The following is a 1132419-nucleotide window of genomic DNA, read 5'->3' as shown; positions in this document are numbered from 1 at the left end:
GTAAAAAGCTCGTTGGGAACTTAAAAATTTTACTGAATTGGCCAATTAAGGACAATTACGTCGTAAGATTTCCATTCTAACAACTTCATTAATGAAATAAAATGCAAGTAAGACAGGCTGAGATCATTTATATCTGTCACTTAATCACTAGTTTATTTTCAAAAAGCTGCGATATTTCTTATATTAAGATCGGTTTGTAAAGCTCCATGTGTATAAAAATCAGCCGATGCAATTCTTAAAAAAATGCTTTTGAACAAAATACTCTTCTTGTTTATCGAGAAAAAAATTCATATCTCAACGAAATTACAATTACATTTCGTGAAATTATTATTTCAGTAAAAAGTAAAAAATAAATTACAACAATGTTGCAATAAAAGCTTGTCGTTTTATCTCAAATTCTTAACAATTTTGCTCAACATTCCAATATTATTTTTGTCGGTATTCTCAATTTACATTGCAAATGTTGCGCTTTATTATAAAACATTATTGATCATTTTTCATTAAAATAGCGTTAATGTGCCTTTAAGGTTAAGAGTTTTTATCTTACAGAGAGTTGCTTTATCTCATAAGAATCTCATCATTTATTAAAATCCCAACATTGCTCTAAGGATTCTATTTTATCAAAATGTGTATTAAAATTTTAAGAATGTTATGGCCTAACATAGCATTGATTGAGTACACAAAAAAAATTTTTTTAATGTTTCCAATAGGTTTACGAGTACATTTTACGTATTTTTTAACGTTTCTCTTTAGATTCTATTTCTTTCTCCATCTACCCCAAAATCTTTTTACTCGTACTTTTAATAGGTAGTTTATATTATTTATTCATTTTCCCTTTCATAATGCTCCTTGTTGATGTAATTTTTATTGTAATAGTGTAGATTTTTTTACAAATATAATAAAATTGATCTCGTGTTTCGTTTAAATAACGTTCTGAAAAATAAAAAAATGTACAAAGTTGTTAAAACTTGTAATTGTAAATGTAAAGGTAAATGTAAATGTAAAAAATTTTCAAATACTTAAAGAACAGTAAAATCTTACGTTTTTATCTATTTTTCTATTCAAAAATTTCTTCTTATTATTTTATTAGCAATTCTATTCTTTTCTATTCTATTCATTTAAATTTCTGTTTTCCACTGTAATTTTTTGGCTTTTGGCTTAATTTCCAGATTCAGATTTTTTTCAGATTCTATTTCTTCAATGTTATCTACAATGTGTTCAGAAATGGTTGTTTATCAAGTTACCTATAAAATTTGAGCATAATGTGTCCTTTAATTTAAATTGTGATTTTTAAACGAAAGAATTAGCAACAACAAAAAACATCGAAATATAAAACACAAAACAAGACACAACTTGAGAGAAATTCGCTGAGAAATGCAAAAGTATAGGTAAAACGCTAATTAAATTTAAAAATTTGACAGAAATAACACTAGTCAGAAACTACAGTAATCATTTAGAGGAAGCGGCACATTGAACTTGAATTCCATAGTCGACTTGATGAACAACTATTTTTGAACACATGGTATCTCTACATCTATCTCAAAATCTTTTAACTCTTACATTTAATCAATTATCTCATAATTATTTTTTTTATATTTTTCAAAATTTGAAATGAAAATTATGAATTCTTTAAATATCAAGTTTTAATAGATATGTTTGCATAGATTTAGGATTTAGGATATGACATTACCGACGTACGAATCACTTGCACTTTTAGTTTTTCTTTTTTCTTTTGTCTTTTTTCTTTTTATTTTTCTGTCTTAAAATTTTCAAATTTGTTATTAAAAATAAAAGTAAAATCGTACTTTTTAATTGAGATTTCTATTTAGAAACTTCTTATTCTTTTATTAGTAAGATACCTAAGCTGCCACACGTTTTTTTCATAGTCAAATAACTTGTTTGGACTGCATTATTTTATTCTATTCATTTTAATTTATGTTTTCCACTGTAGTTTTTGGCTTAATTTGTTATTGATAATTTTAAAAATATCTATCAAAACTGTCATAAAATCAATGAATGATTGAGGGTAACACAAAAATACTTAAAATTTAAAAGATGCTAATTTTTTCTTTTGTTTATTTCACGAAATTATTTTTTAAAACTGGTGGTCAAAATATCTCAAAAAATATACTTCAAAGAATGTGATAAAAATAAAATACCTAGGATGTACCACAGATTTTTTAAAATCTAATGCTGCGCGTTTGTTTTTTATTAAATTTGTATGTAAACCTAAATTCTTATTAATGTTTTTTACGTTTGTCTTCATAGTTTGTAGTTCATAGTTTGTTAAAATACGAATACATATTTGTAAAAAGTTAAGATTATTTTTAAGATTAATAGCCGCATTTGAGGCCGCATACAATTTTTGTTATTATACATATTTCTAATATTGTCAAATTGTAGATAGGTTAGGCTCTATAGGTGTTTTTTTTCAAATTGTAACATTTTTTGATATACTGATATTTGATATCTAAAAGATAGATCGTAATTATTTACTCATGACATCGTTTCTAGAATTAATTCAAAAGTGGATCTTCAAAAAAATTAAATAGCTAGCGTTAGTTTTGAAATGATGCATTATTTTAGAATAAGCCTTATCCCCAATAAAATATTTAAACTGCTCAAAATTTTTCTTCTTAACACCACCCAAAAATTGCGGCTAATGAAAATTTCATCACGCTTCCCACACTCCTCGCTAAACTTTTAATTGGTTTATTTGCAACTCCTTTATACCACGTCCACGGATATTTATTTAAAATCACCTCAATTTGCCTCAATAAAGCTCCATTCGAACCTTAAAAATTAAACCGAATGAAGCAGTTCCGTCGTAAGATTTCCATTTTGTGGCCTCATTAACAAAATAAAATGCAACCTCAACTGTCCCATAAACAAAAATAATCACTATTTAAGCTTTCGTTATTTTTCGGGATTCAAACGAAGCTCGCAAAGTGCCAAGGACGTACGTAAAGATTGATAATATCAATTAAAAACGCCATCCGGCCGAAAGTTATTGCCCATTTCAAGTGATAGAAGCAGGTGGAGTTTTTAAACAAACGCAATCATAATTTCGGTTTATTATAATTGTCTGAGGCTATTTTTGCAATTATTGCGAGCCTAAAACGAGCGAAATTAATCGATTTGTTAGAGTCATGTGTCTATATTTTCATGCTAAGGCAGCCATTAAAAAGTTAAAGCTCCGAGTTCCCACTCAACTTTACAGTCGTGTGGAGAAGCTATACTTCGAACACATCCTCTCAGCTAAGATTGTAATTGTAAATTATAAAAAAGCGCATTAGGAGGAGAGGAAGTCGGTTAATGTTGGCGTTTTAATCCATTCGGGGATTTACTATAATTTACAAGCTAGCTTAGATGTGTTATAGATTGTAGTAGTGGATATTCATAGTTAAAACCTGTAACAATGGCAGAATTTGCAGTTACATTATTTTTTTCATTTGACCTTTCGGAACGAGCTGTTTCTTCGCAGTCTATCTCCATTAAGTGCATTTTAGTGTGGATCGCAATAATGATACTTTCATTTAAAATTATGGCCGTAAATTATTGCAAAAAGGAACACAACAAGCACCGATAGAGCCTGAGAAAGTCGTTTGAAGTTATCAGTGACATTTTAATCGTCTTGCGAACATCTCTATATGAAAAATACCAACCGCGTCACTCCTTTTCATGTAAAATCATTGTTGCACTCCTCTTTAGGCAATAAATTCCACTTTCTGTGAAACGTCTCATTCAGAGAAAGAAAAATCGTCGTCGTATCGTCGAGAATGTGCCATTTCAAACATCTCGTCATTTCTCGCATGATTTACTCCCTTAATCATGTCAAAAACTTGCGGTTTATTTTCTCCATGTTTATAAAATTGCAAGTTACCGGATTTCAAATTACTCCCTGCCGCAATTCAAATTAACTCCAGCCCTAGCTCGAACATGGGGCGAAGGTCGCACCGACAACAGGTTGTTTTTCGACAGGAATGACTGAATTGACATTGGGAGAGTTTAACTACGAGAGGTAAATATAATAATTGGGGATGTTATGTTCATATCGTGCTGCGGTGGTTTTAGTGAATTTGGATAGCGCACGCGAATCTTATTAAAAAGTTCGGGTTTAAATGAGGTTTTTCCATTTTCGGTCGCTACAAGAATTACTTTTTGTGTAAATATGGGATTAGGGAAATGGCGTGGTTGTGGTTAATTGTTCGGATTTAGAGAAATTAAGGTCCTGACGTTGTGTACACATTATTATTGTGCTCTAATATTTAGCGAAATTAGTTTGCAATCTGAACGGGACATTAATCACGGGGTATTTACGGGCAAAATAAATATTTAAGTTGCTTTGTTTTTGGGCCGAACTTGAAATAAATGTGGCTTACTTTGTATTTATACTAATTTAAAAATTGTATGAAACTCTATATACATTATACTTGTAAACTCTTGCTTCGTGGTGTAAATAAATACTACGGAAAGCTTTGGTTTAACAAATAATCGTTGGATTTGTAATAAAATGTTAGGGACAAAGAAATTAATTAAGAAATAATGCCTAATCACGTGTTCTCGTGTTTTTTAAACTAAATTAATGCCTAATGGCATTCCAAGAATTCCGATAAATAAATGGGAAAACGTCATTCAAAAAGTCAGCATAGATAGAAATCGTAGGGCTTTCCTCCCCTTTGTATTAGGTGTGGAATTCCAACTTGTTTGGAATTCCAAATTTTAAATTAAAGATTCCCTTTGTAGACTGTGCTATTTTGACCAGTAACTAAGGTTTAAATTTAAAATTTCTAATTTAATTCCTAAATCGGAAGGTAAAAAATATGTCCGTTAAGTAGACATGTTTAAAGAAATAATTTCTGAATTATCTAACAATTAACAAAGTTGTTTCAAAATACAGAGTTGGGCAAAAGTATGGATCCAAGCGTTTTGTGTTTAAACAATGTACCTTAAGAAAAAACTATTTACTACATCATTAACTACTTTAAAAATGTAATAATTTTTCAAGAATTTTTTTTCCATTTTTTTTAGTTTTCGAGTAAATCTTTTTTTACAACTTTCTGAGTTTGGCCGAAGAGTACCTAATTTGAAATACATATCAGCATCCATGGATACAACCACTTCGGTCAAGTTCGAAAATTCTTCATAATGAGTTCGCACTGCAATTTTAATAATTAATTAAAAAAAATCACTGGAACAAAAACAAGATTATTCAGTTAGAAATCATATTTTGGCGTAGTAGGGTGCCATTTGAAAAAAAAAAATAATAACTCAAAAACTAAAAGGAATTTCTAACATTTTTTTCTTAAAAATGATTACATGTTTAAAAAAGTTTTTTCGTAAGTAGTTTAGAAACAAAATGCTTGGTTCTATACTTTTGCCTTACTGTGTTAAAATTAATAAGACAAGTCAAAATTTTGCTTTTTGAATGTTAGAATTCTGAACCCGCAATTTCTATACAAAGTATTAAACACAACATGCTGCGTATTTCTCTATATACGACCTTGAATCTTAGGATTGTAACTTTCAGTTTTTGGAATTTCTACTTTTTTAAATTTAATTCCGTTCCTACTGTTTGGAATTCGAAATTTCAGAATAAAATTTTATCTTTGTATTTCGGAACTTTTTCTCTGAATTAAAATTTCCTAAATTTATTATTAACATTGAAAGCATTGTTTATTAAAGAAGTTTTATTGACTAGTAGTACCTACTTGAGTTTAATGGTTACAATTCTTTTCTAAAGTTATGTAGGTACACAAAACATCATCCTTACAGATTCAAATTCTAAATTAAACTCAAAAATGTAACTTTGAGAATTTCGTCTACAATATTAAAAATTTCGGGACCAGAAATCCAAAATTAAAATAACATCTTCAACTTTCAGTACCTAAAGTTACTTTAACATGATTTTTTCATTCGTCTTTTACAATATGATTATTTTTTTATAACTACTCGTATCTAGGTATCTGCAGGTCACAAGACATTTGAATTCGTTTTTATAATTAACGTGTATTCTTTTAAAATAAACCCAAACCTATCTAGAATTTTTTTTTCAGTTTTAACAAATTTACCTACAATTTAATATATTATTAAAATCACAGCTAAAAACTAGAACCGTAACTGTCTCAGTTGGAATATACCAGGTGCTCAAAAGTCGGCGCACCAACTTAATAGTGTGTGGATACAATTGCTTACATATAAAGGTAAAGATAGTAAAAAAATTCTTTGTATAAAGTTAGGAAATAATACTCAGCTACAAATTGTGATTTTTTTTATCAATTTTAACTTTTTTAAGTTCAAAAAACTTCAAAAGTCTAATAGTAAACTTAAAAATAATTATTCATCGTTTTGTTAGGGAGCGATTACTTGTGTGAAACATAAAAACAATAAAACTGAAGAAGTTAACAAAATAAATTTGTAGCTTCAGATTTTTAAAATATGATCTTTTCATCATATTTTTCATGATTTTTCCCGTAATCGACTCATGTTTTTTTCTACAATAATTTTTGATTTCTAAATTCCGACTTAAGAGAAATCCGGGAATGTCAATACATAAATAGAAAAACTTCATTCAAAAATCCAAGTTTGTTTTAAATGATAATTGATACCAAATCGAGGCCTTAATAATTTTAGGTCTAATTTAGAAATTCTACAACTCTTGAATTACCACTTGAATTATCAACTCTTGCTCTGGAATTTAGATTGACAAATTTTTATTATCTTTGATAAATTATCGTTTTATTCTGTTATTTTTATATGTTATATTTATATATTTATATTTACATATTTTATATTTTTATATGTTATATTTTCTCCAACGCCAGTATTTTTGTATGTAGTAATCATAAGAAATCAACATTCGTCAAAATTTCACAGCAGGAGTTGATCTAAAGACTTTTTGAACGCACTGTATAAATACTTACAAAATTTATAAGTATCTATAAGAACCATGCAAGACGATAATTATCGCAGATTATAATCTGCGTATTTCTATAGTATGCGACTTAGAATTTTGGTATTGGTACATTTAAAAGCCTGAACTCTTGAGTCTAAGCATTTGAACAGAAAATATGAAAATGAATTTCTCTTTTTGTAAAAAATCGAAACTGATTTTTTTGAAATATACAATTTTCGAAATTTATTAACATAAAAAATAATAATTAATTTCAATTTACGAACTGAGGAAGACAAATTTACAAAACTTCACGTCTTACAGGTTCCAAACTGGAATGAAAAACTTAAAAAATATAAATATCAAATTTTAAAAATTTTAGTATACTCAAAAAGAACTCGAAAATCAAAATGAAATTATAAACCATTAAAAAAGTTACTTTAAATACGATTTTTTTATTAGCCTTTACCTTTAGAATGTTTTACCTCACAAGAAGTATATTTGAAATCAATTTTAGAATTAACAAGCTTTTTAAATTAGGAGAATATCTGCACTATACTTTTTTCAGTTTAAACCATTGATCTGATACTCAAATATTATATCAATGGTTTAAACCAAGTAAGAATTGAGAGTTAAAAAAAATAATCATTGACCTTGTACTAAATAACTTCTTTACTTATTCTAAAATTTGGTGTTAAAATTTTATATTTTGAACTATGTATAAGGTTTAATAAAAAAAATGTTAGTTTCTAATTTTTATTTAATCATTAAACGTAACAGTAGTTTTGTGAAAACCGTCGTTGTAATAATTTTAAAATTTTCGTCTCGTAGTTAGCACGAATTTGCTTTCCCCATTTTAGGATTTCTCTTATCCCTGTACCAATAAATAACCATACAATGGAAATGGTTGCACAACTGAGAAAATTCTCGTCTGCTCTCGTTTCCTGCATACTTCATATTGGATTTTTTTTCAGTAATTGTATAATTTTCTCCTTATTTGTTCTAACGAGCAAGTTGAAACAAATAAATAGCTTGCTCTCTCCAAAACGGGCCACTAACCATTTAAATTTGTTCTTTTAAAAACACTGCCGCTTGAATTATTCCATCCAATTCTTAACAAATATGTTCTTCAACATAAAAATCGGCAAAGCACCGACCATTATTACATCCTCCCTTTACTCCCTTTATTCCACATAATAAGCTCCTCGTGTAAGCTAGCGTGGGTTTCGTTTTGCATCCTTAATTCGCAGTAACAATCTTTTCAAATTCAAATTAGGCAAGATTATGAATTTTTCTCCTCGAACCCTTGCTCCAGCTGAAGCTCTGTTTGATATTCCGGAGATATTTATTAATAATGTTTGAGGTTTCGTCACAGATGTCCTCAAACGTGATTTGCTTCTTTTACGGATAATTCAATCTCGGACGCCCACTGTGCAATTATTCAAAGTTAATCGCGACAGCCCACAAATATTGCAAATTAAACAAACAATTTGAAGCTCGTCATTTTTTAGTTTCCCATGGCATTTGATCGAAGAAAAATAACAAACCCGTGTCGCACTACCATAATAGTCCTGCTTAAAGGTTTCTTTGTAGTGTAAAAATACACCCACATTTTGAAAAGCGCAAAATCAATAAGTGGTCACCTCGAGGTAATTTATGCACTACATCTGTCAAGTTTCCCGTATTTCGTTTATTTTAAATTTGAAAATGGGATGAAATATAGTGGCCTGCTACTAATAAATGTCGAGAAACTATAAAATACAAGCGTTAACACATTTTCTTGTATAACAAAATAGATACAAGGAGAGAGCATTTTTGCCGCATGTTTTAAATGTATGTGTGAAACCACCCATTTGATTAAATTATGAGCTCGAAATGTGAATCGTAAAAAAGTTATCGAGTCATAATTTAAGGAAGACTGCCCGCTGAGCAGTCCGAGGAGTCTTTAAAAGCTTGAAAGGAATACTAAAGTAGGAAATATTATTCTGCGATTTGACACTTTTAGCCCGCTTTAAGAACGACCGTATTTTATATACAAGGTGGAAGCGAAAATTGCTAAATATTTAAAAGATATTCACAATGTTCGGGTCGTTAACGTACCAAAAATTAAATGCATAACTCAAAAATAATTTTCATCGACAGTAGTACAAAGTAAAGAGTGGACTATTCAAAATCTTTGTGTAATAATTTGCAAATATGACTTCCAATTCTAGTTAATAATTAATAAAGAAAAAAAGTCCAAAGACCTAACATATTTTAGAACTTCGACTTGTAACTTTTGACTAACTTTAATTCTTTTTGTTTAATTTTTTTCTATTTTCAATATTTGTCTATAAACTACGAGTAGATGGGTTTCTGGGACACAAGTAAATTTTCGTCGATTTTTTTTCATTGAAAATTCTTTTGCTCGAATAAAACATGTTTTTTAATTTGTTAATCGACGACCTGAAGATGGAATAAAATAAATCCCAAAACGTTGTTTAATTGTAACTGGTCCAAAACTAACTAATAATCCCCAGTTTCAACTTTTAAAATTTTTATCACCAACGTTAAATTATTGGTAAAACTTCAAAATTTATAATTTCTAACTTTTAGCATTCTAAACTCAAAACATGAATTTTTACTGATTAAAATATAGGTACAGAGTGCATCGGATGATCTCTTGAGAAGCTGACTTAAAAGTTCCTATGACAAAAAATTGTTTGAGCTTTTTTTCAAGTTTAAAGTTAAATTTTTAAGTTACAAAACTTGTTTATTAAACGTAAGCCATTTTGTATATTTTTTAAGTTATTTAATTTTTTGTTGTGTTTTTCGCACTTTTTTATTTATTTACTTCTTGTTTCTATAAATTTTAAAATTTTTTGATAACGTTAGATTATTTGTTTGAAATTGCTGTGAACAAGAATGTGAATACTTAGAATATAAATTTCATTTATTAAACTTTTATTTTTTCAAAAGCTAATATAGTTGATTGATTTTAAAGAAAAGGTCCATTTTTAAAGAACAAATAAATAAATATGCGTATGGTGGTAATGCCATCACCCAAGTGCCACAGTTTTCAGGTCGCATCTACAGCCTCTGACCTGATCTAACGGCCACTAATAATGACTAAATAATAATAAATAAGGAATAAAAGAAGTCAAAGAGAAGACTTCGAGCTGACTTCATTTATTTTTTTTATTTTTTCTATTTTTTTGGTCCTACTTGATTAAGATAGTAGTAGTATAGATAGTGCGCTGACTCTTTTTTAGGTATCTTTAAATTCAAAGTTAAAATTATAGGTTAAATTTTTAGCACTTTCGGGTTTATAGAATCGTCATTAATTTAATCCGCAATTAAATGCGTGATTAACTGATCAATGAACACATGACCAAATTGAAGCAATTTGATTGGTCTATTGGCGTTGTTAACTTTTAACAGTGCAATTAACTTTAACTGAGCTTTCTATAAACCGGCCCTAAATCATGTTTTGAAGAATTTATTTAGCGGAAACGACATATCGTGCAACATTAAACAGATTCCTGTTGAAAAAAAAAAACAACTGATGTCTTTGGAACCAAAAAAAGCAACAATTAATACCGTTGCTAAGGAAAATAAATTTTAAAAATGATTAAAAATTAAATTGCTTGTAAAAAATTCGACTTAATTTTTATGCTGAACGTCTTTTATTCGAGAGTTTGTCCAACACTTTTGAATCACCTTGTGTATTTCCAATTAACAATTTGAAATTTTGAGTTGAAAAATAAACTGTACCCTTTAATGACACGATTTCGTAAAACTGTTGGTAGGTATTTTAATTTTTTACTATTAAAGTTTCAGGAATTTAACATAATCTTATAGTTTTTAGTTTTTAGTCAATATATTTATATTATAATATAGTATATTATAGTAATATAATATTATAGTATAGTTTTTAGTCAATTACTTTTACACTTGCACAGTTTTGCTTAAAAAATAAAACTTTTATTTTTTTACTCTTAAATTCCACAATTTTTACATTATTAAATCAGAACGTTGAATTCTGCCATTTTTTAAATTTATGCAGTTCTGACTAAAAGATAATGGGAATATTATTATAAAATTCATAAAAATGTAGAGATGTAATGTGCTCATTCTTCTAAATTAAAACAAAATTAATTATACAATTATCTCGGTACCAATGATATCATTTTTTCTTGTCTAAAACACTGTTGTTTTCATATGCAGATTTTTGCTAAACATTTTCTACTAAATAAGTGACTATTATATTCTCCAACCCACCATCTCACAAAGCCGTTCGACCTCTCCTTTGATTTTGATTAACCTCCAGCCTTGACCATTTTCTCTCTCCAAAATCGGAATTTTTATTAGAAAATTTTCACCACGCTGGCGAATTTTCAGGGTTAAAATAAAAATCAGGTTAATAGCAAGTGCTAATCCGCTCAGAACGAAAAAGGTTTCCACTAACACAGCATGTATTTGTACATAACAGGATTTGATCAGCAGGATAGAGTTCGAGCACTGCTGGATAAATTTCCTGCATTTCTTTACTTAACAACTGAACCAACAACAAGCTTATACTCTATTAATATTTATACTTAACAGTTTCTAAATAATGATTCTGCTCGGTTAAACTGCGACTCGTAGGTGGATACTAATGTATTCTGTTCGAATATTAAATTCGTAATAAAAATTTCTGACTCGCATATACAGAGTGTAAAAATTAAACTGGCCGAGCTTAATTAAATGGGAGCTGTTTGGGCTAAATGTATGTTAATGTTAATCTCCTTGTGTTTTAATGGTTGCAGCATTAGGGGAAAAAAGAAAAGTATTGTGTGCACAATTACGAATTCTTTAATAAAATTCCAGCTTGTTTTTTTAATTAAATTTTGCTAATTAATTTGTGCAACGCGTAAGTGCGGTAAGTTATGTATTGTCATGTACTTAATATACGCTTATTAATTAAGTCTTATTACCTTGCTATTAAAAATTGCAAAATTATTGTTGGGATACGCATCAGTAATGCAGAACCTTTCCCAAGAAAACTGACCTTTCACAGACATGCAAATTAAAACGTATTCACAGTTATTTCTATTTTCCAAGCTTTCAGCTTGCAATTAATTGACTCGAGAGAATTACATATTGTCATACATGGGCACCTCATTTGCATACAATTTCCCGTGATGTTAACTCATGTGTTCAGGTTTCAGCGAAACTGTCATTGCCAAATATTAGTTATTTATAACATAGTAAAGCGGAATATTGCGTGTCAGGGTTATAAATATTTGAATAAAGATTATATTAAAAGTTTTCTCCCTTGCTTATCGTCCTTTGTTTTGCTGTAACGTACACAAATAAAAAGAAAAGTGTTTGTTTGTTCTCTGTCGGGCCACCGTTTCAACATATTTCCAGTTGGTATTACCGAACGCAGATTTGGTACCACTTTACTAATTTTCACTTAACACACTTGATTAGGATGTGTCGGAAAAATTCTAAAATTTGTATGATAAAATGTGTTTTTGTATTCTCTCCGCTGTTTCATCGAATGGCTGCACTGGGTCTGGTGTTGTAAAATGGCTGTTTCTCCCGGTGAATCCCCAAACATTGTGCATGTTTAATTAACTAAGCCTATCGCTAATGCTGTTGCTAAGTTACGAATCGTTTCACGATTATTGTAATCCTTATAATCGTCCTCTATAGTGGTAATTAAATGAAAACGGCAAAAGAAGTGGAGAAAACTGTTGTTTTGTATGACGCAAGACACGGCGGAATTGCGAGGATAGTTTTACCTTAATTAGAATGAGACTCTCTACGACTACTATATAAATATACACCTTTACAAGATAACATTACAGCAGTTGTGCTAAAAACTTTAGGTTAAATAGAAACTTGCTAAAAGTAAAATAAGGATTATAAAGCGAGATATAAGTTGGCACAAACTGTATGTGCACTATCAAATGTTTGTATTGTAACTTGTAACAACATTAAACCATCCTGAAATCAAGGTTGATCTAATTTAATTATATTATTGAATACAATTTTTTCGGTGGGATTTTAACAAAATAATAATTATACTCGCACATTTTACAACACCACCACTCTGAGGGTCGGTTTACTGAACATTTAATTACAATTAAATTTCAACTCTCTATTAATTTGAGATTTGGCAATGTAAAATAGGTAGTAGTGCTTAGTTCGAATTATATAGTTTAATTCTGATTTCGATTTCTGATGGGCCCTAAACTTATTGAAGAAAGACAGTTTGCTAGTCTTAAAAATTCTTTTTGCTGTATATTATTTTTATAAATGTGTGTATCATCTTTTCAACAGATTTTTTTTCAGTTGTTGTCATAATTGTCTTTATCATCTATGTTTTTAATTACATATTAACACAAATGTGCCTACAACACAAACCTACAATTTTAGATTAAGGGTGTTTCACACTTTACGTCAACTATGTATAATAATAAATGAAGATTACAAGAATACAGGAAAAACAATAAATGTTGCGTGGACGTCTTATACATTCTGAGAAAAATAAGTTTTTCATTTCAGCATTTTTAGGAATTTAGTTTCTGTTTTAACGTAATATAGGGTGAATTTTCCGTTATACTTAAACTTAAAGAATAATAGCAATAATAGCATTTGCCAAATAATAACAAATGGTGAAAAAAATCAGTAAAAGTTTTTTAGATTCCGAGATAAATGCATAATTAAAACAGTAGGTTCTTTAAGCTTCTAAATTTCAAATATATCAAGATTATTTATCATTATTATGAGTACATGACCAAGCTCAGTATACTGGTATACATCTACCGATTTGAAAAAAATGAAGACATGTACTCGTAAGTACCTAACTATAATAGGGCATCTTAATGAGCACAAAAAATAATAGAATACCATTAAAAAGTGTTATGATGTCACACTTTCGGGACAATCTGTATAAGCAAAATATTTTCCTGAAACGCACCCTCGAGTGGAAGTAGCGTGACCAAATATCAAAACTCCAACTTTGGTAATAACTGAGCTAGGTACAGAAGGCGGGAACTAAAAAAACCCTGCGTATAAAATATACTATTTCTTATTAACCGCGAAATGTTTTACGAGTAGTATCCATTGTGGTGCAAATGGCGTGCTCTTGGCATTAACTGCTATGTATATGAGTGGTTTTTTATACAATGTGTCTTAGAATGATTTTCATCTAGCCGTCTGTGAATCTCTCATGTAAAATTAGAAATGCCGCTTTATAGAACTAATGACAGGCGTTTAGACACCGAATATTAGCATTCTCCACTTATTATTAAGTCTCCAATTCGGAAATAAGCCTCGATTAATAAGCGTAACATTTTAGATGTATTTTAACGAAAATTTTAAAATTAATTAATTGACTGTGAATTTTACAACTGACAGTTTTGACATTTACTGACAGAGAATTCAATTGATGAGTGCGTCACAAAATTTTTTACATGTAAACTAATAGATGAGAATCATTTAAAAACACATTATATTAAAGAACAACAGGTTCAATAAGTGTTGATAAATTTAATGGTTTAATTTGCATCATTTGCACCACAATGGTTTTTAATATTAAAGAAACAGGTATTAATAAATTTAAAAAAATTATACTTATTTTTAGACATAAAATGGGCAGGTCTACATTGTCATTCTATTTTTTAATTAAACATGAAGTGTCTGAAAAAGAAAAGACTTATTAAGTTCATGCTTGTTCGTCAATAAAATATTATTTAACAAAAAAAAAACGATACTAGTCTACTAAAAAACACTGGTTTTCTAATGGTGGTGATACTTGTTTTTCAATTTTCTAGACATCTTTTTAAATAATTTTGTTATGTTATGATCGCTTATTTGGTGTAAATTGAAAATAACTTAATAAAGTTATAATAACAGCTGACTTTTATAATTTTACATTTAATAATCATTCACAAATATTTCAGATTATTTACATCTTTTACGTATGCGAAATAGTTTTTTTATGTCCAACTACAAACATTCGTTACTAAAAGTAGATAAATCAAAATATTGAACGTATTTATATATTATTGAGAAAATTAAAAAAAATAAGCATTTCAAAAACGTCGTAATCAACTATAATTTTGTTGGTTAAAAATAAATCTATGTCATTTTCAATACACTTAAACAAATTAATAAAAAACGCATAGTAAGAAAAAAATTATAGATGGTATTGAACATGTTTTAAGAAAGTACAATATTTATACAAAAGTTCCGTAATCTTTTTTGTGATTTTTTGGATTTTGTTGTAATATTGTTTTTAAATGACGAATTTACTCATTTTTTAATTGTTTGTAACACATACACGGTGCTCAAAAACTAGCGCACCAACTCAATTACTGTGTTAGGAAACATTTGTAGTCATATTTAAAAAAATCTGATGCTTCAAATTAATTTTTTAACTTCTTTAGTTTTCATATTTTTCAAAGTTTTCATGTTTCACACTAAATAATCGTTCCATAGCACAATGATGAATAATTATTTTTAAATTTACTATCATACTTTATTGTTTTTTGAATTAAAAAAAAATTAAATTTATTAAAAAGTTACAATTTCTAGATGTGCCAATATTGGGTATGTTTCATAGGAAACCGTTTAAAAATAGTTCATTTCTATTGTTGATCAAATTCTGTTGCGATATTATTTCAAATTCGTTATTTATAAGTTTTATCTTTTTATCAATAACTTTACCACATAGATTTTATTAGTGTTTGTAGCATTTCTTCATCATATACCATTGATTGGTGCACCGGTTTTTGAGAACCCAATATTATTGTTTGGCGAAAAATGTTATACCTATTATTTTCCAACCAACCGCCTGTCGATAATACGTCATTAAGACAAATTACTGTCATAGTAAGCAAAGCTAACCGCCCTTGGACTATAAGACTTTCGTTTATAGATTTGTATGTTTTATTTTCGTTACAAATTTTACCGTCCCTTTGGTTATTCCAGTAGAAAAGGAGATGTACTGTGCGAGTCTTTACATTTTTTTGAGCCTTCAGAATTTTGTGATTCACTAAATTTTTTGTTGCACGTCAGTCCTGAAAACCTCAGTGTCACGATGTTCCATCCATATCCTCGATGACGAAAAATTGTGTTTAAGCTCTTTTTACTTATTACTTAATATATTATTTCGGTTATGAAATTGATCTTTTTAGAGTATATTAAAACAATACGTTAATTTTGATCATGTACAAAATACGACATCTTGTAAAGAGACTTTTATTTAAATAATAATAAGTAGGGATTTGAGAGTGCAGCTAGTCCATCTGCAAAGCTTTTTAGATGCGTTTCCGCCCACTCTAGTAATTTTCGTGCCTTTATGCAAGATTGCAATTAGCTTTTCAGCGAAACATTTGACTCTCTGAAATGAAAAAAGCCCGATTTCCATGCAATTTAGATGTAATCTGTAAATGGCACACTAAATTTAATGCCGCGCGAGTTTGAAGAACATTATGTCGTGTCTGTTGCCGTCCTAAAAACAGCGTAAACTTTATTCCATTTCAGCGAATGCAACTCAGCCAATTATTACAGTTTCTCGTCGCGATATTTTAAAAGTTGGAGCTTCAATCGAGCGAATAAGTTTCCCCATACGACATAAAACCAAATATTTTTCCATCGAAAGAGAAGATTGTTGTTTTACAGAGAATCGCCTAATTTCACGAGGGCCGCGAACACCTCGTCATCTTTACAATCAGAAGCAAACCGACTGGAAGTAAAGATTCGGGCAGGAATTGAGGGGTGAAAATTGGTAAAGTGCGTGCGGTCTTTCACCCCAAATACACATCAAGAGTGCAACGGACGGTTGTCTATTATACTTGTTGACCCACATATAAGATTGCATCGATGGAAAGACGGAAAAACAGACGCGGATTGGGCCGTTTCCAGCCCCAGACGGCCCTTTTGTCACAGCTTCAGACCCCGAAAAAGCCGTAGCTCTTGGACAATTTTGACAATTTCGCCCAGTTTGCCCAAATCTGCCGCTGTCCAAATAGGTTGATTTGCCTTTTTATTGCAAAAGTGGCGTAATACGGGCCTGTGCAGGTCCCTAATCTGTACTTAGATGCGAACAAATAACTGCGCTCTTTGATTACATCACGTACTTGTTGGCCATAAATAAGGAAAAACGGCACAAATGCAATGAACGATCATACAGAAATATCGCCCGAAATCGCCTTTTTGCACCATTTCACCGAAAAACAGCCGTTCGAGTGATATGGCAGTTTACATTTCTATATAAAGTTTCCCTCGGAAAAAACCCTTTAAGCTCCTGTTACACTCCTGGAAAACTTAGCGTAAGGCCAGATGTGCACGATCACACACTGTACCCGATTCAAGCAGGAAAACACAACAGATGTTTTATTGGTTGCATTACAACTGAATTTTTATACAACTAGTTACACAATTATTAATAAACTGCGCGATACTAAAAATGTAACTTTGACTTGTTGCGCTAATTTTCAATCAGCTTCGTTTAAGGAATACACATGCCCTAATTTATTACATAGCTACAACTTTTATATCAGTGTTTAATGCGTCTTGGCGGCTGTTTGGCCAGATGTAATAAGGACATCTCGAGCACAAACGGATGTATTTTAGTCTAATCAGCTTTGTTAAGAGATTATTTAAATTATTAAAGGGGACGTTGTGAGCATATTAGCAATTACTTATTCATTGCAATTTTCTTAAGTCGTGACGTTTATTTTGTGAATAATTGAAACATTTCTTCGGGCTTTTATCCATGCTGTAGTGGCTTATGAATAATTTATAAGCGTTTACAATAAAAAACATTACCCTTTATAGTTGTAAACGCCAATGCTGAGATATTTACGCTCGTGTATTAGGATTATAAAAAAGGTTGGGAAGCACTGGGCGAGCCAAAGTTGAATAAGACGATAATATCTAATGCACATATATTTTATTAGATTATTGCCAAGACATAAACACAAGTATTTTCACCGACGGTCTAGACATCATCGTCGTCGTTTGTCGATGTCGAAGCAATCAAGCAGAAAAATTGAAAAAAAATCATTAGTTTTGCTAAATTAAATTTTTCAGATTGATTGTAATGTACTCAATGAGTTGACGCTAATTAATTTTTTTCGCTGTTTTGTAGCCTTGGTGGAATTAATTGAAACTGGTAAAGATGAAGATGCGAATATTAAATTGTATACATTTTTTGCGTTACTCAACAAAGTTGCTAATAATAATTTAGAAATTAGGCGAATTTGCATTGTGATTTAGATCAGTATAAACAATGAAGTCAAGGCAAATTAAATTATGTAGTTAGTTTTTTAACAATGCCAGTTATGGTTACTATTTTTTTCATTATTTTTAATTCAGGTCAGAACAAATCTTGAGCTTTGTTTATCCAGCTACTGGAAGTAAATGGGACAATATTATAATATTTACAGAATGTCTTAAAAGTGGCGAATTTCGAGTTCAGAGCATTGTAGAAAATTGCTTTACTAATCGAAACATAGAAAAGAATAAAGATTAAAAGTAATGAAACTTTATATAAAATATTATTGGGCTATCTCTATTTGTTTCTGAATTATTCAAGTTTTTGTTATAAAAAAAATAATTTTTGAAAAATCACTGCGAAGTCGCCTATGAATATTTTCAAATAAATTTGCAACAGGAAATCTCAGAATATCTTGTAGTTTTAGCAAATAGTCGACTTTTACTTGAAACATACAGATAATGTACAGGGTGTGCCAAAACCCAAAAAATTACTTAACTCTTTTATTATTGGAACACCATGTATTTCTTTACACGTGTTGATAGAATTTTCATAAACTTTTTAATAATATGCGGTTTGTATAGCAAATTTGAAGTATTTCTTAAGGTGTTCAAATATATTTTTCTGTTTTTATTTATTTTATTATTAATTCTTGATGAGTGAAATTCATTTATGTATCAAGTAATAATTAGATTACTAAAATATAATTAGTAACATTAGCAGATATCAAAAAATAAATTACTATTTGATTTATTAGATTCTAGAATAACAAATTTTCTTGAAATAAAATAATCTTTTTGAAAAATTTTGAAAAATACATATTTTAAATTTACTATGCAAACCTCATATCGTTAGAAAGCTTATCAAAAATGCTATCCATAAATGAAAAAAAAAATACACGTTGTTCCATTTAAAAAATGAGTTATTCAACTTTTTGAGTATTTGCACACTCAGTATACCTATTATCTGCGTGCTTTAACTAAAAGTCGTCTATTTGCTAAAAATACAAGGTGAATTTTTCTATTAAAAATTTACTGGAAAATATTTATAGGCGACTTCGCAGTGATTTTTCAAAAATTGGACTTTTTTATAATTGAATAATTCCGAAAAGAACAAGGTAGACCCATAAAAGTTTATAAAAAGTTATATTATTTTTTGCGTAGAATCCAATATAAGAGTTTGAACTGCTTTTTCTTTAAATGCAGGTTGAAAGTTTCAGTGCTTATTCTTATTTATGGTAAAGATATTTGTGGAGAATAATAATGTAAAATAATTTCTCAAAAAATAGCTTTGTTTTGGAGTAAAAAATCTTAAATTTTTCTTAAAAGTGAAACAGCAAATTTCAAAAATTTAAGATTTTTTTTTACTCCAAAATAAAGCAAATTTTTTGAGAACTTGTTTTACATTATTAATTTCCACAGTCATCTACATCATAAATAACAATAACATTGAAATTTTGGTCTGCATTTGAAGAAAACATAATTCAATGTGCACTTAAATTACACCTTCAAACCAATGAATCTATCTGGACTACAGGAGTCATTCGTCTCTACGACGCTCTGAACTCGGAATTCGTCAATTTTGAGACACCTTTATATTGAATAGTTTCATATAGTTTTCAAATTCTCTCCAAATTTAATTTTAAATAATACAATTTTGTGACATTTTTCCAGCAATAAAATTTGTTGCTTTATTTGTTTCAATAAAAGAAAAACTGAAACTCAAAAATATGCATTATTTTGTACACAAATGGTTATTTCTTTTCTAAATTAACCATAAAAGAGTAATTGAAGTGACGAGTGTGAATGTTTAAAATAAATGTAGATTTTGTGGGTTTTGCCGGCGGTTTTTCCTTTCTCCCGCCTATTTAAAATTTCGATTAAATAAATAACTTTTCAGAAATAATCAATTTGGGTGAATTATGTTGACAGTTTCTTATCTCTTATCACAGTGCATACCTTCTGTTCCATTATAACTGCACCTGATTTTTATCTAAATGAGAAATAGAGGGTGAGCTTTTGTAAGCTCGATGCTGTAATAAATATCTAATGTAAAGGATAAATTCCTGTAGAGTCATAAAGAGGATAACAAAGCATTCTTTATTGATCATATCTATTATATTTTATAGAGTTAGAAAACGCATTTTAATAAAAAATTAAGTTTTGAAATACGCAATTAGTTTTGCGGAAACTGAGCCCGGAAACAAATTTGTTCTTATCAATGAATAATTAACAGAAATTAATAGTAATGGTTGAGAAACGGCAAGGCTACAAAACGCAAAACCAACAATAATTACACCACACAATGTCGTGAATGCTTTTATTCAAAAAATAACATTCAAATCTTTTTATGGTCACAATAAAATCAAATCAAATATGGCATAAAACCGGGAATTATTGGGTCATTTTCGCCGACTTTACATTTAGGAAAATCTACTTATTGGAGAATCTTGTTTCAACTAAGCCGAGCTCTCTCGAGAGGGCAAATTGGCGTTGACTGAAACGTTGTAATAGTAGTAGCTCATATTAAACGCAGTAGAATGTAAATTAAACGGGAGAAAAATATGAGCTACTGGAGTAGGAAATCCCGGAGTTGGTGGCACGCACCAAAGGTCACCGCAGATTATGTAAACAATCATTTCTTTGCATTTTTATCAATATGTTTCCCAGTCCCCTCGCCTAAAATAACACCACGTGTGCTGTTTCCAGGCCCGGAATTGTCCCAATTACCACTCCGATCTATTATATTTCGTTTTAATTTGTTTGCTTTTCCTTTCGTCAAGCCGATTGAATTTCATTGAAACTGAAATAATTACATTGATTTTCGTGGTTGTTTGTCCTTAAATGAGTTCATTGGCTCTTAATGCTCTTGTTTCAGGTGTGGATTAATAAGTCACCTTGTTGTACGCGCGTTTTAACGTGGCAATTATAAGCCGTCCCTCACATTTCTGGCTCAGCCTTGATGCAAACTACGAGCGAGTCAAATATTCTGAAATGAAGCAATTAACCAGGTCAAGATTTAGAAGTGCATCAGAGAGGGTCGACTGATTGGTCTATTATTTCGTTAATTAAATTAAAACAGGACGACATTAGCTAATTATTTGCAATTTTCCACTTCCTTATTTAACGAAATTTAAAGATAAGAGAGTAATTATAAATTCATGGCGAACGTTTGTGCGAATGGATTTCTCACAATTTACCTTGGATGGGAGACAATTGAGAAATCAGTCAATAATTGTGTAACGCGACCACTCGCTAATATTTATGTCGGAAAATGGAAGTTCTGGCATAAATAATTAAACATCAATTCTCGTCTCCTAAAAATTACAAGAAAATTAATACTATTTTAGCTCAACCGGAATTTCCTGTTTCTCCACCGGAATCTAATTTTCCAGACGAGTTTTGATCGCTAAATTAATGGATATTGTAAAATTTATACGTCGTACAGTTTAGACCAAAATTTGGTTTTGGTTTTAAAAATTTACAACTTCTGAAAAAATACATACTAAAATACATAAATGAATGAAAATTTTTGGATGCGATTTTCACCACATGATAAAGCATATCATTTTGTGGCAAAGTAGCATTGAAAAGAATTAGAATTTATACGCACTTGTAAATAATACCGATTATAAAAAATAGTTAACAAAACAGTTCAAAAGTTATGAATTAAAAAAAATCCAGTAATCCAGAAGAATTTTCGAAAAACTATTCAAACGTTCACAATATTGACATTTAATTAAAAACTCCTACAAGTTTAAAGCTCCAACAAAAATTTTAATTTTACTTGTTTTAAGAGCAAAATTAGATTTGTAATTAGTTTTGCATTCAAACGACTTCATTTCCAAAAATTATGAAAACAAAAATAAAGAAACTTTTTTAATTTTTTTTCGCGCCAATACAAATACAAATCAAAATTGCTAAGAATTTTGATCCCATGTTTCATGAACTGACCGCTCATTTTGAGTTTTTTTTTTGTAACACAAATAATAAGTTTTTAATTGTTTCAGCTTGTACTTTAATCGCGAGAGACTTTTACGAAACTTCAAAAATTTTTACATGTGCTTTAAGTAGCCAAAACTGGTATTAAATCATTCAGTGTCTTGTTATTTTTATATTCAGAATTTCGCATCTACAGAACTTCATTTCGAAAAATTATAAAAAAATCATAAAATTAATTTTTCATTAATGACAAAATTTTTCTTTTTTACAAAAACAGTAATAGTCGCCAAAAATTTTGATTTTTGATCTGCTCCTACGTTACTGATTTGCACGTAATATTTTCAAAATATTCCTTTGTAATAATGAGTTTTTTTTATTTTCAGTCTCAGCTAGAAGCTTTTTAAAAATTGAAACATACGTATTATGATTAAGTAGCTAATTATAAGGCCCAAAATCACTGTGTCTTATACTTATTCAGAATTTTGCATTTAGAAAACTATTTCAAGCTATTAATATCGTTTTTTTATAACATTATTCTTCTCATTCAAAAACATAACGTAAAAATTGCCGGGAATTATACTTTTTTCTATATTTTTTTTCTTTATATACGCATTAAATATCCTGATTGGCATCGAAAATCACAGTTTCTATTCTTCATATTATAAGAAACTCCATTTAAAAAATGTGAAATCCGTTTTTTAATAACTAATAATCAACGTTTCGTTTTTCTCAAAAAAAAAAAATAATAATAATAACGTAAAAATTGCCGCTAACTTTATTGGTTTTTGACCTAACTCTACGTTATCTGACCTGTCCCTATATTTCACTTTTTCGGAGTAAATTTTTTTTGTGATAATTTGTCTTTTTGATTGTTATTTTAACCTTTAATTTTTACTTGACCTGACCTGACTTGAACTAGCTCAATACTTCATCTTTTCGGAGTATTTTTTCTGTGATCATTGGTCTTTATGATTATTATTTAAATCTTTAATTTTTACATAGCCATTAAATATCCAAAAAGGGTTCTAAAGCACTCAGTGTCTTTATAATGTTTTAAAACTCAAGTTTGAAATAAATAAAAAAAATTAAAATGGAAGTCAAATGAATTAAAAAAAATATTATTCTGAAAATTTTTGCCGATGCCGTTTCGAACTTGTGTTTCTTAAACCTGCTGTAAAAGACGGCACCTACATTTTACTTCATTTTTTGCTTTGGTTCGTAAAATATTTTTGCAAAAATACAAAAAACACGTAGGTTAAGAAAAGTGCTTAATATACTATAACTAGGAAATACAAACTAAACTATAAATTGTAAAGCACAATATTCATATCTTTGTTAATAAAAAAAATCTCGAACAGGTAAATTTAATTTTTTAAATTCTACATTTTGACTTCACGGTGACACTTATGATGTCATTTGTTTTTGAACTGCGACGTCATTCTTAATTGTTATTAAATAACAACTGACATTTTTGTTCACTATTTTTGATAGTACACTTTATCTTTCTGGTAATACCTAAGCAAAAAAAGTGAAAAATAAAATAAAAAATAAAAAAAAATTATTTTAATAAAATAAAAAACATATTTTAATAAAACATAGGAAGTTTTATTTTTTTGTGCATGACTTATTTCACTCAAATAGGTGGCAGATGTTTTTTATATTTTTTTTTGAAGAAAAAAATTAAAAAGAAAACTATTATCCCTTAAAAATTGCAGAAAGAACGAGAAACTAAAGTTTTTTTAGTTTTGCTCTTAATAACTTTTATAACTTTTTTGTTTTATTTTCTTCTTTTTTTCCTTCATTTTTTTTTAAATATATGCGAGTTGCCAGAAAGATAAAAATGTATACTATCCAAAATTCTATGAAAAATGTCAGTTCACAAAATCGACCTGTTTTTTTTTTGAAAAAATTTCATAACAAAGATATGCATTTTTTGCATTACTTTTGGTTCAGCCTATATTTTGCACAAAGGATTTAAATTTCATCTAGAATTTGTATTTCAAGAATAATTTTATCAAAATTTTGAAAAGTGTGGCTTAATTGGTGTACTCCTATAACAAATTTGTAAAATTTTATTTATTCTACGAATTCCAAAATATACGTTCTAGATCTACAACTACTACTACAGATTGATATTTCGTCTTGTATTATAATAACAGTAAAAGTTTTAATGGGTAACACCAAAGATATCACATATTTTGAACATTTTATTTGCAAAAAATTTTTCATGACGAGTCGCCACTGTCTGAAAATGTTTCTCCCCTCGTCCAGTACTTGAATAGGCTGTTAATCAGGCGGTCAAGGAACCTTTTTGCAAATTTTGAACGCTCGGTAATCAGATGGAGCGAGGTTCGGCCTCGAAACTCGCATCGGAATTGAAAATCATTGTGATAAAGCGGCAATGTCTCGTCCATCCATCTTATCGACAATTTTGAAACAGCTCGAATAGTCAAATTATCGCGTCATCACTCACGAGGAAACATCCCTTCATAAATCCTTCTTCCCTTCAATTCGAATTTATCCTGGATCTAATTCCGATAAAGCGCAATGTTTCAATTATTGCTTCGTTGCAAAAAATGGATTTTCCTGGGTCAAAAACCGGAAGATTGTCCCGCGAATGCAACTTCCAGTAAGTGAATGAGTACAACAGAAGTCGTAATATCTCGGTGTGGGTTTTTACTCAAGAGGGGGACGACACGATTTATTCAAAATTAAAATTAGTCCCCACTCTAAGTCATTTAAACAATAACCATCTCTTTTTATCATGGGGACCTTTCAACTCGTGTTTATATATTTTGCACATGGCAAGCCGCGCTTTTAGTTACCTTTTAAACCACCGGTCATCTTGTTCTTGTGTTAAACCTGTCTTGGATACTACAACGTGACCAAAGAGGTATTTACTTACAAAATTATCCTCCAATTAAAAATAATTTCTACATCTAGGTAAAGGTCGTTGCATTTGCATTCCGTTTTATTACTCGTATTTTTAATTCAAAAACAAATATTTCTATTTATTAGTCGTTCAAGTCAAGGTAAACACCCCTAGGAAATGTTACACAATTAATAATTCCATTTCGTTTTTCAACAATTCCTTTAATCCAGCAATAAACTCTTTGTGTTTGTTCCATTTCACAAAATGGCAAAATGTCACTCCACTTTTATTTGCTATTAAATCGCAATCGATCCCGAAATGTGTTTTTTATTGCCGCTTCGTCGTGAAATGAATTATAATGTGTTTGATATCAAAATTTCGCCGCTTATTGATGGCTTAGATAAAGGTGGTGAAATTTAATTATTGCCCTTTTCGAACAAAGGACAGTGATTTGTAGACGTGTAATTAGTGAGGAATTTGACAAAAATTTAATTAGAGTGATAAGTTGTCCCTTCTGAATTTTTTCACTCATTTTCTGAGATAAGTTTAATTACAGAGAGGTATTTACGATTTACGACCCGACTTGACTATTTTTCTATGGAAATCAAGCTACTAGCAGTCGTAAATTAATTAGTAATTACGCCTAAGTGTAAATAATTACACTTAATCAATATTTATGAACTGAACGATTTTTCTCCGAGATCGCAGACCTTCGCAAATCTAAAATTAGCTAAAATCAAATATTTCGCAAATTGTGTCACAAAAATTTCATTCGAATCAAGTTCTGTTTATTCAAGATGTTGTATTTTTGACCTTGAGATGCCGGGTTTGTAGCTTCGTCTCGAAAAAAAAACATGAAAGAACTCAAAGACTTATTAATGAGGGGCCCAAAAGGTTGAAATTTTGAAAATCTAATTCAAGAGGTCAAACCCAACGTTACAAAATTGTAAAAAAATGTTTTCATGTAGTTTTTAAGTAACCAAAATTTAGCTCGGTTTCGAATTGTCTTAAATTAATTTATATTCAATTTGGTCAGTAAATGCTTGAAAAAAATCTGGACGTTAAGCATTAAACTGTTACTAAGTTGAGAAAATCCGACGTCTAAAAATTCCCGATTGACATGAGAACACAAGAATGAAAATGTAGAATTTTCGATCGCTCGCATATTTTTTACAACAGTCTATAAGACGGTTAAAGGTAGAAAAAAAATTAAACAAACAAATTGTAGACAATTAAATTTCTTACGAAATAGTCAGCGAGACTATGTCTCTATCTTTCATGGTCTAGGCTTCAAACATGTTCAAAGTTACTCAAGGGATGAATTTGTTTTATTTTTACTTAAACTGAATCAAATCTATATTTTTGAAAAAAAAATAAAATGTGTAGGTCCTGCAACCTCCTGACTTTTTTTCATATTCGCAGCGTTTTGGAAAATATAGAACAAATTGGTAAAAATATGATTTTTTTATTAAAATTCTCACTATTGAGAATTTAATACCCTTCCTGCTTGTAACTTTTTGTTTGTTTTAAGTTCAGTGTTGTTTAAATACAGCCCATTTTTATTTTATTATGTCTAGAACTATGAACTAGGACTAGGAACAACTGCGCTATCTGGCGACCATAAAAGAACTAAAAGAAGTATAAAGATGCTTTATTTGTACGTCGTGGCGAATCCTAGTATTTAGATGTCTGTAGTTCCTTCTTTGTTTATAAATGGTGGAAAATGACAAAATAGATTTAAACATTTTAGCTGAATCATTCTAAGGTTTTGTAGATTAAATAAACTATTAAATTTAACACATAAAGAAAAATAAATTAATAATATATTTATAGTATTTTAATAAATTAATTATATCAGACAATTTAAAAACAGAATTTGTTTCCCACAATTTATTTAAAATGTAGACAACACATAAATAAGAATAATGTAAACATAATAATAACAACTAAAACAGTTTATAGACCATTACGAAGACATAATTTTATGCTACTTTTTTTCAAATTATATGTTACGCAAATGTTTCGATTACCTACTGTTATTTTGTTAAAAGCACAAAACATCACATGGGGTTATGAAAATGATGTAAAAAGCATTTTACACAAAAGATAATAATTACAAAAACATTCCACGAAAAAAAACTAAAAATAACAAAATTAATAAATAATTTAATAACAATATTTTAACAAACGAGTTTCTTAATTAGAGCAAAATATAACATCCCGGATGTGCGCTAATTTACGAAATTTTCCCTTATTCACAGTTTTAATTTTTAACAAAAATATTTCATTTTTATGTTTTTTTTCTTTCTTTTTTCCCTCCTTAGAAATTCTCTTTGGCTTTGCAGGAAACAAAAGTTATAAAAATTGCCTTTGACTGTAACAAGATGATGAAACTAAGTACAATAGATAACTTCTTATAGAGATTTATAAACTTTTTTTTCAAAAACACTTTGACAAAACATTTTTTTTCAAGTGTTAATTTGTGAGTGTTTTTTTTAATTCTTGTAGAAAACAAAGCTTATGAAAAGAGCCTTTGACTATAAAAAAGGCTGAACCGGCAATCACGGAATAGGGCCTTAATGATTTTTAGTCATAGAATTTAGAGTTTATATTTTTTTCACCAAAACATTGAAACATGCAACCTTAAAAATAAGGCATAGTTTTGTTTTTCTTTGTTTTCATAATGTTCATATTTCACTTTACAAAAAAAAAATTGACATTTGTATATTAAACCATGTCACACTCATTTCCGGTGTAAGCGGAAGTGGTATTGACAATTTTTTTCAATATTTTGAATGTATAAATTGAAGGTTTTTTAATGTTTGAAAATATATCACAACTTAATGCATTTCGACTCATTTTAATACACGATAGCGTGGAAAGCATTCATTTTAATACTGGCTGCATATTACTGTAATTATGTTAAAAGCAGAAGATGCGGTTATGGAAATTAAGTAAAAATGATGTTACACAAGCGCTGACAAATAAAACATTCCAGGAGCAATTAAATTCTATTTAATATTTTTCTCAAAAAAATGAAGCGAATTTTTTACCGTCAGTCAAGGTCTGAGTAGTAACCTTCTACTTTTAAAAATATTGAAACTATGATTACTCTCGCCTTGATTAACTGCAATAATTTATTAAATTTTTCCGCATAATAAATTAATTACAGAAAAAAATGGGTTCCCTTCCCCAACTCTCAATTCTAAAGGGACCAACGCGGCCTTTGGTGGTCTCCCAACTGGGCCGAATTTTCGAAAAAGTTGCGGCCGGCCCTGCAGCCAGCAACATTGCCCTCATCTTCGAAGGTTGTACATCGCCTCAAAACCGTTCAAATTTAACGAAAAAATTGCAGAAAATGGCCAAAGCCGCCAATTATCCTACTCGCAAGTCGACCAAATCACGAATAAATTTGCCCGGGTTATAAGCGAGACGATCAAAACGAAAAATCTGAAACCGAATTCCGATGGCGATCACATAATTGCCGTCAATATGCACCCCTCTGATCACTTAATCCTGGTTTTGTTATCAATTTGGAAATCCGGCTGCGCCTATTTACCTCTGGACCATTCTTTCCCGGCCTCAAGGATTGACCACATAATCCAGGAATCCAAGCCTGTCATCGTTATTTATGACGAAGGTAAAGCCACCCCAAAGCCTGCATATTTTCCTGACTCAGTTATATCAGATAGCAAAAATTTCCCCGCCAAGTTGTCCTATGAGGAATTGTTAACTGCAAGTGACGGAAGGAGTGATAAGAGACTCGAGGATAAAGAGAGAGTTTATCAAAAAGACGACTTGGCTATAGTTTTGTACACGTCGGGAAGTACGGGGATTCCCAAAGGTGAGAGCAGGCTGGAAGTGATTAATATTCAAATTAAAATCGATTTCAGGAGTGAGAATCCCGCATAAAATTATCCTCAATCGGCTACAGTGGCAGTTCAAAACGTTCCCGTTTTCTGAAACCGAAAAAGTTTGCGTTTTCAAAACCGCCCTCACTTTTGTTGACAGTGTTTGCGAAATCTGGGGGCCGCTAATAAGCGGAATTTCGATTTTAATTGTCCCCAAAAGTGTGACTCTTGATCCTGAAAAACTTATCCAAAAGCTGGACGATTACAAAATTGAGAGACTAGTCCTTGTACCCTCACTTTTACGCTCAATTCTGATGTGTCTCGAGTTGAAGGTATAGGTACAGAAATTTTGGGCGGAATTGAGCTAAAAAGTGTTTTCACAGAAAAATCGGACCTTGCTGAAAAACCTGAAATTGTGGGTTTGTTCCGGTGAAACCCTCACCACGAGTTTAGCCGAGGAGTTTTTCCGCTATTTTCCCGAAAACGAATACAAGTTGTGCAATTTTTACGGAAGTACTGAAATTATGGGCGATGTGACATTTTACATAATTTCAGGGATGCAACAGCTGAAAAATTTGCTCACTGTTCCGATTGGTAAGTCCCAAACTATTAAAAAAATGTTTCGCCTTGCTTTATACAGCATGTTAGGGAATGGTTTAGCAAAAATTTAAAGGTAGATAGAGAATGACAAGACAAATCGATTGAGCAAAATTTATGTAAAACAAAAATGTATAGTTTTCCCAAAAAATTATTCTGAAATTAAAGTCCCACGTTTTGAGAACCGTCAAACTAGAATTATAACAATTATCATAAATTTTAATATTATTCACAAAACAGCAGAAGTAAATTAACTTCTTAGTCCACTACGTTATTCTTCTATTTTAATTTGTGTTTTGTTATTAAATTTTACGAAAAAAAAAACATTTTTTTTGCCAGGACCGGGTTTCGAACCTCCCATACAAATGATCTTGTTAGCTACAATTTTGAAAATTTCTCAAAACGCCCAAACGCCACCATCTTCATTTTGTTTAATGAAAAAATTAACTGCTAATAAACTACCATAAGCCACAAAGTGGCTCTCAATAGGTGGGTTAATAAAAATTCTTGAAGAAAGTACGCACTTTATGGAAAAATGACTTAAGAGTTACTTAAAAGTTTTTAATTCGTCTGATCATGACAAATTCACATACGAAATATTGTTAAGCCATTTCCTAATAATTAATAATAATAATAGATAATGATTAATGATATTGGGTTTCGTAATTTGAGGGTGCAAAGTATGTTTTTACCTCCCTCCCTAGGGATTTTTTGGCGATTTTACCTCCCGTGGAAGGAAAAGACATACCTACTTTGCACTTTCAAGATATCATTTTCTATAAAGCAAGGCGAAAAAATCACATATATGTCACGGTAGTAATGTAAATTTCCTTCCTTGTGCAAGTAGAGCCCTCTGCTTCACATTAGGATTACTGTTTCGGTTAGATCTTACATTAGAAGTTTTGAAATCCTGTTAATGATAGTTATCTGAAAACTGGTGCACAGCCATGAGTCACGTCCTGTTCAACGAACATATTTTTAACATGGCGGCACTTCCCGTTATACCGGAAGTCGGTACAAATTTTCTTTTTTAAATGCATTTTTTTCGAGTTTGGCTTTTAAACTTACGTTTATTCTTGTCAAAATAATCTATTAAAGCAGTTGTTTATCCGCAAATTGATTAATAATTATATAAGTATTATACGAGCGTATAAAGTTTATTGTGTTTCAAGTCGTTATCATATCAACTTTTTTATTTTAAATGGAAAGATATGTTTTTTACTGTGTTTTTGGATTACTCGAGCTTTTCATATATCTAAGTTTAGCCGTTTTCGAAATATTTATTTTTTTTTAATTTGTATTTACAGTTCTAACTTCAAACAACGATAATGTTGCCATTTTTAAAGTTTATGAATTTGTGTTTGGATAGTCACAAAAAAGCCTAAATAAAAAATTGGAAAAAAGTTTACAAACACCAAAATTTCACCGTTATTGTTGAACAACTTCTACAATCTGTAGGTCATTTTTTTTTAAAGAATACCCCAATTTTTATTTCTCCAGATGGAAGAGAATTTAATTTTGCAACAATCTATATATTAGCATTCCCTATACTATATGTCGTAATTTTCAAGCTTGTTTTTTTTTGACTAGCTACAGCTATTTTTGCAGAGTTTGACTAAGAAAAATTTTTAAAGTTCTGTTCCTTTCCGTTCAGTACTACAAGTTTTGAGTTACGAAAGTCCGAAGTAGGAATGTTGGAATGGCATGATTTTTAGGTAGACTAAAAGACAACGTAAACTATACAACATAGTTAGAAAATTGTAGTATTTTGTTTAATAAATAAATAAATACAAGTTAGTATAAAATGCGAATTGGAAGAATGCAGTTCCGAATTTATTTCTTTAATTTTGTTAAAACTAAGATGTAGACGTCATTTGTTTTAATTAATTTTTTTAATCTAATCGTTAAAGTTTTGTCCAACCAATGTTAATACTGCCTTTTTTCTCATTTTTTTTTTCTAAAACCTTACTTCTACATAACTTATAGTTATGTTAATTTAAGCTCTGAATTTGAAAATAGCACAGAAAATAGATTATTTTATTGTAAATAAGTATACCTACTTATTGAAGTCAGAGTTTTAGCAATCGGGACACTAGGGGTAGCAACCCTTAAAAGTTTTTAATTTTTTACACTTATACTTCCTCTATCAGAAAGATCAGTAAGGACTTTATGTCACTTCATCTAAGAGTGTTATAAACATTATTAATAGTGTTAGGCAAAAGTATGGAATCAAGCAAGCGATTAGTGCCTAAACTATGCTTTACAAAAAACTCATTAGTACATCATCAAGTATTTTAAAAATGTGATCTTGATCATTTTTGAAGAAAATATTTTTTTCGAAATCCTTTTTAGTTTTCCATTTATTTAAAAAAAAATTTTTAATGACATCCTACTCAGTGATTTTTTTGGTATAAGGTTATGCTTCAAAATAGACTTCTGTAAAGCAATAGTATTGTTTTTAAACCAGTGTTTTTTTTAATAAATTTTTTAATAAGTTTCATTACGAAGATTTTTCGAACTTGGCCCAAATGGTTGTATGCACGGATATTTTTATTTGAATAATTTGTCCACGAATACGACGACATCGGCCAAGTTTTGATGAGTTTATACCTCAATTTCAATAACTTGTTAAAAAAAACATTGGTTCAAAAACAATATTATTGAATTAAAAAACATTTTTAGAGCATTCTCTTTTAACAAAAAAGCGCCGTAGTAGGGTGTCATTTAAAAAAATATATTTCGAATTAAAATAACTCGAAAATATAAGAAATTTTGAAAAAACTTATACTTAAAAAATTATCACATTTTTAAAGTACTTGATGATGTACTAAAATAATTAGTTTTTTTGTGGAGTACATAGTTTAGGCACAAAACACTTGGTTCCATACTTTTGCCTAACACTGTATCATTTTTTTTATTGTTGCATTAAATAGAACCAGATAGAACCAGTATTTTAACAATTTGGTTTAATAAACACCACCTATTTTACGCACGTTTCCATAACAAGCTATGCTAAAAAAACTATAAATAAAACAAAGTTTAAAAAACCCGACACACCAAACCTTTATTAAATAAATATAAATATTTATTAAATATATTTTTTAATATATATTTAATATATATTTTAATATATATTTATTAAATTAAATATTTTCCACGCCAAGGAAATCCAACAAGAAGTACTAAAAAAGCTATGGCTAATAAAGTTATTAATTTCTCAATGTCAAAAAAAGTTCGTATAACTTGTAAACTGTTAAACATAAGTATAAGGAATGCTAATACAGACTGATGCAGAAACTGTAGCATTTCATTTAAACATTTTGAGTTATGGGTGTTCTGCAAACTTAAACTTAAAAATTTGGGATTTGATAATTTTTTTTAGAAATTTTAAAACACCAAACAAAAGATCTAAACTTTTTCTTTTAAATAAGCGAAAAACAAAAAATGGAGTTATATATAAATATATAAATTAAGAATAATTAAAACATAATAATAACATTTAAAACAGTTTATAGACCATTACGAAAACATAATTTATGCTACTTTTTTTCAAATTATAAGTTACGCAAATGGGCTTCGATTACCTACTGTTATTTTGTTAAAAGCACAAAATTTCACATGGCGTTATGAAAATTATATAAAAAGCATTTTACAATTAGAAGAGATAATAATAAACATAAACATTCCACGAAAAAAAACTAAAAACAACAAAATAATAAATAATTTAATAACATTATTTTAACAAACGAGTTTCTTAATTAGAGCAAAAGCAAAAATGGAGTTATAAATTTTTGAAGTGAAAAGTGCAAATTCAAAAATTTTCAAACAACCCTAGATATTTTAAAAGCGGCTAAATTTAAATATAGAAAAAGCTGATAAAAACTTCCTTAATATAATTCTAGTAGGATTACTATTTATGGATAAAAATACAATAAAAGCCATCTTTCCATTTAAAATACGAAAGTGAATAGCGACTTCTGGTATAACTGGAAGTGCCGCCACGTTGAAAATATTTTCATTGAGCAGGACCTAGCAGATTAGGGCTGAATACAAATTTTCAGATCACTATAATTACTATTAGACCTCGCAATGGAGTTCAGACGGAACAGCGTGTATAAGTAAATATTTTTTTAACTTTGTTAGGTGCTCCGGTTGATAACACAATTGTTTACTTGTTGGACCCGGAGCTGCGTCCGGTGAAAACCGGAGACATCGGCGAACTCTTCGTCAGCGGTCTAAACCTGGCGTCCGGTTACGTTAACAACCGCGATAAGGAAAAGTTCCTGGAGAACCAGCTCGCCATAGACCCGATTTTCTCCAAATTGTACCGCACTGGTGATTTCGCACGTTTACAAAACGACGTGTTGTTGTACGAAGGGAGGACCGACTCCCAGGTGAAAATCCGGGGTCACCGAGTTGACCTCTCCGAGGTCGAAAAGGCGGTTAGTGGGGTCGAAGGTGTGGAAAAAGCTGTTGTTCTGTGCTACCAACCCGGAGAGATGAATCAAGCGCTTTTAGCATTCGTCAAAAGCAGCGCTTTGATGAACGAAAATCAAATCGAGAATATTTTGAGGAGTAAGCTGACTTCGTACATGGTTCCGCAAGTTATATTAGTTGAAAGCATTCCTTTGTTGGTTAATGGCAAAATCGATAGACAGGCCCTGCTGAAGAGCTACGAAAATACTAACAATAACGGTGCGTACGACAAACGAATGACAAAAAATTAAATTATAAATAAAATTTTTAGACGATTCTTCTGTCGAAATCGAGATTGACTATTCTGGAGTGAAGCCGGCCCAAATGGCCGCGGCTAAAGTTCTCTTCGATACCGTGGCTTCCGTTTTAAACAGATCGGCTCGTTCGGCGATTTCCCTCGATTCAAACTTTTACGAAATTGGGGGTAACTCACTCAACTCCATTTACACCATCACCAGACTCAACGAAGAGGGATATCAAATAAGTAATCACAGATTGGATTAATCGAAATTTCGCTCATTACCACTTCTAGGTATCGGAGATTTCTTATCAGCGATTGATTTAGGAGAAGTTTTGGAGCGTATGACTTCGTCTAATGATATTCATTGTTCGCCGCCAACGTACACGTCTGAACTCCTCAAAAACGAGCACAAATCAGCGGTTCTTGAGTGAGGATTTGAGTGATTTTTTTAGAAGGGTGTTGGACACAATTGTTTTAGCATTATTACGACGAGTTTTTACCAGAAGGCCGACTTGGAGCAATGGCTAATGCCAGACATTTTCGAGTCGGACTATAAGGAGCTTATGGACGCTCTTTGGGAGCCGCTCGTTGAGAAAGCTTTAAGTTTCGTGGCGAAAGCAGAGTCGGGGAAAATAATCGGAGTGGGACTGAATTTCGATGCAAGGGATGAACCGGATGTACAAATTACTTCGAAATTGACTGTGATATTTGAGTTCCTTGAAACTGTTGAGGGTCCCGTGAGGTAAGTTTTTTTATACACTTAAACCAACCTAGTTCTATCTACCTCCTATTTTATGAGATAAAACTATTTGTTTGAAAGAATACAATATGATCGCCAGTGATTTGTTAATGTGGTTTTTAAAGTAATCTGGCAAATGCTTTACACATTTTCTGTTTTTTTGGACGTTTAATCGTTTAATAAATTGAGAACGATACAAATATTGGCGTTTCCCTGTAACTATTTACCTATAACTTGCAAACAACTAATTTTTTTTCGGTTCTATTGACACTAACCGACTTTTCGTAACATTTTTCATGAAAATAATCGAAATATTTCTATTATGACTGGTACACGTCAAAATGTCTTTTTTTAATTTTAAATTTTACTTCAAAATCTCTGAGTTTCTTTTACAAAATATATCCTTGGAATCTGCTTTCAGCTTGCTATCTAACTACGTAGCATTTTTAGATAGGAATAGTTATGCAAAGAGAAGCGCTCAAAAATTTTCCACTTGTACAATTGGTTTATTGATTACTAAGCATACATTCTTGCATGAAAAATAACAACGAATTCAGATTTCTCAGATAAGTTTTCATAAGAGATTCTCAATTCTTGAGAAGACACGACACGGCACCTATTTTGCTAGAAGACCATCTGAAAATTACCCGTTCTGGATTTCTTTCGGAATCGACCGAAGACAGTCGACAATTATTGTGTGATTTTACATGTAGTATCTAAATACATATAATTTTCTCGGAAAATTTACGAAATAGTTTTTCAAAAATAACCTCAACGATAAGTTTATCAACAGATTTCGCGAATTGATTGATTACTTACTTTAATTAACAAAATCCCATTTATCTTCTCATTTTACTTTTAGAAAACTTAGTTTGTCCGGAGATATTATAAAATCATTAGAAAAAAATATCAAAAGCGCTGGATTTGACTCGGAATTGATTGAAAATCGGCCAATATCTCTTGGATTCGAACTCATATATTTTAATTTAACAAATTGCAATTATCGTCTCACATCTAATACGTCGAGAAAACTTAATTTGTCCGGAAAATTCACGAAATCGTTTAAAAAAACTCAAATTGAAATAGTCGACTGAAAATTGACGAAATATTGGCCAATTACTCTTGGCATAGAATATTTAAATTTTAAACACAATTATCGATTGTCTTACTTTAATGTCTTGAAAACCTCATGTGTCTGGAATATTCACGATATTGTTTTTCATAAAAAAAAATCTGAAAATTTACTGAAAATCGATAAAACTAAGAATAATTAATAAAAAAGCTTTAGTATTCTCTCACTTTTCATCTAGTTTTATCGGTAAATTTACGAAATTTTTCTCACTAAAAATCTTTTGTTTAGATTATTTTAACTTATACAGGGTGTTTACTTAACTTGCTATGAAAATTCACAGAATCATCTTCTCACCCTCAATCTTACCCATGGATCTATTCCGGAGTTGATTGAAAATTGACAAACTATTAACCAGTTAGGATTAGATTTGAATCTAGACTATTTTAATTTAACAAAATTGCATTTATTGTCACACATAAGTACATCGAAAATATTTAATTAAATTATTTTTCTTTTTACATCTCAAGTTTAAATCGACTAAAAATCGACGAAATATCTAGGTATTGGCCAGTAACCTACAACTTTTTTATCTCCGAATCGACCGAAAATTGCTTTGATTTTGGTCAATAACTCTTTGCTGAACAGAATTTAATTATGTATTTTTTATCGTCTTAGTTTTTCTATAGAAAACTTTTTTGGAAGAATTTAACTAAAAATCGATCTATCTAAAACTAAATTTTACAATATGCGTCTTCAAAGTTTCAATTCGAAAAATTGCTTTAAATTTACAATTATCTTAGCTATGGTTTACTAAATTAGACCATGATTAATTAATTATTATATTTATTTAACAAGAAAATAGCAAGTTCCAGTTAGAATTAAGTTAAATTTGTAAATTGCACGTTTTTATCCATAAATTTTGAGCATGATACTTCGTAAAACAAAAAAAACATACAAAGAGTTAATTTATTTTTATACTATGTAGGTATGTATGTTCGTAAGTCAACTAATATGCATTCAATAGTACTTTTAAATAAGTTTTTATTATCATGTAATACCAATTTAATTGGACATATCGTCGTCAATAACAACAAAAAGTTATAATATCTTGTACTCCTTTAGCAACAACTAACTCGAAATTTTACAGAAAAAAAAACAAATGTGTTAACTATATTTTAATTTAACCTTATTAAAACAGTAAATTTTGTAAAACTCAGTTTTCAAAAAAATGTTACAGTGTCCTTCATTAACTTTCTGCTTAGATTATTTTAATTTAAAAAATCTCAATTATCATATCATCTTACGTTTTCAAGTTTGTCGCCGGATTTTTCCTGGAATTGACCGAAAATCGTCAAAATCGTCACAGTCTCAAAATATTCAAATTTCTAAATCCTCAATTATCGCATGATTCTACATTAAATAAATTTAATTTTCTCCAAAAATTTGCTTAAATGTTTTTCTCAAAACATATTCTTATTGCAGTTTATTGCAGATTTCACGCGGAATCGACTAAAAATCGATCAAGTCTCGCCCAATAATTTTTAGATAAAATACCTACTTTCATTTACAATATTTATTTTCTTACCTTAAGTTACGTTTAGAAGCGTTTTTCAAAAACTGATTGAGAATCGACGATGAAATATCGACGAATAACTCTTGTTTAGATTATTTTCAATTTCAAAAACTTAGTTATCGTCGGACCTTATGTCTAGAAAACTTTATTTGCCAAATAAAACAAAATCAATTTTGAAAAGTCTGCACTTTACCGCCAGATTTATAAAAATGACTTGTTCCTGAATCAATAGCTGAAAATCAATAAAATATTTGACATTCATTAGCTCTTGGCTTAGAATATTTTAATTAAAAAAATTGTATTTATTATTTACGTATAATTATTTTTAGAAAAATTAATTTGACGAAATGTTTTATTTTAATTTTGGATTTGCCTACTGCCGGATTTGTCCTGGAGTCGACTGAAAATTGGCAAAAAATCTCTTCGCTTAAAATAGTTGAATTTAAAAACTATTGTCGTACTTGACGTCTAAAAACTTGCCCAAAAAATCCATAAAACCGTTTAAAATAGATATTTTTTATGCGTTACAGAGACAAGTGTCTGCCGGGCGGCAAAGGCAAAATCTTGCACTCCTTTATGATGGGCACTCATTCAAGTTTATCGCCCAAAGAGAATGTAGCGGTTATGCAATTTATGGAAGACGAAGTGCTTAAGTTGGCGACAGAAAGACACTTCGAGGGAATATTTACGACGAATACGAGCCCTTTGACTCAGGTAAAAAATGATTTTAACTTATTTTTCGCTCTTTTCAACTCGCAATTTCAGCAATTGGGAACCGACGTTTATCATTACCAGACATTACTCGACTATCAAGTAAATCGATATGTTGCTTCAGATAATACAAGGCCGTTTGGAATGGCACCGGATTCACAAAGAGCAATCGTGCAGTGGAAGCCAATTAAAAGTGACATTGTAGTAGATGTTTAAGAGGATTTTATTTATTTTCAGTATTTTGTGTATCTCAGACCATTATTGTAAATAAAGGCAATTAGTGTAGACGAGTTGCTGATTTCATTCGAAAAACTTGTTCCCTGGAAAAGTGGTTTAACAAGTGAGCAAACCAACCGTTTTATTTCAAGGTTTTTAATAAGGAAAATAAATTTCTAATAAAAATACACAAAAAAGTTCATAAAACGAAAGACCTTGGCTGAATTAGAACATTTCGATGACACTAATTTATGCAAAGGCTAAGTAATTGCCAAATGGTGTTAATTCCGCTGTTTCAATGTCATGAGAAAACCCAAACAAAAAATCCTAATTAGTGCAAATACATAAAAAATTTCGTGATTGTGTAACTCAAGGAACCGAAGAATGTCGAACAACAAACGAAAAGTATCACTTTCAAATCTATTTAGTTATAAACACTCAATAAGCTTTTCAAATACAGTGTCTCTCGAGGTAGTGCAGATATTTTAACTGAACCATACTTTTTTAGAAACGTTTTTTTATAGAATTATTAGTTTCCAAAAATTACCCAAAATACAGATTAGTATACTTTTTATCTACTACGACTTATCCACCTTTTGTAAAGTTTGGTATACAGTCGTTGTTATACAGATGGAGCCAAAAGTAACCCACAAAATTCATATCTTTGTTATGAGTCATTTTCTAAAAAAAATCCTCGAACTGGTCGATTTAATTTATTTAAATGACAACTGACATTTTTCATTAGTGTTTTACATCGTACCCATTTTTATCTTTCTGGTTAGTATAAAAAACTTCAAGAAATAAAAGCAAAAAAAACAAAAAAGAATAAAATAAAAAACAACCTACCGTTATATCGCCAAAAAAAATGGGAAAAAAAGGTAAAACCCATCCGATTCTGACAGATTTTGATGTGCTCTTTACGATGGAATAATTGTCTTTTAGTAGTTTCGCTGTAAACTCCGTTTAAAAAATTGAAAAAAGTGAAAATTACGACGTTTTTTTTTCGTTTTTCTCGGAAAGTATAAACCAGAACAAAACTGTTTGTTCCATTGAATTCTACGGCTACGAATTATATCAGCATTTAACAAAATTTAAAACTTTGCAATTTTTTACCAAAAATTTTCACTGAGTAATATATTTACCTTCAAGAGAACAATTACTATTATTACTACTATTACAATAAAACATTTTAACTCGTTCTAGCAGTTCTATGGAATTTCTATGCCTTTACAACCCTTTCGACTTGTTAAAAGTGCAAAAAAGTTAATTGCTTCGATTTTTTTATGTTTGATTTTTCCACTTTTGGTCGAGATTTTTTAATTTTTTTAAATGACAACTGCCATTTTTCATTAGTGTTTTAGATAGTAAACATTTTTGTCCTTCTAATAAGTATAAAAAATTCAAGAAAATCAAGCAAAAGAAAACAAAAAATGAATAAAGTAAAATAAAATGAAGATATTTTAAAAGTTTTATTTTTCGTTCTTGCTTTATTTTATAAAGGGTGAGGTTTTTTTTATTTTTTTATGTTTAGCTGTTTACCAAAAAATTATCGAAAACAATTGCCGTTTGTAAAATAAGTTAATAACGAAAAGGTAAAGCCCATTATGTTTAACTGACATGTTTTTACGTTATTAGATTATTTCTTTAATTTTTTTTTCTTATTATCAGAAAGAAAAAAATGTGTACTATCTAAAACAGTGAACAAAAATGTCGGTTGACATAAAAAGAATTAAGAACGACGACGTTACAACCCAAAAACCAGTGACGTGAGAAATGTCACTATGATGTCAAACAGTAAAAATAAAATCGACCTGTATTAGCTGTTTCAAAACTATAAAAACGCCAACGTCGAATTTTACCAAATTATTATTTTAAAATGATTGATAAAATTGTAAAATCGTTATTAACGATTAGATCTCTCATTGAAAGTAGAAGTTACATTATTTTGATGAAGTGCATGAATGATTTATAAGAGCTAATTTTGAGAAAAAATGCAACGTTGGCGTTTTTATAGTTTTGAAACATCTAATACGAGGATTTTTTTTAATGACTAGTAAAAAAGATATGAATTTTGGCGTTACCTTTGGTTCAGTCTAAAAGTATAATCATTTGTCGGTGCAAATTGTAAGGTTGTGGAACATTGTTAAAGGGGGCTGCAAGGCCCCCCTTGACATAAAGTGTTTCATAACTTTGTAGCACAACGTAATTTGGCTTTGGTAGTACTAGAATTTGAAAACCCACTCAATTTTTAATTTTTTTGGTCTTTTATAATTTTTTTTTCTAAAATGTTCCGTTTTCCACTAGTACTTAAAACAGTAAAATGTGAAAAGATGCAGTCGATATCAACGAAACATAGCATTTTTAAACTAAACGGTTTTGATTACATACAAGTCAAAAACGCAAGTGTTATTGTATTCTGAATAGTATTCTTCCGTCAATAAAACCAGTACTTTTTTCAAAATGAAATAAAGCTTAGTTATGAAATGGTTATACTCGTTTATAAAGGGTGGGACAAACAGGGCCATCTTAAGCGGGGGTGCAAGGGATGCACAGCACCCGGGCGGCAATCTGAACTATTAAGTAATAATTTTTATTTTTATTTTGTTTTTTATTTAAAAAAAATATTGTGTTGCATTTTAAATTACACATTATAAAGCGCGGCAAACTCTTTTGAATAAGTTCGGCGAACTTCGCGCCGTAACTGTTCTTTCACTGGGTACAAGATAAATATTTATAGTACTTTATTAGTTTTTGCAATTTATTGTAAACAAAAGTCTTTATTTTAGTAACAGTCAATTCATTCTAATTGTGGTGGTGGTAATCCGAAAGTTATTAACTGATACAAGAATAAAAGGTAAGGTAAGATACAATTTTTGTGTTTACTATTTTTTTATATAGTTTATAAAAAAACTAAAAAAATGCCTTTTAAATATTACTTTAAAAAAAATACTAATAGTAGAAAATCAGCAGAACAAATTGTTCTGTTGCAGTGATTGTGATTTTAAATTTCAACTAATTATTTAATTGAGTTTATTTTTCTTAGCACGCTCAACCTAACGATGCCAAAAATTCTTTAAAGGTGGCCAATTTTTTTCTATTGTTTAGGAAAAATACGTATTTTTACTACAAACTTTAAAACCTCTTTCAAATAAACCATGGGTACGCAGAATTGTTGTTGCAAAAAATCTTTTATTCAATTTAGAAAAAATGTATAATGCCTGATGACTTATTTATTTTAATTTAGATTTGGATAAATGATACAAAAAGTTTAGCAAATACTTTTTTACTCTCTAAAATAATATGTTATAAATTAGGGGATACATTATTTTATTAATTTTTTTTTTAAATATACAAAAATCCTCTAGCTGAATCTCCAAGAAGTTAGTAGTAATATCTGTGCTAAAATGTCTTTTTTGAATGAATACAGTACTGATATAGAAAACTGAAAATAAGAAGCTGTAATTTTTGTAAAAAAAAATGACAGGGGCGGCACTCAGAACTTTGCAACCCGGCAGCTGTAAGGCTAGAGACGGCCCTGGAGATAAAAGTAATGTTACAATGTAAATTGACTGCCATTTTGTTAAAAATAAAAATAAATCGATTCTGTTTTACTTATTCTTAAGAGTTTTAGCCTAAATCGTCTTAATAAAATGTTTTTAATAACAGAGATAATTTTTAGGTTTTTTAAAATTTTGAGTCCGGTCCTGCCTAACTGCTGTTTCAAAATAATCGACTTCATTATTGTGGATACTAGATTTTTAATAATGTTACTTTTATTTTTTATTATTTTTTACTCTAAGTACTCTCTGAATTCCTCAGCTGCATTCTGATAGCATTGCCCATACAACGGCATTAAATCTGTAAGATTGTTATCATTGTAATAGTGAGCCTATTACAAACTAAAACTTTTAAGAACGCCTCAACTTCGCCAACACGCAGTATATCTGTGATGAAATCTGGTTTTCCAGCAAGCAGAAATATCAATTAGTTTAAAGTTGGTTTCATTTTCTTTTTCCGCTTAGACCCCGTTTATCTAATGCCCCAAATCTCGGAAAATTATCCACGTGTGCATCCTCCACAACCCTCGCATGGATTTTCCCCATTCCGAAGTGCACTTAAATAGAAATAGGGCAAATCCTAGTGCAACAATAGAACATAAAACGTTCTCGCTTCAACCCCATGCATTACGATTGTTATTTCCACACATACATATTTGCAGATGGAGGAGATGTTCGAGTTGAAATTTGAGACGAGCAAAGTGGTTACGTGACGTTGTTCGCCACTGGAGCATCAGTGTTTTTAAACGAAATAACGGGAGATTTAGCTTTTATTACAGGAACATCGACCAACAGTGTGGGCGAACACAAACACCATCCTTATTTTGAGCAATTGTGTATAAAATAAAAATAAACATAGCCACGGAATTGCGAATAAATAATTTCTGACGTGGGTGGATGCTGCTCCGATCGAACGGACTTTATGGCGGAGGTGCCGGAATACTATCAAACTTTCCCCTTCAAACTCCGAACGTTAGATTTACAAACTAATTTTTTACTCCGAAATTCCGGAATTTGTAGCGATATTTACGTCGAATAAGGGCGCAAAGCCAAACTTTATGAAAACACTTGGTGCGTCTAGACTACACCATATCTGGGATCTGTAAATTTCGCCAAGCCGCAGACCTGAGAAATCTGCAATATGTGACTTCTCAGCGGAAATGTACCCCTTATACACCTACAAAAATTCGCAATTAAGTCCTTGCGATTTATCACCGAAACACCCCCTGTAATAAATTACACGTGGCTTAATTGTAAACTTTAGAGGGTGTTATTGAGTTAATAGAATTGTGACGATCGATAAATTATTTCCGCTTGATTGAAGACGCCGTATTTTAAATCCAGAAGTTCAGATAAAAGGAAGAGATTGTAATGATGAGAAATCGACTCTAGTTTTGCGCTTATCACCAGACTGTGTGGGAGGATTAATTAAAAATCGTGTGGGAAGAGTCTGAGCTAGTTTGACCCCTTTGCACTTGTGGTTTGAGAATATACAGGTTGTTCCATCTAAACCTCACATTGAAAGTATTAAAGGTTCTAATCTGAAAGTTAGTACTCAGCCATAATCTGTCATAAGTTCTGTTCAATGAAAGTTCTCATTTTAAATGGAAAGCTTCGTTTTTCACTGCGTTTTTGGATTAGTTAAGTTATTTTAAGGGAGTTTAACCGTTTAACCGTTTTTGAGATATTTAGGATTTTTTGAAAAATTTTGAAAAAATCGGTAGCTCCTAGTTTTAAAGATTTCGAAATCATATTTAAAGAATTAAAAGAGAAAACTCATATCTGTTCTTTAGTGTGTTCAAAATTGGAAAAAAATACATCCAAAACTTTTAAAATTCAGTTTGGATAACTTCAAGTACTCATAACTTAATTTTTTCAAATGGGCCCAATTTTTATTTTATTAGTTGGAGGATTGTTTTCTGTATCTATCTGTATTAGCATTCCCTATTCCTGTCTGTTATAATTTTCATGTTATGTTGTTTTTTTTATTATGGTACAAGGTGTTTCAAGTAATTTTACAAGGCCTCGTACTCGATTAAAAATTTTAAAAAATTGGATAGTTTTTTCTAGTTTGTTCACCCCTTCAAAAAATTGCAACATTTTTAGTTAGTTTGTGTGTTTAGTTAGTGATTTTGATTAAGTTAGAACACATAAAAATTGTTTCTAAAAAACAGCAATTTATGACTATTACCAGTTAACTGTCATTAGTTTGTCAAGTCTGTCATGCATTTCTAAAAATTAAATCATTAAATGTGTATTTTTTTTGCATCTAATGTTTTGTAACTTTTGTATATTAGGGAGCGTGCCTTAAGCGCAGGACTCGTTAAGTTGTGTGAAACACCCTGTATAGGAAATTCCTTACTAACCACAGCTATTTTTGCATAGTTTGCCAAAAAAAAACATTTCTGATTAAATCAACGACAAACGACAAATTCTATTCAAAATTTAAAAAACAGGAAAAACAAAATGAATATTCATTGAATGTTGGCTTGAAAAACTTTGATTTCTCACATTTTTTCTGTCGTTTCCTTGTGGCATTTTATTTTAAAAAAATAATAACAAGTGTTCAATAATTGTTTTGGTCGTGGTTTGCTGTGGTTTTCTCTTTCTAGCATGAACGTAGGTTGCGCGATAAGTTCATATGGTTTGCTGTCAACTGTTTCAATGTTGTCTTATTTTTGCATTTAGAAGTTTTTGATAAAAATCACATTGCAAATCATGATGCAGACGTTCAAGAATTTACTCTGCAAGCTCAATTGAACGTGTGAATTTTTGGCCGCATCTTTGGTCTGACACTGACGGTACTGACAGCTGTCATCTGTCATTGTTTTGTAATGTTAACCAGACATACGTTTTTTGTGACAATTGCCACACATAGGCCACACTTGTTAGTTATGGGTGCTTAAAGTTCTACAAGCTTAACTCTAAAAATTTGGGGTTTGTTATCTTTTTTAGAAATTTGAAAGCACCAAGAGAAAGATCTAGACTTTCTCTTTCAAATGAGTTGAAAAATATTTTAAAACTTCAAAAAATGGCGGAGTTATCGATTTTTGAACTTAAAGGTGCAAATCCGAAAAAAAAATTGAAAACTCTAAATATTTCGTAAACGGCAAAATTATAGGAAATGCTTATGTAAACTATCTTAAAATAATTCTAGTAATCCAAAAACGCATTAAAAATATAGCTTTCCATTCAAAATAAGGAAGCTGAAAGCGACTTCCGGTATAACCGGAAATGTCGCCATGTTGTATTTACATTGAACAGAACCCAAAAGATTATGGTTGTATACAATACAAATTTTCAGATGACTGTCATTACTAGAACTCCAAATACTTCTAATGTGGGGTTGGGACGGAACACCCTGTACAATTTGTGCTTGCGATTGATGTTGAAAATTTCGTTTTTATTAAAGAAAAGTTAAGAAACAATTAAGGAACTTGTACCAAAGTAAAACTAATAAAACTATTATCATTTTTTCCGCTGAAACGAATATCACAATTTCAAACTTTGTCGCTAAAAACACTCCCAACTCCGAACAACCCGAATATTTTTTGCCATAACAGCCCGAAATATCATTTCGCTTTTAGCATCGGGATAATTTGTTACGTAAATATCAAAACGGGTCATCGAGCTGCTTTTTGTTCCCCATTTCACACTTTTTACTCTCGTTTCATTTATTTTTTAGTTTTCTCCGGGACGAGTGTGCTTTATCTGGGAATGCAGTTTGTTGCGTCTACACCAAACAATGCCGTCCCCAGAGACACATATTCCATTTATGTTTTGTTCCCGTGCACATTAAAGTCGACACTGTTTACATTTTTATCGCGTTAATAAATTACCGAAAAAATAAGTAAACGGCTTACGACAACCTTCAAATTTATTGGCGCTAAAATGGAAAATCCATCTTAATGGAAAATTTAGGTTTTACACGGAATGTAATTATGCTTGTGTGTCCCCATGGGAGACCAACCGACGGTTTGTGACGCAACTTCAAATGAGAAAATGGAGGTTTCTTGTGGTGTTGTGTGGATTTGAAGTGGAAGAATAGCTGTTATTAGTTTAAAAGTTGGATTTTTTTCAGGAATATGAAGTCTTTTTTCCTGGTTTTACCGAAAGCGATTTTTTTTAATGTTTTTAAAAATTTGAAACAACTGGACGAGCTACAAGTTTACAGGTGTATCAGAAATATGTGTGATAATTTTAACAGTTAACAGCTAGCAGAGCTCCATAATTAATTTTTATTTTTAATTTAATTGTGTACAAAAATAAAAGTACCGAGCTATTTTCGTTGTGATAGAAACGGACAATTTAAACAATTTTAAACAACAATAAAGATTGTTGCTATGAATACAAACTAATTATTAAACACTGACCGTCTCGTTTACACACGAGAAAGGAAAAAAATAGTGAAAATAACAAATAAGAATTTTACAAAATGTTATAAAGTTGTTGTAGGTACTTGATGAGTTTTATTACATCGTAAAATTAATTTTTTTCGTTACACACAAAATTTGTAACAATTATAATAATTATTAACTAATTTTCCAATTCTATACTCCTTCGCCGCTGACCAGAAAAAAGCCCACACGAAAAATGCGCACAAGAAAAAAGCTCCCAAAAAAGCCCACAAACATAAAAACCCGCAAAGAAAAAAATTCACACAGAAAAATGCCCACAAAGAAAAAAGTCCACGTCGAAAAAACCTCATATGGAAAAAAGCCCACACGAAAAAAGCTCATACAGAATAATTCCCACAAAGAAAAAACCCCACATGAAAGGAAACCTACACCAAAAAAAGCCCACACGGATAAAAACTCACGTTCTTTTGAAAGCCCACTAGTTCCTATTCGTAAATAAACTATTTGTTTGTCCTATTCCACTTCCATAACTGATTAAAAAAATCATTTTATGGCATCTTTTTGTGCACTTTTGATAATATAGGTTGCGGTTTTCAACACTCCAAGACCTGCAGAAATCGTAAAGAAGAGGGATAATTTTATCAGTTATTGTTATGAACATTTTTTTTTGTTTCCGCTTTCGTATAGAGATTGCATCAATTATCTAAATTCTGTTAAAATGATCATTGTTAGAAAAGTATTTGTGTTTGCTATAGCCGGGTATAGCAATTCGAATATCGCAGCAATTTTCTCGAAAACTTAGTTATTTTGAAAAAAAAAAAAACTAAACCGTTTCAAATGAGTCGATTGTAATATTTGCGGGGTGATGCAGTTGTAAACGTTTTATCATTTAACGCTCTCGAGGTACCTTTATCGAATTTTTTTTTAATTTAAGGCCTTTTTAGCGAAATAACAAGCTAATTTTTATCATTCTGGTTCAGCGGTTCTTAAAATTTAGGTCCAAAACAATTTTTTGAAAAAACTCTGATGTACTTTACTTTACGATGCGTTTTCCTATTTCCCATTCAACTTCAAATTTTTGCTAAATCATTCCCTAACTTACGGGATAATTTGTTGATAGGTATTTATAATTTGCGTGAATAAGATTTCAACAAATTATGGCAAAAAATGACAAATGCGGAGAGATCACTCAGTATAGGTTTAGGTACCGTTTAAGCTATACGCCGAAAAGCTGAAATCAATTTAAAAAAAAATTTAATTTATAAGTAAAACAAAAAAATTACAACATAAAATTAAGTTTCTTTGTCTAAAAAAAAATTGAATAGTTACACTTTTGAATATGTTAATTTACTTTTTCCTTGAATAGTAACAAAAACTGATTCTCAAATTATAAAATATTTTTATTGTTATCCGAATAATTATAAATTTATAAATCTATCCACGATTAGGTACAGAGATTTCTTTTCCAGTGAGTTAATTTTAGCGTGAGCTTTTTTCTTGTGAGTTTTTTTCTTTGTGGGTGTTATTCTGTGTGGACTGTTTTTCTGTCTGGAGTTGTTTCCATATGAGGTATCTTTTAAGTGCGATTATTTCTATGTGAGTTTTTTCCGTGAGCTTTTTTCTGTGTGAGCATTATCTTGTGCGCTTTTTTCTTTTGCGCAATTCTTGCACAAAACACTCAAGCGGATGTTTCAGAATGTCCAATTTTTTTTTAGCAACACAGTATTAATTAATTTTAATTGTAAGGAATTGTAGAAAAATTTTCAAAAAATCACATAAAGAGAAAAATAAAGTATTTAATAGCAAACGATGACTATGGTGTGATTACTAAAGAAAAAAATTAAACAAGTTTTTGTCATACGAACTTTGGATGCCGTTTATCCATGAGATGACTCGACACACTTGAATCACCCTGTAGTTTTTTTATGTTACAAAATTTTGGGATTTGGGTTGGTTTCATTGTATTTCGTTCGTTTTCCAAACGATTAAAAAAAAGTAAACATGCGCGTAGCTTTTTATTCAGTTATTTACAAATTAGAATATTTACAAAATATGTACAACAAACTTAACGTTCAGTTTATCAAACTGTTTACCTAACATAACGTTACATTCGATTTTTTTAAACTTTAAAAATCGTAAATAAATATTTCTTTCTTACGAAGCATAATAAAAAACAATTCCTATGTTAAATAAATAACAAAAAAATTTTCTTAATTCCCAATAACAGCAGGAGCTGGTGTATTTTGTGGCATCTGATTAACAACATTATCAATATGTTTGTACTTTTTGATTCTCTTCCACTCTCCATTATTATAATTCATCTGGAAATGAGTCTCTGCGACCATAGTCAGGTAAGTATCGTCAGGTTGCAACACATTTTCCTGATCCTCTGACAACTTAATAGTGACAATATTCCCCAAATGAGGACAGGGATTATCCCTTGACCCTGCCATAAAACCCAAAATCAACGCCTTCTCGGGCCTTGTCACTTTGTTCGCAGTTCGGAACATATCCTGAGCTTCCAACATTTGCTCCCTCTGGTGAAAAAAAAAAACAAAAAATAGAATTTTTTAACATATACTCGTAATCAAAAACCCACCGTTAATGCTAAGCCCCGCCTCTGCAAAGCATTCGACGTCGTCTGTGGCTGGATCCTGATATGCGTCACAGTGGGCGTGGCCTGAGTCGTCCTCTGCGCAATCGCAATATTTGACACTTGGCCGACAGCCTTCACCGATTGGTCGGTCAAAATCGTCCTCTGCCCACTTGGCGTTGTTGCCAATAGGGGTGGTACAGGCCGCATAGTTGGCAACTGTGTCGCCGCCACTGTTGCCAGTTTCACGGTCGGCGTTGCCACCTGCGCTGTCGTAACCGTAGTTACCGGTGCTGTTACCGCAGTTGTTAAAATGGAAGACGCTGCTGGAAAAAAATTAATAGGAACAACAAACTTCAAATTCGAATAATTACTGGTTGGTGCGAGGATGGGCTGTGGCGTGGGCGGCGCGTAGGCTGGGGTGGAGCTTAAACCGGCTGCATAATCGGGAGTGGTGGTCGTGCCTGAAACAGGTGGGGGGCTTTGCAAGGCAGCATTTTCGGTGTTTTTCTTCGCGTCTTCAATTTCTTGCATCTTCTTTCGTTTTTTAGCCGCAGCGTAGCCAAGTGGTTGATCGGCTATGTCCAAGAGTTTGACTCCGCCTTCTTTGCGTCCGGCTGGAGGGCGGGCCAATGGGGGCCGATTGTTTATATTGTTGTTTAATGCACCGGAGCGGAAGCCCGATGTCGGGACTCTACTCGGGATTCCTTTCAGGGGTGCTACAAGAAATAATGCTACCAACTGTCAAATAAACAACGATCATGCATACTTGTATCGGTCATTTTGCGCGGCATGCCTCTCGAGCGCACTGGAATGACCGGAGCTGATGATTTTTTGAGATTTGAGGCCGCATCTGAAGATTTTTGTAATAAATCTGCTCGTAAAATTGCCGATTTTTGTTTCTTTTTGATGGTGAAGTGTTTAGTAGGCTCTGGTTTATGGCCAACCTGACAAAAAAAAGTTGTGATTGTGACAAGTGACACATGTCAGAGACTTACGACAGAGACAAGGGCTGATTTGTTTAAATAGTGGCACTCCATGGGTAGCATAACATTCTCAGCTTGTTTGCGAACCAGTTTCCGAAGATCTGTAACTAAATCGGTGAAAATGGGTCTCACTTCGTCCAAGTCGGAAATTTCTGTGTTTAGGGACCCCGTTGAAGGGTACGTTTTTAAAGCCTCAGCTAACATCGCGACCCACAATTCCGAATCGGCGACGGCCACATCGAGGATTTGCTCCAGCTCTAACTTCCACTAAAAACAAAGTAGCAAGTGAGTACGCCATAACCTCAAACAACTTTATTAGACGACAAAGTTAAAAGGGGCGCAACCAAGGGGTTAATAACGACAAGTGGAAACCGTGGGGGCTTTTATTTGTAAACATACTTCTTCGAGGTTCCTGCGCGGGATGTGAAAAAAACTCAACAAAAGCTTTAATTTCACTTGGGTTTGAAGATCGGGAAAACAGTCTTTGATGTTGCGTAACACTTCGGCGTTCAATTGCGAGCATATTGAGCCCCCCGTCCAGGAATCGTTCGAAATTCCGAGTTTATTGTGTAACCATAAAGACGTATCGCTGTCACGCACATTCGCCATTTTGCGTTTGGAACGGTGCTGCCAACAACCAGCTGACTAGCACTCAAAGCACTACAACAATACAGCGGGAAATTTAAACACTCATTTAGTTTCATACTTTTATTAACAGTTTATAACACAGGAAAATTATAATTGCTGTTCATTTGTTTGGCTAGTGTTAGCAGGCAAACGAAATAATTCCGATTTTGCGGATTCACATAACAATTAATCTGTTCGTTGGTATCGTCCATGATTACGGAATGTTGATTAACTTCGGGTAGTTGTAACAAACTTGCCGTACTTCTTACATAATCGGCGACTCGAGCCCTCGACGCTGGGTCCATTTCGACCACACACTCCTCCTCACACTTTTGTTTCATAATCCTGAAGGATAGATAAGTCGGGTCGTTATCACTCGCAACGACTTGAATTTGCCCCAAACTAATTATCCGTTTCACATTATCATCATCAAGATTCACAATAATCAAAGCATCGGGTGCCAAAACCAACCCAATTCCTTTGAACTCAGAATCGTTAAACATCGTTGCTTCAGTCGCAAAAAGCACATTTTTATAAGTCAGCGAGCTTAGTAACTTCCATTCGTATTTTAACATTGAATTTGAATCTAACAGATTCAGGTTTTTGACCAGGTCACTCCTAGGTTGCGGTAGGGGATTCCACCCGGCCCCTTGCAATAATCCTACAATTTTAATTTTTTTAAGTCAGTTTTGTAAATTTACGATTATTATACCTTGACCAGTCAACGCCACCAGTTCGGCAGCTCCACTCAAAGGCTTAGTTAAGACTCCCACTAGCCCTAATCCGACACCCGCTGCGAGTGACCTGGGTGATGCCCCATCGGCCATTATGCTCTGAAGCGGGTGGTGGGCGATGCCTCCAACAGCCCCCAAAAGACTGATACCGAGTCCCGTCAAGCCCTAACAGAATTTTTTTGTAATAGGTTGTAACCAGCTCAGTAATCAGTTAGTCACATACATCAAATAAGAATTGATAACTTATTAAGTAATTACATAATTACTTATTTAAAACCTGTGCAAAATGGTAAAAAATATAAAATTTTGAAATGAAATTTAAAATTTCTAAAAAGCTTTCTGTAACAAGACATTCTTTGATCTATTTTAAACTGTATTCCATTAGTCTATTACAATGGAATGGTAATATCCACTATTTGTGCACCCAACAAGGTGAGAATAAATAAAACAACCTCTTCGGTAAAGACTGATGAATGAGTGATGTACTGATGATGAGCTCAGAACGCAACTTTAATAATTTATTAAAATAATAACTTGTTTAAACAATACTATTGAATTAGTAATCTTTAACCAAAAAATGGTCGCAGTAGACTTCCATTTAAAACAATTAAATTTTGCATAACTCATAAACGGTATCGGTAAAATTAAAAGGAATTTATAAAAAAAATATTCTTCACAAATGATCACATTTTTAACAGTCTTAATAATACAAATTATTTTTTGTATTCATGCAAAAACGCTTGTTTTATCCATACTTTTGCCCAGCACTGTATGTAGACTAGCACTGTTCAACTTTTCGTACTGGTATACCTACTATTATTTACGAATTAGTTAAAAGAACGTAATTTTTTGACCATTTCGAAAAAATTCTTGAAATAAATAGTTACAGGCTCACAATAAACAAATAAGAAAATAAAAAGTAAATATTACGAAAAAATCGAGAAAATTAAGCTTCTAGAAGACTGTAAATAATATTTATCTCAATACAGGTTCTTAACTTATACGCATAGATAACTTAGGGAATGATAGTGTACACATTTGTTCCACCACAGTTAAAGAAGTCTAATTATTTTAAAAACAAACAAATACTAAACAATACTTTTCGAGCATTGAAACCTAATAAAAAGAATGAAGATATAAAAAAGGCAGATGCATATTTACTGATGTGTGATTAGATTAGATATCCTTTACTTTTATAGAACAGTATATATAATAACGAATACTGAAAAAAAATTCTAATAAAAATTTTTATTACCAAGATATTGCGTAATTTTACACTGCTAAACATTTAAATTTGAAGTAGTACTAATACCAATTAATTATTTTGACTAAGTTCCTAATAGTCCTGGTACAATGGTACTTCCTTAAATTGACTTTCGACAGAGGTAAGGAAAAAAAGTTACGATCTCGGGTATGATAAAAAATCACTTAAATGCAAAATAAAAAATGGAAACAATTTTTCTTTACGGAGATAAACCCGTTAATTTGAAAGAAATTAAAACATTAAAAAATAGTGACAAAATCAAAACCTTGTAAAATTTCTGTTTTTTTTTAATATATTTTTTTTCAAATTATTAATTTATGTATCCTCGTAAAGAAAAAAATAGCTTCATTTTCACTTATTTTGCATTTAATTCATTATTGAACATAACAATTTTATTAATCACCTATGTCGAATGCTACATGAAGGCACTAGGAGGCAGTATGTTATACCGAACTTAATTATAATCTTGGTATTATTTCAAATTTAAATGTTTAGTAGTGTACAATAACATATATTTCGGTAATAAAATTTTTTCACCATTGTAACGCTTTTTGCATCAGGATTCCATACTCATTTATTTAATGCCAAAAATTTGGGCCTCCCCTGAAGACTAACTAAAGAAAATACCTGCATAAATCCTTGCGTCACCCCTTGTGGTTTCTGCCTCCTCTGTTCCTCCGTCCGTCTCAAATGCTCCTCATCCAGAGTCAATCTATCCAAATTCCTTGCAACACTCGACGCCAACTTCGTCACAGATTGCAGCGTCCCAGCTGTCACGTGTTTCATAAGAGAGGCCGAGCCATGAGTCACACCAGTTAGAAAAGCCCAAGGGCCCTGTATAAGCCCCCGATAAGGCAAATTGATAAAGTCGCGAAGCCCTATACCCATCGCTCGCGCAAGTCCACTGGGACTCCCAAGCAGTTCGAGCGAACTGACGACCCAACCAGCCCCAAAAATGGCCCCCGAGAGGTAGTGCATGGTCATTGCATGCCCCAATCGATAGGGGGTTGTCAACAGGCGGCGTCTTTCAAACCGGGCAAACTGGAGAGGGGACTGGTCCAGGGCTATGTACATTTTGAGGGAGCAATGGACGGATAAAAGCAGCGACAAGGGCTCCACTGTGATGGTTTTGAGACTCAACGGTTTGGCGATTACTAAAGAGTTCCAAAAAACCAACTCGGGGACTCTAACTGAGACGCTTTTGGACGTTGTGCGGGACTCTGGTTTTGCGCCCACGGCCAGTCGCATCGGAAACAATTGGGTGAAATATTCCATCAGTTTATTGATGTACAAATCCTCGACGTAGATCGAAAGCGAATTTAATTTCACCTTCACTTCTTTCACTCCAGTCACGTTTTTCTTGCGCAAATCATCAAACCAAGTCTCCACCACCATATCCAAAATCAACACACTGTCGGTGTTCCTGATCAGTTCTTTCGCATTTTTTTCCAAAACGTTGGCACCACTTTTCGGTTTTTGGTCCTGGCTTACTACGACCACAGGAAAATCGAACGATTCCTTCGAATATAACTCATTATCGAACTGGATGTCTAATACAGAAAGTGAAACTTTCAAATCGTCACTTTGACGAAGCTCAACGCCCACATCGTCAAAACTAAAACTCGCAACTCCTTCTTTTTCCGAATCATTGCCATGATCTGCGAGAAACACAAGACTGAAGGATTTAACGAATGCGAAAACTTCGATCGAATCCCAGTTATTCTGCAAGGTTGGTTTGAACAATGACTGGTAGAGCGATAATTTTGGGAGAATTTTTGCCGCATTTTGGAAATTATTATCAGCGACAATATCCTGGAAAATTGCTATTTATAAATGAAGCGATTCAAAAAGACCGTACTTTGTGCCGATTATCATATTTTCCGAGCACTGTCTCCATTTCATGCCGCGACAAGCGCCCCCTGATGTCAATCGCGTTGATTTCGACTCCACTTACCGACTCAATGGACAACAAGGTGGTGTAAGACGTGACTTTAACCACCAATTTGACGTCGCCAAAGTTCGGTATTTTGACGAATTGTTCCGAATCGTTGACTATGCTGACGGCACTTGACCACTCGAAATGATCGCTTTCGGCTTAAAAAATTTTTTTAGTTTCAATTTTCAATAAAAATGTGTCGTTACTTTTGGGTCCTATTGCGAATACTATTTTCTCGCTGAAGCAGGTCTGGGGTAATTCGGGGAATTTTTCCGAAACGAAAGGCATTGTGTAGTAGACGCTGGAGCCACACTCGAGTTTTGAGAACCATTTGAAATGTCTCGATTCTGGTATTGCGGCTCCGCCTTCGCCGATCGCTTGGCCGCAATACAAATTTACGGAACTTTTATTTTCGATGAGGGTCTGAGGGGAATCGTCGTGGAATAATGAAAGGTAAATCTGGCCTTTGCGTTCTTGAGAAGTCAACACGAGAGGGATCTGTGTCAAAAATTCATTATTTTAGGGATTATTTCGTTTCATAAATGTGATGGAATGATAAAAATAAAAATTGTATACAGATAATAATCTGCTTAACAAGAAAAGTGTGACAATTACGAAATATAATAAAGTAAATACAAGAAGCCCCAACACGACATTTAAAAATTATATTTTCTTCACCGACGGCGACGTGACATTTATGCATTTTTTTCGAGGTCCGTTAAGGGCCCAAAAAAACATCAGTTGGTCCAATTTTAAAATCTTTTATTAAAAAGCTTTTTTCATTTTCTATTGACATATTTCAAATATTAAAATATTGAGCAATTCGTTTCACCCAATCTTCATCTCTAACACTTGCAAATTCTTCTTCGGTTAAATAAACAAAGTTTAAAAAAAAAACAAATATAAAAAATATAAACTGAGTTTATATTCTCACCTGAGGATGACCACTTTGTGGTTTTGAAACGCGTAGTGTTTTTAAATAAAGGTTTGGTGTGTCGGGTTTTTTTTTAAACTTTGTTTATTTCATCATATATATATTAAATAAATAATTATTGATTAATTATTATTAATAATTAATATTAATATAGGAATTATTTATTAATAATTATTAAATATTAAATTTTTTGCCACACTACCTTTAATGGTTGCCTAAATCATTTTTCTTCTTATTGAATTTACTTGGCGTTTAATCTTTATTTTGCATTAATTTGTCCAGTTTAAAATCTTACGTTGTTTTATCAAATATGTAACTTTAATTACCAATAAAAAGCAACTGATCTATTGTTTATGTTTTAATGCCATGCGATCATTTAAATTTGAAATTAGAGTAGTCGGTTTTTCTTCTTTGTGATTGATAAACTAGAGAAAATTGTGGGAAATAATGTATTCTAATTGAATATTACCGTTCGAAACTTTATTATTTGACTCTTGAGCTTAATTAATTGTGATAATCAACGTTTCCATTAAAGTTAAAAAAAGTTACACCCTGCTTTAATTATTAAATATTATTATACAGCGTATTGAAGCTTTAATTCTAAATTAAAATTTTATTTTAGTTCAAAATTCTGTAAACCGTCTCTCAAAAAAAACTACTGATTATGTGTTACTATTGGAAAATATTGAAGTTTCCGCCTATAGAATACTTTACTGAAAAATACCCAAGATAATTCTGACCAAAAAGTTTTTATATAATTAGGTAGGCTGTTAAAAAAACTGAGATATGTTCGCAAAAAAAGCAATTTGCGTTTAAACAAAAGCTATTTTAACTGGAAAACAGCCCAGACGGCAGAAAATTTAGAGTGTTTATGCAAACAATGTCGTTTTAAAAGTTTTATAGTAACATGAAGAAGTCAAAAGAAGTCTAGTCCGAATGTTGTTAGTTTTTGAGACATAGACGTAGAGGAATAAATTCAAATTTCTTTGAACTCGACTTATTAAAGTTATAATAAACAAATATGATCTACGATAAAAACCAGATAAAATTTTTTACATTGGTTAATGAGAAAATTTGGGTTAAAATTTGCAAAAATAACCATAAATAAGTATCCCATCATTAAAAAGATTAATGAATAATAAAATAAGGTAAACATTTTGCATCACTTTGTCGAAGATACTACTGAATTCACTTGGCCCGAATCAAACTGGGTTTTAGTACCTAATGTTTACTTTGGAATTAAATGTATACGAATAGCTTTAATACATTTAGTTTTCTATAAATTCAACGAGCATTTAACTATAACTACTAACTTTAACTATCATTGTATTGTCTCACTTTCCTCTATATCTCTAAATTGCTTTTTTTAAGCCTATTATTATGTTTTACCAACAAAGAAAATATCCTTTTTGTAAGCAAAAATTAATGTTACAAGCTGATCCAAAAGTCGTGGACCATCTCTTGGCTACTAAATAGCAGACATTTACCTGAGTTAAAAATTTCTAAGACAAAAAATTGTTTTGAGCCTTTTTCCTTCGAAATTAACTTTTTAGTTAAGTTTTTATCTTACAGACAAAAGCAACAAACGAATACGGTTGGCAAATAATTTTTTCAAAAAATTAAAAAAAAAATACCAAAAATCTGATATCATTTTTATGCTTATCTGAACTTCATTTATCACCACGCTAAAGTTGGTTCGACACTTTTGAGACAGCCAGTAGATCCATACATTCTACGAAAGTCATGATCTTAGCTAATATACCGAGAGTTTCGCCGTTATAGTCGTAAAAAATCTTAGAATTAAAAAATATATTTCCAATTTTTTTTTACTTCAGAGGCAAATCACATCATTAACAGCAAAAACCCGGAGAGTTGATAACAGCTATAATTCTGTCTACAAGTGTTATACTTTAAAAATTAGTTAAAAATATTTCGGACATGATGTACTGTCAAAATTCACACATCAAATTCGTGCACGATCTTACGCCACGACACATTTTTCGAAAAAAATTTTGGAAAATTGAAAAATTCTTACCCACTTATTCCGTGAAGTCCTAACAGACAAACTCCTCCTCGAAACATTATCATCCACCCTCACCGGACACGACCAACCAAACTCATATTGCATAGAAAATGCAACATAAAAAGCATAATTCGTGCTCGCGTCGGAATTTTCCGCCTCCAAGGCATACCATCGGATAATCGAAATCCCGGAATTTGTCTTATCCAATTGTGGAGCGACCGAAAACGACAACTTTTCAACGTTTGCCGGTACGTTAAACATTCTATCACAGTCAGGAACAGCAAAACAAACAACCTGAATTTGGTTCAGCAAATAGTTACTAAAAACATGGGATGAGGAGATTTTCAAGAGACGAATCTGATCCGAGATGACGCTTGTCAGTGACACCATTGCAACCTTAAATCGCTTTTTGTTAATTTAATTACAAAAAAATGGCACAACGTATACATCAGATCCGCACTTGACCGAAGTCTTAATACTGCCCTCTGGCGGCAAAGTGCCCGAAATTTTCGGCATGTAAAACGTTTGACTCCAGTCTGAAGTGGATAACTGGAGGGGCGGCGAATAGGATAATCCACCCCCAGTGTCAACACCCAGATGAAAATTATCCTGAAAAAACTTAAGGCCGGGTTACCTCACCTTGTAGTTACTTACGTCAAGTTTAGGTGGAGCCACAATACCGTATTGTGGAATACGGCACAGTTCAGTCCCATTCATGAATAATGAAACCGGACACCCGAAAGTATTCACCATTAAACACCATGGTAACAATTCGACCGATAAAGCACTTGAATATTGACAAGCATTTTGGTATCGGACTTGAATAGTGGTTTGGGGCTGTTCTTCCACTACCCATTCAACATTTTCCAAGTCCTCGCCAAAGTAGGGCCACTGCGAAACATCAAAATTCCTCAAACTGTCTAAAATATCATCGATGTTTTCCTTATCGGCCTTTTTGAAAAATTTCTGTTGATCAACTAAACTATAATTTAGAGGGATGTAAGGGTCCGAAATAGACGTTCCATCACTGGAAAAAGATTCCAGTAAAATTGCCAACACCTCAAGGCTTGATTTACTGTAATTTGAAAGTCAACTGATGCGAATGATCGATGGTTCCAGGACAGTAGAGTTGCTGTAACTCGCCTTTGCCTCGGACACTCGAATCAAGATGTACATTAAGAGTTGGCGTTTCAATATGAATGTTGGATGTTATAGGGAGGTTGGATTTTACCATGAATAAGGGCCACAACATTGCCAAAATCCGCTTCCCTTTTTGGCAATCTTGGACCACAATGCGACACCAGATGCTCAAAAATTGACCACGTTCCTGCAATGGAACTAAAAATGCGTAGCTTCAGTATTAAACCGCTAGATAATTTTTATAAAAAAAAATAATCAGATATTGTTATTTAATCTTAAAAACAAGTTGAAAAAATTAGGAGGTTATAAATTGACTAATTTTATGCGTCCACTGAAATCCATTGGAGGTTTTCTAAAGATAACCGGAGTTGGAATAATATAATTGAAGCTCTAGTCTAGTAAAAGTCTCCTTAAATTTTTGTTCGAATCTGTTGAAATTTATCTCATCCAGAATTCCAAAAATAAAAATGGACATAGTTTTCCCAAGCTTATAACTTTGTTATTCATTTTATTACACTGGTGATTACAAAATCATTTTTCTGTGAAAACAAAATAACTATTCCCTACAGATTTGCAGAAGTTTGTATACACTTAGTCAATATGCAGCAAATTTGACCGTTTTTGCATACTATCTATATTCCAAGGGCTATAATAATTACAAAATTATGGCTTAATTAATTAATAATAGCCATTACAAGGTCACTATCTGCTCGAAACACTTCTTATTTCTTTTAACTTTATAGTATTTCAGATAACGTCAATTGAAATTCAGATTCGTAACATGTATTTTAGAAAAGGTCAACTGTTCATTTGATTTAAGAAAATATTACTTGTAATTAAGATTAGTTAAGAGTATTTCAGAAAATGTTAATAGAATTTCTAAGAAAACATTTTTTGTAATTCAGAAGTTGTGAATTGTATTTCAGAAAGAGTAAGTTGTAAATCACATTTGACTTTTATCAGCTTTTTAAGAAAAGATCAAATCTAATTCAGTGCATCAAATAAAACACAAAATGTAAGACATTGTTACATATTTTTCATTTAAAAAAAGCCCAGTAAAGAAACGCAGTGCTAATAATTAAGAAAATAGCTTTGATTTTCTGTGGTATTCTGTAATTTTAAACTCAAAATACTTCCAAAATTTTTATTTCTGAATTACAATTTACGAAGTCCGAGTTACAATTCACGATTTCTTACATACAATTCACTGATCTTACGAATCTGAATTACAACCAACATTTTCTGAAATAAACTTTACCGTTTCTGAAATACAGTTGAAAAAAGGGTAGTATCTTGCAAAGAATATTTTCATCAACTTTTAAACTTCAAAAATTGGGAAATTTAGGACAATTTAGGATTAATGCACAAACATTTGTTTTAAAAAGTGAGACGAAGTAAGAATTATAAATACCTATCTTAAACGGAGGAAACCCTAACTTGCATTTTATTGCAGAATTGTCATCCTCTAAGCTGTCCTAAGCCTAAAGATCTATAACTTTAGTCAATCTTCACTGTTTCGGTTAGGAAATTATACGTCCCACGTAATTCACATTTAATTTTTTAAATAACTCCGACGCATATCTAACACTACCTTTTTATTGTTTTGATCACGACACAAGTCACCTTTAATCAGCATTTTTATGAAATAATCCATAGATTCTTAAAAAAATCTTAATTTTTAAACAAGATTGAAAGATTTTGGCCATAAACTCTTTTCGTATAGTATATTAAAGTATAAGTAGATATTGAGGTCACGCGCGATTTTTCGAGCACGACGGCGTAGCCGGAGTGCTCAATATAGACCAAGTGTTTTAAAGATTTACTTATCCACGAATATTTTACGATATTTTTTACACTTTGAAATAACAAATATGATATTAATATTGAAAAAATAGGAAATAATGTAATGTGAGATCAGTACACCTTTCGTTGTGATGGAATTGATTGTCATTATAATAAAAAATCATTAAAAAGTTACCATTTATCTTCACGTTTCTTGGGTTATTGATGTTGCCATGGCACTTTAAAAAATGCGCGTTTTCGAAAGTTACATTTAAATACTCTGCTGCGTGCTTAATTTAAATAAGCAAAATAAATTACCAATTAAAAAATTATTTTTTGGACATGACAACTGTCATTTACATATGCGTAATGTATTGACAAATCGAAATTTTAATTAACCAAAGAACGGTCTTCGGTCAAAATATTATTTGTACGGTAGATATTTTACAGCATTCAGTTTTATTAAAGCTCTCAGCTTCGCTTTGAGCTTCAATATTAACACTACGCGCTGTAAAATTATACAGACTGATCCAGAAATACTGAGTCTGTTGACAACAATGGACTTAATTTTTTAAGGATACCAATGGAATACGCTTCCAGTTAACAACAATTTAATATTCTTGTGGGGTTATACGTCAAATAATTGTCAAGAAAAATCGAGTTCGATTGCAATGTTGCAAATTACGAGCACAAATACTTTCAAATGTGTTGCCAACAGACTCAGTATTTCTGGATCAGTCTGTACCTACCACACTTATAATATAAATAACTATTACCTTTGACCAGCCATGGTTGGGCTCCTTTTGTGTGCTCCTTCAGCGGAATATCCCCAGTCCACGCTGACTCCAAGCCGTAAAACCTCAACCGAAAGAAATAATTTAACCGACTATCGATAAACATAGATGGCGTTATAGTCTTGCCACCCAAGACATGAACCGGCGCTCTTTTCAACTCCTTATCATCCCTCGATTCGGGAATAATCTTAAACTCGAAATGCTCCAATAACATGTTAGCAATAACAAACTGTCCCCCGATCGTCACTTGCTTCTGACTCGTCGACAGCGCTTTGATCGTCACAATCACATTTAAATTATTCTCCAAACTCAGAGCGACAAAATGTGTACCTTCCTCATCTATTCGAAACGGCTTCGACCACAACCACCCCCTCTCTTCGAAAGCCACCTTCAACTTTCTTTTGTTTTTGGCCGATCGCCAACAATACAAGTGAAAAGACCGACTGGGCAACAGGATATCTTCATCGGTTCCGACTTGTCCAAACCTCAGATTCATATTTGTATCGTTACAAACGACATATCGAGTAAAAATCACCATATTGTGATCCGACTCGAGCGATTTCTGTGCCCACAATTGCGAATTCACCGTCAAAGTGTGCGCAATCGTTGGTCCGAAAATAACCCGTATCGGGTTCGAAACCAGCCCCAAAGTCAATTTCTTGGCCAAATTCAACTCAACTTTGAACGTAAACTGATCGATTAGCGTTTGTTCGGTGAGAAAAGTATAATCAATAGATGAGCACCTCAAATGTGAGGTCAGGTCGCAATAGAGCATGTCCGAGTCCCAGTGGGCCATGTGCAGCCTCAAATTGGTCGAAGTGACCTTCAGGAACGTATGGTTGGCTGGAATGGCTTGATCTGGGGTGAAATGCCGCAAAGTGATTGGCACCACTGATTTATCCTTGTCAAAGTGATTAACCAATGAGAGTTCTAGTTTAGAAACATACAACACTGTCGTGAAGTTAGGCACTATGGCTTTATTGAAGTAGGAGTCAATGCGCATGCAGGCCGCTAGGGCGCGTGGCGAGATCACACTTCGGTTGATTTTCGCCCCGTTTGAGTCCAAACTGGTCAAAACAACCCGCCAGATGTATGCTACCGCCCTCTGTGGCTCACTTTTGGGTAAATCAAGGTAGCAAACTTCACTTTCCGAGAGACTGAACTGGGCATAGGGGATGTAACTGCAGTGATAGTCGGACCAATACTGGAGACTACAAGTCACTTGGGTCGGTTCCGGATCGATGGAAATCTCAAGTGGGACCGGAAAAATCCGGACTTTGGTCAAAGCCCGGGGTTGGGGATACCTGAAATTAAAAAAGGAAAAGTGCTTTTCTGAATAACAATCAAATGTTGTGGAAAACATTAAAAAAATGATTTAAAATCTCGTGAAAACACCCATATTCCCTCGCATTTAAATGATATAAATAAAATCAATGAGGATTTTTTATTTGTTTTTAATTCTCCTCCTGAAACATTTAATTATTGTTTACAAAATATATACAATAAAGATTTTAAATTAATTTTCTTTTCAGCTGCCTACCATTGGAATTCACGATATAATCATTAAGCTTCAATCGAATTCGACAGGTTTTGATAGAATAAACGCCAAAGTGCTAAAGATCTGCAGTCCTGTTATTGATAAATACGTAACTCACATAATAAACTTTTGTTTAGAGTCTGGGTATTTTTCCAAATCCTTGGAAAACCACTCTAACGAAGCCGTTACCAAAAGTAAACCACAAAATTATAGTGACCTCAGGCCTATTAATATTATTTCAAGTCTTTCTAAAATATTAGAAAAAGGAATTTTCAAACAAATTTATCCTTTTATATAATTTCATAATATTCTTCCGTCTTTAAAACCGGGGTTTAGAAAAGGTTTCAGTACAAATACCATATTTTAGATAACAAAATCGTTATCATTAAACATTTTTATTCAACTTTTTGCATTTGGCACACCCTGTACATTATTTCCGTGTTTCAAGAAAAAGTCGACTATTTCCTAAAGCTGCAAGGTATTCTGAATTTTTCTGTTGCAAATTTGTCGGAAAATATTCATAGGTGACTTCGCAGCGATTTTTTAAAAATTGGTCTTTTTTATTAAAAAAAAGTTGAATAATACCGAAACGAAAAGAGATAGACCCATAATGGTTTACACACAGTACATTAATTTTTACATAGAATCTAATTAGTAATTATGCAAAATATATAGGCTGTTCCATTTAAAAAACACAACTTTGGTTTACCATCCTGTATTCAACATCCTGTGTATAATAAAAATATTTTTAGTTTGTGGATCAAACTTTAAGTCGATTTATCGGATAACGAAAACGACATGGCAATATTTCAAGTAACAAAAAAGTAAGACCGATTACGCATCCCTGGGTCACCCTGTATAATAATATGGAAAACCAGTTGAAGTCAAAGCCAGTCAACTTTTAAATACATCAGATAAGGTTAAATTGTTTATTACTTCAGTAATTATTCTTGTGCTGGTTTTGTTTTTCATGTTGTATTATTTTATTGTTATTATCTTTTTAATTTTTTCAATAATATTCATAACACATAGGTATCATCTACTTTTCTTTTAATATTATTTTAAATTATATTATTTTCTTATATTAACATTATATTACGTATTTTCTCTTCGCATTTATTTCTAGTTTTAGTTATTTTTAAGTTTGTATTTAAAAAAAATTGTTGTTTAGATGTGTTTTGAGAGAGGCTAAGTAGAAAAGCATTAGCTAGACTTCGCCTCCTCGCATTTTTTTTCTTTAATAAAAGCTTTTATTATTACTATTATTATTACCTCCAAGCCATGGCACTTGTCTCCTTAAAGTTCCAAAACATGACTTGATAAGGAAGTGGTAGTTCCTCGCTGTTGGCACTACTGGCTTCAATGAATTGGAATGCACCGGCCCTTAAATCATCTTTGTAGTGTTGGTCTTTTTCCGGGATTATTATTTTAGGTTCCGAGGGAACACTCGGTGTAACATTGAATTCGGACAGTTCTTTCATGATTTTTTCCATGCAAATAATCTGTTCAGGACTTATATCAACTAATAAACAATCGCTATCGATAGTGACGTGAATTTGGGGCTCACTATCATCGCGTTGCCATGACTCGACAAGAGCGCCAAACTCAAAACTAACAGTCCAAGGATTGAGGAGCAGTCTCTTCACATTGTTACTTGTCACAGTCAACGTCATACATTCCAAAGTCGTAAAACTTTGGATTTTTTCCGGTCTTTCACTCAAAAAGAGGCGATTTTTACTCTTATTTATCGTAAGAGTGGCGTCTAGATTATGTTCGGTTTCTACAACCACGACCAATTGATCGGTTTTAAACTGTACGGTGTCTATCCCTTTCAAGTTATCCCTGATGCGTCGAAACCAACCTACATCGGGTTCAACGTCCTGCACCTCACCCACCATTGGAAAATTTTCCATAATTTTGTGTTTTAGGGTAAGTAGCGAGGTAATTTTAGCCGGCGAGCACGCCAATTTGGTGGGCCTTGCAACGTCAATAACGAAATTTGCCATTTTTCCGTGCTCTTTCGTATATTTCATGGTAAAAAAAGCCGGGGGAATCCCCGTAGCGGGATCAGGGTGCCCCGACCGTGTCACTACCAAATCAACCGGGAAATCCTGCACTGTCGGTACGGACGAAATTGGGACGTTTTTAGAGTCGTTGAGTTTAATACCCACATCGAAGCACGATAAGTGAATGTTATTTGCAAATTGCTGCTTCGACGAGTAAATATTTGGTTGTGAAACGAAGAAGTAAAGTAAAGGGGTGTACTTTTTGTGGCTTCGGATCGCTTCATCGACGCTTTCTTCTTCGGAAGCTTCGTAATTGCGGTCCTCTTCCTAATATAGTTAAAACTGGAAATTTGGTTGGGTTTTACTTGCGAATACTTACGTCGGCGTATTTGGGTTTTTTGGTGCGGTGGCTGCCTTGATGGGATTGAGTAAAGCTGAATTGGTAGAGACAACAGGAGATTTTGCCGGCGGTGAAGAGGATTTCGGATGGTGTTTCGTCGAAGTTTTGAGATGGTACGGAAATTTTGTGTTTGTCTCTAGTAGGCTAAAACATTATGTATACCATTTGAAATAAATGAATTTGAAAAAATAAGTCAAAGAAACTATTTTTTCAGTTCTTCAGTTGTCCATTTTTAAATTTTATTTCTTTTAATGTAGCTCAATTCAAAATGATAACAGGTTTTACTGTAAGAAATTGTCCCGGCGCATCCACCATTTTTATAAACCACATATTCGCTTTGTTCGCGGTAGTAATCCTGAACTAGTTCATGCATCAATCGCATGCGCAGTTCATCCGAAAGCGTTCGCGGTGAAAAAATCTTTTAGTAAAATACTAAAAATAAAAATTTTTAGTAACAGTTTGCGTTAGAGAATCTAACCGTTCCGGATCGGTTTAGAATCAATCCAAACGATCCTCGGACTCGACGTAGGATTATTAGTTCTAGACTTGCGCAGTTGACGAAAGAGGTTTTGTCTCAGTTATTCTCGTGTCCTTGAAGTTTATTGAGGTTGGAAATGGTTTGAAATCAAAATCACAATAAAGAAGTTGTCTGTTTTGGTTATCGGGATTTATTTAATACCTTACTGAATCGAATTTTTTTATAAAATAACATTTGTAAATTTGAAAATAGGTTGTTTTCCACAATTTATACCTTTTCGTATCAAAGTTTGAGAATAACTTGTTTCTAACTTTGTGATAATTTTTAGTGGTTTGTCAGTTTTTAAACATTTACTGTGTACTTGATAAAGATAAATTATCGTTTGCGGTGGACGAAAAGTCGTAACTAATTCTGAACTGCACATGCGCTTTAAATAAATCCTGGACTAAAAATCCTGCGCGAATAAAGCTATTAGGTGATCCAAAACTAAGTAAACGCCAACGTCGCGTTTTCTCTTAAAATTAGTTCTTACAAATTATTTATGCACTTCAAAAAATTATTAGGCAATGTAATTTATAGTTTCAATGAGAGATCTAAACTTTATTAATTAATTTTACATTTTTATAAACCTTATATAAAAATATAATTTGGTAAAATGGTAAAATGCGACGTTGCCATTTACATAGTTTTGAAACAGCTAATAATATATATGGTTGGTACTAATTGGTATTTCTTATTGTTTAAATGTGTCAAAACTTAAGTCATATCTTTTTTGGAAAATAATAATAATTATTATTAACTACTCGTATGAATGTGATTGTTGATTTGAAGCAACATTTTGCAGTTTTAATTTTGAGGGCAAGCAGTTAAAAATTATTAATTTTTTATCGGGAGAGGAAGTAGTCAAATTCTACGCGAGGATTTATAAGATGGTATTATTAATGGTAAGATGGTAATAACATAACACCTTGTATAAATGAAAGGTAATAAAAGGTAAAATGAAATGGCTCTTGACAAATACAACATAAAATACGTCACGTATTTAACAAATTAAAACACAAAAGTACAAATTGTTGATGTTTTGGTTATGTTATGAATATAATATACCTTTCATCTGTCCGCAGAAGGCTTTGAAAAACTCTACAAAAATAGATCATTTCTTAATACAAGGTTTCTTGTTCTTTCTTTTTGTTTTTATTTGACATAATTTGTAATTGTTATTACTTATCGTCAGCTACTTTACTACTCACTGAAAATTATTTTCTACTAAAGTAACAATTTTCAAATAAGAAAAACAATCGTTACGTAAAATAATATATGGACTGTTTATAAAAAAGTGTATGATCTCAAGTGGTTCAGGAATTTGAATTTGTCGCATTTAATTATTTTATTTATATGAAATTTCTGAAAAGTAGGAATTTTATCCACTCAGGAAATCAGTAAAACCAAATTTTTTAGATATGTATGTACTAACTTTAAAGAAGCGGCAAACTTTTAATACCTACTACGATCTACATTCATTTATAGACAAATTGTACTATTAGTCAGTGTATTTATGATAAAGATAATGAGCCGAGAAAAGCTTGGCTGAAACAGATTGTATTTAATTTTGCCACTTGATTATATCAGTATTACTTAAAACTATGTTCTTAGGGAAACTTACGAACATCAGAATATCGACAAAAAAGAAATGTTACTTTCAAAATATATTTATTTATTTCTTATTTGTCTTATTAATCAACTTTTGTTTTCAATAAAAATATAGAATCATATAAAATGAAACAATAATTGCACTTACCTGCACAGGCGACTTCGACGACAAAACACTCCGAATTTCCGACGTATCAATCCCTGAATCCTTATAAAATTCCGTCAATTCCGTCTCTAGATCATCCTTAAAAATATCAAATCTGGTATACGGATACGTAATTTCCATCCGTTCCTTGACCAAACTGCCACTAACAGGAAACTTCAACTCATTAATTAACGCCGAAACCAACTTCAGGTGATCCAACGACACAAAAACCGCAATATCTGTCACAAAATTAATCTCAAACGAACTACTACACACAATAATTTCGTTTTTATAAACCATCGTCGGCGCCGCAACGACACTGATATCAAACCTAAACAAAAACACAAGAATCAATCAGAGAAACCCATGAAAAATCAAACATTACTTCTCAACAACTTGCTTCAAATTAAGTATGGGCACAATACTCAACTTCCCCTGCTTCAAATTATTCCACTCCAGGGCCGGATTTTCGTTAATCCCCCGGGAATTCCCCCGCATATTCAAAACCTGCTCCAAATCCTTCCAACTGGTAGAACTCACCGACATCCCTGTCACATCCAACTGGTACTGTCTATCCTCCAGTTCACTCCCTGGAATTGTCAGAACCCTGGCTTGGGCCGCTTGTCGGTAAATATCGGGTCTGATCGGCGTCCGACAAATCGGGTTCGGAACGGTCGGACTTAGACCGATTTTCTCGACTTGAACCACGAAAACATCATGGTTGCCACCGCCCGTCAGCTCACTCGATGGCACCAACAAGCGAATATCGTGACATTCGAGGTAGGCAAGTGGGAGCGCTTGATTCGTAAAAGTTGGCTTGTTTTTAGGCGGGACTTCGGTCACACTCGCTTCGTCAAAACCCTCCAAAAAGGGGGCTATAATCGAGTAAAACCCCATAAGTGTCTTGATCGAAACCACGACATCTATCGGTTGTACGCTAATCACAATTTCGGTGATGTAGCGCGACGTTGTCAGATTTGGTTTTTTTGTTTTTTGAACTGTTCCCCATAAATTATGGGTATGCTGACTGCTAGCCCGTGTGATTGTCATTCCAATAAAACCACTCTCTTCGGGCCTTTTCTCGAACACGTCCTCTCTCAATCGGACAACAACCCCCGAAAAGGGCCCCCGTTGCCACTTACTCCGCCCCTGGAATTTCCTGTAGTGTTGCACCGAAATCGACCCGATTTTACTCTTCATTTTCAAATAAACGTTCTGGTAGTCAAGACTACTAACAATATCTTCGACATCGATCACCAGTTTCAACTGGCAGTCACTTGTTTCATGCGCTAGTAACTCGATTGAAAATTTCGTTACGGTCCATTGTATCCACGCGGTGAGTTTAACATTTTCGTTCGTGTCACTCGAGTCCGGTCCTGGAATGGTCCCACTTGACTCTAACGTCTGATCTTTGACGGTTGGTGACAGGGACGGACTAGCCACCGTGATGATTGAAGGCAAGTCGGGTTGTTTTTGCACTTCAATTGTTTTTTTCGGTACTAGACTGTTGAAAAATTCGGTTAAACCGTAAATTAAGCTCGCCAGGAGGTACATCTGTGCTTCCGAAACCGAAATAATGATCGGCGTGACGTCAATGTGGACGTAAACACCGAGACTTCCAAGTGTTGTCTCGGCAGGGGTGTAGTCAGGGGTTTTACCGTCGGTTATAACCGGTTTGGTTGAAAGACCGACCGTTGCATTGATCCGTACTGTTTTTAAGAACGCGACTTCTTTGCCATTTTCCATCGAGTAACAGTTTAAATCCGAAATGGACATTGTCCAAGGGAAACTTGACCTGTCTGAAATTCGGTTAAACCCTTTCGGTTAAAAAAATCGGCACGTACCAGCATTCCAGACCGTTTCTGGCAATTTAACCGGTAATTTTTTCAAGTACTTGACGACATTTTGTTTTTGGGCGCTGTGTATGTTGGCATAAGGCAAAGTGATGACCATTACGTTTGGTACTAATTTTTTGTTCAAGGCCTCTCGGATTGCTTCCTCGACGCCTTGGGAACCGACAGCCGAGATCGAAGCCATTGGGAAATAAATAATACATTGCGAGATGTGACCACTCAAAAGCATGCTTTTCCAAACCGGATGCCAGGTTTTTAAAAATTCATAAATTTGTTCTTGCAACTGATGGGGAAAAATTTGAATAGTGTTACTTGTGTTTTGAATCGGAAAAAACTCACATCGACTTGTTCCTCTTCTTCAATCATTGGTAGTTTTTGTTGGGGTGTGTAAACAATGTCTCGGTCGGAACTACTGTGGATTGAACCGATTTGTGCACTTCGTCGAGGTGTTTCGGATGTACTTCCGTAAACTTCCGAGTAACTCAAGCTTTTATAATGGACACGTTCTGAAACGTTTTGCCAAATTAGATTACTTTTTTACAAATTTGAGAATTTTATTTTCAAATTCTAGGCATTTTTAATTTCCCAAATGTCCCCGGTTACAACCCCACTAGAGAGTGAATGAGAGTTTTTTTTCGAATTATCGTACTGAGAAAAAAACCAAAAACAAAGAAGGAAAAAATAACTTAAAAGGCAGAAAATTTAACCAAAGTATACAGCGTGTAACAGAAAGATGAGGATATAGAATAAAGTCAAACTTCTCAAGTCAAAATAAAGTGATTTCACCCAGTTACCATTAGTATTACAAGTTTCACCATTCAAAGCTAGTGGGCACGTGGTGGGCACCAAAGTTTGTATATTATTTTTTGTTTTTTCACTGCTACCCATTTTTATCAAACTCTGTTTCTTTCAAATAATTTTCGAATGTAATTTTTTGTAATTTTTGACAATGTTATATTTTTTTAATTATTTTATGATGGTGTCAGAATAAGAGCAATAATCCTATAGTCCAAAAGTGCCGGCCAATTGTTCAACCTTGTGACACAGAAAAAGTAAGTCTTAAGCAAGCGCTTGACATCATATCATTGCATTCACCTAGTGTAAGAAATAGTGAAAAATAACTGAAATTTTCAAAATACACCTTTCTTAAAAAACTAGTTTTTTTGTTGTACTGTTGTACTTGTTGTACTGTTTTAAAGTTAAAAAATATAGAGTGTGCCAAATTGCCAAACTCCGAGATCAGAGCATTCTAGAGAATCACTTTAATAGTCCAAATATAGAAAAATAATGAAGGTTCGAGACTTCATCATAGTTATAGATGATGTGGAAAATAATAATGTATAACAATTTTTCGAAAAATTAGTTTTATTTTAAAATTTTTAAAATTTGTCTTAAAATAAAACGAAAAGTTGCAAAAAATTAAGATTTTTTGTTTCTATATTTGAACTACTGAAGTGATTTTCTGTAATGCTATGAAATCGGAATTCGCCAATTATGAGACACCCTATATAACATAGAAAAATAGTAAAATAGTTTTAAAACAAAAATTCAATTGTGCCTCCAATATAGCCCACAGTTTTATATCAAATTTCAGGAAAATGGATTATTGGTTACAAAGTTATAAAAGTAAATAAAAAAATATTTACACTTAGATTTACTTATATTTACTTTATATAGAATAAGTTTAACCTGAAGAATCTTAAGTTATTTTCATTGGTTATTCCATGTATAATCTATGTATGACCTATGTATGTATAACATCAAGAAACAAAATATTAGATACAAAAATAAATTAAAAAGAGTAACAAAAACAATAAAAATATGTATTTTTAAATAATTTGAGCAAAAGTAACGGTTCTACATATACTTGTTATTTATTTGTAAGGCAAAGTTACATTATAAAAAGTCGCCAAAACAAATTGTAACCGCGTACCTGTTACAAACCAAGTGCGAAGTGAATGAGTGTTATAACATGCAAATTACTAGTATTACTTAGTTTTATTAGGTGATTTAGCTTTAAAAAAATAATGACATGGCAGAGTATCAATATTTTTCTGTAGAAAATAAAAACTCGGAGACATTTATTAGTTGCATGCCTGATTTCACCTTACCTTCAGACCGATGAGCACCGATTTTGATTGGATGGTACAACAGCCATTTACACACGAGAGGATCCACACACACATTAATTTCTTGCAAATTAAAAATAACCAGCGACGGATGCGTCTGCAATTCTGGTTTCAACGGATATTGAATAGTGGCCATAAACAGGGGCAAATCTTCTGAAATACTGACCTGGGTTGAAAAAAAAAACGTCAAAGGTAACACTCACCTTGTTTTTTTGGTAGACTTTGGTTCAGGTCCAGATAAAAATAAAACTTGTTGAATATCAGAAACCGAGTTGATTTTTTTACTGTCGTTTTCGTTCGATTCAAAAATAAATGCTTTTATTGATTCGAGAGCCAAGTCTATTGAGACTGTGCTATTCGTACAGACTTTTTTAAATCTGAGACCTTCAACGGATAATTCCAAGTACGGCATTGCTGCAATTAATTTTTGCGTAAAATTATTAAAAATTGAATTTTTTTTTACCGTAATCTTTGCTAGCATCGTAAAGCAACGACGTGTACCGTAAACTTTTAAGCCCTGTTGTATCTTTCTTAAAAATATTGTTAATCAAGTGAGACACCACAATCAATTTAGCTTTCGTGCAGTTAAAAGTCAGACTTTCTGAAACATAAATAATCGAGAAAATTCACAAAGTGATAACTTCTAACCTGATTGGAAATTAATTTCGCTGTGCATCACATCCGAATTGATCCAATACTGGGGACTCAAAATACTCCTACTCTGATATGATAAATTAAAAGGCACCACAAGAGTCGTATAATTATTTTGCTTGAGAACTAATCGACTGCACAACCCCACTATATTAACATCCAGTTTTGTAAAACACGCCTCAAACATTTTTTGTGGAGGTTCTGGGAGTTGACAAGTCGTGTGAACGAGTCGATTCACATACATCGGATTACTGAGGCATATTTCAATCAACTTGCACTCAATTGTGACTTTCGGTAGTTTATGGAGTTGGATCACAGGCAAAGCAGTTGAATGTTTTTTCATTTTTTTAAACAGCGTGCCTTTAGCCGGTTCAAAAAATGGATGATCCATAAATTGCAATTCAACAACCGGCTCAAACAACATTATTTTGACACTTCTGGTCGGTATAAATTCATTCAAAGCATCAAAATCTTCCTCCGATGGGGGTAACAACTCTGTTAACATCGGTTCCGGTTTGGGGACGTAATAAGGGGGATAATCGTACATAGATGCCGCCACTTGGAGCGAACTAGTCCGGTGGAAAAATCCGGAACACACCCGAAATTTCAACGGACCGATGAAGACTCTCACGCTTGCCTTTTCAGTCAAATTACTAGAAAAATATTTAGTTAATTGCATAAAATTTGTTAACACCAATATGGAGTTTACTATAATATTAGTCTCAATCTTTTAGTTAATTTAAAATTTTGAATTACCATGCAGACACTTTACGAGCTATTTTTACAACTTAACACGATTTCAGTAAACCTACAGAGAACTAAATACTAAGACGTGACACAAGACACAAAACAACTCTATTTTTTCAACCCACAAATTTAGTGCAACATAGGGAACGTTTCAGATTCAAATAATTTTAAATTCATGGAGGTGACTCATTACAGAGACTGAAAGCAGAAACAATAAACAACGAATTCTTCATAAGCTAAGAAAAACTGACGAAAAATATGAGAAAAAAAAATTCAAATTTGCGTTTTTTTCAAATAAATAAAGATACAATAAAAATGAAAGATTTCTTAAGAAAATGAATTTCCTTCAAATAAGCTTGACGGTTCAGGTCCCAAATATGTTCAATAAAGCGACAAAAAATTGGTTTCATTTTTATCGGTAGTTAAATATCGGAAGAGTAATTTAAAACAATTTAAAACTGTGAAAGCAGAGATATGGTCTCGCAAACTTTTTTGATAGAAATATTATTTGTACAATTTTATTCGTAACACTTTTTTGTATCCTCAATCATATTCACAATGTTTTGAAAAATATAGGGGAGGTGGGCAAATTGATAAAAGTTTCATTTTTAAAAAAAGTTTTCAAGTTTTCGATATTTTTTTTGAATTACCTTTATCTTTTGCCATTGACCATTTCAGTTCAAACAAACCAAAGTTTAATTTGCAAAAGCAGTGAGTTCTTGTTTAACAACAAACTTTTCAAAATAAATTAATGTATACACGAGCTATTCGCATTATTAGAAGGAAATTCCGCAAAATAAACAAATTTTCAACTTAAAATCATGAAAAGGTCAACTTGTTTAAAAAAATAACTCAAATGAATAACGAAAAACACCAACATGGCAACATTCTCGACCTACACTAATTTGTAATTTTTGGCCAATTCCAACAAAATTACTTAAAACAGGTTTATAGCTAAAACATATACTTAAAAGCTCGAAAAAAGGCACAAGTAACCTAATATTCGATTTATATTGATCACATTTTGATCTGTTTGAGCAAAAATACACGAAAAATCTAAGTTTTTATATGAAAAATGTCGTTAAGTACTTGACAAAGACGAACATAAAAATAATTTTGAATTTTGAACTAATGTAATATCGTTAGGGTATTTTCATTAAAATAGATAAAATTATAATCATTAAAATAATGACTTAAACTAATGATCAATGTGTTTTTTCATATTTTTTAAGAAAATTTGTCAAAAACACCCATAAAACGAGCTAAATCTAGCGAAACTTCCAAACAATTTGATTATTGATCTTCATTGAGATAAGTTTTCGCCTTATTATTAGAGAGAAATTCCGGAAAATAAGTGAGTTTTCAACTTAAAATAATGAAATTTCCTCGGAAATTTTCGACGAGTTTAAAAAAATAGTGTAGGTCCCATTTAGTTAACTGTTGACAAAACTTCGCAAAATAAGTCAATTTTTATCGCTAATATCAGTTCAAATAAATCTAATAAAAAACGCCATCAAAATGGCACCTTTTTCGACGTTCTTTGTGATTTTTGTCCTGTTTCAACGATTTTATACTAAATAAGAAAGTTTTTCGCTAAAAAACAAACGAAAACCTTTAAAAAAAGGCAAAAAGAACAGACTTTAGTACTAAAGTTCATAGACAATAATTATAATTAAAACTATGACCTTAAACTAATGACCAATGTGGTTGTTCTGAGTTTTCGCATTAAAAAAAATTGACAAAAAGACATTAGTTTTTCACACATAAAACCAGTTAAATGTAGCTAAATAGATCAAAATTGATATTAACTTTTGTCGTCTTACAAACAAATTTAGCAAAGTGAGTTTTTAACTCAAAATAAGCTAATTTTCAGCGTAATTGGAAAAACTTTCGCCCGATTTTAACAAAATAATGATGAAGGCGTCATACCTGCAAAAAAACTAGAACTAATTTACCTATACTCCAAATTGCTTCCGAGGTCGGACAAAATATCACTAGACGCATCATCCGGAATCTCCATTTGATACAAATAATCACAGGCAAAAGCAGGAGTGCGTTCCAAAAGCACCGCATCCGTATTTGTAAACATATGAAACTCCCAATTCGTGTCATAACTTCGATACTGGCCCTGATTTTCGACCGCTTGGGCGTCAAATAACGAGTTACTTTTATGGTTCGATGACTGGCTACCTAAATTTTTTGGTTTGACGGGTTTAGTAATTTTTGATTTTTACCTATGGCCAAATAGGGGAATAATCCTTCGGCTGACTCAGGATGGGCACAACTGCACGGCCCCACTGGCAACAACATAATTTCGCTGACCCCAAACATCACATTTGACCACTTCCTCCCAACCGAAACCAATTCTGAGTAAATCCCCTGAAGTTGGAAAGTCAGTAACGAGTAATAACGGATTTTTTTCTGGCTGTAATATCCTTTGTCATGACTGGTTTCGGAAACTTTAAACGTCAGTGAAGCGTTATCGACATAGAACCCGATTTGGATTATGTGCCCTGATTGGTTAAGAAACTGCTGATTTTCGAGATTTTCATCCCACTGGGTTGGTAGAACTGACGAGACGTACGACCACGCCCACCCCGTCCAAGTCTCAGTGTTGCCACCACTATCTAAACACTAATTTAGCAAAAATCCCCACACTTAAACCAATTAAAAACCTTTACTTTCTTGCGTTTGAGCTGAGTTCTCCTGTGCGTCACCATTCGACTTCAGTTGTTTTTGTTGCAAGGCTGAGAGCAAGACAAGTAGGCGCAGGAACATAGGGACTTGTTGTTCCGTCATGCTGAATTCCATGTTGTTGCAATAGACGTCTAAACGAGTCAGTGAGGTTTTGTTTGAGGTTGAGGAATGATAAGTTCTAAGTAAATGCATTGTCATTGAGCAACGGTAGAGCATCGGTTCTTGGTAGAAATCGATTTTTCCAGACGCGTTTCTTTTGTCTAAACACACGGTTAAGTCGTTTACACCGATCACTTTTCTCATTATGACCTGAGTTGGGGAAATGTCTGCAAATTTTATGTGAAATATTTTTTTTTTCGGAAAATTTTACCTGTGTACGCAGCTTCCCATTTTTCATTGCAGGACTCTACTTTCAAATGTTTTACATTCATAGACAACACTATGTCCTCTTCTACATATTTGAGAATTAAATTATTACAAAATATCCTAATATTGCTCACTATCTTATTTATTAATAATTGCACGTAGTTTGGGGGCGCCTCTACTTCTTGTCTAAAATAATAACACTTCTGTTATGTGTTGGAAGTTTCAATAGAAACGTCGCCAGAAATGTTGTGAACATTTTTTAAACATGTGTCTCAAATGATATTACTTATTAAAACATGCTATCAAGTAAATCTACTAACGGTGGTCTACTAAGTATTCATTTTCATGAGTGGTTTGTTTCTTCTGCCGATTATACAGAATGACTCACGAGGTAGTGCACATATTTTAACCATAGATTGGGCATTAAAAATGAAATTACATTTTTTTATTTTTTCTAAATTTTCTCACTTATTATGGAGTTATTATCCTCCAAATGTTACCCCAAAAATTATTTTTTACCGAATTGTGTTTTTTTTTTAATATTTTTATGTGGTGCCGACCATGGACCACTTTCTTGATACTGCAGGTTGAAAAAGCATTCAAAACTCTACAAAATATAGAAGTCTATAACTTATAAAAAAATCTAACCCTGAAATAGTACTGTGGATAGTATCGCAGAACTACGAATATACAGCGTGTTTCAAAAGTGTCGGACCAACCCTCGTGATTTTTTCCAAGCAACTAGATTATTTATTTTTAAGATATATTTTTTATTTGTTTTTCTTAGCAAAGGTTTTAATTGTTGCTGTTTAGTTTCCAGTGATGTCAAATTTAATATATTTTTTAACTTGGAAGTTTATAAAATATTTGTAACACCATAAAACACTAATTAGTGTTTTTTTAATAAATATTTGTTAAATCTTGTAAGATTTGTCGTTTCCCCCAAATAAATTTAAAAAAATTTGATCTGAAGTGTAAAAAAAAACTCATGAAAAAAGGCTCAAACAATTTTTTGTTATAGGAACTTTTCAGGTAGGTAGTTATTATTACTGCAGCAGGCTGAAAGAGCATTCTAAACCATACAATACTTAAATGTCTAAAAAAAATTTAATTATGAAATTTTGATTTTTTTATTTTATCATTTTACGTATTATCATCGACAATGTGTCACTTTCTTGTTACTGTAAATAACAAATACCAAAGTCTGAAAAAACTAGTGGGGTTGAAAAGTTTAAAAGCCACTTTATTTTTGTGGCAGGCTGAAAAAGCATTGAAAACATTACAAAATACCAAAGTCGAAAAAAACCTGAAGGGACTCGAAAGCGAATTTCGAAGCTTTTAAAAATTTTTGTATTATCGGCGATGTGCCACTGTCTTGTTAATGCAATTTGAAAAAGAATGAGAAAATAAATCTAGCCCAAGATACCTAAGAGCAGGGTTGGAAAGTTTGATTTATGACTTCCAAAGTTTTTATGTTTTATAGAAGAGGCGGAACTTCCTTGTTACGGCAGGTTAAAAGGACATTTCAAAACTCTACAATTTACAAAAAAATCTAGGTAGTTCTAAGGTAAAGTGGGAAAGTTAAATTAGTTATAAATTTCGAAAATTAAAAAAAAATATATGTATTATTGTCCATGATGCTCCACTTTCTGCAAATTAAACGGGGATTTAAAATTATACAAAATATAAAAATCAAAAATTAATTAGAATGGGATTTGAAAGCTCGATTTGTTTATTAATTTCGAAGATTTTTATAGCCCTAGGCCTGAAAGGCAGCTTTTTTAAATTTATTTAGTTAATTTATCTTACGTAATTAATAACAATAATATAATAATATAGTTTAGCATTGTGGCAAATACAAAAAGCTCACTAATTAAAATTTTGGAATTGTTCTAAGAGTACGTAATAAACTAGATAAAAAATAATTGAAAAAATATTGTTTCAATAAAAAGTTATAAACAAATTCCAGTTTATTACAGGTAGTATAAAAACAAACAACGGTAAATTTGCGCTCTTAAAATCGCTATACTTGAAAATAACTTGCAGGTGTTAAAGGTATTATTCAAGACATACGTTCATAAAATTTTCAGAACATTTAAAAACGTTTTCATTTAGATTCCTTTTAATTTCTGATACCAACCTGTGACCAGAGCTTTTCTTATGTGTGTCTCTCGTTGGCGACGCATCTGAAGCAACACTGCTGTTCGCATCTTTCAATTTTAAAACGCATTCTAAAATTTTAATTGTAAAAAACCTCAAGTTTATTTGGTTCAGTACCAATAGTATTAATGGTAATTGTGATGGGTTCTGAGGTCAGTTTCGTCCATGGTACATGAATCAAAAGCTCCCTTATATGCCCAGAAATGAAGCTAAAAGGCGACTGCAACTCTTGCTCAAGCACTTCTAATCTTAAATCTAAGTTATGAAAAGATGCATCACCGCCCCATAAAGAAACCTGTAACCAAAAATCATTGTGGGCCCCCTTTGGGGTTTTAACCCCAATTTTAATTGCCACACCTGAGAGTCCTCCAATCGGAAGTTTTTGATGTACTTATCAACATAACTAAGCAAAATTGGTGCAATGTACGACTCTAATTTGAACATGTTTTACCTAAAATACAACATTTTATTAATGAAGTGATAAGGACACAACCGTACAAAAAAGTGACGAATCACTTTACCACCCTCGTTTATTCCATCGTACGGAGAGTTGGCAAAAACTGATAATCAAATCGATAAAAAATTAAAATATTTACAAACACAAAAATATTTTTACGTCAGTCAGATTTTTTTGACAGTTGACGCATTCTGTAGTGGCAACCGTGCAAAAACAAACACGTGGACCAGTTGAAGGTTGTACAGTTGGGATGTTGTACCACGTTCAATAATTTTCTGTTTCATTGCAAAAACAGGTGAAAATTAAAGTGCGCATGTGTGCACATACCGGGCCAAGAAGTGAGGTTAGGCCTAACTGTTCATTCACGTGTCTTCAAAAATGAAAAAGCCACTCAAACGCCGTCGTAATGATACTGAAACAGAAAAAAAAGCTGAACCAGAGCCCTTACCAGCCGTGCGACACTCAGACGAGCCGCCACCGAAAAAGGTAATATTTTTTTGTCTAACTTAATTATTTTAAGTCGGGTTTTTAGATCAAATGGGTCAACAAACAACGAGTTCTTGTCTTCAGTTCGCGGGGAATCAGTCACAGGGACAGACACTTGATGGAAGATTTGAAAAAATTAATGCCACACCATAAACCCGAATCAAAAATGGAAAGAAGCAAAAACTTATCAGTAGTAAATGAAATGTGTGAAATGAAAAACTGTAACAAGGCCGTTATGTTTGAAGGGAGGAGGAAAATGGATTTGTACATGTGGTTGGCCAATGTTCCAAATGGACCTAGTGCAAAATTTCTGGTCGAAAATGGTAATATCACAATTTTAGAAAGTATCAATTTTAATAATTTACCGTAGTGTACACAATGAGTGAGATAAAATTAACTGGGAACTGCCTGCGGGGCTCTCGACCGCTACTCAGCTTCGACCCCACTTTCACAGAGAAGCCCCACTACACCCTCCTCAAGGAGCTCCTAACGCAGATATTTGGGGTCCCCAAACACCACCCAAAAAGCCAGCCCTTCTTCGACCACGTTTACACCTTCACGCTTTTGGATAACAGGATTTGGTTTAGGAATTTCCAGATTTTGTCAGAAGACGGCGCTTTGGCTGAAGTGGGGCCCAGATTTGTCCTAAATCCAGTAACAACATCCATGACTCAATTAAAAAGTGTACATTATTAAATTCTAGGTGAAAATATTTTCTGGAAGTTTTGGTGGTGCTGCACTTTGGGAAAACCCGTTCTATGTCAGTCCAGCAAAATACAGACAACAAATACGTCTCTCTGCCAAAAACAAATATCTCAATCGGGTTCAGCAGAAAGCACACGCGAGCACAGCAAATTCCGGCGATGGTTACAAAATGACGCCTTTGGATGATATTTTTGAAGGCGATCCGCTTGAAAAAGCCCAACAAATCGAAGAAGAGAAGACAGAAATAAAAGAAAAACCGAAAAAAGTTTTGAAGAAGAAGAGATTCGGGAAAAAGAAAAAACAGAAATGAGATGCTTGTAACAGGTTTATTTTCATTAAAATTTATAAAAACAGCGCGGTTTTTGTACAACATACATATAAAAATACTTCTTGTATCTAGGTGCGTAAGTGGGAATGATGCTAATAGATAATTAAACTCTTATAAAAATATTGCTATTAACAAATACTATTATCTAAATTAAGTCACAACCTGCTGGTCCAAGAAACAAATTTGATCATAAAAATCTCAAAATGTAAAAAATCTCTGTTTTAGTCTTTCGTGTGAATAATTATAATTATGGTGCGTTTATTAGAAAAATGTGATGGGTCCATTACAGCTGGCAGCATTGTATTTTTATATTTTTTTCGTCTACAAGTTGGAAGAAAAACATTTTAGCCCAATTATGCAATATTTCATAATTTATACACCAATTATAGTCAATATAAATATTTACCTATTCCTACCTCTATTAAAAAAAAATTAAAGCTGTCTTAGTACAGACTTGTAGCTTAAATCATAAAACAGTTCTTTACCTTCCCGGTAAAATTAGGCATTTTTGCCAACATTACTTGATCGGTTCCAGCTCATTTGGTTGCGCATTCAGATTGCCAACATTTCGAACCCCAAGATTCTCCATTTGAATCCCTTCCACACTTTCCCCGTTTTGGCAAATGCACAAGTAAACCGTATCCAGGACCATCTGAAACTCATCAAAGTTAGCCACAATTTTGGGGCAAAATGAGCAAACAATACCTCATACAAGGAAAGAATACAGTGAGCAACAAAAAATGCAAAAATGCACACAACCAAAGTAGGGGCGGCGTAAAATTCCAGATCCGGGTTTCGCCGAAATATGAACAGGCCCACACAACCGGTTAGGACCGTAACAAGACATTTACCCAAGAATAGGATGAAGTCGCCCAAACCGTTAATGGTGGCTACTTGCAGGGCATGTGAGGACAGGACTTGAAACGCCTTAAAAAAATATTAAAAACTTAAAAAATTGTTGTTTTCGTAATCCCGTTACCAAATGTCAGATTTTACGACTATTTTGACGTAATGTACAGTCAGTTAATACCTAGGGTTATTACGTTACTTATTACCGGACGATGCTAATTAATTTGTTTACTCTTCATAAAAAAATAAAACAGCAGGAATAAATTTTCAATTTACGACGGAATTATTAATAATATTGTAGGTAAAACGTTATCAAAAGCCTATAATTATAACAATCGTTTCTGTGGATTTAATCTACGAATAAATTTAACTAAATTGGATCTGACATTAAATAAAATAAATAAAAATTAAAAACAAATTGTATATTACAAATAAAAACTCACGGAAAACTCTCACCTACTTTAAAATAAGAAATTTTATCACAAAAATATTGAAATCAACCCATACCGAATTTAATATGGAATTTTCAGTGGAGTTTTAAATTATGTAGGCACCCAACTTTTAATTCAAAATTATGTTTTTAAGTATCAAGTTTAACCTCGGTTTGACTTATAGTTACAATTCTAAAATTAAATTTAAATTAACAAAAAACATCCATGTTCCAATTTACACAATTTTGGTTCTGGCTCAATGATTAGTTCATTTTTTTAATTCACAATTTCTACTTGGTTTAAAATCATAATTAAAGTAACTGTTCTAAAAATTTAAGATATTATTTGAATTCTTTGCTTCTCACCTCGGCATTTTAAGTATAACTTCTAAAATTTGTATTTTTGAGTTTAATTTTAGCTTGAAACTTGTGCTCGTAAGACTATGCTTTGTGAATTTATTTTTTTAAATTCATAAATTGAAATTCTTTAGTATTGTTTATGGTAATAACTAATACATGCAGAAAGGAAGTCATTTGGGATTTTTTACAAAGATAAAAATACATTTTGAAATTTTGAATTCAAAAGTTTAGGCTCAGAATTCTGATTTTTAAATCCAGGGTTTAAACAAATTGAAAAACTGAAAGTTTGATAATAATGATTGGATATTCTTTTTACTTTTTGCGTTTGTTTCCAACTTTCATGAAAACTATTAATCGGAGAACAATGATTTTTTTTAACAAAAATAGATTAATTGAAGAGTTTTAATCCAACGACAAGGAACCTAATAAAGTTACGTTTATTAGTTTCGGAGTTATTGCCCGATGAATGTCAAATATTTGAAAACTAAATGTAAAAGTGGAACTATTTTGATAAAAAGTTATATAAAATGATCTGAGAAGTTGATAGGCGCCGAGAAATCGCCAAACTCTCAATGGCTTTTAAATTATAATTTTTCTTTATTTTTGCATTTGTTTGCAATGTTCTCTAAAACTATTAATCGAAGAACAATGAAAAATAAATTTTCAACTTACGACGGAATTTAAAAAAAATACGTAATACGTTATTAGAAGCCTATTATTGTTTAACTCGCATAATTTGCAAAACTTGTTCGCTGTGCTTACTCGTTTTGGCAAACATTATGTTCGTTAAACAAAATCGGTCTTTTCATAACTGATTACGGAAATAACTTTCATGGACTATTTAAAAAAAATACATTTGAAACTTACCGTCCCAGCAGCTGAGCAGAAATTAACTCCATCGATGGCAATAACAGTGTAAGCGTTGTGGTTCAAATATCGGATGAATTTTTCCAGGCACCAGAAACAGCAAATGCAACATTTCAGCAGACAAGACGCGCATTCGCTGCCTTTATCCGAATTGTATTTCAATCTGAAATTTTTTATAAGTTCACGAAAATTCAAAAATTGCGCTTACTTTTCATGTAAAAACATTAAAATCAATCTCGGGACTTTGAAAATCGTAATCAAAAGTGACCCAATGGCGACCGACCCTAAATGGTATTTTATTAATTTACAAATGGCGTACGAAACGTGCGAGTTGTCTTTGTATTTGTGGCGGTAGAACCAATGGGCCACTGCCCCAGCGATTACCATCTGCTGGCAACCCATAATAAACTCACACGTCCATATGAGACCGATAAAATAGACCCACCACATGTATTTCACCCATGTTGGGTCGGTAAACTCGACCACTGTCATTTCTGAAAGTAATTAATAAAACAAAGAAAGTACAAAAGCGAAATGAATACTTTCAAGGAATTTTTCGGTTAAAGAAATGTTGCCCAACTTGGCCACCGGTTCCGTATGGCTCACAGGGGTGGTGAAGGACTCGTTAGAAAAGCGATTGATTCGGGAGGTTCCAGGGTAGTAAGCCGTAGCCAAGCATAACTGGAAGTTTTTTTATTAATTTAACTACGAAAACTGGTGAACGTGGGACGTACCACAACGAAAATCCAAAACATGAAGAATAAAACGAGGATTATAAATGTTAAAATCGGTTGCAAAAACAGAGCCGGGAGGTGGAGTAAACATTTGGACGTTTCTTTGAACAAGTCCGACAAAAAATTGACTTGTTTTCGCATCACAGCAACAATTAATAAAATTATGACCTAAAAACAGCTATTTTTCTGAAGTTGTCCGCAACGAGGACGAAATAACGAATGTTACGTAAGCTTTGGAAAAAGTTTTTCAATTCTTTAAAATAAGTACAAGGGTTTCTTAAAGATGTTGCCAAACTTTTTTGTATAACGACTTCTACCAGGGTTAAAGCAGTTAATACCGAGAGTTGTTATTGAAAGTCTCAATAACAAAAATTTTATGTGGGCTTTTGAACACAATATTATATGAATTATTATTATTATATATGAATGGGAAGCTTGAAAAGCAGCACAACTAAGACGCAGAATATATAACAAAAGATAAGAAAAGTTAACATAAACACCGTCCAAAAAACACAATACGTTACACAAAAACTGTACCATTATTTTAGATGTAGATTTAATTTGCATAAATGTACCTAAAGTAAAAAAATCCCAAAACTTACATAGCACACGTAACCCACAACAGTCCGTAAAATAGTATTTTTCGGCACTGAAATCCCCGTAGTTATAAATATGAGTAGTCAGTACAGACAAGACAAGATAGTCCATAAAGTGTATTATGTAGAGCAGCGTTATGTTATAAGTGTTAAAAAATATATTTCAGTGTCAAGATAATTCCTCAAATCATGTAAATTTTAAAACATTTTGCAAATGACATTATACACATTAGGAACAATCCTTGTTAACTTCACTTTCTATTACAAAAAACTTAATTCTATAGAATAAGCTCCCAATGGTATTACGTTCAAATTCACCTTGTATCGTAATCAATGAAAAAAATTAAGTGTTAGAAAATGAAAATAAAGAAGGTACATTTTAAACTATATGGGTCGGTTTGCAGGCTGATTCTCGATTTCGTTAGAAAAGTATGTATTCCACTACTTTACGGACTATTTTGAGTTATTTTACAGGCTATTTCGTTCACTATATGAACGACATCCCGATAAGTTTTAATTATTTCTCTTACTGTGATAACGGTGGCGATGATTGAGTACCACAAAAAGGCCGTTTCGTTGCGAATTGACTCCATCAAAAGCATGTGTTTGTTCGTCTTATCCAAATCATACTTAATATCAAAATAAGTGTACCACAAAAACGCTGTGCCCAAGATGCTCGCAATTGTGAACAAAATCATGATTATGTACGACACTAAATGGGCCAGTAGATGCAGTATTGAGATAGTTAACAGCGAAAAAACTGAAAATCAAACTGTACAAATTTTCCTGTGACTATCCAAAGGCTCACATAGTGATAAAAACGTTAAATAAAGGATTTCCTTCCAGGTGCTGTATATGTCGCCCAAAATTTGCTCAAGTGTGTCCCAACTGTTCAAAGCTTCGTAAAAATTGCTCAAAATTGCTTCGCCTGCATCTTGGAATGATTTAGGAACGCAACGGTTGAGAACTGGGGTGCTTTAGAAAACCAGTTTTATCTTTATAGAACACAAGTTTAGGGGAAATACCTTTCGTAAATAGGAAGTGCCGGACACGGCCCTAAATAGCTACTCAGAATCTCCTTATTCGCAATACTCTTGTTCTTAAAATCGTCATAATTAAAATCATATCTACACAAACTGACGCCAGTTTTTTGGTAATATTTCTGGATATCTTCAACTTTTTTTAACGTCTCCGTGGGACACTGTTTTACGCATATCTTCAGCGACTGTTTCAGCTCTTTAATATCGTAGAAGAGCAAAAATTGTTTGTCTGAAGTGTCCAGTCCTGATACTTCCAAATTGGACATTTTTCTGTTATTTTTTGTCCCGCAAATGTTCCCAAATGAGTCATAGCCGTTTATAATTCTGATGGGATTGCCGTAGACAAAGGAGAACGCCGCAATTAAAACCTAAAAATATTAATGAGGCAAATTACACACCAATCAAGGTTATTTACCATTAGTAACCAAAACGCAATGTACAAACACAACCAAAACACGTCGGTGCACCCTCTCTGAGCGGGTTCTTCCCGCTCGGGCTCCTTTTTCGACTCGCAACAACCCATTTTCGTTAACTCAAACCACTTTTTTCACAAAAGACGCATGTTTTCACTGAGAAAACCAGCAATGTTTTGGGGGCGGCGGCTTCGACGCGGTATCTTAGCAACAGTAACAATTGCACAATCTCGCCAACCAAACTAAACCTAAAGTTACCAAACTAGCAGGGTTCCAAACGCCAGACCGTGAAAATTACCAGGGTAACAATTGATTTGTTTGTTTGTTTGACGATTTTGTGTTGGTACGTGATGCTGAAGTGACATTTCCCATTTCCAGCTGCATCGTTGTTGCAAAACGATGAAGTTGTAAGATGATGGGCGATCAGTTTCGTAAAGTGGAACAATATTCGCCCAAATCTTCGCCTAGAGGGGCTCGTTCCCCTGTCGTTTCACGTCAGGATTCGTCAGGAACATTAAAAACGACAATTTTGTTAGGAAAGAACCCTTCAATTGTCCCTAGTGGACCTTTCTATTTGATGAAAGAGCCTCCAGGTAAGCAAGACAAGGCTTGAAGTCGTTTAAATCACGCGGACGGTGGTTGTAGGAGAGTCGGAACTAACAGGAGCGACGAATTTGATGGCCTATTATGGCCTTGAGCACTCTTACAGCAAATTCAGTGGGAAAAAACTCAAGGAACAGTTATCTTCGTTTTTGCCAACTTTGCCTGGCGTTATTGACTCTCCTGGACAGCATGATAACAGTTCGCTAAGATCAGTGATTGAGAAGCCTCCAATTGGGGGCAAGGAGTTGTTACCATTGACTAGCATCCAACTGGATGGGTTTAGACTACACCCTGGGGCGGTAAGCTTGATAATTTCCCTTTAATGTGTTTTGTTGAGTATTGGATTTTAGCTCCCTGAACAATACCGCTACGCAAATGCGGCGCCTATGAAAAAGCATAAAAATAAACACAAAAAACACAAACACAAAGATGGGGGGCTTCCAAGTCAGGAGACTACCATTACCGATGCTGGAAGTGATACACACGAGAAGAAGCATAAAAAACAGAAACGACACGACGAAGATAAAGAACGGAAGAAGAGGAAAAAGGAAAAGAAGAGAAAAAAGCAGAAACACAGTCCTGAACACAGTGGGGGCCTAACGCCCAGCCAACACTCAAATTCGTGAAGATCTTTGGATTGTGAATAATTCCAACTTACCCTAGGTTTAAGATCTATTATTATTTATTGTTTATTATTTTTGAAAATAAACAGACTGTTATTTTTATTAAGTTTTTACTGGTCGTTTTAGCAAAGCTAGCACCACTAGATTAATTAAATTCATGATTATCAAAAAATAATAAATTTGAGGGCCTACAAATGCCCTTAGGCCGACCCTGAACTCTGATAAGGTTTTCAGTGCTGCCACAACAAGTTCTCCAGCTGTGTTTCATACAAACTTATTATTACAATTTATATCCATCACAAATGTTGTTTTTAAGTACCTCGACGGTATTCAAGTGGAACTGAGAATATAAAACAAGGTTGTTTGTGGAAAATTTAATATTTTGGCGTGCTTTATTTAGTGTGTTTTTTTGGTGGGGTTGGCAGGGCTGTTAGCGCCGACCAATCACAAGCCCCCAATCCGTAGCGTCTTTTCCCTCGCATCCATTTTCCTCCTGTTTGTTCGATTATCCCAACGGTAGAAGATGGGCGATCGTAAGTATCCCGATTTTTAAAAAATCTCGCTCATCCCTGTACGAAATCACCTCGTGTATTCAAATTTCGACTACTTAACACATTACGAAGTTGTGGTAGTTCGCATTTTTCACGTCGGCTTGCTCTAATTTCATTATTATCGATTTTTCGTTATTTGGGTAATTTATGTACAAACCACTTTTGCAGGATCGTACGCCGACTATTCCCAACCGCCCCCCAGTACTGCGTATCCCAATACGTACGGGGCACCGCCGACCGGCGGTTTCAACCCCCCGGGCGGGGGAGGTGGAGGTGCCGGCGGCGGCGGCGGATCTTGGAATCAAGGACGCTCGTCTGGCGGCGGCTATGGCGGCGGTCAAGGTAAGAAACAGTGATGTGGGGCGACATAGGCATGGTTTGAGTTTGTTTAATAAACTTGAAACCTCCTACTATGTCGCAGAATAATTAGGGAATTGATAGTCCCTTCTTATCTTGATATGAGAAGGGGTAGACATTCGCCTATACATTACTTTTGAAAGAATTGTTTTGTTTTTTTGCTATACTACCGTCAATTGTTCCAGGTGGCGGCGGCGGTTATAACCAAGGAGGTGGTTACAACTCTGGCGGAGGCGGTGGCTACGGCAATAGTGGCGGTTATGGCGGCGGCGGTGGTGGCGGCTATGGAGGTACATTCATAGTTTTGTGTGTTGTTTGTAATTAATTATTTTTGGTTTAGGAGGCCGAGACCGTGGCGATTTTGACAAAAGGCCTCTAGATCGACGTGATTCTTATGGGTAAGTTATCGGTTTTTGTTCTTTTACTTTGTTGGTATTACACTTTGGATGGGAGGTAGTAAAATGATAAAAAATGAATGAATGGGTATTTATTGTCAAAGAATCGTTGAAACTGTATTAATATCAGTTTGCTTACAGAGTTTAAATAGTGTAAGTATTTTGTTGTAATACACACGTCTGTGTTTGTTGTTGGTGGCCGAAAATGGCCGTTAAAACTTGAGTTAAATTATAACAGGTGGTTTTTCCTGAGGTATTTATTTTTGGTACGGTCCTTAAAGGTTGAGTTGGTTGTTACTACAATTAAATGGTTGTTATGTTATTGAGGTGTATAATAAAATCTTTGAGAGTTTAAAAATAAGGTAAACATCGTACATAGACGTGACAACAACTAGAAATAGGTGATCTTCGTGGATGAAGACAATGTGTATGCCAACAAAATGGTTGGTGAAGTGTGTGTTTTTCACCCCCCTCCATTCTCTCGACAACTACTGATGTTTTACTTCTGTTTTAGAGGCGGCAACAGGGGTGGTTATAACAAAGGTAAAAGCACTGAGTCACTGTGACCAGTGCATTTTTGTACACTTTTTAATTGGTATTTTTATTGGTTTTTGGAAGAGCTGCATTATTTTTATTTACGTTTTATAATTTCCCACACATTTTGATTATTTGGTGTTCCATTATTGGACTTGTTTCAAAACTTAGACCCGCGATTATAATGTGAATACTAAATAATCATACGTAAACAGCTCTTCCACTATTCACCTGCGAATGTTAGGGTGCGTTGCTATAATTGACAAGTTGTTTATCTTCGAAAAGTGTTGCAACATTTCATTGTTTCCTCTTTGCTGATTAGGTAACTTCTTTCGTATTTGCAATTTTTTGTACATTTATACAAAAATATAAAGCATTGGAGTAACTTACAAAATCATTACAGAAAATGTTTATTAGAAAATCTTTGGGTTTCGATTGGTCAAGTTTTTATAAAGAATTTTAAACGTCAGTTGCGATTCTAATATTTCTTATTATTATTATTATTATTATTTTTTTATTAGATATGGTTGTTAACATTGATACTTTATTATTTTCTTTTTCGCAAATTTTAAAAATTTGAGTAATTAATGTTTTGTCAGTAACCTTTAGATGTTCTCAAAGAAAATCTTTGGTCCATTTGATTAAATCTAGTTTTTGGATTAGTTTTATAGGTGGTTTTAAGATTTATATTTAGTATCTCCTTCTATTTTCATTGGCGTTTGAAAAAGAAAGGTCTTATTGAGTACATTGTTTTTTATTGATAGAGTAAAGGTAAAAGAATACATAATAGTATTTTTCTCGTGTACAGGGTGATTCAAAAGTCTCCGACTATATATCGTTTAGATGGTGATGAATACATCCAACTAAGCTAAAAGTTCCTATGACAAAAAAAATTGTGATCCTTTTTTTCTTCACTAGATATAGCTTTTTACAAAGTTATATCTTTGGGTTAAGATGAAGTAATCTTAAATCTCTCGAGAGATTTTATAAAATTAGATAATTATTGAAAAAATTCTCTACCTATAATACGTATAAAACATTTATAATTTACCAAATTTAAGAATGAATTCAACAATATGGGAAAGAAATGCGCAAGAATTAATACGGTTGCTAAGGAAAAAGAAATACTAAGAATTAATACGGTTGCAAAAAAAATTGATTATTATGCTTAACTGAACGTCTTTTATCACCCTGTAAGAGTTAATCCTTCATTTTTTAATCACCCTGTTATACATCGGGATTTCAAAAAGTTACGAATGGTTTTATGAGGTACTATGATTTTAATATATATATATTAAAGGTAAAAGGATAATAAAGTTTTTCCTTTTATATTCATTGGTATTAAATAAAAAGGTTCTATTGGGTATATTGTGATACGTATTTGACAAATTTCGATTGAGGAGTACTTTTAATGCTGTCCGTTTGAGCGCTAAGTGCATACTTTATTTTTTGTAGAAGGTTTTTTTCTTCATTGCGTGGTAAAATGGCATCAAAAACGCAATGGTCTTAAATTAAAAAATTGGTATTTATTTCAAGGTGCGTTATGGTCAAGTTTAAGGTTTATTCAGAGTGAGAGAGTAAGAGAAAAGGTATATAGTATTGTTTTTACACACCATAAGATGTGAAACAGTTTTTGAGAACTGAGTTAGTTGGCGCAACAATTAATTTTAGTAAAATTATTATTTTTCACCCTTGACATCATTTTCGTATTAATTTCCAGATAATGGCGGCGGCAGTAACTTGGTGGTTCAAGTCGACACGATTTTTGTGTCTGGAATGAATCCAAATCTCACCGAAGACGAAATTGCTCAACATTTTGGTTCGATTGGCGTGATTAAAGTAAGTATTTGACTAAACTCAGCGACCTGCACTCTGTGCTTGGATTCACTTTCTTGACCAAGTTCAATTTTGATGTGTCGCAATATTATGACAGATGCTATTCCTTGATTGCAAGAAATATTTGCAAACAAGTGTATTCAATCTGCTACAAAGAATTCCATTTTTGACAAATTTGAAATGATTATTTCGTTCCGATTAGATGGACAAGAAAACCCAGAAACGGAAGATTTGGTTGTATAAAGATAAACAGACCGGACTTTCAAAGGGTGAAGCCACTGTTACGTATGACGATTCCAATGCAGCTCAATCAGCAATTTCTTGGTTCGACGGGAAAGAATTCGGTGGTACTCAAATAAGGGTACAGTTGGCCACGAAAAAGGATAATTGGAGTGGCGGTGGCGGCCGCGGAGGTGGAAGAGGTGGCGGCCGCGGGGGCGGTTTTGGAGGAGGCCCAAGAGGCCGAGATGGAGGTACGTGAGTTTGCAATTTTTTTAAAAGAAATTAATACCCCTTCCGACCCAGATTTGTCTAAAATAGGCCAAAATCTGTTTTTATTTTAAGGGGCAGATTAATTCCCCATTAAACACACAGTAGCAGTTTGGTTGCTTCTGATGTATCCTGTCTAGGGAAACATTTTTTTTATTTGATTGGCAAACAATAATTGTTTGGTATAGGTTTCGGCGGTGGTGGTGGAGGCGGTAGCGGCGGCGGCGGTGGTGGCGGTGGCCGAGACCGCGAAAGCCGCGAAGGAGACTGGAAATGTCCAAACCCAGACTGTGGCAACACAAATTTTGCTTGGAGGAATCAGTGCAATAGATGCAGTGAAGATAAGCCGGAAGGTGCCGGTTCCGGGGGTGAAGATCGCAGAGGAGGCGGCGGCGGAGGCGGTAGAGACCGTGACCGTGGAAGAGATAGAAGAGGTGGTGGCGGCGGTTTCCGCGGTGGTGATCGAGGAGGTCGCGGATTTGGCGGTGGAAGAGGAGGCCGAGGCGGTTTCGGCGGCGGTCGAGGAGGAGGCGGAAGGTATTTGTGACAAAATTTGGTGTAGGAAAGATTTTAATTTTGATGTTTAGGGATCGTGGCGGCGGTCGCGATGGAGGACGTTCCAGGCCGTATTAGAAGATTTTTTCCAAATAGATTCATGAGTGTTTTATTTCCATTACAGTATCATATTCATTTCAGTTTTTATAAGGTGATCTATAAGATTTAAAGCTTTGTGTTTTCTAGTAATTACACAACACGAGAAGTTGAGTGGTCACGAGTATGGCATGTTTAGTGAATAATTATTTTATGTATAATACATTTTTAAGTACAAATTACTTTTTGTTATAGTATGACCTTTCCTAATTCCATTTTCCTGCAAAGTCAAAAAATAACTCATAAACAACTTTTTTCTTCAAAACTTCACAATAACGAATTTTTAATAAATGGTATCTGGCGATTAACTGTTTCAAGATTATAAAAACGCCAACGTCGCATTTTACCGAATTATTTCTTTAAATAAGATTCACAACATTGTAAAATGGTTATTGGGGATTAGATCTCTCATTGAAGGTATAAATTAACATTAGCTATTATTTTTTTGAAATGCATGAATAATTTATAACAGCTAATTTTGAGAGAAAATACGACGTTGGCGTTTTTATAATTTTGAAACGGCCAATACGCTGTCTAACAGTCGTGATCGCAATAGATTTTGATCAACAATAAAATAAGTATTTTTGGAACGGTTTCCTAGGAAATAATTTCCAGTGTTGGCACATCAACAAATTGTGATTTTTTTGAGAAATTTTATATTCAAGAAACTTAGTCTGATAGTAAATTTAAAAGTAATCATTCATCGTATTGTTAGGGAGCGATTATTTAGTGTGAAAGATAAAACATTAAAAAATAATGAGAACTGAAAAAGCTAAGAAAATAAGTTGGTAGCTCGATTTTTTAAAATATGACTAGGAATTTTTTTAAGATTTTTCCTGTAATGTACACAAGCTTTTCGACAACGTACCACTGAGTTGGTGTGCCAATTTTTGAGCATCCTGTAGTTTATTCCAAAGTTCACATTTGGTCCATTTTCTGGAAACATATTTAACGAAGAAATAAATTTAAACCTCGGTTAAAACATAGCAACGCCAATCAGATATGCACTACCGTAGCAACTAACTGAGAGATAAAATTTATCTGAAGTTTAATCGGGCCTAGAAGTTCTTACGGGTTTACGTGTGGGGATGAGCTTCTTCGCTGTGTTATTATGCTATGATGATTAAAAATTCAGTCAGAACTGTAAACAAATAGTATTAGGGTCTCTAATAATATTATACGCCAAAAAACTACATAATAACATTTACCATAGTTTTGCAAAAATTGTTCAAAATACCGAGCCACACGCAAACCGCCGAGAAGTGACCCTTAGCATTCAAGTTTCAATTATTGAAATTTTGTCAAATTCTAGTAAATCGCATTGTATTAAAAGATTCTAAAAACAAATTACTTCCACGACATGAGTGTCTCCTACTGCGAAAACTATATAAACGCCAACGTCGCATTTAAGCAAAAAATATATCAACCTCATGTGGTATTTATTTAAATTTCGCGCTATAGCGCGATATATTGCAGAGGATATATTTCAAAATTTACCACCAGAGAACGCGCCAATAGACTTTTTATTATTAAAGTCACTGTCATAGATTATAGACATTTATAGTCACTATCTAGTGGTTTTAATTATTTTACTCACAGGTGTTAGGTGTAAGTACTATTTCATTAATAGTACAACCAGATAGATAAGATAAGAAACTTATAATTTGTGTGTTTTATTATTAAATACGTAACTTTAATTTAGACAAATTACTGCGACTATTGTAAACATGGTGAAAATAATATAACATCGAAACATTTCTGTGTCGCAACACCGTAATTTTGGGGTGAAGTAGATTCTAAACATTTCAATTTCTGTATAAAGAGGAATCTGAGTTAGAACTGAACCCTATACGAATAAAATTAAAGCTAAAAGGCTTCTTTATTTAATACAGAAAAAACCCGAAAATTGTCCCTTACTATTTTGTCTAAAAGCCGTGCTGTTTCTTAGTCACCATTGTGGTGCAAACAGCGTGCTCTTGGTATTAACTTTTATACGAGTTATAACGGTCACAGGTTAGTCAGTTACACCACAGTGGTTGTTAAGAAAGTGAAATTATGTGATAATTTAATTATTATGTGATAATTAAAGACCTGATTTTTTTTAAAATCCCGTGGGACCCAAATTTTTATTCGTTTCGAATGGGATTATAGTATTTTTCTTAGGCACTAATTTGAAATTATAATTTGTTATAAAACGACAAATGGTGTGATTGTCCTAAAACAATGATTATTCTTTTCAATTTTTTATACACAAAATTATTATTTTTTTAATTCTTTTTAGACACGTATGTTAGCTGTTTTAAAACTATCGAAATGCGAATACCGCATTTTACCAAATTATTATTTTAAATAAAGATGTTAAAAATGTAAAATAGTTAGTTAGATCTCTCTTTGAAATTATAAATTGCGTTATCTGCCTATTAATTTTTATTTTTATGCTGAAGACGCACCTAAACCGATTTCGGCCAAATTTGCACCACGACTTTCTCGACCTCTAAATAACTAATCCCTCATCAATATCTCAACTCCCTATCAAGTAGTTTATAGGGATGAGGAACATCAAAACCATTGATTTGCATGTTTTGAAATTATAAATATATATATATATATATATATATATATATATATATATATATATATATATATATATATATATATATATATATATCAATGATTGATACCTATTTAGCCTGGACACCCCCAACATCCTCAAGCGCAGCAGTATAGGGTCTGAGAGGGCTTTGATTTAAACATAGCCTCCCTACCGTCACTCGAAAGGGTTGTAAAAACAACGTATTTTTATTTATTTTGGATGCAGAAGCTTTAATAAATACACGTAGTACTTACCTAAATGCAAAAAAATATTTTTTTGTTTGTTTTTATGAAATATTTTCTGTAGAATTTTCTTATGATTGTTATTAACTTATTCTTATTTAATAAAAGGACACTTTCTTCTAACTTGTTTGATATTTTGAGCATAAATTTTATCAACTAACAACTCTGACTCTTACCTACTTGATTAAGACAAAATGAACCACAAAGAGGACACCAACCTTATTTTACAAAGTTCAATTTAAATTAAAAAACCTCCGCAGTTAATCTTCTACAATAAGTCCATAACTCACGTCTGTACTAATCCGATTGTAAAAATCAATTAAAAAGGAATTATCTTTGTGTTGTGACCTGTACATAGATTTATAGCCACTTGAGAGCACTTAAATTTATAATTTATAGGCCAAATTTCTACTTATGTCAATATTTAAAGTCCAGATTGTCTTAAGTTGTCCAGTCTTTGTTAAAATTTGTTACCATGAAATTTACCTTATTTTTCTATTTTTGTACAATTTTTTTCATTCACTTGAATATCACACCTACACCTGGTAAGCGAAAATAAATTAATTTCAAACACCTGAATACTTTTTTCCAGCCTCTCAAACCCAAGATGATATTTCTAAATTACCATTTCTCAAAAGAATAGAAAAATTCTTAGATTCGCTATTATCCCAATTTCCTTTGGAAAGCTCAAAGGCCAAGAGTAGCAATTTTTTTTCACAACCTTTGGCACTACTTTACAGCCAGAAAAAGGAACCTCCCCAAGGCTTATCATCTTATTTTTTTTCACAATCTGATCCATCTAAACAAATGCAAGGCCGCTCATTGGGAAGTACCGCTTTTACGTGGCTTGTTCCCGGGGGGCGCGGTACGTAAAATAATCAGTTTAAACATTCCCATTAATAAATTCCTGAATATCAACAGCAATTTACGATTGCTACACAAAAGCGATACAAATCAAGGACATGATAACAGGTAAATTCACTGAAATTTGGGATAACTTATCGCAGATTCCCGGTAAATTGTTAGGAGCTCACGAGAAAAGGTCATTAAGCAGTGATCTGATCAAGATCTTACCTCAAATTTTTTAATGAACTGGACAAAGTCAGGGATTGAAGGACTGGCTTATTAAGTCTTGAATGAAGTACTTAAATATTTATTGTTGATAAATAAATTTGTTGCATTATGTTCTATTGTTCCTTAACCAATTTGTTCCTCCGAATTTTTCATTTGAAATCTCAACTATAAGTGCCCCAATAATCGATAAATCAAACATTTGATAACATTGTTAAGCATTTTACGGCTCCCATTTTGACTTACCGTTACAAAATAGATAAATCCATCTAATCTCTATTTATGCACTGCTTCGTCAGGTCCCAAAAATTGTAATTCATTGTTTTCACACACGCAGTGCTTTTAGTCCAATAATAAAATATTTGACCGATAAATCAAGAACTTATCTTAAGGTGAGACATTTTCGATTCGTCAAAGGTCGATTAAAAAATATTAAACCGACCCAATCGAGGCTGGAGATAACACTTGAATCATTATCTAACAAAGTTAAAGCATTCAAAACAAATCTACGTCTTAGTTCATGAAGCTTTGCTGGAAGAAGTGCCAATAAGATGCCGACGTAAGTAAATATTTAACTCCGAAAAGTTGTTCTAATTCCATTCATTGAAGAAACAATCAAGTGCAAGATTGTGGTACGCTCATTGTGCAAGTAGCTCAAGTCACTGCAGACGTCCTGATATTACTGTTCCAAGTTTTGTACGCGTTTATTTTAAGTATAGTGACTTTAGTAGTGCGGAAGCAGCCAAAGTCGGTTCGGGGCGAAATCGTTTTGGTAAGTCCAGAATTTTGGAAAATTTCCTAAAGCGTGAATTGAAGATAACAGGTGCTGGGCATGGCATTGGCAAAGAATTGGCCTTTTTGTACGCCTCGCAAGGTGCCACTGTTGTCATTTGGGACATTAACGAGAAAAATGGTACCCAAACCGTCAAAGAAATCGAACAGCTTGGTCACCCCAAAGCTCATTTCTTCCTGTAAGTGTTACATATTTTCCAAAAAACATAAAATAAAATTAACGGGATCAGGTGTGACGTTTCCAACCGCGAAAACGTCCTAACTGTGGCCAAAGACGTCCAACAAAAGGTGGGCGATGTCACGATTCTCATCAACAATGCTGGGATCATGCCAACACACCCTTTGCTAGAGCATTCTAAAGACGAAATCCAGAGGATCATGGACATCAACGTCATGGCGCACTTTTGGGTAATGTGATAAGGCGGGTCAAAGGCCAAGTGACGTAATTGCTGTATCATCAAGACAAGAGATCTTGACTTGAGGCGCTATTTTTTTCTTGTCTTGGATCTTAATTCTTCTTGAACTGCCGATTTTTTTTAATGACAAGAATCTTAATATTTCTTGGTTTTGTTGAAATCGGAAAATTATTACAAATTTCTGGTACTTCCTTATCATGTCTGGTCTAGAATAGGAGCGGATCTAAAAATAATTTAGGGGGGGGGGTTTCAAAAATTTTTACATTATTTTAAGAGATTAAGCTATTGAGTGAAGCTTTTTTTAACTAAAAAATTCATGGTGCAATGCAAATTTCTATTTTTTTAAATAAAACACCAGCTTATATTTTCTGCATTTTTTGACATTCAGAATGAGTTTTAAGTAACGCATATCGGCATATAAAATTCAAATTATTATTAATATAATTAATATTTTTCAAAATAAACAAAACGACAATCGCCCTTTATAAAATATGGCAAAACTTCAAAGATATTTTTTTTTATTTTTTATTTTTATTTTATTTTTTATTTAACAAATTTGCTTCTATTACTTTATTTTCATTTTTACAATTTTTTTAAATTTATTATTTAATTTTTTTTGTATATATCAAGATACTATATCTACTATCAAAAACACTAAGCACAAATATCGGTTGCCATCACGGCAGTGTTGTTAAAAATACATTTTTAGAAGTATTGAAATACAAATACAAATATTTTTTTGGCAAAGTAATTAAATGTAATTCAAATACAATTTTTGAAAATGTATTTAATTCCAAATACAATTACATTAGTAATGTATTTAAGTATTTAAATACTTAGTGGGGATTATAAATTTAAGGATAGGAAAGAAAAAAAACTCTGATTAATTGCTTTGCAGATAAATTATGAATAAGTTTTTCATCACTGCGATTCTAAATTGAAATTTAACAAATATTGTTAGGTATGTTCATTTCTTATAAGAAAAAAATAAAAAATTAAATAAATAGGATAATTAAATACTTACTCTGGCGTAAGTCAGAAAGTTCGATGTGGCTTTCGGTGATCCACTATAAGTTTTATTAGCACCGACACATAATAAACATTTTGCTGTAATTTTATTTTCTGAAGAAGATATAACTTCGAAAATATCGTTTGTTAAAATGGCGGGCAGTTTAACACTTTCTATAATTCGCTTGTGTTCACAACTCGAGAGTTAAGACGAACTGAAATTTGTTTTTCATAGTTTGTATTACAAATATTTTTTCTCAGAAATAGATCTTTAGATAATGCAGTGAAAGTCCTCGGTCCCGACAATTCGGATCATCTGTCTACCTGCCTCGGCTTAGGATAAGTGGTATCGGTACTCACTCTATACCGCACTGCAAATTCTCCGTAACCCATAAAAGTATTTAAATTTAATTACAAATATTTAAAATTTCGGGGACAATTGTAATTAAATTACATTTGAATTACAAAAAAATAAATGTATTTAATTACGTATTTAAATACAGCCAGCTCATGTATTTCAAATACATTTGTAAATACATGTACTTAAATACTTAACAACACTGCATCTCGGTTGCCATTTAAAAAAATTGAAAATAGCGGCATTATTTAGAAACCATCAGAGACATTATAAATGAACCTAGCATTTACAAAAATAAAATCGACCTTAGATTTATTTTGAAAATGAGCCACAACAGAATTTATATTATTTATTAAAAAATTAAAATAGATGTTCAGGGGGTGACCCTGGCTCTCTGGATCCGCCCTTGGTTTGGAAGACAAAACAATTTTATTTCTGCATTCACTTTTCTACCAACTTATCTGCATTTAGTATTGTAGTATTAGGTAATTTTTTAGATAATATGTAAAAATTGACAGATTCGTTATCGCCAAAAAAAACGAGTTAATAATGTGGGTAAGATAATTTACAAAATCCAACTGTGTTGCATCAATTGTTGGCATAAATTGTATATCCGTATATGCTGAGTGTGGAAAAACTAAAAAACTGGAAAACAGTGGCAATTAGTGAATGTGTAAGAATTTATAAAAACGTCTTTTATAAACGAATAATGCAGTAATCGAGGTAGAAATAGAAGATCTATTTCGAGATTTGCAAAAACAATTATGACGACTAAGAGAATGAATATAATTTGAATCTAAAATGCTTTGTTTAAGAAAAATTGAACTGATGATAAAAATAGTATTTGGAGAAAACAAAATTAATGAGTAGATACTATGAGAGTAAATGTGCCGACGAAAATGAAGATAAACAGTTAATATCAGTTCAAATAATAAATTGCCAAAAATTAAATTTTATTCGCTAAATAAAAGTTAATTGCGATTAATTACCAAATTTAATTTTTAGCATTAAATGATATGATTAAAACCACAACCAGAAATTTTCAAAATGAACAGAATAGAACTTTATTCATAAAAAAAACAAATGGCATAGAAAATAGAAAATAAAATGGAACATAAAAACGTATTATACTTAAAAAACACAGTAACAATTACAAATATAAAAAGTAACTAAAATAAATTTAAACAATATATCACAACACATTAGTTAATTCTAGGTAAAACTCATTCAGGGTATAAAAGCATTTACTTAACAAATACAACTTTAAACTCTGTTTAATTTTTGTTCAAGCAGTACAAGTTACTAGACTTTGGAAGATGGTTAAAAATTTTAATAAATTCATTTTTTGTGCTAAATGATGTTTATTTCGGGGTTTATTCTTCTTACGTAGAAATGTATTTTCTAAAAAAAAACAGATTTTTTTAAATTATTATTGCACATTCGAGAATGTATAATGATGTCACCAGTTAAGATGTATTTTTTTAAATAATGGCCTACAAGATGTTTGCGAGTGTACTTCGAACATTGTTCTTAAACATCTCTTTTGTAACATCATAACCCTGCTATAACAGAATTTACGTAAGCATGATATGCATTTATAAGAGTTTGGATGTTAATATTGTTTCTTAAAACTCGTAATTGATAGCATAGAGAGCTTAATTTAGTCAAAAAAATTTCAATATATGCCAATATTGTGTCGCTAGCATTTTTGACATTATCATTTATTGTGTTTGTATAAAGTACCTATATTGTTTAGAGTGTGTGCATATGTCGAGATTTTTTGATAAGAAATCTTGATTCTTGATCATTGGCTTATATGCATAAAAAATGAGTTTTTACTTTGAGTAGAGGTATTGTTAGTATTTACATAATTTTGTATGCATAATATTTTACTTTTCAAGTAATCAAGTATATACTGAGTGATTTTTTAATAGAATACTGATTTTTTTAGTTATAATGTGGCCGTACAACAGGTTTCCTGATTTTAATTTGAGTACAATCGAGAGCACAGGGAAAATTGTATCATAATAGAGGTATTGCTTCCTTTACTTCTTCATATCTTGAAGGAAATTTAATTCACTGATTAGGTGTTTTCTCATAAATTTTCCTACTCACATAGTCAACTGTTCTGCAGACAGTACTTTGATGACCACCACTGTCTGTCTTCTCCTACTTCGATCTGGAAACCTTTATCGCCCATTCAGCGCAAATAAATTTCCATTCTCTGTTTGGAAAATGTGCTCCGTTTTTTTTCCTTAGTGTTACCCAAAAATGTTTCAGATAAATATTCATCATTAATTTTCCATTAATTGCGAGAATTGAAAAAGATAGATTTTTGAAGTGTTTACTAATATATTATAACATAATGTAACTGCTAATTTTTATGATACAATAATTATTGACAGTAAAGAAAAAAATTGAGTGTAAAAGCAGTTACTTATTATTTTTATGCATATGAGCTCTTGTTTTGATTCTCGACAAGAAGAGAACGTTTCTTGATTTTCGTGAAACACTAGACGTAATGCTTTCGTAGACGCTCGAGGCTTTCCTCCCTGTGATGAAAAAACACAATTACGGACACATTGTCTCCCTTTCGTCAACAGCAGGAATATTCGGGATACCGAACTTGGTGCCTTATTGTTGCTCGAAATACGCTGTTCGAGGCTTGATGGAAGCCCTCTACCAGGAGTGCAGAGCAGACAAAAAGAACGAAATCAAGTTCACTTCGATTTACCCCTACATGGTTGATACAGGGTTGTGCAAAAAACCCATCATCAAGTTCCAAAACTTGATGCCTTTGGTGAATCCCAAAGAAGCAGCGGCTGAAATTATGGACGCACAAAGGAGGGATTTGAACGAAATTACAATTCCGAGATACATTTTCTACGCCCATAACTTGTGCCGGTATTTGGACTTTGATTTCGAAATTTTCCGAAAATAATTTCGTTTTTTTAGGATGCTTCCCCTCAAGGCTCAGTTGTTCATTTTCGACTTTGTTGGAGTTGGATTGGAGTCAGACTTGTCGTAAACTTGTTATGTTTTTTTATTGTTTTGTTAGTATAGAAGTGTAGATAATGACCAGTGATAATAAAATTATTATTAATAGATAGTGCTTCTCATTGAAAAACATCGAAAATGTTGTCTCGGCAGTAATGCCGGTGTTTCTTCTAACGTTATTGTTATCACTTATCAGTCGTCTACTGGCCGCCACTAGTTTATGAATCTCAATAAAATCCGAGATAATTTTTTGTGATTAGTTCCGTGTGTTCACATGTGCCATGTCTTCGAGTTCGAATAACAACACGAAAATTAAGTATGTAGCTCCGGTAATCGTGATTGTGTCTCACTTATCTAGTTGTGATTTTGTAGAAGTAAACAGTTTGAAAAGGTCTTTAAAATACGCAATTCTCCATTGACGGACCGCTTTGAAAACAGTGAAGATATCAAAACAATTTATAATTTGTTCGCTATAATTCTTATCAGCTTGTTGACCAACACTGTAATACATGATTACTCTAAGACCGGCCAGTACGTCCTTCAGATAATTTCCTCAATTTGGTTTAATTTCCGGTTGTGTTCTAGGTTACATTTCGGGTTGAGGCTCATTGTGAGAGGATTTAATAAATTTGGCTGGGTTGTGGTCATTTGGGCTATTTTCAATATTTTGGCCTTCGTGCTATACAGCGTGTTCAAGTTCTGGGCCAAAATTTATCTACTTTTACAACCAAAAAGTACGTACCTACCTAATACAGGTGTCTCCAAACTGACGCCTGTGCTTTGGGAATTTGATTCAAGATGCTAATATAAATCGTAAGTTAAGAGTAAAAAATTTGTTATCGAGTTATTAATAAAAATGTAAATAATTATGCTGTCTTTTCAATTATTGGTGTAACATAATTCATTAGCTGATGTTAGTTGTAACATATTTTAATAAAATTCAATGTTTACATTTTAGGTTTTAGTTTCTTATCAATAACTTGATAACGAAGTCCATTCAGATAATTTTCTACTCTTAAATTTCGATTTGTTTTAGTCTCCTGAAACAAATCCTAAAAGCACGGGCGTCAATTTTGAGACAGCCTGTGTACCGAAACTACCGAAAGACATTACAAATCTGAAGCAAATTGTTTATTTTTCTAAACAGTTTGGTAAAACATTTTCAAAATTTAGCATTAAAGGTATTTAATATGTGTTTTAATTTTATTATTGCTACAATATACAATGTATTCCAGGACCAGGTAATATTTATCTGAATGTATTTTTTAAAGTGCGGGTTTTTCGAATATGAGTCGAATTGTATAAAAAAAACTAAAATTGTTACAATTTTCTAATAATTAAACAAATAGTACTTTATTTTTCTGTAAAAAATAAAGCAGGTAAAAAACTATTTTTTATGTATCTTAAAAACCAGTAATCCGTAATCCGTAAAAACTAATAATCAGTAATAAAATCAAACAGAAATCAGTGTTTATTTGGTATTAAATACTTATTTATATTTTTCTCCAGGCAAATTTGGCGCCAGTCTTCAAAATTAATTAAATATCAATTAAACATTGAAACAAAAGACACAACACATCGTTGTTTGTTTTAGAATGACATTTAAAACCATAAAATTTCGATTAATTAATATTTTTAATTAATTATAATTAATATAAAGAATTTTAGGAAAATACTGAAAAACTCCTCATACATATAGAAAAATATGAAGTAGTATTTAAAAGCAAAGGCTCATTTCTGTGTAACTGTTAATTTTTGAGTCATACTTGTAATTTTTTTTTATTTGATGGGTTGTCATGGTCTAATACCTGTAACCTGAACGTGGAATTATAATTTTAACTAACGCAGATTACACTAGTTTACAATGGTAGAATAATTAACCATATGTCTGATATTGAAGCCAAAATAGTTATTAATTTATTAATAATACGAGTGCGTAAACACAAATTTAAAGTCCTAGGACTGCCGTTACGCAACGAGCGTATGCGAGTTGCATACACCTAGACACCTGAGAACTTTAAGCGTTTTTGCATAAGTGCTATTCAAATTTTTTTTTATGGGAACATTTTAATTTAAAACACCTTGCTATGGAAAGCGTGTTTTAACAACGTGTGATAACACGGTGCTATCGGAAACGTGTTTTAAAATAGTGTTTGTAATCAAGAATTCAAATATTAAAAAGAAGGCTTAAAATTTACCAATAAAAAAAAATTAGGACATCAAACTTTTTAAATATGGTAATTTACATTCACCTGATGATATTTTAAAGCAAATAAAATATTTAACAATAAAAAGAATTAATTCAAAACTTTTGTAAAATTAAAAGTGATATAGATTGTTTCTTTTTTTGCCCTGATTTGTGTCAGTTTCTCTTATTGTAACCAGCTAACTATTTTTATCCCAAAAACTTATACCTCTTTTCATTAGACTAAAACGTTTACCATTTGTTCGAGGTTTTATAAGGATAATTTTTCCACAAACAAAACAAAAGTTGTTCGGGCTTAATCTACATTCACTTGACGATATTTTAAAAAGAAGAAAAGTAAAATAAAAACATAATTTGTTTTTAATAAATTCTCGGATTACTTTGATCTTTGATCACAAATTAAAATGATCAAAATTGATACTCAGATTTGCTACTCGTAATAAAAAGTTTCCATGATTAATTGTTATAGTCCTGTGTATACAAAGTTTAGAAATGTCACATCACACTACACTTTTAAAAATTATCCAATTCGTTTTAATTTTTTGGTATATCTCACTTATTTTAGCCCAAAAATTCTGGAACCGAATATGGATCACAATCCTGACTTTATACTACATCCTTTCGCTCTACTCCGTGCAAAAAGTGGTCAGTTTAATGGATTTTGCGCCCGGATCTGCTGCCGTTTTATTCCTCGAAGAAGTAAATAAATTCCGGTTGAAACAACACAAGTGAATTTTCTAATTCAAGGTCCGACTTTTAATGAAACAACATGCTTTCATCCGTACAAACGCCCCCAAAATCAGCGAATACAAGCCCCACAGCGACACTAAACTAACCCTCCCTACGTTCAAAAAATTCATTTACTTCCTTTTCGCCCCTACATTTGTCTACAGGGATGAATACCCCCGGACCCGCACAATACGTTGGCGTTTCGTTTTTTACAATTTAGGGGAAGTTTTGAGCATAATTTGGCTGTTAAGCCTCGTTGTAGAGCGATTCCTTGTACCCCCATTCGAGGACATTTGCATCAGGAAATACACTTTAAGCGAGATTCTAATTCCAGTGGTGGCAAACTCGTTCCCCGGAATTCTATTCATGTTGTGTGGCTTTTACTCGGTTTTGCACTCGTTTCAAAATGCTTTCGCTGAAATGCTCACATTCGGGGACCGATTATTTTACAAGGTATCAACATTTGAAAAAAAATATAGTGTGTCCAGCGACTTGGAAAAGTCCATTATGACCTTTCGATAATTGAAAAGTACTTTTGTATACAAGTCATATAGATACCAACTCCCTATATTACCTAAAATTATTTTCGAACATACTACAGAGTGTTTCAGAAATGAACTACAATAAAAGCTAATGTTTTTTAAATGGAACACCCTAAATTTTTAGTACATAATAATTCTAAAAAAATATTATTATTAAATTATTACAATAATTTAATAAAACGGTAGCTTTTAATATTGATGATTTTGATCTAAACTTGTATTCGTCGATTTGGCTTAAATTTTGAAATAATTTGATTGTTATGATGAAACCAAACTTTTTTAAAGTATGTCGAAACAACTCGTGTATGTTGAAAAAAAAACGTTCAGTAAAACTTTTAAACCTGCAGTGCACAGGTGAGGCCTGTCAGGCCTAGTCAGGCCCACACTATGCAATAATTAACATAACTTTTTTATTTATTTACACACCACCGAGTTAGTGCGTCGGTTTTTGATCACCCGGTATATTTATTTTTAGTTGTTTTAATTGCTTTTTAGTTTCCATTTATATAAAATTTATGTTATTAGTCGAATTTCCGAATTTATTAAATGATTAAATGATTAAATGACCACAAGTTACTAATTTGGTTACTAATTTGTTATTTTTTTTAACAGATATCTGTTTATGCTCCTAAGATTTGATGTTTCCGCCAACTAGATTTAAAAAAATTGGTCTGAAGTTCAAAAAACTTAAACTTTAAATTTAACATTGAAGAGCCATATCTCGTGAAAAAAGCTCAAACATTTTTTTCCAATAAAATTTTAGTTATTTCGTTGTGATAAATGACGAATAATGGTAAAATTAAAGTTATTATTAGCTGAAAATGATAGATATTGTACTGTTTGACTACTGAAAGTATAGTTATTTTGTTATTATTTTTTTATGTTTAAAGTTAAATATGTTTTAAGTATCAGAAGAGACAACATTTAAGTGTTAAGGTTTCTAGAGAGACAATTTAAATAGGGTGTCCATTTAAGATTTTTAAGTAGGTAATTTAACTTGCAACAAACTTCTTTAATTTTGTATCTTCTTGATTGCAGTGAGCAAAAACATACAAGTCCTAAAAGTTTGAACTTTCTTTTGTAGTGGTGAATATCCTACCTTTCTACGATTCTTAGTTTTTGTGTAATATTTTTTTAAAGCTAGATCGACCAAAAATATTTAAGCTTAAAAACATCAAAAATGCAAAAAATATAGGGTGTTCCATTTAAAAAAACACAAATTTGTATTGTATAGATAATTCCGGAAACAGCCCTGTATGCCTGAAAATAATTTTTGGTAAGTCAGTAGTAAAAAGATTAATTTTCTAATATTTAAAAATTAATAGTGGACTTTTTCAAATCGATGGGACACTCTTTATAAGTTCTATATAAAAATTTTAATGTTTTATGTTGCAGGAGTGGTGGACCTCACGTTCGCTTTCGGAATACTACCGGACATGGAACGTAGTAGTGCACGATTGGTTATTTATTTACATCTACAAAGACGTTTACGAAATGGTGATTCCCAAGAACAAAATGGCGGGAAAATTGGCCGTTTTCCTAATTTCAGCACTGATGCATGAATGGATTTTGACAAACGTTTTGAAATTATTCCTCCCAATCCAATTCATACAATTTTTCATCGCGGGGGCCGTCCTAGCCCTATTCAATATTCTAGACTTATCAGTCGGCAATTTATTAGTCTGGTATTTGATGGTTTTTGGGTCGGGAATGCAGGTTAATTTGTACACACTTGAATTTTTCGCACGCACAAACTGTCCTTTGGACACAAACGCGACGATTGATTTCTTCAAACCTAGATTTATCACGTGTGGTTGTGTGGAGTAGTTACAATAAACGCTTATTTTATTAAAACACCGTTTCATTATCTTGTATATAGGCAACCAACAATACTCGCGTTGCGCTTTTTCGCGGTGAAAATCCAAGCGTCACCGTTGCGCACCTCTGTCTCCTTCTGTAACCCTGATAGCGGAGAGCGTTTTGAAAGTCCGTTTGACGACGTTGTCGTGATATCGAGCGTGTATGATGGGGGGCCGAATTGTGACGATTCGATTTTTCCTCCTTTTTTAAATTTTCTCTTTCTAGAGTGACCGTTGGGGTCATTCAAATGGTCAATGTAAATAGAAACGGTGCTCTCACTCAAACACATACGATTTCAGGCGATAGCCTGTGTCCGGTCTCGATTAAATTCCCTCACAGCTATTTCAAATAAAACGTGTTTACGGCGAGAAACGAAGGGGGAAGGAAATTCGGGCTGCGCCACAAGGGTGAAAAAGACGTTAGTCAAACAGAAAGGGAATTAGATAAAACAAAAAAAAAGGTGTGACATACATTTTTTATTATAAATATAATAAATATTTAATAGTTGGACCCAAGTTAACTAAATAAGTCACAAATAATTTTATTTTGTGGACCTAAAGCACATTAGATATGTCAAAATCATCATATGACATATGCACCTAACAGTTTCGTAACGTCAAAAGTGACAACTATTATATTACCCTAGCAACCACTAAAATGGTCGGTGTATTGCCAAACCTACTAGATTTTTTGTAATTAAATAATTCAACTAATTGGGTGTCGTAATGACTTACTCAGCTATTACATTGTTGAAATATGATTAGATCATAAAGTTTTTGATTGAATTTGAAACGATTGTCTTGTCTATAGTTCAAATAAATCTGACTTGTAGTAAATAAACATTGCCAGGCTCTTGCTTGGTTAATATTTAAATACAAAAGAATTAATTATTTCGTTTTATTTACTAAGTACATCCTATCGCCTAATGGTTCATTTAGTTGTTTGACATAATGTAATTTTCCGCCTGTGTTAACGATTTAGTGTAGTAATCGACCAATCAGAGCTGCGAAAAATTATGAACATTAAAATATGTCTACACCTACCGTCTATATTCTGTCACTCTCCACACTTCTTCGCTTTTATGGTGCCTTGTGAGTTAAGCCCTCTTAGTTATGAATTATGAGAAATAGTAATAAATCCAATATGGCTGACATAATTTCATAGATAATCCCAAAATGGCTTACCACCCGTATTACTGATTAATGCGCCCCATTGCGAATTTATCGAATCCAAACTTGAACTCAACTAATTTCATTTGAAATTCTAAGGAAATAAATGCGTTTGGGAATGGAATAGAATTAGAAACAGTGTTATTATTATTTATTTCGAGTTATTAAGTTTTAAATTATTTATTTATTTCATTTGTTGTTTATTTCGTAACAGGGCGACAAATCCAAATTCGAAAAACACCAATTTGCGATCCTCGGTTGGCACAACTGCTTGTGTATCGACGATCATTTTTGAAAACGTAATTTACAAATGGGGCATAGCCACCCACCCACTTTTATGGCTCTTATTGCGTCAAGTTATCAAACGAGAGCTCCACGTATTAGGAGGCTATGAGTGCCGAGAGGTGACGACAACAACCGACGTACCGTAGCCGAAGTCTCACGAGCTTCACAACCTCCTGCGATCCTGTCAATAAGACCGCCAATTTTGCGCCTAAACAGTCAGAGAATGCCATGGAGCGACATGGAGGCCATGTTGTTGCGCGTCGAGAGGGCGCCACTGGCTTGACACGAAATTTGAATCAACAAAATTAAGGAGTGTGGGGAGTGTCTTGCGGGAAACACCGAATGTAACTTTTTCGCAAGATTAGGGACAAACATGAGGCACCAATCTGAAATTAAAATTGAATTTAAATCAATCAAGGGAAATTTATTACGTGAGGTAGAGAGAAAACGAGCGAAATGTAGGCGATTTCCTTGATGTGTTTTTCAATGTCTTTGGCGTATGTTACGACACAGCCGCTTTCGTGGTATCTTTTGCAGTTGTTTTCACAACAAGTTTTCGGGACTGTTGTGTTGTAGTCGGTGGATCCTTTAATGCCGCAGCATTTGAACTACAATCTGAAAATGAATATTATTGAACTGAAGTTTGACGTCGTTACGTTGCGTTCAACTTTGTTTAGAATTGTCCTAAATTCGGAATTGTTTCGCTTGAAGGGAACTTCGAATCGTTGTTGCACTCTTTGGGTGAAATTGTTTGCAGGATGGAGGGTAACGGCGGCGAAAAGGCCCAAAGATATTTGGGAAAGAAATACCACTATTAACAACATGGCATACTAGAAGTGGGTTTGTTTAATAAAAAAGTGGCCACAAAATTGTGGGTTTACCCGAAATAGGCAACACGTTTTTTTCTTAATCAATGCATTTATTCCAAAAGCCACAACTACCAATAGAAGGAATCCGATACAAAGCGACCAACTTCCTACTGATAAGAATATACTATCAAATATGTTAACGTATCTTGATTCCTTCAAGAGAAGAACAATTCCAAATATTAGTAAAGTCAGTCCGCAAACCTGAAATTTTTAACTCGAAGAAGAATTAAAATTCTAGCAATTGTTACCCCTAGAAGACAATTACAAGCGTAAAGGACGGTGGTTATAGCTTCGATGATGGAATTCATGTGGAAAACTGTTTTTAGACTAATTAGGTGTCATTTTGACAAAACATGTCAAAGAAAAATAAAAATTATCTCAAACTAAACTTTATTATAAATAATTCTTATCTACATGTTTTAAAAACAGTCTTTATTCTTTTTGGTAAGATTACGGATATCTAAATACTAGGATTCGACACGACTTAATAAAATGTTCACATTCTCGTAGGTTCCATTATAGTCACCAGATAGCACCCGACAAAGTAATGCCTAATAATGAACTAAAAAATGACTCTATTTAAATAACAATTTGCACAAGACAAACCTAAAACTACAAACAGATGGAGCATTTAATTCGCAGTAGTTGGAGATAAAAATATTACAATAAAATATCATATCTTCAACCGTTTAGGTTTAAATTGCTTTAAATCACTTTTGAGCGTCTTTGAACGTTAAACTACAGATATCTAAAGGTTAGGACATGAAACATTGTACATACAAATAATACGTTCCCGTCCTTGATAGATCCGCCAGACAGCGTAGTTGTTCCATTACCGTTTTTAGAGCAATGATTAAAAAAATGGTTGTATTTGTATAGCGGTTAACACATGGCAAACAAAAAAAAACATACTAAATAGTAAGGGAGTCATTCACGAAACTCATCTGCAAATCGTTACTATAACTGCAACTTGCAATTTTTACTAATTTGTACTCTGAGCCATATTTTTCAAAATGTTGCGAACGCGGTTACAGATGCATAAAAAATGGTACGAAGAAAGTTGTACTAAGAAGTCCAGAAGACCTTATTCCTTGTCTTCAACCATTTAGGCTCCAGAGTCATTCAAAGACGCTCAAGCGATGGATTTGCTTCATTTTGTGGTTGGTCAAGTATTGGAAAGTTAATTTATACCTAAATCGTTAAAGATAGAAATATGGTGTCGCAGACTTTTTTGTAGAAAATTTAATTCTCTACAACTTTGTTCCTTACACTTTTTTTGTATCTTCAATCGTACTCGCAGCGTTCGCAAAAATATAAGGTGGAACGCCAATTTATAATTCTAAGCTATAATTTTTTGCGCACCGTCACATATTTATCAAAACGCTGGGAATACGGTTAAATATACAAAAAAAGTGGAAAGAACAAAGTTGTAGAGAATTAAATTTTCTATAAAAAAAGTCCGCTACACCATATTTCTATTTTATACAGTTTAGGTATAAATTATCTTTCCGCTAAGTGATCACCGGTAAAATGTAATGAATCCGTAGCCTCAGCGTTTTTCAACGTCTTTAGGGCCTAAACCATTGACAGTAGAAACGTGGTCTTGAAGACATTTTTAAAAGAAATTTAATTCTATAGACATTTCTTCCTAACATTTTTCTTGTAGCTTTAACCGTATTTGCAGCGTCTTGAAAAGTACGGAACGGAGCGCAAATTTTAATTTTCAGTGTTTTTCTCATCTGTATCGTGAAAATGTCGGTCGTCAGTTTTTCCAACTTATTGAAAATTTGATGCTTAACTTTCCTGCCTTTTTTTCTAGCAATTAGAGAACCAAATGAATTTAAATTAATTTAAAACCGAGTTTAAAACAATTTGTCACCGGGAGGCTCATTTTTAGTGCTCTGATTTTTACTCCGCCAAACTAGTTGTGGGCGAGTTATTCGCCTCCTAGTACTTAGTTTTCCGTAGGTAAGATTCAGGCTAAAGGATCTTGTAATCCAAGACTTAATTTTAAATCGAAGTTTCTTCTACAGGGCGTCCCAAGAATTTCACTTTGTTTCGTATGTGGACGTGCCGGAGCTGAAATATTTTATTAAATTAAAAATGGAAACAATTATGTAAGTATGTATGATTAGGGCGATTCTAATCTTGTGTTTTTACAAAGTTTTGGAGATTTTTATGAAATTCCTTGTAAGCTGTTGAGATAACAGATAAGCCACTTTTACAAGATCGATAACTGAGATTTTAATAAATGTATTGTTACTCACCACGAAGGAGAAGGTCGCTCCTAGAAGCTGCAAAATTGCGAATTTAGCTCAATTTCTACAAAGAATAACCATTAATTAATTACCTCTGCAACTCCGAAAGCAATCGCAGCGTATCCAATGATTTGAATATACTGCAGCACAGTGTCGGTGTAAGCTTGCACACAACCGGTTTCAAAAGGATAAAAACAAGGATATTTCTCCTTTTCACAGCAACTTTTTGGAAAAGGACCTACTGTTGTGTTGTAATCTATGAAACTGTTGACTCCACAACACTCAAACTAGAAAACTGTTTAGCAAGTGACCGCAAATGGGAGTAAAAAGCGTACTTTTTTCTGAAGATCGTTGAAAGATTTTGTATCATTGGCGAACAACTCCTCAATTGTGCTTTTAACTTTACTTTTAAATTCCTGTTCGTCACTGATTTTCAAGGCAACGTATATTCCAAAAATACATTGCACTATGAAGAGGATTATCAAAATGAATCCATACTGGGGAAGATAAATGATTATTTTTTTGGTAGTTTTTTTAACTTACAGTAGTTAGGAGACAAGTGTTCTTGTGAAGGGCCCCACAGCACCCAAAACCTGCGACAAAAATGAGAAGCCCACCCATACATATTGAGATGATCCCAAGTGAATAGATTTCTTCAAAAATATTAACACCTGCCGTTTCTTTAAAAAAATAAATGATTCCAAAAATCACTAAAATTAGGGCACAACTCTGAAATGTTTTTTTGAGCGGAATTTCGCATAGTTGTTAAACTTACCGAAATGATAAGATTGAAGAAGAATATCACATATTTGGCAAATTGAGTAATGCAACTCATTTTGGCGGCTTTGATCGACGCTATGTTACAATGGACGTTTCTATTGATAAGAACAGGTAGCGTTTTGATAACTGATACGATAGTAGAGATAGTGAAGAAAGATTAAATAAAATTATTACACTTTAATCAGTTTTAAAATAAATTATAATAAATAAACAAATTATTCGTCAAAGACCCTCACTTGGAGTTCTTGCAATTTTCTCCTAGACACCAGAAATACGAAAACTGTCCCAACTCCCTAAAACAGTTATCATTGACGAAAATTAAGCCACTCCAGATTAATATGAGATGACGTCTTTACAAATTGGAATCTGGGTGATAAAATGCACTATATTTTATTCAATGATAAACTATACCCCGAAAATAGCAGCAATGACGCCAAAACTGGCCGAACACTTCAAGTCATATCTGAGCAAATGAGCGAGCTCTGTGGCACAGCCTTTCATGTACGGTTTTGAATTTTTGTCGTAACAGCTTTCTGGAATTTTTGCTATTTTATGAAGGGCATAATCGCTAGGTCCGTGAGCTCCGCAACATCTTACCTGTAAATTTTTGTATTAGGTTTTGATAAAAATGTTGTACAATAAATAATTGAAACTTTGCTTTGTAAATTATTTAAGCAGTTTGTCGCATCAGAGTCGTTCTTGTTGAACGCCAGATGGATGGTTTCATCAATTTTGGTCGCAAATTTCGGTACTTGTTCACCGAGTTTGCTCGTGTCTAGAAAATCGTAAATTGCAATGCTTAGTTCCAAAACTGTGAGTGACATTAGTACAGCTCCATACTAGAAGGAATTTTTATTTTTGTTGAAAGATGCAATCAGTACTCAACTAGTATCAATAGGGCTAGGTTTTTTCGTTTAATCGCAGTCCAGCCTGCATAAGAACTAACAATTATAATTGCGCCTGTAACTAGAGTCAATGAAGCGTTTTTGGTTATTGATTCGGCTAATATTCCACAATTTGCAATGCTGATCAGCCAGTTTAAGCCGACGGAAAACATGACAAGGCCAAGAACCTAAAAGTTTAATTTAGTGATTTTGGAGATTAGATAAGTTGATTCCTACCGCTAAAATCAAGGCAGAGCCACATATAACGTAATTTGAACGTTTGTTTCTTGAATCCCTTAAATCCATGCAAAAACTGTATTTTGATATATTTTGAAATTAAGAATTGTCAAAAATTTTAAAACTTTCTTACTTTAATGACAATTAATGACAACTGCCACATTTTCTATTTGTCATAACTTTCAAATAAAATACGGTCCAAACTATTTTAGTGTAAAAGCATTTTAGGCTCCGGCAATAATATTTAATAATAATTAAATTATCACTATATTATTACAATGGCGAGCAAAAAATTTCGGACACTTTTTTCATTTCATTATCAAAAAGGATAGGGAATTACACACGGTTATGTCAAAGAAATGTCAAAGGTGCCCGAAATTTTTGCTCGCCATTGTACATAAAATGGGTGACAACTTTCTGAAAATGTCTTCCCATGGCTTCATTAGAAAAGTCCGTCTTCATTGTATTCCTCAAAACATTTATTCATACACTCTTTCATGGGGATAGAAATTACTTTCGTCTTTTTAAATTAACAACAAGTAAAACTGACAACAATGCGAATTTTGAAAGAGAAAAATGTCACATAACTTATATATGAGAGGATCTGAAGCCAACTTGACAAAAAAATAATTAGGCTTGTTGCATGTTTAAAAAGGAAAAAGAAAGGAAGTTGGCAGTTCCGATTTTTTATATACCTACTATTAGCTGTTTCAAAACTATAATAAACGCCAACGTCTCAATTTCTTCCAAAATTAGATGTTATAAATTATTCATGCACTTTTTTCAGTTTTATTAAAAAAAAAATTTCGGTAAAATGCGACGTTGGCGTTTTTATAGTTTTGAAACAACTAATATCAGTATTTAAACAGGGACAAATTCCGCATTGTTAACAGTCTTTGTAAATGTGTAAACTATAAGTGTGAAAGCAAAAGTTTTAAAAAAATTATCAAGAAAATGACGAAAATGCAGAACAATCATGAATGAGATAAAAGGCAATTAAATGGTGGTGGTTGGTTGCAGCGCATTTTCCAATGGAATTAAATAAGTGCCAATTTTTAACATTAAAGCAGGTGACATTTTGCAGTTTTTACACCTCATTTGTTTCATTTACCTTATAAGCTCCAGCTACTCTCTTTAAAAACAGTGATATCGGTGGACTAATTTTTTTACCGTTTAAAAACACACATTAGCTTTCCGGTGATTAGCAGAGGGACAAAATTAAACAGAAATAGTGTGAGTGAAAAACTGATGGTTCGAAAACTGGAAGGAAAGACTTTTCTTTGAAAGTTGCACACTTCTGTTGTTAACTTTGAACGTGTTAACTATATAAAATCCGAATCTTTTTGGAAAAATCATGTTCTTTTTTTAAAGTGGGCCCCAAAAATTTTTACTGCTAAGGCCCCCTAATCCGTTTAATCTGCCTCTGCCTAAGGGTGATCGCTGGCATAACCGTTACATAAAACGGCACAATGTAACAAATTAAGAAGAATGCCAATAACTCAGTGTTATCATTGTTATCAATGTATTTTTTCACAAATAAACAGAGATATGCAACCCTCAGTACAAGCGTGTTTCCAGTGCGGACGCAGTAACATGTCTATATTTCAAATTTCTTCAAAGATAAAGCATCATTTCATTTGTAAATCATAACTCATAATTTCATAACGTTAAAAAACCAGTTTATCAAACTATCGTTTATCTGACTACATCTTATGTTTTATTAGGGTTACTCAGAATACAGAAAATCTATTATTATTTTAAATTTTCAGTTTCGAAAACTCTCATCAATTTTTAGCAAGATTATTGGGTCTCTGAACAAAAGCTAAAATCAGATTTAAAATGTTCTGACGATTTTACATTAATTTGAATTTATATATCTATTTGAACTTTATTCATGCTCTAATTTTTGCTATTTCTGATGAACACTCAATCAAGCATACCTATCTCTCCCCTGAGATACTTTGTACTTTGTAGAATTGTAATTTTCTAGACATTTTCGTTTCAAAATAATTACCTAAGATATTTAAAGTTTTACATAATTTTTACTTGCATTGTTCTACGTTCATAATTCATCGTCGTTCTGTTCTTCCGTGTTTAATTTTTTGGAAATTATCGGGGAAATTAGCAAAATATGTATATACCTATGTTTTCACGCTTTTACGTTATTGTACTTGTGTTTACGTTTACCCACTGATGTAAGCTATAACACGTTCTTACAATACAGTCATTATTAAAAGGAAGTAACTGTAAATTAATGTATTATTTTTATTTTTACGTTTACTTTATTACGTTTTCACTTATTTTCACTGTTACTTATATTACATCTACTTAATATAAGATTTATAAATATTATACACCGTGATTCTTAAATAGATCGACAAACTTCTACTCATGGTAATATCAGATGAGTACATGCTGGAAAAAATAGTAAAACAATTCTTAGAATTACCAATAAAATTATTTATTTTTATTATTTTAATTATTTATTTTTTATTTGATAAAATTATTTAAATTTATGTTGGAGTTCAAGCCACTGATATGCTCCTAAGTAGTATTTGCACAGTTAGTAGAAAGCATGATATTCATTTGATGACAATGTACTTGATCAGGGCAAAAATGATCACTGTGTATTACCGATATTCATGATGAAAATGAGCACATTTTGTCTTAATACAACTAATTTAAACTCATGAGCGCCGTAAGTGGCACGGATTAAGGGAATTTCTACCCCTATGAAATGAAAGCGTAAATGTACTGCAATCGTTTCTAGTTATCCTTGGAAAGCTGTGATGAAATTGTGTCGGTCTATTTAAGAATCACCCTGTATGTCTTTATGTGATACTTCAGTTTATTTTTTTTTTGTTAATAAAAACTTAGGAACAATAAATTAATTAGAAAACAGCTAGGTATTTACGTTAATAGTCCGAAAAATGACGTTTTAGTTAAACAGTCTCAAGTTGTAAATAGGTTTTTCCACATAAGAATCACTTATTCAGTTTCATTATTTCATTATTGGTTGAAGTTTAAAGTTCTTTTTCCGTTTCGTTTGAAGCGACCAATTTTGTAACATTTTAAAATAGTTAAATAGTCTCGAAATTCTAAGCACTTGTACCCAAAATTGAGATCTTCTAGAATCATAGAACTATAAGTGTAAAAAGATCTATTGGTAGATACTCTGGCGATTTCTTGTAATGCCAGTCCGCCCCTGCACAATGGCCGGCAACATGCCGTAATAATTCAATCAAGCGGCCGTTCAAGCCGTGACCTTTGCCCTAAACCTCCTGCACGCAGACTAATAAACTCCCATCCTTAGCTTCAGAGCTTCAGCGATTTCGTCTGAAGGACACTTTCGCAGCCGTAAAAAGTGTTACTTTTTCCTGGTGTAATTGGCGTAATTATGTCATTTTCACGGCGATTAGCAACTCACTATGAGTGTTATCAATATTAATCAGAGTTAATTGCGGCAAGAGCCAATGAGAAAAGTGAAACCGTTGCATAAAGTTGAAAAAACCTTGCTCCGATAGTTACCCGATCATCTCTTGGAGCGTCCGTAAGGATGACGTCAGGCAAAACTCGTCCTTGATGGACCTTGAAGAACACTGAACTCGACCAGTTCAAGAGAAAAGGAATACACATTTGTTGGTGGATGCTACACCCACTTGGTACCATCTTGGTATAATTATAATGGACGTGATGTTCTCGCTCGACGAGATTATTGTTTCATAATCGAAATGTGCGAAAAAATCCCTTAATGATGGATAATTTTGCGCTGGATTATCGCAAAGGAATGCCGAAAAAAATTTTCAATAGGCGAAATCGAGAAAATCGAGTTCAACGATTCCCAGAAGAAAAAATCGACCGCAATGACTCATCACCAACATCCACACACCAGCACTTTCCGAAAAATTCTCCAGTTCGCAAAAATCATTTCATGTAATAAAACGCGACTTCGAATAATAACAAGAAATGTAACTGCAAAACCATTGCTACATTCTTTCAAGTTATGATGACCTAAGTTATTGCATTCCTTCTTCGACAATTGTTAACATTTCTCTGTAGGTTGTTCTGGGTTTTTATGGCCAAATGACAAATAACGTATCTCGGAGAGACATAAATTCGATATTCCTTTTGCATGGAAAACAATAGTAATTTTAGAGCTGATGTTATTTCTGTGGCTACATTTTTTATTTTTAGGAGACAGTTAAAGCGACAAACCTGTAATCTAATTTGAATAAAAAATTACCACTCATATTTTAACACCAAATAATTTTAGATTTTATTAGTGGCCCATGAATCATAATGATTACGAAATTTAAATTCACGTTTTTTCTATATTTCACAATGAGGTAACTTGCAAGCCGTATTTCAATCCAAAGTAACCATTTAATCAACTAAGCATTAGGTCCAAATTTTTGACAGTATTCGACTATTAAAATAAACAAAAAGTATTTATATATTTTAGAAGGAATACTAATTTTTGGTAGGAGTTGGTGCCCACAATCATGCTGTTAAACATATTTTTTAAAATAGCAGAACTTGATATCTATTTATTAATATAATGTAATCATATGGACGATATGAATAAATAAAATACAGAGTGTTTTAAAATTGACGCTCGTGCTTTAGGAATTTTCTTCAGGGGGCTAATATAAATCGAAAGTTAAAAGTAAAAAAATTTCCATATGTCCTTCATTAGCTAGTTATTGGTAAAAATGTAAATAATAAGCTTTCCAATAATTATTTGTGAAACATAATTTACTAGTTAATGTGAGCGATGTTAAAATTCTTTGAATCGCTTTGTCTGGTGACAAGTATTATTAATTTTCTTCGGTTTTGAATGTTTAAAAATGATACAATACCACTGCATTTAGTGCATTCGAAAACCGATTAAAGTTAGATGTGTGTATGATGGAAATGTTACTGGTGAGGCTTGGGTATATGCGGAAAAGTTTCCAAATCGCATTGTAGCATATTTTAAGACTTCAAATGTAGTAAATTCGCCTTTAATAAAATTTAATGTTTAAATTTTAGGTTCTCATCAAAAATTCGATAGCGAAAGAAAACCTGATAATTTTCTATTCTTAGCATTCGAGTTGTTTTAGTTTTCTGAAACAAATCCTAAGAGCACGGGCGTCAATTTTGAGACATTCTGTATATGAGTACCAGCAAATTCCATAAAAGTTGAATACTACGGGGTTGTTATTATTATGAAATACATATTAGGTTAGATGGATATGAAAATCGTCACGTAAAGAAAACTTAAAAAATATTACTACAAAGTAAATAATCTTGGATTCATTGAAATAAAGAGATAAATTATTGTTGGCATCTAACATCCACTATTACTCAAAAATTCTTGTATACTAGCATTTGGTGTTATCTCCGTTATTATAGGTAAATCAAATCTGTAGCCAACACAGGGCCAGACAGGGCGAAGCCCTGCTTTCTAAGATTCTTGCCCTGTATTTAATTAAGAAAGAAATTAAGAAAAGGATGATTTTTTTTTAATTTAATCGTCTAAAATGTTTTTCTTCGACATTTTAACAATTACGACAACCAAGTTGACATCAAATTTAGATTTTTTAAGGATCTAAAAATCTGGTCATAATCTACAGGTTGTTTTGTCTCATTTGAAAGTAGGTACGTAACGTGAGTTCTAAGATTATATTCATTTCAAAATTTAATGAAAATATTTTTTAGGTGACAGCACTTATTTTAAATGGAAAGTTTAAAAATTATTTATGTTTAAAAATTGTTTATGTTCATGCGTCTTTAAATTACATACCTACTCAGTTTTTGCCAAAATTTTTTGCCAATTTCGCTCGTGTTTGCGAGTCATTTTTGCACTTTTTTTTAATTTTGGGTTTGTAACTTCTCTTGTGTTTGTAACATTATTATTATTTTTAAATACCTTAAAATCGCATTATTTGGGCAAAATAGAAGGCTTAACGATGGCCTTTGGTGTTTTCTCAATTTTTCAAAAATCCAATTTTACAAAAAAATTTAATAAAACCAAAATTTTTAAAGGTTTGAAGGTATCCAAGTACTTCTAAGTGAAATTCCCCTATTTTTATTTCACTAAGGCTGTATTAACATATTTCACATAGCTATGTTTAATAGATTTCAAGTTCTTTAAATGTTCTGTTGATATTAGGAAATTAATTAGCCATACCTTTTTTCGCCTAGCTTGTCATGGAAAAAAGAAATATTGAAATCAAATTTTTCCAATATCAAATTTCGAATTAAACTTGTCTTTTAGTCAGTGAGGAATATTTGTATGTGGAAAACAGCTATGGCTATTGTATGATAATGAATTTTTCAAAAAGATTCAAAATGAATAAACACTGGTATGGAGTATCTAGATATAGATAACGATGCAAAATTAAATTCTCTTTCACTTAATAACGAAAAAATGAGGCACTCCATTCAGAGAACTTGACCTAGGTATTCTTATAGTTCTCCAAACGTAACCTTTATAACCATTTTCCAAAACTTGAAAACGTCATAAAAAAGATGTAAAATTAAAATAAAAAACAATAGTATTCACATTGAAAAATGTTATCAATTTTTCGAGGAGACAAAACCCATTTTAAAAATTGTAAATACAGCGTGTTGGGGAATGGTTTAGCAAAAATTTAAAGGTAGATAGCTCGGTAGATAGAGGAATGTATGTAAATCAAAAACGCATAGTTTTTCCAAAAAATCTTTCTGAAATTAAGGTCACAAATTTTGAGAACCGTTGAACTAGATTATAAAAATTAGCGTAAATTTTAATATTATTGACAAAACAGCAGAGGTAACTTAACTTTTTGGTTCACTCCGTTATTTTTCTATTTCAATTTGTGTTTTGTTATTAAATATTATGAAAAAAACCTAACACTCTGTATTTTGAAAACGGCAAAACCTTGGTGATAAAAGCTCCCTTAAAATAATTCGGGTACCAGAAACAATAAATGCATTCCTTGCTATTTAAAATTGTAAGCTTAAAACCAACTTCCGGTATAATCGGAACTGCGGCCATCTTAAATTTTTGTTGAACAAGATCTATCTATTATACGAATTTTATTATTGGAACTCACAATATTTTAATCTAGGAATTAGTCAGAACAGCTTGATGTATAAGTAAACAACAGAAAAATAAGTTAATTTCACATTGCAATGGATGATTAAAAGCTCAATTCGTCATTAGCTACGTTTTATTTTATTACACGTTTTTAGTTATCATTACATTTTCATTAATCTTACGTAAAATGCAGTGGGTATTCAAATGAGTGGATTAATAGCTCTATTTGCATACTTATTGTTGGATTTGTTCATTTTTGTCATTTTCTTTTGGCCTTGTTACAACAGTATGCTTTAGTTTATTTACTTTTAATCCCAAAACAGCAAGTGTATTGTAAAAAATGCAGTTTTTGAAAACTTTTTTTTTCAAATTCAAATGGTTGTCGTTTTTTCTTGATTTTTTAGACTAATTACGCTGCAAGAACTTTTGAAGACCTTTATGAGCTAGGTACTATGTACTAGTATTTTTGTAGTTGTTTACCAAAAAACGAAAAAACGAAACTTAAAAAAAATGATTTTTACAAAAACTGTGGTTTGGTTTGCGTACCTACACAAGGCAAATTTTTGTGCGTGTGTACAAAATCTGAACCGACAAACAAGATCTAAAGTTATTTTTAATTGTCGCTTACTTCATGACTAAATACCACAACATTGTAATAAAGTTCAAGGCGGAACTACTCGTTTCTCTCAGCACGTACCAAATTAGTAGTCTCAAATGTGAGAAAATTCTAAAATAACTGATTTTTCTATGCACAAGTCCCAAAGAGTCCAAGGATAATGCAAAGCAACAATACCAAAATAATTTCCAACCTTGAGACGCCACCCATTTCACAATTACAATTTTGCAAAAACGCAATTTTTCGACAAAAATGCAGAGATACACATATCCCGGCCAAAATTCATATTATTAAATAAATTGCCGTTAATTGATGGTTTCGTTATTACCGCAATATCGCAAGGTGAAGCTTGCATAAGTGGGCAATATCGAGTGGGAACCTTCGTACAAACCAAGCAAATTCAACGTTTTCTATCATCGAAACGCTAATCCTGTGGGCGTCTGTCATCTCGCATAAAGCCCGGCCTTAATTAAGTCGAGTGTTTTGACGGCGCATTTTTCCACCGACAACAACAATAATTACGCTTATAGCTATAGCAAAATTGATGCTTTGTGGTCATTACATCGCTGCGAAAAAATTAAATCACTGCTATTCCCGAGGTATGTTTTGCATGCGTTTAATGGGATGAAAATTACGGAGATTCTGCACTTTGCACACAACTCGGGAGATAAGAGGACGAGATGTGTCATTAAACCGTTGCTGTTTAACGTTTAAAGACCTCACAGGATCACAATATCGGAAAAAATGACCTCTCGAGGGTCAAACGTGACACAAAAAATCAACTAATAACAGGCTCACATTTCCGAAAATTCGTCGGGGAAAACCTCGCAACCTGAGCCAAATTTTAATAAGTTTTCGCGGTTTTGGGCATGCTCGGAATTTTAAAATGCCTATAAATAGGCGTGATTTTGTATGCACTTTATTTTTATTCTTTTTACCACAATAAATTCTCATTGCCGATGGTTGACACAGCCTGACATCATTTAAACAAATAGCAATTATTGCAAACATAATTAACCACAAGTATGGTAATTGTTTTACGCATGTTGTGGTTTACGAGAAGATTCAAGAAAAATAATTTCAATTTATTAGTGATTCATTAAACAGAGGCTACCTTAGAAATGATGGTTTCACGTTAATTATGCCTAATTGTAACATTATGTTAACACAGAGTAATTTATGTCGTTGTAGAAAGTTACAGGATAAAGGTAAATGGTTTAACTATTTTTTAAATTGATGGTTACATGGCACTAATTTGGGAAATTAGGAGAGATATGCTGCCGGAATTACTCGAGCAATTTAGAACAGGGTTTGAATAGACAAGTAGAGTGATTATTAAAAAACAAGAGCCTTGAAATTCGAGGAAGAGAAAGAAATGCAGGCCGAAATAATGCATATTTACGATAACTGTTTTGTAAAAATATGCTGAATGGTTGATTTTATTTTTTTATATTTTCAACGATGTTTACTGTTTTAACATTAAAAAAATGCAAATACACGTACAGGTGTACCAGAAATATAATCAAAAAAATTATAAGAACTACTAAGGTACAAAGAGAAAGTCATTTTCTGAGTAAACAAAATACTCCAAATTTTGATTTTATTCAAAAATCCTTTTTCCTGTCCTACGTGAGTTAGTTAAAAATCAAATGACAGTGGTTTTCTATCTATAATTAAATTGGAACTAAGTATACAAAGCGATTCAGAACTGACTGACCAACTCTATGAATTCAGATGTTTTCCAAGGACTAAATATTTTTTTAATATTTTCTTACTTTTTATTTAGCAACCGTAATAACTATTTCTTTTTATTGTTTTGTACACCATAAGACACAAGTTGGAGATTTTTTAACAGATGAATATCTGCTTAACGTTGTAAGTTCTGCCGTTTCCGTTAACTAAATTAAAAAAAATATTTGAAGTGTCCAAAAACTAAAAAACTTAACGTAAATATCTAATCTTTGAAAAATTTACTATCTCGTGAAAAGGGATCACTAAAATTTTAATTTTATACTGTTTTTCCAGTGTTTTGTAAAGACTTATTGACCCATTTTCATCTTCGTGTTGGGTATATGAGACCACTCTGATTAAAAAATTTCAACACAAAGTAATTTAAATGAAAGGGTCACTTTTGGAAAGTTCTCAAGATTTTTCAAAAATAAAATTAAGTAGAACTAACTCTGTGTTATTTACAGTTTTTTGGAGAAAACATTATGTGTAGTTTTCATATACAAAGTGTTCAGAAATTGTTGTTCATCACGTCAACTATAACATTTGAATGTAATGAGCCGCTTAATGTAACTTTTGAATGCCGTCAAAATGACATATCCGTCAAAATAGTGAAAAAAAGGCGTCGACACAAAAATGAAAGAATATACAACAATAAAAATCACGGAAATATTACACACAAATCAAGACAAACCCTACAATGCAAACAACTTTACCCAAAAATATTAAAAAGGTGAGTGAACAGCTAATTCAAAGATTTGACAGAGAAACAACAATAGTCATTTGAACCAAGCGGCACATTGAATTTGAATTCCATAGTCGACTTGATAAATAAGCATTTCTGAACACATTGTAGTTGTAATTAAATGAAAAACCAAATGATAACATTTGATATTTTTTTCATTATTTTTGCAAACAATGTGGTCTTGTAGCGCTCCACAATGTATGACACAGTTCCTGGGTGTCCTGTTTGTTTTTAATATTTATAAGATGTTTTCTGGAGTTGTCTGACTTAGAGGTAAACATGTGGTTTGCGTTCACGGAGAAAATGTACCAAAATTTCTGAAAATTTGTGGACAAAATGTTATTATTGCAGGAAAACCTCAAGCAACTTTTGTAGAAAAAAGAATTCTTACACCTAACTCTAATTAAAGGCAGTTAAAGGCAGCTCGTCTCAACAATTAGTACATATTCAAAATCTTAATAGAACATTTTTGTTTTTTAGATATTTTTTGTGGGCAAGAATTGTGTTCAAAAAATTTTGCTAAACCAGTTACAAATGACTGAGATTAAATTTTTCGGGAATTTAGCTCTGCTGAAATAAAAGAAACGATGAGCCAGTATAATTTATCGAAAATTATTCTTAAAAAAGCAGTCTTTATAAACTAGGGGTTATTCATCAATTGAATTCTTAATTTGAAAGTGTTCCTTATGAGCAAAATTATGTGTAAACAGCTATGTTCAACAAAAGATCGTCCTTATATTAAACAGCACTTTCCCTTAAAACTAGACAAATGGCGTTTCATATTCTTTGTTTCAAGAGAAGTATCCAAACAACTTTGTCTATAAGCTCGAAATTTATGATGGTACTTATAAAAAATATGAACCGGCTACCCACAGGACCAAATATCGTGGTTACACTATTATAGAAATCTTGGTAGAAACGTTTCTACAAAAGGTTCTTTTGTAGAACAATAATAATTCATTTGGTAGTTATTTGGTCAATAAAGATTATTATATCCGCTCGATATAATACGAAGAAACCGAATTCCAAACTGTAAATTGTTACCTGAAACTCAAAGAGACAACAAAATTGTGAAGATACTTTTTAACTTCATTGGACATTAAAAAAAATAAAACCTAAATGTTGTCAAAAAGTGCAACAGTCGCATAGGCTGGGTGAACTTTTTGGATAACTTATCTAAAAAAATTAAATTAAACTATAAGAACAAAAAAGTGATATATTAAAATTTCAAGCTATCTAACTGATCAGACACTTGTCATGCAATAGCTGACTTTTAGCTAGAAAAAAAATGCATTAGTACTGTGGTTCAGCTGAATTAGTACACAAAGTCAAGGAAAAAAGCCTGTAAGACCGTCAGGTACTTCATCCTATGGAACACGAGCAACAAGCTAAAACGAAAAGAAAACTGTAACAATTTGGTGTATTTACGTATAGAATATTAAAAATGGGGTTTACTTCTTTGTTTAAACAATAATTCTTCTAGTTCCTATGAATTTCATCAACAACACAAATTCTTTTGTTACCTTTTATTATTGTTACATTACTAATTGTCTTATTCTAAAATGTATGATGTTCCAAATTAAAACATTATAAAAATTTTGGAAAAACACAACAATAGAATAAAGACCCTCGGAAAGACTCTTAATTTTTTATAATTTGTTAAATTGTTAAAATGCAAAATTGAGCATTGTAGGATTACCTAAAAATCAATAGAAAATTTGGTTCAGTTCTAAATCTTTAACGGCTAGAGAATATGAAAAATCGTCAAATCTTGGTCATACACCTGAAGAAGGAACTTAATTTTCGTTTCAAATGAATATCGAAAGTTATCGTTTTGACCTTAGTCCGCCTCTGTTCTAAACTTGGCGATTCCAAGTACCAAGGAACACCCAAATCGACTAAAACGTCTCTCTTTATTTATCTTCCCATGTCCGAAGTGTTAATTTTGCCATATTCGTCCGCGTCGAGGTCTGAAAGCGAAGTTGTTTGACCTGTCGAAAAACACCTACCGTGGATTTCCAAAAGGGTTAAGCGGCTTATAATGTGGGCTTCGAACCCACGAAAAGTGGGTGGTGAACTTTTACTTTCTGTTATAGAAAAGATGAAATACCGTTGCGTGTATTTCGTTGTTTATTACGCCAGCGAAATGATTCCCACGTTGTTTGCATGATGGAGAGACTGTTTGCGGATTAAAGGGGCATTAGTATTGCACGACTCCGATGCCAAGACAAAAAGCTCAAAAGCAATAAGCATAAACTCGGTGAATTATTCTATGCAAATTGTGCGATGTAAATCTTTACACGGCATTAATGTCAAGCTGGAAAATGATAAAAATTCGGAGCGGTTTGGGAAGTTTAACATGAAACGTTAAATTTAAACGATTATTGGATTTGATACGCCTCTCAGACGCCATATCGAGAATGAATAACAATCAGAAAAAGGTTTTGTTGGGTTGGAGGAAGATAAGCTTGCGACGCAGTGGGACGCTGGCTTTTATTACACTCAAAGCTATTTTTGCCAATAAATTATTTTAATTATAGAGCCAGTAATGAGAAATGTCAATACGTGTGATGACCAAATCTGATAAAAGATTGGAATTCTGGCGTCTACCAACTAACAAGTAGACTCAAAAACCAATCATTTATTTCAGATTTTGTAGGCGACAGAGAAAGTTGTTTTTTAGGTTTTGCTGCAAATTAGATTTGTGGCAATTTTTCAAAATTTAATCCAAGTTTCTTCTCATTAGCAGTAAATAAAGCTCTAATCTCTTAAGCAGCTTCTGTATTTCTAATCAGCGTTATCCCAGCGCCAATCTATTAAAAGATTCGAGAAAATTTATAACCCAATTTACCGGCCTTTAATTACAAAATTATTTGTCACTGTTCTAACCCACACTTCATACATAAATTAATAAAAGTAACAAAATAATTTATTTCGTGGGCGAATAGCATTGATGTGTAAATTGCGACAAATTTGGAGGACCCGACCCATAAATCATAATGACTAGTTTTTTTTTGTTGCAAAACATTGACCGTACACTTCCGACATCAGTTTCTCATTTGTCCATAGTGATTAATGATCGCAATGATTCGAACTCACCTTTATTTATTTTAGTCTTACAGTATGTTAACTAATTGTGGTTATTTCGAGGTATTACGAGCACAATAAAAAATCGCTCCTCCTCCTATCAATTAATTGCAACCAAAATCCAAGTCTATTTTTAAAACTCATTAGCGGAATGAATAGTGGATGATTGATGACTGGCTTTAAAACAAATCACAAAAAATGAGCAATGGCTATTTATATTAATTACACAAAGCGCCATCACCGCATCATTGTTTTAAATTACTTGGATGGTTAATTTCAATAAAAAAATGACGGAGGAATGATAATAACAGTTTAGAAAGGGACTGTTTCAAATATAGAAATTACAAAAGCATTGTCGGTGCTTTTGATGGGTCTCCATTGTCTCGGACAGAAAAAACAGACCCAACTACCATCAGGCCTGGGTTTATGGCGTCTTCCTGCCGCGTAAAGTCCTGATTACCATAAATCGACCATCGAATTTGAATTATCGCAATTGAGCTTCTGTTCTCTGCAATAGATCCGCTTTCGCAGTGATTTATTCCGAGTTTTAGACCAGTTCTCGTCGAAACAAGTCGTAGGCGACTGTTTTAGCCATCGATTATGGGCAAGTGACTTTTAAGAAAAATCCCAAGAAAATTAATACCGACGCAAAATTGTTAGCGAATATCTAATTATTATTATACGGACGTGCAATGTTCGGTTTAATGAGAAGGCTTTAGCAGTGGCAAGCGCAATTCGTCAAATCTGTCAACGGCTTTTGCAGTACCTTTCACGTAACGTGTATGAAATAAATAGTTGCATTATTCATAGTCGTGGGTTTTTTTAGGACCAAATGCGGCTAAACTGCTTGCCGGGTAACTACGTGAGGATAGAAGAGGTTAAAAGAGGCAGGTTTCATTCGGGTTAATCAGTTCTTGCCATTTGTGATGTTAGGGATTTTTATGCGGTAATTGCAAGGGAAATATTACACCTGCATCGTGTACCGACACTAATAGCCCGAGATGCAAACTTTTTTACACCACTCCTACCGATAAACAAACCAAAAAGTGCAAGCCGGTTTGGAAAACTGAGCGCAAAATTCTCTTTTAATGTGCTCTAAAAATGTAGAAGCTCTATTCCTATCTAAAAATTTGATAAAATTTAGAAACTTAAAATTCAAAATACAGGGTGTTTCAAGTTTTACTGCCGACGCAAAAATAAATATTTCTAGTCAAGTAAAAAAATAAATTAATAGTCGAAACGGTAGGAAATTAATTACTCTATCCTTTAATACAATGTGTTCAAAAATGGTTGTTCATCAAGTCGCCTATGGAATTCAAATTCAATGTGCCGCTTCGTTTAAATGACTATTGTCATCTCTGTCAAATCTTTGAATTAGCATTTTACTCACTTTTTTGAGTTTTTTGGCAAAGTTGCTTCAAGTGTTGAGTTTGTCTTCATTTGTGTGTTATATTTCCGTGATTTTTGATGTTGTGCAATCTTTCGTTTTTAGATTCGAAGCCCTTTTGCATTATCTTGAGGGATATGTCTCTTTGACGGCCTTCACAATTTAAATTAAACGGCACAATACGTTTAAATTTCATAGGTGACGTGATGAACAATCATTTTTGAACACATTGTATTTTGATATTGTTCACAATTTTTAGGATAGCTATTACTGTGAGGCATTAAAAAACTATTTTGGGATTTTTTAAATTGCGAACCGTAATTGCGAAAAGAGAATTATGCGAAAATTGATTGCTTTTGAATACTTAACATTCTATTATTGGAGGTCTAAAAGCTCGAATAATTTATGGCAGGCTTTGTGGTATTTGGTGATCTGGTTATAATTCTTTGACAATAGACCGCCTTAAGCCGGAAAGGTTGCAAAGATGATAGCGAAACTTTTTCTATTGTGAAAGAAATTCTGATCTGATCACCAATTACAATTACATACCACAATATTAAAATAATTAAACAATATTAAAACGTAAATTACTGAAAAACTATCAACTTTCGCTGGATTGTATTTTAGCAATTACGTCTTTAAAAATTAAAAAAGGAATTTTAAATACCATATAGAAAATACGCCAATAACTTAAAAAAAATTTCCACAAAATTAGTTTTTATGTTTTACAGCAATGCCCTAAACATTTTGAACAAAATCAATGTATCAAATGGTAGCGTAATTAATTCCCTATCGTTTAGACTATTAATTTGTTTTTACATAAAAGTTTATTTTCCCCATTGTATGAGTCAATTAATTACTTAATAAAATACCAAAGGTATTTTTCCAACCTAATACACAGGGTGTTTCACACAACGTTACGAGGCCTGCGTTTAATGTACGCACCCAAATATACAAACGTCACAAAATACATACTAGATACAAAAAAATCACATTATTTAATTTTTGGAAATTCATGACAGTAGTTGTCAAAATTATCACTGTTTCATTAATACTTAGAAATTGCTATTTTTCCGAAACAGTTACGTGTTTTAGTAAGAGAGGGAATGAATATTATTTTAATCTCCCTATGTTAATCACTAACTACCCAAAAACGTTGTGATTTTTTGAAATGATGATCAAACTAGAGAAAACTTTCTAATTTTTTAAAATTTGTAATCGAGTTCGTATAGGAATATGAATTCTTGGTGGCATTTGACGGCGCTGGCTTCGTAAAATTATGTGAAACACCCTCTATAGTTAATTCTAGTTGCAGACATTTTGTATAATAAATGTTAAAAGACATGAAAGCAATCTCACTACAAATCAAGGAACGCATTGCCTGATGTGGGAACTCAGAAATGCTAAAATTTTCTTCAGATAACCATGTTTCAGTTGAGAACAAGTTGTAAGATGCAATATTCTTTTAAAAGATGCAAGATACGTTTCATAACATTTTTGTTGATTAGCACCATGGGTGTGGCTGAAAACTTTGTTAATAATATCAATGACGATCTCTGATTTATCAACAAGAACAACATTCAAAATTTTTAATTAAGTATACATTGATAGTTGTACCTATCTCTTATCTACCACAAACACATGGACATGATTAATATAATTTAGTAGGATTATGGTTATTGGACTTAGGTTTGAAGCTTTATCAAAGTTAGCCACTGTTGCTTCATCCAAGAAGCCGCTCCTAATTCAGTAAACTTTCCTAAGACAAAACTGTGTTGTACTTATTCAACAGTGGTGAAGATAGTAGTCTTGAAAAATTGCAGAGGCTCATAAACTCTTCTTTAGTAAAGTGTTTGTTAAAACATTTTGCTTAGAGTAGAAAGAAGTAATATTTCTTTTTTTGTTTAATTTTTTCTAATGAGTCTACTGTTGACAAATTGAAATTTCAAAAGTGAGTGTGACTAAAAGAATAACGAATTAAAAAACTAACACTGAAGATAGAACAAATTATAGATTGACAAACTGACTTTATAAGTCGCTAAGATACTGAAAAACTGAAAACCTGAAAAGCTTAGGGGCTAAAAAGCCAAAACACTGATAAATAAAAAATTGAAAAATGGAAACTCCGAGACTGTAACAAACTGGAACACTGAAACAAATGCAAGACTAGGAAATGAAGTAACTAAATGACTGAAAAACTAAAAAAATTTGAACTGAAAAGTAAGAAAAAGTAACAAATTAAAAAAGTTAACAAATTGATATTCTAACAAGAAAGTAAAAAGCCGAGATTTTAAAAACTGGAAAGAATTTGACAAACTCGAAATATAAAATACCTACAGATACAAAAACCAAAGAAACGTATGCACTGTAAAACTGAAACTCTAAGAAACTAAGAAATTCACGTATTGAAAAAGTAGTTCGCCTACATTTTAAAAATTAGCACAATACTCGTTTTTGAAACGATTTAATATTAGATAAATTTTAATCTTTTGGTAGCTACTCAGGTTATGTTGACATGATTTAATTTTCCACTTTTCACATCAATAACATATGGACCGATTTTATTTAACGATAAAAAAATAGTTTCAGGAACCAACAATTAAATTCAGTTTATTTGTCACCTCTTTGTTTTTAACTGAAATGCCTAAAGTACAGTTTGTGACCTAAACTAAAATACAACTAAAGTTACATCAATGCTTGAAAATAAGAACTAAGTTTAGAGCGAAAATGTCCCTAAATGTAAAAACAGTAAGTGTCATTTTTACGTTTACAAGTTGTTACCAACCTGCTAGAATTGTAATAAGTACTCGAAATCAAAACACAACGAGTGTTCTAACATGGTTATTTCACCACTCAAAGTAATAAAACATTGAAATAAACTGTTGGTGCAGTAACAATAAGACGTTTACTGGTTATTGACCCTATTACCAACCTTTTAAAATTACTATACTGTTCAAATGGCACATTTCGGCATTCAAAAAAGTGAATGCAAAACTATGAAACACCGTGCAATTATGGATGGTAAACACAACTATAAAATTATTTTTTCAACAAATCACATAAAACTTAAAACATTTACTTAAGTAATTAGGAATAACTACTTAATAACAAATTTTATTTCTTTACGAGCTTATTGATTGTTTAGTTTTACGAAATAAAAGTAATAGTTTTGCTAGACTCGTAAAATATTTCATTGACTTAATTGTGGTGTAATAATAATTAGAATCCTGTTGAGGCCGCCTTTATATTTTATTCATTTTAAATAAAAACATTACATTCCAAGATTAAACCGCTAATTGAGTCATCTTTAGGCGACTATAAATCCTTGGTCTAGATAAGTAAACAATCCGAATTTGGTAATTCCGAGTATTTAATTTGTTCTAAGAATTATCGACGATAAAATTGTTGCAAAGTTTTAGTTGAAGAGAGTCAGATTGATAAATATTGAAATGATTGATAAATCGCAACTATCATTACTTTAGCGACTATTAATCAAGTTAATATCTATCAAAAATTATTTCACATAGCGTGTTTAACAATTTTAAACGTAACTTATGACTTATTAGGAATCAACACTTGGGTGAATTGATGTCTATAATAATTTATGGATGGTTTGATGTTTACGATGGGTCGTAAAACGTTTTTTTGGGCGTTATTATTTGTTGTAAGTCTTCTAAGTACAGTCTCTGCGTTAACTTAATAGTTTTTAATAAGTGCTCACGCTTCAACTTTCTGAACTTGACTAATAATTTTTCTTGAATTCCTCCCCAGAGTTAGTGTTTCCTCAATTCGATATTCCTCTCACGTATTAGAATAAGTTCTTTGTATCAAAAATAGTGCTTTGGATGTACGGGTCGTAAATGTGCCATGGGCAGGTGTATCCGCTGAAACCACATAAAACGAAGCCCGAGATTTACTCCGTTGCGAGTCCGGTATTCCGTTTTTTGAAAATGAAAAGTAGCAATCATTAGACATTTCCCTTTCATCGCTTAAAAAATTTAACGAGTGCGCGTACAAAAACCGTTAAATACACAATTAGAGTGTTTTTTCCCGACAATCAATTTATGAATTTTACAAAACATTAGCACTAATGATAATTACGCTGTCGCAAAAAGCCCGACTTCTTGGTAATCCGTGACCTTGTTTTTTTCATCGAATTCATTGTCCTTTGAGCTGTGGAGACACATAAGTGCATTTTCAATGGTGTCGTTGCGTGCAGTTGAAAATTTCAAGCCTTTTCATCGCCGATAAAAGAGCACAGTTAGCGTTTATTGTTTTTAAATGATTTTTATTACATTTTCTTATCCACAATAAAGCATCTCCGACTTCCCGTAACAGCTCTTACCCACACAAAGCAGAAAGCGATAATTAATTCCGTACGAGTGTACGATTGCTTTTACGACGATCGCTGGAATTTCAAAGACAAGACTCGAAATGCACCTAATTTATTTGATACCAAGACAGTTTCTATTATCGTGCTTAAATTACTTCATTACCTTGACATACAAAACGCGTATTATAATTTCAAATAATTTGAATGGTTTCATTGTTGTTGCGAGTGGAATCCTCCGTTAATTATTCTGAACTTGATGGGATGTTACAAATTTAATTATCCTCGAGAGTATGCGTCTATGCACTTGGAGGTGATGGTAAAAGGCGACGATTTTGTAGGACAGACATTGTATTTCGTTGTGGGACGTGTCAAATTGGAATTTCCGAGTTTTTGGAGCAAAGGTGTCAACGAGAAAGTTGCAGACAATATTTGAAATCAGTTAAGATAAATGTTTATATAATAAGTCGTCCAGTTTCTTTCAATTTACTTTCGCAAAAATAATTCGGTGCATTTACCCGATGTCCAAAGGTTGTAACTTGAACGCAAAATTCAAATGATATTCCAAAACTAGATGCAAAAATTCGTCTAAAAACTAGATTAAGTAATGAAGGAAGTAGGTTAGTTTGCTCATACAAATTGAGACTTTCTGACGAACGATAAAAATTCTTGTTTTCGTACGGAATGTAGACAGAAATTGCTTTAATTAAATTAATTGCCCACCTTGAAGCTAACTAGAGCAATTGATTTCAGCTTAATTTGCTTTGACAAACACACATAGAGGGTGACTCATTAAGAGTCGTTTCCCGTCTATTTCTTTCAGTTTAATTCTATTAATAAAATTTTAAGCATATTTTGTGGAGCATTCTTCTTTTTTTCTTTGCTAACTAATCGATCAAAAAGTTTCTAGTTATTAGGACTTAATTTATAATAAATTTAATTTATTGAAACAGGAAGTTACTCTCTTGAAATGATTATGATAAGGAATAAAATAAAACAAAAGTGCTTTAAGTTGAATAGTTTCGTTCACTATTGAACATCATCAGGACTGCAACATTATTAACTTAATTTTGGACTTTTAATGGTCGGTTTTGCTAAGTTCTTTAAACAATTTGATTTTTTGACAAAAACACGTTCTTTTTAAAAATTAATTACACAGAAAATAAGAATTCTAGAAAAGAAAGACTTTCATCACTTTAAAGAAGAAAATTCAAACTTAAATCTGTACTAATTGTCTTGAAGTTTTTTAAAAGTTGAATAACTTAAAAAGCTAAATGAATTACTCTTGTATTTGCTTCTTAAAGATTATAAAATTGTCTCTCTAAAAACATAAAAGTTCAAATATCTAAAGTGATCTACTAAATACCTAAAAAGATATTTGGTTTTAAAAGTTAATAATTTCAGCAACAATGTAGACTATTCAATGAACATTGATGTTACCATATTAAAACATACCATTATCAATATTATCATAGTAACTCCACCACAGACCAGAGAGAGTTTAAGATAACATTAAAGTTATTATTAGCTGAAAATTTCACTTATCCACTAGAAAAACAATAGTTGTGTGTTCTGAAAACTTGTAGTTACTTAACTTGCAACAAACTTCTTCATTTTTTTACTTTCTTGATTTTCGAGGGGTAAACCGTAACGCAATCCAAATTTTGTACACCAGATTTCCCTTTTTTGCTTTAATGTCTCTTGATTTTCTTATTATTTCACCTGTTTCCCTCTGATTTCCCCTGATTTCCCCTAATTTTTCAAAATTATTTCCAGTGAATTAAATACCTGTTACCTGTTTACTGCAGATTTTTCTTCATTCTTTCACAATTTAATTATCATAATATGATTTTTTTTTGAATTTGTAGCAAATATGAAATTATTTTAGATGTTCATCTTATCGAAATCAAAAAACAAGCCATATTCAGAAATTTTATTATGATTATTTGATTTAGTGATTTTTTATTCTACTGGTGAAAAATTAATTCTAAAATCTATAAGAGAAAACTATAAGAGCGATTTTTTAAAACGAACCACCCTGGATATTTCAGAAAATAAGCAACCCAAACATTTACCAAATTTTCTCAATTCATTGTAAATAAAAGTAAAGTAAAATTGCTAATTAGTCTAAAATTAATAATTTTCTGTCTCATTCCAGTTCTTAAAATATAGTGAAATAGAGCACAAATTGAGAGCTCCTGTGTAAGAAAAGAATGTGTTAAATTAAATCTCAATGACAAATTTAGAACCAATAAAACCCACTAATTTAAAGAAAAATTTTTTTGAAAATTGACAGTCGTTGCTAAAGGATGAGACAGATCATAAGCATTTTTAGATCAAAACATTATTTTTAAAATCCTTAATTCACAAAAGACGTCTTTCGTCATTTAGATTTTATTAATTAAAAAAATTAGTTTATTATGATACGAATTTTATAAGACGCATTTTGTCGCACGCACGGATTTAGGAGTGAGACAAAATGCCTTATAAACTATCATACAGAATTTTTTCTACTTCGCATTTTTTGAAGATTTTCTTCTGATTTCCCCTAATTTCCTTTGATTTTCCCTGATTTCCTCGGATTTTCCCTATTGCACCTATTTCAAAAACTAAGCAAAATCTACGAATAACAAATTAGCTTAAAAACACTAGTGTCAACAGCTACATCCAGAAATGCAATAAATGTAAGGTGTTCCATTAAAAAAATAAGTTAGTATTTAGCTCATTTTAGGAGCACTCTCTATACGTGAAAATAATTTAAGGTGAGAAAAGCGGTTAGTACCTACGGCTTTTGTAAAAAAATATTGTTTTTTAATTATTTAAAAGTCAATAAGAGACTTTTCCAACTCGTTGGAACACTGTAAAATACCTATTATAAAGCCCTCTAAAGAAGAAAGAAATTTTTTCTTGTGTATAGTATGTTTTTTCTTGAACGATTTACTGGAAGAAAAAATGAATAAACACTTACCTTATAAATTTCGATAAAAAGTGATCGTAAAATAATTAAAAAAAAATATGTCCTCTAGTTTTATTTTTTTTTCAAATGGCTACCTACAATGACTAAAAAGAACTTCAGACGCATAGAACTAATTTTTTTGAGGATACCTTCCGTAACAATAAACACTTTCAGTCACATAAAATGAGGGAGCCAAAGTTAACAATTTTCTGTTTTAGAGTATCTTGGACTCTAGAAAAAAATAACATCTCCTTTGTTACACAAACATATATACTTGCGTCTGGTTTTTTCTAAAACTTTCGACATATATTTCTACAAATATTTGTCCGAATATGTCGATGACCTTTTCTGGACGTAATAATTGTATAAGTGGTCATATTCGACTCAAATTTTCTCAGTAGGGGGCCTTTATTGTGCAATGACTTAACATTAGATTTGCAGTCTCATCCTTCTCAGCCGAATTCTCCCGAGTTCCTTAGATTTTTCTGAGAAATGTTATCCGCGTGTTGAACCTCACGACCCAGTCAAAAATAAATAAAACTCCTCATTTAATGCAACCAAATTGAAGCTGAAAATCCCAAGTGCCATCTTACTGCAAACTTGTCTCGACACTATCTCATCTTGTCTCATTAATTGCCTCTTGAGGTTTTTTCTCCTTTGGCACAACATGCAGCAGAATGTCTATTTTCTTATTTCAACATGATTTTGTGACTCTCGTCACTAATTACGATAATTAAAAGCGCTTTTTCTGACATAACTGAGCAAATATTTGCATTTTTCTATCCCAAACAATCGAATTAGTTATCTTGAAATCGCCAGAGTCACGATTTCATGGCCGTCATGCCATCACCGACGACAAAAATAAATCAGATTTGAATAAAAGGAAGTCTCCAAGGATTTTTCAAAACATCGAATTAAGCTCTCGGTTTGTTAGTGACAGTCTCCCGCAGTTTCGGCTTCATTGTACAATTTTATAGGGAAAAAATTAATCCATTGTTAAATTGTTACGTGGACCGTTATATTTAACGATTGATGGGCGCACAGTTGACCTTTATGGGTGGGTAAATGGGCAATATGTGAAGGTCTCCCCCAAGGTGTCAACCACCCACTTCCACCCATTTGCACAAAATCGGGTTTTGCAACCGTGAGTCACTCTGTGGGAGGATTTTCGAGACTTTTTGCGGAATTGAGAATCGGATTTGAATAGATTGGAATCTTCAATTTCAATTCCGCTTTGACCTGCGGCTTATTAAAGATTCCTGAGAGCGTATTACGATCTGTCGTAAATCGTAATTACTCTCTTTTCCTGAAGAGCGTAGCAAACTTTTCGCCTAAGGACTACGAAAACGCTCCAAAAATAGACAAGGTTTGACTTACTGTTACGAGTCTGTTATTATAGGCTAACATGAGATCCTTTGTGCAAAATAACGGCTATCACATCCAGTTAATTAAATAGACCTCACCTGAAATCACTTTTGCGTGTTTCACAGATGCTCCAAATTATACACTTCAGAATTCGGTGTAAATTTTAACCATTCATGTGAAAGTCTATTCATTAGGGGGTCGCCCGAAGGCATTTTGTTTTTCATGAATATTTAAATTTATTGTTCCAGTTCTTATTTATTGCTTTGGTATCTTTTATTATTTTTGTGCTTTTAATTAACGCCCACTTCCTCTCGACTACCTTGATTGAAAAAAGACAAAACAGACAGTTTTTAATTCGTGGGTGTTGTAAAATTATAAACATAATTTTGTGATGATCAAGGAAAGAGTAATAAAAGTGAAATAATTGATTGTGGTAAAAAAATTGTTTGTTTGATTTTTACATAAATTAGTTTTGATTATATCATTTATAACAAAAACTGTGTCATTGACGGTTTTAAAAATTGTTTTGTCAAGTGAAGAATAAACCACCTTAATCTCTCTTTAATGATGTTTGACGTAATTGCATAGCTGCAAATTTGGGATTACAAAAATTTGCACTTAGTACCTAGAAATAAATTATTCCGCTAATAAAACCTTGAAAAAGTGCGTAAACTATACTCAATAAACATTGTAACTCAAGGCTATTAACAAGATTCACTAATTTTAGGAAGAAAACGCATAATTATGTTGTCACGACTTTTGGAAATTTTACAAAACTGTAATTTTAGATGTCTGAATTTTTTGTATGTTTTCAGAGGCAACAGAAAATTACAAAAAAAAATTATATGAATTTTTTAAATAATTTAAGTACTATAATTATAATCCACCATTTCATACTTATAAATTAATACATTTTTAACAGGACTGGCAGCGTAACTAGCTGTTATTCTTAAAAATTAATAATAATTTAGCCGTTGAAAATGGAATTATTACCTACAGTTAAAGAATTAATGATTAAAATTGCGTATAGTGAAAATTAATTTTTTATAAAAATAATTATTAAAAGACTTGTATTCTTGCATTTTAAAGGATCATTAGTAGAATTTTGTACTAACTTGTAATCGTCAGTTTTTATTTTTTGTCAATAATTGATGAATTAAGGATACTGTTCTGTCATTTATATTTTGTCGATTATTACAATTTCGAGCCATATAATCCACATTTTTGTTGTAAAAACTCGTTAAGTTTTTTGTTCTACGAAAGATTTTATTATTAGTAATATACAAGTTTCCCAGCGAGTAAGTAAAGTCTATTATTTCCCTTGAAAGGTTAGAAAAGTAATATTTTTTTCCTAGGCCAATATACTAACTCAATGCTTCACCTAAAATTGCTTTCAAACTTGCAAAATTAGCTACAATACATTTTTTTTAATGGAACACTACATTTTTGCATTTTTGGATGTAGTTTTTAAAACTAATGATTTTGATCAAAATTTTTATTAGTTGAATTTCCTTAGTTTTTCAAATGTTTATTTTTTTTTAACAAAAACACGCCTTTTTTAAAATATGTACTACTTACCCAAAAACCAAATTTTTTAGAAAAATGGAACTTTTACCACTTTCATGAAAAATGTGATTTTTTGGATGAATTTTATTTTTTTTAATTAAGAAGATTGTTAAGTTTGTTATTAAATTTAAAATTAATTATTCATCATTTTATCAGGGAACGATTACTTAGTGTGAAACATAAAAAAAATAATGAAAACTGAAGACGTTAAGAAAATAAATGTGTAGCTCTAGATTTTTTTAAAATTTGATTTTAGGAATTTATTCAAATGCTTCTCAATAACGTACCACCGAGTTCGTGCGCCAGTTTTTGAGCACTCCGTATTAAAATTTTAATTATTTTACTGCAAAAATGACGAATAATGGTCAAGGGTAACATTAAAGGTATTATTAGCTGAAATTTTTACTTTTTGATTATTGAAACAATAGTTGATAATTTTTTTAATGTTAAATATCCTCTGAAACACTTAACTGTGATTGTTTTTAGATAGATAATTTAATGGTCCTTAAGATGCAAGAACTAAAAAAGTGGTGGTGATTGATTTAAAATTGTTAAGTTATTCGACTTTTAACAAACCTTCTAATTATTTTTTTATTTTCTTGACTACAGTGAGCTGAAAAAATATATCGTTAAAGTTTGAACATTCTTCTTTAAAGTGGTCCTACTTAAGTATTTCAAAAACTAAGCAAAATCGGCCAATAAATGTTTTGATCAAAATCATCAATTTTAAAAATTACATGCAAAAATCCAAAAAATAAAGGATGTTTCATTAAAAAAAGTTTAGAAAAAAAAAGTTTATAAGAATATTGCATACAAAAAATTGTTAGGTATGGGAATGAATAACTTAACTATTATAATCATAATCTCAATTACATCTTACGAATTAATAAATTTTTAACAGGACTAACAACGTAACTAATTGTTAATTAAAATTAATGAAAAGTTAAATTTATTGTCTTTCGATACCTAATAAATTAATTATTGAAGCTACGTATATTGAAAATAAATTTTTATAAAAATTATTAAAAAATAATTTTGTTGGCAAAATTAGAAACATTATTCTGACTAAAATTTCCGTAAGAAACAATTTACTCGTACTTTAAAGTATCAGAATTATCGAAATTTTGTGCTAGCCTGCAGTAGTTAATTTGAATTTTTTTATCATTAATTTTATTAATACTATACTGTCGTTTATATTTTGTTCTTCGTTAGAATTACTTGGCATGCCATCCACATTTTTGTCCTAAGAACTATTTTCTTGTCGTTAAATACACCTTTTTTTGTTTGAACCTTACAAGTTGACATTATTCAATGAAACAATACAGCTTTTGTGTTTAGAATATTATAAATATTTGGGGGTATTTCGTGTACTTTCGTGCTGACGGTTTTTGGGCATTATCATGTTACCAACAAAAAAAGTACTGTTACACTCCCAGTGAATAATGGAAGTAGAAGAACGTTAAATTAATTCAATTTTAAATTAATGTTGATTTAGATAACAGAAAGTGAGATTTTTGTCAGCAAATCTATAAAGATTAAAACAGGTTAAAACTGTTTAAAACAATTTCTATTATTTGTTTTTTATTTTTTTTAAACACCTTGTTTGGAAGATGCCACAGAAATATTTTGTCTTTATTATGTTGTTCTCAGCTTGAGTACTATTTTTTACCTCTAAATTAGGTAATAAAATCCATTAATTTATTTTGTTTTCAAATCTATCATCTCTAAATTGTGAACCACAAGGCCACCGACTATAATGGAATAATTATGGTAGAAAATCTTGAGAAATACGAAGAATACACTTGTATCTCCAACCAGATTGAATTTTATTTTTAGTTTGCACTAAATATGAGTAAGCTTGAGCCTCCATTATCCCCATTAGTGTTGTTTGCTTTGTATTTACGATGCAACCGATAAAAAGCCGCACAACCTTAAATGCATCTGACCGAATTAACGTTACCCAAGCGATAGAAACATAATAATTAGATGCAATTATAAAAATTCGTTAAAAACTCCTTAAGGCACTTAGTAGTTTATAATTATTTGAGATAGTGCCGGTCGTTGTTTATCTCCCTCTTAGAGTAAATTTTTCATCTCTGACTTTGGCCAGATAACCGAAAAAGACCACAATCTGAGTAATAGTGATCTTGCGGCGAGTAAAGAGATCAGCGAGTGCGATAACCGACGCAATTTCGTTGCAAGACGCGTCTATAAATCAATTATTTGTATTTCCAATCCCGATAATTCAGTGACTTAACACTTGGGAGGAAATTGCTTCGCACAAGAGCGAATTCCGGCGAATTGTGGCGGCCTTGGAGGGGCAAGGCCGCACTCAGGTGAATCTTTAATCACAATAACGGTCATGTTTTTAATCGATCATTATTTTTCGTGAGTCTCTTTTTTGAGCAACAATCATGGAAGGCCGTGTACGGACTAATGAAGCTAATAAAATCGATGGCCGATTGAATAATAAATGCAAGCAAAAATTAATTATTACGCTCTCATTTAATATTTAAATGAAGCTTTGCAACTCGGATGTCATTTAATTAAGATTCTTGAAAACCATTCTTCGAAATGCTTCGCGAGATATTTATAGGTTTGATCAAACCGTGCAGGAGTAAAAACCAAACCTGTTTTGCCAACCGAGAGGGACTAAAATAGAATTCGCTAAGAAAGCTCAGTGTTTGAGGAGCTTTCGATTAATCAGGAAACGTTTAATCCGCTGCGAAACTGTAGGAGTCGTTTAATTTCCATAAGAAGATGAAAACTTAAGATTCTGGAATTACTTAGGTTTTATGACACTTTTTATGACTGACATTAAACAGGTACAGTTGGAAGTAAAGCAGTAGAATTCTGTTGCAAATGACTGAAAATTTTTTGCTGATTTTATCGTTCATGACCTCTAGTGATTTATCTCCAGTCAAAAATCATACACTGTTGCGACTAATTAACTCTTATCTTTTATAAAAATGAATTTCGACTTAATTATTTTTTAATTAGTGAGGATGCTTGAGATTAGGAGTAATTGCAGGAATTTGATGAATGGCGCGAAATGAGATATAGCAGAGCTGCAAATTACGCAAGGAGTAATTTACAATCAATTTATCAAATTTTGTGCTTACAAATGCATAATTAGATTTTTACGGTGAAATAAATCCTCATTTCAGAAAACCGCGTTGTAAATTCTACAACGACTTTTATGGTTCATTGGCGGTGAGGGACTTGAGAATGTCTTGAACCGACTATTGTTTGCTCTACAAGCACTAATATTTGGCATTTTTAAAACTGTGAACACAACATTTATGAATAGATAAACATAAACATGACAGCTTGGCAAATTTATGGAAAATCTTTGTTTTACTGATATTTCCATCTCATTGAGGACAAGGAATGACAACAATCGAGTCTAACGCAGCATTGATGTCTCTGCCATCACTCCTGCTGTACAATTGGCACAAAATATTGTCTAGCTCACTCTAGACATTAGACACTCCAGCATTAAAGTCTCTTACAACAACTCGCCTTGTGACAAGTGCAAGCGTTTTTCAGCGAAAATTTCAGTCCCTATCTACATACTCCGAGTTTTTTGTGTGAATTATTTGAAAATTTTTCATCTGGCATCGGTGTCTCTTGCCGCTATGTTCCTGCTGCGCGTTGGGAAAACGTGTTTAGCCATTTTTTCAGAATTCCTGTTGTCGCGACAGTTTGAAATTCTACTTTTTTAAATGTCTTTGCTTTGATTAACATAGATATGTTATAAAAAATACGGCTGTTGACATAAAGAAATTAAATTTTGCATCGGCTTATTTCTCTTTGTTTAACAAAAATAGAAGACATCTGACATTTTGTTAACTTTTACGACATGCCTGCTGACAAACTGTTTCGATTTTTTGTCTTTATTTGTTTTATATTTAGCGAGTGAAAGACACCAAACACCTCTTCTTGTTTAACGCATCGTTGATGTCTCTCGACGTAATTTCTTCTGCAGCCACACTGTATTGGAATTTTCGAGACAATTATTCCCGCTGACAAGGTTCCAACTTGTTTTAAAATTGTTGCTTGCTTAACGCAATATCTCGTCACCACTCCTGCCAAACATTTCCTGCTGCCATCACAGCTTATTATTTTCTCGATTTTTGCCAAACGTGAAAAAAAGCCTATTGAGCAACTATCGACACTAAGTGCTAAGTAAAACTGCAATAAAGTTGACGATGCCATCATTATTTAAAGTTTATGACATGTGCAGTTTTTCGAAACCCACCTAGCGGAAGGCCTTTTCATCTTACTTCACCACTATTATCATGCAAAAACCTTGAATACTACTTTTTATCAGGAACAAGATGCAAAATCACGGAGGTCGTTAAAGACTTTTCCAAAAAAATCGCCAATCGACTCGTTAATCAAACAAAACATAAGAACAGATGACATTAACACACTTAACAGTAATTAATTCCGTTTTGTGATGTCATCTTGAAAGCTTTTAACCCTTTTGTTGCACTCCAGAAATGCAATAAAATCTAAAATTAGCACTTGCATCCATTAGAAGTTCAGTCGGGATAATTATTACTGTATTAACAACTTCGACAGGTGCGGATTGTCAGCTATGAAAGAAATTTTTCTTCGAGTCGACGCAACGTTAAAGTCTCCGGCCGAAATTCCTGTTGTGAGCTACAAACTGGAGTTACTATTTTATTGCTTTCGCAGGAAATGTAAGAATTTGTAAACAACTGTGTCCTATTTTACTAAAAATTTGGTAAAATTTACAACTATCGTTGTACCTAGATAGTCATGACTGTAAGTTATGTTTCAGAATAAAGGTTTTTTTGTAGTTTCGCTCCTTTTTTATTTATACAGTTTCTGCAAAAACAATTACAAAGTTTCTTGTTTAACACAGCATTGATATCTCCAGCTGCATTCCTAGCGTAAAGTGGAAAGAACGTGTTTAACAGATTTAATTAAGTAAAATGTTTGCTGTAAGGTTGTATTTTCAGAAAAACTATTATCCGTCTGTAGCAGGAATTGGCTGTATAAAACCCTGCTGCTGACTGTAATCAATTTTTCAATCGTTTTTTTTTTGTAAAAATAAGATGCTGTCGTTACTAGGTAATTCTTATTTTTTGATCCAAATACTTGCTCTTGTTTTCTCGAAAACAGAAGATGCTACAAGGTCCGGGTTTGTACTTCAGCAAAGTTTTTTGACTATAGGTAGTAAAAATTTGGAGTAAAAAAGTTTGTGTGCGATTCATTTTTTAGTTTATACTTAGTACTTCTGTAAAAATAAGATGCTGCTGTAATATTTTTTTAGGTTTTCCTTTTAAATTATTATTCAAGTAAATTGGCGTGTTTTATAATAATTGTTTCGCGTCTGATTCAGCGTTGAAGTTTCTGCCAAAATTTTGATGCTGCCTGTCGGGGTATTATTCTTCGCAGGAAATTTTTGTAAAAATAAATACATATGTAGGAAATTAGTACTGTTTTAACAAAAATTTGGTAATATCTTAGTTATAAATCAACATCCATACATTCATTTATAAAGCAACAGTAAACCAATTAAAAAGTTTCTTGTCTGATGTCTCTTGCTGTACTTCTGCTGTACAAAGTAATAACTGTGTTTAACAAATTTAAATATTATAATTGATCTAAAATAAAAAAATCACATTTAGGGCTTTGTATACGTCAAAGAAAATACTTTGTATGTATCTTCAGCCATGCTGTTATCAGACTATATCGTAGGAATTATCAACAGAAAATTATGTGTGAGATGAGTTTTGTTTGAAATCTAATTTTTTATCTGAATAGTATGTATTTGTAAAAATACGATACTGTTGTAACTTTGTAGATATAATTTAAAAATTTGAATTTTTGTTTATTATTCTTGTGAATAGCAATGTTTTACAATTCTTTTGCGTCCCATGCAGAGTCGAAGTCTCCGCCAAAATCTTACTGCGACTCATAATTTGTTTTCTGCAACGTGAGGTGAGGTTCCTGCTGCTTGGTCGTAAGTTCGGCAAAGTTATTATTTGGTTTGGATTCAATTGCAAAAATTATTGTTTTAAAAATTTTTGTTCATATATAAATTAAAAAAGCTGGTGCCGTTTTGCCAAAAATAAAAATTATAGTAATTATGTATAAAGTACCTAATTTAAAAATTTCGGAATCTGTTTTTTACTTTCCATTTTTTAAACTAAGCACGTAGTATTGAAATCCAATTTCGTTAATTTGTTTATAGATTTTTTATTTATTTATTATGTTTCTGGTATAAATCATTTAAAAAGTATCTCGCTTGAGACATCATTGATGTCATTTGCTACATTCCTGCTCTATAACGTAAAGAAGATGTTTAACAAATGTAAATTTCTACCTATTTGAAATTTCAGCAAACTCCACATTTACTGCTTTGTAAATTGGGGTAAAATCCTGCTATGAGATTGTACATCACACGATTGTAGCAGCAAATGAGAATAGAAAACTTTGTGTACGCTTCCTAAAATTCTGATGCAGGCCGGAATATCACCACAATTATAACTACATTTTGTTTTTGCAGAAATCTTTTTCCAAAAATAAAGTTTTTCGCACTTTTTGTGAGTACTTAGAAAAATGAACAAACCAAGTCCAGTTTTTTCAAAAAAATTAGTTGTAGATTAGCTAATCTTAAAGTTTCAGATTTTTTTTTCAATTTTCCAACTACTGTATCCGTATTACAACTCAGTTGTGTTTGTTTTTTGTATATAATTTTTTTGGTAATATCAATATTTCGTGCTACAAAAATGCTGCACATTGGCAAGAAGGCGTTTAAAAAATTTCATTTTGTTATCTGAAATATTATATGAATAATTAGTACAAAGCTATAATCCGGCTGCAGCACAAGTTAGCTATAATTTAGTTTTTGAATTGCAGAATCTGTCATGCTTTAGATGTAATGTCAAACGCATAAGAACAAAAGGTTGATTACATGTCAGAACGATATTAATGGAATATTTCAAAAATAAGTGTGTTGTATGCAGTATTACAAAGATTTTTGCCAGATTTAAAAAAAAGACTAAAATCAGTGCGTAATTGTTAAGCGATGCCTTTTTGGAGAATGCACCAGCTATGAAGCGATCTTCAGGTGACACGCTCTTTCAATGGTTTATTACTTTTTTATTTTTTGCTTTAATTCCTATCTCAAGTAGTGGGTATCCTTGTAACTCGTAACTTCTCATATATCAGCTATTTTTTAAATTTGAATTTTGTAAAATTATGACTTTATGTTATAATTATCCAAAATGTAGTCCAACTGTCGTCAGTTTACCCTATTCAGGTAAATGGAAGTGTTTCAAAACTTTTTTTCGCGTCTGCTGCATCATTGAAGTCTCCGCCAAAATCCCACTGCGGGCCATAATTTCCATCCTGCCCGCCGGGGTGCGATCCTGCTGCGCGGTCGTAATTTCGGCAAAGCCATTATCCTGCCGTAGCAGGAATCAACTGCAGAAAAATCCGTGGGCTCCGGTCTGTATCCGAAGTGAGTGACTTCGCTATTCTCACATACGCGTTCTAGCCAATGAAATCTCTTGTCTCACGGTCGAGTCGTTCGCCAAGACGCTCGAACTCTTGGAGCACTCAGTCTAGTAGAAGACTTTCGCGTGAGTAGCAGTGCCCCAAAATCTAAAGTGGAGTGATTAGGGGCCGAATAGCCCTGGCAACGTACAGCCATGGCGACTGGTAAGTACCCAAACCGCCCCATCGCCGGCCAACTTAAACCAAGTGCTAAGTGCAGTGGCTTGTGCAGTGCTGAGTGCAACCGAAGAAATCGAGAGAATGGCGCTGCAAATATGCGACCTAAATAAACTACCCAAGTGTTAATTAAAACGAGTCCCGCGTTGGCCGGCGATTTGCCCTTTAACACCTTGGAGGTGCACCGAAAGCTAACGGTGGCGTTGGAGGGAGCGTTTGACACAATTGCAGGAACGGTATTGCAGAACGAGGTCCACTCGAGATCGGCTAATCTCTGACGTAAACACTTTCTCTAGCGGGGGCGATTATACATATGGTCGAAATTTTGCACAAAAAGCAACCCCTTCTCGCGCCCTCACCGCTCAAAATTATTACACCTTAAACAAAATTTGAAAAAAATGCGGAAATTTGAGAGTTTTGCTAATTTCCTGCTGGGCTTCCTGTTCCAATCTGGCCGTGAAAGGCTCGGTAGAAAGCACAGTAAATATCAAAAACTAGTCTGTTTTCCAAATGGAAAAATCGGAACGTGGGCACTGTTCACGATTATTATTTTTACCTTTAACATTTTGAAGCAAGGACGTCTTAAATGTTATCGAGTTGATTTCCTTTGGTCAGTCTCCAAATAAAATTTGCGTGAGCGAGTTTTAAACTGCTCGTTAATTGATCCTTAAAAAGTCCTGTAGGACTTTGATTAACCAAAATTGGGCCATAAAAATTTAGTTTATCTAAAATCAGATAAATCACTAATAAATGAAAAACCTTGCAAAATATTGAAAAAGTAAATGTAAATTATAACAGAATGAAATAAGAAATGAAAATAATAAATAATTTACCAAAAATGATTTTGCATAAGATTCTGTTTTATATTATCTTCAAACACCATATTTTTTATTAGTTGTGATGCCTAAGTTAACTGACTGAATAAGTAATCCAACTATGTATTATTTTAAACAAAATATTGATAAATGCCCTTTTCTTTCAAAGTTTCAAATATTTTCTTAAATGTCATCTACAAAAAACTAAGATAAATAACTGCAGACAGAATATTGTTCCATTGTGAGAGCTGATTATGCAAAGGTGGATGAAAAATAACACAAACGTTTTGGCATATCATAAGTGGAAGAAACATGCAGCAAATAAATAATAAAGCTTGAAATAAATAAGATGAAAAATAAAAAATAAGATTGAAAGACAAATATATGAAAAAAAAACTTGCCAAAAAATTTAAAAAAATGAAGTTAATAAATTACGAGGGTTATTTGATAAAGATGGTAGAAACCTAGCTTATAGCTTAACGATTTTTTGGCAAAACATTTTAATTTTTTTAAACTTCGTTTTCATAATTTCAAGTTTTTACTTGATTCTAAAGATTTGCAATTTTTTATGGCATCAAAAAAAGGAGATTTTGCGAATTAATTTATAAAAATAATATTCACTATTTTATTGTGTACACTTCAATAATTAATAACTGAATATTTGATTTCTCTATGAAGACTAATTTTTCTAGTTTATTTTATTTTTTGAAATAATTAAGTATTATTTGATTGTTTTTTTGTTGGTAGAACGTATTTATAGTTTTCAACTTCGTTTTCATAGTTTCAAATTTTTATTTGATTCTAAAGCTTTCCAACTTTTTGGAAAAAATTGACTGTTCCGTATTAAAAAAAACATATTCAGTATTGTATTGTGTTCACTTCAAGAGTATTCAAGGTCCTTCTATTTATTAATAAGAATTATTACTTTTGGTTATTTTTTAACTTTTACTTTTCCAAATAATTGAAGTATTATTTGAATCATTTCTAGCATACAATTTTTTGAATGAATTTTGATCTCTGATACTAAATGATTTTTTGTTGTCAGGAAATTGTTTGGCATAATTTATTGTCCTATTATTATAAATCGATAATTGAATTCTCTACAGTTTTTACATACATTACATTATACATTCATATTTTAGTTTAAATTAACACCTGAGGGTAACCACTTTGTGGTCGAAACGCTTATTGGTTCAAAATAAACGTTTAGTATTTTCTGAGTAAAGCAATGGTGCCTGTTTCGAGTATTTTAGGAATACATGTTATTTATTTTGAAAAACTTACCTAGCATTTTCAGTATTTTAAACGACGAAACATATATGCTAATATCATTCTTATTGTTAAAAACTTAGGGTCTCCAATCTTAGAGGAACAATTAGTTTTAGGCAATAAACATTAAAATTAGCACAAATTTTGCATTAAAATTTTCAAACAATCAGATTATAAAATGCAAGTTTTTAAAAAACAAGATACTTATTTATTATACAAGACGACAAAATTTTATTTTTTCTTGGGGAGCGGTTTCTGTCAAATGGCTTTACTTCCATTGAATCACTGAGTTATTTTGATTGATAATTATAAATGTATAAACGTCAAAAACAGAAAAACAATGGTTGTGAAGCATTTTTCTCTAGACAAACAAATTTCATTTTACTACGAAAAAAAAAAACAGTTGGCAAAATACCATTTTATCGTTTACGATAGAATAAATAATATTTCATTGCGATAGCTTTGAGGAACTTAGCTTTTTAATCAATACAATGATTTTCTCAGTTTTGTAAAAAGGCATTCGGGAAAGATTAGCAAAAAAGAAAGTTTTTCAAACATTTGCAAATTTTAATTAATTCATTATTAATATTAAAAACTTTGTTTTAATTTAATATTCCAGTCAGTCGGTCGGTTTACTTTTACTCGTCGCTAAACTTTAGCATTCTAAAAGCTCATGATGGATATACAAGAGAGAAACTCCTCAATGGCCTCGCCGACATTTGAATACCCAACAATAAGTCATTTTTCAGACGACACCTATTGTCGATTGTCACGTGTCGACTCGTTACTTCCAGCCAAAAACACTTTCACTGGCTTTCATCAAGTTCAAAAATCAGGGAGAACCGAATAAATTCAACACATGTTTCGTGTATCTTTCGTGTTAACACAGCTTATCTGTGCATAGCAGGTAGATAGGCTGTTTTTTATGCTAGACAATAAAGGCAAGGCGAGAGGAATGCCTTACATGTTTAATTTTCTTGGATCATTAACCCCACACAGAGATGCATTATCCCTTCTCGTATCGGGCATTTATCCAATTAGAACTCTTCGTAATTCAATAAAACACTTTCCGATCATTTTTCGGCCGCTGAATTATTCCCGCCATAAAAATTTATTGCAAGATGGTCGTTAGTATCCTAGCGAGCCGTAGAATTTTTATTAGTTTTAGTTTACATGCATGGAATGCGCTCAAATAAAAGCAAACTCTGTTTTAATGGCGCATTGCATTCATTAAGTTTGTTTTAAATGCACTAAATTAGACCGAGATATAATTAGAATTAAAAATTTATCGGCACATATATCAATAATTCTAATTCGGTTTCTTGTTTGTTTTGCCTTCGATTCGAATTACTACCGCATTAATTGATGCAATTACTGATTTATGACTCGTTATTATGACTCGAGACTACTGAAAAAACGCAAAATTATATTAATTAATAGAATTAACAGCGTCTTCATCATTGTCTATTAAGTACGAGCTTTATTACGTCAGTTACCCGTAATTTTTTAAGCAAATTACTGCAAGGAACGTGGCGAGTAATTCCTATGCAAATAGAAAAAAATTAACAATAAATTACGTAATTGATGTAAAAAACACGTTAGATAACATCGATTTTTTTAGAAAAATTATGATAAATGCGAACAAGTTAAACGCTTGTGATGATACATATGAAAGCAGTGTTGCATGTAAATGCCCATTTATTACGGTAATAAGGTGGAACTACTCACACAAAACAAGTCGACACTTTTAAATGACATTTATTTGTTAGTTTTAAAGTCATTATCAATTTATAAATTAGTTTGCACTTGGCTGCCCATGGAAAACTAAGAAATTGCTTAAACGGGCCCAGAAAAGTGAAGAGGAACGTAACTAGTAAAATTCTGCCGTTTTTGCAAGGTTGGCACCTAAGTCAGTGACCAGCAAATGTCAAAAATCACTTAATTTGATTATTAAACTAGGAACTTTTATTACTTAATGTTTGCGTAACCAAGGTAACGATTGAATTACCATGTCCACATGACAATTAAATTATTTGTCGTTTGATTAAGTGTCACATTGGGGGAAATTTAACAACTACCAACCTAAAAAAATAAAGTCATGGCCAAGCGAGTTGTAAATGAAATCGAGGAAAATTATTATGACTTCTGTAGTCGTAGAAAAGTCACGGACAAAATACCTCGAACTGATTAATTGATTTTTTGAATAGGATCTACAGGGTGGTCCCGTTTTCTGTAGCTCAGTTATTATTATTAGGGCTTAACTAGGTCGCATTTCAAGAATTTTTTTAATTCCACAGAGTGCCCAAAATAAATATGACATATTAATAATATTTTTTTAATGGCATGCTGATTTTTGTGGTCATTAGGATACCCTTTTAGTTTCTTCTATATACCTATTTTTTTCAAATCAATTCCGGGTTTACTGTTAAAAAAATAAATTCTAAAAAAATCGTTCTACACCTTTAATTTTAAATTTTTTTATACAAAAATGTAACTAGTTTTTATATTATTCGATTCAGAATTAAAAAAGGAAAGTTTTTTATCATTATAACTTTGTTGCAAATCCTAACACTTTGGTAGTTATTTAACCGCATCGAATGATATAAAAATAAATAACTCCAAATCTAGTACGATTTATGTAAAGGTTGTATAAGAAAAAATTTTCGTATTCTAATTCTGCATCGAATAATAATAAACAGAGGTTTCTATTTAAAATAACCAAAAAAAAAGCTCAAAAGTTTAAAAAGTTTGAAAGTAAATTGTGAAGACCCTGTAGAAGTTCTGGTCAATTAAATTTATTAATGAGGGTGTTAGACCTTGTTTAACACGTACCTACTCATAATGTTATCAAATTGACCCTGTTTGTGTTTTTTATTAATTTTTAAAACTAAAGGTGTAGAACCGATTTCTTTTGATTTTTTTATTTTTTAACAGAACCAATTTTTGGGGGACCTTATATAATTAAAAAATATTTTCCTGAAATGCGTCCCACAAATATCAAAAATCCAAATTTAATCATAACTGAGATACAGAAGACGGACGCTGGGCTGGACCACCCTGTATAATTAAAAAAATTCAAAACATTCGTCTGATTTAATCTCTCATAAATCGTGGAAATAAAAAGATCAATCTTTTGTGGACATGGCACTAAACCCATTCATACCAGCCATAAATCATTCGAAATTTCTTAGTAGGTGGTTTAATTTTTTTAAGTTTGTTGAGGCGTTAACAATTACTCCCCAAGGTGGGGCTATAACTCATTTTCTATATATTTAGAAAATTTTATAATGAAGATTGAGCCGAGATAATGGTCCAGCAGCCGGTTTTGTGGCAACTTCCTCCGTTCATCCTTATTTGCTTACATTTAAGGTGAAAAATGTCAAAAGAAATGTCACTGGGTCTTCTAACCAGCTTTCGTTTGTCCAAATATGCTAATTTGTTGCAATTTTTCGCGGAGGTGTTTCTAATTAATTTTGAAAGTGATTTGGCCCCATATAAGGTTCGCAAATGAAAATTTCTCTTCTTTTCGCTCGCAATTTCTGTTCCAATTTCCCGCATCTTCTCTTACATCATTGTTATTGAATAACCTGGGAATCACAAAGTGGGCCATCGCGTTACCGCTTGTGCCACTTCACCCAAACCGATGCATTCTTCAGCGAAACAAAACACCAACGCCGCTTCTTATTTGTTTTACCACATGACAGGTAAAAAGGGCCCAGCAGGTGGCGTAATTATGTCCGAACCCCCATCGGCAAGTCATCTACAGGGTGTGAATAAAAAAATCGCACCTGGCTTTTGTTACATACCGTCGAATTCTCGAAAGTTGTTGCAGTTGACATTTAAAAGTCCGGTTTACAAGGCACAAGCACGGTCATGGCCGACTTTGGTGATTTTTCGGTGATTGCAACGAGAGGCTAGACTGAATCGTTTGTTTTGTAACGGTTGGGAGTATTGGTTTTGAGTGAAAGTCGACCATATGGTCAAGATTAGAAACGACTTAATAAAACGATTTTTATTCGCTCCTTTGAGACTGATATTTAAAAGGTCAAGTCATGACTCTTCTTTATTACATTCTTTCCTCTTGCAACATCTTCATTATCGCGCAATTAAATCAGATCCTGGATTAAAAACTCAAATGTCTCTCGAACCTCTGCTCCAATGGTAATGAGGCAATTGCGATTTTTATTTCATTTAGACCTGTTTCTGCCCGAGATAGCCGTCGATAATTGTTCAATTTCTACAAAAACTGATTTTATTTTGCTACTGTTGGGTCTTTTTAGTCCTTGTTACAGTTCCGGACAATTTCATTTAATTACGAACAAGCAAGGGTCATTTAACTTTTACGAAGCAAAGACCGCCAACAATCGTACATTCAGTTATAGTTTTAACAACAAGGTGATAATTAATTTAGTCGTTCGATCCAACCTATAATTTGCAATTTTTAAGTCAATCGCCCACGTGCCGTGAGCCAAAAATAGGTCTCCCAACTGATCAGAACCCGTTTAAACGTCACGCTGCATTGAGCCAATTTAACCAAAAACTTGCAACAATTACAATTAGGATTCAACAAGCGAAAAATGGCCAATGGACCACTGATCGTTTTTGGAACGGCAGGAAATTCAGCTTTCGCAAGTTGGACATTGAACTCTTTAATTGTTGCTTGGAGGCAGAGTGAAACCGTTTTGGTGTCAGTCTAAAATGGCACTTGACACTTTGATAGCGCGTTAAAAATATTGTTTTGTCGAAATTAATAACCAGTTTTGGATAAGTATCGAATTTAAATTTTAAATTTGTTTATTAATAAAATTGAAAGTGAAGCCCACACTAGCCCAAAACGGGCAATCGATAAATAAAATGTTAAAACCGATGTTTTATAAATTAATCTGACCACACAAGAATGCGACAATTATTTCAAGCTGTTGGGATAACTAAAATAGTGGCTACTTAATACCAGTGCTATAAATAGTATTTGTCATAAATGAAAGACCGATAAAATGCTGCTCCAAGTACTCGTTTATTAAGATTAGCATAAATTAGCGATCAATTAATTTTTATCTTAAAGTAAATAAACCTTGAATAGGTTTTTTGAGGAAAAGGGAGCAACTGTGTCTTATATAACACGGATTAAAGATTTGAAATAATTTTTTAATAGAGCCAGACCAAAAATGGACCATTATCATTTTCCCAGGTAAACATGCCGGTTTCAAACTAGCAATTTGGACGATTAGGGTCTGACTGACGTATTCTGAAAATACATCTCTATAATTTCACAACCAAAATGTTAAAACTATGGGTTTTGTTATTGTACCTTTTTTATTCTACTTTTCTTCCTTTTATATTGTGTAGACTAATTTTGCAAAAACCTCGTAATAAATATTACCAGGGAAATTGTTTAAGCAAAAGTTTTAAAATAGAAATACTTATTAGGTACAATTTTAATAATTTACACATTAATTTATAATACTCCCAGAAGATTGTTGACTGTGTTTATTTTTTGAATCCAGTTTGAAGTAGTACGTAAATGATTAAAAAAACAAGGTATCTCAGTAGGTATATGTAATGTAAAACAGTTCTGCTTATAAAGTCGTTAAGTAAATGTTATAAAAGATTAAAAAAAACAACAACAAAAAAAGAAATACAGATGAATTATTTAAATTCGCACGAATATGTAGGATTTATATCAGTTTATAAAACTAAGAATGAAATACTCTTTGAAATGCCCTTTCTTATAATAATTAAATACTTGTTAAATATTTATTAAGTAACAGTAATAAATTAATTTTTTTACAATTTGTACAAAAAAGACACAATATTTGATTTTTTTTAATTCTAACAAAAAAATTCAAAAATAGTATAATAATTTAAATCGTTTTATATGAACTAGACTACGATTTTTTATGTTTTTATATTTTACTCATTATTTTATTAGAAGATACATAATTTTTTTGCTACAGCAAACCTACTGAAAAATAATTCGTTCCTATTTCTATAATTTTGTACTGCCTATGTAAAGCCAAAGTGGAAATTGAGGTGCAAATTAAATAATTTTTATTTAAGAAGTACCAATTGTTTTGTTGCATTTTCCCTTATTGTATCTACAAATTTTGAATTACATAGTACAATAAAAAACTGTGTTAGAAATGTTACAAGTTGAAAAGTACAAACAGGATTTATCAGCAAATATACAGGGTGAGTCAGTTATGGATTATTTCGGATTTTTTTATGCACCCAATCATTCCAATTTTCATTCGATTAATTATTATTTAAAAATCAAGCGCAGTATTGAGTGTAAGTGCAGTTAATATTTTTGGTGGTATTTAAGAAAGTTTGAGAAGTAACTCACAAATAGCTCAGCCTGTATGCTGGCATGACAAAATATAGTACTTCTGTACGACAGGAAATCACATACATTTTTGAATAATAAATAACATGTTGTTGAAAAAATTATTGGCCACTTCAGGGGTAAAAAAAGCCTTTAAAATTTTCGATCAGAACGTGAAATATTAAAAAAAATAATATAATATAATAATTTTTGGCATTACTTTGATTTAGCCTAACAACGTTTGAGGTACAGTCACGATCAAAAAGAATGACACCCATACCAATCAGATCATTCTTTTTATCGTGACTATACCTAGTCCCAAATGTTTTTTCCAACCGTACGTATGACTATAACTAACAAGCTTCGAATAATTTGAACAAAATCCATTCAAATTTGCGTTAAGAATTCGCCGTATTTACTTTTATAGTTTAAATTTTGAATATAATATAAAAAAATCACTTAGTAGAAGTCATAAAAGAGAGCGCTTTGTCGACTTCGTAAATAATTTAAACTATTACCCCAGATTGGTTTTGGATTAAGTTTTAGTGTTTACTGGAGACTGGGAAAAACTTTCTGTTGATGCTGAAAAACTGCATAAATAGGTTTTTCACCTTAACATAAATTTACAACTCAACAAATACAGGGTGTCTCAAAATTGGCAAATTCTGAGTTCACATACACTGGTTAGAAGATAACACTTTGAATTGCGTTTTCTTCGAATGCAATGCATCTACACCATAAATAACAATGAACACTGAAATTTTTAGCCAACATTTGAAGAAAACGCATTTCAAAGTGCACCTTTAAACCAATGTATTTTTGCGGGGAAAACCCGAATCTTTAGTGTGTTTCTATATTTGGATAGTGAAGTGATTCTCTACAATTTTGAGACCTGCTGTATAAACGTATTGAATTTTGTTGTTGTTTAACGCGTTGAACAATTTCTCAACTTTAAGTAATTTATCTCGTGGTGCAAAACTGGTTTTAATGTACCCCCTGGAACCAAAGCACACTTTCCATCATAAATATTTCACCTCCACCTTATAATTTGTAGGGTCAGGGGCGTCCGAAGAAATTTGATGCGCCGATGGTGCAGATACCTGATGATTTATCTCTCGAAACGCCTCTCATCCCATTACCATTAATCCAGTCATACTTTCATCAAATCAGACGACGTCCTTGCCCATATTATGTATCGGATATGCACACGTGAAAGGATTTGGCGACCTCGGGGTCGCCTCCACAAAACTGTTTCAAAGCATCAAACCGTAACTGTAAACTTAATCCAAACGACAGTTTTATATTTATGTGTGATAAATTTTTCACGCAAGCAGAACTCATTTCTAATTACCATAACCCAGCACGTGGTCACTTACTCGATTAAAACTCACGCAAACTTTCATATTTTTTGCGTAATCATTTCTCCACTCCAGTTTTATGAGAAGAAGGCTCACGCGACCGCGGGAAGTTGACCCTCATACAAAACGTGCAATATTATGGACAAAAATCGCGGAATTTGTTCTTCGAGCGCCGGCAATTGCGATTCAATTAGATACTCGAAACGTTTCAAAATAGAAAGTAGCATTATGTAATTAGGTTTAGGAGCAATTGTCGACAATTAATACGAAAATGTGCTTCTGGCAAGACTACGACTTTGATGGCGCCTTATTATTACGAGGAAGAGAAGCTGACGTGAAATAGAGGGACGTTTTTTCGAGTAATTGGACAGGAAGCTGATTCGGGCTAAAAAATATCAAGCCGTGAGATTGTACGGTTTGAAAGATCTTCACAGATGATACTGATTGCTGCTCCACTTAGCACCACATTATTCGAACTAATTTCCTTCCATGTTATTCAGTTTTGTCGTCACTTTATTTGTTTTTTCACTGTTGTATAGAATAAGCTGTTTCGCGTCCTATTTGAACTCTATTTTCTCGATCTGAATCCAAAGAAAAAACATACACAACGATACATCCTATTTTCTTTACAAGAAGTATTGTTTGTGATAATTATAGACCAAATGAATATGTATGGAGCTTTGTTATTTTTTACCGTTGCCGTCATTGTATAAAAAAGACAAAACGCATTTTTATTGAAGAAGTTATAGAGTTTTGATGTCGATCGAGGGAAAAATATTGATCGCCGGTTAATAAACGAGTTGAAAATTTGATTTATGGATGTGACAAAAAATACCATGGCTTAGTAATACAACTTAATCAATACACTGAAAGTACAGTAATAACAACCTTAATTACGGCATTAATATTCAAATAAAGACACACTGATGAGATCCTCAGGACAAAATAAATGATTCCAATAGCCCTCGAGACAAGAAATTGTGTTAAGATTTTTATGCCCTGAATTGAATAGTTTCAGTTACTTTAAGCGGAAACTATAAATTTTCCATATCCTTTGACTTTTTGATTGAATCAACTTGATTTTTAAAAATTTCATATTGTTTCTGTAGAAATACAGAGTGGGTGTGCTAAATCACTTTATCTCAAAAACTAATAAGCACACAGAAGTCAGCGTTTGGTAATAAATACCTTATATTCTTCTCTATACATGTGATTTTTTTCCATTTTTTTTGTTCTGCACTCCCCTGTCTTCAAATTAATTAGATAATTAATTCACATAAAAAAATACAAATGAATGACATAAGTGATGTTTTCGAACAAACAATTCTTAACAGAATTTTTACTAGCACAAAATTTATAGTTTCTTTATTTGAACTTAATTTTTATTCAAAAAATTTTTTCTTAATTTTTTCTCATGCACACGTACGTGTGTAGTACGAGTATGTACGAGTATTTGAAAAAAATACCAACGAATTTTGTTTCAACTATTGTAGTTTAATTAAAAAGAGGTGTCTTTGGGCAGTGAATAATATTTGATGCACCTAACAGTTGTTTAAGTTATAGTAAACTTCTTTCTTCTGTACAAAACTAAAACTCGATTTTTCTTTTCAAAATTTTGAATTTTTCGAAGAAGGTATTAACAAGTTTCTTATTTATTTTTTTCTCATTACGGCAAAACTATTCAAAAAAGTATTTTGATTTTATCTCATGTAAAATTATCCGGAAAATCGATTAACGTCAAGCAAATCACCAAATTCCCAATAGTTTTTTAAATATAACTTATTTTTTACATTTATCTATTTTTGCATTTATAAACAATTTGCGAGAAAACTACTATTCGGAGAACAATAATCTTTTCTGAAAAAATAGATATTTAAAAGAGCTTTCCAAAGATGATAAGCTCCATGGCCTTATCTCTAATAGTTCGGAAGTTATTGCATGATAAATGCTCCGGGTACCGCAAATCGACAAAAATCTCGGCGAAAAATAGAACAATTATGGCGAAACTATAAGACTCAGGGCAAAACAGTTTGTTCCATCGTATGGAACAGATCAAAATCTATAAAACAAAATGAGTTTTAAAATTTTTTTCTCAAAATTTTGAATTTTGTGAAGAAAGTATTAACAATGTTTTTATTTTTTTGTTTTCCCAAGTACGGCAAATCTATTCAAAAAAGTGGAACTATTTTGATTTTGTCTTATGCAAGATAATCCGGATAATTCTCAATAGTTTTTTAATTTAATTTTTTTATATTTACCTATTTTTGGTTTTATAAGCAATTAATTCTAATCAAGTAAATGTTACTGTTGTTCATTGACAAAAATCATAATAATCACAAACTAAAATTTAAACACTAAGCGCCAATTTATAGGAATCTCCATTAAAATTTAACAGCGCAATTAATTTTAATTGAATTTTTTATAAACCGACCTTTATTGACGTCTGTTTAAGAAATACTTTTTTAATTGCGGTACTCAACGTACGCAATGTCGAAATTTTATTAGTTTTTTATTTATTAGTTGTATATTTAAGTGGTTAATATGGGCATAACTAATTGTGATTTAACACGAAGCCAAGAAAAATTTTTTGAAGAAGCCTCCACGTGGTAACGAAACGGAATTATATGCTCATAACTCGATAATTTGTTAAAAAATGTAATCAGACATAATTTTTGTATAATAAAAATTATACAAGTTGATTGAAGCTTTTCAACCACTGATTTTACATAACACGAAAGCTTAAACTGTTATTTTTTACCAAAAGGAAACAAAACAATATGCTCACAATTCGAAATTTGGGTGAAAAATGTGATTATAGAATTAAATTTTAAATAACGAAAATTGCACAAATTGTTTGAAGCTTGACAACCCGTAACTTTCTTCAAAAATTGTTTGAATATCTCCAATTTATCTACTTAATAGCAAATTCCTTCACCTGTTTGCAAATACTCCAAGAGAAACGAGGTTGTCATTTACTTGCAATTACAGGAAATTGAAGTAAGCCAAATATGTACAGTCGCGTAAAAATTTCTTTCCTTTTTGTTTACCATATGGAAGAAAGTCGACCCAAAAACCCTGTCGCATCCACGCTTCATTGCCATTCAGCCCTGGGCGAATAAAATGCAAAACGGAGAAAGACAATCCAATGCCACCAAAGTGATTAATTTTTTTGGTGCACCTCAAACCCACTTGTCCTTTATACTAAACGAATTGATTTTTCAGCAAAAATGAAGATAATACTTCCGCTAGTCGTTTGGATGTGGCTGCACACGACGGTGAGTACAATTTTTACGACGCTATAAACTCCCAGAATTATTAACGCAATTTTCGCGTTTATGCAAAAGAAATTCTTGGGATTTCACGGCAAAAAAGTCGGCTCATTACTTTGATTTAATTAAACCGACCCACGCTGAGGCATAATTCACGCGAATTTTTTCAGGTTTTTGTAGGCGTTAGCAACACCAAAACTGCTCAAACTAATGACTAAAGTATAGGTTTCACAAATTATTCTCCTAATGACTTAACGGTTGAACTGGGGCAAAGTCCCAAGGCGAGACATAATGTCACTTTCTTTGTATGTTAATCCAGCTAAAGTTGGCACGACTGAATCATGGGTGGAGACATTAATCGAAAGTCCGCTCTATATTTCAGAGAGTCACTTTTTCCCCAACACCTGTAATGCACCGGTGGCGGTATTTCCGTTTTTTCACTCATATCCGGTGTCTCCGGAGGAAGATCACGTACTTCCGCTCTTCGCTATTGTGTCTCAAAGTCATTGACGTTGGAGGAATCCTTAATAGAGAGATGAGTGATCACCAAATTCCTCGACTTGCAAATTGTTTAAACATTGAAAATAACCTTTCGTTTTTTAGGCAATTAATCACACTTGCTCACCCATTCGGAAACTGAATGCCGATTAATTCAACAATACGAAATCTGTTTGTTCAAATTTAAACACTTTTACTTCCTTTTTCGGTCACTCTTGATTTTTTGAGACAGTTATGTGCAGATCAAGGCTACACTCTGACCCAATATTTTCAGCAATGCAGTTCAGAGAACAATAACACCTACACAAGGTTGCAAAATAATCGCCGGAATTGGCAGCACTTTCTCTTCACTCAATCAAAAAGGCAATTTGAGATTATGACGACACGAAATTGCCATTTAAACGAAATTTACGACACTATCCTTCGCCAGGATAACGGAAAAATCATTTTAGTCAGCTTTTTTAACGTATTTGAATCATTTGAGTTGGAGACCGAACGATGGGTTAAGCGACGAACCCAAAATCAAATCAATTAAAATTGAATATTATCCTTCGTCGTGATAAGGAGAGAATCGGTCGAGCGAGTATTTAAATCGACTCCAGTGTCTTTTTAACGGTTATTTTCGTGTTTTATTTCTCCTCGATGATCGGTTAAGCGACGAACTCGCAGCAAGTTAGCTGGAAAAATCTTTATGACGTCTTGAATCAATGAACTTTGTTGCATTCTAATTTACATAAGTCGATAGAATAGCTTTCTGGTGTAGTTGATGCCTTATCAGCGCCATAAACGTTAATGCATTGATCAATCGGAACTGCAACGATTAACATAATACGTTGCGATTTAAGACTCAAGGCCGATCGAATGTTTCTCAAGTAAAGAAGCCACGAATCTGGCTTAGTCAGTTTCTATTCTTACCGCTTTACGCTACTTATGTAACTCGCTTTAGAAATTAACGAAACCGAATCACCGAAGCGAGGTGTTAACGTTTATTTTTAAAAGGAGATGAGTCTGATGTCACGACCGAATCCTGTTAGAAAAATTAATTGTCTATACGAAAACACGATGACTAATAGATGACCATTGTGTCGTCATTAATATTCCGACTTGTCCACTCGAAGAAAGTTACAAGTTACAAATCGTGGCGTTTCAACCACAGCAAGCGATAATTGCATCACTGCAGCTTGATTATTGGAAAAAAGAAACCATTCTTTGAACTTTCATGGGTCATTATTTCTATAATTGACCGTGATTATAACAGTCTGCAGCCTTGTAGATTAATAGATAAGTTAGAAGCATTGTATTTTGCTCTTTTGTTCGATTTTAAATTCAATCGTTCCATAAATGTTCCATTAATTCGAGAACAAGCTGCTTAAAAGTGAAAGAAATCGGTTAGTTGTTGCAAAATTCTGGACATGACTCATCGGTCGCTGCTTTGTTAAAATTGTGATCGGAATAACAATATGAAAATACTGCCTTCAGTATCATTGGTCATTTATTTAAAAAAACTGAAAGATCAGTTAAGTAAACTATTTCAGTTTTTCAGGAAAACAGCATATGAGATTTACATCTAAACATTCTAAACACGTTTAGTTATTTTAATCGATTTTATTTAAAACAAGAAATGTTCGCTTTGTAGACAATGTAGCTATGGTGGAAATTAGAAGCTAGTTCTAGTTTATTTTTATTAAATTCGATTCAAAAAAACCTAGATAACCCAAATTGTAAAAATTAATGAAGAATTCTTGAAAATTAATAGTTTTCTGAGATTTTTTCACGAAATAATTGAGTCGCTATTAATAAAATAGATTTTATAAAGCTTTTAGAAAACAATGTTCCTGAAAAAATAATCTAATTTAGAAAGAAATCCACATTAAAAAATAATAATAAGTCGGAATTATCAAATGTAAGCGAAACCTGAAAGCTCATTTAAGGAAGCTATGTTTCAGTTTTTTAGGAAAGCAGCAGACGATATTTGAATTTAAACACGTTATTTATGTTTTATTTATAACTTAAAAAAATTACATTTTGTAAATAATTATGACTTTTATTTTATATAAATTAAATATTTTACAAGTTTAAGAAGCGTTTGGACAACGATGTTGCTGAAAAAAATAATCGAAATTAGAACAAAATCCATTCTGAAAATTAATGTAAGCATAAAAATAAAATCTTGAATGTATTAAAAATAAAGCCGAGTTTCAAGAACCTGAAAGTTTATTTAAAGAAGCTATTTCAGTTTTTCAGAAAAAGCAGTAAACGACATTTACATCCATACACGTTTATTCATTTTATTCGATCTTATTTAGAACTTGTAAAAACTGACACTTGTTAAATAATTTAGACTTTAAAAAGCCATAGAGGAAAGTAGAAGTTGATTCCATTTTAATGTAATTATTTAGTCCGGATTTTCCTGGGTCTTATTTTTATGAAGTTCATTTAGTTCAATCAAATATCATTTCTTGCGAGTTGTTTATTTTTGAATTCAAATCTAATTTAGAACAAAACCCACATTGAAACGTAATAATAAGTCGGGATGAAAATAAAATCCTTATCGAATGTAATCGAAACCAGGAAGCTCATTTAAAGCTATGTTTCAGTTTTTCAGAAAAGCTGCAGACGACACGTTTATCTATTTTAGTCGATTCTACTTACAACTTTAAAAAATTGGTATTTTGTAAATAATTTGGACTTTTAATCTTTCAAAGCATATAGGAAATATCACAAGCTGACTCCAATTTATATTTTAATGTAAGGATTTGTCTGGCTCTTATTTTATATAAACTAAAATATTTTACAAGTTTGAGAAACGTTTGGACAAGGATGCTACTGAAAATATGATCAAATTTAGAACAAAGTCCATCTTACAAAGTAGTAAAATGAAAATAAAACCTTGATTGAATGTACTAAAATCAAGTTGAGTTAAAAAACCTGAAAGCTTATTTAACGCAGCCATTTTAGTTTTTCAAGAAAGCAGCAAAGGACATTTATGCTTATACACGTTTATTCATTTTATTCGATCTTATTTAGAAATTTAAAAAATTGTCACTGTTTAAATATGTAATTTGGACTTAAAAACCCATAGAGGAAAATAGATGCTGATCCCGTTTTAATTTATGTGGCTCTTATTTTTATGAAATTTTTGAGAATTGTAATTCAAATGATACCAAGTGTGAAAATTATTATTTTGTAAATTAAATACTTTACAACTTCGAGAAGCTTTTATAGAATGATGTCCCTAAAAAAATATTTAATTTAGGACAAATTTCACATTGCAAAATAAAAATCCTAATTGAATATAATAAAATGAAGTCGAGTTTGTGAAACCTGAAAGCTTATTTAAGGAGGCTATTTCAGTTTTTCAGGATTTGCATGTAAACGAGTTTATTTATTTTAATCAGTCTTATTTAAAACTCTACAAATTGACATTTTTATATCACATTGATAACTTTAGACTTTAAAGGCCATGTAGGAAATTAGAAGCTGATTCCTATTTATATTTTAATCAATATTTAATCCGGATTCGTCCGGTACTTATGTTATTACGTTTTTTATTCAGATTTTATTTCTTATAAGTTGTTTATTTTTGTGTTCAAATGTGCAAAGTATAAAAATAAATCATTATTATCTGTTAATTGGAAACACAAGTGTAATAAAATAGATACATATTCTATAAGTTCGAGGAAACAAATGTTTCTGAAAAAAAAATTCAATTTAGAACAAAGTCTACATTACACAGAAATGATAAGTAAGCATGAAAATAAAAAAGCATGAGTCGATTTTACTAAACCTTAAAGCTCATTTAAAGAAACGGTTTCAGTTTTTCAGGAAAGCATCAGGCGACGTTTACATATAAACACGTTTAGTTACGTTAATCGGTCTCATTTAGAACAAAAAATTGTTATTTGACATAGAAGCTGAGTCCAATTCGGTAACTGCGCTGTTTATTTCAGTGCTGAAATGACGCAACGCGTTAAAATCTCGGTAAAAATCAATGGTTTTCTGTTAGTTTCAACCATTCACAAATTTGTGTAATTTATGCGGAGTTTGGTTACAGCTAACGGTTCGTTTGAGAATTTTTTCCAATTCAGTGCCTCCTTCCACTCGAACTTTTTCCCGATTTCGCCTTGTGTGAAATAATAGCATTAAAACGCAAATAACAGCTCAGAATCCTTCGCGTCGAATCAATACATTTATAATTCATCTAACGGTCCGGCATAACCCGAAGTCAACGTTCTTCTCATTTGCTAAAAATCCAGCAACAAAGTGGCCACTTTTCCATTTTCCCAACACAATTTGTGATAACCACTTCCCGTTACGCTCTTCTTCATTTTGTGGCACTTTTGTTTTTCGAACCGTTAGTACCGTGAGAGCACATGTTTATTTATTCCGATTTTTAACGGTACTGAAATGTAAATAAAGCAGTTTTTGGCACAAGTGTTGGAATGCTGCTCTTTCAAGGTGGCAGCGATTAGCATGTAGATTTTTACGCTAGGAGATATATTGAGGATAATTGATGGAGTGCGAGATTTATTCGTCATAAGAAATGCGGCGTTCGCATTATGCGAGGCTGAAAGCTGCAATTACAAAGTCGAAATGTTATCGCGGCCGGAGCATAAATTTATCTATGAAAACATAATTGTTGGCTTGAGTTAAATGCATAAAATTCGAGTGACATTTCAATAGGACTAAACGGAATACATAATGGAGATTTTATCGACCAGCTACTGGAAGTATCTCTTTTGTTACTCCTCTAATTTATTACTTTTGCAAACTTTTCCAAGTTCAAGGATAACGCAGCTCGAAATCCTTTTTTCGTTGGTAACGATATTGAAGTGTATAGACGCGGAACATGGAAACACGTGTTACGAGACGGTTTTATCTGAAAGTGAGATCAAAACGTGATGGTTTCGTCAGAGGCAAAAAGGATGAGACATTTGTAACAGTAAAATATGAAGAATGTCACAGAGCAGAAAGTTTGTTGACCGATCGTAAGGTGGCAAAAAGCCGTTTGCATAAGTTTACGACTGAATAAATAGAAATTTTATACAAAGCACACATCCGCTCGGAGGGAAAATAATTCTTTTGAGAAAAAAAATTACCAAAGATGAAGCTAAACTGTGATTAGAATAAATATGCTCATATTTATTTAAAAAGCTTGTTGTTATTCACAAAACGTTCCTTTCAATTTTTGTTTATTCAATTGAGGTTTTAGTTAAATCTTAATTTATTTGGTTCTCCTTCAAGGTAATTTAATATTAAAGACTTATCTATTTCTTGTCTATAACTGACCCACATTCCTCTCTATTTTTACTATCTAAACACTCACGCTTGTCTTGTACTAAGACAAGTTCTACAAGTTGGATTAAGCCAACATCCAAATAAAATCCGGCCCCACAATAATGAAAATAAGAGCTTGTTATTTTGTGACGCTGACAAATCCGGATTAAAACTAGATTAAAACATAAATTATAAATTAAAACGATTAAAGTAAGTTGATATTTCTGTTACTTATTCAGGGATGTAAGTAAATGGGGTTTTGAAAAACGCTTAATCGACTTTTCAGCATTTTGCAATAAAGTAATAATTGCGAAACTAAACTACTTATTAAATCTAATTAATGAAAATAAAATCCAGGTTGATAAGATTGTACAAATCCGGCTTAAATCTCGATTAAAATATAAATTGGAAACAGCTTCCATTTCCTATATGGTTTTAAATCTCTTAAAATCCACACTATTAAATGCTTAAAATAAATAAAGCAACCGAGGTATTTTGATTACTTTCTTCAGACGTTTAAACACCGTTTTTAATAAAACTAAAATTGCACTTTTAATTGATTTTTCATGTTTTGGCAACGAGATAATTAAATTTGACATTAAAATAATTAAAATATTTTGCAAGCTTAAGCTTTTACAAAATGTTTTTATACTGAAAAAATGAGAATACAATAATGAAACGAACCACATTTTATACGTTAAGCTCCTTATTTCCTCCTTATTTTAAGTAATGAAAATGAAAATATGTATAACTTGGTGTGGGAAACCTCTACAAATCCGGACTAAATCTAGATTAAATGTAAATTGGAATTAGTTTCTAAGTTCCTATTACTTTTAAAATTGATAAAATTAAGTTGCTAGATGTATAAAAAAGAACTAATTTATTTTGATTAGATTTTTATTCAAGGCATATAAATATCGCTTTGGTGCATTCTTCATAAAGCTAAAATTGCTCTTTTAATTGACCTTTCAGTGCGTTGCGATGAGATAATCAAAGCCCTGACATTAAGGCAAACATTTAAGAGCCTCTTGGAGCTTTTCTAAAAGCAAAAATTAAAGAGAAAAATTTATATTTAACGTAAGAAAGTTAAAGTTAAAATTAAAGTTAATTACAAAAAGTTGCTAATTTTAGAGATCGTATAATTAATATCTTTTTTAATGAAACTAAATTTGCTCATTTAATTGTCTTTTCATGTTTTTGCAACGAGATAATCAAATCTCTGAAATAAAATAAACATTTCGTGAGCTTCTTTAAAACTTCTACAAAATATCCTCGCAATCCTTACTGAAAAAATGAAAACACAATTAAAAGAACCATATTTTATACATTAAGCTCCTCATTTTTGTGATTGTTTCCCATTTGCTAAGTAATAAAAATAAAAATGTATCTTACTAAGGGAAACCTCGACAAAACCGGAGAAAATCAAAATTAAATATCATGAGATCGAAAATGTTCTGAAATAGAGCAAGCCTTGAAAGTGAAGTGTAACTGTAGCCACATCATAAGACATGTAAAAGCAACATAAGACAACATAATTTCAAATGTGCGGCCGTAAATAAACTGCTAAAATTTGGCGAAAGTTCCGCAGTCACAGCTTGCTCTAATTCAGATCATTTTCGATCTCATGTTATAAGCTGGAATTGGCGTCTAATTTCCTATTAGTTTAAAAACTAAATCTCTTAAAAGTGATGAAATTAAGTTGCTGGAAGTATAAAAAGCAACTAAGTTATTTTGATTAGGTTTTTGTTCAGGGCATATAAATATCGCTTTGGTGCATTCTTAATAAAGTTAAAATTGTCCTTTTAATGGCCCTTTATTCAGTGCGTTGCGATGAGATAATCAAAGTCCTAACATTAAGACAAACATTTAACATCTTTTCTTAAGCCAACAATTAAGGATAATAAAAATTTATATCCATCGTAAAAAGTTGAATTTGCCTCAATTGCAAAATTTTAATTAGTTTTAGAGATCGTAATAAAATATTGTTTTTGAAAAAACTAAAATTGCTTCCTTGAATGTCTTTTCATGTTTTTGCAACAAGATAATAAAGTCCCTGAAATAAAATAGGTATTTCTTGAGCTTTTTGAAGCTTTTACAAAATATCCTTACGATCCTTTCTGAAAAAAAATATAGTTAAAAGAACCATATTTTATACATTAAGGACCAGTTTATAGAAACGTCATTAATTTAGTTTGTAACTAAATGCGTGATTAACTGATCACGTGACCAAATGGAATCAATTTGATTGGTCTATTCGCGTTGTTAACTTTTAACAACGAATTAAGTTTTAACAAAATATTAATTTAATTCGCCATTAAATGTGTGATTAACGGATCACGTGGCGAAATTGAGCCAATTTGATTGGTCTATTCGCGTTGTTAACTTTTAACAACGAATTAAAATTTGATGAAGCTAAAAGTATAAAAAGCAGTTAAGTTATTCTGATTAGGCTTTTATTCAAGGTATGTAAATATCGCTTTGGTGCATTCTTGATAAAGCTCAAATTGCTCTTTTAATTGACCTTTCAGTCCTTTGCGATGAGATAATCAGAACCCTGACATTAAGACAAACATTTAACGGCGTCTTGGAGCTTTTCTAAAAGCAAAAATTAAAGATAATTAAAATTTATATCCAACGTAAGGAAGTTAAATTTGTTTCCATTACAAAATGTTGCTAATTTTAGAGATCGTAATTACGAAAATGAATGAACGATCATGCTTGAAAGTTTCCTTTCAATTCACTCCACTTGCGGCGAGTGTTAGTAAAAGCAGTTGCCTTTTATTAAATCTCCACAACAATACTAATAATGGCTTACTTTCATGCGATCGGCCGATCTGAAAAAATCAAAAACAAGTACAGTTACGGCAAAGAAATTCAAATTCTATCTGCAATCTTTATAGCCTTGTCCCGTTATAATCCTTATTAATTGATTGGTCATAACCGCTCGTGCCGATTCATTCACTAATATGCAAACAGGTGGTCTTTTTGTTCAAACACCGATGAATGAAGTTTTCTCTTTGTGTTGGTCCAGAAAACGCTAGATTTTTCCTCGATTCGTAATAACGGCATTGCTAGTTTCGCACGTTTACTACAAATTGTGGTTGCTTGAACTACGCCATCGCAAGAGTCATCGACCATCCACACATGAAGGCAAAAAGAAGATCCATTTACAACATATTTGAACGCATTGTTATTGGTTCCGGTTTCGTGCTGTGCGCCTTCAACTGCTTCATTATTTTCATTTAACGTTTATTTTCGAAAAAATACGACTATTGTTCTTATTAAAAGCCTGGGAACATGCATATTTATCCAGTAGTTTATTAATAATATTTTATGTTGGCGTTTACGGGTCGTTACTCGAAGTGACTCCTTACCAGCCTAGGGCGAAAAGCATTGGTTTGTGACGACGCTGGAAACAGATCGACTTCTATTTACATACCGTGCAACTTCATTAACTTTGACTGATGCCAAAATAGTTACTTTCTCGATTGTTAGATTGAAAAAACCGCTTTTGCCAATCAGGAATTTTTATCTAATCTACATGCCCCCTAATTTCACACTGTTTGAGTTTCTGGTATGACGCGAGGCTCGGTTTAACACACGGTTTTATTATTTCGAAAAAATTTACATCTATTAAGCACATGATTTATTTGTTTTCCTAACGTTATTATAACGGAATTCGCTGGCTTTGTTGCTTTATGACGTGCAAAAACTCATAATTATTTTTATAATTTCAAATTTCAGATACAATGGCTCAAACTTAAAAAGCGAGGCAATTAGATGTGTAACTGTTAAGTCTGGCTCCGGGCTTTTCCGGAGTCATATGTGAATGGAATTTATGAGGCTATTCTCGGAAGTATTTCAAACACTCACAGACATTTCTCAGCGAGATTTGATAAATATTTCAGAAAAAATGTGTTTGAATTGAAGTTTATAATTTAATCAGCAGATGAAAGAAATACTATTTTTGTTGACTATTTGCTAATGACAATACTAATGAATGACTTGGTCAAAAAAGTATGAATTTATGGACGTCATATTTCACTCTTTTTCATGAACGTAAATATTTTCGCGATTTTGACGTTTAAAAAATTAATACATTTATTATGGAGCTTCTAATTCTTTTCAATTCATCACCTGCTTCTTTCAACAGTCAAATTAAATTTAAATATAAAAATTTAAATTAAAAAAATTACGTCTCACAAATTACACTTCATCACATTATTGCCTAATTTTCATTGTTTTTCTTGCATTACACTGTAAATTTTTTAATGACAGCAGAAAGTTAAAATTAAACTACTTATGGTGTGATAAAAAAGACGGAATTGGTTTTGATTTAGTAATAATTTTAAATTTTCAATAAAAGAGTTTACGGTTAACAAAAAAATGTTGTGATCCATTCGTTTATTACCTTATTTTTAAGAAGTTTACAAAAGGTTGTAAAAAGCAGGAATTAGGTATTAATAAAATTAATAATTTAAGCTATATTTTTTATTAATCCCTGCAATAGGAAAAATAAAAACATAATTTTTATCCCAATAAATTTCATTATAAAAAAAATTAAATACGTTTTGTAACAATCTTAAAATTCTGTACTGTACAAAAAAAAGATATGAAGAAGTTATTAACTAATTGTGGAACCTATAGACTGCTATAAATTAGTTTATTTTTCTGTAACCAAAGACCTAGAAAATATACTAACTGTATGGAAATACGTACTGAGTACTAAAATTAGGCAACTCTGCATTACCAGAATGTTCTCATTTGATTTTATTTTCTGTAAATTTTTGTATCCCAAATTTTTTTGTATAGTTTATCTTAGCTTGTCACTAACAAATTTTACCACAATACCTGTAGTTCTTTTTGCAAAAATTCACACTTTATTCACAAGTTCATAGGTTCAGTAAGTGACAGGCCTACTGTTTTCAGTTTTGTTATGTCATTTATTAAAACTTCAAAGTGAGAAAAGAAATAATAAAATAATGCTTTTAAAAGGGAGTGCAATCTTAAAAAATAATTAAATTAGAATAAAAACTGAGAATTGAGTTGAGAAAAACTAAAAAGCTGAAAATCAAAAAACTAAAAAATACTGAGATTGAAAATTTAAAGAACCAAGTGACTGAAAAACTGAGAAACTGAAAAAACTATAGAAACGGAAGAGCAAATCATACGTAAATTTGAAATATCATTACGCTTTATAATAAAAAAAACAATCTAAAAGACTTAAAACTAAAGAACTTAGAAACTAAAATACAAAAAAACTAAAAAACATTGAGATTGTAATTCTGAAGAATTTAGTGACTGAAAAAGTGAAAAATTAAAAACTTATAGAACTGCAAAGTAAGAACATTAATAATTCAAAAAATTGGAATTGTACGAAATTGAAACCACGAACAACTGAAACATTTAAGAATTGAATACGAAAAACATATAGAAAAACTAAGAAATTGAAAAGCTAAAGTACGTAGAAACTTAAATACTGTGTGACTAAAACACAAAGAAATTATAAGGTTAAGGAACTGCTGGAAGCTTAATAAGAAACAAAAAATTTCTTGATGTAAAATAAAAAAAGTATCAAATTGAAAAATCAAAAGTATTGTTTTTCGAACTAAATAATACTAATAAAAATATTGAAAAAATTACCTATTTTAAATTAGGAAAGTTACACAACTTTAGGATGATTAAAATACTTTTAGGGTTCAACAAATCAGTTTAATGGGAATTGTGACAAATATTTACATTTTTAACAAAACAGATTTATTTCGTGTCTAAAGAAAAGTCTCTATAAATGATGGGTTAAGGGCTTTATTTATTAATGAACAATTAATAATTTGAACTATTAAGGGCACTCATTCACTACTGTTCGTTCGAGCTTTAAAGAGTATCGATTTTTATTAAGAGCTTTCATTAAAAAATTAGTTTATTAAATATCTATTTTGTCGTTTCAAACTTGTAACACCCGATTTTTTCTAGCCTTACTCATCAATTTCCATAATCGCCTTACAACAGAGAAACTCAATTTGAGCGATATATTCATCATTGTTGTTCTCCTGGTATTGCTTCAATTTTTCACAGCCCACGTCTCGTGCCACATTTACAGAAGTTAATATTCCTATTCATAAACGAGAGATTACTCATTCTGAAGGCAAAAGAAAGTGAATTTTTTGAATTTAATAAGGTTAAATGCAAGATTACAAGAACCGAACAAAAAAAATCTTTATTATTTAACTCAAGAATAACAATTAATTTGCAACGTAACGAATATGAAAGCCGGTGAATTTCTCCTTGTAATTGAACCGAGAGTGTTTGGTCAAAAATACTTTCAATATTATCTGATTCGAGTTCTAGTTGACTAAGTTTAAAAACTGGTTAACTCGAGATCTGGACTTTTCAATCCGATTCCAAAAAACAGGAAAGAGGTAACTACAAATTAAAACCACTTGGAGTAATAACTGTTTGGACAGAAGTTGTAATTTCGTTGTAAACCAGCGATTGGCATGAGCATGATCTTAAACGATGCTCGCGATATTATCTCCTCGCAATCGCCTTTTTGTTCGCTTCAAGTTTCATTACTTGATTCTAATTTAATAGACTTGATAAGACATGTTGGGAGTTTTCGCTCGACTTATTGCACTTTAAGTGGTTGTAGATAAAGGTGAATTCAATTAGGTATGATTGTGGCACATTTTTGAGTCACGCATGCGCTTCAATTAAGTCAAGTTTTTTGAGCGCTGCTCCCATAATAATCAGCGAATCCGGGCTTTTTCTCGGCTTTAATCTCGGGTAAACATGTCTTCTTCTGCAGTTAAGTGAAGAGTGAGTTAATTGCATTGTGGCCAACCATGCGTTGCAAGAATTTGAGCGAATCTGTCTCTATTTTCACTTTCAGTGTTCCTAGAATCGATCGCCACCTACTTGCACCGTTTTGGGAGATGCACAGTTATGAAACAAAAACGAGAGTTGGTGACGAAAATTCGGCAATTAAAGCCCACAATCGGTGGCCTTTGGAGTCATACAGGGCGTTCACGGGCCCACCTACGACTACTGAAGATGCACGAGTGGGCTGCAAAAATTCCCCTGCAAATGCTGACCCGTAACGGGACCGTTTCGACTATTTTTTTGCCGCAAATGTCAGGGCCCGGACACCGTATGTTGCTAATGATGATGATAAAAATTGCACTGTCGTTAAGTTAATGTAGTGCAACTATCCCGTAATTGTTTTTGAAAATCGACTTCCTGGTATAATCTCTGCATTATGTAATGCCGGAGCAGCTTCTATTACCATTTAAAACAAGATGTTGCTTTTTCTGATGATAACTTGTATTAAAATTGAAACAGGAAAATTCTATCAGCATATGTCGATGATAGCAGGATTGCACGCTGTTACTTCCTGCTTACAATTGACATTGTCACAGAGGAAAAATTGATTTCTGGGAAGTGTTAATTTATTACTGACGTAACTGAGACCTTTAAGGAGTCGGATGGGCGTGGCGCGGCCTGACAGAGAGAAATTGGTGCTTAAATTGTAAAATAGAGGAGTTAAACAGTGGTTTGAAAGTTATTTATAAGCAGGTTTAGAAACTAAACTGAAATTAAATCAGTCCTAAAAATAATAAACGCAAAATCAAAAGTATGAATTCTCTCTTCTAGCAGCCATGGAAAATATTTTAAAAACTTAACTTTGATTCCAGACTTTCAATTTTTTACACTTCAGAAAAATTCCATTCATTCCTAAGATTTGTTTTTTAGTAAAGCATCTGATAACAAATGTTAGGTGTAATTTATCAGAAGACTACTAAACTTATCAGTTTCAAATTGAAAAGTCTTACTTTTTTCTTCTTTTTTTGAATCGGAATTCGTATTTTTACAGTTTTTGCTCATAGTTGGGATTTCAAAATTTAATTTTAGAAATCCAACTTCTGTATGTAAAAAATTAATTTTTAATTTCTAACTAGCAAGTAATTCTAATAAAATGATTTCCTTACGACTCCTCACTTAAAAAGGAATCAAGTGGCTGTAGAATGTCTGAAGTCGTCTTATCATAGTTGAAAACGATGATTTTCTGACTTGTTTAAAATAAGTTGATTATTAAAAACTCCTCGGTTATAAACGCAATTGGTCATTTTTTACATGATTCTTATTCGCATAGACCGCTTTATGTTATCAAAAAAACACACTTTTTAGACTGGTTCCGCTCCCTATTTTTTATTGAATAATTTTTGGCCTGGTTTTCTTCAAAACGTTGATTTTTAGTAATTTCTTGTTTAAACTAGCCTGTGAATAGCTAAAAAAAGCCAAATCGCTTTAGAATGACTTCATTCGTCTTGTTTTAGCTGAAACCGATCATCTTTTTGCTATGGTACTGTTGAAATAAGTTGATTTTCCATTTCCTTGCTTATAAAAAACTGTAAATGGCTTAGTCGCCTTGTTTTGGTTGAAAACGATGATTTTTCTAGTACCTCTAAAAAAACACCTAAATTTTTTATTAGGTATTTTTCGCTTATTATAAACGAGCCAAATTGCAGAGGTATGGTTCACGTCGCTTTATGAGTAATTTGGATTGGTTTTGTTAGAAGCGTGAACTTTTAATTATTATAACTAGCCTGTGAATAAGTCAGAATGGATAAAAAACTCAAGTCGCCTTTTTTGGCGGAAAATGACAATGTTTTTACCAAGTTTTGTGGAAATGATTGATTTATGATGAATCACTGTTTATTAACGAACCTGGAAATGGCTTAAGTCGCTTTATTTCTAAATATCTTGATTTTTTATGATTACTTGCTTGTGAAATTGCGTTTATACGTCTTAGAACGCTTCATTTTGGCTAAAAATCAGAATTTTTGAACTAATTCCGTTGTGATATCTATATTTTCAATGATGCGAGACTTTAGTCAACTATTCTTGGACTGGTTTTGTTAAAAACGTTGATTTTCAATGGTTCCTTGCTTATAATTAACCTGTGAATATCTAAAAAAAGAGTCAAATCCGTTATTGAAGTGTTATCACTTCCTCGAGTACCTAATTATGATGTAGATTAATCCAATTATAAGGACAGGATAAATAAAATAAAATATTTTAATCGACTAGTTTCGTTTCTCTATTGAATATCATCAAGATAGCTTTAAAAAAAATAAAAAAATGTTTTTTTAGAAAACTTTTTTTATTATTTTTTATCTTTTGGTTTTTGGTCTTTACTTATTCTAATCGTCATTTTCTTCGCTGCATTTTGTAAAACCATTATTTTCCTAATTTATGCAAACTTGTTTAGTGGTAGGTATGTGGTAGAAAACAGCATTTAACAGCACATTCTAACCTCTGTTCTGTGTCTATCGTCCAAGATAAATGAATTTAAAAAAATTAGCGACATTTGTTTGTGACGAACCGTAATGAAAATGATCAGATATTAATATATTCCCATAACTATAACTGAGTACACACATACCGTGACATCATAATGCTCAACATACCGTGTATGTTTATGTTGGTACAAATGTACAAATTGAAATTCCTTTATTAATCTAACCTTAAGCCTTAACACCCCATTTAGCCCCCTTAGGAGGTAATTAACTACATAGGGTTGCAGATTACGTAAGTATGTGAAATTTCAGTTCATTCGGGCAACAGGAACCCTTTCAAGTTTCGCTCGGAAAATATGAAACCGACAGACAACAAAGCACGTTAAAAGCTTTTAATAATAAAAACGATAAAATTTTATTGCTGATTTCGTTGAGATAAGTTGTTTTTCGATAATTCCTAATTTAGATATAAAAATGGAAAATGATGAGTTTTTAGTAGCTTTTAGAAAATACCTTAATTTTCAACGATTCGTCGTTTATAAATGAGCCAAATAGCCTCAGTATGATTCAAATTGCTTTATGAGTATTCTGGTTAAGATACGTCGATTTTTAATGATTCCGTGCTTTTTTGAACAATTATTAGACTGGTTTCGTTAAAATATGCAGTTTTGATGACTCCTTGCTTATAAATAGCTTGTGAGCGGTTCAAAAAAGGAGCCAAATCGCTTTTGAATGGCTCATTTTGCGCTGTTTTAGCCGAAAGCCATAATTTTTTTAGTAGTGTAATTGAAATAAGTTAATTTAAATACTAGTAACGGCTTGAAATACCTTGATTTTCCACAATTGCTCAATAAGGAACCAAACAGTGGAATATTTGGTCAGAAAAACGATTATTTTTGAAATTTTCTTTGCAATAGGTTCTAAATTTAATTAGTATCTAATTTACAATTTTTGTTTAGATACATTTAACTCTGATTTTTAAAATTACGGATTTGAACTTACGAACTTGCAGATTAAAAAGACTGTTGACTTCGGAGTTTAAAATTTTCTAGCGTGATACGAAATTCTAAATTTCACTTTTTTGTAATTTTTTTAAATTAGAATTACTATTTTCAATCTTCTAACTTATACAAGAGTGAAGCTTCATTTCCGACTTCATACTTTTAAATTTAATTATTCTTGTAGACATAAATATTGAAATTCTGCAGACTTGCAACGCAATTCGAAGTCAATTGCCCAGAAACGCAATTCTTAATATCTCTTGCATTTGAGTTCCCTGAAACCATTAATCCTCCTCTGATTAAGATAAATCCACAATAATTCAGCTTTATCTCAGGAAACGAGCATCTTCCTCCGATCATCATTCTAGGTAGCACTAATTCATTCCACGCTTAATGTCTACGAACTTACGCAATCAAGCCGTTCTCGTGAAAATTGAATTCATTTAATTTCAGCACAGGCGTAACGGTCACGTAAAAAACTCCTCCGCATCGTAATTAAAACGCCAAAGAATTCGAACGGTTCCTCACACACTTCCTGAATTTTTCCCGCTCCATATGTGCGCAAACTTCCCGATTTTTCCGCTTTAATTAACGCCATATGTGTCCCATGCCAAGTCGGGCCCATTGTGCGTCTCTCTGGGAGCTTGATAGGGTGATGGTTTGCCTTGTTCCTTGACAATTAGCGTTCCCGGAGTGATGTAGCTGTCTTTGATCCTCGCCAAAGGATTGTGAAAGGATCGTTACGTCACATGGGTTGCCGCCCAGGACGCGTAGGATGAGATGTCCTTCGTTTCTACCATGCCCATATTAGGGACCAGCGCCAGAACTGGTCGCATACGTCACATCGCATAATTACACTGGAAGCCACCCTCTCGTCGTAAATTCCTCCGTAACAAGCGTCGAGTTTGTAATTTTCTCGATTCATTTTACGCCCATCTAAGCCGTGTCTCGTTATTGCATGTATTTTGGGATTTTTTCGCCGCTTTAACGATGCGTTAACGATTTTTTTACAAGCACGTCAAACTCGGCTGATTCGAGCTATGTAGGTATCAGTGTGCTGATGGGACAAAGCACTGAAAATTATTAAGACATTTAAAATGCGTAACGAGCACCGACACAGAACTTGTTATTTCAAGCTTTGGATTATTAAAAACTCATTTGCGGCCGGGATCACTAGCGGGAAAATTAATAATCAAGCTGAAAATTGGAAATTGCGTTACGCTCCATTGAGTTGGTGAAGAGGCCGTTCACATTTTATAACTTTGTGCAAAAGCGTGAATCAGGTAAACAAGCCAGGTCTTAAACGCAACCTTTAACTGGAAATTACAACTTTTTAAATTTTGACTGTTGAAATTTGAAAGCTTGATCAAATTGTAATTGTACTTTTGCATTTTTAAGTATTTGTCTGGGCATGTGAGTCACAGAAATTAATAAATTAATTTTTAGATTTCAGAATAATTAAATAAATTTCCAACTAAGAAGCTATTTAAATTTTTGATTGAAATTCATTAGTATTCAATTACAAAAACTTCTTCAAAACTCGTCCATTTGTGACCTAAAGCAGAACTGTTTTACACTTCATTTTGTCCATTTTTTTTTGGTCTGGCTATGAAACAGCATAAAACAGTTTTTAAGTAAACATTCTTCAAGTTATTGGCATGTTTGCTTTATGATGAAATTCTTTTAATTTTTATAATAGTAATTGTTGCAAAAGTTGAGTAATGCAAAAGGTTTTATGTAATTAACATTTTAATACTGAAGATTTAAAAGTTCGAATAATCTATAGCTCCGTTTGTGGTAATTGGTAATAATTCTTCGACAGTAGAAAAAGGTTCACAATGGAGACATGAGTCGACAACTGCTTTATCTTGTAATTGATATAATATAATATAAAATAATACCGACATAATATATTTTTTCTATTAATTGATTATCAAGTACCACAAAGCCTATCAATATTTGTTTAAAATTTTCAATGTTAATTACTCAAAATCTATTTTATTATAAATTATTTTATTTTAACAACCGCTCTTATATAATAATTCAAAGAATTTAATAGAAAACATGCCAATAATTTAAATATTTTTTACTACCAAACAGCCATACCTTAAAATTTTTGAATAATATACAAGGTGTGTTAAAATGATTTTCATCTAGTAGGCTATGAAGTTCGTTCTCATCTAAAATAAGAAATTTTGCTTTATAGAATAATGTTAATGATAAGTATTCAGGCATCAAATATAGCCATTCTTCGTTTATGAAGTCTCTAATTTGGAAAAAAAGCTTTCATAATAAAAGTGTTTTTTTGCACAGGGTAATATTTTTGTTGCTTTTTAACGAAACCATTAAATGTAATAACTGACAATTTCCGAATTTCACAACTGACAGTTTTGACATCTATTGCGATGTCAGTAGAGCGACATAGTTTTTTTTACATATAAAGTTTCAAAGATAACTAGATGAGAATCATTTTAACACACCTTGTATAATTAAAAATATTAAAATAATGTTTCTTTTAGATTATTTAAGATCTCTAGTGTTATTCAAAAACATTGATGTTTAAATAAATCTCTAATAAAATTTTTGCTACCACCAAAATTTTGTTCATAGTGAAGTCTCTCTTAACGGACACCTCCTATAAGCGGACCCTTCTCAAAAACATACATTTTTGTTAGCCCTGTTTTGAGTTAACGTACTTTAAAAAGTATAGTTTCTCCTTTAAGCGGACTTTCCAATAAGTGGACGCGGATAATGCAATTAGGATCATTGAAAAGAAAATATCTCCTTTAAGCGGACAGTATGTCATATGCGCGTGTGTTATTATATTATTATGACAAACCGGCAGAAAATTCGGGGAATGAGTGGTTACATATTTTGTTTCTGTTGAAAAGGTTATAATGTGTTATTATTGCACTAGTTCTTATTTGCAGTAGGTCTTACGGTATTTATACCGATGCATTTAATAATACATCATTTTATTTTTTAAACTGTAGCGTTATCATGGTAAATAAAACTAAAAAAGCGTTTCATTTGTTAAAAGAAAAAAAAATTCTGCATCAAAAGAAACCAAGTGTACAAAATTTTCAAAGAAAAGAGTAATAGGAAGAACCAATAAGCAGAAAATATTGTTTAAAATAAAGGTACAATGGTAAAGAAATTGCATGGAAGTAGGAACGTTTGCAAAATACCAAGTTTTTTAAAAAAAAGCTAAGCAAGTTAATTTGAAAGGTAAGGAGTTTGCGGAGAAATTAAAAAATTAAATTTTTAAGGCACCCTTCAGGTGACTAGGAAATTTTAAATTCGGCACTATATAAATATTAAGTACATTTCTGGAGAATCTGCGAATATTGATGGAAAAAATGTAGCACATTTTGAAAAAAAGTAATATTTTTTTTCAAGAAATAATAATAATAAATTATTATTTTATTATTAAAAAATAATAAAATAATAAATATTGTTATTTTATCCAAAAATTATCTCTTAATGGGAATACCTTCCATTAACCGGACACAAAACGTATCACCGTTGCGTCGGAGTCCGCTTACTGGAGTTTTCACTGTATTTTAATTTTTAATTTTTACTTAATTACCAGAAAAATATAAAGTATTTGTTAAAAAAGGTTTTTGAGACGTTAATAAAAGACACAGATCGGCGAAAACTCTATGGCATGACAAAAAAGCTCCATTGAAAGAAATTATGAATGACACGCCAAAATCTTGTGTTTAACGCTAAAAAAGAGTTTTCACGACAAAATATTATGTTTATTGCACGACCAAAAGTGGAACTAACGACAAGATATAACTATAGTGGCGGAATAAAGTAACTACAGAAAAGTACAAATTTGCGACAACAGTAAAGCACAAATTAAGAACCGCAACGTATACAGTAACGGCAACAGAAAACAACAAATTAACAACAGTGGTGTCAACCTTAAGAAAAGTTAATGTTGTTAGTTCCGGTAAAAAAAAATTAAATAAAAACAGTATGTATACCAAAGCGAGTAGCAAAATAAAATCATCAATGTATAAATTTTCGCCTAAAAAATGCATTTATGAGTAAACCAATACTATTTGGGTCTGTAACTAGTAACAATTTTACTTTATATTGCTGTTGTAGCCCATAGTAACTGAAACCAAATATAGAATTAAATGAAACGTTGAAATTTTTTGCTCTCCAAAACCGCAAACTCTTCTCTCGCCTCCAAAAAATCACAAAAACAAGCCATAACCGAGTGCAACTTTAGCAGCTTTGACAGCTGTGCCTTCCAGACCAAAGATTACAACATAATACTTAGAACACGATATGACAAGCCATATGATTATATGATCATCTATCTGACACGACTCTGATATGGCCTACCGCAAGCTGCCAACTGCACATTTCAAAAATTCCAATTTTTAACGACTTATGCATACGAAACACAATCATTAACAATCTGAAAACTCCAGCTTATGGCCATATAAAGTGGCCATAAATTCGAGATAACGACGCCTTAATTAATTTACACGAAACGTGAGACCAAAGAATATGTAAATATGTTGCCTTTATCACCGAATTTCCCGACTTTTTAGTGTAACTGTATTTCCTCACAAGGTGATGTAATTCTAGTGTTTGAGTGACATATTAGCTCATTTAAACGCATGATTATTTGAATTTTAACCGGGAAGACAATAGTACAGGGACATAAAGTGTTTAATTGCTTCATGTGATGTAAAGGAGTAAAATAGAGATACTTGAGCCTTTCAAAAACAAGCAATTAATTGGAGGATTGATGGACCTTGAGTTTCGTATCAGCGCCAAAATTAATGAATGCGAAAGTAATTGAATGCAATTTGTTTTTGAATCAATCAAACTCCGGGAACTTAACGGTTTCGCTAGTAATGAGCCAACGAAACTGGACTCCAGTTGCAAAATGTTTGATCGAACTTTGTCAAAGCCGTGACCGGTTCGCCTTTTACCATGTGTTGAATTAATTCACGTTATCTGCTAGTTTCCTGGTTTTTTACCAGCTAGCATATGTTCAATTACTTGTACTTGTAGGTGCCAATGTGCACTATTTCACTTATGATTGCGATGCCCTGTGGTGCTAACGGTACCCTATTAGATCCTTATGGCCCGGATTAAAACCCAACATTTTACATTAAAACAGTGTAATCTAGAAATAACTGTACGCGTGGTTAGAGCTTTGAAAAGGGAGCTACTAAATCACATTTTGCATGCGATTAGATAACTGTTTGATCGAGTTTAGAGGCACGCGAGAGGCGATCCTGTTAGAAAATTCGCACAAATATCGTTTTTGCTAATTGTCTCTTTGTTTGCGAATGCGTAGCGGAACTGAGATTCGCAAATGTCACGAGCAATTTAAGACAGTGGGGTTAAAGCTCTGTCCACAGGAGGGCCAATTAGTTCAGAATTCCTCCGAATTTAACAAGATGATTGCAGACAAAGCCGTAATTTTGCAATTTTTCCAAGCGTTCGCTAATATCTGATCCATTATCCAGATACAACCGATAGTTTCGAATTCCACCACATAATAATAACAGAGCTCAAAGCATGATTTGTTGAGATAGATCGTAAAATCGTACTGATAACGGTTATGGGACATTTTAAACTTATTCGAACTGTTGTTAGAAATGACTCGCTCACGATCCGACTATTTATCCGAATAACTTTCATTCCAACAATACGATTTTGAAATAATTAGATGTTTCAGGTGAATTAGGCTCGTAAACATGGTCAATGATGAGGCGAGACCCTGACCGGTATAGACTTCGTCTCCAGTTGTGCAAATTTGAACTTTTAAATTGCACTTAATTTGACCGGATATAGAGTTATCGAGCGAAACCGTTTCCGCTCTTGAAGGTTTCTTCAAAACCGTTAACGCTAGAAGGTCGCGATTTATATAAATTCACTTTTATCAGATGATGAGACACTTGATCAGGGGCGGACTGGAAATTAACAGCAATTTTACGAGCTTGAAACACGATTTGACTGAGAAATATTACAGATTTCTCATTAGACAGTTCACCTGAAGAAGGAAGATAAATTGGCGCCCCTTGGACACAAATATATATTGTTTTTTGGTACTGTTGGAAAAATTAGATCTTCATCAGCTCAAAACTCCAAAAAATTACTAAATTGGGTGGAAAATGACCAAAGTTTTGCCTTTTTCGAGCGTTTTAACACTTTTTTTTTAGTTAAAAACACGATCACTTTGCGAAGTCTTACAAAGGCAAGTAAAAAAAAATCGCTGTTTTAGTCCGAATGTTATGTAATTTTTGTCTTTTCAAGAGTTTAGGCACGTTTTTTATTTTAAATTAGAAATTATGGCAGACAGCACTTTCAGTTGCCTTTTTCAAGTGTTTTACGCACATTTTCAGCTTAAGTTAATTGCAATCCTAGTTTCTTCTAAAACTCTAAAAAAATGAAAAATTGCCCTTTTTGGTTAAAAATTAACGTAAATTTTGCCTTTTTAGGGCAACAATACATTCGCAAAATTACCCAAAAAATCGTCGAATTTACTGTGTTTTTCTTTTCTTCTTTCAGTGACTAGTTTTTTTAAAGATTTCATTAAACTGGAACGAGGAATTTACAACTAATTAAAAATAACATTAACAAACTTCTTTTTTTCGAGCGTTTTGCTACTTTTTCAACCAGAAATGCAAATTAAATTATTTACGACCCCAATTTCCTCTACAGTAAACCGATAAGATGTATTTGTTAAAAATATTGTTAGATTTGCTTCTTCTGAGCTTTTAATCACGTTTTTTAGCCTGACACTTCTGAAATTTCCACACAAATTATCCGAAAATTGTCGAATTGCCTCGAAAATGGTTATTAAGTTTAAAATCCAGTTTTTTTGAAGTGAAACCGTGTTGAGAAGTTACTAATAAAAATATTATTTTTCTGCTCTTTTCAAGCTGTAAAGCAGTTTTACAGACACTTTCCAACTTACACAATGATCTCCGAACTTAAAAAAAAAATCTTGTTACACCTGAAATCTAAAATTACTAGTAATAAAATAGTAAATTGTATATAAAGGGTTTAAAGTGCAGCGTTTAATCCTGCGAGTGGAGGGATTTAGGGATTTAGGCAACTTTGGTCCCGAGGTATATTATGCTATTTTTGCACTTCAAATTTGATGTATTTTTTTTGCACTTCCGAGACTAAAATAGATACTTTAGTTTCTGTCTACAGGGACTAAAATAGGTCATTTATACCCTAGGAATTAAATTTGGACTGAACCCACTAGAAAGTTCATTTATTCCCTATGGAATAGGAATAGAAAAGAAATAAGTATCAACTTTAGTGCAAGTGCAAAAAAAAACATTATTCTTCCTTTTTTCGTGTGTTTTATTAGCACATTTTCACCCAGAAATAAATTGAGTTAATTGTAACCACTAAAAAATTTCCTCTAAAATAAACTGAAAAATTTCCATATCTGGGTAAAACTATTGTTAATTCGGATTTTTCGAGCTTCTTCTTTAAATCAGACATCGGTGAAACACTGGGAATAACCCAAAAAATTGACGAATTTGCTGAAAAGTGGTATTGCCTTCTTTTCTGATTTAAACACGTTTTTGAATGTGAAACTTAGTTTGTTCTGGAACAAGAGCTTACTAAATAAAAATAACATTATTCTTCTTTTTTTCGAGCGTTTTACTTCATTTTTCAATCAGAGGCACAAATTAAGTTAACTAGACCTCCTCTTCTAAAATCCCTAAACCAAAAATTTGCCATATCTGATTAAAAATATTGTTAATTTTGCCTTTTTCGAGATTTTAACTACGTTTTCCGTTAGATACCCACGAAAAAGTGAAGATTTTTGTTTTCATCTAGTGATTGAACATGTTTTTGAGTTTAAAACACAGTTTTTTCGACATATTTTATTAAACTGAAATGAGAAATTGCTATTAATAAAGAATAACATATTTTTTTTTCGAGGGTTTTTGTAATTTTTCAACTAGAAATGCAAATTAAGTTATTTATAACTCCAACTTCCTCTACACTAAACCGATAAGATGTATTCTTCAAGTGTTTTTGCTCATTGTTTAACCAGAGTCGCAAATTAAGTCAAACAATACCCCCAATTTTTTCTAAAACACCTAAAAATCGCCGTATTTATATAAAAATATTGTTAGTTTTGCCTTTTTGGAGCTCTTCAGCATGTTTTTCTAGATACCCATAGTTTTATAGACACCCAGAAAAATTTTATCAAAAATTACCCAAAAAAACGTCAAATTGGCTAGAAAGTAATTATTTTTTATTTTTTCGAGGGCCTAAACTTGTTTTTGAGTTTAAAATTCAGTTTTATTTATAGCACAATGAAGTTAGTTCTAACATTTTTTTATTTTCTGTTATATTATATTATTAATTTTATCTTCGATCCGCCTTTGGAAAAATACATAAATAAAAGAATACCAAGTAACACACTGTAATACACAAAATAAGCATCCAATTAATTTCTTCACTACTTTGAGTATAGTAGTTTTCTAGACAAAAAGTACATTTGAAAGTCAAAAGAATAAAAAAATGAGTACAAAGTTGACACCTTTGTACCCAAATTTTTTATTCAAGTGAGTTCTCGTTTTAGCAATAATTGTTTTGAGTCAGAGTCGAACTTTGTCCATTTTTGCCGCCGTCCAGTCCGCCCCTGACTCCTCGCTTTTCTGTGGTCATCCTCGATGATTACAATAATTATGTAAACAGTTTGACGTGGCAAGGACACTTGTAATAGAAACATAACTGTACTCCTTCTCGTTTTGTTTACATAAACTACATAACTCCAAACTTTATTAACGGATCTCTCTGATTAAATATTGACGCGGTATTTGGAGGCTTTTTAGCATAACCTTCACTTGGGGCCGTTCAAACAATTATATTTTTCGAACTTTGTATTCAAATCGAGCATTAATTAGATCCTTGATGGACTTCCGTGTAATCATGATAATGCGTTGGTTGCCGAAGAATAAGTGCATATTGATTGTAATTATGTAACATTGTCAATAGCTATGGGGGATTTAATGAACGCCTTATCGAGTCGATCAGCTGTAAAAAATGTGTTGTTTGTTGCAGACTGCCCAGTCCTTTAGCGGGATTGGATTTGGTATAAAGCAAGAAATCTTTTTTCTGAATCTAGAGGACGGATACTTTGGATGCCAAGTCAACGAATCGACGGACGTTTTACAACTATTCGAACTATCGAAATTATGCGACGGAGTTCCGAACTGTTTTTTAGGCTCGGACGAACTCAGCGACAAACTCAAGTGTACAAGTGAGTATTAAAAGTATATATTCCTCGAGTTTCAACAGCGCGTGACGTGCATTTATCCTTCTTATCGATCTTTAGCGTAATCCGAGATTTGTTTGGTGTAACGAAGCAAGAATTTGCCACTTTCTGAAATATTTCCCGGTGTCGAGTTACAAAATAGTCGCCGGTTTTCCCATTAGTTGTTAACGTTTTCTTATTTGTCAGATGGAAGCTTCTAGCGTGGCTAAACATGGACAAAACGGGTGTTATCTAGAGAATATCAATAAGAACACTTTAAGTACTACTGGATTTCCTAGTTCTCAATTACTCGACCACCGTAGTTGGATTGTATTTTATTCGAGAAACAGGAGACTGGTGCACGATTTTTTGCCACTTGCTAAAGCCGACGCGAACCCTTCGTAGCCTTGGAAGCGCTCGCAGAAGAGTGTGTTACAACTACGGCTGTTGTAGATCTTAAAACTATTCCAATCCCAGATTTGCATTGGAAGGTTGCTACACAGTCGACAGTTAATAAACAGATGACGAAACAGCAAATTGCAGCAATATGAGTTGCTATATTAGTAAATATAAACTAAACACTGAGTAATAAACAAAGCGTTTAAGAATAATGCTTTCCTTTACTGGCTTGGTCGTGGCTTTAAAATAATAGCAAAATGTTGGAATATTTCTACAGAAAAGACTGTTTCACAGATAATTTTAATTTTTTTAAATTGAAAAATTCGGAACTAGACCAAAAATTAAAAAAAAACAGGATAACATAGAACAAAGAAGGATAAACTGTCGTGGACCAAACAAATTAGCATTTAAATGGAACTCCATAAAAAATTAAATATGGTTTCTTCAAAGATTTTAAATTGTAAAAAAGAAATTTTTAGTACGTAAGTTAACAAAGCGTACAAAAAAATAAAATTAAATGGAAAAATAACAGAATACTGTAAAATCTACAGTCTGAATGAAAAATAACGCACAAAATGCATATATCCTTCACGTTTTCTTAAAAAATCTTTGAACAGGTCAATTTTATTTTTTAAATTCTACATTTTGACACCTTGGTGACATTTATGGCGTCCTTAATTTTTGAGTTGTGAGGTCATCTTTATCTTTCTGGTAAGTATAAAAAAATTCAAAAAATAAAACAAAAAGGATTCAAAAAAAGAAGAAAATAAAAAGTTATAAAGGTTATTGAGAGTATTACACAAAGAGCTTCATCTTTTCCTTCTTGCTTTATTTTATAAGAGATAATTGTTTTCTAATAATTTTTTTGTATAATTAGGATGAAAATACATACTTAAAATGAACCTAAATATAAAAAAAATAAACTAAAAACAATCAGCCCCTTATAAAATAAAGCAAGAACAAAAAGATAAAGCTCTTTGTATAATACTTTCAATAACTTTTACAACTTCTTTTATTTTGTTTTCTTCTTTTTTAATTTTTTCATACTTACCACAAAGATAAAAATGTATAAAACACTAATCCAAAATATCACAATGGTGTCCAAATGTAACTTTTAAAAAAATAAAATCATCTGCCTGAGGATATTTTCAAAAACGACACTTAACAAAAATATGAATTTTTTGCGTTATTTTTGGTTCAGTCTGTATATGTATGTTCTCTTTGAAAAATGTAGATGAGAAGAGAAATTGTTTCAGAAAACAAAACAATTAAAAAAAAATATTAAACTATTAACCCATTGAAACACATTAAAATAATAAATCGTTTGTTAATTAGATTTTCATACGCAGAAAAAACAGACTTGCGTGTTGATACTGTAGGTATTATAGAAGATCAACAAAAAATTGTCATCAAAATGTTAAGTAATCAAAAAAAAAATTTTCCATTTCACTTCATTAAAAATGTTTAATAGTAAGAAATGTTAGGAAAAGCGATACACATTCCTAAATTAAATTACAGCACAAAAAATCTTCTGATGTAAGGACACTCTAAATTTAAAAAACCGGAAAAATAAAAGACAACAAACCAAAAAATATCCTCTAATAAGTTAGAACATCAAATTTATATGATTAAATAGGCAAATCGTCGTTTTTTGGACGAGTTTGAAGTGTAAAAACGAATTATTTTAGAAAATACAGAGTCGAGAAAAGATTTTTTTAACTTTAACGTTTATTAATTGTAGTTTATTTTTTCAATGCTGTTACACAGTAAATTTTTATTTGTGATAATCATTTTTAAAACATTATAAAGAAATATTAAACAAAGAAAAAATCTTTTAAACAAGTAAGAAAATAAATAATATTAGTGGGTATATTTACACTAGTATGTATTAGCTGTTTCAAAACTATAAAAACGCCAACATCGCATTTTCTTTCAAAATTGCTATTATAAATTATTCATGGACTTCAAAAAGGTAATAGCTAATGTAATCTACACTTTCCATCAGAGATTTAATCATTAATAACTACATTGGTAAAATGTGATTGAGTAAATCATTTAGAAGTAAAAAGAGACACAAAAACCTTTGAAAATGAGAAGAACAAAACAAATTATAGTTAATATTTAAATAGAAAACCATACAAGAAGGGTGCAAAATATGTTGTCTTAAATATTTAGAATATGAAACGGAATTGTTTAAGAAAACAAAAAATTAAAAAAAGATCTCGAAACTACTAACCCATTTATTAAATTTGTCAGTTTATAATAATTAATAAAACAAAGGTTGTACCTAAGTCTTCTATTAATGACATCATTAAAGACAAAATCAAGAACCTTCTTTTTCAGTAAAAAATTCTTAAAAAATCTTCTTGAACGTTCGCATTAAAATAATAAATCGTTTGAGGATTAAATTTTCATACGCAGTTAAAAACCCGACTTGCGTGTACCGTAGAAAATTGTACAATTGGATTATGAAGAAAAAATTCTGTAAAGCAGCTTCCTTCAAGTGTGTTAATGTTGTACTTGTTAGTAGCAACTACAGGAACACTTTTCATTTCCTTATACTGATATATCCAGCTGTAACTTAATTTCATATATTATAATGTATAACAATTCAAGAGCTAGATCTTCACGGTGGTAGTTACATAATAATAATTATTCATTATGTTGTTATACGTGTGATATGTTATTAAGTTGTCACGTTACATCCTTAGATTCATAATTTTTCAAAGCCTTGTACCCACTAGTTAACTAATTTTTCCCAAGTTTACACGATTTGAAATTTGTTCAACGTGATTAATTATTAATTAAACGCATTAAATAAATAGAGTCGTTGGCTTGTCTTGCAATCAAGTTTCAACACTGTAACCAATTTGCATGAATTACAGCTTTTGCTGCAGCCAAAGTAAAGCATGGCGAATGTGTCTCGATGAAAAGTTTTCAAAGCGCAAAAGCTCGTCCATAAATCGCTCTCAAGGCCAATTGCATTTTTATTGGAACAAAAGCAATAAATCGCAGTAACAGAAAGCGAAAGCTCCGAACATCCAAGATATATTCCGTCTGCGAACAAAAGCTTTGCCATTTAAATGCCAATGAATGATTCATGTGCACGAAGACACTGCTATGTCCACTGCGAGATCGCAAACGCAGATTCTGCACAAAAACAAGATTGCGAGTGGGTACGTACTTTGTGGGCGCACCACCACCAAGGATAACGAGCGACTGATTAATTTCACGGGCGAAGAACCGTTGCTGCACCACGGGGCAACACGAATGCTCTTGAACTTGCCCATCTCGACGATAACAAAGACTCTTTTATTTGCCATAACGGAAATTAATTGGAGGAAAGCTCTGGTTGCGCGTGGCAAAAATTTCGGCACGTTTTGTGCATTAGCAAACATCGGCCATAAATCTGCACCTAAGCTCATTACTTATCTCATTAACCATCTCGTTTGTTTACATTACGGGGAATCCGAGCCAACAACACCAACCATATTCACGATTCGAGATCGTGAGCTATTCTGCTGATTTTTCTAATTTAATGGTTCGAGCCGACCTCTCAGGGTCCTTTTGTTTTACTATTTTTCAACCTCGTGTCTTTTAACCTGTTGCAGATGACTGTCACAAGGAAGATGGATCTTCCTGCCAAAACGGGGCTTGTCTCGACGGACAGTGCCACTGTAACGACGGATATGGGGGGTGCAACTGCGAGGTCCCAGGTGATTATTATTATTTTTTGATAAAATCTTATAAACAGGCACGACACGTAATTAAGTGTAATTTGCTCATACACAAGAAAATGACACTTTCAAGTGCTTTTTCACATTATTAGAGGTGCTTGAGCAAAGACAGTTAGAAGCGAGTGATCTAATCTCAATAAGAGTTTTATGACATTATGACGCTTCCGCAGTGGCGTAGGATGTTTTTGTTACTGTAATAAATTGAATACATTAACCTAGAGACTATTATTCTTAAATACGCAAGTAACAGACCCGGTTCCTTATAACTTTCAACCTCGTGAGTTACTTTTTAAGTTTCTTCTTTTCTTTTCCTCTCTTTTAAAACATTTTTTACATTTATTGGTTCGGTTCACAAAAGTGAGATGTTCTTTTCTTTCCTTATTCACTTCATAACTACCGTAAATCATTTGTGCATTTGTCCTAAAGGTGTATAAAATAAACAAGAATACATAGTGAATTACAAAACTATGGATCGGTTTACACAAGCGTCATTAACTTAATTCGCAATTAAATGCGTGATTAACTGATCACGTGACCAAATTGAACAAATATAATTGGTTCATTCGCGTTGTTAACTTATAACAACGAATTAAATTTTCACAAAACTTTCTATAGGTAAACCGGCCCTAAACGTTACAAGAAAAATTAATTTAGATATACACGGTGATTCAAAAGTCTTGCACCATCTTTTAGGTAGTGATAAAACTGAGTTAAAAGTTTTTGTAAAAAAAAAATATTTGAGCTATATAAATTAAATTTTAAGTTAGGTTTTTGTCACTTCAGATTCAATTTTTTTTTAAATTAAACATATTCTTACTGAAAAAAATACCAATTATTAGTGTTTTATGATGTATCACGTATTTATTAACTTGCAAATTTGACAATAAAATAAATTTGACAATACTGGAAACAAATGAACAATAATTAAAAATCAACTTGTTTGGAAATGAATCTGACTTCATTTTGATGCCTAACTGAACATCCCTTATCATATCACCATTCGAGAGTTGGTCCGACTTTTTTGAACCACATTGTATAAAAAAATCGAAAAAATGAAAGATTACAGGGTAAATTAATTGTGGTGTATTTTTGATATTTTGTTAGAAGTAAATAAAATACTAATTACACTTACCACTAATTTTTACATCATTAATTAAATCATAGATGGTTTTTTATCTTTTAAATAATAATAGTTCATAGTGAAATTTTAGCAAAACTGTCTGACAAACTTGACAATACACAAAATTACAAATCTGGATAACTGGAAGTAGTATTATTGGTTGCACATAAGAAAGTTTTAGAAATAACCAATAATTGACTCACCGCGTATGTGAAAAAAATAATGTCCGTATAAATTTGCCTTGCTTGACTTGAATTCGCTTTAGCAAAATTCAATAATTATTTTTAAGTGTAAAATTCCTTGTTGATAATCTTGATTTGACTTCTTTCATTGTACTTCTTGAATAATTTTTAACACATTTTATCAGTGAAAAAAATTTTCTAGCTAATGCATTTTACAACTTTTTATCCTGTTTAAAAAATAAATACTCCTTTTTATGGATCAGTTTATGAGCGTGTGGCTCGGTATTTTAAACAATTTTTGCAAAACTATGGTGAAGGTAATGTAGTTTTTCGGCATATAATCTTATTATAGATCCTAATACTATCTGTTTACACACTTCTAATTAAATTTTTAGTCATCATAGCATGAATATCATAGAAAAGAAGCTCATTCTCACACGCAAATTGTCGGAACTTGACCCATACGTGAGAACAAGTCCTAATAATACAAGTTTAACAAAAAATGTTTTTCAAATATTTTTCCATCATAAAATTCCTCCTGCTTTTAAGTTTCTAATTCTAAAATTAAAATAATAAACAACCATAGAAGGGTCTTGCGTATGCATTTAGCAGTCCTCAGAGTAATTGATGAATGCAAGTCAGCTTCTAATACATTCCACTTCGAAATTAGTACGTCTTTTAGTAGGTGCTTACTTAACAGAAAGGTTATAAAGAAACGAGTTTTGTACAAACTATATATTTGAAATTTGTAAAGATTTTTCCACAAATTTGTGATTTATGAGATTACATTTTGACCCTTTTTTGACCCTTTACATACTTAATATTAATGGTAATAATTATTTCTTTTTACTTTGGTTCTACAAACTGTTCATTGTATAACTGATGGTAGTTAAACTAAACAAAAACAAACAACAAAAATATAAAGTAGAAAAAATAGTATATTATACTCGTTTTATAAGACTCAGTTGTGGCACTCATTCCAAAACCATTCACAATATAACGTCTTATAAAACTCCTATAAAAATTAACTATTTGTTTCTTATGTGTTAGGGCTGGTTTTTACCAGGTGCTTCCAATAGTGTCACGAGTTCAAATAGAATACAATAATATTTTTCTTTCTTTAATGTAGGTCTTATTTAAGACTTGTTCACCATTAGTTAGTCTTAAATAGTTGTAATTGCACTTTAGAGAGAACAGTCCTTGCTGATATTGCAGATGAGGGCACGTTAGCTTTGCTCAGCAAATTTGCTCCAGTCTAACCAGCCTTTTTTCCAATTCTTCCATGTCTTCACACCGCAGAATGGCTGCAAGCGTAAATAAGGGAGCAATAAATCAAGACTTAACAAGCCCAACTTTGTTTTACTTTTCATATCGCCTTCCAAGGCTAAAGTTAATTTGCAGCGACAATAGCTCTTGCTTTTTTCCAGACGAAAACGAGTGCAAATACCGGCCTTGTGACGTCTTCGCCCACTGCACCAACACCTTGGGTAGTTTTTCGTGCACTTGCTACCCGGGCTACCAAGGCGATGGCTTCCACTGCGAGGGTAAGTATCCATTACGAGTGGTATAAATCATCAGTTCGCCTATCGGCGGTCCGTTTTACTGTTACATCGTGAAATGAAAACCAGCTAGAGTGAATTTTATGAAGGCACATAACATGCCATATAATCTTCAATATCGCAGTCACGACCTTCCTCACGGCCGCTCGCGTAGTTAGCGCCCAGGAATGCTTCGCTTTCCTTTCGGATTCTTACCCCGGGAATGGATATCTTGAATCTTGACGGTGGCATTCTTGACATTGGTCGGCCTTTTAGACTCGCCTCTTCGACGTATTCAAATGATCGGAGGATCGATTGGCGCGAGGAGCATCCGTTGGTCGTTGAACTTTGCCAAAACCCGCCATTTGGAGGCATAAATCATGGGAGTAACGGTTTCGCTATTTCGGCACTAGAGAAAATTCTTCTTCCAATGATGTAGATTCGAAACGATCGGCCTTGATCATGGGACGAGTAATGCGAGTTTAATTGCGAATAAGGCTAAAGTTATTATGGAAATTGTTTTATTGTAGTACTCGGATAATTTGCATCGATTAGTGACAGCATTGTTAAATAAGTGTTTAATGATTATGCATCGGAGGCGTTCCTCCAGTAGCTCGCATGTTCATCGTCAAAATCGCTTTAGACGAATTTAAGACGTGCGAAGTGGACTTAATGATCCGGTCAGACTCGGAATGCGGTAGTACTTTTTCCCCACAGTTTTGTTAGTACCTACGCATTCTCAGTAGGTTGTTATAGCATGCTCAGAAGCCACAAATTATAGCCCTGCTTGTGGTCCTTTTTTCCGCGGAAATTGTTTTATTCTAGCAGCGAGAACCGCCATCATAAACCATTTTATTGACTTTAACGGGAGTAAATAAATCGATTTTTGCAACATTATTAATGAGTAAAGGTACTTAATGAAAATAATGCAAGTTACGGTATTAACAGTTACGTCGTTTGATTGTATCATTAAAATAATGTGCGCATTGTACTAACTGTACTACGAATTTCTCGTATCGGAGAGTCATTTATCAAAATTTGGCCAAGGTTCACCATTAGCGGCGCTTAATTACACGTTAATTAAACTTTGCTCTTGCATAGCGAAACACTGTTATCATCTGGAACGAGTCTCGTTTTATGGTTTTCCTTTCAGGCGCCATCATCAGTGTTTTCTGCCTCTCTAATGAAAAATATCGCGTCAACTACTGCCGCAAAGTTAGTTCGTTGATCTCGAGCGGACATTGCTCTTGACGTGGAGCACTATGAGATGACCAATCGCGCCAACTCGATTCACTTTTAAACCACCAAAACCTATAATTGGGAGCCACCAACTCACAATTTAATAAAATCCAGCCGTTACATTTTTCGCAATAAGTTTTGTCAATCGAGGAATCGTTGTTGTGCTAATAGCTTTCCCGATGTCTATTCGTAATTCGAAACGGTTGCCAAAATCGGTCACAAATGATTGGCAGATCGTTTACAATTATCGCAAGTAATTGAAAGCTGCGAGCGATTGCGATCATGTGGATTTAAATTGCATTGTGTAACTGGTTCACCGTTAGCATCTCCATTAACGGCCAAGAATTTATTTTCATGCTTCACACACAAGCGTAATTATTGTCATTTCACAACCTGCCAGAGCATTAAAAGGGATGTAATAAACCCGCGTTTGCCTCCTTTTATCTCATCTCCGGTACAAAAATCTTGTATTTCAGACATTAACGAATGCGACGATCCCGCAATCGCCTCAAGGTGCGTGGAAAATGCCTGGTGCTGTAATCTCCCAGCCCATTTCCTCTGCAAATGTAACCCAGGTTTCGAAGGAGACGGCGAAGTTCAATGTCTCGGTAAGTCCAAAACGATGCAAACAAAGCTGGACTCCTCTACTAATAAAAAATAGATATCGACGAATGTTCTCATCCTGACGCCTGCGGTCAAAACGCGATCTGCCACAACACTCCCGGAAATTACACCTGCTCGTGCCCTGAGGGTTTCATCGGGAATCCCTTCGATGGGTGTGTCGATCAGAACGAATGCGAAAATCCTAATGCGTGTGGTCCTGGAGCCATCTGTACCAACGTGGAGGGTGGGAGACAATGCCACTGTCCGCCAGGGTTCGAGGGAGATCCATACACAACCGGATGCGGCGACATGGACGAGTGTTCAAGGTCGAATCCTTGCGGAAGAGACGCCATTTGCTCAAATTTGGAAGGGAGTTACCGATGCGCTTGTCCTCCAGGCTTCATCGGGGACCCTCTAACTGCCTGCACAGGTATTTGCCATAATCTGGTCACAGTTGTACATAGCTGTAAATACGGTGAAGAAACAAACACGTGAAGACTGATTTTCTTGTACAAAAATGTATTAACCAGGACTTTTACCCCAGTAGGGAAAATCAGTTGAAATAACCAAGTAAAACTAAAGTTACTAAGAAAATCGCTCTTCAATGCTAATGAGTTAACGTTCTAACGCTTTAACATCGCTAGATATTAACGAATGCAGTTCGAGCCCTTGCGCGCCGACTGCGCAATGCATCAACACTAACGGCAGTTACACCTGTTTGTGTCCTGAGGGATACACAGGTTCGGCCAAGGAAGATTGTGTGGATATCAATGAATGTGGAAGGTCTGGAGCTTGTGGGATAAACGCTAAATGCATTAACGTCCCGGGGTCATACAAGTGCATATGCCCTCAAGGGTTCACAGGGCAGGGACAGCTGTTTTGTGAAAGTTAGTCAAGTTTATAGCTTTTGCCTTCGCTACTCTCTAACCACTTCGAATGTCGTAGTTTTAAGTCGTATCTAGACCTCGTACTCGTATTTTAGTACTGATTTTTATTATTTATTATTTCCCGTAACACTAGCGTATTTTATTCTCGAAGCCTAACTGTACTGTATACAATGTTTTTGTACACTTTGTTGATTAATCCCAGTTTCAATTTCAGCTGATCTTTTGTATATTTGTGTTCGTCTTGTCTTTACCTGTCTGTTTCTTTCAGTCTATCTTCTATAGGTTTTCTTCTAAACTTGTAAAGAATATGTCGAAATGTTTTAAACTTATCCTCAGATATAAACGAGTGCGATACAAATCCGTGTGGAGAAAACGCAGTTTGTAAAGACACACTAGGGAGTTACACTTGCTCATGCAAGGAAGATTACACCGGCGATCCTTTCAAAGGATGCGTCGACATCGACGAATGTCAAGCACTTGAAAGACCATGTGGGGCACATGCGATATGCGAAAATGCCGTCCCGGGTTATAACTGCATTTGCCCCCAAGGCTACCAAGGAAAACCATCACCAAAAGTTGCCTGCGAACAAGTAACATCCCCAAAAAAATTTTCAAACCCCACCTTTAACCTCAAATTTTACAGATCGACGTTAATATTTTATGCAAATCAAACTTTGACTGCACGAATAACGCTGAATGTATCGAAAACCAGTGCTTTTGCCAGAAGGGGTTTGTCCCCAAAGGCTCGGTCTGTGTGGACATTGACGAGTGTCAAGCACAACCTTGCGGACAGTACTCGATTTGTACCAACACAATCGGAAGTTTCCACTGTGACTGCGAAAATGGGTTTGTTGGGGCCCCACCCATGGTACAATGCAAGGCCCCTTGCGAGGATGTCAAATGTGGCGACCACGCCTATTGTAAACCTGACGGCCAGGAAGCCTATTGCATATGCGAGGATGGGTGGACTTTCAATCCTCACGACATTGCAGCTGGCTGCATAGGTACGTAACTACGCCTAATCATTGTTTTCCATCATAATTTTCAATAATTATTATAGACATTAACGAGTGTGACGAAATCAATGGTCCCAGCGGCCGCTGCGGCAAAAACGCCCTTTGTACAAACTTACCTGGAACATTCGCCTGTCAGTGCCCTCAAGGCTTCACCGGTAACCCTTCCGTCCAATGTCAAGACTTTGACGAATGTTCCAAACCCAATTCTTGTGGAATTGGGGCCGTTTGTGAAAATACACCAGGGTCATATACCTGTAAATGCCCCGAAGGCACTGTTCCTAGTCCCGACCCTCGAACCAAATGTAATGAAATTGTAACTTGTAATGCGGACTCGGATTGTCCCGGAAATGCCATTTGCGACCACAAGAAACGTTGTTTGTGTCCTGAACCGAACATAGGCAACGAATGTAGACGTAAGTAGCGCGAATTCACCCATATTATATGATACACAATAACTGTGTTGCAGATCCTTGTGAAACCACAACTTGTGGCCCAAACGAGCAATGTATGCTTGTCAATCAAGAAGCCAAATGTATTTGTCGTGCCGGTTTCACCGGTACCAACCTAGGTTGTGTCGATATAGATGAGTGTGCCGGTAATCCATGTCAACTTGGCGCAATTTGTAAAAACGAACCGGGAACCTTCTCCTGCCAGTGCCCTGGGGGTACGACCGGAGACCCATATAGAACCGGATGTGCCAAAAACGAGGTTCCGTTCAGTTGTTCCGACTCCAAACCTTGTCCCCCGGGCGAACAATGCATCGCTGACGATTTCGTCGGCGGTAGTGTCTGTATTTGCGTCCAAGGTTATCTAAGAGATCACAACACCGGAAAATGTCGCGATGTTGATGAATGTACCGAATTCCGCGATAAACCAGCATGTGGCATTAACGCGATTTGCAAAAATCTTCCGGGGAGTTACGATTGTCAGTGCCCTCCTGGATTCAACGGAAACCCATTTTTGGAATGCCTGGAATGCAATAGTCCTGATTGTCGCTGCCAACCGCCCTACAAACTAACCGACGGTAACTGTGTCCTGGCCAGTTGTGAACCGGACGGTTCTTGTCCCAATGGAGCTGAATGCATCACAATAACCGGGGGTGTGAGCTACTGTGCCTGTCCCAAAGGGTTCAAAACGGCCCAAGATGGCTCTTGTATTGATATCAATGAGTGTGTCGAAGGCAAACAAGTGTGTGGGTACGGAGCCGAATGTATTAACTCTATTGGCTCATACGAATGCCATTGCCCGAGAGGCTACAGTGGAGAACCTTACAACGGCTTGTGTTCCCCCGCCCAGAAACGCTGCATCCACGATAACGAATGTTCAGCTAACGAAAAATGCGTCCAACCCGGTGAATGTGTATGCCCACCTCCATTTTTCACAGACCCGCAAGATAACAACAAGTGCAAGAGTCCATGTGAGCGATTTTTGTGTGGAATCAATGCTAAATGTACTCCAAGTGACCCTCCCAAATGTTTGTGCGAGTCAGGGTACAAGGGCGACCCTCTACAAGGATGTGTGGATTTAGACGAGTGCGCGGATGCTCCCTGTGCTTACGGAGCACAGTGTATCAACCAGAAAGGGAGCTATAAGTGTATATGTCCAAGAGGAATGACCGGTGACCCTTACAAAGGCGGATGTATCCTGGAAATTGGCACCGGGAAAGCTCAGTGCCAGACAAATGATCATTGTGCACATACTCTGGCTTGTGTTGAAGGAATTTGTGTAAGCCCATGTGGAGCCTTGACTTGTGGCGCCAATGCCTACTGCGAACCTGAAAATCACGCTGCTTGGTGTAGATGTCGGGTGGGGTACGCTGAGAATTCGCATGGGGAGTGTGTTTCAAGTAAGTTATTTATTAAATTTGAAGTATTCCAGTTTAATTTGTTTATTTAGTTTGCGAAGGTGTTATTTGTGCCTCCGGCGCCCAATGTATACCGACTAATTTAGGCCCGACGTGCAAATGTCTGGAAGGTTTCATGGGAAATCCATTCCCTGGAGGCAAGTGTAGTACTGATCTTTGCTCGGTTTCAAACCCTTGCGAGGAGCCCTACATTTGTATCGGTGGACGGTGTAAAGAGAGATGTGAAGGCATTATTTGCGGAGTTGGAGCTCACTGTGACCGAGACACCAATCAATGTGTTTGCGATTCATTCTTTATCGGTACTCCGGAATTGATTTGTATGCCTCGTAAGTACCAATCACAACGAATGACTTAATAAGACTCATTCGGAATTTAATTTTCAGCTATACTGGGACCTGTGTGTGTCCCAACTTGTGGCCAAAACGCCCATTGCGAGTACGGAACGAATTCCAATAAGTGCGTCTGTAATTCCGGTACCAGTGGTAATCCTTATGAGCAATGTTCGCAACTCGAGCGCAAAACTTGTGATGCGAGTACTTGTGGCAAAAACGCGGAATGTCGGGAGAGTTACAATGATATCCAGTGTTTGTGCCAGTCGGGCTTTACCGGAAACCCATTCATCGGCTGTCATGACATTGACGAATGTAGCGGTAACGTCTGTGGCCAAAGTGCCGTCTGCATCAACACTATCGGCAGTTACGATTGTCGCTGCAAGGAAGGCTACGCCGGCAATCCCTTTATCATGTGCTCCCAAGTCCAGGGTGGTATTTGCAAGGATGCCAAAACCTGCAGTTGCAACGACCGCGTCTTTTGCCCTTCTGGTTTCACTTGTGAGAGAGGCCGGTGCAAAAACCTGTGCGAAAAAGTCAAATGCGGACCCCGGGCCAACTGTCACGACGGCCAATGTGTTTGTCCACCGGGCCACATTGGAAACCCCACCGATTTGCGTAAAGGCTGCACGACTGAGGGACGTTGCAACAGCGATCTTGATTGTCACGACGGAGAGATTTGTTTCCAATTGGGCAAAGGTCTAAGAAAGTGTTTGGACGCCTGTAGCAAAATCCAGTGTGGTCCTAACGCACTGTGCGTTTCTGAAAATCACAGATCGTCCTGTATTTGTGCCCCGGGTTACAGCGGCGACCCCAGTGATCTCAATTTGGGGTGCCAACCGAAAGAAAGAGTCAATCAGAGAGAATGTGAGCACGACCGAGACTGTAAACCTGGAACAATTTGCTCGGTTGATGTTTCCGGAATCCAGAAATGTGTCAGTCCTTGTGAGACAGTCGCATGTGGGCTTAACGAAATCTGTAAGATTGATTCGGCCGGACATCCGACGTGTGCGTGCCGGGATGACTACATCTGGAATCCCGTTTCGTCCCTGTGTGAGAAACCATCAGTACCGGATTGTACCTCAGACCAGGATTGCCAACCAGTGGCCGCGTGCCAACCTGACGCTTTGGGAATTTTGAAATGTGTTCCAGTTTGTTCCCACTTTACTTGTCCCATTAATGCCGCTTGTGTCGCCGAATCACACAAGGGGCAATGCCAGTGTCTTTCGGGCTACACCGGGAATCCTAAAGACCGCAATGGATGCAAACCCATCAGTCAGAATCAATGTACAACAGACGCCCAATGTTCAGAACATGAAACGTGCAAGAAACACGGAGAATTTGGAGTACTGGTGTGTAAATCAGCCTGTGATTACGTTTCCTGTGGTCCTAACGCCGTCTGTGTTACTAATAACCACGTAGCGCAATGTCAGTGTCCACCAGGGTCATTTGTGGGCGACCCTAGTGACCCTACAGCCGGTTGCAAGTCCGTCCCTTGTGTCTATAACATCGACTGTCCTCCAACCCAACTGTGCAACCGCATGACCCACACTTGCTACGACGTCTGCGATGAAGAATCTTGCGGAACAAATGCAGTGTGTATTGCAGAGAACCACAAAGCGGTCTGTCAGTGTCCTCCGGGTTACAGTCCGAATCCGCTCGCCGAAGTTGAATGCGTGCCTGTTGAAGTATGTAACCCTAATCCTTGCCACACTTCGGCCATATGCGAAGCTACCAATTTCGGTCACACGTGCAAATGCCCTCCAAATACGATCGGAGACCCCTTTACTGCAGGTTGTCGACCAGAAGGGGATTGTCCTAACGGTGACCGCGATTGTCCATCGCGAGCTGTTTGCCAAGCTGGAAAATGTATCAATCCTTGTGACCAATACCAATGTGGCCCTAATGCAATCTGTACAGTCGAAAATAGAAAACCGGTTTGTAATTGCCCGGCGAAATTCATACCAGGCCCTCATGGCATACAAGACGGTTGTGTCCGAATTGCCACACGATGTGCCTCTGATGTTGACTGCGGGAATGAAGTTTGTTTCAACGGGCAATGCCGGGCCGTTTGCCGCAATAACGACGATTGTTCTTTCGGCGAACGCTGTCTGGAGAAAATATGTATGATTCCGTGCGCTAGTCACAGTCAGTGTCGTCAAGACCAAGCCTGCATCAATGGAATGTGTATAATCGGGTGCCGAAGCAATAAAAATTGTCCCTCAGACCAGGCGTGTGTCAATAACAAGTGCCAAAACCCGTGCAGTTTGGAAGGCTCGTGTGGCCCCAACGCAATTTGCTCGTGCCAAAACCATAAAACTATATGTACCTGTCCTGAGAACTTTGAGGGCAATCCGACACCTAACGAGGGCTGCATCCGCATCCCACTCACTTGCCAGACCAACAAGAACTGTCCCAATGGTTACACTTGTTTCAAAAACCAGTGCTCGCTTCAATGCCACGACAACACGAATTGTGCCGTCGGCGAAAGATGTTCCAATAATGCTTGCACCAAAGTCTGCTATGGCGACAATAACTGTCTCCCTGGGGAAGTCTGTTTGAGAGGATTGTGTGAACCTGGGTGTTCCGTCGACTCTGACTGTCGCAGTTCGCAAGTCTGTATCAAAGGTCAATGCAAATGTGGCCTCGGTTTTATTGGGACACCTCAAGGTTGCGAAGACATCAACGAATGTGAGGACCATCCCTGCCATCCTACCGCTCACTGCCAAAATCAGAAAGGCTCATACCGGTGCGCTTGTCCCGAAGGAACCGTCGGTGATCCTTTCATTGAACCCGGGTGTCTATTGCCCCACCAATGCAGACGCAATAGTGACTGTGCTGATAATCTTGTTTGCAAAACGGGAAAATGTCAAGATCCATGCGAGGAAATCCGGTGTGGACCGAATGCAGTTTGCAACGTTTTCAATCATAAATTGACCTGCTCGTGCCCTACGAACCATCTCGGTGATCCGTTCGACCTCAAACTGGGTTGTTTCAAAGTTGAGTGTTTGGAGGATGTAGACTGTGCCACTGACAGAAGATGCGACACTGAGATAAACAAGTGTTTAAGTAAGTTTAACGTCAATTCGGATTTTTTGATATTAAGTTTGATTTTTGTTTAGATCCGTGTGATTCAATCAGTTGTGGCAAAGGCACGTGTCTTACCCAAGAACACCAAGCTTATTGTAGCTGTTTCGAGGGTTATACGCTAGTGAACGATAAATGTATCGATGTTGACGAGTGTCGGACTTCTAGTCCATGCCACAAATCAGCAACGTAAGTCCTAAATAATTTTAGTTATGACTTTATTACATTGTTTCATGTTTAGTTGTGTGAACAACGATGGCGGCTTTACGTGCGTCTGTGGTGAGGGACTAGTCGGCGATCCCGTCGTTGGAGGCTGTCGCAAACCTGGTGATTGTTTCACCGATACTGACTGTCCCTCCTCTGCAACATGCGTCGACAATTTTTGCCGAAATCCGTGTGAGAACCCTAACGCCTGTGGCAGGAACGCTGAGTGTATTCCAATAAACCACGAAGCTACGTGTAAATGCGCCCCCAAGACGCGTGAAGACGCTCAGCACAACTGCATTCCAATCGAGTGTGAAAGTAACAATGACTGCTCCCAAGACAAAGCTTGTATCGACTCAAGATGTATTAATCCCTGTTCTTTGGTGAATGCGTGTGGGCAAAAGGCCGAATGTCGACCTAGTAACCACGTGGGGGTTTGCTCGTGCCAAGCAGGCACCACCGGAGATCCACATTTGGGTTGTGTACCAGTCCAGTACTGCGCTGTTGACACCCAATGCCCGGCAGGGTCCCAGTGTTACAACGGGATCTGTACCTCGATTTGTACCTCATCCAGGGAGTGCATTTCCGACCAGTTGTGTATCCAAGGGATTTGCCAACCGACTTGCAAGTCAAACTCATCATGTCCCGATTTTCAATTTTGTCAAAACAATATTTGCACACAAGAGTTCAAATGTCGGGCTAACGACGACTGTTCGTTCACGGAGAAGTGTCTGGCTAATACAGTGGGTCAAAACGAATGTATCGACGTTTGTGAGGGAGTTCTATGTGGGCGCAATGCAGAGTGTGTGTCCCAAAACCACGAAGCGACCTGTATTTGCAAAATCGGGTACAAGGGGAATCCGAACGATGACAAATTGGGCTGCCAACGAGTCGAGTGTGAATCCAACGACCAATGCTCAAACGACAAGCTTTGTGACCAGTATATGTGCAAAATAGCGTGTTTGGTTAACAATCCATGTGGACGTAACGCGTTGTGCTCGGCCGAACACCACAGACAAGTCTGTTACTGCCAGCCTGGCTACACGGGAGACCCACATGCCGGATGTCGATTAATTGATTTCTGTGCTGATAATCCGTGTGGCCCAAAGGCTCGTTGTCACAACTCCCGAGGCTCTTTCAAATGTCAGTGTCCACAAGGATTGGTCGGAGACCCGTACAATGAAGGGTGCAGACCTCCGGTTGAGTGCAACTCTGATAAGGACTGTCCAAGTGTCGCTAAATGTGACAAGACTAATGGTTTACATAAATGTCGCGATGTGTGCGAGAGAACGGCCTGCGGCCCCAACGCTGAGTGTATTGCTGTTGACCATAAGGGTCACTGCAGTTGCCGTAATGGCTATCAAGGGAATCCCAGCGACTTGTCTCTAGGCTGTACACCCAAACCTGTCTCTTGTCGTCACACTTCAGATTGTCCGGCAAATACCTACTGTTACGGCGATGTCTGCAGACGTAAGTCTTAGTGTCACTCTAGTAGTTCCTTCGTTCAAAAAATTGTTCCAGCTCCATGTCAAACAAGCGAGGAATGTATCCCAAGTGAGCAATGTCTCCAAGGCCAATGTCTCAACCCTTGTGACTTGCGTTCAGCCTGTGGTATGAACGCGGAATGCAGAGTTAGCAACCACGTGAAACAATGTAGTTGCCCTCCAGGCTTTACCGGAAACCAAGACGTTGAATGCTTTAGACGTAAGTATTTTTTAACTTGTTGTAACCGCGGTATTAACACACCTATTTAGTGCCAATTTCCTGTTCATCAAATCATAACTGCGCTTCTGGCTACGTCTGCAAAAAGAATTTATGCCATCCTGAATGCAAAGTAGATAACGATTGTGCTTTCAACGAGAAATGTCTCAAAGGCAATTGTATTCTAACGTGCCGAGTCGACAATGACTGTTTCTTGGGTCACATTTGTCATCATAACATGTGCATTTTCGGATGCCACAACGACGATGATTGCACCGGAACTGAATCGTGCCGAAACAACAAATGTGTTAATCCTTGCCTGGAAAATCCTTGTGGTCCCAACGCTCAATGCACCGTTTCGAATCACAGAGCGACGTGTTCTTGTGGAAACAACTTCGTCCCTAATCCCACTCCTAAAATTGGATGCGTACGTGCACCTGCACAGCCCTGTACCCAAAACAGGGATTGTGATCCTGGGAATGTCTGTATCGAACAATCTTGTCGCACTTTGTGCTCGTCTGACGCTGGATGCTTTAACAACGAGCGATGTGATGTCAATAGTGGCGTCTGCAAACCGATCTGTCGCCGAGATGACGATTGCAAAAACGGAGAAATTTGCGAAGGACTGACTTGTTCGATTGGGTGCAGGAGTGACTCTGGTTGCGCCCCTGAGAAGAAATGTGTAGCCAATCAATGTGTTGATATTTGTGCCTCTCCAACGGCTTGCGGCACCAATGCCGAGTGTGCTGTCATTAATCATAATAAATTATGTGCTTGTCCATCACCTCTGGTGGGTAATCCTTTGGAGTATTGTCGATATCCGGTCCAACCATGCAATGCCGACTCGGAGTGTGTCAAAGGGCATGTTTGCTACGAGGCAGTGTGTCAACAAATGTGCAGAACGTAAGTTGGGCACACTTTCACCATTTCAAAAAATACATATTCGTTTTGTAGTGATCACAATTGCTTATCGGATGAAAAGTGTGTCAGAGGTGTTTGTCGCACTGTTTGCAACTCTGACGATTTCTGCAGCATTAATCAAGTTTGTAAAAACCGACTGTGTGAAATCGGTTGTAGGAGCGACTCATCTTGCCCACAAAACCAAGCTTGTATCAATAACAAATGCCAAAGTGAGTTACCTTCTATTACACAAAAACAATCTAAACAAGAAATACCCTTATTTTCAGATCCTTGCAACTACAATACGACTTGTGGCGTTTGTGCCGATTGTAAAGTCAAAAACCATGTGGCTCAATGCAGCTGCCCTTCAAACTTTTTAGGCAATCCTTTGGTCGCTTGCACTAAAGCTGTAACCGAATGTGATGGAAGTTGCGAGTGTGACGAAATCGGCTATTGTACCAAATCATGTCGAACGTCAAAAGAATGTTCGTGTGGTGAAATTTGCTCATCTGGCAAATGCCGTAACAAATGCTCCTCACAAATGCCCTGTGCTCGGGGCCAGATATGTACAAGAGGCGCCTGTCTGCCTGGTTGTCGCTCTAATAACGACTGTTCCACTTCTGAAGTTTGCAGAAACAAGAAATGTCAAAACGTGTGTAAAGATGCTAACAGTTGTGGCAAAAATGCAATTTGTCAAGCAACCGATCGCAGAAAAGTCTGTTTGTGTCCAGATGGTTACCAGGGGGATCCCAAAGTCGAATGTAAACCTTACGAGTGCAGATTAGATACGGATTGCGAGAATGATAAAAGATGTAGCCCTGATGGAGCTTGCAGGAATCCATGTCGCGAGACTAAAGCATGTGGTATTAATGCCCAGTGCCGGGTTATTGACAGAAAACCACATTGTTCATGTCCCCCTGGTCTCTTTGGTAATGCTCTTGTCGAATGTAAAAAGGGCGGAAATGAGGAATGTTTGAAAAACCCTTGTGGGGCTAATACCAAGTGTAAGGATATAAACGGGCGTTATGAGTGCAGTTGTTTGCCTGGCTGTGTCGGTGACCCTAATAGAGGTTGCGTCTGTGAACCCGAATTGGTCAATTTGTGTAAAAAGAAATTATGTGGTATTGGAGCTCAGTGTAGAATTGTACACGGAAAGGAGACTCAATGTTTCTGTCCTGCTGATCTGCCGAAAGGTGATCCGACTATTGAATGTGAGTATTGTGATTTTTGTTTTGTGTGTTGTTTGGGTTATAAAGGGGATTGTAGGTACTGTGGAAGAAAGAAATGTTGTCGATTGTAGAACGGAAGGTTGTGGTAAGAACGCAGAATGTATACGCGAACAGGCGTTCTTCGTCTGTCGCTGTCTGCCGGGACATACAGGTCGGCCGGAAGTAGAGTGCAGCAGGGGTAAGCAGAGTTTCACACTAACACTACAAGAGTCACATACATTGTATACAGTACATAGGCTTCCCGCTCGACTAATGCGATTGTGCATTAGAATTTGTACTTCATTAATAATGTTATTCACACTGTGTACAAAAAGTCTGCACGTTAATTCACAGTAACACGAGTATTGAAGCGTAGCCAGTGATATGTGTTGTTGTTGGAGTATATGGTCTAGGTTGCGATGATCGGAGCGGAGTATTTGTAAATAGTTGTCGCGTTACACATGTGGAATGTACACTTCAGGGTTCCAATCTGCCTTTCACACGATCCCGACACGCCCTTTCACCCAGCCACATTCCACACACAGAACTCAGAGTTAGTTAGATGGCGCGGTGCAACCAGCAGCGGGTCCGATGGCTGATAAGTCAGATTGGGAACTATGAAAGGAGCATTCTCACAGTGAATTGTACATTAGCATTGGTATCTAGCATCACCTAGCGCTTGTAAATACTGCCGCTTGTTCGGTGTCTCGTTGAGATGGCCTCTTTCATTTCTCTCACCCTCTGACTGTCTTAGTCACGCCCGCATGCGATGTTGTGTATTGTGCGATGTATACTTCCTTTCACGGTTCTTACGATTGCTTTCTTTTTTCTGCCCACCCCGACGTATCCGTAGATGCCGAATGTAACAGTGACTTAGAATGCTCCACCGAAAAGGCGTGCATCAACTACCAGTGCATAGACCCTTGCACGCTGCGCGGCGCTTGCGGACTGAACGCCCTCTGTCGTACGGTCTTGCACCGCCCACGATGCTCCTGCCCGGAGTGTCACGTGGGCATGGCGAACACCGAATGCCGTCCCGACCCCAAATGTCTCTCGACGCAACCGCGTCCCGCCCCCTCTCACTGCCGCAAAGACTCGCACTGCCCCCTCGACCTCGCCTGTAACGCGGCCTCTGGCGAGTGCTTCGACCCCTGCACTAACCCCGCGTTCAAATGCACCGGCAACAAGAGATGCGAAGTCTCGCACCATAAAGCTACTTGCGTCTGCAAAAGCGGTTTCGTGGTTAACGAGCGCGGAGAGATTGCTTGTGCTCCGGAGATAAGCGAATGCGCGCGAGATGATCAATGCCCCTCGAATAAAGCGTGCATTGATAACGTTTGTCAGAATCCTTGCACTGCTTCGAAAAAGTCGCCTTGTCCGCCTGAAAAGGGTTGCGATGTGCTCAATCACAAACCCGTTTGCATTTGCTTGAAAAACTGCAACCCTTCCTTGTCGATTTGCTTGAGAGACAATGGGTGTCCGGCGCACCAAGCGTGCAGAGCATTTAGATGCGAAGATCCATGTGCAACTGCCAGCTGTCCGGAGAACACGCCCTGTTACGTCGAAGATCATAGACCTATTTGCAAGTTTTGTCCGCCCGGATTTATATCCGACCCAAAATATGGATGTCTCAAAGGTAAACTCTCACTCTCGGTGCAAACTCTTAGTGCTTGACGACAAACATCAATGAACGATGAGTTACGTTGCTTTCGGTTACAGTATGCAGTAATAGACCAACTTTCTTTGCTACGTCGTTACCTACTTACAAGTAAAGATAAACTGCTGCAAAGACAAGCCGTTTACCACTTATTTGTACTCCAGTTTTTTTTTCACGACTTTCCCCTCACACTTGCTCTTCTCTTCAAAAAAAAGGACATCAGTGAACTCCGTATATTTTCACCTCCTACTACTTTCAACTAACATTAACCGCTCTGCACTTTACTAACCCAACGATTGTAAATAAGAGTGTATCTATGTATGTGTATAATGTATTCACAGCTGATAACGCGACAAAAGTTACCTGCACTACGGACTCCGATTGTACACAAGCACAAACCTGCATTGGAAACATATGTATAGATCCTTGCACCAAGAATTGTGGCAAAGGTGCCAAGTGTCAGGCGATTAACCATAAAGCCAAATGTTTTTGTCCGACTGGCTACGAGGGCAACGCGTTAATACAATGCTTCCCTGCCATTCCCAAAACTAACCTTACAACTCAACCCCAAACCTCAACTACTAAACCTTATAACCAAACAAGCACCACTCGGGAACGGGGTATCCACATAGAAACTGTCAAAACCACAACACCCATTACGGGTCATGAGACAATAGAAACACCAACCATCACAACCGAACAAATTAGTACAAAAGAGAGCGAAATAACTACTCCAAGTACAAAATTTGGGGAAAAGTTTAGTACTGTCACTAACCCTACTTTGCTCACTGAAAAAACTACAACACCCATTAATGGTCACGAGACCACAGAAACGTCAATCACTACAGCTGAACAAATTTTAACTAGTACAAAAGAAAACGAAATAACTACTTTAAGTACTGTAGAAGAAAAATTCAGTACTCCCCCGGTTGGAACTTTACCAGAAACGACAAAAGAAACACTGACTACAGAAAAAATAGAATTATCCACTAAACCTTACACCGAAAAAATTGCAACACCCTTTACTGGTCCTGAGACAACAGAAATGTTATCCACTACAAGTGTGAAAATTTTGACGACTACAAAAGAAAGCGAACCAGCTACTCCAAGTACTATATTTGAGGAAAAAATTAGTACTACCCCAGTTGTAACTTTGCCAGAAGTGACTACAGAAAAAATAGAATTATCGACTAAACCTTACTTACACAATGAAAAAATGACAACACCCATTACTGGTCACGAGACAACAGAAATGTTAGCCACTACAACTGAAACATTTTTAACGAGTACAAAAGAAAACGAAATAACTACTTCAACTACAATACTTGAGAAAAAATTAACTACTGTCCCAGTCGTAACTTTACGAGAAATGAATAAAGAAACCGTGACTACAGAAAAAATAGAATTATCCACTAAACCTTATTTATTCACTGACAAAACTTTTGAAACAATTTCAACTATTACAGTAGCAGCTGAAACAGAATTAACGCAAAGTTCCTCATATAGTACTTCAACAGAAATATCATCAAGAAAAACAATATCGGATATAGAAACAACTGAAGCTACTGGCAGTACGCCTGAAAGTAAAAGGACCAGTACTGTGACTGAAGAATCAACAACCAAGTTAGAATCTGAATTAACAACTGAAGCTCTTGGCCTAACAAAAGCTAGTACAGAGCAAGCAAAACCAACAACTGAAAAGATGTTTACAGATTCAGAATTAATATTTATAACAGTGAAACCTTTTTCAAGCACCATAAGTACTTCAGAAACACCTTTAAATTTAGTAACGCCGTCTCCAAAAGATGTCGAAGTAACATCTGAATTAATAAAAACCCCAAAAACGGGTGAAGTGACAACTGAAACAGAACGTGTAACAACCTCTGAAACTGTTGTACCAGTTACTGAAACAACAGACAGAAACAGATTACCATCTGTTACTGAGTCTGGGTTACCTGAATCTACAAAATTGTTGTATAATGAAAGTGAAACTAAAAGTACCACAGAAGTAGGTACGTCCGAATTTGTTGCTAAAAGTACTACAGCTGGTAAAGAAGTAACAACGGAAATAATTCAAGAAGTAACAACAGTAGGGGGCTTTGGCACAGAACCTGTCGAAAAAATATCAACTAAAACAAAAATTCCAGAAGATATTTCAAGTACTGGTTTTGCCACGGAAGAAAGTACAGAAACTAAAGTTACAAAAATAGGTACAACTGAACTAAGATCAGAATATACAACACAGGGAGTTTCTGAAACATATTCTACTCCTGCAACATCAGGTGGACTCAAAACTACGAAAGAAATAGAAGGGTTAACCCCTGTAACCACGACTGGCTTGCCTCTAACAACTAAACCATCTGTTACCCAGACAGAAAAACTGACTACCCTTGAAGGAACTAATACATATTTTACTCACATTCCTAAAACAACACATATGTTAAGCACAACAGAAATGGAAGGTTTAACACCCGTGTCCACGATTAGTTTACCTGAAACAACAGTAGAATACGAAAATGCAACTACCTCAGAACCTAAAGTGTCTGAAAAAGTAGAAAGTTCCACAGTTACAACACCTGTTACAATATCAGAATTTATTTCTTCTACCAGTTCTGTAACTTCTGCGTTACATACAGAAGGTACAACTACTTTTACACAAATGCCTGAAACATATCCTTCTAGAACCGAAACTGCAAAAGCTTTGTCGACTTCGCGAGAGCCGACTACTACTGAAAAATCATTTGGAGAAATTTCTACAACAGTGGTACCCCAACGAAACGAGTCTTTGTATAACATAACAGTGTTAAATAATTACTGCACAAACCCTAGTAACTGTTCCTTTAACACCACGTGTATAAAAAATGCTTGTATTAATCCGTGCCTCCATTACCGTCCCTGTGTAACCAACATAACATGCCAGGTGATTGCCCACGAGCCTGTATGCCTGTGCCCACTTAACCAAACACTAAAGGAAAAAATTGGTTGTAAAGTAAACCCAGGTAAACAAAAATCAATATTATCGAAACTGCGTCTGCAAGTCATTTCTTGGAATTCCATGGATATAGCAAGCGCATGATCACACAACCTCAGATACAACACGAGGTTGTACAAGGTCTAAAATACGCAAACCTTGGACATCATTTGCATGGCCGTTAGATATCAGGATCACCATTCGAGTTTCAATCGAATCATTTTATTTTGTGTTTCATTGTGTATATAAATATTTTGTTGTACATAAGTTTCGTAGTGTGCGGAGGTGTTGGGGCTTGGATTGGTAGTAGTGTTCTGTTTGTTAGAGTAGTTCTGTATACATGACGCTTATGTTTTCAGCTTTTTTGCTTGTTGTATGTATTTAATTCATGATTTTTGTTGAGCACTGGTAGGAAATTTGCACGATTTTAATTGAAATGCTTTTCATAGACATCAAATGCTATCAACATACGGACTGCACAGGGCAACATGCTTGTATCGATGGGAAATGTCGCAATCCATGTTTAGTTTCTAATCCATGTATCGAATCACACGACTGTCAAGTTCAAGACCACCAACCCGTGTGTGTCAAAGGTACAAACATTTATATTTTGTGCCAGCAGTATTTTAAATTGTGTTTACAGTTTGTCAGTGCCAGAAAAATTCAGATTGTGGCGCTAATAATCTAATATGTGACGGCTGTAAATGTATTATTGGTAAGTATTCTCTTGAGTTTTAAATAAGAACACAAACAAGAATCTTCCCCAGGCGAAGAACCGAAAATTGTGCCTGGTTGCGAGCATTGCCCACCTGGAATCGCTTGTGACCCCACAACAGGGGCTTGCATCAAAGGTAGGTCCAGCAAGTCTGGTTTTAGTTGTTTTAAGTTTACACCAAACGTGTTGCTGTTTTTTGTCAAACCATTCCCTTCCCTATTCCATCCCCCATAAATCGCAAAAATTTAACAACGAAAAAGCCATTTGAACTGGACAGCTTTTCATCGCCGCAAGGGTAAAGTACATCGTAACAACAGTTATTGATGTTTTGAGCCATTTTATCACTGATTTTGTGTTGCAGCTTTATCATCTAACTGTATATTCTTCCTAACATGTACCTATTTGTAAATTTTGTAAAAATAGCAACACTTTTATGTTCTGATCATTGTGGCATCACGCTCAGTGCTCTGTCAATTATGACTGACTCTTTTGTTTCAATATTTGTGAAAAATATATGACTTCTTTCACAATTATTTTTTTGTCTGTTCTTTAGTGTATATGTTGTAGATAGATTTCTACTTATTTCCACTTGGTTATGGTCAGCTTCCGCTTCTCATTGCACATGTTACTAACATCTCCATAATTACTTGTATTATATGAAGATTAATAAAATTCACTTTTACTTACTTTGTTGTTTGTTTTTTTAATATAACAGATATGGTGGCTTCAACACCAGGTACACTAACTGAAACACAAACTGTGACTTTCTCACAAATAACAAAACAAACTACTAGTGCTACTACTATTCCTACTATCCTAACATCTAGTGGAAGTACAGAATTAACAACACCTATTTCTGAAACAACTAAAGAAATACCAATGACACCTTATACTTCGGGACCGGCGCAAACAACAACACTTAAAAGTGAATTGTACACCTCAGTTCCTATTGAAAATCAAACAACTACCACTACCGAAGCGGCTAAACCAGGAACAGTTTTTACAAGTAGACCACTTACGACGACAACTGAAAAAACGGAATTAGTTTTTCCGGTTACAACAACCACAGAAAAGTTTGTTACAGTTACACCACAGTACCCGGAAGAAACGACTCGTTATGTTACTCCTGAAATAACAAAACTTGTTACTACGACTGGTAAAGTGTTGACCGAAGAGATAACTACAGCAAGACAGGAACAAACGACAGAATATGTTGTAACAACAACGGTAAAACCGGCATATACAACTGAAACACCAGTAACTGTAGTTGGTTTACCTGAAACAACTCCAACTCCTAAAAGTATTGTAACTGAGGAAATAGTTACTGTGGGAAGTACAACAAAATTGCCTGAAGGTACAACAGCAGAAGTAATCGAAACAGGGGCTACATTAGTAACTGTAGTTGGTTTACCTGAAACAACTCCTAAGAGTCTTGTAACTGAGGAAGTAGTTACCGTGGGGAGTACAACAAAATTGAATGAAGGTACAACAACAGAAGTAATCGAAACAGGAGCTACACCAGTAACAGTAGCTGGTTTGCCTGCAACAACTCCTAAAAGTCTTGTAACTGAGGAGGTAGTTACCGTGGGAAGTACAACAAAATTGCCTGAAGGTACAACAGCAGAAGTAATCGAAACAGGAGCTACACCAGTAACTGTAGTTGGTTTATCTGAAACAACTCCTAAAAGTCTTATAACTGAGGAAGTAGTTACCGCAGGAAGTACAACAAAATTGCATGAAGGTACAACAGCAGAAGTAATCCAAACAGGAGCTACACCAGTAACTGTAGTTGGTTTACCTGAAACAACTCCTAAAAGTTTTGTAACTGAGGAAGTAGTTACTGTGGGAAGTACGACAATGCAACCATTGCCTGAAGGCACAACAGCCGAAATAATCCAAACAGGAGCTACAGGAATAAAATACGTGCCAGAAACGACTACAAAAGAAATTACTTCCCCAATTATGGTGCAAGAAGGCAGTACTGTTACTGTTCTAACTACTAAAGAAACTACACCAATGTCGACTCAATTAGTTTCAGAAATAACAACGAAATTGCCAGAAACAACACAGGCACAAGAATTAACACCTGTTACTGTAGTTTCACCAGAAGCAACACATGCTATTGACACAAAAAATGAAAGCGTTACACAGATACAGACGACAGAATTTGCTACTACGAGCAGTAAATATTTTACAGAGAAAATACCAGAAATAACTACTTCGAGTGTTACAACTCCTGAAACTAGTTATAGTACACCAGAGCGGCTCACAACACGAATCAAGTCAGAATATACAACAGAACCAAGTTCTGAGCCATCTCATACAGTTCATATTCCTGTTACGACATTACGGTCTTTTACAGAGGGTACATCAACAACAAAGATGCAACAGGCAACAATGGTAGGACTAACCACTGTTACCACGACTGGTTTACCTAAAACAACTGGAAAGACATTTGTTACTGAAATAGTAAATGTAACTGGTGCGGAAGCAAGTACAACTGGATATATTACTACCACAAGTTCAACTACTAAACCTTCCACAACGGAAATTTCTAGTACTGAAAGTATAACCACAAAGTACGTTCCCGAAGTAACATCAGAAATAACAACACCGGGCGTTACAACTTCTGGAAGTACCCCAGGAGGTTTGACGAATCCAACTTTTAGACCTCTTACAACGCTAATACCTGCTACTATTGTTCCTTTAGCGGAAACAACAAGATCATTTGTTACTGAAGGAGAAAATTTAAGTACTGTAGAAACAGGTACTACTGGCAAACCCTTTATGGGAGAAACAACATCAGAAATACTAGAAAAAGTTAGTACAATAGGTAAATACGCACCAGAAACTACAACACTTCCTACTGAAACCACAACAGAAACAGTTAGTTCACCTGTTACCGTTCGCGAAAGAATTTCTAGTACAATTGAGACGTCTTCTGAAAGACTTGAAACAACTTTTGGAACTACAACAGTAAGAGGAAAGGATATCACTACAATTGAAGCTGATAGAGCAATCACAACAGAAACAGTCACTACACCTGTTAGCGTCCCTGAAAGGATTTCTAGTACAACAATTTTAACAACAAATTTGATACCAGAATACACAACTGGGACAATTTCTAAAAAATATGAAACGACTTTCGTTCCAGTTGAAACTACAACACTAAGAGGAGAAGAATTAACACCTGCTACTATTGTTCCTTTACCTGAAACAACAGCGAAATCAGTAGTTACTGAAATTCAAAATATTATTACTACAGGAGCTGGTACAACAGAATTTATTGCGGTAAGTAGTCCGAGTGGTAAACCTTTTACGGAAAGAACAGCAGCAGGGATACCAGAAGAAATGAATACGGTAGGTGGTATTACTAAATACGTATACGAAACTACTACAGCTGCAAAAGAAATTACCACCGAGACAGTTAATGTACGTGTTACCCTTCCTGAAACAGTTTCTCGTACACCAGGTGTTATAACGACTGAGACTACTTCTCAAAGATACGAATCGACGTTTGTTCCAGTTGAAACTATAACTGCAAAAGTGGGAGAATTGACTCCTGCTACTATCGTTCCTGAAACAACTACTAAAACATTTGTATCTGAAGTTAGTAACGCAACTGAAACATCAATTCCAGAAACAACATTAAAAGTTACAGAAAAAGCGACATCTCCGTCTGTACTAGGCAATACAAAACCAACAACGGTTTCTGAATATGTTACTGTACAGGAAATAACCGGAATACCTACCATAAAGATATATACAATTCCCGGCGAAGCCCAGAAAACAACTGAGAGCAGTGGATTGACAAAACAATCAACAACCTCCAAAGAAGAATTACCACCTACCAGTTACAGTACTAAACAATACACTGTCGGCACTACTAAGACATTGCCTACAACCGAGAAAAGTGAAACCGAAATATCAGTCACAACGTCTGGAACGGAAAAAGGTGAAATTCCTGGGTCATTTACAACATCTACACCTGAAAGATATAAAACCGTAGCCCCAATAAGTACTGTTCATACATATATATCAACTGAAAGGAATCAATTTCTTACGACCGAATTCGAGACAATAGCAACAGAAAAAACTACAAGCGGTTATACTAGTCATATACCAACTGAATTATATGTAACGACCGGTCTAACAAAAGCTCCTAAAGAAGAAATTACAACTTCTGAATATACTACTAAGATTTCGACTGAGTATACAGCTATTCCTACTGAAAAAACGACTAAATATTTAGAAACGGTTGTGCCTGAAAGCACGGTTAGTTCTGCTACCCGAGGAACAACAGAAACATTTATATCAGAAAGTATTACACCAGAATACGTTACAATGACTACTACAAAAGCTTCTGAAGAAACAACAAAGCCCGAGAGAGGTACTCCAGAATTTATGACAAGTCAAGGAATAACGGAAACTCCTACACTTTATACAAACCCAGTTACCACTACTGGAACTAAAAAAGAAACAACAAAACCTCCTGTAACAACTGTAGGAGAAACTTTTACAACTGGAAAAGAGTACACCTCAGCTTCTCCAAAAGAAAGTACCATTTCAATAAAATACGTTACTGAACCAAAGTATACATTTGTTACTGAAACGGAAAAAACCGTTCCAACAAGTGAAGTAGTTCCTCATGAAACGATAACTACTTCGGGGACACCTACAGCATTTACAGAAAAATATGTCACCATACCTGGGGTAAAAGTTACTGAAACAGAAACAACTAAACCTCTAGAAAAATACACAACCCCAATAATTTCAACTGTAGAAACTGTGAAGACTAGTAAATCTTTTGAAACTACGCCTGAAATAACTACAAGTGTATATTCAAAACCTACAACTTTGTCTACAGAAAAAATTACTCCTGAAATTATAACTGGCAAGTATATTCCCACAACAGAGTATTTTACACAAAAAACGACATCTTTTTCTACTGGGTCAACACCTTTTGTAGGTACCACAACAGAAAAACACGTAACCGTCGTTACTGCAAGTGCGGAATTACTAACGACCAAACCTATTATAACAATAGGTACCACTGTAGGTTTAGAGACAGAAAAATCAACAAAACCTTTAGAAATAGTTTTATCGGAAACAACTACTCTAGAAGTGCCAACAACAGAAAAAATGCAAACAAAACCAACTGTAACTTTTGCTCCAGAAACGACGACAACAAACTATACTGCAGGGATTACAACAGAAGGGGTAAAAACTAGTGCTGAATATTTGACAAGTCATCCAGAAACCGAAACAACAAAACCCGGGTTTTATAGTACTCCAGTAAGCACTGTTTATACATCACCTATTAAAACTGAAGTCACAACAAGTAAAGCAACCGAATTTACTTCACCACCAAAAATTGAAACGACAACTCATGAAAAACCAATAACTGAGTTTACTTCTCCTATTAAAATTGAAACTGCAACACCACCAACTGCAATTTTTGTAACCGAAGGAATTACTACTGAATATACGTCGCCAGTAATTAAAACTATTGGAACCACAACTGAAACAGAAGGAAAAACTTATTCCACTACTGAACAATTGTACACTTCTGCTACTGCTTCCATTACTGAAAAAGGGACAACACCTGGTATGATTTCAAGTAGTCAGAAGCCAACCAAAGAGCCAGGAAAATCAACAGAATTTTCGAGGGTACCGAAGGTTACAGTTGTAACAGAACCTTCTATTGGCATAACAATAACTTCAGAAAGAGTTACTGAACATACTCCCAAAACACAAGCGACTGAAACACCTTCTTATACCACATCTTTATTAGAAACAACAAGTAAGGCAATAACCGAAGAACAAATTGCTACTACGAAAGCAATAACAGTTCCTCCAGAAGGAGAGAAGCCAATCATTGGAGGACCTACTATTCCAGTAATCGTGATTGGACAAGAAACAACCCCAGGATCCGTTACTAAACCTTCAATTACTACAGAACTAGACGTTACAACTGAAATACCAAGCCAAAAAGTAACTACGCTTGTATCAACGGAAACTACATCTGCAAAAGGAAAAGAACCAATAACTGTTATAACCGAATATACTACCTTAGAGGAAAGTACTCCTAAAATTACTGAAGCAACAACCGTGCCAGTTGTGACTACAACACGAGGTGTATTTACTCCTATTTCTGTACCTCAAACGACGACAGAGTATACAAAAGAAACTACTCAAACTCAAACCAACGAATATACGGAAATTGTGACAAAAAAAGAAGGAACGACATTACCGGGAGCTAATTTAATGACAGAAATAACTACTGAAACTTCAACAGTGGGCAAAGAATTAAAACCCACAACAACTTCTGAGGGTGTACCTGTTACTGAAATCAATGGAACTACAATAAAAAGTACAACGTTACCAGTAATGACAAAAGTTGTTACTGAAACTACTCCTATATTCACAACAGTTAAACAAGTATCTACTACTACGGTACCAACAGAAACTACTGTAATATATACAACTTTACCTGCATTAACTTCTATAAAATTAGGAACAGGTAGTACTACAGAATACACGACCCAACAAATCATACATTCAAGTACTCAACCTGGAACAACAATATTATCTGAAACAACTGAAGTTCCCGCACAAACGGAGACTATTTCTAGCTTTGGCACTACAATTAAAGCCTTTACAACTAGTACTATTTCTATAGAAACTGAGCAAACTAGTACCCAAACTACTCTCAGTGAAAATTTGACTGGACAACCAATTTCAAAAGTCACAACTGAAAGTACCACTGAAGTACCAACTCTTAATTTAACAACACAGACAACCGAAGTTAGGTTTACTATAACTTCTGAAGGTTACACAGAGACCACAACTGCTGAAACTTTATTAAATCAAACTGCGACTACTTCTATTCCAATCGAGACCTACACAGAACGGACTACTAACCTAACTAATATTTGCAAATCGGACATGGACTGTGCTCCATTTGAAACATGTCTATGCCAGCAATGCATTAACATTTGCGCAATTGGTGGTCGTTGCGCTCCAAACGCAATTTGTACAGCAGAAAACCACAAGGAAATCTGCATGTGTCCACCAGGATACACAGGAGATCCTAAAAGGAATTGCTTGCAAGGTATAAGCCACAAGTTATTCGCCCCCCCGAACACACCAGCCTTTGTATAAAATTGTATTATAGTCTCCACACTTTATAAATGGAACTAATTGCACCAAATTGATTTTTTAAGTAATAATTGCATGGTAATTTTTGGTTTGCGGTAACTTGTAAATATTTTGTAAAAACCCTCTCATATTTAACTCTGCCGTTTTAATATGGTGTTATAATATATTAATCTCTAACTGTCTACTAGAACCACCCCACTCAAAAGCACCTAAACCATGCGAATCAGATATGGACTGTCTCGAAAGCGAGGCTTGTTACATGTCGTTATGTGAGGACCCTTGTGCGTTTACTAACGCCTGTGCGGACACTGCAAAGTGTCAAGTGAAAATGCACAGGCCTATATGTACATGTCCCATGGGATACGAAGGAAATCCTGCGGTTAAGTGCTTCAAATCCTCAACAAGTAAGATAACATTTAACTATCGCGATGTAAATAATTCAATTAAAGCAATAATCAACAACATAACAGTCAAACTAATCAACAAAAACAGTTTTTATTTTTGTAAATTTCGTGTGAATACTATGTAAATATCTAGACTAGTCTTCTTCTCTTACTATGTTCTTTGCACCTTTTTATCAGTAAGTTGCACCAACAACAACGATTGTCCCCTGACTGAGGCTTGCATCGGACATGCTTGTCAAAGACCATGCGACGTGCACAACCCTTGTGCCCAAAACGCAGTCTGTGTTAACACAAACCATGGCTCGGATTGTAGCTGCGCTGAGGGTTTTCAAGGAAACGGTTACGTTGGCTGTGTGCCAGGTACTACTTCCCATGAAAACTCCCAATAAACACTCACTTCAAATTTTTAGTACACGATTATAAACCTATTTGCCAATACAACGAAGACTGCCCACCCAACAAACTCTGTGATAGACTTAACAGGATGTGTATCAATCCATGCTTCGAGGATTCGTGCGGGGAAAATGCAGAATGTTTGCCTAAAGACCACGGAATTGAATGTAGATGCTTGCCAGGATACCAAGGAAACCCTTACACCGTCTGCGATCAAGTCTTGGGTTGCCGGTCTGACACTGATTGCGCTCCTAACGAAGCTTGTATCAACGGCCAGTGTGGCTCGCCTTGCCGTTGCGGCCCTTATGCCATTTGCGAAGTTCTCTATCACAAACCAACATGTAGATGTCCACCGGGATACGAAGGAAATCCAGCCACGGGTTGTAGACCACCAGCAAATCCATGTGACCCTAATCCCTGTGGTACTCACGCGTTGTGTGAAATCGATAAAGGCAGTGCTGTTTGCTTCTGTCCTAAGGGTTTGACCGGAAATCCATTTATCAACTGCTGTAAGTTTTAAACAACTTGTCACGAAACTAGTTAAGCGTTTTTTATTAGTTCCAGAAGGTGACGATTGCTCCCCCAACCCTTGTGGTCCTAATTCTGGATGTAAAGTCGTCGGTGGCAAAGCTGTTTGCTTCTGCTTACCCGAATTTGAAGGCACTCCTCCTCAAACTCCTTGTGCCTTACCAGCAAACCCATGCAATCCATCACCTTGTGGTCCCAACACCCAGTGCACAATTCTGAGCAACGGTTTTGCCAAATGTACTTGTCTTCCGGGCTATTTGGAAAGTCCTAACACGATTAGAGGCTGCGTCGAGCCTAAAAACCCATGCGAGCCTAACACGTGTGGTCAAGGGGCACTTTGCGACCCGTTACGCGAACCTGCCTGTTACTGCCCATATGGGACAGTTGGAAATCCTTATAGATTATGTGCCGAGCCCCACGTCGCACCTATGTTATGTAGTCCCGGGCCTTGCGGACCAAATGCCGATTGTTACGTGTCAAATAACCAAGAACAGTGTTACTGCCGTGCTGGTTTCATCGGTGATCCTTATTCAGGATGTAGAATCGAACCTCCAAGTCCTTGTATTCCTAATCCATGTGGTCCTGGGGCTCAATGTGTAGTATCTCCCGATGGTAAATCAATGTGTCGTTGTCCGGATGGTATGGGGGGTGACCCAACGGGACCTGCAGGGTGTCACGGCTATGAATGCGTGGTTGATGATAATTGTGCTGACCATCAAGCTTGTATGGGATATCGGTGTAGGGACCCTTGCCCTGGTTCGTGTGGAGTCAATGCCCATTGTCGCGTTGAGAAACACCATCCTGTGTGTACCTGCGCGCCGGAATTTACCGGAAATCCCGTTATTAGATGTTTCCCGGTACCCAAGCCAATGCCTGAACGAAATCCATGTTTGCCTAGTCCTTGTGGTCTTAATACTGTATGCCAAGTTGCCGGAAATCGAGCCGTTTGTTCGTGCTTACCCGACTTCCAGGGAGATCCCCAAACTGGATGTAGACCTGAATGCGTACTTAACTCTGATTGTCCTATCAACAAAGCTTGTCTTGAAAGACATTGTGTTGACCCTTGCACTATTACTAATTTGTGCGGTTTGAACGCTTTGTGTCAAGTACGCGATCATACAGCCACCTGCGTCTGTCCTGAAGGCTTTATGGGAGATCCATTCTACCAATGTTTGCCAACACCGCCGGTACCACCAGTTGCTAACGTATCTAAACCGTGTTTGCCTTCACCTTGCGGTACTAACATCGAATGTAACAACTACGGCGGTCAGGTGGCCATTTGTGACCCTTGCTTAGGCCCTGACGCTCCTTGGAACCCACAATGTCGACCCGAATGTCTCACTAACGCCGATTGTCCCTTTAATAAGGCTTGTTTGGGGTCTGTTTGTGCTGATCCTTGTCCCGGTTCGTGCGGAGTGAATGCTTTGTGTACTGTTATCAACCACACACCGGCTTGTAGCTGTCCGCAAGGTCTAGTAGGAAACCCATTCGAGCATTGTTCAGTCCCAACAAGTAAGTCACGTTGACTCAATTTGATAAAGTTATAACATTTTCGTTACAGAACCACAAGACAGAACCGATACTTGCGAAAACGTGCGGTGTGGCGCCAACGCGCTCTGTAAGCAACAGAACCGAGCTTTGGCTTGTGTCTGCAAGAAAGGTTTCTACGGCAATCCGTGGATTGCCTGTCGACCTGAATGTGTCATCAACCCCGACTGTCCCCTCGACAAGGCTTGCATTAACAGTAAATGCGTCGATCCTTGTGCTGGTGTTTGTGGAGTTGGAGCCCAATGTGAAACCATAAATCATATTCCGATCTGTTACTGTCCGCCTCAACACACCGGCGATCCCTTCGTCACGTGTTACCCCTTCAAACCCCCAGCGCCTCCACTAGTCGTAATCCCGGGCAATCCTTGTGACCCTTCACCCTGTGGCCCTTACAGTCGGTGTCTAGTCTCGTCGCAAGGCTTCGCAACTTGCTCATGTCTTCCGAATTATCATGGCGCAGCTCCGGCATGTAAACCTGAATGTATTGTGAGCTCGGAATGTCCACAAACTCAAGCTTGCATCAACCAGAAATGTTCCGATCCTTGTCCCGGCATCTGCGGCAGTAACGCCCTTTGTACCGTCATCAATCACAATCCTATTTGCAGTTGTTCACCAGGCCTTCAAGGCGATCCTTTTGTCAATTGCTACCAACCACCACCTATTGAAGAACCTCGAGTACCGACTAACCCATGTAGTCCATCTCCTTGTGGTCCTAATTCAATTTGTCAAGTTAAAAAGAACAGACCGGTTTGTTCCTGTAGCCCAAATTATATTGGAAGCCCGCCGTATTGTCGTCCTGAATGCGTTATTAGTCAAGAGTGTCCCAAAAACCGGGCCTGTGTCAAAGAAAAGTGTGTCGATCCCTGTATTGACACGTGTGGGCCTAATGCGAAGTGCGACGTTGTTAATCATACGCCGTTCTGTAGTTGTTTGCAAGGATATGAAGGCGATGCTTTTGTTGGATGTTCTGAAATCCCTGTCATACCTAAAGACCCATGTAATCCCTCACCTTGTGGCGAAAACGCCCAATGTACTGTAGCAAATGGGGCGGCGAGATGTAGTTGTATACCTCCTTATATCGGAAACCCTTACGCTGGTGGCTGTAGACCAGAATGTACCATCAATGCGGACTGTCCTACCCACTTAGCTTGTCTGAGTCAACACTGCCGAAACCCTTGTCAAGGTTTATGCGGAGCTAGGGCTGAATGTAACGTCGTTAATCATGTACCAGTGTGTACTTGTGCCCGAGGCCTAATTGGGGATCCTTTCACCTCTTGTCGGGAAGCGCCACCTGAACGTAAGTCACACTTTGCTTCTCTAAGGTGAATGTTTAATAATTTTGTTAATTATAGCACCCAAAAACCCATGCGAGCCTTCGCCCTGTGGCCCCAATAGCATATGCCGAGTCAAGGGCAACCAAGCTGTGTGTTCCTGCCAAGTCGGGTACTTCGGAGCACCTCCACTATGCCGACCTGAATGTCTAGTCAGTAGTGAATGTAGTCAACACCAAGCTTGTATCGCTCAAAAATGCCAAGACCCGTGTCCAGGAGCGTGTGGTTACAACGCCAGATGCCAAGTCGTAAATCACAACCCAATCTGTAGCTGCCCGCCCAACTACATTGGAGATCCTTTCGTTCAGTGCAATCGAGAAGAACCCAAAACCGAACCACCGAAACCGGTCAGTCCGTGTATACCGTCACCTTGCGGTGCCAACGCTGAGTGTCGCCCCGTTGACGATCGACCGGTTTGTTCGTGTCTCGCTGGTATGTTGGGTGCTCCACCAAACTGCCGACCCGAGTGCGTTATCAACCAAGATTGTCCTTCACATCTTGCGTGTGTTAGCAACAAGTGTAAAGATCCGTGTGCCGGGTCGTGCGGTTATAACGCTCAGTGTAACGTGTTTAACCATCAACCGACGTGTACTTGTCTTTCTGGGTATGAAGGTGATCCATTCTCAGGCTGCACAGCAATTCAAGGTAAGTTTTTCAAATCCAGCTTGTTTCTGTGCCTTCATTTCAGCCTACTCTGCTATTTTCTTACTATTTCTCGTCTTTTATAGTTATTGAAGAGCCTAGAAATCCTTGCAACCCCTCACCATGTGGGGCTAATGCTGTTTGCAAAGAGCGCAACGGTGCTGGTTCTTGTACTTGCGTGCAAAATTATTTCGGTGATCCTTATGCCGGATGTAGACCTGAATGTGTAATGAATAATGACTGTCCGCATGACAAAGCATGTCTCGGGATGAAATGTCGGGACCCTTGTCCTGGTAGCTGTGGCCTTAACGCGGAATGTAAAGTTATAAATCACAATCCTCAATGTTACTGTTTGCCGGGTTATACTGGAAATGCTCTAAACCTTTGCCGGGAAGTTCCAGCCAGTAAGACAACTGTAGACTATCCTAATCATCACGTTAACCCTTTCTTCGTAGTTACATACGAAGAACCTCGCAGAAACCCTTGTATACCTTCCCCCTGTGGCCCCAACAGTATCTGTAGAGTACAAAACGACAGACCGGTTTGTTCTTGTTCTGCCGGTTATTTGGGCGCTCCACCAAATTGCAGACCTGAATGTGTTGTAAATTCTGAGTGTCCTTTAGACAAAGCTTGTTTCACTCAAAAATGTACAGACCCCTGCCCTGGCACTTGTGGGTACAACGCGCTATGTAAAGTGGTCAACCACAACCCGATTTGTAGTTGCCCTCCCGGCTATGAGGGTGATCCTTTCACCAGATGTATTGTAACCATAAGTAAGGCTCTTACTCTTAGCTTTTCTTTTTTTGCATGTAATTCTTTCTAGCTCCACCTGTAGTCGAAGAAAAGAATCCTTGTATCCCTTCACCATGTGGGCAATTTGCTGAATGTCGCGTGTCAAATAATAGGCCTGTATGTTCATGTTTACCAAATTATTTCGGGCAACCACCCAACTGCAGACCCGAGTGCGTTATTAATTCAGATTGTTCACTGACCAAAACGTGTCAAAACGAACGTTGTGTTGACCCTTGCCCCGGCTCTTGCGGCGTAAACGCTGAATGTAGAACGATCAATCATTCACCAGTTTGTTACTGCTTGCAAGGTTTCACTGGAGACCCATTTTCAGGATGTCAACAAAGTAAGCTTGAAAACGTGACTTTCATGTATTCTCATGAAACTTTTAGTCGTGGTTGTGGAAGAACCTAAACATCCATGCAACCCATCACCTTGTGGAGCTAACGCAGTTTGTCGTGAACTGAATGGCGCAGGGTCATGCACATGCGTTCAGGATTACTTCGGTGATCCTTATTCCGGTTGCAGGCCCGAATGTGTGACAAATTCGGAATGTCCGCGAGATAAATCGTGTGTCAACAATAAATGTAAAGATCCTTGTCCTGGAACTTGTGGTCTAAATGCTGAATGTAGAGTGTATAATCATGCCCCGTCTTGTAACTGCCTGCCAGGATACACTGGAAATGCTTTACGATCATGTCACCTTCCACCTCCACTTCGTAAGACTCTTGCCTATACTCTAACCCTTTTTCATTCTTTTCTTTAAAATCTAGCACCTCCACGAGAATCGAACCCTTGTGAACCTTCACCTTGTGGGCCTTATAGCCAATGTCGGGCCTTAGGCACAGATGCCGTTTGCTCTTGCCAAGCAAACTATATCGGAAGGCCTCCATCTTGTCGCCCCGAATGCACAGTTAGTACCGATTGCATGCAAGACAAGGCTTGTATTAATCAGAAATGTCGAGATCCTTGCCCTGGAACATGTGGTTTAAACGCTCGGTGTAACGTAATCAATCATAACCCGATTTGTAGCTGTTCACCCGGATTTGAAGGAGATCCCTTTGTTAGATGCGTACCAATACCAAGTGAGCCACTTTCCAATTCTCAGATTTCAGTACTACTGTTACTTTATTGTAGAACAACCAGTTGTCGAACCTAGTGGCAACCCTTGCGTTCCTTCACCTTGCGGCCCCAACTCACAATGTCGCGTCGTCGGTTCACAACCCGCATGTTCTTGTCTACCTAACTACATCGGTCGGTCTCCAAACTGTCGCCCTGAATGTACCATAAACGCCGAATGTCCCAGCAACTTGGCTTGTATTAATGAGAGATGTCGAGATCCTTGTCCGGGTTCGTGCGGAGTTTTGAGTACTTGCACCGTTGTTAAACACTCACCAGTGTGCCAGTGTGAGGTTGGCCACACTGGAGATCCTTTTGCCGGCTGCTCTCCCATCCCACAAATCGCCCCCGAACCTGTGAATCCATGCAACCCATCACCTTGCGGCGCGAATGCTGTTTGTAAAGAACGGAACGGAGCAGGATCTTGTACTTGTTTACCGGAGTATTTCGGCGATCCTTACTCCGGCTGTAGACCCGAATGTGTCATAAATACCGATTGTCCGCGTGATAAGGCATGTATTAATAATAAATGTAAAAATCCTTGTCCGGGAACATGCGGGCTGAACGCCGAATGCATTGTGGCCAATCATGCCCCATCTTGTTCCTGTCTAGTTGGCTATACTGGGAATCCATCTGTTGCATGCCACTTACCTCAACCTAGTACGTATCGTTTAATTTCCTGTACTGTCTCTACTTTACTTTTCATTTAGTTGTGGTTGAGCAACCCAAAACTGAGCCTTGCCAACCGTCGCCGTGCGGTCCTTACAGTCAATGTCGGGTTGTAAATGGACATGCGGTCTGTTCGTGTCAAGCAAATTACATCGGATCACCTCCGATGTGCAAACCAGAATGCATGATTTCGGCCGATTGCCCGTTAGACAAAGCTTGCATTAATACGAAATGCCAAGATCCTTGTCCTGGCACTTGTGGACTTAACGCCCGATGCCAAGTTATTAATCATAATCCGATTTGTAGTTGTCCGGCTGGTTTTTCAGGTGATCCTTTCGTCCGCTGTTTACAAGAACGTAAGGCTTGGGTAGTCTGTCTAGTTTCTTTATTTATTTCTTTCTTTAGCTGTAGCAAAACCGGCCCCACCTGAAAACCCATGTGTTCCCTCACCTTGCGGTCCTAATTCTCAATGTAGAGTCCTCGGTAACACACCGGCTTGTTCTTGCCTTCAAAATTACATCGGCAGACCACCGAATTGTCGCCCCGAATGTACAATTAACTCAGAATGCCCTGGTAATAGGGCATGTCAGAATGAACGTTGTGTGGACCCGTGCCCCGGGTCCTGTGGGGCTTTTGCCGATTGTGTTGTTATCAGTCATAGATCAGTTTGTTCTTGCAAAGTTGGATACACTGGTGATCCTTTTGCCGGATGTAATCTCATTCCTAGTAAGATACCATAAAACGCAACAAGGACGGTGTTCAATTTAACGTATTTTAGTCACCCAACCTGTTGAAGAACCACGAAATCCATGCAACCCATCTCCTTGTGGCGCTAATGCCGTTTGCAAAGAGCGAAACAGTGTTGGATCTTGTACTTGTTTACCTGAATACTTTGGAGATCCATATACCGGCTGTAGGCCCGAATGTGTAACAAATTCGGACTGTCCACGTGATAAAGCTTGCAGTAATAATAAATGTAGAGACCCTTGTCCTGGCCTTTGTGGCCTTAATGCCGAATGTAGAGTCAATAATCATGCTCCTTCGTGTTCATGCCTCCCTGGATATACTGGAAATCCGCAAACATCATGCCACCTACCTCCTCCTAGTAAGATTCATGATTCATAAAAAAAATCCACAACTAACGATGATTTCTTTAAAGAATTTGAGGAACCTAAAGGCAATCCTTGCGTACCGTCACCTTGTGGACCATATAGTAACTGTAAAGTAATAAATGATCACGCTGTATGTTCTTGCCAGCCCAATTATATCGGGGCACCTCCGTCTTGCAAACCTGAATGTATGGTCAGTGCTGACTGTGCTCAGAATCGGGCTTGTATAAATACTAAATGCCAAGATCCTTGCCCTGGCACTTGTGGAATCAATGCCAGATGCCAGATCGTGAATCATAATCCGATTTGTAGTTGCCCTGAAAATTATGTTGGTGATCCTTTTGTACGCTGTGTACTGCAACCAAGTAAGAGTTAATCCCGTCCCGCGATCTTTTTCTACTAAAATATTTTAGAACCAACTGTTCCCGAACCTACTGGCGACCCTTGTGTTCCTTCCCCTTGTGGATTAAATTCCCAATGTCGGGTTATCGGAACTCAAGCTGCGTGCTCTTGTCTACCTGATTATATCGGCCGACCTCCTAATTGCCGACCTGAATGTACTATAAATGCTGAATGCCCGGGAAATCTTGCATGTCAGAACGAGAAATGTAAAGACCCTTGCCCTGGTTCTTGTGGATCTAGTACGACTTGTACTGTAGTTAAACATTCTCCTATCTGTGTCTGTATTTCTGGATATACTGGTGATCCGTTTACTGGCTGTTCTCCTCTTCCACCTCGTAAGAATTTTCTTCATATTTCTAACACTAACTTAAGTTCGACTAACCCAACTCATAACCGACTATTTCAGCAACACCTGTCACAGAACGACCCGCAAATCCTTGCAATCCGTCACCTTGTGGCGCTAATGCCATTTGCAAAGAACGAAACGGTGCTGGATCTTGTACTTGTTTACCGGAATATTTCGGAGATCCTTATTCCGGTTGTAGACCAGAATGTGTCACAAACTCGGATTGCGACCGCAGCAGAGCTTGTGTTAATAACAAATGCGTTGATCCTTGTCCTGGAACATGTGGAATAAACGCCGAATGTCGGGTTATCAATCACGCACCGTCTTGTAGTTGCATTCCGGGTTATACGGGAGAGCCACTTAGAAATTGCATTTTAATACAACCTAGTAAGATCCTCAAATTACCTATGAAAACAAATGAAACATTCATTTTTGTATTAGCTGAAGAAGAACCGCCTCAAAACCCTTGCCAGCCCAGCCCATGTGGTCCTTACAGTCAATGTCGCGAAGTAAACAATCACGCGGTTTGCTCATGCCAACAAAATTATATTGGAACGCCCCCCATGTGTAGGCCCGAATGTATAGTCAGTTCTGAATGTTCACAAGATAAAGCTTGCTCGAACCAAAAATGCGTGAATCCTTGCCGATCTGAGGCCACTCCTTGTGGTTTTAACGCGGATTGTCGTGTTGTCAACCACAACCCTATTTGCAGTTGCATACCTGGCTTTACTGGAGATCCTTTTACTCGTTGCTCTCGTATTGAACGTATGTTTCTTTCTCTTTACTTGTTCTTTGTCTATACTTTTCATTTCAGTACCTCCGCCTCAAAGGAATGACACAAATCCTTGTATACCTTCACCATGTGGACCAAATTCTCAATGTAGAGTTGTTGGTACCCAACCTGCATGCTCTTGTTTACAAAATTATGTCGGGCGGCCTCCAAACTGCCGACCTGAGTGTATTAACGACTCTGAATGTCCCAATTACAAAGCATGCAAAAATGAGAAATGTGTTGACCCTTGCCCGGGTACTTGTGGTACCAATGCACAATGTACTGTTGTTAATCATAGCCCAGTCTGTTCTTGCTTCCCGGGGTATACTGGTGATCCTTTCTCTTCTTGTACATTGCCACCTCCGCCATGTAAGAATTCTTTATCTCTTAAACACCTCTAAACTTAAGTCATAACTAAAAAAACTTTTGTTATTACAGCCACTGAACGTTCACCACCTGCAACTCCATGCTTTCCATCACCCTGTGGTCCGAACGCCGAATGTCGTGAGAAAAACGGAGCCGGTGCTTGTCTCTGTTTGCCAGGATATCAAGGAGACCCATACGATAGTAACAGAGGATGTCGACGAGAATGCGAAGTCAATACTGACTGTGCCCCAGCTCTGGCTTGTGTCGCCTACAAATGTGTCGATCCTTGTCCTGGTACTTGTGGCACTTTCGCCGAATGTCGTGTGAACAACCATGTGCCAACATGCAATTGCCCAGCCGGTTTCACAGGAGATCCATTCTTCCAATGCAAAGAATTACCACCGCAGCCACCACCAAGACCTCAAAATCCATGCAATCCATCACCTTGTGGTCCTAATAGCCAGTGTAGAAATGTCAATGAACAAGCTGTGTGTTCGTGTTTGCCAAATTTCATTGGTGCGCCCCCCAACTGTCGGCCTGAGTGCATTGTCAGCTCGGAATGCTCCTCAGACAAGGCTTGCATCAACCAAAAATGTGGAGACCCTTGCCCCAACACATGTGGGCTTGGGGCTCAGTGCAGCACTAGGAACCATAGTCCGATTTGTGCTTGTCCTCCTGGATTTACCGGAGATCCGTTCACTAAATGTTCACCACAAGGTAATTTTCTTATAATATTGTTTGTCATATCATCAAATAATTTTTTTCAGTCGTTGTTCCTGAACCAACAACCGAGCGACCTCCATCATGCGTTCCATCGCCATGCGGACCCAATTCGCAATGCCAGATCAGTGGGGGTGTTCCGTCATGCTCTTGTCTACCTAATTACATCGGTGCTCCCCCCAACTGTCGTCCTGAATGTACCATCAGCTCGGAATGTGGCAGTCCTCTCGCTTGCATCAACCAGAAATGCCGTGACCCTTGTCCTGGTTCCTGTGGTTCCAGTGCAAAATGCCACGTTTTGAACCACATCCCTATATGTACTTGCGAAGACGGCTACACTGGCAATCCGTTCGTCCAATGTACTCCTGTACCACCAGTAACCGAACCGCCGGTACCTCGAGACCCATGCAACCCATCACCGTGTGGTCCCAACGCCCAATGTAACAACGGTATTTGTACATGTTTGCCAGAGTTCACCGGAAATCCGTACGAGGCTTGCCGGCCGGAATGCGTGATCAGCGGTGAATGTAGCAGAGATAAGGCTTGTATCAGAAACAAATGTGTGGATCCTTGCCCTGGAACATGTGGTGCGAACGCGAGATGTGATGTTATTAATCACATTCCGACATGTTCTTGCCCTGATGGATACACTGGAGATCCATTTACCAATTGCCGAGTCTCTGAACCAAGGCAACCAGAACCCACGGATCCATGCAACCCATCACCATGTGGACCTAACAGTCAATGTAAAAACATTAATGATCACGCTGTATGTTCGTGTCTTCAAGGATACGTGGGAGCACCACCGTCATGTCGGCCCGAGTGTGTCGTCAGTGCTGAATGTGCCCTAACTAAGGCTTGTGTCAATGCGAAATGTGTTGATCCTTGTCCTGGATCATGTGGATTGTCCGCTCGCTGTGAAGTTATCAATCATAGTCCAATTTGCAGTTGCCCTGAAGGCCAAACTGGTGATCCATTCCAAAGTTGTCGCCTTATCCCACCTCCGCCTTCAACTCCAGCGCCTGTTCCACTCGACCCTTGCGTACCTTCCCCTTGTGGACCGAATTCAATCTGTCGCCGGGTCGGAGACACTCCCTCTTGCAGTTGTGCCCCTGATTATACTGGAAGCCCGCCAAACTGTCGCCCAGAATGTGTGATAAACCCCGATTGTCCAAGCACTTTGGCTTGTATTAACAATAAATGTAAAGATCCATGTCCTGGCAGTTGTGGAATCAATACCGAATGTCGAGTGATAAGTCATGCTGTCTCATGTTCGTGCTCTCCCGGATTTGTGGGCAATCCCTTCGTACAGTGTACAATTCAGGAGATGGAACCGGTTAATCCTTGTGAACCATCACCATGTGGTTCTAACGCGGTTTGTACCGAAAGGAATGGCGTTGGTTCATGCAGGTGTATAGATGACTATCAAGGAAATCCCTACGAAGGGTGCCGACCAGAATGCGTCTTAAGTTCAGATTGCCCGACTAATAAAGCTTGCATCAGAAATAAATGTGGGGATCCTTGCCCCGGAATTTGTGGACAGAACGCTCAATGCTCAGTTATCAATCATGTACCAACATGTACCTGCATAGGAGATTTTGTTGGAGATCCTTTCACCGGTTGCACACCCCCACCACGTAAGAAACTCTTAGGGACTTTCAGTTTTATGAAACCTAACCTTGATTTTTTCAGCGGTCACGGAACCTACTGTTTACGAACCTTGCAACCCCAGCCCTTGCGGCCCTTACAGCCAATGTCGCAACGTTAACGAACAAGCCGTGTGTTCCTGTCTGCCCGAATACACAGGATCGCCCCCCAACTGCAAACCCGAATGCGTGGTCAGTTCCGAATGTCCTCAAAATCGTGCGTGCCATAAATTCAAATGTGCCAATCCTTGTGCCGGTACTTGCGGTGTCGGTGCTCGATGCGAAGTCATCAACCATAACCCCATCTGTAGTTGCCCATCAGGTCTAACAGGAGATCCATTCCTAAGATGTTACGAATTACCACCGCCACCACCGGTACCACTACCCAAACCGGTAAATCCATGCCAACCATCGCCGTGTGGCCCCAACTCAGTGTGTAGACCCGTTGGAGACCAACCCTCATGTTCATGTCTTCCGAATTATACCGGAGCACCACCTAATTGCAGACCTGAATGTGTTGTCAATACAGACTGTCCTTCAAATTTGGCGTGTATTACGGAGAAATGTAGAGATCCTTGTCCTGGTTCTTGTGGTTTTAATGCAGAATGCAGAGTTCAGAACCACATACCAATTTGTAGCTGCATTGCTGGAATGGTCGGCGATCCCTTCACCCAGTGCAAAGCTGAAGAACAACCTAGACCAGAGCCACCGAGACCAAGTGACCCATGTAACCCATCACCTTGTGGAGCCAACACGTTATGTCGGGATGGTATTTGTTCCTGCCTCCCGGAATACTTTGGAGATCCATTTTCGATTAGTGGCTGTCGACCAGAGTGTACCATGAACACTGACTGCTCTCCCAACAAAGCTTGCGTCAATCTTAAATGCATCGACCCATGCCCTGGTACCTGTGGCCAAGAGGCTGTTTGTGACGTCGTCAACCACATCCCAACGTGTACTTGCCCTCCCGGCTACGAAGGCGATCCATTCACGAGTTGTAGACCCGTCAAAAAGGAACCACCTCGTGACCCATGCAATCCATCACCCTGCGGGCCCAACAGTCTTTGTAGAGTCAATAATGGAGTCGCGGTTTGCTCTTGCCAACCTGGCCTCATCGGCTCACCTCCAAGTTGCCGCCCTGAATGCATCGTCAGCGCCGAATGCCCCCTTACCAAGGCTTGTCTCAATAACAAATGTGTTGACCCATGCCCTGGAACGTGCGGAATCAACGCTAAATGCCAAGTGGTCAATCACAACCCGATCTGCAGCTGTATCGAAGGCATGTCTGGAGATCCTTTCACCAGATGTACTCAAATCATTGAACGCAAACCCGAAAATCCGTGCGTGCCGAGTCCGTGTGGTCCGAATTCAATTTGCCAAGTCCGGGGTGAAAGTCCGGCTTGCTCGTGTCGCGAAAATTACGTGGGAGTGCCGCCGAATTGTCGACCGGAGTGTACGATCAACCCGGAATGCTCCAGTGCGACGGCGTGTATTAATCAAAAGTGTCGCGATCCGTGCCCCGGAAGTTGCGGACAAAATGCCGTGTGTAATGTGGTTAATCACAATCCAGTGTGCAAGTGTAATCCAGGATTTGAAGGAGATCCGTTTGTGAGATGCGTGCCTATCGTCATGCCAGGTAGGATTTTGATATTTTCCGGTCGAAAGCAATGTCATTTTTTTTCAATTTGACCAAACAATCACATGATATTGCATTTCGTCACCACTGTATATTTTTTTCCTTTCCGATCACTACAAACGCCTTTACAAGTGAAATATGTTTTTGGTAACGTTGTAAAGGTGTTTGTCCTTTGCATGTCTCTTTGCTGTAAATACTAAACTGCTTTGCTTCCGGGGATACACAAGGTAAGGAACCGTATCCCCCAACGATAACAACGAGCTTCATCAACGCCCTAATGCCCCATTATTGCTATATCACGCCCCCCTTCCCGGTTACAATGCGGTATAAACGAATTCCCCCCACAAAATAACCCAGAGCTTTAAACCAAAGAACGGAACGGTTTTTGCGTACACGTACACAATCCCCTGGCGCTTAAGGAAATTGACCCTTGCCCCCCTAATCGAGCTTAAGCCCCCCACTGCAATTTGCGCAAAGCAGCTAATAATAAAGCGTGTAATGGTTTAAAACCCACGGCTTGAGTGCACGAACTAAATAAAACGGGCGCGGTTTTGACTCTTATGATAATTTCAGTTCAAATCCCTACTGAAGTTTTGACCCCCTGTGCGCCATCTCCATGCGGTGCTAATGCGATTTGTAAAGAACGAAATGGCGCTGGTTCTTGTATTTGTGCTGTGGATTATATTGGAAACCCATACGAGGGTTGTAGGCCTGAATGTGTCCACAATTCGGATTGTTCCCCTAGTAAAGCGTGTACTAGGAATAAGTGTATTGACCCTTGTCCTGGCACTTGTGGTCAAAATGCCCAATGCCAGGTTATAAATCATGCACCGTCATGTACTTGTATTCCTGGATATACCGGTGATCCCTTCAGATTTTGTAACTTGCCACCAGAACGTAAGCATTTAAACTATTTGAGGACCCTATTGTATTTGTTGTATCACAGCCCAAAAAGATGTTATCCCAACAAATCCGTGCCAACCTAGTCCTTGCGGCCCCAACAGCCAATGCCGAGAAGTAAACGGTCAAGCAGTTTGTTCGTGTTTGCCCACTTATATCGGCAGTCCTCCCGGATGTAGACCAGAATGTGTGGTCAGTTCAGAATGCGCCTCCAATAAGGCTTGTATCAACCAAAAATGTTCAGACCCTTGTCCTGGTACTTGTGGAGTGTCCACTAACTGCCAAGTCATCAATCATAGTCCAATTTGTACTTGTCTGCCAGCATATACGGGTGATCCTTTCTCTCGTTGTTACCCAATTCCACGTAAGAAACTATGTTTTGAGAAAAAAACATGGTTAATGTCACAATTTTAGCACCTCCGGTAGAAATCAAACCATCACCACCAACAAACCCCTGTTTACCGTCCCCCTGTGGACCCAACTCGCAATGCCGCGACATTGGAGGCTCCCCCTCTTGCTCTTGTCTACCAGAATTTATCGGAAATCCGCCCAACTGTCGGCCGGAATGTGTTCAAAATCACGAATGCCCGAGCAATTTAGCTTGTATTCGTAACAAGTGCAAAGACCCCTGTCCTGGATTATGTGGAGTGTCGGCGGAATGTCGCATACTTAACCACGTTGCAATTTGTGTTTGTCCTGAACGTTTTACTGGAGACCCTTTCAGCAATTGTTATCCCAAACCACAAGAAGCTGAGCCCGTTGTACAGAAAGATCCTTGTAATCCTTCGCCATGTGGATCAAACGCTCAGTGCAATAATGGAATATGTACTTGTCTACCAGAGTATCAAGGAGATCCCTACAGGGGTTGTAGACCTGAATGTGTCCTCAGTGATGATTGTCCACGAGACAAGGCTTGTCGCAGGAATAAATGTATAGATCCTTGTCCTGGAACATGTGGGCAAGGAGCAGTGTGTATTGTTACGAATCATATTCCTATGTGCAGCTGCCCCCCTGGTTATACAGGAAATGCATTCGTACAGTGCAGAATTTTAGAAAGTTTGTGCCATATCCTTTCTTTTGGTTTGTTTCTCATATGTTAATTTTAGCACCCCCAAAACGCAACCCTTGCAACCCTTCACCTTGTGGCCCTAATAGCCAGTGTCGCGAAATAAATGGCCAAGCTGTATGTTCCTGCGTGCCAGGTTTTATCGGAAGTCCCCCATCCTGTCGACCTGAATGTATTACAAGCTCAGAATGTCCGTTAACCCAAGCTTGCATCAACCAAAAATGTGTAGATCCTTGTCCTGGAACTTGCGGTTTGAGTGCAAAGTGCCAAGTTATTAATCACAACCCGATCTGTAGTTGCCCTCCTGACTACACCGGAGACCCTTTCACTAGATGTTTCCCCAAACGTAAGAACAAGCAATTTTGAAGACTCCCCAATCAAATATTTCTTTTAGCACAAGAGGAGCCCCCTAAAATTCCAACAAACCCCTGTCAACCGTCGCCCTGCGGCCCGAACTCTCAATGCAAACCGGTTGGTGAATCTCCTTCTTGCTCTTGTCTCCCCGAATTCATCGGTTCTCCTCCTAACTGTCGCCCTGAATGCGTTACAAATAGTGAATGTGCCCTAAATCTAGCTTGTATCAATCGAAAATGTACAGATCCTTGTCGTGGTACTTGCGGAGCTAATGCAGAATGTCGTGTGGTAAACCACGCACCAAATTGTGCTTGTTTACCGGAGTTTGAAGGAGATCCGTTCGTACAATGTGTCCCAAGACCGCCACCCCCACCCGAACCTGTAAACCCATGTGTACCATCACCTTGTGGTTCCAATGCGGCTTGTAAAGAGAGAAATGGGGCAGGATCGTGTGTTTGTCTACCTGAATATGTAGGAAATCCATATGAAGGGTGTAGGCCTGAATGTGTTTTGAGCTCAGATTGTCCATTAAATAAGGCGTGTGTTCGCAATAAGTGTGTTGATCCGTGTCCAGGAACATGTGGACAAAACGCCCAATGTCAAGTTATTAACCATGCACCATCTTGTACTTGTAATCCAGGCTATACGGGTGATCCGTTCAGATATTGTAACGAACCACCAGAACGTAAGTTAATAATTTTAACTAAAATAAAACCCCAACTATTTTTTCAAATTTAGCCTTGAAAGATGAAACTCCTAAAAATCCATGTCAACCTAGCCCCTGTGGCCCTAACAGCCAATGTCGCGAAGTGAACGGACAAGCAGTTTGCTCGTGTTTGCCCAATTATGTTGGTAGTCCACCAGGTTGTCGCCCTGAATGCATGGTCAGCTCCGAATGTACCCTTAATAAAGCCTGTATTAATCAGAAATGTGCTGATCCCTGTCCTGGCACTTGTGGCTTGAACGCCAATTGTCAAGTTATCAACCATAGCCCAATTTGTAGCTGCCGTTCTGGCTTCACTGGCGATCCTTTCATCCGATGTTTGCCAATACCACCACGTAAGAAACTTTCCCAACTTAGGTTTCCAAAAATTACATATATTTTGTAGCCCCGGTTGAACCACCTAAACCAGTTATAACCAATCCGTGTGTACCCAGCCCATGCGGGCCCAACTCACAATGTCGTGACGTAGGTGGTTCACCTTCATGTTCATGTTTGCCCACATTTATGGGATCACCACCAAATTGCCGTCCAGAATGCACTATAAATTCGGAATGTGCAAGTAACTTGGCTTGCATTAATAGTAAATGTAGAGATCCTTGCCCAGGATCGTGTGGAACTGGGGCTCAGTGTAGTGTTATCAATCATACCCCAATTTGCACTTGTATAGAAGGCTATACGGGTGACCCGTTCACGTATTGTCAGCCCAAACCGCAAGAAATCGAACCGATTAAAACCGACCCTTGCAATCCATCACCTTGTGGCTCAAATGCACGGTGCGATAATGGAATTTGCACGTGTTTACCCGAATATCAGGGAGATCCCTACCGAGGTTGCCGGCCTGAATGTGTTTTGAATAGTGATTGTCCGAGGAATAGAGCGTGCTTGAGAAATAAATGTCAGGATCCTTGTCCTGGCACTTGTGGCCAAAATGCCGAATGTTCAGTCGTTAATCACATCCCAATTTGTACTTGCATTCAAGGACATATCGGGAATGCCTTTATTGCGTGTTCACCCATTCCAGGTATTTGGAAAAATAGCGCAATCTTGTTTAAATAACCAGCCAATTTTAGCCGAAAGACCCAAAAATCCATGCAACCCTTCGCCTTGTGGCCCCAACAGTCAATGTAGGGAGATAAACGGTCAAGCGGTTTGTTCTTGTGTCCCTGGTTATATTGGTACTCCTCCCACTTGTCGCCCTGAATGTGTCACAAGCTCGGAATGTCCCTTGAACGAAGCTTGTGTCAACCAGAAATGTATTGATCCTTGCCCTGGAACGTGCGGCTTGAATGCCAAATGCCAGGTTGTCAATCATAATCCGATTTGTAGCTGTCCTCCCGATTACACTGGCGATCCCTTCGTTAGATGTTTACCAAAACGTAATATAACTAATCGAGGTAATTCCAGACTCATGTGGTTATTTTAGCGCAAGAAGAACCCGTGGTCACAAATCCGTGCCAACCTTCACCTTGTGGCCCCAATTCACAATGCAAAGAAATAAACGATTCACCATCTTGCTCTTGTTTACCCGAATTTATCGGATCGCCACCTAATTGCCGACCAGAATGTGTCAGCAATAGCGAATGTGCAAGTCATTTGGCGTGTATTAATCGTAAATGTGTTGATCCTTGCCCTGGCACTTGTGGTCAAAATGCAGAATGTCGAGTCATTAGCCACACACCGAACTGTGTTTGCATCCCGGGTTATATAGGAGATCCTTTTGCTCAATGTACGGTACCACCAACTCCAGCTCAGGAAATTCTAACTCCTTGTAACCCCTCACCATGTGGTGTGAACGCTCAGTGTAAGGAGCGCAATGGTGCTGGGTCTTGTGTTTGCAATCCTGAATACATTGGAAATCCTTACGAGGGTTGTCGACCGGAATGCACCCTCAATTCAGATTGTCCTTCCAATAAAGCTTGCATACGAAATAAATGCCAAGATCCATGCCCTGGAACGTGTGGTCAAAATGCCAATTGTCAAGTTATCAATCACTTACCTTCTTGTACTTGTATTCCCGGCTACACGGGTGATCCCTTCAGATATTGTAACTTACCACCAGAACGTAAGACTTATTTTTATCATCAAAATCTCCGATGAAACAATTTTTTATAGCTGTGAAAGACGAAACACCTACAAACCCATGCCAGCCTAGCCCTTGTGGCCCTAATAGCCAATGTCGAGAAGTCAACAACCAAGCTGTTTGCTCGTGTTTGCCTAATTATGTTGGAAGTCCACCCGGTTGTAGACCCGAATGTGTAGTCAGTTCAGAATGTGCCAAAAACAAGGCTTGTCTTAATCAGAAATGTGTCGACCCTTGTCCTGGCACTTGTGGTCTCAATACAAACTGCCAGGTTATCAATCACAGTCCAATATGTAGCTGCACATCTGGATTCACAGGAGATCCATTCGCTAGATGTTACCCTATCCCACCCCTACCACCTGAACCAGTCAAACCCGTAGTGACAAACCCCTGTGTACCATCACCTTGTGGTCCTAATAGTCAATGCCGTGATAGTGGAGGCGCTCCCTCTTGTTCCTGTTTACCTAACTTTGTAGGATCACCACCAAATTGTCGACCTGAATGTACAATAAATTCGGAATGTGCAAGCAATTTGGCTTGTATTAATACGAAATGTAGGGATCCTTGTCCTGGATCGTGTGGTTCTGGTGCCCAATGCAGTGTTATCAACCATACTCCAATCTGTACTTGTCCCGAGGGCTACACTGGTGACCCGTTCAGTTACTGTCAACCTAAACCACAAGAAGTAGAACCGGTTAAAACCGATCCTTGTAACCCATCACCTTGCGGACCTAATGCTCAATGTAACAACGGTGTTTGCACTTGTTTACCTGAGTATCAAGGTGACCCATACAGAGGATGTAGACCTGAATGTGTCCTTAATACTGACTGTCCGAGAAATAAGGCTTGTATCAGGAATAAGTGTGTTGACCCATGTCCAGGAACATGTGGCCAAAATGCTGAATGTGCCGTTATTAATCATATCCCAACCTGTACTTGCATCCAAGGTTACATCGGAAATGCTTTTATTTTATGTAACAAAATACCGGAGAAAACCCCACAAAACCCCTGCAACCCTTCGCCCTGTGGTCCCAATAGTCAATGTAGAGAGATAAACGGCCAAGCAGTTTGTTCTTGTGTCCCCGGTTATATCGGAAGTCCACCTGCTTGTCGACCTGAGTGTGTTACAAGCTCTGAATGCCTTTTAAGCCAAGCTTGTGTCAACCAAAAATGTATAGACCCCTGTCCTGGCACATGTGGTGTTAACGCCAAATGCCAGGTTGTAAATCACAATCCGATTTGTAGCTGCCCACCACAATATACTGGAGATCCGTTTGTTAGATGTCTTCAGATCCGTAAGAGTTTGATAACAAATGAGGTCAATCACAATAAATGTGTTTTTGTAGCTGAGGATGTACCACCCCCTACCCCTATAAACCCATGTCAACCTTCCCCTTGCGGTCCCAACTCCCAATGCAAAGTTTCAGGAGAATCTCCTTCCTGTTCTTGCCTTCCAGAGTTCCAAGGATCACCACCGAACTGTCGACCTGAATGTATTAGTAACAGCGAATGCAGCAATAATTTGGCTTGTATAAACCAAAAATGTAAAGATCCTTGTCCGGGCACTTGTGGTGCTAATGCTGAATGCCGAGTTATCAGTCATACTCCCAACTGTGTTTGTCCACCTGACTATATCGGAGATCCTTTCACTCAATGTACTCCCAGGCCACGTAAGGGTTGATTTGAAGAAACCCCAAGTCTCCAACTAACTCTCTAATTGTAGCTGCTGTTCCTGCCGAACATTTATCACCCTGTTCGCCCTCCCCATGTGGAGCAAATGCACAATGTCGGGAGCAAAACGGTGCTGGTGCTTGTGTTTGTTTACCGGATTATATCGGGAATCCATATGAGGGTTGTAGACCGGAATGTGTCCTAAATTCGGATTGTCCCTACAATAAAGCGTGCATCAAAAATAAATGTCAAGATCCTTGTCCTGGAACATGTGGACAAAACGCACAGTGTCAGGTTGTCAATCACCTACCATCATGTACTTGCAATCCTGGCTACACAGGAGATCCGTTCAGATATTGTTCCTTGCCTCCACCCGAACGTAAGACCTTTTTCACTTATTCTTGTAAATACTGAATCGAACCATTTAGCTGTGAGAGACGAGCCGACAAATCCGTGCCAACCTAGCCCTTGTGGCCCTAATAGTCAATGTCGGGAGGTTAACGGACAAGCAGTCTGTTCGTGTTTGCCTAATTATGTTGGAAGTCCACCGGGTTGTCGCCCTGAATGTGTAGTCAGTTCAGAATGTGCCCTAAACAAGGCTTGTTCAAACCAAAAATGTGTCGATCCTTGTCCTGGAACATGTGGTCTCAATGCCAATTGTCAGGTTATCAATCATAGTCCTATTTGTAGTTGCCAGAATGGCTACACAGGTGATCCCTTCAGTCGGTGCTACCCCATACCCCGTAAGACTTCAAACTTGCATTTAGTTTTCTTTTCTGAGAAAATATTTTAGCACCACCGCCCACCCCCATTGCTCCGGTTGTAACAAATCCCTGCGAACCGTCACCCTGTGGCCCCAATAGTCAATGCCGCAATATTAATGGAAATCCATCTTGTTCGTGTCTCCCTAACTACATCGGAAGTCCGCCGAATTGCCGACCTGAATGTAGCATCAATTCAGAATGTGCCAGTAACTTGGCTTGTATTAGGGAAAAATGCAGGGACCCCTGTCCCGGTTCTTGCGGCTCTGGGGCTCTATGTAACGTTATAAACCACACACCGACTTGTACTTGCCCAGAAGGATACACCGGAGATCCATTCACTTTCTGTCAACCCAAACCACCACAACGTAATTAATTCAACTATGCTATATGTCAAAAAAATGCAAAAATTTCTTTTAGCACCGAAACCAGTCGAAGATGATCCATGCAATCCATCGCCTTGTGGTTCCAACGCTCAATGTAATAACGGAATTTGTACTTGCTTGCCTGAATATCAGGGAGACCCCTATAGAGGTTGTCGGCCAGAATGTATACAAAGTTCGGATTGTTCGAGAGACAAAGCTTGCATTCGCAATAAATGTGTTGACCCTTGCCCTGGTACATGTGGGCAAAATGCCGAATGCTCAGTTATGAACCACATTCCGATTTGTACTTGCATACAGGGCTACACCGGCAATGCTTTCGTTCTGTGTAACCGAATTCCAGAACCGGTGCCTAAGAACCCATGCTACCCCTCTCCCTGTGGCCCTAATAGCCAATGCAGAGAAGTAAATGGACAAGCTGTATGTTCATGTGTCCCCGGATATATCGGTAGTCCCCCGACATGTCGTCCCGAATGCGTTACAAGTGCCGAGTGTGCCCTCAATCAGGCTTGTGTCAATCAAAAATGTATAGATCCTTGCCCTGGCACTTGCGGAGTTGGTGCTAGATGCCAAGTAGTTAACCACAATCCGATTTGTACTTGCCCCCAGCAATTCACAGGCGATCCTTTCATCAGATGTCTGCCAATTCGTAAGTGACACTTACAAAACGCACAACAAGGCAATAATCACAACTTTGTAGCCCCCGAACCTGTGGAGGCACCTTCAAACCCATGCCAACCGTCACCTTGCGGTCCTAACTCCCAATGCAAAGACGTAAACGGAGGACCTTCGTGTTCTTGTCTCCCTGAATTTGTAGGGTCACCGCCTAATTGTAAACCGGAATGTGTCAGCAATAGCGAATGTCCAAATAATTTAGCTTGCATTAATCAAAAATGTAAAGATCCATGTCCTGGTACTTGTGGACAAAATGCCGAATGTAGAGTTGTCAGCCACACACCGAATTGTGTTTGTTTGCCTGGATTTACCGGAAATCCATTTACTCAATGCCAGTTACCACCTCCAGTACAAGAAGATGTATCACCGTGTTCACCGTCTCCATGTGGAGCAAATGCTCAATGTCGCGAACAAAACAAAGCGGGTTCATGTACTTGCTTACCGGATTACATTGGTAACCCGTACGAAGGGTGCAGGCCGGAATGTGTTCTCAATTCAGATTGTCCCTCAAACCAAGCCTGTGTTAATAACAAATGTAAAGATCCGTGCCCTGGCACTTGTGGGCCTAATGCCAATTGTCAAGTTGTTAATCATGTTCCGTCTTGTACTTGTATTCCGGGATATACTGGAGATCCCTTCAGATATTGTAATCCAATTCCAGCCCCACGTAAGTCCTGTTTTTAATTCAAACAAAATTTGTATTTATTCATTAAAAATACAGCGGTTTTGGAAGAACCAACAAATCCTTGCCAACCGTCACCTTGTGGACCTAATAGTCAATGCCGCGAAGTCAACAACCAAGCTGTTTGTTCCTGTTTGCCGAATTATGTGGGTAGTCCACCCGGATGTCGTCCTGAATGCGTAGTCAGTACCGAGTGTCAATTAAGTAAAGCTTGCATAAACCAAAAATGTGCCGATCCTTGCCCTGGCACTTGTGGCTTCAATGCCAAATGTCAAGTTATCAACCACAGCCCAATTTGTAGTTGTCAGCCGGGCTACACCGGTGATCCATTCACTCGTTGTTTCCCAATCCCCCCACGTAAGACCGTCTATTTTCTATTTTTATCGTCCAACATCAATTAATTTACAGCCCCACCTGTTACAACACCAGCAGTCGTTGTAAACCCTTGTGTACCATCTCCTTGTGGCCCCAATAGTGAATGTAGAGACATACGAGGTACACCATCCTGTTCGTGCTTACCCACCTTCATCGGAAGCCCACCCAACTGTCGCCCAGAATGTACCATAAACTCGGAATGCTCCAGTAATTTGGCCTGCATTAACAGTAAATGTAGAGACCCTTGCCCAGGATCGTGTGGGGCAAGTGCCCAATGTAGTGTCATCAACCATACTCCCATTTGTACTTGCCCTGATGGTTACACCGGGGATCCGTTCAGTTACTGTACTCCTAAACCGCCCCCGCCGCCAGAACCCGTAGTTACAGACCCATGCAACCCATCGCCGTGTGGGGCAAATGCTCAGTGTAACAACGGTGTTTGTACTTGTCTTCCGGAGTACCAAGGAGATCCATATCGGGGCTGTAGGCCTGAATGTGTCCTTAATTCGGACTGTCCTAGAGACAAAGCTTGCGTCAGAAATAAATGTGTGAATCCTTGTCCAGGAACGTGTGGACAAAACGCTGAATGCAATATTTACAACCATATTCCCATCTGTTCTTGCATCCAAGGATACATAGGCAATGCTTTCGTTCTGTGTAGTCAAGTGGTAAACCCGCCACCTCAAAACCCATGCAGTCCATCGCCTTGCGGCCCGAACAGTCAATGTAGGGAGATAAATGGACAAGCGGTCTGTTCGTGTATCCCCGGTTTTATCGGAAGTCCACCAACCTGTCGACCAGAATGTGTCTCAAGTTCAGAATGTGCTCTAAACCAAGCTTGTGTCAACCAGAAATGTATAGACCCGTGTCCTGGAACATGTGGTTTAGGTGCCAAATGTCAAGTTGTAAACCATAATCCAATTTGTAGCTGTCCTCCGCGTTATACCGGTGATCCTTTCGTCCGTTGCAATCTTATTCGTAAGTTAGGATCAGTCAAACTAGAATCATCATGACTAAGTAAAAAATTTTAGAACTTGAAGAACCTCCGGTACCTACAAACCCGTGTCAGCCCAGTCCTTGCGGTCCCAATTCGCAATGCAAGGAAATAAACAACTCACCGTCATGTTCTTGCTTACCTGAATTTATCGGAAGTCCGCCGAACTGTAGACCGGAATGCTCAAGTAACAGCGAATGTGCGAATCACTTGGCTTGTATCAATAACAAATGTAAAGACCCGTGTCCTGGAATTTGTGGTTCATCTTCCGAATGTCGGGTCGTAAGCCATACACCTAACTGTGTTTGTTTACCGGGCTTTACTGGCGATCCTTTCGTTCAGTGCAGTCCTTACCAACCCCCACAACCCGTTTCCATTGTCTCACCATGTACTCCATCACCTTGTGGTGCGAATGCCCAATGTAAAGTCCAAAACACGGCCGGTGCTTGTATTTGCCTTCCTGAATACATTGGAAACCCTTATGAAGGGTGCAGACCCGAATGTGTACTCAGTTCGGACTGTCCCTCAAACAAAGCTTGCATTAGAAATAAATGTGTGGATCCTTGTCCTGGCACATGCGGCCAAAATGCCCAGTGCCAAGTGATTAATCATTCGCCGTCTTGTACTTGCATTCCGGGCTATACGGGTGATCCCTTCAGATATTGTAATTTACCACCGCAACGTAAGTCTTATTTCTGGTAAAAATTTGCTGTACAGCAATGTCATTTAGCCGTAGAAGATGAAACTCCGAAAAATCCATGTCAGCCAAGCCCTTGTGGTCCCAACAGTCAATGTCGCGAAGTAAACGGCCAAGCAGTTTGCTCGTGTTTGCCCAATTACATTGGAAGTCCTCCCGGTTGTAGACCAGAATGTGTGGTTAGTTCAGAGTGTCCCCAAAACAAGGCTTGCGTTAATCAGAAATGTACCGATCCTTGCCCTGGAACATGTGGTCTTAACGCGAAATGTCAAGTAATCAATCACAGTCCAATCTGTAGTTGTACTCCTGGTTACACTGGTGACCCATTTACTCGCTGTTATCCCATACCACGTGAGTGTTTTCAACCGAACCAGTGTCCCTCTTTATTGACCTTTTTGTTATTAGCGCCACCTCCGGTAGTTGTAGAAGAACCAGTGCGTGACCCTTGTGTACCATCACCTTGCGGTGCCAATAGCCAATGTCGTAACATCAATGGTTCTCCTTCTTGCTCTTGTTTACCAAATTACGTTGGAAGTCCACCAAACTGCAAACCTGAATGTACCATCAACTCTGAATGTGCCAGTAATTTGGCTTGTATTAGAGAAAAATGTAGAGACCCTTGCCCTGGATCATGTGGTTCCGGTGCCCAATGCAGTGTTATCAACCATACTCCTATCTGTACTTGTCCTGAAGGTTACACCGGCGATCCCTTCAGCTACTGCCAACCTAAACCTCAAGAAGTCAAACCGGTTGAAACCGACCCTTGCAATCCGTCTCCTTGCGGACCTAATGCACAATGTAACAATGGAATTTGTACGTGTTTGCCCGAATATCAAGGTGATCCGTATCGAGGATGTAGACCTGAGTGTGTACTAAACAATGACTGTGCACGAGATAAAGCTTGTCTGAGAAACAAATGTCAAGACCCCTGTCCTGGCACTTGTGGCCAAAATGCAGAATGTTCGGTTGTCAACCACATACCAATTTGTACTTGTATTCAAGGTTACAGCGGTAATGCCTTCGTTTTATGTAACCCTATCCCAGGTACTTCGTTAATTTCTTTGAATGTTGTGATTTTAAAACAACTTTTTAGCACCTGTTATCACAAATCCATGCAACCCGTCCCCTTGTGGCCCTAACAGCCAATGCAGGGCAGTCAACGGCCAATCGGTCTGTTCTTGTGTCCCCGGATTTATCGGGAGTCCCCCAGCTTGTCGACCCGAATGTGTTACAAGTGCTGAGTGTGCCCTTAACCAAGCTTGTGTCAACCAGAAATGTATTGATCCTTGCCCTGGCACGTGCGGCTTGAATGCCAAATGCCAGGTTGTGAATCACAACCCGATTTGTAGCTGTTCTTCTGATTACATTGGCGATCCCTTCGTTAGATGTTTACCAAAACGTAGTATATCCAAACAATGTTATTCCTGACTTATTGGAACATTCTAGCGCAAGAAGAACCGGTGGTTACAAATCCGTGCCAACCATCACCTTGTGGTCCCAATTCGCAATGCAAAGAGATAAACGGTTCACCATCTTGCTCCTGTTTACCAGAATTTATCGGTTCGCCACCTAATTGTCGACCAGAATGTGTCAGTAATAGCGAATGCGCGAATCATTTGGCCTGCATTAACCAAAAATGTAAAGATCCATGTCCTGGAATTTGTGGACACAATGCCGAATGTCGTGTCGTAAGTCATACACCGAACTGTGTTTGCGTGTCTGGATACATCGGAAATCCGTTTGTTCAATGTTTGCCACCGCCACGTAAGGATTTATTAAAATCGTGATTTAAAATTTGCAAATTTTCGCTTTGTAGCCCCACCACCTCAAGAAGTGGTAACTCCGTGTTCGCCATCCCCATGCGGTGCTAATGCACAGTGTAGAGAACAGAACAAAGCCGGAGCGTGTATTTGCTTGCCTGATTTTATTGGAAATCCCTACGAAGGTTGCAGACCCGAATGTACTCTCAATTCTGACTGTCCCTCAAACAAAGCTTGTGTCAATCAAAAGTGTAAAGACCCATGTCCTGGAACGTGTGGCCAGAATGCTAATTGTCAAGTTATTAATCATTTGCCTTCTTGCACTTGCATACCAGGTTACACTGGTGATCCCTTCAGATATTGTAACTTGCCACCAGAACGTAAGTCTTGAGTAATTGTTGAGCTTTTTTGTATAAAAAGTAATTCTATAGCTGTGAAAGATGAAACACCTACAAATCCGTGTCAACCAAGTCCTTGTGGTCCTAATAGTCAATGTAGGGAAGTAAACGGGCAAGCAGTTTGCTCCTGCCTTCCCAATTATATTGGCAGTCCACCAGGTTGTCGCCCTGAATGCGTCGTCAGTTCAGAATGTGCCCAAAACAAGGCTTGCGTCAATCAGAAATGTGTCGACCCTTGTCCTGGCACTTGTGGACTTAATGCCAACTGCCAAGTCATTAATCACAGTCCAATTTGTAGCTGCCAAGCAGGATTTACCGGTGATCCTTTCAGTCGTTGTTTCCCTATTCCACGTAAGAGTCAACACATTCACACTAAAACATTCACACTCACACAAAATTGTAGCACCTCCTCCAGTACAAGAACCCGAACCTGTACGAAACCCTTGTGTACCATCACCGTGTGGACCAAATTCGGAATGTCGTGATATTGGGGGAAGTCCCTCTTGTTCGTGCTTACCGAACTATATTGGAAGCCCTCCAAATTGTCGACCTGAATGTACTATAAATTCGGAATGTTCGAGCAATTTGGCTTGTATTAGAGAGAAATGTAGAGATCCTTGTCCTGGATCGTGTGGTTCTGGTGCCCAATGCAGTGTTATCAACCATACTCCAATCTGTACTTGTCCCGAGGGCTACACTGGTGACCCGTTCAGTTACTGTCAACCTAAACCACAAGAAGTAGAACCGGTTAAAACCGATCCTTGTAACCCGTCACCTTGCGGACCTAATGCTCAATGTAACAACGGAGTTTGCACTTGTTTACCTGAATATCAAGGTGATCCATATAGAGGATGTAGACCTGAGTGTGTCTTAAACAATGATTGTCCGCGAGATAAAGCCTGTATTACAAACAAATGTACGGATCCTTGTCCTGGAACTTGTGGCCAAAACGCCGAATGTTCAGTCATCAATCACATTCCAATATGTTCCTGTATCACCGGCTACACAGGAAACGCATTTATACTTTGCTCTCCTATTCCCGGTTAGTTATTCCTCGTTTAGCTTGATTTTACAATAACTAGCAAATTTTAGCCCCTGTAGTGACAAACCCGTGCCAACCATCCCCATGTGGCCCCAACAGCCAATGCAGGGTTGTAAACAACCAAGCGGTTTGTTCTTGCGTCCCCGGTTATTTCGGTAGTCCTCCAACATGTCGACCTGAATGTGTCACAAGTTCTGAATGTTCTCTTGACAAGGCGTGTGTTAACCAAAAATGTATCAATCCGTGTCCCGGAACTTGCGGAATTAACGCTTTGTGCCAAGTGGTCAATCATAATCCGATCTGTAGTTGCCCTCAAGGCCAAACAGGAGACCCGTTCACTCGATGCACTATAAGTACGGCATACAGTTTGCAAAAAAATTGTGTATAACATTGGGTTTTAGTTGTCCCAGTGCAAGAAGAACCAACAAATCCGTGCCAACTATCCCCTTGTGGTCCCAATTCTCAATGTAAAGAAATAAACAATTCGCCGTCTTGTTCTTGTTTGCCGGAGTTTACCGGATCGCCCCCTAACTGTCGTCCGGAATGCGTCAGTAACAGCGAATGCGCAAACCATTTAGCTTGCATAAATCAGAAATGTAAAGATCCTTGCTCTGGCACTTGTGGCCAGAACGCTGAATGTCGAGTTATAAGTCACACACCGAACTGTGTTTGCTTGCCGGGGTACATCGGTGACCCGTTCTCGCAATGTACCATACCGAAACGTAAGCCATTACGCTTTTTATTATTAGCTGCTCAACGAAAACGCTTACACAACTACTAATCCCAAAATAACGTCATTTCAACCCGATTATCTTTCAGCTCCACCCTCTGAAACTATTTTGCCTTGTTCTCCGTCACCATGCGGTGCTAATGCCGTTTGTAAAGAACGCAACGGCGCTGGATCGTGTACTTGCCTCCCTGATTATATCGGTAACCCCTATGAAGGATGCAGACCTGAGTGTGTTTTAAACACTGACTGTCCCTCCAACAAAGCCTGCGTAAGAAATAAATGTACCGACCCTTGCCCCGGAACGTGCGGCCAAAACGCCCAATGCACTGTTGTTAACCATTTGCCTCAATGCACTTGCATACCGGGATATACAGGAGATCCATTCCGATATTGTAGTGTACCACCGGAACGTAAGACTTTAAAACCTAACCCAAATTGTATTAATAAGCCGAATTTAGCCTCCAAACAGGAAGAACCGACCAACCCGTGTCAACCTAGCCCTTGCGGACCTAATAGCCAGTGTAGGGAGGTTAATAACCAAGCGGTGTGCTCATGTTTGCCCAATTATATTGGAAGCCCACCGAATTGTCGACCTGAATGCGTAGTCAGTTCGGAATGTCCGCAAAACAAAGCCTGTGTTAACCAAAAATGTGCTGATCCTTGTCCCGGCACATGCGGTCTTAATGCTAGATGTGAGGTGATAAATCATAGCCCGATTTGTAGTTGCCAGACGGGATATACCGGAGATCCATTTACCAGATGTTATCCCATACCCCGTAAGAATCTTTTAAACTCGCGGAAAAAATTAAACTCATGTTGTTATTTTAGCACCACCGGTAACTCCCATCCAACCTGTAATTACCGATCCTTGTGTACCTTCACCATGCGGCCCCAATAGTCAATGTAGAAACACCGGTGGTAATCCGTCTTGTTCGTGTCTTCCGGAATTCACTGGAAGTCCTCCAAACTGTCGCCCCGAGTGTACTATAAATTCAGAATGTCCAAGTAATTTGGCTTGCATTAGGCAAAAATGTCGTGACCCTTGCCCAGGATCGTGTGGTTCCGGAGCCCAATGTAGTGTCATCAACCATACTCCAACCTGTACCTGCCCGGAAGGTTACACCGGTGACCCATTCACTTATTGCCAACTTAAACCACAAGAACAAGAACCGGTTAAAACCGACCCTTGTAACCCATCACCTTGTGGTCCGAATGCCCAATGTAACAACGGAGTTTGCACTTGTTTGCCTGAATATCAAGGAGATCCGTACCGAGGTTGTAGACCCGAATGTGTCCTTAGTAACGATTGCCCACGCGACAAAGCCTGTATTAGAAATAAGTGCCAAGACCCTTGCCCTGGCACTTGTGGCCAGAACGCTGAATGTACCGTAATAAACCACATACCTACCTGTACTTGCATCAATGGCTACTCGGGCAATGCTTTCGTTTTATGTTCACCGATTCCAGGTAATTGCGGAAAACCCATAATAAAACACAGAACTAACCACGAAAATTTAGCTCCAGCCCCTGTCAACCCATGTAGCCCATCGCCATGTGGCCCCAACAGTCAGTGTCGCGAAGTAAATGGCCAAGCTGTATGTTCTTGTGTTCCCGGCTTCATCGGAAGTCCACCAACGTGTCGCCCTGAATGTGTCACCAATTCTGAGTGTGCTCTAAACCAAGCCTGTGTCAATCAAAAATGTATTGATCCTTGCCCTGGCACATGCGGTCTTGGTGCCCTTTGTCAGGTTGTTAGTCATAATCCGATTTGTAGTTGTCCGCCGAGACATACCGGAGATCCATTCACTCGGTGTTCACCCATCAGGGGTAAAAATCCACCACGATCTAAAACAGTACCTTTCATGTTGTTCTTACAGAGGAGCCACCTCCTGAACCCACAAATCCATGCCAACCATCTCCTTGTGGGCCCAACAGTCAATGTAGAGACGTTGGTGGAGGGTCTCCATCGTGTTCTTGTTTGCCTGAGTTTATAGGGACGCCGCCAAATTGCCGACCCGAATGTGTTAGTAACAGTGAATGTCCGAACCATTTGGCTTGCATAAATCAGAAATGTAAAGATCCTTGTCCTGGCACTTGTGGCCAAAATGCCGAATGTCGGGTTGTAAGTCATGCACCGAACTGTGTTTGTCTGACCGGTTTTGTTGGAAATCCTTTCACGGCATGTACCCAACAAGTTACTCCACCAGTTGTTGAAAGACCCACACCTTGTCTGCCGTCACCATGCGGTGTTAATGCTATTTGTCGGGAACAGAACGGTGCAGGTGCTTGTGTTTGTTTACCAGAACATGTAGGAAACCCTTACGAAGGCTGTAGACCTGAATGTGTCCTTAATTCAGACTGTCCATCAAACAAAGCTTGTGTCAATCAAAAATGTAAAGACCCCTGTCCTGGAACGTGTGGCCAAAATGCCCAATGTCAAGTTATCAATCATTTGCCATCTTGTACTTGCATTCCTGGCTACACTGGTGATCCCTTCAGATATTGCAATTTGCCACCACAACGTAAGAAATCAAACAATTTAAATCATTCCTTATTTAATTTTTACTAACAAACAGCTGTCGTAACGGAAGAACCTAAAAATCCGTGCCAACCCTCACCCTGTGGACCTAATAGCCAATGTCGTGAAGTTAACGGACAAGCTGTCTGTTCCTGTTTACCAAATTACGTAGGAAGTCCCCCAGGATGTCGCCCTGAATGTGTTGTTAGCTCGGAATGTGCCCTAAACAAAGCCTGTGTTAACCAAAAATGTGTGGACCCATGCCCCGGCACTTGTGGCTTAAATGCCAAATGCCAAGTTGTCAATCATAGCCCGATTTGTAGTTGCCAATCCAGTTACACGGGTGATCCTTTCACTAGATGTTATCCAATTCCACGTAAGAAACTCATTTTCTGTAAAAACCAACAATCTCACTCAAAATTTTAGCACCCCCGATCGAACCACTTCCAGCACCTACCAACCCATGTGTACCATCACCCTGTGGCCCTAACAGTCAATGCAGAGACGTCGGTGGGTCCCCATCGTGTTCCTGTTTACCTAACTTTATAGGAAGTCCACCAAACTGTCGACCGGAATGTACCATCAATTCAGAATGTTCCAGTAATTTGGCTTGCATTAGAGAAAAATGTAGAGACCCCTGCCCAGGCTCGTGTGGAGCTAACGCTCGATGCGAGGTCATAAATCACACACCCATTTGCACATGTCCTGAAGGATTCACCGGCGACCCATTCACGAACTGTTACCCCAAATCACAGGAAACAGAACCGGTTAAAACAGACCCATGTAACCCATCGCCATGTGGTGCTAACGCACAGTGTGACAATGGAATTTGCACTTGCCTTCCCGAATATCAAGGAGACCCATACAGAGGCTGTAGACCCGAATGCGTTCTTAATAATGACTGCCCAAGAGATAAAGCCTGTATCAGAAACAAATGTAAGGATCCTTGCCCTGGAACTTGTGGCCAAAACGCCGAATGTAGTGTCATTAACCATATTCCGACCTGTACTTGCATTCAAGGCTACTCAGGCAATGCTTTTGTTTTGTGTGAGCGAATTCCAGAACCGGTGCCTCAAAACCCATGCAACCCCTCGCCCTGTGGTCCCAATAGTCAATGTAGACAAATAAACGGCCAAGCTGTATGTTCCTGCGTGCCAGGTTTCATCGGAAGTCCTCCAACGTGTCGACCTGAATGTGTCACCAGTTCGGAATGTTCTCTAAATGAGGCTTGCGTGAACCAGAAATGCATAGATCCATGTCCTGGCACTTGTGGACTTAATGCCAGATGCCAAGTCGTCAACCACAACCCGATTTGCAGTTGTCTCCCAGGCCAAACCGGTGATCCCTTCACTCGATGTGTCCAAATTGTTGAGGAACCCCCAACTCCAACCAACCCATGTCAACCGTCACCTTGTGGCCCCAATTCGCAATGTAGAGAAGTCGGTGGAGCGCCATCGTGTTCATGTTTGCCCGAATTTATCGGAACACCGCCTAATTGCCGACCGGAATGTGTCAGTAATAGCGAATGTGCAAACCACTTGGCTTGTATCAACCAGAAATGTAAAGATCCTTGCCCTGGTACTTGCGGACAAAACGCCGAATGTAGAGTTATAAGTCATACACCAAACTGTGTGTGTATTTTGGGATATGAAGGCAATCCGTTTGCTCAATGTGTTCAAAAAGTTGTGACTCCGGTTAAAGAAAGACCTACTCCTTGTATACCGTCCCCGTGTGGCCCTAATGCTATTTGTAGAGAACAAAACGGAGCTGGGGCTTGTACTTGCCTCCCTGAATACATTGGAAATCCGTATGAAGGGTGCAGACCTGAATGCACTCTCAACTCTGACTGTCCCTCAAACAAAGCTTGTATCAAAAACAAATGTATGGATCCCTGTCCGGGAACGTGTGGTTTGAATGCCGATTGTCAAGTTATAAATCATTTGCCGTCCTGTACTTGCCGACCAGGTTATACGGGCGATCCCTTCAGATATTGTAACGTCGAGCCACCACCCAGTAAGACATGTGATCATTTTCCTGTCACTCATTACTAACTCCTCTTATTTAGAAGTTGAAGAAGAACCGAAAAACCCATGCCAACCTAGCCCCTGTGGCCCTAATAGCCAATGTCGCGAAGTTAACGGCCAGGCTGTTTGTTCTTGTTTGCCCAATTATGTTGGAAGTCCTCCAGGTTGTAGGCCTGAATGTGTGGTCAGTTCAGAATGTGCACAAAACAAGGCTTGCGTTAATCAAAAATGTGTTGACCCCTGCCCTGGCACTTGTGGCCTAAATGCCAAATGCCAAGTCATTAATCACAGCCCAATTTGTAGTTGTCAGGAACAATACACCGGAGATCCATTCACACGATGCTACCCTATACCACGTAAGATTTTTTCTCGATTTGCGACCAAAACCGTAATACATTCATATTTTAGCACCCCCTGTTGAACCAGTCGTAGTCACTAACCCCTGTGTACCAAACCCTTGTGGTCCTAATTCACAATGTAGGGATGTCGGTGGAGTGCCATCATGTTCTTGTTTGGCCACTTTTGTCGGTAGTCCACCCAATTGCCGACCTGAGTGTACTATAAATTCGGAATGTCCAAGCAATCTGGCTTGCATTAGAGAGAAATGTAGAGATCCTTGCCCTGGGTCGTGTGGTTCCGGTGCCCAATGTAGCGTAATCAACCATACTCCCATCTGTACTTGTCCCGAAGGCTACACTGGTGACCCATTCAGTTACTGTCAACCTAAGCCCCAGGAAGAACCACCGGTTAAACCCGACCCATGTAATCCATCGCCTTGTGGGCCTAATGCCCAATGCAACAACGGAGTGTGTACTTGTATACCTGAATATCAAGGTGACCCCTACCGAGGCTGTAGACCTGAATGTGTTCTCAATACTGATTGTCCAAGAGACAAGGCATGTATTCGAAACAAATGTGTTGACCCTTGTCCTGGAACGTGTGGCCAAAATGCCGAATGTGCTGTCATTAACCATATTCCAACATGTTCCTGCATCCAGGGATACACCGGCAATGCTTTTGTTTTATGTACCAAAATACCAGAGAAAATCCCACAAAACCCATGCAACCCGTCACCCTGTGGCCCCAACAGTCAATGTAGAGAAATAAATGGCCAAGCAGTTTGTTCTTGTGTCCCCGGTTACATCGGAAGCCCCCCAACTTGCCGACCAGAATGTGTCACTAGCTCGGAATGTTCCCTAAACGAAGCTTGTGTAAACCAAAAGTGTATAGACCCATGCCCTGGCACTTGCGGCCTAAACGCCAAATGTCAAGTCGTCAACCACAACCCGATTTGTAGTTGTCCACCTAAATACACCGGAGATCCGTTCACTCGATGCTCACCCATAATTGAAGAACCACCATCTGTTCCAGTCAACCCATGCCAACCATCACCTTGCGGTCCCAATGCTCAATGTAAAGAAATAAATGGGTCACCATCGTGTTCTTGTCTACCGGAATTTATTGGATCGCCACCTAACTGTCGACCCGAATGTGTCAGTAATAGCGAATGCGCAAACCACTTGGCTTGTATCAACCAAAAATGCAAAGACCCGTGTCCCGGAATTTGTGGTCAAAATGCTGAATGTCGTGTCGTGAGCCATACACCGAACTGTGTGTGTATTCAAGGCTACGTCGGAAATCCCTTCAGTAGTTGCCAACCCTACGAACCACCAAAACCATCCGAACCGATTAACCCGTGTTTCCCATCGCCTTGCGGTGCTAACGCTGTTTGTAGGCAAAGAAACGATGTAGGGTCTTGTAGCTGTATCCCCGATTACGTTGGAAATCCTTACGAAGGTTGCCGACCTGAATGTGTCCTAAATTCAGATTGTCCCTCAAATAAAGCTTGCATTCGAAATAAATGTATGGACCCTTGCCCCGGAACGTGTGGTCAGAATGCCGAATGTCAAGTTATTAATCATTTAGCATCGTGTAATTGTATTCCGGGTTACACAGGCGATCCGTTCAGATTTTGTAATGTCATACCGCCACCACAAGAACGTAAGTCTGATCACAAACCCCTTAACAATCATAGTTTACAAATTTATAGCCTCTGAAGAACCTAAAAACCCCTGCCAACCCTCGCCCTGTGGTCCTAACAGCCAATGTCGCGAAGTTAACGGCCAAGCGGTTTGTTCCTGTCTGCCTAATTATATCGGCAGTCCGCCAGGTTGTCGACCTGAGTGTGTCACAAGCTCGGAATGTGCCCTAAATAAAGCTTGTTCAAACCAGAAATGTATAGACCCATGTCCTGGCACTTGCGGAATTAATGCTAGATGCGAAGTTATTAATCATAGTCCGATCTGTAGTTGTCAGACAGGTCATACCGGTGATCCCTTCTCGAGATGTTACCCAATACCACGTAAGAGCTTTCCCCGAATCAAATTAACACGAAATCATAATGTTATTCCAGCACCACCCAAAGAACCTCCACCGCCACCAACAAACCCATGTGTACCATCCCCCTGTGGGCCTAATTCGATTTGCCAGGATATCAATGGCGCACCTTCGTGTTCTTGTATCGCCAATTATATTGGTACACCACCAAATTGTCGCCCCGAGTGTACTATAAATTCGGAATGTCCAAGTAATTTGGCTTGCATTAGGGAAAAATGTCGTGACCCATGTCCAGGATCGTGTGGTTCTCAAGCTAGGTGCACTGTTATAAACCATACACCCATATGTACCTGCCCTGAAGGTTTCACTGGTAATCCTTTCGACTCCTGCATTTTCAAATTAGAGGAACCACCAAAACCACAAGACCCATGTAACCCATCACCATGTGGGGCTAACGCACAGTGTAACAATGGTGTTTGCACTTGTCTCCCCGAATATCAAGGTAACCCCTACGAAGGATGTCGACCTGAATGTGTCCTCAACACCGACTGTGCAAGAGACAAGGCTTGTATTAGAAACAAATGTGTTGATCCTTGCCCTGGAACGTGTGGCCAAAATGCCGAATGTGCTGTCATTAACCATATTCCGACCTGTACTTGCGTTCAAGGCTACACAGGCAATGCTTTTGTTTTGTGTACCAGAATACCGGAAAAAATCCCACAAAACCCATGCAACCCATCACCCTGTGGTCCCAATAGTCAGTGCCGAGAGATAAACGGCCAAGCGGTCTGTTCTTGTGTTCCTGGTTTTATTGGAAGTCCTCCAACTTGTCGACCTGAGTGTATCTCAAGTTCGGAATGTCTCCTGACGCAAGCCTGTGTCAATCAAAAATGTATAGACCCTTGTCCTGGTACTTGCGGTTTGAGTGCTAGATGCGAAGTCAGGAATCATAACCCGATCTGTAGTTGTCCAAATAGATATACTGGTGATCCATTTACACGTTGCTTGCCAATTGGTAAGTTTCGCAACCCAGATGCATATCCAAATGCATCAACAAGTTATAATTTTAGTTGAACCACCCCCACCACCTGTAAACCCATGCCAGCCATCCCCATGTGGTCCGAACTCGCAATGTAGGGAAGTAAACGGTTCACCATCTTGTTCGTGCTTACCTGACTTTATCGGAAGTCCACCCAATTGTCGTCCGGAATGTGTTAGTAACAGCGAATGCGCAAACCACTTAGCTTGTATAAATCAAAAATGTAAAGACCCATGCCCTGGTACTTGTGGCCAAAACGCTGAATGTCGGGTTATAAGCCATACACCTAACTGTGTTTGTATCCCTGGCTACTCTGGCAATCCGTTCCAACGTTGTAACGTTGCGGAAGGTAAAATTCGCAGATTTGTAGTGAAAACGTCTCACAAGACGTGTTTTAGAACCAAGACCACCCCCAGCTGACCAAATCAATCCATGCGTACCATCACCATGTGGTACTAATGCCGTTTGTAAGGAACACAACGGTGCCGGTTCTTGCGTTTGTTTACCAGAACATGTCGGCAATCCTTATGAAGGCTGTCGACCTGAATGTGTCCTTAATAGTGACTGTCCCTCAAACAAAGCTTGTATTAACCAGAAATGTAGGGATCCATGTCCTGGAACTTGCGGACAGAACGCTGACTGTCAAGTAATCAATCATCTACCGTCCTGTACTTGTATTCTTGGCTTTACCGGCGATCCCTTCCGATTCTGCAATAGAATCCCTCCTCCCCAAATCCCAGAACCACCCAAAAACCCTTGCCAGCCAAGTCCTTGCGGTCCCAATAGTCAATGTCGTGAAGTTAACGGACAAGCTGTCTGTTCTTGTTTACCAAATTATATCGGAAGTCCCCCAGGATGTCGCCCTGAGTGTGTAGTCAGTTCGGAATGTGCCCTAACTAAAGCCTGTGTTAACCAAAAATGTGTTGACCCTTGCCCTGGAACTTGCGGTCTGAGTGCTAGATGCGAAGTTATCAACCACAGTCCGATTTGCAGTTGCGAAAATGGTTTTACTGGTGATCCCTTCACTCGATGCTACCCCATACCACGTAATAAATTTCTTATCAAAAAATAGGTCCCATCTAATGTTACATTTACAGCCCCGCCACGAGAAAACCCCAAACCACCCGTACTTAACCCTTGCGTCCCATCGCCATGTGGGCAAAACGCCCAGTGTAGAGACGTCGGTGGTACACCTTCGTGTTCCTGCCTATCTAACTTTATCGGAAGTCCACCCAACTGTCGCCCTGAATGTACCATAAATTCAGAATGTCCGAGCAATTTGGCTTGTATTAACAGCAAATGTAGGGACCCTTGTCCTGGTTCTTGCGGAGTCGGTGCCCTTTGTGAGGTCAGAAACCATAATCCCAATTGTAGGTGTCCCCCAGGTTATGAAGGTAACTCGTTTGTTGCTTGTCACCCGGTACCACCCCCAATACAACGTAAGCCCTAACTGTGATAAACCAATCAGGGATTGTAAATTATTGTTTTAGCACCCCCGAAAACCGATCCTTGCTATCCTAATCCTTGCGGACCTAACGCAAGATGTAATGACGGTGTTTGTACGTGCATTCCCGAGTATCATGGCGACCCCTACAGAGAATGTAGGCCTGAATGTGTCCTAAATGCGGATTGTTCCCGAGATAAGGCTTGCGTTCGAAATAAATGTGTTGATCCCTGTCCTGGTACATGTGGCACTAATGCGGAATGTACTGTTTTCAATCATTTCCCATCTTGTAACTGTATCCAAGGATATACAGGAGACCCATTCCTTGGTTGCCGCAAAATCGAAAGTAATAATTTTCCAATAGTAAAACAGAGTAATAAATTGAAATAATTGTAGCCCCTCCACCTCAAAACCCATGTAGTCCATCACCATGCGGCCCTAACAGCCAGTGCCGTGACATAAACGGCCAAGCGGTTTGCTCTTGTCTCATGGGCTTTATCGGAAGTCCCCCATCTTGTCGGCCCGAATGCGTCAGTAGCTCGGACTGTCAACTAAACAAAGCGTGTCTTAACCAAAAATGCGTAGACCCCTGCCCTGGCACTTGCGGTATTAACGCCCTTTGCCAAGTGGTTAACCACAATCCGATCTGTACTTGCCCACCGCGATACACAGGCGATCCATTTATACAATGCAAAGTCATAATCGGTACGTTTATTCCCTTAGTTGTTGCCCAATGACTAAACTTTGTTTAAATAGTTAAAGAAGAACCGGTTGAGATACCCAAAAACCCATGCACACCTTCACCTTGTGGACCTAACGCTAAATGTGAGGTTACGCAAGCTGGAACAGCAAAATGTACCTGTTTGCCCAACTATTTCGGTGCTCCACCTAACTGTAGACCGGAATGCGTGACCCATAACGACTGCGCGAAAAACTTGGCGTGTATCAATCTAAAATGCCAAGACCCTTGCCCCGGCTCTTGCGGACTAAACGCTCGTTGTGTCGTTGTTAATCATGTTCCTAATTGTCTCTGTCTGGATAACTATGTAGGAGATCCTTTCACTCTTTGCACTCTCAAGCCACGTAAGCACTTTTCATTTTTCTTCCTCTTCCTATACTTAAATTTGAACATTTACTAATACAATTTTATGTATAGAACCAACACCACCACCACCACGAGGTAAAGAAGACCCATGTTACCCATCGCCATGTGGCCCCAATGCCAGATGCAGGGTTGAGAACAACTACGCCATTTGCGAATGTTTACCAGAATACCACGGCAATCCGTACGAAAACTGCCGACCTGAATGTGTAAGCAACACGGATTGTCCCATGAATAGGGCTTGCATTAGAAATAAGTGTGAGGACCCATGCCCGGGTACTTGCGGAGTTAATGCCCTTTGTACCGTCACCAACCACGTACCAATATGCTCATGCCCGGACAGATACGAAGGAGATGCTTTTAGGATCTGTAATCCAATCATGGGTAAGTACCAAACTTAAGTACCGTGAAACGTGACTTAATTTTCGTCAAATATAGAGCGTCAACCCACCCCTGACCCGTGCAACCCTTCACCGTGTGGAATTAACACTGTATGCCGGGCCTCCGGCCAAAACGCCATCTGTGAATGCCTTCCTGGATTCTTCGGTACTGCATCAGCCGGTGGTTGTCGCCCTGAATGTACCATCAGTGCTGACTGTCCCCGAGACAAGGCTTGCGTCAACACTAAATGTGTCGATCCTTGCCCTGGAGTGTGCGGTTTCAATGCTATTTGTCAAGTCATCAACCACAGTCCTGTATGTAGCTGCCCACCCCCTCTCCTGGGAGATCCGTTCACACTTTGTAAAGAACAACCGGAACCACCGAAAGACCCTTGCAACCCTTCACCGTGCCGTCTCAATGGGCAATGCCGCGTCATAAACGGAGTTGCAAGTTGCACTTACCCTGAATGTATAATCAATCAAGATTGTCCCCGAGACAAAGCTTGTTACAACCAGAAATGTCGCGATCCTTGTCGTGATGCTTGCGGTCTGAATGCCTTGTGCCAGGCTATTAACCACAAAGCTGTTTGCTCGTGCCCTCCCAACTACGTCGGATCGCCTGAAGTGCAATGCCGTCTCCGCGATATCGAAGTACCCAAACCTAAACCTGAATGTCTCCAAGATGCGGACTGTACTAACGATAAGGCTTGCATCAACGAACACTGCCAGAATCCTTGCCTTGCCTCTCCTGGTATTTGCGGGGAAAATGCCGACTGTCGGCCACAAGCCCACCGCGCAGTGTGTATCTGCCGGGAAGGCTTCACCGGAAACGCCCAAAGGGCCTGCTTCGAAATCGGTTGTCGGTCTGACAGTGATTGTCCTCCAATCCAAGCTTGTATCAATCGGGAATGCGTTGACCCGTGCACTTTCACTTCCTGCGGTCTTAATGCCCTCTGTAGAGCTGATTCCAACCACAAAGCCCGGTGTTATTGCCCTGATAACTTCCGAGGCAACCCACTAGTAAGGTGTGAAAGACCTGAATGTTTGCAAAACGAGGACTGTCCCTACAATCTGGCTTGTCGAAATGAAAGATGTGAAGATCCGTGCAACTGCGGAGCTGGAGCTGTGTGTCGCGTAACCAACCATCAAGCACAGTGTTCCTGTCCACCTGGATATACCGGAAATCCCACAGTTGAATGTCGATTTGTACCACCGGAAAAACCACCACAGTGTAAAATGGATGCCGACTGTGCAAGCAAACTTGCTTGCTTTAGCGGCGTTTGCAAAAACCCTTGTTTGGAGACAAAACCTTGTGGGGCAAACGCGGAATGTTCTGTAGTGGATACGCTCCCACTCAGGACCATGTCGTGTTTGTGCTTGCCGGGATATGTAGGTGATGCCGATATAGAGTGCAAGAAAGGTAAATACAACTATACACTAATAGTTTAATTTAATCATCAAACTAATCAAAATCATTGCGAAACTTTTGCAGGTTATTAATCCTAAATCCTTATATACCTCAATAAACAGCAACACATTGTTTTAAAATTATTTTGTAAATGTGTTGAGACAATTTAATTAATTCTGTATTGTGTAGCGCCAACTGAAGAACCGGGTTGCAAGAGCAATGACGAGTGTGCCTTAAGTGAAGCTTGCATCAACCGCAACTGTGTCAACCCTTGTGCTGTTGGAAACCCTTGTGCTCTCACAGCTGAGTGTAAACCAACCAATCACAAGGCAGTTTGTAGGTGCCCGGCTGGACTTATCGGAAATCCATTTATCAAATGTTACGAAGGTACTTCCCCAACAATAAAATCTGAATTTGTTTGAAACATATTTTCTGTTTATAGAACCTAAAACCAAACCGGAATGCACCTCCGACTCTGAATGTACCAACGACAAGTCTTGTATCAATCAGCGATGCCAAGACCCTTGCGTCGTATCCAACCCATGTGGTACTAACGCTCAATGTAAGACAAGTCTACACAGACCAACTTGTGTCTGTCCAGATGGATGGGGTGGAAACCCACAAATTGCCTGCTACAAACGTAAGTCACTTCACTTTCCCAAAAATGTAAACTTATTGTTTCAACTATAGCCGAATGTACCACCAACGATGACTGTCCATACAACAAAGCTTGCATCAACGAAAACTGTCTTGACCCATGCGCCACCCAGTCCTGCGGTCGCGGTGCCCAGTGCCTTGTCCAAAACCACCGTGCTTCTTGCCAATGTCCCGCCGGTATGCAAGGAAACCCCTTGGTGGCTTGTATCGCCGGTATTTGTCAATACAATGAGGACTGTGCCGACCATGAAGCTTGCGATAGACTCAACCGGGTCTGTCGCCCAGTCTGTGATGAAGACACTTGCGCCGAAACTGCAACCTGCATTGGGCAACAACACCAAGCCAAATGTCATTGTCCACCCGGAACTAAAGGAAACCCATACGTCGAATGTGCCGGAGAGAGACGACCGGAACCTGAACCGGAATGTCGCTCAGACTCTGACTGTTCATCGCAACTTGCTTGCATCAACCAACTATGTAAAAATCCATGTGCTAATGGAAATGTGTGCACCAGAGACCAGGAATGTAAAGTTTTGGATACATTACCTCTAAGGACAGTTTTGTGTCAATGTCCAGCTGATACCATCGCTGATAGTTTAGGAAACTGCAAGCCGATCAAAGCTCAACCTGAATGTCGCGTGGACTCTGACTGCAGCGACAGTGAAAAATGCCTTTCCAACAGTTGTGTTGAAGCTTGTAGGGTCGACACTTGCGGAGTGAACGCCTTGTGTAACTCGATTCACCACCAAGCCGTCTGTACTTGCGCTCCGGGTTATACCGGAAATCCACATTTCGAGTGTACAAACAGTGAGTCTTGCCTTTTTCCATTATGTAAACAAACCATAAAATTTGTCATTACAGTCCCAAGAATACCGCCACGACCCATCCCCGAATGTTACACCGACGAGGATTGTCCTTATGACAAAACTTGCAGAAACGACGTTTGTGTTAATCCATGTCTTGACGGTAAACCCTGCGCTGTTGGTGCTTTCTGTTCCGTTGACAACCATAGGGCCAAATGTACATGCCCAGCTGGGTATGAAGGACAACCTACCATCAAATGTATACCTCGTAAGTCCCCGAAATTGTAGCAAGAGTCAGTTATTAACAAAACAATTTTCAGCTCTTGGTCCGACTGTTGGTTGCACCTCAAACTCGGAATGTGCCCAAAGTGAGTCATGCGTGAACGCCCTGTGCGTAAGCCCATGCAACTGTGGCCCCCATTCCGAATGTAAGGTGGTCAACCATTATCCCATTTGCTACTGCTTGCCTGGGTACTCCGGGAACCCACAAACCGGCTGTGTGAAACGTAAGTGGTGACATTAATCGAGTGGAAATCTTACTGATCAAAATTTTCCAGTTGGTTGTCAGTCAGACAGCGAGTGCAGCAACGACAAACAATGCTACAACGGCCAATGCATCAACCCGTGTATTTTGGGCGACCCGTGCGCTCGCAATGCGGAATGCTACGGCAACAACCACAAAGCCGCTTGTCGATGCCCTGCCGGCTACTCAGGCAACCCCTTCGACCGGTGCCAACGCATCGAATGTCACACCGACACCGACTGTCCCAACAACCGGGCTTGCATCGAACAACGCTGTGTGGACCCCTGCTCAAACATCGCAAACCCGCCATGTGCCCAAAACGCCATCTGTTATGCACAAAACCACGCCGCTGGGTGCTTATGTCCCGAGCATTTGCCGGAAGGTAACCCACTGTCTTACTGTATGGCCCCAGCGTTGGTACCCGGCCGTCCGGAATGCGAACTTGACATCGACTGTCCAAGCAAACTCGCATGTATTCGAAACAAGTGTGTCAATCCTTGCGAAAGCCTCTCGCCGTGTCATAGGACTGCACATTGTAGCGTCCTTGATACGGTACCTGTAAGAACCATGATTTGTACTTGTCCAGAAGGATGGGTACCTAATGACAACGGGGAGTGTCACGCAGTTGTGGTTCCGATTCCACCTGGATGTACCAGCGACAATGATTGTCCGAGCAATGAAGCTTGTATTAACAGACTGTGTCGCAACCCGTGCGATTGTGGTACCCATGCTGCTTGTTTCGTGCAAAACCACCGTCCGATTTGCTCGTGTGAGGAGGGTTATGAAGGAAACCCCAACATCGCATGTCGTCTGGCTGGATGTCGGACTGATTCGGAATGCGAGTCGGGCAAGTCGTGCATTAACGGCAACTGCATCAACCCCTGTTTAGTCAAAGATCCATGTGGTATCAACGCCGAGTGTTACGTTTACCAAAACCGAGCGGAATGTCGTTGCAAGAGTGGCTACCGAGGCAATCCTCTCGAGCGATGCCGAATCGTTGGCTGCATAGCAAACAGCGACTGTCCCACCGACCGGCAATGTATCAACGCCCAGTGTATCAACCCTTGCGTTTACGACAATCCGTGCTCGCCTCGAGCCGAATGCCGGGTCCAAAACCACATGTCCCTCTGCCGGTGCCCACCTGGCTACTTAGGCAACCCTTACGTCGACTGCCACCCGCAACCCCAACCTGAATGTCGCGAAGACAGCGAATGTCCCACCAAACTCGCTTGCATCAACAACAAATGCCAAGACCCTTGTTCCATCCTCGAACCATGCCAACGGCCGGCTGAGTGTCAAGTCGTGGGTTCGGTACCAGTCCGTACCATGATCTGTGTGTGTCCCTCCGGATACATCAGTAGCGGAAGTGGTACTTGCAACCCGGTAACCGCTATCGTCAAAGTCGGTGCTTGCATCAGCGACAGCGAATGCCCGGCTGATAAGGCATGCTACGATGGAATATGCCGCGACCCCTGCAACTGTGGACCGTTTGCCGAATGCCGAGTCAAGAACCACAAACCGGTTTGCACTTGCAAACAAGGCTACGACGGTAATCCCGAACTGGAATGTACCAAAGTCGGTTGTAGAAGCGATGATGAGTGTTCAGGACAACACAGTTGTGTCAACCGGCAATGTGTGCCCGTTTGTGCAGCTGATAGGTCATCCTGTGGCGAGAAAGCCACTTGTTATGGACACAACCATCGCGCCATCTGTGAATGTCCTCCAGGTCTTATCGGAAACCCCAAAATCTCCTGTATTTTGGTGGGATGCCGGTCAGACTCGGAGTGTCCAGGAAACAGAGCTTGTATCAACAATAAGTGCGAAAATCCGTGCGCTAGTGCCAACCCATGTGATGCCCCAGCTGAATGTAAAGTGTTTAATCACGCGGTCGAATGTGCTTGTCCACCAGGAACCGTCAGCGATGGCAAGATGGGTTGTATGACGATCGAAGAGAAGTGTAGAAGAGACTCGGACTGTCCCTCGCAGTTTGCTTGCATTGGAGGAGAGTGTGTCAATCCATGTACCTCAACCCAACCTTGTGGAGTCAATGCGGAATGTCGCGTCCTCGATACTGAGCCAGTTAGGACCATGATTTGCGAATGTTTGCCTGGATATCAAGGCAATGCGGCTGTACAGTGCGACAAAAGTAAGTTATCTTCTAAAACTACGACCGATTCTGCTATTCAAATATTAAAAAGCTCTCAGAGTTGGAAAATAATGCATGATTAATTTTTCAGTGGCCTGCTGGACCGACAAAGGTTTCGTGACAACCCCCGACGGCAAATGCGTGTGTCCACCGAACACCGGCCTCAACGACAACAACGAATGTATCCCTTGTCCTGAAGACAAAGGCCTCAAAGTGGACGAACGCGGCCGTTGTGTGTGTGCACTAGAGAAAGGACTAATTATCGACGAAAGAGGCAACTGTGTTTGCCCAACAGAATTCGGCTATAAACTTGACAAAAACGGAAACTGTATCTCACCACCTGGGACTGAGTGTGAAACTGACGACCAATGCCCTGACGACAAGTTCTGCCATCCGGAAACTAAAACATGCCAAAATCCTTGCCTACATAAAAAGTGTGGAGTCAACGCATTCTGTAATGCTACAAACCATGTTGCAATCTGTCAGTGTGTTAACGGATACAGCGGAGACCCCAAAATATCATGCAGTGAGTTATTGATTAGTTTATTTCTTGTTGCAGAGAATTTCATGTTTTCGTGTTCTAGACATTCCATCCAGGTTTAAGACTGATTTCCCACCACCTGACTTGCAAGTCAGTTGCTTGTCGGATGGTGTCCACGTCCAGATTCACATTGCGGAGCAAGGATTCAATGGAGTACTTTACGTAAAAGGGCACAGTAAAGACGAACAGTGTCGCAGAATAATCACATTACCGTCAGATTCGAGTCCCATAACAGAAATCTTCAAAGTTCATTTCGGAAATTGCGGTTTGATCCATGTCAATGTGAGTACTATTTTGCCCATAAACCTTTAATAATAAATGTGATTCGCAGGGCCAGGCTAGCTTCGTCTTGGTGATCCAGAAACACCCCAAACTTGTAACATTCAAAGCTCAAGCCTACCACATCAAGTGCGTCTACCAAACCGGCGAACAGAACGTCACTCTTGGCTTCAATGTGTCCATGTTGACTACTGCTGGTACCATCGCAAACACCGGTCCTCCCCCCACTTGTACTATGAAAATCGTTACACCAACCGGTCAAGAAATCAACTCTGCCGAAATCGGGGATAATCTAATGTTGCAAGTGGACGTACAACCGGGATCAATTTATGGAGGCTTTGCCAGGAGCTGTGTGGCCAAAACCATGGAAGATAACGTCGAAAACGAGTATTTAGTCACAGATGAGAACGGTTGTGCCACCGATCCTACAATTTTCGGAGAGTGGGAGCACAATCCAGATACGCAAAGCTTGTTGGCGAGCTTCAACGCCTTTAAGTTCCCCAGTAGTGACAATATTAGGTTCCAATGTAATATCAGGGTTTGTTTCGGCAAGTGCCAACCGGTAAGTTTGAGTCAGAGTGAATCTTGTTTGGTTTAACTAAAGTGTTTAGGTCAATTGTCGCGGATATAACGCTTTTGGACGAAGGAAGCGAGATGTTGATGACGAAAATAGCACAGACGTGGCACTTGCTGGCGATTTGATGTCAGGACAGCTGAGAGAAGAAATAACGATTCAGAGTAACGCGATTTTGACGTTTGAAAGACGTGAGGAACGATTCGTGGATCCTACAGAAGGTACATAAATAGCAAAATTAGCAAATGTTTCAAATATGAATGATTGGTTTTGCAGCTCCAAACGCCCAGAGAGTGGAAGACATCTGCGTGTCCATGATCGGTTTCATAATCGCTTTGATCATAACCGCTCTGCTGGCTCTTGTGGCGGTGGCTGTGGCGGTCTCCTGCTGGTTGATGGCCTACCGTCGAAGGCCCAAAGCCACCGGTCCTCTGCCCCACCCGCCTGAGTTCCCCAACCCCCTGTTCACCACCCCCGAGCCTATGGCAGAGCCCAGTCCCGACTACCTCACGTAATGAAGACAATTTTAGCTCACAATACTCCAGAAAAATGACAATTTTTTTTATTTATTTAACGACTTGCGAAAGCAAACGAAATACTCGACTATATTTAAACGATTTTTATTATTTGTATATTTAATTCGTGTTTGTGACGACCTCGTACTCCTTTAGTATCCGTCCGAAATGCTACTCACTCCACAAAACTGCCAAAAGGAGTTCAAGTCGTCACGAAATCGTTAGTGAATACAAATGTGAAAAATGCGTATGACCATACGTGTTGCGAAAATATGGTTCGTACGCATTTTGACTATCTTTTCCAATGGCTTAATATTCGAGTAACTCTTTGCAGACAAGGGAGAAATTTAATTACGGTGGTGGTCTTGCTTTAACTCGCTTTAACAAAAATTTTGTTTGACGAAGAACCCTTGAATCTGAGTTATTTCCTATTGTAAATAAATTCGAAATAGTTTTTTCTTTTTATCTTTGAGCCACTGGAAGATGTAGAATTGATATTTTTTAAGATAAGACTATAAATATTTTTATTAAAGAACTTGTATAAAGTGTATGAATGCGAATGAATGTGGAGCCTGGCTCAAGATTTTTTTGGTGCTGACTGATATTTTTACTCAAAACAGTCAAAACGTTTAGTCAATCATTTCTTATTCATAGTACCTATTTATATACTTGTAAGTCTCAAGGAGACAAAACTATCATTCTTTTAACCAAAAAGTATTAAAATTTACGTATTAACGACTTTAGGCTAAATTTTATTAAAAAGTCTGTGAATGTTAAATTAAATCGTCCTCTAAGCGCTGTTTAACTAATTACAATACGTATAATGTGTTAATTTCTCTATCGTAATTATGTCTCTAACGATGATTCCTTAATTGTCATATTTGTGATAATCGCTTCCTTAATAAAGATTGTTTAATAATAATGTGGTTTGTTTTTTTCCTTCCTTCTTGTTACGGACTAAATCACGAAGATCGTGAGCTTTTGTATTATGTCATTCATGCCAAAATTAATAAACATTCATTTATGAATGCGTAAACCAATAAATAGTAAAACTTATAAGAAAATTGTTTGCCGAAGTATTACTTTATGGACCGGAGTACAGAAAACAAACATTAATTGAAGACCTCTGTGCAAGAAGGGGATATATATCACACTTTTCCAAATAAATTAGGATAGAAGAGGGAGGTTGCACCACAGGCGAGGTGTTGGAGGATGAAGGAAGAAGCTTGCGCTTGCGGATAGAAGGAGGTTGCGCCGCAGGCGAAGTGTTGGGTGGAAGAGGGAACAACCTAGCCGCAAGCGAGGTGTAAGAGAATGAAAGAGGAAAGTTGCGCTGCAGGAGCAACATCCGAGGTGCTGAAGGATGGAGGAAGGAGGTTGGGCCGCAGACAAGGAGTTGAAGAATGGAGGAGGAAACAATCGAGCTGCAGACGAGGTGCTGAAGTATAGAGGAGAAAGGGTGCGTCGCAAACGAGATTTCAGAGGATGGATGAGGGAGGTTGCGCCACAGGCGCTACAACCGAGCCGCAGACGAGGTATTGAAGGATGGAGGAAGGAGGTTGCGTCTCAAGCGAAGTGTTGGAGGATGGAGGAAGAAACAACCGAGTCGCAGGCGAGGTGCTAAAGGATAGAGGTTGCGCCGCAGGCGAGATGTCGGAGGATGGATGAGGGAGGTTGCGCCACAGGCGCAACAAACAACCGAGCCGCAGACGAGGTGTTGAAGGATGGAGGAAGGAGGTTGCGTCTCAAGCGAACTGTTGGAGGATGGAGGAAGAAACAACCGAGTCGCAGGCGAGGTGCTAAAGGATAGAGGTTGCGCCGCAGGCGAGATGTCGGAGGATGGATGAGGGAGGTTGCGCCACAGGCGCAACAAACAACCGAGCCGCAGACGAGGTGTTGAAGGATGGAGGAAGGAGGTTGCGTCTCAAGCGAACTGTTGGAGGATGAAGGAGGAAACAACTGAGTCGCAGGCGAAGTGCTAAAGGATAGAGGTTGCGCCGCAGGCGAGATGTCGGAGGATGGATGAGGGAGGTTGCGCCACAGGCGCAACAAACAACCGAGCCGCAGACGAGGTGTTGAAGGATGGAGGAAGGAGGTTGCGTCTCAAGCGAACTGTTGGAGGATGAAGGAGGAAACAACTGAGTCGCAGACGAAGTGCTGAAGGATGAAGAAGAAAGGTTGCACCGCAGGCGAGGTGTTGGAGGATGGATGAGGGAGGCTGCGCCACAGGCACAACAGCCGACCCACAGGCGAGGTGTTGGAGAATGGAGGAGGAACGTTGCGCCACAGGTGTAACAACCGAGCCGCAGACAATGTACTGAAGGATGGAGGAAAGAGCTTGCGCCGCAGGCGAGGTGTTGGAGGATGGATGAGAGAGGCTGCGCCACAAGCGCAACAAACAACCAAGCCGCAGACGAGGTGTTGAAGGATGGAGGAAGGAGGTTGCGTCTCAAGCGAAGTGTTGGAGGATGGAGGAAGAAACAACCAAGTCGCAGGCGAGGTGCTAAAGGATAGAGGAGAAAGGTTGCGCCGCAAACGAGATGTCGGAGGATGGATGAGGGAGGTTGCGCCACAGACGCAACAACCAAGCCGAAGATGAGGTGTTGAAGGATGGAGGAGGAAACAATCGAGCCGCAGACGAGGTGCTGAAGGATGGAGGAGAAAGGTTGCGCCGCAGGCGAGATTTCAGAGGATGGATAAGGGAGGATGCGCCACAGGCGCTACAACCGAGCTGCAGACGAGGTGTTGATGGATGGAGGAAGGAGGTTGCTTCTCAAGCGAAGTGTTGGAGGATGGAGGAGGAAACAACTGAGTCGCAGGCGAGGTGCTGAAGGATGGAGGAGAAAGGTTGCGCCGCAGGCGAGGTGTTGGAGGATGTATGAGGGAGACTGCGCCACAGGCGCAACAACCGACCCGCAGGCGAAGTGTTGGAGAATGGAGGAGGAACATTGCGCCACAGGCGCAACAACCGAGCCGCAGGCAAGGTGCTGGAAGATGGAGGAAAGAGCTTGCGCCGCGGGCGAGGTGTTGGAGGATAGATGAGGGAGATTGACCACAGGCGCAACAACCGAGCCGCAGACGAGGTGTTGAAGGATGGAGGAAGGAGGTTGCGTCTCAAGCAAAGTGTTGGAGGATGGAGGAGGAAACAATTGAGTCGCAGGCGAGGTGCTGAAGGATGAAGGAGAAAGGTTACGTCGCCCGCGGGGCGTTGGAGAATGGATGAGGGTGGCTGCGCCACAGGCGCAACAACCGACCCACAGGCAAGGTGCTGAAGGATGGAGGAAAGAGGTTGCGCCGCAGCCGAGGTTTCGGAGGATGGATAAGGGAGGTTGCGCCACAGGCGCAATAACCGGGCCGCAGACGAGGTGTTGAAGAATGGAGGAAGGAGGTTGCGTCTCAAGCAAAGTGTTAGAGGATGGAGGGGGAAACAATTGAGTCGCAGGCGAGGTGCTGAAGGATGAAGGAGAAAGGTTGCGCCGCACGCAGGGCGTTGGAGAATGGATAAGGGAGGCTGCGCCACAGGCGCAACAACCGACCCACAGGCAAGGTGCTGAAGGATTAAACATACCAAAAAAGCATTATAGAAATAGATAATGCGAGTTATCTTTCCGTTCAAAAAACTAAAATTCTGAACTAGAGTAGCGGAAAAGAAGAAATTCAAGATTTTTAATGAAAAATGATTTATTTTACGAAGAAAATTACACAAAAAATAAACTTTTGGAGGTTTTGAAAAACAAAGAATATGAAGCAGATGAGGAAGCAAAAAAGTGTGGACATGAAGTGCTGCGTTTTCCACATTGTGTTAACCCTATATAGTATGGGTGGAATTGAAACAAAATTTAAGAACAAATAACACAAATCCCAAATTTTCTCAAGGGAAATTTTTTATTCATTTTAATCTTATTAAGGAAGAAGTGAATAACATGGGTGCAGCCAATTGGAAAAATTATGTACGACATGTGGAAGAGTTTGAAAACAATTATCGTGCCAACCACGTACAAGAACTTATTATAAATTTAGATAATAATGATAGTGAAGACGAGTGCGACAGTGATTGCTGCGATCATGAATAAGCGTACGAAATTATGTTTGTAAATATTGGGAATAAATGTTTTTAATTTAAACAAAAGTGTTTAACCCTCCACTTAATCTATAGAAAACGGATTCTTAATTTAATTATTTATTAACGCCAAATAGCAAAAAAAAATTAATTTGTGAAATTTTATTAGCAATAAAAAATCGGGTTTTAACACTTTTTTAATAAGAAGTTTATATAATTTCATTTATTTAGCTTGCATTTTATTTCTTTAATATGCCAAACACGACCCTGGAATTCTGTCCCATAGCACGCGCCGGTAATTTACAATACACCTACGAGGGGCTGGGGTTTCTTTATAGCTTAAATTATAGCTATTGCACCATAATATTTAACGAAAGATAGATAGACCATACATCTTCAGTTACAAAAAAACATTACTGTAAGAACAAAGTGGCTCTTTAATCGTTTTTAAACAGTGAACTATGAGGTAATAGTTTCACTCGAGCAACAAATTCAATTTCAAAATTTTTATATGAACACTCATTAAATTTCAGCTCGTTCCTCATGAAATTCAACTTTAGACAGGGTTATAGATACTTACCTACATTTTCAAAGCTTTTCCGTCTCGTGTTTATGATAACAGAAGGAAATAAAAATGCGTTTATTTTAAATTAATATATTTCTCTCCCTCAGGTTAGTCCTGGGCTAACAAAATGGACCGCAAGGACTCGTGCATATAATAATTATATACAGTAACAGCAAAATTCCACTTCACAAAACACAAAATAATTAAGTAGTGCCGAAACAGCGGCACATTTCAGTCTGTTTCTTGTAGTTGAATTTCTTATGATTAATGATAATAAAAATAGATACATAAAACAAAAAAATCCTTCACCCTTTTAAGGAAAAGCTCCGGAAAATGCAAAATGTGCCTTACGAGAGTTCAGTACGGTCATATAAAAATGAGGAAGGCACAGATGCACCGCCTCGTTACGAAGAGCAGAGAAGTTATGACACGAAAAAATATATAAAACTTTAAAAATATATATAATATATCCAACTATGCATAACAATATAATATGTTTAAATCAACTAGATTAATATACAAAAGGATCATGTACAGCTAGTTAAAATAAAACAGTAAATATCATAACATCTCCACGTGATTAGTGCCGTTTCTAGGCCTAGTCTGCTCGCCACAGGGAAGACATAATATCGTCAAAAAGAAATAGCTTGCGTCTGTGTATTTCAGTTTCCATATCGAGAGTCCAGTGTCGTCGCCAGGCCTATCATTGAATGCAGCAAACAGTGAGGGAAGAGGTTGCACCAGCAACTGTTATTCTTACTACTAGGTTAGTATACTTAACGTAACCTCGAAAATTATAGCTTCAGTTCTCTACTTGTTTTTGGCAGTGACTTTTGTCTCGCGGTCAATTTCACCAAATTTTACAAAAAATCCCGAAACGAAAAGTTGATGAAACCGTTACAATGTTTCAAAATCAAACAAAAAATTAGTTCAAATCACAGTAGAGACTTAGCTGAATTGATGACTTAACGGCGACTCCCCCAAGCCCCCGAGATGGGGGAGGCTTGAGGCTCCTCGGTGTTGCGTCCGAACGAGGGAAATTCGGTCACGCTGGCGGTGTTCGGGGCCTTCTGCTCCCAAGGGCCCCCTTGAACCACAAAGCCATTGCTGTTGGGATCGCGAGAACGGCCACCTGTCATAGAATCGAAGTGAAAGCTCAAGGTGTGTTGTTTCTCTCGGTCTTCTTGATCTGCGACGTCTTCCAACTGAAACGCAATCAATCAGATTAAAAACTTATTTTTTTGTGAATCATTACGTATTGTTCTTCCAGGCTGATCAAGTGCTCTTTGGCGTCCACGACGTTCTCCTCGTGGCCGGTTATGATGACGAGATTCGGATCAGCGTCTTCAGAACGAGGGAATTTTATGTCCACTCTGTAATCTTCCATTATTTTGCGGACGTTTCGACCGCGAGCGCCTATGATACGTGAGTGGACTCGCGAGTCGATTTGGACTTCCTCGCGGACGAGTTCGTTGAGTTCGTTGACGATTTTCATTATGTCCTCTTTTGCCCTGTGGGTGTTCTCTTCGTACCCGGTTATGGTTATTATCTGCTCGTCGGGATCACCTAGAACAAAGAGAAATAATTGCAAAATTATACAGTTGTTTTTGTTCATTTTAGTTTAGACTGATAAAAATCAAATCGCAGCCTTCTGGATAAGACATTTTTCCGATCATACAGTTATAATTTGTTTGTCCTATAAGAGCTACATAGAAATATTTTTCTCACCCGTATAACTTTACGCACAACAATTGAAGAAAAATGAGCTAAACAAAAACAGCTTCAAAGTATTTATCTTTACTTTTTAAGAATTTAAAACCAGCCATAAACGAATGATGGCGGTGTATTAACAAAAGACCCCAAGTCTGTTTCCGTGACTCCATCTACTAACTTTTGCTTCAGTTACAAACTTGTTACGACTGTAGAAATGTGGAAGGTGACGAGTTTGGCAAAAAAACAAATACAAAAATTATCATTTATCCACTGGAAAATATTAAATCTTACTCTTTCGTATCTTTTGTTAGTGTTGTTTAGTGTTACTTTTAACGCCATATACAATTTACTGACATCATTAATTATTATACAAGACAAATTATCCAATTTAAAAACATTCTTCTCACGTATATTACATTATAAAATAAATAAGAAATTCATAGTAAAACAAATTTTACTAAAAGACCTAAATTAGTTAGTTAGTTTTCATATTGCAAGAAGACAGTTTTCCTCGCGACTTGTATTCAATACACAAAATTGAAAAACAGTCCAAAAGACATGAAAAATCAATAAATAAATCAAAGAACTCCCTACAAATGAACTAGAGTTATGGTCGAATTTCAAGATTTTGATTTTAACATGAACATAATGTGAGATTGAAAAACCGATCATAAAATTTCAAATCTCTTTCTTTAGGAAAATTTAAGTATCAAAATGAAGCAATCCGAAGCTCAGATTAACTGAAATTAAAGAAAATATCGTTCTGTTTCAAAACTATAAAAACGCCAACATCGCATTTCACCAAATTATAAGATCCATAAAATTGTAAAACAGTTATTAATCTCTCGTTAAAAATATAAATTACATTAGTTATTATTTTTTTGAAGTGCATAAATAATTTTGAGAGAAAATGCGACGTATAAGTTTACTGCAACAAGTGATAAAGTCAAACATTTTAAGTTTTTCGTTAAGACGAGTACATTTTAAGGAAAATTCGAAGTTTTCTCTACCTAACTATAACATTTGTATTTGAAGAAAAACAACATTGATTTCGGTTATACAAGCGATATTAATTTAATCCGCAATTAAATGCCTGATTAGATGATTGCTGATTACGTGACTAAGTTAAACCAATCACGGAATGAACAGCGCATAAAATTTTAATAGAGCTTTCTATAAAGCGGTCTTAAAATTAAATTAAATTTGTGAAAAAGTTTAATTTCTTGACTTGGTAATTTTTTACAGTTATGGCCAACAGGAGCTCGAATAAAATTAAGAAAAACGTATAAAAAAATTCGAAGAAAACAATTTATATTAATTTTAAATTGTTAAACATTTTATCACCCAAAACGTAATTCTTCGATTAAATTAATTAGGTTAACACATAATTCAATACAAAATCTCAAAGAAAGTCTAAATGATATAGTTGTTAGAAAACTATAAAAAGCACATCTTTTACGACTCGCTTGACAACACTTCAATTGCCACGTGCCCCCACTCCCGCTTTACCAACAACAAACCATAATTCCACCGCTTTTAATGCTCACATTACGCCACTTATTATATCAATGAAAAGCAACTCTTTATAACCCACTTAACGTAAACAACGTCCATTCATCGCAATGTTTACCAACACACAAAACAAAAACAAACTCACCTTTTTTAGGGAAAATAATCTGCACGTCATGATCCTTCCTAATTTTCGTGATAACGGCACCACGTTTGCCGATAATCTTCGGATGATACTCAGGATTGACTTCAATCTTCAACGCAAACGCCTTCAATTCACGGTCTTTCCTATCGGCTTCCAACTCTTGCACCTTTTCTAGCAACGCCTCTTTAGCCCGCTCGACATTACTGGGCGTTCCGGTGATTTTAATCACATCTTCCTTGACTCCAGTCGGCGACAGGACAATATGGACATCGTATCTGTCCATCAATTCCTTCACATCGCGGCCTTTTTGCCCAATGATCGACCTGTGCAAGTCATAGGGCACGTCCACGCTGATGGTCACCGGGACCAAATCCAAGAGAGCTTGCTTCGCCTTAAGGCAGTTTTCTTCTTTACCGGTGATGCGGATGACGTCGCATTGGCGCACCGGCCCGCCGTTGATGTCGCCGTTCAACTGCCCATGGCCGGGGTATTCTTCCGTGTTCTCCCGATCGGGGAATTTGATCTGGACGTCGAAGTCGGAGGTGATGCCTTGCACCTTGAAGCCTTTGGCGCCCATGACGGTGCGGTGGTGGTTCTGCGGGATGACGCATTCGATGGTGATCATCGATTCGAGGTCTTGGATGATTTCGTTGATGCGTTGCTTCGCCGCCTCGATGCACTCCTTGGAGCCTTTGAGGACGACGCGGTCGCTGTCGACGCCCGAACGAGGGAAGGAGATCATCACACCGCCGCATTCGTCGCTGATCTTGTGGAGGACTTCGCCGCGACGCGCCACGAAGTGCTTGTGGTGGCGGGGTTCCACGGACATCTCGCTCTCGATAATATTGTCCTAAAGTAAATCAATTTTTTTAGTTGTCAAAATTTCGAACATGAAGACACAACTTACGATATCTTTGATGGTGGCTTGGAGGGCCGCTTTAGCCTCTTCCACGGCCTCCTTCTTGCCGATGATTGTGATAATCTCTCGATCGTCGTCGGTACTTGAAGGAAATACGATTCTAGCTCCAGTCGAATCGCGGATTTTCTTAATATTGGCACCGTTTTTGCCAATCAGGAACTTGTGGTGTTGAGCTTTGGCACGTACCTGAAATAGCAAAACAATGGCTGTTTGTTACAATGTAGTCCGAAAATGTGCAAATCACAAAATTTTAATTTAGGTGGACTTGATTTCAACCATAATTAAATAAAAACCCAAGTTTAGTACACTTTTTGATATTCTCCTTCAAACAAAAAATTATAGAATTATAAAAAATTGAATAAATTTTCAGAAAATAAAAATCACAAGAGACCGGATTTCATTTCATATTTTTTAAGCAAATTTCAAATAAGTTCATTTAACACCTCTTTTGTTTTGACCCGTAGTTTTGCCATTTGCTTTAACTAGATTAACTTACAGTCTAAATCAATTAATTCTGGACTGTATTAAAAAATAACGATATTTAATAAAAATTGTAGAATCAATATAAGGAGTGTCTTAGCTCAAAGCGATAATTTGAAAAACATTAAAACAATACTTAAAAAATTCATTTCTTTCAAATTTACAGGATTATCTCCATCAAGAAAAAGTGTTTCGGTTTTGATATTGATTGTTATTATAAAAATACTATCATTATGCGTATAAGTTAAATACATACGAACCACTAAAAAATAATCTAGATGATACTCTACAAAAAACTTTTTTAAAATAGATTTGTATAAAATTATCCGCGATATGAGTTGCTAAAACTTATTGAGAAAGCAGTTGTGTTAAAAGAAATAAAGAGACTAGTTCCAGAGGTTATTAAGTATACTGCACAACAATTAAACAGGATATTACTGTTTTTTAGAAATTTTTTGAAATAATTTTGGTCTTTTTTGCGTCGTACGCGAGAATTTTTTAATTTTTCGATTCTTTTAAATGTAGATTCCAGTGGCGTACTGTACTCATCTTTTGTGTTTAAATTAAGTTTATGGATTTAAGTTTAAATGTGCTTAAGTTTACATAATATGGAAAAACCTACACTCACGCTGTGGTTAATTTTTTAATCAAAACCACATATTTTCATACTGTTGCCTTTGTTTTTTTGTTTGTAAAGTACACACTAATGAACAATTTAACACATTTTATAAAATATTTTTGTTATACGTTATCCGAGTGGTGTAATCCTTTTTTATTGGAAAGAACAATATTTTAAACAATTTTTGTAACTTAATAAATTTTTTGGTATCAGCCTCGGTTTTAAAGTAAAAACACAATTTAAGTCGACATTATTATTGGGTTTTAATTTATTTTGTGACAAATTTGTAAATTTCCAAAAATCGTTCGATTTCCACCCAACACAACTAATTAAAATCTCCAATTATAACAAGTAAAGACTGATGGAACCAAGTGTTCCGAAAGATAAAATTAAAGATATTTTTTAAAGAATTTTTGACCTCTAAAATCAAAATTGGGCATTTAAAAAAATTTAATTCCTGTATTGTACCTGTGTACCTTCTTTTTGAGTATCACCTCTTAAAATTTTTGCAAAATAATTAAAGTCACACTGTACATTTTATAAAATGCAAATGTAGTTTAAACATTAAAATGTTTTTGGTTGTTAATTTTATAAAAAAAAGTACAAAAATTAGTTAAAACTTACCTCGGCGGTATAACTGGCAAGTTGGCGTTCGTTAGCTAAATCAAGCAACTGTTGTTTGGCACGATCCACATCATCCTTAGGCCCCCTAATGGTCACCTTATCACTCTTACTATCGGCACTCGGGAACTTGATAGCAACACCACCGCAATCCTCCATAATCGAATGAATAAGTTTCCCTTTCGCCCCAATTAACGAATTGTAAAATTTTGGAGGAATCGTAATCTCCTCCGAGACGATATTTTCAAGCTCATCTTGAATCTTCCTAATCTTCTCGCGCGCCTCTTCCACGTCTTCTTTCTTACCCGTAATCGTAATCACATCATTTTTGTCACCTTCAGCCGGCAAATCGATCTTCGTGTGTGTCTCTTCGCGGATTTTCCGGATATTGGCCCCACCTTTGCCGATAATAAACTTGTGGAACTGTTTATAGATCGGCACTTCGATTTGATATGACTGTTCGTTCAGTTCTTTGACTAATTTCTCTAAATGGCGGCAACACTTGTCGACGTCTTCTTTCGGACCGCGGACTTTGACAATGTCGTTTTTATCCCCAGCACCAGGGAAATAGATTTGTACTTGGTTGAATTTTTCACGAATTTCTTTGATATTCTCGCCTTTCGCGCCGATGATGCTCTTGTAGTGGCGTTGCTCGATTATCACGTCTTTTTCTTTCTCATTTTCGAGCTTCTTAATACGGTCCTCGAGCTCTTGTTTCGTGGTTAAAACGCCTTCTTTGTGGCCCTCGATGCGAATAAGGCCGCTCTCGTCGATGTTGATCACGACTGCGAACTCCTCCTTCAATCGATTCACTGAAAAAAAAGTAAATCCCTACTATTTGCCTTAAAATATAAATATGAGAATCTTTCAAATAAAACTCTTTCTTTAAAATGTGCTTCAGAGTGCAGTTGGAATTCACTCATTTGGCCGCCACGTAAACTTAGGAAATTCAGTCGGTATATGGTAACTATGCCAGTGTGGGTTAAACGAAATTAGTACCAAAAACCCAAAGTGAAAAACACAAACAAAAATGGGCGCCAGGATTCTCCAGCTCCTTCTTTTAATCAAAATCCTAATACTTTAAAGCCGATTACCAAACTAAAATTCAAAATAACACAAAAATAAATTACATTTAAATTTTACGAAACATGATACTAAACATGATGCCTTAAGATTTCACAGATTCAAAATTTATGGCTAAAACCACAACAGTCGCAAACGTTATTTGTACAAGCTTTCGGTATAAGAGCGAAGATAGTGATAAACAAAACAAAAAACCTCTCTTACCGGGATTGAACTTACAAACTAACAAAATTAACAAAAGATGACTTTTTGACACAAAATAAAATTACCGTCAAGATGAAGCCCTGAACCGGTAAATTATCACGATTTACTAAACAAAAAACGAACTGCGTCACAAAATAAAAATTACAAACAGAAAAATGACTCCGAAGACTTGCCTTCAGGGCCGCAAATAACAAGGACAAATCTAACTTTAATCCTGATAATTCTTAACGTTTTAATTCTGAACGCCTTGTCCCAGCAAAAGCTAAGCTCTTAGCTCAAAATAGCCAAATAGACGACTGTGTTCTCTACACAGGTAGGATTTTTAATAACAGAAAAAAGTACTACTAAGTAGACGTAAACTAAAAAAACAAAAATGATAAACAAATAGTGGAAAAAGAAAAAGATGGAAGGAGAAAGACCGATTAACAACCAATACAAAATTGATTTAAAGAACCGTTTTCATATTCACTTTGATCTTGGGTGTTTTTAATAGTGGGCTTTTACCATGTAAAGGACTTAAAACCGGTACTTGATCATTTTAGTTAAATCACCACAAAAATGATACCTTTTTTTCAAATGCTGAGACACTGAGGTAGACTATAGAGGAATTTTAGAAACTATCGTCTAACACGGTTTCTAACTGTAATTAGGTAATATTATTGTCTGAAAATGGGAACGGCCGTTCTCGAAACGTCAAGTCAATTTTTTATTAATTCCCAAACTCTACGAAAACTTTGAGGGAAATACTAATAAATTAATGCGAGCAATACTTCTCTTCATCAAATCCCAATAATTTAAGATGACCAACAGTGATGTTTTATTCAGTATATTACTCTTTTTTAAAGTTGCTGTCCTGGTCAAAAACAGCAGTAAAAAGTACTCAAGGTGAAGGTTAGGTTACGAAATGATTAGAACCTTCACCTTGAATATGGACTTCTTCTCAAAATTGAACCCAATAACAAAAATTAAAAAAGTACTGTCTTTTAAAGTTTTATCCAAAATTTTATAGTAAATACCAACCCAAAGTATACACTTATATTTTTTTAGAATCCTAAAAAAAGGAGATGTATAAAAATCAAGAAAGGAAGTCTGAAGTAATGAGAGGGCCCAGAAAACAGAAATAAGGTAGAAAATACAGATGGCAGAAGATATGATAAAAGTAGAAGTTGAGAAAGAATAGTAAATAGAAGATAAAAGACTGAACAACTAAAAATGAAAAGACAAAAGAAAAAAGAGAATCAACTAGAAAGAACAAGAAAGAAATAAAGCAGAAAATAGAAACAAATGTTAAACACAAATCATTGAGAAATTGGATATCCCTTTCCAGTGTAAAGAATAGAAAGTAGATAAAGCAAGAGTGCTTATCCATTTTAGATACAGAATAAAGCATGAAATACAAAATAGAAGCCTAATTAAAAAGGAAAAACAAAAAACAGACTATACAAGACAAAAAACACAAAATAGAGCAATTTGGAAAAAAAATCAGAAGTATACGTTTCTTGATATTTTTTATGTCGTTTTTCTTTGCTAAAAGTAAATATCTTTCTCTTTTACGCATGCATTAAAAACTGGTAGGGATTTTAGTATTTTGCCACCTTTTTGAAATACATAAATAATATTGTCCTGGTTTTTGGTTCTCTTTAGTTGGTCACCTTACAATAATTATTGCAATTAATTTTATTTACAAAAATAAGCTAAAGCACGAATCAAACAATAAAATTCTCAAAGCGAAATTTCTAAACTGAAAGTAAATTTTAAAACCGAATAATGAGCCGGAATTATGTCGGAACTCCACGTTAACCACTACAAAAAATATAATAGCCCCCAAATCAATAAGCACTGTAACCAAAATAATTTACTATTACACGTTATTGATTTTGCTTGAAGTGGAAGATTAACACAGTATGCCGAATCCAGACTTACCCAGCAAATATATTAAAAACTGTAGAAAGAAAAAAAAAGAAAACATAGAAATATAGATAAGAAACGTATGACAAAACAGAGCAAAAGTTGTATAACTCCAGCCACCCCGTTGAGGCTGGTACCTAACGAGTCACCGAAATTTTCAAACCGTGGCAATTTGTAATAAAATTACAAAGACTCACCATTTGCGCCATTTTTCCCAATGATATGCTTGAAGAGCTTCGGATCGACGTGCATCTCGATAAAGATAAGCTTCTTGATCAAATCCTTGGCCATCTTTTCGATTTGTTCTTGCGCCTTCTCCACCTCTTCTGGTGGTCCTTCAATCTTGATCTTGTCTTCTTTTTCGGTGAACTCGACGTGTACTTTGGGCAAATTCTGCGTAATCTCTTTAATGTTTTGCCCTTTCCGCCCGATGATGTACTTGTGAATCCAAGATGGCGCTTCGACATCGCTCGATCGCACCGAGTTGGCTTTTTCGTAGACTTTGCTCAAGGCCAGACCCAGCTTATCGTGAGGTCCTCTCAGAGTGATTGTTCCAGTGGCCGAATCGCCTTGAGGCATCTCGACACTCACACCTGTCGTTTGTAAAATCTCAGCTATCGTCGCCCCTTTAGGCCCGATGACGTATTTGTGCTGCGTTTTAGGAACTTCGACTGAAACCGTCGTGCATTTCTTCTCCATTTGTTTGTAGATGGCTTCGATTTTAGCTTTGGCGGCTAAGACGCCCTCTTTCTCTCCGGCGATAAAAATCTCGTCTTTCATTACGGACGGTGGGGGGACGTTGATTTTAGCCCCGGTTTCCGCGATTAGTTGGTTAAGATAGTCATTGTAAGGCCCCACAATAAACGGATGATAGATTTTCGGGACGTTGATTCGTTCTGATGCCTTCTTCGACTGCTGGTCTGAGGTGACTTTAATCTCGTGTTCGGCCTTTTCGATTCCCTCTTTCGTCCCAGTGATGCTGATGATGTCCGATGGGTCGTTCATGGGCGGCACGGAGATTTTAGTAGCCGTTTGTTTTTCTAATTCTTTGAGACGATCGCCTTTCTTGCCTAAGATCCAGCGGTGGTGTTCTTTCGGGATGGCTATTTGTTTGCTGGCTTGGGTTTGGAAATGGGTTAGTATTTTGCGGCGGGCTTCCAAGACTTCGTTCTGCTTTCCGGTTACTAAAAATGTGAGCGATTGGTCTTTCGCGTGGGAGATTTCGATGTGAGCTCCGGTCTCTTTCATGATGTTCGCGCAGGTCTGGATAGATTCGCCCTCGCCGAATTTTTGACTGCCATCCAGCTTGCGCTCTTCGAATGGTACCCTGTCAGAGACAAAAACACCAACTCAACTAATTTTTTCCCAACAATTTTTGAGCCACATTTCGGGTTAATTTTGAACATTCTTCGGACCAACAATTGTTATTTAGCACTGATCTGACATTAGGACAAAATTCAACCGAAACATTAAAATTAAATTAAACCAAAATTGTGTTTTCTTTTTTCCGTCCAAAATAACCAATTATGCATTTCTGCTTGTTCCCGTAATATACAAAACAGGCGACAGCAGACTAATGATTGTGATGCTGACCACGATAAAAGTGTAAAATTTTGTGCTTTCTGCCTAAACGTTTCAATTTTTAGAAAATAAATTACAAACTAGTGTGATAAATAATAATAACACTATAAAGTGTCGGTAATGATTAATGAATGTAGGATCGTAGTAGGTATTAAAAGTTTGCCGCTTCTTTCAAGAAAAAACGAACAATGTTAGCATATGAAAAATTGATTTTACTAGTTGTCCGGGTAGATTTGTTACTTTTTAGAAATTCCATAGAAATAAAATAATAAATTCGGCAAATTCAAATACCAGAGCCGTCAGGACTCCAACACTCTTTTATAAACAGTATAAAAATGTGACCAATTTTCATTGAACATTTTTTAAAATTTCAAATTTTTTTAAGAATCCTGTAACAACCGTTTGAACAGAATTCTTTTTAGAAAACAAACAAATTATTTTATATTAACCCATGATTTCTTTGCTTGCGGTGTTACATAATACCTACCCACATATGCATGAGATTTCGATAATTTGAAAAATGCTGCAAAAGCCAAAAACAAGCTAAAAATTGCAAAAATTAGGAAAAATAAAAAGGACTTTAACAATTGTATGATAAATTAATCCTAGGAATAAATTTTAAAATTTGCATTGTTACAACAATGTTATTTAACTGGTTATTATAAAAGCCACAATTTACGAACATTATTTCCCAAATTTGAACTCATTCCCACTTAAGCCAATGTTACGAGCGTTAGAATACGAAAATCAACGTCAAATATTTCTCAATTTATTCTCACTCTCTTGTAATATTAGCTTCAAAATGAACAAAATACTTACAGCTCTAAGGCGGTAAGCAACGTCACAACGTGCTTATTTAACAGGTGCGAGAAAAATACAAATTTAAACATCTTCCGCAGAATAAAAAAAACAAATTTTATCTCATTATTTGCCTTTTGACTCAAATTTGTTACACAGCTAAATGAAAAAAGAACGTTGTTTCCATATTAAATTTGACCACTATTTAAAACAAAATCAAAATAGTTTTGTACCTCCAAAATATAAATGAAGCAAGAAATTTGAAAATGACTTCACACCATGAAATTTAAATACATTTATTTTATTAAACATCAGTATAATTTGATAAACTGTCTTGAAAATAATTAACTATATCTACACATTTTACCAATGTAGGTAAGCAGATTTGAAACAAAATTTCAAAAATCAAAGTCAAAAAATTTTCTTCGATTATGATACTTGAGAATAATTCGAATAAGCAATTTTTCCATATTTTTTATCCAAACTTTAAGAATACATTGCCTCTGGTTATCTCTTAATATGCACCATTTCAAAAATACAAAAAATCGACGTACCATAAACCCCTTTTTACCAAATGCTACAAAATGACCAATGACAAGTAAAAATTACCGTAATTACGTAAGAGATGAATAAGCATAGACAATCACAGGCTTTTGTAATTAGAAAAATCAATACTTTTGTTTATGCCAATGAAAAGCATTGTGACATTTACATTTTTTATACGTTTGATTCTCCTCATTCATTCATTAATTGAAGAGTAAAAACAATTCCTATTTTGTCTGATCACTGATTACAAAATGGCTCTAGGCCCATTCCATTTGTTTTTATCAATCAACTCGGCAACCAGACTATTTTTTACTACCCTACCCACCCACACATTGTTTTCCTCTTTTTTTCCGAAATCATCGGAATCTCTCAAAACACATGAAAAAACAATTCATTGAATCAATTCGTCAATACATCAATACACCCGAGGTCAACGTAATTTCCTCTAAGCACCGTTTTAAATTTCATTCTGATTGTCGTATTAGTTAATTATTAATAATCGAATAACTAACCGGAACACTTGAGTGATGACCGACGAACCGACTCTCATTTTATTACTCCATTGTCCCATAGTGTTGTGATTTTGACTTTGTGTGTTCGATTCGGGCAAAGCTGGAAATAGATCATCGTAGCTTCTTACGGAAGGCTCGTAAGCCGCACCCTCTTCAATCACTGGTTGCTGCATTTTCGGATTGTCCTGTGTCGTGCCAAGTCGTTACAGCAACACTGAAACAACACAAATTCTATAATCGATAATCAATTAAATAACAAATTATCGCAATGCATCCGGCGAGATTCCTATCTTGTCCTGGACGACTTTATTTGACAATGCTTTATTATCGCATCCAAAAGTTCGTTCCTCGTATTGTCTAGTCGAGTAGTTGTGATATAAAAATTATCGCTTTATCAGGTTCGCTACTTTTACAACTTTATATAATTTGATGAACAGCTGAAGCATCTGGAAAGATAATAAAGCACACCTAGGTGGAAATTTGGCGAACTACGAAGCTAAATTAAAAGTTTACACAGCATTAATTTCATCTCAACCTCTCTTATCAGGCAAATAAAAATGTTCAACAATTATGGTAACACTCACAGTTTTACAACATTTTAAGCCACATTATCAATTCTCGATAACTTAAAAGTAACATTAGATTAACAAAAATTGGAAGAACAAATGTAATAGAGAGGTCAAGGTCACATTTAATCGGTTGTAGAAGCGTAGATAAAAATTCAATTCACTTCCAAGTTTTAAACTAGACCAAAAGTTACACAGTGAAGATTTTATTTTGCTGAATATAGTTGTGTCTATAGAACTGTTTGCAATACACTGACATAGACTTTTTTAAACTGAACATAGAATAATACAATTAATAATAATGTGTGGGCTGTAAAGACTCTTTACCATTATAGTACAGATGATCTAAGAACACTAGTAATGCACTGACATTAGTTTTTTTTTAAATTGAGTAACAGTGTTATGTGTAAAATAGAGCACAAATTAAAAATTCTGTATAGGAAAAGAATTCTATGGTAAACTGCATCTCAACGAAAAATTTTAAGCCAAAAAGAAAATTAGTAGTTGTTGCTAAAAGTTAGAAAGAGAACATTTATATTCTTCACTCATAAATTTCATGAAGAGATTCGAAAGAAATTAAATATTAATTCATAATTTGATTTTTTTACCACAAAACCTAACTGCTGAAAATCACACCAGATCACGGTTAGACAAGGATAAGGGTATTACAAAGCTTGGTTGTATAAATAAAGAAGTAAACTAACAGATTAATTTAAAGCATGATCTTGGCATTTGTTCATAGAAAAATTCCACTATAATTACTAAATTACAATAGAACAAGCTGGGATTCAAAGCAAAATTTGTGCTTAAAAACTTTAATTCAACTAATAATTTCATTCTGTCATTGCCAAATTCCAACTTTTTATCCTAGTTGAACGCCAGTGCTTCCCTTGACCCTCTTTATCTATTTTTCTTCGACTTTCCGTCAAAAATGAAGCAATTTCAGCGATTTATTGTACTTGTCCAATCATACGTAAAGCAGCACTTACGAAATAAAGGCTGCATTTTAATAGAATAATCTATAAATTCATTCACACTAAACAGGTTAGGGTAGTCCACCCTTTACCCTATTATTAAACAGTTTCTACCTCAATATCACGTGTCAACACAAATTGGGTTGTTTGGGTCTAGACAATTATGATAAGTTTTGTCACAGAGCAAATAAGTTGGAAAACTTATGGAATGAATGGAACGACTTATCCAGAAGTTACGATTAAAGTCTACTTGGTAACAAATTTCAGGCATTCCATGGAAGAAGAAACAATGTGACCTTGACAACTGTACCAGAATTATGGTCAAGTTTGTGGCTGTCAAAATGTCAAATGATAAATTTTTCGTGCCCACCGTATAGATATCGGTGTCGTTTTTTACGTCAAGATTATGTTAATTGGCAATAGATTTGAAAATTCGCGAACGTCAGCCATTCTTCGTGATGACTTTTAGGAATTAGTGAATAGAAGGGTCAAAATCGGTGTGAAATAGTTGCACATGTGGCACAAAACAAGTCGCGGTTAAAGAGATAAGAAGAGCTCATTGTCGGGTGCTCGACCGCACGCCAGCATATGGACGATAAGTAAATAAGCTAACAAGGTGAAAAATCGAAAAGCGGAATTTGGAAAACACGGCCCAAGTGCGGCCAAATCCCATCGCGAATTGTTTGATTCGAAAGCAGCCAAATTTACTTGCAAGTCAGTTGACGTGTCACTACATCTCAGCATGTTGACCTGAGAAATCAGGATGGAGGCAACGAGATAGGCAAAATGGCACTTACTGTACTGTAAAAACAGAAAATCCGTCCTAGAAAAAGTTGGATCTCCTAAATTCCTCCAGTTTTACTTGGTTATGTCTCGCTGGAACAGTAAATATTTAATTAGAAGCAAGGGATGACACCAAACACTCCACTCATACCGACTGCCAAGCACGAAATGAAATCAAAATGATGGGCTGGCAAGGCAAGTGGCAATTTCTGACATTTGGGGACAAATCTGACATTGGTTCGCGCCCAGTCTCGCGCCTCGCCTACCGCCCAGCAGGTGCCGCCACACACGTTCCCCCAATTATTACATAATAGCAGGACAAAACGGCACCAAACCGTGACACGCGACCGGAAGTCGTGAATTTACATCAATTCGCAATGAAAACTGGTCTTTTTCGCCAATTCCAACGATAAGTGAGAGTTCAAGGTCAGCACATGCGGTTGGTAGGCCTGACGTGTTGCCAACTTGTCAGTTTTGTGTTGCCAGTGAGTAACCAAAACTGTCTCGAACTTCGCCAAAAATAAAGCAAATATTTTGCGTCCTTCGTTGAACGCGAAAATGTCTCGCGAAATGCAGTTGTTCAAGGTGGCCAAAGGTACATTCGGACAGGTGCGTACTCAATGATTTTTTTCTAACCTCACTTGTTACATAATTACTTTCAGATCCGTAATTTGCATGTAAGTGCGTCCGTGGGGCAAAATGTCCGCGAGAAGAAGTTTGCCATCTACCGGTGGAACCCCGACCAGCCCGACAAGAAGCCCTGGGTGCAGGAATACAAGGTCGATTTGAATGCCTGTGGCCCCATGGTCTTGGATGCGCTGATTAAAATTAAGAACGAAATGGACCCCACTTTGACGTTCAGGCGGTCGTGTCGCGAAGGGATCTGTGGCTCCTGTGCCATGAATATAGGCGGGGTTAACACACTGGCTTGTATTTGTAAAATCGATACTAGTTTAGATAAACCCACCAAGATTTATCCATTGCCCCATATGTACGTTGTTAAAGATCTTGTACCTGATATGACCAACTTCTACAAACAATATAAGTCGATACAGCCCTGGCTGCAGCGCAAGTGAGTAGCAAAAATTGTGTATGCAACTCGTGATCATATATTGTTGTAATCAAGGGATGAGAAGAAGTCAGGGGAACACCAGCAGTACTTGCAAAGTATGGATGACCGCCAAAAGCTCGACGGTTTGTATGAGTGCATTTTGTGCGCTTGCTGTTCAACTTCATGCCCCAGTTATTGGTGGAACGGCGATAAGTATCTAGGACCAGCTGTACTTATGCAGGCCTATCGCTGGATCATTGATTCCAGAGATGATGCAACTGCAGAAAGATTGGATAAATTGAAAGATCCGTTTTCAGTATACAGATGTCACACTATCTTGAATTGCACAAAAACGTGTCCTAAAGTAAGTTTCAGCGCATTTAAGTATTGTCTCATGATTTAATTTGTTTGGTTTAGGGTCTGAACCCTGGAAAAGCTATTGCTGAAATAAAGAAGTTGTTAGGTGGTCTTGCCAAGAAGGACGCTCCGGGACTTGATACTGCCGCTTTGCAACGTTAAGTCGGTATTTTTTTGTCTATACTATAGGCTTAAAAATATATTTATTTTGAAACTAAATTTGTTTTTGTTCCTTTGAGAAATGTTAAGTTATTCAAGATGTACATATTTAACGAGAACTTTTATCAAATTAGATGGACCTTGTATTATAGCGATTAAAACAATGCTTTGTGGTGTAATCACGTTTTAAATAAACACTAGAAAATGGTCTGCTTTTTGCATTTAAAATATTCCATAAACGTTGCGCAACATGGAAAGAATGGAATGCTGTAAACCACAGAACAGTAAAGGTTAAGAAGTGATAATTCCCTAGTAAATCACTGGCAACACGAGAATACAGCGCCTCTGGTGCTGAAGTGCGTTACTACCACGGTAAAGCGCCACGTTTGAATAAATTCCTTTTATATTCTGTTTTTTATTATTTTTATCTTACAAGTTTTATTGCAAATTGTTTAAAATAAAAAAAAATATTTTCATTTTAAACGAAATGAAAACATTTTATATTTATTTTAAACAAAATTTGCAATGAAACTTACAAAAAAAGTTGTTTTGGGGTAATAAAACACAGATTTTGTTAACATTTTTATTGCACACTTGAGTAACATAACAAATTAAATTTTTCAAAAAATTAAAGTATTGTATTATTTCTTAATTATACAAAAATTATCAAAAAATTGAATCAGTCAGTGTTGGCATGTTTTGCCTGTCTGCTCCAGACTTAAAACAAAATAAGGCCTTCTTTGCAATGACTTTTACCTTGTCTGTCAGCAAACAGTTGCCCGCGCTACGACCACGAGGAGGTACATGCAGTGCACTGACACACTCGAGCGCAAATAAGAAACTTAAAAGTAAATTCTGAAATAACCTAAATAGAGAATTCTAAAAAACATCAAAAAACTTAACAAACAATTTTAAACTATATAAATTAAAACAGAAATATTTCCTCCAAAAGAACTATGTACAAATAAATTAAAAAAAAAATACATTTCTTGTTTAAATATATATCTACAAATCACAGCCTTCTATGTACAAATCACAGTCTATTTACAAATCACAGCCTTCGGAATTTTTTCATTTTTTCTATATGACCGGTGGTAACGGATTTTGCTTTCTGCTTGTCTCTTGTGTATTTATATATTAAAAAGGTGGTACACCTATTTAATATTAAATTATCACAGTCGTGAGTCATGCAATAGGCTGGCCCAAAATCAAACTGAGATTTATAAATTTCTTTGAACCTGTCTTCCAACATTGCGTGGTGAGCATAGGTATCAAGGAAACTGTATAAACAGTCATGAATGTTTTGAACAAGCCACATTACATGTTCACTAGCATACTTCAGTCGCCGCTGATTATCGTCAAATTCCTTGAATGAGACTAAGAGATGGTGCTCTGTCGGCTCCTCAGAATATAGTTTATTCTGACAGTTTTCGCAATCAGGAACCTCAATTTCCTTCAATACATAGCCAGCAACATAAGCCAAACCTTGACTGTCTTCACAGCAAAGGTCTGGTTGCTGTAATGTAGAAAAGTCCACTGAAATTTCTGGATGCGATTCCTGCTCTCTTTCCTCATTCCCTGAAAAGTTCAATAATCTCCCCAAGTTTTCCAAAGGCGTGCACTCGTCATCCTCACAATTACCACAGCCTTTTGGTGAAACCAAATTGTTAACAACTACGGTTTTCAAGGCAGCTGTGAACTGGTGGCATGTGGGATTCGTGTTTGCAACACCGTGCTGGCGAATACTACAGAAAAGATTCTCCAAGGGGTCTTGGTTTAGACCCCTCAAGTTCAAAAAATCAAACCCATCGATGTTTTTGAGGTGATTCCATAAAAAAATAATAGACCTGATTGTCGTCTGCCAACCCTTGACGAATGAAAACTGATTGGTACAATCAGTTCCATTTTTCAAATCTATTAGTTTCCAATGGCCCATCTCCGTTAACAATTTTGACCAAAATGCCAAATGGGGCGACTCATCTGTCAAAGCACACCGGTACTTTTTTGAGTCAGTTGGAAAAACTCGCGAACCGTTCAAAGAGTCAAACAAATCATCAATTTTTTTGACAAATTCTGCCGTGAAAATGGCGTCGGCTGGCAATTTGTCTGTAAAAACAGAGAACGTCTCAATTGCACTAGCCACTGAGCTGCTGAGTTGGGCGGCAGCAACTTTGACTTTCATTTTCACATAGGAATCCTTAAAATTGAAATACTCTTTTTTTAATTTCGGCAACGATTTAAATTGTTTTTGCTGGTCAAGATTGAAAACGGCCTCGATGTGTTCGAATTTGGCACATTTGTGTGGTTCAAATTGAAGCTTGCATCGCAATAGCGAGTTTCGGGTGTTCTTTAATAAATGCGGCACATCAAAAATCGTGACAATTGGCCGGTTGTTGACAAAGAAATAATAGGATCCTTGCCTGGGGTGTCGTTCAGCACAGAGCTGAGACAAGGCTTTTTGATTTGTTGGACCTTGGTCGCAAACAGTTGCAACAACTTCAAGGCCAATTTCCTGAAGTCGACCTATTATTTCTTTAATCAGAACCTTTAAATTGTCAGCAGAAACCGTATGAGCAGTAAAATAATAAGCAACTACTTGTTTCCATTGCTTTCTGATGCCTCGGACCATGAAAACAAGAGCGTGGTTGGCTGCCTTGTTTGTCCGCCCCAAAGAACCCAAGTCTTCAAAACCACTAATTAATTGTTGGTGGGCCTCATAATGAAATCCATGGGATAAGGATATTTCATCAATAATCAAAGTGCAAAATCGATTTTGACTTTTCATTTTGATGACTTCTCCTTGCAAGTGCCCCAAAATTGCCTCGTTAATTCCAGGACCAAATGGAATTTTAGATAAAATGGCTTTCAAGGTCCGCGAGGAGGGCAATTGAAAATAAGTTTGCAAATATTTATACAACCGTGGGCTGCGTTTGTAAACAGATAAAGCAAATGCTTTATCCTGTTCACTCCACCTGCGCCCCGATGGTGGTTTGGTCGCGTTTCTGAGTTGTGAATTGATGAATTCCTTCGTTACAGAATTCAGGTTTTCATCAATGAATTCAAATTTGCCAGAGTTGTATAAATCTTGCAGAGTATTTACTTTGCTCCTCTCTTGTTGCAATAATTTTTGCAACTTCGATAAGCGCGAAGTGACATTTCTATGAATGTGATACATTTGCTTTTCTCTTGATGTTAAATCCGCCCTTGAAAGTCTCATTTTGTTTAAAATACCATTTTTGTCACCTTCATTCAAAAAAGCAAATTTTTTGCACCTCCCAGTGATTGCATTATTTCCCTGACAATAATTGTGGTCTTGTTGAACAGTATTGTTGCCTATTATTACTTCACTGTTTGTAAAAAGAGGAAGTCCATGAGCAAAACATCTGGCATTGGATGTTGAAGGCAAATTGCAAATACAAGATGGGTGATTTATTGAATTTTCCACAAAATTATCTTCTGTAACAGAAAGATTTGTTTGTGAAACCTCAACAAACTCCTCTTGTGGGGCCATAACGCATGGTTTTGGAACTACATGTGGATTTAATTTATCCTTCCTCTCATTAACAAAATCGCGACTTTCAAAATGATCCTCACATAAACGCCAAAATTTTGAACTTACAGGATCCTCAATTTTGCAGGCATTCCTCCACAATTCGTGAAGCTTTGGATTCTTAGGGAAAGTGAAGAAATGCTTGTTGGCATGTCCTTTGTTGGGAACATAACCACTGGTGCATCCGGGGTATTTGCAGGAATATTTGCGATAACCAGCCATGACTAAAGTTCGCTTGAGTAGTAGAAATCAAAAATCCGTCACCCCAGCCCAGAGACCAATGCCTTTAAAATAGAAAGAAACACCAATCAAAAAGATGAAGTTATGTTAGCAAAAGAAGAGATACTTATCTTTTTGGTCGGTGCTCAACACCAGGAATTGACTCACTAACGTACTGTAATCAGAATTTTTGCTGTGATTAAACGATTAAACAAATAATTGCTACATACTTCCGGTAACACGTTGAACGATGAGTGACAAAACACAACACTTTTGGCGCGATATTTTCGGCGCGATCTTTTTAGCGATCTGAGCGCAAGCGTAGATGTCATTGTTACGTCAAAAAATACAAATTAATGAAATCCCTAATGAATACGCGCTTGTTTTAAAATAAGCAGTCGTCATTGGTCGTTCCTTTTCATCTCCCCGGGAGTGCAAAGCCCCCCTCGCCTATACTCTCGAGTTGCCAATGCGCGTATCCCACTTTCACCCCCATGCTGTAAACTGTGATGGAATGTCTGGGGGCGGGCAACCAGTTATACAATCTAAAATGCGATAATAGAAGAAAGGTCTAAAGAGTAGTTTTTGCTACAAAAAGAGAAAAATTCTATAATTATATTATTCAACAATTATTAAAGAGAGGATTCAATTACCTACTCATAAAACTGTTATACATAGGGCAGGACTAATTAATTTTCGATTTTTGACAAGAAACGCTTTTCAGCTAAAACACTGAAAGGCACTTACGAGTACACTAGGAAATCATAAAACTGGTAGACAGAAGTATCGATAAACTAAGAAAATTACAGACTAATATAAGTAAGCAACTAAAGAGATCTAAAACTACAAAGTACCAAAATAAATGAATTGGAAAACTAGATATTCTAAGCAGGTAAGAAGAAAAAGATGAAGAACTTGGAAGTATCTTCTATGGGAATTGAAAAAAACGGGAATACTAATGAAGTAATGACTAATGAGTTATGAAAGACTGAAAAATTGGAACGCTGAAAAATTAAAGGAGATGACTGAAAAAAGCAACTGGATAGACAGAAACCACTGAGAAATTTATACATTTACTCGTATAATGAAAAACTTACGAATTGGGATAAAAGGGTGAGAATCTAAGAAACCAAGAGAGTCTAACTAACAGAGTCTAAAGCCTCTAAGATAATGAGAAACTGAAAGATTATAAAACAGAAAAATAGAAAACTGACATTCTAAACAGCCAATGAGAAACTTACTGAAAAATCCAAAAACTAAAATTGAGGATTTGTTAAATTGAAAAAAAAATGTGTGCCAAAATACAAATAGTAATTTTAATTTCAAAAAAATTCACGGACGTTTACAGTACCTACCTCATTCTAAAAAAATCCACCGAAAGTTATTATTTAAATAAAATAATTCCTGTAATTTCAACTTAATTCTAGTAATTCTTACTAACTTACCTAATTTTTGTAATTCCAAAATAAAATAATAATTTCTGCTACTAAGATTAATTACGATAGTTCTAAATAAATTTAACTAGTTTCCATTTCAAGTAATCTTTGTTCGGACAACTCTAACAATTATAAATTACATAATAAATAATAAATTTTAAAGAGATTTCTAGTAATTCTTAGAAAAATATTACCTATCTTTTAAAAATACCAATAATCCACAGTAAAATTCATTCCAAGTTATCTCAGATAATTTAAAAAAAAAACAATATTGTTCCCAAAAATAGTTTCAGAAATTTCGATTAATTTTACAACGATAAATAAACTCCATACCTACCTACTATAGGTAATACCAGAGTTAACGACCCTTCATGAGAAATTAGGAATTTGAAAAAACTAAACTATAGAAACTGGAAGGGTCAAAATTCTCAGCAGAAACTAAGAGAATAAAAACTGAGAAACTAAATACCTAACTAAAATGTAGAAACTAGAAACGTTTGTAAACTAAAAAGTGGAAAAATTTATAAATAAACAATGGAGAAAATGGCTGCGAACAGGATGTCCTCGAGGACATGTCACTTAATTTTTTTTAATTTCATCCATTTTTCGTCGAAAACAGTTTTTTTTAAATAAAAACATTAAATAAATGAACAATGAAACCATTATTATTATTTTTTCAATATAGTGTCAAGACATCCGCTATGAGTAAAAGCACTGAAATTTTAGTTGGTAGTTGTATTTTATTTCGAGTGAACACAACAGTGGTAATTTTTTCAAATTAAAACATTATGTTAACTATGTATTTTGTCTGGAAGAAAAGATTTAAATTAGCGGCCTATCATAAATATGGTCTATTTTCGTGTCAATATTGTTCAGTTATTTTATTTAGAAATTATAGAAAATTTAGCATTTTTATACTGTGGACCAAAAATGAAATTTCATTTGTGTTTACTTCGTATCTGAAGATAGTTTTTGGTTTTTGTTAGCAATGGATTGGGTTTATTTATATTTTAATGAATACCTCAAGAAAAAAGTAACAAAATAATTATCCAATCTCTGTTAATGTAACTTTATTCCACATAACAGATCACATTACAATTATCAACTTCAAGAATTCGGAAATATTCCATTGGAAAATTCTGTTTGCGATATTAAACAATATAATTTCACGCCAAACGGTTGATGCTTTATTTATTTATTCATTAGCAATCAATAGTTAGTTTACCGAAATACGTTTTTGCGGTTTTCCAAAATCAATAATTAATCAATTGAAAACCTAATAGCGATCAAATTACAAGCACTTTGCTGTCAACAGTTTGTAATTAAGTTGATTGTTAGGTTGTTGTCTTATCTCCTACTACAAGTGCAACAAACAACAATCGACAGAATTTTACTCTTTTTTAACAACAAATCATCAGTATCCAAACACTATAACCTACTATAACATTCACTATAGTGGTATACCATCCAATAGTCATCATTATTACAACACACAATTAAAAAAAAAACTGGTAAAAAAATTATTTTGTTCTGTTTATCACTGACTTTAATCATTTAGACAAATAGAATGTGACCAACCTAACCATTTTTGAAAATAAAAAAAGACAAGTATACATAATCACAGAAAAAAGGAAAAATTATAGGTTCTTACAACAAGAGATTTTTTTCGGAATGTCAATTTATCTTATGTTTTTTCAAAAATTTAAAATAAAGAACTTTAAAATTGGGCTCTTATAATTACCATGTTTTATTATTTTGCATTTGGAAACCTTTGTTATGGGTTTTGTATTTTTTAGTGTTATTTTTCATTTTTAGAAAAGAAAAGCGATTCTCGAAGGAAATAAAAATTTGACCACTGAACTTGCTGAAATGTATAAATTTTCTTCAATTTGTTAATTAACTTAAGAAAATAATAGGTAAAAATGTTGAAAAAAGTGCCACTGTAAAATACTTCTGTGAATCCTACTGACTGCACCAATTACACTGATTTATTAAATAATAAGATTTGATTTAAAACATATATTGCAAATAAGAGTTTGCCACTGCTACGGACTACGCTTATTATAATAAATAAATTAAAAGTTATTAAAAATTCTTTATCGTGTAAAGAACAAGAAGAAGAGACATTACATTTTTTTTAAAAGGGAGACTCGGACAAGAATCTTTAATAAATTTTATGTCCGATAGAAAAGAGGACGTCTTGTCTGGTCACCTTCTACTTACTCCGCCTATGAGTTTTTCTTATCAACAGAATAACTCGAATGAGAGGCGAAAAACTGCATTACATTTGATCAATAATTTTGTTTTGCCCCTGATTTATCAATTATCACATAAATATATTGACCCATCCTCGTAGAACTCCGTTCCCCTGAAACGTGGTATGATCTAAACGTTTCGCTATTGGTCAATGCCATCCTCAGTCCCTCTCCAAATCACCGATTCCTGCGCCTGTGTCAACCTGTGTAAAAGCACACCGGATCGGCTCAGTTTCGCTCAGTTTGTGTTCGGTGCCATCTGGAGAGTATACAGTGTGGAGTATGAGCAGTGGATTGGATATACTGAGTGGGTCCCTTCGTGTGCGAAACGGATGCGGAGTGGGCTCAGGCCCTTACACCTTTTGCAGAGCCAATGAAGTCAAAGCATGTCCCAGTCTAATGTCACCGGAAACCAAAAGGCTCCTTCCCCCCAACACCGAAACGGTTCAAACCAAACCGTTTCCGATCAGAGGTAAGAAAATTGAGGAAAAGACCGGAAAAACAGCTGGTGGAAGTGTCAATGGCAAGCACGCCGGCGCAATCCAGACACGTGCTGACCGATTGTGTAATTAAAAATGCCAACTGATTTAAAACTTCCAAATTTTATGATCAGAATAGTTTCGCCAAAATTTATATCGTTTTAATTATAAATAGATGTGCCAAAAAAAGACCAAGAGGAGTGCCAGAATTAATTACTTAGGAGATGATAAAAGTGTGCGAAGAATTGCTCCACATTAATTTTGTGATGCGTGCCTAAAAATCAATATTACTTGGAGGCTTGAAATTATAATTTGACTAGATTTCTATAGAAATTAAATAGCTACCTGTTGATTACATTAGGTTTGAAAATAATTCTAAACAAAAACATCAGCTGAATTATTGATAATTTGGGTCTGTGGATAAAATTAACTATATGCCCCCTCTTCTTACACGTTTGCAGCTTTCCAGAATCATTCCTCAGGCTGGGATTTAATTTCTGTAATTATGTGAAACGAGGGTGTTTTTTGCGATTTTGCAATTGTAATGAAATTAACCCGAATTGAGTGTAAGTTGCATCATAAAATTCCATAAATGAGTTAGTAGAAGTGGTTTTGAGGCGATTTTGAGTTCATGTCGGTCGTGATATGGAATGAGAATTATTGGAAGAATTTTTTATTGTTTTTCACTTATTATTTGCTTGTTGGTTAGTAAACAAGCGTTATGGGTCAGTGGTTGTTTAAAGTGAATTCATATTTTTAATAACAATGAAACAATTTGTTTTTTATTTGCGGAAAATTTCATAAATATATACTTTTGTATCGTGATAACAAGCCCATTTTTCACACTTGTTACTTTTACACTTTGTTTATTGCCTATTGATAACACTTTCATCATTTTCCGCCTCAGTCATTTCGCTGAAAAAAAAAGGATAAAATAAACGACTATAGCTAGTAACAATACCCATTTATTTCCTGACAAGAGCAGACAAGTTGAAATAAATTCAGTACTATTTCGGATTTCGCGTGTTTCAAGTATCTCCACATAAACAAAAACCACACGTGGAGACTTATCGATTTTATTATTTACCACATTTATGTTGTTTTGTTACACCACAAATCACAAATATTATATAGATCTGGAGAAAATATTAAACGATAAGAATTGATGGCGCTGAAATTGTGACACGAAAAGAGCGAAGCTTTTATGCTCATTTTTAGTTTGGACATTTATTTTCTTCCCACTGTACCATATGTACAGTAAGTACGTTTTTAAATGTTGTTATAAAAATAGTATATATTTGGTTCACTTTCATAAAAACCATTGTGGTGCAAATAGCGTACTGTTGGCATTAGGTTTTATGTGAGTGGTCATGGTAACGGGGTTAGTCATTTGCACCACAACGGTTTTTACCAAAGTGAACCGAAAGTAAATAGCGTGTATTAGCTGTTTCAAAACTAGAAAAACGCCAACGTCGCATTTTACCGATTTTTTTTTAAATAAACTTGATAGAAATGTAAAATAGTTATTAGTGATTATAAAGTATAAATTTCATTAGCTATTACTTTTTTGAATTTGAGAGAAAATACTACGTTGGCGTTTTTATAGTTTTGAAACAGCTAATATTCTATAATGAAACTGTTAAAATTTAAGGGTAGTTAATCTGTTATAGCAATAACCAATAAAATTCATAGATTCCTAGGCCGTTAAAAAAGTTACAGAATACGCGCTAATATCGGTTTATTTGTTTGGTTTTGAGTATTGTGACATCAAAATTAAACATGATACATATTGATTTGTTATATCAATGCCTGATTGCAAAAATATTATATGCAATTAATGCGGACTAAGAGATATCAGTGAAATTATAGCACAAATCCCAAAACTATGACTATGTTAGTGATAAGGTTAAACAAGTATATAAATAAATAGTGAACCAAATAGCATAACAGTATATTCTTTTGTTGTGGAAATTTTTACCTTATGTTGTTCATACATCTTGATAAAATGATTCTAAACGATAAGAAAGTAATTCGGAGCTTCACTTTCCTAAAATTGTCATTTTGACACTACTTAACTTAATTTTAATCGAATTATACCAAGGAGTGGACGCTGCATAATGAACTCTAGTACAAGTCTGTAGCAACCGGTAACAATGTGTACATTTCATTGATTATGAACAAACACCGTCTTTATTTACAAAGCGATAAAACAATAAAAACCTATTATTGATATAACCTCACTATTGGCAAATGTAGATACTATTTTCAATTAGTTTAATTCAAAATTTGCCCTAAGGTTGGACTTAAATTCAGCATATCTGCTAAAAGATTAGGTGCTTATTCATGGAAGATTAAAGTATAAAACGATAACTATCAAAATCACTTTTTTTAATGTCTGTTAGTGTTATCAAACACCTATCAAGTATTTATAACGTAGGTAGTTTAATTAATTAAAAAATAAAATCAAATTACAGTGGATATTATTCGGTGCCAACCTAACAAGAAAATGGCACTATTTTAGGGTGTAAACCGCTGATGAAATTCATTATACTTTCATTTTTTAACTAGTGCAGTGCCCTAACTCCACTAGCCGTAAATAAACTTCTAAAAATACACACTCTGACGTGAACCCACAATTTTGGCAAATTGTTTCCGAAAACTGCAAGAAACCAAAGATGAGTATTGTTTTCGGGTTATCTTTGCTGACGCAAACGAGCACGTGATATCAGTCGCGTGGGCAATGGGATCTCCGTGCCTTTCTCACCCATCTGATCGTGAAAAAGCCCATCCATTCACCCGCTACGTGACTAACGCAATGTAACCCGACCCAGCCCAATGATATATCATCCGGAAAATCGCGGAATCTCCGCTAAAACTATGAAAAAACTACAAGGTTGTTATTTAATTGTTGAAAAATAAACTTGTCATTGTGCCAAGTTGGCAAGTGTGATGCTTGTTTGTAAATTTCGGGAAAGCTGATTGTGGAAGGGGGGCAGGGTATGTTTTATAAGTAGATTCATAATCGAGATTTTATTGTTATTTACATTGCAAAGGTTGTGGACTTGAGACTCGGGTTGATTCACTCGAAGGATTTATCTAGTGCAAGGAGCAAAGGTCTGGAGAGGAACTCCGTAAACATTGGCGTAAATGGGAAAAATGCAGGTGCAAAGGTTTGAAAATATTGAGGAAGTCGCGTTTGTATTAATAATTGTCGTGTAATCACGGATGATTAATCTTTTTTGATTATCACAATTTACGCAAACGACAGAGTTTCTACTTTCTTGTTGTTTGAATCGAGTTTGGATGAAACGAATTATTGCCATATAAATATTTTTAATTTTTATTTGTCTTTTGTGCTATTTAAATTCCACGAATAATTTATGTTATCCATATTGCCCTTTATAGAAATAAAAATAACTTATCGTTAATTGATGTCACTTAATTTCCATTTTGTGCTACGCACTTATCTAAATTTTAATATTTTTAAATAAATTGAAATTAATTATAACACAGATTATAATGTTTTTCAGATATTAATTTTTACTTGTCAAATATTGTCAAAAGTGTCACTAAATTTCCGTCAACATTTGACTTGATACTCACATCTTGACACTTTTTGGAATGATGGTGGTTTGACAAGCAATTTTTCGATGTTAAAAAGCTGCTGTCAGTGTCAGTACTATAGCATATGACCGCAGTATACATATAATTTCTAGCGGTAGATTAGACTTTTTAATTATCCTACAAACATTAAAACCACTAGTATTTAAAATATAACTGTCAGAGCGCGGTTTATTGCGTGGTGTTTACGTTACCTGTCTTACATTCACTACGCCAATTTTATACCTGTAATGTTTTGTGGTCCTGTCAAGTTCGAATTCGAAAACTTTTGTTTAGCGCCAGTTTTAATCATTTTTGGTGTGCGTATTAGGGAATACCATGCGATCATTTGAATTTATAATTAGAGTAAGCATTTTTTTCTTTGGTATTAGTAAACTAGTACAAACTAGAGTTCCTTTATTCCTTTATTCCCAATATAGGAACTCTAGTACAAACTAACTGATGGAAAAATGTATTCTGATTAAATATTTCTGTTCGAAATTTTATTATTTGACTCTCCAGCTTAGTTAATTATGATAATCAGCGTTTTCGTACAAGTTAAAAACCTTAAAGTCTAGCTAATTATATGATCACATGATTTTTATTGGTTTTATAATGGATTTGTTTTTGGTTATTTAAAGATAATGCATTCTGATGGATATTCACAATTATTCTTCTCTTGTAAATGCACCTATTCTCAGTTGGTTATTAATAGCGGCTTTTAAACCTAAACATTTTGAAACTTCAAAAGGTGAAATATAGCATTTTAAGGAAAAACTGAAATTTGGTGTGGTACTATTTTTCGTGCGAAGTGTTAGTAACTTGTTGATTAATTACTCCAGTGGAAAGACTGACTATATCTCTGTTTTCGAAAGAGTTTAGTTTTTATAACATTAATTATTATTATTTTACATTATAATATCTCATAAAAGAAATTTGATTAATTTTATGTCGTTCAAAAAAATTTTTATTACAAAAATATTTTCAGTGCGTATTGCCAGAATAAATAAGCAAAGTAGGTATATTTATCTTTTAGCTTACGTATATCATTAAATAAATTATATGATAAATTATTTTTAATACAAATAATGACTGACATAAAGTATTAAAAAATCAAATTTTAATACATAATTAAAAGCTTCTCATATTTTGCTCAACTGTATATGTATATTATCTACAACATGTTGCTTACTACAATTCATTATTTTTAATGAATGAACGTTTTTGAGCGGGGCAGATATCTGTCTATTTTCATCAGGAAAACACAGTAACGATTTGAATTTATATTTTAGTTTAAAAGTTTGATTTTTGTCGAATATGTAAAATTTTAAAGTGCTCCCAATATGAGACTATGCGTTTTCAGTATGCAACTTCTCATATTAGCAAATCGAATCGAAAATAACCAACCGTTCTATTGATACATTTTTTATTTAATAATAAAATAAAATATGAACATAACAAACTGTTTTTTCGTAATACAATTTTTCGTAAAACAAATTAACATTTTCCATCAAAATAAAAATAACTCTGAAATCAAATTTAAAAGTCTTTTTAAGATTTTATATTCACAACAAAGGACACAAAAAAACATTTTTGATTTAATTTCTTCTCATTACGTCTGCAGATCTGTGCCTATTTTAGGACTCGAAGAAATTTTGTAGAGTTTTAAATTAATTGAGGGAAGTATAAAATATATCGAATAAACGAACTTTTAGTTCGTAAAGTAATGCGGAGTTTTGAACACTTTTACAAAAAGTATTTATCAAAGTTATTACACTTATAATGAAACTTTTCAAATGAAAGAATCCTTTACAGTAATCATTTAATCCGACTGAAGCCATGTTCGTTGATTTTCTAGAAGTTTTTATTTTAAGAATTCTTTAAAGAACCATGTTACTTTTTACCCAACCTTTGTCTTCTTATTAGGGTTTTATAATCTGAGAAACAACTGCATCCGGTCCGAACCTACACTCTAGTAGTTTACCAACAGTGATAAGTGATAACTGATAACCGTTATTATTTTTTTAAATAAGTTAGAAATATGAATAAAAGTGCTTTTAAATATAAATTTCGGTTGTTTATTTATTTTAATAAAAAAAAAGTTAATTTGACAATCTAGAGAACCTTAAGCTTTATTGTATTATTTAAATTATTTTATTTATTTATAACATGAGATCGAAAATGCTTTGAAAGGCAAGTGTAACCTTAGCCACATTTTTGTTCAAAACGTTAAAAATCGTGTTACAAAAGACAGTGGAGAAATCTAAGGAAGTGTCCAGAAAAACTGTTTTCATATGTTAGCAAATAAATTCACCAGTTGAATAGTATTGTCACTCCTTATTTATTTTTTTATCTGTTCGAAAATAGCATTCTACAATGTAGGCTTTTTTGGGTGGCAATCACCATTTTGGAATAATTTTGATTAAGCAAGGAATTAATTTTTTTAAATTCAGATCTGTCAATTTCTGACATGTGGCTAAAATTTCGCAAGCACAGCCTGCTCAGTTCATTTTTGATTTCGTCTTATTTATACACATACAGGGTGCTCAAAAACTGGCGCACCAACTCAGTGGTACGTTATTGAGAAGCAAGTGCAGATTCCGGGAAAAATGTTGAAAAAATTCCTAAAGTCATATTTTAAAAAATCTGGAGCTACAAACTTATTGTGTTAACTTCTTTAGTTTTCATTATTTTTTTATGTTTTTATGTTTCATACCAGGTAATCGTCCCATAACAAAACAATGAATAATTATTTTTAAATTTACTATCAGATTTTAGCAGTTTTTTTAATTTAAAAAAATTAAAATTTATCAAAAAAATCACAATGTGTAGATGTGTCAACACTGGGGGGAATTATTTCCTAGGAAACCGTTTCAAAAATAATTTATTTTTATTGTTGCTCAAATTCTATTGCGATTATGACTGTTAGACAACGTTGCCACATATCATTTATCTAAAATCCGTTATTTATCAATAACTTTAATACAAAGAATTTTTTTACTATTTTTACCTTTATATGTAACCAGTTCTCTACCACACACCATTGAGTTGGTGCGCCATTTTTTGAGCACGCTGTATAAGCTGTTTCAAAACTATGAAAACGCCATGTCGCATTTTACAGAATAATTTTTTTAAATAAATTAAAAAAATAGTTATCAATGAATAAATCTCTTTTTGAAACTATAAATTACATTAGCTATTAATTTTTGAAGTGCGTAAATAATTTATAACAGATAATTTTGAGAGAAAATGGGACGTTGGCGTTTTATAGTTTTGAAACAGGTAATACCTATGAATAAAAGTTTGAACTTTTTGCTTACCTACTCATATTTGTAAGCCTTGTTGCTGGCCAAAAACAAATGGCCATTAGACTTTATCATTAATATAAACCAGCCCATAAAAGCCATGCTTTAGGAATTGTTAATCAGTACCTGTCTAAACCATGTACGTAGAGAATAATGAGAATTTAAACAAGAAGAAAATTACAAATTTTTTAGTAATCTGACTTGTTGCAACAAAATTCACAATATAACATTCTGTTACGAACTTGTGACTCACTCCAAAGTACATTCATTTTATGCTAATACAGGACACAGGTTGCATATTATTTTTTGTCAACAACTTCCGTTCTCATCAACCTTGCCACATTTTTCGTCCTCTGGAGGCTTTTCGTGTTGTTTTCTTCCCAATCATTATTGTGTTATGCATTGACGCATCACTTTGTTTAGGGTCACGAGACTTCCAAACTTTTGATAATCCCTGATAAAACGATAGTAAATAACGTAATACTTTGTTACTTTGCGTTTCAAGTCTTATTGCATTGGTGGGTGATTCATTGTCACGCTGGAATTTTGATTAAATTTGCATAGAAGTTTCCCCTTGTCCGAATGCACTTGAAGACTTTTCATGAACTTTCGACTAAAAATACCCGCCAGTTCACGTTGCGAAATCGCATCATGTGCTTTCCGAGGTCATTATCAAGGTGCTCCCCAAGATTTTCTCCTTACGGAATAAAATTATAGCAACCTTCGAAAGTGTCACTCCAACATGAAAAGTCCTCCGCGCGATCCTTCATCCTCGAAGCAAGCCGGCTTTAGTCGTCGGAGCGTCGAAATTCCCTCCCCGTGGATCCCCCTGAATAAGAAAAAGTCTGTCCGAATTGGTCTGTCATTTTCGTTAACTTCACACCCATTCATTTGCCACAGTCACGTGTTGTTTGCCGGTGGATTTATTACGAAGAATAAATCTGTCGATGCGACGGAGTAAAACAACGGAATTTTTTAACACGGCCCATTCAAATTGTTTTGAGTGACGTCGTCAAACAATAAAATCGTAGATTGTCAAGATAATGGGACGGTCATGTGGTTGGCGACGCGCTGGCAGTACCAACATATTTAATTTTTTACGCAAATTGAATAATTTGGAACATTATCATAATGTAATCAACGCAATTGAATGGGTTGTGTTTAATTACTAATTAGACTATTTTAAGCACACGATGCACGGTCGTGACTCTGCCATGGACAATGACTGATCGGCTACTACTCGTAGATAATTTTTTTAAATTGATAAAATCGCTTACGAGTGATAGAATTTTCCCGCCAAATTTTTGATAACACTTGTTTATGTAAAGGCAATTAACGCAAAATATGGGTCAACAGTGTCACCATTCTTAAGCCCGACTGTAATAAGAACCGTTGATAAACTCACGTCTGTTATTAGATGATAGGAAAGTATCGCTTTTTTTCACATGTGATGAGTGATTTGATTAGTGATTACTGATTACCCTTGATCTTAATTCTCTATCAGGAAAGGTTAAAATATAATAAAAAGTTGGATAGGCTTGGCAAAAGCAGCTGACTGTTATTATTTTGACCGTATAATTTTTTATTACTTTTAAACATATAAGACCAATTTGAATTTAACACGTGTGTTGTAAGGGGTCTAAACTGAGACTCTAGAGTTCCATTGTGTTTCAAAGTCTACAGTCTCCACGTTTACTATTTTTTTATTTTCTTTAATATTGAAATATTTAAATTAACGCTATCATCTAGAAAAAAAAAATAAACTCAAAAGCAAAAACTGTGTTTTTAATATTTTTTTTCAATTTTTTTTGTTTTAGAAAAACTAGGTAATAAAGTGAAACATTTTTGTTTGTAACTCAATTCAATAAATATTATACATATAGTTTATTTTTTTTAATAATCCACTGTCAGTGCTAAATTTTTATTGTATCACGCTAAAAGTTCATGTCCAATCTGTATTTGACATTTTGCACACCAGGTTTGACATTTTTGACAATCGGAATATAAGTGTTATTCGCGTTATTCGTTATTCTTTGAAATAACTCGATCTGTTATTGTACGTGTTTGTGTTGTAAATTGAAGACAACTTGGAAAAGGAAATTATTAAATTGAATTTGCCAGGTAAATTGCAATAAATTGCACCAACCTTAATTCAAAAAACTATCTATGGTAATACCAACCTAACGATTCTTAGACAGTTGATTATAAAAAAAACGACTATACATTCGAGTACTATAAATTCTAAAATTGCTTTTCTACAGGCTCTGTAGAATTTTTATTTATGACCCAATTTCAACAATTAAAATAGATAAATAAATGGTTTATACTGTACTGTAAGCTGATGCTCTTAAACTTTTTCTAAGTCATAGGTGCTGTTTTTGTTATTTTATTATCTTAAATTGAAATCTACATAAATTTTGTTTTCATAATTTGCAGCATCTGTGTATTATGTTCTTCATTTACTGAAAACTATTGTTAAAAAAAATAAAGGTTAATAAAATCTAATTGTATGGTAAGGTATCATATAAGTTATAAGACAGTGCTGTCAAAAAGCGTCAATTAATAGAAAACGTTGCCAATATTTTTTCAAATACACAAGGTTGGGCAAAAGTATGGAATCAAGTGTTTTGTGTCTGCTTAAAAAACTAATTAGTACATCAAGTATTTCAAAAATTTGATCATCTTTTTCTACATTTTTTTTAAATAGCTTTTATTTTTCGAGTTATTAAAAAAAGTTTTTCAAATGACGGCGATTTTCTTGATAAAAGATTATATGCTCTAAAAATGACTTTAAATTCAATAATTTTATTTTTGAACCAATGTTTTAAATAAATTATTATAGTTGTGTTCCGAACGTATTACGACGATTTTTCGACTTTGCCGAAGTTTTGATTGATTCATCAAATTTTTCGCAAATAAAAACTTCCATGGATATAGAGCTACTTCACCTAAGTTCGAAAAACCTTCGTAATGAACTTGGAACCCAACTTTAATCATTTATTAAAAAAATTGATTCAAAAACAAAATTATTGAATTAGAAGTAATTTTTAGAGCATAATCCTTTACCAAAAAAAATCGCCATACTTGGTAGTAGGGGTTATATGAAAAATTTTTTTTCCATAACTTAAAAATTAAAGGGAATTTTTAAAATTCTGTTCTTAAAAAATCATCACATTTTTAAAATACTTGATGTACTGATTGGTTTTTTGTACATAGTTTAGACACACAGCTTGGTTCCATACTTTTGCTCAACCCTCTATCTATATTTGCAACTTATAAACTGTTTCGAAACTATAAAAACGTTAAGTAATCAAAATCATTTATTTTAAACAAAAAGTTTACTTGTAACGAAATTGTTTTTAATGTCAATATTTTGTATTAACACCATGCAACTAGGTTTTATTAACTTTTAATAAAAATCAGATTTTTGTAGTGAGTTCAAAAACATTATTTACATAGAATACAGCAAAACTGTTCGCTTTTTTGATAAATGTGCTTAACAAACATATGTTTATATTGATTACAGAAAAAATTATTTAACATTTTAACTAACAATGCAGCAGTCTGTTTGCTACTTAACACTGCGTTCTCTAGTGGTCAATTCCGAAACCACTATGCTGCGATATAATGGGAAAATTTAAATGTGACATGAAAAATACTTATAATATTTTATTAAACGTTTGGAAACACTGTGGAGTAGGATTCCTTCATTTTTCTGGGGAAGATGCCAAATTAGGGTATAAACGGTTTTTATCACTTCGATATTTCTGCTAGATATTTAAGGGTACTTTAATCTAAAAGCAGAGCCTAATAGGAATCACCACACTTTTAAAAGCTAAAAAATAATTTGAGCATCAGAGTTAAAAAAGTTTAGCTTAGTACAATCACTATCAAAAAGAACGACACGCATACCAACCGGTAAAAGCCTGACTACAGTTTTCAGGTACAAACTTCTATTAACTTACAAAATATGAAGCTAGTTTATAAAGTAGCCAAATGTACACATTAACTGTAAAATATCGAAGTGATTTGTGGCTACGGTTTTAAGGGTGCCATTTCGTTTGATCGTAACTGTACCTAGATAGTATTTGTCCTTTAAGTAAAATTAAAATTGTTACGTAGGGTTTCCGCGTTATTAGATAACCACATTAATTACTGATTATAAATAAAGTGGAAATTTGGATTTTTCTACCAATTCTTTTTCGTGTTCTTTGCAATTATTAATTGATTAATTAAACATAATTGATTAGAAAATTGTTGAGATAGTAAATACATTTCCATGAGATACAAAGCCGATAATTTCATTAAACTAATCTCTGGCTCAGTGATAAAAATAGTCACCAACCTTGTACAAATAACTATTTTATTAATTAAGATTCCTTAAATTCTCCGTGATTGTTGTTATTTTGTTTGTTTTATTAATACAGAACTATTTATTGCGCCCCTTGTTATCGGCCAATCCACAGTAGAGCTGCCAAATAAATAAATAAATAAATAAATAAATAAACTGCGAATTACAAAATCATTTATTTTAATTAGACGACAATAAAAACTCCAAGTCTTATTTAATCAATTTTTGAACCACATTACGTAAGGAAATTTTAAAATGATACCACATTCAGCTAAAGGTCAACATTTTTAACATTTAGAACATTTCAAAAAATTATTCCACGTGACTATTTCTTGTTCTTGAATTCAAGAACTACTTACACAAGGGATTTTTTAATTTTAAATTAAATTTAATAAAATTAAGTGAAGATTTGTTGAGGATTGTAAGGCCAGTGTGAGGATAATAAAATGTATCGAACCGCCAATGTCAGGGTCTTGCGAAGTAGCGCCATCTAAATTTAGAGCAGTCAAGTTCGTTTCATACTTAGTTTTTTTCGCAAGCCTTCTAACAATTCGTAATACCTCCGCCGCTTTGATCTTTTCAATAAATTGCCTTTGAAATTTAATTATTCCAGTAATAAGTGCAAAAGACTTCCTCAAAATAGCACGAGCACGTGGGTGTATTGATTACCCATATACCAGGACTCGTCAATATATCTTCCAATTTTTTTTTCACTGTGAAAAGTATTGATTAAACATTAGAGTTGTGTAAAATATCATTTAGTATGAACATTTCGGGTCGTGAGGTGAGTTGTTTGTGATAACTATTCGCAAATTGGAGAAATAAGTTATAAAATTGGGCAAGTGGGTCGGCAACCAATTAAACACGTTGATAATAATTCATGCATCGGTATTTAGAAAGGCCGCATTTGTGTCACCACAACGCCAATCGCAAACATCATAAAACCGTTAAATCCGCTTATCTAACACGAGATTTGCAACAATGGCGCCCACCAACCACGGTTTCTCCAACATCTCGACAAAAAACGCCAATAACTGTGAAAGTCCAGGTATGTTTTTTGCCTTGTTGGAAGTTTCCCCGAAATAGTGTTTTTTTGGTTGCCTAATGACTTAAGCTAGTTTAACTCTCCCCACTTTTGACTTATCCCAAGATGCTTCACATACCTGTGTTCCATTGGATTGGAGGTACATTCACCAAATTAAATTCAAATTAGGTGCCTAATTAAGCGAGAACTTTGGTTTTTGGAGCCACTCCCTGCGCATGACGTACTTAATCAAAGTCCATCCAACTCGAAGAATTTATCATTATTATCTCCCACTGAAAGGTGGGCACCACGTGGCGGCCTTTTCTATTTATAAGCACCGCAAACAGTGTCAATGAAAAAAAAATTCAAGCGATGTTGAGTTAAATTTATCCGCGCTCCGACACGAGATTGAGATGTGTTCTTATCAATTATATATCTTGTGACGTGATTGTTTACTCGAGTTGTTTGCGTTGAAACAATGCTTGAAAGGCGTCGCTCGCAATTCCAAAGGGCCGTTTCGCTCCACATAGGTATTTTTTAACCAAACGATACACTAATTCATCATTGCGTTTTGGCTCACACTTGATTTTTTACAGGTGAAAGAGCCAACTATGTCAACAGCCCCCACGTCATCGCCATGGTGGGGCTCCCTGCGCGGGGGAAAACCTACATCTCGAAGAAGCTGTCTCGGTACTTAAACTGGATCGGCATCAATACCAAAGGTACTACAAAACCATAAATAAAAAAATTAAAACTAAAAATAATTATATAAACAATTGTTATAGACACCTGCATTGTTATACGGGTGTCATGAGTCAATAAGATGTAACAACACGTTTTTTATAATATTTTCTTCTATCAAGCGCCTTTGAAATTGCATTTTTTAGTAAATTTTTATCAGAATAGTTTAGTAGCTTTTGTGTTAAAGCATTTATGTTGGCAAGTATTCAAATTGACCACGTCAGGTATTTTATCATTTTCTATTTTGCAAACTGTTTTTCAAATAATTAATTAACTTAACACCTCCCTAGAATTGTGCAATTTAGCAAAGAAAGAACATGCGAATTGCTCCCCAAAAAATACAAAAAACCATTATAGTAGTATGCATTCAGAGCTGGTAACACGACTGCATAAAAATTACTAAAAACGGTGCTATAAATTTACATTTTGTAACTCCATTTTTTATACATCAGGCTGATTTTTTTAGAATGTCGCTTTGAATATCTCAAAAAATAAAAGAAAGATTTGAAAATTCCAAGACAAAGGGACACTTTTTGGTCCACTTCGTCGTTAGCACCTACCTCCTTTGAAATACAAACTCTTAAAAAATTTTAAATGGCATGACCTCACTTGTGGTGTATGAAATGAAAGATATTTGCCTTAGGTATTTGACTGTGTTTTATTTTGAGTTTTGATTATGCTAATATTGTTATTTGAAATGCACAAAACAATTTCGAATTTTTATGCTTAATTTAATATTATATGTATTAACATTTTCTTTTATGAAAAACTTATAAAAACCGATCTACAGTGTGTTTGAAATGTTAATCATTCCTCTCCATGGAATCCATCCAAAGCATTTTTCAAGGTCTTGTCGTAAATTTTGCAATTCTTCTGTTTCCATTGACAATTTGATTTAAAATAATCTAAAACATTACATTTTCTGGTGGTGAACAACACCTTCCCGCTTATTCAAGATACAATGTCCAGTTTTTTGAACTGAGCTTACGTGCTCATGTGCTTATCAGGATGTCGTTCATTAAATACTATGCAAACACAATGATTAGGTTCAGCACGGTAAACAAAATTCGTTTTAACACTTTCATCTTTTTCCAAACGGAATCATATCACAATTTTAATTTAACCTGTTTTCTTTAATACACAGGATGTACAAAATTTTATAAAAGTTGGATAAGCAGTTTTAAAGATAAAAAATATTATCTGTATTTTTGGAGTAACCTTTGGAGGCTAATAATTTCATAATAAAATGTTAAAAAAAAACTAAAAATATGAGTCAGTTAATATTAATGCTTAATCTATGGTTAAAATATATTCCGAAATATATGCACTACACTGTGAGATATCCTGTATGTTTATTGGTAAAATCTACCTCGCAAAATTATCATCCATAAAAAAATCCCAAAAAAAATTGTTGTTTGATTACTAGAGACTGGATTTTATGCAAAATGCATATTTTCATTTTTCGGTATATCTTTTTCGTTATATAGTTATTAATAATACGAGTGCGAAAACACTAGCTTAACGTTCGAAGGCTGTCGTTATGCAACGAGCGTATGCGAGTTGCATACCCAGACACCCGAGAACTTTAAGCGTTTTTGCATGTGTTATTCAGTTTTTTTTTGTTGGAACATTTTAATTTAAAACACGTTGCTATGGGAAGCCTGTTTTAAAGTAGTGAAAACATGTTGCTATCGGAAACGTGTTTTAAAATAGTGTTTATAATTTACGATTCAAATATTAAAACGAAGGCTTAAAATGTTACCAACAAAACAATTTAACGTGCATATAATGCGAATTTGGGTTTTTGTCAAAACTAAACGCATATGTTCGGTCTGGTTAGTGCATATTTGCCATTTATGTTGCATACTTTGGCGTACTATTTAAAAACATTCTTTAAACTACTTTCATTTTTATTTACCTAATAGGCAAAAATTCCAACAACATATTATCTGGATAAGATCTCATGGAAAAGTAGTGAAAACGACTGTACTATAATCTGTCCATGGAAATAATACAAAATTGTATGGAGGATCAATTTAATTTTTCTGCCTTTTTTGGAAAACACTATGAAGATACTAGTCTTAAGAATGTTGTTCACAATTTTGTTTTCCAAATTATCACTAAATTTTTTCGGTCCATCGTTATTATGCAACAGCAAATTTTGCAACAATTGAACAATAAAGACATTTGTTTGAGTTTTTTAAAGTACCTAGTTTTTAGTGTATGTTAATATTTTTGAGAATGTATTTTATTTCGTTACAAACATTATCTGCATACAAATATGCAAGTTTTACTGCATATCTAGCAGTTTTTTAGTCATTATTTTCCAGACACAATTTGTAGTTAATTTTCAGAATAATTGTATTTTTAGAGACCTTGTGCTAGACCTAGCTATACGAATGTTTTTTATCAAAACTAAACGAAACTGAAAAATATACCTAGCTACAGCAGAATTCCTGTTCAAAATATCTTCACTTGAGATATCACAAGAGGGGTCATTTTATTTAAAATTTTGAACGAGTGGTTTGTATTACAAAGGGCGCATAAGTGCTGCAAAATTCGAAAGTACACCAAAAATTAACATGTTTCGAGATTTTTAAATTTTCCCTTTACTTTCTAAGACATCCAACTAAGGCTAGTTTGAAAAAATCACCCTACATAAAACAGTCAAAGCAAACATGAAATAGAAAAAATTACAGTGTTCAATTTGGGCGAATATCGCCGTCATGCGACCACCGCCTACAAAAACCACGATTTCTTCCGCCCCGACAACCAAGAAGCGATGGCTTTGAGACAGCAATGTGCCAGAGAGGCCCTCCAGGACGTGTGCAAATGGCTGGAATCCGGGGGTGAAGTCGCCGTGTTCGACGCTACCAACTCAACAATAGAACGAAGAAGGTTGATCCAGGAATATGTTGTAGACAAAATGGGCTTTAAACTATTTTTCGTCGAATCGATTTGTGACGATCCCCAAATAATCGAGCAAAATATCAAAGAAGTGAAAGTCAGCAGTCCTGACTACGTCAATATGAACAAGGACGCGGTTTTGGAAGATTTCCTCTTACGAATCCAACATTATCAAGAACGGTATCAGCCGCTGGATGAAGAAAAGGAAAAGAACGTTTCGTTTATGAAGATTTACAACACGGGGGAGAAATGTCTGGTACATAAACACGAAGGGCACATCCAAGCGAGGATTGTGTACTACCTTATGAACATCCACATTACCCCGCGTACCATCTATCTAACAAGGGTACTACTTCAGAGTTATTTATTTTAGATTTGGGTTTATTGTTAATTTTAGCACGGTGAAAGCGAGCAAAATCTGGAAGGCAGGATTGGAGGCGACTCCAATTTGAGTCCCAGAGGAAGGCAATACGCCTCCGCCTTGTCCAAGTACATCCAAGAGCAGCACATTGAAGGCCTCCGAGTGTGGACTTCGTGGCTGAAACGCTCCATCCAAACAGCTGCGGGAATAAACGTGCCACAGGAAAGGTGGAAGTCCCTTAACGAAATCGATGCTGTAAGTCTTAAACAAGATTTTACATAAATCACTCACTTTGGGGCGTTGGACCAAATTGTCTTAAATTAATTTATTCAATTTTGACATTATAAAGTGACATTATTGATTCCATAGTAACACGCATAAGTAATTTATTAGTAATTACACGCATAAGTAGTAATTTATTCACTAGTGAATTAAAACGGTTTTAATTCCCTAGTGATTTAAAAATTATTCCACTATTGATTTAAATAACTTTAATGAATACCAACAAATACTTTTATTTAAAATAAATGTTACAATTCTCCAATTCTGCAGCCTCCAAAAACTCCCACAATTAGAACCACTTTTTGCAGCAAATATTCATCATCTGAAGCAGTGTCTAGAAGCTTTTCCATTTCTTCGAAGCTGAAGACTTTAGATTTCTTTGGTCTGTGCCCTACAGAGTGTTGTTTTAAGAAAGCAGATACCTGATGAAATCTACAACAATTATTTATTGGTTCAAAACTTATTATAAACAATATAATCCTCACAAACCTGCTTATATCGATATTTTCTTTAACAGATAACATATTCTTCAGTTGGGAATAATACGCCCACAAGGACCAAGATTTTGCATTTTTGGATCGTTCAGAAATATAAGCCAAAATTATTCTCTCGTCTACTCCCTTTGCATCCTTCCGCTTCCTCCATTCACAAAAATTTGAATACTCTTTTTCGTATAATTGTTTATATTTTGCTGGCACCACTTTAATTGTAGCTTCTGAAGCTTCTTGAATGACCAATTCAGGCACGAAAACCTGGTTTTCCTCTTTAAAATCGCTGATTCTAGCCATTTACGCGTTACAATTCTCGCACTTTTGCAAATAAATAAACAACTCGTTGTTATGGAAATTTCATTCGCATGTGATATGATTTGTATAGACCGAACGGTTAATTTTAACATTTTCTTGCATTTTTTGGTAAATTTTGGTCAAAATTGAATAAAAAAATATATACGACACGTGAATTAAACCTATTAATTTGCTCGAAGAATTAATCCACTGGCTTGCGCTCGTGGTATTAAATTTTCTTCTCGCAAATAAACAATGGTTTAATTCACTTATTGTATAACATTTATTAAATTAGTATTTGTTCGGAAAAAACGTGGGAATGTTGACGTCCAAACTCAATCAAAAAAACTGACGAAAAATTTCTCAATTAAAAAATATGTTTACCTCGTATTTTTCAAAGTGTCACAAATACGGTTGAAAACGTCCTATAAAGTTGTAGAGAAATTTTTTCGGGAACTTTTTGAAGGAAATGTAACGCTGTTCTTTAGACTTTACCCGTATCTTTAACTTTATCCGTATTCAGTGTTTTGAAAAATACGGGCTGGGGCGCTAACTGGTAAATATTTGTAATTTGTTTAATGCTAATTTCCTGTTTTACATCCGTTTTATACTCACCGTTATTTAAATTCAGCCAATCTTTAGTAAATTTGTTGCTCTTAAAACATAATTTTAAAATGTGGACGTGCGCTATCTGGTGACGCTATAACTGAACTAACAACAAACTACAAATAAACGCAAAAAATGGCCAGATCCGAGCTGAAACAGTTAATGATTTACATTATTTGGATAGGTTTTTATAAGAGTTCCGTAAAAATAAAAATTTTATTACATTTAGGTGATTTTTATTTCGGTTCAGTGAAATCTTTTTGAAAAAACTTTTCTCTTTTTATTGTTAGCTAAAAAAAATTACTTGCCTACGTTCTAGAATGTGTTATTGTTAAATAAATTTTAGCCGTTCCATAATTTCTTTTGAAACATCAATTAGTTTATCCCTATCTTAACAACTATCGAACCAATTAAATTTATCTGAGGAGTCTTTTTACAAAACATCAAATAATTCCTCAAAAAAGTAAAATTTTCAGTCTAATTTGGTAATTCTTCCGCTTGTTTTTATGGAAAATTTCGAAAATAATTGCGATTCTGACAAAAAAAAAAACGCTCAAAAAAGGCAATGTAACTTTTATTTTAGTTTGGTAATTTTTTTGGTTGTTTTAAACGAATTTTTACAAAACAACTGAGATCTTCGTTCAAAAACGTGCTTACTGGCTTGAAAATAAGTCAAAATAGAACCAGTTTTCTATAAAGTTTATTTTCTTTTTCGACTTTTTTGACGAAATTCTGCTCAATCTATATTAAAACAATACAAAACCATTCTTAATGTGATTTGGTGATTTTTTCGGTCCAGTTTTGCGAAATAAAAAATACATCTAATAATAATTGGAGTATATAGGATTTGTAAGAACAATAACACAAAGAGATAAAATAAACTAAAAAAAGTAGAGTATAATAAATTAATGAAATATAATATACTTATTAACGATTCATAACAATTTGGCGGCACACATTTTGATTTGTGAAAAAAAGTTGTAACAGAAATAACAATAACTAAAACAGATGAAGAATAATAAGCTAATAAAAAGTTAGTGAACTGTTAGAGTTTTGTAAAATTGTAATGATTTGTGGCTGATTACATTGATTGCAATTTATGACTTGTAATTATTAATTTATAAAATATCCAAAAATAAATTCATTTTCCCGTGTCCAATAAAACGCTCCTTCACAGCAGTTTGCAAGATATGTTACTTTTATTACGATTGTTCTAACCACTGGTTTTATCTTATTTTTGCAGGGCGTATGTGAGGAAATGACCTATGAGGAGATTAAGGAGAAGTTCCCGGAGGAGTTCGCCTCCCGGGATCAAAACAAATTTGCTTACCGATACCCCCGTGGTGAGAGTTATGAGGACCTCGTTGGAAGGCTTGAACCCGTAATTATGGAACTGGAGAGACAGGGCAATGTGTTGGTGGTGTCCCACCAGGCCGTGTTGCGTTGTTTGTTGGCGTATTTCTTGGATAAATCTGCTGGTAATTTTGGTGAAATTATTTATCCGATTTTTTTGATTGTGCCTTTTTTTGTAGATGAATTGCCTTATCTTCGTGTTCCACTTCACACCATAATCAAATTGACTCCAGTGGCGTACGGGTGTCGCGTGGAGCACATAAAACTGTCCATTGATGCGGTCGATACTCACAGAGAGAAGCCAAAGGTAGATTTAGTGTAGTTTTTGCTTGTGCTGCTTTGCTCTAACATCTTCCTGCATGTGACTGTGAACCGAAACTGTTTCAGGAACGGGGACAAAACGCCCAACTGGTGTCACTCTAACCAACACAATAACAAGTCTTAGATTAGTTAGATTAGACTTCAAATACACAGTGTGTTGTGTAGATTTGTTAGCACACTGTGTCTGTACGCTTCCTGTGCTTCCTTGCTTAGTTGTAGTTTCTAGCAATTTTGTAATCAAAATGTTTTAAGGTTCCTGGTGAATTGGAGGAAAAATTCCGATTCAAGTCACGCAAAACTTGAAGCAATTGTGCGGCTAATGCAGATCGACTGATACAGGGTGCCTATTATAATTAAATGAATATTTGATGTGATGTACCAAGGTTTAGGTTAATATAACCGTTTGTGATGGAGTAGTTAGTCTTTTCGAGATCTTATTGTGTACATTGTTATTATTATTTGCCATTTTCCAATTTATATCCCCTAGATGTTAATAGTTATTGGTGTAATTTACCATAAACGTGGAATATAATTATCTTATTTTTATGTATTAGTTATTTATAATGTAACATATGACAATTTTTGCCCATTATAAAGACAAGTTTATTTTTTACAAAGCGTTTTATTACAAATCCCGAGTTTATTATGTCGCCCACTTGTAGGCCTAGGTATGTCGTTGAATCTTCATTGCAAAAAATTCAAACAACGCTGTTGCCAAAGTCCTCATTTAGTTCATCGGAATTTTAGTTAGGTGTCAAACATGTTTTAACGTTTGGTTACCCCAAAGAAATAGTATTTTTCGTAGAATGCGCGACTTAAAGGGAAAGATTTCTCTTGTTTCCCCCATAACTGACCACAAGTCATTTGCTGTCACATATTTTATGTACTCTACGTCATCTGGCCAGGAGAGGTCCATCAATACCGCGCAATAATTATTAATTTATTTGTCCGCCTGGGTTGGAGGACACGCATTTTTTTGAATTGATTCGTATGCAGAATTTTCTGCTGACTTCGTTTGGAATTGCGTTCATCATGAAAAAGACGATCCTGTGGAAACTTTAGAAAAACTTAAAATTTTATTTTAACATCGTCACATCTTCCTTATAGATAAAGCTAGAAACTTCTTTTTTTTTCACAAGATTCCTGAATGAATGTGGATTCTAACGAATAGATACAAGTTTTAATTTTAACAAAAGAAAACTGAAAAAATAGCAGTTTTCCTTGTCACGTTTTAGATTTGTCTAGTTAAATTTTTGAGATGACAGTTTAAGTAGGTTTGTGGTGCAATAATTATTTTGATATCTTAATAACCCTCAATAAGTTACTGCAATTTAAAGTTACTGCGATATGCGCTTGAAGTGGCATTGCCGTGTATTTTCCTTTGTACTCGTAGTGTTGCCTAATTTTCTCAGTTTTCCTTTCTCAAAGCTCAAAGGTGTGTATTTACATTCACAACTACATTCACTGGCAGTTCTAGTTGTATCTAGAAGGAAGATATTTTAAGTTTTTCAAAAATTTAAACAAAAATGTTTTTTATGATAAAGACAATTCCAAATCGAAAAACTAATTCCGGATTCGAAGTCAACAGAAAATTTTACACAAGAATAAGCGTTCAATAGTAAACGAGTCGGTTTTTGAGGTAAGTGCTCCGCGACTTTAAACCATATCTGCAATCGCTGAAATCATAGGTCAGTACCGCAAGTTTGCTTTATGTGATTTACTACGATTGACAATTTCAAGTTAAAACAAAAGCCACTTTTGTGTCCATTACTCGGCCAAAAATATTTCATTCTCTTTTTAACACTCATTGTCGACGGGAAATAACACAATTATTTTAGTTTTCCAGATTTTCTTTGAATTAAATAAAGCACTGATAGCATTTTAAAACACTTTCTCCCCTACATCCTTCGGATGTTTACTTTTAGAAAAACAACAAATTTGTAGGATTCTACCCTGTTGGATACTTTTGGGGTGAATAAAAATTAATGCATTTTGAGTGATCTTGGGCCTTTTTTAGTTGTTGACTTTTGGGAAAACAGTTAAATTTGTAAGATTCTACCTTGATTTTTAAGACGCCAAATGCCCTGGCCCAGCAGTAACAATTTATACTCTACTCAAAAAACTTAAAAAAAATATGCATATGTGCGTATTACTGGCTGCATAACATCTAATCACCTTTGCCTTAGAAATTGGACCATAAATAATTAGACCTACTTTAATTAATTAATTTTTACTTTCTCGATTAGAGATATAGTGCTATCGGCGAGGTTGTTTACCGCATGCATAAAAATTGACGGAGAATTCAATTGCCTTGGTTCTATCGTCACGACTTTAAATCCAGTTCGCTTCAAATAAGAAAATTGTAATTGCTGGAAATGTTTATCTAGCGAGTTACGGTAAGTGGAGGCGAAAGAAAAGTGGACAAGGTCAGTCAGCTGTGAAATTGTAGAGCAATGTGTTATTGCTACTGAGAGATTGTACAAGTTGAGTAATTTAAATATGAAAAAACCCATTTCATTGGAAAGGCCAGACTAGAATGATGACATGGCGAGGCGGCGCTTTCAATTTGGCTCTTGTTGAATCACGCACATCACCAGAATCGTTCAAAGTGATTCACTGGTATTTAAAATGAAAAATTGTCCGAGATTTTGAATTTTTGCGCCTCGTGGGTTCGTCTAATCACCGACTGTGGCGCAAGCATCGCGGCTTGTGATTGGTTAATTGCGAAACTTCATTGTGGCGGATTCCCAAATGTTTTGAAATTGAGGTAATTCGCGTTTTTAGCTTGTGTCTTTTGAACAAAGTGTGTACGTGTGCATTGGGGAGTTTGAAGCGTCCGTGAAGCCGCAAAGCGTTTAAAATGAGGGAAAAGGTGAGCGAGAACCCGTTGCAGGGCGTGTAGAAGCCAGCGTACGATAATGGCCGTTGTTTGAGCCGCAGCTCCGCAAACCCAGTTGGCGACCAAACCGCTCTCAAACTGGTCTCTCGAGCGGATTGTCGCCGTGTCAGCGCCCCTTATCGTGGATTTGTGCGTTTTTGTGCCGAAATCGGCCTGCGGGGGGCCGTAGTGCCGAGGGGCCGTGTTCGAGCGACGAAATCTAGTGGGCCGATCGTGTTTTGTTTCGTTTGACGTTTCGATGGGTGTTTACATAAGTGTCCTAGTTGTGTGTAAGTGTCTGGAGTGGCCCAACCATGATTAGGTTAGGTTGGGTTTATTTATAAATTATTCGGGGGAGTGCAGGGCCGTACCCGGGGGTGGGTAAGTGGCATCCGGGCGAAAAATGGAAAGTTGGTTGCGCAACGATTCAGTTTTGTTTTTGTGCGTTGTTGTCATGTCGCGTTTCGTGGTCAGCATTTTTGTCAAGTTTCGATCCGAGTGCATAACTGCATGGGTAAACGGCCGACCCGCTTACGCTCTTGTACTGTTTTTACACACGCCGCTCCCCCTTGGTCCCATACTGGGACGGCGGCGTTGCCGCGGTGGGCGCATTCTGGATGCTTTATTGACGGATGGACGCGCTTTTGCCGGTTGCCGCACGCTAAACGGGCAAATCAATCGAGATTCTTTCCAGAACCTGGACACTTTCGACACGTTTGGAACGCGCAGTTAACATTTTAATTCGGTTGCGAAGGGGAGATGGGGCGGACGCCGTGTGGGGGGCAGAGCCCCCTTGGGGGGGACGGGCGATTGACGTTTCCGTTTTCGGACGTGGAATACGCCGCATATTTGGGGGAGAAACGCATTTGGGCGAACGCAAGCCAAAAACGATTTAAATCGCTGAGGCGCGACATTTGGCAACGTTTCAATTCAATAAGCGCCAACAGGATTTAAATTTCGGACCATACAGAGCTGGTTTACTTGGCATTTTGTTCGCTACAATGACGCTTTCATCGCGGTTTTTACACACAATTTTTACTCTCTCATCACTGATTCAGTGAGCGGGAATTTGGATTTCGCTACTCTCACACCCAGATACATTACATGCTGGGGCGACATCTAGTATCCATCGCTCGGATTACATTCCTTTTTAATCCATTGTTAATTATTAAAATCAAATAAAATATACATTTCTTATTTTTAGTCTTGACTGATTCTCGGAAAAGTCCAGTAAACACCATTGAAGTTCGAATGGGCAACGTAATACAGTATGTAACTCTTCAAGCAATGTCAACCATAAACTTACCTGTGGAATTTTTTTAGATTATTTTTGGTGATGCCATGTTTGAAAAGAAAACCAGGTTGCATGTTAAAAGTTTGTTGGAAAAACAGTTTGACAATTTTCGCGAATTGGAACAGGTTTGTATCACAAATCACGAGATAAGATAAAAACTAATTTTGTTATTTTTCTAGTCCGTAAAAAATCATTTAATAGACACTTCGTTAGGTATTAAACAAACTGAAAAAGTTTCCTCAAATCGCTCTACAAATGAGCGTAACATGACACGTAAGACTAGAACAAGACGGCCACGCATCCATTCTATATTCGAGTCTGGTTATTGTGCTGTTTGTCACACACCCTATAACAGCCTTGAGGAACACATCCAGTCCAAAAGACATTTAAAACTCATCGGCGACGATGGCAATTTCATATCAATAAAAGGATTCGATACGTTTCTGGCCTTGGATGGAATTGACGCCATCGGTAAGCTTCGAATATGTGGTTACCATGACGACCAAGTGTCATCAGAAACAATCAAAACAAAATTCCCTAAAACTTTTAATGGTTACTATAGCAACTAAGTCACTTCATTACTATCTATTGTAATTCATTCACGATCTTTTTGGATCAGGTTTGGCTATGGAAATTTAAGTAAAGTGTATTAGGTTAACAGAATGCGTCATTCTGAATGCAGAAGTAAGAAAATCAAATTTAGGTGCTGTTAATTTTAGACAGACGTTCATTGACCGAAATGTAGCTACAAGTAAGATGATTAATTTTTTAGGTTATCCGAAATCGTCATTGATAGTTGTATCAGAACCACTGGAAGCTAAAATTCTTTTACAAAAAAGTTCTAAGTGTTTGCGTTTGGGAGAAAATTTAAAAATATGCAGTCTCGAATGGCCTTGCTCTGGAGGACTATGAAAACAAAACACGTTGCTGGAAAACAGACTTCGCGAACTTTTTTAGCTAATCATACGCAAAATAACAAATAACGTATTCAGTTATTTACTTAAAAAATGAAGCAAACGACAACCATGCTTGATTCAAAAATTATAACATTAGCTGTAAATGTTCTTTCATGATTTCTGGTTTTAAAAACCGCGAAACTTTATGAAAATTACAGCCAATCCTTATTCGAAAGTATCGATAATAGGCAATAATTCTCGTGACATGCAAAAGTTCCTAAAATTTCAGAAGTGAATGAAAAAACTCGCGACTATTCTCCGCCCCGCCGCCGCTCCAGGATGCCTCGAACGCGCACCTCGTCCGTGATGTGCGACCGAATAAAAGACTCTCCGATGTCCCCCGTGGGCAGCGACTCAGGACACCATTTACGTTCAAGAAAAAACATAAATTATATGACGCCTCCTCTCGAAGAAGACAGTCTAACTGAGAAACCCGAAGTCGTGAAGGAATATCGCGAATTAAGATCCAGTTCCCGTCTTTTGGCCGTAATTAAATTTCTTATTGAGTTTATTCAAGTAGTTTTCATTGTAATTTTGTAGAAACTCGCCGATCAAATGGTCGAAAATGACGAAGTGTGGAATTCCGGTCGGCCGAAGCGATCCTGCAACCGAACGAGGATTTCGGCCGACGAACGATTAGTCGTTGATAATAAAAGTTATTACAAAGTCGAAGTTTTGTCGTCGAAACTTCGTTCAGGAGTTACTCATTTTCAAGAAGTTAAACGGCCGGAAACACCGGTCGAGAAAGAAGATGATAAAGGATTGATAGTAAAGTTTAGGAAGTTGAGAAGTTCAGAACTCGTCCGATTGAATAACGAAGCGGAGAATTTTCTGTTTCCGAAAAAGGACGAAACGAGTGACGACGACGACGATGATGATAAGACGAAGAATGACAATAGTTCGGTCAGCGAAACCGATGATAGTAAAGTTAAAATTGAAGATGACGAGTCGATGCACAGTACGAGTTCCGAAAGCAAAAAGAAGAGGAGGCGAACGCACGCCGAGGCGTTTATAATGGATAATCAAAAATACTACAAGTTTGAAACTCCCGGTTCAAGGTTGAGGTACCACGGTTCATATCTTTCTCCTGTTCCTATGAAATCGAAAAATAATGGAGATTGCGTGGTGAAAAACGAATCGGAAGAGTCCGAACCTGATAAAAACTTTAACCTGAGATTAGATGATTACAACTTTTCGTTTGAGAGCGTCCCCAAAAACGAGGCCTGGTATCAAACGTTTCAGAGGCGCGACAAGGGGGAAGAGAAATACGTTTTTTTAAGTGACGACAGTAAGTATTCAATTGTAACGTTTATATTGAGGGGTCCTCTACAACCTCTTATTGGAATTCTAACAATTTATACGCTGTTTTCATCTTTTTCATTCATACTTGTTTTGTTAACATTATTGTGCGCATCATTTTTGACTTTATCTAAACGTTTTGATCTGGCTGGTATTTTTAGAACGGTATGCATACTTATTGCCGCGTATTATCAAGTATTTTCTAGTTATATACTGCCGTATATTTTCAAACATTGTTTTGTATTGTATTGCATTGTAGATTATTGTAATGGACAGTTGATGACCCTTTGGTTTATACTGTTGATTTTTTAGATTATTGGGATCCGTTGATTCTTCCCTACCAACTGGATTACGTACCGCCTCTGGACCCGCAAGAGTGTGTCTCGACCTACAACCAGATCAAAAAATGCCTTATGGAGCCTCCGTCAGCGTCAACTTCGGTCACATGCAGCACCCCCGATCCCAACGCAAGTAATTCAAGCGTTGAAACTCCCTTCAATCAAGACGAAGATAGTAAAATAAGTGCCACTGAAATTAGTTCAAATAGTACTTTGGATGAGATTAAACCGTCTCGAAATAAGCGAAGCCGACGCTCGGGAATGGTCGTGAATGTGACCGGAACTGGCAAAAATCCCCGGAAATCGCCTCGACAACATGCCTCCACTCTCGCGATTTTGAGTAGTTTGATACAGCAGCGGAAACGAAAGTCGCGGCGAACTGATCTTGACTTCCGGTCTAACCTACCAACGATTTTGGAGGAACCAAAACCGACGAAATCGCCGAAGAAGTCCAAAGTTGATTACTTTTCGATGATGAAGAGGGTCGAGGAGGAGTTTGCGAGTGCGTGCGACGATAATTTGGATGTGGAGATCGAAAAGGACGAAGACATCGCGTTCAAGGGCCAGGTGGGAGTGGAGGATATTTTGAACGTATACGAGGATAACAAAGACACTATTGTTAAGTCGCCTAAGAGGCTTGTAAGTGCGAAACCGGGCCGGAAGCCAGGCAAGAGGAAAAAAAATCGTACAGGGTGGCCTTTAAACAGGAGCAGGAGAATGAGGAGGAAGGAGGATGATGATAGCACGGTGGATTCGTTGAGCTTGAATGCGGATTCGGACGGATGTGACGATACGACTGATAGTATTAAGAAGAAGTCGAACTGTAGTGAAAACAATAACCAAAATGACCAAAGTAGTTTAAGTGATGTAAATATAGGCGATAGTAATTGTGATTTAAGTAACGCCGACAGGGTTAAAAACGAAAACAGAAGTGATGATGCGAACTCAGTACTATCAAATAAAGTGACTAGTGACGGTTTTAATATTGATTTGCAATATCAGCCGTATGTGCGCGTGCAAAAACTTGATAAGAATCACATAGACAATAAAAGCGAACCGGCAAAGAGGAGTAATTCACCGAAGCGAACAAACCGGGGACAGAGGAGGATGCCGGCGTCGCCGAAATCACCGAGAATGTTGAGAAGACCGAGAGGGCGCTGGTATCGAGAGAGATAATTAGATTTCCATGTTATTTATTTTCTTGTATTCTTTAAGTTAAACATGTATTCGAATATTTTGTACCAAATCTGTATTATTTTAAAACTGAAGAATCGATTATTTTTTTCTAATGTTTAATAATTATAGTTTTTGCATCTTGGATTTGTTTTTTTTGTATATGTAAACATACATTTACCTACCATAGAAGCATGAATTTTTGCGCCAGTACTGTACCGAGTACTACATGTAATTTCGTTGGGAAAGAAAATATTACATTTCAAGACAAATTTTAAATAAAATTGTTGTTTACAATGATTTGAGTGTTTTATTTAGTACGTATGCTTTTCAGATCGTTTTCAGTAAATGGAATATACAGCGTGTAAGAGTCCATTATTGTTCTTTTTTTTTCAAAAGCCGTAGCATATGGCCGTTTAGCTGTTTCAAAACTATAAAAACGCCAACGTCGCGTTTTACCGAATTATTTTTTCAAATAAGATTGTTAAAATTGTAAAACAGTTATTAATGATTAGATCTCTTAAGAAATTACAATAGCTATTGTTTTTTTGAGGTGCATGATTAATTTATAGCTGCCAATTTTAAGAAAAAATGCGACATTGGAGTTTTGAAACAGCTTATAGATACGAGTACCAACCCCCGACTCATTTAAAATTAATTTCCGTCGTGGAATGACACTTTTTCTCGCCTCGGCATTTGTCAAGTTCAAGTGATTACCGTTGGCTCTGCTGTTTGTGCGAAATATTTGACACATTCTGCTTTTGACGGTAGAGTGTTTTTCAAAACTTCAAAATATCCTTTGCATATGTATTTTTCTTGTCGAACTTTTGTTAGCTGCGTATAAATTACATTAGCCATTATTATTTTTTTTGAAGTGCATAAATAATTTATAACAGCTAATAGGTATTAATAATGTTTGAGGAGAGGTAGTACACCTTTATTCTACCAATGGATATGTGGTAGATTATTTTGATTAAGGCCCAGTTTCTGGTACGTTTAAATTTAAGCTAATTTTTATCTCTCCGTTAAATATGTTTTCAGAAATTGGGTTTTAGTGATTTTTTTATTTTATCGGTGAAAAAATTAATACCAAAAATTTATCATTACTACCAATAAGAGAAATCGTTGTATTATACATGTAAAGAAAAGTTTGCACTATCTGCTCCGCATACGTTTCAGACAGATTAATGAACAACTTTTCTTTACTTATAATATCAGTGAATTTTATTCATCACCCTGAATAAAATCCATAAAATTTTATTAGTGAATTATTGTCTGCTTAATATTATATGCTTATAATATGTAGTTGTTAACTTGTTATGCAGTTAATAAAAATAAATTCACTTTAAACTGTCAAAATTGAATAAAAACAGGAATGAGCGTGGCAGAAATGTATTGGTTTTGTTTAACTGGTTGCCTGGTCTGTACGCGTTAATTTTTTTCTTCTAGGAATTACATCACAGTGTTGTTCTGAAGGTGAATTTTTTTGCCAAAATCGAATTTTATGTTTACAAAAACACGGCAGTGTTCTTAAAATTTGGACTTTTTAAAAAAGTAGGTACCTAAAAACAAGGCAAAATCATGTCTTTCAAACCCGCAGGATCTTTAAAAGTGTTGTTATGTCTCGCCCACAATAAAAAGAAAATATAAAAAATTGGGAGTTTCCATAAAAATTGATGTTTGAATAGATAAAATAAAATTAATAAATAATAATTAATTAAATTATACAGCGAGGCCCACAACACATTTCCCACCGGAAATGTGCTGGTGGTAACAGTAATAGAGATGACAAAAATGCAAAATAAAAGTATATAGGGTCTTGCAAAGAGTCAGAACTTTTTTGTAAAAAAACTTTCGATTCAGAATTGCCTAAACTATATGCACTTTTGTGGTGGGGAGTGAGTTTCGGGCCACTCTGTATAATAATAATAAATAATTAATATATAAATAAAATAATATATAAAAAGAGGTCATTTTTTCTTTTTTTCAAACTCAACAACTGAACCTCTAAAACTTGAAAATCGACTCATTTTTTATAAAATTTCATGTCTTTTTTTAGGAAAATCTGAGTTATAAAAAAGGTTAAAAATCAAGGTAGAAAGCAAATTCAACGTTGTTTTTTTATGTTTTAGTTGAAAAACGTATTTGTTGAAAGAAAAGCATAAAAAATAGGAAAATGAGAAATAGGCAAAAATGTGATACACGTATACAGAGTGTTTTATCTAAAAATTTCGAGCGTAATATCTTACTTATTTGTCAACGCATTGTTAATAAATGTAAAATGCACATGGGTATTTTTAAAGTGATCTTTCAACTATGAGTAAAAAATTACCTCAAGATAAAAAATGACACTTTAACACACGTTTTTTGTATTACAATTACTATTAGATTATTCAATTCTGAAAAATAGGTGGCTAGACAAAATATTAACCAAACCACTCGTCTGATTCAAAGATAAGATTTTGTTCTTAAAAACATGTTCCAAATTTTGAAAGTATTTGAACACCTTTTGAAACAATTTATGAAACATTGCCAAGCAGCATTTTGTGCACCCTTGAAAAAGCTGTCAAAAGTGTATGTTCTATTAGAAAAGACCTTTTTGTTTAGTTTAGTCCATACCATATCACCTCCTTAAATATCTTACATTATTATTTTAACACCTTGTACCGGGTGCTCAACAACAGCCGCACCAACTCAATGCTACGCGGTAGAGAAATGCTTTCATAAAAAGGTAAAAATATTTTTTTTTAATTGGTAAATAACAAACTTTAAAGAAATGATTGTGGCAACGTTGTCTAACAATCGAGATCGCAATAGATCCCGATCAACAATAAAAATGAATAACTTTTGAAGTGGTTTCATAGGAAATCCCAATGTTGGCACATCTACAAATTGTGATTTTTGGATAAATTTTATTTTTTTAAATCCAAGGAACTGCTAAAGTCAGATAGTAATTTTTAAAATAATTATTCATTACGTTGGGGAACGATTACTTAGTGTGAAACATAGAAACATTAAAAAATAATGAAAACTGAAGAAGTCAGTAAACTAAGTTTGTAGCTTCATATTTTTTTGAATATGACTAGGAATTTTTTCAAGATTTTTCATATGATCTACACATGCTTTCCAACATTTTACCAGTGAGCTGGTGCACCAGTTTTGGAGCAGCCTGTATATTTCTTGAAAGAGATAAAATTATGAAAAGAAAAACTGACTTTGTGGTTATAGATATTTCGCCAGTTGTCCAGTTACCGCTCGTAAAACGTCTAAAAACTAATAACCTGATAAAAATTTATTTCAAGGTCGACAATTATTTATGTTTCTAGTATACCTAAAGATACAAACCAAATTTTTTAAGACTATTTGCCATTTTCACCTTTAACATGTCATAATTTTGCAAATAAAAATTACTACTAGATAAAGCATAAAAAGTCCGATCGAAAAGATACAGAAGATGGTTTCATAAACTATAAAGCTGCATTCAAACTTAAATATCTATTTTCGCATTGGAGTAATAAGGTAAACATCACATCGAGATCCTATAAATATGACTAATAAATAACACACTTTGTACAACGGAAGACAAGCAATTTTGGCACGTCATCCAAAAATAAAATACAAATATATTGTCCAAAAATATTTACGAAGTGCATTCGAAGCAGGTGTTACAACAGACTATAAACAAAACTTTTCAAGAATGTTTCCAATTGTGAATTCAGCCACTCCTTCAGCAGGAAAAACTAATTATTTCCCAATAATTATAAGTGGTTCGAATTTATGATCATTTGCGCCAATAAAACTCCAGGACCGTATCGACACATTTTCAAATAATCAATTCCGGTTAATTAGGTCGCGAATTTAGAACGTCGAAAAAACGCAATCATCCGCAATACCTTTCGGTTACCTCCCCAATTACCCGAAAATTACATAATTAGGAACATAACACTTTTCAACTCCTCGCTAAATCGCCCATCGTCCCTCATCGGCTCCGCTTCGGCAAACTCCGGCACTGATATTAAAATGGAGTCTAGTTTACAAGCACAACGATTTGTAGTCGTTCAGACGGTGCGTTGCAAAGTGAAGTCTCTTTTTCGGCCGTTTTTCAGCGGAACCTAAGGGAAAAGTGGCCCTCAAAGGGCATCAAACGAAAGCTGAAGCCACGCCGGACACGTTGAAGGTAAATTTTTTGACATTTATGTAATCTGTGAGGAGTTTTCGCCCAAAACGATAGCCAACGTCGATCTCCGCAGTGGCATACATGTTTGTTCCGGTGTGCGCGTGCGCAGTGCCGATTTTTTGCGGGAACTTGGGGTGCCGGGCTTTTTCGAAATTTTCGTAAATTTAGAAGGGCCACCGCTGAGGTGAACTTCGGAGAGGGTTATTTAGTCGGGAGTTTGCTCAGTGGGAAGGTTCCTAATTGAACACTGCTTTCGCGGGTTTGTTATCAAATTGCGGGAATCCGGACGTTTATTATACGCTCCGGCCGGAATTTAACGTCACATTTTTAGTTTAATTAATTTAATCGATGGTAATTAATTATCTGATTTATTTGAGGTGTTGTGTATTATACCGATTACGATAAGAATAATTTATTGCAGTTATTGGTGCATTTAGATTGGTCATAAATATTTAATGTGTTGACGGATTAAATTAGAAATAGTCAAATCCTTGATCTTAGACAACTGTAACCGAAGTGCGACCGAAAAATCAGAATACACGCAACGGCTTGTACAAGAATACAGAGTATTTATAAAATGTCTATCATCAAGTCACCTAAGTCGAATTTAATCGCTATCTTCTGTCAATATACTTACATTACACCCAGATATTTGTAATTAATTTGTAATTTGGCTGTTTGACAAAAATGCATGTTTGCATGAATAATGGCAGTTTTGTTGTTACTTTTTTTGTAATAAGAATCTTTTATCGTTGATATTGCGTGTGGGTTATTTATTTTTACATATTTCATTGATAAAAAATCCAGGCATATAATATATGATTACTTCGTTGCCAACACGTTAGATCTTGTTACAACTGACATTTTGCATATTGAAAATATAGCCAAGCTTCAAACCGTGCCGAAACCAAGAAATAGTTGAGTATATACGGGGTGAGTCTGCTAAAAGTATGTTTCACTATTCTCAGAAACTAATGGTCGCACCGCATTCAGTATTCACTGTTAAATACATAGTGACGGTTTATAGAAGCGTCAATAATCTAATTCGCAATTAAATGCGTGATCAACTGATCACGTGAACAAATGATTGGTCTATTCACGTTGTTAACTTTTAACAACGAATTAAAATTTAAGGGAGCTTTCTATAAACCGGCCTATTAAGTTTTTTGCTATGTATGTGAAATTTTTCCAAATTTTTTTACTCTTCTTTACAAGGTGATTCAAAAGTGTCGGACAAACTCTCGTATGGTGATAAAAGACATTCAATTAAGGACAAAAATGAAGTTAAATATTTTTTCTAAGAAGTCATTTTTTTATATATTTTTTAATTTGTTTTCTTTAGCAGGTGTATCGATTTTTGCTCTTTTGTTTCCTATGATGTCGAATTTTATTTATTAGCGAATTTGCGAGTTTTTTAATTGTTTTGTACATCATATGACATTAATTTTTGATTTTTTTGTCGTTTACGCAAAACGTCAAAAAACATGTAATCTGAATCACCAAAAACTTAACTGAAAAATTCTACTTTGAGTAGTTATAGCTCGTGGAAAAAGGCTAAAACAATTTTTGTCATAGGAATTTTTAATTCTCTTTGATGTCCTTTATCCGCACCCGAGAGATTGTCCGGTAATTTTGAATTACCGTTAAGTTAATTTATTAAATTTGTATTAATATAATGAAATTAAAAAAATGGGGTTGGTTTATGGAATCGTCATTATTTTAATCCACAATTAAATGCGTGATTAACTGATCACATGACCAAATTAAAGCAATTTGGTTGGTCCATTCGCGTTGTTAACTTTTAACAAGGCAGTTAACTTTAATTGAGCTTTCTATAAACCTGGTAAATGCGCCCAAAGAATTATATTTTAATAAAGCTTTCTATAAACCGACCCTTAGTGTTATTCTAAAACAACGATGTCTAAATGTTTTCGAGCAAAAATTCTTATAAAATAAATTTTGGTAGCCCTAAAATTACGTTTATTTAAATTTTGAATTTATAACTTTATTTATTATTTTTGGGGCTAGCGACATTTTTTATGGATTTTTATCACAGGACAACATTTAAGTATTGCTTGTTTTCAGATGACACAAAAAATAACAGTTAATAATAATTAATAATTCATAAATTTTAGGACCGGTTTATAGAAGCGTCATTAATTTCACTGATTAACAGATCACGTGACCAAATTGAACCAATGTGATTAGTCTATTCGCCTGTGATTAGTTTATTCGCGTTGTTAAGTTTTAACAACGAATTAGAAATTAATGAAGTTTTCTATAAACCGGCCTATAATTGCTTAAGGAATTGTAGAAAAATTCTGAAAAAAATAAATTAAATTAAGTTTTCAGTTGATTTTAAGAGATAATAATTAAATTGCTTGCAAGTGGTTGAAATAAATGAAATATTACGATAGATTTTTTTTGGGTAAAATATTTATACATGGTGTTGGTAAAAACAACGGTGTAACCCTTCGCTTACTGCAAAATTACAAAAAAATGTAAAATGGCCATTTTTTTCTAACTAATTTGTCTTTACAGCTAGAACTTAAGTAATAATATTGTCTTATTAGGAAGAAGGTTTTAAATAATTGCAAAAGACGAAATACCTACTAGACAACATTTAAAAAAAACTAAGAAGAATCTTTGCCTTGAAACACCTTTACCTTTACATTTCCTTATAAGTTAATTAATTTAGTTAAATTTAAATTAACTTGAATCGTTGCATAAAAGTTGACATGGCTTAGGGTTTATAATACATACTGATAATCAAAAACAATTTTATTATGTTGAATAAATATTGTATATTTTTATTTTGGTTTGCAAGAAGACATTTTTGGTATGTTTTACTTTTTAAGTCAACAATTAATAGTTGAAAAAGATGACCTTGACCTAGTTACACTTTTCGGTTCTTGTCATCACTATTGCATTTCCGCCCAAATATAGGTGTTCTAAAATTCGTAAACAAATAAATTACAAGGTGTGTTAGCACAACCTTTATTTATTAATTTAAGCTTCAATGATTCAATGCTGACGCATTTTCAACATTCAATGATCATGTTTCACGATCCATAGAAATAAAAAACTAATAATAATTGAATTAATTGAATCTGTCTAATTTTAAACATGCATCGCCATTTTAAATATTTAATTTTCTTTTTTGAATTTATCGACAAATCAGATTTTTTCGTCTCGTCTCGTATTACGTAGGTGGATGGTGACGTCGTCGTAAATTTATAATTCAGTCTATTTTTATGCAAAATAATATCGACAAATTTAATAATTTCAGTAAATGGGCTAGTAAGAATGTAAACATCGTAAAACCTCTTTGTGTTGTCTTGACGTAACTTTTATCTCGACATCTTGTTTGTGGAATTTTTCAGCTGCATTGTAAATAAACCCGCCTGAATTATGTATTTTCACAAAAACCATACAATCCAAAACAATAATTCAATTTTTACACTAAGTAACTAAAAATTGTTTTTCCGTTATCGAAACTTTCTCTTTTAATCTACGAGCGTTAGTTGAAAATTCTGAAATATTTTCACGGATGATGTTAAAATAGAAAGTTTACTCATCCGAAACACAAAGAAACGCGCGCGATCTTTGTGATTTAATTAATTTTGTAACGCGATTTATCCAATCAGACCATGACCCACAATATATTTAGAAAAGTGCATTTAGAACAGCGGTTTTTGTTTATTTTGGTTGAATAACCGGTCTGTGACAATTGAGTATCGTTTGTCACGGCCAACCAGGCACCATCTAACGCCATATTTGCTTAGGAAAAATGTCATCGACCGGCATGGTCCTCGAACCCCCGTCAAAACCCCACAACAATTACCGCCCCCATCACAACAACACCAACTCGAAACGCAAGTCGAAACATGACCGCTCCGGCCGCAAACGCTCGAAAAGTTTCTCCGGCTGTGGCCTGATGATGGACATGAAGCCGGTGCCTCCGACCAAATTCCTCCTCGGGGGCAACATCAACGACCCCCTCAATCTCAACAGCCTCCAAGACGAGGATATAAATCGGGCCATGAACGCCATCACCCCCAAGTCCTCCCCCATCCCCACGCCACCGAGGCGGAAGGGGCAGATCGAGGTGATCATCCCTCCCAATATCAACGATCCCCTGAATCTGATTGGGTGCGCCGACGATGCGGAGTACGAACAACAGTTGTATTCGCCAGTGAAGAAAGGGAGGAAGAAACGCTTGAAGAAGAGAAGAACGGTGTCGGCGTCCGATGGAGATGTGGAAGCGAGGACTCCGGAAACGTCCACGGATTCGGCGAAGATTCCCGTTGAAGTGGAAGTCGAAAAGGATCTCAGTCTCGAATTGTCGCCAAAGAAGGAGAAGTCGAAGCGGAAAGTGGAGGAACATGGGGCGACGCAAGCGAAGAAGTTTAAGTATTCGATGGATAAGATTGTCAGTCCAGTGGTGCCACAACCGGGGACGTGGTTGAAGAGGTCGAATCATAAGAAGAGACCGAGGCAGAAGAGGGATACCACCGAAGCGATGCCACAGTTCAAGGAGAAGGATAAGCAGTACCAGTATGGAAATTATAATAGGTAAGAGGGTGAGAGGGGTAAACAACTAAAAAACTTTTTTTTATTGGGAGAAATAAATAATTCCAAATTTTTTATTTATTTTTCAATAGTTATTTATGTTCCATGAATTATAAGGGTCTTAATAACCGCGCGCAACAAATTTTACAAAAAAATAAATTTTTATCAATTTTTGGATTTTTTTACAATATTGTCAATTTTTCATTAAAAAAATATCTCCTTCATTTATAACCTTGGGCCTAGTGGCCCTCGGACCAGTAAAATTTTTGCCCACGGTCATTAAGACCCTTATAATTCTCTTGGTATAGAAATAACACAAAACTCTCCAGTACTTTTTATTTTATTAAATGAGGAAGTTTCCCTTTTTATATAATTGGTAAACTAGGTTATTAAAAAAGTTTTGAAATTTCATTCAAAATTTTTAATTTCGCTTCAATGCTCTTAAAGCCAAGTGCCTACTAACGGGTATTAGGCATTCGAATTAGGGAATGCATACGCATAAAGTTATTGTTTCGAAAAGTCGTTTTTTCCATTTGTGTATTTTATGTATTTGTATTATTACCGATTTATTAGTCCTTTTTTTTGTAAGAGCATATTTATATATAGAAAGCGATTGATTCCTGGTTTCTAGCATAACTTATTGTTATAACATGAGATCGAAAATAAACTGAATTAGAGCAGGACGTGCTTGCGTAATTTTAATCCTATGTCAAAAATTTTTTTACGGTTATTTGCTAACCTAGAAACAGTATTTCTAGACATGTCCTTTGTCTCCTCTACTGTCTTTTGAAAAGAAATGTTGCTAAAATTACACTTCCCTTTCAAGGCTTGCTTTAATACAGTTCATTTTCGATTTCATGGTATAAATTTTATCGGTTTCATTATTTATAGAATATTATAGAAACACCAATCAGATCATCTCTATTTTAGCAAATATCGAACGATAATTCATTTGGAGACCGGGGCTAATTCATCTAAATTCCCTACAACCGTCCAAACAATTTTCGAAACAAATACCTTGATGATGCGTATAAAACTCAAGGGACTTTTTAATGCCATTCTATTTATTTTTACAATTTCCTGTATGAAATAATGGACTCTTTTCGTTCGAAACAGATTTTTGTTTTACACAAAAATTATGTGTTTCTTATCTGTTTTACTTTAAAAAAGCAGTGGCAACGTTGCCAGTGGAACAAAGGTTGGACATGAAATGAAATCTCCTAAATTTTGTGCTTTAATCATAACTACCATTTACTTTAATGTAATTTTTTGGTGTTGCTCATTTGCTGAAAGTTATACTACGAGAGATAAATTCTTAGCCTAATACAGAAATCCTTAACATTAGTGAATGAAACTTTTTTACTATTCAACATAATCTCCTCTTAACTCAATACATTTTAGACAGCGGCCCTGCAGTGCTTCTAAACCTTTCAAAAAAAAACTTCGTTTTGGTCTGCTGTCCAACCTTCTACAGCTTCCATAACTCCGTTATTGGAAGAAAACTTGAGCCCTTTCAAGCTTTTTTTTATCTTAGGGAATAAATAATAATCAGATGGAGCCAAATCAGGTGAATATGGAGGGTGATCCACCAGTTCGGACCCCAAATTGCGAATTTTAGACATTGCAATCTGCGACTTGTGTTGTCCTGCAAAAACAAGACACCTTTGGTGACCATTCCGCGCCTTTTTTCTAAAATATTTTCTCGCAACTTTGTCAACAATTCTGAAAAATATTTTCCTGTTATTGTTTTTCCCTTCTCCAGATAATCACCATGACAATCCCAGAAAACTGAAGCAAGAACTTTTTCAACCCATTTTTGAACCCGAAACTTCTTTGGTCTTGGACAGCCAGAGTGCTTCAATTTCATTGATTGTTGTTTTGTCTCAGGGTCGTAGAAATGCACCCAGGTTTCGAATCGTTTTTAAATCGGGCGCAAATTGAAAGCGAAGTTTCAACTCGTACTCGCTTTTGATCCGCGTTCAAGCATTTTGCAATCTATTTTGCCGATTTTTTTTTTTCATACCCAAATCGGCATAAACAATGTCATGAACGCGTTGATATGAAATGTTCATCCTGAATCTGGTCATCCTGAATGGAAAATTTTCCTCTTTTGAAGTATTAATTATTTCAGTAGTTCTTTAGAAAATGAAAATCGGATTGGCTTACAATGGTCGTGAGTTTCCCCAAATAAGGTTTGAATCCTTAGAATCATAAAGACTCATTGTTACAAATGCTAGAAAAAAATGATTGAAGAACATCCTGTTTCCCTATCACAAACTTCTAAATGCTTTGGTCTGATCAGTCATATCCCCACTTAGAAAACAAGGTTAAATACCAATGGTGGTGTAAGTTTGAGACAAAAAAAGGAGAGAACATTTATTATTTGAAACATCTATGTATTGTAGATGAAAAGGCTTAAATCTAGATTAATTAGAGACTACGTTCCGATTTGATTCTGCCAAGTTTTCAAAATATTGTTCTCGTGTTTTTGATGATTGTATACTATTGACTGAAATCACGATCATCTATTTGTCCCACTGTACAGTGTGGTCCAATTATAAAAATGTCTACCTTTTGTAAAGAGATTGAGATTTTTTTGGCATTTGGTTTCTTATCTTTAGAACTACTATTATGTTGTTAAAAAACAATATTTTAGATAATTGGAAACTTCCTCATTTATTTATAATAGTAGTAGGTACCAAAAAAATTGCAATGAAATTTTGCTGCATCTCTTTAAAACTTTAAAATGTTAAAATTTCTGTCTGCGGGAGGAATTATAAAAGGTTCAAGAAAAAAAAATTATAAATGGCATTTACAGATTTCTATCAGTTTGAATTATCAAGACATTGTTTAATTCCTCCTTAAACATGCGGTTGTTTACTCCTCGTTTAAGATTTTGCGCCGGTTCTAACGGGACTATTTCAGGTACTACGGGTATCGCAACCCCCACAGTGAAGTAGACAATAGACTGAGACTCTTTCACCAACACCGCTATTTATTCGAAGGGAAAGACATACTAGACATAGGTTGTAACGTGGGTCACGTGACGTTATCCGTAGCGCGCGATTTCGGTGCTAAAAGTGTGACAGGCATAGACATAGATCCGAAATTAATATCAATAGCAAGAAAGAACGTAAAATATTACGTTAAAAATTCAGATTCGCCGAAATCTGAGAGGGTCGGTGAAGTACCGGTGAATAAGAAAAGTAGTGAGTTTTTCCCTATTTCTATGCCCATATTATATGGACCCATTGACATTCCAGGCTTTAATGACGGGCAAACCGGACGCGATTTTCCCAATAATGTCGTTTTTAAAACGGTAATTGTTGAATAACTTATGTATAAGTAATCATAAATAATCGATTTGTGATTTTAGTGTAATTATGTTTTGGACGACGACTCACTCCTGGCTCTTGAGCAGCCACAGTTCGACGTTATTTTATGTCTAAGCATCACCAAGTGGATTCACTTGAACTGGGGGGATTCGGGGATGAAACAGGCCTTTAGAAGGATGTACGCCCAGTTGAGGCCGGGCGGGAAATTAATCCTCGAACCTCAAAACTGGGCGAGTTATAAATCTAAGCGAAAATTGACGGTTGGTACTCACCAAAAATTTTTTTTCCATGTAATTGAAGTTTTGTGTTTTGTAGGAAACAACTTTTAATAATTACAATTCGATCGAATTTTTCCCGGAGAAATTCACCGAGTACCTGCTGTCGTCAGTAGTGGGTTTCGCCAAGAGTGAAATTCTAGGTTTTCCCTACAACCATTCGAAAGGTTTCCGAAGGCCAATCCAGATTTTTACGAAAAGTACGATGTTTCCCAGCGAACGGATCGAAGCAACACCAAATAATAGCATCACACCAAACAATGATGATCCTCTCTATCAGAAATTACTAAAGACTGAAAAGTACGAATCTCAGACGCAGCCGCTTGTCGAGAAGTCGGAACATATTTATTATACGAATATTTTAAATAGATATTGCGGTAATTCCGAAGAGAACTTTGAAGTTAATAAGCAGATCGAAGACGATTTGAACAAAGAACAACTGGACGAGAAGAGTCAGAGTGAGATGCAGGATGTTTCGGGGGATAATACTTAAAAAGTGTTAGGAGATAGAGTTTTTTTTCGTACTTGATTTTGTACAAATCGTTGACTTTTTTTAATGTTCGATTGTTTGGCTTATGTACATATGTATATGCAAGTATTACATTTTTCTTTAAGACTTCAGAGTTTTATTTGGTTGCGGCCCATAAATACAAAAAGGTAAGTGATGTTGTTTGAAGTACCTTTTCTTTGATACAGGGTGATTTAAAAAATCAGCCTGTATAAGCAGTGACAGTTCATAAACAGTAGATATTGATTTAAGCAATTTAAAATGAATTAGTATTAAATAATATTCGATAAAACTTAAAAAAATATCACAGATTAAAGAGATTTAAAAGTGGCATAATTTTTGTAGTTTTTTTATTTGAAGTTATAAATTTTTATAATCACGTTCTGTCGTTGCAATTTTTATATTTTGTTGAAAATTATTGACGTTTATACGTACTCGTACAAAGAAAAACATTTTAATTTTGTGAGTAAAAGCACCTTTTTTTTTCTTAAGGTTCAAATGGTTTTTTAACGATAGTTGTGTATGGGAACAACATGTGAAATAGATTCAAAACCACTCATTTTTCTGTATCCAAAAAAATTATTGTGGCATAGTAACGAGGAAGCTGTAAACGTTAGACTGCCCCGTCTCCAAATTGTTTATTTAATTTAATCGGTTCCCTGTTTGGAAAAAATAGATGAATGTTGAATCTTAAATTTTTAGTAAGTTAAAAAAGCACGAAAAAATATTTTCACTAAAAATACGTAAAATTATATGAGACGTTTCGGCTCTGTATTTCAAAATGTTGCGAATACGGTTAAAGTGTATATGGAGGAAAGTTGTAATATATCCTTTACCTTGTAGTTTTACTATGTCTTCATTTTCGGCGGTTTAACTTCAATAGATATTATTCAAAGATGCTCACGCAATGGAAACGTTTTGTTTTTATCGGTAATTGGCAATTGCATATTAGAGAACCCATTTAATACTATGTTAAAACTAAAATATTAGAAATAAAAATAATGCGGACTTTTTTTAAGAGAATATCTCTATTCTGAACCTCTGCAACTCTTCTTTACGCATTTTTTTATTGGATATTAAATTTCTTTTTTAATAGAATATTTAAATATCAATTTTCATGACTATAACTTCAACACTAAAGGATCTTTACGTTTAACTTCCTTGTGGGTGAAATTTTCAACAAACCACAAACACGCGTTTTTTTATTTTTAGACTACTGCCTAAATACCACTTTTCATGGTTATAACTTCGAAAATAACATCTTTATGTTAACTTCGTTTGGGGGTGACTTTTCTAAGAATAATAAAACAACTGGTCCTTCAATTTTCACCGAAAGCCCAACTACCAGTTTTTATAAATATCTTTAAAAAATTTTTATATCCAACGCCCTTGGGGTGGAATTAAAGAAAATTCATCAAATGCCCAAATAGTAATTTTCATGAGTATAAGTTCAAAAATGACGTATTTTTATGTTTGACCTCCTTATTGGGGGTGGAAATACCAAATGTCCGAAAACACGCGTTTTTTTAAGGGAAAGCCCAAATAACAATTTGCATGGATACAAATTTAAAAAAATTGCTTAAGGGCGTGTCTCGCAATATCTGCATTCTTATGACACTCACTTCGTGTCAGTGTCATTTTATTGCTTACCAACGCTGTGGAACAGTTAGTATTTTAGTTTATGAAAAAAAAACTCAGCACAGCTGTACACTTTATTCTTTATTAAATTTATTTTTCAAACTATAATAAACAATTAAAATAACCATAACAATGGATTTATTAATATTAAAAAGTTTTTTAGGTAAATATTTGAAGCTACCATGCATTGCTTTGTTTCTCTACATTTATAGTATTCATTATAATAAATTCTATAGCTATTGGCAGTTTCCAGGTGTATTTATAACTATATAAATAATTAAACTAATTTAACAAAAGGTGAAAGGTTTCGTATCGCCCATTTTTAAAGCTTCTGACAATTTTCTAACAATGCAATTGAGGTATTGTATCACTTTGGTTCTCATTCACTGGGTTTTTCAGTACTATATTTCATAAATATTTTTTTAACTAAAAGCATAATAACACCTGATTAAAACTTATTTGGTCTAAATTTAGATCTATGTGAGGATATGTGTGCTCTCCGTACTTCAGTATTTAATGTTGAGAACTTCGAAAGAATTTTCGAAAGACGAATCGAAATCTGAATCTTCATAATCATCGTAACGTCTAACTATCGAAGGCAAGTACAAAAAAGACGCGTTTTGCTATTCTTCCGTCAATTCCCACAGCATGAGGGCAGCGTCAGTGCCTCCAACTGTCACCAAATTTCTATCGTTAAATAGGAATCGAGCACAGGCCACTTGGCCACTGTAAACTTTTTCTTCGTTGTATTCGGCTTTGGGACTCAAACATGGGTATCTGCAAAAATTTGTGGTGAAAACAAAAGTAACTTGATATGTTATGTGTACCTGAAAAGTCTGATATAACCGTCAGTATCGCCCGAAATTAGCAAATCATGGGCCGCGGATCGGCTCACGGTACTGATGATGGAAGTCATTGGATAGAAACGGTTGTTCCAAATACCTAAAATCGTTTTATTAATTTTCGTGATCACTGAAGTTCAGGAAGTACTTACCGGCGACCAAAAAGCCAACTGTTGAGTTCTGAGTGTACCACTTGACGTCTTTCATAGCAATCGGGCTCTTTTCCGGTGACAAAGATTTGACATCCCCTGAAATTTTAACTGAATGAAAAATTCTACAGTTTTGTGAAGAACACATTTACAGAAACATAAATCGTAATCGGCAGTGACTGTTTGCAAGAAATTGCTATCCGTGCTCCAATCCATTTGGATGAGAGGTTGCGAGCCTCTGATCTTGTTCGATTTTTTGTAGGAAAATCCGTCTCGGCTCACTCTGAATAAATAGATGCTTCCGTTTTGTGAAGCTATTGCGATCATGTCTCCGGCTGAAAAATTGGGTTAAGGGAATTTGTAAGCTGTGGATAACTTTTTTTACTAGGGTTGTAGCCAACACAGCTGAGGGGTGAGCCACAAACTCGGATGGTGTTGATAAGGGTTCCGGTTTCAGTGTTGATGATTATGAGGTGGCCTTCGGTGCTACCGGCGGCTAAGGCGACGCCGAATGGGTGGAAACTTAGAGAAATGCATTCAAAAGCCACCTAAAAATGGAAATGTTTACTGGTTTTGTGTACTACTAGAATTTAAAATTTTTAGTAGCAACCTCCAATAAAAACTCAACCAAGTGCGCATCTAATTTCGTTTCATAAAATTTATTAATTTTTGTAAAATATTTATTTATTTTTCTCACCCTATTCGGAAGTAAAATTACCGTTGGGGGCGCTACTGAGCTAGGTCGAAAACAGTAACCATAAATGGCGGGAAAATGTTTATTTGGATATTTTGAGCGTTGTACGAATTTTGGGGCTTCACAATTATTACATTGCCTATGCGGAATGATTATTGCATCTTTGATGCAAGAAACTTATGTTGACAAATGAGAGATGACGAGGAAAACACGAATAACGAATGACTGTTTGGTTCACTTTCTTTATTGGAAAATTATTACAAAGACATTGAAAAGCCTACCTTTTGGCATAATTTACGTTTAAATGTATCAGCAGTTGTTAATCTTTATTGTAGTTTTGTAGATTTACCGCAGCATTTCATGATTTTTTCTGTGGAAAATTCTAACCTAAAATTCATAACACTTCACTAATTTATTGGTTTCTTGAGCCAAACTTTGTGTTCGCTGTGATCCATTACTTATAATCTTTAATTAGACAACTGTTTGATAACACTTTGTAATCAAAATTTAAATATTTTTCACATTTTATCCACTTTCAAGTTCCAACAATAAACACTTTATACCACGAAAAACTACAGAACCAAAGTCAACGCTAGTATTTACCACCACGTACTTTTAAAGTAATTCTTTCTATTGTAAGTAATTAACACTATACACGCAAAATTGTTGAACAATTCATTAAATGTCAGTTAAATGTGGCATTACGAAAATTTCTTTACTGTTTTCGACATAGTTCAAAAGTCATCACCAGAGGGCGTCTAGTTAATTTTATTTCCGAATTTAACTCTGTTTTTTTGGCAAATCTACGGAGAACTAAATACTAGGAGGCGAATGGAGATACAAAACAAACCGATTTTTTATACCCAAAAATGTAGTACGGTATTATTTTTCAGAAAATGTTAGGTGTAATTCAGATTACTAGACTTTATCACACAAAATCAAAGCTATGTTCTTGATTAATGATAATCATTGCATTTCTTTGTTTGCCTTACAATTTACATCTTTTAAATTACAAAAAACGTTTTCTCAATTCAAATTTACTAATCTGTGAAATTCTATTAACATTTCCTGAAACATTAATAACAGATCTAAATTATAAGTGATGGTTTCTTAAATAATTAATAATTTTTTACGCTGAATTACAGTTAATCAAAGGTAGCCAATTTCAACAAATTGAAAATCAGATCATTAAATAATAATAATACAGAGTGTAAAACCTTGGCATGAAACATGAAAAAAAGATTTTTGGTTGTTGGTATTTTTGTCATCGCTAAATATGTCTACTATACCTATAGTCTACCTCTGTATAATATATTTTTTGCTTTTTTGTTTTTGAAAATCTATCCAAATTACACCAAAAATTAATTTACTTGTTGTGAATTCTTGAGTTGTGTTTAACTGATTTTTTAAGGGATTAAAAGATTTTTACAACCCGAGTTGTGTATCTATCTGGTTTCTCGTCGAGACTTTTCGAAGCAAGAATTCCTAGGACCAAAAACATGACGAGAAATCGACGGAAAATTAACGGTTTTTCTCGTTATCTTGAAACTTTGGAAATATTCGTAGTCAAATCTTTTGAAAAATGGCATTAAAATTTTTGCAAAAAGTTAAGTACTTGGGAATATAAATGTCTATGTTGTAATATTAAATAGCAATTTCAGTGTGAAGAAACTGAAGAAATAAAAAATGAAATAGAAATATCAACAGAAGCGTATGAAGATATATGTAGAACTTTTCAAAAGTTAACAATGTAAATTTTTTGTGTTTAAGAATCGATTGTTTGTCACGTCGTTTTGAAAATTTAAAAAGAATTAGAAAGTTCTTCATTATAATAACAAAAAATGTTATATGATGTACTCGTCTTAAGTTCTAGAGTTTTTCTGAATTTTTAAATAATTTCTATATTTTGCTCTTGATTTTCTAAAACTCTTTCATAACTTTAACAACTCGAATTTTAAAATTAAAGTATTTATTTTTTAGGAGATTATAATTGTTATCACAAGAAGTTCAAATTAATTTTAAAGCAGAGGAAGGTAGTTTTTCCTGATAGTACGATAGCCTTCATAACTACATACGAAAACAATGATAAATTCAATTAAATTAAAATAATTATACCCTAAAATTTTCTATTTGTTTCATTATTATTTGTTTATGCTCAGAATCTTGTGATTGTAATCTTTAAAATTGTATTAATTCAGAATTCGTATTTGAAGTAAGAACAAAAATAAAAAATCTTGAAAATCGAAAAATTTGCACGAATTTTTTAAATTATTGCAAGATTTAAGTTTTGTTTTTCAAGGACTTATATAGAAGACTGGATCACAAGATTTTTTACAAATAATCTTAATCAAAGTAAATGTTCTCAAACAAATACAATGATGTAAACAGTATTTAGAAAAATGTAAAATTCTTTTCATACAGGGTGTCTACTAAAAGTATATTTTACTCTATACCAAAAATTAAGAATCGTGCAGAATTTAAAGATTGCTATTAAATATTTTGTATTTCTCTTTATACCTGTGAAATTGTTATTTCATCTAAGACCATGCGAAGCTTAAATTTTGTTTTGTGATAAAAATCGGTAAAAAACGTCTACCCCTAAAAATAATTGAGTAAAAATAACAAATTCAAATAAACGTCATTTTGGTGATAGCAAAAATTTTTATAAAAATGTTTTACTGGAAAACATTATTTGAGTAGGTAGGTTTCGGTTAATTAATATTTTCATATTTGTTATTTTATTGTCATTAACCTTTTTAACTAAATAATTTAAATTATAAGGACGAATAAAAAAATCCTGAAATAATTCACATACATTAAGTAACATCATAATTGAATATTTTTTTCAGTTTTTTTAAGATCTACATTTTTACTTTATTTTTTCTCCTTTCTTTTTCTCTTCATATACTTTATTTATTTATTTATTTTATTTATTTGAACATATAAAATTTGAAGCCAAAAGTTTTTGTTGTTTGTTTTATTTAATTTTTGTGTAAAAACAATTAGAAAAAAAAATAGCTTATTAAAATTGGTTTTTGGTGTAGATTAGAAAATAAAACACAAACTCTTTGTTCTACAGGGTGATTTAAAACTGACTTTCAGTTAAGCACAAAAATGAAATCAAATTTTGTTTCAAGCGACTTAATTTTTATATTTCTTATTTTTAATTTGTTTTCTTTATTGTTTAATACATCATAATATATTGTTGTATTGTAGTATTGTTGATTTTTTCCAACACGTATTTGTTTAATATGTTGTAAGAGCTGTTGTTCCCGCTAATTTAAGTCAAAAAAGAGATATATCTCGTGAAAAAACTTAAGCAAATTTTTATCATAAGAACTTTTAATGTAGTTTGATGATGTTTTTAATCACCACCCGAGAGATTGTCCGGTACTTTTGAATCACTCTGTATGTAATACAAATATAAAAATATTTGTATTTTTTTTTAATAAAATTAAAATTTTTAGGTTCAAAATTTTAAACCTCAGTTCTTTGCTTGCGAAATAAATCACGTTTTAAATAAAAAAAATAATTACTTGTAACGTCCAAATAAATTTATTCTTCCTCCACAAGGCAATGTTCTTATCATGCCCTGCTGTGGCAAAAACTTCATCATCTGGATGCACTGCAAGTCCCCACAACTGTCTCCCATGCCCGAAAACAACCTGATTGAACCTCCTTTGAAGCGACCCTTCCAAAATATTATTTTTAGTAGTCCCGACGTAGATATTCCCATCATTGCGTCCAGGGCGTTGGGGATAAATGGACCTGACCCCACCAGCAGACTCAGCAAGCTAAAACAAAATTTGCCGACGTGTTCTTAATTTCAAATCGAAAAAATACTTTAGTTTCAGTGATTTTCTTGTAGTTTTGGAGGGAATCCCAGGCGACAATTTTCCGATCTTTGTCACCACCCGAAAGCAGCGTTCCTTCCGACAGCATCACCAGCGAACTGACCCCTTTGTTGTGGGCTTCGTACTCCAAACGAACAAAGTAAGCACCGTCACTATCAACACTGTAAATGGTGATGAAACCGTCACTGTCCGCAGTGATGACATCGCCGTCTTGCTCAAATTGCAGTGCAGTGATAAGTGTACGAGAAGGCTGGAAGTTTTTTGATAAAATCCGATTTTTAAGTTGGCGGAACGACTCACAGGTTTGATAATATCAGTACGTTCGAAAAAGCCGTCTTTGCGTCTGTTCCAAAAGGTCAGGTGGCCTTTGCCGTGTGTTATCATGAGATTGTCGTCCAGAGGGTGGAAAACGGCTCCGGTTAGTTCTTCTTGAAGGGTCTATAAATGGTAATTTATGAAACGTATCATGCAATTTTTACTCTCTCGGTTACACGCATTTTATTACTTTGCATATTAAAACACGAAAGTGCAATTTCTTGGAAGTTATTAGCTTGGGAATAGTATTTTCATATGAGAGTGCAATGGAGACCTACATTTGCTTAATTTGTTATTCTGAGTTGAGATTACTGGATCCGAGGATAGTTTTAAAAGATTTGAAGGTTTGGTATTTATTTATTTATTTAAATAAAAACAAAAAAAACTTAAATAAAGGTGTTTATTATTTAAAAATAAAAACATACTAAATTCTCGTATACTTGGGGACTTTCTAACAGAGATTATGAATAAAAAAGTTAACAGTTGTATTAGGGACAAAGAAATCAATAGAAAAATGCATTTTTGAAATGGGCGTGAAATAATGAATCACGTTACGTCCTGAGAAATGCATATGTAATGGCGCTATTATTATTCAATAAGACCATAAAAACCTACTTTATATTCTAAAATGTTGACAATCTCGTTTATCTAAATTTAATCATAAATAAAAAAGTAAATAATTTAATAGGTACACAATATTTGAAATTACAGCATACAGAGCGTTTGTGGGTTAAGTTAATTTTTGATATTATTTTCCGTTAGTTGATGCTTTGTATACGTAACAATATTATGTTTTGTAATAACTCCTAGAGATACACAATTAAAGTTAATTCCAAGGAAAAAAACAAATGATAAAACAGTTTAAAAGCAAACACCATCAATCATTTGCCCATTTGTGGATGAAAAGCTTAAAACTTTGTTAAATACTTTTAACAATAACATATGCTGAAAGACGCAAAACGCCGAATGTTGCAAAAGTAAAATGCAAAACAAAATACACTCTTCATGTAATATAAAAAAAAAAAAATTCAAAGAGGACGCTCGTGAGATAAAGATTCACTGACAGATTGTATCAGCGGTAGAGTTTATTTTTGAAAGCGCTGGCAATTAAGTAGACTACACTGTATGATTACATTTTTTCAAAATGACGATTTGCTTTTAATTTGAAAATCATATAGTATTATTAGTATTTAAAAAAATATATAATGTTTAAGAAAAGTGAATTCAAAAATTCAAAATATCGTACCTATTCCTTTTAAAAAATATTTACTAACAGGTCCAAAAAATAAAATAAAAATAAAAGTTACAAAAACTAAGTGTCTTCATAGAGAGAACCTAGAGAACGCATACATTTTATTTTTTTGTTGTCTTTTTTTAACACTAGACCAACATTTATGTCATTAGTTTTTGAGTAATAACCTCATTTTTAGTTTGTATAAGTAACCACCGACATTTTTGTGTTTGTGACAGGGTTGTATTTCGTAGAATTATTATTCCAATGCACTTAATTGTACTCATAATACTCATAATGTTGTTTATTTGAAGATTAAGACGTTTTGCGCGAAATAGCGTAATAACATTACTGTTGGTGCATATTTCCATAAACTTGAAGTGAAATGAAAACTTTGAAACAACTACATAATTACTTACTTGGGAACCAAATATTCGTTACTCGTTTCTTTTGTATTATTAAGAATTTAACACACCACAGAAATGGTGGAGGCGCCGGGACACAAAGTGTTTAAACATGGTTTTCTATTTATTGTTAAAAAATTTCTTCGATCTACCTTCAGAAACTTTGTTAATTTGTCGTTTGCAGTGTATTTTGTTGTTTCCCTTTTTGTTTAAAATAAAATTTTCTTCAATTTCGACTTTCCATTTTTCCATTTTTTTAGATTAACTGTTAGTTTGCAGAACTTTGCAGCAGAGGTGTCACATGTTACTCCAGTAAATCCTACTGACTGCGCCAATTATGTTTATATAAACTAAGATGTATTTAAGAAAAATATTTGACAGAAAGACGATGGGAACTTTAATGCCTGTAAAACGAATATTGTAAATTAAATTAATGACATTTCCCAAAAACAATGGCCTCCTAAATGTTGGTACAATGTCAAAAAACAAAAATAAAATCGACCTGTTTGAGGATTTTTTTCAAGAATGTCCTATTGGTTATTACAAAGACATGAATTTTGGACGTTTCTTAATGTTCACTCTGTTTAATATATTTAATTAAATAAATAACGTAGTAAAGGAAACTTTACTGTATGTCACTTGTTAAATTGATTGAAAAAAGTATTACATTTTAAAAAACTTAATGTTTAATGTTAAAAAATCTGTTCTTGTTCCAAGAACTTGTTACGTGTTTATTATTGACATTCGGTTTGTTTTCATAATAACAACGAGATTTGTATCAAATATTAATTTTTCACAAACAAGACTTTAAAATGATTAGGTAGTTAAATAGAAATTGAAAAAAATTTCTATTTTATTCAAATTATTGACCTTCAACTAATAAGTTTACATACGTGTCTGTCATGTTTGTGTGATTGTTTTTTGAAGACCGGAAAAACACATTTGATGTTAAATTTTGTTAGGTATAGAAATAAGGAAAATCAGAGATCTCAAAAATAATTTTAGATTAGGTAATCAATAAAAAGAAACCTTGGAATAAAAAAATGCGAAAGAAAAATTATAGATTCTACAAAAATATTACAAATAAAAAAATTATGAGTAGTAGTAACAAATGCCTGAATAACTACATAAAAATAATGAAATATTCAACGATAATAAAACATGTCACGTATAAAAGTTTTTTTCAATCATGTAACCATCAGTTTATTCTCTTTTCTTTATGAAAGATTAATTAGAATAAGAATAAGAATAAGAATAATAATTAAGAAATTTAACAATTTATTAAACTAAAAGTCTCTTACTTCGTTTCTTCTTTCTTAAAAGTCTTTACACTCTAAACCTGTGTCGTTTGCGAGACTGTTGCTCACCAACCGATAAATCTAATGCTTGCATATTCATGAAAACCCGTGAAAGTCTCAATCTGTCAAGTGAAAAAATTTCAGTTTTAAATACCCGACAAATACTTGAACGAAAAAGTCGCCTGAAAATTTCTTGCGCACGAGTTCAAGGATCATATCTTTCGTTCACCCTCTGCGTCACTACATTATGCAAAAGACAGCACGAAACTGGTGTTTATGTAGATGTATATGAATGAATTAAGCAAAACAGACTTACGGCTACTTTCCCCAAAAGGTGTCCCCATTGCCACTGCCACACCGACAAAATGCTCTCCCGTCCTCCATCAACGGCCAACACATAACTCCCACCATTCTAACAACAAATATTATTACAAAATCTAAAACAAATTGCCAATTTTACCAATTGTGAGAACGCAACTGCCGCCACCCCAACTTCGAATTCCCCCATTCCGAAAACGTAGAGCGTTTGGAGGGTTTCCGTACTCCAGATGCGGATATGGGCCTGGGTTTTGCGATTACGGCCCGCCCTTTGACCAGACGCCACCATCTCGCGCGAGGGATGTAAGTCCATACTGGCAAAAAATTAATAGGTTTTTTTTGAGACTTATAAATTCAGGTGGTCCCATTCGGTTGGAAATGGTTTATTATTGATCTTTAAATTTTACAAAAACAGTAGACACTAACCCTCTGACTCACTTTGAATATACAGAGTGTTTCCGAATCCAAATGTAGTTTGACATTGATGTAGCTAAATTCTTATTGGTCAATTTTGAAAATTTGCTCAGTTTTTAAAATAATTTTATTTTTTTGACGCGGTTTTTAAAAATTATTACATAAAAATTAAAAACAATAAAAATAAAAAATGGGACTTTCACCATTATAAACATGTAAGGTTTTATATTTATAACATGAAACTGAAAATAAAATGAATTAGAGCAAGCTATGCGTGCCGAACTTTAATCACATTTTGGCATTTTGGCTAAAGTTATACTTGACTTTCAAGGCTTGTTCTAATTCAAAATAAGATTTTCGATCTCATGGTATTATAAGAATATATTGTTTTTATGTTACTGTATTCACGGAGATGAAAAAATGAAGAGGTTTGTTGCAAGTTGAATAACATAAAAATTTTAAATGGGTTACCCTATTTTTATTTTTGTACAATTTGACTCTTTCTCTGAAAACATTGACTGTTAAGTGTCTACTTTGAATACAATTTAATTTTAAATTGGGCTTTTGTAATAAAAATATTATTTTTCAACTCGTTGGGACACTTGTGTATTTTATTCCCAAGTGTCACTAAATTAATAACTTGTCGAATAACTATAACTTTTACTCGGTAAAATCCCAGGTAAAGGTTTTGGCAATAAAGTAAAAAAAGTTTTACTTTTCCGCCTTAGCACTTTTACTTTTACCAGCTTTTATCACTGCAGCTGAAACGAATAAGAAGCAGTGGTCGTTTACGACTATAAAATAAGAATATTAAGAACATTTGACGATTATAAACAATGTGTCTTTGAGACATTATTGTTCTGAACATTTTTTGTAAAATACCAAAATACTAAATTTGTCATAGTTATTCATACGCTTGGGATCTTATAAATGTACCAAATATAGTAGCAATATTTGAATGATCTCTTTAAATCTTCACCAATTTATATAAATAAGCACTTTTGCCCATAAAATAGTACAGTAAAACCTCTCAACAACGGACACCGATGGGGAATTATTAACTGTCCGTTGTGAAGAGGTGTCCGTTATTCGGAGGTGTCCATTAAGGGAGATTTCACACGGAGTAAAAGTGGTTTCATGTGGCTCAGCTAAATTATTAATAAATAAACTAGTAAATAACAACCAGCTGCGCCACATAATTTAATCTACCATTTTATTTATGTAAGTTTTGTATTTTTTTATTTTCTAATAAAGGTTGTCCCAGCGAGTTGGTTAAGTCCATTATTGATCTTTAAATGTTACAAAATTAATCTTTTTTACAAAAGCCGCAGATTCTAACCCCCTGTCTCACCTAAAATTATTTTCAAGTGTACAGGGTGTTTAGGAAATGGACTACAATATAAATGAAATGCCGCCATATATTTTTTTGTATTTTTGGATGTAGCTTTTAACACTGATGTTTTAAAGGTAAATTGTTATTGGTTATTGATTTAGCTAGTTACTGAAATACTTGGATTTTTTGACAAAAACACGCTTTAAAAAAGCGTTTACAGCTTTAAAGAAGAAAGTTCCAATTTTTTAAGGGTGTAATTGTTTAAGCTCATTGCAATCAAGAAGATAAAAAAAATTAAGAGGTCTGTTGCAAGTTGAAGAACTTAAATTTTTTAAATGTAACCCCCTTCCTATTTTTTATTTTCGCATTTGTAAACAGTAACGCAGTTAAGTGTCTCTTATGGTTGATTACTTAAAAGATATTTAACAGTAAATATTAAAAAATAAAAACTATTGTTCAATAGTCGAATAGTAACATTTTCAGTTAATAATAACTTTAATTTTACATTTTACCCTTAGACTATTAGTCGTCATTTGTTATAGTGACATAACTATTTATAGCGAATGTTTAAATCCCCGTATAAACTGCAATAAATAATCCGTGGTAGAGTTACAATGGTTATGGTATGGTTTCCTATGGTAACGGCAATGCTCATGAATAATCTGTATTGTTGCTGAAATTAACATTCAAAGACAAAGATCTTTTTGATTAGTAGAACACATCCATTAAATATATCCAGTTTAATATTGGAAAAACAAAAAAAGAACTGTCCCATTTAACTTTTTCAAGATATTGAACTTTCAACAAACAACTTAGTACAGATTTAAGTTTGAACCTTCCCCTTTACAGCTTGGTGAATTTTGTAATGAATTTCGTTCCGTAACTCGTTAGCGGTCGAGGATAATTGAAATGTTTATTCTTTTTTTTCCTAATAAAATTGCGGAAATAACATTTTTAATTTACGAGGTAATTAAGAAACATTTTGTACGTATAAAATAAGTTGTGAAAATTCCTGTTATTTAATATCTATTATCTTTAGTTGTTACCACGTTTGGTATTTCATGTTAATTTTTGATTTACAAAGTTTTTCTATACTTTTCCTGTAATAATGGGCAAGTACCAATTAGAAAATAAATGGATATTTATTTATTTATTATTGTTTAAGTCGCATAGTTTGCAAAACTTGTTCGCTACGCTCACACGTTTTGGCAAACACTTTGCTTGTTAAAACATAATCGGTCTTTTCATAACACATTACGCAACAACAAAATTCAATTAAAATTTTTGCGAATTTACCATTGAATGTCCTCAGTGTGGCCTGTGTAGTGCCTTTGGGCCTCCTCGTCTCTGTCATACATAACAGCGACAGCTGCAACAAAATAGAGCAATTCTCCCGTTGGGAGAACCCATAGATTTCTCCTCGAGTCGGTGCCACGATACCCATAACTAATCCAGTTAAGGAAAAATTTCATTTTAATTACTCAAACCTTCATTACATTGATCCGCCTTTTCCCCTTGAAAAGAATTACCCCCAGACATGCAAATCGAGTTTTTTGAACTTAAACTTAAGGATACACCCACTCCAATTGCATTTTCTTCTCAGGGGGAGTGTTATCCATCGGTGCATGATGGATGGGAGGATAAAACGTCCTCCTCAACCCTTTAATAGTGACCCTAACCGGCTCCTCCTTCAGTACTTCTAACAAAGTGTAATCTGAGAGCACTTTGAGCTAAATTTGAGCAATTTATGGGACTCACCGTTGGTTCGCACGATTTCGCTTTCGGGGGCGTAGAGAGCCCGCGGTCGGCTTTTACTCCTCGCCCGTCTTTGTTTGCTCATATCCTCCACGATTGCGGTCTGGGGGGCCCGTGAGCGAGCCCTCCGAACTGGTGATAACATCACACCCCCAACCCCACCTCCCACACTCCCAACCCCCAAATAAAAAGTGTCCACATCAGCGAATTCGTTTCTTAATTGTGAAAAACTGCGCACTTCTTGACCTGACACTGTGTACATGCGTTTCGCACCGTTCATTTTCAAAACTTGGCCGAGGTCTTCGAGGACTTCCTCGAAGGGCTGGGAGGTGCGTAAGTTTAAAAGGACGCGGCACTAGAAGAACGACGTGTAAGGAAATGGAAGAAAATAAAATCACACAGCTAAAGTAATAAGAAATCGAAGTTTACTATTAAGTGCGTATGAAATTAAATAACCTGTGCAAAATTAAAAAGCTTCCAAAACTATTAGTAATAACATGAAAAACCGCTAAGTAAAAACATTTGTAAAAACTGGAGGAATTTTGAGATGCACAAAAGAAAATATGAGAAGCAACGAGATGATAAAATAAGGAGAGATCTGAAGCACACACGACGATTTAATAAACATATTTAAAACTTTTGGATTTAAGGTATGTCCTAAAATTTAGTATCAGGTCTATTATGCCGGTGTTGAAGAATAAAAATTACGTACTCTTAACTTTCTACTCTTGGGAACAAATTATTTTATTCTAGAAAAGAAATGTCAGGGTTAAAGAATTGTCAGAAACGAATTATTGTCTGTAAACTGTACTTTAATTAATTGAATAATATTAATTATTATGATATACAATGAAAGAGGAAAGTTGTAACCTAACTGTAGAAGAACTTCCTATCAGCAGCTTCAATTTTTTCTTATTCCACCAATAAATGTATTTAAACAATACAAGTTTTTAATACTAAAACGAATTTATTGGTTTAATATTTCTTGGTTTACGTCTTATCATACAATCAAAATTTTAACTAGCAACATTTTTAAAGGGAACAAGGTCGTTTTTTCCTTGGTTTAGACAATGTAATTAAAATATTGTTGGTTCGGTTGCAGAAAGACTACAAAGAGTATACAGGCTCTTCCGTCTGAACCCCACATTAGAACTAATAATGATAGTCATCTGAAAATTTGTATACAACAATAATCTCTTAAGTCCTGCTCAATGAAAATATTTTCAAGTTAACGACACTTCCGATTATACCGAAAGTCGCTATTAACTTCCTTAGAATAACTTGACTAATCCAAAAACGCAGTGAAAAACATAGCTTTTTATTTTCAGTGCTTCTTGTGTGAGATTTAGACGGAACAGTGTGTATACTCGTACGAAATGACTTCTGACCTCCTGCTTCATCATTGGACCCACTTTAAAAAAGGCCAAAATGACACAATTTTTGGTCCAATATGGTAATTTTCGGATAATTTTTAACAAAATCTTGTTAGACATTGCGTATAAAATAATACTGAAACCCTGACACTTTAAAAAGTGCATAATAATAAATATTTGGAGAAAGTCAAAAAATCACTGCTTTCAACCACGTTTTGTGTTTTATCGTTTTGTGTTATTTTTTACTTCTTTATTGACGAGATCTCTCACAAAACAACTTATAAATTGCGTAAAACAGGCATCGAAATTTCCTTCAAAAATCTTGTTAATGAATAAATAGGTTTATTTTCAACGAAATTTGCTTAAATTATTAGGAAAATTTTTCCTAAAGCACTATTTTAAAAAATCATCAAATAACCTAGTTATAAGTTTCTGTCTAAAAGACATGCAAAATGTCATGATCGCTTCACTTTGATGATTTTTTGTTCATTTTATGGAAATCTCGCATAAAACGAGATTTTCGTTAAAAAAGTACTTAAAGGCGTAATTAAGGTATTAGCTGTTTCAAAACTATAAAAACGCCAACGTAGCATTTTGCGGATTTATTTTTTTTAAATAAGGTCAATAAAAATGTGAAATAGTTAGTTGTTAATGATTAGATCTCTCATTGAAAGTATAAATTACATTAGCTATAATTTTTTTGAAGTGCATTAATAATTTAAAACAGCAAATTTTAAAAGAAAATGCGAAGTTGGCGTTTTAAAGTTTTGAAACAGCTAATACAAATAACATTTTTATTGTTTTTTGCTTTATTTTTGATGAAATTTTGCTCAAAAATGACCAGCCCGGAAAATATCCAGTTTAATTAAAAGTTAATATTTGCGATAATTCATGGAATAATAAAGGACGATTTTTTATAAAATGTGGATTTGATATAAACTGATGTGGAACGACAATTAATACAAATTAACATCAAATCCACGCACGTCCAAGATGATGCCTGAAGATGATAACCCGTTATCGAAACGTCCCTTTGAAATAACCAATGGTATTTTTCTTCAAAAATCGTCCTTTATTCCTTCAATTACCAAAAAAAAATAATTTGCCAACTTTGTGAGTTAATTTCAAGGGAAATTTGCTCAATAAATGAATCAAATGATAGCAATGCAAATGATTTTTTGTTGTGTTTTAGAAAATTTCGTAAAAAAATGCCCAAGAGTTTAATAAAGATAAAAAATAGCACTTCTAACCAAGATTTTCTTCAAATTGATACACGGGATAACACTTGAGAAAAAAAATCCGTAAGACCTTAACTACTAATTAGTGATAGTCAGTTAATCATTTTTAATCGTCGATGGCTCTTTTGTGGTCGAATGATGACACATTTCAAAAATTAAAATTAAACAATGTATAACAAATTTAACGGGACCCACATTTCATGTTAAAAGACACAATTTTTCCTAATTTCAGTGTTTTTGTTTTTTATTAGATAACTTGGAGCGTCATCTAGAGGATTTTAGTTTGAAATTTCATATTTCAAATAGTTTTCAGTATAAAAACGGAGAAGAAAAATGCTAATATTTAAAAATTACTTTTATTTGTAATACTAAATGATCATTTATTAAAAATATTCTTGCAGTAATAAAAATAAATTAAAAAATGAAAACTGTTTTAGTATTTTTATAATTCTTAATAATGAATCAAGTGGTAAGTAAGTATTTAAACAATATCGAATTCGTGAAATTTTTTTCCAACATGACGCACGTAAGTATAAAATTAATGGCCTAAATTATTTAAATAATTATATAGAACCCCTATTTGAAGGCAAATATTCAATTTTTATAATGGAAATTTTACAATAATTTTATATATTTTTGTTTATTTAGTCCAACGCGATGTTTGCTGAAAACATTTGCAATGAAGCCGCACAAGAAGGGAAAGGCGATGATGAAGTATATACTTTATAAATTCTCTCAAATTCAGCAAAATTTTTATAATTTTGTTTTACGTAAAAAAATCTTGATTTTATTGCTTTAACAGCATTATTAATACCATGTTAAAGTATTTAATGTTTAAAAATATCATTAAAAAAACGAAAAACAAGACATCACCGAATTAATTACAAAAAACAATTTAAGTATAAGTAATAAAACTACGAAAATATGTTACATTGGAAAAATTACATATTTATTTTATTTATTGGTCTCACAATCAACAGCAGTGTAAATGTATGTAAAATTAAAAAAACATATTATTGTTAACATTATGAAACAATTACGCGTTTACTTTTTTACTAATATTTACTAATAACTTAAAAGATGTAATCGTAAAAATAACGATCTCAACAGAAACGTTGCTAAAACTGTAAATATTCTATTAATAAAAATAAAAGTCGTCTTCACTAATTTCTGTGTTTTATTGATATTTTTAATATTGAACTGAGGGTTTTATTTTGAAATGACAGTTGTTTTCGCATAAAGTTTCTGCTTATGCACATAGACACCTACACTGTTTTACAAAAATTGGTAAATGTGAACAACGATTTTATAATAATTGTTTTCTAGACCGAATTTTCAACATTACTGTTAATTCTCCTTTGACGTCGTTTTTCTTACATTATTTTCATGTGAAGATATCAGTCAGATAAATACTCATTTATTACACAGGATCAGGCAGACAACACAAAAAAAGTATAGCAAAATGTGCATGCATTCCAAAAGTGCTTCTTACCTGAACAGTGTGGTCCATATTATTAATTATCCTAATCACTCTCCCGGAACTTGGCTTGATCGTCCCACCCCCCGGTGGCGGTGCATCAGTCTCTGCAATTGAGGCCTTCCGACTCGTCGCCTTACTCCAGCCTTGTCCTCCGGGAGCCGCGTACCAAATCCCGTTTTTCTTCCCGTAACTAGCAGCCTGCAAAACGTTCAATCAATCGGTGCTGAAGCCCATCGCACCTTTACCATGTTGGGTACGGTCACGACAGCAAACGGCGTATCTTCGTCAAGCTCACAATCAAACATTGGTCACAAAACTCAAGCAACTCGAACCGAACGCAAAGAAAGAATGAGCCAAAGTCTTGACACGAACGATTGTTACTGTGATAAATAATGTATAAACTGATTGTGCTAATGAAGAAGTGGAGGGGAGAGCTCAAGGTCAAAAATGAAGGCTTGGAGGGGTGCATTTCGTGACCGACTTTAATTTCGTATCGAAACGTATCGACATTTTTGAGGGCCGAAAACGCAAATTTGCCCGGCGCATCCACCATTTTTAATTAAAGTGCATTAAAGACAATTTTGCGGCATTGGTTGTTTATAATTCACTGAAAATGTGGTGTAATGTATGCACATACATTATCCTGGACAAGGTTCTCAAAAATGAGAATCTGGACAAGGACACGTCGCGGTAATTTATTTGGCATTAAGTGGGAAAAATTAAGACCATTTCGCACTCTGATTAAAAAGAAAGTGTAATAAGCGACTGCAGGGAAATAATGACGGGTTAGCAAAGTTCGTATTTACGTTTTTCTTTGTGATTTCTTTATTGGAAGGGGTGATAAATGGGGGAATTTCAGGATGTTTCCTTTTAGAAGAAAGGGAAAGTCTGCGGTATTAGGGATAATAAATCACGTCTCGGGATATATCTATTCTATACGAGGCAAATTATATTATCAATACAATTTGGGAGAGGCAAATATTATAATTTTGGCCTTCAAGAAGGGGTTCCTAACCCAGTAATGTGACAATATTTCACAAACACGAAGTTTTTTGCTCACTACACGGTACATGTATTTTACGTGCTGACAAAAGTAATTATGGGTTTTAATAACGTAGAAAAATATGGTAATTGCAAAACTGATTAAAACACTACACTATTAATTTGTAAACATTAAAATGGGTTAAGGGATCTTTGTTTGCAATTTACTCGTAAGTGCATTAAGGAAAGTCGCTGAAAATTTAAATTGTTTAAAGTCTTTGATTTGAATCGATCATAAAGTTAGAGGCCAAAACGTAGGCAAGGACGCGGAATAATTAAGTTTTGTGCTGATTTGCAGAAGTGTCACGAAATGAATTAAAACTAAATTGATAAGAAGGGTGGAAAAGCCGATTAAAATAATAAAAATAAATTCGAATGATTTATTTACAATAGTTGGTAATAGTTTTGTTTTCAAAAAATTGAATATCTGGGCATTTTAAAAAGCCAAAAAACTACTGACTGAACCAAAAGTAACGCAAAAACGCAAATCTTTGTTATTAGTCATTAAAAAAAATCCAGAAACAGTCAATTTTACTTTTTAAATGTAACATTTTGACAAAGTGACGTTTCATTTTTGAATAGTGATATAATTCTTAATTTTTTAAAATGACAACAATAATTTTTGTTTAATGTTTAAATAGGACACATCTTATTGTCAACTAAACATAATGTACTTCATATTTTTGTTCTTGACTTATTTTGTAACATTGTTTTTTATATTTTTTGTAAAATTTTTATGAAAACATGTGATATGACACCTATACATAAAAAATAAACAAAAAACCATCACCCCTGATAAATTAAAGCAAGAACGAAAAAACTCTTTGTCCAATACTCTCCATAACTCATAACTTTTTCATTATATATTTTTTTCTTTTATCATTTTTCTTTGCTTTATTTTCTTGATTTTTTTTTCTTGTCAGAAAGATAAAAATGTGTTCTATCCAAAACAGTAAAACAATAATGAAAAATGTCAGTTGTCATTTAAAAAATGACTCTAAAAAATATGAATTTTTTGCGCTACCTTTGATGCAGTCTGTGTATTTTTTAAACATGTTTTTGTGAAAGTATTTTTTTTAATCAAATTTAAAATAGTGTTTGTTTTAATTTTAATGTATTAACTTAATAAATAAGTGAATTTCTTAGATTAAAAAATGATAATAACTAATGTAAATTTTTCAGTCGGAACAGGCTCAAAAGTGGCCAAAAGTTTGAAATGAAATTTTTTGAAAGTATACTGTGAGTTAAAAAATAAAAAATAGTTATACGTAAAAGTTTACGCAAAAAAGGATTGGCTTACTTTTGTTTAACCCTGTATATGTATAACATAAAATTATAAAACTATCTTAACATCAAACTTTCTATTTCTCAATAAGCAAGCTTTGGAAGTGCTTAATGTAGTAAAAAATGTAGATGTTTTTCTGAACGAAAATCTGCGGTTTAAGGAACGTCTGGCAATTCTGACCAAGTATTTTTAAGTCGCATTAAACGTCAATATAAATTTAAAATTTTTAAACTAATTAAAAAATAACTTTTTAAACTAAAAATTTTCAGAACTTGCAATAAAGTCAAAAAAGTCCAATAAAGTCAAAAACATTTTTGAGGTTGAAAAATAATAATAAAATAAAAAATATGTATCCTTTAAATCGCTTATTAATACAATTTGATAATTTATTTAATAAGTATTTTCAAACTTTCAATAGGTATCTACAGGATGAGTCAATAGTGAGTTATTTCTGAATTTTTATAAATATGCAACTAATAATAATAAAATAATACTGATTACACCTAACCAATTCGTTAAGAAATTTAAAATGAATCCACGATTACATTGTTCTGGGTTTTTTTTTGACACCTTTGCAAAAATTTCATTATGGATGATTATTATTTAAAAGATAAAAAGCAGTGTAGATTCAGTTAAAGTTTTTAAACATCAAACGAAGTATACAAGTGGTAGGTGCAGAAGTAACCCACTATTGACTCACTCTATATGTATATACAAAAAAATACCAAGTGAATTCATAATTTAAGAAAAAAAAACAAAAATGTTGGATTTACTAACTAAAATAATCTTTATCAGGGTGCACAAAAACTGGCGCACCAACTCAGTGGTACGTTATTGAGAAACAAGTGCAGATTACGGGAAAAATGTTGAAAAAATTCCTAAAGTCATATTTTAAAAAATCTGGAGCTACAAACTTATTGTGTAAACTTCTTTAGTTTTCATTATTTTTTTATGTTTTTATGTTTCATACCAGGTAATCGTTCCGTAACAAAACGACGAATAATTATTTTTAAATTTTCCATCAGGCTTTAGCAGTTTTTTAATTTAAAAAAATTAAAATTCATCAAAAAAATCACAATATGTGGATGTGCCAACACTGGGAATTATTTCCTAGGAAACCGTTTCAAAAATAATTTATTTTTATTGTTGCTCAAATTCTATTGCGATCACGTCTGTTAGACAACGTTGCCACATATTATTTATCTAAAATCCGTTATTTATCAATAACTTTAATACAAAGAATTTTTTTACTATTTTTATCTTTATATGTAACCAGTTCTCTACCACACACCATTGAGTTGGTGCGCCAGTTTTTGAACACGCTGTATACAAGTGATGTAAATGAATTGATCAATTTGTACTTTAAACTTATAAAAAAAACTATCAAGGCAGAACAATTTCGCTAAATTCGTTCAATGCTTAATTATTTTAATTCTTTATTCTTTATCAATTCATTTATTTCTTTAAATTATGTGATTTACGATGTTATTGAAATACAAAAGATTTTCTCTTTGTACGTAATACAAATTAATTTATTCTCACTCATTTGCAAATAGTTTACTTGTTTGTCAATATTTTATTAAATGTTGATTTTATTAGATCATTCAGTAAATTCAACTAGAGCGTTAATTTCACTCTTAACTTTTATCAAGTTTTTCTATATTTACAACCCCTTTTAGACATAATAATTAATTTTCCAAACAAACACAAACTAATTTCCTAATTCTTGCATCACGTATATTATTCAAATTAGCGTCATTTTAAAGAATTGCTTGAAATATGCATGCTTCTCCACCCTCTCATTAAAATCCCGCGTCCTTCGTCGTGTAATTTCCTTCAAAAGCGACATTACTTAGCGCGACAAGGCCAATTTTCTCAATAATAACTCGTAAAAACTTTTTCTTCGTCATCCCAAACATGTAGCGTGTGTCCTAATGACAGGAACGCACTGACCTCAAAGCTCAGGAAACCGGAGCGAAAACTGCTTGGCCTTGAAATCGCCATTTCCCTTTTCCCCTCTGCGTAAGCTCAAAGCTCGCATGCCGGCCAAGCTGGCGTTGTTTACATTCGTGATTTTGTTCAAAAAGCTCATTGAAAAGCTCTAAACTCTCACCAGATACTTGAAGTCAGGAGAAAAAATTCTTGTTTGCGTGTGATCGGGGCGACAAGTTTCGAGGTTGTATTCTAATGATGGATATTAAAGTAATATGGGTCAGTTGTCAACCTGATTTATTTGGGCTAACATCGAATCTGATGTCTGCGAAAATTATAAATAGTTTTTCTTGCTTTGATCTTGATTAGCGAAAGGAATTAGGCCAGAGGTCTGAAATTCCATGCATTTGCAGGAGTGGTCGCCCCATTAAGGAAATGTGCATTTTCGCTCTACAAGGGTCGGAAAATGAGTAATAGGATTTTAAGCACGTTTCTTATTGATTTCTTTAGGTACAGTCCATTCTGGGGGCTCCTGGCCATGAATATTCACCAGAGTAATTTATTACAAGATAGAAATGTTATTTTTTATTACGAGGGATTTTTCTCGACTGGGCTGTATACAAGTGTTTACAATATATCGTGCGTGCATGTGGTCAGCTTATCTTTCAAGTGGACGAGGTCACGTGCCAAATAAGAACTCAACTCTGCCAATCTAGATCGACTTTGCGGCGTTGTGGCTAGAGGCAGACCCAAAATAAAATACTTAAATTGTTAAATTGTAAATACAAAAATAAAGCGATTAAAGAGTGGCGCTTTTACAAGCAATTTCGCTTGATTTGGGGTCAATAAATCCAGACTAACAATACAAAGAGTTCTTTTCCACTTTCCACACAATTATTGATTTTCTGCACGTGCTTGTGGACTGCATCACATGCACAGGTCAACGGGTTGCAATTAAACAAATTTGGACAATTTTCCTATAGGATACAATCAAAACCGTTTCAGAAACATTGACGACAGATTAATTTACTGTCATACTGGAGAGTTGAAATCACCGAAGATTTTATTAGAAATTCTTCTAATAAAAAATATTTTTATTAATCTCAATATAAAGTGGTCCCTTGCCTAAAAATACATTATGTGGGTAGACGTGGCAAAATTATGGTTGAAAATAGCAACAGAGTCACCCTTTTATTGCTTGTTTAACCTTTTTAAGAGGGTAACTGTGCGATAATAAAGCTTCTGGAATGCTTATGTGGGTGACATACTTTTACTTTTTCGATAAACACGTGTCGTAAATTCTTTGAAATTGTTTTTGATGATTAGCTGAATTTCCAGAAAGTCATAAAATGAAAATTTCGCTTTTTACTCTTTCCATGAAAATTGCGAACAAAACCCTTATTTATATACAGCGTGCTCAAAAACTGGCGCACCAACTCAATGGTGTGTGGTAGAGAAGTGGTTACATATAATGGTAAAAATAGTAAAAAAAATCTTTGTATTAAAGTTATTGATAAATAACTAATTTTAGGTAAATGATATGTGGCAACGTTGTCTAACAGTCATGATCGCAATAGAATTTGAGCAACAATAAAAATAAATTATTTTTGAAACGGTTTCCTAGGAAATAATTCCCAGTGTTGGCACATCTACACATTGTGATTTTTTAGATAAATTTTAATTTTTTTAAATTAAAAAAACTGCTAAAATCTGATAGTAAATTTTAAAATAATTATTCATCGTTTTGTTACGGAACGATTACCTGGTATGAATCATAGAAATATAAAAAAATAATGAAAACTAAAGAAGTTAACACAATAAGTTTGTAGCTCCAGATTTTTTAAAATATAACTTTAGGAATTTTTTCAACATTTTTCTCGTAATCTGCACTTGCTTCTCAATAACGTACCACTGAGTTGGTGCGCCAGTTTTTGAGCACCCTGTACAAGTATACAAGAAGATGATTCAAATGTGGAAAGGATAAAAACATAAAATAACGCATACAGACACAATTCATATCTTTGTTAAATATAATTTTTTGAAAAAATCCTCGACAGGTAGATACAAAAAAGCACAAAATCAAAAAGAGGAGAAAATAAAAAAGTTATACTTATTAGCTGTTTCAAAACTGTAAAAACGCCAGCGTCGCATTTTCTCTTAAAATTAGCTGTTATTAATTATTCATGCATTTCAAAAACATAATAGCTAATGTAATTTATACTTTCAATAGTAGTCTAATCATTAATAACTAATTTACATTTTTATTAACCTGATTTGAAAAAATAATTCGGTAAAATACGACGTTAGCTATTTTATAGATTTGAAACAGCTTATAAACGTTATTGAGAGTATGACACAAACAGCTTTATTTTTTGTACGTGTTTTATTTTATAAAGGGTGATTGTTTTTTTTTGTTATTTTCTAATTGTGTTTAAGTGTCATATTAAGGGGCAGTTTATAGAAACTAAAAGTCAACAACGCGAATGGACCAATCACAATTGTTCAATTTGGTCACGTGATGAGTTAATCACACATTTTAATGCGAAATAAATTAATGACGCTACTATAAACAGGTCCTAAGTGTTTTTGTGCTAATTTTACAAAAAAAAGACACTTGCCGCTTCTAAAATAAGTCAAGAACAAAAAGATAAAGACCAAAATGTTTGAATGTCAATATTATTTTACTTTATTTTTTTTTTCACCTTTAATTTAATTTTGTTCTTTTTTTTTCTTATTACCAGGAGGATAAAGATGTGTACTATTTAAAACAATAAACAATTCTATTGGTTGTCATTAAAAAAAATAAAAATAACGTCACAACTCAAAAGCGAATAAATTTCTAACTATCACTATGATGTCAAAATGTAGAATTTAAAAAATACAGTGGAACTGTGAAGATTTTTTTTGAAAAATGGCTAATAACAAAGATGAATTCTATGCGTCACTTCTGGTTTTGCCTGTAAATTAAAAAAACATGCCAACTAAATATGTTTAAATAAAATAACAAATAAAACGATGATTACTGTAAACACTTTAAATAAAAAAAAATAAAACAAAGTAATTCATAGGACACGCATAACTGAAAATCAAGAGTATACAAATTTTGGTCAACTCTTACGGTGGTTATTAGAACTTTGAATTAGAACTGTTTTCTATAAAAATGCACAAACGTCGCATTTTACCGAATTATTTTTTTTAAATAAGATCGATAAAAATGTAAAATAGTTATTAGTGATTACATCTCTCACTAAAAGTATAAATTACATTAGCTATTATTTGTTTTGAATAATTAATAATAGCTAATTTTGAAAGAAAATGCGGTGTTGGCGTTTTTATAGTTTTGAAACAGCTAATAAACTATGTGCATTATGAAAAAAACAATAAGTACATCATGAAGTACTTTAAAAATGTGAATGTTTTTCAAGAATTTTTTTTTCGAAATTTGTTTTATAGTTTTCAAGTTATTAAAAAAATTGTTTTTTCAAATAGCAAGTATTTTTCAAATACTTCAGCGAGTTTTGTGGTAAAAGATTATGCTCTAAAAATTACTTCTAATTCATTATTTTCGTTTTTAAACTAGTGGTTTTCTTAAAATAAATTATTAAATTTGCGTTCCGAGCTCATCCCGGACGAAGTGGTTGTATTCATGGATATTTTTATTTGCGAAACATTTGACGAATCAAATTAGTGGAATAAAAACATACATCATACAACCTCTTCGGCATAATCTTTTACCAAAAAAATGTCCGTAGTAGCCTGCCATTTGAAAATAAAATTTTTAATATCTTAGGAACTAAAAAGAATTTCGAAAAATTTTATTCTTAAAAAATGATGAAATTTTTAAAGTACTTGACAATATGCTAATTGTTTTTTTCGTAAGGTACATAGTGTATAGGCACAAAACGTTCTTGTATTATGCTAAACATTTTCTATGAAATCTAGTAGATCTACCATAATATCTAGTAAAGTTAAACCGAACCCATACTTTAATAGTTTTTACATTAACACAATTTGTTGGACGCATTTAAAAAATGTTACCAATAAGAATTCTACAAAACTTGGTTACGTTTTTGTCCGCCACTCCCACCCCAACCTCCCCACTACTACAACGCCACTTTCTAAAAAGGGAGGGGACGCACTGAATATAAAGAGCGACCACTGCAACCAAAAATCAGTTTAACCCTTGCTTTCCAAGATGTATCAAGTGCTTCCTTTCCTCGTCGCTGCGAATTTCGCTCTGCCCAAGTTCCGCCTACCCGTGGAAATGTGGTCTACCATTTTTCGGTAAGTCAAAATAATTTATGTTGTATTTATTTTACTAATATTTTGTTTGTGTTTCAGATTTCTAGACCCCTCATCCCTTCTGAACGTGGTTCGAACGGATGGTCTATGGAGTGAAGTAGGCCAAGGAGATCCAGTCTTAAGACGAACACTTCAGGAAGAATTAATGGCCGAACGACAAAGGCAACAACAGGAGATTTTGAATCCGGGTTTGCTGATGACGGTTGAACGGAAAGGACCAACGAAAATGTTTGGGGCCAATAATGGTACGAAAACGGTTCGTTCTAGAGCACCGACAGTGATCCAACGACCGCCCGTCGAATTTCTACAAAATGTTGAAGAGAAATGCAAACGACGACGAAACGGTGGATGGACACAAAAAGAAGAGAAGAATCATAAAATAAGAACTTCTAAAATGTTAAGATTGTAATAAATCTACTTGTAAATTGGTAAATTGTTATGCAAATATAAAATTTCAAAAAAATTATTTCGTTTACACATTTTTAATTTATTAGTTACTTACGGTGTGGTTTTAAAAACACAAGATTTAAATATGGAGCATATGCCCGTTAAAATTGTAACATGTCCATTGTTACAATAAATAAGAAGTGAAATATTAAAAAAAGTACGCACTGTAGGGTGTAGGATCTCAGGTGGTTTTGGAAATAGAATTTTCCGCAATTAATTATATTTCTAAGAAAATTCAGGCAGCAACCATTAGAATCAGATTTTTCAAATACTAACATTTTTTTTTATTCTTCATGGAAAAAGCGGCAAACTTTTAATACCTACGATGCTACATTCGTTTGTAGACAGATTGTACAATGAAATTTTACACACCAGCCTGTACATTGAAAGACCATTCTCGATTTTTATTATTTTTTTTTGTTAATAAATAAAGGCGTGGCAGTATTGTGAGATTTTGAACATTAACTATTAATTTAACAACAAAGTTTTTACACTAACTGAATCCTTGCCTGTTAGCCCATCGAACCCTGGTATCAGAATTATAAGTTTTTACTTAGTTTGTTAAATAATCTTTTTTATTTAGACGCAAACCAGACGCGTGATTTATTAGAAGATGGTATAATTTGCCAACTGTTGGTCCAAACTTACTTTTCTTCAATTATTACCTCTACTTGTGAGTAAAAAATTACCAAAAAATTAGGGGAGATACGTTTTGGACGTATAGGCATGGTACCTGGTACATAAAACTAAAAAAAAAATCTGCAAGTTGCATAAAAAAAAGCTTTTAGACTCCATGTTTTGTAGATTGAAAAGAACATCAGATACTTTAGAACTTAGCTCAATTAGCTCGAGAAAGTTTCTGGAACTAATCAAGAGTGGCAAAAGGTAGTTTGTCATTACAGGAAAAGTGTCTTAAATTTTGTTTCATATAGCAACAACAATTGTTTTATTTTTAGTTCGGGTTAGTTACCTGGCTTATTAATCCTCCCTCCTAATTGGCCCAGCTAGGGATTAAGTAACCCCGCTGTGAAATTTTTAATTATGTTTATCCTCAGGTAGAATACCTGTGAGAAAAACAAATACCTGGCACAACTATTTACCATTTCATCAATTCCTAAATAATTCGAATACAAACAGTAGCTAGAAACCAAATGTGACAACTTTCTAATAAACAGATATGAAAAATTCTGTACATGGTGAATTTGATAGGTGGTTTAAAAAGTTGTTACCAAACGTCAGGGTGTTATGGCGGTCATTGAATAGCCATTCCAGGAGAAATTTAATTAAAGGGGATAATCATTTAAATTAAAGTAATTCATTGGATTCTAAAATTTACGTACTACAACTGTTGAATATTTTTTGGAGAATGTTTTTCTAGTTTCTAGTCGTTGGACATTGCCATATTCTTCGGTTTTGTGGTTTCAATTGTTTCAACAAGGTCCACCTTTTACTTCAAAAATAGTTGTTTGAATTAGTACCTTTTAAATTAACAGAATTTTATAACGATCCTTCAATAATAAAAATGTGAGGTCTTTTTTGTGTCCCGTCCGTCATCAATTTGTATTTCTGTTTTCTCCTCGCATTACAAATTGTAAAAATGTGGCTACAAACATAAATTTACTACTGATACTGTTGATAAAAATTGAAAATATAGAATCTAAAAATTTGTGCAAAGTGTTCCGTCCGTTAAATACATAATTTTTTGTCGAAAATGTCACGAAATTTTTACATAAACTTTGGAATGAGGTATTCAGCTTTCTTTGGGAAAATAAGAACGTAGTTATGAAGATTTACCTTATTTTTTTTAGTTTTTGAAATCATGTTTAAAACACAAATTTCCTTGTATTAAGATTTCAATTACCTCTTGTTCAATAAGCCAATCTTATGACTGCCATGTAATCTCCAAAAAATAATCATTTTTCATTTCATAAGTAATTATGTAGTAATTCTTGTCCTTGTCGGTTATTATTAAATACCCAAAATATTTTTCTGGAATGCTTCAAATTTAGACAAAAATTTTGAGTGCGACAGTAAGCACTAGATTGTTATTTTTCTGTTTAATTTTAAAACTGGATTTTTAACAATAAATCCAACCTAGCCCCCACGGCCGTAATCAAACTTTCTAAAGGGGGAGGGGATGCAGGGAATATAAAGGGCGGCCACTGCAACCCTAAATCAGTTTAACCCTTGCTTCCCAAGATGTATCAAGTGCTTCCATTCCTCATCGCTGCGTCGCTGCCCCGTCTACCCGTGGAGATGTGGTCAACCATTTTTCGGTAAGTAAAATTGCTTTTTATATTTATTTTACAAATATTATGTTTTTGTTTCAGATTTTTAGATCCTTCATCCCTTTTGAATGTTGTCCGAACGGATGATCTCTGGAGAGAAGTGTGCCAAGGAGATCCAGTTTTGAGAAGAACCGTTCAGGAAGAATTGATTGCCGAACGCCAAAAACAACAGGAGGAGATTTTAAATCCGGCTTTGATGTTCACGGTTGAACGAAAAGGACCAACGAAACTATATGGGACCAATGGCACAAAAACAGTTCGTTACAGAGCTCCGACGATGATCCAACCACCGCCCACCGAATTTTCGCAATGTGTTCAAAGGAAACGCAAACGACGACAAAATGGAGGACGGCCAGAGGAAGAAGAGAGACCTTGTAAAATGTTAAGACTGTAAATAAATAAGCTTGTACACTAATTAAATTTTTAGCATTTATCTTTGTTTCATTTATTTTATTTTTTTATTTATGCTATATGTACATATTAATAAAAATTGTATTTTCACCATATTGATTATTCATACACCTTAGCAGATTGTAAAAAAATAATGTATAAAATTTTATCCAAATGTTCTAATCACATTACAATGTGAGAAGTTTCGTTGCAGTTTGAAGTCTACATAATATTTTTAGTTATTTAAAAAATTAAAAAAGCTGATTGCAAACTCCAGCATAGAATTATCCTTTTGAAAATATCCTAAAACGTTGTTTAGTTGAGCGTCTTTAAAACCTAGCAAAAAAGGAATAAAAATCGAAGTCAAGTAAATAAAATAAATACTTAGTTTATGATTAAAGTCTTATGTAAGTACCAAATTCGTTTTGCTGTAAAGTTAATAGAAAAATAATAATTTTTTGGTGTTTTGTGGTCCAGTGCACAAAGCTATACATGTGTTTACTCATTTTTTGTGGATGTATTTAAAATTTTAATACCAGAATATTATTTACACACTTATAAATGACTTTCTAAATCATTGAGGCATCAGTGGCATAGGAAAATCCATCTAGGAAAATGGCGTGATTTGGTCTATTCAATGATCCTCTGCTTTTTAAGACAGAATTTTATTTTCTCTTTGTATTTAGTGAATTATTTTGTTTCCATTTGAAATTTGGAAAATAGACACTCGATACATTTTGGAGTCGTTTCAGGTGACGACTATGCTAGAGATTGGCAGTCGACAGTGAATCATTTTTCCAAAAATTCTTACTTTCATAAAAATTTTTTATTAACCCACCAAAAAGCCACTGTGTAGTTTATTAGTAGTTATTTCTAACTAGTTAAATAATGTTCATGTGTTTGGGACCGGTTTGAATCCATGTGCTAGCATAAATTTCTTTTTGTTTTTGTTTTGTAAAATTTAATAAAGAAATCTCAAAATGAAATAGAAGAATTACTTAGTGGACCAAGAAGTTAATTTACCAGAGCTGTTTTCTGAATAATAAAATTTAAGCAAATCTTTATCATTTTAGTTCAGCGGTTCCCAAATTTGAGAAAACTGAACATTTGAACATGATTGAAAAATTTTATTCAATCAATTTGTTTTGTATTCTCTACCTTCAAATTTTTGCTTAACCATTCCTTAACAGACACTGATACAATTTTTGATAAATAACGAATTTTAAATAAATGGTATGCGTCAACATTGTCTAAAAATCGTGATCTCAAGAAAATTTGATCAAGAATAAAATATATTATTTTTGAAACGGTTTCCGAGGAAATAATACTGAGTGGTGATGTCAAAAAAGCCCAAAATTTTGGGCTTTTTTGACATTTCGTTGACATAATCGTATGGAAAACTACTGGAAAACTCCATACCTTTTGAGGAGCTCGCTGATGTACAGAATGCTGCATTTTGAATGTCCGAATAGGAGATCTCCAAAACTAAGAGGTTTAGAAAAAAACGAGTAACACATTTTCGTGTCCGTTTTTTGAGTAAATAATTTCGGTCAAAACCGCATCTCGCTATCGTCTTTTGTTTTCGACTTATCAACAAAAGTTGGCATTTTTGCAAAAACTTAAAAAAATCATATTTTCCTTATTATAAAAGATACAAATTTAAAACAAAGACGTTTTTACAGAGAATTTAATAATGTTATTTGTTTAGCTGTAATAACAAAGTTGTATTTTTTTAATAGGAATCATAGTTGGCTATAACATTTTCATCCATTTTTTTCTGAACTAGAAAGAGTATATATACAATTTGATAATTTTATATACTTTTCATAAAGAATATATTTTAAATATTTTAAAGTAGTTGGCCATGGAAAAATTATTTCACATAAAAGGTGTGAATAATCTAGAAATTGTGTGAACGGTTTTTAAAATAAAAAATGAGAAATTATCAAAATACGCTATGTTAAAGTTATTTTCATTTGAACAAATATACGATCGTCGCATATTTTAATTAGATAAAAAATGTGCAGAAAATTAAAAACGATGTGTAGTCACTACCATTTGAAGACACTCATTATTTAGTGAAGTGCAATGGAGGTATAACGTTGATAATGTTATGTATTTTTTACCGCAGATGGAATTTGATTTTATTGTTAAGATTGTCATTTTTTGTAAAATACAATTTTATTGACAGGCAATCATACAATTAATATGATTTTTCTTTTTCCGACATTTTATCTTTAATTAGAAAATAGAATGACAACGTAAGCTTGCCATTTTAAAACTAAAAACGATAGCAACGTGATTTTACTATTTTAAAACACGCTTCCTATAGTAACGTGTTTTAAATTAAAATGTTACAACAACAAAAATTTGAACAAAACTCATACGAAAACGCTTAAAGTTCTCGGGTGTCTAGGTATGCAACAAGCGTATGCGACAGCCCCCGAACTTTAAGCTTGTGTTTTCGCAGTCGTATTATTAAAAACTATATTATTTTTTGAATTAATTAGTGTAAAAAAATCATTAAATTATACACTTTTGTTGGGTAAAATATTATTTGAGATTTAATCGATTATCCAAAATTTTTTCATAACCTACTATAAAAAAGCGAAATGTTATGTTTTTTAATATTTAAAATAAATGTATTACACAAACAGGCAAATCAAATAAAAAAAAAATAGCTTTTTAAAAATATCACAGCCGCCTATGATTCCTATTTAAAAAAATAAAACCTTATGTTATTACATTACTGCTAAACGAAGGTTAAAAAAATCGCTGATTACTAATGTAATCCTTTAATAATTTAAAGTCTCTGTAAAAAGTGCCTGTGTAAAAGTTATGTCTGTGTTTCAAATGTGTCTCTTTTATAATAAGGAAAATATTATTTTTTAAGATTTCGCAAAAATGTCTAATGTTTTTGTCGAAAACAAAAGACGATAACGGAATCCTAGTCCCTAGAATGTGTCACTCGTTTTTCTCTAAACCTCTTAATTTCGGTGATCCCCTATTCGGACATGCAAAATGCTGCACCCTGTATCTCTACTATTTTACAATCCAAAAAACTGCTAGAGATTTTGGAGCTACAATTTTTTTTAAAATATGACATAATTTTAAAAAGAATATTATTTCCAGAAATCGTTTGCTAAAACATGAGGGACCGAAGATTTTCTAAACTAAATACAATACTGTATATTCTGAAGTTTCAATGTAATAAATACAAATAACTGCTTGAGCTATTATTTACAAAAAAGACAAATACCGAAATATCTTATAAATTCCCAAATTTGCTTTGTAAACAATGAACGTTTTAATTTTACTTCACTATGCAATGACATTTTTAAGGTACGTAGCAACAGGTTATTACCAAACACCTGTTAAAAATAATAAGAATTTTTACGAGCGCACTCATATTTAGCTAAATTTCTCAAACGTTTTTGTCTATTTTTATTAATCACTTCTTCTAATTACTGTAGTTTATTCAAAAAACATAAAAGAATAATTAACGCAATTCATAAAACACATTTATCTAGAGAAATCTCTATTTGCAACAAAATGGTTGTGTAATCTATATTGATATAGAGCAAAGTCGTTTAAAAGCAACTTAAAGTAGTTAAGAGTCAATTTTAAGTAAACCTCAAGGCTTTCATACACCAGCATACAAACACAGCATACATACATATAATATACATACATTATAATCCCGTGACAAGTTTTCCACTTCAAATTATCGGTATTTTCGTGGTGACCTAACTTCCCGTCATGATTCATTAATTACCCGTCAAAAAAATAAAAGCGTCGACAACATTCTTAAACTTACCTTGAACGTCTTATACGACGACACAACATACGAAGCCCCATCTTCCAACTCATCCAGTCTGTACTTCCTATCCCCATCCATCGAAAAAATGTACCTCGCACCACGTGGCAAGTCCATGCGTAACGACAACTTGTCCAGGAGCGACTCCAGACTCACGATATCCCTTCCGGGCTTGAACCGGAACTCGATTCCGGGGAAGAACGGGTCCCCGTTTTTGTAGAAAAGGACCCTGCGGGCCTTCCAGTAGGACAGGTTGTTGTACCTGCTGGTGGTCATCTCGACGCGGCTCTTGGGCCTAGCTGGAGGGATCATGGAGGAGTCGCTGGCGTTGTCGCCCATGGCGGGGCTCGCAGCTCGCGAGGCCCCCTGCCGCCAGTAGCCCCCGTTGACGGGGTTGGGAGGGTCGTCTTCGGCGTCGTCGTCGTCGCTTTCGTGGTGCGCGCCGTTGCCCACTAGCGCCAAAGGAGCACTGAGGGAGTTCGCCGGCTTATCGTGGCGCGGCGTTGCGGGAGCGACGTCTTCGCCGCCGCCGACGCCGGGGGCGGCCATGGCGCCATCTGCTGTGGCGTGCTCTTCGTCGTTGACGCCATCTTCGTACTGCTGCATGCGGCTGCCGACGCGGGACGGAGCCACCGACTAGAAAGCACCAGAAGTGGGTCAACAACACGAAGATTTTTATTACATTTAATAAGCAAATTTGGTGGATGCGCCGGGAAAACACTCCAATTGACCGTTAAAAATTCTAACGTTAAATTTTAATGATTTTATGTTTAAAACAATTTAGACAACAATTGAGACAAAGTTCAGTACAATAAAGATTGAGAAGTTCAGAAATAAAGTTTTTTTTGTTCTTACCAGGATGATGTCAACAAAACTGTTACAAAAGTAGACAGTTTAGTTTTTGCTATCACACTAAGATCAACCTTAAACTAATTTCTAAAACTAAGTATAATTTTTTAAACTTGGACCCTTAAAAAGGTTCGAATTTACTTACTATTTTCTTACTTTACGAGTTTAGGAACACTTTAGGAACAAATAAAATTGAGAGGATGTCTTTTGTGTTACTAAAATTTATAAATCACAGAGGCAAACGTTTTTGATTCTTAATTAAAAAATTGTGTGTTTTCAAGCTACAAGCAAAGAGCTGAAATTGTCTTTATTATAAAAGAAAGTTTTTGCTTCATTTCAGAATAAATGCTTATACATCGGCATTAAAATACTCATGTACCTGTTATTCCAATTAAAAAAAATATCAACTTTGCATTTTACCAAATAATTTTTTAATAACGTTGATAAAAATGTACTTGTTGATTATTAGCTCTGTCAGTGAAACTACAAATTACACGTACAATAATTACCTATTAAGTTTTTCAAGTGAGTGAATTAACTTTGATAGAAAATGGGTTGTTGCTTTTTTTTATTGAATTGGAATGGATGTTATTCAGTAACAAAACAAAATAAAACAAAGAATAATTTACTTATTTTTAGTTACAGATAATTTACAACTAAAGTTCGAAGCAAAATTGGTGGATGCGCCGGGCAAATTTAATAAGCGTTTCTGTCTGTTTGAAAGTAAAAGTTTTAAAATTTGTGTTTTTAATATCTCCTGGCACTTGACTTGCCACAAAAAACGTCGAGTTTGAAAGCAAAGAAAAAAGAAAGAAAATTTTAAGTCGAAACCGAGGTGAAAACAAGTTTTTTTCTCCTACTATGTTGGTAGCGATACTATGAACTATACCAAAATTACATAACAGAACTTTAGTGTCAAGAATATCTAAAATAGTGTTTTAGCAAGGTTATTTCTCACAATTACTTAAAACAGTAATTGTATTACTTCTATTGTAATTCAATTACTAGCACTTTTTATTACATGTTCACATATTCTATAAGTAGTAGTTTTAATAATTTAAATCACGAAAAATTTAGATCTGATTTTAAACCTGAAGACGAGTAACAAAATAACAAAATATTACGAAGTGAGCTAAGTAAAAGCTAATAAAGATTTAAAAATAAAATATTTTTTTAACATTCTAACTGGGTAAAGATCACTAGGTAGTATAACATAATGCTTTAAGAATTTTCTCAGTTTTTTTACGTGATCCAATATAAAAATTATTATTTTTTTTTTGTAATCAATTAGTGTTTATAGATTCAGAATCTAGTGGGAATGTTGAGTTAGGAGATTCTGACTAGAACTGCTCTTAGTCAGCTGTTGTTGTTAACATGAACTGTAGTAATAAATAATTGTTTTCCACACAAATCTTATTTTGATCAAGTTATCAAAACGTCCTAATTAACAGGTTAAGAATAATTGCAATAATATCATGCGATCATTTGAATTTGTAATTGAGTAGACGTTTTTTGTGATGAAATACGAGTACAAACTAAGGGAAACAATAAATTATAATTAAATACAGGGTGTTTCAGTACATATTCCGATATGAACTCCACTCCAAATTTTGAAAATGAGGATAATCTTCTTTAATTTGTTTGCCCCTTCAAAAAACTGCAATATTTTTAGTTAGTCATTTAGTTAATGATTAAGAATAGTAAGATATCAGATAGTTTATAAACATAATCATTTCGCCTCTTGATAGCACACATGACAATTGTTTCTAAAAACAGCAATTTATGACTATTAATGAAACATTGATTAGTTTGACAACTTTCGTATATTTGGGTACATTGTGCGCTGACCTCCTAGTTATTCGAAACACTCTGTATTATCTATCGTTCGAAAATGTTTTATTATTTTGACTCCTCAGTTTAATTAATTATGATAATCAGCGTTTTCATTAAAAAAAAATATTACTCTAATATCTAATTAGCAATTCAAATGATCACATGGTATAATAACTCGCTTATTTATTGCTATAATTCCAAACAACGAATAATATCAGAAATCTGATTAATTAATAATTAATTAAATGCAATTACAATTGTGATTAATTATAATAATATCATAACCAGCATATTTGGTGTAATTCTAGACAATGAACAATAACAGAGTTTTGGATTGGATCACGTAAAAAATTATTCTAATCAATAATATTAATTATAATTATGTGAAGTAATCACTGACCAGACTAAGATTAATTTTTTGCTCATAAATAACTTTAAAATTAATTCTTTTTACTCTTTAGAAAGTGGAGATCTTTTACAATGATGTAAAAAAATTCTTACATTTTAATTTTTTTATAGTTTTCATTTTACAGTAATTTCAAAAAATGGCCCAATCAAATCCACAGCATTTATTTCCTATTTATTTTTTGTAGTTAAATACTTAAATTATTATTTTTTATTTTTTCCTAATTTTTTCGATTTTCTTTTCTTTACGAAGTACGGCGTTTGATAAGCTGTTCAAGGTGACTGCTGAAAATATTTTTTACTATAACTCAAAAATTAATAGCCTCACAGAAATCGCATTTACTACTAAATACTTGCTTTTTTCTTTATGAACTTATTCAGAATATTTCTACAGTTCCTTGTAATAAATATGAGTTGATTAGGTTGGTAACAAAGCTATTGCGGTCAATAACCAACAGAGGCAAATTTGGTTTGATTTTTCAGTGCTTGCACCCTAGAATAAAAAAACTGAAATACAAAGTATTTTTTGTGCTGCTTTTAAATTTCAATTATTGTTAGACGTTTAATTTAATTGTCTTAGATAAATTTTAATTTAATTTCCAATAAAAAAATTGAAGTGAAATTAGTTCATCATAATTTTGAAACATTTATGAAATCTTTTATTAGCATTTTCAGAACGTTTTTGTTGTTACCTAGTAAATTAAGAAAGCATTTCTTTCTTGAGTCTAAACCATGAGCACTTTACTGTTTATTTTAAGTTTCTGTCCAAAAATTTAAAACGGTTTTTTTGTTGAAAGAAATATACAAAAGAACAGGCACTAACCAAAACACACGAATTTTTATTTTAAAATATTGGCAACAGTGCAAATTTTAGATAAATAATTTTTTTTTAAATTATTAGCTACCCAGTAAAACATCAATAAAATTTTCTAAACTATGTAAACTTTTTACTAACTGCAAAAGATAAAATCAAACACATTGTAACTCATTTCCTTTGAATCACCTAGATAGTTTATTTAACTGAATTATCAGCCACAGATTAGTAGTGTATATAAGGAATTAAAAATTTGAATATAATACGAATATTAACACTTATTTTTAAATAAATGAACACTAAAATAGAAAAAAACATTCATTAAAAATATATATTTGACAATAAGGTTTATTAATTTTAAAATATTCGGCCCTTTAGAATAACTAGAAATGAGAGAAAGAAAATGTAAACAGAAATCAGATGCCTATAACAAGTCTTTTGTTATTAAAATTGGTGGATGCGCCGGGATAAAATAAATTCAAACATTAATACAAATTTTTTCACTTACCATGGTTGTGATTCCGTCACTCCCTCGTCATGCACTACCGGCTCCGGCGATTTCACACGTAATTAATGTCACAAAATCCCCAAGGGTCAGTAACCTGCTCCATAAAAGGGTCAATCGAGCACAGAACGCAGGTGCAGGCCCTTAGTTCGTTCGATAGCAGCCCTTGAATCACTTATCCAAAAAATTCTCTCGGTCACGTCTCGGCTCAAATGTCCATTTCCGGCCACAGTCGTGTCCTTAAAAGCTCAAAAATCAGTGTGGCCACAACAATAGCCGCGTCGAACTAAACTTGTTGCTCGTGTCATTTATTGACTCCGGGGTTTGGTTAGACGCGGCACGTTATTGGATTGGTTGGCAATGGTGTGTCATCGGCCAATGAAACGGGGAGTTCGTCCGGAGTTACGTTGGCCTCTTTCTGGGAACGCTTGCCTGCCCGGATTGGTAGTTTCCGGAATAGTCGGCCGCAATGTTTTTCTGATTCTTATCGCGCATGCGGTGACTCACAGGCGGTTTTAATCGCAGAGATGCTCTTTCGAGGAGCAAACATTGCCAAAAGTGTGAATTACAATACCGATTTTTATCGAAATTTTTGCCTGAAAGTGGCCGAAATTGACGATTTGTTTGGGCTATCGCAGTTTTTCATGCAGATTTCCAGATTGCAAACAATAGAAAGCTATAAACGCCGCTATTTTGATAAAATTACGATTCGCGTGACGTGTTTGTACAGTGCCCTTATTAAGGCACAATTTTCAATTGCTAATTTTTTATCGCCGGTAATTGAAACACAAACAATGTCTTTGTTCACTTTAAAGCGAAGAAAATTTCATAATTTCAAAAACTGTCTAAAACAGTTTCTGTTTTTATCGTGTAATTACACTGTATGGGAGAGTGTAAGTAACATGCTGGAGTTTCGTGTCAAAAGTAATCTTTAATAGTGGTGATGGAGAATAAAATAGCACAATAACAGTCTCTATGCCAATAATGAAATGTTTATTACACGAAATACTTAAGGATTAATCTGGGCGTTTATGTAAATTTTTTAATCGATAAACAAAAAAAAAGGAGAGCAGATTTTGGGCGATAAAAGTCTGGGGTTTCATGTATTCAAGTTCATTGTAAATTACCACAAAATGTTAAGATCGATACAGTAAGAAACAAAAAGTATTTAATAATTTGAAAATTTATTTTTAGGTCCTATTTAATTTTTGCAACACAATTTAAACCCGAGATCAACATAATAGTGCAAAACTAATAATTAATTCATAATATAATTACTTAACTTATCTTGATGCTGAAACATTATTGTGGCCACAAACTTGTTGGGAAACTAGAAATATGTATTTTATTTCTACGTAATTATTAATTAATAAAATCTTAAACTAAATTGAGTGTCCACATTTCTAATAATAAATGTTTAGAAAATCTTTTGCCCGGCGCATCCACCAATTTAAAATTTTCCTTTAGAAGTATAAAATACTCTTAATTATGTAAATTGCGTAAACTACATGCATACGGTTATCACAACGTTGTTTAGTAGTTTTAACATCGATAACACAATAATTAATTGCAGTTTAGAGCGAACAAACGCATTTGAATACAAATTGCACATTTTTGCAAATTTAATTAAATTAATAAATTTTACTTTGAAACTCTTTTCTACATATCAGATAAAAAGTTCAAGCACTTAAAAAGTACCCATAACTCTTAAGTTTAACTTTGCGTCTTTCTTAAGAGTTCAAAATAGATAAAGAACTTCTTTAATCATTTTAAATATTATTAAATCAAAATTCAATGCTGATAAGTAGTGTCTACGAATTCCTGAAGGTTAGGATATAAAACGTTACCATCCTCGATAGTTTCGTTGATGTCGACAGAGAGCGCTATTTGTCTATTATCGTTTAAGTTTTCAGAGTAAAGAATTAAAAAAAAAAGTTGCATTTGTATAACGGATAAAATATAGCAAAAAATACGATAGATAGAGCATTATGTTCTCAATAGTAGGAGATAAACATCATGCAAAAAAAAATTATAGTAAACTTTACACTCAATTCTTTTTAACGGACGGGACACTGCACAAATTTTTAGATTTAATTTTCGGTTTTTATAAACAGTATCAAGTAGAAGTGAATTTTTGCTTATAGGAACTTAGTACTAGACAAATTGTTTGCAACCCACAATTAGAGCCACATTAAAAATAAAAAATAAAATTTAAATACGATCAGAAAAAAGAAATACAAATTAATGACGGACGGGACACAAACAATATCTCACATTTTTAGGGTTGAACAATCGTTATAGAATTCTGTTAATTTAAAAGGCACTTATTCCAACAACTATTTTTGAAGTTAAAAGTGGAACCGTTGAAACTTTTGAAACCACAAAACCGAAGAATGAGACAATGATGTGCAACGACTACTGATTAAACTTTTTGTTTACACGTGACGGACGGGACGAAAAAAATGTTGTGTGAAAATATAGCTGTAAGACATTGGTTTTAATTATTAAAAACTTTAACAATATTAAAATTAGACAGAGGAAATTATAAATTCTGGGTTTAGTTTAACAAAGTAAGAAATAAGAGCAACATTTATGTGTTTACAATAACGGACGGGACAGCAAAAGTTATAAAGATAAAAAAGTAATATTACTAATCAATTTACTTACATTTTCTAAACTACCAGAAACTAGAAAAATATCTTCAAAAATATTCAACAGTTGTAGTACGTCAGTATTTTAAGTTATTGCCTACAAGGCAATGTGTGTAATTGTAATTGTAATTAAAGTCAATGAATGACTTCAATTTTAATGCTTATCCTCTCCAAAAATATCTTTTGTCGCAAAATACACTAAACATAAACCGAATCGTATATTTTGAAACACAATTAGCCTCACTAAAAATTTTGGAATTTGGCTGTATATTATTAAAAAAATTAAACTTTTACCAATTTGCACTCTGTCCCATATTTTTCAAAACGCTGTGGTACGGTTACAGGTACAAGAAAAAAGAAACTTGTAGAGATTAAATTTCCTACAAAAAAGTCAGCGAAAACATATCCCTATTTTCAAACATTTAGGCCCCAAAGTCGTTAAAAGATGCCCCAGCGATGAATTTGCTTTATTTTTGACGGTGGTATTAGCAGCGTTCGCATAAGAAGTTGAGTTAACAATTTCAAGTCAAACACTAACAAAAAATTTTTTTTGTTAAAATTTTTGACTCTTCCTTAGACGTGTCCTACTCTTTTAAAGTTCATAGTTCTTGATATATTTGTTTATATTGATAACTAATGTACAAAAAATCAAGTGAATTTAATAAGTAATTCCTGCCTGGACGGTGAGCCCAGTATAGGTCATCCTTAACAAACATTAATTTTAAGTAAATGTCGAATTCGAATATTTAATTCTTTTCACAATGTTTGAGTGTGAATATAGAAAAATTTGCTTTGTCTACAAGACTGAACAATTTTTTTAAAGCGAGTATTAACAATTTGCAATTATGTATAAAAGAAAATACACAACATTAATGAATCAAAATTATCTCAACATCAAGAATAGAATATCCAAGAGAACGGAGACAAATTTATTTTGTTTTAAGGCAAGACAAAAAAGCACATCAAATTGTCTTATTTATTAAAAACAAAATACTCAAAGCGAAACGATTTTCGGCTCCAGATAGTCTTAAACTAAATTAAATTCGACTAAAACACTAACTGGTAACAACAAAAAGGCACCAGAAACATTCAGAAATAAATTCTTAATAAGCTGAATTAAATGGATTATACTTTTCACGACATACATTTAACACTTGCATTCGGTTCTACATTTTTCAAAACGCTACCAATGCTGCTAACGATACACGAAATATGTAAGAACTCGATGTAGAGAAAATTAATTCCCTACAAAAAAGTTACCGTGATCAAGATCATACATCTATTTTTAATCGCTTAGGCCTCCAAAGATGTTAAAACCCGTTCAAGCGACAGGTTCGTTTCATTTTTGTTGGTTCTGCAGAATTTTTTAAAAATATTTTTTTGTCTTGTAACCATATTTGCAGCGTTTAAAAAAAAACGCAAACTAATAGATGTAATTTAACAATTTTTTTTTATACTAGTTTTCGATAAAATTTTTGCATTAGCAATATTTCTTACAATTGAATATTTAAGGCTCTATATCTATTTATATATTTTTTTGTTTGTCTTATGCTCACAGCTCTGTCAAAAATTCTTGCGTTTTCTTAGATAATTTTCTAAAAATTTTGGTCTTTGTAAATAAAAAATAAAAAGTGGTTCGCAGTCTTGGAAATTTTTTTTTCATAGTCTAATAAGATTTCCTGTTACTCCAGCTGCTCAGAACACTGAAAATTGCACAAAAAATTTGATATTTCTAAGCGTTTTGCATGTTTGCTCAGTTTCTGGATAAGAAAACCAGATTTCTGAAATTTTCATTAATCCCTCGTGCTTAATTAAAACAAGTGTGCCTCTACCCCAGTTTCCACTCTCATTACACCAAGTTCGTTGTTCTCACGCAATTCATTTTGCATAAAAATCCCCCCAATGCATTTAATTTTGGATTTAAATTTGGATAAATGTAGATCATGTACGGAAAAATCAGTTTCAGTCCCAACACGGGAGAATAATTTAGAGTATAACAACAAAGGTGTCATGAATTTATTATTATGTTAATCAGTTTTAGTTTCAGGTCAACTATTTACATAAGAAAGCCATTCTCAAGCTAGTATATTGTACGAACGGATCCACTAAAAACTATAAACCGCCACAATAAATGTTTAAATTTTATTTATGCCCCAGAACGCCGGTATAAAATCTTTTTATTAAGATATTTTTTTCACTGTTCATGCTTTCGCCCTATCAGATTCGAAACAATTCTCATAAAACTAGTGATATTCAATTTGAGTTTCAAGGATTGTTTTATTAAATAAATATAGGTGTCGAATCCCGAGATTTCTCACGATAATGAATAAATATTGGCCTCGAATCTAATTTAGTGAATAATATTTCAGCGATTTGGAATGATTTAGATCCCAATCTGTCGTCGGGTGTTAAGTCTGGTCACACGTACGGGCTTGGAAAAATGTAGCTCACACCTTGAATTTATCTGGTAATAACTGCACTCGCTCGCAATTTTGATTAATGATCTGATCGATCAGTGAGGGATAAAATATAGGCCATGAAATTTTCGGGTGATTATTGCAACCTGTTATTAAATGCGAAGATTCGTATCGTTTTAATTATTTGTTCGTAAATAAACTACGCATAAAATTTTGGTTTTTTACAAACATGAACATGAATTAAATTTCAAGTGGCTGTTTTTTCTAATTTATGGTACGAAAGCTGCAATTTTATTGCGACATAAACATACAGACAATCGGAATAATTCACAATAAATTGCTCTAACAGAAGAGAAAAGTGAAAAGGTAAGGTAGTGCAGGAAGGCAATAAAGATATGAAACATGCAAAGCTTTGTTTCTACAATTTCATACGACATAAATAATAGTTCTAATGCAAACATTTACTAATTTTTCTGGACTAAGTTGGTTCAAAAATAAAAACTGTCCACACGTGTGTATGAAAAATTGAAATATCAACTTTTATCACAAAACGAGTAATTTACATTCCTCAGCGAATATTACTCACATTTTTTTACGTTTACAGCCATTTGTAGGTTTAGTATTACTTTTTTAAAGTTAAGTTATAAATTAAAAAAATTCACCTGAAGTATACAATTAAATGCCAACGATTACAGATACTTTGCACGCATGCTGAATAAATATTTGAAATTTCCTAATTACGTTTCACTTGTCAAAAACTGTGCTTTACGACTCAACATATGATGCAGCTGCATTATTGATTAAAATTAGCATATGGAATAGCTGCGAAATATGCCGAATGCTGCAATAATTAAACACACATAAAAACTCGTCTATTTTTAGTAAATCTTATGCGCATTTTTTATGAAATAGTTTCGACTTTTCTGGAAAAATGCAGGTGCAGAAATTCACGCAAAAGTGTAAAAGCACGCTCACCTAATCCGCTTTCAACACAATTTACCCAACTAGCCCATGCCTTGACCTTCCGATAGACCAAAGCTCTGAAAACGAAAGCTCGCAGTGATTTAATCGAAGTTCACCTTGGCTAGACTGGGTATAGACCTAGTAAAATATTTACATGCGATGCGGATCGCTAATTCATGACCCCTTCAAGTGTAAAATCTATCAATTCTTATTTATGATTCATTTCGAAATTAATTTTGTTATCGCGACATTTCGTGAACAGTCACACATTTCGCCCGAATTTATTATTCCAGATGAGGCAATATGTCATCAGAGTAGATTACAGAGAAATGGCAGTTTTTACGTGGAAAAACAAAAATGTATCGTATGTACATAATGGTTTGCGTGTTATTCTCACGGTAAATGGTCGATGTGAAATTATAAAGTGAGCTAAAGGCGACTACCACGCTAACTACCAATCTTAAGACGAAGTTTTGTGACCTCAATTGTTTTATTAAAATATTGGAATTGCCTCCAACGGAAATAAAATACAAACTTGCTCTCAAATCTTCAAAATTGGATAATCACAATGGCCTCAATCCCTCAATAAGTTATTTGGTGTCAGTGGGCAGACCGCAATCTTATCGCAATCAAGGGAGAAAATATTTCGCTCGAAATGGAACACTTTATTAGCAAAAACAACATAACAAAAAACTAATCCACAAATTACCTCCTAATTGGTGGAACATTTATCAGCAAAAATGTCTTAAAAAGTGATTATCACTTCTTTTTCGATTTTCATCAACGTTGTCTTTCTTCTTATTCTTCTTCGCTTTTTTATTTTTTAAATCTTCTTCATGCGTATATTCTATAGTAATACTATTGTCGGGTTTTTAAAGACTAATCTCATCAATGTCAGTAGATTCTTGTTTAATGGTCAACACTTTGATTTCATGACTGTTTTCTTTTTCTACTTTTTCACTTTGGTGTTGCTTTTTTTCAGTTTTCTAGATTCTTCGTCACCACCGTTTGTTTGGTGGTCATATTCAGATTTTCCCTTAGTCCAGTTTCTTCTCCCTGGATTTCCAAACTTTCACCATTGTTGTCATATTTCTAGTTTTCGTCTTACCTACCCTCCAGTGGTAATCAAAATTTTGTATGTCCATTTCACTTTGTTTCATTTTGATTTTTTATATGTTGACAATGCATTTTTCGTCGTTCTAGTACTATCTTTATTTATTATCCTAAGTTTTAATGTTCGAGTCCATGCTACTTTCAATTTATTTTTTTTAATTTAATATTTCTTCTTTAGTCCCATTAAAAAAATCACTATTATAAAGTATCTTCTTTTTAACCTTCCCATTCAAGACCATCATCGTTTTTTTTAATGCCCAGATATTTAGTAATATCAGAACTTTTTTGTTTCTTCTTCCTACTTTTACTACGTAACTTCATTACTTGTTTCACTATTTATATAGATCTTTGCTCTGTATGCCTAACGGCCATTCATGAGACGAAGTTTTGTGACCACAATTATTATTTTATATAATTCTTTTAATATTGCAATTATAGCTTCCAACAGAAATAAAATACAAACCTGTTCCTAAATCTTAGAAACTGGATAAATAAAAATCCAAAAAGTTAGATTTTTGGTATCAGTAAGAGGAAAAAAAATTTTAGGCTCAAAATGGAACATTTTATTAGCAAAAACAAAATAATAAAAAACTAATTCACAAACTTCTTCCAAAGTGGAACATTGTTTAATCAAAAGCGTCAAAAAAATTATTGTCACTTCCTCCCCGGTTTTCATCAACTCTGTCTTTCTTCTTTTTCTTCTTTTTTGGTACACTTTCATCGCTGTTTTCCTCGGGTTTAACCATAGATTCATCTCCCTTCTTCTTCTTTTGGTCAAAAAATTCACCATCAGCGTCCAACTTGTTAACATCTTTATGCTTTTTTCTACTTTTTTCACCTCTTTCTGTTTTAATTTTTATATCTTCTTCACAGGTATTTTCTATAGTTACATTATCGTCCGGCTTTTTCAGTTTCTTCTTCTTTTTTGACGTTATAGCTTTATCATCATTTGTTTCTCTTTTTATGATCACTTCTTTCATTTCTTCACAGTTTTCTGTCTTAACTCCCCTATGTTTTTTCTTCCTTTTTAACTTTCTAGACCCTTCACCATCGTCTGTTTCGGTGGCCACGTTCAGATCTTCTCTTGGTTCGGATTCTTCTTTCTTGGTTTCCAAACTTTCACCACTGTGTTTATGTTTCTTCTTCTTCTTTTTGCCATTTCTACCCTCATCTAATTCTCCTTTAATATCCAGTTTACTTTCAGCTTCATTCTGATTTTCCGAAGCATCAACATCACGATTTTTCTTCTTTTTAGATTTTGTCTCCGTTTTAATGTCAACATTCTTGTTAATTTCACTTTCTTCTTTCTTGATTTTTAAGATTTCTTCTTTGTTGTCAAGTTTCTTCTTTTTAACAAAACCATCACCCGTTTCTTTTTTAATGTCCAGACTGTCGGTAACTTCAGCACTTTTATGTTTCTTTTTCTTCTTACTTTTTTTACCTTCATCACTAGTTTCACTTTTTACGTTCATATCTTTTACTTCTTCCGTCTCTTCTTTTATGTGTCTTTTTTGGTCAGTTTCTTCAACCATTTGTTTCTCCTCTTGCAGATTTTCAGTTTTCCCTTTATTCAGCAAACTTACAATGCGCATTTTTTCTTCAAATAATTGCGCATTCAAAAACTGATTAGTTTCGCCATCTTCTAGTCTTTCAAACACAGCAACGAAAAATCCACTAGTCAGGTCTATGTCGGGTTTGGCATATAAACAAAATTTCCCCAAATCCCCAAATTCGGACGAACCAAAATTGTACCATTTTTTACCCAAAAACTGGTCAGCAGGAACCAGTTTAAACCTATTGCAAGTCTCTAAGACTTGCCTGACGACGTCTTCGTTTTCTTCTGCATATACGGAACAAGTCGAATACACGACTCGTTTAACTTTGGGAAATTTAGACAACGCATGTCTCAGAATTTTAATTTGGAAACCAGCCAACCGCTCTATGCGCTCTGTGTGTTGGTCTTGGGCCTGTTGTCCGGTTTCGACTCGATAGGTTAAACCTAAATTACGTCATAAGTATGTTTACAAACCTGAAGAAACCTATACCTGAGCCTGAACAACTGGGGTCTACTAAAATATAGTCAATATCGGGGTACTGTTGTGCGGTTAGTTGTAACACATCGGAGTTAATCGGCTCCACACACGAAGCCCCCGAAGATTCGACAATTTTTTCCAAAGTGTGGAACCTCTTTGTGCCGATTTCAACGGCATAGATTTTCCCTATATTATCGATAAGAGCAGCACACTGAGTGGTTTTCATCCCAGGTGCTGCGCACATGTCCAGAATTGATGTCCCAGGTTGAGGATCGAGAATATGCACAGGAAGACAACTGGCCTAGGTTTGAAAAAGAAAAACTAAGAAAAACTTTAAACTTAAGTTAAATCAAGTACCTTGTCTTGTAAAATTATACTGCCGTTTTTGTACGCAGCATGTTGGTAAAACTCGGTTTTCGGTGGGAAAATTAGTAAATACGGAATGTGTAAATCAACCATGAATTCGTTAGAGCCTAGGTTTGACACAGCTTCCAGAAAACCCAAGTAATTCTCACTGTCTGTGTATCTTTTTAAAACCCAACCTTCTTCTCGAAAGCCCTCAATAGCTTCGTTTACGGTGATTTTGAGAGTATTCACGCGGACGTATCGCGGTTTTTCAACTAAAATACCACTTGTTATAAATAAATTGTTTTACCCAGTAGTGGAAGACATTAAAATTATGTTGGCAACATAGATATGAACTTGAAATGTAGATTATTTAAAGTCAATTGTCATGCATTTCCGCGAGGCCGCCGCTAGCAAATACGTTGATTTGTTATAAGAATATAAGATCTGTAACCAACAGTTAACACTAAACGCTCACCAAACTATTCATATTTTATTATCTTTACTACTTTGGTCACAAAAGTAAAAATAAAATATAGTATATATAAAATATAATCACTGAACATAAGACCAAGTTAATCCATTGCTGTCATTCAATGATAGATTATGCTTTAAGCGACTACATTTTAAGAGCAATCAAATAGAACTAAATCGAAAAATTATAATAATAGAACATAAAAAATATCAGTAACAAATTGAATCATATAAAGGGTTGTAGCAAAAGTGGGACCGAAAACAATAATAAAAATATATATTTTTCTAAATGCTGCGAATACGTTAAGATTCTAATTACAAGACAAAAAAAATGAAAAATTAGCGTGTGAAATTTCTTTTTAGCAATTTTGGGAAAGGAATATTTCTTTCTAGTACACGGGATGGATTCCGTATCATTAGTGAAAATAATGAATCGAATAGTCCAGAAATACAGTACCTACAGTATATTAAAAACAACTGTTACAAACAATGTAACACTTTCATTGTGATACGAAAAGTTTGTGACACGAGCTACAACTTTTTCATAGTTTTGTGGAGCCAACAATGAACCTCATTACCAATTATTATTTAAGTATATTATCATATCCTAATTAGCATCCATAATTGACGTGTTTAATTTCTGTGCATTCAGATAAGATGAACAAATAAATTATTATTATTATTATTTTATACAAGGTGTGTTAGAATGATTTTCATCTAGTCGCCTGTAAATTTTTCATGTAAAATCAAAAAATGTAATTAATTGGCAATTTGTGCAGAGGAGTTTGAGTGAAGCAGCACTGATTTTTTTACATGTAAACCAATTTCAAAGTTAACTAGGTGAAAATCATTTTAACACACCTTGTATAATTAACAAAGCTCCCCGCGTAGTGAAAATTTCAATGTAACTAGTGACTTGGGAGGTTTTTTCTTAATTATTTATTTGTTCATTTTTTTTAATTTGCTACTGCTGTAAGATGTGCACTGGTCTGCGACATGAGAGAGTCAAATTGCAAAATTATTGGCTAAATTGTTAGTTTACGAGAATCTTCAGAATTGTTGCTTCAAGATGAAAAAACTAAATGAAACGGGGGGATCAACAGATGTCTGTCTTAATAAAACTTTGAGCAAAAACTCAGATTTATATAAATTCTCCATTTAAAATATTATTCAACCGGTGGACAGTATTTGTACTATTTTGTCTGGCATTTTAAAAAAAAACTACCATGCTTTAGGGCTTAAGCCCTACAGATTGTCAAAGATGCTATAGTAAAAAAATCTATTGGAACGATGCTTGTATTTTTCAGTAAACAATTTAATAAAGGTAAACAATTGAGAGGATACGCATGGAGGTATAAACAGTGGTCTATTATTTACTCTCCCATGGACGTATGACACGAAAATTTTCAAAGAAAATTTAATTCTCCAACTATATGTTCTGTTCTTTACACTTTTTTGTACCTCTAACCGTATCCGCAGCGTTTTCAGAATATATACGAGGTGAGTCTGCTAAAAGTACCTATATTTTTACAATAATTCAAAAATTAACATAACTAATAAGCAGCGTTCAGCGCTTGCTGTTAAATACCTACCTTTTTTTTTCTCTATGCATGTTGATTTTTTTTTAATTTTTATACAATCCCGTATAATAAAAATTAATTAATTATCTAATATTAAATCGCTACAAAAAATTATTATTTTGGATATTACTCTAAAACGCACGACACAAATAATGTTGTCGCATAAAAAATTAAAAAAACTGTCGCTAACCCCTAAAAATAATTAATTAAGTAAAAATTAACGACTTAAATAAACCCCAAAATCATTTGGGACAAGCAACTATTTTTTAAAGTATTTTTTGCACGAAACATCTTTTAAGCATCCTTTCTTTAGTGTTTAATTTAATTATTTAATTAATTAATAAATTATCTATTTTCTAATTTTTCTATTAATAATAATTTCAATTAATTTATATTTATTATCAAAAATTGTCGAAAAAGTCAGATGCATAGAAAAAAAAATAGGTATTAATAGCAAACGTTGATTTCTGTGTGATTATTAGGTATAGAAAAAAATACAATCAGTAGACTTACCTTGTATAATTATTTTATTATTATAAAAAATGAATCGAAACAAAAATTTGTAAATTAATTTCCTCCAATGTAACAAAGATAGAGTGTGTCCGCGTTTCATTCATTTACATTCTGTTTCAAATCTTTAGCACAAACTATCAATTTTTGACACCGACTTTACTGTTTAACTAATTAGTGGCTTGTATTAGTTCTAAAGTGAAAAAAATTGAATCCATATACAAAAAGTCTAATTTATTACCTAAACCCCAATTCACCCCAAAAAATGTAGATGTGCTTTTGCGTTTTTTTTTAAAGCTTTGAAATATACATTTTTTCATTGTTTTCTTTAAAATTTAAATATCTCGTAATAAAAACTCTAACACAATTAGTTAATTGATAACAAATCAACTATTTTGAAGCCAGTTATATGCATCAAACATATTTGTTGGACACAAATTACGGTAATTATTAGTTTAATTTGTTATAACTTTGGTTAACAAGAAGTTGGAAACACTTATCTCAGATAAAAAATATTTTTTGGGCTGGATTACTATCTGACAAGCATTTATTTGAAATCTCCAATTCACTTATAATTCCCATCTACGATTATCAAAAATTCGATTTACCAATTTAATTTAATAGGCGCAGATCAAATTGGAAAATTATTTAAAGGTATTTACTACGGTGGGATAATGGGAGGGTTTAGATATAACGAAAGTGTAAAAAAAACAAAATTTTATTAAACACAATCATTAAACATACATATTTTACACTTTACACTATATCTACCCTTACACAATATCAATGGAATGGTAATACTTTAATTAATTAATTTAATCTTGTTTCAATTCCTGAATAGGATTGCCCTCATCATCGTACTCTTGCTCATGATACGCAATATATGCATACACAAGAATGATAAGATTTACTGTGACAACAGCTGCTAAGACTGACCAAACAACAGTAGCATAACCGCTCATGAGCAAGTACTCCTCAAGACAATACTTAGTGCCATAAAAGGCCCCAAACGGCAACGTAAACATTAAAAAACTGAAGAAAAGTAGCAACATTATCGCTTTGGTCGCTTGTCTAGTATGGGGCGGTAGCGAGAAAACCTCATTGGGGGCGGCCACATCCTCATCCATTATCAAACTGCAAAAAACCGAAATTATTACCTTGCTCTACTTCCTCCACATCATCAGAAACATCGCTCAGGTGCGCTTTCAAAACTTGTTCATACGCCAAAATCGTTTGGACCGGCTTAGACTGCCCTGAGAGCCGTTGTTTACCCCACAACAACTCAGTGATTAGGACTTTCGCCAACCAGGGGTCAAATCTCGGCTCTTTGATTAAAAGTTTTGATTTTTTGATTAATTTCTCAATATGGGCAGACTTTTGAAACGTGTGAACAATTAACGCGTACAAAGCTTTAATATTCTGCAAGAAATTGGTGAGTTTGGAGGCACGCTTTCTAACCTCAAAACTTACGGGATGTTTACATTCGTAGACGAGCTGTTTGATGCTGCCTTTACCCGAACTCACTTCCTTTGCGATTTTTGAGGCAGTTTTGTACAATCGGGGCACTCTAATTGAATGGTCAAACATTATTTTTACCTGTGAAAAACGTTTTCCTGGAGCTTTTCTTGGAATACAACCCCACGTCACGTTTTTACGCGCTGCCAACCGGGCCGAAAGTTACCAAACGGTCAATTTGGAAAATTGAAACGTTTTCGTTACAAAATACATTGCAAAAAGTGCAACTAAACCGAGTTAACAACAGAAAAGTAAAATAAATGCAAAAACTGAGTTAATTAGGGTGAATTGGCCAAGCAGATTTGAATGGAGTTGGGGGATTTTGGGTTAGTCGGTGTGCCACATTGTTGTTTTTATGGGCGATGGGTGTATGATGAAAGCGATTCAAGGAGATTATTTAGAATAAACAGGTAAATTGAGTAATACGGGGAGTTACACGAGTGTTTGCAGTGTGTTTGGCTAATTTCTTGCTGTTCTGGTCAATTTCGGCGTCATTTAATTTATAGGTTAACCACAGCATTATCTGTGTTTCTCGAAAATGAAGCAGCAAAATTTTCCAAGGAAATAGCTCCCGAGCCGGAAATTCTAATCTAGAATCAAACAGTGAATTACCATGAAGTAGTGATGCGAGAAAACAATCTCCAAATGCCTCCATTTCCCCGAGAATACTCCCCGGACTTCTGGTCCTTTGACCCAGAAGATTCCGTGGAATTGACTTGTCTCATGCCTAACGGGATTGTGATTCTCCTCAAAGTATCCTACAATGCCACCCTACTGGACATCAAAGCGGTAAGTGGCCCCAAAATGGGGAAATTTTGCTTGAGAAATTGCTCCAGGACTTGTGGGAGGAGGCCCCCAAGTACCCGCTCCATGGCAAGCTCCACGACATGTCCTCGTATGTCTTCACCTGCATTAATAGCATGGCAGAGCGGGAGGAGCTGCATGACGAGACGAGGAGAATCTGCGATGTTAAACCTACTTGCGCTGTACTGAAAATTGAGTGCCTTGGGAATGAACCAGATAACAAGATCAATGTCCAGATCGGGCATTTGATAGGGAGGAGTAAGTCGGTTTGTGGAGAAAATTCCGATTAAAGTTCGTTTCAAGGTGTTAAAGAATTTGACGAGTTGAATAATCCCGAGATTAACGATTTCCGTTTTCAAATGCGGAAATTGGGCGATGATATTACGCAGAAACGCTTGAAATATACGTGGCTTGAAAAGTTGTATTATCAGTTTCCGCCGCGACTGTGTCCCAAAAGCAAAATCTTTCCGGAAACGCTTGACCAAAAAAAGAATATTAAAATTACTACACGATTTGAAGATAATGAGGTTTGTATTATTACAGACGTATTTTTTGTTTACGATGTTTTTGGATATGTTTTGGGCTTTGCGTAAACTGGGTTAAAAAATTTGCAAATTTTAATTTTATATCTAAACTTTAAATTATACCACAAAACGCGTAAGAGCTCGCAGTGGCATTTTATTATCAAGAATAACATTGACTCATATAACTGACCATTTGTTTAGACTTCGTTATCTGTTTAATGAAATTGAATAAAAATAATGCAATTTATTTTGAAAATATTAAATTAACTGATAAAAGCATGTTATGATTTACGAAAAGAGAAATTCCGTTGCTGAAAAAAAGAAATTTTACCTAAATCTGTAGATTAATAAAAAGGCATTAAAGTTGAATTCTTATTATGGAGATTGATTTTGACCAGTTTAATGAAATCTCGGGAAAAATTGAGGCTTTATCTTAAAATGTGCTTACACATAAAAGTATTTGAATTATTTAATTAATTAATGGAAATTATTTTTTGATTTTATTAATAATAATTTTAATTAATTCATGTTTATTATTATAAATTGTCGAAAAAAAAGCATTGCCTCCGCTGCAGGCAGCGGCGCCCATACCAGCTGCCGGCAGTGAATTTAGAATTTGGTGTTAATTTCACAATTTTCGAGATCAAAGCAGTAATAGCAGTAATAATAAAAAAGCTTGTAATAGTTTTTTAAATGTTTTTTAAAACTCTGAAAAATATTTATATCTCAGAAATTAAGTGTTATATACTCTTATTACTAGTAACGCTCGAAAAAGGCTAAAAATATACTCAATACACAATTTTTAGTAAACCTTTCGGCGAAATGCCTTGATGATACAATTGCGTTTATAATAGTAAAACGGTCAAAAAATGGAGAAATTATTACATTTTGATTTAGTTTAGATACTTTTGGGTTTGCTTCACCAAAATCTTGTGAAAAAACTTATCACAAAAGTGGTTAAGTGCTCGAAAAAGAACAGCATTCTCGATTTTTTGGTCAAAGTGTGATGAAATTTTGCGAAGTAATTGGGTATACAACAGTAAAACTCTCGAAAAAGGCAAAAATTTAATTTTGACTTAATTTAAATAGACTTTGCTTTTACTTCAGAAAAGTGCTTGAAAAATATTACAATAGCACCAATTTCGACTGACATTAGCGGTGTTTTACGTGTTATCTTTGCCAAAATTTTGCGAAAAATTAGACGTATTAATAGCTCAATGCTCAATTTGCTTCGAAAGGATTTAACGAAATCTCACAGAAAATGTGCTTAAAACAACATCTTGGAGTTATGTAAATTTTTCGTTTTAGTATTTGTACTCGCGAAAAAAGTTTTTTAGATCAAAAACGCATTTAATCTGTGGAAAAACGCACTAATAACACCGTCGATAATGACATTTCTATTTAGGCTTATTTTATTAAGTCTTAAATTTTGCGAGATATTTCCGTTCTCACTAAAAAGACAACGTTCCTCATTTTGATTTAATTGAATAGATTGGGTTATAACTCTTGAAAAATTGAGTTTTTAGCTTAAAAAATGCTTATGCCTTCGAAAAATGCAAAAAACAATACCGTTTTCGACTTAATTTTGATGAAATGCTTTGAAACTATTGCGTTTATAATAGTAAAACAATCGCAAAAGGTGAAAATAATATCATTATTTTCCATTCGATTTACAGATTTTTTTGCTTAGATTTAGCCTTTTCTCGTGGAAAAACTGAGTTTCTAGCTTAGAGAAGTGGTTCGATGATCGAAAAAGATAAAAATAACACCATTTTCGACCCACTTCAGCGCTTTTTGTCTTATTTTGATGAAATTTTGCGAAATAATTTTGTTTTGAGCGAAATTACCAAAATTCTAAAAAAAATTCGGATTGGTTTAGCGGAAATCAGGCGAAGATACAGTCCTAAGTTCACCACGTTCGAAAAGGACAAAAATAAAACAGGAGTACTATTTTTGACACTATGTAAATTTTTCGTCTTATTTGAACGATGTTTCGCGAAAATTTTCTGGTCGGTTTGGAGAAATATGCGAAAAGAACTAGTTTTTAGTTCAAAAACACGTTCAAACGATTGAAAATAATATTTATTATTTTCGACCGAGTCATTTCAACAAAGTTACTTACCTAATTTGAAGTGGTTCTGTAAATCTGCGTAGCGAAATCTCTTAAAAAAATTGAGTCTTTAAGTTAAAATGTGCATAGATCTTTGAAAACGATAAAAAACACTGCCATTTGTTACTCAATTTGGCAATTTTTCGTCTTACTTTGTCGAAATTATCAGGAAATTGGTCGAAAAATGCTAAAATAATGTCGGGTCAGGTTTAGCGAAATTTCGCAGAAAAACGAAGGTTTTAGCTCGGAAAATAACTAGTTGAGAAGTCGAAAAGGACAAAAATAATACCATTTCCACCCCAGTTCAGGGATTTTTCTGAAATATTGCAAAATAATAGCGGCTTTGGCAGCAACAGCTTTACCAGAATCTTACAGAAAAACTGAGTTCAGCTTAAAAACATGCTTAAACAAGTGAAAACACTCAAAAGTAACATAATTTTTTATAATGTCGAGCAACATCACTATTAAGCTTAGGAATGCGGTTCACTTGTACAAAAGAACAAAATTATTTTTACATTATCTTTCTTTTTCGCATTATTTGAACGAAGTTTCGTGAAAATTTTCGGTTTGAATTAAAGAAATGTCGCGAAAGAAGCAAATTTTAAGTGATTTTTCGGAACGGTTTTGCAAAATTTTTCTGAAAAACTTAGCTTTTGGCTCAAAAAAGACTTAAATTTTCGAAACATTTTTGCATTTTTGGCATATTTTTGACAGAATTCTTCAAGTTACTCGTTTTTTTAGTTGTAAAATGTGCTGAAATGCTCTACAGGATTAAAAAATACCGAGATTTTGAATCCAATTTCAAAAATGTGCTTAAACGATCGAAAAAAAAAAACAAAAATAATACTAATTCGACCCAGTTTAGCCCGATTTAGGAAAATTTTGCCACAAAACAGTGATTTTAATTCAGTAAGAGCTTAATTGCTTCCAAAATTATTAACATTATTTAGTAATTGTTCAACTTTCGTGGGCGACATTTTGTGCAGGACTCTTTTTATTCCAAAACATCGTCTTGGGTTATGGAAAAAATACGTTATTTAATGACACCAAATAATTGTTTTTGCAGAATTCTTTTACGTTCAATGTCTCTCCTTACATTTACCCAAACAAATTATTGGAAATGATTCTCGCGAAAAGGTCCAACGTTTTGAAAATCAGATACGACCGTTGTAACGATTATGTATTAAAAGTGTGTGGCCAGGACGAGTATTTAGTAGGAGATCACCAACTCATTCAATTCCAATACATCCAAGACTCTTTATCTACAGACGTAACTCCTATTGTGGTCACAGTGAGAGTTAACAAAGTCCCAGGTTTGTTGTAGCAATGATGCAAACAAAATTCGAGGTGTGTTTTTAGTCACTCCTGATAATCCCTACGAATCGTTGGATAATTTCGACCACAGGAGAATGCGGTCGACTTATTCAACATTAACATGGCGTAAAAGAGCCCACAAGTCGGCTTGGGATATTCAGAGGAAGTTTAGTGTGACTTTGAACGCAGTCAGCGGATTGAATTGTGATATGAGGAAAACAAATGAGGTATTTTTACAGTTACAAACTCTTTCGCTTAATTTAAGTAATTTTGGGTTAGATTGGCATTCAGGTGGGATTGTTTCATGGGGGAAAGTCGCTTTGCGAAAGACTTAAAGCTTCCATCCAACCAATAAACGAAAAGAATGAAAGTTTTTTTCGTGAGACTTTAGTTTTTGATATCTTAGTGTGCAATATACCCAGAAATGCGAAATTGTGTTTTTGCATTTATGAAGTTCCTAAATCTAGTAAGTTAGTTAGAACGAAAAAAGGCAAAGAATATGGAAATAATAAGGTAGGTATTTGATTAAAAGGAAACAATTAAATACTACTCATTTTTATCTAGGAGTCTATTACTCCTATAGCTTGGGCTAATACGACCGTTTACGATTTTAAAAACCAGCTGAGAAATGGCGCAATGACACTTTACATGTGGACTTTTGCCAACGATTTGATGTGTGAGGATATATTTAATGCTTTAGGGAATGTTGTTAATAATCCGAATAAAAGTGCAACGGCCTTAACACTACATCTTAATAGGTGAGACCATAGTTGTCGAGAAAATGGTTTTCTTATGTGGGTTTTAGTTTCGCCGAGGATCAAACGATTTATTATCCAACGACGGAAGCAATGATTAATTTTGCTCAGGAAAACAAAAGCAAATATATTAGTAACAGTATTGAATACAATCCGACGAACATCGAACATTGTCAGAAAATTCTTACCGAAAATGACAATTTGTTTGAGGTTCATGAACAGGTAAGGGGTCTTTTATCTTCTACTTTGTGCTCAAAATCGCTACCTTGTTTTTACTGTATTACGAGTAAATGCCTGTGAGGAATAGTCATTATTGTTTTGTTTGATTAAGGGTCCGATGAATTAGCGGTGGTATAAATTTATACCTACTATTGATAACGGTTAGATATAACAATAATAAAACGTCTTTATTTAAAGTGTAAGAAAGTACATCTCGGTAGGCGAAGTCTGTCTAGCAATTGGTTTAAATTTAACTGCCTTTACGGAAATAATTAAATAAATAAACGGAACAATAAATAAATAAATGAAATGAATTGCACGCAAATTACACTCTGCTAAAACTACAAGTAAGAGAAACTACTTAAGAAAATATAAAAAGCAACAGTGTGGAAGTTATCCATCAGAACTTTTTTTCTATAAAATAAGTATTAAGATATAATTTTGTACTCAAAATATTGAGTATTTAAATAGATTTAATGAACTAGCCTTTTACAAATGTTTTTGAATAAAGAAAAACACTTTTAATCAACATAGGCTTATCATAACATGATTAGATTTTGCGGTAAATAATTCTGTTTATCCAATCAAGATTTATTGGACGATTGTTAATATAAAATTGACTTTTTTATTTATTGTGGGAATAAAGTTACAAAGTTAACCAGCAATTGCGACAAGTTATTTGATCATCATAAAACAACACTTCAAAGAAGCTGGAACTACTATAATTACTAAAGGTTTTGTAAGGGTTTCAACTTTGAATCAAAGGGAGACACGAAAATCAGCATTCAGGTTTTTTTTGAGTTGTTTTTATCATGTTTACTATTTTGTCAAAAAAACTTACTTTTTTATTTTCATTTAATTATTTAATAAATTTTCAGTTTCTGATTTTATGAGACAAATTTGCACAGTATTACCTGCTCTTGAAACAATTTTAATCTCATAGCTTGAGAGCGATTTAAGATAAATGGACTATTTAGACTAAAGCAAAAGCTGAAACTATTCTTGAAATTAACCTTTCTTCATATTATCATGGCACAATAATCAATTTTTATTGGACCATCACGAATGAGGTTTAGTCTCAAATTTTTAAAGTGTACTTTTAAAATCTTAGATTTCAGTCAGTTTTAATAAACAAAGACGTGAAAAAAAGATATAAGTGCATATTTTTGTTAGGAAAGTACGTAATGTACTCGTAGAAGTTTGAAAGTGGTTAAAAAAATGTTTCTGAAAAAAGTTGCTATAATAGACGACACAAAAACTATTCAATTTGAATAGTTTCTAAATCTACCATTACTTAGAGATTGGAAAATGACAGGTCGTCCACAATGGGAGGAGTGCGCTGGTAAATTTAGAGAGAAATTTAACGGTGTTGTCATAGAGCAGTGCCGTGGTGTGTATTTACATACATATGTAAAGAATTTATTTTAAAATAACTTTTTTATCGCAGAATAAATAGTTTTTTGCTACGTCACTGCTCAATCTCCTACATACGAAGTACGCATTGGCTCCGCTTATCGTGGACGTTCTTAAGGTTAATATAACTACATTTTAAATTTTATAACGGATGTCCGATTTAGACGCTAATCTAAAATCTTTTGGTGTTACTTCTGAAATTTCTGAAGTAAAGAGAGATTGAACTAAGGGATAACATCCAGAGTTTGCCTTTGCTTCTAACCTATAGAGTTTCTCTTTAAATATTGAAAATAAATAGTCAAGTATATTATGGAGCGGTACTTAAACTCATACTCAAAATAAATTGATCCCGTCATTTTTATTGAATCACTCGTTGGAGAAAGCTGTTAGAAAAAAATTGGTTTGAATGTAGATTTAACTGCACTTGCAGATGAAATTGCAAATGCGCGGTCGGATTAAAGGGTTTTTAATTTAAAGCCTAATGATTTTTTATTTTGAAAATTAATTTCGTTTTCTCAAATAGTGATTTTCGTATGACATTAACCAGAAATCTGAATAATCTAAAAATTCTTTGTCGGTTTTAAAGTTTTTCGCTTTTGTCGACACTAATTTGTTGATTTCTGGGAACACCTGACAATAGTAAGGTACCTTTTTCAATCGTTTTATACTTTTTGTCGGGATGATTTTGAATCAAATTTATTTTTAGCGATTAGTTTTAATTGTTTGAAATTCAAAAATAAGTATACACGCGTTTTACTTCAAAACGGGAGGTCCTACGACAAAAAGCTGAATAGTACAATCATTACGGTAAACTTAAATTTTTAGTTTTCTTAATTTAGTATTTTGATTACTCGCGGTGTAATTTTTATTCGATATTTTTATATTTTTTATTTGAAAAAAATATTGCATTTTTAACTTGCACGTGTATGTCTCAAAGACTTAGTTATGGCGTGTCACGTGTTACAAAAATGGCTTTTTTAATCACTAGGATCGAAAAAATATCTGGCTGTTGAAAGACTATTGGAAAAAACAAAATCCGGAAGTCCTTCCTAAGCTGTTATCTTCGATTGACTGGGATACTCGTGAAGTGGTGAGCGATGTAGCTGCACTATTAAAAGACTGGCCTAAGCTTCCGCCTGAGAAAGCATTAGAATTATTAGATTATGCATATCCTGATCAGAGAGTTCGGAGTTTTGCAGTTGAATGTCTGGACGATGTCAGGTAATCAAAAACTATTTCCCCCAAACCCAAACTAAAAAAAAACTTTCAGTGACGAGGACTTACTTCTTTATCTCTTACAATTAGTACAAGCAATCAAACACGAAATGTATCTAGAATGTGATTTAGTAAAATTTCTAATAAAACGAGCGCTAAATAATCAAAAGATCGGTCACTACTTATTCTGGCATCTCAAATCCGAGCTGCAAGTCCCATCTGTATCGGTCCGGTTCGGACTTATTCTGGAAGCCTATTGCAGAGGGAGTCAGGAACACATGCCTGTGTTGTTAAAACAGTTAGAATTTCTCGATAAGTTGAAGAACAGTCGAGAACACGTCAAGAACAAAAGCAAGGAAAAGGCTAAATCAAATCTCAAAGATTACTTAACAGAGTGCCACATTGACGAGACCGTGCAAAACATTAGGAGCCCGCTGGACCCCAGTTTCCGGTGCTCTAAAATAAAATTAGACAGATGTAGGATTATGGATAGCAAAATGCGGCCGTTGTGGATCGTTCTCCAGAATTACGATCCGTTCGGAGACGATGTTTACATTATTTTCAAAGACGGCGACGACTTGAGACAAGATATGCTCACGTTGCAGATGTTGAAGATTATGGATAGATTGTGGAAGAGCGAAGGGTTGGATTTAAGGTCCGACTGGTTTAAAAAACGGAAATTGTGTTCTAATTAATTGTTGTAGATTGAGTCCGTACAATTGCATATCGTTAGGAGATAGGGCCGGTATGATTGAAGTAGTGCTCAACGCGGAGACCATTGCCAACATCCAGAAGGACAAGGGCGTGTTTTCGGCCACTTCGGCCTTCCGCAAGGGCTCGATTTTGGGTAAGTCTCTCTTTATTGCAGTGTAGTGTTATATTCCGAGAACATATCCAACATGACCATCCAGCCTCGATTCACACGTTTACTGAAAACTGATTCTTCTGTAAAATTTTATGCCGAATTTGAGTCTGTAGACGTAAAAAGACGTAAAATTAAAATTTGTCAAATTTTATGTTTATCACTTGATATTTTCCTTTTGGATAAAGCTAGAAACTTAGTTTTTTATTATTTTTTTTGCACTAGGTTCCTCAATAAATGTAGATTCTAACGTATACAGGTTGATTCATTAATACGTGTCGGCTCGATCATAGCTACACCGTCAATGATATCGAGATTAATCAAAGGGCATTGACAAAGATTTTAAAATTATTTGGTTGTACGCAGCGTGTTTCATTTTTAGAGTGCAACCTAAAACATAGTTTTTTAAATGACATCTCCAGTATATTTGCACATACAGGTGTTCTGTTTTTATTGTTATTGTTATAAAGTTAAACAGGTGATAGAACATTTAATTTTAAGAACAAAATTTCTTATAAACATGTATCAAAAATACTTTGTGTGGGAGCTACACCCCCTCATAAGGGTGCTTCTTTTAGTAGGTTTTCCTCAATATTTCAGAAACCATTACAGGTAAAACTACAAAACTTTGTACAACCGATAACCTTTATACGCCTAGTCGAATTCGAGGATCAAATGTAGAAATTTTTGAACAGGGGCGTCCCAAACTGGGGGGGGGAAGTTATCTAACTATTTTGTTTTTACTTTTTTGCCACTTTGTCAATTCTATAGTTTTTTACACAAAAATGGTCCATTCTGTTGTTTCGATACAACTTACTGTTTTTGAGTAAAATTAATTTAAACATTATGTTGTGCGTTACAAACAGTATGAAAATTAGAGAGAACAGAGGCTTTCGCGACCAGAACCTGTCCTAACCATTTGGTTCTGGTCGTCCTTCCTGATTTTCATGCTGTTTGTTGTGGTCTGTAACTTCAATTTTAAATAGATTTTACTCGAGAACGGTGAGTTGTATCGACACAATACAAGAGACCATTTTTATATAAAAAAAACTATGAAATTTAACATTTTGTTGCTGCGATTGTCAAAAAATGGAAGTCAAAATAGTTGGGATATTTTTTACACTTACAAACCGTTTAAAAGTTATGTAATTTTTTCTACAATTTAGTGCCTCTGCAGGCACATTATTAAAAAATCGCAATGCGCTTGGTTTTCGAGATATCATATTCAGAGGTTCAGACTTTTCCTGTGTGTAAACAACTATCTGAGGTATACTTTGGTTACTCGAACATACATTTGCATTGTAACATTACCATGCATTCATTTTGGTAAAATTTCAAAGACCGTAACTTAATTTTTTTAAATAGCACTTCCTGTATTTTATGACTAAGTATTATTCGGGGTCTCATGGTACATCTTTTTTACCCTTTAAGTTTTTTTTTAAAGTTGATAGTTTGTGAGAAAATTTGGTTAGTTTGTAGTTGAATTTTTCTATTACAAATATTTCGAGGACCTATAAACGGTATTCAATCAAAAAATCAATAATTGTCACGTAAAAAGACAGTTTATTTACTTGAAATTGATTAAAATTACGCATTTTAATCCCAATTTTTTACTTTTTTTACTTTTTAAGTACAGCAGCTAACCGATTTAAAGATTTTGTGTCTATAAAACGAAGCCCTGCAATTGCTTTCTTTTCCTGATCCCAACTATTTCTAATAAATCAATCATCGCCATCATAAATTAAAGATTCTTTAAAAATAATCTTACTATCGTAATTCACGTATTCACAAAAGTGAGCGTACGAAGAATCTTCTTTACATGTTAATCGACTAGCCCTTACGTGATTTCACACATTTTTGAGTAATCTAACTTGTTCTAGAGTATAAAGTCACATATATAAAAAATGGCGAAAAAGGTAAAAAAAAGTGATGAATTTGGACTAAATTGCGTAATTTTAACCAATTTCAAACGATTTTCTTAGTAAATACATTGGTTTTTTTACGTGATATTTAGTGATTGTTTTATTAATTGACCCTTGAAATACTTGCAATAGAAAAAAATATACTGCAAAAACCTTTTTTTTCTGCTGCATATTTCTAAAACATTGCGATATATATATATACATAAACACACATATGACAAAAACATGTTTTATTTAAAAATTTATTACACAATAACGAGGAATCGTAGAAAAGTAGAACTTTCACCACATTGTTCATGTTCATTGTTCTTATACGTGCGATAGGTATAGTTGTAAAACAGCGTAATGTTTTAATATTGATAAAATGTATTTAAACATTTCACAACACTGCTCGTTTTTAACCGGCGATTAACTTTTCGTCTAGCTTGGTTGAGAGACCACAACCCGACGGAGTCAGCTCTCAACAAGGCCATCAACGAGTTCACCCTTTCGTGTGCCGGCTATTGCGTCGCGACGTACGTCTTGGGCGTCGCGGATCGCCATTCTGACAATATAATGGTCAAAAAATCAGGTCAACTGTTTCACATCGACTTTGGCCACATTTTGGGCCATTTTAAGGAGAAATTTGGGATAAAACGGGAAAGAGTCCCGTTTGTGTTGACCCACGACTTTGAATATGTCATAAACAAGGGGCAGAAGACGACGCTTGAGTTTAAAATTTTTCAGGAGTATTGTGAGAAGGCTTTTGTCATTTTGCGAAAACATGGGAGTTTGATTTTGTCGCTGTGTGCGATGATGATTTCGACCGGTTTGCCCGAGTTGAGTTCGGAGAAGGACTTGAATTACATCAGAGACACTTTGGTGAGTTTGTTCAGAGGTTGTGTATGTGTTACTTCTATACCCCACATTAAAATTCGTATTGAGAGTTCTAATAATGATATAAGTCTGAAACTTTGTACACAGCCGTAATTCGTTAGGTCCTGTGCTATGATAATGTTTTTAGGCATCAACTTTGTTATTTTAAATAGAGTGCTTTGTTTTTTAAAGCTTTTCTTTAACTGTCTTTGTTGTCTGTCTGTCTACGTCATATTTTTCGAGCCAAATTTGAGAGTATTTCTGGTGTCCGGATGAACTGAAATTTTGCATGCTTACGTAATCTGCGTGACAATGTTTCCCCACTGGTGGTTTGAACCCCTAACGTAAAGAATTTCAAAATGATAAACTTTAACATGGTCTCCGTAGATCACAAATTGTGTTTGTTTATTGTTTTTGTCTCTAAAAATTAAAAAAAAATAGTTGTTTCCATGTTGAAGATCAAAATTTAGACTTTTATGGATTATAGGTAGAGTTCTATTTGTTAAACGCGTTATTATCGAACACCTGAAGACAGATATCACTACCTACTAGGTGTCTACAAAAACAGAACCCAATGCTAATTAATAGGAACAGATATAATATTGTAAAATATTACGGGCAAAAATAAGCGTTTTGTACAAAAATTTTAATGATAAAGGCCGCTTCTACTGAAAAAACTTATTCGTTAAAGGATACATTCTTAATTAACTTTAAATGAACAGCGGGTAAAAAACATACTAACAATTGCTTTAATCTTATCTAGATATTCAAAAACTATTGTAACAAATGTTAACCTTCAGCGGCTGTAAGGTTCACTTTTTCACGTTGTTTAAATAAATAAATATTGTTATATTACTTAATAAAATACCAAAGGTCTTTTTAACTATTATTTATTATTTTTAATTATGTTATATCTGAGGATGGCGTAACGGCCGAAACAGCTGTAACATAATTAAAAATAATAAATAAGAGTTACAGGGACTTCTGTTATTTTATTAAATAATTAATTAAAACTCTTACAATGAAGAAAATAAACTTCTATGAAATATTGTTCTATTTAATTTATCCATTATCCATTAACAAATCTAAAATCGGACACTTATAATAACATTATTTTTGTTTAATATATTTTCTTAATTAATTTTTTGCATTTGACTTATCTGGGTGGTTTCAGGCCCTGTCGAAGTCGGAGGAGGAGGCGCTAAACCACTTTAGGAATAAATTCGACGAAGCTTTGTCGAACTCGTGGAAGACTTCGTTGAATTGGGCGTCGCATAACTTAGCGAAGAATAATAAAGCATGAGCTAACGATTTTGTTGCCAATCAAAGTGCCAATATAATTTAGTAATATCACTAGTGAATTAATCAAATTTTGTACATATTGTTGTCGATTTAGTTGTGGAATTTTCTATCTGGAGCAATTTTTTAAATTAGGTCAAGGATATCAGGGAAATGGAATTTCCGAAATTTAGTACCTAAAGAGCGAATATTTTCATTGAGTTTAGGGTTAGACTTGACGACCATGACAATAGTCGTACCTTTTGCTTAGTTTGATATTTCTAGTTAAAATTCGGTTCTCACAACAACGTTAATGCCACGCAATGCAATTTCTTTTAAGTCGTACTGATGCGAGTACTAAAAATGTTTTTTTTTATAATTTTAATTAGGTCTTAGCTACAACACGCGTGATTTGGGTTTTACAAAAGGCACGCGCAAGGTGCACATTTATGATTTATTTATTACGTAACTATTCGTCTTGATCTTGGGAACTTATATATTTTACGGTTTTATCGTTTCTGTTCATTTAAAATGTTGTGTGAGGTACACATTAAAATATTTGAATCCCAAGAGAAAAGGAGAATAGCAGCCATTAGACAAAATGAATGTTTCTAATATTATTTGTATTACGCTGATTTATGTACAAATATTTAAGTTTCATTATATGTAAACTATATACAATAAAATGTGTCTTTATTTACTCAGTTGTTTTATTCATGACCCCAGACAACAAAAGATCTTAAAAAATGATGCTTGTTTACCTTCGTCGGTACTAAAGTGGATTTAGTACTTAAAAAGTCAAAAAAAAAGAAAAATAATTACTATATAAAAAAGATCATTTTTAAAATAAACAAGTATTTTGTGCAAAAGCGTAACAAAGTTAAAAAGAAATACATTAAAACAAAGATACAATTTAGTGATACCGTGGTTAATTTCTTAGATCAATACATATGGGGTGAATTTATTGTGTTTTAACTCTTTAATTGCTTTAGATGCAACTAAAATTATTAATTAATACTGCGTTTAATTTTGAAATAGGTAATTGGACCGAAATTGTTTTTTTATTTTTAAATAAGTTTACCCGCAAACTAAACGCCACGTGTTATTGTTGTACAGTACGTTCAAAAAGTCTTTAGATCAACTCTTGCTGTGAAATTTTGAATGTATGTTGATTTCTTACGATTACTGACGTTGATCAATCGCAAGTAGAGGATTTGACATTTCAACAGAATAGACAGACAATAAAAATCTGTCAATCTAAATTCCACAGCAAGAGTTGATCTAAAGACTTTTTGAACCCACCGTATATTATACAACGTATTTTTAAATGATTCTCATCTAGTTAACTTTGAAATTGGTATACATGTAAAAAAAATTCTGCCACTCTGCTCAAGTGAATTTTTTGTCAATAAATGTCAAAGCTATCAGTTGTAAAATTCAATTATTTTTTTTACTTTCGTTAAAAAACTGTACAAGAAAACACTTTTATTATCTAAGCTTATTTCTGAATTGGAGAATGATAATATTTGATGTCTAAATGCCTATCATTAGTTCTATAAAGCGGCATTTTCTGATTTTACAGATTTTACAGACGACTAAATGAAGATCATTCTAACACACATTGTATTTTTCGGTCATAATTTACAAATTTTTACTAATCGACCTGACAGTAAAACGAATAAGAACTAAGAAGCGGTCGTTTGTGATTATTATAAAGGAAGATTAAGAATATGTAACGAAGTACAGAAAGTACCTAGTTATCTATTTTTTTTTAGACATAAAGATTTTGAAGATCGGTGTTTTTTTGTGAAATATCAAACGGTAAGTGCGTCAGGTCAGGTCATGGGAATGTGACAAAGACAGTAGCAGGAACCCGGACTCAAATGAGATAAGGGTTCCGTTACAGTCCCGGGTTAGGGTTTCGGTCCTAGATGAAAAAAGAAAATTTTGATGCCATTTCGATAGTAAGAAAAATTAAAACAGAATTTGGGTTCCGGTTTTGGTTCCAGTCTGGTTTTCAATTCTACTTTAGTTATAAATATGTTTAACTTTAATTGTTTAGTCTAAATGTGTTCTAATTATTGCATTTTCTAAAAATGATCGAAGCTACAGCATAGATTTTATATTTTGATGATAATTATGTAACGAAATGAATAATATTACAACTGTAGTTGCACACATGGGTGTAATAAAAATTATTGTACCAACATTTTTATTTTTATTGAAAGGATGATCTAAATAAAATAAAGGTTCTGCAAAAAAATTTTGATTCCGCTCCGGTAGCCAAAAAAAAAACAAAATAACGGTTCCGATTTCAATTCTGGTTCACAACGAAAATTAAATTCTGGGTCCGGTTTTGGGTTCGGTCCAGGCGTCCGGGTCCATGGACAGTAGCAATGTATTTGAAAAATCTGTCTCAATCTTTATCAGTTATCTGAACAATTACTTTGCGGTTAAAATCTGCTTAAAACTAGCGAAGGTGTGACCGTTTGGTAGATATGGCCTGTATTTTGTAGTGGAACAAAAAAGATTATCAGTTTTCTAACCGCCTTACAGCTCCAATATCGAATAAAATCTTTAGAGGGGGTTGAAACGCTTCAACCGTAAATAAGAGGCAGTGGGGAAGACATATGATATGATCAATGGACTACAATGTATCAATTTACAAGGTATTTCACAATTCAGACAGCGTCGACAGTTAGCCTAAGTAAACAATCATTGTTTCCAGATTATTTAAATACATAGTACAAGAGATAAATTTTCATGTGTACTACTTTTAAAATTTGTGTTATTGTATTAGTGTCAGTGTAAAAATGGAAAATGAAACTGAACCACTTTTATCCGGAGTTGTATCACAAATAAACGGGAATGTAAGAATCATTTACCTTCGTTAATGTTTTACGAAACATGCATTTTTTAGAGTGGCGATAGCACAAGTTCGGCCACTTCTATCGATTTATCAACGTTCAGAGTACCAACATATGGGACAACCTCTCACCCGACCAGCAAATTGGTACCACCAGATGAGCGAATTACCTACAGCTGGACGGAAATTAACGCCTTCGCCAACGTTTCACCCTCAAAAACAAAATTTTTCAATTTGATAAAACGGAAAGATTCTCCAGTTCAGAAAAAGCACATTTTGAAAAACGGTATTACTAGTACACAACATTTTTTACTAGTAGATGAAACCAATGTGTATCGGTAGAATAATTAGCCCAAAGTCTAATCCTGAAGCAGGGGCGGATCCAGAACATAATTTTGTGGGGGGGGGGAGTAGTTTTCCAAAAAAATTTAGAATGGTGAAAATTACTGTCGGTATGTTGTAATTTTTCATCAAAAACTCCAAAATTTTTTTTATCCGAAAGATGTTATAATGCAGATTTATAAAATCTTTTAAATAAAACACCCTATATTTTGTGTTTGTGCATATTGTGTTATGTATATTTTGTGGATTTTTTGACATACAGAGTGAGTTTAAAATAAGCAAGAAAACTAACCGCCTTTATAAAATAAGGCAAAAACACAAAAATAAAGCCTTATATGTGTAATTATCTATACATTTTTTGCCTTTACTTTATTTTCTCTTTTATGAGTTTTTAAAAACCTATTATTTTAATTTTACTAGAAAGATAAAAGGTAATATCTAGATACTATCAAAAACAGTAACCAAAAATGTCGGTTGCTATTTAAAAAAAAATAAAAATGACGTCATTATTTGAAAACCAGAAACGTCACAAATCTACCTATTTACAAAGATAAAATCGATCTGTTCGAGGATTTTTCGAAAAATGACCTATAGCAGAAATATAAATTTTTTGCTTTACTTCAAACTCAGCCTGTACATAGTTTTTTTACAAATGTTTTTTACTAGTAGGTTTTGTTAAGTTTTTGAAATAATTAGATCTCATTGACAAAAACAACACATTCTTTTTAAAAATAAAAAAAAAACACAACAGAAAATACAACTTTCTTGTATTACTCTTCGATAATCCTACAATATGTTATTATTAGCTGTATCAAAACTATAAAAACGCCAATGTCGCATTGTACCGAATTATTCTTTTAAATAATATTGGTAACAATGTAAAACAGTTATAATGATTAAACCTCTCATTAAAACTATAAATTGCATGAGCTATTATTTTTTTGAAGTGCATGAATAATTTATAATTTATAACAACAACGTAATCGTCGTAATCTATGCAACAACTAATTTTGAGAGAAAATGCGACGTTGGCTTTATTAATTTATTAATGTTCATTAAACGACTTATTAGGTTATTATTTAAAAAATTTTTGTTCATTAGGCTTTTATATTGTTTATTAAAAAATTAAAATGATGTTTGGAGGTGGAGAGAGCTGGACTTCTGCCCCCTCCCCCTCCCTGGATCCGCCTTTGTCCTAAAGTGACAAGCTGTAATCGGCTAATATCCCAAAAACCTTGTTATGCTTTTTTTCATAAAACTTTAAATCTTGATGAAAGCGTTTACCGTTTGATAGCCTAAGTTTCTCAGGTTCTATTAGGATTTAGGATAATTTTACCATAAACAAAACAAAAGATGCTTGGGCTTAATCTACAATGTGTTCAAAAATGGTTGTTCATCAAGTCACCTATGAAATTGAACGTAACGTGCCGCTTAGTTTAAATTGTGAATGCTGTCAATGTGACAGATTCGTAAAAATAATGCAGAAAGGCTTCGAATCCAAAGATGAAAGAATACACAACAACAAAAATCGCGGAAATATAAAACACAAATCAAGACACTTGAAAAAATTTTGCCGAAAAATGCAAAAAAGTGAGTAGACAGAGAAACTATAAAAGTCATTTAGACGAGGCGGCACACTGAATTTGTATTCCATAATCAAGGTGATGAACAACCATTTTTGAACACATTGTACATTCATTTAACTATATTTTAAATCAAATAAATTGTTTAACAATTAATCACAGAAACAAAGAATGCCAAACTAAACACCAAAAAAAATTCAAAACTTTTTGTAAATATATTAAACAAAACGAGACGTAATATACAAATGTGACATATAGGGTGTACCAAAAATATGGTGTTAATTTTACCATGTAGGTAATAAATCTTATCAAATGCAACAACTTTTCTATATAACGTTTTGCAAAATTCTTATTTATAATTTTTACTGTTTTCCTCCTTTCATTTGTGTAAACGAGCCGGTTAGTGTTTAATAATTATTTCGTATAAATTGCAACAATTTTCATTGTTGTTTTAAATTATTTAAATTGTCCGTTTCTATCACAATTAAAATAATTTGGCTTTTTTATTTTTGTAGCCATAGGCGGATATACGTTTAAGTATGTTTGTTATCTTTATCCAAATTTTAAGTAAATTTGTTAATTTTTTATTGAAAAATTACAAATAGAAAAGATGTTTCGTTTGTTGAGCTCTGTTACCTAAATTAAGACACGCATTTTTGATACACTTGTATATTTTAGTTATCAGTGAGTAAGTAGAAAACAAAATCAGTGTAAATTGTCTCTTGGAAAAGAAAAAAAAATGTAAACTAGTGTTGTACTTCCAGTGTTTGGGGTGGCTTATCCGGGGGAGCTTTTGGCGATACTTGGCTCCAGCGGTGCCGGAAAAACCACCCTCCTCAACACACTAACCTTCCACACGTCTTCGAATTTGACCGTTTCCGGACTCCGGTGCGTAAACGGAATTCCGGTGTCGTCGAAAACCCTGGCCAGTCAATCGGCTTATGTCCAACAAGACGACTTATTTATCGGGACTTTGACGGTTAAGGAGCACTTAATTTTTCAAGCTTTGCTACGGATGGACCGTGACATCTCCTACAGCCAGAGAATGGCCCGAGTCGAGGAAGTTATTTCGGATTTGGCCTTGTCAAAGTGTCAAAACACACCGATTGGGATTTTGGGGCGAATTAAAGGGATTTCAGGTGGTGAAAAGAAACGTCTCTCTTTTGCAGCCGAAGTCTTGACAAACCCGAAACTAATGTTTTGCGATGAGCCCACTTCTGGACTCGACTCTTTCATGGCGCTGACCGTCATGCAAGTGCTCAAGGAGATGGCAATGACCGGAAAAACCGTCATTTGTACGATCCATCAGCCCTCCAGTGAGGTGTATTCCATGTTTGATAAGTTGTTGTTGATGTCTGAGGGACGAACGGCGTTTTTGGGAAGCCCGGAAGAGGCCGAAACTTTTTTCCGGGAGTCAGTCATTTCGGATTTTTCGCCAAATAATTGACTCTCATAAATTTCAGGCTTGAAGCCCCGTGTCCGCGGAATTACAACCCTGCCGATTATTTCATCCAACTTTTAGCCATAGTCCCCGAAAAGGAGGAGTCGAGTCGACAAGCAGTTAACTTAATTTGCGACAAATTCGAACGCTCGAATATCGGGGTTAAAATCGCACTCGAGGCTGCCACTACTGTAAAATCCCGCTGGGTGCGAACGTCTCAGATAATTTGGTTTTTCAGGAGAGAGAAGGGGGTTATCATGATATTTGGATGAGTGGTGAGAGTTTTAAAAGTCCGTATAAAGCCTCGTGTTGGGCCCAATTCAAGGCTGTTTTGTGGCGGTCCATTTTGGCAGTTTTTAAAGAACCGCTTTTGATTAAAGTTCGTTTACTTCAAACTCTTGTAAGGATTTTTTAGGCATAAGTTTACAATTTTGACGTTTGCGTTATCAGATCATTTCGCTCGTTATTGGAGCGATTTATTTCGGACAAGATTTGAACCAGGATGGAGTAATGAACATAAATGGAGTACTTTTCGTGTTTCTGACAAATATGACATTTCAAAACGTTTTTGCCGTTATTAATGTAAGTTTTTCCGAATGAAAATTTACAGTTTTGTGGTCAAAACTATGAGGATCCAGTCACATTTTTTTAATAATTTTCAGTACATTTCAGTTACGCGGTTGTTACCTATAGTTCCTTCCTGTTTCGTTCTTCATTTTTTTATAAATTTAATACTGATTAATAAATAGACAAAAAAAAATCTATTGTACGATTAAAGTTGCTTGTGAATTTGAAACAGAGGGCATCCTGCAGAGTGAATAAAAAGTATGGTGTTAAGCGTTTTTTTTAAACTATTTTTCTTTCATCAAATAATTATTGATGGAAGAGAAAGTAATATAAATAACGTGAGTATATTTTGAGAATGAAATTTTGTTTTGCTATGCGAGTTTTGATGCTATAAGCATCCCTACTGAAATTTTTGTTTTGCAGTAGCGCCTAGATATTAAATTTTTGACAAAAATTGAATTTAAATTACATATACCTACATTTATCAGGTCGTAGGTAGTCATTCTTAAAAAAAAGCTTTATGGTGAGTATTAAAAAAATTCGTAATTTTAAAAAATTATCTTAAAATAATTGAAGCAAAAAAGACTTGGTTCCATTTACCCATTTTAAATTAAAAAAGTTATCTTTCTATAGTGTCTACTAACTCAGTGTTACCAAAGAGCACCTTATCCATCAGGTGACAACTATTAATAAATCTATAGAAAACTTCACATAGGTTTTTGAAGAAAATTTAAGTAAAAGAGGCTGAAACGTTTAAGATTTCGTATTGTTTCGCTTAATTTAGGTCGCCGTCGTTCATTGATGTTAAGGTTCTTTTTTTCTGTCCGCTATAATAAGGGAAAAGATTTTATGTTGAGCATTTTTCCGAAAATTCTATGAAAAAAATTGGAGGAATTTTAAGCTCAAACCGAATGATATAATTGAATTACTAAATTTTACTTATTCTCGCCCGATTTTGAGCGGTACTTTTTGAATCAGGAACTTTGAACATTCCTCCTTTATTTGCCTTTTCAAAAAATTAAAATTAATATTAGAATCAATATTATGATATTTGGGACCGCTTTACAGAAAGTGAAATTAAGATTTAATTAAAATTAAACAAATTCAAATTAAGTTGCCATTCAAAATGCATTGACAAATGTCAAGCTAATCGCGATTAAAATTTAATTGCAATTAAAATGTTCTGTAAACTGGCTCTTAAAATATTCAGTAACTCGGCTTTAATTTGAATTATTTTAATTCTAAATTAAATCTTAATTTCGCTTTCTGAAAACCGACCCTTAAACTAATTTCTCTTCATCTTCAGTTAAATTGGTGCGTTTTTTTTTGGAAGTTTATTATTATTTATTTAACTTAGTTTTTGATTCTGAAAAATCTTTAAAAAAAGATTTTATCAAAAGATCTTGACAATTTATTTAACAATGCCTGTACATGATGATTAGTTATACGAGTACTGTACCTGCTTTTTTCAAGAAATACCAAACAGTACAATATTATAACATTAATACCATGCAATTTTTTTTTAATTTTGATCTAGTTATCTCAGCAGTGAAATGTATTGCGTAAACAACTTCAGCAACACTTTATCTGTCAATATGTCCAAAATGTTCACCGAAGAATATTTACGTAATGGACATCGAGTTAACGTAACTCTCATGGATAACTAGATCAAAATTTTGGAAAATCGCATGGTACAAGGTGTATTAAAATGATTTTCATCTAGATAACTTTGAAAGAGGTTTATGTGGAAAAAAAACTTTCCTGTTCTGCTCAGGTGAAACCGTTGTCAATAATTATAAAACTGCCAGTTTTTATAATTATAAAATGACAATTAATTACTTTTAAAAGTTTCGCTACTGAGCAATTAAAATGTTACATTGTACAAGAAAACACGTTTATTATCGATTATTTCTGAATTGGAGAGTTAATAAATGAAAATAACAATATTCTACTTGTCATTCCGAGTTAATAAAAATGAAGCCAACATCGCAATTAACCAAATATTTTTTTTAAATAACGGTGATAAAAATGTAAAATAGTTATTGATTATTTTATCTGTCATTGGAAATGTAAATTACAGTAGCTATTAATTTTTTGAAGTGCATGAATAATTTATAACATTAATTCTGAGAGAGAATGCGGTCTTGCTATTTTTATTGAACTATAATAGATATAACGTCTCAATATTCTGAAAAGCGGTATTTCTGATTTTACATAAGAAACTACCAGGCGACTAGATGAAAATCATTTTAATACACCTTGTATAATAGTATATTTATTAAAGATAGGAATAGAAAAATTATTTTTGAACAAAATGAGGAACCAAATGTTTGTTGTTTAAACTATTTGCTTTAAAAAATAGTAATGATGAAAAAAATTGTTGTTGATAAGCTTTGTGAATTTTTGTTTTAAATGGCAACCATTTATGAAAAAATATTCGGAATAAATTACGAGTAAATTTAATTTACATCGTAATCTTCAGATGATAATTTTATACCAAAAAAGTTTTATAAGTTGCTTTTAGAAAAAGGTTCAACCCTGGAGAGCTTTGCCTATGAAACTGTTGACTAATAGCTTTTGCTGCATAAAAGATTCAATTAGACTTATATTCAGTATTTAATTGAAACTTAAAATTTTGTGGGTTATTGTGTCGGTAATTCTCAAACTATAGGTAAGTTTTTCAGTTAGTAGTTTGGAGCATTAAAACGTACAAATTACGTAAACGGTCGTTCTCATTTTTGATGTTAGACCAGAGATATCTAGAAGAAATCGTCTTAATATAAATTGAAGAAGAGAAATGGTATTCAAGTACAAAATGACAACAGTGATCAGAAGATAAAATCAAAACTTTCTAATCAGTCAAAAAAGTCTAAAAAAATAAAGGACGATTAATAAGGAAGGATGTTATTAAAGTCGATTAGTGAAAGTTTTGTCTTAGAAGCTGGTAGTGACTCTCAACTAGAAGCTTCAAACGATACCAGATGCGGATTTATCTTGAAACCTACAGAAGGAACGACTGCATCAATGTGCTTTTCAGCTTTCTAGTTTCATATATTTTTTATAGCTTTCTATTTTTCTAATTTGTTAAGAACTAAAATCAGTCAGGTAATTCATTCAATAAGAAAAAAGTTTAAGCAAAAACGCTTGGCTCTATACGGGTTATTCAGGTCATATAATTTTTTGGAAATCATTTATACGTTTTGTGTTAAAAGTTACGATTAAATAACTACACTTCATTGTGAATAAAGTTCTAATATAATACATATAGTTGACACTGAGATAAGAAGCTTATTAAAAAAACAATATAAATAATACATGTTTTTTGGTTCTTCAAACAAAACAAAATGTTTCATTGTGTCTGTTTCCTCACTTTTGGCTTTGAATCACCTCCCAATTGACAAATTATCAGGTGTTTAGTGGCGAGCTCCCCGTCTTCCTCCAGGAGCACCGCAACGGAATGTACCGTCCCAGTATTTATTTCATCAGTAAAACGCTCGCCGAATCTCCCATTTTTATAATAATCCCCGTTATTTTAACATCCGTTTGTTACTTCATGATCGGATTAAACTCACAAGGCTTCCGATTTTACATCGCTTGTGGCATCATGATCCTGGTTGCAAACGTAGCGATCAGTTTTGGTAAAACCAAAAATCGAAGCAGTGACTCATTCCCTCTAATAACAATTTTCAGGATACCTGATATCCTGTGTCTCCCGTAGCGTTTCTATGGCTCTGTCAATCGGACCTCCTTTAGTTATTCCGTTTTTGCTGTTTGGAGGCTTCTTTCTTAACGTTAGGTACTTGGGGGTCTAACAGTTACATCACAAATCTAATTTGGGGTTTTAGCTCGATACCGATTTATTTCAAATGGTTGTCGTTTCTGTCGTGGTTTCGCTACGGAAATGGGGCTCTGATGATCAACCAGTGGGAGAATGTGACCAACATTCAGTGCCCAAACGCCGATCTGCCGTGCCCTAAAGACGGGCATGTTATTTTGGAAACTTTCCATTTTTCGGAGGTTCAAAATTAAAATTTGAACAAACACTTGTAGTATTTGCTTTTGTTTTAGGCCGATTTCGTAATGGATGTGGTTATGTTGGCGGTCCTTATCGTGGGATTTCGACTGGTGGCTTTTCTGGCATTGTTAGTTAAGACTTGGCGTTTCAAATAGTTGAGTTGTACTTTTGTAATTAATAAAATTGTGCGAGAATTCAATCTGGTGTTATTAACGCTTTGATAAATTTAGATCGATCGCTGAAAAAAATACCAAGGGGTGGGGGAACCGGTGTAAAATTACCTAGGGCTCATACCGACTTAATAATTCAGAAGCACTGTACAAATAACAGTCAAGTGTTTCGGTGTTTGCTTCTAGTAAATATTTGGATACTTTTAAACAATTACTAAATGTCTAGGAGCGATAGTGTATTTAGTGGTTTGGGATGGCTTCGGACGAAGAAGGTACACAATTATCTCCCCTAAATACGAGTTGGCGAAATTTCGGAACTAATGTAAGTGGTATTAAAATGAAATTTTCGTTAATAAACATGATGCGAAATTAATTTTATTTGAGAATAGGAGATAAGTAAATATTTGTCTAATTGTGTTGTTGCTGATGTTTAATTACAAACTCCAATTTCAACACTACGAAAGTAAATTACAGCGTTGCGATTCACAAATTAATTATTATTGTTAGATAATTGCTCGGGAAATATTTAATAATGGATGTAACAATTATTATTCTAATCATCGCGAGCAAATATGCATTCATAAATAAACACAACACCGATTATTATTCAGTGAGGCTCAACAACTTCCCTACTTTTTTTTCGAAAATTAGATGTCTTATAAATAATGACATAGTTTTTTTTCAATTTTGCTCATTTTGTTGATGATTTTTAAACTTTTGCATCGTTTGAATTTTATTTTATGGAATATAAGCCATCGTTCTGAATGGCTTATTTATCGAGAAAATCATAAAAATTAAAACAATCTGAGACAGGTTTTACGCAAATCTGTATTTTTTGTGCCAATTTTTTGTTTCAAGAATTTTGAACGTATTTTGCCCGAAAACTATGAGTTTTACGAAAAATGTAGAAACAATTTTGATAGCGTTCACACTTTTGATTCTTGCTCGGACTCTTCGGACAGTTTTCCATAAGAAACAGTCGATTTTGGGTTTTCGTCCGAAAATGGCTGAGCAGTAGCTTGAAGAAGACTTGCTTTAAATGTTGATTTTTGTAAAATCAATGACAAAATATTTTGTTCGGAATCTGTTTTTCTGAATAAAGTAAGATTCTATTGAAGAAGCTTAATCAAAGTTGTGGTATTTATACGTTTTACACTTAGAAAACTATGTCTAATAGTAAAAAACTATGATTTTAGTTAAGTACAAAATGGAATGTAATTTAGGTTCTTCTGACGATTTTCCGGATTTCGACATAAGATTTGGTAAAATATCAAGCGATAATTTAAAAATAATTTGTTTCTGGATCTTTTATGTATAGCTGAATGGTAAAATAACTTCTAGGGATTATAAGGGAAATCTTACGAATTCGCGAACAATTGTGGCTTATTTTACAATTTGTGGGATTTATAAAGATTTTGCAAAAAGAAACAAGATAAACCACGAGTAAGTAAATTAGAAAATAGAATAGAAATACTAAATTACTAAAAAATAGCAATAATTTATGACAACATGTTTTAGGATATTGTAATTTTTATTTATGGGAAATTTAATTTTAATTTTCAACGAACAGTATATAATAATTTCCATTTAAATATTTTTTATATTCCACGCATTTTTTTCTATAACAGTTAGTTTTTGAACAAACGATAAGTAAACAAAGTGAAATTTTCTCGTCTTTGCAAACGGTAGATCATATAGGAAATACAGAGTACAGATTCGATTGATCAAACATTTTTTATAATTTTTTGGTTTTGTGCAGACGACCTAGAATTTTTAAACTCATGGGAAAATTGCTCTTCTTAAAAATTCTTGTAGGAAAATTTTTGTGTGAAAATTTCCATATGGTAACTGACCATGCGAAATTATTCAAAGCTAACTTCCAGATTTGTGTGCAAATTTTGAATACGTTTCAAACTTAGTTGCACTATTTTTTTCTGGAAGAAGCCGTAATTGCTACAAAACGTCTTCCTAGCAAGCATTTTCAAAGAGAAGTTATATTTATATGTAATTTATAAATCGTAAACGATTTATTAGATTTTTTCGAGTTTTTTTCACATATTAAGAGTTTTGTGAAATTTTACCAATTCTAACTGAATAAACAAGGTAATTCAAATTTTATGCATCGATGGTTACCACACCGATAAATTTTTTTCTTGACATTTCCCAGTCAATACATGAGTTGAATCGTCCCTACATTAGTCCGGTTAAAAAGACATCTCAATTTACAATAATTTGCATAAAGTTGTCAGTTGAAAAGCTGGAAATAAAGTATCAAAAATCCCCACCGATTTCATGTGTGCTAAAAAATATATTCAATGTCAAAGGTCAAAAGTATCGTTTTTTTTTAATTTTGTTCTTGTAGAATTTTTTATTTTTTTTTAAATGACCAGTATGAATAATAACTTGTACGAATTTGTAAAGTTACGATATCTGGCTGCATAGGAAATTTTCCATAGGTCTCAAAAATAGCAAGTTTTGTATCGGAATTTTGACATCATGGAAAAAAATTCTATTGGAAAATTTTCCTATGAGTTAGAGAATCGGGTCCCTGCTTGAAACAAGTTTATAACAATAATTATACAATCATGCACTTTGCTCATCATTAAATATCACCAATTCAATGTTTTTTTTCATCGCTTTAACTAAGGAAAAACAAGGACGTTTCGTTATTTTTTTATTTCTTTTTTTATATACAGCCATTCTAGGAATAACGCTACCTGACACTGAAATTTTCAAAATTTTTGTAGTAATGTTAAGTTTTATTCAAAATACACCATTCGATTTATATTTTATGTATTTGGCGACAAAAGAGCGTTTTGTTGTAGATTTAAAATAGGAGAAGGTAATCATTTAAATTGAAGTAGTTGACTGGATTCTGAAAATTACATACCTTACCTTGTAGGCAATAACATAAAATACTTTTGTCAACTGACGTACTACAACTGTTGAATAATTTTTGAAGAGTGTTTTTCTAGTTTCTCGTAATTTAGGAAATGGATATCGGTAACTAAATTGATTAGTCATATTATTTTTTTATCTCCGTAACTTTTGCTGTCTCGTCCGTTATTGCGAACATAGATATTTTTCTTATTTTTTATGTTGCTAAACCAGACCAAGAATTTTTAAGTTCAACTGTGTGATTTTATTATAATAAAATAAAGACTTTATCTTTAATACTTAAAATCTGTCTGAATAATTTTCACACATAGATTTTTCTGTTCCATCTGTTATGTCCCATCTGTTATGTGTGAACAAAAAGTAAATTAATCAGAAGTCGTAGCACATTGCCTTATTTTTCGGTTTCCTGGTTTCAAAAGTTTCACTAGGTTTCACCTTTTACTTCAAAAATAATTGTTACAATTAGTGCCTTTTAAATTAGAAGAATTTCAATTAGAACACTGTTTAATAATACTGTGAAGACTCTTTTTGTCCCGTCCGTTATCAATTTATATTTTTTTCCTACTAGTTTTTATAATTTTACAAATGTGGTTCTAACTGTAGGCTGCAAAAAGTTTAACTGGTACTAAATTCTTTTAAAGAATTCAATTTTACTTCTACTGATACAATTCATGAAGTAAAAAAAAAAATCTAAAAATTTGTGCAGTGTCCCGTCCGTTAAAATAGAATGTCTGTTTAATATTCTTACTCCGTAGCATTATTTTTTTTGGGAGATGCAATTCTTATGGTCGTGACTGTAGTTTTATTTTTTGTTTAAAAACTATCGGTCGTACTTATAAAACTAAATGAAAGATTCTGGGTGTTTAAATAGCTTAGCATAAATTAATTACGATGACTGTTTTAAGTTCTGTTCTGAATGGTTGACGTAGGAATGACTAAAAATTAACAAAAGATTGTGGGATCGAATTTATTTAAATAAAAGATGCATTTTTCTTTAAAAAAAAAGGATGATTTGAAATTTTTATCAATTCGTACACCACAGCATGTTTACAAGTAAAATGGCACTTGGTGGGAACTAACCGCAACGACATTCGATCCAGTGCATTAAAATTAATATCGGATATCTCATGAGAAACAAAAATGCCTTATAAATAGCACTACTGCATATTTCCCTCCAGGAAAGTTCCGGAATTTTCGGCGAAAGCGACCAGTTCACTCGAAAAATCCGGACTTACAGCCAATGGTCCCCGATGGAGGAAGGAGTAACTCTCGCCTGGAACGACGTTTCCGTCTACATCCAAACCAAGAAAAACGGCAAAACCACATGTAAACGAATCATAAACGGAGGTGAGCATGTCTTGGAAATTTTGCCGATTAAATTTTGATTTGTTTCAGTCACCGGTGCCGTAAAAGCTGGAAGTTTAGTGGCTTTGATGGGAGCAAGGTAAAAGTTTAATATTTTCATTTTCTTGTTGCGACATTTAAAAATTAACTCGGATTTAGTGGTGCCGGGAAAAGTACACTAATGTCAACGTTAGCCCACAGAATCACCGGTAATTAATTTACCTCGAAGAGAGTTTTTCGTAAACGTGTTATTTAAGGTGGCGCTTTTGTCGAGGGAGATGTTTTAATTAACGGACGGCCTATTGGCAACTATATGAAGTATATCAGCGGGTTTATGCACCAAGAGGACATTTTTATCGGCTCTTTGACTGTCTCAGAACATATGAATATAATGGCAAGGCTCAAATTGGACCGCAAAACGACACAACAGGAGCGAAACTCGAAAATTCACGAAATTTTGAAAAGTTTAGGACTCACTAAGTGTCTCAATACGAGGATTGGGATCAATGGAGAGAGCAAAGTCTTGTCAGGAGGCGAAAAAAAACGACTCGCTTTCGCAACAGAAGTAAAACATTTTTTTTTTGTAAAAAAATAATACCAGTTTACCACGTTTTTTAAACAAACCAATGTGTGTCAGTAGAGTAATTAACCCCAAGTCTAATACTGAAGTGGAAAAAAATTATGACGTCAAATTTTTTAAATATTCATTTAATGTGTCAGCATTTGACAATTTTTGCGACATCAAAAATGCTACAGACTGCTTTTTCTTTTGTACTATTAGGGTCAGTTTATCTGATAAATGACAACCGACATTTTTGTTTAGGTACTGTTTTAGAAAGTATTAGCTGTTTCAATAAAAACGCCAATGTCGCATTTTCTCTCAAAATTAGCTGTTATAAATTATTAAAAAAAAAATTCCGTAAAATGCGACGCTGGCGTTTTTATAGTTTTGAAACAGCTAATACACATCTTTATCTTTGTGGTAAGAAAATAAATAAATAAATAAATAAAAATAAATTTCGTGAAAAAATTGACAAATTGATTTTTGTCCTTGAATTATTTTATATGCGGTAAATTGTTTTTTATACAGCGTGATTCACATTTTACTTAGTTACATTTAAAAATGCAAAGGAAAAATCTCAACAATTTTTTTTGAGGTGGATACATCTTTTCAAGACAATAATAAAAAGTAAATAAATTATTGAAAATAATCACCAAGTCTCGTAAGAACATTGTAGGTAAATGTTTTTTTACGGAGAGATAATATCGGCAACAAAGTTGTGTTGTCACTCTGGTAATACAGAGGACAATAAAGAAATGTAAAAGAGTTTCTATGATTTTGAATTCTCGTACTACAAGGTGCATTATGGTGTAACCCGGCTTTGCCAGAACGTGCAATCTTTAAACGTTCGTGTCTTCAAAATTACGTCCTGTTGAAAAATTCTTAAAGCAGATTTGTGTTTCTATTAATGTTTTCTATCATCATTTAAAATATTGTGCAACCCTTTTGAATCACTGTGTATATTTTTTGGTATAATGAGCATGAGAACATGTAATTATGAAACATAAACACAAAACAATAAAAAAAAAACAATCATTCTGTAAATAAAGCAAAAATAAAAAGATAAAACACTGAATAATACTTTCATTCACTTTTAAAATTTTTTTTAATTTCCCTATTTTTTTGAGTTTTATTTTGCTTTTTTATTTTTTTATTTTTTTATACTTACCAGAAAGACAAAAAAAATGTGTACTATCAAAAATGTTAGTTATCACTTAAAAAAATTATAAATGACATAATTAATTAATTACTCAAAAACGAACGACGTCACAAATGTCACTATGGTGTCAAATTGTAGCATTTATTCATAACAAATAGGGTGACCAAACGTTCTATTTTTTCCGGACATGTATTCTTTTTGAAGGTCTTTGCTCGTGTCCGGTATTTCTTTTTTTGAATCAATAAAATATCCTCTTTTTCCCAAAATTTACAATTTCATTGCAAATCGGAATCAATTTTTAATAATAAAAGGTTTTTTCGAAATTAAACATAAATGAAATCTATTTTTGGTTTATCTATTTCATTATGTACTTGTTTCAAGAAAAAATTAAGAAGATTGAAAGAGAAAACAATTGTAATTTGGAAACTATGGAATGTTTATAAGCTATTCAAAGTGGCTTAACAAACAGATTGTCAGAATCTGTTTCACCAATGGAAGTGAAAAAAATATTTCGAAACTGTGATAACGTAACCGAAGTTAATACCGGGTGCTTAAAAACCGGCGCACTAACTTAATGGTGTGTGATAGAGAAATGCCTACATTCACTGCGGATTTTATTTTATTGAACACACTTAACGCACATAAGTCTATTAATCCTATGTTCAATTTAAAAAAAAAATATTTCTCATCAGTGCATTATTAGAATTCTTAGTTCTTTCGTATTATTTAATGAAGAATGTATTTCGTTGAATATTACATTATATGCATAACAGTATTAATTGTATTATCTCTGTTCAGTTTTAAAAAGTTCATGTCAGTTCACTGCAAACAGTTCCACAGAAACGCCTATGTTCAGCACAATAAAAACCTCATTGTATAAAGGTACTAGTAAAAAATTCTTTGTATTAAAGTCATTGATAAATAACTAAGTTTTTAATAAATGATATGTGGCAACGTTATCTAACAATCGTGGTCGCAGTAAATTTTGATCAACAATATAAATAAATTATTCTTGATGGCGCATCTACAAATCGTGATTTTTTGATGAATTTTAATTTTTAAATTGAAAAACTGCTAAGTTCTGATAGTAAATTTAGAAATAATTATTCACCATTGTGTTAGGAAGCGATTACTTAGTGTGAGACATAAAAACATAAAAAATAATGAAGACTGAAAAAGTTGCTAAAATAAGTTTGAAACTGCAGATTTTTTACACATGCTTCTTAACAACGTACTACTGAGTTGATGCGCCAGTTTTTGAGCAGCCTGTATAATGCAAAAATAATTTTATAACACGACAGTACAGGACAGTTTCAAGTGGTTGGGATTGAAACAAATTGCTCCTTGGGAAGACATCCAAGAGTCTTTGGAATTCTTTACAAAATTGAACATAAATGAAGCTATGTTGTTTGAACAGAATTTATTGCAATCTCAAGATACATTTAAACCAAAAAATGTAAAATGAAGTAAGACATTAGAATCTCATAGGAAATGGCAAGACTATTTTCAGTCGTTGGAAAACGAAGATTATGTATTCAGAATTGCTCTAAATTTGCTATTTTTTTTAATTCGAAGCCACAATTTGCCAATATAGAACGAGTGTTTTCGCTGATAAACTCACAATGGACAGACGAAAGGAAATATGCATACTTATATTCACATATTTTAATTTAAAAAAATTAAGTTGTCAAGAATTTTATGATTATTTGTTGTCTAATTAAACTTTATTGAAAGAAATTTATTCCCCACAAAAATATTCACTTAATTTGTATGTGCTACTTTACTGTAGTTACATTTGGGCAAGCATTTGTATGAGATTTTTATTTTATCAACTAATGTCTCCGTTTTACATTTTACGATTTGTTAATTTGAAATAAAAAATACATTACATTCACTATGCAGAAAAATGTGACTCCCCCCTTTTTTTACAGTTTTTGTGTCCTCTTTTTGTTATTTTCAAATATGGTCACCCTAATAACAAAGATATGAATTTTGTGTGTTATTTTTGCTTTAGTCTGTAGCAGAAAACAAAATAAGTATAAATTTTCTTATGGTACAAAAATTGTAAGCTAGTAATAATGATAATTTTTAGCTCCTTACGGACCCCCCAATTTTATTCTGCGACGAACCCACGACCGGTCTCGACTCATACTCAGCCCAAAAAATTGTAACAATGATGAACACAATGGCGTCAAGTGGCAAAACAATCCTTTGCACAATCCATCAACCCTCATCTGACATTTTCGCAATGTTCAGTCAATTAATTCTGATGGCTGATGGTCGAATTGCGTTTATCGGAAGTGCAGCATCGGCTTTGGATTTTTTCCAAAAGTAGTGCCGTTTTGTGCAAAAACAATCCCAAAAATGATTTTTGCAGGGCCGGTTACAGGTGCCCCACGTCGTACAATCCGGCCGATTTCTTCATCAAAACGCTAGCAACGACGCCCGGTTTTGAGGAAAATAGCAAACAGTGTATAAAGAGAATTTGTGATTATTTCGCAGTCAGTGATTACAACAAAGAGGTGAACGTTGTTGTTCAGTATGAATTTCACATGGGGAGAGCAGTGGAGGTAAAGGCGGGCGTTTAATTACTTGAATAATAAATTTTTCTAGAGCAAGATTTACAAACTGAGGACCAATTTGTAAGTTAGATTTGGCGTTAAAGAGTGACAAAATAATTGGGTTTCAGTAATGAGATGTTTTTTTGGCAAAAATTGTATTGGTTGACGTATCGATGGTTTTTGGATTTGTGGAGGGATCCTACTCTTCAAGCAACGAAAATATCGGAGAAAATTGTACGAATTTAAATCTCTTCCAACTTTTTTTCGTAAATAGTTTTGTAGGTTATTGGAATTATGATCGGTTTGTGTTATTTGGGCACAGATTTTACGACACAGGTTGGGATTCAAAATGTGGAAGGAATTATTTTTTTATTGGTTTCCGAAAATACATTCACACCGATGTATTCGATTTTGGATGAGTTTCCACAGAAATACCCTCTGTTTTTAAGGGAGTACAATTCAGGGCTGTATTCATCGTTTCTGTATTTCTTATCGCGGATTATGGCAATGGTAAGTTTTTAGTCGGTTTTTAATATTCGGGAGTAATGAGTAATGATAATAATGTTTACCTATTTCACCTACTTTACTGCCAAACTTTTTCATTTTACACATTGCATTAGGTTCTGCTAACTTAAAAGTGTTTCTCTTTCACGAATATAATTTTAAATTTTTTTAATTTCATTTACTTTTTGAATTTGTGCAAGAACGTTTAATTAAACGTCTTTTTGGAGCATTCTGGCTCAAAAATTGTAAGCATAAGGGTGCGGTTGTAACACAAATGCTACTTTCATATATAAATCTAATATTTCTGATTTGTTTGAACCCATTTTTGAAATAAGTTTTGTAAATAAAAATGTCTAAACAAATAGAAAATACAGCCCAAACGTGACAATTCTAAAAACTAGAGCGAGAGAAGAAGAGAATAGGCAAAAATGCTCTTGGAATTATTTTTTTTATTTATATCAAAATAAGAAGGTATACAGTGAAGATTTTTTTTTGCTCTGCATAAATTGTGATACGGAAACAAACAAATATGCACAAATACTACTCTTTTCAAATTGGCTTTGCATTTCAACATTTTTTAGAAAATTAAATTTCTAGGTTAAAAAAGAGAAGAAAATGTTCAAAAGTCAGTTGGTAAAAAGGAAAATCTAATCATTAAATTACCAGTCATTATATTGATTTTTTGAAAATAAGTTTCTAGAGACAACTAATAATCTCAAATAGTTCTAAAAACACGTGATATTTTTATACAATAATACAAAACTTTTGAAAAAAAATAAGGTAATTTTATAGATGTTCAGATTTTTATAACAATAGCAGGTATTGGAAATAAATAAAATGGCTAGTAACTAGTAACTAGTAAAAAATAGTAAAAAACTCTTTGTATTAAAGTTATTGATAAATAACGGATTTTAGATAAATGATATGTGGCAACGTTGTCTAACAGTCATGATCGCAATAGAATTTGAGCAACAATAAAAATTAATTATTTTTGAAACGGTTTCCTAGGAAATAATTTAAATTTTAAAAAAATTTAAAAATAATTATTCATCGTTTTGTTAGGGAACGATTACCTAGTGTGAGATATAAAAAAATTACAAAATAATAAAAATTAAAGAAGTTAACATACTAAATTTGTAGCTCCAGATTTTTTAAAATATGATTTTAGGGATTTTTTCAACATTTTTCCCGTAATCTGCACTTGCTTCTTAACAACCTATCACTGAGTTGGTGCGCCAGTTTTTGAGCAACCTGTATAGAAGTAAAACCCTATTTTCGGGAAAATAGATTTTTAAATAACTCACTTTTACCCCAAACATCAAACGTCTATTTTGAAATCACTACGCGTTTCGACCACTAAGTCGTCATCCTCAGGTGAGAATTTAAACATTAACCCAACGTCCAGTAAACAGTCGTTAATAAATCAGTAAAAATACTTTTTTGTTTCAACATTTTATCGTTTCATCCACTTACCAATGTATCAGAAATAATACAACTTAAAAAAAAAACTTGCTAGAATAGAATTTCGATGTTTTTTTACCAAAGCATTATTTAGGGTATAGGTATTGTAATTTTTTTGGCAAAGGTTCTAAATTCACTTTTTTATTAAGAGGCTACTTTTTTAGAAAATTTAATTTAGTAATTTGGTAGGTACATATCTACAGGGTGAGTGTGGTGAGAGTATATTTTAACTGTAGGTATATTATCTATTTCAAAACTCTCAAAATTATTTGTTATAATTATTTATGTACTTCAAAAAATTAAAAGTTAATCATTAATAACTATTTTACAATTTTATCAACTTTATTAAAAAATAATTTGGTAAAATGCGACGTTGGTGTTTACATAGTTTTTTTTGGAGCAGCTAATATTTCGAAAACTAATAAAAAAAACATATATTAGCTCTTTTTTCTACATTTCCTTGTAATTAAATTTTATTAATTGATATTAAGTCGCTAAAAAATTATTATTATTATTTTTATTAACATTCTGGAAAAAATGATGCATAAATGTTATTTGTTCAAGAAATACATAAAACAACTTGGCGGTAGATACAAAATAATGTATTATTTGTTATATAGGTCATATTTAGTTGAACTATCTAATTCAATTCTAAATAAGTCGCGATTAATTTGACCTGTGCCAAGTAAATGCATGGGAAATTAGTTTGAATTCGAATTATTTTAATTAGTAGTTAATTATTTCTAAGTGTTCAATTATATTTAGTCACTATTTACTTTACAACAGTCAAATTAATTGCGAATTACAACTAATTATGTACCTACATCTGTACATATTGGAAAATGCCATCTACACACCGAATAAACTTTATTTTCTTATGAATTTATGGGGCTTCCGAATTTTTTTGAATAAAACAACACTTAAATGATACAGTCAATAGGATTAGAGAATTAAAAAAATGAAAATTTGAGAATGTTTACAATAGTTTACAATGTTTTATTTTTTCGGTCTTTTTTAATGACAGATTGCAGAAAAGACAATTTCTGTAAGTAGGACATTAGGACGTTATCATCTAGACTCACGATGATATATCTACTGAATTTTTTTTTGTAAGTTTAAAGACTTATTATAAAAACTGATTTCATAATAAAAACGATTAATTTAACTCTGCAAGCACATCTGTTACTGAGATATTGACTTGGTTACAATAATTTTTCAGACGTTTGAGAAAACATGATTTTTTGTCTCTCTTTTTAGTGAATTAAATTATTAATTAATGATTTAAGGACAAAGGTGTTGCTCGATACGTTATCGATATTTATGAATTAACGATAGAAAACAATCAGAATTGTGATTTCATTTTAAATAAGTTAGTTTTTGTATTAACGAAATGTTTGAACAAATCATATTCTATTTCCGTCATGTTATTCGACAGTATTCGACTGATCCGAATTAAATTAAGCATAAAGTGGCAGGAGTTTGAGGGTTTTGGTTAGCGATATCACGAATAGGGGATTCGATTGGAACTCGCGTTCTTTTATTAGAACGTTAAATTTCTTATTCAAATTAGATTCAACATTTAACCAAAGTGGGGTTAGAAAACGTCGATTTCGTTTGAAAAATGCCTCCACCAAACCATATATTAACAAAATTATCATATTTGATAAGAACAACATTAATAATTTGTGGAAAAAAACAACGCCCCCGGGTGGGCTCGAACCACCAACCTTTCGGTTAACAGCCGAACGCGCTAGCCGATTGCGCCACGGAGGCGATATCCAAGTTTTTTTTATGACCACACTTACAGCACATTGTTTACAAATGGAAAAAATTAGATTGGCTTCTGCCCATATTGATTGGATAATTAAATTAATCAGCCTACAAACATTCGCCCGGCGTTATCTAATTATTTAAAAACCGAAATGTGAATTATATTCAATTGTGCTCGTATTAGGGCCATTAAAATGTTTCATTGTGACTACGCATTATAATTTGATTTCAGCACTTGTACGTCATCACAAATAACTCTGTTTCAGCTGCCTGGTTTAATAATCGAGCCGATTTTGTTCGTGATTATCGTCTATTGGCTTTCGGGCCTCCGTGCCACCACTTATGCCTTCCTAATGACAACTTTGGCGGGCATTCTTACCTTGAATTCGGCCGCTGCGTGCGGTAAGTCGTTCAAGAGCCGTGATTTCGCACGATTTTTCACGTTAAAATTTAAATACGGCCCAATTCGGGCTATTATTAGCTCTATATTTGAATTATGGATTTATTCCCGGGATTTTCAGTTCACTGATTCATTGCGGTTTGCTCTTTCGATATTAAAGATTCAAATCGTTGCAGGAATATTCTTCTCCAATGCGTTCGATTCCGTGCCCGCAGCTATGGCCTATTTGGTGCCTTTTGACTACGTGCTTATGCTAACATCGGGAGTTTTTGTTAAATTAAGGTAAACAATGTTGACAAACAGCTGCGGCTTGTTAGGTGAAGTAGGTGAAGACTTTTAAAATCTATACCTAGGTACATCTAAACTATGTAATTGTAATGTAATTAATAAATGTCTAATCATGACAACAAGAAACCCTATCTTGTTACTTGTCGTGACCGTTTTGAAAAATTTGTCGCAAAATGTTGCTTTTTTCGAGTTATTTGAGCGTTAAGAAAAATAAACCAATTTTTTTGTACTACATTAACCACGACTAAAAGAAGTTGATTTTTCAACTCTAAACTGCGACTAAATAGTTATAATATCACTTCAAAGCCTAAGAAAAAGCTAAATCACTAGATACGCCAAAAGAATATGAATTCCATCTAATCTGGTTATTTTTTAACGATATTTCGCGAAATAAATGAGTTTTTTGCTTAATAAAATAAGAGGAAAACAATATAATTTTTTACGTTTTGCATTTTTTAAACGCCTCAAAAGACAAATGTTCTACTATAATTTTCGTCTTCATTAGTAAACTTTCGGTCTATTTTGCAAAATAAGTAAGTTTCTTCCTTAAAAACCAGAAAAATTTACCGAAAAAAATCAATGTAAGTGATTTTTGACGTTTATTTGTGATAGTGCAACAGCAATTTTGTGAGAAGGAAGTAAATTTTTGGGTGAAAAACGCGCTAAAATTGTAACCTAATTTTTGGCGTTTATATAACGTGTCTCAAAATTAGCAAATTCTGAGTTCAGAGCAGTAGTGAAGTGATTTTCTACAACGCTCTTAACTCGGAATTCTACAAATTGGAGACATATTGTAGATATTTAAAAAAATGTTCTAGCTCAACCTCACATTATAATTTCTTGGTGTGTTTGAGAAAAATTTTTTAAACAAAAGTAATGACAATGGAATAATATCCTTTGTACTTTTTTCGCTTTTTTGAAGAAAGTTTATTATTAAAAATTACTAGTTCTTAATACGCGCTTATTCATGGAATAAGCTAAATAGAAATAGTAGCAAATGAACTATACTGACATCTTTTTTAACCTAAATTGAAAATTAGGGAAAACACTGTAAAATCAATAAGTTTAAAAAAACTAATTTTTGACGCAAGCAAATGATTTTTCTGCGTTCTTAAAAAAATTGCTCAAAGACAAGCTACATCACTTTAAACAGAACAAAGGGAGATCATTTTATTTATCTAATTTGCTTATTTTGGCTTAAAAGAAAAAGTAAATCGAACAAATATGATGCCAAAATGTTCATACATGAGAGTTCTTGACCTGTTTCTAGCGAAACTACTTGAATTATTTTTTTTTTGTTAAAAAACTTCCTTCGGCCTATTTGAGCAAATATATTTTGCGAAAAATGTGAGTTGTTAACTAAAAACTACTCAATAACTTAAAAAAGGCGAAAATGATGATTTTAAAGTAATACCAGATTATTTGAAATAATTTTACGATACTTTACTGAAAAAAAGAATTTTTCAGTTACAAAACGATCTAAATCAAAATAAGTCAAAATAACGTCGGCTTCAACTTTGATTGGAAATATGTTGCTTTATTAGAAGAAATTTTCCCAAAAAAGTGAGTTTTTAATAAAGTCTAAATTTATATTTCATTTTTTTGGTCTGTTTAAGCCTCGGTTTAAACAAAGTTTTGCGATAAAGTGAGGTGCTAAATGGAAATAGTATTTTTATTTGTTTTTTTTTGTGAGGGAAACAAAAATAGTAAGTTCTTGCTCATGAAACGAAATAAATAGAAACAGATAAATAGTAGGTATGTTATATCAAAATGACACATTTTGCGAATAAAATTGTAAATTGGAATGAGCTTTAGTTCAAAATAACTTAGTGTCAGACGTAATTAAATGATTTTTTTGCGTATTTTGACGACATACCGCTCAAAAACGAGCTAGATTACTTTAAAAACCATGAACTAATTTGGACATTTTGTAAAATAAGTGAGCTTTTGGATTAAAAACGAACAAAAAAGGCCAGGATAATGTAATTTTTATCTTTCAGATGCGTGAGTTTTTGGCTTATTCTAACGAAATTATGTGAAATAACAAAGAAAAATTTTTTAAAAAGGCAAAAATTTGATGATTTTCGACCTTTGCTTGTAATCGATTGGACTATTTGAGCAAAATCTTCTTAGAAAAGTGAGTTCTAAAATTAAAAATGGGCTTAAACCTTTAACAAAAGTGCGTTCGGGCGCACAATTTTGTCAAATGGTACATGAAATGGTACAATTTTTGCTGATAAATAAATAATGTGACGTTCGATGTATTTTTGTGATTTTTTGGCCTGCTCTAGTAATTTCATGGAAAATAAGTGAGATTTTTGCTGAAAGACGAATTAAAATACTCAAAATAAGCAAAAGTAACATGGTTTTGACTTATTTTTCAAACTCAGTTAAGTATCATTTGTCGGTCCTTTGAATTTGTAGTTAAAAATGTGCTGAAGCATTTAAAAAAGGCAGAATAAGTTGCCTAAAATAAATGATTTTACATCGTTTTCGATAATTTGCAAGAAGTTTGTTTCAATAAGATGCATATTTATGCATTTGGAATAAAATATGTAATTTGGTAGCTGTCAGATATTTGTTTTAAAAATGTAGCTATCATCATAGCTTAAAAAAGACCATAAAACGAGCTTTGTAAAGTTTGTGTTAGTTCTTCACTTATTTTGATTCCACAAGCCGCAACAGTAAAAAATTAAAAAAAACATGCAACGAAATGCGCTTTTAGCACTCTTCCACGGGTTTTTTCCTGGACCAAATATCTCTCCTGGTTGATGTATTCAACCGAATCCATTTCTACAGTGCAATGGAACGGAATAAAAAATATCAGTGAGTTTCGTTTTTCCACGTTTCCGTGAAAATATTTGTATTTTTTCAGCGTGCGATATTTCCGACCAGGAAATCCCCTGCCTAACTGCAGACACTCAAGTCTTAGAAAAATACAGTTTTTCAGAAGACAATTTGTCACGTGATTTATGGAGCATGCTGTTTCTCTGTATCATTTTTCACTGTTTAAGTTTCATCTGTTTGTGGCTGAAAATCAGGAAGAGATAATTTGAATAAAAAACTTACCAAAAATAGCTTTGTGTTAATCGTTCGGAAGCTCTGAGCTGACCTCTGTTTAAAAATAGTGGACTACAACCGGATCAATGCTGCCCAAAGTCATCCGGATTCCGGGTTTACTCAAGATTCCGGTTATAGAAAGCAAACTTTTTATTTAAACTTTAGTTTAAATAAAAATAGAATGATCCACTTTTTCGCCCCATCTGTCAGTGTCAAAGTTGAAAAGAAACAAAAGAATTTAAATTCAGCCAATGGAGGCTGACCTGCGTGCAGTGCAACCAATACGACAAGGTCAAAATAACTAAATTATTAAATCAATCAGTGGATTTAATTAGTTTTGATTGAATTTCTTTAATTGGGGCTGAACTGGTGTGAATCCGGAGCAAATCTAATCATTTTTGAAATGAAAAATCCGGGGATCAGGGCGCCTGTGTCAGGTGCGCGCGCACGTGTTCAGTCCGAACTGTCATGGAGCTCGTTTGACAGCACACAGTGTTTGTGTTTAAAAATATCGCGAAATTCGGAGATTTAATGATAACATGGCAATTACTGGCCCAAAAACCGGTGTGTGAGTGTTGTGCAAGTCGTTTCGGCAAAGATTTCTGTCAAAACATCCTCCACTTCACTCACCAATTCGAAAACAATCAACTGACCCCCTGAAATAGATCTACACCTGTGTCGAAAAGTGAGTATTTTTCCCAAATTTTTTGCTGAATTTTCGTCGACTTCCGGCCAGATTGGGGGGCTGTTTCCGGCGGAGCGCGCGTTGCCCCTAATTGCCCCGATTTTTGCCGGGGGTAACGATTTTTAGGATCGATCCTAAAGGGTTGCAGGAATTTCGGGATAAGGCAGGAACAAAGGGGCGAATTAGGCTCGAGTCGAGATTTCGAGGGTTACATTAAAAACCACTCCCACTTTATGTTTGCCACCGGGATTGTTGGCGGCTTATCAGCACTTGCCTAGATTCATTAATGATTTTCTCGATTTATCGCTGGGTTATCAGATCGGCTTATGTTGGCGGAGTTTTTAATTTTTAATCGTATGAGATCTGAATGGGGTTCCTCCCACGCAAAAAAGGGCAAATTTCCGGTTGATGGGACAAGGGAAAGAACAACACGTTTTTATACGTTGCGAGCTTTTTTGCTCCTTGCTTCGATTTTTGTCGAGCTTATCACTTGAGGGAGGAAGTGACGTAAAGCACGAAATTATTAGCGGCTATTCGCGCCATTTTCTCGAACAAAAAAACGTCTTTGCATTATTTATAATATAATTTAATAAAATGCATAAAATTGCATGCGATTTAATAAATGGTGAAGGTTTGCTGTGGTTTTTCTTTATGGGATCGACAACATAAGTAACCACAAATTATTTAATAATTACGTACTTTTTTAATTTTATCTTCAAAAAATGTTTTAAAAGGAAATTTCATTTATAAGTTGAAAGAGAAAATTGTCTGCAAAATACATGTTTGTGATGAACTGATGAAGGAAACATTTTGTTTGTTTGATATGAACACACCATAGACAGGATATCCTTGTAGCGTTGAGATGGAGATGTGAATTTGTGAAGCTCACGGTATACGGAGTAAGTGATATTTATTTTGGAATAGCTTTCTTGCAAAATGGAACCTGTAATTGACATAATTATTTATCTGAAACTGATCTTTTATACTACCAATCACATAGAAAAAATATAATTTCTTACATAAGTAATTATTAATATGTAATTATAAATTTGGTTACTTATATTAGAAAATTGCAAAAGTCTATCAAACTGAAGTCATTGAGTTAAACTTAAGAAAAGTAGGACAGTTATAATTATATCTATGTAAATTATTATCTGCAGACTGTTATTATTTTTTTATAACATGATTTCATAATAAAATTGTTTTTTAAATTGTGGTTTAACTGTAGATTGTATTAGAAGCTGAAACAGAAAATACTTCCCAAGGCGGGGAAAGAATCAATTGCATATTAAAGTTATCTTAGTTATATCATTAATTCATCATTCACTATTAAGTGGTGTCGCGATAATTCGGATCAATTAAATCCAGGGCGATTCGAAAAAAAAAATACCAAGTAAAGCAAGATTTATTCAAATGTAGTTAATTATTTTAAATTCATTGATGCAGCAGCACTACAGTCAAGGATTAACCAGTAAAGTGCGTGCATCAAAATGAATTCAGATTATTAAATCAAGAAAAATCTGGACTACAACGTACACGGTGGAGCTAAAATCTATGCCCGGATTATGGGAACATCCGGATTACCGCGATCATCGCGGCATCACTGTATTACTAGTTTTTGTGTTTTATTCTTTTTTTATGTTTGATTATTTTGTTTGCAGATATTTATTTAGATACATAGTAGGTCCTTTTTTCAAAATCATACTAATTTAGTTTTGATCTGCATATTTCAATAATTTCCAAAAATGATGGTGAAAGTTTTTGTATGTTAAATGTATTTTAGAAAAATTTAAGAATACGATGAAAAATTGAACAGAAGCAGGTATCAAAAAAGATCTGTGTGTAGGATGACAATTATTGTGGTAGAGTTTTGTACAATATTTTTTAAACAACCAAAAAGTCCTTGCAAGTTCTAGGCGAACTTGAAGTTTATTATTTATTTTATTACATCGCTTAAAAATTCAAAACTATTAACATTATTTTTTCACTCCTAACCTATTAACATTAAATTACCATACGATTGACAGTTATTGAAACAACTTTTTTACACTTACTGTCAGTTAGGTGAAAACTCACAAAAAATAATAAAAAAACATTGCCTTTTAGACACTTCTATAAAATAGATTTTACATTGAAAACCCATTTATTGAGACGCTATTTTACACTATTTCTCAATTGCTGTTAGATTTTTTAACTCTGGTATTGTACCATCTAGTGATGGTAATAAACAATATGTGTCATTTTCATGTCTTTTAAAAAATTATATATTTATTTTTGATCTGAGTAAAAATTTTTGTAAATAAAATAATAAAATGCTTTCAAAGGTCAGTGCTTTTATCTTAATCTATTAAATCTGGAAATGTGAAAGTCAAATGCGTGCGCCAAAAGCCAGTTTTGTGGCTGGGAATTTATTACTTGCATAATTTATATTGATGGAACTATTAAATAATTTTATAAAATAGTGTTTTTTACAAATAAATACTAATGTATTTTAAATCAATCAGATTAACACTGTGTATATGCTGGACTATCAAATTTAAATGTCAACAGGGTAATGCCTGCGTTTTGTACACAATTATTGTCACATGAAACCAACTAGCAGGAAGGCCAATAACGCAATGTAACCAATAGATTTTTGTGAGACAATTTTTTATAGTCACCCGGTGCAGGTTGTATAAATTTTATCAAATCTGGTTTCTATACTATAGGTTTTTTATTTTTGTTTGTTATTATACAATGTGTTCAAAAATGGTTGTTCATCAAGTCACCTATGAAATTTGAACCCACTGTGCCGCTTAATTCAAATTGCGAAGCTGGCAAAGAATGCAGAACAACAAAAATCACGGAAATACAAAACACAAATCAAGACAAATCCATCACTTGAAACAACTTTGCCGAAAAATGCAAAATAGTTAGTACAAAGCTAATTCAAAGATTTGGCAGAGAAACGAGGATAGTTATTTGAATTTGAATTCTATTACTGATTTGATAAACACATTGTATTTTTGCTTATATTATATCATCAGATTTTCGCAAATTGTAACAGTTTTTAGGTAACCAACTGAAGAACACATCTTTGTTAACATGTCTTGGTTTGCTCTAAACTCTTTAATTTATAGTTTCTTTTCGACATATCTGTTTTAACTTCAAAAAACTTGTACATTGAAACCCCAAATGGATTTCTTTTATTATAAATTTAAATATAAAAATGATTCACATCAGGACGCAGTGCAGGGGGGATGAGCTGTGTCTCTTTGTTAGTCATACAACAATGAGTTATTTATTATAGGTAAGTGAGGAAATTTTCATTTTTTATTTGTGCTGCTCTAACATCGCGCCATGTTTGACGATTTTGTTGTAAAGTTGTAAATTAGGCTATTTATAATTTTCAAATCTAAAAAAGCTGTTGGAAATATTTTGTATTTTATTTCGTTGCAGTTTTGGTCATTTTGTACATTTTTTCCTGGTCTAAAAATTTAATTTGTGTGTATGGTCGCGTCTAAAATTTACGAGCATCGGAATTTGTCCTTTTATTGTTTGATGGCGACCATCGGGCATTTATCTTCCGTTTAGCTTTGTTTTTGTCCGAAAATTGTCAATGTTGAAATTAGAATGCATAACTTTGATCGTATTTCCCTGTTTGGATTGGGTTTTTGATCGTTGCCTCTCGGGATCCGCTGAAAGGTACAATATTAATTATTAATTCACAAACAGACTCCGACAACTGGAAAGTCTGGCAATTAGCCCTCGCCCTGGTGTGCACAGGCATATTAACTAAATATTGCTCGATATACAAAATGTAAAAGGTTTCGTTGAAACGACGCCAGGGGGGCCTTACGTCAACTTTCCATCAATTTAACGCAAAAGACGAGCTATTTTTGTTTTCCAATTATTATCGAAAAGAATCTTTTCCGGAGCTCTTGTAAATTGCTGAACTTATCAGATTTTGCGAGAGCGTGTTTCGTTTAACTCACTCTCTCCAAAATTTCAGCTTAACGCTGTTAATCATTAATCAATATTTATTTCGTACCAACCGGAGGACCGGAACAATTTTCGCCAGTTTGGTTCTCTCTTCGCTTCGTCTACGCATTCTTATTTAGCAACGTCAGGACAGAAATAACCTCGGAGGAAATTCGAGCATAAAAACAACAAATTGCCTCAACTTCGTCCCAGTTTCGCTTTTCTTGCACTAACAGGAGTTCGGGTAGGTCCTAAACTGTAATAACGATTTTTTACGGATTTTGGCAAGGGTAATTTTAGGATACGGTCCGACCTTCTCGCAAGGGACTCTGATAAGGGATTAGAAATCGACAAAAAGTTTGTAGTAACTTGTTCAAAAAATGGTTTGTAATTCTTCGATTTTTCCTTTAATGATTTACGAAAGCACTTGTTTGGGTGTTGAGTTTGTTGACCGTCGGCTTTGTAGTAAATTGTTCAAAAGCAAAAATGCCCATTCTCTGGCTACTACTACTGTGTCAATAAACTTTGCGTGTTCCTTTTTTCCAGATCAAACCCTTGGTAACTAGATAGGTTTATTACGAAATAAGTCTGAGGTTTAGATTTTCGTTTTGACGTTTCGAACGTTATTATGTTTGCTTTGGCGTGAACTGTTTGGTCTTTTGTGGACAAATATTTGTATGATTAATGTCGCGTATTGATTTATCCACCTGTTCTAATTAAAGTGTAACCGGAAAATTCCCCGGAGTTAATTAAGACCGAGTCGACGGACATTTTTATTAATTAAAACCTTCTAATATACAATTTTTTCGCGATCTTCAAAGTTAATTAATGCAAAATGCCTAAATTTATGATAAATTACAGTAGCAGTTTTTTCGTCGTTGTTTTATTGCGAAGATTAATTGCCGGGGCTTGACGATTTTTAATTATGGTCGTAAAATTTCGAAACGGACGAGGTTTTGATTATCATAAATGATTTTTTTTAGATTCTACTAGAGCAGGGTTTGATACCATCAGGTGCTTTTATTGTGTTTGCTAATTTAATTAAGATTTTCTCTCAGTGTGTGACGATCGGGTGTAAATGCACCCGGATTTATAGTTCTCGAACACGGAGAGGGTTCTAGTCAAATTAATTAGCTGTGTTAAGTAGGGCGGGCCATTAGAGACAATTCATATCTGGGTATATAGAGCTCGGTGGAATGCATCACTTTAAAATTAAGTTTTCGTGTTTGAAGCTTTCAAATGACGTGATTTCAAACAGTTAAAGCTAAATGGATGTGGCGGGTTTTGAGAGAAGAAAAATTGTAAAGATACTTTTGCGCTATTTAAGGATAATTGCCTTGATTGTGAGCCTCGATTTCTTTTGATCTTTATTGAAGTCGAAAAATGGTCTCAAAATAATACTTAAAGTATTGAAATTATGATTTATTTTATTATAATGTTTTTTATGAGTATTTTGTTGTGTGGCTGTCTAAGTAAATCACAGTGATTCTCATCAAACTACGAGTGTGCTTATAGGGAAATGCAATTCAAAATATTGTATTCAAAAATTACGTATAGGAGTCGAAGTCCGACAGACGGGTGGTTTTATGTTAATCACTTTGTATTTTTGTAAAATTTGGCTCTTTTCGCCAAACATTTGTAACAATATCTTGTGTGTTTTATGAGCGTGGTTTGGTTCTTGCTTTTCAAAAAATGAGAAAGAAAACGTGACGACAGAATGCGAGTACTATAAATTTTATAAATAAGGAAGGTACTAGGAAAAATATTGTGTATAATTGATAACTTAAAAATGAACTTTGCTCGAAATAATAGTACTGAAATATTTATTTAACGAGTTTGAGTGTAAATCGGACTTTTTATTTCACGAGGTGGAACGAATGAACCGATTTGATTATAAACACTATTTTAAAACACGTTTGTCATATCAACGTGTTTTCACTATTTTTAAACCCGCTTCTCATAGCAACGTGTTTTAAATTTAATTTTAAATATAATTTAAAACACGTTTAAATTTAAAATTTAAAATAAATATAAAGACTTTTAATAAATAAAAATTAAAACACGTTTTGTTTCAACAAAAAAAAATAACACTCATGTGAAAAGTTCTAGGGTGTCTATGCAACTCGCTACCGCTCGTTGCAAACCCGACAGCTCTCGAACTGTAAGTTTGTGTTTTCGCACTAGTATTATTAGTAATTATAAAAATCATTTGACATTTCATATTGAGAAATGCTATTTGTCAAAACTTATTTACACCGATGAAAAAACCGTAAATTTTGACATTGTCGAAGGATAAACACTTATTATTAAAGTGAAAACCGTCTTTTTTTTCTATCTGCTTTCCTAACTCCAGTTATTTCGATTTTTAAAACGTTGGAAATATGATGTCAAGTATTTGGTTCAATTTTATATGATTAAAATATTGTTTTTGATCTCAAACAGAACACTGACAGAGTTTATCAAAACTTGCCATTTTTTTAATATTTTTACAAAGTGTAAGTCAAAATTTATAACAGAAAGACTTCAATTTTTAATTTTGTGATAGATATGTCAGGTTTTTTCTTTGGTGATTGACAGGGTTCAGTGATAAGAGAGTTCTGTGTTGAGACGCGATTGTGAAATAAGGTGAAGTAAGTTGCCAATGCCTTTAAAAACGCATTCAGTTTAGCAGATATACCGTTTGTGTTTATTTTAAAAACGTCACAATAAAGAAACTAATTAGATTCTCTTCTATTTTAAGAATATACAGTGAACATTTTATTTTGCCGAACATTGGCGTTTTCATCGAGCTCTTTACAAATGCATTGACATGCATTTTTTTTAAACTGAACTTAGGATTAGAGAATTATTAATCATATTATATGTGTAATGTAATGTTCAGCGAGACAAACTCTGTAGTTTATAATTTACAATACAGAAGATCTAAGAACTCGAGTAATGCATTGATATGAATTTTTAATAACATAAAATAAAAACTTCAGTGTACGTATTATTAGATCACATTTGAATTACGTCGCATTTTCCTTACTTAGTTGTCCTACTTAGAAAACCGAATGCGTAGCCTCCAGAGAATTCCTTTTTATCCTTTTTGATATTTATGGTTTTAGCTGTCAGATTTTCTTCGTTATTACATCCATTATTCCTCAGATTTGTCACATATTGAAATAAACCTACTCACTCTTACAAGTAACCTTTATTTTCGAGGATCAATAGATACAAAAAAAATGTGCAAAAATTTGTCAGACATAATCAAACGTAACAACTTTGTTCCGCTGAAAACAAAAGTTTCCAACAACCCTCATCTATAAATACCTAACGACCAATCTTTTATCCAAAACTTATTATATTTTGGAAATTACTCTCCGAACTTCTCGAATATTTCACGCTTTAAGTCAAAACTTGCTGTTCATATACCTGCCATCGACCATACGCGTTTTCCACGGTGTTTATAAAATAAATAGAGTTTTTCGTTCGGAAGTGATTTAGTCGAGTCGTTCATCCGGACGAACCCTCCACGTCAAAAAACAATGCCCGAGACATTTTCCTTTCTCGTCATGTGCTGCTGTAAGGTACCGGTTGCATCTCTATAAGAATCGATCATTCTTCTCGAATCTCCGAGGAGTCGAGAACTTTGATGGAGAAATCAAGATGTAAATGGAATCATATGTGCGTAACTAATCTATAAATTGAAACGCGTTCGTGCGTTTGGCTATCGATGGCTTCCCATTCCGGGGCCGTCACGCGACCCAATACTCGTCCATCAAAGTCACACACCGGCCACAGACCATGTCACACCCCATAGGAGACCACCTCCGATTGCCATCACAATCTGCACAAGTAGCACCAGGAGCCACAAGAATGGGTTTAAATGTAAAGAAAACTGAGCAAGTCGAATTATCATAATTGTGTTCCTTTTTTTAATTATTAAAAACCTTTATTTAACTTGCTTTGTTGACTGTCTGTCTGTTTCATCTTTTCCGAATCAAAGTTCCGGTTTCTGTTGAATTGAAATTTTGCACACTTACGTAATTCTACAATTCTATATAGCTAGTTACTCCTTAAAGGGGTTAAATGGTATGTTAAAGTTACAGATTAAGTTAAGAAGGGATGTTCAGTTTGTACATTTTATACCAACATACACCGTCTGTGTACACTGTATGTTGGACATTGTGACGTCACTGTAAGTGTGTAAAAAATGCATTGTTCACTCACTTATCGAAATATATTATTACCTAATTATTTTCATTAGATTTTGTTACAAAGATATATCGCTATTTTATAATTTGTTTACCTTGGATGACAGACACAACAGAGGTTAGGATGTGTTGTCAAATGCCAACAGCAGTTTTCTACCACATACTGCTAAACAACTGCACAAATCAGCAAAATAATGGTGTTACAATAACGCAGTAAAACTCCATCTCAGAGAAAAAGATGATTAGAATAAGTATGTAAATATATAAAAAAATGTTTTTGGAAAAGCTTTTATTTAAAAAATGCTCTAAAAAGAAAAAGTAATGTTTTTCTGCTAAAGGAGAATATTTTTGCTTATAGATTCGGATTCAAAATTTATAAAAGTTTTGGGAATGGTCATTGTTATTAATCATATCCATAATATTACGGCATTACAGAATTACAAGTTCCAACGCTTTTATAGATTTTGGAATTCTAACCTGTAAGAAAATATACTTTTTTGATAGGAAAACATATTTTTTTGTGTTTTTTTTAAATGAAAGCCTTTTTTTCCAAAACATTTTTTATATATTTTTTATTTACTTTTAAGGCTACGTTCACACTTTTTTACAGATTATTGACAGTTCTAGAGACTGTATTGTGTTCACAGTTGAATTTATTGATGATTGATTTTTTCATAATGCTTTACTTTTTTTTTAGTCAGCAAAATATTTCTTGTGCTTGGAAGCACGAGTAGTCATCATTAGGTGTCGAATCAAGAAGATTAGAAATTTATCGATTGTGAATAATAATATTCCATGTTGGAGTTTTTCGTGGCGAAGAATCGATGCGAGCGACTTGTTCGCAGGAAACACAATATCATGTCGAGTATTAACGCTGATGTGAAACAAGTCTTGAACTCTAATAGCCTATTTATTGAATATTTCATAACGGCAATTTACATGGGTCCTTATAAATATTTTATTAGAGCTCTGTATCGACTTTGGTGCGTGCTTTTCATCCCGTTTAAGAGACCGGAATTCGAATTTTTACCACGCAATCTCTGTGCGCGCACAAATTTACAATGAATTCTGCGACATCATTCAAAGTTTCAGTTTGATTTCGTCAAAAAAGTTGTGTTCAAGTTTACGAAAATATGTTATTTTTAACATGTAATTTACTTGTCGATAAATGGGTACAAGAATAATTTAAAATAAATAGTTGACTACACTATCATTAAATTCGACAAAAACGATTTGAAATTATGTGACTATTAATAAAAGACAAATGATGATATAATAATGACATTGATTCGGTTGTAACGAGTAAGTACGCAAGAAGTATCATTAAGTGAGTATCTACTTCTATCTGTATATGGAAAATAAAGATTTTAAACCTAAAGTTGAGCGTACAGTAGTACAGGCACGATCACAAAGAATGTCACTCCTATAAACCTGTATATTAATGAACAAATGGGTGTAACTGAGACATAGAATGTGACAAGGTAAATACAAAAGGTATAGTGGATTTGCTGAACCCTCAAAATAACACCGAAACAAAATCGTTATTTAGAGGTTCATTCAATAAAAACTGTCCACCAAATATATTCACATTTAAAACATCAGCAAAAATAGATTAAATAGGTTAAATATGTGTTTTGTATAGCTTTAGGTGTATTTAATTCTTTTAATTTTTTGACTGTGTTGATATCTGTATAAGATTCATGACATTATAAGCATGTTGTTATTAAACTTTTTATTATGTCTACTATAACTAAAATTTGTTTCAAAATAAAAGTATTAAAAACTTACCATCTTCATTGTTTGTTCGGTTGTTTTTAGGAGCCGTGTTTTTTACAACAATTTTTTACATGACACATAATTTCAGCGATTTTTTAAACAGGTTCAAACTATTCAGACAGCATGAGTTTACTGCAGTGCTAAAGCATGTTTCCTTTTTATCACTATTATCTTCATCAATTTTTTCTTTAAAATCTGTCTAAAAAATTTTGCATACTCATTTTTTCAGTAAAGAATTTTTCATCCATTTCTATATGGTCCGTGAAACAAATATTTTTTCTTTGCACCATCACTCTTTCGTTCTGTTCGTTATAAGAAGTAAATTTATATGATATTATGGTAATTGAGGAATTTTTTGTTCGCGTCCGCTTTACAGAGAGTCTGTTGTAGAGAAGTTTTTTACATTATTTTTTAATGCTTGTGTTACCTTCCTACAAACATGTCCGTTGTGAAGAGGTGTTCATTTAGGGAGGTTTGGCTGTAGTTACATTTATTAATTTGTAGACGATTAAATAATCGTTGATATTACAAAAGTAAAAACACGAAATCATGTTTCCGAACATATGAAACGTGTGAAGGAATGTTTATTGACGTTTATAACCCAAAAGATTTATTGCTGCGGTTTTAGTTCATTTGCTAGCCGGCCGGGTTTATTGGGGTGACATTCTTTATGATTGTGACTGTACTTTTCGGGATTTTATGTAATTTTTGGCTATGTGGGTTGAAGGACTACAATATTAATTGACATGTGTTGTGTTTAGAAAAAATGCGTTGGTTGAAGTAACTACATGGCTTATTAACGTGTAAACGGAGTTTTTAATAAGTAAATTGGTTTTGCCCGAAGTAAACAACGTACGGCCAACGTCAATATTTACCATTTATCAATGGCTAATGGCTGTGATTACTAACATTTGTCTTCCATTAGAAGCAATATTTAACTCGATTAAAAGTCACAATTTAAACCGTTCGATAATTATCGTAAAATGTGTTTGTTCTTGCGCTTATTGACAGAAGCTTTTCAATTGACGAATTGGAAAGACGATATGCATTCCATAACCGGATTAGAACATCTGGAAGTGCATCAAGATCTGGCTTTGTGAACTTGTAAGTGTTTGCTTCCATCTCATATATCTTGTTTCCACTTGGCCCCGAAGATGCCAATTTATCAAAGGTGAACGCGTTCAAAGTCGGATTTTTTCCGTCGTTAAAGTTTGCACCTGTTATTTGGTTTTTATCGATCGGGCAACAAATCGCTTTTGTCCCGCTGAATTTATCGTTGTGTTGTGGTGCTTTTTCGCTTTCTTATTAAGGCGAAAAATCGCCGCTGTCGAGATTAGTTATTCAATCTTCATTATACAAATTCCGGCAACGTTATCATCATTTCTCCTTTGTCTTTGTCTCGGAGTTGGGCTCCCGAAATTTCCTCGAGACCGCACTTACACCGAGCGAGAAGTTTTCTTATAAAAGTCGTGACTAGCGCGTGAGTAATTCTTGTGCGTGCGGGCCGAGAGGGACGAAAAACGGATTACCATCCGGCAGCAGATGACGTCGGGACGCTTCAGACGCCCGGGCCGATAATGAAGGGATTGATGGAAGTAAGCCGAGAGAGATTAGATAGACATAACCATACACAATGACGGATCAAACGACTGACTCGCTAAAACCCTACGCCATGTATACTGATTATGGGAGATTCGGATCGTCAATTCATATGGAATGGCCTCGGTAAATCATTTAATGTTAATCACCGGTTAGGAACGATGAGCGTCAACAGTTTGCGCGATTAGGCACGAAGGAGTTAGCTGAAATTACCGGATATTAAGCTTAAACGGTTTACAGGATAGCCAACAAATAAGATATCGAGTGATTTATTTAAATTTACTAAAGTATAGCATAAGGTTGCAGAAGAAGCAGTAAGAAAAATTTCTAAGAAGTGATTGTCAATCTACACTTTTTTAATGTCGAAGGCTTTTTGAATAAGCTTTGTTTTTAATTTCCAGCAAATTTGAGGAATGTGTGTCTGAGAACGCACAGAGTTGGTGTCTTTAGGTGGTGCTTGTCTAGCAGTTGCCCGATATATTGAGAACATTTTAGAACCTCATGTGGTACTCTATGGCTTTTTTTCGGGAATAATTTCTTGTTTATTCACGAAAATGCTCGATAATACCTGACCTCACATAGCTAGAATTATGCAACAGTACCTGAAAGAGGTCAATTAAAGGACATTGTAGTGTTCTGAAAAAAGTCCTGATCTTAATCTTATCGATTATGTTTGGAATCACCCTCAGCGAGGCTTGCAAAAGCAGAGAAATGAATTTTGGTCTCTACAAGAACTGTAAAATGCCTTTCTTCAAAGATGGGAAAAATTGGTTCAAAATTATGTTGTTAACCTCATAGCAATCATTCTTAGAACATTGTAAGCTCTTATTCAGACGAGAGGTGATACACGGTATTAATGGTAAGGTGTAGTTCCTAAATTAATTATTAATTAACTATTTTTGCTAAAAATTAATTTTTGTCCTTAAACAAATTTTTTTGCAAACATTTTTTGCATTTTATTTCAACTCTTATTGTACTTCAAAAAGCAATAAAATATTTTTTTGTTTCTAAACCATTTAAGAAAATCACTCGTGTTGCGATAACTTTTGTGCGTAGTGTATTTTGAGAAAATAAAAGTATGGAAATATTTTTTGATTTTTAATTTACAGTATAATGCTTACAAGTTGGTCGACTATTTTTTTTTGTTTAACTTTAATATATAACTTGTTAATAAAACTCGAGATAAGATAACTGAGTGCAACAACGTGGAACGCATTTTTATTTTTGTAGGTATGTATTTTCTAGGTCAACCAAACTAGGTAAATTATAACTTATAAGTTTTTTTTCAATCACTCACTGTTTGAGAAAATTCTAACTAAACTCTGAAAGACATACAGATATACACTTTGATACATTTTTGTCTAGGTTCTAAAGTAAAATCATGTATAATGAAGTTGATGTCGTATTTGCGTTGTTTTTGATTATTTTTTTTCTGAAAAGACGAATTGTCAGACGACAAAATACAATAAAATATGATGGGGTTGAAGATGTTTTTTTTGATTTTTTTTTATGACAAGCGTCTATTATTTTTTTTACATAAACTATATATTTTGAAAATTCCAGGTTGGAGGGAGAAGGAAAAACTAAAATGTATTTTAATGGATATGTGATTTTATTTTTAAATTAATATAAAATCAGAATATAAGCTTTGTAAAGTGTATTTTATGTGAATAACCCTGTATTTTATTATGACTCGTTATGTCTATTTTCGCATGAATCAATGGTAATGTTATTTTTGGAAATTGTAATTTATTTTTGTAGGTTTTGTTTTTCAATTTTCTTTAGTAAGTATCCATTTTTTGTTTTTCGGCTTTAGTTTGTGCTCTAACGTATAAATTGAAGAAAGGGTTATGGAAGACTTACGATTTATGAAGTTATGAATAAGAAATCAAAATCTCAAGAGCAAAACTAATTGTTTAAGAATTTATAGAATGAAGATTTTATTTTGATGAAACTTGGTGTTTCTATAGAACGTCTTGCTAATGCATTGACATGGAATTTTTAAAGCTGAATATGGATAAATACAAGGTGTGTTAAAATGATTTTCATCTAATTAACATCTAGTTAGTTGTGAAATTCACAAATTATCACTTAATTATATTTAAAAGTTTCGTTATTATTATATAATACACAAGATCTAAGAACTGTAGTAATGCACTGATATGATTTTTTTTAAATAGAACTTTCGATTAATTGTGGTTTGTGTGTTAGTGTGATGTTCAGTAAAATAAAAACTGTTTTACCAAAGAATTAATTCTTCGTTTTTAATCCAACAATCTAGAGCTAGACTTTAAAAGAAAAAAGAAAACTTTAAAAGAAAACCGACGTCTAATTTACTTACCGACGCCTTGGACGTAGCAACCGGTAAACTGCTGTCTTGACAATTATTTTGACATTATTTAATTATAAAAAAATGTAAGTATTGTGCGAAAAACGCTATAAGCATCACGAATGTTAAGGATTATCGATCTCAGACAATAATTGGAGTTGGTAAAATGTACTTACTTAATAATATACAATTAAGTATAAATTTTTGTTAAAAAACAGCAGTCAACACACTTAAAGTGAAAGTTCCAGTGTTTTTCTAAGTTATCATTTTTATTAAAAAACAGCTAAATTAAAGGCAAAAGCTTCTTAGTTGCTTTAACATGTGTTTTTGCGAATAATTTCACTTATTACAACATTTTGTCGTTTGTTGAAGACTTTGACTACCTGTATTAGATAAATGAAGTTGATTTAATTTTAATAACATTTATCTTTGAAAAAGAATTAAAGATGTGATGAATGTTTTTTGTCGAATTCTTTCGCAAAGTTAGGTAATTTATCCCAGTTCGTTTCCATCTGCCAGAAATTTAAATTACTTTTTAGCTTTTAGTACCAATTTCGTCTTAAATGGCGTATGTTAAATTTGTTTTGTAATTAATTTAATTGCTTTGAAAAGGGTATCATCTTGAGTTATATTTCCGTTTTCGTCGTAATAGACGTCTTCGGGCGCGGAAATTAAATTGTACGTTTTAAGTCAGGTGTTGGATTTTTTCTTTTTCTGTATACGTATCTGAAGCTTCGGTGAGCTTTGCTATAACTCCATAATTTTTTTTTTGTTCTTTAATGTATGTTTTAATGGGGCGCGCTTAACTAGTCTGTGTTTATTGAGTTGCAATACCGTGGATGTCACGATAACAAGACATAATCATCGGGCCTGATTAATAGTGTTGCATTATGCGACCTCTGTGGGGTAGCGAAATACATCTCCTTGCTAAATGATTAATTAATGTATTACACTCTGCCTTAAACCGTCCCCGTAGACTTCACGTCTGTCAGACATTGTGTACAAGAAATTTCGGGCCTTTGGAACATAAACGACGATCTTAATTACTGCGTTTTTTTTGCGGTGAAAATAATTCGATTCGTCGGTGGTTTATGAAGGGCAAACAACGCGACGTGTGCATTATGTATATCGATATGTTTGCGTGTAAAACCAACTGAAATATTTGATGTAGCATGCGTCTAGCTGCGATCTATGGGTGTAACAATAGGAATTGACAAGCGCCATTATTTGCACTGTTATATATACCGGTTCATAATTTATAATATGCAAAATGCATATTGTTACGGACGGCGACAGATTCGACCTGAAAATTTAATTCTGATTCATTGGCGCGATTCGACACGAATTTAATACAATTTAACGGCTTTCTGGATTTTCTTTCAGTTTTTTGCCTGTTTAGTTGCAGCTGCGTTTTATGCAACTCTGCAAAGTTAAGAATCGTTCCTTTTTAGATGAATTTTAATGTCTATACAGCGTGCTCAAAAACTCGCGCACCAACTCAATGGTGTGTGGTAGAGAACTGGTTACATACAAATGTAAAAATAGTAAAAAAAGTCTTTGTATTAAAGTTATTAATAAATAACGGACTTTATGTTATGTGGCAACGTTGTTTATTGAGCAACAATAAAAATAAATTATTTTTGAAACGGTTTCCAAGGAAATAATTCCCAGTGTTGGCACATCAATACATTGTGATATTTTTAATAAATTTTAACTTTTTTTAATTAAAAAAAACTGCCAAAATCTAATAGTGAAAACTAAAGAAGTTAACACAATAAGTTTGTACCTCCAGATTTTTTTAAATATGATTAGGAATTTATTCAACATTTTTCCCGTAATCTGCACTTGCTTCTCAATAACGTACCACTGAGTTGGTGCGCCAGTTTTTGAGCACCCCGTATATAAAACACTACCGTGGTTGACTGACAGACAACGCACAGTCTAAACCACTGAACCTAGAAACAAGAAATTTGGAAGATACGTTCCTTAGAGTAGAGTTGTGCTAAGAAGGTATTTTTCGAAAATCCCTTTTGAAATGGATGAAATGGGGTGTTGAAATTTGAATAAAAATCCGTCATTCTAAAAGAAATATTATAGTTACATTTATGAAAATTGGTATTCAGGCCTTATTTTAAAAATGAAGAAATACGTGTTTCAGGGTTTTCAAAGAAACAACTCCTATGGGGTATTAAAGTTTATTTGAAAATCCGTGATTTAAAAAAAATATCTAAGCAAATTGGTACTTTGGATGGTATTTCGGTTAAAGATGAAAAACGCATGTTTTATGTTTTGGCAACTCCACCCCTATGGGGGTTAAATGTAAACTGTATTTCTTTTTGAACTTATATTCATTAGAATTTTTATGTGGGCTATGGATCAAAAATAAAAAAAACACTTGTTTTAAAGTTTTTAAAAGTTTCATCCGCAAAGGGTGTTAAATATAAAAATCCATCATTTTTGAAGTTCTATTTATGAGAATTAATATTTGGGCTTTTGATGAAAAATTAAGATACGCGTGTTTTATGATTTTTGGAAATTTTATCCTCAAGGAGTTAATTATACAATTCTGTCATTTTTGAACTTATATCAATGAGAGTTGGTATTTGGGCTGTCGGTGAAAAATGAAGAAATATGTGTTTTATTATTTTTAAAATTTCCACCCTCTAAGACGATTAAATAAAATTAAATAAATTTTGAAGTTATATTCATGAAAATTAATATTTAAGCTTGCAGCTAAAAATGAAGAAAGGCGTGTTTCTGTATTTTTCGAAGTTTTACTTACCAAGGGGTTAAATATAAAAACATGTAATTTTAACTATGAAAATAGGTATTTGGGCTCTACGATAAAAATAAAGAAAACGCTTGTTAAAGGTTTTTTGGAAATTCCACTTCCAAAGGAGTTAAAGGTAAAAATCGTTCATTAAAGAAACGTGTAGTTCAGGATTTTTAGAACCTTCACTCCCATGTGGGTTAAATATAAAAATCCGTCATTTTTGAAGTTATATTCATGAGAACTGGATTTGGGCTTTTAGTTAGAAATGAAGAAACATTTGTTTTCAGGATTTGTGGTTAAATGAGGTGTCAAAATTTGTATGAAAGTCCATTATTTGTAAACATAATATCCATGAAAAAATTGTTATTGTATTGGTATGTATATTGGGGCTTTCGGTTTAAAAGATAGAAACACGTGTTTTAGGATTTTTGGAAATCCTTTCCCTAAGAGTGTTAAATAAAAAAAATGTTTAGAGTTATATTTGTGTAAATTGATATTTCTAATGTTTTTGGAAATTTGATCTCAATGAGGCTAAGTAGTAGATAAAAGTGTGTATGAAATTTTCTAAGTTATGTTTCTAAGTTATGTGATGTTATTCATTGTTCTTAGAACTTATAACCTCAAACACCTTAATAAAATGTTGATGATAAAGAAGATAATTACTTTTTTTTAATTATTGAAGCTCACCTTAATTAAATTTGCAAATTTACAGAAAAAAAAATCACAGGTGTTGATCAAAAAACCATTTACTTAGACGCCTGGATTTACTTTTGCACTTCTTGCAGTAATAACAAGCTTACAGATATGTTGCTATAGTCTACATAAGCACAAAAGTAACATGATTGAAAATCTGATGTCTTTTGTAACAAGAAGATACTTTTTTTAAAGCGCTTATCTCAAAGGAGCATATAAACAGAAGTGGACTGCAGATTTTATAATTCTTTGGTAACAATATATTTCAACACTACAAAATATTCAATTTTTGTTAATAATCAAATTTTGCGGGAATGTGTCTTTTTGAGAAAAAGTGGATTGTTTAATTACATTTAAAAAAATTGGCATTGGTTTGAGTTAGCGAAATTAAAATCAATTAAATTAAATTAAAATCAAAGTTTGTACACTGTACAGAAATATTTCTCTGTAAACGCCGTTGGTGAATTCTATCAGATATAAGAGACAATTCCATCCAAATAACGCTAAAATGCATTAAATTTGATAACAACATCCAAAAAAATATTAAAAATATTAGGAAAAATGATTTGTGGAAATGAAAAACCATTATGTGATAATTTCAAATACTCTCTTTGCTCGAAAATATTTAGATGTTTATGAAGTCTGTAATTCTAATCCGCTGTGCCGCTTAGACCAAATAACTCTGTTGTTTGGTGTTTATGATGTGGTTTAAAAAATTTAAAACAACTTTACCCATTTATACAAAAAAGAAAAAAGGTTTCATTATTGATTACAAAATTTAGATCAAGGAATTCCATCATCAACTAGATGAAAAAAAGCCATTTATAATCAGTCTTAATAAATTTGGACGGCTGGTACTCTTTTTAGCAGATCTAGGTGTGAAAAATTACGGGAAAATTTCTGATTTTAATGAAGCAGTCGATTGGTTTTCGTGGTTATAATTCGCGAGGAAGATTTGGGATTTGCTCGGTGTGTGAGCGCTGAGCAAATTTCAATCGATGAAGGGAAAGCCGTTGGGGCAACGAATTCCGGTTTATGTCCGGGTGCTGCCAGTAATTCACCAAAATCTGTTTACCGATATAAGGGGGAAACTATAAAATTCCCGACAAGAAAAACCTTCTTCACCTTAAACGTAAACAGTATTCTCGCAAATTAACCGGATTTGGCGTTATTAACTTTGAGGAAAATTATAGTTAGCAGAAAAGAAGTGTGTACGTGTTGTGTTTTCGAGGGAAATAATGTGGAAGCCGATATTGAAACAATAAAAGACTGTGTGTGTGCGCTCCACGAGAGTAGGAAATGTATTTTCTGAGTCGGAAAGTTCGGCTACACAACGTAGCAGTTGTCGGAATACCAAGGGACACTACTCTATTGATTCTCAACGAACTAAAACGTCTCTTGTTTACCAATCGGATGAAACAAAGTTGTGCTCTCGCGTCGCAAATAGAAAAACACCACATCGAATGTTCGTCTCAAATCTTTTCGAACGAAAAGGTTGACGAAATGCCGCTTCCATCATTTGCATCCCACAACGAGATTTTCCCTTATTCCCACCGCTAAAGTTTTTTACGATAATGGTCGAATATTAAAAATGTTATTCGGTAATTTTATTGAGACATCATAACCTTCCGAAAATAGAAAATTTTATGGATGTAAATATAAGGGTGTTTGCTGAACAATGGCCATTTAAACAATCTTGCTTTTATTATAAATAACATTATCGCGACCGAGGAAAACAAATTAAAGGGGAGATTCGCATTCTCACTTTTATTTTGTTTCGTTCCGGTGTCTTATTTTATATCTGGTTTGGAAGAGGGGACGTTTCGTCATAACTCTGCAACCGGAGCGGCTCTGAGCCACGAGAGACGCGGAATGGGACATGAAGGTAACCAAGAGCTTCGCCGAGATGATCTTAAATGGAAAATCCTTTAGCATTTTTCATGGGTTTTATTTCCCGGATCATTAAATCAGGAAAAGCGACACAAATATTTGATTAAACAGGGGACTTTCTGGAGAGTTAAACGGACAACAAACAACTCTAGTAATCGATTTCAAGTGTAAATTATAAATATTATCGCTTATTATTTATACAAAATGTTTCAACAAAAACTACTTGACTACTTGACTAATTCACTAGTCGGCATCCGTTTTATAACTCAAATGCTAGTTATGTTTGTGGACTTGAATTCGATATTTTTACATTTTGCTGCTTTTCTGTGTATGTAATTTAATGTTTCTCTCACCGAAACAATCTGTAATTTATTTATTAATTAGTTTAAAAAAATAAGTATTTGATTTTGGACTGCTAGTTGAGAGAAATAAACCAAAAATAGGGAAAATTGCAGTTATCAATTAAAAATAATATTAAAAATAGTGATATGTATGTAGGTCGGGGGGCAGATATGTATGTACAACTGCCTAAAAAGAAAATGACGCGTCCATAAACGAATGTCTACGTCAACAATTTTCAAATTCGTCGCAACACAATCATTTGACGCTTTGACAAAAGTCGCTAAATAGATTTGTTTATATGCAAATTTAATTTATTATTCGGTTGATGCAGAGTAAGTTTTAATGTGCGACTAAAATGTGCCGAATAGTTTTGTTTAAATTATCACTGCAAACTAATGAACAAATTAAAGATTTATTTAATTTTTACTACATGTTAGGAGTACTGTTTAATATACCATGCGATTATTTGAATTTACATATAGAGTAGGCTTTATCAGTTTTTAAACTAGGATGAAAATGCGGATTGTGATAATTAATCAAGCTGAAGAGTCAAATAATATTGTTTTGAATGGTAATTAGAATTAGAATCTCTCAGCTTGTACTAGTTTTTCAATCAAAAAGACACAAAACCGCCTACTCCAATTATGAAATCAAATGATCGCATGGTATTTTCTTAACGTAAAAGGTTTTATTGCAATATAATTGATTATTTCCGGAAATAATACAAAATCTTGGTAAATAATAATTAACACTAAGATTCGAAAATCTTAAGGCAAAAAAGTGGCTTAAAGCTATTTCCGAAAAATTAGTGGTAATTTAATTTAAAAATGATACTATTTTTATTTTTATGTGGATTCGCTTTTTTGAAATTCAACAACTTATAAACTATTACTCAAATAATTTGTTAATTGGAAAAAGTATTCTAAATAAAATTAAATAAGAATTTCTGTGTTTCTTTATTATAATAGGACTTTAAGGGCCGGTTTACTATGCAGAAAGCGAAATTAGAACTTAATTCCGAATTAAACTAATTTAGCGTTAAGGTCCAGTTTATAGAAAGCTTTGTTAAAATTTAATTCGTTGTTAAAAGCTAACAACGCGTATGGACCAATCACATTTGTTCAGTTTGGTCACGTGATCAGTTAACCACGCATTTAATTGCGAATTAAATTAATGACGCTTCTATAAACCGGTTCTTAGTTGTCATTTAAATTGCATTGACAAATGTCAGGTTTTTCTAAAATGTTTTGTAAATCGACTTCTAACTTATTTTGCAATAACCACGTAATAAATTAAATTTGCAAACAAACCAACAATTGTTTTAACTTTTTAAAGTGCCGAAACGTTGCGACAACTTGAAAATTTATTTTATTTTTCATTTTTTATTTAAAATATTTTTTGGGCAACTGATAGCAAAGTGTCTTTTCGAGGACCAAGTCTTTAATGAGAATATTGAGAATACCACACCGACAACAATAAGTATTGATAGGTCTTGTAAATTATTTCTACAGTAAAAAAATTGCGACAAAAGCTAAATAAATAAAACTTTTTTATTGCCATGTTATTTTAATTTGCAGCAAAACATTTTGCTTACTTTAAGATATAGTATTAAGCGGTACTTCCAGCATAGAGTAAAAATTAAGTTAATATTTAATTTTTTTCATTATTTCGTTATGATAATTTAATCTAAATGAAATAAGAATGCGTGTTTTTAGCATGTTTGTTTTCGCTAATAATAATAAATTAAATTTGCATAGAAACTAACAAATTTGTATTATGAGCTTTTCTCAAAGTGTCGAAACGTTGCGTCGCGACGAACTTGAAAATTGGTTTGTTTCATATTTTTCCAACGAACCAATTCCAAAAAAAAATTATAAACCTCTTAAAACACGATAAACGGAATGTGAAAAACTAGTTTACGGTCTCTGGTGACTGGATGCTGTTAAGGGATCGGGGTTGCACCGGGGTCATTTTCTTCTTGGGCGGCTGTACGTGTATAAGAGTTATTTATAGTTTAAAAATTATATAAAAACAGTTATGCAATTTCAGGAAGGTGACACCTAGTTTTTTTGTATTTCTTAATCATTCTTCCTGCCGGCGAAATCATTTATTCGTCGTTTCAGTCAACACGAAACCTGGTCGGCAATTTGCAGCAATTATTTTTAATAATAGTCTATGTGTTTGTTATTACAGCCGGTAGGAAAAGCGATTTTCGATACACTCGTCACTAATTCGTCGCGTGTTTGCAGCACCTGTATATTTCAGTAAACAGGTTTTCTTTTAGTACGCCACCAAATTATTTATAACTGTCCCACATTTGTTTGGCATGCTGTGGATTAAATTGTCAATGACATCGTCAGGAATTTCATTCCGGGTAGTTTCAAATGTTTGATGTTCGAAATAGTTGTTCACGTGTCTAGCCGTTGTCAACGAGAAATATTCGCCAACATCGTGTCTCACACATGTTTACGTCGAAAGTAATAATTTTTTCCTCTCTCACACAAAACTTAATTGACGATTTCACTAATGACAATGGGCTAGTAAATCACTTCAAGGAGCTTTCTTCAAAACGCTATTACCGTTCATTGTGAGTGGATAATATGTTGGCAGGTCGTAAAATGTACCGACGAGAAAAATCAAACACCGTGCAAACGTGTGCAGTAAAATAATTACTTTGCTGTTTTTACCACACATGTAAATGAATTCATCGCAATAATGAAAATTCGGTTCATAATCTCTTGAGATTCGAAAGATAAATCGACTTTCCGAGCATGTAAAAGCGCGGCATTTTGTCTAATAAATTTGGTAAAAAAATCCGGGTCGTAAGTCACTCTCGTGCAGCCTTTTTTCCGGTGCGGTTTGTTTCGTTCGTGTCCGGGGCTCGAAAAAAAATTCCACGTGTGAAAACATAACAAAAGCGTTCACCATCATCACCACAGGCTGTGTTCTTTCGGTTACTGCCTGGACTGAAGCTTCATACTCCGGAATTCATTAGTTAAACGCTTCGTTATACTAAATTCACCTCTGTGAATAGCCCGTATTCCTGAGGGTTCATAAAGTTAATAACTTTATATACCAGTGAACCACGGTAATTTAGCGGAGCACGTATGTCGCTGCAATTCCGTTACATTCAGCTAATTCATAATAATTACGTCGTCGAAACAAGGCACGAAATATTAATAAAAATGGCGTGTCGGACAGATTTCGCGGCCAACGGACGCGAACGTAAAAAAATTTACGACCAAAACTGGGGAGCAATTAAAAGGAGAGGACTCGGAGGGCTATTTCTTGCCCAATGAAAATATGAAACTCACTTTTTATCCGGAAAAGAAAGGGATACTAAAAAACTGCTAGGTAAATAATAGTCATTTTCTAAGTAAACCATTGTAAATGCTAGGCAAAAATAATATTTGGTAGGTAAAATAATCGAAATTCAAGGTAGTAAATGCTATGTATTAAACTAATAAAATATCATTTGCTAAGTATGTTGTACAGTATGCCGTCGAGAATAAATGGAATGTCAATGGCGTACGTGCATCATAGGTTCATAGGTCCTAAGGGCTTACAGCTATCTTTAACTTTGCAAAAAAAATGGCAATGATTTTATAATGATATACAGTATGCCCTTTTGGGAATTGTTAAATTTACGCTATAAAATACATAAAAACTAAAGGGAATACTGATCGCAGGGGTGCAAAGTCTTTTTCTCTTCTTAAACTAGTATAAAAATGTTTAGATTATTTTTAAATGACCGTATACCGTATGTCCTTGGAGTCCGTGATCGTGATTTACGATGAGATCCACTGTATACAGGGTATCTGTTTTTCAAGCTCCATGTGTCATTTTTAGTTTTTGAATTATTGAGAACGATCAAAAATTTCTTATTTCTGTTTTTATTTTTTTAAACGAAAATCAAAAGAGCTGGATGTTTTTAAGTAGGACATTCTTCGGGCACTTTTTTACAAGAAATTTAAATCTGTCACTGCCTTTTCCTTGGCGTTCTTGATGTCAGAGTTACAACATTCAAATTTAGTTTTTCGTATGGCCGCCATATTTGATATTTGTGTTTTTGAAAACTCTTTCTGTTCCTGATTGCAATTATGTGTCACATGATATGATCGAATTTTGCATGCAGATTAAAATTAAAAAAAAGCGTTTTTCCAAAGAGTGCTTTGCAAAAAACGTCAAAAATGTTGTTAAATAAACTAAATTTTAATAGTTCTATTAAATATGCGAGCACAATTTTTATAACTTTGTCTTGTTTTTTTTGCGAGGAATAAAATTCTAGCTTAACATGTCGTTTAATTTTTAAATAAGTAAGCTTGGCGAAAATATGAACCTTTCAGATCCAAATTCAATTTAACTTTTAAAATGTAGTTTGTTTAAAAACAAAATTGTTGACGTTTTTTCCAAAGCACTCTTCACAAAAATCTTTTTTTCTCCATTTTAATTAACATGTACAATATGATCAAATCAAGTGATACCTCATTGTAATCGGGAATAAAAACACTTTTCAAGAATAAAAAAAAAAGAAAAACCAAAGTTGAGTGTTGTAATTTTAACATCAAGAACGCTTTGGAAAATATGACGACAGATTTAGATTCCTTGTAAAAAAGTGCCTGAAGAACGTCCTAGTTAAAAACGTCTAGTTCTTTTGGTTTTAGCTTGAAATTTTCAAATTTTCGTTTTTTTTTCAATAATTTAAAAACTAAAAATAACACATCAAATTTTCTTGCATATAATTGTTTAGCATAAGAATGCACAACTTTGCTCTAATTTAACCGACATCGTATCTCTTATAATAACTGCGATCCTTGTGGTGGAGCTCGAAAAACGGACAGCCCTGTATATAATATTGGCATACTAGTCCTGACTGTTTTAAATAGAGGCATACGTGTTAAAAGTGGTAAAAATTGAGGGTTATTTTTGAACGATTGTTGACTGTATGTTGTGTTTTTGGTTTTCATTGAGTAGGCATTATTTATGTGATTTCTCGAAAGGCTTACGAATCGATTGGGGTCATCATAATATAATGTTCATAGAAAAATGCAGATTTTGAAATGACATTTATTGGTTGTTTAGACCAGGGAATAATTAAAAGTTATATTTTAATATAAATGAATCTATTATCAACAGAATCAGTGTTTCTGAATCAGTCTGTAGTTAAAAAAATACCGTTTTTTATTACAAATTGACAAAATAATTTCGCACTTCTCCACGCATTATGATTTTTATCAGCAACTTGTAGATAAAGAATATTGCCATTTTAAATGACAGTAGTAAAATCTCTCATTATCTCTCTTAAACAGACACTTCCTTAAAGCGGACACTTCTTCTTGGTCTCGTCTGTGTCCTATGAGAGCAGTACATACCTAGTTCACTTTTACTTACCAAACTCTTATTTGTTTGGACACGGATAGGCTAGTTCTAACATAAATAATTTTATAACCACGAAAAAGCGCGTAAACGAAGTTAAAGCTAATTTTTATCTTTAAAATGATTCTGTCTAATATTGTTTTGGCCAAAAAAGTATGATAATCTCGACCGATTCGTGTGGCGTGCGAGAAATCACTAATTAAATGCTTATTTAATGAAAACCAAAATGGCATACTGTTCACGATTATTTAAAAATGAAATGAAAAATGATAAAAAGTTTTTCAACATAAGGTTTGAAGATTTTGGTTCCATGTTTACCATATGCCCGTTCACGTATTAACATTTTAAGGTACAAATTGTTATGTACTAGTTGGTACCACAGTAATGTATTAATTTTAAATAAGATTTGTCAAGAAATACAGGCTGTTTGCGAAGTTGAGGCGTTACTTTTAACACGAAATAAACTTGTTTTTTGTATAAGGTGATAGTATGAACAAACTCAGTGTCGTATTTAGTGGTAGGAAGTGAAAAGTGTTGTTACCCACTTTTATTTAATAAACACAGGACAATCTTTAGTAGTACTTACCTTAATAGTAATTTATAATTTTTACCCAGCGATTATCATTTGTACCTAGTGTTAACGATTTGTGCTTAGAAAGTGTACTTAGTGCAATTAAATTACATAGTTTTTAATTTCTTCTGAAATTTTTTTTAATTTTGGTGGAGGCGCCGGGACATTGAGTAGTATGTGTAAAATGTAGCAAAAGCTTTTACTTTAGTTTACTCTCTTTTTTTGATTAAATGTTAATTATATCTATCTTATATTATTCTATAAAGCTAACCATATCTTACTATTCTCCCGCTAATAAATTTAATTTTTTTTACTGTTTTTTTTTTACAAAACTACCTAACTGCAGTAGCAAGTGTTATGTTATTACATGTCAGTCTTTCACAAAACGGTTGATTGTAGTTTGTCATTTTCTAAATGAACAATATTAAAACCATTTGACTTTTTTGGGTATCTATTTCGCGTTTTGGTCAATCGCCGCCCCCGCGCGACGTTTTCCAAAACAATTCGGCTGCGAACTGGGTCATCGGGGTTTTATGGCGCGAGGGGCCGTTAAAAGGTCGGAATTGAAAATTGAAACCGTCGTCGGCGCTGGTCTGACGGCAAATTGAGAGGCGGCAGCGGCGGCGGCGGTGGTGGTGGCGGTGATATGCTAAGTTGAGTTGGCTGTGACAAATGGGCCATCGAGCGCCGCCCTTAGCCGGTTACCGATCACGGACGAGGTGAATTGTCACCCCACGTTTAACCCGACGCCGGAAATATAGACGATTGGGTTCCTCTCGAAACGACGGTATATTTAATCGATGCAAAACCCCCTGAAGCCGCCGAGAGAGGTCGGATCGACATCCCAAGAGAGAACTACTCTGATATGAGAGAGTCTTGAAGACGACGCGTCGGATTCTGCCGCTCTTTTACGAATAAAACTGTTTCAGAAAACATCTATCATCTTGGACCGAGTAAGTGAAATCTTGGCGGATGAAATTTAAATGCGATACATCGACAGAAGGTCTTTGATGCGCTGGGTTGGGGGCGGCTCGAGACAAATTCGTTGGGAAAAAATAGATTCCAGTGAACTGAGAGAGATGTTTTTCAGTTGTAGAGGCAAAAATTTTATTGGCAACACTGAGTTTTTTATTGAGCATTATCCCTTTCGACTATTATTAGTATTTTACTGGTAAGATCCATACAGTGTGAATTTAATAGTCGTTCAAATATTTTAAGGACTACTAGTAGAGCACGAAAGAAGTCAGTAGAATTTGCCTTTGCCAAATGTTTATACCGTGTGACTTTTAATGATTGAGACAAAGAAATCTTTTAGCAACACTGAGTTATTGCGTTATTGGTATACCTGCTACTTTGTTATACAAGGTGGTCCAGGAGTAATAATGAGCCTGAAATTTTTTTAAAGCAACCAATGTTACGTTTCAAAGATAACGTGGATATTAAAATATCTGGTTACAATTAATTAAACATAGTCATTTTTGACAAATTTGTCAGTCATATTGACATTACTCCAGTTTTAGAATTTTATTGAAGTCAAACGTAAATAAACTAATTTACATTCAAAATATTTAAACTTAATCTAAAAGGTATTCACAGAGCTTCCACAATGTCCATTATATGCATCAATTTTTCTTAAGAATGATTCTCTTGGACTAGCAAGTGTTCTAGGCGGAATATTCGCACACTGTCCAAAAATTTGGTTTTCTAAATGTCTCCGGTCAACAATTGGTGCACTATAAAACCTTTTCTTAAGCACTGTTGGTTTTTTAGACTCAATATTGATATATGAAAAAGGTTATAAATAAAAAGAGAGCCTAATATTGAGATGACGTTTCAAGGGTATAATATCTCTTTTCTTCAGATTGAAACAAGTCCAGACTTTGACACTTGAGTGGTGAAAGGAAGTGGTGGATATCTCAATATAGATTCTCTTTTTATTTATACCTTTTTTTACTTTTCTTAACAATTCCCTACAAGAAATAATCAAAGGCGTCATATCGAGACTTCTAGAGAGCCAAGGATACATAGAACTCCCTCCTATTCATCTACATATTTTCAACAATAACTGCAACAATTGCAGCTTCATTTTTGCATTATTTTATTTTGAATTTTTTTAGTACTTTTTTTATTCCAAAATCTACATCGCTAATTCCATTGGTCTGTAAAAATTTAATGCTTCGAAATCAAAATATAATAGCAAAAATTATGTATCAAAAAAACTTTTTTTTGTAACAGATTTTCAAATATTCTTGATTAAAGTCTAAGGCCCGATTTACAAAAAACGAAATTGAGATTTAGTTCAAAATTAAACTAACTCGAATTAAGTTGCAATTTAAAATGCATTGACAAATGTCAAGTTAATCGCGATTAAAATTTAATTGCAATTAAAATGTTCTGTAAACCGGCTCTAAAAGTCATTGAAAAAATCGGACTAGTTAAATATTAATAACATTTTTCTTTATAGTTTTTTTTTCACCTTCCATTGAAATTTCAACCAATAAAAATCCGCTGTCATTACTTCTGACGGTCTTTTGACTATCATCTATGTGTAATATTTTCTTTAAAAATCTAAGTGTGGATTTATAGAAGCGTCATTAAGTTAATCTGCAATTAAATACGTGATTAACTGATCACGTGATCAAATTGAATAAATTTGATTGGTCCATTCGCGTTGTTAACTTTTAACAACGAATTAAATTTTAACAAAGTTTTCTATAAACCGGTCCTAAGGGTTGGTTTACAAAAAGCGAAATTGAAATTTAATTCTGAATTAAATTAATTTCAATTAAGTTGCTATTTATTTTGCATTAACAAACGTTAAGGTAATTGCCAAATTTAATTGTGATAAAAACGTTCTGTAAACCGGCCTTAAGTAGGAGTCAAAAAAAATGATTTTTTCGAAAAACATATTTCAGACCGTTATAAAAACAGGAAGGATCTTGAATGATTTCCTGGTAGTTTTCAGCTATCTTCCTATTATTTGAAATTGTTTTCAATGTCCATAGATAGACAGATACATTTTAAATTACTAGCGTAGTCACGTTACAAAAAATTAAATAAAAAAAAATAAAAAAATCTATTCGTGACAGCAAAAAGATCTAATTTTATATAGATTATTTTTTTTACAATATTGGTTTAAATTTATTCGCTGATCAAAACCCTCTATACCTCAAAAACTGTACAACTGTAAAGGGGGTGTCAATCGTGGGTTATTTCTGACAAAAATGTCCAAAAATGCAACCAAAAATACTAATTGCACTTTACCACTTGGATACTTCGTTTGATTTTTAAAAACAATAATTGAATCTACATTTGTTTTTTATCTTTTAAATAATGACAGTCCATAATGAAATTTTAGCAATCAGTATCAGTATTGTCCTAGTTTTATTGGTTGCTTATTAAAAAATTCAGAAATAACTCACTATTGACTCACCCTGTAAATATTTAGATAGGGCAAGTTGAGCTATTTTGGCTTTTTTGAGCTCTAATATTACCCCTTAAAGTATTTATTTGCACAACTACCAAATTCACCTCGTATAATAATAATTAATACCTAGAAAAGCTTTTTGGGATTTACGTATATGTATTTCGAGTATGTCGTTTATATCCTTCTCTTGTATCAGGTAAAAATGTCAAAGTTAGATCCAGGGAGTCTGAAACAGCTGAGATTGCGAGTGGTGGAAAGTGGAATTTGTATCATGACCTATGCTTAGACAGGAGATTGTGGTAGGGTTGAAAGGGTTTTAAAGACACAGCGACGACTGGGAATTTTATTTGTATGAGATAAACCTCTAAAATCTGAATAGCAGGATATTGGAGACGATCAGACATGGTCCTTGTTAGGAATCGCCTCCTCTTGTCTCGTTTTTTACAAAAGCGTATCCTCAATGGACTGAAACTAGGCCATCGATCCACCTCTATAAAAATGTTATTAGTGTAATGGATATATTATGGCTGTTGGGTACATTTGTTGTGATTCACGCGGTCGTGTGTTATTGTAGTCCTTACTTTATGCTGTCACCGCGCATAAAATTTATCGTTTCTATTGTTTTTTGCATAAAGCCAATTTTTATTTCAGTTTGTGCGCTAGCCAAATAGTAAATTTTTCTCTAAAACTTATTTAATCTTGTCTCCGGAATCCTTACGATTCCGGAATAAGAGTTTCGAACGTGTTTCCCGAAACAAATTCTCTTCCTATTTCGCGACGATTTTGTGCGACTAGACACGTTTCGTGGCGTGCGTGTGTATCGTTTTTTTCGATGGTAGAGTTCGAAGTGTTGGTCCGGGGAGTCCGGGAGGCCGCACTAAGGGCCCATTTAGGTACACGTGCTCGAGTTTTTACCATCGGCGTGCTAACTAGTGCTTTATTCCAGCAGTTAAACACACATTTCATGTTTTAATTATGCTTTTAGAGGGCCGTAAGCGCCCGTCTTCTAATGGGGTCGCACGGAATCCACTCGACGAAGAATAGTTTCATCTCATATTTGTTTGTTTGTTCAGGCTCGAGGTTCTTGCTTTTCTCGTCTCTTAAACTTCGTTCTTTGCAAAATAGTTTATTTTACTTGAAAAGTTTTTGTTTTATGACGTTCTCCTAATGTTTCGGTTGTTTATTTTTTTGCGAGACGAAAGAGCGAAAATTAACGACTACTTAAGCCTTTATTCGTCAGCGAGGCGAACGGCGGGGTTTCTTAATTTTTACACAGGGCTCTCTTATGTGATGTCATTACTTTTATATCTGGAAAACGTAAAAATTTTCATGACGTACGACTTTTATTATTTAAACTTTTCGGACTGAATTTCATACATTCGCGTTATAAAATCCAAGGTTTATTACGGCCTACGTGCGAAATTGACGAATAAAATGCCAAAATGGGAATATTTTTCGATGCCAGACGCGCTACAGCCGAGTTACAAGCAAACGCCAAAATAAACCAGGATATAACTGTTTCGACAATGTCTAACCACTACTCCTCTAATTTAAATAAAGTTGAAGACAAAAAATCGCACCAGACAGAGGGAATTAAGTTACGAAGCTGATGGTCGGTTTATAGAAGCGCTATTAAATTAATCCACAAATAAATGTTTGATTAACTAATCGCGTGATCAAATTGAACCAATCAGATGCTCTTATTTACGAAATCAACTTTTAACAGCGCATTAAATTTTAATTAGGCTTTCTATGAGCCAGTACTTTTGAACAAAAATTAAATATTTAAGATATGTTTCAATGTTTTATCAATTATTTAGTTCAGATACTATATTCCTAAATTACCTTCAAATTTTCAAAAATACATACAATTTACAACTTAATTTGGGATCACAAAATAATAGTAATTAATAAATTACTAACTAATAAGTGATAGAAAAAGTACTTTAAAAAAGTCTAAAAGATAAAAAACCAATGTTTATTCAGTTAATGTTTTTAAAAACATTAGAACAAAGTATCTAAGTGGGAGGTGCAATGAGTATTTTTGGTTGCATTTTAGGACATGTCAGAAATAGCCCACTATTCACTCACCCTGTATGAACATCCATGGACACCCCTACTTCGACCAAGTTCGAAAAACCTTCTTAATGACTTCGAAACTTTAAATAATTATTTTCAATGAAAACTTAAAAAAAAATCATTTTTTTAAGTTTTTTTTATTGCTTTTTAGTCTTTACTTATTCTAAACATCTTTTTCTCTAAGATTTAGTTTCGCCGTATTATTATTACACTATTATTTTGCTGATTTTTGCAAACTTGTTTAGTGGTATGTGATAGCAAACAGTTGTTAGCATTAAAAGAACATCCTAACCTCTGTTCTGTGTCTATACTCTATCGCCCAAGATAAATGAATTTAAAAAAAATGGCGACATTTGTTTGCAACGAAACTTAATAAAAATGATTAGGTATTAATATATTTCCCAATGACCAACATACCTTTAATGTTGGTATAAGTTACGGTATGTACACATCGAAAATCCATTTGTAAACATAACTTAAAACTTCAAAACTCTTTTTAACCCCTTTAGGGGGTATTTAACTACATAGGATTGCATTGTCATACAAATTATGTAAGTATGCAAAATTTCAATTCATTGGGACAACGGGAACCTTTTCAAGTTTGGCTCCAAAAATATGAAACAGACAGACAGACAGCAAAGCAAGTTAAATAAAAGCTTTTAAAAATTCTGAAATTTTTGGTTCTGAGTGTAAATTTTCCGTTTTTATATTTTTGCCTCATTTATGTCAAGAAATGAAAATACTTGAAATAAAAGCTCGGGAGTGCTTATTATCGTGGAAACTTTTATTCGTCAGATATCAGGCCTTAATCCAGTCCTTGTCGCTCCAGCTTTTTTATATTTTACGATTTTATGGCTCGTATACAATCTTACCTTCCTTCTTGCCTATCATTATTCTTATATGTGTAAAGCATAAAAAATTTGACGACGTACAAGTTTTATAATTTCAACTTTCCGTCTGGATTTCATGCAGAATTCGTGCTTTTATTAGGGCCTACTTGCCAAATTGACGCATAAAATGTGTTAGAAGCGGTCGAGATTTCGTGCTGAGTCGGAAGGAATGTTTTAATCGCGTGAAAAATCGTTTTGTGTGTTTTTTCTTAATTGTGAAAATATTTAATTAAAGTTTGATTTTTACCATTAGCGCGAAAGCCGATCTTATTAATTTAAACATACAACGGGTGGGTTCATGACGAATACGAATTTAACTTTCATTCCGCATTCATGGAGTATTCTAAGCATCACTCAACTTATTTGAATATAAAGAGATGTTTTCATTTTGGGGAAAATAAGAAGGTTCCTGAAATTTTGTTTATGACATAATCCGGTTTTTTGTCGGTAATGGTTTTAATTTTTATTTAATGAATTTTGCGAATCGTTGATGTTATCAAGTTTTTTGTTGCTGCTTTTAGAATATTAAACACATATCGCGGGAGCTCCACAAAAGGGATCGTTGCAAACTTGTTGGCCAATGAAGGAACTAAGTTTAAATAGACAGCTCGGGAATACGGCGCAAACTGATCGCTGTATTTTAATAAATTTAAAAAGTTTTAATATTTTGCGGTTTTATTTTTGGTTCGCTGAAGCTTTCAATTATGCTAATTTTTTCGTAATAATTATTCGGCAGTCTTCGTCCGCCATTAATGAGCTATTACAGATAATACGGGAAAGTTTTCCAATTTAACGGGGTCGGTTGTTTAAAGGGAATTTAATGCATTTTTTAATTAGGGATCGTTTTTATTTGTTAAAATCACATTTTCCGCATGGTCGCTCTCCAAATCGCTGAATTACTGGCCGAATGTAATTATTTCAATATTTCAATTTCAAATATAAATTTGTTTCGGTCCATTGCTTGCTTCAGTTATTCGTTTTCAGATAATGAAAAATGTCGATATAAATCACCGAGATGTTCACTAGATGGTATTAAACGTTTAGGAATTTTTATTTTGTATTTTATTCCGATCGAGCAAGTTCGGCGAACTTGCAGCCAACTGTCTTTCGCAAAATAAAATTAATTCCTGAATTTATGTTTATTTATTCCGTCATTATTCACCTCGAAAGTTAGCAACTTTTGTCACATTTCATCCAGTCAACCGTTGATGGATTAGATTTTTTTCGTTGTTTATTATTCACTTTGTGAAAGTCGTACATCATGTAAATACGAATGTCACATCGTTATTTCGTGGTTGCTTGACTGGAGCTTTCGCAACATTCAGATAAAATATTAAACGGCGGATCAGATTGTTCCAAGTCCGTTTCTCTTACCACAGTTTTGGCTGATTAGTTCGCGAATGGCTTTGTTTGTCTGCCAGATTTCAAACGAGATTTTGTCCACGTCGAATCGACTCGTTCCGGCCACATAATGTCGCTCATTATTAACAACAATAGAAGGGGAGTCTGATTGGTGAATTACACTGTTTTATGTAACAGAGTTTTGCGGCCGTTTGAATTTTTTTGTTTTGGTTTTACTTAGCCTAATGCCATCAAATATTCATATACATTTCCGGCAAATTGAATAGTTGTCGAGGGAAAATTACAACACATTGGGTTTGTTTATCTTCATATATTGATTTGTAAGATATTTTTGTGTGGGTGTTCACGTGGGCGGAAAGGCGTCGACTTGAACGACGCTGCAATAGATTTGGTTTTGAATTTTATCTGTTTCAGGATTTAATGCATTTTTGATGCTGTTATGGCTGATTCTTTTAGGGTCTACATTAGAAACTTTCTAACTCTAGTTCTAATATAGCTAGAGCTTTAAGATTTTGTATACAATCTAATTCGACTATTCTGAGTTTAACTAAATTATTTTTAAAATCGCTGAATTGCCAGAACTATGAGAAATTGGCGCCAAACTTGTAATTTTAAATAGTAGCACTTATTTTTATTGCATTTTTAAATTTGCATTTTGAAACTGAGTAAAATGTATCGTAGTAGTCATAGTTTTTGACATATGTCAATTTTTTGTTAAAATTTTCATTTGCAGGGGTTTATTTAAAATATTACAGTTTGTGAACACTTTACAATAAGTGAATTAAGTGAATAATTTTTTTTGCTTTTGATAGCTTAAGGTTCAAAGGTTAGGATTCTTTCAAATTGCAAGGCTAGTATGATTTTTTGAAAATGATTAAAAAATGATTATAAAACAAATGGAGTGACCCTGTTTTTTTAATGGCAATCGAAAGAACATCAATTTTTATGCAGACTTTTATTAACATCTTCTATATCTATCTCTTTACAGTTTTTGAAGTAATCACAAAAACAAAATTTTGGCTCATTATTTCCATTTTTAATCAAGTAAACTTTTACAAAATACGATAAAATTGTGGTATTAATTAAAAGAGATAGGGTATAGGACGTGTTGATAAAAGTCCTTATAAATATCTATATTCTTTAGATTGCAGTTAAGAAAAAGGGTCGTTCTATTTGAAAAAACTGAGTTATAGCAGTTTTTTGAAAACCATTTTGAAAAACTCATAGTATGCATGAATTTTGACAGTTGAGAATTTCAAAAATTCTAGAAAATTTCTTAAACCTTCGTTTATTGAATGTAAAAAAATTATTCACTTATCCCAAAGTATTCAACGGCTGTGATATCTTAGATAAATCCTTGCTAATGAAAATTTTAACAAAAAAATTGACATATGTGAAAATCTGTGACAGATAATTACCAACAAATTGGGTAAATTTTACTCAGCTTAAGAAGGTAAATTCTAACATGCAATAAAAATGTGAAGTTACTGTTCAAAATTTCAAACCTGGCGCCAATTTTTTATAGTTCTGGAAGCTCAGCCATTTTGAAAATAATTTAGTTGAACTCAGAATGCTCGATTTGGATCGTAGACAAAATTTTAAAGCCTTAACTATATTAAAAGTAAAAAAGTTTCTAATGTGGGCCTTAAAAGATTCACCCTGTATTCTATCTTTTGCGAAAGGAGAAATGTTTTCTTAGACATTATTTTTCATGTCTCAATTGAACTGGTGATCAATACGATAACAATCAAACGATTTTTGTGTACTTTTTAACGGATCATTAAAGCTTATGGCGTTATTAAAATTGAAAACATTGTTTGATCGATTGATGTCTCTGTTAGGAGTTTTTTAAAGCTTCATTAAGTTTTACTGGTGTAGATGTGCATTACAATGCTGTAACATTCATTATTATTTTTTATCTTGAGACGATGTTCTTTCAACGGTTGTGGGTCAAAGTAGCGACATTTATTCGGTAGATTAGTTCGCCAGTTTCACGTCGAAAATTCAGATGTTAGTCTCTCGAAAAAATTGATTTTCGTTGGCCTCTTCCGTATTAAATTTGTGATGGAGTAGTCTCCATAAATCCGGAATAACTTCGTGCTTATACATGAGATTCTGATATTTGGCATGGAATCAGCCAATGGTGAGTCGCGTCGAGGGGCGCGATCGTCTTATGTTATGTTATATATGTCGTCCCATTTCATCCCGGCTGTGTCAGCCAAGTTCTCCACTCGCGGTGACGATTTAACACCTACTTCAATATTAAGAACTGCCGAACAGGATTTAACATTTTCCTCTCTTCGACATTTTTACCTAATCTGGATTTTCAGTTGAGCGCTTCGGCGTGCGAGAGACCTCATTTCTCCTCCCTATCCATCATAATACAATGCATGTATCAGGCTTGTATCAAGGTAATCAGTATTAATAGCTCCTTGCTCGGCGCAACATTCATCCCCTTTCTGGGCATATCCAGGCTCTGCGCGCACAAAGACCGAGATCTCACCCCGAGACGCAATTGTTGGCGAAATTAACTCGCTTTTGACAAGACGTTTGGCGCAATTATCCCGTTTTATTTGTCTAATTGTCAAGTCGGTACAATTATTACCATGATTTATCGTCGTAGCGCGACGCCACGAGGAATTTAATTGATGAAGTGCGCTGGATGGTCTCCATTCAGCGAAAATGATGTATGGTCACCCACAAATATCGATAATAATTCACCCATCGACGCTTAAAGTCTACTTACGTTAATGACGCTTTAGTTTCGACGACGTTACGGTTTGTTTTACGGTTATGTCCAAATAAAACTTTTTGCACGGAACGATCACCCCTCGATAACAATTTCGAATAGAGAACACGCATTTCAGTCATTAAACCCTTGTTAAGTTTTGGTCTTTTTCTACCAATATAGTCACCCATTAAACCGTACGAAGGCCGACATAAATTCCTAAATGACTACAATTAGCATTAAACGATCGCCAACATAAATCGACGATCACCCCAATAAATTTCGATGGCAACTGTCGATCATGACGAACGCTCGCTTGGCTCACGTCCAAATATAATTATATAGCGTGTTCATTGCTGACAACTCCATCATTAATTAAATACCGAAAACGCCCTGTTATGATGTCAAAACGGGCAAATTGAGTGCGTTTAACCGAACGCTTACCTCATTTTTTATCTGTGCTAACGATTGCGGCGAATCTAATCACAGAAAATTGGTGGCTTCCAGAAGACAAGTCAGACAGTGATTTGTCTAAAAATAAGACTGGCGTCTAAAATAACAACAAAATAGCAATTTTACTGTTTTTATGCTTGTGCTGTATTGTTGAATTAAGAAAAAAAATACCTTTTGGAATTGGAAATGAGGGAATCTTTAACTAAGCCTAACCCATTTCGCTATATTATTATAACATCACAAGCTGTAAATAATACAGCACGACCAGTTGGACAGTATACACTTGGTTTGTTTGGTTTAAAGGTTTTCTCCTTTCCAAAACCATTTGTATTATGCAAATTAGTCATCAACATGAATGTAGTATGAAAATAGTTCGAATAATGAGCTGAAAAATGTTAACGCGGCCCAAGACGAGTGCGATCCCCATTTCAACGTTTGTCTTCGCCATTTGTTACTTTTCTCGCCGCAGACTAGTCATCACTTATCACTTGAGAACCGAAAGAGTCTACAACCATTTCAAGTTTCGTGAGGTGGGGTGCACTGACTGTTTTAAATAGGATATACGAATATTGTAGCCTTTTTTGATTTTGCTGAAGAAGGAATCAAGAAACTTATGTCATTTCTGTATGATTCAAAACAAAATTGATAATAAAACGTCATAAATAACAATAAAAAAGATAAAATTAGAAAAGACGAGTTGTATAAATGGCTCCTACATCTCAGGAATACTTTCTCATATTGAGGAAAAAGTGTACTTTGTTCACAGTTCTTTTGTTATTTTTTTCTATGCCTCTATGAAGTTCAGGTTTTCGCTCACTCTCACTTCCTTTATTCTGTTTTGTCTTTGCCTCTATCAACTTGTATTCCATAGAGCATGAGTTTTAGACTTCTAGGTCTTCTTAAAAGCAGTGTCTTAGAATTTTGGGTCTCGGACTCCATCTCTGAACCAGTGTATCATCTCTTCGTTTATGCATATTTAAGAGGCTGTGTAGTCTAATCTGGTTAATTTTTTGGTGTTAGCACCAAATTTTTGTAGTTGCGGCATCTTGTAATCGGTTCTTCATTTTGATTTAAGGTAATGATCTCTATTCTTCTCTCCAAAGCTTCTACAACTGAGTCATGTTGTGTTGTTTTGCTTTAGGAATGTTCTCAAATTGTCCTCTTATACCCTTGTTATTTTATCCGACTTTTGCCGCTTCAAATTGTGCACTGTCCAGGAAATTTTTTCTTCAAATTTTGTTGGTTTTTGATGATTCTTTGACATCGAAAGTCGTTTGCCCGTTTTTTTATTTTCTGTTCAAGTTTCTTTGGAACCTCCTTCTTGATTTTCTTCACTTTTTCGTTGACTTCATTTCTAAGTTCGTAACCTTATTCTGTAATTTCTTCTCTAACTGTTTTCAATGCGTTCTTTATTTACTCTTGTTTGGAAAAGAAAACATCGTCTTACTGATTTTCAATTCCTTGTTTTTGTATTTTATTCTTCTTTTTCTTTACTACGCAGTTTTTTGCGTTTTTTTCCTTTTTTTTTGGAGACGTTGTTCTCCTTTCTCTTTTTTGTGATGTTCTTCTTATTTTTTTTCTGAAGTTTTTTATTCTGTGATGTTTTATTCAAATTTAAATTTAACACAAATGTAATGTTAAGTATAAGTTTTACTATTTTAATTGTCGATGTTTTTATAATGGTTCTTTAGCAAGTACCTAATGATGTTTGTGTTATACTCGTAATAGACGACACGTTGCGTAACAATTACAATTGTTTTATTACATTCTCCACCAGTTATCTTCTCACCTTGGGTTGTTTTTTACTTTACGACGTCGTTCTTCTTTTTTTTCTTCAATGCGATGTTGCTTTTTTTCTTTGGGACGTCGTACTCTTAAGTTTTGTCATCAATAATGATGATTCAATATTTCGTATATTGGGCTTCATTTGTATTATATGCTCAGATTTGGTTGCCAAGTTTTAACTTTTTTCGTTTTCATTTTTTCATTTCTAGATGCTTTTTGAAACAAAATAGTTGCTTGGAATACAAGGTGTTTCGCATAACTTTACGAAAATTGCACCTAATGTACATACCCAAATATACAAAAGTCACATAACAGATACAAATAATTCACATTTAATTATTAAATTTTTGGAAACTCATGACAGTAGTTGTCAAACTAATAATTGTTTCTTTATAGTCATTAATAGCTTTTTTTCAGAAACAGTAATCATGTGTTCTATTAAGAGACGGAATGAATATGATTCTAGTCTATCTATTTGAATCACTAAATACTCAAAAACGTTGTAATTTTTAAGGGGTGAACAAACCAGAGATTATTATACAATGTTTCAAAATTTTTAATCGATTTCGTATCGGAATATGTGTTCTTGGTGCGATTTTACATGTGCAGGTCTCGTAAATCTTGTAATAAGTATACAACTTTTGATGATTTTGGTTTTCTCACTTAATGTTTATAAACAATTGTCATTTTTTTACACATTTTAATCTTTAGTTTATAATCGCGAATTTTTCTATACAGCGTGTTTCAAAAAAATGTTGCCATATTTCAGGGTGTTCTAAAGGTCCCTAATATAGAAATTTTTTTCCTATAAACGTCTAGTCGGAAATGCGCCGTTTTGCCTCTAGGACTATCTTTGTCCAAAAATGTAACACTATCTAGTTCACATAAAAGACTTTAATATTAATTAATTTAAAATTAAATTATATTATTAATGTGCTTGAAAAACAGTATAAAAAAGATAAAAACAACTATGTACTTTACCCTATTTGTAATAAGATATTATGTGTCTATAATAAAGTTGATAGGCTATAGAAATTGGGTTTTTCAAAGTCTGTATATTTAAGGTCAAAAACGAATTTGGTGTTTCTAATCAAATCAAACAAACTATTTTTCTGTAGAATTAGTTTAGTAGTTTTGATCGCTGTTTACTGTGATTTGTGAAGAAACTGAAGTGGATGATTAAACATACTTTGGCCTAAATTAAAAAAAGTGGGTAATCTTAACGTTCTATTACTGATCACTGGATGTAAAGAAAGACGTGTCTTCCAGCCTCAAAAACGTTAGGAATCAGCAAATTAAAAGAGTGATTTTAAATAAAATGTAATACTAATGTAATTATGGCGGAGTTTTAGCCCCCTGTCAAGAGATTTAAGGCCTTTTTGACGGTCGTAATCAGTAATTTAAAATCGCTTTAATATTTTTTGCATGCCGGAGACGAATGCTTCGCTCGTTGCCTCTTCAGAATTTGTCTCCGATTTATCGTTGAAAAATTCTCGTTTCGTTCACGAAAGCCCGAAATAAATTAGAAATTCGTTTCAGTTATGCAATAAATTGTAAAAATTAATCAAGTAGGAAAACGGCTTCTCGACAGGAATTAAACGAAAAGAAACAAAATACTTGTACCGGTGCCAGTTTCGACTCCACAGCGTAATCCGAGACGCTCCCAGTCTGACGCACAGACACGCGATAAATTAAACATAATGGTTAGAAAGGAGGCCGTGCACACAGTGTGTGTGACGTCATTCGACGCTCCGTGTGATGAATCCCGGAATCGAGATCCGGGAACCGCTTGCAGCGCCGGAAGTTCGGTCCTTTGGTGAAGTTTTCGACGACGCCAAGCTTTTCACACCCAGCAGAAAGCCGCGAATACAGATGTCGCGCGACGTTGCCGGCTTTTTTCGATGCTCGAAAGGGTTAATTAATTTAAGCAAACGATAAATTGCGGAAATATTAATGAAAATGGGAAGTAAATGAGCATTCGGTAATAAGAATGGAAGAGATTAATGATAATGGAGTGGTAAAAAGGGAGATAATCTTGCGGGAGAAGGAAAAAGTTTAGTCAAGACGCGGTCGTGGTTCATTTGGAAAAGGATAGGGGAAAGGGTTGCGTTGAGGGAGAGATAAAATGTGCGTATTTTTATAGCAGGTGCGTAATGAAGGGAAAGGTTGCAGGGATATTACGAGTTAATGTGTAATGAATAATAATTCCTGAAAGGTAGCAAGTTTGGGTTAAAATTGGGGAAAATAGAGTGTTAATTGAACGGTATTGCAAGAAACAATTAAATGAAATGAATCAATACGAAAACAGGGCTATTACAATACAACACCTAAATAAACAAATAATGGCTGCGTTTCGAATCGGTCCATTACTGAATTGACTGTCCATCGTTTCACAAAGACAATACGTTAAATTTTTAATCACGAAATTAATTCCGGGTATAAATGTTTTGTCTAAGTGTGTTTCCACTATTTAATAAATACGGTGAAATGTTCTTTGGTAAGCCTCTCCGCGAAACCCAATTGTATTATTGTGTTAACCGAGTAACATTTAAACTAAGAACTAAATAATTAGATGTTATATTTATCGTTGTAGGAAAAGTTGCAGTCGTCTGGCGTGTCTTCTAATTTATCTTTCCGCATGCAAGAGCAACTCGCTAGAAGACATAATTGGCTTTCTCGTAAGAAATTCATGTCTGACTTTTAATATGTACACTAGAGGAATTAATTAAAGCATGGGCCAGAATAGACTGTCGGCGAAATACAACTTCGGCACTTTTCACAAGCTTTTAAATACGACGGAACTCGTTAGATGGAAATCATTGGCATAATTCGTCTCTCACAAACTTGCAAACTTTACTCCCGTGAGACATAGAGTTTTTTCTGTTTGTTTATTTATTGATTTAAAGGCGGAATTATTCTTCGTGTAACAGTTTCCCTTAATGATCTGTCGTTCATCTTGAAAGTTTCACGTTTTGTTGGGCGAATTTATGAGTTCTTCAACCCTTGCTTCCAGCGTGGCCGTGTTCCTGTGGCGGAATTCCTGTTATGCATGCTTTTGATTCATCCCTAAGGCAAGACGGCGTCGTCTTAACGTCGAGTCGTTACAAACCTCAAAGGGATTAAGGAATCACGAGCAAATTCAGATACAGATTAGGGTGTTTCACTGATAAAATCAATTATTTATTCGTGTTTGTTTCAGATCAAAAGGGAAACGGAGAAAATGTTAGTCTGACATCGGGTATGGCTTCACCTGCAGTTTTCTGTGTCAATCTACAACTAAGTAAGTAAACATTTGATTTATTCAACACAGATCGATCAGGTGCAACTTGTTGCTGCGTTGTTGCTCTTTGAACAGCGATTATCTTGTCGATTATTCAACGAGAGGAGTAACAATTACGGTTTTTTACAATGGGTGATGTTTTTTCAATTTATTACGAGTGAGACTGACTTTATTGGATTTGTTTCTCTCAAACGTGTTTATTAGGCTAATGTGATTATCCCACTCACCCCTAGAGCTTCACTTGCTTCATTTGACACCTTTTTCAGCGCGATACTTAAATTTAGAACTCGTTTTGTTCAAATCTGATTTTATGCATCTTTTGCGAATTTAAGATAAAATTTCCAAATACATTATTCTGTGATTTTGATTTGTTTTAATATTCCTAGAGTGAATAAAGTGTGTTCACTGTTGGCAAGAATTAAAACTATATTACGTTGATGTTACCCAATGGAAAATGCAATTAAGCGTCAGCATAAAATGTGAAAGTGAATTCAAATACCAAATATTGAAAGTATGCCGTGAGGTGATAATTCTCTTTGAGAGATATCAAGGTGAAAGTGTTCTTCAACTGGCTCGTTGGTCTAGGGGTATGATTTCCGCTTAGGGTGCGGGAGGTCCCGGGTTCAAATCCCGGACGAGCCCAACTTTTTTTTTATATAATTCGCATCATTTTATAAGATGGGATTTACTTATCGCAACTGTTTTATTTATTACTTCGATTTGTTTTGGCTGAGAGTGCAATTTCGTTATATTTCATGTAGTTGACACGTTTTAGTAATTTAATACTTTTTATCATTACTGAGGCAATGAAAATGAAATTAGGTGAGCAGGTTTTTATGATTTTTATCAATGATCACATTTTCGATAATTTAATTGCTGTAATTAATTGGCTCGTTGGTCTAGGGGTATGATTTCCGCTTAGGGTGCGGGAGGTCCCGGGTTCAAATCCCGGACGAGCCCAATTTTTTTTTCAACAAATTCATATTGTTTTTAATTTCATGTTGAAACTTTGTTTCACTGAACAGTAAACGAGCGACTCAAATTATTAATTACGCTATGTTAATCAAAAATTTGTGTATACATAATTAATAAGTTTTTTCATTAAAATCTCTTACTTCTACACTTTGATGTCCAGTTTTGTGATATTTTTGTGTGGAGTTAACAGTTTGGAGATAGTCATATTTGATACCACGCCCTAATAACTCTCAGTATAGTCGCTTTTCCGACATATCGGTAATTGCATTATGGCGCGGCTGAGTGTGGTCAAGCTTGCTAATTAATTAAACACTTCGAGGGCAGTTGAAGCGAATTGGCCGTACTAAGTTCGAAGTCTAAAGCCACAACATAACCGGATGCATCGGACTGGTGGCGGAAAACGTCAACACAATCATTCGGGAAGTTTTCGTTCAGGAAAGTTGACCACTACAACAAAATGGAAAGTGCAAAAGTAACAAAGAATATTTGAAATTTTTATTTTTAAAATGTTTCACTTCTTGCACTCGCTCAAAAATAAATGTTTGATCAGTAGCATATTGATTATTCTAAGTACAAGGTGTGTTAAAATGATTTTTATAGAGCCGTCTGTGAATTTCTTATGTAAAATCAGAAATGCCGTTTTATAGAAATAATGACAGTTAGCAACTCGGAAATAAGCTTCGATAATAAAAGTGTTTTTTTTTTAATTTTTAACGAATCTTTTAAATGTAATTAATTGACAAATTATGTGTTTTCGACATTTATTGACAGCAGATTCAATTGAGCAGAGCGGTAGAAACTTTTTTACACGAAAATCTTAAACTTAAAAGTTAACTAGGTGCAAATCATTTTAACATACCTTGTACCTATTATACCTAATTACCAGTGTGAGGAAATTTTATGGGCGAAGGTTAGTGCATGGGCGCGCGCTTGCAGTCAGATAAACCTTTAAATCGAAATGTTGTGGAACAGCTTGCATTGTTGATATAAGTTAGGAAAGAGTATTAAAAAATGTTTAGACAAAGAATTTTTTGTTTCAATCCTCACGAAGGGGCTGAAAAGACGTTTTAGCTAAAAATTTGCAAACACCTAAAATTGGACACATTTTGCGTTTACATACTCATATCTTCCTTCTGGATAAAGCTAGAAACTCCGTTTTTTTTGCAAACAAATTTTCAATAAAGGCAGATTTATACGTAGTTTAACAAGGTTGAGTTTTGATAAAGGGAAACCAAGAAAATTACATTTTCTTGTAACGTTGCATAATTGTGTAGTGAAATTTTCGAGATGCGGGAAAGTTTTTTAATTTAAAAGATAGACTCCCACATAATCGAAACGAAATAAAGCTAATACTTGAAATAAATTTTTGGTGCAAGAATCATTTCGTTATCTGTAAGACTCACCAAGTTATTGCAATTTAAAATTACTGCAAAATGCGCCTGAGGTGAAACCGAACCGTATTTCCCTCTAAAGCGTGTTCATCGCCTTTGATAACATTTTGAGTGCTAAAAATCGTAAATCGTAAATAATTAAAAAATAATTAATGTCACTTATCTATTAACATTATACCTTTACTTTTAACCGCCCTAATTCTCTGTTAATTTTAATAATATCTAAAAAGTCAAAAGAACAGTTTTATCTCATGTACTTATTTAAAAAGCATAAAAGTGACCCAGTAGAACTAAATTACGAAATTGTACTTCATTTCAAAGTATTCTTTGGTGTGACATTAATATTTTTTTAATTATTTACCATTTTTAGCCCTTGAAATGTTTTCAACCACACCACGTTTCAAAGGGAAATACGCTGCGATTTCACCTCGAACACATTTTGTAGATAACTAAATAATCCTTCTTTAAAGTCCTTTTTAAAAAAATATACAAATCGTAACGTTTCTGACGAATTAACCGGTAACATTAATTGTATAAACCCCTAGTAAACTACGCCAATGCACGCGCTATAACGGACCATTTCATCGATAAATATGAACATCGCGAGAGCGCTACGACGAGTCAGCTGATCGGTTGTGGCCTCATGGCCACCCCATAAAATTTCCTCACACTGCTAATTACACCACATGACATTGAAATCCGAGAAATCAAATATGATTTTTTTAAATTTTTTCTACATAATATGTTTTTGTTTTTGCTTTACAAATGTGTGTTTAATTTGATAAAACAAAAATAATAAAAACTTTTGTGTAATTGAATTTTTCAACTCATTTGATCAAATAAACGTATTATTGAGAGCTTTGCTTGATTCACAAAACAAAAGTACATTTTCACGATGTCAAACAGGAGATAATAGAAAATAGTTATTTCTATTCTTGTGTGATAGTTATCATTTTAATGATTTTGGCGGTGGTTTGAGCCTTTTGAATCAGCTGTGTTATCTGTTTTCTGGTAAAGTCAGTGTTGGATAAAAACATTCCTATACAGCGTGATTCACACATAAGTTCACTAGGCTTGCGCGTGTAAAATGCAAGTACAATCAGCGAAACCTTATCTAAAACCATGGTTTCTAAAACTAACTTTTCATAGGCATAGTTCTCACAACTTTTAGAAAACGTTCTTTGTCATTAATGAGGATAGATATTTAGGTTGTGATAATTTTCACGACTCCGTTTCTTATTAGAATTTGTTATAATAATAATTGTTGAAAAGAAGCAAATTTTGACTGATAACCTGATAATGAATTTATGATGAATTTGGCACCCATTGTCATGGATTTCCAAAAATTAAAAACTTGTGACTTGTTTTTTGGCACGTTAGGTTCAGGCCTTGTAAATTTATATGAAACACGCTGTAATATAAAGAGAGGAAATAGATCAGTTCGCCACATGGTGGCGAAGATTGGGTGCGAATTCAAATTTGCTATTAAAATGTTGGTAGTGTGGCTTTAGCCTTTCTTCTATTAATGTAATTGCCGCCGCGAGAGGGCGTCTGCGCTCGTCTGTATCACCTGTAATAAAACTCGGAGGATGAATTTGCCCCATCCCTTGAACGGAGACGTGCATTTTATCTAAATAACCGGCAATTTAATAAACTTGCTTCTCACCTTCTGGCATGAAAAAGCGCTACAAAAAGCGTCGCTTTTCCCTGTTCATTTTTCATCTTTTTATTTACATTTAAGGTCAACCTGTTGCGAGTGCAACATATGCCGCCTGTGTATGTGTACTCTAGTAATAATAAAAAAGGGGTCATACGGCCGATGTACTAGAACCGAGTCCCGTCTAAGAATCGTACAAAGGGTAATTAATATAAAGTGGAAAAGGCATCACAGACAGACACGAGGATGGTACGGGTCAGGACCGGCTCTGCAATTAGTCGATAGCATGTTAATTAGACGAGAAAGTTCGACATCACCTTGTCGTGGTTTAAAGCTATTGTTTTAATATGTCTTATTTGCGAACTTTATAACTTAATATCGAGGTTGGTGAATCCGGGGGTTGTTTTATTGTTCGGTTTACGTAATTATTTAAACATACAAAGGCATGTGCATGCTGAACGTTCATGGTTAATTAATTGGCGGTGTTTTGCTGGAAAATGTGTCTCGACCATGGCAACCGAATAGATTTTATACCTCAACCTGTCCAAAGACGAATATCGTAACTTGCGCCCGCAGAATTGCGACAGTTCGAATAACAAATCGATTGAAGACATGTTTAAAATCTTTTGATGTTTTTCTCTGTAGTGTGGCTTTGTGTTCTAAAATCGTATTTCGGGAACTGTTAAAACTTTATTGTTTGTCAGAGAAAATTGGAAATTTTCACTAATGTGTGGTCAAAGCATAAGTCAAAAATACTTTTATGAATCGTTCAGTTGTGCGTAACCAATTTCTCGTAATGTGTTTTTCTTATTACTCATAAAGCAATACGGAAAATTAAACTGTTTTCAATTTTATTTATTGTAATTAGCTTATTTGCGCTGCTCCAGCTGCTTAATGGTCACATTAGCTATTTTGAACTTTATTGTAAGTTCATTCTTAGTAAAACTGCATTATTTTGCTTGCAGCTTATTTTATTTTGAAATTTAAAGGTCAGGTTTTGGAATAAAAAAAAATTTTTTTTCTTAAACAGGATTGGACAAAAGTATGAAACCAAGCGTTTGTACTATTTACTTTACGAGATAACTAATAAGTACATACATCATAAAGTACTTTAACAGTGTGATTATTTTTCAAGAATAAGTTTGTATAAGTTTTTTTTAAATAGTATATTATACGAGTTTTATAAGAGTTCTATTGTGACACGAATGGTTTTGAAGCACAACAAAGGAGTGCTCCAATAGAATGAGTGCCACAATTAAGTGTAATATACTATTTTTTCTACTTTCTATTTTTGTTGTTTGTTTTTGTTTAGTTTAACTTATCAAAATCTGTTCAACTATTTCCTCTTAATTTTGTTAATAATTCGGGTTTTATCAATAACGTGACGCTGTTAGATCACACACTAGATTACTGTGATGACCTGATGACTGATGACTGATGACTTCCAGTCCAGCACTGCCAATACAACTCCTAAAAATTTACAAAAAGGAGTTGCACAAAAGTTTTTCTTTGTGAAACTACTTTTGGTGTCTCAATGTAGAAAAAATATATTTTTTTATTCTATGGCAATTTTTTGACTATATCTTCTTGAGTTTCACTGAGAAGTATACTTGGTGTCTCGAGAGATAGTTCATATATTTTAACATTGAACATTAAAAATTAACTGACTCATCATATTTTCAATTTTTTTCTAAAAACGTTTTATTATGGAATTATTGGTCTCCAAAAGTTACCTCAAAAATTCAGATTATATTTTCTATCTTCAAAACTACTTATCCAATTTTTATAAATATTTGGATTATAAATTGGATTTTTATAAATCAGTGTAGTGTAAATTGTAAGGTTGTGGAACATTGTTAAAGTAACTTCTGTAACTTTGTAGCACAACTTAGTATTGCTTTTGGTATTAGTAGAATTTGAAAGCTCACTCAATTTAGATTTTTTTTGTCTTTTAGTTTTTGTTAAATGTTACCAGTAAAAGAGTAAAACGTAAAAAAGTGCACTCGATGTCAGCATAGACATCACCGTAAACGGCTTTATTTTTAACCTGTCAAAAACGCAGATTTTATTGTATTTTCTATTGTATTTCAAAATGTATTTTTCGGTCAATAAAACCAGTACTTTTTCAAAGTCAAATTAAGTTTAGTTATGAAATTGTTACTCGTTTGTAAAATTAAAAGTCATAATAAAAATAATTGTCATAAGGTTTGAAAACATTTGACAATAACATTTGCACTCTGACTGATTTTAAATTTCATTTGAAAGCCGTTTAGTTTAATAACACTGTAATGTTTGGGTTAAAATCGACTGCATATTTTTCATTTTATTATTTTACTCGAGAATGGCGAGCAAAAAATTTCGGGCACTTTTGTCGTTTTATTGTAGAAAAGGATAGGGAATTACCCACTTTTTTGTCAGTAAAATGTCAAAGGTGCCCGAAATTTTTTGCACGCCATTGTACATTTTATAGAAAAATTACAAGGGACAAAAAAGTTTCTAAATGTTTTTTTCATAAAAAAATTGGATAAGTTGGTTTAAAGATGAAAAATATAATTTGTACATTTGGGATAACTTTTGGAGGCCAATAATTCCATAATACAACGTTTTAAGAAAAAAATTAAAAATATGGGTCAGTTTATTTTTAATGCTTAATCTATGGTTAAAATATGTGCACTAGCTCGATAGACACTCTGTATGATCAATATTAACTTCAAATGAATGTTATGATGTTTTTAAATGATTGCTGCGTTTGGAATGGGGAACGGTTTACTTGGTGCTATTTTCACTAAATGCTTTTACATTTCGGGTTTATTTTGACAAAAACTTTTGATGTAATAATATTTATTTGATTTTTATGCTTGTCTAAAAAAAGTTTATTCTTTAGTCAAATTCTTTCGATTGCTTCAGATTCTAAAATTTTGTTGGTTAAAATGTTTGGAATTTGATCAGTTTTTGATTTTAATTTAGAACTTTTATCATGTTGTGGTCATTGTTACCGGCGAAGAATTCATTTATCTCGATTATAAAAATTTGAACGAATTAAAAACACATCCCGGCAAAAAGGAAATAAACCGTCCGCTCTGGTCTGGAGCAAACCGAACGGAGCAATTTTTGCTTTTACGTGCCGTACATGTTCAAGTTCGTCCTATTCGTACTCCTCAGGGAAGATCGAAATCTAAAACGCCTCCTGCCCTGCTTTCTTTTCTCCGTCGTCATTGTTGTTCCAATCACATAAGAGATTCGTGGTCGATTCTTTATGGCGATTATCGGCGAGTTTCTCCTCTTCCTTCCAGAAATCTCATTTTGTTAATTTGTCGATTGTAAAACATAACTGTATGCACTTTTCGTCGAGCGCGCAAACAAATTTCCAACTTTGAGCGGTTATTTCTCTCTCCAAGTCAAATAATGCTAACCGCTCCCGCGCATCAAGTAAATTGTCTGGCTTGGCCGACCCCAAAACAACTCGGGGTAAGTTTAGATGCTGCATCCGCCATCATAAACAAAACACCACTACATTGAGGAGACCGATATATCTTATTAATGTGCCAGCCGGCAAAAAATCAAAGTCCCTTGTTTGTTGACGACCGAACTTGGCTCTTGTTATGGCACTTTGCCGGCACTTCATTACGTCCAAACTTATGCCACCTGACCCGAAATTTTTTGATCGGGCTTTCAAGGGCGCTAAACCAACTTTGGGAAATTTATTCATATCAGAGGGCCGGTTGTTATGGTAAACAGCGGGTGTAATACTAAATTCGCTCAGGAAATTTATTCGGTTAATTTACATTTGTGCCAGTATTACATGCAAGTCTCCAGATTTCATTAGCGTTCTGGCAAGTGCACGCTTCGTCTTCCGAAAAAACTATTTCTCTCGATTCGTAAGCGTTTAATAAAAAGCGAATCCTCACGAGATGCTGCTAATAGGCCTTCGATCGTTAGTGGGATTTTAAAAATGAGTCGGGGCTCGACTGTCATGGGACGCTCACTCAGCATATCTAAGAGTGTTCGATCCCCGATGCCCCCTGTCGTAACCCGTGCTTGGATTTTTAAAGAAGTCGTTCGAATTCTCCACCGGACTTCAGTTAGGTCTTCTTTTCCCCGTGCTGATTGTCTGGACATGAGTTCAAAGCGTCTGACGAACTCGAATTGAAATTTTTTGTATTGTTTGGTGGGTGGTGGTGTTTTTTTTTCTTTGCAGATAATTGGGATGTAGCGGTCAGCAGATTGATACAAAGCTTTTTAGGGGCAAGAAAACTGGATACTCCAATCAGCGAGAACGGTGCGTGAGAGTGATGATAAGGTGGAAGATGGGTTTCGTTTTAAATACACATTTCTTCTTTATTCTTGAGTTATTCTATGTGGATTGTTGACATCAAACATTTGGAAACTTTTACCGGGGTGATGGAGTTCAGTTACTTAGAATACTTGACAAACATCATTTAAGAAGGCATTACATTTTGCGATTTACGAATTTTTATAGTTTGATTTATGTGGTATATCAACAGCATTTCGTAAAAGTTGTTGTAACATTTTTAACATTGATAGTAGATTGAAACAAATCATTTTAGCCATAAACAATGGAGCGTAAATACAGACTAAACCAAAAGTAATGCACTAAATTCATAATTCTTGTTATGAGTAATTTTTCAAAAAAAAAAATAATACGTAAATTGGACGATTTAATGTTTTCAAATTCTACATTTTGACACCATAATGACACTTCTGACGTCATGCGTTCTTAAGTAATGATGCCAATTTAGTTTATTTAAATGGCATTTGACCTTTTTATAATATTTTAGACTGTACACATTTTTATCTTTCTGGTAAGTATAAAAAAATAAAGCAAATAAAATTAAAAAAAGAAGAAAATAAAATATAATAGTTTTGGAAAGTATTACACAAATAAATTAATTTTTTCGTTCTTTCTTTATTTCTAAGGGGTTTTGCTTATTTTTGTATTTCAGTGTCATATTATATAATGCTTTTATTATTATTTTACAAAAAAAAATATAAAATACGACATATGTCGCTTATAAACCAAGTCAAGAACAAGAAGATAAAGCCCATTATGTTCAATATTATTTATTTTATTATATTTATTTTTTTAATTTTTAATTTTATTTTTTTCTTTTTAATAGAAAGATAAAGATGTGTACTATCTAAAACAGTGAATAATAAGATGTCGCTTATCAGTAAAGGAAATAAGATTGACGTCACAACTCAAAAAAGAAAGACATCATAAATGTCACTAGTATGTCAAAATGTAGCTGTAAAAAATAAAAGCGACTTGATCAAAATTTTTTTGTGAAAAATAGCTCATAACAAAGGTATGAATTTTCTGCGTTATTTTTGGTTCAATCGGTATTTAGTCTAGTCGACGTAGTTTTGGTCTGGTGTTTTCTCTCATTGTTTTTATGATGAAATTCGGTAATAATTTATTTTTTCTAGCAGTTTTTGTTTTTTTTTGCAAGTTAATTATTTATTAAACTTTTTAAATTTTGCGGAGGTGTCGGATTAATAACCATTTACAGAAAGTAAGTTTTCGCTTCTTTAGACTAATGTATGCAGGGTGATTCAAAAGCGTCAGACTAACACTCGAATAGAGAAAAAGACACACAGTAAAACATTTTTTTTTAGCAACTGCCTTAGTTATTTTTTTGTGCCCATTGTTGTTGCATTTAATTTATAGTTGAATTTGCTTGTTTTATTGTTCACCATTAGACATAAATATATCATTTTTTAATAGGTGTGTGTTTAGTATGGGAAGATCTGCTGTTTACGCTAATTAAATTAAAAAAACATGATCTGAAATGCCAGAAACTAACTAAAAATCTAATCTTTGAAGAGCTATGTATACCTATATCGTAAAAACGTTTCAAACAATTTTATGTCATAGGAACTTTTAACTCAGATGTATGTTTTATATCACTACACAAGAGATGGCCCGAGACTTTTGAATTACTCTGTAGAAGTACGTAATTTATTTTCAAAGGACTTTTAAAAAAATTAGTTTTTTCTTACCTTAACTTAAATTTTGGAAAGTCAGTAGGGAAATTTTAGTTTTTCTAAGGGAGTCAATTGTTTCTTCTTTTACAATTTTTTTTGTATGAAATTGTTTTTACATATTTAATTTAGAATGAAGTTGTACTATGTGAATTACAAGGTTTTTTTCTTTTCTTCGTACACAAGTAATTATTTTTATCTATTTTTAATAGTCTTTGTATTTTTAGTATTGTTAAAGAAGTGAACGATTTGTATTAAATACATTGTGTCTACAATAGAACGATAGCAAAAGACAAGCGAGTACAAGAAGAATAAAAAAATTGAAAATATTTGTAATGTTTAAATCGTCTTAAGTTGCGAAAGAATTAAGGTCTTAATTTTTTTAGTTCAAGATTGGACACTTGAAAGGTGGTTATTTTGTGTTTAATTTAAAAAGCTTTAATTTTTAATGACATGTTTTGAAATCGGTATTTGGAATGTGGAACTTGTAAACCACAAGTTCTGCTATTTTTTAACTAGAAATTGGGTAGAGAAAAGTCTTGTGTGATTTTGAAAAGCCTTAGCTTTGGATCATTAATCAAATAATTCAGTTAAGAACTGAACCTAGTGGCATTCTTAATACCTATGATTGTGCGAAGCAATATTCCTTATAGAACATTGTTCTTTACCGTAAAACTTTTTGTCATACTCGTACGTATTATTAAAGTCAATTTATGAAAAATTCTTAAAAATTCTTGAGCGTTTTGTTAAAAATGGTGGATGCGCCGGGATAATAATGCGAAAGTCTCGAATAGGTTATTGTTTGCATTTTTGCTACTGTCAGGTTGATGGGTTAATTGCGGCTGTTGTCTTTAGGTAAACAGAGAAAGAAATCTAGTTTATAGAGCTTTGGTGTATGATGGCGATGACAAACGACTTTACAAATGGTCGTAGGAAATAACAAAGCTTGTCAGTTGTAAATTAACGACTTAATTAAACCTTTGCAAAATTAACATCCCCGTTAAAGTGAGGCAAATATTCTTTGGCGCTGTTGTCGTTTTTTCATTGGTTTTAGTGGCGTCGAGTTTGCTTAGTTTCATGTTCACATGAAAGGATCGTTTTCGTTTGACAACCCTGGAGGCTGAGTCGCGTTTTAATTTCGTCTTTTGTGCGGCGATGACTTTCAACACTTGTACATTGTAACATAATCGTGTACTTGTAATCTGAAAGCTCTTAATGAGGCCGTTGTTTCAGTAATTAAAGCGCAGTCTCCTTGTTTGTTACAAACAATGTTGTCAGATCTTAACTGCATCATTTCTTTGTTTATCTATTTTCTTCGGACGAGTTTTATCGCGTTTTGCTTTTTTCTTCTTATAATCGAGGAAACTGGGAGTCCCGGCAGGACGAGACGGCATCAATTATGAAATAGGCAAATATTTGCCTCAGTTTCTAACTCCGGACGAGGAGATTTATTTATTCGTGTTTTAAATAATTAAAGCGACGGTGTTTTGTTCGTTATTGTTATCAGGAGTATTTTTTTCGGTCGTGTAAACACGGGAACGCGGTGACGAGTGTTTGCTGAAATTTCAGGATCGATGATAGTGCCGCGAGCTTTTGTGTAGCTTTTGCCAGTCGTAAAGTTTAAAAGCCAGTTTACAAGATCAATCCAAAGCGCCAAGCTGTAAACATTTCATGTATCCAATATTGGAGTCTGACCGAAAGGGCACGTTAAAAATCGGGCCTTTCAGGAAGCTCTCTTCTTGTGAAAGCTACGAACCTTTACCCAATTTCAGTCTTCTTTCATTCTTTCTCCTTCATCTCCCGACTTGTGCCGAACGATCTCAATGTCTGTCTATATAACTTGAATTTCTCAATAAGTTTGCCGGCTACTAGTCGCTTCTTTCCAAAGAATTTCATTTTCTACTTCTTATTCCTGACGGGAGGTGTTTATTTTCGATGAAATATTGATACCTCCACTATCCGAAATATTCATAAATGTACAAGATTTTTTGCTTAGATTGGCTGTTATGTTTATACAGACAGGTTCTTTATGTTGCTTTTGGATGCTGATGGTTTGCTATTGCAACAAGCGATCCAGTTTTAGGGAGCGAATAGAAAATCTTCGAGGCAAATGGATGCTTTCTCCGATAAACTTCCCAATTCTTATACATAGAATCAAATATTCAGCTATTGAAATTGAAATATGTGTACGCCTCGGAATACCGACGGAAAACTAATACATTTCCTCGACTTTGATAACAGCCACTCGCGAATATCGAACTTTTTGTGCGTCTTTTAGCCAAAATCAAACTTACGGCAACAAACTCTAAACCTAATTAATTTCTGACCCTTGGTTTATTTACTCCCTAATAACTTGCTGAATTCTAAACGCACCGAACTCTAAACAGAAAGCTCAGCAGGTCTTAGGTTGCTCACTTCCGGTTTGTACAGTCCGAAAAGACAACAAAGGAACGCTTTGTGCAGCCACTTAGAAATTTCCCTGTTTAGCCACTTTACACCTAAGACAAATCTTTCAAACATTATAGTTTTTTTTTATTTAAGAAACTTGAAACAGTTTTGAAATAATAGACTTTGCCACCCATTTGATGTAAGGATCGGTTGCTCAGTTTGAACTTAAGTTGAGCTTAACTCTAAACTAAGTTTTAATAATTTTTATAATTAATACTTTCAGTGAGAAACCATTAATAACTATTTTACAGTTTTATCAATCTTATTTAAAAAATAATGTAATAAAATGCGACGTTGGCGTTTTTTGTAGTTATGAAACAGCTAATACGTTCGATGAAAAAAATAGCATTAAGATTTAATGCTACAATAGACACTAGTAGAGAGGCTGCTTATTACGAAAAATATACGACAATTAAAAAAATCAAAAAAATATACAGATCAACAGTATTATAAAGAACAGACTAGTAGAGGACCATTTAACCTATATACCTACTTTCACAAATGTGGAAAAAAATGCTTTTAATGATAGGGAACCAATAAATTACCGGATTGAAAAGTGAATTTGTTGATGATGCACAGAAATAGCTTTTTTTTAAATAAATTTTAGTTCAGTTTGAATTAATCTTGAAATAAACAAATAAACTTGAACAAAAACAGTAATGAGTGGAGGGCCATGGTATTAAAATGTAAGTTGTGTTAAAATGAACAAAAAAGTATAATGACAATAATAATTTACTTATTCTAATATTTTAGACAGTATTTTTTTATGCTACAAGGCCATTCTATTTTAACGGACGGGACACTTTCCACAAGTTTTTTTACTACAGCCACATTTTTAAAGTTTGAAATACGAGCAGGAAAAAGAAATAAAAAATTGATGACGGACGGGACATATAAAAGACTTTATATTTTGTTAATTTAAGAGGCACTAATTCCAACAATTATTTTTGAAGTAAAAGGTGGAACCTGTTGAAACTTTTGAATCCACAAAACCGAAGAATAAGGCAATGTGCAACGACTTCTGATTAATTTACGTTTTGTTTACACATGACGGACGGGACAAAAAAATCTTGTGTGAAAATAGCTCTAAAAAATTTCTTCAGGCAGATTTTAGTTATTATTGACTTTAAAAGTATTATATTTAGACTCTAGAAATTAAAAATTGTTCGTTTTAGTTAACAATGTAGAAGTAAGAATATCATTTTATGTTTGCGATAACGGACGGAAAATCAAAAGTTATAAAGATAAAAAAGTTATGTTACTAATCAATTTATTTACCGATTTCTATTTTCGAAACTACCATAAACCAGAAAAATACAGTTGTGTGATGTCAGCATGTTATATGTATTATTGTCTAAAAGGCATAGTATGTAAATTTTTAAATTCAATAAATTACTTCAGTTTAAGTGATTATTCTCTCTCAAAAACTTTTTTGTCGTAAAATACATTAAATATAAACCGAATCGTGTATTTTGAAAGAAACTTAACATTACTAAGGTCATTTTGAAATTTCGGGGTCAGAATACATTTTTTTTGGAATGGCTGTTCAGAGGAATCCGGCAGACAATGAAAGAATTATTGTTAGGATTATTGATATGTAAATATTGTGTGATTTTATTTATAGCACAAACAGTATTTGGTTTAAACAGTTGAATTATTATTTAATGTAACATCAAGTAGCATCAAATAATTTTTGCAAATCAATTTATTGCTGTGGTGTGAAAGAAAACGATAAATTGCATTTTTTTAAAAATACGGCTCATGAAGGAGTTTTATAAAATAAGAGAAAGCCATTTAAGTAGTTAATAATTAGCTAAACTTTCTAATGAGCATTTCAATTGCGGTTTAAGTTTAGCTTAAATTTGGGCCGAGCTTGGGCAACCAACGACCCTAAAGTGTCGATTTTATTTTTTAGAGTTCTTTATCACGTTTAGTGTCAAAATTTCCGCTTCTTGCAAATTTCGCTTGTGTTTGTCGAATTTTTATTTAATTTCTCGGGTCTAGGCCGTGTGATATGTGCTGTACATATTTTATCGTTGGCTATGTTGAATCGTCCAGGTTGTACGTGTTGGGCGTTTTTTGGCATCCTCCCAAGTGCTGGTCGCTTGACCCTCATATAGAGAGTCGGATCCGGTCCTGAACAATATTTAGGAATTTCATTACTAACCATGGCGTTCTCCGAATGGCCACCAAGAACATACTCGTTTCTGCGCTTAACGTTTATTAATGCGGTAATGTGCCAGCTCGTTAAATTATTCCGTATCCTTTTATTAGAGAAGACGAATTTCGTAATGTGAGTGGATCATAAAGATACAAAGGACGTACTCGAGGGAGATGGCGACGCTCTCGTTTTTGGATATTGTTCTTCTCGAAAGGACATTTTAGGCGCGTGTGTGCGACTGTGTCCTTTCGAAGGATCATCGATTGGACCCCACGTTCCATTTGCCCATAAATTCCACTATCTGCCCGTGTTCCCCTGCATGCATTTACGCCAAATTACTGGAAGCCTGTATTATTCCAAATTACAGGAGATTTATACGCTTTTTGCGTTAATTGCCCGAGCTCAAATCTGACGTGTCATTTCAATAATAGTACGGAGATTATAATTTTGTTGACAATTTTTTTCGTTTGCTTAATAATAAATTATAAAATGTTCGCGTTGACGTCGCGTTTTAATTTAATAGACAGATGCGTGTTATGAGAAATTATATTATGTTTTGTTTAATGTCGTTCAAGTTTCTTGGAATTTTCATTAAAAGCGACGACTCGATCGTTATTAAAAGGAATTTTCATCCAGAATTGAATTGTTTTGCGATTTTAAAGGTGAATTAATGCTTCAGGTGCGTTATTACGTCTTTTGTTCATGATTTATATCAAAACAAAATATATTTCATGCGAATGGTTGTCATAAACATGCATTTTACAGTTTTATGCTCAAAGTTTTATGTTTATATTTTCATCGTAAAGATAAGTTTCACTTGTAGTACTTAAAATATCGATTCTTGAAATAAAATCTGAAATGGTGTTTTTATCGAAATTATTTGTATTTAATTGTTACGACCGCAACAAAAGATCAGTTGATAGAGTGAAATAAATTTGAGTTAATTATTGCGATTTAATTTTTCTCGTTTGTAACTTTGGGATCGTTTTTCGTTTCGAATTCACTCTCTGTTTCGCATTGTAGTGGGATTAAAAATCAAACTCATTCATGGATTTGGGCCAATTCTGGTAAAAGCTCATATTATGCGAAATTACCACCGGAGATTTATAAGCTTTCGCATTAATTGCAGCACGCTAAAACGTTCCGTGTCATTTTCGGCAGGTCACGGTCGTCCTGTATCCCCTCTGAAATCGTTTCTAATAATTGGGTAGCTCGAATAAAATTTAATGAATAGACGCGTTTTGAGCGATGGAACGAACGCCGCTTATATTTTCTCTAGTTTGTCGCGTCTCACGTACTAAAATAATAAACCTTCAATTTATCATCCCTCATTGCGTTTCGCGAGTGAATTTAGCACGTAGCGGCAACAACACCATGCAATTATCCTAATCTGTAATTCTCTCTCCTTGTACGCTATCCGTTATCGTTAGCCCGCTTTGCATCGTTTGGTCCGTACATAATGAAAGCCGGTCGCTGTTGCTATGTTTCTTGGTTATCTCCCGTTTCTAGAACGCCTTCATACTTTTACATTTTCTTTTATTGTACGGTTATCTTTGCTACGGTAGGTGTGTTTCGGCAAAAGGGACCCACACCGAAAATATTTATTATATGGATTTTTTCCCCAAACGCTTTTCAATGATTCAAGATAACGTGGCCGCAGATTTCTGCCGACACGAATTGAAAATGAAAAGCGGTTATTTACGGCATTTTCGACAAAAAATATATTTCGGAAGTGGATTAAAAATGTATATTATTATTTACATTCGTTTGTGGAAACTTAAATGCAATACAATTGTAAATTAGTATTTGTCTTTGGGCTGAGGATTCAAGGTTAGAAAATCAGAAGATTTTTTTTTATTACATCTTAAAATAACAAGTGTTCAATAATAATTCTTCTGACAATGACAGATGACTGCTGTCAGTGTCAGACCAAAAATGCAGTCAATAATTCACACGTTAACTGACCTTGCAGAGTAAATTTTTGAACGTCTGCATACAATTATCATGATATGCAATGTGATTTTTATCAAAATCTCCTAAATGCAAAAATAAGGCAACATTTAACAGTTGACAGCTAACCATATGAACTTATCACGCAACCTACGTTCATGCTAAAAAGAGAAAACTACAGCAAACCACGACCAAAACAATTATAGAACACTTGTTATAAATGTTTCACTTTGGTTATATGAAGTACTCAAAAACTGGGGCAGCAACTTAGTGGTATCATTAAAAAATTCCTAGTCAAATTTTAAACAATTTGAAGCTCCTATCTTATTTTGTGAACTTCTTTTCATTTTATTATTTTTTAATGTTTTTATGTTTCACACTAAATGCGTTCCCTAACACAATGATGAATAATTATGTTTAAATTTACTCTCAGTTCCTAGTAGTTTTTTGAATTAAAATAAGAAAGAATATTATCAAAGAATCAAAATTTGCGCCACCATTGGGTACTATTTTCTAGGAAACTGTTTCAAAAATTATTACGATTGGATTATTAGTCAACGTTGCCACATATCATTTATTTAAAATTCGTTATTTAACAGTAGCTTTAATACACATATTTTGTTTTGTTATTTTTCTTTTATGTGTGTTACGGCTAATGTGTAAACTGGGCTAGTTTGTAAACTAGCCAAAGTGTTGGCTATTTTAACAGAAAACACTACTAAGTTTCAATTAACATAGCGTTTAGTTTACAAACTAGCTAGAATCTTGAAGGATAAATTAGCTGAATAGTTTACAGATTTTTCAGGGACTTCTGGCGAATATGAAAACCGTACTTCATCGTAACATAAAATATCCAATTCTTTAGTTAGTTGACAAACTAACCAACTCCCTGCAAACTTAGTAAATAAACCAAGGTTCTGAGATCTTTTTATTTTTGATTACCGGGTCGGGTTTATAAACTAACTGAAACAATGGATGTTTTTACTAGTTTATAAACCAATCAACGTACCAACCCTCTAACAACTTGGACTTACAATAATTAAAACGCGAATATAAATTTCCATTCTTTCGTTCAAGTAGATTAGTCAAGAATTTTGGCTTGTTTACAAACTAGCTGCGTTTTCTACTAAAATAGCTAACGGCTCGGCTAGGTCACAAACTCACTAGCTAGTTTACAAACTAGCCAAGTTTTACAGTAGCCGTCACATATGTAAGCATTTCTCTATCTGAGTTAGTGCGCCGGTTTTTGCGCACTGATATATGATACCACTATTTCAGTCAGAGTGAAAACTCAAAATATTTATATTTTTAGTCAGCAATTAAACAAATTGTACGGTGCGTTCAAAAAGTCTTCAGATCAACTCTTGCTGTGGAATTTAGATTGACAGATTTCTATTGTCTTTGATAGATTATCGTTTTATTCTGTTAAGTGTCAAACGCGCTACTTGCGATTTTCTCCAATGGCAGTATTTTCGTATGTAGTAATCGTAAGAAATCAATATACGTTCAAAATTTCACAGCAAGAGTTGATCTAAAGATTTTTGAACGCACTGTATAAAGTAACGTTTGGATAATTTATTGAGCTTTCGTTAAAAGGGCTTATTTTATGACTTTTTCTAAAAGGCAGTGTTTTCTGTGAATTTTTACTTTAATGTGAGTTTTTACCGCACTGACAATTCTAAAAACCGGTTTTTTGAAAGCTGTCAGTGGAATGGTAATTAGACGTTTACAGGTTAGGAGACAAAAAAATGTCTTGTAATTAAGAGATCTCTTAGATCATACACATTTATAACAATACATAAAATAAGAGATTTTTTAATCAACCAATTATTAATAATAAAAGAGGGTTTTATCACTTATCATTATTATTACTTACTATCGTTTTCTTTAATGAGAAGATATGAAATACGTGTTACGTTTTTGTGATTAATTTTATTATGTTGATGAGATAAGAGTAATAAAAATTGAAAATTATTGTTTCATCATGTAGGCTTGGAATTTTATTTATTTTATTTAGTATTAGGTGAAAATTCGGTGTGGGTGTGCTTTTTGTTGAATCGACTGTTATTTGTTTTATTTTTTCAGTATGTAACACAAATAAGTACAGTCACGATCAAAAAGAATGACATCTCTACCGACCGGGCCGGATAGCAAAACTCCCACTAAAATCTTTTAGGTTGTACATTTCAATAAACAGGTTAGTTTACAAACTGTCCAGCTAGTTTATAAACTAGTCAAACGTACACATTAACCGTATGATATCTTTTTGATCGTGACTGTACATACATAGGCTAATATACGGCTTCAGGATTGAAGTGGGTTATTAGGAAGTAGCTATTTATGTACCAAGGCAATAAAGTAGCACTTTATTGGACGAGTCTGGAAAAGGAGAGCATTTTACGATTACTACAAACTTTAAGTTAAAATAAAAAGAATTAGCTAAAGAATACTACAAACACAATTACATATACCAATGAGCAAAAAAAAATAAATAGTTTTAGTAAAATAATTATGGTCTACTAGGTTTTTGTCGTTTTTTGAAAAAATCACTACGATATTTTGGGGTACCTAGTTATTTTTTCTTTCTTATTGTAGGTGCGAGTAAATTGATTTGAAACCAGATTTTGTGTGTTAAGTAAGATTTTATCTTCGATAAACTCTAGAAGAGTCTCTCTTTGGTTAGCATTTTGCTCGTTATTTCCGTCTAAAACAAAACTTTACTTATTACTAAAATCAGAAAAGCGTTTCAATTGCTCGAGCTCGAAAAACAAATCCGTCCGTGCTGGTTGCTTTCGGTTAATGGTTTGCATTCGGCAAAGTTGCATAAAACCGGAATTAAACAACTTAAACTCGAATTAAGATTGAGTTAGTGCCAGTTTGTGGCGACTAACAAATCTGTTTCACTTTCATTGCGCTCGGATTGCGCCACAATTTTGCACAAATTTAAATTTGTTGAAGTAGGTAAAAAGCCGGCGGCCGACCACAAAGAACCAGTATTTGTGTTTGGATATTACATTCCAAATTCCGGGATTAAACTTAGATTATTACTTATTATTCGGGCTTACGGTGTGCAGAAAAGGGGATTCGCAAATGTGAAACTCATTTCCGGCGATGATTTGTACAAAAAATAGAAAGCCCGACTCGGGATTGCGATTGTTATCGGATAATTGAATCGAAAGATCTGTCGCCGGGTGACTGAACGAGGGTCAGAATTTGTCTAAATTATAAAGATATTTATCTTTGTGAAATCCGACGATTCTGTTTGCCCTTCTCTTCGGATGTGTTAAAGTTAGAAACGACACAATATATTGCTCGGACCGGCGTTATTTTAGACCCTATGGTGTGAGACAAACGTACATTTATCAAGTTGTAGGTGTAACTTGTAACAGCTGATTCGAAACTTCCTTTCAGGAATGTTTCGCGAACGAAAAAACCTAGTTATTTCTGGGCTATTGGTTAAATTCAAACCGACCATTTGTGACGTCAAAAAATTCCTAAAGATTAATGGGTTTAAGCCGATTCGTGAGAATCGGACATTAAACAAATTATTTGATGAATTGATATTAGATTTTTTTATTTTTGTTTTCATGTTTGTTAACAATTTCGCTGAAAAGTTGGATTACTACAATGGTCGTTAAATTACGTACTGTTTCGGAAATTAGTTTTGAGATTGTTAAATGCGCAAAGGTATTTAAAAGTTTCACTGGGTCATGAACTAGGAAAAATAAAATAAACACTAAATTGGTTTACCTTTAAAGACAATGTTACAAGTTCTAAATCACCAAATTTGCTCCATTTCTCTTCTAGTACAATTTTTAACGCAATGTTAATTTGTTACAACATAAATTGTTTTAGTTTTAGGATTAGGGCCAAAGAAAAGTTGATTTGTATCTTGTCGTGGTGTTTTTCTAGTTAAATTTTTTGTGTAGGGTTGAAAAAATTAGCGTCGCCGTTAAAAATATCGAGCGTTAAAATTAAAAGAACTCTGGGAAATAACTCGACGATCCCCTATGGCCTGACGTTGGCGTTCAAGGCAAAAAGGCAATTTAAAAATTCAAATAGAGAAATAAAATATGACGATAAAGGCCGAAATCTGACGTCGGTATTAAGCGCGTTGGTCGGCCTCCAGATCTGAAGTTGTCGGGAAGGTGTCGAGGGCGTCATAAAGCTCATTTCAGGTGAAATGCTGAAACGTTCAGCCACTTGAGTGCAAATCCGTACTGCAAACACGCCGCCGCCGCCAGGAAAACTTCGGAATGTCTCTAAATCTCGCCTCATAATATTTCAGATGCGATTTCAAACTTAAAACGTCTCCATTTGAATAATAAAAGTCTTTGTGAATTTTTTTCGGCGATGAATATAAATGTAGATATTTTATTTATGCATCTGAAACAGACGCCATTTATAAACGAGGTGTCAACAGCACTCCGGTGAAAATAACAAAAATCTTTCTCTGGCGTCAAGGCCGCAAAAAACCCTTATTAAAACCCCATCAATATTTTCAGTCACATTATGTGCAACGTATCCTTTTAAAACGGTGCCATTGTCGAACATATTGCGTGCAGAGCTCCTTATTATTAGCCCAGGATGCCGGGAGGAAAAGCTATAATACGTGCACCGTCCGCGTTTGTTTATTGTGGATCATTAAAGGAGCGCCGAAATTATAGCTTTTAATACGTGTTTACATGAACTGCATTTAAGTTGCAATTCCACGAGGTATAAATATTGCAGCTTTTAATGAGAGGATTTTTTTAGCGGCGCGGCGTGGCGGCGAGTTCCTTTGGTGGCAGTAAAACATTTTCGAATTTAGAGTGTGTAATGAAATTTTATTTTTAGACACACCGAAACCTTTTCGTTTTATTTACCGACGACTCGCTTTCATGCACTCGCGAAAAGCATTAAACTATGTAATTAAAGCGCATTCTTTTATGCTTATTTGACAAAAATCCAAAGCGCACGATATTTGGGAATCCGCAGCGTGGCACACACCAGCAGACCTGGAATCTAATTTGGACCAACAAATTTAGAATTTTCAAATTATCACTCATTTACGGTGCTTTAAGCTTCATATGCAACTAAGTGCGACTTTAAATAGTTTTTAGTATTAGGTAGTTTTATTGCATATGAAATGGTCATTTTGAATTTAATTATGAAGGGTTAACACTATTGCTAACGAAAATAATTCTTGACAAAAGCCGCATGGTTAAATTCTTGGTTACCAAACCGAGGTACTGTCAACGCTCTATTATCTAAAATAATTCTCGTTAAGTTGTTAAGTTAGTTTTTTATTGTTAATAAAAAAATAATTTTTAGTTTTTAGTGATGTGTAATTAAAAAAAAACGAAAAAAGACAAAGTAGCTACTGCTGTGGTCAATACATTTTATCAATTTATTATCGTTTGTCATTCCAGCTAATACGGCAAAATCAAAATTTATTTTTACTGCGGTTGATGCAACATTTTGGATATTACGATGTGCATTTCTTGGTTTCTGTTTTATTTAGAGCTGGTTTAGTGGAAATTGAATTAAAATAACAAAAATGTTCAACTTATTGTTTTTAAAAGAATTAAATAACTACATGTTTTATGCATTTACCAAATAATGAATGTGATTTCATTATAAATCTACCAAAACACATTATTTAACTAGAAACTAAGTAGAAGCTAATTGGCACAACACTTTTTTTTACATATTTATATTGATCATCATTTAACTCAGTGTAGCGTAAGTAAAAAATTATTGAATGTTTTTAAAATATTTTAAATAATTGTTTGTGCAATAGATACATAGATTAATCTTTTTGTAGGTAACCTTTTGTAGGCTGTAGGCAACCTTTTGACTCACCTAAAATTATTCCCAATTATACAGGTTGTTTCCGAAATACAAACTTATATTTTTTAAATGGAACATCGTATATTTTTTGCATTTTTGAGTGTAGCTTTTAACACTGATGATTTTAAGATAAATTGTTGTTGGTCGATTTTGCTTTGTTTTTGATATCAATAATTTTTTAACGAAAGCACGCTTTAAAAAATATTACAGAAAATCTAAAAATCTTATGAAAGTAGGACTTTCAGCACTTTAAAGAAATAAATTCAAACTTAAGAGGTATAGTTTTCTCCAGGTTACTGCAATCATGAAGATAAAAAAAATAAAAAGTTTGTTGTATCTTGAATAACTTAAAAATTTTAAATGAATCACCAATTTTTTATTTTTGCATCTAAAAGATCTTTAAATTGTCTATAAAAACAATAACAGTTCAGTGTCTTTTGCTGATTACTCAAAAGATATTTATCTTTGAACATTAAAAAGTATTATTAACTATTGTTTTGGCCGAAAAGTGAAATTTTTAACTAATAGTAACTTAAATGTTAACCTAGGCTATTATTCGTCATTTATTACAGTGGAATAACTAAAATTTCAATATTTTTGCCGAATTTTTAAATTGCTTATGAGCTACAACAAATGGTCTTTAGTGGAGTTGCCATGATTATGGTATGGTTTATTTTGGTAAATTTACAATGCTTATTTATAAATAATGTGCATTGCTGCTGAAATTAACTTTTAACATCAAATATTTTTGGTTACTAATTTTAGTTTTACAATTGGAATATATTTCAGTTTGAAGTTTTGCATTTAAAGTGGTGAAAGTCTTACTTTTTTACGATTCTCCGTTTATGTGTAATACATTTTTAATAAAATGTGTTTTTGTCAAAAAAAATCAAATTATTTCAAAAACTAAGCGAAATCGACCAATACAAAGTTTAAATCAAAATCATCAGTATTAAAAGCTGCGTTCAAAAATACAATGAAATTTCATGTGTTTAATTAGAAAAAACATAACTTTAGTCGTTTTTTTAATACTGGTACATCCTGTATACATTCCGCAATATTTTGAAAATATGTAGCAGAAACGCAGCTGTAATCTAGAAAAAAGAAAAAGTTAATATCTCTGATAATAAGCAAGTTATGGAGCTTTTTCGGATCGTTGGGACAGCCTATATAGTTTTATAAAATGCACTGCTTATGCTTTTGTGACTTTTTGTGTCCAAGCTTTAATTGAGAAAGCTTAATTGCTAATTATGTCACACAACATTTTGTTCAAAGTCGCAGTTTATTTTTTGCCTTGAAAAAATAAGTAATCATTTTCTAATTAAGCCGAACGATCGTAGAAATTCTCTTGTAAATGTGCAAAGACTACCCTAACGGTGAAAATGGGCAAAGATGAGCAATTTAAAATTCAGAGCGTGCATCTGAAAGGTAGTTTTATTCTCAGTATGAAACCCATTTGAAATTACTCATTTTTAAAACGGTTGCCATTTAAAGATTGAATCTAAAATTTTATTATAGTTTATCTTTAGATCAACTCATGCAATTTAACTAATTTTCTTCTAAATATTAGTAATGTGCATGAACTTTCGTGGCCGTAATCAGTTTATACGTATCGTGTTATTACGTAACGATATTTTCTTATTAATTGTGGCGAAGAGAAAAATATTTTCAGCTTTACATAATCTACTAAAGCTGTCGGGTTTGTAACGAGAGCAGATTGCCTGTCGTCTTTATGCGGTTATATATCTTCGTTCGCTATCCTATGTTAAGTGATTCTGGGTCTGAATTTGTCGAACATTGTGTGGTTGAGACTTTGTGATTTTATGTTTTATGACACGCACGATAAATTAAAGTTAATCGAGATCAGATAAATGAAAATCGTGGAAAAAGTAGGAAAATGCAGTTTTCCGGGTCAGGTCTGCAAGACCGTATCTGGATTTACTGATAAATCACATTTCGTCGATAAAGAGCACGAGAGATCGGTTATAAAACTCCGGTAATTTCAAATGAAATTTAAATCTGTCGTGAATAATATTTTTTCGAGGACGAGTTCCACATAAATGCAAATGATTTTTATGATTCTATAAGCGGAGCTGTCAGAAACATGCACGCTGAATTATCCGGAATAATACCAAGAATGTTATTACAGTGTCTTTAAAGCAGCAGTTGAGAGTAAGCCGCCTTTGGAAACGACCTCGGAAACCCTTAGACCACTACAAACAGGCTGCTCTTATAAGGATATTCCGCTCAAAGGACTCATAAAATATTCCGTTTGGCAATCACCATTAATTTTTCCATTTTCCGGAGGGTTCAAAATAGCCACTCCAACTAACCGAGGATTCTAATATATCGCTTCGTGGGGCAATTTAATTATTACAAAGACTCATCGCAATCTGTGCAAGGGGTGTGCACTGTGTTACGTCAAACTTCATCAACAACTAAAATGTTGGGTTCCGACTAACATCATTTTTAACTCAAAACGTATAATGCCTAAAATAGTGGAGCATTGCATTGTGATAAACTTTAACAATGGCTCTCTGATATCGGTGATAATATAGCCCAACACATAATTCCTAAAGATAATCAAGGATTATAGGTCCTGTGTTTGCAGACGAGATTGCATTGTTGGCTTCATATAAAGTAGTTACGAAGCTATAACGCGTTTGGAAGTTCCCTTTTATGCTGCTACTTACTTATTTGTTTAGCATCTTTGAATTACCTGATTGTTAACCGAGTCTCCTATTGGCAGCATTATTTTTATTATTTTTTTGTTAAAAAATAAACTGTTTAAACTAAAATACACGCTGATTCTTTTAAAGCCTACATTAGAAACTTTTTAACTTTTAATGTAGCTAGTGCTTTAAGATTTTGTATTCACCTCAAATCGACTATTCATAATAGTATATTATTACGAGTTTTATAAGACGTTCTATTGTGGCACGAATGGTTTTGGAGCATGACGAAGGAGTGCTCCAATAGAATGAGTGCCACAATTAAGTCATATAAAACGAGTGTAGTATACTATTTTTTCTACTTTCTATTTTTGTTGTTTGTTTTTATTTAATTTAACTTAGCAAAATCTGTCCAAACTATTTTCTCTTAATTTTGTTAATTATTCGGGCTTTATCAATAAACGACTTGACGCTGTTGACAGATTACACACTAAATTACAGTGATCTGATGACTGATGACACCCAGCCCAACACTGCCAATACAACTCCTAAAAATTTACTAAAAGGAGTTGCACAAAGATTCTCTTTGGGAACATTACTTTCAGTTTCACCATAAAAATTTGTGAAACCAAAGTAGAAAAAAATATTTTCAAAATGGCCGAATTTCCGGAACTACGAGAAATGGCGTCAACTTTGAAATTTTGAACAGTAACGACCTATTTTTATTGCATTTTTGAATTCGCCTCTTGAAACTGAGTTAAATGTACCCTAGTTGTGAGTACATATCTGTCATAGTTTTTGACATATGTCAATTTTTTTATACAAATTTTCATTTGCAGGGGTTCATTTAAAATGTTACGGCTTGTGAACTCGTTACAATAAGTGAATAATTTTTTTTGTATTTGATATCATCCAAAGCTTCGAAGGGTCTTCTCAAATCTTGAGAGGATAGTTAACTGTCCAATTGTAAGGCTACTATGATTTTTCGAAAATGATGATTAAAAAATGATTATAAAACAGTTTTTCCAAATGCAATGATTTTTTTTTTCAATGGCAATCGAAAGAACATCAATTTTTATGCAGAATTTTTTTAACATTTTCTATATCTACATATCTTTTACAGTTTTTGAAGTATTCGCAAAAAGCTGAATTTTAGCTTATTATTTTCATTTTTAATCAAGTAAACTTTGGAAAAATACTATAAAATTGTGCTATTTATTATTTTTTTTAATTAATTTTTTAAGTATTTATTAATTATTAATTATTCGATTTATTTACCATTTTTATTCAAGAAGTTTACAATTAGATATACTGACTGAGTTACTTTAGTTTAGTTATAATAAACCATAATTAAATATTATTGTTTTACTGTTTATTGTTAACAAACCAGCTACAAAATAAATAAAATATTGAAGTTTGACAATTGTTGGCCATTTTACAAAGTCTATTTGATTTACAATGAAAATTACGAAGTAAAGTCTGTTTTTTTCTGATTTGTTTCAAAAACTGTAACAGATAGGACGTATTGAAAAAAATCACCGTTATTATCAATGTTCTTTTGATTCCCGTTAAAAAAATAGGGTCATTCCATTTGAAAAAAACTTGAGTTATAGCAGCTTTTTGATAACCATTTTGAAAAAATTATACTACCCATGAATTTTGACAGCTGACAATTTTGATTTTTCGAATCTTAGGTTATCGAATGGTAAAAAAGTATTCACTTATCTCAAAGAATTCAAGAGCTGTGATATTTTAAATATACTTTCGCAAATGAAAATTTTAACAAAGAAATTGACATATGTTAAAAACTATAACAGATAAGCACCAACAACTTGGGTAAATTTTACTCAGCTTGAGAAGGTGAATGCAAATATGCAATAAAAATGTGTGGTTACTATTTAAAATTTCAAACTTGATGCCAATTTTTTGTAGTCGATTTGGATCTTATAAAAAATTTTAAAGCTCCAGTTACATTAGAAGTTAAAAAGTTTCTAATGTAGGTAATTTTGCAAGAACGCTCTCTGAAATTTGTAAAATTGGCAAAAATACGGTCGCGAATTTGTTTCCTGCCGACTTAAAAATTTTCGTAAAATGTTCCGTCAAATAATGACTATTATGACATCGCACTTGATGACGTTGCGTGCTTCAATATGCCTATTAAAGCATCAAAATAGCGGCAAATTACAAAAAGAATTTTTGATTACGACTTTTTACTGAGTCATTTTGTATGTGCTCCAAATAGTCTCCTTGTAGTAACATAGTTGGTTTATTTTGAAAAAACATCGTCTCTTCTAGTCGATTGTCTTAAGCTACAGTGTCTGGCATGATCCTCCGACAAGCCCGTTAAATCTTTCCTTTCTTGTTTCAGATCCGAACAACTCAATTTCTAGTCAAGTGAAAGAGACAAAAAACGACAAGCCAATGCACAACACAAACGCGAAACTGGTGCGTGCTCTGACGAACAACCTGACGGAATCTCGGCCATCGGGGGCCGAAGTGAATCGCGGCAACATAATATTCGTAAGGGGTGCAAAAACATCGGATGGCGGGCACATTCTTTTGCGTACTGATAGTTTACCGACATCGAAAACAACCAGTCTTGTGCTCGAAGAGAGCGATCATGGAAAATTGGGTCAGATTTTCATACAGCAAAGCGATATCGGAGAGGGTGTGTTGTTACAATCGGTCAAACGGTTGGGTGGTGGGACGCCGATTTTTTTGCTGAGCGGCAACGATAACGGAAACGGACATTTTCTCATACAGACGACGAGTGCGGAAGATGTGCACAGTGTCGCCGATATCGGGGAGGAACAGCCAGGAGATAACATCCTGTTGCAGGCTTTGGAAGGACTGCACGATAACGAAACGAGCAACGGCAGGGGCATTTCCACACCGATTGGATCAGGTAAGGATTGGGGGGATTATACCGACTAAAGGAATCAATTTCGCATTTCTCACATTATGATGCGCTGATTATGTAGGTCACACACATGTGAATTTTAATTTCGAAAACAGAAAGTTTGATAATCACCAGATATTATTTAAAAATTTATATTAAACAAATTGAATGTTATGTTTTCTATGGGATAATGACTAACTGGTAGGTACGTAATAATAATAATAATAATAATAATAATAATAATAATAATAATAATAACCCGTTTTTATTAGAATTGTAAATACAACCTGGGAGGCGAAGTCTAGCAGTTGCTATTCAAACTTAACCCCCTTAACAACCAAGAAATAAATGAACAGAAAAATAAATAAATGAATAAATAAAGGAAATGAAATTTACAAAAATTGACTGTACTAGAACTTAAAAGACTAATGAAAAATAAAATAAAATAAGAAGAAAATAACAAAAAGCAAAGGAGTTTTTGAGAAAAAATTACAGATTAGAAAAATATTCTTTTATTTTTATGCGAAAATTGTTCATCGAGAATTTTTCTTCAAACAAATGACAGGAATTGTATACTTTATTGTATTAGAAGAGAGTGATCTTTCTATTATTGCTGTTTAAAACTTTGATAATGAGAGATCAGCAATATTACGCACAGAAACTTGATGGCAACTTTTTCTTGAATGAAATAATTTACGGAGATAGGGTAATCAAGCAGTAACAAACATTTTTTAGATAAATATTGCCAAAAAATAGTTATATATTTGGTCTACCGGCAGCCAACCAAGTTTCTAAAATAAATTTTACCGAGCATTTACAATATCTAAATGCTAGGCAAAAATGTTTGGTATTAAAATTAAATTTCTTAAGTAAATAATCAGCATGCTAAATTAAAATATGCGGACTGTTTTTTTTTCTATGAAATTTTTGAAAAGTACTAATTTTTATCTACTCAAGCAACCAGTAAAACCATATTTTTCATATGCAGGCTGTATCAGAAATACGTGTCTTAATTTTAAAAATTCGCAAATTTACTTAAAATTTAGATAAAGATAACATACTGAAACGTGTACGTTTAATTTTTTGCGTTGTGTTCTGTCTGTCTATTTTGTATTCTCTTAATCAAATTTGAAAGGGTTTGTCTTGTCGGAATGAATTGAAATTTTGCACACTTACGTAATCTGCGTGACACTGCAATCCTATAAAGCTAATTACCCTTTAAGGAAGTTCTGTGGTGTGTTTAAGTTTTAGGTTAGGTTAGTCCCGACAGGGACTCTGCTCTAGAATCTTTTATAATAATACAAAGAGATTTTCGATTTGTACATACGTATCGCATCTTATACCAACGTAAGCGGTATGTTGGGCATTATGACGTCTAAAAAACGCACTGTTTACCCAATATAAGAACAGAAGTGCTTACCATTTCCAAAGCTTTTAGGAATTTTAGAAACCTAACTCGAAAGCTTTTTTAAAAAAACATTTATTTGAATTTTGTCATTTTAAGCTGGAAACCATTTATCCGCCTAGTCAGAGACAATATAAACTAAACTGTTTCAACAGTTATTATTAGTAACGTGGTATAAAGGCTGCTTCAAAAATAGGTTGTCAAACTTCAGGTACACTTAACAATTGACAATTTTTGTCACATAATAAGAGAAACTTTTTCTGATTTAAAGGTCATATTTATGTCACAAAAGTTGGGGGGAGCACCTTTTTAAACCATATTGTTGCAAATTTTTGCTTTTCCTTTTTTTGTATACACATTAATTAGATAGCCAAGTCATTTTTAATTAAACTAAATAGCTTTTGAATTTTGGACAAAAATGACTACATGGGCAAAGCAGCAAGGAGTTTATATCTTTGCAGAAATTTTCGCAATGACTGCTGTAATGTCCTAAAGTTTGACATCTTTTTAAAAGAACTAGTATTCTACGTAACTTGATGGAACTGTAAAAAGTATTTTTTAGTTTATGTGGAAGAAAATTGCTTTATGTGGGTAGGTATAATGCAATATTATTTAAAGAAACAAAAAAGTAATACAATTTTTGAACTAAGTTGTGAGTGTTCAGCTTATTTTTAACGATTTTTATTTATTTATTGCAGCTTTGCGTTTTGATTGAACAACGTGCTAAAACCCTCAAAAAATAAAGGCATTAAATTTTTATTTTGCATGTTTTGAATATTACGAATGTCTGTTTAGTTGCGGAAGCGATAACTGATGTATCTTTACATTAAAACAATAATTTGACAACCGTATTACGTTATTAATGCTTGCAGCTCACAAAATACACTTTACTGACGGTTGCTAAAAAATGGCAATTTTGACCTAATTAGTGAATTCACTTTTTGGTTTAATAACGAATTTTAGAAACGCGTTTTAGTGCTCGAAATGAGCAAAAATTGCATTATTTTTTGTCCAATTCGGCAATTTTTTGGGGAAAAATACATGTCTGATTCCACTCGACGATTTTTTTGTTTATTTTTGACGGAATTTGTCGAAATAATTGCGTTCCTAATTGAAAAATGTCATATTAAAACTAAAAACTGACAAAATTATTGCGTCTTGGGCCAAATAGTGAATTTTCAGCACGAATTGTTAGCAGGAGAGATTTTTCGTTTCTATTTAACGAAATAATATTCATATTTTTTTAGAAAAAAATCAGATGTTACGAGTATGTGATTTTTTGTGATAATGAATTATGTTAGTGGTATTTTGACCTCTTAACAGTTTGAGTGATAATATTAATAAATTATGTTTTAAAACTTACCTACAATTAATAACTTATTTAAGAAAATTTGAAAGCAATTGGTGTTAATTGTTGGATATGTTAAAACTTCGGCATTGGTATTGAATTAGAGTCGACCTTTATGCTGATGAGGCGGTGTTATTTTCATTTCTGCATAGACGACTTTCACGAAAATAGAGTACGGGCATGCAACTATGTCGTATTCTATCCTAAACGAAGTGTTTTAAATTTACGTGTATAAATTGAATTTAAATTGTAGGGTATAGCAGTTGTAAAAATTAAACGTAGCTACTTTAGAGCATAAGTAATAAATAAGTGGAAGAATGCGGGTATTATTTGAAACCGTTTCCGTGTTGAAACGATAATTGAATTTCTCATGTAACGAGAATAAAACCGACGTAAACTAGGTGTACTGAGAAATAAGGTAGAAAAAAACCAGCTGACAAGATAATAAGGTGCACGAAAACATAATGACCGGATATGCGCTGAAATAAAATACTCCCTTATTAAAAAACAATTTTCGGATCCGGTGTGTGCGTTATCCTGTGCTTTACGGGGCACTTTACTCGAGATTTTCGTTTACTTAAGTGATGCATTATTCACAAAGAATGTTTTCTTTCCGGTTCATGTGCTTTATGGCGCAATTTTTAAAGGAAAATTTGCATTCACGTTCAAAATGCATAATCTTACATCCTCCGCGACATGCAACCGACGATACCCGCCCCAGGACATCCCTCCAAATTATCTATGGCCACCCAAAATTAATTCTAAAACAAACAGCTTTCACCAGTTTTTCCCGATTACTCTATCTCGGGTAATAAGCGTAAAGATTTGTGATGAAATCAGCCCATTGGCAAGCCGATTTCGCCGCCACGTCTTTATTCGTTATTCGATTGTCAAGCATCAAGCGGAAAAGCTTTTTTCGTGGTGTAACATTGGTTTTGTTTGCGTAAATCGTCAAATAACCGTCAAACGTACCATGTTTTGGGGTAATACGGTTCTATTTTTCGCGTCGGTTTTCGCAAATATTTAGATTAAGCTAACGGTATTTGCATTTCCAATAAAATTTTATGTGTACTAGGATAGAATTGGGAAAGGGAATATCTTCGGAAAATAATAGAGTCGAAATGCAATCATATCCGATTCGGCAGTGGATAAATTTGGAAGTCTCACGGCACGTAGAGACATTGTATTTGTCGAGTAATGTAGCGTAATAAGATGGAGTTTTCTTGATGTAAACTTGTACTGATTTATGGGAATCGTAAAATGGGAGAGCTACACTGAAAGGGGGCGACGGTGGTGCCGTCTCTGGAACGGTCAAATCGAAACCAAGGACGGGGAGCTAGCAAAGGAAAAATAAACACCAGGGGTTTTAATTTAAATCTGTATTTTACGGTACATTTAGTCGGATCTATTGTGCTACGAGTACATTCACGTGTGCTGAGATAATGTAATGGCGATCTCCAAGTCCGATTAGGTGCCATAAACGGCGAGTTGTTTCAAATTCCAAAATTATTTCAACACGTAAACAGCAAAACATGAAATTTTTAACAAGGCCCATTCAGGTGATTGAGTGCGCAATTTCCTTCGTTTCTGGGTCTTGATTCGAGAAATTACGATGGCGACCTTCCTTTCTCACAATGGCCGACGTCCGTGCAAGTGAAATTGCCTGAAAGGCCTTTTCAACCATTACATTTAATTAACTGTGGGAGGGAACTTTATGACTTTACAGGTTAACCCGTTTTGCAATTAGCTTTTGACAGTTTTGTTTTAGTTCGAGGGTGATGGTGGATGATGTTCTCATCCACTTTTCGACTTATACTTTACAACTTGTTTGCCGACATCGTTTACAAGACTACAAGTTTTCCATTCATGTCGTTATGAAATATGAACGCGAGGGGGAGAGAAAAAATCGGAGACTTTGAGGAGACCTGAAAGAAACTTAGCGATGGGACGAAACCATGCTTTGAACTCAGAGCTGGATGCGAGTAAACTCGTGAAACGTGCAAATTTAACCACGGTTTTTGCTTTCGAAAATAATTTTCGAGTAACTGCTCAAATTACTATCAAAATTTGGATTGAGTCTTTAACAACAAAATTTAATTTTTTTCTTGGATCAGCCGAGCGTTTTGGTTAATTTTTTGTGTGGCCGTTTATTTTTTGAGGTTTAATGATTCAACGGTAATTTGGCTTTATTTTAAATAAAAAAAATGTGTTTTAAAATTTAATTTTTTAACTTGAGGTCATTTTTTTGCTCCTAATTGAAAGACCACCTCCTGAAATATGTGCATTCTAAATTTCATAACAATCCGTTGACAAATAACGGGAGATATTAAGTTCGAAAGTCTTAGCTGAGACACGTTGTATTTATTAAAAGTTCAATTTTTTTGTTTAGTTTTCGATGGTGTTATTGTGAAATCAATTTTGAGCTTCTTTCTGCTTGTTTGGGACACCAGTTTTTTCTTTCAAGTAAGAAAAACTCGAAGTTATTAAATTATACGGGGTGTTTAACATAATTTTACGAGGAGTGCTCTTGTAAAATGCCACCAAACATACATATTTCTAAACAAACTCGATTATGTTTTTTGAAAAATTTAATAGTCTTCTCTAGTTTGTTCGTCCCTTAAAGAAATCACAGCGTTTTAAGTTAGTTAGTGAATAAGATAGATGGATTGAAATCATATTCATGGTTAACACATGTTAACTATTTCTGAAAAATAGCAATTCATAACTACTAATGAGACAGTGATTAGTTTGACTACTTCATTAGTTTCTAAAAATTAAATATATACTTAAATGTGATTTTTTTGTATCTAGTGTTTTGTGACTTTTGTATATTAGGCGCAGGCCTCGTAAAGTTGTGTGAAACATCCTGTAGTATATATCTAAATCTCTAATTAAAAGTATTGGGAGTTTTAATAAGGATAGTCTTTTGAAAATGTGTAAACAACCATAATCCGTTAGGTCGAGATCATTGAAAATATTTTCAACATGGCACCACTTTTGGTTTTACTGGAAGTCGTTATCTTTTTTCTTATTTTAAATGGAAAGCTTTCCGTATACCTAAATTTTGTGGTTTTCAAAATATTTAGGGTATTTTTGAAAATTTTTGGATTTGCATCGTTGACTTCAAAAACTGCGATAACTTCGCAGTTTTTAATTTTTTTAATATATTTTTTTGGCTTATTTGAAAGATGTTTAGACTTTTTTTGGGGTTTTCGAAATTAAAAAAAAAATAACGAACCCCAAATTTTAAGATTAAGATTTATAATTAATAAATAAGTAATTAATATTTCCTTCACTTATCTTTAACAGTTTCCAAGTTATACAACTTATTGTTGGCATTGAAAAATTCATTAGCCATAAGTCTTTTCACATAGGTTGCCATGGAAACATGATAAACCTTTTTAAATCTAAATTTAGTGAATTTATTTTGTTTTAACGGAAACGAAAGTTAAATTTTGAACAGAACTTATCGTTTATTCAGTGAGAAATGTTTCTTTGTCAAACTGTGCAAAAACATCTGTTGCTAATAAGGAATTTCCGGCAATGTCAAAGAAAACTAACATAACTTGAAAATTATCACAGATAGGTATAGGGAATAAATGCTAATACATTTAAATAATAAGTATAAAATGCTGATACAGATCGTTACAAAATTAAATTTTCTTCCACTGAGTGAAATAAAAATTGAGGTATTTTATTTGAAAAATTGACTTAAGCTTATTGAAGTTGTCCAAAAATAGCCTTAAGATTTTGGAGTTTTGTAAATTTTTTTCCTAATTTTGAACCCACTGAAGAAAATCTATAGGACTGCTTTTTTATTTTTTAAATATGTTTTCTAAAAACGGGAGAATTATTGATTTTTAAAGTAGAAGGTGTAAATTCAAAAAGTTTCAAAAAATTAATATTTTGAAAACTAGAAGTATAAGGTGTTTCACATAATTTTACTAGGCTTGCGCCTGTAAAATGCCACCAAGAATACACATTCCAATACGAACTTGATTACAAATTAAAAAAAATTATAGTCTTTTCTAGTTTGTTTACTTCTAGTAATTAAAATAGGTAGTTTAGAATCATATTCATTCCGTCCTTAATAGAACACATGATAACTGTTGCTGAAAATTAGCTATTCCTGATAATTAATGGAACAGTGATTAGTTTGACATCTACTGCCGCGGATTTCCAAAAATCTTATAATTAAATGTAAATTTTTTGTATCTAGAATTTTGTGACTTTTGTATACAGGGTGCTTCAAATAAGATAGTGATTAAATCGCATTTGGCGATTTAACCCAAAAAACAAATTTTATTTACGTATTGTGTAAATGAAACTCGGAATTCACCCAAAAACTAATTTATTAGCAAATTAGATTCAACAACGACATTGACACTGCCACAGTGTCCTTCCAACTGACTGGGCGTTGCCCGTACGCGCCTCACGCGTCATCATTTCCCGCCAATTTCACCAGCAGCGCCCCCTTCACTTAACAGTCGGCCACGCTTCCGTGTTCCACGTCCTCGGGGAACCACCGGTGTTTCTAAAACAAGTAATTAACCAATACCATGTATCCGAGCCGTAGTATGCATCTACAGCCCGAGTCCCACTTAAGAACTATTTATAAACAACCTGAAAATAATCATAATCGTGTTTCTCACGTTGAGAATGAATCTGAAAATAATCATAATCGTGTTTCTCACGTTGAGAATGAATCTGAAAATAACCATAATCGTGTTTCTCACGTTGAGAATTAATTAAGAACAACAATAAGAACACCAACAACAACAACAACAACAAGAACACCAACACCAACAAGATCAGTAACCTCAAGAATAAGTAGAAGAACAATAACAAGAACCAGAACAATAACAACAACAACAAATCATTAACTCATGAGTTTCAACGTAAAGCGCTTAAAAACAACATTTGGGCCCAAAATCGTGAGTTCACGTTGAACTTCACTCAGCTTCACAGCGAACTCAGTCATTCGTCACTGACATCGCCTATTGTTTCGTCTCCACTCGTCGTGGCGACAACGTAATGTCTCAATTTGTCCACTGAGTGAACACCCTCATATCGTTTTTGGGAACGCGTCGCCCCCGGCATGTCCGTCACGACGTACCTATCGTAGTCGAGCACTTTCTGAATTCGGTACGGTCCCGAATATTTAGGTAACAGCTTCCGACTTTTGCCCTCGTTTGAAGCTCGCGTGGTGCGTACCAACACGAGATCACCTGCATTAAATCTCTTTGGGGCACAGCGTCGCTTGTCATAACGCTCTTTTTGCTTCTGCTGTTCCTTTTCGACACGCTGAGCAACGTCTGCTCGTGTCCGTGGCAAATCACCATCATGAACACCCTCTGTCACCACGTTGGTGAGGATTGAGTCATTAGCATGTCGAGGTGTATACCCCAACAACAATTCGTATGGACTTTTGCCCGTAGTCGAATTCGGCGTAGAATTAATACCCCAACTAATTCTACTCACAAAGTCATCCCATTTCTCTTCTTCTCTCGAGCTAGCAGCAAGCTGAGATAAAATCGTACGATTTAATCGCTCCACCTGGCCATTAGCCCGTGGTGTGGCAGTCGCGGTTAGTACTAATTTAACGTTTAAATCGGTACAATGTGTCTTAAACTTTTTGCTAGAAAAACAAGCCCCACGATCGGCTATTATACGTTTAGGTACACCAAACATTCCTGTAAGAGAAGCTAAAAATGATAAAACAGGGCCCACCTTAGTATTAGGCACGGCCCTGAGAAAGACAAATTTAGTAAATGCATCGATAACTGCTAAAAGATAAGAATTATGTGATTTGCTCTTTACAAATGGTCCCAAATGATCCATGTGCAATGTGTCAAATGGTTGCGAATTCTTAGGTATGGGATTCAAAAATCCTGGCTGCTTTCCTCCGGCTTCCTTATTGTAGAGACACTCCAAGCAGCTAGAAATATATTTATGAACATACCTCCGCATTGAAGGAAACCAATAAGATTTCGACACAGATGCCAAAGTTTTCTCATTCGATAAATGGCCAATTCCATCGTGGTGTGCTAATAAAATCTGGCGTCTTACCGCTTTTGGTACGACCCATTTTAATCCTGACTCAGTCTGTTTGAATACTCGACCATCCTTTAGTTTGTACTCTTTGTGAATGGCACGCTCTTCAGCGTTCGTCGGTGATTTTTCCAATATTTCCTTCAACAATGCGCATCTCGCATCTTTCATTTGAACAGCTAAAATCCAATCATCATCGTTAACATTAATATGCAAGACTTCCACTGAAGGCTCCGAAGGATCTAATACCGGATTTCTACTCAAAGCGTCAACGTGACTCATTTTACTGCCAGGTCTGTATTCTACAGTAAAGTCGAACTCAGAAGTCAACAACCACCATCTCCCAATTCGTGGAATCAAATCTCTCTTGGTAAGGGTTGTTCGTAAAGCATTACAGTCACCGCTAGCGTTTCTAGCTCGTACGAGTGGTACCTTTGTTCCTCTTTGGTCGTCTGTCGGCTGAAAAACATAACTGGACGCAAAGATCCATCACCTTGTCGTTGCAACAGAATGCCACCAATTCCAACTTTAGAAGCGTCAGTGTGTAACTCCGTTTCAGCTTCCGCGTCGTAAATTGCAAGAACTGGTCTGCTCGTCAAGATGTCTTTTAAAGTCTGAAAAGCCCGCTCTTGTGCTTCTTCCCAAACAAATGCACTGCCTTTCTTTAGGAGACTCGTCAAACTATTTGCTATTGTTGCGTAATCTTTCACGTACTTTCGAAAGTACCCACACAAACCTAAGAATTGCCTAAGTTTGTGTACGTCTGTTGGTTTGGGAAAAGCTGTCACCGCTTTGATTTTTGTCTCGCCTGGCTTAATGCCTTCCGCACTGATCTCATGCCCTAAATACTCTATTTGACTTCCAAAGAAGCAACATTTACTCAGCTTTAGAGTCAATCCGAACTGTCGAAGCAATTGAAACACCGTTCGTAAATTGTTAAGACCTGTTTCAAAGTCTTTGGAAGGTATCAGAAGATCATCTATGTAACAAAAAGCGGTCTGAAACCGTAATGGACCCAACACCTTATTCATAGCTCGCTGAAACACTGCCGGAGCGTTGGCTAGACCAAAAGGCATGCGGACAAACTCGTAATGCCCATCAGGCGTAACAAATGCTGTCTTTGGAATCGATTCGGTGGCCATTGGGATCTGATAGTACCCACTCGCGAGATCTAGTGTGGTGAAAAACTTTGCACCGTTTAGTTTATCCAAATGTTCATCTACTCGTGGTAACGGAAAGCGATCTTTGATTGTTTTCGAATTTAATTGCCGATAATCAACACACATACGGTGTTGCCCATCTTTCTTCCGCACCAACAGTATGGGACTCGAATATGGCGAGTCTGATTCTCGTATGACTCCGCTACCTAACAAGTCATTTACTATATCTCGAACAATTCTTCTTTCGTGATGCGATAACCGATAAGGACGATAAATTACAGGTTTATCATCAGTCAAAGTTAGCTTCATTTCTGCCGCAGTTGTGGCACCTATTTCCGCTACATTTCGTGCAAAACAATCTCGAAATTCGTTAACGAGTTGTAACAATTGCTCGAACTGAGCCGGGTCTAGATTCTTATTGACTTGTGTAAGAAGTTCCCACCGTTGAAAACTCTTTACCTCAACCTTCCTCACAGAAAAGACACTCACCGTCGTAGCTGTCCTTTCCTGCTCGCAAGGCTCAGCTCTCGCAACGATTTGCGCCTTTCGATAGACCAGATCTTGGTGCGATAGATTGCGAACGGTCACTAGGCCTCCATCACATGTGACACACCGATGAACAACGTGTTCGAACCCTGGTCTCGGACGTTGACACCCTTCAACGTAATAAGCTCCTTTCCACCCATCGTCTTTTGCCTTGATTCGTATGCAACCAATGGATTGAGGAGGGATCACTGTTTCCTCTTCCGCCCAAAGTGCAACTTTTCGTGTCGGAAGTTGGCCTAGAAATGCTTGGATCGATTCGTTGTTTCCGTCAACTACTCTCACAGCTTCCTCATTTGCTATAATCGTATTAGCACCCGCATTCAGGAAGGTCTGTCCCACTATGACAGGCACACGTTGTGCACTGTCTTCGACGATCAAAGCTTTTACGTTTGCCTTGACAAGATCCACTTCTAGCTCTACTTCGACTTCCCCATGCACTTTGGTGATTCCCTGGCCATAACCACGAATCAAATGTAAACTTGGCTGCCACATCAGTCCCAATTCTCTAGCAACACTTTGCTTGACAAGGACCGGTTCAGCTCCTGAGTCAATGTAAGCTCGCGTCGGCTTACCATTGACCTTAATGTCTATGTAATAATTCTTATTATTACTTGCGTCAGCTACACTTGTCGTTAGTGCCTGCTTAGACATGTTTTCTTTTACTACGTTACCACGTCGGCACTCAGCATCCACATGTCCAATGCGACCACATTTCTTGCACTCAATTCTTGGTTTCGGGCACTTTGTCGCAACATGTCCTCGATTACGACAATTGTAACACCGAACTGACGAATACAGTTTTTGTGCTTCGACTCGACTTGGAAGGAACCTCCTCCTTTCCCGAGGCGCCTGCTTTGCGAGCGTATCCCGCTTGTCACCTTCGGATCTCAGAGTCGACAAATACTCAGCGTACAAGCTTTCGGGTGTAACGTAACGCCCTGCTCTAGCCCCATTTCTGAGAGTCACGTCAGTGATTCCATCAATAAGACAGGAGACTGCATTCGTTCCTGTTATGTCACAAGCCTGCAACAGATTTAATTTCCCAAAATAATATTGTGCCCAGGTTTCACCATCTTCCTTCACCCTATTCACTAGCTTACGAAGTGTGGAAGCATAATCGTGGTGATCGGGGAAGGTGGCTTGTAACAAACGTTTCCATTCATCCCAGCTCCGGTCGTATGCTGAGGGATCGAGATTGTCGTACCACTCCTTGGCCAACCCCTTGAGTCGACTTATCATGCCGTAAATCGTTGTACGTTCGTCCCAACCGTTCACGAGAGCCAATTGGTCAATTTTATGCAACCACTTAGTGGTACTAAAATTGGGGTTTCCTGGAGCGAATTCAGGAATCAAGTCAATTTTAATGCCAACTTGTCCTGATGTGTGCTCAAAATTGCGGTTTAGCAAACGTCGATTCAAGTTTTCCACGAGTTGCTCAAGTCTCGCGATTCTAGCGGATTCGGCCGAAACTGGGGGTGAATTTACTGTAGTGGAGACCCCAGGCGCGGACCTTTTCGGCCGTGGCTCATCGTCACTTGAGTCCGAGTCGTCCGAGTCCACATTTCCTCGGTACCTGTGACGCCCCATTGCGAAAATCTCACCAGAAAACTTTTCGCGCCTTTTGAGCCACACCCAAATGAAAATTGACAGCGTGTGGTTGCGTAACTCCTAGAACTCGTCAGAAATCAGAAAAACCAGATAAATTCGGCTAGCACCCGATTGATTTGTTCGATTTCAAGTCGTAAAACACAATTTTGTTACGAATGAAACGGTACAGATTCCCAAAACTTCAATTTTTGGCCCTTGCCTTGGCGACCCACAAATTCCTCACAAAATCACCACAATTCACCACTCTCTATCGGAAACGATTATTTGAGCAATATCCTACCGCTGCTCTGTAAATGAAACTCGGAATTCACCCAAAAACTAATTTATTAGCAAATTAGATTCAACAACGACATTGACACTGCCACAGTGTCCTTCCAACTGACTGGGCGTTGCCCGTACGCGCCTCACGCGTCATCATTTCCCGCCAATTTCACCAGCAGCGCCCCCTTCACTTAACAATTGATCTAATTTTAATTACGGTTGGCGTTTGCAATCCAAGTTATCTTATGTTGCTGACAGGGTTTGACAAACATCCTAGTGGCATTATTTTTAAACGTCCTAAAATCGAAAAAATTGGCCTCTTTGCAAAAGAAGAAAACATACTGCTAGGACTTTCGAAAATGAAGTTCGTGTATTAGCACAGAACCAACAGGCATCAGCCAGACTTCAGTTTCCTTATTGTAAGAGAAAATACATTTCATCATGTACAGCTAGTACAAGAACTTAGGAAAACTTAATTTAAACGCAGATTTAGAGTTTTGTTTCGTCATCTGAACACAAATGCAAGTTGACAACAACTTTATTCAGAAAATTTTATTCAGTAATGAAGCCCAATTTTCTAACAATGATGTGCACAACTGTCATTACTATACTCAGGATTAGTGAATATATTTCCAACAAATTGTTTTGGTGAACTATTGGTGGGGCGTCTCGTATTGTTGTAATTTATGATTTTGAAATAACTATTTATCTACTTTTAATGTTTTATTTTTTAATACATTTTGTATTGGAGATGAAACCGAAAAGACTTCTCTACTTTCTCTATCATTCAGCGAGAATTGAATGACATTAATGATCGTTCTCTGCACTGATGTCAGAGAGACATAAGATGATAGATAACTTGGATTGAACTTGCAAATTCTAATTTAAATTGGATCAAGTGTGTGAATGTAATGTTTTTTGGGTTGCATGGGCCGATCGTCAGGCTCTTGATTTTACTTGAATCACCCTGTATTTGGGTGCGTACATTAGGCGCAGGTTTCGTAAAGTTGTGTGAAACAGCCTGTTCATGGCTATACACTAGTTTTCATTCATACTTTCAATTTCTTGAATGTGGGGTTTTGGCGGAACAGTCTGTATGTATCATCTTTCCACAGTTTGTCAGTTAACCGCTTCGACTTTTTCCTATAATATTAATAATTGTTATTATTTAATAGTTGTAATGATTCTTTTCGTGAGTTGCGTAGCGTTTGTGTGCAAAATGTTGGGAACCGACTGTCAACGTTAGTTTATGACTTTTCAGATTTTATATCAGTAGCAGTGCTTTTTGGTAATAAAAAGTCTATTTTCGTGTAAATTACGATTTTTGTCGTGAATATATCATACTTTATATTATTCGGAGGGGATGTAAAAAATTCGCGTCGCTCCACCTGCCTCATTAAAATGCCATTGTGTTTGTTTTTCGAACAATTAGGGATGTCGGAAAGGGATTTTTTTCTCTCTTTTGTGTTGACAGATTTTTTCCAACGCTATCAGGTTTCCATAACGTTTGAACGTACTGATTTGTTTCGTGGCGTTTTATCGTTCGAAGGGAGCTAATGGGGCGGTTGTGAAATTATCGTTGCTGGCGGAGCGAATCCAATAAATAAGTGGCGAAATGAAATTGAAGCCAAGGGAGTCGATTATTAAAATAGGGCCACACTTATCCTGCTTTAGTGCTTTCTATCGACATTAAACCTCCTCATACGGAGTAAAAAGCATTTATTGCCAAATCGGCCTTTTTATTAAATCCCCGAGATCGATCAGGGGATTTCGATGGCTAAACCAGGTGTCTATGCACCCAAGTGCAATAGCTATTAAGACGGGGAAAAACCGGCGTTTTATATATCGGAAAGATTCGGCTATGATCAGCGTTCTTTTTCAATTGAGACGTTGACACAGCAATGTACTCGGCAATATCCATTCTCTGCATAATATAACTATTTTCGGCGATATTGGCTCTTTTATGACCAAATAGTTGGGGTTATTAATGGGTTTAGTTGAAGCGTCCGGATAGTTAGATCGTGTCGGCGGATAGGAGAGGTAAAAAATGTTGCGTGCATAATGGAATTACGTTGCAAAACAGGAGCACACCCAAAATAAAAACCTAAATAACATACATCACGGCACGCTGTGTGTGTGTCTATGTGTGTTTCGGAATCCCGGTATTTACTTATTATCCTTATTAAATGTTATTAACGCAAGGACAGGATGCGATTTATGACGGATATTGCTATTTTCACGGTGCTTTATAGCTTGTAGTGCAAACCGTTTGGGTTATAATTATAGGAAAATGGGTGTCGAATGACCAGGAAGACGTAAAAGTCGCAAAATGGGTGATTTATTTAAAACGGAAAAACTGGCATTTTTTTTACTTTTTTATATCTTGATGTACTTGTAGGTAATATTAACTTTAAGCTGATAATGTTAATACTGATTGCTTTTGCTTATTCCCTATGAAATTAACGCGTTTTTGCAGCTGAATAATGTAGGACTATGTGTATTAATAAAAAAAATTGTATTCATGCATTAATACTTTCTTAATTTAAATGAAAGTAGAAGAGTTAGAAATATTTTTGTTGTAATAAAAAATCACAAATCAAACGCATTGTGAAATACCATAATACCTTATTTAGTTTGGCAAAGTATCTTGGATTCTGAAGTTTAAAAAATAATAAAAGAGGTATATGAAAATTTGAAATTTACCTGAGACGGTAGTATTAATAATAAGAAAAAATATGGGGGTTGTGAATTTAAGAACTTAGAAGATTTGGGAATTTAAAAAAAAATTGCTCTTAGCCATTTACCAGTATATTCACAACAGTATAATGGAGAAAAAAACACTATAAAAGTGTTAGGTCAATGAGGTAGAGATGGTTCCATAACTGGTGGCGAACTGACAGTGACATAAAACTTTCTTGAAATGCACTCACTTGGTTAAGATAATGAAATACATGGGCATGCATTTTTTTCGCTAAAATTTACTTAGTTGTTATTTTAACCTTAATACATTTTGAGAACGAAGATACATAGAAAAATTACTATTATCGTTATTAATTTGTTCATTATTCTTCAATTCACGTCTCTTATTATAATTTTCTAAAGGCTATCAGTGGATTTGAATATCATTTTATTACGACGCTTATGGGCAATTTTTTTTTCAGTAGTAAACATGTGTTTAATGTCAAAATTTAGTCATTTTTGACAATGTCAGTTCGCCACCAGATTTGGAATAAGGTCTATAAATACCATGAGATCGGAAAAGTGCGGCCTCAAATAAATGGCTAAAATGTGGCTAAAGTTTTGCAGGCATTGCTTGCTCTAATTCAGAATATTTTCGATCTCATGTTATAAAGTAACTAATAACCGCAAAATTATGTGCCAGAATAAAACACTCAAATGTTTTTATATAAATATTTTCAACACTTTATACACCGGACTTAAACGAGACCTAGAACTTGTTAAACAGAGGACAAGTAACATGAGATCGAAAATATACTCAATTAGAACAAGCCTTGAAAGTAAAGTATAACTTTACATAACTTCAAAATTATGGCCGTAAATAAACGGCTAAAATGTGGATGAAGTGTTAAACAGAGGACAAATAACAGGAGATCGAAAATATACTCAATTAGAGCAAGCCTCGAAAGTGAAGTGTAACTTTAGTCAAATCATATACTGTGTAAAACCAACATAAACAACATAACTTCAAAAGTGCGGCCGTAAACAAACGGCTAAAATGTGGTTAATGTTCTACAGGCACAGCTTGCTCTAATTGAATGTATTTTCGATCGCATGTTATAAAGAATACATCCTAGCGAAAAAGTAAACTGACAAACGATTTTATCGAATTCTGTCAATTAGTCGTTACATACACGAAAATAGTCTGATAACTATGGCATAACCATATGATTCGTTGAAACTGTTTACAATATTGTAATGGCAATTTTACCTATCGATATGTCAATTTTACTTACCAATTTGTCTATTCTACATATCGATTAGTCAATGTGACACGAAAGCGGTAAACTCTTTTTTCTTTTAAATCCACAGAATCTGATAAAAGTTTGAACAAACCACTGATGACAGTATGTTATAACAAGCCTTAGATGTTTTAATAACATTTGGTTCATTCTTGGTATGTTAATAGCTATTACCATTTTACAAACGGTAAAATTATAGTTTGCAAAAATAATGACTTGGTCACCACAACTCAATGGATGATGGTATTTCTGAAAACTGGACTATTCACCAATTATTCCCTGTTTTGAAAAAGAATTATTATTTTCACAAAAAATCGGTGAGATGCAGGAATGGTTGAAGGACGTGTCATTAGCTTCTTCTTACTCTTCTTATGAAACTCAAGGTTCTCTACAATAAATTTACTGATGTTATTACGGTGAGAGGGTATTGTATACCTCTTTGGCAAAACAACATGAAAGCTAATGACCGAATTATTAGTTGGCGAAAACTACAGTTACTAGACAAAAATAATGGGAAATTTTAATATGTGGAATACCTACAATTGTTATAAATTTGGCAAAAGGCTCTCAGCTTTTTGAATTTGTTTTAATGTTTGGTGTAATAATTAGTTTAGATAGATTATGTTGCTGACAAGCTCAGAACTTTAGGATAAACTTTATCAGATTTTTTTCTGCTTAGTTTTTACTACTTTTGTGTTCCATCTGGATAAACAACAAAACGTTGTAAGTGGTTACCCTCCAGCTATAAGAAATAACTTGTAAGATATTACCGATTACATTATGCACATAAAGGCTGTTTTTAACACACAACTTTGTTTGTAGTAATTTTAATAAATAACTGCCTATCCAATCCGCTATACTTATTTTTGACTTTACATTTAAATTGGCTTAAATTTCATATTCATTAACTGACTATTTGCAAAAAAATGCTTTCTGGGAAGTTCGTCAGTTAATGGTATTGATAAAAAAAAACATCAAAAAAAGAAATGAAAATAAAATTAAATATTTGATTCTACGTTCAAGGTTGAAGTTCAGAAATAAAATGCACTTTTTTTAGCTTTAGCACACGACAATTTAGCAAACTGAAAGGAAAGAACGACGATGAGGAGAGGTAAAAAAATAACTAGATTTGGTTATTTTATTTGCGGCATCTACTCGTATTTGATCTTTGGAAAACTAAGCAAAATTTTTGTTTATGGGGCATAATCTACGCTGAGCTGATTTCTAATACCATGAGATCGAAAATATACTGAATTAGAGCAAGTCTTGAAAGTGAAGTGTAACTTTAGCCACATCTTAAGGTGTGTAAAACGGGCATAAGACAATATAACCTCAAAAGGGCGACCGTAAATAAACGGCTAAAATGTGGCTAAAGTTTCGTGGCACAGTTTGTTCTAATTCTAAACATTTTCGATCTTATGATGTAATGCAGCGATAGCAGCGGCTGGGATGGAATTTTTATTTAAAAGTATTCTAATGTTGGATTTTTTTATTTTTGTGGTTCGTTTTTCAATACGTTTTGTTGCTTATTTGTCACATTCTGGTTGTACAATATTTAGTGGGCTGTTCGTTGCGATAAGGAAGCTGCAATTTGCCCTCTCAATTCGCTTTGTAATAGATTAGGACTTAAACTTAATAGCTACGACATTATTGGTTCGGTCGGCTGCACGTGCAGGCCCTTACACCTGAAGCCAAGGTGAAAGCTGAGTCATTATTATTGCATTACGTCCCTGCAAGCCATAAGAAATTTAAATCTTTGGGCATTAACGGCAGGATGAAGACGAGCCTCTTTAAGAATTCATGTTAGGACAGGGAGATGTAAACGCCATTATTTAAAATGCTCGGCACATCGTGCTAACGATGACTGATGACTTTACGTATTGAATAAGATGAAATACTGCACTTTTAAAGTATTTTCTTCCACCACTCGAAAATTTCATTCCGACAACGACGACCCGTGACGTGGGTATAGGCAATTTGAATTTTTTACCACAAGTGCAAAATTTCGCCAGAATAAAACGAGTTTATTAATCACAAACGAGCTATGCTGTATGCGTTTTTCGAGAAATAATTAAGATATCACATTCGATTACGAGAACGATTCTCACGAAACCGTTACGGATTAATTTAATCTCGTTGAAGGTTTTTACGAAGCTGATTTTTAACTGGATTTAAACATGTCAGCTGCATTTTTTGATAAGGATCTCGCGTTTGGAAAATTGCATTCAAAAAATCAACGCTGTTTTTATAATACGCGGCGACAATACACACCATGGCGAACGGAAGCGGAAACTGACGCGGTTAGATTGGCTTTTAAAGAACCTTGAACATGCATTTTTGCGTTTAGAGATGGAAAGGGAGGGATTAGTGTTTAAATAAAACCGACCAAGAACTGCATGAGCTAGAGTGCCAAAAATGGTGGAGGCGCCGGGCTAGAAAAATTTAACCCAGTTTTTATCATTGTTTGCATTCGAATAGTCGGTGTTTGTTATTAAGAAAAATGCATTTTACGATATTTAGGTGGCACCTAATATTTTAAAAAGGAATTTTTGCATGTTAGAATTTTATCCAGGAAATTCCGCTAGAAGAACGCTTTGAATTTTTTATTTTTCTATTATGTGCGTTGATTTTGTTGTTATTTAATGCAATAACGTTTTGTTTTATTTGCTGGTGCTGAATTTACGGCGCTGGAAGTATTGCCATCGGCTAAACAAACTTTTCCTAGCTCTAGTGAAGTGGAATATTGAAATTGTAGATGTGTTTATTTTTCGTGGTTCCGGTGAGGTGTTAGCTTTACAACAGTTATATTTGTTTTATTTCTTTAATTATGGAATTACAAAAAGGTTATGTTTGGCTTTTTTGTCGATTTATTGATCCCAGAATGATTTTGTAAAGAACAGCTGCTGCTGCAATAATTGACAAGAATAATTTTGTATCGAAGTTCGCGAAAAGTTAATAAAGAAAGCGAAAAACTTGCCGACACTGCAAGATTCGTGAGTTTTCGGATGAGCGATACAAAAATAAGAAGGTCGTGTGTAATCCATCAAATGCGTGGATGTTGCAAAAATTACATAAGGCAAAAACCATTAGTTTATGGATTTTGAAGGAAAAAATGAACGATATTAGATCCAATTTCAAAGTTCTTAGTATGAATTCAATTTGTTTTACGAGTTTAGGATCGGGAATCGATAGATCGGCCCTGGAGCTGGCCAAACTTTTCGGGTTAATATCAATTGAAATATTCGAGAGTTATGGTTTAATATTCTGGCAACGATTCACGTTTTTTTATGCGTACACATTTGCCAATATAAGGGTACCGTAACGATTATTACGTTGTGTTATTTGAATTTTAAGCTTGGCGAAAAAGAGGAATCTCTAAATAAAGCGTTTGTGCACAAGGTCAAAAAAACACAAAATAAAGTAAATACTCGTACGATTTAAGCTGCTTCCAGTCAAGTTTATTAATTGTTTTTTTCTATTACCTGTCTTTTATTAAATAAAAGATGCATCGATTTATTCTTAACTTCCATTTTTAAGCCTTCCGTTTTTGACTTTGAAGAATAATAAATTTAAGATCAGGCTAACAAATAGAGTATCTAGTGTCACATATTGTAATTTTTTTGGAACTTTTATTTTCCATTTTTTATTTTGTATAGGACAAGTGTAGATAATAAGTTTTGTGTTTGAAGCAGTTGTGGTGGTTTTGCGGCCGACTAAAACGCCGAATAAATTTATCAAAGTTGTAAACTATTAATAAGCAAGTAATAAATATCGCTGTGGTCGTGCCAAATAATTCCGACATGTTCAACATCCCTGAAAAAGTTCCTCCGTCGTAGCGTGGCACGAGAAATGTTCTTTCAGCCACCCTGGCAGCAAAAGCACGAAAAATTATGTGTGGCCATAACAAAACCGAAACTTTTGAAAAGAGAGTCAGTCGTCGGCAAAGTTGCGTGTTTTAAATCGGCGGAAATGAGACGGCGATGTCCTGAAAAAAGGACGAAAATGAAGTGACATCGCGTACCAGTCCCGATCGACGAACGAACGGCAAAAAACACACAAAGCGTGAAATATAGACCATTACCACGTTAGAGAGATGATGTCGTGAAAACTGACGACGGGGGCCTCCACGACTTACGATAACGAACTAAATAAACTTTAATTGGCCGCCTTTGCCTGTTAATCATGCCCTTTTAAATATAATTTAGCTATTCTAGGTTGCCGTGTAATTAGAACAGTTAACAAGATTTAAGAACGCTATTCTCTGTTTGGAAGCGAACTCTAAACACGGGATTTATTTACGACACGACGGGCCCCGTCTAAGCCGCCGGGAACCAACTTACCCAATTAGAAGACCCTAACACACGTCGACGTACCACAAAAAAGTTAACACCGCGAAAAGATGATCAAATTTTACACCAATTACATACCATGGAAATTGGTTTGAAGTTTTCCTAATATGGGAAAATTACCGTAAAGATTTTAAAATTAAATTAAAGGCCAGTTAGCGTGAGAAGAGTTTATTAAAAATAATACTACAGAATAGTAAAGTACTTCAATTTCTTTTTCAGTAGAACGGAAATTATTGTGTAAAAATTTTGCTGAGAAAATTTTGCTTAGTTCCTAAAAATTATGGTTATGTTGAAATGTGAAAATTTCGATATGTGAATTTTATTGGTACTTGTGCTGTTTGAAAACATTATTATTGAATACAAGCGCAATGTACTTCTACTGATAGACACTGAATGGTGGTGAATGGGCTTTTCGCTAAAAAATAGGTGTTTAAATAGAAAAAAGTTTTTCTGCGGAGGATCAAAACAGATATAATCGAGACATTATGAGTATGGGCAATATTGTTTAATTTTCTCTACAGGGTTAGTCATTTTTTGAAAAAATTGAAAAAGTTTTGCCATGTGGCTAAAATTATCCAGACACGGCCTGCTCTAATTCAGTTCTTTTTCAATCTCATGTTACCGTTTTTATATTTTTTTGTAATAATGAATAAAATAAAAAAAAATATTTTATTTTAAGCTCTTAATTTTTGTGCCTGATGTAGTAGTTTTCCATTTTTTCGCCGATGTCTCAACATCACGTTTTTCAAATTTAATCATAAATTGAATCACAACTTTTTAAATAAAATTAGTACAAATGTATGAATTTGTGGTAGCTACGTTAAAGATTATTTGACATTTAAAAAAGAACAGACTTTAGTTGTTATGTGACATTTTATGTACTTGGAAGGTATATAAAATATGTTGTCAAAATAATAATTACTTGCGCAATTTCTTAAATCTTATAAGTTAACAGTGACTTTGAACATACCTACTTTTAAATAAATATTTTTTTTATGCAATTTTATTCAAATTCTTCTAACTTTGACCTACGTTTCTTCTTTGTACCGTTTTGTTTTTCTTTGTGACGTGCGTCTGCTCAACTTGGTGATTTGACCTGAAAAAGAAAACTATTAATATTAATAATAATGAAGAACTATATAACAGTAAAAGCAAAAATACGTAAAATTTGCTATTTAGCCATAATGTATTACATTTCAAGGGCAGTAATTAATTAACTGTCGTAATTGAGTCCCTAAAAAGCTCAAGCTCAATACTAATTTTTTATTTTTGCTTCAAAAATAACTTGATAATTACAAACAATGAATTAAGCAATGTCAATTACAGTAATGAGATGTTTATTGAATTTGTAAATAAATGTTTGTTATTGTTTGTTTATTTGTCGCTGGTCCGTCCGTCCGGTGACCCAGTTAGATCGTTTTGCTGATCATGTGGAAATGTCCGTAAAAATTATATTTATCTTTGTTGTTCTTAAACATTAATTCATTATTCATTCATTAATTTTGAAATACTGTTTTACTTAAAGATTTTTGAATGGCATGTTACGAAGTTGTCTTGTGTTGTCAAAATTTATTTATTCATAATGATCTCATAAGTAAATAATTTTAAAGCAATTCTTTTAATTTCTTTTAAAGTAAAGAGTTTTTGCATACAAAGGGTTGAAAATTATGACTTTGTCCTTGATACACAATAAAACAGAATTTATAATCTCGAGCTGTTAGCTAAGGAATGGGATCATTCCCTGCCAATTGTCAACTTTTGCATAAATTTTTATTTGAATTATTTTTTTGAAAAATATATCAATATTGTGTTCATTTGTTAATGAAAAATTTAAATTTTTGCTACTTTTTGCTTTTGTGTTCAATAAAAAAAATTAGTCTAAAAGGAAGTTCGTTCAAAGAAAATAATCTTTAATAATGCTAAAGAATTCGATGCGCCCAAAAATTCAAGATCTTTGAAATTGAAAAATATGTTTTTAAGTAGTGACGAATACTTACGAGTAAATAATTTTTTCTTTTATTTAATTTTTTCATTCTGTTTTGTTTTTAAATTTACGTTTATTTGCATCAAAACAAACTATTGAAGCAATTGTTTATGTTACTAGTGGTTTAATTTTTTTTATCCGCAACCCTTTGCACTCAGAATTACTTTAAAGTGATGCGTTCCGCAACAGAAAGAACACAAATTATTTATTGTTTCCGTAGAAGATGACTTGACACATAATCCACATAATAAATTAAAAAAATCTAATTTTGACTTTTTTTCTGAAGACCAAATTTGGCGTAATTAACCAAGACAAACAAAACAATATAATAATATGAGAAGCAGTATTTTTGCGATTTTAACCTCATTTATTGTGACATTCTTTGATTTTTGTCTTTGATTCTGCTAACTATCGGGTTTCATGGGGTTATTATCTTGTTAGTGAGTGGGTTGGGATAATAGAAGAAGGTACAAAAAGCCCTGACAAAAATGTTGTGAAATACTAACGAAAATACAAACTATAGGTCATCAGAGCCCCACGGGGTGTTCACATTTTGATCTTATTTGTTAACACTACTCAATTTAGAGCCCAAGGATAACATATTATTATATACTGGTCATTTACATTTGTTCGTACAGTAAATAATAATATTTCTAGTGACCCCAAACCTTGTAGGCAAGCTCTTGTTCTTGTAGGCAATAGCCTTAAGGGGTAGGGGCTTAACGGTATAATTGTGAACAGATTTTTGAATGGGGCTTGTACACCACATTGTTATTTGTTGGTTTGATACTTAACTGTTTTTGAAAAAGCAAATTTTTTTCTTCAGATCTGCAATCCCGGAACATTAAAACTTTATTTTTCTGAGTCACCAATCTGTTTTCCTCTTCAGACAAACAGTGCCACATACATTTCTGCAGCAAGCTTTGTTTAATAGACCAGATCGTTGCATTTCTTCTTTTCCTGTTTACACACCCTGCAGCATCTTTTCTAATGAAATTATCGTCTCTTTTTCTTCTGGAAATGAAAAGAAAATAAATGTTTTTGGATCCATTATGATCTTCTAGATCTAGACTTTTTTGACAGATTAAGCTACATTTCGTCTTCAAACTTTGTCAGTTGAACGAAACAACATATTTGTTGAACTTTTCTAAAAAGGGTATCTCAACGTCCGATTGTTATAAAATTTTACATTTGTGCTGTATGAGTGCCACGGTATTCCAAATCTATACTTTTAGGTGTTGCATTTTTAATTGCGTTTTAAATATTTGCCAATTTTTTGCGAGTTTGGAATTATTGACGTGATAATCATTATCATTTTTGTCACGAAATGGAGGCTTTCTTGCTGGATTTCCGCGCTTTAGCGCCATTAAATATCGTTCAAAGGCGTTGATTTCAGGTTATGTGTCGGTTCGTCTGGTAGTGTCGGGGTGAATGGGGGTGAATGGGCACGCGTGACTCGATTACCCGGCCATTATATCACCATCCGCTAGACATGTAATCTTACGGTGGCCGCCGTTGCACCGCCACCGCCGCTCCCATTACCCACCTGCGGAGTGTTCAGATTTATAAGACCCCGCTAACGGGATAACCAGATCTCCGGACCCTCTCAACCCCCAATCCCTGTTACAAACAAACTGTCGAGTAGTTTATTTCAAAGTTTACTCAAACAGACAGAAAGGCCTGTCTGTCTACCGGTCGTGTGTGCGCACACTAAGAAATTACTTTCGATTAGTTCAAAGGGAAATTAGCTTTCGAATGGTGGATGCGCCGGGAAACATTTTTGATACTCGTCGCACGTCTTGATCGAATTAAAAAATTAAAATTTCAATGCAACTGTGGTCGACGTCTTGAACGAAATAATTGACATTTTCGATGCAGACAAGTCTGGTTTTGAATATAAAAACTGGGTTTTCGTCCGCCGAAAATTGATTAGTCCGTCTGACTAAAGACTTAATTAGACAATTGTTTGATCTTAATCTGATTAACTTTCGTTCCAGTTTCCTTCCGTTTTTCTTTGTTTCTTTTATATGCAAATTAAGCTGTATCTTTAGCATTTTAAGTGAAATTAGATCCAAATTAAATTTTATTATTTTTAATTTAAACGGGGAAATCCAATAAAAGCAAATTTAAATATTTACCAGAGGCTCGTTTAATATTTTAAACAGGTCATTTGGAAGTAAACAAAAATAGTCACCTTATTTATATTTGAAATAATGTCATTGTTTTTGTAGAGAAGGCCGGACATGAAAGTTTTTAAGCTGCAAATTTATTTGAACCGTAACAAAATACAAAATTAATTTGTGGCGATTTTAAAAACGAACGGAAGGTTAATTTCACAGTTTGCGAGTAACGGTAATAAATGTATCAATTATTCGAAACGAACCGCTAAAAACATACCGGAAATGAACACATAGGCTGAAATTAGAACAAAACAGCCACCACGAATACGTTTCAAAATATCTGAAATGTTTTTTGCAAAATTAAACTAAACTTGCTTAAACGTGAAAAATAATCATCGGTCATTGTAAAACCACGTTTTGTGCAATGCTTAATAGACCATTCATTTTTAAATTAATGCAATATTTTGTGTCTAAATAGCTCTGTTAAAATACAAGCCACAATAAATGGCCGTACGTGGTTAATAAAATGAATAATAACAGCGTAAAAATTAACTATTCATAAGAAAAACCCTCCGTTTGTACTAATCTTAAATACACAAAAACGGTTATATTACGGCACCCATGATAATTGAATTTGATTTACGATATGAGCGCACGTATGCTAATAGTTTGCCACCCTTTTTGTTTCTTTAAAAGCGGTTATTTAAGCATATAGCGTGGAATTAGCCAAGGTAAAAAAATCGACGAAATTTAAATTGCGACTCGTTTAGATTATGTCGTAGCCGATGGCGATGGAAATTAGAAATCGTTAAGGGAGTTTGCAACAACAATAAAATTACTTTCGTATTTTAATGTAATATTATTCGGTATATTAAAAATTTCCCGCGGGACCAAAAGTTTCCGGTTCGGATATCGATTTTTCTCACTGTATTTACCTATTGTTTGTTGTTCTTGGAGTTTTGTTGTGCAAAAAGAAACTAGAATATTTACTATTTCTCGCCGTATTTGCCTATTGTGTTTGTTGTGGTTTTGCTCTGCAAAAAGAAAATATTTATTATTAAACTACGAATGTTGTAAATTGAAGGGGAGAAATAAATGAGAGAATAGTGTATATATGCTTACAATTGCTACCTTTTTAAATGATTTTTCCGTAAAATGAAGCCAAATGCAAGAACGTATCGCACTTCTTTCTTTATATTATACAGACTGAACCTAAAGTAACGCATTGCTTTGAGTCATTAAAAAAAATTTGAACAGCAGGTCGTTTTTATTTTTTATATACTACATTTTGACACCTTAATAACATTTCTCACGTCATTTGTTTTTGAGTAATATAACAACTGATATTTTTGCATAGTTTTTAGATAGCACACATTTTTATTTCAGTTTAGCAAAAATTTAAACTAGAAAAATTATTACTGTCTTTAAAATAAAGATATTAGACAATTGCGCGATTCCAAACTAGAGATTGAAGTGTGAAGAAAATGCTAATTATAAGTTATAATTATAAACTTGTTTTTTTTGTTGGTAACATATTTTAAGCCTTTTTAGATTATAAACACTATTTTAAAACATGTTTCTCATAGCAACGTGTTTTAAATTAAAATGTTTCAACAAAAAAATTTTGAATAATACATGCGAAAACGCTTAAAGTTCTCGGGAATTTAGGTATCGACAGCCCTCGAACTTTGTTTTTGCACTCGTATTATTAATAACTATTATAGTATTTCTAGGTATTTATTAAGGGTAAGAATTTTAGTTATTAGACAGGTGGAACAATTTTTACATGCAGACCAAAGTCATTCCAAAGAAACATAACAGAAGGGAGTAGTTTGCAGTTTATAACAGGAAACATGAATCGAAAAGACTTTAGTTAATAACTGTCAATGCCCAATAACTGCACGTTCCTATAAAATAATGCAAAAAAATCAAAAGAAGATGAATTAAAAAAAGTTGTGCAAGTTATTGAGAAAATTAAACATTTCATTCTTGCTTTATTTTATAAGGAATGAGTGTTTTTTTAATTTTTTTTGTGGCATATTACGTGTTTTTATGCTTATAAAGAAATTTATAAAAAACAATTGCCGCTTATAAAGTAAGTCAAGTATAAAAAGATAAAGCCCATTAATGGTAATTTTTTTACTTTACTATTGTTAAAAATATTTTTTTAACTTTTTGTAATTTTGCTTTTCTTATTACAATAAAGATAAAGATATGTAGGTACAGTGACGGACACGGAATTTTGGATGACTAACATTTCGTTGCCATAAACTTATGGAATATTCCATACCTTTTGACAACGAAATGACAGAAGTGTTCAAAATTCTATGTCCGCTACTCGGAAGTAAAATTACCGTTGGGGGCGCCACTGAGCTAGGTCGAAAACAGTAACCATAAATGTTGGGAATATGTTTATTCGGATATTTTGAGCATTGTACAAATTTTGAGGCTTCACAATTATTGTATTGCCCATGTGGAGTGACTGTTGTATCTTTGGTGCAAGAAACGAATATTGACAAGTTGAGATGCCGGAGAAAATACGAATAACAAATGACTGTTTGTTTCACTTTCTTTGTTCGAAAATTATTGCAAAGACATTGAAAAGCCTACCTTTTGGAACAATTTATGTTTAAATGTATCAGCAGTTGTTAATTTTAATTGCAGTTTTGGAAATTTACCGAAGTATTTCATGATTTTTTCTGTGGAAAAGTTCCAACCTAAAATTCGCACATTTCACTAAGTTATTGGTTTCTTAAGCCCAACTTTGTATTCTCTGTGATCCATTACTCATAGTCTTTAATTACTCAACTGTTTAATAACACTTTGTAATCGAATTTTAATTCTTTTTCACTTTTATCTACTTTCAAATTCCAACAATAAACACTTTATACCACGAAAAACCACAAAACCAAAGACAAAGCTAGTATTTACCACCACATGCTGGAAGTGATTCTCTCTAATGTAAGTAATTAACACTATATACGCAAAATTTTAAACAATTTATTAAATATCAATTAAATGTCAAATTACGAAAATTTCGTTACTGTTTTCGACATAGTTCAAAAGTCATCACTGGAGGGCGTCTAGTTAATTTTATTTCCGAACTGTACTATCTGAAACAGGGAACAAGAATGTCGGTTTTCATTTCAAAAAACTAAGATCGTAGTCACAACTCAAAAACGACCGACTATGATGACAAATGTAGCATTTAAAAAATAAAATCAGCTTGTTCGAGGATTTTTTTGAAAAAAAAATTAAAAGGTAGTGTTTGAAAACTGTGAGAGAATCTATTGTTTGAATAACATTTTGATATTTTTTCGTAATGATTCACAAAGAATAATGAAAACTCTAGTTCAGAATTTGTAGCTTTATTTTGTTCTCCAACAAAATTTCGAAATTCGTTGTTTTGTGTGCTAAACCACCTTGCTTCATGTGTGTGGAGCATAAATCACGTGTAATTTTTTTTAATATGTAACAGGTGAAGCTTTACCATAATTCAGGTGAGACTTTAATTAGAACAAGAGGCCACAAACAAAATCATCCGTGCCAAAGCAATCCATTATTTCTTGCTTTTATCATTTTTGATTTATTTGCTTTGATATTTGTACAGCTGTGTCAGTTGCGTTATTACTATTTCTTTTTGTAAAAATCTGGGATTGGAGGCATTTTTTCACGAATTTTAATTATCCTTGACCGGAAATAAACCGACTGATTGTTCCATCTTCACGACATTTCGCGAATATTTACCCGGAAGTATGGTGGATGCGCACGCAGTATCGAAGCCCAGAGGCACGCGTCGCGACGCCGTTTCCCATTCCGACGCCAGTCGTCACCAATCCGCGTCGTTGGTCGGTGCGTCGTCGTCTTCCTCTAGATACACACGTGACTGAAAAGCACGCGGTTTTATTTTCGTTATGAGTTTGTAGGTGGTGCTTTATGTTCGCCTGGGTAATTATTGTCTCTTGAAAATAATTACGACGATTTTTCCGTAATTAAAATTAGAATTTTGGGGCGTCTCATTAATGCGTCCGTGACCTTTATTTTTTTGTCTCAGAAGGTTAAGCTCGCGAGAGCTTATAAGGCCACTCTTATCTGGTAATAAACCGTTTGTCCTATTATAATGTAGGGAGTAGATTAACCCCCACATCAGTCGCCTTGATCTTTATTATGAAATGGCCTGTTTTCTTCGTTGCCAATTTTTTTCCTACAGAAATAATGCCATTGTTTACTCTGTTCTTTAATTCAGTTCGGTCAATATTCGGCAAAATTGCGATTCCTGGCACGAGTGACACAGAACGGAAGACTCTCTATTACAGGTTTAAGTGTTAACAATCTTATTATTTTCGCTGATAATGTCTGAAATTAGGACGGACAAACTCCCTTAAAGCTCCTTAAAAATTCAAGTCAGACTAATCCGTTCGCTCTGTCGTAAACACGCTCTCACAGAGGCTAATCCGAAAGATTTCCACGTGCCCATCCGTATTTATCAATCGCTTCTTTTGTACTTCGGCGTAATTATCTTTATTATCGCTGTTAGATACTAAAATATTTATGTAGCGATTGACGTCGTACGGAGCGTTTACTTTGTTACCATATGGTTGTTGTAATTGTTTTCAAGAGCGTAATTCTGGGACGTAAAACGTGCAAGTGACTCCGATTGCTGATTTTTGTGGAAATGCCAAATTGTTGTGATCTGTGACAAATACGAAGAGATACGGTGGCGGGGTTCAGGCAACATCACGGGGGCGGACACGGCCACCATGTGCTGTACCATGGGTCGGTCCTGGGCTATCAGGGACGCCACATGTCCACCGGACACCACCATATTTCGACCATACCGGCCCATTCGTCGATTCCGCTCAACGCAAGTGAGTTTAAGTTCGAGGCGATTCGATTAAGATAGAAAGAATTACACTCGAGCGAGTCTGAATTATTAATGTATTGCCATTTTGTTATGAATTTTAAATTTAGTATCTCGAGCTTATCGTACTTTTCGAAGTTTGTTTTGTTGCTTAAAAATCGGGAAAATTTCTAAGTTTGGTAAAGTTTTGCGTTAATATAGGATTTCAAACTTTAAGAGGATTACGTGTAAATGATTCAGGTTATAAACATCGCAGTATTTAATAAATAGGCGTTTAATGCCAAGAATGAGTAACTGTTTTGATAAGTGCAGCCAACAATTTTTGTTCATTGAAAGTGGCATCTAGACGGAGCGTTCTTAGTTTATTTATGTTAGCAGTTGTTTATTAAAAGTGAAGTCTAATTAAAAATGTTATTGTCATCGCTTTCTAGTTAAAAAAAATACAACTATCTACGGCTCTCTTAAATTTTAATTAGTCAAGTTTTAAAAACCAGTATCTAACATTAATTACATTTTCTTAAGAAAAATGTAACACTAATTACATTTTTTTTTTAGAAAAATGGTCTGTACTGTCTGGTATTTTAACATATAATTGTCTGAATAACTCGATTTTTGGGAAAAACAAGTGCTTCATGTACAATATTTGCTCAAAAAATAATAAGGTTAGAAGTAAGTTAACTGAAAAAAAATGTGGTTAATCTCACGAAGCTTTTCGGTCAAAAGTCAAAAGTTGACCAGAGTTTTTGGTGTAACTCTGGTTAACTGCAACTGCTAAAATAATAACACAACATTTTTGACTCGACGTTTTCAGCTAATATTACATTACATTTGTCCAGTACCTAAAACGAAATTTAAAGTCGTCATCCCCATTAACACGTAGATATTTATGGCAAAAAAAACACGTTTTGGTTAAAAAAAAAACAAAAACCCAAAATACGTACTTGAACAACAAAACTAAAGCGATATTTTACCAATTTTACAGTTGATAAGCTGTAGTCTTCATTTTTGAATTTTTGTGTAAAATAAGAGTTGGAGAGTTTGTGCATAAAACATTTGGTAACTCAAAAAATATTTTGAGTTAATTTAAAATACAGGATGCCACAAAATTGCCAAAGTTTGAGTCCAGAGCATTGTAGAGAATCATTTCATTAATCCAAATTGTGTAGAAAAAAAAATAAAGATTCGGTCTTTACCTCAAAGATTCACTAGTTTGAAGATCATTTTTTGAACTACGTTTTCTTTTAATGCAGACTAAGAGTTTCAGCGTTTATTGTTATTTATGGTTTAGATGATTGTGGAGAATAATTAATAGTGTAAAACAATTTCTGAAAAAAACAGCTTTATACAAAAATCTTAAATTTTAGTAATTTTTTGTTTCATTTTTAAGAAAAATTACAAAACTTTAAGAGGATTTGATTCGCAAATAAAGACATTTTTTCCAGAAATTGTTGAACATTATTATTTTTTACAACAATCTACACTACAAATAATAATAAACCCTGAAATTTTTAGCCTGAGTTTAAAGAAAACGTAATTCAAAGTGCACCTGAAGTGTACCTTCAAACCAATGAGTTGGGAAGTCCAAATATTTATTTTGTTTCTTTTTTGAACTAGTGAAGTGATTCTCTTTGTGTCACTATTTACATTTTAATGAAATTACTCACCATTATTCAAAAAAGTGCCACCTGTTAATATATTTTTCACATTTGAAGCTAAATTTTCGACAAAAATGTCAGTCACCGTATTTTATCTCCGAACTCTCCAACTAAAATTTACAGAATTTGACACCTTTTACAACCTTGTAGGATAGACTTTAATCAAAAAGCAAATTCTAATTGTTTAATGGCATTCACATTCTAGTTGTAAACAGAATAATAAACATTGTGATGAAATGTAATTACGTGATTTTTTGATATTTTTATGTTTCAGTTAATTAATTTTTCTATTCGTGTTTAATTGTCTGTAAAGTTATTTGTTCAAATGTTTGAAAAATCGTATGAATTTTGTTATTTTTAACTCAGTTTGTTTAATTTAATTTTATGTTTAATTTATGTTTATGTTTAACACTACGTGTAGTTTCCAATAATTCAACACTCTTCCACATACTTCCTGATGTCATACCAAAATATCATTAATCAGACGATAATAGGAGATTATGCAGTAAGCTTAGAAAACGAGTATGAATTTTTTTATCGAATTTCACAAAAAAAACTGTTCAAATTTCAAAAGACCTGACCTGACTTGATTTAATGCGTTCAATTTTTTTATGTAATACCTGTCATTAGTTTTAATATGAAATGTTGCCAACATACATTACTTAACTTAAAACTTATTAGGTACAAAATATTTAGAGAACAAATTGTGTTGTATAGCTTGCAAAGTAGCTTTTTACATGAGGTGGAATTTAAAATATTGTTATTAGCTGTTTCAAAACTATGAAAATACCTACGTCATATTTTACAGAATTGTTTTTTAAATAAGTTTGATAAAATTGTAAAATAGTTATTATTGATCATTGAAAGTACACACGTTGGTGTTTTTATAGTTTTGAAACAGCTAATACATTTGAAAAAAAAAATATGTTGCTATGCATTTTAGACAGCAGGTAAATAAAACACCTATATGCACTAAATGATGAGCAAGAAAATACAAAAATTGACCTGTTTGTAGAATTTTCACAAAAATCGTCTTTATCCAAGTTATGAGTTTTATTCCAGTTAAAGATTCAATTCTGTTTGCAATTGTGTGACTTCCGTTTAGATCATATTTGTACCTACGTAGTGTAAAGTGATGGTTGTCCTAGCTAAATTTAATTACGTTGGTAACGCCGAAAAGTGTGAAGTTGGCGTACAGTACGTTGTAATATCTTTTCTGTCACAACAAAACGGGTTAAAATTTTGTTTAATTTTAATATACATACAATAAAAGCTCAAAAGCTCCTAGAATTTTAACTATTTTTAACTATATTTGTTAACGTAAATAATAAATAATCAACTTATGAGTTAAATTCTGTCCCTGTAAGGGTCTGTTTTATTAAATCACCCTATTTTTCCCCACGTTGTCTAATTTTATTCATCACCCTTTTCTTTTCCCTTTTGTCCTATTCTGTTTCAAAGAATCGCCCAAAACAAAGTTATCCCACACCAAAATAAGGTCCGAATTATCTCTCTATTTAATTTTTGGGGTGTAAATTAAATTTTTATCAAAGCTGGGAAGGGCTCGAAACTATCCCGTGGCCGTTGCCGAGACCAATTAATAGTAGGGAAACTCATAACATTAGTGGAAGCGGCCACAAAGGGCCATTAACTTTTAGTGATAGTGGCAGCATAATTTAGGCTAATATCGATCAATAGATCGAGGGAATACAATTCGGTGAGGGGTTTCCTCGACACAAGAGGCTAACCACTAGCGACCTCTCGCTGGTCGTGCTATAAATAATAGCGATAATGAAATTTTGCTAGCTTAATGAGCCGGCTAATGTCCGACATCTAGTATAGTAATTTCAGGCCTGTGCTCTCCCTGGCCGAGCTGCAAGGTTTAAAAACTAATGCGCATGCATTTGGTGTGCGAAATTATGGTGCTTTACGACGAGTATTAGGGGATTTTGATCTGTTAACAATTCTGCCATAAACTATACCATTTTTTTTTCAACCATTGTGTCTTTTTTTTTAAAAAGCTGAACATTTGGTATTCCATGTTAATGTTTAAACGTTTTTATTCCAGTCAAGTTTGGACGTCATGATACATTTTTGATAAATATTACTCCGCGACGAAAGAAATTATTTATGTCGGTTTAAATCTTTATCGAGTCGATGGCACAGAAGCTAATTTGTCAAATGTGAAGGTTTTGTGCCTAAATGGATCACTCGAATATTGAATTGCGGATTATATCAAATGATAATTGCTCAGTTAAAAATAAAACAGATAAATTTTGCCATAACGTAATCCATACGAGAATAATGCTTATGGTGCGGAAATAATTTTGTGATTGTATTGAATTTTAGATTTATGAGTTAGAAAAAGTTACGTTCCGAGTATTTATTATTTTTTAATAAGAGATTTTTATTTTGTAAACTGTAATAGCTGTCTGATTTTGCATTTTATCGAAACACGATTGGAATTGTGGCGTTATTGTTTTACCGTTTTGTTTTAAAAAATTCCGGTTCAATTACGACGTGTGTTAGATATGAGGGACATTCGCTCCGGATTTAAATAAACAAATAATTTTGTGTAGCATTGTTTGTATTTGCGTTCTCTTGTTGTAGTCTGCCATTTATTTATCAAATTGATTTTGTTTGGTCAGGCGGACAATATTTGTTGTTTATATAAGCACATTAAATTATTTATCGACATGTGCTGATAAATTTAATATCGGTAACGTTTCGCATTAAAAAAGCGTCTCAGAATAAAATGTGATCCTCTGTACGTAATCTTTTATGTATGGCGCATACTTTGTTTTATTTTTAAATTATATTTAGTTATTTTCCCCCAAGTTAGACGTGAGTTATTATCTCGCCTTCATCTTTCTTTTATGTAGAAATTTATAGAGTCCCTCGAGTGTTTTTGAAGATATTTGCGCTCTCCCGTTTCACACTGTAAACTGACTTCAGCATTCTGCCTTTTAATTAGATGTAATATTTAACATACTTTCTGCATTTTTAATTACCTGTTTGTAAGTGTTCGAGTTAACGTTGCAACGAGTTCAGTTGGTTTAACTTATTAGTGCCTTTTAGTAAAACTTTCGAAACTGAAACTTTACCGAGCAAACGACAGTTTTGCATAAGCAACGACTTTAAGGTACTTTAAAACGAAATGTATGACGAAAAACTACTCGACGGTTTTTTACGCCGCTTATAAATTCTTTAAGATGACTCTGAAGAGTCGCGACAAACTCGGATTATTGAATAATTCACAGCGACTGTGTTGCTTTTTTTGCTTTTAATCGACCCAAAGGCCTGTTAATTTCCAGCAATGATGATTGCAGTTCAATTAAAGCGACCGTTTAATTTCATATCCCGTTAACGGCAGTTCATCCGAAAAATAATTTAAATTTCATCAACTGTGTTAAATTACAAATTATTATGCATGCGTTGCAGGAAATTAGAAAAATCCGATTGAAACCGAATTGTTTTTCGGGGGTTGACACAACTCGCCCCAGATATGATAATAACGCAGACTTTATAAAACAAGTGTAAATGATCGTGATGACAAATGGGCCCGAACAAATAGGCCCCATCATCAATCATCAAGTTAACAGAATGCGATCATATTTGGAAATGATGTGCTGCATGTGATGAATGAGAAGTGAAACACGTGCGACTTGTGCAAAAATTTATTAGCAAGAGCGTTTCATTAGCGTGGGATGTGCCAGTTAAATTGTTTAAAGTGTTCACCTGTTTCTTAAAAACGCTGTTCTGGCCCAGTTTTGCGGCGATGTTTACGTGACACATAATTAATTGGGTTTGGTCGGAGCTGCTTAATTCGTGCCTAATTAGGCCTAATTTCAGTGCGTGAGAACCGCACGGAATCAGATTAAATTTTTGTAATATCTATAATCCAGAACGACACATTGACGGATCGAGAATCGAAGTTGATTGACTTTATTGCCGGTAACTAGTCATAGACACGTAGGTCTGATTGTACAGTGCAAAAGTACGATGGAAATTAAACTCGGATTACGACATTCGGTCAATGATTTATTGCGATTGTATCAATTTTTGATGGATCATTTCGAACCGTCGGAAACGTATATCAACATCAATAAAAATCTGTCTGATTTTTTTCGGCTAATTATTGTCGCGTCTAATTAAATTTTCATCGGCGTTTTTGATTGTTTGGTGTCAACCACAGTTTCACGGCCTGACACGGAACCACCATGTCTAAAATTAGAAACGTGTTCGCAATGAAATATGTCCAGAACACGACAGATATTTGAAAGGTATTCAGAAATACGAAACAGGTTTTTAACACGGCCATTTATTAAATGCACCGCCGATCGTAATAAAACTTTGTTAATTAGTCGGGCTTTTTTAAAAATAGACAGTCGACAAGGATCTGTCACTAACTTAAATTAACTCTTTGCGAAACGAGGGAAAAAAGTGTTACAATAAGTAGACACGTCAAGGTGAGTTATGTTTCACGGTAATGAGCGTGTTCCAAATTGGGAGGTTTGGGTTTCGCGTTTATTCATTGCAGTTAATGAAAGAAATACACACAATATTTTTTCCTCATGTACCATTTATTTCGCTCTCTCACGAAACCCTCAAAATTTTGCTAATCCGTCAATAATCATTTTACGATTCCATCAATCGTTTTCCCGATATTTTGTAAACGTTCAAACTCGTCGATCCTTATCTAGAATTACAACATCGAATCTCGCATGATATTTAAATTATTTCCCTCGAACAACTTAATACTTGATTGATTTAAAATTATCAGGGAACGTTTCAATAGGAATGTCACGATCAATTTGCAGGAAACAACGCTTAAAATTCGACTTGTGTATTTCGGCTTTTAATAGGTTTTTTTTCGGCACATTTATGTTCTTTATCAGCCTGAGGGTGGCTCGAACTCGACCCCACTTAAATCTGAAGATGGTGGAAATGTCGAGAATCGTAAAAAACAGTCTCGGAGAGTTTGATGGGCTTAATACTTAACCTAGGGATTCGGGTATACGTCGGGTTTGCGATGACATATTATCTCAAGCTTTTTCCCTAAATCTCTAATACACTGAGTGACAATGGAATGGGCCAAGATGGCATTACTGATGTCGCTCAGTGTATTGCGAGTACTCGTAAACCGCTTTTATTGGCTCCTTACGAACAGGGCTGAGCGATTACGATTTTGTTCAACCGATTAATCCAATACTAAAAAATAATCGATTAATAGGGTAATAAATTCATCAACGGTTGAAAAAAACATACTTATTTGTGAAACGTACTTACTTTTAAGCACGTGATTCACACTGGAAACAAAAACTAAATAAAACCAAATATTCGATATAGGTAATAGAAACAATAAAAGGAACGAAATAAAATATGAATAAAATATGGGGGTATATTGTGAACATAAAAGAATTTTTTGCTAAAAACTGTTCAGAAGGAACACTTGTAGCTTGAATGGACAAGTATTTTGTTACAATTTTTAATATTTTAGGTTAAAGATTCCTCTTATCTCTCCACCAATCTAAACCTAGGTATGCTTATTGTAGGAGTGCGCATGTCGCTGTCAACACTGTCGTCTGATCATTGGACTGTATCAGCAAAATCATGCAGAATGGCTGCTAATCCTGTTCTGGGATTTTTAATATTAGGTTCATGGGTGTACTCAATATTAGCCACTTCATTGCATTCAATGTAAATTTGATGTCTTGCAAATTTTAATTTATTGTCTTTAAAAAAAATGTTTTAAACTGGAGTCAAAACGATAAAGCTGTGTACGTTTTTTCTGACTGTAAATATCTTTCGCGTAGCTTTAATAGTATGCAATACATAAACTTGTTTTTAATATTCGAAATACACTCAATAGCTTGTGTGTCATCTGTTCAATTGTTAAAAGAATTTAGTATTTTTTATATATTGGTATAAAACTGCCTGTTGTTTTATGTTTCTCTCCTAATAAATGTTCAGATATATCTTGAAGAGGTTTTAAAAGAAAAATAATTCCAGCAATTAGTTCCATCTCAGGACTACCTAAAATATAACTTTTAAATTTGTCATTGTCAAATGTTTGCAATAAGTCGCGTACAACACATTGTTCTACAGTGACAGACATTAATAAACTTAAAAGAGACCACCAGCGTGTTTTTGAAAAAGGATAATTTTTTTTCAGAGGCAAATTTAATTGTTCCTTGTGTTTTCGAAGTTTTGCTTATTCATATGTGACTTGATGAACAACCATTTTTGAACACATTGTAGCAATAATTAAAATCCAGTTTTACATTAATTAAAAATTGCAAAATTGGCTTTCACCCCTTGTACGCTTTTTCAATGAACAGAAGTTTAGATCAGAACACTCCGATGACTGTGCTGACGTAGAAGGTACTGATAAACTCTTCTGAATTTATACATAGAGGAGCATCTTCTTGAGACGATTCTTGATGTTCTATATCAATAAGAAAACTAAAAAAGAAAAAATGTTTAATTTTTGGCTTTGTTTACTGGAGAACAATTTTTTTAATGATTTTGCTTTAGGATAGAAAAACATAAGTATGTTTATATAAGCAGTCACTTCACTACTATAAATACGAGGGCAAGGTGAAAAATTCTCGGCCTAACAAGGAAAGACTTCGTTTTTTAATTCAAATATGCATTTGTTTTTTTTGTATAATCTCTATTTAGTTCAACGCACTTAGTGCAATGTGTTTCTAGTTTCTTAATCTCATCCTTAAGTGACTTTCTGGTAGGACTGCAAAATACTTGTTTACAGCCGTAATCACCTCCTCGTTCGAGTGATAATTTTTCCTAACCACATTTTTTTTAAATTCATGACTTTTTATTGACACTTTTATTGACTTTTATTTATTGACACTTTTATTCGCCGATCATCCAGTACCAAATTGTGCATTTTTTTGAGGTTTTCATTTGAGGTTACTGTTTTTGGTCGTCCTTCACAAAGCTCATCATTGAGAAATGTGCCACCACGTTCGAATTCAGTTGGCCATTTTTTATAGTAGAATATAAATATGACTCTTTATAAACTCTCACCAGCAGTGGATAAATCTCTGTTGGCAATAAGCCCTCTGAAACAAATAATTTCATGATGGCGAAATTCTTCATTTTATCCATTATTCAAAACAGATATGCACCTTTACTTTAAAAAATGCTTATAAATAAACTATTTGTCATAATATGACGAAACTTGAGGGATGCTATTATGACACATGATGACTTGCTCCCGCATAAAATTTTTATAGATAACAAGATGATAACAATGTTAATTCTGTGGTAAGCCAAGAATTCCTACATTTTGCAAAACGTTCTTTATCTTTACTAAAATATTACCAAATTAAACTTTTTGTGTAACTTGTCATTATGATTGTCCGAATATTCGCAAAATAAAATCACAGTACACTGAGTAGGTGCACAATACAGTATTGAACTTATTAACAAAAACGACTACAGCGCGTGCCTGGTGTTTTGCAGTGTTGCACAAGTTGCACATTTTAAAGCACGATTAACGATTATTTGATTAATCGCTTAATCAACTGATTATTAATCAATCGATTAATCGAATGATAGTTATATTTATTTTTAACACATTAATCGATTAATCGATTATTTATGCGATTAATCGATTATCTTACACAGCTCTGTTTATGAACGTAAATAAGTGACACGAATCGTCATAAACAATATCCGAAAGCGCTGAAAAAGCGTGGAGTTATCCTTGACGGACTCGTCGTAATTCAATTTTCGGCGCTGGTTTCGGGTAATTTGTAGCAGATGCAAAACACTGTTATGAGGCAATAGAAAAGGGCTTACCGAAAGAAAACAGAAACAGGAAATAAGTGTCGTTAAGGGGGTTAATGCTTGGTGCGCTATGGAATAAATTGGATGCACATCGAGCGTCTCTCGCCTTATTTCCAACGAATTTTATTCAATCATGTACTTTGCATACAGATCAAGCCGGCTTGCTTCTTATATACAAAGTTATTCTCAGACAATATCCCCGACAAAGAATGAAATACGGTCGTCGTCTGTCGGGGAAAAAATCGTGCCTTTTGGACGCAATTTGAACGACCGAACAATAACGGGACGTAATTACTGCAAGTGGAATCGATGTAATGATGCTTAAATTTGTTTTATCTCGTTTGGCGATCGGCACACATATTCGTTTTATGTTCAAATATTAGCAATTTCGAACAACTACCGCCACTATTGCCAAAACGCTAAATCCTCTTCGTGTAAAATTGCCAGAAAATATACTAGATTTCGGTTTAAATGAGATTTATTCGACGGACACGAGTCGGTAAATTAAAATCGTTGTAATACAAAAGTGTAAATCATTAACGCCAATGAAATACCTGTTGCCACTAATGGTTACCAACTTTTTTAAACTCTTGTTAAAATGCACGCACTAAACGCGATTTATTGGGAAGTATTGCCCAACAATGGATTTACTCGGAAATTGGCCTATTTATTGCAACACGTAGGTAGGTATACAGCGTGTCCCGGACAGTTCCCAAACTTCCCAAACAGTTCATAAACTTTAATATTAAATTACGTATTTGAAAATTTCCACAAAATTAAACGATACCTGCTAATAATTTACTACTATGCGTTCCCAAAACTGAACTAAAATGCAATCTTATGTTTTTTGCTAATAATTTTAATAGTCAATTTTTCTTTTTTTCTATTTTTTTTTTACTTATAAACTTATAAAGAAACTTATTGAAGTTATGAACACTCATTTTCCATCGTAAAGCACACAGCTCTAGCTCTACCTATAAACTACCTTTTTGCATGTTTTCACCACAATTTCTCGTTTCAAGCACAAAATTTAATGAAAAATGTTCATAATAATATTGATATTTTTTATGTGTTTTCAAAGATAATATATGCACCATATCTTGAATGATGGTCTGATTATAGTGAATATTTTTTTTTCTGTAATTTATTCAAATTTTGCATTGGTTTTCCGAAAACATTGTTTTTTAGGTAGCTTAAGATTGAAAAGTCAAGTTGCGTCAGATCGGTAGACCGTAGATTGTTGGTTTTTACGGATTATAATATGCTCTCTATAATAAGTTAAAGTTTCTTGGGTATGCGGAAAACATCCTGTTTGAAGCTTTTGTATCATATTTAGCTTGGTAATGAATCGTTTCATTATTTATTCTCGTAGCTTTTTTCCAAGATTTTCATTGAATATATTGTATGAAATTTTAAAATTTGATGTAACACTTTAAAGTTCCAAGGTTTTAACAGCATTCTTCGTTGCTGAAGAATGAAATGTAGATGATTTTTGAAATTAATTGCAAAATTCAACAGTTCAATTTACAGTTCGAGGTTCTTGTATTAACAATTATCTTGTAAGGATGGATGCGTAATAAATTTGTAATGATTTGGACTTCTTGTAGCACAAGATTGTTGGGTTACAAAAATGCTGGTTGAGCTTCTTCACCAACATTGATTAAATTTAATGAACAGTTAAACACAATCGTTACTATTTTTATAACAATTGTTTCTATGGATTTATTCTGCTAATAAATATAACTGAAGTTGGTGAAACTGACCCTAAATCATAGTTTTAGTAGTATGACACAAACTTCATCTTACTCAACATTTGATATCAGATAATAACGGAGTTTTTGATTCAACAAAAAAATGTTACGATTAGGATGTAATTTTTATTTCAGGATTTTTTTACGATTTCTTATAATAAAACTGATTAATTATAATTTTGTGTCCCATTCTAAAACAAGCGATGCTTAAGCCCAGTTGTTTATAATGTGCTGGTTACTACGGATTTATTGACACACATTTTACATTGTAAACAATATTTAATTTATTTATTTTTTTTAAATTTGATTATGAAACTGGTCCCAAATGTTATTTTATGAAAAATTTTATAAAAAAAATCGCTACCTCCAAACGATTATAAATTGCATAAAAATTTAAAATTCAAATATCATGATTCTGGGAACAGCAACAATTCCTTTACGTATTTTTTGCAAAAAACATTATTTAAGCATTGTTTGATTTAGAACGACACTTGAAATTATAAATTTGTAAGTATCAATTACTGTTTTTAAATTTTTAACTTTATTATTATTCTTACACTTAAAAAAATGATTTTTAGTTAACAACTTTACAATTTTTAGGAATGGATATAGTCAAATGACTACCGGCAGCCATTTGTACTCGTATGTAATGTTAATGTGTCTTATAGAAAATAAAGTACAAGTAGTATTTTTAATTGTTGTAGTTTATAACTGATGATGATACTCTCTTACTGAAACATGCATTTCTCATAACTGTAAAATTGTCTTTAATAAAGTATCTGTAAGGCAATTTTTTTAAGTGTAACATATCCCAGAAGAGACCAAACTTTAATTAGTATTTTTATTTAATTAATGTTTATTATTAGGAATGAAATAAAATGTGGAAAAAAATTTAAATACATTAAAAAAATTTCTTTCAGCAATCAGCCGACTTTAGCACTCGATTTTTTTCGGAACATTTTTGTGACATATTTGCGGATGTTTATATTTTTATTAAAAAAATAATAATTTTGAAAAACACCTGATTTTTGAAGTTTTCGTAATTGCTTGACTAGCAAAACATGAAGAAGCTCAATTTTTGTTGAGTGGAGATTTGGAGATCAGATATTTTTCACTCTGTAATAACTTTTTTTTAAGTAAAGATAGCAAAAGGTTAATTTAATTAAATGGTTCAGACTACTGATTTTTATTTACTCGGATCTACAGAACGCTAATTGGAAAGCCTTGTCAATAGTCCCAGTCGGAAGAGCAGCGAGCTTTAAAAGAATCCCCAAAGTTATGTTTCGTATTTCATTTTTATTTTATTTCTGATACCCGCCGAAGATTGATTACATTTTGTGACAGTATCTTTGTTGTCGACTATTTATTGCTTACAGAAGAAACGAAACGGATGAACTCGGATCGATTACGACTCTTAGTTAAATAAAACTAAGCTTTAGGAATTTTTATTTTCACGACATGATTATCTCTAATCCGAATTCCGGCCGAATACATAAAATTTCATCATAACGTCTATCGTATGTTTCCGTCGGCGGGATTAAGTCGATCAGAGTGCCAACATAAATTAATGCTTACCACTTGATCCCACATTGGAAGAATCGCCATAAACTGTATTGACAAATGCCGGAGGGATTCCGGGCCCGGATATATAAAATATACGGGACGGCCACAGTGAGAGATTACCTAGATGTGGCTTCTTACAGGACGAGTTTATGTCTTTGGAAAAAAATATACCACGAAAAAATTCGTGGCAAATGCTGCGATTAATTTTAGTTGTTTCATCGACGAGGTTGAGCAAAGGTTTATCGGGTGCATTATGCATATGTAGATTAATCATCGTCCAATAAATGGCCGTTTCGCGGCGCACGCAGTCCCGGATTAATCCGGTAATAACACCGGCAACAATTTTCCTCAAAACGATAACGGATCAAAATCAAATCCGGAGCAAACGACGAACGATACGAGAGGCCTCGGCACTTAACCTCGATTCTTTTTATCGTAAGCGAGAAAGACAATTTAGTAGGGGTCGGAATAAATTAAAATAAAAGAGAGAGAGGGTCCCCTCCGGGGCGCGAATCAGCCTAAAACGAAATCAAATCTAAAATCTACGTTCGAATGGAACACCGTGCGTAAGTCACGAACGCATATTTGAATTCATATGAGAAAATTTGCATAAAATGTGCCACGCTACTTGGAATTTATGACATTACTAAAAACGTATCGTGTCGGTATTTGCACACTGACACACTGATATTCTCACTATGTACTGATTCGTCCAAACTCGGAATGTTTCCGGGCAAAGCTCAAAATGGGGAAATTAGTCATTCGAACGAAAGCTGTCCTCTTAGTGTTATCGATGTGGAGAGAAAATTGAAATCTGCCGGATTCTGAGCCGCGTACGAGTATTTATCGATCAGGCCGTCATAGGAAGGTAACAATACGCATTTATATGGAAATACATGTAAGTGAAACAAGTCGGAAAAAAGCTCGACAAAACCCAGCTTATTTCTCTCTAGTTAAGGCTGCGATTTGTAGGGGAAATTAATAAATTCAATTTATTCAGGCGACTCCGGAATCTGATAACGCCGGAATTACATATGTGTTCGGGAATAACACTTTTAATTACTTAATAAAAAACGGTGTTTTAGATCAACGGCACGCGAAGAAAATCGGCCTTAATGGGTTTTAAATGATTCTGTCTGATTTTGTTTGAATTAATTATACAAGTGGACACAAAGCTTTGCAAGCACTCGCTTAAAACGAGAAGGTCAATAACTTCTTGATTTTGTTCAAACATGGTTTAATTCTGTGTTCAATAAAATTGTAATTAATCTGTAAAAATGTTACTGGAGCCGGCTTATTGCCAACCGTACAATTTGAGAGAGACTTGTTGCTCGGAATATCTTAACAGACATGACACTGACAAATTGCGAGACCCCAATTTGAAATTCTAAATCTACCTGTGAAAGTAATGAGCGAATCAATTCTACTTTATCGTTGAGGGCGAGATTGAAAATTCTAGGTGCTTCAGTGACTTTAAACAATTTCATTACTTAGAGGAAAAACTATTTAAAAATTTGTAGTCAGTGGAGCAACGAAGACTAGAATCTTTTATTGATTAATTATTTGTTTTCCTTAATCTCTACTTATTATTAACTATGATAAATATGCCCAATTCGTACTCCACCTATGCAATTTATCATAGTATCTTTATCCCAACCAATTCATCTTACATGACAAGGCTTGAACATCTACGAAACACAGTTAAAATTTTCTCTAATTGATTTTTGAGTATATCATTGACCACGGAATGTAATAGCATGTTTTCCGACTTTCAAAAATATTAAGACAATTTTTGTTAATCTTTGGAGTCTTAAGTTGCAACTAGTGTTTTATGTAAAACACGTTGTTGTTCTTGTCTTGGTATTGTCAAGAATCAAGAAAAGATCATTGACTTATCAGTTTCAAATCAAGACAAGAAACAGTGATCAAGAATCAAGCTCTCGTGAAGAAATCTTCTCGAGGTTCGTAAGTTTAACAGAAACTGAATTGAATAACTATCGCAATTAAGTTTCAATTTGAGTGTGAATCTAGTTTTTCTGTCATTTTGTTAGTTTGTATTTAAAACTACAATGTGTTTAAAAATGGTTGTTTATCAAGTCGGCTATGGAATTCAAGTTCAATGTGCCGCTTTGTCCAAATGACTATTGTAGTTTCTGAGAACTGTCGTGTCTGTCAAATTTAGTTTTGTATTTATTTTTTGCTTTTTGCGGCAAAGTTGTTTCAAGTATAGGATTTGTCGTGATTTTGTCACCTTTAATTTTAAATAAGCGGCACATTTCCTTCAAATTTCATATTGGTGGCACCATCTCTGAACATTGTGTACATATTTAATCTCAGTCTGATTTATTTCTGTGGTTCTTTCGTTTTTTGGCGATGATGAATTGGTGATTTTTGACATGTTGAAAGTTGTATTATCTAACTGTACGTAGACGAAAGTCGAAGTGGTGTTGATTATTTGTGTACTGAAGGCAGTGCAATTGCCGTAGTTTAGTCATGAACACAATCGGATAAATTTTAATGAATAGGTAATTCGATAGTAGAACATGAATAGGAACACAATATCGATGGCTAATAAAAATCTTTCGTTTATGTTTTCGTTTCTTAAGGATAGCAAATCCCAATATAGTTATAACATTAAGAGTATAAGTAAAGCTTTATGGCGAAGAAGTTGTCAAATCGTATAAAATTATAAGATAGAAAACAACAAAATTAACTAGGTCATTTCGGAAGACATTACATTTTTTGATGGAAAATCATAATTTCTGGTCTGGATTTTACCTATCAAGCCAATTTATCAAACAAATTTTTTTGCGGAATGTTTGATGTCTGTCTCCTAGTTGCGCGTTATTTGGTGAAACAGCAGTTTTTAAGTTGTTTAGAATACGAAGAATTTTACGTTTATACTTGTTTTCTAAATATTAAAATGGAAAATGATAATTATTAGTTCTACTTTTTTTTACTCTGTTTGCCTAATATAAAAATAAAACTTCTACTAACTGAATTCCGTCATTAAAGTATCACTTTTATGGCGTTTATAAAGAAAATTTTAATAAATGATTCTATTCATTCGATATTTTAAATCATTCGATAACTGATTATTCAATAGTCAAAATCATTGGATTGCTCTCAACACAAATTCTAAAAATCATACAAAATTCGTAATTGAGAAATATTGAGATACTCGTATGGACATCAGAAGAAAAATCGAATATTCAAGAAGAAGTCAAGTCCTTCAACACAACATAAAACAAGAACAACGCACTAAGTCAATATTTTTTTGTCGTTACGTGCAAGTGATAAATATTATCATCATTTTTGCTCATTGATAAGTATGATAACTAAAATGATAATCGAAGAAACGAAGCTGTGACACCAAATTGGGAAACCCATTTTTGATTAATTTTCATTAATTTAACATTAATTAAACCCCGAAGTGTTACAGTTTTTCTTTCAATAGCAAGGTTTTCTTCTCATTATTTTGATATTTTTCAATCTTTTTGTAACGTTTAAAGAAATTTTTCTTGGGTTACATTATCAAACGATGATTAAAAAAATTAAAGAGAACCTTTGGTTACCTTAGAGTTTGAGTACGAACTCGAAGTTGAGTCCAATACTGATTATATCAGAAAAATAATTTGAATATAGGTATACAAAATGTGCTTACAAACTAAAACAGTTAATCTAAAAGAAGGCTTAAAACAATAATAACTATTTCATTTAATCGTTGTCTGCGTGGATTGACAGCACAGTTGACAGTAATATAAAGTCTGTCCTATGTCTGTCCACTAGCCCAAAATCGTAAACTTGTCAAAATCATAAATTCCAGTAGATGACGCTCGCGTCACGTTCTAAAGGAAACTGTCATTTTTAAAATTTTGAAAATTTACGTAAAATTAATGTCACAATCGTTGACATAATTGACAAAATATTGATCTGAAAAATAATTCGGTTTTTTTTTCAGCTTAATAAACGTAATATCATTGTTTCAGATTTTATATTGAATTACTAAAATACCAAGTATCTGTAATTTTTATGTTCCAAACTGTGAACACGTTGAGAAAAACGAAGTTACCTACTTTAAATCGATTACTCGTTTCAGATCATTTTTGTCTCTTCGATTAATGCGGAAAGTAAGCCGTTAGAAAAGCCTGCACTATGCCCATGTGTTCAAAATCATTTGATACAAACTACACCCATTTCATTTGGAAATGCAGTTTCGTTTTAGCTGCTGAATTTTTAACAATTACTCGTTTTTTCTTTTTGGAATAATTCGGAAAATAAACCGCTAGGAAAGCTAAATCTTCAAAGTGATTTGTTAAAATCTATTTAAGTCCAAGACTATTTTGTTTTGATTTTGGTCTACAAATCGATTTAAAATTAGGTGGTACTTATAATTCTGACATAATAAAGTATTTAGATGCAATTAATTGTGAATTGTAAATGAATGGTGAAGGACTCGAATTATTAAAGGAATTATAGACAGCTACTGTGGTGTTTGATTATGCTTTTAGAAATTTGGAAATTTTAAGCACACCTAAACTCTGTGACCTAAATGTAAATTTATATATTTCAAAAAGAACTAATTACTATATTTCCGTACAAAATATCATAATTTTTTATGTATTTGATTTAGTTTTAAAAAAATAATAAAAATATACAACTCACAAAACACAAAAGCGTTTTTTTCGCAAACGAAATTTAGCAAAGGTTCAAACCAAAAGAAATAAATTCCATTGGAGCGCGAACATATAGCTCCCTCAATCGGTCATTTTTTGACAGTGGGCAGACTTTATATTACTGTCAATCAACGCAGACGACGCATTTAATAATTAAAAAACTTTTGTTGTTGGTGAAGTGACCCAGTTAGGACATTTCGCTGATCTTTGCTGATGTCTGCATGGGTTACTCAACCATTGCGACTACTTTTACGGAATATTTTCAAATATAAAGAGGAAAACCTGTTAAACCCCGTGATTTGTTTAGTGACTAGATACTCCATAGGCTTTGAAAACCAGTTTAAATATTTTGTTAAAGATGTTGAGGTCTAAAAGAACTTCTTTATGACTCATTTAGTAATTTGTCTGTGAAATTTGCGTGCCTCATCAAAAACGTTTTTATTGCCTTAATCCGTCTAAAGAAATTACGATTCCGGTCCGTTCGTACATAAAGCGAAGTCTGTTTTTTTTTGTTCTCGGGCGACATATGGGCCGACTCTAGTTTTTATGTGATTTCCACGCTTTTGACGTTCCGTCGTTACAATAGCCAGTAAATATTTCGTCTGGCCCGTCGAACATAATGACTCATAAATCGCGAGCAAATGAATCAAAGCACAAACAAAAAGAAAGAACAGAGGATAGCACACACACGCCAGCCACCATAAGCGCATCAAAGAAAATCCAAAGATAAACATTGATTTTGGAATCGGTGGTCGTCCACCGAAGCACAATAATAAATAAGAGAAGAAAAATAAGTGTGTTTTCTTTCAATCGTTTGGAGCAGGCGGCCCCGCTAACAAATCACCGACTCGAATCGGCCAACCGCAGGCCAAGATGGCTCATAACGCACACTTGTACGTGGACCACAAGACTCCTTTATCAATATACGCCGCAATAAATGGCTCACGCATGACGAACTTACTGTTTTACGTGCTGATTGTGTTCGGCGGTGATATTGCGATGCCGAAAACTTGCCAGAACGTTTCAATTTACGATCTGTTACAGCGCTTTCAGAGACGATTTCTCATACATAAAATATTTACTGGTGATAACTGACCGATTTTCACAGCACTTTACAACCGGAAACGACGACTTAAACCGCACAATAAATCCGCACGAGCGAGCGCCGCGATTAACGACGGCCACTTTTACCGCGAGTTTACACTCCCCAGAGACAACACTTTGAAAAATATTGCCAAAATATCGAATACACTTGCAGCCAAATACAACATACTCGTGTCGCATGAAAATGGGCGATTTTTATGAATTTGATAAAATTCTTAAAAGTCGGTAAATAAGTCATTTACGGTGTAGTGTTTTACGGTAATAACTACTTAATTAAATTAATTGTTATTTACAGTTCCATTTTTCTACTTACACGTGTGCATTTTTCACAGGGACACGCAACTGTTTTGATCTTGTTATGTCAAGTGAGGTTTCAGTGACATGCGAGCTTGGAAAACTTAATTTTGTGTTCATTTTACTAAATATATGGTTATTATTTTAATACATTTGAGTGTGCTCAAAATTTGGTGGATGCGCCGGGATAAAAAGTTGGCGTTTTGTACCTTACATTTGTCGCCACTGAAAATTGAAAATTCAGTAAACTGAAACGTTTATGGCCACTGTTCCCAACAGTTTCAATCTAAAATGGAGGTTTAGTTTATTCCACAATATCACATTTCTGCAAGGAAAATACCTTAAGAACTTATTTATGCAAACGTAAATTTCGCTGCACCGAAGCGAGTAAACAATGCGAAAAGCATCATCATTGTGGAGAATATACGATTATTACTTTGAGCGGAAAGATAAGCCTTTGAAGCCGGCGATTTTAAATTAATTAAAAACAGAGTGTTTTTTGTGGACTATCGGAAATTAAAATGGATTTTCCTAATATTATCGAGCATCATTCAAAACGTGTCTGAAACACTGACCTAGACTTCGAAAATAGAAATAGTACGCGGCGTACTGGAAGATCGATAAAAATAAACAACTATTTGAATTTCAAAGCACACCTACTTGTTAGTACAGAATAGATTATCTGAGCATTGGACTGTGTTCAATTTTACAATAAAGAGTGCTTTTTTCAAAGTCGCATTAATTAAGTTTAAACAAGGTTGTGTTGTGTCATAACAAGATAATTTCGGTCGTCACGAGGTGAGATGGGAATCGAGCTTTAAAAAAAGCGAAAAAACATCGCGATAAATCATCGTTCTTGACTGCCCCACTTCCACTGTTTCGATATCTAAAATAAGAGCAAGTATTCCTTTTGTTTACCCTTTGTAGCTTTGATCCCTATTGTTTCGTTTTGTTCATTTTTTGTCTGCATAAACACTCGAAAAATTCCACTGGAGCAGTGTCGACACATCTTGTTGGAAAATTAATTGGCGGCTTTGCTCTAATTTAATGGATATTTATTACTTGATACAATTAAACTTCTAAAGCCCAATGGGCCTATTTATAGGAGAAACTAGTTAAATTGTTACAAAGTTGGCACGCTGTAAAGAGATTATCTTGTGTAAATTATTTAAGAGCAGACCTAATTAACTTTATCGGATATTTTAAAAGGATTATTTTCGCTCGGGGAAGATCATAACATTGGCGATGATAAATACTGACTAACGAAATTAACTTAAAAGCTGCTTAGGCAACGCGGCTTTACTTAAAATAATTAATCGGGAGTATCCATTCGCATGTAAAAATTTCGTTGAGGATTGAGATAATATCTCATTTCTTGGGTAAATTGCTCTACTTAAACAAACAATCAATCCAGACGAGAACAGTGCACTAGCTGGGAGCACATTTCCTAGTCCTCGTGTGAAATTACAAGAATAATTGTATTATTGCAACTTCCTGGAGTAACTCGAACCAAGTAAGTAGTCGGAGTGAACGAAGATGTTTGCCGAAGGGTGGAAACGTATAATCGAATGGCGCCCTTCCAACTATCGCAACTAATTGTTTCGATAATTTATCCATTTACAATCCGGTTTATTTACTCGGTTATAATTTAATTATCTCTCTTGTTTTCTCAAACATATCGTTTCCCTAATGTAAATCATGTGTATACGATATTGTCTCGCCGAAATCGTTTTCGACTCTCCGAAATACGTGAGACACATCTGTTGACGTGCTGGCGAGCTTCAATTGCGTCATTTTCACAGCTTTAATCAATTTTATGGCCGAAATATGCTTCATTGCTCTCTCACTTCCATTACTCCGCGGTTATACAAATTTCAACGTCTCGTTGCAACATCTCACTCTCTGGCTTCTTACCGAGAGAATATGAGATTTCTACAAGCGACCATAAATTCCAACAAGAGAAACATGAGAACGACCCGCTCGTAATGCATAACCGAATCGCACACGACTGCGAGCATTTATTGCGAGCGCGTTTATTGTCCCGATTTTTAGTCGCCAATTAACAAAATGAATAAAGCCAAAATGAAAAACGGTCAAGTATTTTTAATGTGTGGTATTTTTCGTTTTTGGAGTTTTTTTGGATCTCTGAAAACAGGGCTACTTATGCAGCGATATTTAATCAAAAATGGCCTATAAAATGATGCTATAAATTTAAGTAGTAACTCTTAGGACCGGTTTATAGAAGCGTTATTAATTTAATTCGCAATTAAATTTTAACAACGATTTAAATTTAACAAAGCTTTATATAGAAGCGTCATTAGATTAATCTGCAATAAAATGCGTGATTTACAGATCACGTGAACATATTGAATAAGTTTGATTGGTTAACTTTTAACAACGAATCAAATTTTAACAAAGCTTTCTATAAACCGGCTCACATTCTGACTGTATTGATAAGAATTTCATAGCATTCGCAATTAGAGGTACGAAAACTACATTTGTACTACAGGGTGAGTCTGATAGAAGTTTTTTTTACTGTTTTAAAAAATGTAATAATCGGGCTGTAATTAGCGTTTGCTATTCAAATATCTTACATTTTTCTGCATGCATGTAAATTTTTCAAAATTTTCCTACCTTTACTTAAAATTAAAATTAACTAATAGCACAGCTAATAGTTTTTTATATGCCAAGAGATTTATAAGGATTTTAACGACCGATAGGCTGGTCAGAGGGTCGCTAGGTACGTTGCTCAATGTTATTAACACCTAATAATTCCTATATTTTTATTTTTTACTAAAATAAACTTTTACAAAAAATAAATTTTTGTTACTTTTTGGCTTTTTTGCAGTACTAGTTTTTTTTTATAAAAAATGCGTCGCTTTGTAAAGGGTAGTAAAAAAAGTAAAATCCCGAACTAATTACAATAAAAAAGCGAAGAAAACACGTTTGGTTTTGGTTCTGGCAAAGTCTGAAACAATGCACAGGACGGAATGAGTTGAAGAAAACTGGTTGGAGGAAATTGTGGGTTATAAACCTTTTTTATGGTTACCGGATCTAAGACAATGTTTGACTGCAATATTCTAGAACGATGTTTTGAGTAAAACATTCTTCCTTAAATTGTTCCTAGTTCTAAAATTGCGTAAATTAAAATTTTTAATTTTTACTTAATTATTTTTTGTGGACAGTGAAATTTATTTGCATTTTTTTGCTCAAAACAACATTTATGCATCGCTTGTTTTAAAACCACATGTGAAATATGATTTTTTTTAGCGTTTCGTTATAAAATAATCTATTAATTAAGTAATTAATTTGAATTACAAGAAATTGTAGAAAAATTTTGAAAAAATACGTTGTTAGAAAAAATATTAAATATTTGATAATGATAACATTCGCTGGATTTTGTGTGATAATTTGTCTTTGAGTACAGAAAAAAACATATTTTTAGCAAATTCACCTCGTATAACTTATGAACCGTTTGACAATACTTTTTATTTGGTAATAATAAAACTACAAAAACGGGATTTTTGTGTTTTTCCGATTTTTTACTCTCTAATTAACAGTACTTTTTTGTTGCTCAAATCAAAAGTATTATCAATTAGTCATAAGTAATTAAACTTGTGACGAGTCTATCCAAAATATCAACATGTGTGAATTTTATTGAGGAGATGATATCCCTAGTAAGTAAATTAATTGTAGCATTTTCGATTAATTCATCGAAAATTCACAAAACACTATCACTAGTAATTACCTGATTATTCATCCCATTTGTTAGTTATTATCGTGCTAAATTCTGAATTGAGCCATTTACATTTCGAATAGTGTATAACTACGTGTAAGCAACTGCTCAGTACTCATTTGTCTTTTAAAGACACCATACTAGTTATTTGACTCACATCCATTTGCACTATTTTGTAACAACTAAGTTAATTTTAAGATAATTATTGCTTTCTTCCTAAAATATGGGGAAACCAGTAATATCACAAGGATTCAGGATATGTGGCATAACTTTGAAAACTTTGGAACATCTCTTGGCTTTGGAAGTAATAACAGTGGCAGTCCGGCTAGCAATGTCAAATGTTTTCATAGGTTGTACTGGTTTAGCCATATTTTAAGAAGAAAAATATGCGCACAATTTAAAAATGAATAACACTGGCTGATTCAGAAAGACTGTTGCGAACAAATTTAAATGTATTTTTCTTAATAATAATTTGCACACTCCAGCCGGATTCCATTATTCTTAACAAATATTAGACGTACAACCGCATAAGACTGTGGGATTGTTCGTATCCTTTAATATTAAAAGTTGGTCTTGTCCAAAATCAGTAACTCCGGATTAGTCTGTATAAAACAGTGCAAATACTCGTACGCAGTAAAGGAAGTATGTTTTAAAAAATTGTTGTAGTGTCTTTAAAAGAGAAGATAGTAAACGCAGACAAATAATTGGATAATGAAAATAACTAATGTATTTTTGTGAATTTAATTTAAATTTTATTTTGAGGTGGACAGCTACCTCTCAGTAATTTTATTTGAGTGCTACTTTTATTGCTGCGGACGTCGTTCACTCAAAATTCATACTTTTTGCTTCTTGGTTTTGTGCTGACCTTAGTTTAAATTGAAATTTGTTTCAAATGATACATTCAGCTATGTTGCAAGCTATACTTTTTTATTAGTATTTGACGACTTCAAACAATAAAAGATGTAGTGTCAAAAAGGGCAGAAAAACGGAAGAAAGTATTAAAAATGGCCCGAAAAAGCTGCAAGCTGGAGTTGAGGTGATATATCCAATTTTTGTATTTATATTTACTAGAGTTTCTTTATTTGGAGAGTTGGGACACTGAACGTCAAACCGAGCCAATTTTGTATTATGTGAATAAGGTATATATTTTTATCCTTTTTTAATAAAATTTTTGTTAGCAACTTATGTCAGAGGTTCATGTCGAAAATACTTTCATGGTTATAATTTTTGTCAAATGAATAAAATTTTACGTTATTTTCAACCAGAGCCTACGTCTACCAGAGTCTACATTTCTGAAATTTGTTGATTTTATTTTAATATTCAAAACAAAACTTAAAACATGCTTCAATGCTTAAAATGCTTTTCTTTCAGTCACAATTTCTAGTTAAACATCTCGTCCCAAAAATTGATCATCAAGAACTCTTCATTTTTCCCGTCGTCTTTTTAAATTTAAAAAAAATGATATTAAAGGTCTTCTCGTGTGACAAGCGTAACAAATCGTGAATTCGAATAACTTTATAATTTGAAATAGAATATAAAGTTTACGTTGAAGCTAAAGGCGGCCAAGCAGCGACAGTTTAAACTTTCCTAAAAATTAGACCCAAATTTGGGTTCAAGTACCTACGTATTTTGTAAATGCAATGACAAATTCAGAAAATCTCTGAAAATGTTTCGCAGTTATAGTGCAAAAACTAATTAATGTCGATCGCGGCAGTCGTAAAATTTATTATTTGTAAAGATAGGACACGAGTTATTCTTTAAATTAGCTTCATTGTATGCCAATTTTTGACGTTTAAATATTTTTGCATCAATTCGAATAACCGTGTATTTATAAACGTCGCTATTTTTATTCAGTATTTCGTAGGTACATCGATCAAATACGTACGTTTTAGGTGTGACACCAATTTATTCAATTTTGAATTATCATATTTTGTTCTCAGAATGATAGATTTGTCACCAACTTGTAGTACGAGACGATTTTACTATTTGTTAGAAAAAGAACCATCTTAGTGCAAAACTGAAAGAATCAATTAATAAACCATAGAAGGGGACACGATTAAAGCTGTCAAATTCGGGTCGCAAATATTGAAAGATGAAGAAACGCTGTCCTAGTCCAATAAAAACGAAAGCTCACGGGACGTTCCGGGGCGATGATATCGTCCAGTTATCCGGTGTATTAATTTAAAAGCAGCAGTGGTATCGCGGCGGACAACTCCGGACAGCAGATGGATGTGGTGACTTGAGAGTTGAATTATAGAGGAGTTTGAAGCGAGCAGCTGGTGTCACACGAGGCGACGCACTCCACGGAAATGAGTATATATATGAAGAGAGACGCGACTCGACTCCCTAAATAAATCCATCTTTAAATGCATGCGACCGTTAGTTTGCTTATTTTTCGATCCGCGTTGTCAATTTTTAACTTGTGTGCATCCATTATGCAGCTAGTGTTCGACGATTGTAGGAAAATTATTCGATGTCTGTGTGTGTGTTGCGACGCTTTAAAATAGTGCTGAACTATTTCGGGAAAATTATTCTAAAGTGCATCGGACAATCGTAGCGATTCCTGCTGGCCTGCATCTCTCGAGGGATTCCTGGCTATTTTCAGGGCGAGATCGCTACGCTGACTTTTACATTCGAATATTATCGCAAAGCACTCGTCACTGTTCATGGATTTGCGCCATTATCGAATAAAAAGGCCGGAGGAACTTTTATTTCCCACTTGTAGCTGCTAGGAATGTCGCAGGAGTTGCACAAGTTGACAGGCTTTTTGCATCTTTTCGGCCACTACCTCTGTTATTAATGGTCAGAAAGAAGTGTGGATGTTTTGCTTTGGGTTTTGGGCGAGTTACTCGCCCGCTGTATAATTCTGTAATTTCGTCCTTGCAGCGAATGGATGGGGTATTGGGTGTGTGATTTTCGAATTCAACAAGCGTTAAGGAAACGCCATAACTACAAGCGTCCTAGCGTTACGACTTCGCTTAATAGATACAAAAAGAAGAGAGGGTCTGCTTTTCGCTTAAACAAAAGGTCTAGGCAATGCATTTGAATTGTTGCTTAAACATTTACGTTTATGGTGATTATAGTGGAAGGTCCGGAAGTCGTTTCCGGTCGTTGTTTGTGTGTCTGTCGTGCGATTTTTGAAAGAATCTGTGATCGATTTTCGGGGGCGGTTCGCTTGATTGTTGAACGTGTCCTTCGACGTCAGCGTGGTGGAGGGTTGATTTTACGGTCCGCGCGCCGAATGTGCTGATGCTGCTCCCAGATGGGCCGACTTTTGCCTCTACTCACAACTCGAACGACCGACGGATGTCCTTATTTATCGGCGAGTCCTTGCCGACCTTCTGATTTATGGCCGGCTGGGAGTTTTTGTATACTTTATTATAAGGATCACTGTAAATACCAAACGGGACGACCCAGACTTATCTGAGACATCGTATTCTGCAAGATTTAATGACGCTTTTTGCTGTCAAAAACGGAAAACGGACTTATTTACTGCCGGGCGTATAATTGCATTTACGATTTTTAAAATATTATTCGAGAAATATCGGCGAAGTGAGAAGGTGATTGGTGTCGAGGGAGTTGAAGCGTTTCCATTGAAGAGTGTGGAGCACTTGCTATGGTAATTGAATGCCTCTCATTACCGCTAATCCAGTTGACCCGGTGTGGGCTTCAAGTCCCTCAGCAATCAACCGTCACAACATGGCCGCTGTTCACTTAGCTCATTCACTATCTAGATGTCGATGGGATGGTCATTATGAGGTCAACTGCCGATAATTGTCTATCAAAAATTACTTTATTAAATTTTCTAGAGGCGTACTAAAAGTGTAAATAGCATCAGTATTACAGTTTAGCAGTGCGTTTACTGCTTAAAGAGTTCTTCCAGAAACTATCGTCTATCATTAAAAAGATTTTAAAAAGTTAAAAACTTGTACATTCGGTTCATTTTCATAAAAACCATTGTGGTGGAAATTGGGTACTCTAGGCATTAACTTTTATATGAGTTGTTTTGGTAACAGGTTAGTCAATTCCACCACAATGTTTTTTATGAAAGTGAACCGAAATTGGATATATTGCTCAATATTTTATTTTACAAATAAAAAAACTTGAATTCTTGAAATACTTAATTTAACATACAATTAGAGGCCTATTTCATAAAACTTTTTACAAGTGATTTACTTGTCATTTGTATACTTTTTCTGTAGTAATGTAATGTAATAATAAATTTGTTACTTGTTAAAATCAACTTGCAATTTTAATGAAATGGGCCCCAAGTATGATCTAATTTTTTCGTAATGATAACGACTTTTGACAAAATGTTGTTAAAAATGAATATTTTACTTTTAACACTAAATTTTCGCCAGCACGTGGTGATCAAAGGATAAGTAAACCTAACCATGCTTTGTTCAAAAAAAGAAAGGAATAACTAATCATAATAATTTAGATTTCCATATAGTCAACATATAAAATTGTTGGGCAAATTGGAGAGGAAAATAGTTCAAATTTCAAATTCTCTGAAGATTCCGAATTTGCCTTTATTTGTTATCCACAACTTGCAGAGTTTTTGAGCTTTTGGTTAAAGTTTATTTTTTATTAAAATTGGATAGTTTGGACAATTGAAACGTCATATTTTCGAGAATTCTGAGGACCGGTTTATAGAAACGTCATTAATGTAATCCGCACTTAAATCCATAATTAACTGACGAATTGAATTGAACGAATTTGATTATTCACGTTACTAACGTCTAACAACCTTTTTTCATTTTATCATACCAACTTCAGTTTTTCTGGCGGAAAATTGTATAGGGTTGTAAAATTGTCTTTCTTTTTTATCTGTAGTTACCAGCCTTTGAGATCTCGGTTAAAGTTGGGTTCCTCAAAACAGAAATAAGGATTAATTAGAGTCTCTTACTGGGTGCTTTTATTTATTTGTTATGGTAATCTATTTTATTTCTTATCTACCAGTGGTTTCTCCTAATTAGATATCAGTTAAAGTTTGAGGAACTGGTTAAAATTTAGTTTGTAAGAAACCAAACACCTCTGGACATATCATTTTCTTTAGCAATGTGGAGAATGAAAACAAATCAAAGTAAATTTTTCTTATGAAAAATTGTCCAAAATTAACCTTATTATTCATCTACACCTGATCCTCTTTGTGATATATGTCAAAATTCTTCAAGAATACAAGTAATGGAAGAAAGAGATGGGTGCTTTTAATTGTTGTTTTTATCGAAGTTAGACAGTTCAGGCAGCTTTAATCATTTGAGAGTTGAAGTATATATCAATAATTGTTTAACACCCTTCTTCTCTTGGGGTAAAATTTTAAAAAGCGTAAACACGAGTTTCTTCTTTTTCTGCGAGTACCAATATTCCTGGTAATATTAGATTAATTTGTAATTAGTTATATTAAATTAATTAGTACATCATCAACTACTTTAAAAATGTAATCATTTTTCAAGGATAATTTTTTTCGAAATTTCTTTTAGTTTTCTAGTTATTCAATTTTTTTTTGTTTGGCACTACTACGGCGATTTTTTTTTGGTATAAGATTATGTCTTAAAAATTACTTCTTATTCAATAATTTTGTTTTTGAACCAGTGTTTTTTTTTGAATTATTAAAGTTGCGTTCCGAGCTCATTATGAGGGTTTTCCGAATTTGACTGAAAAGGTGTTTTTATTCGAGTAATTTGGATACAACTACTTCGGCCAAATTCTAAAAACTTACGTAACGAACTCGGAATGCAACTTTAATAATTTATTTTCAGAGAACCACTGGTTTAAATACAATATTATTGAATCAGAAGTAATTTATAGAGCATAGTCTTTTACCAAAAAAACATCGTGGTGGTGTGCCATTTAAAAAAACAAAATGTTTTAATAACTCGAAAACTAAAAGGAATTTCGAATTTTTTTTAAATGATAAAATTTTCATAGTACTTGATGATGTAATTGTTTGTTTTTTTTTTTTTGAAGGCACATAGTTTAGGCACAAAACACTTGGTTTTATACTTTTACCCAACGCTGTATTTTTGAATAGAAAGAGAACACTACAGCATTCTTGACAATATTTTCAATATGTTGCGCATTGTGAACTGTACAATTTTCGCGCAACAGTCTAGTTATTATTGTTTTTAAATGGTGTTTCTATACTTCGCTGTTTTTGACTTTTGACTTATATTCAATCATCAACATTTTTTGTTTACCCTTAAAAGTGCTCGCTATTAGCATTTTTCTTGATAAGGATATTTTTGTCTTTCTGAAAAAATAAGGGATCCATTATTTAAACTTAATATGTATTTATCTATTGGTTTACAAATGGTTTAAAAAAGTTGCTTTTTCTCTTGTAAAAAATAAACTCTTTGGTGCTGTCTTTTTCATACTACCATTTTCTGGATTGCAGCAAATAATAATAAAAGAAGCAGTTGGAACGAAATTTTATTTCTGAATTTAAAAATGTTTTCAGGTACCTAATACGTCAAAGAATTGCTCGCTTGTCTCTTGTTGCTTGGGTATGTAGGTAGATTGCCTGCCCAAATGCGCTCTCCTAAAGAAAATAATTTGCTTTTGAAAGTAATGTAGGCAAATTTTGCTTGTTTATTTAATTACAACTTTTGATAAAATTTTGATTTAGGGAAGCTAATGTTTATGTGGTACTTTTTCAGATTTTTCAAATTGTGGACTACTTTCTCGTTTAGCAGTATTTTCGTTTTAATAATCCAATTTACAAAAACGATTTTCTGTCGCAATTCCACCATTCCATATCTCCATGTTTGTTTTGTCGTCTATAAATAGTTTCAATAGATTAATGTGGAGACTCGTTTGTGTTGAAAATTAATCAGACTATGGTATTTGTCGAAACTCTCTCGAGACCGTCCCGTCAAATACAATTTCGTAATCTGCGCGTCTAAATTTCTGCGTAACTGTTGTCATCTTGGTTTAGATCGATCGAAAAAACACCCAATGTGTAGTTTTATTGGGCATTGAAGCCGCTTTGAGTCGGGGATTTAGTAATTGTCGGTTGATGCATTAGCGTTCGACATAATCTACTGGAGCACTCTTTCAGTCGAAAAACCTTCCTCTCTTGTACAACAAAGACTAATAAAAGCAACCGATCACCTTTCAGCTTGCCACTGATATCATCCTCTCTTCACTGAAAGCGTATAATTTCAAATCAAATATTAGCAAACTTGAACTCGGTTCGCTCTCTGTGTTATCCTGAAAGTAAACAGATCCCGATACCGATTCTCGTGTCAAGTCCTTCTGGCCAAGCCGCATTATCCTCTTCACTGACATAATAGCTTTACTTAATTAATGCTTCTTTCCAGACGGCGAACCCATCAAACTGCCTGAAAATCTGGAGAGTCTTCCTAGGGCCGACCATTTCCCCACGCAAAGACACCGATGGAACACCAACGAGGTGAGTTATTAATCGCATCTCGGCCAAGATTAAACGCTGCTTTTTCTATTTTAATTCATAAAAGAGTAGCCGTCGTTACGATATGTCATATAAAATTACAGTATAATAAAATAAATGGCCGCCATCATCACTAAATGGCCACAACTGTACAATTTCAGCGTTTCTTTGAACCAACAACTTTACGTTATTGTTATTACGTCGTTTTATTGCAACTTTATTCCTAGTTGAATGTCTGACGTGTTTTGGGAAGACACTGTTGTGTTCAATAAACGAAGCGTTAAATTTTAGGACTAGGTGGGCATTATAAATTATTAAAACGGGATTTTTTATTGCGATATGAATGGGCCATCGCCCATTGCGTCGATAAAATTCAATTTTTTATTTTAACCACGTTTACACCAGTGAATTTTTGGCGTGAGTGAGTGTGCTTTGTGCATCGCCGTTGTAAACAGTGGAAAAAAGGGTCCTCTCGGTGCGATAGCCGAGTTTTGTCGGGTGAAAAAGCGCCATTAAAACTTTCAACGGCAAAACGTGCCTCAAGTCATTGCGAGTTGCGAGAATGTCATAAAGTCCTCTCTACGCAAGACATTAATTCTCAATTTAGCGGCGTCTGTTTGCGTAGTTTCGGTCTTACTTCCATCTAATTTAACTTCTAGATAACGTTTTCTCGGGGCGTCTCCTCGATTCGGCCGTGGGCATTTTATTTCGTGTTTTGTACCGGAATTACTTATCTGTATTCAATGCCGACGTTCTGATACACATTGCTAAGGTTATCCCTCCAGATTCCCGAACGCAAAACACGGGAAGACTCACAATTTTATGCCTGAAATATTCGCTTTCTCCGCGAGGAATAACTTTATACGTCTCATATCCTTTTTCGCGAAAAAATGGATATGTATTCCGGACGTTCAGCGATTTTTACTCACGCATAAATAGCGGCAGAAATTATCGCCTTGTCTTAATTTTATGATACATGGATGCCTTTCTAAGCCCCAGGAATTAGAAAATCGGGTGAAGTTCAACACTCCACTTTTGGGGTTTTCAGATCGATTGTGGGCTACTTCCAAGCATGAATATCTATCACGGGCTTAAATAACTGTCAGCTGAATGGTCTACACGTCATTTCAACCCACGAGAGCTTACCGGACCGAATACGAAAAAATCTCAAAGGAATTGAAACGGAATAAAGTCACACAGTACGACGAGATAAGAACTATAATTATGCCTACTCGAGGCGAAAGCAACGCTTTTTAACACACATGTAATTTAAAATCACAATCGATTTAATAACACATTCGTTTCGAAGAAATGTGTAATTATTTTCTTGATTAGGAGTGGATTTTATTCAAACAAATGCGTTTTTTTACATTACGAGGCGAAAATCTTGATAAGATTTGAAGGGAATTATTGAGTTTTGCATAACTTGGAAGTGAGGTGGATTAAAGAATTTTAAAGTCATTACGGTTTTATTTTATAATTATCAGATGGGAATTAGTTTCGAAGACTTATGGGCTTACTGCTAATCCATTCAGCTGTCAGTTTTGGTTTTCTGAAAAATCTTTATCTAAAGCCTGATGATTTGTTTAAAATATTGAATTTTAATTTTTGAGTAAATAACCGGTTTCTACAATCACAAAGTAAAGTTGTACCAAAAATCTTGTCTTTATAACTGCAAAAAATCGTTGTTTTTTTTTTAGAAATATATAAATTTGCCTTCCATTACTTATAAGCACTGTATTTTGTGATATTACTACAAATCTTAGGTTTCGCTTAAAAAATGCTTTTTTTCAGAAAGGCACTGATTTTTACCTAACAAACGTTTAGAGGAAAAGCTTTATTCGGAATATGTGCTTACTATTTAAAATTGTTTAAGGCTGAGTTTTGGAAAATTAAACCATTTATATGAATTTTTTTCTATTGAATTAATTTTGCTACATTAAAATACAGAGGGAGTAAAAATGATATTTTTTTCATTTTGATTAAATTTCACTGCATTTATGTCTTGTTCTGGTCACCCTAATAATGCTCAAAACTTTTTTGTTGAGAAAATTCTGTTCTTCCAATGGGTGAACCTTGCTGTATTGCTGTATTTTATTTTTTTGTGCCCTTTTGAAAAAGATGAAATGTTCCCTAAACAAAGATTTCGTTTCTTTTAGAAAAATTTTCCAACGTTACTGCTCGATTTTTTAATCAATTTTGCCTTTTTAATACAATTTGAAACAATAATACAAATAATTTCAGTTCGCTTGAAAACATAGGATATATGTGTTTCAAAGCAGTTTTGGAACTAACTGTTTCAAAGCAGTTTTGAAAAAAATTAAATTAAACAAATTAAGAAAATAAACATAATGTTTTGCACAAGTATTCAGTAATTCGTCAAAAACAATTTGCCAACACTACACACTAAAAGTTTAATAGTTATTATGTAGTATGTATCAAGACATTATTTTCGTATTATTTTTTATTACAAATGTGTTTGGTTATACTTTTTTTTGGTAATTTATTTTGCTTATTTTTAAAGCACGCAGCTTTAAGATTTAAAGCTTAAAAACGCGCGTTTTTTCAAGTGACAACATCAATAACCCAAGAAACGTGAAGATAAATGGCAACTTTTTAATGATTTTTTATGATAATGACAATCAATTCCATGACAATGAAAGGTATACTGATCTCACATTACATTATTTCCAATTTTTGTAATTTTAATATTAGTGTTTATGATTTTAAAGTGTACCAAAAAAATAACGTAAAGTATTCGTGGATAACTGGTCTTTAAAACACTTGCTCTGTTTCGAGCACTCCGGCTACGCTGTCGTGCTCAAAAAATCGCGCGTATTCGAAAGACCTCAATATCCACATATACTTTAATATACTAGAATATGTCTATAAATGAATGTGGGATCGTAGTAGGTATTAAATTTTGCCGCTTCTTTCAAAAAAAAATAATGTTAGTATATGAAAAATTTGGTTTTACTGGTTGCCTGGGTTTTTAAAAATTGGTACTTTTCAGAAATTTTATAGAAATAAAATATTTAAATGCGGGGCAAATTCAAATTCAAACAGTCCGTATAACAAAACACGTTAGTAGAAATTACCGTACCTACTATATTTGGGGAACATATGCAGTTGTGAAATAGTATGACCAAAGTGTGTCATTATTTAAAACCGCCTTGCTATTTGTGACTGAGCAAACTAACACACCCTACACTAGAAAAAATTATGAAAAGTTGCAACTCAATTATTATTGCACAGTAGCTTATTTATATTGTATTTTCTCTATAACATAATTCTTTCATTTCTTCAAAAAATACCGAATTTTAATTTTTGACGCAACATTAAAGAAACCAGTTGTTTTAATTTTGAAGTAATGTGTTGTGACTCCAATTATAGGAAAGCAATATAAGTAAATGTAAAATTAATGTTATAATAATTATAAAGGACAAAACAATATTGATTTGTTGTTTGTACCTGTACGAGAAAAACTGTTCAATTTTTATTTATTTTTGACGATCTCTATACCGTTGAAATCAAATCGGGTTCGTCCCAACTGTGTAAAAATTAAAAATTACGACAGCACTCCATCGTTCGGTATCCGCTCTCTCGTCACCCCTAGTTTCAGTGCCGTTACCTACTCCTTAAAATTTATGACGGGTGAAATTTCATTGACCATAACAATATTCAGTCATGTGATAAATTTTGAGTTTTTCCACAAATTCCCCAGCAGGTCGGTATTTTATGCCCGAATTGACGTGGGACTTTTCCCAGGAAGTTGGAAAATTAAATTAAGCATAAGCAACACTCGTGGAAATATTAACGAGCTATTAGTGTTTCACCATTTTGGAGAGGAGAGAAGCTGCTGTGTCTCAAAACTCGAAACACTCGGAAATGATACGCAACTACTGTCGTAAAACCCGTACGAGTCGTTTCATTTCCAAGAGTGCTTTCGTGTGTCTCGAACGCAACTAAAGATAACGATTATTTTTATAATTTTTAGGACGGAGTTTTAACAAAGTCGTTCGGTTTTGTTGGTGCATTAAGTACGACTTTCGTTCTAAGCGAGATCAAACACTTTTATCGCCGAATTAAATGCATCTTCGAGTGCTTTTAAGCAAATTGCAAAAACGTTTCGATATATACTAGTACTTGTGTTATGTTTACTGGGCAATTACAATTAATCACGTGACGAGATTGTTATCCAACTTAAAGACTTTGACTTTAAGCGACTGTTGCAGTGTGGAAATTAAAAATAGCAATTTGATGGTCTTTTTAATTAGCGGCAATATTTATGTCTATAAATCAACTTCAGCTTGGACAACAAACATGCAACATTAGAGCGGTGTAAAAAATTATTTTTAACCAGACGTTTATGTTGACCAATTTGTTAAATACGGATCTGGCGGGGAATGGCAGGAAATTACACATTTTTATGGAACCGCTGCAGATTATTTAAAAATCTCGCAGTTTTTGAACAAAGCAGATCCGTATTTATCTCAGAGATCGGAAAGCAATAGAGGTGTGCTAAAATGGCGGCCGGTTAGTTACTTCCGCTTTATAAATCGTCCAATTTCCTAGAAAATTCAGCGATACATAATAAAACCCGTAGTTGTGCCGTAAAATGGGATTTATTGTTGTGAAGCTGAAAAGCTTTCGATGGGAATTATGCATAAACATAAGTTTTTGCCAAAGCTCGAATTGAATCGAAGTTTTTGAGTGACATGTAATTAAATTCGTCATGCAATAATATACAGAAACATTCAATAAAATTCATTATCCATGATAATAATTATGTATGGAAGCAGTCAATCAAAGCTTTGCGGTCCGTTTCGATGACTGGTCCCGACGTTTTGAATTACTTGAAACCGCGTCAAACACTGATTTATTTTTGTGGAAACGTAAAAATTAGCAAACGATTAGCGTGTGCTTTCGTTTCGAGATTAGTCGATGAGAAAAGGCACCACAATCTGTGGAAAAGCTCGTGTTTCTGGAACGACTTCCTGTTATTTAATCATGTTATTACATCATAGAAAATGCTCTCGCATTAAAATTATCGACACTCTTACCGCTAATTTCGCTATCGGGGCGAATTTTAAAATGCAGATAAAACAACAATTTATGCAAGCGCCGGTGCCGATTAAATTTTTTTGTGGATGAAATTGCATGCATAGCCTTACTAAAATTAGACTAATCACGACTAACCCAATTTTTCGACGAGATAATGCCGCCTGCAGCCAGCAGTGTGCACCGATCGACTCGATTAGTCCACATAATGGGACCGTTTCGACTTTCTGAAACGACTTCCATCAAAAAATTAACAACGCCTGATAATAACATCAATCGATCGATTCGCAAAGTTCGAACGAACAGACACGCGAAGAGAGGGAGAAACCCGAAACTTTAAACAAGCCAAATCTGCAATCTACCATAAAATAAAAATAAATTTTCGAATTAGACCTCGACTTGCTCGATGTAAAACAGAAAAGTTAAAACATCCTGAATAAAACAACCGGCACAAACTTTGCCAAATTAGAGAAATCGCTGAACGTTCCTCAAATCACCGGAACTCGCGAGAACTTCGCCAATGACTTTCTCGCCCATTTTACTTCTTGGATATTGCAGGCCACTAGTTCGTATCGCATATTAAATAGGACTCGAACAACTCCAAATTTTTGTCTTGGTTTTGTGTACAGGGTGCTGCAATAATGAATCTCTGAAAGTAAAAGGTTTAGAGAAAAACGGGTCCGCTTTTTGAGAAAATAATTTTTGCAAAATCACATCCCGCTATCGTCTTTTGTTTTACAAAACTTAACATTTTAGTGCAATCTTAAAAAATATATATCTTCCTTATTATAAAAGATACACATTTGAAACAAAAACAGTTTTTACAGAGAATTTAATAGTGTTATCAGTGATTTTATAACCATTTGTTTAGCTGCAATAACATAATGTTTTATTATTTTGAATAGGAATCATAGGCGGCTGTGATATTTTTTAAAAACTTATTTTTTTCTGATTTGATACGTCTATTTGTATTATACATCATTTTTAAATATTTAAAAAAAACAACATTTCGCTTTTTCTTTAAAGTAGGTCAAAAAAAATTTTGGTTTTCCAATTAAAACTATATAAATATATTTCCCAACAAGTATTTATAATTTAATGATTTTTAAACACTAATTAATTCAAAAATAGCATAATAAATCATTATTAGATCAAATTTTTGCGATTAATAAAAATTATTTGGTTAACATTGTCATTCTATTTTCTAATTAAACATGAAATGTCGGAAAAAGAAAAAACTTATTAATTTTATCCTATCTGTGGTAAAAAAAGTACATAACATTTTTGACGTCACCTCCACTGCACTTCACTGAATCATAAAAAGTGTTATCAAATGGTGGTGACACATCATTTTCTATTTTTATTGTTTTATTTTTTTAATTTCATTTTTTACGTAAATAAAATCTGCTTAAATCGTATATTTGTTCAATTGAAAATAACTTTAACATAGCTTATTTTTTAATTTTACATTTTTTACTTTAATAACCGTTCACAAAATTTCTAGATTATTCACACCTTTTGTGTGAAATAATTTTTCCATGGCCAACTACTTTCAAATATTTTACATATATTTTTTATCGAAAGTATGTAAAAATATCAAACTGTATTTATATTGTTTTCAGTTCAGAAAAAAATAAGCTTTTCGAAAATGTCATGGCCAACTGTTTCCTGTTTAAAAAAAATACAACTTTATGTTGTTACACTTAAACGAATGATTTAAAAAAACCGCTGATAACATTATTAAATTTTCTGTAAAAAAGTGTCTATATAATATCTTTGTTTCAAACGTGTAACTTTTATAATAAGGAAAATATAATTTTTTAAGACTTCGCTGAAATGTCAGCTTTTGATTATAAGTCGAAAACAAATAACGATAGCGGGATGTGGTTTTGACTACAATTATTTTCTCAAAAAATGGACATGAGAATGCGTCACTCGTTTTTCTCTAAACCTGTTAGTTTCGGAGGTCCCCGATTCGGACATCCAAAATGCAGCACCCTGTACAGCTAGAGGCGCTTTGTCGGCTCTTCAAAATTCCAGTTCATGTTTAAACTCACGAAACTCCCCATTAATTATGGTCAATAAAGACGTAAGGTAACCACAAGCTGGCCCTAAGTTTTAACGACCGTTCTGTGCTCTGTGATATCCCTCTAATGATTCGTCAGAGCTCCTCTCAGGTTAATAAACGAGGCAAAAATGTCCTTCTGGTTTATGCAATTATGGTTAGGCACCGCTATCATCCATACCCACCCTCTTCTACCAGAAACTTTCAAAACAACCCTCATACATTCACATCACCGCTTAATTTGGTTTTGGGTGGAAGTCTTCCGTATAGTGTCCAGGCATTTTCGGCCAGTACGCAAAAGTGCCTAATTTTAGGTGTATTTTCATATAAATAAATAATCTGGCACAAAATCCGATAAAAGGGAGTGTAGCTGAGGCTAAGAGGATGTTTCAGATTTTGATAAATCGGAAACGAATCATTCCTCCACTTTTTGTTAAAAAGGCAAACAATCCGTACATCATCCTGCTTTACATTTGCTAAACGTCGTCCTAAATTTCCATATGAAACCCTTTCATCCTCTCGCGTTCCGTCTCGAACTATTTCGACTGGTTTTTTCCGGCCTCGAAGTTGATGCTAGGGGTTGAACTTAATGTTATGGGATCTCCCTTTCAAGATGGCAACGGCATGAAATGGAACAAGTTTAATTGTTTATTTCAATTTAGCCTGTGTCTCTTAATAGTTGTAGGGTTGTTTGTTGTTTCAGTGCTGGTACGAAACATTTACTCCCTTACGAGAATACTTCGCCAAACTTATTGCCGACTTTAATTTAAATTATAACGTCCCGACGTCGCTTCGAATGCTACTTCGCCTTTAAAAGATTCCCGACTACAAATACCCGGAGATTTACAAAGCTTTGCGTTATAGAAGAAATCTGTTTGCGTTCTTCTTTCGGCACAGTTTTTTAAAAACACGACTGCAAGCAATTATGGGGCAGGATGACCGCCATTTTGCACGTGTTTGTGTTGTGGTCGAGGTGAAATATCGTACAAACACACTCTCTAACCTGTGACAACACAACCCTCGACCAGATTGGATAACACGCAAAACTGTTATTACACACAGCGTGCGACGGCCGTTCCTGCCGCTGCTCCTGCTCGATTGCGATACGGCCCAGCCCAGGACCGCTCATTATACTAAAAGGCCTATTCCGCTGCCGAGGACAATGTTCATAATGACATTTATTAAAGAAAATTAGAGCCGGGCGGCTAAAGCAAAAAAACACAACAAACATAAATGTACCAACGACTGTTTCGACGCCATCAGCTAGTTTTTTTGATAAAGACAGCTTTCGAAAGCGCAGAAAAATTCCAAATAATTAAATTTTAGGTTGTTTTTCATTCACGTTTAAATAAATAAATACTGAAAAATTAGATGAATACGTATTTATGTACTTTCTATTCAAAAGTTACAAGTTAAAAATTTCTCACTCATATTTTTATTATGATAACAGTTATGAAATACAGTGAAAGTTTGATAAGCCGAAATCTGATAACCCGAACCTGGATTTTTGGAAACGTCTTAAAAGAATAATGTTTGCAATGTGATTTTAAGCTTCTTTTGTCTACCTATCATCGCTCGTGTTGATCTAAATCCTTGAGTAGCCGCAATTTTTTTTATGTACATCCTTGTTCTGTTTTTTTACTTTTGTCTTTAGATTCCATATTTTAGTTTAACTAGGTTTTATAATAATTTTTGTCACTTTTAGCAACTTTTGGTATTTTTTATTCTTTCCTTCTTTCGCTATTGTTTCTTTTTCTTTTGTTTCCTAATTAGGAAAATTTTGAGTATTTAAAATAAAGTAAAAAATTTAAAGTACTTAAATATGATATTTTTCATGTAACTTCAAGCTTTTCTGTCTATATATTATCTTTTGTATTTATAAAAATTCTGCATTGGTCGCGATTTTTTTACTTCTTCTTTTAGTTCTTCGTCTTTTGTTTTGGCATTTTTAACTTTGGTTTTATTGTTCTTTTTATCATTTTACATCTTTGTTCTGTTTTTTTAATTTTAGTTTATCTTACGTTTTATAAAAATTTTAGTCACTTTCAGCAACTTTTGATTTTTCTTATTTTTTTTTATTTTTCTCTATATTTTCTGTTTTTTTTCATTTCCTAATTTTGAGTATTTTTTCTTTAATATTCACAGTTTGAATGACAATATATTTGCCATGTAATTTCAAGCATTTTTGCTATGTATCATCGTTTGTATTTATAACAATTCTTCAGTTGTTGCGATTTTTTTACTTTTTCTTTTAATTTTTCGTCTAATTCTCTTATCATTTTTGTCGCTTTCAGCAATTTTCTTTTATTCTTCTATTCCCTTTTAGTTCTGTTTTTTTTTTCGTTCTATAATTTTTGGTATTTCTTCTTCAGTAATCATAACTGGGATTAATAGAAACGACTTAACAAAAATAACCTAAATAATAATTGTAATAATAATACTATTTTTAACCATCTATCATAGTTTGTGTTTACCTAAATCTTTAAGTTTTTCGACTTCCTCTTTTTGTTCTTCATCTGTTGTTTTTGCATTCTTAAATTTAGTTTTACTGGTATTCTAACCATTTTGTCCAAGTTAGCGATTTTTGGTGTTTTGACTTTTAGCTTTTTTCTTTTATTTCTGTTTTCTTTCGCTGTTTATAATTTTAAATAAATATCTTTTTTTGTAATATTTAGTAGAGCCTGGACTCTACCTTCTTAAAACGTCTTAATGAAAACGTAAGTTAAAAAATTTGTTTGCTATGTACCTTCTTATAATTTCGTGACTTTTTTCTTCTGCTTTTTGTTTATGGTTTCTTTACTTTTAGTTTTTCTTGTTTTCTTATCGTTTTTATCATTTTTAGCGACTTTTTCTTTTCGTATTTGTTAGTTTGATTTCTTTTTAGTATTTAGGCCTAAAGTACTGGAAACCACTTAAGAGAAATAATTTAAGTAGTATGTTTTAATGTATATAATTTATTTTTTTGGCTATCATCGTTTGACTTTCCTAAATGCTTGAGTTTTTGCTAGTTTTTTTATTTCTCCTTTTGTTTTTGCATTTATAAATTCAGTTTTACTGGTTTCCTATTTCTTTTCTTGTTTTTTTTTTCTATTATTTATGCTTTCTGTCGCCCTAATAATTTTAGATATCTTTTCTTCTGTAGTATTCACAGCCTGGATTCTTAGAAAGTCTTGACAGAAAGAAGTTGAATAATATGTTTGCTATGTAGGTACATTTTATGCTTCTTACCTAAATCCCTCAGTTTTCGTGACTCTTACTTTTTTCTTTTGTTTTCGTCTTCTATTTTTGTACTCTTAACTTTAAGTTTATTGGGTTTTCGAATAACTTTTGTCACATTCTGCAACTTTTGTTACTTCTTCTTTTCGTCCTTCTCTGTTAGGATCTTTTTCTTCGTTTTCTATTTTGTTATAGCTTTTCTTATCAAATTATCGTGGCAAGATTTTTCTGTATTTAGATTTCCGTCATTTGGCTTTTCATTGTTTCAGTATCTTTCTTTCTTAATTATTTCTTATCCATTTTAATTTCGACTATAATATAGAGTGAGTTCTCCGAATATGGAAGGAATACTTTTACCCTAATACAGACTGTTCCTAATCATTTTGCATCAGTTTACTGTTTCAAATGTACTGTGCTCCTTCGTTAAAATGATTAGTGTAGTTTTTGTGTACTTTCACCTCTGTCAAATCTTTTGATTTGCGCAGTGAAACCCTTTTCTTATTTTTTTGCGTTATTGTTTGGCGAAGAAATTCTTCAGTTGTGAATTTTTTACTTCTTTCTGTTTTTATTCTCTTTTTTTGAGGGGGGGGGGGGATTATGGGTCTTAAATTTAGTTTTACAGCTTATTTCGTCATTCTTGTTGTTTCGTTGGCTTTTGTATGTTTTTTTTTCACTTTTATTATTTCTGCTTTTCTTTGTTCTCTAAGTTTAGGTATTTCTTCTTTAATATTCACTTTTTCCTATTGTTTATATATTTTATTTTTCATGTTTTTTTTTATTTCTTGTTTTTCTCTCTCAAAATTGCTTTTTTATTTTTTCAAATTGTGTTTCAAATGATTTTTTAAACCCTTTTGATGTTAGTAAAATGTACTGCATTTTCATAGAGGAACACATAATTCTTCTATGTTTTTTCTCATCTTTTTTTTGTTTCTGTTTTGCTTTTTTGTGGTTCAAAATCTTTTAGTTTTGCTTATTAAATAGATTTTACTGTTTTTATTTTGTTTAATTACTTATTTTCTATTATGGATTGAGTTACTTAGTTAAAACAAGCTATGGTTAAATCCTCCGTGGACACACAACGAGTACAATTGCATTTGCTTTTCCGCCCTGAATACGAAACTTTGAGAATAGAATTTAAAGATTGCACCGGAATTATTTCCGAACGTTTAGTTGAAATAAAACAATTCTGAAGACAATACGAGTACGATGTCGAGTCGAGTCACAAGATTTGATCCGATTTGTTCGCTGGGTAAAAATTCCTGTCCATCGTGTCTCGTAATCATTCACGTATTTGGTAAAAGCTCGCACGCAAGCCGTTGAAGACGAGACAAACGAGGCGGTTATGTGGGGTTTGGAGGCGGCATTGTAATAGAACCGGGGGGTCAAACAGCGACTGACCCTGATACACACAGCAGCGAGGGGTCAGGATCATGGCACGATCAATATCCCTCCACACATGCAGGACCGTGTCTGACGACGAAAACGACACCAAAGCTGCTGGAAATTAGCATTTTCGATCGGCCGGTGTACAAACGATTGCCTCAGAGGGACGAATCGTGAAAGTATTATTAATAATTCATTAACGAGCGGTTGTAACCCTTTTTCAGGGCTCCGCGGGAGCGCTTTCAGCAAAAATTTACTTAAAAGGAAATGCGTCTCTTTAGACGAAATTCTGTAAATAATTCATCTTTTGACGGTTAATTCTTTGTTTACTTTTGATGAAACGCTGTAATTAAATCTTGTGGCGGTGGTAAGTATGCCGGGGAAAAATTTCTTGATAAATATTTGGTTAACTCCGGGGTTTTTAAGGGCTGGAATGTCGTCACGAAACTGTAATAAAAAAGTTGGTTTAGAAAAAGCCGAAATTGTGACTTCTTTTTATGACATCCTTAATTACACCAACTTTTCTCTATTTAAACTTCTTTTAATATTAATTTGATTTTTAACGACCTTTGAATAACTGAATTAATCTCACATTAAAGTTAAATGATTTGTAAGCAGCGGCGCACAAACAAATTAAGGGGACAAAGACACAGATATTTCACGTCGGCTTTTGACTCGATAATTTCATTTTTATTTTTACTACATCGGAAACAAAAATGAAAAAGACGTTTAACACGGTTAGGGCCAATCGAGTAACGCGCGGACCCTTTAAAAGCTGCAATTTTCAAAGTTTAAAGGTCACACGGGAGTCGTTTCGGCCGACATAAAAAAATCATCTCAACTGCCTTCACGTTCAAACCTGGGGTCGATTTTTTAAAATCCTCATTCGAATAAGCGTTGACCGGTTTAAACTTTTTAACGCAAACGGTCGTATTGCGAGTCGGGGAAATCCCGAGACAATTTAGAATCCACCGGATCATCAAATATGCAAACACAATACAAAACTAATCCGACGTTAAGTTGCGCCATGTTTACCTTTTCGCTTTCTGAATTTATTTTTGTCGGTGTTGATTTATAATAGGAATGTCAACTTTGTGACCTAAGTTTAAGCGAGATAACAGAGCAGTAAAGAGGGAAGAGTACGTGTGGTTTCAGAGTGTTTGCTCCCATGACTCGGTGTCATGCCGTAGACAGAAGGCCTTGTTTGTGTTGACTCGCTAATGGGTAATTATTATAAGGCGTTTCGTTTGCCAAACATCGGCTGACACACGTTTTAATTACAGCAAACACATTAAAGGGAATATTCGACGCGACTCATCAGAATTAGGACCAAACAGAACACAACGAAAATTGAAAATCCAAACAAAAGATGATTTTCAGTTGATTAATAAAAAGCAGAATTGTATTGAATGCTATCAGGGGGGCGGATTAATAGAGCTATTGCTTTCTATACCTAATTACGATATTATTTTACTTGATCCATCTTTTTAAAAAGATTACGAGTATTGTTGAATATAGTCCATGGTTGAAAAGAAACAAAATTTTTAACATCAGGGTTGTGTTTGGGTACAGAAGAACACCAAAGTGCCATTTTATGCCTCTTCATTCATAGAATTCCATTATGAAATGGCTATCTTACTTTTAAACACAAAAAAATTAAATTTTTAAGTCTTGAAAAACTGGTATAGTATGTTTGTTCCCTGAAACAAACCAACTTTTAGTTTGCAAATTATGAATGTTTGTGTTGTAGAATGTAGTATTCCACAATGAAATGGCTGACGATACGTGTTAAACACAATTAACTAGATCGTAGATTGTTAAAAAAATATTTTATAATTTATTCTACGGAGAACTTAGTTCCAGTTGGCAAAACGAAATACCAGGGTCGTTCAAATATAAACAGGAATTTGTTTATAACTTTATAGTAAAACAAAATTTTAGGAAAACTTTTTGCTACTTTTCCACAAACTCTCCCACATTCATGCATTCATGTCACCTCTTATAAGGTGGCATATCAGAGATATAAGGTGATTGTGGCAGAGTTTTCCAGTGCAATTTATTGATCAAAACGAGAACTTAATTTTGTTATGTATTGTTTTGAAAAGTAAGGGAAATTAATTGCACGCTTGTCATCCAAAAAATCTGTGTAGATAAGCCCCTGGACCTCTCAAAATACAGAAGCCAATTTTTTTCCAGTTGAAGCCACAAATTTGGCTTGGCTTTTTATCGGCTTTGATCAAATATACAACATCGCTACTTCATAATCGATTTTTTAAATCTGTAGTGAATCTGTTTAAAATCTTAATTTGCACCAAAAACTTCTATAAAGAAGGTATTTTGAAGTAACCAAAGAGTTAGTGTAACTCCATAGAGGGAGGAGAATATACGAGGAAAAGTAGCTTAAAGAATTTTTGTGAATTTTATTCTTCGTCACTGTCAAAATTTCTGGTTTTTCTTCTGTTTAAGACAGTTTTGACTGTTTGGCATTTCACAAAACGAATCATCAGTTTATTTTTAAAGATTTAAGGCAATTTCAAGCCTTGTTGAGTCTAATTCGAAGCATAAAATGTTGTATTCAACTCGTTTTCGTGTAAATCGGTTCATTTGTTTCACCTCGTGGATGATAAACCACTCGTTTTCACTCGTGATTTAAAAGAAATAGAACGTCCGATTTACACTCAAACCCGTTAAATAAATAACTATTTCTTACAAAAACGGAAGATTATACTTTTGGTGATAAACATGGAAAAGAAAACGCTGAGAATATGGTTGGATAGAAAAAAAGTTTCAGAGCTGATTTACAGAAGTTATTAATTCGAGATTATCTTGACATTTGTCAATGCATTTTAAATGGCAACTTATAAAAGTTCGTCAGACTTTTTCTTTAACGGTCATCATACTATTTGCAGCGTTTCTAAAAATATGGAACGGTGTCCAATTTGATAAAATTTGAACCTTTTTAAATGTAGTTTTTGATAAATTACCTTTTTCGTTTACTACTTTTATGCTCTTATCGACCTCTATTTTTTGTATTGTATTCATGTGTAGTCGCTCTTTTTTTATTTTGGTCATATTATTGCTCTACAGACTCAGTAGCCCCTAGCTAGCTAATGTACCAAGGAATTGGGGACGTATTATTTGTAATAGTTAGTACGCACCTATTTGTCGTGTTTTAAAAAACCGTTTTTGTGTTTTAAAGAACCTTCTGCCATGAAACTACCAAGTTGTAAGTCGATTGGTTTAGGTACCAGTTTTGTATATCCTCCTATCGCTAAATGAATTTTCATCAACGAATCAAAATTGAAGAAATTTTAAATTACTCTACCATTGAAGTCAAAATTTTTATTTTTAATAAACATGTTGTAAACTATATACAGAGTGTCTCAAAATTGACGCCCGTGCGTTAGAAATTTGACTCAGGAGATTAATACAGATTGGAAGTTACGAGTAAAAAAATTTCCAATTGTCTTTAGTTTTCGAGTTATTGATAAAAATGTAAATAATAAGCTTTATGCTGTCTTTTCAATTATTTGTGGAACGTATTTCTTGGTTGATGTTAGCGATGTTAAAATTCTTTGGATCACTCTGTCTAGTGAGCAGTATTATTAATCTCCTTCGGTTTTGTATGTTTAACATGATACGATATTACTACATAATTACATTCGAGATTTTGTCGATTGTTAATAGCTCGGTTATAAGTTAGAGGTGTGTATGATGGCATTGCCGCTACAAAGGCTAGAGAATATGCGGAAAAGTTTCTAAATCGCATTGTATCGTATTTTGTGACAACAAATTTGGTAAAGTCGCTTTTAATAAAATTTAAATTTTAAATTTTGGTTTCTTATCAATAACTCGATAACGAAGGACAATCGGACAATTTTCCACTCCTAACTTTTGATTTGTTTTAGTCTTCTGAAGCAAACCCTAAAAGCACGGACGTCAATTTTGAGACAGCCTGTATATTTGGGCGTTTATTGAACTGGACTGACTAATATGTAGATTTTGATTTTAAGTACAGTGAACTTTGCTTCAACTTTAGATTATTTTTAGTTTAGATTTCCACTTTTTGTCCCACAAATGCATATTTAACAAATTGTGTTTTTATGCATGTCATGATTATTCAGCCGAACTTTTTCTATATAAAGCCGGCAATCTTTTCCACTTTGCTCGCAACTAAATTAATTCATTTAATTTGGTCTAATCCAGTGTAGAAAGTATTTCCGGCTGTTGCGGTTTGTTTTCCTATTAGCATCATTTTCATGAAATTACAAAAAGTTTTCCATTCGTAGCGAAAAATGTTTCGTAGTGAAAAGTCGCCAACAAGCCGAGCTTGTAATTAGTAAACTGTAAAGCGTTTGATGCAGAAATTAATTTAGCTGTAGTAATTTCAAGGTAGTGCTTTAGGCCTCTTTGTAATAAGAGTTTAAATTAGCTTTTGCTCGGTAATTTTTTTCGCTTTCGTAATATTTCACCTGTGAATGTAAATTTGCCGAGAAAATAGATAACACATAAATTCCAGGAGAGTCCCGAAATCGTTGCCTTCTTATCTGTGTTTTATTGTAGGCCGAGAGCGTTTCTATCGTCGCATCCGCCATACGATAATTGCAATTTATGTGTCGGTGATATTGAATTAGGCGACGGGAGAGTCATCTAATACAGAACTTCTCGCACGGTTTGCTATCATCTAAGTCCCCGGATCACCCCTCGGGAACATCACCGTCGTCAAGCTTTGACCCTTTCTTTCCCCGTGATCCTTGTTATAGTTTCCCGAGACACGACGTCCGGTCAGCGACTTCCTTTTTGTTTGTCTCTACTTATCGCATTATCCCTTATATTGTCGACACTTGGAAAACCCGGAATCCGTTACAAAATGACCCGAATTGGAATTCGGCGAGAAAAAGTCGACGAAAGTGTTTTTATGCGCGTTTTATAGAACGAGAAGATCAAAAACAGCCCGGATTTGATCCGGGAATGGTAGCATCGACGTCGCACAAATAATTAGCGCTATTACTTTTACAGGCGATTAAAAGAAAGGACTTTGAGAGATCATTACACGTAATCCCGACGCACTAAGTCCTGAGCTGAGGATTGCGGGAATTACGGCGCGATTTGCACTATCGTAAAATCGATTTTTTTGGTTTATAGCCCAATAATTCTCTTTTTTTACCAAAAACCCGCTTTCCGCCCTAGCAGCACACAGGAGTTTAATAAACGTATAATTAAATACACTACTAAAGTAATAATAAAGTTTTCACACAACGTGTAACATCCGCCATCTGAACGTTTATTTGCATTAAAAATAAAACTAAGAATTTACATTCAAGAAAATAGTGAGAAAGGGGGTTATAGTAAACTATATTTATTATTATTGAATAAACAGTTTAGCAACTGATAGGTGAGCATTAAAATATAGGATAAACGTAGACAAAAACGCTGTTATATTAAGAGGGCTTTATTTAATTCGGAAAAAAATCTTAAAAACTGAAAAAAATTGGTGTTCTTTGAACTTCCCATCATTATTGTGTGTTACATAAAAAATAAATTACTTTTGCATCTTGCAATCGTTAATTCATAAGATTATTAAAAAAACAAACTTGCTATGGGCTATGTCTTTCGCAATCCAACTGCGCGCTCGCTCCAATTAAGTGTCGTACGCTCGCAGATGTGAATATACATAGGAAGGTATCAGGCAAGCCAGAAAAATCCGTTTACCCTTATTCTTATGCAAAATTTTCTGCTGACTTTGAATCCGAATTTAGTTTTTTGATTTAGAATTATCTTCATCATGAAAAAGACGCTTTTGTGGAAAATTTTTATGAACTACAATTAGGCAAATTTTGCGTTTGCAGTGTCATATTTTCCTTTTTGAAGAAGCCAGAAACTTTTTTTGCAAAAGCTTGCTCAATGAGCACCAAAAATTTACTTTGCTTATTAGCTTCATTTGGTCTCGATTATGTATAGATCTTTCTTTTAAGATAAAAAAATTCTCGCGTGTCGAAAATTTTACAACACAACAAAAAAACCTTACATGAAAATTGCAATCTTCTCACTTTTATTTTGCCAAAACTAAAACTTGTATTCATTGAGGAATTTTGTGCAAAAAAAATTAGGTTTCTAGCTTTATCCAGAAGAAAGCTATGACGATGTAAACACAAAATTTTACCAATTTTAAATTTTTCAAAAATTTCCACAAAAACGTCTTTTACATGATGAAGACAATTTCAAACAGAAAATCGAACTTCGGATTCGAAGTCAGCACAAAATTTTGCATATGGATCAGTTTAAAAAAATATTGTGTCTTTCAACCGGGATGGACAAATAAATTATTAATTATTGCGCGCTACTGATAGACCCTCTTCTCGCTAATTGACGTAGAACACATAATATATGTGACGGCAAATGACTTTTTGCCGTTTACATGCGAAACAGAGGAATTTGTGCCCTTAATGTCTTACTTGAAAACGTCAAAAACTAAAAATATCTTGTCAATTTTTTTTTTGAGATAATTGTTCAACATAAAAATGCGCAACTTTACCCTAATTTAACCGACCTCGTATCTTTTATAATTTATAACAACTGAGATCCCCATGGTGGAGCTCGAAAAACGGACACCCTGTATTAAACGTATTTGTAATGTAGGGGAACTACAGGTAAAACGGGGGGTATTGGCGTTAAAAATACCAAACTAGTTGACCAATCATTATAGTTTTTGCACGTTATGAAGGCCTGCTAAGGCAGCCTTTAATTAGTGAAGCACTGAGCGATGGCAACTTGTCTTTCATGAGTTTTATAAAAAAAACTGTTTTTAGTGATTTTCGCAAGATTTTTTTACTTTCTTTAGTCGTGTGTGTTTTATAAATAACAATATTTTAAATTACTTATACACTTATTCATACAGTGTGGAATTTTTAACTGAAATAAAATTTTTAACTTGAACATAGGCAATTTTTGTAAAAATTTCAGAAGTAGGTCGCTTCTTGTTTTTTCTAGCCCATCATTTGGTGGATTTGGTTTTTGTTTATCTGCTGACAAAACTGCACAGCTATCTCCAACTTTTTTTTTCAAATGTAACGGTACGTCGTGTGACACCGCATGTAAAAGGCACTTCGAAAGCAGTACAACGCACTATTTGTTTTCTAAATATTATCAAGGCCCAAGTGATTTTATTTTTTTTGAAATGTAAATGTAAGAAGCACTTTCCAAGGAATACAACGCACTATTTGTTTTCTGAATATTTTCAAAGTCCAATTTTTTGTTGAAAGTTGAAATTATTAGGCTAATTACACTAGAAATATTGCAAAATGTTAGAAGTGTATGCTACTATCGTTATGTTTTTTCCCAGGAGAGCAACGGTGCCCATTTTGAACAATTGTTGCATCAAATAATCTTCAACTTATAAAATTGTTTTTTATTTTTGTATCCCGTAAGCTTTGAAAAAATTCAAAAAACAAATAGTGCGTTGTATTGCTTACGAAAGGTGCTTTCATACAAGGTGTCACTTGACATACCATTACATTTAAAAAAAGAAGTTATCTGACAACAGATAAACAAAAACCATATGCACCAAATGGTAGGCAAAGAAAAATAAAAATTGACCTATTTCGGGAATTGTCACCAAAATCGCCTTAATCAAAGTTATGAATTTTATTCCAATTAAAAATTACACGCTGTATGTGTCAACGATTACCCTAATAGGTAAACACTTAGTTATTTCCAGATGGCAACATAGTTGTTCTCCTACTTTTACTTCTTTACCATATAAAAAAGACTGAAGGAGACAATTAAAAGACAGAGTGTAGCGTAGGAAGATAAGCAAAAGACAAAAGAAATAACAGAAGTATGAAAAACTAAAAAAATCTGCGATTGATAAAAATCATTACGCAAAAAGAAGAAAGTACCTAATAGGATTAGACAATGAATCGAGAGCAATAACAGTGAAGTTGAAATTACTTAATCTTACCCGCAGGGAGGGGCAAGATGAGCACATATGACTTTTTCTATTTTTTGTCAATTTTCTATTTCATTACGCAACAAAGGTTCCAAATAGGACTTAATCATAAATGCCTAGTCAGGATAATTAATAATACGAAAAATAAAATATAGATTTATGATAGTGTTAGTTTTATTGGGCTTCAAACTTTGGATGGCCTACTTTGCCCACCCTTCCCCTATATGCGCTGCTTGGGGCGGTTGTGCGAGTGACATATTTGTTCGTTTCGACTCAACATCCAGGTGAGAATCTTTTCATCGTTTCGCGTAAGCGCCTTCGAACGCGTTTGATTTGCGGGATGATGACAAAGTGAGGTGAAATTTGTAAAAGTGACGGTCTGAAATCGGAAATATGCGTATGACAAATACACGTCACAAAGGACAGCCTTTAGTGGGGCTTTGTGTCGGCGTTCCTGTGTGCGGGACCTTCCACCTCTCACACTCCGAGATGACATTCCAATCTGAAATTCAGAATTGGGGGCACATTCACGCAGGATTGCCACCACACACACACTAACTCTAACATGGGAAAACGCGCAGCTGGAATAATACCGGATGAAAGCTGGATGTGGTGGTGGTAGTGCGATGTGAGAACGGATAAAAAGATGTTTTTTGTATTAGGGCTTATGGATTGATGTGTTTCGTATTTTTTACGAGGATTTGAATTTTTAATTGCTTGCGCACTTTGTGATCAAAAGGGTTCATTAGGCGAGCAATACAAAGCGAACAAAGTCGTGTTTAGAGGAAAATCATTTGGGAATAAACGAGGCAAGCAAGGTGGCATCGGGCGCTTGGCTTTTTGCAAATTAGTGATTTCTGGTTTTCATTAGTTAAAACACAAAATCGCCAAAGGGTGTAGCCACAAGCAGGCCGACTATTTGTATGTATTGACCTCCGCATTACCGTGTAAATAACACGAACTATTGGAGAAATCTGTTCGATTAGATGCCCGAATTAAACTTTTCGTCTGTTCTTTTAGGGGTAATAGGATCGACCGTTGTCGCCGCGTGCATGCCGTTGCATAATTTATCATCTCACCTTGTATCCAAATTTATTTGGGCGTCGGGCTAGCTAGCAGCAAACAGTTCTATAAATTCGTATATTTACCGGTGGTAGTTATGTGCTTCCAGAACACGGCTTTCCGCCCGGTAAACAGGGCCAGTGTAAACTAATCTGCTGACCCTAAATAATGAATATCGTTTATTTCGTATTTATTACACGCATACGTACTACACCACGTCCCACATTTTCTCTCTTTCCTTGGAATTTCACAAAAGCGAAAGTTGATTCAAGGAAAATGGGGACAACGGATTCAAGACCTTGTTATTTAGGGATGAATTTGGATAAATGTCATTGGCGACATGGACGATTCGCGCAATTTACAAGGGGGAGAAGCTTTGGAGAATTTTTCAAACGCGTGGTCGTACGTGCTTTGAGGTTTACGCGAGCTTATTACGGAAATTGACTGTTAATCGACAATAAATTTACCTTTGGAGGAAAAGGGCTGTACTTTGTTTTGTTTTTTTGAAGTGCTCATTGCGAATTTGAAACCCGCTTTAATTTTCATTGGAAGAATTTTGATAAAATCACATTTCCTGTTGAAGGCTTTGGTCAAGAAGAGGATAAATAACAGTGTTGTGGTTTAATGATTACAATTAACTATGTAATTTGTAATTTCAATACTTCGTTATAGATTATAAAAGTAATCCTCATTCGTAGTTACTCAGTGTAATCGATTAATAAGTAATCTAATTATTATTGGCTTGTTTTTGTTACAATAAAGTGGGTATATTTTTGATTTGGCGAAATTTTTAAGTTTTAGTTTCTGTTTTAGTTCATTCACCTATGAAATTGTGCCGCTTATTTAAAATTGTGAATGCCGTCAAAGTGACAGTTTCCTCACTCAAAATAATGCAAAAAGGTTTTGAAACTAAAACTAAGTAATAGACTACAACAAAAAACACGGAAATATAAAACGCAAATCTAGACAAATTCTTCTCTTGAAGCAACTTTACCGAAAAATGCAAATGTAATTCGGTGATTTGACAGACATTTTTGAACACATTGTAGCTATGATTATAATTCCCACTTAAACACCGAAATTTCGATAACAGCACAAATGTTATTTTTTATTTATTTAATAAATCGTATACAAATTAATTTTATTTTATATATTGAAGAAGAACAATAAAAACAGTTTTTCTCTAGCACGTCAGGTTTTTTAGAAAATAAAATAAGTGAATTCAAAAGAAATTATGTCAAACTAATTTAATAATAATAATTATTATTATAATCTTTATTTGCTACTTTAGTATAAAATATAAATATACTGTGTAACTCGTTATAATGAAAAGGAAAGAAAAGAGAGAATAGAACAATAATTTACATTTAAATACATAAGAGACCTACAACACAAGATAAGAAGCATCAGTATAAGAAAAAATTCTTCAAAGATGTGTTCATATATTCTTCTAATGAGTGAAAGCGAAAGTGTAAAAGACATTATAAATGTGAATGTTATTATAGTATAAATGAATTTTTATATAGTTCCCCTGGCGATCTAGCTGACTCTCTATTCGTAATTTTATACCTTTTTTATGTAATTTTTCTTCTTTTTGTTATCGTGATTTGTTTATATTTATATTTATTATTTTTAATTATATTATATATCCTAATTACTATCCATACTTGACGTGTTTAAGCTCTGTGTATTCAGATAAGATGAACAAATAAATTATTATTATTGTTATTATTATTATTATTATTAATCTATTTATTTATTATCGCGCTTTTAATAGTTTTTTTTACTTCGTCGTTCATTTTGAGTATCGGAACATTCTGAAATTAACGTCCAACAGTTATAACCAAGCATTTTGCTGTTTTATTTGCCTTAGTACTTTTTTTTGATGATAGAAATGCTCATCACTAATATCGGCAAGATTCGGAGGAAAGGAGTTCAAGTGCGAATCCAGAGAGTGTATTTTAAGGCTCATGTTAGCTCCTAATGCATGGTAGTTTTGAAGAAAAGCTTGAATATTTTTTTTGTAATTTTTTAAATTTCGTATTATCTAAAAAAAATTGGTCTGGTTTTTGAACGCATTCCAAGCAGCTCGTTCTAAGTGTTGGTTAGTATTTGTTCAAATTCTTGATCTTGTTGTAGCCGATAAATCTGGGGTTTTATAAAAAAATTCTCTTTAAGATATTGAAATCCTGAAATCCTTCTTTGTCCATTGCTTTGGCGAAGTTGGCAGTACATTCGATTGTACTTAACTCTGATAAATAACTTTCTTCTTTTTTTTTCTCAAAACAGCTGTGTCGGTACAAATGAATAAAAACGAATTTTATTCCGTAAAAAATAGTTTTGCTGATAATGTTTTTGAATCTCCTTATTCTTTTATTCAAGTGTATCATTACATTATTTTCAATTTCGTAGAATTTAAAAGTAGTAGTTTATTATACAAGTAAGAAAAGTTGTTCATTATCTGTGAGTGATGTGTTTCTGAAACTAGTGCGGAGCACAAGTTTCGGACAGGAATCACGAGCATAGATATTTTGACTGATTCATCAATAATGGTAGTGCGAATTTTTTTTACTTTATTTGTGTTGTAATGAGTAGTTTTAATAAAGTATTGTTTTAAACATTTTTATATATTAATAGGAACTGTCAAAAATACTTTTTTCACTTTAAAAATTATACAATGTGTTTTTAAATGATTCTCATTCAGTTAACTTTGAAACTGGTTTACATGTAAAAAAATGTGCCGCTCTGCTTAGTTGAATTCAATAAATGTCAAAACTGTCATTTGTGAAAGTCACAAATTGGCAGTTAATTAATTTTAAAAATTTCGTTAAAAAGCAACTAAATTGTTACACTTACTTACAATTTTCGGTGTCTAAAATGCCTGTCATTAATTCTATAAAGCGGCATTTCTGATTTTACATGGGAAATTCAAAGACGACTAGATGAGAATCTTTTAAAAACACATTGTATATGTTCCAAGCGAGAGCTACGGGTGATCTTGGAGAAACGATCAAACATCATTTTAGAATTAAGGGAACCAGTTAAGGCAATTATTTACTATTTTCTTCTTACACCAGAGGCTTCAATTTGAAAATGGTTTTTTTATTGTGTTTGACTATTTGGGTATGTTTATTACCACTTTCCTGTTTAAGATAAAAATCAAATGTGAGTGGTTTTGATTCGTTGTTTTATACCGAATACAAGTTTGAAATTTATTTGTCTCTATCGGTTTTATTTTTTGTATATCAATATCTTTCTTATTACAATGTAGTTGCATTATCTGCTTAGATTTAAAGTATTTTTTTGATACCACGTAATTAACGAAGTATTAAGACTTCAAATTTGTAATTGAATCTAATGATTTAAAATGAAACTCAATTTTACTAAATGATATGCTCTCTTGATGTCTCGCCACTACGATATGTATGTTGTTTTAAGCTATAATGAAGACAATTCCCGCGACTTTGTTCCACTTTTGGAAAGCTTTTGTTGCGATTTTCTCCTTTTAAATTCTTTGCTATAAGTTGTTGCACAAGTGACAGTCAACAACTGAAACGTAACACCAAGCCACCACTTTGCTCATTCATAGCACAAACTTTCGTACAAACCTTAATAATGTGTTTTTATTATAGAGTTCGTTATTCAGGACTCAACATGTTCATTACACTAGGTAACGAATTTAAAAAACTGTAGTTATCTTGATAAAAAAAAACAGTATACAGATCTCTACCCAAAAAAATACAAATTACATTCAATATTTTTGAGTAATAGACTTATTTATTATTAACTGTGCACTGAGAGAAATGAAAAAACAGCTTTGCAGACACCTCTCGCCAGAGCGGATTTTTTCCGCCCTTACTTCGTGCGGGACGAAGGCATTTTTTTATTGAAAATTTACAGCCACTTTCCTTTTATTTATAAAAGTTTCCGTCTGACATAAATATTCTCCAATGGCATTATCTGTAATTTACGGTTACGCTACAGGCAATAATAATATAAAGGAACATGATTACTTCAACACTGTACATAATTAAAAAAGATTTATCGAATTTCGAGGCGCTTGTAAATCACACTGTTACAAAGATGAGAATTAATTCTCAAAAGTAATCTGTCAATAAACCTGTCAACCATGACATTAGCGAATGAAGATTACATTACATTAATTATAATTGACGTCTATCATTACTAAACTTGAGATTTATTCGTCGTAAATTCTCGACTTGATTTTGTGCGAATTTGCACAAGGGGGAAAATTATTTTTACTGTTTGTGTTTACGTTCTGATGTAAGATAACGAGAATAAATTTTTAATCGTGTCGTTGAGTCAATAGAGTTAATTTTTCATTACGCGATGAATTAAATATTTGCTTTTAATCGGAATTATATGTTGGGTTGATTTTTATCAACGTCTCGCAACAAGAAACAATAAATTAATATTACATTTTATTTGGCACAATGGAACTGTTCCTAATTTGGCGCTTAAGACTCTATTACCCACCTGTTCGTTATTAATCTTTTGACAGATCCTGTCAGAAAATAATGGAACTTGGTTTAAACTCTCGCGAGTGTACCAAAAATAGATAATAGATGAGTGTTGTGACGTCTAAACGCCGTTCTGCCGCTCTGATTTATTTGATTTTTATCGACCTATTTCAGTAACGGTGTTAATAAGTTCCGTTCGAACGCCGTTCCGAAGGTTACGTAACGTAATCAAGATCGGCCCTCAAATCGATCCTCGTGACCTTTCTGATCAGCTTTTCGATTGCTGATGCACACGTAGTGTCCGAAGTGCAACGACTAGAAGCAATCCGACTAAAGCTCAGCGGTCAACAAATTCCTTGGAACAATTAGGGAGTTTTTCCATTTGTTATTTTAAAAGAACTTTTCCCAGTGATTCGTGGGAACAATAAGATTCTAATTTCACTAGTTTTCGCGATTTATATACCTTAACTGAAAGTTATCATTTCTTATAGATTATGAGGCACTAAGTTATAAAAATATATAAAAAAATCTATCATGTCAAATTTAAGAAATATATAATTAATTAAGAAGCAAAAGTAATTCTTACATGTCCAAACAAAAAATTAAAAATTAATGCTTTTACTTTATTTTTTATACTTTTTTGGGTCAGTTTCCCTTACAATGGTCCAACAATAATCTCCTTACATGAATCTTACTGCCGATCTTCGAAAACTTAAGATCTTGATGAAAAATCTTGCCCTATTCATAACTCATGCTTTCTAGGCTTTTCGGAAAGAAATCTAAATGTGAATCAAGAAAATGTATTTTATAAGGCATATTTACACTCATCTGTGATAATTATGCAATAACTCAGTCGGGTAAGTTTCGAAAAAAACAAAATATAGCAGGTATGCGGCTTTTAGTGCTTCTAAGAGAAGTTATCTATTATATTAGTTATAAATTATGAGGCATTTAGTTAAAAAAATATATAAAAAAATTATCACGTCAGATTTAAGAAATATACAGGGTGCTCCGTCTAACCCCACATTAGAAGTATTGAAAGTCCTAATGAAGATATTTATTTGAAAGTTGGTATTTAACCATAATCCGTTGAGTTCTTAGTAATAAAAAGATTTTCAAGATGGCAGCGCTTTCGGTTATACCGGAAGTCGCTATCAACTTCGTTATTTTAAATGGAAAGCTATGTTTTTGTCTGCGTTACTGGATTAGTTGAGTTATTTTAAGGATGTATTTCCCTATACCTTAGTTTAACCGTTTTCGAGATATTTAAGATTTTTTGAAAATTTCTGGATTTGCACCTTCCACTTAAAAATTCGGTAACTCTGTTAGCTTTAGAGATTTCGCAATCATATTTGGAGAAATTAAAGAGAAAATATTTGTTCTCCAGTGTGTTTAAAATTGAAAAAGAAGTTAATAAACCCAAAAATTTTAAGGTTAAGTTTGGATTACTTCAAGTACCCATAACTTAATTTTTTCAAATAGGATGTCCTAATTTTTATTTTACTAGAGAATTTTTTTCTGCATCGATCTGTATTAACATGCTCTATACCTATCTGTGATAATTTTCAAGTTATTTTGACATTGTAAAAAAATTCTTACTAACCACAGATATTTTTGCGTAAGTTGCCATAAAAACATTTCTTATTAAACAAACGCCAAACTATATTCAAAATTTTGTTATCTGTCCCGTGAAAACAAAGTAAATTCATTGAATGTTGGTTTAAAAAAATTTAATTTCTCACATTTTTTCTTTCATTTCCATGGCAATCTATGAGAAAAGGCCTACAGTTAATGAACTTCTCAATCCCAACAAAAAGTTATTGTAACTTGAAAACTATTAAACTTAAGTATAGGTAATGCTAATACGTATCGATGCAGAATTAAATTCTGTACGATTTAATGAATTAAAAGGTGTGGCATTTCATTTGAAAAAAATTAACTTATGGGTGCTTAAAGTTCTGAAAACTTAACTTTAGACAAGTGGGGTCTGTTATTATTTTTTAGAAACTTTAAAACACCAAAGGAAAGATCTAAGCTTCCTCTTTCAAGTGAGCTAAAAAATATTTCCAAATTTTAAAAAATGGCAGAGTTATTGATTTTTGAACTGGAAGCTGCAAATGCAAAAAAAAATAACTTAAAACTCTAAATATTTTATAAATTGCTAAATTTAGGTATAGGGACAGCGTATGAAAACTACTATAAAATAACTTTAGTAATCTAAAAAAGCATTAAAAAATATAGCTTTCTATTTGAAATAAGGAAGTTAATAGCGACTTCCGGTATAACCGGAAGTGCCACCATCTTAAAAATATTTACATTAAGGAGGACTTAGGGATTATAGTTGTGAACAAATTTTTAGATGACTATCATTATTCGAACCACCAATTCTTCTAATGGGGAGTTAAGAGGGAACAGCCTGTATAATTAATTAAGAAGCAGGAGTAATTCTAAAATAGCCACACAAAAAATTAAAAATGAATGTTTTTTCTTTATTTTTTGTACTTTTTGAGTCAGTTTTTTTTAATAGTCCAACAATAATCTTCTAACATGTTTTCATACTAGAATTCTTTCTGCCGATCTTCGAAAACCTTCAGATCTTGATGAAAAGTCTTGCCCTGTTCATAACTCATACTTCCTAGGCTTTTTGGAAAGAAATCTAAATGTGAATCAAGAAAATGTATTTTATGAGGCATATTTACACCCATCTGTTGATAATTATGCAATAACTCAGCCTGGTTAGTTACAAAAAAAAACAAAATATAGCAGGTATGCTGCTTTTAGTGCTTCTCAGAGAAGTCTTCTATTACACTAGTTAACACAATTTATAGCTTAACTGAAAGTCATCATTTCTTATTAACTGTGAGGCACTTAGTTAAAAAAAATATAAAAAAAAATTATCACGTGAGATTTAAGAAATATACAGGGTGTTCTGTCTAAACCCACATTAGAAGTATTGAAAGTTCTAATGAAGGTATTTATTTGAAAGTTGGTATTCAACCATACTTCAGGTATGCTGCTTTTAATGCTTCTAAGAGAAGTTAAAAAAAATGTATAAAAAATCCATCAGATTTAACAAATATATATAATTAATTAAGAAGCAAAAGTAATTCTAAAATAGCCAAACAAAAAATTAAAAATGAATGCTTGTACTTTGTTTTTTGTACTTTTTTGGGACAGTGTCCCTTATAATAGTCCAACAATAATTTCCTAAAATGTTTTCATCTCAGAAGCCTTTGTGCTGATCTTTGAGAACCTTCAAATCTCATGTTGCCTAGATTTTTTGGTAGGAAAGCCAAGTGTGAATAAAAAAAAATATTTTTTGAGACATAGTTACGCCCATCTGATGATAATTATGTACTAACATTACGGAAAATCCAAAATACGAAAGGTATATGTTTTTAGTGCTTCTCTTTATTTGCAAACATAAATTGTCCAAATATAACAAAAACAATCAGAAGCTAATCTACATCCTCTGTTAGACATTTGGTATCATGTAGCACTCCTTTTGATACTGTACGCCTTAAAACAATGAACCTTAATTTGGAGAGATTCGTATAGGTAAGGCAGAAAATAATCTTTTGGGAAAAAAATTGGGACATGATAAAAAAAATTACCTGCTTGTCTGGGTTGCCAGAGGGAAGTAAACATAAAAATAATAAATTGATTAAAGTTGTATAAAAAAAGTTATTATTTGTAAACTAGTGTTTCCTAAAGCTTGGAGATTTGTTGTGGACCAAAAAAGTCACACTTGACGATTATACGAACGATAATTTTGGGATTAGTATAGAAGTTGGTAAAACACATCGGCATACATATTCATGATCCTTCCCCGGAGTTATCTAGAGGAATCGTCGTCCTTTGTGACTGAATCCGGCCAACGCTATCTTTGAAAATTAATGTTTACTTGACTACTGGAAACTATAAACCTTTAAAATGGGAAGAAAATGTTAAAATCGCCACATTTACATCACATAAGTAATCGCGCACGGATAGTTTGCATTAAGTAAGCGTTCCGCAAAAACCTCGTCGAGAAAACGGTCTAATTGCTTCAGGGCGAAATTTGCATCGAGTATCCCGCAAAAAACGCCAAAATCAATATTTTCGCTCAAGATGTGGGGAAGCAGTCAGCTCGAAATAAAAATGTTTATCCAGCTGTACGAACATCAAGACGCGCTTCTTTAATCAATATGCCCTTGTTTGTTTTGAAAAAGTTGGTAATGAGTTTGCGTAATTTATCGCCAATTCTTCTTATCACGAAAAAGTGTATTTAAAACTGTCCCGGAACGAATAAAATTCGAATCACATCCCTATTAAAGCGCTATATTTTTGGTTGTTGCATTCGCCGGGGCATTCACATGGAAAGATAAATAATGATGTATTGTTTGCGGAGGCAGCCTCGAAAGAGTTTCGGGCCCTGTATTACGGATGTATCCCTCTTTATCTGGCCTCCATAAATTCCGCAATAAACTATATTAAATTTCGCCTAATTTATTTGCGACGAAATTAATTCCATTCTTAAGTAATTACGACGCGAGTTATTTATTTGTTTTCGGGTCGGACCGGAGCGGTTTTGTTAATTCGGAGGACCTTCTCACGCCGACAACGTCTGAAAAACGGAAAACAAATAAATAAATAAAACGAGATACTGAGGATTCCGAAAGCTCGTTCTCTAGGGTGTCACAATCAGCAATCGGATTTTCACCGGGGACCCGGACTTGATTCACTCCCAGCTTTGTTGCAATAAAAAAGATACACGAACAACTTACTAAAAACTGAGATCAAAGCGATCTCTAATTGACACACAACATCGTTACACATTGTCCACACTTTTTTCGCCAAATTGCAGCTTTATCGACCTTTATCTAATTACGCGAAACTAATTACGACGTGTTGTTTCAAGACACAATAAAATACAATAGAATCAAATAGAGCTTTGTTTAGCAAATGATGCTTTACGAAAAAATATAATGGAAAAAAATAACATGAGCCTACTACAATTTATTAAATAAAGTTGGTAACTTGCTTTCGACGAGGAAAAGTACTTTACCATAGAAATGTGTGATCAAGCTTCAACACTAAGAAAACATTAAAACAAACCAAATAATACAACGCAAGCCGAAATAACGTCTTGGGGACCTGATTTTTCTGTTTGATTGCGTTTATTTAATTTGACTAAATGACAAACTTTAACAACTAAATGACCAAAGTTTAAATTAGCGAATCTTGAGTAGAAAACAAACCAAATGCAACTGATCAAATATAATTGATCAATGTTCGTTCACCTTATACTCGATAATTTTTGCAATTTTCGAGTCGGTTTGAGTGTCGGTATTCATCCATGACAAAATTCTTCTACAACTTGATTTAAAACTTTCTCTGAACTTGTTAAGCCACTTAAATACTCTACATAATTCTAGAATATCATTTTACTATGCATTTTAATCATTTCAAACTTTTTTGTTGGGGTTTTACCTAAATGAACAAAAAATTATCCTATTTTTTCGATGGGTAAATGGAAGACTAACACTTCAACAATTAGTTTTTGATAAGCTACAAAAGCTGAATCAGTTTGAGTAAAAGTACATTAATGAATGAGATAGGTATTCATTTCAACTATTATTTTTAGGTATTTTGTTTAATGAAATTTTAGATTTTTGGCATTGGTTTAAAAAAATATTTTAGAAACCCATGTGTTGGTTGAAAAGTATTTTTTGTTAACAAAAAATTAAATTTTGAATTTATTATTTTATTTTGGCAAAACTATTTTAATTTTATTTAGTTTTTCGTTTTGCAGTTTTTGTTTTCTTTAAGAAAAATCTCTCAAATTTAATAAGTTTCTCAGTAATAAACGACTCTGAATACAGAGATAATAAATTCACTCAGTTACTCTAATTGAAAAATGCTTTAAACTTATCAAAAAACGAGGAATTTTTAGGCATACATTCTCAAATTACCATGCACTAACAATTAAATAAAAAAAATGAGTTTAGGATGTCTCTCAGGAAAAAACATTCATAAAATAAAAGACACTACAAATCTAGTTTTACAATTTTGTTTATATTATTTTTCGGTGAAAAGTGATGAAAAGTTAACGGAAAATGGTACATTTTTTGCATTAATATGGATTTTTTGAGAATTTTGCTTGGAAAAAAATTCTTAATTATTTAGTTTCTCATTGAAACTTGCTATAAATTTATTGAAGTAAATAAAATAAGATACATTCCCAATTTAATATTTTTTGCTTGGATTTAGTAAATTTTTTGAATTTAATAAATTATTTTTTCTACCACTGGGCAAAGAACACGTATTTACGCACTTATTTTAGAGCACAAAACATTTGGTTTTTTGCATTGTTTTGCTTTGCGCACTGTTTTTTACTTTATGCACTGTTATGTTAAAATGTCTAAAGGTCAGAATAACTACTATTAATAATTAATTTGCAGTCTAAAACACTGCAATTGTTGAAAAACAACTGTTTATATTATGGTCACAAAAGCTGTTTTTTGAGCTTTCGAATGTATTTTTCATCTCGGTCTAAAGATCTCGATAAAAACCTAACATTCTTAAGCTCAAAATCACTTGCTTTGCGCACTTATGAGTAGTATAAAAATAACTATTTCGGTATTTTTTCTTTTCCACGGACTTTGAAAATACAAATTTTAGAATTTTTGATTTGTTTTAAATGCTTATTATAACACTTTTAAATTTATAAACATAACTGATTTCAGACACAGAGTTTTCAAATTTTCCACTTTTTCTTAGGAAATCTTTTTAAACAAACTTATCGAAGGACAAGGGTATTTTAAATATAACTTTTCAGTTTTCTATTGTATTTTAATAAATTAAAAAATGCCTATTAAATCACAATAAATCACTAGAATCTTGTAAACACGTTCTAAGTTGTGTCAAGTGTTCTTAAGAAGGATAAATTGTGCAATGTTTGCCTTGTTTTCCAAAAATCTTTTAATTTAGTAAGTTCTTCGGTGAAAAATCTTAATAAACTCAGAAAAAATGAGACATTTCACAGTAATTTGATTTGTAAGTTTGTCATTAACAAAACTTTCTACAAAACGATACTTTTTGTTATGTTTCGGAAAATTTATTTTGAATTTTCTTAAATTTCTCAATAAACAATGTTCTAAATGTGATGAAGTAAAAATAGGCAGATAACTTCTTACTCTTCCATTGAACATTTAGTTCATTAGTACAATATTTCTAGTTTATCGAAAATGGCGCACTTCTGATTTATTTTGCAATTTTTACCTTATTTTGACAAAGCCTGTGGAGTTTTGAATATTACAATTTTTAACCCTGTCTTGAAATAGTTTTTCAAATTATTTTTTTCTCGATGAAGATAAAGCATCTCAGAACAAGTTTTAAAAACTTTTGTAATTTTTGTTTTCTCTGATATTTTTTTCATTCTGCAAAACAGAAAACACTTAAAAGACATTTGAGCAATTATGTGCCATGTATCGGCAAATACAAACTTTTTGTTTTGTTTTTGGCATTGCATTAATCCTCATTTTAAAAACACAAATTATGTATTGTTTGAAAAGTATTTTCGTCACCAACAAACTATTAATAATGAATCTAAAAGAGGCTTAGAAAGAAAACATCTCGCACTTAAAGCTACAAAAGTTTTCTTTCTTTGCAAACAGTCGTAACTTTTTGTTTGAAAGAACGCGACCTTGGCAGTTAAAAATTTTGAACTTTGTCATCGCACAATTATCCTGCGTAGAGATACGATTGTGGCCTTTAAATGCCACCGTTCACATGTCGTTACGTATCGATGGGTGTTTACGTCCTGCTCTAGTTGGGCTCGATCCCCAATGGGGCGGTCATGTCCTGACGGACGATAATCAGCTCAACAAGGGCAAACATGGAGCGGCGTGTCCGCGCGCCGATTTGCATTAGTAATGTGACCGATGTCCTTGTTTGATAAAGGGAATGTCTCGTTTATCTGTTATCCCATAACAGTTACAGTTAGTGCCGTTACGGCTGTGTCAACACAACACACAATGATCCCGTACCTGCGTTTACACGCGTGTTCGGCGCAACGCTGACTCGCGAAATTCACTTTTTATTTTTATGTAGGGAATCACCTGCGAGCTTTTATTATTTTTCTAAAGCGCTTCGGGGAGGGACAGATTCGATCTAGCACTTCGTGAAATATTGATGGGCTTGATTGGACAAACACGATGCCATAAAATAACAACAGGGGGAGCAGCGGCATTGCTAAACGTTTTTATTTTATCGAAAAATTAAATTTACAGAGGCGTAATAAAAATATTTGTACCAATTAAAATGAATAAAACATGTATTCTGTTTTATGCCAGGCACAGCTTTCAGCCGGATTTGGAGGGTGCATATAATGGAACGGGACTCCACGGGAAAGCTTTTTATTTTGCATTATTTGATTCGAATATCTAACGTCATCTGGGTTTGACTTTCGATAAAATTTTGGGTGCGGGAGGGAAACACCAGTTTGGAAATTTAGAAAAGCTTCAAAACAGTTTTTTTAGCTCTAAAATCGGTTAAAAATAAAGTGTCGTTCGATAAATTATTGTCTCTATTTGGGTTTGAGTTGAGAGCTAAAAGTGGAGTCGAACAAAAACCAGTATCAAAAATGGTGGATGCGCCGGGTTGAATTAGTCTCTCGATAGATAAAGTAGCGTTTCCCGAAATAAACTCCACAAAACAGTGTCCCATTTTTTGCCGGGCTTGCTCTCGAACGCCGTTGCATAATTGTCTTTTCCGTTTCCGTCGCTGGGAAAGAGAAAAAGTTGCCATGATCGTCTTGAAGGAAAAATGTTGATGATTTATGTGCGGAGTTACGTCGAGGTCGGACTGCATAAATCAAATCATTTATTCTCATTCAATTTATTTCAAGAGTAGTCCCAAACAAAATTACACGCTAAAGCAAATTTATTAGGACAAGGGCTGAACCTTTCGTTCTGGCGTAAGCCCAGTGTAAGGTTTAATATTTGCAATAATTCTGTGTGATAACGGGTCAATGAATGTGGCCCGGCCGACTTGGTTTTGTTACGAAACTCTGAATACATTACACGGTTTCTCCTCGATGAAACACAGAGTCGGCTTAAGCCGATGATTAATAGGTGATATTTGAGATGTAAGCAGGGTTTTGGGCGGTTTTGATTAGTTTGTGGTTGTATTTTTTGATTTTTGGTGCTGGAGCCGGCCCTGTCGGAAGTAGCGAAACCCCAAGGACCGCTAGCGAGGTCGTAATCCTCGTTATTATCTCGAAGCCCTGTTTCAGTTTAATTGAAATTATTTTAATTATGCTTAATGAAGGGTAAAAGATGCAATGTTTTCGTAAAACCGCGCAAACGATCCGTTTTTATGACGCCATGAATGAGAAAAATGAGAAAGTTGCGAGAGAAATATTCTATATTGTTTTGGCTTACGTTTCGAATTTTATTTCCAGTTTTACAACTTACCGGAACAATTGCCAATGGAATTCAATAAATGTAAATAAAAATGTTTGTTCTTAACTCGACAGATACACTCCTCATACATATTTATACGAATCCGCTAATCCAGTATACGAATTGCTTGCTGCTTTCGAAATGTAAACAATTTGTAGCTCAACTTTCCGAATTTAGTACTAGAAATGATATATTGCGCGCAAGATAGCAAACTGCCAGTCATTTGCATGCGACCTGCCAGATTTGTATAATTGAATCATTTTCCAACATACGTTATATCGTTCGTAATTTACCTTCTTCCTCACTTAATTTTTTCGGTATACTGTTTCTCATGTCCTTGAGACGTGGTTTCATTTCCTGAAAGCTTGCAACCTTCATCTTTTCCTGTGCAATATTTTCTTTTTTGTCGTCGTATTTCCGGTTCGCAATGGATAGTCAGGAAGCGCGGCAATCATTTAACCATGGTAGATCACATGGCGGATGAAGAAGACTTAAATTTTCCAACTCCACCGATCTACACAATCCGTTTCCACCGAAATTGCGTTTGGATAAGTTTACAAAGAGTTTAAGTTCATTTTTTTAATTAGCGTTATGAAAATGTCAAGCAGAACTTTACCAATTTTGTCGGTTGTAGACTTTTCTCCTTGATTAAATTATTATGTTACGAATCCTACATCAAATAATAATTGTAAGAGAAATAATTACTTCTACAAAAATACTTGGTTTGGACATTATTTTTTAAATTAAAAAAATATTGAAATTCTGTCCAATCCTTTAGGTTTAGTACAGACTTTATTGTAAAGTGTAAAACTACGGGACTACGAGGAACAATTAGGCGTGAACAATAAAAGTGCTAAAATTGGTTTCTTCTTTAAAATCTAATTACTTCCTCATTTTTACAATTGTAGCTGTTTTATTAAAATTATTTCAGTCACTCTTAAACCCTACTTCGGAGTATTCTAACATTCTTAAAAACAACTTCCTTAATTTTTTTTGTCACCTTATTTCTACACTCTTCTAGTACCAGGTGAAGTTTCGACTCCTAGGCCGTAAACATCCTGTATACATATTCTTTAATATGATTTAAAAAAATAATATAATTAAATTAAATTAAATTATAAAATTTAATATGATTTAAATAAGTCATAAAATAATTTACATATAATTTTTCAACCGCGGATCACCCAGATCTTGTTCTGTTTGATCAAATTCGGTAAACCATATGGGGTGTGCTGTTTTTTGGCTGTGATATCCACAACACTGCCTTCTATTTCGAATTTACAACCCGGCAACACCGTTGTGTGGAAATGTGTCATGAATAAATTGTCATCATTAATCAAGTGATGCCTTAATCCTTCTTTGGATTGATTAAATAATCAGAATAGGACCATAATTAAGACTAAATTTATAAGAAAATAATATAAATAAACAGTGTTGCTGGGTTGTAAATTCGTGTTGTTTGTTTTTGTCACCCACTTTAGGAATTCGCTACATTCGAAGTTTTGTCGTTAGATGGCAGTGCATCTTTTTATTTACTACTAAAGTGTTTCTTGTATTATTTAAGTAGTTCTGTGTTTGTTCAGCTCTTCAGACAGTTTATTTAGTTAGAGAACTAATCTTCCTGAATTGTAGAGTGTGAAGTACAGTCACGATTAAAAAGAATGACACCCTCTACCAAACGGTCTGTATAGCTAAAGTCCGATTAAAATCCTTTAGGGCATAAATTTCAACAAACATGTTAGTTTACGTACTGTTCAGCAAATTTGCACGTAATATCCAACTAGTTGATAAACTAGCCAAGCGTACATATTAACTGTATCACATCGAAGAGATTTGTAGGCGCGGTTTTAGGCGTGTTATCCTTTTTGATTGTGACTGTACTTCGTTGTAGTTAAGTGTTTCTTATTCCCACACTTACTACAGTTTTTTGGTTTCAGTATTCAATAGAATCAATGGTAATGCTTTAACCATGTGTTATCGTAGCACTAGAGCACTGTCTTTAATCTACAATAGAACTTCGTGCTGGATAAAGAACTGAGATTTTTAAACATGAGCTATGTCATTGCTTGTTGAAGGTGTTTGAAGAAAGCTGATGGAGACTGAGTTTCTCTGTGAGATATGTTTTTGTTTAAGACAACAAAACGAAATACCCAGTTGTTGACAAACTTCATAGCACATATTTCACATATAAAGTTATTAATCTCTCTATGTTTTTTCCTCCAAAATGGAAGAGGTTGTATTTTTGTTAGAAAACGTGCTATCTGAAGTTCTACATAATACGAATATATCCTATTACCAGATGTGGTTTTGAACTACAATTTTGTTTATGTTTATCGCATTATTATTTAAGTTAATTTAAATTTGTTGCTTCGTCTTAGTCCGGATCTTCGCCTTGGGTTTTTCTTAAAGAGTTGTTATTTAATTAATTAGTTTAGTTAGTTAGTTATTTAGTCTATTTTTGATGCTGTAATAGAAATTGTTTCTAAAGTGACCGAAACAATCGAAAAAGTGTAGATATGTGTTATGAACTTATGAATGTTCTGAAATCGCATAATCATTAATTAGGGACACTACCTGGAAGAAGATAAAGGGTGTTATCTAAAAAGTGCCGTATTTATTTATTCCACCATTTGCAGCCTTAAAACATCGAAAAAATTTAGCGATTATCTGTTTTTTATATTGTTTTGGTTCGTTCTAGGTTTTTTCTTTTTTTACAAATATTTTTCCAACCCACGATCTCACGCGCTTTTGCGGCCTTTTTCTTCTTATTTTTCCTGAACTTTTGCATTCAGTAGTTGTTTGCTGTCGTTCTATTCAAATGTCCACACCAACTGAACCACATTTTTTCTATAAAATTTGTCATTTGTATAATTTCGAGTTTTTCTCTTATTTTGACTACTTTGTATTTTATGCATCAGTGAATTCTGGTACTATTTTTTTGTTTACTCTTTTTTACCAATATATCCAAGACTCTTCTGTGGTACGTTATCAAACACTTCTTTAAGATCTATGAATACTAAATAGACTTGCTTCCATGTTTGAATGTTTTGCTCTTTATCTACTTGCACATTTTTACCTGCCAATTATGGTTCTCAGCGGTTCTTAATTTGCTTTCGATTATTATTTGTTCGTAGATCTTTAATGATACTCTTAGTAAAGTTATTCCTCTATAGTTTTTACTGACTGACGATTTATTATTTTTCTCCGCTCCTGTCCTTCAAGTACTTTTTCTTTGCTCTATGTCATACACGATAATGAACGATGAAAAAAAAAGAAGGTAAAGAGACCACGCTTTATCATCCCCATTTTGTTAGTTTATCTCCATTTTTTTAATAATTTTTAATGGAATTTTATCATGACTTGCTTCTTAATGACCTTATTCAACTCTTGTTATATTATGTCAGTTTTCTGTACCTCTGTTCCCTCTTTTCTAGCTTATTTCGCTTCTTTCTTTCTATTTGATCATAGTAGTTCTTGGAAGTATTTTTTCCATCTGTACATTAGATTCGGTCAGGTTACTTTTTATTTTATTTTATTTGAAACCATTTTAAAAAACCCTCGGTTTAAGTTGCTTTTCGCCTAATCATCGTGAATAAATTACTCCAAACACTACACCAAGTGCGTTGAAAAACTATAGGCTAACGGACTAGTATGGCAACATAATGTACAAATTGCTTTTGAACTACTATTTCAAAATTTGACAACAAATCTTTTGTTGCATTAGTTGAAATCACAATTTCAACGTAATTTAGGAAGAGTTCGTGTCAAAGCCGTTGAATATTTTTGTAGAGGAATGTTGGTTCAGCACAATTAGCGCCTAAATGTGTGGAATGAAAGAAAGGAAAGGTAAAAAAGGGTAATAACGAGGTGATTGCCGTGCGCGAGCCGGCCTGAGCAAATACCGGTTAGATTTAAAAATGGTGTGTAACGAGGCCATCAATAGCGCTTACAAAATTCGCGCGAAATAAATAAAGGATAATAGAAATAGCCGTCGGGCATATAGAGGCGTTATTTAAAAAATAGCGTCGAGCTGTGTCCGGTATTTATTTATATTTAGCGTTCGGAATCTAAAGTTATGGCCGTATCCGGCGCTTAGTCCAATAAATTATCAGATTTATGTTCGGCCGCGATACCCACTTTGGAGTTCATTTTGTCTGTAATCAGATCGTTTGTTCAGTAACAGTTAACAGCCTCGTGGGTTGTTTTCTTTCCGGCTCTTTTGTGCGGAAAAGTAAGCGGCTTAGTTTCGATTTGGCTCGGCGTGAAATGAAAAAGCTTTGTTTCGGATTCCTTAATAAGCTTATCCTTTCGAGGAGTGAGGCGGCGAAAAATCGCGCGTGATTCGAGGGAATGTTTAAATCATGGCGCGTTTGACGGCCGAAATAAATAATTTGCCGCGAAATCTCGAAGCTATTATTTAAGTCGGAAATAAAATTACGGAATTACATTTAACGTCACGTACGAGTATTTATCAATTAAACTCGTCGAGACCCGGCCAGAATGCAATAACAGCCCGGGCACTAAATCATTTCGAATGCAATACACTTTGTTTCATTTTTCAATTATCTCAAGGTCTACGTGAGGCTCGTCGCGGAAGGAGCGTTTTGTGTTTTAAAAAAGGGCTTTTGTTGATCATCGCCCGAGGCTTTTTCGCCGAGATAATGAAAAGTACATGCTGTACAGAGAGACAAAAGCGGACGTAATGCCTTTAGAGTAAAATAATTAAGGGCCGGACCGCCTCCATTACGTAAGGAAGCAACTTGTGGAAAAGTTGAATTGGATTTTAAATTTTAATTGGCCAACAAAAACACTTTTTTTCCTCGGCTCTTTAACGAAATTCGCCAAACCGCAACACCCATCTGTTTTCATTTAAGGCCGAAATTAATTATCGCAGAGGTGAAGAAGCCGAACTGAGATTTACTTTATTAATTACGTATCAGTTTTGAAAGGGCAAACTTCGATTTGCCGAGTCTGCTTCTGAACGGCCATTATTACAGTCTGCCTCAATCAAACTCTAATTTAATTCGCATATAAACTTGATAATATCACGACTCGATGGCCGGAGTTGCCATAAGCAGAAGGGCTTTCGGCTCCTAATGTACATTTTTACATAAAAGCTCCGCTGTTTCCTATTTATGCATAAAATTGCGATTTGTTTTCGGACCTTATCACAACAGCTCTCAACAATATTGAAATTATCGAAGAAGAAATGAAAACGGACAAGCATCCAATTTACATGTCAATAAGGCATTATTTTTCGCTGTTATGGCCCGAGAGGGAATTCCGTATTTTAAACAAACACAAGGAATGTTTATAACTCGGACGCCCCCGAAGGAAATTCAGACGAACCCCAGATAAACAGAAATTGTTTGAAATCCCGAATTTTATTACTCTTTTTAAATATTTTCTTAGTCTATTTAGAACGATTCCCGATGGCATCATTCAAACGTATGTTAACACAATCGAATTTTCTTGTCGAAACCGAATTTATTCAATGTTTATATTACCTTTATGCACTTTTGTTATTGGTTTTATAACTGCTATTAGCTGACCTAGTTTCACGAATTTATGGAACAAGAATCCAGCAAAACAAGGCGAAATTTAATTACGACCGTATTTTTTCCTCGCAAATTAAAAAAGAGGAAACGTTGCGATGACTTGAAGCAACAAGGGCAAATTAGGTTTTCTGAGCGTAAAATTGCACAAGATTACGATTTTAGCGACACAAATCCAGACAACTAAGCAGCTTTAGAATTATTGACTGTGATTTAGTCAGTTTTTACCAAAGAGTTTTAACTGTTTGGACAGTCGGTTCACTTCAGAAATCTTAAGAGAAAAATTCATTCGAATTCAGTAAAAATTTGCCATTCCCAAACCAAGTTTTATGGATACTGCATTTGTCCATAACTCCAGAATATTTAATTTTAATTTTTTTTTAATTCCTAAAATTAAAATACAATTTCCTCTCATCAATCAATTATTTTTTATTTAAACTGCTTTGACTTTTTCTAGTCTAAAAACTAAAATAATTAGAGCTTTAAGATGGACTTTATTATACTTTTCAAAGAAGACTGCTTGGGATTTTCTTTCTCGGAATATTCTCATAACGAAAAAAATCAAGTGCTTTGTATGGTCTATGCATATCTAAAGGTTAGGATGTGAAACGACGTTCAACTAAAACGTTCCCGCCCTCGATAGTTCCGTTAATGTTGCCAGAGAGCGCAATTGTTTCTTATTCTTTAAGTTTCCAGATAAATGAATTTGAAAATTATTACATTTGTACAACGGTTAACCCATAGCTGACAAAAAGTATACATACAAATAGAGCATTGAATTTTCAATAATAAATAAAGCTTAATCATATTGCAAAAATTTTATCGTAAACTGTTTTAAAAAAAAAAACAAACTTTGAACAATCTCCGCCCCATATTTTTCGAAACGCTGCGAATATGGTTACAGATACAAGAAAAATGATAGGAAGAAAGTTGTAGAGAATTAAATTTTCTATAAAAAAGTCAGCGAGACCATACCTTTATCTTCATCCATTTAGGCCACAAAGTCGTTCAAAGACGCTCAGGCGACGGATTTGCTTCATTTGGTGGGTGCCCAAGTACTGTAGAGTTAATTTATACCTAAACCGTTGAAGATAGAAGTATGGTGTCGCAGACTTTTTTGTAGAAAATTTAATTCTCTACAACTTTGTTTCTTACACTTTTTTTATATCTCCAACCGTATTTGCAGCGTTCGCAAAAATATAAGGTGAAACGCAAATTAATAATTCTAACCGAAAATTCTTTGTGCACCGTCGCATATTTATCAAAACGCTAGGAATTCGGTTAAAGATACAAAAAAGTGTAAGAAACAAAGTTGTAGAGAATTAAATTTCTTATATAACCATCTGCGACACCATATTTCTATCTTTTACAGTTTGGATGTAAATTAACTTTGCGTTATTTGACCACCGATAAAATGAAACGAATCCGACGCTTCAGCGTCTTTGAACGTCATAAGTTCCTAAACCGTTGACAATACAGATTTTTTTAAAGAAAATTTAATTCTAAGCAATTTTTTTCTGGACATTTTTTTTTATTTTTTTTATAATGTTTAACCGTATCCACAGCGTCTTGAATAATACGGGGCCAAATGCAAATTTTAAATAATTTTTCTCTCATATTTCTTATGAAAATTTTTGCCAGTTTCTCTGTCTTTAATGAGTACAAAACTCACCGTTTCTGCATTTGTTTCCAAGTAATAAGTAAATTAGTTGGATTTAAATTAATTTAAAACGATTTGTCGCTGAGACGATATAACGCTCAAAGCGCCCTCATTTTTCTTCTGCCGTACTATTTTTTTGAGTTCAGAAATCTTGCGATTTTGTATATCGATCGTTTCGTCTCCTATGTTATAGTTTTCCGTAGTATGGTAATAATGGAGCATTTCTCGTACCATTCGAAGTTTTAAAGTAAATACGTCACTTAGATTCTTCATAGTATTTTTCATAAGAATTACTAAAACAGCAAATAGCTGTGAGCTATTCTTGCAAGATTTAACGATTCTGTTATGGCACTTATGACTTTGGTCGTCCTACAACTTCCACGCTTTTGCACTTCTTTTTAAATAAATTGCCAGAAATTTTTGGAACTGTGCAATTCAGTAAAGTGAAAATAAAATGCGTTGCACAATTTTGTGAATTTTCTGAAAATTTCGGGAGACCAGAATTAGAAACTCGTCTCACTTAAGTAAGACATTTATTAAAGAGAATCGCTTATTTTCCATTGTTGTAAGACAAGACCTTGGGGACTTCGAAGTATAGCAACAAGGGTTTGTGTTGCTAAACAGTCATCAAGATTTATAATAACACGGATAATAATACTATTTTTGGCCGTTTTCCAATAGTTATTCGTGTCGTTGATCTATTATTCGCGTGTTGTGTTTTTTGTTTTGTTTGTGTTTTTCTCTTTTTGTTGACTTCGTTAATTGTGTTTTCAATAACCGTGGATTGAAAATTTCCACCGAATAAATATTCCGAGTTATAGGAAAAGTTTGTGTTGTAAGGCAATAAGACGAATAATTAACAAAGAAGTTTAAGGAATCTTAATTCCGTTAAGAAACAATCCGGAAAATTAACCGGAAAGCGTTAAAAATTCACGAAGCAAAAGGAATCGAGTCTCGGTAATTTCAGATAAGTGTTTGCATGTTTAACCTTCGTCTGTACATTGCATAAATTAATATTAAAGCAGAAATGCAACGTTTGAGCAAAAATTTTATTAAAATAGACGAAACGACGGATTTATGGCGACAGATGTGTGCGTTCGTTATTTTAATACGAAATTATTATTGAAACTGCCGCCTGCAAATCCTCGTAAAAACAATTATTTTCAGTTTAGTCGTATTGTCCTTTTGTGTGGATTTTCATCGCTCTCACTCCGCGTTAAAACCGTTTAAATTTACGCAACTCTATGGAATCTTTAATTAGCATTTTCGTGCTTTCGTGATTAATACGGCCCCATGTCGAGCTTATGCCCAATATATCTTTCAGTCTTGCCACATTTCTCGTTTTGTTTTTCTTGCGAAATTACTTCCCTTGAACGTAATGACATAGTTTTTCCCGAAAAAATTCGGGACAATTAATTCGCAGCGACAACGAGAGTCGTTCACAGAGCTTCGCGTCGATGAAATTTGAATTTGAAAAAGTGGCCGAGCGATTAAAACACGAAATAGGAGGAATATAATTCGAAATCGATGAAGTAATAAATCGTGTTCGATTTGAGGGGTCGCTCTCTGTGGTGGTATTTATTGCGACATCGGGATCGAAGTGGATTTTTTTCGTCGGTCAAAACAAATTTAAAGATTAACGGCGGGGTCAGGCGAAGGGTTAACGAGGGTGGCTGGCAATAACAATAATATTTTAATCGATCTGTGGCAACGTTTCCTCATTTCTGCCACCGATGAATATGCATAGGTAGATTTATTTTACAGTTAATTACAGTTTTGCAATGCAAATTTATTGTACACTTCTATATTTAGGTTAAGATAGACGTTATTGTGTTGTGTTTCATATTTCGATAACACTAGTAACAAAGACTCGCTGCTTAATGCCTGACTTGAATTTATTACAATATGAAATTTCATAATTCATAACAACGGTAATTTACATGTACGGTGTACATACGACCGACTGTAAATAAATTATTTAATTATCACTCAACTCGTGGCCCTAATTTATGACCAGTTCTCGTGCTCATATTGTCATCGAAAAATTGCTCTCTTAATAATTCACTTTTCTTTTTAAACAGCCATCAGATTACGACTGCAACAATTATTAAAACCCATTTATAACGCGAGGAATTTTATTTTTATTATTTGCAGTTAGACATTTTTACGATTCGAAAAGAACAATAACTAGAGATGTTAACTTTCAAACTTCATAAATTATCCCCAATATAATTAAAGTTTACAATCATTATTTCGCGAACGTACGCGACCAATGATATTTCTTCAATTTTAATTAAAACACCAGTTTTACCAACATGATTTATTAATGTTCTCGCTGACCCACACACGCCAACACGCAGTACTACCAACTGGTGGTAAAAATGAATTATTCGTGATATTTTTATGAGACACGCAAATGGATCTTGAAAGCGCGAAGCTGAGCTCTTCAACAGCTGATCGAATAACGTACAGGGTGCTCCAAGTTTCACCGACAGACAAGAAATAAATAATGTCAGGAGCGAATAGACGTTTGTTTGCAATTAACTTAATGAGGCGTAAGAACAAATCTTTATATGGCAAATAGTTCCACCCTGTAACTCTGTGTCACTTGCGGAAATTAGGTTTTAAAGACCGCGTTAAACCCATGAAAAACACAAAAGAGTATGTTTCTAATTTATTTTTTCCCAAAATCTGTCGAAATAATCAAGTTTCTACTTGAACAACGTGATAAAATCGATTTTTTTAGTTGAAAAAACCTACTTAAAAGCTTACAAATCGCAAAAGTAATGCCATTTTCATTTCAAATCCACGACTTGTAACTTATTTTTGTCAGAAAGTTTGCCAAATAATTTGCATTTCTGTGGCAGATAACAAACTTACACTGTCGGAATCCGCAAAGATTATTTTATTGTGGACAAAAATTATAATTTTTCGGCTCAGCTTTAGCGAGATCTCGAAGAAACACTGAGTTTTTAGTGGAAAACATGCTTAGCTGCCCAGAAAAGGCAAAAATAAAATAACTTTTACTTAATAATTCAATGATTTTTAGCGAAATCTGTTTCCATAATCGAGTTTCTACTTGGTCTAATTTAGTGATTTTTCGATCCTGCTTTTGTAATATTTCGCGGGAAAACTGAGTTCTTAGGTCAAAAAAGTGCTTAAACATTTCAAAACGGTAAAAGAATCACATCATTTTTTCAATTTCTTGTTGGATTTTCTTGGGGTGGAAATAACGAAAACAAAGTTTAAAAAACCCGACACACCAAACGTTTATTAAAAAACAACGCGTTTCAACCACAAACTGGTCATTCTCAGGTGAGAATATAAAGCAAACTTTGTTTTATTTGACCATTTTTTCAGCTTAGTTTTATCAAAATTTTGTCAAATAGTTGTTCTTTTGGACAACTGATTTTTTCTTTAATGAGCTTATTCGTTGGAAAGTGCTGTAGATTAATTATTTTTGACGAAATTCGTCTATACGTGAAAAACGTGATAAAACGTTCACACATAAGCGAATACGGTGTAATTTTTAATTAATTTAATGTTTTTTTAAACCAGATTTTGTGGCATTACACCAAGAAACTTAGTTTTTTAGAGAAAAAAAAAGGTACTGTAACTCTTGGAAATAACAAAAGTAATCCATTTTTAAATGCAATTCTGTGATTTGGAGCTGATTTTTGTCAAAATTTGACCACACATTTTCGTTTCTGGCGGAAAAACTCCCTAAAATTTTCGGAAAATACAAAAATTATATCATTTTTGTCACAATTTTGTACTTTTCTGGTGTGGCTTTGCATAAGTCTGACAAAAGAACTGATTTAGTGACATTTGACCTAGCTTTTGCGATATTTTGCGCTCAAAAAGTTACCTAAAAAAAATCAATGCATTTCTGACAAAAATCCAGACTAAACTCTTGGAATAGACAAAAATTATCCTTTCGACAAACTCGAAGGCAAAATTCACACAATTTTTGAACTAATTTTGTTTAGTTGTTTACGAATTATTTTTTCTTCTAATTGAAAAACGAACAAGATATCTATAAATGACCACAACAACACGTCTAATGCTTTAATTTTTTTAATCCTTTTCATACCGTGAATGAAAATGATTCGACATTATTTCAAGAGTTTGGGAATTAGTAAAAATGAAATAGAAAACTTTACTGTTTATTCATAAGAGTGACGTTTCGGGAACGGCCGTTCGCATCTTCAGACACTGATGTTATATACTAATTCGAAAGAATTGAAATTGAAATAATCACACTTACATAACTTCTTTAGTCACATGTTGAATATTAGATATAAGTAAAATTTGTTATAATTTAAAAGGGACATAAGAAATTTTTATAATTTTATTGCTTTAAAGTTTTTCTAGATCAAAATACATATCGTGTCGTACATGCGGCACTCGACTGAGCCTCGCGCCATATACCAGTGCATTGGAGCGTTTTTAACACGTGTAACATACATAACTATTTTGGAACTTTAGTTTTTCCCGTTTTGTTTCGTCCTCGCCTTTAAATAAAAAAAGTATTTTTTGATGACCAAAGCAAAAATAAATATTTCTTTTCTCTTGTAAAACATAAATTAAAAGCCTAAACGATTGAGAATAAATTACGCTACCATAAGATACTTCGATATTGTTCAAAATTTTTAAGGTATCCGTTTGAGACAAATTTTGGGAAAATTTTTACTTAAATTATTGGCGTATTTTCTACCGTAATTGATAAAATACAATTTTGGGAAGGTTGATAAAGTTTTTATTTGAAAATCTGAAAGCTCCAATAATTTTTGACAGGTTTTGGTAATTGGTGATCAGGTCAGAATTTGTTATTAAATATTTTAAACAATCTTAATTAATTCCCTGTCGTTTCAAGAATTAATTTATTTTTTTGCTCGACTAAAAATATTTATTTTTGCCTTGGAACTTGGAACTGGGAACACCCTGTACAACCGGTGCTCAAAGTTTCGCCCGAGGCCTCGTGTACAAGTTGGTCTTGAAGTGATGATGCAAACCAATGAATTAGTTTTTCGATTTTGTTTCAATTTTTCGCTCAATTTTCCCGCTCACAAACTAGATAAATTGAATTTTTCGCTCGGGCGGTTTCCATTCAGGTAAATAAATCGATCGCTTCGAAATCGGGGTGTTTGTTTGCTTTGGACACGTCGTTTCATGTCTGAATATTGCTAATTAATCCGTTTTCTCGTTTGCAGGAAATCGCAGCCATCCTTATCAGCTTCGATCGGCACGCAGAATGGCAGAGCAAGGAGGTCAAGATCAGGTACATTCCATATTCTCTTCTAATTTCAATAACTAAAAATAGATCGGTCGAACCTCTCATCGCTTGCATACTTTAACGCCTCGATCATTATCCCGACGGACGATTCTATATTTAGAAATCGTCGTATTTTTATCGTCGAATCGAAAGTTTTCTCGTAAAAATAGATCGCGCACACGAATACAATAATTTCATGATGGTTTTTTTGCTCCGTGATTAAGTTTGATTACTGGCTGAAATGCCACCTGCTCGAGGAGAGGAAAGCTCCGATTCTTTTGTCGGCGAGATTGGAAAAAGTTGAGTATTTAATTCGTCCGGAACTCGGCACCACATTCACTTCTGCAACCGTCTGCACTAAAGTCGAGGATTTAGAGGCAACGCTTTTCGATTTTAATTGCGATCAACTTGTAATTACGATTTAAATGCAATGTAAGTTTGTTCTTTATGGATTGTTCGGATTAATTAAAACAAGTTTAATTATGAGCGGTTTATTGCCCGAGCTTTAATTTTATCCAGAATCGGGGTTTATGGCCCCGACCATGCCTGCAACCTGCAACCAAAAAGATACTTTCATTATACAGGCTGTCCCATCGAATTTAAAAAGTCCATATTGACCTTTATATCTATGTATGTTAGAAAATCAATCTTTTTTTCGCAAAAGCCGTGTAGAATTAACTACACAGGTTGTTTCCGAAATTAGCTACAATAAAAACTTTTTTTAATAGAATCCCCTACATACATATTTTTGGATGTAGCTTTTAATAAGTAGCTAATAAGCCAAATTATTATTGGACGATTTTGTTTGGTCTTTTAACAATATTTGACTTGTTCAACGAAAACACGGACTTTTTAATAATCTATTAAATAAAAGCTAAGAATGCTCGAAAATTAGTATTTTCCCCACTTTAAAGAAGAAAGTGAAAACTTTAAAGATAATTTTTTCAGTCAGGAAGCTTAAAAAATGAAAGAGTTTGTTGCAAGTTGAACTTAAAATTTTAATTTTTGCTTCTCAAAACATTAACAGTTAAGTGTCTCTTCTGATTACTCTAAAGATAATTATTAACAATTGTTTCAGAAGTCGAAGATGAAATTTTCAGCTAAAAATACGCTTAATGTTACCCTTAAGTTATTATTCGTCATTTATTACTGTGAAATAACTATAATTTTAATATTAATGGCAAAGCTACGGATATCTAAAGGTTAGGATATGAAACGACGTACAAGTAAAACGTTACTGTTCTCGATAATTCTGTTAATGTCACCAGAGAGCGCCGTTGTTCTATTACCGTTTAAGTTTTCAGAGCAGTTAATTTGAAAACATATTTCTGTATGTATAATGGTTAAGACAAAGTAAACAGAAAAAGTACAGGCAGATAGAACATTAAATTTTCAATAGTAAAACATAAACGTAATGCAAAAATTTTATCGTGCACTATAATATTTAAAAAAAATTCAAACTTTTACCAATTTGCACTCTGTCTCATATTTTTCAAAACGCTGCAAATACAGTTATAGATGCAAGAACAATGTTAGGGAGAAAGTTGTAGAGAATTAAATTTCCTACAAAAAAGTCAGCGAGACCATACATTTATCTTCAACGGTTTAAGCCCCAAAGACGCTCAAAGACGCGTAAGCGACGGATTTTCTTCAATTTGCCGGTGGTTAAGTTTTGGGAAGTGATTTTATACCTAAACCGTTGAAGATAGAAATATGGAGTCGCGGACTTTTTGTACAAAATTTAATTCTCTATTACCTTATTCCTTACACTTTTTTATATCCTCAACCGTATGCCCAGCGTTTTGATAAATATGCGAAGGTGCGCAAAAAATGATCGCTTAGAAATATAAATTTGCATTCCACCTTATATTTTTTGCGAACGCTAGAAATACAGTTGAAGATACAAAAAAAAATTAAGGAACAAAATTGTAGAGAATTAAATTTTCTACAAAAAAAGTCCGCGACACCATATTTCTATCTTCAACGGTTTAGGTAGAAAATAACTTTTCAATATTGACCACCGGCAAAATGAAGCAAATCCGTCGCTTGAACCTTTGAATGACTTTGGAGCCTAAATGGTTAAAGTTAGGGATATGGTCTCACAGACATTTTTGTAGGAAATTTCATTCTCTACAATTTTCTTTGTAACATTTTTCTTGCATCTGTAATCGTATTCGCAGCGTTTTGAAAAATATAGGACAGAGTGCAAATTGGAAAACGTTTGAATTTTTTTTAAATATAGTTTAAGATACAATTTTTGCATTATTTTTATCTCCTGCTATTGAGAATTTACTGCTCTATCTGTCTGTATTTTTTATCAGCCTTGTGCTAACCGTTATTTAATTACAACTATTTTTATAAATTCATTGCTCTGAAAACTTGAACGGTAATGGAACAACTGCGCCTCTGGTGACAATAACGGATTTTACATGTACGTCGTTTTATATCCTAAGTTTTAGATATCCGTAGTATAAACTAACTTCTGGTTACTTGACCACCGGTAAAATGAACCGAATCCCTCGCTTCAGAGTCTTTTATCGTCTTTGGAGGCTAAACCGTTGTCTTATAAAGATATGGTCTTGCAGAGCAGATTTTTTTAAAGGAAATTAATTCTCTACAGCTTTCTTCTTAATATTTTTCTTGCATCTTTAGCCGTATACGCAACGTTTTAAAAAATACGGGACGAAGCGCAAATTTTCAATTTTAATTTTTTTTCATGTTTTTCATGAAAATTTTAGTCGTCGCACTTTCTCTTAATCTGTTAAAAATGCAAAGCTCAACATTTCTGCATTTTTTCCTAGTAATTAGTGAATTTGTTGGATTTAAATTAATTTAAAATGCTCGAGGTGCCCTCATTTTTACTCTACCGAACTATTTTTTATTGGGTTCAGAATATCTTGCGATTTTGTATCTCGTTTCGTCTCCTAAGTTATACCTAGTGCTTCGTACTTTTTGTGTAATATATTTTTTTAAAGCATATCTTTAAAAAAAAAAAAATTATTTCAAAAAGTAAGCAGAATCGACCAATACAAGTTTAGATCAATAATTTATAAAGCTTAGGAAATAAACAAATAAAATTTTGGATGTTTCATTAAAAAAACAAGTTTGTACGGTAGCTCATTTCTGTAGGTATATTTGAAAATAATTTTAGGTGATGCAGTGATTTAATAATAATGCAGGATATTTATTTTTCAATTATTTAAATGTTTGTATACTTCGTTCTGGACTAACATTTTCGGTATTTGCAAAAAAGTGCGCGAACTTGATGGTATTGATGAATATTTATTTCTTGGTGTTTTGTTTATTTGCAAGCTTTAAATTTAAATAAAAAATAAGCTTTGCTGTCGTCGCGCGGAAATCTGCGATTTTCCGCCGGAGTTAATAAGGCGGAAGCTCGCCGTCAAGTGAGACGATCACAGTCTGGAAAAAGTGTCTAGCTCGCGAATTTCCAACTTAAAATCGACTTTTAACAATTTCTATTCTATTTGTATTGTGTTGACGCGAATTCCGTCAAGTGTGAAATAAAATCGCATTTATTATTTAAATGTGCCTTCGACTCGGTACAGTGATTACATGGCGCATATTTTTGCAACTTTTCTCTTATATTTGTCTGGGAAAATTGTTTGTGCTGTTGCAGGCCGAAAAGCGGCTCGATGCTGCTCTACAGCAGGAAGAAAGTGAGGTATCGCAGGGACGGCTACTGCTGGAAGAAACGAAAAGATGGAAAGACGACGAGAGAGGATCACATGAAACTGAAAGTACAAGGAACGGAGGTGAGATTTTATCGTCGCAATCATCGATGTGCGAAATCGCAAATGAAAAGCTCGAATTTCTCTACATGGGGCTTAAAAAGCGTCAGATTCGTCATTAATTAGACCGCCGATAATCTCGAACAAAAGCCCACTCTCGAGAATGTCTGAATTGAAAGCTGGGGAGCTTTTGCGCGATTCGCTCTTTCGAATTAAACCAAATTAAAGGGTGTACACGTTTTATCTTGTAAAGGTGAACACACCGGATTTTTTCGGTGTTGGGGGAGCAATCCATAACCTAATAATGACGTATCGATTTTATAAATTAATCTCGTCCATTTGCATTTCACCAGTAGTTCAATCGGAAGCCGACGTTTCAGCTTTAGGGAAACACACGACCTGAATATATCTCTGTTTAAAATTCTATCGGAATGCCGAAATTATGTACATATTTGAAAGTAACGTTGAATAAACATGGAACCATCAATAATTGACGTTTCTAAAAATAACTCCACGAAGGTCCAACCGTACGACAGTCGCATCCGGGTATAATTTGCGGCAATTATGCAAGAAGCTATTTCAGAGCGTTTGCCTAAATTTATCGGCGACTCGTTGGCATTTTTTTGGAAAAATTCTAAATAGCACTAAATAATCGAGAATGAATCGTAAATAATTTCTTAAATGTTGGCCATTTTGAATGAGAACAAATTCGTGTTATAGTAGGCAATAAATTCTCAAAATAAATAGCTACATGTTTGTGTTTGTAAACACAACTGAACAAATAGTACGATTTAAAATATTAAATTAAATTGATTCAATTTTTGTATTGACATTTCGAAAACATAAATTGGAAAGTTGCCAGTAATCATCCACATGCTTCATACTTTTCATACAAAATTACGTTTCACATAAATTTAATGGTTTGAAGCATCTTCTAGGCCAATAAAATCGTGTAAATACTCAAAATAATACTTAATGAAGCGTTTTAAAATACTGTCTTCTTTTTTTTGGTACAACACGCTCCAGACATAATTGGAAGAAAAAGCTACTTTCTGTGCTATTAACTCTTTTCTTCAGCTTAGAGTAATCGGCTGATAACAGTGATAATAACACTGATAACTCAAAATAGTGGCGAATAGAAAATTGTGTTGCTTGTAACATGTAGTACATATTTTAATAAAAATTTGAGGGAAATGGCCTATTTTATTTCTTCCGATTAAACACTCAAAATACTGAAACAGTTAAAGAAAGGTCCTTAAAACAGTCAAAACTGCAAATTTTGCTATAATAGTTTCTGGATAAATATTTTACAACTTTTTATTATACAGGGTGGCCCAACTCAGCCCCCGTTTTTTATAGCTCAGTTATTGGTAAAGTTGTGACTTTTGATATTTTGTAGACATTATTTATATTCTAGAACGTATTTCAGGAAAATATTTTTGATTATACAGTGCATGCTATTTTTTAATGCTCATTAGGATGTCTTTCTAGATTCTTACATGTCTCAGTTTTTTTAATCGGTTCAGGGATTACTATTGTAGGCAATAATAATAATCGACTTGTTCTAAGTTCTATAAAGAGGTCAACAGTTTTTATTTGAGAAATATACAATGTATTCAAAAATGATTGTTCATCAAGTCACCTATGAAATTTGATCATAATGTGCTGGTTAGTTAAAAATGTGAATGTCTTCAAAGTGACATATTCATCAAAATAATGCAGAAAGACAGAATGCACAACAACAAAAATAACGAAATAAGAAAACAGAAATTAAGACAAACCCTATTCACTTGAAACAATTTCATCAAGAAATGCTACAACGGTGACTGAAAAGCTAACTATGAACTTTGAATGTCATAGTCAATTTGATGAACAACCATTTTTAAACACATTGTAAAATAACAAAAAAGTTCTCAAAGCAATAAACTAATTGATTTATACTGTTGGGAAATAAAAAAGGGTTCTATCGCAATTATTTTATTGAAGAAGTTAATAGAAAAATTGTTTTTCTCCTTTAAAAACCTGAAAAAGAGCCAATAATTTTTTTAGTTAGACAAATTTATGTTTTTCTACATTAAATAAGAATAATTGGTCTGAGATTTATTTCAAATTAAAGTAAACAATGTTGTTGCTTTTTTAAAAAATCTACATTTTTTTTATTTCAGAGATAGCTAGTAGTTACAAAATAATTTCATAATAATTACTGAGTAGAATTAACTTTTGCGAGTAAGTACAAATATTTTAACTATACAACGTGATTCTTAAAAAAACCGGCAACAGGTTTCCCTTGGAAATAAGTAGAGACAATCTGTACCATATCTACGTCTTTATTTCGTGGGGGTAGAAACAACCCCTTTTCGTGCCACTTACGGCGCTCATGAGTTTAAATTAATTATATTGGCAAAAATATGCTCCTTTTAATCATGAATATTAATAATACACAGTGATCATTGCTGTATTAATCAATGTTGTCATCAAATGATTATCAAGCTTTTTATTAACTATGCTGATACCTACTACTTACAAACACATCAGTGGCGTACGCTTTATCTCCAATATAACTTAAAAAAATATATTTCGAAATTGGTTACACAAGGAATTTTTTTACTATTTTCCCCAGCATGTACTCATTTTATATTACCATGGGTAGAACTGTGTCGGTCTATTTAAGAATCACGCTCTAGATAGTTTTTAAACTTTTTTTTAACACTGTGATGTCTGTACTGATACTGACTGCAACTTTTCACATTTTATAATTTTGGTCGAAGACGGTACATTTTACAAAAAAATATAGACGAAAACATTCTAAAATGAATTATTGGCTTTCAAATTCCAGTGATGCCAAAGCCAGACGATTTTGTGCTACAGTATTATACAATTTATATCAAAAAAAAACCTTGTATGATTAAGGATTAATGTAATGATTATTTTAAAAAACGAATACTTGCCAAATTTTACAAAAATTAAAGAAGCGTTTTGCAAAAATTGCAATTTCTTTATCACTCTTAGTCAATGGTTAAAGCAATATTTGAGTTCTTATTTACTTTGCTGACACGAGTCATCAAATCCGCCACTAGATGAAACATTTTTCTTTTTTAGTCATTTGTAGAGTTTTTGGGATGAATCGACCATTTCTTTTGCACTAAAAGTAGATTTTACAATCAGATAATCAGATAAACCCGTATAAGTCATTCGCCGTATAATTACTATAGTTACAATTGTTACAACAATGTATTTTCCAGGATGACTGTAAAAGCGGCTCTAAGTTAGATTAAAACGGCTGAAAAAAACACTCTGGGACTGTGGACAGTTGCTTCTAGATTAAGCGAATCAGACTTTATGTTTAGAGGCGTGTTTTGCGATGAATAAGACATAAACTGGTCTTTTATTTTTAAATCGATTGTTGTTTACATTGGAAGACCCGTCCAACCCGTCCACAACCCCAAATTTGTCCCTCGTTTGCATCCCGCCCTCTACACGCATCGAAAGCCCTCTCTCTAACTCCACCCGAGGTCACTTTATTTGAATAAATTCAGCGTCGACGAAAAAATTAATCCGCCATTCAATTATAAAGATTTCGGCGCGGTCTGTGGCCGTAATTAAGAGGAGTAAAAAGTGGTAGAAAACAGAAGGAGCTCATCTCAGAAGCGTAAAAATGTTTATGGTTTTTTAACCCGCGTTTAATGGCCGCGAATGAATTAACCAGGTGCAATATATCTCTTTAAGGCCTCTCTCTCACGGTTCCGACATAGAAACAACGATGCATTTTACATGAGCATGGCCGACGCAAGATTTACACGTGAAAAATGCATACTTCAATTAAAACTTTTAAATATTTTATCGGAAAATCGGACGGCTGCGTTTATTATGTGACAGTTGCGATGGAATCGCTCAGCTTTTTCCCAGCAAGTTAACTATTTATTTAAGACTTTGTATTTAAAAAATGTAATTACGAAGTTCGCCAACAAGTCACAAGTTTTTTTGTTTATCTAAAATTTGTGAAAAATATTTGGGATAACTAAAATTAATCACTAGTGGACTTTAACAATTCGCTGTGCTCGTAGGACCGGTTTATACAGGGTGATCCATCTCAGCTCTCGTCTTCTATAGCTCACTTATTATTAAAGTTGATATTTTATAGATGGTATTTATACTCTAGGACACATTTCAGGAAAATATTTTTGATTATACAGAGTGTTCCTAAAAAGTATAACGTCATAGTTAAATCGGTTCAGGGATTACTGTTAAAAAAATAAAAACCAAACAGAAAATCAGTTTTACAACTTTAGTTTTAAAAATTAATAAAAAATAGAAACAGTGCTTGTTTGAAAACATTTTTACTACGTAAGTGTTAAACAAGGTCTAACAGTCTTATAAGTGAGTTTGATTGATTTGAATTATTACAGGGTGTTTTCAGTTTGTTTCCAAACTTTTTAATCTTTAGAGCCTTTTATTTTGCTTATTTTAAATGGCAACCCCAATCTATTTTTATATCATTCGATGCAGAATTAAAAAACGATCAACTTATTTTAATACAACCTTAACATAAATCCTAACACATTCGGAGTTATTTGATGAAAACTTGTTTTGTCAAGTGTTTTAATGACAATTTTAATGAATACATATCGCAAATGATTTTAACGCCGTTTCTTTTTATGGTAATCGATGCAAAATTAAAAAACAAACATTTTTTGTGATCACAATCCTTTTGCAAATCTTAACATATTCAGAGTTATTTGCTAAAAACTCATTCTGTCAATGACAAATAACTTTAATGATTAAAAGTAGAACATGGTTAAGGTTTTTGGCAAATAACTCCGAATGTCTTAGGATTTGCAATAGGGTTGTGATAACAAAAAATGTTCATTTTCTAATTTCCCATCGAATGGTATAAAAATAAACAGGGGTTGCCAATTAAAATAAGCAAAATTAGAAATATATTGTAAACACACTGTAGTAATTCAAATCAATCAAAGTCACTTAATATGTCTGTTAGACCTTGTTTAACACTTACATAGTGTCAATGTCTTCAAAAAATCACTAATTCTATTTTTTATTAATTTTTAAAACTAAAGATGTAAAACGGATATTTTTTTGTTTTTATTTTTTTTAACAGTAACCCCTGATCCGATTTGAAAAAAAAACTTTAGAGACATGGAGAAAGCTAAAAAGGTTTCCTAATGAACACAAAAAAATAATAGCATGTAATTAAAAAAAATCATTATTATGACGTCATACCATTTTTGGGACACTCTGTATAATCAAAAATAATTTCCTGAAATGTGTCCTAGAGTATAAATAACATCTACAAAATAACAAAACTCCAACTTTAGCAATAACTGAGCTACAGAAGACAGGAGCTGGGCTGAACCACCCTGTAGAAGCCTCATTAATTTAATCCGCAGTTAAATGCGTGATTAACTGATCACGCGTCCAAATTGGACCAATTTGATTGGTCTATTTGCGTTGTTAACTTTTAACAATGAATTGAAATTTAATGAAACTTAGATATTTTGTTTTTATTTGGTCTTATTATTATAAAATTTTGAAATAAAACACCAATATGTTTTAATTTTTATTAAGACGAGAAACGTTTGTTCTCGCGATTGATCAGTTTTTTGGGCTTATTTCTGGCTACAATTGTCTCAAACCGTTAATTTCTCTCATTGCACGTCTTGCTTGCCTGGTCTCTGTTTCACAACAATGAAATCAAATCCGACACATATGGAGTTTGGTAATAAGGCAGTTTAAATTCATACAGCCCCCGAGTCGGCCGACTTTGATTAAATCACACTGTCATGTCACGCGCTAAACACAAAAAAAGCCATCGGCTTTTTACGAATCGCCCGATTTAATCTGGAATTGTATCACCCTAATAAGCGAAAGCTTTCCGTTTATTAATTGGAAGCGCGTGTCAAACATGACGCAGTTATTACTGAAAGGGTTACGAAAAATCTTCGCCGTTTAATAATTAATCAATGGGACGGCGGCGACGACGTGCGTATATTCATACGAGGATTTTTAATATCGCACCGACGCATGATGAATGACTTCCATTAGGAACGTTTGTTATTGCCATCGTCGCGAGACGTCTGTTAACTATTTCATTTATCATTTATAAATGTATCAAGCCTAAGTTTATAACGTGCCGTTAACGGCTTAATGATTTTTCCGGAAGATCGTGCCGTTTAATTGCGGCAATTACCATAAGCCGACACTTTTTTCTTTAATGGGCGAAACGAGCCACACGTTTAGAACGGCGTGAACAGATGTTTGGGCGGCAGTTGTGCGCCCCAGCACATCAAAAATTGTACGAAATACAGCTTTTAGACTTCTGAATTACAAATTTTATTGAACTACAAAGATAAAATTGGAAACCAATTTAGTTTTAATTATATGGCGGGTATTTTTTTTTTTTTAAATAAACCAAAAATGGGCCAAGTGGAGCCCACCAACAGGAGAAAAAATATTTATTTGAACGTAGGACACTCGGTTATATTTGCGGGATCAGTCAATTTTACGGAGAGAGTTGCAATCACAGAAAACTTGGGCTAACTTCTAATTTACTTTATTATAATCAATTAATTAAATAATGGTTATATTGCTATGATTTGTTAAAAACAAGTTATTGGGCATATACTCGTAATAGCAAGAGGAAAGCTATCGTTAACTTGCTTTTACGTATGATCCGATACCAGATCACCACACTACGGAATAATTTTGAGGATAAAAGATTTAACATAGAACTACGAAGATAATATTGAAAACCAGTTTAGTTTGAATTGTGTCGAGGGTGTTTGAGGTTCTTTATGAATATACCAGAAATGGACCCAGTGGGGTGCACCATTAAAAAAAATATTTATTTGAACGTAGGATTCTCGGCATTATTGAACCAATGAGATGAGCCAATCTTAACAGAAGTTGTACCCATTAACCTAAAACCCCAAAGCTTGGGGTAATTTTAATTTAATTAAATAATAATATGAAAACAAATAATTCGACATAAGGAATTCGTAATAGCAAGAGGAAAGCTATCGTTAACTAGCTATCTTAACAAACTAAAGGAATGTATCGTCCGATACCAGATCGTCACACTACGAACCAATGAGATGAGAGATTTATGACAGAAGTCCACATAAGCATAATCATTGCCTCGATATTTATTTTACACCTACACAACGAGCCTGAAGTTTTCAAATGCAACCCTATTCGACTTCGTTAATTGTAAAGTTAGTTGTAAAATTAGTTATACAAGTTGTAAATGAAATAAGTACATTCATTTTAACTGGTAATAGAACTCGACAAGACCAACAATTTTTTCTAATAACTGTTTTCAAAACGTTTTAATTTTTGAGTTAAAATTATTTTAAAATCTTACAAATTTTTCTCACTCGCCACTGGAAGCAAAGTTACCTAGTCGACAAGATTACCGTTGGTTGCGACTATTATTTATTATTACTTTTCTTTGTTAGAGCATTTCATAAAAGGCTCGGCAGTTTGTGGGGAGGAAAAATAATTTAAAAAAATGCGATTTTAAAAACATGGTATGGTACATAGAAAACGTGTTGGTCTTGATGAGTACTACCACTGGTTAAAATTAATGTACTTATTTCGCTTACATCCCGTATAGTTGTAAGTTAGAAGAGACACACACTGAAACGTCTTTATTTTTGACACTCTCGTAATTAATTAATTACGTGTATAATTATACACACATGTTTTTACATCGGCTACTAATATCACCACAAAGTAGTACTTTAACGTTCCCACTTGTTGGAGATAGTACTGCATATTGCGACAACATAACTTCAGCTCCATCTCTCTCCAGCTCTCTAGGTGTCGAAAGGTTCATTCTTGAAATTTATATTTCCAATTTCATCTTGTTCTCTATCTGTATTCGGTTTTATCTCTTTACTTAATTTTTTTCTCCATAGCTTTCATAGTTGTGCAAACTTTCTGTTTTGAAATTTTTATTTCCAATGTGCAGCTTTACCCAAGTCTTTAGCTTCTTTCTACTATTCACCGTCATCTCTTGATAATGTTTCAGATATTGATCTTGTATGTTCTAAAGGTTCAGTTTCATCGACTGCTCACAAAATAGAATATTCAAGTCTTACAGATCTTTACCTTCTGGGTATCTTCTCTCTTGTCTTGCATTATCATCTTCATACATAATATTTTGAATTTCAAAATCTTTTTGTCTTAAAACTTTTTTTCCTTCGGAGATTACTTTCTTTAACTTCTTTTGAGAATTATTTCCATCAAGAAAATAGACAGAATTTTCTTCATCTTCGTAAAATAAGTCTGTAGCTGAATTTGTTTACAGTTTTATTTTTCTCATCTATTAACCTGTAGGTCTTTAGATTTTCACAATATACAAGAAAGATTAATTTTTCTGATTTTGAATCCCATTTAGTTCGTTTTCTTTTGGTATATGATTGAATGCTCCACATCTAAAAATTCTTAATGCACTTAAATCTGGTTTTCGTCCTGTCCAAGCTGCTCCTGGAGTCATATTATTTACTGCTACAGTAGGACTTCTTGAGTTAAATAAGCATCATGTAGCATTGCTCTCACCTTTGCAACCAAAGTCCGATTGAGTCTCTCAGCTACTTCATTCTGTTGAAGTGTGTACTCTACCGTTCTTTGATGGCGAATTCCGAACTTTTTCAAAAATTCCTTCATTGAAGAACTTAATATTCTTAAGCTTTATCAGTGCCTAGACATTTTATTTTGCGATCTGTTTTAACTTCAACCGTTTTCTTAAAATTCTTGAATCTTTGAAAAACTACAGACTTATTCTTTAAAAACTATACATTTGTTGTCTTATTAGACCGTCAGAAAAATTAAAAAAATAATGCTTTCCGCTTATTGGATTTATTTTCATTGTACCGCAAATATCACTATGAATTGGTTCCAACCTTTCTTTAGCCCTGTGTACTGATTTCTTCTGAAACTTATTCTTATGGTCTTTCCCTTTGCAACAATTTTCACAAATATCGCATTATCTTTTAATATCTTCAAATTTCATACCATGAACCATATCAGCAAGCATCTTCATACCTTAACTGCTTAAGTGAGCCAATCTACTATGCCAAATTTCTTTTATTCTCAGTTTCCTCATCTTTCGTGTAAATCATCATTTCTCTTCAACAAGCTATTAGTCTTTCTGTCTTCGTTTCTCGAATCTTCATATCTTCTTTTCTTACACTTACTTTATTGAAGTTTCAATCTTCTTACCATAACATCCAAAATAATTAAAGCCTCTCCAATGGCTCAGATTTCAAATTGTTTTTTTGAAACTACTGTTATCACCTTATAATTTTTTGACATTTGTTAACCAATCTTTACAACCAGTTAAATAAGTTGATTCACCAGGATCGATGTACCAGTTATCCATACAGAAAGAACCATAGTCATAGTGTCTCTAGTGTTATAATTAATGGCTTGAAATGTTCTGGTAGACTAATGAAGATTAGAGTAGCAAAAACACCTTCCTTTATTTCACTGTCGATTCCCTTGAGTTGCTCACTTTTCATTTCTTGATTTAAATCATTCATTTCTTTACAGTTAGCATAACGAATCAAAACTAACGTTTCTGTTAAAGATGCAATTCTTAAGCCTTAGAATTCATAAATTTTCTTCAGCCTGTCTTAAACTTCTTTTCCAGTTTTCAGTTCTCTAATTTTCGTGAATATATGTGATTTGACACCAAAGACAATTGCTACCAAAACCTTTATCTCTAGCTTTTTATCCTTTTTCCCATCCACATAATCCATCAGTTCAGAATTAATTAAATGAATTTTCATTGCATACTTCCAATCCAAGTAGCTGCTAATTCCTTCAAGCTTTTGGCAGATGAAAGATGTTGCCATTTTTACTGATACCAGTAGCACTTTTCTACAAATTTCGTTAGATAAATGCAGATACTGGGTCCATAACCAGTTGTTAATTAGAAGAAACTCAAATTTTAATTTTTTATTTATCACACTGACGAAACCAACTACAAACACATATTTTTACATCGGCTACTAATATGACAACAACTTAACTTAACACAAATTAGAAATTTGATTTACGTAAAATTTCCAAAGCTACTCCTATATTGCTCCCAAAAATGATATTTGAAATTTCCATTCCAGCAGTCAGAATCCGCTGACATAAATAGCCTTAAGTTCAGTTCTTGAAAAGCCACGTTAATCTAGAGAATTTTTTGTTTAAAATCATTTACGTATTTCACCAAGAAGTCAATTATTTGCACCATGTATCTTTTTTATCAAAAATTGCTTAATACTGGTCTCCGTTGGAGAGGAATACAAAGTGCCATTTTTAGCCAAAGTAATTTTGCAAATAATTTTTATCGTCGATGCTAAAAATTAATATTCTCTCCGTCATTTTAAAAATTTGCTCTAATATCTTAGTAAAACTTCGGAAAGAGTATGGCCGTAAAAGCGCAATTTTGCTTTACACTGTATGCTAGAGGTAAAAGTACATCTCCGTAATTATTTTTAAAGCTATTTGCAGAAAGAGCACATAAAAAGTAAATGTTCTAGTCAGAATGAAATCCCATAATAACTATAAGTTCTCGGCAAGACATTTTCAACTTTGCCGTCTCCTCGAAGCTCATTCTCAAATAATAGTTTTATAAAGTCGAAGATTGGACGGTAGAAAAATTCGTTCGAATTAAAAATCAAGTCTTTGTGTTTACTTTCAGTGCATATACGGCTGCTACGTCCATTCAGCGATCTTGCCGACGTTTCATCGGAGGTGCTATTGGCTACTTCAGGTCAGTTTAGCACTAGTGGTCGTTTCGCACAACTAACAAGTAATTTTTGCAGAACCCTGATATAGTTCTAGTCCATTATTTGAACGTCCCGTACCCGGACGACAACAAACTAGCCGTGATAACCCCAAGTTTGGCTCTATGGGCCGACAAGAAAGAATGGACGAAAGACGAACTCGTCTCCCAATTAAAACCAATGTTTTTCAGCGAAGACGAACCCGACCTGAACAACGAATTAGAAATATCGGTAAATCGAGCCTCGAATTCAGTGTAATATTTTAGTAGAATTTCAAATTGCAGACTGCTGAGACTGTGGAAGCCATCGTTAGTCAATTAATGGAAAAACAACGCGTCGCAAGGCAAGCCGCTCTAGTCAAACAGTTAGAATGCGGTTGTCCCGACTCTACTTGCGCCGATGGCAAAAGCTGTTCGCATCCAATGCGACGCATAACGTCGGCTAAAGACGTCTCGTCGCCTCTTCCGAGCTCCAGTTCGAATTCCAGGTAGGGTTGGCACAATTTTTATATCGCACTTTTTCTTAAATTTTGCCTCTAAATCAGGCATTTTCAGTTTGAAGGGTTAGTTTTTAACATCCTTCCTTAGGATGTAGCATATTCATTAAGTCGTAAAGCTTATAACGATGATATCTAAAAAAAATTTTTGTCTTTGTTACTATCAATAAGTTAGGCAACGACTGGAATCGATTGACTTACATCAAGGGATTTATTACTACCAACATCTAGTTGGTAGCTATCAGAGGAAAAAAATCTTAGCGCACTTAAAACCTTTTAAATGTAATCCTATTTGAAATATTTTTTAATAATTATTATTATTTATTATTATTAATTATTATTTATTGTATTTTTAATGGGCTGTTTCCAAGTTGGGTTTCAACCGACGCAAGTCGGTATTGTTATGGCAACGGCGCAAATCTAGCTATGTCATTCGTTGCTGCTTTGCAACTGCGACTCGCGCAACTTTACGACCGGCGCAAATCGGTATTGTTATACCAACGGTGTAAATCTAGCAACGTCATTCGTTGTTATTATGCATAGAAGCAACGAATGACATTGCTAGATTTGCGTCGTTGCTATAACAATACCGATTTGCGTCGGTTGTAAGTCACCTTAAAAACGTATTTTATCCACGCAAAAATGTTTAATATTCATAAGTGGATAAAATGCGACTAAAACACGAATGCAATACAACGTTTTATTCACAATTACTACATTAACAAAATGGAATTAACTGAAGTTAAATTAAAAATATTCTTATTCCTAAAATGAAACTTTGAAGGCTTTATCTGACTAGTTGCTATGGCACTAGTGGGATAAAGTCACTTTATTTAATTTTACTTTTTACTTTATATAGATAAAACTCCAATTATAATGTGTTTGTAGAAAAAAATAATAATTAATAAGCACTTGGACTTGCTAAACATAATTTCCTTAACAAAAACAACTTAATATATAAACATAAAAGTAAATAGTAGGTAAATAGGTGAACAAATGAAATGAGATGTATGAAAGTTGTACTCTACTAAACATAAGAAAAATTACTTGAAAAACAGAAAAAAAAACAAAAAGCAAACGTAGTGTTGGAAAAACAATTATAAACGACAAAAAAAGCTTTTATTTTATTACGAAAATTGTTCAAAGTTTTTCGTTAAATAAAAGCCAGGAATTGTATAACTTGAATTTATTGTAGGAGAGGAGTCTTTGCGATAGTTGTGTTTGAACTTGAATTATCAGATATGTGAAGCCGGAATGAGCATTTTATAAGTAAACACTGGCAAAAATTAATTATTATTATATACAGGGTGTATCACAAATCGTGTGTTAATTTTACCACGTAATAAAACTCATCGAACACAACGTTTTGTAAAATTCTTATTTATTATTGTCATTGTTTTCCTTTCTCCTTTTCAGTGCTTATCCCTTCACGATTTTTTTTAACTCGCAGCAGGCGTGGATATGTTTTTGTGTTAGGTTGGCCTGTCAGGTGCTGTCTTTATGACGTTCTCTTTTCAAAAATTCGCTGTGTTGTCAGTTCTACTGCTTGTTAATTTGAAATGCCCAAAGTAATTTCTGTTGATTATTAAAAAAAGCTTTGAAAGATAGAAGAAAGATCGGACTTTTTTATCTACCGATAATGAGTAGTATAACAAAACAATAAATAATGTATTTCATTATTTATTAAAAAACAAAGCATAGTGACACCATATCCTGGTTGGCATCAGTTATAACTTAATAAATTTCTTATGACAACTCACAATACTGCCAAATAAAATGTCAGATTTTCATGGATAGTCAGAATTTGAAACAATCGTAAACGGTGTATAATAATTAGTTTTCATTCATGGCAGTAATTTTCATTGTGGTTTTAAATTGTTTAAATTGCCCGTCTTTATCACAACGAAAATAGTTCGGCACCGTTATTCTTGTACCCATATAGGCGGGTACACGTTTCAATACATTATCTTTTTTTAATTTTAAGTGAATTTGCGAAATTTTGATTAAAAAATTACACATAGAAAATATGTTTTATGTGTTGAGCTCTATTACCTGTTAAAATTAACACACGTATTTTTGATACCTGTACCTGTATTTGGTCTACAGGCACTACCGCAGCCAACCAAGTCCTTTAATATTTTTGCAAGATATAGCCATTTTTTTATTTATAAATAAAACGAAAACACAAATTTTGTATTTTTGTAACTGGTATTTAGATCAGCAAACTAAACATGCATAACAATAAATAGTATGACCACACTGAAGGTTGGAATTACCAATGATTCTCAAAAAAGGCAAAAAAACCTCTTTACATAATGTGTCTATCATGAAATAATCTGTAGGTACTTACGCGAGCTTCTATGTTCAAATCGTTAAGTCTATAACTACGCTTTCATTAACAGTTCTAAAACTAAAAAACTAAAAGTTTTGGCAGTCGAAACATTTTTAAGAAGCGAATTTGCCTTAAATCGAATGAATTTTTGGAATTCTTATTATTTTCTAATGAGTGTATTAGTAGGTTTTCGATATCTAATGCAAAGAACGTTTAACCATAACTTCAAAGAAACAGAATATAATTTTAATGTAAGACCTCAATGCTCGCACTTTAGCGAATGATCTGTTGCGAATACGTTAAATAATGAAGGGTCAAAAATTGACGACTTAGATCTTCATCGACTTCGCTTTATAGCGAAAGCGTTCTAAATCGTAAAGAGTCCAAAATTGACTCTTTGCCAATCTTAATTCCAGGCCTCCAAGTAGTGCCGACAACAACAATCAAGTCTCTTCGACGACGGGTTCCGGATCAATGCTACTGAACAACAATTCGCCTCGTGTTTATTCGCGCGAATCGCGTAACCAGAATTGTTCAAGTTCGGGCAACACACCACCATTGGTTCTAAGTTTGAGTCAGATTCAAGGCGGGGGCGGATTACTAATCTTGAACAGTAGTAACTCAACAAGTCCAAACAACACGAATCAGAATCTTGTGACTCCGGTCAGTGTTGCGAATTTCGTTCGCAGCGGCAAAAACGAGCAGCGAAATGGCCATTTGGTCTTGAAACAGGAAGTTATGGATACGAATCCGTCTTCGTGTTGTCACCCTTCTTCCAAAGACAAGATGAATCAAAAGATGGAAGTGAATGACCGGCAGGTGTTCGAAGGGATCTCGTATGGCAGGCACCATCAGACGGAGGTGGTCATGTCAAGCGCCCCTTCGACACCTTCCAAGCACATGGATACGAGCCATGAGGAGGTTATCGAGGATTACAAGCACCACAATTTTGGCGAAACTGTTGTTCTTCTGGGGACGGATTCGAGCGGGTCTTTGGTCAGTAAAAGCGACGGTTCTTCCATAATCAACGGTGGTTTTTTTAACGAAACGCTCGACTTGTCGCAAGAGGACATCCAGAGGACTCTCTCGGCCAATATGCCATTGTGTTCAAGTGAATTAAACGGACATCAGCGCCACAACTCCGAACCCAATCCTCCCAACCGGCCGGCGAAGCAAAGTGCACCCCAGAACATGACGCAGGAGATCAACCCGATGGACTTTATCGACAGTTGCGACGTGGTGGTGTCGCCGACGCACGTGGTCGACGATGATGTGTTTGTCAATTTGGACGCCTTCGACATGCTGGGCGAATTCCCGGACTTGGAGGGCTTGGATTCGGGTCAAGCTGCGCTTTTAGATGTTCATCCGTCCGAAAACCGACACGAGAAGGCCCACGCTGAACACCCGTCGAACAATTCGATGGAAGGCTCGGCGAAGATCACCGATTATTCGCCGGAATGGGCGTACCCGGAGGGCGGTGTCAAGGTTCTAGTGACGGGACCGTGGCATTCGTCGGGGCCCTACACGGTGCTCTTCGATACATTCCCCGTTCCCACAACATTAGTACAAAGTGGGGTGTTGCGGTGCTATTGTCCAGGTGGGTGTTTTAAAAATTTTTAATTTGTTTTTTCATAGGTAAAAAATTTAAACGCTAGGTTGTTTCATTAAAAACTAAGTACACTTCCTAAGTAACATGAGATCGAAAATGTACTCAATTAGAGCAAGCCTTGAAAGTGGAATGTACTCTCTTCCAACTGAAATAGTGAAGATTGACTAAAATAATACATCATACAACAATACAACTGAGGACAAGATGATGATTAGTCTGCACTAAAATGTAAATTAGGGTTTTCACGGGTAAAGATGTTTATTGCTCACTTCTTACACTTTTATAAACAGATGTTGCAATACGCCGGTACTGAGTGAAACCCTAATTTGCATTTTACTGCAGACTATCCTAAGCTGCATTGTTGTGTTATATATGATTTTAGTCAATCTTCACTATTTCGATTGGAAGACAGTAACTTTACCTACATCTTATGCTGTGTAAAACCACCATAAGACAGTATTATCTCAAAAGTGCAGCCATAAATAAACGGCGAAATTGTGGCTAAAGGTTCCACAGGCACAGATTGCTCTAATTCAGAACAATTTCGATCTCATGGTATAAACGCTAGGTAAAATAATAATCTCTAGGTGAAAATAATAATTATTGCTAAGTAAAAATACCAAATTCTCGGTAAAAAATAGTAAAGACCAGGCAAAAATAATAATTAAAATTAACGCACCATTCAATTACTGTTTTGTAATATTTTGTTACTATCTTATGTGAAATGATCCGCAAAATGATTCCCAATCTTTTCCCAACAGTTTTTTAGTTATAATTGTTTTTTAATTTTACTTATTTTTGCATTATGAGCGATTTGCGAGAAAACTATTAGTCGGAGAACAATGACCTTTTTTAGAGAAAAATAGATAATCAAAAGAGCTTTCCAAAGCCTTATGGGATTATCTCTAAGAATTGTGGAGTTATTGCATGATAAATACAATTTATAAGATACAATTACAGCGAAACTATAACTGTTACAACAAAACGGTTTGTTCCTTCATAATAGCAGATTAAAATCTATACAATAAAACTGTTTTTTTTTTAATTTTGAATTTTTGGCAGAAAATAATAAGAATTTTTTTATTTATTTCCCCAGTTACGGCAAAACTATTCGAAAAAGTGAAACTATTTTGATTTTATCTTATGTAAGGTAATCCGAAAAATCGATTAGCTTTAAGGAAATTGCCAAATTGTCAATAGTTTTTTGATTATAATTTTTTTCTAATTTTACCTTTTTTTGTATTCATGAGCAATTTGCGAGGAAACTACTAGCCGGAGAGCAATAACCTTTTTTGAAAAAGGTAGATATTGAAAACAGTTTTCCAAAAATATTAAGTTTTATAAAGTTCTCTAATGGTTCGGGAGTTAATACTTAACTCTTAAGCATAATAATTTTAGAGTAGATCTATCTCCCTTACAAACAAAATTGAGCAGAAAAAAGCCTACACAAAAAAAAGAAATTTGAACATCTGTCAAGAACTTACTAATAAGGGGTATTTTCACTTAGTGCCTTCAGTAAAACTTGCGACCTAATTTCATTCTGGTCTAGTTCTTCGCAGCTTTGAACCAATGCTTTCGTCTTTCAAGTTATTTGGTTGATTTGGAAAGATTCTCATCCTTATAATTAGTATGTTCCATATGTGCCCAATTAAAGAGTTCAAATCTACACTGTGTGCTGGCTACGCCATAGTGGCAATTTCAACCCCCTCAAGATAAGTCCGCACAATGCCAGCAGTGTGTAGTCTGGCGTTATGTAGCATAAGCAGAGATGATTTGTTATATAATATAAATGACGATAATATAAATGACGCAAGCGGTACTACATGGCCTTCCAGAATCTCTGTAACGTATCTTTCTGCAGCAAGATTCCCATTGTTTACAACAAGCTTCCTCTGCATAATTAAAGAGATTCCTTTCTAGACTTTTATCGCGCCTCCTCCAAATTACGCAGTATTTAAGGAAATGTATTGACTCTTTTGTTTTGAGACATCCCTCGCAAAATTTTCATAGTTAATATTGGACCTAATGCGGAGCTTCAAATCCTCTTTTCTCAATCTTTGGCCAATGGTTGCAGTACTTATATCGAGTCTTGATTTTTTGCCATTACATTTCATTTACGTAACGCTGAAAATGTTAGAAAACGATCTTAGACAGGAGTTGTTGCTCGATTTCTGCTATGACCACGTCTTCAAATAAGGTAACCTGTATCTATCTCTTTATCTTTACATCATTCTTGAAATGAATTCTTGAACGAGACACCAAATCTCTTAATTGTACTTCGATAACACCATTCTTTTTCTTTTACCTCTTAAATACATTTATTCCTTTTCAGACGTTTTGTTTGTCGTGGCATATGGTTTAAAGATAAACTTGACCACTGAGCTCCCTTAAAAAACTGTTATTAAAAGACGTTTTTAATGCAATCAATATTTTTTTCCGTCTTCTTACTGCAGAAGGTAATGGAACACAAAATTTTCGATTAAGTAGTGACATTTTGACGAGATTATATGATAAAACACTATTATATAAGAGAGCATATTAAGCTAAATAGTAAGTATTTTTAAAAGTTTCAGTTTGGTGCGTTAATATCTTGGAACAGTGTGTACTTTTTTTTAATACTAAGCTTTCTACCAACCATTTACGAGTAGATTATTATACTTAGCAGAAAATAATGACTATTATTTACCTATGTAATTTATTAGTATTCTTTTTTTAATGTGGTTGTAGCTCACGAGGCCGGATTGGCGACATTGCAAGTAGCGTGTGATGGTTATGTGATTTCCAATTCTGTGATATTCGAATACAAGCTACCACCCAGGGAAGAGCAGGTTGCTGCTCCGGAACCGAAAATCGAAAGATCCAATGATAATTTACTCAAATTTACGCTTTTACAAAGGTTAGAAGCGATGGATGACAGGCTGCAGATTAAACAAGAACCGACCGATGGCTCCGATTGCGTAAGAATTATTTTTTTAATAATGCACATGTCATTTATTACGATTCATTTATTTTATATCTAACGCAACTTTTCTGTAGTTTTTTCTGTACTACGTTTTATTTTCATTACTTTTGCAAAAATACTTTTTATTTTATTACATTACTTTTGCAAAAATAAAAAGATGTCTCACGGGATGACTCTATTCAAGAGATTTTGAGAAAGCAATAAAATTTGTAAAATCACAAGAAGATCATTTTTACAGTTACAGGCTCTTTTTCCTGTAAAAACACCTAATGGCAAGTGACACTTGAGAAAATAATGTTGTTGTGAAGATATTTTGAGAAAACAAGATAATAATTCATTAAACCCTAAGATGTGATGATTGGTTCACTATTTTTACACTTTTTAAAAAGCTTTATTTTTTGCAAAAATCAAGAAAATTTTCAATCTTGAGACATCGGCAACTGTCACAAAAATTTCTCAATCGATAAAAATAACAATTTCTGTTTAAAACGGCAAAAAAGGCTAATTACAAAAACGCTGACGCCACTCATTTTTTAAATTGAATTCGTTCTTCAAGGCTGGTCTTATGAAACTTGTTTTTTTAATATACTATTGTGCTGCCAAAATATTTTATAAAAACAAAAAAACGTATTATTAAGGCCTTAAGAAGTGATTGTAGTTTAATATTTTTTGTAAAAGTTTTTTTGAATTGGCATGTTACATTAGTAAATAAAATAATTTTCTAATTTATGTTCACTCTCGTGTTGTAATCTATGAATTATTGTTCGACGTTTCTTTGGAATTTTCTGTTAAATTTGTCGTAATATGAAAAAATACATACCTGTCTTGCTATGATTTGTTCATAGACATCAAATAAAAAAAATATTGTTTAAAAAACAATAAACAACACAAATTACCGGTAATTTGTTGAGTACTGTTTTAATTTGCTTTGTTAATATGATTGAAGTTAAAAGTTTTTATTGTAATTTTGAAACATCAAAATTCATCTCCATTATTACTTACACCGTGCGATTTTCTAAAATTTTAATCTAGTTATCCATGACAGTTACTTTAACTCAGTGTCCGTTACGGAAATAAGATTCCAACATAATTTTTTTATTTACTTTGGTGAACATTTTGGACATATTGACAGATAAAGCGATGCTGAACTTATTTACTCAATACGTTTCACTGCCGGTGTAATTATCATGGATAACTAGATCAAAATTTTGAAAAATCGCTTGGTATTTGTTAATTATTTGTAGTTTGTTAATAAATTAATAAAGCAAATGTAAGAGATGAAAATCAGAAACATAATGAATGGAAACAAATTCTTATGTCAAATTTGAATTTAAAAAAATTCAAATTAAGCAGATCAGGAGTTTGAATAGCCTTAAAATTATTCGGCACACATGAGAAAATTCTGTAAATTACCTGTTTATTTCCGGAAGCAGGATAAGTACAGTAAGCAAAAATTATAAAAAAATATGTGCTGTATAACTTTGACATTATTGCAACTTGTAGGTAACATTAATTGTTAAGCTTATTAAAATTCATTTATAAATTAGCCGTAAGTTTACTTTCAAGGACCACATTTCTCACCGTTATTGTAACCGGATTCCTTCCTCATGTTTGGCGAAAGAGGAAGCCTGACTACACTCTCTTAATTTACTCGAATTTACACAAAACAAAAGATTTAGTGAATTTTCATAAACAGTTCGGTGGCTTCGTGCCAGTCCAACTTTGAAAGAAACAAAACGACACTTCTTAAATGCATTCCGCTTCATTTATTTATTAAGCGGCGTTCGTTTTTATAATTCTAGGTCGAAGACACGGCTCTCTTCTGTCAAGCCAACTTCGAGGACCGCCTTGTCGGTTTTTGCCAAAATATGACATCGCGAATATGGAGCCAAGGCGAAGAATTGAGCGTTTCGTGGTTCGCCAGCCATCGAGGCATGACCTTACTACATCTAGCGGCATCTTTGGGTTACTCGCGCTTGGTGTGCGCTCTGCTCCACTGGCGGGCGGAAAACTCCTCGTTACTGCTCGAGACCGAAGTCGACGCTTTGAGCCAAGACGAGGACGGTTACACCCCTTTGGTAAGTCGTTTTTATCACTCTAGGGCGCGAAATGACAAAGAAATGCCGTAGATGTGGGCCTGCGCTCGCGGCCACACCGAAACGGCCATAATGCTCTACAAGTGGAACCACACGGCCCTCAACATGAAGAATACGTCCAATCAAACGGCCCTCGAGTGCGCCAAAAGCAACAATCATAACGAATTAGTCAAAGAATTGGAGAAGTTGGAATTGAGACGTGATAAAGCAAACATGATGTTGCATAATAGTTTTTCGACGGAATCGCCGACGGTTATTTCGCCGGCGAGTTCGGTGGCGTCGCTCAATTCGAGCAAATCGCACGATGGGGTTTTTCTAAGACCGGGCGCCGTCACAAGGAGCGAATCTCAAAAGTACAAAATGTTGAATATCGATCTCGACTCGGATAATATCATCGGAAGCAAGCCGAGTCCGCTGTTATCAGATTCTTCGGCGAGTACGAGAGGAAGCAACGGACAAAAATTGATAAAGAGGCCGTCGATTGATAGCGGCATTCATATGAGTTGCGGGAGCTCGGAAAGTACAAAGTCGAAAAACTCCAGACTTTTCAGCTCAAGATTGTCAAAGTATTGGGTTTAGTAGGTGTAGGGTGTTTCCACAGGGTTCCAAAATTTTACCAAAAAAATAAGTTATAACTACGTAGAACTACTAGGAGGCGAAACAAAATACTAAAATAAAAATGCTATCGATACGTGTAAAGAAATACATGGTGTTCCATTTGAAAAAAATGAGTTATTCAACTTTTTGCGTTTTGACAGACCTTGTACATTATCTGCGTGTTTCAATTAAAAGTCGGCTATTGCTAAAACTACAGAATATTTTAAGTTTTTCTATTGCAAATTTTTCGGCGACTTCGCAGTAATTTTGCAAAAATTGGTCTTTTTTTATAACGAAAAATTGAATAATCCCGAAACGAAAAGAGATAGACCCATAATAATATATATAAAGTCACATTATTTTTGTGTAGAATCGAATTATGCAAAAATATATAAGGTGTTCCATTTAAAAAATATAACTTCAGTTTAGCACCCTAAATATTTTTAGTTTGTGGACTTTAAGTCGATCTATCGGACAGTGAAAAAAACGGCATGGCAATATTTCAAATAATAAAAAAGTTACAAACGGATTACGCACCCCTGCGTAAACCTATATACTCGTATGAGCCGTCTAAATGCAAAACTCACTCTTTGACTATCAGTTAGTTTTGAAATATTTGCGAGAAACTTTTGTAAAGTTGTAATAACATTTGAAGGACAATTTTCTTTAAGTGAGTTTATTGTTAGTGTAAAAATTGAATCGCATAACCTGTACAAGTTTTGCTTATTATCTCGCCCGTTGGGTGAGTTTTGCATCTGTTTTAAGTAAATCTTTGTCATAATCTAAATCCTTACTTAGTTACAACAAATCGAAATAAATAAAAACAATCAAAAAAATCATTAATTAGCTGCAAGTTAAAGTAGCACAATTATGTTGAAACAAAATTCCTTTTTAAATTATCAACTCAGTAACAACTGTAAGAAAATTGGTTCCAAAAGCAAAGAGTTAATTTTGCACCCGAAGTGTCAAACCGAACAGTGAGTTTTGTGCCAAACTTGAAACTTTTGTATAGTTTTTCTGTATTAAAGAGTGAATTCTTAAAAAAAAATAATTGAGTGTGAAATATTTTTTTAAATACTAAATATGACAGCGCGCAAAGGTATTTTTCGAGTTTTTGGCAAAGAGTGAGTTTTGCATTTAGACGGCTCATTTAATCGTGAGCACAGTAACAGCATGTGTTTCCTAATTTTTCGAATGCTAGTGTTCTTTGCAATTGGGGCAAAATCCCCTTCAGGTGTCCCAATTACAACGCCTATGACACGTGGGAAACTATCAGCCCAGAGGTACGAACAAATAACGACACTTACCTTACATTAAAAAAGGTGTCGTGACTATTGCGCAATTCAGGAAATTTGCTGTTTGACCACATTTTTGCACCAAGCACTCGTACTAGTCTTGGGGTAACAATGTTCGCATTATTTTTATTGGAAGATTTTTACGACACAAGGCACGGTACCAAGTTCAGACACAACCCCGCAAAGGCACACTAACATACTGGCCTTATCAATTAGTAAGCGGCGATAAAAAAGGGTAGACAAATCGTAGACAATGACAAATCGTCTTTTTTGTAAAGATTTTTTTGTCGAAACTCACCTTGTTTGTTTCCACAATTTTATCTCAGTGGCGTGCCGTAGAATTTTGACTAAATTTCAAACACATTTAATTCATTAATAACATTGAAGTGGAAACTTTCCAATCCACCTTTGTAACCCTTTTGTATCAAGGAGTTACGCCTTTTAATATGTGTAGTGAATTCAATTTCATTCTATATTTCCTGCAAAAACTCCACGAGACTATTCTCTGTCTTTAACAGCTTAGGTCCCAAAATATAAGTCGAATAGTAAAAGTTTTTTTTAATCAACAAGTTAGTAAAAATTTGCTTGAATAACGTGATGCAAATTTGTTAGGTTGGTTCCCAATCCTAGTTTTTGTTAGTGCCCTACTTGATAGTACATAATTCACTGTCCAATATTAACAGACAATACAAGCATTTTTGTACAAGCCCATGGACAATAATAAGCAGTGAAACGAGCCATTTTGTTTCTAGAGTGATCTTAACATAATGACTACCTAACATCCTATCATTGGGCAACAAATTTTTAAAACACGCTGTATATTATTCATCTACATCACCTAATTATTTATTTCCTCATACTATTCTATGATATTTCAGAAATTAGTTACAATACAAACCTGTTTTTTTAATGAAATACTCTATATTTCATTGCATTTTTGGACGTGCCGTTTAATACTGATAAATTGATGATTTTGTACTAAACTTTTATTGATCTATTTTGGTTAGTTTATTTATTTACTTGTTTATTTTTTTATTATTTTGTCGTTGAAAACGATGAATCTAAAATCTTTTAAGCTTAACTTAAAACTGCAATATTTCTTAGCGAATTCCATTTAAGAAAGCAAAAAAGTAAAGAAGTTAAAATTTGAATAACTTAAGAAACTAAATGGAAAACCTAAATGATTAAATTGTATTTCTAAAAATACAAAATTTTAAATGTTTTAATGGTCAGTTTACAGAAAATTTAATTAATTTTAAATGAAATTAATCGTATAATTAATCGTGAATTTAAATTTAAAGTAGTTAGTGTCTAAAATCATTTTCTTAAGATTTTTTTTTAATTGTAATAAAAACTTGACCGTCTAGTTTCGTAGATATTCAATTTTAAAAATTGAATATTTGACTCTCTTTTACATTGCGACAAATGGAGAATCAGATTTATTACGGTTTTTTTTTTTGGATTAAACAAGCAAACCCTTCTTAAGATTTTACTAAAAAACTAAATCAACATTTAGCAACATCTAATAAGTATTTTAAAGAAAAAAAACTGGGGGTTACCGTCCAAATTTAGGAGTTATTAATTAATGAACGATGAAAAATTTGTCTCTGGTTAATCCAGTGATACTCTAAAATAGAACAGGCAACACAAATTTCACTTTTTTACTAAAACTTCAGTTGAATTTTTATGTTTAAAGTTAAAAATCGCTTTTGAAACCAGTAAGAGTAAGTTACTAGAATGACAGTCTTTTAGTGGCAAAAATTACATTTACAATTTTTAATTTAATTTATTTAACTTTTAAGGGACGACATCTTCGCTTTTTCAACTCCTCAACTGAGAAATTCTGTATAAGAATATTAATGCACTAAAATTCATACTTTCTTCTTTTAAGCTGCATCAATTCAACATTTTTGTTAGTTGTGGTGTACGGTATCTTATATTTGTTTAAAAAGAGTGTATCTTAGTCAAAAAAATCCAAATATTTCATAAACTATTATAAGCAACATCGAACAATAAAAAATTAGCTTAAATTAAAATTATTAATATTAAAACTTATGTCCAAAATGGGAAAGACATGCAATAATTCATTAAAAAAATCTATTTTTTAAACATCCTGCGTTATCTTTTTCTTTTACTTCAGGGTGAGTCTGCTAATATTAATAAACTAAATAAACTAATCATCATACGAAAATTAGTGTCTGCTATTAACTGTGTACCTCATTTTCGTATCTAAGCATGTGCATTTTTTAAGAATTTTTCAACAACTCCTTATAATAAAATTTTAAATTCGCAATTAATTTGATTTTTCCGAAGTAAATAGCAACTAAATTTAATTGAACACCCAGAATTAATTAACTATTTCATATTAAAGTTTGGATTAAATGCGAATTAGAATTTGGTTACAGTTAAATAAGGGGTGCACAATTTTTTCGTGTAATTCTTGTACAAATCAGTATTAATTTATTAATTTTGATAAATATGAGGAAGCATAGAAAGATTCTGAAAAAAATCACTTAAATATCGAAAAAAATAAAGAAATAATGTAAAATACGGAATAAAAATATACTTTTAGCAGGCTCACCCTGTAATAAAGAACTTAATGCTCTGTTGTCTTTTTTTTGTTTTTTTCTTAGCAGACCGTTTTTTTATTTTCGTGCTCTTAATACTTAAATGATCTTGAAACAAGTTCGCTATCTGGAGCCGTTAATGAAACTAACAAAACGGGGAGTTTTTATTTAACTTTGTGTCGTATCCTACTGTTTCATAATCAAAACTATAACTGTCTAAAAATAGTCAACTAATTAAAAAAATACCACATAGGTAATACAATAATTGAAGGTTGAAACAGAGAAATAATGTAAAACAGTCGTTCTTCAGACACTTAATTTGGTAAAATTTTGGATTATTTCCCTATGGAAACACCCTGTATTTTGCAGATCGATACAGTTCTCGATTTTAGGTTCGACCGCAGCATGTCTTTGCCTCTGTCAACGCGCGAGAACTCGTTCGACAGCGAGCCGCCAGAGTCCGGTCGCCGAATGGATTTTGCGTTATGTAAGTGGCTGATTGATGAATTTGCATTGTTTTCTTTTAAATTTTGCGCTTTAATTTTTCGGCCAAGGTAAGTGCTTAGTGTGAAAAGGAAAAATCAAACTTTGTGCATGCCCTCCATCTTGGTTTTATCGACATACCAAGTTTTTGATTTTTGCTTTTGAAACGCTTTTGATGTCGTTTAAAAATAATTATTGTCGCAATTAAATAAGAAACGAATTGAAAAGCAATGAACTGAGACTGGTGTAAACTATTATATCTCGTGCACTGACTTATGATTTTGTTAGGCGAGATAGGGAGTGGACCGAGAAGCAGTAGTCCCCTGATTGATGTGGAAGCGGTCTCTGATGACGAAAGTGACATCCACAACAGTACTGTAGGTCAGTGCAATGATGGTCTTTGTTGTCTATCGGTGTTGTTTCACTGTTTAATGTTTCTTGTTCTTAATAGTTGTCCGTATAATGACGTTTTTAGCTAGTATTTCTGCACTAACTGTCCTAAAACTTAACGTCAAAAAATGGTCTCTAATTCAAAACAGGCTAAGTTGGAAAAACTACTCGAAATCAAACTAAATATCATTAAAACGCTTCGCCGCTTGCTTGCTGTGTTTGCATGTACGTTTTCTTTTCTTTGATAAATTTTTAATCATTAAAATAACATGTTTCTCACCTAGTGCTTAACTCTAACCCGTAACGTATAATCTTGATAATTCAATTAGCTACATTTTTTCACACAACTTTGTAACGTTTAATTACAATTGATTTAATTACAATACAACACCTACGCTTTCTAGTACGATTGTTTTATCGTCATGCTACATTATAATTCATTCGAATCGTACAGAACACATTTTTTTCACCCACTCATTTCTAATTCAAAAGTAATTCGAAGTTGTTCGACAAAAAATAAAGTTTTCCCTCTTCCATAATAAATTTTTACGAAGTTTTTCCTACAGCTATATTAAAATTATCCAGGTTATACTTACGTCAGTGTTTTACCGTGTGATAAAATATTTTTTATAGTAGATTACAAAACTTTTAATACATGCAGCTGTCGCGCTTTCAATTTTCTTACTCTCGTAGACGCAGTTGAATTATTTAAACAACTAAAAAGTCACTAAAAAAACAAATCTAACATTTTTAACCATTTGTTATAAATAAGAAAGGCATGTAATATACAGGCCAAGTCTACTAAAGTATATGTTTACTATATCTTGAAAACTAATAATTAAAAATTAATTAAAAAATTAAAAATTCAAATGAACCAAAGTATTTAATTGTACTTGCTGATTTCTTTGTGATTATTAGTTTTTCAGATTAAAAAAATATCTCCTTTCAGTAGAATCACCTCGTATCCTTGTATATGCTTGTTTTTTTTAACAAAATATTTTACACTAAACTGAAAAGTAAATAAAATCGAATATTTTTATGGTTTTTAATAATACGAGTCGAAAACACAAGCTCAAAGTTTGAGAGCTGTTGTTATGCAACGAGCATATGCGAGTTACATACCTAGACACCCGAGAACTTTAAGAGTTTTCGTATAAGTGGTATTCAAAAATTTTTTTGTTGGAACATTTTAATTTAAAACACGTTTCTATGGGAAGCGTGTTTTAAAATAGTAAAAACATTAATTTAAAACACGTTGCTATGGGAAGCGTGTTTTAAAATAGTGAAAACATTAATTTAAAACATATTGCTATGGGAAACGTGTTTTAAAATAGTGTTTACAATCTAGTATTCAGATATTAAAAAGAAGGCTTAAAGTGTTACCAACAAAAAAAAAACATTTTTGTGAAACAGTAAAACTTTCACAAACTTTGTTTGTTTGTGAAATAAGCCTTAGATCTAAAAAAAAAAACAAATAGCTTTTAATTTACATTGAGTAAAGTATTAGTGTTTGTGGGACTGAAATAGTTCATAAGATAAAACTCTGCTGAAAGCTGCTTAAAAGTTTTGTTCGAACTTGTCGCTTTGCATTTCTCATTAGAAACCAGCTAGAAGTGAAACTTAATAATTTTAATTTTTTGTCCCAAAACTGGTCACAATTTTATTTTGAATAATTGTTTTTAATCACAGGGGAGCAAGACGCCCGCGTATTGACCCTCGCCGAACAAATCATCGCCGCAATGCCCGACAGAATCAAGGTACTAGAATCTAAGCAGAATCGAATTTTCGCTCAGATAGATAATTTCAGAACGAGAGCGAAGACATGCTCCTAGACACAAGTCCTGGCCCTCCCGAACCCAACGACACTTTATCAGACGTTTTCATGGAACCTCTATTGGATCAATCGTCGTCAAGTTTCGAGTCAAACGAATTCAACTTTGAGTTCTCCGACCACAACTATCGGTAAGACATTTTCAGTGTCGGAGTGCGGATTATGGGCACATTTCAAATCAAATCAATTTACGAGTATTATGAGCCAAGTATACAGCTTTATTCTTAAATAGTAAAAAAAAATAGTAAAAAAAATCTTTATGTAACCATTTTCTAAATAAAAGTTATTCTAAAGATACTGATGTGTTCGTAAGTAGTATTAACACAGTTAGAAATTTTTTTTTTTGATCCGTCAAATTTATATTATAATTTGATAAAAAACATATATGAAAAGAACAGTTACCTACAATAAATAAACATTAAAAAACATCAAACTTGTTTAAAAAGCGTTAAATGTTAAGATATGTTTGAATGAATAGAAACAATGTTCTAATCAAATAATGTGAATACAGTATTCTCTTAAATTGTGATGGAGATCTGATTTCTATAACACCTGGAGGATGGTTATTAAAATTTTTTTTTGGTTGATACAAGAGGGCCACTGTCTGTAATTTTGAGACAATGTGCTGGCATAACTAAATCTCTAATATGTCTTGTATTAAACGTGTGGTAATTTAAATGTTTTTAAGAGGCCGCGGTTTTTTTAATATGGCATGCAATTTTGTAGATGTTAAAAGATAGTAATGGAAGGATTTTTAAGAATTTAAAAATTGGTTTACAAGAACCGAGTGGGCGAGCTCCTATTAAACTTTGGACAATCATTTTTTTATATTGTGAATACTTGCTTTGACTGTGATGAATTTCTCAAATTTTTAATCCATATTTTACGAGTATTACTGATTTTGCTTCCACAAAATAAAAAGTTGACAACATAATCTACTCCATTTATTGGCTAAAATAAAAGTGTTTCTCTCATTTTAAATTATATTCTAAAATTGGGCATAACATTTTTTTATTTTGAACCTGTTGAAGATTTTTTTTGAATTTTATATTAATTATTAGCTTTCTAAAAGCTATAAAAACACAAACGTCGCCTTTTACCAAATTATTTCTTTAAATAACATTGATGAAATTGTAAAATAGTTATTAATGATCAGATCTCTCATTGAAAGTATAAATTACATCAGCCATAAATTTTTTGAAGTGCATGAATAATTTATAAGAACCAATTTTGCGAGAAATTGCGACGTTGGCGTTTTTATAGTTTTGAGACAGCTAATACTCCCAACTACGGAGGATTTTAAACTAGGAGATTGCAGCATTTTCTGAACAACACCCTGAACACAAAAAAATAGTAAAAATTAATTTTAATTCACTAATTACTTAGAAAAAAATGCAGAAATGTTGACCTTTGTACTCTTTCTTAACAGACGGAAAAAAGGGATAAGTAATATTTTCATAAGAAACATGAGAAAAAAATTATTAAAAATTTGCGCTTCGTCTCGTATTTTTCAAGACGCTGTGGATACGGTTAAAGATAAAGAAAAATGTTCGTGAAAAAAATGTAGAGAATTAAATTTTTTTCATAAAAGTCCGCGGGACTATATCTTTTTATAGGAATTCAGTTCTATACAACTTTGTTCTTTATCCTTTTTTTGTATTTTCAACCGTATTCATAGCGTTTTGATAAATATACGATAGTGTGCAAAAAATTATCGCTTAGAATTATTAATTTGCTCTCCACTTTATATTTTTGCGAACGCTGCGAATACGGTTAAAGATACGAAAAAATATGAGAAACAAAGTTGTAGAGAATTAAATTTTCTACAAGAAAAGTTCGCAACACCATATTTCTATCTTCAGCGGTTTTGGTTTAAATTAACTTTCCCATACGTGACCACCTGCAAAATGAAGCAAATTCGTCAGTTGAGCGGCTTTGAACGACTTTGAGTCTTAAATGGTTGAAGACAGGGATGTCGTCTCTCGGACTTTTTTATAGGAAATTTAATTCTCTACAACTTTCTTCCTAACAATTATTTGGCATCTGTAACCGTATTCGCAGCGTTTTGAAAAATATGGGGCAGAGTACGAATTGTTAAATATTTGAAATTTTAATTTTTGCAAATGCATTTCTCTGAAAACTGAAGACGGTAATTGAACAACTGCGCTTTCTGGCAACATTACCGGAACTATCGAGAGCGGAAACGTTTTATTTGTATGTACATGTTTCATATCCTAACCTTTAGATATCAGTATTCCCAACGTAAAAAATTATAAGCTTTGTTTTTTCAAAATTTCTGAAAGAGCTTTAGACAGTGTGTTGCCACACCATAAAACTGTGATATCATCTGCATACATGACTGTTAAAGCATTTACAATTATCATAATGAAGTCATTTCGTAGATATTATGACGTGGGGACGCCCTGCTCGAGTCTAAGTCCGGCCTCTTCGAGTTGTTTACAATCTCCTTGTTCCTTCACGCTCGACTCGCCGTCCCCACCGCCCACCACCGCCGACTTTTGCGAGTTTTTCCAAGCGTCGGGGAGCCTCTTCGAGAAGGATTTCTCCAACTTGACGCTTTCAGGTCAGTTTTTGAATTTTTGCATCCGTATTATTTTTTGATTTGTGTGTGGTTTAGATCGTGAGCAGAGGGAGTTGTACGAGGCTGCGAAGATCATCCAGAAGGCGTACAGGTCGTATAAGGGGCGTTTGCAGCAAGAACAGGACAAGGAGAGGACGGCTGCCATCGTCATCCAGAATTACTACAGACGTTACAAGCAATACGCGTATTATAAGCAAATGACGCACGCCGCGATGGTGATACAGAACGGGTATCGGTCTTACTGCGAACATAAACGGTTTAAGAAGAGCCAGGAAGCCGCCGTGTGCATCCAGAACTATTACCGTAACTACAAGGAGCAGGGGGGAAGGGGAAGCCGAGAGGGAACACCCGCTTCCGGGTTAAAGTAAGTTTTAAACAGGGATCCCGGGGGATTCGTTTGCTAGTCTTGGTGTAAGGCTTTCTGTGGTATATTACCTTTACCTCTAACCTCTGTGTTTGTGTGTTCTATGTTTGGTAGTTTGTTTACTGAACACTGATTCTTGATTTTTGACACAATTTTATAACGAAAAGTTTATTTTCGCTTTCCTGGTTTACGACTTCAAAGTTGTGATTTTCTAATGGTTGCGAAAAGTACATACCAATAAAAATTATAAATATTGAAAAATTGATTTTTTTTTCACTACTGAACTACAGTAGGTAATTTGAAAACAACGCACAGTGACAATAAAACTAACTAAAGTTCTAAAACTCGAACATGATACACCTTAAAAAAATCTACAGCGTGATTTTTTTAAAAACATGGTTGATTCTACTTTCTGCTAGATCTTATTCTGTACTCAAACTAAAAAAATGATACAGCAGAGTTCGTGATTAAAATACTTTTCATTTGAAGTATCGCAAATTTAAAATGTGTCTTCCTGTAAATATAAATTGACTTGTCTTCGGATTTTTTAATATTTTGTTTATTTTCTGAGACATCCAGGGTAGCTCGTTTTAAAAAATCACCCTGTATAAAAATAAAAGGAAAAGTTTAGATTTGAACACATTTTACATAATTTAGGACTTAACAGCGCTTTCGTTTTCAAACTAGCCAGTCTCAGTAACTTTTTATATTGAGTAAATAAAGTTTGAAAGAAAAACTGGTCGATGTCACTATGTAGTCTGTCCGAATACAAAGTCAATTTTGATTATTACGTTGTTCAACAGGTGTTGAAATTTGTGGAACAACTTCATGATACATTGTTATATATGATAGTGATTCAAATGTGTCGAACCAACTCTTGCAGGGTAATAAAAGACGTTCAGCTAGGCATAAAAATCAATTCTTTTTTTTTCTAAGCAAATGAATTTCTAATGATTTTTTTCCTATTAATTCGTTGTTTAAAGTTAACAACGCGAATGGACCAACCAAATTGCTTCAATTCAGTCACATGATCAGTGAATCACGCATTTTATTGCAAATTAAATTAATAACGCTTCTATAAACTGAACCTAGGGGCTTGATTATAGAAGGCTTTGTTAAAATTTAATTCGTTGTTAAATGTTAACAACGCGCACATTTGTTCAATTTGGTCACATGATTAGTTAATCACGCATTTAATTACGAATTAAATTAATGACGCTTCTGTAAACCGGTCCTTAATGTTATAACTATAATAATGCTATATGCTAACTTAACTAATTGGAACATATTAAACAATTTCTGTCTATAATTATTTCGTTCTTATGGGGGTTTAAAGTTTACGCGTTTTATTGTTGACCATTAAATGTAAAAGTTAAAAAAAATATTTTACTGGAGACATTAAAAAAACTCTACTAGTGTTTCAGTAGTCACAAAGAGAAATTTTCAGCTAATAATAATAATAACGTTCACATTAAGCTTAGGCCGCCATTCGTTACTTAATTAATTAACTCAAAATTTAATAGTAGTAAAAGGTGTTTAAATCCAAACAAGTAATCCTTGGTGAAATTACTAGAGTAACAACAATGTGCAATAAATCATGTGCACTGTTCTTCCTAAAATTAACATTTAAAGTCAAATATCTTTTTGTTTTGTTCTGTGAACTTTTCGAAGTTGTAAGCTATTAAAAGAACAACCTACATATTTATATAGGTTGAATTATTTGTAGTTTATTTATGATTTTTTTTAGATGTAACCAAAAATACTAATTTCACTTACCACTCTCAAGATAAAGTGGACAATAAACCTAGAATAAAGAATAAAGCTAACGTGGATTCATTTTTTAATTTTCTAACTATTGCAGACAGGTATTAGAACTGCATCGGCAACTTATTTTACATAATGTTTAAATTTTTGCGGAAATTGTAAGTGTATTTTATTTTGTGAGTAGATCCTTCTTCAAATTTTCAGATAATTGTTTCGAAAATCAGAAATTCTCACATCACAAAACCTTCTCAACAACCTAAATATTTTTAAACATTTCTCACTCAACGTCTTACAAAGAATGACCCTTTTTTCTGTTCAAAATTTTGTAGCTCTGCATCAAAACTTTTAACTGAATTTGTTTCACTTATAAAATCCAAAACTATGTAGTCTAAAGTTGGACTAAATGTTCACTAAAGGGTTATGAATGAGAATAATTCCAACTTCAAGCTAAAATAACCTGAGTTAGAGAATAGCTGTAGAAAAACGGTTTTCATTATTCTATGATTTAAGACCAAATTGTTTTTTAAATCACAAATGCCTTTAAATTTTACTCTTAAACAACTTAGCATTGAACCATACCTGAAGATTTACACTAGGGTTGTAATAAGAAAAAACGTTCATTTTCGCATCAGCTCAACACAAATGACTTATTTAATACTAAGTAATTTATTCCTGAAATATATATTCTGTTCGAGATCCTTTTAATAGTTATCTCCTTGATCTTTGGGCTTATCACTCTTAGTCAAAAATTTCTAACGTTCAATTTTATCATATCTCGACCAGTCTTGGTATAAGTTATACACCTCAACTTTGTTATAATGCATGTGAAATAGTATTTGGTAGACTCGATGGGTTTTAGAGATACGGGGTCTCAAATTTGTCGATACCGATCTGCCTTTATAATTTCTCAAAAAAGAACGATTTGTAAGAAACATTTCATTTCAGTGGTTGTAATAAACTAACATTTACTATCTTGTCTATTCATAATTTAAACTGAAAAATTACATAAAGTTCAATAATTACTCGTGACCGTAACAAAAATAAAACAAAAAAAACACTTGTACACACACCATCGGATCAATTAATGATAAGAGACTCTTATTTTCACCTTTTACCCGACGATCGACCTGTCTGCATATTAAAAAAAATTGGTGAGTTTTAAATTATTATTTACTAGCTGTTTCAAAACCATCTAAACGCCAATGTCGCATTTTCTCTCAAAATTAGCTGATATAAATTATTCATGCTCTTCAAAATAAATAATAGTTAATGTAAGTTATACTTTCGATGAGAGATCTAATCAATAATAACTATTTTACAATTTTATCAATCCTATTAAAAAAATAATTCGGTAAAATGCGACGTTGGCGTTTTGAATCAGCTAATATTTAGCTTTCATTTTCGTCCGTCACATTTGAAAAATGTCACTTTATATGCCAAAAATTAGAAGACTATTAAACTATATTTGAGAGAAGAAATTGGAAATTCCTGTTTTCGTAAAGCTTTACAGTAGTATGTGTTTTATACACCTTGAAAGTCAGTAAACAAACTACTTTGCTTTCTTACAACCCCACTAAAAATTTCCGGTAAGTATAACCAGCAACCATCCCAGTAACTCAAACAAACATTCCACATTTTGATTTCGACCAGCGAACTCTCTTACATGGTACAAGATTAGCAAACTTATCCACATACCACCCTCTGAAAACACTGCCCTGCCTGCTTCGATGTAGTTGTTGCTCCATGTGGACGTTGTGTGGTAGTTCTTGATGTCATAACAGTAATAATGTCTTCCTGTTGCACTAACGGACTTAAAGTCATTCTAAATCCTTTATTTCATTTTTGGAAATCAATTATTTCTAGACGAACTTATTCGCAAAGACGCCAACATCAAGCCGCCAGGAAGATCCAACAGTTTATGCGCCAATCGAAAAACAAGTAAGTAACATTTACATTTTTACAATTAAATTTGTACTTCAATTGGAAGATGTTTAAATGAATGCCTTTTCAATGCTTACATAGTCTCTGGGATGAAACTATGGGAAGTGTGGTGAGTTGACGGCATTCAAACCTTTTTTTAATAACAGAGACGAGTTTTATGCCAGGAAGGTGTTAAAAAATTGCTTTTTGCAGGTTACAGAGAGAACGAGCCGAAAGAGAGAGGCAGGGGGGCCCGTTAGCGGATGCCCATCAAAGGTCACTGTCTCAAGGGGACTCCTGCACCTGCATAGGCCCAAATAACAGGTCCGTATCGATGCATTTTCAGCTGTTGTGCTGTTCAATTCAAATTATTTGGGGTCCTGAATGCGAAATTAAACAAGTACCGGATATTTTTCAAGTGGTGTCTATTGCGACTTTTTTTATCAGATTAAAAATTTTAATGAAAAGACTAATCAAATTCTTATCGACAGAAGCGCAAATAATGATTCTTTAGTGGATTTTGAAAATAGTTCCTGTTACTTTAGATGATTATAATTATATTTTTTATTTTTGTTTATTTAAAAGAATGATCAAAAGTTCTTCTTACGTATACAGTGTCGTAACTTATACGCACAAACTTGGGGAATGATATAGCATTTGCTATTACAAAAAAAAGACTAGCAGAACAAAAGTTCTAGTAAAACTTTTTTAATTACCAAGATTATCATTATTTTGACCAAGCTCGGTATGCTGGTATTAAATTTATCTGATTCCTAAATTTAAATTTATGATCAATAAAGAGGCAAATGCAAAATAATGCAATAAATCTGGAAAAAAAATAGTTATTTACCTAACTAATTTAGCAATTCGTTTACAAACAAGTTAGATACAATATTTTTTGTAATGAATATCCCAAAAAAATTGAAATTTTTTTAATGTGGTTTGAAAAGAACTGTACAGTGTCATTTGAAAACAATCTAGAATCTAGAACAGTAACTTGAAAGTTTTTGATTTTTTTCGATTTATTTATCTATTTATTTATTTTTGAAGTGTTTTTGTAATTTATTTTCTTTATCGGATTAAAATGATAATAAGAATCTTCATTAGTGTTAAAATAACAATATTATTTAAAATTTGGTAAAATTATAAATAAAAATGCTATTTGGTAAAAGAATACAAATAATTTAGCAGAACTCTACCGTTTGAACAATGTAAGTAAATATATTCCGTGAAAAAAATAATCGATACATAGTGAAAATTTATGAACTAAAAAATCCTTAAAGGAAAAAATTGGATTTTTTACGGGTGAGTCAATAGTGGGTTATTTTTGAATTTTTCTTAATATGCAACCAATAATACTGATTCCAGCAGACCATATCGGTAATCAATTAATCATTAAAAAATTCATCCACAATTATTTTGTTCTGAGTATTGTCAAGTTTGTTTTAACAGTTTTGCTAAAATTTCATTATGGACTATTATTATTAATATGTTTATTTATTTTTTTATTTAAAAGAAACAAAACGAATTTCGAATTTTAAGCAGAAAAAACTTTTTCAAGTGCCTCTTCTAAAAAATGAAAGTACGAATTTCCTCCAGAGGGAGTTTATCACTTTAGGATCAAAAATTAATAAGGTAGATCTCTTGGTAGGGATTATTTAAAATTAAAAGTAGTTTTGCTTATTACGTAATATCTCGGTAACTTTTACTATAATTTTTTCACTATTCGTTATTATTCGATAAAAACTATAATTTATAATTTTCTAAGTTTTTGACTATGTACTTCAATTTATGAAGACAGAACCATTTATTTGTTTAGTTAAAAAAACCGTGTCTAATATTTTTACTTACCTGAGAAAGGAGTAAAACTAGTGAACATGTTCAAAGTACAAATTTAATTTTTTTAGAAAAATAATGAATAAGTAATTTAGCTAGTTATGTCAAACTAAGTGTGTAAGTAATAAAAAATTTAAATTAAGCAAGATTACGAAAAAGCGTAAATTTATTTTTTGATTTTTCTAAGTTATAGAAACTCTGAACCGAATTTTTCAATAAATCCACAACTGTATGAAACAAAGGAAGGAAGTTTTCATGGATAGAGGTCTTTTTGGGTTAGACCGCGTTAATTTGGAGAATAGTGTCGACGTTTCGTCCGCGCTTGTAAGGGGCATCTTCAGGGCGAAGGAAAAATTTTGTTTCTCTGACGTTATTGTGCCATATTCCCCTTTCCCCAACTTTTTTCTTTTTTTTTTCCTCTTCTCCTTCGCCCTGAAGATGACCCTAACATGAGCGCGCGAAACGTCGATATTATTTTCCGAATTGACTAGCCCGAAAAAACCTAAATCTTCAACTGTATGATATATTTAAAAAATTCATGTAAAGAACAATTTCATGCTTTTGATAGCTTGACACCAACCGGGAAGATACCCTGCTCCCAATTTTTTGTAAATTTTTCTTAACAGATTGATCTATGTTTTCACCCAACGAAACGTTTTTTTCAGGAGATCTTGCATAGTTCGCTTAATATTTAAATTGCTTTTGAGTTCCAAATCATATTACGTTTCAATCCAAGTTGGGGATTTTGACGTTTAATAAATTCCGTGGAGTGATTTTCCGCACAATAAAAGAGTATCTCTAAGTTTAATTTTAATTTTTTTTCTGTAAAACATAATGCGAAAACTGCCAAAGAAGGCTACTTTCGGAAATTCAACTGCGTTCCACATTCGCATTCAGCGCCCCAATGAGCAAAGTCCAAATTTGTTGAAGAGTGAATTGTTTCAGATCAGGTAGTACCAACTTTTTAGAAGACCAAAGAAATATCAGTGAGAGGAAATGAAGACCGGCTTTGAGTACTTAGCTTAAAACCAAATTAACGCATCTAACAGTTAGTCGTGAGTCTTGATAATCAATCTCTTAAAAGAATTAATTTGTAAATTACTGCAATGTAGCATTATCCTATAATTATAACTCTGATATGTACTTATATCTTTACAATGTCTATTTTTGGCTGTTATTTGGTAATTTTCATGCATTTAAAACGAATGCAAGGATCGACAACAAAAGTGAGATGATTTTAGACGTTGTACGAAAATTTTTATTAATTCTGATTATGGATTCAAAGCTGTGATTGTAGTTTGGTTATACATTTTTCAAGGTAAAACTTTCAATCCACCACGTTTGTGCAGAACAATCACTCGTTTCTGTTTCTTGCCTTGAAAAAGTGTTTTGCCGAAGATAGAATTTCTAGTCCTAGTGTAGTGTAGTCTTATTTATATCACCTTTAAAATTTGAAACGTTCTTTCCTTTGTTATACAATGAATGTTTTTGTACTTAACTGACTTTTGACTAATTTCTTGAAATGTTTTCACTGCCACTGTAGCGTAGTTTCTTAGTTGCAGTTCTAAAATTGAAGCAATACACAAACTATGATTTCGTTCCACTAGTACTAGTGTATGACCTAATAATTTCTGTAAAGCTCATACATATCATTCTAGTGTTTAATACGTAATTGTAAATGACCTGCTGTACAATGAAGGATTTTCTAGAGACGCTCTGTATATAAATAGTTTCGTTTGTGTATTGCGTACGAATAATACATTGGTGCTCAAATATGTGTATGCACAATTACTTTCACTTAGGTTTTCGTTAAGTCAATTAACGGCGGGGGACAAGTTAATTTAATTCACGATCAAGTACCTGCAGGCAGGATTAAGTTGTAAGAGAATCCCTCCTCTGTAAATAACTGTTGTTTGTTTTACGAGATTTTATCGGTTCAAAGCTGAAATATATTTCTTCTATATAGCAGTACATAAGTATTATGTAAATTTTAAATGTTGATATTATACATAAAAGAGAGGCTTACGATTTTTAATCTTATTGCATCTTTAGATGAAATTATATAAATGTAGTTTTGCAATTACTAGGGGATATTTTAGAAGATATATCAGATTTCGAAGAAGAAAAAAACAAAAATATTTTTTATTCAAATATCTTGTCCAGAATGGTTGGTTTTTGAGTGGACGCGTGAATGTCATTCAATTGCTTTCGCTTCGAAATAGTTTGGTTCGGACATTACGCAGGCCTAATTTTTTTTCGATATGATACAATCAAAAGTCTAAACAATCTTTAGTGGTAATAGTGGTGTGGTTGGCAGAACTGAAAGGCTGATTCTTGTACATATTTCAATGGATGGTCATTCGCTGGTTTAAATTTTGTAATAGATAAAAATACATAACAACACCAAAAAATATCGAAAATTGTATAAATTTGTATTTTAAATCAGTATCTATATAGGGATAAAGTTTTATTGACTATTCAAATTAAATTTTATATCTATGAGACATTACATTACCTAAAAGTGTATTTAAGGATATACTGTAGAGTGAGTTTATTTTAGCCAAATCCTACGTTAAGTTCTATTTATTGGATATTTAAGCTTTAAACCTCCTACTTAATACAGTTTAAAGAAATCTGTAGTATTTATTAAGTAGATCATTTTTGACTATTATTCTTAGGCAGAGTGCCGCTTATTTTCGCTGATGTTGTGTAGAGAGTCACGGAAAATAACCGGCATTTCGGATAGTGTAGCTGCACAGTACCTATATCTATATTTACTTGTTCATAATCCATTTAGGAATTTCAAATTGTTATATACACACTTCAATACACATGTATATTACTGATATACATGTCTCACTGTATTTTACAATGGTTACTGCACTCAATTCGTTCTGCGTTGTCCTATTTCTACGTTTAACTAGGTTTAAGATTGTTACTTTATTGGCTCTTGTCATTCCATTAAAACTCGTTCAAATTTCGTATTTTGATACTATGTATTTTATAATCTTGTTTCAAATTTATTATCTTCATAGTTTAATTGTTACTCTTTTTTGTTTTCAAACTTTTAGTAGAGTGCAGTTGTTCAACTATTGTTACATATTATTGTGACTAATAAACACTTTTCTGAATCAGATTTTCTCATTCAATACGACCCTAGCCCAGACCGCGCATTCAAAGATTAAAACCCTAGTCAAATATAAATAACTCAATCTCGAAACCTTTCAACTTTACAATGTTATCAACTGATAAAAGTTTATCTACGAGCAAAAGTCAGAGTTCTTGTAAACGCGCCACATTAACCTTAATTTCATTTATCAAAAATACGTGATTTGTATTTTTAGAACATTATGAAACATTAGTCGTGCAATATCTCATGTATTTGAAAATATCGGGTGATTCAAAATTGTGTGGCATAATTTTAACCACGAATACTCATCTACAAATGAAAATAGATAGGATAGTATTTACTGGTCTACCCCAAAAAATAGAAAAATTACAGCTTTGCAAAAATTTGTATGGAAAAATGTTTTTTCTTAAATATTTTTGTTATCGTTTATCCGACAATTATGAAATTTCGCATATCAAGAGACTCGAAGACGCTCTTTGATATGGTGTAAAGGTAAATCTTTTAAAAGTTATACATTTTCGGAGACAAGGGGGCCCTTCCATTTTTTGGGTCATAACTCAATTTTTCGGCCTATTAACACGTATTTTTGATGCCAAAAATCAAAAGCCCAATCATTGTTTAATAAAAAAGGTACTCTTGCTTCATATCGCCAAAATGTACCGGTCTCAAGTTATTTGGGTTTAAACTAAACTCTACACTGCACTGCAAAATCAAAAAGTATGAATTTTGAGCGTACCATTACCTTGGAAACAGTCCACTACGAATGGCACAGCTGTCAATGCTGTCAATTTCATTTAATCCAAAGTAAAATGTGATTAATTCGCGATGATAATAGTTAAAGACACGATTATGTGTTGGAAGAAACAATACATGAGCTTGCGTTAGCCATCCCGGTGTCACAAATTGATCTAAGACCACATCACAAATTTTCACACCGAAAACGATTTTCCATTCAAATTGTTGTTTGTTCTTCGTATTTCAATACTTGCATTATAAAACTACAAAACCAAATGAAACATTAAAACGTTCAGACCAAGAAGATAACCTCAACTGTAACAAATTATAAACTAAAACCTTATCAACCATTGGTAGTAGCATATGGTAATTTTTGCTTTAGTAGGAAGTTATTTTTGTTCCACAGGTTGTTGAAAAAGATTAACGCACTGTTTAAAAATTATTAACATTATTTTAAATTACAAAAACGTCAAGAAGAAGTAGCATCACTAGTAGCACAACTGCAACAAATGCCGCTAGATGGCGTTTGTGCTGTTTTTCGTAAAGCGCTGGCGGTGTTTCGTACAAAAACAATAAAAAACAATAAAAATTGTACTTATTTTTACCGTCTTGGTTAAATGATTTAATTACATGTCTACCGGTTATGATTCATATTATACTCTTTGGTTTTAGAAAAAATTGTAGAACAATTAAAAAATGTTAAATTGTGTTTATACTCATCAATAGTGAAACTCTTTTTCATTATGTTGAAATTTTTTATAGCCCTGAAAAGGGCATTTGAACGAAACAAACAACTAAACTACTCAATCCAGGTACTGCTGAAAATGGCCACCATTGGCTTCCAAACATGCTCGAACTCTTTTCAAAAAATTTCGGTGAACCCGTTCCAATGTAGCAGGTGAATTTTTCATTTCGTTTGTTATTCTATTGACACGCGCCATTAGATCTTCGAGGTTTTCTACTGGAGTTTTGTACACCTCCTGTTTGATAGTTCCCCACACGTAAAAATCCAAAGGATTTAAATCGGGACTTCTTGGGGGCCAAAAATGCGGTGCCTCATTTCCTCTTCCGATCCATCTTCCAGCAAAGTGTTGCTGCAACCACTGGCGAACGTCAACAGCAAAATGTGGTGGTGCACCATCCTGCATAAACCACATATCAACTCTGTCGGCGAGTGGCAGATCCTCCAGGAGCTCTGGCAGGTGATTTTCTAAGAAACTTAAATATTCTTGCCCAGTAAGGATATCGGGCAATCTCCATGGGCCTAATAAATGGTTCCCAAGAAAACCCATCCAATAGTTTATTCGAAAATTTTGCTGAGTGTGATTTACAAACACAGCGTGCGGATTTGCATCTGCCCAGACGTGCATGTTCCTCATATTTAGTACGCCTTTTCTATGAAAACACGATTCATCTGTAAACAAAATGCGGGAGGAAAACGAAGGATCTTGCTGATGGTTTTCCAAAATCCATCGACAAAAAATTCTTCTTTTCTCCAGATCTTCGGGAAGAAGTTCTTGTACTTTAACTCGATGAAAAGGATGCAAATTTTGTTCATGAAGAATTCTCCACACAGTGGCCTGAGAAACATTTTCTGCTCGGCTTATTTCGCGTGTGCTAAGTGTTGGATTTTCTTCCACCTGATTTAGAACGCGCTCTTCTAATTGCGGTGTTCTAGCCGCTCTGGGCCTTCCACCATTTCTATTTCTTGGGCGAAACGATCCACTTTCTCGCAGTCTTTGGTGTATGCTGAGAATAAACCCTCTAGAAGGTGCTCTTCTATTAGGGTGAAGTTCGATGTAACGCCTTCTGGTAGCAGCCGCATTGCCGTTACAGCTTCCATAAAGATAATGGATATCGGCCATTTCGGCATTACTAAACCTTCGATTCATTGTTATAAACAAAGTTGAAATAAAAAACTTCGCAATAAACTGAACCCAGTGAAAGTAACAATTGCAAGTTTAAACAACAATTATTTATTGTCATAGATACGCAAAGCTCACTTTGTTTTTTTGAAGGGCAATAAAAACCTGGATCATTTTTTAACTAAGTATTTAGACTAACAGTATGGGGTAAACAGAGCATCATTTTTAAAAAGTAAATAAATATTTTTTAAACGTGGCTTTATTATTCAAGTTTTTATTGTTTTTCGCGCTGTACGAAACACCGCCAGCGCTTTACGAAAAACAGCACAAACGCCATCTAGCGGCATTTGTTGCAGTTGTGCTACTAGTGATGCTACTTCTTCTTGACGTTGTTGTAATTTAAAATAATGTTAATAATTTTTAAACAGTGCGTTAATCTTTTTCAACAACCTGTGGAACAAAAATAACTTCCTACTAAAGCAAAAATTACCATATGCTACTACCAATGGTTGATAAGGTTTTAGTTTATAATTTGTTACAGTTGAGGTTATCTTCTTGGTCTGAACGTTTTAATGTTTCATTTGGTTTTGTAGTTTTATAATGCAAGTATTGAAATACGAAGAACAAACAACAATTTGAATGGAAAATCGTTTTCGGTGTGAAAATTTGTGGTGTGGTCTTAGATCAATTTGTGACACCGGGATGGCTAACGCAAGCTCATGTATTGTTTCTTCCAACACATAATCGTGTCTTTAACTATTATCATCGCGAATTAATCACATTTTACTTTGGATTAAATGAAATTGACAGCATTGACAGCTGTGCCATTCGTAGTGGACTGTTTCCAAGGTAATGGTACGCTCAAAATTCATACTTTTTGATTTTGCAGTGCAGTGTAGAGTTTAGTTTAAACCCAAATAACTTGAGACCGGTACATTTTGGCGATATGAAGCAAGAGTACCTTTTTTATTAAACAATGATTGGGCTTTTGATTTTTGGCATCAAAAATACGTGTTAATAGGCCGAAAAATTGAGTTATGACGCAAAAAATGGAAGGGCCCCCTTGTCTCCGAAAATGTATAACTTTTAAAAGATTTACCTTTACACCATATCAAAGAGCGTCTTCGAGTCTCTTGATATGCGAAATTTCATAATTGTCGGATAAACGATAACAAAAATATTTAAGAAAAAACATTTTTCCATACAAATTTTTGCAAAGCTGTAATTTTTCTATTTTTTGGGGTAGACCAGTAAATACTATCCTATCTATTTTCATTTGTAGATGAGTATTCGTGGTTAAAATTATGCCACACAATTTTGAATCACCCGATATACTCAATTTTTTAACAAATTTTTTAAACCCGCATTCAAAACATCCTGTCCGTAAAATTCCCAAACATTTTTGCTCAATTTTTTATTGTTCCATATTTCACATCGTGGATAATAAACCACTCGTGAAATAAAGCGTCAGATTTGCACTCTAAAACTCGTTAAAAAAAAACTATTATTAAGAAAATAGCCAGTTTCAGAATTAAGTTAAATGTGTACGTCACTGTTTTATCCATAAATTTTGAACATGATACTTTTTGACAAAAAAAACCAATACAAATATGCAATGATGATATTAATAAATAAGTTTTTATTATCATGCAATACCAAATTAATTGGACATGCCCTGTTCATCCACAACTAAATTTTATATCTTTTTTTAACTTTGAAAATATTGAAAAAAGGAAATAAGAAAAAACTTCTAAAAAACTAATTGTTTTTCAGCATTTTGAAAGAAACTTAGTAAAGATACTTGCAACATCTTGGTGTGAGAAGTCATAATAACATGAGATCCAAAATTAACTGAATTAGAGCAGGCTGTGCTTGAGAAATTTTAGCCACACGTCAAAATTTGACAGATCAGAATTAAAAATTAATTTTTCAAAAATTAATTCCTGGCTGAATTAAGATTATTCCGAAATAGTAAAATATTCAATTGGTGAATGCTCAGCAAAATTTCGGAAGAAATATCCTAATTTTTAATTACCACTCGTTTTATTGTGTTTTGCAAAATTCATTAAAAACAAGTAGAGCAGAAGGAACTGGTAAAAAAGTAGGTAGTGGTAGTTCTTTCAAAAGGACTCAAGAAAATATGATGTGGCTAAAATTACATTTCACTTACAAGGCTTGCTCTAATTCAGTACATTTTCGATCTCATGCTACATTAATTACTCAGTCAGTGTGTGTTAATGTCGTTAGTAAGATATTAAATTTTAAGCTGGATACGCCCCTGCCTTGTATATAGCCCCTAAATTAGCAAGTAAATAATAAAATCTGAATGAAAAACAACACAAAGGGTTTGGTTCTTTTATTTTTTATTTGCTGCATGTTTCAACCACATCATACGGCCATTTTCAGGCATCAATTTAGAGTTCACATTTTGTATCTATTCACCATTTTGTGAAAATAGATAGATAACAAATAGAATCAAGGATAGAATAGGAAAAAAATAGAATAGATAAAAAAGATAGATAACAAACTCTAAATTGAGATCTAAAGATAGCCACATGATAAGTGGTCGAAACATGTAGCAAGTAAAACATAAAACTTTTTTTTTTAATAAAATGTTTCTGTTATTTTTCATTCACCGTTACTTAACACCTCACAGAATGGATTAAGATTCTGCAATTCTGCAGAAATCAATTGTATCCAACTACACATTTCCGACTGTATTTCAGAAAGAGTCAAATGTATTTCTGATTAGACAAATTAGTCACAAAGTATCATTCTCAGATTAATAAAATGTAATCAGAAAGAGTCATTTGTAAATAATCCTTCCTAAAATACACTTAATACTTTTTGAAATTAATCTGATACATTCTGAACTACAATAATTGGAAAAGGTTGAATACAGTTGAAAAACTGTATTCAGAAAGAGTAAGTCACGGTGTAGGGTAAGTTTTTTCGAAATCCACCATGGGGATCTCCGTTGTCCTAAGAGATACGAGGTCGTTTAAATTAAGGCAAAGATGCGCATTTTTATGCTGAACAATTATCAGAAAGAAAATTTGATGAATCATTTTTAGTTTTTGAATTATTGAAAAAAATCAAAATTTTTTAATTCTATTCTCTACAGACTAGAGCAACAGAACTTAATTTAGTCCTGATACCTCAAAAAAAAAGACTTTCTCACAAATGAATTAAAAGAAATGTAGGTACAAATAAATCTCACTCACTACCGCATATACAGGCTGAATTAAAAAACTTAGATCATTCCTTAGGTAATGATAAAAGACTTACAACTTAGTTGAAAGTTCCTATGACAAAAATTGTTAGTGCGTTTTTTCACGAGAAATAGTTGTTAAAAGATCAGAATTTTGGGTTAACTTTTTGACACTTCAGAACATTTTTTCGTAAATTTAGTTATCTAAAATGGTAGACATTGCAAAATTAAACAAATACCTGATGAAAATATCACTAATTTGTCTTCTGGTGTACTACAAGACATTTAACAAACTAGTGAATTCGACAAAAAATTAAATACGACAACAAAAGACTAACAATTAAGACGGTTGCTAAGGAAAAAAATATCACCATTTGAAGACTGGCTCTACACTTTTGAAACATCCTGTATCAAAAATCGTCAGTTAAATGCTCGGTTAAATGTGTAAAAAAATTCGCTATTCTGGGTTTCACATACGTCGTAATTTCACTTCAACACAAATCAAAAAGTCCTCTTTGAAGCTCCCTGACAAATTAAAAAAATTATAAACGACTCTGGGAGAAAAATAACGAGCGTTGCTTGTAGCCTACACTTTTGTGTGTCGGCAAAACCCCAACAAAACTTATTTATCATACCGGAAGTGTATAAATAGTCGCTATTTTTATTATTAACACTGGTTGGACATAATTTTCACCGTTCGTAATATATTTCAATTCAGGAATTTCGTATTTTCGTAACGTGAAAAAATAGATTAGACGACACATTAAATAAAAATACTTTCATCGACCGTTTGAATAAATTTAAGTGACATTAACCCATTTAAAATCTAGACGTATCCAGCTTTTGTGCACCGGAGCGTTGAAAATTTATTATTTTAATAAATAGAGTGCACAATAAGACACGTGAAGGCGTACAAACGGCCTTGATTCGATTTTGTTCACATTTCTATGGCCCGCCTTCTAAATAATAAATCCTATGCGTTTTAATTAACTCTAATTAAAAACTGTTTAATGAATAAACAGTTTTAAGTCACGAATGTTCCAACAATCAACGTTTATGATAACCTGTCAGCAGCAAGAATGACAACGAGGGGAATAAGTCATGTTGTTTGTAATAGAAAAAATAAACAGTGGCATCCATTATTATTGTATAATAAGAAGTCTAATTAATTCACTCGACTATCTCCGAGTGTATCAAAATCGCAATAATTATTTCCACGTCGCGTCTATTCATTTGTGTTATCACTTTGATAAATACGCTTGTATTGTGTTTGTAAATCAAGTATTTTTTCAAGCATCAATAGTAGGTATTATCTGATTGTTGCAAACGTAAGAAATAAGCGTGCTACACGCACCCTTGAGAAAAGCGTCAAAAAATATTTATGAATTTTGCGGAATCAACAACCATGGAAATAAATGAATAAAAAACCACTGAATGAGTGATTCATTTGTAAACAATGCGAAAATTTCAATTTGAAATTGGTCCAATTTTGTAATATTTAATAGGCGGAAACACGTGTTTTGGATATATATTAAAATATTAAATTAAATTAAATCACAAAAGCGAAAAAGCTCCATTCTAGAGGTTATCTGGAATCATGTTTGCCAAGCAGAACACCGAGAGACAGAACAAATTTTATTGCCAACGGAATCACTGCATTGTTTAAAATTTAATTTAAGTCAATTATCTGTAATTTATTATTAGGTTTTTTTTACTGAAATGCTAATACTATTATCTTAAACACCTTGTTCAGTAGAATCTCTACAGGCGTATTCAAAAGTACCGGACAATTTCTTAGGTGCTGATAAAGGACATCAAACTGAATTAAAGGTTCCTATGACAAAAAATTGTTTGAGGCTTTCTTAACAAGATAAAGCTCTTCAAAGTCAATTTTTTAAGTTTTAAGTTTTTGGTGCTTCAGATAATATTTTTTAGACTTCAGTTAGCGGAAACGACAGCTCTTGGAACAGCTGTTGAAAAAAATCAACAATTAATGTCTTATGATGTAGAAAACAATTAAAAAACTTACAAATTTGACAATAAATTAAATTCGACATCATAGGAAACAAAAGAGCAAAAATCGATACCGTTTTGATTTCACAATTAGCGGACTAAGTTTGTTTCTGACCGAAAAATGCACTGAAACCTTGAAAAGGGCTTGAAAAACGGCTCAAATTTGATGATAATTTGGTAAGTTTGTACTGTTTTAGACCAAAAAATATACAAAAATACACAATCTTGGAGATTTTATGTGATTTGTTATGAAATTCGCTAAAGATTTCATGTTTCTGAGGTAAAAACTTGCAGAAAGTCCAAAAATGGGTAAAAACAATGTCATTTTAAAATTGCAGATTAATTTTTAATTCAGAATTTTCGAAATATTTGAATATATATCTTTTTACAACATTTCGGAATAAAATTTTGTCTAATGGTAGACACATGGTTTAAAATTTTCAAGAAAAATTTCTATCTAAACAACTAACATGGAATTGGCCACCAGATCTCGAATTTGTCTGCATGTTAAGCCAATCATAAATTTGTCAGAACTGTGAAATCTACATTAAGTGTAAGGTTTTTGGCAAAATTTGAGGACATAAATAAGTTTCTAGTGAACAATGATTCACTACATTTGGGACAAAATTTTGCAAAACATTTGCGTTTCAAGATGATAAAGGACTGAAACGGTTTTAAAATAGAAAAAAATTGTCTTTTTCGGCCCAGTTTGATATTTTTTGATTTTGAATTTTTCGAAATAAGTGAGTTTCTGACCGAAAAATGGAAGAGAACTTTGAGAAAGTTAGAAAATGGTAAATTTAATTTAGTACTACTTGTGCAAAAATGCTTCAAAAGTGGTGCAAATCTAATGATAGTTTGGAGATTTTGTATTATTTTTGACAAAAAATAAATTTGGTGAATTTTTAGGAAATTTACTAAATTCGGCAAAAATTTCGAGTTTTGGCAAAAGTTTCGAGTTTTTTGTTGAAAACAAAAAAAAAACGGTAAAAGAATGTTATTTTAAAATTGAGGTTTTTGGTCTTAATTTTAATTCTTTAATTCTTAATTAAGAATATTGTCTTCCTTACCTTAGTTTGATGTTTTTTAATGAAATTTGGTGAGTATCAAATTGAAAAAAGTGTTAAAATGCTTGAAGAAAATGTTTTTTTTCGACCTAATTTGCTGTTTTTCGACTTATTTGGCAGCTTTTAAATTTTTTTGTACAAAATATTTGCGTTTTAGGTTAATTAAAGCAGTTTGAAATCTTGATTGAATTTAAAAAAAAGCATGTTAGTTAATAAAAATTCCTGAAGAAAGTACGATCTTTTTGGAAAAATGATATAAGGGTTTTTAACTCGTCTGATCATGACAAGTTCACAACGAAATATTGTTAAGTCATTCCCTTACACCCTGTATTTTACAAAATTTTCAAGAAAGACTACTAACTTAAACACGTAATATACTACAAATTTATGTTCATTTTTGTATTTTGTTTTGCGAATTTAATCGATTTAATTTTATAAATTGTCAAACTAAACAATACAGGAGTATAAAAAAGCAATATACTGTAACAATAGCAACTTATGCAACCGACAATACACACCTGCAAACCTTGTGGACTGTTTCGGTCACTTTGAGACGATTTCCATGTTGAGTACTGAAAAGTGTTACTTTACAGACGATTTCAGAAAAAATATAATCGATTGGGAATAATTGATGTAATTTTATTAATCTCGTTAGGAAAAATTGACATTTATGAACTCGTTGCGTAAACAGCTATTATCTCCTTGTATTATTTGCACTGAAATTAAAAATTCTCTGAAAGATGGTTAACAGGAAATTGAAGCATCAATTATAATAATGTCTTGAAAACCGGTGAGCAATTGCCCACACTTTGCGTCTCCTTCGTCGTCGAAAACAATTTTATTTTCGCAAAGCCGCACCCTAACGAGGCGTTACCACATCGATCTGCAGGGTGTGGTGGAACAACCCTCGAAACACCCCTGACTCTATTTAGAATAATCATGTCGTGTTAACAAATACCACATCCACACGACGACACAAAGGGGTGTCTTCCTCCACAGTTGCGAAACTAATTATTCTAATCGAGATTTACTCACCCAAGTATGAAACTTGCAAACCGCAATATATTTACATCAACAGGTGCACGAAATATCCCACGTAGGATAAATATAATAAAATGAAACGTTTGAAAGTTGCGAGTTGATTCATGTCTAAATATTGAGCGTAGAGCTTGGAAAAATTCGCTACCAGAAGCGATCTAATAAATTCGCATAAATAATGAAAGTATAATAATAATAAATAATACGATATGAAATAGGGCAAGAGCTATAAATTTGTCACTTCTCGCGTTCGCAGCTGCCTTACAAGTCTTTGGAAAAATCGTCAATACCTCGAATCGAGTGGTTAATATGTTAAAAAGGCGTTTGCGTGCCGATTGATCGCCGGTGAGAAGCGATAAATAGGGTACGTAATAGAAAATTTTTCGACAGCAGGTGTTACATGGATCTAGATCCAGAAAACGCTTAACGGAGCTTTTGATGGGTGTGTCGCCCCCGTGATGGTCGCACTCCACCTGACCTTCAGCGACCTTCCTTGGAGTCAGTGAACTCGCACGCAGACATACAACTGCTAATTCTGAATATTAAACAAGCCACATGGGCATGGATAAAACATTACTGGGACAACATTGTCACGATTACTGCGATCGTTGGAGATCAAAAGAGCACTTTCGCCAATTTCGGAGCTAAATGAATGGGAAGAGATTACGGAATTGGGGGAAGAGCTATCAGGTGGATGCCGAGAGGAGATTACAGTTTTAAGAGACGACCAATTGGTTAATTAGGTTGAAAGTCGATGGGAGAGGAGTGTATTTTTAAGCGATTGAGAAAAGGAATTATTTTTAGTGTTACTGATGCGGCGAAATCTTTAAGGATCGTAATCACCTAGCTTTTAAAACGAAATTTATTTGTAGTTCTTTGAAATTATAGACCTTTATTTACTCCAAATGTAAAGCTGTTCTCTCACTGTGTTAGATTTCCTAAAGTTTGTTCTTTTTTTAGTGAAGTGAATTCTTCAAGTCAAAATTTTGGTGATGTTTTTCTTTTTTGTTTTCATTCTTACAAATTACGTTAAGAATGACAGTTATGATTTCTTGTTGCTGTTTTGTCAAACTGATTTTACTATTTTACATCGACTTCTGTCCTTCAGTGCGTTATTAACTTATTAATACAGTAAAACCTTTTAACAGCGGACATGGATGAGGAAAGTTTAATAGTTCGCTGTAGAAACGTGTCCACTAATGGGAGGTAGAGAATTTTAATATAAGCTTTTGTTACGTTCCTACAAAAATGTCCGTTGTGAAGAGGTGTCTCTTATTCGGAGATGTCCATTAAGGGAGGTTTTATTACCTTGTGTCTCTAAAAAAGAGTACTAAAACAGAATCCAATGCTTATTAAGGGAGACAGACTGTAGTTAGAGGTAAAAAGGAGCCTTTCACGCAAAAAACAAATTTGCTTGCATCTTCTTGCTACAAATTCAGTAATGATATGCAAATCTTTACTTAATGCGTACAGTCATGATCAAAAAGAATGACACCTCCACCAACCGGGCCACATAGCAAAAGTCCGACTTTTTAGACTTTTAAAAGATTTTTCTTTTAGGTCATAAATTTTAAAAAATAGGCTAGTTTACAAACTGTCCATCTAGTTTACACAGTATCCAGCTGGTTTATACACTTGGTAAACGTACACATTAACTGTATCCTGTCGAAAAGATTTGTGGCTGCGGTTCAATGGTGTCATTCTTTTTGTTCGTGACTGTACTTATTATATAATGTGTTCAAAAATAATTGTTCTTAAAGTCAACTCTGAAATTCAAATTTAATGTGCCGCTTCGTCCAAATGACTATTGAAATTGCTGAGGATTATCGTCTCTGGCAAATCTTTGAATTAGCTCTTTACTCAATTTTTTGCATTTTTGGCAAAGTTGTTTCAAGTAAGTAAGTTTTGTCTTGTTTGGGTTGTATATTTCCATGTTGTGAATTCTTTCGTTTTTAGATTTGAAGCATATTTACATTATTTTGATGGAGCTGTCACTTTGAGACACCCACAATTTAAAGTAAGGGGCACATTACGTTCAAATTTCATAGGTGACTTGATGAACAACCATTTCTGAGCAGTGTGTATCTTCTGGAGTTTGGTTATTGGTTCACAAATAAATAAATGTTTTTGAACTCAATTACAGTGGAACCTCCACTAATAGACACCTCTTCACAACGGACATTTTTGTAAAAGCGTAACTAATGTGCTGGAAATTAAAAAACCTCTCTATAGCGGACGCGGACAAAAAAAATCACAATTATCATAACGTTATATAAATTTACGTCTTACAAACGGACAGACCGAAAGAGTGATGGTGAAAAAAACGAACATTTGTTTCATATGTTATGTAGATATGAGAAAAATTGTACCTACACCGAAGAATTAAATATTGATAAACATCGTGTAAAATTTTTTAGGAAAACGTGACCCTTAGAGATTTTACTTTAATAAAAGGCACTAAGAGGACTCAATACTTTAATGCTCTAAACATATAAAGTTTTTTCCCAATATGCAAAAAGCTAAAATAAATTAAGTCCATTTGGTAAATTAATGTTTAGTTCATTAAAATTGTAATGTTTTTTTAACAATTTAAATACATATTAAGTAAGAAGGTTAATAATTTCACTTCAAAAAAATACAAATGCGCTGTTGCCATTTCCTATTTTAAGAAATGGAATGAGACAGAAAAATTAGTACTTTTATACTAATTAGTCTTCTAATTTCATTGAACGTACATTAAAACGAGGATTTTTACAATTTCAAATAAAATTAGCCCAGCCCTTATAAGTGAAAAAATTAAAATTACTTTCACTACGTTTTCTAAATAATTTGGACTTAAAATACTTTGTCGCATTCACATTACGCTGTAATCTGTAATTTTTGTAAATAATGTCGTTTGCAAGGTTTTATGCATTGTTTCAAATAGAAAGAGTGTTCAGTGTTCACTTGTAATTATTATTCAATTTTTGGAAAAAAATCGACTTGAGCTGTTGCCGCTCTCATGTGTACAGATACATACTCGTATGGTAACGCTCAGCTCCGTTTGCGTGTGCGTCATCTGACATTTCTCTCACTACGTTTACATAGCAGGGGCATAGCGGTGACAAACTATCAAATATTTTTTGAGGTTACGAAGTGTTTAAATTATGAGTTGTTACAAAAAATACAGATTCACAAAACAAGAACTAATAAACGCAGAATCAAAAACCTAACGAAACGCAAATCACAAAACACAATAAACGAACACAAAATACTTGCGATTAACACCGATAACACTTTCGACAACCATGCGACGACGTCTATAATTTACTGTCAATGTCAGTTTGACAAATTCGTGACACTTGACGGTGTTGTCGAAGTGCACATGTAAATTAATGTTCAAGGATACCACCCTTAGATAGCCCTTAGCTGTTTAAATTTGCATTGTTTTTGGTAATTTTTTATAGCTTTGTGTTGGTAATGAAAAAATGAAATTGATGACGCACACGCAAATCGAGCTGACCGCCACTATATGTAATAACATCTAAATTATTTCAACGCTGGATTTTTTATGACTTCAGCTTTCACACTTTTCATTTACGAAGACTGTTTTCGCTGCTGAATTTAAACTTGTTCCAAATTTTTTCCAAATTTTCTTATAAAGAAAGTTGGTGACATTAAATATTTTGTTAATTAAAATTATTGTTCGTCACGATTGTTAAAAGCAGACTATCATGAATGAATTTACTAATGGTGTAAATGTTACTCGTAACTGTTTAACGTTTGCGTTTAAATAAAAATTGTATACCAAGGGAGGAAAGACATGTATTTTCTACAGAAGATGAATAAAAATAATTAAATGTTTCAAGAAAGTACGTTATTTCCTGCTGAGAGAGGTAAGTATGTTATCTGAGTTATCTTGATTATTCTGATGCGTCTTTGAGGAAATAGAAAAACAATGTACCATGGAATCCGAGCTAGAATCTGGAATCTACACACTGTTTCTATTTCTATTTTAACTTTTAAAGAATGCCACTGCAGTAAACTTCCAAGTAGCAAAGTCAAGCAAAGTGTCAAATTTATGTCAAGAAAAATCGAAACTGGTTGCAATATTGCAAATTACAAACAAAAAAATCTATTGCCAACAGACACAGTCTTTCTGGATCAGCCTGTATTATTTCCAGCAAAGTTAGAACTAAAAGCCCAAGCTCCAGATTATCTGTTCATTTTATTAAAGTTTGTTAAAGAAGACAACCAGACAACTTCCAATTACTTATGGGCTAACTTTAACTCAGATGGTGCTTGTGATCTATTGAAGTAATTGATTATATCTGATGTCCCAAAAAAGACAAGGTGGAGCCAATATTTACAATATTCCGAAGGAGTTATTTTGTCTCCTAAGGGCACTCATGTTGTGAGGGAATAACTTGTGATATTTTTTGACGAATTAAAGCTGTTACATCAATGTCGACTCGAAATCGTACTTTATTTCGAATCTTCACTGATCTAATTTGAGGAATCTTCGAAATTATGCCAACAATCTGTCCGATACGTATCAACTCGTTAATTACGCATATAACACGAAAAGCCTCTGCCAACAAATCTTTGAACATTTGCGTGGGTCGATAAACATAATAATAGGTCCGAAGCGCCAACGTTTTGCAATTAAAGGGACAATAAAAGTTATTGTTGAGTCGGAAAGAGTCATTAGCCTTTTAATCCACCACCGTTAAAAATCCCAAATTTACGGTCCGATTCAAATTCCGATTCCAACCTTTGAACCCGTCATAAAACAGCGACTAGGAAAAACGTTTTCGGTGAAAGAAAAATTAATTCTCTTTTTGTGGTTTAAATTAGCCGTTGAATTTATTCGTTTTCCTGAAAGCCTCGACCGAAGTAAAATAAACGCTTTATGGTTCAGTTATAAAAAGGAACAAAATCTGAGACAAGTTGCAGTAAGTGCGTTTACATGGTAGTCTACCAGTTTATTCTTCAGCACACTCTACTTATCGGGTAATCATCGTAATTTCAAAAGCCGCTTGCCAACGGAAGTCTTGTATTTTTATGATTAGCCATCGGCGAAAAGTTTTAAGTAATTCCAGCGAGAAAATTGCTTGCAAATTTACAGCAAACCCTCCGGTTAGCTTTAAACGATCTCAAACTTTGTAACAATCGTGACTTATAAATTTCGGAAATTCATTCAAATGCTAATTTGATGTTTTCAATCAAGCCCTCCTGCCGACTTAATGCTTTAACGAAATCGTCCCTTTGTGCAAGAATAAGACATTAGTTTAATGAATTATTGGCGCTTGGTCAAATTATGTAAAAATCTCATTTAAATAAAGAGAAAATTTCCCGTTATAGCGCGGTTTAAAACACCGCCAATAACATAAAGTATAAGGAAACGAAACTAATAAGAAGATTCAATAATGAGACAGTGTGACTTTCTTAATTATAAAACCAAGCCGGACTGGTTTTCAGTTCACCATATAACGAACCTGTTCGCTGAAAAACCAGCATCGAAGATGTATGTCATTCATAATTAATTCAAAACATTGCATATGTCGAATTATTTTGACAAAAAACTCGACTTTTTTCGAAATTTTCTAACCGAATTCACTCCAATGCGAGCACGGAACGCAAAGTACAAATGGCATTCCTCTAAACATTACTTAATTATAGAGACAGCAAGCTTATAATTAATGCAAATCGGACAATCTCACAATCATTGAGTTTGATTTAATTAGACCAACTTGATGATTAGGAGCACTCGATTACACACAATCATTAATTGAAATAATGGATGAGGTTTTTTGCTCGAAAGACGTCAGATAAAAGACTGACAGTATAAATTTCACCTTTTCTAAACTAAACAAATCAAATAAATGTTGCACAAGCCGAACTCAAGTTTTACGACCGAATTAATTCTTCTCGAATTACACACCTAAAAAGCGAGAAATTGCATTTGCTTCAGAACATTAGAGGAGTTGCTTGGGAGAAGCACATAAAACGTTTTACTTTTTCGAGATTGAATTATAAATGTGTATCTAGTGTTTCAGTTGCAAAGTTCTTTATTACACAGTAATCTAAATTGTGATTAAATTGGCTGCATCGAGTTAAGTGTAACTGCTGTTTAAATAGCGTTAAGTGAGAGTTATGTTAATTAGTGGAAGAAGCTTAGATTAACGATTTAAACGGTGATTAGGCTGACAGGTACAACAAATTTTGATAAATTGTAACTTTCGAATTTTTGAACAATTTGGTATTTACATACATAATGCGACCTACGGAGAAGAAATTAGACAAGCAATTCTAAATTAATAAACCACAAATTTAAAAAAAAATGTATAAATGAAATACAATGGAACATCTTTTATGCGAACAGCGAAACATTGGGTTTGAAATTTCAACCTACTTTCGAAAATTCGAATTACAGTTGCATCTGTCTTTTCTAAAATAGCTCCATATATGGATTGTTCTCTTTTTTGTTAATTTACCATTAGTTGTTTATAATTTTTCACTTGCTACGTTATAACATCCATTATAGTATTAAAAATATAAAAGGAAAATTGGTAGTTATTCGAGACAAAAAGGCAGGTAACTTCAAAAAATAATTTCGCTTGGAAATTATAAAAACTTTTTTTTTTCGTGTTAATAAGGATGAATCCGTAGCAAGAGACCTTCTATTAGGTAGGCCTACTTTTTGCGAACATATGTTAAATTAGTTCAGCTGTTAAAAAAATATACAGACTAAACCAAAAGTAATGCACAAAATTCATGTTTTTGTTACTGATTTTTCAAAAAAATTTTAGAAAAAATCGATTTTACTTTTTTAAATGCCACATTTTGACAGCATATTGAGATTTCTGACGTCAATCGTTTTTGAATAATGACGTCATTTTTAGTTTTTTAAAATAACAACTGATACTTTTGATTAGTGTTTACTGTTTTAGACAGTACACATTTTTATCTAATTTCTTGTAAGTATAAAAGAATTTAAATAATTAAACAAAAAAATAAAAAAGAAGAACAAAATAAAAAAGGTATAAAGTTATCATAAGTATTACACAGTAAAATTATAAATTTCTTATAGACACTTTTTTATTATTTTTTTTATTTCATTTTTTTATTCATTCCAGAAAAATAAAGGTGTGCGTGCACTGTCTAAAACATTGAACAAAAATGTCTGTTGTCATTAAAAAAATAAGAATGACGTCACAACTCAAAAACAAATGTCGTCATAAATATCACTATAACATGAAAATGTAGTTGTATTTAAAAAATAAAATCGATCTGTTCGAGGATTTTTTGAAAAATGACGTAATAATAAATCGTTTTTATTGCAGAAGGGTCTAACTCAGGCCATTAACTGGATTGTGTAAATACAGGTCCAGAAAAAACTTCAAAATTAATAATTATTTTTGTTAATCTTTTTTTCTTTGACATTTGGCTTTGGATCTGCAGACATACGTTTTACAATTTCTACGCTTACTTGATAGAAGGACTTTTCGAAACACTATAGGAAAAAAATTCCATTATTATTGCAAAAACTGTACTCAGAAGAAAAGAAAATTTTTAATCGGAAACGGTAATTTTGAAAATCTAAAATCAGTCTAGTCACTACCAACAGCCTGAGGAGTTAAATGAAATAGATGTTATTGTTATTTCTGGTTTGGGAAAAATATACATTTTAGAGCTTTAACTAGGGTTAATTTAATAGACAAATTGAACGTAGACCTGTGCCGGGTTAACCAGCTTTTTAAAAGTTAACTCATCTGCATAGTTTATATTTTTCACTCTTATACTTGATACCTTAAAACTTTGTCGTTTTCACGACTTCTTGTTTATGTTTGTGAAAAAAAAATATATCAACTTATAACCGATCTATTCGTTTTTAAATTTTAGTACTCTGTTCCAAGGGCACCAATTCCAAAAGGTAAAATTTTGGTTAAAATTTAACCAACGATTATATAACCAAAATTTTAACTTTGGTTTTAATTTTGGTTAAGATTTAACCAAGATTTTATAACCAAAATTTTAACCTTGTACTGAAAAAGGGAGCGTATTTCTAATTTGCACGTGGCTTTCAAACGCTAACAGAATTTGGTTAAGTTATCGGTACTTACATTAATTTTAAGCAATGAAAAGAATAATGAAAGAACTTATACGAGTACGTTATTACCACAAGTATTATAGAAATTATTATCGTTTTTTTTTTTCATTCCTCTCAACTATAACATTTCTATACAAAAAATAATAAACAATTTTATTTTTAATAAAACAAAATTAAAAATTTAAAATTCTTCAAAGTAGTTTTTTCATACCCTTTTTTTTAGACTTTTATTATGGAATTTTCTAATGAATTTGAAAAATATAGTGTTGTCCAATTATGCCAAACTTCAGAATACCACCAAATATGTAATAATTAAAGAGGATACAAAAGTAATTTAGTTTTTTCTCTAAGGTTATTTTTTCATTTTCTTCTTTATTGTTTTTCGTTAATAAAATATTACCTATATCATATGTCAGTTCATAATAGAATTTTGCAACAGCACATTTGAATTTTTTGAAGTGAGATGGAGCACAAATTAAGGGTTTCTGGTGGGTTTTCTTAGTTAAAAACGTGGCGCTGGGATTTAGTTTAACACAGAATTTTTTTCTTTTACAAAAATTCTCAATTTGTGCTTTATTTTTCACTCCGAAAAATTCAAATGCGCTGTGCAATTCTATTATGAACTGAAATGGGATATATTAATGAAAGCAGAAATTAAATAATTTTGAAACGATTTGTTGTGTTCTTTATAGTAACCGAAAGTTGGTTAAATACCTGCCGCAATTCCAGTTCAATTTACGAGGTTATTTCTCTAATAAAAAATGCACGTTGCCTTTGTAGGATTTTGAAGAAGATTGACGCCAAATTAATAGAATGAAGTCTTTTAAGTACATCGAGCGTAACACTTTAGTTTTTTACATCTCTGCAGTTAACTTCAAACAATTAAGAATACAATTATAACTAAATGATAAAGAAACGAAGTAGGTACCGTTTAATACAATGTACCTAATAAAGAACAAAATATTGAAATTTTGTTACTGATGGTGCTATCTTGCGGTTAAGCGCTCGTTTCAAAATAGTCAAAAAATCTCTCTGAAAATTACAGACTGGTCGTCGACTTTCCTCTTTTTCGCCGGCATGCAAATTCTAATGCACTTTTGATGCGTTCTTGGCAATAATTTTCTCCAGGAGCCCTCATCAGCGCCCGATTAACTTAATTCAAACACAACTAATCTAAAAGCATTTACTTGCTACTTAAAACGTAATAAAACCTAACGACACTTTTCCTAAATATTCGTTCGTATTTTGCAATTACAACCACGTAATCTGTCAAGTAACAGGCCGACTTTCCGCTACACTGCTTGTCGATTATTTGCAATTTTCTAAAATAGATTAACCATAATTGCAACGCAGACTTTTAAAACGGTCCGAGTCGGTGATGCGTGGGCTGTCGAGGAGGACACATGATGCGGGCAAAAGCAATCGACATAAAAAAGAAACTTCGCCTAATTGAAAATGATTTATTGGGAAAAGTTTGATTTTTGTGACGCAACACTAATGGTACAACGACATTTTTCGATTGTCCGTGACCATTATTTGTGATTGTCGTGTGTCTCTGTCTGGCATACACACCGCAGGTGAACTTTCATAACTGGTGTCTTCATGCAGACTTCGTCCTTCCTACTGCAACGTCTAAATATAGCAACAGCGATTTGCATCACGGCTGACAATCTGAGAAAATACGCTCGTTAAAGATGTGGACGGAATTTATTGTCCTCGCCGGACACGAATCTATTACATTTACTGGTATTTTCCAAAAAAATCAGCGATTGAGAATTTTCAAACCAGTGGCGAAATTGGCATTCAAGGTTTGTGTAACAAATGTATCAACTACCGGAATTATTGGGCGCTGCCTTCTCAGTACGATCTTTTTATCCCAATGAAATAACATTTCTCACTCAATAAATAGCAAAACAGGCAATAATCGACGACGTCTACAACTTCTATCTAGGAATTTTCCACTTTTCTCGACTACATTGAACTTCCCAGCATATTTAACAGGTCAGTTAGTTGGTTGTTTTCCAAATCACTTTTTTAAAATTGAAAACCGAGTAAATTACAGGTCCCTAATTATCTGATACATTGATATACAAGTATACATCTGGGAATTTTATGAAGTTTTCGCAAATAATTTTGGTTTCTGCTCAACAGTTATTGAGGTTTAGTCCAAAAAGTTGTGAAAGATTGTGTTATAAATAGCAACATACCTTACTATGGTATTTGACTCATTTAAATACCTTGATTTTTAACGATTACTTGTTTAAAGACGTCCCAAAGCCCTTGGGGATATTTCTAATCACGTTAATCTGACATCTGTTTCATGTAAAATAAGTTAATTTTATTCGATACGCAAATTGCCTACTAGTACTTTAAGGGTCGTTTTACAGAAAGCGAAATTAAGATTTAATTCAAAATTAAACTGATCGTGATTAAAATTTAATTGCAATGAAAATGTGCTGTAAACCGGCTTTAAGTCCCTTTATTTTGGCGTTTGTTTCGTTATAGTTAATTATACAGTATACAGGCTGTTCCGTCTAAACCTCACATTAAAAGTATTGAAGGTTTTATTCATCTGAAAGTTGGTATTCAGCTATAATCCGTTAAGTTCTCGCCAATAAAAATATTTTCAACATAGCAGCACTTCCGGTTATACCGGAAGTCGCTATCAAGTTTCTTATCTCAAATGGAAAGCTAAGTTTAACCATTTTTGAGATATTTTGAAATTTTTTGGATTTGCACCTGTCACTTAAAAAATCAAAATCATGTTTGGAGAATTAAAAGAGGAAGCCTATATCTGTTCTCCAGTGTGCTCCAAATTGGAAAAGAAGTTAATAAACCCAAAAATTTTAAGGTTAAGTTTGGACAACTTCAAGTATTCATAACATAAATTTTTCAAATGGGAAGTCCCAATTTTTATTTTACTGGATAGAGGAGAATTTTTTTCTGCATCGATCTGTATGGGCATGCCCTATACCCATTTGTGATAATTTTCAAGTTATTTGTTTTTTTTGACATTGTAAAAAATTTCTTACTAACCACAGCTTTTTTTGGCATAGTTTGCCATAAAAACGTTGCTGAATAAACAAATGACAAACTCTGTTCAACATTGTGTTATACGTACTGTGAAAACATAATAAATTCATTGAATGTTGGTTTAAAAAACTTTAATTTCTCACATTTTTTCTCTTGTTTCTATGGCACAGTATAAGAATAGATAGATCTATGGCTAATGAATTTCTCAATACTAACAAAAAATTACATAGAGGGAGTAATTCCTAAATAATGGCTGTTTGAACATTTTATAGATTGGTATATTTACCTAAAAAATGCCAAATCTCTCATAATCAGTCAAAATGACGGTTACTTTTTGCACAAATTTGCAAATATTTGGGAGCGAAACAGTGATTTTGGTAGGAAATACTTGATAGATTTTATCACATTAAAATGAATATTTAAATTTATTCTAGATAACTTTCACGATAAAAATGTTTGGTAACATGACATGTTACGTTTTTTCGATATTTGAACAGATTCTTTCAAAAAAATCAAAAATATCTACACATGAAAGGATACAAAACCTGCAATTTTTCCTACTATCAAAAAATAAATATTTGTGTAAAAAACAAAGATCCAAAAATCCAAAAGAACGTAATCGCTTGTCCCATTTATTGTAAAACAAGGTGTTCCAAGGTATTCGAATTATTTGCACTTGAAAAAAATGTCGTAGCTTATGCAAAATATTATCATTTTATTGTTTCAAATTCCAAATTTCGGTATGTAAATAAAATGAGAAGATCCTGGATAACTAAAGGGAGAGACAAGGTAAATAACTGCCTAGGTTGCTATTTGTAGTTTGTTACCGACTTTTACATAAAAATTCTATCATTGATAAATAACGGATTTTAGATAAATGATATGTGACAACGTTGTTTAAAATTCGTGATCGCAATAGAATGTGATCAAGAATAAAAATAAATTATTTCTGAAACGATTTCCTAGGAAATAATTCTCAGTGTTGGCATATCTACACATTGTGAATTTTTAATAAATTTTAATTTTTTGAAATTCAAAAAACTGCTAAAGTCTGATAGAAAATTTAAAAATAAATATTCAATGTTTTGTTTGGGAACGATTATCTAGTGTGAAACATAGAAACATTAGAAAATAATGAAAACTAAAGAAATTAACACAATAACTTTGTAGCTCCAATTTTTTTTTATTAAAATATGACTGGAATTTTTTCAACATATTTCCTGTCTGCACTTGCTTCTCAATAATGTACCACTGAATTTTTTCGAACACCCTGTATAAAGGTAAGAATAGTAAAAAATTCTTTGTATTAAATTGTTGTGATTGTATCGATATTTAGCAATTTTACCAATATGTACCAGAAACAACGAAATGACTTAGATAAGGAAATAATTATTGTAATCAGAATTTTTCCAGCAAATGAAGCATTATTTGATTGCAGTAATAATTATTAATGTTGTTGGTTAATACCAGCAGAGTGCATTTATCCTTGTCATTAAGCTTCATTTTAAGAAGTGAAAGCATTGCTATTTGTGGATAATATAATAAATGTTTGTGTCATCACACCGACGATAACATCTCAATAAACAATTCAGTTAAATTTAAAATTTGGAAGAGTAACTCATTGGATACAAATTACAGTGACTGTAAACAAGCACCAACATTTAACAATGAGCATTGTTACAAGAAAAACTTCGTAACCACAATTCCTTTCATTTGTTTACAAATCTGTATTGAACCTCCACCAGAACAAATTGTAATTGTTAACATGTCTTTCTGACATGACCACTTATTAGCCCAACTTAACTACCTGATCTCAAAGCGAAATTCTTCAATTGAGATCAACAAATGCTTCCATTCATCACAGAACAACGTAAAAGGACCGCACAATTAGTCAAACGCATACATAAGTGGGTACGAATAATTATTCACTTAAGTACCGTGACAGGTCTATTAGACAATGTCATCTGATAAAGAATTTGTTCTCAAACGGCGCACTTTTACTTCATTAGTGCATTGCTCCGACTTTTGTCTCCTTTTTCAATAATTTCTAGATAAAATGTGTCACATTTTTACAAGGAATAATCAAGTAACGATCCATAAAACGCACACAATGCTGGTCTGATTGTCCGAGATTGCAACTATAATTATCCTCGGTAATTATTGAGTTTAAACAGTAACTGCTCTGTGAAAGCCATAAGTGAGTTAATTGCTTTGGTTTGGCGCCGTGATAAATTATCATAATTACGTTATATATCCACCGGGGAGGACAATTTGAATACTTCAAATATCTGCGCTTAGCGTAATTCAGGTAGTCAACTGCATACATTGTGAATAATTTATAACTAGAGACCGGAGTTTTAGAAACACTTAGGTGTCTAAAAAGGACATTCTGAATAAAAAAACAATACACCTAGAGATTGAAAGCTAAAAAAATTAAAAACTGGTATACAGATAAATTAAAAAAACAGTGTAGATCCAAGTGACTGAAGGAGTGATAAATTAAAAAACAAGGTAAGAAATTAAGAAATTGGAAAACTGAAATTATAAGGCAGTGAAACAACAAAAAACTGAAAAAAATTGGAAATCAGTATGAAAAATATGAAAAATTAAAAAACTAAAAAGCTGAAATACTAAGAATATTAACTTAAAAACTGTGATTGAAACTCTAAGAAACTATGAGATTGAAATATTGGAAGCCTGAAAACGAACATAAAAAAAATAAGAAGTTTGTTAAAAATTGAATAAATTAAAACAGGTAAATGGAACACCTATTATTTGTTTTTGCTTCTCAAACATCATTAAATTGTCTAAACAAAAACATAACTCATAAATTTCAAGTGCCCAAGTTAATAACTAAAAAGATGTAAAGATTTTTAACCTAATTTGGTACATGTTTGAGTTTTGTAAGGGAATCTTGCGAAGCAATTGAGTTTTTGCTGAAAGACTTACGAACTGTTTGAGTTTGAACACGAAATAATTTCGAGAATCAATCTTTATAAAAAATAAATCAATCAACAATTTATCCACGATTTTGAACCCAAGTGTAACAGAAAACTTGAAATTTTCTTATTGGTCATTTGCTCATTCTTGGGACAAATAAGACACCAGTGAACCGGTTTTAGGGCCGATCTTTCTCACAGAACGGGCTTTCGTCTTAGATGCGAATAAAATGGTCAGTTATGCTTAGTTTTTGAAATAATTTGTTTTTTTAACAAAAACAAACTTTTTTAATTTATTATACAAAAACTAAGAATTCTAGAAAAGTAGGACTTTCACACTTCTTCAACTAATTAAAATCTACTCAGTTGGTTTGGAAAAAGTAGTAATTACAATTATAATATTTAAAATAAATACATTTTAAAAAATCAAAATTAAGAATTGGCGAACAAAGCATTTTGACACTTACATACACTATTTTTTTATTCCAAAATCAAGGCTGCAAAAAACATGTTTAAAATTAATAAAGTTATTTTATACAGAATTAGCATATGCATATTTTTAAAAATTAAGCGATCAAATACTGACAAAGAAACCTGAGAATGAGAAACTAAAAACACAAAAAAACAAAAAATATTGAGACTGAAATTGAAATAGAGAAACACTAATAAATAGAAACATTAGATTCTAAATAAAAAACCATACACTAAGAAACTGAAAAGCTAAAAAACTTAAAAACTTGAATTCAAAAAAAAACTGAAAAATAGTAAGATTAAAATTCTGTAAATTTAGGTGACTGAAAAAGTAAGAGTTAGAAAACTACAAAACTGCAAAGTAAGAACATTAATAAGATAAGATAGTAAAACCACAAAAAACTGACAAATGTTGGAAATTAATAATATAAAATACCATGGGGAAATTAAGAAACTAAAAAGCTGAAGTAATTAATTATTCTTTAAGTCTTATTAAATTATTAAGTTATTAATAATACGAGTGCGAAAACACAAGCTTAAATTTCGAGAGCTGACGTTATGCAACGAGCGTACGCGAGCTGCATACCTAAACACCCGACAACTTTAAGCGTTTTCGTATAAGTGTTTTAAAATAGTGTCTATATTCTAGAATTCAGATATTACAAAGAAGGCTTAAAATGTTACCAACAAAAAAATATTTATAAAATTAAAAAGGTAATGTAATGATTTGTAACCAAATACTAATGACAAAATTAAAAAAAATATATTTAAATTAGCAAGGTTAAACACAATTGTGGGATGTTTAAAACTTGTTTAAGATACAAAAACTTAATTTATAAATTTTGTAAAAATAAAGAGTGTCAGATATTTCCATTTTTAACATATCAAATTTATTTTGAGTTTTTTTAGAAAAGCCCTTAAAAATTGCGTGTTAGGAAAGTTTCCTAAAATCCGGTCTCTGTTTATAACTAGAGACCGTACATACTTTAGTACAGTCGCTTCCAAAAAAAACGCCTCGTGTGGGCGTGGCCGGCCCTTCTTTCCGTGCGCCACTGTACCTCATCCCCGTCCACGAAACCCATTTTTGATTTATCGAGGGGCCAGATATTGGATAAACGGTCCGTAAATATTTTTAAATAAGATTATTGACGCTCTAATCCCGTCAAGTGACTTGTATTCAAATGTACACCACATGTGCTGGAGGTCCGACTCAAAGGTTGTGTAAAAGCGACTAGTTCGTCGGCGAACTTGCAACACGCGGTGTGTTTTATCGCGTATTTCCCAAACACACGTGAAACCAATAAAATTTGGACGTTACGAGTACCTACTTGTGCCGTGTGATTAATTTTGCAAGTGCTTCGTGTAGGTAAGGCGCAAAACTGCACGAATAAATTTGTAAAGTAATACAATGTCTTATGGTAATGAGAAACTTGTGGCGATTTGATATCTGCGATGGTGAAATCTTTTTATTATTTGCACGCCAATGAGGAAAACAGTATTGACTGGTGCGTTAAACATCCCTTTGAAATGCCTCGAAGACATATTTTCGCGCTGATTTGGCATTCCGTACATAAATTTCCACACGTAGCCAAATTCCAACGCGGAGAATCTGTCGTAAAATGCATATTTCGAGGGTTATGTTAATTTCGGTTCTAAACAACTGTAAGTTGGAGTGTAACGAAGTATTTCCGGTCACATCTTCATAAATACATATGGATACATTGTCTGCCTTCGTTCTTATTTTTCTGCATTTAACCTGTTTGTGATTTTCGTTTTATTTCAATGGATTTTTATCAATTGTAAACATGGAACGTGGCATAAATGCATGATGCACTTCCACGAAGTGAGTAATAATTCCGAAAAAAATTACCAAACGGAAAGTCACGTCAAACAAGCGTGAATTGGAAATATATCGCTAGAAAATCATAGTTTTGTGTAATTCACAATAATAAAGCACTTAATGTGTTGCTACGGTTTACGCTGTTATGTTATTTAATATTTAGGAAAAATTTTCCCAATAAAACGTACAATACGTACAATAAATGTTTCATTGTTCTTGTTTTACGAATTCTTTAACATTACAAAGAAGTAGCTACTACATAGTTTATTTTGTTTTCAAATTAAAACAATAAATAAAATGATCCAACCACAAGAAACACTAATGTTTTTAAAGCCGCATTGGTAACAAAACAAAAACAAACTGTTTTATGTTGCCAAAACAAGTAAACGCGCTATGAACTCAAAACTACATATTTACAAATACACACCCAAACAACCTAAAAAACAATCATTAAATAAATCAAGGTTCAGTTTATAGAAGGCCAATTAAAAATTAAATCCCAAAATTTTTAATGAGCATCTGATTGGTGCAGATTTTTCACCTGGTCAGTCTGAAAATCAAATGGTTTTTCACAAGAGCTGTAGATATGAACCTCCTGCATCACCTCATATTATTTATAAATATGCAGGGTGTTTCGGAAATGGAAACTTTTGCTTTTATATGTGCCAGCCTAAATTTTATTGCAGTTTTAGACTTAGCTTTAAATACTGATGATTTTGATGTAAACTTTTATTCGTGGTCTGTTTACTTTTTGAAATGATATGTTTTTTTCGAGAAAAACAAAATGTATTACACAAAAAACAAGAATACCAAAAAAGTAGGACTTTTACCACTTTAAAGAAAAAAGTTTAAACTTAATCTTGCTCTGATTGTTTAACATATTTAAACGTAAGAAAGGTCAAAAGTTGAATACAACTTATTAAAAAAAAAATAAATGGAACCCTAAGGAATACCCTATTTTTTGTTTTTGCTTCTTAAAGATTATTATTAGATTGTCTATCTAAAAATATAGTTTCAAATATCTAAACTTAATAAACAAAAAGATATAAAGATCATTCAATAAATATTATTGATACCTTAGTAAACCTAGAGGGGATTTAAAAATTCGCCATAAGTACAGTGGAACTCAGTTATAACGAACCTGGCTTTTAACGACCGCACAGATAATGACGAATAAAATTCAACAAAAAGTCCCGTTTTAAAGAGATTGGTTCAAGAAATTGGTTCTGTTTTAAATAACAAACAAAGCTCGCTTACTAGGAAGTCGCATTTAACGTGCAATATTTAGACAAAAACGTGGTCGGTCTACTATTCGGTTATAACGCACGTGCTCTTTTGTCCCATTCTAGGAAACCATAAACATTTCCGATATTGCAGAAAAGATTCCAAAAGTGACATATACCTCGAAAACAGCTAAAATGTTAAGTAAAAACGAAAATAAGTAAATAAATAAAATATTTGCCATATTAACATATGTATACCCAGATAATTATGTAGAATTTTTAATAAAATTAATTAAAATTTTATTTGCTATATCTACCGGGTAACTCAATGGTGACTGGTAGAGAATTGCTTACTTATAAAGGTTAAGATAGTAAAAAAATCGTTGTATGAAAGTTATTGATAAATAACAAATTTTAAATAAATGATACGTGGCAACGTTGTCTAACAGTCGTCATTGCAATAGAAATTGATCAACAATAAAAATAAATTATTTTTGAAACGGTTTCCTAGGAAATAATTCCCAGAAATAATTCCCAGTGTTGGTATATCTACGATTTGTGATTTTTTTGCTGAATTTATTTTTTTTTAATTCAAAAAACTGCTAAAGTTTGATAGTAAATTAAAAAAAAAAATTCATCGTTCAGTTAGGGAACCATTACCTAGTTGAAACATGAAAACGTTAGAAAATAATAAAAAAATTAACAAAAAATGTTTGAAGCTCCAGATAAAATCTTTAGTATTTAAAACTTTATAACTTATTTAACTACTCCATAAGGACGATATTCGGTTAGAATCAACGATCGGTTATAACGTTATAACGAACAAGTTCTCAAGTTCCTTGGATGTTCCTTATAACCCCGGTTATAACCGAGTTTCACTGTATTAAAATTTTAATTATTTTACTGTAATAGCTAAATGAATAGTAATCGCCCAAAGGTGAAAATACAGTTATCTATTATTAGCTTAAAAATTTCATTTTTTGACTACTGAAACAATAATTATCTAATATTTTTTAATGTTAAATATCTTTTGAGTAATGTTTAATGTTTTTAGAGAGACAATGTAAAATTTTTTTAGATGTGAAAATAAAAAACAGGGTTTTTCGTTTAAAACTTTTAAGTTACTCAACTTGCTTGCAATAAACATCTTTATTTTTACATCTTCTTTATTGCAATGAGCTAAAAAAATTATGTTTTTAAAACTTGACTTTCTTTTTCAAAGTGTTTTTTCTTAGTTATTATTTTTTATGTACCTGATAACTTATTAAAAATTAAAAAAATGAATATTTCAAAACCTAAGCAAAACCAACTAATAACAATTCAGCATAAAAACATAAGTGTTAAAAACTACATCCAAAAATGCAAGAAATATACACAGTGCGTATAAATTCCATCATACTCTGTAAACTGTAAACCGGGAACGTAGTTCAAAATTGCAAACACGTCAAATCTAATTTTCCTTAATTCCATCCCTAAAGCAAACGCTTTAAAAAAAGAGGTATTACTACAGAGAATGAAATAACGCAAAAATGGTTTAAATGAATGAAAACAAGTGAAGTGACAAGTTGAGCAAAAGCTCCAAATAAAAAATATTCTTTCTACTTACAATTATAAAAATTGTTCAGAAAGTCCATCTGCACTTCCGTAACAGAATCATATCGGTCATTTCAGGATTTGTTTCATTTTTCATGATAATGATCGAGTGACACACAAATCAAAGCCGAACTAACAACACACTAATCTGCACGTCGTACGACACACCGGCGATAACACAAATTTTTGCGCCTTTTTTGCGTTGGACGCGATAAGTTTTTAATTTCTCGATTCTTTTAAATGTAGTTACCAGTGGCGTACTCATTTTTTGTGCTTAAATTTTTTGCCTTCATATAGACGCATCGGCCAAAATGGAATTTTCGTGGTTGTGCGAAATAGTCTGACGACTCTCTAGTTTACAGAGGATGATGGAATTTAGACTCACCCTGTATAGGGTGTCTCATTTAAAAAAATATAAGTTTGTATTGTAGCTCTTTTCTGAAACACTCTAAAATAATTTTAGGTTAAACAAAAGGTTAGTATAAAAAATATTTTCCAACAATTATAGATAATGGACTTACCAGCTCGCTGGGACACAGGGTCTCAGTTAATTGGCAACTGGCAATGCCAATGTCTCAGTTAATTTAACTTCTTGCCAAAATAGATTGCCTTCTGAAGTGATTTTATGTGAAAAAAGACTTACTTCTCCCAGCCTAACCAAAAAGTTTGAATTATTTGAGACATTCCTGAACAATTGCGAAAACGTGTTGCGTAAACGGATAATTTTAATAATTTTGGAACAAAAATACTTATTGCTTAAATGAATTTTTTGTGCAAAAATTTAATTTATTCATTCATGTGCTGTAAAGCCTCTAACATTTGATTTATGAGTTTCCTCTCCTGTTAAGGGATAATGTTGACATTTACAGATAAATCCAATTCATTTGATAAAAAGCCTGTTATTCAGCAACCTTTCGAAACTCATGCATATGTAAGAAAGCTTCAAATTCAGATTTATAGTAAGCAATCGGCATAAGCACTACATGTACATGGCAAGATACAGAGTCAAATGAAATCTATTAGAACTTAATTGAAACGTTAGGATTGATTATAATTTATTGTTGGGTACAATCAAAGGCCATAAATTCTCGTATTGTCACTAGTGTTGATATTTACATTGGCGTTCAGTCAAAAACAGAGTCATTAAACTTGTGACAGGTTAAACTAACCGTTTTCGCTATTTTTGGTCGCGTAAAACTAGTTTCAAATTCTCCTCTCAACGTAATTTTCTATAGTGCATCCAGCAAACACATTACCAATTATTATCCTTTGTGCATATTAGGTTACAGGATACACATCGGGTAACCTTTGTTTGGCCACCGTATTGGTTGTGCATAATGACACCACCTTGAAACGACCATTAAAACACGGAAAAAAATTCAATAACTTTTTTAATTACGTCTCGTACCGTTGGCAAATACTCCATTATCACCTCTGTGTACAAAAAGCGATGAAAATGTCAAACAGTGCCGTGTGATTAATGAAAAAGCCGTCAAAAATCGATTTTATTCGAGGCTGGTGCATTTGTTGTCGTTTCATGCTCGTCTAATTAAATCCGTAAATATTTAAAAATATTCAAAGTGTATATAGCATGTCATGCGTGCCTTCCAGTCTTCACTTAAATCCCGTATAAAATAAACATCCCATTTTTTAAATAGGGGGCGTGGTAATGGCGTGTCTGTTCAAGAATTGAATGAGCGCACGATTCACTGTTATGAATTAAAAAGTATCGGAGATGAATAAATAACCATGACTCCAAATTTCGGCGGGTTTATGGCTCGTAAACATTAAACACAACGGCGGCTGCAGTCATAAGCACCTTTGCAACAAGGCAATATTTTTGAGAAAATCGAGGGAACAGCGAGCAAGGTTACGACGATAAAGTTCGTAATTACTGTGGTATTTTCACGTAGGCATTGCTCATTCTTTGAATCATTACATTTTTTACTTTGTACTCAATTTGGACGCCAGCTGGGGTTAGAAAACACACTCCTAATGATGCGAAAACTGAAAGGAAGTGTGGGTGGAGGCGTGAAAGTAAAAATGCTTGAAACAAGGCTCTTGAATTTATTGACACATCTAATGTTCATTGTCACATTCATTGAAATGTAATTTATTTTGTATTACCGAGCTTTCACGTCTTCTGATTCGTATCATTTAATATAAAACGGAATTTATTAATAAATGTCACGGTTAGTGTAAGGGAAGGGTTACTCGTAGGTAATTTCAAAACTGGCCATATTTTTATGTAAATTAGTCAAATAAGTTATTTATAACTGGGAGGAAAAGTCTATTTTTGTGCATTAGGAAATAAACCGTTTGTTACCGATTAACAACGAACAAACATCAACAAACAACTCATAAATGACAGGATTGACTTAGCATTTTCATTAAATCCGATAACATGAAACGTAATGACATAAGAGTCCTATTATTAACACTTGGTGCAATAATTTACTTTTTTAATTTGCTAGAAAGGAAAATCTGAAATTGGGCAAAAATGAGGATTTCTAATCAGTCTAACAACTTTATATCATGAGCAAGGCAATAATTTAGACGTTTTAATGGGTTATGAAATAATTATTACACAGGCGAACTCACGTCTGATTAATTTTCATTGCTTGTGCAAATACAAAATTATTCCAATTTCTGCACACATCAGATTTTTGTAACAGGTTTGAAAAACGATTTACCAAATACATATTCACTCAGTTTCTTTTAATTTTATTGCATCAAAATATGAGTAAAAAAATAGATGTCAACATATCCATCAGTTTTTCCTAGATATTTTTTTATAATTGTACGTCGACTCGTTGGGAATTTTTAACATTGTGTCTAATTAATAATTAGTCATTCGGAAAAGGTATTTCCTAACAAACGTAAGTATACAAAGTCGAGTATAAAGTTCATTATTTTTTTAAACAATTGTCAAAACGTTATCATGTTGGTATAAACCATTATTTAGCATCCACTCGTTATTTGATGATTATTAGGTTGACAACCTACAACGAATAAATAAAGTCCCAATTTCCTGTTTAACTGTATACAGAGTGATTCAAGAGTGTCGGTCCAACTCTCGATTGGTGATAAAAGGTTAAGCACAAAAATGAATTCAATTTTTTTTCGGTTTAATTTTTAATTAAGTTTTGTTTGTTTTCAATGTTGGCGGGTTTAATTTATCGTCGAATTTGCAAATTTGGTGATTTTTTTCAATAGCTATCTATTTAAAGTTGCTTAGATCGGCTGCAAACTAAATTCAAAAAATATGATGTAAAGTACCAAAAACTTAACCCAAAAATCTAACCTTTGAAGAACTATACTTCGTGGAAAAAGACTCGACCAATATTTTGTTATATAGGAACTTCTAACTTGGAATGATGTGTTTTATCATTACCCGAGTGAGGGTCCGAGACTTTTAAATCACCCTGTATGTTCAGTTGCATTTTCCCGTGTTGTATAGTGTTCATTTATTGTCTTTTGGAATACAATATGACTTCGTCTGTTTAATATTTTCTTCAAAAAAATACTAGTAATACTTCAAACCGAGCTTTAGTTGAGAGAATTTTCATAATTTTACTTTTTTATTTTTTACATAATTTTATTTTTTTTATAACTTTTTATCTAAAATAACAGACATATATTAGCTAATAAAAAGGGTTCAAGGATTGATTATTGATTGCAAAACTGATATTCATGTATGTCTCAAAATAATTTTTAAATACACATCGACCATTCCAGGAAAAATGCAACCAGACCTCGAACTTTAAAAAAGATGTTAGTAATGTTAAGTTTCTTCAAAATTCTTTCGGTTTATATTTAATGTATTTTGCAACAAAACTGTTTTTGAGAGAAGATAATGATTTAAACTGAAGTAATTCATTGTACTCTAAAATTTGCATACATTGCCTTGTTAGCGATAACATAAAATACTGACGTATTACAACTGTTGATGGATTTTTGAAGAGTGTTTTTCTAGTTTCTAGAAGATTGAAAAATGCAAATCGGTAACTAAATTGATTATAATATTTCTTTTTATTTTTATAGCTTTTGCTGTCCCGTCCGTTATCGCTAACATAAAATGTTGTTTTTATTGCTTACGTTGTTAAACAAAACCAAAAATTTCTAATTTAAACAGTCTAATTTTAATATTGTTAAAGTTTTTAGTAAATAATTGCACAAATTTTTTAGATTTATTTTCGCAAACAAATTTTTTTGTCCCGTCCGTCATGTGTACTTCAAAAATAGTTGTTGAAATCAGTGCATTTTAAATTAACAAAATTTTATAACGTTTATTCAACGATAAAAATGTAAGGTTTTTGTGTCCCGTCCGTCATCAATTTGTATTTTTTTACTGCTCATATTTTACAAATGTGGCTATAATTGTAAGTTGCAAACAATTTGACTGGTACTAGGTTTCTATAAGGAAAAATTGATTTCTACTGATACTGTTCGAAAAACTGAAAATAGAATCTAAAAATTTGTGCGAAGTGTCCCGTCTGTTAAAATGGAATGCCTGAAGAATTTTCTAATTCGTGAAATGGGGGAATTATGTTGAAATATGGTAGAACCTCTATAATGCGGACTAATTATTGCAACAAGTTTTGCGGAGCATAGATTTTTTCAAGTATAATAAAGATTTTAATAAAATAATAATAAATATTAATTCATTCATTCATAAAAAATTCAACCAAAAAATGACCTAAAACCGTTTTGGCACTTTAGGTTACTGTTAGTACCTACTTACCAACAAATTCTGCATTTTATATTATTGGCAATGATAAAATAAAAGCAAAGACAAGAAACTGCCAAATTTAATTTATGAGTTTCAATTTTCCATAATTTTGTGGGTTATTTTTAGCTCGAAGATAATGACACAATGTCTCGGTCATCTGTAGCTTTTTTATTGTTGTTATTGTTTACAATTTTTTATGCTATTGTCATAAATTGTTATAATATTCATTCTGTGGCCATAAAACACCTACGGCATTGGCAAAGTTGTCAACATGAGAAAAAAAAACATTCCACATTACCAGTTTCATATAGTTTTACCATTTCTTCGTTACATTCCGATCTGTCACTTCCAAAACCATCCAATAAATTTATTTCGCCGACCTACTAACGAGAATTTTCTTTTCTACATTCCGTCTGGATAAAAATGCGTGTCTGAATAACAGAGTCATTTTTATGCAAAGTACCAGCCTTTGTCGACAAACAATCGCAAGGATATTAAGACCTTTCGTAAATCTATTAATCAAAATGAACAATATTATTAATGACATGACCTTACTACTGACTTAATTCGTATTAACCAACAGAAGCGTGTCTTGTCTTATGTAATTTGTAACATTTTGCACGTCTTTTGCTAGATTACAATGAGAATTTTTACAATGAACCACGGACAACGACTTTCATTTTAAATCAGCAATTCGATTCGAGACGGTAGAAGTACACTATTTGCTACAAAAACGGGTCAGTAGCAGTTTTTGTGTCGCCTAGTGTAACAATTACGCAAGCGCCCACATTTTTGAACGTCTAGACAAGCGTGCAATTTGTGATTGACTGTCTATTTTATTATAATTTTGACACTTAACATTTGGGCACCTAAATGTCGCCAAACTTTTCCATGATGTAATTTTATTCCATTTAATTAATTTTTATGCAAGCCGGTGTCAATTGGGTGCCGTTAGTGAGGTTAAGTCAATACGTACGTTGTTTGACTAAAATAAAACTGAATGCATGTACGATAAAATTTACGACTTTGCTATTTACACTAACAATCAGACGAACAGTTATTGGCACCAAGTGCAAAAAGTCGGACAGATATCTTAATTTAATTTGATTTAAGCCGATTGCGCCTAATTAAGTCACATGACACGGTGACATGCAAGTCTGAATGGTCACAATTCTCCGTCTGTGAAACCGTTAATCCGAATTTAAATGACAAAATTATTTAAAACACTGATATTAGAACGATTATTCTTCCGAATTAATTATTTCTGGTTGGGCCAGAATCGCCGCTCTTAATCATGATAGATGGCGCTATACCATCTTACCACATACCGGCGTAATATGCTACATGTAGCTCTAAAAAATGAAATTAATTGGTGTTCATTAAAATCCCGCACGATAATATTAATTCAAGCTGTACCGTAATTAATGCAATAATTTAATTAAGACAATTCCTTCGCATAGATGCAATTTTTGCCTTCTAATTACGAAGACAAATGTTTGCAGAGGGCGCTTTGATAAAAAGCAAGCGCTTGAAAAAAGGCGCCCTATATGGCACTGGGCGTAATTTCTTGCAATAATTACCCAGCGATCGATCTCGTAAATCCTGTTGATAGTGTTGCAATAGAGCAAGTGACAGAAAACGAATTCCATGGCGTGGAAATGGAAAAGTGACAATTACTTTCGGTTGGAAAATTGATAAACTCCGGCTCGATTAAATATGAAATTATTCAAATGCAAGTATTTTTAACACGACAAATCCTTGACTTGTCCCTGTTTTCGAGTTTAATTGCCTCGTATTACTATAATTGCACTTAGGCTCATACTTGAACGGTTCGATTTGTTTGCTGAGTGGAATGTGTTGGGAATCGAGCATTTACATTTATAATTTTATAATTCTATTGAAAAGTGACTACAATAGATAAAGATGCATACATTATACTGAAATATTCGTCTTCAAAAATGTACAATGTCTCATTTAAAACACAAAAAATATTCATTACGAATCAAAAACGGAGCCAATGTGTGGCCAATGTGGGCTGACATGAAATAAAACAGCGAGATACTCAGATTTTATCTTAAAATTTCGACTCTTCAGTCTCGAAGTCGTAAAAATGATTTGTGTCCGATTCTTGGATGGAAATCCGTTAAAAAATTCTCATAATTTATATAAAAAACGTAAACTCCAATTAGCTCACACATAATTTTGTTAAATTACATTAAGTGTTAATTTGGGTAAGCCTAATGTAGGCATAAATTGGTTTTAAGTCAAGGAAAAGCACGTAAAAATTAATTTGATGAGAAAAATTTGTGGTAAACGAGCTAACATGGAAGGTTAATTTCACCTAATGTCGGTTAATGAATATTTGTGGTTAGCAGGTTTATTATGGAAAAAATTTGCTGTTTGTAATGTTTTTATAATCGGAGGAAACGCTACGTACACGTAAAAATCAAATTTTTTAACTGTTGTCCCAGCCAGAGAAAACCACTGTTCTGTGGGTCGGACACTTTTAAAAGGGAAAGTGATGTTTAGTTAATAAAAAATCTATTAAATTGAAATAAATGTCTTGTTATTCAAATATTCGGTTTAAAATAAATGTTTTACAAAGGCTGAAGGACCTCGGTCGGTGGCCTCTGGGAAGCCCCCAGATACATTAAACAGAATAAATGTTTTACGAAAATCTCAAACTTGTTTGATGTGACTGGTGGATGAGTAGAATCAATAAAACAGAGTTCCAAAAAAATCTCTAAGTCGAGGTTTCTGTCTAACTTTGTATTAATGTTTAATTATATCAGGAACAGAATTGTGAAAAATGGTTCAACTTCTTGAAATATTTTTAAGTACATATTTAGTAGGGCCACTGATTCGAAAAAATTTCGTTACAAAAACACAATTACATTAATAAGTTATCATTTTTAAGTTGTTTTTGTATGAAAATATATTTGTTATTGACTCTGATTTAAAAACAAAAACACTTTCGTAATAAAGAAACGTAAGCGGAACACAAGAGGAATTTTTCGCTTTGTGCTATATTTAAGTTCTAACAGTTCATTCAACGCTTATTTCAATCTCAATTTAGAAAAAATATCAAACAAAAGATTTTATAATTTATAGTTTTAGATGGAGATGGATCTAATAATTTCTCGTGTTATAAAGAGCAATAAGTTGCCTTTTTGTCAAAATTGAAATATAGGGCGAGTTCGTTAAAATTTTTAAAAGTATTTTTACTGTACCTCAAAACTAATATTGTGAAAGACAAGTCCGATTTACAGAGATCTCATTAAATTTAGCAATCGTCAGATTAACATGTGACCAAGCTGAACCAATAAAATGCTCTGATTCAGCGGCTAATCGCGAAGTAACTTAAGAGTGAACTAATTTTTAGTTCGCCTTCTAAAACTAAAACTCCCAAAGTCACATTTATTAACGTTATTTAAATAAATGATATGTGGTAATATAAGAATCGTGATTGTATCGGAATTTAAGCAACAATGATTTCTGCTCAATGTTTCTTATTTCTTAATAAGAAATTCTTAAAAAACTGCTAGGAACTGAAAGCAAATTTGAAAATACTTGTTTATCGCTGTATTGGGGAACGATTATTTAGATGGAACATAAAAATATTACAAAATAAGTTTGATAACGATATCAAAAATTTTTTAAATTTTAAAATTTACTCGAATTATTCTAAGGGAGTTTTCATCAGCTTTTCCTTTTTCAAAATTTTGCCGATTTAAAATTTTTAAGGTTTTTGAAATTTTTTGGACTTACACCTTCCATTTCAAAAATCGGTTACTCCACCATTGTTTGAGCATTTGAAAGGAAAAGCTGTGGTATTTCTCTTGATGTTTTCAAATTTCTAAAAGAGGTTAACAATCCCCAAATAATTGTGGTCATATTTGGAGAGAGAATTTCAAGTATCCTTGAGTAATTTTTTTTAATGAAATGTCCTAATGTTTATTTTAACAACATTTTGAACAGACGAACCTGCTATTTATTCAGTGATAAGTTTTTTTTGGGAAACCATGCAAAAGTCTGCATAGGCTAGTAAGTAAAGAATTTTCCGCAGTTCCAGAAAAAAATTACAAATCTTGAAAATGATTGCTCATAGGTTTAGGGGGAAATGCTTATAGAGGTCGATGCAAAATGAAAATAGAAATTGGAACAATCCGTTTGAAAATATTGAGTTATGGGGACTTGAAACCTAAACCTAAGCTTAAAATTTTGGAGTTATCTTTTTTCCATTTTGAACATATTGAAGAAAAAATGAAAGCTTTCTCTGTAAAATGTTCAAAAACGATTTTAAAATCTTTAAAAACGGCATTTTTACCGATTTTTGAGGTGAAAGATGTAAATCCAAAAATTTTCAAAAACAAGGAAAGCTGATGAAAACTCACTTCTTTAGATATACTAATCCGGAAAATCCAAAATTATTGTAAAGATCATAGCTTTCCTTTTAAAATGGGAAAACTTACATCCGATATAATTGGAAGTACTACCATTTAGAAAGTGGTTTTAGTGAACAGGCTGAGTATCAGTTTTCAGATGAGTATTAGAACTTAGCTATTCAGTATTATTTAATTGACGTGGTTTTCACTTAAATTTAGAGTTTGACGCTTATTTTAGAAAATAAAAACAATAATTAAGCAAAAGTGGAATTTTTTATCTCAATATTCTACAGAAATATGTTTGCTTGGTCCCCAGTTTCAGCAACCGTCCAGTTTAACAAAATCGTTAATAATTAAAAACTTTTTGGTATTTAAAGACACTTTACGAACCATAAATCTCGAATCATTTTATCTTATCTCGCTATCATATACTTTACACCAAATATTTTTCATTTTGCAAAAATAGAAACAATAGGGTTTCCCGCTCTTAAAACAGTCCCCACAAATTTTTCTTAGTCACTCATAACTTTATTTATTGCGTTATTGTTTCCCGTAATGGAAGTTTGCTGTAGGAGAATAACAAGCTGATAGCAAGTTGTCGCAAATCAAATACAAATAAACAGTTGTAAGTAAACCTTCCAATTTTCGTCCGAATTAGGTTATTGCAAAGAAACACTCGTCAAGCGTGTAAACACACTTTGTTTGTTACAACTGCTGATTCATGGAATGCATTAATTTCATTGTCTCGGTGTATCGCACACAAAACCGTTTCCCAAATTTTCATTTCAGGCCGTATCTCGCCCAATATTTAACAACGAAATAAGCGCAAGCTTGGGGGGCGATAAGCCGGAGACGTCCCTTATCTCGTCCAAATATGGAAATTTTGTTTCAAATTAAGCCCAATGTCACAATCGGCCGAATCCACAGCGCGATAAAGCGATTTTAAAAGTCAGCCTTATCGGTTTGGACGTTGTCCTCGCGCGTTCTTACCCCACTTGGTCTGCTCGTCATATGCGCCGGCGCCAAATGCACATAGCTGGCTACCATACGCCGAAAAACGACCAGTTTAGCCACTGACTTTCGTGGGTTGAGCGTTTTCGGCCTTAGTTAAGTGACTTTCTCCATTTGTGCTTTCACCCTATTTTTGTGACACTTTTCACCGCCCGAAACCCGAACAAAGTAAGTACCGGCCCGGAGTTTTCGAATTTTTTGCAAAATCATCGCAGGTGGCGCCAGCGTCGCGGTGCCGAATTTCGAAAAAGGGACGATCGTGACGCGTCGAAATTTCAGCTCATTATTGTAATTGAATGTGGCATTGTTGCTTAAAATAGCAGCGGGTGTCGTCGGCGGCGCAATTAGCACTTAATTTTGGGTGAAGTGAAGTTTCGGCGATCATTTTCGGTCGATTTGGAGTGGTCTAGGTCAGTTCGAGTGTCTCAAAGTTGATTAGCGTCTCAAATATTTGCATTTCGTTTAAATAAACGAATTGTTTATTGGGCTAACAATGTGTTTTTGAAAATCGTTGCGGACTTTATGGCCTGTCACTAGCGGGCGTTTTGACTAACGGCGGGACATTTGGCACGGTTTCATGTCGTATTCTGGGCTTCAGAATGCGCTCGACGCAAAAATCGAAAAACCTGCGAAATTGGAGTTGAGCAGTCCGCACTTAACATTTGGAAAGGCTTCCAAATTATACAAGAATCGAATAAATATTTATAAATCCTAGAAATAATTTAGAAACGTGTTGCGCAACGCGGCTAACATCGTTGCATTTGCATATAAATTTACCAGATTTCATAATTATTTTAGTGAGAGTAACTAAACATTCGCGAGATGACCTTAAATTGCCGATTCCGAATTTCTCATCTACGATTGTTTTGTTGCAGGACGACCTTAAGGACGGATACGTGATTTGGCAATTGCGGTGAGTGTGACACGAGATTATTTTCTCGGCGATAAATTCGGTAAAACGGCACTGTAAAAGGACCGATCGGAGATCTCGGCGACGGAATATATTTACGGTTTACGTAACAAGACTGCCTACCTAACTGGTTTCCAGAGACAAATTCACCTGACGATATTTAATGACTTCCAAACTGCTCCGACTTTATTACTCGCAAGCAACACTGTGGCGGTTTTACAAAAAGTGCAGTCGGGGGCACACTAACGCGACGCATGGCTGGTTGTCTAACAAAACAAAGATTTCACAAACGACTTAATTTCATTACCGGGTTGTTTCCCCGTTTAATTATTAACAAATCAACGGTAACCCAAACGTAAAGGTTAAAGTAGCTGCGTCAACGCTGTAATTTACTTATGTAAGTCATTTCGGATCGATTTTGTTATTATTAAACTGCTTAATTCAGTAATAAGTCAGTCGTGGTATTTGTGCTGCAATCAACTAGAAAAAAATTCATTCGATTTGTGTGTTTTCCGCCCACGAGCTCGAATCAACACGTCGCTACAAGTGCAGCATTGAATTAACAATGTACCAGCATAAAATCGCAATTTGTGAGACTTGAGGAATTTGCTTCATAATGATCTGGGAATCAGAGAAGATGCTGAAGAAGGTGTCTTTTCAGGAGTACTGTTAACATCTTACCGGGCAGCATTAGATTACATTTTATACTTCTAATACTGTCAGGTAAAGATGTCCTCCGGGCTCCAATCCACCACGAGAAGATTTTTGCCAAGGCTTCGGGTCAATGATACAAAATAAGAGATTTTCTCACATTTTTAATGATTTCTTAATTTGCTCAGTAACTGGGTTATCCACAATATACTATTAGAGGCTAGGCATTTAAAATCAAAATTGTCGAAATTTCGCACATTTGGTTTTTCATTTTTTGATAATAAATAAGACTACGAGTTTTTTGAGTTTTTTGGCACTGACTTATTAACCTAAAAACCAACCATGAATCTTTAGCTGATCAGTTACAGATTTAATTTAAACGTAATTTTTATTTAAATGCAACCTTCTTGAAGCCCCTTATTTTACCATAGATTTGCATACAGCAATTCACCAGTTATTACAGTTCCCGTTGTCAAATTTACGCTGCTCAACTCAACAGTCAATAAATGAAAATAATGTAAACTGTAAAAGTGAGACGATTTCGTAAACAATTCATCGAAAAACGAGAATTTTACCTTTTGGGTAAAAATTCCTTTTAGTTTTGGCATTTTAGCAAAAGATTACCAAACAGTTATTTATTTAAGGAGTTTTATCATCCACGAGGTAAATAAATGAACCGATTTACTCGAAAACAAGTGAAATACAAAATTTTATTCTTCGAATTAGACTCAACAAGACTTAAAATTGCTTTAAATTTATTAAAAATAATCTGACGTTTCGTACCGAGAAATGGCAAACAGTTGTCAAAACTGTCCTACAGAGGAGAAAACCCGGAAATTTTGACAATGTCGAAGAATAAATGTCAATTAACCTTACATCCTTCAGTTGTGTCGTTTCACGATATTTTATTTAATTAGAAATCGCAATTTTCGAACTGGTCGTAAGAGTTGCCCAACCCTGTACATACTCCTATTTCTTCCATTATGCACAGTTAAGTTAATTTGAAAATCTAAGTAAATTAATTAATTCTCGAAGACTTTGTCACCATTAATTATTGTCATCACAATTTAGTGCAAAAGCAATACGATTTTGCTATTTTATGGTTTCTTAACGGTGATTAAGTTTGTAATTTATTTATTTCGAAGAATTTGCGGAAGTGAACATTTTGCCCTCAGACTTTACAATCGAACCAGGGGCTACAAAAGATATTAAAAATATATTCTTTTAAATTGTTTTTTAACTCCTGGAAAATAACTACACATTTAAAATGCACACCGTGCTCTCAAGATTTTTTATATTGTGTTTTAATTAAAGTCATTATAAATGATTGATGATAAAGTGACCGTAGCGAGCTGAAAAATGTGCCGCTTTCAGCAAATTGCAAATAAAATTAATAAAAAAGTATGATTTTGGTAAAGTAACTGAAACAAGAATTTGAGTGAAATTCGACAAATTCTGACAGAAAATGTGGACACGTCAGTGTTACGAAAAGTCATTAGTTACAGATAAAAATCATTATTGTCAAAAGCCGACCACCAAGTTTCCTTATCACAAGCAACTAGGATGCTACAATTATTTATACCGACTGTGTTTAAACGTAAAAACTTATGGAATGATAAAAAAGAACACAAATTATAGAATTACATAAAAATAAATGAAATTAATTAAGAAAATTAAATGACTTTTATTAACTTTTGGTTTAACTAAAATTATTTACGCACAATTGATGACTAAAAGGGCGAGTAACTTCAAGACGCTTTCTTGTGTTAGTTCCGCCACTGTTTAATTTTTTAGGCCTTGTTTGTTATTGTAAGCCACTCCAAACATGTCGCACTCTTGTACACGTAAGTATTTCAACAAGTGGTGTTGTGTAATTAAAATATTTTGAAAATGCAAGTAGCATAAACACATTTTTAAGTACCGGTTTGTAAATGAAGCTTTTAAATTCGTATTAGATGAAGCGATATTTTCCATAATTACGGGTTTGGGTAGCAGCCTCGTTTTAATTGATTTTTTGGGTTTGTTCACCCAATAATTTTCCGTTTGCACTTTTATATCAATTATTTTTAGATCGGTGATAACCTCTTGCCTGTTTACCATGTTTAAGGCTATATTTGTACCAAAAGGTCGTTCAAAATAAGTAATAAACTCGATAAGTTATCAGTTGGGTAGTGATTTATTTAATACACATCGCAAACATAATTATTGAAGCTATTTCTGTGATAAACTCGAGTTAACTATCTGTATGGAGCAACAAACACCAATTAAATTGCTGATAATCTCATTGGATCGTTCGATTGGAAAAGACTTTTTCCATGTTGGATGATAATTCGTTACGGGAAACATCCATGTGGTATCTCCACCGGATACAGACACATATTTTAAAGATATGACACGACATGTGGTTGCTAATGTGGCGATAGTCACTGCGAATTTCAACTATGAACTAAACTTTTACTTTTTTTGTAATCACCCTCTTTGCGCTCTTTTTCCGCCTTTTCCTCACTTCCATCCTCTCTTTCATCGTTTCCTCTGCGCTGGAATCAGGATTCAGCTCCAAAATATCACTCTTATCGAAACACTTCTGGCACTTGGGACACGCTTTCATTTCCACATTTTTCAAAGCCCTTTCGGCAAAAACACACCCGCAAGACCACAGTGCCACAAACCGGAATTTTCCGGACATTTCCAGCCCTGTCACTGGGCAAATGTAGGGCGAAATTTCAATTCGCATGATTGCATCTTCGCGAAATTCCGGATTCCGGGTTAGATTCAAATCAAGGACATCTCTCAAGGTTTTGATATGATTCGGGAGCGATTCTTTATTGATCATTGCTTCGATTATCGCCGATTTGTTGTAGAGTTTGCCCAAACCACATGTAACAATAGGGCGTTGGAGGAGTTGTTGGCTTAGATTGCAATATCTCCATTGAAAAATTAAATGGGAGGTGTGATCTTTCGTTTCGGGTTTCTGTTTGACTTTAACTAATTCGTTTCGGCGGGGGATTGTCCCACCGTCACAACCCATTCCAAAGCACCGACAAGTTGTGATTAATGTCAAAGTGACATTGACAGGAAAAATGCTGATGACACTCATACTTGATAATTTTATGGTGGATCAATTCGTGTTCCTATTATTGAATCGGAGTTTAGTGTTTTAAACGAGGTTTCTTCTTGAATAAAAATCCCCAAACAATGGCACGCAACTTTTCACGATGTCATAAATTTTTATCAACAAGATTTTGCCCGCGATTGCGTTTTTTTGTGTTTTAAATTTCGCACCATTAAAATTATACAATGATTATATTCGGTATTATCTGGATACTGTTATTCAGGAATGGCTTTTGCGACAAACGTCTCGTTATTTCGTCGTAAATGTTGCGGTAATAAATGTCGAAAGTGACAGTTATCATACCGAGCAAAAACGGAAGTTGATAACAATGTTTGACAGTGGAACCTGACTGCTTCACTGTCGTAAACACTGCAATAAAATGGCAATTTATGGAAATACAGTAACGGATCTAAACAAAATGGTTCTATGACCAAATGACGAATTTTGTTTTAAAAAGTTAGCTAATAGGGATTTCCCCAACAATTTTTGAAATAAACGTACTACAGACCTAATAAAAATTGCTAAAAAACGGTAAAACATTGTCATATTTTAAATTTGAGGTTTTTAGACTTTATTTTTTTAAATTTCTCGAAATACGTGAATTTCGAAATGAAAAATCATTACTTTATACGGTTGAAAAATTTCAAAAATTGCCTTAATTTGCTGAAAAATAGTATTAAATTGAAAAAAAGTGGCAAAATATTTTGAGAAAATGTTTTTTTTTTCGACCTAATTGCTGTTTTGTGTTTTGCAACTTAATATTCCAGCTTTTTTTACTAATTCGTGCAAATATTTGCGTTTTAGGGTAATTTTTAAAGCAGTTATAGTTTATAATGTTGAGTTAATTAAAACATTTGTGGTAAAATACTAAATGCAAAATACGATCACTTGGTGGCCCAGTGGGACGCCATTTTTAACGCAAGAAATTGTCGAGTAAATATAACAAAATGGACGTAAACGTCAAAGCGTAACTTAACTTAAAACGTAAACGTGAACCGTGACATAACTTGAATTAAAAAATATTTGGAACCAAATGAGTTTACTATTTTATTCCGAGAAAAACTGATTTGAACTGAAAAAGGAACATTTTTATTTTTTAGAGAGTAGCAATCCAAGATCTTAGTGAATTTCTGTTTTTTACAATACATAGTATTTTACAATATTTTCAAGAAAAAATACTAACTTAAGCATATACATACGGCTGTAACTGAAATAAGTACATTAATTTTAAGTGGTAATAGAACTCCTCAAACCCAACAATTTTTCCTAATAACTTTTTAGTAACGTTTAACATTTTAGTTTTTGAGTTAAAATTATTTTAAAATCTTATACAATTTTCTTACACGCCACTGGAAGCAAAGTTACCTAGTCGACAAGGTTACCGCATGAAACGGTTATCGTTGGTTGCGACTATTATTTATTATTACTTATTTTTGTTGGAGCATTTTATAAAAGACACGTCAATATGCAGAAGAAAAAAATGATTTAAATATTGTAAATATGGTACATAGAAAAAGTGTTTGCCCTGATGAGTTCTACTCTGGTAAAAATTTATCTACTTATTTCCCTTACAGCGTGCTCAAATATGACGCACCAACTCAATGGTGTGTGGTAGAGAACTGGTTACATATAAAGGTAAAAATAGTAAAAAAATTCTTTGTATTAAAGTTATTGATAAATAACGAATTTTAAATAAATGATATGTGGCAACCTTGTCTACAGTCATGATCACAATAGAATTTGATCAACAATAAAAATAAATTATTTTTGAAACGGTTTCCTAGGAAATAATTCCCAGTGTTGGCACATCTACACATTGTGATTTTTTTGATGAATTTTAATTTTTTAAATTAAAGAAACTGCTAAAATCTGATAGAGAATTTAAAAATAATTATTCATCGTTTTGTTGGGGAACGATTACCTAGTGTGAAGCATAAAAACATTAGAAAATAATGAAAACTAAAAAAATAACACAATAAGTTTGTAGCTTCAGATTTTTTAAAATATGACTAGGAATTTTTTCAACATTTTTCCCGTAATCTGCACTTGCTTCTCAATAACGTACCACTGAGTTGGTGCGCCAGTTTTTGAGCACCCTGTATGGTTATTTGTGTATTTTGTAAACTTGATAGATTTCTTTAGAGTGTTAATTTTGTAATCGTCAAATAAAACAATATATATAGGAGAATAAAAAAGCACTATTCTTTATCTCGAATTTTTTTGTGGCAACAGGTAAGAGGTTGCACTGTATTTTCATTTTTAAAATAATTTTTAAAGATCTTCGACAGTAAAAAACGTGCATAATTTGCTATGTGCTGTCTACCATAAAAACATAAAAAAATGTTTTCAAGCATCAATAAATCTATTTCTATTTGTAAAATCCTCCTCAAAACCGCTTGATTTTCATGGTCATTGTTGATGTTTACAATAAGAGGCCCTCCGTGCCTACGCCTACTTGCAAGAAGTGTGACCCTACGTTTAGAGTCCTTTGTGTAAACATTAACAATGATCACGATTACCAATATTGTGCTTTGAGGCTTTGTTATGTTTATATGGTAGACGTAGGAAATTATCAAGGAAGTCGAATAGAAAACAATATTTTTTAATTTATACTACGTACACAGTTAGCCCTATTCACAAAAAAGTGTTTAAGTAATGCAGGGAGACAGTGTTGGTTAAACTATCGCTGCTATTTAGTAACGTGTAGCTAAAACCTTGCTGATAACTGGACACTATCTATGTGTTTTTCAAAAATTTTAATGTGCCCTTATAAGACCATCTTTTTCTCACTCAGCAATGATAACTGTAATAGGACTGTACCATCGGTGGACATAAAATTGAAAACAAAAATTGTCAAAAATCTAATGACAGCCGTTGGATTTCTCTGAACTGAACCTTAATTTAATTTATTTAATTTATGGCAGTATCCCGGGTCGCTAATAAGTATGGATACAGCTAAATATTTTTTTTAGTTTTTTAGTTTTAATTAAAATGTGATCTTTTTTAGTTAAAAGTATTATTTTTATCAATAAAATTGTTTTTAACTTTTACTTATTTTTTGTTCAAATTTCAGGCGCTAGGAGCTAACGTTAGATAAACGACATCATTTTCAAAACTAACAAAATATTAGTATAATATATTTTTTTAAAGGTATACATGTATTAGATCATAAAACTCAGAAACAAATCCTGATATTACAACCGCCTCCCATCATGTATGATCCTTTTATCAGTGAACCCTCTCAGTCACCAAAAACCTGACAGATATTTGAACATTTTTCACAAAATCAAAAATTATCGTTTTTTCCGACTAATTTCTGTTCCAAATTTTGTCTTGACCTTTGCGAAAACATCTGAGATATTTTGATAAAACTCTGATAGAGCTCTTAAAAGTCAAAACCATTTGATCTTAATATTGGACCAAACGCTCTATAGGCGGTTATGACGTCATAATTTCAATTTTAAATGGAAATAACTTGAGTTAGAGAGCAGATACAGAGAAATGGTTTTCACTATTGTAATAAGTGTTTTCATTTAAGACACACTTGTTTTTTAAATTGCTAATGCTTTTAAAAATATTAAATTTGACCCTTCTTGCCATTAAAAAAAAATCGTTAGCGTAGTATCACTAGAACAGATAAACATCTGAGACGATAGAATTTAAATACTTTTAAGCCTATATCAAATTTGATAAATAGTTTTATAATATTTAGCTGTATCCATACTTTTTAGCGACCCTGTAGGTATAATATCCATTCCAGTTCAATAAAAACAGCAACACCGCATTTTCTCTGAAAGTTAGTTGTTATCATGCACTTCAAAAAATTTATAGTTAATGTCAGATCTAGTAATTAACAACTATTTTACATTTTGATAAACATTATTTAAAAAAATAATTTGGTAAAGTTGGATGTTGGCATTTTTATTGAATTAGAATGTCATTAGTATCACAATTTTTAGCACCTTGTTTCCTAAAAACCAAAGGTACCCGACATAAACTTGTGATTTTTTAACTTAATGTAATTATTGTCATGCTTGTTTCATGCCTGATAATAAAAAATTAATTCCATGCGCTGGAACACCATTTCAATTATACATACAGGTCATTTGATACTTTTAATTACATATTTTGCAAATATTTTCTGAGATAAATTCTGTGTGATAGACAGTCGCGACTGTGCAATTCCCAATTAAATCAATTTATTTAAAGACCCGTTTCTAATAGTTGAAATATACTATTTCAAGCCTAATTTAACAGAAATTAATTATAGTGACAAGCAAGTGGGTACTATTGGAAAGTCAAAGTCACGTTCTAGCATTTGTATTTCGAAACAATCGAAGTTCCTTGGACGGTAAGTACATCATTTCTGCATTATTGTAACAAATAGTGGCAATTGTTCGATTCCTTATTTCTTCAACCGAAATATGATCTTTCCTGCTTAACATAGACCATAAATAACTATGACGGCAAGAAAAAACTTTTGAATATATTGTACGAAGTTGATATTATTTATGTGTACAAGTTGTTTTTAGTGTCAAATCTAGGCAGTAACAGCCCAAAAACCACGTAAATATCAGATTTCGACTATAGACAAAAAAGGATGAAGTATTTTTTTTAAATAAATGTAATAAGTTTGCAACCTGTCTGTTCAACCGGCTACATCCACTGCCAATAAATTATATTAAAGCACAGGTGAAACGTGTCATTTAGATATAGGACGTCAGTTACACGTAATTGACATGCATATACCTAGTCGTTATTTGAAAAAATACAAAGATGCAATTTCAGTGAGAAAAAATTCAAAAAACGCATGTAAGAACTTTTCGTTCTAATTTATTTTTTAATGGTTTGTTAAAATATAGTTATTATGTCGTTTGATTCGTCCTGGAGGTAAGGTTGATGGTGCACGCGTGCATGTGTGTACAAACAACACTTGCTCGGTCTCATTGACGATTAGAGGAGTGCACGTTGTATCTACTTAAAAGGAAACCGTGATTCAATGCAATTTACAATCAATTTGCAACAGATAGTTGCGTATTTATGCCACGATAGAGACAGACGGCACAGGTATTGCTATGCAGGGAGTGGGTCCTCTCTAAGTGCACAGACCGAATAATGTAACCGGTAAGCGATAACCGGTCCAGGCGGCTCAGCTCAGGTGGGTGGTGGCGGACAAACTGCAAGGAAATTCCACCATCAGAACGCCAAAAATGGACACAAACGGACACCCTCATGTGACGTCACGAAAAATGATCCACAAACCATGAAGAAAGATCCAAGTGTGGTCAAAAAAAATACCATTTTGAAAATTTGTACAAATATTAGTCACAAAACTGTGTCCAAAATAAAAGACATTACCTTTTTCTTCATTCATTAACAAGTACCTAGAAGGACTAAAAACATTATTTCAACTAGCTAACTTTACTACTTGTTTTACTTAATCAATATGTATTTTAACAATTAGTTTTTTTTACTACTTAAAACATAATTTTTTTGTTTATGTTGTTCAGGGCTCTAATAAACGTCGAGCTTCGCCCGCAGTTCAATATCCTGAGTCCTTCGCAGTAATGACTCTAAGCTAAGGTGTTACCAGCCGTCCTGATTTAGCCAGGACAGGTTTAGGTTTTTAATGTTTTATCCTGTTTTACGTTCATGTCCTGATTTTTCCTGATGTGTTTGCAAAGGATCATAAATATTTTAAGAAAATGAAATGTAATTCATGTTGTAAAAAATTTCTTATGTAAACGACTTTTGGTCACTTAGAAATTCTTAACATCATTTATAATGAACAAACTGAATTTTCATTTGATTGTAGACTTTTGTAAAAAAATAGTGATAACAAAGACAATTCATTCTAAAAGAAATATGATGTACTTCAATATTGGAATTAACTCAGAATTAGTAATACCGAGTGCTCAAAAACCGACACAACAGCTAAATGGTGTGTGGTAGAGAATGCTTCCATCTACAAATTGTGATTTTTTTGCTGAATTTTATTTTTTTTAATTCAAAAAACTGCTAGAGTCTCATAGTAAATTTAAAAATAATTATTCATTGTTTTATTAGGGTACGATTACTTAGTGTGAAACCTATAAACATTAAAAAATAAAGAATACTGAAGAAGTTAACAAAATAAGTTTGTAGCTCAGAATTTTTTAAAATATGAGTTTAGGAATTTTTTCAAGATTTTCCCCGTAATCTACACATGCTTCTCAACAACGTGCCACTGAGTTGGTGCGCCAGTTTTTGAGCACCCTGTATGTTATGTATAGGTAAGTTACGTAGATATTTAGTGATTAAGAAAATACCAAAAAAATGTTCTTCGTTTTTATGTTAATAGTATTTAACTCATTTTCATTATGAATTAATATTATTCAAACGATGACAAAGCAATTTGGATTCAATTGATTATTAATAATCAAACAGCATCAAGAAGACTAACTGATATTTTTGGGAGGCAAGAAGTTCCAGAAATACACCATACTTGACTCACTCTGTGTATTTTCACTTCGTTGAAGTATCTTTCAATATAACTTAGATATATTTATTTTATATTTCCTCTCATTACTGTAAATAGCTGACTTCGAATAATTGTCAATTTAAATAAAAATACATAAAATTGTTAACTAAGATCTTGTTAAAAGTGAGAATATTCTAGAAATTGATTTTATTCAGTTTTTGTAAAAACACTAACTATTTTTGTTGTTTTTTAACCTTTTTAATTAATTGATACAAATATTCTGATTTTAAGAAAAGAAAATGTAAATCATGTTGAATTACATTTTGTAATTGTAATTCAAGTAATTCAAAATATTCTCTTAAACAAATTGGTAACTTGAAAACCTCCATCACATAACAAATTGAATTTTGGGTTGATTAAGAAAAATGCAGAGAACAAAGACAATTCATTCAACAAAGAAATATGTAGTAGGTAATATTAAATATTGAAATTAACTCAGAATACGTTAATAATATTATGAATAGGTAAATTAGGTAGATATTTATAGCGATTAAGAAATACTAGAAGAATCTTTTATTTTTATATCAATATTTTTCACTCTGTATAATGCATAATTATACTATAGTTTAAGGGCATTATAGAAAGTTACATTAAAATTTAACACGTTAAAAGTTAACGACGCAAATGGACCAATCAAATTTGTTTAGTCTGGACACGTGATCAGTTAATCACGCATTTGATTGTGGATTAAATTAATGACGCTTCTATAAACCGACCAATAGCATTTTAATTCTTATTAGAAATACGCAATTCTTATGTAGGTAGGTACTATTTTTTATTTTGTCTTGTGTCTGGAGAATAATTATACATAAATATTACTGTTATTTTATTATTTTAATGTCCGTTCTGATTTTGAATTTGCTGAACTTCACCTCAGTAATGAGAATGACTCTTAAGTAGTGAGTTAATGACTAATGACTAATAAGTGATAACATATCTCTCACCTCAGTTCTGATGTACGAATATTTATGATTTTTTTAAATGCAAGCAAGTATACTAATTCCAGCTTGCAGTAGATTTGTAATTTTTTAAAACTTAAAACAATTTATTTCTATTACTATTCTAAATGTTGTCAGCTGAGCCTGAGCAGTTTTGCTGAAATTTAACAATTTTCATTATACACTAATAATACTTAAACGATACAATCTTGATTTAATTAATAACTGTTTAAATCAAGCACAATATCAACTAATATTAATTTTTGGGAGGCATATAAGAGAATGTATTTCCACTTTGTTGAAAATTCTTGCATGAAATAACATGTACATGATCTCTTTTGTACGTTCTCTCAGTACTGTAAATTTTTTGACTTATTATAATGAATTTACAAATAGAATTGTCAAATATGATGTTGATGAAGGTGAGATTGTTTTATAAATCAATTTTAAGTTTTTGTAAAAACATTTTAACTCGAACGGTCTCACAGTTAAATTTTTGTTGGTTTTGCACAGGGAATGTTTTAATAGCAATTTCAACACTGGTGAGAGCTGAAAGAGTTCTGTTGTAGTCGCAAAAGTGGGAGCCTATTATTACCACGAGTGATTTTATGTCTTAAAAATGAAGATATTGCTGTTATTATTCCATTTAACTGAGATAAGATCGGGTCGTACAATACAATTCCGGTTAAAATCTTTGTGTTTAGATAGTGCAGGGAGTAATAAAGGGTCTCGTAAATATGTTAGTGTTAATGATTATCATCTGAAGGTCCCCCGGGGAACCATCTGGACATCTGGCGGGTCTGTAAAGATAGTTGATGGTTATTGGCAGTCACGCCTTCTTCTGAAATACAACCGACGCGGCGTTTCGCAAAATCCTCTCAATCAAAGACAAATTTTGGCGAATTTCACTTAACCACTCTCCAAGCCAATAAATAACAATCCCAGATAAGCCGTTTCGAGTTCAAAGACATGTAAATAAATCCGTCACGAGCCGTTCGATCTAATCGTAACGACAATAAGCATCTAAACGAGATACTTTTTACATAATTTACTAAAGTGTATTTATTCGACTAGCCATTTAAGGAAAGGCAAACAGTAGCCTTGTTTGCATTTACTTATCTTTATCAGCGTTATCAGTCAAGGAGTGTCATTGTATTTTCAGAAATACGAACTAACCACCGCTGACACAAATACGTGAGAAAAAATTCACACACGAGTTGGGGTTCTCCAGCCGAATTCTGAGGCAATCGGCTAATTGTAATGCTTTCTGTTTCTAAAACTTTCTATTCGGCATAATGATAATGTATAAAAGTCAAGTACTCTTTTTATAGATTGTCATTAGACATGCTGAAACAATTCAGTGGGCGCCGAAACGCCTAGAATTGGGTCAATTCAGCCACACGTTTTAGTAATTCACCGTTTCCGTTTTCACAATAGAATTTGCTCCTCGTCCAATAACTCACAGACTTTACGTTCGACGACTTGTATTCGAGGGTTGGTAATTAAATGGATGTATTCAATTAAAAACGACCCGCATGCACGCAGTGGCCCCCAAAATGTCGGCGGACGCCTCTCCACGCCCTGTTTTAGGCAACCCGGCGCACAGCCGTTTGAGGACGCCTGGAACACACCCCACGAAGAAGTGGCCGTTTAATGGGAACATAATACAGGCCCCACCTTCGAATTCATCACCCTATACATACGACTGCGTTTCGTCCGGTTGTTAATTAATTAAAATTCCCGGGTGCATTAAATTAATTCGAAAAAATTCGGTTTCGACTTCCTTGTGCGAGAATTTATCGACGAGTGTTCGTTTTTATTTTTATCGCAACATAATTGAATATAAATCCTCCTCCCACTGAAAGAGTGCACGATGCTGAAACACATTCTTAAATTGCTACAGGCCTCCCACATTTTACTTTATTTTTTCACGCGTCTTGCCAAATAACTCGATCCGTTTTATTGTTTTGTTGCGTAAGAAAATTTTTCAGAAAATTTCTATCAAGGCGACGATTTTAAAAATCACCAGACGGGTGCATTATGGAGATTGCTGTAAATAATTGCCCTTTGTCAACTGATAAATCACGTCGTCGGAGAAAGCTAACCTAGAAGCTCGCTATTTGGTATTTAAATCACATTTTTTCTGTGACTAGACTTTTCTAATAATAATTATTGATGTTATCGCATTCTGATTTACCTTTCAAAACACACTGAACATTTTTAAATAATTTAGTAGATAATCAATGCGCGATTAAATTTATTCCCATTGTGTTTCATTCCGAGGAAATTACATTTCGTAAAACGAATTTATTACGCTATTTTAAGTACAGGCGATCCCCGTCTATCAAAAAATTATTAAGTAGTAAAATGTGTCGTCTAGCTCTACCCTCCACACATGTGTTTGTTCCGGATGAAAAATGGATCCACTATCTACTTAAGCCCGAACATATGTTTGAACAAGTGGGGATTGACTGCCAAGGGGGTGAGAACTCACCAAGCATAAAATTTCAATTTTAATGGCTCTTAAATATGGATAACCCGAGCAAAATTAACCCAATTACCCAGGTACAGATGTCTTCCGATAAAAGTGACCAACTTTTTCCAGGAAATTCGGCCAGTATTAGCCTGAAAACTTTTTATTTCTGTTCGTGTATCACTGGCAACGGTTCAAAACCCGAAAGATATGTCTGGTTGCTGTTGTGCACTCATCTTATCCAGTTGATATCTCTCCCGACTCAACACGCCGCCGAGAACAAACCCATGTTACCGACTTTATCTCCTACACATATTCCGATTTTCACACTTGCGTCTCTTATTTATTTTATTGCGAGATGGTATCAAAAACGAGAAACTGACCAAATCCATCAAATACTTCTCGGAACTATATTTAACGTTGGGATGCATCGCTGGTATTTAATAACAATATTTACTGGATGGCTGACTCGGGTTTATCGCGGCATCTGATTGAATTTTTTTTTCGGAAAAGTGTGTTCTCCGATATCTCATTGCCACAAACCGTTGTATTAGTGTAAAAATGTGAAGCCTTTGAATGCGACTCCTCGTAATACACCTCTAATCTCTTGTATCCTCTTAGAGTGCATGTGATGATTGCAAAACCATAAACAACCTACCAAGTGGAAGTTACAGCCTTGCAATGACCATAAAATCGCAATATTTCTTAAGGTATTTTATTATTTATATATTTATCTTACGGCAACCACAATCCATCATAGGGAAAATGACGTTTCGAAATAAGACGAATGTTGTGGTTCAAAAACAGGAATTCAATAAAATATTTTCTTTTAATTAATCGTTTTTTACAAGGAAACATACCTTAAGGTAGCTAACAACACATGTAGACAACACGAGACAAACAAACAAATTGCATTAACTTTTACTCAGTTTTGGATTTTGTTTTAATATTCTCTATTTCACAGTTTTAATTGGAAAATATCAAATCATTTTTCACTTTGAGTTTTTAATATGTACCTACAGGAAAGTTTTACGATCCGCCAAAAAATAAATGCTTCTTTGTAGCTCATGCTTTAGAGTATTAAACGTACAGTCACGATCAAAAAGAATGACACCCCTGTCAACCGGGCCCGATAGCAAAAGTCCAACTAAAATCTTTTAGGTCATAAATTTCAACATACCATTCTGTTGACAAACTGTCCAGCTAGATTATAAACCAGCCAAACGTACATATTTATCGTATTTCGAAACGATTTGTGGCGGCGGTTCAAGGGGTGTCATTCTTTTTGATCGTGACTGTACTCCAGTTTAAAATGAAATCAATGCATTAAGTGGAAGCGCATTTAAAACTGCATCGTTTATGATATAAAGATTGTATCTTATTCACCTTACACCCATATGAACATTTAAATGTAAACTTATCATTCTGTGGGTAAATATTTTTCCGCCAGTTTGCACACTTTTTTCTGCCGAAATTTTGACACTCAAAGTTCACTTCCTCTACTACGTTTTAAATAAACCTAACGAAAAAAACTGTTCAAAAAATATTTTTATTTTGGCTTAAGAAAACAAGTTTCGTCTGTGTGCCAGTGTTAAGACTAACCGCTTTCTGTCATCACTCGGACAAACTTAAAACGTATGGCATCTGTTCCCCGAAAATACCATCAACGTTGCGTCGATTAATAAACCTCGAATTTTTCTTGACGAGGACGACAAAATTTAATGCCACTTTCTCTAGCTGCGACGGTTCAATGTCAATGAAACGGATGCACTTGAACCTGTTAATAATCCTAATCAAATTTCGAGTAAAAATCTTCCATCATTTTTAGAACGTAAATAAATCTAGTTCCATAAACCCCCTCCGAGAAAGTGTCCCGCAACACCTATGCGTTTTTAATAAAATGTGGACATCCTTGAACGTTTATTTCTAGATTAACCATTAGTGTGTGTCTTGTATCTTGGTCTAATTAAGCTACGCTTTAGTGATTTTAGTTTCCTTTTTAAAAATTCGATAATTTGTTTTCCAAACGAATCGGGATAAAGTCGTCGCTCGAAGTAATAATTAGGAACCAAAACACATTAGCCAAGAAACCTATGTAGTAATAATGTTTGTTTCTGTGCCAAAATCAATAGTGCTTTATCGATTTGTTCCATGCCATGCGAGGCACGCAATTTAAGTGTAAAAGAAGGTGTGGGAAATTCAACATACGCAAGCTAAACGAATTAAAATAATTGAATTAATTTAGGTCTTCGGTGACATTGTCAACTTGTGGAAATGATAATTCATCAGCAAGGGATATTTCACAACGGACTTTTTCACGCGCACAATCAATCATAAGTAAATTAATAACCGCTAATTATGCGTAATTAGTATTATGAACTAAACGACAGAGAAAGCGCGATTTCTGACACCTGTTACGTTTTTACACCACCGCCTGCATAGCAAATAAATCAATTTTAGCCCAACTGAAACCATTCATTGATTAGTCTGAGCCTAGTCCAATTCATGACGAAAACTTTGAAATCGTTGCGTTATTGCTTTCACTCCCGCAAATAAATTTAATTTAGAGTTAGGCTAATGCACGCTTGTCTGTGACATCTTCACGTTGTACCTGTAAAAGCTAGCGCTTTCAAGCTTCAAAAATAACCAGAAGAATGCGGTTAGGAAATAGCACCGCCGTCCACATACTGTAAATTAGTTATTTGTGAGTTTTGTTTTCGTTTCTCGCTCGAGAGACGCCCGAATCCGATTTTTCGCCCGATTTTCATAGAAAGGTTAGGCTCCGTTTCCTTGCATTGTATTAAAAATGTTTCCTGCACAAGTGTCACTTCGTGGTGACCTATGAATAAATAAATAAATAACAATATTCAGCACGCATATGTTACAAACGTAACGGATCGAAATGTCCATCTAATTAATTCGCGGTCAAGCGAATAATTTTAATTTTTTCGCCTGCGAATCGTTTATCAAAAATTTTTACGTGTATTGAAATAAATCATTACCGGAGCATGAAAATGAACGCATCATTTACATAAATGGATATAAACAACAAGAGCAAAATCGATGCAAATCGACACATCTTTGATTTATCACGAGTGGAGTTAGGCGAGTTATACGGTGACCCCCTTATATTTGCGATTTGCTTTGCTAATGTCGTTTATAACAGTCCTAATTCAAACGTCACGTTGTTTTTGTTTGTTGTTGAGGACATCATAAAGACCTGTGAATCACTTGCGCTCTTTATAAATAGATTTGTAATTGATGTTTCAACCGGGAGCGATATGTTACATTATGAGACTGTCTATTTATAAACAACTAAGAGCAAAGGGAAAATCCTCTGACACTTGTCTACTCACCTAAAGATTATTTCGAGAGCCCATTCTGAACGCCTCACTTATTATTAATCTTTCAGAACTACATGATAATCACACATCGTAAAAACTAATTAATTATGAAAAAAGACTCTATTTTTCCGTTCCTGACTCACTTTTATCTTCCGTTTCTTCTTCATCGGGAATATTTTCCAAACCCATAATTTCGTAAGGATCGGAGAGCCTCCTGTCGCGTAAATATTGCAATGCTTCATGTTTGTCCATCATAGATCTTCGGTAAAAATGACCGCAAAGCAACCAGTTAAAAGGTCCTGCGAGGTAGTGAGGGGCTGCCACTGCCACTGTTATTATCAGGAAACTGGGGATTATTTCGTACCACATTTCCTCACCTAGAAAGCAGAATCTAGAATCAATTTCAAAAATTACAATATCAAACACAAACAGACTGTAACCTTGTAAAATCTTGTAAAAAAAATTGCACTAATTAAAAGTTAGTTCGATTGTTTTAAGGACTTGTTGTTGTTTTTAAAATAAAATCAAAACAAAGCTAGCAAGAGTTTGATCTTATCGCTTGACAGGTGATTTTCATCTGATTTTTTAAGGGTATTTCACTTAAAAAAGGTCATCTTAAGGTTGTATGCTAATAAATAAGTGAACAACTGAACATAATTTTTTCGGCAGACAGGTGCGAAATTCCATTTTAAATTATTGCAAATGCACAAAAAGTACTTACTAATTAATACAAAAGGTGTTACTGCCTAGCGAAAAATGAAAAAAAAATTGCTTGTAGCGTTTCTAACAATTTTAAACGAAAAACACATTTTTCTATTTTAAGATCTATAACAGGAGATAGTAAATGTGTTTTGATAAATATAATACTAAAAACATCTAACAATTTATTAGGACCATGCGGCCATTGAAATTAGGTATTAAATTGACAACCTTTAAGAATATAGACTCAAGAAATGGGATGTAATTTCTATCTTTGTTTTACACTTAATTTTACAAACTTATTTTTAGGATTTCAGGCTGGTTTGATTAGAAATTTAATATAAGGCACGGTATAAATGAACACAATAAATAAAAAAAAACAAGTTTCCGAAATGCGGGGTGAGTTATATGCAGGTGCAGAAAATTGCATTTTTTTAAACCAAAACTAAGCAATACATGTTTATGGATCAAGAGCAAGCTGAATCATTCAAAATTTGCTGAAATAACGTAATTCAGGTCTAGTTTGGTGATTAATTAGCTTGTTTCGACAGAGTAATTTCTTGTCCCAACAATTTAAATGGTTCGAAATTAATATTAAAAAGTCTTTTAAAAATCGAATAAAATTAAAATACGAGTAAATACATTCAAATAAAAATTGTTTTGCCCCTCGGGGTGCAAAAATTAATTTGCGAGTAAAGCTTTTGCTTTGGTACCAAAAACTACGATAATTTTTTTTGTTAATTTTGCCTAATGTGCACATATTCTTAACGAGAAAAACAGTACATACATACTATTTAGAAGAGAATTAAGTAGTCTTTTACTAACATATGAACATGAGAGTGTTATCAGATCATTATTTTATTGTAATAAATGCGAAGATAACGCTGTTATACAGTTTTACAACAATCTGAAACGTTTTAACCACCCGTAGGTGCACGCTTATACAGGGTGTCTCAAAATAGGCGAATTCCAAGGTCAGAGCATTGGAGATAATTACTTCATTTCTTCACTAGTCCAAATATAGAAACAAAATAAAGATTCAAGGCTTTTCCACAAAGATACATTGGTTTGAAGGTGCATTTAAGTTCAGGTGCGTTTTCTTCAAACAGAGGCTAAAAATTTCAGTTCTTATTGTTATTTGTGGTGTAGATAATTATGGGAAATAACAATGTAAAACAATTTCTCGAAAAATTAGTTTTTTTGGAGTAAATAAATCCTAAGTTTTTGTAATTTTTCTTAAAAATGAAACGGCAAATTACAAAACTTTTGAGAAATTGTTTTACATAATTATTTTCGACAATCATCTACACCACAAATAACAATAAAAACTGAAAGTTTTATTCTGCATTTGAAGAAAACGCAAATCAAAGAGCGTAATCTTCAAACCAGTGTACTGATTTTTGTAGGGAAGTAGCGAACCTTTTTTTGTATATTTGGACTACTGAAGTGATTTTCTATAAGGTTCTGAACTCGGAATTCGCCAATTTTGAGACATTCTGTATAAAAAGACCAAAAGTCAATAAAAAGAAACAAAAATTGTTAAGGTTTGTAAACCCTTGTTCGTATAAATTAACCGGTTATCATTCAGGATACAAATAAATCCTTAAAAAAGCCTATACACTTATATACAGGGTGAGTCTGCTAAAGTATTCACTGTATCTCAAAAACTAATAGTCGCGCAACTATCCCTAGAAACACTATACCTAAAAACAATATTAGAATGTAAACAAACTTTGCACCTTGTTTTCTCCAATTTATTTGTGCAATGTTTATTTTAGAAGCTACAGTCAAGTCAACCAGATGAGATATTGATTTGAATTTTATAAGTGGAAAGGAAAACAATTTTTCATCATTAAGTTTAGAGAATTGAGAATAAAGGTAATAGAGTACAATGTTTTTTTATTGCACTTTCTGTCTCACCAGAAAGTGCAAATATTTTAACCATAGGTTAAATAAACTGATCAACATATCTTTTTCTAAAAACGTTTTTTTGTGGCTGTGCTAAAAATTGAATTGGTTTTCAAGTTCTAGTAATAAAACCAAAGCCTATTAAATTTATTTGTGCTACAAAGTTATGAAACAACTTATGTCAAAAGGGCCCTCGTAGACCGTGTTAACAATGTTCTACAACCTTATAACTTACACTGTTCAATGATTATTTAAAAAAAATCTATATAATTTTGGTAAATGTAGCTAATCTGAATTGTTGGGGTAGCTTTTGGAGACTAATTATTTCACAAAAAACGTTTCTAGAAAAAAATTATGATCATTTTATTTTTAATATTTAGTCTATGGTTAGGTAATATATGTATATGCACTTCCTCGCGAGACATCCTGTATTTATACGAAAAATTATAATTTTAGCATATATTAGCCTTTGTTTTCTATTGGTCTTTTTTTCCAGAGATGATTTTTTTCTTTTAAAAATGAATTGAGTGGGATAGCTGTAAAATTTTTAAGATAACTTGTAAAACATCCTGGATAAAAAATATGTACACCTACCTAATGTATCTACATATTGTTAAACGTGTTGTTTACTTTGCAACTTAGTATTTTGAATGGTCTCCAATGTTCATCTATTTGATATACAATATATATTTACATAGATAGTTTAAACGGAGGTTTGTATGGAGGTTTAACAGGAAGTACTTAGTTCAAAATCGCAACTCCTCTTTGGTAGTTAAAAGATAAGATAAAACGGTAATAATAAGTAATGTTTTCTTAAATTATTAAAATGTGATTAAAGTTATTATTTTCGTAACCACTTTTTCTTGGATTTGATAAACTGAGAAAATACAATTATTGTGACATTTTTATCCCAATTTTTTTACAATTAGCATGAAGTGTACGAGTTTGCCTTTTATCACTTTTTAAAACTTTATAATTCAAAACTTAATTGAAGAGTAAATGTAATTTGAGAAAATGAGCTTTATTTATTAAAATAAAAGCAAAAAAACGTGAGAACAGCAAGATAAAAGGGATGCTGCGCAAACAGGGCGTCGATCCCTTGAACGCCATTGGTTTGGTCCCTTTGATCTCGTTGGAGGAAAGCTCCGAAATGAACTTGCGCAAATCAACACAACGACAATAATCCTATTATTACACCTTGTTTGAAGAATGGAGGTAAGTAAATCAGCGATTCCCGGCGATTTGATTATCCTGTTGTCTCGCTAGAAATCGCTGTGTTTATAATTAATTCTATAAATAAATTAGAACCGTCTCGAAATAACAGCCATTGTCTAAATTACTGTGTGAAGTAATTCCGTATCGTGCATTCTATTTTCTAGTGGTCAGTCGTGGGGGTAGCAGGAAAATCGATCGACTAATCCGCGATACATTTGCATATCGCGGGTCAGCGGCGGCTAATAGCCGCCGGCATGCCACCTCACCAACACGAAACTTCTAAAAACACTAAAAACTTGCCCTTTTTATAACAATTTATAGCCTCATTGCTATGCAAATGTAATTAGTTTCATAAGTCGAGACTGGTTCTGTGGTCAAAGACGAGCGTAATTGAAGCCGTTTTGCTTTTATAGCACCCTCTCGACAACCACAATGCAATCGCAATTAATTCAAACAACAGGAAGTTGAGCGGATTCAAAGGAAATAGCCTGGATATTTCTAAACAGTTGTTTACGTCATTACACATGTGGAGATTTCAAAATCCAAAATCGACGCGATAAGAGAGCAGCTCAGACTTTGATATGGGTTTCAAAAAACGTCAATTTATTATTTTCGTTGGGAGTTATCTTGTTTATGGCCTGATTCCCGTGTCTAACCTCTGCCCTTTGGGGAGGCTGACCTTTGATTATTTTAATACACTTTAATTCCATCATCTGATTTTTATCAAACGAAAATTTCAATAAGAACTGAAAATCAACGACTGCATCTACAATGACTAAGCACCGAGAAATATAACAGATAGCATCATGAAACTGTCATGACCCAGTAGTCGCAGTGCTGTGAAACAAGTTTTGTCGCCCCTCAAGATTTATCGCAAACTTTCCTTCTCTACAATCACGATTCCACCATCTCTGCTACAATATTATTTCCTAATTAACTCCTCAACTCAGTTGTAAATTATAAATTCCGGCAAAACACAAAACTGCACCTTCTCCAACTAATTACAAACGATACAATCTGTGAAATCCAATTGTGTTTTAATGTTGCAAAAAATTTTCTATTTATGATTGTGTTCATTGCCATTGGGAGTTGTAGTTACTTCCTGGACATCGGATCAGATGTAACTCTTACCAATTATAACCACTTTTCTTGGCTTTGAACAGGTTTTGATAAAGGAAAGCGAATAAAATGCTATTTCGGTTTTTGCTACTGTTGCTTCATACGTCAGTTACGTTAAAGTAATTACGTACACAGGCAAAGAATGCTTCATGATTTCCGCTGATAAGTGAGTGATTTAAAAGAGTGAGAAGCTAATCGGATAATTGGAAAATTTTCAAATAAAAAATTGGAATAAAGAACGAAAAGCATGGAATTTTTGACATTTTTTAAATTAACACAAATTGTTAGCAGTTGAAGTTGAACATGCTTTCAAACATAATTCTGACCTAGGTACCCAGTTATGTTTATGTATTTTCTTTTTTAATTCGAAACATTCACTAGAGTTGAAAAATAAAATAATAAAAACAAATGTTTTTTAGAAAAAAACTTTTTATTAAAAGATGCACTAAAAAGTAAAATATAATATTAAAGTATAAGTGGATATTGAGGTCTTTAAAACACGCGCGAAATAGAGCCAGTGTTTTAAAGACCAGTTATCCACGAATACTTTACGTTATTTGTTTTTATTAGTTCACTTTGAAATCATAAATAATTCTGTTGCAAATTTGGAAATAGGGTAATGTAATGTGACATCAGTTTTCCTTTCGTTTTCATACAATTGATTCAATTAATTGTCATTATAATAAAAAATTATTCAAAAGTTGCCATTTATCTTCACGTTTCTTGGTGATATGATACCATAGACACTTAAAGAAACGCGCATTTTTTAAAGTTGAATTCAAACACGCTGCTGCGTGCTTTAAACAAACAAAATAGATTACCAGTAAAAAATAGTATATTACATAATGAGTGTGGAAAGTGAGTGAATCGTGCGAGTGAGAATCTTGGAAAGCTCACGAGCAACGATAGACGAGTTTTGTACACTATTTTTCCTACGACACTGAAGAAAAGCCATTTATTGAAAAAAGATTTCGATGAACCGCATTTAAAATTTCATCTGCAATTTGCATTGTATTGGTAACTGATTACTGGTAACGGCAGACTGCCGAAAACAGTGTCCTTTGTATTAAAATTCTGGATTTTTATTTATTTTAAATAAATGGCTATTTGTTTGAGGAAACTGCAAAGTTTCTTGTGTTTGTTCACACCTACACGTTGTCTTGCTTCTGAGCAGAGAAACATAGTAGCAACATATTTGATAAAAGCAAACAATTATGTTAGAACTGTAACAGCTTAACGACGCACAGGTTTTCGACAAATGTATAAAATCGTCAACTTTCGAGTCTACTAGATTGTGTAAAATTAAGATCTTTCGATTTGTGTCGTAGGAAAAAAATGTAAAATAGTGATTAATGATTAGATCTTTCATTGAAATTATAAATTACATTAGCTATTATTTTTTTAAAGTGAATGAATAATTATTTATACCAACTAACTTTTAAAGAATATGCGACGTTGGCATTTCAAAAGTTTTGAAACAGCTAGTACATTATTTAGACAAACAGAGAAAAATATAATATGAAACTAATAAATGAGAAGAAAAAACTATAAGTAACCGATAAAGTTGTAATTTTCTCTATCATTTGTCATTAAATTTTACTAAAAATAAGGAAAAATTAATTTCCACTGTTCTCTTTTTCTCAATAAATCCAAGTGGACCAATAATAATCAGATTTATTTTTCTTAGAAAAAAAAAACATACACACTCGATGTTCCATATCCGACCTAATGACGCTCTGCAGCTTTGTTCAGTCACGATCAAAAAGAATGACACCCCTATAACTACAGCCACAAATCTTTTCGATATGATACGGTTACTGTATAGGTTTGGCTAGTTTATAGACTAGCTGGATATTGTCTAAGCTAACTGGACAGTTTGTAGCTGTTTGTCGTAATTTATGACCTAAAATATTTTAGTCGGACTTTTTGATCGTGACTCTACATCTATATGTTTATGGTGTTTTTTAAATACATAATAATGATGTCTATTTATTTCAAAATATACTTAAAAAATGACAAAAGAAATATCGACAGCGCAAATACATAATTTTATAATAATTATAAATCTCTCCAAGTAAATTTTTATATGAAAAAAATCGTAACACCTGAAATTTGTCTAGGAAGGGCTAAAATCTGTAAAGGCAGGGCTTCGGCCTGTCTGGCCCTGTGCTGGCTACGGCCCTGACTACACAGGATTGCATTACCACGCAGATTATGTAAGTATGCAAAATTTCAACTCATTCGGATAACAGGAACCCTTTTAAATTTGGCAATTTAAATAATTAGGCTGCACCTAGCATCAGAAATAGATAAATTGTGACAGGATCTAAAGGGCGTCTAATTGGTTATTAAAAAATTACTTACTGTAACGAAATTTAAACCCATCGCAGTGATAAAAAACCAAAACAAGTAACCGAAGAACATAAATGCAAAACAGAATTTTAATTTGCTAATTGCATCAATTTCGTGTTTTGCATGTTAAACACAGCAAATTATAAATGATGCAAAAACAATTTCAATTTTCTCTACATAGCACGTCTACTACTATTAATTACAACACTTGCGTCCCTGCCAAAATAATAATTTCAAATTCTTATTAGATCGTTTATCACATCATTTTCCGTGCGAATTAACTATTCACGTTTTTTCACATAAAAATTTTAATTTTATTACCTTACTAAATGCAATGCAAATTATTTCGGGATTAGCAGCACCCACGTAAAGAAAGCGGCCTTAGTCTCAAGGAAGCCGTCAATCAATTATTTTTCTAACCACAGTGTGTACGTTTAATGCTCATCTGATGGATGTCTTATGGCCTTGTCCATAAATAATAATATAGTTATGGTATGTCATAAAGTAATTAATTCATGACTTGTTACTTAATAGAGATGTGAACGATTGCTAAATTAGGACCGAGTGGAACCGATTAAATCCACTTTTACCTATGACTAGGGCCAACGGCCGTAATAATCGGCAATTGGTCTATTTATGTTTTAAACGGACAATTAACGTTTTGATTTTATCACAATGGAAAATGTGGGAATAGCGATGAATAGATTAGCGAAAATTTTGCAACTTAATTAGGTGACACAACCGAGCTTTACACACGCGTTAAATATAAAATTGGTGTGTTGGGTTAATATTGAGTCAGTCGAGTGAAAATAAATCTATTGGCATAAATCCTCCCAATTAGGTAATCGCTCCTATTAGCTGCTTTTCCTCCTAATTATATGAAAACTTCTATTTTAAACAGTAGCAATTTGTAATGTAAACACCGGCAATAAATCCTGGCGATAATTTTCATTGTATAGCCATGTGTTCAATTGATAATTCCTCCCAGATGCTACATAAATCTAATCTAATACAAATTCCCTTTGGCAATTTTGATTTTCACCTGCTTGTAATAACGGCACTCGACGTGCCTATTATTCGAAAAACAAAGAGGATGAAGTACGTGCCAGAGGAATGTAGGAACGAGTCACTCGAGAAGATTAGTCGTCTTCGGATTATTGTCGTTGGCGTCCGCTGACAAAGAGGGACCTGGTAAATGCGACGCCACTAAGCGAGGCGTCCTGGCGCACATCCAACCATAACACAACTCAGACAAAATATTAGAAGGAGAGACGAGGATGCTCTGTCACGGAGACGGCGTGAATTACGACGCGTCATTAACTACCTCCGTGCCAATTAGGAGGCCACCGATGAGATGGACGCTGAAAAATCGGCCCTAACGACACCGAATTCGATACGGGTTTTTAAATAAGAAACATTGTCGGGTTGGTAAAATGTGGCTTCGCGAAAGGAAATGGACGTAATAATAATTTACGATATGAGCGTCGTAAAATTTAATTATACGGCTGTAACGCAGTCTGTAAAAAAGATAACAAGATTAAACATTTTTCAAATCGGACACTTCAAAACATCGATTTCAAATCGGGCAATTTTGTAACACTTTTGGATTCATATGACACAGTTTTGAGTGGAAAAGCCGTTTTAAAGTCATTCAGGAGAATTTATTACAGCCACAGGAAAACGTTGCACTACACTCGTACTTTAAGCTTAAAATATTTACATTTGCGGAAACGTGGATTACAGACTAGCCATATAACTGCAAATTTACTGTAATTTCAACACATCCATAAGAAGATAAAGTTAATTATGGTGTTAATACACTTTGTAAATATGATCGTTTTTAAAAGCTTCTTAGTACAACTATATTGACACGTATGTGTTTCAACAAACCACATGAAAAAACTATTTAATTGTAGCTAGAGGTTCCTAGAAATCTGTTGAATGCATGTTTTGATATCTCTTGAGTCGTCTATTAATTTACTCAAAATATGCTTTGTTTCGAGGATTTACTTATTTTTCAGTCGACATTGACTTCTTCTACTTTAATTTTCATCAAAATTTTAATCTTATTTCTTTTAAGAAAAAAATTGGAAAAATCGCTGAGAATGTTCAGGTAGCTCACTATAATTTTCTTAGCTCACTGCACGGGTTGAGAAGAGTTTTTAAACAATTGAAATATTGTTATTTTAATTATACAGTGTGTAATAAAAAGATGAGGTCACAGAATAACTCAGGTTATACTATTATCCACGTTGCACAGTTTAAAAGTCAGGGGGGCGCCCAATAAATCTTTAAATTATTTATTTTTCTTTTTGTCGTAGCCGTTGTACTGCTCCTTTTCCAACTGTTTTTCTCAAAAGGTCAAATGTAATACAGTTCAGAAAATTTGGTTTGGAAAAACGACCAGTTGTAATTCAAATCAATTAACAGAACTTCAAAAAATGTTGCAAACTGTGATGTTCAGAGAAAAATCACGGGTTCATTTTTTGAGAAAATACCAAATTTTAGTCAAAATCGCATCTTGTTATCAATAGTCTTTTATTTTCGACTTATAAACAAAAGTTGACATTTTAGTGAGATTTTAAAAAATTCATATCTTCGTTATTACAGAACATACTATACATTTGAAGTAAAGTTACTAATCAGGCACTTTAATACGGAAAGTTCAATAATGTAGAGTTTACTAATTTGTTTAGCAATAATTAATATAAAGTTGTATTTTTATTTCACTTGTCTTTACCGTGGAAGGAGAAACTTGTGGATAGAAGGTGTCCTATACCACAAATGTTAGGTTCTTTGCCTATCGCCTATCAGTGCACAGGTCTGAAGCTGTTTTTACAAATCAGTTGATACTATAGGCGTTCAATGAATTCTATGCCATTAGATTATTTTGGTTCTTTCTGCTTTAATAATTTTTTTTAACACTTTATGGTAGTTTTAAGTAATAGCACATAATAGTGTTAATTGAAGTATTAGCGGTTAGTGATTTTAATGAAGAATGTTTTGACAATGGTGAGCTGAAAACTTTGCAAGTACTCCCACCAATGATTTGAAATTTCTAGTGGGAAAGAAAGTTAACGCGCGCATTTGGAAAAAGATCATAAAGGGTGTTTGTGCAAAGACCACGGTTTTTCGCTTATGCTCTTTCCACAAGTTTTTTCCTCCAGGGTCTTTATGAAATATGGAACTAAGAAAACGGTCAAAGTGCGACCAATGACTAGTTTCTTTCCCCTGACTAAAGCTAGACCAAAACCTTCTTTAGATAATAAACAATTTTTTTCTGTCCCATCAGTTGCTGCTACTTCAACTGTAAGACCAAGTTTATTTATCTCTTGAGAGTAATCTTATCTTTCGAAGTTTCTCTTAACTCTCTTGAACCAAGCTCAACTTCAGGAACATTGGTTCCTGCTACTCTAGCTGTAGGGCTGGAGTTAATTCTTACTCATAGAGCTTAAGTGAACTTTTTCAGGTCGGCTACTACCTTTTTTACTTAGTCGGAAAACTTCCTACGTCCTTTTTTTCTTGTACCAACTCTCCTCTTTTTTTCTTTTGTCTTCACTTCTCTTCTCATCTTCGTTTCTTTTTTCTTTTATCTTCTTGACTTCATCTCTCTTTTCTGCGTTCTTTTTTTCTTCTTGTCTTTGTTTCTTTTCTTCTTAAGGTCATTACAATAATGGTAGCTGCTCTTTCACCTTCATTTTCTAAAAGTACTTTTATTTGGTCTCCTTCACGAATAAACTCATTTGAGTGTACCGGAGTTTTTTTCTTTTCCAAATTGCTCTAAATTCTTGAACATTTTTCATTTCAAAATAAAACTTTTGCGTAAGTTAAACAACAGTCCAAATAAGATAAAGACATTCAAAAAAATCGGTTATAAGTACATATTTATTCGAATGACAGATTCCCAATTATATTCTAACACTTTATTATAAGCAATAATTGACTAATCTGAACCACTTACTGAAATAAACTTCATAAATATGAATAACAATAATTACCTCTAATGTCTTCTGAAAAACAACTTAGATTCTAAATTACATCTAGTTTTTTATAATTTATAAGATATGTATCTGAACAACAATTATTAGATAATTATTTGTTAACATTTTCCAAAATAAAGTTTACCCTTATTGAAAAACAATTGAAAAAGGCGCAGCACTTCCATACCGTGAAATTTCATTGTCAATAACTCATTAATCCTTATTCATTATGTTTCCATCTATTCGTTGCACGTTGCATTGATTTTTTTATAATAAAATAATTTTTAAGAGTTTTGAGTTCAGTACGTTGTTGGTTGACACCAGTTAGTGTATATGTGAGTTTCTTTCGAAATTTTTGCATTTAAATAGAAACACTGTTTAATTCCTTTCGAGTTTTATCTGAAACGGGAGGAAATGTAGAAAAGTTATAAACTCTACAAACCCATATCAGCTTGTACGTGATTTGCATTTTATAATTCGACTCGTTCACGTTATTTAAAAAATATATTCACTCCGTTCTTCGCAGGGTTTACCGTCCTAATGTAATATTCATCTTTATTTATCGCGATAACGGCGACTCAGGTATGGATTTAAGGGTAAATAAATTCCGTTGTAGGTATACGGCACGACTGAACCGTTTCAGTCGTATATTTATAAAAAAAATGCTGAAAATATTCTCATGCAATTAACTACTTAACAAAATCCATGGCTGATAAGCATGAAAGTAATAAAACTGAGCAAACTGATAAGGTGACCGATCTGTTTTCAGGATTTATAACATACTGTGTAAAACCGTTGAGGTCAGGGGTTAACATTCTATTTCTAAGACGTGGGTTTTTTGTCCACTGGAACTATGAATCTTTCGATGATTGATGGGAAATGTTGGTATAAATTATTGTTATAAGGCCGAGCGATAAGATATCGAATCGAGGGAATATAACGACGATATCGTGCCCGCGTTGCCTCAGAACCTTATCACAGTATTTTTCGAAAAGATGTGGCTTCTCATTTATCGATCGTAACTAAAAACATCATAATTTTTTGTGACTGTTAATACACTAAAGATATGATACAATCTCGATCGAGTCTCGAGAACCTTTCATTTCACTATTCTTATTATAGTCTCATTTCATGCCTCGAATAGGTTCTTAAAAGGCTCTATTATGACATACAAGTGAAACAATTAACGTGGTTTTCCGCTTTCGTTTATCAAATTAATCATTTATTATGCCATTTAAAAGCTATGCTATCAGAAACTCTTGACCCAATTATTTCGTAGGTACTGGAAATTTCTCAAGACTTATTCTTCGAAATTCACACAATGCGAGTCTTCTATTTTTACCACAATTCTGCAAATTGTTATTTGCCTCGTAAATCAGATGCAAAGAAAATAAAACGTCCGTATTTACCCTTCACATTTATCACGTTTGGCATTAGTGACAAACATTAAATTTTTTATTGGATTTGGTCAACAATCTCATAACAATAAATGTCAAGCTACACCAAGAATTGTTATTACCTGCATTCGTACCATAAATATTGTAAATTTACTAATGAATGATGATCGAATTTGTTTGTTTTTCCTCATAAAGTGCCACCTAATTGTCGAAAAGCATCACATTAAAAAATATTGATTTAAATAAGAGAAACGTTCAGGAGCTGTAAAAATTTGTATACGCGTCTGGTCGGAAGTTTATAGGTAATACAAATAATAGTACATCAATTCTATTTTTGTAAAGTAATGTTTTTAAGATATTAGGTTCGTGAGCTATTTTGGTGCCGCATTTATTTTATTGCTTAAAAAAATCATTTGGCTATTGGCGATACAATAACTTAAGTAAACTAGGCATAATGGAATCAATAACGGTTGGCATAAAAATAGGAATTAGTTTGATGAGTTCCAAGTGAAATAACGATGTGTTATTATAAACTAATTAATGTTTTTAGCTTTTATGCCCAATTTTATCGTCTCATGTCCATACATAGTAAAATTCAAATTAAAATTCATTTGCGTGTTAATAAATTCTTGGAGGAAATAGAGAATTATTGAAAACTATTATTACAAAGTCTGCGAATCAATAATGCATTTTGCCATCGTCTAAGTACATTCACAATTGTTTAAAAAGTCGGTTTGTTGTTGGTGGTAGCTTAATAACCTGTTTTTATTACAAAAAAACAATTTCTTGTAGCTGCACGAATTGCACAACTTTTCATACGAAGAATTGGCATTATCTGGCCGTTTAATAAAATGATTGTTACTTTACCTAAATTCTGCAGAAATTCTTCTCAAATTGAAAACACAAATTTGATTAAACTCAAAATTGCACTGACATTTGACAAGTGCATGACAAGTGGTAAAATGCATAGCACACTAAACAATTTTGTTCGTATTCATTTTCTCATTAATTTTTACCGCAACACGCAATGATGTTTTAAAACAGAGAGAATAAAAGGGATTATGGAATTTTTACGTATTTGTTTTGAAATTAGCGACGAAATTGTATGTTATTTGAAAATCTTCAAACTTCGGGTAAGTGTCGCCATCTAGTCCTTGACCCTAACGCTACGCGGATTCCTACATTACCGACACCTCATTGACAGCATGACTTCTGTCACCGAATGTCAAAATAATGCGAAATAACGCAAATTTTCCAAACAAAAACAATATTTAAGTGTTTTGTGTCCCCATCAAGTTAAAAACTGCTCCGGAATGACCTCCAAATGCACTGTTTTCGTCTTCATCGTGTTGTCCGTCACCACCACTGTAACCCAAAGTAGCGACATAACACCCCTAGTTTTTGGAAAATTGACCGATGGCATGCCTGCCGCATTCGGCGATTTCAATTCCGACGAACTGACCGATGTTTTCGTCCTGCGAGACGGTGGAAACACCGTTGAAATTCTGCTAGCGCACGAGGAAGAGCCGATATTGCGAGAGGCTAAACCTAGCTTGTCTTGCACTTTTGAAAATAAACTGATCACAAGTGTGGTGCCTGGAGACTTCGACGGTGACGCCTTCATGGACGTTATGGTCACTCTCGTGTACAGAGGAAGCGAAAATCAGCATTTTCCGCACACTTACGCCCACATTATCTGGGGTGGGGCTAGTCATCTGAACTGCAGTAATGAAAGAGCGGCGATTCCTATGATCGGACAGCCCTTAGCGCTTGACTATAATCAGGACATGATTGTAGATTTGTTTGGACAGGATACAGATAGAACCAGGGTGTTCTGGGTTTTCAATAATACGAGAAATCCACCGGAAAAGATTCCAATGGAGGATAATAGACGCAGGACGGAGTTGAGCAGACCCCACGCTCATGCTTTTATTGGTAATGCACTTTTATCATAGTCATCAAAGGCAGTTTCTTATCAGCCCATAATGTTCCATGCAGCTTACTCTAATGTGGCGGCATCTGTTGTTAGTTTCTACTGAAAACTATTTTTTTGTTCAAAATAGATTTATTCAGATGAGAAAAAATATTACGGTGAGATGTTGAATTAGATGATAGAAAAATACAATACTTCAATTAACTTACCAAGTTACGTTAACAAAATAATAACAAATAATTGTTAAAACTAATGTGGTGTTACAGGTCAAATATATTTTTTTAATAAATATTAGATACCTGTGTAACTGACAGTTACATGTGATACATTGCATTAGCGTTGCGAACCTTAAAAACTTTCGCTTAAAAAAAACTGATGCTTTTTCGCAAAATTAATGAGTATAAATTTCTCCTTTAAAAATCGAGTCATAATGATCTATGATAATGATCACTTAAATTTCAAGAGAGGTTGGGCAATTGGAAATGGAATGACTTTAATTTTATTTTATTTCGTGCTGGTTTAGCCAAATCTTTCGAGAAAACACTATTTTCTAATGAGTAACTCTTTTTTATCGAAATTTTGAGAAATTACAGCGTTTCTACCTTAGGACAGCGGAGAAAGTCATTATGCTCGTTCTTTTGGTGAATTTTCGGCTTATTTTATGGAAATCTAATAAGAATTCTTTAAGATTTTGCGACTAGATTAATAAGTGCTTAAAAAATTGAAAACAGGTAAAAAATGGTTTTTTTCGCATTTCGTTTGGTAACGAGTTTAGTCGAGTGGAATTAGTAAAATACTGTTGACTCTTTTATTTTTTGTTTGGATTTTTAGGCAGGTTTCGAGAAAATATCCTTGATTCAGAAACTAACGTAAATTGGTGAAAACAGTAAGATAGTGTGATCTGTATGTTATATTACATTTTTCACACTTGAACACTTGAAAACGCAACGTTTTTGCCTAATTTGCTAAATTTTTGACTTGCTTTTAACGAAAATCTGCGAAGGTAAAAGTAACTTAATTTTCTATTCAAATTTTTTGAAATCGAAAAAGAACCTTTTTTACTTTTTTTTGGAGATATTTTTCGGTTGATATTTGAGAAAATACATAGTTGAAATTTTGACTGAAAACATGGAAACAATACAAAAGTAGTCTCATTTTCGATCCAATTCTATAATTTTTCGGTCGCCCAGTTTATTGAAATCTGACGAAAAAAAAATAAATACCATTTATGGTATGCGTCAATTTTTATAGAAAGTTTTGTGAAATAATTAATTTAAAGGTGAAAAGGCGTGCATAATGCAAAAATAATGTAATTTTTAATCCAATATATCCAGTAGGATTTAGGAAAATCTTGCCAAAAAAAGGTTTTCTGTTTTCAAACACCCATAACTGTTCGTAAAGGCAAAATAACGTTTTTTTGACTAATTTACTATTTGCTGAAGAATCGAATTTTGTTCTTTGAGACATTTCAATAACACAATACTTTGGATTGCTTTAAAATTATGTACTTTAAAAAATGTGGTTTTGCTGAACTAAATACTAGGATTATTTATGTCTAAAAATTTAGTGCTTCAAGCGTTGATTCGACTCGACTCCAAAAGATTATAAATTAATCACTTTTAATCCTGATTCTTCCAAGTATCGTCGCTGTAGGTTTAAATCAGAATTAAAGGCGATTCATTTTTTATATAACTCAGCCTAATTGTTTAGAAAAAATACAGAAACATTGAGAATCAAATCTTTTATAAGTTGAGAATTATTAAAATGGTCACGACAAAGATGAAAAAAGAATTATATTGTCGAACTTTGATTACTCGACTTGAATAACATTAACTTAAGTTTTGAATGCAAATGATAAGTTAAATTATGCAGTTTTAACAAATAGAATCTGAAAGACATATTTTTCAGCATAAAAAATTATATCTAATAACGATATTAGAAAAATACTACGCTGCAAAATATAATTTTTATTAGTATTTTTTTATTCTTCTAAGAATGTTGTTTTGTGCAAAAATACGTAATAAAATTGTAGCTGCGCTAAAATATGAATTGTGGAAAAAAAGTTCGACCAACTAGAAATTACGGGCTAGGGATTGCTGAAATTGTTGGAGATATCAAGACATTCGATTTACCGTAATTTTCGATTTTCGTTCTACTGAATTCACAATCATTTGATTTATCAAAAAATTATCAAAGTTTGACTATATTCAAAAAATTGGGAGGCCATACCTTTAACTTAGATTAGGCCCCAAAAATACATTCAAAGCCGCTAAAGCGACGAAATTATTTATTTTATTTTAACAGTAGTTGCGTCTGGGGAACACTTTGAAGAAAAAACTTGAACAGTTGAATTTTAGAGATTTAATCTCACCAACTGCAGAAAATTTAGTTCTCTACAACTTTGTTCCTTTCCCTTTTATCTTTTTTATATCTAGGCCTGCTGCGTGTTTAAAACAATCATGAACGGATAATAGGGTCTTGTTGATTGAACATTATTAGCTGTTTCAGAATTATAAAAACGCCAACGTCACATTTTCTCTCAAAATTAGCTGTTACAAATTATTCATGTACTTCAAAAAAATAATAGCTGATATATTTTGAAGTTTCAATGGGAGATCTATTCATTAATAACTGTTTTACAATTTTATCAATGTTATTCAAAAAATCTGATTTGTTATAAGCGGACATCACTGTATTTATCTTTATTCGTCCTAAAAAATTATTGACATTAGAATTTTTAATTTTTACAATTTTATACTAAAAATTACCATATCTGCTGAAATTTTACCAGGCCTAGTCACATTGAAACTAAAAATTGTGTCTTTTGTTTAAATTTTGAATTACTGAACTAATAAATACACTATGTAATGAGGCACAGGGAAACTGCCTCTATTGTTCAAGAAATCTGTGATTTCGTAGTAACATTGACTAAATTTCAGATTTAAATGAGGACTACATGGCCGACTTGTTCATAACAACAAAAGAAGACTTTGAAATTTGGCTCGGAAGCGAGCATAAGGGCCGATTTGTCTACAACAAAACCATCCAACACCCAAGAGATGCTAAAATAATCGGCCAATCTCTCTTCATGGACGTCGAACTGAAAGGCCAAATGGATTTAGTAACGCCAGTTTGTTACGACGAAAGGTGCCAAAACAGCACACTTTTGGTTTACAGTAACGGCGAGTGGCACAACTTGCAAGTGAATTTCAAAGACGACTATGGGGCCCTATGGGGCTTTGCCCTCAAACCGGGCAGCAAATACACCGACACCATCACTTTGCACAGTGGCGATTTTAACATGGACGGATACCCGGACATTTTGGCCACCTTGAGCCCCAATAACCCGGAGCACCCGCAATCGTTCTTACTTGAAAACGTCCCCTGCATGACCAGCTGTGGCAAATTTAAGCGCTCATACAGCGTAAGGTGGAACATTTTGAACTCGTTTAAGAACGGAACCGCAATGGCTGCTTTCTTCGACTTCTACCAAGACGGTATTTTGGACGTGATTTTGGTCACTTACCACAATAAAGAGTATAAAGCTGCGGCATTCAAAAATAGTCTTGATTATGACGCCAACTTCATCAAAGTCATGGTTCTGACCGGGCTTTCGAACAAAAACAATCAGATGATTATGGGGAGAGTGGGGAAGAAACGGCGCACTTACGGCACTAATTTGCCGGGACCTTTGATTTCTTACAAGACTACAACGCAAGAAGGCTACACACGACATGGTGCTTCAGCCCAGCTACCTCAATCAGCCCATTTCAGTCTGAACTTACCATACACCATTTTTGGTTTAGGGAGAACCCCAAATTTTGTTGATTCGTTAACGGTTGGTTTGTCGAACCATTCGCGGTCGTGGACCCAAATCATACCAAACTCCCAGATGGTAGTAATACCATGGCCTGCGAACGAACCCTCGCGATGGAAGGCACAGTTGTTTGTGACTCCCAGTAAACTAATTCTAATGTCTGTGGCGGCCTTGACGGGCATTTGTGGTATCATAACTGTGATAATTGGAGTCTTGCATTGGAAGGAGCGGCAAGAGGATAAGAAGGAGCGGCTTTCCGAGTCTCATCGTTTTCATTTTGATGCTATGTAATTTGTTTTTATTTATTTAATTTTAATAAAGTGTGTTAGTTTAAAACGTTGTCTGCGTTGATTGATAGTAATATAAAGTCCTATGATAAAGTCTGATTTAACCTGACCTGACGTGACCGATGCTTGAGCTAGGCCTGTGAGTATGACTGATCGTCTGTTCCATAGTCTGTCCAGTGTCAGAAACCATCGTTGGGGGAGCTACCAGTTCGCACTCCAATGGAATATACTACCATGCGATCATTTGAATTTATACAGAATAAGGCAAAAGTACGAAACCCAGCATTTTAGTTTTCGAATTATTATTACAATTTTTTTAATGGCACGCTACTATGGCGATTTTTTTCGTAAAATATTATGCTTTGAACACTACTTCCAATTCACCAATTTAGTTTTTGAACCAATGTTTTTTTTTAATAAATTGTTAACGTTTCGTTCCAAACCCATTACAATTTTTCAAATTTGGTCGAAGTGGTTGAATCCATGGATGTTTTTATTGAATCGATTTGATTCGTCAAATTTTCCTCAAATGAAAACATCTCTGCATACAACCACTTCGACCACTTTCGAAAAACCTTCGTAATGGGAACGAAAATTAATCATTTATTTTAAGAAAACCACTGGTTTAATAATTATTGAATTAAAAGTAATTTTTAGAGCGTAATCTTTTTTCAAAAGAATCGCCGTAAACTAAAAAAAAATCGAGAAATTTTATTCTTGAAAAACGAAAGAATTTTTAAAGTACTTATTGATGATGTAATCATTGTTTTTTTCGTAAGGTGCATAGTTTAGGCACAAAAGGCTTGGTTCCGTTTGCAGTGTTGCAAATTACGATCAAAAATACTTTTAAATCTTGCCAACAGACTCGACTTTTCTGGATCACAGTCTGTATTTCACTTTGAAACTTGGCCAATAATTAAAAATTACTATACTACTTTATACGCATACCTGGGATGTTCAGTATTCTGTTTGTCTACTAGAGAGTTCTGAGTTACGAAGGTTCAAATTTGGCTGATATTTTGCTACATGTTGGTGTAATGTAATGACTAAAAGATAATAAACTATACAACATCATAGAACAATGCAATAATATTTTATTGAAAAAATTAATAAATAAAAGTTAGCATAAAACGCTGATTGGCGGAATGCAGTACAGAATTTATTGCTTTCATTTTGTTAAGATTAAGATGGGAAGGACATAAGTTTTTTCAAATTAAAAGTTCTTTAATTTTTAACCCCTTAAAGTTTTGTTCGCCCAATTTTCTATTGCTTTTTTCTCTTTTTTTTTCTAAAACCTTATTTATACATAAGTTATATAGTCCGGGAATTCGTGATTATTATAGTCAGTTTTCTAGCAGACTGAGGGTAGCAATCCTTAAAAGTCTTTGATTTTCTGTTACTTTCTTCATCAGGACTTCAGCAGGTAATCATTGATCACATATTAATGAAATTTTTACAGTAGCCTCTAATACTTATGCATACCTCTATTTATATTCGTATTCCTTTAATTGTTGTTTTTAAATGAAAACACCATTAAACCTTAGAATCAGAATGAACCACTGTTTTAAAATTTTTGTTTAATAAAATCTACCTCTTTAAAAGGCTTCAAATTTATGAAAAATAGTTAAAATGAAATGTCAAATTTAATTTATATATTTTTTATTTTATAATTTAATTTGATATTAATTTGTAGACTTGTGAAGAAAAAAACGATTGATGGACTTATCTCATTATTGCACTGAATAAATGTTCACAAACTTTTGATGTTACAACATTATTTTAATAGCATTATTTAAAGCGTACAATACGTTTCAAAATTGTCTCAAATTGTACTAAACTTATTTCGTTATTGCATTGAACATTTTCTCATGCATACATAAAAAAAGTAGTTATTTATTTTTTAAATATAAAGGTTTACATTTATTGTATACCTACGTAAAATTTGAAAATTTTATTTAATTTTATAATTTCTTTAATATTTAGAGTTCTTATTGGTTCTTAGTTATTTAAAATCTACGATTTATTGCATATGAAAAACTTTATAAATCCGAATTACGAGTACCACTTTCTTTTAAGTCGCGTTGTAGACCAAAATCAAAACGAAATAGTATTGGAGTCAAAAACTTTCTGGACGGTTGACTTTGCGAATTAATCGAAGTGGTACAGTTTAGCTAAAAATGATTAGCTGTTTTAGAATTCAGCACCAAGTACGAATCTGCATATGGTAACAATTTTCTCTTTTTTTTTTTGCTATTTTTAAATGTTTTTGACAAAATATAAGACAGATATATGGTTTTACTTTCACTGTAATTATAAATTTTTTCTTGCATGTCTTTAAATTTTCAATTTATGTTCGGACTTATTAGTTAACTTTTGGTATTTTACACTTGTAACTGATTTTGTAAATTTTGAATTTTATTTTATAAACACAAATTGGTGTTTACAATTTATTGCATCTGAAATATTTGTTAAGGAAATTTATGAGTTCCACCAGGAATCACCTCTTAAATCGTTTTGTAGATCAAAAGCAAAATGAAATGTGCGTAGTCTGCAGTGATTTTATACCTGTTAACCTATTATACAATTTTATATAAAAAAATGATACCAAGTGCAGCTACATTTGATATCTTTTTTTTCTAAGAGCTCGCTATCTTTAATATGTTTTCTCAAATTACAGAATGTGAAATTGATATGAAGCAGGTAATTTCACCTTTCACAGTTTGGAACACAAGTTCGGATACTTGGCATTTTAATGATTCAATAAAAAGTTTGAAACAACGCAGGAAACAATGATATTGTGCTTATTAAATTTAGAGGCCAATTCAATATCTTATTATATGAATTTATTGTAACTCTAGTTTTCCGCAAATTTTCGTATTTCAATAATTAGAATTTTCTTTGGGAAGTGACTCGGAATTTATCATATTGACAAATTAAGGATTTGGGCAAGCGGACAGACTTTTTATACGGCGGTTTAAAATTTGCGCCGTCTTTTATTTGTTATGTTGGTAGCCCGGCTGGGTTTGGACCAATCGCGTGGCGGCTCGTTTGACTGAAGAATTAATTTCCCGTCGCCATTACTGCGACGAGATCGCGACAAGTGTTTTCGTGTTAAAATTCGTCGTTTTCGACGACAGGGAGTTTCCTGCTCCCGAAAGTTGCTCGTATAACTTTCCCTCGACCTTTTCGGCGTTTGAAAATTGAGAGAAATACTGTGTTCCATAAGTATTTTTCTTGTTTAGTGATTTTATAAACATGGCTTTTTAAAATGTCTACTTCGAATCTGCGTGTTGCCACTCCATGTGGAGGAGCTCAACTCTCCCAAAAATCAGCAATTTTTAAGACTGGAAGAAGGAATGGAGAAAAAAGGGAGTCGTTTAGTACAGCCTGCCGCCAAGGGGCTTGCTTCTGACTCCAAAAAAAGTCAAGGTTTGTATTGGTTGCCGAAGGTCAAGATTTGCCAATATGGCGGCCGGTTTGCAAATTTACGTAACAGTTTTTTTTATTTAAATTTTATTGTTGCACACTTTTATACTTTGTTTCTTCAAATTAGGGCAAAATTACGTGGAGCATTGAACTATGATCAGCTGATTCTGCCAGTGGCGTAACAACTGCGCGTTTCAAGACTATTTAAAACATCTGTGGTGTATTTAACCACAATTTAAAGAATTTTAGCTTGTGACAGTGATATCACTTGTCAAAACACACAAAATCTTCAAATAAAATAATCCCAGCTGGTCATGAATTCCAAAATTGGCAACGTTGCAAAATGACTTGTCATCTGCAACAACGTTGTTTCCAAATGTGTTGATTCACTGTATATTTTTAAATGTAAGCACCAAATGCCAGATGATAAGTATAACAAAGGAAAAGTCTTGAAAAAATGAGCTATTGGTTATTCAACAGCTGTACTCGTAATTTCAGTGTTGTTGAGTTGAGTAATCCTATTGATTCAGCATTATTTAATATCTTGCACGTTTTGATGAGTTAATGAAATGAATAATTATGTAAATAAATCCTCTATTCATTTTTATGCAATTAATATTGAAATAGTGCAATCAAGTTAGTGGAAAATTTAATTTGAAACAAGTCCAATAATAGTCTTCGGTCTGTTAATTGTTGATACTTTGAAACCTGTTTATTTTAAACTTATTGCGCAGCGTTAAACGTTTAGCTTCTAAAATGAACATATAATACTGACAGGTAAAAACAATGACACAAATAAGTTTCCACGGTCACATCAAAATAATCTAGAAGACGTATTTATGCCGAGATAGATTTACTGAAGATGAAAACAGTGTATAGAATCGGCTAACGCCAAAAAAACAATATGTTACACAAAAATTAGAAAAAAAACGAGTTGTTTCAGTAGGTTTATAGTTATTATAGTCGAAGGTCCTTTAATCTACAGCACTTGTTTCCTAGATTATTTTGATATGTATATTTTAAACAACCGGCAAACACGAATCACGTTGTGATTATAAATTCTAAACAGTTGTAGGAAAAATTCTTGTCTCAAAGCGTTCTATTTAAAACAGCAAGCACTATTTCATACTTATTGAGTTACGAAAAAAAAAAAAAAAGAAATAGGGTACTTCTTGTAGTGATGAGTTATTCGAAAAATAACATTTCCAAAAAGAAAAGAGTGCACTATCTCTTTTCGTCAAATTAAATACAGCTAGTTCTAATCTGTCAGTTAAATTTTTGGTTAAGAACTTTTCGGTTTTTTTGGGAACGAAGTCAGCTTCTGTTTTGGTAGGTTCATTTGTCTTATCTATTCGCCACCATTTTGTGATGTAATAGATAAGACAAGTGAACGTGTAATTGATGCCTGAAGATGGCCACATGAGTAGTGGTCGAAACATGTAGCGATCAAGAAAATAAAACATTTTTGATTTTTTAAACCAAAAAACATTTTAAAATAAATAGAATTTTGTTTTTGTCGTAATTATCCAATGGGAAGACTATGATAACTTTGGTAATATCTGTATCAAAACTATAGAACCATTTTTTACAATTGGTTTTCTAATTAGTAGATTTTCTTGGCACTAAATTTATGAGTAGTGTCCAATTTAACACAGAAATACAGAAAGTTTTAGTTTGTGACCTATTTGATCCCAAAAAATATTAGTGCCATATTGCCATTTTTTATTTTTATTTTATATTTAGTTTTGAAACAGCAAGTAACTATCACTTAGAATAACACTTAAGAGCTACTGAAAAGATGGAATTCTGTCACCTGAAAAGTGTTCATTTTTAAAAATTTTCATTTTCACTGATATTTTATCCTTAAATGAAAAAGGAGACATAATTTTTTTCTACGTTTAATTATTTTACTATTAAAAATATGTATTTTAAACAGAAAAGACAAAGTAAGATATAAGTAAAACAGTGAAGAAGAGTTAGAATATTTTTTATTTTTCAATAGATATAAGTGACTATTGTCTATAATGGAACATAAATTTGAGTTGGCGTAAGGGTATATTTTGATTCTTGTCTTAAGTCTTAATGAACCATTTAACTCTTTTGTTGTCTCCGTAAATAGATAGAAAAATGTGATACCAAAATGGACCACATTTCTTGATTTATTAGTTTGGGAAAATACAGGTCGAGTGAATCATGGTTTCTTGTTTCATAACATCATAACATAAGCGTGGTTTACTCTGTTATAGTCGAATAATAATAATTATAAATAATAGCGGACGTTAAGAAACCGTTTGTATCAGTTGAAACAAAAATAGGTGTTTTGAGAGTTTCTGAAAAATATGTAATTTATGTGCCAAGCCATCGTCGAATCAGTAACAATACTTAAGAGAAGTTAAAGCAGTGAAGAAAGGCCATATTTAATGAAGAATGTGACATGGCTTCAAAGATCCTAAATAATAAGTTAATGTTGATAATATTTGTCAAAAAATAGTCATGTTTACTTTTCCTTTAGACTGTGGAGACAAAAATAATATTATCGAACTTGTTTTTAATTACTTAATCTGAATTGCAGTTAATTATGACTATGTTAAACTGCAAGAATGTTCATTAATTATTAAATAATCTCAGTAAACAATGTAATTGCTTTAAACTTAAGAATGTATTTTTTACTTTTAGATGTTGCCAGTGGTAAACTGTGGCCCCGTTCGGGCCGCCGCCGCGAGTCCGCTGGCGGCAGTTTATCTGCCAAAGGCGAATCATCTCGCAAACCGCCCCCACAACGTTCGAAAACCTACGATATCAAAAGACCTAGGCCGCGGGGAGCCTTCAACCCCGGTCCTGCTGTGGGTCGAACGGAGACAACCCGGCTAGATGAGGAATTTGAAGCTGAATTGGGTTCAGTTTTTCTACCAGGCAGTAAAAAACAAAGCCTCAACCATTTACTAAATTTCGTTTATGCGACTCCTTCACGAGAAGGACGATATCAATGTGCTGAAAGAGGCAATAAAACATCCAATCGTTTGATACTCACCAGGAAGCACAAATACAACAAGGAACACTTCCTGCAAGCAAAGTAATTTCTGATTTATATAATTTCCGATGAGTTGCTTAACTGTTCTTTTAACAGTTGCCAATTTGTTGTCAATACTTCGGGTGACTATAAGCAATATATGAACAACCCTGATGCCTTAGTTGATTGGAGTCTTATAGAACAAGTGGTAAGTTCAAACGTAGGGTGGTTATTAGAGGTGATTGGTTTTTATTTTTAAGAATGTACAAGTGTCTGATTACCCGTCATGCCCAATCTGTCTTTATCCTCCAGTTGCTGCCAAAATGACAAGATGTGGTCATATTTACTGCTGGTCTTGTATTCTACATTACTTATCGCTTTCTGATAAAACGTGGCGTAAATGTCCGATTTGTTTCGAATCGATTCATAAACAAGATTTGAAAAGTGTGGTTAGTAAACATTACAAAACGTTCAATGTTGATGATGTAATTACGTTCAAATTGATGAAACGGCCGAAAGGTTCTTTGGTTACTTATCCTGCATCGGCTGTCGTCAAAGATGAAGAAATTATTAAATTTTCTGATTCAGAAATCGATGTTTATTCTAAATTACTGATAGCGAATCAGTCGGAAATTTTGTCAATTATTGATAGAGAAAATGATGAATTAAACGTGCAACTAGTGGAAAATGGTGACTGTCCTGAGAATTGTTTCATAGAAGAAGCTCTAACATATTTGAGTCAACGGAGAGACACAATTTTGAATTCAAGTGGCAATGAAAAAGTTACCCTTGAGGAAGCTTTAGATAATTTGCAATTAAGCGACAACAACGATGAAACTTTTGATAATAATAACATCAAAGCCGAAAATTTGGACATATCGACCAACCAGCAGTCAAAATTGCATTACTTCTATCAAGGTAATTTTTGTTACAATTCAGTTTAAAAGTCCAAAGTGTTGAGTACACATTGCCACTTCTAGGCCTTGTGAAATTGTAACTTTGGTAAATTGATGCAGAGTCTCCTTTAGTGCATTTATTCAGAAGTGAATGTACTTCTTGGTGCTTTGCAACAATTGAAAAAATTTGAAATTCGAATTTTGAGAATTTATTTGTAGCATCTGACGGCCAACATATCTATCTTCACGCTATCAATGCACGAATGCTCGAATACACGTACGGGTCGTTGGAAAACAGTCCTGAGATATTGAGTGGAAAAATCCTCGAAAAAGAAGGAGGATCCATGACTGAAGAGTTGAGAAAACGATTGAGATATCTCCAACATTTGCCCGTCACTTGCCAATTCGAGGTTGCAGAAATACAGTTGAAACAACCAATTGTCAATAAAGAAACTTTGGAACATTTTAACGGTAATTAATTTAATTCTAGTGTTGCACAAAATTGTTTTATCAAATTGTTCCCTTATCAATTTGATATAATTTTGTGCTAAATCATTGTCAGGATAATTAGCCTTGACTGGTTATTGAATACCAACTGAGGTCAGTCCCCTGTACTACATTATATTATTATTATTTTTATTTTTGTGGAATATTTATTTTATTTCTTTTTAAAGAACAAATTGAAGTGCGTCGTAAGCGGCGCCAGCGTCGCGCTCGTGAAGAAAAACGTCGCGAGAAAAAAATCGCCGACGAGGAAAATCGTCTCATGGGTAAATACCCTGTACCCAACTTACACATCGAGTCAGAGTCGCAATTTCCTTGTTTCGATGGAAGAATAAGAACAGAATCGGAATGCACTCAACCGAGTGAAGGAAGTTCGTGTGAGACAGCACTAACACCTCCAAGTAGTCTCACTATTGAAAATGAACATGCTGGACCTTCTTTTGCTAAAGTATTTTACTGCTTTATTTTTGTGCGTTTCAATACTAAAAATGAATGTTTTAGATGTTGGCAAGTGCTAAGAAAACCGAAACTAACAATTGGCCATCACTTAAAGCTACAACTGCCCCAACTAAATTAATTAACGTCACTGGCCAAAAAATTAACTCGAGCTGTTTTAACGTGATTCGTAATCGTAGTGACAGTGAAGCGGAAACGGAAGATTTCGAGCCGATTCCACCGAGCACAAGTTTGGGTGATGCGATTGTTCAAGCCCTGCAGAAAGCGGAGGAAAATGATGTATTTACCGAGTCTGGTGAGTGTTTACAGAAACTGCATTTCTTTTTACCCTTGGACGCTTGGAGTAATGAAATATTTTTTTCTATAGCAGATGTTAAACTTTTTCTTTATCAACTCTTTTTAGTAGATAAAATAGTACTTTAACCGAAAAGGTTATTCGATAAATTTACAAATTACTACAAACATAATTTGAAGTATAAATAATAACTGTTGTCTCTTAAAGTCCTGCTATAGAAAAGACACGACGATGAAGATTGTTTACCTACTCTTGAAATAGGTTATTCTTGAACTTAATGTTTTCACGTGTAGATGAACAACCTCTTTATCGTCTTGTATAATAAATTACTATTACATTTCTGTTGAATTATTATTTTGCATAGGTTCGCAACCAGTTGGAAAAAAGAAGAAGATTAAAAACAGGCAAAAGGTTCTCTTCACTACCACTCTGGCTTATACCGGGAAATAATATACGTATTGATAGGTGTACATTTTTTTGAAACTGCTGCATAAATTCATTTTTGCTTTAATTATTCATTATTTAATTTGGTCTTTATGATGGGTGTTAATAATTTTGTGGCCCTTGACTCGTGGACAAGAGGATTTTTTCTATCAACTTTTAACAATGTGTACCACCGGTGCGGTTTTAACAATGTCCAGGGTTATACAGGGGTTTGTTGTTTTATACATTATTCTATTTGAAAAATAATAAATAGAAACATTTATACTTGATTTTTATTTGATACATCCCATTTGACACCTATACATAATTGTAAGTTTACACAATTACACTTATTAATATTCAGATTATAATATCCCACAGTTAGTAATAAATTCATACAAATATGAGTTTGAAAAATGGAAGATTTAAGCCTTTTTGAAGTATCGTTTCCCTTCAGTTCCGGTTTTATCATGTTTCAAAGTCTACAAAACAATTATAAATTCGTAAAAATATTAGTTGATTTTTTTTACTAGGACGCATCCGTCATCAGTGGCCTCGTAAGTTCGAATAATCTTAGTGTTTTCTGGACCAATTGAAACAGTTACAAGCTTCGAATCGTTTTCGACTGTAGTCGTACTCTTAAATTTTTTGTTATTTTTTTTCATCCTTAGGGTTCTACTTTACTGGGAATGTTTAAAGGGGGTTTGTTTGAATGAAACAAATTGTTTTAATTGAATTTTTAAGAAAACCATTAAAATGTTTTTTCTATTTAGGTACCGTAATTGATTCGTTGAGTGTTCGTGACCTGTATTGTATTTTAAGTTTAGGACCAATGGTGATGTTATGTATATGAATGACAGTGAAACATTTAAAAGTAAATCTGAGATTTCGAAAGAAAAAGGATTTTTCATTAAAACTGGTCGGATCTTAGAAAAAATAAGACACTTGTACTTATTACGACACTAGCATAGGCTCGTGTCATAATTTTTGTACTCATGTCTTGTAGCCATCATTAAATGCTCGTTGAATATAATACTAATTTCGATATTCTTTTTCATACGATTTGAAAGTTGTTCCTTGTTTTATAAAAAATCCAATTTTAGGTTCAAACATTTGTTTGAACAGTTACCCTTTAACCATTCCCAGGGTAGTTTAACCCTAAAAACTACCAGCACTAACTTTCAACGTTCCTCCTGGCATGTCCTCGTCGTATTCCTCCCCCAATTTAAACTCAAGCTTAAGCGTCCTAAGCTTTGTACTTGTTGTTATAGTCCAAGTATCGCCGTCATTTGTTATTGTCAGTTTTGGACTCGTGAAACTCATCATTTTACGAGCAATGTACGGAACGCCTAAAAACCCAATTAACTCTTTAGTTTGAAAAAAAAAAATTCTTACCCAAAGCCGAGTAATACTGATCCAAATTTTCACTTTTCTCATGAACGTATGTTCCCACAAGTTTCGACATTTTGTGCCTTTAGAGCGGTCAACCTACTGCAAGATACAGTAACCACTTATCAATCTACGTGATGATAAAGCAATACGCGCTATCAGTGTGACGTAGACATTTGAGGTAGGTCAGCACCTTAAAGCTAAACAATCGCCATTTTCAATGCTTTTCTTATGGGCATTTAAAAGTTTTTCGTATTTCTTTAATGCTAGAAGTGTAGGAACATTACTTTTACAGAGAAATGATAGCTATGAAAAATGCAATGTCGTTTCTTAAAGATTTTAGCAACTGAGCTAATATTTCTGTAAGTTGAACACATAAATCCTTTTCTAACCTAACTTTTTTCAAACTTCAAAATTCAGTTTTTCTTAATTTGGACATCATATTGATGTAAATTATTATGTGGCCTTTTAAAACTGAGGGAAAAATGGTTTGCCACACTAATGACATTGGATTTCTTCTGAATGACGAATTCATGGGGTGCAACCGGCGCAACCCCAATAAACGGGTTGTTTTCTGTCCCCCTCCCCCATCACGAGGGATGAATAGCAGGTATACGAGGGTAGAGGGTTCAGGCACATACATGGTTGAAAGTAGTACGGGTTGTGAGTTCTGTGCTTCTTTCGTGAGTGTCTTTTGTTATCGTGTTTTTTCCGATCGTTCTCCATATCTTCGTGTTCTTGAATTTTTAAAATTCTGTTTTTCCAAGACATTATCTCATTTTTGTGGTACATCATTAGGTATGATTTGTGAATAATATTTTGTTGCGATACTTTGATAGTTCATGTGTAGTAGGTTTTTACATCACAACTATGGGAATGTGTTGGGCTCCAGATTGCAAACACTATAGTACTCGCGATAAATGCCATTTTTTTAGTTTTCCTAAGTCGGGAAAAGAACGAGCACTATGGAAAAAATTGTTGAGGTAATTTTTAATAGATGTTTTGATATTAATTTTTAATTGCTTGTTTCATTGTTAAATGTAGAAGAGATGTAGAACCCGGACCAGGAGCCTACGTTTGCAGCTGCCATTTTCGGGATGGAAGAAAGGAAAATGGTCCTGAATTATTTTTGCACAATATCGCAAAAAGAGCCTATTTTCAAGTGGAATCTCCAGAAAAAAAAAAGATGAAAAAACAAGGACTCCCTTCTTGTTCTAGTTCCGCTGAATCATTAAGGTAAAAAGTGAATCCTAGTTTTAAATTGATTTACAATTTGATCATTTGAATAGTGTTGATATACCGGAAGAAACAGTACCATCGACAATGAATTTAGAGGAAGTGCCATCGACGTCTACAGCCGTAGTTGCAGCACCAGCAGATATAATTCAAGATGCTCCGTTAGAATCTATGGGTGTGCAAGCACCCTTGGTGTCACATGCGGCTCTTGAAGCAGAAATGTATTTTCTCAAAAAGGAAAATGCTGAACTTAAAGCAAAAATACAATATCTGACAGTACGATTTTGCTATGAAAATGTTCAAGGAAATGACAAACTCATTGTTTTATATACCGGTCTTCCCAATAGCCAGATTTTCGAAGCATTGTTTCACTTAATCGAAAAGTTGGACATAAAATATTACCACAAATGGACAGTCCAAAAGTTAACTAGAATTGACCAACTCTTTTTAACCCTAGTAAAATTACGACTCAATTTCCCTCAACTTGATTTGGCGCAACGCTTTGGGGTTGCCCAAAGCACAGTTTCTAATATTATTTTAACATTTGTCCATGTAATATATGAAATTTTATATAAACAGTTTATGACGACAATGCCTTCGCGCGAAAAAAATAAATCTTGCTTGCCAACATGTTTTAGCAATTTTACTAATTGTAGAGCAGTTCTAGATTGTACCGAAATTTTCACTGTGGTATCACGTAAGTCTATGTCAACACAGAAATTAACATATAGTACTTACAAACATCATAATACTTTCAAAGGGCTAATTGGAGTTGCACCCAATGGTGTCATCACATTTGTAAGTGATTTATACGTGGGATCAACTTCTGATCAAAAAGTTGTTTTAAATTGTGGAATAATCGACATGTTAAAAACTGGAGATATGATTTTAGCCGATAAGGGATTTTTGATCCAAAATATTCTGCCACCAGGGGTCACTTTGAATATTCCACCTTTTTTATCAAATGTCCAATTTACACCAGAGCAAGTTAAGTGTACCGAAAATATTGCACGTGCAAGAATACACGTCGAAAGGGCAATACGCCGATTAAAATGTTATCATATTTTAAATTTTTTGCCAGAGTCTTTGTGCCACTATGGAGATATTGTTTTTAAAGCGACTGCCGCTTTAACAAACCTCCAATTTCCATTAATTAAAGAGGTAGCAGAATTGTTTCAGGATTGTGATGATTAAAATAATGTAAAATAAAAACCATCTATTTATATACAGTTTATTATTGTGAAATAAAGGAAATATATTGGTCAAGATAAAATTCTTTTAAAATATTGATATTTTCTGACCACCCCGGATCTTTTTCAATTTGAAATATCTCTGTGCACTTTGGTGTCCACACGACAAAGTAGCAGATACTTCGACCAGTGATGTGCATTTGCCCCTGTACTTGGTGGTAATAATTGTGATTGCTGTTAAGATTAATGTCCTCATTTTCATCCCTCCAATAAAAATATTTTTTATCCTTCAGGGCTTCAGACAAACTGTCAGTGTCCCTATATTTATATGGGCATTTAATTTCGAGAATCCCATCTTCTTCCACTAATCCATCAGGACTTGCTCCCAAAAAGCCTGATTCTTCCAACCTACAAAAAAAAGTAATATTACATTATTCATCTAAGTTATACGTGTTAATTATTTTCGACCTACCAAAATCCCGTCTCTTGGACTTTAAGATTCGTCGCTTCTTCAAATTCTCTGAGCGCTGTCTTCTCGTGGGTCTTACCCCACTGCACAGCAGCAACCCTGTCAAGCGAATAGCCTTCCGCCAAATTTTTAAATAAAGAGGGTGGGAATCTTCGTCTACTGCAAGCAGATAGTACCATGCCAAACCTGCTGGCCGTTAAACGATGTTTCCTTGCTACATGCCAATTTTCGTTAACATGTTGGCCCCGAGTGCACGCCTCAACCAGTTTAATGCGTGCCTCATCTATTCTGCACTTCTCCAAAAGAAACTTTTGTTTGTCTATGGCCTGCACGTATTCTAAGCTTTGTAGAATTTCTTCGATATCTGCAATAATTTTTCTGGCTTCTTCACTTGCTTCTGGTCTTAGGAGCCAAGTGAAGCCCACCACATTCGTGACGCCTATTTCGGCACGGAACTGAATAATTTCGTCCTCAGTAGAGGACCTAGACAGTGCCGTATAGTTTGATAATTTCGGCTTGTAAACATCAGCTAACTTAATGACTTCTGTTTGTGGTGTTGTTTTTGATGGGGCACTCCACTGACACTCAATGTCAGTAGCACTTACATTATAATGAGCATAATATAATGCTGCAGCCATATGATGGCAAGCCACGTTGCCCCTTGGGCAGGTACAATGTGCCGTCTTAACCCCTTCTTCTAGGTCATATGAAATCTAAAACACACTTTGTAGAAGAAATGTCTAACAGTTAAATAAATACAAACCTCCACAGTATAATTTAGCTTTTTCATGCTCGGTAGAACTTCTGCAGAAATTCTCATCGGTTGTACTGTGCCATCAAACCTAAATTTGGTGACGTGACCGCTGGTAAAAGCATTTTCTCCCCGAACTAAAAAGCGATTACCGTCCCCAAAAAATTTCGCAATAAAGTGAAACTTAACAATGTGCTTTTCTGCCACTAAAATGCATAAATATAATAGTTTCTCAAAGTATAATTAAAGCTTACTCACTTTCTCACCGACAACGTGGTTCCCTGTATTCTTTTATAAAGTTCGTATTTTCACAAAAAGTCACTTCTAAATTAAATTAAAGTCTCTAGTGGCACAAATTACACCCGCTGCAGCTATTTGACACGTTATTAACGCACAAACACAACCAAAAAACCGAAAAACGTATTACACCACATGTAAAAGACTGGTTGTTTAGCTTTGAGCAACTGACCTACCGTAATAAGAGTGGGGAGGTGACGTCACGACTGATAGCGCGTTATACGCGCTATCAGTGTGACGTAGACATTTGAGGTAGGTCAGCACCTTAAAGCTAAACAATCGCCATTTTCAATGCTTTTCTTATGGGCATTTAAAAGTTTTTCGTATTTCTTTAATGCTAGAAGTGTAGGAACATTACTTTTACAGAGAAATGATAGCTATGAAAAATGCAATGTCGTTTCTTAAAGATTTTAGCAACTGAGCTAATATTTCTGTAAGTTGAACACATAAATCCTTTTCTAACCTAACTTTTTTCAAACTTCAAAATTCAGTTTTTCTTAATTTGGACATCATATTGATGTAAATTATTATGTGGCCTTTTAAAACTGAGGGAAAAATGGTTTGCCACACTAATGACATTGGATTTCTTCTGAATGACGAATTCATGGGGTGCAACCGGCGCAACCCCAATAAACGGGTTGTTTTCTGTCCCCCTCCCCCATCACGAGGGATGAATAGCAGGTATACGAGGGTAGAGGGTTCAGGCACATACATGGTTGAAAGTAGTACGGGTTGTGAGTTCTGTGCTTCTTTCGTGAGTGTCTTTTGTTATCGTGTTTTTTCCGATCGTTCTCCATATCTTCGTGTTCTTGAATTTTTAAAATTCTGTTTTTCCAAGACATTATCTCATTTTTGTGGTACATCATTAGGTATGATTTGTGAATAATATTTTGTTGCGATACTTTGATAGTTCATGTGTAGTAGGTTTTTACATCACAACTATGGGAATGTGTTGGGCTCCAGATTGCAAACACTATAGTACTCGCGATAAATGCCATTTTTTTAGTTTTCCTAAGTCGGGAAAAGAACGAGCACTATGGAAAAAATTGTTGAGGTAATTTTTAATAGATGTTTTGATATTAATTTTTAATTGCTTGTTTCATTGTTAAATGTAGAAGAGATGTAGAACCCGGACCAGGAGCCTACGTTTGCAGCTGCCATTTTCGGGATGGAAGAAAGGAAAATGGTCCTGAATTATTTTTGCACAATATCGCAAAAAGAGCCTATTTTCAAGTGGAATCTCCAGAAAAAAAAAAGATGAAAAAACAAGGACTCCCTTCTTGTTCTAGTTCCGCTGAATCATTAAGGTAAAAAGTGAATCCTAGTTTTAAATTGATTTACAATTTGATCATTTGAATAGTGTTGATATACCGGAAGAAACAGTACCATCGACAATGAATTTAGAGGAAGTGCCATCGACGTCTACAGCCGTAGTTGCAGCACCAGCAGATATAATTCAAGATGCTCCGTTAGAATCTATGGGTGTGCAAGCACCCTTGGTGTCACATGCGGCTCTTGAAGCAGAAATGTATTTTCTCAAAAAGGAAAATGCTGAACTTAAAGCAAAAATACAATATCTGACAGTACGATTTTGCTATGAAAATGTTCAAGGAAATGACAAACTCATTGTTTTATATACCGGTCTTCCCAATAGCCAGATTTTCGAAGCATTGTTTCACTTAATCGAAAAGTTGGACATAAAATATTACCACAAATGGACAGTCCAAAAGTTAACTAGAATTGACCAACTCTTTTTAACCCTAGTAAAATTACGACTCAATTTCCCTCAACTTGATTTGGCGCAACGCTTTGGGGTTGCCCAAAGCACAGTTTCTAATATTATTTTAACATTTGTCCATGTAATATATGAAATTTTATATAAACAGTTTATGACGACAATGCCTTCGCGCGAAAAAAATAAATCTTGCTTGCCAACATGTTTTAGCAATTTTACTAATTGTAGAGCAGTTCTAGATTGTACCGAAATTTTCACTGTGGTATCACGTAAGTCTATGTCAACACAGAAATTAACATATAGTACTTACAAACATCATAATACTTTCAAAGGGCTAATTGGAGTTGCACCCAATGGTGTCATCACATTTGTAAGTGATTTATACGTGGGATCAACTTCTGATCAAAAAGTTGTTTTAAATTGTGGAATAATCGACATGTTAAAAACTGGAGATATGATTTTAGCCGATAAGGGATTTTTGATCCAAAATATTCTGCCACCAGGGGTCACTTTGAATATTCCACCTTTTTTATCAAATGTCCAATTTACACCAGAGCAAGTTAAGTGTACCGAAAATATTGCACGTGCAAGAATACACGTCGAAAGGGCAATACGCCGATTAAAATGTTATCATATTTTAAATTTTTTGCCAGAGTCTTTGTGCCACTATGGAGATATTGTTTTTAAAGCGACTGCCGCTTTAACAAACCTCCAATTTCCATTAATTAAAGAGGTAGCAGAATTGTTTCAGGATTGTGATGATTAAAATAATGTAAAATAAAAACCATCTATTTATATACAGTTTATTATTGTGAAATAAAGGAAATATATTGGTCAAGATAAAATTCTTTTAAAATATTGATATTTTCTGACCACCCCGGATCTTTTTCAATTTGAAATATCTCTGTGCACTTTGGTGTCCACACGACAAAGTAGCAGATACTTCGACCAGTGATGTGCATTTGCCCCTGTACTTGGTGGTAATAATTGTGATTGCTGTTAAGATTAATGTCCTCATTTTCATCCCTCCAATAAAAATATTTTTTATCCTTCAGGGCTTCAGACAAACTGTCAGTGTCCCTATATTTATATGGGCATTTAATTTCGAGAATCCCATCTTCTTCCACTAATCCATCAGGACTTGCTCCCAAAAAGCCTGATTCTTCCAACCTACAAAAAAAAGTAATATTACATTATTCATCTAAGTTATACGTGTTAATTATTTTCGACCTACCAAAATCCCGTCTCTTGGACTTTAAGATTCGTCGCTTCTTCAAATTCTCTGAGCGCTGTCTTCTCGTGGGTCTTACCCCACTGCACAGCAGCAACCCTGTCAAGCGAATAGCCTTCCGCCAAATTTTTAAATAAAGAGGGTGGGAATCTTCGTCTACTGCAAGCAGATAGTACCATGCCAAACCTGCTGGCCGTTAAACGATGTTTCCTTGCTACATGCCAATTTTCGTTAACATGTTGGCCCCGAGTGCACGCCTCAACCAGTTTAATGCGTGCCTCATCTATTCTGCACTTCTCCAAAAGAAACTTTTGTTTGTCTATGGCCTGCACGTATTCTAAGCTTTGTAGAATTTCTTCGATATCTGCAATAATTTTTCTGGCTTCTTCACTTGCTTCTGGTCTTAGGAGCCAAGTGAAGCCCACCACATTCGTGACGCCTATTTCGGCACGGAACTGAATAATTTCGTCCTCAGTAGAGGACCTAGACAGTGCCGTATAGTTTGATAATTTCGGCTTGTAAACATCAGCTAACTTAATGACTTCTGTTTGTGGTGTTGTTTTTGATGGGGCACTCCACTGACACTCAATGTCAGTAGCACTTACATTATAATGAGCATAATATAATGCTGCAGCCATATGATGGCAAGCCACGTTGCCCCTTGGGCAGGTACAATGTGCCGTCTTAACCCCTTCTTCTAGGTCATATGAAATCTAAAACACACTTTGTAGAAGAAATGTCTAACAGTTAAATAAATACAAACCTCCACAGTATAATTTAGCTTTTTCATGCTCGGTAGAACTTCTGCAGAAATTCTCATCGGTTGTACTGTGCCATCAAACCTAAATTTGGTGACGTGACCGCTGGTAAAAGCATTTTCTCCCCGAACTAAAAAGCGATTACCGTCCCCAAAAAATTTCGCAATAAAGTGAAACTTAACAATGTGCTTTTCTGCCACTAAAATGCATAAATATAATAGTTTCTCAAAGTATAATTAAAGCTTACTCACTTTCTCACCGACAACGTGGTTCCCTGTATTCTTTTATAAAGTTCGTATTTTCACAAAAAGTCACTTCTAAATTAAATTAAAGTCTCTAGTGGCACAAATTACACCCGCTGCAGCTATTTGACACGTTATTAACGCACAAACACAACCAAAAAACCGAAAAACGTATTACACCACATGTAAAAGACTGGTTGTTTAGCTTTGAGCAACTGACCTACCGTAATAAGAGTGGGGAGGTGACGTCACGACTGATAGCGCGTATTAGTTTATGATCAGTGCTCCACCTTAATTTGCGGGAAAATTTTGAAAACGGCCGCATTTGGAATTGACCTATCGTAGTGCGAGGAGTCACGTGTGAGTCGCGCTACCAACCCCAAAGTCAAAAAATTATAACCTCAAAATATGCCGAGTCCCCACATTTTTTAAATAAAACATGACTGAATCAAACGAAAAAAATGAAAAGGAGGAACCAAAAATTGCAGACGAGTGGCTGGTAATTAATTTTTGATCAAATTTCCCTTATTTGTGGAAAAATTCAGATCCGTCCATGCCCCGTTTACGAAGAGGAATACAAAGAATGTTCGTCATTGAGAGGCAGGTTTCATCAATATTTCATTTTTGGCGAAACTCTAGACTGCATTTCGTGGAAAAGAGATTACGATAATTGTTGCCGTTGGCGTGAGAACAAAGATGTGAAATCGGCGGTAATTAGTTTGGTTTTTGTCAATATTTTGTTAATAAAAAATTTGCAGAAAGAAATAATAGAAAATGAAAAGCGGAGACGCAAAGACCGACTAGTGCCCCATTTCTCGAACGATGTTTGGCCGCGCCGGACATCCCCCCCTGATAACTGGAATTCGCCCCTCCCTGAGCACATCCAAAAGGAATACGAAACTAGTTACCTAAACATCAAATCCAAAGAATTGAAAGGGGAGATTCCGCCCCAAGTGGATATCTCCTCGTACTGCACACTAATGTAGATTATGTAATAAAGCTAGTATGGAAATTGCGCGTTATGTAAACATTTAGTTTTTTTTTCCTATGTTGGTAAACATGGCTGGAACAAAATGAAACCCATCATCGCTGATTTGTTAGTTGGGTTAGGCGAATGACTCAGTGGTGCATGAATGGTTTAAAACACCAAATAACAATAAAATAGATTTACCAGTACGACAGTATTACGTCTGCGAAACTACTCTTAATCAAAGTACAAATATACATATCAGTTAACTGTAAACAACGAAACTTGTGTACATAGTGTTCAGCTAAAGTGCCTGTGATAGTTTTCCTAGTGATTATGGCCAATAAGGACGACTATTTGACTAACTACCGCGAGTTTTTCGAAAGTTTTGCTCAAACGGTCAATCCCAACGATCAACTACCTGTTAAATTAGGAAGCTACAAGTTGATTAATTTAGAAGTCATCGGTGGAGTCATCGATTGGACGACCCAGTATTTAACCCAAAAGTAAGTCATTTGAGGGAAAAACTTACACTTTTGCGTCAAAACCACTGACACTTGCTTGTTGTGTTTTTTCAATGTTTACTACGACGTACGCAACTATTTAATGAGAAGTGTCAAATGAAAACAAACGAGATGCACTTCCGGTCGATTATTCAAATTTGGATCTTGATGCAGAATTGGGTTAGCGCGTAGGCCGCTCTTTAATTGAATGATTGCAATTACGAGGGTTATTCATTAGAACATTTGAGGTTAATGAGTACTTTTGCGAAGAAGCGTTAATTATTGCCCCATTATGTTTACGAACTGGCAGCCAATTAATCCTTCCATGTTTGTGTTTACGCGGGTTAGAGTCAGCAGACACACCCTCCAAAGAAGCTGCAAAGTCGCCGAAATTTCATTACCTAGTCCTTGCTGGAAAAAAGCGTGACATCAACTTTTAACGACTCGTAAATGTGCAAGAATTTATGTAATCGTAAAATATTAAGTGTACAACCTTTTTGCATTATTATTTTTGCAAAAGCCTTGGAATTTCTTATGAGAAAACAGTAATGTACAAAAATTATGGTTGTACTGCAACGCTGCGTTTCTTATTGTATGTGGAAAACATGGTTAACCTTCGTTTACAGGTCACTTGAAATAAAAATTTAATTTTTTTGCACTTCCCAATTAATCTGTTAGTTCGATAACTGTAATTAACTTACGAACGTGAGGAATTGAATCATACAACCTACAAGGCATCTTGGTGTCATTCATTCTTCGAAAGTTGAGTAAATTTGGGTGGGTGACCATTCAAATAAGTAAAAAACCTGTTCGTTAATTTGTTTCCGTCACGTCGTATCGGATAAGAATTTTTTTAATAACCAAAAGGGATGTGGTAATATGCCTGATGATAAGGATACTTTTTTCAGATTGTGATAGTATTGGTAACAATAACGCAGGTAAAATGTTTTTGTTATTTGAAAATTTATCACCGAGATTAAATGCTGATAAGTGATGCATCATTCCTAATTTCAGAATCGTAAATAATAATTTTTTATTTATTTTGGATGAGCTTTTGGTTCATCGTCATTCTGTTAATTAATTTGGCAACACTGGACTTAAATTTTTAAGGATACCAATGGAGTACTCTTCCAGTTATAGTGGCGGTCAGCTCGGTTTGCGTGTGCGTCATCAATTTCATTTTTTCATTACCAACACAAAGCTGTAAAAAAATTATCAAAAACAATGCAAATTTAAACAACTAAGGGGTATCTAAGGGTGGTATCCTTGAACATTAATTTACATATGCACTTCGACAACACCATCAAGTGTCACGAATTTGTCAAACTGACATTGACAGTAAATTATAGACGTCATCGCATGGTTGTCGAAAGTGTTATCGGTGTTAATCGCAAGTATTTTCTGTTCGTTTATTGTGTTTTGTGATTTGCGTTTCGTTAGGTTTTTGATTCTGCGTTTATTAGTTCTTGTTTTGTGAATCTGTATTTTTTGTAACAACTCATAATTTAAACACTTCGTAACCTCAAAAAATATTTGATAGTTTGTCACCGCTATGCCCCTGCTATGTAAACGTAGTGACAGAAATGTCAGATGACGCACACGCAAACGGAGCTGAGCGCTACCATAACAACAATTTAACATTCTTGTGGGGTTGTACGTCAAATAATTGTCAAGAGAAATCGAACTCGGTTTCAGTGTTGCAAATTACGAGCACAAATACTTTCAAATGTGTTGCCAACAGACTCAGTATTTCTGGATCAGTCAGTACAAAGTTTTGAAAGCTATAGGTGAAGGAACAGTATACAGTAATAAATTAAGAAATATATATATTTTTTTTACTAAAATTTTAAATGAAAGTTTTTATTTTTTTGTTATAAATTACAGTATACCACAAATTTACATAAAATAGCTTCATTTTCTTTGCGTTCATTGAGGTGCAAATGGCGTGCTCTTGGCATTAACTTTTATGAGTTGTCATGGTAACAGCTTAGTTAGTCATTTGCACCACAGTGGACGCAAAGAAAATGGAACTGTTTTACATACGGTATTTAAAGAGGTTATTCATTGTCTCTAATATTTATTTACAAATAAGATAATTATTATGTGGACTTCCTGTTCAGAAACACAACACTGATAGTGAATAGTAGTGATAGAGTATAAATGGTTTGTCGAGAAACTCTGATATACAATATGGATATAATTGTCATAGCTCATTAATCATAATCATAGCACACTAACACAGCGTAGGTATCACTTACTTTTCTTGCATGTTTTAATATCCCTACTTGTACAATGTGTTGAAAAATAGTTGTTCATCAAGTCACCTATGAAATTTGAACGTATTTGTCAAAGTGACAGATCCGTCAAAATAATGGAAAAAGGCTAGGAATTCAAAAACGAAAAAATACACAACAAAAATTACGGATTTATAACTTACAACTTTGCCAAAAAAATGCAAAATAATGATAATAATAATAAACAGCTAATTCAAAGATTTGACAGAAATGACAGTACTCAGAAACTACAATAGTCATTTGGATGAACATTGAATTTGATTTTCATAGTCGACTTGATGAACAATTATTTTTGAACACATTGTACTTTCAAAAATGTAATAAAACGGCGATTTTATACTTTTTATTTAAAATTATGCTACTTTATGAGACAAGAACCGACTTGAAGAAAAACCTATGATTTAGTTTTAATAAGAATTTCGGAGTAATTTCGAGAAAAATAAAAGTGTTGTGCTCGGTGTTCTGTATTCGTAGAAATGCAAGGGATGCTTGGGAGTTCTGGCCGGCCACTTGTGAATGCTTTGAGTGTGTGTGCGAAAGTATGAGAAACATATGCGAGGGATGAATGTCAAGTGGTTGGGCCTGAAAATCTACTTTTAAAAAGAGAAAAACGTCAATATCCTGGAGTATAATTAATTACCTTGGCAATGAGAAAATTCTTTCTGATATTTTTTTTATAAATAAAGTTGAGTTTTCTGCTTCGAAATAACCAATGTATTAAAAAACCGTGCGTCGAACTCTAGAATATTTTGTGTTTTTGCCAATTTTAAAATTAATCAAGAATAAACATGTCAAAGAATGTCAAATTGGAGTGCAGTATATTTGCAGGTGTTGCTAAAATTAAATTTTTAAGGTTGGATAAATGTTGTAACACCAAACATTTGAATTTTAAAAATCTAATAAAAAATAAAAAGTTGGTATAATTTTACAGCGTGAAGTTTTTAGATTCAAGCCCGAAACGTAGTTAAGTAAAATACCTAACGCACAATTGTAATGTTTGGTAAAAACTCTCAATTTTCTCTTTGAATTGATGTTTTTTTTAAATTTTAATTTGTCATTAGGATTTAATTTAACACAGAATTCTCTATTTTACTCCAAAAATGCAAATCCTCTGAAAGTTTTTTTAAATCGGATAATTATTTACTCAAATTAAATTTGTGAAATTGCGAAACTGGTCCAAAGACAGTTATACTAATACTAATACTAATATTTTGTTTTAATAAAAAATAGCCAGTTTTCAATTCCTTACCTCGCTCGTGCCAAATGTCAAATTTTGAAAATGAATTAATACTGCCAACCGGTACACTAAAAAAACCAATTGGCGTACCAATCTAACAACTTTACAGGACGTTATCCAAGTGAAAATATTATAGAGAGCGGTCTCTTCTCTCATCGTTAATGAACTCATTTACGATAAAGCATTTTTTTTTTGAGTCATGGAAATCCCTAAAATTTTCGTGTTATTTAATCGCTGTGCGTGCGTGAAATTGCACAAATGTCTTGTAAAAATTAGATACAGTACTTTCAAAAATGTGTAAACATGTTAAACAGTAGTTGTCAGATGCTGTTATTTTGTTCTGACATTTTTTTAAATCCAATTTGACATTAAGTTGTCAAACTCCATTAAAGCGTGTTTAATTCGGAAGTAAAATTACCGTTGGGGGCGCCACTGAGCTAGGTCAAAAACAGTAACCATAAATGGCGGGAAAATGTTTATTCGGATATTTTGAGCGTTGTACGAATTTTGGGGCTTCACAATTATTACATTGCCTATGCGGAATGATTATTGCATCTTTGATGCAAGAAACTTATGTTGACAAATGAGAGATGACGAGGAAAACACGAATAACGAATGACTGTTTGGTTCACTTTCTTTATTGGAAAATTATTACAAAGACATTGAAAAGCCTACCTTTTGGCATAATTTACGTTTAAATGAATCAGCAGTTGTTAATCTTTCTTGTAGTTTTGCAGATTTACCGCAGCATTTCATGATTTTTTCAGTGAAAAATTCTAACCTAAAATTCATAACACTTCACTAATTTATTGGTTTCTTGAGCCAAACTTTGTGTTCGCTGTGATCCATTACTTATAATCTTTAATTAGACAACTGCTTGATAACACTTTGTAATCAAAATTTAAATATTTTTCACTTTTTATCCACTTTCAAGTTCCAACAATAAACACTTTATACCACGAAAAACTACAGAACCAAAGTCAACGCTAGTATTTACCACCACGTACTTTTAAAGTAATTCTTTCTATTGTAAGTAATTAACACTATACACGCAAAATTGTTGAACAATTCATTAAATGTCAGTTAAATGTGGAATTACGAAAATTTCTTTACTGTTTTCGACATAGTTCAAAAGTCATCACCAGAGGGCGTCTAGTTAATTTTATTTCCGAATTGAGAATTTTCCAAAAATGGAAAGAAAAAACTTTCATGTCGTTACAATTAACCTGTGCCAACCTGACAAAATAAACGACCCATTTTTAGGGTTCAAATATTGTTGTTTAATTTCCATTCAGTTCATACAGCGTGTCTCAAAATTGGGGAATTCCGAGTTCAGAGCGTTGTAGAGAATCACTTTACTAGTCCAAATGTAGAAACAAAATAAAGATTCGGGGCTTCCCCACAAAAATACGTTGGTGAACTTTAAATTGCGTTTTTTTCAAATGCAGGTAAAAATTTCTGTGTTTCAGTGTTTATTGCTAATTATGGTGCAGGTGATAGTTAAAAATAATTATGTAAAACAATTTCTCAAAAAAATGGCTTTATTTTGGAGTCTTTAATTTTCGTAATTTTTCTTAAAAATCGGACGGAAATTACCAAAATTTAAGCTTTTTTTACTCCAAAATAAAGCTATTAAAAAAATTTTACATTATTATTCTCAATCGTCTACACCATAAGTCGCAATAAACAGTGAAACTTTTAGTTTGCATTTGAAGAAAACGCAATCCAAAAATTGATCTTCAAACTAGTGTATCTTTGTGGGGAAACCCCCAATCTTACTTTTTTTCTAGATTTGGACTACTGAAGTGATTCTTTATAATAGTGCTCGTGAGTTTGGAATTCGCCAATTTATAGTAGAATTTTGCAATTTTTGGAGTGAAATGGAAGACAAATTGGGAGTTTCTGATGGGTTTTCTTGGCTCAAAATTTGGCGCTGGAATTTAGTTTAACATATAATTCTTTTCTTATACAGAAACTCTCAACTTGTTCTTTATTTCACTTCAAAAAATTCAAATGCGCTGTTACAAAATTCTGCTATGAACTGAAATGGCATATATCAGGAATTTTGGTCAATTTCCAATTTCTGTGTCCATCGTTCATTTAAAGTGTTGACATTGAAATAATTGCAAAAACAAATCCTTTTAGCGGTCAAGGTTGACACAGTTTATCCATTTTATATAATGTAATTGCTGTTGTGGTATTTTTATTGAATAAACATTAGTTATGTAAATAAATAAAAAACAGTGTTTGTGTTACAATTTTACTCATTTATTTTATTTCACACTAAAATAGGAATCGACCAGTTGGGACTAAAATGCTACATCAAGGTCTTTCATCTGTTTTACATTGTCGTATTACTAATTTTGGTAAATGTAAAGTGTCAATATTTTGCAAATAAATCGATAGAAGATCAGACATTTATTGAGGTGAACTCGCAAATGCTGTCATACTTTCAATTTTCCCCTCATTAACCGGATAATTATCATTATTTTGACATTTGTGTTCTATGGTAACGCTTTACAGAATTCATAGCACACTGGACTGTAAAATTATTATAATTAGTTGCTAGATAACAGTGATTTAGCAGATGCTACCAACCTCGTAATAATACAGGGATACGTTACTAAAAATAGTGTTTATTGTTGTTAATAAAACCAAAACTAATTAAATTACGTCGTGACGTCATGGAATTGATACCGATTGATAAGACTGATGCAGCGTCGAGCATTGCGCTCTCTACCGTCTTTCCCCGCACCATCCAGTCGCGATAATCAGCTGGCATCGGTTTTTGTGAATCACCGGCTGTCAAATCGGCGTTTTTGACGGGTAAGTACGCTATTTCCGGCACATTTTTTACTTTTTGTAACGTCAAATTCAATTAATTTCTTTCCGTAAACTCGCCCGATAATCAAAAACAGCTGTTTCGCACCGAGCGCAGCTCATAACCCCACTTTTCGCTTCTCTCAGGTGAACGATGGACTGGTCATTATGGAGGCCTCGCGAAGAGACCCTGGCCACGATCAAGGAACTGTTACAAGACGCTCTGATCCCCGACAGCGAGGTCCAAAAAGACGTCCAGACCAAGCTGAAAAACCTGGAAATTGTGGACGACTTCACTTACTATTTGTTGTACATCGTCGGCCAGGCGCACTTCTCGGAGGAAATCCGCTCGTTGAGCGGCATTCTCCTCAAGAACAACATCGCGGCGGTGTACAACAAATTGCCAGAGGACAGTATTATTAAGATAAGACAGTTGTGTTTGATGTTGTTGCGTGACCCGTGTCGCGACGTCCGCACAAGCATCTCCAACGTGATTTACACCTTGGCCAAGTACAACCTCAACACGTGGCCCGAACTGATCCCGTTCCTCGTCAAGTCCTTCGAGACACCCGACGAGTACAGCGAGGTTGCCCTAACGACGCTGTTCAGCGTTTGCGAAGAAATGATGAACTTGGAGAAGTCCGAAGAGGAGATTTGCACCATCACTAAGGAGGTGCTCCCGAAATTCGTGGATTGTCTAGTCGACGAAAAGTGCGACAAGAAACAGAGCATAATCAAGCTGATCAACCAGTTCTTGCAAGACCACTACAAGGTCATGACACAATCGATTGACCTGACTAGGTATCTGCGAAACGTGATACAGCTCGCCGACACCGACGACTTGGACATGCAAAAGTACATTTGCCATACCTTCGTTATGTACATTGAGTATCGCGAGGAGTGCCTCCTGCCGCACTTGCACGACGTGATCATGTACCTCCTGGTGAAGACGCAACACGAGGACCTGGAGGTGGCCCTAGGTGCGTGCGAGTTTTGGTTAGCGGCCACCAAATTGGCCAACTGTAAGGAGCTCCTAACCCCTTACATCGACAAACTCGTGCCGGTTTTGCTCAAAAACATGAAATACTCGTCTTTTGAGCTGATCGCCCTCAAGGACACGCTAAGGGTGGAGGAGCAAAATGACGATCCTTCGAAGGAGACCTTCCCGTTCCATATGCACGACAAGAGGATCACCCGCGATGACGATACTTTCTCGAACGAGGAGGGCGACTTCCTGGGCAATTGCGACGACGTGGACGACTTCTACGTTGGCTGGACGTTACGGAAGTGCAGCGCGGCGTCGCTGGACGCCATCGCCGTCAAGTTCGGGGAGGATATCCTCCCGTTGATGATTCCCTTCCTGAATGAGTTGCTCTACCACCAGGACTTCCTGATCAAGGAGAGCGCCATTCTAGCCTTGGGGGCCATCTCCGAAGGGTGCATCAACGGGCTAAAGCCGCACTTGCCCTACTTGGTCCAGTACCTGATCCATAGTATGAACGATGATCATTCCATGGTCAGGGTCATCACGTGTTGGACGCTGAGTCGTTATGTCTGTTGGATCATAAACTCGCAACCTTCACATTCGGTTTATTTCATTCCGGTGATGACGATTCTTTTGAAGCATTTCATGGACGAGAATAAGCGGGTGCAAAGGGCGGCCATTTCGGCCTTTTGTGTGTTTCAAGAGGAGGCGCAGATGCAGTTGATTCCCTACATTGATTTGATTCTGGAAGGGTTTCAATTAGGGTTCCAGAAGTTTAATTACCGCAGTCTTTATTTGTTGTATGATGCTATAAACGTGTTGGCTTTATCGGTCGGGAGCGAGTTGAGCAAACCGGAATATATCGAAAAACTGATGCCGCCTCTAATGCAAAAGCTGAACGAATATAATAACTATTCGGACGATCAGTTCATTGCGGTTCTTGAATGTTTGGCAAACATAATACCGTCATTGGATGCCGGTTTCTTGCCTTACAGCGAAGTGCTTTATTCGCAATGTATGGAGATCATCATGGATACATTTATGGCAGATGCTAATTTCCAGGAGAATTTAAACGGGTTTGATCCGCCCGATAAAGAACCGATGCATGTCGCTTTGGACGTCCTGTACAGCATGGCAGTCGGTTTGAAATCGTACTTTTACAAATATGTCGCTAATAGTAACCTGGTCTGTCTCCTGTATACTACCATGCAAGACTGTTCGTTTTTAATACGACAGTCGTCCATCGCTCTGTACGGCGAGTTGGTCCTGATCTGCTACCCGTACTTGTCATCAAGCGTCGACGACTACATTAAACTGATAATCAAGAACCTGGACGAGTGTTACGAAGGCGTGTGCAAAAACGCGGCTTGGGTCATTGGGAAACTGACAACAGTTATGGGTGCGGAAATCCGCCCCTACGTTCCGGAAATCCTCGCCGCTTTCATCAACATTTTAAGAAACCCGACTGTATCTCGCGCGATGCATCAGACTGTTTCAGTCTCGCTCTGTACGCTTTGCTGCGTTTGTCCCGACATTGCCCTGACCGACGCGGATACAGTTTTGAAAAATTGCTGCTTGTCGCTGCGGAGTTTGAAGGATTCGGACGAGAAGGATTTGGCGTTTCGGGGGTTGTGCCAGGTGGTGGTGCGGCACCCGGATTTTTGTCAGAACAACTTTATGTATTTCTGCGACGCGGTGGCGTCGTGGAACTCCGTCAAGCCCGATTTGAAAGAGATGATTAAGAATATTCTGGTGTCGTTTAAGGAACAGTGCGGGGAGATGAATTGGATGCAGTTCTACGGCCAGTTTCCTGAATTGTTGAAATTGCAGTTGTTTAATCTGTATGGGGTTTGATCACAGTTGGGATTACGAGGGGATCGAATTTTTTGGGTGGGATAGCTTGAGTGCACCTGCCTTGAGTTAAATCGCGTCATATCGTCCGTTGGGAGGGATCGCGGCTATCATAACAATCGAGAAAAAATTCAATATCACAGTCAGGGGATTCATTGATTATCGTGGAATATGATTTACATCAATGCATTTTAGAAATACATTTTTTAATCGTTACGTGTTTTTCTTGTTTTTCGTAATAAGCATGCTACGTTTTGTACATTATGTTGAGTGGTTGGTTTGCAACTGTTACACTACTTTTCATGCTGTATTGTTCATTGTGGTTATCAATAAATGCGTAAATAAGAAATGTCTGCTTTATTTGCCCAGTTTCACTTTCTTATAGGACAGTTAGGTAATTTTTGACACAGTACTTTTTACATTAACAAATTCCACACCGTTTTTCTGGATTCAGGTAATAAATCCAATGAAATATAAAATAAAACGTCTTGCTTTTTTAATAAAAACGTAAAATTCATCAAAACCAGTGACAGAACCTTAGAAAACATTCGATAATTGGAAATTCGCATCTATTGGAAAGTTTTTTTACCTTTCTAATGGTGAATATTTGAATTAAAATTGTGAATACAGTGAAATCTCTTTGAAGGGCACCTCCTACATACAAATCTCTCCGATAAACGGACATTTTTGTTGGCCCCGTTTTGAACTAATGTATTGCTTCTCTTCTAAGCGGACTCTCCAATAAATGGACAATGCTATCAGGATCCTTGGAAATAAAATCTCTCCTTTAAGCGGACGCGCATTATTAAGTACTTTCGGTTCACTTTCATAAAAACCATTGTGGTGGAATTGACTAACCTGTAACCATGACAACTCGTTAATGTTAAGAGTACCCAATTTCCACCACAATGGTTTTTATGAAAGTGAACCGAATGTAGTTATTATTATGACAATACATCAGTAAATTCGGGGAATCACATACGCGGGTTCATGTTGTACATGTAGAACATGCGGTGTCTATTTGTATTCGTTAGTATATCATTTAATTCTTTTATACAGCGTTATCATGGCAAATAAAACTAAAAGAACTTTAAAAGATAGAAATTATAAATTTTGGGTTGGTTTACCCAAAACTAACCGAGTATACAAAAGTTTAGCAAAGAAATTTGAAATAGGATAAACCCAAGCAGCAAATATTGTTAAAAATGACGATGGCAGTGGGAATCTTTATGAAAAAACATTTTTTTTGAAAACTGAAGAATTGAAAAAATTGTTCAGTTAACTTATAATTGGTTTTTAAAACCGCTTAATAAAAATGTTCTACTTTTTGGCTCATCATCGTTGGTGATGCAAAACAATTGTTTTTTGCGAAATTTTATTAAATCAAGCTAGAAAATCTGTAAGCTTTGCTTTTTTTTTAAGTTTTTACATGTCTTCGGACAGAAATTTGCGAATTTTCCTCAGAAATTCAAAAAACAATCCTCAGTAATTTAAGGTAGTTAAAAATAGAACAATTACGTCACTTAAATTTTAATTTAAATTTGATACTTAAATTTAGTTTGAAATTACGTGGTTTTGTCTTTTTTTGTTGCATTGAAGCCAGAATTTACAAGATAAGGTAAAAGTTACAGTTTTTTTTCTAACGTTTCTTACGATGTTACGTGTGCTTCGAAAGTGGTCTTTAAACACTGTTTTTATTAATGTTTTGTTCATGAATAACATTATTTTTATTTAACATTACTTCATGAATAGTTAAAGTTTGTTTTAACTTTATTTGTCTTTTTATTAAATTATTATTATTTAGTTCATCATTTGTACCTGCTTACCTTACCAAGTTTTCTTCATTAACTTAAAAAAATGTTTAATCATGCAGTTAGTAAACATTACAGATCTTGGATCTTTTTCTGATTTGAAGTATGTAACAAATCTTGCAAAATAATGTGTTTCTTCTAATTTATTTTATACGACAGCTGCCATTCAACTCATGCTATTCAAACCAATGATTCAAACTCTTAACAAAAGCCCCTGCAGAGATAAACCTATCAGACTCATTGAAATCTGACACTTGTGTAGGAGTCTAGACGAAACAATTCCCGGCTTCGACTCATTGTTTCTCGAAATAAATCATTTTACTCACGGAATTTTATGCTTCCAGAAAATGCCCCCAAAGCCTAATCGCCCCCTTAATCCAAATCGTCATCGACGAAACCCGGAAATCGTGCAAGAAACAACCAACAGCATGCGGCTTCAACCCGTCAGATAATGGTAAGTTACAATCATCACTAAAATTTTTTCAGCACCCACTGTCCCGGAAAATGTATGCATTAGCTAACTGTGCTTTATTCAAATTTATTACTCGATTTCTCCACCGGAAGGTAATAATTATTCAATTTGTGCTTCCGGATCCGTTCGAAACAATGCGATTTTAGCCATGCTTAGAAATGACAACAAATCTGGGAAAATTGAGTCGATTGTCTGTATATCTTGTTTGTTTACAAATCAATACACTTTGTGAAGTGTTCAGGTGATTCACTTGAGCTCACGTTTAAAACGAAACATTGTGTCACATTGTGAATCACCTAGATGTGGAGCAAGTGGGGAATTTTGGTGCTAATTTCTCAATTTTCCAGCCTATGAACCCCTGAAGCTCATGCAGACCGTGATGGCAAAAACCAACGAGGTTTGTCTGAGGTATTTGGACAACAGCATGCTTTGTTCCTTGCCGCCCCCTGGCCAACCCCACAACATCACAAGTGTGTGTGCAGCGAAGAATAAGCGAAGACGGATGGAAGATAGACATGTTGTAGTTCCCGATTTAAACACCATGTTCAATTTACAGGTCGGTTAATAAATAATTGTGTAAACAATTACATTTTTTTGGTGTTTTAGGAAGCTAGTCCGTCCAGTTATTATGCAATATTCGACGGTCATGCTGGTCATGATGCCGCGGCCTACAGTTCGGCCCATTTACACCAATTTCTGGCCGAAAGCAAGCATTTTGTTGCAAATCCGGAGCAAGCTTTAATCGATGCCTTTTGCAAAACCGATGCGTTATTTATCGACAAGTGCAATGTTGAGGTATAGTTAGAGAAATAATGTCTTGACTAAAAATTGACTAATTTTGTTTCGACAGAGGTTCAATAGTGGGACTACAGCAGTTTGCGCGCTACTGCGACCCAAAGAAAAAACGTTGTATATAGCGTGGGTAGGGGATTCCCAGGCCCTTTTAGTTAATCAAGGACGGGTGTTGCAATGTGTCAATCCACATAAACCTTGCCGGAGTGTTAGTTGCGTGTTTATTTATAAATATTTGGAATTAATTTGTTTGGTTTTAGGATGAAAGGGAAAGGATTGAGAAGGAGGGAGGGTATGTTTGTTACTGGGGGACGTGGAGGGTTAATGGACAGTTGGCTGTTTCCAGAGCAATAGGTAAATATTGGTGATACATAGGGAAATTTTCGTTATCTTTTGTTTGAGATTAAACAAATCTGTTTCAAAAGAATAAAATATTTGCGAATTGGATTAGATTTGCACCCGGATCTGTCGTATTTCACCATTCCGTCAAAAAAAGTAAATAGTACAAGCACTAGGTAGTAAAATTGACGTTATAGGACGGATGATTTAATTCAGTAAATCCACTATTTTCGATAATGTTTTTATTTACCATTTTCTAATATAGTTTATGTTAATGTAAAAAAACATTTTTGACGCCTACACTTTTGTCATCTTACTTGTTATTTTGGCAAAAGGTATTACAGATGTGCAGTTGGTAAATTTTCTTAGAAAAATGTTTTTGCAATTGCAGTACGAGCAAGAATTCCTACAAATTTGAACAAAAACAGCTAAAAATAAAAATAAAACATCAAATTAAGAAGAGCATTTTAGCTTAAACTTAAAAATGACGACATCAGAGATTATTAACGTTATTTTGATTTTGATTATTAACAAATTTTGAGTTGCTATTGTATTATGTTGTTGTTTATTGAACATATTTTGAGATTTTTCCATTTTTCGATAACCATCATTATGAGAAATTTTTGCACACTCAACGTCTTCTTTATATTCTTTATTCAGAACTTTATTTCTGCTCATTAGCTTATATTTTTATCGACTTCTTCATATATTTCTGTTTCTTACAAGATCATAAAGGTCTTCTTCAGTCTCCTGCTTTGGATTATCTTCAGACGGTGTACGTGAATCAATGATTTTTTATGATTTTTGTTTAGATGACTCTTACAGGAATCAGGTATTCAATAAATTATGCCTTTAAGTTAATTTTCTTGAGAGAATCAGTCAAATTTCTGATAAAACTCGTATTCCGGATAACACATTTAACTGGATAAGTTGGATAAAATGTCGTTCCTCAATAAATTTCAGAAGACAAGTTATTAATTGTTTTTTTATTTTATTGCAGTTTTAATTATTCACCACATTTTTACGATTTTTACTTTTTTACAATATTACAGAAACGTAACTAATTATTGTCCCTTCAGCTTTTAATACTACATTATTCTTTCATGAAAATATTTATTATTTGTAATTTATGTTATCTTTAATTTTTAATTATTAGTCAAAAAAATTTTATTTTATTTACATTGAGAAGTGTATGTAATGATTTAATGAATAATACGGAAAATACACAAAGTTGCAACTGAATTTCATAAGATAGCCAGAATAAATAATGTAAAGCGAATTTTAAGCCATAAGAGTAAAAACAGAAATTGTCTATTTAATTGCTTAAAAATAATTCTGGTGCCTGAATTGTTACATCATACGTATAAGCTGTTTCAAAACTATGTAAACGCCAACGCATTTTCTCTCAAAATTTGCTGTTATAAATTATTTATGCGCTTCAAAAAATTAATAGCTAATGTAATTGATATATAGTTTCAGACAGAGATCTTATCATTAATAACTATTTTACATTTTTATCAACTTTATTAAAAAAAAAAATAGTTCGGTAAAATGCGACGTTGGCGTTTACATACCTTTGAAACAGCTAATACGTTTGACTAGTCACTAGTCACTAGTCACTAGTCATTTTTGGCATAACAAAATTCTTAGAACCGAAGTGAACTCACAATTTTTTTATATTACTTGTACGCTTACGCTTATTTGCCAATTTTCAGTTAATGTAAACTGAAACTATTTGCTACTGAAAAATTCCAGATGATTCACATAAAATTTCGAGTCATTTAAACACATTATTATAAAATTTTATCCTACGTTTATTTCATGTTTTAAAATTACATATAGAATGAATTGGGTTTGCATTTGATTTTGTAAAGCTCGTCATTTTAGGTGAATTATTTGGTATTTAAAAAAAGAAGCTTGATCAACATTTTCAAACCTATAAATAAGTAGCGTAATAAAATTTTAATCGTATTTAGTCAAAAAATTTACAATGTTTTTGAAGAAGAATTTGGTTTGATGGTAGACCAAAAACTATTGGAACAATTTTTTGGTTACTCTAAAAAATGTGTCTTAAGTGTATTCGATTTTGCTAAGTAATCAAACATTTGTGCTTAAAACCGTCACGATGGATGTAATAAACACGAGTGCTCTGAGACTGAGCTAAAATGTTTTTTGATTTTCTTCTCTTTGTTTTACTTTGGTTTTACGTTTTCATATTTTTCTCTGATTTACTTTCTTCTTTCTATACATACAGAGTGGTGCATTTTGAATCTTCGAATTGGGGATTTTTTTTGGTTTTGGTTCAACGATGACGTTAAGATTGGTAATATTTTTTACCATAGCTGGGATTTGGGTGTTTGAAAACATATTTTTTGTTAAATAAAATATTATTACCGGACAGTCATAGAGGTAATAAGACTTCTTTTTCCAACATTTCGTGTTTAATTACTTAATTAGGAATTGGAGTGGCTATGTTGGCTTGCCTTTTAAGTTTAAAAATAAACCATTTATATTAATTACAAAAAGTTGATCTGATAATAATTATTTGCTGCTTTTGTATTAATTAGTTTCTGGAAACCTCTGAAATCATTAATATTTGTTAGGTATACATTTTATAGTTTTAATTAAAGATTTTATTTATGGTTAATTACAAATCAAAATATTGTTTCCCTTTAAAATATACTTTAAAATATATATCGTTGAAAAAAAATGGGTGACTACACTACTAAATTCTACAAAAAATGTGAATAATGTCTTCGTTTCAATTATGTACAGCATTTTCATTTTATTTTGAGCCTCTATTTCTTAGTATGATTTAGGTGGTAATTTACTAGTGTAACCGGAGAAATTTTAGCAATTTACTCTAAGAAATGAACGCTAAGAAACTATACGTAATAAGAATAAGGAAGATATGATTTTTCAACATTATGCTGAAATTTCATTTATTTTTCACCTAAATTATTATTACAAAAAACCACTAAACTTTTAGTTTCACAGATACGTACACATTTCACTATTACCATTTTTTGCACTTTTCTGTTTGTTCAATGACATTTTTGATATCCTGATATCTTATTACTTATTAGAATATAGAGAGAGATAATAGGTGTTACAATATCGCATTTTCGGGAAAATAAAAATTGGTTTTTGGTACTTTAGACAATACCTATATGTAAAAATAATTTATTCAAATTTGGGTTAAACTCGTATGTGCAAGCACTTTCTGCACATATGAAAACTGTATTACCTTTTGCTTTTGTCGATTTCCTTTACCTAGCAAGTTTTGGCACAGATTTTTTTTACACAATTGTCCAAGGAATTTTATCTTTTTAATTCAGAAGAAAATACGAATTAAATCGCAAATTAATCTCATCAAGTTGATTACAAGAGAGTGAGGAGATTTAACGCTCTTTTATTTTTTTAGTATAATGTTGGATTCGTTACTAAACTTTATTAATTTCTTTGTTGTTTAGTAGTTTGCTTCTCTGTTTTATTTCTTATTTCCTTTTTTGTTTGTCTTATTTTGTTTTTATTCTTTGCATATCTCTCGCACATGTTACTTTCTCTGTTCCTTTACTCTATCTTTTGACTTTTTACTTATTGTTTATTTGTTCAGTCTATTATTTAGTGTTGTACTTAACAATAATTTATTATTTTAGACCGCTTTCTTTTCTTCCAATTTTTAAATTTTTATTTTATTTTCCTGCTTTCGCTTTTTATGATTTTTTTTGGATCAAGAATGAAACTGTTATTTTTGCCACCCGACACTCGACACTCCAGTTTCTTCCAAAATAGAAATGCCACAATCCTTCATCACTTGTTTTTTTAGTGGTGAAACAAGTTGGATTTAATGGAGTATTGAAAACGAAAACCAAAAACGCGGCTTTTAAATCTAAAAATACATCGAAAAGTGAACTTTTGTTATTTTTTTAAGGTGATGCAGAGTACAAACCATACGTAATAGCAGTGCCTGATATCCGCGAAATACCTCTCGACGGTGGCGAAGACTTCCTGATCTTGGCCTGCGACGGCCTCTGGGACTATTTATCCGAAGATGACGCCGCAAGAACCGTATACGAAATGGTCTGCAGCAATCCAGGTACGTGTCCTAAAATTAATCCCATCTGCGAGCATTTGTTCTGGTGGTCTACCGCTGTTGTGACATGATTCATTGCTTAGACCAATTCACGGCATTGCGTTTGTTGTCTAGCAATTAAATTTAACTTTGATGTTCTAAGTACATCACTCCTCCTCGGAGTATTTTCGACTGGAGTGGCAATGACCTACAGGATTGCCCCGTTACGTCATTCCAGCGACACGCATTGGATGTTTTTTAAATGTCATCGGCTAGGGGTTGACCCTTTCTAGCTTTTTTATTGTATCGAGTCGGAACGGTTTTCGAATCACTAATTGAATTTTGTTCGTGTCGTAATGGCCGCTAACTAGAATTAATGAAGTGTCAAACTGTGGAATGGTCACAGTTCATTTCAATTTAACTGTATTTAAATTAACGAGTGAAAAGAAATTTGAAATGTCGGGATGGCAGCTGGATATGAGGGGCGGCTATTTATAGGCGAACAGAGTGCCTTTCTCTGTACCGAGAACTGATACACTTTTACGGAATTTGGATCGATGACAACGAAAGGCGATCCGTAATCAGAGATAATTTTAATGAATAATAGATCGAAAACTAGTTTATATGAAAATTATTCCAATCAACATTGCTGTGTGCTGTTGCTCATCATTCTAAGATTCTTCATCAAAAACTATGATTCTTAAAATATTTCATATTTATTATCACAAATTCTTAACAAGATTATTTTCTTATTGGGAGGGTTAGGAAAAAATAAGGTGTTCTTTGCTTCAAGATTTTGTAATTTAACACGTTACAGAAATCTTATTTTCTTATTAGATAATTTGAAATGGGAAGAAAAAGTATTGATTTATTTACTCATTAAAAGTTTGTGAAAAGTTTGAGTATGAGCGTCTGTTTACTTACTTCGAAACTATAAATTCTAATAAAAATTGTACTATCCGTATTGTGATCAATCAATTTATGTATGTTTAAACCAAAAAGTAAAATTTTAAAATGCAGCATCATACACGCTGAAATTGTTTCTGTGAACGAATAGTTTGTGACAAGATTAAGATTTTTAATAAAATAAAAAAATGCTTTTTTACGGGTATCTCCTCCAATTTCTTTTCAAATTTTCTTACTGATAATTATTATTTCTTTTGTCATCTGATATTTGCAAAATAACAATAAAAAACCACGAGTAAAATAGATAAATCTTTTGGCAAAATAAATATTTACCCTCAAATACTTGCTAACTATTACGGTTCTTTAAATATTTTGGTATACTAATTAATATCTTATTTTTTAAAAGAAAATTCATCTGGATAAATGCAGGATATTAAGAAACGATTGTCTTGAAAATTTTTATAAATGTGTTTTTTTCGTGTGAATTGTAGCTTTAAATTTTTAAAACACTGGACATTCTATGGAAAAATAAAATTATAGTTATTAATAATACGAGAGCGAAAACACAAGCTTAAACTTCGAGAGCTGTTGTTATCCAACGAGCGTATGCGAGAACTTTAAGCGTTTTCGTGTGTTATTAAAAATTTTTTAATTAAAAACATGTTGCTTTGGGAAGCGTGTTTTAAAATAGTGGAAACATTAATTTAAAACACGTTGCTATAGGAAATGTGTTTAAAATAGTGTTTAAAATCTAGGATTTAGATGTTAAAAAGAAGGCTTGAAATGTTTTTTTGTCTTGGCTTCAAGATTTTGACTCAAAATTAATATCGTTACTAAAAACTATTTGTTTTAAATTGCAAATTGTCTTTAAGGTATATTAAAAAATTGAAATGTGAAGAAAAAAAAGATTTATTTACTTATTTGAAATCTGAAAAGTATGAGTGTGAACTTCTAGTTAATTATTTGTGATATCATTATTATGGAAGCAAATTATGTAAAATGTAAGATGTGAGCAAGAAATGAAATTTTAAAATGCAGGACCAATCAGTGCAGAAACTGTTACTGCGAACAGAAGAGTTGAGACAGAATTAAGATTTTTAATAAAATAATATTTATTAAAAAAACGATACAATTTTATTTTATCTTCGAAAGCGGTTTGAGAAGGTAATGGTAAATTTTATCGTCAGGTAGTTCGATACAAAATTTTATTCCATCTTTTATTATTTAGATTGAATTACTAAGTTCTTTTGAATGACTTTTATAAAGGTCAAAAAAATCTACAATGAAAAAAACGTCACAAATAGAAAGACAAATAATGGTTGTGAAGCATATTTCTCTAGACACTAAAATTTCATTTTACCATCATGTAAACAGTGGATAAAATACCATTTTATCGTTTATGATGGAATAAAAAAATACTTTCTTTCGAGTACATTCTCCATTTTTTTCTCTTACTGACTATTATTTTAACTTTTTATCATCAATTTGCCAAATAAGAATAAAATCTAGGAGTAAAACAAGCAAATCGTATGGAAAAATAAATGTATTTACTCTCAGATACCTGATAACAGTGATAACTATTACGGTTCTTTAAATATTTAAGTATAATATTAATAATTAGTACCCTATTTCTTTAATGAATTTTTTTTCGTAAAATTAAGAAACGATTGTCTTGAGAAATCTTAGAAACAACATTTTTACTCAAATGATACAGAAATCTAATTTATTTTATCCTTTTATCGCAAATTGCTATTACCTAATGATAATTTAATATTTAATTATAATGACCACTAATTAAACTATAAATTTAAAGTAATGTAAGTGATGTAAAGTAGTGATTTCTTTACATCACTTAGAAGAAGAGTTTGAAATGATATGAAAATGACAGATATAAATGGAATACCATTATTATGGAATCAATTTATGTAAAATGACTAAAATGAAAGAAATAAAATAAATAATTATGAAATTATGGGATAATCTGGAGGAAAAATCAAGATTTGCTATCAACCATCAATCTTATCTTGAAGATATGAATCTTTGAAAAAAAACAAAATTATCAATATTGAGATCATAATAATTCTCATGAATTAAACATACCTGATACAAGATTTATTTTTATATAAAGTGGCGTGTTTTTGTATTATTTTGTAGTAATTAATCAAAAAAACTTGAAACGGATTTACACTACGTTTGTTGTTTTGAAATAATTAAAATCATTGTGTAACATTGTCTTCGAAATGTGCGATTTTTTCTGAATGTTTTACACAATTAGTGGTCGTAGTGCGAACGCCCGAAGATGTATGCGACTTTTTTCCAAACCGCATTATTTGAATAAAAATAGTTTCTGCTTGGATACTATTTTATTTATTTTATAAAATTGCTGATTCAATGAACAGAGTCCAATGACAGCATGGTAAAAAACCTCCTTATTAACAGTTTCTCAACATTTCCAGCATTCAATTTTATTTTTAATAACTGTGAAACGAACTTTTACCGTCCATAACGACGTCTCACATCATTTTCTTTCAAAGCTCAATAAATCGTCTTGTGATGATGTAACACGACGATACAAAATCGTTGAAAATTACACGTCAGATGCACTTTTTACTTATTCATTCAGTAATATTCACTGAACCTGCCACACGAACATCACTACATAGCAGGAAAATGGGTGTGCCTGGCAACGGAAGAAGCAATTAAACCGGATGAATTCTGCATAATTATAATATTCTCTTCCAGTGGTTTTACAAATTGCGAAAAGAAGCGAACTCGATTTGTTTTCGATTGCGGTGGCGTGCTGCTCTCTCGCTGCACCCCTAAGGTTGTTAACGTCTCCCCAGCAATAAAACAACGAGACGTCTGAGGGTACAGAAATGCATGAAAATCAATTCGGGCGAGGCAAAGCCGAGCCAACATAAAAGTACCAGTTTTTAATGAACGCCGCGTTGGCACGAGATTCACAACGTTCTAGGCTTTTCACATGGGCGCCGACTTTTTCAATTTTCAATGGGTGCACAAACAACCAAGCTATAAAAATAAACAAACCACTTTTTTCGGATATTTATCACTGGTGCCTGAATAAAAAATTAAGGCCAAAAACAATTTATTCTTTTTTTTCTTGCAAATTTTAGTATTTCTGGGACGTTTAGTTCTTGAAAATTGCCCTTGAATTAAAAAAAAATTCAATTTATACAACAGAAATGAGTTATTTTGGCCTTTTTCGTGCAATATAGCTTTATTTCAAAGCTTCTTTCTCGATACAGAAAATCACAAAGGAAGCTCAAGTTTGTATTTTTCATTAATAATAATAATAACAATTTAATAATAATAATAATTTATTTCCATCTAAGGACACATACAGGTGACCCAGGGTTATGTAATCGGTCAATAACTTTTTTGCTGTTTAAAATATTGCGATGCTGTTTTTTTATTGTCCGTTAGATCGACTTAAAGTTTACAAACTATAAATATTTTTATTATACACAGGGTGTTGTATACAGTGTGGTGAAACAGAGTTACATTTTTTTTAAATGGAACATTTTATATATTGTTGCATAATTAGATTCTACGTAAAAAATCATGTAACTTTATTTAAACTATTATGAGTATTTCTTTTCGTTTTGAATTTATTCAACATTTCGTTATAAAAAAGACCAATTTTTGAAAAATCACTGCGAAATTGCCTAGGAATATTTTCCGGCAAAGTAACGGAAAAATTCAGAATACCTTGTAGTTTTAGAAAACAGCCAACTTTTATTTGAAACACAAAAATAATGTACAGGGTGTGCCAAAACGCTAAAAGTTGAGTAATTAACACTATGTATTTCTTTACACGTATCGATAGCATTTTTTTTTATAATCATTTTAATGATATGCGGTTTGTATAGCAAATTTACAATATTTCTTATTGTTCAAAAAATTGAAAAATTCATTTTTAATTAATTTTATTAATAATTCTTGGTAAGTGAAATTTATTTATGTATCTGGTAATAATTGGACTACTAATGTACTTAGTCACATTAGTACATATCAAAAAATTAATTACTAGTTAGTTGACTATTAGATACTAGGCGAACAAATTTTCTTGTAATTAAACATATTTTTCTTGAAAAATTTCGAAAATATTTTAAATTTGTTATGCAAAATTTTATATCATAATAAAGGTTATCAAAAATGCTATCGATGCATAAATAAATTCATGTAGTTTCATTTGAAAAAAAAATGTGTTATTTAACTTTTTGCGTATTGGCACACGCTGTTTTAACTAAAAGTCGACTATATGCTAAAACTACCTGGTATTCTTAATTTTTCTGTTGTAAATTTATCGGAAAATATTTATTGGCGACTTTGCTATGATTTTTCAAATGTTGGTCTTTTTTATAACTAAAAATTGAATAATTCTAAAACAAAAATATATAAATTTACATTATTTTTTTGCGTGGCATTTAGTGGGGGTTTCCAATGAATCGTAGAATAAAAATTTGTTAATAGATATTCAAAGTATATACCCCATAACCTCTGAATCTAAAAAAATAAATGAGTAAAAGTTAGCAATAGTCGCTACAAAAAATTATGAAAAGCAAATTTTCAACTAACCATTTTAAACTTGACTGTTTCGGCGGCAAAGAGAGTAACCTATAAAATTAAAGAAACATGCCACACGCCAAATCTTAACTTGTTATGAAGGAATATTTGCTCAAGAAAATGAAGTTAAAAATAAATTACTATGTTCAATGCATAGTATTTGGTGTAAAATATAAAAGCGTATATTGTAAGCTAATTTTACGTCGTTGTTTTTAATTTTTCAAGCCTTTAAAAAAATAATTCAATTGAGAAATTTGGTAATAAGCCTTTGTACCACGCAAACTCAACCAGGTCTTAAGTCGTCATAAGACATCGCTTTAAATTCGCCACTTTCCCGCCTTATACTTTACAATTTTTTTAGAGAATTTAGAAAACGTTTTGACCGCTGAAATCTCACATTTCGAATAGAATTGCATTAAACTTTAATTACAAAAAAATTAAAAAAATCATTGAAAACCTCTATTATGCAAAAATATATAGGCTGTTCTATTTAAAAAAATATAACTTTGGTTTACAACACCCTGTGTATAATAAAAATATTTTTAGTTTATGGAGTTTAAGTTGGATCTATCAGATAATGAAAACGACATGATAATATTTCCAATAACAAAAAAGTTATACAAGTTATACTTACACCGATTACGCACCCTTGGGTGTTATATGTATAAGACAAGGTCAAAAAATTTAACAAACAAATTAACATAAAAGTAACATCACAATAGAAAATTTTTAAATAATTACAGTGAATTTAAAAATTTATCCAAGGAATAAAAATAGTTGTCATAAAACACTTTTAAAAATGGGTTTGAGGGAAATTTTCCATACAACGTATTATGTTTTTTGTGACTTTAAGACATCTTTAAAAACAGCATAGTTGATCCCTCGAAGCATATTTATATAAAAATAAGAAATCATATCTTGATTCGTTCATTTTGTTTTTTTAGAAAATTTTGGAAAGCTATTTCATTGAATTAAGCTAGAGTTTCTGTACAAAATTTTCATAAGAAACATGAGAATTTTTTTAATTTACACTTTCTTCTGATTTTTTTTCAAGACGTTGCGAATACGTTAAAATGTACAAGACATATTTTTTTATAGGAAATTTAATTCTCTACAACTTTGTTCCTTTCACTTCTCTTGTATCTTCAATTTATTATTTTGGCACCTAGTACGCCACTGAGTTTTATGTCAGATCTGCCCTGCACGCTTTCTAGGTTTAGAGAGAAATTTATGACAGCGAGTGAGCAGTCCTGAGCGGGAATTTGCGCAAAAATGATCGATCGTTTATCATCGAGATGACGTTCTATCATGTTAGTCGAAGAACTTCCTCATTCGGGGGATTCACACAATAAATAACTCCGACATGGTTGTGAAATTTATCCGATCGTGTAACACAATCAATGAGAGCTTTTACGATTTTAATGCTAGATTTAACTTGATGGTGTCGTAAAGCACCACGATTATTGTTCAATGGAAAAAATTGTAATTGTTTAGAAAACTGTGAAAGTTTTTAACGGCCAAGCGACATTTTTTGACTGGGGCGCACGTCGCAATTATTATCATGCGCCAGTGGTAAACCAAATTATAGACATGATACGAGAGAATAATCAGACCATCCTTTCCTTTTGAAAATCATATCTAGAGCAGCAACGATAGTATTTTCTTCATTCCATTCATAATTGTTCTTGCTACCAACGTGGCGAGTGTTTTCGATTCGGAGGTTAATGTTTCATTTATATTTTATTATTTCCGGCGAAGAGGATGCATGACCATTTCAAGGACGGGCATTTTTCTAAAGGTAATTTTTCACAAATTCGCACGGGAATGAAACAATTACCCGAAATTAAGATAATGGAAGGATAAAAAAATCCTATGGAAAAGTTCAAATAATTGTTATTGTCTCAAGAAGAGATAAAAGTGCTGCAACATAATAATAAAATGTTTAAAAACCTACTTTAACATGAAGAAGGAAAAATATTTTTACTACACTAGTCAGGAAGCGTAAAATTTTATAGTTTCGATACCTTAGAAAGCGTATCTTTATTTTTATTTATTTTATTTATTCATTTACTTTGAGGAAGATGCTCAATCGTTCACTTTTTGTAGTCCATTACAACTGAGGTGGGAGATATGTTTATTACTTATTACTAAGAAGGCTCAAGATATCAAACTGACAGCGAAACCTGAATTTGATAACACGAGAACTCTGTGTAATACAATGTTTGAATTTCTTACAAAGCACTTTAGGGACATATGAAAAACGGAAAACCTATCTTATTTATCACAAAAAAATAATAGCATGCTATTAAAACAAACTATTATTATGACATCATACTTTTTAGGACACTCCGTATAATCAAAAATATTTTCCTAAAATGCGTCTTAGAGTATAAATATTATACGAGTTTTATAATAATACGTTCTATTGTGGCACGAATGATTTTGTAGCACGACGAAGGAGTGCTCTAAGAGAATGAGAGTGCTACACTTGAGTCTTATAAAACGAGTGTGATATAGTATTTTTTCTACTTTCGATTTTTGTTGATTTTTTGTTTAGTTATCAAAATCTGTTCGGACTATTTCCTCCTAATTTTGTTAATTATTCGGGCTTTATCAACAAATGATTTGACGCTGTTGACAGATCACACACTAGATTACAGTGATGACTGCTGACAACCAGCCCAGCACTGCCAATACAATTAAAAATTTACTAAAAGTAGTTGCAGAAAAGTGCTCTTTGTGAAACTGTTTTCAGTTTCACAATGAACAATTTGTGAAATCAAAGCAGGAATTATTATTAAATATTAAATGTCTATACCTGAACTACAGAAGACGGGAGCGGAGCTGAACCACCCTCAGGGGTGCGTTCATACTTCATAACTTTTTTTCTATGCAAGCTATCAATTTGAATTTTTTGTAAACGATAGGGCTTACAATAAGACACATTCTAAAAATATTCTAATTTGTATACAGGTTGTTCCAAAATAAAATACTAAACTGTTTTATTTTAATGGAAACCCTAAATTTTTGTATCATTTTTGTAATCGTGACTAAGTTGTAGATATGACGTATCCGGTTTTTTAGACTTATCTGTCATAGTTTTTGACTTATTGTCCATTTATGTGTGAAAATAGCATCGTGCAAAAACTCACAAAAAATATAACTTGACAACTATTTAAGGCAACTTAACCATCTTTTCCCACTCAATTCAGTAAGGTCTAGCGCATCTTTTGTTATAATAAAAGCGAAGTCGGAGTTGATATTCCATCGCCTACTACGATTTTCTGAAGATGATAAACTACAAATGGCAATAACTCGATTTTTTCAAATGCAACACTCTATATTTCATTGCATCGTTGCATGGCATTTTTATGAGCTTTTTGTAGATACTATAAAGTTTGGGGTTTCCATTAAAAAAAAACAGAACTTAGTCTGATATTTTATTTTGGAACAGCCTGTATACAAATTAGAATATTTTCAAAATGTGCCTTATTGAAAGCCCTATCGTTTAAAAAAAAAGTCAAATTGATAGCTTGCATAGAAAAAAGTTATGGAGCATGCACGCACCTCTAGGTCACCCCCTGTATAATTGTAGAGGTTAACTGTGTCTTACATTTATTATTTAATCGGTGAAATAAAAATCGTACTCTTGCAATAAAACCGACACATGTCGTCACCAATACCTGATTTTATAACAAGTGATGGAATATTAATATTCTGTAACAGTTGTAGTTTGTGGGTCATACCGCATTTAAATCCACTATCAGATTGTTTATGTTCTAAAACAAACATGGAAAAAAATAAAATTAATTTTGATCTTATTTTATTGGGGTACTTCACATCGCTGCTCAACTTGATGTACTTAAAATGAGTGCTTTGTAATGTCTTTTTAAACATGCATTTACTGGTTATTGACCCCGCTACCAACCTAAGAAATAATTTTGTATTAATTATTAAAATGTATTACATAAGAAAAGATAAAGAAAAGTACGAAACCAAGCGTTTTTTTTTTTAATTTTTTTATTTAAGCTGAAAAATAAATTGCTGTAAAATAAAGTGATCGTGTTTTGAGAAATTTTATTTACTTTATGGCTAAATTCACAAGAAGCTAACAAGTGTTCAGTAATTGTTCTGGTCAGATCGCCTATGTGTGGCAATTGTCACAAAAGACGTATGTCTCGGTTAACATTACAAAACAATGACAGATGACTGGTGTCAGTGTCAGACCAAAAATTCACATATGACGTTTGCAGAGTAAATTCTTGAACGTCTGCAAACAATTATCATGATTTGCGATGTGGTTTTTATCAAAAACTCCTAAATGCAAAAATAAGACAACATTTAAACAGTTGACAGCAAACCATATGAACTTATCATGCAACCTGCGTTCATGCTAGAAAGAAAAAACCACAGCAAACCACGACCAGAACAATTATTGAACACTTGTTACTTATTCTTGAAAAACAATCATTCATCAGTTAGTTTAAAAAAATCAATAGGTAGTTTAAAAACGCTTAGTTTCTTCCATACTCTACAATTCTTAACAGATCGTGGTACATACAACATACATAATCGCCTTAATTATTTTAGATAAATATTCTGTTAAAAAGTGTTTAACAGAACTGTTATTGATACCTCACTGATTGTAAATTATTGAACAGCCTCCGCCACGCGTCCAGTTTTTAAATCAGTTTCGCCTTCTATTACAAAAACTTTTCTAAATAAATTCCTATTGGAACAAAACTGAAGGGGGAAGTGGGAAATGTGTTCCAGAGTGGGAATGTGTTTATTTTGGCATTAATAATAGATTCAAAAATTTAATTAAACACAGTGACTGGCTTACGCTGACGGTGTGAATTTTTTTGAAACGTTCGGATTTAATTATTCATGCTCCCGAGGCTCTTATTATTTTCGTATTTACTCATGCAAGCGGTGTCTAGCCTCTGTATGCGTCCGACATTTAATTACGAATATTTACACTGACGCAAATAAACAACATTAGAGCCACAATTAACACACGAAGAAGCCGGTTTTCTCCTTGCACTTTTCCCTCGTAAATTGAGCGTGCAGTCTTCGAGTCGAATGTCTCTATCGGAGGGATCCTGACCTGGCCAGGATGGGTGTGCACTAGGGGTGCATATGAATAAAAACACATGCCGGACATGTTATCGATTTCTTAACACCCTAGCGGCTCCACAAAAAGCCACTTGCACCCTGTCATTACTGCAATTCGTCGAATTTTCGAAAAGGGGTGACGCGCGTATGATTTATGCAAGAGTTTGAAAGTAATTAAGTGAGGGTTTGGCGTATTTGTAAACTATTATTCTAACTGTCGATGGTAACGTTGCAATAAACATTTTCTTGCTGTAGGTTAGTAAAATAAGTTGGAGCGTGGGAAGCAATGAATCAAAGAAATGCATAAGCCATAATTAAGTCGCAATATAATTGCATGGTGTATAACCCACGAGCTTTTGCAGATAATATTTCAATCCTCCGCTCGTTGCTCGAGGACACGCGAAAAATCGCGATAATCGAATTAAATAATCGGCGCTTCCGCAGGAAAAAATGCAAATCAGCCGTATTGATGCATTTCTGGGTTGTTGATCCGGGGCCGAAGCATTTTTATTCCGGTGTAATTCCGGACGTGGTCTCCCCTTTCGTGCGCGCTCTTGGCCGGCTTGATTCATTCGCCACAAAGCTCGTCTCGGCCTGCTAGATGCATTTCATTCAGCGACTCCTCGCAGGAATCACTACCGGCATAGCGCGATTTGTTCCGATTTCTCGTTCTCCGACGTATTTATTTGTGCCGTGTGTTAATTTTTATTTTTGAAAAGTTTCTGTGATATTTTCGTTTTACTTGATTCTGTGATTTGGAGTGCGGACAAAGAGGTGAGTCATTTTAATTACAATTTACCAACTTTTGAATGAAATAAATTGAGTTTCGCCCGTAACGTAATACGGTCACATGGGAAACCATTTTGGCAGGTAGAAGGGTTGTGTGTTCATTTCCTGCCCTAATAAGACTTCTGTGTAATGCAGATGACCGGAAATCGGATATGGAAGTAACGCAGCTTGGGATAATGGACGCATATTTTTTCCTTAATGGCGTTCGCTCTAAAAAGTTGTGCTCCACTTGCCCGGCAAATTAATCATTGAACAAATTACATAATTATTGTTAATTGAGTGACCTCATTTGCAAGCAGAGAAAAAATCCCAATCGGTCACCTTTGTTTCACAATTAAGCCGAATTAATCGAGCATACGAAATTAACTGTCATCAGTTAATTGGCCATGATAACCTGAAACGTAGAAATTTATGTATGGCGAACATAAGAAATGCATCAGTTGTTTAATTTAGTTCTTAAAAGTTGCAACCATGCATAACTTTTATGGTTCATAAAATATCAAGGACTGGTTTATTTCTCCCCCCGTTCCGGCCCCATCTACGAATTTCTGTCCTAAAAACACCCTAGTGAAGCAACAACTATTACGCTTAATTTTAACAGTCACAGATTCACTCCTTAGCAACTCGATACCTGCCCAGTTGCTTCAAAAGAACTCAACCGTGCAAAAACATCTGAGATAATCCAACACTGAATTCAAGGCTGCGGTCCTGACTTGGCCAGGATTATCGGTATTTTTTTCAAGAACAAAGCTAGGTTTTGCGGTTTTTTCCCGTCTGGCGCTTTCAAAACGAAACCAACTCATCGGAACCCATGCTAGTGATTTAATCGGGGGTTGGAATTAATAAGATTAGAAACGGCCTTAAAGGAAGACTTACGCCGGATTTGCTAATGAAACCAAGTGTTAGATTAACAGTTTTATGATGTGGGATGCACGCGTTCTGGGCAAACATCGGCACAATGCAAGAGCTATAATAATCTAATGCTCGCATTAGGGGGTTTTATTTGACTGTCGGGGACGACAATATCGATATTATAGCGAGTCTTGGGGTGAATCACCCTATTTCCCAATTATACGGGGAGTTTGAGTCATTTTGTTTTCCGGATTGTCATATTGATCAGAAAATGCCAAGACAAGTGAACATCGCCAATTAATATTGCTCCATCAGGCGGAGAAATACGCATTTTTTTACTCTCGGAGGGGCCACCCCTGATTAGCATTTGGTGGTGGTCGCACAGAAAGGGTCATTAAGACGGTTTAATGACGTCGAGTTATTCATGAAAAATGTTGTAATTGAGCTGTCAGTCGAGATGAGGCCGACCCTAAATAAATGTCGCCCTCTAGAGCACGTTCTTTGGCCACTTTGTCCCCTATTATTTGCAAAGGAACGTTCTCTTCCATGCATTTTAGATTTTCCGGACAATCGATAGTTTCTATTTGGATAAGTCATGAAACAAGCTCGCAACGGCACAAATTGCCGTTTTGCAAAAAAAAATAATGAGTTATTTATAAATGATACTTGAAAATTTAAACATTAATAGATCTACTTACTAATGGCAAACCACAATTGTAACTTACTTTTTTTTTGTCTTAAGGATTTTGTGTTTTAAGATGTTTGGCTCTCCTGGACCATTAAAAACAATTTGCATCTTTTCATTTTTGGTAATATAACTGATTTATCTAATGATGAAAGTTGATAATGTGCGAAATACGGCTTGTTTTAAAAATGTCTTTAAACCAGGGATAAATTCAGTAAATGATAGTGGATGGTGAAAATAGAATTTTTTACCAAGAAGGCAATTAAATAATGGTGTCTTGTTGGGCGGCATTTGAGGAATGACAAAAAATGTGAGTTACAAAAATTGTGAGTATTTAAACTAAGGTGATAAATTTAAACCCTTTTAAAACTTTCGAGCTCATTTCATACAAAATTTATTGTCAATCTCGTCTTTCTCGTTTAAATTTTTGTAGAGAAAAGCTCATTGTGCTCATCAGCCCATCACATTATACCTTACCTGGAGCCTGTTTCTATGCAAATCATAAAATATTTTAAACATTTTGAATCTAATAACTATGATAGTCTGTAAAGTATACAAGTTCGAATTTTAAAATTTTTGGAAAAAATACACAAATATAAACAAATTATTGCAAACTGAAAACACAAGTTTACTCCCAAAATTAAACATAAAGGTGAAAAAAAGTAAAAGCAACCCGAAAATCTGATCTAAACTTAAAAATCAATAAAGCCAAAAATTCTAAAAATCTAAATACTATAGATAAATTAAAAATAAAATGGGATATCTGATTAACAAAGATATACTGTAAGAGCCATTTTATTTTAACGGACACTTCGCACAAATTTTTAGATTTTATTTTCAGTTTTTACCCACAGTATCAGTAGAAGTGATTTTTTTATAGGAACTTAGTACCAAACAAATTGTTTGCAACTCACATTGGAGCCACATTTTTAACATTTTAAATACAAGCAGGAAAAATAAATACAAATTGATGACGGACGGAACACAAAAAGGTTCTCACATTTTTATCGTTAAACAATCGCTATAAAGTTCTGTTAATTTAGAAGACACTAATTCTAACAACCACAAAACCGAAGAATAAGGCAATGTGCAACGACTTCTGATTAAAATACTTCTTGTTTATACATGACGGACGGGACAAAAAAAATCTTGTGTGTGAAATAGCTCTAAAAAATGTATTAAGACAGATTTTAATTATTAAGGACTTTAACAATATTAAAATTCAACGGTGCAAATTAAAAATTTTTGATTTTGTTTAACAACCTAATAAATAAGAACAACATTTTATGTTTGCGATTACGGACGAGACAACAAAAGTTATAAAAATAAAAAAATAATATTACTAATCAATTGACTTACCAGTTTCCATTTTCTAAATTACCAGAAACTTCGAAAAATATTCTTCAAAAAATATTCTACAGTTCTAGTACGTCAGTATTTTATGTTATGGTCTACAAAGAAATGTCTGTAAATTTTAGAATCAAATTAGTTACTGCAATTTAAATGATATCCTCTTTCAAAAACTCTTTTGTGGCAAAATACATTAAATATGAACCGAATCGTTTATTTTGAAAGAAACGTAACATTACTAAAATCATTTCGAAATTTCGGGATCAGGTTGCATTTTTGATGAAATGGTTGGTATACTAAATAATTGAAGAAAAAATATCACTACCTTTAAATATAAACAATATGTTTACTTACTCAAAAATTAAACACTTAAACTAATTCTAATAACTCAAAAATGTAAGTAAAGCCAAGACAAAGCTATACATGAACATTTGATTTCTCAATTTAAAATAAAATTTAAATAAACCTGAACCAAAAAAAACTTGAAAATTTGAACAACTTTAAAAATCTATCAAAAAAGCAAAATCTGAGGAAACCTCATGACTTCAAACTAAAAGTTGAAAATGTAAAAACATGGAAATATAAAAAACTTGTAATTTTTTATGAATTTTTTGGTTTTGGTTAGAAATATGGTCGTTACCTACAGATACGAGTTTCTAATACTATTTTGTAATTTTGAAGTAAATGATTTTCTCAGCTTTTAATTTGCTTTATTATCTTTTCGTATTTTCTGAGCCAAATTTGAGAGGGTTTTTGTTGTCTGAATGTGTTGAAATTTTACATACTTAAGTAATCTGCGTGATAATGCAATTCTATGTAGTTAATTGCCCCCTAAAAGGGTTAAATGGCCTGTTAAAGTTTTTCACATTTTACACAAGTCAGAATAAAGATTAGATAGTTAAAAATAATTAAAAGATATTAAAATTGAATTTAAAAGATTCATTCAAGCTATAACAATTTGTTCCCAAAAAACCTTTCTATATTGATTTAAAAATATGAAAAGGTTTTCCTCCGTTATGACTATTATATTTTTTTATACTTTTTTTAATATAAGGACGTTAAAACATAAAGGAGGACAATGGAATAATTCTCAAATTATTTAAATTTGATTCACATTTCGGAAATACACTTTGAGAAAAACCCAACATTATTGTGCTTCGTTTCAACGAAACAAACTCAAATGTGTATAAAATTCAATACACTTCGACATCATTTTTAAAGAGTGCGGAAGTTCACTTAATTAACATGCAAATAAACTCGAAACAGGCTTATTTGAAATTCTGAAAAATGTAAATAAACCCAAACAGTCAAACACAATTAAATTGAAAAGTCCAAGGGTTCGACCTGACTATTGACAAAATCAAAAACAGTGCGTTTGTCGTTTGAGACCGTAAAAATTGTAGAAATTTGCAGAATTTCTCCTGCGATTGGTGAATTCCTGCGAGATCGATGCGTCCCCGCATATTCCTCTTAATTACCCCACAATGAGGTTTCAACAGCCGAGCTGATTGAAATCTTCAGAGCGTGTACGAGGAATAATTGCATATTTTCAATCGGTGATTTAAACAGCTGTCTGTCTTTTTCTCGTGCATCGAGAAATTCCGACACGTCGCGACCGGAAGCGCCTTTTTATATCTGGAAAAGTCCGGGCACTTGGCCAAAATGTTTATTTCCTGCTGGAGAGGTTCATTGGCCAAAGAGTGAAGAAGATTTTTCGTTCGTTCACTATGCAATTTGTTGTATGCTCTTACCTGACTCATCTCGACGGTACACCCACGAAACCTCATGTTTATAAATATTTTTATGGGAGCCCACATGGCGTGTACGGATGATTCACGATTAATTATTGTTATCTGTTGTAATGTCCTCATTTTTCCAGACGATAAGTCTGGATTTCTTCCGTATTGTGGATTAAAAAGCGGTTTCCCTTTTTTCCAATTGCGTATTTATTGGCAAACGTGTGCGTACAGGTGATTTCTCCCATTAACATTTCAAATTCTTGCATTTCCTGCATAAAGTACCATTTCCGTGACCGCGAGAAACGTCTGGTCGAAAACTGAATGGACGATCTCGATCTAGATACTAGCCAATTCGCTAATTCGCCATTGTTTCTCCGCTTTCCTGCCATAGAACGTTACGAAATAGTGTTTATATTTTTGGTCGTTGACATTTTGATATTACCTTTCTATTTCAACCTGTTGGCCAAGATTGCAAAGCAATTTCTCAGCATGAGTCATCTCGCTGTTATTTCATTATCAATGCTCTTACATTTCGGTAAATAACCGGTAAAAAAACAACAATTACCTTTATGAGGCAAGACGGAAACGAATTTTGTACACTTGAGTAGCTCCGGATGCAAATTGCATCATTGAAATGACTCAGAAATTTGCAAAAATAAATACAAGGAAGGTTAGAATAACATTTTTCGTGAAATTGTTTTTGCGCGAATTCTTTCGACGCAAGTGGAGCGTATCCACGCTTCAAAAACTGGGAATTTCTAAATGTAATTAGATGTTGGGATGTGTGATGATTGATGGAGGATTGTTGCTCTTGGTCGTGTATTAAATCATGTTTTTTATTTTTTAAGAACTGGTTTAAGAACAATAATGAGAACTCTGCTCCGAAAATAAACCGAATCTTTTGTACTCCACCACCAGCAGCGGAACAGCTGAGCTGGTTTCAGTAGTTCACTGTTTTTGCCCTGAGAAGTTTCTCTGATTTAAAATTTTGCGCGATAAATGGAAAAACATACATTACGAAATTATTGACTAAAAATTTTATTTCGATTTTTGAGCTAGAAGATAACTAAAAGCAGATTTCATCACTTTATCGATTGTTGTCATCTGTCTTATAGTTCCACTACGGAGGACTATGACTTAGGAGACGAAAATTGCAGGATTTTCTCAACCCATAATAATAGTACGACGGAATAAAAATGAGGGCGCTTCGAGCATTATGGTGTCTCGGCGCCAAATCGTTTTAAATTTATTTAAATTAAAGCAATTCAATAATTACTAGGAACAAAATGCAGAAATGTTGAGCTTTGCACTCTCAATAGACTAAGAAAAACTAATGATTAAAATTTTCATAAAAAACATTAGAGAAAGTTTATTTAAAATTTGCGCTTCGCCACGTATTTGTCAAGACGTTGCAAGTACGGTTAAAGATACAAGAAAAATGTTGGGAAGAAATTTGTAGAGAATTAAGTTTCTTTTAAAAAAGACCGCGAGACTATAAATCTATTGCCAACTGTTTAGCTCCAAAGACGTTCAAAAACGCTGAAGCGACGGATTTCAGTTTTCCGGTGGTCGAGTGCCGAAATGACAATTTTATACTTAAACTATAGAAGATAGAACTATGGTGTCGCGGACTTTTTTATAGGAAATTTAATTCTCTACAACTTTGTTCCTTACACATTTTTTATATCTTTAACCGTATTCTCAGCGTTTTGAAAAATATACGACGGTGTGCAAAGAATTATCAATTTATCACCTTACATAAGTATAAGTATTTTTACGAACGCTGCGAATTCGGTTGCAGATACAAAAAAAGTGTAAAAAACAAAGTTGTAGAGAATTAAATTTGCTTTAAAAAAGTTCACGACACCATATTTGTATCTTCATCGGTTTAGCCTTAAATTAACTTTTCATTACTTGACCACCGGCAAAATGAAGCAAATCCGTCGCTTGGAGCGTCTTTGAACGACTTTAGGGCCTAAATGGTTGAATATATGGATATGGTTTCGCGAACTTTTTTGTAGAAAATTTAATTCTCTACAATTTTCTTCCTAACATTTTTTTGCATTTGTAACCGTATTCGCAGCGCTTTAAACAATATAGGTCAGAGTGTCCTACCAATTTGTAAATGTTTGAAATTTTATTTTTTACAATAAGATTTTTGCATTATGTTTATGCCTTACTATTGAGAATTTAATGCTCTATCTGCTAACTTTTGTTTGCTATGTGCTAACTGTTATACATTGCTCTGAAACTTAGACCGTAGTGGAACAACTGCGCTCTCTGGCGACAGTAACGGAACTATCGACGACGGGAACGTTTTATTTGTACGTCGTTTCATATCTTAACCTTTAGATATCCGTAAGTTCCACACATAAATCGTTCCGGAATTCTGCTTCCATTTTTCAATAGCTCATAACAGTGTATCGTGGGAGCTAGCACAACAGACCTGACAGCATAGTAATCACCTTAAAAAATTATTTTTTTATTTAGTCTTTTGCGACGATATTTAAATATTTTGAACGATACGTATGTAAAATGTTCTGGGGAGTTGATTGGCGTCAACAAAACCGCAAAATTTCAAGTAGTTTTCAAGAATTTCAAGTTATATGTAGGTCTGGGATTTTTAAAAAAAATTTCTATTCTTCTGGTAAAATTGAACTTAATTAAGTTAGGATATCAATTAATGGAATTTTTATGAATTGTAATGTTACTATTTTAAAACAAATTGCTTAAATCATGTTTTAATGCTAAAAATTGTCTTAAAAATTGTCTTAGTTTTTATTTAACTAATTGTTTTTTTGGAGCCAGTGACATCTTTTACGGAATTTTAAGCATCTCTTGTTCTTAGACGACACAAGAAATAGCACTTATTTGCAATTAATAGTTATTAATTATTTTTAATTATAAGGAATTGTAAGTCCCAAGAAAAATTGAACTAGGCATTGAGAAAAATAATACCAGATCCTGAATTATGTGCGATTATTAGTTTTGAGATATGTATAGCAAAACATACTTTTAGGAGACGCACCCTGTAAATTAAAAATCTTGCATGGGCCAAAATTTCGATAATAATTGGAAATTTAAAAGTCGGACTTACTCACTTTTTTAAAAAAGTCGAATTTCTTAAGTTAAGAAAAAAGTGAGCAACTTTAGATCACAAATACGTTAGCAGTGTGGCTTTTTAACACCCAATGGGTTAAGTGGTTTTCAAGAGAGTGTTGAAAAATTTGTTGCTATTTTCAATCGGGAACCTGTAGTGGAAGCCCTTCCGTATTTAATCGTTATTGATTCGTGTTTATGTTTTGGCTACCGGTGGTTACGCCACTGTTGGTGCTGGCAATAGACGGCTTAAATGAGTGTTTATGGAGATTCACTTCCATCAAACTTGGACATATGTTTTCTACTTAGAGGCAAATAAAAATATACAGTGCAGTTTACAAGAAACATATCCGAGACATATGTTTGACAGACTGGTTCATTTTACGTCGTGTATTTCTTCCTTTTGCTGTTTTTATTGTAACAAATCTTTCAGTGCATAAAAATTTAAGATAGCATCAAAGCACAACATCCATTACCTGTGATGTATCTCCGGATTAAATCGTGACATACACAAGAGTGGTATGTTGATGAGGGGCCAAGCAACAAATTCTTTATTTTTATCGACATATTTGAGTCGTCAGTTGGTGCACTTTGAATCGCCATTTACGGCCAAGCCGTTTATTTATCTGTTGCTCTTTCGACCTGTTTGCTACTGGAAGGAAAGATTGAGATTACGTGGATTTATAGCATTTCGTTTATGTCGCTTCGAAATTAGCTTTTTCGTCACGTTTCCAAATGCGTACACGCATCTTTCCAGAACTAATAACACATAATTTTATTGTCAGCTAGCACAATGTGATTCCTGCCATTCATTTTATAATCTATAATCTTTCTCTCTATGAGTCATTTTGTGCCAAGGATATTTAAATGCAAATTGCGTCTAGAGTACCGTAATTGTTGAGGAATTTTAAATCGGCTTTATTTATTTTTAATCCATGCCATTGGTTTTGTTTTGAGTGGTGGTGAAATGGCCACGCCTCGACGTCTGCCAACTTGTTACCGGTTTGTTTGTTGGGTAATTCCGGCTCTTATTTTGGTAACTTGTGGAAGGAAATAAGGCTAAAACCGGTAACGCTTTCACGACCGTTAATTCTGTAATTGCTCAAACATTCTTTCACTGCACCTAGGGTGGTCGGCGATTTGAAAATCGCTCACCGGAGCAATGGCGGCCAATTTGAAACTCCGGGGCCGTGACGGTGGTAAAAGTACCTTCATTTTTTCATTCTAGAAAAATATACGCCAGGAAAAAGGTTTCAAGGTCTACAATCATCGAATTAAAAGAGTTACGAACTTAATTAAAAATTAAAAAATAAACACGGAATGTTCTTAAAACCTAACATTTGGTGATTTAGATGTGCTAGCGTTAGTCATTTATTTTCATTTTTTGTGGTAAATACCACACAACAATGACGTAGGATAATATGGGAGCATAAATGGAACTTTTTCATGAACTATTAAATTACTCTTTTTGTACAAGATGTGAGAAAATCTATTTCATTGTACAAGGTAATCCTACCGACAGAGTTTTTATCGATTTCTTCGAATGCTTTTAAAAGTTGGTAAAAGAAAAGGAATAAAATGATTGATTTTGTAGTATGTTATTTCAGGTCCCTAAAAGATCCTATTAAAAAACTCATTAAAGACGTCATTGTTAGCAGGTTTAATCTGTGTAGTATTCCCAAAAATTGTCAATAACTATCATTTTGGTAGTGCAAAAAAATGGTTACTTATTTAGTCTTTGTTAACTTAAAATATCGGGACTATAACCTAACACGTATTTTTCTACATTTAAAAGATTCAAAAATTGTATCTAGAAAAGTAACTTTTTAACTTTTTTCTTGCTGAAGTTAAAAATTCTGCAACAAAGGCATTTTTTTCTATTTTCAATGTGTAAGTAAATTTTAATTTTAATAATTTTTTAAGTCTTAAATAAGGGTAAAATCTAACTCGAAATATTTACTCGAAAAATAGTAAATAATTGTAAAACCGAGGGGGGTCTCGATATCTTCTATATAACTCCTAACATTTATTAACAAAATTAATGTGTTGGGTTCATAATCTTTTTCATTTTTGTTTCCTCTAGAAAAAAAAAACAATTAATGAATTTATTTGAGTTAAGGATTTTAATTTTTGTTTGTAGGAAGACAATGGACTGATATTCTGAAAACCTTTTTGAAGCAGATTTTTGTTTGATAACTCATTGCATTTATGTTCTAAATCTGATTTTGTTAAATAAGGTTTGATTTGTCCATGAAGAAATTAAGTGGATTTGTAAGAAATGACGCTAAATTGATTCCAAAGTAGCAAACTATAATTGCAAACGTTACTCACATCAAACCAAAGGTTACTTCCAGTTAAGTGGCTTTGTTAAGTTAGCAAGCTGTAATTGATTTTTCTAGTTGATGTACCAAAATTCATATTTTTTTAATATACAGTGTCCCAAAGAGTTGGTAAAGTCCATTATTCACTTTTTAAAAGGTATTTCGTAAATGAGTTACAAAACAAACTTATATTTTTTTTTAATAGAACACTCATAATTTTGTATTTTAGCTTTTAAAACTAATGGTCTTAAACTTTTATTTGTCGAATTATCATAGTTTTTGAAATACTTTATTTTTTTAAGAAAAACACACTCTTTTTAAAAATGTATTGCTAGGGTCCTAGAATAGCAGGACTTTCACCACATTAAAGAACAATATTTAAACATTAAGAACCGGTTTATAGAAGCGTCATTAATTTAATTCGCAATTAAATGCGTGATTAACTGATCACGTGACCAAATTGAACAAATGTGATTGGTCTGTTCGCGTTGTTAACTTTTAACAACGAATTAAATTTTAACAAAGCTTTTTATAAACTAGACCTAAGGATACATAGTTTTTAGTTCACTTCAATCAAGAAAATAAAAAAATTAAGATGTTTGTTAAAAGTTGAATAACTTAAAAATTTTAAATTTTAAAAACCTTATATTTTATTCTTACATCTAAATAGCTTTAAATTAAGTGTCTCTTGATGATTACTCAAAAGATATTTAATTTTAAACATTAAAAAAATTATTATATATTATCAACTTTTTTTTCAGTAGTCGAAAGTGACATTTTCAGCTAATAACTTCAAGGTTACTCTTAAGGCATTCGTCATTTTTTACAGTGAAATTTTTTATGGCAAATTTTCGCATCCTCTCATTTAAAAATTTTAAAGCAAAATGTACGTAGGTTAAAATCATTAGCTTCATCTAAAAATGCAAAAAAATAAAGGGTGCTTTATTTAAATAAACATAAGTTTGTATTGTCCCTAATTTCGGAAATATTCTTTATATTAGAAAATAATTTCAGGTGAGACCAGGAGTTAGTATCTAGGGATTTGAGGCAAAAAATATTGCTTTATAATGAACATTGGGTACTCACTAGGACATCCTGTATAATAATTAGTAATTTGGTTGAACGCTGTGGCGTTTAGGAAAGAGGATTCGTTTTCTTTTAACCACCTGGTATACTGTTTCGAGAACTTAATTTTTCATAATTAATATCAATGAGAAAGATTTTTAAGAATTTAATTTTGATCTTTTACTTTTGTTTTGTCTGGATTTTCGAACCTTGCAAACATCATTTTCTCTAGCTAAATATTTAGCTTCTCTACAAATCGACAACGGAATGCTGCATCGTGTTTGCTTTTTCTCATTTAGCCAGGGGAGATTCCAAAGCAGTCGATTCATGGATGAAGCTACAAATTGACCACTTGCAGAACTAATAACTAGATAGCTCACCAATTGCTACCAACGAATCAAAATGACTGTTATTACCATCAAAGTTTCAACTTAATTACCTCGAACCTGAATATTGCGTTTCATAAAATTTCCATCAAGTTCGTGTTCAAACAAGATCAGAGTATTTGTCAACAATTCGTGAACAAGAAGGATTGTTTACTTGGGCCCCGCTTCGTGACTCGGGGTCGCCAAGTGGTCGGTGAAAAAATCCGGGAGCAAACACGCTCATTTCCTAGGTGCTCCCAAGCGTTAAAATCTTTGATAACAAACTAGAAGCGCTCGATATTACCCATAATTACGCCTCGTAAAGTTTTTATATCGCGATTGCACCGTTCTGCTTCAAACAATCGACACCCCCACCTGTTCCAAGTGCAAATCGGGGGATTAAAAATAATCCCCGGACTAATTTCCATACGCTTTGTCCGGGGATTGGCACACGAAGGGCGTCCCAATCAAATCATTATGACAGTTGTATTCTTTTCGCCGACCATATGGTCGCAAAGTGAACGTCCAGGGCTCGAACGGGCCAGAACCGGCCCTGGAAGTTATGACTCAGCCAGTATATCCTCGGCGCTTGCAGCTTTCTGGTGTGCTTCCAGTCGCTTTTCGACCGCGTTTGTGTCTTTGGGAGAGTTGTGTTGCAGTGCTTGGTGAAGCGGAACCGGAGGATCTTCCGGGCCTCTCGGAAAAAACAGGTGATTTTTGCCTAATTCCATCCATAAATCTCAGGCTTTTTTGAGAAATAAATAACTGACAATTTTCTTCATTTCCCGTTTCATTACAAGGCTCTAATTTATTTTTATCGAATCGATATTATTTTTTGTAACAGTTCGAGTGAAACTTTTATTGGATCGAGATTAGATAAACAAAATTAAATGTAAAGCTTGATACGAATCGCGATCTCAGGTGAGCGATCAAAAGCCTTTTGAAAGTCCATAAGAGCAAGTCATCGGTTCGGAGACGTGGTGAAATATCGTTCTTACGTCGAATATTAATTATCTCGTTAAACCGTGTTAATTACATTGTCGATAACATCGTCACGCCAAAAATCCTCCCGAGAGCAATTAAATTTTAGGACAATTAGGTAATTAAAGTGAGAAATTTTTGCATATCCGAATCACCGTCAGTATCTGTTTTATTCGCTCGTAAATTTATTTTTACACTTGGTTTGTTTTATTTGTGGCTCTATTTATAGAGAAATTGACGTCGTTGTGTGATTTTTTCGTTATCGTGTTCTTGTCGTAGATCATTTTCTTAATAACGCTTATTACGTAATTTTTTTAATGTTTACTGTTTTGCTTGAGTGGTTAATAAATATTTCTGGGCACACATCAGCGCAATGAATCAACTGTTGGGTTAATTTGGCTGTTGAACATTTGCGGTTTGGATCACTCGGTATGTGGATGGTGATAGTTGTGTGCAAAAGAAAGATGGAAAAGTGGAGTGTGGCCGTGTGGAAAATACATGTACCACAATGACTAAGTAATAAAAACAGCACGTCCGACACATCCCATGATGTCATTCGCCGAAACGGTCGAAACGTTGGTATTAATAAAATGCTTAAAATTCTACACATACAGGACGGAATCGGAAGGTTTGAGGCCCTAAAGTGGCGAAAGTGACCAAAATTTTGACGATTTTTTCGGAAATTGTTTTAACCATTTGGAAGCTTATTTTTGTAGTCATGTCAAAAAGAGCTACCTCAAAAGAACCTACAAAACATAGTTATTGTTTCACTGAGGGTTTGAACCGCTATAATTTGAGTTTAAAAGTTTTAAAACTGTTTACACTCTTACCAGTATTAAATTTTGAATTTCTAAACAGTAATAATGATTTTGAAAGTTATAAATTTGAATCTCTGGTGTTTTATAGAAGAATTATAGTCGCAAAGTCTTAAAAAAAATAAAAAGATTATATTCTGTTTTACATCTCTTGTCAGTTGGGAGCCAGCGAAGCAAATCATTTTTTATTATATTGTATTGTCTTATTACCAAATACCTACCTAGAAATAAGCCGAAATCTGGCTGATTTACTAGCACACGGTAATTTTGAGCGATTTACATTGTTTTTGAACCAGAACCTTGCTTATCTGGCGATACTTAGTCTGTACGGTAAATCTACTAAATCCTATAATAAGATATTTTTACTACTAATTATATCTTCAAAACTACTAATTGGACAAAATTCAGTGTTTACTGTTAACTACTTTCTGTTTTCATTTATCCCTGTGATTTTTTTAGAATTATTGTACAATTTCTTACAATTAAAATAAATAAATAAATTAATTAATTAATTAATTAATTACTATTAAGTAGCTGCAAAAATTTGTAATTTTTTTGTCATTTTTTGTGATAGAAATTTGTAAAACAGATTACAAGTTCCAAAAACAAATTAATAAAGTAAAAATTAAAAATTCAAGTAAACGTAATTTTGTTGCTATCAAAAATTTGTATACGATTTTTTTTACTAGAAAACATCATTTAAGTATCGTTGTTTTTCGATTTTCTTTTTATATTTTTAGTTTTATTGATTTAAATATTTTTAAATAATTAAATTTAATTATACCTATAGAAAGAAGGGTAGAAAACTTCCGAAAAAAAAATCACAAAGATAAAGCTGAATTCGGTGCGACTGTTAGTGAGATACAAAGTAAACCAAAAGTAACGCACAAAAATTATATTTTGTTATTAGTCATTTGAAAAAAAATTGAACAGGTCGATTTACTTTTTTTGAATTAATTATTTTTAAATACTACATTTTGACACGATACTGTCATTTATGACGTTATTCGTTTTTGGGTAATGAAGTTATTTTTAATTTTTTGAAATGTCAGAATATTAAAAAAATTCCAAGAAAATTAAGCAAAGAAAATTTAAAAAAGAAAATAAAACAAATAAACTAAAAAGTTATTACAAGTTTTATACAATCTTTTTTTCTTGCTTTATTTTATAAGAGGTCATTGTTTTTTGTTTATTTTTTATGTTTAGGTTTCATATTATTACTCGATACACAATAGAGAAATTTTTCTCTTTTAATTTTTCTAATGTTGAAAATATAAAATGGTATTTTTATTTTTTTAGCCTATTGACATTTTCTACAACTGTTGTAAGTTAACTATATTTATTTATTTATACTAAGTGTTTTCATGCTAATCACTAAAAAAATCAATATAAAATAAGGAAAGAACAAGAAGATAAAGCCTTCTGTGTATTGACAGTATTTATTTTATTTTTATTTATTAATTTTTTATTATTATCAAAAAAATAAGAACGTGTAGTATTAAAAACAATACACAAAAATTAAAATGACTTGTTTCAAGATTTTTTTGAAAAGTGACAATTCACAAATATATGAATTTTGTGCGTTACTTTTGGCTCAGGCTGTACAACGAGCGATACTTTTAACAGACCCACTCCGTAAATAACCTAAAAGAATTCGTAAACTTTGCCTGAATTACCTTATTTTAGTAAATTTCGAATAATTTGTTCTCTTTTTGAGTCATAAACTTACTTTACGAAATTTTTCTTAAAACTTACTGATTGTATAAAATTTAATAAAAAATCCAAAAACGTCGAATTTTGTGAAAATTACGTCGATTCAATCAAATCGAGTGCTTGAAATAGTTACCTAGAATTAATTTTTGACGTGAAATTAATTATTATTGACATTTTGATTATCTACGCTTTTTGACCTTTTTTTTACATTAGAGAAAATGACTTGCAGGTTAATAGAATTTAATTGTCAGTCAATCCTAAAATAAGAATTTATACCTGAACTAACTAATAAACTATAAAGTTGTTCGAATATTACATGAAATTTGCTACAATTTTCAAAATATAAAAGACGTAATTTTTAAACTTGAAACTCGAAATGTTCAACTTTTATATTTAGAATTTCGAGTTCCAAATGTGTTTCGTAATATGTAATTCTGTTTTTAAACTCATTCTATTTGCTGTTGTAAATTTACAATTTTGGTGCAGTTCTGGAAATCGTTTTTTTTCAGTTGGAAGAAATTGTATTTATTTTAGAAATTATTCCAATTTTGGATCGAGAAGTTTTTCTAAGGAAGACGGTTTGGACAAAGTATAGTCCCTATTCATGATTATCATATGTTATTGTCTTGTTTTTCTCTAAACTGCAATTTGTTTATCAAATTATTGCTGGCACCGGCTGGCCGAAGACAACATTTTCATTGAATGATAAGCCGAAGGTTAAAGTTTTTCAACGTCTTTCTTATCACTTCCTATCCGAAAATAGCCTCGCCGTAATTTATTGCAATCTGGATCGCCACCTCGTTCCACTATCCAAGACACGTTGTATTGGTCAGTTAAATTAATTACCCTCACTCTTCTATTTTCAGCATATTCCATCGCGTTTATTACCATTTTCTTTATGTCATGTGGAAAAGCGTTTTTGTCGTCTCGCCATAACCGGGGAATAATAGCCGTGTAATAACACACTCCTCACAGTTATGACTTTTTCCACAACTTAATTAGTTGGTTGATTTAATTAATCAAATAGAGTCACGCCTGTTTGCTTGAACCTCACCCTTCCGACACACCTATTCGCACCCTACATCCAGCCTGATCTAATTTTTAAGTTCGATGACTTTTTAACTTTGGGGAAGTCTGAGACGCGTGCTCGTTTTAATGACCATTTTATGCCGACGTACGCCAATTAAGGTGGCAGCAAGACTCACATCTATAATCAATTCAAATCCGTCATTATGATAGAGCAGGAAGTCATTATGTAAGTAATATCGGCATATGTTGGGATTCTTTAATCTGGGCAAAAACAGGATGTGGCCAATTCTGGACTTGGGTTATTACAGTAATTCGACAGAATCACAGAATGTGACAGCAACTTCGGATTTTATCTTAAATTATTGGGGCGCAATTTACTTGCAAGGCTATAAATGCACTTCTTCCAATTTAATTAACATCCCACCCCTTGATTGCCTATCTGGCTTTCGCCAGTATTCCAATATGTACATAAAGTGGGAACTCGGCAAATCCCCGCCGTAATTTGTATTTCGATGGCGATACAATCCCGGGCTTAATTACCAATTATCGGATTAAAATCCCCTTTAATTAACTGTTCTTTTTTACTACAAAATACTGCACTGCCGTTTTTTTTTGGAGTTAATTGATTTCCTGACGATAAACTACACCTTGTGTCCCAAAGTTCGTCCATTACTCACTGCAACACTTGCACAAAAGCTCCGGAATGAATTTATGACACTTGTGAAGCCACAGCACCCATCCAGTGCAATAGAAATAGGAAAATGAGACGTGCGACATTCCCTTCTTCTTATTTCAGGCCGATAAGTTTGCACAAGCATGTTTGCCCGTAAATCACCGTCTCATATCTTTTCTGGATAGTCGTGAAGACGATGTATACGCATTCCTTGGCTCTCGCACCACTTATTTATAACACCGAGTCGAGCTTTAACTTCTCTTTTTGCCGATTTTTTGGCTTTTAATGGAGAAATATTCGCGCATGGGTCGTTTATCACACTTAAAACGAGGCAAATCTCGGGGCCCAATTGTTCCATAAATGGTAATTCCGTCTTGGAGGTGGAGAGCCCATCGCCCACTTGGTTGATTTATGCTGTCGTCGCTTCATTACGACGACGTCTAGGTGTGTGGTACGTCGTCTTCTGGGCGTTTCCACGTCCAAAACGAAACTCTTCTTCGAGGCGGTGAGGTGTAAGAGTAGATTCATCGGCCGTAAAGTACATCAGTTCGTCGACCCTTGAGGCAGTCACCGTTCGGTGCAGACGGTCTGCAGGTGGCGGCGACAGCCACCGTCATCGTTCAAAGGTGGTCTAGTTAGCCATGCTCAATTTTACGATAATTTACACCTAAACATCATAAAACTTGCTTCGGGTTACCCGAGACACTCTATAACCGGAATAGTTGATAATCAAAAGGTCTGTACACAGACTGATCTAGTGAGGGTTACGAAACTACTTTGCTGCTTCTTACTATCACTGCTAAATTTGTATCAATTTTTTTTATACATAAATTTTTCATTTTATTTTGGGACAAGATGGCAAATTATTTAATTATTATGTGAAGATAATGAATAAGGTTAGAATTATTGGAAAAATATAATATGAATTTATTTCCGATTTTCAAATTCCATGACTTTTTGGAAGTCAACCAATTACTTGTGATAATTACCATGGAAATTAATTATTTAGAGAACAAAGAACCTTTAGCAAATTTAGCAAAGTTTTGTCAAAATTGAGAGTTTTATCGATTTTGGGAGCATTTTTTTAGGTCTTCTGATCCAATCGTTGTTAGACTGTTGTAATTTTTTAGGTTCATTTATATAAAATGAAAACGATTCACAAATTACTGAAAAACTGGAAAAATCATTTATTATTCAATTCAAAATCACAAAATACCAAAAACACTTATCTCCAATGAGTAATCACAATATTTTTAATCAAAATGAAAAAATCTAAATAATCTAAAAATGTATTTGGTTTATCAAGATTTCTACTTTTTTATGTTTATAAATCTTGATTTTTTAGATTTATTCAAATTTAAACTCTTAACTTCTAATTAAATTTCAGTGGGAATTCTTATGCCATCGAATTTTTAGTTATTAACATTAGTTATTAGTTTTTAAATTTTGCAATTTTTGATTTATTTTTGGAATTTTTTAATTCAGATTTATTTGAGTTTTTCAGAATTTTTAGTGTTTTAGGTATAAATTTCGGTTTAACTAAGTTTTTTAAATTTTTAGTTCAAATCTATCTGGTTTTCTATTTGACTGTTTAATTTTATTATCTCTTCTATTTTATGTTTAAGTTTTTCAAAAACTTTATTTCTAAATTAGAACTGTAACTCTTCGTTTATTAAATCTTGGATCTCATAAAATATAGATATTGCATAAAACGAAATTACAACAAGGTTTTGTTTTTGTAGAAGTTATATTAAGGGAAAAAGTTGTAATTCCAATAAAGTCTTAACAAAAAATACAAAAACAAGAATAGATGGTATAGTTGATATTTTTCAATTAATAAACAATGGAACAAAATCCGTTTATTTCAAAAAAATATTTTGGAACGAATTTAAATTTACATTTTTAAAATCAAAAGCTTTCAAGAGGACCACCCAAATTATTTGTTATTGTCACCATTGAATTAATTATTTAAAGTACATAGAACTCTTAATACAATTTATCCCATGTTACATTCGGCAAAAAAGTTTTGTCAAAATTCAGAGTTTCATCGATTTTGGATGCACTTTTTTCAGGTTTTCTGGTTTAATTCATCCGGTTTTCACTTTAATTATGTTCGACAGGTTTTTTTTGGTTCTAGTTTGTTTAAATTTTGACGTTTAAGTTGAGGTAAATTTTATTTTATGCATATTTATGCATAAATCACTGAAAAACTTAAAAAACCATTCGTTCAAAATTACGAAATTTCCAAAAACTCGTATCTCTAATCAGTAATCCTAATCACTAATCACAGTATTTCTAACAAAACTAAAAAAATCAATTAAGCTAAAAAATCTTGAATTCTGGTTTTTCAAGATTTCGAGTTTATTGTTTTTATTTCTTTTTTTATTCACTTTTACATTTCTAGCTTCTCATTACATTTCAGAATTCTTATACTTCACACGAATTTTGACTTTTTAGCAATGGGATCTCTTTAGATTCGGCTATTTTGTATTTATTTTTAGAATTTTTCGATTAAAATTTCTTTTAGGTTTTTTGGTTTAGTTTTAAGTTGAACTGAATAAACTTACCTAAGTTTTTTAAACTTTAGATTTAAACTAGTTTCATGTTCACCTATACGCACTTTTTGTTTTTCTTATGATTAATAAATAGGTTTCTTCCACATGGCGAATTGAACACAATATTTACGGGTTGTTTTGTGGCTTACCAGTTTATAATTTTTTTGCGAAATAGTATAGATTATAGACTTATAGATTATAAGACTCCTTGAATAAAAAGGGCTTTGAAAATTCTTTAGATTTTATTAAAAAAATTTAAGAAATACTATTGTAGAAAATGGCTCATATATATTTCGTTATAGTTTTTGCAGCAAATGTGTTTTGTGTTTGTATCTTGCCTATTTGATTACGTATTTTTAGTTCATAAATTTTCACACTCGTATTTTGGTTTTACTGGATATTATCTCTGTCATAATTATTATTGGATTCAGAGTGTTTGAAATAATCTATAAGTGGATATACTAGGTATGTTTTAAGTTATTTGGCATTACAGTTTAAAATTGTCAAATCTCCGACTCTTTCTTCAAATGCGGTCTAACCAAACACGTTATTTTTAATAACTTTCTTGCTAAAAATTAAATAACGGTGTTTTTTATTACTTTTTTTCACATCTAAAATTCCAAAAATTGCTTTGTCCTAAATTTTTTCGATAACGCTATTTTTTTTTCATGATAAGTCAAAAACTGAAAATGCCGCCAACATCTTATATCAAAATTACTATGCATGAATTTGCTAGTGGTAACACTAAAAATGGAACCCATGTTGTATTTTCTTAGAAGGCAAGTCTTAAGGGGATTAAGGGCGCCAAATATCTTAGGACGGCCCTGCTTTATTCCATACTTTGGAAAATCATGATCTGCAATAACAATTAGTTCAGATTATAGAGGTTCTACTGTATTGTATACAAAGTTACGTTTGTTAAGCAACTTTTGTTATTAGTTGATATAAATTCGGAAAGTGTCTTTAACATTTAGATTTTTTTATACAGAATATTCCGTTAGACTTTTTGGTATGGAATGCTAATTGTTGGTTTGAATTAACCAAACTTAACCAAAGTTGTGATTAAAGAAATTTTGTTTGCTGTCGTTTTTGACAGCTCTTATTAGAGTATTGCTTTTGGCAACAGCGATATTTTGATATCTCTGCAATTATTTCTGACACGTATTGATTTGCATTCGAGAAGAGTTAATTCATATGTAATTTGCAATTATAACAAGTTCAGTCGGATAATAACCTCGTTAAAAGCTTGTTTGGGGTTGAATGATGATGCGGCGCATCTGGACATAAAGTCAACATACGGTTTGATTGTCTGTGTCAAATTTAAAACGACAATAATTCAGCATTTTTCTCTACTTAAATTCTTTCACATGAGGCACACCTCGACTTTTACCGTGTAATCAGTGATAACATAAATGAAATTTTACGACACACTGTAACAACTAACTGTTCCGGGAATGGTATGCGAGTTACGTTCCAGATCTGTGGTGATAATAATAACTGTGGGAATGTCACGAATTTTTTGCGAATTTTTGGGTGGTGAAAATTTTTCTTTAGTCGAGCATGTCAATCTCGTTATCTATCTAAACCGGACGGAATCTTATCCGTCCATGGTCCAGTTGACAAGAATGAGTCTTGTCGTGACTAGGCATGATGGGAATTGCACCGAGATGAAGCATCTTCGAGACGTGCTTCATTGCATCCTTATAATTAATCGTAAACGTGACGAAATTATTCGTACTTTTAATATCCAGTCATGTTTGAGAATCATTTTATTATCTCGAAAGATGACTGTTATTATTTGGTAGCAGAGCAAGAAGCCTAAATAAATATGGCCATATTTCATCTCGAGACTACGGAGGACTATAACTTAGGAGATACAAAATTACAAGACCCAAAAAAATCGCAACCCAAAAAAAAAAGAACTATCTCGATGTACTTATAAGAGAAAACGTTGTATTATACACGTAAAGAAAAGTTGGCATTATCTGCTTGTGATTCCTTTCTGAAACTCGTGCTCCGCTCTCACAAATGATGACCAACTTTTCTTTACTTGTATAATAAACTACTGTTTTCTACTTTGGTTTCACAAATTGTTCATTATGAAACTGAAGGTAGTTTCAACAAAGAAAACTTTTCTGCAACTTCTTTTATTGAAGTTTTAGAAGTTGTATTGGCAGTGCTGGACTGAGTGCCATAAGTCATCACTGTAATTAAATGTCAGATCTGTCAACAGCGTCAAGTCGTTTATTGATAATTAACAAAATTAAGAGGAAATAGATTTTGATAAATTAAAACTAAACAAAAACAAACAACAAAAATAGAAAGAAAAAAAAATAGTATATTTCACTCATTCTTTTGGAGCACTACTTCGTCGTGCTCCAAAACTATTCGTACCACAATAGAACATCTTATAAAACTTATAATATTAGAACTTGACCACCGGCAAATGCTGCGTTTCAGAATAACATTTAAGAGGTCTCAGATCTGAGATCTGAGGTGTGGGAGTTTTTGATAAATAAAAGAACGGATTCGAGCAAAAAGAGACAAATTTTGGGAAAAGCGTCATCTTTAATGTCAAAAATATCAACTTTGTCTAAGTTCTGGCTCATGTTTTTTCGTTCCGTGCAATTTGGGCCGATTTCTTGCTCTAAGATGGCAAAAGTTACTGTAGAAATTCTTTAAAAGTTTTAAACTAGCTGAAAACACAGAATTAAACAATTTTCTTAAAGTCAGTCGATTTTATACGGCTTCTTGCTAATTTATGCATCATCCCAGATAACATTCGTGAATCACCGACGATTCACGATAGCGCCCACCGTGAATTTCACGAAAATAATGCACCGTGAGTTTACCGTGCATTCACGAACGTGAAAATGTAAATCACAGTCTGTTCATGAAGAGCGCCCGTTGTGAATTTCACGAAAATAATACACCGTGAATTCACCGTGCATTCAAGAACGTGAAAACGTATATCCTGAAAATAATACACAGTGAATTCACGAACTAGAAACTGTGAATCACAGTTTAATCACCAAGAGCGCCCGTTGTAAATTTCACGAAAAGAATGCACCGTGAATTCACTGTTCATTCACAAACGTAAAATTGTAAATCACATTCTATTCACGAAGAACATCCATTGTGAATTTTACGAAAATAATACACCATGAATTCATTGTGAATTCACAAACTTGAATCGAACTTAGCAGATATCATCCCTAAATCATCGTCTATTCACGTTGAGCGCCTACTGTGAATTTCATGGAAATAATGCAGTGCGAATTCACCATGAGTTCACGATCGTTTAATCTAACTTAGCAGATGCCTTTCGTAAATGACGGTTTATTCACTTTGAGTGTCTGCATGAAAATAATGATCAGACTTGCTTAAAGTATTGCCTTACGATTTTAACAGATTTTGGAAACATATTGGCAATTAAAAAAATATTAGCCTAACAAGGATACAAGCTTCGGCCAATCAGTAAGACCCTGCAATTTCTTAAAATTTTATAAGTCCTGATGGTTTAATCGATACTGATTGATGTATTGAACAATGCCATTCGAGTTTGATATCTTTGTTTAAAACGAGAAAACTTTCATAGAAGAGGCTGAAAACTACCACACTGTGAGCAGTTACCGCATTAAATAGTATAAAAATTATCACACTAATATCTACATTAATGAAACAAATTTGGAATTTGTGGTTTTGGGGTTTTTATGTCACGTCATCACCTTATAACCACTCCAAACAAGCAACAAATCTGATGAAAATATTAAAGCTCTCTCTACCACCTCAGAGCGAACCGAGTATACTCTGTTAGCTCCGAAATGTTTTCGAGAACGCATAGAGATTTACTTCTGTTTGCTCGCTTGGTATTAAAAGAAAACGAGTAGCGAGCTCTTTGAGCTAAAAAAAAACTGTCGCTTGAGCGCCTTTGAACGACTTTGGGGCCTAAATGGTTGAAGATAGGCACATGGTTTTGCGGACTTTTTTGTCGGAAATTTAATACAACTTTATTCCTAACATTTTTCTTGCATCCGTAGCCGTATTCGCAGCATTTTAAAAAAATATGGGGCAGAGTGCAAATTGGTAAAAGTTTAAAATATTTTTAAATATACAGGGTGAATGAGAAATACGTATTTTAATTTTAACAGGTAATTTAACGAGGTTAAATACTTGAACACCTACAAATATTCAAATTTCTGAAAATTTTCTATATTCATGTTAATATTAAATACATAACTTAAAACATACTTCTAAGCTAAAAATGCTTTTCTTTCAGTCACAATTTTTAGTTAAATATTTCGTCCTAAAAAATAATTTTTCATATTTTTCGTCGTTTTTTTAAATTGCCCAAAAAATGATATTGAAGGTCATCATGTGAAAAACGTAACAAAATTGTGAATTCCAATAACTTGGAAGCTAAAGGCGGCCAAGCAGCGACAGGTTCAACTTTCCAAAAAATTAGACCAATTTTGGGTTCAAGTACCTACGTATTTTGTAAATACATTAACAAATTCCCAAAATCTCATAGATTTTGTACATAACATTATTTAAACAATCCACTTTTCCAAATGCTTGTTAATAATAAACGTAAAACTTGGCAGGAAAGGTTCAATTTCTCTCTCTTTCATCGATGATTACCATTTCATAAAGTTAAGGGAAAAATGTTTATGATGAAGAGTTTAGACGTAAAATTCTTGTACTTACAAAGAAATCTCTTTTAAAATTTGGAGTTCATATTAAGAAAAACAGTGAATTGACGACGACTGCCAGTCTAACCTATTTCTAAACGCAGCTAGTCGACGAAAAATAGGAACATTTTTTAACAAATTTATTTGACTTTTCGCCAAATTTGAAGTGTAAAACCACTGATTTCTGTCCCAATTTGTTTTTACACATTTTTACCTTTTACACATTCCAACGGACGTATATGAAACAAAATTTCGAAAATTGACATTCAGTATTCCAACTCTCTCAATATAGGAACTCTAGTTTGCACAAAATAACGTTATATAGAAAAGTTGTTGTATTTGATGAGTTTTATTACTTGGTAAAATTAGCACACGTATTTCTGTATATACATAGTTTACGATAAAATTTTTGCATAATGTTTATGTTTTATTAGTATTATTATTATTATTATTATTATTGTTATTATTATTATTGTTATTATTATTATTATTATTATTATTATTATTATTATTATTATTATTATTATTATTATTATTATTATTATTATTATTGAGAATTTAATGCTCTATCTGTCTATGACTGTCACAGTTGTCATTTTGACATCTTTTTCCAGACAAGACCGATCTCATAAGCGAGCGCTTGGTCCAGCTGTCTAAAGAACGAGGATCTGCCGACAATATCTCTGTGATAGTAGTATTCCTTCGCGAACCATCAAAAATCGCGGCGGAAGCCCATTGGGCAAACCGCAACGCTTCTCCCATCACAATGGACACGAGCCTCGACAATGCCAATAACCCGTTCGCCAATTCGAACGGTGCCGATACCAACATCATGGGCCAAAAAACAGACGGTTTGCTTCTAAACCTGGCCGAAAATTTTAAACACAATGGTTCCGACCTTTCACCCTCTGGGGATTTCTACCACAATTCGGAGAAATCCAACGGCAAAAGACTGGCGTCGGAATTCGACGACGACGACGATTTGGGACCTGAAACGGACGTGGACGCCGTTGACGATGTGCTGTCGCCTTCCATAGCAGCGGCCAAGGCTTTGGCCGACGGCCTCGTCAACAATAATCCAGACGGAAGCTTCAACCCGTTTGTGGAGAAACACGAAGTTGAGAAGGCTGCCCTCGAGATTGATCTCGATCTCCAGAAGCAGCAAAGTAGCGAGTTTGATGGACAGAGGTCGCCTAGGGAGGAAACGCCTACACCACCCGCCGATGCCGGTGAGTTTCCTTTTAAATAGGTACAAATTAAAGGAAAAAAATCAAACGCTATGTTATTCCATTAAACACTAAGTACACTTCCTGAGTATACATCGTAAACGCTAGGTGAAAACAATAAACTTAAAGTGAAAATAGTAATTGATAGGTAAAAATTGTAAATGCTAGGTGTATTTAGGTCCATTGGCGCCACTGCCTATGACAAGACTTAAAAAAAACATATTGAAAGAAAAATTTTAAAATTTTGATAAAGGACAATTTTTGTTGGCTGGGGAAGATTTTTTAGCGTACTATGGAAATTTGTAGCACTTAATTCCTTTTGTAATACAAATCACCCTTCAAACTTTTAGGTGGTAGTACTCCTTTTGTGTCACCTCAAATGAACTGTTACACTGCATAGTTAGCGTTGTAATATGCACTACTCCACAACAGTTAAAATTAAGTAATTATATTCTAAAAATGAACAAATTCTATTACTTTTCGAGAATTGGAATCTGCTTAAAATAAATCAGTAAATATGTATCTATCTTCTTTTGCAGTTGGTTTTCTCTAAAATGCTGCAAAATAACTTTTTTCAATCAGTTTATTTGAATGAAATAACAAACCCACTTCTAGCACAAGTTCTGTAAAACTGGAAGGTATAGTTCTGAAAATTAAATTAAAAAACTTAAAATAGTTCTTTGTATTGTCACAAAACATGCACTAGATGTTTTAATGTGGCCTTTATTTTTTAGGATATCTATTAAAAAATCACCCTGTATTTGTTTAAAAAGTTTTTACACTTTTATATAATATTACGTTCTCTGACTTTTTTCAAAGACATATTTTTGTATTGTGTACTACATTACAATCCATATGTCATTACTTGAGTAATAAAACGCAAATATTTTGTACAAGTTCATAAGTCGAAAAATTAGGTCGAAAAAACATTTTCTTGTAGCGTTTTGGCACTTTTTTTTTTGATTTGATACTCTAATTTTTAACAAATTTCGCAAATATTATATTCATACTGGTCGACATTTGCACTTGAAAAGTTTAAAAGTTAATTTAAAGGAGAGCCACAGCATGATGGATGATTTTTATAGTAATAAGTGTAGCTACGAGTAAATTATAACTAAAATAATAATATGTACAGATTTTCAGACCTTTTTATCATGTTGAGAAACACGACTTTTATTAATGCCAGAAATAACAAAATGGTAAAATTTTGTGATGTTTTCTATATTATTTCTACTCTTTCGTTCAGTTTTTTAACATATACTAACTACATGTCTAAAAATTTTAATATTAGTCTTTAATTTCCGGTTTCTAGAACGATTTTTCGTTAGATAAATTTTATCGGTTGGATAGTTGCTAAGGTAGAGATGACCTGATTGGTGTTTCTATAGAAGTTATGGCACCGATAAAAGTTATCTAACAATAACTCGCTCTAGAAACCGGGGGTTAATCAACTATGGTTCAGCAACAATTTTTTTTCTGGTGGTAAATGAAATAAAATACATCCTCAACCCAATGACTTGTGTTTCTTAAGGTAATTAACACGGCAGTTATTTCTGTTGGTTTGGAAAAGGAAATTTTCGAAGCATACCGGGTGCTCAAAAATCTGCGCACCAACTCAACGGAGTGTGGTAGAGAATTGCTTACACATAAAGGTAAAAATAGTAAAAAAATTCTTTGTGTTAAAGTTATTGATAAATAACGAATTTTAAATAAATGATATGTGGCAACGTTGCCTATCAGTCGTGATCGCAATAGAATTTGATCAACAATAAAAATAATTATTTTTGAAACGGTTTCCTAGGAAATAGTTCCCAGCGTTGCCACATCTACAAACTGTGATTTTTTGATGAATTTAATTTTTTTTTAATTAAAAAATCTGCTAAGATCTGATAGTAAATTTAAAAATAATTATTCATCGTTTTGTTAGGGAACAATTACTTGATGCGAAACATAGAAACATTAAAAAATAATAAAAATTGAGAAAGTTAGCAAAATAAGTTTGTTGTTCCAGATTTTTTAAAATATAACATTAGGAATTTTTTTAAGATTTTTCCCGTGATCTACACTTGCTTCTCAACAACGTACCACTGAGTTGGTGCGCCAGTTTTTGAGCACCCTGTATAAAGTGTTGTAAAATTTGTTGATCTCTGAATATCATAAAGAAACATCCTCAAATTAAACTTCTGAAAAAATGTCATACTATAAGTGGCGGTATAGTATCATGCAGTCTGCTAGTTTTCTTAACTACAATTATTAGCAATTTTCCATGTTTTGTAAATCTGAGAGACTTTTTATTTGTGTTTTTGAATAATATTTTGGTGAATTTTCCTTATTTCTTTCCATTTTTATTTTGCAGCATCTCTACTTTTATATTATCATTTCTTTAGAGTTGTTTTTGTATTTGTTTACGAATAGCTATAAGCACAGTTACAATACTTCCTCAATGAACAATATTTGGTTGAAACATGTCAACCTGATAATTCGGAAGGTTGGAAATATTTACAGGACAAGCACCAAATTAAGTTAAAAAAAACATTGTTTTGAAAATTTCCAAGCGTGTAAGCTGCTTTTTCAATTCAAAATTTGTATATTTCGAGAAATTTTGAATAAAAAACTAAACCTCTATTTTAAAATGACATTGTTTTTACCCTTTTTATGACTTTCTGCACGTTTTTGACTCCGGAAATGGAATTTTTTGCCAAATTATATCAGGGGCATTTGTTAAAGTTTTTAGTCAGAAATAACAAAAAATATCGAAACTATCATCAAATTTGTGTCGTTTTTCAAACATTTTTCTACTAAAACTACAAAATTAAGCTCACGATTGCATTATTCTTGCAATTTTTCAAGGTTTCAGTGCATTTTTCATTCAGAAACTCATTTATTTCACGAAATTTGAAATCACTAATTTTTTACCTTTTATTAAAGCGTTTCAGCACCTTTTTAACCTGTAACACAAAAGTTTTGCAAAATTTCGTTTAATAGTTCAACAAATTTTGTTTGTTTTTCATGTATTGTTGTTTATTTTCCATATAGAAACTCATTTATTTCGCAAATTTTTTTTCAAAAAACGTGCAAAAATCTCGAAGTTAAAGTAAACTTTTCAGTTCTAAACCAATAAATTTTTGATTGATTTAATCTTGCAAAGACAAATTCGATGTCTGATGGCCAATTTTGTTCATATACACACGTACAATACAATAAAAATTTAACTTTGTTGACACAGACTGAATAAATTAATTTAATGTGCATGTTCGAATTATGGAAGTAGAATTACATTGATTTCTATTAGTGAGGTTCGAGTTCGACTTATTGAGTTTCCACTGTATAGACTAAAACTTTAGATTTAGATTTATTTTACCTAGCAAATTTTGTTTTAATACTTTGCATCTAGGTCATTTACGAGATTTTACTTAAAAAACGATTATTATTTACCTATTACTTTATTAGTATCCCAAATTAAATGCCACACATTCTTACGTAAAAGTGAGCCAGATGGCCATGAATAGAAATACCGCGAAGACTTTACACAAAAGATGATGCGTCTTGAAAAGATTCAGCTTTGATTGATCTCTAAATTGCGTGTGTTTCGAAACCTTGCTGTGGACTAATCATACAGTCCAACAATAAAATCGTAAAGTTACAACTCGAAAAACGCTCCTAATTAAAGAACAATTTATACGGTACGTTATAGACAATCACACGCTTCGATGTGATTTGATATTTTATTATGAGAATGTTTCCTGTTTTTGTTCTCTTGATTAATTGAAAACGTAGTAGTTACACTACAGGAATTTATTGAGGATCGTTTGATAGCGTCTGTAATACTCGGAGAGTACATTCTTATTAACAGTTCTTTTAAAGACGGTAAGTTCATTGGAAATAACGTTACTCGCAGTTTGCACGCTCTTTGCTACAGTAATAATTGGAAACTTTTAAAACTTTGCTTGAAAGGTTTGTTTTGGTAAAGAAACGGGAAGGAGTTTTCGAGTTATTAATATTTAAACTCGTTAAAAATTTAAATCTCTCCTAACAGCTTTTCTTTCGGTTTTATTAGTGGAAACAACCACTGCTTGCAAGCTCTTGGAGAATTTTAAGTAACCACGGAACATTTCATATAAGTTGGTCAAAATTCCTGTTCAAATAAAAAATAAAATTGAACTATAAAATAAAATTCAGTTATGAGAATTGATTTATAAATAAGGTAAGGGTAATTTATTCAGGAACAACATCCAATTATTTTTACTAATTGTTACATATTACTTTTAAGAAATCAACAATTTTTTTTTTCATTTAAACGCTCGATTGAACACCATTCCCAGTAACCGACTTTTCAAACTCTTCTTGAGAGAGGAATTAGGAGTGTTCGAATTATGACGGTTTAAGCTCGTTTTTTAACGAGCTTTTTTAATTTTTATTAAAAACCTGTAGATTTTCGACTTGAGAAAGTTTTGTACCAAAAAACACAGTTTTGTAGTTTTTTTTTCGGAAGTATCCACTTATATTTTGTATTTGTTTGCTGCTCACATAGTTTTTTAATCAACTTCTGGACTTACAATACTTTATGTGTGCAGTGGGTGCGGTTTTTTTAAATTTTTGTTTGTGTACTCTTTAGTTTTGATTTCTTGTGTTGGACGAAGTTTTTTGAAAAAAAAGTTTCTTTAATTTTTGTGAGAAAATTGGCATTAGCTCATCTCAGTTACCACATATTTTGTTTATTTATTTGTGTACCTAAACATTTGGTTAAAATATTACATTTATTTCGAAATTTCCAAAGAGACTTTTAAAGATTTTTGATGCACTTTTGCTTTTTGAACGCGTTATTGTCGCGTTCCTTAGGACATACATCACTGCGTTACTATATCTAAATAAGTACATAATTTATTCCTTAATAAAAAGAGACACACTGTAGTCATTATTATAATAACCAAAAACCAACTTTTGGCCAAAAATTTTAATAAAAACGGGTATTACTATAGTGATTGGTATAAATAAATTATTTGCTTCCAATTGCCATCTCAACATATTTTTTCATTTGGACTGACTTCTTGTCCACAACACTTTGTCAGGGATATTAGCTTGTTTTTAGCCTTTTTCTGTTATGGAAATGGTTAAATTGATGTGTGAAATGGTGGCAGAAGCCATTAACCATTTGGCTGCCCACACCTACCATCTGCACCGTCAAAACCAGATCATGCAGAAAAACCATTATTATCAAACCGTTGTCGCTATGGACGTCAAAATTTTATTATTCACGACCTACAAATCTCTTAACACGAATTAGCAAAAACGTTCAGCACAATAGAAAATTCTCTTTTCGACTCACAGTTACGGCTTAATTTAATTTATATAAGAAATTTAGCAGAATAATAACAGAGCATTGAGTACGATAAAAGCAGCTTTCTAGCCAATTCTATTGTTACAAAGAATAAAATTAAACCTTTGATTTTTGAAGAGGCGACATCAAAGCCCGTGTTTGGATTACAGACCTCTTTCATTATGCTTTACTGGATTTTGGTGCACATATTCGTCGCGTCAAAGTTTAAAATGCCATTGTAATCCACAAATGACGATTGTGCTCGTAATTAACGTCTCTTGTATTCGAGTCGTGCTTTGTTCGACAATTAACACGACGCTGTCCTGGATTCAGGACCATGTGATGGGTTTTGTAGATCTGGGTGAGGATTAAACCGTGGAGAAGACCACCGACTGGGGTTCTAACGCGCTCTGACACAGTTCAACGAGATCGCGAGAGGATCTCACGACCTTTGTTATTTCGAGTAAACGCTCGGGTAAATAATAAATTTTTGATGTTATTTCGCGTGGCATCGAATGAAAATCGTAATTGTTTTAGTATGGACGTTTTAACGATAATTCTGTGAGCCGTTGCACATTTCCGTTTCTTGTTAATTCTTGGCTAATTGCTTGGGAAATAATTGTTATCGGTATAATGTAATCGTCACTACTGTCAAGGAAGCAACAAATCTATGATCTGGAAAGGAATATTATCTAGGACGCGCCATTACGCTGCAACTTCATATGGGTGGGTTTTTTAATTGAAAAATGATAGTATCGATAATTAATTTTAGCGCAGTTGGCAACTGAATTAGTCGGTAAACATCGAACAGTAATGTTCATGCAGTGGAATAAATTGAATCGATATTTTATTGTTGATTTATGAGGGTACAGGTGTTGGTAACAAAATAAAAATTGTTTTTGTGTAACGGTAGATGCATTCGTTGCGTGACGTTTTCGGAGAAATTGATTAAAATTAAATAAAGATAATTTTAGTGGTTTCAAGATTGATTTAATTAGGAGTACGAGAAACACAGAACGCAGGAAATGATCAAAATGAGCTTTTCTTCGAAATGTCTAATTGTCATAAATGAAATTAAAAATTGTCTAATTGTAGCTTCGTTTCATAGAATCACGAAAGAGGTTAAAAAATACGAGGAAACTAATGAAATAACCTTGTGGTGATGATGATTGCTAAATTGTTGGTCCGAATGTTGGAAGTATTTTCTATTAATTACACAGCTTGAACGCTAGATGTAAGTAAATATTGATGTAGTTCAAAATAAATGGATTGAAACACTGTTATAAGTAGTGATACTGTAGTAATAATATACAGAATGCTCCATGAAACTGAACCAAATGTCGAGTTTGGAGAATAAACATAAAAATTATGTGACGAGACTACGGAGTACTATAACTTAGGAGACATAACGAGATACAAAATCGAAGGAATTTCTGAACCCAAAAAAATTGTATGGCAAAGTTAAAATGAGGGCGCTTCGAGCTTTATACCGTTTCGGTGCTAAATCGTATTAAATTAATTTAAATAAAACCTATTTACTAATTACTTGAACAAAATGCAGAAATGTTGAGCATTGTACTCTTAACAGACTGAGAAAAGTTGACGACCAAAATTTTCATAACAAATATGAAAAAAATGGATATTTAAAATTTGCGCTTTGTCTCGTATTTTTCAAAATGCTGAGAATACGGTTAAAGATACAAGAAAATCGGTATAAAGAAATTTGTAGACAATTAAATTTTCTGTAAAAAAGTAAAAAAGTATTTAAAGTTTAAAATCTGCATTTCGACTCGTATTTTTTAAAATGCTGCGAATGCGGTTAAAGATACAAAAAAAGAATGTTAGGAAGAAATTTGTAGAGAATTAAATTTCCTTCAAAAAAGTCAGGGAGACCATATCTCTATCCTCAACGGTTTAGGCCCCAAAGACGTTCAAAGACGCTGAAACGGCAGATTTTTTCATTTTTACCGGTGGTCAAGTAACAGAAAGTTAATTTATACATAAACTGTAGAAAATAGAAAAATGGAGTCGTGGACTTTTTTAAAGGAAATTTAATTTTCTACAACTTTGTTCCTTACACTTCTTCTATATCTTCAACCGTATTCCCAGCGTTTTGATAAATATGCGACAGTGCGCATAAAATTATCGCTTAGAATTATCAATTTGCGTTTCTTTTTATATTTTTGCGAACGCTGCGAGTACGGTTGAAGATATAATAAAGTGCAAGGAACAAAGTTGTAGAGAATTAAATTTTCTACAAAAAAGTCGGCGACACCATATTTCTATCTTCAACGGTTTAGGTATTTTGACAATACTTGACCTCTAGCAAAATGGAACAAATTTATCGTTTGAACGACTTTAGGGCTTAAATTGTTGAAGATAATGATATGGTGCCGAGGACATTTTTGTAGGAAATTAAATTTTCTACAACTTTCTTCCTAACATTTTTCTTACATATGTAACTGTATTTGCAGCGTTTTGAAAAATATGGGGCAGAGTGCAAATTGGTAAAAGTTTTAATTGTTTTAAAATATAGTTTACGATAAAATTTTTACATTATGTTTTTGTCTTACAATTGAGAATCTAATGCTCTATCTACGTATAGTTTTTCATTTGTTGTGTGTTAACCGTTATACAAATACAACCATTTAAATACAACCATTTTTTCAAATTCATTGCTCTGAAAACTTAGACGGTAATGGAACAACAGCGCTCTCTAGTGACATTAACTGAACGAATCATCGAAGACGGGAACATTTTATTTGTACGTCGCTTGATATCCTAACCTTTAGATATCCGTAGAGGAGACCCTACTTATTATTTTTTTATTATCTAAAACCTTCTTTTGGTCTTAATTGCTGTGAGGTAAAAAAATGATATTCCTAAAGTTTGAACTTCTGTAAGATTTTTAATTTTTGTACAATACATTTAAAAAAATAGTTTTCTTCAAAAAAGTCAAATGTAGGTATCTGTCATAGATCTATGGTAGATGTTTGTACCATCGGTGGACATAAAAAAGTGGTACATCCAAAATTTGCTAAAGGTGTAAGTATCGAACTTTTGAATTGTCATTGAAGACAAAAATTGTCAAAAATCTAACGATAGCCACTGGAGCTCTTTGAACTAGGTATCTTTCTAAAAGTAGAGAACATTAAAGAACTGCTCTTTAATGTTTTTGACAACATGTTACAACATTAACATTTGACAACATTAGTATGTACAATTTTTCCAACCTTATTCTCAAAAATTTTTTTGATTTCTTGACTTCTACATATAATTGTCATGCTTGTACCAGTTTTTATGTCTACTGGGTTTATAGGGGTGTCATTCTTTAAGATCGTGACTGTACATGGATATTTCAAAAACTGTTAAAGTTTTTTTTAATGCAAAAATGCATTAAATTATTGGGTGTTCTATTTAAAAAAAGCATAAGTTTGTAATTAATTTCTGAAACATCCTGTATACTTGAAAATAATTTTAGGTGATTGAGGCTTAGTACCATTTATTTAAAAGATCGCTTAGGCTGATTGTGCATAATAATGAATATTTCAAAATGTGTTGCTTTTATTTTTGAATTTATTCGTGTCCATTCTTTTTGGTAATAATGGCGAAGTAAAGTGGCTATTGTGTTATTATTACCGTCGATATTTTTTCGAGACACAATGCACAATTCTCTCATAAACCGATTTCTCTTGAAATCTCTTCAGTTCGCCGGATGGTGCCTTCAACATTATGATTATGAGCTTAACCTTTCGTCTTGGCTGATTTCTTCCATCAATAACCAATCATTCAAGTCACTTACAATTTATACCATTAAGCATTTAATTCGATCTGCATAATATCCGTGCCTAAGCCGACTCGTATTGCATATAATTATCCGTGCTAATAAGTTTCCTCCGGCTCCGTATCCTTTGTAAATTTTTCCCCGAGTTTTTTTCCACAACTTATCTTCGCTCGGATCGTCCTGGAGACACTTTATTTTCGAACCAGAGGCCTTCTTGTGTTAATGAACCCTCCTCGGCCCAAAATAACAACTTTAAGACACTCTCGCGTTCTCTTCGAGACGACAGATGTAGATTTCGTGTCTGTCGGTGTGTGTAGTGTTTTACCATCGCATCTGACGCAAATCTAATTACCGTTGAAAAACCGCTCGATTATAAATTTGGAAACCCGTCAACTATGGAATTTCGGGTAATTAGAGCCACAAGTAATGAAATAATAACGCCTCGAATTATCTAATTTATCGTCTCGTAAAACCACCGGCAATCTCTACGACTACTGCTAGATAAAGCTTGCGGTCCGGAGGACTCCGGATGGCAGTAAAACAGGCTCATTTGTCAGCCACCATATTAGAATTCATTGTGTCAACGTGCACGCGAGGATGTCTTCATTTACATTGGATTTTGTTCGAGTGTCGCTCGCTGAATCATTTCTTGAAAAAAATTACGATGCGTTATGTGTATGTTCTTTACATTCTTGAAAAGGTTTAAATTATTACTCGCAGTACGATAGTGTGGAGATATAGAAGAGTGCATTTCTTGCAAACACTACGTGATGGTTTAATGCGGTTGATGCTTTATGTTTTGTAATTCTTGTTTTATTTCCAATGATTACGCACACTTTACATTTTTATAACTCGCTTTATTTGCATGTGGGGCGTTTGATCCCCGACCATGGAATTATTTATTGGAAAACTTTCAATCAGTGGCTGATCAAGTTTGCAAAATGTTAAAGCGTATGAATTTATTATAAAATTTATAAGTGAGGAGAAACTCGAGGGAATATTCTGGAAACGAGTGAAGAAAGTTTCACATTTATCTAAATCCCAGTTTCTTAAATATTTATGTGTACTCGACACGAGTTTAGAGCGTTTTGTTCGTTGTTACGTTAAAAGTAATGAACATTTTCTATTTTTGATTCCGTAATTAAAAGCAGATTTTCTTCCGCGTGTAACGCGTGTACAGTTCTAATGACACAGAACTGACAGAAATAATTATCTTATAACCGATTTACAATAAATTTACAGTTTTATCTCGTAGTGTCATGAAAATTCATTAACTTGAAATATTTTGATTTTGATGTGAACAGAGAACTTGGATTGCTTTCACATCTATTTTCCACAAAATGAATAAAGGTCTTTTGTCATTTTACAAATAAGAGAAGTTCATGTCTCTAGTGTGTCGTTGATTATTACAACGCCTCATCCTTTGACATGCAACATATCAATTTATTTTCTTTAATAATGGCATTGTTATTGACATGGGCTTCCTTGAAAAGTCTTGGAGGACGTCAAGATTAATACCTTTCTGCTCGTTTTTCTGTATTATTATTATTAAAGATTGTGCACAATATTTTCTTTCAGAAATTTACTTATTATCTAAACATTAAAAACATTGAAATCTAATGAAATGAAATCAAATTATTGCGGAGTTATTACATCTTCTGAAGCTGAAGAAAAAACGATACGATTTTTGTATTTAGTGGGCTCAACATTTGGGACTTTCCAACTGTAGGTATTAATGGCGATTACACTTATGACTATTATACAGGGTGGTCCAGCTTAGCGCCCATCTTTTCTAATTCAGTTATTATTAAAGTCGGAGTTTTGATATTTTGTAATGTTTTATACGTTAGAACACATTTTATGAAATTATTTGTGATTAAGTATACAGAGTATCTCAAATAATGTGACGTCTTAATAATAATTTTTTAACGGTAGGATGTTTTGCTATCATATTTTGTGTTCTTCAATTAATTTTAACATCAGTTTAGGATTACTGTTAAAAAAATAAAAACCAAAAGTATTGATTTTTTACCTTTAATTTTAAAAATTAATAAAAAATAGAAACAGTTTGTTTTTGATAACAAGGTCTAACAGACTTATTAATTAACTTTGATTGATCTGAATTACTATAGGATGTTTACAGTTTACTTTAAAACTTTTTAAACTTTAGAGCCTGTTACAGTGAAACCTCCCTTAATGGACACTTCCGAATAACGGACACCTCTTTATAACGGACATTTTTGTAGGAACGTAACAAAACCTATATTAACATTTCCAACCTACCACTAGTGAACATCTCTGCACAACGGACAATTAAAGATTCCCCATCAGTGTCCGTTGTTGAGAGGTTTTACGTATTTTGATTATTTCAAATGGCAACCCCTGTTTATTTTTATGTCATTCGATGCGAAATTAAATAACGAATATTTTTTGTTGACACAGCTCTAACGTAAATCCTTACACATTTGAGTTATTTGCTGAAAACTAGTTTTGTTTATACATTTCTACAAATTAATGAATACATATCGAAAATGCTTTCTACACCGTTTCTTTTTATGTCAATGGATGCGGAATAAAAAAACATTTTTTTTTGTTATCACAATCCTGTTGCATATCTTAACACATTTGCAAAAAAACTCGTTTTGGCGATGACAAATTACTTTGTGGTTAATGTTTTTGGCAAAAAACTCCGATTGTGTTAGGATTTGCAATAAAATTAATTAATAATAATTAACAAAACATGCTAAAAACTTCGAATATGTTAGGATCTATATTAGGTTTGTAATTGGAAAAAAATTCAGGGGTTGCCCTTTGAAATAAACAAAAAATAAAAGACTTTGAAATTTAAAAATTTGGGAGTAATTTTTTATCATCCTGTAGTAGGTAATTCAGATCACTCAATTTTAATTAATAGTAATCATGTTATCAAAGGACTGTTTTTATTTTTTATTAATTTTTAAAACTAAAGGTGTAAAGCCGATTTTTAACAGTAATCCCTGAACCGATTTGCAAAAAAACTTTAGACATGTACAGCTTATTCCAAATCTGGTTACGAACTGACATTGTCAAAAGTGACTGAATTTTGGCATTAAATATATGTTTACTACTGAAAAAAAATTGCTCATGGGCGTCGTAATAAAATGTCTTTCAAACCATTGTAAGTCTTTAGAAAATTAAAATAAGATACGTAAGGTGAAAAATAATAAACAAATTATTAAAAAGACTAGTAATTTTCTAAACGTAACTTCGACCTTAAAAAAATGTTTAAATGACAACTAAGTAAACTTTAGAGAAAAAAATGCACGTGTATTTTAAAGAAGTGAGTGCATTTCAAGAGTTTTTTATGTCACTGTCAGTTCAGATATGGAACAACCTCTAATAAGGTAAAAAGGTATATATCCTATTATTATCATGACGTCATACTTTTTCGAGACTATGTATAATTATAAGTATAATCAAAAATGTTTTCCTGAAATGTGTCCTAAGGTATAAATCGCATCTATCAAAACTTCAACTTAAATAAAATTATTTTTATCAAGTTGATAACAATAATTTCTTGGTAAATCGTGACAATATCTTTATCGCAATAATCAAAATTATTGCAAATTTTTCCTCTTTGATTTCATGTCCCAAAATAATCCACTAACACGTTCCTGTTCCCGGTAATTCTTCATAAATCACACCTCAGACTATGCAACTTTACCGGCACGAAACCGAAAGCGTCTCAAATCTCTTTCTCGTCTATTTTTTCCCGAAATTTCGATCAATACCGTCAGACATTAATTTTCATGTCAAAGCGTCACTTGTTGCACTTAACCCGGAATGCCGATGCATAGCTCAATATCCGTTGAAATCTAACTGTATCTCGGTTGTGCAACTACTCACAATTAAAACACTTCTTACAGAGGAAACGATTCATACCCGAACGGTATCTTGTAGTGTTTTATAGTAAAATTTCGAAAAGCGCGCGCTTGGGGCCGGTATTGCAGTCGCCGGTTTTGCCGTCACTTTCAAAATTCAAACTTCAAAGTCCGGAAAAATGGGGTTAGGGGCGATACCCGTCGGGGGTGCTACTTGTGGGGGCTTTTTCATGGAGAAAATTGCGAATTAAGGGAGAAAAACACCAAATTGTTTGTTTATTTGTCGATTTTGTGGAAGTAGGTGCTCTAGTGCGCTTGCGCACTGCACGACCCAACCCGAGTCAGTCTTGCACCGGCTTTACGGAAGGTTCCGCTGTTCGCTTTCGTTCCAAGTGCCTAAAATTAATTTTAAGTGTATTTACTGTTGATTCTGTGATATTTTTCATGTTTTGTAGCGTCTTGTCATAAGGTACGTCCGCTGTAGTCGTCGTTAGGGCCCCTTGCGGCTTTCGTGCACTTTTGGCGTTTTTGCCGAGACAAAAAAGTGTCGTAATTAACCGAAGAATAGCACGCAATTCGGACGGGTTTTACACGACTTTTGTGTACAAATAACCTGAGTTGTAACAGGAATTCTATTTATAGAACGGTTTTGGCAAAGGACCGGCCCTCGTGTGCGAGGAGGGTTATCTTCGCGCAAAAACGACCATTTTTACCTCCGAAAAATCGCAAAATTTTGCCCGACATTGGCGCAATTAAAACGGTTACGTAGGTAGAAATTTGTAACGTTTAAAATACCAAACGTCCAGTTAAATGCTAACAACTATTTTTTGCATATTAATAAGATTACATTTTATTCACGTTTGATTTCAGTGACTACCTCAATCAATGGCAATGTCGACCATATACAGACCGGCGTCTTTATAAACATTTGAAAGCTTCGATGAGTCTGGAAAAACTTTCTATTGGTTGGATTTTTGACAAGCCAAGTTTTTAGCCAATAGGAACGTTTGTTTCAATCGGCCAAGGTTTTACAGTTTGGGTTATTAATTTTTTTTATGGTCACGTTGCCCAAATCGTTGCAAGGTATTAAGGCCGAATTCGGCTTGAAATAGCACAGTTTTGTGCAAGGTTAACTTGGATTAAAAATAGAATTGCGGGAGAAACAATTGAATTTAAATAATTACAGTGATAACTGCGTTATTGTCGGTTCGTTTGTTTTACTGCATTTTCTTTCAAATCATAAATACTCCAAATATGATAAGTGTGTTTAAATAGCGTCATAAACGTTCTTGTCATTGTTTTATCTATGGAACAGTTACTCATACAGAATATTATTTTTTAGGTTGATTTACCTTGCATAAAGTTTGTGGCGTTGCCATTTTGATAAACCGTATTCTTTACCAGATACTGTCACTAAATTTGTTACCAAAATGTAGTTTAAAACAATTCTTTTTTAATAGAGGAAGTTGTTTCACTCAAAAACTGCGCTATTGCCATTTTTTCGTAGGATTTTTCGCGTATTTTCTGTTTTTGGGTCCCAACCTGACGTAAGCACCCCAGATCTAGGTCGTATGTCATTGTTGACATTCATTTAATTAATTCAAAAGGGGAAGGAATTACGTCATTTAATTAGATCACTCTGAAGTCATGATCGAAACACTTCTATATTCCTATTAAGTTTTTTCATGCTAATGACCAGGAGACCACATTTATCACAATTAAAATTCTCACAATTATGATTTTCCCTCGACTTATTAAAACGTGCTAGTGATAATTTTCTCAAATAAAAAACACTAGAAGGGTCACAGACTGAAAGAATTTTGGCATGAGGTCGCGTCCGACTTCCGTTGTGTTTTATTTAAAAGGTATTACCTGTAGTAACGTTTAATTGGTTGTTAAATGAGCACTAAGCAAGACTGACTTATTTAAATCAAGCCGTCACACGCTACTTATTACATGTTATGGAAAAGTTTTATTTTTTCCCGAGCAATTTCGAGTGAAATTTTTCTACATTAAGCGAGCCATCAATCTGTTGGTAATGAAACTCCATTATCTCGCATTGTTTTATCTGCAAATTTATCTTTTCCTCTTGGAGATGCAGCAACAAAGATAAATTAGATTCGAAGGGGCGCGGCGCCGCGCAAATTTATATCACGATTTATCGGCGATTTTTCAACATTATCGCAGCTTAAAATTTCTTTGATCGGTGTGAAAGTGGGTTGATAAATTTACATTTCGACCTACTATTATATATCGGTATTAAAAACAATGTGGAGGAAGAAGTAAATATTTATTAACCTGCTTCCATGGACATTGATACTGTTATAAATATAAAATAATTATTAGAAAGATTTACACAATGGCGTGTCGGTAATACGACTTTTTCTGCGGAAAAGCACGACGGAAATTTGCATTTTCGCGAAAACTGCGTGTCGGTGAATTGTGCCAGACGTAATCGATAGAAAGATTAGATAGGGGTGGTGAACTCGGGCTCTTATCGACCTTAAAGTGTCTTTGTTACACGTCGGGACGATTGCATCATTAGAGAACAGATTGAGGGGCAAACGACCTTTTTGCGAAAAGGCTAGGCGCCCTAGTGACAGTCTTATCAGTTTGCAGTGTTGAAGCACTTACGAAAACAAAGTGATTCTTATTTCGGGTTTTATTTTCAGTTTTTTTTTGGTACTGCCATTTCGACAATTTAATTTTTTTTTTTGAAAAGGCTATAAAGGTTAATGGGTTGCCATTTTAATAAAAAGAGGAAAAAGAGATTAAATTTAGTTAATGATAACAAAAAAAATTACCAGTTTGGTCATTTTTGCTAAAACAAAATCTTTTCAGTTTTAACCCTACAGGTAAGGTCTGTTAGGGTCATATGTTTAACGTAACTTTTTTATTTATTTATCTAGAACTTTGGCATTGCCAGTACCTTCCTAATTTTATGGTTAACTATAGTATCGTGTAATAATTATAAATGTAATCTAATTACACACTGCAAAAAGGCTTAAACAACGCAACCTTTCTTACGTGATTATTTTCGTTTGAGTATTCAAAAGATGAGCAGATTTTTCTGCAAATATTTACAGTGACATATTTCTAAAGGAACACCTTCTATAAGCGGATCCCTCTCATAAATGGACTTTTTTGTTAACCTCGTTTTGAACTAATGTATTTCAAATAGTATTGTTTCTCTTTTAAGCAGACTCTCCATTAAACGGACGCGGACAGTGCAATTCGGATCATTGGAAACAAAATCTCTCTCTTAAGCGGACAACTTGCCATACGCATTAATATTATTATGACAAACTATCAGAAAATTCGTGAAACCACATAACATTTCATTTTATTAAACTGATTCAGATTTAGATCTGATTCATCAGAGGTTAAAGTTATACAGGATGTCTCAAAATTTAGTGTTCAGAGCGTTGTAGAGAATCTTTTCAACACTTTGTTCAAATGTACTATCAAAATAAAGATTTAAAGGCTTCCCGACAAACGATATATTGGTTTGAAGGTGCAATTTGAATTGCGTTTTCTTCAAGCGCTGCCTAATAATTTCAGTGTTGATTGTCATTTATGATATAGATGATTGTGGAAGATAATAAAGTAAAAAAATTCTCAAAAAATTTGCTTTATTTTGGAATAAAAAAATCTTATTCTTTAAAATTTTTTATTTTTTTCTTGAAAACGAAATGACAAATTACAAAGTTATAACATTTTTTGTTCTAGAATAAAGCTATTTTTTGAGAAATTGTCTTGCATTATTATTCTCTACAATCATCTTAACCGTAAATAAGAATAAACCCTGAAACTTACAAACTTGCATGTGAAGAAAACGCAATGCAAAGAGTGATCTTAAAACCAATGTATCTTTGTGGTAAGCCCCGAATCTTTTTTTTTTTTTGAATACTGAAGCGATTCTCTACAATGCTCTGAACTTCGCCAATTTTGGGACAGCCTCTATATGTTATTGTTATTGCACTAGTTCTCATTTGCACGGACTACGGTCTCTATACAGGGTGTATTAAAATCGTTTTTCTGATACACTCTGTATGCGTTCGTTAAAATATCAATTCATTATTTATACTCGTACAGCGTTATAATACAAAAATAAAACTAAAAATACACAGCTTTGGTTTATGGCATGGAAGTATAAAACGTTCGTGAAGAACGAAGTTTTTTGGAGACATAAGGAGAAATTAGACCAATTAATTTATAATTGGTTTATAAAAGCATATAATAAAAATATTCTGCTTTTCGAATCTATTCTCGGAATGAAAGTTAAGGAGTTTGCAGCGACGTTGAAAAATCTAATTTTTAAACACATCTGAAGGATGGATAGGAAAATTTTCAATCGCCACTATATGCATTTTAAGTACAATTCTGCCGAATCTGCGAGTATTGAATGTGAACAAGATGTAGGTTGCAACTTTTGAAGAAAAATTATATATATTTTTTTTCTTAAGAAATAATTGATTAATATTGTTTTTTTTACAAAAAATTATCATGCTACTACTTTTTTATTAAGAGGACAACTCCATTAACCGGACAAAAAGCATGTAATCGTCGGTGTCCGCTTATAGGAGATTTTAGTGTATTTGTAATTGCAGATTATTCTGAAATAACTTGGATACTGGCTGAAACATATAGATTTGACTAATCTGAAATACATTTGATACTGAGATTAATCTGACACACTGAACTATAATTAGAAACTTATGTTAGGTTTTTATTATTATTTTTCTAGATTTTTGGATTATTTTTTTAACCGTTTGATTGTATTACTTTTACAAAGCTTTAATAATGAGTACCAAAAGTACCAAAGTTCAGTAAAAGTAACCATTAAAAAAAACATAAATTGGTGCCAAAAAGGTAATGGGCCTGTCAGGCTTCACCTGTTTACTGGTGTAATTTTTTCACCTGTACATTCACTTTTAATATTTTAATGAAAATATTCTAAAATTTTGTCGCCCTCTGTATTCTAAAGTAAAGTCGCAATTTTTAAGTCTATTGTAAATAAAACTTCTTAAATTAAGAAATAGGTGCGCCTAGCCTAAAAATCGTGACTCAAGTTATGAATGAAACAAGTTTCCACATCGGGAAACACGTATTTTCTAGTAATCGTTCCAAACCAAGTCTCCCATCATTAATAATGGCATTTTTCCAACACTACTGTGCTACTCTAATCGCACGCATTGTCCCGTATAATGATGCATACGTTTCGGCGGTGTGCAGAGCTCATCCATCATGCATTATACCTGTCAGGAATAGTCTCGTTAATCCACCAACGCGTAATATTCGCATTGTTGTAATTTACATCAGCGAGGCGGAAACTGTTGCATGCGAACAGGCGTGATCTCGCACCGCGTCCTCCATTGTCTAGTCGGGTGGCTGTAATGGTCCTCTTATCAGCGAGGGCTCCCTTAATAACCCACCTGTTGAACGCACATCAAGTGCCCGAAACGCTAATCCAAAAAACCACACCGATCTAAAAATAACTAAACCATATATCATATTATTCTCCGTTTTTTTAAAATAATTACGATGAAAACTTATATGTCATTTTGAAGTGTGTTTCCTATTTACCTGTTTCGTAAAGAAAATCTAACGCTATAAAAATTTGTCCAAAATAAGTGCCGGATAAGAAAGCAAAAAGTCAACATTTTTGTCGTTAATTTAATTTGAGAGGTGAATGATTTAGTGTTGCCGCTGAAATGGCACAATTTCGCGACTGGGGTCGGAATCTCCCTCGAGGAGAGCAAACAGAAACGATCAGTAAATTCCATTAGTTTAATTTCCCAAGCCTGTGGCACTGCCCATGACCCACACCAATTGCCATCATCATTGCGAAATTATCTCTTGCATATGGTGGCAACGGAGCAGTTGTGCACCCGGACTCGATCGATGGGCCCGTAGCGACAGGCCTGTCCCCGGACATTATTTTGTACAGGGTGTGGCTTAATATGAACTTCCATATGCGTATGACGGACCCCCAGAGCCACGTGGGTGACATACGCGGGATTTTCACGTTGGCGAAGTGTACCAAGGTTTTAGCGAGGTTGAGGAAAAATTCGAATTGAAGGAAAGGGAGGAATTTTACACCGTTAAATAAAAACGTGTTTTTTAATGAAAACCCGGCAGCGAACCTACATGAAAAATGATAAATAATTGTTTACCTCGCTTTATTTATTCTATTCTGTTGTAATACAAAATTGAGTAAAATTATCCACAACATTTGTTAGCAATTTTACTGGTCTGCAAAATAAGTTTTTTCCTTTTTATAATGCGAGATTATTATAAATTTAATGCTTTTGAATAGAACTATACCTAATAAATAACAATAATTTGCATCATATTAACTTTGTTGTAATAGATTTTTTATACAAAGTGATTCCTGCTAAGTTTCAAATCAGAACACTCATACAATACAAAATATGATCCTGTTTTTATACGCATGAATTTAATTTAATTTTAAATTTATTTTGTTTTGTTTTTTAATTAATTTTTGTGCTCTACCGGCAGGTAGATGTTAAATTTTTAAATCACATTCAAAGTTGCAAAATAAAACTGTATATTTAAGTAGCGACAATTTAAGAAACAATAATTATAATATTGAAGCGATTTTGTACTTATTTTTCTGCCAAAAAAATGGCATAATTACTTTAATAACTCTATCTCGCATTTTTTTGTCTATGATAGAATGCGATTCTTCTGACATTGTTTTACGGGTTGTTTGCAACATAAAACATTAAGAAATTCTGGAGTCAAAATGTTTGCACTTGGCTAAATATTACAAGCTCTTTGTTAATAACCTTTGATCGTACTGACAGTGGTGACATCACTGTAACTTCTTTCTAATTTGTTTCTTCATTACAATCAATAGCATCAAAATTAATAATTGCTTGTTCTGTAAATTCTCGAATATTTATGCTATTAATTATACGAGTACAAGTGAATTATTCTACAATAGGTGATGATATTGCTATAAAATAAATAAAAGGCATTAAAACTTTTGACTACAGACTAATTTTATCTAATTTTTAATAATTTAGACTAACTATTAATTAAAAACTCATTTAAAAATAATATTTTTACCAACAAAGCAAATTAGGAATGTCTCTAACGTCGACACTTTAGAAACGATACAGTCAAAGATTGACATATTTTGATGGATGGGTGTTCGGATTTGAAACTGATCATCCGGTTGATTTTACCTAAACTATAACCCTAGTTTACAATATATTTGTTTGCTTGGATTTTTTGCTGCTGTTAAGAAATTGTTGGACGCTGGTTTCAAAACTGCAACAGATTTTTTGTCAGCTCTAATTTTTGAGATATAGGTAATTCAAGTTGGCATTTCTATTTCTTAGTTTTGGATGCTGATTTTAAAACAGTCAAGAAATTTTTTTATTTCATCTATAGTTTTTGAGGTATTGGTAACACATGTTAGTTAGCACTTTTAAGTACTAAAGCGGAAACTCGAGCTGATGGTCAATTTTAGACGTCAGATTGTAAATCTACACTCCAACAGTATATCGAATCAACTATTAAGTTTGCGACCACTGATAAAAGTGAAATTTTGTAAACCTGTGTAATTTACGTAAGAATTCGTCACAAAACAAAAATTTTTTTTTGTTGTTAACATTTTAAGCCTTTTTTTTAGTATCTGAATCCTTGATTATCAACACTATTTTAAAATACGTTTCCCATAAATTAAAATGTTCTAAGAAAAAAAGTTTGAATAACACTCGTACGAAAACGCTTAAAGCTTTCCAACTTTAAGCTTGTGTTTTTGCCCTTGTATTATTAATAATTATAACAAACCTGACTAGTTGCATTTTTCTTTGTGTTTTTTTCTTTTCACATTTTCTATTGAACCAACAAGAATGGCCTATAATTGCTTATTACTATTTTTCAACTATTGATGAAAACTATGATGAAACTTTTCTTCACGTTTATCGATTCTTGGTAAAATTTTCGGTAATAAAATTTGAGTGAGAGGCAAAACAATGAATTTTTGGAAATGTCGCACATTTCAGACTTTTATTTATAAGAAACATTCTCCAATGATTTCTTGGTAGTTCTAAACTTTTTATATTTTCATCAACTGAAATTGTTTTTATATGTTACCATTTGAATCGTATCTGTATGCAGAAAAAACAAATGGAATAAAGTAGCGTAAATGCAATAACGAAATACAAGAAATACTGAATTTTAAGAAATTAGCAGAATTATTAAAAAAAATCTATACGTGATTTCAAAACGCCGGAAGCGGACAAAAATTCAAGACGTTTAGATCTTCATATTTATACGAATTTTATTGAAATGAGAATTTCAGTACAGACCAGTCATAGCCAATAATTTCATTCATGAATTTTTGGGGTCAGTCTGGGAAAAGCGGTTTTAAATTTAATTTAGGAATAAACTACAAGCAATTTTGATTAATTTATTTTTAGTCTGCATTGTCATTCATCAAATTTAAACATTTAATTGATTTCAATTAAATGTTTAGTAAACTAGTCATTACTTTATTTATAACTAATCAGCAGTCATATTTATTTTAGTAGTAGATACTTGGAATAACGAAAATAGGTTTTGTATTTTATCTAATTTCGCTTTTTTTTTTTCGTAAATAAATACGACTTTTACAAATTAAATTATTTACGTAGTAAGTAAGAAAAACTAAAACTAATGTTGCAATGCTTATTTTTGTACGTTTTTCTTCCAGTTCATGATGGTGGGTTAGAGGAGAACGTAGGCGACAGTGGCGAGGAATCCGAAGACGAGTGGAACTACATCAAAGGAGAGGAAGCCAACAAAGAGAACATCAGTCCGTCGCAACCGGACTGTGAGGTAATCAATCCCCCCATTCCCACCCCTCGATTTTTCAATTTTTATTGTAAAGGTTGCGCAAATCCTGGAAGACCCAGACAACATGTCTCAACTGAACCCGAACGCGGCCGAATTCGTGCCCGTCTCTCCAACACGAAGCATTCCTTCGCCCGCGTGCAGAGCCCTGATAAACGATCCCGTCATCGCCCAATCGCCGAAAAGACCGAGCGAAATTGATATCAGCCTGCCCAATCCGCAAGAGTTCGAAAACGAAGTTAAATCTCGTCCGAGCGACTTCGATTCGTTCAGTAACGGTCACGATCATGAAGACGTAAGTGTTTGTGCTCTTGGTTTTTATTTGGTGTCGTTAAACTTTGCCGATAAGATAAGTTTTGTTGTTTTAGGAACAGCAGAAGCCGTCTCCGCAGGATTTAATCGACAATATTCTAAACGGGAAAAACATAGACGAAATACCAGAGTTTCAACCGGGGAACACTCCGACCAAAATGGCAAGTGCGCTAGGCGATGAGTTTCATTTTGGGCCGAATGCTGCGCCCTTCACCCCCAAGACGATGGACCAGTCGGAGGCGGGGCTGTCCACCAAGGCTGTCTTCGGGGACGAATCTAACCTGGATACGAGTATGGACGTCTCGCAGGATAATACCGATTTTGTCAAGAAGGAGGAGGATCCAATGTCGATGTCGTTTTATCAGGATAAAACTAGCACCGATTCGGATCCGTTCGACTTGAACAAGGTCCAGCTCCTTCCAGAGAATTTGGATGAGTTTTTGAACAAATCCGAGGAGACTGTTGCTAATAACGTAGTCTTGAATAACGATGAAAGGATTCAAACTACAGATCTTGATAATGAGAAAGAGTTGGCTTCGCCGGTGTCAAATGACGATGATTCGAGCGGTGTTTGCGAGTTGTCTAAATCTCCCCAACCTCAAACCGATGATTTGATCGAGTGTTGCTTTGCCAAAGAGACTCTTCCAGATGTGTGTTTGCAACCGGAGTCCAAACCACTAGAAACTCAATCCCCGGAACCTCCCGTACTATCACCTCAACCTCAAACTATGTCTCCTTCACCCCAGTCAGTGTCTCCTCAACCTCCAGTTTTGTCCCCCGAACCGGAATTTCTTCCGAAGAGTCCGGAACCGGAACAATTGATTGATATCATGTCTGCAACCGTTGAAGAAGAAGAGCGGAAGGAAGTTTCAGTCGAATCACCCCTGGAAGACATCACGTCATCGGTTAAGGATATTTCGTCACCGGTCCCTGAACCGATCGAGTTGAACTTTGCCCAAGAAGTCAACAGCGCCGTTCAAGAGATCGTACCACCAGTCGAGGTGTCGTCACCAATTAGAGACCAGCCTTTGATACCCGACATCGCACTATCCACACCTAAATCAATGACAGATACCGAATCCGTGGCCACAGCTGACGTTAACTCGTTCCTCGAACGATCAGACATAGTCGATATCACGTCACCATTGCAGAGTCCCACCGGTGATCACACTTTCGTGTCGCAAGACACCACCACCTGTGCTTACCCGCAACCAACCGAAATTAAGACTGAAACAATCACTCCCGAATTTGCCCAATCGGAGGTTATTTCACCCACTGAATCGAAAGAATCGCCCCAGGAAACCGTCAAAGAACCGGAAGTCGTAACTCCAGCCGCGGAAAAGAAACCCAAAGCGAAAACACCAACGGCTGCCAAAAAACCCACACCTGCTAAACCTTCAACTGCAGCATCACCAGCGAAAGCCAAACCAACAACAACTCCGAAAACGAGAGCCGCAGCTCCGAAACCATCAACCGGGGCTGTGCCCAAGCAAACGCTCCCGAAAACAGCAGCCCCTAAACCACGACTTACAGCAACGAAAACTAATCCCACGGAGAAGAAACCGCTAACTAACGGCGATGTTAAACCACCAGTTAAGGCGAGTTTAACTGCGCGCAAATCAACCGATTCGCCTAAACCGGCGCTTAATAAAGCGAGTCCAAGGCCGGCAACAGCGCCCTCTACTAGGACTAGTACTACTACTACAACTAGGATGGGTGTAACAGCGCCTAAACCCAGGCCTAATACTTTGGTTAAGAGTAGTACGGCGACGAAGACGACGGTTTCGACGACTGCTTCAAAGGTGGTGATTTGATGATGGTTGGTGTGTGTGTGTGTTTATTGTGATTTTTTTATAGTTGAGTACGGCGAAAACAGCATCGTCGCCGAAAACTGCTACAGCGCCAAAACCAAGGCCGACTACAGCTCCGGCCAAACCTAGGGTGCCTCTTAGTAAAACTGTGACGAAAACGGCCGATAAAGAAAAGGAAAGTAAAGATAGTGCGAATAAATTGACAGCTTCGCGTACTGTTACGAGGACTGCATCGGGGAGGACTACGACCGGGACGGTGCGGAAAACCGAGTCGAAGGTAACGGAATGCACACAATGTTATTTTATACGTGATTTTATTTTTTTGCGGTGGTATATGTTTTTATTTTCAACCACTAATGTAATCTGCCAGTAATATAACTATGTCTCTTTCAACTAACTGATGGTAATATTTAAATTTCAACTTATTTCATCGTCTGTGACCGTTCGTAAAGTCAAAATTATTTTTTTGTTACGACAAGACGGACTTTTCAAAATTTTAATTTAGTCTGATATTTGACAAAAAATAATGTGATTATAAATAAAACATTATAAAATATGCTTCTTACTAACACTGGTGGTAATACGTTGTTACATCCTAGTCGAACTGTGTTGTATTCTCGAGATAATCAATAACGACAATCACATTTTCTACCTTGATTGTAATATTATACTACATGAACATTACATAGTATTAGTCTATTAAAAGACCTGCTCTTAAATTTATATAAATTGGAAACCCATACACTTGAAGCTCTTCACGGATGCCGACGGTTCTATTATTTCTTTTCCAATTTTTTGCGAGAAAACTCAAAAAAACACATTTAAAAAGGAAATAATTAAAATATAATATTACATAATTGAAAAAATTAGATTTTGTAAAAAATCTAGTACTAAACAGTTTTAGAAATAAGATTCAATATTTTATAACTATTCAAAGACAAAGTCTTTTTTTGAAACTGTTTTGAGGTTTTTAAGAAGTATTAAAGCGCCTTTGGAGGAAGTTAATGTAACCAACATCTTCTTATCACTCTCCTGTAACCACTACCCTTCTACTGCATCATTTTCGCTCTCTGCTCATTTACTTCTTTTTCATAAAATAAATTATAAATTTAAAATAAATTATAATCATAGTTTTCAAGTTTGTCCTTTTCTTAGCAGTTTTTTCTGTGTGTGTTTCGCTTAAAAAATCATCTTCTACATGTTATTTCATATCAATATTTTGAACTTAAAATTTCATAAAATCTGCTTTCGCAAGAGAGTTTTGAATTGAGCCAACCTTATTCCATACCAGTTCAACAAAATAAAAGAGCCTTCAGAAGAACATTTTTATAGATTTAGAAAGACTAAACAAAAAAGCAACAATTAATAAATACAATTTTTAAGAATAAAAATTGAAGAATAAGTAGCCAAAAAATGTAAATGTCCTAGAGTATGAGTAGAGTATTAATTTAAAAATTTATTAACCAATAGAGTATTTCCAATAATTTACAAAAAGAAGAGTGAAATTAATCGTCACAGAAATAGTTGAAAGAAAAGAGAATCTTAATTTTCAAACAGAAATATAGAAAATGCAGTCTGATATGCATTTTTTAGTAAATTTCACTTTTTATTAAAAATATATGATCACATTTTCCTAATGTTTTTTGAATGTACTAATGCAGTAGCCAGTTTACAAAAATCGTAAAATTTCAAGGAAATTTAAAAAACTACAGTGAAACTTGGTTATAACGAACACTCAAGGGACTTAAGAATTTGCTTGTTATAACCGAACGTCGTCTTTATGGAGTATTGTGCAAGTTAAAGCAATTGTAAAGGCTGGGATTGGTGCTAAGTATTAATGTAATTTAATAAGAAAGATACATTTACACATACTTATGAATATCTAGCCGCGAAAGCTTACGTTCTTACATTTTATTTTCCTGAACATCACATAACACACATTAATCCTATGTTTAGTTCAGTTCAGTTTAAAAAAATCATATCTCCATTGCAAAAAGTTCTATAGAAACGCCAATGTTCAGAAAAATCTTTACTGTGTACCTATGTTTAATAGTTTTCTAACAATTTTTAATTTTGTCATCAAATTTAAAAGTTTCTGATTACTTCGTCTGTTCATGTGCTGTTGGAATCTTGCTACAATTTGAAAATAATTATTGTTTCCCAGAACATAACGAAAGTGCACGTGTCTTCGTTATAACCCAGTCATAAACTGATTTTTTGTCTAAATATTGAACGTTAACAGCATGTTTTGTTGTAAGTTCGTTACAACTAAACAAATTTGTTACTGTAATATAAGGCTTTCTGTTGATTATATCTGAGCATTTGCTATAAGCCGGGTTCGTTATATTCGAGTCCCACTGTACTTGCAAATTTTTTACATTATTTTGATTCAGAAGTTCTGGAAATGTAAAACCAAATATTTCAGTAATCTAATTGTTTGGTATAAAAATTATACCATTAAAAAAATAAGCACATTATAGCCCATTTAAGGGTGTGGAACATGACTTATTCCCACTTAATCCCATTACAAGAAATACTTTATGACGGAAATCAGTAAAGTGTATTCTGTCGCTTCTATATACATTGACCTAACTGAGAAAAAATTAACATTTAGGAAATAATTTTGCTGTGTAAATAGTGTTTTTTATTAAAACCATAAAACAACCATTTTTATAAATTGTATATAATTGTAGAAAATAAAATAAATTGTAATGTTAAAATGTACGTGTAATATTAAAAAAACAATTATGCATTATTTAATTTTGTATCGAAGAAAAACTCGTTAACACCGTATAACGGGATTCTTCATTGGCATCATTGCCCAAATAATTACAGACATAACAAACAAAAAAGTTGATAATTTGCTTTGGTTTTATTTCTTTTTATCTCGTTATTTAGTGGTGCGTTCCCGTTTCTCTAAAAATAAGTCATAGTATGTCTGCATAAAATTCCATGCTTTTAGCTGAAACACAGAGCCGGTTCTATACGTAATAGGAACCCTGTAAGTATATGGTTTTCTTGTTGCGATAATTTTTCCATAAAACCAAGTCTACTTTTTTAACCTTTAATCTGCAATTTTAAGCAATTTTCAAGACTACGCTAGAAGAAATTTTGTTTTCTTGGCTTTTTTAAACGAAAAATGTGGAGCAAATACGAGCTTTCACCCTTTTCCGAGGCCAGATTTATATCAAATTGTTTTTGTTTTTATTTTTTCCAGTTGTTGAGGGTTTTCTTTGGCAGTTTTACAGTTTCTCTTTCTCACATTTTTAGTCTTTTAGTTTCTCAGCTACTTGAAATATTACTTTCTACGTCTATCATAGATCTTTTGAGTACTACATTTTTATCTTCTTTCTGATAAAATATAAATTTTGTCTATCTTTTGCATTTACCAGAAAAGAATTTTCTTAACTTTATTTTTCACACTTCAATGAGTGGACGTTTGAAATTGTTAAGGATCCAAAAAAAAATGAGTGACCGGTCCTGTAACAACAAAAATTATAGTGAATGTTACGGTATTTGTCTATTACAGATTAGTTTTTAGTTATGTACTAAATAGTTGGTTCACATTCCAAGAAGTGGCCTAGAAGGTGTTTTGAGCGGATGAATATTTTTAGGAGAACGCGAGAAATGCGCCTAGTTTTTGTGGTAATTGTGGTTTTGTAATTTCAGACGACCGGAACAGCAACTCGAACGACCGTAACGAAAACGACCACATCCAGCACGACGCGACCTGGCGCCGCCGCCGCCGCTGGCAAGAAACCCCTTGAAATTACCCGCACCGTGAACAAGACTAAGACAACCAAAATCGAGAAGCCCGTTCAGAACGGCGTAACAACTACAGTAACCGAACAGATAACACTAGTAAATAACGCCGTAAACGATAGTGAGTCGCAATTAATCAAAGATAATTCGCCCATTGATAATAAATTAATTGTTGACACTAACGCTGCAGACTGAACGATTTCTTACTAACGATTTCTATTACCTACTTAGCATTATACATCTAATATGAATAACTGTTACTTTACAATAAATTTTATAACTTACGCCCATATTAAAAACTGAATGTATAGAGCTGTGGTAATTTAGTATTGAGTTTCTATGTGGTGTGGATATAAAGAAAGACTTCCATATGTAAGATTATTAATAATTTATAATGACCTATTTGAAACAAGAAAAAAAACATTAAAACGGTTGACTTTGTATACGCGTCAATCGAGAAAATTTTGTATGTATTTATTTCTAAGTTCGCTTTTTATTGCTTAGGTGTGTCGCCGTGATTGCAAATGCACTTTTTTGTAAATATATTTAAAAAGTTAATAGTATGGTAAAATTTTATAATCAGGTGCTTTTAGGTCTAGTTGAGGCCGTTTCGATAATGACCAGGCGCCATTCATCGAACTCTGCCTTCTCTAAATTAAATTTGTTGATTGATACTTAGCGACTTCTATTAATTAGCATAATACTGCTTTTAATACGGTCTTTACATGTAATTTTTTATTCAACCACGTAATTTTAGTAACGGACTACTTATTTTTACTTTCATAATTTTTGTTTTAATATTGAAATTTTATCATCGTTTTCTTTATTTTTCTTGTATTATTATTTATTGTGTACTTGTATTATGAGCACAAATTAAAAAAAAACTAAACACCCGACTTTCATTACCCAAATCCCTCACCCCAGAAATAAAAAAACTGTGACACAAGCTGAGTTAGTGTTTTTAGTTGCACTTGAAAAAATTTTAGATCACACTACAGTTGACTCTTCCGGTATGTACTCTAAAAAGCACCAAAGTTGAATTTTTTATAATGAATTAAACGTGTTCGAAATTTAGTCAAAATGCTACGGCACGCCACTGAGATAAAATTGTGGAAACAAACAAAGTGAGTTTCGACAAAAAAATCTTTGCAAAAAAGACGATTTGTCATTGAAATATCTACCCTTTTTTATCGCTGCTTACTAATTGATAAAGTCAGTGTGTCTTTGCGGGGTTGTGTCTAAACTTGGTACCGTGCCTTGTGCCGTAAAAATCTTCCGATATCTACCAGATAAAAATAATACGAGTGTTCTTACCGCAAGATTTGTTTCGACGTGTAACTTGGTGCAGTGCTTGGTGCAAAAATGTGGGCAAATACCGAATTTCTCGAATTGCGCAATAGTCACACCTTTTTTAATGTAAGGTAAGTCAGGAGTTACTCCTATCTCAAGTTTGTTTTCATTTTTTGTGAGTACTGACATTTCTTCGTACCTTTGAGCTGATGATTGCCCACGTGCCATGGGCGTCGAAATTGGGATACCTGAAGGGGATTTTGCACTTGCAAAGACAACTAACATGCAAAAAATTAGGAAACATGCTATCAGTGTGCTCACGATTAAATATGCGTAGTGAATTCAATTTCTATACAGGATGTATTAGAAATACATGTGTTCATTTTACCTTATAATAAAACACATCATCAAATACAACTTTTCTATACATGGTGTTAGGGAATGGCTTAGGAATATTCCGTATGCGAATTTGTCGTGATCAGACGAGTTAAAAACCTTTATATCATTTTTACAAAAAGTGCGTACTTTCTGCAGAAATTTTTATTAACTCACCTGTTGAGAGCTACTGTGTGGCTTATGGAAGTTTATTAGCAGTTAATTTTTTTTATTAAACAAAATGGAGATTGTGGTGCATGGGCGTTTTGAGAATTGTGGCAACCATGCTCATTTGTGTGGGAGGTTCAAATTCCGGTCTTCGCAAAATTTTTTTGCTTTTTTTTGTAAAATTTAATAACAAAACCCAAATTGAAATGAAAAAAAAATATGTTATTTGTTGAGCTCTGCTACCTGTTAAAATTAACACACTTATTTTTAATACACCCTGAATAACTTACAAAATAACAGTTTTTTATATTGCGCCCCCTTTGGGGTGAAATTTCTAAAAAGCTTAAAACATGCGGGTCTTACCTTTAACTAAATGTTTAAATACTAATTTTGATCAACACCTATATTAAAAAAAATACAGATTTTTATACAAATTTTAACACCCTTTCCTTAGGGTAGAATTCTAAAAAAAAACTGAAACACGTGTTTCTTCTTTTTACAAATTTTTATGGTATATCTTTAAAAAGACGGATATTCATACTTAATATAAAAATACAATTAGAACAACAATTACAATATAATTAGTTACACATTAAACGATTCCTTTGGGTAATTATAATTGAACATTACTTGAGTAATCAATCTGTTACAAAGCAATTGAATTGCAAATTATACATGGTTAATTGTAATTACTAATTAAGAATCATCACTCATACGTGGACATAAAAACTGGGATACATTCATTAAACAATTAGTTATACTACTAAACAAGTTCAAATGACAAAAAAATAAATGTAGATCCGGTAAATTTGGCTTTTTTACAAATAAAATTATAAAATTTAAGACACTGTTAAGTGTTGTGTAATGAATGACCGTTGTGTCAAGTTATAATTATAACACAACGGTCATTCATTACTTATAACAATTGTTTATCGCATTACAAAAGACATTACTTAAGACACAATTGCTCTCTATTGTTAAAAGGGTTTGAAGGGCTATCTTTAGGTTGTTGAGAATTTAGTGCTAATTCAAAAGTTATAATGTCACTAATAAAAAATAAAGTGATAGAGCAATACGGTTTGTTCCAGTAAATTCTGCAACTCATTTTACGTATTACACCAGCTTTTTATGTGATTTAAAATAGTGAACTTTTTTACCTTTACAAAAATGAAAAAAATAGTTTGTTATACAAGTAAAGAAAAGTTGTTCATTGTCTGAAATTTTTGTTAAATTTTTCCACCGATAGAATTAAAAAAATCACCAAATGGCTACTTTATTCTATAAAGTAAGATAAAATATAACTAAGTTAAATAATATACCATAGTAACCACTTGTAGAATAAAGATGTACTACTTCTACTCGTATCTATGGAATAATACCTATAAGTAAAAATATTTTTTTGTTGGTAAACACTATTTGAAAACACGCTTCTCATAGCAACGTGTTTTAAATTAAAATGTTTCAAAAAAAAATTGAATTTAAGTTCTCGGATGTCTAGGCATGCAACTCGCATACGCTCGATGCATAACGACAGTTTTATGAACTTCTCTATACCTTTACAACTCTTTCCAGTTGTTCACTAGTAGTGACTTTATATGAAACCGTAATTTTTAAATTTCTTATACAACCCACATAACGCACGTGCACAGATTAAGAAATTTTTGGTCACTTTAAAGACGATTTCAATTATAATAAATAATGATTAATGCATGATTCTAGAAATATATATGATATTACTTTTGTGAACTATCCTAGGTCAATTAACGGACGATTTTTAAAGAACGTAACTATTTCGAGATCTTTTTTTAATGAACATTACTTTTGAAGTTTGAAATTCTATAAATGAAAGTTTGACTATCAAATTAAATTGGCAAAATTTTGTACACAATAAATAAATAAACTAACAGAAAACTTAAAACCTCAGTAGTGTTGCTAATGCTTATGCAACCAGTAAAACCGAGTGGTACACTTGGGTGCGTATAACCGTCTTCATTTAAATAAAATTAATTTGTATTACAAACATAATTTTTAATTTTAACGAACCGAACTGTTGTTTATTGAGCAATAAATCAATAACCGAACAAATCATGACCAGTTATAACAATCGTTATTAAAATCATTGCTCAGAGGCAGTCATGCACACAACCACTTAAAAATGTGCTCCAAAATAACTGTTCGCCTATTATTATCCAACCAACATTTTTCAAATGCAATAAAACTTTAACGGTGTGTGCACTTAACAACGTTAAAATCGCTAATTATGCGAGACTCGAGCCTAGAAGGATCAACAAATGTTTTTTTCCTCTAACATATCTTACCAAAAGGATACACGCTCTGCCGCGTCCCCTTCCACGAAATAATCGCATTTTGTATCGTAATCTACATTTTCCATTAAACACGCGACATGCCTTATGCCTCCTAATTCTGACAAAAAAAAACGTCAAAATTTGAAAAAATGACTGAAATTAAGCTCCCAGTCTACGCCCCTTTCGAAGTCATAATCCATAACCAGCCCACCGACTGTTGGTTGTCCCTTCTGGGGAAGGTCCTCGATGTCACCCCTCTTGTGCGCGAATACAAGGACAAAAACTGCATCAAGCCGATCCTTGCGTTCGCCGGCAAAGATGTAAGCCACTGGTTTGACGAGAAAACGGGGGAAATTCAGCACTTTATTCACCCCGTGACCGGTGTCCAAGTCCCATATTGCCCCCATGGGCCCCTCCCGCATGTTGCCTGTCAGGTACCATCGACGACCTGGAGGCCCCTTGAAGGGACTCCCTGGTGGTTAGATAGCAAGTAAATGACCGTTTTGTCACAAAAAAACAGCTAAGAAAATGGTTTAGGTACCAAATTGGGGTTTTGACCAAAATGGTGCGTCCGATTAAAATAATAAATTTGTTGTTGGGGCGCGCAGTTGTGATAAATGTCTGTTGCGAGGACGATTTTTTCAGGATTCAGGAGCGGTACTCGTTGTATACTTCAGAGCCTGATAGTTACACTTGGGTGTATTTATTCCTACAGTCTTAAAGGTTTTTTTTTTTTTGGAAAGACAATTTTGTAGTTACATGGACAAATTGATCGAGATGGACAAGACTATGGACGAGAATGGGATCCCCGATGATCGGGAAAAAATGGCCGAGTTGGGAATACCAAAAAGTTTTTTCGTGCCAAGTGTCAGTCTTTATTTCAACGACGATCTCAGACACACTGAAGATCTGACAGATGACGAAGATGAGTTGGATGCGGAAGTTTGTTGTACTTGCAAAAAGGATGATGAGAAATGATTGTAGAAATTTTTTATTGAGTCTATAAATTTATATAGATCGTATAAAGATAATACGTAATTAGTGCGAGTGTGTTATTATTGTTGAGGCATGTGCTGTTTAATTTGCAAATGTTGGCGAACCATAAAAAGTTGGCGAACCAAGCGGAAAACACAATGAACCTTTTGCAAAGTCATTAAAAATGAAACAAATGGACAAATAATTGAGGGGAGACTATCAAATGGTACTGGTACGCCAAATTGGACGTAATGTTAAGTCGAAAACGTGTGGCATTGTGTAAAATTCGAGGAAAAAACCAAATTGCCTTAACAGTGTTACAAAATAATTCTGTTTTACGCTTATGTTCATAATTTATTTGCGCTTTATTCAAAAACAATAGCAACATGACATTTTTTAAAGTTGCAGAACAAACTCCCTCTTCTTTGCATAAATGCGGTGTTAGTCTGAAGTCTGGAGGTAAAGAAGACTTTTGTAAAATCATGCCAATAACGCCGTCAAATTGATAAAAAATAATTATTATTAATAAAAAAGAGGAAAAAAGCAAACTTCAAAAACTATTAACATGTTTCTTTTACTGCACATTTTATTAATAATGTATAGGGTGTTTCAAGTTTTAGTATCAGTCAAAAAATAAATACAAAGTGTTTTTAAATGATTCTCGTCTAGTCGTCTATGAATTTTTCATGTTAAATCAGGAAATGCCGCTTCATAGAACTAATGATAGGCATTTAGGCATTAAAAGAAATTAATTGAATTTCTCAACTGACTAATTTGACACAGAGCGGTACAAATTTTTTTACATGTAAACCAATGTCAAAGTTCCGATTTACACTCAAACTCGTTGAATAAATAATTATTTTTTTAAATATTGCAATCGGTTTTTTTCATAATAAAATTACTTTTATTTTTTTAAATGAGAATTCCGAAAATGAAATAATAAAAACCTTAAGACGTCTTGCACAATTGAAGTTTTAATGTCGTTAAGATCAGATAAATGTTTTATCTTAGTCACCTTTGAGAAAACGGAGGTCGTGTATTCGCTTGTTTCAAAAAAATTATAGTACAGTAAAACCTCTTTTAATGAACACCTCCGAATACCGGACACTTCTTCACAACGGACCTTTTTGTAGGAACGTAACAAAAGCATTATAAAATAATGTAATAAAAATTCTGTACAACGGACTCTCTGTATGGCGGACACGGACAAAAAAATTCCAATTACCATAATATCATATAAATTTGCTTCTTTCAACTGACAGACCGAAAGAGTGGTGGTGCAAAAAACAAACATTTGTTTCAAGAATCTTGTAAAAATGGGTGAAAAATTCTATACCGAAAATCCAGAATTAGATATCGATGACTGTGATTTTTTTTTTAGAAAAACGTGATAACAAGCTTGATGAAGACGATTGTGATAAAGGAAAAACTTGCCTTAGAACCACAGTAAACTCATACTGTCTGAATATTTTAAACCTTTTAAATTATGTGTTATGTAAAAAATGTTATAAAAAACACGTCTCTTAAAAACAGCCAAACAAAATTTAAAGATTGTAAGTAAAAAAATTGTCTTTTTTCTTTTTTTTAATTTTAATTTTATTTTTAAGAGATTTTTAATGTAATATACCTAGCTAAGAATAAAAAGTTTAATAACAATATGTTTATACTGTCACGAATCTTACATGGTCAAAAAATTTGTTGTAAAATACATTTTTGCTGCTGTTTTAAATTTAACCTGACGTTAAAATCTGTGTTTATGTTGAAATTAAAGATTCTCCACTGGTGTCCGTTGTTGAGAGGTTTTATTGTATCATGTCATTACCGTCATTTTTGATAACCTGTCCGATTAGTAGGGGTCATTTTTTAATCGTGACTGCACAGAGGAATAAATAGTAAATACTAGGAGGCTGAAACTTAGCTGGCTTATATAACTGATAAATTTAGTGCAGCGGATTAAAAATCAAAGTGCTTCAAATGTTAGACTGTCTTGATCCCAAATTGTTTTTAATTAATTTGAATTGAGCTAGTTCACAAAAAGAAAAAAAAGACAGAAACAACATGAGCAAAAATATTAAAAATTGGTATATTCAAACATATTCGCAACTTTATAAAAATATGGAAGGATGCATAAATTATAAAAAGTTTTTTAGTAACTACAGTTTTCGAAAACAAGTGCAATACCTTCTAGTACTCTTGCTATTAATAATTTAAATACCTATGCCACTAATAATATTTCTTTGTTTGTCATTTTCTTACTATTATTAAAATACTTTTTATTTCATTGTTCTTAGAACTAGGAACTACTGCATTACCTATAAACAAGAGCAGGAACATTTTATTTTGCAGGTTGTTTTTGACGGAGACTAATAATTAAAAATTAAAACTTTCTAAATAGAAATAGCAGAATCTATTTTTGTGATTTTTTTTAGTTACTTATTGATTACTATTTAAAAATAAAAAATGAAAAACAATAAGAAAACAAAAAACTTTCGTATTTAGAAAACACTCAATTTTTTAAGAAAACAAATAATATAATTTAATTAAAAAACGTTCAGTATCTAAAATAGGTTTTGTTCATACTTAGGTACAGCAGCGGATACGAAATTTTGGACACTTCTGTCATGACGAAATGTCATAGGCATCCAAGATTTCGTGTCTCCCACTGTACATTATTTTTTATGTAGTTATGCATTTTGAAGTTTTGATAGACACTATTTATTTTATATGGGCGCCATGATGCTCCAGTCTTCTGTGAAATTGTTTTCAAGTACTTTCTGTACAGAGAAAGCCATTTGTTTTATAACTGGGACCACTGGACCCTAGTAACAAATTTAGAATCAACAAAATTTATTATTTTGAAAAAGAACAGCCTAAGTCAAAAATTAAATGCAATGGTGAAGGTGCCACTCAAGTTCTTTTTTTTTATATTCCTTGTTCAAACATATTATTTTATAAGAAACTTTTTAATACTTCTTGTGGTAAAAACTGATATCTACTTTAATTATCCTCGTGTTGTGAAACCACCCACTCAAGCTTTGCAGGATTCCGACTATTTTAATTAAGATCTCTAATAATAACTCAATAAATGAAAATTAATTGCTACTATTATTGATAATTACCCTTACAACTATGTTCAAACTATTTAATTATCTAATTGTAAACACAAAAATGAAAGGCAGCAATGCGTGGTACGACAAACACTTCAAATGCAAATTTATACCGTTTTATTAATAATAATTTAAATTATTTCCTAGAGTAACATGTGACAGAATTATCTGTAACACGACTCCATAAACAGCGTGTTCGTGCTTTAACCGTTTCAAAAATAAAAAATCAAAAAATCCAGATTGTTGTAGTGCCAATCAGCAAATTTTCACTTTTCGTGGTGTCCAAGGCGTTTCCAGGTGCAAAAGTGCGTGTTTATTAGCATAAAAATCTTAAAAAAATACGATTAACATCTCGTTCCACTTTACGGTAACTGTTCTCGTTTATTGAGGCTCTCCACTCGGATAATTTCACCTGTGCTCTACCGATTATTATTAAAATTAAGCAACGCTTTTGCCATATGCCAGAATTCGGATCGATTTATCTGAGATTTGCTGAGGACGCCGTGTGTGAACATTTGGAGGGTTCTTCAACAGTAGCACATTTATTTCTGTAAAGGCCAACTGCGAGATAAGAGTTATTTACGGACGTAGAGTCATTTTAAAAATTAGTTGTGATAATGTGAAACGGAGAAAAGTGATATTGTGCTGTGGGATTGTTGATTTTAAGGACTATTTCCTGGTTTTTGATGTAACTGTAAACACAATGGAAATACCGCTGTACTTTAACATTTATAGGTGAGTTTGATAATTTTGACATTCGTGCGAGAAATACTCGAAGCTATGGCTTGTCGCTGATTTACAGTTAAATATTTTGTTTATTAGAAAAGATACATTAACTGGACGTGGCCTGAGTTGTCAATTACTCATTTATGGTGTTGACCCATAACATACGTTGTAAAAATAAAAAGATATAAACTACAGTAACTCGTTATTACAAAGTTGGAGTGAGTCTAATAAGGAAACAAAGATTATACATTTTACCCACCATTAACATAACTATTTAGAAAGTGTACCCAAGAGTTATTAAATGGTTATGAAGACTAATTGAGTCTACGGACACGAGTCGTCACATTGAAAAAAAAATAATACCTACGTTAAAAAAATATTGTTCCGACATGGAAATGAAAGTTATTTATATGAAATAAAAATTGTTCGCCTATTTTATTTTTTATTGAGACCAGTTGTTTACTTCCCAAGGGAGCCAAAACCAGCAAAACTTCATTGATTTGTGCCAACTGTCCGATGCATTCAAAAGTAGAGCCGTTATTTCCTAAACACTGCTGGTCAGCATAGAATAATGTCAAGCAGATATAATCGGACATTATTTTAAAAACCGGAACCCTCTTTTTGACTAGACCAGAATATCAGATGATCTAGACTCTATCTCTTGTCTAGCGAAATACATGGTATCAATATTTTGTGTTTGTATGTTTCCACTTAATTATATTTTTAATTAGTTTCTTATTATCAAGAAGTTAAAACAATGAGTTAAACACTAAACTTATAATATCCTGATCGCGTAATGAATAGCTTGTTCGAGTATTTCCTTTCGTTTTAGTCGCCAATAAAAAGCAGTAAGCCTATGTGGTCCATCTCTGACCAGGATATAAGAATAGTTAAACAAAAAGTTAGGCAAGGTTAAGTGAATTCTTTTTTTTTTTCGATTTTGCCTTTTAAACTTGGTATATTCGTTTCAAAACAACGTAATAGCAAGTGGGGATTCAAAAATTAATTTAGGGGGAGCCCTCCAAAAATTTTTATTATGTTAAAACTTTTAAATAAATTTGTTTAAATTTTTAGCCCAAAAAATTTTTTAACCAATAAATGTTACAATGCAAATTTACATAGATATTTTTTTTAATAAAACACTAATTTTGTGCTTGTTTGGGATATACACTATAGGACAAAAGTAAAGCAACTTTAAAAAAAATCTTATTATATCGAGTGTGTGAAAAGTCGTGGATAGGCTCTCAAGAGTAGCTAGATAAAGCTATATAGAACACTATTTTCGATTAAAAAAATTACAAAACCTTTCATTTGGCTGAAATCAAAAACAAAAAATGGCAACACCGTACAAGTACATTTATTTTTATTCGTTTTAAAAAACATTAACCAAGAGTATCCACTAAATGTTGCCAAATGTTGCTACACTTTTAAACTGGTGTTTTTTACTCATTTTAAAAACCAAAGGAAATGTTTTCCTACAATTCTTTTTGATAAAATTAGATAATAAATCTAGTAAACATTAAAATAAATCATTAAAAACAAAGTTACAAGGTCTGCTTTTTCTACAATTTTACATTAAAGTATGCATTTTTTGCAACTTTTATGAGCTATTCCATCTTAAATAAGGGGTAATGATTTTTTTTATTATTTTTTTAGCGGTGAATAAGGCCACTAGTATCTACTCTCAAGAGCGTATCCGCATCTTTTGACACACCTTTTAGGTCTTTTAATTACCGGCCCAATTGTATTTTCTCTTGTTTTAGTATCATTTGTAAAATAAAAAAAATTGTTAGCATCGGTGATCATTATTTTTAAATTAAAATAAAGAAATATTTTACTTTTTGAAATTGAGCAAAATTATGTGCGACAAAAGTAAACCAACTTTATAAAAATAGATTTTTACTTTACTTTCTTTACGTAACAGTTATTCATTTAACGAGTTTGAGTGTAAATCGGACTTTTTATTTTACGAGTGGAATATTAAACCACGAGTAAAAACGAGTGGTTTATCAATTATCGTCCACGAGGTGAAATAAATAAACCGATTTATACGAAAACAAGTTGAATACGACATTTTACTCTTCGAATTAGACTCAACAAGGCTTAAAATTGCTTTACATCTGTTAAAAATAATATGAGGTTTCATATTAAAGAAATGTCAGACAGTTTTCAAAACGTCTTTATACAGGAGAAAAAACGTAAATTTTGACAATGTCGAGGAATAAAAAAATTTACATTATGAAAGAATTAACTTAATAATTAATGGGATAACTATTATTTGCATTGACAACGATAAAATTTTTAGTGGTATTAATTGAGAGATTTGCTTAAACTTGATTTTATATCAATCAATGATTGCTTCTTAGGGAAGTTCGAGGTACGAATCCGAGTTCGACGAAAAACCTCTTCCCATGTATTCTCGATTGAATTGAAAAAAGTAACAAGTGTTCAATAATTGTCCTGGTCGTGGTTTGCTGTGGTTTTCTCTTTCTAGCATGAACGTAGGTTGCGTGATACGTTCATATGGTTTGCTGTGAACTGTCTAAATGTTGTCTTATTTTTGCATTTAGGAGTTTTTGATAAAAATCACATTGCAAATCATGCAGACGTTCAAGAATTTACTCTGCAAGCTCAGTTTAACGTGTGAATTTTTGGCCTGACACTGACAGCTGTCATCTGTCATTGTTTTGTAATGTTAACCGAGACATACGTTTTTTGTGACAATTGCCACACATAAGCGATCTGACCAGAACAATTATTGAACACTTGTTATTTTTCTTTAAATTTACTTTAACTGAAGACATTTTTTACACTAAATGAAAAAATTGCTTTAATTTTGCCGCGCTAATAAAAGCACTGTTTACATGAATTGTTTTAAACTAATTTATTTGGCATTTAAAATTAATGTTATATCGCCTATAATAGCAGCCTATTATAGGGTTTTGAAATAAATGATTCCTGGATTCCGTGATCACCATTGGGATTTCAAATTCTAAAATATTTAATTTTATACCAAAACTTGCTTTACTTTTGTTCGATAGTGTACATATTGGTTAATCATAATGTTTTACTAGAAGATTTTGCTAAGTTCTTGAAACATTTGGATTTCATTTACAAAAACACACTCTGTTTTTAAGTAATAATTATAAAAAAAACTACAACAGGGAATGTTTACACAGTTTTTTTTAAGTAAGTTTAATTAATAAAAATTAAAACGTAAAACATAAAACGAACTTTTAAACATAAAATACCACTTTTCGAGAATTTTATTATTAATTAATTTATTAATAAATGTTCATTCTAATGTTATTATTTAAATTATTTATTGGAAAAGTAAAATTAAAGTTTTTCCCTGGATCCGCTCATACTGAAATTGGTGCTTTTTCATGAAGAGGTATATTTGATTGCACTTTTGCTTTGATTTTGATTTGACTAGTTTTTGGCTGAAATAATGCTTGATTTTTTTACATTTAAAGTTTTTTGTAATCTGTAAAAGACACTTAAATGTTTATGTTTTTAGAAAGACAATTTAAATGTCTTATTGCTTTGTCTCAGTGTCTCAAGCACTGAAGTAAAGAAGGTTAGGTTAATTTTAGGTACAGTAATAAATATTCGAGAATTCACTGGGTGGGTCTGACATTAGGCACTCTGAACAAGACAGTGCTAATAAAAATATTTTGAAAATTTTGCTCAAAGCCTTTCAATAAAAATACAAACGAGTTTCAATTTTGCAATCAGCACCCCTAAGTCATCATACACCTTTTTTCACCTAAAGGAAAGAAAAAAGTGGAAACTTGTTGAACAGTTGGACAGTGTATATCAAAATAACGGATTTGTCTCAGGTGAAGTCCGACAGGCCGGCACTCATGTCTCCACAGAAAGCTTTATTTGAGATTTATTTTCAGTTTGACTTTTAAGACCCATAACTGTGTCGAAGAGTAAATAGCTCTAGTTATCTTCCTGCTTCCCACCGTTAGATCCGGCGCCAATTTTGCATTTTTCCCCATCTCTGGAGCCTCGCATTCTTATTTGCACCGGCAGCTGCCGATTATTTAAAAGTTTACTACAAATACGGAGCCAGTGCCACGCTCCGACCTTTCTGGATTGTGGGCACCTGGCGAAAAGGAATTCACCTCTACACATGTCGAGGCAGCTGTTGGACGGACATACACTTTCTGGCCACAATTTCGGCCTTCATCCGGTACCTTAAGGTTTCAATCCAGACCTTCGACTTTATCATCACACAAAAATCAAAACCAGACGGGGAATTTCGCGAATGCCCCAGACTGTATTTTAATTCGAAACAAATGTGAAATATCACACACGTGTGGTTTGGAGGGTAATACATGTGGTCACGCGACCGCCAGCTGCTCCTCTTAGATGTTTCCGCCCTCACGTCTTCTGCACAGAGTGTTGCTGACCGAAAGGGTGACAGGTGTGGCAACCAAGTATTTTGTAACTGAACGCACTGTATGCTAATCCGGAAATGGGAAACTAATTAAACGCTCGTAACTGAGTTTAAAGCTTCACAAATTATAAATAAAACATTTTTTTAAGAGTGTTTGTGAAAAAATTACGTAATGCGAGCTATTTAGTGAATGGTTTAATTAAATCAAGACTTAAAGAGCTAATTCATACACTTTCCATTACGCGATTGCACCTTGTTCCAGTTAAAAATGTGGACGAATAATAGATGTTGGTTAATACACTTGGGAGAAGTTGCATGTGACGCCTGTAATGGGTTTGGGATGTAATGCTGTAACGAGAAGTAATGAAAAACGGTTTGAAATGTAGCATGAAAGGGGAACAGTCAGATCACATTTCACCATATTGAGAAAATTATTGAATATTATGTGTCAGGATCTGTTTAGTGGTTAATTAAAGCAGACGTAATTAATATTATAAGATCCAATGTTACAGATTTGTCGGAAGATACAGGTGAACATGGACACAACTTAGACTTAAATTACTTTTGCCCTCTTGCCACTAAGACATTGGTAAAAATCATTTTTACATGAGAACGTCTGAACAGGAGCTTTAAGAAATTTTTAAGAAAAGTTAGAAACAAAGTAGTTTCTTTATTAATAATAATTAATACTATAATAATAATTACTGTTAATAATAATTAATACAATATTGTTCCTAAATTGAATCATTACCTCACAGGTCAGTTCATACCTCATTGTAAATATTTCTAACCGAGTTTAAATGGGTTAAAAATGAGAAGAAATTAAATGCACAGTATTTGATTTAAACGACAAGTATTTTTTCATTAAAAATCCACAGTAAAAATAATAAATGCACAGTAAAATAATACATGCATAGTAAACATAATAAATGCACAGTAAAATAATAAATGCAAAGTAAAAATAATAAATGCGTAGCATTTCAAAACTAGTGTGTCTAGAATATCACATTTCGAGTTCTACGTTTTCGAGTTTAATTGTTCGTGGGGTGTGTTTCGTTTTAGTTCGCTGGGGCGAAGCGTTTATTATTTAAACTGTGCAAATACGATTTTTTTAATGGGCAAATTTTAATAAAATACTGTGCGTGGTTCATTTGTCATTTAAATTTTTTACTGTGCAAAAATGAATTAAATACTGATCATTTATTATTTTTTACTGATTAAAATTGAATTTATTACTGATCGCTTTATTACTACCCTTTAAATATTTTAAATTTGGACGTTTTACATTTTTCTAAACGCTGCAAATGTCAGGGTTAAAAAAATGGAAGAAACAAAGTTGTAGAAAATTATATTTCGTAAGAAGTTAAAATTTGAATAACTAAATGAACTAAATGGAAAACCTAAATGATTAAATTGTATTTCTAAAAACCTAAAATGTTAAGAACCGGTTTATAGAAGCGTCATTAATTTAATTCGCAACTAAATGCGTGATTAACTGATCACGTGACCAAACTGAACAAATGTGATTTGTTCAACTTTTAACAACGAATTAAATTTTAACAAAGGTTTCTCTAAACCGGCCCTTGATGTTTTAATGGTCAGTTTACAGAAAGCGAATTAAAATTTAATTTGGGGTTAATAAAAAAAATTTAATAAAATACTGTAGTGGTTTACTTGTTATTTCATTTTTTTACTGTGCAAAATATTATATTATACCGATCACTTCTAGTTTTTTCCTGTGCAGTAATTAACTAAATACTGCTCATTTATTATTTTGTACTGATCAAAATTTATTACTGATTGCTTTATTCCTACCCGTTAAAAATTCGACTGATTTATTTTTTTACAAAAAAGTTTACGTTCAAAATGCATCATAAAAATATCGTAACTTTTTGAGGGCCTTAGCAACAACACAGGCTGTATCAGAAAAAAGTATGTTAATTTTACCAATGAAATTTTTCTATAATTATAACATTTTGCAAAATTCTTATTTATGACATTCACTGTTTTCCTCCTTTCTTTTGTGTAAACGAGCCGGTCAGTGTTTTATAACAATTAGTTTGTATTATTTTATATCCCTAGCTATCATTTTCGTTGTTGTTTTAAGTTGTTTAAATTGTTTGTTTCTATCACAACGAAAGTAGTGCATTTAATTAACAAAAAATATAAATTTTGGGTTTACAATTTTTTTTTTAGAAAGAAAACACCAAAAGAAAGATCTAAACTTTCTCTTTCAAGTGAGCTGAATACGATTTCAATGTTTTTTAAATGACGAGTATTCGATTTTTGAATTGGAAGTTGCAAATCTAAAAAAAATATAAACCCAAAATATCTTGTAAACGACTAAATTTAGGTATAGGAAAAGCTTGTGAAACCTAACCTTACAGTAATTCCAACAATCCAAAAACGCAATTATCAAGAAAAAATAAAAACAGCGTCATGCTAAAAAACCTCAAATAACAATCTGTTACAGAAAGTCGATAGACAGGGCTATGGACTGTCAGAAAACAAAACGTTTTCTTTTTTTATTATGATCACTCCAGTCAATCAAATTTTATACAGGGTGCTCAAAAACTGGCGCACCAACTTAGTGGTACGTCATTGAGAAGCATGTGCAGATTACGGGAAAAATGTTGAAATAATTCCTAAAGTCATATTTTAAAAAAGCTACAAACTTATTGTGTTAGCTTTTTAGTTTTCATTATTTATTAATGTTCACACTAAGTAATCGTTCCCTAACAAAACGCTGAATAATTATTTTTAAATTTTCTATCAGACTCTAGCAGTTTCTTTAATTTAAAAAATTAAAATTTATCAAAAAAATCACAATGTGCAGATGTGCCAACACTGGGAATTATTTCCTAGGAAACCGTTTCAAAAATAATCTATTTTTATTGTTGATCAAATTCTATTGCGATCATGACTGTTAGACAACGTTGCCACATATCATTTATCTAAAATCCGTTATTTATCAATCACTTTAATACAAAGAATTTTTTTACTATTTTTACTTTTATATGTAACCAGTTCTCTTCCACACACCATTGAGTTGGTGCGTCAATTTTTGAGCACGCTGTATGTTACAATGATTTCCTGAACACATTTTTATAATTTTCACTGAAAACTTATTACAAACACGTTTTGTCTGATAAGAAAACAAGACTTTTCTCTCATAGAACTTACTCTTGTTAATTTTCTTTCGAATAATCTGGGCACAGCTTAAAAAAATTAACGTGATTTCGTGAATCTAGTATTTTAAGGTCTTTTGACTGCGGAAAGAAATATAAATAAACAATAATTTATTCAAATCTATTTTTTTTCTTCATCTCGCTTCAATAAACAATGGAAATTTTGGTTTATTTAATTTTTTATGTATTTAAGTTTACTGCTTCCAGGTATCCAGATGTATGTTATAACACTTATCCACATTTTCTATTATAATAAATAACATCTTAGATAATATAATAGCATTGTAGGAGCGAGCAATACAAAGATTTGATCCAATTTTCTTTCGTTCATTTTTCGTGAAAGCATATTTTGATTTTAACACACTGGTAAACAGTCTTAGCTCAAGATTAAATAAATGGCATTTCATTGATTAGCTTTCGCTGTCCAGACAAAAAGCACAGTTAAGGCTCAGCTTTCGGTTTACTTCCCCACATGTTTATCGAGAACCGTGTAAAAATCTCTCGATTAAAGCGTGTATTAATTTCCTGTTACAAGCAACCCCGTCGCCATCTTCAACTCTTCCGGCCATTACGGTTGACTTCATTTTAAACAATGGTCTTGTACATTCTTCAAATTCCTTCCCACAGTGATGTTTTTAATACGGCAATTAGTGAAGAATGTTACAGTATAATATTCAACGTCATCTCGCGACTGCAATATGTCAACCGACCGCGAAATGTACTATTGCCAAAAAGAAAATGTTTTATCTCAGGTTTTTGACCACATACAAATTCTATATAATTACTCGCTTGAGGTAAATTACAGATGTGTGTGGAAAAGAGAATTTTACATTTTGGGTAAATGCAGCAATGCAATGCCAGAGGTAAAACAACTCTGCGGAGAATTTATTTTTTATCTCGGCATGCAATGGACTCGAAATTATATACATTGCGACAAAACGGCATAATTTCGCGACGTTCGCTCCCGGAACTAAGAATAATACTACAACTGAAATTTAAAAATTCAATAAATGCAAGAATTAAAACTAAGTAAAATAAATCTTTTTTTTTTAATTTATTCACCTCATCGTATTTTATTTAATTTCTTCTGTTTTAAATTACATTTTATTAGAAATAATGAAATGGTGCGAAATGGCTTTATTGCGGCAGATATTTTTTTAATTAGCGCTAATTAAGTGCCACATTTTGAATTCTCTAATTATTTTCCTAATTTGTTTAATAGCTTTCTGAAAAAAGTTCTTTAGCCGCGTTTTAGCATACATTAGCTATGAAAAAATACAGTCCGAGCATTCCAGAGTCGAAACTTTCATATTTAGAGATAGTCTCCACCTGGTGATTGAACTTGTTACCACAACAATAAATAAAAGTAATTAAGGACCGTTGAAACAATTTAAAAACAAATTAAAGCTGATAAAACCTTGAAAAGCACTCATTCACAAGAGTGATATGAATAGTAAGTAATACTTTGTTTTAATGTAATTTCCTTCATTAAACCGTATCATAATAAATCATAAAATTGTTGTAATAATCTCCTTTGTGTTTGTTATTTTCAATGCAGCTGTGAACGCGTTACTGTTGCAATTGCAATTAAAACAATTTTCTGTTCGAAAACAACCTTGAATAGATTAAGTTTTAATTAATTCATCATAAATATTTTTGCATTGGACAGTTATCTCCTCTTGTTTTTTTATCACAAGCATCTATGCTAATGCGAAACCGGACGGATATGCTTTATTGTTAATAGCAACGAAAACAGTTAAATTAGCTCTTGATTAAGTCATTGAAATTTACAATGAAAAATCACCTTAACCTATTTCTTATCAAGTTGACTAATTTTAACGCCAGTTAAATTGCTATTTGAACTTCCTCTCGAACCGGTCTCTGCAATTTTCTGCAGTGGCGGCTCCGTAAATGAAGTACCAATTGATTAGAAAGTTTAAAAACAATTTAGTTTTTACGAGGTAAATTACCCTAAGCAGGTCAAACCTGGAAATTTTTACAAAATTTTGCAAAGTACTTGTAAATGAGTTTTTGGCTTTAAAACAAGGTTATCCTAACGAAATTTATTTGTAAGCTTGTGGCATATTTTAACGAAATTATACGAATATTAAAAAGATTTTAATGAAAATTTGAAAAATCGTCCGAGAAAGGTATTACAATGACGACTTTTATTAGTGAACTTTCGGAATACTTATTCCAACAAAATTTTGTGGCACAAGTAATTTTTTTAATTTAAAAATATGTTTATACTTTTCAAAAAAAGAAAAAAAAACACTTTATTGAAATTTTTTGTCTAAGTGTAAACTCAAAATAACGTAATTTTTGATGTAGTTAAGCGCTTAAAAGTTAAAAAAGTTAAAAAAAAGTTTGCTGCTACAAGTGCTTTACCCTAAAAAACGTCCAAACAATGCAGAAGTGAATTATCTACTTTCATTAATATTAAGATCAAATTTAAAAAAATGCTCAATTTTAAGTTTTAATTTCTCGACAATTTTGATCAAAATTTTACGAAAATGTCGAGTTAATTGAAAATGTGTTTAAAATGTAAAAATAACAAAAACTATGATTTTGGACTAATTATTATCTTAATGATCCTTTGTTTTTTTTTGCAAAAGTTTGAAAAAAATATTCGATTTTTACCTATAAAGGAGTCAACTAATATTCTTTTTGGCCTAAATTGAAACTTGGAAGTGAATTTTACAGCTCTTAACTCAAAAAGTAATTTAATATATTAGTAAACCAAACTAGGTTATAAAATCATAATCATCAATTTTAATCTAGTTTTGTCGTTTACGTCATTGTTAAATAATAAGTGAGTTAATCTAATAAACTAGGCAAAGAAATGTCATTTTCAATTAAATTATACTTATGTTTTTGACTAGAAAACAGGCTAACACACGAGATAATCACAACTGCAATATCACATAAATCTTCGCGTAATAGTGTTTATGTTTTTTATTTTAAATAAAATTTTAATATACAGACTGAACAAAAAACTAAACACTACATTCATATTTTTGTTATGAGTTATTTAAAAAAAACTCAAAGAGGTTGATTTTATTTTTTTAAATGCTACATTTTAATGACATTTCTGACGTCATTCGTGTTTGAATAATGACGTCATTTTTAATTTTTTTAATTAATAAATGACATTTTTTATTAATATTTTAGATAGTATACATTTTTATCTTTCTAGTAGGTATAGAAAAACTCAAAAAAATGAAACAAAAAGAAATAAATTAAAAATGTTATAAAAGCTGTTGAGGTTATTCAGAAAGTTATCTTTTCGTTTTTGCTTTATTATATAAGGGGTGATTGTTTTTTGTTTTTTTTATTTTTTTGAATAAGGTGAAGGTTTGAAGAATAAGGTGTCATATTAAATCTTTTAAGCTAATTATATAAAAGAATTTATTAAAGCCATTTGCCGCATATAAACTAAGTCAAAAACAAAAAGATAAAGCTTATTACGTCTACTTACTTGTCAATATTTTTTGTATTTTCTTAAATTTATATTTTAATTTCTAATTTTTTTTATTTTCTTGTTACCGAAAAAAACAAAGTGAACAAAAATGTTATCATTAAAAAATAATAATGACGTCACAACACAAAAACGAATGACATCACAAATGTCACTAAAATATCAAGACCAAAGGGCTTGTAATTAAAAAAAAAATTTTTGAATAACGCGAAAACTAAAAGGAATTTAGAAAAAAAAATCGTGACAAATGATAACATTTTTAAAGTTGTTGGTAAATTGATGTACTAATTCGTTTTTTCGTAAGGTATACATAGTTTAGGCACAAAACGTTTAGTTTCATACTTTTGCCCAACTCTGTATGAATTTTGTGTCATAATTTTGGATCAGTCTGTATATTAATATTTATGGTTTTTTACTAAATTAAATTAAATTATTAAATAAGTTAAGGGGCGAATAGACCAATCAAACTGCTTCAATTTGGTCTTGTGATCAGTTAATCACGCATATAATTGCGGATTAAATTAATGACGGTTTTGTAAATCGGCTTTAAATTTGCTATTTTTGTTGTAACAACTATTGATCTACTAATGGGTATATTAATAACTTGGCAAAATGCGTTTTTATAATTACTTTGTTGACGTGTTGAACCAACTCGGTTCATTTTCAAGTAATCTGTTATTATTGATATTACTTACGTAGTAGGTACTAATTATTACTTATTAGCTTATTACAATTTACTAGGTTTTTAATTTTAAGTTTCTACTTAGAAAATAAAAATAGTTTTAGTTTAAAACGTGAACTGTTTAAACCAGATTAAATGATACTAATAGGTAAAAAATATCAAGACTGAATAAAATATTTCATTTTAGACGCATTTATAAAATAGACAGATATTTTACAAGTTATAATCTAAGAATAGCAATGACTTATCGATCCAAATATAACTGTGACATCATAATTTAAACTTAGTGATGACGTCATGTTTAAAAAAAACAATGATATTAGGGAAATCACATAATTTTCAATGTGGGATTCCCCAAAGCAACGCATGCGCATACAAAGACACGCCATGACATCCTAATCCAAAAATAGCATCAACAACAGGGGATTTCCACGTTTGGCCCTGGGAATCCCTAAAATGGCGCATGCGCAGACGAAGTGAATCTGAATCGGCACATCCTATCTACTTAGGTTGTTTTCATTTTATAGCTTGCCCATTTTTAGGTGATAATATTAATAACAGTGACACTACATTTTGTTCGTTTAGGTGATCCAGTTGCTTAGCCACTGAATCCACAAAGAGTTTGTGCACAATTAACCTTGACTGTTCACAGCAATGTGGAACGGATATTGCGTGTATAGGTAAATAAATCCAACATTTTTGAAATAATTTTTATTAGAAAAAAAAGCACAAAAAGTTAAACTTTGCGCATCAATCACGATCCTTAATTCTTGTAATAAATTGTTTCACCAAAGAAAATAAAGTTGTTCATCCGCAAGCATGATACCACAAAAACAAGACCACACTTTCCCAGAATTTACAAAATATCCGCGGCATGTCATCCACAATCCCGGCAATTTAATTTCCATTTTTATCTTTTCACCGAAAGTAAATCCACTTCCTTGCACGCAAGAAAAATTGTCATTGTGACAATTTATCTCACTATCATCTCTGGTATTGTTTAATTAAAAATTTCTCGTCGTTTTTTCACTTTCAACGATGATGATGAGTTCATTATGGAGGCCTTGGCACGTGTTTTCAAATTCGTACGCTTGGCTAGTTAAGCTAAATCAGGACCAAAACATGGCAAATATAGTCAATGTAAACACGGGCTGCTGTCCTGTCCATAATCAATATGCGTAAGATGGGTGTTCCGGTTTGGACACCTCCTTTCCGGTTTTTAATTCCCATTGCGGCAACGACCTTAGCGCGCCCAGTTTCCGGACACAATAACGTTGGCAGACCTGCCACCATTTTACCAACTTTCTTCGAATTTGAATAATTGGCGCGTTTCCGTGTTTTTCGCAACAAAGAGTAATTGTTTTCACGTTTGCGGTAACGGATGTATTCGGATTCGAAATGGGAGCTTTTATGTCTCGCCGCCTATCTGTGGGAATCTACTAAATCAAATGGTGGAAACGTGTCGTGATGCACCTCTTCATCCCATTTCACGGTCCTGTTTCTCATTCAATGGAAAAACGCCGTTTGATTGCTTTGCATCGGGGAAAAAATCAACAAAAGACTCTAGCAGTGGCGGCTCGTGAGTTTAAAATTGTCTTCCGTAGTTCAAAACTACAGTACATGAACAAATTTTTTCTTTATGGGGTCGACTCACCACAAAACTCATTGAATTCATAAAATCAAAACTGCTTCAAAAATACAATTTCAAAAAACTAAAAAATTTGGTCAATTAAAATAATTTACAAAACGAGTTTTATATTCTGACTTTTTTACAGGTATACGAGAGTTGAAAAAAATGTTTGCAACTAATACTAAAAAATTCGATGAAAACGGTTGCAATACGATAAAAAAAATATATATATTATATAAATATAAATATAAAAAATATATATATATATATATTTTTTGCAATACGATAATTCATCTTAATAAATTAAATTAATCCCGCTAATTCAATGTAATTTAAAAATTTTCTAGTGTGTTATGGGTCAACATCTGCTTTTTTAATTTGAGATTCGATAGTGCCAATGGAAAAAAAAGTTATACCTATGATCTATACCAGATATATTGAGTAAAATGCAAAAAAGTAAAAGTAAACTGTTTTACCGAAGTCCTACATGATCCAATAAATTTGAAAATAATTAAAAAATAAAAATTAACCGAACTATTTATACTTATTTGTTAGACAAGACGATAAAATTTGATTTTAAAAAAAGTAAAAGTTATTTTTTCACCGAAGTTCTACATGATCCAATAAATTTGAAAATAATTGAAAAATAAAAATAAACTGAACTGTTTATACTTATTTATTTTATATAGGACGATAAAATTTGATTTTATACCGAGGTTCTACCTTATCCAATAAATTTGATAGTAATAAAAAATAAAAACTAACTGAACTGTTTATACTTATTTATTATCCAAGACGATAAAATTTGATTTTACCTTTGAGAGCAATTTCAACCTTGAGCCGTAGGCCGAGAAGTTGAAACGTTTGAGAAGATGTTGGTGAATTTTATCGGAGTGTACAATATAAAGTTTTACTCAATCCTCCATTATTTTAATTGAATTACTGAGTTATTTGGATAGACAATTTATTATAAATGTTAAAACATTCAACAATGAAAAAAATGTTACAAACAGAAAAATAATAACCATATTTTTTAGACGGTAAAATTTCGACACTAGATAAAATGCCATTTTATTGTTTACGATAGAATAAAAGTTATTTCCATCATTTTCATACGTTTTAGTTCATACTAAATAATTTTGCACAGTTCCTTTTCCATTTGTTTTTGTTAATTTTTTTTTTTGAAAAATGTTATATTTTTTCCCAATTTTTTTGTATTGTGAGGCATATTTGGAAACTTTTAAAGAACTGTTCTTGATTTTTTTTTCATTACTGCTACATCAACAACAATTAACGGCCCTTAAAGATTAACAATTTTATTACAGAATAAATCCCCATATTTGTCAAAACAAATAGTATTTTATATAACTTGTTTTTCATTTAACCTATTACTGCATGCGTGATCAAAATTGAAATTTTAACTTTTTGAGTTACACCAAAGAGAGCCTAATCAAAATAATGATGATTCAATTTTTTTACTAGAACACTTAGGTATTCGTTATACTTTGACAAATTTCCTAAATTGTCCGTATGAGTTAAAACTCCCCTATATATGATAAATGAGAGAGGAAATTTTAAAGTTATTTAATTTTTAAGAAATAAGAAAAACATACACAACTCAGTCGACTAAATGAAAATTATTTTAACACACCTTGTACATACTATTTATTGCTTTAAAAAATATGTATGAAAAAGTTATTTTACTAAATGCTTCTGTAAAAATAGATCAGACAAAAATTACTACTGTCACGTTCAAAAAATTTTGGGCACTTTTAACATTTCGTTTACATAATGGTATGGAAAACTCCATACCTTTTGACAACGAAATGATTACTGTAATAAATTTATTTTTTAAAATTGTTGTTTTATTAAACAATATTTGAAAGCAATACCTTGTGTATATCATCCCGATAAACAGATCCAACATCCCTGAATTTTTGTGTTGACACTTTCGAGTTTGTACGTATTTCCAAACGTTTTTGAACTTTTTTAACAGCGAAACTGTTAACAATTAACTTATTTTAAAAAAGCAAAGCAACTGCCAAAATTGTCATTTTCTAATAAATTGATGCTTTTTCAGCTATTTCCAAACAGTTTTGCTCGTTCGTTTTTAAGTATAATTTACTATACAGCCTGTCAGGGAATTGTTTAGCAAAACATTGAAGGTAGATAAAGAATAGCAAAAGGAATCGATTAGGTAAAATTTTTGTGTATCTAAAATACATAGTTTTCTCAAAAAATCGTTCTGAACTTAAAAGGTCTCTAATTTTGAGAACCACTGACTAAATTTTCTTTTTGGTCCACTTCCTAATTTGTGTTTTGTTAAGTAGATTTTACAAAAAAAAAATTAAAGAAATTCATGCCAGAACATGCTAGTCACAATTTTGAAAAATTCTCAAAATGTCCATTTGCCACTAAGCCCATTTTGTAAACCACACAGTGGTTCTCAACAGGTCGGTTGATAAAAATTTTAGAAGACAGTATGCACATTTTGGAAAAAATATCGTAAGGGTTTTTCACTCGTCGAATTATGACAAATAATAATTACTTTTTTAAGTGTAAAAATTAATAATTCACAAATAATTTAATAATTTAATTCACAAAAACTTAATGAAATTTTATTACTACGTTAATTACAATTACTCCCAATAATGTCAAGTAATTTTCAACTATTCTGCAACTAATTCTAAAATTCAGAGATTCTCACATAATTTTACAAGGGTTGTTATACTCGTAATTTGAATTTGAACGCATCTTGAAAAAATTGCAACGTGATAGTGCTAGCGATCAAAATACGTTGACCTGACCTGACCTGACCTGACCAAAATAATATATATTCAATTAAGGATGGAACAAGTGATAATATTGTTTTTGAATAGAAAACATTATCCATGATTAAACCCTGTTAAAAGGGTTTCCAAAAATAAAATTATTGTATGTGTTTTTATTCGTATCTAGTGTCTTGTCACATTAATAAAAGTAGTAATAATTGGCACTTATTTTGAGAAATTATTTCTAATTGTTTATTTAGGTCAAAAAATAATGTCAGTTTCATTGTTTTGTCAGATTTAGCTTATTTCGAGTAAGAAACAGATTTTTTTATAATTTTTTCTAAAAATGGGAAAAAGCACAAATAAATAAACTTTTTTTAAATTAAACTTATTTACCAAGTTTTGCTTAAACGGATCGAGAAATTATAATTTGAGCTTGAGCAAAAAAATTTGGAACAAGAGCTAAATTAGCTAAATTTTACCTAAAATCTAAATTATATTTTATTTAAAGAGACGCTTTTTGTCTTTTCATTTACACACACGTCTCTGAAAGAAAACAAAGAATTTAGTCTCGAGACATAATTACGTTACTAATATAAGCGGCCCTTTACCAATGTATTATTTTATGAAGGCAAATAGTTTAAATGAAAAACGCTAGATTGCATGCTTTTCATTCAGTCCATCCGATAAGTGTATACTTCGCATACTTATTTTTTCTGCGACTTTCCAAACTGTGTCTACATCCGAGAATCCACATTATGAACAATAAGAAAAAACTTCAACTCTAATTTTTCCTTCCTGCTATTTCTCTGCAACAACTGAGTGATTTTGCTCAACAATTACTCATTATTAATTCATAGAAAGTGGCTGATTTGCAATTTCGCACAAATCCTCCTTAATAGCGTCCTTCCCATACCAAACAAGTACCGACATCAGAAATAAGTAAAACATGGTAAAACTGAATTCGAAAAAACCACCAGCAAATTAAAGCAAAGAAAACTGGTTATAACATAATAAGCCGGGGTTATTAAAACATAATGAATAAAACATAACCAGATAAGATCACGTTCTGGTATAAAATATTTTTTTTGATTTCGAACGATTTCAAATTGATTTATGAGTAAGTGAAGTAAATAATTTAGGCGTTTTTCCCATCATACCATAATTATGAGTTGTTTCAATTAAATCGATACTAGCACTTCCGTTCACGTGATTTTCCACCCCCACAAACGTTAAATTATACATTTTGAGGGGGCTTTAGTCACACGTAATAATGGTGACTAAAATTCTATCAAAAACAATAAATAAAATAAGAAGAATCAAACACTTTCTGTAATAATTATTACTGTTATGGACGGGTGGACATATAAGGCGTCGACCCACACATCTCGTTGAAGCTTTTTTTAGTAAGTATGTGAATATGTTTCCCGATGTGGACGAGGGATAATCATAATTTAATAAGCTTTTAATTCCATCAACATGTAATTTCAGTCTGTATATACCATAACCATTTTTCCATTTTGTTGAAAACCATTCCCCGCCATACATCCGGTGTTAGGTTGGAGGTTTTCACCTGACTTATAATTCACCTGCTCTTACTAAACAGTCACGCTTTGCTGTTCGCAACTGCCGCAGCAAGAGTAAACAGTTTCAAAGTTGGTTTTCGCGATTTTCGAATGTGAGATTATATTTTATCGAAAATGCCTGTGGGACTTGTCTATGATTTTGCTGGGTAAGTGACTCACTCGAGGACACTGATCCTTAATTTGAAATTTAAATAAATTAATTCGCGATAAATCATTGCCTTTATTTTAATTGGTGTTTGTTATTGCAATTTGCGTCAGTGTGTTAATGCAGTGGTGTTTTGCGGGATTGGGTGCAACGAAATGACTGTAATTAGAGGTGAAGCAATAGTTCATGCGATTCGTGCAAACAAGTGCAGGAATTTGAACTGCATTTACCTAGTTTGTTGTTATTTATTATGGTAATAAAGACGGGACATTTGTTTGAGTTACTATGAATTAATTAAATAAAATGACTCAGGGAGAGTCGTTTTTACACGGAATATTACTAGAATAATGGCTCGCAACATGTTATTTTGTTAAAAAAATTACAAATGTAATTTTCAATTTTATTTTAATTAAAAACAAAAAACAAAAAAAATATTTTTGAAATTTGTGTGAACACAAAAAAATTTGTGCTTAGTTTTTGTGCAACTAAAATTGTCACTGACCAAAATAAAGTGGAATCTCTATGATTCTAAAAGCGATTATTCACACCTTTCCTAAAATAGACCACGTACAGGGTCCGGCAAAAGTTTGTATAATACAAGCGTGTTTTACCAACCTAATTTATTTGCTTCTCGAAAAAATAATTAGAAGATGTTTCAGAAACAATCTGATAAAATCATATTTTTTCCATAATCCATCTCCATCATTTTAATCCAAAAAAAGTTATTTCTATATTGTGAACGATATCCTTGCAAAAATTAGTTCGAAGTGTAGAGGTTTTATCGTATTTATTTTTATTCACTTATAGTTCCATGTTTTCTTTTTGTGTGTTTATGATTTTTTCAATCAAATTTACATTTTAGGCATAAAGTTACTTTTACAGACATAATTTCGGATGAATTAAAATGATTCCTGAACCCGATACACGTAAAAAATGATAAAGGGGTCCATTTTAGTACACTCCTGAAACTTTCTTAAATGCAATCAAAAATACAAATCACACTTACGATCTAATAATTTATTTGATTTAATTGTAACTCGGATCAATTTAAGTACAGTCACTATAAAAAAGAATGACACTCCTAAAACCGCAGCTACAAATCTTTTCGATATGATACGGTTAATGCGTACATTTGGCTAGTTTACAAATTAGCTGGATGTTGTGTCAACAAGATGAACAGTTTGCAAACAAACCTCTATGTTGAAATTTATTACCCAAAAGATTTTAGTCGGATTTTCTCTATCCGGCCTGGTTGGTGGAAATGCCTTTCCTTTTGATCGTGACTGTACATAACTTAAAAGGATGTCTAATACTTCGTTTAAGTAATAAAATAAGGGACCGAAGTTTAGGACTTTAAAATATGCTAAAAAAGATCACTAAAAGCATAAAATAAGACACTAAATAATACTAGGGAGATAGGTCATAAAATTCTTGGGAAAATACTAATAAAAAATATTCCATTTTTTTCTCATTTAAGTAAGCACATATTATTTAAAAACGTCTGCATCCATATTTAAAAAAATAATAATCAATTAATAATAATAAGGAGGCTACAGTCGTAAATGATACATTTTTGACATTTTTTCTAAATAGAAATCCCCACAGACCTAGGAACCAGAATGTTCTATTTTTTACCTTTAATGTCTCAAATACCTGATAAGAAACAACTAAAACAGTATTTAAAAAAAATTGCATTTATTATAATTAGAGTCAAAACAATACAGTAAAACCTTTATAAGCTGAACTAATTATAAAAGGGTTTTAGTACTGATTCTAGGGATTATCGTTTTTTTTCGTAATTACTACTAATTATATAAAGGAAACAACTGGTATACCGGGTATAATATAATCAGTTTTAAACCGAAAAACACAAAAAAATAATTGTTCTTGCTTTGAATGTAGCTATCTAGGTAATCGAGAGTAAGATGATTATTATAACATAAAATCAGAGATAGAGTCATTGTGTATATAGGTGTATGTTCGAATTTAAAACAGATCATACTTTCAGTTTTTATTTATGGAACTTACTAAAAATACTGAAATCTTATGGAGATTTAGGACTAAGTACAAATTACTTCCTTTTATTTTTTAATTTTTTTATCTAAAACCTTTTTTAATGGAAACATGGGTAATTGAATTTTTTTATTTGATTTGATTATTTGTTATAGCATTTAATTTTGAGAAAATTGAGCTGTTTAGTGATGCCCGATTTAATGTATCCATTAAAAAAAAACAAATTGATTTTGTTATTTCAAAAAGTCGTGAATCAAAAATTAATTTTAAAAATTAGATAACTAAAGAGTTTATTGAGATAAAATCTGTTGTAAAACTTTATGGTGTACAAAGAAAACGTTGACATAATATTCCAACAAAAATTTTGTCGGTCTATTTAAGAATCACCGTGTTTAGAAAACATAATAATTTACCAAGCACTGTTCGGATTATGACTCGTTTTACTTGTTTTTTTGGGCTACAAAAACTTCGGGTTAAAGCATGGTCGGATTAAAAGGTTTCACTGTTCTGCTCAGAACAATACAGTTGTGGATTTTTTTAATTAAAGTTCTTGTAAAAGTTAGTTTCAATTAAATACACCACAATGAATCAAAATGTACGTGAAAATGTTTTTTTTATTAAATTTGGAAGGAGAAACTTGTGGAGGGAAGGTGCCCTATAGCGTCAACGTTAAGTTTAGAACCTTTGTGAATTTCCCGCTTAAGATTACAATCAGTGTTTGCAGGTTTGAAGCTGTTTCTACAAATCAGCTGATACCATAGGCATACCATGAATTCTATGCCGTCAGATTATACCATATACTTTATGGTAGTTTTAAGTAATGACACGTAGTTTTGTTAATTGTTGGGATTAACGGTTAGTGTTTTTAATGAACTGTATTTTACAATGGTGTGTTTATAAGTGCCCCCAAAATTAAGATATGTTAACTACACCACTTGTTTTGAAATTTCTAGTAGAGAAGAAAATTAGCGAGCGCACTTTGAAAGGGCTCATATACTCGTTTTCAAAATAAAAGACATCACGGTAGGCCATGACTGTGTAAAACGACCTTTACGTTTTGTACTAGAAGTGATAAAATTACGTTTACGTTTGGGGAATTGTCAAAACTCAAAACGTCAAAGAAAATTTGAGGTTACTTTAGAAAAAGTAATGTCACAGTGCTTGAAAAATACTAGAACCTTATAAAATGCTTTGATTTTTAAATTAAATAATTCACTACTATAACACACCACACAAAAGTGACAAATCTTTTGACAGTTTTGACACATCTAATTGGAAAACAAATACAACCAACTGAAGTAGTATCTGAAGATACTAAAAATAGCAATATAACCAACTTAAATTCAAATTTCCACAATCTACTGAGATATCATTTAATTTGGAAAAGAGTATATAAAAAGTGTTTGTGCAACGACCATGGTTTCATACCCAAATGCTCCCTCCATAAGTTTCTCTCTCCAAGTTTTTAATACATACAGAGTGATTTAAAAGTACCGGACCAATTCCCGAATGGTGATAATTAAACACAGAATTTTTATTTTTTTTAATAGTGTTTGTTTTCTTAGTAATCGCCTAATCGTCTTAATTGTTGCTCTTTTCAAAGATTAAATAATAAAGATTTTAGTCGAAATTTTGGTCGATTTTGATCAATTTACATAGCACTCTGTAAAATATATTTTATTGCTCGGAAAAGATGTCCTGTGTTAGAGAAACTACAAAAAACTTTTTCTGCTACTAGATAAGATTCTTTGTGTTTGCTGTAACATTACTTGTTATAAACCGATAACAAAATTGTTGCAACAAAAAAAAGCATCGAAATTAATTTTGATTTCTTAGAAACTGCTGAATTCCGGATTGACTTTTGAAAAAAATCAAATTTGAAATCCACAAAAAATAAATCGACTCCTTTTCTCCAAACACTGAACAAGAATAATCCAAATTTAAGTCAAGATTAAGATACGCGCGGTACAATACCGCTCCACAATGAATAATTTTCTGCCCATTGAATAATAAGATTCAATTGAACGCATCCGTCCATTTTGTTTTTGCTCCAGTGCTGATCCAATTAGAGCAATTAGATTTTTACGCACAATCTGAAATTTTACAAGGGTCACTCACCGACTCCACCATACCGCTACAATTATCCCTCATTTGTAATTATCAGGCACAAAAACGGTAACAATATGTGTACATATTTGCTTTCTCTCCAATATGCTTGCGTGATGATTCGAATCGTCTCATTTATCGATCGACAAAGCCTTTCGCAAACATATGGCGTATGTGGTGGTTGCATTTCGTATTTCAAACAATAATTTCATTTTTTCTTTTCAGTGAAGGTTTATTCACTGGACCGGAGAGCAGTGTCCCGATCGATTACGCCAAGGTAAGTACAAAGGAAATTCTAAGTGTGATAGTGACAAATGTGAGGCATATTTGAGCTCTTGAACGTGACGTGACAAAAGAGACTTCAACGGATGATCAAGCGACGAGCCCGAGCTTCAATAAATCTCGGGGTATTTCAAGTAGTCGCTTTAAATCGAATCTCTTCCATCTCTCAGACAAGGATTATAAATAGGCGTAAAGAATTAATATCCTCATTTCTGTATAAAATTAACACAATTAAGTAAACGATGTTAAATGGGGGTTCTGCCATAAACGCAACTCAAGAACCTCGTAATTTATTATTAAACCCAGCTGGAACTCACTTAACCCTTCACATAATTGCTCTTTATTGCTACTTCTTGCCATCTGGTCCGCCCTCAAGGATGTCTGAAACCGATCGACCACTTCGAAATTCCATCCCGGAACAATAAAGACAAACAAAAGGAAAAGGAGCACACATTTCGAACACGTGCACCAATTTCCGTTCAACATTTCACCCTCCTTAATTAATTTATTCAAAGACAAAGTGGTCCAAAATGATTGTACAACGTTGTGTAAGATGGTCACATGATTATAATAAAAAGGCAAGGACTGGACGAGACCAGACTGTCTCCGCATAGGAATGTGTAATTCGCCGGAAGTGCCGCCACGGCCATGTTCACACGATGTGTTTTTCCAGCAAGTCGGAATTTTTAATCGCGATGTGGTGTTGTTTTGTGGCGGGGGGTGTTCGATGGTTCATCCCCCATCTTCCGGCGTGTGCACATCTGCTGGGCACTGACAGCCCAGATGGTACAAATTTTCTAAAGATGGCCTTGGGACCGGTCTGGGGTCGGCGGGACTGTTATTCGAAAAATTGGGCCGATTTGTGCATATAACTTGGTTGTTGGTTTAGATAGCACCCTGTTTATTTGAAATATTTGGTTATGATAGCTTTTCACACTTGATATGGTAGTGAAACGTGTCATAAATTTACTGCATACAACTGGAATTGACATAAAATGACGTGATTAAAAATTTGTTCTATTTGCAATGCAATTATGTTAATTGTTGCTAATTAATATTATTATTAAAATCACGCGTTGTAGGTACAAGGAGTAATTGCAGAGTCAATTTAAAAGTAAGGATAAAGTGATTTATTTAATTTTTTTAGCTTTTACAAATGGAATTATAATACACAAACTGTATTTCCTACAAGTGATTTTTTTTCTAATTTGCAAAAGTTAGTTGCTGCTTGCAAGTCATTTGAATAAGTTGTCAGAAAGAGAAGAATTAACAAAATTTAAAACATTACATATTACCTGTTTCAAAACTATAGAAATGCCAATGTCGCATTTTACCGAATTATTATTTTTTTAATAATTTTGTTAAGAATGCATTCAGTACCTTAGTTAGATGTCTCATTGAAACTATAAAATACGTTAGTTATTATTTTTTTAAGTAAAGGAATATTTTATAACAACAAAATTTTTGAGAAATTGCAACGTTAGCATTTCTATAATTTTGAGACAACTAATAAATAGTATTTTTATGATGTAACGAAACGTTAAACTTTTGATATTTAATAATTAAGAAAAAAACAATCTTCTCAACCATCCATAAAATATTTATTAAACTTGAATCTTTTACATTTTTTATTACTTTCTAATGTTAAATTATATTAGATTAACACTTCCCAATTTACGAAAAATAAAAAAAAATCGTTTGATTTCTTAAAATTATTTAAATAGGGGGCTGATATAATTCATTATTAACATTAAAAAAGACACCAGTTCTGTTTTCTTTATTTTTTAAAAATAGGTGAACATGATTCACTGGATTTTACGAAATTGATATGCAATTTATCAAAATCTCTCTATTATTTTATGTCAAAAGTTACACTTTAAAAATCAGTCTACAATTAATAGTTATTTACCTAACGAGTTTGGAAAGTGCAATTTCCCACATAAGCACTTTGATTGCTATACAAGCGCAGCGAGTGCTGCATGAAGTGCGAATGTGGGAAATTGCTTTCCAAACATGTTAGGTACAATATTTTTTGCAACGAAAATCTCAAAAAAAATTTTTTTTGATAATATAGTTCTTTTTGCTGATGGGTTGGTAACAGTCTAAAAACTATAAGTACAAAAAATAATATTAATATCTGTTGATGGATTCGTAGAGATTGGGAATAATTGAAAAGAAATAGTCAGCTTTACTGTTTATTCATAAAGTTTCGAGAACGGCCTTTTTCATCTTCAGACAAATTGTGTTAGACCATACAGGGTATTTTCTAACAATTGCATTAAATAATTACATTTACACGTTGAAATCAAGGTTACAATTGTCGAAAGTCAAACCGCAGTATAATTTATTGCATTTCTGGATGTAGTTTTTAATAATTATAACTTAAACTTTTCTTGATCGATTCTGCTTAGTTTTTGAAATAGTAATTTAATTTTTTTGACAGAGTTTTTTTAATTTACCTATTACACGAAAATAAGAATACTAAAAGAGATATCAAAGATTTTCAGTTTTCACCACTTTAGAGAGAAAATTTCAAACTTATAGTGTACTAGTGTTGTCTAACACAATGCATTTAAGAACGTATTAAATAAAGAAGTTTATTAAAAGTTAAATAACAAAAAATTAAATGGAATATCTTTTTTGTTTTTTTTTCTCACTACTTTGTTTTTTCAAAAACTTTGTCTAATGCGAGCATTAAACTTATTATTATGACTGAAAATTTATTTTTTTGACTACTGTAACAACAGTTGAATTTTTTTTTAAATATTCAGTTTAAATATTTTTTAAATGTTCACTAAGAGACACTCAGCTGTTAATATTTTTAATAAAAAATAGGGTATTTCTTTAAAAAATTTTAAACTATTCAACTTTTAAAGTAATTTTTTTTTATCTACTTTAACTATTTTTATCTACTGCAACTCTTCAAATAAATATTAAAGCATTAAAGCTTTTTTTAAGCAGACTTAATTTTACTTTTTATGGTTCTTTGTTTCGGTGTAAGCATAGCTACTCAATTTTTAAAAAGTGAATCAAAAAATGAGCAAAATAGATCGAGTTTAGCTTAAAAGAATCAGTATTTAAAGGTTTATACAAAAATGTAATAAAATAAAACATAAGTTTTTTGTAGCTTATTTCGGAAACACTGTTCTGTAAAATAATCCCTGTAAAAACAATTTTAGCTGATACAGGGGGCTCGTATCTAAAAATGTAAACAGGTTAATTTACAAACTGTCCATCTATTTCATACAATATACAACTATACCGGGTGACTTTTAATGATTGAGGCAAAAAAAATCTATTGGCAACATTGAGATATTGGTCACCCTGCTAGCTTATTATTTGGAGCTGTTTTGTCTGACCACCATGTCATTAACTGTCATTCTTTTTTATCATGATTATAATTTTTAATTTCGTTCATTCTTGATTTTAAATACTTAATAAATTATAAAACTGTATTTAGTTTCCGTTCAGAATTATAGACGCAAGAAGTTAGTAATACGTATCAGTACATGAAATTACAGAAATTATTATTCGAAAAAATTTAAATTTAACAGAAGTACTGAATGCAAAAAACGCTCAAAAAGCAATGAATCGTGTTATGCATTCAGAACATTAAAAACAAAGCATGTTTTTGCAGCAATAACCTAAAATCTGAGTTTTTAGAAAGGAAATTTGTAATCCTGTAATTATGTATTAAGAAATGCCAAAATTGGGTAATTATAATCAAGTGGGAACTACATTTTATCAGTAAAAAAATCTGAGAACAGTTTAACAGTGTTTAACTTTGAGTAGAATTTTTTAATCCTCGTAACTGACCAGTGGAGGTAGAAAATCTGCAAATTACTGACATCTCAGCAATTAAATTGTATATTTTACAACCAGATAACCACGAGAAAATTCGTCTCGAGTGGGAAGACTCCACGAAACCAACAACTTTCGGTAATTTCGTTGTTATTTGAAGCAGTGAATGGATACGATCAAATTACCAAAGCAGCGACCGGATTTGACCAATTTACTGAAAGTAGTGCCACCAATTTGTACAGTTCAAAATCAAAGTGAGAATCTTGGAAAAAACTGTTTGAAAATGTATGAAGGCTGTAGCAGCACTCATTCATCACCACAGTGTTTACCCGTTTTACTTTCAACAGCTGTTTTCACCCTCTTTACAAATAATCCGAGACCTCTTTTACCCAGCGCCACCGAAATTAGCAGTTATTTTGAGTGGTGTCACTTTACATCCACCCTTCTATAAAAAATCACCCTTGCTCCTCACATATCTCCACGTCGCACTATAATAATAAAACGGTGAAACAGTTCCATTCTTCACGCACAATCTCAGTGCCTTTGTGTCGAAGTAATGATTCATGCACCGGCATATTTGACCCCTAAGTCACTCGAGATTTTTTCCAATTATTGAGCTTAAAGCTCTTTCACATTCAAATCGGAATCTGATACCAATTCAAAATTTTCCACAAAAGAATTCCGAGTCTTGTCTCTTGTTTATTTAAGAGCTTAGACTCTGGTCGTATCTCCAGCTCGAAATAAAAAGTGTCCCAGCTTGATTGATATGTACACAGCCCTCGTGTCGTTTTTTTCCGCCAGTATTGATATGCAAAAGAGTGATAATTGGAAGACATTAAACTGGATGAAGATGGTTTCTCATTTTTAGCGGACAAATATGTACAGCAAATTAGTGATAGCAGAGTTAACGCAATTATCATGTGCTTGTGAATAAGTAGAGAGGTCGTTCGAAGACGTTCCAAACCCGTTCTTGTAGTCGCAAGGACGTTGGTCTAGCAATACTCCAATGCAGCGACTTTAGCATTTGCTGTTTCTGCTTGTTTCTGGGTTACACCAAGACCCAGCGACTTGAGGTGACTCCACTGCTCTCCGAAAGGAATGAACGTGACGTCACTTCTAGTTGCATTTTATCCAAAAAATTTAGTACAATTTTTAATATACAGGGTGTCCGTTTTTCAATCCATGGGGATCTCAGCTATTATAAGAGATACGATACGAGGTTGATTAAATTAGGGCAAAGTTGCGCATTTCTATTTTGTTGAACAAATATCTGAAAGAAAATTTGATGTATACAGGCTGATTCTTTTAGTAACCACATTAGAAACTTTTTAACTTCTAATATAGCTAGAGCTTTAAGATTTTGTATACAATCCAAATCGACCATTCTAAGTACAACTAAATTACTTTCAAAATGGCTCAATTTCCGGAACTACGAGATATTGGCGCCAACTTTGAAATTTTAAACAGTAATCACCTATACAACTGAGTAAAATGTACACTAGTTGTTAGTACTTATCATTTAAAGTTTCACGGTCCGTGAACCCTTTAAAATAAGTGAATAATTCTTTTTGCACTTGATAGCCAAAGGTTCGAAGGGTGTTCTCAATGTTCAAAATTGTTAACTGTCAAATTGCAAGGCTACTATGATTTTTCGAATATGAGGATTAAAAAATGATTATAAAACAGTTTTTGCAAATGGATTGACCCTGTTTTTTCAATGGCAATCAAAAGAAATTCAATTTTCATGCAGACTTTTAATAACATCTTTTGTATCTATCTCGTACAGTTTTTTGAAATAATCGCAAAAAACTTAAATTTAGTTCATTATTTTAATTTTTAACAAAGTAAACTTTAGAAAAATATGATAAAATTGTGCTATTAATTAAAAGAAATGTTTGGTTGGTTTACAATTTTTATTCAAGAAGTTCAAAATTCGATGGGAGACTGACTGAGTTACTTTACATAATTCACTAAGTTAGAATATACCATACTTAAATATTATTGTTTTACTGCTTATTTGATAATGAACCAGATAAAAACTAAATAAAACATTGAAGTTTGTCAGTTGTTGACCATTTTGCAAGGTCTACTTGAATAATTGTGAAAATTACGAAGTAATTTGTGATTTTTTTCAAAAACTGTAAGAGATAGGTATAGGACGTATTAATAAAAGACACCATAAATATCAATGTCCTTTCGATTGGCGTTAAGAAAATAGGGTCGTTTCATTTGAAAAAACTGAGTTAAAAAAGTTTTTTGATAACCACTTTGAAAAAATCATACTAGCCATGAATTTTGACAGTTGACAATTTTGAAAATTCAAACTTTGACTTCAAACCTTTGGTTAACGAATGCAAAAAAATATTTATCGCAAAAGGTTCAAGGGCTGTGATGTCTTAGATAAACCCTTGCAAAAGTTGCAAATGAAAAGTTTAACAAAAAAATTGACAAATGTCAAAAACTAAGTCAAATACCAACAATTTGAGTGGTTACTATTTTAAAGTTTAAAGTTGGCACCATTTTTCCATTTTTTTGTAATTCCGGAAACTTAGGCATTTTGAAAATAATTTAGTTGAACTCAGAATGTTCGATTTGGATCGTATACAAAATTTTAAATCACTAGCTGTATTAAAAGTTGAAAAATGTATAATGTTGGCTTTAAAAGAATCACCTTGTATATCATTTTTGTTTTTGAATCCTTGATAAAAAACGTAAATTTTTAATTTTTTTTATTTTTTCAATCGAAAACCAAAAGAACTAGACGTTTTTAACTAGGATGTTGTTCAGACACTTTTTTACAGGGAATTGTTACGGCACTCAACTTTAGTTTTTCTTATGGAAGCCATATTCGTTTTTTGTATCTTTAAAAAGTGTTTTTATTCTTGATTACTACAATGTATTACATGATATGATCGATTCTTACATGCTGATCACAATGGAGAAAAAAGCATTTCTGCGAAGAGTGCTTTGGAGTGCTTTTTCTGTTAAACAAAATTTTTGGCGTTTTTTTCAAAGCATTTTTTGCAAAAACGCTTTTTTCTTAAGATTTCATCACTTCATGTGATAAATCGTTGTATTCAAGAACAAAAAGACTCTTCAAAAATACAAGTAACAAATATGGCGTCCATAAGAAAACCCAAAGTTGAGTGTTGTAACTCGGACATCAAGAACGCTTTCGAAAAGGCGATGACAAATTTTGTTTTTTTTTTGTAAAAAAGTGTCCTACTTTAAAACGTCTAGTTTTTTGGTTTTTGACTTAAAAAAATAAAAACGAAAATTACAAATTTTAGATTTTTCTCAATAATTCAAAAAATAAAAATGACAATTTAACCGACCTCGTAACTCTTATAATAACTGAGATCGCTATAGTGAAGCTGAAAAAACAGTGTGTTTAAATGAAAAAAAAATTGAACTAAATAAATTAAAATAATAATGAATTAGATTCGTTGAGTTTGTTAATTCCAAAAAATTTGGCGCGGAAGTGTCCTAGTGTCAATACTGCCAGATTCTCTTCACCTTTCATGGAAATGTCTTGGCAAAGCGATGTCACTAACCTTTCTTTTAATTTTCTCCTTCCTCTTGTGTGACTTCTCACGATGTCTGGGCGACACATTTATGTAAATATGAGATTCAGTTAGTGTGTTAATATCACCAATATTTATTAGGTCCACATTAGTAATTACAATAATTTTGATTTATGAAGCTATTGAGGGTCCTACCTATATCCGTTTCGTATATCAATAAAAATTACAACACAGGCGAGTTGTTTTGTTTTATTAAACCGACATATTTAATTGTCGCATTTGCATACACTGCTTGTTAATGAGTTATTTTCATGGTTAGGTAACAATGCGCAAAAGTTACCTCTCGTTTAAACCGGAAACTTGGATTTTATATGCAATTGTTCTTTGCGAAAATTTATATTCTATTCTATTCGAGTTTATAAAGTCTGATACAGATGACGTGAATCTTTCTCTACATCTCGGAATGAAACTGAAACAATTCAAACGATACCTAGTTTGTCAGATGACATTCACTTCCTAGTTTGTTCTTTTAGCTGTGTCAGGATGACAATATAGAAATGAATGAAGAACGTTCTACTCTGTCACTTGTTTCATATTATTGGAAAAATCTGCATTTTAACATTTAATAATATGTATTATTCATTTTATGAGTTTGTAATATATTTGGACAAAAATTAATTTATGTATGTAAATTGTCAGCAAGTAGTCTGGTAAAAGTAGATAAAGATTTATTTAAGTTTATAACTTTACTCACATTCAGCTTACTGTTATTGCTAACGTATTAATGAAACCTTGACCAATTTTATACAAATGGCAGATACTTTAGACACCAGAGTTTTTTCATTCTCTCGGAATAGAACTAGGAATTAATTTTGGGTAGGGGCCCCAAATTTAACAAAAAAATCAACATATGTAGGTATGTACAGTCACTCAAAATAAAAATGACATTTTATAAACGAACGCCTACTTTAACCCTTCGACATTTTTTTTACTTATAATATTCGTCACGACGTTTCAACTTTATGAAACAGTCAAAAAAATTAATTTGTTCGATACACATAGCAAAACATATATTTTATTTGGATTACCATTTTGATTTAATAAACAAAACTGAAGATTACTTAAATTCTTAAACGGCTTTTTTTAGGAATTTTGCAAAATGATTTGATTTCTGGCTAAAAACTGTGCTAAGAATCTCGGAAAATACAAAAATTATCTAGTTTTGTTTAAAAAAAAGCACTGGGTGTGAAAGAACACTTTTGAAAAACAAAAGGACAGTGGTCGTTTCTGGATGTGTCTTTTTCAATTTTGATGTCTGTATAAAGGGCCTAATTAGAAAGTTTTTAATTTCAAATGTTGCTAGGGCTTTGAAATCTTGTATACAACCCAAATCAGCCATTCTGAGTTTAAATAAATTCTTTTCAAAATGGCTGAAGTTCCACAGCTACAAGAAATTGGCGCCAACTTTAAAATTTTAAATGGTAACCGTCCATTTTTATTGCACTATTTTTTCTTCTTTTCAAACTGAGCAAAATGTACTCAAGTTTTTGGAAGTTATCTGTCATAGTTTTTGACATATGCCAGTTTTTTTGCACAGCTTTTCAAAGATTTGCAATAACTGAATATTTTTTGCATTTGATAACAAAAGATTCTACGAATCTTTTAAGGTACTATTTCAAGATTGTTAGATGTTAAATTTTAAGGATAGAATAATTTTTCAAAAATGGTATTCAATAAACTCAGATTTTTTCAAATGAAATGACTCCATTCTCTCAATGATAATTAAAAGTTTTATGGTAACTCTTTATCAACATGTCCTATTAACATTTCTTACAGTTTTTAGAATAATTACAAAAAATTTATCTTTGTTTTTTATTGTCGTGATATTGATGAGAATCTTAATAAAAGTAAGACTTAACAATCTGAAGTCAAGACTAGAAGCAGTTATTAAAAATTAAGATTTCTAAAATTTTTGTCAAAAAAAAATTGAAATTTTGATTCTCTCCAGTTATGTTTGTGCGTGTCAATTTTATTTAAGATCGTTGCTAAAAGAGCTATTTAACAGAAACTGAGTTTAAAAATTGATCGCAAATAACTTCTAACTTACGAATATAGTTTTCATGATACTTTATTAACTTTAAATGTTTGAATTGATAATATTACTAACTGTTTAATCGTAGTCTAAAGTATCCCTCATTTTTCACATAGTATTAAAAAAAATTGAACTGTAGATTAGTGACGAGTGTGAGAGTGTTGCCAACAGTGTTGCCAACCTATCAGTTTTGCTACTCTTAATTTTTTTTTAATATAAAAACATAGTTATTAATTTTATTGACTCAAATGTGTAAATTTGGTACGTTTGACAGTGAACCATGAAGTCATAGAAATCATGAAAGAATTGATTGTAGTGTTATAGTAAGTACTGCTAATCTAGCAACAAAGGAAAGAGAAATAGAGAAAAAAAATAGTTTCCTACAATTTTGTTCCTAACACTGTTTTGTATCACTGTATTCTGAAACTAAAAGATATTTTTAAAAAAATGGTAAAATTTTGATTTTTTTAATGTACCTAGTTGTACAATAAAATTTTTGCATTGCTTTAAATGTTACTGTTGGGATTTATTTCACTGTTGCTCTTAAAACTTGGACTAGGAACAACAGCGCCATCTATGGACGCTAACAGAACTAACGAAAACGCGAACGTTTTATTAGAAAGTGTTGCATCCTAGTATCCAAGTATCCGTAGATCGAGCTTATGATTATTGACAACGTTTTAGTGAAGCAACAATGAAATCTTAACAGATTTCTTTAAATGACTCAAAATGACAACAGTGTGGCCAACTTTGCACAACCGAAAGTAAAGTAAACCTTTGTGATATTTGCGTATTTTTTTGACGAAACTGTTACAACACGTCAAACTCATAAAACGGATTTAATTCATTTTAAAATTTAATTTAATTTTTATTACTAAATAGAAATAATTAATTCCCAACGCCATAAATTTAGCCACAGTCTATTACGTCAGGGTCAAGAATAAATTACGGCCCTTATAAGCGCATAACCTTAACACAAATAAAACAATGTGACTTCCAAATACCTTCAATTCTAATTAAAAACCCAAAAACGTTACTCGATATGACTCATGAAATAAAATATCGAGAATTTTGCCACATTCCATGATATCCTCTTGACCTAACGAATTTTGCAACCTTGAATTACTCTAACGGCGAGTAACCAACGACTTAATTATTTCATTGATAAATTCGGCCTAAAACCTGTCCCACCGCACCTTTTTTAACGTTCGCTCAAATATTTGTTTAACAGAATAAGAGAAAAAAATCTTAAATCCGTAAAAGAATGCATTATATGGTAATGTTACAGTTAGTGAATTTTCTACAAGGTGAGCACTTATCAGTGTAACAAGGTGAAGCAGTGTGGGATTTATTTTACCCAAGGAATGTTATAATTGTGGGAATTTTTATTTAAATGTGGCATTCCTGCTTCAGACACGGAAATGGTAAAAGACAAGATCACAAGTGACATCTTTAGTTAATGGACTGGAAAAACACAAAGGGACATGATTCAAAAATTCGAAAGCAAATTGGTTTAAATTATAACCATAATTAGCGCAATTAGCTTATCTGTGAGTGAGCACACACAGATATTGCAAATTTGATTTATTCATGCGACAATATTTGACTTCCACAGAAAAAAAATTAAATTACGCACCTTTGTTCACGTTATTTAAATTCGGGTCGTGCTTTATGTAATAGGGAATAATACCCATTTTACCTAACAATACCTGACTCTAATTTTGTATGAAAATCAATTTCGGGTCCCAAAACTAACAAACTATTGTTCAAAATTCGTTACTCGTGGCACGTGCTATTGTTAACATTCGGTATCTGCATACTAAAAGACTCGGACAAAATTTCCAACAAGCGATCACATCTTTATTGACCACTGGTGGGTGACTCAGCTGCCTTTTACGGCCCCTTTCTTTACAAATCGCCAACCCTATTCGTTCCAGTGCGCAAATAGACACATTTATTGCACACAACCTGTCTAAAAAATGGGTTTTCGTCTGATGACAGTAGAGGAGCTCTCGCTGAGTGGCCTGTTTGTAAACAAAGCGGGCGGTGTCTTTCATCCTTAGAGACCGGACTTTAGAAAACTTTTCCTTAAACTCCAAATAAATGGAAATATTGGACATTCTTTTTATTTTTGTTAAACTGAATTATAACCTAAATGAGTTTTTAAGATCCTACTGGTGTTTAACCTTCCTCATATAAAATAACAATTTTTTTTTATTTTTTTATTATAACTATTTAGTTTAAAATTATAACATTAAATTTTTCAATTTTATAGTAATTTGGTTTTACTTTTTTTTATATAATTCGTTTCCTTATTTTATTCATTTTTTCGTGGTTTTACTATCTCATTTTATTAATAATCTTACTTTGCAGTTTCATAGTTTTTTAATTATCACTCATTCAAATTTATTTATAATTGTAATTATTAATTTTTTCAAACAGACAGCACAGATTAATAGACGCTTAGTTCTTCAGAATTTCAGTCTCAATATTTTTTAGTTGTTTGTGTTTTTAGTTTCTCAGTTAGTTAAAGTTCCTTTGTCAGTTTTTAAACTTATAATTTTGAAAAGATTTGAGAATATACATTTTCTAGTTAAATTATTTTTTACTTTTAAACAATTTTTGTATCAGCTTTGATGAAACAATAATTTACATAGAAGTCTCAAAATTGTAGTGTTCGCCAATTATTATTAATTTTGGTTTTAAAAATTTATTTATTTTAATTATTACAATTATTAATTTTTTCAAAACGACAGTGTGGATTGTGTGAAAGTCATACTTTTTTAGTATTCTTAGTTTTTATGTAACACATTAAAAAAGTGTGTTTTTGTCAAAAAAAAATTAAATTATTTCAACAACTTTTAAGCAGAGTCGACCATTTTATTCGCATCTAAGGCGAAATCTCGTTCTGTGAGAAGACCGGCCCTAAAACCGGTTCAGTTTAGTTTAACTTTTTTAAGTTATTCAAGTCTCAACAAACTTCTTATTTTTTATTTTTTCAAGCTTCTAGTCTTTTAATCTCATAGTTTCTTAGTGTTTCAATCACACTGTTTTTAATTTTATTCTCAGTATTTAAACTTTTCTTAATTTCCTATATTTTACGTTTATTTCCTAAATTTTTCAGTTTTTTGTTGTTTCACTGTCTTATAATTGCAGTTTTCAAATTTATTAATGTTCTTACTTTGTAGTTCTATAAATTTTTAATTTATCACTTTTTCAGTCTCTTTGGTGTATTGTTTTTTTATTCACAATATAATGTCTCATTTTACTCGTGTTTCTCTTTTCCAGTTCTATAATCTTTTCAGTTTTTCAATTCTTTTATTCTTCAGTCTCTTACAGAATTTCAATTTCAATATTTTTTAGGTATTGTGTTTTTATTTTCCCAGCGTTAAAGTTTCTTTGTCTGTGTTTGAACTTAATTTTTGAAAATTTGTATACTTTAATTCTATATTATATATTTTTTTAATTTTAAACAATTTTTGTTGTTATAAATCAGCTTTGATTTTGGAATAAAAAAATATTTACGTAGAAGTGTCAAAATTGCAGTGTTCGCCAATTGTTTATTTTGATTTTAAAAAATATTGTAACTATAATTATTAATTTTTTCAAACTGACATTATAGATTTTAATTAGTTGTGTGTGAAAGTTTTACTTTTCTAAGACTCTTAGTTTTTGTGTAACAAATTAAAAAAAATTGTATTTTTCTCGAAAAAAATCTAATTATTTCAAAAACTAAGCAAATTCGATCATTTTATTCATACTTAGGACGAAATCCTGTTTTGTGCAAAAGACCGGCCTTAAAACCAGTTCACTGGTGTCTCATTAGTCATTGTTATTTGTCCCAGGAATGAGTAATTGACCAAAAAAATGTAAAAATCACCTCCAACTTGTTTATCTGGTGCACAAAAAATTGCAAGACGATTGAATTAAGCGTTTGTCATTAGATACCTGAGGGATATTGTACTCCCAACTGTAAAACAGATCAATCATAAGGCGTTCAAAACTGGACAAAAAATTGTTGTTTGATTATTTTGTAAATGTCGGCCAAATCATCTGGAATTTCGCTGTTTTCTAAGAAAATTTCAAATTTTTTCAAACTCAAACATTTCTCAAGTTTTTCAGTAAAAACTCAATTGTTTTGTAAGATTTCTTTAGAAAAATGAAAAATATACTAAATTTTGTTAAAATTTTTTATGTCTTTTTAGTTATTAACTTGTTTTTTTTTTAATTTAGGAGTTACGTTTTTATTTAGACAATTTAATGATTTTTGAGAAAGAAAAACAAAAAAATCGGTGTTTTATTTGTTTTTCGAGTTTTTGAACTTTTAACAAACTTCTTATTTTTTGTGTTCTCAGGCTTCCAGTCTTTTAATGTCATAGTTTTTTAATGTTTCAATTACACAGTTTTTAAGTTTATTCTCAGTATTTCAGCTGTTTAGATTCTTACTTTTCCATATTTCATATTCACTTCCTACATTTTTCAGTTTTTCGTTGTTTTACTGTTACTGTTTTCACTGTTTTCCAATTTCTTAATGTTCCAGTTCTATAGATTTTTAATTTATTACTTTTTTTGTGTACCAGCTTGTAATTATTTTATCTTTTCAGTCTCTTAGTGTATTGTTTTTTTATTCAAAATGTCATATTTCAATTTATTAGTGTTTTGAAAAATGACTTACTTTTTCATTCTGAAATTTTGAATAAAATAATAATAAAATAAAAAAAAATAGAAACAGTAGATCTGTCGCTTGTTGAAGCAATTAAACTCGTGAATACTCCAGGAGTTGTGGAAAAATTAATTAGTAAGAAATTATACAAAAAATTTTGAAAATAAAGATTTACTGAAAATAAAAATGTAATAAAAAATATTGATATTGCAGAGATGGTTTCTATTCAGTCAGTTAATTTTCTAGGTTAAGATGAATTCTTACGGAAAAACGAACAAATTTTACAAAAGAAAATTTAGAACAGTATTTATAAATTCAATAGTTAATTACCTTCTTTATAGCTTTTTTGTGTAACAGATTATTTTAAGTTTTTGACATTTTTAAGTTCGTGTTGTTTGTTTTTATAAGAATTTATTGCAATAAAAATTGTTTTTTTCCAGTAGTAGAAATTAACAAAAAGTGTTTCTTAAATTACCTAATTTCTGTTTTTGTACAACCTAAATAAGGTTTTTAACTTCATAAAAATCCGGTCTCTATTCATCGTTCTCTCAAAGGAGTTCCTGTTGAATTACCCACTTGTTCCTGAAAGACACCGCCTCACGTGGGCGATCTCGCAGGTTGCATCCAGATTCAGGCAGGTATTGACCTGATCGCAATGTAGAATGGACAACGAATTCCTTCCGAATAACGTCATTTGATCGCAGCTTTGTCTCGGTTGCATCATGAGGAGGAAATGGCATCTTCTGATACACAACGATAAGCTTTGTGTGAAATTCTCTGACACAATTCGAACGCCAGGAAAAACGATATTTCTATAAGCGCCGTTACCGATATTAATATTAATGGAAAAGTAATCGCGGTAACAGGATTTGATTTCCATTGTTGTTATTCCTACCTGTCATTATGTGACCGTAAAGTCTTGATTTTTGTTAACAAAGGGCAATAAATAGTTGTTTATGGCTTGTCGTTGCTTGTTTTTACCTGGACTTAGTAATACTTTTACAATGGTTTTGGGTCGCTGGGTTAATTCATTGGAAGCGGTGAAAAGCCAAAGGCAAGGTCACTTTCTTGGCGAGTTTGAACAGGAACCGCGAGCGGTTTCGACGCGTTTTGCAAACGGATTTCTTTTATTGATTCGCGACAAGGGATTGCGATTTGGTGATGAGTCATACGAGGGGAGCAATTGAATAAAACACCCCAAGCTATTATTATGGATTATGGAAATCCTCATAATTTGTCACTCGGATTATCAGTTTTATATCGTAACTTGATGAATCATTTAAATCCAGTTATCTTCAAAACCACATTGCTAAAACGTAGTTCTGAAAAGTCCTTTAACAAAATTAAAAAGGAAAAAATTAAATGCTAATAAGTACACATCCTAAGTATAAACGCTAGGTGAAAATCGTAATTGCGAGGTAAAAATGATAATTACTGGGTAAAAATTATGCCTAAACGCTATGTGAAAACAGTAGTACCACTAAAAAAAATACGAAAAAAAAAGTATCAATGTCTAATTATAGGGGCAACTGCACTTTTTAATTCCTCCCACTAAATACACCACTGGGTTTGTTCATTCTATCTCTTTATAAAAAAATATTTTTTAAGGCGGCTCCCGAGAACTGTCAAAATGATGTGTTCATACTTTTATACATATCTCAAAAAATAGACCATGGTGCAGTACTAAACAAAAAGCAAAATGATTAGAAATTAATTCCCCACAAAACTACACATTTTTAGTACTGAAGCCATTTTCATGGTCTGCTGATCTGAGACTTGGGTGCCAAACGCAAGAAACTGCACAGATCGGAAAAAAATACACCTTTCGTGCATAACATCATTGTAAATATGCATGCAAGAATTGAACCCAATACTAGCAATAGCAAGGAAAAAACAACCTTTAGAAAAATTTCTTTGAGAATGAGATTTTTTAAAACTTACCGCTTTCAAAATTTACTTGCCACAATGATTTTCGGTTGAAAATTGTTGTCGATTTTGAGATATGTATAAAAGTAAAAAAAGGGTAAAAACAGACTTTTTTGATTTGACAGTTTAATTTTGACAGTTCTCAGGGGCCGCCTTAAGAGATAGATTTTAATCAGATCTTCACGTCAAAAATTGTTTTCGGTCCATTTCTAGCATATAAAATTTTTAGCTTAGCAATAAGTGGTGTTAAATAACTTATACTTTGGTAAATAAAGCGTTTAATAATACCTTGGTAGGTACAATGTGTTTTTAAATGATTCTCATCTAGTCGCTGTGAATTTCCCATGTAAAATAAAAAGTGCCGCTTTATTGAATTAATGTCAGGTATTTAGACACCGAATATTACCATTCTTCATTTACTAAGTCTCCAATTAAAATAATCTTCGACAGTAAACGTGGTGTTTTGCGCAGTGTAACAATTTAATTGCATTTTAATAAAATTTTTAAAATTAATTAACTGACAATTCATTAATTTCACAGCTGACAGTTGTCACAATTTTTTTTTGCACGTAAGCCAATTTCAAAGTTAACTAGATGAGAATCATTTAAAAACACATTGTATAGTTTTTAATAAGTAGTACTTAGTATTATTTTTTCTTAGTAAGTCTTATTCAAAAATACCTACATTACCACTTGACATTTAGATTATTTTACCAAGCAAATCATAATTTATTACATAGCATTTATTAGCTAGCATTTCGATTATTTCATCTAACAAATTTTATTTTAATATTCTACGTAGCATTTACAATATTTACAATATCTTTCTTAGAAAATTACTGTCATTTACTTGACAGTTGGTTAGTATTCAAATTCAGAAATTAGAATAAAGTAGGTGCAAGAGTTTAAAGTAAATAGAATTTAATTAATAAACTTAACCATCTCATCTGCGAAATAAGAATTGTTTCAGATGTGGTGTGTCACTTAAATCTGAATACATAGGTTACTATTTTTAAAATTTGTTCTTAAAAACTTGTAAATAATACAGTCACAGAAATGAATGATAAATGAAGATAAAAATGAATAGCAAAATGATTTTTAGTAATAATTTTATTTAGGGATTTTTAAAATTAAACAGCATTTGTTTTCCATACTGGTTATTTGTGAAAAACAATTAACAGAAAATATAGCTAAAGTTGAAGATATGTTTTGTAAAAAAAGATTAAAAACATAAATACTAAAAACTAAATAAAACTTTTGTAGATTTAAAAAGAACTGAATGAAAACAATGAGTAGTAATTTTTAATAATTATTCACTGATGTTCCTAGCTCTCTGACAGTATACATAACATCACAAACAAACACTTCACAAGACAAAAACATAAACACTGGGGAAACACAACCGTTTATTTTTTGTTTGTTTTAACAGACATTTATACCAAACAGCAGCAGGCAATATGTAACACACTGCAACATAGAAAATGCAAGAAATGTTTGTTTCCAATTACAAGCCTAATTTTTTTGTACTTTTTGTCAAAAAATTATGATAAACTTTTTTCTGCAATAAATGGTTTACTATTTAAAAAATGATGTGGTATACAATATGCTTTGTTTATTTCAAAAAATAATTATAGAACTTAAAACATAAATAAAAGTCAATAACTAAATAAACGCACAAATAAAAGTGTAACATAAATAGACTACTAAATAAAGATAGAATTACAATTTATTTATTTTTTGAATAAAATATTCAATATTGTCGAAATAATATAAAACGTAAAGGAAATGGACAATGCCCGACAAAATAAGACAATCCACGTCAGTAGTAGGTTATTTGAAATTTAAAAAATAACAAATCAAAACATGTTTTTTTTTTGAAAAATTTTACTCGAAATACACATTTAAAAACGGAACCAGGGCCAATAAAGTGAAAATCACAAGAATATGGGTTTTGAAGTGATGTTCGTGATATAAAAACTAAAGAGCAGTCTTAAGATCTTCAAAGTATTGTTTGATTTGTTTCGTTAAAAATCACAGTTTAGGTTAAGTTAATAATTTTTCAAGACAAAAAAATTCATTTTTTATCAATTTTTTGCCATAAGTAATCTTCTATGTATAGTACGAGTATAGTCAGTTCTGTTCTGTTCTGGCAATGTTGGTTTGATTTGTTTTTATATTTCCATGATTTTTGTTGCGTATTTTTTGATTGTTCGCATTCACAATTTAAATTAAGCGGCACATTAGGTTCAAATTTCATAGGTGACTTGATGATCAACCATTTTTGAATACATTGTATGTATGAACTTAATACATTTTATTTCAACAGAAAATAAATACGATTTTTATTTTCATATTATCAAATATAATACGGAACTTTTTTGTAGTTAATTTGTACCCCATACTACCTATTCTGTCGTTCGTTGTCTTCTTTGTCGCGCAATCGAATTTTTTGACTAAACAGTAACATTATTTTGTTTATCTTTTGTATTCAATAATAATAATTAACTCGTTTGGATTAGGCCAAATAAACAGATATCGACCACCCTGTAACAATACCATAACAGTAAGGGTCAGTTCATAGTCGAATTTAAAGGAGTATTAAATTACATGTTGTTTATAAAGTGCTGATTACTTTGAATTTGTTGGTAAACTTTCATATTTTAAATCAACATTAACTTAAAGTTTCTTACTTCTTGTTGGATTATCATGGTGTGGAAAAAGGATGACCACTTTGTGGTTGAAACGCGTAGTGTTTAAAATAAAGGTCTGGTGTGTCGGGTTTTTAAACTTTGTTTTATTTAAAGTTCCTTAATTTCGATTATGAAACTGGCCCTAAATTACTAAACCGTTGGAAATATTTCTACAATAAATAGATGTAGCATAGAGTCTGAATTATATAGTTTGTATATTTTGTCCAGCGCTCAAAAAATTGATAATTTAGTTTTTACTATCATGAAACACCAACAAATGTTTCAAAAATGTAGCAAACCAGTGAACAACCTGGAACCTTTTTCATTTTAATCACATTAAAAAGTGCTCCAAAAGTTATTCATTTTAAAGAAACTATAAACAGTCTAATTATGATTTAACTCAAAACCTTTTAAACTTTTAAGTAAGATTCCACTGTGACATCCACCAAAATGTTTACCGTGTTATTTTTAATGATCTGATAAATAAGATAAAATATTTAAATGTAAATATTGATAGGTTTGGTTAGATAAAGAATGTAAATAGAAATTAATACGTTGTACCTAATCAAAACAAGAAAAATTTAAAATAGAATCACGTATTCATAATTTTGTAACAATAATAAAAATAGGTCCAGAGCATACTCCTGTTCCAGATCAGGCGACGATTCTAACGTAAAAAAAATTAAATAATTATCCTATTGACAACACCAAACTTATCTGAATCACCCTGTATAGAGAAAACCCCAAAATTGTCATCCATTTTCTTGTTTAAACATGTTCCTAATCGTAATGGTTTTCACAAAGCTTGACAAATTTTTGGTTTACTTAGTGGCATTGTAAACAAATTTTACGAATTCGTGTAAATAGTGATTCATCTTTAAATAATTATAAACAATCAACCATTTTGTTCTGTGTTTATTATACGAAAAATGTAAAAATTCAAGCGGTGACCGCAATTTGCTCCAGAATTACGTTACAGAAGACAAATGTTACGTAAAAATGTAATTTTTATGAAACAGTGCATAGAATTCAAAATTTTACATAATTGTGTGTTATGATTATGAAAATTCTTCCACAACCAGAGCGAAATAACTATAACGCTTAGAACGGATTAATGCAAAACCGTTAAAGATCTCGCCTGATACGTAAACTAGGAAATTAATAGACATTTTGCACTTTTAATCCAACTTGAAGCAAAACAAAAACCTTCATCCATCTCGACGAAATGGAAACCGTAACGGTCGCATTGGCCTTTCAGAATCCTCCCTGAAAATACGTTAGGAGCTCCCACCTCCGTGCACAATTACAAGCAACAGCTGTTTTTCAAACACACAAAGAGTGGGAGAAAGGCCATCGAAAGGCCGATTGAGTACAAGAAGAAAACAGTTTGCTTCGTTGATGCGCACGGTGCGGAGTGAGTGTCTCGAAAATGGTCCGCAGTCTAGTCCAGTGGACTAAAACCCTGAGCTTTCCGGCCCGGATCTCGCCCAACAAAAGCTCAAAGGAGAGTGTCATCAGCAACCCCGGCAGTCCCACAATCACGCCGACTCCCAGCAACACCTCGCTGTCCCCGCAATCGAAAACCGAGATTAATAACATGAAGAATAGTTCTCTGAATGAAGTTAACCAAGTAAGTGGCTATTTCGGGTCCAGAACAGGATTTCTGCACGATTTGCAGCGACACGTCCATAAATGCGGGTTTTATAATTTAAATTCGACTTCCTTCGGACTTATTCTTCCGTGGCTCGTTCCTTCTAAGCGTTTCATAACCGGAATTATATCATTACGCATAGTTAAATTAAGAGAGCATATCGCAATATCATTATAGTCCTCAGCGTTGTTTTAATTTCCGTCGAAATTCAGGTCAGGATTAATTGCATAATTACGGGTGATAGTAATAAGGCGCCGCATGTCGCGACTTGAGATGTCTTTGAGGAAAGCTAAATCAACCTGTTCGACCTCTTAGATCCGTTAAGCGAGAACATGATTATTTTGCACTACTTTTACTTGGTCTCGGTGCGTTTTGCCACATTTCGAGTGACCAACAAGGTCATTAGGGCAAGTTGCCGCAAATTCGGAGGGTAGATAAGGCAAAGGGTGAACGTTGGGGTTAATCTTTCGGGGAATTTGGTTATCTGGTTTGTGTTTATTTTGGCTCATTTGGACCATAAAATGAGTCGTTCAGTGGGACCTCGAGTACAAAGAATTATTATTTCGTTGGAAGACCACCCAAAGCAATGCTTTTCAGATGAATTTTATAAACTGTGACACTAATAAGTAACAACAAAAAAGGGAAATGTATCTCGTGATTTCACTTTTAGTAGTGCAAAAATTTTATCTTGTAATTATAAACACACTTTCTTATTTTTTATTTTCTACGGTTTCTGTTAAATTATCTAGAAATTTATAATTATGTTATTAATCTGTGCTGTAGCCAACCTCCAAATAAGTTTCAGTTTGCAAATTATGTTTAATTATTATTTAGTTGGAAAAACAATCGAGTTATTGTTACTCTTTTTTATCTTTCAATTTCTAATACAATATAGTGTCTTATTATCTAAGTGACCTATTTTTTGAAATATTAGTGATAAGCACAAAATGTGTGTTAAAAGCGGTTTCATTGATGCGTAAGGAGACTTTCTTGAAATATTTTATTATCAGATTTAAAACCATATTACGACATATTGTGACATCATTTTTAATAGTTTCAGTAGAATACTAAGCAATTCGTAAAACATGTTAAAATGTTTCAACTACTTTAGAAACCTTCTAACGTTCAAAACACAATTAAAATAATTATGTTTAATCGAGTATGTCGAGTATAACAGATGATTTAAACGTTTATTCTTGAAAAAATACTACTAATATTTAATTAAACTAAAGCAGTTATAATTCATTCATTAACGATGAATTAGTTGTTAATTATAATTTTATGAAGTGTTACAAAAACAAAATCAAGCTCGATATACAGCGTAAAAGTTAAAAAAATAATTTATTTTTGTTTAAGTGTGTAACTTTATTCAAAATTTTACTACAATTTCTTGTAATGAATATTAATTAATTAAAAATATTGCTGTTTTTGTTCTGAAATAAGTATCCGATTTTACATTAAAAATGATATTATATGTCGGACATTTATTTTGGACTTCTTGTTGGATTTTCTTGGCGTGGGAACGCTCTCTCACCTGAGGACGACCACTTTGTGGTTGAAACGTGTTGTGCTTAAAATAAACATTTGGCGTCTCAATTTTTAAACTCTGTTTTCGTTAATTTATTTTGGAATTTATAAAATTCAAAATATGAAAATATTAATCGAAATATTAGGATTTTTAGAAAACAAGTAAAAATTATTGCTAACCAAAAGATTACGTTTTTATGGAATTTAGATTTTTAATTTGTATTTATTTAATTATTTTTTGGACTAGCGACCTTTTTTTGAATAATTTATTAAATTTATTATTACAAGGAATTGTAGAAAAATTCTGCATGTGAGTGTTTATTACTTATTAGAGTTTGAGATATAGTAAAAATACATATAGTACTTTTTAACAGACTCACCTTGTATTCTATTATACAGGGTGTTTCACATAACTTTATGAGGCTTGCGCCTAATATTTGCATCCAAAAGTCACAAAACACTAAATACAAAAATACGCAATAGACGGCATGAATATGATCCTAATCTATTTATCTTAATCACTAACTAACTAAAAATGTTGTAATTTTTCGAAGGGGTGAACAAACTAGAGAAGACTATCCAATTTTTCAAAATTTGTAATCAAGTTTGTATTGGAATATGTATTGTTGGTGCCATTTTACAAGCGCATGTATCGTAAAAACATGTGAAACACCCTGTATTTGTGCTGATTAGTTGATTATGTTTAGATTATGTTTAAATGTGAATAAAATAAATAAAATAACAGTAAGATCTTTAAAGATGGCAACAAACAACAGACTGGTACAAATTAACATTAACAAAAAGAACAAATTAACTGGTGGTGTTAACTTTAAGGAAAATTACTGAAATAATTTAGAAATTAGTAATTATTTATTATACAAGACGATAGAATTTTATTTTGTTTTTGAGAAGATAATTGTGAATTTTATCGATGGGTACAATACAAAATTGTATTTCATCCTTCATTATTTTGTTTGACAGTTATAAACATCAAAAAATTGTGAATTTTATTTCTCTAGACAGTCTAGACGATAAAATTTCATTTTACTATGAAGTCAGTTTTGGATAAAATATGATTTTATCTTTGATGAGTGATTAAAGTTCATTAAATGATAACAAAATACATAAATAATTTGAATAGAAAATAAAGAAAGAATAAAATAAGGACCAGTTTATAAAAGCATCATTAATTTAATCTACAGTTAAATGCATGATTAAACTGACCACGTGACCAAATTGAGCCAATTTGATTGGTCTGTTCGCGTTGTTAGCTTTTAACAACGAATTAATATTTAATGAAGCTTTCTATAAACCGGCCCTAAGACTTTTATTACAGAACAAGCCCCAATAAGCGGAAAAATGCAAATGAGATATTATTAAATCTTTTTATATTGATACTGTTTTTAAAATCTTGTTTTGTTAAAAGCAGATTTTGTCTTTCGAACAAGGATCTTATTATCTTAGTATCAGTTGAAATAGGGTTTTTTCAAAGAAATTATTAATGTTATTTGTCTGTGGGTTCCTAGGACTAAGGGCCAATATAGAACCTCTTTGATTTTCATTTTATATAGGTAATACAGAGGTCCAACCGAGCTTTCGCCTTCTGTAGCTCAGTTATTATTAAAAGTGTTTTAATATTTTGTAGATGTTATACTCTACTCTAGGACACATTTTAGGAAAATATTTTTGATTATACTGAGTGTCCTAAAATGTATGACGTAGAAAATGCTTACTATTTTTTTCCTGACATGCTATTTTTTTTGCTCATTTGAATACCCTTTAAGCTCCTGTTCCTGAAGTTTTTTCATATCGGTTCAAGGATTACTGTTCAAAAAATAAAAACAAAAAAAATCGATGTTACACTTCTAGTTTTCAAATTAATAAAAAATATTAACAGTGCTTTTTTGATATTATTACTACGTACGTGTTGAAGAAGGTCTATCAGACTCACTAATTAAGTTTGATTGATCTGAATTACTACAGGTGTTTACAATTTATTTCCAGACTCCAAGTTTTGAGCCTTTTATTTTGCTTATTTTAAATGTGGAATTGAAAAAAAAACATTTTTTTCTTATTACAACCTTCTAACGTAAATCTCAACACATTCGGGGTTATTTCCTAATCAGTAAAGTCATTTGTCATTGACAGAATGCGTTATTAGCAAATAATAATATACTACATAATAAGTAATAACTAAGCTACAGAAGACGGCAGCTGAGCTGGACCCCCCCTTATATTTCGACTTTATTTTATTTGAAAATTTTGATATCGCTGTGGCACTAATTTTTTGTTTCAATTTTTCTCTGATTGACTTTCTTATGGACAATGATGTATGTTAGAAAATAAAATTTTAATTATTTTAAGATTTTTAGCGTATACGTAATATTTAAATAAAAACTATCTACATAGACTGCGTGGCGACATCCAGTTTGTATTTTTTATTGTAATTTCCTAAAGCAGCAAATCTAGATTAGCTTGAACTCTTTCGTGGTCAATGCGATTGTTAACACCTGATTGTGGGCGGAACTAGTCCACTTTAAACCGTCTCAATTTTTCGAATTGATTTATACTCCCGAATGATTTATCACAAGTGCAAATGAGCCACAAAACACATAAACAAATCGAGATCGGGCCTCGAACCACAATCCATCAAAACATTTCTCTCATTACGACTCCGATTGCCTTTATTACGACCCAAAACTTGTAATTTTCTCCCGTGTGGGACGTTTACAGAAATGTGTGTTGAAAAATGGTCTACTTTACTCCGAACAGGTGTGATTCCAACACCCACCTACATATTTGGGTGCGAATTACATTCGTGGGTGTTCAAGCTTCACGAATTTTTGTCAATTTAATCCAGTTGTATTTTTGGCCACTGATGCGGGTGGCGACTCTTGGGTGGCATGGGCTGGAAGCGTGCTAAATTGGCTACCCCCAACAGGGTTGGCTTTCAACGAGGCCAAATTTACGGCCGCTTTGTGCAAGTGCAATAAATATTTCCCAGAGACGGTCATGATTCAATCGTCCATGTAGGTTGCTGCATTTAATGAACTTATTAGGACACGATGATGTCATATTTGGTGATTAACCATGATCGATGAATGAAAGTCGTGTCATTGATGTGTGAAATAGTTTGAGGTGCCGTTATAATGGTGCGAGATGAAGGCAATTTTCACATGTTGTGTCTTTTTGTTGCAGATCTATCCCGACCCGGAGTCGGAGAAGGCTATTATGAGCTCTGTCGTTTACTGCATACACCATAAGGAAGGCTGCAAATGGTCAGATGAGCTCAGAAAATTGAAGGTATGTACGAAACAATGTCATAGGTGAACGGAGATTAAGTAGTTGGTGATATCACGAAACTTGACTATTTGTTTAACCGGAAGTTGGAATCCGTTAGTGAAACCATTTTGCTGCACAAGCAAGAGACAAGTAGTTGAAAAAATTATAGAGGATTTGTTACACAAAGGGGGAATTATTCGGAGACGCGGAGTTTTCCTCTATTGCATTTCCTGTTCATTATAAAATTTGCTTTTTCGTTTTTCACAAATAACCATTTCATTATGAAAAACTAAAAATTAGGGAAGAAGCACTAGTTTTGTCTGTGAAGATTTTTGCTTTACTTTATTTGTGACCTTGGTGGGTATTAAAAAATTACGTGGCCTTGCCACAAAAGTAATGTTTTTTAATGTAGTCTAGTTGTTTTATTTAACCACAAATGTGTCAGTCATTTGTTTGCCGACAAATAAAAAATTAATATCTGTTCTTTAACTTTACTGAGCGAATGTATTTAATAAATGGGCAAATCTAATAAAAATAATTCTTTTGTTGTGTTAATAATTAAATAATTATTAATAATACGAGTGCGAAAACATAAGCTTAGGGTTCGAGGGCTGTCGTTATGCAACGAGCGTATGCGAGTTGCATACCTAGACACCAGAGAACTTTGAGCTTGTGTTTTCGCATTTTAATTTAAAACACGTTGCTATGAAAAGCGTGTTTTAAAATAGGTATCAGATATTAAAAAGAAAATTTAAAATGTTACCAAAAAAAATTTTTTTTTCGATACCTAATTAAAAGAGAGATAATCTAAATTTTTTTTTCAAACCATGATTTAGTTATTAGTTATTACAAATGATTAATTATTCAAATTATATTTTGTTTAGATATTAAGTAACGTTGGGAAATTATTTAAAATTAGTTATTTCTGTTGGCAATTCTGAAGTTAAATTTTAAGGGTGGTACCAACAGCTTTGTGGGATTGTTATATTAAATAATATTTATATTTACTAGTTGTAGTCTTCTGAATTGTTAACTAAAATACACTTTTAACTCTTACAAAGAGAAACAGTCTGGATCACTTCGTATTTCACGAGTATAAATAAAAAAATTATTAATGAACTAAATTTAAAGCATTATCTTTGTAACTATTTATTAATACGCAAAAATATTCTATAAAAAAATGCAAACAAGCTGAAGCAAAACCCCACTTAAGAAAGATCACAGTCATCAAAATGAAATAAATACTTACCTATTACAGGTCAACATTCTCCTGAATAAAAAATCAAATAAAGTAAAAGGATTTCTGTGGTTTCCCACAGCTTAGAGACGGCAGTGTAAAGCAAAATTAAAAAATAAAAGGATTAAAAGCCGGTTTATACAAAGCTTTGTGAAAATTTAATTCATTGCTAAAAGTTAACAACGTGAATGGACCAATCAAATTACTTCAATTTGGTGACCTGATCAGTTAATCACGCATTTAATTGCGAATTAAATTAATGACGCTAAGGACTGGCTTATAGAAGCGTCATTAGTTTAATTCACAATGAAATGCGTGATTAACTGATCACCTGACCAAATTGCAACAGTTTGATTAGCCCATTCGCATTATTAAATTTTAACCGGCGCTAAATCTTTTCGACTTGTTCCATTTTTCTTTCAACAAAAATTTTGTGTTGATAAAGGAATTTGTGAATAATATTAGTTTATTATCAAAAATGTTATTTAAATAATAAATACAATAAAAAACTGTGAATATTTATTCCGATTTATTCCAGTAACGGAATAATAAATAATTGCCAATTTTTGAAATCAAAATTACATACTTAAAAAATGATTATTTACCAAAGCATTCGTTGCTTCGTTTTTTTCTTAATTATTGTATTATTTATTTCACAAATAAAAAAATACATGTTAATCAGTTTTCAAGAAATGGTATTTGAAAAGATCTTTAAGGCTATGCTCCATGCTTAAGGCTTATTGTCTCTGAAAAAATCACTAGAAATGAGAGAAAAATCACCAGATTGGCATCACTGATCGACGCTTTACCACTGTACCCCATTTTTTTACTTAAAAACTTATAATAATTTTTTTTCTAGAGTTGTTTTTAATCAAAAGTTAGTTGACCTGAAACGGGACAATTAAACAATTTGGGGGTTGGTACATTTTTTATGTTTAAGAACAATTTGCAATAAAATACAAAATTATCAATTTTATATAGTATTTTTTAGGTACTCACTGTCTAAAAATAATTATTTATTAATTTATTAATTCTTTATATCTAAACCGGACACTTATTTTTAAACAGTGAGTATTTAATAATTATTTTATAAAATTGTTAATTTTGAAATAAACTAGAGTAAATAAAAGCGGACATCTATTCTGGAACGGAGGAAGTACGATTTACTTTGTAAATCATTAATTTAAATGTAAATAAATTTGTAAACTTAAAATTAATTTAAAAAGATGTATATTTCCAAAGAAACTACACGGTGATTAATAATTGTCGTTAATAATCTAAAAAGTTTAGTCATTTCATAAAAACACCAATTAAAAGATATAAACATAATTCAGTTGACAATTTAAACTTGTACTTATTTAAAAAATTGGAAATATTACCTGTGAAATGTTTATTTATTCCTTATTGTAATAAATTTTGATAAATGCTCAGATGCAATTTTTGTAGATTCTGTTATAAGAATATTTACTTCATTTGTAAAATCTACATATCTACAGCTAATTAAACCTCTCCTCAAGTGCCCACTTTTCGCCAGCCCCACACCATCTGCTTATCACCCGTCCAGTCATCGACCTCCGCCTCCACACTTAATCCCTCCTATTAATAACATTTCGTCTAAATTGAGTAAATCACCTTTCAGGCCCACCTAAACTCGTGCAAACACGACGCCATCCCCTGCACCGGCAAATGCGGCGCCCAAATCCCGAGAGTCATCATGGACGAGCACCTCAAAACCACTTGTCCTCAGCGGCGCGCCAGGTGCCAGTTCTGCAACAAGGAGTTCACCGGCCTAGTTTTCGAGGTACACAACCACCTAATCTAATCGTTTTTTTCTATACCTACAGGCTGTTTTGTCAAAACCCCACATTAGAAATATTGAGAGTTCTAATGATGACAGTCATCTGAAAATTTGTATACAACCTTAATTCGTTAGGTCTTGTTCAATAAAAATATTTTTAGGTTGGCGGCACTTTTGATTATACGGGAAATCGCTGTCAACTTTCATATTTTAAGTGGAAAGATATGATTTTTGCTGCGACTTTAAGTACCCGAGTTATTTTAAGGGAGTCTTGGTCAGCTTTCCATAGACTTAAATTTAACCATTTTCCAAATATTTACGGTTTTTTGAAAATTTTTTGATTTGCACTTTTCACTTCAAATAACAATCACTCTGCCATTTTCAAAACTAGCACTTTGCCCTCGCTGCTGATATAGAATTTTAAAATGAATTACTGGGAATTTAGAACAGTGGTGCCTTTTTTTAAACTTTAACTTGTTCTTAACCAGTTCTCATATTAGGAACTTTACCCTATTGTTTAAAAACAGAAAAATATCTTTGAAAACAGTCAGCGGGAATGTAATATTATAGAAAAAAGTTTAAAAGTAAATAAATACACATGGTGATTTTTTAATAAATAATGGAGACGTTTAAAAATCTTGTGCATGTTTGGTGACACAGGCGCCGACTACATGGGTGTATCAGGACACCCATTGAAATTTGATTGTAAATAATGTTCAGAAACTTAAGCTTAAAAAAAACAAATTAAACAAATCGAGATATAATTTCTTATTTTTGCATAAATTGAGAATTTTTTATCAAGGGCAGCAGTCTTGTTAAAAAATAAGATAAGTTGAAGAAACTACATATATATAATATTGTAATTACTTAACAATACTAACTTATTTGAGCTTCTTCTTTGAAATAAGATAATTTTGCTCTAATAGTAAACTGGCGTGTTTGGCAATATCTGGTACTAAAATTTACTTGTAATAAATATTACATACCAATAATTAAAAAAATGAGACTTATGAATAAAATAAACTTTTTTTGAAAATTGTAAAAGCGATTCTAATTGAATTCTTAAACAAAAACTACCTTGGACGAAGTCACCTAACTCATTTCTTTATAAATTAGGCATTTTTTAAATAATTTTATTTAATTAATTTTTGTTAATTAAAGGCCATTTTCATTAAAGAACTAAACATCCAGTGGCCAGCGGACTAATGAAACCTATACCTATAGTATTTTATAAACTTCTCAAAATTAATAAAATTAGCAAAAAAAGAGCGAAGAACTTGTTTTTGGTCTTTATTTTTTTATTTAAACACCAGTGATGAATATTCGAAAAAAAGGTTATTGTTATTACTTCTAAAATTTTGGTGTCCGAGATAGAAAAAAATTCAGTTGGCAGCCCAGTCTCTAGTTCGAGGTTTGTTTGCATAGACCAGTGGTTCCTAACCTTCTAAAATCCAATAAAAGTTGGCAAACCGCTTGTATAGCTATAGCTGTTAGAAAACAATAAAATTTGGTAGGATATTTATTTTTTGTTGTATTTTGAATTGAGTGAATGTTTATGCATACGAATTAAAAAAACTAATTATTTAGTTTTTCCTTATATTTTTTACTTATTTTTTTATTTTAAAATTAATTACAAAGCGCAGTAAATATTATGTAAGGGATGTTTTTTAACATGTTAACGTTGACACCATAGTCAATTCATTCCTAGGAGTTTTAGTAAACGAAGTCAGGTCCAGTGTTTGATTAATTTTGAAAAAACATCATTAAATGTTTGTAAAAAATCCTACTTTAAAATTTTGATATGAAAATTCAGAAATAGGTGCAAATTCCGTATTCATGATAGTTTTTGATGTAAATGTGTAACAAAAAGTGCTTATTACTAACACTGCAATTTTCAATTTTTAACAACAATGTAACGAAAATGCAAAATAATCATTTGAGGCAGGAAGCAATTATTTGAAAGTGGGTGATTGCATCGAACTTTACGATGGAAAAGAAAAAAGTGCCAATTTTATTTTTACACTAAGGTTGAAGAAGAATTTAGAACTTGCTTCAACTCCAAGCTCAGTTGAATTCAAATAAATAACAGATAGCTTATAGCCGATCTTTATAACATCTAATTATTGTTTCCTTCGACGAATAACTTTTTTCACTAAAAGCGCCCTTTTCTATTAATTTTTTTGTACGAAAAACTTATTTTTGTTCATAATATTGTATAATATTATGTCTGTTCCTAGTAATAAGCGTTGGGTTTCGTTTTCATAGACACAAACAGGTGTTCGATAATAACGCGTTCAACAAACAGAAGTTTATATAGAATCCATGAAAGTCTAAATTTTAATAAATCTTCAACATGACAACATAACTAATTTTTTAAAGTAATTTTAGGAACAAAAACAATTAACAAACGCAGCTCATGACCCACGGAGTCTGTTAAGTTTATTTAATTTTTTAAATATTTAAGTTTAAATTTTTAATTATCATTTTGTAATTTTTTTATTAGCTTTTAAAATTCCGCCATTACAATAATTTTTTGGCGAACTCCCTGTATACACATCGCTAACCACCGGTTCGGAAACACTGACATATACCAACAAATATCTCCACAAAAAATAATCTAATGGTGGTAAACCACAATTTTTTGGAAGCCAACTAATAGCAGTTCCATTTCTTAGAGATTAGAGTGCACCAAACTTTGAAAAAAAAATACCGATTATTTAAAAAAAATTGCATAACAAATTCTTTTGAAATATAAACGCCAAGATGTTTTTAAAACATATCGTCTCTATTGCGAAACCCTCTATATAAAATAATTATATCTTACAGAACCACGTGGGCAATTGCGGCTACGAGCCCCTCTACTGCGAGAACAAATGCGGAGTCAAAGTGGCAAGACGTCACTTGAGCCAACACAAAGTGAGCGAGTGCTCGAAACGACTCCTCCCGTGCAGATTTTGCTCGAAGGAATTCGTCGCTGACACACTTTCCGCACACCATTTGAAGTGTGGAAGGGTTCCAGTGGCGTGCCCCAACAGGTGCGACGTCAACGTGCTCGCAAAAGAGGATTTGGAGACGCACCTGAAGGAGGAATGCACCGTTTCAGTGCTTAGTTGCACCTACAAGGACGCAGGATGCCGCTTTAAGGGGCCTAGATACTTAATGGAGAAGCATTTGGAGGAAAACAGTCAACAACACTTAGCCCTAGTTTGCACCGTTGTTACGAAACAACAACACCAAATCACCTCACTTAAAAACGCCCTCTCCAGGCTATCCCTCAACTACTCTGGGACCCTAATCTGGAAAATCAGCGACTTTTCCGAAAAAATGACCGAAGCGAAGAATAAAGAGGGGATGGAGTTGGTCTCGCCGCCTTTCTACACTAGTCAATACGGATACAAACTTCAGGTTTGTACCTTTATCAAAACGCTGGGAATACGGTTAAATACAAAAAAGTGTAATGAATAAAGTTGTATTAATTAGTGAATTGGTTGGATTTAAATTAATTTAATACGATTTGGCGCCGATTCTGTATAACGCTGGAAGCGCCCTCATTTTTACGATGCCGTACTAGTTTTTTGGGTGCAGAAAATCCTGCGACTTTGTATCACGTTTCGTCTCCTAACTTATAGTCTTCCGTAGCTTTAATAAATAAAATTATAACTAATTTCTCTTTTATCAGGCTTCACTCTTCCCCAATGGAAACGGTGCCGGCGAAGACTCCCACATTTCCGTCTACATTAAAATCCTTCCAGGGGAATATGACGCCCTCTTGCGCTGGCCCTTCGCCCACTCCGTCTCGTTCACCCTCTTTGACCAGTCCTCCTGTCCGGAGAAAGCGTGCAATATTGTGGAAAGTTTCATCCCGGACCCCACCTGGAAAAACTTCCAAAGGCCGAGTAAAGAGCCCGATTCCTTGGGCTTCGGGTTTCCCAAATTCGTGTCACATGAAATGTTGAAGAAGAGGCATTTTATGAAAGATGACACGATGTTTATTAGGGTAAAAGTTGATCCTAGTAAGATTGTTGCTGTCTGAAGTGTTTACAATTTTCGGCTCTTGATCTCATTTTGTACATAATTGTAAAGTTTTGTAAAAAGCGATAAGACTGTATAGGGTAACACGAAAGATGTGTGTGTGTGTGTAAATAAAATTGGAATATTTTTGCACTAAAATATTCTCTATTTCTGGTTAGATTGCTCAGGAAAATTGTAAAATTCAAAATTGTAGTTTGCTTTATTTTTCGATTTTTTTGTGATAGCTGGAGAAGACCAAAGTTCTGTTTATTTCTGTGTAAATATAAGGCGTAAGGACATGTACTTCGTACGTAAGCGATAGTCATTGTTAGGTTAGGCTTCTAACTAGTGGATCATTTTTATTTTAATAAATCCTTTTTTACATAATTTGTTTTATTTCAATCACCAAGAGAAAAACTGATTAATTCATAATTTCAAACTAATATGTGCGCAAAGCAAGGGTTTTTTGAGTTTGAAGGTGTTAGTTTTTTTATCGAGACCTTAAGGTCGATATAAAAAATATATTCGAAAACTCAAAAATAAAAAAAAACAAAAATGCAAGCTTTTTATTTACTATTAGGTATTTTTTTTTATATTTTTGCAGCCATTAAAATTCTGCCGTCCTGGGCCATTTAGCCCACACGTAAATATGCCACTTGTTACGAGCGATTTTTGTAACAAATCTTTACCTGGAACTCAACATTCCAATTTTATTATACAAGGTGTTTCATACAGCTTTACTAGAAAATCTTAATTTGTGCTCCATTTCACTTCAAGAAATGCAAAAACGTTGTTTCAAAATTCTACTATGAAATGAAATGGGATATACAAGGTGTTTCACACAACTTTACGAGGGCTGTGCCTAATGTACGCATCCAGATATACAAAAGTCACAACACACTAGACACAAAAAATGCTCATTTAATTATTTAGTTTTTGGCAACCCATGGCAGTAGTTGTCAGACTAAACATTGTTTTATTAATAGTAGTAAAATACTTTTTTCAGAAACAATTATTATTTGTTCTCTCAAGAGACAATGTGAATATCTATCTTATAAAATGTTTATAGTCAGTCTATCTTAATCACTAACTAATAACTAAAAACATTGCAATTTTTTAAATGGGTGAACAAACAAGAGAAAACTATTCAATTTTTCAAAAAATGTAGTCGGGTTCATACTACAATATGTATTATTGATTGCATTTTATAGGCGCCTGTTTTCTAAAATTATGTGAAACACCCTGTACATGTGTTAATCAGTTATTAAAGTTCTATTGTCATTAAAAGTGTTTTTTGTAAGTGATGGAATAGCTTTTATATCCTTTAGTGTCTACATAATTAGGCGCAATTGTATAAAATACGCTAAACTGCATCTCAAGTTTAATAATAAATTATTTCTTATCCTCTCTTGTGTTATGGTACAGGCAACCAATAATACAGGCATTGACGGCGCTTGCGTGTTAAAAGTGACAATTGTTGACATTTAACCATAGAATAAGAGAGACATTTAGAGCTCGGAAACTCCGTAAACGACCACGATAGGCGGAGCCAATGCGTACTTCATCGAGTGGGGAGATTGAGCAGTGGCGTAGCAAAAAACTATTCCATGATCAAGAAGGGTTTGAGATTTATAATTTGTAGTAGTTACTATTTCCTCTATTCAATAATAGCAAGATGAAATAGTAAAAATCATATCTAATGCTAATACACGTTGATCTCCTAGAAATACAAAGCAGAGACGTCGAATAAATAAAAATACTCAATGAGTATCGAGTAAAAACGCGTTTATTGCAAAAAATGTTTCTACTGGTATTTTTATTATAACTGGTAATATTGAAATGTTAAATTTTAAGACGAATTCCCTACAGATGTAGGGCCACGCCACGCCACTGTTTTCTACCAACACCCTTAATTTAAAGATTGGACTCGTCCGTGACGAGTTTTCGTCTCTGCGCACTCCTACCACCGTGGACGATTTGTCATTTTGCGGACTCTAAATCATCTTTTGACCATTGTAATGTGTTTCTATTAAAAATTAAAACTTTACTGCATTTAATTTCTGAATTTTTTATTCTTATATTGAAGCACTGCAAACCGATTTTTTTCACACCCTTTAAATCCTGCAATTTTCTTTATTTTTGCAGGAGATTAAGCCCTTCGATAGGGCCTTCGACTGTGAAAAAATCATGTTTGAACAAACACCCTTTGGGACCTTATGAATTTTTTAAGATTCTTTAAGATTTTCCTATTTTGCAAGCGTTATTTTTTTTCACCCCTTTTATATCCCGCAATTTTCTTTATTTTTGCAAGAGATTAAGCCCTCCGATTGCGCCTTGGACTGTAAAAAATTCATGTTTGGACAAACACCCCTTGAGACCTTAATGAATTTTTAAAGATTCTATAAAATTTCCCTATTTCGAAAACTTTATTTTCTTTTCATCCCTTTTATATCCTGCAATTTTCTTAATTTTTGTAGGAAATCAATCAAGAAATATTGGTAATTATTGGAAATAAAAAAAAAATACGTGACAAAAATAAAATGCATCTACATTTATGGCTTCTGCGTTGGCTACTATTTGTAGCAAAACAATAAAAAGAAATTAAAAACAACACCATTAAAAAAATCTGTATTTGCATAAAAGTTACATGTTATCAATATTATACAAAATAAAAAACACACAATACAACATAATATGTGGCACTCAAACTATAAGAAATTCAATACCACAGATAAATTGAAGGGAAAAAATGCACCTACCTTTATGGCTTCCACGTTGGCTACTGTTTGTAGCAAAACAATAAAAAGAAATTAAAAACAACACCATTAAAAAATCTTTATTTGCATGAAAATTACAAAAAGTGACATAACTTAAAGGGTGTAAAAAACAATCAAGAATACATATTATATTTAAGGATTGCTCTAAAGGGTCAAATTAGCTAATAACTAATTTGTCCAGCAAGAACCACGTGGAGGTTTAGAGCATTCTTGCCAGGAAAAAAGGATATAAGGATGAGGTAAACAATGATTATTTCAAATGAAGGGAATGAAGGAATTATTGGTTTGTGAAATGAAAAAATAGTACACAAAAATCAAAGCTTTTTCACTTGGCGTTAAATAAATGCTCTTACCTTTTGTACTGCATCTGCTACCATTTGTAGCAAAACCTAAAAAATAAATTAAAAACACAACCAACAAAAAAATTAATTTGTAGGAAAGTTACAACAAGCGACTTTAATAAATATTATACAGAATAAAGGATACACAATACGGTATAATATATGGCACACAAGCTATTAAATCAACACATCACAAGATAAAACGCAAAAAAATGCACCTACCTTCATATGGCTTCTGCGTTGGCTACTGTTTGTAGCATTTAAAAAATTAAAACAACACCAATAAAAATCTTTATTTGCATGAAAGTTACAACAAGCAACGTTTGTCAATATTAAACAAAATAAAAAATACACAATACGTTTGAAATTATTGGTTTGTGAAATAAATAAATACGACACAGCAATAAAATACACCTACCTTCATATCGCTTCCACGTTGGCTACCGTTTGTAGCATTAAAAAAAATAATAATAAAAATGAAACCAAAAAAATGTTTATTTGCATTAAATTTTGAGCAAGCCACTTTCATTCATTGAAATTAAAGACAAAATTACGTGGCAATAAATTATTTGAGTGTTTTATTTTATTTATAGTTTCTGTATCTAAAATGCGTCACTCAAAATGTCACTTTCAACACCGCATTTAAAGATTTTAATTGCAATTAAGTTTTATGAAATTATTGGTTTGAGAAATAAATAAATACGACACAGCAATAAAATACACCTACCTTCATATCGCTTCCACGTTGGCTTCCGTTTGTAGCATTAAAAAAAATAATAATAAAAATGAAACCAAAAAAATGTTTATTTGCATTAAATTTTGAGCAAGCCACTTTCATTCATTGAAATTAAAGACAAAATTACGTGGCAATAAATTATTTGAGTGTTTTATTTTATTTATAGTTTCTGTATCTAAAATGCGTCACTCAAAATGTCACTTTCAACACCGCATTTAAAGATTTTAATTGCAATTAAGTTTTATGAAATTATTGGTTTGTGAAATAAATAAATACGACACAGCAATAAAATACACCTACCTTCATATCGCTTCCACGTTGGCTACCGTTTGTAGCATTAAAAAAAATAATAATAAAAATGAAACCAAAAAAATGTTTATTTGCATTAAATTTTGAGCAAGCCACTTTCATTCATTGAAATTAAAGACAAAATTACGTGGCAGTAAATTATTTGAGTGTTTTATTTTATTTATAGTTACTGTATTTAAAATGTGTCACTCAAAATATCACTTTTCAACACCGCATTTAAAGATTTTAATTGCATTTAAGTTTTATGAAATTATTGGTTTGTGAAATAAATAAATACGACACAGCAATAAAATACACCTACCTTCATATCGCTTCCACGTTGGCTACCGTTTGTAGCATTAAAAAAAATAATAATAAAAATGAAACCAAAAAAATGTTTATTTGCATTAAATTTTCAGCAAGCCACTTTCATTCATTGAAATTAAAGGCAAAATTTCGTGGCAATAAATTATTTGAGTGGTTTATTTTATTTATAGTTACTGTATTTAAAATGTGTCACTCAAAATATCACTTTTCAATACCGCATTTAAAGATTTTAATTGCAATTAAGTTTTATGAAATTATTGGTTTGTGAAATAAATAAATACGACACAGCAATAAAATACACCTACCTTCATATCGCTTCCACGTTGGCTACCGTTTGTAGCATTAAAAAAAATAATAATAAAAATGAAACCAAAAAAATGTTTATTTGCATTAAATTTTGAGCAAGCCACTTTCATTCATTGAAATTAAAGACAAAATTATTACGTGGCAATTAATTATTTGAGTGTTTTATTTTATTTATAGTTACTGTATTTAAAATGTGTCACTCAAAATATCACTTTTCAACACCGCATTTAAAGATTTTAATTGCATTTAAGTTTTATGAAATTATTGGTTTGTGAAATAAATAAACACGACACAGCAATAAAATACACCTACCTTCATATCGCTTCCACGTTGGCTACCGTTTGTAGCATTAAAAAAAAAATAATAAAAATGAAACCAAAAAAATGTTTATTTGCATTAAATTTTGAGCAGCCACTTTCATTCATTGAAATTAAAGACAAAATTACGTGGCAGTAAATTATTTGAGTGTTTTATTTTATTTATAGTTACTGTATTTAAAATGTGTCACTCAAAATATCACTTTTCAACACCGCATTTAAAGATTTTAATTGCATTTAAGTTTTATGAAATTATTGGTTTGTGAAATAAATAAACACGACACAGCAATAAAATACACCTACCTTCATATCGCTTCCACGTTGGCTACCGTTTGTAGCATTAAAAAAAAAATAATAAAAATGAAACCAAAAAAATGTTTATTTGCATTAAATTTTGAGCAGCCACTTTCATTCATTGAAATTAAAGACAAAATTACGTGGCAGTAAATTATTTGAGTGTTTTATTTTATTTATAGTTACTGTATTTAAAATGTGTCACTCAAAATATCACTTTTCAACACCGCATTTAAAGATTTTAATTGCATTTAAGTTTTATGAAATTATTGGTTTGTGAAATAAATAAATACGACACAGCAATAAAATACACCTACCTTCATATCGCTTCCACGTTGGCTACCGTTTGTAGCATTAAAAAAAATAATAATAAAAATGAAACCAAAAAAATGTTTATTTGCATTAAATTTTCAGCAAGCCACTTTCATTCATTGAAATTAAAGGCAAAATTTCGTGGCAATAAATTATTTGAGTGGTTTATTTTATTTATAGTTACTGTATTTAAAATGTGTCACTCAAAATATCACTTTTCAATACCGCATTTAAAGATTTTAATTGCAATTAAGTTTTATGAAATTATTGGTTTGTGAAATAAATAAATACGACACAGCAATAAAATACACCTACCTTCATATCGCTTCCACGTTGGCTACCGTTTGTAGCATTAAAAAAAATAATAATAAAAATGAAACCAAAAAAATGTTTATTTGCATTAAATTTTGAGCAAGCCACTTTCATTCATTGAAATTAAAGACAAAATTACGTGGCAGTAAATTATTTGAGTGTTTTATTTTATTTATAGTTACTGTATTTAAAATGTGTCACTCAAAATATCACTTTTCAACACCGCATTTAAAGATTTTAATTGCATTTAAGTTTTATGAAATTATTGGTTTGTGAAATAAATAAATACGACACAGCAATAAAATACACCTACCTTCATATCGCTTCCACGTTGGCTACCGTTTGTAGCATTAAAAAAAATAATAATAAAAATGAAACCAAAAAAATGTTTATTTGCATTAAATTTTCAGCAAGCCACTTTCATTCATTGAAATTAAAGGCAAAATTTCGTGGCAATAAATTATTTGAGTGGTTTATTTTATTTATAGTTACTGTATTTAAAATGTGTCACTCAAAATATCACTTTTCAATACCGCATTTAAAGATTTTAATTGCAATTAAGTTTTATGAAATTATTGGTTTGTGAAATAAATAAATACGACACAGCAATAAAATACACCTACCTTCATATCGCTTCCACGTTGGCTACCGTTTGTAGCATTAAAAAAAATAATAATAAAAATGAAACCAAAAAAATGTTTATTTGCATTAAATTTTGAGCAAGCCACTTTCATTCATTGAAATTAAAGACAAAATTATTACGTGGCAATTAATTATTTGAGTGTTTTATTTTATTTATAGTTACTGTATTTAAAATGTGTCACTCAAAATATCACTTTTCAACACCGCATTTAAAGATTTTAATTGCATTTAAGTTTTATGAAATTATTGGTTTGTGAAATAAATAAACACGACACAGCAATAAAATACACCTACCTTCATATCGCTTCCACGTTGGCTACCGTTTGTAGCATTAAAAAAAAAATAATAAAAATGAAACCAAAAAAATGTTTATTTGCATTAAATTTTGAGCAGCCACTTTCATTCATTGAAATTAAAGACAAAATTACGTGGCAGTAAATTATTTGAGTGTTTTATTTTATTTATAGTTACTGTATTTAAAATGTGTCACTCAAAATATCACTTTTCAACACCGCATTTAAAGATTTTAATTGCATTTAAGTTTTATGAAATTATTGGTTTGTGAAATAAATAAACACGACACAGCAATAAAATACACCTACCTTCATATCGCTTCCACGTTGGCTACCGTTTGTAGCATTAAAAAAAAAAATAATAAAAATGAAACCAAAAAAATGTTTATTTGCATTAAATTTTGAGCAGCCACTTTCATTCATTGAAATTAAAGACAAAATTACGTGGCAGTAAATTATTTGAGTGTTTTATTTTATTTATAGTTACTGTATTTAAAATGTGTCACTCAAAATATCACTTTTCAACACCGCATTTAAAGATTTTAATTGCATTTAAGTTTTATGAAATTATTGGTTTGTGAAATAAATAAATACGACACAGCAATAAAATACACCTACCTTCATATCGCTTCCACGTTGGCTACCGTTTGTAGCATTAAAAAAAATAATAATAAAAATGAAACCAAAAAAATGTTTATTTGCATTAAATTTTGAGCAAGCCACTTTCATTCATTGAAATTAAAGACAAAATTATTACGTGGCAATTAATTATTTGAGTGTTTTATTTTATTTATAGTTACTGTATTTAAAATGTGTCACTCAAAATATCACTTTTCAACACCGCATTTAAAGATTTTAATTGCATTTAAGTTTTATGAAATTATTGGTTTGTGAAATAAATAAACACGACACAGCAATAAAATACACCTACCTTCATATCGCTTCCACGTTGGCTACCGTTTGTAGCATTAAAAAAAAAATAATAAAAATGAAACCAAAAAAATGTTTATTTGCATTAAATTTTGAGCAGCCACTTTCATTCATTGAAATTAAAGACAAAATTACGTGGCAGTAAATTATTTGAGTGTTTTATTTTATTTATAGTTACTGTATTTAAAATGTGTCACTCAAAATATCACTTTTCAACACCGCATTTAAAGATTTTAATTGCATTTAAGTTTTATGAAATTATTGGTTTGTGAAATAAATAAACACGACACAGCAATAAAATACACCTACCTTCATATCGCTTCCACGTTGGCTACCGTTTGTAGCATTAAAAAAAATAATAATCAAAATGAAACCAAAAAAATGTTTATTTGCATTAAATTTTGAGCAAGCCACTTTCATTCATTGAAATTAAAGACAAAATTATTACGTGGCAATTAATTATTTGAGTGTTTGATTATAATTTTATTTACTGTATTTAAAATGTGTCACTCAAACGCGATCACTAGCCACTGAATTGAAAATTTAAACCGAAAAATTTAGATTTGCTTGAGCACACGTCCGTTCGCGACAACGGCAAGTAACAAACTGAATAAATTGAACGAAACCGCACAATACACAATAATTTAAATAAACCGACTCACCTCGCTTCGCCTCGCCTCCCGCTCCCGCTCCCGATCTGACCCGTACGACTGCTCGCTGTCGACTGAACCGCCCTCGCCGCCTGCGCCGCACACCTAACCTCGGATGTGACGTCATCACACGTCTAAAACAAGTCATAACCAGAAACATTCACTGTCCAAATCCGTCAAATTTAGAAACATTCATACACAGAATTATTCAAAATAGAACAGTATTGATCTAGAAAAATAAATTATGACAAATGTATTTGTCTATAAACGTCTAAAATTATAAAAGTTTCGCATGCAGTTAATGGAAAAATAAAAATGCATGTTTATATTTAAACAGAAACTGGCAATGTGAAATTTTAGTGCGAAAATTAGTGGTAGAGCTCGGAAACTCTGTAAACGACCACGATAGGCGGAGCCATGGCCTCCTAGATGTATTGAGACAACTTCGTTGTTCAGGCCTGGCGCATCGCTAAGTTCGGCTGATTCTCCACTGGCGCTGCATTTAGCGGACTGACGTTTATTTGACAAATACCAATTTTGAGGTTAAAGACTAATAAATTTGAAAGATGTAAATGTGCATTCGTGAAATACGTAGGAAATGTGAGGATAATTCTAAAGTTGTGCCCTGAACGAACGTTTGGATAGTGTAACTCTTGCAGGAAATCATTTTACGATCATTAGGATTTTTTATTTTCAGCTTCAGAAGATATACAAATTATTTTAGGGTGAATTGGTGGTTCGTCATCGTTTATAAATATTAAAGAAAACGATGTTTCAAAGTACCTTTCATTTATTAGGCATACTATATGGTTTTACCAATGGTTTAGGTAGAATGCGTTACAAATCTGTGATTTTTAAGACATGGCTTAAGTTTTCTGAAAGGTATTTGCAACCTTTTAATCAGCAGATATTTGCAATACATTGTTTAGGCAAATGAAACTATTTTGCACACACGTATTTTCAAAACCTGCTATTGTTAATTTAATTTTAGTAAAATGTACAAAGAATGTCGTTTTTTTCAAATGAAATGGTTTAAAAAAGCTCGATCCAGCGTTCCTCTGCTGCGTTACTCTCTGCTGGAGTATCTCTGGACCGTCCGTTCCAAAGTCCCTGCCATAGATTATAGTTAATTATAGTCCCTGTCTAGACCTCTGCTCACTCTCACGCACCGCTCGTGAATCACCAAACTCCCGAAAAAAATCTACTACTTTATTAATTTTTTTGAGTTTTTGTATTTATTGTTGTATTTGTTTACAATTACATTGTAAGCTCTTTTTCACCTTCTCTTCTGCTAATTGTACTTGTTAAATTCAATTTTTTTGTCGGATTTAACCTCACAAATGCTATTTGTCAGATAAACGTCAGTGCGCTAAATAGGGCGCCATCTACGGTCTCGAAAAAACCGCTGAAGCTTATCGATGCGCCAGGCCTGAACAACGAAGTTGTCTCCATACATCAAGGAGGCCATGAGTGAGGAGATTGAGCAGTGGCGTAGCAAAAAACTATTCTATGATCAAGAAGGGTTTGAGATTCATAATTTGTAGTAGTTAAAATTTCCTCTATTCAATAATTGCAAGATGAAATAGTAAAAATCATATCTAATGCTAATACACGTTGATTTCCTAAAAATACACAGCAGAGAGGTCGAATAAATAAAAATACACAATGAGTAAAGAGTAAAAACGCGTTTATTGCAAAAAATGTTTCTACTGGTATCTTTACTATAACTGGTAATATTGAAATGTTAAACTTTAAGACGAATTCCCTACAGATGTAAGTACACGCCACGCCACTGTTTTCTGCCAACACCCCTAATTTAAAGATTGGACTCGTCCGAGACGAGTTTTCGTCTCTGCGCACTCCTACCACCGTGGACGATCTGTCATTTCGCGGACTCTAACCTCAAAACAACACGTGTTGGCATTTCTCCAGTTGTTAACGTTTTAGTGTATTATTTTGTTAAAACATGGTTTCCAAACGCAAAAAGAAGGTAACACCACCCCTACCTTACCATTTCAAATGTTTCATTATCACTTTGTAGTACACAACCGGCGAGGGTGCCCAATTCATGACCCGCAAAGCGGCCCTCAAAAAGCTCCAATTATCCCTCAACGACTTCCGCCGCATCTGCATCCTTAAGGGCATCTACCCCCGTGAGCCCCGAAACCGCAAACGTGCCCAGAAGGGCCAGTCCGGTATCAAAACCCTCTACCACGTCAAAGACATCCAATTTCTGTTACACGAGCCCATGATTTGGCGCCTTCGCGACTACAAAATCTTCAACAAGAAAGTCGGGCGTGCCCGAGCTGTTAAAGACTTCGAATCGTTGAAGAAATACCTGAATAACCACCCAACTTTGAAACTCGACCACATTGTCAAAGAGCGATACCCCACGTTTTTGGACGCGTTGCGCGACCTGGACGACTGTCTCACTTTGTGTTTCTTGTTCAGTACGTTTCCGTCAATCCCTCACGTCCCCCGCGACCAGAGTGCGCTGTGTCAGAGGCTCACAATTGAGTTTTTACACGCGGTGATCGAGGCCAAGGCCCTAAGGAAAGTTTTTATTTCAATCAAGGGGTATTACTACCAAGCGGAAATCAAAGGTGAGACCATTACGTGGATTGTGCCCCACCATTTCGCGTTCGAGCCCCAGAGCAAGGCCGAAGTCGATTTTAAGTTAATGTCGACTTTTGTCGAGTTTTACACGATTATGTTGGGTTTTGTCAATTTCCGGCTCTACCACCAATTAAATCTTTACTATCCTCCCAAATTCACAAATTTGAGCCAAACAGACAGTGAGAAAGAAATCGTAGACGAGGGGATTTTTGTGTCAGAACGTGTGGCAGCCCTTAATTTCCCTCTATCCAAAAGTACGAATTCAGCAATTGAGGACGAAGTCGAAATTGATAATTTCAACACTGAGAACAGTCCGGAGAAAATCGAAGAGGCGCGAATTGAGGCTGAAAAAATAAAAAAATTGAAGACACTTTTCAAGGGACTGAAGTTCTTTTTGAATCGAGAAGTTCCAAGAGAACCTCTCGTGTTTATTATCCGTTGTTTCGGGGGCGAAGTCTCGTGGGATAAGTTACTTTTTGTGGGGGCCACGTTTGATGAAAATGACGAGTCGATTACGCACCAAATTGTTGATCGACCCTCAATGGAGAAGCAATACATTTCACGATATTACGTTCAGCCCCAGTGGATTTTTGATAGTGTTAATGCGAGGGAACTCCTCCCTGTTAATAAATACTTTATGGGGGAGATTCTCCCCCCGCATTTATCGCCGTTTACTAACGAAGGGCGGCATCAGGAGTATATGCCTCCGGAGGAAAAGGCTCTGTATGATCCTGAAGCTTTGGAGGAGTTGCATAAGAAGGGAGAAAGTGATGAGGATGCAGACGAAGAAGAAGAAGAAACTGAAAATGCAGACACAACGAACGAACAAGTTGAAGAAGAGGAAGAAGAAGACGAGGATGAAGAAGTTGAAGCGGAGGAAACGGCGCCTGTGAAAAAGAAATTAAAGGTAACTCCAGGTGAAATATACAAGGAAGTTCCTTGGGAGAAGAGTCGGCAAGAGAGGCAGGAATATAAACTTAGGGAAAAGTTGGTTAAAAACAAACACCGAAAACTGTACAAGAGCATGATGGCCGGCCGCAAAGAAAGGGCGAAAGAGATTTGGTTGTTGAGGAAGAAGCGACGATTACACGATGAGAAACAAAAAGAAGAAAAGAAAGCGAAAAAGAAACAACAAAAAAGCGCGTCAGTTTCATAATTATTTTATTTTTTATAAAGTACATAAAATATTTCAGTGGATTAAGTTATGCAATAAATAGTAATCTTCCTGTTACTTAATTGTACATCTTATAAATAAATAGAATTGAAGGAATTCACTAAAAATCTACAGCAATTATTCACATAACAATTAAAAATATACAACAAATTCCCTAATTTATTTAAAAATGATCAACAAAGAGTTAAAAACGCGAATACAACCAGTGTTTTTGACATGATTAGTCTTCGGTCTCGCTTTCATCGTCTTCGTCGAGTTCGGGCATTGGGAAGCGGAGAATTGCTGCAATGCCGGTCAATTGTTCTAGTTCTAGAAAGCAAAAATGATAGTCAGTTGCATAATTTTTTTCAGTGAGCAGTATAGCCCCATCTAAGTATTTTTGAGTTACATAACAATTTTTTCTACAACCTTGTCAATTTTTAGCACGTAAAATTATAACAAAACAAAAAAACGTAACACAAGAAACATAAATAAAAATAAAGGGATTTTTGATGCAATTTTCTCGTGAACGAAATTGTTATTGGAAACTCAGACTCCAAAAGTATATACTTTGAAATTTAACTCAAAAAGAGCATAAAATGTAAAACAGCATTTTTAAGACCTAATTTCGTGATATCTTATTTATTTTTATTTTGGATAAACATTCTTTTAATTACAAAAATTGACATAATTATAATCGAGATGTGTTAACTAAAGAATCTTTGCACTAAACAAGTGCCTAAAAACTCGAAAAAGACTAAAATGTATGAGACCTATTTTGCCTAAAGTTATTACTATTATTAGAACTGTGCAAATTCTTTATATGATAATATGATTAAAAAAATTTATAGATACAGGATATCCTAATAATTTGAAAGAGTTCATTATTGGACCTTTAAATATTAGAAAATTAGCCGTAAATATTAACCCCTTGACTCTCCTAAAATTATTTTTAAGTACAGGTATAGGCTGTTTCCGAAATTAGCTATGACAAACTGAAATGAAACACTTTAAATTTTATTGCCCTTTTGGAAGTAGCTTTTAAAACACTGATGTTTCTTAGCTAAATTGTTATTGGTTGATTATGCTTAGGTTTTAAAATAATTTGTTTTTCTTTTAATAAAACACGCTTTTTTTAATTAATACATAAACATTAAGAATCCTAGATAAATAGGACTTCCACCACTTTAGAGAAGTAAGTTCATACTTATAGGACATAATGTTTTAAGTTCACTGCAATCTAAAAGATAAAAAAGGGGTTTTTGGAAGTAAAATAACTTAAAATTTTTAAATGGAACACTCTATTTTTTATTTTCGTGTGTTGTCTCTGAAAAAGATTAACAACTAAGTAACTCTTACTGATTAAAAGATTACTCAAAAAATATTTCAGAAGTCGAAAAGCAAAATTTTCAGCTAGTAACAACTTTTTTTGTTGGTAACATTTTAAGCCTTCTTTTTAATACCTGAATCCTAGATTATAAACACTATTTTAAAACACGTTTCCCATAGCAACGTGCTTTAAATTAAAATGTTCTAAACAAATTGAATAACACTTATGCGAAAACACTGAAAATTCTCGGGTGTCTAGGTTACATAACAACAGCCATCGAACTTTAAGCTTGTATTTTCGGACTCGTATTATAAATAACTAATACTGGAGTCACTATGTATAACTTTTACAAATTATTCAATTTTTAACGAACTTCTTAATATTGTTACGTTCCTGATTCCATTGGGCTAAACAATTGGTAAAAAATTATGTTTGAACTTTCCCCTTTGAAGTGGTGAAAGTCTTCTGTATAATTTGAAAATTTTAGACGATAGAAGGGGTTTGTATTTACGGCTTTTGTAAAGAAAAAGATTAATTTTCTAACATTTAAAGGTCAATAACCGACTTTTGCAAATAGTTGGGACACCCTGTATAGATTAAAAAAAATTACTTACGCTCTCCTGATATATGCAGACTTGAGAATATCTTAACATCGCCTCCATTTTCCCTCACAGAGTCTACCAATTTTACATACTCTTTACGTAAATTTACATCTTTACACCTAAAAATTCCTCATTAAAATTTCGGTGATTTCATTCCGTTTTTTAAATAGTAATTACCTAAACAGATTATCAGATATAAGAAGTGTCTCAATCGCTTGTGCCTCGTTAGCCTTCTCCACGTGTTTTTTCCCATAAAATGCCTTATCCGGCTCACATTGCAGCGTCGTGTAGAAAACTTCAAGTGCTTTAACTTCGCTAGCCGCTTTGGTGTCGGAAATTTTATTAACCACAGCCGGATCTTGGAGAATTTCTAAAACTCACACTTTACCACAACAAGGACCAATAATTAATCGCAAACCTTTCAACGAATGTTTGAACCCTGTAGACGAGTGAATCAACATAAACTTAGACTTATTTTCCAAAAGCGTCTTGTTATCGGTTTTAACAGCCATTTGAAACATGTATTCGTAAAACTGGTCGCGGACGAACCCTGGCGAGGCAATTATGACACACTTGACGATATCGAAGTCAATGTGCCTCAAGATGCCTTGAATAATATTGTCGTAAAACTTCGCCAACGCCTTTTCGTGCTGTTGGATGAAGTTTTTGCGTTTTCGCGGAATGGACGCCTCGATTTTGGCCCGAACTATGGTCATGCTGGACGTTATTAAGCAGATCTGTGCCAACCCATCTTGCATTATCACAGCGGCCAAGTCGGCGCTCTTGGTCGGGTCGCAGGCCATTTCCACGCGCTCGAGGGACACGGAGTCCCACTCGTGCTTGGTCAGGCGAAACTTTCGGTTCATTTCGAGGTCCAGCGTGTGGTAGGCCCCCATCTTGACGTATTGGTTCTCTTCCACGTTTTTCCCCTTCAGTCTTAGCATGCATGCTTGAGTATCAAAGTCGATCGTTTCAACGGCGATCGTCAGCATGGTTCTGACACGGTTTGATGTGGAAGAACCTGTTGACGACTCGGACTGCACTTTTCGGACTGTGCTACTGCGGACGTAATCTCCCTCCGATATGAGATTGTACGCGTGCCACATATCTTCAGGTTCCTCGGGCACAAGGGTCACATACCTGAAAGGGCCCAAGGTTCCGTTTTTGACCAGGATTTGTAGCAATATGTTTGGCATAACCTCACTCTTTCTTATTGGATGGGGTTTTGCGCGTTTGGACTTACCCTTGGCCTTCTTTATCAATGGATTTGTCAATAAGTTTCATTTTGACGATATTTTCGAACTCACTAAATGCGATAAAAATGCGATGTTTTGGGAATTCATCATTTTTAAAGAATTACTTTTTTCAAGGACATACATGACAACACTCGTGTTAATTTTCGCCATTTTGATTTCGCCGATCGATTAGTTCGGGAACGTTCGGGAATGTAGTAGAAGCAGGTTGCCAAAAGAGTGTTGCCAATTTAGTGAGTTTTTCACAGTTTTGGTTGATTCTAAGAATATTTCGAGAAGATTTAGACTTCGTTAAGGTTAGTCGAAAATAGTGAATCTACGTAATGAAATGCCAACTTTTTTGTATAGAAACAATGCTAAAAAATAATCTAAAATACACTGCTCAACAATTGAAGTGGATATTGAGAGAAATTCTAAATTTTGGTAATTCGTTGTATATTAAATAACAAAAAACAGTCACAATAAATAAATTTATACTCGTTCACACTCAAAATTAAAAACTGAAAAAAATTGTCCGTGAAAAACCAGAACTAGAAGTAAAACAAAAAATGAATAAAACCTAACGAAACTTAAAAGTTCTCAAAGTCAAATTTTACACCGTCCCTACAAAAACCTAGTACCGTGTAGGTCCTCCCCTGGCTCTTAGCAGGGCTCTTACTCGATTGAAGAGACTCATTATTAAATTATTAATAAAATCTTAAGGTATCGATCCCAAATTTCTTACAATCCAATAGCCAGTTCTTGTAACATTTCAAGAGGCTGCTGGAGCTGGTTTAAACACCTAGACATTTCGGCCCAAACATGTTCAATGCAGTTCATGTCAGGCGAACAGGGTGGCCACTCCATTCGTGTAATGCCATGATGTTCTATGCGCTTATTCAAAATTCTGGCGCGATGAGGGCGGGCATTATCATCAATAAACACGAATCTTTCGCCTATTGCACCAAAGAATTGTACAATTATCGGCTCTATTACTCTATCTCGTGAACGCTCAGCAGTCATTGCTTCATTAATCAAGACCAATAGGTCTGTGCAGCCATTAAAACATATGCCTCCCCACACGCACACTGATCCGCCACCAAAAAGAGTGGTTGAAGCCATCACATTTGCATTGTACCGTTGTCCTCTTTCCTTCCACACTTTTTAGCATTTTGGCTAAGAGAACAACGGTATAATGAAAATCCAACCACTCTTTTTGGTGGCGGGTTAGTTTGCGTATGGGGAGGCATATGTTTTAATGGCCGCACAGACCTATTGGTTTTAATTAATAAAACAATGACTGCTGTCCGCTATCGAGACAGAGTGACAGAGCCGATAATTGTGTCATTTTTTGGTGCAATAGGCAAACGATTCGTATTTATTGACGATAATGCCCGCCCTCGTCGCGCCAGATTTGTGAATGAGCGCATAGGACACCATGGCATTACACGAATGGAGTGGCCACCCTGTTCGCCTGACATGAACTGCATCGAACATGTTTGGGCCGAAATGTCTAGGCATTTAAACCAGCTCCAGCAGTCTCCTGACACTTTACAAGAGCTGGCTAATGCATTGCAAGGAATTTGGGAAGTGATACCTCAAGATTTTATGAACAATTTGATAATGAGTCTCTCCAATTGAGTAAGAGCCCTGCTAACAGCCAGGAGAGGTCCTACACGGTACAAGGTTTTTGTAGAGATGATGTAAAATTTAAATTTGAGAACTTTTAAGTTTCGTTACATTTTATTCTATTTTGTGTTTTACTTCTAGTGCTGGTTTTTTACGGACAATTTTCTTCAGTTTTTAATTTTGAGTGTGAACGAGTATAAATTAATTTTTTGTAATTATTTTTTGTTATTTAATATACAATGAATTACCAAAATTTAGAATTTCTCTCAATATCCACTTCAATTGTTGAGCAGTGTAGTTTCATTTTCTTTGCGTCCACTGTGGTACAAATGGCGATCTCTTGACATTAACTTTTATATGAGTTGACACGGTAACAGCTTAGTCATTTGCACCACAGTGAACGCAAATGTGGACGCAAAGAAAATGAAACTGTTTTAGAAATAGAAAAATTTGTTATCGGTTTTCTCCAGAGCTTTTTTTTCAGAAGTTTTTAAAATCTGTTAATTATTCTTAACCCTTAAATTAACCCTTTGTTGGTGTTTTGGAAAATTCTGGCGAATTTAGTGTGGTGGGGTACGACATACTCCAATTTGTTTTTTTCTTTACTTATTATTATTCGTTTTTTTATAAGCAATTTTAGAATTGCTTATTAAATCACAAAGAATTTTCGTTGTATGGCTTCAATTAACGAAATTTATATTACTTGGGACCGGTTTATAGAAGCGCCAGTAATTTAATTCGCAATTAAATGAGTGATTAACTGATCACGTGACCAAATTGAACAAATGTGATTGGTCCATTCGCGTTATTACCTTTTAACAATGAATAAAATTTTAACAAAGTTTTCTCTAAACCGGCCAATGTAAATCTAATATCTCAATCTTCTCTTTTATGGCGACATGAACTACTTTTACGCCCGATTTTGACACTGACAATTGTTTATAAAAAACAAACCATAAATTTATTTTTTTTTGTTTTCGATAGCAACGTGTTTTTACTATTTTAAAACACGCTTCCTATACCAACGTGCAATTAAAATGTTCCAACCAAAAAAATTGAATAACACACGAAAATACTTAAAGTTCTCGAGTTTCTATTTCTTCATTTAAAAATGTTAGAGGTACAATAAAAAAAATCTATAAAAAATTGCTGCTTTTTTATAAAATGATACAAACAAAACGTTGTAAGAGCACAAAGATGAAACTGCATTTTCTAAAGATATTGGACTCCGTCTCAAATTAATAGGTTAAATTACTTAACAAAGTTGTAGCCGAAGGTACTGTACATCCAAGATCAACCAGCAGCGACGTTAAAAAATAATAAGCATTTGAAATTTTTTGGGGTTTGTCATACCCTATCACACTAACCAAGAATTAAATTTGTGAAGTTGTGAAACTGGTTCAAAAACAGGGTACCATGACTAATAGATACTTTGTTTTAATAAATAATAACCAGTTCTGTTCAGTTCCTTACTGCGCTCTTGCCAAGTGCCAAATTTTTAAAATGAATTAATAAGTACATACCATAATTCAGAACAATTTCGATCTCATGTAATATTTATAATTATAATCTGTATTAGTACTACCAGCCGGTACACTAAAAAAACTAGGCATGGAGTACCAACCAACTTTACACCTGGTCGTTATCCAAGAGACAACATAGTAAACGAAACTGTAGAAGGATTTTGACAAGATTTAGAGTGAAACCTCAAATGGAATTTGGAGAATGTAGAATTGTTTCTAGAAGAATTTCAAATACAGTCTACAGAAGAATTCGAAAGAAGAACCCAGACAAGAATTTATAAATGAATTCAAAGGTGGATTTGTAAAGTAATCGAAAGAATACAGAATATAAAGAATATAGAATATACAGACAGCTTTAGAAAGCATCAGAGAAGAATCTTAAGCAATATTAAGAAAATGGTACAAAAACAAAGATAAAAAATAATTTGGATAACTTCCAAACGAAACTGAAAGATGTAGTTTCTTAAAGTCGCTTTAAGCGAGTAACATTGTTTGAAGAGCGAAATTACACTAGGTAATGAACGCAAAAGAAATGAAACTGCTGTATAAATGAAAAAAGTGGAAAGACGTAAAGAAGAATCTATAAGAATTTGGAGAATGTAGAAGACAGAAGAGTATATAAAATAATCTTGAGTAAATGTGTTTAGAAAACTATTATAGAGAAGCGTCTAGAAGAGAATTCATAAAGAATCTGGAATAAAATCATCTAACGAAGATTACAGAAGCAAGAATCATTTGGAAGAATTCTAAACTGAAGAATGTTTAAGTAATTTAAGTAATTACTAATTATAAGTATTTATGAAAAGAATTTGAATACAGTCTACAAAATAATTTCTAAGTATAGTTTAGAGAAGAATGTATTAACGAATCTAAAAATGGATTTATAAAATAATCTACAGAAGATTACATTTTAGATCTAATCTGAAAAAATTGTAAACGAGACTAGAAATGAGTTTTGAAAAGAAGCAGAGTAGAATTTAAGAAAGAACTTGGAGAAAGTTTTTTTTTGTTTTTAGCTACTCAATTTTTATGCATAACGAAGTATCCTTGGCAACTACACGAGTGCCTAATTTAGATTGATTTTAATGTGCTGGCTAATGGAAACCAAAGGGACTGCAATACATCCAATTCGATTTTGACAGATTAAAACAACTCAAAACGTGATTTTTTTAAAGAGTATTTGGAAGAGTTTTTATTGCCTTAACAGCCGCTCAATGTGGAAATAGTGTCCAGACAAATTTATTAGTCATTATTCTTGCCCAAAACCATCCCAAAACTAATGAAAGGATCAACTTGTGTTTATGACTTTATTAATAGGGACAAAAATTGGTCTGAAGCGAAAAGAAACACATCTTTGAAGAGCCAGTGTTACAACGCGAATAAATTAGAAATTGAAATACATAATTAAATTGAATTTGTAAATATAACAGTCTTTGATTTATCAACAAGAATCAACCTTTTGAGCAACATTAAAAAATATTTTTAAATGATTAACTGTCACAAACACATGGACATGAATAACATATTCTAACAGAAATAGGCATTTCTTGTAACAAATCCTGCTATTAATGAAATGGAGTGTATCAGTGACTTTGTCTTTCTACAGTTTGATGTTTCTAAAATTGATTCTTACTCGTGTTTTGTGGTGATTGGTGATTTTTACGAAGTTTGTTTAAGAATATGCATGTGGCAGGCACAGTTGGATTTAATTCGTGTCCAGTCTGTGATTGCCGTATTAGCGCCAGAATCATATATGAGAATGAATGCAACATGCTTTTGTGTCATCGCATCATATTTACAACAATGAATCTATCACCACAGTGACCATGTGCCATAGTGATGTTTACTCGTAAAATTGGTCTGGTGCAGGTGGCCAAATGTCAAAATTTCTCAAAATGTGTCCAAAATAGATACATTTTCAGTTTTTAAAACTTTATTTTAATAACAGTATAAATTACAAAACTTAATTCGACAAACTAAGGAGCAGGGCCGTTCCCCTCTTGATCCAAAAATCGGCATTTTCAGCCCCGCTCTTCAAATCAACTGCAACAACAAACGCCGGCCTATTCGGCGCCCCCGTCCTGATCGGGAAATAATAACACGGACACGAATACAACCCTGCAACCAAAAGGTAACTTTACAAAACCACCACTTCAACCCCAACCTCGTGTCTTCTTCTTCAGCACCTCCTGCGGCTTGAAATGAATCACTGGCATGGCGCATACCAGTTGCATCGGCTGGGGTTCAATCAAGCACGCATTCTTCCTGTCCCAACCCGCTCCTTCGAGGAACATCCCTTTGACATAAACCCCGTTTTCGGGACGCTCGATCAGTTGGCTTTCGTCGACGGTTATGACGGTAAACTCCCAACTCAGCGTATCGATGGGGACTTCGTTGGCTCGGGCTGTGGTCTGCAAAACGGCTGTCAGAAACCCCGTCGGGAAGGTGTAAGCCGACAGCCAGAAGAACATAGGGGGGTGGGTTGTGCTCGCCCATGTCTCGAAATGTTCGACTCTTGCTATTAAATCGCGTGTCCAAGAGCCCAAGAGTTTCAATGATGCATAAGCTAGGAAAACAACAAGTTAAAATAATAATATATGGCCAAATTAGGGCCAAATAACCGACTACGGCAGACTATAGCTTAGGAAATCGCAGAATTTTCTGTAGCCAAGAGAATAGTACGGCGGAGTAAAAGTGAGAGCGCTTCGAGCGTTACCGCCTCGGCGCCAAATCGTTTTAAATTAATTTAAATCCAACCAATTCACTAATTACTTGGAAAAAAATGCAAAAATATTGAGCTTTGCACTCTTAACAGATTGAGAAAAACTGATTAACATTTTCATAAGAAACATGGAAAAAAATTATTTAAAATTTAAAATATATACTTCGTCCCGTATTTATCAAAACGCTCCGAATACGGTTAAAGATATAAGACAATTGTTAGGAAGCAATTTGTAGAGAATTAAATTAAAGTTCGGGAGACCATATCTATATCGTCAACAGTTTAGGCCCCAAAGACGTTAAAAGACACTGAAACAACGTATCGATACCTCCAAAGTATCGTTGGTATCGAGGTATCGGAAGTATCGAGGAATCGAAAGTATTGTGGTATCCAAAGTATCGTGGTATCGCAGTATCAAGGTGTCGACAGTTTTATGGTATCAGTTCTGGTATCAGTGAACCGAAAACTGTGTTACTGAATCATTGAAGTGTCAGCCATTTTTAAGTAATACTAATGATATAATTAAGGAAGAAATAATAATTAATAATTTTGGAAAATAGTGTTTAGACTGATAGTGATAAGCTGATAAAAGATAAGTGTCTTCTTGATTTATGGCAACCGCAAAATCGTCTTTCAAATTAATCGATGAATACAAAAATCTTAGTATAAATTTCTTAGGCCTAAGTGCCCCGGTTCGGCTTATGAATAACGCTTAACAAAACTAGGCTTACGGATAAAAGTGCTGTTTAAATAAGTCAAGCTGCACCGTGACATTTTATCTGTTAGTTAATTTAATCCGCCAAATGTCGTCAATTTGTTGTCAATAATTTACAAATACTTGAAAATTTTACGGATTTTCTTTTTGTTTTACTATCAAGAGTAAAATAATTCAACAAAATTGAAATTAGTGAGTACTTATTTAAGTTTTTAACTTTGAGTCAATTTTATTTAAAAACAAGTTTAGCTGCAGTGATGAGTGAAGACTGAGGCCAGAAATAGAGCTAAATGTGTAAGCTTTCCTGTTTATATGTGGTAATGTACCAACAAAAAGTAAAATGCAAACGTAATAATCTTTCAGACCAAAAAGAAAAAAGCTTATTCAAGGTGAAGGTTAGGCCTTCACCGAACCTTCATCTTGAATATGGACTTCTCAAAATTGAACCCAATAACAAAAAAAAGCTTATTCTACCACACTAACCCATGATTTTATAAAAAAAAAACAAAAACTTTTGATTTCGAAGGCGAAAAAGCATTGTCCCAGAATTTTCATCTTGAACAATCATCTACATCACAACAATTTCAAAATTCAAAATTGGAATTTCTACAAACTACGAGAATAAACCAACAAATTTGAATCAGTCTGCTAATTCAAAATTATTTGGAAAAAAAGTGTGATATGGAAGATGCCTAAAAGTTCATACCAGTTTAAAGTAGTATTCTAAGTTACAACTTAGAATTCGAGAAGGAGAAAAAAGAATTCGAGCTAATGTTGGATGAACTCAAATTGATGAAAAAGTCTGTGAAATTACATATTCAGTTAAAAGAATTGAAATTAAAAAAATCAGTTCAGTGCTGCTATATAGACGTTTTTTTAGTTAATTGATAAATCTTACTTTTGTGTTCAACGATGTTATTTAATAAGACAATAAAAAACGATTAAAAAAGTTTCATAATTTAGTGTGATAATTATTATTTCAAAAAACAATAACTTTATTGTTATATGGCTAAAATTTGACCATTTTCTGTCAATTTAACTCTTTTTCATCGCCCATGCTATCATCCAATCCAGGTTTTCCTTCCGCCTTCGTCTTTATTTTACGGTTTAGTTTAAACCAAGCTTTATACAATTTTAAGTTGCACTTATTTACGGTGCAGTTCACTTGACAGGCTTAAGCAGAGCTTAAATTTTAACCCACACCGGTGTAGTTAGGCCTTAGACCTAATACATAATAATATTGTATTCCCAGTCGAATAAGGTTATTTGGCCCCAGTAAAATATTTTGACTCTAAGAATTAGGGGCACTGGAACGGTTCGCTAACAGAGAAAACCATAATAATAAATGCAAATTTTGGGTTGGTGGCACGGGTCTGGTAATAAACCTATTGTGAGGCAGTTAACTTATGTACAAAGTGACCCTCCATATAAAATATACCAACTGGAATGCTATAATATATACCTTCAACATAATACATCCGTTCGGACGGATCGGAATTACTGTCGTGGCAGTGATGTATTGATAGTTTTGCAAGAATTGTGGTATTGAAGGTGTTCTGGCAGCGAGGTATCACAAGTATCGTGGTATCGAAATTATCGAAGTCTCAAGTATAGATATCGATCTATAAGTATCGGAGGTATCGATATTCGGTACATCATTTTAGTCGGTATCGACACCCGATACTTGGTCAGGTATCGGTACTTTATAGAAGTATCAATACTTTTTCCAGCCCTAGTCGTTTCATATCCTAACCTTTAGATATCCGTATAACCAACCTACTTTTCAAGACGAAAGTGCAAATTTAAATTATATAAAAATTAAATAATTTGCAATTGGCTAAACGTAGGTATAAAAGAACACCCGGTATAATACCTTTAAGCCAATCGGAAGGAACTCGTCCTTCAAAAATACACGTAAAAATTTCCTCCAACTGTGACGACATTACGACTAAACCTTTGATTCCTTTTTGTAACTCGTCCAGTGATGTCCTTATGTCAACCAATAACGTATTATACCTTAAAATTTCTTGGAGGAGGACCACATCTAGTGGTTTTTTATCGACACCGATTAATTTTTCGGTTGTTTCGTAATCGATAGGGTTTGGTATTTTCGATAAGACTTCAGCTGCTAATTGCGAAACTTTATCTTCTTGTGATTCGCTTTCGCCCGATGAACTTTGAATTTCGAGAGACATTAAAGTCTCACAAAACATTCTGCTTTCTGTGATTAGAGACGTTATATCGGCGTTTGGATGTTGGCCGAATGCTTCTGGTCGATCAATGGTTGGTAGAAGTCGGACATAGTCTTGATAAGTTTGAAGAGAACCATCTCGAGGTATGTAATATGTTGGTAATGACGATAATCTTCAAAGAACAAAATAAATGAAAATTGAAGTCTGATGGCATATTAGAAAAAAAAACATACCTGTGGTATGGGATGTTTAAAACGTCGTCACAGAAATACTGGTTTATGTAAGTCAATAGGAGCCTCCTGTCCCAATCATCGGTCACATGACCACCATAATTCACACCTGCAATTAAGTATTTGAGAGCATCCCAAGGCGTATTTTCGTATTCGTCCAAATAAATCGTTAATAGATTTTCCGAAACTTCGAAATCCGAATCGTTGAAACTGTAAATTACGTTCCAGCCCAACTGCTGGAACTTTTTCCTTTCTAGCAGAATCGCATGGAAGAAACACAAACTAAACAGCAATTTCTTGTATTTCTCCTGACACTGGCATACGCTAAACTGTTCTTCTGTGATCAGTTGGTACAGTCTTGTCAAATTGGCCCTCAAACCCTGTCAAGAAAATTCATAAAACGTGTTCGGAAAATTTGATTTTGTGTGCCTTTGGCGGCTCTGTCGTCATTTTCATTCCGGCTTGAAGAATGGAGATGGGAAATTCGGGATGGGGACTGGAACTCAGCCACAGCCTGAACCTGGGATTGATTTTTCCCGTTTGTAAAGTTTCGACGATTTTGTCGAGTTGTGGCATCCAACTTAGAGACAAGTGACAGTTGGCTAGGAAGACCCAATGGCCCTCTTTGGCCCCCCTTTGAATCATTCTGAAATTGTGGGTCAAAAATTGCCGAAACTGCAATTTTATCACCTTGTTGCAATCGGCGATTGTCCTTGGCCCAGACTCAGGGACTGGAACGCTCCCATCATTCCGGCACTTTCGGCCAGTTGCATCAGAGCCGTAGTGGGGTCTACGCCGGGCGATAAAACGAAAATTAAAGGAGTCTGGGCCACAGATTCCTCCAGTACGGCTTTGATATCCAAAACTGGGGGCTCCACGAACTTGGATCCCAATTGGTTGATTATGAAATTTGTGATGCAGAAAGACATTCGGTCTTGGCGGAGCGATCGGATGAAGAGCATTTTTTGGAAGTTGTTACAGATTTCGTTCCATTCAGCTGAATTGATAGTTATTTATACAATCTTTCCACATATTATTTTAAGGGGTGTTAGTAGAGCTCAAAAGAAGTCAAAACAACTCAACTTGTTTTATCCGAATGTTTTTAATAGTTTCTGAGATATAAGAGGGTTTTAGTCAGTGAATAAATTTAAATTGACGGAGCAGTTTTAAACTTTACCAACGAAAATTGAAAAAAATATGATCTTTGAGATTAGTTCTTCAAAACCTATTGCACTGCATTAAAAAAATTTAGCTAATATTAGCAAAACTAATAGAAAAAAGTGTCTTTATATTAAAAAAAATATAATAGGTAAAAATTTTGCATCATGTTGAAGATACCACCGAATTTGATGTCTTCAAGTACTACTGGCTAATAGCCATGTAGATTTCGGAATAGAGTACTCAAAATAGGTAAATTTCGTTTACATTGCATTTTTTGACGCTTAGTGGAGTTCTCATCATTCTTTTGAGCTCTACTATCACCCCTTAAAATGTATGCAAAACTATGAAATTCACCTTGTATACCAAGGGAATTATAAGATGCATAAGGGTCATAAAGGTATTGGCAACTTAAAAAACAACTTTGTCTTAAATGATAGCACCGAAACCGCTTATTACAGAGGTGAAAACCGTTTTTCTGTATTTGATTTCTAACTCAAGTTATTTTAATTTAAAGTTGAAATTATGACGTCATAACTGCCTTTCGAGCATTTGGTCCAATAAGTGATTTTTAAGTGTGACACTGTCAGAGTTTATCAAAACTTGACAAAATGTCCCAGATGTTTTCACGAAGTTCAAGACAAAATTTAGAATAGAAGTTAGTCGAAAAAGTAGTTAATTTTTGATTTTGTGAAAGATGTGTGAAAAATGTTTAAATATCAGGTTTTTGGTATTTGAGAGAGTTCAGTGATAAGAGGATGCTATAATGAGAGGTAATTGTGACGACACGATTTCTTTCTTCTGAAGTGATTATCTTCTTATTTCTTATCTCAGGAAATTTTTAAAAGAACCCACTGGTATTAATAGATCGACATCAATTTCCGTTGAAACATAAAACAGGCAAAATAAGTTGCCAATGCCTTTAATAACCGCAGGCAACGAGTTTACTGCCGGTAGGCCCAAGGGTCAGTATGTTACCCAAAGTTATTAAGACCCAGTAATTTCTGTGATAAATAATTTTATTTCTTACTAAAATCAGACTAATACAGACGGCCGACTTCATATGAAAAGTTGTCCGTACTATCTCTGTCACTCTTTTGTATTATAATTTATAATTTATATCTTTGTCATTTGTTGTAACCCCTATAGAGGTGACGCTACTGTCGGACATTGAATATTATCGATAAAACATAAAACCGAACATTGACGAACATGATATTTGTATTTAGAGGTAATTACAGTTTTTTTCTGTCAAATTTGAAAATTTTTGTTAAAGTTGAATATTAAATTAAACCCGCTTCTTTATGTCCAAATTTGCTTCGACGTGCATCTTATAGCAAGATTTGCTCTTGTAGATATCAGTGCTCCACTAATTGCAAAACATTATTTCACTAACTTTTTTCACATCTCACAATTATTCGTTAGTAGCGTAATAAAAGTTAAGGATTTGATAAAATGTGTCTCGGCATACAAATTTACAATTTCTCTTAATTTACAATAATTCTTTAGCGAAAGCACCATTACATAAGACCCGAAATTAAAAAATTAAAGAGCAAATAAATTTTGAGCAGAAACGGAAGTGAAGAAGATTAGTACAGACACACAAAAAAGAATTTCCAGTACTTCAATTCTAATATTCTCTGATGTTTCATCCAGAAACGTTCAGTAAAATAACTTATTGTGTCTGAAATTATGCATATGTTGTAAATCATCTGAAAGTAATATAATTTTTATATTTGCCACTTTTTATTTATATTTTAATTGTATTTATAATTTTCGTAATAAAATAAAACTTCTCAGATGCATTTTGAATTAAAAAAAACAATATACTCAAAAACTAAACACACAATTGCCGCCACCATATGTAGCGCCACCTGAATACAGGTTTACTTCCAACGGATAGTTACGAAGATTTGGTGATAAAAATTTTACATTAAATTACATATCATCAAAACTCACCAAAATTAAAACTTTTGGAATTTTTGACAGTATTTTTTATAAAAAAAATTGTAGCTTTATAAAAGTGAGTTAAAAAAGTAACATCTCGGCGAATTGCAAAAAAAACGAAGGAAATACGTATTGTTCCAGCAAAGTCTAAAACAATGCACAAAAAGGAATGATTTGAAAGATTGAAGAAAACTGGTTGGAGGGAATTAAGGTTTCATAATTCCGTAAGGGAATTGTGACCATCATTCATTATGATTATTCCGGATCTAACACAATATTTGGCGATAATAGATTAGTAAGAAATAAAATAAAAATAAATAAAAAATTGGGTTAAAACAAACCGATTAAGGGTAAAGTTTCTGGCTCCGTGTGGGTGTACCATGCGTGCCATTCCCTGGGATATTGCTCAAAAGTGTCGATAATCCCGTGAAATCCCGCGATTTTGTCCAGTTCGGTTATATTATCCCACCCTTCATCAGACAACCAAGCCGCACAGGGATTATCCATTTGGTTTTCCTTATCAAGAACCACGCCACCCCTCAACAGAAAATTGTACTCGGCCTTGACCACTTTGCCCATATTTTCCAATATTTTGACACACATGTGGAACGAAAACATGAGCTTATGGTGCTCAAAAAGCGTACGGCATGTATTTCTTCAAAGAAAACAATTACCAAAAATCGGAACAAAATTTTTCTACCTGTAAACGGAATACGTGTGATAGTCGTTCAGCTCCATGATTCTCTCAGACAGAATTTGGCTTTTCGTACTGTTTTGAATCGACTTTTCGAACAAAAATATGTACGAATCTAACGCAAACTGATACATTGGGTCAATACGCCCTAAATCGTTCAAAACAAAGAACAAAATTGAAGCCCGCTCGGCACATGGTCTATAACCCTGTTTTGGGACAAACTAGAGTCGAGTTACTTTGATCGAAAATTACCTCTCTCGCCATGTCAATCTGCACTTCCGTCGTTTCTGCTGTTTCCAAACTCTTTGCAACGGCAATCGACGTCGCTTTGGACGTTTGCAAAGTATTAAACAATTCGGCGTCTTCCAACAGCGAGCCTCTAGTCTCATTCAGTAGCCTTAAAAGTTCATTTTCCAAATCGATCAATTGTCGTTTTCCCTTGGCAATCGCCGTCACAAGCTTATCTTTCTGCTCCTCCAACTGTGGCCTCTCTTTTCGTACAACAATCCCCAAAAGCTGGGCCTCCAGCCCTTGCTCCTTGACGGCAAAATTGACCAAAGTCGTTTTGGTCGAAATCTCAGGCGGGTAATGCGGATTCGTCAGTTTCGTCGTAATGAAAAAGCGGAAATCGTCGTTGTACGACACCATCTTATCGTCGATTTTTATCAAATTCATGCCGCCTTGCTTGACTACAGCTTTGGCCAGAATCGAGTTCAGGGAGGGGTCCATCGTTTCGAGGATGTTTTGGAGCAGGACAGGTTTGCCGTTTTGAACGGCGTCTTCTAGAATTTTCATATAGCTGTGCATTCCGAAATCTACAACTTTGAGGTTGTTGACGGCTTCCATGTTCTTGATCCATTTTTGGGCCTGGCATTGGGGGTCGATTACGAGGGGCCATCTTTGGCCCGTCGTTACGATGATTCCGTTTTCGGTGCTGAAACCGTCGGCCGGGAGCCCTTGCAAGTTCCATTCGCGCACCGTTGTCGGATCGGTTAGAAAGGAGATTATTTCGAAGTTGGTGCTGTAGGGAATTTCCAAAGTTGCGACTTCGTTTTTCCACATTTCCATCAGTTCTTCGCGGTAGTTCGACACGTAGGGGCCTAAGTAAGAGAGAAATGCTGTGGCTAGAAGACAGTCACCCGGCAAACAGTCGAACGAAATGTCAAGCTTGGCGACGGTTTCTTCCCATCGGGTCTTCTCCCCGGCCAGGCACTCGACCAAAATGTAGGCCCTTTCGAGCTTGATTTTCAACAACTCGGCCTAATTTTCCCAAAAGTTATTAAATGTGTTGTCAAAAGCAATAGTTCAGAGGTAGCAAATTTACTACCTCCTTGTCAATTAAAATGAAAATAACCCGTCCATATACTAAGCCTTGACCGCAAACAGCTCCTGTCATAAATCATAATTATTTTTTTGTAGTTTTCAGAGAAGTTTGACATTTTGTTTATCGTTTTTTGAAATAATTAAACATTTTTGTCGGAGATGGTTGGTTAGAACAAATGATGAGTAAAACAATTTTCAAATTCGTCGCGACCTTTCGATACTTTGAGAGAAAGTCAAAAAAAAAATAATAGTTGCGTTAGCTTGTTCGCAAATTTAATTACTTGTTCGGTTTTTGGAAAATAAGTCTAAGAGCCGGTTTACAGGACATTTTAATTGCAATTAAAATTTAATTAGAGATTTACTTGACATTATTTGTCAATGCATTTTAAATGGCAACTTAATGCAAATTAGTTTAATCTTGAATTAAATATTAATTTCGCATTCTGTTTTTAGAAGCGTCATTAATTCAATTTAATGCGTGATTTACTGATCACGTGGCCAAATTGAAGCAATCGGGTTGGTTCATTAGCCTTGTTAACTTTTAACAGCGCAATTAACTTTAATTGAACTTTCTTGAAACTAAATAAGCTTTCTTAATGTGCGTTTAAAATTTGCCGTATCTCCTAACAAACACAATAAAACACGGATTTTTATTTTATTTTGTTTAGAATACTATTTCGAATTAATGAACAAAATTGAGAATTCATTTTTTTTGACTTATTTTTGACAATTTGTCTGAAATAATCAGTCTGTATTATTAATTTATTCGTCGACACTGTCAAAATTTACGATTTTTTTCCTGAGTAAGAGTGTGTTGACAACTGTTTGGTATTTCTCAATACAAGACGTCAGATTATTTTTAACAAATTTAAATCAATTTCGTTCTCACTCGTGGTTTGAAAATCCATTCGTGGAATAAAATGTCCGATTTACCTTAAAGTCGTTAAAACTATTTTGAGTTTTTACTCAATTTCCTAGGTGATTTTTTTAGCTCAGTTTATTTAAGTTTATTTATGTTTAATTTTTGGTCATTTTTTCAAAAAAAAATCTGCTAGGTCTGTTTAACGAAACTTGCTCAAATTGGTAATTTCACGAACTTTATTAGCAAAAAAAAAACTGAGATTTTAGTTCTAATATATGTTTAAATGCTCAAAAAAGGCAGAAGTAATATTATTTTTTGACTAAAATCGACTTAATTCGATCAGACCAGAATTGATTGTAAAAAAGTTTGCACAATAAATTAAGACCTGATTAAAAACTTGTTAAAATAATCTAATCTTTATCTACTTTTAACGAAGTTTTTCTTAGAAAAGCTGTGATTTTATGTCAAAAATGTGTTTAGAAATTTCGAAAAAAGGCAGAATTTACACAATTTTCGGTCTACGTGAGTGAAGTTTCGGTTTGTTTTTTAATTCCTGGCAGTAAACCTGTCAAAATATTTAGAAAATGAAAAAAAAAAGACTTTTTAGACTAAATTTTGTGGCTTTTCACTCTGTTTCAAACTGAGAATATAACTTTAAACACGCGTTTATTTGTTAGAAAAATATAAAAATAAATACATTTTTCAACCAAAAATTAATTTTCGGGCTATTTTTTAAAAATGTTGCTCAAAAACCAACTAAATCGAGTGAAACAAATCAAACAAAGCTTTGATATGATCTTGCAAAGTAAAGTTCTAAAGCAACATAAGCTAAAGAAACATCAGTTTGGATCAATTTTCGTGATTTTCCTGTCAGCGTTAGCGAAATTAACTGAAAAAAAATTGTTTTTCAACAAATGTGCTTGAACTCTAGAAAAATACAAAAACTGTATCATTTTTGACCTATTGTGGTGATTTGACGGCTTACTTTTAACGAAATTTTGCTAAGTAATTAGGTTTCTGACTGGAAAATGTGGTTGAATTTAGTTAACTCGGTACTTTTTTGGTGTTCTCTCGCAAAAAAACTGAGTTTAACAACACTTTTGGCCACAATTTGTTTTGAAAAATATTTGTACACTTAATTTCTTGTTCAAACCGGAGCTAAATCGAGCAAAATAAGAAAAATTAAATAAAAAACCAATCAAACTTTGTGATTTTTCAGAAAGGAAGCTTGAAATAACAAGATTTTTTTTTATTTTTTTAATGTATTTTTTTATTTGATACAATTTCGAACAAAAATGAACTGAAGCGATTAAAATACCACCAATTTTGACTTATTTTTGTAGATGTTATTTAACCAAATTTTTAAAAATAAATGAGTATCTGATTTAAAAATCATTATTCATTACACAAAATTACACCGGATAGAACAAGTTAAAACATTTAACATCAATTTGTATTTAATTTGTTAAATTAAATTTGCAAACACACTAACGAATTTAATTTTTTAACCTTTTTTTAGCGTATCGAAACGTTGCAAGCAAACTTGATTTTTTGTTGTAGTTTGGCCTAATCAACTTTTTCAAACAAAAAAACCTCAAAAAAAATTCTCAATAATCTTAAAGGATGATAAATGAAAACAATGAACTTCTTTCAAAACTAGTTTACCATCTCAGATCAATGAAGATTTATGAATTGTAGGCGTTCGAACATGGACGGATCATTTTTATTTTTAGTGACTGTACATACACGGTGTATACAAGAGAACGCATAAGCTTACATTAGCAACTATGGAATTTTTTTACTGTTGCCAGATCAATTTTTTAGCTTTCTGGATATAAAACACAACTTTAAAATTTAATGTTGACGATTATTGTAGTAATTTTCAGCGTCATTGGCGTGAAAGAGTAGAGGAACTTATATTTTAAGAAATTACTTCTTTATACTGCTACGACTAACTGAGAGGGAACTTTTTATTATTTTTCTAGAATTGTTTAAACGTATGCTATAGTTAATGCACCTATTTGTATAAACATAAGTGTTACCTTTCGATTTAACTCCTCCTTCTGCTCCAACTTCTCCTCATACTCCTTCTGAAGTCTCGCCAACATGATATTCAACTCGGCCAACTTGGCCTGGGCCTCGGCCAACATCGCCTGTTTCTCCCTCAGAGACGCCATAGCCTCGTCAAATTTCATCTGTTTCGGCTCCACAATCCTAAGCAAAAATTTAAAACTACTTCAAACCCAAACAACGATAATTTACTTCCAAACTCTGGCATATTTTTCAATTGCAATGACCCACTGACACAAACTTTTCGCCGCAAATGACACAGTCCCGACTTTTTCTGGAATAAATTCGGGATTTTGCGTGTAATTAGCCACTTTTTTAAGCGTCCGATCTGAAATGTGATTCTTATCAAAGTCTTTCAAGTCTTTGAGAAAGTTGATTTCGCCCAATTGCCGCTTGGATTCGGCCCAAGTCGGCTCGACTTGTTTCAAAATCATGATAGCTTCCATGACCATTTCCACTTTTGCCGGCGGTTTTCCGTACGATTTCATCTCGCTGATGTCCTTTTTGCTCAACGAGTCAAGGGCTCGGATGGCTTCCTCGAGCGCTGGCATGGCTTCGTCCAAATCGGCCTGCGCAACGTCGGCCAGTTTTTGGCACTGGACTTCGTCCTCCCTGATTTTGATGCTTTTCTGGGTCACTTCCTTCTGCTGCTCGTCGGCCTGTTTTCTCTGAGCCACGATAATGACCAAATATTCGTCGCACTGCTGCTGGAACTCCGCCACTTTGACTTGGGCTTCCTCCAGTTCGATCGACATCGACTGGACTTTGTTGCGACAGTCCTCGATTTTCCACAACCCGTTTCGCAGTTTGTTGGCTTGCGCTGAGACTTCGTCGCGTTTCTCTTGAAGCATTCTGGAAATGTTTATAACTACGAGCTAATGTTTTCCAACGAAACTGACTTTTTATAGCCGGCAACTAGCTCCAAATAATTCGTTGGAGTAACATAGCTGTGTCTCTTCATCTCGATTGCCATTCTTCTGGCGCATTTAGCCACAGAATCGTGGATTGTGGCAAAAGTCGAAGCCACGGCTTCACGTAGTCTGTCTTGACTTGACAATAGGACAGAAGCTCGTCGTTTTCCCTAATTTAAATTTCCGTTATGGTGAAAATAAATGTTTGGGAAACGTTACCAAAACTTCACCAGTTATAGTTTGGACAAAGTTTACGTCAGTGATGTATTTATTTGCGACTTCAAGTAAGGCCACTTTCGGCCACTCGCAAAACCAGTCGATTGTTGTACAGTTTACTAGAGCAGGGTACTGGCGTAATCTGTTCCGGAAAGCGTCTCCAATAGGACTCATACAAATAATTATGTGTAAATTGGCACGAACTCGCTTTATTAAAAAGTTGTACATGGCTTCAGATGTCGGGAAGACGCCGGCTTTTTTTGCAGCGTTAGCTAATTTTGATTTAATCTGGAAAAGTGTCAGATAATAAAAAATGTGTATCAGGAGACTATTTAAGAAACGTTTCGACGGTTGTGTTGAAACAAATCCAAAAATAAAAAATCCTGATTTAAAAAGAACACAAGTGGAAGCACAAAAATAAAGTCTTTAAGTCTCAGAAAATAACAAAGAATTAAAACAGCTGTGGTAGATGGAAGTGTTTAAGGGGGAGTTAAAAAGCGTCGAATTTCAGCCATTTTCTTTGATGTTACAGCCGTTGTATGTAACGTTTTTGAAAATCGTTTACAGATTACATTCTTCTACTCGGGTTGTAGGGGAGAAGGTGTTTTAAAATCCTATTAGTGCTTTATTTAATTCAGAAAAAAAATTCTAAAAACTAAAAAAAATTGTGTTTTTTTGAACATTATTTCCCTTCAACAGTGAGTGTTAAAGAAAAAATGACATACTTTTGGCCCTGTAGTGGACTCTTAGGAATAAAGTGGCTTATGTTTTAATTTAAAATTTTCAGTCGTTAACTCGTAAAACTCTTAAAACAAACTTGCAGTACTGTCAATGTCGCACATGCATATTCGTTGGGGATAAATTATCTCAATAAGGCACATGTTTACTGAACACTTATTCTTATGCAAAACTTTTTGCTGAATTCATTTCTAAAGTTAGTTTTTTGATTTGGTTTTCCCTTGACCATGGAAAAGACAGTTTTTGTGGAATTTTTTGAAAAAACTTAAAATTGGTCATATCTTCCTTCTGGATAAAGCTACAAACTTCTTTTTGCAACTGATTGCTCAATGAATGTAGTCTTTAACGCAAATACACAAGTTTTAGTTTTGAGAAAAGAAAACTGAGAAAATTGGGCAAAACTACGAGTACAAAGGGAAATACGCAGCATTGCCACTTTAAGTGGAATAACTTGCTGAGTGTTAAAAAAATCAAATTATTTCTTGCATCAAAAACTTATTTAAGCTATTAACTTTATCTCATCTCGATTAGGTATAGACCTGTCTTTTAAGATAAAAATTCTCTCATCTCGAAAATTTCACTACAAATAAAAACATTACAAGAAAATTGCAATTTTCTAAGTTTTTTTTGTCAAAACTAAAACTTGTGCCTAATTGTTTAAATCCACATTCACTGAGAAATTTTTTGCAAAAAAAATGAAATTTATAGCTTTATCCAAAGAAAGATACGACGAATTTGAACAATTTCAAGTCTTTCAAAAATTTTCACAAAAACGTATTTTTTATGAACGCAATTCCAAACAGACGAAAATCGAACTTCGGATACGAAGTCAGCAGAAAATTTTTCATAAGAATCAACTTAAAAAAACGCGTCTCCTCCAACCCGGTAAATTATTAATTATTTTTAATAATTAATTAATTGATTTAATAATTTTTTATTAATTAATTAATGAATTAATTATTAATTTTATTAATTAATAATAATTATTAATAATTTTAATTATTAATTAAATTATTAATTAGTATTAATTAAGAATTAATAATAATTCTTAAATAGATAAGTATTTGCAACTTTTTTAGAAAGCAAGCATTAAACAAAAAGAATAAAAAATAATGAGAAATAATCAAGAAAAAACAAACAAAAAAAGATAAAATAAAAATTGCAAAAAGAGCAATTTAACAATTTTAAGGGAGCACAGCCTCACAGCCAAACAAAGCAAACATTTAATTACAACGAAAAACTCAAAAATGGGACGGGATATAAAAAATTAAAGAAGAATATGTTAAGACGAAGAAAATGGAAAAAGTAAAAAAACTAAAGACAGGAAGAGTTTAGAAAAAATAGCTTACGTCTTCAAACTCGTCTGGTTTATACAAATTTGCAACTTCTCCACTACTCAGCATATTATTGATAATTTCGAGAAAACTTTCGTCTGTGATTTGAGTATCGTTGAAAAGGAAAGTGGTCGCCTTGTTATCAACCCCCGTAATCATATACAAAGTTTTTAAATCTTCACGAAACTCTGGAGCTTTGTAACTTCTAGTTACAGAAATTTGATAAGTACTGTATTCACAAATATACGAAGCTATACGAGACAGCGATTGTCTTCCGCTACCGCCTGTGAAGAATGTTTTTATCAAGTTTACTTTTATGAGTAACTGAGTACCTATTCCGACCAAGAGCATATTACCCCTGGGTTGCGAGACAACCCTTTCAATTCGACAAATATGCTCCATGGCGTCCTCAAACAGTACTAGATCCATTTTAACAACCCCTGGTGAAACGTTATATTCTTCCATCTGGACTTCTAGAAACTTGCGTAAAGTTGCAACATCAACCAAGTCTTCGTAAATTCGATACGGGTTGACAAAATCGGTAAAAATCGGGATTTTATTTTTGGGACAGATACTGTGAAACGTGGATTCGAAATGTTTGCCCAGTTGATCCCCCATTTGGGTGAGAAACCATTCGCGGTCTCTAAACAAATCATTGAAAAAAATTGCTTCAAGTTTTAAACCTACTTGTCGTCTATAAGCCGGTCAGAAAACACTCTAAAACACTCATGGATCCACAATCTCAAAAGTGCAGTCCTGTTATCGTGGTATTCCTTATGCGCCCTCAACAGGCCCTGAAAGATTCTCGAAATGTCTCGCAAATTGAAAAGGTAATGAATTTTTGTCGGAGTTGGTAGCATTTTCGCCGTCACATTATTGTACAAATCTATGGTGGTTTCGGTAATTTCCCGACCGACAATTTTCACGACTTCGTTGAAATCGGCCAAATGTTGCCCAAGCATGGTACCATAGATTCGCAAAATGTTGGTTTCATCAGGGAATGTGATGTTAATCACGTTGAAGATGCTCAAAAGACGCTCAGAAATCACGTTTCTGCCGCCGCCGGGCGGCCCCATGGCGGCCAAAATATGCATATTCTACAAAAAATAAGAACTTGTTAGTTTCTTGACTCAATATTGATATATGAAAAAGGTGATAAATAAAAAAGAGTATATTGTATAATTTCTGTTTTCTTCAGATTAATCAAGTCTACAAATAATAATGTAACTAAAAATATAATAATTTAATAAACATACGTAATACAAAGACTTTGACACACTTGAGTGTTGGAAGGAAGACAAAGCTGAAGGTTGAACAGTTAAATATTAAAAAGAAAGAGGGGGTTTTATGATTTCTTCACACAAATGCAGCGAAAATCAATACAAACAATAAATAACAATAAAAAATAAATTTAAATCATCGAAATGATAGTCAATTGAAATACATAATAAATAGTAATAAATAAAATGGCATAATATAATTTAAAAATATATTGAAATAGCAATATAGTCAATGAACAGTATAACAAATTAAAATGTAAAAACAACACTATATTAATAAAATAGTACAAAGGACAAATTAACATAATACATACTTATAAATAAATAAAATAATTGATTTGCGACGCTGATTATTATTTTTTATTATATTATTACAACTGTTACCTATTTTATCTATGTCGGTTTGGATGTTAACATTGTCAAAACATTTGATTTACAAATTTTCTAAAATTAACCTTTTAACTTAATTTGGTTTATTATACAAAAAATGATGTTGTTATAATTAAAAGAATGTCCATCATTTTGGTCTCTAACTTTGCTAAATAACAAATCACGTATTAATAGGTTTCTAAGCTGGTGTAATGTTTAAATTGTTAGTTGATGATTAAATTTTAGATTTTAAATTGGCTTCGAAAGGAAAACTGACAAAGATGTTTTTATTTATATTATTATTACTTAGAAGTTTATTTCTTTTTTTATTTTTATTAATATTATTGTTAGATTTTTGAAAAATTACGTTGCTTTTTAAGTGAACAGGGTAGATGTTAACAATTTTTCTCTACATTCACATAAGTTTTTGACTTTGAAATCAGAATGAGAAATTATATCAAGTTGATGAACAAAATTTTTAATATTAGGCATTATTTGATGATGTGGATGATAAGACATAAAGTTTAAATATTTGTTGGAAGCTCTTTCTTTTTTGTAAAAATCAAAGAACTAGACGATTGTTCTTAAAAATTAAAGTGGTGGCAAAAAAATTAATACGATTGTTAATGGAAACTTCAACTGTAAAAAGTCTAGGATAAAAATTATTATAAAGCGTTTTAGGGAATTGTTTAGCAAAAATTTAAAGGTAGATAGAGAATGGCAAGACAAATCGATTAAGCAAAATTTATGTAAATCAAAAGTACATAGTTTTCCCAAAAAGTCCCAAATTTTGAGAACCGCTGAATTAGAATTATAAAAATTAGCGTAAATTTTAATATTATTGACAAAACAGCAGAGGTAAATTAATTTCTTGATCTACTACGTTATTCTTCTATTTCAGTTTGTGTTTTGTTATTAAATTTTACGGAAAAAAAACATTTTTTTTATCAGGACCGGAATACGAACTTCACACACAAATGAACATGTTAGCCACAATTTAGAAAAACTTTCAAAACGCCCACGCGCCAACATCTCCATTTTGTTTAATAAAAAAATTAACTGCTAATAAACTACCATAAGCCACACAGTGGTTCTCAATAGTTGGGTTAATAAAAATTTCTGAAAAAAGTAACCACTTTTTAGGAAAATGGTATAAGGGTTTTTAAGTTTTAAATCTAAATTTTGAGTTATGTTATCTATTGGTACAAGTGCAATCAAATCATCAACAAACATTTTTCCTTTTACATACCGATTTATTATACTCATAGATATGTCGATGATTGTATTGCACTTGTTTAATCTGAAGAAAAGGGAAATTATACCCTTGAAACCTCATTAAATGGATATCTCAATACAGACTTTTTTTATTTATAACCTTTCCCATCTACCAAAAATTATTTCGCAAAATGTACTTTTGCGTTTCAAAACTTACAATAACAAATTTCTTGGTCTGCTTCTGCCTATCATACCAGAAATTATAGTCCAACCACTGTCTCAACAGCTCAAGAGGCGGTTGCGACCCGTAGGTCTCCTTCGCCGGCATATTCAAGTCATCCAAAAACGTGATCAACAATTTACCCCCAACTGGGGCATACACCCCTTTGGTGCGTTTCTCCAACCGACTCTCGATCGCTTCTTGCAAATTCAACGAAGACGTTTGAGCCGACATATTTATATTCAACACCGTGTATTTTTCTGAACTAAGACTTGCCAAAACCGACTGTGCTGTCGAAGTCTTGCTAGTACCCACAGGTCCAGTCAGCAAAACTGGATAACCGTGCGACAAAAGCGCATTAGTGATGTATTCGTAACGCACAGTGTCCACAGTCGGGACAATGATTTCGAAAAAGGCACATCCAGGGTCGTATTTCCAGTCATAGGGCAGTTTCACTTCCCACAAAGCGAAGCTTTTGTTCGGAACGTCGACGAAATATTCGTAAATCGTGTCTTTGATCGGGAAAACACCCTCTTTTTCTCGGATAAAGTTATCGATTTTCTTCCGACCTTCCTCGTTGGTGGTGCAACAAACCGACCAAATTAAACTAAATTTTAATTTTTTTGAAATGTTTGAAACTAAAGGGAGGATATTCACCAGAACAGAAACCAGTTTTTGGCCATGTCGGCAAAATTGTCTTCATCGTGCGGATTGACCCCGTTTTCCACCGTCGCCAAAATCTCCAAAAGCTTGCACAGAGACATGACCAAGTTCAGTTCAACACAACCGGCGGCCTCTTCGCAGTGAAGTCGTTTAAAATCGAGAATTTTTTGCAAATAAACGTGGAAAAAATCCATCATCTGTTAGAAAAAGTGTGAGCCGAAAGTAAAACTCATTGAAAGTAAAACTTGCAATGTCTTGAAACTCTTTGCCACGTTTGTGCTGTTTCTGCACCCAGGACGTGACATAAGGCAACCAACCCCAGTCTTTGTAATCGTTGTAGACCATCCCACACCTGCTGACCGTGGCAGGGGAGGCTACTGATAAGTCACCAACTTCGAATAAAAGTGATACTTGTTCGGGCATCGTGATGCGATCGCTGTTAATCAAAGTTAAGATTTTATTGTCGTCCATGACGCTGTTCATGTTTTCGATCCAAACGGCGTCGACGGGACCATCGAACAAAATCCATTTTTCGTCAGGAGTTTCCTCTAGAAAATGTTCAGTGAAGATTTTATTTTGCTGAACATTGGTGTTTCTAGGGAACTGTGTGCAATGCATTGACGTGGATTTTCATTGACGTGAACATAGGCTAACACAATTAATAGTGTTAATCGTGTTATGTGTGGCCTTAATGGAAAAACTGTTTATTATTCCTGATGTAGTGTATTTTCTAGAACACTTGGAACGTCCAGAATTAGTTTTCAAGCAATTAAAAGATTTCGGACTTAAAGTAACAAGCAATAATAAATGTTCCTTTTTTCAAAAATCAGGGTTACTTTGGATTACACTCAAGTCGAAGCACTATAAAAACTACTCCTCCTACAATCAAAGTCTTTTTTTTAATTAAAATTTAATCTAAATAGGTAGTTCCAGTGTTTTGAGTCCATTGCACAGTCTGATTTTTTAAAACAAGCTATCATAAATTTCTCCGAAAAAAAAAGAAAATCCAGAGACAGGTCAATTTTAATTTTTAGGGGGACACCTTTTAGTGTACTTTTAAAAGTTGTTTAAAAAAGTTGTTAAAAGTTTTTTGAGTTTCAGTAATTTTTTATAAAGTTACACGGTACTCAATCACTTTACAATCCACTGTTCAAAAATGGTACTTTATCATAAAGTCGACTATGGAATTTAAATTTAATGTGCCACTTGGTTCAGACTACTGTAGCTTCGAATGTCCTCGCTGTCAAATTTTTGATTAGTTGTTTCCTCATTTTTACGCATGATTCGGCAATGTTGTTTTAATTATAGGGTTTGTCTTAATTTGTGTTTTACATTCTCGTGCGTGCTTGAATAGTCTGAGCCTCAAATCATTGGTCTGAGCTGATGTTTTTTTTGTTTTTTTGATAGATCTCTCACTTCTGACAAAATGCACAATTTTGATTTAGCGGCTCATCACGTTTAAATTTTTAATTAGAATTTAATTAATTATAATAAACTAGATTAGAGATTATCTCCAAGTTATTATGACTGCAGCCCTCTCGTTAAATTGGCCGACCTCGCAATACTTATAGCCTAGGGTCCTACGTTCAAATAAATATTTTTTCGTTCTGTTGGTGGGCCCCGCTCGGGCCTTTTTGGTTTTTGTCAAGAGAATCTAATAACACCCGCAACAATATAAGACATTTTTCGTAATTGAAGAATTATCTACGTTTAATTTTTGCTCGATTTGGTTTACCTAAATAGTTTGCTCAGACAATAATTCGACTTCGTTCACATCTGGTGATTTTCAAATTTTTTTTAAACAAAATGGACTAGCTGACAACGGTGTTGGTATAATGAAAAAAGTTATTACAAAGTGTGTTTTTGAAAATGAAACCACTGATCTTAATTTAGTTATTAATCGTTTTTAATTTCAATATTGTAATGCACCTCATACAACTACGAAAGTGACACCCACGAAATTATTATGAGGTCATCGATTGAGATCCAGTTTAATAAATAAATAATATTAAATAACAGTATTAAATGGACTCCTGATAATATTACCCAAATTTTTGTTAAACGAACGCACCTTGTGGAATTAGATTGTGGTGTAAAGATGAAACGGCACATTAATCATTAAAAAAAACGTTATCTTGGATGTTAGATCAGGGAAACCTTTACTCCACGGTCTGATTTACGATAATATCTGAATTTGTGAATGCTAGCTAGGGAAGTAACTTGACCTGACCTGACCTGAGATTTCACAGGAGAACTTAGACGACGTAGTCAGACAGATATTGTGACAAAAAAGGGCTTTTTTGTGAACGTTTTGGTTTTTCGTTGTTCGTAGTAATCGTTTTTAGTCGAGTTTATAATTTTTGATAATTTTCCGTTTTTAAGTGATTTTTATAATTAGTTCCGGAGTTTTCTATTAGTTTCTATTTCCGTGTTCTATAAATTTCTTTTCGATTGCTCAACTCCTATTGGTTAAGTTATTTTTGGAAAATTGAATTCTAAATTTCGATTGGTGAACTAAACAACCGAGAATCGATCGTAAATAGGGTGAGAAGTTCGGTTGCGAGGACAGAAAAGTAGACAGATAAGTAGTAGAGAACTGAATTATTTGTCAAGTCAGTCAGTGTAACTCCAAAGGCTTCCGCAGTGTACCTTGTGGCTACTGTACGACTTGAGTCTGAATAAAAGTGATTAAACCGCTCGAAAGTGTTTAACTGACCAGACACCTGACCACTGTAACAATAATATCAAGGCACGATGTAAAAATGTATCTTGTAATTTTGTAAATAGTTGTAAATATTGTTTTGATTTAAGGGTGGGGGGGGGGAGGAGGAATATGCTGTGTATCGGACATTTAGTTTTTGTATCTATAGCTCATCCGTAGATGAGTAGTAGTTTGTTGTGCTCTTGAGCTAATAAAGTATCGTTTAAAAGGGCTTTTTGGTCGTTTTACTTACAACTCTTACCCTAAAACAAACCAAATACAGAAGAACCATATTGTAATACAGATGATCTAAGATCTAAGTAATGCATTGATACCTATGAAGTTTTTAAAAATGAAAATAGGATTAATAGTGTTATACAGCCTGTATCAGAACTCACTCCCCACCGAAAATGTGCGTATAGTTTAGGCAATTCAGAAGCTAAAGTTCTTTTACAAAAAAATTTTAACTATTTGCGTTTGGGAGACAAGAACGTTTGAAAATACCCAATCACAAAAGATCTTACTCTGGAGGATTAGGGGAACAAAACATATTGCTAGGAAAACAAAAATACGTAGAACGGACAATAAAAGTGGGCACTTGAATTATTTTTTATTCCTTAGTAACGCATCTACTGTATGCAAGTACACCTGGGAGAGAGCTTCTGGGATTGGTCATTTTGAGACCTCTCTATCTCGCAAATTAAGAATAAAAGACCTATTTTTTTTGCATTTTTGCCATCTCTATTGCTGTTACCACTAGCACCTCTCCGGTGGGGCGTGAGTTCTGAAACACCCTGTATGCGTTGTTCAGTAAAATGAAAACCTCAGTGTATATTTATGATGTGGGCAAATCTAATTATGATTACCTGCACATGTGGTTCTCATAACTGCACTGATGACTCCATCCAACCATTCGTTGGTACTCAAATTGTACTCCCCATACAACTCCCCCAGATTCAAAGCCTTGGGGTTGATGGCGTAGACATGCACGACATTAAAGCCGGGCTTTCCCGCCTTATGCAAAATCCCCAGGGCCCCTTGGAGCGTTTTCCAAGTGGTAGATTTGGCTGATCCAGTCTGGCCCAAAATCATAACAGAATGACGTGAACTTTTCGTTTCGTACAATTGAATAATTTTTGTTATTGCATTTTCAATAGGCTTAAAAATATATTTCGAATTGGTTGATTTACAAAAAGATTAATTTACTTGCAACCCATTTTCTTTCATATGAGACACTATGGCATCAGTCATGTCGACATAATCCACTTTAGGGATACTAACACCGGGGAAGATGTCCGACATGATTCCGTTAAAAAGGGGTAAGTCGTCCGATGTAAGTCTGGCGATGTTCATGTCGCGCATCGCTAGATAAATAATTTCATCTTCCGGAAAATGCGGAAATTGGCGCCTTTTCCGGCCTCCATACCGGAGTAAGGCCACCATGGACCGGAGTCCGAAATCGTAGTGATCTTGTTTACTCAACTGTTGCATGGCTAGCTGATATAAAGTAAAGACTTTCTTTGACAAAGTTTTCGTATTTTGGAAACCATCACTGAATAGAATATTCTCGGCAATTATCGCACTGTCGGGGACCATCATAGAAATGGGCCGAAACATCGATTTTAAATTATCCGGAAGCTCGGTTCGTCCGGCATAACCCGGATTCATCGTTATGAAGATACCACAAGTCAGTTTTAAATTAATTTCGGTACCTTTGTGGACATTCAAATGAAAAAATTGTTAAGGTGTTTTTGGGTGTTTTACCTTCAAAAACAAATTGCTTCATTTTTCGGGCGATTGCCGATAGAATGCTCAAAATCTGTTGGGCTACCACCGAAAGGACTTCGATGTTGATTCGGTTGAATTCGTCAAAACAGCCCCAAGCACCCGTTTGTGCAAGTCCTGAGAAACATTTACCCATACTTTTGTAATCTAGACCTTCGGAACAATTGTTGACGATGACCCACATGCCCATCGCTTTGCCCAAATCTTTGACGGTTTCGGTTTTTCCGGTTCCGGCCGGCCCTTTCGGGCTACCGCCCCGAAACAGGTGTAGGGCCGTTGTCAGAGTTATGTAACATCTTGAAAACATTTTAGTTTTATTTTAATAATTGTTTATACTAATTATTATAACAGTCGGGATTTTAGGTTCTTTGATATTTTAAGTTTTGTACTGGTATTTCATTAAAACACTTTACGCTTCCTGATGCGGTTATAAATACGGAGGACTATAACTTAGGAGACGAAACGAGATACAAAATCACAGGATTTTCTGTACCAAAAAAATAGTACGCCTTATTTTTGTCTAATTTGACTGAGCTATTTACAGGTGGTCAAGTAACTTGTAATACTTCTATCTTTAACGGTTTAGCGATAAATTAACTTTTCAGTATTTGATCACCGGTATAATATCGCTTGAGCGTCTTTAAAAAAAAAATTGAGACTGAGTGCAAATTTGTTAAAATTTGAATTTTTTTTAAATACAGGGTGATTCAAAAGTACCGAACAATCTCTCGGGTGCTGATAAAGGACATCAAACTGAATTAAAAGTTCCTAGAACAAAAAATTATTTGGGCCTTTTTTACGAGATATAGCTCTTTATAGTTAAATTTTTAAGTTAAGTTTTTAGTGCTCATCATATTTTTTTAACTTTAGTTAGCGAAAACGATAGCTCTTGGAACATTAAACAAATATCTATTGAAAAAATTAATGTCCTATGACGTACAAAACAATTAAAAAACTTGCAAATTTCACAATAAATTAAATTCGACATCAGCAAAAGTCAGTACCGTTGCTAAAAGAAACAAATTAAAAAATATGTCAAAATTAAATTGTTTGAAAGAAATCTGACTTTTTTGTTTTTAACAAAAAACTTTTTGTGCTTAACTGAACATCTTTTATCACCATACGAGAGTTTGTCCGTCACTTTTGATTCATCCTGTATAGTTTACGATTATCTTTATCTTTTACTATTAAGAATTTAATGCTTAATTGCCTGTTTTTTTTTTGTTAGCCTTGTGCTAGCCGTCTTACAAATACATGTTTTTATATTAATTGCTCTGAAAATATTAGTGACATTAGTGAAACAACTGCGCTCTCTGGTGACATTACTGGAGTTATCGAGGAGGGGAATGTTTTATTTGTACGTCGTTTTGTTTCCTAACCTTTAGATATCCGTAGTTATGAGTTGTGAGTTACGACTGCTTGAATAAATCCTGTAGACACTTTACTCTTAGGTAAAGGGTTATTGGAGTCATTTTCAAGTGCAAAGTGTAAGACCCGAACGCATTTTTTATTTTCAAAAAAATAATAATAAGTAAGTAACAAATAAATAAAATAGGTAATTCTTGTGTCCTTTTGTTGACACCGAAATTATCAATTTCACAATATACTGCCTAGAAAATTAAAATGCAAATTCTCTGACGATTTTGTAACTTATTGTAGTTTTTTTGATGTTTATTTTTTGCCCTTGTTTTTTACTCTTAGTAGATGTTGGGATGCATTTTTTTATTTGCTCTTGTTTTTCTTTAAATTATTAAAAATGCATTCAAAATGCTCACAAAATACTTGAAAACGTAAAAAAGAGTTATTTTAAATTAAAAGGTACTCAGAAGACGAAAATGATGAAGAAGGTTAAGAAGATGAAGATAATCACTGAACACAAAAATATGGTCAAACTGACTGGTAGTAGTTAGTTTACCCTCTTTAATGATTTTGGTGCTTAGTTCAGGATTATCTTATATCTAAACTCTAGTAATTACCTATCAGTTAGTGGTGTTATTACAAGACGACCGGAATTTCCATTATATTCGTATCCATACATGAAAGCAGTATTTGTTTGTTTGATAACACAGTCGTCCAAATCGCGATCCCAGTAGAAACGTAGCTGAGAAAACCATTCAAAAGAATTCGTGTCTCTGCAATCTATTTTTTGTTTTTGTATCCAATCTGTATCAAAATTTTTGCCACTTACTAGCTTTGTACATTTTATCAATAACATCACGCGAATGAATTTCAATAGTGATAAGGGCGTTCGCTTTCAGTCTTTGTAATTTTGTCAGTTCTCGTCTACTCAATTCTGAGAGTTTGCTCAGGACTTGGTTTTGTTTCTTCCTTAATTTTTTCAACGGTTTCTTACTATCGGTTATTTTGGCATGAACTAAGGCTTTTGTACAGTCAGTGGTCCATTGTATCTTTAAAATACCGAATAATCCTGCATTTTGAAAAAATAGTAAACAAAACTCTACCTGACTGCAAGCGTTGCAAAGCTGCCCACAGTAAGCCAACAACCACTTATCTCTTTTACTCAGCATCTTCTTCAGAGCGCTGCGACAAGGCTTAAACTCCTTCTTCAAAGCCGCCCTCATCTGGGCCTCGACTTCCAACAACCACATTTCAACGGGACCATCCAAAACTATCAATTTTGTAAAATCCATGTATTCACCGTCCTCGGAGAACATCCCCATAGCTTCCTGTTTGCCGGTGACCAAATTTCTTTGCATCTTCAACTTAGTAAGGTTGTCGAATAGTTTCTTTAAATGAGGTTGCACAGCTTCGGGTTTCTTCGAATTGCCCAAAATCTCCAACATATCGTCGTTTGAAATAAAATAAAAACGGGGGAAAATGTGGCGTTTGGTCTCCAAGTAGCGTTCCAAAGCTCGTTGAATCAATTCCAGTTTGTCATTCATTCGGTTCAGTTTGTTGTAAAGATAAGGAGCTGGTTCGTATTGTGTTGCTTTCATTGCGGTCTTTCCTGCATGCATATGAATTGTGATGTTTTTCCACTCTTCGGAAAGTCGGTCGAAACCTTCCGACTCGCGAGGGAGTTGCTTGCGAATGTCTTCGCCAAAAAAGATGTTCTAAGGAGCGAAAAAGCGAAATAAATAACAAATGTATGGTTTTGGAGTTACTTCAAGATACAGCCACTGTCTCTGTACAGTAAGTGCCGCTTCTAACGTTTCCAAAATGTAAGACAATGTTCGTTCCCAATAATCCACTTCTTTGGCAAAAGGTTCCACAAATCGGGTACTTTTCATTGTCGATAATTGCAACATGTGATCCTCAAGTGTTTGAAAACATTCCTCGACGCTCTTAATTCTACAAAAAACGATTTTAGGCCTCACACCCTTACTAACTAATGGGTGATATTAAAAAAATAATAGAGTATGCTTAGCTTATAATTTTTTAAATATGTACAGTAAAACCTCTCAACGACGGACACCGGTGGAGAATCTTTAATTATCCGTTGTGGAGATATGTAACTAGTAGCTACATATGTTACATGGATTAAATATGTTTTGTATAGATTTAGGTATATTTAATTCTTTCTTTCAATTTTTTGACCATGTTAATATCTGTAAGATTCGTGACAGTATAAACATTTTGTTAATAAAGTTTTTATTCTTAGGTAGATATACAGGCACTTTTGAAACAGCAAATAGAATATTTTAACTAGGACGTTCTTTAGGCACTTATTTACAACGCATCTAAATCTGTCATCGTATTTTCCAAGGCATTCTTGATGTTAGAGATACAACATTCGACTTTGGTTTTTCTTAAAGAAGCCATATTCTCTTTTTGTGTTTTTGAAAAGTGTTTTTATTTCATATTACAACGATGTATCACATGATATGATCGAATCTTACATGCTGATCAAAATGTAGTAAAAAGCGTTTTTGCGAAGAGTGCTTTGGAAAAAACACAAACAATTTTGTTTTTAAACAAACTAGATTTTGGAGGTTTAAATGAACTTAGATCTGGAACGTTCACATTTCCTCGAAGCTTACTTATTTGAAAACTAAACAACAATCATAAGCTAAAAGTTTATTCTTCGCAAAACAGATTAAGACAAAGTTATAAAAATTCTGCTCGCATTTTTAATGGAACTGTTAAAATTTAGTTTGTTAAACCACATTTTTGACGTTTTTCCAAAGCACTCTTTGCAAGAACGCTTTTTTCTTAATTTCAATCAGCATGTAAAATTGGATCACAATCGATCGTCTTCATCAATCTTTTTATCACGTTTTTTTTTAATTTCTTTAATTTCGCACACTTATCGGTATTTATTTCTGGACTTTCGGTATAGAATTTTTCATCCATTTCTACAAGGTCCTTGAAACAAATGTTTGTTTTTTGCACCACCACTCTTTCGATGTTGTAAGAGGAAAATTTATATGCTATTATGGTATGGTAATTGAGGATTTTTTTGTTTGCGTCCGCTATACAGAGAGTCTGTTGTAGAAAAGTTTTCTTACATTATTTTCTAATGCTTTTGTTACATTCCTACAAAAATGTCCGTTGTGAAGAGGTGTCCGTTATTCGGAGGTGTCCATTAAGTGTGGTTTTACTATACATATATGCCTACATCGATATTCATAAAACTATAAGTATACAGGTGGTCTAGACTACCTCCCGTCTTCTGTAGCTCAGTTATTATTTAAGTTGAAGTTTTGATATTTTGTTGATGTTATTTATACTGTAGGGACTGGTTTATAGAAGCGTATTAATTTAATTTACGATTAAATGCGTGATTAACTGATCACGTGACCAAATTGAACAAATGTAATTGGTTCATTCTCGATGTTAACTTTTAACAACGAATTAAATTTTAACAAAACTTTTTATAAACCGGCTCTAGAAAATATTTTTGATTACACAGTGTCCCAAAAAAGGTATGCCGTTTACATAATAATGTTTTTTAATGGCATGCTATTATTTTTTGTGCTCATTTTTTTTTGATTTTATTAAGGTTTAGGGATTACTGTTAAAAAATAAAAAAACAAAAAAAAATTGGTTTTACACCTTTAGTTTTAAAAATTAGTAAAAAATAGAAACACTATTTTTTTAATGACATTATTATTAGGTACGTGTTGTACAAAGTCTAACAGACTTTCTAATTAAGTTTGATTGATCTGAATTGTTACAGGGTGTTTACCTTTTATTTCCAAACTTTTTAAACTTTAGAGCTTTTTATTTTGTTTATTGCAAATGGCAACCTCTGTTCATTTTTGTACTATCATTCGATTCAGAATTAAAAAAGGAACATTTTTTCTTATTACAACCTTAACATAAATCCAGTACCTTAGATGTAAGCATTTGCTCATAAAAATAAGCATTTCTTTATAAATATGGATTCAAGTATTTATGTTTAGGTTAAACTGATACCTTTAAGTAAATGCTAATACTTAATTTTTACCTGTAAAGACCTTTATCTTTGTGTGGCACCATCTCAATCTTGATATCTTTCCAGATGTGGGCTATATTGGCCAACCCTTTCTCAATTTGCAATTCCATTGTAGCGGCATTTGAAATATCGTTAATTTCTTCAGCATATTTGTGCATCTCCATGGCATAGATCGCCTCAAGGTTAAATTCTGGCCCGTTTTCGTCAAAATCTTTGCCGACAACTTTCCGAACCCGATCCCAATGCCTCGGTCGCATCGAAGGATTTTTCAAATCGCCAATCAGCGGTAAGGTCCTTCGGAAAGCGTCGACTCTCTGCCTCGTATGGTCCACAATCTCCCAACTATGAAAAAATTATTAAAACATAAAAAAAACATTAACACTTTCGCACTTTTTGTCTTTGAGTTCGCGCGAGAGTCGTGTCAATTTTCTGAAAAGAGTTTGAGCGGTTACTTCCATTTCCTCGGTTTCTATCGTCCAGAATTCGCCCGATTTGTACTTTTCCCAAGCTTTGTTCCATTCGTCTGTCAGCTGCCATACCAGTTCGATTGCAGCAATTTCCTACCAAAGAATAGGTGTTGTATTTTTTTTTTTTAACAATGAAAGTACGTACTCTTTCTAATTTGGTTAGCTCGATAGTGTCGGGTAAACTGAGCCCAAAAATACCCAAATCTCCTCTCAAATCTTTCTCGTGTTCTCGCAAATAAGCCAGTTTTGCTTTAATATCGGCGATGTATTTCAAAGCATCCTCGGCTGACCAGTCCGATGAAAAAGGACCAGTTGCCAAAAAATCGTCGAGTAATTTTTTCCCGTCTTTTTTCAGAACTTCAGCGTCTTCAAGTAGTCTAGTTTTGAAGGTGTCCTATAATCAGTAAATGGCGTTGTGGTTTAAAAAAATAAAATAATCGTCTACCTTATTTCTTGATTAAAAAAAATAATAATAAAATGAAAAAGGAAAAAAAGGAAACAAAGGATAGGATAAAAATGAGTTAGTCCTTCCTTTGCGCCCTCCTGACAAGTACCTTCGAGTACCCCAACATCTTATCAGCATCTGATAAGACGTCCAAATATCGTGACCATTCGTTCGGAATTGCCTTTTCACGATTTCTGACTTCGTTCGAGACAGAAACGTTGTATTTTTCCAGCACTAACATTTGGTCAGTTATGAAAGGAAAGGTCTCCTCTTTTTGTGACACCTCATTGACTAGTCTTTCATGAAGCGCAATTGCTTTTTCCATTTCGATTAAATTTTGCGGTTCTTTCAAAACTCTAAAACTTTCCAGTTGATTTCTCTCCTTCAAAACTCAATACTTACGCTTCAGTGTTGACCTTAATATATTCATAAACATCGTCGATATTTCGCACAGTTAGTTTGTACAAAAGTTGGCACAGTTTCATCTGCCATTGTAGACAATGCTCGATTATAGATTTTTTTAATTCCGAACAATTGATTCGAATGAAATGGACAACAGTGACTCCTTCCTGGATCTGTACATTGTTTGCCACCTCCGTGTATCGTCCGATGTTGGCGTCGAATTGGGCTGCAGTGGGATTTTCAGTCTCGTATTTGGTCATGAAAAGGTCTTTATCAATTTCCCAAAGGTCGCGAAAAGGTTCCCAAATTGTCATATACTCTTGAATCTTCTTAACGTTCAAACTCATTTCTTGCAAAAATGAAATTATGTTACAAAACAATTATTAGGAACGGATTTAATACCATCATTTAACATTTTTTGTATTTTCTGACACTCGGCATCTTGCTCTATGATTCCCCAATACGGCGTAAAATCGGTTTCAGCGACGTGAAATTTATCGTTCAGTCGTGGCAAAGTCGTGAGGGCTTCGACCATATTAGGCAAAATATTGTGAACCACTTTTGCGACTTCACTCAAAGTTGGCTCAAAATTTATCTAAAATTTTGGTTTTAAAAAATGGTGAAATTACTTTTTTGAAATGACAAACTCGGTTAGCTTTTAGACTTGCTGTGAGTTCTAAAACTGGGTTTGGGCCAAGTGTATCGTCGCCGTGTAGGCATTCGTACATGTGGTTTAATGTGTTTCGGCAACTAATTTTTAAAGCTTCCTCCACAAGCGTGTCAAAATTGTTGATGTAAGTAATCCATTGGTTTGCCATCTACAAATTGTTTTTTGTAAATCGCAAATCTTTAGGCACCAAGAGATATTCGTTTTTTTTAAATATCTCGAGAAGTATTCCCAAGTTCTTAGAAAAAATAAGGTCAGGGTATAATTTCTCTCTGATTATGATTATAATGTAATTTTAAATTATTAATGTAATTACGGATTAATCTAATTTCAATGTAATCTAATCTGTATTCAATTACCTACATTGAAATTATATTTAATTTTTTATTAGCTGTAGGTAATCACTAAGCAGTTACATAATAATAAAATTGAAAATTAATGAGTTACATTGTAGTCAATTACATTATAACAGATTATTTTGGAAAATCATGTCATAAGGATGTTAAGGGCCGGTTTATAGAAAGATTCATTAAATTTTAATTCGTTGTTAAGAGTTAACAACTCGAATAGACCAATCAAATTGGTTCAATTTGGTCACGTGATCAGTTAATCGCGCATTTAATTGCGGATTAAATTAATGGCGCTTCTATAAAGTGATCCTAAATGGGTTGCTAAACTTTCAACGAAAATGCGTCATTTTTGAAGTTATATTTTTGGAAATTGGTATTTGGGCTTTCGGTTAAATATAAAAAATCATTATGAGGTAAAGTATTGAAAAATTAATTTAAATAATAATCAAGATCGTCTCACGAGCAACTTATTAATCTTTTTTTGGTGGTTTTTAAAAAATAATTAAAGTATATCTTATTTCAGTTCATAGTAGAATTGCAGCAACGGATTTGAATTTTTTGAAGTGAAAAATAAAGCACAAATCGAGAGTTTCTGTATAAGAAAAGAATTCTGTGTTAAACTAAATCCCAGCGACAAACTGTGAGCTAAGAAACCCACCGAAAACTCTCAATTTGTGCTCCATATCATTCAAAAAAATGCACATGCGCTGTTGCAAGATATACGTTAAGGAAGAAAGCCTCTTCTCTCCCTTATTAGATCTTTGAGAGATAATACGAGGTCTTTCCTCCCTTGTAGGATTATTATTTCACTTATTTGGTATTTCACTGATTACTGATCATATTAATAGTTATTTCTCAATGTCGAGTTAAATATAAGCTGCAGGTTAAGGTAAAAGAAAACATATTTTCAATTTCGGAATAAGTTAACTTAAACTTTTTCTAACTCAGACCTGTTAGGCATTAAGAGTTAAATCTCGAGTTAAACTAATTTATTTTAAGAGTCAGAAGCGATAAAAGCGTTTAGGTTCACTCATTAAAGTTATTTATGATTCTAAAGTTAACTCAATATTGAAATAACGAGTCTAAGGGCCGATTTATAGAAAGCTTTATTAAAATTTAATTCGTTCTTAAAAGTTAACAACGCTATAGGACCAACCAAATTGCTTCAATTTGGTCACGTGATCAGTTAATCACGCATTTAATTGCGAATTAAATTAATGACGCTTCTGTAAACCGGTTCTCAGAGTCGGTTTCACCAACGATAATAATCCGTCAGCTAGTTATTTGGCCAATAATTTTTTATTAGTTAAATAAAAAATTGTTTCACCAAACTTCTGTTCGTTATTGTTATTATCCAGTTAGTTAACTGAATACGATGTTTATAGTAGTGACAATACAGAAAAATGTTAAATTTGAAATTTATGTACATTAATTTGTTAAGAAGAATATTTCTATTGAGCTACAACAGCAAAAGGGAAAGGTCAAGGGAAGTCTACCTTTTTTTGAAAGAAGCAAATAAAAATAAAAATATAATATATAAAAATATAAAAATTGAAATAAAAATGTCAAAAATGACAACGAATAAAATTTAACTACTCAATTTCGTCCAGTTAACTTATCTGATGAATAAGTTCTAACTGAAATCGGTGAAACAGTTAGCGCTATTGGGTTATCTTATTTAACTGACCTTAATGAAAGACCCCAAAGGGGTTAAATACGTGTAAAAATCTGTCATTTTTGAAGTTAAATTCTTCACGAAAATTTAAGCTTTCGGTTATAAATGAAGAGTCGTATTTTCGTATTTTTTGATATTTATTGGGAAACCCTATTAACCTCCTTGGAGGTGGAACTTTAAAAAATCCCTCTTAAAATAAATAATATAACAAAAATTACAGATTTTTATACTTAACCTTCTTGAGGATGGAATTTTTAAAACACATTTTTTACCAAAAGCCCAAATGCCAATTTTCATAATTATAACTTAAAAAATACAGATTTTTACACAAATTTTAACCCCTGTTTAACTTGATGGATAAATTTTCACAAAATCTGAAACACGTGTTTCTTCATTTTTCCTCGAAACCTCAAATACCAATTTTCATGGTAGGTATAAGTTTAAAAATATTCAAATAAAAAAGTAATCGTAATTGAATACAAAGTATTCAGAATAAATCGTAATTAGATTAAACTGTAATTAGTTACACATTAATCGATTACATTGGGTAACTGTGAATGACCATTACTGTAGTAATCTGTACAAATTACATAGTTAATTGTAATTATATTATTTATCAAATAGATTACATTTTCTCCAACACTGTATAAACTTACCACAGTCATATAGTTTTCGAACCCCTCAAATACCAAAATCAAAAACTGTATAATATTCTGATAATGTATCACCAACTTTTCCATCGTCTTCTCCAACTGAGTTGAGATTTCAATGATTAATTCACGAATATTGAACACATAATTCGGCGTTATGCGAAACATGTAAGTATCACAAACTTTCTCGCAGATTGTAACAATTTGCAAGTTACAACTTTTATAATCGTCGAGGAATTGTTGCAACTACAAAAATGATTTAACAAAATTACCAAAATTTTGGCTTTGTACCTCAGCAGTGTTGTGAGAACACTCAGCAATATACTCGTCTGACACCTCCGAAGCCCAAGTCAATTTCGACAAACCGGGGGCAATTTTTTTCTCGACAATAGTGATCAAAGGTTTGAACAAAAGTCGCTCATCGTCACTCAACGAAGCTAGAATTTTGTTGTAATCGAGGACCACCGCCAGGACACTTTCGTAGACAAATCTAACATTGTTTGCTTTATCGTAGACTGATTTTATGTGAGAGGGGACTTCGTAATTCAGCGACTCCCAATATCTCGCTTCTGTGAAGATTTCGAGCAAGGAGCGGTCGATGTTGCATTCGAGAAGCCCCGGCTTTGAGATGCTTTTACACATCAGGGGGCGGTGTAAACGCTTGGCGACGTCTTCTCCAAGCCGGTCGTTCCATTTCCGATACAACCCCAAAATTCTTTCGTCGATCGAACTGACAAGTTTCTCGTACTGTGAAAAAATCTCTTGCGAGACGCTGCAAGGAAGCATCCACTTGGCGTCGTCGAAAAACTGAAATCGGGATTACAAAGCGCCAAAATTATTTGAAATTTACTTTTCGGATTAGGACAAGTCGGTTTTTCTTCATGTTGGCGATCATGGCCCGTCCGGCGTAATACGGCAGTCTCGCAGGATACATTTCAGACTCGGTCAACTCTTTTTTAACTCCATGAATCTCCTCTTTAAACATCTCATAAACGAACAATGTTTTGCCGTCGAAAAGCGCCTTTAAACTTTCACGTTTTGAGTAGTTGTACAACGCGGCCAAACTCTCGATTCCTTCCTCAACGTTGGCAACCTCTTCAAAAACCGCATTTGTCAAATTCTCAATCACGACTTCGATATCTTTCATTCGGTTTTTGAATTGCAACATTTGGTCGTACCATGTCGAGACTTGGACGTCGAGAATCAAGTGTTTTACCTTCAATAATGGAGCAATTAAAAATAGAACACAGCCATTTCAGGAAAAATGCAACATGACCCAAAAATTTAAAAATAATTTTGTGAAGAGTATTTTTCTAGTTTTTAGTAGTTCAGAAAGTGGAAATCGGTAAGTAAATTGATTAATAACATTACTTTCTTATTTTTCTACTTTTGCTGTCCCGTCCGTTATTATCGCAAATGTTGTTCTTATTTCTTATGTTGTTAAACAAATCCAATTTTTTTATTTTTACATTTAATTTTAATATTGTTAAAGTCTGCAATATTAAAACCTGTCTGAATAAATTTTTTAGAGCTATTTTCACAAACAAGATTTTTTTGTCCCATCCGTCATGTCCCGTCCGTCATGTGTAAACAAAAATAGCCCGGTTTGCAAAACGATAGATATCGGTTCGATAGAGTTATGGACTCAATAAACTACCAATAAGATGGAAAAAGTGTTTCTGAAACGCTATTGAGAGTTGTCTTCCAGACTATGCCTTCCAGACTATGATTAAGGAGACTAAAAAGTCGAATTTTTGTCAATGTTTTACAGCTTTTTTTTAGATTTTTTTATAGTTTTTAAATTATTTTCTGAATTAAATAAAACAGTGACCGCATTTCTTTCTTTCTGCCCTATGTCACAAAATGTCATATTATTTTTGTGTTTCTCTCCATGTGGGTGTAGTTTCCGTAAGTTGTGAAATTATTTTGCTTCATTTTAAAAAATATAATAATTTTCAGAAATTTCTAATCTTGAACAAATGGAATTTGACAATTCTACGAGTTCTTGTAATGACAAAGAAGTTATTGAGATCTTGGTAAATATTAAAAGACAAAAATTATTAGATCCAATGCTAAGCCTTTTGGAAAATGCGACTAACTAGAATTTCAAAGAAGATAAGGAATTGTTATAAATAAGAATTCTATGTTTGTTATAATTGTAACGAAATCAAAAAGAGTACTAAAAGTGTGATTTTGTAGATTCATTTTATGAATAATTTATCATGAAGCAACATTTACGTATAGAACTTCTTATTGGATTTTCTTGGCGTGGGAAAGAACCAAACAGTAAACATTTGGTGTGTCGGATTTTTAAAACTTAATTAATTACATATACACTAACAGTAAAAAATATATATGAACAATCACGGTAAAAATAAGTTACTGTTAAAATGGGATCTTGAATCAAGGGCGGTCAAGGGAGTTTTAGTTTGAAATTTATTAAAAATTATGTTTTACACTAACTCCATCCTGAAAACTGAATGCAATTGCACACCTTTATTACTACAAAAAATTATGACTGTTTTGAAAAGATTCTGCCCTTGATGGTTTGTCTGTGTATGGAAACTCAGTAATAAACAGCTTTTCTTCTTGTTTTTTCACATTTTGTACTTCATATCGTTGGAAAGAGTCTCATATTGAGGTTTTTGTCTACAGTTTTAGATTATTAATCAATACAAAAAGAGACAGGATATTTAACTGTTTGCTAAAAATCAAACAATTTATATCGTAAATATTTATGTAGTTGTCTCGGTGTACAGGGTGGTGCATTTTGCATGCTCAAATAGGGAACTCCTAAACAAAGAGATTTAGAGAAAAACGGGTGACTCATTCTCAAGTACGTTTTTTTGAGGAAATAATTTTGGTCAAAACCGCATTATAAAAAATACATCTGAAACAAAGATATTATAGTCACTTTTTTCCAGAGAATTTAATAATATTATCATCGATTTTTTTAAACCATTGGTTGCGAAATGTTGATTTTTTTTAATATTTAAAAATAATGTATTACACAAATAGACATATCAAATCAGAAAACAATAAGTTATTTAAAAATGTCATAGCTGCCTATGATTTTCATTAAAAACATACAACTTATTGCAACTAAATTAATGCTTAAAAAATATTGTCTAAATTAATAAATTTCTCGTAAAAAATGTCTGTATAACGTCGACTTTTAATAAGGAAGAAGTTTGCTACAGAGACTGAGGTCATGTGCTAAACTATTTCTGTTTCGGACCAATGGTTATTTAAGGGACAATTTATTGATCGATTCTTTTCAGAAACCCATTTTGATGTTTTGCTAGGAGAAAGTTATGGAACCGATAGTTATCGGTCCGATAAAAAATGTTCTGGAAACCGGGTCTTTTAAATTAACAAAATTTTATAACAATTATTCAACGATAAAAATATCGCTCTAATTGTAGGTTGCAAACAATTTGACTGGTACTAAGTTACAATAAAGAAAAATTGACTTTTACTGATACTGTTCGTAAAAACTGAAAATAAAATCTAAAAATTTGTGCAGTGTCCCGTCCGCTAAAGACATTGGCAACTTAAAAAATGAGAGTACTTCACAATAGTGGAAACCATTTTTCTGTATCTGCTCTCTAACTCAAGTTATTTCCATTTAAAGTTGAAATTATGACGTCATAACCCTCTATCGAGCATTTGGTCCAAATTAAAATTAAATGGTTTTTGACTTTCAAGTGATACTGTCAGAGTTTATCAAAACTTTACAAAATTTCTCAGATGTTTCGTCGAATATGTACTTAATTTTTAATTTTGTGAATGATGTGTAAAAAACATTTGTCAGGTTTTTGGTGATTGAAAAGGCTGGCTCAGTTATAAGAGGATTCTGTGACAAGAAGCGATTGTCACGATTTCTTTCTTTCGAAGCAATTATCTCGCTTAGTTCCCATCGCTGAAAATTTTGAAAAGAACCTAAAATATAGAACGAACGATATTTTGAATTACCGTTAAAACATAAAACAGAAAAAATAAGTTGCCAATGCCTTTAAAATGGAATGGGTGATAAGGAAAGAGATTGGTACACACTTCTTGGACCGATTTGAGACTCTCTGCAAACATGTCTTCGACTTTGTTGCACCAGTTCAAAAATTCAATACGTCGTGAACCCCCGAAATTTGGTTTCGGAATTTCTTCAGTTTCATCGTGTCGCCCAAAGTTAATCATGGCTTCACAAATCTCAATCATGTCCTTGCATCTTTGGATAAACGAATCGACGTGATTGAAAATTGGAGCTTTGTCGAGCAACCAAGGTGAAGGTCCGAACATAGTGTGACTTTCCGAAATCTAGAAGAATCAATTTGCAATTTTGATGTAAAATCAAGTGTTACACTACCAAAACGTAAGTCCGTATGTAATTCGTGAGACATTCGATGCAAGTCTCGAACATCTTGATCCCTTCTCGACTTTTCTTCTCTTCGAAAAGTATGTCCATGTTGATGTATTTGGTGCATTGAAGGATCACTTGGTTGCTTAACGCGCGACATAAACTAGTTATTTTTTCTATGGTGTTGTAATACGGACTGTTCATCCAAATGAAACGAATCAAGTGCAAAATTTCGGCTAGTTTCGTGTGCATTTCATTGGGGTTTTCTATTTCAGAGAGTTCGGTACAAGGTTTACGCAAAACGGCCAAATACTCAATATTTGACATTGATTCTTTCACATTTCGTTCTATTTCGTCAGCCAGAATCAAGAACTGGTGGACGTAAGTCGATTGGACAGCTATTAAAATGTTGCAAATGTGTTTTAAACTCTCATTGGTTAATTGGTAATTCAAGCCGGACAAATTTTCGACTGAAAAAATCAAAATAAATGATATTTCCCCCACGACATAAAATTAATACATCTGTAGACCCAAAAATCGTATTCATCGAGAGGGGTTAAAAGATCGTCAGGGGTGTTTTGGTCTTGGTCTTGTAAACCAACTCGAATTTGCTTTGTCCAGTAGACAACAATAGCTTCCATCCTTTTCACTAATTCTTTATCAAGACTTGCGACATCTACAGGGATGTCGAGAGCCTCTCGTGGAATATACAGGACGGTCAACCCAAACAATCTGCTATGAACGTCGGTAAATTTCGACAAAAACATGTGAAGATTGTGCGAAAAATCATTTTTGACACCTTTGAAATTCGGGACGTTATAATAATTTGTATTAATACTGGGTGTTCTAAAATTCATTGTAGATCCGTTAAAAAATACTGAAAAATTGAATATTCGGCAAAGTAAGACCCACAGAGTAAAATGGTTTTCAATTTTGGAATTTGTTATTTTACTTTAAAGAAAAAAGTGTCAATAAAACAATCAAAACACCCAAAAAAACTACTTTGAAAAGCTCAAATGCGAATATCTGCAAATCCTTTCACTGAAATACAAGCTATTTTCAAATTCGCATACATTATTCAAAATGGACTTGGCAATCCATTATGCTTCTAAACCTTCACCAACTGAGAGAAATAATTTTTTAGTAACTTCTATACAAAGTGTTCTAGCGAGTTAATAAAGTCCATTAGGGACCATTAAATGTTAAAATATTTAGGGCAGATTTCATAAATACACCGCTAATGTCACAATAACTAATTAAACATTTAATTTAGTGGGAACTTTAAAACGTTCGTTAAGTTATTACATTTCAAATTTCATAATAAAATTAACCAACAGACGATTTGATATAAATTACGTCGTTTTGGATAGAAATTTGTCAATTTTCTATAAAACGTTGTTGAGTTTATCATATTGTTCGTGTAAAATTACTGTGAAAGGATTAGTGTATCGTAAATGCATGCCTTAATATAATGTAGAACAAGCAGACAAAGAATATTGGAAGCAAACACTAATAAATGGTAGTTCTTGAATGAAAAAAAAAGAACAAATGATTAGTAATTAATTTTCTTGTAACCCAGCAAAGTGCTCTGTAATTAATTTTTTTTTAACATTAGCATTTGTGTTTTCTTAAAAATCCTTGTTTTCTGATAAATCATCCTTTGTCTGAGTTTTTTCTAACCATTGTGTCTTTTGCAATTCGAAGTTTTTGAAAAAAAATCCTAAATTTGGAAATACATAATTTTTTCACAAACAGTATTTTTTCATCTTTGCAATAATCACACATCAACCTTTTCACTCTCGGAAAACAAACTTCTACAATGGCGAGCAAAAAATTTCGAGCACTTCACTACCAAAAAGGATAAGGGAATTATTATACTCCTTTATTTCAGTAGGTGCCTGAAATTTTTTGCTCGCCACCGTAGTTTCAGTTACATTGTGTTCGTTCGTGTTGTTTTGCAATTTTTTTACATAACATAAATTGAAAATTAAATACGTTAATGGTCGAAAATTGTGGCATTAAACTTAAAGTGGCATTAATTTTTAAATGTACAATTAAAGCGATTATAAACTAGAGTTTTGAGTTAAAGTCGACATAAAATTTAAACAAAGAATTAAATTAAATTAAATTAAATTTGCTTATGAAATTGGCTCTTGGGATCGATTTGTGGAAAGCTCAATTAAAATTTAATGCGTTTTGAAACAGTATATTCCATATCGAGTGTCGAAAGTTAGTGACATCTAAGGCGTGCAGTTGACGAACGAGGCAAAGCCGAGTTCGGATAACGAAGCAAAAGCATACAATACAAAAAGTGTAAAATTTAAAATTAAGTCGGAAATTGTGTAGTTTTGTCAAATTAAAATGTTTTCACATTTAGTTGAATTATTTCATAATTTTGCCCCCAATTGAACAGAGTGATTCAAGTAGTCGGGGGTCAAACCAACTTTCGAATGGTTGTAAAAGACGTTGAGTTAAGCATAAAAATAAATTCTGATTTTTTCGAAGTTTCTAAATTTTTAATCCGTATTTGTTTTTTCTGTGTTAATCATTGTTGCTCTTTTGATTTAATGTTTTCGATTTGTTAAATGTATTGACACAAATTGGTGATTTTTTTTTCAACAATTATCATTAATGTTGTTATGCTAATCAAATTGAAAAAAACAGAATCTAAACTACCAAAAACCTGATCCAAAAATTTAACCTTTGAAGAGCTACATCAAATAAAGAAAGGTTTAAACAACTTTTAATCATAAGTAGGATTTTTAGCTTAACATTTACGAAGGAACCTCAGTATTTTTCATTTCAGTTTACAAAATTACGCGTTTATTTTTATATTTATATTTTTGCTCAGCGGTTCCACTACGAATTTAAAACACCCTGTATGTAAAGTAGCCTACACTTAAATAAATAGAGAATATTGTTATTACTTTAACTTGTAGTTAACTAAGGTTTTATTTATTATTTATTATTTTAAAGCATTACAAATGAATGCATTTTGCATCCAATATGAAAAAATATAATGAATATTAAAAATTTTAATTCTAGAAAATGTAGGGTAAAGTGTATAGTTATTGAACAGGGAGCATCATTTAAACTCATGTGCACACTATTCGCCCCTGTTGTTTCTTTGAAATGACGTACTTTGGTCTACATGTTATAATTTTTCGACTTGAGATATGAACAAAATTGAACTTAATGAATAAAAATACCATAAAAAATAATAATAAAATTTATAATGACATTGTGTAATAATTATTAATTAACACACTTCAATCTTTGGTTTGGATTCGCTCAATTATTTGTACCTTTATTTTGAAGGTAGTAATGATTTTTCCAGTTTGGATTTTTGCTTAACTTTGCAATAACTGTGCACTTCTTAACAATATCCCTATTTATTCGTGCGTAGTTTATTATAAAAATATTACTTTCGGGCCAGTGGTTTGACTTGAAAAAAACAGGAGCGTAGATATTTTCCACAATGTTCAAAATGCTGCCCTCGATATTATCGTCCATTGTGCCAAAATTAATGTTGTCAAAGAAAGTCGCAACTTCGAAAACTTCGAACGGTTGTCGGAGAAAATAAGTTAGATCCATGACAGATTTGACAGGGGGGCCTAAACTGCAAGTCAAGTCATCGTTTACGAAATAGATTGTCAAAATCGGTTCGGTTGGTGTCAGGAAAAAGCGTTTGATGACTTCGTAGTTCTCTTCCTTCCAGTCGTCAGGTCGCAGGTCATAGAGTGTGGTCAGATTTCTGACAAAACCCACTAATTTGTCAAGATCTTCGTCGGTGTACGAGACTTTAACGTGTTCACTTGTCTCGGCTTCAGGAGTTTGGATTTTTACTGCTTTATCTGAAGGGTTTTTAAGCAAGATATGGGGTTAGAGATTTGAGCGACATACCCTCAGATTTGTCCGAGAATAATGAATCTTTTTCTTCCGCCTCATCGAGGGGTGAAGGGGTGGTCATTTCCACCCCTAAATTAGACTTTTTTTATATAGTTTTCACTCAAGTAGAATATTTTTGTAAGAAAATGGTTCGCTTTTTTTGGTTAAAGAAAAAAATAAACAATGTTTTGTTTTGTCAATGTTGTCATACCAACGAGTTCACAGGCTACTTTCATGTTAAAATAATTTTCAGAAAAATTAAAAAACAAAACTTTAATTAATTTAGAATGCTAAAAATAATTAATTATTAACCGTACACACATTTCAAGAGATTTTAAATTTAAATAATTGGCGCATGGTGCGCGAAATTATGCGCGTTCATTGACCCCTTTCTAACCTCACTTTTGCATTAACTTTAATTAGTGATTTCAGCACTCCTAGTACGTCCTTGTAATTACTTACATAATTAGTGAACTAAGTGGACAATTATTAGTAATTGTACGGTAAAATCTTCAAAAATATCTACAATCCTGGAAATTTTTTCAAACATAACCTAAGTTTCCCATGTTCAAAATGTTGCGTTATTGTCAGAAAATCAGGGGTTTTTGCCCAACATTTGTGAAACTGCGGCAAATACACAACTTTTCGCCTGATAAAAACTACGACGTTATTGTTGTGGGTGGTGGTCATGCTGGAAGTGAGGCAAGTGCTGCAGCGGCCCGAATGGGGGCTCAAACACTTCTCGTAACGCACAAAAAAGAAACCGTTGGTAAGTAGCGAGTTAACAATCTAGAGATGAAAATTAATAAAACAATTAGGGGAAATGTCATGCAACCCCTCATTTGGGGGCATCGGAAAGGGGCATTTGATGCGAGAAATAGACGCCTTGGATGGGATTTGCGGCCGAATGTGCGACCTGTCCGGTATTCAGTATAAAGTAAATGAAGTGGTTGTTATGGTGGCTGGAAGATTTGCAGATGTCACCCTGTAGATTGGCCAGTGAGCAGTAATATTACTTTTTTATCATATTTTTTGTAATATAAGTTATCGAGTTTTTTTGCTAAATGGTCGCTAAATTCATAAGTGTTTTAAACTTTTCGAATTTTTCTGTACAAGTGAACTTGTGTTCAGCCAACGTATTAAGTACAACTTTTTATCTGCAACTGCAATAAAAGTGTTGATCATAAAGTTCTTACAATAAACTAATCGGTTCATAAAAAGCTGAATTAGAATTTAACGCGCTGTTAAAAGTTAATTTCGTGATTGAGAGCATCTGATTGGTTCAATTGGGTCACGTGATCAGTTATCAGGCATTTAGTTGCGGATTAAATTAATCACGCTTCTGTAAACCGACCTTTATTATTTACTTTGTTATGTTACAACATAAATAAAATGTAACAAATATAAAAATTAGACCACCACTTAAAAATGTTCTACAATATTAATACTATTAGTTTTACACTCTTTTACACACACTAAGTTATCTTTTTAAACATAGCATTCCTGGAAAAATATTAAACTGATGTCCAGAACGATTTCTATTTATGTGCTTCAGTTCCGTATCTTCAGTTCCGTATCTGTTCATAAGTGATTTGCTCTTAGCTTTAATTATGATTAGTTCGTGTTTTCACTAACAAAAGAATTCTCGAAAATTAAGAGAATGTTTGAACAGAACCCCTGTCTGAGTGAATTTTTTTTAACTCTCAAGCTGTTGTTGTGAGGTGTAAATTCACTTTAATCTGTACAAGTGTACAAGTTTATTTCTGTATCATTAGACTAAAACTAATATCTACTTCACATACACACAAACCAGTTACATGTTGTTAGTAGAAGACATACGCCGGTACGTTATTTTTTTTCACTTTTACTCGCACGTAAAAACAACATTGTTTTTGATTATATTATTGTTGTTTATGTAACATTTTGCAAGATTCTCACTTATTATCTTCACTGTGTTCATCCATTTCTTTATGTAAGCGAGCCGGTCAGTGTTTATAATAATTAGTTCGTATTCATAGCAACAATTTTCATTGTTGTTTTAAATTGTTCAAATTGTCCGTTTCTGTGACAACGAAAATAGTTCAGTACTTTTATTTTTGTACCCATAGGCGGGTGCGCATTTTATTTTAAGTAAATTGTCGAAACTTTTATGGAAACATTACAAATAAAAAAATGTTTTATTTATTGAGATCTGTTACCTCTTAAAATTAACACACGTATTTTTTATATACCCTGTGTATTTAATCCAACTGTGATTTTATAATAATTAACTGAGTTTCCCGGCGCATCCACCATTTTTAGGTTGTTATTGAAATTTTACTTAAAACAGTTTTGTTAATATATTTACATTATCTTGTGCATATTTCTTCCTTTAGTCGTTTAATTTTAGAGTTTTTCACGGAAATTCGTATTACGTGCTCATATTTTGCGAAATCGAATATGTAATTATGAATAATAAAGAAAAGGGAATGGAAGAATAGGTGATGTCAACTGATAAAGTACAATAAGTCGCCGAAAGACCAAGTCATAACTACTATCGAAACCAATTTTCCAAAATAGTGTAATAGTATTTTTTGTAATTTGCCGCCATTTTTTTGCTTTAATGGGCAATGTTATAATAGTCATTACTTGACGGAACATTTTACGAAAATTTTTAAGTTGGCAAGAAGCGAATTCAGGAACGAATTTTTGCAAATATCACAAATTTCAGGGGGCGTTTATGCAAGAATACCTACATGGTCATATAAATTCCTGTTTTTTGACAAAACTTTCATAAAACAAAAATTTTAAATCAATTTTACGCTTTTAGATATTACCAACAGCTACAAACATCCCTAAAACGACTAAAATAACAATTTTTGTTTAAAAACGGCACAAAGGAGGCAAATTACAAGAAAACAGTATAACTCGTTTCATAAGACCTTGGAGCACTCATTCTTTTAAAAAAATGTGTGACGTTGTTGTTTTTGAAACTAAATTTGATACTGAATTTAAGACTGGTCTTTTGTAACTTGTTTTTTAATATAAGTAGTTTTTTTTTGTATTAAACAAAACATGATATTGAATTTTGTCAGACAACAGCAACATCTGAACACTTCTTCACAAAAAATGACGAAGATAGAATACACAAATTGTAATAGAAATAATTGAGAGAGATAGTGCTATCATTTTTTTATTCATATGGAGAAGGTCGTCTACTATATTAGTCACATCTATTTTTGAGGATAAATTCATATAGGTAGGTACAGGGTGGTGTCTCAAATTTTCACAGACTACTAAAAAAACATATGAACATGACGAATCAAGCGTTTTTTGCTTAAACTAATTAATTTAGAGTTATAATTTGTTAGCAAAAACGCTTGCTAGACTCTTCTTTTTTCACACTGCACATTATTTAGGTGCTCAATAAACGCAAAGGACCCGCAGTTTGGGGTTACCGCGCTCAGATCGACAGAGACCTCTACAAGAAACACATCCAAACCGAACTTTTTGAAAACACACCAAACTTAGACATTTTAGTGGCTTCAGTCGAAGACTTAATCGTCGAAAATCCGACAACAAACAGTAACAAACAAACCGTAATAGACTGTCACGGTATCATTCTAAGTGATGGCACAAAAATCCACGCTAAAAGTGTTATAATAACCACTGGTACTTTCCTCAATGGTCAAATAAATATCGGTACTAAAATATACCCAGCTGGGCGCATAGGCGACCAACCGTCGATCGGTTTAGCCAAAACTTTAGCCGCCTTGAGTCTCAAAATGGGGCGTTTGAAAACAGGGACTCCCCCGAGACTTAATTCAAATACGATAAATTACAAAGTCTGTGATATACAAAAGGGTGATAACCCGCCGTTACCTTTCTCGTTTATGAATGATAAAGTCTGGATTAAGCCTGAAGATCAGTTGGTTTGTTACCTAACTAAAACCTCGCTGGATATTGAACCGATTATTAGGAATAATCTTCACGTTAACCGACACGTAACCGAGGAAGTAACCGGTCCGAGGTATTGTCCGAGTATCGAATCAAAAGTCTTGCGGTTTGGGGGGCGCCAGCACCAGGTTTGGTTAGAACCGGAAGGTCTCACTAGTGATATAGTTTACCCAAATGGGTTGTCTTGCACTCTCCCCGAAGATTTACAAGTTGAGTTGATTCATTCGATACCGGGGTTAGAAAAGGCGGAAATCACACGACCTGGGTATGGGGTTGAATACGATTTTGTGGATCCCCGGGAATTGCAAACAACACTTGAATTGAAACGAATCCACAATTTATTCCTCGCTGGTCAAATTAACGGGACTACTGGATACGAGGAAGCGGCAGCTCAGGGGATAATCGCTGGAATAAATGCCGCAGCTCTTGTAGTAACTTCCCGCTAGTTACATTTTCAGGTTGGCATTGGTGTTTCAGGCTTTGGGTAAATCCCCCATTACTGTGAGTCGTACTGAAGGTTACATCGGGGTTCTAATCGACGATTTGACAACGCTTGGAACCAACGAACCGTACCGAATGTTTACGAGTCGCGCCGAATTCCGACTAACTTTAAGGCCGGACAATGCCGATCAAAGACTCACAGCTAAAGGTTATCAAGTAGGTTGTGTCAATAAAGCTAGGTATGACAAAATGGTGGCCATGCAAGAAAAACTAAATGATGGAATATCTCTTTTGAAAAGTATAACAAAACCAGCTCGAACTTGGAGAAAACTTTTGAAAATGGCGCCATCTAGGAATATGATGCAAAAGTCGTAAGTTATGTGGTTGTTAATTTTGGACGTGTTACCAATCGTGTGTTAGGGCTTTTAACATGCTTGATTGCTACAATGAGGGGGTTACGATTTCGATGTTGGCAACAGTGGCACCGGAATTGTTGCCACTAACACATGACCCCCTACTTGAAAATCGCTTACATATCGAAGCTACCTATGAAGCTGCAGCTTCTGAACAAGCCGTTGAAGTGGAGGAAGTGCGAAAGGAAGAAGCTTTGCTCATTCCGAAAGACTTAGACTATTATTCAGATACTCTTAATTTGAATTCCGAAGAGAGGGAAAAGTTGTGTTCTATACAACCACAAACTGTAATTATTTCTATCTACTGTCTACTGAATTTGTATTTTTTGCTTTGGTTTCAGATTGCTGCCGCTAGTCGAATTCCGGGAATAAGTCCGTCTTCTGTTTTTAGATTGTTGCGTTTTGTTAAAAAAAATCCAGCGGTTCAAGCCGTATAAAATATAAAATTAATGAAAACTTTTGTTTTATTTAAATCCAACTGTCATCTGTTACTACTTATTTATTATCCTTCACAAATTTTAATAATGTGTTATAATTAGAACTACTGCACTGTCTAGTGTGCATTTCTGAAATCAGTCTTCTGCAAAGTAGCGGGAAACTTAAATGTGACCTAAAGTTGACATTTCACACTTAAGTTATGGCATGGCACACTAGATTTTTACAGGCTATTCCATTATTACCGCTTATAAAAAATAAATACATAAGTCGATAGTCATCCGATAGTAGCGTGAAAACAGTTCTTTATCAAAGCATTAAATACACTTCTATTTTATGCTTTATTGAATGGGGGTCACGAAATGGCACGAACGAAGTGAGTGTCAGAAATTCCGAGTTTTGCGTAGGGACACGAGTCTTTAGGCACTTTCCCAATTTAAATAAAACTACCAACTTTTTATCATTAATTCATTACGTACCTAAAAATTTAGAAAGTCCCAAAAGATATTGTTAAAAAAATATCCGATTGGATTTGCTTACGTCCACTAGTTTCAAGTGAAACACATTTAAATGAAAAACCAAAGTTAAAAGTATATTCCTCAGGTTATTTGAGTTGTTTTTACACAAAAAATTTATTCCCCATATTTGTAAATTGAAATTCTAAAGTTAAAATAATAAAAACCGTTGAAAGGTTTATTGAATTTTGATTTTTATTAATACACTTTTTCTTTACTAATGTGCAACTTAAAATTGTGGTTGGTGTGGTAATGGAATGGATAAAAAACTTAAGATAAATAGAGACACCACCCATGTTGATTAAGGCTGAGGCTCTAATACCTTTTTCTTTTTTCTGAAAGTCGACCGAGTTGTCAGTCGTGGGAAATAAAAGTACGAGGTGTTATTTCGGATTTTTTTAATATGGAACCAATGGGACTGGGGATGGGAGTGCCAATAATAAAGTAGACAATTAAATTGTTAACCTGGCAACAATTTCGTCGACGTCGACATTTCAAGTGATTTCGAATATGTCAACTATACAGAAATAATGACATTAAACTGGTGTTTGACTATGAAATTAGTATATTTGTTTAAGATAAAACTTAAAGGTATAGGGAAAACTTTTATAAAATTTAAAATATGTGATAGAAAAATAATTAAATAAAAATGAAATTCTCAAAAAACACTTATGAAGAAAACAAAACAAATTATTCTCTTTTTCTTCTGTTTTTACTCTTTATTCTTCATCTTCAGCCACTTCGTCTTCGCTCTCAAAAGAATTCTTTCTTCAAAAGAAAATGTGATTTAAAAAATATGATATAAACATAAATTCCCATTGTTGACATTGTCGACGCAATTGTTGACAGTGTTGACACATGTAGATAATCAAAGTCGACGTGTCAACACACATCCCTGCTTACGACATGTCAGAAATACCCACTATTGATTTATCCTGTACTTTTATCAAATTTAATTTTTGATATTTCACTACCACACTGGACCTCGAATAACATTAAAGAATGTATTAATTACGCACCTAAAACTTATCACTTTGTGCTGTAAAGATTTGCTCTTACGTATATCTAGAAGTAGATATTTAATTTTTGGCAAACGGTAAATTTTGGAACACCTAAGTTGGTAAGTGTGAATTATAGAGCAAATATGTGTTCATTGTTTGCGTCATTAATTTAACTGACAATTAAAGTGACGGTCACGTGACCAAAATCAACCAATTTGGTTGGTCCCTTCGCGTTGTTAACTTTTAACAACGAATTAAATTTTAACAGAGCTTTCTATAAACCTGCCCTAAATTAGGACAATGTACACATTGAATAATGCGCTCAAACCTAGCTGTGCACTCTCGAGGTAGTAAAAAATAGTATAAAACAATAAAAAACTTATAAATACAATTTAAAATTATTTATTTAAATGTTTGTATAATAAGGTAAATTAACATTAAAAAAATTGCAGTCTAGATAATACTTTTACAAATACAATTAATTCCTGCAGACACAAATTCTTCTCTTGTTGCAATAGCCCCCACGTTTTCTTTTCAAAAGACAATGGGCGGCACAAGCAGCATGATTCACTTTGACCCCTTTGGCCTCAGCACTGAGCAAATCACAAGTCACTCGTCTAACCCGGATATGTGTCACTACAAATTAATAATTAATATATTTAGAAAAAAAATTAAATTTGAAATACCTTGATGTTCATCTTGTTCTTCAACTTGATCGAGTGGGTAAGCAGTGATTGTAAACACACACAAGGCAATAACAAAAATTACGATAAACTTCATCTCGAAGCAGAGAGATAACGCAAACTGATCGATCTATAAAATCAGTGCTACATTTTATATCTTCAAGTGGTAAAGTCCCGAGTTTGCCCCAGACAGGGGACTTCACAGGTGATTAGTAAACAAGCAGCTGACTTCTAAGAACTCTGATTAATAAAAACAAATTAAAAATTCACAACGCTTTATTACAATACAGAAAACAGTCACATAAATAACAATAACCCCCTAGACTAGAAAAACCCCAAGATTATTTTGTATAATATCAGTATGTAAACATTTGGCACTTAGAAGCTATACGTGTAACAATAATGAGTAAGTAAATTTGAAAAGATTCACGTGAGATTCTCTGTGCTTTTGTGTTTAAAATTGACAAAAATCATTCACAACTCGTCGCCCTCTTGCAATAACGGCCTCCTGGGCCAATAATTTTTCGCCAAAATTTTATCTCTCGCATCAACCATGGCCCTGACCTCCCTCTCGAACGGCTTAATGTACGTCTCTCTCCACTCACTAACCGTGTAATTATCGTAAACTTCGTACATAGCTGCCGTCATTTCCCCGTCTAGTTGCATCAACTCGCCCTTGATCCGGTTCAAGGGCGCTGTAACGGACTGCACATGTTGCGGGTTGGAGAACTGGTGGTTTTTGTTATAATCGCTCATCCAGCCCTTGACTCTCGAGTCCTCTAGAATCGTCTCGTACTCCTGCTTGAGCTGCTGGAGCTTGAGGGCCCCCTCGAGGATGTCGCCGCCCGTGTAGGAGCACTTAGGGCTGCCGAACACGGGCCCGATGAGGGCGTAGGGCTGCTCGCAGCCTAGAAGTTTGGCCACTTCGGTCGGGGGGCTCAGGGGCGAGTCTTGGTAGCCGCAGATGACTCGGAGGCTCATTGCTAGTGAGGGGAGGCTCACTGGGAGAAGCTCGCAAAGGACGGCGAAGTGGTCGTAGCGCTGCCAGCCCGTGATGATGATGCCCTCGAAGGTGATCCTGTGGGAGTACTCCGACATCAGGGATAGCCAGGAGCGGTGGTTCTGGACGTAGTGGGTGACGTCAGAGACGTACTGGTTGCTACCTGGGGGGACACTACTTCGGTTAACGGGTGTACGATTTTAGGATTTGGTCTTGCAAAGTTTCAATTCGAAAAATTTTTTTAGATTTGCAATTAGTATGTTAGCTAGGGTTTTCTAACTTAGAACATTATTAATTATAATTTGTTGAACAAGCAGTAGCTAATTTATAAGTTTTGAGCATGGTACTTTTTGGAATGAAAAAAATATAAAAAAGGATAATTTCTTTTTATATCGTGCAAGTATCCCCGTAATTGAATCGTAATTTTAAATAAGTTTATACAGGGTAATTTTTTAAAAACGAACCAACCTCATTAAAAAATCCTGAGACAGGTCAATTTTTATTTAAAGGGGGACACCTTTTAATGTACTTTTAAAAGTTGCATCGCCAACCCCCTTATAATACAAACAACCCCTTCAAAATTTTAAATGGCACCACCCCCTTGTTGATAAGTGCGTCAAATGAAAGGTATTTTGACCAGGAATTCGACTGTGTAATTTTTTTGTTTTGAGTTTTGAGTATTTTTATTTACATTACGCAATATTTAGCAGAATAGTAGAACAAATTATTGAAAAAGTCACCTACGAATTTTAAACGTGATGTGCCGCTAAATCTAACTTTTAAGAGCTGTATTTTGTGAAAAAAGACTCAAATAACTTTTTGAATCAGCTGCAGAGAAGAATTTATAAAATAATTTAAAGATGGATTTATAACAAATCTAAAGAAGAGTCCAGGTATCAGATCTAGAGATAACTTTAGAAAAGGATCAGAGAAGAAAAAATATAAAGAATAATGAAAATATTCTAAACAATAATCTAGAAAATTCTAAACAAAATTACAGAAAAATTTAGAAAGACGTAGGGTATAATCTAAAAAAAAATAGAGACTATTAGCTATTTCAAAACTATAAAAACGCCAACGTCGCCTTTTCTCTCAAAATTGGCTGTTATAAATTATTTATGCACTTCAAAAAAATAATAGCTAATGTAATGAGAGGTAGATTAATAACTATTTTACAATTTTTTCAAACTTATTTAAAAAAATAATTTGGTAAAATGCGACGTTGGAGTTTTTATGGTTTTGAAGCAGCTAATAGAAAAACTATAGACGAATTGTTTATAACAGAATTTTGAACAGAGTCCAAAGAAATAATATTTGTAAAAAAGCATCTGGAATCAAATTTATAAAAGAATAACCTAAAGATGGGTTATAAAATAATCTAAAGAAAAATCAAGACTTCATCATATTTACAGACAGATTTAGAAAAGAATCAGAGAAGAATCTTATGAAAAATCAAAGACAAAAAAAACTTCAAAAGAGTACAGAAACAAGCCTAAAGAATAATCGAAACTATAGAAGAATTTGGAGGAGTGGATTTAAAAAAAATGGACAATGTAAAAAAAATGCTTATATAAAAGAATTTTTTTAAGAATTCATAAAAGAATCTGAAGGTGAATCCAGATATCAAATCTAGAATGGTTTTAGAGAAGAATCAAAAAGAGGTTTAAACAAAACGAATAACACACCCGCGAGTTCGTTGTTTTGAGAAAATAATTTTGGTCAAAAAAGCATCTTGCTATCGTCTTTTGTTTTCTACTTAGGTACCTATAAACAAAAATTGTCAATCTAGCGAAATATTTGTATCTTCTTTTTTACAAAAAGATACACATTTGAAACAAAAGACACTATACCTACTACAGGTACACAGCTACTTTTTTGTGAAGAGTTTATTTTACTTTAGTCATTTTTTCAGCTAGAGATTGGACTTTTTTAAATAGCCTGGAAACATTAAAATCACTAAACTATACCTACTAGCAGGGTGTTTAGTGCGTATTGTTAGGTTGGTAATATTCCCGTGCTTCCCGGCTTCCTACGCCGATTTTGCACCTGTCAAGACATCAATACGAGGACCATTTTTAAGATTTTTGATAATTCTCTTAAGATAAATGCAAATATTTTTAGTTAATTATTATTACATTTTGGCCCTTCAAAACGTAAAATAAAGCATTTTAAAGGAAAAATTAAAATTTGGTCAGGTGCTACTTTAAGTGCGGAGTGTTAGTAACTTGTTTTTCACTAAATTCTGGCTGGAAAAACTATAGTATTTGTTTAGCTCATGTAATAGGAAGTAGTATTTTTAAATTAGTCAAAAGTGGCTCGACATTTCCGAAAGCTTATTACTTATACTTAGGTATTTTCAAAATACTATGAATGCTAGGGGTGCTATCATTGATTGTTTGATATTTTCGTTTAATTGAAAAACAGATGTTACCTGTGGCTCCTTTAAAAGCGCTCGCGATCCATACTTTGGGGAACACTTCCGAGTACATTTCCCATAAGCTGGGCCCCAGTTCCTCGTATACGTCCTTTGAGTACTTCCAAACCACTGGTTGGACGCCCTTGTCCAAAAACCCACTTTTCAGTTCTTTGACATTGAACGATCTGAATTCATCGTCCCACATCAGAATACGCAAGTGGGGGTGTTTTTTACGTATTCGAGTAGTGATTGCGTTGATATGTTCCAAAAACAGCATATTTTTTGACAAGTTGAATTTGTTCATAATGTTGGCACACCTGTCGCAAAATCCCAGATAGTAAACTTCATCGGCACCAATGTGAATTGTCTTGGAATGTGGATGCATTTGCAACACTTGATCGATCATTTCCATTAAAACACTCAAGGTTTTCTCATGCGTGGGACAAATCACTTGCGGATACTCCGGTACTTCCCGCAATTCGCTAAACTCCTCCAGTTTCAACAGAAACTCTAAATGACCGAAGGTTTGCAACAATGGGATCACTTCCAGTTTGTTTTCCAACGCTAGCTTGTTTATGTAGTGAATGTCTTCAACCGTGTAAGCATTCAGTGCTGATACATTTTTCAACAAAGGAGAATTGTACGGAAACATGTCTTCATATTCAATCAACACTCCAGTCGCACCAAATTTAGATAAAAGCGCAAAGAGGGTTTTGTAGTACGAGATTTTCGGAGGGGCCCCTTTCAAGTCTAAGTGCACAATTTTGGCCCCCTTGAACGGCGTTTCTTGGTGAGACATGTGTTTATATTCGTCGAAAATTCGGTGTTGGAAAGGGACTTTAGTTGGGGATGGTTTAGGTTTAAGATAAGTAAAGTACGTAATAAAAAGAACAGTCAGGATCAGTGCGAAGGTTACGAATAATTTTAGGGGTTTGCCAATAGATGATACGTTGAACCAGTGGAGTTTTTTCATTTTTTCTTCGAAAATGAACGCATGTCGGATTGGTTTTTTCGTTAGAAATTAAAATCGAGTCGTTGTGGAAAATTTAGGTTATGTTTATATTGACGTTTGAAAATGGTGGGAAATACCGGAAATGTGAATAAGGCCGAAACCAGAACAAATTAAAATTAGGAACTATGTTGCAAACGTGCCAATTTATATTACAAAAGACATTCATTATTATTATGTATCAAACACAAAAGTGTAATTTTTTGTTAATGTGGGCATGCAACCAACAATACACAAAATGGATTTTTAATTTTTAAAGTACGAATTAGTTGATGTGCTTCATTATGTTTAAAGAAAAGCAAAATACGTATCTACTTAAAGAAAATTTATCTTGAAAAATATTGCTAGACTTTTGAGAATGCTTTTGATTTAATTTTTTGACAGACATTTAGTTTTTGGGGATTATTGCGAGTAGAATTTAAACGTTTTTATGTCCCTATTAGTTGTTTCAAAACAAAATGCTAGTGTCAAATTTTAATAATTTTTTTAAATAAAAGCGATAAAAATGTAAAACATTTATTAATGATTAATTTTTATTAGATATCTCACTGAAAGTTTAAATTATATTTGCTATTATTTTTTTTAAATGCATGAATAATACGTAATAACTTTCTAGAATACCGAATATACACAAAAAAACAACAAATAGACACGTAAATCCGCTATTATATTATAACAGATACCTTAACCACTTTAGATATAGAAGAAGAACGAGAACGTAAACCAAAGAAAGAAAAAAACTACAAAAAATATTAATCGAATCGTGTTCCAACAGCAGACCTAATGTGCCGTCTGTGGTCATGAAGCTTGCACTAATGAAGCTAATTTTGTTTGCTGTAACTGTCTCTTAGATTGAATATTTTGTTATTTTGTCAAAATGCACTTTTAACATTTAATTTGTTATTTTTTACTACAATAAAAAAAAATACAGAAATTTCTTCTTTTGTTTTATAATTGTTATAATGATTCCGGCATCATGTTGCAATTAACCCTAGAAGCAAAAGTAAATTTAGTTCACAAGAAAGACAAACAATGAATTATTATTATTATTATTACGCAAATTAAATTTATATTTATATTCATAAAAGAAAAATATTAAACGTAAATGTTACTTTTGTCCCTAGTCTCTCCTGATATTATGATTAATTATTTTTCTATTAGCTGTATCGAAACTATAAAAACGCTAACGTCGCATTTTCTCTCAAAATGAGTTGTAATAAATTACTTATGCACTTAAAATTGATAGCTAATGCAATTTATAGTTTCCATGAGAGATCTAATTATTAATAACTATTTTACATTTTTATCAACCTTATTTAAAATTCGGTAAAATACCACGCAGGCGTTTTTATAGTTTTAAAACAGCTAATATTTGCACTTGTGGATTTGGAAATTATGGTGTTATGGTGTTATGGCGGATATTGTAATTTTTTGTCTAATTTATTTGTCTATTTTTTAAGTTTTTTGACCTGCGTATAAACTGCCTACAGTCGTGGTTAACAGAATATTTTATTAAAAAACAATCTTGGTATCACGATGTCGTGCATGCGTGGTCAAGAACTTGAAACAAACCAGTTAAGGGAAAGTAACTGGACATAGTAAAAACTTTCACCCAAACAATTATTTTCAGATTGCTTCTGATTAAGCAAAAACTTTTAATTATTTAATGTGTTTTCTTTATATCCACAACAGGCGGTATTTATTTTCACCTTCCACCGTTATCGCATGTTCGCCACATACTTACCTATAATGTGTTTATTTACAATTTTTGCGAAATTAAACATGACACAACAGTTCTTCATTACAAAGCAAATATCACATTGAAAAACACGTACGAACGTAATAATTTGCAATTGCATAATTGTCAAAATATTGTATTGGAAAGTGAAATGATCCGTCTCTCAGCGGAAAATTCCGTCATTTCTCCTCCAGATCCACATAAAACGTGACTTCCGGTTCTCGTGTGTCGATATTTTTCTCGTTTTTTATATGATTCATCCATGTGGATACAACTTTCACGTTGTTTCGCCGGATTCTTACACAACATTTCCTAAATTCCGCAGCATCTAACAATACTACATTTCTCTCTGCCTATTGATTTTTTGAACTCACGCCTTAACTTTTTCAAAAAGGCAAATCAACAAGACTTTATTAAAATTATTCTGTAAAAAAGCTGATAAACTTAATATTATTCTCCTAAAAATTCGAAAATACTTCAAAATGCCTCCACCTGCCAAGTGGGGGTGATTACGAAAGTCCGACTTCTAAATCTCTTTCTCCACTCATCCTCTGATAGTCTGCAACCAACTCCAGCTGCTGCAACATCATGAGTTACACAGTGAGGCAACTAAGTCCCGAAGAAGCCGAAGTTATGGACCGGGCCTTCGGGATCAAGAACTCCCTCATGGAGTACAATCCAGGAAAGTGCCTCTTGCCACCCTTCCATGACAAAATCGCCCAACAAATCATCGATGCACCGGTGCGAGAAGACGACGTTTGGCTCATTTCCTTCCCTCGGACGGGCTCCACTTGGTGCCAGGAAATGATCTGGCTGATTGGAAATGACCTCGACTTTGAGACGGCCCGAAACACCATACAGCAAATCCGAGCTCCTTTAATCGAGTAAGTGCCCAAACTTTACCTTTTCATTATTTATTATTTTTATTTTTGATACATTTTAACAATTTTTGTTCATTCTAGATCATTTAAACTATATAAATGTGATCTTATCATAAATAAATGCATGTATTTTTAGACGCGTTTTTAATTCATTAATTACTCAAAACATTTAAATAAATAAATAAATAAATGATTAAGTAAAACCTATGAAGAAAAAAAAAGAAAAAATACCAACATACGATATAAAAAAGTTATAAACATACAGTATATTGAACGTTAGGATGCAACGAATAGGGCAATAAGGAACAACAAAAAATGTCACACTCTGTACAATTTTGACTGAAAGACTTACACATGACAGAAACAGGAGATTTCGTTAATAGGTACGATTTTGAAGTTTGTAAGTAAAATGCAGAATTAATTTGCTTAGAATATATATAACAACAGTCTATTTGATTATAAATAAGTTTGAAGAGAAACGTTGGTGCGAGTGTATAATTCGCATATCTAAAGATGGCAAATCAAACATTAGCAAAAGCGTAGTATATGGAAAACCTCTATAAAGGTAATTTTCTTTAATTTTAAAATAAAAATAATTAAGAATTTTTTTTCTGCACGTTTTTCTGTACTATGTACTTACTTTAGTTTATTTTCAAAGTTCTTATATTATTAAACTGTTTATATTCCTTAATACAAAACCTAATACCTATTTTGGCAGAGGAAGTGGATAACGAATTTATATGTTTTGTTAAAGAAAGCTTTGGAATAAAACACCTATTAGCTGTTTCAAAACTATAAAAATACCAGCGTCGCATTTTCTCTGAAAATTATCTGTTATAAATTATTCATGCACTTCAAAAAATAATAGCTAATGGATTTTATACAAAGTGTTTTTAAATGATTCTCATCTAGTTACCTTTGAAATTGGTTTTCTTGTAAAAAAAATTGTGCTGCTCTGCTCAATTGAACTCTGTCAATAAATGTCAAAACTGTCAGTTGCGAAATTCACAAATTGCCAATTAATTGATTTTTAAAATTTCGTTAAAATGCAACTAAATTGTTACACTTTCCAAGAAAACACATTTTTGTTGTCGAAGATTATTTTCGAATTGAAGACTTAATAAATGGAGAATTGTAATATTCGATGTCTAAATGCCTCTCATTAATTCTATAAAGCAGCATTTCTGACTTTACATGGGAAATTCACAGACGACTAGATGAAAATTATTTAAAACCACATTGTACTTTCAATGAGAAATCTAATTATTAAAAACTGTTTTACAATTTTATGAATCTTATTTAAAAAAATAATTTGGTAAAATGCGACGTTGGCGTTTTTATAGTTCTGAAACGGTTGATAGGTCAATTTTCGTATCTGAACGCTCCAAGACTGATTGATCTCTTCCATAGTCGTATCTAAAAGGATGTTTTTCTTGGAATATGTAACAATTTTGCATTTAGAGATAATAAGTTTAAGATTATTTAACCTACACCAATTAACTAAGTTTAAAATATTAGAATGTAAAGTGAGACATTCCTTAAGTGTTTCATTCAACATTCAACAATTCAACATTATCAGCATATATGAGTGTGTTGCAGTTAAAGATCATTAATAAATAATAGAAAAAGAAGGGGTTCCAAATTAGACCCTTGAGGTACGCCAGATAAAACACTACAATTCTTAGAAACGTAGCCATTGTGTAAAACAAAAAAAAATTCGGTTATACAAATAAAACTCTAATAGTTTTAGCAGAACATCAAAAAAAAACAATATCTCTTAATTTACTAACTAAAATGGCATGATCTAGTTTGTCAAACGCTTTGGATACTGTAGGTATACAGGCTGTTCCGTCTAAATCGCACATTAGAAGTATTGAAAGTTTTGGTGATGATATTTATCTAAAAATTGATGTGATGTGCAGCCATAACTCCTTGAACCCTGTTGAATAAAAATATTTTCAAAATGGCGGCACTTCCGGTTACACCGGAAGTTAGTTTTAATTTTTTTATTTTAGATAGAAACATATGTTTTTAGATAATTTGAGTTAAAATTAGTCTTTTTCGAAACATTTAGGGTTTTTTTGGAATTTTTTGGATTTGCACCTTTCTCTTTAAAATTCAGTAATTCTACCATTTTTAGAGTTTTGGAAATCGTATTTGCACAATCAAAAAAGAAAGCCTATATCTTTTCTTCAGTGTGTTCAAATTTGCAAAAAAAATTACAAACAACAAAATCTTAACGTTATTGTTAGACAACTTCTGCAACCTATTAGACATTTTTTTTAAAGAAATTTTTCAATTTTTATTTTACTAGGTGGAAGAAATTTAATTCTGCAATAATCTGTATTGACAGTTTCTAAACCTATCTGTGATATTTTTTAAGTGATGTTGTTTTCTTTGACATTGCCGGAAATTCATCACTATCCACAGATATTTTTACACCGTTTGACAAATAAACATTTCTCATTGAACTAAGTTAAGTTTTTGTTTAAAATATTTTGCTTTCCTTTTTGTTAAAATACAATAAATTAATTGAATTTTGATTGGAAAAACTTTGATTTTTTGTATTTTACTAACGTTTTTATAATAATAACCTATGCGAAAAGAACTGTAGCTATTTATAGCTTTCTATTTAAAATACGAAACTTGATTACGACTTTCGGTATAACCGGATGTGCCGCCATGTTGGAAATATTTTCATTAATTAGGATCTAATATATCATTATTATATACAAATTTTTAGATGACTATCTAAAGTTCTAATATTCCAATACTTTTTTTTAATGTAGACCCTGTATATTACATCGACTTGATCATCGACTTGACTTGAATACATTAGTAGTCTACCGTTTATATGATGAAAATATCTGTTCAAAAAAGATCACATGCATTTATCAACATCTCTGCTCTCTGCCAGAAAAGTCCAGACAGCATCCAAAACCGCTTTATACAATAAAGAAAAATTGGCTTTCCGGAAATTGCAGAAATTCGGCAGTTTTGACTTCCTCAATTGCTTGACTCTTTAATGTTGCAATTATTTTTTATTTTTTACTAGTTATTATCGCAAAAAGTATAATAATATCATTGCGGTGTGGCATTACTTCCACTAAAACTTTCTTTAGGATGTCCACAGTTCTCATCCAGTACCAAGACACCCTCGGCCAAGAACTCCTGGGCAACTCCGTCGACCTCGTCAACAACCTTCCGTCCCCACGCTACATCAAAAGCCACCTCCCTTTGCCTCTACTCCCCACAGAACTTGATAAAATCAAGCCGAAAATCATCTACACTTGTCGCAACCCCAAGGACATGTGCGTGTCGTATTATCACCACTGTCAAATGTTCCACCAGCTTGATATCACGTTTGAGGAGTTTTGCGACCAGATGATTAGAGGGTTGACCCCAATGGGGGCCCTCTTCCCCCATTATCTCTCCTTCTGGGAGAAAAGACACGAAACGAATATTCTCTTCTTGAAATATGAAGATATGAAGAAGGATCTTCGTGGGACTTTGAAGAAAATTGCAAATTTTATGGAGAAGAGCTACACTGAGGAAGAATACGATAAATTGTGCGACTTTTTGAGCTTCCAAAACATGCGAGATAACCGAGGGTGTAATCTCGAAGTGTTGCTAGAGTCAAAATATGGCAAGGATTATTTTAAAAAGACCGGGAAATATTTTATCAGGAAGGGACAAGTCGGGGATTGGAAAAACCACATGAGTCCAGAATTGGCCAAAAGGTTCGATGACTGGATTGAGGAAAATACAAGAGGGACCGGACTCACCTTTGATTAACTTTATCTAGTACAAATATTTTGTTAGTTGTGTATATTTTTTAATAAAATTATTTTAACCTAAACTTTCTCTTTATTTGGCACCAATTTAAAGTCTTATACACACTTTATGGTTTTTACGACCGTGTCAATGCTTTTGTTTTGAGCATTTAAAAGTTTCACTTTTTTTTAATGTTGGAAGTGTGCTTATCCATCTTTTACGCATATTAAACACTATACTTACTTCTTTGATTTTTTAGAGCTTAGATTTTTTTAAATTTTTATTATAATATCGTATTGATACAAATTCTAATAATAATATACATATCTTATATCCAATTACAATTAATATTGCATTGTTTTATTGGGATTATTTGCATAATTTTGACTTAATTGGCACAAAACCTAGCTCAGAATCAAGTAATTAATTTATATTTTATATTACTTATGTACTTATTTTTGGTAAAATAAATAAATTTTTCGTAAAAACTAAAATCGATCATATTTTGCCCATTATTATATCTCCAAAACTTTGAATTGTACAAGAGATTTGGAATCCTTAGGCAAATTTACGTCAAAAATGCACGCTTTTGGTATACATTTTTGGTTATTCTGTTTTTAGAATTTTTTTTGTAGATAAATAAAAATTTTCAAAAAGTTATTTTATTACGATTATTTCTGAAATTTTGTACAGAAATGGATAACTTGTAAAAAAGGCTACAAATCGTTTAAGATCACTTTTTATTTATTTTTGGTTCATTGAATGAATTTAAATAAACCAAATTTCATCTATTATATCCAGAACTATGATCGACTAGTACAAGAACAACAAAAACAGATCGGGAATCCTCAGACAATCTTACGTCAAATGTGCACATTTTTGGTTATTGTAAGTGTGGTGGTTTTTTTTTGATTGGTAGATAACTAAAAATTTTGACCAAGTCGTTTTATTTGCAATACTTGTGCAATTGTGGCTCGAATTGTATAGATTGTTGTTTAGCAACAGATAATGAACTGGTAAAAAAAGGTTGTTTTAGAGCAATTTCTCTTTTATTTAGAATTTATTTATAATTTTTTCTTATATTTAAAAAATTAACATCAAATATTTTTCGCCTATTATCTCATAATATACATATCGTGGGCCAAGAATTATAACTGCAATTTTGAAATCCTCAGACAATTTTATGTCCAATAAGCAAGGCAAACTTTTAAAATTAATATTTGGGAATTGTGATTTTGGTGATTTTTTTATTTGTATTAAGAGCCCAAATTTTTATTGTTATGGTTTATAGGGGAAAGTACGCAACCCAAAAAAAAATGCATACGTAGCGTCATCTTACGGCAGATAGTGAAAACATAACGCGTCGATGTCATTTCACTTGAGTTAAACAAATGAATGCCTTCATCATCCTACTACCATCACCGTAACTAGATAAGTAACAATTTTACAAAAGTTGTTTTATTCAGAATATTTGCACAATTTTGGTTCGATTTTTACAAAATCTTGTTCTGAAACAGAAAATTAAGATAAAAAAGTTACAAGTCGTTTTCGATCAATTTTTATTTTGCTGTTAGGTTTATTTTTTTGTAGATTGGAAAAATTAAAAACAGACCATTTTCTGCTAATCTCCAAAACTATAAACTGTAGAACAAAAATGGAAAAAGATTAGAAATCCGCATCAAATTTTTTGAGGAATAGACACTAACTGACATAAATTTTCGGTTAATGTGAGTTTGTTATTTTTTTATTGGTAGACTGGTACCCAAAAGTTTTGCAAAAGCTATTTTATTCAGGATATTTGATACGATGGGCATAAAATTTTACTAAGAAATATGTAATTACCTAGTAAAAAGCGCTACATGTTGTTTCAATATTTTTTACATTTATATTTTTTTCTTGGTATGTCTTGGTATAATCTTTTGGGGCATGTGAGACCTTGACTCCAAAAGAGGCTATCGTTTTCTGTTATCTCTCCTTTTGAAAAAAAAGAATTGAATATCCTTTCTTGAAATGTGGAGATATGAAAGATTTTCGCAGGAATAAAAAAAATTAATTCAAACTTTATGGAGAGTTACAATGTTCCAAAACATGCAGGACAACCGAAAATAAAATTTAAAATGTGTGAATCAAAACTTAGTATGAAAAAAAAACTGCAAATATATTTTTATGTAGGGACGAGATGGAGATTAGAAAAACCACATGTGTTCAAAAACTTTATTTTTGTTTATTTTATTTTGTTAACAAAATTGTTTAAATCCAAACTTTCTCTTTATTTCGCACCAAATCAGATTACATAATCGGTTCCTTCAACATTTCGCTTAATCCAATCATCAAATTTCCGGATCATTTCCTCGGACATCACCTCCTTGTGACCCCCAACTTTCCCCGACCTCATGAAAGCACCGTCGTGTTCGATCAGTTTAAATTTCTTATTCAAATCACAAACCATTCCGTAGTTAACAGCAGGATTGTTCTTCATCGACTCGAAACTCAAATGTTTGGTCAAAATTTCCACCTTTTCATCACTCAACGGACGTTCCAAAAACTGGGCCACTTGTCTTATCACTTTCGGCAAATCTTTCTTCATATCTTCATATTTGAGGAAGAAAAAATTTGGCGAATTTCTCTTCTCCCAGTAGGTCAGAACGTGTTTCCAGAACGGCCCAAAATTTACTTTCCCGGCCAAAAACAACTCGCAGAATTCCTCAAAATCGCCCCTGAAGCCCTCCATCAGCTTGCAGTGGTGGAAGTAGGAGATGCAGGTGTCTTTGGGGTCGCGGACCACGTAAATCATCTATCATATACTCATGAAAAATAACACTGAAAAAATTGTACGTGTACTCACTTTGGGGTTTTTACGCCCCTCTTGTATGTCCTTAGGGAGGCACTCATAAGGGAGGTGGGTTTTCATACAAATTGGGCTTTTGAGTGTTTTGACGAATTCGAGAGAGTTTTGGAGGAACATCGGGGGGTCAAAGTTCGGATTGTTTTTCAACATGTCACGGTAGTCAAAAATAATGGACAACCTAGGAAATTATTTATCAAACTTTTTGACTCTTGTGTACTGTACAGGGTGCTGCATTTTGGATGTCCTAATAGGAGATCTCCAAAACTACACATTCACGGGTCAGTTTTTTGAGAAAATAATTTTGGTCAAAACCGCATCTCGCTATCGTCTTTTGTTTTCGACTAATAAACAAAAGTTTACAGTTTAGCAAAATCTTAAAAAATTCATATCTTCGTTGTTATAAAAGATACACATTGGAAACAGAGATATCATACAAGCACTTTTTACAGAGAATTTTATAATGTTATCAGCGATTTTTTTAACCTTTCGTTTAACTGTAATAAGTAATAACATAAAGTTGTATTTTTTTTAAATAGGTATCATAGTTAGCTACGACCTTCTCAAAAAGCTTATTTTTTTCTGAACTGAAAACAATATAAATACAGTTTGATATTTTTATATACGTATGATAAAAATATATTTACAATATTTGAAAGTAGTTGGCCATGTAAAAAAGATATTTCATATCTTCGTTGTTATAAAAGATACACATTTGAAACAAAAACATTATAAGGCACTTTTTACAGAGAATTTAATAATGTTATCAGCGTTTTTTTTAATCATTCGTTTAGCTGTAACAGCATAAAGTTTTATTTTTAATATTTTAATTGGAATTATAGACGGCTGTGGTATTTTTGAAAACCTATTTTTTTTCTGATTTGACTGTTTATTTGTGTAATACATTATTTTAAAAGATTTGAAAAAAACATAACATTTCGCTTTTTCTGTATAGTAGGCCATGAAAAAATTTTGGTTTTTTGACTATTAAAATTATGAATTAACCCAATTAGAATTTACAATTTAATGATTTTTTAAACACTAATTAATTCAAAAACAGCGTAATAAACCATTATTAGATCAAATGTTTTGCTATTAATAAAAATTATGTGTTTTTAGGTTTAAAATGGCAAGTTTATATAGAGTGTTAGGGAATGGCTTAGCACTAATTCGTTTGTGAATTTTTCGTAATCAGACGAGTTAAAAACCCTTATATAATTTTTCCAAAAAGTGCGTACTTTCTTCAGAAATTTTTGTTAACCCACCGATTGAGAGCCACTGTGTGGCTTACGATAGTTTATTATCACTTATCAGTTAATTTTTTTATTAAAAATGGAGATGGTGGCGCATGAGAAAATTTGAAAATTTTTCAAAATTGTAAGTAACATGTTCATTTCTGTGGGAGGTTTAAATCCCGGTCCTGGCAAAAAAAATGTTTTTTTTTCGTAAAATTTAATAACAAAACACAAATTGAAATAGAAGAATAACGTAGTGGGCCAAGATGTTAATTTACCTTTACTACTTTGTCAATAATACTAAAATTTACGCTAATTTTTAAAATTATAGTTCAGCGGTTCTCAAAATTTGGGACTTTAATTTCAAAACGATTTTTTTGGGAAAACTATGCATTTTTGATTTACATAAATTTTGCTTAACCGAGTTGTCGTGCTATTCTTTATTTGTCATTAAATTTTTGCTAAATCATTCCCTACACGCTGTATTGTTATTCCATTTTCTAATTACACATGAAATGTAGGAAAAAAATTCATATTACTTAACATAGCTTATTTTGATAATTTTACATTTTATACTTTAATAATCGTTCACAAAATTTCTAGATTATTCACACCTTTTATATGAAATATTTTTTCCATGGCCAACTACTTTCAAATATTGTAAATATATTTTTATCAAAAGTATATAAAAATATCAAACTGTATTTATATTGTTTTCAGTTCAGAAAATATCGTAGATAACTATGATACCTATTAAAAAAAATACTTTATGTTATTACAGTTAAACGACAGGTTAAAAAAATCGCTAATAACATTATAAAATTCTCTGTAAAAAAGTGCTTGTATGATATCTTTGTTTCCAATGTGTATCTTTGATAATAAGGAAGATATTATTTTTTTAGGATTTTGCTAAAATGTAAATTTTTTTTTACAAGTCGAAAACAAAATACAATATTTTTTCAATAAAACCGATCCGAGAATGTGTCACTTGTTTTTATTTTAGTCTGTACTTACTCCAAAAACGGTGACCGAATTCCCAAATTGATTTCACCCTCTTTGAAGTCCAGATTGTTGACAATCATCCAGACCATTTCTTGGGTCCATGTCGTTCCTTAGATAAAACATTGCAAAACGTTACTAATCATTGGAAGTTAAAAAAGGTTACCAGTTTTTGGGAAACTACAAATCCAGACGTCTTCCTCACTCACTTCCAAATTGTCGAAACCTTCTTTCAAGTCTTCATATCTTTTTGGAAACATGTGACCATTGATGGTCACGTAGCCCTTCCGGAAGGTGCTAGTGAATTTTTCTTCGAGAATTTTGTCGAGATCTTTCGCCACCATTTTTAATACAAATGATTGGATTGTTACTTGCGCTTTTATATAACAGAACTTTTTGTGGGGTATGAGACCTTCGACGTAATCTTATCTCGGGAAAAAAGGTATGTGTGACACTGTGTCGATGGTCATTATCACGAATCAAGCATGACGGTCAGTAAAAACCATTGCCACTTTTTCATTAATTTTAATAATTTACAAGTACAAATAAATACAATTTGTTTAACAAAGTTATGCCCAAAAGAGCGTCAAACACTCAGTCAACTTATTATAGTTCACTATGCACCAACTCCCGCTTGACTTTGATTTCTTCGTGGTGGAAGTCATTACAGGCGTCTTGGTACCAAGTCTTGCAATCTTTGTTGTCCATCACGGCCATGTAGAGGCTCAAGTAGGGGGTCTTGGTGGTGCTGCTCAGGAACCAGCTCAGAATAAGACTCGCTGATTTGCTCAAGATTGGTCTTAGACCGGGAAGACTTGGCTTCTCATCTTGCGATTCCTGATTGACCAGACACATCACGTACCTAAAAAAGCAAACCGTTGGAACTGAATTTTTCTAGTCAATGGTACTGACCTGTCACATTGTGGTACTTTCTTCGCAAATCTGTACGCTCGATTGACCCTTGCGATGGGTTCTATCACCTCGAGGTTGATGGTGTCGGCCAACTTGTCGGAGAGTTGGTGCGAATCCACGCTCAACATCCCCTTCTTCTGGGCAAGACGGAACAGTTCCTGAAAGTTCACTAGCATTGATATTTTTTTCTTTATACGAAAATGTTATGGAATCATTAAAAGCAAATGAGACCTCAATCGCTGTTTTTTGTGATATGAGTAGGGCTTTTGAGTGTGTTAATTATTATAAGTTTTTCAAGTTTTTCGCTTAGGCACCTTTCACCTTTTTGTAGTTTACCTAAAGTTTAAAAAAATCGTAGGTCATTTTATTATGTAGAACATTTTGATCAATATGTAAAATGTTTACTTGTATGGTGTGTTTTTTCATTTTTCTCTTGCTTAGTTAATTATTTTTTAGCGACAACAATTTTTTGTCCATCGATGTCTTTTGAGGTAATGCATCAAAGTGCCTAATTAAATTTTCGAGACAATTGATTTTCTTATAAATTTTGGTAAAATTGTAAATCACTTTCCACAAAGGTGGTTTTAAAAAACTTATTGCAATTTGTTGTAAAATTGACGCAGCTGGTAAGAACTTTTCAGGCCCGGATTCCCAATTATATTATCTGTTTACTGTAAATGGGATTTTAATATTTCTTACAGAAATAGGGAAAACATAACATGTAAAGTTGGAACTAACTGTCTAATTCAAGTAAATTATCACCATTTTGAATAACAGGTATTTTTTAATAAAAACATTTTTAACACGTTTGTGTGCTTATTCCGGTCCTGGCTTTAAAACCGACCGATGGGACCGTGCCGCTGGATCGTAAAATTTCTTCAGTTATTACAGTCCTTTTGGCAAAGATTTATTGCTACTTAACCTTGTCCCTCAGAAATTAGACTGAAATTCCCGATGAATAAAATCAAAATCCCTTTTAATCAAATTCTAACAATTTTTTTCAATTCAAATTTTTGCAGAATGATTTTATTTCGCATTTTCGATTTTCGAACAAATAAATTAATAGAACAAATTTTTTCCTGACGAGACTGGATCTCAGTTCAGTGTAATATATTTATTTCAATTTTTTTGTGTCTCTCCTAAGAGGTGAAAAGTGCCTGGGTGAAGTTTTACACTCAGGCACTTTTCACCCGGTACGAGGTGCGCCTATGAGTTGGATAAAATAATTTTTCGAGGGACGTATCGTTAAAATCAAGACATTAAAATAATGTCATCCCCGAAGAAAGGTCCACAAATCTAGATGCAAAAGTGGGGTTACCTCAAGGGTTAATTTTGGGGCCCATTACTTTATTTATTTTATATATAAATCAAAGAGATCAATGTAAGTTAAAGTGTCATTAGACATTATTTACTTTACACTGACGATTTATCTTTGGTTATTAGAAACAAAGGTACTCGTATTTGATCCTTAGTTAAAAAATTGTGGTATATTGAGTAAAGTATCAATTTTTTTAATGAAAGTTAAATACAAAAAACTAAAATGATAAAAAAAGTAAAAAATATGTATTAATATTTTATGTGGCAACGCAAGTGTGACCAGTACTCAAAAAAATTTAAAGTATCTTTTTATAAATCTTCGTGAAGTTTAAGATAACTCTCAACTAAGCAAAATATTATGCAAAAATTTATTTTGTTTTAAGGTCTTAAGATATGGTGTTTGGTTTTTAGGAGTCTCCACTTTAAATAATATTGTACTGATAACATCAAAAATATCAATCGATGTATGGCTAAAATCTTTTGAAAACAGTATTTTCAAAAATTTAAAATTCTTCCTCTGAATGTATAGGCATAATTATTTTGGAAATATATTCTTGTTTTTATCAATAAAACTATTTTTTTTGAGTGGTTCAAACTACGAATATTTTACACGCCAAAAGAATAATTTCTATGTACAGTGACGATCAAAAAGAGTGATACCCCTACCAACCGGGCTGCATTTCAACAAACAGGTTATTTTACAAACTGTCCAGGTAGTTTACACAATATCCAGCTGGTTTATAAACTAACCGTATGATATTGAAAAGATTTGTGACTGCGGTCTTGGGGGTGTCATTCTTTTTGACCGTGACTGTCACCATGTTGTAGAAAAAATTTTGTACATAATTTACCAAAGTATCTAGGTTTAAGAGTTTTGAATAAAATGTCTAACAGATTAAAGTGTATTAAAGCATTTCACAGAATTAAATATGAATTACAAGATTTTTTACTTGCCTGCACAGTGTTTCTATTCGTTGGAATGATCTGCATCTATCTTCATTAACATTCCCTATCTGATAATTTTCAAGTTATTGAGACATTGTAGGAAATTCCTTGCTAACCACAACCATTTTTGTACAGTTTGCCAAAAGAATTGTTCAAAATTTTATTATCCTTCTGGTTAAAACAATGTACATTAATTGATTTTTTATTTGAAAAAATTTGATTTTTTATTAAAAAAATATTAAAAAGTTATCGTAACTTGTGTTATGGGTATAGTCAATAAAGTTCTGCAAATTTAACGTTAAAAATTTAGGGTGTCCTACCCTTTTTTTGAAAATTCGATAACACCAAAGTAAATATATAAGCTTTCTCTTTCCAATGAGCTGAAACCAATTTCATTTTTTTTAATGACAGAGTTATCGATTTTTTTATTAAAAGGCGCAAATCCAAAAAAAAATAAAAACTTCTAAAAACCACCTTAAAATAACGCCAGTAATCTAAAAACGCATTAAAAAACATAGCTTTCCATTTAAAATAATAAAGTTGATAGCGACTTCCGGTATAACCGGAAGTGTGGTCATCTTGAAAATATGTTCATTAAGCAGGACCTAACAAATTATGGTTGTATACAAATTTTCAGATGACTATCATTATTAGAACTCCCAATACTAATATAGGGTTTAAACGGAACACCTGTATGTAATGTATCCCTGTGTGTGTTATTCTTTTATAGGGACAATTCCTACATAGTGTGTGTAAATTACCATGGGAAATAAAGGTATTAGTATTATTATTATTATTATTGACTAATCACCTGCACGTATTCCACGAATGGTTTCACGTACTGCTTCGAGCTGATCTTCATGTGAAGCGTCTCTTTGGCAAAATGGTTAGCCAGGGCTGTGATGGTTTCAGTTGGTCGACTTGGATCAAAAAGCGCGGCCTTGGGGTACCCTTGACTCTTGATAAGACTGTTGATAAAGTGCTGGAACGTCGTTAGATACTTCTTCTGGGTTTTGGGGTCGGAGAAGTGCGAGATAATTGAGGCGATTCGGTTGGTGAGCATCCGAATCCAGTGTTTTCTAAACGAATGATTCTCCAACATATCGACGAAGCGTCGGTACGACATTCGCCCATTTTCGTCGGCGAACACTTTGACGAACTTCTCGGCCCCGACGGTGTTCATCATCTTCCGGCCCATTTCCGAGTTGATGAAGTGGTCAAAAAGGAGGTGCAGCTTCTCCAGGAGCGGGGGCACAAGGTTTGCGTGGTCTTGGTGGTTTCTGGCGCGGGCTTCGGCCTCGGGCCCCAGGAACGCGTTGGCGGTTTGGAGGATCATGGGGATGTAGGTCCAGATGTTGGCCTTTTCGCCGTCCGATTGCCCCATGAAGCTACCCAGAAGGGAGGCTAAGGCGTTCATGTCGAAGGAGTCGTCACTTCTGGTACCACCTTGTTGGAACATGTTGAAGAGCATTGAGAGCATGGATGGGTCGAGGCCTTTACTCTGACCCAAGACTGAGCCCAGACCTTGGAGGATTTCACCGGCGTTTTCGCCGGAAGCGGCGTTAGTCAGGATATCGCCGAGTTGTTTGGCACCGTCCGATTGCATCAAGTTGTTGATCATTCCGCCGATGTTTTGCAGGTTTTGCTCTTTGAGGATCTCGGCTTTAGCTTCGGCGAAGGGATTGATATCATCGTCGATTTGATTGTTGGCGAGGTCCTGGAGAGAGGGACTTGTGATAACTAGGATGACTAGAAGGAAATTGATGGTAGCCATTGGTACTAATCTGAAATAAACGTACCATAAAGTCACGTTTTACAACTCGTGTGCTTTATCTCAAATTGCTCAAACATGTCCTATTGTGTGAACCCCCAGTGGGAGTTTGATAAAACAATCAAATGGTACGTGATGGTACCCAAATTTTGAGGATGGTGTCGGTGACGCACGAATAATCCCGCAAAAGTTACAGTTAGGTCACCCGAAATCAAGAGGTGCCTGCTCGGGATAGTAGCCTTGAACTTACCTCAAGAGTAAACAAATCGAGTTAATTGAAAGTCCCTGAGAGACACTTACCTTGTAAAAGTGCTCGCGTTAGTAATTACTTTTTTAAATGTTGGGCCATTCACATGTCACACATCGCGGCTGCAATCAAACCACAAGTGACAGAACTCGATGGTACTTTCCGGCCTGACGTAGATGATTTTGTAACTGTACTTACGGTACCTCGAAACGGTTCTGGTTTCGATTCAACACTGACTACCTGCCACTCGTAATACACCTTTTAAGATTGTTGAGTAGGTCGTATGCTTACCTGGAACATTCCGAGTGGTCCGAAACAATTATGTGGTCTGGGCACTGATAACGGGTATCTGCAAATCCACCAATTTTGAAGAGATAGTACTATCTATAGCACTTTAAAAACGAAAAAATCTCAAGTGTCGTTTATCAAAACTGTGATTACAGCAATAAAAAAGACCCGCTATACTTCTTCAACAAAAATGTAAACAATAATTTGTTAATAAATAGTTGAAATCTGATAACACAGATAACATACTGTAATTGTATTTTTTGTTTTAGTTAATACAATTAGCTACACATTCATTTTTTTAATATGCTTCATGAATAATTTATTACCATAATACAGTGTTGCATATAAATCCTTCATTAGAAGTAATATTTATCTCAAAATTGGTAATGAGCTGTAATATATTAGGTTTTGTACAGTGAAAATAGTTTCAAGATGGCGGCACTTCCGGTTATACCGGAAGTCGGTAACTATTTGGAAAGCTATGTTTTTTACAGTATTTTTGGATTACAGGATTTATTCTAAGAAAGTTTTCGTAAGCTTTTCTTATACTTAAATTTAGCTATTTGAAAATAAATAAGGTTTTTTTAAAGACAATACTTACATCTTCCCTAAATTGTCTGCAAAATTGGAAAAAAGTTAACAGACTTCAAAATTACCTTAAGGTTGAGTTTAGAGAAATTTAATAAAAGAATTTTTCCAAATGTAAACAATTCGGCAAGTTTTGTTCACAATTTAGGTTTGAATAGCTTTGACTTTTTTTTATTTTTCTCTTGTTTCCAAGGCAACAGATGGAAAAAGAGCTATGGCTAATGAATTTCTCAATGTTAACAGAAAGTTGATATAACTTGAAAAGAATTAATATTACTATTAGTAAGTAAAAGAAAGTGTTGAGGAACGTATTAAATAATAATGCAATACAGGGACGCTAAAAAGTATGGATGCAGCTAAATATTTTCGGAACTCTTTAACAAAACACGTTGAAATTTGGGAAATAGTAAAATTTTATCATCTTAGATCTTTTTCAGTTTTCTACCATAATTGATTTTCAAATTACGAAGCTGACTTGATTTTTTTTAAATGGAACGAAGGACCAAAGTTAATGATTTGTAAAAAAACCATTTTTTTCTGGATTCAGTGATGTAGCATATAGCCTCCTTTATTTTTATTAAAAGTTAAAACATATAAAAATTTAATTCTAAATATCTGAAAAAGTAGAGCTAAGTTAGCTTTGAAAATACTGTTATTAGCGATTGAAGACCTACAAGAATGAATAAGAAACGAAATCGCCACTATTTCTCCAAATATTGTAATTGATTCTTTGCAAAATTTAATTCGACGTATTCATTATTGTTAAGAGGTCAATAGCAATTATTTTGAAATTTTTTTGTCGCATAATAAACATGTAATTCGTGTTTAAACTTTTTTATTAAAATGTGTTCTATTTCCGTTAAAAGTGTTATTTTAACAATTATTATTATTACATATGAACTTTTACTTATTTCTTGCTCAAAGTTCAAGCGGCAAAGAGTTAACGATAGGTATACATATTTCTAAGTCTAACAAAATTATACACTTTTCAAAATTTTATAAGATTATTCTTTAAGTTAATTAATAATTATTTAAATTAAGTTAATTAAAATAAAGTATGCAATTGTTACAACATAGAACTCAAAAAAATGTTCTTTTAAAAATACATATGAAATTAAAAAAAAATCAAGTTAGCTTTGTACCCTCAGAACAAACAGTGATAGAAAAAAATTGGGACATTATAAGTATTTAATATGAAGAAACGAAACTAAGTGATGACTGTTTGGATAGATTTCTGTAAACTTAATGTAAAAAAAGTGGGGATTTTGAACCTTTCTTAGAAATTTGAGATTATTTAAGGAAAGATGTACATGAGCTTTTTTTATTAAATCTCCAAAAACGAATTATTTTTTTAATGGCATAGTTTTTTGAGTTTTCTAATTTTTAATGTGGAAGGTGCAAATCCAACAAACGGCAAAATTTAGATAGATATAGTGAAGGCTGATGAAAACTTCCTTACTTCAGTAACCCAAAAACGTTTTTCCCTTTTAAAATAGGTTAATACCGACTTCCGGTATAAAACCGGAAAAGCTGAGATATTGAAAATATTTTTATCGAGAACTTCCGGTACTCCTATAGGGGTATTATAATGGAACACTCTGTATATTTATTTAAGGGGCCACAAATTTATTTGAAAAAAATTATATCTGGGTTTCGACAATTTCAAATTTCCCGGGTTTCTGCCCTTCAACCCTCCATCTTTAATCAAAAGAAAATCGCGCGTTTGCAAATTTTAGTGCAGAATTTTGAGTGAAAAACTCCGATGTTGTCCAATATTCGGCAAAAACTAAACGTGAAGTGCCTTGTAACACCGTTTAGCAATAGTGAGAGTGAAGGTTATACAGTGTGTTTGAAAAAAAGCGTAAATTTGTGGTCACGAAAGTCGAGCGCCGTTCACCGGTGAGTCACATACTTATTCTAGAACTCTTGTATTTGAATATTTTGAGTCGTTTTTGGATTGATTTCCCGTTTTTTTAATGTTTGCGGAATTTAAAGCAGGACCACCTTTGTCCGAAATGTGCGCGCCAAATTCAAATCTCTCTCCTTCTCATTGCGAAAAGATTGCGTCCCGTTATATCGCACGCATCTGGTAATGTGCATGATTATGAGTGATTATAGTGTAACTAAAAAGGCCAATGACCTTCGATTTGAATAGCCTTGGGGGGATCTGGAGGAAAAACCGGTCACTTTTTAAAAAATCTTTATTAAAAACAATTGCAAAGCTGATGATAAAACCGCACTCGAATTAGCTGAAACAATAGTTTTCCCACTCTTCTAAGTCAACAATAGCGTGTAGTGGGTTGAATGGACGGAATCTGCGTTTGATTTATTTCTTTTTGATGCTTTTGCACACCCATTCCATGCCCTCTCTGACACCGTCGCCTCGGACGGCCGTACAGGCCTGGATTTGCCAGGGTCGGTCTTTAATACTCGGCAAACCCAAAGCCTGGGCCAAATCCGCGGCGGTGAGAGCTTCAGGAAGATCTTGTTTGTTGGCGTAGACTAACAAAGGCACGTCTTGGAGTTTATCGTCGGTCAGAAGCTCGTATAATTCGATTCCGGTCTCTTCCAAACGTTTCTTATCAGACGAATCCACAACATAAATCTAGAACAAGCCAAACTAGAAACAGCCGTTTTTGGGGGCGAGAAAATTACCAAAACGTCGGTATTTTCGAAATAGTTTTTCCAGTAAGGGCGGATCTTGCGCTGTCCCCCTATATCCCAAACGTTCAGTTTGAAACCTTCAGATATGACCGACTTTATGTTAAAACCGGCTGTGGGTGTTATGTGATTAATGTCTTCAGATGCCAGGGTCTTGAGGATGGTCGTTTTGCCCGCATTGTCCAAGCCCAGGAGAAGCAAACGCAATTCGCGCTCAGGGGCGGCGCGAAGCTTCCGCAAAAGCGACAAAAGACCCTAAAAGTTAATTATTAATTGATTTTTATCCAATCTACAATGATATAAGGTATGAAAACTATGAAACCGTATAAAATTAAAGTGACGATATTGGTCAATAAAAAATAAATCCCCTTGCCCCTGAGCAGCAATTAGTAGGCAGCACACATTACACAGCTGTGTAAACTGAGCAGGTATTTTGGCGTCGTAGCCTGTTCTTGTTACCACGTTAAATGTTAAATAAAAATATAAAACGGTCAGATCACATTATTAACGGTTATATGTAATAGAACAAAATTCATACAGAGTGTTTCACATAATTTTATGAGCCCGCGCCTGTAAATTGCCACCAACAATACAGATTCGGAAACGAACTCGGATTACAAATTTTGAAAAATTGTATAGTCATACCTTCAAACATTACAACGTTTTAAGTTAGTTAAGGATTAAAATAAATAGATTAGAATCATGTCAATTTTGTCTCTTGATAGAACACAATTATTATTTCTGTAAACCTACAATTAATGAATATTAATAAAATAGTGATTAGTTTTACAACTACTGTATTTTATTGATCTAGTGTTTTGTGACTTTTATATACGGAGTGTCCGTTTTTCGAGCTCCTCCATGAGAATCTCAATTATTTTAAATTTTTGAATAATTATTCCGATAGAACGAAAATTTGTAAGTTTTGTTTTTAGTTTTTCAAGCGAAAATCAAAAGAACTATACGTTTTTAACTAGGACGCATTTTTTTACAAGGAATCTAAATGTATCATCGTATTTTCCAAGGCGTTGTTGATATCAGAGTTACAACGCTCAACTCTGGTTTTTCTTATTGAAACCATACACATTCGCTTTATGTATTTTTGAAAAATGTTTTTATTCCTGATTACAACGATGTATCACATGATTTGGTCAAATCTTATATGCTGACCAAAATGGAGAAAAAAGCATTTTTGCGAAGAGTGCTTTGGAAAAAACGTCAACAATGTTGTTTTTAAACAAACTAGATTTTAAAAATTATTATTAAAAAAATAAAAAAAAATATTTATTAGTATTAAGTTTTCAATAAACTATTAAAAAAACAGTTACCTTTTTTATGAAATTTTTTTTATTTCATAAATCTGGGGTTAAATTACAATTAATTTACTTTACTAGTTTGTATAACACAACTTTTAGGAATGTAGTCCTAGTTACGAATAGCAGTCGTTATTACGACAGTTAAAAAGGTCGTCTGGAAAAACGTACGCTCCGGAACTTAAAGGCATTGGTAACATAAAAAACAACTTTGTTTTAAATGATATTGAAAACGCTAATTACAATAGTGGAAACCGTTTCTCTGTATCTGCTCTCTAAATCAAGTTATTTAAAGTTGAAATTATGACGTCATAGCCGCCTATCGAACATTTGGTTCAATATTATAATCAAATGGTTTTTGACTTTAAGTGACACTGATAAAATTTATCAAGAAGTTGAAAACAAAATGTAGAACAGAAAAAGGAGTTATTTTTTTATTTTTTGGTCACTTAGAGGGTTCAGTAATAAAAGGATTCTATGAGAGGCGGTTGTGACGTCACGTTTTTTTTTTTCGATTATCTCGCTTATTTTATTTTTCATCGCAGGAAGTTTTAAATGAACGAAATGGCAATTTTGACAATATTTTGGACGAAACAAATCATAATTTCGATTTTGAAATTCTTTTGAATTGAAACTCTCGTTAGGAATGTCGTCATTTATATTGCGATGTAAAGTATAAAAGTGTTTTAACTGTTCCAAATGCTGTGCGGAATTAGAACAAGATTTACAAGAGTTGTGGTGCATTATAAATAGAAAAGATAGAGTTGGGTTGATAAAATCGTCAGGAGTCGTTAAAATATGTTTCGACTATAGAAAGTTGTTGAAAATGTTTTATTATAATAAATAATAACATTAATAAGTAATAGGATTATTGTTTTTATCACTCCTATTGATAAATTTGTTTTTGCGCCTGCAGTTTATGCACCAAACTACACTCGCGTGTATATTTGGCTGCCTAGCCGATTGTATACAAAGTGCCGTAACCATGGTGATTGTTTGACAAGTGTGTCATTTACAATAAGAAATTTATTGTAAAACGCCTTTAATTAGTATTTAAACCGTAGTTTTATTATTTATTATTAAAATCCTCACCATTTGGGACCTCCTCCAGCCGAAGTCAAGTCAAAAAAGCAAGGAAATAGCTGCGAAAAGGGTCAAAGTTGTGAGACAACACCAAACACAAAACTGTCAACGTAAATAACTTAAACAAATCGATACCATGAAAGTGTATTACAATGGGTTCAACCTCCATCGCCAGTTCCCCAGCCCACAAGACTTGGTAGTAAATTTTATCGATCACGTGTACCGGGACTTGGAAAATATCGAGGTTAGCTACCACTTCGCTGTATTGTTGGTTGCGAACGTTGTGGCGTTTCGAGGCGCGAAAAATGAAACAATTCCCGTGGAAGGGAAAATTCGACAAATTTCATGCAACGAAGACAAAGTTTTGGTGCTTTTGACTAATGGAGACTTGTTAAAAATAACGGAATCTGTGATAAAAGTGCCAAAATTGATGGGTTTGGATGACGATGACACCGTTGTTCAAATTTCGACTGGATCCAAGCTTTGTGTAGCTTTAACGAAAAAGGGACTCTTGTACAATGTGCCAAATAAGTTAGAATTTGTAAGCGGGGATATAATTGAGGTGAAAACGGGCCGCGAACATTGCTTACTTTTAGACAAAAGCGGAAATGTTTTTAGCTTTGGTAGGGGAAGGTGGGTGCTAGTGGCCAATTGGGACGGAAGTAATCTTATGTTTTTAGTCGCGGACAACTTGGGCATGGATGTCTGGATGATGAATCCGAACCTAAGTTTATAGAAGCGTTAGGTGGTGTGAAAATTGAGGCTATTGAGGCAGGAGGCTGGCATTCGTGTGCTTTGAGTAAAGAGGGGGATTTATACGTTTGGGGGTGGAACGGAAGTGGACAGTTGGGTTTAGGGGGAAGTGATGATGGGGTGTCCATTATGGCAACGCCTCAAGTCTTAGATTTTGATTTTAATATTAAAAATGTTGGCTGTGGTAATAAACATACAGTTGTTTTGACAGGTGATTGGTTAGTGCTTTAGTTTGATTGGATGTGACGTTTGGTGGTTTCAGATGAGGGAAAATTGTTTGGCTGTGGTTGGAATAAATACAAACAGTTGAAGAACGACGAAAATGAGGTTTTTCGTGAGTTGATTTTCCTGTGGGATTTTTCAAAGGAAGTTGTGAAGTGTCTAAAGTGTGGTCCTTGGAATACGCTGGTGTTGTGTACAGGGTGACTCGGATAAGAAGGGCGGGATGAAATAAAACAACCATGAACATTTTAATGTAGTCCACAGTATAATAAATACTGGTATACTTCAGAATTACATTATAAATATACAATGTGTATGGTATTTTTTTGTATTTTTGTGGTTTTTAAAATATTTTCTGAAAATAACAATTTCCCACAAAGCAATTGTTCAAACATCTAACTTTAATAAAACATGATTTACAAGTCACAGATATTTACGAACAAGAACACGTTGTATTTTAGGAAAAAAGCTAGAAAACTTAAAAAAATATAATAATAAAAAAGTGAAAAAACGATTTGCAACAACAAACAAAACGGACCGTCTAGCCTTTTTCCTTTACATGTGAAAATACAACAAATTGATATAATATAATATTCACGCTAAAAGGCATTTATAGTCACAATTTTATAATATGAGTACTTTTTTTAAAAAATCGTTTCGTCGACAACGAGACCGTTTCGAATCCGGAAAGGGCCTAATCGTCAAAAATTTTAATCTAACATATTGTCAAAACATGGAATCATTTCATTTTACAAAAATTCAACAAATTTTTCGTAATAATAAAAAACATCCCTAATTAATAATCCGCACCACTTTTTAAGCATAGCAATAAGAATAAAAAGTTTCTCGAGACAAAAAATATCTTTCTTTGATATAATTTTTGATATTTTGGATATGAATCAGTACTTTTGGTCCCAGTGTGTGCAACGGAGATTAATTTCGTATTCATGGCATATTTCAAAATTATCCAAGGTTAAATTTTGATTTTTTTCAGTCTTCATCAATACTACCGATCACATTTTTATAAAACTTTTTTCTACCAATTTTAAGCACATTTTCGACTAGACAAACAAAGAAACGAGTATAGAAGACACTTTTTGGTGTTGGTTTTAGAGCCAATCGTTAACCTTGTGTGGTGGTGTAGAGTGTGGTTTTGAATATGCCATCTTTTTGTGAAAATAAATAAATAAACGACCTGTTTGAACCTGTTCTATCTGATTTTGCTACCACATTGATGAAGAGCATGGGCCCTACATTTAAACTACTACTTTTACATTACGTACTAAGTAAAATCTTAAACTACGTTAGTTAAGTGCCATCACCTGGTTATTAGTGTCTCATTTACAAAAACTCTATATAGTGTGGGGGTATTTAAACCTAACCTCTTGTACTTGTAAACTGTCAACAAAGACGCGTAAGAACTACCATCTATTTAAGTATACACTCTGTATATTCAATTAATCTAAGGTGTTTTACAGGGGAGTCTGTGAACAAATTGTATCTTAGCGCATGAACCAGTCGCGACACACTCTATGTCGGCAGAAATGTTTTTTACTTGAAGAATTTACGCCAATTTACGTATACAGCGGTGCTCTGATAATGAAAAACGACGCACCCATATTGCAACATAAATAACAAACACAACATTATACATAAAAATATCATTTCATTACTTTTTCTTTACGTAAAATCCGCTCTTCATCAATGTGATTAAATGTGGGTAAATTGTGTACTATTGTTGTATTATGGTTGTTCCAATTAACACAAAAATTGCTCAGAGGTTTCAATTGTAATAAAAATGTTCTCAGTTTAATCTGCAGGCACACAAACATTCAAGTGCGCTGAAACAGTACTATATACACGGTTGTAAAGCAAAAAACTTAAGTAATATTTCCACTACACTACACAACTAAAAATTAATTAACAAATACGTTGATATAAAAAAATCATTAAAATTATGTGTTTATTGTAAAAAAATAATTAGGAATAACATAGAAACTATTAGAAGTCTTATAGTTGTGAAAAAGCTATAGTGTGGAATGATAAATCTAACATCTATTTCAATTAATTAAAAAAGACCTTGGTCCGTTATTGTTTTTCTTGTTTATTTTATCATAAACGAAATACTGACACGTTTGGTGCAAAAAAGATAAAAAACGAAAAGTACGTCCATTTTAATAAAGTTTAACATGCAAACAAGTTAAATAATAAAAACAGGAAAAATTACGTAATAATAATCGATTATCAAAACGAACTGTCGAATAGTCAAATGTACCGTTTCAGATAATCTGTAAAGTCCCGGATCACACTGGCAAAACACGAAACACGCTGAGAAAAGGCGGCGCCAAGAGGGCGCTGCTAAATCCGTCAAGGTTTCCCGCTTTGCGTGATGTGCCGCTCAATAAAACAACAATAAATAATGATAAAAAATGACAACAACTTTATTCTTTTGATTATATAGTGCTTTTGAAGCCTGTAAGAGATTTACGTACTAAAAATATCGTGTATTCAACGCGTATACTTTAAGGTTTATGTTTTTGGACCGCACATTTGGAAAAAAGCGAACGTAGTCAAAGAAAGTGTCTTTATCGTAACAAATTATCACATAAGAAATGCAAGAAATGCTATATAAATTGCACAAAAATCGGTGGCACACTTGCTGAATATTGTTTTGTATATGAAAAATTTTCCTTCTACTATAATCGCGCGGAATTACGGAATTTTGATACACTACAATCAAGCCGAAGAGTATTTTTGGTAGGAGCCGAGTCGGTGGGTGAAAAGCGCCCTCGGCCCCGCCCCAAACTGTAATTGGCAAGCGCAAAAGTGAAACACACAAACATTTAAAATTACAGTGTTTTTGAACCTTAGGACTACGAGAACTGGGAAGCTCACAGCTTCTTCGAAAACAAAAAATGCATTCCGAGATGATCAAAGGGCCCGAGGCCGAGATCACAATCTGTTTTTAAACATTTAAATTGTTCAATTTTCGCGAATAAAAAATCTGGCACATATATGGTTGGAATGTTTGGTTTTGGCGGCTAGGTCGAGTCTCGGGCGCCACCTTCGGGGAGTGGAGACGCGCTCTGGGCGCCAAACGATATGTAAAGCATACCACATTATATACAACTGCATTGGTCCAACTTAAATATGTGTGTACTGTAGAAATCTGTTTGGTTTGAGGAATCGGACGCGCCGATTCGGTTAACTGTCGGTATCGGTTTGGTTAGTGGTTGGTTGTATGTCTGACGGTTGTTGAAGAAGGGGGGAATGAAGCGTTTAAACTCTACCTTGAGTCAATCTTTTATCTCTCGAACAAAATAGCTTCCTTTGAAATATATAATATACTTTTTATATATTCTTATAGACTACTTAATATTGATGTAAATATATATTATGTATATACCATCTAATTGCACTTCATTGTCATATGAATTAAACGAAAGTCGGTTCGGTTAACTGAATGCGGGTCGACTCAGTTCGCCAACCGATCACTACTCCCTAATTGTTTAATTTTTTAATTATTTATAATATTTTAAGATATTTTTAGAGAAAATATACATCAAAAATTTTGAATAAATCACAGATAGATATAATTTTTTTTCAATTCTGGGACAATCCCATGGGTTTTTCGATATTATATAATATATATGAACCGTCCTCATCAAAGCAGCTGAATGCATGAACATCATGAACTTTATACAAGTTTGAGGTATAATACGCCACGTCGAAGACACATAGAGAGTACACCGATGATACGATTTTTTTTGGTACATGCCAAAAACACCGAACATGAACAATAAACATGTATCATGAAACGAGCGAGTATCACCCCATCCTGCAAAAAATTCAACATTTATCACATGGTGGTGGGATGGCACGTGGTGTGATACCCGGCCGTCCAGCCGGAATGGTATGAATTTTTCCCAGTAATAAATACATCTTGTTTTGAGTCAAAAAACACCTAATATACAAATCACTGCTTTGATGCTCACCACTAAATCCTAAAAAAACATTAAGACAAAAAAATAAAATAAATAATCAACAAACACCGTCATCGAGCTCGAATATTCACTTTACAACCACGTCGTTCTCCTGGGGATGGGGGCGTAAATCGTGTATAGTACACCGAAATTTTGATTTTCACACATCTTTTTGTGTGTACGTTTTGTATAAAAATCTCTCACTTACGATAGTTAGGTGTCAGTCTTGAGGCGCGTCATTATCTGAGGCACTTCCTGTTACGAGGCCTTCGCCGACGCCGTTACGCTCCAAGTCGGGAAGGACGTCCCGGAAGCGCATCAGCATCTCCGGCTGAAGGTTGTCTGGATTCGCCAGATCTTTCTTTAGATAAATCCTAGCCGGTGGTGTGCTTGTTGCTGTTGTTGTTGATGTCGTAGTCGTCGTCGCCGATTCCGGCGACGTTATCATCGGTCTTTTATCCGTTGATTCGTTCGAATCGTTCGACAGTTCGATTGTGGGCAGCTCGCCGGGGGAGGTGTCGCCCTCTTTCGAGTTCGAAGCTGGAAAAACTTTTTACAGTTTGACGATTCGATAAAGTACTTCACGAAGCCCAAACAAATGAGGTCTGACCCGGAAATAATTGATCTCCACAAAACCCAACCTTTCCTCATATAGCCACTCAAAACCAACTTTTTAACTAACTAATTTATTCAAGCTGCAAAAGTTGGGGACAAAGTCGCATTTGCAGTGGCTTTATTTTTAACAAAAACGGGAAAGAAATCCGATCAAATAAACACCTGTTGATCGGGCAATTACATAGCAGCCAAAATTATTGCAAACGTTTGTGGATTAACCAATCGTGAAACAAAGGTGCTACTACAATGCAAAAAATAATTATATGACTGTTGGGTTTACGTAAATAAATTGTTTCTTTATCAACTTTAAACGTTAAATCAATTATCGAAGCTTTAAAGTCGAAAACTTCCTTCACTGCTTTTAACAAATAAAACACATGAAATGTTACTTAATTAGTGTGTATAAATGGATTTGGCGACTCAACCCTTTATTTTATTTATTTTATGTCTTGTATATGTTACGGCTAACGTGTAAACTTGGCTAGTTTGTAAACTAGCCAAACCGTTGGCTATTTTAATAGAAAACACAGTTTCAACTAAAATAGCACCTACTTTACAAAGTAGCCAAAAATCCTGGCTAATATTTACTTAAAAGAAAAAAATAGCCAAATCGTTTATAAATTATTGAAGACATTATAGTTAATATAGAAACAATAATTCAAAATATCCAATTTTTTAGCTTAGTTGAAAAACTAACCAACTCGCTGACTAACTTAAATTATTAAATATACTGAGGAACTGATGTTATGCGATCTTTTAATTTTTGATTCGAGTTTACGAACTAAATAAAACAATGGATGTTTTAGCTAGTTTATAAACCAACCAACTTACCAACCTTCTGACAACTTATGCGAACATAAATTTACATTTTATATTTCAAGCAAATTAGGCAATAATTTTGGCTAATTAACAAACCAGCCGCTATTTTAGTTGAAGTTGGGTTTTTTATTAAAACAACCAACGGCGTGGCTAGTTTACAAACCCAGCTAGTTTACAAACTAGCCAAGTTTACACATTAGCCGAAACATACAGAGTGATTCTTAAATCGACCGACATAATTTTATTACAGCTTTCCAAAGATAAATAGAGGTGATTTGTCTCACTTTTACGTTTTCATTTCGTGGAGGTAGAACCCCCTTGATCCGTGCCACTTACGGCGCTCATAAATTTAAATATTGTATTGGAAAAATCAAGCTCGTTATAATACGATAATACACTATAATCATTATGGAGTGATCAAGTAAATTGTCATCTAGTGAATATCATGCTTTTCACTAACACTGTGCTAATCACATCAGTGGCGTACGTTTTATCTCTTAACATAACTATTTCGAAAACGGTTACACCCAAATTTTTTTTACTATTTTTCCCAACATGTCACATTTGATTCTATCAGGGTAAAATTTTGTCGATTTATTTAAGAATCACGCTGTATATACAAAAATATCATTTGAGTTCTCAGCTTGAGATTTTGTATTTTAAATGAGAAGGGTATACAATTATTCCAAGTATCAAGTAATTCATTTGTGTGGCCTCTGACTCACCTCCAGCCGTGAAGTTGAGAGGACTGGCGCCCTTCCTGTAGGACTCATCTCCCGAGCTGTTGGTTTCTGAAGTCATCGAAGGCTTCGAAAGTGGCGTCAGTCTGCTGTTCCTGCACAGTTGGTCTAAAAGTGCTTTATTGGAGAGGTTTTCAACGGCGACGTTTTTGTCTTCTTTGGATAATTTCTCCTCGTTGGTGGGCACTCCCGACTCCAGACTGGACCTGATGATGCCGTCCAAGAAGGACCCGTTGGAGCCCGTCCCATCGAGCAGTGACTCGGCAATTTGCCTTGCGCTTTTGGCCAACGCCGGGGCATTGGGCGGCGTGGTGCCCTGTCCGGTGATTCCGGTCCTGGAGGACTCCTCCTGCAGCTTTTGCATCATCTGCGAGGCGAAGAACTCCGGGTTGGGAGGTATGGGTCGGCCGTACTCCAACGGGATGTGGTGGAAGCCAGGATGCGGCCAGAAGGGGAAGGGAGGAGGGTTGTAGCCGGCGAGCGGCGCCATCCCCGGCTCGAAAATCGGGAGTTTGATGCCGTTGGGCGACGTCGCCGTCGGAGGGAACTTCTGCGGGGGTTTCATCATCGGTTTGAGCTTCTCCTGGGCTCGGATGTCGTTCTGCTTGAGGCTGGCGATTTTCTCGTCGACGGGGTTGGGCTTGGGGTCGCGCTTCCGCGGCCGCATGAGGTGCCTCTCCTTGACTTTGTACTCGAGGGTCGAGTGGGGCACGCCGTAGTAGCTGCCGGCGCGGTGCACCGACATCTCGCCCCTTTGCACCGCCCGGACCGCCTCCACGAGGCTGTCGCGGTCGTAGTTGCGGTACTTGCCGCGCTTGGGGCGCGTGCCCTTGCCGCCGGTGGCGGGCGCGGGGCTCTGCTGGGGCTTGGGGGGCGGCTGGTAGGGCCGGGTGAGGTCTTGGGTCTTCATGACGGAGATGCCGGAGGCGAGCGGCGGCGTGAAACCGCCCCGCTTGTAGTCCATCTCGGAGATGGAAGGCCGTCGAGGCTCCAAGGTCTGCTGGAACTTCTGGCTGATGCTTTGAGCGATGACGTCCTTGACGTCTTTGATCGTCATGCCTTTGCCGGGGAGGATCGGGGGCGAGCCCGACTCGCTCGTGACCGGGGGTGAGACCATGCTTCCGGTTTCGGAACCTCTGAATAAATCACATCCGTTCTTGCTCGACGTCGGTTTAAAGGACGGAATTTTTAGTATCACATTCGAAGGCGACTCCTCCGTTTCCATGTCCGATTCGGATTTGGGTTTGGGTGCTGCCGAATTCGACGGACTCGGCCTTGACACTGTATCACCGTTATTTTTTGTTTCGTCCGTTATCAGCCGTTTTACGAATTCTGGCACGACACTGTTTAGAACCGAGTTTTCGAGAGGTTTCTGGTTGCTGAGGAGGTTCTGGGAGGCTAGGAGGAGGTTTTGGATGTAAGGTCCGACCTCGCTGTGCTCCATGCCGGCCCACGGTTCTTGTCCTTCCTTATTCTTCTGGAGGAGGGCTTTGAGCGCCTCCGGAGGTATCTCCACGTTCGAGAACCTCAAGATATCACAAAGAGGAGCTTGGAGCGCCTTCTCCACTTCCTTCTCCTCTTCAGCGCCGGACAATTCCTTGTCGTCCTCCATCACCTCTTCTTCGTCGAGCTTGAGCGGCGTCGTACTGTTCAAATGCGACTCTCGCTCCCTTTCTAAGGCAAGTTTGTAGACTTTGTTTCGTAACGTCGACCTGGGTATACCGTAGATGACGGCCGCCCTTCTCGTCCCCAATTTGCCCGACTGGATGTCTCTCAACGCTGCTTGGAGTTCGTCTTCGGTGTACGTCCTCCTACCGGCTACAGCTGACATCCTAGGTTTCGCTCTAAAATCAGAACTGAAATTATAGCTTGGTGAGTGCGTTTGTTCGATAATCAACCACTTTTTGGTAGGTGTATTATACGAACGGACAATGTCGCAACCAAAGCTAAATTGCAGATTGGTCAAGTGATGCTCGTGCGAAATTGTCGGTTTGAAATTAATGTCAATGCATTTCTCATAGAGGCAAAAATCGTTATGTGGGACAAGGGCAACGGTGCATTATCTCCTAGCTAGACGCAATCGTGCAAACTGCGCCGCGATTAATTGGAATTTCGACACGTGGACAAGTTTAATCGAAACGGTGGCTACCAATTCCAAACTACAAGAACTACCATGGGGCGAAATGGAACAGGGAGCAGGGCGCCACCGCAAACGTTTAATCAATTTTCGAAAAATTTCATTCACAAAGTTCTTATCAATATCAAAGGATACACAAAAGTATATCTTTTTTTTTTGATGCAATACATTGGTTACTGATGTCATTTCAAAAGCAATTATTATAAAGAAAATTATTTTTAAGATAAAGTATTAATTACCCCGGTTTTATTTATAGGTCTGATAAATTTATCGGTTTTATTTATGTAAAAATCTTTCAGTGTGATTGGTTCAAAGAGGCGTTGCTAAGCATTGGAATTTAATAACTATACAGGGTTGATAAAAATATGGGTCCAGCGATAAACCTTTATTCAAAATTTGTATTGGAGATTGGATTTACAGTCAAACAAAGTGAAAATGACGCCTCTATAAATTAATCCCGGCCAACCCTTTTAACCGCGAGTCGTACAGAAAGCTAAATAAAAATTTACTACAGAATTAAACTAATTCTAATTGGGTTGCCATTATTTTGAATTGATAAACGTCAAGTTACGTGAAAATGTAAATTTGTTTGATGAAAAATTTAACAACCATGGAAAGTCAGCAATTTTTTATGTTTATCTTTATTCAACAATGTTTGAAAATTATAATTTCCACATAATAGATTGACAAATCCAACATAGATTGATTCAGATCTGATTTGTTTCGAGGTCAAACCTAAAAAAAACGTTCGAGTTATTACTACATAAGCGCAAATGTATCGGAACTATCTAATAACAACTAATTCTCATTTTAAAAATTTTAGAAAATAAAAATAGGTAAGTTATTAATTTTCTATAAGAAAAGATGTGTTAAATTTATCATTAAAAAAACTTACCACTTTCATTTAATTAACTTGACGTTTGTCAATGCAAAATAAGTGGTAACTTAATTCCAATTAGTTTACTTATAAATTAAATTTTCATTTCGCTTTCTGTAAACTGGCTCTTAAAGAAATTTATCTTGTTTGCTATCCGATAATTCACGATACTGCCTGCTTGTAGTTAAAAGGGGCGGCATCCACAGCGACTGGTTTATTGAAGCATCATTTTCACTTTGTTCGACTGTACAAGACTAACTAAAGCTTTTTTATTTAGCACAAAGAATCAAACTAAATATTTTGGAAAAAAGCATTTTTTCGTGGTGTTTTGCATTTTAATAAATAAACACTACATATTTTGAGGTGAATTCGTTCACAACATTTGACTTTTAAGAGTTAAATGTTAAATAGAAGAAACTCTGGTACAATTAAAATTTACTGAATCCTCTGCTGCTGATAAAATTGGCTAAAAGGCGCTCCACTAAAAACAAGAAACAAAAAGAAAACAAAAAAAGGAGAATGCAAAAAATTAAGCGAAAAGCTTAATTGGTAATTAGAACATTTAATAGAGATGACAATGCTCAAAAACTACAATATTCAACTTGAATTCCATAGTCGAACAGTTTGTGTAAGAAAGTATTTTTGTAAATTTTGAGTTAGTATTATGTTGAAACCTATTTTATTAATTAAAGAAATAATATTTACACATTTAAAAAGAGGATAAATCAAGTCGTGATTATGGGCCAGCTGTTGCAAATTTGTTGATATTTATTGTGCATGAAATTGTACATCGTGACGTGCATTTCGTTTATAATGAATCGAGATTAGCCAAAAATTGTCACTTGTTTATTTAAGAGAAACTGTTAAAAATACATTGTTGCGTCAGAGTAGAATTTAAGAGTCAGTCAAGTGAAATTTTTCAGTATGAAAGTTCTGGAACAATTGTGTGGAATTAACTCGATTATCGACTAATTAATAAGTTTTTAAGCCGATCTAAATCAGTGAAACGAAGTAAAAGGCAGAGTAACGTTTCACTCGATTAAAATTTTTGTAATTTATCGATTTCACACAGCTCCTTATCGGTTAAAATCCGTCGGTGAAAAAATATTTTGTTGATAAAAAAGTCTCACTGCCAAGGTCACACCGAAAAAATACTCGACTTGTTTATAAAAGTTGTAGATTAGAAAAATATGTTTTCGGAACTGATAAGACAAAAATAAAATTCGTTGTGTACTAACCTATCCCATGGGAGATCATATTGCGCATCGAAAAATTTCGGTAGAAATAGGGTTGCGGATAGACTTGAAGCACTGGCACGAAGAGGAGGCAAAAAAGTGCATCTAAAATTATTTTCGCAACTGCCTTTTGCAAACATAGACGGTAAACACAGTACTACAGATATAAAAAAACAAATAGACCATATGCAACGCAGAGTGATTGACCCCGCTGATAGCAAAGACTAAATAATCACTCCACCAATCGTATTTTTTACGGCAAATAGAGCGAAGGAAGATTAATCGCGGATTGTACAAGGCCTCGTTTCTCAGAGCCGAATTTTTCGATTGTTCGACACCGGAGGCTGCGAATTTTCCCATAAATAAAAACGTAATTATTGATTCCCATATCTGAAGAAGAGGGACAAAGTGCTCTCTCGACTCGACTATTGTTTTAAAATTAGATATTTTCTTCGACTACAAAAAACACTCAGTTAATGAACTCGCTCAGAGGCTTAATCACAAAAGGGGTCAATAACAAATACCAATGAAAAACATTGTTAAAATGGTTAAAATGCTACGGTCGGAGGGGCAGGGGACGTCCACCTAATGAAACAAATACGTTTATCGGTCACAAACTTGCGCTATCTTTATGCAATTTTATTTTTCATGTTCTTTGAATTCCTTCGAATAGAACGACTGTGACAATCGCGCTGTGCGAAAAATAAATTTATGGGGATTATCGCAGTCTAGACTTGATCCCATTTTTATGAAACAGTGCCTCATTATTGTTTGTCACGGATTTGGCTATTTGGTTAATTTCACGAAAACAGATAATAGGCAAATGTTTTTTACAACCAAACTCATTTTCTAAGGCTAAAACAACGACATATGCATGACAATGTGACTCACTGGCTAATTTTTTTCATCCACTTCGATGCGTTTCAATATTTATTAAAACTGCGCTTTTTTCTAGTCTCTAGTCACGAAACGCTTGTTTCATGGTTAAAATTTACAGTTATGTTGTTTCACAATAGCATTTTTATCATCCTTATTAGGAAAACCCTAAAAATTACCACTGAACGCAACACACTATAAATAATTTTCTCGGAAGCGGTTAATTCAAATTTTGCCCGGAAAATCCCTGAATTAATTCGCGAAAATTGGAAAAAAACACAAAATTGTACAGTGTTGGGAGTACGTAAGGTCGAAACTTCCTTAATCCGCTTTCGGATCTCCGATCATCGATTAGTCATAATTCTTTTTTGGGTCCGGACTCGAGCAACCACAGCGTAAGTTTATGGGTCATTTGACAGCATCGAATTTCGCACAGGAAACATTATGTGGCAGTGTTATCGCTAATACCAAATAAGAACGATAAGAATTTTTGTATATCCATGAACCGTCTGGCTGGGGCTATCAAAAACATTTCCACTCAGCATTACCACAGAGCGGCCGTGAGAGCGGCCAAACCCAATCAGTCCAAAACACAAAAAAGTGTCAATCAAATTATGTAATTCGCCGAATGCTAAATGTCAAGTTGATGAGCAATATGCTGACTTTTCGGTCGCACACAAGGGAACTTGTGCAACAACGGGGCCCACAAAGGAAAAAATAACAAATAGAGTGTTTCAACTAGAGGTTTCTTCAAAATAACTACAGGCCCGTATTTTGAAAAAAAACTTGGTATTCAACTCATACAAAAATATTTGCCATTTTTTTTATTTTTTTGAACCACGGACAATATAATTCCGTTAATTGCATTTGATTTTTACTTTTTTTGGATTATTAAATTTTTGCACAATGTAACCACTGCGTTGCTTTAAAGACACTCAGAAATGAAGACATAAATTAATTTTTTTTCTTTTAAATGAAATGTGATTTCACTTATTCGAACCGAAAAATTTCTAAATTAGGTCTAATAAAATATGTAAATTCCATTACATACAGAGTGGCCTTTTGCCACTCCAAGCCATCCAAGTTTTTACATATATGCACTCAATTTACTTAAAAACGAGAAGGGCAGCAAGTAATTATTTTTTTCTTAAAGGGAACACATTAGGATATGGCTTGTTTGCACTGGGCCCCCTTGTATTAGATTACATTTACATTTTTTAATCAAAATCGCGATAATTTAATAAAATTACGTCCAAAATAACTAAAAAATGAGATAAGTTTTTTCCAAAACCGGACGGAAAGTCACTGAACTAATACAAAAATTAAATTATTTTCCATCTTTTGCGGTTTCTTAATGGCATATTTTTCATCCAAAAGCAAAAGTATGCCGAAAAATGGCCTTTGACTCGGAGCCATTCCAAAAAAATGGGTCTTTTTAAAGTAATAAATTGTTGGAAATTTATTTATATTTCAACAAATAAAGTACAAAAATGGTTGTTCTCTGGAGAGAAATGCGTTTTAAGCCATTCGCAAGCTAGTTATAAACAAGGAATAATTTGGGAATCATTGATTATTTTTGCGTTTTATACTTTTTTATTTCCAATTATTTCGCAAAATATTTCGCCTTTTGCCTTTTCCGAATTTTTAAATAGGTGTTTTTTGAACAAAAAAGTTGTCTTCTTGTGAAATTAATCCAGAACCTAAAATCACTAACACACCGACCAAAAATGATATATAATTTTACCATTTTCCAACGTTTTTTAGCACGGTGAGAAAGTCACGAGTTGTTTGAAAAATTGTATAACCTAGGGTAGGGTGGGGTAGATTCGAACGACTTTTTTTGGAACCCTTCAAAAATTTTTTAAATTGTTTTGCAGTTTGAACGGTTGTAAAAAATTTCAACCACTATACGGAAGTAGTTTTTCAATAAATGTGTTAGTGGGTACGAATAGGTAAGCAAACTAAAAAAAAATATTTTATTTGTAAGAAAAACAAATTGAGGAATATTCTATTGAATTTGAAATGGAAAAAATTACGTCAAACATTGAAAACGAGGAGAATTGCTACATTTTGGTATGTTTGGTTAAGTTTGAAAGAACATCAGCTCGGAAGACTGTAGAAAAGTCGACTTTTTCTTAAGAAAAAATTTCTTTAATGTTTTAATGCTCCATAACCTACCCCATTCTGCTATAAATTACAAAACCATGTGCAGTTTTTGTCACATGCAGTCAACGTAGTAGGTTTTTAGAATATAATGTAGGGAATTAAACCAACTTTCACATGTATTAGGATATTCTGGCAAATAATTACAAATAAAAATAACATATCCAAATAAAGCAATAAAGCTGAGACAGTTAAAATACCATGAGATCGAAAATGTACACAATTAGAGCAAGCCTTGAAAGTGAAGTGTAACTTTAGCCACATCTTATGTTGCGTAAAACCAGCATAAGACAACATAGCCTCAAAAATGCAGCCGTAAATAAACGGCTAAAATTCTGCAGGCCCTTGCTCTAATTTGAAACAATTTCGATCTTATGTTAGAAACTAGTGAACAAAAATGCAATTTCGCTTCAGTGAGCTTTTAACTTTCGGACACACATCATAGACATTGTTTACAACTACTTCAACAATTGGTGCACGCACAGGCTTAGCAAAAGGCCTTAATTTCAAAATGTCCGGTTCTGCCCCACGTCCGATACTGCCCCACCCTACCCTACTCACAAAAAGAAATTTCTCTTTTTATCTGTTTTTTTAGTTTTCCGTTTTGATTTTTTTTGTCTTAAATGAAATAATGATGTCACTAAATAGACTCAAAAAATCACTAAATTAGGTCGAAAATGTAGTAAGCGAGGAACGACTTTACATTTTTTACGTTTTTTTTTATACGTTCCAGCACATTTTATAACCAAAAACCATTGCTTAGTGCATTTCGTCAAAAATAAAAAACTAGACAAGTTTTTCTCCATTTATGATTTTTGCGGAATTAGCTAAAACTCACTGAAATTCACTAAACTGGGTCAAAAATTAAATTATTTAGCCGCTTTTGCATTTTATTAATGGCACATTTTTTCTCCAGAAGCAAAAATATGCCTAAAAATAGAGAAATTGCGTGAGAAATAATATTCTTGGGTTTTTCATTTTTCGTGTTTGATCTAAAAACTTAACAATTTCGCAAAACTTCGTTCAAATTATTAAAAAATTGCCGAATTGGGTCAAAAATGATGTTATACAGGCATTTTTCGAGCTTTCGCAATATTCTCTTAGACCACAACGTAAAATTACTAGTTACGATATTATGTTCTATTTTGAAGAGTTTTTAGGATGTTGTTTAAGCAGAAACGGAATTATGTTGGGAAATTTTATCAAGAATTATCTAAAGAGTCACAAGCTGGTAAAAAATGGTGTAATCTTTGTTTGAACACTATTAACTATGCTCTCGCTTACATAAGACAATTGCTCTATTTATAAACTGAAAAGTGCTCCTTATTTTGAAAATTAATTGCATTAATTTTTATTTAATAGCACATAAATTACTTATTATTATTGTTAAAGTTTGTTTTAAAATTACTATTAGGTATTTTTATCTACTTATTTGGCGCCCTTTTCCATTGATCACCTGAGGCAAATTCCTCGCCCTAATTTTTTTATAATTAAGTTTGCAACAACAAAAGGAAGAAATGTAAGTACATATAATATACATTTTTCAAATTATTATTGAGGCATCACAAGCGAACATTAATTAATTTTTAAATTATTAGTTATTACTGATTTATCAACGTCCAGTATCTGCATTGGTTAATTACCAATTTTGTTAAATTGTAAAATGTATCATTATTTTATTTTATTAATTTTTTTTTAAAAGTTCGGGAATCAATCCTAATTTCCCAATTAGGCTCCCACCGTAAACGCATACAAGGGAGGTTTTCTTCAAATGCTATATCAGATAACATATATTCTTGAAATCAACATTTATTACGTTTTCCGGCGTCTTTTTAATAATTGTAATAAAAAAATCGTATTGAAAATAATTTGTAGTACCTATAGGTTGGTACAGTCACATCAAAAAGAATGACACCTTTTAAAACCGCAGCCACAATTTTTTTCGATATGATACGGTTAACGTGGATGTTTGACTAGTTTATAAACTTGCTTATTGAAATTTATGACCTAAAAAATTAGTCGGACTTTTGCTATCTGGCCCGGTTGGTAGAGGTGTCATTCTTTTTGATCGTGTCTGTACATAGATATCAGACCGATTTCCTCCAATCATTGTGAATGTGATTTTTTCATTGGTATGGTACTCACTTGAATATGTGCTTGGTGTCGAGGGTGGGCAACCGGACGTTGTTGTTGGGCGTTTTGCCTTCGGTGGCGGCGCTCGCCGCCCCCTTGCTGAGATCCAGCGGCTGCTCCCCGGAAGCCGCCTTGTCCTGGTTGTCTCCGAGCCTGTCCGCCTGGAAGGACCTCGCCACGTTGGCGAGATACCAGTTGTGGGAGATGATGCTCGGGGCGTAGAAGGGCAAGTGGGGGGCGGTCGTTCCCGGCGAGTTCCCGCCGGAGAAGGCCGCCGCCAACGCCGCCATCGACGTGACGCTCTCGATCGTCGTCATGTTGGCCGGTGCCACCGGCTGCCGGTGGCGGTGGTGGTTATTGTTGAGCAAGCTCCCGGAGGGAGTGAGCGATGGCGGGACCTCGTTGTCACTGTGGCTGTCAGACGAATCCGAGTCCGAATGGCGGGGACTCTGACGAAGAAAATCACCAGTTAACGAATGTCAAATCACCTGGGGGACAACAACTGAATGCGATATCGATCGTCCCATACTGTCTCGCACGATCGTGGGGATTTTTTTAATCGTAATTGCGCAAGGTCAAGCTTTTTCGAAAAATAATCTAATCTGATGGTTCAGTTGGCAAGAATGATTAATTTGTTTGCGGGAAATGGGTAATTATTGTTTAGGTGTTGGTAATTAGCACCATTATTATTATTAAATCTTTTGAAATGAGTGCTTGAAATAAATGCGAGAAAGTCGGGTCGAATTTAAAGCTTCTTCGGCTAATTACAGTTCGTAATACTGTTAACAAAATATAGAATAGAGTGGTACTAACGGTATCGTTGATACTGTTAGAAATTTCAGAATTATTTTTTGATTTATTTCTTCTCCGACCAATAAAAAACTCGAAACATAATAAAACAATCGATAGAAATAGCATATTATTAGGTAAACAATTCAAATGTGTCGTGAGAAATTAAAACTGCAGCACTAATATTAACGGAAAAAAATTGTTTAATTGAATTACGCACAATGGGTGTATAATTTTCTCTTTCTTGGAAAATGTTATAATTTTATGGTCGCTGAATTGAATAAAATAAAAATTTGAATTTCGTCTTCCTCGACAAGGTTCTATTTAATGCATATTCATCGCTAATGTGACTCAAACTTGGGTTTGGTTGACGTGTTAAAAAAATAGAATTGTTCGGGTGTTATACAGGGTGATCCAAATAATAACGAATAACACCGTTATTCATGCCCAGCGGTTGAAACCACAAAGTAAGTTATATCTAATAGGTTTTCAATGATGCCTAAAATTTATCGTTAGCTAGGTCATGCTTTGAAAAAAATCCTAAATTGAATTATTCTCAGTTATTTATACAGGGTTATTCAAAAGTATCGGACAAACTCTCGAATGGTGATAAAAGACGGTCGTTCAGTTAAGCACAAAAATAGTCAGATTTTTTCTAAGCAACTTAATTTTTATATATTTTTTATTTGTTTTCCTTAACAACGGTCAATTTTTCTTTTGTTTCCTATAACGTAGAATTTAATACTTCGTCGAATTTACAGGTTTTTAAAATGTTTTGTCCATCATAAGACCAATTAATTGGTGATTTTTTCACCAGGCCTCTGTTTAATGTTGCAAGAGCTGTCGTTTTCGCTAACTAAAGTAAAAAAAGATCTAAAGCACTAAAAAATTAACTTAAAAATTTAGCTTTGAACAGCTATACCTCCCGAAAGAAGGCTCAAACAATATTTTGCCAGTTTGATGTCCTTTATCACCTCCTGTGAAATTAGGGGACACTTTTGAATCACCGTGTATACAACTGTTTCATTATATTTTGAGTGGTACATTTTTTATTTTATTTTAAACAAAAAAATTAGCGGACCATTTCTCCCGCAAGAATGGGGGATGACTCAATTTTATATGGAATACATGGACCACCATTTGCCTCTGTATGTACTACAGTTTATTTAATAACCAGAGAAGGAAGGACATAAGATTTTAAAAGCAAAAATGAAAAGTAAATTATGTAAAACAAATACAACGAAAAATAAGACAGCGTATTAAAAAAAACAGAAATTTTGAGACACAAAATGTAGTGTGTAGTGTCAAAATACATTATATTATATTATTATACGAGTTTTATAAGACGTTCTATTGTGGCACGAATGGTTTTGGTTTTGGAGCACGACGAAAGAGAAGAAGTGCCACAACTAACGAGTGTAATATACCATTTTTTCTACTTTCTATTTTTGTTGTTTGTTTTTGTTTAGTTTAACTTCTTAAAATCTGATCAAACTATTTCCTCTTAATTTTGTTAATTATTCGGGCTTTATCAATAAATAACTTGACGCTGTTGACAGACCATACGCTAGATTACAGTGGTGACTGATGACACAAAAGTTCTCTTTGTGAAACTACTTTGGTTTTCACAATGAATATTTTGTGAAACCAAAGTAGAATTTTTTTTGTATATTTTTTAAAAATATGAGTCATCTCTCCCTGAATTACCCTTATTAGTTAAATTAAATGCAGTGTAAATAAATTACTATAAAAAGTAGTTCCGATAACAAATAGGATTATGTTGGAGTAATTTTATAATTATAAGAATAAAATTTATATGCAGCTCGCTACCTTTAATCTTGATTATTAATTATTACTTGTATGCAAGTACAAAATAGTAATAATTAATTATTAGTGAGTAAATGTAAACGTTGAGTAGAATTGTTTTGCAATAACCATAAATACAAATTTATGAGTTCTGGCTAGTGGGTAAACGCCATGTTGTGATGAAAAAGTGTAAAAGTAATTAATTCCTTGTGTTATTTTGGGATGGAATCGAATGAAAAACATTTATCTGTGTGTATTGGGTATATGCAAATTCGCCAAGTGTAAAATGGCGTCAGTTCATCAACACCTTCGCCTTGTCCGAACGAACACTAATCGAATCCCCTCCTGGCGGGAAAACAAATTAATTCAATTCCGAGTGCACTTATCGCAAGGTTTCGTCCTTCCCCCCTTCGAAAAAAGCTATTAAAAAACCAGTTTTTGTCCCCTCCCACCACCGTTTAATTACAGAATTTATAAAAATCTATTAGATAGTTTACAAAATAATTGCCATATAATGAGTATTAGAGATGCCCTTGGCCAGAATTTTTTCTCGCGGGGAAAAAGCGCCGCTCGTGTAATTAAAATTTGCGCTACTATCAAATTGGATCAAGTCGGCGAAGCCACCTCCACACGTGACACAGTATGGTATTTGGAATTTTTTGCGTCGTTGGAGCGTGATTTATCGATAATTATGGGACCTTGGGGTGTCCACCTATGCTCTAGTTTCGCGAGTACGGGACTGGAACGGCCGTATCGATTCAAGGTGCATCCGGAAGCGCCAACTTTGACTTTTCGGGCGCATAATGCATGCATCGGCCGTGCAGGAATTTCCTCCGATCGGTCGGAAAATCGGGTCTTACCAGAACCCCGTGTGCCGTGTGTTCACTATCCAGCTTGCCGTCGACGCAGAAGTAGCACTTCGTCTGCGGCGTCCAGTCCTTGAGCCTGTCCTCAACTTCTTGCGAGCTCTTTTCGTTTTCTTTTTCCTTGGGTTCCGTGGCGGCGTCGGCGCCGTCGGCGTCGTTTTTCGGCGATGAGGTGGCGGTGTCTTTTTGGTCGTGGCGATCTTGGGTCTTGACGTTGTTGTTCAACGGTTGCAAATAACTCCTCGATATGGACTCTTGGTACAGTTTCCATTTCCTCCGACCCATCAACTCTTCAGCGATTCGTTCCAACCCTGAAACGGCGTCGAAATTTTTGCTTAGATGAGAAACGCACAGACTAGAAATTGATCGTGACGATGCTTTAGAAATTTTGCCGAAAGCCGGGGGATTTTTTCGCGCCGCTCGAGCCGCTTTCACTTAAAATAACAACAGCGAGAAAATTCGATGGATAGGTTCGGCTCCAGTGGCGTACGCAAATTCGTCAAATTATGCAAATTTGCTTGGCGTTATGTAAAACGATACATCGTCACATGATATACGTGTTTGTGTCTAATAAACATTTTCCTGCACGGCTCGGGGTCAGTCTTTGTAAACCGAAATCACTGCGAATTAAGGACACTCATTTCATACCAGATTTCTTTGCAGAAGTTCAATAAACCTATCGCTTATAAGTAAGTTTCCGAACGATTATTCGAATATCTCACGCCGTTTCGAAGATTTCGCGTGTGGGACGCTTTATTGCGTTTTAAGGCGTCGAGGACATGACAAATCATGTTTCGCAAAACCTTGCCTGCATGGCGGACATACTCACTTTTTCCCTACTCAGTTCGATGAGATTAAATGTCCGCATTTTTCCATCATCATCTGTACTTATAGTGTTGCTATGTCGGCTCTATTACCATCATCAGCAAAATCAAGATCGCGATATCTAACGAGATTGCTAAATTACACTGGTGAATAGCATTGATTTTGCAAGAAAAAAGCCCGATTAAATGCATTTGTTGTTTTTATCTTGCTTTTTATTGCATTTCCATAAATGACCAGATCAATTGGCGGTTCGGACGATTTGCTTTCAAGTGCCACGAAATTTAAATCGCAAAAATTCAATATACTGTGGAGTAGTTTCGACAAAACAGGTGCAAAAAAACAAATCAATAACACCACAAGTATCGGAACGATACTCTCTAATAACCATATACAAATGCATAAATACATTTTTTATTTTTACACTTTGAACAAATATTCATTCCTATATATGTGGAAAAATTAAATGAAAATGTTACTAAATCTGTGGTGTTTGCTTTAATTAGTTCAAGCACCAATTAGATCCATTACAGCGTAATCGCCACATATTGTAACATGAGGTCATCGTCACATCGGCTTTTGACGCTTTTTGCTACAAAATTTGTCAAACGAACGTATTGTAAACCTACGTCCAAAATAAGAAATCTTCAACATCTGTCGTTTGCGGCTTTCTTGTCTTTCCTAGTGTCTACCTTTTCATTATTATATTGTTCTGTTAACACAAAATTAAAGACTACGACATGCAGCAAGTGTAAACTCCATAACATTGAACCTACCTTAATTCTAAAAAAATAACTTGTTTACAATAGGTACAGCGTGCAAACACAGACTACAAACAAACAGAAAATTTACAAAATCGAGTGCAGTCACAGAGTAAAAATGTTTTTAAATGTATAAGCGCGTAAGTATAAAAATATTAAATTATTAATAAGCAATAAATTTACTCATGAATTATTCTATTGCTTTTGACAGAGTAAGAGATAAACTCCGGATAAGTTAATTCGTGATAATTACCATAGTTAAATAATTGTTCTAACAATACCGGGTCCTCAAAAACCGGCGCACCAACTCAGTGGCAGTGTGGCAGAGAAATGCTTACACATATAAAGGTGAAAAATAGTAAAAAAAATATGTATATTAAAGTTATTGATAAAAAACAAATTTCAAATAAATGATATGTGACAACGTTCTCTTAACAATCGTAACCGCAATAGAATTTAATCAACAATAAAAATAAATTATTTTTGAAATTATTTCCTCGGATATAATTCCCAGTGTTGGCACATCTAAAAATTGTAATTAATTGAAATTTTTTAAAATAAAAAAATTCTAAAATATCATATTAATATTAAAAATTATTATTCGTTATTGTATTAGGAAATTACTACATAAAAAAATAATAAAAACTTAAGAAGTTAACAAAATAAGTTTGTAGGTCCATATATTTTAAAATATGACTTTAGGAGCCGGTTGATAGAAAGCTTTGTTAAAATTTAATTCGTTGTTAAAAGTTACAACGCGAATGGACCAATCAAATTGGTTTAATTTGATCACGTGACCAGTTAATCACGCATTTAATTTCAGATCAAATTAATGACGCCTCTATAAACCGGTCCTAGGAGTTTTTTAACTACGTACTACCTACTTGAATTGGTGCGCCGATTTTTTAGCACCCTGTATACTTTTCATATTTTCTTCCCCAGGATAATGTTATCTGACGGTTGTAAAATCAGCCCTAAGAGTTACAAACAAAAGGATTTTTTTTTTAAATATAAAATGAAGAGTTATCCTAATTATCACAAAAGCAGTAACAACTGAAATTACATAAAAAAAATTTATGTAGGTAATGTCATTGTGAAGTTGTGTAAGAATAGTGAATTACTTGTTTGGGGCGAATAAAAAATGCGCAACTTTTATTCTTTTATAGTTTGTGTATAGAAACAGAACATTTTATGTTACGTGACTTTAGAAAGAAGTTAAAGAGGAAAGTTTTTCCACCTGTTTGAATTCACAAATTTTGAGGATATTTCGGCCAGATGTCCTGTATGTGTATTTCTCGTTTTTTCTAGAATTATATAACAGGACCTTCCACAAGGGAGAATTGTTATCAATTATACGTTTGCAAAATAAAATAATTTAGCAACTAAAAAAATCAACGTAGAAAAATTTGAAAAAAAAACTAGTGACAGGCTAATTATCATGTGGGTATCACAGACTGTATCACAATCAAAAAGTTTCATTACCACAGGAACAATTATTAGGCTGGGAATATTTTTATGAATAAAATTGACCATTTTTAAGAAATCTTATTAGACACAATGGGCATTGCACAAGAGACGTGTTAAAATTTGGAACAAAAAATTAATGTTGATTTTATAAGGAAATAAGAAAATCCACCAAATATACCATCACAATGTCGTCCTATCAAAAAATATTAGGGTCTCTATAAAAAATGTCAGAAAATAGAATAAGCAACAGAGAACATTTAGGATTTTAAAATGAATAGGTGGAAAATGGCAATCAATCTTATGAAGCCTGAAAAAAAATGGAGTTTAAGTTAAACTATTAAAATAAGATAAGTTAATAAAAGTTAATAAACTGGTGTTTTCACTCGCGAATAGCAAATGTAAAAAAAATAAGAAGTATTCAATTTTCCGACCATCCACAACTCGGGACAGTCTTTATTACCTTTCCCTCGTATTTCTTCTAATATGGAAGACAAAAGTCCAAAAGAAAAGTAGTTAAAGACATCACAAACGAATGATTACTAAAAAAGAAAAAAATACAAATCGTAAATAGAAATGAATGTGCATGGGTACGAGGAGTAAAACCGTTCGAATCAGTACAAAAGCGTATGAAAATTTTGAAACGACAATTTACAGCAAGAAATTATTGTTATGTGGTTAAGCGTTATAAATTATGACTTACGAGAGACAACAGCCATAGCACTATTATGAAAAGGCGGGGAGTTATTTAAATTCCAAAATGTTATTCTAGTTGGCTAGTTTATGCGTATAATGAATATTATCTGTTGTTTTTATTAAAAATTGAATAGTATTTGCACAGAACAACTGTTTTACTCATTTGAATCTGAATATGCGTTTTTCAAATAATAAATTATTAAAATGAATTTTAAATTTACTTTATCTAAGTACGCAAGTGCGAAGCTAATAACAATATAATTAATTATAACTAAATGCAAATGATTGTTCGGTGGGATTGTTTTGCAAGATAATTAGTAATTTATAGCTCGAAGTTATTGTTATTCTGTACAATTCGGTAGTTAAATTTGCAGAAAATTGTGCGGAATGCCTTCCAATTAGATTTAAAATAGTTGCGATAAAAATGTCGACGAAATTTGCAACCTGATCGTCATAAAAAATTGCGATTCGTCGCGAGTCCTTGAATCCCCGTCGGTGGTTTTCTCGACCTTGTTGGAAAAACTCGCTCACGTACAAATGAAATTAACAATTTTACAATGAAATTAACAGGAAGCGAGATAATAACATATGTGAAGCATGAAAGGGGAACCACGAACCATCTGCAGAGTAACACCGACGTGTCCATTTCAGCGATTCTTGCACGATTCGGTCCCATCTTATTGATTTTGAGAAAGAAAAGGGGATAATTAAACGTTTGCCGATTGCACCTATCAATAAAATATGAGCATAATCGTGGCATACGTGGTTGACTGCCTCATCAAAGATTCATCCGATTGTCCGGAAGTTACTGTAATTTCAAAAGTTTACGACAACAGAGAACAAAGAAAAAACGCCGGACGGTCATCAAATTAGTGCACGAAAACCGCGCCACAAAAATGGCAGAATTGTGCTGATCAATGGTGTTTCAGCATTAGAAAACTAAGCAGTCCATTCAAGGTCTTCCCCTCTCTCCCGTCCGTAGAAGGAAAAAAGTCGCGAACAAAGAACAATTTTATGCCATGCCTCAATGTTTCGTTCAAACGACAAACAACCTTATTAATAGACGAATTAATTGTTAATGGAAAACACCGCAAAAACAACGCTCGGATTCGTAATCGCGAGGGCGAAGGTGACACCGGCGCTGTTCTCGGGAAAAAATGAATTTTCGAACGGCTGCAGGATAAATTTTACAATGAGTAGGTCGACAATGATATTTTTCTCGCTTTTTTTTAAGTAAAACGGATCGAACACGGTTTTGCTTTTATGTTTTAATGTCGGCCGATTGTCAATGAATCTTGGATTAAGTTCGCCGTTAAATGCAATTTAGGATTAGATAGAGAATGGCGCAAGAAGGTCAGCTGTGTATGGGACATTTCAGGCCAAGTTGACTGTTTTCTAGAACTTGCACACGTGCTTGACCAACGAAACGAGATGCCAAAATTAACAACACACTTTGATTACTAATTAACTGAAATATTCCGAATTAATAAAATTTGCTTGTTTGTTGTACTTATTGACGCATGAAAAACACATTCTTGCCATGGGTATGCACAAATTTTTTGTAGTCTCACAGATCGTAGGTAATTATCGCAATCTTAAAATATTATGAGAAAATATCATAGTAATACACTCCCACGCAATTACCTAGAGAACGGTAAAAATAAATATAGAATAGTAAACTAAAGATTAAAAAATATATCCCGGCGACTTTAACGACTCTACAATAATAATTAATTCGTCAAATCAGCTTAATTGTCCGTAATCTTTTGAAATATTGAATGAATAACAAAGCAATACATCAACGTAGAAAACAAGACTCGCAATGAGACTGAAATAATGAACTATGATTTTTTTTATAATTTTACAGACTTCGGGAATGGGAGCAGGTGCGTCGGTTAATTTGATTGAGGATTGGCTGAATAGCGTTATCTATTTCATCTAAAGATATTTTGTACCTTATTCAAACGTAAAAATTATTTGCAAAACTGCACTGTTTGAAAATTGATGATGAAGAGCAGACTCAGTTTGTTAAGAATTAGGTAAAGAAAAACTAAATGAAATGAACATTTTTATTTGTAACTCAACTCAATGAACACGCTGTTTTATCAAAGGCACAAGAAAGAAAGAGCTTTTGTAATAACAATAAAGTTTTACAAAATAATTAATACGTAGATAATAATAATTATTAGAACATAGAAAATTTATTTGTCAGATCAGGTCGGATTAAGCGCCAAACAAATTTTGATCATTTTTCGAACTTTACAAGTTTGTACAGTCTGGCAAAAAATGGACATTTTGAACCTTTCCATTGAACCTAAACTACGATTTTCTAGATAAAAAAGAGACTGTAGATTGACCGTTTTTTACTAATGTAATAATTTTCTATTAAAATTCTGCTCTAAAAATTGCACCAAAAGCAATATCGTATCTTGCATTTCGTAAAAAAACAAAATCCATCAAAATCAACTAAGTACAAGCAAGTAAAAGAAGTAGGTATACAAATAAATTTGGAATAACAGGTATTTTGTTTTTATGGACCGATTTTTTTCAATTTAATTTTCATCTCTTTGGCAAATACTACCCTCCTTCTAACGTAACCTTGGCAGCAAAAATTATTTTGTAAACCTACTGTGGGAAAAATATACGAAGTTTAATGAAAATTATAATTAAGCATATTTTTAAAATGGGCACGTTGTACGTAATTATTATTTAAAACAACTCCACATATTCCAATTTTAGTTCAGAATAATTTCAGAAAATCTCAAATGCAGGGGTATTTAAGATAATTATTTCAGAAAATATTTATTGTATTTACAAATGACTCTTTCTGAAATACATTTGATATTTTCTGAAACACAACTGATTATTTTGAAGTACCTACTAAGCTGGCCGGATTTATAGGGGTGTCATTCTTTATGATTGTGACTGTACAATGACTACAATTGATAGGTAGGTATACTTTTTGAAATATAATTGGAGAAGGTGTAGATAAAAACTCATAACTTATTATTTAACTATTGTTTATAAATATCAGAAATGCTTAATATGTTTGTAAACATTTTTACGGTTTAATGTTAATCACAAGAGAATTATTGTTACATGGATAACGAATACAGTTTGGTGGCAGCTTGTCCTTTCTTAGACACGTAGTGAGCACTGGACATGATAATTTAAACTCTTAGATATATTTCTATAGTATTTTACGTATTCAGAGCTGTTAAGAAGGCCATAACAGACGAGGAAGTTATTTTTTGAGGTCCGACGACAGGTTATGGCCGCATCTAAACTATACATACCTACGATACTTTACTGTAAAAAATACTAAGAATGTTCAACGATTTAAGCTTATTAATTATTATTGACAAATAAACTGTCAAAACTGTCAAAATGTGGACATTAAAAAAAGGCTGGCTGTTAAGGCTCTTTAATTCCCTCAGTGATAATTTAAGTGCTGTCTCACGAACTAAGTGACATAAATTATTACCTGTTATTACCTACATTGTGAAATTAATCTGAAATTCGAAACTTTACAAAATACATTACTAATTCGTATGCCTACGTACTATACCTACTACCTACTATTGGGTAGTTTTATTACAGTCAGGGTCAATAATAATAAAAAATTTATAATTTCAAATATAGACGACCTACGACAACTTTTGTTCAATCCAATCTAACTACTCTATGCCTACTATGTACAAAAATACTGGTGCCGAAACGATGCACTCGATGAAATGGCTAAAATGTTTAGCAAGTTTAAGATTATTTGGGCATGCAATTATCTGCTTATACCGCGATGCGAATCTCCGGCCAAGGTTAATCCATTCAAATAAATTCGCTAAAATCGTCAATTCTCAATCAAAAACAAAAACGACCTACCTCTACAGCGACGATATTGTTTACGTCGTCTCTGAAAATAGCGAAAACAAAGCCATGGGCATTAATAAAAAATCCTCTGTCCCGTGTATCAATGTTTATGTATGGATCTTGACGCTGTTGATTTAATCTGCCTTATCTCCGATTACTCCCATAATAGAAAATGTTTCAGGTAGGTTAGGCACACGGTGACATATCTGAATTGCAGATAACATTTCGACGTTTCGTCTAAACACATGCTAATTTAAAACCGAGACGTATTATTGCAATAAACATGTCCAGGGGACACTTTAAATATAGACCGGATATGTGCAATGCAAAACATTTTTTCCGTCGCTTTTCGGGCCGATCAAACGGCTTTTTGTTACGTAATCGGGGTGTAATTGGCGGTCATTTGCATGGACGTGCCGCCCCCAAATTGTTGCGTAACGCGGACCAACATATGGCCGATGAAATCGCCCGCAAAACTATACTAATGTGGCTTTCTTTGTGCGGTTGATTGAATACTTTGCGAAAATAATAGGCGGCTCGGGGGCGGTTAATGGCCCATAATGCGGTTTTATTTTTAATCCAAACGGGGACTTTTCAATCGCCCCCCAACGCCAATTACACAGCACCCGGGGGCCTTGAGACGACACCAAAATTGCACCGTCAAGGCTCCTGCGATCTTCCTGCGCCGGACCTTCAGTCCCAAATTATCCAATTGGACTACAATCAGCGCCGTAAAATGGCGACCCCTCGCTCATTTTCAAAAAAGCGCTGTTTAACTGTAACGAGCGCCAGTTTCCGCGAGTGAGTAAACACGCTGTCAAATGATATTATTTAAACTTTATACCTATTTATTTAATTAATTTACAATACCTACACAGAAAAAATAAAAAAAATATCTGTACCCGATGTAATACTAGATCAAGTGTTATTTTGAGTAGAGCAAAGCACACTTTATCGTCGGCTGTTGAGAAAAAATGATTTTCGATTGTTTTGATCTGGATTGTGATTGTGGATCAATACAAACAAAGAAAAAATAAAAAAATTATCTGAACCCTATATAATAATAGATCAAGTGTTATTTTGAGTTGAGCAAAGCACACTTTATCGTCGGCTGTAGAGAAAAAATGATTTTGATTGTTTCGATCTGGATTGTGATTGTGGATCAATACGAACAAAGAAAAAATAAAAAAATTATCTGAACCCTATATAATAATAGATCAAGTGTTATTTTGAGTTGAGCAAAGCACACTTTATCGTCGGCTGTAGAGAAAAAATGATTTTGATTGTTTTGATCTGGATTGTGATTGTGGATCAATACAAACAAAGAAAAAATAAAAAAATTATCTGTACCCTATATAACAATAGATCAAGTGTTATTTTGAGTAGAGCAAAGAACACTTTATCGTCGGCTGTACAGAAAAAATGATTTTGATTGTTTTGATCTGGATTGTGATTGTGGATCAATACAAACAAAGAAAAAATAAAAAAATTATCTGTACCCTATATAATAATAGATCAAGTGTTATTTTGAGTAGAGCAAAGCACACTTTATCGTCGGCTGTAGAGAAAAAATGATTTTGATTGTTTTGATCTGGATTGTGATTGTGGATTTAGTGTTGATTGTCGTCATTCGTTATCGGGAGCGTCTCGAGCGGTTATTATCAGATGAAATTGCTGAGGTCAGTGTGTTTGGGTGCTTGATCAATATTTAATGAATTTCTTATCCTCGTGGTGTAAATGAAATCGCTGTCATTTCTGGCAGAGCGGAAGCGTCATTACCAACTTACACAAACTAAATCTAGGTTAACCCCGTCGTTTTCGCAACCACGACAAAAGAAAACGTTAATCGAATTTTCAAATCCGAACATCGAAAGTACCGAGCAACAAGAATTTGATATTACAGAAAATTTCAAAATAAGCATGTCGAACGCGACAATCAAAATGCGCAAAACTGTGTGCTTTTCGTGAGATGAAAAAGCGAGTTTGTAACGAGGTTATTATGTCAAAATAGGAATTAATTCATTCAAACTTTTTACTCGTGTCGAAATTGGTTTGTAATTAGAGAAAACGCACTAAAAATGAATAGAGGAATAAATTGGCACACGATTGCATCGAGGCGATTTCTTTCCGTCAAGGTGAAAAAATTTCGGTTTAATTGTCGTGTTTACGCGCTCAAAAATAAATCAAGGGTTAACAGCACGTACAAACAGAGTCAATTATTTACAAACAAGCGGTGGGAGGCGCGGTCAACAACAAGCCAAAAAAATCAAAAAAACAACTAACCAAAATGCTCCTCATGCACATATTTCATTACAGCCAGCAATTAAATATCACAACAACGAGAACCGGCCGTTATCACTGGTCAGCAGCACAGATCAATCAAAAATTCGCACTGATAATCCAAACACAAAAAACAGAAATCTCGCTATGAACCTACTTTCCTGTAAGCCCTTATGGCCCGGATTAGGGCTAAGGGCAGACCGCCTCGACTGTGTGTGTGCACTCAACCGACTGTCGGGTAGGTCAGTTACTGCATATGCGCGAATGCGGTCCCGCATCTCGCAAGAGCGGCACATTTCGATTTTATTTATCTCTGTGTGTTGTGTGTGCGAAGAGAGTGAATCTGCAAGATGTTCGAGGCGAACCTTCCAAGATCTGTACAGTCACGGACAGAATTAATGACTCGGTATTTCTAACGCCGTAATTACCACACCGCCCCGATCGAGGGACAGGTGGCCCCGTGCTCTCTAATTAGACCGGTGCAGTTGGCACGACTGAATTTATTAGGAAATGGCAGAAAAACGCACTTCCGACGCGAAAATTCTAATCGCCTCCGTTTTATTATTCATACTTATTGCCAGCTAATTATGGTCAAAACCGCAAGTGAGTCAAAATTATAGCGAATTTTTATCTCAAAAAATCGGCTAACTCGCCATAGTGACCCGGATTTGGGGCGCTTTATCACAAATCGTCACTTAATTGTAGGTGCAAATGGAAAGTCAAAAATCAAGGTGACGATTAGATAAGATTGTTGTCTCAGTCTAGCGACACAAAGCGAATTTACCCAATTGATAAAAGTTCAAAGTTAACGGACATTTTCCGAAATTAGAATAATGTTCATGGTCAAACTTAGTTTAATTAAAGCCTAGATTGCATGTAAGTGTCTTTATTAGCATTGAAAAGTTGAATATTATTCAATCGATGTAAATTTTATTTAAATACCTCTAGTTATATTTAAATTGTTGCAACACACTTAATAAAGTAACCTTAAACTATCAGGTTTGATTTTTAACGAAATTCGAGCTAATCGCAGTTTGGGGTCGATTTGTGTGCTAATCTCGATCGCAGGAGTCTCGGCACGAATTGTTGACTATCAGCAAATTTTGGTGAATCAAAACGCTACGCGCAAGCGAAAAATTGGCAACATTTTTTTTAATATTATTGAAAAGACCAATTTATATTAAACGCTTTTATCTAACTTGCTTTGTTGTGTGTCTGTCTGTTTCATATTTTCCGAGCCAAATTTGAAAGAGTCCCTGTTGTCCGAATCAACTGAAATTTTGCACACTTACGTAATCGGCGTGACAATGCTTAGGTTATATACCTATTAATACTTAGTCATTTTCATTACGTTTTGTTACAAAGAAAAGTCGCTATATTTTTAAATTCATTTATCTTGTATGACAGACACATTTTTTTCTACGTTTTCTACCAGATACCGCTAAACAAGTGCACAAATCAGCAAAATAATGGAGTTAAAAAAGATTACAATAAGTAAAGAATTAAAAGCAAAAAACAAAAAATATATACTAAAAAAATGTTTTTTAAAGCTTTAATTCAAAAAATGCACTAAAAAAGAAAAAATTATAGTTTTTTATCAAAGGAGTATTATCTTGCTATTACACGTTAAGATTTTAAAATTTATTAAAGCCTTGGGTCATAAAGTCATAATAATACGGCGTTACAGAATTACTTTGTTCAGTTGACCAGTCCCAACGCTTTTATAAACTTTAGAATACGAACCTGTAAGCAAAAATATTCTTTTTTGATAGAAAAACATTATTTTTTCTTGTTTAGAGCATTTTTTATATTTTTATTTAGGTAGAAATCGGAGCTTGTTTGCGCGTAGCGTTGTGGTGTGGCAAATGGTATCAAAAATGACTTCCTCGAAGCGGCTAGTTATCAGAAATTCATAATTTCGAAGGTCACAGCATACGAATAATTAAGTGTGATTCAGCCAAACACAAATTCGGTCGAACATCAAACACCGGCGTCCAATTACGTCGATAAAATTCCTTGGCGATGAAAGTATTTTGAAATATCCGTCCATTTTGTCTACGCGCGTCGTCATTTTGTTCTAACTCAAGGCCATCTAAGCCGACCAATTTAACATTTCGAACCAATGGGTGTGAGTTGCCGAATTTTGGGCTGGTGGTGGGATGGAGTCGTACGTCGTCTATTGGCCCACACATCTAAAACTGGTTCCCAAATAGATGAATAGTTCGGCGGCCTTCGTGCATGGGCCATTCGAGCATGAATCACACGGTGAAGGTACCGGGCGGTTTTTTATTGGTTCTTGTTTAGAAATCGACCAAAATGAGTGAGTAAGACGGTGACGCGAAGGGGGGGAGTGCGGTTTCGGTGTGGAAATTTATTATTTGTTGCGTTATTATCATTTTTACTATTCAATCGACGAATGACCTTTTGACGGATTCAGGCCTTATATAGGGATCAACGGGAATTGCCACTTTTGGCACAAATGTCACGGGAAATCGAACTAGATGGCGAAAGATTTGGCGATAATGTCGACGAGGGAAAACAATAAATAATATCACTCAAGGGCATCGGTCAAAATGCGCGAAAAACACAAACACAAACACACGATTTATTCAATTAACAAAATCGAATTAGTTTATTAAAAATTTGATTGATGTTTAATTAAATTTAAATAAATACATTCGCAAAAATAAATAGAGATGTCTCTTAATACATTATAAAATTATTATCATCACTATTAACTGGCAGTAAAGTTTATGTTTCTGTAGTGATCATATACCTCTGCACCTCAACTCGTAATTGTTGAAAACATTTTTTTATTTTTATTTACATACAAAATTAATGAAATAAAAAAAAACAAAATATAAGTTACGCACAATAGGGAATACTTATTAACATAAAAAAAATATTTTAGGTACTTTCAATTCAGAATTATTATATTATTTTATTATTAGATAGGTACAGGTAACTTTTTCAAAGGTAGTCAAAAATGGTCTTTTTTTATAAATGCTAGGTAGCTACTGTGATTGTGAAAAATGTATGTGAAGACTGAAAAGTACAAGGAATGACACATTAGTTTATTGCTATTAGGTACCTATTAGTTTTTTATTTTAGCTTTAAATTGCACCTATTTAGCAACCTATAGTTTTAGTTTTGAGGAAATATTATTGGTTTAATAAATGTTTAGCAGTGTTATGCAAGGTTTTTAAAGACAGCATAATGTATAGGTGAAGAAAAAAGTTCAAAAACGAGAAATTTGTTATTTAATAATAACTGATTGGATCCTTTTTTCCCTTGAATGGATTTAGCGGTCAATATTAGTTTTCTCAACTTATTCTTCAAGAGGACCTTTTATTAGTTAAAATTCTTGAAAAAAATGGCATTCCTTGTTTCTCCCCTGTAAAGTACCCTAATTTCGGATAGGTTATCCTATTTTCGGACATCTGTATACTTGTACGTAACTATCGCAGTTATAACATAGGTATAGAGAATTTTTCCTCTACCACAGTGCCTATTTGGTTGTATATTAGGTAATGATACTGCATAATTTGTGGCTCTGCTTTCGTTCGGCTAGTGAATTTTTTACGTGGTGTTTTTTAACTCTATTCATTTTTTTAAAACTTTACTAGGTAAAGGTAGCATATAACCGTGTTCCTACAAAAGAAGTTATTTTTCTATTCATAATTTTTATATAAAAGTCATTTAAAGCTAAAGATCAAACCGCTCATAATTTTAGACACCAAAATGTAGACCCAGTTTGAGGTAGTACCTAGTATTCGGAATTAATGTTTTTTGAAAGTGATCTTACATAGACTGTAAATTACGACAAAAAAAACATATGTTTGTGATTCTTATCTAAATAGTTTACTAAATAACTTACAAAAATTAACTACGTTCCCCTAATTTCAGGTAGGTAGGTATTACCCTATCCAAATTAGGCTACCATTTTTTTATGTAAAAATTTACAGGGTTTACGTTTATAATACGTTTATATTTCCTGTGTGTATTGTCTATCCGTTTTTTAAAGCAATAGTTTATATATTACATAATATGAGAGTACAAAAATTGTGATTAATTTCGATTAATTGTATATTTTTATAGATGTTTTAAAAAGTATCTAAAATTCGGGTACTTTACCTAGTCATCATAAAATAAAGTACTTTACTGAAAACGATAACTTGATGATTTTATATTTCCCTTACGCCCAGTATTTCGGTACAAGATTGATATTTTGGATATCATACAAACTGCAGTTAAATTTTAACCAGAATATTAACCTGGTGGTGTTCGGCGTGCGTATTTTCCAATTAGTTTAATGAAAATGCTCAACGTTTCAACCTTTCTCGCAACAATAATGATTTATGATTTAATGAGTACTAGAGGTATGTACTTACTACTAAGATTTGTAAATGACATGTATTATTTTTTTCTAATTTCATGGTGAATTTGTAAATTTTGTTCATAAAAATATTATAGATAAACACGTTGTTATTATTAAAAATCGGCGAAATCTGGCAACAAAAAGTCGAAAGATCGTGGAAAATAAATATCCCGCAAAAAACTGGTTAACCCGACGCAGTTTTTTGCCCACTTAATTGTGGTTAAAACACTGGAATATACGCCGTACGGCAAACCAAGAAATAATTTTTATTTTTGTTTACCTAATAGTGCACTGGAATCCCGGTTGCGTTTTACGCAAAAAAATGAATTAAATAAAATTTGGAAAAGTGACCGAAGAAGAAAGTATCTTATTCAAATGTTCTTTCTTCATTATTTTGTGTTCTTGTCCATCTCAATAATTAATTGAAATTAATAAACAATTAGGTAGTAGCTATAGTAAGATATTATAACCTATAAAATATTATTTTTATAAATATTATATTATGTTTAAAAACCATTAACAACCTCACAGGTAAATCTCATAATTCATTGTCAGAATTAGATATAATTTAGGAATATTTTCACCTCAAACACTACATTTCTACTATTGAAGAATCTAAAATATTTGTTTTATATGAGAGATTTATAAAAAAAAACGGCAAAAAGTGTGGTTTGCATGGGGATCGACATTTTCTTCCAAAAGAGCTAATCGCTTTGCTTATTATTTAACAGAGCACAGTTGTGAAAATTAATTAGGTACCAAAATTTTTGTTCAAAAAATTTTAAATTGTTTTTCTATCAATTTAGTTTTATAACTATACTAATTAGGTATTCTTGATGTTGGCAATAAAAATTATAATGGCATCACCTGCAGCAGAACACCTAGCTGCAAATTAATGATTCCTAAACCTAAAGCTTTAATTAAATATCAAATTGAAAAGAAAGTTTGAGACGTGGATGTTAGAGGTATAAAAATATGCGAATGTAGTTTAGCAATACGGGTTGGAAATAAGGCTAAAATTAAAATTGAAAGCAATTAGTGTAAAAAGTGTCAACATCCTGTAAATAACAATCCTAGACGAATAAGAAAATATGGAGAACAAAAGTGTGTCGTTCTAAATTGTGTAAAAAAGGAAGAAAATGTATGTCAAAAATATGCTTCGCAAGTGTTTGACGGATTGGTAGCAATCATAATAATTATACACTTGTAAGTTGAAAGAAAACAAAATGTAAATGGTTTTCCGTGTCACAAATCAACTTGGAGCGCAAGTCTCGATGTAAAACAATCAGCCAACTAGTAATTATTGTTTCTTATCGAAATATTTTTCGAAATTGTTGTATGGGATTATTAAAAATGTCCTCCAAAAAAACCGCAAAAAACTAATTACAGAGTGGAAAAACAAAGCTGCGGTTAAACTCCACCCACACGCCAAAAGACAATTGAATGTGATTTGTCGGTCAAATGGGCGGAGCCAAGCATGACCTAAGTCCAATTTCCGAAACTAGTAGTAGTTTTTCGGGAGGGGTATCGGATTGAAGCAAAATCCGGTTCCGGCCCCCCCTCTCGCGGCCATTTTGCCGTTTTTCCCCGATCGGTGCTAATTGGAGCGTGCGGCCGTTTAAACAGTTACGTCATGCAATTTTGGAAAAAAGATTTTTTTGGTGGAGGGGCAGCATGTGCCTCTTCGTCAAACTGAGGTACCGTGCTCGCGCATGCCCCTTTCCAGTGCACTCTAGAGGTAAAGTTGTGCATCAAACGCCCTACCACAAATATAGCTCACGGTTACACTGACATTTACATGTTAATACGGGCACTATTTACATTGTTCATCTATAAACTAAATTGGAAATCGGCGCGGTCGAGGGAAATTGGAGTAAATCGGAGAGAAGAGGTGAAAAATTCGCAATTATTGGTTGAGATGTCGAGGGGTGGGGTGAAACGGCGAATTTTCCCGAAAAAGAAAAACAAGAGCAAAGTAATAATTCGGCGCCGAGACAGAAAAATGCGACTACGACGCATATAAAAAAGTGCATCTTAAAAATCATTAAATGCAAGCGAAGAGGGGTCGAATGGGGCGAACACAGCGTTCGAAATTTCGCTTCGCATTGTTGGTACGAATTCGATCCGGTTTTGAATTTTCTAGGGGAAACGTGTTCTGGGGAAAAATCACATCGTGCTCGCAGTCAACAGGTTATAGTAAATAACACCGGAATCGGCCGGATTTTCCGGTGAAAATACGGGATGACCGGCCGCTGTCGCAGCATTGGCGGTGCGTCCCGGGTTTGCTCTCACTTACCGACAATGTGAACCATGTTTCTTGTCCATCTTTGAAGTTCTCTTCTAATATTTCTCCTCTGTTGAACGCATCGCGCATAAGAGCACTCCGCCATTTTTCCCGAGCGGCAAGTTTGCTACACTGATTCGTATACAAGATTTTCTATTACCCATTGCTTCAAATCATTCATTACACCAAAATTTTATTAGATAAGTCGCCGAACGCACCTCCAACAGCGAAAAAAAATAATTTAAAAGTCAGTGGCGCACACACACCCCCACTTGTCAAAACGCCCGGAAAATTCAAACATCAGAGTCACTGTTGCACAGTTTTTGTTTCACTGCCTCCACGCCGCCTGTGGAAATCTTCATTTCTGGCCGTCGTGCTCCGTTTTTTTCGCCATAGCCGCCTAATATCTGGAACAGAGAACGTCAGACGATTAGATCGGCGTCGGAAAAGCGCTTTTCCTCTTGTACTTTTCGTTACATGTTTGAAGTGCGACGCGGTTGGCGCGTTTCCATTTCTTCTGAAAATTTGCTGTAATGTGTTGCATGAATGGTGGTCTGTATCACTACTGTAGTAACGTCATATTGTGACGCAACAAGTGCGACGCCACTCGGCGCTTGCATGCACTTGCATTTTCCCTCCCCTCGCTCGCCGCACACTAGATCGCCGTGCATCCCCGTACGTCTTGTCCTTGTCTGACGCGCGCCGAGACAAAGACGGCGAGAGAAAGTCGCTCCCCCTCGATTCGTTACATCTCTCTTCCTGGTCTATTTGTATTCTTTTCTAACGTATTAATCTCGCTGCTTCGGCGGTATCGGCGTCTTTCTCGCGCCGCTCTTTGTCTGATGACCTGCGAGAACAACGTTTCGGACGTCTTTGTCGGACAGACGAACATTTTCCTAGTTTAAACTTGAATTGCTCTCTTTTTAATAGGTTAGCTGATGCTGGCTGGCCTTTCGGACGCGGGGAGCGCTCGCGAAATTTACTAAATTTTCACAAAGAAACTCGAGCAAAGCTCAAGGGCCCAAACTTTACACGATTTCATCATTTATTTAAAACATTGCACCCAATCGATTTGGTGCACCAAAAGTTGACCAGATTCGAAACAAATTACACAAGAATTATTTAGCGTTATATGTAACTTTTCTCGATTATATGCAATTTTTAACTCTTCATGTCACTTCAATTATTCAAAAGGAGTTCTATTTCAAGTCGGATCACTTTTTCATACAATTGACCCTTTTATAAATTATTTAGAGAAATTGTCAAGTTGTCATAAAAATAGAAGAAATAATGTTTTATCGCTATTTCAAACCTACTTATTTCAAGTTTTAGTTCGCAAATAATTAATCGAATCCAATATTTATAATTCATATTTAATATACTTCACCCATAGGTGCATAACAACTTGTTTGAAATATTTTATGTTACAGTTTCTCATAAAAAATAAAAAAATCATTTTTCTAGTTGAAACTGGTCAGGTTAGATTGCCACTTCGCGCCAGATGATGTAATTAGCCTAATTTTTCGTCATTAAATTGTAATTAAATATTAAGATTGTTTATTTATTATTAATTTACCAAAATAATTTGATTTAATTAAGTGTTAAGTTTTATTAACTAAACGCTGAAAAAATTTAAGTTGGTATTCATAGCAATAAATTGGCTTAATTTAAAACAATCTTTATTTCCGTTTTTATAGTAGATATTGACTTTTTTTAAAATAAGTACCTAATTATGAGAATAATTATTTAATGGCTTAAAAAATAAAATTTCCAACACTCTTTTTGCCGTTAAAGAGCAACCATACATTATAAAAATTAATAATTAATTGTAATGATTGTATTATGTATACAGAAGCAATTCTGAAAATAGTTCTTACTAAACTATAAGTATAATTATTGTCGCAGAACTAGGAAATTATAACTCTAATTTTAAAATCATTTATTTATGGATAATGATTAATTAAAGTGGAAAATGAGTACAAACATGAAAGCATTGATTTTTTAAATTTTCTCTGAAGCAAATTTTACGCCAATTTGTTTTATTAACCATTCATTTGATGTTTTTAAGAAGTCTTAAACCCCCATGTCTATACAGAGTGAGTTTAAAGTAACGCATAGAATTCATAATCTTCTGAAATGTAATTTAATTTTGTAATTTTCCAAAATCGCATCTTATAAAATAAGACAAAAAATAATTAAGCTGTACTTATGTACTTATAACAAGTTGTTTAACTTTTTTAACTTCATTTTCTTTTTTTTTATATATTAAATTATTTATTTTTTTATACTACACTTTTTTATGCTATCAAAACCAGTAAACAAAAATATCTGTTTCCATTTAAATAAATACAAAATGGCGTCATTATTCAGAAACCAGTGACGTCACAAATGTTAGCATGATCTCAAAATGTAGCATTTACAAAAATAAAATCGACCAATTCGAGTATTTTTTTTTAAAATGACCAAAAACACAAATATGAATTTTATACATTACTTTAAAGTTTCTCAATATACAGGGCCGCCAGGAAGTAGAAATGCAGCTGATGAAGAGCTAAATAAATGTCCCAAAATTTTAATTTTTTAAATTAATCAATTTTGATTGATTATTTTTTAAATTTGTTCAAAATAGGTATTCATTATTGTCATTTAGAACAGATATTTTGCACACGTTTTCTAGAACGAAAAAGTCTAGAAGGTATTACTTTGTATTTTTTATTCAATGGGTTATGGGTTACAAAATATTAAATTTGACTTTTGCTGCTAATTAAAAAATAACTCAAGTCTTGCATCTCCAAAAACTCTTGAAATGCACGTTTGCATTTCCATGTTTTTTTTCTAAAATTTACTTAGTTGTCATTTGAACATTAATACATTTTGAGGACGAAAATACATAGAAATATTACTATCATTCTTGCCTAATGATTTGTTATTTATTTTTAAACAGTAGGTAAACATATCTTTAATGCCAAAATTCCATCATTTTTGACAATGTCAGTTCACCTCCAGATTTGGGATAAGCTTTATCTGCAGTGAAAATTTTATTTTGCTGAACATTGGCGTTTCTATGGAACTGTTTGCAATGCATTGACATAGAATAATACAATTAGTAGTGTTATGTGTTATGTAATGTAATGTAATAATGTTCAGCGAAATAAACTCTTTAAAATATAATACAGAACATCTAAGAACTCTACTAATACACTGATATGAGTTTTTTTAAATTGAAAATAGGAGTATTAGTGTTATGTGATGTTCAGTAAAATAAAGTCCTCAGTATATAAACAATTTTAACTAATTCTGACCTGTCCATGTCCTCGGCCACTCATTCATTTATCAGATTCAGGTACGAAAATAAAAAGCTACATGGTAAAATTGAATTATTTTCACCATAAACGACATTTCATGCTAATACTTTTTCATATATTCGGTTTTAAAGTACTTATTTAGCCATACATTTTAACGACTTTGTTGCATACAGGGTTATTCATAAATAGCATAAAGCAATATTTATGGTAATTTGAAAGAAGAATCCTGTCATCTCTACAGTTAAAAATTTTTCACTTCATACAAATTTGATATAGATATAGCTTTGAAACCATTTGTCTGAATATTTTTAATTTTGAAACAGTTGTTTAATAGAATGATATATTTTTTATTAAGTATTTATTTATTGCAGTCAGGTTCTAGCCTTTCAAACAGACCGACCGATATCGTAAATATCTTTGGACCACCCTTATCAAAACATTTTATTGTGAGGGTTGATTATCATAAACATCATTATCTGCTGTAGGTAAAATTTAATGATGTACAAAATGAACGTTAGCAACGTTGTATTTTAATTTCCGATTTCAACTTCTTCAGGCTACTTTTTCGGTGTTTTTTAATTTGTTTTTGTTTAAATACAAATCCTTTAAATTATGAACCAGATATGAAGATGTATTAGCAGTTTCAAAACTATAAAAAAGTCAACGTCGCATTTAACCGAATTATTTTTTAAAATAAGATTGAAAAAATTGTAAATTAGTAATGAATGATTAGATCTTTCAGTGAAAGAATAAATTAGGTACATAAATTATAACAGCTAATTTTGAGAAAAATGCTACGTTTTCGTTTTTAAAGTTTTGAAACAGCTAATAATTGCGATAGACAAAAATGAAGGTGTGGAAAGGTGTCCATATCACTGAAACATTGAACTGGATTTACTTAAAGCACTTTGCAAATTGTAGTTTCTGGAAGGAGAACAGTGCTAAAGTTTTCTAATGAAAATTCATCAAATGACGCTTTTTACGGCAAAAACGAAGATAAAGGTTTACGCGTATTTTCGCAAAAGTTGCTATTATCGCGATAAAAACATCGTCCTAGCATTTTGATTAGTCAAAGTGGTTTTAAATGATGTTTGTGTATAATTTCGTGCAATAACAATGGTTTTTTCGTCGCTTACGCATTTTCCGAACCATCTAACCTGTAAAGTCGAAGCTCGTCGTCTTCAAGCGTCGACATTCTTGTCTGTTATTTATCGAATCAAGGCTAGAAAAATGAAATGTCGATATATGCGGTGCTCTCAACTCCGGGAAATACTTTTGTTTCATTTCCTAGTTAAATATACCGCTAATTCGCTGCAACCAGCAGCGTAATATCGCGAATTTCGTCGTCCGTCGTTTTTTCGCTAATCGAGTGCTGAAATTTTTTCGTCTCGAACGTTGGCAACAACTCCATTATCGACGTTTTCGGGGCCCGATGCGAATATTTCGGTGGACCAAGGGGCGAGAGAGCGCTTCGTTGCAATTGTGGAGGGTTTAAGAAGTAGAGAGCCACTATTGATCGCATTTTTTGATCCCTTTCGTGCCGTCCGCCCCCCACACCACCGCCACTTGCTAAATGCACCCGAAAGTGGTGCACTCGCTGGATTTTTACAGCGCAAATTATTACTACAACCGACTTGAAAATTCGTAACCTTGATTATAATTGCGAAATTGCGTCAGGATGCATGTATGTGTGTGTGTACGTGTGAATCATGGATTGTTTGGCATTTGAAAATTTTATGGTTTCTAATTCTTCGACCATCATTAGATAAATCAAGGACGAGAATGAAACTCTTGTGTAACTTTTCCGATTTTTTCATTTCATTTTTGTAATGAGGCGATTTTTTCACACGATTACAGTTAACCAAGCGAAATGGACAAGGTTGAACGTTTCACCGGCTACAGGGTGACCCAAGCAACACCACGCTTCCGCCACACACGGCAATTTAACAGCGATTTTATTATACCATAATAACTACTTTATAATTGAATAATAAACGTTTACGTTTCGAGTCTCCCATAAATTCATCCACAGTGGCAAAAATTTCCAAAAAGGCAAACTGTTTCCTCTCACCGCGTTAATCTCGATTTGTCGCTATCTCGTAAAATTTCCGTTCTAGGCCAAATCTAAGTGATGCGGAAGTGCATGTTTTGCGAACGGATGCAGATTCGGCCGACATTTGGTGAACAAAAAACGCCAGCAATAATAATAATAATTCGCTGCGTTCGATCTGGGGTTGATATAAAAAAATTGAAACGTCCTCCGGCGATGCGTCTGGTGTTTTTTATTATCGGACGTGATGCAGTTGTTATTTTTCCCTTTGTTGTGCCAAGGGTATTTTTACATGAATTTTTCAGATCACTAAATTAATTTTTACAATTATTGTGCGCTTTGTTATCGTTGATTTGATGTCCTTTTGTGGAAAATTGCTAAACGGTAAATAGAAACGAACTGTTATTTACATTTTGTATTTTTTCTGAAAAAAATTGAATTTATTATTTCTGCGATGATGGCAATTTGTTTTTAATAAGGCCCCTCGAGTCAAAATCGATGGAAATATCATATACGGACTGTTATTAGCTAAATAAACACGTCGTAATGTAGAAATTACAAAAGCAATAAACATAAATATCGGTAAAGGAGACGATTTGCATCCCAGTCTTAATGAAACGGTAATAATAAAATCAATGAGTGTGTGACATGAGAATCAACCATTTTTAAAACATTAATTACCTACGCATAATTTAAATCTCTCTTTGTATACCCATTTTCTAATTTTTCCTGCCGGTCTTGGGAGAAAAAAGCTGACAAACTAGAACGGATAGTTGCAGACTCGCATCGACAGTATTTATAGATTCACGTCAGGTGTATGAAACTATAAATTTTTTATTGTGGAATAGTGAGCAGCTGTCAAAGTGGAGATTATTTATTTTTAAAACTCGATGAAATATATGACACTTCTGAGACTTTATCGCTTATCCTAATTTCCATTTTATACAACATTTCCATTAGCCCAACGATCACAATCGCAAAACGACCAAAATCTCGCGTTAATTCGATACCAAGTGTTTTCTGTGTCGAAGGAGAGAAACGCGTGAAATTTTTGTGTATCATGTGGGGCGAGAATCGGCGAGGGTTGGAGAACAAACACCCCTAAAACGGACGAAATTAAAAGGGGCCTCGCGCGACAACACAATAAAGAACATTGGAGCAGGGTGGGTTTGCCAAATATTTACATTGTCGGCTAAAATATTGTTTTTTAGGGCACGTGTTCAATTTAGAAATTGGTATCGATTGTGTGAAGGTTTCGGCTGAGCCGATCCCATCCGCGAAAATAAATCGTTTTTCTGTTACTGGGGCGAGTTCGTGGAAAATTGCCGGTGAGGGAAAATAGAAAAGCGCGACAAGTAATCGCTAACTTTGGGAAAACTGCTCACAACTATTGATGATTGTAATATTTTACTGTTATTCAACTCATTCACAACACAAATAAAATCAAGACTTAATTATCGTTTTTTTTATTTAATTTACAGCAAATGTGAGCAGTTGCGACAAGAAATACTCGTAGTCTTGTTTTAATTGTAATGATATAAGGACAGTAGCAAAGTGTGAACTTTCAGCACAGCTTTACAGCTTTTGCAGCACCATCTGTTGATGGTGGTTTGAGGATGTTCTAGAGTGACATCCGAACACGAAATCAACGAAATTTTTTTCGTGCGTTTCAATACATTTTTCAACCAGACCACAATTGTTTACTCAAATTTCGTTAAAAATTTGCTAAATTGGCTCGAAAACGAAATTATGTTCCCGCTTTTACGTTTTATTGATTGATTGGTTTAGTTTTTGTTTATGGAAACGCAGTTATCTCGCAAACATTTCTCAAAAATTACTCGAAAATTCGCCGAATTCAGTCGAAAGTACAGTAAAACCTCTCAATAACGGACACCGATGGGGATGTCCACTTATGGGAGTTGGAAATTTTAATGTGGTTTTGTTACGTTTCTACAAAAATGTTCGTTGTGAAGAGGTGTTCGTTATTCGGAGGTGTCCATTAAAGGAGGTTTCACTGTAATGTTATTTGTGCTTGTTTCGGATGTTTATGCAAGTTTTTTTTATCTAAAAACTCGATTGTTTCCCAAATTTTGTTAAAAATTTCTCAAAAATTCAGCGAATTGGGTCGAGGGCTTAAACATGTTTTTGAGCTAAAAGATTTTTAACCGGAAAGTAAGATTACTAAATCAAGTCCATTAATGATATTATTTTAATTTTTGAGCATCTCGGAACGTTATTTAAGCTGAAATTCAATTATCTTGAGAAATTTTGAATCGAGAGGTTACCAAGTGGTTTAAAAATGCAAAAAGTGTTACTTAAACTGTATTATTTATACAGAAGTACTTACTCACATTATGCAATTTTTTTTTATTAAACTGAAAAATAGTTCTTGTACTTGTAGGTACTTACAATAAATTGATCTTTTCTGAAATTCATCTCTCTGTTCTAAACTACAATTAAAATACATAATGAAATATATCATTTGATGCGTTCTGAAATTAATTCTGAACTTGAATAACTGGAAAAGCTGTAGTTCCAAAATGTACAATCTCGAGGTTTCTTTAATTTAGGAAACAAAAAGAAACCTTTTGCTTTTTGGAAAACATTTTTTAATTTAAATATTTAGTTGTGTTGACATTATCATTCTATTCAAATCAAACGTAAAATAGTGGTTGTGCATAAATTATTTGTAAAATTTTTTTGGAGATTGCACTGTTTGAAGTTAGTTATGACGAAGATTAAAATAATAAAAACTAAAATTAAAATAAAACTAAAACTAAATGGAAAACATTTGACTCAGTTGAGTAACCTTAAGGTATTTAAAACTATATTGCCAAAAGTACAACAAGGAAGTAAGCGACTTGAAAGAGAGTGCGCTCTGGATAACATCAAGCAACGCAAACTAAAATTAAAGAAGAAAACTGGAGATGTGGGGTGTGCTGAAGATTTTGGATTAGAGGCGTTACTTAATTATAAAATTAAAAGTTGGAATTTGCGGAAAGACTTGTAGATGAAATTAAGAAGATTGAAGTTAAAACCGCACTAGACCAACCTTGAATGAAGAACAGAAGAACCTTGAGAAGATTCGCCAAAAGAGTTTGGATTTTTTGTTCGATTTATAAGCCAAGTCAATGTATGAGTAACAAATTTTGAAAAGAAGAGGAAACTTCGACTGCAGAATTATTAAGAGGTGTTATGTTATTGATATGATGCAAAAACGAATTCAAAATTACTTTGGGAACAATAGGAAAAGACAATGAAAGGTGATTCAAGAACGGGAAGAAATGCTTAAAAGGATTGAGGAACACAACCAGAAAATAGCGCGTTTGAAAGAAGAGGAAGAAATAAAGAAACGTAAAATAATGTCACTGATTAAAAAGATCTTAAATTGAAGGACTTGAAGAAGATGGCGAAAGAAAATACTGAATTCGGAAGGAAGAATGCGACTCATTGAAGAAATTCTAAACATACAACGAAAAGTTGAAAAGAGATTTCCATAAAATCCACAAGCTTTTTTTGTTTGCTAAGCCAATTAAAATAATAACAAGGTGCTGGACTGTGAAAAACCGTTTTTATGTTTTGGAGAATGCTTTTTTTAATTTAATAAGTGTACATAATTTAGGAGTTTATATGTTTTGGCAATTTGGAAGTTACGTTTTGTAAAAAAAAACAGCGATTTTCAGCTTTCTTCTACCGGGTGACCTTTAATACAGATTGTGATTCTTGTCGTCAGGTTGCTAACAAATTTGAAATCTTAATTTAGCGACTTTGATTATCAAATTTAAATGTCGAAATTTTATACTCAATTGTCACTCAGGTAAAACAATTCCATGTAACTAACTACCAGAGAGGCCAATAATTTAGTGATGCCAATACCTAGATTATTTTGCTTCAATCTTTAAAAGTATGTAGAAAATTGTAGTTAATTTTGTAATAATATTTTTATTTTTATTTTCATTCTTCTTGCATCTACTTTAGTTTTAAGTTTTCTTTTCATTATACGTGTGTAAAGTCTTTCCACTTTTTTGTACTAACTTCTCTGCAATTATTTTTTCTATTATTAATTCATTTATTATTATTGTTTGTTCTTAATATTTTATTTTTATATATTTTTTATTATTTTGGGAATGAATTGAGTAGCCTTCGACTAGATTTCGACCCACAGAGTTTGTATGTTCTATTTGATTTTATTTTTTATTTTTAAAAGTATCATTATTATGATTATTATTATTAATTTTGTACATATTTAAATTCTGCACCAAACATTACAAAGCGCCCTTTATCTTTTTTAAAAGCTTCCTTCGCTATTAAAGATCTTTAAACATTTAGCTTTCTCGGCCATGAAAAAAAAATCAAACATCTTCTTATACTAAAGGTTTAAAAATTTAACGGATTATAATACCCTCCCCACGAGACATTTTCATTAGAGAAATCATTTTACCTCACTCTCTTCTATTTTGTTCAGTTGACCAGTTCTAAAGCTTTTATAATTTTTGTAAATTTTAGAATCCTAAACTTTAAGCAAAAATATTCTCCTTTGATAGAAAAACATTATTTTTTCTTTCTCAGTGCATTTTTTAAATAAAAGCTTGGTTTTTATTTTTTTATTATTATTATTATTAGTTTGGCGTCTTTTGAAGAATCACCTAACAAGGCAAAGGTTTCGGCTTGTCTCACCCTCGATTCCTCTGTCATGAGCTAAAGTTATTAGCTGTTTCAAAACTATAAAATCGCCAACGTCGCATTTTTGTGTTGTAGTGTTTTTTTTTTTTTTTAATAAAAGACCCTGAAAATAAATTCTGTCTTCCCTGTGAAAATCCCTCCCTGAAATTGAATTTTAATTTAAATTAATATTTTTTGCATCTTGCACCGCTTCTGTTGATCTGTTGTGGCCTGGGTGCGAGTTGTTGCAGATTGCAGCTGTCTAAAAAACCGGAACACTTCCAGCGTGAATTTGACCACTAACAGCAAGAAGTTGGCGTCAACAAAAGCTAATACAGCGTCACGTGTATGAAATAGAAGGGTATATTCTCTCTCGAAAAAATGAGTTAATTTGAATTTCGCTACCTTGATAACGCCCGAGACAAAGAACGCAAAATCGTCTAACCTTAGCCGCCTAAATAACGCTAAAAGTGAGCAGTTCGACCTAATTCCCTCACTTGGAAAGTAATCATAGATTTCGAGACAATGCGATATAAATCCGTCGAGATCGGCGCTACAACAGCAGCTACCGGGTGAAAAGACGTACCTCTCCCTCTCCAGGATTCGGTCCGAGCGTAGCACTGTGACCACGATGTTCCGAACAACAACAACAAAAAAATGTTTTACGCGCGTTACTAGCAGGAGCGCACTGTTGCATTGGTGCAATTGCAGTTGAGGTGCATGTGGTGCATATCCAAGTCCGACCTTGACACTCTTATGTCCTGATATACACACACATGAAACGTACTATACCTCTAACTCGACGGAGCGGCCCTTCGCTGCTTCGTCTGTACGTGTGGATTTCTGCCGGCACCGCTGCTGCACTTATTGATTTTTTACCATAGTTATTTTAGGAGTTCACTGCTTAAAACTAAATGCACTTGCAAGCGCTCGACGAGGAGGTAATTAAAGGCGTCGGAAAAATTGCCAACTGGAGAGAAAGGGACTTGAGGACGGACGAGAATAGGGGCGAAACGGGCTGATTTGCTTTAAGCTCAACATAGCAACCGGAGCCATTTCAACTCGATTTTTTTTAAACGCACGTTTTACTTTTTTATTCAAACCGAAAACTGTTGCACATTTTTTTCCACACGAAATTAACTTATTGAACACTTTAAATTTGAATAAACGATTTTTGTTTCAAGGTTTACTTAATTAGGTCACATCCAGCGTTAGTTAGAAGACTCACAAAAATTACTACTGAGACTAACGAAAACAAATCTCAATATCCACCGAAACTTTTTTAATCGGCAAATTTGAAAAATACATTTGTGTTCAAAAAAATTATTTTCACAAAAATTAAACTTTTTTTATGACAGTAATCGGGTTTATTTTTGACAGTGAGGTACCTAATGTTTAAAATAATTTTTTTCTAAACTTGAAACAGGATTTCTCAAAAACTACTCGCTCTAGAACATTTTAACAATGTATTACAGTGAAACCTCCCTTAATGGTCACTCTCTACAACGGACTCTCTGTATAACGGACGCGGACTAAAAAAATCCTCAATTTCCATAATATCATATTTACCTCCTACAACGCACCGAAAGAAAGACCGAAAACGTAGTGGTGCAAAGAACGAACATTTGTTTGATGGATTATGTAGAAATGGATGGAAATGTGTATAGCGAAAACCCAGAATTAAATATCGTTGAATGGATGCAAAATTTTTTAGAAAAATTAGATGAAAAGATTGATAAAGATGTCAGTTAAAAAAAACATTTTTTTTATTAAAATTGTCCACCTCCCATTAGTGGACACCTCTTCACAACGGACATTTAAAGATTCCTAATCGGTGTCTGTTGTTGAGAAATTTTACTGTACATCGTACTCAGCTTATGATTTTACTTCTAGATAACTATACAGGCTGTTATAAAAAAGACGCTCATGATTGGAACAGACGCGTCCTTTTTTACTAAAACATTGCAACCATCAGTTCAAAAATAGTTCAACTAAATAGATTCTTTAAAAAAATTCATCAGTAGGTATTACGTACTAAAATATATATTCACTGTCAAATTGATATAATTTTTATTATTCTAATAGATTTTTTTAGTGAAACTATAATATACAGGCTGATTCTTGTAGGGCCTACATTAAAACTTTTTAACTTCTAATACAGCTAAAGCATTAAAGTTTTGTATATGATCCAAGTCGACCATTTTGAGTCCATTTTTTTTTTAAATGGCTGAAATTTCGGAAATTTGAAACTTGAAATGATATAATAAACACTCATTTTTATTTCATTTTTGAATTTACTTTTTGAAACTCTGTGAAATTTACATTAGTTGTTAGTACATTAGTTAGAATCTTTTACAATAAACGAATATTTTTTGCATTTAATAACCAAAGGTTCGTCTTCTAAAATCTTCGTGATTGTCAGTTTTCAAATTGCAAGGCTACTATGATTTTTTGAAAATCTTGATAAAAGAATTATTATTAATTTCAAATGGAACAACCCTATTTTTCAATGGCAATCAAAAGACCATCGCTTTTTGTGGAGGCATTTACCAATATTTTCTATAGATACTTTCTATTAGTTTTTGAAATAATCGCAGAAAGTAAAATTTCAAAAAATACGATTAATTTGTGCTATTAATTAAAAGAAATGTTCGATTTGTCCACGATTTTTATTCAAGAAGTTACGAGAAAATTGGATAATTTTGTGACAGACTGACAGAATTTATTTTTCATAATTCACAAAGTTATAATGAATCATAATTAAATATTATTGTTTTACTTTTTATTCGACAATGAACTAGCTGAAAACTAAATAAAATGTCAAACTTTGACAATTATTGATCATTTTGAAAGGCTTCTTTGATTAACGATAAAAATTACAAAGTAAAATTCGTTTTTTTTGATTATTTTAAAAACTATAAAAGATAGGCCGTGTTGATAAAAGTTTTCATAAATGTCAATGTTCTTTCTTCGATGGCCTTTAAAAAATAGGGTCGTTTTATTTGAAACAAAACAGAGTTATACCTGTTTATTGAAAAACCATTTTGGAAAAAACAAACTAGCCTTGAATTTTGACAATTGACAATTTTGAAATTTTTAGATGGCTTTCGGACTTTCGTTTCTCGAATGCGAAAATAAAAATTTTCACAAAAAAATTGTCAAAAACTATGAGAGATTAGTACTAACAACTTAGGTAAATTTTACTCATCTTGAGAAGGTAAATTTAAAGATGGAGTTAAAATGTGTGGTTACTATTTAAAATTGCAAAGTTAGCGGCAATTGTTGAAGTTTTTTAAAACAGTTGAGTTGAATTCACAATTGTCAATTTAGATAGTATTTAAAATTTAAAGCTTTAGCTATATTAGAAGTTATAAGAAGTTTGTAATGTTGGCACTAAAAAAATCACCCTGCATAGGTATGTACAGTACGATACGATAAAAATGTATTTATTGGTAATATTATATTTTAGTTAATTATAGCAACCGTTAAAAGTGTCTTCTTTTAACTTCAACAGTATTGCTCTTCGATCGAATTAAATTTTCCTGGAATTTTTGGAAGCATATAGGCTCCAAAACTAAAACAGTCCATTTTAAACTAGAGGCTTATATTTATGCCAAAACTTTCTTCTGAAATGGCTGTTACGAGTACAACCTCCTAAAGTTTGGGAACGTTTTTACAAACTATATATTTTTACAATGTTTTGAAGGTTCACCTATAAAACTGTAGAAATTTATTTTTATCAAACTCACTTACAAGTCCATTTATGCGTTTTCTATGCCTCTGTAATTCTTAGCTAAAACGTCAAATGGTTCAACGATTTTTTTTATTTTTGTCGATTTATTTTGTTATCCGGAGCGAATATTCGTCAGTAACTCCGGAAACTATTACCCTATGACTTCCTCAGCTTAAAATAGTAGATAAATACTAGAGCCTATCGCGCTTGTTTTATATTTTTCGTGATTTGTTTTGTAAAGATTTTAAAAAAAGTAACAGTGTCTTTTTAAGTTGAAATTTGTGTGTGTATCTAATATTTTAAAGAGAGTTTAGTGAATACTTTTTTCTTCTAGTGGACATAATTATTGTGTTATGCATCGCAGATTGGGACAATTTTTTGTCTACACATCTTCAAAAAAAATTTTTTTACTTAAATAATTTACCCTATTTAGGAAACTTTTTGGGTCACTATTATTTTTGAGTTCTATTTTGTGTCATTTAAGATCTAGAAAATTTTGATGTATAATGAGAAAAAAACCTTTGTTTGCCTACCTATAACAAATATTTTATAATTTTTCTTTGTTTGCACTTTAGAGTTTGCGTATATTTCTATGAATTAAAAAAATGTTTGTTTTTATGCACTTGTATCTCAACACTTGTAATTATTTTAATTGACATTATTATTGTTAGTTAGCATCACTGGTTTTTACCAGATTTGTGTTCGTCGTTTGTGTTTGGTGTATATTAGAGAAGAGAAAATATGCTCCATTGTGGCATAAATGGTGCAGTTCCCATGGTTGATTAAGAAAAACCGATAAATCGCACATTTTGCAACACGATTCTCATGTATCAGCGCTCTCGTTTGAACTTTAGCAGTGGCTCGGACACTTAATTCTTATAATAATATTAAAATATTCAAGTTTATTTCATGGCATGAGAAAATATAATGGTTTCCTTTAATTACAATTAATATTTGAAACGAAACACGTCGAAATGGAATCTCGATTGAAACAATACGGCAAAAAATTCCGCCGTCTTTGTCTTTGAAGCACACACTTCAATTCAATAATAAATTTCAACGAGCTTTAGTCCCACGGTTATTGTGTTTTTTAATCATCTCATTATCCATTTTTGCATTATTTATAAGAAGTGTGCCCGTTCGAAACTCTCTAATACTGAGTCCGATTTGAGTATGGTCGTTAGGAATTAAAATTTCAAATACGCTACTATTTAATGTTAAGGTGATCAAGTTTATTATTTCCCAACGTATATTAGCAATTATTAAACTGGTTTAGTAAATAGGCACGGACAGATAAATTTCTGCATAAATTTTATTTCTAATTATTTTAGACGATCCGGCCGATTATTTTCAACTAATAACCTCAATTCCGTTTCTGGGTCAATATCGAAAACTCCCAAATAGACCGTCAATGAGCGAGCACGTTTCGACGGTCCACCCTGTATGTGACCGAAAAGTTGCACAATTAAGCGCGTCCCAGTTGTAATTAGGTTGATCCTCGCATAAACAATATTTGCGTTTCCACTCGACATCAGCCCAGACAATATCAAAGTTGAACACAAACAATTAAAAGTGACTCAATTCAGGCAAACATTTTCGCAGATATGTGGTGTACAATACAGTGGTGAAAATTTCAACGAGGGCACGTGACGCACATAAAAAAGCATCGTACTATAGAGCAGTCATGTGATTCCTTTGAGTTTATTCAGACGTACATTACGGTAGGTCAGCGACCCGAGCTGAGCCTAAGAGTTCCCCAAATCGATAAAACAAATTGAGACGCATCGGCCTTTTGAATTTTTTCGAGACGTGACTTTGCGACTGAAGAAAAATGTCAAACGATATCAGCAGACTTAAACAAGTTAAGGTCGGGGAAATGGTGAAATGGTGGTTCAACGACATTTTCGAGCAAACATCGAAATGATAACAAGGTTATTGGCGTCATCTCCAAATGCAACGCGATAAGAGGTAAAGTGCACAATTATTGCATTGATAAGGCCTTCTGGACGCAGAGAGAGGGAGGGATTCGCGGAAATCGAGGAAAAATGGTGACTTATAATGTGGTTACCAATCGTAAATAACTGTTGCGAAATGTGCACTGATCAGACTGGAAAAATGACACCATCCATGAAAGAATAAAAAACAAAATGCGAAAAACTGAAGAAATTAAGGGAATTGTTTGAAATGATATTAAAAATTAAATAAAATAAAGTTTTTTCGTGATGGAATCGTAATAATTATTAATAATTACACCTATGGTAGGAACATTATTACATTACAGCTAAAGGGTACAGACTGAACCAAAAGTAACGCACAAAATTTGTATATTTTTTTAAGTTATTTTTCAAAAAATCCTCGAATAGGTCAATTTTTTTTAATGCCATATATTTTGATGTCATTATGACATTTATGACGTCATTCGTTTTTGAGAAATGACGTCATTTTTAGTTTTCTTTTAAATGACTACTGACGTTTTTGATTACTGTTTTAGATAGTACACATTTTTATCTTTCTGGCAAGCATAAAATACTTAAAAAAATAAACAAAGAAATTAAAAAAAAGAATAAAATAAAATAAAAAAGTAACAGTTATTGTGCAACAAAGTGCTTTGTCGTCTCATTCTTGCTTTTTTATAAGAAGTAATTATTTTTTGTGTTTAGGTGTCATATTAAATGTTTTCATTCTAATTTAACAAAAAACATATAAAAAACAATTGTCGCTTATAAAATAAGTGAAGAACGAAATTATAGAGCCCAGTATGTTTTGTTGTCAATATTTTTTTGTTTTATTAATTTTATTTTTTAATTCTTAATTATTTTATATTTACCAGAAAAATAAAGAAGTGTACCTACTATCTCAAAAAAAACATGGGTTGTCATTTAAAAAAGTTAAGAATGACGTCATAACTTAAATAACAACGGATGACACCATAAATATCACTAATATTAAAAGTGGCATTTAATGAAACAAAAACGACCCGTTTGAAAAAAATTTCGAAAACTGACTATAAACAAAGTTATGACTTTTTTACGTCACTTTTGGTTCAGTTCATGGGAATAAGGTTTTGAGGAGCATAATTTTAATGAGATAAGCCTGTAGCTGCTTTAAAATTTCCTACTACAATGTGTTCAAAAATGATTGTTCATCAAGTTGACTATGGAACTCAAATTCAATGTGCCACTTAGTCCAAATGATTATTGTAGTTTCTCTGTCAAATTAACTTTTTGCTTACTTTTTTTTCTATATTTCGGCAAAGTTGTTTCAATTGTAGGGTTTGTCTTGACTTGTGTTTTATATTTCCATGATTTTTGTTGTGTATCTTTTGTTTTGGATTCCTAGCTTTTTTACAATTTTAAGTCAAAGGTCAATAAAAGACCTTAAATGACAACATCGTAATGCATTTCTTTATCAATGCAACAATAGTTATTAAATAGGTACAAGGTATGTTAAAATGATTCTTATCTCAGAAACTTTGAAACTGGCTTACAAGTAAAAAATTTGTGCCGCTCTGCGTGTTTGACTCCGCTGTCAATAAATGTCAATAAAGTCAATTGTGAAATTTACAAATTGTCAATTAATTACATTTAGGTAAAATGTTTGGTTATAATTATAAAGTAAATAAAACACTTTTATATTATCGTAACATTACTTTCGAATTGTTAACTTAATAAAAAAAGAATGGCAATATTTGACGTTTGAATGCGTCATCAAGCGGCATTTCTGATTTTACATGAAAAATTTACAGACGACTAGATGAAAATCATTTTAACACACCTTGTACTTATACACTTAAATAAAATGTTATTATTTTTTATTTGTTTTTTATTCGTAAATGAAAACCAAAACCGATAGTACATATTACCAAAAAAATTGTTTAAAATTTTCTTCATTTTAGATATCAGTATGTATTTAAGTTTTGTATACGCACCTATTATTCAAAAATTTGTTTCCAACGTACACGATAAAATAATATTTTAGTTACTGTTTACTTTATGATAAAATGAAATTTTATCGGCCTCTGTGGTTGTTTCTCTGTTTTTGAGGTTTTTTTTACTGTTGAATTTTTTGACGTTTACAATAATTGCCAATTAAAATAACTTTGTAATTCAATCTAAAATCTAATAATGGAAGACGGAATAAAATTTTGTATTGTACTCATACAATTATTTATTGCTTAGGCTAAAAAATAATTTAGGATGAAACCTGCAAAAAATATGAAAAGCTAGTTTTTTTTATAGAATAAGCACGAAGTAAGGGTATAAGGGCTGTAGAAAATTTTCCTACACAAGTTTGGACCCTTATTTGGTAAAAAATCTTTAAAGAGTTTAAAACTTTAAAAAGTAAATAAAAACCCTATTAAACCTTTTATTATCTGCCTAGGCTAAAGTTTAAATATTTTGCTTTTATTTTACTGTGAAAATTTTATTTAATTTTTTATACATTATACAGCTTACGTATTAGCAGAGAATAATTTTCTATTTTTAGTTTTTCGTATTAATTAATTTTATTGCTCAATGATTTTGTTAAATTTGCCTAATTTTTTAACAAAGCGCTTGTGACACTGGAATCGTATTGGCAGTACTATTGAAAAACATAGGGACGCGCGATATTAGCATTATTAAGCTTTATACACTTTTTCCGTCTCTAAATTATTTAATGTTGCTAATTATAACCTAATTAGTCATTTTGTTATTCAGAAAAGTAAGCTGTTTTAGCTGTTTCAAAATTATAAAATCGCCAACGTCGTATTTTACCGAATTATTTTTTTTTAAATAAGGTTGATAAAAATGTAAAATAGTTATTAATGATTAAATCATTCATCGAAAGTAGAAATTACTTGGCTTTCAATTTTTTGAAGTACATAAATAGTTTATAACAACACATTTTAGAGAAAATGCGACGTTGGCATTTTTATAGTTTTGAAACAGCTAACATATAGGTACATTCTACACTTTTATTTTTTCTTTTCTTTTTATTATTTATTATTGGACCTATAGTAATGTATAAAATGTATAGTTCACTTTTCTCGAAATTGTAGGTATTATCTGTTAAATAAGATTGATTAAATTGTAAAATAGTTATCAATGATTAGAGCTCTCATTAAATAAATTATATAATAATAAATTATAGTATAAATTACCTTAGCTGTTATTTTTTTGAAGTGCATAAATAATTTATAACAATTATTTTTGAGAGAAAATGCGACGTTGGTGTTTTTGTAGTTTTGAAACAGCTAATACGTATATTATACGTGGGTCGTAAACATTATTTATATAAGTGAGTAGGAAGATAGCCGTAGACTTATTTTTAGAAACCATTTTTTATTTTTTATTTTTAATTTATAAAAAAATATTCATTTTTTAATAATTAACACTTTATATTTATCTATTTTTATGAAAGTGTCCGAAACTTTTAATTTATGTTGGCGTCATGAATCAAACGAAAATTGACGAGTTTGTCGATTCTTTCCATACATTATTCAATGTTGCCAACTTAATTTAAAAGTCATAGACCACGTTGATCAGAAATTTAAGTGGACGCATGGTATTACGTATGTGTGGTATAAACACAGTTTTGACGACTATTGTTCCTGAATAAACTTTGTTGCCAATACGTCCAAGACAAATCAAGCTCAGACACGTCTTGGCCGCATTTTACCCATTTTAGATGTCAGAAAATACTGAAAATTTACTACCGATAACAAAACAATCGTGAAAAATTGCCTCATAAAAGGACCTTTAGAGACATATATTCTGAAATTTAATGCGCCAGTGGAGCACTCTTATGCAAGCCAGAGCCACTCAAAAAATAAATCAAGGCATTATAATTTTATTTCTCGCGAAATTTGCCAACATATACAGGGTGCTGCATTTTGGATGTCCGAAAAGAGGGGATTTCCGAAACTAAGAGGTTTAGAGAAGAACAAGTGACACATTCTCTACTTCGTTTTTTGAGAGAATAATTTTGGTCAAAACCGCATCCCGCTATCGTCCTTTGTTTTCGACTTATAAACAAAAGTTGACATTTCAGCGAAATCTTAAAAAATTCATATCTTTCTTATACTAAAAGATGAAACAAAAACATTATACAACCACTTTTTTACAGAGAATTTAATAATGTTACCAGCGATTTTTTTTAATCATTTGTTTAGTTGTAATAACATAAAGATGATTTTTTTAAATAGGAATCATAGTTGGCTATGGCTATTTTTGAAAAGCTTATTTTTTTGAACTAAAAACAAAATAAATACAGTTTGATATTTTCATATACTCTTGATAAAAAATATATTTAAAATATTTGAAAGTAGTTGGTCATGAAAAATTTTTTCACATAAAAGTTGTGAATAATATAGAAATTTTGTGAACGTTATTAAAGTATGAATTATAAAAATAAGCTATGTTGAAATTATGTTCAATTGAACAAATATACGATCATTGCAGATTTTAATTACATAAAAAATGTCCAGAAAATTGAAAACGATGTGTCACTACCATTTGATGACACTTTTTTATCATTTAGTGAAGTGCAATGGAGGTAGCGTTGATAACGTTATGTATTTTTTTACCGCACATGGGATTTGATTTTGGTGTTTGGATTGACATTTTTTTGTAAAATAAAATTTTATTGACAGGCAGTCATACAATTAATAAATTTTTTTTTCCGACATTATTTTCATGTTTAATTAGAAACTAGAATGACAGTGTAAGCTTCCAAAAATTTGATCTAATAATAATTAATTATGCTGTTTTTGAATTAGTTTTTGAACAATCAGTAAATTTTAAATACTTGTTGGGTAATATATTTTTCATAGTTTTAATTAGAAATCCAAAATTTATTCATGGCCTACTGTAAAGAAAAAGCGAAATATTATGTTTTTTTAAATATTTAAAAATAATGTATTACACAAATAGATGTATCAAATGAAAAAAAATAAGCTATTCATAAATATCACAGCCGCCTATGACTCTTATTTAAAAAACTCTGTTATTACAGCTAAACGAATCGTTAAAAAAATCGCTGAGAACATTATTAAATTCTCTGTAAAACAGAGTATATTTGTTCAATTGAAAATAGCTTTAACATAGCTTATTTTTATAATTTCACATTTTTTACTTTAATAACCGTTCACAAAACTTCTACATTATTCACAGCTTTTATGTGAAATAATTTTTCCCTGGCCAACTACTTTCAAATATTTTAAATATATTTTTTATCAAGAGTATATAAAAATATCAAATTATATTTATAGTGTTTTTAGTTCAGAAAAAATAGGCTTTTCGAAAATAGCCATAGCCAACTATGATTCCTATCAAAAAAACAACTTTATTTTATTACAGCTAAACGAATGATTAAAAAAATCGCTTTAAATTAAATTCTCTGTAAAAAAATGCCTGTACTTATAATGTCTTTGTTTCAAAAGTGTATCTTTTATAGTAAGGAAGATGTGAATTTTTTAAGATTTTGCTAAAATGTCAACTTTTGTTTATAAGTCGAGAACAAAAGACGATAGCGGGATGCGGTTTTGACCAAAATTATTTTCTTAAAAAACGTCACTCGTTTTTCTTTAAACCTCTTAGTTTCAGAGATCCCATAGTTGGACATCCAAAATGCGGCACCCTGTACGATGCGCGACAAATGGTCCAATTTTTCCAGTTAAGGCGCATGAATATGGGGGCAGCGTATCTGCGTAAATCTAGGAACAATTCATAAACCGTCCCATTTGCATAAACATTTCATAGTGAATCAAGCAGCGACACGCCTTGGCCGCATCTCAGCCATCCCAGAAATGTCTCGATCCTCAACAATGCCTAGATCAGTCCAAGTCGCAATGAGATTCCTCGAATTGACTAAAATTATTTCAAATTGCAGCGTTTCCGCGAAGGAAACGCGCTTCGAAAAAAGCTGACAGTTGGAAGCGATTCCTGGAAGTATATTTTTCCATCGCGGATTTTGATCGGCGTGTACACACCTCTTCTTCGATCATGACCACGAAGATATTTTCGTCTGGCTGTTGGCCATGAGAAGAGCGCGGCCCTCGACGCTGTCGTGAACTTGCCTCATTTTGGCAACGCTGAATTTCTTTGTCGAGAGAGACCTTCGACGGAATTATTTATAGGTGGGCTTGTTTGAAGAACCCACTTAAGTCGGATTGTTTGAGCAAATACGCGACGAGACGCAAAGGTGCAAAATCGTCAAAAACGGCCCCCAAGGCCGCCTCCGCATAAACGAAAACGTTAGGAAAGACTCAGAGTAATGGCTCTTTTGTTGTCTTATTCAATGAGAGCCATCGATGGCGTTTCGTAACGACATTCTTGCATTTTATAATCAAGGAAAAATTGAAGAAGTGACAGTTAAATCCTTTGATACGATCGCGAAGAGAATGCTTTTCGTTCTACTTTGATAGACGAAATGATCAGAATGCGATTAGGAAATTTGTTGGGTGATGAAGAACGGGGCCACTGCGATCGTTAAGACCGATAAAAATATTTTCGATCGGGGCTTTTTTCAACTAGATTTAAATTAGGACAAATTCAGATAAGAGCCGCTTTTATCGCCACAAACACTCAATTTGAGCGTTTCTTTCCGACCTCGAGTGCATTTTTATGAATTTTTAAACGTTATTCTAATTGTGGGCCTATGAAATCATAGCTTTCAAACAATGTCTGATATGTACTTGCGACCATAAATATTAAGCAGCGATTTTCATACAATCGTTTCGGATAGTTTGATGGAAAATCTTGTAAATTTTTAGACAATATTCATCTATTGTATGGAAAAACCGAGACTTGCCGTTAAAATTTCAAATCAGGTTACGCCGGGCAAAAATTTTGATACGATGATGCAAGAGGAAAGAGGGAAAAGCTGTGCTTTTAGTTTTATAAACAAAGTCATAAAAAATAATGAACTAATATTTCTCGGTTTTAGAAGTAAACCTTGAAGGAAATTTAATTTGTTTACTTACCTGTTTTTTAAACATCTACTTATTTTTAGATGAAATTTTTAATACCACCATAATTAATGCATGAATTAGGTATCTATAAATACGTAATTAGATAAATTGTTTCAACAATTGATGGAATTTTTTAATTTCTTTAAGTAAATATTTTATTTATTTTGTGTGTGGGCTCACACTAATGAAAACTATATAGTGACTAACTGCGTCAATTAATACTATGGTAATTCCGGGAAAGATGGCCCAGCGGGTGAAATAACCCATTGAAATTTTTCTGTTACAATGAAATTACGCACCTGCTTGTTATATTAGTGTTCATGTCATTAGTAATAGTGATATGAAAAAGCAAGCTTTTAAACATGTTCTTTTTTGAAAAAAATCCTAAAATGAATTCTCAGTGATTTGTAACTGTTTCTTCATATTTTGAGGAGTTGTTTAAGTTGTGAGGAAGAAGTTACCTTCATTTTTAAAAGAAAAAAATTAGAGAACTATCTCTCCTGCAAGAATGGGAGAGATGATCTAATTTTATATGGGATATACAGGGTGTCTCACCTAATACTTTCGAGCCTCATATCTCAGATATTTGTCAACGGATTTTTATGAAATTAAAATGCAGTTATTTTAGAAGGTAAAGATTAAAATCCAATTAATGAAAGAACTCAAGTCCTAAAAATATAATTTTTACATGGCTTTTTAAATTGTTAAACCATTTAAGACTTATAATAAAAAATTCATCGTCAATAAAAAATTCTGTAAAAAAATCTCATCCTTGAAAGACGTTTGTTTTGCTTGAAAAATGTTAAACGTACAAAATCATAGATCCCTATGAAACCGAAGCGTACAACCACTGAATTTTGGTCACTCCTACCCGCACGTAAGTGTCACGCAAAAATCATTTCACATTTATCTCTCACCCTTACAAAGTTAAAGAACAATATTTTTGACTTACTTGTTCTACTAGACTCTCTAATTCTTTCAAAAAGGACTAAAAGACTGAACAACAACTGAAAAATTCTAGACACTTGAACGTTTTGGACTTTATTTCGTCCACTGTCTATTGGATTCTCTTCAAAAACTTGAATTACAGCCCTAACTATTTCTTCATTTCTAGTGACATGTACGCTTCCTGTGTCTTCAAATTATTGCCGATTTTTTAAACTTTAAATTTTATGAAGGCTTCATTTAAATAACATTTCACAAGAAGTCCAACGACACTTTCCATAGGCGAAATATTGTTTCCTTTTTCATCGACACAGAAATTTCTGCCACCGTTGTTTGTTTTCATAGTAATTTCACAAAATTAATTCAATTTTATTCTTATAACAACGCGCTCACTTTTGACAATTTTTTCAGTGGTGTACAAAATGCTGCTTAACAATGCTTCATCAATTGTTTCAAAAGGTGACTGCTCAAATACTTTCAAAATAAATTTGGATCAAGTTTTTAACAACAAAATCTTATTTTTTTCTTGGTTTAGATGAGCGATTTGGTTAATTTTTGTGTGGCCATCTATTTTTCGGGGTTTAATGATCCAATGGTAATTTGGGTTAATTTTAAATAAAAAATGTGTTTTAAAATTACATTTTTTAACTTGAAGTCATTTTTTTCTACTAATTGAAAAAGCACCTCCTAAAATATGTGCTTTCTAAATTACATAACAATCAGTTGACGAATAACTCAGATATTAAGGCCGAAAGTTTTTGGTGAGATACGCTGTATGGTCCACCATTTGCTCCTATATACTAGACTTTATTTAACAACCGGAGAAGGAAGAACATTAGATTTTAAAAGCAATAATAAAAAATGAATGATGTAAAACAAATAAAACGAAAAGTAAGACAACTTATTTAAAAAAAGAAAAAATCTTTATTCAATCTTGAAACACAAAATTTCAGTAACAGTAGAATATGATGGTAAAAAGTGGAAAGTACGAGCCGTGGTGAAGAATGTAATCATTAATCAAACAGTATCTCAACTCTAAGAGGTATTCTGTGAGGGATTGTTTCAAATTTCTGCGCTTGTGTGACTAATGTGGCAAGGTTTTGTGTAACAAGAAGTAATACCTTAGTGGGTCATTTCCTTCTGACACTAAAATACAGATTTTTTATTATTTTTTAGAAATGTTTTCGATAATTTGTTATTTATTTGAACTCAATAGAACTGCACTTACGTATTTGTGTCTCTGTAGTGTCAATTTTTTTTTGTATTTTTTTTCAAATAATTGTTTATTGTCCTTTGAATTAGATGATTTTCTGGGGCCGGGTTGTTGTTGATTTTTGGCAATTGGTTTCTGGGTGGTGTTGCGTGAGCGATCGACTGCGGCCGTTAAATGATATTAACGAGATAATATCGAGGTGATTGCCAAGTGCAGTACATTGTTAACGTTAACATTTCAATGACAAAACGAATGAATACATTAGCATTATTTTAACATGCATATTTAACAAACGAATGTTGAAATTACAAATTTATTGTACTTATTTATATACTTACTTCTTTATCTATCCCTCCAGGATACGCGGCCTTTTTATAATACAATTCCAGTTTAATTAACGGAAAAATTTTGTTAGATAATTTTTCAAAGTCCAGTAAAAGTAGCAAGCAGCCCGTCCTTGATTACCTCGATTATTTCGCGACTTCATTGATTGCTTCACTTGGCATCGTCGTCCAATTGGACAGCTCAATTTTTATTGGATTACTTAATTAAATTAATTACGTATCCAGGCCTTGCACACAATTTCAACTCTCCCGAAGCATCATCGATGGCCTAATAAATACATTAAAAAGGCCCAAGGTCGGGCCCAAACGTTTCCTGATTACGAATTCTCGCCAGCTGTTGTCACTTTTTCTAATTGATTCAATCGAGCCGAAAAACGAGTCGGCCTTGGACACACTAAAATGGCCGCGGCCATTCGGAATTTCTGTATAATTATTTTCTAATGGTGCCCCACCTACGATGGTTTCGTTGGTGCGGCCCCCTCTATGGTGTTAGATTCAGAAATGAATTTTTTAAATTGGAGGGGATCCGAATAAAAATTCGTGACGCTGCATGTTTATTCCGTCTTAATATTTTATTGAATGTGACCGGTTTAATGGTTAATTTTAACTAATGATGGTTACTTGCATAACCATTAGGGTTTGTGCTTATTTTTAAATTATATATTTTATCTATAATTTAATGCTTTTACTCGAGAGAAAATGGTAAATGCCTGGATCGACTATTTCAACAATCTACTTATTAATTTTCTTTTTTTTTTTTTTTAAATGAAATTATCCACCGGAAATATTACGCTATTTAATGATCATTTCGAATTAACGATTGCCACTTTTTGCTCCCATTAAACAAATGCTTCAACCCCCTCTCTCATTAAGTAAATCAAAAAAGTTCTGATTCGACAAGTTAATTTATTACACTCTGAACTCTGTGTACAGCTCTTTTCATGATAATCGGTGCTAACCTTGTAACACATTACTTTCACTTGAAAATTCTCAACAGCGCCGGAATTTATTAGGGCTTTGGAGACCTTCCTTACGGCCGATACAATTGTCCGATGATTACCTGATGATTAAATTAAAAAAATATTTCAAATGTATTGGACTGTAACATTTACAATAGATATCTATCTATTGTTTTTTTTTAGTTTAACTAGAATTTGTTTAACGACTTTTTTTCGGAATTGGTATTTTAGATCAAAACGTATTCGTAGGTTACTGACATATCTATAATTAAAATAATTGGTTTATTCAGTATCTAATTTTCAAGGGAGTGAAACCCTGATAACATTTTTAATGGCTTATTAGACTATCCTAGGATTCGGGGAAAATTCTTGTCAGCTGTGGAATTTTTTTTTCTGACAGGCATCATCTAAAAAATAAAAAAAAGGAAAAAAAGTATTTCCCTAATACATAGTATATGGCGGAAACGACGTACGATATTTTTATGATGCGAAAATTAATTTTTTTTACTTATTTATTGTTTCCTCATTGTTTTCTCTTCAAATTTCACTAATTTCTTCTATCATTCTTTAACACGTTCTTTTTCCTCTTCTTTCTCTAATTATCTCACCCACTGCTTTTCCTTCTTTACTCTTTTCTTTTCTATACCTTCTATACAACCGTTGTTTACCAAAATTTCTGATTTTTACTAAAAATTAACGCGAGTCGAAGGGCCGATAACTTGAAAAAACTACTTGTTATCATTTGAATTCTAAAAAATTCCAATAATAATATATCGTAATTCTATTTCTTTCAGATTAATTCTAAAGTAATTTAGATAATTCAGTTATAATTCTTGTAATTCCAAATTAATTCCGATAATGATAACTTTTACTTTACTTTTAAGCGTTCTTGAACTTCAGCAATCAATAAATCTATTCATCTATTTATTAAACAATAAAAAAAGAGTAAACACAACTCTAGTATTGTAAAATTAGTATGAGAAACAACTAGTTAATCTATGGGTCAGTTTTAAAGTGCTATAATCTGTAAAAACTAGCACTCCATTGAAAGTTTCTCACCTAACCATGTTATGTTCTTTTTAGTTTTAGCATCAGATGTGTCAACATAGTCTAGTTAACTAATTGCCACAAATTTCAATTTGGGGTTTAAGTGCATGTTCATTAGAATTCACTCTTCCGAAATGTTTTAGATTTAATGAGATACGAACCATTTCTACTTAATAACAGTTGATAAACCTCCTGATTAGCAACTGCTTCGATTATTGTCAGAAGTAACAAGTAAACAACAAAATTATTATTTAAAAATCATTGTCTGCATCTACTCAAACATCTTTTGAATCAGAATATAAGATGTTTTTTAGTTTTTAAGAGAGAAAACGTAGTTTTCGGCAAAAATTAGACGACTCAAGCTATTTTTAACGAACCTAACCGTAAGAAAAAAAAAACAAAAAAAATTTACATTAGATAGGTATTAGCTGTTTCAAAACTATAAAAACGCCAACCTCGCATTTTATTATTATTAATAATTATTTTACAATTTTATCAATCTTATTTAAAAAAATAATTTGGTAAAATGCGATGTTGACTTTTTTATAGTTTTGAAACAGCTAATACGTAACTATAGGTATTGTTTTATTTAAAAACTATTTAAAGAAAATTCATGTTAGACTCAAAGTACCTATAAATAGTGGGAGAGGAAGTTAGAATTTATCAAAGAGTTATACTTAACTTCCAAATAATTCTACACCTAAGCAGTTTCGACAAAATAGTACATATTTGTATAACTAATTCGAAAGTTGACGGCCTTTTGGCTTGAACAGATATTTTGTCCACTAGGAAAAAATAGTTTTCAAAAATATGGAAAAGAAAAAAGTCTTGGAATTCTTGAAGAATTCTTCAGATTACCCTGTTCATCCCCTTGATGTTGCGATGTTTTCTAATGTTTTCGAGCTGTTTAATAAATATCCACTTGTACCTACTTACGCAAAAGTCAAAAGTGCAACTTGGAGAATGACAAAAAATAATTTCAAATTTGCATACCTTATAAAAAATGTGTTTTTTTTTAATTTTTATATACTTATACAATGAGTAAAATACTAACTGAAAGAAAACTATCACAGATTTTTGAATAAAAAACGGAAAGGGGAAATAATGAGGGGCGTTTATACTGTGTGATTCAAAAGCACCGGATAATTTCTTGGGTGCTGATAAAGGATATCAAACTGAATTAAAAGTTCCTATGACAAAAAAATGTTTGAGCCATTTTTTACGAGAAGTTAAGTTTTTGGTGCTTCAGATCGTACTTTTTTTTACTTTAGTTGGCGGAAACGACATAACAATTAAAAAACTTGCAAATTCAACTGTAAATTAAATTCGACATCATAGGAAACAAAAGAACAAAAAACGAAACAAAAAACAAAAAACAAAAAACGAATCAAATTAAAAAATATATCAAAATTTATGTTGCTTGAAAAAAATCTGACTTCATTTTTATGCTTAACTGGACATCTTTTCTCACCATACGAGAGTTTGTCCGTCACTTTTGAATTACCCTGTATAAGTAGATAACATCTTAAACTTTTTCGAGTATACCATTGTTGAGATTTTGTGGTTTAAACGGAACAACTTGTAGGTATTTGGAGATTTTGTTTTGTAGAAAGGTGCATACCCACACAAGTTTTTTTTACTTTTAATCACTATTTCCTTCCATTTTTTCACAATTTTTCAACAAGAAGTTAATGTAAGGACGATTTCTTTTGTGTTTTATTAGAAATAAGCTTGCAGGAAATGACATAAAAATGAATATTTGGGCATTGTTATTATTTTTTAATGATTGTAAAAATCTCGTTCGTGCTCATTTTCCTGGTGGTGTAGGCGGCCAGTCGGGTAGGTTTTTTTGCGAGGAAATCGTCGGGAAGCATGACGTCGAACGTGACCCCACAGCAAACAATCCGCCCTCTGAAACAATCCGTTGTTATGTTTTGAATCAAGTTAAGTTGTCGCAAACGCAGTCGATTTTTCTCCGAACGAAATCTCGCAACCTGTTCGCTCGGTATATTCTCGAAGGCGCGCCAGCTGTTTGAAAAGTGTCGACCGCGAATTATCATCAATCGCCATTTTGAAAGAAAAGAACTGAGGTTATGCGAACGACCATAACGAGGTGCGATGTTCAGTTCTAGTAATTTACACCGGCAATTATCTCTCAATTATCTCGTTAAGCCCGGCATAAATAAACAAAATCATCATTAAAACCGGCATCGACTAGGTCAAGAAAACGCGAAAAGTCGCTCCGGGAAGAACAGGAAGCGATGGAGAGGGAACGCACGCCATCTTTGAACCGATGCATGTTTTTAGGCTAAATTATAATTCAATAATAAGAGAACCGGTTGTGTTAGAAATGCAGTTTTGCTAACAAAGAGACTGTGAATTCGACCCAAAGAATGGATATTAAGGTCGAGCTGCTGCCATTATAATTCCTATCCTTACAAATATGTTAGATCACCTTGGGTTACAACCGGCCAATAAAATTCTTACTTTAGGCTAATTTACAATTGTTTATTCAAACCAGTTTCTGACCTCCACTATCGAAATACATACATTTTTTGCAATTACACTATTATAACGCATAGCCTCCTAACGGGGCACCCACCACTGCCCACATGGTCCCAACGATCTTATTTTAATTCTACCACACCTCGGAAAAATTTACTTTCACTTTAGACTGACTCGAAATATACAAAGAAACAAACGATCTGTTACCAAGAATCTATTCCCGATTAATCTAATCGTTATGTCGATAATTTATGTTTCGCTCTTTTATTTACACCAATCAAGGAAACTGTGTTGAAACAATTGAATTGGCAGGTGCCTCCTTTGACTCCTAGAGGCAAAAAACCGGCAATCTGCCCACTAGAAAAGCAATGCGTTGTTTAAACATTCTCAAATAGATAATTAAATCATTAGTGCAGTTTACAAGAGTCATTAGCATACATTCGCACCGTTTCACACTTCACAGAGGTCATTAACAAGAAACTTTTATAATAAAATAATACTATACTGCAATTTGGGCGCTTGTTGCGCCCTTTTTTGCTAAACAAAAATACTAATCTAACATTTTAGCGTTTATTAAGCGCTATTTCACCTTGATATTTACTTGCAGAGAGCAACAAAAAGCATGTCGTAGCTTGCGGCCTTCTAATATCGCATAATTGTCCGGCGCACGCAAGCCCCAAAAGTGAGGTTAAAATTCGCCGAATCAAATTGCGGAAGTCGGTTTCTCGCTAAATTACCAAATAGAAATCGATTTCGAAAAAAACGATTGCAGAAAAAAGTGTGCCATAATACAGAGTTGCAGATGCTTTCGTTTTGTCTAGCCGGCTTTGAGATTGAGGGGTTATTGACCTTCACACGATTCTAGGCAACCTGATTATCAAATAAGTAAAGATTTCACACGTAACGTAACGTATATAATAATTTCGCTGAATGAAAATTCCGCACACCATCAGCGGCGACGAAATTATTTCGAAAATTTTTTACGCCGGAGTTTCTAAGGGGCCCGCATTCAGGACGGGTCACGTGACCCGTTTTCTACCGATTTTTCGAATTCCACGCCAAATAACTGCATAAACCGTTAGCGAAATGTGTTGGTTTGAACTCGATAAAGGGGAAAACTTATCGAAAAATGCACGGGCCGATAGGCACGGTAAAAGCCGGCGAAGAAAGCCACCAAACAATAAACAAATATAAGAATATAGTGTGAAGCACTCGCATGGAAGAGTCTACGACCAACAAAAACAAAAAACTCAAAAACCAGCTGAATCTTAGCCATGTGCAAGTACAGCCGGCGAAAAATATTCACTACTTATCAAAGCCAACTCTCGATACGTTTATTGGGTGCTGTATTTGCAAATTTTCGCATTTTTTAACTGAAAGTGAATAAAGTGTGATTATCCAAACGTAAAAGTAGGGAAAGGAGTTTCCTGTTTCCAGAATAATCAATTTTAAAGAAGTTATTAAATCAATCAGGAAACCAACTGTTCAATAAATCAATAAATTGGACCAAATAAAATTATATAAAACGACATATTATATTAAATAAAATTAGAACCACTTTTGCACAATAGCTTTATTGCTTGATTTCTATTCGTGTAGATCATGTTTTTGTATAATATATTACTTTTCTCTGTTTCTGTCGTACATACCGTTGCGTTTAAACCTCACATTCGAAGTAATGTACCTACTTATATTCATAATAACGATATTCATCTGAAAACTTGTAGACACCCATAATAATTCACAAGGTTTAGGTCCTATAGGTACTCAATGAAAGTATTTTCAAAATGGCAGTACTTCCGGTCATTTGGGAAGTCAACTTCAACTGTTTTTTTAATGGATATTTTTACATTTTATTGCGCTTGTCAATTAATCAAGTTTTTAAGTAAGATTTTATTAGGATTAGGTACTTGTATCCAAGTATAAAACTGTTTTTGAGATACATTTAGGTACAGTCACAATCAAAAAGAATGACACTCCTAAAATGTGAACGTTTGGTTAGTTCATAAACTAACTGTATAAACTAACCTCTTTGTGGAAATTTGTGACCTGTGTCCGGCTCGGTTGGGAGGAGTGTCATTGTTTTTAATCGTGACTGTACATATATTTTTTTTGATATGATTTGAACCTTTGATAATTTTCTCATTTTTAAATTGTTTTAAATCATATTTGAATTGGGGAAGCAGCAATCAAATTTATTTGAAAATTATTCAACCAAGGTATTGCGAATGTGAATACAGATCGATGTTTAGAATTAATAAATTTTCCTTCGTCAATTACACAAAAATGCGTATTCCAGCTATGAATTTCTCTTTAGAAATTAAAAAACTAACCATTTTTTTCAAATGCCCAAATATGATTGATTTCAAGTAGGTATGTATGTAGTATGTATTTAAAAATAAGAAAGTTATCGATATTTAAATGAGAGTGCAAATTTATAGCTACTAACATACCGAGTATGTAAGCAACGTTATCTTAGCCGCAGATGTCAGTTTGACATCCGAGCGCAAGCTTGCTTGGATTTTAAGACATCTAAAGTTGTGATACCATACTTACATCCGCGGTTTGTTCAAGATTTTATTGAATTCTGTGGAGTTAAAAAAAACAGAGTTTATTGCATTTATGTCAAGTTGACTAATCGACCTGTAAAATTGACAAATTTTATGAAAATTTGGCATATCGATAGGTAAAACTTCCGTTACAATATTGTAAAGAGAGAATCATATTGTCATAGTTACCAGACTATTTTTGTGTATGTAAGGTTGTTCCTTACTTATTAATAGACCAAGGATGTAAGAAATGTTATTACAGCCGCAGATGTCAGTTTGAATCCAGAGCGAGCATGCGCGCAAGGATTTTAAGACATCTATGGCTGTGATAACATACTTACATCTACGGTTTGTTCAAGATTTCATCGGATTCTGTGGGTCTAGGAGAAAGAAGAGTTCATCGCGGTTTTGTCAATTTGGCTAATCGATCTGGAAAACATAAATGTAATGTAAAATTGACGTACCGGTAGGTAAAATTGACATTACAATATCGTAAACAGTTTCAGCGAATCATATGGTTATACTATGCAATTTTCAAAAATTTGGATCTAGTTACCCATGGTCATGACAGTTACGTTAACTACGGAAATAATTTCAGCATACATTTTTTATGTTCTTTGGTGAATATTTTGCACATATTGACAGATAAAGCGATGCTGAAGTATTTACGCAATACATTTCACTGCTGTGGTAACTATCATGGATAACAAGACCAAAATTTTAAAAAATTGCATGGTACCATAGCTGCCACACCTTTTTGAGTAAGGTACCTCCTAACTAAGAAAACTAATTAAAAATATTTTCGTGTAGGAGCTCACAATACTTATAATGAGGCCTTTATTTTTCTATGTTAAGGTACTGAGATTAAAATGACAACACTGAAAAAACGTAGCAGAGACAGAACATATGAAAACTGACAAAAATTTGATAGGCACAACCCATTTGAATAAAAAGAATATCGGACTGCTGTGGTTCAAATCGCAAACTATGAAATGAGTTAAGAAGTTTTTTCGTTGTAGTAGATGTGGTGGACACAAAAAACTTTTCTTGATTAACTTTTGCATACTCGTTTAACTTGGGAAAAGATCAGTTTTTGCAAATTAGAATAAAAAAGTACTATTTTTCATATTTTCATTTTTTGAATCAGGCTGGTGAAAACTTTTTCCAACATAAACGTATGTAAATTTTAAAGGCAAAAAGCTTTTCCCATCTGTACAGCTTAGTGATTTGGTCTAAATCTTGCTATATTCTTACTATTTTTTGGAATATGTTGAAAAAAGATATGAAAATTTTGTTTCCTTATTCAATGTTGCCATATGAATTTGAAAGGTACAAGCCATTTTAATCAGTCAATCGAATTTTATCTGCGATTGTCATTCCAAATAAGTTTAAATAGTATTCGGAAATAAAATTAACTAGACGCCCTCTGGTAATGACTTTTGAACTATGTCGAAAACAGTAAAGAAATTTTCGTAATGCCACATTTAACTGACATTTAATGAATTGTTCAACAATTTTGCGTGTATAGTGTTAATTACTTACAATAGAAAGAATTACTTTAAAAGTACGTGGTGGTAAATACTAGCGTTGACTTTGGTTCTATAGTTTTTCGTGGTATAAAGTGTTTATTGTTGGAACTTGAAAGTGGATATAAAGTGAAAAATATTTAAATTTTAATTACAAAGTGTTATCAAACAGTTGTCTAATTAAAGATTATAAGTAATGGATCACAGCGAACACAAAGTTTGGCTCAAGAAACCAATAAATTAGTGAAGTGTTATGAATTTTAGGTTAGAATTTTCCACTGAAAAAATCATGAAATGCTGCGGTAAATCTACAAAACTACAATAAAGATTAACAACTGCTGATACATTTAAACGTAAATTATGCCAAAAGGTAGGCTTTTCAATGTCTTTGTAATAATTTTCCAATAAAGAAAGTGAACCAAACAGTCATTCGTTATTCGTGTTTTCCTCGTCATCTCTCATTTGTCAACATAAGTTTCTTGCTTCAAAGATGCAATAATCATTCCGCATAGGTAATGTAATAATTGTGAAGCCCCAAAATTCGTACAACGCTCAAAATATCCGAATAAACGTTTTCCCGCCATTTATGGTTACTGTTTTCGACCTAGCTCAGTGGCGCCCCCAACGGTAATTTTACTTCCGAATACACTCACTAAATTAAATTTGGATTTTATGTAATATCTAGTTGATGTAGAATTTTGGTATTGTCTAACACCTGTGCATAATATGGTGTTGTTTGTTGAGATTTTCAGTAAACAATTATCGACTGCATTGATGAATAATTTATTCCCAATAAATTTTGCACAGGTATTGTTCAATTAATTGCATTTGAAACTTGTTTTTGATCTTTCAAGATCTGTATACGCATCGTTGGAAATCTACAGTTTTGGCCCACGTTTAGTTTCATGATTCATGACGGAAGAGTCCTTGCTATCCTTTAGATATCCTGGAGAATTAGAAGTGTTTATGGATTCTGAGTGATTTCTTCCTGGGGACTTGTTGGTGAAGGAGTTAAAGTGTTGTAAGAGGTATCGAATTTAGTTGACCTTTGACATTCCGGTGGGTGGGAGTCAATTGCAGAATAGTTACGTTTTTGGAGTTGTGCGTCCGTTTCGCGTTACGTAAAGTTCAAAGCGGCGAACTCCTCCAGAGTGCATTATGTAAAATGCAAATTAGTTGTCTTTGGTAGGTTTTATTTTTCGTGAATGTTTATAGCACGAAAAGAAAATAAATAACGTAGAAACCACACATAAATTACGAAATCCCAAGTAAATGCAATATTCAAAGTCGAAAGAGAGAGGAGAATCAAGGAGATTCATGCAAGAAGACGAATGGTAGTTAGTACAATGTTCAGTTGACTGTTCGAAAGGTCACAAAAATGATGCGAGTTATGTTTTGAACACAATACATTCTAAATCGTTAGAAAAGTCCCCGATCGGAGGTTGCAATTACCGCGTCCCCAATTATCGGCTACGTAATGACAGTTGTGGAGTTTTTCAAGAGAATGATCCACCTGGACGAACGGTCTAGAGACACGTCGGCGGATTATCGACGGTTTTATGATGCGATTTGTGGTGTGTTCCTCCACGTCGGGATCGCGTGCACAAAGAACTGTTCGTCATTGGTATTGAGCCAGAGTTTGGGTGCTTGTCCTATCCCAAGCTCTACTGTGTAGACTAGGTCATTAACCTGGGCCCCGTATGCATGTGTGTATGTGTGTGTACACGCACTGCACGCGAGCCTTAAAACTGGCGGGAAAAATGCACCTCTTCCACCTTGTCTTCTTCACCAACACCGGCCGCAGGAAGGAAGTTTATGTTTATTATTTTAATTATTCCACACTGCGACGACCGTGAGGAAAACGATTTCAGACAAGCCAAACACTCACACACACTTTTCCGATTACAGTTTCCTGTAATTGTTCGAAAACATACCCAATTTTCAAACAACACTCAATATATGCCATCTTTAACAACAACGAGTATAAAAATAACAGTTCATTCAATAAACCCTCCAGCATATGGTCCGCTTTTTTGCAACACTCTGTATGCATAACAACGAATCAACGAATTCATTTTCAGTGGGTGCACAAACAACGAACTAAATTAATAAATTAACTTCACTTTTTTAAAGTATTTAAACCAGGTATTACATTATTTGGAGAATAATGGAAAAAAGTCATAGTTTAGTCCAGAGATTGAACTATCGCACGTATATCGATGTTTATTTAGTGCTGAATTTTAAGGGGTTTTATTATATCGATGCTAAATATCACAAAAAATAAAAATTGGGTTCTAAATTTAAGCAAAAAATTAAAGTTAAACTAAACAAAAACAAACAGCAAACATAGAAAATAGAAAAAATAGTATATAACACTCGTTTTATAAGATTTAATTGTGGCACTCATTCTATTGGAGCACTCTTTCGTCGTGCTCCAAAACCATCAAAAAAAAATTGAATGACACTCATGCGAAAACGCTTAAAGTTTTTGGATGTCTATGCAACTCGCTGACGCTCGTTGCATACCCGACAGCCCTTGAACTGTAAGCTTGTGTTTATGCACTTGTGTTATTAATAATCTAAAAAATGCAAAAATGAAGAACATCTGTTCTAAGTTTAATACTTAGTTTATTTTGTTCGATTTAGCTTACTTCTCAGTAAGGATCTCTTTTTTTTAGAAAAAAAAAATCAAAATATTTATTACATGAGTTCGATTTATTTCGTATATTTGATGGTAATTGATTTATTTTTGTTTTTCAGTTCTGAATCCTAGATTCCTAGAACTATTTTAAAACACGTTACCCATAGCAACATGTTTTCACTATTTTAAAACACGCTTCCCATAGTAACGTGTTTTAAATTCGACAGTAACAGTTTTATTCAATAGCTTAACCTTCACCATTCTGAAAATTTTTGGAAGCCTCCTCCAATAAAAACTACTATAGATTTATTATAGGCAATAATCAATAAAATTTCTAGATTTGCGATTTTAACCAAAAGTGTCAAATTTTAAAAAAGTTGTAGAATAAGGTCTGTGGACGTCCAGTAGAACTTAATATTATTTGAAATCTGTTTATTTTTCGAAAAGAAGACTATTAAAAGTTCTCTTAAAAACTAATTGTGTGAAGCTTTTTAGTCGCAAACATTTTGATTTTTAATTTTTTTTATATATTTTGCATCGTTGTCAGATATTTTTTGAGACTTTATGCCCTAATAAATCGAAATACTATTTAGATTTTATTTAATATTTTTACTAAATTATCCTTAAATTGCTGTTTGACATTCGTGGCAGCGCTGCTAACCTTGCAAAGAAAATTGTACACTCACATGCTTTAATAGCTGTTTCAACATACACATAATTACTTTAATAAAACTATTATAAACATAACTAAAAGTGTGTTATTTTGAAACACCCTGTAGTAGTAATTGCACAAAAACAGTTTGAAAAATGGTATAGCTTCATTATTTTTTATCAGTTTACTAAAAATTGGCAACATGGACGCTGTAGAGACATAAGATTTGTCCCTATTTTAATCAGTATTGCAAACTTAATAGCTACTTTCATAAATTTTTGTTATTAGTTTCATAATTCACTTATTTATACCTAGGTACTATTTGCCACTGTGTGTAAACAAATTTGTTTTTTGTGAATTTTATTTACGTACCTAAATGTAAGACATTCGGGGAAATTTCATGTCAAAGGCAAAAAAAGGCAATCGCGTGATTCTGATTTCCAAATCGATCGCCATTATACATTTTCGTTCACTGACACAGGGATATTTATTGTGTCACAAGAACTTCCTAAAATATGAATGAAGAAGTCAGTGGCGTCGTCTCCAAAAAACAGACCAATTAATAAAAAAATACCAAAAACAATTAACATAATTATGCACACTCGTATTAAACTGTCACAGAGTTTATTTCTGTCTGTTTGCGTAAAGTTAATTTTTTGTAGCAGATGTTAAAGTGTGCTTTGTTCTACTCAAAATGGTAGATCAAGTGGCATTTTAACCGCCAAGTTAAACAAAGTGATACAGGAATTCGGCGCTCAGATTTTTTTTATTTACGTTATAAATTAACACTGAATAAACAGTTTTCACTTGACAATAAAATTCAGTCTTGTAAATAATCGTCTATAAATAAAAACGTCTTATATTTTTAGGAAATTTGGGTAAAAATCGATGAAAAAAAGAATTGCGTGCTTTTAGTTCCGAAATCAATGCCATGGGTGCGTTGCCGCTGTAATGGTCATTTCCTGAAATATGAATGGACAAATCAGTGGCGGCGCGTTATCTCCTTACTGTCCGCCGCCATCTTAATTCCCGTCAATTAAAGCGGACGAAAAAAGTCACCAAACGTCAATTCTGGATTCCAGTCACAGGCGGCCGGTCGCGGTTCAATTGTTTCACGGCAGAGCGTCCCTTGCCGCTCTCTTCTTCTTTCGAAACCCCGCTCGCGTGCATTCCCCCCTTTTGCGAGCACCGAATAGTTGGCCTTGAACGAGTGCATTGCTTTGAGAAGTTCCTTTTTGTTTTTGGACGGCGTTTGGCAACGGTCAACAGCCCTGCCAAGGTTGCAACTAACCTATCATAATCTAAACTCGCATAACCCCATCCGAAATACAGGGGCGGCGTTGGATTATTTCCATCAAGTTGGCGATAAATGTCACCTGTCAGCCGATGACGCTGCGATTTTCACACCTATCCAAACGGACAAACAATTTTTTATTCCCTGAATATGACTCAATTAAAAAACTAAAGCATTACGCAAACAAATGTCATCACTCATTCGAAAAGAAATCTGAATTTAAGACTAGAAATTGGCATAAAAATAATTAAATTTTATGGTTTTGCAACGCAATTAATTGTTAGTAATTAGAAAAAAATTATTTAATTGACCTAGATGCTCACACTATATTTTTTAATTCTTGACCGGTTTCTGCCACCAATGAAGTAGTGTCGTTAGATCACGTGATTTTGGTCACATGTGCGAATATGACGACTGCCTTTTTGACAGTGGGTGCACACAAACAAAAAAATAAGCAAGGTGTTAACTCATAAAGTTGGTACACAGTAAAAATAAATACGTAAAAAACACAGAAGTTTTAAAACTTCATTTTCATGTAATGTAACTATGTAATTCATATGTACCTACTGATTTGATTCTGTAAAAATCAATGACATACAGTATACAGGATCTCCCAACAATTCGGAAAAGCTTCATAACTTGTTTATTATTAGAGATATTGACTTTTTCTTTTCTTTTTTAGACTATAACTGCGTTTCTGCTGTATATTTTAAAAATATTGCCGTATATATACAGGATGTCCCAATATTAAAAAACAATAAGTTTATGTTTTTTTAAATGAAACATATTTTTTTGCATTTTTTGGATGTAGCTTTTTACCCTGATGTTTTTAAGAAGGTAACAAATTGTTAATAATATGTTTTTTTTTTTAAGAAAATACGCTTTTCTAAAAAATGTGTTACGTAAAAACTAAGAATTCTAGAAAAATGCGTGTTTTTGGCAAAAAATTCACATTATACGTCCAAACATTTACTAAAATTTATGGTATTTTATTTGAAAAAGCATAAGTTTAGTGTATTTTTAGTTACGGGACCTATATATAGGGTGTGTCAAAAGTCGCGGACAGGCATTTAAGAACAACTGGATAGAGTTATACAAAATATTATTTTCGCTAAAAAAATCAAGAAAACTTTCGTTTTACAAACAAAGACTGAAATAAAAAAAAAAATTATTAACCATAGTAACTACCATAGTTACATTACTACACGTTGCCAAATGTTGCTCCACTTTTAAACTGGTGTTTTTAACTGATTTTGAAAACTCAAGAAAATGTTTTTCTACAATTCTTTTTGACAAATTAGTTAATAAATAACGTAAATATTTAAATATATCATTAAAAACAAAGTTAACGGCTCTGCTTTTTCCACAATTCTACATTGAAGTAGTTTTTTCAAAAAGCTAATAACTAATGTAAAATGTAATTTCAACAAGAGATCTAATAATTAATAACTATTTTACATTTTTATCAAACTTGTTTAAAAAAATAATTCGATAAAATGCTACGTTAGCATTTTTATAGTTTTGAAACAGCTAGTAGTTAAATATAACATTGTATACCTAATTACCAGTCACTACAGATTGATTTTTTTCTTCTAATAACTTGTTATTTTTATTAAATAATATATTTTGTCTATTATTCAATTCAAGTAACATTTCCTCTTTTTTTTACATTTACTAGGAAGATAATCAAACCAACAAAGTTTTAAATTTCAAATTTATTCCATTAAATTACAAATCCCAGTTCTTTTTTAACTATTAATGTAACGATGTCAATATAAGAAGCTTATTTTCTAACAAAAAGTGTAAAAATTGTTGAAAATTGTTGAAACGTCACTCACTACGCTTGAGTGGAATTTATTAAATTCATTTAATAATCATAAACTTTGTCATAATACTTTTTTATGTATTTTTAAATGAAAAATGTAATTTCACATATTGTTTGTAATGAATTACTTATCAAAATGTAGGTTTACATTATAAAATGTACTTTATTATTTATATTGTGTACTAATTTTTGTAGCAAAACTTTCTGTAAAAATACTAAAAATGGATATGTCGGTACAAATGATGTAATTTTAGAGTGATATTTTTCCAGTGTATCACATTTTCATAGAACATAAAAATACATAATAGGGGCACGTAGTTTAGACCATCGGTCCTTAACCTGTAGTGCCGGAGGTCGTGACCGAAGTTCCTGGGCCCCGTTGAAAATTGGGAGTCCTGGCCATGTCGTGCACTTGCTTGGCATGCATATTCGGGCTGATACGTGGTCCCGAACCTACCGCAACGCGCTTTCGATTGTTTGTCTGGGTGTATTTTTACGCCAACTGGTTTTGGCCGTGGCTCTTGCCGAATTATGTTGAGGAAGGTCTATAAATACCATGGTATAATAATGAATGGGATGGTTGCGTGCTGCGTCGGCGACTTGATGCAGTTTTTTCGGGTGTATCGGCACATCCTGGCCGGATTTGCATTTATGTTTTCGCGCACGCCACTGGGAAAAAAGGGCGCATTATTGGATTAAAACGTCGATGGTGTGAAGAGGAAAGATAGTGGCCACAATAATGTCATTCATGTGAAGAGTACAAAAACATTGTCAAACATATTATGAATGAGAGGAAGACACAAAGCCTGTCTGGAATTATAAATGCGATACTTAGAAATTAAATCTATTTATTGCCAGGGAAAGGATGGAAGTGTGGGTGTTACGTAAAATGCGTAATTTTCGATTGGATTGATGGTCTTGTTATCGATTTGTTGTTTACCTTCGGGTACAAGTACACGCACGGAAGTGAAAAACAATTTCTGAGCGGTTTGATATTAACGTAAAAAATTCACGACCGAGGGGAAAACAGGAAATGATGGGTCGCTTTTCGACGGTGTAAATGCGGCTGTGGAATTTCACGTCAAGTTGTACAATCAAAACATTTTTTATCGACAACTAAATGGAAACGAATTTAAACTAAATAAACTTGCAATATCTTGTACGTTTTAGTTGTAATGCATTAATTTTAAATTGTTTATCGAATAAAGACATGACAGGGTCATAATGAACTCGAAGGACGGGAAAAAAAGGTATAAATTTACTTAGTCATATGCCTTGATGAGTTTTCCTGAAACAGCTGGTATAAAAATATTACAATAGACGGCCACAGAAAAGCGTCCTTGAATTAAATTTTGTCTCAGAAACTTGTATGTCGTTGAATCTCAAAAATATCAGTGCTTCGCCGTAAACATCTGCCATCCAACTAATTAGCTAATTAAATTATAAAATAAAATTGACAACGTAAATAATAATCATTTTCATTATTTTATGGCCAGCTTTTTTTAACTAATAGGCGAAAATTACAGCTGTACAGTGTCTAATTAAAAAATTGCCAGATCTTTTCGTTTGTCATACCAACTTTATTAATTCATTAGTTAATTACCTGTTTACAAGAAAAGTATGAAGTTTGATAATAATGAATCATTATAATTTATAATTACATTGCAATCACACATCTACGACGAAAAAATAATCAAAATGTAAATAGTAGATATTAATTTAGAAATACTTTTATATAATATTTTTTGAGGTTTTTTTTCTATTTTTTTTTTCTACACTACCATACATTGCTGTCTTTGTGAATTAGCCTTAGCAACGATCTTTTGTTTCAAAAGGACGTAATTTCTTTTTTAACTTATTAAAAAATAAATATACATCTAATTTATTATCTTTTGCTTTTATTGTTATTTGATTTTACGACGTGAAATTATTGTTAATATTTTAGTAATTTACAGTTGAACACTCTACTATAGTCCAGGATGAGTCCGTTAAAAAAGTCTTTACTGCAGATATTTCAAAAACTAAAAAATACAGAATTTAGTCTTTGTTATTAAATAGTACCTTTTTGAGAGTTTTTTTACAATTTCTTGTACCGAATGATTAATTTTAAACCCGAATTAATTATCCTTGTTTTGAAATATGCTTACTTATCGTTTGTAAGGAGATGTTAAGAATAATTTTATCAAAGCTAATTAAAAAAAAAATTAACATCACCGTCCCCTCTTTAGAAATGACTGTTTAACTTTGAAATCCATCTTTCGGTATAATAATAATAATAATTAATCAATTAATTAATATGAAGTTGTAAAAAATATATAATTGTTGTTTTCTGCAAAAATCTAGAAAAAAATGTCGCTGTTCTAAAAAATAATTATTAAATAAATTAAAATAAAAAATTAAAATCAACGTATTTTTGGGTTTAGCGAACATTTTTCAAAGTATATTTGTCTAAAGAATCATTTTTGCTGAAATCATTATTAAAAAGCATTTTTTGTTTTAAAATGACACTACAAAATAGAAATAATAAAATTTCGATTAACTGTAGATATTTTCATATTTTTATTAAATCATGTAATATTTGTTGTAAGGAAATGGGGATAAATTCTGAAAAAAATTACATGCATAACGATATTAGGTATTTGAGGTATGTCTATTTAATAGCAAACGCTAATTTCTGTGTGACTATTAGTTTTTAAAATACAGCTGGAAATACTTTCAGCATACTCACCTTGTAGTGATTTAATTAATTAATTAAAAATTTATATTCTGAGAAAGACAGTTTATTAATCTTTTAGATGAAAAAGCAAAAAATACAGTGCTTTATCTACAGGGTGTATCAGAAATACGTGCAGGTAACAGCTTAACAAATAAAACACTTTTTCTATTTATAATTTTTTTAAAACAATTTAAAATTACAATGAAAATGGTTATTATGAATACAAACTAATTGTTGTTAAACACTGACTGTTTCGTTTGCACAAAAGAAAGGAGGAAAACAGTGAAAATAATAAATAAGTATTTTGCAAAGCATTATATAGAAAAGTTGTTTTATTTCATGAGTCTGAATTCTTATTACGCGTTGAAATTAACACCCGTATTTCTGATACACCCTGTATATTCCTGGGTCTCATCACATTTTCTACACCAAAATTAAATAGTGTCGATGATACGGGATATCCTTGTCGTAAACTTTCTTTTACTCTAAACTTTTCACAATGCTTTTATTTTATTCTGACTCTATTTTTCGTGCTTTCGCCATCTCTAACAGCTTTCCTTTTCCTAATTTTCCTAATTCTTTCATATCTTCATACAGTTTTTGTGTAATCACCCTATCATAGGCTCTATGAATAGTAGATGTGTTTTTTATTAAACTCGTAGTTTTAGACCTGTTTTCAATGTGTATTGTAGCAAAGTTTTCTTTGTACATTATTAATTTTTTTAAATGGTGACCTAAAACGAAGGACCCTTTCGGACGAACAGATCGGTATCGTAAATATTTTTGGGTCACCCTTGTCAAAACATCTTATTGTGAGGATTGCTTATCTTAAACACCATTACCTGTTGTAAAACTTTATGGTGTAGAAAGAAAACGTTCTTACAATATTGCTAGAACTTTGTAAGCAACGTTGAGTAATTGTATTCCTCCATAATTTGCGCATTCTGCCTTGTCGCTTTTATTGTCTATTGGTACCAGAATAACTTCTTTGCATTCTGTCTTCTTTCTATACTATCTCTACTAATTTCTGAAACTTTCCAGTTAGCTCTTCTCCTCTATTCCTGAAGTATTCAACTGTTTTGTCATCAATTCCGATGCTTTTGTTATTTTTCATGTCATTTATTATCTTTCTAATGTATTTTATTTATTGTTTTCTTGCACTTATTGTTGTTTTTCTTTTTTTTTGATATCAGTGTTTCTTCTGTTTTTGTTATTGCTGTTTGCTTTCTTCGCTTCTGAGGTACACTGCTTCCATATATTGTTTCCTCCCGTTTCTTTCTTCACGTTTTTAAATAGATTTCGCACTTCTCTTTTTTTGGAAGTTTTCTTCTATTTCCGCTGTTTGTTTTTCTTTATATTGTTTCTTCTTTTTCCTTATTCTTGTATTTCTTTTTACTTTTGTTCAAATTGACATTCTTATTTATTCCTTGTCTTTACTTTTTCCTCCTATTTTCTTTTCGGTAATTTATTTCTTTCCAAAGATTGTTCATGTCATGTAAAAAATTCTCATGGCATGAAATAAGTTTCATTAGTTCAAATTGGTTGTTTTTCGACAAGCGTTGACATCATACGCCCACAATTTGAACCGTGTTTTAGCGTGGGTGTGGGATTTTTGACTCACCTTGTACTTAGAGGTATTATTAGAGATTTTGGGATTAGTAGTTTTGAGTAATTGAAAATTTGTAATTTGGTTTCGTGTGATGTTAGAGAGGGAGTGATGATGAGCTGTGTCATTGTTTGAGCCATGATCCCATGGTTGTGATTTGAGTGGTATTGTGGATGCGTGTCACGTGTCCGCGTCCGGTTGCCGCTAAAAACAATTTCGGTAAAGACGACGTTGAAGAAGTTGCTTGACTGAGAGGCGACGTTCGCTGTCACTGACCTAGCCGAAGAACCATTACGTGCTGTTCAACTGTTTTTATTTCGATTGCACCCGTTGATTTCCGACCTGCCTCAACCGGCTGTTCGAAAGTGGCACATGCGTGAAAATTCAATGCATATGCGAATGTTTATAATTGGTGTTTTATTTTAATATAGCTACTTCATTATATCGAAGACACGGTCTGTTGGACATGGAAGGCTCTCTCCGAGTCTTCGTCTAACGCCGCTTCACGAAATGCGATTATTAATGCCTGAAACTGGATGCGAAGCCGAAGACTCCCATCTGCACACGTTCTGGACTCTTGCTCTGAAATATTCGAAGACCGCTCATCGAAAAAACAAGTCATGGATAATGTGTGGATGCTTTGGATAAATTATGGGAAACGAGCGATGGACGCACGCTCAATTACTTTCTAGAAACGCTCTTTTACCAATAACAAGGAAAAAATTATAGGCGACGACCTGACCAGAACGCACATTTCGCAGCGGTTCGTCCGCAGGACCGGATTCATAATTACGGAACTTTTTATCGAACCACTTGGCTAAACCATACCTTATACCAAACGAACGGCAACGGACGCAACCAACAACACCGCCAAACTACGCGATTTTACCTCAAACTACTTTGCTCAGAGCTCAGATCTTTTACAAAATAATTGAAACTTTTCTCTCTGAATCTGACTACTTATCGTATCATAAAGAAAATTTACGATAAGAAGGTTTCTTTATTTCAAAAAAATCAAGAATTTTTATATATTTTACGACCGAAAGATTTTATTATAATTGTAGTGATCAGGTATACTCGCTAGGGTTTTATTTCAATTTCTGTGAACAGTGTGAACATTAGAAATCTGTTAAATCTGTTGGTTGTCGTCATGGTTATAAATTTTACAGGTGCAGGTGAAATTTTTAACAAAGTGGTGTATAGAAAAAGTACCTACTAATTTGTTTCTATTACATACTTATTTTAACGCTAACTTACTGTAAATAATTAAATTAATTTTATATATTATTTTAACTTTGAAAGATACTCTTTTATAGGTATGTACCTACTCGTACTTAGGTACTAATAAGGAATCTACCTAGCTATTTGGTGAATAAAAGTATGGAACGTTTTTTGCGTAAACTATTAAAAAAATGGTGCACGACAAAAGTCTTCAATAAAAAGCCAATTTTGTTTTTTATTTTCTCAGTTCTCCATACCTATTTATTTTTTTAGTGCTAATAGGTTCTGAAAATTTTTTGAAATGAAATAAATGAAATAACTTTTCGCAATTTTCTGCGTTTAGAAGTATTCATAAGTATGGGGTCAACGGCAAAAATAAGCATGTCCCATTTAAATAAATAAATGGTCTATAAAATTTTACTTCTAACCATAATTAGATGATTTTTTTTTAACAATATCGAAATATTTATTAGTGTTATTACCAAAAAGAAGTAATTTTTTTGACAAAGTTTGATTTTATTAAGGGTGGAGTCACTTTTTCATGCATACAGAATAGTTTAAAATAAAATTATCCAAAGTATTTTAATTCAAAGTAAAATGGTCCAACGTCAAATAATCCATCGTAAAATCAGCATCCGCAAAATGGTCTAACGTAAAAACGTCCAACGTAAAAATGTTCAGAGTAAAATCGTTTAATGATCTAGGATTAAGGAGTCGATATTAAATAACTTTTTATAAAAAAAATAGTTTATTTATGCTCGTGATCAGAAGAGCGGAAGAGCTCAACAGTTTGGTATTGCAAAGAGCACCAAAATCTTCGGACATTTTTACAGTGGACAAAATTACTCTGGTTGTTTTTACGTTGGATAAAATTACGTTTTGCCGTTTTGGACATTTTTACTGTGGACAAAAGTATACGGATGCTCATTTTACTTTGAACAGAAATACTGTGGACATTTTACTTTAAACAAAATTAAGCACTCCAGTGGACACACAATTTTTATAATATTGATGCTTTATTAATTGTTATTCTTTGCATTAGTGGAAAAATTAGCGAGTCGGACATTTTCAGTGCGTATTTGTTAATTTTCTTATGATTCTACAGATTTTTACAAAGAAAATTTGATTTAGCACGGTTGGCTTTCTTTATTGCTTCCAGAGGGTTGTTGCATCACTTTCGACACTGCTGTAAGTATTTGTGCAGGGTCCACCAAAAGTATGGATTTTTGGTAAAATTTACGCTCTAAATATTGTTTTTAAACCATTGGTTTCTTTTTAATAAATTATTATTAAAGTTACTAAAGTTAGAAATCATCGTAGTAGGTGCTATTAAAAAAATATACAATGCGTTCAAAAAGTCTTTAGATCAACTCTTGCGTGAAATTTTGAACGTATGTACATTTCTTATGATTACTACATACAAAAATACTGGCGTTGTAGAAAATCACAAGTAGAGCGTTTGGCACTTCAACAGAAAATAAAACGATAATCTATCAAAGACAATAAAAATCTGTCAATCTAAATTCCACAGCAAGACTTGATCTAAAGACTTTTTGAATGCACCGTATAATTAAAACTGCATAACATGTTTGACTGTACCCTAGAAAGGTATGTTACTTAATTTTTGGGTAATTTTTTTACTGACAAAGACAAGAATTAAAAAAAGTAGATAATTTTCAACCAAAAATTTGAACTATAAATTCTATGCTATACTGTGCGTATTTACTTTAGATAATTGTTTACGAAACTAGCGAAAAAAATACAGATTTTGAATTAAAAGCACTTTTTTACATTTTATTTAAAAATTATTTTTATTTATGAACTGCTACTTGTGGCCTTGTACCTATATATTTAGGTGACAATGTGAACTGTAATTGGGCTAAGATTGTAAAAAATTTGTTTGGGATATTTGAATGCAATCTCAGATTTTGTCAGTTTTATAGCGAGACTGTAAACAAGGGACTTTAAAAGGTCGGCTACTAGTAAGTGATTCCTTTTTTTAGCAAATTGTACCACCTTCTAATAAATCACGCGCCTAATTTGCGCTTAAATAAAAAAGACGGATTATTTAACCAACCAAGTAAAAATTTGTAATTGTGGTAGCGGATAGGATTTATTTAGTGTAAAAATTTTATATGTAAGTTAACGTTTAGTGCCCTAAAACTCACAAAACTGCTACGGTTTTATTTATTTACAAAACAAATTAATAATATGAGAGTGATTCTTATAAATTGTCTACCGACTAACATGCACTTATTTATATTATTTGTTAGTAACATATAAAGTTAAAATAGATTATGTAACGGATACTTATACTTTGATTCAAAAATATTATGACATTGTCGTTAAGGAGGGTATCATGGTGAAAAATTAACGTTAGATGGCACCAGTTATAAAAAACCCAAAAATGGTCATTTTTCGTCCGTTTTTTCTTAAATTTTAATTTTTTGTTAAGGTTGCCTAAAAAAAGATTTTTGGTGTTAAATGCCTCACCAAAAAAATGCGGTGTATAGTCAAGGACATAATAAATGTCAACCCCATCCTGTCAATTTGAAAGGTTCGAACTTATTTAGAATGAGGATGGTATTTATTATGTCGCTGACTGTAGTATAAGTTTCTGAAATAAAAATTTAGGGAATACATTTTAGTTTTTGTATTTTGCAAATAAATACAAAATTAGAACAAGATAACTAAATATACAGGGATGTTCCTCATATTTCCAAGACATGCCTAACGATCTCTATCTCTTTCTTCATCATTGAATCATCGAGTACATAACTTTGTACATAACGAGACGTATCGATTATACTTAGCCTTTCTCTTGGTGTGTTAGACAAAGATAACACTTAGGGGATGAAACGTTCGTGTTGCAATTTTATTCTGAGCAAGAGAAATAAGTACCTAGTGCGGATTTTGTTGCCTTTTCAATTTTATTTACAACAGTTTGCAGGCTTAGAAGTTTTTTAAGTTAATTGCTAGTCACTTTCGATCACATAACAAACATCTTTGGAATAATAGAATGGCACACAGACGGATTAAAAGTGGAACAATTTTATCAAATTGTAATAAATAAGATCTTTTATACTTACCGAATCGCCCAATAAAAATCCATATTTAAGAAGTTTGGTTTTCTAGATTTTAGAATTGTTGTATAGTTTAGGTTTTTATTTATAAAATTAAAAATAAAATTAAAAATTCTATACTTAAATGATCTCACTTTTATCGTTGTATTCCTAATATAAAAAATAGATAGTTTAGACACAACTTATTCTTATTTATTACTTTTTTGACATTATACATATCAGCTATGAGAGTGGAAAATCATTATTAATTTACACATAATTGCTCAAGTATCACTGAAAACAATGCAAAACAAAATGGTAAATGGTTTAAACGCTCATCAAGACATCATTCATAAAATGAAAAAAAAAATAAATAAAAAAGTGAATAAATACACGGTTCATTCCTAAATTTTTCCAAAAATACGGTACGAATTTCTTTATTGGTTTGCATTTTCCTGCTTCGTCTCGATCAATCTGGGAACCGGCTCGTATCATTTCCTGCATCGACATGCTAATTAATGGCATTATCGAAGAATTGGGTGAGTTTCCTCAAGAAAATTCAATTGTTAGCACATCTCTAATGGTGTGATGATGACGTAATTGTGTATAATTAAATCCGGCAATTTCCAACTGAAATTTATATATTTCATTGTTAACACAGTAATTACCATTAATTATCCGACACGAATGCAACGGTGATCGGATTAAAAACAGTAAAAACGGAAAAATATCCATACAAAAAGCTCGAGATTACAAGAGGGCCCCTAAGGTCGCCATAATTTGCATCGTATGTCCATTTTTCCCTCGTCTTGATTACCGGTTGCATTTTGTGTGATGGCTAGTTTATGACTCGGGGCAGCGTCCCGCCATTTTCACTGTGCACCTGCTGGGACTTTTTCTTCTTGTTTCTTGTGCGAGGACTGCGAGACACATGTATGCAATTTTTTCAAATTCCCTTGCAGTCATAAATCGACGCTAGTTTCGGCCGAAAACCCCCCTCATCTTCATGCGCCGCTATCGAGGCTTCAATCTTTTAATGCAATTTTTATTTCAAGGCTATGGGAAAAGAAATAATGATAAGTTGGGGAAAATGCACGCAATGAGTTTGTGAGTGTGTACGGAACGAAAATTTCAAAGTCGAGAACTTCGAAACAACTGAAACAAGCTCGCGGAATTGCTAATTTATTGCATTTGATATGTATCTACGCTTGAAATTATGATTATAATTTTTGTTGCAGCCAGTTCGTGTTTACTGGCCGTATTTTTCCGATGTTTTTCCTTCGATTTATTTATTCGTCTTCTACTATTATCGCCGGCTATGCTGATAAAACTTACACCAGCGAAAACAAACACATAACGTCCTAAAAGACACATGGCCGGCTCACAACACGAAGATAACTAACTTCCTTTCAAAAAAGCACGTTTTTTCAATATTATTTTCAACACACTTTAAAAAAAAATCCGTTCAGTTTTTTGCCGCTCCGGTATTCTTAATTTTGTCATCAACATTTCTCCAAACAAAAAAAAAACAATTATTGGTTAATTTAGAAAACAAGGAAAAATTTACATACTCCCAAAAAGGTTATTTTTAATGACAGAGGGTCATTTTTTGACATAATACTTTGTAAATTTGTAGCGCTACTTAACCTCTTTGTAATACAAGTCACCCTTTAAAATTTTAAATTTTACTACTCTTCTTGTGACACGCTAAACTGTATAAACTGTACCAAAAATGTTAGGTAAGGTGACCATTTTCCACAAACTCAAAATCCGGGCAATAATAACTTAATAACAGTATAACAGAGTCTAAAATATTGACATAAAACATTGTTGATATTTTTGTCATCGCTAAATGTATCTACCTCTGCATGAGATTCTTTTGTTTTTTGCAAAATTTATATGAAAATTTACTCAAATAATACTAAAATTTAATTTATTTATTTGAGTTTTATTTAAATAACTTTTTCAAGTGATCACAAAATTTAACAACTTGAGTTAGCTGTAGGTACGGTTTCTGATCTTTTTGAAACAATTCGTGGGAAATCTGGCCTTAATAGAAATTAAAAAAAGTTTCGAAAAATCGAGAAATCTACGTAAAATGATTGGTTTTCAGGTTATCTGAAAATTGTGTTTTTTGTTTATGGAAAATGTCCAAATCAGTACTTTGGGAATGGATGCTTTCTTCTGTTTAATAACAAATTTGTTTATTTAAGTTTCGTAAATTTCTTACAAATGTGAAAATTTACGAAAAAAAAATTGTAATTAGGTGAATACACTTTGTTTTCGTGGCAACTTAAATATTTTAAAACCAGGACTTTCCTTTGGACTTGTCTGTATCAAAATTGGGATAGATCAGGACAAGAACATAAAGCAGGACAAAACTGTGAAAATCTAAACCTGTCCTGGCTAAACCAGGACGTTTGGTCACCTTAACGTTAGGGATATTGGTGTTTCAATATTTACTGCTCCACAACAGTTAAAAAAATTCTATCAATATTCGAACATCATTGGAACCTAATAATAAAAACAAATTAGTAAATTATCTGCATTCTTTTTTTCAGCTGATGTTTTCTAAAATTTTATACCTAATATTTTTAACTTTTCTTCAGTCAATTTATTTGAATGAAATAGAAAATCCAGTGGCACAAGTTTTTTAAAAATGCAAGGTAATTCTAAAAATTATATTAAAAAACATAAAAGAGTTCTTTCTAATGTCACCAAATACACTAGAGCAAATGTCTTTTCTTTATTTTCTAAGATATCTATTAAAAAATTATTCTGTATTTATTTAAAAAAAATTTTTTTTCAAAAAACATTGCTATTTTTACGGCTTTTTGAATGAATCAAAAGTAAGTAAAATAATATTAAAAAAAATATATAAAATTTAAAAAAAATTAATAAAACAAGAAAAATTTTGACATATAAACAAAATGCGCCTATCTTCTGGTTTTTGACGTTTTTATAAGCGGCAATTGTTTTTTATTTTTTTTTGTATAATTAACATGAAAACACTTAATATGACACTTATACACTAAAAAATAAACAAGAAACTCTTTATAAAATAAAGCAATAACAAAAAAATAAACCCCTGTATGTAATACTCTCAATAACTTATATCACGTTTTATTTTATTTTATTTTTTGAAATTTTTTATACAGTAGCGGATACGAAATTTTGGACATTTCTGTTATTTTGTTGTCAAAAGGTATGGAGTGTATGATATAAGTTTAAGTCAACGAAATGTCATAGGAATCCAAAATTTCGTGTCCGCCAATGTACTTACCAAAATCCTAATCAAAAATGTCAGTTGTCATTAAAAAAATAATAAAAAATGATGTTGTCACTCAAAAATGAGTGATGTTGGAAATTTCATAATGATGTCAAAATATAGCATTTAAAAAAGTAAAATAGACCTGTTATAATTTTTTGAAAAATGACTCATAACATAGATAGGTATAAATTGTGAGCGTTACTCCTGGTTCAGTCTGTATTACGTTGTCGCTAACTTTTTTCAAAGACATTTTTTTATATTGTGTCTTAGGTACTTAGGCTTTTGTGAATTTTCTGTAATATGAATTGGAATTACTAAAAACTTCTTGAAATTTATTAACCAAACAATTACGAATTTAAAAACAGTAAGTAAAAAAATTAGACGACACCTAAAAATCTGATCAATTGTTATTAGTAGCTTTTAAGAAAAATAATATATATTTATATATTTTTGCCGCCCCTAAAATTTTGCTACCCTGGGCTATAGCCTATTTAGTTTATTGGGTATAATTATCTACTTAGATATGTAATTTAATTTTTTTAGCTAGATACAAAAAACACATCACATATTCTGTAGAAACATTTAGTTCCGGTTTACAGAACGCGAAATTAAGATTTAATTTACAATTAAACTTATTCGAATTAAGTTGCCTTTTAAAATGTCAAGTTAATTTCGAATTAAAAGATTGCGACTAAAATGGTCTGTAAAACGGCTCTTAATTATTTAATTTTTAGAAATTTTTGACAGTGATTGTCAGACTGATGAATTTATTAATTCAGTAATAATTACGAATTACTTTTTTCAGAAATAATTATCATGTAGAACGTATTTTTACAAAAACTGAGGTGGATATTATCCTAATCTTATTATGTCTATGTTTTAAATAAAAAGGGTGTACAAACTATCAAATTTTTTAAAATGGGTATCGATATCTGTCTTATTGATTGCCTGGCCACGTAAACTTATGTGGAACACCTTGCCTAAATTTTTCAAAGTTATACACCTAGATGCACATCTGTCCGTCATTTAAGTCAAGTTTAGAACGTATTATTTTTGCGTTTTACATTTTTCTTTTAATTGTTCATAAAAATTAAACTAATTCTGCGCTTCGTTAACAGTTTTTCTGTTTTGGCTTTAAAATGAAGTTGGCAAGATTGAAGAATGTAACAAAACTTAAACTTTCAGAAGCACAGGCTTTTTGATTAAAAATTTAACTGAAAGCATTAATGGGAGTTAAACTACGAATTATATATCTGATAGGTATAACAGCTTGCTTATGGTTATATTAAAATAACAGCCACATTACTAAAGTAAGAATATCCTGAAAACAAATTCAACAAATTTTAGAAAGACTAAGTAAAAATTGTCACTCTTTTTTGGTACAATTTTTGTCATTTCTTTTATGAAGTTCAATTATGGCCCATTTCTGTTATTTTTGGGGTTGATTGCGTTTTGTTTTTTGTGGGTAAGTCGATGCAGTCAGCACTGATGCTCTACAGAGGCGAAATAAATTACATCAGTTTTTAGTGTCGGTTTTTGCGAGACGAGACAAGAGATCTGCATTTAGGAGTAACAAGAGGTATAAAGTAAGCGCGTGGCGCGGCTTTATAAAATCTTCTGACAAGTAATGGCTCTGTAATAACATAAAATGGTAATTAAGTTGTTGTTATGTGCTGCTTATATAATCTACCGATGTCGTACCTTATATATGGCCGAAGCCACTCCGACCGTCTCTTATCTGCTCGTTTTGCCGTTAAACAACATCATCCTCGGATTGGAAATCGCCGAGAAAATCTCTCCGCGCGCTACTGGACGAACAGTTTTCCGCCGTTTCTGATTTTTTTCGTAACGGAGTCTCTGGAGGCGGTTGCATGATTAAAAGGAGTGCAAAGTGGGACTTGAAAAAAAAACAATTTATAAAGAACCTAGTTGTTCTTTTCGGTTGCGTGCCGGAGATAATACGATTATGTGTTTAGAATAATTAAAACTTTGCACATGGGTATATGCACATTTCAACTTCTTTATCTTTTGATATAATTTACTCCGTTTCATATATATTAAGTATAAAAGAAAATTGTTATGCAAGTTGAATTTCTAAATAATAAATTAGTAGCGTGTCCTTGTTTCTGTTTGTGAAAAGTTCCGCTTTACTAAATAACTATTTTAAATTAATGCCGGTTATTAGAAGAATAAGCGGTTCTCTGATGCAGTCCACGATGTTATATAAATTGTGGGTTTTGCTGTTATACTCCAAAGAACATACCGACCACCGACCAAGGAAAATTCATACCTTGATTATTTTAACCGAAATTAAAAAAATCAACAGCAATCGCAATCCCAAAAGTAAAAGGTTTACAAGGTCGGAAAAATTTATAAAAGGCAAAAGCCGCACAGCAAACCAACACTTTTAAAACACACGCTGAGTGCATAAAATGCACCTATTATGTATATTAAATTTTTATGCTAATCAGGCCTATTCAAATTTATTCACACCTGGATTATTTGAGCAGAGAAACATTTTGTAAACAGGTCACTTTGAAAAAATCACACAACGTGGTTATTTCATCAGTGGATTGCATTGTTTACGCGTTTTTAATAAACTTTTGGAAAAATACACGTAGGGGAGACTGGGACAAGTCACAATACGGATTACCTACTGCTACCTAAAAATCAAATAAATACCTGATTGTAACAATAAATATTCCGATGCGAACTCAATTACAAATTAAAAAAAAATGTATAGTCTTCTCTAGTTTGTTCACCCCTTTAAAAAATTACAATTACAAGATTTTTAGTTAGTTAGTGATTAAGATAAATAGATTAGAATCATATTCAAGCCGCCTCTTGATAGATAGAGCACATGATAATTGTTTGTGAAAAACAGAAATTTGTGATTTTTAATAAAACAGTCATTAGTCTGACAACTAAAAAAAATTAATTATTAAGTGTGTATTTTTTGTATCTAGTGTTTTGTGACTTTTGAATATTTGGGCGCACATCTCGTAAAGTTATGTGAAACATCCTGTATAAATAAAAGAGAAATATTTGTTTGTTTGTTCGAAAAAAATGTCACGAGTAAAGTAAAACTAAAAAATTAAGTGATTACAGTTTTTGCTTAGTTGTCTTTCCTTTCTACTCCATTAATTGTACTAATTCTACATAATTTTAAAATTGAGCATATCTATTGACTTCGTGACGAAAATTATGATAAATGCAATGAATATAAAGACACTATTGAAATGTGTGATTCAAAGAATAGGTTGTACAGTCACGATCAAAAAGACTGACACCCCTAAAACCACAGCCACAAATCTTTTCGCTATGATCATAAATTTTGTAGAAGAAGAGTAATCTCTAGTCTAAACAGAAATTATTGCTAAGCCATCAATAAAAAGCATTGAAGAGTCAAGAATCAGGTTAATACATTATTAGTATTATTATTATTATTTAAATATTTTACATATGTCTAGTAAATTTACGAACCAAAATCAACACCAAAATAATTTTTTTCTATAAACATTCTCAGTTTAATTTAATTCATCCAGACAATTTAATTTTTATTTAGATTCTTGTTAAGTATACTTTCATTTAAAGAAAACTCCTCAACTTTTTTTGCTCCTCTTTGTTTATTCTCTTCGTCTTTACAATAACTTTAAACTGACAATGTTTTTTTTTATAAAAAGAGTAATGCTGGAAAATTTAATGAGGCATACTCGTTCTATGTACGTAAAACAAAAAAAGAAAAAAAAAGAACAAAATATTTTTTCTCATTTTTCTCATGCTACAATACACAAATTTCGAGAGGTAGGAATTTTCTATCTTCCGCTTCTTATTTTTCTGAAAATACAATTTCTGACCGTAGTCTGACAAATTTCATTGCTTTATACAGGGTAAGAAATACGTGTCTTAATTTTAACAGGTAACAGAGCTCAATTAACATATAAAACGTCTTTTCTATTTGTAATTTTTCAATAAAAAATTCGCAAATTTACCTGAAATTTGGAAAAAGATAACATACTGAAACATGTATTCGCCAGTAGGTAAAATTAACACACGTATTTCTGATACACCTTGTATACATTCTGCAATAGAATAGTCCTTCATTTTTATCGCAATTACGGTTCCCATTGTCAGTTAGATTTAAAATGTTTAAGAACAATCATTTATTGGACATGAATCTGTGTAACTTTTTGATTAAAAATTTCTTTTTTATTTTTAAAAAATTGTCAAAAAACAGAAAATGAACATACCCTACCATTGTCTGCTCCAGTGTGTAAAATTTCAGTATTTTTATTTAATTATAAATGTTTTATTTTATGCTTATGCATAAATTATCTATCGCGAAGTTGAAGTTTGGCATCCGGTTTTTCTAAGACACCCTATACAGGGTTTTTTACATAATTTTACGAGGCCATCCACTGTAGAAGCTACCAAGAATACATATTCCTATACGAACTTGATTCAGAATACATACAGGACTGTCCAGCGATTTAAAAAACTTCATTATTGCCTTTTAAATGTTAGAAGCCATAGATATTACATTAACATTACCTAGAGCATATATATGTCTTTTGCATTTTTTAGTGTAGCTTTTAACAATAATGTTTATAACTAGTTTAAATGAATTACAAAATTCAAACGGTGTTCGGATTATAGAGAGTTCGGATTATCCAAACATTACTGAAGTTTCTTTAGTTGGTTTTACCTCTTCAAAAATTACATTGTGTTTGGGTAGTGTGTGATTGTAATCATATTATTCATTCCGTCTCTCACTGGAATGCATGATATCTGTCTATAAAAAAATAGCAATTTATGACTAAATTAATGTGACAGTAATTAGTTTGACAACTACTATCATAGGCTTCTAGAAATTAAAAATTTAAATGTAAATTTTTTGAATCTACTTAGTGTTTCATGACTTTCGTATATTTGGGTGCGTACAGTCACGATCAAAAAGAATGTCACCCTAAAACCGCAGCCGCAAATGTTTTCGATATGATACGGTGAATGTTTACGTTTGGCTAATTTATAAACTAGCTGGATATTGTGTAAAATAGCTGGACAGTTTGTAGAATAATTTGTTTGTTTAAATTTATGACCTAAAATATTTTAGTCACTTTTACTATCCGGCCCGGTTGGTAGGGGTGACATTCTTTTTGATCGTGACTGTAATTTAGGCACAGGCTTCGTAAAGTTGTGTGAAACACTTTGTATGTACATTTTTTACATTATCTTATTACAAGAAAAAAAAGCTCTATTATCAATTAATTTTGTCTTCAAAAAACTTTAAAAAGTCAAATAACCTCAGTGTCTGTGTTTGAACGCGAGACATTGTTAAGTGATAACAACCTCAAATTTAGACAAATCACTATTTTGATGGAGCTTTGCCTCTTGACGAATTATTTTTATACGATTCTACCGTAATTCATGATGAAATAAGTCCTTTACCTAAAACTCACCAAAATCGACTAATGTTTAATAATCATTTTTCCTGAAAAATTTAATTATCCATTCTTACGCATTATATCAAAATTCAAAATGTACCCAGAGGCATTGACGTTAAGTTATGCTTGTAATTAATTAACCAAAACTAACAACCGTACAAGTAAACAATTTAAAAAGTGAACTAAAAACGCTTTTATTTGCTTAACAAAGTCACTTATAAATTCTTCTACAATATATTGTGTGGGGTGCGCGGTGGGGTTGCAACTTGACTCACCTCGTATTGAATAGAAAAAACGAATTACTAATTAGGTAAGAATGGCATAAGAATGAGAAATAAATCAAACAGGATTTCAGTCAATTAATTTATTGTAAATTAGCAATGATGGTCGACTCTTTTGTCGTCCGAAAACCAGTTGGGTGCGTTATCATCCAATTCCCTCATTGTCAAGTGGCATCACGTGTTCTCCGTCCGCGGTGCAGCAAAAGGAGTAAGCAATCCGACGAAAAGGATCGTGGTTTAATTTTTCGATCTGGGTCCGGTCGGCAATTGGCGATAAAAATCGCCCGTTATTTTTGCGAGCAACAGTTCGTATTTTGTTATTTTTCTTATGTTTCTCGTCTCTGTCGGTTACTGACCTGAGTCTACGTCTACACACAGAGGGCACTACTATCCGAACGGCTAACGTTCGGTCAACTCCCCAACTTCCACCATCAGAGACGTCGATCTTGATTGACGACCAGTTGAATTTTTAATTTCGTCCATTGTCTTGCATACTTTCATATCGGGTTTTTGTTTTGTGCGATGTCGATGTGTGTGTGAGTTGTGTTCGCGGTTCGAATTTAATTCGTTTCCTATTGTTACAGATTGACACTCGATCAGAGACTTTAATTTCGATTTGCAAAACGATTCTAACGTATGAGACATGCAATATGCGGACTTCAATTAATCACCATAATGAGAACACGAGTGGACCGAAGAGGTCACCCTGTGGCGCACCGCGAATTATAACAGCTCTTATCTATGCCGCGGCTAATTTATTTTCATTCGCCTTCTTGTTTCGTCTGAACAGTTAACAGCCTCCAGTGCAACGTTTTGCATTTTTACGCTTTTTTTACTTCATTACTTCGCTTTACTCGACTCTTTTTCAATCCACAATTTCGTTCGATTACGCCACTTTGATTTATTTTGACGTACCGTTATTTCAATAAGCATTTTTAATAAAGAATATTGAAACGATTCCATTCCAGATACGCACCTACAGCCAATTTATATGCGGCACGTGCCATAACACATACATTCTTAAAAAAAACAACCAAAAAATGCATCTTGGGCTTTTATTTTCTCATAGGGCTACAAACGACAATTATGCCTGCGGTACAGTCACGATCAAATGGAAGGACACCCCTAAATCCGCAGCCGCAAATCTTGCCGATATGTTTGTAAAAGTAACCTGTTTGTCTATGATTTAAAAAGTTTTAGTCAGGCCTTTACCTTCGCGGCTGGTTGTAAGGGGTGTCATTTTTTTTGAGCGTGACTGTACATCCACCGTTTTATTCTACTGCTTTGTTGTCCAAAAAGTCAATTTTAATGCAATTTCTAATGTTAGGGGAAAGTAGCCTTGTACCACTTTTTGTTTTTGGACAAATTCTGAAGAAAGTACTTGATATAAATCAAGAAAAAAATGTGCTGTGGTAGGTTGATATGTTTGATACCTTATCTAATTTTTTCATTAAGTTTACGAAACGCTTTTTATAAAAAAATAAAAGTTGCAAGGCTGACAAGTAGTACAATTTTGGCAACCGATTACTTAAATTCTATCCACTTGATACCCAAAAATGTATCATGCAATAAATTGTTATAAAAAGCCTAAGACATACAGTATAACTTTTCCCCGCAGATAGCTTGTCAAAATAATTTGAAATAAGGTACAGTGGAGTCTGGTTATAACGAATTTCCGGATACAACGAACTATAGTTTTAACTTAAAATGTGATGTTTATCACGAATTTTTCACTGAATTTTGAGAAATATGTTGAGGTTGATTTTTACATTTTTATATTTTTTAAGACAGAAATTGTTTTTCTATACCTGTTTCAACTCAATACCTAATAGATTTTGGAGAACTAAGCTCAGATCAGATTCATTCGCCGACCAAAACTCTATATTTCAGAGACTATAAATATTCGAATAAAGCAAGTTGAGTTATTTTTCACTATATTCACTTTGGAGCTCTCGTATCACCACTTAACAATATTTGCATAACAATATAATTAAAGTATATTAATATTTTACCATGAACTTATGTTCTTTTTGTACAATATATACTTATTATTTATGCCGTTTTATTTCATATGTAAAGTAAAAATAAGAGACTTTTATAATTTACTACTTGTAGCGGACCTCGGATATAATGAACTAATTTTGCTGCATTTTCTGAACTCTTTATAACTGGACACCACTGTATTAAGTTAATGCAAATATTACTTATTAGTGTAAAATCAATACCCTTGAATATTAAAAATATTCTTTAATTATTTATTATTAACAATAATAACTGTTAAAACACAATACAACCGGCCGGTTTACAGAAAGCGAAATGAACAAAACATAAACGTAAATAGTACTGCGATAGATAAACAACATACAGTATAAATTATTTAAAATAACAGCACAAAAACTCTTATGAAAAATTGGGGCAAACATAACACAATGAAACTATTAGCTACAGCTTTGAATTTTAATGCACTGTCAAATTACTTTCTGCCAGTGTTACAATGGCTAGCGATCAGTTCGGTACAAATTAGGCACCGGTACAACATAGGCTACTCTCCCCTACACTGGAAGACCACATTTCCATTGGTCATAAGTTGCCACGTGGTTTTCGTATTGCGTTCCCAATTGGTCGCAAACTTACATAGTAAGGAATATCATTTAAGTACAGGTAATAAATTAAGCATGGAAGTATAGAAAAACGACATCACACTTCGGTACAAATTAGGCACCGGTACAATATAGGCTCCTATCCCTTACATTGGAATACTGCATTTCCATTGGTCACAAGTTGCCACGAGGTTGTCGTATATTGCATTCCCATTGGCCGTAAGTTGCCACGTGGTTCTCGTATTGCGTTCCCATTGGTCGCAAACTTGCATCGTAAGGAATGTCGTTAAAGTACGATTAAATATCTAATGAGTCAATTAAGTATGGGAGTAGTAAAACGACATTATAATTCCAAAACAGAATAAAAACAATACTTACCTACGCCACTGCATATTATATTAGACTCACCATAAGTACTTAATAGCTTGCTTATGTAATAAACAATATTCCATAAAATACGTTATCCTTGTTACTATTACTATTAATAATTAAGAAAAATGACTTGTTGTTAATTTATGTCAGTTATCCAACAATAATAAGTAAAAATCTGCAATGCGAGTCAAGATTTTGACATTGACATTTGAGTGAAATCAGGCAAGGTAACCAACAAACATCCAATCAATCTTATTGTATCTTCATCGAAGCGGCTTGAATTTAATAAAGCCAATTTTCCTTAATGATTTGACATTTGCGATTATGACAGCTGTCGCGTTCCGTCCGCGCTTCGCTTTTTTCCCTCGCGTTCATTTGTTTGGGTGTAAATTCGACAATGAGGGTGCAAAGGGGGCCGTGCGAGGGAAACTGTCCTATCAATCAAGTAACCATGACGACGGGACGCCGCCGACGTCAAGCGCCTAAACTGCATCCGCGCTCCTTAAACCAACGCCCAGTTTTTTTTTCTTTTTCGTCGGAAACATAAGAGTCCACCCGAAAAATCAATATAGTCATAAATAGTGCAGCGCGAAAATCGCGTCGCCAGCTGTCAATCTGGGCTTTTTTCGGGGAAAGCCAGAGGCGGCTCGTCGTGTGGCCTTGACGAGGTCGGCTTCTTGGCCGAAAATGACGTTTCGGATGTTTTCACAACGGCTAATATAGCGTTGCACTCAAAATCAGGTCATGGTACAACGAAATCGTTTTAGTTGCATGGCAGCAAACTGCATTCACTAAAAACTTGTCCCAACCTCTAAACGGGAGAAGAACCGACCAATAAACCGGTCCGGCGTGCGCATTCGTCATTTTTTAGAGCGGATGGGACACCGAGGCCTCTCTTTCTAACGTGGACGATGGGAGCGGAAGAAGGGTCCCGAGACGGAAATCGACAGAACGACATCTTCGAAGAGACGTCGATAAGCTATAGACACCAGGTGCACGCCGTGATGGAACAGCCTTCGCCATCTAGTGGACGGTAGCGAAAAAACAGTGAAATACTGTAACCTTCTGTAACAGTTTTTTTCAATAAATTCTTTAAAGTATTAGTTTTTAGTATTTTTTTGGATACAGTAAATTTATTAAAATTGAAATACCAAACTTTCTTATTATTTATCACAACTTAATGTGCGTAATACGTTTTTGTTCATTTTTATTTTATTTTATAGTTTTATTTTAAGTTGCGTCAAAAATTAAATTAAGAAGAATTAATAAATGAAAAATAAATTGATTTTATAGAGAAATCTGAGCAATGGAATTGAGCCACTGTGCACAAAAAACCATTTTACTTTGTAACACTCATCGCTAATTAAGTAGGCCTTGCAAAATAGCCAACAAGTGTCATAATGCAACAATTTATTTAGTTTTAGCTGGTTTATTATTAAATAAGCAGTAAAACAATAATCTTTAATTATAGTTTATTAAAACACTTCTTTTAATTAGTAGCTTAACTTTATCGTATTTTTTGATAGTTTATTCGGTTAAAAATTAAAATAATGGGTAAAAATTCCGTTTTCTTGCTTGTTTCAGAAACTATAAAAGATTTATAGAGAAAATGCGGACAAAGGTCTCCATACAAATCGATGTTCTTTTGAGTGCTATTGAAAAACCGGGTCATTCTATTAAAAAAAAACTGTTATATATATTAAAAAATCATAGTAGCCTTGCAATTTGACAATCGTCAATCCTGAAAATTTTAAAAGAGGCTCGAACTTTTTTTTGATTAATCAAATGCTAAAACGGTTATCTACTTATGGGGTCCAAGTGTTGTATTATTTTGAATGAACCTTTGCAAATGAAAGCAGGCATAGGAAAATTGACATACATCAAAAACTATGACAGATAAGTATTAACAACTGGGGTATATTTTACTTAGTTGCTCAGTCAATGAAATAAAAATAGGTGATTACTATTTAAAATTTTAAAATTGGTGCCAGTTTTTCATCGTACCGAAAGTTCAACCATTTTGAAAATAACTAAATGAATCATCCTGTATTTTGCGTTCACACCAATTCAACTCCAAAGAGGGGCAGCATTATTTTTATTTCAATGGGAACAGAGGTGACTTGTTTTCACTGAGCCACCTTGTATTTTTCTTGAATGTGGATTTGCACCACTCCGCTGAGCTGACCTAAGGGACACTGAGGACCGGTTTATAGAAAGCTTTGTTAAAAGTTAACAACGCGAATGGACCAATCACATTTCTTCAGTTTGGTCAAGTGAACAGTTAATCACGCTTTTAATAGCGAATTAAATTAATGACGCTTCTATAAACCGGCCCTAAATTAGTGAACGTACCCCAAACAAAACATGGATTTAAGTTAGCTGGCGCAACCTAGTGAGCGATAGTCGAATGATAAAATTTAGAACTAACATATTACAGTTTTCTTGAATTTTAAAATTGCATGAATGCAATTCAATCTTTTTTAAACCATTAATTTATTCATAACTTCTCGCTTATATTTTTTTGGTTTATCGGTTTTGTTTTGAAAATTTAGAATTACGCTAGAAATAAAAATGGAAGTACATTATTTGTGTTTTTTTTTCACGATTTGTTTGCGATTTTTCGTTTAGGGGGTGTTTTGTGATTTGATTTGATTCGGCGGTTGTTGGGGGTGGGGGTGTGCTTGTGGCGCTCTCCCGGCCTGCTGCGACTCAAAGAACCACTCGTTCTTCCGTCTCTGTCGTAGCGTCACGTCTCGTTTTAGCATCATGGCAGACATCTCGAAGGAAGATCTTCGCAAAGAAATCGCCGGTAAGTCCTAATATTTCTTGCATGTTTAGTCTAGTGGGGCTCAGACCGTCAAAATTGAGCTTGTTGAATTTTTTTGTGAAAGTTTTGTTAATGGATCTCGGTCGGTTGACGTGCAAAATCGGGCATTTTACTCTTGTCCAATATGTGTTTGTTTGAAACTCGCACATAAACAATGGCCGCACGACGCTACATGTATGAGCACCATTTTCTGCGCTTGGTTTTTCGGAAATATCTCTGCAACTACGCCGCCCACGACGAAGTGCCTTTAACAAAATCGGTGTAGAATTTTATTTGCGATTTTCGTAGGAGTTTCTCTCCCGCGATTTCCGCCTATTTACGGATTTTTGCCGGGATCTAGTCGCCTTGGAATGCGCGGCTTCACCCAAGCCATCGCGTTTCTCGCTCGAAAACGCCGTCTAGATGCATCGACACTCGAAATTCCACTTTGGAAAAATCCAGTTCGAACCTGGATCTACAAGTTTTCCCAGTAATTGATCGCGAAATTCTTCCGCCAAAGCATTTTTATCGCTGCTGAAAACATCGCCTCTTTGTGTATCGTGTATCGGCAGCGGCGCCTTGTGGCGGGAAAACCGACTAGTAAACAAACGAATTCAAAAATGCAACTCTTTCGCAGCCATCTTGAAGAACGCCGATCTCTCATCGACATCTGCCAAAAAAGTTCGACAAGAACTAGAGCAGAAACTCGACGCCGATTTGCAATCGCGTAAAAAGGAAATTGACGATTTGGTCATGGAGTTCGTAAGCTCCAAGGACAAGAAGAAGAAGAAGGGCGACTCCGAGGACGACGAAGAGCTCGAAGACGAGGAGGAGGAGGAAGAAGAGGAGGTGAGTTGGTGTTGCCATGGTTACGTGACGCGTTACCATAGTAACGTTTTGTTTAGGTACATTAGGGATTCTTTTCAAAAAGTTGGGGCTTTTTATATTTCCGATTTTTTTCACTTAGATACATGTGTCTGCTGCCTTAGGAAAATTCAAATTTGTATAGCAATTAGTGGCAATACATTTCAAAATTACAGTAAAGTCAAATAAATTTGTCTAAAAGTATTTCTTTTTGTCACTGACTATAAAAAAAACAATTTTTGCTGTAGCTGAAGTAAAATTTGTTTTCTTATTGAACTTCCATACTTTGTATAGTGATAAAACATAAAAAAAGTCAAACTGAGTTATGTTTTTATGTCAAAAAATTGTTTGAGGCTTTTATCACGCGATAAATTAATTACAGTTTAGCGGAAACGACAAATCTTAAAATATTAAGCACATATCTATTTAAAAAAATCACCAGTTAGCGTCTTATGGTGTTCCACATATTTAATAAACTCGTAAATTGGACAATAAATGAAATTTCACATCATTGGAAACAAAAAAAGAATTAAAGTGGTTGCTAAAGGAAACAAATAAAAAATATTTTAAAAATAGAACATCAAGTTGCTTGAAAAAAAATCTGACTACATTTTTAAGCTTTACAGATTTTCTTTTTCAATTCTGTATCACAGAATAAAACTCTACTAACTTCAAATTTCTTGAATATTAGGTTTTCACAGATTTATGTAATTTCTTCCCAGCGTCTTTCTGGTGCAAATCAGTATTAAATCTTAAATCTTTTGATACTTACGACGAAGATATGCATTTTAAATCACGTTAACTCCCATTTCGATTTGATGGAAAAAAACGATTAAAAATTTTCAACTTGATTTATTACGTATTTGTGGTTTTGGACTTAGTTCACTTTTATTCTGGGGTACAAAATTGTACAGGGTGAGTCAATAGTGGGTTATTTCTGACATGTTCTAAAATGGAAGCAAAAATACTAATTACAATTACTACTTGGAACTTTGCTTAATTTCTAAAAACGTTAATTGAATCAACATTAATATTTTATCTCTTAAATAATAATAATAGTCCATAATGAAATTTTAGCAAAACTGTCAAGACAAACTTGACAATACCCAGAACAATGTAATCGTGTATTAGTTTTGAAATTTTTTAACGACTACTGATCTACACAGCTGGAATAACCCATAATTGACTCACCCTGTATGTCATTTCTTCATCTGTTATCTGCTGTGCCGCTGATTAATAAGAATAAAATAAACTAAGATGATTTGACCATGTTATGCGTTAAATTTGTCAAGTTCAGATTAATTATTGTCAGAGTGTATTTTCCGTGTATTTTGAAACATTCTGTATCTTTTTCTGGGACAGAATTCAGTACCTTAATTAGCACTAATAACTTGTTTATTTATTTTTAATACTAAGGTTTAAAAATCAATTCCATTTCTTTACACAATTTACATATTTTTGTTAACTTAAATAATTTATAGACGGTACTATAACTCTTCTAACTAACTTATTCTAACTAATCTAATTCTTTTATTCTCTTCTGAGTCTTAAAAAAAAATTTACATTTAATTACCTGTCTTTTTCAAGTCAGTAAGTGTACTCAAAATAGTTCGTTGAGGTAAAATTCCTGTGGCTCTTGGCGACCGATTGTTGCATACAGTTTACACAAAAACACCACCATTTTTGAAAAAATGCAAAAATTATTATTCACATATTACACTTTTGAATCACCCATAAGGCGATTGATTATTACTGAATTTTCTCCGTTTTTGTTGCATTTAATTAACAGGAAAATTTAATGACATCTGTAAAAGTTGAAAATGATGTTAAAGATAAAATTTTGTCACCATAATAAAGAACTTCGCATCCAACAAAAAAAGTTGTACTCTCTATCGTTCGGTCGTGTTTTAAACACTATCGAATATTAATCGCTTTCATTAACAAATTAGTTTTTCTGATTACATATTTCAACAGACATTTTGTTCTTCACCATATTATGTCAGTAATGTTGATAGTTTTTTTATTACTACCAAAATTCGAAACTACCTACTTCGCAAAGACCATTTCGGATCACCGAAGTCAAGTTAAATAATACTTTGCTTTTTTAGGAGGAAGACTCCGAAGATGACAAAAAGAAGAAACGTTCCTCCACTGGGAAAAAGCCAGCTGCGAAAAAAGCCAAGAAGGCTTCTGACGACTCGGCTAGCGCCAGCGAACCATCCGAAGGTGATTCCGAGGAAGAATATTCCCCAAAGAAGTCGTCCAAACCAATCAAGACTCGCAAACTCCCTCCTAAGAAGAAGAAGGGTTCAGAATCTGATTCTGATGAAGACTGGGGCAAGAAAAACAAAGGCGGCAAAAAAGGAGGCGTACGTTTACTTGTTTCTCGTTTGTTTTGTTCGTATTATTGGCAATTTTTTGTCTAGGGCGGTAAGAGAGGAGGCAGCGGGTACACGAAGACTATGACTTTGTCCCCCGAATTGGCCGCACTTGTCGGCCAGGACTCGATGGCTCGCCATGAAGTCGTTAAACGAGTATGGGCCATAATTAAAGAACGCGATCTGTACGATCCAAAGAACAAACAGTATGCCATTTGCGACGACGCATTATTTAAAGTAATCGGTGTTAAACGTTTCCGTACTTTTGGTATGATGAAATTCTTGAAGAACCATTTTATCAGTTAAGCTGTATCTTTCCTCATCTTATAAAACTTTCTAGCGCCTTCTTTTCCGACTTTGCAATATTTTTCAAAAAGATTATAAACGAAATAGTTTGTTTTGTAGTTGAATGTTTGTAATTCGCGCTAGGTGGTAACAATTCATGTTAAATAGACACATTTCCCCTAAAATACCCATATTATAAAGGAGTTATTTTTATGTTCCCTTTTTGTATTGTAATCTTATTTTTGAACTGATCTTAGATTTAAGTACATTTACAACTTTGGTAATTTAAGTTTAGGTTACAACTAAGTTTCATTTTTGTATGGAAACACTATAGTAGTGCGTATGTGATTTGTGCACTGTAAATGTCTGTCTAAATTATGATCGTGCATACGACTTTCATTTCTATTCAATAAAACTTAAACATCCTTCAATTGTTTTTTTAGTATATCCAGAACCTACTCCATTAAGCCAACTACAGTCGAACCTGTGATAACTCATAAAGCCGCAAATCCTAATGTTTTTTATTATTTTGTAAATTTGTTGGTGCCACAGTTGATCTCAAACCCTTCAGATCTACCGGGGACCGAAATTTTGCAACACTTCGTATTTTTAGTGTCGTAACAAACATTTATCTTAGACAAGAAATAATAATGTAGGATCATATCAGGTATTAAATGTTTACCGCTTTTTTTCAGAAAAAGTTAACAATGCTAGAATATGAAAAATTTGCATGAGTAAATAAGAATTGGTACTTTTTAGAAATTCTATAGAAATAAAATAATTAATAGCGTCAAATTCAAATTCCAGAACTACCTACGATCCTACACTATACACAGTCCGTATAATCTAAGGGAAAGAAGAAGCTTTCCTCCAGTGTTATACATATGTTTTTTTTCTACGGCTGCATTGGAAAATATTGCTTTTCAACGGTTTCATCGGGAAATATCATTTTCCCCTCTCCAAGTATGGTATTATTATTAATTCGCTCTCAAATTTGAAGGGATATATTCTGATTTGTGGATCGTAATAAAATATTCGACTAAATGTGGATTTAAACTTTTTTCGCCAAATTTACCCTTCTTTTTTGTTGGTAGGAGTGAGGGTAAAAAAATTGGGTATTTTTCTGTTATAGAGTTCCTCGACTATATAAGTTTGAGGACATCAGAAATTTTTTTTATTTTTTTTTACCTCTTATTTACCTCCTAATTTGTAAAGGTCGTTTCTGATTGGTGGATATTCTTATATTAATCTTTATAGTCGACTATGATTCTATACCTAAACATATTTTTTTGGAAATGTTTTTTTTTATCTTTACACCCCTAATGAATTTTTCACTTTTTAAATGTTTTAAATTATATAATAATATTACAATAGATTTAGATATTTTCTTCAATAATTTCCAAACTAATAAAATTGTAAAGATCAAACTACTAGAATATTTTTCTTTGTAATTTATAATGTTTTGTATATTGATTGTCTCAGTTTTTGTCAATTTTGTTCTTCTTTAGTATTTCTCTTTATATATTATATTAGGACTAGTACTACTTATTATATGGTCCACTATAGACTAAGAAGTGGAAATAAATTCTGTTGTTATTATTATTATTATTATTAATTATTATTATTTAGGTCTACGAGTATTTAAAAAAAGAAATGTAAATTGTTTTCGACTTGTACTTTTTTGTAGGTAGGTAGGTAAGTATTACGTTATCTATTATTAGAATAAGAACCAAAAAAATACGCGAAAAAGTTTATAAAATGAAAAAAGGTGGTTTAATGACTTCAAACTTATACTTTCGAGAGATTTTGGCACGAACGAAGTGAGTGTCATGAGAATGTGTTAGATATTGATAAGGGGGGGGGGGGGTTGCACAGTGGGCAAAAATAAATACTCATTTAAGCGGACAAGAGTCAATCATTCATTAAATACTAAGTTATTAGCTTTGATAGTTGAGAAGTCAAAAAATAATGAGACTCGTATATTTTTTTATTGACAATCTATTTTGCTTATTTAAAAAACGCTGCAGCGTGTGTAAATCCAATTTTCAAGTAACTACAATAATCCAAGAAACGTGAAGGACAAATGGCATCTTTTTTATGATTTTTTATTGTAATGACCATCAATTCCATGACAACGAAAGGTATACTGATCTCGCATTACATTATTTCCAAATTTTGTAATATTAATATCAGTATTTATGGTGTACGAATAAAAAAAGTAACGTACCTAAAAAATTCGTGGATAACTGGTCTTTAAAACACTTACCCTATTTCGAGCACTTCGGCTACGCCGTCGTGCTCCAAAAATCGCGCGTGTTTTAAAGATTTCAGTATCCACTTATATACTTTAATATACTATATAAACAATAAAAAATGTATGATCTTTAGAGTATAGTGCTTGAACAAGTTTTCACGTTAATCTCGTGTTATACTTTTTCAACAAATTTCAACAATTTAAAGTAGTTTGGTGGCTACATTTGTTTTTCTTTTGCTAATGCTAATGCCCTTTTATTCATTACCAATAACCATAAAATAACCTCACTATCTAATTCACTCGAGAGGAAATTGTTATTATTACTTTGTTAATATTTTTATATCCATGGTTTATTTTACAAAAAGTTAAAACAAATTTTTTAACGCAAATTTTCACAAAAAAGAAGCCTTATAAAATAGCTACATTAAATTTTCTTTAAAACCTAGTGTTCTCGCTTATTCTAATAATTCCCCTTTTATCTTGAATTTATAGTCTGTCTATCAATGCAAGATAATTTTTCAAAATGTTTTTGAAAATATTGTGTTACTTATTTTTACTTTTACTTACTTCGTTTGAGAAACACATTAACTTTATCGCAGTTGTACTTCTTCGTAAAAAAACCTAAAAGCCTCTAAGTTGTTGAAATTTGTAAAATAGCCATAACCATAATTCGGTATTAACGTACAAAACAGTAGTAACTTCAAGAGTCATTTATTGTTTTTAAACAGTTTTTTACGATGGGTGTCATTGTTTTTGGTTCACCTGACTATTATGGTTAATAATATTAGTAGCAACTCATAAATAAAAATAATTTTTGATTAATAATAATAATAATAATAAAAGTTAAAATGTACAGGTGCGTTTATTTCAAAATCTACTTGGTACTTTTTTTCGCTAATTTTGTAAACAATTGTTTGAAGTGAATACGCATAGTCTAGTATAAAACTTTATGGTCGAAAATATTTTTTTTAATTATTATCTTTACCTGCAAATGAAAATTTTCCAAAAAATTAGAGATACCTTTCGAACGTAGTCAGGCGTGTGAAATGCAAAAAAAATATTCAATAAAAAATCACGATTTTCTTAGATGCGCGATAAAATTGCCTCACCTGGTATACTTCGATGATACTTGATGATGATAATTTTTCTGAAATACGGTATTAATTGAAAAAAAAAAAACGCATTTTTACTGCTAAAGTATTTTATTTACTCCTCAACAGGTCTGGTCAAGTCAACGATAAACTGTTTATCGTCTTTGCGACCTCTCAAACCAAAGATATAAGTTGAAGGCTTTGGAACATTGGTGTAGTTATCCCTCTTTGTTTGCGCCCCCTTATCTCTGGGGTCACAAGTCTGTATCTTCGAGTTAAATCTATAATAACTCTTCTTAGTTTGACAACTAACAGTTTGACAATGAGTTAAATTCGCATATTCTATTGCTTTCCTCCTCAAATCCCACACATTCCAGAAGTAATTTCGGTCAATATTACTTTCAACAGGATGCATTTCTGTTTGAACCTCAACTTCGTCCGTCAAGGGCAAAAGCGGTGGTTCATGCACCAGACTAAAAAACTCAAATTAAATAACGCGCTTCAATCTGAGTTTACGGACGAACTCTCTAATATTTTGCACGAGAATCAATCGATCCTTAATCGCCAGCAAATTAATCAGTTCGGGTTTCCTCCTCGCCAACTTAATTGTCTCCATGACACACTTTTCGGGACACTTCCCAAAGGCAATTCCCGCCTCCACCGACGAAAACACGAACTGCATATTCATGGTTTTGGCGATGCCCAGACCTGGATTTCCGGGTAGGAGGGCCCCTTCCGTCATGAAAATCTTCCACGCACAAAAACCCAAATACTCATATTTTAATTTATTCAAGTCGGTGTAGAGCAACGGGTCTAAGACCATGGAGTGGTTGTCCTCCTGTGGGATTTTCTGGTCGGCGGTTTTTTGCAACCGCTCGGTATCGGTCATCGGGGATTCCCCCGGTGGTATCATCATTTCGGCGATGGAATCGGGAAATGACAACACTTTGATGTATTTCTGGAGATTCATCATGATTTGGTTGTGCTTGGCAAGGAGGATTGTTTGGTCTTGGAGGTTGCACCAAATGTCCGATAACTTGATGAAATGGGGCTAAAATAAAAGTGATCACCGGTTAAATAGTTATATTTATGAACAAGGAATTTAATTTTTAATTCTGAAAAAAACTATAGGCGGAGAGACTAATACGAAATACGCAAAGCAAGTTTTATGTTTTTTTACTATGATGGCTCTAACATTCCATTTTAACATAACATTTTAACTTAAATTACTACTACTTACTACTAACTTATTGTTGCAAGCCCTAACCACGAGCATAAAATCAAAAATATTTGTTGAAAAAGGCGCAAAAATTATCTTAGGTAAATGATGTTATTTTGTTTTATTTCGATAAATTCTGCTGGTATTATGAGATTGTGAGTGCGAAATTATTCATTTAACCAACCACGTGGGTAATTAATTTAAAATCGTTATTTTTGTCATTGTCATTTTCATAAATACTTACATTTTTTGGAACAAACTCACTTGTTTGACGAGATTTTGCTAAAAAAATATATTATTATTTTTGTTTGCTTTTTATCAAAGTATCTAGTAGGTAATTCGTCGAAAAACACTTTTATTTCGCATAAATTTCCGAAATAAGCCAAAAAAAACAAATACCAATAGTGTCGAAATTTATGTACGTAGAGAATTAGCTCTCAAAAAAAAAACCCGAAGATGGATGATATTAATAATGAAAGCATTTGCTTTCTGACAACCTAAGAATTTTCGTAAAATCTTCCATCAATTAATGACTATTAAGAAATTTAGGCCCGGTTTATAGAAAGCTTTGTTAAAATTTAATTCGTTGTTGAAAGTTAACAACACCAATGGACCAATCAAATTTGTTTAATTTGGTCACGCGATTACGCATTTAATTTCAGATTAACTTAATGATGCTTCTATGAACCGACCCTAAGACATTACACATGATGATGTTGCATTCGTTAACTCGTATGTCTATTAACTGTGATATTAATGATAAAAAAATGAAAACAACAAGACTGTAACAGCAAAGAGCAAACGCCGTTTTCTATTTGATTATTGTCAGTTTTTGAAATAAAGTAAAAATATTTTTAGAGGGTTCACCCATTATAATTAATAAATGTACTTAAAATGCTACTTGCGTCAAATTTGACGTTACTTACGATGGTATCGTAAATAGTAATTAAAAAATGTTATAGTTTTTGCTTTTTTTAAGTGCTTAAGCACTCTTAGGCAAATTTTTCCACCAAAAATTCACTTCGTATTTTGCAAAATTTTGTGAAAATGACCAAATTAAATATTAAATTGAAATTGACCTCGTTCTTTTGGTATTTTTAGAATTAATTTTATCTCGCCTTTTTGGATTGGAAACCCATTTTTTTCGCAAAATTTTGCTAAAAAGTGACGAAAAATCTCTGAATTACGGGAAAAATATGCTACTGGAAGACAATAGCTCACTTATTTAACGGAATATTTGGGATAAGGCAAAAATGGTTAATAAAAGTCGATTAACACGTTAGATATTTGATTTGTTGTGCTAGTAAACCTAGCACAAAGCGTTAAACACACTTTTATAACCCAGAAACTAATTTCAAAGCCGAAAAATTACGTACTCAGTTATTTTACTTATGTTTGTCTTTTTCATATTTTTGATCTTATTTTGTACAATTTCGTTTTTTGAGCAGGAGGATTTAAAAGATGATTTATTTTGAATTATTTCGTTAAAACTAGCTTATGTGTAAGAAGCTAGTATTTTTTGTGAAATTTCGGAAAAAAACGATGAGGAAATACATCAGGTTTGCTCAAAAAGACCTGTGAAAATTTTATGATCAGCCTACGGAAGACTATAACTTAGGAGACGAAACGTAAAAGATTTTCCGAACCTAAAGAAGTTGTACGGAAGAGTAAGAAAAAGAGCGCTTCGAGTGTTATACCGTCTCAGCGCCAAAATTAATTTAAATCCAACCAATTCACAAATTACTTCGCAAAAAATGCAGAAAAGTTGAGCTTTGCACTCTTAACAAACTGAAAAAAACTGACGACTAAAATTTTCATAAGAAATATGAGAAAGCAATTTTTTAAATCTAAAATTTGTGCTTCGCTCCGTATTTTTTAAGACGCTGCGGATACCGTTAAAAATACAAGAAAAATGTTAGCAAGAAATTTGTAAAGAATTTAATTTCCTTTGGAAAAATCCACGAGACCATATTTCATCGTCGCCAGTTTAGGCCCCAAAGACGTTCAAAGACGCTGAAGCGACAGATTTATTTCATTTTACCGCTGGTGAAGTAACGGAAAGTAATTTTATATCTAAACTGAAGAAGAGAGAAAAATGGTGTCACGGACTTTTTTTTATAGGAAATTCTCTACAGTTTTGTTCCTTACATTTTTTTTGTACCTTGAACCGTATTTCCAGCGTTTTGATATACGCGATGGTGCGCAAAGAATAACCGCTTCGAATTATCAATTTGAATTTTATCTTTAGGGTGTTAATAGTTGAAGATAGAGATATGGTTCCTGCATACTTTTTTAAGGAAATTTAAGTCTTTATAACTTTTGTCCTAACATTTTTCTTGCATCTGTAACCGTATTCGCAGCGTTTTGAAAAATATAGAACCGAGTGAAAATTGGTAAATGTTTATAATTTTTTTTAAATTGTTTACGATAAAATTTTTGCATCTTAATGCTCTATCTGCTTGTATTTTTTTGTTTGCTATGTGTTAACTGTTATACAAATACAACCATTTTTTCAAATTTGTTGCTCTGAAAATTTACATGGTATTGGAACAATTGAGCCCTCTACCGACATTAATGGAACTATCAAGAACGGGAACGTTTTATTTGTACGTCGTTTCATATCCTACCCTTTAGATATACGTAGAACAACCAAAACTCCAAAAACTCATACTTATTTCGCATAAATTTACCAGAATATAGTGCTAACAAATTGACAACAAGCTGAACAATCATCTTACTACATCGAAAAATACAATTAATTTTGAGCTAAAATGTCACTTTTTGAGATTCCTATCTAACATAACAAACATTTTCGACTAATTTAACAAAGTTATAATTTTGACTCATTTACACTTTTCTTAAACAATACCTAAATCGACAAGTTACAGAAAGATCGTTACTGTGACTTTACTATTACCTTTTACCAGCATGTTATCACTCTTTTCAATCAAAAACTTTAATTTTTTTTATATCTTCAACTGTATTCGCAGCGTTAGCAAAAATATAAGGTGATAATTCTAAGCGATAAATCTGTGCGCACCGTCGCATATTTATCAAAACGCTGAGAATACGAGTGAAGTGTAAGAAACAAAATTGTAGAGAATTAAATTTTTCATAAAAAAAAGTCATCATATTTTTATCTTCTACGGTTTGGGTTTAGGAATAAAATAACTTTTGTTATTTGAAGCCTAAACCATTGACAATTGAGATATGGTCTCGACAACTTTTGTAAAGGAAATTTAATTCTCTACAAATTTTTTTCTAACATTTTTTTTGTATCTTTAACCATATTTACAGCGTTTTGGAAAATACGGGAACAAACCCCAAATTTTAATTTTTAAATATTTTTTTTATTGATATTTTTTTATGAAAATTTTGGTCGTCAGTTTTTCTCAGTTTGTTAACAGTGCAAAGCTTTCCATTTCTGCATTTTTTTCAAATAATTAGTGAACTAGAGACGGTATAACGCTTGAAGCGCCCTCATTTTTAACTTAGCCGTACTATTTCTTTGGATTCAGAAAACCCTTCGTTTCGTCTCCTAAGTTATAGTCCTCCGTAAATCAAACACAGAATTCCGTAACTTTTGACTTGTTTCAAAATTGCTCAGAATTTGAACGTAACTTACAAAGACTTGATTGACTGGAATTGCAATCCGATGCTTGACCACTCGGTGGAGGTCAATAAGCGCCCGTTGGAGAATGGTAAAAATTTGTGCGGAAGTACTTTCAATTCTGTCAATCTCATCCATCATTTTCCGGACGTAGAGCTCATGTTGGCGGTAGGCAATAAGCGAATCTTTAACATAGTTAACATCGGCCATTGTCACACCTTTCGGGAGGCGATAAGCGATAACATAGTTGTGTCTTTCGTCCATTTCTGTCCCACACACAAAATCTAGAGCCGTGGTCATTAAATTGACTTTATCCATGATTGAGATTAGGGTGTTTTGAAGCTCGGCATTTGTGGCAATAAGTGCCTCATTGATCAGTTTTGGCACTAAAAAGAGGGTCAAAACTGTTAACTGCCTCACGGTTTACTTACAGTCTTCCATTCCCTCGCCTCCTTTGCCGCAGTCTTTGTTGAAGAGCCGAATTCCCGTCACTAGTTTAGTGAATTCGGCCAAATTATCAATTTTGGTAAAACGGGGTTGTGCCACGAAGTCGTTCAGTTCGTTCCGGTCGAGGATGCTTCCAAGAGCGACCCTAACTTCCTTAAAAACAGCGTCAAATGTTGGATTTCCCAACCCCGAAGCCAGTGTGATGTAATAGACGATCTTTTTATACATCAAATTAATCTCGTCTTCTTCAGTCAAGTATTTAACATCGATTATCTCCTGTTCCAAGCCTCGCAGCCGCATCAAGAGCTCAGTTCTGTTCCTTTTCACCATTTTCTGCTTCATTTGGAAGTTGCAAGTGAAGTAGAACTGCATTTTTAGGGTGATCATGCTCGGGGTGTTCTGATTTTCGAGTTGGTGGACTACATATTTGATGAAATTTTGGACGTCGCTCCTGTCTAGCACGTCTTTTCCTGTGATGCCCCATGTGGGGTCGAGTGAGAGGAGTTTGAGCTGGAAAAGGAGCGATTTGTCGTTTCAACAGTACCATAGATGCACTCACGTAGTAATTGAGGAAGTTTTCATGGACTTGGATGCCTTTGTAAGCACATTCGCGGAGTATTTCTTTCTCTATGTTCCTGATAGCTCCGTCACAATGCATGGCTGAAGGTAGAAACACTGTCAGCCTAGAATAACACTTTTATAGAAGCGGAACATAATGGTTGGCAACCTAGAATAACACTTTTATAGAAGCGGAACATAATGGTTGGCAATGAATTCCTAGCTGGAGCCATCTAGCCGCATCATCACGTACTAAAAATGGCGCGAATTTAAAATAATTCCGATTACTTTATATTTTTTTAATTTTTGCTCACGTCAAAATGATGCCAATACCTTATCAAATACAATTATTATGAAAATTTCTTAATTGTATTTGAAAAGGTGGATGCACAGACAGCACAGATGGAAGAATTTTACCCAACATGACACGATCACATTTAATGTTAAAGATATTTATTAAATCCATTAAGTTTACGAAACTAATAGTCGTCACCGAATCGATGATAAAGACATACTTGCAATCAGCCAAACTGGCACCGGTCTGGCACCTTATGTTTGCAACTTCTGTCTATGGGAGTCTCCTCGCAGTGTGACTCACTTGCGGTTCGATCTCAAAAAACTCACTTTTGGGAAAAACGCACCTATCTACGTAAACCTTCTGGAGCTCATTACTACGTTATATTTTTGGAGATCATGTTGTTCCTAACCGATAGTAGGCAATAGTCTAACCTAAAGACGACACTTTGATCCACTATAATAATAAAAATTAACGTGATATTATAAAAAATAAACTCAAATTAAAATCAACAAAAATGGCGATTCAAGTAAAAAGTGAGTGAAAATAAAAATTATTTTTCTAATGTTATTTTCAATTTGCACAAGAAAATTCATAGTGTACGGTCATCAGGGCACTCAGAGGAATCGTTTGGTGTAAGTTTCAGCTTGAAAATCCAGAAGTAGTTAAAGTAAAAAATTACCAAGTTATACTTTATGTTTTATTACGTGGTAAAGTTAACAACACACGTTAACATGCCCTTTATAAACGTTTAAACACCCTTTTTCATGAAAAGGTTGACACGAGAAGTGCATTTTTCAATAAATCTCACTGAAATTTATGTCGTTGACTCAAGGTAGAATTGTCTGTCCTTAAACATGTTCAATAATAATTAATAGCGCTCTAGAAGAGCAGGAAAGCACACAAAAAACATTAAAGTTAAAATTTAACACTTCAGAAGAGAGCATAATACACCCTAACCCTACTTTCTGAACTTTTGTCCTTATCTGGCAATAGCACATAATAAAGGTAGAGATTTCGACCCTAAATATCCTATCATAACGCTCTGAAAGGGCAGAGATGGAGACAAAATTCATAAAAGTGTAAATTTTGTCATTTTCGGGTGACAACATAACCCTACTTTTGGAACCTACCGAATTTTCAACAAAACGAAACAAACAAACAATGTGGCTATACGCATTGCGATACCACTAATTTTCGCACCAAAATTTCACATTGCCAGTTTCTGTTTAAATAAAAACATGCATTTTTATTTTTCCATTGACTGCATGCGAAACTTTTATAATTTTAGACGTTTATAGGCAAATACATTTGTCATAATTAATTTTTTTAGATCAATGCTGTTCTATTTTAAATAATTCTGTGTATGAATCTTTCTAAATTTGACGAATTTTTCCAGTGAATATTTCTGGTAATGACTTGTTTTAGACTTAGGTGACGTCACATCCGTGACGTGTCCCGAGGTTAGGTGTGCGGCGCAAGCGGCGAGAGCGCTTCAGTCGACAGCGAGCAATGGCACGGGTCAGATCGTGAGCGGGAAGCAGGAGGCGAGGCGAGGTGAGTCGGGTCGGTTTATTTAAATTATTGTGTATTGTGCGGTTTCCTTCAATTTATTCAGTTTGTTACTTGCCGTTGTCGCGAACGGACGTGTGCTCAAGCAAATCTAAATTTTCCGGTTTAAATTTTCAATTCGGTGACTAGTGATCGCGTTTGAGTGACACATTTTAAATACAGTAAATAAAATTATAATCAAACACTCAAATAATTAATTGCCACGTAATAATTTTGTCTTTAATTTCAATGAATGAAAGTGGCTTGCTCAAAATTTAATGCAAATAAACATTTTTTTTGGTTTCTTTTTTATTATTATTATTTTTATGCTACAAACGGTAGCCAACGTGGAAGCGATATGAAGGTAGGTGTATTTTATTGCTGTGTCGTATTTATTTATTTCAAAAAACCAATAATTTCATAAAACTTAATTGCAATTAAAATCTTTAAATGCGGTATTGAAAAGTGATATTTTGAGTGACACATTTTAAATACAGTAACTATAAATAAAATAAACCACTCAAATAATTTATTGCCACGAAATTTTGCCTTTAATTTCAATGAATGAAAGTGGCTTGCTCAAAATTTAATGCAAATAAACATTTTTTTTTGGTTTCATTTTTATTATTTTTTTTAATGCTACAAACGGTAGCCAACGTGGAAGCGATATGAAGGTAGGTGTATTTTATTGCTGTGTCGTATTTATTTATTTCAAAAAACCAATAATTTCATAAAACTTAATTGCAATTAAAATCTTTAAATGCGGTATTGAAAAGTGATATTTTGAGTGACACATTTTAAATACAGTAACTAAAATAAAATCAAACACTCAAACAATTTATTGCCACGTAATAATTTTCTCTTTAATTTCAATGAATGAAAGTGGCTTGCTCTAAATTTAATGCAAAGAAACATTTTTTTTTTTGGTTTCTTTTTTAATATGATTATTTTTTATGCTACAAACGGTAGCCAACGTGGAAGCGAAACACAGGTACGTCCATTTTATTGTTGTGTCGTATTTATTTATTTATTTCACAAACCAATAATTCGTTAAAATTTAATTGCGATTAAAATGTTGTGTACACCGGCTCTAAATACGGTGTTGAAAAGTCATAGTTTGAGTGACTCATTTTAAATACAGTAACTATAAACAAAATCAAACACTCAAACAATTTATTGCCACGTAATAATTTTCTCTTTAATTTCAATGAATGAAAGTGGCTTGCTCTAAATTTAATGCAAAGAAACATTTTTTTTGGTTTCTTTTTTATTATTATTATTTTTATGCTACAAACGGTAGCCAACGTGGAAGCGAAACACAGGTACGTCCATTGTATTGTTGTGTCGTATTTATTTATTTATTTCACAAACCAATAATTCGTTAAAATTTAATTGCGTTTAAAATGTTGTGTACACCGGCTCTAAATACGGTGTTGAAGTCATAGTTTGAGTGACTCATTTTAAATACAGTAACTATAAACAAAATCAAACACTCAAACAATTTATTGCCACGTAATAATTTTCTCTTTAATTTCAATGAATGAAAGTGGCTTGCTCTAAATTTAATGCAGAGAAACATTTTTTTTGGTTTCTTTTTTATTATTATTATTTTTAATGCTACAAACGGTAGCCAACGTGGAAGCGATATGAAGGTAAGTGCATTTATTTACTGAGGTATTGAATTTGATTTGAATTTTAATTGCCACAAATTGAAACGTATTGTGTATTTTTTATTTTGTTTAATATTGACAAACGTTGCTTGTTGTAACTTTCATGCAAATAAAGATTTTTATTGGTGTTGTTTTAATTTTTTAAATGTCTTGCTACAAACAGTAGCCAACGCAGAAGCCATATGAAGGTAGGTGCATTTTTTTGCGTTTTATCTTGTGATGTGTTGATTTAATAGCTTGTGTGCCATATATTATACCGTATTGTGTATCCTTTATTCTGTATAATATTTATTAATGTCGCTTGTTGTAACTTTCCTACAAATTAATTTTTTTGTTGGTTGTGTTTTTAATTTATTTTTTAGGTTTTGCTACAAATGGTAGCAGATGCAGTATAAAGGTAAGAGCATTTATTTAACGCCAAGTGAAAAAGCTTTGATTTTTGTGTACTATTTTTTCATTTCACAAACCAATAATTCCTTTATTCCCTTCATTTGAAATAATCATTGTTTACCTCATCCTTATATCCATTTTTCCTGGCAAGAATGCTCTAAACCTCCACGTGGTTCTTGCCGGACAAATTAGTTATTGACTAATTTGACCAATTAGAGCAATCCTTAAATATAACATTGTTGACTGTTTTTTACAGCCGTAAAATTATGTCGCTTGTTGTAATTTTCATGCAAATAAACATTTTTTTTGGTTTCATTTTTATTATTATTTTTTTTAATGCTACAAACGGTAGCCAACGTGGAAGCGATATGAAGGTAGGTGTATTTTATTGCTGTGTCGTATTTATTTATTTCACAAACCAATAATTTCATAAAACTTAATTGCAATTAAAATCTTTAAATGCGGTATTGAAAAGTGATATTTTGAGTGACACATTTTAAATACAGTAACTATAAATAAAATAAACCACTCAAATAATTTATTGCCACGAAATTTTGCCTTTAATTTCAATGAATGAAAGTGGCTTGCTCAAAATTTAATGCAAATAAACATTTTTTTTGGTTTCTTTTTTATTATTATTTTTTTATGCTACAAACGGTAGCCAACGTGGAAGCGAAACACAGGTACGTCCATTTTATTGTTGTGTCGTATTTATTTATTTCACAAACCAATAATTCGTTAAAATTTAATTGCAAATAAAATGTTGTGTACACCGGCTCTAAATACGGTGTTGAAAAGTCATAGTTTGAGTGACTCATTTTAAATTCAGTAACTAAAAATTAAATCAAACACTCAAACAATTTATTGCCACGTAATAATTTTGTCTTTAATTTCAATGAATGAAAGTGGCTTGCTCAAAATTTAATGCAAATAAACATTTTTTTTGGTTTCTTTTTTATTATTATTTTTTTATGCTACAAACGGTAGCCAACGTGGAAGCGAAACACAGGTACGTCCATTTTATTGTTGTGTCGTATTTATTTATTTCACAAACCAATAATTTCATAAAATTTAATTGCAAATAAAATGTTGTGTACACCGGCTCTAAATACGGTGTTGAAAAGTCATAGTTTGAGTGACTCATTTTAAATTCAGTAACTAAAAATTAAATCAAACACTCAAACAATTTATTGCCACGTAATAATTTTGTCTTTAATTTCAATGAATGAAAGTGGCTTGCTTAAAATTTAATGCAAATAAACATTTTTTTTTGGTTTCTTTTTTATTATTATTATTTTTTATGCTACAAACGGTAGCCAACGTGGAAGCGAAACACAGGTACGTCCATTTTATTGTTGTGTCGTATTTATTTATTTCACAAACCAATAATTCGTTAAAATTTAATTGCAAATAAAATGTTGTGTACACCGGCTCTAAATACGGTGTTGAAAAGTCATAGTTTGAGTGACTCATTTTAAATTCAGTAACTAAAAATTAAATCAAACACTCAAACAATTTATTGCCACGTAATAATTTTGTCTTTAATTTCAATGAATGAAAGTGGCTTGCTCAAAATTTAATGCAAATAAACATTTTTTTTGGTTTCTTTTTTATTATTATTTTTTTATGCTACAAACGGTAGCCAACGTGGAAGCGAAACACAGGTACGTCCATTTTATTGTTGTGTCGTATTTATTTATTTCACAAACCAATAATTTCATAAAATTTAATTGCAAATAAAATGTTGTGTACACCGGCTCTAAATACGGTGTTGAAAAGTCATAGTTTGAGTGACTCATTTTAAATTCAGTAACTAAAAATTAAATCAAACACTCAAACAATTTATTGCCACGTAATAATTTTGTCTTTAATTTCAATGAATGAAAGTGGCTTGCTTAAAATTTAATGCAAATAAACATTTTTTTTTGGTTTCTTTTTTATTATTATTATTTTTTATGCTACAAACGGTAGCCAACGTGGAAGCGAAACACAGGTACGTCCATTTTATTGTTGTGTCGTATTTATTTATTTCACAAACCAATAATTCGTTAAAATTTAATTGCAAATAAAATGTTGTGTACACCGGCTCTAAATACGGTGCTGAAAAGTCATAGTTTGAGTGACTCATTTTAAATTCAGTAACTAAAAATTAAATCAAACACTCAAACAATTTATTGCCACGTAATAATTTTGTCTTTAATTTCAATGAATGAAAGTGGCTTGCTCAAAATTTAATGCAAAGAAACATTTTTTTTGGTTTCTTTTTTATTATTATTATTTTTTATGCTACAAACGGTAGCCAACGTGGAAGCGAAACACAGGTACGTCCATTTTATTGTTGTGTCGTATTTATTTATTTCACAAACCAATAATTTCATAAAACTTAATTGCAATTAAAATCTTTAAATGCGGTATTGAAAAGTGATATTTTGAGTGACACATTTTAAATACAGTAACTATAAATAAAATAAACCACTCAAATAATTTATTGCCACGTAATTTTGCCTTTAATTTCAATGAATGAAAGTGGCTTGCTCAAAATTTAATGCAAATAAACATTTTTTTTGGTTTCTTTTTTATTATTATTTTTTTATGCTACAAACGGTAGCCAACGTGGAAGCGAAACACAGGTACGTCCATTTTATTGTTGTGTCGTATTTATTTATTTCACAAACCAATAATTCGTTAAAATTTAATTGCAAATAAAATGTTGTGTACACCGACTCTAAATACGGTGTTGAAAAGTCATAGTTTGAGTGACTCATTTTAAATTCAGTAACTAAAAATTAAATCAAACACTCAAACAATTTATTGCCACGTAATAATTTTGTCTTTAATTTCAATGAATGAAAGTGGCTTGCTCTAAATTTAATGCAGAGAAACATTTTTTTTGGTTTCTTTTTTATTATTATTATTTTTTATGCTACAAACGGTAGCCAACGTGGAAGCGAAACACAGGTACGTCCATTTTATTGTTGTGTCGTATTTATTTATTTCACAAACCAATAATTTCATAAAATTTAATTGCAAATAAAATGTTGTGTACACCGGCTCTAAATACGGTGTTGAAAAGTCATAGTTTGAGTGACTCATTTTAAATTCAGTAACTAAAAAGTAAATCAAACACTCAAACAATTTATTGCCACGTAATAATTTTGTCTTTAATTTCAATGAATGAAAGTGGCTTGCTCTAAATTTAATGCAGAGAAACATTTTTTTTGGTTTCTTTTTTATTATTATTATTTTTATGCTACAAACGGTAGCCAACGTGGAAGCGAAACACAGGTACGTCCATTGTATTGTTGTGTCGTATTTATTTATTTATTTCACAAACCAATAATTCGTTAAAATTTAATTGCGTTTAAAATGTTGTGTACACCGGCTCTAAATACGGTGTTGAAAAGTCATAGTTTGAGTGACTCATTTTAAATTCAGTAACTAAAAATTAAATCAAACACTCAAACAATTTATTGCCACGTAATAATTTTGTCTTTAATTTCAATGAATGAAAGTGGCTTGCTCTAAATTTAATGCAGAGAAACATTTTTTTTGGTTTCTTTTTTATTATTATTATTTTTTATGCTACAAACGGTAGCCAACGTGGAAGCGAAACACAGGTACGTCCATTTTATTGTTGTGTCGTATTTATTTATTTCACAAACCAATAATTTCATAAAATTTAATTGCAAATAAAATGTTGTGTACACCGGCTCTAAATACGGTGTTGAAAAGTCATAGTTTGAGTGACTCATTTTAAATTCAGTAACTAAAAAGTAAATCAAACACTCAAACAATTTATTGCCACGTAATAATTTTGTCTTTAATTTCAATGAATGAAAGTGGCTTGCTCTAAATTTAATGCAGAGAAACATTTTTTTTGGTTTCTTTTTTATTATTATTATTTTTATGCTACAAACGGTAGCCAACGTGGAAGCGAAACACAGGTACGTCCATTGTATTGTTGTGTCGTATTTATTTATTTATTTCACAAACCAATAATTCGTTAAAATTTAATTGCGTTTAAAATGTTGTGTACACCGGCTCTAAATACGGTGTTGAAAAGTCATAGTTTGAGTGACTCATTTTAAATTCAGTAACTAAAAATTAAATCAAACACTCAAACAATTTATTGCCACGTAATAATTTTGTCTTTAATTTCAATGAATGAAAGTGGCTTGCTCAAAATTTAATGCAAAGAAACATTTTTTTTTGGTTTCTTTTTTATTATTATTATTTTTATGCTACAAACGGTAGCCATCGTGGAAGCGAAACACAGGTACGTCCATTGTATTGTTGTGTCGTATTTATTTATTTATTTCACAAACCAATAATTCGTTAAAATTTAATTGCGTTTAAAATGTTGTGTACACCGGCTCTAAATACGGTGTTGAAAAGTCATAGTTTGAGTGACTCATTTTAAATACAGTAACTAAAATAAAATCAAACACTCAAACAATTTATTGCCACGTAATAATTTTGTATTTAATTTCAATGAATGAAAGTGGCTTGCTCAAAATTTAATGCAAAGAAACATTTTTTTTTGGTTTCTTTTTTATTATTATTATTTTTTATGCTACAAACGGTAGCCAACGTGGAAGCGAAACACAGGTACGTCCATTTTATTGTTGTGTCGTATTTATTTATTTCACAAACCAATAATTTCATAAAATTTAGTTGCAGTTACAATGTTGTGTACACCGGCTCTAAATACGGTGTTGAAAAGTCATAGTTTGAGTGACTCATTTTAAATACAGTAACTATAAACAAAATCAAACACTCAAACAATTTATTGCCACGTAATAATTTTCTCTTTAATTTCAATGAATGAAAGTGGCTTGCTCTAAATTTAATGCAGAGAAACATTTTTTTTGGTTTCTTTTTTATTATTATTATTTTTAATGCTACAAACGGTAGCCAACGTGGAAGCGATATGAAGGTAAGTGCATTTATTTACTGAGGTATTGAATTTGATTTGAATTTTAATTGCCACAAATTGAAACGTATTGTGTATTTTTTATTTTGTTTAATATTGACAAACGTTGCTTGTTGTAACTTTCATGCAAATAAAGATTTTTATTGGTGTTGTTTTAATTTTTTAAATGTCTTGCTACAAACAGTAGCCAACGCAGAAGCCATATGAAGGTAGGTGCATTTTTTTGCGTTTTATCTTGTGATGTGTTGATTTAATAGCTTGTGTGCCATATATTATACCGTATTGTGTATCCTTTATTCTGTATAATATTTATTAATGTCGCTTGTTGTAACTTTCCTACAAATTAATTTTTTTGTTGGTTGTGTTTTTAATTTATTTTTTAGGTTTTGCTACAAATGGTAGCAGATGCAGTATAAAGGTAAGAGCATTTATTTAACGCCAAGTGAAAAAGCTTTGATTTTTGTGTACTATTTTTTCATTTCACAAACCAATAATTCCTTTATTCCCTTCATTTGAAATAATCATTGTTTACCTCATCCTTATATCCATTTTTCCTGGCAAGAATGCTCTAAACCTCCACGTGGTTCTTGCCGGACAAATTAGTTATTGACTAATTTGACCAATTAGAGCAATCCTTAAATATAACATTGTTGACTGTTTTTTACAGCCGTAAAATTATGTCGCTTGTTGTAATTTTCATGCAAATAAACATTTTTTTTGGTTTCATTTTTATTATTATTTTTTTTAATGCTACAAACGGTAGCCAACGTGGAAGCGATATGAAGGTAGGTGTATTTTATTGCTGTGTCGTATTTATTTATTTCACAAACCAATAATTTCATAAAACTTAATTGCAATTAAAATCTTTAAATGCGGTATTGAAAAGTGATATTTTGAGTGACACATTTTAAATACAGTAACTATAAATAAAATAAACCACTCAAATAATTTATTGCCACGAAATTTTGCCTTTAATTTCAATGAATGAAAGTGGCTTGCTCAAAATTTAATGCAAATAAACATTTTTTTTGGTTTCTTTTTTATTATTATTATTTTTTATGCTACAAACGGTAGCCAACGTGGAAGCGAAACACAGGTACGTCCATTTTATTGTTGTGTCGTATTTATTTATTTCACAAACCAATAATTTCATAAAATTTAATTGCAAATAAAATGTTGTGTACACCGGCTCTAAATACGGTGTTGAAAAGTCATAGTTTGAGTGACTCATTTTAAATTCAGTAACTAAAAATTAAATCAAACACTCAAACAATTTATTGCCACGTAATAATTTTGTCTTTAATTTCAATGAATGAAAGTGGCTTGCTTAAAATTTAATGCAAATAAACATTTTTTTTTGGTTTCTTTTTTATTATTATTATTTTTTATGCTACAAACGGTAGCCAACGTGGAAGCGAAACACAGGTACGTCCATTTTATTGTTGTGTCGTATTTATTTATTTCACAAACCAATAATTCGTTAAAATTTAATTGCAAATAAAATGTTGTGTACACCGGCTCTAAATACGGTGTTGAAAAGTCATAGTTTGAGTGACTCATTTTAAATTCAGTAACTAAAAATTAAATCAAACACTCAAACAATTTATTGCCACGTAATAATTTTGTCTTTAATTTCAATGAATGAAAGTGGCTTGCTCAAAATTTAATGCAAATAAACATTTTTTTTGGTTTCTTTTTTATTATTATTTTTTTATGCTACAAACGGTAGCCAACGTGGAAGCGAAACACAGGTACGTCCATTTTATTGTTGTGTCGTATTTATTTATTTCACAAACCAATAATTTCATAAAATTTAATTGCAAATAAAATGTTGTGTACACCGGCTCTAAATACGGTGTTGAAAAGTCATAGTTTGAGTGACTCATTTTAAATTCAGTAACTAAAAATTAAATCAAACACTCAAACAATTTATTGCCACGTAATAATTTTGTCTTTAATTTCAATGAATGAAAGTGGCTTGCTTAAAATTTAATGCAAATAAACATTTTTTTTTGGTTTCTTTTTTATTATTATTATTTTTTATGCTACAAACGGTAGCCAACGTGGAAGCGAAACACAGGTACGTCCATTTTATTGTTGTGTCGTATTTATTTATTTCACAAACCAATAATTCGTTAAAATTTAATTGCAAATAAAATGTTGTGTACACCGGCTCTAAATACGGTGCTGAAAAGTCATAGTTTGAGTGACTCATTTTAAATTCAGTAACTAAAAATTAAATCAAACACTCAAACAATTTATTGCCACGTAATAATTTTGTCTTTAATTTCAATGAATGAAAGTGGCTTGCTCAAAATTTAATGCAAAGAAACATTTTTTTTGGTTTCTTTTTTATTATTATTATTTTTTATGCTACAAACGGTAGCCAACGTGGAAGCGAAACACAGGTACGTCCATTTTATTGTTGTGTCGTATTTATTTATTTCACAAACCAATAATTTCATAAAATTTAATTGCAAATAAAATGTTGTGTACACCGGCTCTAAATACGGTGTTGAAAAGTCATAGTTTGAGTGACTCATTTTAAATTCAGTAACTAAAAATTAAATCAAACACTCAAACAATTTATTGCCACGTAATAATTTTGTCTTTAATTTCAATCAATGAAAGTGGCTTGCTCAAAATTTAATGCAAAGAAACATTTTTTTTTGGTTTCTTTTTTATTATTATTATTTTTTATGCTACAAACGGTAGCCAACGTGGAAGCGAAACACAGGTACGTCCATTTTATTGTTGTGTCGTATTTATTTATTTCACAAACCAATAATTTCATAAAATTTAATTGCAAATAAAATGTTGTGTACACCGGCTCTAAATACGGTGTTGAAAAGTCATAGTTTGAGTGACTCATTTTAAATTCAGTAACTAAAAATTAAATCAAACACTCAAACAATTTATTGCCACGTAATAATTTTGTCTTTAATTTCAATGAATGAAAGTGGCTTGCTCAAAATTTAATGCAAATAAACATTTTTTTTGGTTTCTTTTTTATTATTATTTTTTATGCTACAAACGGTAGCCAACGTGGAAGCGAAACACAGGTACGTCCATTTTATTGTTGTGTCGTATTTATTTATTTCACAAACCAATAATTCGTTAAAATTTAATTGCAAATAAAATGTTGTGTACACCGGCTCTAAATACGGTGTTGAAAAGTCATAGTTTGAGTGACTCATTTTAAATTCAGTAACTAAAAATTAAATCAAACACTCAAGCAATTTATTGCCACGTAATAATTTTGTCTTTAATTTCAATGAATGAAAGTGGCTTGCTCAAAATTTAATGCAAAGAAACATTTTTTTTGGTTTCTTTTTTATTATTATTATTTTTTATGCTACAAACGGTAGCCAACGTGGAAGCGAAACACAGGTACGTCCATTTTATTGTTGTGTCGTATTTATTTATTTCACAAACCAATAATTTCATAAAATTTAATTGCAAATAAAATGTTGTGTACACCGGCTCTAAATACGGTGTTGAAAAGTCATAGTTTGAGTGACTCATTTTAAATTCAGTAACTAAAAATTAAATCAAACACTCAAACAATTTATTGCCACGTAATAATTTTGTCTTTAATTTCAATCAATGAAAGTGGCTTGCTCAAAATTTAATGCAAAGAAACATTTTTTTTTGGTTTCTTTTTTATTATTATTATTTTTTATGCTACAAACGGTAGCCAACGTGGAAGCGAAACACAGGTACGTCCATTTTATTGTTGTGTCGTATTTATTTATTTCACAAACCAATAATTTCATAAAATTTAATTGCAAATAAAATGTTGTGTACACCGGCTCTAAATACGGTGTTGAAAAGTCATAGTTTGAGTGACTCATTTTAAATTCAGTAACTAAAAATTGAATCAAAAAATCAAACAATTTATTGCCACGTAATAATTTTGTCTTTAATTTCAATGAATGAAAGTGGCTTGCTCAAAATTTAATGCAAAGAAACATTTTTTTTGGTTTCTTTTTTATTATTATTATTTTTTATGCTACAAACGGTAGCCAACGTGGAAGCGAAACACAGGTACGTCCATTTTATTGTTGTGTCGTATTTATTTATTTCACAAACCAATAATTTCATAAAATTTAATTGCAAATAAAATGTTGTGTACACCGGCTCTAAATACGGTGTTGAAAAGTCATAGTTTGAGTGACTCATTTTAAATTCAGTAACTAAAAATTAAATCAAACACTCAAACAATTTATTGCCACGTAATAATTTTGTCTTTAATTTCAATGAATGAAAGTGGCTTGCTCAAAATTTAATGCAAAGAAACATTTTTTTTTGGTTTCTTTTTTATTATTATTATTTTTTATGCTACAAACGGTAGCCAACGTGGAAGCGAAACACAGGTACGTCCATTTTATTGTTGTGTCGTATTTATTTATTTCACAAACCAATAATTTCATAAAATTTAATTGCAAATAAAATGTTGTGTACACCGGCTCTAAATACGGTGTTGAAAAGTCATAGTTTGAGTGACTCATTTTAAATTCAGTAACTAAAAATTGAATCAAACACTCAAACAATTTATTGCCACGTAATAATTTTGTCTTTAATTTCAATGAATGAAAGTGGCTTGCTCAAAATTTAATGCAAAGAAACATTTTTTTTTGGTTTCTTTTTTATTATTATTATTTTTTATGCTACAAACGGTAGCCAACGTGGAAGCGAAACACAGGTACGTCCATTTTATTGTTGTGTCGTATTTATTTATTTCACAAACCAATAATTCGTTAAAATTTAATTGCAAATAAAATGTTGTGTACACCGGCTCTAAATACGGTGTTGAAAAGTCATAGTTTGAGTGACTCATTTTAAATTCAGTAACTAAAAATTGAATCAAACACTCAAACAATTTATTGCCACGTAATAATTTTGTCTTTAATTTCAATGAATGAAAGTGGCTTGCTCAAAATTTAATGCAAAGAAACATTTTTTTTGGTTTCTTTTTTATTATTATTATTTTTTATGCTACAAACGGTAGCCAACGTGGAAGCGAAACACAGGTACGTCCATTTTATTGTTGTGTCGTATTTATTTATTTCACAAACCAATAATTTCATAAAATTTAACTGCAAATAAAATGTTGTGTACACCGGCTCTAAATACGGTGTTGAAAAGTCATAGTTTGAGTGACTCATTTTAAATTCAGTAACTAAAAATTGAATCAAACACTCAAACAATTTATTGCCACGTAATAATTTTGTCTTTAATTTCAATGAATGAAAGTGGCTTGCTCAAAATTTAATGCAAAGAAACATTTTTTTTGGTTTCTTTTTTATTATTATTATTTTTTATGCTACAAACGGTAGCCAACGTGGAAGCGAAACACAGGTACGTCCATTTTATTGTTGTGTCGTATTTATTTATTTCACAAACCAATAATTTCATAAAATTTAATTGCAATTACAATGTTGTGTACACCGGCTCTAAATGCGGTGTTGAAAAGTCATAGTTTGAGTGACTCATTTTAAATACAGTAACTAAAATAAAATCAAACACTCAAACAATTTATTGCCACGTAATAATTTTGTCTTTAATTTCAATGAATGAAAGTGGCTTGCTCAAAATTTAATGCAAAGAAACATTTTTTTTTTGGTTTCTTTTTTATTATTATTATTTTTTATGCTACAAACGGTAGCCAACGTGGAAGCGAAACACAGGTACGTCCATTTTATTGTTGTGTCGTATTTATTTATTTCACAAACCAATAATTTCATAAAATTTAATTGCAAATAAAATGTTGTGTACACCGGCTCTAAATACGGTGTTGAAAAGTCATAGTTTGAGTGACTCATTTTAAATTCAGTAACTAAAAATTAAATCAAACACTCAAACAATTTATTGCCACGTAATAATTTTGTCTTTAATTTCAATGAATGAAAGTGGCTTGCTCAAAATTTAATGCAAAGAAACATTTTTTTTTTGGTTTCTTTTTTATTATTATTATTTTTTATGCTACAAACGGTAGCCAACGTGGAAGCGAAACACAGGTACGTCCATTTTATTGTTGTGTCGTATTTATTTATTTCACAAACCAATAATTCGTTAAAATTTAATTGCAAATAAAATGTTGTGTACACCGGCTCTAAATACGGTGTTGAAAAGTCATAGTTTGAGTGACTCATTTTAAATTCAGTAACTAAAAATTGAATCAAACACTCAAACAATTTATTGCCACGTAATAATTTTGTCTTTAATTTCAATGAATGAAAGTGGCTTGCTCAAAATTTAATGCAAAGAAACATTTTTTTTGGTTTCTTTTTTATTATTATTATTTTTTATGCTACAAACGGTAGCCAACGTGGAAGCGAAACACAGGTACGTCCATTTTATTGTTGTGTCGTATTTATTTATTTCACAAACCAATAATTTCATAAAATTTAATTGCAAATAAAATGTTGTGTACACCGGCTCTAAATACGGTGTTGAAAAGTCATAGTTTGAGTGACTCATTTTAAATTCAGTAACTAAAAATTGAATCAAACACTCAAACAATTTATTGCCACGTAATAATTTTGTCTTTAATTTCAATGAATGAAAGTGGCTTGCTCAAAATTTAATGCAGAGAAACATTTTTTTTGGTTTCTTTTTTATTATTATTATTTTTAATGCTACAAACGGTAGCCAACGTGGAAGCGATATGAAGGTAAGTGCATTTATTTACTGAGGTATTGAATTTGATTTGAATTTTAATTGCCACAAATTGAAACGTATTGTGTATTTTTTATTTTGTTTAATATTGACAAACGTTGCTTGTTGTAACTTTCATGCAAATAAAGATTTTTATTGGTGTTGTTTTAATTTTTTAATGTCTTGCTACACACAGTAGCCAACGCAGAAGCCATGTGAAGGTAGGTGCATTTTTTTGCGTTTTATCTTGTGATGTGTTGAATTTAATAGCTTGTGTGCCATATATTATACCGTATTGTGTATCCTTTATTCTGTATAATATTTATTAATGTCGCTTGTTGTAACTTTCCTACAAATTATTTTTTTTTGTTGGTTGTGTTTTTAATTTATTTTTTAGGTTTTGCTACAAATGGTAGCAGATGCAGTATAAAGGTAAGAGCATTTATTTAACGCCAAGTGAAAAAGCTTTGATTTTTGTGTACTATTTTTTCATTTCACAAACCAATAATTCCTTTATTCCCTTCATTTGAAATAATCATTGTTTACCTCATCCTTATATCCATTTTTCCTGGCAAGAATGCTCTAAACCTCCACGTGGTTCTTGCCGGACAAATTAGTTATTGACTAATTTGACCAATTAGAGCAATCCTTAAATATAACATTGTTGACTGTTTTTTACAGCCGTAAAATTATGTCGCTTGTTGTAATTTTCATGCAAATAAAGATTTTATATTGGTGTTGTTTTTAATTTTTTTTAATGCTACAAACGGTAGCCAACGTGGAAGCGATATGAAGGTAGGTGTATTTTATTGCTGTGTCGTATTTATTTATTTCACAAACCAATAATTTCATAAAACTTAATTGCAATTAAAATCTTTAAATGCGGTATTGAAAAGTGATATTTTGAGTGACACATTTTAAATACAGTAACTATAAATAAAATAAACCACTCAAATAATTTATTGCCACGAAATTTTGCCTTTAATTTCAATGAATGAAAGTGGCTTGCTCAAAATTTAATGCAAATAAACATTTTTTTTGGTTTCATTTTTATTATTATTTTTTTTAATGCTACAAACGGTAGCCAACGTGGAAGCGATATGAAGGTAGGTGTATTTTATTGCTGTGTCGTATTTATTTATTTCACAAACCAATAATTTCATAAAACTTAATTGCAATTAAAATCTTTAAATGCGGTATTGAAAAGTGATATTTTGAGTGACACATTTTAAATACAGTAACTATAAATAAAATAAACCACTCAAATAATTTATTGCCACGAAATTTTGCCTTTAATTTCAATGAATGAAAGTGGCTTGCTCAAAATTTAATGCAAATAAACATTTTTTTTGGTTTCTTTTTTATTATTATTTTTTTATGCTACAAACGGTAGCCAACGTGGAAGCGAAACACAGGTACGTCCATTTTATTGTTGTGTCGTATTTATTTATTTCACAAACCAATAATTTCATAAAATTTAATTGCAATTACAATGTTGTGTACACCGGCTCTAAATGCGGTGTTGAAAAGTCATAGTTTGAGTGACTCATTTTAAATTCAGTAACTAAAAATTGAATCAAACACTCAAACAATTTATTGCCACGTAATAATTTTGTCTTTAATTTCAATGAATGAAAGTGGCTTGCTCAAAATTTAATGCAAAGAAACATTTTTTTTTGGTTTCTTTTTTATTATTATTATTTTTTATGCTACAAACGGTAGCCAACGTGGAAGCGAAACACAGGTACGTCCATTTTATTGTTGTGTCGTATTTATTTATTTCACAAACCAATAATTTCATAAAATTTAATTGCAAATAAAATGTTGTGTACACCGGCTCTAAATACGGTGTTGAAAAGTCATAGTTTGAGTGACTCATTTTAAATACAGTAACTAAAATAAAATCAAACACTCAAACAATTTATTGCCACGTAATAATTTTGTCTTTAATTTCAATGAATGAAAGTGGCTTGCTCAAAATTTAATGCAAAGAAACATTTTTTTTTTGGTTTCTTTTTTATTATTATTATTTTTTATGCTACAAACGGTAGCCAACGTGGAAGCGAAACACAGGTACGTCCATTTTATTGTGGTGTCGTATTTATTTATTTATTTCACAAACCAATAATTCGTTAAAATTTAATTGCAAATAAAATGTTGTGTACACCGGCTCTAAATACGGTGTTGAAAAGTCATAGTTTGAGTGACTCATTTTAAATTCAGTAACTAAAAAGTAAATCAAACACTCAAACAATTTATTGCCACGTAATAATTTTGTCTTTAATTTCAATGAATGAAAGTGGCTTGCTCAAAATTTAATGCACAGAAACATTTTTTTCGGTTTCTTTTTTATTATTATTATTTTTTTATGCTACAAACGGTAGCCAACGTGGAAGCGAAACACAGGTACGTCCATTTTATTGTTGTGTCGTATTTATTTATTTCACAAACCAATAATTTCATAAAATTTAATTGCAATTACAATGTTGTGTACACCGGCTCTAAATGCGGTGTTGAAAAGTCATAGTTTGAGTGACTCATTTTAAATTCAGTAACTAAAAATTGAATCAAACACTCAAACAATTTATTGCCACGTAATAATTTTGTCTTTAATTTCAATGAATGAAAGTGGCTTGCTCAAAATTTAATGCAAAGAAACATTTTTTTTTGGTTTCTTTTTTATTATTATTATTTTTTATGCTACAAACGGTAGCCAACGTGGAAGCGAAACACAGGTACGTCCATTTTATTGTTGTGTCGTATTTATTTATTTCACAAACCAATAATTTCATAAAATTTAATTGCAAATAAAATGTTGTGTACACCGGCTCTAAATACGGTGTTGAAAAGTCATAGTTTGAGTGACTCATTTTAAATACAGTAACTAAAATAAAATCAAACACTCAAACAATTTATTGCCACGTAATAATTTTGTCTTTAATTTCAATGAATGAAAGTGGCTTGCTCAAAATTTAATGCAAAGAAACATTTTTTTTTTGGTTTCTTTTTTATTATTATTATTTTTTATGCTACAAACGGTAGCCAACGTGGAAGCGAAACACAGGTACGTCCATTTTATTGTGGTGTCGTATTTATTTATTTATTTCACAAACCAATAATTCGTTAAAATTTAATTGCAAATAAAATGTTGTGTACACCGGCTCTAAATACGGTGTTGAAAAGTCATAGTTTGAGTGACTCATTTTAAATTCAGTAACTAAAAAGTAAATCAAACACTCAAACAATTTATTGCCACGTAATAATTTTGTCTTTAATTTCAATGAATGAAAGTGGCTTGCTCAAAATTTAATGCACAGAAACATTTTTTTCGGTTTCTTTTTTATTATTATTATTTTTTTATGCTACAAACGGTAGCCAACGTGGAAGCGAAACACAGGTACGTCCATTTTATTGTTGTGTCGTATTTATTTATTTCACAAACCAATAATTTCATAAAATTTAATTGCAATTACAATGTTGTGTACACCGGCTCTAAATGCGGTGTTGAAAAGTCATAGTTTGAGTGACTCATTTTAAATTCAGTAACTAAAAATTGAATCAAACACTCAAACAATTTATTGCCACGTAATAATTTTGTCTTTAATTTCAATGAATGAAAGTGGCTTGCTCAAAATTTAATGCAAAGAAACATTTTTTTTTGGTTTCTTTTTTATTATTATTATTTTTTATGCTACAAACGGTAGCCAACGTGGAAGCGAAACACAGGTACGTCCATTTTATTGTTGTGTCGTATTTATTTATTTCACAAACCAATAATTTCATAAAATTTAATTGCAAATAAAATGTTGTGTACACCGGCTCTAAATACGGTGTTGAAAAGTCATAGTTTGAGTGACTCATTTTAAATACAGTAACTAAAATAAAATCAAACACTCAAACAATTTATTGCCACGTAATAATTTTGTCTTTAATTTCAATGAATGAAAGTGGCTTGCTCAAAATTTAATGCAAAGAAACATTTTTTTTTTGGTTTCTTTTTTATTATTATTATTTTTTATGCTACAAACGGTAGCCAACGTGGAAGCGAAACACAGGTACGTCCATTTTATTGTGGTGTCGTATTTATTTATTTATTTCACAAACCAATAATTCGTTAAAATTTAATTGCAAATAAAATGTTGTGTACACCGGCTCTAAATACGGTGTTGAAAAGTCATAGTTTGAGTGACTCATTTTAAATTCAGTAACTAAAAAGTAAATCAAACACTCAAACAATTTATTGCCACGTAATAATTTTGTCTTTAATTTCAATGAATGAAAGTGGCTTGCTCAAAATTTAATGCACAGAAACATTTTTTTCGGTTTCTTTTTTATTATTATTATTTTTTATGCTACAAACGGTAGCCAACGTGGAAGCGAAACACAGGTACGTCCATTGTATTGTTGTGTCGTATTTATTTATTTATTTCACAAACCAATAATTCGTTAAAATTTAATTGCGTTTAAAATGTTGTGTACACCGGCTCTAAATACGGTGTTGAAGTCATAGTTTGAGTGACTCATTTTAAATACAGTAACTATAAACAAAATCAAACACTCAAACAATTTATTGCCACGTAATAATTTTCTCTTTAATTTCAATGAATGAAAGTGGCTTGCTCTAAATTTAATGCAGAGAAACATTTTTTTTGGTTTCTTTTTTATTATTATTATTTTTATGCTACAAACGGTAGCCAACGTGGAAGCGAAACACAGGTACGTCCATTGTATTGTTGTGTCGTATTTATTTATTTATTTCACAAACCAATAATTCGTTAAAATTTAATTGCGTTTAAAATGTTGTGTACACCGGCTCTAAATACGGTGTTGAAGTCATAGTTTGAGTGACTCATTTTAAATACAGTAACTATAAACAAAATCAAACACTCAAACAATTTATTGCCACGTAATAATTTTCTCTTTAATTTCAATGAATGAAAGTGGCTTGCTCTAAATTTAATGCAGAGAAACATTTTTTTTGGTTTCTTTTTTATTATTATTATTTTTTATGCTACAAACGGTAGCCAACGTGGAAGCGAAACACAGGTACGTCCATTTTATTGTTGTGTCGTATTTATTTATTTCACAAACCAATAATTTCATAAAATTTAATTGCAATTACAATGTTGTGTACACCGGCTCTAAATACGGTGTTGAAGTCATAGTTTGAGTGACTCATTTTAAATACAGTAACTATAAATAAAATAAACCACTCAAATAATTTATTGCCACGAAATTTTGCCTTTAATTTCAATGAATGAAAGTGGCTTGCTCAAAATTTAATGCAAATAAACATTTTTTTTGGTTTCATTTTTATTATTATTTTTTTTAATGCTACAAACGGTAGCCAACGTGGAAGCGATATGAAGGTAGGTGTATTTTATTGCTGTGTCGTATTTATTTATTTCACAAACCAATAATTTCATAAAACTTAATTGCAATTAAAATCTTTAAATGCGGTATTGAAAAGTGATATTTTGAGTGACACATTTTAAATACAGTAACTATAAATAAAATAAAACACTCAAATAATTTATTCCCACGAATTTCGCCTTTAATTTCAATGAATGAAAGTGGCTTGCTCAAAATTTAATGCAAATAAACATTTTTTTTGGTTTCATTTTTAATATTATTTTTTTTTTTGGTTTCATTTTTATTATTATTTTTTTTTTAATGCTACAAACGGTAGCCAACGTGGAAGCGATATGAAGGTAGGTGTATTTTATTGCTGTGTCGTATTTATTTATTTCACAAACCAATAATTTCATAAAACTTAATTGCAATTAAAATCTTTAAATGCGGTATTGAAAAGTGATATTTTGAGTGACACATTTTAAATACAGTAACTATAAATAAAATAAACCACTCAAATAATTTATTGCCACGAAATTTTGCCTTTAATTTCAATGAATGAAAGTGGCTTGCTCAAAATTTAATGCAAATAAACATTTTTTTTGGTTTCATTTTTATTATTATTTTTTTTAATGCTACAAACGGTAGCCAACGTGGAAGCGATATGAAGGTAGGTGTATTTTATTGCTGTGTCGTATTTATTTATTTCACTAACCAATAATTTCATAAAACTTAATTGCAATTAAAATCTTTAAATGCGGTATTGAAAAGTGATATTTTGAGTGACACATTTTAAATACAGTAACTATAAATAAAATAAAACACTCAAATAATTTATTCCCACGAATTTTGCCTTTAATTTCAATGAATGAAAGTGGCTTGCTCAAAATTTAATGCAAATAAACATTTTTTTTGGTTTCATTTTTATTATTATTTTTTTTTAATGCTACAAACGGTAGCCAACGTGGAAGCGATATGAAGGTAGGTGTATTTTATTGCTGTGTCGTATTTATTTATTTCACAAACCAATAATTTCATAAAACTTAATTGCAATTAAAATCTTTAAATGCGGTATTGAAAAGTGATATTTTGAGTGACACATTTTAAATACAGTAACTATAAATAAAATAAAACACTCAAATAATTTATTCCCACGAATTTTGCCTTTAATTTCAATGAATGAAAGTGGCTTGCTCAAAATTTAATGCAAATAAACATTTTTTTTGGTATCATTTTTATTATTATTATTTTTTTGGTTTCATTTTTATTATTATTTTTTTTAATGCTACAAACGGTAGCCAACGTGGAAGCGATATGAAGGTAGGTGTATTTTATTGCTGTGTCGTATTTATTTATTTCACAAACCAATAATTTCATAAAACTTAATTGCAATTAAAATCTTTAAATGCGGTATTGAAAAGTGATATTTTGAGTGACACATTTTAAATACAGTAACTATAAATAAAATAAACCACTCAAATAATTTATTGCCACGAAATTTTGCCTTTAATTTCAATGAATGAAAGTGGCTTGCTCAAAATTTAATGCAAATAAACATTTTTTTTGGTTTCATTTTTATTATTATTTTTTTTTTGCTTTCATTTTTATTATTATTTTTTTTAATGCTACAAACGGTAGCCAACGTGGAAGCGATATGAAGGTAGGTGTATTTTATTGCTGTGTCGTATTTATTTATTTCACAAACCAATAATTTCATAAAACTTAATTGCAATTAAAATCTTTAAATGCGGTATTGAAAAGTGATATTTTGAGTGACACATTTTAAATACAGTAACTATAAATAAAATAAACCACTCAAATAATTTATTGCCACGAAATTTTGCCTTTAATTTCAATGAATGAAAGTGGCTTGCTCAAAATTTAATGCAAATAAACATTTTTTTTGGTTTCATTTTTATTATTATTTTTTTTAATGCTACAAACGGTAGCCAACGTGGAAGCGATATGAAGGTAAGTGCATTTATTTACTGAGGTATTGAATTTGATTTGAATTTTAATTGCCACAAATTGAAACGTATTGTGTATTTTTTATTTTGTTTAATATTGACAAACGTTGCTTGTTGTAACTTTCATGCAAATAAAGATTTTTATTGGTGTTGTTTTAATTTTTTAAATGTCTTGCTACAAACAGTAGCCAACGCAGAAGCCATATGAAGGTAGGTGCATTTTTTTGCGTTTTATCTTGTGATGTGTTGATTTAATAGCTTGTGTGCCATATATTATACCGTATTGTGTATCCTTTATTCTGTATAATATTTATTAAAGTCGCTTGTTGTAACTTTCCTACAAATTAATTTTTTTGTTGGTTGTGTTTTTAATTTATTTTTTAGGTTTTGCTACAAATGGTAGCAGATGCAGTATAAAGGTAAGAGCATTTATTTAACGCCAAGTGAAAAAGCTTTGATTTTTGTGTACTATTTTTTCATTTCACAAACCAATAATTCCTTTATTCCCTTCATTTGAAATAATCATTGTTTACCTCATCCTTATATCCATTTTTCCTGGCAAGAATGCTCTAAACCTCCACGTGGTTCTTGCCGGACAAATTAGTTATTGACTAATTTGACCAATTAGAGCAATCCTTAAATATAACATTGTTGACTGTTTTTTACAGCCGTAAAATTATGTCGCTTGTTGTAATTTTCATGCAAATAAAGATTTTTTATTGGTGTTGTTTTTAATTTTTTTTAATGCTACAAACGGTAGCCAACGTGGAAGCGATATGAAGGTAGGTGTATTTTATTGCTGTGTCGTACTTATTTATTTCACAAACTAATAATTTCATAAAACTCAAATTTGTGAAATTTGTGACGTTTGTGAAATTTTTACTTGTCAGCCGCGCATCGGCACCACGTTTTTCTTCAATAATCTGAAATTTTAAATCCGCCAATAGGATTTCTTTTTCCCGTAAAACACTAAGGCCATCTATCCGCATCATCAGTAAAACCTAATTCAGTGAGGGCTCGATTTGGCTATATCAGTTCGGGATGCCTGACTGTCAGGCTATGCTGTCAGGTTTGATCAATAGTCCTGGCTTACTTTAATTTCGAATGATTTCTGCCATTATTAAAATGAAGATTTTTGAATGCAACTTTTATTAAAAATATACTAAATTTTTAAGTTTTGAATAAAATATTCAGGCATCCAAAAACCTTCCCGCTAACGCTTTTTTATGGCTGATTTGTTTAAAGACTCTGATGCAACATTGTAATTTTACTCGTACTGTAAATGAAACTCGGAATTCACCCAAAAACTAATTTATTAGCAAATTAGATTCAACAACGACATTGACACTTCCACAGTGTCCTTCCAACTAACTAGGCGTTGCCCGTACGCGCCTCACGCGTCATCATTTCCCGCCAATTTCAACAGCAGCGCCCCCTTCACTTAACAGTCGGCCACGCTTCCGTGTTCCACGTCCTCGGGGAACCACCGGTGTTTCTAAAACAAGTAATTAACCAATACCATGTATCCGAGCCGTAGTATACATCTACAGCCCGAGTCCCACTTAAGAACTATTTATAAACAACCTGAAAATAATCATAATCGTTTTTCTCACGTTGAGAATGAATCTGAAAATAATCATAATCGTGTTTCTCACGTTGAGAATGAATCTGAAAATAATCATAATCGTGTTTCTCACGTTGAGAATTAATTAAGAACAACAACAATAAGAACACCAACAACAACAACAATAAGAACACCAACACCAACAAGATCAGTAACCTCAAGAATAAGTAGAAGAACAATAACAAGAACAAGAACAATAACAACAACAACAAATCATTAACTCATGAGTTTCAACGTAAAGCGCTTAAAAACAACATTTGGGCCCAAAATCGTGAGTTCACGTTGAACTTCACTCAGCTTCACAGCGAACTCAGTCATTCGTCACTGACATCGCCTATTGTTTCGTCTCCACTCGTCGTGGCGACAACGTAATGTCTCAATTTGTCCACTGAGTGAACACCCTCATATCGTTTTTGGGAACGCGTCGCCCCCGGCATGTCCGTCACGACATACCTATCGTAGTCGAGCACTTTCTGAATTCGGTACGGTCCCGAATATTTAGGTAACAGCTTCCGACTTTTGCCCTCGTTTGAAGCTCGCGTGGTGCGTACCAACACGAGATCACCTGCATTAAATCTCTTTGGGGCACAGCGTCGCTTGTCATAACGCTCTTTTTGCTTCTGCTGTTCCTTTTCGACACGCTGAGCAACGTCTGCTCGTGTCCGTGGCAAATCACCATCATGAACACCCTCTGTCACCACGTTGGTGAGGATTGAGTCATTAGCATGTCGAGGTGTATACCCCAACAACAATTCGTATGGACTTTTGCCCGTAGTCGAATTCGGCGTAGAATTAATAGCCCAACTAATTCTACTCACAAAGTCATCCCATTTCTCTTCTTCTCTCGAGCTAGCAGCAAGCTGTGATAAAATCGTACGATTTAATCGCTCCACCTGGCCATTAGCCCGTGGTGTGGCAGTCGCGGTTAGTACTAATTTAACGTTTAAATCGGTACAATGTGTCTTAAACTTTTTGCTAGAAAAACAAGCCCCACGATCGGCTATTATACGTTTAGGTACACCAAACATTCCTGTAAGAGAAGCTAAAAATGATAAAACAGGGCCCACCTTAGTATTAGGCACGGCCCTGAGAAAGACAAATTTAGTAAATGCATCGATAATAGCTAAAAGATAAGAATTATGTGATTTGCTCTTTACAAATGGTCCCAAATGATCCATGTGCAATGTGTCAAATGGTTGCGAATTCTTAGGTATGGGATTCAAAAATCCTGGCTGTTTTCCTCCGGCTTCCTTATTGTAGAGACACTCCAAGCAGCTAGAAATATATTTATGAACATACCTCCGCATTGAAGGAAACCAATAAGATTTCGACACAGATGCCAAAGTTTTCTCATTCGATAAATGGCCAATTCCATCGTGGTGTGCTAATAAAATCTGGCGTCTTACCGCTTTTGGTACGACCCATTTTAATCCTGACTCAGTCTGTTTGAATACTCGACCATCTTTTAGTTTATACTCTTTGTGAATGGCACGCTCTTCAGCGTTCGTCGGTGATTTTTCCAATATTTCCTTCAACAATGCGCATCTCGCATCCTTCATTTGAACAGCTAAAATCCAATCATCATCGTTAACATTAATATGCAAGACTTCCACTGAAGGCTCCGAAGGATCTAATACCGGATTTCTACTCAAAGCGTCAACGTGACTCATTTTACTGCCAGGTCTGTATTCTACAGTAAAGTCGAACTCAGAAGTCAACAACCACCATCTCCCAATTCGTGGAATCAAATCTCTCTTGGTAAGGGTTGTTCGTAAAGCATTACAGTCTGTGATCACCTTGAATTGAAGCCCCAACAAGTATACTCGATAATGTTTGAGAGAACAGACCACCGCTAGCGTTTCTAGCTCGTACGAGTGGTACCTTTGTTCCTCTTTGGTCGTCTGTCGGCTGAAAAACATAACTGGACGCAAAGATCCATCACCTTGTCGTTGCAACAGAATGCCACCAATTCCAACTTTAGAAGCGTCAGTGTGTAACTCCGTTTCAGCTTCCGCGTCGTAAATTGCAAGAACTGGTCTGCTCGTCAAGATGTCTTTTAAAGTCTGAAAAGCCCGTTCTTGTACTTCTTCCAAAACAAATGCACTGCCATTCTTTAGGAGACTTGTCAAACTGTTTGCTATTGTTGCGTAATCTTTCACGTACTTTCGAAAGTACCCACACAAACCTAAGAATTGCCTAAGTTTGTGTACGTCTGTTGGTTTGGGAAAAGCTGTCACCGCTTTGATTTTTGTCTCGCCTGGCTTAATGCCTTCCGCACTGATCTCATGCCCTAAATACTCTATTTGACTTCCAAAGAAGCAATATTTACTCAGCTTTAGAGTCAATCCGAACTGTCGAAGCAATTGAAACACCGTTTGTAAATTGTTAAGACCTGTTTCAAAGTCTTTGGAAGGTATCAGAAGATCATCTATGTAACAAAAAGCGGTCTGAAACTGTAATGGACCCAACACCTTATTCATAGCTCGCTGAAACACGGCCGGAGCGTTGGCTAGACCAAAAGGCATGCGGACAAACTCGTAATGCCCATCAGGCGTAACAAATGCTGTCTTTGGAATCGATTCGGTGGCCATTGGGATCTGATAGTACCCACTCGCGAGATCTAGTGTGGTGAAAAACTTTGCACCGTTTAGTTTATCCAAATGTTCGTCTACTCGTGGTAACGGAAAGCGATCTTTGATTGTTTTCGAATTTAATTGCCGATAATCAACACACATACGGTGTTGCCCATCTTTCTTCCGCACCAACAGTATGGGACTCGAATATGGCGAGTCTGATTCTCGTATGACTCCGCTACCTAACAAGTCATTTACTATATCTCGAACAATTCTTCTTTCGTGATGCGATAACCGATAAGGACGATAAATTACAGGTTTATCATCAGTCAAAGTTAGCTTCATTTCTGCCGCAGTTGTGGCACCTATTTCCGCTACATTTCGTGCAAAACAATCTCGAAATTCGTTAACGAGTTGTAACAATTGCTCGAACTGAGCCGGGTCTAGATTCTTATTGACTTGTGTAAGAAGTTCCCACCGTTGAAAACTCTTTACCTCAACCTTCCCCACAGAAAACACACTCACCGTCGTAGCTGTCCTTTCCTGCTCGCAAGGCTCAGCTCTCGCAACGATTTGCGCCTTTCGATAGACCAGATCTTGGTGCGATAGATTGCGAACGGTCACTAGGCCTCCATCACATGTGACACGACACACCGATGAACAACGTGTTCGAACCCTGGTCTCGGACGTTGACACCATTCAACGTAATAAGCTCCTTTCCACCCATCGTCTTTTGCCTTGATTCGTATGCAACCAATGGATTGAGGAGGGATCACTGTTTCCTCTTCCGCCCAAAGTGCAACTTTTCGCGTCGGAAGTTGGCCTAGAAATGCTTGGATCGATTCGTTGTTTCCGTCAACTACTCTCACAGCTTCCTCATTTGCTATAATCGTATTAGCACCCGCATTCAGGAAGGTCTGTCCCACTATGACAGGCACACGTTGTGCACTGTCTTCGACGATCAAAGCTTTTACGTTTGCCTTGACAAGATCCACTTCTAGCTCTACTTCGACTTCCCCATGCACTTTGGTGATTCCCTGGCCATAACCACGAATCAAATGTAAACTTGGCTGCCACATCAGTCCCAATTCTCTAGCAACACTTTGCTTGACAAGGACCGGTTCAGCTCCTGAGTCAATGTAAGCTCGCGTCGGCTTACCATTGACCTTAATGTCTATGTAATAATTCTTATTATTACTTGCGTCAGCTACACTTGTCGTTAGTGCCTGCTTAGACATGTTTTCTTTTACTACGTTACCACGTCGGCACTCAGCATCCACATGTCCAATGCGACCACATTTCTTGCACTCAATTCTTGGTTTCGGGCACTTTGTCGCAACATGTCCTCGATTACGACAATTGTAACACCGAACTGACGAATACAGTTTTTGTGTTTCGACTCGACTTGGAAGGAACCTCCTCCTTTCCCGAGGCGCCTGCTTTGCGAGCGTATCCCGCTTGTCACCTTCGGATCTCAGAGTCGACAAATACTCAGCGTACAAGCTTTCGGGTGTAACGTAACGCCCTGCTCTAGCCCCATTTCTGAGAGTCACGTCAGTGATTCCATCAATAAGACAGGAGACTGCATTCGTTCCTGTTATGTCACAAGCCTGCAACAGATTTAATTTCCCAAAATAATATTGTGCCCAGGTTTCCCCATCTTCCTTCACCCTATTCACTAGCTTACGAAGTGTGGAAGCATAATCGTGGTGATCGGGGAAGGTGGCTTGTAACAAACGTTTCCATTCATCCCAGCTCCGGTCGTATGCTGAGGGATCGAGATTGTCGTACCACTCCTTGGCCAACCCCTTGAGTCGACTTATCATGCCGTAAATCGTTGTACGTTCGTCCCAACCGTTCACGAGAGCCAACTGGTCAATTTTATGCAACCACTTAGTGGTACTAAAATTGGGGTTTCCTGGAGCGAATTCAGGAATCAGGTCACTTTTAATGCCAACTTGTCCTGATGTGTGCTCAAAATTGCGGTTTAGCAAACGTCGATTCAAGTTTTCCACAAGTTGCTCAAGTCTCGCGATTCTAGCGGACTCGGCCGAAACTGGGGGTGAATTTACTGTAGTGGAGACCCCAGGCGCGGACCTTTTCGGCCGTGGCTCATCGTCACTTGAGTCCGAGTCGTCCGAGTCCACATTTCCTAGGTACCTGTGACGCCCGATTGCGAAAATCTCACCAGAAAACTTTTCGCGCCTTTTGAGCCACACCCAAACGAAAATTGACAGCGTGTGGTTGCGTAACTCCTAGAACTCGTCAGAAATCAGAAAAACCAGATAAATTCGGCTAGCACCCGATTGATTTGTTCAATTTCAAATCGTAAAACACAATTTTGTTACGAATGAAACGGTACAGATTCCCAAAACTTCAATTTTTGGCCCTTGCCTTGGCGACCCACAAATTCCTCACAAAATCACCACAATTCACCACTCTCTATCGGAAACGATTATTTGAGCAATATCCTACCGCTGCTCTGTAAATGAAACTCGGAATTCACCCAAAAACTAATTTATTAGCAAATTAGATTCAACAACGACATTGACACTTCCACAGTGTCCTTCCAACTAACTAGGCGTTGCCCGTACGCGCCTCACGCGTCATCATTTCCCGCCAATTTCAACAGCAGCGCCCCCTTCACTTAACAGTACTATGTTTTAAAACTAAATTTTTTTTTAATAAAAAGTTAAAGTTTATTAATTAGTTTTCGAACTAGTATTTTTCTTCGAAAATGCTGAAGGTGTTTGTATCTGAAAATATAATTTATACAATCACTGTTGACAGTGTTGATCAGTTCCGGGATTGTTTTTATTGTAATTTTGGTTTTAATTTTATTTCTTGTAAAACCTTGATATATTATCCAACTGACTTTAGGAATGTACACACTTGCACACTTTATGGACTATTTCAGTCGCTTTTGAGACTAATAGGTGCTACTTTACGGACAATTTTGGATTCAAAATAGTCCGCAAAAGAATAGTAATGAAAGGAATAGTGTTAGAATTTAAAAAAGCTTTTCTTTAGTTATCAAACCGTTATCAATTAGTAATTACTTATCCCGATTCACATTTATTATTTTCGCGAGTAATTACTTACGTTGTTCAGCCAAAAATCAGTAACATAAATTTACGCCGAATTTTGCAACATGTTGCATATAGAAAAGCTGTTGTATACTAAGGGCCGGTTTAAAGAAAGCTTTGTTAAAATTTAATTAGTTGTTAAAAGTTAACAACGCGAATGGACCAATCAAATTGCTTCAATTTGGTCACGTGATTAGTTAGTTAATCACGCTTTAATTGCGAATTACATTAATGACGCTTTTATAAACCGGTCCTAAGAGCCGGTTTACACAACATTTTAACCGCAATTAAATTTTAATTCGAGAATACCGTTACATTCGCCAATGCATTTCAAATGCCGATTTAATTCGAATTAGTTTAATCCTCGGTTTAATCTTTTAATTTTTTAATTTCACTTTTTGTAAACCGGCTCCTGTTTAGCAGAATTTTTCGTCGAAATTTCAAAAATTGTGTTAAAAATAGTGTTATGTGTGCTTTTTCTGGCATGTATTCACATTTTTGAGCTAAGAGCCCAGTTTTCGTACAAGTTTGATAAATTACTAAACTGAATAAAAAATTTGAGAGTTATAATTTGGAAAGCTTTTTCATCTAAAAACGCAAATATTTTGCAAAATTTTTATAAAAATAAATCAAAAAGTGAATTGGACCGAAAATCTTGTTACTTTTGTTTTTATAAGCGACTAAGTATACCTATGCTATACCGTATAGCTAAATTTTTTAGCGTTAAACAAGCATTTGAAATAAAAAAATTGTTTTTCAAAAGATCTTGTTAAGCTAAAAGAAGTTATAGGACCGGTTTATAGCCGGTTTAATTCGCAATTAAATGCGTGATTAACTGATCACGTGACCAAACTGAAGGCAATTTGATTAATACATTTGCGTTGTTAACTTTTAACAACGAATTAAATTTTAACGGAGCTTTCTATAAACCGGTCATTAGTAAATTAGGTCATAAATATTACTTTTATTCTTCGACATTACTATCAACATTTTTGTTATTTTTTCTGTGTATGGAAGTTTTGACAACTGTTTGGCCAAGGGTTTTATATTTTTCGATACGAATCATCAGATTATTTTTAATAGATTTAAAGTAATTTTAAGTTTTGTTGAGTCTAATTCGAAACATATAAAATGTTATATGCAATTCGTTTTTGTGTAAATCCCTTCATTTATTTTAACTCGTGGATGATAAATTAATAAATCACTTGTTAGCATTGGTGGTTTAAAAATACACTCGTGAAATAAAGCGTCCGATTTACCCTGAAACTCATTAAATAAATATTGTCTTAGTTTTTTAGTCACTTACTACTTCTTCAAAATTTTAATTTTACTATTTTTTAGTTTTTTTTTGTGTTTCAGCTTTTTAGTTTCTCAGCGCTAAAGTTACTTTGTCAGTCTTTAAACTTTAAATCTTTGAAAATACTTTAGTTAGTTGTATAAATAAATGTTTTTTAATTCTGAAAATTCACAAGCCGTTGCAAAAACACTGCATTGTTTTAGTCAAAGCTCTTTGAAAAATAATTGACTTTTTCACTATGAAGTTTTAGTAAAAAGATTATTTACTTAATTTATTTATTTTGTTAGATTAACAAAATTAGAAACAGTAGGCCTGTTACTTGTTGAAGTTTTTGAACTCGTGAATAAAGCGAATGACTAACTATACAAAAAAATTCTGAATATAAAATTTTATTGCAAATAAAAATATTATTGAATAAAATATATCGGTCATGCAGAGCTGCCTGTATTTTCATACAGTGAGTTTATTTTCTATTTACAGGAAAACGAACTGATTTTACAAATGTAAATTTAGAACAATATATCGATTCAACGATTAATTAACTTCTTTAAAGCTTCTTTTTGGCCAATAGAAAATTTTAAGTTTTTTACTAAACGTAGTTCGTTGTGTTTGTTTTTGTAATGTTTATAATAAAAAATATTTTTTTAATTTTTTTCTGTTGTAGAAATTAATACTAAATTACCAGATTATAAACCTAATTCTTACTTTTTACAACCTTTCTTTGACACCAAACTAAAGTTTTCAACTTCCTAAAAACTCAGTCCCTATTTATGAATTTCGAGCTATGTTCACCTGACGCAATTTTTTTTTTCCGTTTTCTGAATCATTTTGGCCTTTCCGTTCACGTATTCCACCATACATAGAGCAGGCCAGATTTTTTTATGTTCCGCTTAAATAATAATGATGTTTGAAGGAACGTAAATCTGACTTAATTTCTGTAAACGTCTTTTATCAGAGTTTGTCCGACATTTTTTAATCACCTTGTATAAGATTTTATACATTTTTTCCGGTTTTTAGTGGTCTTTCGAACTTCGTAACCCGGAAATCTTGGAATCCATCGAATTCAACAGTTTCGTTTCGAGACTCAATTAATTTTTTTTTAAAGTTCTACACTCGAAACTGTCGGTCCTATGTCTAAACGGTTCGCGTATTCGGATTCCCCGGAAAAATTTACGGCTGGATTCCTTGATTCCGGGGCGCTCCTGCAATTCGTCTAGACTCCTGCTAGTCGTAAGTTGTAGTTTCCGGTCGCAGCTACAGATGTCGCTTAAATGCTGAAAGTCCGGTTTTGCCATCATTGTGAACGGTTGCTCGTCCTCTAGTTTCAGTTATTCGCAGGGTGGTGAAACCTAAATGCACCAAGCCAAGTATAGGCGCCAAATTCAAAATCGACTGTAGTTCGGCTGGCCATCGCAGATGTCGCACACACGTGTAGTCAATTTTAGCGAAGCTACCTATATTATCGGCAGAAATTAACAGTGGATGACGCAATTTAAAAAGTAAATATTGCCATTGTGCAAATCGCCATTTTGTGCTTCGTTTGTTTGGTGTTCGCCTTCGGCTTTGTTTTATGTGATATTAGTACTGTTTTGTGTTTTTTTTTGTGTGTGTATTTTATTTTTGAACTTTTTTATTGAGGGAATATAAATTATAGTGTTAGGTACATCTAAATTGTGAGCAAAATGTAGAAAAATACTTATGTTTTTGTTTACAGGATTTTCAACTAGTTTTAGTATTTAGGATAATTATAGTTAGGATTATCATTAGGACAGCTAAGAGGTAAGGACTTATTTCAATTTTCACGCCGTATTCTAAATAATTGGTTGATATTAGGAAATCATGACGAACCGTAATTGTTGTGTTGTCCCTGGGTGCGAGAACAGGCAGAGGCCTATGTTCCGCTTCCCAAATCCTAAAAAAGGATTAGACAGGTGCCGGAAGTGGAAGGTTGCTGTGAACAACCCTAGCTTGGTGGACCACTCATATTACCATCTTTCCAGAAAATGGTAAATATACGGACTGTTTATAAGAGAGTGTAGGATCTCAGGTGGTTCTGGAATTTCAATTTGCCGCATTTAATTATTCTAATTCTATGAAATTTGTGAAAAGTACCAATTTTTATCCACTCAGGCAACTAATAAAACCAAATTTTGCATATACTATCATTGTTCGTTTATCGTGGTAAGAAGCGGCAAACTTTTAATACCTATAATAATAATAAAAATAATAATTTAATTAATACATTAATTCTGCATTGCCAAACGTCAGTTTACATAATACCGATTTGAAATTTGATATCAACTAATTGTTTTGTAAATTAGCTTTTTATTAACAATCACATAATACAGACTGATCGAGAAAAATTAAATCTTGACGATTATTTGACGTACAACCCCACAAGATTGTTGAATTATTCTCAACTGGAAGCGTAGTTCATTCGTATCCTTTAAAATTTAAATTCAGTATTGACAACAGATAGAATTTCGGGATCAGTCTGTATTAAAGGTGTACGTTTACATGTTTATAACAAATAACATCGTAGCCATCGTAGCTAAGGAAATGTTTTACATTCAATTGCATTAAATCTGTTTCAGCTATGTGTGTCACAAGCATTTTAGTGCACATGATTTTTATGAGGGCACCACCAAACTTAAACCAAATGCGGTACCATCTGTTGACTTGTCAACAAGTGAGATTATTACTTTTGTAGTATGATTTTACTCATAAAGTTTCGTTTTAGATGGGGAAGGTGGTAAGCGAACATCACCTTTGGACACAGAGCCTACCACTCCCTCAAAGGTGTCGGTCATCCCAGACTTTCTTACTCCGGAAAAAGAGGCATCGTGTTTATTGGAGCAGGCTGGGGTGTCTCCTAGGAAAAGAGTAACTCCATCAAAAGGAGACATTCCAGTAAAACGTAAGATTGTTTAATGCAAAACGCACATGTTTTAACGTTTTTTGGATTACAGGTGCCAAAATTTCCATGGAAAGTTTGGAGATGGCATCGGGATCTAAAGTGGTAGGGCCTGGGGTGGGGGGTGTTGGGCTAGGCTTTCTGGTTGAAGGTGTTGGTCTTTTACCGGAAACAGGTATTCTATTACTTCCTATTCTATTCTGTTTTATTTTCTTCTAGTAAATGGGAATATTTATCTAAAAAGTAGAATAAAATGTAGTGCATCAAAATCACTGCATGTCTGCTAATGGAAATAGATGTTGGTCTGCAGTTTAGTTAATGTAGTCAATCAAAGGTATTATAGGTTTTTTTAAATAAACAATTGTCAGTGTCAAAATCGGGTATAAATGTAATTTATATTGCTTAAAAAAGGAAAATTAAGAAATTTGATATACAACACATTACATAGTTGGGGTGAGCAATACACCTAGTTCATAACATTTCTTCAATTAAAGCCATACAACGAACATTTCAAGTCATTTCGAATATTTAGTGTAGTAATTAATCATTCTTTTCTTAATACCGTTACCTAACGATTAACGCATTTAACATTTTTTTTTCTACTTGAATAATCTTGCAGAATTTAATTAACAATTTGAACATTTTTGGCAGTGTGTGGTCTAATTAGTTGCATGTTAGTTGCATAGCAAAACTCTCAATGCATTGGTGTGTCCTTTTTCAAATTGAACATAGGGAAGAATGGGCATATTTAGCACTTTAATTTATGTAGTTATGTATTTTCAGTTTGTTCAGGTTTCTACTTCAGTGGTTTGTTTCATCGTAAGTGATTTTAAAATCTCGTCAACAGTGAAGTCTAAAATTTCTGCCACTTCTGGATTTGTTTTTTCAGGAAACTTAGTGCATGCTAAGTAGTAATTGTGTATACTTATTATTACTTGTTTAGCAGAAACAATTATTACTACTGCGTTTTGGTCCAGCGTTTCGACAATGTAAGTAATCTTTTACAATGTTGTAATTATAGTTAAATAAAAAAGCAGCATGAATAGTTAATAGCTATATTAGTTAGAATGTATCTTGGTTAGAATACTGAATAATCATGTAAATTTTTTGTAAAAGTAATTTAAAAAACTAAATAACCACTTTCAACAGATGAACCGCAACCAGGGCCTTCAGGAATGAGTCGCCAGTCCGGCCCTGTAGTTGAAGCTGGACCGTCTCACTTTTTGAGTAAGTTTCATATTGCTAAAGCGCTATTTTGCATGTTTGATATAATTTGTACATTTTTAATTTTATCATACATTGGTGAACTCATTTATGCTCTTGTTTAATACAGACTGATCCTGAAATACTGAGACTGTTAGCAACAAATTTGAAAGTATTTTTGTTTATAATTTGAAACACTGCAAACAGATTTGGTTATTTTAGACATTTATTTGACGTACAACCCCACAAGATTGTTAAATTGTTGTTAGCTGGAGGAGTACTCAATTAATATCTTTTAAAATTTGAATTCAGTATTGCCAACAAACTCAGTAATTCTGGATCAGTTTGTATATGTATTTATAATCATAATTGGATTATATTTGCTAGTATAGTACAGGAAATAAACTAATTATAAATGTTTTAGCGTACGACATTGAAAGCACTGAGACCGAGGAGGCTAGGCCTATAAAAACTCAAAGAGGTAAGTAACAATAATATGCTATTATATGCTATTAGTTATTATATTGTTTTTGTATTCGTTACAGAACATCTCCTTCCTACAGAAAGGAAGCATAAACGTAAGTTTAAGATTTAAGTGACTCGTAATCGTTTAATAAAATGTATTCTTGTAGCAATTTTATCCCAACTGGGAATTAAGAAAAAAAAAGTCGCTTTTAGCGAAGACGAAATGAAGCTGTACAGTTTGGCCAGATCATTAAGAAACCGCGTGAGAAAGTTGGAAAATGTTCGAAACCAATTAAAGGCGGCGAGAGATATAGCAAAAGATGAAGCAGTGCGGCATTTGATTGAGGAACTTACTCCTGTTCAGCAACGATTTTTAGAAAGTCAATTGAGAAATTATAAGTGTAAATCTAAGGCAAGAAGTTTTACGTTTGAGGACAAGGCTGACGCCATTGCTATTCACAAAAGCAGTCCTCGAACGTATAGACTTCTTTCTAAGATGTTTATACTACCGTCAGAACGCACACTGAAGGCAACTCTCGGTAAAGTTTCTATTCGACCGGGCATTTCAAATCATATGATTGAAGTTCTCAGTCGGCGAGTAGGCCCAAATGAGAAAGATCGTATTTGTGTCCTCATTTTTGATGAGATACAAATACAGCCTCATTTGGACTATTTGCCGCATGAGGACAGAGTCATAGGATTTGAGGATGACGGTACGACACGGACTGGAGAGGTTGCTGACCATGTTGCTGTCTTTATGATTCGTGGTGTTTACAGACGGTGGAAGCAACCTGTAGCTTTTGCCTTCTGTAAATCCGCGATGAAAGCCAGCAATATTGTTAGTTTCTACAAACAAATTGTTGCTGCAGCTACCGCGGTGGGGTTAAATATCGTTGCCTCCGTTTGCGACATGGGTAGCAACAACATCAAGGCAATCAACGCTCTATTAGATCATTCTAAAAGAGTGCGAGCTTCAGAAGATGATGTGGTTCAGGACAATGTGATCAGGGTTCCGCTTCCTGATAATCAATATCAGGAAGTGATTCCATTGTTTGACCCTCCTCATCTTTTGAAGGCATTCCGGAATGGTCTCTTAGAGCGTGATTGTCAGTTTACCTATGTTGTAAGGGGGCAACAAAAGCGGGGGGTTGCTAAGTGGGCATATATTCAGAGGGTGGTTAAAATTGATCGGGAAAAGAACAGGGTTTTCCGCCTGTTGCCAAAAATTTCGGCTCAACATGTGGACAAATTCAAAATTCGGAAAATGAAAGTAAAATTAGCGGCACAGGTGTTGAGCCAGCGAGTAGCTGCAGTGATAAAT

General features: G+C 33.5%; 49 protein-coding genes, 7 long non-coding RNA genes and 6 other non-coding genes across 121 annotated transcripts; 34 read left to right on the top strand and 28 right to left on the bottom strand.

The window, feature by feature from the left end:
- Positions 1 to 24824: 24824 nt before the first annotated feature.
- Positions 24825 to 38509, top strand: e (ebony). 2 transcript variants are annotated; one of them, XM_008199683.3, is made up of 12 exons: positions 24825 to 24980; positions 28132 to 28267; positions 28315 to 28599; positions 28648 to 28803; positions 28853 to 29142; positions 29194 to 29404; positions 33551 to 34102; positions 34155 to 34367; positions 34416 to 34551; positions 34603 to 34866; positions 38039 to 38222; positions 38274 to 38509. In XM_008199683.3, the coding sequence occupies exons 2-12, from the start codon at positions 28138 to 28140 to the stop codon at positions 38433 to 38435; spliced, it is 2583 nt and encodes an 860-aa protein (XP_008197905.1). In that variant the 5' UTR covers positions 24825 to 24980; positions 28132 to 28137; the 3' UTR covers positions 38436 to 38509. The 2 variants fall into 2 exon arrangements, with proteins under 2 accessions (XP_008197905.1, XP_064210817.1); XM_064354747.1 differs by having other exon boundaries at positions 28315 to 28803.
- Positions 38510 to 48352: 9843 nt separating this feature from the next.
- On the bottom strand, positions 48353 to 50582 carry LOC659266 (negative elongation factor A). Of its 2 annotated transcripts, none has more exons than XM_008199682.3 (6): positions 50329 to 50582; positions 49942 to 50196; positions 49713 to 49890; positions 49318 to 49662; positions 48950 to 49269; positions 48353 to 48887 (listed from the first exon to the last, which is right to left on the bottom strand). In XM_008199682.3, the coding sequence occupies exons 1-6, from the start codon at positions 50536 to 50538 to the stop codon at positions 48561 to 48563; spliced, it is 1635 nt and encodes a 544-aa protein (XP_008197904.1). In that variant the 5' UTR covers positions 50539 to 50582; the 3' UTR covers positions 48353 to 48560. The 2 variants fall into 2 exon arrangements, with proteins under 2 accessions (XP_008197904.1, XP_970684.2); XM_965591.5 differs by having other exon boundaries at positions 48950 to 49266.
- Positions 50583 to 50622: 40 nt separating this feature from the next.
- Vps13B (Vacuolar protein sorting 13B) lies at positions 50623 to 78636 on the bottom strand. Of its 4 annotated transcripts, none has more exons than XM_008199680.3 (28): positions 78481 to 78636; positions 78340 to 78433; positions 78100 to 78277; positions 77963 to 78053; positions 75827 to 76008; positions 75435 to 75782; positions 74994 to 75386; positions 74715 to 74949; positions 72010 to 72665; positions 71825 to 71962; positions 71565 to 71775; positions 71344 to 71522; positions 69572 to 69738; positions 69224 to 69515; positions 67765 to 69178; positions 67383 to 67710; positions 65086 to 65250; positions 63973 to 65033; positions 61146 to 62467; positions 58524 to 58785; positions 58102 to 58474; positions 57895 to 58056; positions 57460 to 57843; positions 54697 to 54988; positions 54413 to 54648; positions 53182 to 54366; positions 51269 to 51455; positions 50623 to 51217 (listed from the first exon to the last, which is right to left on the bottom strand). In XM_008199680.3, exons 2-28 carry the CDS (start codon positions 78424 to 78426, stop codon positions 50649 to 50651), a joined length of 11097 nt encoding a protein of 3698 aa, XP_008197902.1. In that variant the 5' UTR covers positions 78427 to 78433; positions 78481 to 78636; the 3' UTR covers positions 50623 to 50648. The 4 variants fall into 4 exon arrangements, with proteins under 4 accessions (XP_008197902.1, XP_008197903.1, XP_015839072.1 ...); XM_008199681.3 differs by having other exon boundaries at positions 75441 to 75782; XM_015983586.2 differs by having other exon boundaries at positions 78507 to 78628.
- A 105-nt stretch (positions 78637 to 78741) lies between these two features.
- LOC659117 (uncharacterized protein) lies at positions 78742 to 79984 on the top strand. Its single transcript, XM_965449.4, has 4 exons — positions 78742 to 78925; positions 78972 to 79248; positions 79296 to 79579; positions 79629 to 79984. Exons 1-4 carry the CDS (start codon positions 78818 to 78820, stop codon positions 79938 to 79940), a joined length of 981 nt encoding a protein of 326 aa, XP_970542.1. The 5' UTR covers positions 78742 to 78817; the 3' UTR covers positions 79941 to 79984.
- On the bottom strand, positions 79938 to 85475 carry Ctl1 (Choline transporter-like 1). Its single transcript, XM_008199678.3, has 10 exons — positions 85250 to 85475; positions 84820 to 85202; positions 84603 to 84769; positions 84325 to 84554; positions 83199 to 83366; positions 83007 to 83145; positions 82673 to 82958; positions 82465 to 82627; positions 80664 to 80885; positions 79938 to 80610 (listed from the first exon to the last, which is right to left on the bottom strand). The coding sequence occupies exons 1-10, from the start codon at positions 85355 to 85357 to the stop codon at positions 80476 to 80478; spliced, it is 2001 nt and encodes a 666-aa protein (XP_008197900.1). The 5' UTR covers positions 85358 to 85475; the 3' UTR covers positions 79938 to 80475.
- A 111-nt stretch (positions 85476 to 85586) lies between these two features.
- MED19 (Mediator complex subunit 19) lies at positions 85587 to 86575 on the top strand. The gene is made up of 3 exons (XM_965309.4): positions 85587 to 85840; positions 85893 to 86149; positions 86201 to 86575. The coding sequence occupies exons 1-3, from the start codon at positions 85660 to 85662 to the stop codon at positions 86474 to 86476; spliced, it is 714 nt and encodes a 237-aa protein (XP_970402.1). The 5' UTR covers positions 85587 to 85659; the 3' UTR covers positions 86477 to 86575.
- Positions 86576 to 86879: 304 nt separating this feature from the next.
- LOC658894 (RNA-binding protein cabeza) lies at positions 86880 to 91468 on the top strand. The gene is made up of 9 exons (XM_008199677.3): positions 86880 to 87006; positions 87193 to 87366; positions 87567 to 87671; positions 87722 to 87779; positions 88291 to 88319; positions 90031 to 90149; positions 90349 to 90619; positions 90824 to 91172; positions 91223 to 91468. Exons 1-9 carry the CDS (start codon positions 86997 to 86999, stop codon positions 91266 to 91268), a joined length of 1161 nt encoding a protein of 386 aa, XP_008197899.1. The 5' UTR covers positions 86880 to 86996; the 3' UTR covers positions 91269 to 91468.
- Positions 87376 to 87454, top strand: Mir3864 (microRNA mir-3864). Its single transcript, NR_038714.1, has one exon. It is a non-coding gene; the product is annotated as a microRNA mir-3864 (primary transcript).
- On the bottom strand, positions 91238 to 92735 carry LOC107398665 (uncharacterized). The gene is made up of 2 exons (XR_001575461.2): positions 92155 to 92735; positions 91238 to 91506 (listed from the first exon to the last, which is right to left on the bottom strand). It is a non-coding gene; the product is annotated as an uncharacterized LOC107398665 (long non-coding RNA).
- Positions 92736 to 95523: 2788 nt separating this feature from the next.
- Positions 95524 to 100871, top strand: LOC658820 (epidermal retinol dehydrogenase 2). The gene is made up of 6 exons (XM_965177.5): positions 95524 to 95751; positions 95802 to 95964; positions 96009 to 96163; positions 96215 to 96392; positions 100300 to 100670; positions 100722 to 100871. The coding sequence occupies exons 1-6, from the start codon at positions 95744 to 95746 to the stop codon at positions 100792 to 100794; spliced, it is 948 nt and encodes a 315-aa protein (XP_970270.1). The 5' UTR covers positions 95524 to 95743; the 3' UTR covers positions 100795 to 100871.
- Positions 100872 to 100911: 40 nt separating this feature from the next.
- LOC658748 (sterol O-acyltransferase 1) lies at positions 100912 to 106094 on the top strand. The gene is made up of 6 exons (XM_965110.4): positions 100912 to 101079; positions 101136 to 101294; positions 101349 to 101497; positions 103535 to 103668; positions 103717 to 104151; positions 105636 to 106094. The coding sequence occupies exons 1-6, from the start codon at positions 101045 to 101047 to the stop codon at positions 106065 to 106067; spliced, it is 1344 nt and encodes a 447-aa protein (XP_970203.1). The 5' UTR covers positions 100912 to 101044; the 3' UTR covers positions 106068 to 106094.
- A 1336-nt stretch (positions 106095 to 107430) lies between these two features.
- On the bottom strand, positions 107431 to 112732 carry LOC103314235 (23 kDa integral membrane protein). 4 transcript variants are annotated; one of them, XM_064354863.1, is made up of 14 exons: positions 112583 to 112732; positions 112348 to 112533; positions 112115 to 112300; positions 111873 to 112058; positions 111457 to 111754; positions 111225 to 111410; positions 111017 to 111178; positions 110774 to 110968; positions 110691 to 110717; positions 108672 to 110502; positions 108436 to 108624; positions 108211 to 108384; positions 107986 to 108162; positions 107431 to 107940 (listed from the first exon to the last, which is right to left on the bottom strand). In XM_064354863.1, exons 10-14 carry the CDS (start codon positions 108729 to 108731, stop codon positions 107860 to 107862), a joined length of 681 nt encoding a protein of 226 aa, XP_064210933.1. In that variant the 5' UTR covers positions 108732 to 110502; positions 110691 to 110717; positions 110774 to 110968; positions 111017 to 111178; positions 111225 to 111410; positions 111457 to 111754; positions 111873 to 112058; positions 112115 to 112300; positions 112348 to 112533; positions 112583 to 112732; the 3' UTR covers positions 107431 to 107859. The 4 variants fall into 4 exon arrangements, 3 of the variants coding, with proteins under 3 accessions (XP_064210933.1, XP_008197898.1, XP_064210932.1); XR_010333048.1 differs by lacking the exons at positions 107431 to 107940; positions 107986 to 108162; positions 108211 to 108384; positions 108436 to 108624 and having other exon boundaries at positions 108797 to 110502; XM_008199676.3 differs by lacking the exons at positions 107431 to 107940; positions 107986 to 108162; positions 108211 to 108384; positions 108436 to 108624 and having other exon boundaries at positions 108797 to 110502; positions 112583 to 112726.
- A 32245-nt stretch (positions 112733 to 144977) lies between these two features.
- Positions 144978 to 264953, top strand: dpy (dumpy). Of its 3 annotated transcripts, XM_064354768.1 has the most exons (107): positions 144978 to 145126; positions 158125 to 158177; positions 183319 to 183517; positions 187522 to 187626; positions 190377 to 190493; positions 192203 to 192334; positions 192388 to 192759; positions 192974 to 193216; positions 193553 to 193806; positions 193860 to 194220; positions 194277 to 194645; positions 194699 to 196078; positions 196129 to 196422; positions 196480 to 199494; positions 199548 to 199701; positions 199754 to 201186; positions 201238 to 201420; positions 201471 to 202320; positions 202372 to 202547; positions 202605 to 203528; positions 203584 to 203724; positions 204379 to 205161; positions 205524 to 208181; positions 208603 to 208746; positions 208797 to 208868; positions 208921 to 209004; positions 209584 to 215982; positions 216218 to 216433; positions 216611 to 216793; positions 216844 to 217335; positions 217385 to 218866; positions 218916 to 220199; positions 220255 to 220878; positions 220962 to 221648; positions 221699 to 222010; positions 222057 to 222383; positions 222438 to 222749; positions 222802 to 223443; positions 223494 to 223808; positions 223858 to 224178; positions 224231 to 224557; positions 224612 to 224926; positions 224975 to 225298; positions 225370 to 225696; positions 225751 to 226074; positions 226124 to 226450; positions 226520 to 227164; positions 227215 to 228804; positions 228860 to 230449; positions 231023 to 231346; positions 231396 to 231713; positions 231764 to 232405; positions 232456 to 232761; positions 232810 to 233454; positions 233508 to 233828; positions 233879 to 234514; positions 234564 to 234869; positions 234917 to 235555; positions 235606 to 236868; positions 236920 to 237243; positions 237297 to 237623; positions 237673 to 237987; positions 238038 to 238373; positions 238426 to 239037; positions 239089 to 239730; positions 239785 to 240102; positions 240154 to 241098; positions 241152 to 241796; positions 241845 to 242162; positions 242217 to 242855; positions 242905 to 243210; positions 243258 to 243575; positions 243628 to 243951; positions 244003 to 244320; positions 244373 to 245011; positions 245062 to 245364; positions 245413 to 245733; positions 245831 to 246151; positions 246200 to 246517; positions 246570 to 247208; positions 247260 to 247568; positions 247619 to 248263; positions 248318 to 248635; positions 248686 to 250272; positions 250325 to 250639; positions 250692 to 252284; positions 252334 to 252645; positions 252697 to 253635; positions 253691 to 254008; positions 254058 to 254705; positions 254757 to 255098; positions 255150 to 255449; positions 255500 to 255808; positions 255860 to 256186; positions 256260 to 256589; positions 256644 to 258005; positions 258183 to 258380; positions 258436 to 258633; positions 258684 to 259457; positions 259512 to 259721; positions 259774 to 259959; positions 260011 to 262122; positions 262214 to 262648; positions 262707 to 262945; positions 262995 to 263504; positions 263554 to 263737; positions 263793 to 264953. In XM_064354768.1, exons 1-107 carry the CDS (start codon positions 145117 to 145119, stop codon positions 264029 to 264031), a joined length of 63738 nt encoding a protein of 21245 aa, XP_064210838.1. In that variant the 5' UTR covers positions 144978 to 145116; the 3' UTR covers positions 264032 to 264953. The 3 variants fall into 3 exon arrangements, with proteins under 3 accessions (XP_064210838.1, XP_064210837.1, XP_064210839.1); XM_064354767.1 differs by having other exon boundaries at positions 258684 to 259721; XM_064354769.1 differs by lacking the exons at positions 205524 to 208181; positions 209584 to 215982.
- Positions 264954 to 268730: 3777 nt separating this feature from the next.
- Dp1 (Dodeca-satellite-binding protein 1) lies at positions 268731 to 283841 on the bottom strand. Its single transcript, XM_008199674.3, has 9 exons — positions 283769 to 283841; positions 283632 to 283710; positions 281295 to 281508; positions 278055 to 279184; positions 274666 to 275474; positions 272931 to 273128; positions 272027 to 272873; positions 269912 to 270222; positions 268731 to 269861 (listed from the first exon to the last, which is right to left on the bottom strand). The coding sequence occupies exons 3-9, from the start codon at positions 281465 to 281467 to the stop codon at positions 269622 to 269624; spliced, it is 3708 nt and encodes a 1235-aa protein (XP_008197896.1). The 5' UTR covers positions 281468 to 281508; positions 283632 to 283710; positions 283769 to 283841; the 3' UTR covers positions 268731 to 269621.
- Positions 283842 to 284093: 252 nt separating this feature from the next.
- SdhB (succinate dehydrogenase [ubiquinone] iron-sulfur subunit, mitochondrial) lies at positions 284094 to 285391 on the top strand. The gene is made up of 4 exons (NM_001170889.1): positions 284094 to 284226; positions 284280 to 284689; positions 284744 to 285032; positions 285086 to 285391. The coding sequence occupies exons 1-4, from the start codon at positions 284176 to 284178 to the stop codon at positions 285185 to 285187; spliced, it is 852 nt and encodes a 283-aa protein (NP_001164360.1). The 5' UTR covers positions 284094 to 284175; the 3' UTR covers positions 285188 to 285391.
- Positions 285392 to 285753: 362 nt separating this feature from the next.
- LOC107398640 (uncharacterized) lies at positions 285754 to 289454 on the bottom strand. Its single transcript, XM_015983463.2, has 2 exons — positions 289184 to 289454; positions 285754 to 289128 (listed from the first exon to the last, which is right to left on the bottom strand). Exon 2 carries the CDS (start codon positions 288954 to 288956, stop codon positions 286236 to 286238), a length of 2721 nt encoding a protein of 906 aa, XP_015838949.2. The 5' UTR covers positions 288957 to 289128; positions 289184 to 289454; the 3' UTR covers positions 285754 to 286235.
- Positions 289455 to 292850: 3396 nt separating this feature from the next.
- On the top strand, positions 292851 to 313305 carry Pfrx (6-phosphofructo-2-kinase). 4 transcript variants are annotated; one of them, XM_964404.5, is made up of 7 exons: positions 292851 to 293116; positions 306000 to 306125; positions 308844 to 309397; positions 309449 to 309667; positions 312329 to 312563; positions 312618 to 312745; positions 313012 to 313305. In XM_964404.5, exons 1-7 carry the CDS (start codon positions 292927 to 292929, stop codon positions 313060 to 313062), a joined length of 1503 nt encoding a protein of 500 aa, XP_969497.1. In that variant the 5' UTR covers positions 292851 to 292926; the 3' UTR covers positions 313063 to 313305. The 4 variants fall into 4 exon arrangements, with proteins under 4 accessions (XP_969497.1, XP_008197893.1, XP_008197894.1 ...); XM_008199671.3 differs by having other exon boundaries at positions 312826 to 313305; XM_008199672.3 differs by lacking the exon at positions 292851 to 293116 and adding an exon at positions 305180 to 305427.
- On the bottom strand, positions 300202 to 301249 carry LOC107398686 (uncharacterized). Its single transcript, XR_001575484.2, has 2 exons — positions 300912 to 301249; positions 300202 to 300857 (listed from the first exon to the last, which is right to left on the bottom strand). It is a non-coding gene; the product is annotated as an uncharacterized LOC107398686 (long non-coding RNA).
- Positions 313306 to 315402: 2097 nt separating the features above from the next.
- Positions 315403 to 320997, top strand: LOC103314234 (uncharacterized). 5 transcript variants are annotated; one of them, XM_008199668.3, is made up of 7 exons: positions 315403 to 315526; positions 316842 to 316905; positions 316961 to 317056; positions 317111 to 317402; positions 318117 to 318373; positions 318428 to 319175; positions 319499 to 320997. In XM_008199668.3, the coding sequence occupies exons 3-7, from the start codon at positions 316979 to 316981 to the stop codon at positions 320698 to 320700; spliced, it is 2577 nt and encodes an 858-aa protein (XP_008197890.1). In that variant the 5' UTR covers positions 315403 to 315526; positions 316842 to 316905; positions 316961 to 316978; the 3' UTR covers positions 320701 to 320997. The 5 variants fall into 5 exon arrangements, with proteins under 5 accessions (XP_008197890.1, XP_008197888.1, XP_008197889.1 ...); XM_008199666.3 differs by having other exon boundaries at positions 315456 to 315631; XM_008199667.3 differs by lacking the exon at positions 315403 to 315526 and adding an exon at positions 315679 to 315927.
- Positions 320998 to 324719: 3722 nt separating this feature from the next.
- On the top strand, positions 324720 to 333672 carry LOC657746 (7SK snRNA methylphosphate capping enzyme bin3). 3 transcript variants are annotated; one of them, XM_008199664.3, is made up of 6 exons: positions 324720 to 324874; positions 328660 to 329449; positions 332372 to 332652; positions 332710 to 332765; positions 332823 to 333041; positions 333097 to 333672. In XM_008199664.3, exons 2-6 carry the CDS (start codon positions 328665 to 328667, stop codon positions 333547 to 333549), a joined length of 1794 nt encoding a protein of 597 aa, XP_008197886.1. In that variant the 5' UTR covers positions 324720 to 324874; positions 328660 to 328664; the 3' UTR covers positions 333550 to 333672. The 3 variants fall into 3 exon arrangements, with proteins under 3 accessions (XP_008197886.1, XP_008197885.1, XP_008197884.1); XM_008199663.3 differs by having other exon boundaries at positions 332372 to 332655; XM_008199662.3 differs by having other exon boundaries at positions 332372 to 332765.
- Positions 333673 to 335263: 1591 nt separating this feature from the next.
- DCX-EMAP (Doublecortin-domain-containing echinoderm-microtubule-associated protein) lies at positions 335264 to 372087 on the bottom strand. Of its 2 annotated transcripts, XM_015983826.2 has the most exons (16): positions 371812 to 372087; positions 367403 to 368038; positions 351913 to 352098; positions 347813 to 348164; positions 347630 to 347768; positions 347351 to 347500; positions 344450 to 344621; positions 344306 to 344401; positions 341042 to 341179; positions 340731 to 340991; positions 340424 to 340681; positions 336579 to 336741; positions 336346 to 336528; positions 336197 to 336292; positions 336030 to 336144; positions 335264 to 335979 (listed from the first exon to the last, which is right to left on the bottom strand). In XM_015983826.2, the coding sequence occupies exons 1-16, from the start codon at positions 371812 to 371814 to the stop codon at positions 335826 to 335828; spliced, it is 3102 nt and encodes a 1033-aa protein (XP_015839312.1). In that variant the 5' UTR covers positions 371815 to 372087; the 3' UTR covers positions 335264 to 335825. The 2 variants fall into 2 exon arrangements, with proteins under 2 accessions (XP_015839312.1, XP_015839313.1); XM_015983827.2 differs by lacking the exons at positions 367403 to 368038; positions 371812 to 372087 and adding an exon at positions 352146 to 352291.
- Positions 341074 to 360917, top strand: LOC107398706 (uncharacterized). Its single transcript, XR_010333026.1, has 3 exons — positions 341074 to 341188; positions 360354 to 360442; positions 360500 to 360917. It is a non-coding gene; the product is annotated as an uncharacterized LOC107398706 (transcript).
- Positions 372088 to 379500: 7413 nt separating the features above from the next.
- On the bottom strand, positions 379501 to 385631 carry Nsun5 (Nop2/Sun-like domain containing protein 5). Its single transcript, XM_008199659.3, has 5 exons — positions 385365 to 385631; positions 385052 to 385313; positions 381343 to 381605; positions 380998 to 381286; positions 379501 to 380951 (listed from the first exon to the last, which is right to left on the bottom strand). The coding sequence occupies exons 1-5, from the start codon at positions 385479 to 385481 to the stop codon at positions 379579 to 379581; spliced, it is 2304 nt and encodes a 767-aa protein (XP_008197881.1). The 5' UTR covers positions 385482 to 385631; the 3' UTR covers positions 379501 to 379578.
- A 66-nt stretch (positions 385632 to 385697) lies between these two features.
- Positions 385698 to 399380, top strand: Pi3K92E (Phosphatidylinositol 3-kinase 92E). Of its 2 annotated transcripts, none has more exons than XM_064355068.1 (14): positions 385698 to 385819; positions 385916 to 386198; positions 386246 to 386471; positions 386517 to 386740; positions 389914 to 390160; positions 390207 to 390388; positions 390441 to 390674; positions 390726 to 390919; positions 390967 to 391138; positions 393537 to 393769; positions 393819 to 394418; positions 394468 to 394610; positions 396972 to 397408; positions 398577 to 399380. In XM_064355068.1, exons 2-14 carry the CDS (start codon positions 386034 to 386036, stop codon positions 398703 to 398705), a joined length of 3186 nt encoding a protein of 1061 aa, XP_064211138.1. In that variant the 5' UTR covers positions 385698 to 385819; positions 385916 to 386033; the 3' UTR covers positions 398706 to 399380. The 2 variants fall into 2 exon arrangements, with proteins under 2 accessions (XP_064211138.1, XP_064211139.1); XM_064355069.1 differs by lacking the exon at positions 385698 to 385819 and adding an exon at positions 385841 to 385858.
- Positions 399381 to 401197: 1817 nt separating this feature from the next.
- w (white) lies at positions 401198 to 409693 on the top strand. Of its 2 annotated transcripts, XM_064359989.1 has the most exons (11): positions 401198 to 401349; positions 401409 to 401550; positions 401601 to 401832; positions 404236 to 404884; positions 404935 to 405103; positions 405151 to 405312; positions 405363 to 405494; positions 408889 to 409117; positions 409170 to 409275; positions 409325 to 409496; positions 409548 to 409693. In XM_064359989.1, exons 2-11 carry the CDS (start codon positions 401494 to 401496, stop codon positions 409647 to 409649), a joined length of 2010 nt encoding a protein of 669 aa, XP_064216059.1. In that variant the 5' UTR covers positions 401198 to 401349; positions 401409 to 401493; the 3' UTR covers positions 409650 to 409693.
- A 78-nt stretch (positions 409694 to 409771) lies between these two features.
- st (scarlet) lies at positions 409772 to 425686 on the top strand. 2 transcript variants are annotated; one of them, NM_001319264.1, is made up of 14 exons: positions 409809 to 409986; positions 413741 to 413909; positions 413958 to 414006; positions 414066 to 414115; positions 414164 to 414471; positions 417720 to 417958; positions 418005 to 418197; positions 418241 to 418269; positions 418317 to 418422; positions 418471 to 418698; positions 422190 to 422325; positions 422500 to 422605; positions 425337 to 425437; positions 425487 to 425686. In NM_001319264.1, the coding sequence occupies exons 1-14, from the start codon at positions 409918 to 409920 to the stop codon at positions 425660 to 425662; spliced, it is 1959 nt and encodes a 652-aa protein (NP_001306193.1). In that variant the 5' UTR covers positions 409809 to 409917; the 3' UTR covers positions 425663 to 425686. The 2 variants fall into 2 exon arrangements, with proteins under 2 accessions (XP_064216118.1, NP_001306193.1); XM_064360048.1 differs by lacking the exons at positions 422190 to 422325; positions 422500 to 422605 and having other exon boundaries at positions 409772 to 409986; positions 425487 to 425632.
- On the bottom strand, positions 421853 to 421926 carry TRNAN-GUU (transfer RNA asparagine (anticodon GUU)). Its single transcript has one exon. It is a non-coding gene; the product is annotated as a tRNA-Asn (tRNA).
- Positions 425687 to 426109: 423 nt separating the features above from the next.
- Camta (Calmodulin-binding transcription activator) lies at positions 426110 to 645506 on the top strand. Of its 12 annotated transcripts, none has more exons than XM_064355065.1 (23): positions 426110 to 426356; positions 467785 to 467865; positions 495323 to 495859; positions 555443 to 555534; positions 602622 to 602689; positions 606321 to 606456; positions 617147 to 617218; positions 617271 to 617462; positions 617516 to 617718; positions 620476 to 621656; positions 624396 to 624625; positions 626433 to 626708; positions 626760 to 627292; positions 631578 to 631672; positions 631957 to 632049; positions 633748 to 633815; positions 633866 to 634020; positions 636292 to 636473; positions 636528 to 636855; positions 640483 to 640557; positions 640642 to 640669; positions 640753 to 640863; positions 643321 to 645506. In XM_064355065.1, exons 2-22 carry the CDS (start codon positions 467826 to 467828, stop codon positions 640858 to 640860), a joined length of 4692 nt encoding a protein of 1563 aa, XP_064211135.1. In that variant the 5' UTR covers positions 426110 to 426356; positions 467785 to 467825; the 3' UTR covers positions 640861 to 640863; positions 643321 to 645506. The 12 variants fall into 12 exon arrangements, with proteins under 12 accessions (XP_064211135.1, XP_064211129.1, XP_064211130.1 ...); XM_064355059.1 differs by having other exon boundaries at positions 617501 to 617718; positions 643326 to 645506; XM_064355058.1 differs by having other exon boundaries at positions 426111 to 426356; positions 617501 to 617718.
- TRNAP-AGG (transfer RNA proline (anticodon AGG)) lies at positions 468436 to 468507 on the top strand. Its single transcript has one exon. It is a non-coding gene; the product is annotated as a tRNA-Pro (tRNA).
- Positions 468754 to 468825, top strand: TRNAP-AGG (transfer RNA proline (anticodon AGG)). The gene has a single exon. It is a non-coding gene; the product is annotated as a tRNA-Pro (tRNA).
- Positions 503001 to 508365, bottom strand: LOC100142252 (uncharacterized). Its single transcript, XM_064354856.1, has 2 exons — positions 506307 to 508365; positions 503001 to 503140 (listed from the first exon to the last, which is right to left on the bottom strand). Exons 1-2 carry the CDS (start codon positions 507948 to 507950, stop codon positions 503087 to 503089), a joined length of 1698 nt encoding a protein of 565 aa, XP_064210926.1. The 5' UTR covers positions 507951 to 508365; the 3' UTR covers positions 503001 to 503086.
- Positions 516931 to 521700, bottom strand: LOC135265416 (uncharacterized). Its single transcript, XR_010333074.1, has 3 exons — positions 521601 to 521700; positions 519341 to 519559; positions 516931 to 517657 (listed from the first exon to the last, which is right to left on the bottom strand). It is a non-coding gene; the product is annotated as an uncharacterized LOC135265416 (long non-coding RNA).
- Positions 645507 to 665001: 19495 nt separating the features above from the next.
- Positions 665002 to 716394, bottom strand: LOC100142126 (hypothetical protein). Of its 2 annotated transcripts, XM_015983711.2 has the most exons (3): positions 716239 to 716394; positions 702845 to 703078; positions 665002 to 665197 (listed from the first exon to the last, which is right to left on the bottom strand). In XM_015983711.2, the coding sequence occupies exons 2-3, from the start codon at positions 703068 to 703070 to the stop codon at positions 665184 to 665186; spliced, it is 240 nt and encodes a 79-aa protein (XP_015839197.2). In that variant the 5' UTR covers positions 703071 to 703078; positions 716239 to 716394; the 3' UTR covers positions 665002 to 665183. The 2 variants fall into 2 exon arrangements, with proteins under 2 accessions (XP_015839197.2, XP_064210802.1); XM_064354732.1 differs by lacking the exon at positions 665002 to 665197 and having other exon boundaries at positions 702737 to 703078.
- Positions 684767 to 686614, top strand: LOC135265335 (uncharacterized). Its single transcript, XR_010332964.1, has 2 exons — positions 684767 to 684921; positions 685629 to 686614. It is a non-coding gene; the product is annotated as an uncharacterized LOC135265335 (long non-coding RNA).
- On the top strand, positions 686329 to 686401 carry Mir8 (microRNA mir-8). Its single transcript, NR_036278.1, has one exon. It is a non-coding gene; the product is annotated as a microRNA mir-8 (primary transcript).
- Positions 706311 to 707062, bottom strand: LOC135265376 (uncharacterized). Its single transcript, XR_010333018.1, has 2 exons — positions 706649 to 707062; positions 706311 to 706598 (listed from the first exon to the last, which is right to left on the bottom strand). It is a non-coding gene; the product is annotated as an uncharacterized LOC135265376 (long non-coding RNA).
- Positions 716395 to 716549: 155 nt separating the features above from the next.
- Positions 716550 to 721461, top strand: LOC656703 (uncharacterized protein). The gene is made up of 2 exons (XM_963212.5): positions 716550 to 717306; positions 720244 to 721461. The coding sequence occupies exons 1-2, from the start codon at positions 716685 to 716687 to the stop codon at positions 721410 to 721412; spliced, it is 1791 nt and encodes a 596-aa protein (XP_968305.1). The 5' UTR covers positions 716550 to 716684; the 3' UTR covers positions 721413 to 721461.
- Positions 721462 to 724456: 2995 nt separating this feature from the next.
- Positions 724457 to 730701, top strand: LOC656623 (uncharacterized protein). The gene is made up of 8 exons (XM_963138.4): positions 724457 to 724837; positions 727511 to 727907; positions 727962 to 728052; positions 728105 to 728762; positions 728960 to 729211; positions 729415 to 729692; positions 729746 to 729995; positions 730360 to 730701. The coding sequence occupies exons 1-8, from the start codon at positions 724765 to 724767 to the stop codon at positions 730443 to 730445; spliced, it is 2085 nt and encodes a 694-aa protein (XP_968231.2). The 5' UTR covers positions 724457 to 724764; the 3' UTR covers positions 730446 to 730701.
- On the bottom strand, positions 730694 to 741373 carry LOC103313718 (fatty acid-binding protein). 5 transcript variants are annotated; one of them, XM_008197743.3, is made up of 5 exons: positions 741216 to 741373; positions 731814 to 731909; positions 731598 to 731767; positions 730949 to 731056; positions 730694 to 730900 (listed from the first exon to the last, which is right to left on the bottom strand). In XM_008197743.3, the coding sequence occupies exons 2-5, from the start codon at positions 731881 to 731883 to the stop codon at positions 730844 to 730846; spliced, it is 405 nt and encodes a 134-aa protein (XP_008195965.1). In that variant the 5' UTR covers positions 731884 to 731909; positions 741216 to 741373; the 3' UTR covers positions 730694 to 730843. The 5 variants fall into 5 exon arrangements, with proteins under 5 accessions (XP_008195965.1, XP_008195984.1, XP_015839111.1 ...); XM_008197762.3 differs by having other exon boundaries at positions 731814 to 731906; positions 741216 to 741341; XM_015983625.2 differs by having other exon boundaries at positions 731814 to 731937; positions 741216 to 741323.
- Positions 731909 to 738330, top strand: LOC107397754 (uncharacterized). Of its 7 annotated transcripts, XR_010332966.1 has the most exons (9): positions 731909 to 732169; positions 732228 to 732605; positions 732658 to 732790; positions 732852 to 733043; positions 733097 to 733740; positions 733804 to 736183; positions 736242 to 736804; positions 736866 to 737057; positions 737111 to 738330. XR_010332966.1 is itself a non-coding variant. In XM_064354751.1 (6 exons), exons 2-6 carry the CDS (start codon positions 736280 to 736282, stop codon positions 738249 to 738251), a joined length of 1743 nt encoding a protein of 580 aa, XP_064210821.1. In that variant the 5' UTR covers positions 735981 to 736183; positions 736242 to 736279; the 3' UTR covers positions 738252 to 738330. The 7 variants fall into 7 exon arrangements, 2 of the variants coding, with proteins under 2 accessions (XP_064210822.1, XP_064210821.1); XR_010332967.1 differs by having other exon boundaries at positions 732228 to 732417; positions 732743 to 732790; positions 733097 to 736183; XR_010332968.1 differs by having other exon boundaries at positions 732661 to 732790; positions 733097 to 736183; positions 737111 to 738280.
- On the bottom strand, positions 734261 to 735852 carry LOC135265342 (uncharacterized). The gene is made up of 4 exons (XM_064354758.1): positions 735712 to 735852; positions 735466 to 735659; positions 734706 to 735415; positions 734261 to 734641 (listed from the first exon to the last, which is right to left on the bottom strand). Coding segments are annotated over exons 1-4 (1269 nt in total). The 5' UTR covers positions 735713 to 735852; the 3' UTR covers positions 734261 to 734277.
- LOC107397757 (uncharacterized) lies at positions 738275 to 739997 on the bottom strand. Of its 2 annotated transcripts, XM_064354757.1 has the most exons (5): positions 739726 to 739997; positions 739657 to 739673; positions 739480 to 739604; positions 738720 to 739429; positions 738275 to 738655 (listed from the first exon to the last, which is right to left on the bottom strand). In XM_064354757.1, exons 3-5 carry the CDS (start codon positions 739534 to 739536, stop codon positions 738292 to 738294), a joined length of 1131 nt encoding a protein of 376 aa, XP_064210827.1. In that variant the 5' UTR covers positions 739537 to 739604; positions 739657 to 739673; positions 739726 to 739997; the 3' UTR covers positions 738275 to 738291. The 2 variants fall into 2 exon arrangements, with proteins under 2 accessions (XP_064210827.1, XP_064210826.1); XM_064354756.1 differs by having other exon boundaries at positions 739480 to 739673; positions 739726 to 739992.
- Positions 740011 to 740744, top strand: LOC656457 (uncharacterized protein). Its single transcript, XM_008197767.3, has 3 exons — positions 740011 to 740215; positions 740262 to 740426; positions 740475 to 740744. The coding sequence occupies exons 1-3, from the start codon at positions 740156 to 740158 to the stop codon at positions 740700 to 740702; spliced, it is 453 nt and encodes a 150-aa protein (XP_008195989.2). The 5' UTR covers positions 740011 to 740155; the 3' UTR covers positions 740703 to 740744.
- LOC656210 (205 kDa microtubule-associated protein) lies at positions 741020 to 823021 on the top strand. Its single transcript, XM_008197781.3, has 13 exons — positions 741020 to 741189; positions 752529 to 752638; positions 753004 to 753212; positions 753263 to 753451; positions 753507 to 753656; positions 753709 to 753802; positions 757722 to 757886; positions 793807 to 794421; positions 816108 to 816232; positions 816285 to 816542; positions 816616 to 818361; positions 818417 to 818647; positions 822040 to 823021. The coding sequence occupies exons 1-13, from the start codon at positions 741020 to 741022 to the stop codon at positions 822325 to 822327; spliced, it is 4350 nt and encodes a 1449-aa protein (XP_008196003.2). The 3' UTR covers positions 822328 to 823021.
- A 248-nt stretch (positions 823022 to 823269) lies between these two features.
- On the top strand, positions 823270 to 885957 carry Traf4 (TNF-receptor-associated factor 4). 7 transcript variants are annotated; one of them, XM_008197722.3, is made up of 6 exons: positions 823270 to 823553; positions 853312 to 853363; positions 878441 to 878545; positions 881401 to 881562; positions 884386 to 884964; positions 885239 to 885957. In XM_008197722.3, the coding sequence occupies exons 1-6, from the start codon at positions 823495 to 823497 to the stop codon at positions 885590 to 885592; spliced, it is 1311 nt and encodes a 436-aa protein (XP_008195944.2). In that variant the 5' UTR covers positions 823270 to 823494; the 3' UTR covers positions 885593 to 885957. The 7 variants fall into 7 exon arrangements, with proteins under 7 accessions (XP_008195944.2, XP_064210824.1, XP_008195953.2 ...); XM_008197731.3 differs by lacking the exon at positions 823270 to 823553 and adding an exon at positions 830616 to 831088; XM_064354753.1 differs by lacking the exon at positions 823270 to 823553 and adding an exon at positions 843475 to 843515.
- On the top strand, positions 826345 to 827315 carry LOC656038 (uncharacterized protein). The gene is made up of 3 exons (XM_008197787.3): positions 826345 to 826761; positions 826809 to 826970; positions 827027 to 827315. The coding sequence occupies exons 1-3, from the start codon at positions 826421 to 826423 to the stop codon at positions 827247 to 827249; spliced, it is 726 nt and encodes a 241-aa protein (XP_008196009.2). The 5' UTR covers positions 826345 to 826420; the 3' UTR covers positions 827250 to 827315.
- A 9801-nt stretch (positions 885958 to 895758) lies between the features above and the next one.
- Positions 895759 to 897992, top strand: LOC659823 (uncharacterized protein). The gene is made up of 2 exons (XM_008198770.3): positions 895759 to 896085; positions 896137 to 897992. The coding sequence occupies exons 1-2, from the start codon at positions 896062 to 896064 to the stop codon at positions 897865 to 897867; spliced, it is 1755 nt and encodes a 584-aa protein (XP_008196992.3). The 5' UTR covers positions 895759 to 896061; the 3' UTR covers positions 897868 to 897992.
- On the bottom strand, positions 897856 to 901212 carry pelo (pelota). The gene is made up of 5 exons (XM_962033.5): positions 901040 to 901212; positions 900215 to 900936; positions 899974 to 900166; positions 899809 to 899915; positions 897856 to 898194 (listed from the first exon to the last, which is right to left on the bottom strand). The coding sequence occupies exons 1-5, from the start codon at positions 901078 to 901080 to the stop codon at positions 898106 to 898108; spliced, it is 1152 nt and encodes a 383-aa protein (XP_967126.1). The 5' UTR covers positions 901081 to 901212; the 3' UTR covers positions 897856 to 898105.
- Positions 901213 to 906143: 4931 nt separating this feature from the next.
- On the bottom strand, positions 906144 to 948010 carry LOC655704 (dynein axonemal heavy chain 2). The gene is made up of 41 exons (XM_064354742.1): positions 947837 to 948010; positions 947359 to 947787; positions 944454 to 944732; positions 943943 to 944403; positions 943636 to 943893; positions 940430 to 940795; positions 939871 to 940386; positions 939586 to 939825; positions 936885 to 937055; positions 936640 to 936832; positions 936238 to 936586; positions 935945 to 936191; positions 935536 to 935784; positions 935314 to 935483; positions 934936 to 935265; positions 932651 to 932837; positions 931988 to 932599; positions 931714 to 931933; positions 931502 to 931664; positions 929505 to 929821; positions 928947 to 929452; positions 928607 to 928898; positions 925289 to 925587; positions 925034 to 925236; positions 924374 to 924983; positions 921980 to 922389; positions 921625 to 921935; positions 921308 to 921576; positions 919224 to 919508; positions 918993 to 919174; positions 918286 to 918945; positions 918066 to 918237; positions 914091 to 915098; positions 913845 to 914044; positions 913486 to 913799; positions 910730 to 911036; positions 910469 to 910685; positions 910043 to 910419; positions 909491 to 909981; positions 906345 to 906746; positions 906144 to 906298 (listed from the first exon to the last, which is right to left on the bottom strand). The coding sequence occupies exons 1-41, from the start codon at positions 947901 to 947903 to the stop codon at positions 906144 to 906146; spliced, it is 13494 nt and encodes a 4497-aa protein (XP_064210812.1). The 5' UTR covers positions 947904 to 948010.
- A 183-nt stretch (positions 948011 to 948193) lies between these two features.
- On the top strand, positions 948194 to 953067 carry LOC655625 (uncharacterized protein). The gene is made up of 6 exons (XM_008197710.3): positions 948194 to 948590; positions 948640 to 948758; positions 951220 to 952185; positions 952235 to 952569; positions 952619 to 952898; positions 952953 to 953067. The coding sequence occupies exons 1-6, from the start codon at positions 948386 to 948388 to the stop codon at positions 953046 to 953048; spliced, it is 2001 nt and encodes a 666-aa protein (XP_008195932.2). The 5' UTR covers positions 948194 to 948385; the 3' UTR covers positions 953049 to 953067.
- A 1881-nt stretch (positions 953068 to 954948) lies between these two features.
- On the bottom strand, positions 954949 to 955474 carry Def (Defensin). Its single transcript, XM_962101.4, has 2 exons — positions 955249 to 955474; positions 954949 to 955198 (listed from the first exon to the last, which is right to left on the bottom strand). Exons 1-2 carry the CDS (start codon positions 955340 to 955342, stop codon positions 955041 to 955043), a joined length of 252 nt encoding a protein of 83 aa, XP_967194.2. The 5' UTR covers positions 955343 to 955474; the 3' UTR covers positions 954949 to 955040.
- A 29-nt stretch (positions 955475 to 955503) lies between these two features.
- On the bottom strand, positions 955504 to 959764 carry LOC655460 (hexosaminidase D). Its single transcript, XM_962004.4, has 2 exons — positions 958677 to 959764; positions 955504 to 956408 (listed from the first exon to the last, which is right to left on the bottom strand). Exons 1-2 carry the CDS (start codon positions 959632 to 959634, stop codon positions 955720 to 955722), a joined length of 1647 nt encoding a protein of 548 aa, XP_967097.2. The 5' UTR covers positions 959635 to 959764; the 3' UTR covers positions 955504 to 955719.
- A 2169-nt stretch (positions 959765 to 961933) lies between these two features.
- LOC655384 (luciferin sulfotransferase) lies at positions 961934 to 966148 on the top strand. The gene is made up of 2 exons (XM_961924.4): positions 961934 to 962292; positions 965412 to 966148. Exons 1-2 carry the CDS (start codon positions 961997 to 961999, stop codon positions 966082 to 966084), a joined length of 969 nt encoding a protein of 322 aa, XP_967017.1. The 5' UTR covers positions 961934 to 961996; the 3' UTR covers positions 966085 to 966148.
- A 2115-nt stretch (positions 966149 to 968263) lies between these two features.
- Positions 968264 to 971544, bottom strand: LOC655303 (luciferin sulfotransferase). The gene is made up of 4 exons (XM_961831.4): positions 971309 to 971544; positions 971158 to 971254; positions 968909 to 969089; positions 968264 to 968857 (listed from the first exon to the last, which is right to left on the bottom strand). The coding sequence occupies exons 1-4, from the start codon at positions 971484 to 971486 to the stop codon at positions 968348 to 968350; spliced, it is 966 nt and encodes a 321-aa protein (XP_966924.2). The 5' UTR covers positions 971487 to 971544; the 3' UTR covers positions 968264 to 968347.
- Positions 971545 to 971651: 107 nt separating this feature from the next.
- Positions 971652 to 976766, bottom strand: LOC655224 (uncharacterized protein). 2 transcript variants are annotated; one of them, XM_064354817.1, is made up of 5 exons: positions 976626 to 976709; positions 976388 to 976574; positions 975128 to 976100; positions 972055 to 972212; positions 971652 to 972004 (listed from the first exon to the last, which is right to left on the bottom strand). In XM_064354817.1, the coding sequence occupies exons 3-5, from the start codon at positions 976088 to 976090 to the stop codon at positions 971749 to 971751; spliced, it is 1377 nt and encodes a 458-aa protein (XP_064210887.1). In that variant the 5' UTR covers positions 976091 to 976100; positions 976388 to 976574; positions 976626 to 976709; the 3' UTR covers positions 971652 to 971748. The 2 variants fall into 2 exon arrangements, with proteins under 2 accessions (XP_064210887.1, XP_008195892.2); XM_008197670.3 differs by lacking the exon at positions 976388 to 976574 and having other exon boundaries at positions 976626 to 976766.
- A 2630-nt stretch (positions 976767 to 979396) lies between these two features.
- Positions 979397 to 982414, bottom strand: LOC655152 (ADP-ribosylation factor-like protein 3). Its single transcript, XM_008197655.3, has 3 exons — positions 982277 to 982414; positions 979866 to 980126; positions 979397 to 979815 (listed from the first exon to the last, which is right to left on the bottom strand). Exons 1-3 carry the CDS (start codon positions 982277 to 982279, stop codon positions 979537 to 979539), a joined length of 543 nt encoding a protein of 180 aa, XP_008195877.1. The 5' UTR covers positions 982280 to 982414; the 3' UTR covers positions 979397 to 979536.
- LOC655081 (uncharacterized protein) lies at positions 982404 to 983563 on the top strand. Its single transcript, XM_008197659.3, has 3 exons — positions 982404 to 982900; positions 982948 to 983231; positions 983283 to 983563. The coding sequence occupies exons 1-3, from the start codon at positions 982404 to 982406 to the stop codon at positions 983444 to 983446; spliced, it is 945 nt and encodes a 314-aa protein (XP_008195881.2). The 3' UTR covers positions 983447 to 983563.
- Positions 983485 to 1029592, bottom strand: Eip93F (Ecdysone-induced protein 93F). Of its 7 annotated transcripts, none has more exons than XM_015983774.2 (6): positions 1029437 to 1029592; positions 1018846 to 1019240; positions 1002276 to 1002592; positions 998833 to 999269; positions 989385 to 991255; positions 983485 to 987765 (listed from the first exon to the last, which is right to left on the bottom strand). In XM_015983774.2, the coding sequence occupies exons 2-6, from the start codon at positions 1018937 to 1018939 to the stop codon at positions 987446 to 987448; spliced, it is 3039 nt and encodes a 1012-aa protein (XP_015839260.1). In that variant the 5' UTR covers positions 1018940 to 1019240; positions 1029437 to 1029592; the 3' UTR covers positions 983485 to 987445. The 7 variants fall into 7 exon arrangements, with proteins under 7 accessions (XP_015839260.1, XP_015839259.1, XP_064210683.1 ...); XM_015983773.2 differs by lacking the exon at positions 1029437 to 1029592 and adding an exon at positions 1019301 to 1019458; XM_064354613.1 differs by lacking the exon at positions 1029437 to 1029592 and adding an exon at positions 1019301 to 1019458 and having other exon boundaries at positions 989385 to 991243.
- Positions 1018072 to 1025657, top strand: LOC135265297 (uncharacterized). Its single transcript, XR_010332900.1, has 3 exons — positions 1018072 to 1018287; positions 1023996 to 1025351; positions 1025400 to 1025657. It is a non-coding gene; the product is annotated as an uncharacterized LOC135265297 (long non-coding RNA).
- Positions 1029593 to 1047739: 18147 nt separating the features above from the next.
- LOC135265480 (uncharacterized) lies at positions 1047740 to 1049109 on the bottom strand. Its single transcript, XR_010333167.1, has 2 exons — positions 1048592 to 1049109; positions 1047740 to 1047952 (listed from the first exon to the last, which is right to left on the bottom strand). It is a non-coding gene; the product is annotated as an uncharacterized LOC135265480 (long non-coding RNA).
- Positions 1049110 to 1082274: 33165 nt separating this feature from the next.
- On the top strand, positions 1082275 to 1086370 carry Non2 (Novel nucleolar protein 2). The gene is made up of 4 exons (XM_961389.5): positions 1082275 to 1082415; positions 1083050 to 1083261; positions 1085385 to 1085645; positions 1085703 to 1086370. The coding sequence occupies exons 1-4, from the start codon at positions 1082373 to 1082375 to the stop codon at positions 1085958 to 1085960; spliced, it is 774 nt and encodes a 257-aa protein (XP_966482.1). The 5' UTR covers positions 1082275 to 1082372; the 3' UTR covers positions 1085961 to 1086370.
- Positions 1086371 to 1089376: 3006 nt separating this feature from the next.
- LOC654893 (uncharacterized protein) lies at positions 1089377 to 1095332 on the bottom strand. Its single transcript, XM_961306.4, has 5 exons — positions 1095120 to 1095332; positions 1094545 to 1095070; positions 1094129 to 1094499; positions 1089809 to 1090335; positions 1089377 to 1089757 (listed from the first exon to the last, which is right to left on the bottom strand). Exons 1-5 carry the CDS (start codon positions 1095216 to 1095218, stop codon positions 1089400 to 1089402), a joined length of 1881 nt encoding a protein of 626 aa, XP_966399.1. The 5' UTR covers positions 1095219 to 1095332; the 3' UTR covers positions 1089377 to 1089399.
- Between the last annotated feature and the right edge of the window lie 37087 nt (positions 1095333 to 1132419).

The sequence above is a fragment of the Tribolium castaneum genome, chromosome 2 (genome assembly GCF_031307605.1).
Source record: "Tribolium castaneum strain GA2 chromosome 2, icTriCast1.1, whole genome shotgun sequence".
Taxonomy (NCBI): Eukaryota; Metazoa; Arthropoda; class Insecta; order Coleoptera; family Tenebrionidae; genus Tribolium; species Tribolium castaneum.
The sequence above is the reverse complement of the archived record's forward strand: the minus strand, read 5'-3'. Positions and strand labels throughout refer to the sequence as shown.

Excerpts from the sequence above, each read along its gene's own strand:
- e (XM_064354747.1), top strand. The coding sequence starts at position 28,138 with ATGGGTTCCCTTCCCCAACTCTCAATTCTAAAGGGACCAACGCGGCCT. Across the intron at positions 34,103-34,154 it reads CGAAAATACTAACAATAACG|ACGATTCTTCTGTCGAAATC; the intron begins GTGCGTACGACA and ends TAAAATTTTTAG. Across the intron at positions 34,867-38,038 it reads ACTGTTGAGGGTCCCGTGAG|AGACAAGTGTCTGCCGGGCG; the intron begins GTAAGTTTTTTT and ends TATGCGTTACAG.
- LOC659266 (XM_008199682.3), bottom strand. The coding sequence starts at position 50,538 with ATGGCGAATGTGCGTGACAGCGATACGTCTTTATGGTTACACAATAAA. Across the intron at positions 49,891-49,941 it reads AATCAGCCCTTGTCTCTGTC|GTTGGCCATAAACCAGAGCC; the intron begins GTAAGTCTCTGA and ends TTTTTTTGTCAG. Across the intron at positions 48,888-48,949 it reads GGCGGGGCTTAGCATTAACG|AGGGAGCAAATGTTGGAAGC; the intron begins GTGGGTTTTTGA and ends TTTTTTCACCAG.
- Vps13B (XM_008199680.3), bottom strand. The coding sequence starts at position 78,426 with ATGTTCAAATTAGAGTCGTACATTGCACCAATTTTGCTTAGTTATGTT. Across the intron at positions 65,251-67,382 it reads CGTCGAAGTCGCCTGTGCAG|CCTACTAGAGACAAACACAA; the intron begins GTAAGTGCAATT and ends ATAATGTTTTAG. Across the intron at positions 51,456-53,181 it reads TGACGCAAGGATTTATGCAG|GGCTTGACGGGACTCGGTAT; the intron begins GTATTTTCTTTA and ends AAATTCTGTTAG.
- LOC659117 (XM_965449.4), top strand. The coding sequence starts at position 78,818 with ATGAAAAAGCCACTCAAACGCCGTCGTAATGATACTGAAACAGAAAAA. Across the intron at positions 78,926-78,971 it reads ACGAGCCGCCACCGAAAAAG|ATCAAATGGGTCAACAAACA; the intron begins GTAATATTTTTT and ends TCGGGTTTTTAG. Across the intron at positions 79,249-79,295 it reads AAAATTTCTGGTCGAAAATG|TGTACACAATGAGTGAGATA; the intron begins GTAATATCACAA and ends AATTTACCGTAG.
- Ctl1 (XM_008199678.3), bottom strand. The coding sequence starts at position 85,357 with ATGGGTTGTTGCGAGTCGAAAAAGGAGCCCGAGCGGGAAGAACCCGCT. Across the intron at positions 83,367-84,324 it reads TCATCGCCACCGTTATCACA|GTCATAATTTTATTAATTGT; the intron begins GTAAGAGAAATA and ends AGCTGTTTTTAG. Across the intron at positions 80,611-80,663 it reads GTATTCTTTCCTTGTATGAG|ATGGTCCTGGATACGGTTTA; the intron begins GTATTGTTTGCT and ends GATGAGTTTCAG.
- MED19 (XM_965309.4), top strand. The coding sequence starts at position 85,660 with ATGATGGGCGATCAGTTTCGTAAAGTGGAACAATATTCGCCCAAATCT. Across the intron at positions 85,841-85,892 it reads TTTGATGAAAGAGCCTCCAG|GAGAGTCGGAACTAACAGGA; the intron begins GTAAGCAAGACA and ends CGGTGGTTGTAG. Across the intron at positions 86,150-86,200 it reads TTAGACTACACCCTGGGGCG|CTCCCTGAACAATACCGCTA; the intron begins GTAAGCTTGATA and ends ATTGGATTTTAG.
- LOC658894 (XM_008199677.3), top strand. Across the intron at positions 88,320-90,030 it reads CAGGGGTGGTTATAACAAAG|ATAATGGCGGCGGCAGTAAC; the intron begins GTAAAAGCACTG and ends ATTAATTTCCAG. Across the intron at positions 90,150-90,348 it reads GTTCGATTGGCGTGATTAAA|ATGGACAAGAAAACCCAGAA; the intron begins GTAAGTATTTGA and ends CGTTCCGATTAG.
- LOC658820 (XM_965177.5), top strand. Across the intron at positions 96,164-96,214 it reads CCCAAAGCTCATTTCTTCCT|GTGTGACGTTTCCAACCGCG; the intron begins GTAAGTGTTACA and ends TAACGGGATCAG. Across the intron at positions 96,393-100,299 it reads ACGTCATGGCGCACTTTTGG|ACGCTCGAGGCTTTCCTCCC; the intron begins GTAATGTGATAA and ends ATGCTTTCGTAG.
- LOC658748 (XM_965110.4), top strand. The coding sequence starts at position 101,045 with ATGTCTTCGAGTTCGAATAACAACACGAAAATTAA. Across the intron at positions 101,498-103,534 it reads TCTACTTTTACAACCAAAAA|CCCAAAAATTCTGGAACCGA; the intron begins GTACGTACCTAC and ends CACTTATTTTAG. Across the intron at positions 103,669-103,716 it reads CCGTTTTATTCCTCGAAGAA|GTCCGACTTTTAATGAAACA; the intron begins GTAAATAAATTC and ends TTCTAATTCAAG.
- LOC103314235 (XM_008199676.3), bottom strand. The coding sequence starts at position 111,516 with ATGAGTTGCATTACTCAATTTGCCAAATATGTGATATTCTTCTTCAAT. Across the intron at positions 111,411-111,456 it reads TCTTCAATCTTATCATTTCG|AGTTGTGCCCTAATTTTAGT; the intron begins GTAAGTTTAACA and ends AAAACATTTCAG. Across the intron at positions 110,718-110,773 it reads TTGCTTTCGGAGTTGCAGAG|CTTCTAGGAGCGACCTTCTC; the intron begins GTAATTAATTAA and ends GCAATTTTGCAG.
- dpy (XM_064354767.1), top strand. Across the intron at positions 234,515-234,563 it reads TGCGTGTTCACCCATTCCAG|CCGAAAGACCCAAAAATCCA; the intron begins GTATTTGGAAAA and ends AGCCAATTTTAG. Across the intron at positions 237,988-238,037 it reads TCGGTGCTACCCCATACCCC|CACCACCGCCCACCCCCATT; the intron begins GTAAGACTTCAA and ends AAAATATTTTAG.
- Dp1 (XM_008199674.3), bottom strand. The coding sequence starts at position 281,467 with ATGCAGCAACCAGTGATTGAAGAGGGTGCGGCTTACGAGCCTTCCGTA. Across the intron at positions 279,185-281,294 it reads GTCATCACTCAAGTGTTCCG|GGTACCATTCGAAGAGCGCA; the intron begins GTTAGTTATTCG and ends TGTCTCTGACAG. Across the intron at positions 275,475-278,054 it reads TGGGAAAAATGGCGCAAATG|TGAATCGATTGAAGGAGGAG; the intron begins GTGAGTCTTTGT and ends CTTTTTTTTCAG.
- SdhB (NM_001170889.1), top strand. The coding sequence starts at position 284,176 with ATGTCTCGCGAAATGCAGTTGTTCAAGGTGGCCAAAGGTACATTCGGA. Across the intron at positions 284,227-284,279 it reads CCAAAGGTACATTCGGACAG|ATCCGTAATTTGCATGTAAG; the intron begins GTGCGTACTCAA and ends AATTACTTTCAG. Across the intron at positions 284,690-284,743 it reads CAGCCCTGGCTGCAGCGCAA|GGATGAGAAGAAGTCAGGGG; the intron begins GTGAGTAGCAAA and ends GTTGTAATCAAG.
- LOC107398640 (XM_015983463.2), bottom strand. The coding sequence starts at position 288,956 with ATGGCTGGTTATCGCAAATATTCCTGCAAATACCCCGGATGCACCAGT.
- Pfrx (XM_964404.5), top strand. The coding sequence starts at position 292,927 with ATGAGCAGTGGATTGGATATACTGAGTGGGTCCCTTCGTGTGCGAAAC. Across the intron at positions 312,564-312,617 it reads TTTCTTGGATAAATCTGCTG|ATGAATTGCCTTATCTTCGT; the intron begins GTAATTTTGGTG and ends CTTTTTTTGTAG. Across the intron at positions 312,746-313,011 it reads CTCACAGAGAGAAGCCAAAG|GTTCCTGGTGAATTGGAGGA; the intron begins GTAGATTTAGTG and ends AAATGTTTTAAG.
- LOC103314234 (XM_008199668.3), top strand. The coding sequence starts at position 316,979 with ATGTTTGAAAAGAAAACCAGGTTGCATGTTAAAAGTTTGTTGGAAAAA. Across the intron at positions 317,057-317,110 it reads ATTTTCGCGAATTGGAACAG|TCCGTAAAAAATCATTTAAT; the intron begins GTTTGTATCACA and ends TTATTTTTCTAG. Across the intron at positions 318,374-318,427 it reads CCAGTTCCCGTCTTTTGGCC|AAACTCGCCGATCAAATGGT; the intron begins GTAATTAAATTT and ends GTAATTTTGTAG.
- LOC657746 (XM_008199662.3), top strand. The coding sequence starts at position 328,665 with ATGTCATCGACCGGCATGGTCCTCGAACCCCCGTCAAAACCCCACAAC. Across the intron at positions 332,766-332,822 it reads ATAATGTCGTTTTTAAAACG|TGTAATTATGTTTTGGACGA; the intron begins GTAATTGTTGAA and ends TTGTGATTTTAG. Across the intron at positions 333,042-333,096 it reads AATCTAAGCGAAAATTGACG|GAAACAACTTTTAATAATTA; the intron begins GTTGGTACTCAC and ends TGTGTTTTGTAG.
- DCX-EMAP (XM_015983826.2), bottom strand. Across the intron at positions 344,402-344,449 it reads CAGTTGCGTTCTCACAATTG|AATGGTGGGAGTTATGTGTT; the intron begins GTAAAATTGGCA and ends ATTTGTTGTTAG. Across the intron at positions 336,145-336,196 it reads AGTTGGCTTTTTGGTCGCCG|GTATTTGGAACAACCGTTTC; the intron begins GTAAGTACTTCC and ends AAACGATTTTAG.
- Nsun5 (XM_008199659.3), bottom strand. The coding sequence starts at position 385,481 with ATGTTTGACCATTCAATTAGAGTGCCCCGATTGTACAAAACTGCCTCA. Across the intron at positions 385,314-385,364 it reads TCTACGAATGTAAACATCCC|AATATTAAAGCTTTGTACGC; the intron begins GTAAGTTTTGAG and ends AATTTCTTGCAG. Across the intron at positions 380,952-380,997 it reads CCCCAGTTGTTCAGGCTCAG|GTTTAACCTATCGAGTCGAA; the intron begins GTATAGGTTTCT and ends GACGTAATTTAG.
- Pi3K92E (XM_064355068.1), top strand. The coding sequence starts at position 386,034 with ATGCGAGAAAACAATCTCCAAATGCCTCCATTTCCCCGAGAATACTCC. Across the intron at positions 391,139-393,536 it reads TGTTTGAGGTTCATGAACAG|GATCGAAAAAATATCTGGCT; the intron begins GTAAGGGGTCTT and ends TTTAATCACTAG. Across the intron at positions 394,419-394,467 it reads AGCGAAGGGTTGGATTTAAG|ATTGAGTCCGTACAATTGCA; the intron begins GTCCGACTGGTT and ends TAATTGTTGTAG.
- w (XM_064359989.1), top strand. The coding sequence starts at position 401,494 with ATGGAAAATGAAACTGAACCACTTTTATCCGGAGTTGTATCACAAATA. Across the intron at positions 405,313-405,362 it reads TTCGTTTACTTCAAACTCTT|ATCATTTCGCTCGTTATTGG; the intron begins GTAAGGATTTTT and ends TTGCGTTATCAG. Across the intron at positions 405,495-408,888 it reads ACGTTTTTGCCGTTATTAAT|GTGTTTAGTGGCGAGCTCCC; the intron begins GTAAGTTTTTCC and ends ACAAATTATCAG.
- st (NM_001319264.1), top strand. The coding sequence starts at position 409,918 with ATGGCTTCGGACGAAGAAGGTACACAATTATCTCCCCTAAATACGAGT. Across the intron at positions 414,472-417,719 it reads GACTCGCTTTCGCAACAGAA|CTCCTTACGGACCCCCCAAT; the intron begins GTAAAACATTTT and ends GATAATTTTTAG. Across the intron at positions 422,606-425,336 it reads GGAGTTTTTGTTAAATTAAG|CACTCTTCCACGGGTTTTTT; the intron begins GTAAACAATGTT and ends ATGCGCTTTTAG.
- Camta (XM_064355056.1), top strand. The coding sequence starts at position 467,826 with ATGGCTTCACCTGCAGTTTTCTGTGTCAATCTACAACTAA. Across the intron at positions 624,626-626,432 it reads CGACCGATGGCTCCGATTGC|GTCGAAGACACGGCTCTCTT; the intron begins GTAAGAATTATT and ends TTATAATTCTAG. Across the intron at positions 636,474-636,527 it reads CTCCAACTTGACGCTTTCAG|ATCGTGAGCAGAGGGAGTTG; the intron begins GTCAGTTTTTGA and ends TGTGTGGTTTAG.
- LOC100142252 (XM_064354856.1), bottom strand. The coding sequence starts at position 507,950 with ATGGGGCGTCACAGGTACCGAGGAAATGTGGACTCGGACGACTCGGAC. Across the intron at positions 503,141-506,306 it reads AGGAAAGGACAGCTACGACG|AAACACCGGTGGTTCCCCGA; the intron begins GTGAGTGTCTTT and ends TACTTGTTTTAG.
- LOC100142126 (XM_064354732.1), bottom strand. The coding sequence starts at position 703,070 with ATGTGGTACGAAATAATCCCCAGTTTCCTGATAATAACAGTGGCAGTG.
- LOC656703 (XM_963212.5), top strand. The coding sequence starts at position 716,685 with ATGACCTCCAAATGCACTGTTTTCGTCTTCATCGTGTTGTCCGTCACC. Across the intron at positions 717,307-720,243 it reads CCACGCTCATGCTTTTATTG|ATTTAAATGAGGACTACATG; the intron begins GTAATGCACTTT and ends ACTAAATTTCAG.
- LOC656623 (XM_963138.4), top strand. The coding sequence starts at position 724,765 with ATGGAGAAAAAAGGGAGTCGTTTAGTACAGCCTGCCGCCAAGGGGCTT. Across the intron at positions 728,053-728,104 it reads GGAGTCTTATAGAACAAGTG|AATGTACAAGTGTCTGATTA; the intron begins GTAAGTTCAAAC and ends TTTATTTTTAAG. Across the intron at positions 728,763-728,959 it reads ATTGCATTACTTCTATCAAG|CATCTGACGGCCAACATATC; the intron begins GTAATTTTTGTT and ends ATTTATTTGTAG.
- LOC103313718 (XM_008197743.3), bottom strand. The coding sequence starts at position 731,883 with ATGTCGAAACTTGTGGGAACATACGTTCATGAGAAAAGTGAAAATTTG. Across the intron at positions 731,057-731,597 it reads TGCCAGGAGGAACGTTGAAA|AGTACGACTACAGTCGAAAA; the intron begins GTTAGTGCTGGT and ends AAAAAATTTAAG. Across the intron at positions 730,901-730,948 it reads CTGATGACGGATGCGTCCTA|ACTTTGAAACATGATAAAAC; the intron begins GTAAAAAAAATC and ends ATTGTTTTGTAG.
- LOC135265342 (XM_064354758.1), bottom strand. Across the intron at positions 735,416-735,465 it reads AGCTAAATTATACTGTGGAG|ATTTCATATGACCTAGAAGA; the intron begins GTTTGTATTTAT and ends AGTGTGTTTTAG. Across the intron at positions 734,642-734,705 it reads GTCCAAGAGACGGGATTTTG|GTTGGAAGAATCAGGCTTTT; the intron begins GTAGGTCGAAAA and ends TTTTTTTTGTAG.
- LOC107397754 (XM_064354751.1), top strand. The coding sequence starts at position 736,280 with ATGTGGCCTTTTAAAACTGAGGGAAAAATGGTTTGCCACACTAATGAC. Across the intron at positions 736,620-736,671 it reads TTTTTGTGGTACATCATTAG|TAGGTTTTTACATCACAACT; the intron begins GTATGATTTGTG and ends GTTCATGTGTAG. Across the intron at positions 737,058-737,110 it reads AGTTCCGCTGAATCATTAAG|TGTTGATATACCGGAAGAAA; the intron begins GTAAAAAGTGAA and ends TCATTTGAATAG.
- LOC107397757 (XM_064354756.1), bottom strand. Across the intron at positions 739,430-739,479 it reads AGCTAAATTATACTGTGGAG|ATTTCATATGACCTAGAAGA; the intron begins GTTTGTATTTAT and ends AGTGTGTTTTAG. Across the intron at positions 738,656-738,719 it reads GTCCAAGAGACGGGATTTTG|GTTGGAAGAATCAGGCTTTT; the intron begins GTAGGTCGAAAA and ends TTTTTTTTGTAG.
- LOC656457 (XM_008197767.3), top strand. The coding sequence starts at position 740,156 with ATGACTGAATCAAACGAAAAAAATGAAAAGGAGGAACCAAAAATTGCA. Across the intron at positions 740,216-740,261 it reads AAATTGCAGACGAGTGGCTG|ATCCGTCCATGCCCCGTTTA; the intron begins GTAATTAATTTT and ends GGAAAAATTCAG. Across the intron at positions 740,427-740,474 it reads ACAAAGATGTGAAATCGGCG|AAAGAAATAATAGAAAATGA; the intron begins GTAATTAGTTTG and ends AAAAATTTGCAG.
- LOC656210 (XM_008197781.3), top strand. The coding sequence starts at position 741,020 with ATGGCCAATAAGGACGACTATTTGACTAACTACCGCGAGTTTTTCGAA. Across the intron at positions 753,213-753,262 it reads ACACCATGTTCAATTTACAG|GAAGCTAGTCCGTCCAGTTA; the intron begins GTCGGTTAATAA and ends TTGGTGTTTTAG. Across the intron at positions 753,452-753,506 it reads TCGACAAGTGCAATGTTGAG|AGGTTCAATAGTGGGACTAC; the intron begins GTATAGTTAGAG and ends TTGTTTCGACAG.
- LOC656038 (XM_008197787.3), top strand. The coding sequence starts at position 826,421 with ATGACTGAAATTAAGCTCCCAGTCTACGCCCCTTTCGAAGTCATAATC. Across the intron at positions 826,762-826,808 it reads CCCTGGTGGTTAGATAGCAA|GTACCAAATTGGGGTTTTGA; the intron begins GTAAATGACCGT and ends AAAATGGTTTAG. Across the intron at positions 826,971-827,026 it reads CCTGATAGTTACACTTGGGT|TTACATGGACAAATTGATCG; the intron begins GTATTTATTCCT and ends ACAATTTTGTAG.
- Traf4 (XM_962441.5), top strand. The coding sequence starts at position 873,494 with ATGGTCCGCAGTCTAGTCCAGTGGACTAAAACCCTGAGCTTTCCGGCC. Across the intron at positions 878,546-881,400 it reads ATGAGCTCAGAAAATTGAAG|GCCCACCTAAACTCGTGCAA; the intron begins GTATGTACGAAA and ends ATCACCTTTCAG. Across the intron at positions 884,965-885,238 it reads AATACGGATACAAACTTCAG|GCTTCACTCTTCCCCAATGG; the intron begins GTTTGTACCTTT and ends CTCTTTTATCAG.
- LOC659823 (XM_008198770.3), top strand. The coding sequence starts at position 896,062 with ATGGTTTCCAAACGCAAAAAGAAG. Across the intron at positions 896,086-896,136 it reads TTTCCAAACGCAAAAAGAAG|TACACAACCGGCGAGGGTGC; the intron begins GTAACACCACCC and ends ATCACTTTGTAG.
- pelo (XM_962033.5), bottom strand. The coding sequence starts at position 901,080 with ATGAAACTTATTGACAAATCCATTGATAAAGAAGGCCAAGG. Across the intron at positions 900,937-901,039 it reads ATTGATAAAGAAGGCCAAGG|GTATGTGACCCTTGTGCCCG; the intron begins GTAAGTCCAAAC and ends GGGCCCTTTCAG. Across the intron at positions 899,916-899,973 it reads ATATCTGATAATCTGTTTAG|GTGTAAAGATGTAAATTTAC; the intron begins GTAATTACTATT and ends AGGAATTTTTAG.
- LOC655704 (XM_064354742.1), bottom strand. The coding sequence starts at position 947,903 with ATGACCACCCCTTCACCCCTCGATGAGGCGGAAGAAAAAGATTCATTA. Across the intron at positions 935,484-935,535 it reads AGCTAACCAAATTAGAAAGA|GAAATTGCTGCAATCGAACT; the intron begins GTACGTACTTTC and ends ATTCTTTGGTAG. Across the intron at positions 906,747-909,490 it reads TCCTTCCGATTGGCTTAAAG|CTTATGCATCATTGAAACTC; the intron begins GTATTATACCGG and ends TTGTTTTCCTAG.
- LOC655625 (XM_008197710.3), top strand. The coding sequence starts at position 948,386 with ATGTTCAAAATGTTGCGTTATTGTCAGAAAATCAGGGGTTTTTGCCCA. Across the intron at positions 948,591-948,639 it reads GCACAAAAAAGAAACCGTTG|GGGAAATGTCATGCAACCCC; the intron begins GTAAGTAGCGAG and ends TAAAACAATTAG. Across the intron at positions 952,186-952,234 it reads GAATAAATGCCGCAGCTCTT|GCTTTGGGTAAATCCCCCAT; the intron begins GTAGTAACTTCC and ends TTGGTGTTTCAG.
- Def (XM_962101.4), bottom strand. The coding sequence starts at position 955,342 with ATGAAGTTTATCGTAATTTTTGTTATTGCCTTGTGTGTGTTTACAATC. Across the intron at positions 955,199-955,248 it reads AGAACAAGATGAACATCAAG|TGACACATATCCGGGTTAGA; the intron begins GTATTTCAAATT and ends ATTAATTTGTAG.
- LOC655460 (XM_962004.4), bottom strand. The coding sequence starts at position 959,634 with ATGAAAAAACTCCACTGGTTCAACGTATCATCTATTGGCAAACCCCTA. Across the intron at positions 956,409-958,676 it reads CGCTTTTAAAGGAGCCACAG|GTAGCAACCAGTACGTCTCT; the intron begins GTAACATCTGTT and ends GTGTCCCCCCAG.
- LOC655384 (XM_961924.4), top strand. The coding sequence starts at position 961,997 with ATGAGTTACACAGTGAGGCAACTAAGTCCCGAAGAAGCCGAAGTTATG. Across the intron at positions 962,293-965,411 it reads ATCCGAGCTCCTTTAATCGA|GATGTCCACAGTTCTCATCC; the intron begins GTAAGTGCCCAA and ends AACTTTCTTTAG.
- LOC655303 (XM_961831.4), bottom strand. The coding sequence starts at position 971,486 with ATGGTGGCGAAAGATCTCGACAAAATTCTCGAAGAAAAATTCACTAGC. Across the intron at positions 969,090-971,157 it reads ATTCGGTCACCGTTTTTGGA|GTTGTCCATTATTTTTGACT; the intron begins GTAAGTACAGAC and ends ATAATTTCCTAG. Across the intron at positions 968,858-968,908 it reads AGGGGCGTAAAAACCCCAAA|ATGATTTACGTGGTCCGCGA; the intron begins GTGAGTACACGT and ends AGTATATGATAG.
- LOC655224 (XM_008197670.3), bottom strand. The coding sequence starts at position 976,090 with ATGGCTACCATCAATTTCCTTCTAGTCATCCTAGTTATCACAAGTCCC. Across the intron at positions 972,213-975,127 it reads CATTCGTGGAATACGTGCAG|GAACTGTTCCGTCTTGCCCA; the intron begins GTGATTAGTCAA and ends GTGAACTTTCAG. Across the intron at positions 972,005-972,054 it reads AAAGTACCACAATGTGACAG|GTACGTGATGTGTCTGGTCA; the intron begins GTCAGTACCATT and ends TTGCTTTTTTAG.
- LOC655152 (XM_008197655.3), bottom strand. Across the intron at positions 979,816-979,865 it reads TCGAAAATACCGACGTTTTG|ATTTATGTTGTGGATTCGTC; the intron begins GTAATTTTCTCG and ends GGCTTGTTCTAG.
- LOC655081 (XM_008197659.3), top strand. The coding sequence starts at position 982,404 with ATGAAAGTGTATTACAATGGGTTCAACCTCCATCGCCAGTTCCCCAGC. Across the intron at positions 982,901-982,947 it reads TTTAGCTTTGGTAGGGGAAG|TCGCGGACAACTTGGGCATG; the intron begins GTGGGTGCTAGT and ends TTATGTTTTTAG. Across the intron at positions 983,232-983,282 it reads ACATACAGTTGTTTTGACAG|ATGAGGGAAAATTGTTTGGC; the intron begins GTGATTGGTTAG and ends TGGTGGTTTCAG.
- Eip93F (XM_015983771.2), bottom strand. The coding sequence starts at position 1,012,467 with ATGTGCCGCTCTTGCGAGATGCGGGACCGCATTCGCGCATATGCAGTA. Across the intron at positions 991,256-998,832 it reads GACACCAAGCACATATTCAA|TTCTGATTTTAGAGCGAAAC; the intron begins GTGAGTACCATA and ends CTATAATTTCAG. Across the intron at positions 987,766-989,384 it reads TCTCAACTTCACGGCTGGAG|CTTCGAACTCGAAAGAGGGC; the intron begins GTGAGTCAGAGG and ends AAGTTTTTCCAG.
- Non2 (XM_961389.5), top strand. The coding sequence starts at position 1,082,373 with ATGGCAGACATCTCGAAGGAAGATCTTCGCAAAGAAATCGCCG. Across the intron at positions 1,082,416-1,083,049 it reads TCTTCGCAAAGAAATCGCCG|CCATCTTGAAGAACGCCGAT; the intron begins GTAAGTCCTAAT and ends ACTCTTTCGCAG. Across the intron at positions 1,085,646-1,085,702 it reads AAGGCGGCAAAAAAGGAGGC|GGCGGTAAGAGAGGAGGCAG; the intron begins GTACGTTTACTT and ends TTTTTTGTCTAG.
- LOC654893 (XM_961306.4), bottom strand. The coding sequence starts at position 1,095,218 with ATGCATTGTGACGGAGCTATCAGGAACATAGAGAAAGAAATACTCCGC. Across the intron at positions 1,094,500-1,094,544 it reads AGGCGAGGGAATGGAAGACT|TGCCAAAACTGATCAATGAG; the intron begins GTAAGTAAACCG and ends CCCTCTTTTTAG. Across the intron at positions 1,089,758-1,089,808 it reads CTCGTGCAAAATATTAGAGA|TCTGGTGCATGAACCACCGC; the intron begins GTTCGTCCGTAA and ends TGAGTTTTTTAG.